This window comes from Canis lupus, chromosome 7 (genome assembly GCF_011100685.1).
Source record: "Canis lupus familiaris isolate Mischka breed German Shepherd chromosome 7, alternate assembly UU_Cfam_GSD_1.0, whole genome shotgun sequence".
NCBI classification, from domain to species: Eukaryota; Metazoa; Chordata; class Mammalia; order Carnivora; family Canidae; genus Canis; species Canis lupus.
The window spans coordinates 72,134,111-73,078,322 of NC_049228.1; the positions used below are offsets into that span (position 1 = coordinate 72,134,111).

Here is a 944,212-nt window from a genome sequence, read left to right on the forward strand (position 1 = left end):
GAGCATGCAAGCAGGGAGAGTGGCAGGCAGAGGGAGAGGGAGAAGCAGGCTCCCCACTGAGCAAGGAGTCCCATGCAAGGGGCTCTCTCCCAAGACCCCAGGATCATGACCTGAGCCAAAGGCAGATGCTTAACCAACTGACCCACCCCAGGCATCCCGTTTTCTTTCTTTCTTTCTTTCTTTCTTTCTTTCTTTCTTTCTTTCTTTCTTTCTTTCTTTCTTTCTTTCTTTCTTCCTTCCTTCCTTCCTTCCTTCCTTCCTTCCTTCCTTCCTTCCTTCCTTCCTTCCTTCTTTCTTTCTTTCTTTCTTCTTTCTTCTCTCTCTTTTCCTTTTGCCAGTCTGCCATCTCACTCCCCCCTTTTCTATCTATTCTATCTATCATCTGTCTATCTAACATTGGATAGGAAAAAGCTTTGATAATCAAAATCCCCAATTTCCTAAAGCATTCTGGAATTGCACTATGATGTCTTAAGGAGCATCTGATAGCATGCAAATTCCTATGGGTTTTATCTGCTTATAAAAACGGAATCTGTCCAAAAGCGCGGTACCTATGCTTTTATTTATATTCATCAAAAAGATCGCCTTGGTTCTTACTTTGTCCTGATAATGTACTAATTGTACTTTCTCTTTTTATGTATTTGGCAAACAAATTAAACAATGATACTTTATTTCTTAGACTAAATTGTACTTACATATACAAAAGTTAAAGGTACTACAAAATCCTGGGATTGATTTTTCTTAGTAGGGGCCTAAATAGCTAAGGAATTTTTTTAAAATTTAAAAAACAAATTAGATTTCTCTAAGATAATATGAAAATTGATTTAAAATCTAAGAGCTTATTTTGTAATCATTATAGATCTAGGTGCTTCTATCCCAAAGTGTTCATTACATGTCAATAAAATAAAAATAAAATAATTGTAAATAGCAAGAATATCAGTATCCATTGACAGCTAGGACTCCAAATTATCGATGATATTGCAAAGCAGTCACAAAGCCAAGGTTCTCTAAGTGTTGGCTAACCCAACATGAACTCAATTCTCTGTGATTTCCCCTATGCACAAATTTGAGAAGCATCTCTGGATCCCAAGGTGGGATTTCTGTAACTCCAAGGTGGGAGGCCTGGAACCACCACAATGTGTATCTTTCAAGGCAATCAAAGGAGAGAGGAGGAGAAGCCAAATGATTCAACATAAATATCAGTATGTTTATGCTCCTTCTGTAGCTCTCTGACCCTTCAGAGTGCACACAACTCAATCCCTGCCTATCTGCGTGGCTGTCACAGAACACCGGGGGCACATTCTCAGGGCACAAGCTGTTGCTGATCTGCCTCCAACGTGTCTAATCACTTTCATTGGGGACTAGCTTTCATTTTTCACCAAGAACTTAATGTTGAATTTCTGTTTTTCAGTAAGGCCTTCTCAATTTTTATTTTCAGTGTTCTGCTGACTTTATTTTTTTATGTTTTCTTTTTTTAATAATAAATTTATTTTTTATTGGTGTTCAATTTGCCAACATACAGAATAACACCCAGTGCTCATCCCGTCAAGTGCCCCCCTCAGTGCCCGTCACCCATTCACCCCCACCCCCCGCCCTCCTCCCCTTCCACCACCCCTAGTTCGTTTCCCAGAGTTAGGAGTCTTCATGTTCTGTCTCCCTTTCTGATATTTCCCACACACTTCTTCTCCCTTCCCTTCTATTCCCTTTCAGTATTATTTATATTCCCCAAATGAATGAGACCATATAATGTTTGTCCTTCTCCGATTGACTCATTTCACTCAGCATAATACCCTCCAGTTCCATCCACGTTGAAGCAAATGGCGGGTATTTGTCATTTCTAATGGCTGAGTAATATTCCATTGTATACCGCCTCACACCAGTGAGAATGGGGAAAATTAACAAGGCAGGAAACCACAAATGTTGGAGAGGAAGCGGAGAAAAGGGAACCCTCTTGCACTGTTGGTGGGAATGTGAAATGGTGCAGCCACTCTGGAAAACTGTGTGGAGGTTACTCTGCTGACTTTATAAGACATATTTTTAACCTTACGTGATACTGGTAAGTGGCAACAATATTATCCCATCCATGTTGTCCAGGCAATTGTCACTACCCGAAAATAAATAAGAGGGAAGTTTGCACAGCAGTAACAACGTATCAACAAAAGTAATTGCAATTTATCCTGGCCACAAATCAATCCGTTATTAGCATAGGAGGAAGAATTGGGCATCATCACCCTTGATATCGAGAGGCAAATAAAGAGCTGGCGTGTTAAAAAGTATAATATTTACAATAGAAATTCTCTTAATAGTCCTGAACATGAACAATTTCAGAGTACATTTGGGAAAACATCTCAAGGATATCAGTGTTTCTTTTATAATTGTTTTGCAACTAAATAGAGTTTTATTAATTAAAGAAGGATTAACCTGAGCAAATGTCTATAGCTGTGAAAAACTCTAACTTTTCAAAATCCTTTTTAATCGTTAAAGACATTAGAAATAGAGGGCACATTTTTCCGTTAATGGCAAATTTTTAAAGGTTCAGGTCCCAGCGATGCAAGAATTCAGGGTGGAGATGTGGCCATATCGAATGTTCGTTAGATTGCCAGGGTCTTATCTGGCTGCGTGAGTCCTCAGACATAGGGGCTGGAAGCAGAAGGACTTGTTCAGGAGCAATGCCATCTTGCTATAGGGGACAATAACATCTCGCTTTTGTGGGGCAGAGGAAATGTGAGAACACTTCATATCAGCACTTAACCATAAAAAATGCTCTAAGCTGCTTTACACTGTTCTAGAGTCTCCTTGGAGACTCTGTGCCCACTCCTTCCCCCTTTCCCTTTAGACACCTTGAGGTTTGGATGTTTATAAGCCTTGGTATGACCTCTAATACACACACAAATTGTAAAACAGAATTAACCTTCCTGCTAGTTCTTAAGGGCATAGGAGTTTCAGAGTCTATTTGGGTAAATGACTTTTTTTCACCAAGGTCAACTTCATGCATATCTTCTGAGTACATAGTGCTTTCCTGCCTCCTTGATACTCAAATGTAGTCTGTAGACCAGCAGCATTAGCATCACGCTCATTAGAAATGCAGAACCTTGGGCCTTCTCTCAGTCACAATGGACCAGAATCTTCTTTTAAATGAGATCCCTATCACATGCATCTGAAAGTTTGAGAAGCACTAGTCTTCTTGCCCTCCTAAGATGGTGTACAATTGTCTGTCTTGGTATTCTTTGGTAACCTCACAGAAATGCAAATTAATTTCCAATCATAGACCAAGCCTTCCCTGGTTTCATTCCACTACTAGGAAAGCGCATAGAACTCTTTCCCTAGCTACATATACCTAAATCCTAATTATTTCTAATCCTACTGAAGGCATATCATGAGATCAAGGGAACACAGTTTTAGCGACTAGTAATTTCAACATAAATTAAATTTGTAATTGTATTTCTCAAATGTCATGACACATACGCTTTTTTAAAATCCCCTTTATCTCTTACATCTACTTTCTTTATATACCATAGACCTCTCCCTCCCACTTCCTGGAAACTGCTTCTTCTCCCACCGTCCTAGACTGTCTATTTCTTCCTTTTCTAGCCCCACACCCCCTCCCTTTCCTCAGTTTTGCATCTAGAAAGACAAAGAAACTAGTTGTCCATGATGGAAATCTCCAAAGGGAGGAGAAAGAAGTGAAGGAACCAAGGCGGTGTGCAGAGAAAGTCTGGGAACACCTGTCTGTTCATAACCTTCTCTGTGTCCCACATGCCCCTTTGTGTCTGTATTTCTCTTTATTAGACAGTTAGGAGTGGAGACAGCTAGTACTCATCAGTTTTCAGTTCTTCCTTTCTTCTTCGACACTCAGCTAGAAGACAGTTCCCAGCCTCTTTGATTCTAGAGGGGAACACGTGATTAGTTGTCACCAGTGAAATGTGAACCCAAGTGGGGGATGCACCTTCTCTGTTTTCTTTTATTAGCTGGCTGAATGTAGAGGATGAAGTGGAAGGCCGCCAAGTTCTAGAGCAATGGGTCTTAACTAAGGGTGAGGTGGGAGGAGGGAAGAAGGGGAGGAGGGGAGGAGGCAGTTTTGGCTTTCAGGTGAACTTTGACAATATCTGGAGACATTTCGGGTTGTCATAACTAAGAGAAGCTATTGGCATCTAGTGGGTCAAAGCCAAGGATTCTGCTAAATATGCTGTAATGCCTGGGATAGCCCCCTGTGACAAACAGAGATCCAGTCCAAAATGTCACTAGTGCTAAGTTTGAGAAACTCTATCATAACGGATGGTGGAGCCACTAGATGGAAGGAGCCTGGATCTTCCCACAGAGCACTCCCAAACCCAACTGCTGATATATATGAAACTGTGAAAAGAGCAACAAATACTGTGTGTGTGTGTGTGTGTGTGTGTGTGTGTGTGTGTCTGTGTGAAGAAAGACACTGAGACTTGAGAGCTGTTTGTTTCAACGGGTAGCTTATCCTGCCTGGCAATACAGAGTTCTACTCAGAACTGAGGTCTCTCAGTGATTTGGTGGTCTGCTGTGTAGACCCACCTATGCAAGCTTTATTGGAACGATCCATTTTATTCAGAGACTTTGAAATAAGCTTAGCATTGTTATGAGAATAGTGTCTTCAATTAGAGGCAGTAAACATTTGTCATAGCCTCGTGCATTTCTGTTGCTGTGCATCAGAGCCGACTCTGGGGCAGAAAGCAGGTACCTACGGCCATTAAGGAATCACAGTTACTACAGTGGGTCTCCCTGTAGTCTGCACGCCCATCCTTAGAAAAGCATGAGGCAAATTGGTCTCAACTGCCTGTGAGGAAAGGCTTTATTCGGGATTAACGTCATGGTGCCACCTCTATTTCAATACTTTCTTAAGTGAGAAAAGGCAAATTTTTCCATGGATTCAGACTCAAAATGTTCATTTTGATTTTATAAACATTATAGACAACAGAAAGAGAAGCCTCGTTATTAGCCTGGAAAGGAACGTCTTGCTGCAATACGACCATAATTGATGGTTGCGAACCACCAAATTGATGGGAAGAAGTCAGCACCGAATGACTTGCCTGAGCTGGAGAACAGAGGTAAAAACCCACATGGCTCAACAGCCCACGTTGCCTTCTGCATCCTGATTGCCTTTAGAGCCAACATTCCCAGTATCAGTTTGTGAACCACCTTTTCATTTACAAAGCGTTATGCTGCTCCGCCAGGCAATTAGAGAATGAGGCTTGGCAGTGTCATATTGATCTTTCCTGTTCAGATGTATAATTAGCTGTTAACATTTCATTATAATCAGGGTTTTCCCGGGTTCTCCATGACCCTTGACTCATGAAGTTTCTAGACCTCTGAATGTTGTGAGTTAATTAATTTTGCTGTCTGATGTGAACATACAAAACATGGAGCCTGGAGTCTTGATTGGAACATAGTGTTTGGCAATCACATTATTTTTCATACTAAGTAAGCTTTATTAAGAATACCAACAGTGAAGCAACTTAACAAAGCAGTTCTCTCTAGTTCCAGTAGAGAGGCACTGGGCTAGCAGATAAATGCTGAAAGTTGTACTGTATTTAGTTATATATGGATATAACTCTTGAGGGTCATTCTTATTCAAGGAGAAAGACACTGATGACTCAAAGGAGAGAAATACCTGCTGTGTTACTTTGTGGAGTACAGTCAGGTGCCAGGTATCTGTGTTCAGGTACTAGCAGAAGCTTCGCTTAGTGTCCCTGCAAGCCACGCCCTAGGGTCAGCTCCTGAAAAGGGTAGAGCATGTGCCAATGAGTGACTTACCTAGGATATATTCCAATGATGGACTATTGAGAGCAAACTTAATGTGTCATTTGAATTCAAAGATGAAACTAGGAAGCAAGAGGGAGAGGCACTTATCTTGTCCATACCCTGTGTAGGTATTGACTTCCAGCATGTTCTTTGGCCACTGCTGTGTTTTCAGCATCCTTTGACATTTGTTGCTCTGCTCCCCCCTCAGAAGGCCTAAAGTCTCTGATGCAAAGGAGTTTTGCTTTTTTTCTTTTCTTTTCTTTTCTTTTTTTCTTTTTTTTTTTTTTGCAGGAAAACTATTCTGTTTAATAACTTGGTTCAATTAGCTTTGCACCTAGTCCACCCATTTCGAGTGGTCTTTTTTTCGCATTTAAGCTTTTTATTGCAAATTCACTTAAATTCAAAATATTTCCCCTAATGAGTGAAGGAACATACTCATCCAGAATGATCCTAGGTGCAACCCACTGGAACTGTGTAGACGCACAGAGAGATTTAAGGCAAGTCATTGGGATGTGTCTCTGGGTGTCACTGTTGATGATTATTGTCTTCTAGGAAAATTTAGCATGGCTTTCTGAAGATTCTGTTAGGACTAGGCAAAAAACTATCATGTTTGGACATGACTGAGTCTTAGAGCCTTGTAGAAAATTGTAGAAAATGGGCCAGCTGCTGATAGGGTGAGAGACGGTCTCTGAGTGAAGGATACACTCATTTGATTAGCAAGCCAGTGCATTTTATAGGGTGGCAAAGGGTTGGCTAAGAAAAGACACATCTTGGAGCTTAGGTAGCTGTCATTGACTAAAGCTTTTATGTTATTTCCCACACCTCTATCCCATCTTCCATTCCTGCTTCTCTGCTGGAATGCCTTCTATGCAAATCTCTCTGACCTCATCTCCCACTTACGCATCAACTGCATAAGCTTCCCACCCTGTGGACTTCTGATCTGATGCGTAGAACTTACAGGAGTCTAGAACTTCACCTTGGGAATCAGACCCTTTATTTTATATTCCAGTTTCACCACTTAGTTTCTTGGACAAGCTCTTTAACTTTCTTGAGTTGTTCTCTCATTTGCAGAGTGGGGGTAATAATAATTTCTACTTTATAGACTTTTTGTGTGAATTAAAATAAAGAATGTGTGCAAAATGCTTAGCAAAAATGCTTAGCAATAGGCCTGGCACATAGCAAGTATTCTACAGACAATAACTGTTAGTGGGTTTTGCTTATGATTAATGTGATTGTCATTATTACTACCACGAGGCTGGGCAGCTCTGCTTTCAAAATGTATGTGAATCTAGCCATGCCTCCTTGCCTCTCTGCTGCCAGTCTAGTCCAAGCCATGATCAACCCCCTCTTGAACACATCAACATCCTTCTGAACTGGTTTTCTGCTTCCACCCTTTCTTTCTTTCTTTTTTTTTTTTTTTTAAGATTTTTATTTATTTATTCATAGAGACAGAGACAGAGAGGCAGAGACACAGGCAGAGGGAGAAGCAGGCTCCATGCAGGGAGCCCGACGTGGACTTGATTCAGGGTCTCCAGGATCACGCCCCGGGCTGCAGGCGGCGCTAAACCGCTGTGCCACCGGGGCTGCCCTGCTTCCACCCTTTGTTACCCTTTTCCCATGCAACAGCCAGAGCAATCTTTTAACGTTTCCTTTGATTACATCATATGACTCCCCTGCTGCAAACCCCCATCACAACTAGAAGAAAGTCCATACTCCTTACCAGAGACCTTGGCCTTCTAACCTCCGTGGCCTCCTGTCTGCCTCTCAGCCACGCCTCCCACCCAGCTCCGTTTGGCTCTCCTTGACTCAGCCACTTGGTCAGCCTCTCCCTCAGTTCTGTATTTCCTTTTTTTTTTTTTTAATTTCCTTTTTTTTTTTTAATTTATTTATTATTGGTGTTCAATTTACTAACATACAGAATAACACCCAGTGCCCGTCACCCATTCACTCCCACCCCCCGCCCTCCTCCCCTTCTACCACCCCTAGTTCGTTTCCCAGAGTTAGCAGTCTTTACGTTCTGTCTCCCTTTCTGATATTTCCCACACATTTCTTCTCCCTTCCCTTATATTCCCTTTCACTATTATTTATATTCCCCAAATGAATGAGAACATATAATGTTTGTCCTTCTCCGACTGACTTACTTCACTCAGCATAATACCCTCCAGTTCCATCCACGTTGAAGCAAATGGTGGGTATTTGTCATTTCTAATAGCTGAGTAATATTCCATTGTATACATAAACCACATCTTCTTTATCCATTCATCTTTCGTTGGACACCGAGGCTCCTTCCACAGTTTGGCTATCGTGGCCATTGCTGCTAGAAACATCGGGGTGCAGGTGTCCCGGCGTTTCATTGCATTTGTATCTTTGGGGTAAATCCCCAACAGTGCAATTGCTGGGTCGTAGGGCAGGTCTATTTTTAACTGTTTGAGGAACCTCCACACAGTTTTCCAGAGTGTCTGCACCAGTTCACATTCCCACCAACAGTGCAAGAGGGTTCCCCTTTCTTCACATCCTCTCCAACATTTGTGGTTTCCTGCCTTGTTAATTTTCCCCATTCTCACTGGTGTGAGGTGGTATCTCATTGTAGTTTTGATTTGTATTTCCCTGATGGCAAGTGATGCAGAACATTTTCTCATATGCATGTTGGCCATGTCTATGTCTTCCTCTGTGAGATTTCTGTTCATGTCTTTTGCCCATTTCATGATTGGATTGTTTGTTTCTTTGGTGTTGAGTTTAATAAGTTCTTTATAGATCTTGGAAACTAGCCCTTTATCTGATATGTCATTTGCAAATATCTTCTCCCATTCTGTAGGTTGTCTTTGAGTTTTGTTGACTGTATCCTTTGCTGTGCAAAAGCTTCTTATCTTGATGAAGTCCCAATAGTTCATTTTTGCTTTTGTTTCTTTTACCTTCGTGGATGTATCTTGCAAGAAGTTACTATGGCCGAGTTCAAAAAGGGTGTTGCCTGTGTTCTTCTCTAGGATTTTGATGAAATCTTGTCTCACATTTAGATCTTTCATCCATTTTGAGTTTATCTTTGTGTATGGTGAAAGAGAGTGGTCTAGTTTCATTCTTCTGCATGTGGATGTCCAATTTTCCCAGCACCATTTATTGAAGAGACTGTCTTTCTTCCAATGGCTAAATCACAACAAGAAGTTTGGAAGGACCTCAAACACGTGGAGGTTAAGGACCATCCTGCTAAAAGATAAAAGGGTCAACCAGGAAATTAAGGAAGAATTAAAAAGATTCATGGAAACTAATGAGAATGAAGATACAACCGTTCAAAATCTTTGGGATGCAGCAAAAGCAGTCCTAAGGGGGAAATACATCGCAATACAAGCATCCATTCAAAAACTGGAAAGAACTCAAATACAAAAGCTAACCTTACACATAAAGGAGCTAGAGAAAAAACAGCAAATAGATCCTACACCCAAGAGAAGAAGGGAGTTAATAAAGATTCGAGCAGAACTCAACGAAATCGAGACCAGAAGAACTGTGGAACAGATCAACAGAACCAGGAGTTGGTTCTTTGAAAGAATTAATAAGATAGATAAACCATTAGCCAGCCTTATTAAAAAGAAGAGAGAGAAGACTCAAATTAATAAAATCATGAATGAGAAAGGAGAGATCACTACCAACACCAAGGAAATACAAACGATTTTAAAAACATATTATGAACAGCTATACGCCAATAAATTAGGCAATCTAGAAGAAATGGACGCATTCCTGGAAAGCCACAAACTACCAAAACTGGAACAGGAAGAAATAGAAAACCTGAACAGGCCAATAACCAGGGAGGAAATTGAAGCAGTCATCAAAAACCTCCCAAGACACAAGAGTCCAGGGCCAGATGGCTTCCCAGGGGAATTTTATCAAACATTTAAAGAAGAAATCATACCTATTCTCCTAAAGCTGTTTGGAAAGATAGAAAGAGATGGAGTACTTCCAAATTCGTTCTATGAAGCCAGCATCACCTTAATTCCAAAGCCAGACAAAGACCCCACCAAAAAGGAGAATTACAGACCAATATCCCTGATGAACATGGATGCAAAAATTCTCAACAAGATACTGGCCAATAGGATCCAACAGTACATTAAGAAAATTATTCACCATGACCAAGTAGGATTTATCCCTGGGACACAAGGCTGGTTCAACACCCGTAAAACAATCAATGTGATTCATCATATCAGCAAGAGAAAAACCAAGAACCATATGATCCTCTCATTGGATGCAGAGAAAGCATTTGACAAAATACAGCATCCATTCCTGATCAAAACTCTTCAGAGTGTAGGGATAGAGGGAACATTCCTCGACATCTTAAAAGCCATCTATGAAAAGCCCACAGCAAATATCATTCTCAATGGGGAAGCACTAGGAGCCTTTCCCCTAAGATCAGGAACAAGACAGGGATGTCCACTCTCACCACTGCTGTTCAACATAGTACTGGAAGTCCTAGCCTCAGCAATCAGACAACAAAAAGACATTAAAGGCATTCAAATTGGCAAAGAAGAAGTCAAACTCTCCCTCTTCGCCGATGACATGATACTCTACATAGAAAACCCAAAAGTCTCCACCCCAAGATTGCTAGAACTCATACAGCAATTCGGTAGCGTGGCAGGATACAAAATCAATGCCCAGAAGTCAGTGGCATTTCTATACACTAACAATGAGACTGAAGAAAGAGAAATTAAGGAGTCAATCCCATTTACAATTGCACCCAAAAGCATAAGATACCTAGGAATAAACCTAACCAAAGAGGTAAAGGATCTATACCCTCAAAACTATAGAACACTTCTGAAAGAAATTGAGGAAGACACAAAGAGATGGAAAAATATTCCATGCTCATGGATTGGCAGAATTAATATTGTGAAAATGTCAATGTTACCCAGGGCAATATACATGTTTAATGCAATCCCTATCAAAATACCATGGACTTTCTTCAGAGAGTTAGAACAAATTATTTTAAGATTTGTGTGGAATCAGAAAAGACCCCGAATAGCCAGGGGAATTTTAAAAAAGAAAACCATATCTGGGGGCATCACAATGCCAGATTTCAGGTTGTACTACAAAGCTGTGGTCATCAAGACAGTGTGGTACTGGCACAAAAACAGACACACAGATCAGTGGAACAGAATAGAGAATCCAGAAGTGGACCCTGAACTTTATGGGCAACTAATATTCGATAAAGCAGTTCTGTATTTCCTGCTTCGGTGCCTTCCCGCCTGCTCTTCTCTTGCCAGGAGAGCTCTATTCCAGGTATTTGCATGCTCATATCTTCCTCTTGTTGGATAATCAGCTCACGTGCCATCCCCTTGAAGGCGATTGCCTGACCATCTTGTTAAACTATAGATTCAACTTCAGTATGAAGTTGTTGATATTTGGCTCTTCTTGACCTACAAAAATGGCAGCTTCATGTTATTAACCTAATAACTCTCCCCACCACTCTCTCATCCCATCACCACACTGTTGATATGATTTTTACTTTTAAATACTAGATGTAATGTAATTTCATTTGCAATTAGATATGTAGGTAGAGAGTAACAAGGAATTCTATTAGAAGGTAAGCTTTAAGGGGGGCAGGTAGTGAGCATTTCTTCATTTCTGTGTCTCCAGCACTTGGTGAGTCCTCTGCAGAAATATATCAAGTCTATGAACAACAACAACAAAAAATGAGTAACACAAGCTTGGTATGCTGTCTTCCACAGGGTGGAGTTCTCTTATTCCAGGTTTTACTGTGCCAATATATTATCTGCACGTCATGCAGGCATGAGTCTAGGTCAGGAATACAAATAGATTCCCTCTCATATAACAAACAGCTTGTATAAATGGGTACTGCCTGTTAACACACTGGGTTAAGAAGGACTCTGAGGTTGCATTCAGGCTAAGCAGAAAGAGTCCCATGATTCATTTGCTAATGAATCATTTGCTAATTCATTTGCAGGATCTTCCGTGGGTGAGGCACTTGCCATTCCTCCTCTGATGAATTTTGTTGTATGTTGTTGGTTTTGTCAGATAGGTTGGGAAAGGGTCTCAGCCTCCTTTGCCCAGTTATGAGCTCATGGTGCTGCTTGTTTCTGTGAAGCAGCCATATCATCTTGTGTATACTTTGGAGGCCACTTACGGGTACTGGTCTCCTCCAGTGGCTTCTATGGAAAACTTTCACTAGAACTTCTGCACATGTTGATTTTTTCTGTTTATCTAAAGACCATCAATTATTCCAAGTCTGCAGATAATTTTTATGTGACCCCCCCTAAGATTCATTTAAAAATTAAACATTTTATACAACACTGATTTACATTATTCAGATGGGGCAGGGGCCAGATAGGACACCAGAGAGATTTTTAAAGATTAGTGAACTCCTTGAGGGAGTCATGGCTACTTAATAGCTTCCATTAGGCTCCCTAGAAAAAGATTTAAGGTTCAGACATGGAGAAAGCATATTGTCTCATACTGCCTGTTAGCTGACTATTGTGTTCAACTTGCATCAACTATGGAAAAACGACGCAAATCATATGATTAGATTAAAACATGGACTCAACGTTTGGATCTATTTAAACCTTGAGTTCAATACACATCCAGTGAAATAAACTGGCCTCATACAACATGCTCCAGACACAGATCCCTTTAAAATTTATTTTCCCCTTAATTTTGTTGGCCGATTGAGTTGGGTCCAGGAAAGGTGCTCCTCAACCAACATCCTGGAAACACTGCCTGGCAGGTATGCTCTGAGGCCATATTTTAAATGAGTTCTTTCAGTGCACTTCTCTGGGCTCCTGTCCAAATTCTGTCTGAATTCACATTCACTGGGACAGAGGAGGCAGATGGAAAGCCTGCCTTTCTCCTGCATTTCCCTGCAGGAACTTCTGTCCTGGTCAGAATGCCATGGTCCTTTCCCCAGCCACTCAGCATGCTTTCCGGAGCCTGCACCTTCCCTGCTCACCTCCACCTTGAAGGAAACCTTCCTTTGTACTCCACTTTGGATCTAACCTTGCCTAGGCATTCAACGTGATCCATTTCGAAGAAACACAATTTGTCCCTTTCTAGGTGTTCCGTAATGCTCATTTGCCTAACTGAGAGAAAAAAGCCTTCCCAGCAAAGTCATCTCCTTTTCCTCTGGGCTGGCTACAGACCATCTATTTCATTTGCATCTGTTTTATGCTGTTATCTTGTAACATCTTTTCTATTTTGTAATTTAAGGCATCAAGTTTTTATATTGGGTTTTGACTTTGTGAGTGCACATGCTTTGCACTTTGGCTAATTCCATGTTCCTGGAAGCGAGGGGGAGGATCATTCTTTATATCTCAAAACAGGTAGCAAATTGCTCTTCACACAGAGGTTTCTTAGTTAAATAATTGCGGAAGTTAAGAAATAAAAGAAGATGGAAATGGGGTAAGGAAGGGAGAGGAGGAGGGAAGGAAAATATAAAGAAAGGGAGGCCATGTTCCTGAAATCCAGAGCCTAGTACAGTGCTTGTCTTCAAATAGATGCAAAATACATGCTTGATTAATATACAGAAATACTCAATCTTGCAAAAACTGTTCTAAAGTTGCAAATGCAACTTCTACTGCTTCTGGTTCTCTTCATCTTATCACACATACAAAGTACCTGTTCAGGCCTCAGTTCCAAAATGCAGATTTCTAAGGAATGCCAATGCAAACTAAAAAACAAAGCCTCTAATAAAAAATTTCTCATCAGTGCATGGGCTGATTATCTTCATTCCTACAGCCTCCAGAGCTAACGAGCCTCTGCTTTAGCACAGTGCACATTAAATGCCCGTGTTAATCACATCATCACCAATTTAGAAGTTGCTTGTCAGAGCTCACAACTGATAACAAGGACTTTTGAAACACGATCTTAGAGTTGAAAATCAAAGGTTGACAATGTTTTCATCAGAAATATGTGAATATATTTATTAAGGAGGGAGACCGTGTAAAACTAGTCCAAGTAGAGGAACGTTCTCAACCCAGTGAGAACCATGCTCTCTTTGCCCCCAGCTAGGAGCAAACTGGCGGAATGAGATGCCAGTGACAATAGAAACGGAAGCCCCCTTCAACCTTGAGATCAACTGGACAGATTTACAGGCTCACAGACTTTCCCAAACCCAGAGGGAGAGAGAGAGAGAGAGAGAGAGAGAGAGAAAGAGAGAGAGTGTGTGTGTGTGTGTGTACATGCTCCTACCTGTGTATTTGCTTGACTTTAAAAGTAAAAGCATTCACTTTCGGATAGGTTTATCTTTTGTAACCCCAGTGGATGTGATTTCAGGGTCAATGAGATGAAACATTTCAGTACTTGAGTGTTTAGCATGATTTTGAATGTGGAGCATGCAAAAAAAAAAGTTGAAACTCGGTGTTTCTCTTTGTGTGAGCACCCTCGGGCAACACCTTTTTTCCCCTAGAGCAAGGTGCTCACACACCTACTCAAAGCAATGCTCCCAATCTCCTGACCTCTGTGGGGAAAATGAGTTTTACCCCCTAATCACAAAGGTCTGCTCAATGCAGTCATGTTGTCAAATCTATAAAGGCGCAGAGGTAAGACTAACGACTTAAGATCTTGCCACTAAAATGAACCTGTTATTTCTGTTGTTTACATTGGGATGTTTGCTCTTTGGTGGTTTTTAAATATAATGTTACAATTTTCATACAATATTATTATTCTGTGTTTTTTGCAGAAGGCATGGCACGTTTTAGCTGATGATGAATTGGGATGCTGTCCGAGTGATGATTGAAACGATGGGCATCTGGCCCTCAGGCGTCTGTTTTCAGGAACTGATGTGACTGGGGAGGAGTCAGTCACTGCACTGGGGCCAACCAGGAAATTGGGAGAAATTGAGAGTCTTGGATGTGCCTGTTTGAAGCTCTGAAGTTGGGTAAGAAGTCCTCTGTCCTTAGGTTACAAAATAGTTTATTGGATAGTCATTTGGTAGCACAATAGTTTTTATGTTTTGCAAGTGATCCATCTGGTGTTCATTTTTTTATATATATTTTTTTATTGAAGTTCAATTTGCCAACATATAACGTAACACCCAGTGCTCATCCCGTCAAGTGCCCCCCTCAGTGTCCGTCACCCAGTCACCCCACCCCCCGCCCACCTCCTCTTCCACTACCCTTTGTTCGTTTCCCAGAGTTAGGAGTCTCTTATGGTTTGTCACCCTCACTGACTTTTCCCACTCATTTTTCCCCTCCTTTCCTATATAATCATTTTCACTATTTCTTATATTCCCCATATGAGTGAAACACTACTGGGGATTTACCCCAAAGATACAGATGCAGTGAAACACCAGACACCTGCACCCCAATGTTTATAGCAGCAATGTTCACAACAGCCAAACTGTGGAAGGAGCCTCAGTGTTCACCAGCAGATGAATGGATAAAGATGATGTTGTCTATGTACTCAATGGAATATTCCTCAGCCATCAGAAAGGACGAATACCCACCATTTGCTTCAACGTGGATGGAACTGGAGGGTATTATGCTGAGTGAAGAAAGTCAATCGGAGAAGGACAATCATTTTACGGTTTCACTCATCTGGTGTTCATTTAATATGTGGTTACAGAAGGGATTCCATCTTCTATTTCCCATTTAGGGAGCCAGTCTCCAAGCACTACCCACTGAATAGCTCATCCTTGCCCAGCTGGCCTGTGAGGCTATTCCTGCCATCTATGATGCTCCTGTGCACACATGTGGCTCTTGCTCTGAGCTCCCTCTTTGGCCAACTTGTCTGCTGTTGTATGTTGTACCACTACTGCATGTTACTATTATTATGGCTTGATAATATCTTGAGAAATCTGCTAGACAAGTTCTTACTCTTTTCTTTTACAAAGTTGAGTTCGCTGTTCTTGGATATGTATTCTTTCATATAAAGTTTAATCTAAGTTGGTTAGGTAAAAACATACAACTGGGAATTTCTAAAGATTACATTTAATTTGTACATGGATTTGGGGAGAATTTCCATCTTTGCAATATTGTAGCATCCCATGACAAAGCATGGGACATCTCTCTGTTTAGTAATAAAATCCTCTATGGCTTTTAGTAAAGTTTGAAAATCTGCTTCCTAAGGGTCTCATGTATTTTTTGTCCAGTTTTTTCAAGCGTACAGAAAAGTTTTCAAGCATACAGAAAAGTTTTTGCAATTTTATAGTGAACACCTGTATAAACACCACTTAGATCTTACCACTAACATCTTATTTTGCCTTTTTCTCATGTATCCCCTCATCTATCTATCCATCTATCCCTCTTATCCATACTTTAATCGATCTCACTTTGGGTGCATTTTAAGGTAAATCATAGACATCAGTACACTTCTCTATAAATATTTCAGTGTGAATATCCTCCAAAAGAAATCAGCTTATTTACAGTTTTTCTTTTAAGGACACCATTTATACAAGAACTTCCAAATGGGCAAGACTTGTCATGGTGAAAAAAAATAATAATAGAATAATAGAATCAACAGTTATACCATATTGTGTAAAGCTTCTTTCACACAGCATAATGTCTTCTGAGACTCAACCATGTGTTGCAAGTACTACTAAAAATTAATTACTTTTTATTATAGAGTTTTATTCCATTGTATGAATTTACGAGGTTTTTGTGTGTTTGTTTTTCCATTCTCTTGTTAATGGACACTTTGGGCTGTTTTCAGTTTGGGACTTTTATGAATAAAGATGCTATGAACATTCTTGTCTAAGTTGAAGCTGCTATGAACACATGTTTTCATTTCTGTAGATATGGAATGGCTGAGATGTGATTATATGTTTAGTTTTATGTTTTTTAAAAACTGCCAGAACTTTTCCCAAAGCAGTTGTATCATTTTATTTTCCCACCAAAAATTAATGAGTTTCAACTGTTCTACAACCTCAACACATTTGACATTTAAAAAAAATATAATTAGCCATTCTGTCAGTGTGTAGTTGTATCTAACTATGGTTTTAATTCTCATTTTCCTGATGACCAATGACATAGAACATTTTCTTTTTTTAATTGAACATAACGTGTTGCATTAGTTTCAGGTATGCAAGATAATGATTCAACAATTCCATACGTTTGTCAGTGCTCATCTCATTAAGTGTACTCTTAATCCCTTTAGTCTATTTCCCCCGTCCCCTCACCCACCTGTCCTCTGGCAACCGCCAGATTGTCTTCTGTATTTAAGATTCTATTTTTCTGTTTGTATCTTTTTTTCTTTGTTTGCTCATTTGTTTTGTTTCTTAAATTCCACATATGAATGAAATCATATAGTATTTGTCTTTCCCTGTCTGACTTGTTTCACTTAGCATTATACCCTTTAGGTTCATCCATGCTGCTGCGAATGGCACGATTTCATTCCTTTTTATGGCAGCATAATACTCCATTGTATTTAGATACATCACATCTTCTTTATCCATTCATCTATCGATGGACACTTGGGTTGCTTTCACGTCTTAGCTATTGCAAATAATGCTACGATAAACATATGATTGAATATATCTTTTCAAATTAGTGTTTTGGTTTTCTTAGGGTAAATACCCAAGAGTGGAATTACTGGATCAAGACTTAATTCTATTTTTAACTTTTTGAGGAACCTCCATACTGTTTTCCATAGTGGCTGTACCAGTTAGCACGAGGGTTCCTTTTGCATCACATCCTCCCCAACAGTTGCTATTTCTTGTGTTTTTGATTTTAACCATTTTGACAGGTGTGAAGTGATATATCATTGTGGTTTTGATTTGCATTTCCCTAATAAGTGATGTTGAACACTTTTTATTGTGTGTGTTGGCCATTTATATGTCCTTGGAAAAATGTCAGTTTGGGTCCAACAAATGAAGTCAGTATAGTTTAAGGATACAGAATTCAATTTATAGAAATCTGTTCCATTTCTATATATGAGTAATGAAGTAACAGAAAGAGATAAATAATCCCATTTACAACTGAACATTTTTTTTCATGTGCTTATCGACCATTATGTCTCTTCTTTGGTAAAAGGTCTATTTAGATCTTTTGCCTATTTTTCTTTTACTCTGGATAGGACATGTTCACCAAGTGGGGTATTCTAGATGAAGGCTATGACCTTTCAGCACTTCATGAAAACATTGCATTTTCATCTGGCTTCCTGCATTCCCAACTGAATATGGAGTTGATCATACTGCTGTTGTTTTGTCATTTTTCTCTAGATGGTTTAGAGATTGTGCTCTTGCTCTTTGCTTTTCAGGGTTCAGCTGAATTAGGTCTTTGTGTTTATTTTGAGGGTTCTTAGAAATTCTTGAATTTGTGGCTTGATGTTTTAACAGTTTAGAAAATTTTGGCCAATGTCTTTTGAAAAAAAACCTTTCTGTCCCCCCTGAAAATGAAAATTGTGGATTTCTCTGTTTCTTGCTGATGTTCTGTCAATATTACTTAATACAGTAGGAGGGTACAGTTAGTCATGTGTGTGTATATGACTGTCATCTTCCTATTCCATTGTTCCACTTATCAGACATCCATTTGTCCCTTTTGGTGTTTTTGATTTATATTCTTTATTGTCAAGAGAGCAAGATTTCTTCTACTTCAGATTTACCTGTTTCAACTTTTCCCATCATTTTTCTGTGTCTTTTTAAAGCATTCTCTTGCAGATAATTTATGGTAAACTTTTGAGTCTGTTGAATCCAACCTAAAACTTCTGCCCTTTACTATGTGTGCTTGCCCCATGTATATTTGTTGATGACTATATTAGAAATTGTTCCTGCCGTTGTACTTCATGTACTCAAATTTTTGTTTTCTCTATTTGTTCTTGTTTTCTCCTTTCCTGTTTTCCCTTGGATTGGGTTTCCTTCTGATGTTTTAAAAGCTAAACATTCTATTTTTGTCCCTAGGTGTCCTGAAACCTAAAATTGTTCGTGATTACTTGCTCCTATTGGTTTAAAAAACTCAACAATATTCTATTTTCCCACTAACTGGTAAGTATTTGGGCACATTCTCATATCTCTCTGGTTCCCTCATTCCTCCCATCAAGTTACTATTGTCTGAAATTCTAGCTGTGGGTTGTAATGGGTATTGTCTTTCTCCCATTTTCTCTTTTTTATCAGCTGTTACTCCTGATAGAATCCTGTTGATACCAGTGTCCTGGACTGTTGCTGCTGACTTGGAGAAGGAGCAGGCGAGGATTGTCTCAGGATATCTCAAGGAGAAAGTGAGAGCAGAACCTAATTCTTCCTTTTCCATGGTGACACCTCCAGTGACCTGCCCCACCCCACCACCACCCCCATTTACATCAGTTCAAAACTACCTTCAGTTGCCACAGAGCTTTTCTTGGTTTTAAAAATTCTTGGAGTTTATACTTCCCCCTCTAGCTTCTATAACTTTTCTCAGGGCGATCCTGGGAAGAAAGCTAGCATCAGACACTTTATGAGCACAGAAATCTGATGGTCTGTATTTCTTTATAGAACAGAGCACAACTCCTCTGAGAAAGGAAGGCCTGAACGGAGCAGAACCTTCCTTGGAACTGGTTTTATGGCTTTGAAGGTGTCAGAAAGAATGCCACGGGCAGTGCAGAATGCTTGTCTTAGAGGCCACTGTAGCCATGGCAATGGTGAAGTAGCTGCTCAACTAGTTTAGGAGAAGAGGAGGACAACGAGAAGATAGGAATGGAAAGATATTGACAACTTTTTTTTCCCGGAATATGTGAGAAATCTCCTGGGAATTCCCTTCCAAAAACTGATGTGTGGGGGAGGTGACTATAGGTAGGACATCTCCCCTGGAGTTCTGCAGCTATGCAGAACTATTCAATTTGTGAAGTTTGAATATTCTTATATCATTATCCTAGCATATATTAGGTATCTTCTAATTACTCTCTGTATATACTTTTTCTCCTTCCCTTCAACCTTCTGCAACTAGATTGAAGCCTCTGAGAAGTGCAGGATGCTTCGTGACCTTACTGACTTATGTCCCGTGCCTGGCACATAATCATGTGTCCTTAATAAATATTTGTTGAAGTTGTACTAAAACTGAAGTTCTTCTTTACTAAATGTATGCTCCTTTCAGTCATGCATGAGAATGCCTGTTTTCCTAAACCTCTGTCAATACAAGTTATCACTGTTCTTTGTAAAGATTGCAAATTAAATAGATATGAAGAGACATCTCATTTTTATTTTTAATTTGCATTTTCCTGATTCTTGTTGCAATAAAATATTTATCATAGATTTCATTTTCATTTGAGCCACTTGTATTGTGAATTTCTTGTTCATATCTTTTGTCCATTTCCTAGTAGAGTTTTCATTGCTTTCTTACTGATTTGAAGTGCTCTTTCTGTAAGAATAGCAAGCATTTGTTATACTTCCAATTTGAAAAGGTCATTTTTTTCCTAATGATCTTTAAATTTTGTTTTTTGATAAAGTTAAGTTTTTACATCATCAAATCTATCAAATGCTTCCTTTCTAGCTATGTTGCTAATATATTTTCTTGAGTTAATCTTCTTCCTTATTCTGTCTTTCTTAATATTTAACGCATTAAAATACCTTATTTAAATAGTTAGTTATTCTGGCACCACTTTTCTTTGGCATAATTTCCCCTCACTACTTTGGAATTCCAATTCTGTTGTGTTTTAATACAACAAATTGAAACTTATCATTTCTAATGAAATGATGCTATCACGGGAAGAGCAAGTATGTCCAAGTGATGAGGGCATTTGAACTTGGCCAGATAGACTCAATGGCCTGTACTCTTTATTGAAATTAGAGAATGGTGTTAGAATGAACAAATGTACAGTGTGTCGTGAGAAATTTCTGGAACAGGATAAATGAACTAATACAATGACTCAACAGTACATAATGTTCTGTTCAACAAATGGAACCCCCTGCCTTGCTGGTCTTTTAAGACAGATTGGATTACATGTTCCTCCTTTGTGTGTGCTGCTACTTCCATTTCTCGTGACCCCAACAGCTGTATGTCATTTGTTCTCTAAGTGTCTTGTCTGAAAGACACATTCACAGCTACAGACACTGTGCAAAACAAAGCATTTGAGAAAAGTACGTCAGAATTTAGAACAGTTTCAAAGAAAAAGGTAATAAGAGTTGGTGACAGTTGGAGTGACAAAGGTTGTAATTTGAAATAGAAATGCAGACTTCCATAGTGCTCCTGTGGATCAGCTCTGAAGGGAAGGGATTACAAATGGCTCAAGTGTCTCAGGCAGCCCTTGACACTCCAAAGTAGACAAGCACTCAGGTTAACACAGAACAGTCCAAAGCTGCTTCCTCCCAAAGATCACAGGGTTTGGATGACATGCTTTCTGGTAAGAAAGGTCAGGGGAAAACACATAGAGGTAACCTCTGAGGATTTTGGTGGCCCTCCCCGGCATCTTTACAAAAACCAAGTGAACAATGTGCTTCCATTTATAACAGCCTGGGACTGCCTTCCTGCAACTGCACCAGCCTCTCCTAGAAGCCACATATATATAGTACCTGGCAGCGCTGGCTTTGTTCAGAAAGAGTAAGGTATGAGGCTATCCACTGCATGTATTTTGTAGGCCTTACGCAATGTATAGCTTTCCGTTAGCATACTGATGGGCCAGCTCATGAATGTGAGACTCTGTGGTCAGAAAGCCAAAGGCAAAATGCTCTCTCCCATCAGCCCATTAGCTCAGGGCAAGGTTCTGCTCATCATTGATCTCCTGGTCCCAGAAGGAGTGAGGTTTGGGTGAGTGGTTCTCTCCCAGGCAGATGTGTTGCTAATAATCCCTGATGGCTACAGGACACATGAGACCCAGGATCAGGAGGTCATCCCAGTATGACAGCACTCAGGCCTTGGTCCAAAGCCAGCAGAGACCAAAGAGCAGAGCAGTGTGATAGAGAGGGATGGAGGCACAGCTCAAGACAGATTCTCAAACTTGCCCTGGACCACACAGGGAGTTCTGCTGCCTTGTGTTACCTTATAATGAAGGGTATGCGATAGAGAATCTGGAAGTAAAGAATCATTGATCTGCAAGAATATGGTGAGGACTGCTGGCTCAACTCTGAGGTCCAAAGAGGAAGGTGACTTGCCCAACATCACACAAATGCGGGGGGCTAGTTCCATTAAGCAAGACAGTCAAACTTCGTGGCACCATGGGATGATGAGCACAACTGAGAAAACTCTCTGTGTGGATCACATTAATTTTTTCCCCCCTTTTAGGATAACATTCTGAAAGAGGAGCCCGCTGCTGGTATGAGAGTGAAGCATGTGATTGAATCCTGCTGCTCATGGCTTTGTTACCTACTGGCATGGGCCTCATCTGCTCCATCTCTTCCCCAAATTTCTCGGTTATTTCTGGGCTCTTCGTTTAGCTCTCCCCATCCTCTTCAAATCCCGCCCTGACCATCTGCTCTGACCTCCTCTTTCTAGTGTGATGGATGATAGATAGGGAAGATAGGGGAATGTAAACTGGCCAGAGGGAACCACAGGACCACCCACCATGCATCTTAGACTCAACATCTAGGCTCCCATGGCCACAGGGTGCCCCTGCCGCCTGTCATGGGGAGCTGTATCTGTGATCACCTCTAACATCAATCAACAGTCACACCTGATGTCTGACAGGGTCATCATTTTCTAGATCTGAAGGAAGATCTCAATGCCTAGAAAACTATAAATATACTGTAAAACTTCAAAAGATAATCAATAATGAATGCAGGCTTTGACTGTTGGCTACTTACTCCTGAGTGAAGATGGGAACTTGTTCAATCAAGTGGAGTGTTTGGAGGGGCTAACCACTCCAGTGTGGCCATGGATAACTCTGGTTGCACTACTGGCCTAGCGTCAGGCAAGTCAAGAGAAAGGTCTGACTTGAGGCAGAGTCCTTCTTTATCTTGTCCAGCTTGAAAGGCTCTCCAGGCTACCGCAGTGAGGTTTGGAGGTGTGTTATTCTCACACTGACTGGTCATGACTGAAATGCTGTCTCTTCCCTCCTTCACTCTCGCATTCATTCAATAAACCAATGTTTATTTTACATGGAGGTCAATGGTTCTCAAACTTCACTGTGCAACAGAATCATCTGGATGGATAATTCCACTCCTGGGAATATATTCAAAGGAAACAAAACCACAATCCTGAAGAGATATCTGCACCCTCATGCCACTGCAGCATTATTCACAGTAGCTAAGACATAGAGACATTATTAGTTCCCATCGAGAGATAAATGCATAAAGAAGTTGTGGCTTATAAACATAATGGAATATTATTCAGCCATAAGAAAAGAAGGAAAGTCTGTCATTTGTGACAACATGGATGAACCTGGAAGGCATTATACTAAGTGAAATGTCAGAGAGAGAAAGACAAACACTGTGTGATATTGCTTATGCGGAGAATCTAAAAAAAAAGCTAAACTCCTAGAAAAAGAGAACATATTGGTGGTGGCCCAGAGGTGGGGAGGTGGGGGAAAGGTGGTCAGAAGGCACAAACTTCCAGTTATAAGATGAATAAGCCATGGGGACGTAATGTGCAGCCCGGTGATAAAATTAATAAGTTCTGTATATTTGAAAGTTGCTGAGAGAGTAGATCTTAAAAGTTCTTATCTCTCTCTCTCTCTCTCTCTCTCACACACACACATACACAATTTTGCTGTGTGAAGCGATGGATATGTTAACTAGCCTTATTGTGGTGATCATTTTGCAATATACACGTATCTTAAATCGTGGTGCTATACACCTTAAGCTTCTACAATGTTCTATGTTAATTATATTTCAAGAAAGCTGGAAACAGACAAAGAAACAAAAGTACCATCTGAAAGATGTGTTAAATCACAAAATTCTAGGGATCCCTGGGTGGCGCAGTGGTTTAGCGCCTGCCTTTGGCCCAGGGAGCGATCCTGGAGACCCGGGATCGAGTCCCACGTCGGGCTCCCGGTGCATGGAGCCTGCTTCTCCCTCTGCCTGTGTCTCTGCCTCTCTCTCTCTCTCTCTCTCTCTCTCTCTCTGTGTGTGTGACTATCATAAATAAAAAAATAAAAAAATAAAAAAATAAATTCAAGCTTCTTTAAAAAAAAAAATCACAAAATTCTAGGCCATCACTCAAAGGTTTCTGATTCAGCAGGACTAGAGTAGGGCCTGAGAATTTGCATTTGCAACAAATTCCTAGGGGAAGGCGAAGCTGCTAGCCTGGCATCCACACTTGGGGAATCACTGATCTGGATGCTGAGGCCAGAAGATTTAAATCCATCCCAAGAGCTGAAAATAGAGGCGAAGTTTCTGGAGCAGGGAGTTTATGTGGGATATGATCTCAGGAAGCCCTGGGAGAGGAATGAGGGGCAAGAAACTGAAGGAAGGAAGAAGATGGACGTTGTACCACTGACCACCTGGGGCTGCTTGCCCCAGAACTCCACCGGGGGGTCGTGCAGACAGCGCATCACATGCCTCCAAGCTGTCCCGGTTGGGGGCTGGGGAGGGGGCACCTGGGCCTTACTCTAGTCAACCAGTGGGTGAGGGTTTTTCCTGCCCACATTTGTGGCCGAGGCAGGGCAGGCTCGGGGTCAGAGGACAGCCACAAGTAGGCCAAGAATTGGGACCTTACGTGTTGGTCAGGGATGTTTGGAAAGGGAGGCCAAGGGGGCAGGGCACTAACAGGCATCAGCACACACACCTAATAACTTCTGTTCCATTTGCGGATATAAGTTATACACACAGAAAGTTTTAATAACTGCAGACAGAGAACATTAAACATTTAAATTACATTGCCATGTTAAAAACTTTCCCGCGTGATCTTGAGACATTGGGTCAGGTTTTGTTTTTGTGCTCAAACACTTCAATTTTCTGGGAAAGAAAGGCACCTGCCTTTGGCTCTAGACTTCCATTAGAGACTGACTGGCCACCATGGAAACAGGATACCTGTTTCCAAAATTAGGACAGAAACTGTGGAGCCCTCCCCACATGCCTCTTCACCTCCAGGCACATCACCAGCTTCACAGTCACTGCCACCATCACAAATGCACGCACACATGGACACACTCAGACACACACGTGCACACACATGGCTACTAGGGGTTGAGCTACTTCCTTTTCTTTTTCCCCTCCAGGGCCAGTCTCTGTGGGTCATCAGATTCATCCAGCCCTTGCCTTCTCCACACCCAGTGAACTGGCCTTTGCACACTACAGTTTTTTCCTTTTCCCTGTTGCCCACTCTGGTGCAAACCTGGTCTGAGGTTGGGAGGGGGGCTGTTGGAGCTCAGACCCTGGTGTTGGACAAAACTAAGTTTTCATCCAGCTTCTACAGTTTATGGGCTGCATGACCTTCAGGTGTGTTGTGTAGCCTCTTAAACTTCAAATTTGCCCTCAATAAAGTGGAGAGAATGATTGTTCTCTCTTCGTGGAATTGTCGTGAGGATTAAATTAATGCCTTGGACTTTTTTTCTTTTTTTGGATTTTATTTATTCATGAGAGATACAGAGAGAGAGGCAGAAACACAGGCAGAGGAAGAAGCAGGCTCCCTGTGGGGAGCCCGAGGTGGGACTAGGGATCACACCCTGGCCCAAAGGCAGATGCTCAACCACTGAGCCACCCAGCTGCCCCAGTGCCTTGGACTTTTGATGTGTTCATTAAATAGTAGCTCCTAAAGGAGTGGGCTTAGTTTCACAGAGGTGTTGTGAGGATTCAAGAAGATCAGGCTTATGAAGTGACCAGCAATTCCCAGCTCACAGGAGGGTGCAGATGTAACTCATGCTCATTACTCTCCAGGAGCAGTTGTAAAGTATTCTTCGCCTGAGGTTGGGCAAAATTCAATGCTGGATGATTCCGATCCTTCAGGACACACGTCCTCTTAGAGCTTACCTGGCTCCCCTCAGCCAGGACCAGCTTCTGCCTGGGGTCCAGAGCATGTGGGCAGTGTTAGGTCACCTCATGATGGGTGGCCAGGGGCCCCAGCACCCTCTTTGCAGCCACCATCCCTCCTGGGGATAGTAATTCCTCATTCATAACAGATATGCTTTTGCCTTGTGAACACAAATAGCATGCCTCACTGAATTAAACAAACATTTCACTGTCTTTGCAGACCATGAAATTACTCACATTTTAATCTACTTGTTATTAAGAAATGAGGCTTCTAATTTAATAGGTTCCACAAAAGTAAGTAATTCATAAACACATTTTCAAACTCTGAAGGCAGATGAAAGAGTGAAATGATGTGTTAGGAAAAATCTGCCTGAGTCACAGTTTGGGGTTTCAGGGTGTGAGGACTTTCGTGCTCTCCCCAGCAGATTGGGGCTGTACTTGGACTGCTTTGTAAAGCAGAGCCTCCTCTGGGGGTGCCAGGCTCCTGTCCTCTGAGTCATACAAGATGAATTCTTCATGCTTTTAGAGAAAATGCCAGCTGGACCAAAATATGAACCTACAAATATATATGTTCCGATCCTTGTCTCAATACCAAATGAGAGACTTCCGGTAAGGACATTATAAGATTCAGAAGGAAGACATGCTATTGTATTCTTCCCATTATCTCATTATGTGGCAGAAATATCATCAATATCTGCTGAGCGGCTGAAGATACCTGCTATCAGAGAGGCATGAAATGCCCATGCATGAGTCCATGGGGGGTGATGGGGGGCCACGGGGCGTGTTTAGGCTTCTCTGACCCCTGTAGATTGCTGCGTTGAGGGCTTGTGGGTTTGTTCACGGAATTAATTGCCAAGGGGAATTTCAGTCTATTTTTAAGATTTAATTTACAAATATGAAATACACATATCTTAATGGTGCAGCTTGATGATTCTGTGCCTATCTGTGCAGCCATCACTGAATACTTAGGTGATGCCTGTCACCTCAGAAAGTTGTCAGGTTCCTTTGCTGTCAATACCACCACTCCACCCTCCCAGGTAGCTACTACTTTGCCGTCTATCACTAGCATTCTTGAACTTTGGGATTATATAGTATATATTCCCTTGTGTTTGATTTCCTTTGTTTGATTCAATGATTTTCAGATCAACCCATCTTGTCGCATGGATCACTAGTGTCTTCCTTTTTCTGGCTCCGTACTATTCCAGGGTGTGGACACCCCCTAGTTTGTTTATCCAATCACCAGCTGGTGAACTTTTGGTCTCTTTTAGAATTTTTGTCTATTGTGAATAAAGCTGATGTAAACATTCTTGTACAAGAATGTTGTTCTTGTACAGAATGTGTTCTGGGGACATACACATTCATTTCTAGGAGTGGTAGTGCTGGGTCATACGGTAAGTACGTGATTCGCTTTATAGAAACTTCCAAAGAGTTTCCCCAAATGGTCACACCATTTGACATGTCATCAGTTCCAGTTGTGCCACACCCTTGACAAGCCAAGTCCTGCCATTTGAAAGATCAATGGAGAGTCTGTTTCCTATGTTTACTTCACGTGCCTGAAGAACACACTTGTCATTCATGGGAAGCCTCCTGTATGCCTAGTAAATATTTTTACTTTAAATGTTACAACAACCCTACCAAGGGAGTAGTTTAATTTTCCATTTACAGAGGAAGAAAGTTGAAATTCGTACATCCTCACAGCTAGTAATGCTTCTCACCAGGACTCGGCCAGCATTCTTACCTCTGCGGTGGAGTGGCCAAGGACCTCAAAGAGCACTTTTCCCTTCCTCTTCAATTTGCTGATCCAGAGTAGGGAGTGAGACATGAGGACTTGTGTGAGGCCACAGATTTAAAACCTATTTATAAAGCAGTTCAGCCTCATTTCTCTCTGTAGTCAGACATCGAATGAGGTAACCTGTCTCTAAAACCTGCAGAAAAAAAGGCATAATTTACATGGCTTATTTCTTTCCAACCTGTGTAAACATAGACTCCAGTTTCCACTATCACATTGAAATTTTGTTTTGCCACTGTGGGAGGTAACTAAACAAAAAGATAAAGAGAGAAAAAGAGAAAGGAAAAAATGAGATGACTTTGTGTAAAAATACCTTGAAAATTCCCACATGGGCACTTCTGGAGAGGGTGGCTTCCACATTGGTTTAAAGAACCAGGAGGAGAGTCGTGAACAAGTGGGCTGGGAAGGCTCAAATTTTCCCAAATCAGCAGTTGTAATTCAGGTCAGTAGGTAGAGTCTGCTTCCTGAAAACGGTGCATTTGTCAGGCTTCTCCAGAGAAACAGAAGAAACAGGAAATATATAAAAAGATTTATCATAAGGAACTGGTTCATGAGATGATGGAAGCTAACAATCTGCTGTCCACAGGGTGGAGCCCAGGAAAGCCAGTGGTGTAGTTCAGTCGGAGTCTGAAGGCCTGGGAAACAGGAGAGCTATTGGTGTAAGTATCCATCCTGAGGGCAACCAATGCCAGAGGTCCACCAGACAGACAGAGATGGGATAAATTCTCTCTTCTTCCACCTTTCGTTGTACTCAGGGATTGGACAGTTCCCACCCACACTGGGGAGGGCAATCTGCTCTACTGAGTCCACAGACTCAAATGCTAATCTCATCCAGAAACATCCTCACAGACACACCCAGAAATAATGTTTAACCAGATACCTTGGTATCCCTTGGCCCAGTCAATGTGACACATGAAATTAACCATCATTAATAAATTCTGCAGCTGGTATGACTCGATGAGGCAATGTTACCCTTCTAAGATATATTTGGTTTTCTAGATTATTTGGTTTTGGTCAAGGCAATATATGATACAATTTGTTTTCTTTTGTTTTGTTTTTGTCATCTGTTTGTTTAGGGAGAGAGTGTGTGTGACAGAGCGAGCATTCTGGTAGGGGGAGGGGGAGGGGCAGAGGGAGAGGGAAAATCCTAAGCAGGTTCCATGTGCAACTCGGACTCCAACATGAGGCTCCATCTCATGATCCTGAGATCATGGCCTGAGCCAAAGTCAAGAGTCAAATGCTTAACCAACTGAGCCATCCAGGGGCCCCAATTTGTTTTCTTAAATCATCGGGGGAAATCTGACTTTCTTCAACAACCACTAGGAATCAGGCACTTTCACATATCCTCTCATATAATCTCCAGCCTGACCCTCTCTGTAAGAGAACGATTTTTATCTTTATTTCTTGGAGGAGGAAGTCCAGGCTCAGAGAGGTTAAATAATTTTTTTCATAGTCACACGGCAGGGGCTAAAATTTCACTCAGGTCATGTCTGATTTCAAAGCTAGAACTCAGCTCACTATACTACACTATCTTTCCAAAACAGAAGTTTCTATAACACATTTAGATAAATTAAGGTTATTTACTTTAAAAATACGATTGTTTCAAAAGCCACAATTATCCTTCATGTATGATATGAATCAATGTTGGACAAAAATTATACTTAATTCTCTCTGGATAACATTTATGATTTTTATGAGATACTCTCTTCCACAGAAGAACATGAGCCTATGGACTCAAGAACTTGAAAAACAGTATTAGTTTAATTAGAAAATGAATCAAATTACTGTTCACTACAATTCTAAACAAAACTCCAAAACTTCAATTGCCTGTGTTCCAACTAATCAGGGTCCTCCATTAACCAGACCTGTTTTATGCCCTCAATGGCAAATTACAAAAAGGAAACGAAAAGACTTGTTTATAAATCTCAGCTCCTAGAAGGTATCAGGATTTGTCCATGTCCAGCTTCTATACCTTCTAAATCTACCTGAATAATCTTATAATTGGCATTTAAGAATGATGGCCGGGAATTCCTGCTGAACCCCCTGTCCTCTAAGAAAGATTCCACTGTGTTCATTCCTCTGTTCTTACAAGGACAGGAGAATGGACTAGTTCATTTCAGAAATGTTTTCAGTCACAGGGATCAAAAAGGATTTCTTACTTAACTCTCAGTTACTCAGAACCTAAAATTCATCAAACTACCCCATTGCCCAAACATCTCTCTTAATCAAGCTTTTGCTGTGCTCCTAGACTTGCTGGTTGTTGTTGTTGTTGTTGTTTTTAATCAAATGCATCATTCTGGTAACACTGACAAATATGGAGGAGAAGTCTGGGGCGAATTGTGAGCTGAGCAGATCTGGGCACATAAACCAGTGCCTCTGCAGGTCCTCGTGGAAGAGAGGTTGGGAAGAAGCCAAATGCAGCACCTATTAGCTTTCCAGGATTATTTACCTGGCATTTGCACTAGTTATTTTCAAGATGGGGAAGCATGCATCCTCACACCACAAGTTTGTGGTGAGCTGCCTCCAAATCTCCCCTTTGCCACCGAAGGGGACAGAGCCGGGCTGCCCGCCCATGCTGGTGATGGCTCATCCTCAGGGAGCCCAAAGTCAGATATTCTGTTCCTAGGAGACTGGCTTTGTGTTGTTTGCTACTGCTGTTTGTTTTATCATTTGAAACACTAAATTTGTTCATTTCTAATTTGTAAAGCAAAGGAGGTATTTTGGTTCAGATCCCCTGAGGAACGAAGGCAGAAAGGAGGAAATGGGAAACAGGTGAATCTCATACACTAAAAACAAACATAATCATGTGAATCCAGGCTCAGGGCATGTGCACGATGCAGAGAGCTACTGACCAGGCAGTGCCCTTGGAATAATTAAAATCTATGGCTTATTATATTTCTCAGTGAAGAAGATTCACCCAGGGACTCGGGCATCTTGGGAAGTTTTATCCTGGCTTTCAGGCCAACTGAATAATTTAGTGGAGTCCTAAAACAGTAAGTTACTGATGCTTTTGCAGCAAATTCAGCAAAGCTGCAAATATTCGTTGAGTACCTGCTGTGTGCCAGGCTGGGCTCTGGGACGACAAGACGGAAGGCACAGGTTCAGTCCCTAGCCCCAGGTGACCAGTATAGGAGTGCAGCGACACTTGTTGGGCAGGGCTCACCAGTCCCAGAGAACTGACCTTGCAAATGCCTTATCCCCATGTGGTGACTTCAGGGCACCTCACAGAGCTAGCTCACAGGCTCCGAGGAGGTGCCAGGCAAAGGATGGGGCCAGACCATTTTACAGATGTGGATAAGAAACAACACTGAAACCACATGGGAAATCAGGACCCTTGGCACCACTGGTAGCAGTATAAATTTATACTGGCCTTTCCAAATGTGTGACATTTTGGTAGTATTTAATGGAATTAAGTGTGCCCAGACTTAGGACCAAGTCATCTGACTCCTGCCCACAGATCGCAGAGCAATTCTTGCTGATTTTATAAGGGATTCTGTGTTGGATTTCGTGTTGGCATTGGGTGGGAAAAGTGAGTGGATGATTACCTTGTGTCCGCCGTTAGGGCTGTGGACAGGTGACAGGTGATGGGCACCTACTATGGAATACTTTGAAATTTGGAGGAGGAACAAACAAAATGTGCCTAGAGCTATATGCAGAGAATGACACAGAAAAAAAAAATAACCCTAAGACAATTTAAGGGCAGAATGAGAATTATAGCACCATACCAATTGTGTAAATTCAAAACACGCACTCACAAAAACGTGCACATTTAAAGATAACTATATTTGGGAATCAGGATGAAGGGGAAAAATAAAATAAGTACCTGTATGAACCAATGTTGATAATACTGAAGATTGTTATAACACCGAAGGTGGAAGATTAACTCAACTTTCTTTACCAAAGGGTGCTGTGGAAAGGAGACAAAATTTGAAGATGTAGCCCCATCTTCAGCATGATTCAATTAGTATGCAAACTATTTCTGTAGAGGTGTCCTTCCAGGGCAATTGCTGATATTCTGTTCCTGTCCTGCTGAACTCTATGGTGATCCTCCTTGTATAAAGAATTCAGAGTAGACTGGATTATACAGACCTCTGTGGCCCAAAACAACCTGTGCCATGGGTTGGTCACAGCTTGGCTGGGGCTGTGCTCCACCTGGGATACTCCAGGACCCAGCCTCCAACAGTCACAGCACTGGTCTCTGTGGCAGAAGAAAGGAGACCTCAGGTAAATTGCACACTGGTTCTCAAGACCTCCAACCAAAAGTGACACTTAGCACTTTCACTTATATTCCATTGGCATTAGCAAGTCCCGTGGCCAAGTCCACCCGGAGAATGACTGGAACAATGACAGCCAAGAATATTTGCTGGGAGCACTAACATTTACCCTCCTCGTCTTCAGATAACACTCCCCTCAGATTTCTCCCAGTTGGCTCTCTTGAGCTGTGTGACCTTGGACAAGTTACTTAGCTTTTTCACGCCTCCGTTTCTTTTCTGTAGTTGGGAGTTCTGAGACCTATCCCATGAACTTTCTGTCAGCACACGTAAGGGGGGGCAGTGAATGTGTATAGCAAAGGGTCCGGCAGCCAGGAAGCCCTCAGCACAGTGTAGTCATTGTTGTCGTTCTGAACACCCCTACTCTCACTTCCTCTTCCTAGCCCTCCTTCAGATCCGTCCTCCACACTAGCCCTGCCTTGATCCTTAAACATGGCTTTGCTCATATCCCGACTGAGGCCAAAAGCATACTTTTGCTCCCTGTTGGTGTAGTAGTTGCCTCGACTGCTGCCTGTGGTAGCTAGCATTCCTGTTTTGGGTGCCACCCTCCATCTGAGCTTGCAAGCTCACTGCCCTGCATCCTAATCTGTAAGCAAGGTGAGTTACTCAATCCTCATTCATTGCATGCATTTTCCAAGGAATTTCAAGGAATGGGAACATCTTTCTTCACCCATCCATTCATTCATTTAATGAATGCTTGGTCTACAGCAGACATCATTCCAGGGGTTGAAGATATAGAAATGAAGACAGAGAACATATAGTCCTCATGGAGCCTATAGGAGATGTGCTAAGATACCTAAGATGGCTCAAATTAGTGATGTGTGCCATCGAGACCACTTCATACGGTGAGAGGATAGAGTGTCTGAGTGGGTCAGCTAGGCTAGTCAGGGAAGGCTGAATGATCAAGTGAAGAGGAGAAACCTCATAAATATCCGGGAGAAGAGCATTCCAGAGACACAGTGACAAATCTCATGTCAAGTAACGGAGGAGAAGGCTGGAGTGAGTTCAGCTCAGTGGACAAGGAGAAAGTGGGAGAGTAGAGCAGGGGGGAAGAACTCAGGGACAGGTCATTTACAAGAATGTAGGAAAATGAAAAGCCTTTTGAAGGTTTACTGCTTTTGCCCTTCTATGCAAGGCATGTGTCTTCAATATACACATAATCAGATTTAATCACTGTCTGGGTCCAATTGAAAAACACTTCACAAGACCTTGCCTGATCTTTATCTCTCCTCTTCCCCATCTCCCATTAAAAGTAGTTTTTTTCCACCTTTAAACTTACAAGATAACTTACCCACCCCAAGGATTTGCATCCTTTCACCTGGAGGAACACCTGCCCTGTGGCTCGGGGATTTCAGTTCCACAAAATGAAATGGGTAGTATTAACAGATACCCAGCATTAGTAGTATTGATATCTCCTTATAACTTTACTCCAGAGTCATATAGGACGAGCTTCAGAAAAGCAGACAAAAATACGCCTAGAAAATGGAACAAGTCATCCAATGTCTTTGGTACAAAGAGATGGAACAAGAAAATTACTTTGATCTGGATAATTCTTTTACAGAATATTTCAGCCAGACCCCTTGTCATATTCTCCGTAAGCCTTTACCCTGTCCTGTATTTCTGAGTATTAAGCTGGGTAATAAAGTCCGGCTAAGACAATAGCAGCTATATGGTTTTCAGTTGCTCTGATGTCTTTCCTTTGTGGCTGTGTGAGTGAGACAGGGTCCTTTTCCAAACACAAGGAAAACAAAACAAAGAGAACCCAGTAAAATGAAATCATCCTGGGCATTGTCAGGCCTGCCTCTAAAAATCACTTCATTTTTTTCTCATGTATTTTGCTACCTTTCTAATCTTAATTAATGACCATAGAAAGCTTTGGAATTTGTTGTTCTGTTTCTCTGGTCACATTGTGCCTGGGGTCCAGCTCCCGTACCCAAGCATATAGTTGTTATTGCTTATTAATATTCACCGAACATCTGCCCTGCACTTAGATGCCACTGGGACACCAGAATTAGCTACAGTCACTCTCCAGTGTATTCCTCTGAGCATGACAGGACTCAAAGCGAAGGAGGAGTTTATTTCTGGAAAACAAGGGTGACATCGTGACACAGGCTTGTGGGGCACTGTGTGCCAAGCTGGCTTTGATATTTGTGGATCTTATGATATTTCCAGGTAAGCAATTTGGTTTTGTTTGGTTTCAGAGGGAGGTATGAAGTGGTGGGCAGAAAGGAGGGGAGGGTGGATGGCATGTGAATCACGGAGGGCACATTCTCTTAGGCTGCAGAGGGAATGTTCTCCAACCTTGCTGAGAAATAAGCCTTGATGAATGAATCTATGAATTTAGTTGAATTGTGTCTTGACAGTGAGGATGCTGGGAGCGAATGAATGAATGAATGAGAGAATGCAAAGGAGAAGGATGGAGGAATAAACACAGGCTCTTTGGCAGCACACAGAACCAGGGGTAGGAACAAGATGCAGGGGCCTCAGAGTGGAGGTTATAGTTTGAAGAGATACAAGATAATAACAAAAAGGCCAAGAAGGAGGAAAATTTTGTTTTTTATAAAGTTTGCTTTTAGGGAATTAGGATTTTCAGAGAAATCGCAGATATTAAGTGCACAAGTTCAATGAGTTTTGACAAAGGTATACATGCATGGAAATCACATTCCTATCAAGATATAGAATATTCCCCCTGCCCAGGAAATCTCCCCCATGTCCCTGACTGGTCAATCCCTACTCTCCATCTCGTTCCCCACCTCAGAGGACACTGCTGTCCTGGGTTCTATCTCTGTAACTCATTTTTTCCTGTTCCTGAACTTTACATAAATGCAATCACATAGAATATTTGACATCTTTTATGTTTGCCTTCTTTCCCACAGGTCTATTTTTTTAAAGATTTTATTTAGTTATTCATGAGAGACACAGAGAGAGGCAGAGAGAGAGAGACAGAGACAGGAGAAGCAGGCTCTATGCAAGAAGTTCAATGTGGGACTCGATCCAGGGTCTCTGGGATCACGCCCTGAGCCAAAGGCATATGCTCAACCACTGAGTCACCCAGGCGTCCCAGCACAGAAGGTCTTTGAGCTCAAATATGTTGCTATTTGGATTGTTTCTTTTTTTGTCTGGATGGCATTTCATTGTACAGCTCTACTGCACTTTTTAAAAAATATTTTATTTATTTATTCATGAGAGACACAGAGAGAGAGAGAGAGAGAGAGAGAGAGGCAGAGACACAGGCAGAGGGAGAAGCAGGCTCCATGCAGGGAGCCCGATGTGGGACTCGATCCCAGGACTCCAAGATCACGCCCTGGGCTGAAGACAGGCGCTAAACCGCTGAGCCACCCAGGGATCCCCTCTACTGCACTTTTAAAATTTATTCTTCTTTCCATGGCCACTTCACGGCCCAGTTTTGGCTACTATTAAGAAAGCCACTGTGAGCATTCTTATATAAGTCTCCTTAAATTTTTATTTTTTTGGTATGTGATTTTATTTATTTCTCTTGGGCAATACCTAGAAGCAACATTGCTGGGTATAAAATAGTTATATTCTTAGTGTTATAAGAAACTGGCCGTATCATTTTACACCTCAACCAGCAATGTGTGAGGGTTCTGGCTGCTTTGTGTCTACCAACTCTGATATTGTCAATCTCCTCCCAAGGGCTTTTTTTTTTTTTTTTTTTTTTTGGCATTTTATTGATGTTTTTCCATCTTACTATTAAGGTGTTATGAGTTCTTTATGTATTATGCATATAACTCCTTTGTCAACTATTTCTAAGAGGAATATTTTCTTGATGGTTTAGGGCCTGCCAATTCATTTTCTTCATGATTATTTCTTGTTGAGTAGAAGTTTTAAATTTAAGTCCAATTTATCGTTTTTTTCTTCTATAATTTATACTTTTTAGGTCCAGTCTAAGAAATCTTTGCTTGCTTCAAGCCCAAAAGACTCCTATGTTTTCTTCTACAGTCTTGTAGATTTGGCTTTTATGTCTAGGTCTTAATTAACTTAGGGTATAAAAGGTATAATCATGTGGTGCCTACCTGGCTCAGTTGGGTAAGCAGCTGACTCTGATTTCAGCTCAAGTAATGATCTTGGGGTCCTGGGATGGAGTCCTATGAGGACTCTGCAATCAGTGGGGAGTCTGCTTGAGGATTCTCACTCTCTCCTTCTTCCCCCTGCAACTCATACACATGTTCTCTCTCAAATCAATCAATCAATCAATCAATCAATCAATCAATCAATCTTTTAAAAAGCTACAATCATGAAGTAGGAGTTAAGGTTTCTTTTTTTTCCCAAATTGATTTCCAATTGTTCTGACACCACTGTGGGAAGACTTCTTCCATTGCATCACTTCTTTGGAGCCTGTAAGGCCAGCATTTGATGAGGAAAAAGTCATTGGTGATCCCAAAGGAAAAAAAATGGGGAGTCTGGAGAGATGCCAATAAAAGAGGAAGGAAGGGCCTTTACAAGACAGGAGAGGATCTTAAAACAGATAGAAGCCAGATTATAGAGGCTAAGTACAGGGAGCAGATACAATGGCGAGAGTAGGAATGGATCATATATCTAAGGGGTTCGGCTACGAAGACAAGGGTAAGAAAGGGACAGTAATTCTCAACAATCATTTCTAGGTCAAGAGATCGGAAAAATATTTATTAGCAGGCAATGGGCTAGGGAAATAATAATGTTAAGTTGGAAATGTAGAGGCTTTGGGTGGAGAAAGGCTCAAATGATATCCATTTGTGGAGACTTTGCCACTCCCAGAGTGGCACTACAGTGAACTCAGAGAGACATACTGGGAAATATACATTTATGTGCCAATATCTATTCACTATATAAGAACTGACTGCTGAAAGTGCAGTATGTAGAAGTAAAGCACTGAGTTTAAACGGCTAGTCTGCCAGATGGGCTGAGAGCCGATCACCCAGGAGCCGCCATGTCCATGCCTTTGTGAAGAGGCTCTTCATGCTCCCCTTGGGCCAGAGGAATGGTTGAATGACTCTTCCCTCAACCATTTCACTTTATGGGAGGAGGAAGACAGACCAGAAGTTAGCTATCAGCACCTGCTTTTCTACATGAAAGTTTTTCTTAAACATCTAAATGGATGAGGAGGATGAGGTAGCTATTTTACTTTATATGCTATAGACTCTAGCTGCTCTCCTAATCCCACAAGAAAGAGTTTAAGGGCCTATTACAATTTGTTTTCCAAAGGAAAGAACAACAATGTTTACTAATTATTAACTGTATGCCAGGCAGGAGTGTTAGATACCGTTGTACAGGTTGTGCACTATACAACTGCATTACACCAGGAGACACTATTCCTATCCTAGCTTGGTGTTGTGAAGTATGGTGGCCTTGATGAAAAATGTTACTCTATGGTTTTTACACAAGCAAGCTTACTTAGCCTTTGCAACCACCCTATTGGATTGGCATTATTATGTTCATTCTGTAGATGAGAAAATCGAGGCTCAGAGAGGTAAAGCCCCTTGCCCAAGGACATTCAGCTAGTAAGTAGCAGGGATATAATTTGTAGACCTATTGATTCCAAAACATCACTTCTCAGTGAACTTAAAATATTGGCAAAGTTCACCTTTAGAAGGCAAGTAAGTAGACTATTTGAAGTCTACTTGCCTTCTACTATTTGAAGAAACCAGCAACCTTCTGGGAAGATGTGAAATGAAAAAGGCCACTGGAGTGAAAGTCAAAGGCAACAGAGGACTAGGAACTGCCAGGGTGGCTAGAGAGAGATGGAGGGAAATTCTAGATTGGCAGAAGCTGGAAGAGCAGATGGCCCAGCAACCCAAGCACACCCACCCATGTGGCAGAGAAAAGAGCCAACTACAAAACACCAAAACTGGTCCAGCCATGAGTGGCTTGGGAAAACCCCAGATGGGCTGATCCACTGGCTTAGGGGTAAGGAGGGCTAAATAGGGCTGTCCCAGTGCTCAGAAACTGAAGCAGAAATGCTCAGTGCTTGCTGGGAACCTACTGTGTTCTCACAGGAAGGCAGTTCGGCTCAGAGGCAATAATGAATGCTTACAATTAGGGTCAAATTCTGATTCCCACATTTACCAGGTGTGAGACAAAAGGCAAGTAACCTATCTATTTCTAATCTGTTAAATGAGATTATAGTACCAACTGGAAAAATTGTTCTGATGATTAAATTAGGTAATGTAACTTGCGTGCATAGTCAGCATTTAATAAATGTCAGTTACTCTGCGACTCAGGGCATATAAGATGAGACATGATCACAGCGATAACAGTCCACTTATCAAACCTTTGAAGCTCCCAGTTCAGAGGCCACTGTATTGGCTTGTGTCATCCTTCAGCCCCAGCACCGGGGAAGATGTGGGAGCTCAGCTGTTGCCTTACTCCACCGCAGGCTACTTATGCTCCTTTTCATTTTTTTTCCTTATCTGTTCCCACTCTCTCTCTCTTTCCCCAGAACACCATGCCCATCAGAACAGCACCCTGCAGTGGCCGCAGTGACAAGCAGAGCTACGTCGTCTGTACTACTGGTCTGAGCGATTCCAACTGCAAGCTCCTGGAAGGGAGGGGTTGGGGCTTGTTCAGTTTTGCATCTTCAGAATTGGAACCTAAATCCCGTCCCTACATGTTGACTCGATGCATGGCCAGTAAGTGCAAAAAAAAAATAATAATAACTTGTCTGGCCCCCGCACTTCAGACAGGATATGGACGTGGGGCTGGCAAGTTTCCATGGATGTGGATGAAGAGGGTCTGCTGGCCAGAGTGCTGTGGTAGGGTGAGAACCCTGGATTTAGCTGTGGGCTTCAGAACCAGACTTTCATTGCAAGCTGTCCCTGGTGGGTGCTTTATGCGTGCTTCAAAACCATAAACTGGATGAGCAGATGCCTGGTGGTAGCGGGCTGCTTGTTTTCAGGGGGGTAGACGTGCCCAGTGGGCACCTGAAGCATGCATTGCCCATCGCACACGAGTTTTTCTGTCAGGCACAGAAATAAACCTTTCCTTTTCCTGGGCAGTAAAAGAACAGAGCTTTGAAAAGCCATGGAAAAACAAATTAAACAGTGCCACACTACGGAGTATCCTCTCTCTCCTCTCTTCTCGTAAAACCAAGTGAGACTGTTACTCCATTTGAATGAGTCCTGGTCAGTAGCAATGGGAACTAGGAAACCCTTGAGGGAAGAGGTCAGACTCACAAGGTTAAACTATAAAACTTAGAGGATATCTTCCAATTAGGAAAGAGGTAGGAAATGAAGAATGCTTTTGGATTTCCAGTAAATGTAATGCTAAAATATTTGGCCATTTGTCTATTGCCATGTATCAATCCAATTAACCTTGCGCCATGCGCCCAACTGCATTCAGTGATCCTGATGTGTTACAAATCAATATAAAATATCCCACTGCTGATGGGGATCCTCAGGAACAGAGAAAGTCCAGCTTTTGAGTTTCAGAGTTTTGAAAATGAGTGAAATTCACCTCTCGAGTTATGAAGGTAGTGATAGTCTATGATTTGGTTGCAAACAAACAGGACTTTCATTTTACCGGCAACATAAATTTGTCAAAATCATCAGCATGTAGGACTTTGGATTCTGATTAGCAGTGATAATGGGAAATGATTTCTAATATTCTGCAGTTGAAATGACCCATTAGTAATGAAATAAAATTGGTACACTGAAATGTTTTCTTAAGGAAAGGTTATTTTTTGCATAATGTCCGCTGGATTTTATTATTTTTTCAATTGCTTTATAAATAGAGAAACAGATGTTTCTCTTACAGCAACTCCGCTTTCTTCAAATTACCTTTGCTGTAAAGGTAAGAAGTGTAAAGGGCAAGTTGAATCTATCATTAATCTTGCGTTTGCTGTGTTCGAACAATTGCCAAAGTTGATTTTGTAAGTATTTTATTATCAAAATAAGACATGGGGGCGGGGGGTGGGTGGATTGCCAAAATATCCCAGTGAGTATTAGGTTTTTGTTTTATTTCAACTTGATTTATCTATCAACTCATTTTTTGTCTTACTATGTATGTAACAGGGACATTTCTCATTATTCACTGAATTGGTAACTCTTCCCCAAGAAAAATATGACCATGGCTGAAATTATTATTATATCCACTTTCAAGGTTTTACATATAAAACTCATTAAAATTTTGGCAAGATAGGACAGCATCCAGAAGAAATTCAATTTGGTATTTCTGTTTCAATTAAATATGATTCTAGCAGGTTATCAGCAATCCTCAACCAAAACCAAACTGAAGACTTTGAAAAATAGTTCCTAATTTACATCTGTGAAGAGAATAGGAAGTGGTTCCCACTTATGTTTTCCAAAGTCACTGGAAAATAAAAAAAATAAACCTATTATATTCATGTTACTTATTACAGGCTTAGGCAGGAAACGGCAGAGGTCAACTTTTTCTTTATAAAATAGTATCCTGTAACTTTAAAACCTGACTGTTACCACTTATGGAAAATAAGATATTTTCCTGACATGGTTTATAATTTAAGTATATGTTAGAGTTGAAATGATTTGAGGTTCTGAGATAAATCATTGCAGCTCTGGCTTAGTAATAAAAGGCATTTATTGAATTAGGTGGATAACTAGTGCTAGTGAGTCCGCCTTTGAACAACAGAAATGCCAGAGCACATTTACGGAGGGGGGGGGGGGGGAGAATGTGCCAGAGGAAGGAAGCACTTATCTCCATGAGCAATCAGTGATGAAGATCCAGAGAAGGCCCAGGGCAGGAAGTGAGAAGGGGTCAGACCAAGGTTGTGCACTGCTGTGCTGATGTTCCCTGGCTCAGTGACTCATAACATGCAAGGCTCTCCATGCCAGGGCCTTGTGCGGCACGGCGTCTGCTGGCGGGAGACCCTAGAGACCAAGAACCTTACCTGGGAAAGCACATTACACATTACAGTGTTCTAGAACAAATACGTACTGAGGACTTATGTTGTTTGACTATATAAGAGGTAAAAGAAGAATTTCTGACCTATAGGAGCTTACAACTGAGTCAGGCAAAGAACACAACATGAGAGGATCAGTAACACAAGATCTGATGTGGCAAATGCCTGAGTGATAAAGACCTGAATTACAACCAGAATTCAGAGGAACAGGGAGAGGGAGGAAGGGAAGGAGCAAGCAGACATTAACCAGCGTGACATAAAAACATTCCTTACCTGCAATACGGTGATGGCATCCAGGTGCGGGAATTAGCTGCTTAAAACAGTAGATGGGCTTTCCTAGGGTTGAGACTAAGTCTTTTTTTTCCTCCCCTTATGTCTATGTTCAGCCTGTGATTCAATACCTGACACAAAGCAGTGCTGTGAACATCTGCAACTGGAGAATGAACGCATGGGTGCATGTGGATAGACGGTTGATGACCAGTGGTGCGCAAGGGATTAGACTGGAAGGGGAGAGATGGGGCGGGCACACCTGAAAGAGGATTTATTTTTTTCCTTTTTTTTTTTTGTTGTTTTAAGATTTTATTTATTTATTCATGAGAGACACAGAGAGAGGCAGAGACACAGGAAGAGGGAGAAGCAGGCTCCCTGTGGGGAGCCCGATGAGGGACTCGATCCTAGGACCCCAGGGTCATAACCTGAGCCCAAAGGCAGACACTTAACCACTGAGCCACGTATGTGCCCCTGAAGGAGGATTTCTAAGCAGAGAAAATCCAAGAGGAGAGGTGAGGCCTTAATAGGAGCTACATGCTGCAGGGGAGGGCCAAGGTTGGATGGGGTAGAGGCGGTTGGAAGCCTGGCCAAGGACAGATTGTGAAAGGCTGTGACCCCCTGTGTCACCATGATCAATTACATCCCTCCTTAGGACTTGCTGTGATCTGTCATCCCTCCTCAGTGCTCCTCTGAGCCCTAGGCTGGGCTTTGCTCCCCGCAGCCCTGGCCTGCTTGCTGCCTACACTCATCCTACACCCCTACCCCCCGGGCCTGCCATGGCTTACCTGCCAGTTCTTCCCACTGCCCCAGAAACTGTGCCTGGGTGGAGACGGGCCCGACACGGCGCCCCTGCAGTCTTAGCACCAACCAACAGCAGTTGAGTGAACTAATGGAGAAAGTGAGGGCATTCTACTGGCATTTTTGAATGAGGGAAGGGTGTGACTGGAGCATGCTTCTCGGAGGTGTACTGAAGGAGGGGACAGGTGGTGTGTCAAGGAGGAGAACCATGAAGGTGGGTGTCCATGGCACTAGTCGTAGAGAGACCGAGGCCAAGATGGCATGGGCATAGGGCTAGGCAGCGGGGCTGGGGATGATGCACAGAGTGCGGGCTTGACACAGTGGGATAATCAACAGGACTCCAAGCCTGAGCACGATGACATTGGCCCACATACGAGGCCCAGGTAGTCAGCCCGATGGCAGTGGTGAGCAAGAGGGGAGGAGAGCAAATGGGAGCCATAGGAGCCTGGGGAATCTGGGCAGGAGAAGGAGAGGGTCAAAGCTGGAAAGAACAGAAGGGACTTGAACAGTCTGATAGAATGCACCATGTATCAGCAGGTGCACAGGGAGGGACAGGCCTTCCAGGTGGAGGGGCAGGATGGGGACCACATGTCCTAGAGGTCATATAGCCAGAGCCCCAACCGGGTGAGAAAGAGAGCTCACCAGCCCTTCCACACAGAAGCAGCCCAAAGTGTCCCCCAACCCAAAAGGAAAGCTGTCTTCCCAGTCAAGAAAGAATGGAAGGCTTATCCTGGTCTCCACATCTTAAGAGGAAACAATAAATAGCTATAATTTCCAAAAGCTTGTTTCTCTTAAGGGAATATACACAAGCATTTCTAAGCCAATGTATCATTGGTTCGCTGAGTTTCTGCTAGAAAACGGAGCAGAGAAAACCCAGTGGGTTTATTTTTAGTTCTTACAGGGATGAATGACCATCCCCTGTAGTTTAATGATTATTTGAGTATCCCTTTTGGCAGCAACCTGCAAAATCAATCTATGGTTAGCGCAGCTTAGCCTGTTCAAAAGTGATCGTTTTAACTTATATTGCAGGAGGTGGGAAGCAATGGACTGGCACTAGGGAAGGGGAGCTGGTCTCAGAGCCCAAGGAGTAAAGGTTTCAGCCATGCTTGGATGTCATCTCGTTTTGGACTCCGAGAAGGGCAGGCATTCTCTCTGTAACTCCATTTATCCATCTGTGAAATGGAACACCCACTGGCTGGCTCATGTTTCCCTCCCAGAGAAAGCCCAATGATGCATATATCCTAAAGGAGGGTTCTTTGTGTCCAGAGCTTAAAAAGAAGGTCATAGAACTGCATGGACTCACATAAAAAGATGTCCAGGATACCTGAGAGGAAAAACAAGTTGTAAAACAGTACACACACACACACACACACTATGATTCATTTTTTTAAAATAATGGTAATAATTATGTAGATATTGATGTGTGCATAAAAACCCAGGAAAGTTGGAAAGTCTACATAAAATAGCAACTGGTTATTTCTGGGATATGTGATTACAGGGAACATTTGCTTTTATTTCTCATATTCTTACCATTTGCATTTTTATAAACTTGCGTTTCTTTCAAAGTCGGAAAAGGAATGTGACGCACATGGAAGCATATAAATGAAGAAGGTTCTCCACCTGTGGAAGCCCATTTTCTCCATCAGTTAATGGATCCTCTTAGCCACATGCTGTACCGTCTCTGGAAAAACTCTGACGCTGCTAGGGCTGCAAGACCTCATGTGGCCTCTGCCCCTGACGATTTACTGTGAATGGTCCTCACACCAACTGGCTATCAGAGACCTGCTGACATCAGCTCATGCAAGATGGTCATGCTCAGCTTTAGTTGGTTCATGTTTTAAAGCCCAACGAAATTTTCTCTGACAGAAAAGTGTCTCCTCACTAGGAATGAGCAAATATTTTGAAAAACACATTTCTGTGCCTACAAATGGCTGAAGAGCAAACTATCAAGGGGCTTTAAAAAAAAAAAAAAACAAACCTCCAAATGTTTAAAAATTAGGATCTGTCAAAATTTGTGTTTCTTCAAAAAGGAGGTAAGGGGCATGGCAGCGGCAGGCATGGGTTAGGACACCTGGGGCCCTGGTTGGGAAGGGCACTTGGAGGGCCTGGGCCTGCCCAAACTCAGCTTGATGCATAGTGTGGCTCTGTTGGGAGTTGGGGTACAGTATAAAATTAGGGCACCTTTGCTTGCCAATTACTGCTGACCAAAGTGAATTCTGATGTGTGGTAACTAGGCTGTAACTTTTAGGATACTTAGGAGGATGATAAAAACACACTCATATACACCTTGGGCTGTGGATGTGCTGGAAGGAGTGGCAGGAAACTCCCTCCCAAAATCCAAGCCCAGTTTGCTATATTAAAATATTTGAATCCAGCTGTTAACCTGGATTCACAGTATTTAAAATTCTGGGTATTTCTCTTATGTTTCATTTAGTTTGACTCACCAAGGAGCACTGTATCTTCCGATGTCCATGTTCTTCCTAGGCTCCAAAAAGTTTGATGCTCACAATATCTTTCTTTCTTTCTTTTTTTTTTAAATTTATTTATTTATGATAGTCACAGAGAGAGAGAGGCAGAGACACAGGCAGAGGGAGAAGCAGGCTCCATGCACCGGGAGCCCGATGTGGGATTCGATCCCGGGTCTCCAGGATCGCGCCCTGGGCCAAAGGCAGGCGCTAAACCGCTGCGCCACCCAGGGATCCCTCACAATATCTTTCTTTGGAAATCTCGTGAACCTCCATAAAGCATTAATAAGAGCTGGTGATCTTCACAGGAGCCCCTACGAAGGTCTGTTTCCTGGTAGATTTAGTGTAAATTGTTTACCAAAAATGAGCTTTGTCGAAGTAGATGGACATCTCTCTCGGCCGCCAGTGTCCTCGTTCCAGAGAGACAATACTGTCAAAGTGTGGGATCTTCTAGCACAGAGCCACTGACCATCTGCTGTCCGAGTCCAGGCTCAGAGGACTACCTGATGCAGAGGTGATTTGCAGCATATCCAAGGGAGAGGAGAGAGAATGTCATGGTGTCCACAAAGAGATGGAGGCTGGAAACTGTGGAGGGGCTCACCACATGTCACACAGTTTGTCATTCACAGGCCGGGAATGGAGCCGACCCATGCCCTCTTGGTCAGCATTCTTTCCCCTTCTCCCAACTGCCTGCTTACCAGGGGCACAGCTTGCCACCTCTCTCAAGGTACACTCGCATCTTGACAAGTCCCTTCTGACACACAAAAATTTAACTCTAAAGACTGATGCGATTTAAAAAAAAAAAAAAAACTGATGCAACCGTGGGAATTTCATATCAAGGTGAAATTTCGCAGGGAGATATTTGGGCCTCAGACCTTTTGGCACTCTTCCAAGTCACTGCCCTGCCGTGATTACTCCATTTGCCTTGCTTTTCCTTGGGAAATCCTTTCTTGATTTTTAGCTCTATTAGCCTTGAATGAGACACCTTTTATGTGGGCTTTCCAAGTCCTAGACTATATATTCCTTTTTTTTTTTATTAATTGATAAGAAGGTCCAATACTGTTTATGTTGCCTTTATCTTGTTCCAAGTATGGATTTTTTTCCCCATCACCAAAACCATATGTTCAAGACAGTGATGTGTTGGAGCTAACCCCTGCCCGCTTAGCAGAGCCAAGTCCGCATCCTCCCCCAACTCCTCTTCAGTGACTTCTCACTGGTATCTCAATATTGGACACGGAGAGAATATTTACATCGTAGAATGAGGCAAACACTAAAATTGAGGATTATTTTTTTCTCCAGAGAGCCTGTTTACCAGCATACAATTGGTGCTAAGTATGCGTTTTTCTACTCTAGCAAGACACTTTATTCATTTGGTAAACTATTACCCACTTGTGCTTGATACATGATAAATACATAATAGATGTTTGTAAAGGAACAAATGAATGAATGGATGGATGATGGATGGGTCTCTTCCAGATAGATTCAGTGTTCCATGCTAGTTTTTGAGACTCAGCTGGTCACTGAAACTTAGTAATTTTGGATTCTCTATCTCTTTTTGATTTTTACCTCATATTCATCTTAGTCCCTCAAATGCCAGTCCATGATGTGGGAACTTTTCTACAGATTTGTTCTTTTCTACAGAACTGTTCTTCAGACAAGAGAAAAATCAAACATGTCCTCCACTAAAATGAGGAAGTATGATTTAATTATGATAAAAAGTAATTTTAATTTTTATGGTGCAATATTAAGGAAAATTTATTTATATATATTATTAAAAGTAATTTTTATTTTTAAAAGCAGGAGCAAGTCCCAACTATAAGCTGTCTGACGTACAGTCTCATTAGTACTTTGCCTCTCTGATTACTAGCTCCAAAAAATCATAACGAGTTGCTTTTAAAATTGATGCTCAAATTCAATATGATTGTTGCTTTGCATCTTGTTCCAGTAAAGTATCTTGTTGGTTTGCTTTTTGGGAGCCAAGTAAAGCAGCTCCTGACAAGCTTTGCTTGGAATTTTTGCTTTGGAAAATCGTGTGAATATTTATATAGAGGCTTTAAGCTGCAGGGAATTTAAGCAGCTTAGAAGAATTTTTGCAAAGTTTTTAAAGCAGGGAGTCACTCTAAACTCATAAATACGAATACATTCACGTCAAACTTGAAATTTGTGAGTGCTTCCTATTATTATTGTGTTGGGCCTGGGCCCACACAGCCTTTTGAGCATTTCTGAAGTAACTTGACATAGCAGTTTCCACTTACACAAAGTATTCTATTCCGTATTATCTGCACTAATAAGTTTGGTATGTCTGCTAAAATTCATTAATAAATGTTCAACATTTTGGTTTTGGCTTTTCATAAACACTTGTCAAACTCAGGCAAAAAATTATAGACCTGATATCATCTCATATGTAACTTAACCCCAAACTTCTGTTGCCCTTGGTTGAATCTTACAAAGAGTATATTGAGTAAAGGAAGTTAGAAACGAAAGTTTATGGGGAAGCCTGGGTGGCTCAGTGGTTGAGTGTCTCCCTTCCGCTCAGGGCGCGATCCTGGGTCCAGGGATCCAGTCCCACATCAGGCTCCCTGCGAGGAGCCTGCTTCTCCCTCTATGTCTCTGCCTCTCTCTGTGTGTTTCTCATGAATAAATAAAATCTTAAAAAAAAAAAGAAAAGTTTATGGACCATATTATTTATATAAAGTTCAGAAACAGGCAAAATAAACCCATGGTGTTAGAAGCCCACATAGTGGTGACCCTTCTGGGGGTCAGTAACAGGAAGTGACAGAGGAGGCTTCCCTGGCTGCTGGAAATGTTCTGTTTCTTGAAATGAACAGGTATGTTCACTGTATAAAAAATATATCAAACTGTGCTTATGGTTTGGGCACTTTTCTGTATGTAACTTCTATTTCAGTACCGAGTTTATTTTTTTAAAATGAACTTTTCCTGATTCTCTTTGGAATTCTAAAGCATTTCAAAGAGTGAATCTAAGTAGACAAGAGTGGCTTCCCAGAGGGTGTTACCTAACCAAGGTCAATGACCGGAAGGAAGCAGATCCCTGTGCAAAGAAAGACTTGGCCTTACATACAAGCTGCATAATTTGCCTTTCTGAAAGAACTTTCCCTTCCTGCGGTTCCACAATTTCTTTCAAGAGACAATTTCGTGTTCTTCCAAGCAAGAGGTTGTATTGTGAGTAAGAACCAAACATTGTCTTTCAGCTCCTTTAACACGTGATTGGAAACTCAGAAAGACTTTTAGGGGTCATGGAGATAGCTCTGTGACAGCCTCAGAGAATCCCATTCTGGCATCTTTTCTCCCATCCTAAAATCTGCTCAGGAAAGCTGAGCTAATTAGAAGTGGCCAGCTAGCGTTTTGTCAATAAATTGCTTGGCTCAGCAGACAGTTAATGCAATGCCAGATCAATAGGGACTCTGAAAATTATTTCTTCATTTCCCTCTATGGCAAGTAGAAGCCCATGAAGGACTGAATGTCAACCTTCCGTCAAAGAAGCACAGAGCTTTTACACCTGACATGAGAAGTTACGAGGGAGCAAATGTAAATAGTTTCAAGCTTCTTCTTGACGTAATGTCAGATTTTTGTTTTGAAACGGAGTAGGCACTAAGAAGATTTTGTAAGGAAGAGCCATTCTTTCTCAACCAGAAGCTCTTTGCTTTCCTGGAGAGGCCACTGGAAATGGCAACCACACTGTCACTCAGGGTGACTCGCTGAAATCACAGCTTTTAGGAGATGATGAGTAGTTATCGTTTATGATCTTACATAATAAAGGAAAAATTAAAAGAATATTGAATGATAAGAGGAAACTTTTTTGGAGGAAAGATATTTTTATGTGACCTTCTAATAATTCATATTGCATGCTGTTCATTTTCTAATTTTATGGCTATATAGAGTCAACATGAAGCTCTTTTCTGGATTCTGGGATCTCACAGAGGCCTATGGCACCAGTGTTCACTGGGACCTGGTGGCAAAGGCTTTGAGCTCTGGGAAGCAGTGTTGCAGATACTAAATGGGGAACAACATACTTCCTAAAATAATAACCCTCCAGCCAGTTAAGAAGCCCAGCAGGAAGTATGATGGCTGTTTTGATTTTTGAGAAGGGAGGGAATCATAGAGTAACATTAGAGTCTCAGAGTTCTTTCCCTTCTGTGATTAACTTCAAACTGATAACTGCAATGGATTTTCGTTCCCACGTACAGTTTGCGAACTCCTGTTCTGAATGTCAGATGTAGAAAGACATCTATACCTCAGGAGCAATTCATGCTCTATTTATTTCCTTGGAACCTCCTACCTCCTGGCAGCACAGCAACATTTCCCTAGGGGTAAGCAATCTGGAACCAGAAAGTGTTTTTTTCTTTCTTTTTTCCTTTTTTCTTTTTTTTTGGGGGGGGGGAGATAAAATGACTACAAAATTCCTCTATCTCTGAAGATAAAAGTAAATTTAATCACAATGCCATCAGTTCAGCAACAACAAAATGGCAAAACTATCATGTCATCCAAACTTCCCATGCAGGCTCGTTTTTTCCCATTGGCTTTTATTCTCTAAAAAGAATAAAATGGAATCCTAATGGAATATTGGCTCACTGGGAATGAATTCTCCGCATTCCCCATTTGTTTGTTTTTCCCAAATTACTAAAGACAGTGTAATGCTACATTCCACCAGAGGGAATGGTCTTTTGTGTTGGTTGGTAGGTTTTCAAGGATGTGCATCATGTGAGCAACTGACTCTACACCCTTGTAGAGAGTCAGAGATCTCCATGGCAGAGGGCCCCAAGATGAGGACAATGATCAGACTTAACTATTGCTTTTCACCCTCCATGGTTTTGATGACATTCTTCCCCTGACATTCCGCACTGCCTCCGCGCCTCTATTCCAGCACAGACTGTGTTCTTGTGCATGCTCTCTTCTCTGCCCCAAACATTCCCTGTCACACTTCCCCCAGCTGGTCGTTTCCAAGTCCAGTTCTCAACTTAAATACCACCTTCTTTTGGAAGCCCGTCTTGACCCACCTCGGGGAAATCCATGGCAACACATCCTGTAATCTGGTCCACCTCTCCCTCGGGTTGTACTTGCCTCTTTATGGAATTGAAGCAGTCTTCTGTTGTAATTGGAATGTAAGGGCCATGAAGTCTCAGGCTATCCCTCTTTGTTCCCTGTCCTATCCCAGGACCTGGCGCGGTGCCCGCTCCGAGGCAGACACTTGGCAGAGATTTGCCCACACGTACGTTTCCTCCATCCCTGCGTGAGGCTGGCCTTCCCGTACAAGCCAATACCATCAGAACACTGTACCGGCACCAGTTGCAGGCTGGCCAAGGATTACTTGACAGACGTCTGCTGCCCTTTTCTTTCTTTCTTTCTATTTTTTTTTAAAGATTTTATTTATTTATTTGAGATAGAGAGCAGGTGAGAGAGATAGAGAGAGAGCACAGGAGCAGGGGAGAGAGGAGAAGGAGAAGGCGAAGCAGACTTTCTGCTGAGCAGGGAGCCCGATGCGGGGCTCGATCTCAGGACCCGGGGATTGTGACCTGAGCCAAAGGCAGACACCCAACCAACTGAGCCACCCAGGTACCCCCAAAGACTAATTTTTATATTAGCGGAGGAGGAACACCAAATGGTTCTGGGCACCTAGGGGAAGAGGCAAGGGGAGCTCTGAGGAAGGAGAGGTAGAGATGTGGTGCACAAAAGATAAATGATTGTCTAATTGTTGTCTGGCCAGCCAATTAACATGAAGGACACAAGTTATATAAATTCACTAATTTTACTTTATCAGAAATTATTATTTCATGAATTTAAAACCCAAATTTAATCAACAGTAGAACAAATAGAGTCGTTAGGGCAGAACTGACCTTGTGTGAAAGATAAAATTTGAAGAAGATTCTGGTACCTTTGGTTTAGGTTCATATTCAGTCACCTCAAAAAATTATTAAATTATTTTGAAAAGGGCAGCAGGGTGGGGCACTTGGGTGGCTCAGTGGGTTAAGCATCTGCCTTTAGTTCATATCATGATCCCAGAGCCCTGGGGTGGAGCCCCACATCAGGCTCTCTGCTCAGCGGGGAGTCTGCTTCTCCCTCTGTCCCTCCCCCTGCTTGTGTTTTCTTTCTCTCTCTCTCTCTCTCTCTCACTCTCAAATAAATAAATAAATAAAACCTTTTAAAAAAGTAGTCTTTGAATCCTTTACTCATTCCAAAAAATGCATCACTTGTTTAAAAATCATGATCTCTTCTAAGGATGCTCATCGTATTAGAATTGGAGTGACATAATGGATTATGCAGCCTCCTTTTCTGGATACAAATATGATGATATCACTCCCTCATGCAGCATCTTTCCCTTCTAGAACCCTTCACCTGGAGGAGCAGGATCTTTGACTAGGCTCTCTCTCCACTGTGCTGCTTGCTCTGGACTCTTTGTCACCTCGGGCCACATTCATACTTGTCCCTGGGTCTGATGCAGACATCTCCTTCCCTGGGCCACATCCACCTGCCTTGCTGCTTCCTCTGGCTCACTCCTATATTTTAAATACCTTTGTACTTTGTACTGTCTCTTCCTGGGATAATGGGCAGCTTCTCATCTCACTGTATCTCCAGCCCAGCCCAGGCCCAGCCCAGGGGAAGATCAAAATCGACAATGCAAATGAAGGGAGCTAATGTGACAAAGCTCCAAGGGTGGAGTTTCAGGCATCAACCAATGGAAAAACACAATTATTTTGGGGGCTGAGGTGCTGATTCTTCTAAAACTTCCAAAACTCTTCCCAAGCAGCTGTGCACTTTGTCTTTACTTTTGGTACACCCACCTTGATGGGACAGTTCTTTTTGGTGATAAATGTCACATATATTTGGAGGGCATAGGCTAGGTTAGTCCATTAGTCAATCAATAACCATATATTTTTATTACCTGCTGTATATTCCACTAAATAATATTGTAGAGACTCAAGCCAACTCTCCCTCTCTCCTGGCCCCCAGAGATCACCACTTCATCTATACTGTGCATTCTTGGCCAAACAAATTGGTCCAGGCTGGCCTGAGATGCCTCTCTGCCTCCCTAGCCTGTCTGAAAGTCTGTGAGCAAAGCTGGTTAAGAGTATACCTCTGCTGTATTGGATGTCTCCCCCTCCCCAGTTGTTGCACCTACAGGTTGTACAATCATTGTACCTCTTGGGTTGGTGTTGAGCAAGTAGGATGAACTGCAAGGATAAGGAGATGAGGAGTGTTTGAAATTTGGTTACATTCATAGTCCAATGATGAGGAAGCAGTAGTAGCACGGTGACCCGGAAAGGCCTTGGAGGACCTGATCAAATTGCCAATTGCTGCCTTCTTTGGTCTTGGACACAGTAACTAATCTGTTTATGGACCTGACTAAGCTCTCAGAGATCTTATGAACCATAGAAGAGACAGTGCAGGGGCACTTGGATGGCCCAATCAGTTTAGCATCCGAGTCTGGATCTCAGCGTAGAGGAGACGGTGCAGTGTTGCGAATGCACCCAGCCCCTGCTAGGTGCTCTGTCCTCACTCACTTCCAGCCCCCAAAGGAGACAGAAGCCTGGGTGTCAGATGCCACGAATTCTGGGATTGAATAAAAATGTCTAGATTCCAGGGTGCATTTAGCCCCAGATGACCCTTATTTCCTCTAAGGTTTTTTGTTTCTTAACAGGCATCCACAGCCGTACGCAGCTTAAGCCAGACTCACAAAACCTCAAAAACCTCCTGGAAACCTCTAGCATAAACGTGCCTCCCCTGCTCCAAGTCTTCAGTTTCTCCACGGTCTATTTCTAGAAGCTAGCAGAGGTCTCAGTCCTCACCTTTTGTGTGTCAGGTTTCGAACTGTATGCTCCTCGGGGCAAGAATATAGTCTTTTTATCTTGTTATTGTTGTCATTCAGCAGAGCTTCATCCATTGTAAGGCAGTGTAGACATTTATGACACTTTATGAATAATGAACAATGACTGTGACCTTGCCAGAGCCAGCAACTTAATGAGTCCAGCTTAGATAGAGCTCCAACTGAGACAGAGTGTGTGTGCGTGTGTGTGTGACACAAAGATTACTAGCAAGCAAGTGTGCATGTGACAGTGTGAGTGTGCATGTATGTAAGAGAGAGAACATGTGTGAGCGTGTGAGTGAGTGCAGGTGTGCAGGGAGCCCTTGACAGCAGTGCCAGGGACAGAGCTATCTGTATATAGCCGTGAAAAATTCATCTTGTCTCCTCCGGGTTTTCATAGAACAAGTCACCAGGTTTTTAAAAAATCTCTTTTACCTTGTGGAACTTCCTATCATCACTGTTGTTCTTTAATCCGGTCTCTCCGCGAGGGTGCTGGTCCTCCCCCACGTCCCCAGCTCCTCAGAGGATTCAGCAGACTTGGTGGCGGGCCTGCGGGCTTCTCTTCTGGAGAAGAGCTGCTCCTCTGGGCCGGGCGCTGCCGCCAACCGCGGACCCCCTCACGGCCTCCGGGCCTCGCAGCATCAACGGTGGCCAAGGCCCATCAGTGTCATGTGCCTGTAAATAAAGAAATCTAAGGCTCAGAGAGCCCCAGAGCTGGCCTGGGGTTAGGCGACCAGACTGTCATCTGCGCCTTCACAGCCTTCTCCTGGACATTGTCCCTCTGGAAAGAGAGAAGTAGAGGACATGGAGGCAGCGGGTGAGGAAAGGGGGACAGGATCCACCCTCGCCCCCCTGATGAAGACCCAGAGACACCGACTTTTCTTTCCAAGGGCAGAGATAGGATGACAGCGGAGGCCTGTGGGGTGGGGGTGGGGGCTTGCCTGGGTGCGTTGGCCTGAGAACACTCTGGACCGTCTTGTAGTCCATTTAACACAATTTTGGTTTCTTGTCTCGCACCTGTAGACATTGTTTTCTTTCCAGAGAAAACTCTAGGCTTGTATGGGACTTAACAGAGTATGGAACAGATGTCATCCGTGGAAAAAACAATGGTGATGAGAGCAGTACCACTGAGATGACTGTCTTTTAGCTTATGGAGGATAGAGAATGACAAGGGGGCTCACAGTCTCTGATCAGCTCCTCTGAGAAGCATGACAGATGATGGAGACAACCTCGTTCTTCCCAAATGTTCAACTTCAGGCTCTTGTATCTTTAGGACAGAAGCAAATATGTACGAATCTGCATCCAGTTGGCCAAGACTCCCTCATCACAGTGGTTTCCGGTTGGGCCTTCCCCGCCAACTACAACAAAGGCCTCTAAGCTGAGGGAAGCCAGCAGCACTCCAGAAATGTGCCCCCTTTGTCCTGCCAGCACCCCCCCACCCCCCCCACAGACATTTTTTTAAAATTTATTTTTTATAGACTTTATTCATGAGGGACACAAAGAGAGAGGAAGAGACACAGGCAGAGGGAAAAGTGGGCTCCCTGAGGGAAGGCTGATGTGGGATTTGATCCCAGGGCTCTGGGACCATGACCTGAGCCCACGGCAGCTGCTCAGCCAGTGAGCCACCCAGGCATCCCGCCCCCTACCCTACACTTAGAGCTGATAAACTCACTGGGCACCAGATAGAAGGGGATGTATTTATTCTTTACGTCTTATATTATAAATACATATGTAGCTACACTGTAATATTTTAAGCACCAAAGAAAAATCTATAAATGATGGTGCTTCTTTTTCCAACCAGATGTCCGCCTTCCTTCCCTCCCAGCCTCTCCGAGTACTTCCAGAGAGGATGTGGACAGCTGCTGGCACAGTCCACACGGACTTCACCCTGGGGTTTCTGTGAGCAAGGCTCACACAGAACAGTTGGGGCTGCTTGGAGCAATAACATCAGCAGTCAGAACCACTTGTCTTTTTCTATTTTCTTTTCTTTTTTTTTTTTTGGATTTTTTTATTTGAATATGGTTGACACATAATGTTACATTAGTTTCAGGTGTACAACACAGTGATTCAGCTTCTCCGTACTTTATGCTATGCTCCCCACAGGTGTGGTACCATCTGTTAACATGCATCACTATCATAGTACACTTGACTATACATTCTCTAAGCTGTGCCTTTCATTTCCATGATTTAGTCATTCCATGACTGGAATTCTCTATCTCCCACTTCCCATCATCCATTTTGCCCAGCCCCTCACCCCCTACCCCTCTGGTAACCATCAGTTTTTTCTCTGTATTTATAGGTTTCGTTCTGTTCTTTGTTAGTTGGTTTAGTTTGCTTTTTAGAGTCCTCATGTAAATAAAATCATACGGATTTGTCTTTCTCTGTCTTATTTCACTTAGCATTGTACCCTCTAGACCCATCCATACTGTCACAAATAATAAGATCTCATCTTTTTTATGGCTTAGTAATATTCTGTTATAGAGAAAATATGCCACATATTCTTTATCAGTTCATCTATTTTTGAACACTTGGGTTCCTTCCATATCTTGATTATTGAAAATAATGCTGCAAAGAAACATAGGGGTGTAAATATCTTTTCAAAATGGTGCTTTTATTTTCTTTGGATAAATACTCAATAGTGGAATTACTGGACCATATGGTATTTCTATTTGCAGTTTTTTGAGGAACTTCCATACTGCCTTCCACAGTGGCTGCACCAATCTACATTCCCATAATTAGTAGCCAAGGATTCCTTTTTTCTCCACATCCTTGCCAATACTTGCTATTTCTTGTCTTTCAGATTTTAGCTATTCTGACAAGTATAAGGTGATATCTCCTTGTGGTTTTGATTTGCATTTCTCTGGTGGTTGTGAAGCGAGCATCTTTTCATGTATCTGTATGTCTTCTTTGGAGAAATATCTATTCAGGTCCTCCGCTCATTTAATCGGATTCTTTGTAAAATCACTTTTGAGTCCCTGTTGTGTATGGTACAATTGCTAGGAACTTTGCACATTACATATTTTATATTTACTTAATACATATAAAGACTTGTTCCTTCTTTTCTGCAACTTCTGTTCAAGTGAATCAATCTTTATCAAGCATTTTAGCTGTTTCTTCTGGCATTTTTCTCCATCTTGCTAAATATTTTGCTAATATTACAGTTTATTGACTTTTCAGTTTTATCTCTAATTATATTTCTAATATATATGTATATTTTAAACTATGAATGGTATGAGTTTAGCTCTCTCTGCCTCCCTCTGCCATCCCATGCACACTTTACTTCACCCCTTTTCTCCTGGTGGTTGTGTTACAGTTTTTAGTTAAGTAAATGTGCAATGTTTATATCACTTGTATGCATATGTTATTATACATAGCTGAGCTACATAGCATAATTTTACTTCTTTTACAATTTTTTTTCACTTCTAGGGTCAGTAATATCATGATTTTTAAATTTTTCTATGGACCTCATATTAATTCTTCTCCAACACAATAGTAAATGTCTTCTCAATATATTACAATGCACTGGACAATATAGGTTTACTTTTTGTTTAATTTGAAGATATTCCTGGTACAGCCATCTATTCTGCTATAATTGGGATTGGACATCCCTACCAGACAGGATGCACACCTGCCATCCTAGGACTTCTCTTACCACCCTCCTTGACCTTTTCTCCTCTGTTAAAAGTCATGATTTTCATCTTCATTTCCCTTTGCTTCCCTACCCTCTGCCTCATGTCGCTATTGTGGAAAGACAGCCAGGGGCCAACTAGGAAAAAATTTTGGGAGGTAAATTTGGAGGCTTTAAATGTCTGAAAATATTTTCATCCTACTCCTATATTTGATTGATCTAACATTCTCGATGGGATATAACCCTAGCTTAGAATTTTGAAGGCATTGATCCTTCCTTCTACCAGCCCTGGGCATAGGAATAATAATTTCATTGAATTTGTTCTTTTGATTGCTATATTATCTATTTCTTCTAAGTTTCTTTTTTTCCCCATTTTTGTTTTTCTCCTTCACAGTAGATGTCTTTGAGTGTCTTGGGATTCTTGAATGCCTGTATTTATTTAGAAGTGAGGCACTGAAATGCTGGTTGGAGGCTCTTTTGTGCAAATGGGAATTATCATCCAGAAGAATTTGCTGTAGGGATTCTTGTCATTTTGTTAGAGGACTCCTGAATCTGTGTCCATGGGTGTTTTTTGCTCCCTGAGTGGAGTCCTGCAATCCCTTTCCTTATGGGCACAGGCTTGGCCCCCAGGACTCTGGTAGTAGTTAGGGGGAGAAAAAGGTGTAGGAGAATGTCACCGCCCAATATGTAGACTTTCACTTATTTTTCCTAGTTTTGACATGATGCTATATCCCACTTAACTCTGCCTGGTATTCCAATTTCAGAACACCTCTGGTTCAAGCTCTTCAGAGAGGAAACATTCATTTTTCAGTCAAGGACGTGGAAGGGATAGTAACCTGGCTGGACAGACCAAGGAGGAAATCTGGAGATTTGACTCTGTCTCCATGTTTCTATGTCTCTGTTTCTCTGTTTCTCTCTCTCCTTTTAAGGCTTACCCATACCTTTGCCTTCAGAGATACCTATGATTTCTGAGTATTTCTGCAAGTCAGTATAATGAGTCAGCTGCTCATTATTGATTTCCCCTCTGCAGGTCGAGTTTTCAGCCAATTATCTTTGTTCCATGAGATTTCCAACTTTCAAAAACTTTTAACCATTACTCTGTGCTGTCACCTTTCTTCTTTTCAGTTTATCACCTCTTCATTTAAAAAATGTTCACTGTAATTATAACAGAATATAGGAAGAAGTGGACTTAATGCATATTTCAATCTGCCATGTTTAACTGGATTTATCTTCACTTGATTCAAAGAGACTAAAAACTTACATAAGGGCATACAGCTCAGTAAGTAACACAGCTAGAATGTCAACCTTCTAGGAAGGAGGGAAAGGGGAAGGTAAAGGAAATCAGGATTGAGATTGTGCATGATCTCAGGTTAGAGAATGACACGTAATGGGATGATGAGTTGGTCATGGAAGGTGTTGCTGTGAAACACAAATGGGGGGACAGCAGTGTCATCCTTGAAAAATGATTTTGCCTGACATCTCCCTTTTTCCTTTAATCTGCTTCTTTCCAGCTTTTCTTTATCTTCCATGCCCTTCCCTCCATGAACATGTTGGAGAAATCACCACATACTAGTTGGAGAAACTAGCACATGCTAGGATCAAGGCTAAGTCCTGGAGACACAGGGGTTCATGAGAAGAGGTGTTCCTTTCCTCAGGAAACTCACAATTTCATGGACTCAACACTTACTGCGTAGCACTTTCAGAGCACAGAGGAGAGACGTGGATGCCTAGCTTACGTCTGAGTGGCAAAGCAGTCGGCTTTTCCAAACATCACCAGAGTTCCTTGTCCTTTGACCCAATGTCATCTTTGTCCCCACAGTCATATTATTAACATCTAACTATTCACAGAAAACTCTACTATTTGCCGGGTACCATGATAGATCCTATTTAGCTTATTCAAGTCTCACAAAAATCCAGCAAGGTAAGGATTATCAGCTTGAGCAAACTGATGCTTACAGAGATTAAGTAACTCACCCAAAGTCATCAGGAAGCTAGGCATCTCAGTCTGTCTCCTTCCTCTGATTTTAGATGTCCCTTCTCTGCTCCTCTGTAGTACCCAGTGAAGGACATTGTCTTTGTGCTTAGCCTTCATCAATTTAAATGTTTTAAAATTTGTATATATTCTAGATTGTGTGCTCCCAGGAATGATTGCTTACTTATCTCTGTATGCCTAATGCCTAACTCAGTATCTGGCACAGGATTCGAAGTCATTTAACAAATCTTTATATAAGGCAAAGTCAGGATTTGAACACGGATTTTTCTAATTACAAAGGTCATGTCTTTCCATTGTGTGACTTTTTACTCTAGTTGAGGCTTTCCCTCCTCAGTGTTCCTTCTTATTAGCAAAGATTTATCTTTCACCCACTCTTATCTATTGCCCTATAAATGTTGAGTCCCTACTGAAAATTCATCTTTTCTTTGGGAAGACTTGTGGGCAGCCCGGGTGGCTCAGCAGTTTAGCGCTGCCTTCAGCCCAGGGCATGATCCTGGAGACCCAGGATAGAGTCCCACGTCGGGCTCCCTGCATGGAGCCTGCTTCTCCCTCTGCCTGTATCTCTGCCTCTCTCTTGCTGTGTCTCTCATGGATAAATAAATGAAAAAAAATTTTTTTAAAGGAAGACTTGTGATTAAACCAAAAGTCATAGGCATGTCTTTTTCAATCGTAAATAAATGCCTTTAGAAAAAAATCCCTCATTGCCTACGAGTGCCATCACAGCCCAAATGTGAGCCACAGAACAAAGTTTTTGTCATAAATATTTACTACATTATGGACAGAGACTTAGGATTCCATCTGTTCTATGGGATTTTCATTTTAGTAGAATCTTTTGAAACCAGATCTGCAAATCATTGTTACTATTGGCCATGCATGGAAATATCTTGCTTAAACAGAACCTTGTGTTCAAATGGCATCTGTTCTGAATCTTTGGTTTGTCCATACAGAACTGCAGAAGGTAACAAAGATAAGCAATGGTGGGAATCTGACTCACCAACAGTCAATCAAGAGGTTGCCTTTCCTGGAAAACTCTCCACCAGGAGCTTGAAACCCAAGTGAAAACAGATGGAACTGGTGTGGTAGGAAGCCACTGCTGCTTTTCCCCAATTCTTTGCCAGGGTCGTTCCCTCTGCCAGGCTTATCAACTCTTGCTTATAGAGCAGATGAGCAGATGAACAGATCTGGAATCTGGGGCCACAGAGGGCTGGGTTACATTCTGGCTGGGTGTTTGGAAACTGTGACCTTGGCAAATTGAAGCATCTGAATCCTAAATCTTTATTTCTTATCTGTAAAAATAAGAATAATAACAGTGTTCTAAAGACTAAATGAAAGAACACATATAAAACAATAACACTCTTCTGGGAAGATAGTGATTGGGCAATGGCTCTTCAGTCCCCTTGAAAGGAAATAAAGAATCACACATAGAGATGACGTGAGCCCCCTGCCCCCTGGACACCCTGATTGAGTGTGAGGCCTGGGCACCTGTATATTTTCAAAGTGTCCCAGGGAAATCTAAGTGGAGAGCCACTGCTGTAAGTGAGATTTGGGCCGGCTCTCTCAGCTGAGGCAAAACTTTTGGTTTCCAATCTGAAATTAAAGTAGAGTATCAAGTTCAGGATGTAGCAAGCAACATCACTCTCCATTTGTAAAACATTTTACAATAATTATGTTTATTCTTTCTATATCCTTGATGACAAGTTTGGCTTTATGAGCTATACTTTCTCTTTGAGGACACAAATACAGGAAGATTAGCTTGGAATCCCAAAGGCAACAGCAGGACTGGAATCCAGAACATTATCATCCACCGTAGTTGAACACTACGGTTCTTACTTAAGCAGAATGACTACGGACAATCTAAATAATTTACTGCACTAAAAATTTTGTCAAAAAAAAAAAAAGAACTTTGTCAAGTCAGTCTCATGATATACGGTTTCATGGAATATTATCACTTGGTTACACTGAAAAGCAAATTAGTGATTTGTATTTAAGAATAAGTTGCAAATTTCAACCATTTGTGGAAACTATTAAGAATGGACATTCTTAATGGACTGACATTTTTTAATAGGGACAGAGCCAAACTCAGAGTTACACATGAGAGAAAGAAAATTGTACCAAATACAAGTTTCTAGGTATAAAATAGGGAAATACTAATAAGAGATCCTAGGAAATTCCAGAAATTTTTATTTAAGTAAGAAAGTTAAAGTGTCTTTAGTAACTGACCAGGAAGCTCTTCACCCAAGCCACCAATTTTATGCTGAACTCAATGAGAGTTTAGAATTTCATGTCTTGTTTTCACAACTGCTTTATGTAAAACACCCAAATTAGAAAAACAACAACAGACCAGTTATCTAGACACTGTCATCTGCTGGAAATTTTGTTTAAATGTAATTTGTTCTCCATTCTTCTATCAAACAGATGAAAAGCATGGAGACAAAGTACAACATTGTACAAAAATCATTTGCAAAAGGTTATAAAGAGGCTAAAAGAATCCGAATAATAAACCTCTTCCTGTAACACAATTATCTTTCAATGTCACTTTGTTGCCATTCCTCCTCAGTGCCATAAGGGGGTAAAGAATATAGGGCTCACCACTCTAGGTATTCCAGCTTTAATTTTTTGCAATGAAATATCATGAACTGTGTCATAATATAGAGGCATTTAATTAGAGTCATTTAACACATTGTAACTCACCAATGATTTTTGCATTCAGCCTGTTTCAAACAGCTGAGCTTTAAAAATGTGGAGATTTGTTCGCCACTAAATATCCATGGGCCTCTGCAGCTGCACAGCCCCTAAATATGGTTTGCACATGTTGCTTAATGACTCTTCAGAAGCAAGATAGAACCAAGGAAATGGAAGCAAAGAAAAATACCCAACTGGAAAGAGAGTTAACCCAACCGTGAAAGTGGGACCCTGCAAGGTACCCTGGGCTGGAAGACCTCAGAAGAAGCCTGAAGGAAAGCAGGCAGCGAGCCAAATGGAAAGTGGGCCCCGGACCTTGGATGAATGTAATGTGCACCCCTAGCTAGCTCTTTTATTTTGGGTTCCCGTGGACTTCCTCCTACAGAGGGTATTTTCTACAGAGGCATCCTCTACTAGTCCTGAGCACAGATACGAATGGCATAGTGAGGCCACAAAACTTCTGGCTCCCTTGCCATCTGCTCCCACGGCAATCCCTTCACCTCCTATTTGACATCAAATTCCCAATGTTGAGGTTACTCCCCTGGCATCGGTGGCATAGAGAAGGCTATTGTCACCAAAAGGAAAATGTTACCCGAGAGGGACATAAACTCTCCTTGAATTTCTTGTTTTTTTATTTTTTCCTGAAGTGTATTTCTTCCCTCCCACAAGCACGAAATTTTTAAAAGATATGAAAATCCTATTAATTCTGCAATACAGATATGAGTATTGTTAGTCCCATGAAGCTGGTCTTCTTAAGCTCTTACTCTTTTTAAAAACATCCTTCTATGTATACTTTATGCATATCTGTTATCATTTCCTTAGGATACAGCCCCATAGGGGATCTCATGGGCTCAGATGCTATGCACGTTTTAAATCTTTTTGATAAATATTACAAAACTGTCCTCTAGAAAACTAATTATTTTATATTTGCATCAGAAGAACATGAGAGTGACCATTTCCTAACACATTTGCTTACAGGGAATATTATATTTAACTTGAAAGGTAGAAGTCATTTCATAGTTGTTTAAATTCCTATTACTTTAACATTCCCCATGAATTTTCACTTCCTATTCCCACCTCCTGAGGGGGGTGGGATTGGTCCTCCGGGAGACTCACTGAATGTCAGCCTTTCCCTCTGGCTGACATTTCCAGAAAGGATGCTTGGCAGAATGAAGGAGAAACAAGAGGAAATAATTATTGAAAATTAAAACAGCGTAAAAATACTCATATGTCTGAAGACTCAGCTGGGAACTTTGGAATACTTATGAGTCTTCCAAAAATCCACACCCCATCTTGCGTGGATTCTTTCCTTCCCAGTTCCCAGGCACCATGTGTTTCCTGCCCTATAGAAACAGACCACCAGAACATTCTTTGCAAAAATAACAAATTGCTCAAAGCTAATCCACATTGCTGTCCCACATTTCCAAAAACTCCTAGAAGCCTGCCCTCTCAATTATGGTGTTTCTGTATTTTCTGGGTCAAAACTTCAAACACTTGCTTTGATTGAAGATTTTTAAATGTGGGTCTTTATAGTTACAAACATTAGTTAAACTTTGAAATCACACTCAGTTCCATACTTAACCAAGTGCCTCTGTTTGAGGAGAATAAAGTTACATAAAATTTTAAAGAAATTCCAAACACAGGTATTGAAGGAAATCTGTATCTTGAAGGAAAAAGTTATGAATCAGCATCCGAATATATTGATTGCTACCTAAGAGAGAGCTGTACTTAGAAGGAACAGTCTGTGGTCAAAGTGAATTTCTGATCTTTTGGGGAAAGTGGGAGTGCCTAGGGATTGGTTGCTTCTATGTGGAAGCAAGGCTACCAGAGTGAGACTCTTGCTGATTGGTTGACTTTCTGTTACTGCGGTTGTCCCTGATAGGCTGACATTCCTAAGAATGTTTAATGGAGTTGTCACGGATAAAATGGGTTCTGGTGAGCATTCATGCTTTCCAACTACCACCGAAGAACAGTCTTTTCCTTTCTTCAGTTTGGAGGACAGACACATTTTATTCTCATTTGATTGCCTTGTCTTTGAGAAATAGGCTTTTTTTTTTTTCACTAATAATATGCAGTTCCCTAAAAATGAGCAAATTTGAAACCCAAACTGAATGACCAGAGTCATTATGTTCTGGTACTTGACCTTCATCTATCTCTGGAGTATTTTGTGATAACCTTCAGAGTAATGTCTTGGAATAACCTCAGAGAGTCATAAGATAAGATATTTCTTGAACCTTTGAAGCCTATTTTCTTTCAGGTGAAAAAAACTGAAGCCCTGAAAGCTGTCTTCACATTCTAGAGGATATATCTTTCCCTGATTCCCCATTCATCTCTAGACAATATATATTGGGTAGGCTTCAAACTTTTCTGGCATCACGTGATGAGAAGCTGGCAATAAATAGGGGGAAATTATGTCAATAATTTATTCAGGGAGATTCTTGGGTGGCTCATCAGTTTAGCACCTGCCTTCAGCCCAGGGCATGATCCTGGAGTCCCCGGATTGAGTCCCACATCAGGCTCCCTGCAGAGAGCCTGCTTCTCCTTCTGCCTGTGTCTCTGCCTCTCTTTCTGTGTGTCTCATGAATAAATAAATAAAATATTAAAAAATAATTTATTCATATGAAGTAGCTCTGTATATTATTTAATGAAGTATAAACTAAGTTAAATTAAAAATGCACTATTGACAGGGCCCCTGGGTGGCTCAGTGGTTGAGCATCTACCTTTGGCTCAGATCATAATCCCAGGGTCCTGGGATCAAGTCCCACATCAGACTGCCTGCAGGGACCCTGCTCTCCCTCTGCCTATGACTCTTCCTCTCTCTTTGTCTCTCATAAATAAATAAATAAATAAATAAATAAATAAATAAATAAATATTTTTTAAAAATGCACTATTGACATAATAGGTACATATCTCTTGACCTTCTGTAGGCAAAATGTTTCCTGTTTTGTCCTTATTTTCTAAGAGGAGAAAAGGGAAGTATAGAAGAGAGGAAGAAAGGAATTTGGAAAGGAATTTGATGTGGAGGAAGAAGCTGAGGCCAAGGAAAGAAGTGGAGTGAGAGAAAAAGGAGAACATGGAGATGCAAGCAGTCAAAATGGTCTATAGAAAATAAAATATTGATGTAATACATAAAACCTTGTGTTTCTTTTTCATAAGGATGCAGATAAATCAAAAGTGAAGGCAGTAGGATTTGGCATATGGACAACCTAAAACAAAAGTCGGTTTTATCTCTTCATCTGAGGAGGACCACCTCATGCTCTTGTGGTCAGCAACAAAGAAAATGATAGGATCTAGTGGTGGTTGGCCATTGAAATACAGCTCATGTATTTTCACTATTCTCCATCTCCACCACTACCTCTCCTGATCCATGTCTGCAGCCTCCACACTGGTCTCCATTGCTTCACTCTTGTCATCTTCTATACAGCCACCAGTTATCTTTTTAGAAAGCACATCCAATTTACTCACTCTCCTTCAAAGGCTTTCTCTTGCCCTTGGCATAAAATCCAAATATTTATTATGTCCAATATATAAAGTGGATATATAATTTATCATCCAAGTGGAGGCACCATGACACAGAAAGGAGGAGGAGGGTCTTACTGATGATGGCACCAGCATTCTCTAGGACTGTCTGGAGCAAGCTGGAGTGGGTGGCTCCCCAACCACTAGGTCGTTTTGTCATCTTGCCTATCCTTCCACTTTTGCCTTTTCTTCTCCCCCATCACTTGCCATGTTCCAACAATATTATCCTTCTTTCCATTCTTTTTTTTCCCTCTCTCTTTCCATTCTTTAAATGTCAAATCACTTCCAACTGCACAGCATCAGCATATTCCATTCTTTCTGTCTAGTGCATTAGTGCCTATACTGACTTCCCCTCAACCTTCAGGTCTCAGCCTTTGATCCACAGAACAAACTTCCTTGACTGCTCCATCTAACCCAGTGCCTCTTACACTCTCTTGCTTTATTTTATTTTTCCTTCATATGTGTTGCACAATTAGTGATTTTGTATTTATGTGTGTGGCTGTTTAATTTTGAGATTCATTTATTTGAGAGAGAGAGAGAGAAAGCGAGCATGAGTGTGGAAGGGGCAGAGGAAGAGGGAAAGGATCTCAAGCAGACTCCCCACTGATCAGGGAGCCCAACACAGGGCTTGATCTCAGGATCCTGAGATTATGACCTGAGCCTAAACCAAGAGTCGGACACTTAACCGACGGAGCCACCTAGGCACCCATGTATGGTTGTTTAATGCCCATCTACCCTCTCTCAAGTTACACACTGTATCCTTGAGTTCAAATTTTTTAGCAGTGTATGAGATATATGGCAAGCACTCCAGATATAAGATACATTTGTTGAATGACTGATTAAATAAATATATGGATGAGTGGTTAAGAGGAGATAATACTTAACTAAGTATGTAGGATGAGGCCATTGCAAATACCTTAAATTAGACTGCTGCTGGACTTAGTAAAAGACTTTACTTTTCCAAATAATATATATCAGTCAGCTCAGGATCAGTTATACTGCAGTAACAAATATCTCCCGACTTTCAGCAGCTGACAGCAATAAAGGTTTATCTCTTGCTCATATTACATTCTTGTTGTAAGTCAGCTGTATATCTTCTTCATCTGGGTCCCAGATACTTGTAACAGTCCCTTTTACAGCATTGCTTGTCTCTTGGCAGAGGGAAATGAGCGTGAGGTAGAGCCCTTGAAGCCTCTGCTGAGAAGCACAAATCATTTCTGCTTCAAAGCAAATAACATGATTATCAATGTGGCAGAGATGTTTAATCCTCTCACAGGGAGATGTCTACCTCCATAGAAAGGAGCATACGCAGAGAAAAATCACTATTTTAAAATATAATATTTTCTACACATAGACTATAGCTGTCTAAAACTTTGGTAGATGAATAAGAACAAAGAAGGAAGTTTTCTTGCTTACATATTCTGATAAGGTTGGGCAGATTAAGAGAAGTTGTGATGACTCTAACTTTATTCTTGGGGAAGCCAGGACCCTATAGTATGAGGCAGCATGCACACTGGGAGGCTGAGAACCCTGACTAGACTGCCATGATGTTGCCCCTCTGCAAGGCTTTATTTCCTTTTCACCTATGTCTGATCCTTTGATTCATGTGCTGACGCTTTGTGGTATTCCTGATAGTTTTTTCACTTATAGGAGTTTTCTTAATATTAAAGTTAGGCCTTTCCATGGAAGAGAGAAATAGATGCCAATGAAGAGAAAACCCAGCCTTCTGTTTCCAGCGAAAAGGTATGTATTTAACACCTTCTACAGACAATTAATATCTCATTTCTTAGAAGAAAATTGAAGTATTCAACTGAGTGGGTCAGTGAGTCACTCTTCTGACTCCTGCATTCATCCAGTTCTGGGGTAACAAGACTCTAATAAGGAATTAAATGCAGGTCGCTTGGATAAACCCCATGCTTTCCTCATTTTAGAGCAAAATAGACAGGAGACCTGAAAGATTTAGAAGCGGTTGAGACTGAAGAACTTATATAATTCAATTAACATCTGCCTTGTCAGAAAGTGTACCTAAAGTTTTTAGGCATAATTTGAACTTGTCTCTGGAAATGGGATGATATTTAAGGAACAAAAAGTGTGTGACTAGAAATGGAATGAAATGCAGCTAAGACGAAGCATGGGGCACGCCGAGGAGCTTCTTTAAAAATGCCTATGGGCAGAAAATGTGCAAAATAAGATTTTTTTTTTTTTATTCTGGCAAGTGAGGCTCTGATTCTGTAACCTTCATACATATTTAACAGCAGTTGACTTCAATTGACTCTGAGTACCTTCAACCCCATTTAACTTACTTCTGTTTTGCCCAAAACACAAAATCAGAATTAAAACTAGAAGAACATAAGTGATCGCAAAATAGGCTGAAAAGGCAGGAATCGTGTAATAACAATTTGGTGAGCAGTGAAACTCTACCACTACGACCACCAAGGGAAATCTCGGAGTAGTGGAATGCCCATCAATCTCTTGGATGTGCCCATGCCATGCCACATCCTGCTTATGAAACACTGAACTATTTCTGAAGCTCTAGAGAAAGATGGTCAAACATGTCCTGATTTTATTAAATTTTTTTGTTTTCAGCTTTATCTCTGTGTGATGTTTACTGTCGGAGAAATAAGTTACATTTTCAAGGAAAACCCACCGGAGGGTGGTTATTTCTGTTCGAGGCCAGTAACACCCACCAGTGGACTGTGATGTCAGGCATAACAGAATGTCAACTTTACCACCCAATTATTACCTTTAGCAAGTCACTAAGATGAACGAGAGATCAAAGCAAATATTTACCCAGCTTTTTTTTTTTCAAAGAGTATTTATTTATTTATTTATTCATGAGAGACACAGAGAGAGAGGCAGAGACACAGGCAGAGGGAGAAGCAGGCTCCATGCAGGGAGCCCGATGTGGGACTCGATCCCGGGTCTCCAGGATCATGCCCTGGGCTGAAGGCGGCGCTAAACCGCTGAGCCACCGGGGCTGCTCATTTACCCAGTTTTGAATGTCTTGAATAAGACTATTCCCTTGCTGCATCTCTGGGTAAGAATGAGCTAAATGATGAAAAATAAGACAAGATCCAGTCAGGAGCAAGAGTTAAATCAAACAAAGCAGGTACAGAGGAATGCCCTGATGACGAATATGCTGGCTTCAAATTGTTAGCTGTATTCTAAAGTCTTTAGACACTTTTTTGGACTCAAGTGATACTTTCACATTTGTAAAGCAAACTGAACTCTCAGACTTCATGTGACCTCTCCCTATTGCTCGATTCTATTGGCTTTACATATAAGTGCTGAAGTTTAGAGGTGAAAGTGGCTTTTTAAAGAAAAGACCTTTAATTCTATTTTATTACTTTATTTGCATAAATGCAGTAACATAGCTACTTATAAACACTGTAGGACATAAACCTTTCCAATTTCTCTTTTTTTCTTTTTTCCTAAAACCACTGAATCGAGCTATACCATATCTTTAGTCTTTCCCTATGCTGTTCTTATTTCCAGTTTTTAGGAAATTACACCAGTTTTATGGCCTCAGAACCTTGAACCACATCCCCATTCTCCTACCTCCCACCTCCCCTTACCACCATTGTATTCAGGAAAGTCATAGTAATATTATTCCACTTTCCCTGTATCTCTATGTAGTTCATCTTCCATCTTGTATCCTAGAATTCTGAGTACATGATATGTCTGTCTCTTTACCAAAGAGGTATTATGCTATATTGGTTTATAGCAAGGATTGGCAATTTTTTTTTCTTTTTTTTCTGCAAAGGGCCAGATAGTAAATATTTTAGGCATTGAAGGTGATAGGGGCAACTTCTCAACTCTGCCATTATAATGTGAGAGCAGTCATGGACAAGTAATCAAATGAGCATATCTCTGTGTTCTAATAAAACTGTATTTACAAAACGAAACCACGTAGCTTTTCAAATTTGGCCTATGGTGACTCCAAGTGCAGATGATGGACTTTGGAGTGATACTACCTCATTTACTGGTGCTGTGCCCTTAGGCAAGTCGCTAACCCCTTTGTGTCTTAGTTTTCCTTTCTTCATGGGAACAGTAACACTTTTATGGGTTTTGTGATCTTTATAGTGTTGTTTTAAGGCTTAAATTAGATAATCCATGTAAAGTTATTAGATTTGAGCCTGGCCTAGGATAAAATCAATATAAATATTTGGTATTGCTATAAGCAACTTGAGAAAAAAGACCTTTATTATTCATTTTCATCTGTTTTGTACTTCTACAATTTCCTTACTCTCTATAGCACATATACAAAGTACAAGGTATATAGACGCTCAATAAATGTGTGTTGAATTTAGTTACTCTGAATTGCTTTGTTCTTACTTGTTTACAAAGACTAACTTATTTTTTTAAGATTTTATTTATTGATTAGTTTGAGATAGAGAGAGCACAAGCAGAGGGAAGGGCAGAAGGAGAGGGAGAAGCAGGCTTCCCACTGAGCAGGAAGCCCAACTCAAGGCATGATCCCAGGACCCCAGGATCATGACCTGAGCTGAAGGTAGATGCTTAACCATTGACTGAGCCACCCAGGTGCCCACACAAAGATTAATTTATTAATCTCTCTTCTTATTATTTCCTTCTGATTAATAAATCACCTATATTTTTACTGATTTCTTACTCCTGCAGCAAAATTTCATTTTGAGCTGCTGCCACCAGTATGTCTTTCCCCTGCCCCCTCCTTTTATGGTTTAAACCTAAACTTTTAAAGAGGTTTTCCTAAAGAGATCAAGTGTTTTGTTCTTTCTCAATATTTTCCTGGTGGACAGACTCTAAGACAGCTTCACAATTATCCTGCCCTGCTGTCATTCTTGTTCACGTGTAATTCCCTCTCCATAAGCATAAGTAGGACCCATGACTTACTTCTCAATGATAAATTACAGTAACGATGGTGGGGTGTCACTTTCATGATGATGTCACATAAGTTTGTAACTTCCATCTTAAAGTAAGCTCCTTCCATTATCTCCACTTTTGATGGCTGATGAAATAGGCTTCCATGTGAATAGATCCACAAGGCAAGGAACTGAACGTGATCTCCAGTCAATAGCCAAAAAGGAACTCAAGGCCTTGGTCCAATAGCCCATAATAAACTAGATCCTGCCTATAGTCACAGGAGTTCGCAAGTAGATTCTTCCGTAGTCCAGCTTCCAATGAAACCCTAACCTTGGCTGACACATTGGTTATAGCCTTGTGAGAAACCCTGGACAAAGGACCTAGCTAAGCATGTCCAGATTCCTGACCCACTGAAACTGAGAGGTAATACATGTATGTCGTTTTAAGCTGCTAAATTTGTAGTAATATTGTTATACAGGAATAGATAACATAGTATTAAACTGTTGGATTATAACACCAATTATTGAACATAATTGTAATAATAGTTTCTTATCAATGATTTGGTTTGTCAATCATCGAAAGTATTTAAGAATTGATTTTAATAGCTTTGTGTTAGTCAACTTGGTTCACTGCCAACACTATTATAATTAATAGTCCACTGTAACACTTGTATCATCCAGCCTTCTTGAAAATTCAGTCCTCAAGAAGAATTCTAAATCTAGGAGACAGTGTAAGAGAATGAACAAATTCCAACCTTTGTGAAATAAAACGACACAACTAAGAAAAACTAAAGACTGAAATATTACTGCTCTGTGATAGGTTGGCCCCATGACACAGAAGCAAGAGGTTAGTCTTGGTTCTGAAAGTGTACCTATGGTAGCTGGACTTGATGGAAATCCATATCATCACTCTTACTCTATCTAAACACAGCCTCCTACATAACTGTGATCAGTGTTTGGTTTGAGCAGGAGACATCTGGCATAATAATCCCTGAAATTAGTATCCTCAACCTAATAGCTTTAATATATACTCACTTCCTCAGGAGCTAACTTCCTACTATTCAGTGCTTAAGCAGAGACAGAAATAGATCCTAAGTAAATAAGTAACGAGTCATATTTTCTCTTCCCTATAATCAAGAATGGACATGTGTAATCAGAGTTGAATGGGCCAAATCACTTTCTCCTATGCTAGGGTAGTGTGAACACACCTTCTAGTCCAGAGACAGATCTATCAAAGTCAGATTTCCCATATCTTCCACAGGTATCCCTCACTTTCATAACCCAAGGGATAACAGGATCATGTTTAAATGGAACAGAGACACTGGTATAGATTCAGGACATAGGGGGTTTCATTAGAATATATATGTTTACCTACCTGCATGTGGGGAGTGGGCCATCAGAAGAGCTGGTGATGTAACAGGAGAGTGATGGGGATGCTTGAAAGCCTGACCTCATTACATATCAATGGACATAAAAGCAGCTGAACCCATCTCCCAGACAATTGGCTAATTTTATGAGGCATCTTGGCATTTTCAAATCCGGGATGATAAAACCCTACTGGACAGGACTGGCGAGTTCAAGAAGGTGAAGAGTGAGCTTTTATCCTCTCCCTTTTGGGATATTGGAGGATACACTTCCAAGGAAGGGGGAAAAAAGTTATGATAAGAGAATTACTTACAAAGCTACTCAAGGCTTTGTGGAAGTTTTAATAATGGAACATCCCCTTGCTGACAGGCAGAAGCCAGAGAGCAGAGCAGCTAAGAAAGTAATTTCACTTATAATGAAAGCTCACAGAAAAAGTTTTCAACCAAGCTTTCTATGGAGTCTTTTTTATGGGTTTGGGATTCTGTGTAAGTGATTAATAATTTCAAATCTTCACTTAGCTTCATCTTTGCAGGAAGAAAATACCCAATTGTGTCTCAGCCTTACATTAATTTGGTCCATATCTAATTGAAGACTTTTTGTCCTTCCACAAGAATCAGTTACAGTAATAATCCATGGAGTCCTCACATCTAGACTGCTAAAACTCTCTACCCACTCTTGACACCATGAAGATTGTAGTAGATGAATACTGTGGTGCCATTCTGAGTAAACTTCAAAGCTGTCTGGCTCAAATTCATTGATTGCTGCACTGGTTTCCTGGTTAATTCTAGATTCAGAAGAGTCCCAGCGCTTGTAACACTGAACTGATGTTGAGTGGAGTCCTGTGTCTTCTGGAACTATCTTACCTCTGCTGTCTCTGTGTAACTAGACTATAAAGGACCACTCATCTAAGAGCTTTGCTGTACCCAGAATTCCACTCTCAGATTCAGCGAGGATCCCAGCCTCCTTATTGCAAAAAGAAATCACAACTGGACCAATCACAACAGGTTCAAGGCTCCTCTACTGATGATAATCCAATTATTTTCCTGACAGCCATCTTGATTCAGAAAGAATGTGCTTTCCATGCATTGTGGATGTTAGCCTAACTACACTTTCCGATTATTAGAGGGGAATCTGTAGGAAATTTACGGTAGACAGTTAATGTGAGACTTTGATTATATGTGTATATGTGAAAGCACAAGTTGTAAATTCTGGTTTTTCATGGCTGCCATTGGCTGTAACATTATTTTACAGAGTAATTACATTAAACAGTTCCTGGAACCATAGGACTATGAAGTGCTTTAATCAAACACATCTGCTTTACTGCTCTCATGACCAACCCCAAAGGTCAGGACTGTGGTGTATTATTGCCTCAGCAAGCTACTCCCAGTTCAAGCCAGTTACTTCTCTGACGCTTGGGTACAGGACAGTTTTTCAATGCCTACGTACTTGTGATCAACAGAAAACTACCTCATTCTACCTGAAGGGCTGCCTGTGTCCTCAAGTCACCTTCCTGTCCTCCCAGCAAACACTTTCCTCCTCATCTTTCACCTGGAAGCCTGAATGAAGCGTCCATGCCACCAATAGCCCGATAAAACAAGTGCAATTAAAATGAGAACTTTCTTTTTTTTTTTTTTTTACAATTTTATTTATTTATTCATGAGAGACAGAGAGAGGGAGAGAGAGAGAGGCAGAGACACAGGCAGAGAGAGAAGCAGGCTCCCTGCCGGGAACCTGATGCAGGACTCAGTCCCAGGACCCTGGGATCATGACCCAGGCCAAAGGCAGATTCTCAACCACTGAGCCACCCAGCTGCCCCCAAAATAAGAATTTTCAATTGAATCCCACACCCCAGTTAACAGCTCAAAAGTAAGGATGAGCAAAGTCTGTGAGCAGGTTAGGGAACATACCCAACATTTTGGGCAGCCCAGTGACACTTATCTCATAGCCACTAGGGATTCCAAGAAGCCGTCTGCACAACGTGCTGTAACTGGACCTGCTATAATTAGAAGAGGGATCTACTCACAGTTTGATATTTTCTGTTGCACCCCTGAAGTATGTACAAACAAAACATTTCCTTTCTTTTCCAGAGGGATATGGTGGCCTTCTTTAACTCTTTCCTTTCTGCAGAGTTCTGAGATGAAAGAAAGTTAAGTCCATCTGTCGTTGGTGCTGAGACACCTTTCTACTCCACGGGCTGCTTCCTAATCTGTTCTCAAATGGATTGCATGGGGGTCCAAAGACCTAAGTTCCAGTTCCAGGGTGATTAGTGATTGCTCATTCTGTGTCATGGTAAGTAACGTGTGCTGAATACTCCCTGACCACTACACTTTCATCCTTCACTGTCCAAGGATGAAAGAATAGAGACCCTTTTTCTTTGTTCCCTCCAATCTCTTCCTCCTTCAAGAAGAATGTCTTAGATGACATTGGAGCACTGAGGTCTCCTGTTAGTATCAGCTGTGGAAGGAAGCTGGCACAGGTGAACTGGTAAGTGCAAAGAGCCAGTAAACTTGGCTATCCCCAACTTGACAAAAATGGAAGAATGGGTGGCCTGTCCCACTAGCTACTTTGAGGATAAGTTCCTCATTGCTAGAACCCAGAGCCTACTGCTAACTCAAAGTTTGAGGGGGGTACACTCTTCCCCTCTCATTCTCTGGTAGGCAGGGCTTGGGTAAGTGACCCAGACTTAGCCAGATCCAGTGGGAATATGCACTCAGCAGCTCTAAGTTGGGGTTCTGTGGTGTGGGGGTAGGGCAGCATTCTAGCCACAGGCTCCCACTTCCTGGCTTCTGAGGCCCCTTAATTCTCACCCTTTTCCCAAGTCTGTCCTCTCCCAGGGGCTTTGAGCCCTCTGAATCTTTCCAGTCAACGCCCCCATTTTCATCTGGGTAAATGTGCACCATTTAAAGATTAGATAATTCTAAAATACTTATAAAAATATCAACCCTCAAAAAAAAAAAAAACAGCCCTCCTTTCTGCCCATACATAGACATCTCTTTCCCCATCCTCACAGTGTGATTCATTTAATTTTTCGTTAGATTTTCAGTTTATATTATTAGGAGCGAAGAGTTGTTTACAACTGTGCTATACTGTAATTACAATTCCTTGCTTTAACAACTTCCCCAATCCAGAATTAATAATTGCTTCATTTATTCTATGATGGTCCATGTATCTATCACTTTTGCCGAACCTATGTAAAATTGGATATTTCTTCTCAATACATTAGAACACCTTAGGGAACATATCCTATCTAGCTATCTATCTATCTATCTATCTATCTATCTATCTATCTATCTATCATTTATTCCTTTTTGTTTTTACTATATCTTTACATTAGCTGCTTTCTAGGCCTAAGGTACAGGGTTTCTCCCACTCTCAATCTCTCTCTTCCCTCCTCTCCTCTGATATTAGATCCCCTATTTCCTGGATACCATTTCCTCCCCTCTTCCTTGGTTTACTTTCACTTTCGATGGAACAAATTTGCTACTAGCCTCTTGAGAAAGCACTTTTGAGGTAAAATTTCTGAAATATTTTATTTCACACTTGATAAATGGTTTGGGAATAGGATGTGAGATTAGGAAACCCTTGCACGGAATTTTGAAAACATTGATTCATTCATTATCTTCTGTCTTCCAGATTGCTCCAAGAAACCTGGTACAATTCTAATTCTTGAAATGTTGTATACAATTTATTCTTTAACTTTAGCGTCTTTAGAAATAGTCACTGTCATTTATGTTCTGTTTTCATGATGATATCATTTTGTGTGGGTCTTGTATCATCCATCAAGTTGGGCAATTGCTGGGCTCTTTCAGTTTAGAAACACAAGAGTGTCAGTTTGGGGAAACATCTCTGAATTGTAGTATCATTGTATATTTTTCTCCATTTTCTCTGTTCTCTCTTTCTAGAACTCTTATTATTTGTATGTCAGACTCTGGATTTCTCCCATAATTATTTTTTTAAGTTGTCTGTCTCTCTCTTTTTTAAATCACTTTTTTTTTAAATCTGTCTTGGGTAAATCAACCAGACTTTTTCCTTTTCATATTTTTATCAAGCTTTTAAAAATATTTAAATTTTGTTGTTAACTCCCAATAGCTAATTTTAGTTCTCCAAGTGTTATTTTTAAGAGCTCATTGTTTTGGTTTTATGGATGGAATATCTTTTATTATCTTTCTTAGGATATTAGTTATAATTGGTTTTTTCTAATCTTTTCTCTTAGTTTATAATTGTTTTGGTTCCCCCCCCCAAAAAACTTTCTTTATCCTAATTATCTGTCTCAATCTCTGTATTAGTTCACTAGGGCTGTTGTAACAAAGCACCCCAAACTAACTGGCTTCAAACAACAGAAATCTCTGGTCTCACAGTTCTGGTGGCTGGAAGTCAAACACAGAGTTGGCTCTGAAGGCTGTGAGGGAACATTCTATTCCAGGTCTCTCTCCTTGGCTTGTAAATAGCCATTTTCTCCCTATGTTCATGTTCTCTTCCCTCTGTGCATGTCTCTTACTCTTCACATGGATTCTTTTAATAAGGTCATCAGGCATATCGGATTAGGGTCTATCTTAATTAATTATATCTGCAATCACTCTATTTCCAAATAAGCTCATACTCTGAGATACTGGGGTTAGGATAAGATCTCAACATATGAATTTGGGGGGGGGGGGCATGTGATTCAACTCACAACTGTCTCTGAGCTTCATGTTGGAGCTTTCTTCAAATGTTTGGTCTATGGTGTAAGAGGTGGTCCTCCTATACATTAAGGTAGGGCACTGAAGAGCTGAGTTGGAAGTTGGAAACTGCATGGGGTGGGGCTGAGTGGTGGTGGGTTTCACTGTAAGGTTCCAACTGGGCCATTATGTTACTATGGTAGCATGTGCAGGTCTTTTCTTGTCAACTGATCAACAACAATGGCTACTACAACTTTCCATCCTCTGCCTGGAGAGGATGCTCCTGGACACCAGCATCCAGGCATCTAATTATAGGAAGAGGGCTATAGGGACCAGCATTTAATATATAGATCCTTATTCAATTATTTGTTTTCAGCATACTTTTTCACCCTCATCTGTTGGAGACCTGTTGTGCCTCCAGTCCAGAGATTCCTGTTTTGCCCTCTCCAGAGAACAAATAAATACCTAGTCTTCTGAGGGGTGGCAGTGAGGACCAACCATCTGACCCTTTGGAACAGAGCCAGGATTTGGAGATCAACTACTACTGAGCAGATTTCAAGCCAGTCTTTCTGTTTGCAGCCATGCCACTACCCCATTTCCAGAGTTACCTTGTGCCACACGTTTCTGAGCCTTTCGTTCTTCTGGGGTACAAACCAAATTGTATAACAGCGTATATTGTCTTCTGAATCAGTTACCAGTAAACCATTTTCTTTTCAGCTTCCAAAAAATGTTTGATTTTATCTCTTTCCCCATTTTCATTGCCTTTTTGTATTTACTCTATTAAAAAAAGGAAATTCCTTATGGTCTCACTGTGCTTCCAGTGAAATTTCAGTAGGGAGTACAGGTAAATACATGCATTCAATTTACCTTGTTTGACCGGAAACTCCTTAAACCCCCTTTGTGGTTGGGACAGCTACAGCTGGTTTCTGGTGTATGTAACTGAGAATACCAGCTTGTGAAGAAGGACAAGTGGAGACAAATGGAGGGTTTGGGACAAAAGCTAAAGCCACAGCTCCATCCTGTATGTGTACACCCTACACTTTAGGCAAATTTTAGCCTAACTGGTTGCAGATGCTCCTAGAAGTTAAGCTATTTCTTTCCTCTGTATCTTTGCTTATGCCTCTCTCTGTGTCTGGACTAATCCCCCTATATTCCCTTCTCAGCCCCAACTGCCAGGTAACATGCAACTTTTCAGAGTCTCTTCAAGCCTTATAGACTCCATAAAAGCCTATTCTAATCCTTTCAGGACAAAACTGACTCCTTCATTTCCTGCTCCCCCCCCCCCACTATGTACATAATACATTTTATTGTACCTGTCTGTTCACAAGCATGTCAACTCTCTGTCGCTTTCTGCCAACTTCTCCCTGGCTATGCAGACACACAAGAACTGCTCTAATTCAACTGGAAAACAGTCTCACACTCTTGGAGATTATGTGGAAGTATAAACGGCATCATTTTCAGAACAGAAATAGTGGTCATTTTCTTAAGACGGTTCTTTGGATACTGATTAATTTTATTTATAAATTTTATCTCTCTCTGAGTCCCAGATCTTTTAGTAGCAGGGCTGCAGTAGCACTTGGTACCCATCTGGATGGGTGAAATATACATGTGTCTGTCAAGGTGCCGGGGATATGGGTAGATAAGGTGCCTATAAACTCAGATGGCTTCTATATATCAGCAACTTCTGATGATAATGGTAAGTTCATTAGCTAGTTCCAACAGTGAGCCATTCAGAGCATCATCATTCACCCCAAATCATGCATTCACCCAAAAGGTGCTGATCCCTGATAACCACTATGCAAATTGTTAAACATCAAGAAAAAGAAATCATTAGAATTCCCCATAATTAGTATTTACTATGTGCCAAGTATTGTACTCAATGTTTTATGAGAGGATCTCATTTCATACTAACCAACCAGGGGCAGGAAAAGAGAGAAGAAAATGAGACTTAAATAAGATAAGTACCTCAACCGGGTTACATGGACAGGGAGGTCTGATTCTAGAGGTTGAGTGCTTACAACCACCCTCTGCTGCCACCCCTCTGTGTGGGAGATTGTCCTGTCTGTTTGGAAGCTCTTCTAGCTCTTCCTGACTCAGTTATACCCATACTTTCTCCCCCACTTAAGAAGGCTCAATTGAGAGTAGAAGATGATTCTCTTGGGATCAGAGAATTTCAAAACAGAGAGAGAGAGAGAGAGCCCAAGAGAAGCTCAGTCATTAAAGTATTAAATTTCACACTGATCCAATCCCTGGGCTAATAGTGCTGTTCAGGACTCTTGCTGAACTCCTCAACATCACCCCCCTCTGTTTGAAGGCCTCACCACACCCAGTGGTGTGGATTTGCCCTCCAGTGGATTTGCCCTCCAATGGTGATCAGTTTCCATTTGAAAAATAATGCGTTATAGATTTTAAGAATCTCTGACATTTAGAGGTTTATTGACATGTTAACTTTTAAGACTAGCAACTGGTGTTTCTCAGGATATTTGGTTTTCACTGCCAGGAGTGAAAATGCATGCCTTGAGAATTGATTTGTCACTGTCTGGTTTTAACTTTTTGACTGGAAAATAAGGATAATCATGTCCCTTTCTTGATTTCAGCCAAGTCAGAAAGCAGTAAGTGGCAGGGCCGTCTTGTGGAAAAACCACCGGTCTCCTGGACCTTTGGTCTTAGATGTGCTGATTTGAGTCATTTGCTGAGGTCGCCTTGTCTTTATAACTGCCTCCACTGTTGCTTTTAAAAAGCCAGACTTATAGGAGGTTGAGAATGGGGACGATGGCTTTGCATTTTAGCTTAGGGCAGGTTAAGAATGAACAATGTAATGGCTTTGGGATAAAGTGTAATGCTGGTACTTTGTTTAAAAAATGGGTTTCAGGTTTGTTCTGTCATAAAATGGTGCAGAGGTGCAAAATCTTACTTCTCATAGAAAAGGAAGGACTGTATTACTCTGCAGCTTAATTTACCGGAGGGAGGAAAGAAAGAAAGAAAGAAAAAAAGGGAGAGAAAAAAAAAAGATGTGCAATAGTACCTAAGTCATTCTCCCCATAGCTCTTAAACAATGAACCACTGCCAGGAGCACCTAAATGAAATAGGAATGACAGATGCTAAAATGGTGTTTCCTACAAATGTCAAATGATATCAGTTTTGCTGGAAGCCATTTAAAACAGAGAAGTCTTCGTCTTGGAAATCTGCAAGCTCCTCTCTCGTTGAGCTTGGGTATAAGAAAAGATTAGATTGCTGCTACATTATCTAACCTAGATCCAGAGATTCATGAAATCCAATGCAGAAAACAGATTTTGCTTATACTCACACCTAGAGGGAAAACCATGGAATTAATATCAGGAGAGAAAATTTGGTGTCATGTGATCCAATATTAGTATTTGGATATGTTTTTTTAAGTTTCTGTTCACTCTCAGAAAATGGATTTAAAATAGTTAATATTTTTACTGTGCTTTATATTTTGAAAAATTTAATCAATGGGTAAAATGTGGGGTACACTGCTCCAAAGCTATACAGCTAGTTAGTAGCTCAGCCAGGATTAGTCTTCTACTTCCCAACCTACTGTTGTTTTTGCTTGCACCCCAAACTAAGCTAACTTTTCTTTTTTTGAGTATTTTTTCTTTGGTGATTGTCTGCCATTTTTCCAATATATTTTGAACAGCATCAGCACCTAACCTTTTCTGGGAATCTTAAAACTGCAGCATGTTTAAGCACTCAAACATTTTCTTACTTGACTTAAACAAAATCACTAGTAAACTCTGTTCTCTTTCTGTTTTGCCCAATCCTATGTGCAGAGAAGCAGCTCCCACCTTCTCTCTGACTTTTTCTAGCACAATCTAGACAACATACCCAGAAAGGCTGGAGTGCTCTCTGCAAGTGGGGAGACAAAGCTTCACACTGATTCCGCAGTCACTGGGAGCATCTGGCCAGCTTCTCACCTACCTGCAATTCTTACAGCAATCCCACAGATAGATAATATATATATATTTTTTAAAGATTTTATTTATTTATTCATGATAGTCACAGAGAGAGAGAGAGAGGCAGAGACACAGGCAGAGGGAGAAGCGGGCTCCATGCACCGGGAGCCCGACGTGGGATTCGATCCCGAGTCTCCAGGATCGCGCCCTGGGCCAAAGGCAGGCGCCAAACCGCTGCGCCACCCAGGGATCCCGATAGATAATATTTTTAATGGGTGGAGAAAATGAGGTTCAGAGAGATAATTAAGTAACTTGCTCAACCATATAGCCAGGAAATGTCAGATCTCAAATTTGAACACAGGTCTCCAGTTACCATAGCAAGTGTGCTTTGCACTCTGCCCTGCTCTTTTGAGGGGCAGGATATTGCACTGAAAGCGTAGGGTTGTATGTTAAAACTAGGCATGGATCTTTCTGGAGATCACAATCTAAATGGGATAAATGGTAATAGTAAGAAGCATGTCTGTCTGTCATCTATCTATCTATCTATCTATCTATCATCTATCTATCATCACTTCTGTGCAAGAGAATGAGAACAGTATAGTATCCTTTTTTTTGGTACCTTTTCACATAATTCCCCTGATTGGAATACATGGGCTATGTATCCAGATATATATTTCTTTTATTTCCTTATGTGACAGGTGTCTAATTTGGGTATGAATTCTTGATTACAGTCCTTTTCTCTCAGTGATCCATGAATATTAGCTTCCTCTATCTTTTAGGGTTTCCAATGAGTTAAAATGCTAGTCGGATTCTTTTTTATTTATTCATTATAGTTGATATGCAATGTTGTACTTGTTTCAAGTATACAGTAGTGATTCTACAATTCTACACCATGCTTACCAGTTTAAATGTAGTTACCATCTGTCACCATACAAACTTATTACAATATTATTAACTATTTTCCCTCTGCTGTACTTTTCATCCCTGTGACTTATTTATTTTATAACTGGAAGTTTATTTTATAACTTATTTATGACTCTTAATCCCTTTCACCTACTTCACCCCTCCCCTCTAGCAACCACTAGTTTGTTCTCTGTATTTATGAGTCTGTTTTTGTGTTTGTTGTTTGTTCATTTGCTTTGTTTTTTAGATTCCACATACAGGTGAAACCATATGATAGTTTTCTTTGTCTGACTTATTTAATGTAGCGTAATACCTCTGAGTCCATCAGCATAGTGTCTTTAATATCTGGCATACTGTAGGCACTCCATAAACATTCAGTAAATAGAATAAGGAAGGAAGAAATGCAACCCAAAGGTGATTAGGACACAGTGTGTACCCTGTCAAGTCTCACAGTCTTGCTGGAGAGACAAATGTGCCCCTAACTAATTCTATTCAAGTTAGAGCAGTGCTTCTCCACTTTTGCTCCCTATCAGGTTTATGGGAGGGGGCGCAGAGGGAGGAGGTAGGCAATGGGTAAAACTTATTAAACACACACACACACACACACACACACACACACACACCAATGCCCAGTATTCATCTCAGGTCAATGAAAGAATCTTTGGATGGGGGATCCCTGGGTGGTGCAGCAGTTTCGCGCCTGCCTTTGGCCCAGGGTGCGATCCTGGAGACCCGGCATCGAATCCCACGTCGGGCTCCCCGTGCATGGAGCCTGCTTCTCCCTCTGCCTGTGTCTCTGCCTCTCTCTCTCACTGTCTGCCTATCATAAATAAATAAAAATTAAAAAAAAAAAGGCTCCCGTTTCTGTGGGATGCCTTAAAAAAAAATCTTTGGATGGGATCTGATGGGTATTTTTAAAAGACTCCTTGGGTGGTGCTAATGTTTAACCAACACTGGAGACCACCAATGAGTACATCATTGCATCTGTTATGAGGACAAAGAATGGAGGTATCAGCCCAGCAGTGAATGTTAGGGGTCTTTCTACAGGGATGTGGTATTGGAGAGGGTCTGTGATTAATCCCAGTGACAATGCCAAGAGGAGAACATTGACCAGGAAGCCCAGGGGGAGTAGGGAGTCACCTAGAGTCATGAGTCAGAAGCACTATCTCAGGTCCGAAGGCCAGGCTTGAGACCTCCAGGAGGCCATCATTCATCCCAGGATGGCAGGTGTGGCAGAAACAGAGAGCAAATTCCACATGAAACTGGAGTTTGAAATGCTGATGGATTGTAACTCTCTGTAGGCATCTGGAACTGGTCCCCGGGAGCCTAGCATGAACTCAGCACCTTTCTATACCCTCTGTTTAAAGGTCTGGCTCTGTCCCTCTGGGACTCAACAGCCTCCTCTGTGTGGGGTGCCTGGTGGCTAAGTGTGGGACTCTTTATTTTAGCTCTGGTCATGGTCTCATGGGTTATGAAATTGAGACCCACATCTGGCTCCATGCTCAGCAGGGAGTCTGCTTGAAATTCTCTCTCCCTCTCCCTCTACTACCCCTATTCTCTCTCTCTCTCTCTCACACACACACCCTCTCTCTCTGCCTTCTCTCTCATAAATAAATAAATAAATAAATAAATAAATAAATAAACAAACAAATAAATAAAATCTTGTTTAAAAAAAAAGGAGTTATCTCAGAATAGCAGTTTTAGGTGCGCCTGGGTGGCTTAGTCAGTTAAGTGACTGCCTTCAGCTTGGGTCATTGATCAAGCCCTGTATTGGGCTCCCTGCTCAGTGAGGAGTCTCCTTATCCCTCTCTTTTTGCTCCTCCCCAACCTGTGCACGTGCATGTGCACCTGTGCTCACTCTCTCTCTGCTTTGTCTCTCTCTCTCTCAAATAAAAATCTAAAATCTTTAAAAAAAATAGCAGCTTTAAACTATGGCTTTGGAGTGCTAGGCAGTGGTTCTCAAGTTTTATGACTAGTAGACTCAGCTGAGGAGTTTTGTATAATGAGGATTCCCAGGCCCTCTCTTAAGACTCTGATTAGGTGGGTCAGGGTGGTGGTACTTTGGAAGACAGAAGTCTGAGTCTCCTGCGAGTACTGTGGGATCCTATTTTGAGATACATTGCCTAGGACACACTGAGTGCATTAGGGACTACTGCTTGGTTGTGCAAATAGCCAGTTGGCAGGATCTGGGCCACCGACCCCCTAAAAGAACTGGAAGCCTCCTAATGTCTGGTTCATATATTGGACTCTGCAAGACTTGCTTTGAAGAAGGGGTTTTGTTGAGAATAGCGATAGAAGTAGAGAACCATGCAGTGGTTGATCCTTGAGGTCCCACCAAAATCCAGCATGCTATGAGCCTCTGTGGAGGAGACTCCGAAGAGCTAGGGAGGGAGAGAGCAGAAGAGCAAACACCAAATTGGGCACAACGTTTTTGTTTAAGAAATGGACAGAGGGGATGACAGTCAAGGGGGAAAAGATAAGACATTTTTCAAGGTTTATTTTTCAAATGCCTTTGAAACCCCTACACTATAAAGATAAATCAGTAAAATGGCAAACAGCTGGCAAGGTAGCATTTTGTGTATATATAAAGGGATGGCTCTTAACCCCAGGTATAGAATCTGGGCAGGTAGTCCACGATGAGAAATGAGAAATCCTCACCCAGACTGGGGAAATAGCTTCAGGGCGGCCATCATTAGAGAAGATGTACTTCTCCAACTTGCACGCAGCAAAGACTCTAAAATCCCTCCTACCTGGTTACAAAAGCATTTCCAGAATACATTTTGAAGGAGGCACTCATGGCAAACATCAATGGAGTATTTTGCAATTGGTAGAGAATTGCATGGCTAAACACTTTCAGCAGCTCTGGATTCTGTTCTGGCATGGATTTGTGAAATAGCAAAAGGAAGGAAATCAAGAGAACAATAGGAATAGTATTAAAACGTGGACTTTCAGAGAAGTGAACTGATAACTCCCTTCATAGTGTATTACTGGGATACAGAGAAACAGCCAGCTTGGCGTCCACCCCCACATCCCCCACATCCTATACACTTTACAAGGGCAGATGCTTGCTCGGCTCTCCCTGATGTAATTGCCTGTGTCCCCAGACAGACTGTACGTTCCTTTCAAGGGCAACTACATTGTAGCCAGTGCTATATCCCAACACTTAGCAGAGCCTGTCAGATGATGGGCATATAATAATTATTGTCTGTGTTAATTGGCGTGGACCAGAATGAAATGCAAGGAGGAATTCTCCATAGGTGACTTAATAGAAAAAAGGTTTGAATGGAGCTGGTACCGAGATACTCCTTAGTTATGCATGGCTCAGTTTCTTGTTCCTCCAGGAACCACACTGGTGCATAAAACACTATGCTTGCATATTATTTCTATTTTTATTTACATCTCTGCTTAAGTAATGAATGAATCTGTCAATTCCGTTTTCCCTCTTCCACAGTGAAAGTGAAGTCTTCTTAACCCCGGTCCTTTATTATCTACTCTAAGTCCCAAGTTCAGGGATCCCCTCAGATACTGTTGTTTTGTTTTTTTGTTTGTTTGTTTGTTTTTTTTATTTATGATAGTCACAGAGAGAGAGAGAGAGAGGCAGAGACACAGGCAGAGGGAGAAGCAGGCTCCATGCACCGGGAGCCCCATGCATCGGGGATCGAATCCCCGATGTGGGATTCGATCCTGGGTCTCCAGGATCGCGCCCTGGGCCAAAGGCAGGCGCCAAACCGCTGCGCCACCCAGGGATCCCTCAGATACTGTTGTATAAGAATTCCTGAATCGGGGGCACGTGGGCGGCTCAGTCAGGTGAGCATCTGACTCTTGGTTTCAGCTCAGGTCATGATCTCGGGGTTATGAGATAGGGCCCCGTGTTGGTCTCCGAGCTCAGTGTGGAGTTTGCTTGAGATTCTCTCCCTCTGGCTCTCCCTCCGCCTGTCCCCCACTTGTGTGCACATGTGCACACACTCTCTCTAAAATAAATAAATAAATCTTTGGGGGAAAATGAGAATTCCCAAATTAGGTTGACCCAACAAGAATTTGGCATCCAGCTCCTGGTGCTCAGATGTGCGTAGCACCTTAAGAAGCATCACCACCATGGTCATAGATAATCCTCTCTGGATGTAAGGTCAGATCTGACATGGGATCAGCCAACCTAGAAACCCCAGGTACCCACCACCCACCATTCAGACCTGCTCAGCACCTGAACATGAGCCCTACCCTACTCACAGGCCTCTGGAAGGTGGGAGCATGAACCTGTCCCCTCTGAGGACCACAGGGAAAGTGATATTGTCCGGGAAATACAGAGCAGTATCAGGATGAGAGTCCGGAAATGATGTAAGAGGACACGGGAGGCAGAGGCAGCATTTGCCGCCTCCCAAACCCATTTCCTAACCCCTCCCGTCCCACTCTTGTGGGAAAACCCTTCCTCCCTTTCCATTCGGCTATATCTCAGCATCAGTCAGGATTTCCTGGGTCACAAGCCACAGGAACTGGCCTGTTCATGTGGGCTGAAAACGAGCGTATTCATGGGATGCTGGGCAGCCACAGAGCTGCAGTGGGGATGCTGAAGTGTGCTAGGGTGAGGGTCCTGGTTGGAGAACCAGCTTTATAGGCTCTGCAAACAGGAGCAAAGCCTTAAACCATTCTGCAGCACTGGTCTGTTGAAAAGCCACTGTTGGCCCACTCAGCCCCAGACACACGTGGAGGCTGCCGTCCACACTGGCAGCTGTGCAGCTAGCAGCTGGGCTGGGGGATTTGGTGGCCATCCCCTTCTAGAATGGCTCCTGTGTAACAGGTACAAGCTTGAGCTTCCTGCCACAAGTTTGTGGCAGGCGTGTCAGATTGGTAGGGCCCGGTCGCTTGCCTTTATGCCATCTGCCAGGGAGTCTGAAAAAGTGATCCAGATTTCATAATGAAAGGCCGTCTTCATGCCTCTCTTAAGGTACAGGATTCCCTAAACAGAGCCTCACCTGCCACAGTCAGGTGCTACTATCCTCACCGTTCGCTTCCTCTCATTGCTACTTCTGTCTCCCCGTCTCCACATCTCTCACTGTCCTCTTACTGGCCCATCTAATAAATACAGACTTTTTCTGCACTCTGTCCTGCTATCATCAGCTGTGACTTTGGTATCCATGTACGTGTTCCATCAAACAGCCTAACTTCACAATACCTTAAATCCAGAGACCTCTACCTGCACACCACTCTTTTAAAATGTATATATTTATTTGAGAAAAAGCGCACAAGCTTGAGCAGGGGAGAGGGGCAGAGGGTGAGGGATCCATGGAGGTGGTCCATCAAACAGCCTACCTTCATGGTACCTTAAATCCAGAGACTTCCTCATCCACGTCACTCTTGTCACTTACACCCAGAGTCAAACCTAGGAGCTTGTCACTGCTAAGCGCTGCTCCTCTTTAGAACTCTTCGCCTCCTATTTCCCAGCACCGCACCTGCTCTTCTGCTGGAGACAGGCTGCCAGTGCCCACATCCTCCTAATAGTTCCCCTGAAGCCTCTCTTTCTCTCCAACACAGCATAAACCAAGCACGGTCCAGGAGCCTGCTTCATGACTTCATATCCCTCTTCCTCTCTTGCTCTTCCCAAGAATCTCCCAACAATGGATCCATTCCATAAAATGTCTACTAATGCCCCCAAATATTCACTATTGCCAGTCCTCCTGGAAAAGATTCCTCAACCTGTTGGCTAGCATCACCCCAAGTCCTTGGTCCCCTGCCTTGGCTGGGTCTTGAACACCAAGAAATTATTTCTTTGTTTGTCAACTACCATGTTCATCTTCTTCCACTTTCCTCAAGCTCTCCACTCATCACTCCCCTTTTCAACTCTTTGGCCCTCAGCAAACTGTAAGCCTCCTACTTTCTAAGTGAATGAAGACAACAGGGCGTAAACACTTTCTATTCCTATTGAAACCCACACTTCAACCTTCCGTCATTTTGAGATAAAAGTCATTCCCTCTTCCCAAATTTTGCTCTCCAGCTCTCCCTCACCCCACAAAGATTGCCTCATTTCCCTTGTATTTTCAACTTCTCCCTCTCCTGTTAGCTCTTGCCTCATGAGTATTTTCATTCTTCCTCAGTTGGTAAGAGCCTCAGAAGCAGGGGTCTTGACTGCTTCATCAGTGTTTGCCCTCAGTACTGAATACATGGTAAGCAATACATATTTGTTGGGCTGAATCCTTCACCTCTCCACATATATCATCAGTAGACCTAAAATTTATATCCTAAATTCAAACTCATCTTTGACTAAAGACCATTAACAGAATGGCCTTTAGCAAATTCATTAATTAGAGCCATTCTACTATCAACTTTATTTGCTCATCTGAACTGAGGTTACTTTAGTTTTATATCATCATTACTACTTGTCAGTGAATGATAAAGAGCTTGAACTTCATAGGTATGTGTAAATTGCATTTAAAATAATAATTTTTGGGGCACCCCCAGTGGTGCAGCGGTTTAGCGCCGCCTGCAGCCCGGGGTCTGATCCTGGAGACCCAGGATGGAGTCCCGCGTCGGGCTCCCTGCATGGAGCCCGCTTCTCCCTCTGCCTGTGTCTCTGCCTCTCAGTCTCTCTCTCTCTCTCTGAATAAATAAATTTAAAAAAATACTTAAAAATAATAATTGTCATGATTAATATTTACATAGTCATTTATTCCTAGGAGAGGCCTGTGCTTATTATTGTTTTTTTATACTAATAGTCATTATGGAAGTACAAGTTCTCAGGGAATCCCCAGGTGAGAATAATCTTCTACATGTACTATGAACACTCATCTGACCTTAGGAGCACTAGGGTGGGAAGAGGAACACAAGTGAGAACTTAGATCCACGTGGATGGTACAGGAGTTTGCCAAGGGGAAAAAAAAAACACCTGGAAGAGGTGAGTTTTGAATCTCAGTTTAAAGTGAGGATGACTCGGGGTTCCTGGGTGGCTCTGTTGGTTAAGCATCTGCCTTCAGCTCAGGTCATGATCTCAGAGTTCTGGGATCGAGCCCTGCATCAGGCTCCCTGCTCAGTGGGGAGCCTGCTTCTGCCTCTCCCTCTGTCCTCCCCTTGCTTGTGCTCTCTCTCTTTCTCAAATGAATAAATAAAAAAATATTTCAAAAATGAAGTGCGGAGGACTCTCAGATACCCAGGGACTAGACCATGCTAGGGGGTCCAGAGCCCCACTAGAGAGGGTTGCACCACTGCTCATGTGGATTGCTAGAGTCCAATGAGCTCATTCATTCCCAAACCTGATTGTTGAGCACTTGACATATCTGATTCTCTGCTCAATACACAGTTGCTTGACCAGCCTATTCCTGCATTTTGTAAGAAATACCGAAAAGAAGCAGGAGCTTCCCCCATCCCTGCTTCTTGCCTTATGCTCTCTCTGATGTATAGGTGACTTCCGGTGACAACCTGCTGCCCAGGTGCGCATCCACAGTGCCAGCTGCTTCCTCTCTGCCTCCACCTGGAACTCAGATCTGGACTCACAGGGGGTGCTGGTGGGCTCAGACATGGGGAATTTGCTTCAGTTCCCTCTTGACTGCCTTCAGACTTCTTCTTTCTAGTGACAACACCTCACTGTTTTTCCTCAGTTCAGGTCAGCAGGTTCTTTTTTATTTTCTGGGCCTTCTAAGCAGAATCTAAATTTGTTCTGACACTGAGGCTCTGCCTCATTTTTGTCAGCCTTCCCTTGGTCCTCTGTGTCTACTTGACTTTCCCTCTGGCTGGGTCAGGCCCACTGCCGCACAACTCCGGGAGGCAGCTGCCAAATGCACACTGTTGAATGCCCTCACACCTGCCAACATGCCACCTGCAGCCCCTCCGGTCTCCCTGATTCCGGCTGCCCATCTGCCTACCTCAGCTCTTCCCTGCTCCTGGTCCGCCATCCACCTCTGTCGCCCCTCTCACCCATGACAGGGACCTTCTTCAGGGATGCTCTGGCTTCTGGGTCCCCAAGGGCTCTGTGTGAGTCTGTCATGTTTCCAACTAGGCATTTGGTGAGTCTGAGAAATGAGGTGGTCATTGGATACAAAGCATTCAGTGTATGCAGTGCTTTCTAGCAACTCATGTTAGAGTGTTGCCCCAGCTGGGCCCCAGGGCTCCCTGAGAGGGTGCACAGGGGAGGAGGACAGAGGAAGTCACTCTGCTGTAACTGAGCACTCTATCTGCTCCGAACCTCCTTTCTCACAACTTTGGCACCTGTGAACGTCCAGGGAAAGAAAATCTGTTTTCCTTGCTATGGGAAGTCGAGCTGTGTGGCTCCCCTTCACCTAACATAGTCATTTCTCTTCCAGCTGATGAGGTCGAAGTGGTAGGTTTCCAAAAAGAAATGGTACTTGCAAACAAGAAATCAGAGAGAGTGTTTTTTAATCAAAAGACTTTTATCCTCTGGTCTGAAAATGGGGAGAACCTATTTTTTTAAAATATGTGGTGTCGTGAGCAGTTCATCACACAAAGGCTGGGAAGGTGGGGGTAGTCTGAGTTTGCGTGAGAGAGGAAAGCAGATTTCATTTCATCGGCACTCAAGAGTCAACGACCCTTTTAGAGTAGGAAAAAAACAGACTTCTCTGCTAAGAATGTGGCATTGGCAAAAGCCGTTTCTAGAATTAGGAGTCACAAAGGTGGAATGCAAATCTACAGTAGACTTTGGTGGAATTCTGAAATCTCATGTCCATGATCTCGAGGTCATGGACTGTCTTCCAGTACTAACACACGTTTGGTAACCATAGATGGTACCTCAGTGTGCTTTTCTTATGCTCTTGAAATTTCTACTCGTGTGTTTTTATACCAATATTCAGATCCTGCCCCTACATTCCCGCCCTCAGAAAATTGAATTCCTGGTTTCTCAGTTGGTTCTTCTCCATCTACGATTTCAGAAGGGATCTCAGGAGGTTCATTTATAGCAATGCTCTGATTCCTGCTGTGATGCTAATAAGCAGGCCCCATCTTCTTACCTTTTAATAAAGTCATCAGCAGAAACAAGTGGGCCTCACAGGGGAGTGCAGAGAGGCATTTATCCTCGGCGGGACGAAGGTTCTCTTCTGCATAATTGACAGTAAATAAAACTAATGTCTAATTAAGAGGTTGATATAGCTTAAAATACACCTCCTTGCTTGGAAATTGAATGCCTTGTATCCTAGTTTATCAAGGCACTGATTGGACATATTTCCATGTCCTGATCCAACTGGTCAATGGCAGGATGTGCTGGACTGGAAGGGCTAGGACCTCGAAGTTCAGAATGAAAGCACGTTGAGATGGTTGAGTGGAGAGCCCAAAGAGTGTCTGGTGAAGAGCTCTGGGCAGCCATGTAAGCTGACCAGCATCCTGTTGGGGGCCCTGGGCAGACAGGTAGCCGAGACTGGACTTCAGTTCCCACCAGGACAAGTAGGAGCAAGACTTAGAGAAAAAAGAACTTTCCTCCTATTTCAGAGAATATGATGAAGATCATTACTGGATAAGTAAGAGCTTGGCCGTGATGAAGAGGGAAGGAAAAAGCAAAGGCCTGGTTTCAGGAACTATAGACCTATCACAGTCTATCATCTGCTAGCAGTGTCTTCCGCCACCAGATGCTAGGGTCTGGTCCATGGATCCCCAGCATTGACACCACCCATTAGAAAAGCAGAAGCTCAGACCACAGCCCAAATCTATTGAATTAGAATTTGCCCTTGGTCAGGGGCCCAGGGCAACCACAAATGCATGAAAGTCAGGAGCAGAGCCCTCGACAAGCTCCCCAGAGCAGGTGCTTCTTTCCTGTTCACTGTGGTCTTCACAGTGGCTACGAGATGACATGTATCTCCTGAAGAGATTAATTAACTGAGGGAGCTGGTTCTGAAATCACCATGCAGTGTCTGGGAGCAAAATCAGCCCCTGAACATAGAGCTAACAGAGTCTAAGCTGAGGCCGAAGCCCACATGGGATGTGGAGGCTGAAGACGCTGAGCCCAGCCCACCGGGGCCCCCCACCCCTCATGGGCAGCAGCGCTGTGGCATAATGGGGCCTGGGGCCTGGGCTCTGCGCCTTGTGAGCTGAGTGACACTGAACAAATACCTTACCCTTTCTTTGGGCCTCGTTTATTCCTCTATAAACCAGGCAGATAAAAATATCTGCTTTGTGTTTCTCACTGATGTCTTAGGAGGATTAATTGAAACAATATACACAGAGACACTTTGTAAACAGGAATCAATTATACGCAGACAAGGAATTCTTGTTTGATCTGCCCTTTGATCTTCTACTCCAGCCCTGTGCCCGCCCTGTGCCCACCCTGTGCCCACCCTGTGCCTGCCCTACACCACAGTCCCCCTGCAGGGCGTGTGGCTGGGGCCAGGCCCAGGGGCAGGGAAAGGTGCTGGCCTGGAGAGGTCCACCTTCCAGCCCTCCAGGTCACTGCCAAGGCCACCTGCTTCTCAGGATCTCCGTGCCAGGTGCAGGGGCACGGTGGCCTCTCCCGGCATTGAATTTATTCCAACCATTCAACAGGATAATAAGCAGCAAGGAATCCATCAATCCCACATCAGCCTGACCCCATTTAACAAACCTGATGATACTTAGCATACCAGCATGTTTGCTTTCTTTCCAGCAAACAGTCAAACATGATTAAACTCTCTCCTCATTTCCATATTAATAGCACACCCGTGTGAAGAATTTAGGAAAACACATTTCTGGAAATCTCATTTTTGATTTAAAATTTTCCAGTGTTGCAATGAACAGCAACACGCTGCCATGCAGAGATGTCCCCTCCTGTCAGGGAGCTCAGAGGACACGCTGCTCCCTTTCTGGCAGCTTCTTCCCATGGTCAACAACTCAGTCCTGAAATGCTTTATTCCCCGGCAGTTCCCTAAGGCTGGAGCTTAAATGTGTGTCTTGCTATTTTCTCTCCTTATTGGGACCAGAGCAGAGGGCCTCCTAGAGATCTGGGTAAGGTCCCTCCTGGAGCTTAAAACTGACAATGAAACTCCTCCAGCCCCTCCCAGAATCTGGAAACAGAGACCCCTCCTCTTCTGATTGGATAGCACCATTCCCTCTCACTTTTCTTCAGATTTGGGGCAGAGGAATGGGGAGAAATATGAGCAGTTGACTCCCAGGCCTCCCCTGAACACATCCTGCTGGCTGACACCTCAAAAAGATAGGGCTTCTCTAGTCACCCATCCTCCCTCCCTCCCCCCACCCTCACCCTCCATCACCCCGCCCCTCAGAATGCACTGGGGGCGGGGAACAGCACAACCCCAGGCTCTGGAAGCAGGCAGGCTGCAGTCCTGGTCTTGGCTCCTTCGTGAACAAGCTGTCTGACTTTGAGCAAGCTGCTTACCTAACACTGTCTCCTGGACTATCAAAAGAATAATAATAATAATGTTATTATCATTTGCACTGATCTACCTCATGAGGGTGTTACGAGAAATTTTAAATAAATGATGCACATGGAGCACTTAGCTCAGTGCCTGGCATACAGTAAGTGCCCAATAAAAGTTGGCTGTTGTTATTTTGTTTTTTGGTTGTAAATAATATATCACCATTCACTGCTTCTCTCAGCATCCCCTCAACACTGCGGGGGTGGGGGTTGGTGGCAGGGAAGAAGACTTCCCAGCCAAGACTCATCCTTCCTGGCTCCTTCGGCCACTAGGGAGCAAGGAAGGGGGAATCTATGTGGAAGGGAGGTGGGCTCCTTCCACCTCTGCTCCTGTTAATGTGCTCCCATTCCTTGTGGCTTTAGAAAGAGCCCTGTTCCGGGGATGAGGACAGGCCCATGTTAGCCCCAACTCTATCTCTTACCCCTTGGTAAGTTTATTTTTTATTTTTTATTTTTATTTTTATTTATTCATTTAATTACCCCTTGGTAAGTTTCTTAAAGCCTCTAGAACTCAGAGATTGCTCTGAACACACTTCAGTTTTCTTGAATCTCTGAATTGGGTGCAATGAAGGATGATTCATTTGTTGGTGGGGGGGGAGCAGGTTTCACAGGGGAGGGAGTTGAGATCCAGACTGAAGCTAAGCGGCTTGCTTAGGACCAGAACACTGTCCTCCGGGTCCAGAGAAATTGTTTTTGTTTTTCACAGGACCCCACCGTCTCTCAAAAGGCCGGTGAAGTCTGCTGGCTGCGATAAGCCGCGCTCCTACCCCGGCAGATCGTGGTTGACTCCTGTTCAGCGTCCCCAGGGAAGCTTTCCTGCCAGGTTGCAGTGTCTGGCCCCTGGTTAGGTGAGTGACCGCTGCATTCCCAATGCCAGGTGTCTGGCCCTGTGCTTGGAGCGAGGCAACTTCGTTCTATTTCTGAAGTCTGCCCACCGCACTCCAGGGGTTTGTGCCCCAGATGATATGTGACTCTTTCTCTGTGACTCATTCCAAATGATTGGGGGGTTTTCTTACAAGACAGAGCAGTGAAATGGCCCTTTGGGGACTGGGAGTGAAGCAGGATGAAGGAGGGAGGAGAGAGAGGACCCCTTCCCTCCTTCTCTCTGCTTTGGCACTGATTCTGTCCACACCGATTTCGATCCCATGGGCACCTGCCTGGAGCCCTCCGGGTGAGGCGGTGGGGGCCTCCCAGCAGGTGCCTCCCCGCTGCCCCCATATGGCCTTCCTGTCTCTTCCCCACCACAGGCTCACAGATCCCTGTGCCTTTGAATGTTTGCCTGGGAAACACCATATGTGTGAACTAAGTTTATAAAGCACTATGTTTAAGAATAAATTTCAAGATGCTATTTTTCAGCAGCCTATGAATCATTTAAACTCATTTGCAAAATAAACAGTTTGCCAGGGGAAATTCATTTTTGATGACCGAAGACAGAATGAAAGTCATAATACGTGAGGCTTTTCTGTCCTGATAGTCATGAGCTATTTGTCAGGAGGGATAGGAATGAATGGGCAGCCTATAACTTTTTAAATGCAAACTCCTGAGTAATAAATATGTGTGTGTGTGACTGTGTGTGTGTATCTCTATATATCTAACATGTAATATAGTAGACGCAGACTCCCATTTTCAGAGCTGCATGGCATTTTGTCAAACAACTTGGACTTTATTTTGGTCTTGCAGCAGGAGTATGAAGACGAATATTACAATTTTTAAAAAAGATTTGATAGGGTCACTCTGTGTTTCTGGATTTACCATAGGACCATTCATCTCCCCACCTGGTAATAAAATAGGACGTTGGGAGGCTACCTCCCCCAGATGCATGTGAAAGGAAAGACTTGCTGCTGATGGGGCAGGAGGTGGCGGTGACCTGGACGGGCAGGGAGGGATGGGCAGGGGTGTTTGCTGCCTGGGAGGCTGGGTCTCAGGTGCATGGTTTTTGGCTCATTGTACCTTGCGGTCTCTTCGCATCCTCGTGATCATTGGCTGAATCGTGCTCTTCAGCTCTCTCTGCTCAGTCTGTTGTGTTTTCTCTCCGTCTCTGAGCAGGGAAGCTGGGCCTGGCTGATGATGATGAACGCTACATGTACAAAGCAATCAGCACTACTTCATCAGGGGCAAAGCCACTATTTAGGTCAGTTCCGGGGACCGGAGCCCGCCGCAGTGATTTCCTCACTTCTTCAAGGGGACGTCCCAGGCCGTGCGGGGAATTGTCTAGAGACATGCAGCACATCACAGAAATGTGCACCCGCAAACTGGGGATCGCTTCAAGACGGCCTGCAGCGGGATTAAGAAACTGCTGGAATGCTCTGGTTTATTCGCCGCCGTCATTGTACAAATGGTGCTGGCTTCCCTTCTCTCAAACATTTCCTTTTAGCAATTCCAGACAGGGCTGCATTTTTCTACAATCAATCCTGATTGGGCCACCAGGGATCAAACCTATCATACTGCCCTAACTGAGCCATCAGTATATAAAACCTGCGTGAGACTTGCATGTTGAAAGAACACTAGGAAACTGGGTTTATCTGCAGGTGCAGAAGAGAAGTGGGGTATCGGGTGTGGACTCAGAAGCAGGTCTCAGGTCTGTGCTGAATAGAGTTGGGGTGCTCCTGGCTTTCCAGCTGACCACAGAGGAAGGAACATCTTGGCTCCTAATCCGATTCCCTACAGCCTAGAGAGCTGAAGCAACTTGGGTTTCTGGTTTGACTTAATGCCAGCATGCATGCCCAGCTGGTGTGCGGTATGAACCAGTTTGTTTGTTTGTCTTTTTGACTGTAAACATTGAGAAGGCTGGAGCCAAATCCCATGTTTGGTGCTCAAGGAACAGTCACAGAGTAGGTTACTGATTTTGTATTTTTGTTTACTTCTTGGGCCTTCAGCCTTTCTGAATGGCAGGAGAGCAGAGGTGCTGGGGAGTTCCCTAGCCAGCAGCTTCCTGGGATCTTGGAGTTTGGAGCATGGTTGAGGCCCTGGTCAGGTGCTCAGCACTGTTGAAGACACGCTCCTTCTTGACACGGTGGTGTATGTCCATGCGTGTACCACTGGCACACTGTGTTTGTGTCCACCTATGATCCAACACTTGACATGCATGAAATGCAAGAGGCCCCCAGTGCTACTCCTGAAGACAGGGGCTACTCTTTATTCACTTTTTGGTAGCCCGTTGGCTAACACAACACTTATTCACAATGACATCACCCAGCTAATACCAGTTTAGAAAGAAGCCTAGCCTACAGCCCTGAATTAACTTTATGACAAAGTAAATTAAACTAAACTCTATGCACAAACAGAATCAATTGACAATGGAAGGGCTATTCTAAAATGGAAAGTTTTATGGGCTGAATGCAGACTATGTGAGCTAATAGCATATTTGCGTACTATGAAGTACATAATCTCTCCTATGGAGTATTCTTTCTAAACAGCTGGAATATCATGAGCCTTTAGATCTAACTTGTACCTCAGAGGAAATTCAGAGAAACTATTTCAGTAAGACAAAAAAGAAAGAATTATACAGATCCAGACTGTGGGACATTCTTCTGGACAACTGGCCCCGTCTATTAAATACGAGACTTGATCTAAGAGCTCAAATGGAGGGTGTGGGGTGGGGGGTGTTCTAGATTTGGGGAAGATTTAAAAGATGTAACAACCAAATGTAGTGTGTGTTCCTTCATGTAGGGATCTGTTTAGAAAGAAAGAAAAGCCATGAAAGGTAGTGGGGCTGATTAGTCAAAGCGAGGCCTGAACTGTGCATTATATGACATCAAGGAATTTGATGTCATTTGATAGGAAAGAATTTGATAGGAAAGAGCAATCATTGGATATAGATGGTGGGTGTTCATTGTACCAGTCTTCCTATTTTTTTGTTTTTGTCTGTTTGAGATTTTTATCCTTTTTTTTTTTTTTTTTTTTTAAGAAAGTAAAATAGCTATTTGACAAGAAAGGGAAAAAAAAAATACAATCTAATGCTCTAAGGCAAGGAGGTGAGAATCAGTAAAATGGGTTCTGGGACCTACAGGGAGTTCAACTTGGTTGGAAAGTCAACTCCACGTGGGTGCTGCAGACTGTATGAATGGAAAAAGGGGATGGGACGGACCACGCCTACTATGGAGCTTAGACTGTTTACTGGAGCCAAGGGGGCTCCCTGGGGGGCTTTATTTTTAAATAATAACTTGATTTTTATTTTCGTTTTTATTAGAGAGGGAGAAAGAAAGGGGGGGGAGGAGAGGCAGAGAGAGTGGGAGAGTGGGAGAGAGAGAATCTTAAGTAGGCTCCATGCCCAGCAGAGAGCCTGACCTCATGGCTCTGAGGTCATGACCTGAGCTGAAATTGAGGCTCACTTTACCAACTGAGCCACTCAGGTGTCCCTTAAATAACTTTATTGAGATACAATTCATATACCACAAAGTTCAGTCTTTTAAAATGTTTAAAATATTCAGTGCTCCAAGGTCTATAGAGTTGTACATCCCAACACTACTAATTCCAGAACATTTTATTGCCTCAATTTGAAATCCTGTACGCATGAGCAATCTCTGCCCTCATCTCCCATTCTCCCAGTCCATGGTAACCACTAATTTGCTTTCTGCCTCTATGAATTTGCCTTTTCTGGACATTTATATATGTGGAAGCATAGAATATATGGCCTTTTGTGTCTGGTTTCTTTCACTGAACATGTTCTAACGTTCAATAATGTTGGAGCACGTCTCAAAATCATATTCTTTTTATGGCCAAACATTTTATAATATGGATACACACATTTTGTCTATCCATTTTTCATTTGAGGGACATTTGGGTTATTTTCACTTTGGGGTTATTATGGATAATGCTACTCTGAAGGTGGTCAAAGGGTACAAACGTCCAGTTATAAGATGAATAAGTCCTGGGATGTAATGTACAACACGGTGACTATAACTTTAATTTAAAAGTGATGAAAGATAATGTGGCTGTGAATAGTCATGGGCAAGTTTTTGTATGGACATCTGATTTTAAATCTCTTGGGTATATACCTATAGTGTGTAGTATATAATATATAGCATATACTACATCTTAAGCAATTTAAGGAATTGCCAAACTTTCCATGGCAACAGAACCATTTGCTGTCCTACCAGCAACATGTAAGGATTCTAATCTCACCTCATCTTCAGTGATACCTGTTTACCTTTTTTATTAAACATCCTCATGGGAAGCAGTATCCCATTGTGATTTTGATTTACATTTTCCTAATGACTAATGAGACTGAGTATATTTTCATGAGTTTATTCACCATTTATATACCTTCTTTGGAGAAATGATTCTTTGACCCCGTTGCCCATTTTAAACTGGGTTGTCATTTTATTTTTATTTTTATTTTTTTATGATAGTCACACAGAGAGAGAGAGAGGCAGAGACATAGGCAGAGGGAGAAACAGGCTCCATGCACGGGGAGCCTGACGTGGGATTTGATCCCGGGTCTCCAGGATCGCGCCCTGGGCCAAAGGCAGGCGCCAAACCGCTGCGCCACTCAGGGATCCCTTATTTGTATTGTAAAGAATAATTATGTTATTTTAAATCAGGTGTTTTTGTTTTTGTTTTTTTCATGATCATTCTGACATGGACATAAAATAAGAGAGGCATGTGTAGGTGAAAGAGATGTGTTATACTCAAAAACCCCAGAAGAGGGAGGCATGGCATGCCACGCATTGGTGCAACTAAGCTGCTGGGGAGCCATGGATGGTGAGGACAAAGGAACAAGTGTCTTTATTGGGGGTCAGGGTGGCACATATGCAAAAGGTATGAGGGGATTTCATTGGTGTGTTTGAATCTCAATAGGTCAGAGTCAGGGGAGGGCAAGAAATGGACAAGGACCAGCCTTATCACACAGGTGTACCTGCCCACCTGGCAGAGTGCTCAAAGCTTGTTTGTGGGGATGTTGGGGCATCAGGAAAACATGAAGTTTTTTTTAAAAGTCTACAGTACACTATGATTAAGTCATACACATTCTTAATGTATTCTAGATACAAGTTCTTTATCAGGTATATGATTTGCAACTATTATGTTCTTCCATTCTGTAGATTGTCTTTTGACATTTTTGGTGGTGTCCTGTGAAGCACAAATATCTAAAATTTTTATGAAGTCCAATTTATTTCTTTGTCACTCATGCTTCTGGTGTCATATATGAGAAGACATTGCCTAATCCAAGGTCACAAAGATTTACTCCTAAGTTCTTTTTCTAAGAGTTTTATACTTTCAGTTCCTACATTTAGATCTCTGATCCATTTTGAGTTAATTTTTGTATATGGTGTGAGATAGGGGCCCAACTTTCTTCTTTAGCATGTGAATATACAGTTGCCCCAGCACCATGTTTTTTGATTGTTAATTCAATCTTTTTACTTTATAAATCTATTTCTATTTATTCTTGAGTCAATTTCAGTAGTTTGTGCCTATGAAGTTGTCTATTTCATTTAGGTTATTAATTTGTTGGCATACAACTGTTCATATATTTCCTTAGACTCTAGTAGTGATGTTTCCTCTTTCATTCTGGCTTTTACTAAGGCAGTCTTTCCTTTTTATCTTTCTTTTTATCTCCTTGACCAGTCTAGCTAAGCTTTGTCGGTATTCTTGATTTTTTCTAAGACTCAACATTTGGTTTTTCTCTACTGTTTTCTATTGTTTATTTCACTTACTTCTGTTTTATTCTATCCTGTCCTTCCTTCTGCTTCTCTTAGGCTTAATTTGCTCTTCTTTTTCTTAAAGCGTAAAGTTAGGTTACTGATTTGAGATCTATATTTTATAGGCTCATTCAAATTCTGAGCTTTCGCTAAGCAGGAGGAAGGGCTGTCAGCAGGATGTCTAAGAGCTGCACACCTGCCCTACATCCAGTCTGGTAGTTGTTCAGGCATAGAGACTCCTGGTGGTAATTCATGTCTACTGTGTTGACCATCACAATCACCTCCTTACAAGGAAACCTCTTGGAGTCAGCCGTTGGAGAACAAATGTCTCAAAGTAGTGCCACAAGAATCTTCTGCCATATTCTGAAAGGGACAGGCCGGGAGTTCTACTTGAAGTCTAAAATGGACTTTTTTTTCCTGTTAAAGATCTTGGGGACGCCTGGGTGGCTCAGCGGTTGAGCATCTGCCTTTGGCTCTTGGCGTGATCCCAGGATAGGTGATCGAGTCCCGCGTCGGGCTCCTTGCAGGGAACCTGCTTTTTCCTCTGCCTGTGTCTCTGCCTCTCTCTGTGTGTTTCTCATGAATAAATAAATAAAATCTTAAAAAAAAATCTTCAATCAGAGTCTTATAGAATATGACAATAGATATAGGCCATGACATGAAAGATTTAGAGAGAGGATGATGAGGAAAGCCTATGTCTAGAGAGATCTGCATTGAAATGGCTACTTATATATCCTCTGACTGGAGTCAGAATGTGCCCTGGAGTCTCAGATCGGGGCTGAGCCCTGCGGTGGATAGGAAGTCAATGCGGCTCTCTAGGTTAAGGGCTCTGGAGAAAGGAGTTATGCAGGTTATGCCATGATGAGAACTGAGGCAGCTAATGAAGCTCTTTTTCTCTGAGAGAATGTATGGCAGCAGAATGGGGAGACCAAGCAAGAGGGGAACCTAGAAGCCAGACCTAGGAGAAGTGAGATTGAGGACAGAAAACAGAGTGGGGTGAGGGAAGGGAGTGAGAGGCACTGAGGGCAGGGGCAAAACTAAATGGACCCAAGGTGCTTTGGAAAATGATCTTACTCTCCAAGAACCAAAAGGAGACTTAAGAAAATAATTTGGCTTTGGTAGGAGTGCAGTGGACCAGCCAGAAGCTGGTCCAGAATCAGAATTAGGACTGTAAGCATTCATCCCTGGATGCTCAGTATCTGCCCCAGCATGGGGGCTGAGCATTCCTCCTCTAGGTGCACTCCCCAACATCAGGTGTCCTGCTGGTTTAACAACCTTCTACTCTAGAGAACCACAATCACAATGTCCCTAACTTCTGTGCCCACTACTCAGAATTAGCAAAGCTTTCCTGACATGTCAATACACACCCTGGGAAAAAAAAATAGGTCTGAATATTTGCTTCCCTTTTTCTTAGCCCAGAGGAAGGACTATGGGATTCAAGAAGAAGTGGCAAAAGAAGGCCCCCCAAAGGAACTGTAGACTCCAATTCTAGGGATCTGGGTCAAACTGAGCTATGACCTACTGGATGAAGCTCACCTCCAGAAACACCCTCCTCTGTCTATATGCTGCTTTGTTGGTGGTCACGGCTTATATGTCAATGTCTTGGGTCCTGCTATGTGGTGGTGAGGATGCGGAAGTGCTATGCAAGAGGACACATGGATGATTCTGAGAAAGAGGTCTGAGGCCCTGGATCACAGTAGAGGGGTCCTGATGGTAGAGACCCTGAAATCTTCTCCATCATACATTTGTTTGGGTTCAGCCTCTCCCTCAATGGTTTGCTCCTGTTACATTGACAGAAACCAGCAGTCTCTTATGAGAAGAGAGAACACATTTCAGTATTTCAATTGAGGCTGAGTTTGTTCTTACACCATATAGAGAGAAGACTGCTCTAATAGCATCTGCTCCAATGAACTCATTGATTGACAGTAGGACTGTTTTTAAGGAAATATTCCTGCTTTGATTCTTACTCTACCTATCTTGAAACAGCAGTTACGAACACTTTGGAGTAACTGCCAAGATATTAGCAGAGAATCATTTATCATGTTATCTGTAAGTATCTACCATGAATACTTTGGGGCACTAAGGGAATAGTACCTTCAATTTCGATTAAGACAAATTTGGAGGTGGGGATGGCGTAGGCAAGAAGATAACTATTTGTGGCCTGGAAAAAGGCAGAGCATCCCTAACATAACACTGCAGAGAGATTTGAAAAGTTGTCATTTTACTGAGTGTTTCTTATTCCTTCAAAAGAGAATATTTACATCCATGATATTTCTGCCTCAAGATGCACTTAATTTCTGGCTAATTGAGTCAGATTACAAATCACATCTGTTTAATGTAAACAGAAACCCAGTTAGGCTTCAACCTTTCCACCTGAGTCACTCTGTTAATTAAATTCCTGATTTATCAGCTCCCTTTCTGTCTCTCTCAATATCTGCCTCAAGTCAGATTGCCTGTGGTTTTCATGACTTCCCAAGATGGAAACCAGTCAGATGGACAACATCAGGCAACCTTAGATGCTCCAGTTTAGGGGATCAACACTTCAAAGGTCGCACATTTTATTCTTCTAACTTGATCTGCATTATAGTCAATACAACACACCATGAGAAATATTTTCTCAACAATGATAGCCTTTGTATCATTTTTTTGGAATGTGAATTAATTTTTGTAATAGCCTTTTGAATGTACAAAGCATCTTTGCATATTATCTCATTAAAAGAGGCCTATGAGTTAGTAAAACTGCTGCTACTATTATTGTTAAAATTCAGAGAGAATTTGAAGAGGCCCATTTGAAGTCACAACACTAATAAGTGATACTATTACAAATTTAAATATGACGGTCTTCACATTTGAGTTGCCACAGTTTTGTGGGTTTTTTTCCTTTTTATCTACATCATGAAAAAGCTTGAATACTACTAGCACTAATCATAAATCTTAAGAGAATCTGATTTTGTAGGTAATAATCTGAAGCTAAATAATTGATGAACAGAGAGTCTGAGAAGCTGGTAAAGTCCTCTTGGGTTTTACACTATTCTGTTGTTTTCATCGCAGGGTGCACAACATACATGTGAGAAGCAAAGTATCTAGGAAAGCAGTGTGTTAGCATTGTCCCTGAACCTCTGATCCATTGGCACACACCCTACCTTGGTGTGTTTTGCAGCAAGGACAGCATGTCAGACTCATGTCTGCATGTGCAGACCATGGAGCAAAAATAAGTAGGCACACATTGCTGTCACCAGTATAATCTCTCCATGCCTCTACATATAATGCTTCCCTGGCTTTCCTGCTGTCTACCAATATAATAAAAAGCCCCTCACCTAGGATCCAAGAACTCTCTTTTGAAACATTTCCCACCACTTCTTTCAACGTAAAATCTTAGGCATGGTTTGTCCACTTGCCCTCTAACAATGATTTGTTTGCCCTCTTCCTGGCTTTTCTGGTCTTTACTTCTGCATTTTTTCCCTTTAAGGCTCAAACAATACTCTGAGTGGAAGCTTCCCATTTACTTTCATTCAAATTCCCCCCGCCCTTCTGAACATCCAAGGATTTCTTCCTACATTGTCCCCTTGCATCCTCACCTTCTATCTGTTAATCATACATGTATCTCACCTTCCTTACTAAACCATATGATTTGGGGGATTGGTTTATTTTATTTTATTTTATTTTATTTTATTTTAAATATTTTATTTATTTATTTATTTAGAGAGAGAAAGAGCACAAGTGGGGCACAGAGGCAGAGTGAGAGAGAGAGAAGAAACAGACTCCCTGCTGAACAGGGAGCCAGACTGGGGGCTCCATCTCAGGACCCTGAGATCATGACCTGAGCCAAAGGCAGACACTTAACTGACTGAGCCACCCGGGCACCACTGTTGGCTATAGTTTTGAACCTAAAACCCTAAATTGGTTCTACATTGCTCAAGGCAAGCACCAAGCACCGTGCCTTACACACAGTGCTTGTGGTCACTGAGTAATGGCTCCCACATAGGTCCATGTCCCAATCTCCAGAACCTGTGAATGCTAGCTAGTATGGAGGAACTTTATGATTAGGAGTCTTGAGATGAGATTATCCTGAATTATTTGGGTGAACCTGAGTGTAATCATAGCAGTCCTTATCAGAGGAAGCCAAGAGTCAAAGCCAAAGGAGAAAGTGATGTGATGAAGAGGACAGGGATAGAGGAAGGGGCTGAGAACCAAGGTATGCAGGTAGCCATTGAATGCTGAGAATGGCAAGGAAACAGATTCTCCCTCAGAGCATCCAGAAAGAACCAGCCCTGCCAACACCTTGACCATTGCCTGGTGAAACTAGCTTTGAAATTCTGTCCTCCAAAACTGTAATAATAAATTTGTATTGTTCTAAGCCACTGAGTTTAGGGTTATTTGCCACAGAAACAATAGGAAACTAATACAGTATCTGGAGAAAAGTTTATTGAATGAAAAATAAATGAATGACTATAAGTAGATGAGTGAATAAATGAATTCAAAGAAAGAGTTCTGAAACGGACCCCTGCTTTATACTATTTTCTTGCTTCCTACTTTTAATCACATGGAAAATATTACCACAGTCAAGATGTTCTTTAATATTTTTCAATATTTTTCTGGAGATCTGATTAAAATGCAAAGGTTTTAGCGGGGATCCTGGAAAGTAGTTGACTAATCGTCCCACACCAATTGACTGCCGCTCTAGGGAGGGCAAGACGGGAGAGAACATATAGGAGGACAGGACTCAGTGGGGTGGAGGACATGAGGGACCTGGCAAACAGAGTTTCTCCAAGGCTGGTGGGGGCAGGTCTTGGTTAGATAGAGGGCTGCCCAATGCTGTAACCCAAGGAGCAGGACACAGAAGATCATAGTCACCAAAATCATACCTTACCTGTCCAAACTTTTTTCCTTGAACTGCAGAATCTTTGCAGAGTCTCTTTTTCCCCCTAAGGACAAATTCACATCATTTTCAGGGACAAAAGTTGAGGACAGAAGTATTTTTGTTCAATGTGTATCTTACTTCCCAGTGACTGACATGCCCTCTTTTAACTTTAATTAGAAACCAAACTGAATAAAACACTTGACTTTGACATACAGTAGTGATTTAAAAGGACTTTTCAACTCCACTACCAAAAAGAGGAAATAGTAATTCAAAAGGCTATTAGCATGGCCCTCGGACCACCTCTTGACACAGGGAAAGGCTAAGTTAATCAAAATGATAATTGTGCCACAAATCAATTACTATTTAAGGTTATTCCTACTCAACTTTACCGTAAAACTCTTCATAGCCCCTACAACACAATCCTAACTATGGTCTTTTGCAAAAAAATAAGCCATCCTTCATAGCCCCTACAACACAATCCTAACTATGGTCTTTTGCAAAAAATAAGCCATCCCTCATAAGGCGTGTGCGTGCCTGTGCACACACACACACACACCCCTCCTCATGGGCTATTAGCCGAGAGGCGATCATCTCCCTCATTTTCTCAAATAACATATATCATTCACACAGAGCCAGAACGTAATTTGAATGAAATCGAATGAGATTTTCCTCAGCTTCAAATGAATTGGAGTGGGAGATAATAATGCTTTCTATTTTTTTCCTATCCAACAAGATCAGCTCTTAGCTCCAAAAAAATTTTTAAAAGTCTCCCTAGTGTTTCAAATTTAAATACATTATATTTAATGCAGTTTCTAAATTTTAACTACTTCAGAATTCTGTTAAACTGCTCAGAAAGGCGTAGTGAGATTTTCAGATCTTCCAATCTAGCTGAAATCAAGCCCATGAGCATCAGCATAAAGCAGAACATTGCCTGGGCCTTTCTAAAGAGTCTCTGAGTCTCCTGGTCTCCATGTTAGAACTACATCTCTCTGTCCAACTAAAAAATTTAAAAATAAAAATATCAATCAGATAAAATTACTTTAATAAAACATCATCTGAGAGAGGGGAGAAAAGGGAATTCTTGAACACAATTTTCATATAAACCATCTTTACACATAGATGTCATTTTACAGTGGACTGGAATAGCGTTTGACTTGTTACTATGATCTATTTTTACTAAGACTGAGAAATCAAAGGCTTGAGGGAAGAATAGAACATTCTAAATTAAGCTGCATAAATAATTTTCACACTTTCTACTTGAACATCTATGTGGGTATTTCATTGTTTTTTATATTATCTATGAAGATGTGGTTTATGTCTTGTGCCTTATTCAGATGCTGCTGAGCTATTAAAAATTGCAGCTCCTGTTTTAACTCGGTAACATTGGATTCTATACTTCTTGGATTTCTCATCTTATAGATTTCCCTCAGTTCCCTGATTCCTGTTTCTTCTCACCTATAAGTCCAAAACTATTGGCTTATTCTCAGTAGGAAAGTTACCCATACTTTAATAAATGATAGAATGTCTGCTCATAGACTGACATTTCTTTAGGACTGTCCGTTTGTCTAACAACAAAAGAACAACATCAAGGATACTTCTTTAGCAAGTGGAAACAGGCTTCTCTGAAGATCACAGATTCAATGGGGTAGCCATGAGAGCAAAGGAATGACAATATACTTAGAACAATCTATTTTACTCAAAGTTCTAGAATTCTTTATTTTAGATAAAAATAATATGATATTAGGCAGAAGGTTTTAGCTCTTAGGCCACAGGAAAAAATTCATTATCTCCTCTCTTCCCTTGAATGCTTCTGCAAGGGACCTCTGAACCTCGTGTTGTAGTCAAAGCATATGTTGGCGGCCAACTGCCAACACTAAATATAAACTTGAAGAGGAAGAAAGCCACATTTGGAAGATAACTCATCTATAGACTAAATATTTCAAAGCAGACTGTGTCTCTATATATTCTAAGTTGTAAAACTCAGAAGCCCTGTCAATAACTAGTTTTGAGACCTTTGCCGAGCTTCCGTTCTTGTCATTTTACCTTCCTGGATCTTCTGATTTATCTGTAAAATGGACTTAATTATCTTCTCAGCCTGCCAAATGTTGGTATTATGGGGATACAGATGAGATATAGATGCAATCACTCTGAATTCCTTAAAACATAACATTCATTCACTCAACGAATATTTATTGAGCACATACTTCATTCCTGATACTGTATCAGGTACTGGGAATATTGCTGTGGCCATAACAGACTTTGCTCTGCTCTTGTAGATGTAACACGAGGGATTGCTACGAATATTATTAGAACTATGACTTTAATATCTATTACCACTATTACTACAATATTGGTAGGTATTTAAAAGAAATTACTATTATTTGTGTAACCAAAGGTAAACATCTCTTATGTTGGGATAACATTTGGGATATCTTCATCAGTATGAAATGATTATTAATTATAATTATAAAGAATTTTATATTAATATCTTACTTTTATTAAAATTAATAATGACTAAATTCATTGAAGAAAATCACCCTCAAGACCATTATTTAGAGTTTTTACTTTTAATTGGATTCACAAGGCATATCTTAGCCTGATATCTTATAAAAGTTAGGACCAACAAGAGCCAGGCACAAGAAAAAAATAGAATAATCTTGGAGGAAATCAGATATCAGATCTGCACAAATGTATTCAGCTTCTATTTTTAATTTTCTTTTTTTAAATGATTTTATTTGACAGAGAGAGTAAGAGAGAGAGAGAGAGAGATCACACAAGCAGGGGGAGCTGCAGAGGGAAAGGGAGAAGCAGGCTCCCCATCAAGAAGGGACCCCAATGCGGGGGACCCTGGGACCATGACCTGAGCCAGGGGCAGACAGTTAATTGACTGAGCCACCTAGACTCCCCAGATTTTCTTTTTATAAAAATTGCTTTATAAGGGAAACAATGAAGGGTGAGGAATTAGAATTTACTTCAGCATCTACCATATGCTAGACATATTACACATACTGCCTCATTTACATACAAGGCTTCTCCCTGATACTCCTTTGATGATGGAAGAAGAGAGGTCCCAGGAGATAGTGACTTTTCAGATTCACTTCAGTTGGACCCTAAAGCCTATGTTCTTCTCACTGTACCCAATACTTCTATCAAGTCTGTCTAGCAAAACATAAGATTCGTTAACGTGACTCGGTTCATATGCAACTGATCAATAGGGACTTGATGTCAGTTTAACACAGATGTCTTGTTGGTACAAAGGTGATTTTTCCAGTGTGATCCTGTTCTGACAACATTAGGAGCCACCTTTCTCACAATTAAATTAGAGTCTTAGCAACATTGAAGACTTTAAGGAAAAAACTGTAGTCATGCAAAATGCCTTCTCCAAGAAGTGGTTGCTGTAGAGGCTTCAGGAACAGTCACGTTTTCAAGTATGTTTGTTGTCCTGAGACTTTACCTGCATCAGAATGACCTTGAATATTTGTTAAAACATAGATTTCTGGCCTCCTCCTCTTTCCCAATCTCCTTCCTCAGGGGTTTTTGGTTCAGTGGGTCTGGAGGACAGCCTAAAAATTTGTGGTCAACAAATCTCTGCACAACACTGAAGCCACCAGTCTGAGGACCACACTCTGAGAACCAGTGCACTATGTTACGCTATCTGGGGAAGCTGTAAATGTAGATGAAGAATTTACAAAGATAGTTTTTCCTATGTCAACAAAAACTGACTGATGAAGCAGTCTAGCCCCAGATTATGTTTTATGTTAATGAAACTAGTCTATCATAGGCAAATGTTTTCAAGGATCTAAATCTTGATGGAGGAAACATGAACCCCTGTGTATAAGGCTGCTACAACATTTGGTCTGTAAACATAGATACAAATGTCAGTGAAGATTTAACTGTGCTGGTATTTTATTTTATTTATTTTATTTTTTTGTGCTGGTATTTTAATAAGGGTTGCAATTGTTGTTTATTTTTTTACTTCTCTGATTACACAGTTACATAGGTTTTCAGTGGTATACTTTTTATTTTTTTAGGTAGGCCTCACACTCAGCATGGAGCCCAATGTGGGACTTGAACTCATGATCCTGAGATCAAGACCTGAGTCAAGATCAACAGTCAGACACTCAACTGACTGAACCACCCAAGTGCCCCTTCAGTGGCCTATTTTAACCCAACTTTTTCCAAGTCCCATTGGTTTTACATGTAGTTTTGCAGAATATAAGGTTTTTCAGGAACACAAATATGGCATGAGAGAAGACTATAGCTTCATTAGACAATTAATAAAAATTAAATTAATAAAGTAATAATCTACAATACTAAAATAGTATCACAATATAGCTTTATTAGAACTATGTGGAGAAACTCTTATCAAATCTATGATCATGACCCAAAGAGTAGAAGATCTAGAGTAACTGGCAAATGTAGAGAGGTAGAGAGGAATGGCTGGCTTCCAGTTATCCAATGAATAAGTCACAGGGACAAAAGGCATAGCATAGGGAATACAGTCCAAGGTATTATGGTCGCATTGTGTGGTAACAGATGGTAGCTACACCTGTGGTAAACATAGCATAATGTATAGAGTTGTCATAGCATCACGTTGTGCCTGAAACTAATGTAACATTGTGTGCCAACTATACTTGGATAAAATAAAAAATATTTTAAAAAATATAAAATAAAGCTCTCTGTCTTTCCTTAAACAAGGCTGCCCTCTTGACTGTATTTGACCACAGGCCATCATTTCAATTGCTTCTCTCTGGGGCTCTCTATTTAAATCTAGTTTTGCTTGGGACACCTGGGTGGCTCAGAGGTTTAGCACCTGCCTTTGGCCTAGGGCGTGATCCTCGAGTCCTGGGATCGAGGCCCACATCAGACTCCCTGCATGGAGCCTGCTTCTACCTCTGCCTATGTCTCTGCCTCTCTCTGCCTCTCTCTCTCTCTCTCTCTCTCTCTTGTGTCCTTCATGAATAAATAAATAAAATCTTAAAAAAATAAATCTAGTTTTGCCAACCAGGCCATAGTCTGTTCACTGGGGACACCAGTTCATTCCCCATAAAAACAGATCAGCTGCAGGTATTCCTGAGAAGTGCTGAAGAGGAAGGAGGGGGTATGAAATGTTGGCAGAAATTGAATTAAGGGCTCGCAGGAGAGATTCCCTGAAAGTGCCCGAGATTCGGGGTCTTGTCCCATGCATCATCACAAAGCCTTGCCATGCATCTCCCTCCCTGTATGAATGAAGCCAACACACAAACCCGTACAGCTAAAGTTAGAAGAGATAAAAAGATGCTGTCGTTTCCAACCAGTATAGCTTGATAGGATGTTTTCTGTGTTCCCTATCCCATGATGTTGGTGGGGGGGGGGGGCAAGTTTACATACAGGAAGTCAGTCTCTGAGTGGTACTAGCATTTCAGGAGTGTGGGCTTCACTACGGAGAATTTATCTTTGGACCAAGACGTAAGAGAATGCTAATGTTTTAATCCTGTGTAAGCTTCTAGTGGCTGATTTGGCTAAATCAGACAATGTGGCAATTGAGTGAAAACTTGCTGAAAATGTGCTTTTCAAATGAGCTAAGGTGGAGGAATTAAAGGCAGAAATCTGGTGGGCTGGTGTCTGCAAAGTCGTCAGAACAGAACTTACAGGTTAAATAACAAAATCAGCATCTTAGATGATGAAGGCAGGCTTTTATTTTTCTCTCCACAGTGATTTTTATTGAAAAGTCCACAGTCATGTACTGGTGGAAAGGTTATCACAGGTTTGGAGAAAAGGAGTAGAAGGAGTTCTGACTTAATTAAATGTTCCTGTTAAGTAAGTATTCCAGTTCCTGGGGTGATGACAGCCAACAGTTCATTAGCTGGAAGTAAACTGTGTGACAACTATCTGATTAACAGTTTACCTTGAGAAACCCAAGGTTATGAGATAGTCACAAATGCAGTTAAGTTCTCCACCTGCTGAAGCCTTAATCAAATCTCCTTGAGTACAGGCATTTTTTTAAGCAATTAGAATGCAAGACAACTTACTTGCATACTAAACCTGTATGGTTTGTAATTAGAATCTTTGTTTCAGAATGTATTTTGTATCTTGACATACACTGGAGCCTTTATTAGGAATGCTGGTAACCATGGAATAGAGTAATAGTTGGCAAACATCAGTGTGTTAGGATCACCCAGAAGGGTGCCTGCCTAACTCCTACGAGCCTTCTGATGGAGCAGGCCTGGGAGGACACCCTAACCTGTGCATTTCTGACACTTTGTCAGGTGATGCTGAAGCTGCTGGTTCCAAGACCAGCCTTTGAGAAGCACATTTACACAGAAAAAAGACTGGTAATGAGGTGGGGAATGCCTCCAACAGACTTTGGGGAACCTGGAATCCCTTCTAACTAACTATCAGCATGACCCGGGTCGAGCCACTTGGCTTTTCATGAGGTTGACTTGATGGCATCTTACAACTCCATATTTTGAATTCTTGTGTGAAATTACCGGTCAGTAGATAATTCTAACAGTGCTGGTTAATAGTACTTCCGATTTTTCTTTAAACTTCAGCCTGACAGTGAATGTTTTCCCGCAGACTGCTTGGAGAAAAAAGAAATCTAAGTTGTCATCATTAGCCAATTATTTCATAATCAACAAATATTCAACCTCAAGATCAATAGACTGCATGTGATGGTCCAGTCAGAACAGAACCCTGGGCCGTGCTCCATCGGGTAAACCCTCTCAGATCCTCAGATGCCTACACAGTTTGTCTCTGACCTTTTCAACTGATTTAGCCTGAGCTGCTTTGATTCAAGACTATTTGGCCTAGGGACCTTAAGGGACTGGGAAAGCTCACTGATTATTTTCTTTTAGATTATGCCACATATGTTAAAAGTCAGTAAGCAGTAAGTTCTGGGAAATCTCATTTGCCACAGGAAAGGAAAGCAGCCACACCTGGATCCTGTGTTTCAGGCAGGAACAGAAAAGCAGCAGGTAATGGGATAGAGTCTAGAAACCATTGTTGACTGTGTTATATTACTTAACTGTTCTCTATCTGAAATACTCCACTTCTGAAATGGAAGTCCTCTTGTCCCTTTAGGACCAGTGTGGGGGGGTGGGTCAGTGCCACACTTGAGATATTTGAGCTTTTTTAATGCTGTTGTTCTATATTTTTATATATATGTCTGTGTGAAGTTTAAAGAAATCAAAATTTTACACAAATTTGCCAGCATGTACATTTTAATATAAATAACAAATTATATTGTGAAATAAAATTTACCATCTTAACCATTTTAAGCATAGGGTTCAGTAGTGTAAAGCATAACCATGGAGGGTGTGCAGCAGTCACCGCCATCCACCTCCAGAAATTTTTTATCTTCCCAGACTGAAACTCTAGCCATTAAACAAGAGTTCCACATTCCCTCCTCCTCACAACCCCAGGCCACCACCATTTTACTTTCTATCTTTATGAACTTGACTACTCTAAGGACCTTATGTTAGTAGAACCATACAATATTCGTCTTTCGTGCCTGGCACATTTCGCTTAGCATGATGTCCTTAAGGTTCATCTATGTTGTAGCATGGGTCAGAATTTTTAAGGATGAATAATATCCTACAGTATGTATAGACCACATTTTGTTTATCCATTCATCCATCAGTGGACATGGGGCTTGTTTCTGCCACTTGGCTATTGTGAGTATTGCTGCTATGAACATTGGGATACAAAAAGTGTCTTCTGAATGTTTTATTCAGGGATTTTTAAGCATTGGTTCATGATGCAGGAACATAAAAGCAGTATAATTTTGAAGTAATTCTTGGGCTCTTTATTCATAGGCAGTATATAACATTACCTGTTAACATATCTTCACTGAGTATTCTCTCCTTGTATCATACTGTAATCCTGTCTAATGAATGGTCTCACCTGGGGAACATAGATACAAGTTTCCCTATGTGAAGCCATCTGAGTATCCTTCTAGAAAACCAGTTTGGGTATCTTTTTATCTTTTTCACTTTCAGCTAACCGTCAACAACGTGGAGAATGGTAACCAGCTTCCTTTTATGGATGCTAATAGAGAAATATTTGAAAGTTAGTACCCAGCCATTTCAGTGCTAACTCTTGCTCATTTCTTCTTTGGGCAACATTTTCTGGGACAGAAAAGCCCTTATTTTATTTTGGCTTCAGATCTACTACAAAGCCCAAATCTTTTGATTAAAGAGGAGAAGCCATTAAGTTTGCCTACAATAAGGAAGCTGGGTTTTTTTCCCTATAGTTGTGACTTCAATTCTACCCTATGTAAAAGTTTCCTTGTTTCTGCAAAAAGATTTCATCTCACATTTGGAAAAGAATACTCTAAATATGGCATAATGTAGTACATTTAGAAGATGACATGAGTCAAGTATAACAAACTGAAACACATTTATAAGAACTACCAAACCACAAGCTGAACATACTTTTCCCTTAAATTACCTCTGTCCTAAGAAAAGAAATCATTAAGGCTAATATGAAGAATATAGATTTTCAATAAAGTAGAACCAATTATCTCTTTATTTTATTTTATTTTATCTCTCAATTTTAAATAACATATGCTTTGTATGATGATTGCTTAAAACAATAATACAAGACCATTCTTGTCACATAAAGGACTCAATAGATAATTTTGATGAGATCTTTAAGCATTAAAAAAGTTGATTTCTGAGTGTTATGATAATGCATAAATAGCCTTTGAAAGTCATATAACCAGGAATAAGGAAATAATCTTAACTTGCATTTGAATAACACTACATAATTTATAAACAGCTTTATTGAGATATAATACACAAACCATATAATTCAGTTAAAGTGTCCAATTCAAAACATTTGTAGTATATTCACAGACGTGCAATCATCACCACAGTCGATTTTAGAATGTTCTGATTACCTCAGTAAGGAACTTTGCACCCATTAACTATTACCCCAACCCTCTTAGTCCTAACCACCCACTAATCTACATTCTGTTTGTATAAATTTCCCTATTCTAGACTTTCATGTGAACGGAATTAAATAATACGTGGTCTTCTCTACTTGGCTTCTTCCACTTAATATAATGTTTTCAAGATTCATTTATGAGGTAGTATGTATCAGAATGATTCCTTTTGTGGTCAAATATTCCATTGTATGGAATTTTGCTTATCCATTTATCAACAACATCTGGGTTGTTACCAGTTTTAAGACATTATAACTAATGCTGTTATAAGCATCCACGTACAGGTTTTTGTGTAGACATATTTTTAAAATTTCTCTTGCTATATACCCAGAATGGAATTGGTGGGTCATATGGTATGTGGTATGTTTAATTATTTGAGAAACAGCTAGACTGTTTTACAAAATGGCTGTACCATTTTACATTCCAATGAGAAGTGTATGAGTTTCTGATTTGTTCACATTCTTACTACATTTGCTACTATCAGACTCTTTGATTCTAGTCATCCAATTGGGTATGAAGTAGTACTCATTGTGGTTTTGATTTGCATTTATTTTCCTTGGTTACTAATGATGTCAAGCATCTCTTCATGTATTTTTGGGCCATTTATATATCGTTCTTAGAGAAATGTATATTATAATCTTTTGCTCATTTTTAAGTTGGGTTATTTGTCTTTTTATTATTGAGTTATAAGATTTCTTTAAATAGTCTAAGTACAAGTACCTTATTAGGTATATGGTAAGTGTTTTCTCCTATTCTGCAAATGTTTTATTTTTTGGTAGTGTCCTTTGAAGCACAAAAGTTTTTAATTTTAATGAAATCCAATATTTTAATTTTTGCTAATGTTTTTGGTGTCATGTCTAAGAATCCTTTACCACGTACACATGTATGTATAAATATACCCACATACATATGTGTGCACACACATACACACAGTGTATAAATTGTATGCATAAATATAAATATATAACTGGATTTAGTTTGCTAGCACTGGTGAATTTTTTGTAACCATATTCACAGGAGATATCAATCTATAATTTTTTAGTGAAAAAAAAAGGAAAAAAAAATTTTTGTGAAGTCTTTGTCTGGCTTTGGTATCAGGGCAATACTAGCCTCATAAAATGAGTTGGGAAGTTTCATCCTCAGTTTTTTGCAAGAGTTCATGAGAAGCTGGTTTTAATTGTTCATTAAATGTTTATTATGAATAAATGGTGGAATTCATTTGTAAAACTATCTATATAGATAGTTCTTTTATTGTTATTATCATTATTATTAGTTCAATCTCTTCACTTATTAAAGGTCTATACAGATTTTCTATTTCTACTTGAATCAATTTCAATAGCTTGTGTCTTTCTAGGAATTTATTTCATTTATTGAATTTGTTGGCATACAATTATTCATAACATTCTTTTGTCATCCTTTGTATTTTTGTAAGGTTGGGAGAAGTGTCCTTTCATTTTTTATTCTAGCAATTTGAGTCTTCTCTCTCTATCTCTCTTTTTTCTTTGTCAACCTAGCTAAAGCTTTGAAATTTTGTTGATATTTTCAAAGAACCAGCTTATGGTGGAAGTTAAGATTGTTGACTTGATATCTTTTATAGCTATAAATTTCCCTTTAAGCATTACTTTAGCTGTGTCTCAAAGTTTTTGGTATGTTGTGTTTCATTTTCATTCATCTCAATTATTTTCTGGTTTTCCTTTATTTTCTTCTGCGAATGTTGTTTAAGAGTGTATTCTTTAATATCCACATTTTGTCAATGTCGCTTTTTTTGTCATTATTTCCTAATGTCATTCCATTGTTGCAGAGACTATGCTTTCTATCATTTCCGTTCTTTTACATTTATTGATTTTTAAAAAAAATTTACCACATGATTTATCCTGGAGAACATTCCATGTATACTTTAGAAGAACATATACATTCTATTGTTTGGGGGGAGAGTATCCTATGGGTGTCTATTAGGTTGAATTGACCTCCAGTATTTTTCAAGATTTCTTGTTGCTCTTTGACTAATTTATTATATTCATTACTGAAAATAGGGAATTGAAATCTCCAACTACTGTTCAGCTGTTTATTTTTCCCTGAATTTCTGCCAGTTTTTGCTTCATGTATTTTTTTCGAGCTCTGTCAGTAGATGCATATGTTTATAATTGTTATATCTTCCAATGGATTGAAACTTTTATCATATTTTATATATTAATATCTCTAGTAACATTTGTTGTCTTAAAGTCTGTTTTGTCTTATATTAGTATAGCCATTCCAGCTCCTTTGATGGTTCTTCTTTGCATGATATTGTTTGCTATCTTTTTACTCCAGTCTATTCATCTTTGAACCTAAAATGTGTCTACTGTGGACAACATAAAATTAAATATTTAAGTTAAATATTTTTTAAAATCCAGTCTATCTCTGGCTTTTGATTGGCTTATTTAATTCATTCACACTTAAGATAGAATATAATTGAACTTATTCTACTGTTTGTACTCCAATTGTCTCATGTTTGTTTCTTTATTCCTCCTTTACTAATTTCTTTTGCAGTAAATGATTATTTTCTATTGTAACATTTTTATTTCTTTAATGACTTTTTTACTATTCTGAGATTTTTTTAAGTGGTTGCTGTTGGATTTATCATATACTACTTACCAGAATCAGCTTCAGTTATACTAGCTTAATTCCAATGCTATATAGAAATGTTACTCCTCTGTTCCTTTTTTTTCCTTTTGTAGTATTATTATTAAATGTATTTCATCTGTTATGTTACAAACTCAATAAAAAATTATTATGCTTTGTTGTCTATAGTGATTTCCTTAATCCAGTACAGCTTTGCTCCCATTTACCTTCTTTGTGTTACTGGTAACTCTGTTACATATATCTTACATTCTATATATTATAGTCCCAAAAATTCATGATATCATATTATCTCATACAGTTGCTTTTTAAATCAGTTAAGAGAAGACAGGAGAAAAATATGCACTTATAAGGTATCTTTTATATATTTTTATTATATAACTATACATAATATATACCTTATAATTATATACTATATAATTAATTATATAATTATTAATAATATATTATAAGATATAATTGTTATATTTATTAATTATATGATTATTTATGTGATTATTATCTAATTCTATAATCATTATTATTATTGGGTCACTTAGTTTCAGTCTGAAAAAGTTCCTTCAGTATTTCTTGTTAGGTAGGTCTGCTAGCTACAAATCCTCTCAATTTCTGTTTGGGAAAATATTTATTTTTGCCTTCAGATTTGAAAGATGGCTTTGCTGGATATAGGATTCTTGGTTGACATTTTTGTTTTCTTTAGCACTTTGAATATGTTACACTGCTTTGTGGTGTCTCTTTATTTCTGCTGGGGAGTCAGATTTTAATCTTATTGGAGTTTCCTTGTAACTGATAATTTCTTTTCCTTTTATTCCTTTCAAGATTTTCTCCTTGTTTTGACTTTTAACATTTTCACTGTGATGTCTGTCTATAGATCTTTTTATGTCTAACCCATTTAGTTTGATGAACTTCCTACATGTGTACTTTACCATTTTTCAATAAATTTGGGAAAATTTCAGTCATTATTTCTTTTAATATATTTTTCTGAGCTGAGCCTCTCTCACATTCTTCTCTCCTACTACTACCATTACACATATGTAACGTGTGCTTAATGATTTCCCACATTTCTTTGAGGTTCTGTTCTCTTTTTATTGTCTATTCTTTTTTCTCTTTTCTTTGGCTTGCATCATCTCCATCAACCTGTTTTCAAGTGCTTAATTTGTCTGCCAGTTCAAGTCTACTGTTGGGTCTCTTTAAGAGTGAATTTCATTTCAGTTATTGTAATTTTCAACTCCAGAATATTTATTTTTTAAATACTTTCTCTCCATTGATATCCATTATTTGATGTGACGTTGTCACTAAATTTCTCTTCCTTTAGTTACTTTACTTCTCAACCATGATTTCCTTTAGTCTTATAAAATAAACTTTAAAAGCTGGCTTGACAAACTAACTCAACTCCTTTGAAACAATAGTGTCTGAGGGCGGTATTTGACATTTATCCTAATATGATAAAGGCTTCTCCCAGCTGTTCTCATCCCTCATCTTCTCTTGCACATTTGTGTCCTACAGTCTAGGCCATATCTTTATTAAATCCATGAATCTCTCCCCAGTTGCCTCCTATCATGACATGCACTATTCTCTAGAGCATCTTTAGACTTGAGCTTCTCCACATTCTGTTGAACATGAAATTAACTTCTTTGGGAAAAGATTAGGAACTGTCTATTTCATAGCATGTTTCTCCCCACAGGCAAAATCTCTGAGCCAGGGCTCTGGTGCTGGATGTGGAGAAAATAGCAAGCTTCTCTCTGAGTGATACCCTTCTCTAGGAGGTAAGCAACAGCCTGAGGCCCTCTCAGTTAATATCTCACTTGTGATCCACCATCTCATGAGACAAGGCAATGACCACAAGGACCACAGTCTTCTCAGCATGCCACACTCAGCATAGAGCCTCCAGTCCACAATCAGGTGCTAGGTGGAAAAAGGAAGCTCTACCTCTCACTGATTCATCTGGAATATAGCTTCAACAACAAGTAACTGTGGACAGATGAGAAGTGCTAAGGTCTTGCTCCTACCAGGAAAAAAGTCCTCTTATTGGGAACCATGAGGAGCCCGCTGGGTGGTCGGGGGCAGGGGGCGGGCCGTATTTCTGAGTTGCAGTCATCTGGAATGGGATCTCCACCTTGCTGAACTGGGGGGTCAAGAGAGGAAAGGGTCTTGGTTCAAATACCATAGTTTTGAGTTTATTATTGAATTTTCATGATTTTCTCTCTCTCTCTCTTTTTTAAGATTTAATTTATTTATTCATGAGAGACACACAGAGAGAGAGGCAGAGACATAGGCAGAGGGAGAACCAGACTCCCTGCAAGGAGCCTGATGCAAAACTCGATCCTGGACCCCAGGGATCATGCCCTGAGTCAAAAGCAGACGCTCAACCTCTGAGCCACTCAGGCATCCCTCATGATTTTCTCAAATAGGATTTTCTTCATTTGCTGTTTGCCCTTAGGACCATTTCCAGAGAATTTAAGTGTTTGTTTTATAATTTTCACCAGTTTGTATGAGGAGCCAGTCGGCAGAACAACTCACACTATCATGGCAGAGGTTCTGTCTCTGGTAGGTTATAGTTTATAAATTAGTTTCACATATATTCTGCATGTTATTGTTAGCTACTTACATAGACTTGAATAACCATGTCACTTAGGTATAGTTTATTTCACATTTCAGTGTGTAGTCACAGAGTAGGAACTGTATGTCAAACACTGGAAATAAAAGATAGGTATAACACAGTTCTTCCCTTTGAAGAATTTACATCTGCTAGGAGATATGAAAGATCTAAGTTATCTCAGACGTAAGAGTAGAATTTGAACATAGTCATTTGAATCTTAATCCCATGAGTCCATGATGTCTTCTATTGGATCTTGGGGAAATATATAAGTATGAGGGAAAGGGAAAGAGAACTCCCTGTTTGAATGCTCCCCCTCCTTTTTTTTTTTTTTTTTTTTTACCTTACCACATACTGAAGATTTGGAAATTACAGGAGACTCATTTGTTGGATGGAGATATTTGGGTGAGAAATGTGCTATGAAAAGCAAACTCCTTATTTTCACTTCCATAGGCTGACGCAAGGGCTGGTGTGTGTGTCAGGAGGGAAGCAGGCTGGGAGGGAGGCTGTGGAGGGCATGTGTTTACCATTAGGCACATGTAGAGAGAAGCAGTAAGGCATAGCATTAACTAAAATCTAAGCATTCCTGTCAGATGAGTACCATGTTTAGAGGAGATGGAGAATAAGGAATAGGAGAAGGAATAGGGACAGTTGGACACTCAATATCTGTTTTTTTTTTCTTTTTTTTTTCTTTTTTTTCTTTCTTTCTTTTTTTTTTTTTTTGCTAAAAAGAAGCCTATTTATTTGCAATACTGATTATACTGTCTCAAAACAAACAAATGAGAGAACGAATGCTCTCACTCACCTGACATACTCTAACTTTTATGATATCAATCATAATTTCAGCTTATAATAATGTTGGGCAACTATAATTTTTGGTGGGGTCATAGAGGTCCAGGTTTTTGTTAGCAACAATGCCTTATCATTACCTTGCTACTTAAAATGCCTAGAAGAGAAAACCATCAGTTTGGAGAAAACAGTATCACCATAAATCAAAGCAGGGGTGTCAAAAGCAGGTGAAGCTGATGCATTAAGAGCCTTGTTTAAGTGGGAGAGAATCTATACCAGATGAGGGTATTTTGAAGAGCCAAGACCTCCAATACTGAGAAGACTGGTTTGACGGCATTGGAGTAACAATGTCATTTCCAGAAAGAAGGGCGTCTTCAGGAGATCAAAGCAACAGAACTGTGTTAGAGGCAAAAAATAGGATGAGTCCTCAACCTTGGGGCCAAGACCAGGAGGTTCTGTATATTGTGGATCTAAAGCAACAGCAAGATCACCATGAGACAGATGGGACAGAGATAGAAGTTTTCTTCAATATTCAAGAGGAAGAAATAATTTAAAAGACAGTGATGGGATAAAGAAATAACTCAAGGAAAGATGATCCACTGCAGAAATTACTGAGTTGCAAAGACATGATAAGCCCCAGCCCCAGGCTTGCTTGAACAAATGCTATGGGCACAAGGATGGTAGGGCTACCTATGAAGCATCAATATAAACTAAAGCAAATTCTATGGCCAAACCAGGAGAGCCCCAGTGCTGCTCACCAGGAGTTTAATACAGAAGAGAAAGAATTAGAAGATGAAAAACTCTTTGGCCCTGAAGAAGAATATCCAGTGTTAGTAAAACCATACCAAGGAGCTGGCCTAAGAGAAGATAAATAAGAAAGAAATGGAAGACCTAAGTGGAACACAGCAAATCTGTTATAAAAGAGGGCTTAGAGTTCCAAGGCAAGAATAGGTCCAGGGGAATTTAAGCATGGAATTAATGCTCTTGGGAAATGAAATGATGACATGACAGTAGGGAAATTTGGAAGAACCCAGGGTATTGCCAAAAGGCCATAAGTCTCAGTTAGAAAAGGTAAAACAGGGGACACAGCAAGCACAAGTGGAAGAGAATTTTGATAGAGCAGGAACACACCTTGGTGTTTCAGTAGAAGCAGCTACATCCTAACTTACATGAGGAGAAGGCCAGACCACAGATCTTTAAAGGAATTGCCTAGGGATTGCTAACCAAGTACAATGATGCTATGAAGCAGCAGCAGCAAAGCTCAACAGTCAAGCCAAGAAAAGGAAACTTTATAAAGGCCCCAGCAAGAGGGTCTAGGGAATCCAAGACTATGAATGTTCCAAGAACCTCAAAACAAGTGAGGTGCAGCATGGGATGGAGAAGTCCTCCAAGGGTTAGAGCAGCAACACAAAGGCCAAGAGTTCTGAGAGGGCAGCAGGCATGCTACAAAAGCATCACAAGGGAGTTTTGAGTTCCTAGAGCCTGGAAGGACCACTCCTGAGAGTCCTGTGTAAAGAGGGGCCAGGCCATTTTAAGGGTCTTGAGGCCACAGTGGTAGCTTCAGGAAAGACTCTTCTGGAATAGTAAAGCTTTTATAGAATCAAGAAAAATAAGAATCTGGTTCAAGAGTTGATTAGGCAGAGACAAAATCCCTCAAACACAATTATGAAGATCCCAAGAGATCAAGGGCAGGTGAGTCTCCAGTATTTGGTTCATAGGAATGTGATCTAAGGGAAGTGTAGCAAAACCAAAGGTGGGGTAACAAGATGGAAGCTGACAAGGAAGGAACAGGTGATAAGGAAAGCCCAGTAGAGATAGCTCAGCAGACTAAAGCTCTTGCACATCCAGAGGCATGCAGTACTAGGAAGTACTGTAAGTGCAGACAGTAACATGGCAAAAGAAAACCGAAATGACAAAAAGAAACAGAAAGGAGAGGCCTCAGTTTAACTTGGAGCTATTCCAATAACCAAAGGTCAGATAAGAGCATGCATTTTGAAGTTTCAGTGCCTTTTCTTTGGGAAAAGATGTGAATAGGTGTGAATTTTTCAATTTTGCTGAGTCAAATATGCTCATTTAAAAAAGCTTCTGGGACGCCTGGATGACTCAGCGGTTTAGCGTCTGCCTTTGGCTCAGGTCCTGATCCCAGGATTCAGGATGGAGTCCCACATCGGGCTCCCTGCATGGAGCCTGCTTCTCCCTCTGCCTGTGTCTCTGCCTGTCTCTCCATCTGTGTATCTCATGAATAAATAAATAAAATCTTAAAAATAAAAAAACTTCTTAACCCAGGTTTCCAGTTTTATATTAAATAGCTTTTAAATTTGTTATCATTACCTATTTATTTCTCTCTTCTCCCTCTGCCCTCTTCTCCCTCCTTCTTTTCTCCCCTTTCTCTAGACATGATCTGCAGTTTGTGATTTAAAAAGAATTGCTTTTAGCCCCAACCAAACAGGGAAGAGGAAGGAAAAGCCACTTCAATTTTAAATTTGATAATCTTATTTGTTTAATTTACAAGATTTTGTTCCTTCATCTTGTTGACCAGCCTGAATATGTAATAAATCCACATAGATCATGAGAAACTAGAGTTGAAAGAAAAGTTGCCTCTGCCTGAAATATTGGTGTCCCCACCCTATAGTTTGTGTCCAGAACTGTGAAATATCAGAGAATTTACCCTATTTGCAAGCTAAAAGTTAGCTTGCCATGGTTTTATAGATGTTGGTGGAAGACAGGAGACCAGGTCATGTCATAAAGGACTGTTACAACTGGAAACAGTAATAGTACCCAAGGATCAGCATCTTTGCATTGGTTCTCAAGCCCCAATTTCTATAGGATGCTGAGAAGTGGGTCACATGGCACCACCACATGCAGTGGATTGTGACACAGTATGAGATACTTGAGCTTGAGGAAGCTAAATCTTTGATAATGAGTAGTTAGCATGTTTTTTCCCTTGCTCCAAAGGGAACACCATCTTTATCTTCCAAGGTATTAAGCAAACTTTCCCTATGCTCCAGAAGGAGATGCTATCCCTTTGTTCCAGGTCGGTTCACTATGCAGACATCCTTGAAAAGATAGTCTGGAACAGAGGGCAGTCCATGCCTTCCTTGTAAGACATGCGGAATCCCAAGAGACCCATGGAGAATTAGTTCCTAACCATTTGTTTCCAAAAACAAAATGTAAAAATGTTTTAAACTTATATTGCCTCTTCTCACAGAAATGATAGTGGCTAGAAAAGCCCCTAGGGGTTAGAATAATAGTCCCAGCAATATTGAAGCATAGTCCCATTGAACCCAGCCATTAACTGTAGGAAGGTTTCCATGGGAAAATACCTAGAAGTAAACAAAACAAAACAAAAACAACTGGGATTGGGAGGTGGTGATGGTGGAGTTAGAGAGGGAGTCCCAACTACTGGTTTTGTATTCATGATGGCCAACACGTAGTAAATACTAAATAAGTGACTTACTGTATGCATAGGGTGTTTTCACCACAGCAAACAAAATGAGGTATCAGTAAGGAAAACAATTTCCTAAATGCTATAGGTTTAAATTGGTCATCAGGTCTCATTTCTTATCCCAGTAATTGTAAATTGCTACTACCATTGCCACTAATGGGACGCTTGCTACATACCAAGCAGTATACTGAGTTATCCATAGTATGAACATATTTAAGTATTCCTGCATACATACTCATGCTACAAAAATGTGTGTATTTGTATAAATTTAATTCTAACCTGAGGCCCACGAAGGAAGTATCATTGTCTCCAATATATAGATGAAATGACTGAGCCTGGGAGAAGTTAGTTGCTGGTTCCATATAACTCCAACGTATGTCTAGAGTTTGAATTCAAGTTTGTCAGACTCTATAACCTATATTCTTAAGTCCTGCATCATTCTATCTTCCTACCAAGAAGCATGAACTTAGATACCATCCCCTTCTCCAGCCTTACTTTATAATCATCATCATAATTTATTTATACTTCCCTGGTATAGTCCCTATAGAGGCAATCCTTTCCACTAACAAAAAGTGCTGAACATTGCTAGATTTCTTCTCCTTCCTTTATTTTCTCCTTTATTGTACATTTACTCAATCAGGATTTTATAGCAAGACCCATAGGTCCTTTAGAAGGACCAGAGTTCCCCTAAAGAGCCCTTGTCAAGGGGACAAACTATATTATTTCACACTGATCCCATTTCCCAATCTCTCTCTCTCTCTCTCTTTTAAGATTTTATTTATTTAAGAGAGACAGAGAGAAAGGAGCATGAGCAGGGAGAGGGGTAAAGGGAAAGGGAGAAGAAGACTTCCTGCTGAGCAGGGAGCCTAATGGGAGGCTCAATTCCAGGATCCCAATATCGTGGCCTGAGTTGAAGGTAGATGTTTAACCGACTGCGTCACCCAGGCACTCCTTCCCAACTTCTTGATCCATCACACCTATGATATTTCATAACAGGTATTGTGGGCAGACAGGATCGTTGTTATAAGACACCTGAGAAAACTCTCTGTGCAGATAGAGCTGAAACAGAGTTAAAAGAAACTTTCTCCCCATTACACTGGGAAGCCGAGCATGTCAGAGCCTGAGGTCTATCAGGAGCTGGTGCCCCTCACAGAGTGGTTGGATTCTCACAGAGGGCATCATGAGCAGGACGATGTGGAGGCTTCAAGTGGTTCCACAGACCAGAGTGAGAGCAAAGGTGAGTTCGGTCCTACTAGAAACTTTTGTAATCTCCTTACACTGAGATGGTGCCTCCGTTGATAGTGATCACAGATTCTAAGCCAAAAATCAGAACATAATGTCTGAGGGACTTTGAGTTGAATATTTATTTAAAAGGAAAGATTTAAAAAAAAAAAAAAGGAAAGATTTATTATAAAAAGTGATGGCTAAGGAATCCCTTTTTACTGGGACAAAAAAGCTTGCATGAGATAGGGATTATTAATTCTGAAAGGATTACCTTTGAATTTCCTGCTTCAAGATTCACCGGGCTGCCCGTTAAAATGCAGATTCTTAGGTTCTGAATCAGAAGATGCCAGAATATCTAGGATTCTGCATTTTCACTGCTACTTGAAGAGATTCTTTTGCATATGAAAGTTTGAGAAGTGCTGATTTAAGATAGTTTATTTTCAGATTTCTCACTGTAATTTAATGTGATATTTCAAGCTCTGTATTTGCATGTGCCAGTTTTGTGTAATAAGAAGAGATCCCCCCTCTCTAAGTGACTGTGAGTATCCAAGGGAGGGTGGATTAAAACTTACTCTATATAAGACTAATTATAAGCTAAATTATATTCTTCTTAAACTCTTGTTTTCCTTCACCAGCTCACACATACTCCCTGCCCATTCCAGCTGCAACCTGGCCTGCCCCGTGGAAGTACAATAGATACCCTCAGCTCCAAAATCATTTTAGCTATTTTTTATAATCTCCCTATGAAAGCCAACTGTGCTGCCTTCCATGTATTCACATGCCTCCTTGGGAGGGATGGTTCAATGAGGCACTCTTCTGAAGATTGGCCCCAATTTTCTGACCTGATCGTGGGCTTTATTCCAAGGCCTTCAGGAGCCAGAGGCAAGACGCTGGCATGGGGTCTTGCAGGATGGAAACTCCATAACAGCAATGTACTTTTGAGAGACTTCTACAACCAGGCATTTCTCACTACCTGTGATGCAAAAGTTCTCATCAGAGCCACTTGGCTATGTTATACTGAGTTGAGCCTCTGATAACACGAAAGCATTGCTGGATTCATAATGAGTAGCCAAGACTTGAACCTGCTGATTCCCCATTGCATCACATTATTTTTCTCTTTCCCCCAGCTTTGAGGTATAACTGACAAACAAAAATTGTATATATTTATGGTAATACAATGGGATGTTTGATATAGGCATAAACTGTAAAATGATTATCACAAACAAGCTAATTAACACATCCATCACTTCACATAGTTATCTTTAAATTTCAGTGCAACACACAGAGAACTCTTCTGCCTTATATTTTTATTTATGAGTTTTTTGATGTAAGTGGCTGATATGTTCTGTCTCTGATTTCAACTTTAATTTCTACAAGTAATGTTGGACTTGACACTTCTTTGGAGGGCAAGGTGGCTGGTACAAAATCTAATCTAATGGACAGGCACATTAAATCTCAACAGATCCAGTTCAATATTCTTTCAGAGAAGCTGGCCTGGAGCCTAAGAGAAAGAGCAATCTTTGAGAAGAAAAAGGTTTGTACTGGAAATGTTGTAAGGCCCTGTGATTATTCCAGGATGTCTTATTTATTACCACGCACTCATCTGCCATCATAGTTGTAATGTTTTAAACAAATTTTGCATCTTAGGTAATGGAAGAGAGTCTGGATGTGGGGGAACTTTAATTTTCATGATTGAATAGAAAAGTTAATGGTTTAATCCTCTGTACTGCTTACTAAAATTGAATGGCAAGAGGCCATCCAAATTTAGGGAAAAGATCTCTTGAGTTGGCAAGAACATTGAGTTTGACCTGAAGGAGAAAGTGGAAGGCCTGAGTTTTAAGAGAAGTTGAAAGAGAACCATTGGTTAAAACTCAGCAGGAAAGTGACATGAATAGGAGCAAGGTGTAGAGGGAGGAATTCATTTGCTGGAGCTGACCTTAAGTATGCCATAAACCTGGTGACTTAAACAGCAGGATTTGTCTCATAGTTCTGGAGGTTGAAAGTCCAAGATCAAGGTATTGGCAGGGCCATGTAGTGCTCTGGCTAGCAGCAGCATAATTCAGATCTTTACATGACATTCTCCTGTGTACCTCTTTCTTTATATCCAAGTTTTTCCTTTGTATGAGGATGCCAGTCATATGGTCTCAGGGGCCCACCCTCTTTCAGCATGACCTCATCTTAAGTAATGACACCTGCCATGGCCTTTTCTCCAACTAAAGTCACATTCTGAGGTCCCAGGGGTTGGGACTTCAACATATGGATTTGGGTGGGGGTACACAATTCAACCCATCACAAGATACCTGAGAATCTGTCAGCTAGCCTCAGAAGAAAGGATGTGAATAGTACACTGATTGGAAATTTCTTTTCATTTCTCCAGTGCTATCCCAAGGCCCATTTCCCTATCTCTTTGGGAAAAGAAGTATTTAATATTAGAATAGAAAGGTCTTGACAGATTGTTTACATTTCCTACCTTACAGTGTAGAGGGGAAAACTGAAGTCTCCAGAGGTAAAGGAATGTGCTCAGAATCAAGCAGGATAGCACCAAATGCTAAATTTGAATCCGAATCTCCTTAGCTCCTAGACTGTCTCTTCAGCTTACCAGGGGCTGGGATACTGTGAACAGCTTTGCCCTTGAAACCAAATATTGGCTATGACTCTCTGTGTGTTGAAAGCAAGGGCCGATCCTCTCTGAAAGTGAAACTGGGTATCTTTCAGGTTGTCACCTTCTGTTGTTCACTGTGTTGACTGTACAACTCTGAGGATGCAGACTGAGGTCTCCTGGACAGTGAGTGTCCTGTGCTTCATGCACTGTCCTACTGCTTCTCCATCTCTCTTTCACACATTCCCTGTCCCACTGTCTCACAGCCCAGCCCAGCACCAAGAGGGTGACTAAAAATGTGTTAACCTAACTTAACTGTTTCTTAGTAGGTGATAGGTAATATTTTAATGGTAATAAACCAGTTCTTCCCTACTCCTTCCCTTTCCTAGGAGTCTTTTGGGTTATCTGGGTTAACATTTCTGTGGTTCATTTTGGCCGAATTAAAGGGCTCAAAGTCATTAGGTAAAAAACAGATATTTGTCATGATTGCATCAAATTGTGAAGAGTTGGTCACCACATTTTTAAATCTTAAAACTTAAAACTTAAAGTTCTTAAAACTTTGGCATCTTGGGAGGTCTCTGGTGAACTTAACACATTGAGGAGTAAAGAATTTCTATTGTAATTGGCATGCTGTTCAGCTTCAGGACTTGTCTTGAGCTGTCTGGACAAACTCTATAGTATTTCTAATCACACTGAGGTATTTTTTCCCTCCCAAATTTTATCTTTTTAAGACTATTCAAAGATGAGCTTGAAACAATGCTTTCATGCTGCTTTCACTTTACTCCCTCTGTGGATAGGATTTCAAAAAGCTAAATATCGATCAGGCAAGTACCCTGGATTGTCTCAGAAAATATCCATTTGCCCAAAACAAGCTATTCCATTACTTGCTTTTGAAAATGGATCCGTTTCATGCTATCAAATTTATAATTGGAAAATGGCATGAGATTAATTATGGAAATGCTTTTCAACTTCAATAGTCAATTAAGGCAACTGGATGAAGACCACAATAATTACATTGTTCTTCAAGCATTGCACTAAAAGTCCTATTTTGGTATATTTAGACTTTCAAAAAAAGAATATGATTAGCATTATTTTTTAAGTGAATTTGACATTCAAGGAATGCATGAAATTACTGTGGATGTTGAATTATAAAGTAATGCTTATCAGTTTAATATTGATTTTTTCTTTATAATCTAGGATCATCATCATAGATGTTTTTCTGCATGAATTCCTGCCATGGTTATCAGGTTCAGGTGTAAGAAAGGAAAATATCAACTGCCATAAGCCCTATTAAAAAATTCTTTCCTGTTATCCATGGGAGTTTTGTGCAAATCTTAAAGATCTATCCCATCCCTTTATTTTTAAAAAAGGTTTCTTATTTATTTGAGAGAAAGATAGAGAGAGTGAATGAGAAGGGAAGAGAATCTGAAGCAGACTCTGCACTGAGCACAGAGCCTGTCACAGGGCTAGATCCCAGGACCGAGAGATCATGACCTGAACTGAAATCAAGAGTCAAACACTCAACCAACTGAGCCATTCAAGCGCCCCTATCCTATTCCTTTAAATGAGAAAATTGTTTGTCTTTGGTCTGACCAAACAGGAAAGTAAGGGCTAGCACAGGCTCTTGAAGTTGGTACTGGAAGTGTGTAATTTCAGTAAAGCTTATCATTTATTTTCATATTATAATTATATGTTGTCAAAGTCACAGATCCTAAGTGTACAGTTAGATGAGTTTTGACAAAAGTATAACCAACATTCAAATCAACATCTACAGTTGCATTACCCTAGAAAATCCTATGACATTTTACAATAGTATCTTGATAAGAGGTCTCTCTCTCTTTCTAGGCAGACCACTTTGTCTCCTCTTTGGTGTTTGGAAGAACAGAAAAGGCAGAGGTAATTATTGATTTATGTATGCACTGTAGCCTCTGATCCTGCAGACATTTGCTGGGGGTAATGGCTTTAGAGTCTAAGAAACCAGGTCCTAACTCTTGACTCTGCCCCTAGGTAGAGTTATTTAATGTCTGAGATTTAGCTCCCTTATCTGTAGGCTGAGGATGCTAAAACCAACCTCAGAAATCAGAAAGTTGTTACAAAGATTAACTAAAATACGTAAAGCACTTGACATTCTGATCATGCTCAGCTGATGTCCCATTCATCCTCTCTGGTTAAAATCTTGGGTGCTGGGTCTTTTCTCTTCCTCTCCTCCACTCCAAGCAACCAATCAAAAAGGCACATTCTGGTCTTTTAGGACACAGCATTTGAAGGAGATACTTTTCTAATCAGAAAAACTAATCCTTACTAATGCATTAGTAAACTTGAATAATTTAAAGCATTTCCCTTTCCAGGTAACATATTTACATTTTAATCTAAGCCTTTAGAAGATATTGTTTTAGCCCAAAAGGAGGGTTAGGAGCTGAAAAAGTCAGGAGGTTGGGGAATGGTATAATATTTGGGGCCAAGCAGCTCCATTTCTCCAAATTTCAGACAGCCATCCATCTGGCTGTGTGTGCAGCTGCCTATGTTAAATGTAGGTGATTTTTCTCAGGAAAAGATTGTGTGCACAGGTTGCAGGCAAATTTGGAACAAGATGCTTTAAATGGACTCATGCAGGCATTAAAATCATGCCTGGAATCTGTGCTATGTCAAGGAAGCCACCTTCCCATGGTTGAAATGACAGTTGTTGCTTAGCAGAAAAGAGATGGGGAGATCCATACTGTGGGAGATGCAACAAGCAGTGGCCTCTCCCCTTGTGTTCCTCTCCGTGAAAACCCCCTGTGGTTTCTACTAAAAGTAGAGTGTATCAGAGGAGGCAGTTGATCAACAACCCATTTAAAATTTAAATTCAGAGCCACCCATGAGTATCATCAAAACATCCGGGGTAAGCATTCTGGAGGGCTGCCACTCTTTGTTTCTCCACCTTTCCAAGCCTTGAGTGTGGATGGAGTGCTGGCTTATACCTTTGTTCCTCTTCTTTCTTATGAAAAGTAGTTGTAGCTTTAAGAACCTCTCCGAGTATTAGACTATTGGGACTTCTACCTTCCTCTCACGGATTTCAAAACCTTCTTTGCTATTGGCTAGCCATTCATTTGTACCATTTGTTTTTCCCAAACTGACAGCTGAATTTCATTCACTTTTGTTTTCATCTCTTCTGGAAAATAGCCATAATTGTTCTTGATCAACGGAGATACTCTGTGACTGAAGCAAAGCAGATTTTTTTTCTCTTTGTGTGACTTCATAGATTCTAGGTAAAAATCAAAACTTCAGGGACTCCTATACAATCAGAATTCCAAAGCAGATGGTACTCGGCACCACTATCAGCCCTTAGCTCAAGACCAATGGTGTTGATGTTCAAAAGTGAGGACCCATGGCTGTCTACAGATTTTGTCATACTGTGTTTTTCCAGTTTCAATTGTTTCAACAAGCTGTTTGAGGAGATACATTCAGACATAACTCTCTGCTCTTTCTCCTTCTTCTTCTTCTTCTTCAGTATGAGGATTAGGGGGGAGTATTCATACGACATACGACGATAAGTGCTTCTGTCGCCTGTTATTTTCTTCTTCTTCGTTCTCATGTTCTTTGTTCTTTTCTTCTTCTTCTTCTTCTTCTTCTTTCTCTTCCTCTTCCTCTTCCTCTTCTTCTTTTTTGTATGGAATTTGGGATTCATACTTAGGAATTCTTACACTCAGAGTATCTATCAGTGAGCTGTATGTGTATGGTCATAGACATGAAAGAAGTACAGCAGGAAAAGTAAGAAAAATTAGATACTTTGTATTATTAAATCTTTGGGTCCAAATTACATCAGCAAGTTGTCAATGGACTGTATGGGTAGAACCTCCAGCGTGGAGATATGGTTAATCAGATAAATGAAGGAGAGACTTAGGAGACAATGCTCAGCAAAACATTGTGTTCCTTTGGTCATTAGTCTAGTTTACAAACTGTTTCTTATTAAACATATACCCTTTCTTTTCCTTGTTGGCAGATGCTGTCTATTCTCAATCTTTAACACCATTTGAAAAAAAATGCGATTACCACATATCTGTTCTCAGCTGTCCCAGTGAGGATTTCTTCATATTTTTTATACTATTCCTGTCATTTGGGATCAGTTGTCAATGTCAGTTGTCATTAGCTTATTAGGTTGGGAGTACCCGGTTACCATAAAGAAATATATATCAAAGTAGAAAAAACAAACAAACAAAAAACAAAGTAGTTTTTTTTTCTTGCCTAATGTGAATGAAGCCTCCATTTTAGTGGCATTGAGAAGAGGAAGGATGGTGGCCAGTGACTCTGATGAATAAAAAAAAATGTCAATGACCAATGAGTAATCAATTTTGCAGTTTTTCTTTAATCATCTTGGAGAGCTTATGGGAATGCAGTCTGTGTTGTGTATACAAGCTTAAAGATCTTAGCAATCCTCACTTTGAGACAAAGTGCCATGAAAAAATAGTGATCATGAAATTCTTGAAGCTTCTATTTGAAACAGACCATCCATTGTTTCAGGGATAACCGGCTCTGCAGAACTATTCCTTTATAAGTTCAACACTCTTGGAATATTTTATTAAGCCCCCTTCAGGTCTTTGGACTTTCTATATAGGCTGTGGAGTAATTGGTTGTCCAAAGAGTCCAACTCTTCAGCAAAGGCAAGTCTAAGGCCCCTTGTTGACTCAGCACCAGTACCCCAAACCTCTCCAGGCTATTATGAAAGATAAATGGGAAGTGTTTTCCGGCTGTCTGTCCTTGCTTTCCACAGAGTGGCCTTTAAATCAAACTTTTAGCTTTATGTCACTTGAGAGACTAGTGAGAAGGGCTTTCAGGTGGAAGAAGAGCTATGATTAAAGCTTGTGAAGGGTTGAAAACAGATACGTGGCAAATGCATTTTTTTTTTCAAATGATTCAAAGATTGAGAATAGACAGCATTAGCTGACAAGAAAAAGAAGGAGTATATATTTGATAAGGAACAGTTTCTCTAGCTTTGTAAGTGAAGCTGGTGGACAGCTCTTTGTCAGTACAAAGCATCAGGGAAGAGGACCAAAGTGAACCCAATACATTTAAACAATAATAGATCAAATGCATTGCTACCTGCAGGGTTTACCCTACCAGGACAAGAAATAAAGATCATCAAGCTTAGAAAATAAAACAGGGCCTCTTTATTGGAGTCAAAGGCCAAGGCTTCTCTCCGAGAGACCAATAGGCCTCTGTGGACATTATAAGTTAAGGTCTTGGGAACTGAAGTTTCCATTCAGTATGCATTGAGGTTCCCAGAGACTCTTGGGGGTGCTCCAGGGTCAAATGGAATGGGATGATTAAGCTTTTAGTACCAAACTTTTTCATGCCCTGGGGGACCTAGGATGGAATGCTTTCTGATCTCTCAGTCTCTCCTTTGGTGGCAATGAAGTAGGCAGACGTTTCTGGACTAAAGATTTCCTCATCAACCTCCTGGTGTTTAGACCAGAGACTGAACTTTGCTGGGACTACTTATGCTCATGATCCAAGTATTTTCATTAAAACTCACATAGATTAACATTCTTGATGATCCTCCAAGCCTTTGGTGCAAGCTTGCGCTGATGAGTACTTGTCCATAGGAGTGAGTTCTTCAAGTTGGAAGGGTCACCATGTTCTTTTACTCAGATACTTTTACTTCCGTGGATTCACGTGTACACTATCTTACTTATTTCAGTCTTTAAATACACATCTTAAAGGATATAGGTAAAACTCTTCAGAGGTTCATATGAAGTGGAATCAGGGCAGATTCATGTTAGTGGTTTCTTCACGAGCCAAGGCAGTAGGTGAGCTGAGAAGCAGACTGTGTGTGCCATACGCAGCGTGTGTGGCCAAAAAGTGCCCAGCTGGGGAAGTGTGTGGGCTGACAAGCCATCTAGCTCTCAACTGGTAGTGTCCTATGTCAGGATGGCCTCCCCTGGAGGAAGGGGCTTCTGTTTGCTATTTGCCCACCACCAAGAGGCACAATTCGGTAAATGCATGGGACATGCAAGTAGAAGCCTGGCTGAGAAGCCCCTCTTGTCAAAGAAAAAGAAGGCACCCTCATTCAAAATAAAATGGAAGGAATTGCAAACCTACCTCAATCCTCTACAGATTTATGAAATTAACTGGATAATTATGCATTCGTTGATAAGGCATAAAGCCTTCGAGGTCCTACTGAGGGCTAGCTGTTGAACTAGGTGCGTCAGAAAGCACATAGTCCTTACTATTGCAGACAGCAGAGGGTAGGAGGAGCAGTCACAGAAACAAAGGAGGTGATGCCATATAATTAGTGTTGCAACAAAGTTTATGGAAAATACTATTTTTATAATAAATTTATTTTTTATTGGTGTTCAATTTGCCAACATACAGAATAACACCCAGTGCTCATCCCGTCAAGTGCCCCACTCAGTGCCCGTCACCCATTCACCCCCACCCCCCGCCCTCCTCCCCTTCTACCACCCCTAGTTCATTTCCCAGAGTTAGGAGTCTTTATGTTCTGTCTCCCTTTCTGATATTTCCCACACATTTCTTCTCCCTTCCCTTCTATTCCCTTTCACTATTATTTATATTCCCCAAATGAATGAGACCATATAATGTTTGTCCTTCTCTGATTGACTTATTTCATGCAGCATAATACCCTCCAGTTCCATCCATGAAGCAAATGGTGGGTATTTGTCGTTTCTAATGGCTGAGTAATATTCCATTGTATACATAAACCACATCTTCTTTATCCATTCATCTTTCGATGGACACTGAGGCTCCTTCCACAGTTTGGCTATTGTGGACATTGCTGCTATAAACATCGGGGTGCAGGTGTCCCGGCGTTTCATTGCATCAGTATCTTTGGGGTAAATCCCAGCAGTGCAATTGCTGGGTCATAGGGCAGGTCTATTTTTAACTCTTTGAGGAACCTCCACACAGTTTTCCAGAGTGGCTGCACCATTTCACCTTCCCACCAACAGCGTAAGAGGGTTCCCTGGAAAATACTATTGGAGCCCCGAGGGGTTAGAGACTCAGCAGCATAGTTAGGAATGGGTGGAGAAAGGGTAGATCTCCTTCAAAGGCCTGTTCTGAGTCTTCAAATCAAGAATTCTATAAATGATAGTTCAAGATCCGCCTACTTCTGGTGATCTTATCCCCTCTTACAGGCTTTTATTTCCTTCTCTCTGGATCTTTTCCCCTTACCCCAGGGACCAATGCCCCAAGTAATGATCCCCTATAGCCCCATGAAGCCCCATTGAGGGATATCCATTGTGAGTCCCAACCTTTCAATGCCAGGTAAGATAGAAATAAGCTAATTGGACTAATGAGTCCATCCTAAGATATTAATGGGTAATTGTGTTTATCCATTAGGTCTCTTGGGCAACATGTATTTTAATAAGGCCCTCAAATCCTTAACCTAAGAGGTTCACTAATGGGGCACTGGCAAGCTGGCAGGGAATGTGTTTGGGAGCACCTAGCTCTCTTGGATCATCTTAAATCATGGCACATATACAGATGCTTCCTCAATCAAATGAAGTTATAAAAAGTTTATCCCAAGCGAGGAAAAAAAAAAGTTCTGATTTAAAACTACAGAGCTCATACATTCATTAGCATAGTTTTTTGATTCCTCAAAAGAATTACTGAGAAGGCCTTTGATGTATCAAATATTAAGCCTTTGATGTATCAAATGCTATATGCCTGAAGGGATTAGTTCTGATTAGAAAATTCTAGTCTCTGGTCTATCTTAAGGCCTTTAACGACTTGTGCAACCTGTCATTAATAGGCAAATGGCAGCCGGCATGGCTTTGGGAAGGCACCAATGTTTTGTAGTGGCACAATGTATATCCATCCACTCATCGAGGACAGTTTGGTTCCCATTGTGTCAAAGGGTCTTGGGAGGAGGAAGGAAGACCTGTTGATCTCGGGGACGTTGTCCACAATGCCATGACTGGATATTTTCATGCATTCCTAGGGATGAGCACTCCTTTCTGAATCCCAGTATGTTTGTGAGCTTTTGTTTTCATTGTCCCCCATGGAGAAAGACAATCTGATTGTCTTCCAGTGTCCAATGATTCTCCTTTGTATGTAAATTTCCCCAGAGCCATTTTGGTGTTGAAACAGAGCAAAACAAAGTAGAAAGACTTTTGCAAGGTACACTTCCTAATATGACAATATGAGGCGGGCTGTTTTCCCAACTGCATAGTATGTGTGAAGGTGTCTACAGAACAGGACCTGCTGGGCAGGATTGCAGGATAAGTGCCTGACACTGAGTCATCTATATACCATCAGTCTTGGTTCATACATGAGGTTAAACAACTCCACTTAAATATTTTTTGGTGTTCATGCCTTTAGGTAATACTCACCCTGAAGAAAAAAAGAAAGGTAACTTCATAGGGTACAGAAGGAAGTTGTGAATTTCCTGAGTGTTCTGGAAGTATTACACAAGGTGCTGCTAATTACGTATCAGTGGCTCCCCTCTCCTCTCGTGGAAACCACTCTAGGTCGGGGCTATCCCTCTGAGCCTCCATCCACCGAAAAAGCAAAAGCCAAAAGAATTCTCTAGCTTTTTGCCACTGCCCCAGAAGGCTGCTGCACCCAAGCCTCTGCACAGCTCAGCTTGAAGTCGAAGGCCTTTTGCTTGTTTGCAATGCCTCTGACCCTCCAGGTGCTGCTTACTATTTTGAGAGCAAGCAATTACACACTGCTCGGGTTTATGGCTCGCCAGATGAACCTGGAATGGTTCATTTGTTCTCCCTAAATAATCACCTGCCCCAAAGAATAGGAAGTGATTTTCTTTTTCCTATAGGTGAATTTCATGGTAGGTTTGTGCTGAGGTCTCAGGAAATAGCTTCATTGGATGGGATTAAAAGAGTCCTCAGAAATAAGTTAGACTTCTGCTTGGTGCTTGGAACTCCTCATCTGGACAGTGGAAATCTACCACAGCCTTTAGAAGACCCCAGTCAATGGCTCTCCGGGTAGTCATGGACAAGATGGCTTATCATCAGCTGTCCGTCCACTTAGTATGTTTCCATTAGCTGTACACCCCACCTCTCATGTTTCCAGAAGGCTTATTCCCAATAAAAGTAGATGAGCAGAGAACTTTGCTTCTGGGGGTCCCCGATTTACACTGACTACAGCGCCTTCCTAGGCTGGGCTCTGGGTTCGAAGATGGATCCTCGCAGAACTCAAGGAAGAGAGAAGGTGATCTGCCACCTTCATAGGATTCTTGAGGCTATTTCTTCTTGCCCCCCCAAAATTGAAGATGAAACTGTCTTGTGTTAACCAGCAGGGCTAACAACTGGGTTTGGGAGAAGAGGACAGAGGAGATCCTGGCTCAAGTTCAGCTCTGCCAGCTTCTCCCTGCCCCTCCTGGAAGATGAGCCTAAGCTCCAGAGCTGGGCCTTGATTTCCCCAGAGGCCCTCCCTGCCTTTGTCTTATTTGAAGGACACACTCAAGGCAAGAGATGCCACAAGGTTTTGCCTTCATGTTTTGTCTTCAAAATAATTAAAGATCATTTCTCTTAGCCCCTCTTCACGTCATCTCTCATTAGTTAATGCTCACAGTTGCCTCTTCTATTAGGTCTGTACTAAGTTTCTGCTTAGGCAAAAAAAAAAAAAAATCTTCTTTTTCTTCTAATTTTTGGTTTTCTAACTCATGATATTAAAATTGCATCATGGGGTGACTCTTGAAGAAAGCTGTAGTATTTCCAGCTTTCCACAATGGACCTCAAATGGGCCTCCCATTCTGGGAGGTGGTCATGCAGAGGTCCCTGGAAGCTCATGAGGCAAGTCTGCTTTCCCCAGAGGTACTGGTTTCTCCCTGGGGTGGGACAGTTTACCATTTTGGAGGCTTATCCCAAATGCTTTAGGAGAGTCTGTTGAGTCAAACTTCCAATGTCTTTACCATATGTGATCAGGAGTATCCAAGGCTTGGATACTTTTTAACTTGAACTTTCTTTTCAAGTGTTTGTGTTGGTGTCTCCAAAGTCTACTCATTTATGAGAAACATCACCATGTCATTCTCCACTTATACCTTCCCCAACCCCATGAAGGAATCCTACACTGTCACAAGTAGAAAGAAGCAATCCTGTGAATGCCCTAAAGTAAGAAGAACTGGGAAGAGTCAGCCAATGAGTCAGTCCTCTGCCCTCAGTGCCTGACTGGTGCCCTTTTCCACTCCAAAATGGAATGGATAATAGTCCCATGTACCGTGGGATTGCTTTTACAGTATGCACTGCACAATTGCTCAAGTTTTTGAATTGCCAAGGCTGGTATTCAGTAGGATATGGCTGTGTTCAGTAGGATATGAGTGTGAATTTGCTCCACCACTCCCTAGCATCCTTGAGCAAATCACTTAAACTCTCTGAGCCCTATTCTCTTCCTCTGCCATGATATATCCCATGATGGTTGTTGTGAAGATTACATCTGGATATTTCTAAAAGGCTCAACAGCCCCTGGCTCATGATATTGAGGAGGATAATTAACTTGAAGGGCCTTCACACTGTTCAGCTAGTAGAGGAGGGCCACACATCCCTCCTCAGGAAAGTGCTGGTGATGGGAATGTGCCCAGGCTTCAGGGTAGAGGTGGCCGAAGGATGGGTGCTAGGGGTGCTGGTGGTTCCAGACCTTAAGCAGAGAGCTCTATTTTCCCCCTTAGCCCTAAGGTGTTCCAATTATGAAAAGGCCAAGATGCAAATCCCATTATCAAAAGGTTTCCTCAAAGTAGTAGAATAATGTGAAAAGCTTTTTTGAAATTGCTAGGGAGTAAAAGAAAAGTTCCTTGTTTTTAAAAAATATTCTTATGCAACTAAACAATGACCCAATTATCTTACAAATTCCCTAGACCTTGTCAAAGATGGTAAGACGCCAGACGGAGAAACCAGGCTGAGCAGTAGGCCCTATGGCTGTGTTTCTCAGTGCTCAGGAGGATGCCCGGGCCCTTGGGAACTGAACTTCTGGGCCTCTCCAGGAGCTGTTGTCATGTTGGGCCACTAAGGTGCTCCTGTGCTCATAGCTGCAGCTGTCTCTACATATGCCCATGCTCTGGGGCTCAGAGAATGAAACTCCCAAAGGTGCTTTTTTTTTTTTTTTTTTTCCCAAACAGAACAGAGCTTAGTGTAGACAGCCTCTGGCTTATTCAGATGTAGCCTGCCCTAGTGAGAGCAGGGAAACAAGAGGAGTTCCTCTAACTTACCTTATTGCAAATCCCTGGTTCTCAACCAGACTGCTCAATCCTGCCATGATAAAAGAATTACAGAACCCTGGGCCCTTCTGGGTCAAATGCTCAAATTTAAGAGATTACTACTGTATGGACTATAGGTTAGAAAAAGAATGAGCAAGTAATTCCTGTCTTCAAATGTATGGAATCATACATGCGGGCCTTACCATCACTCTGGTTCACTCTAATTTTACCTCCAAGGGAGTAAAAAGTCCAAGAGTTTGTCAGTGATTAAAATGCAAACGCACATGTGTGCCTGCACACATCCTGTTTTCTTACCCCTGTAATGGAATGTTTTTTCCTGGGACACCACGATGCTTCCAATCTGATGTCTAAATCGAACAAAGTGAAAATATTTGTCATTTATTGTGTAGGAGTCAGGATAGAGTAGGCTAGTCTACAGGGTAGCAAACCCCTCATTCTTCAGTGGCTTAAACCACAAAGGTATATTTTTCAATCATCTCCTGAGTGAGTGACAGAGAGCTCAGTCACCACAGTTACAAGAGCCAAGGCTGCTGGATGTGCCCCCATCTTAATGCAGAGCACTTGTCATGGCGCCGGAATCTCACACCTTCTAGGTGTCAACCTGAAGCAACACTCACCACTTCTGCTCTCATCCCATTAAAAAGAGCTGCACATGGGCCCTGTGACAAGTGGTCTAGAAATCTTGGTTGTCTGGTACTGGGGAGGAGAGGAGAGCCTAATGTGGGTGCGTGCTAATAAGGTTGGCCATGTTAACAAGCATTTGGGGGGCACCAGGTTCATGCTGTGTACAGACTAGTTGCCGAGACCATCCACAGAAGTTCTATGCTGGAGGATGCAGAAACTGGGGGAATCAGAGAGCATGGTAGGGGGGGGAAGAGTGAGATGCGTGGGCAGCTGAGTTCCAACATGATAAGTACCAGAGGGAAAGCAGTGCTGAAGCACTGACTTCAGATACAGAAACAAACATGACTGAGGAGATTGAGAAAGGTTAACAGAATGGTGACATTCACACTGGGTCTTGAATAAGGAATGTATGCAGTCCTCATGGACACATTACAATATGTCCTTTGATATAATTCCTTTGCCGTTGTGAATGTTCTCCTGAGGCTACTTTTAGTTCTATAAGCTTCTTGACAAAGGTCCAACATTCTCCGCTTTTTCAGTACAAGAAATAGACTTCAACCTCCAAAGAATCAAGTAAGTAATACATGAACACAATTGTCTCATTAGTAGGAACTGGAGCCACGTGACCCAGAGGGAGCTGGCCCAGAGACCAGGCAGGCACACGTGAAAAGTGCACTAAAGTGGCCATATTTTTAACATAATATCAGAATGGAAGGACTTACAAGAATTTTTTGTCTCCTTTGCGTGAAAAGGCCATCTGGGACATGTTGTTTAGATGCCCATAATTTTGGAATTTCTGAGATATTCCAGAAGCTTGTAGCAACATTGGGAAACATTATTAACTAGAATGAGACCAGAAAAATCTAAGATTTGTTGCTGAAGCAAAAAATACAGCCAGAGTCTTGTACCACATCCATTCGCTGAAGACTGTTTCTTACTCAGGACAGATAATACAGTTAGTGCAGCTTCATTCTCTCTCTCCTTCCTGCAAGAAGAAGGAAAATTCTTTCCCCTGATGTCTTAGTGAGATCCTCCACCCAAATTCAGAAAGGGTGATTTCAATGACGAAAATTATACCAACAAGAATTTGCTATGCGCCAGGTGTAATTTTAGGAATGTACTGACTCATATTCGAGCTTCCTTAGGTGGTAGGAATCACCGATATCTTCAACTTAAAAGCTAAATTATAAATAACTGTGAGTCACACTCTGCCAAGTGGTAAAATTAGGATTTGAACCTTGATTGTCTGGCTTCAAAGACTAAATTCCTAATCATTTCACTATAGTTCTTTCATGAGATTATTTTACCTCTAGAAAAGGTGACTGGCAATGCCTCCTCCCTCATTAAAAAAATAAATAAAAGGCAGGTAAGGTTGGTTTTAAAATTACTAGGCTGCAAATATTTGCTTTGCCAGTTGCTAAGTCTATATAAGTCCTCTACTCATTAAAAAATGATTTGTTGTAATATCTAGCGCATTTTCAAACACTTCGCTTGTTCTTCAAGGGCTAGCACTCAGATAGATTCAGATATATGATGGGGACAATTCATTCGAAGACCCTAGGGCACCACGGCAAAGAAGCCCCTACCAGATGTAAGCCCCTTCTAACTCATATAGGGAAGGAAGGCAAAAGAAGGGGTGGCCTTTGATAAGATTGTCAGTGAGATTATGTATATCTTTGTCACCAATCTTCTGCAAGTCAGTTACCTGAGATACTTTAAAATACCACCTCATGAGACACCTGGTGGCTCAGTGGTTGAGTGTCTGCCTTTGGCTCAGGTCGTGATCCCGGGATCCCGGGATCGAGTCCCGCATCGGGTTCCTTCTAGGGAGCCTGCTTCTCTCTCTGCCTCTCCATCTGTGTCTCTCATGAATGAATAAATAAAATCTTTTAAAAAATAAGTAAAATAAAATACCTCTTCATATGGACCTGAAGTCAAAATGTATCCATCTGTTCTACCTTCCTCTTGAACACTGGAATAACTACATGTAGTAAGTTACTACTCATCACCTTTCCAAGACAATTTGTTTTCTTAAGTTATGGATGGCTCTTTACCTGCTGCACATTGAAACTTCACAATGAGGTATTTTTCATGAGAATAACTTTTTGGGAACTTTGTCCTGTCTGTTTTTTTTTAAATGCTGACCTTCTAGGTGGAACTGTCTTTGAACCCAGAGGCCATTCTGCGGCCCCATCACTGTATTCACCTACCGCAGAATTTATTTCTGGGTGCAGTGAAACCACTGCCCGCACAGCCCACCCGTCGCCTCCCCTGGTGGGGCCCCTGTGCAGAAGCTGCACACCGCACCCGCCCTTCCCACAGGTCCCGTCTCCCGAGAAAGACACGGAGATGCTCAAAGCTGCCTCCAGAAGCAGCAGCCCAGGGCCGGATTGGTGCTGAGCTTGGGGAGGGAGTGGTGGGCGAAAGCTGAGAGGGTATAGAAGGCAAGAATGCAGACGTGGGGTACCTAGCCTGCGCCCCAAGCCACGGGAGGAATCACTGCTTTCTCCACCTGGTGTGTAGTCACTCTCGGGGGCACTCCTTGTGCGGTTTTAAGTTGCCAGTATACAATAACAGAGGGGCCTTTAATACCTCTGGCTATTCTAGTACTGGACCATGTTGCTATTGCCCAGGTGGTTGCCCCTCACCCCATTTCGGGAACTGTAAATCACTTGTTTACCAGAAGTCCTCGAGAAAGCTCTTCGTGAAATGAGCAGAGACGTCAGAGGCAACAAAGCCTTCAAATCCCACCTGACGGTCCTCAAGCTACCCAGAGCAGCTTCATGGAGTGGAGTGATAATTACGCTGATTGAATCCTCATGACTGAGCTCCTTTTCGGCTGCTTTGATTTATTCTTCTGAGTATAAATGAGTCTTCGATGAGCATTACAGAATGGGTAATATGAGGAAAGCGTGCCAGGAGGGGCCGTGATCGGAGATGCCGCTCCAAACAGCTATGGCCTTCCCTGAATTATTAGCCTCTGAAAGCCCTGCCACACTCTCTCCAAACCTGTGAGCCTGGATGGTTGAGATTAAGGAAGAAAACCGGATGATAGAAAAGCTCCCTGCTCTGTGGGAAAGAAACCCCAGGCCTCGTCTAAGTAGGACAGCCTCATGCCGGGTCTTGCCTGTGATTGACTTCTCATGTGATGAGGGTGTGATCAATATTTTTTGAATGGACCCTTCATATCCTCAAGCCATAGCCTCTTAAAAATGGGATCACCAACTTGTCTAGGTTTGGAAGTTGAACATCTAGGAAACCCCTCTGCCTAGGGCAAATTGGGATGGTTAGTCCCCTTAAAAGGCACTTAAAATGCACTTCCCTGGGACCCAGGATGATTCTATATTTGTTTTATGGTTTAGATTTCTTGTTACATTAATATTCCCCAGTTAGTCATCTCCATTATCAGCATGGCACCGGGGAACACATTTAGCTGAGGGAAGGGGCAGGTGTGCAGTGGGGGTGGAATGAGGGACAGAGCAGAAGATTAATGTCATATTGGAGTCAGACTGCAGGGCTTCTTTTACACTATAAATATTGTATGAAGTGCTGATGTAACCTTTACTGCAGCATGACATGGGATTTGGCTGTTTTTAAGGCTCGTGATTAAAGTAGAAAACAAGTCTCTGATTAGATTATTCCCCTACCACCCCCCACAGACCTCTGTCCTTCACTTTTCCAAGAATGCTCTTTTATTTATGAAATCCATCTAACTCACACATCAAAACATGTGCACCACAACCTAGAGAATGTATAGGAAGACACATTCTATTTCTTCTACACCCCAAATTATTTACAATCGAAGGTATTGGCACTGATAAACACTGCAGGGAAAAAGAGTTGAAACTTGCAAATTCTACCTCCTTTTACAGAGCACTATCTGTGATAAAATTCACTGAGGTTCTGTTGAGGTTGCATAAGAAAATGGATGGGTTTTTAATGACTTCAGTTTGTTGCAATTGCAGATAGCTAAATACAGTCAGCTGAAAAGCAAATTGAGCTCTAAGGAACAGAATTCAATCTATTAGTTTTCTCCTTCTGATCTATCCTAGTCAGTAATTCAATTATTTGTGAGACTTTTAAACTCACTTGACTCCCATGGAATTTATCCAAGTTGGAGGATGTTTGGTATTATATCTTTTTGGTCCTGGTCCAGCAATTAGCAAGTCAGCTTTATCCAATCATAAAGAACTAACTGTATTTCAAATGCCTGTGTTCAGTGTTTAATGTCTTTAAATTATATCCATTTTAAAAATTCAGAACATTTAGTCTGCTTATTATGTGGAAGTGCAGTAGAACTATCAGGTTCAAATTGAGGGAAATTTTTTTGGTCTTTTTTAATCCTTAATATGAATTTATTGGATGGGAATTTTTAAAAATCAATTATGACGAGTAGGGCTCAAAATTAAAATGATCTATTATAAATAACGTCAGAGGGTGAGCCCTCATAAATCAGCAAGTCTGATGTTAAAAATAGGTCTAAAGTATTGCTCTAGCCATTAGATGCCATCTACTGGTTGTAACTACTGTTTGATACAACTGGCCATCCTTTTAATGCAGAGGGAGAATCACCAAGGCACGTATCATTAAAATTCAAACAGCATTATATGGCTTTCATAGAGTTATTTTGTGCAAATCAATCACCGAATAAGCATAGCTACATTTTGAAATTCAGATTACAGTTAGAAAAAAGCTACTGTGAACCTAAAGGCTTATGTAGATTTTCCTTGTATTTGTAAATTTTGGTCTCCCAGGGATATCTGTGCGGTGGGACCATCTGACTGCTCTTGATTCTACAGCCTTGCCTTTTTCCAGATGCATTATCGTGTCCAGGCATCTGGATATAGTTCTTTTGTCATTGTACCTCAATGCATTTCTCAAAAGCAGCCAGATCCCAGCTGTTCTCCATGCAGAATATGGCAGTGTGCCAACTAAAATGGCTCATGGGCTATTGATTAACACACACAGGCTCTATCTGCATTGCTATATTTAAGAATGATTAGTACTAGCATTTGTCATCAACAAAGTTAAATATATAAACGAATCTCGTGCATGTCACATCTGGAAATTCCAGCATTTGAGTATGGAAACTGCTCCAGCTATAGGTAGGAATAATTAATTACATTGTGAATAAAGGGGTTAATGTTTCCTGGGTACCCAAGAGGGAAAAGCACATGTAGGAAATTCTGCTAATGCTCTAGAACAGGCGTTGCTAAACTGCAGCCTGCAAACCAGGTCCAATCTGCCCCCTGTCTTTGGAAATAAAGTTTTATTGGAACATGGCCTTGCCCATCGGTTTACACACTGTTGGAGACTCCTTGGGCAGGCAGAGCTGAGTCACTGAAGAAAAGACCTGAAAATATTTCAGATCCTAAAGCCTAAAATATTTATTATCAGGACACATGAAAAACAGTTGTCAAAACCCCCAAAATTTAAAAAATTAAAAAATTACCAACCTCTGTCCAGAAATTTAGACTCTCCATTTCATTAAGGCTATCTTCTATTTGAAATTTAAAATCAGTGTCTTTGCTTCAATTGCCATAAACTTTGCAACACCCTCGTCCTGCCCATGAGAGGACTCCACCAAGAGAGGGCGACAAGAGCCACTCCTCTTTGACGTTTGCACAGGGCAGCCTTCCAGCTGGATCACTGACCTGGCTGGTCTTGGGGGGCTCTCTGCGAAAGACCATGGGTTCTCTCCAGGGCACAGTGCCAGGGAGGGTTTATTCCTGAACAGAGCAAAGGGGACTCTTCTGTCACCTTTTGGTTTCCAGCTGCTGAAATATACCTACAGGTGTTGGTCATAAAATTGAACTTAAAACCGAACTTAACATTTATTGAACTAAGACTACCTGGGACGCTATGGAGGCATCTTCTGTAACAGGTTGGTGACTTATCAGCAGCTTTGAGTTGTGCGCAGTGTAACCACTTAAAACTTCACATGGTCTGGGGCACCTGGGTAGCTCTGATGGTTAAGGTCAGGATCACAGAGTCCTGAATGGAGCCCCAAGTCTGGCTCCCTGCTCAACAGGGAGTCTGCTTCTCGCTCTGCCTCTGCCCCTCACCCCAACTTTTGTGCTCCAGCTCTCCCTCTCTCTAAAATAAGTAAATAAAATCTCAAAAAAACAAATTCACATGGTCCAAGGATAGGGGGAGCCAAAAAAAGAAGTGAGAAATATTTGAAAAGCAAAAGCCTACTTATCTTAAAAAAAAAAAAAAAAAAGACAAATAAACCAATTGGCAATAATTTGGGAAAGTGATATTTTCAAATACATCATAATGTAGAAAAGAAATTTGGGAAACCCCTGAAGGTGACTTTTCAAATGCCACATGTATTGACCTACTTGAGACTCTTGCTTTAGTTAAAACTACCTACAATGGTAATAACAATGGAAAAAGTAGAATTTATATTATTTATTTCCAGGTACTTTTGGAGACCTCATCATTTATCCACAAATATGATCTATGATAAAGAAAGAGGGAGCTATTATTTATCTCCAGTTTCAAGAGGGGAAAAAAGATTAGAACAGGAGGTGTCAGAACTGAACTGTTGGGGACGCCTGTGTGTCTCGGTGGTTGAGCATCTGCCTTCAGCTCAGAGTGTGATTCCAGGGTCCTGGGACCGAGTCCCACGTTGGGTTCCCTGCATGGAGCCTGCTTATCCTTCTGCCTGTGTCTCTCATGAATAAATAAATAAAATCTTAAAAGAAAAAAAAACTGAACTGTGAGTTTAGGTGATCACTATTTACCAGCTGTGTGTGGCCAGAGTAAATTATTTCTTGGAGTTAAAGATCTCTATGACTCAAATTAGCTATAAAATGAACATAATACCCAGCTCGTGGAGCTCTCATAAGGACTATATGAGCTAATGTACGTAGAAACAGCACAGTAATTGTCCTCTCATTTGCACTCACTAAAATGTGAGTGATGGTGTGAGTTATGGTATGTACAGAAGAGTTACCATAACAGGTTTAAGACTGTTGTCCATAGACAAACATACTCATAAAGTTGGCCATGGCCGGCACCTGGGATCTTGCTTGGTAAACAGATCCTACAGTGATTACAAAAAACAAAAACAAAAAACCCTTTTTCTAACTAATACGGTGGCTTTCTGGGCCTCTGCTGTTGGTACAAACAATGTGGTTTTGTGCAGAACACCTCCATTCCTTCTGAGAGTCTGGAAATTTGGAGGATATTTGGCCTGGGGGTGCCTGTGTGATAAGCTCCCACTAAAAGCCTTGGTTCTAATGAGAACCATGCATTCTCCAATTTCCCTTGGCAAGAAACATCACACACTTGTTGCTGGAGAAAGAAGCATGATCAAGTGTGCCCCTCATGGGAGGGAGGGAAAACATGGAAGCCCACATGCGGATTACTCCCAACCACTGTTTTTTCTCCTACCATCTGGGTGTTAAGTCATCTTAGCCATGGTAAAACTATATACAGATTCTCTTGAGCCCGTCTAGTAAGTCTCAAACATGGGAGTGGTCTTACAGACCTCCCAACACATAGGGTAGACAGTCCTTGACTTATAATGGCTCCACTTACCATATCTTTGACTCTATGATGGTGCGAAATTGATATACATTCAATAGAAACTGTACTTAGAATTTAGAATTTTCATCTTTTTCCAGACTCAAGATGTGCAGTAAGATCCTCTCTCTGGATGCTGGGCAGTTGGAGTGAACCACAGCGCCCAGTCAGCCACGCCATCACAAAGGTGGACAACCGATACACCGATGACCATTTTGTACCATACAAGCCATTCTGTTTTCCACTTTGAGGGCAGTAGTCAACCAATTACATGAGATGCACAACACTTTATTATAAAGCAGGCTTTGAGCTACATGATTTTGCTGAACTGTAGGTTAATATCAGTATTTTGAGCACATTTAAGGTAAGCTAGGCTAAGCTATGATGTTCTATAGGTTAGGTATATTAAATGCATTTTCTACTTACAATATTAGGACATAAGTAAGTCAAGGAAAATCTGTATATAGCTTCTTTATGTTTTAATGTTAATTCGATTAGACTAGGCCAGTAGTTCCCAACCGTAGCTATGATTAGAATTGCCGAGGAAATTACACACAATTCCCACTGTCCACTCCCTGCCACAGAGCAATTAAATCAGGATTTCTGCTGTGTTGACCCAGGTATCAGTATCTTTAGTTCTGACATTTCCATTTGTCATTGTTTAATACTGTCTATGTTTCTGTGGAAATTCTCCTTCTCTTTAGGCACATTGTCAACCTCTTCCACTAGGTCCTTTGGCATCTTTTTTCTTTACTTTGAAATCATTTTAGATTTACAGAGAGGTTGCACAACCAGTACAGGGAGAGCCTGTACACCCTCCACCTTGCTTTCCCTGATGCTCACATCTTCCATAACCAACGATAACTATCAAAACTAAGACATTAACATTGGCATATTGCAGTTACCTAAACTACAGATTTTGTTTAGATATCACCAGATTTTTCTGAGAATGTTGTTTTTCTGTTGTAGGATCCAATCCAGGATCCTACCTCATATTAATTGTCATCCTGCTGTCGATTTCTCGATCTGCAACAATTCCTATCTTTCCTTATCTTTCATGAGGTTGGCACTTTTGAAGAGTAGTGTGTTTTGCAGATTGTCCCTCAATTTGGATTCGTCAGATACTTCCTCATGATCAGATTGAGGTTATGCATTTTTAGCAAACATTACAGAAGTACAATACCTTTCTCAGTGTATTCACAGGGGTACATAATGTTGATGTGTCTTCTATTACTGGTGACATCAACCTTGATAGCCTCATGATGGTAGTAGTCTCTTCTGGATTTCTCCATGGTGAAATCCTGTTTTTTTTTTTTCTTCTTTGTAATTAGTAAATTTCCTGGAGAAGACATTTAGACTATATAAATATCCTCATTTTCCTCAAACTTTTGTTCACTAATTTTAGCAAAGATTGGTGGATCTTGCCTGCAACAATTCTAACTATAATGTTCAAAGATAATTTTCTATTTATTTTATCTCTTCTGCATTTATTAATTCAAATTCTATAATAAAGCATTTTCTCCCCCATTTTTAAGGATTTTATTTATTTATTCATGAGAAACACAGAGAGAGAGGCAGAGACACAGGCAGAGGGAGATGCTGGCTCCCCACTGGGAGCCTGATGCGGGACTCGATCTCAGGACTCCAGGATCACGCCCTGAGTCAAAGACAGCTGCTCAACCACTGAGCCACCCAGGCATCCCTCTTTTCCCCCATTTATTCATTTACTTTTTATTATCCCAATGTAGACTCATGAGAATTTATTTTATTCTGTGGATTATAATCTAATTCTATTGTTATCTTATTGCATAAATTGTTCTGGTTTTGTCCATCAGAAGCTTTGTCATGCTGGTGCCTATGCCTTTTTGCTGTATCTCCGTCTTCTTTTGAGTACTTCTTTCCATAAGATGCTCCAATTTGTTCTTGTATTTTCCCCACCCCACCCCTAGAATCAATGTTTTTCAAGGAACCCTGATTCCTTTTATTGGAGAATGGAATTTAAAAACCAAGATTTGGGCTCTGAGTGTGCTCATTGCTTCTGTATTGCCATTGCTTCCAGTCAGTAGAGAAAGTTTGGAAATATGTGCATGTGTACCAGTCCATGCATGCACACTTCTCTATTAATTTCCGTATCTGTCAAATACACATTCAAACTCTGTCTCTCAGGGCACCTTGGGTGATTCAGTGGATTAAAGGTCTGCCTTTGGCTCAGATCATGATCCCAGGGTCCTGGGATTAAGTCCCATGTCAGACTCCCTGCTCAGTGGGGAGTCTGCTTCTCCCTCTGGCTCTGCCATTTCCTGGCTTGTGCTCTCTGGATCTAACTCTCTGTCAAATAAATAAATAAATAAAATCTAGAAAAAAAAACCCCAAACACCAAAAACCTCTGTCTCTCTGTCTCTCTTCCCCTCCTTCTCCTTCTTACACATACACTCACACACACTCACACATATATTCATATTCATGTCTCCAATTCCAGTCCAATACTTCAGGGTTTATTTTCACCTCCCTCCTTTCCTAATTTGGAATTTTTTTCTGTGACAATGAGAAATCTCTTATTATCTATAAGATATTTGCTTAGGTTCAGCCCTAGTATACATATGAAGCAGTTTCAGAATTGTTAACCCTGTGAGAGATTAATTTACTAAATGGAATTCAGTGCTTGTGTGCAGTTCTTTGTGTCTTTATCCTCTGGCATCTCCATCAGAGTTATTTTTAAGGTCCTATCTTGTCATTCCAATGTATGGACCATCTGGGTCTGCTTCTATTGGCCCTTGGCTATTTTTAACCATAGGTCATATTTTCTTTTCCCTCTGTGCATCTTACAATGTTGGCTTTTATTTGAATACTTTTTAAATAAATAACAGTAGAGATAGAAGTGATAACATTTACTTAATAAAAAGGCATGTTCCTACTTGGGTCAGGCTACTAGGGAGAGGGGACAGGGCTGATCTGATCTGATCTGTACTTAGGCTGGGTCTGAACTTTGCAGTGGCTTTATTTGGACTCAGTTTACCACCAGTTTGAAATGCTTTAAAGCAGTATCAGGACTTGTTCTTCTGGAGGGCCTGGGATATAAGCACTGAAAAGATCCTGGATAGTTCTTTTGCTTGACTGCTGAGCCACCAGCTTTCTAAACTGTGGGAAACTTTCCTCTGTTTTCCACCCCAGCTGCTAGCTGCTCTGAATCCATTGGAAGGTTTTGTTCCTCAGCCCTTCCTATTCACGCTTTCTGAGGAGCTGGAGAATACTCCTGCCCTGCTGCTTAGCACTGCATTATAGTCTGTGGGGGCCTCATATGCCTTGGAGGAATTTCTCTCTGCATCACTGCCCTCCCATCTCCTTTGCTGGGCAGCTTTTACTTGCATCCAGGAGAGGCACTTTATGCCTTCATGGAGATGGCTCTCAGATCTCTGGTGCTGCCCCAGCCTATAACACACTACTGATGATGGTAGGCAGAGTAATGATGCTCCAAGAAGTCCACATCCTAATGCTCAGAAGCTACAACTATGTTAGAGTACATGGATGGGGGGAGGAAAAGTTAAAGATGGAATTAAATTTGCCAGGCAGATGACCTTAAGAAAGTAAGATTATTCTGAATTATCTCAGTAAATGCCTTATAATCACAAGGGTTGTTAAAAATGGAAAAAGAAGGAGGAAGAGCAGCATCTGAGCAAATGCGATGACAGAAACAGAGTCAGAGAGATACAATGCTGCTGGCTTTGAAGATGGAGGAAGAAGCAACCAGCCAAAGGATGCAGGCAGCCTCTCAAAGCTGGAAAAGGCAAGGGAATGGACTTTCTAGAACCTCTAAGGGAACAAACCCCTGCCAACACCTTGGTTTTAGCTCAGTGAGACTCTGTCAGACATACAGAAGTGTAGGATAATGAATTTGTGTTGTTCTAAGCCAATAACTCTGTGATAATGTGTTGCTGCAGCAACAGGATAATGCTGTACTACCACCCAAGCATTCAGTGAAGACCTATGGGAACACATTACCCAAGGGTACAGTCTTGCTCTGTGGCCAGGGCCTGAATTGGATCGTGTCAACTGGCCCACTTGTGGCCATTATAAGTTCATTAGGAGTTGGGCTGGTGTCATGAGCTGAATTGTGTCCTCAGGAAATTCACATGTTGAAGTCCTAACCCCCAGTACCTCAAAAACTTTGGAGATAAGTCTTTAGAGAGATAATTAAGGTAAAATTAGTTCTTTAAGGTGGACCATAATCCAATGACTGGTGTCCTGATAAAAGGACAAAATTTGGATGTGTGTCTATGCACAGAGGAGAGACCATGTGAAGAAAAAGGGAGGAGACAGCCATCTGTTAGTCAAGGAGAGAAGCCTCAGCAACAAATTAACCCTGCCAACATTTGTTCTCAGACGCCTTGCCTCCAGGCATGAGGAAATGTCTGTGGGTCAAGCCCCCCATGCTATGGAGCCTTGCTATGGCAGCACCAGTAGACTAATGCTCCTGGTCTGTCCTTATTCTTGCTCACAGGGGGCTTCTCTCCTGCCACTCCACAGGTAGAAGAGCAGTGATGAATTGCACCCCCAACTAGGGCTCATCACTTCTGAAATTTGGTGTTATTCCTTCAGCTCTCTGTTGTTTGTTTGTTTTAATGCTGAACTTGAATTTTGTAATTTATCCAACTTCTTTGGTTGCTGGAATGACTTTCTGCATTAGATGTGGTAGTCTACAAACATTGGTGTTTTTGAAAAGTGCAAATGCGCAGCCAGGATGGAAATCCTTGGCTAGACCTTATTCTTCAGGTTCTGCACTTTTCCAAAACTGAAGGCACTAAGCAACCTTAAGAAAGACATAAGGTCGCAGCCCAGAAGTGACTTTAACCTTAGCAGAAGTCGAGACAAATGTTCTTTGACCCACAGAGTAGGTCATTTTGGTTACATTTTAGGCCACCAGAGAACACACAAGGTTTGTTTCCGTTTTTGTTTTTTCCCAATTAAGACCCAACAGACTTTTACTAGAATGCCAGACTGCAATAAGCCATAAACTCTGGAAAGTAATTGCAGTTATGGGACAAGAAAGGATGCCAACCCAAATCTCAAATCTCTATGGAAGTTTCTAATAATATATTCTGGTGGACTACTTGAATCTTCCTTCTGTATTAGCAGGTAGGAATTGTTACATTTCCATTTTGTATTACATTTCTAATTATCAAGATATTCAAAATATTTTTGATGTTCTCTACTACCTTTTTGTGGTAAGCCTTTTTAAATTAATCAAGATTTAACATTTGCATTTCATTTCATAGGTATCCACCGCAGTAAACTTCTGCTTTAAAGACATCTTTCAGATAACCTTTTAGATACTTCTGGGGCCTTTCACCCTCTGAAGATTAAAAAAAAAAAAAAAAAAAAAAGAAAGGAATTTTCTCACAATTCTCTTGGAATGCATTGAATTTGTATGTAGATGTATACGTTTTTAATAATTAGTTACTGGATGTCTTACTGTTTAAGAGATAGGGCCAGCCATGACCAGAAGCCTAATATCCTCACAGAGTTAGTGAATGGTTATAGTTATCACTAAGTTAGACCAACACAGGCGCTTCCCAAACCAAGTGGCAAAGACCAAAGTACTTAAGCACTGAAGAGGTATCAAGGTCATTGACATGAGATTGTTTAAATTCCGTTGTCCTATACGAAGCTGTGTCCTTTGAGGCTGAACCAGTCTTCAAAGGCACATTCCCTAGCTTTGCATGCCCTGTGGCTTCTCACTGGTAAGGCGTTTCTCAAACTGTCACATGCTTACCAAACCCCGGGAGTATGCAAAGGAGGCATTTTTCAGGGACCATATCTATATCCATTGTGCCAGTGTGCATTCCCCCACTGGGAAGTTGGCATGGGAAGTCAGATTATTCTCAGAAGGTAGTTTGGCAAGCAGGAGTCAGAGCAGCAGTAGATCTTCCCAACTCCGTAATTGAGCTGTGATTGTCCTATGCAACTACTCCTAGTCTACTTGCCAGAGGGATGTGAAATGGCCCTTCTGCTTGTTAGAGCACTTTGACCCCTCATCACTGTCAAAAAGGAACTGAAATCCTTGCTACATGGTGTCCCTTTCCATATATATATATATATATATATATATATATATATATAAATCAGATTTATAATCAGATTCCCTGCTGAGCTTGAAGCCCAAGACACAGGGCTTGATCTCATGCCCCTGAAATCATGACCCAAGCTGAAATCAAAAGTCAGACATTTAACTGACTAAGCCAGCCAGGCATCCCTTTTGATTCTTTTTCTTTGAAATAATATTTCTTTACCAAATTTCAGTGACTTTTATTCTAAATAGAGTTCCCCAATTTTTTTATCGAGCATTTAAAGTTTCTTAGGTTACTGCTAACAAGACTAGCTTGTATGCTTAGTATAGATTTCCCTAGTTTTCCTTTTAGAGAAACCCTAAATTTTGGAAAATATTTGGTGTGCAAGAGGCTATCACTCTCACTTGGTTGCCCCTGTAACAACAATATGTATTATATAATTATAAAGTATTGGCAGTTAAGAGTTAGTGAATTCTTGCCATGTGCCAGACACAGAACCATATGTTTCATGCCTAGTATCTCATTTAACCCTCAAAAGATGCCTAGGAGGCATAAGAACTATTATTCCCCAATATATAGATGTAGTAACTGAGATTTAGCAAAGTCTTTGTCACCCAGATTTTTAACTGTTCTAAGATATTTTCTCTACTTACTATGACGAGCATGAATGATTCCATTAGCCCAAAATTTCAGAGCCAGACATTATTTTAGGTGGCAGATATGATACAGTCCAAATAGTTGTATAAAATGTAATTCCTTTGTAACAGAAGGGTTTGGATTGGGTTTACAGTTTAGTTTCAGAACTAACTATATTATACTTTTTTTTTCTTTTCTTTTGGTATGGGTTTTCATATTGCAGGGGCATGATTTGGGCTGTGGCGTTTCCAATTTCTTGAAGTAAGGAAACCTTGTTATAATACTGTACCTTTGTGTATATCATATGCCCATTGGAGAAGCTTCCTTGGAACTAAAAAGGATTTATAACCCTCTCTGCTGAATCAGAATGAGGCTGAAGACTAACAGAGCTACTATGTGCTGTAGATCGATGGAGTCTTTGAATAAAGGGTCTCTGCTCCCAGGAAATGTCTAATGTTCAAGGATAGATAGGCCCTTAATGAGGATATTTTCAGAAGGCTCACTGCCAAGAATGATGACAACATAGCCCACTGGGGACTCTGTTCCTCCTCTTACCACTCAGAATCTACCTATCATACTGGTGGTTCTGAAAGTGGTTAGTTACCAGCAGACTTATGCCAGGCATCCACAGGTTCCTGGGTGCCTAGAAAATAAGAAATATGAACCTGGCAACATCTCTGTTAGAACATTTGACATATGAGTCCTGTGTTGAGGCCTCAGATTTTGCTGTGAGAATGTCTAGGGTCCATGATCATGAGCTATATTCTAGTTCTCCATTTCTGGAAGAAATATTTTCATATTTCTCTCTAGTTTTAGGTTCTATGTTTTTGTGTCATGTTTGAATTCCTCTGACATTTCTCATATGTGAGGTCATTAGCAAGCTAACTAAAACCACCTGAACTGCTGGATAGTGCCTCATATTTTAGTGTTTTTCTTTTATTAATATTCATATATAAAAGTTGAGGGGGGTAGTCTTGCCCCCTAAGGGATGTATGGCAATCTCTGGAGATACTCACAACTTTGTCACAACAAAAAGGATAGGAGTACTATTAGCATCCAGTGGATAGAAGGCAGGGATGCTGCTAAACATCCCAAAATGCACAGGATGCCCCCTCACAAAAAGAATTATTTGGCCCCAAATGTCAATTGTACCAAGACTGAGAAATCTTGGCTTAGGGAAAGCACATCTAAAACCATTAAGTTAGTTAATTATGCCTAATTTTAGTCTGCTTATACAGAGATTTTCATCACACTTTAATATTCTTATTAATTAAATTATGCTTGTCTACTTTCTAATTACATTAAGCAACTTTTCCTATATTCCATGGTTACAGAAAGATTCGTTCAGATCTATAAAGAGAATATAAAGACAGTCTCTTTGGGATAGAAATTTTTAGTAAAATTGATCTGTGTTTCAGGCACAAGAGGGAGGAAAACAGGAATCTGGATCCAATCGCTGTGAACATTCCATATATCCAGTTCCTGAAAGCATAAAACTAGACCAGAGAATACCAACAAAGACAGATTATTTGGGAGACAGAGATGCCAAAGTGCCTCTCAATTTGGCTCCAGAAGCTAGAGATGTCAGTAGGTGTTGTTGCTCTGTTTTTTGTAGAGCAGAGGATGATGAAAAGCTAAATGAAAATATTGCCACAGTTGAGGTTGAAAAGAAAGCAATTCATGAGTGAGATGTTAGTTTCAAATGAGATCTTTACTACTGATGGAGAGACTTTGCTCCAAGCCAACACCCGAGCTTGTGCCAGTTCAACCAAATGCAACGAAGGAGGGAGATGAGGGATTAGAGAAAGCAAAGCTGACAGATGGCAATTTGCGAAGAGTTGAATCAACATAAATTATATCTCATCAGTGAGCGGAGGAAAGGGAGGATATGTTCCAATATTCAGCTAACCACTGAGATGGTGAGCATGCCAAAGCACAGCAAGCAAACCACTGGGCATCTTTTGGAGCTGGATGCAAATACAAAGGTGGAGAAATGCCCTTTTGTTGGAAAACCATCTGGATTACAAACCGTGGGTAGAAATCTCTTTGAAATATTACAATCAATGAAATTAATGAACATTTGGGATATTGGAATGCCTTAATCACAGACTATAGAAAGCCAGAAGAAAAATATTGCTGATAACTGGATTTGATTAATATAGATGTAAGTTTCTATATAATCTGTATAATTAGATACTCAGAAGAAAATACCCTAGACTCACCAGTTCAAAACCCACCTGTTTAATAGTGTTTGATATAAGCATAAATATTCTTTTCTGAGGTTGGGAAGAGTTCATTTAAACCACATATAAAATATTCAACTAATCAGTTTTTTATCCTGGAGCCTTAAAATGTGCTTCTTAGAGATTATATAATTAAACATTAATATTAGCTTTCCAAAATTTCATAACTACCAAGGGAAACAGAAAAGCCAACCTATCAGCCTTAATATATTATAATAATATACAATATAAAATAATATAACATACATCTAAATATTCATATGAATGATTTGAAGTCATGGTAATTGTAACTTTGGGGTGAGGTAAAAAGGATCTCTGAATGCAAATATGACTTATCAAGTACGGTTGAAAAAAATCTTTTCACAAAATTTAAGCAAAGACTTCATTACTTTAAAAATCTATCTTAAATTTTCTTTTGTGCATTCAAACTTAACAAACCGGAACCTGGCCAGAATATCCAGACCAGCAGATGGCACTAATGGGAAAATCAACTGCTCCTGAAAACCAGGAAAATTTTCAAGGGCTTTAAATTATAGATAGAGAAAACTCCAAAGTAAATGTAAAATAGGCTTTTAAAAAAATCTACATTTCCATTAGACAGGCAAAAAAAAAAAAAGGGAATAGATTTTGGGAAAAAAAGCTATAGAAGGATTATAACAGCTATTTTTTCTCTCATTCTGAATTATTGTTGACTATTATACAAATAGGGACTGCAAATCTTGAAGACTGTTTCTAACCCACAAACATATTATCTGACATTTCCATTAAAACAATTATTTAGAAATGCTATCGTGACAATTGTTCAAATCGGAAACACCAGCAGGTGGCTAACCGCTGGTAGGAAACCAACAGCGTCTCAACCGGCTGCTTTTTTGCAAGGAGCAGTTTGCGGTTCATGAGGATTTGGGGTGCCCTCCTGCACACTTTCACCACGTGAGGATTTGGTATAGGACAAACACTCGCGGAGGCAGAAAACAGGATTCAACATTTAATGAAGTCATCCTCTCCTGATATTTCATGGCAGATCTGCTCCACTTAGTAGAATGTCGGAGAGAAAATGTAGAGAGGCAAACGCATTAAAAATAATCAGACGTTCTCATAGCCTCTCCCTGTAGGTGTCTCTGAAGGGTAATTACCTTGAGCACTAGATGGAAATAAAATGGGGAAAAAACGTTTTGGTATAAAAGTACAATAAATGATTTTGCTGTTGGCAGAAATCACAAGCTCCAGATGCATTTTTTTTTCTACTTTCGGTTTTCGTCTTTCCTTTTTGCAAAGATGAGTTCTACATTATATACAAGACTTACAGAGGAACAATAAGAGTCTTTAACAATTCATATCAGAGAGGAGTGAAAATAGAAGGGCACATATTATGAGGACATCAAATGGATTACTTATGCTAGCACCTCAAAAACACCACAAACCATCCTCATTCTCTGTAAAAAGGCACATTCTTTTCTGTCTTGGAAATTTCTGATATTGGAGGATCTAAGGTTCCTGGACAAGAGCCCGTCCAATTCCTGATGGCTCTTCCTCCTTTGGAGTTTGAGCTCAAGTTGGAGATATAATTTCATTAGCTAGCAAGAGGAAAAAAGGGAGGGGAGATGGGAGGAAGGAAATAAATTTGGAGAACCAAAGGGTCCTTTCCCCTTGATGCTAGCTGTATTTTGATAAGAACTAGCAGAATATTCTGCTGCCCCAGGAAGCAGTGGTATCAGCGGCACGGGGAGGGCACTGCTGAACACCTTGCAAGTGTACCTGCTTCCCGGGTACCAAATTCTGTCATTTGAATCTGCATTGGCAGCTGTGTCAAAACTTGTTTGCATTATGTAGACCTAATTCCAGTTTTAAAAGATGCTGATTCAAAACCCTCTGTAACAACAGCAATCAATTATATTTGTCGGTTTCTTTGTTTATGAATTTCTCCATACTCCAGGACTGGATTCCACGTTGCCCTGTGGTATAGAAGCTGTGGTTTCCAAATCAATACTAATAATAACTACCATTTACTAGACTTCCAACATCCAACAATATGGCAGACTAGACATTAGGAAGGGTCAGTGAGCTGATACTACTAGAATCGGAATAGATCCGAACAACCACACTTTTCCAAATGCTGCTGAGCTCATAAACAAAAAAACGGGAGTTCCCAACAGCCAAACAAGCAAACAAAAGCCAATTCCCCAGACAAGAACAACCTAACAGTGGGCTGAAAATGGATTTGAGTGAAAATGGAAAAACTCAAAATGCTGGGTTTTTCCTGGAGGCAAATGCCCACACCAGCAGCAGATTGGGAGTTTAAGCATAGGACCCATGATGGATGGAATTGGTACACTTGGAGATGTTAAGAACTCCCTATAGAAACTTCCTTTGTGGAGGAAGGCAACTCAAGAACTCAGAACTCTTGTGGATTATGGGTTGAAGATAATTAAATTAAATGCAAGTTAAATGTAAACTTCATACACTCAAGGAAACAAATCACCCCAAGAAAATTAGCAAATACAATCAATCAGTGTAGAACACTCCACCTCCGGCACAAACATTTCAGATTATTGGAATGACCAGTGTTGGAATAGGAAGCACCATTAGAAACGAACAAGGGGTAGTGGAAGGGGAGGTGGGCTGGAGGATGGGGTGACTGGGAGACGAGCACTGAGGGGGGCACTTGATGAGATGCGCACTGGGTGTTCTACTGTATGTTGGCAAATTGAACTCTAATAAAAATATACGAAAAAAATGAAAGCACCATTATAATGAAATATAGACATTGAAAACAAAAACAAAAACAAAAATCAGGGACAAGGGATTATCAAGGAGAGCATGCAGATAAAATAAAAAGCATAATTCTTGAAATAATCTAAACAGCATATTTTATACAAAGAACTAGTATATTTGAATTTTTCTAAAAAAGGAAAAATAGGGGCAAGTGGGTGGCTCAGTCAGTTAAGCATCTGCCCTCTGCTCAGGTCATGGGGATCGAGTCCTGGGATCAAGTCCTGGGATCGAGTCCTGCATCGAGCTTCCCTCTGAACAGAGGGAGCCTGTTTCTCCCTCTCCTCCCCACTCTTGCTCTCTCTCTTTCTCTTAAATAAATAATATCTATTTAAAAAGGAAAAATAATAAACATCAAGATATCAAAGTTACCCAGCGTATAGCCATAAGAAAAGGATTTGGGAGAGGAAAGGATATTAATATACATAGAAGACAGAATAAAAAGACCTAACATGAACTTAGTGAGAGTTTGAGAAGAAAATGAATAGAACAGAGGAGACAGAGGGAAAAAACAATTTGCAGGAATCTTAACAGAAATAATAGAAGAATAATCAAAATGTGGAGAACAGATGACTGCTGATGCAGAACTGTGCGCTCTGCAAATCTTTTTCTTTTAAAAACTAGGGTGAGATAAAGATTTTCATACATATGAAATGAGAGTTTACAAACAGCAGAACTTTGTCAAAATGCTTCCTAAAAAGATATATTTCAGGAAGGAAAATGATTTTAGAAAGAAGGTCTGAGATTAAGTAAGACATGGTTCATAAAAAATGGGTAAGCATGCAGGTCAATCTAAATGAATATTTTCTATGGGAAAGTAAAATACCTAAGTCGTGGGGTTAAATAATGAGCTGAAATACTGATTTTTAAAGTGCCGCATAAGTTGGAGGAGAATCATTGGATTTGGTCTCTGAAGCCCTGTTGCTACGCAGTGGGGAGGTTAAGATGGTGGTACATGGTCAAATTTTGAGGGTAAACTTAGAATGGAAATCATGAATCACAAATCAGGATAGAAAAAAAGAAAAAAAGTAAAAATAAGACAATTCAAAGGAAGAAAAAGGCAAAATAAGTGAAAAAAAAAAAAGGTAATAGAAAAAGCAGGACAAATAGAAGGCACTAGAGCCAGAACCTGGTGGGAGTGGAGAATTGCTATTTCTGGCTGTGTGAGAAAGACTTAGCACCTGGGAGGACAGAGCTAGTTAATATCTGATAAAACAGTTCAAGCAAAAAGTACCACTGGTTAGAGCTTCCCTTCAAAATGACAAAAAGTGTGTTTCAGCAGGAAGATAGGAAACTCCACAATTGCAATAGTGTAGTTAAATTTTTTTAAAAAATAGAACCACGGAGAAAACATATCTTTAGGAGATTTTAATGCATCCCTCTCAGAAATGAATAGTTCAAGAAGACAAAACCGAGTAACAATATAGAAGGTTTAAACAGTGCTGCAAACGAGTTTCCATATGCGCAGCATTGCATACCAGGATTAAGGAATCCACGCTCTTCCAAAAGCACTAGAACGTTCTTAGAAATTGATCAGCTTTGGTCTTAGAAATTGATCAGCTTTGGGACGCCTGCGTGGCTCAGCGGTTGAGCTTCTGCCTTAGGCTCAGAGCGTGTTCTCAGGGTCTTGGATCGAGTCCCACATAGGGCTCCCTGGGAGGAGCCTGCTTCTCCCTCTGCCTCTCTCTGTGTGTCTTTCATTAATAAATAAATAAAATCTTAAGGAAAAAAAAAACCGATCAGCTTTGAGGCTGTGAAGGTAGTCTCCACTGAGACAGTAATGCTGTCACAGAAACCACGGCCTCGGACCAAAATGCAACTAAGAATAAAAACAAAACCAAAAGAATGCCATATGTTTACAAGTCTTTCACACTTCTAAAAAACTCATGGATCAAAGGACAAGCAAAAATATCGTGTCAAAAATCGTGAAATGCAGGGAAACTTGCAACCTTTAATGTTTTCATGTAAAAGAAAAAGAGTCAAAAGGAAGGCACTAAGCATCCAATGTAAGAAATAATAAACAAACAACGGCCAGCAAATAAATCCCAAAGGAAGTTGAATAAAGGAAGGTAATCTAGAGATAAAAAGCACCACTAGTGACCTGGAAGACAGACAAAAGAGAGAAAATTAATGTCACGAGTAGGTTCTTTGAAAAAGGTAAATTAAACAGACACACCTTGGAAAAGGTTAATCAAGGACAGAGAGCAAAGACATGAGATACCAGTAGGAAAAAAACTTGACTGTAGGTGCTTCAGGAGTTAACAGGTAAGAAGGTACTTCCAGCTTGAAGCCCATTCATTTGAAATTTTAGACGCAATGGATTTTTTTCTTTTCTTTTTAAGTTTTTATTTAAATTCCAGTGTAGTTAACAAACAATGTGATATTAGTTTCAGGTGTACGATATAGTGATTCAGCACTTCAGTACATCACCAGGTGCTCATCACAAGTGCCCTTCTTAATCCCCATCACCTGTTTAACCCATCCCCCACCCACTTCCTTCTAGTAACCATCATTTTGCTCTCTATAGTTAAGAGTCCAGTTCTTGGTTTGCCTCTCTCTCTCTTTTTTTCCCCATGATCATTTGTTTGGTTTCTTAAGCTCCACATCTTATGAGTGAAATCATATTGGTATTTGTCTTTCTCTGGCTAACTTATTTCACTTAGCATAATACTCTGTAGCTCCATCCACGTCATTGCAAATGGTAAGATATCATTCTTTTTTTATGGTCAAGTAATATCACAATGGATTAATTTTTTAAATACAATTTAACCACACTGACTCTAGAAGAAATAGAAAATCTGAATATTCTTATAATCACTAATGAAATTGAATCAGTAGATAGAAATCTTCCAACAAAGAAACCTTTGGGCCCATCTGACATTACAGGTAAGTCCATGGAACAATTCACTGCAAACTTACACAACTCTTCCAGAAAATAAAGGCTAGTCTAATTTTGTTACTGAAACTTAATAACAAGAAAGGAGGGGGAAGAAAGGCTTATAAATCTTAAACAAAAGCTTAGCAAACTGAATCAAGCAGGGCATAAAATAAATAATTATAATGTCTCATGGCCTACATGGTTTTATCTCAGGAATACAAGGTTACTTTAACATTCGGAAAACAATTTATTGAAAACATGGTATTAACAGTTTAAGGGGAGAGAATCCTATCACCACTTCAATCAGTAGAGAAAAAGCAGTCAATAAAAGCCCCCTTCTATGAGGAAAAGTTCTGCAAATGTTCCATCACCTGATAAAGGACATTTTAAAAAACCTACAGGAAGCATCATTCTCAATAATGACATAATGAAAACATTCTCTTTATAATTAATAAAAAACAAAGATGCCTTCAATCATTTATTACACTTTATACAGAACAGTGCAGTGAATACAATGAGACATGTACAAAAAGAAAATGTGTATTTTAGAGAAGAAAAATATGACATTATTGACAGATGATAGCATTGTTGGAGAAAATCCAAAAGAACCTACAGAAGAGGTTGAAATTAGTAAGTTTAGGAAGGTAGCTGGATAAAAAATCAATACATGAACTTAATCACATTTTACATACAGGCAACATTTGAAATGAAATTTAATTTAGAAAACGAAATTTTAAAATATGTTGTTTATAAGACTAACACTAAAATATTTTGCATTACATCTGTGAGATGTGTAAGCAGTGTATGGGAAAAATTATAAAACTTTGTTGAAAAATGTTAAAGCCCACCTATATAAATATAAAGCTTTTTAAGATGAGTAGAGAAATAAGTGGTGTCAGGACAACTTGCTATGCCCACTGACAAGAGATGAACTGGGATCCCTATTTCTACATGCACATTAAAGAGGAAATGTACAAGTTAAAACTATGTACTATTGAGAAGATGTTGTGGGAAAACATCTTCTTGTGGCTTTGGATAGGAAATGATTTCTTATATCAGATGCACACTCTAAAGAAAAGATTGACAAATTTGACTCTATTAAAATTAGGAATTTATGTTTTTGTACACTGTAGAAATAAATTTGCCACACACATAGTAGACAAAGAATGATTGTACAGAATGCTTAACTCTTGCCTAAAAAGGTGGGCTAAAGACAATGAGCAAGCATTTCACAGAAAAGAAGAACACAAAAGATCATTGACAAGTGACAAGGAACTCAACTTTATTATCAATCATGCAAACTGGAATTAATACCTCAATATTGTATCTCTCATCCTTAGACTACCAAAAAAATTAGAATCCAAATACCAGGTACTTTGAGGAAACAGTTTGGCATTGCCTGGAAAAATAATATATGCATACTTATGGGGCAGCAATTCTAAAAAAATCCTGCACCTGTGCACTTGTAGGAGCACTGATCATACCAGCATAAATTAATGAATGGATATATAAATTATGCACAGATAAATACTAGAGATAATACAAGTGTCCACCAACACAACAGGATAAATTTTGGTGTGCTGTAGTCACAAGATGGACCATGCATATACAAATGGCCAACAGACACATGAAAAAATGCTTAACATGACTCGGCATCAGGAAAATACAAATCAAAACCACAATGCGATACCACCTCACACTAGTCAGTATGGCCATAATTTAAGACTCAGGAAACAACAGGTATTGGCAAGGATGTGGAGAAAGGGGAACCCTCTTATGCTGTTGGTGGAAATGCACACTGGTGCAGCCACGCTGGAAAACAGTATGGAGGTTCCTCAAGAAGTTAAAAATAGAGCTACCCTATGACTCAGCAATTGCACTACTAGGTATTGATGCAAAGGATACAAACATAGTGATTCAAAGAGGCACCTGCATCCCAATGTTTATAGCAGCAATAACCACAATAGCCAAAAATATGGAAAGAACCCAGATGTTCATCAACAGATGGATGGATAAAGAAGGTATATATATATATGTATATGAATATGACTCACCTATTCAAAGGAATGGAATCTTACCTCTTGCAATGACATGGGTGGAACTAGAGGGTATTATGCTAAGCGAAATAAGTCGGAAAAAGACAAATACCATATGATTTCACTTATATATGGAATTTAAGGGAAAAAAACAGTTGAACACAGGGGAAGGGGAAGGAAAAATAAAATAAGACAAAATAGAGAGGGAGGCAAATCATAAGAGACTCTTAATTATAGGAAACAAACTGAGGGTTGTTGGAGGGGCAGGGGTAGGGGAATGGGGTAACTGGGGGATGAATATTAAGGAGGGCACAAGAAGTCACGAGCACTGGGTGTTATATGTAACTGATGAATCACTCAACTCTACCTCTGAAACTAATAATACACTATAAGTTAATTAAATTGAATTTGAATTAAAAAAAATTTTAAAAGATGGACTATGCATAGCAGAAATGGAATTAACTGTGGCCTCCCACAACAGCATGGCTCACCTTAAAAATATAAAGTGCTTATAAAAAGCAAATTTGCAGAGGACTCAATTCCGCGTGATTGCATTTTAATAAGTTCAAAAAATAATACTAAATAATATACGAACATACACGCACTGGTGATTAGATGAAAAAGAATAGCAAGTTAATGTCTATTTTTTTATTTTTTTATTTTTTGCAAGTTAATGTTTAAAACAAAAAGTGGAATTTTGATTACCTCAGGGAGGTGGGAAGAATAGTTGTAATTGGGGATTGAAATATCTAGAGTAATGATAAATTCGATTTCTTAACCCGAGGAGTCAGTGCACAGGTACTCCAGTTAGTCCTTAAACCGTAGGATTTGTTCTACTTCTTTTTGTGAGTGACATAGTTCACACTGCAAATTTAAGGAAACAAGTCCAACTATGTTAGAATCACACATTTAAATGGAATTCAATTCTCCAGTTAGACCGAGGCTGTCATTTTGGATTTAAAAAAAAAAAAATCCAGGTATGTGCTATTTGTAAGATCTATTTATAAAACAAAGATAGGAGACATGGAAAATTAAGAGGATCCGTAGACGTGCCAGGGAAATTCTAGCCACTGTTGAATTCCCATTCTCTGCCACTCTTGGTACTTAGACACTTAATTTATTTCATTTAATTTTCAGAACCCTAAAAATGTTCTCATGTTTTATGGATGGGGAAGCTAAGCTCAGAGAGATTGAAGAAGCTATGCATAGTTACCAAACTACCGTGATACCAAAGGAAGGTGGTTTTCAAACCCAATTCTCTTCCCACAAAACTATGTCGCCTCTCCTGAGACGTAGGCTGGCCCATCACAGCATTGTCAGCAGAGCGGTGAGAGGGAGTAATAAAAGGGAATACTTGGAACAGGGTTTGGGGGTTTTATTTTTTCTGGATTGTTGGGCTGCAAGCCTGCCATGCCTATGGTGGCACACATGGAATTTAGACCAACTGCTGACAGTCAGTAATGAGAAGGAGGGAGGGACGGACATAAAAATATTGAAAGGGAAAAGATGGGTCCTGCAACTAAGGGAGAGTCCTGGACCAAGAGGAGCAGAGTAGAGGAGATGGGGGTAAGGGCAGTGCCCCCCAAATAAATTTCCCCAGGTTGCTTTTCCTAACCCAGAGGACCTCTAACTTTTTGGTCTCAGGAATCTTTTCCTAAAATTACTGAAGCCCTAAAAAGCTTTTGTGTAAGTGTGTGTGTAATCACACTGTATTACAAATTAAAGCTGAGAAAGTTTTTATTTTTTTTTTAATTTTTATTTTTTTTTTATTTATGATAGTCACAGAGAGAGAGAGAGGCAGAGACACAGGCAGAGGGAGAAGCAGGCTCCATGCACCAGGAGCCCGACGTGGGAATCGATCCCGGGTCTCCAGGATCGCGCCCTGGGCCAAAGGCAGGCGCCAAACCGCTGCGCCACCCAGGGATCCCTGAGAAAGTTTTTAAACACAAGAATACACAAGTGCACGTCTCCCAGAGCCTCCTACTGAGAGTGTAGTACTACATTTTTGGAGAAAAGTTTGATAAGAGTTGTAAAACTCTAAAATACTTACCTTTTGATCCATAGATTCATCCAGGGGTTTAGCATAAGGGGCAAGGAAATAATCTATCACCAGGAGTGTGTGTGTGTGTGTGTGTCACACAATATAATTTGTGACCCCCCCAAGGGAAACCGCAAATATGACAACAGGAAGGGATAGAGAAGGTTTATGTCTGATTCTGGGTTCCACCACTCACAGAAATTGTCGAACCCCTGTAACATCAATAGCATCATCTATAAAATGGGAATTAGTTAGACTACCCACTTCATAGGGTTGTTGTGAATATGGAAGGAGATTATCCATTTCAGGTACTTAGTTCCTGGCGTATAGTAAGTGCTCCATAAATGTTAAATATCTTCCCTACTCCTGCATGCACACTTAGAATCAAATAAATTTAATTTTATACTAATATAGAATTCAAATTTATTTGCATCAAAATGTATTCAGTATATTAAGTAAAAGGTTAACAAGACAGCACACGCTGCCTAGTTCTATTTTTGTGAAGAACAAAATTTTCAGAGAAATTCTGTGACTATACACACAAGTTGTTAACATGGGTTAGTGCGGGTTATTTGTGCATTTTCTCTTTCCTCTGGGTATGTGTCTTCTAATTTTTCCAAAGTTGTCTGACCAGGCGACAGGAGGTTTTCCTTGGAGCTGTACGGTGTCCTGGCCGCCACCAGAGGGCGCTGGCGCTTGCGCGTTTCTTTGGACTCTTAACGCGGAGGCTGGACCCACATGGGCTGGACCGAGGCAAGAGCCTGGACCCCAGAAGACCCTGAAATAGTGGTTTCCTTCCAAAATGCAAACAGATACTTGCACATTCGGAGCTACTGATCCAGGATCGCATCCCAGACTATTTTTAATCAGACTCTCTGGGGGTGAGAATAGATATCAGCTATTTAAATATATAAATAATATAAATATAAATATATATTTATATGCATGCAGAATTTATATATATATATATATATATTCCCAGATGATTCTTCTGTGCTGCAAAATCCCTGATCCATAAGGAAACCAAAGGCGACCTGATGCCAGGTGCCCTGCAGGATCGGGAGGAGATAAGCTTGTCGTTCTCAATCCCTCAAAGACGGGATCCACCTGCCACCATGAGCCCTCGTCTGCCCCCTCCTCCACGCCGGTGGACCCCCATCCCCCTTCCCCACCAGTCAATGCTGCTTCCCTCAGATGCTCCACACAATGAGATCTTCCCAAGGCAGGGGCTTCCTTCTTCCTCACCTGTCCCAAGCCCCAGAAGGTGCTGTGTTCCAGTCGGAGAACCTCACCTCCAGGGCAGTCAACCAGCCCTGCTTCTGTGTCTCCAAGAACAGGGCCCAGAGTTTGGCTGGGGGGTGGCTACGATCTGGCTTCTTGTGCAGCCCCCTTTGGTGCAAGGGGCCTGGCTTAGAGGACTTGGCTGCTCAGGCAGCAGGAAAAGGGGGAGAGGGAAGGTGGAGAACAGAGGAGAGCTTCATCAGCGCGGTGGGCTGTAATCCTCTGCCTAACAAAGTTTCCCGGTTACCCGGATGTGAGTGACTGCAGAGGATAACCGTCCCAAGGAAAGCCAGCCCCTCGTTCTCCCAGTGCTTGGGAGTAGAACTACAATCCCTTCTGGGGTTTTCCACAGGACCCCATGTGGAATGCAAGAAGCATGCGACTGCCAGATGGTTTAACTGGGATTCTCATTTCTGCATTGTTTGTTTGTTTGCCCATCCTCTTTCCTTCTCCTCAACATACTTCAGCTGCTGCTGACTCCAGATGGAGAGTAAGAAGGGAGAGCAGGGGCCAGTGGTAGCCAGAATGTTTTCACCAGTGAAGGGTGACGTCCCCAGAAATCCCCACAGAGTTTCATTGGTTCGGTGATGTCTCTGGAAGCAAAGGAGCAATCGCTGTGGATATGCGCTCTCTGGAACCACTTCCAACCGACCTGTTAGAAGGATCTGATGGGCCATGGCTTTGGAGAAGGCTGGGGAAAGTCAGCTCTCTCCACACCAGAATTCTCTCTCATTCCGGTCACTGTAGGGACCTGTTGCTGCTAGCCTAACAGCCCAAACCTTAGTGACTTTACATAGCTGCTCCTGACTTCTCGCCAGGCTGTGGAGTAGCTGGGGCGTTTGCATGCTGGCCTTGTGCGTGTAGCTGAACAGCTGGCTCTTTCTGTCCACTTGCTTTTTTGTCTTGGGCTTCTTTCAAGCTTGATGGGCTCAGGGGGCACAGGCTAAAAGGCCTCTCGACACTACGACTCCAGACTCAGAACATCATCCCCCTGCATTCATTAGTGCAGACAAGCCACAAGTGGGGAAATGCCCTCCGTCTCTTGATGGAAGAAGTAGCAAAACATCTGTGGCTGTATTGAACATAGTACAGCATTTCTTATCATGGACATTAATTGATATTTTGAGCCAATTGACCCTTTGTTGAGTGGAGTGGGGTTGTGGAGAGACGGTCTGTACATTATAGGATGTTTGGCAACATCCCTGGCCTCTACCTACTAGAGGCTCATAGAACATACACACCGCAGTTGTCACAACCAAAAATATCCCCAGACATGGCCAAATGTCCCCTGAGGGGCCAACATCACCCCTCATGGAGAACCACTGATCTACTGCAAGTGTTGATTAGAAAAAAAAAATGTGTCTCTGGTACTTGGTATCAGCATCTATGATTTCAGAGCAACGCTGACTCACATCCGCTTGTAGAACTGAATATCAGCCTCTGGACTAACTCTTTTGGCCAGTGTAACAGTTCCATGTGCCAGTTTGTGGATAGATGCGATGACCCCTCTCCTGAGCAATATCAGGTGCATCATCCATGCAGATGCTCAGAGCATTGGGAAGCAATTCGCTTTTCTTTCTCTTATTTCCCACAGTTATGTTCCCTCACCTGCATCGGGCTTTATGAAGCCAGGACACGCTAGCAGTGGCCACGTCACAAGAGAAAGGGTTCGGCATATGGATGGCAATGGAAGAGGCACGTTACAGTTTGTTGGGATTTGAGTTACTTCAATTCTGTTCTCACATAAAACAGAGACCTACCACCTGGGACGTTCCTAAATTGCTCAGTTTGGAGTCATACTTGCGGAGAGTAGCATTCTTTATGGCTGCCCTTCATTATTTCAACAGCCACTTCTTCTCAAACCATTTTCTAAAAAGATTTATTTGCTTATTTGAGAGAGAGGATGAGTGGTGAGAAAGGGCAGAGGGAGAGAGAGAGAATTTCCAGCAGACTCCTTGCTGAACCCAGAGCCCAACACAGGGCTCAATCCCACGACCCCTGGACCATGACCCGAGCTATAATCAAGAGTCAGACGATTAACCAATGGAGCCACTCAGGCATCCCCAAAACCAATTTTAATTTCCAGGTTTTTCTTATTCTTCATTGTTCCCTTCCCCCCTAAATACCTGAGATGCAGTAATCCTTACAAAATAATAGGAAATCTTAATATCCCCAAAGGCTAGTTGCTTTTCTGGCTTGAAAATGGCATATATGCCCATGCTATAACAATCCAGTGTTTTTCCAGCTCCTCGGGACTGTTTATTATGATGATAATCTTGGCTGAGAGGTGTTGCTGACACCATTATTTCGTGAGAGAGACTGAAGGACCCAGCATCTTTATGTTCAGAAAGCATCCTGTTTTGTTGTCTCAGTTCTTTGATGTCGCCAGGAATCATTGAACTGTGAAAGGACTGAGAGGAAATTCATATTCCACAGGGGGAAAAAAAATGTTTGCTCCATCAAGGAGAAACAAAAAAAAAAAAAATGGAGGTAGAACTTGGTGCTTATGGAATTGAACACATGGAGAGGCCAGTAGTGAAAATCGCCTTGTCCCATAGCCAAGCCGTTCCCTGCTTATCTTTCAAATAAAGGGCTCCAACATTTATTTTGCACTGAGAAACCGATCTGGGGGAGCAGGAGCCAGGCTGCGTGAGTTATCTGAGACACGAGCACAGACACAGCACTACCTTCACAGGTCTGATGAACTGCTGCCAGCTTTTAATTGGAACCTACACATGAAAAAGAGAGACTCTTTTGACGGTCTATAAATAATCACAACAGAGGAAATGTAGCAGCTATAGAAATAGTTACAGCAAATAAGAGCTTCCTTTTGAAAGCTGCAAAGTCTTTTCTCTTTTCTCTTCACCCCTCCTCAGATCCTTCTGTTGGCTCATGTCCCTGCTTCCTTAGACCTAGAGTCATCTCCATCTAAGTCATCTCCTAATCTAGATTTGCGACTCTGTCCGTGCAATATTTGATAACTTCTGTTTTTCTTCGGTACCGGGCTACAATTAATTGCCCTTGGCTTGCAAAGGTTCCAGCATGTATAATTTACTCTTATTTTATTTATTTATTTATTTTATTTATTTATTTATTTATTTATTTATTTATTCATTCATTTTACTTAAATTCAATTTGCCAACATACAGTATAACGCCCTGCATACAGTGCTCATCCCATCATGTGCCCTCCTCAGTGCCCATCACCCAGTCACCCCATCCCCCCCACCCACCTCCCCTTCTGCAACCCTTTGTTTGTTTCCCAGAGTTAGGAGTCTCTCGTGGTTTGTCTTCCTCGCTGGTTTTCCCCCCTCAGTTTCCTTTTCAATAATGTGTTGCTTTAGATCCTTAAGCTCCGTGGGACAGGAGCATCCTCAAGTACTAAAATCCCCAAACAGGTGTTCTTTACCTTCTCACAGGTGGTGTACTGTCCCTACAGGTCGTTAACCCCAACAGTAAGCTCTGGAAATCAGGGTCACACTCTCTGATATATATGTGTGATGGGAAAGGGGTGAAGGCTGGCTTTTCAAAAGTCATGTGCCTTTTAGAGTACTTGGAAAATCTGAGGATTTAGGGTCAAGGAGGATATGTTGGTGGAAAATAATTTAACATTTGAAAATGTCCTGGGAGACCTGGAGCCCTAATCTTTAAGCAAAGCATGGGCTTCAGTTTTGAACTTCTTGCTTTTCGAAAGGAGAAGGAGTCTAACCTCTAGCCACTTGGGGCCATTTCACCAGAAGGTAATTGTCTCAGAAGGCTGTGAAGAATCTGTATGCAAATCCTTGTCTCAGGCTCCATTTTCAAGGGGTTATGAAGGCCAGGAGAGTCACCCTGCCAACAAAAAGCCTCCGTAGAGCATAAAATAGAGTGAACATTTAGACTGACACCCAGATGGCTTCCTGGAAGATAAATGACTGGCAATAGGGCTCTTGCATTCCACCCACTGGAAGAAGCAGTTTCCTGGTGAAGCAAAACTTCCTCGCAGTAAGCAAGTGTGGGGACCCACATTCCATACTTGGAGCAATGAGAGGCCTAAGGCAAGGTGCTTTTGCAAGGTGCAATGGTGGCTCAAATGAAAGGCACAGAAAACAGAGAAGAGCTGGATGCTCTATCTGAAAGATGAAAAGAATCCAGAGAGAAAAAAAATGTACTTAGTCCAATAGTTTAAAGAGTCACCTGGTTTTATTAGGTTGTGTTTTGTACTGGAGCTTTATACTGCACAACACTTTCAAATGTATATGCATAAGTATAACTCTGCTTATGTAAACTGGAAAGTCTATTTCTCACTGAATCACCAGAGATCAGTCATTTTCAATCTTTTAATTGTCTTTATAAAGCCCCGAGTTCAAGAGCTGCTTCAGGTGTTGTTATAAACACGTGATGGGATAGAGAAGATTTCAGTGTCTGGAGTGACAGAGTTAAGAGCAGACATCACTGAAGGCACTTACTCCTGAATGTTATGGGCTGAATGGTGTTCTCCTGGATTCAGAGTTGAAGCCCTAACCCCTTGTACCTCAAAATGTGACTGTATTTGGAAAATGGGCTTCGAAAGAGGTGGTTAGGTTAAAACCAGACCATTGGGGTGGGCCCTGATGCAATCTGACTTGTGTCCTTAGAAAAAGAGGAAATTTGGATGCAGACACAGAGGGAAGACCATATAGAGGGTCAGGAAGAAAGTGACGTCTAAAGACAGAGAGGCCTCAGAAGAAACCAAGTCCATGGACTTCCAGCCTCCAGAACTGGGGAAAAGCAAGTTTCTGCTGTTGAAGTCATCTGTCCTCCAGTCTTTGGTTTTCGTGATGGCATCCCTAGCAAACGGACACACTGGGAACGGTCTACTTTATATTTTCACACTCAGAGTAATGGAAGACAGTCACCACAGGGGCTGTGAGGAGGCTGTGGTTCCTAACCTTGAAGTGAGAAGGCAAGCATGAATTACAGGATCCTGAAATCCCTTTAGCATCCTGCTGAGTCTGGGTTTTCCTTGAGTCCTTTTGATGAGAGTAACAAGGAACCTTGGAATTCAGGTGATTCTGATAATCACAGTCTTCCCCCCACCACACACACAAACTTTTCCTTCCCTCATCCTTCATAACTGCCCTCCTGCCCTCTGGGAAGGTAGACATGTTCAGTTTGGTCTTTCGTCTTGTGGCCTCCTTGGTGAACTGTTTTCCTGTCCATACACATTCTCTTGCCTGAGCCTCCTTAGAACCAAAGGGTAACGTATTTGAAAGGTACTTGAGCAGGCTTGTTGGTAGAGTCCGGGGCAGTGGTCCTAAACCTTGAGCATCCTGAATCAGCTCGGTGGGGGGCGGGGGTTGCAGGGGAGAGGACTTGGTAAACTTGTTAACGCACAGATTGCTGGGCAGCCCCCCTGAGTTTCTGCTGAGTCAGTACTTCTAGGATGGGGACTGAGAATTCACATCTCTAGCAAATTCCCAGGTCATCTGTGCTGCTGCACCAGGGCCCCTATCTGGGTACTGGAACAGAAACAGATCATGAGTCCTTACTTCTCTGGCTCCAGCCCTGGCCATTTTAGCTCAGCACAGTAGATAGGATAGATACCACGTTCTCCCTTTTTTAAAAAAAAAATATTGTACCTATATTTTAATTCAGGCCTCCATTGAGGTAGATGCTGTCATTGAGGGTACAGGAAAGGGTATGTGCTATGACTACATTTTCCTCAAATGAAGTTGCTGAGAAGAAGCCATAACCAAGATGAAGACATTCTACAGTTCCACTTAGCCTGAACTTTTCTTTGAGGTCAGTGAGCAACAAATGGGCAACTTAAGTCTTATTTATTTATTTATGTCTCTTTATGGGTAAGTGTAAGTAAGCGTTAAGGGAAGGGAAGGGTGTACCTACTACAGTGATGGATAAGCTAATGACGATAATTAAATTTATCTAGGGTACCTATTCAAAATTAGAAGCATTTAACTTGTATGAAACCACTGAGATGAGGAAAGTGTAGTCATTATGACAGGAGGGTTGAAAGAGATTGTACACTTGTTAACCAGATGCCCATTGATTGCGATTTGGAAGTTTTGTGTGTACGTGCGTGTGAAAATACTTAATATATTAGTAAAAACCTATGTTGTAAGAATCAGTGATATCAATTTGTCAGAAATTCTTGTTAATTGGGAGTTGAGTCTACTCATTGACTACACTACTTACTTGCCCTCCTGACATTGAAGGGTGAGGGCATCATAGGGCAGAGAGAGAAGGCCCACTGACTCCTGTGATCAGAAACTCTGTGCCCTCTTGTGTTAGTGTAAGGTCTTCTGGTTGAGAGCACAGTAGCTGACTCCAGCTAACAAGTAAAAACAGAACAAAACAACAATGGGAAATGAAGGGAAGGGGAACTGGAATGACCCCGTTATAGCTCACTTAAGCCCAAACCAAATGGGCTTCCCACTGCAGAAGCTGGGGAAGCCCCAGGAACTTCAGTGACTGGACCATCTTGGAGACATTCTGTTTGTTGCGTTGCTGATCACGTAATGTGACCCAACCTCCAGAGCAGCTAGTCTCTCATTCTCCCTCTTCCACATTATTTTAAGATTTTATTTATTTATTAATGAGAGACACAGAGAGAGAGAGATGCAGAGACAAAGACAGAGGGAGAAGCAGGCTCCCTGCAGGGAGCCCAATGTGGGACTCGATCCCTGGACCCCAGGATCATGACCTGAGACAAAGGCAGACGCTCAACCATTGAGCCACCCAGGCGTCCCTCCCTCTTCCAAATTTTAAATTCATGGCCAAGAAAATCTGACTGGCAAGCTCAGGGCAGGGGATTACCCCTGGATCAGTTAGCTCTGGCGAGGAAATTCAAGTCATGTCACATGACTGTGGATACTGGGGACTTCTGGTATTAGTGGTGTCCCTATGGAGGAAGGAATTGTAAATCAGGCAACTATCTCCCATTGTACTTACTACACACCATTTTCATGTTCCATCCCATGACTTCCCAGGTCATCTTTGATGAATTACACATCCTTTCTGCTTCATCACCTTTCTTTAGGTGCTGTCCTAGGGTCAATGTCCTACGCTCCAGGTTTACAACTCCTTTCTCCTCTTCACTCATAACCGCCATTCTTAATGCTCACTGCTTACATTATTGTATCTGGATTAATTTATACTGAAGAGTGAATAACATTGCCTCATTCTTTTTTAATTATTTTTTTAAAATTGCGGTTAAACAAACATAATGTAAATTTTACTGTATTAATCCCTTCAAGTGTACAATTCTGTGACATTAAATACATTCACATTGTCGTGCTCCCATCACCACCAACCATCATCAGAGTTTTTCATCTTCCTCAATTAAAACTCTGTCATCTATTGAACAATAACTTCCCGTTGTCCCCTCTCCCTAGCCCCTGGTAATGTCTAATCTGCTTTCTGCATCTATAATTTTGATTGCTCTAGGTACTTCATTTAAGTGGAATTATACTGTATTTATCTTTTTGTGACTGGCTTATTTACTTAGCACAATGTCCTTGAAGTTCATCCATGGTTAGCAAGGATTAGGATTTCCTTCCTTTTTAAGGCCGAATAATATTCTATCCTATGTCTGTACCACATTGTTTATCTGTTTAACTGTTGATGGAAACTTGGGTTGCTCCCACCTTTTGGCTATTGTGAATAGTGCTGCTATGAACATAGGTAAAAGTTTAATATATTTTTAGGTGTGTCATATTAATAAGTCAAAGAGAATCTCTACTTATGAAATTTCAGGACAAATGAAATAATTAAACATTCCTTTGCTGCCAAATAATACAACTAGTATCTACTCCATCTCTTTGGAAGGGGGATTCCACATATCACTTGTTTCTATACTTTTCACTTGACAAAATACAAGGTAACAGGGCTTTTATTATAGTTGAGTTTGTTTTGTATCACTACAACAACAGCACAAAGGGGAAAACATTTCAATAGATCACAATTCCTAGTAATAATTTCATCTACTATTGTAATTGCCATCTGAAAATACATCACACTTTCCTTACTACTTGAATCTTATTCATCCAACTCCTCCTTCCTTGCATGTTAACCAAATGCTTTGCAAATTTGAAACATATTACAAGGGATTTTCTTTTAAAGAAATATTTTCAAACTGTTCACTGACTCATTTTATGTGTTATGATTGATAACAACAAAAAAAAGATATCTTGCCAGTGCCTTCAAAATTACTCTTAAAAATGTGGATTATTTCTTCGACTGGATAAGGCAACAAAACTACATGTGTCCTAAGACAGGAAGAGGTAAATGCCAAGTTGGTAGAAACTCTAAAATTCAGTTTTTAGTGGTTTAAAGTAAGGACTATCTTTATGGTCACAAATCAATACTACGTCACTTCTGTAAAACTTGAATTATATTTTAGAATCCTTTCCCATGTATGACTCCAGGTTACAGTAGCCTAAAGACCAATGTGCAGAAGGTAGAAAGAAAGCATCCATCATTACTCTTGGAAGGTCATTGAAAATATGGAAACAGACCGATGGGGGGGTGCCATCAGCTTCTGGGGTTTCTCTTTTATTTCCTCCACTTCCTGTTCAGCTCTTCTTCCCAGTTGCTGACTCTGTTTTCCAACAGTGGCCCCAGGTGGTTGGTGGCAGGCCTACACAAGCAGTAACTATAAAGGGGTCACAGTTTTCCATAGACTGTCCCAAAAGCCACCCCTTCTCAGTACCATTTTGGCTTGGCGTCTCAGAGTATCTGGGGTTTGCAAGTCAGAGGAGATGTAACATGACTTCCTGCCTCTTTGTCTGCCTCTCTCTGTTCAGAAGCAGCCATTAGCAACCAGAACATAGATCTCTGATAATCAGAGGAGTTCACCATGGCTCCTGCAAACTCTATGCAAGCTTCTCCAGGAATATGTGCACTGATGCATGGGGGTGGGAAGTGGGTAGAGGCAATTGATTACAGGTAATTACAAGTAATAATTTAAGTAATTGTTTTGGCATTGAATGCTGTAGACTACCAATACCCCTTATACTTCTGGAAACATGTCATTTATGCCTTTACATGTAATCGAGTCAGATAACTTATTCTAGATTCTCATCCTTTAGATTCTGTTCCCCTGAAACCACTTCCAGTGCCAATAATCATCAATCAGGATACAATGGAAGCAAAACTTCTATGAGTTATAAAACAAGATATTTATGTAGAAAGTAGATTATACACTATTGTAGGAGGAACTGGGGGGAGTGAAGTCTTGTGAGGTAAGTTAGCAGATCAGAGAAGTAAACCAGTAAATTTGAGAAGCCAAGCATGAACTTACCCCACTTAAAATAATGGATAGAACAACCAGATAGAAGATAACTAAGGTAAGAGAGGACTTGAATAGCATAATAGACCAATTAGATCTGATGGACACATATGGAACACTCCACCCAATAGAAACAGAATATGTATTCTTCTCAGAAGATATTGAACATTTTCAAGGATAGAGCATAGGTTAGGCCACAAGTTAAGTCTCAGTATATTTTATTTTTTAAGCATATTTTAAAAGATATACATACATACATACAAATATGACATGTAGATATCATACAAGGAATCTTTCCAGATCACGCAAATACCCACCATTTGCTTCAACGTGGATGGAACTGGAGGGTATTATGCTGAGTGAAGTAAGTCAGTCGGAGGACAAACATTATATGTTCTCATTCATTTGGGAAATATAAATAATAGTGAAAGGGAATATAAGGGAAGGGAGAAGAAATGTGTGGGAAATATCAGAAAGGGAGACAGAACGTAAAGACTGCTAACTCTGGGAAACGAACTAGGGGTGGTAGAAGGGGAGGAGGGCGGGGGGTGGGAGTGAATGGGTGACGGGCACTGGGGGTTATTCTGTATGTTAGTAAATTGAACACCAATAAAAAAAAATAAAGTTACATTGAGAAAGAAAAAAAAAGATCACTATGGGATAAGTCAGAAATCAATAACAAGAAGAAAACTAGAAAATTCAACAAAATTGTAGAAATTAAACAACACACTTCAAACAAACAATGGATCAAAGAAGAAATTACAAGAGAAATTAGAAAATACAAAAAAAAAAAGAAAATACTTAGAGACAAATGAAAACAAAAATACAACAGTTCAAAAGGTAAGTGATGCTAAAGGGGAAATTCATAGCTACAACTGACATTAAAAAAGAAAAAAAGATCTTAAATCAATAACCTAACTTTACAACTTAAGGAACTAGAAAAAGAAAAGAAAAAAAAAAAAAAAAACTAAACCCAAAGCTACAGAAGGAAGGAAATTATAAGGATTAGAGCAGAGAAAAAGGAAGTAGAAAATTAAAAAAGAAAATTAATGAAAACAAAAGTTTGTTCCTTGAAAAGATCAGCAAAATAGACAAATATTTAGCTAGATGGACTAAGATAATAAGAGGGAAGACTCAAATTACTAAAATAAAAAATGAAAGCGGGAACATTAGTACTGATTCTACAGAAATAAAAAGGATTATAAGGAATACTAAAAAGGAGTGCTATGAACAATAGTATATCAATAAGTTGGATAACCTAGACAAAATGAACAATTTCTAGTAACACAAAGCCTACCAAGACTAAATCATGAAGAAATAGAAAATTTAAATACACCTAAATCAGTAATGAAAAATCCCCCAGGGGGGAAAAAAAAAAAAAGCCCTGAACCTGATGGCTATACAAGTGAATTCTACCAAGCATTTAAAGAACAAATACCAATCTTTTTCAAGCTTTACTAAGATGACTCAAGAGTAGAAAACTTCCTAACCTTCCTAACTCATTCTATGAGGCCATTATTACTGTGATACCAAAACCAGACAAGGACAGTACAAGAAAAGTACAAACCAATATTCTTCATGAACATTGATGCAAAAATTTTCAACAAAATACTAGCAAACCAAATTCAGTGGCATATGAAAACAATTGTATAGCTTCACCAACAGGGATTTTATTTTTCTGGAATATAACAACGATCCATCATATGAAAATCAAAGTAATACACCACATCAAAAGAATGCAGGGGAAAAAATGGGCCATCTCAAATGATGCAGAAAAAGCATTTGACAAAATTCAACACCTTTTTATGATTAAAAAAAATCAACAAATTCTGAATAGAAGGAAACTACTTCAGCATAATAAAAGCCATATGTGAAAAACCTACGGTGAATACCACGCTCAGTGGTGAAAGACTAAAAGCTTTTCCTCTATGATCAGAAGCAAGGCAAAGATGCCTGTTTTCACCAGTTCTATTTAACACAGTACTGGAAGTTCTAACCAGAGCAATTAGGAAAGAAAAATAAAAGTTGTTCAAACTGGAAAGGAAGAAGTAAAATGATCTGTTTGTAGATGACTTTATCTTGTCTGTAGAAATATTAGAATAATCTTAAAATAAAAATACATTAGAATAAATGAATAAATATTAGAATAATATTTTCAAAAAATATTAGAATAAATGAATGCAGCAAATCAGCAAGATACAAATTGAACACACAAATATTGGTTGCATTTCTGTACACAATGAACAATCTGAGAAGGAATTATAAAAACAATTTCATTTACAATAGTATCACAAACAATAAAATACTTAGGAATTTACCAAGGAGATGAAAACGTGTACAATTAAAATTACAAGACATTATTGAGACAAATTAAAGACAGAAATAAATGGAAACACTTCCCATGTTCATGGATTGGAAGATTTAATATTGTTAAAATGTCAATACTATCTGAAGTGATCTACAGCTTCAATTCAATCCTTATCAAAATCCCAATCATATTTTTTTACAGAAATAGGAAAACACATCCTTAAATTAATGTGGAATCTTAATGGACCCTAAATAGCCAAAACAATATTGAAAGACAAAATTGGAAGACTCATCCTCCTGATTTTAAAACTCAGTACAAGGATATAATAATCAAAACACTATAATATTGGCATATGTAGACCGATGAAATAGAAAGAGAGCCCAGAAATAAGCCCTGACATATATAGTCAAATGATATTTGACAAGGTGATAAGACCATTCAGTGGAGAAAGGACAATCTTTTCAACAAATGGTATTGGAAAAACTGGATACCCAAATGCAAAAGAATTAAGTTGGACCCTTACCTAATACCATACAAAATATGTATTCATTCAAAATGGATCAAAGACTTAAAAGTAAGACCCAAAACAACAAAACTCTTAGGGGAAAACATAGGAAAAAAATCTTCATAACACTGGATTTAACAGTGGATTTTTGGATATGAGAGCAAAGATGTGGGTAACAAAAGAAAAAATAGAGGTATTGGACTTTATAAAAATTTTCAAATTTTGTGCATCAAAAGACACTATCAACAGAGTAAAAAAGGCAACCCATAGAATAGGAGAAAATATTTGCAAATCACATATCTGATAAAGGATTAATATCTAGAATATAGAGAACTCCCAAAGTTCAACATCAAAAGACAACCTGATTCAAAAATGGATAAAGAATTTGAATAGAATTTCTTAAAGGAAGTTATAGGAATGGCCAATAAGCACATAGGAAAGGATACTCAATATCACTAATAATTAGGGAAATGCAAATCAAAACTACAATCAGATTCTCGTTACACCCATTGGGATGGATACTATATTTTATTTTGTTTTTAATTTTTTGGGATGACCTCTATTTTTTTTTAAAGATTTTATTTATTTATTCATGACAGACACACACAGAGAGAGAGAGAGAGAGAGAGAGAGAGAGAGAGGCAGAGACGCAGGCAGAGGGAGAAGCAGGCTCCATGCAGGGAACCTGACGTGGGACTCGATCGCCGGTCTCCAGGATCATACCCCAGGCTAAAGACGGCATCAAACCGCTGGGCCATCGGGGCTGCCCTGGGATGGCTACTATTAAAAAAAAAAACAAAACAAAACAAAACAAAAAAACAAACAAAAAAATAAAACAAAAAAACAGAAAACAACAAGCATTAGTAAATACATGAAGAAAGTAGAACCCACGTACACTGTTGGTGGGGAATGTAAAAATCATTCAGTTGCTATGGAAACAGAATGGTGATTCCTCAGAAAAAAATAAAAAATAGAATTAATGTATGACTCAACAATTTCACTTCTGGCTATATACCCAAAATAATTGAAAGCAGTCTCAAAGAGATATTTATACATCTATAGTATACAGCATTATTCACAATAGCTAAAACATGGAAGCAAATCTAGTGTCCATTGATAGATGAATGGATAAGCAATATATGGAATAGGTAAGCAATGGAATATTATTTAGCCTTAAAAAGGAAAGAAATTCTGACCCATGCTAAACATGGATGATCCTTGAGAACATTAGATTAAATGAAATAATCCAGTTACAAATACTAAAGAGTAGTCAAAATCTTACAGATAAAAAGTAGAATGGTGATTGCCAGAGTTTGTGGGAAGAGGAAATAGGGAGTTGTTGCCTAATGGGTATACAGTTTCAGTTGTATGAAATGAACAGTTCTGGAGATGAATGATGGTGATGGTTGTACAACAAGGTGAATGTACTTAATACCACTGAACTGTACACTTAAAATAGTTAAGATGGTAAATTTTATGTTATGTGTAATTTACGACACACACACAAAAAATTGAACAAGAGCAGCAATACAGCTCTGTTCCAGGGTGGTCTAGAAGCATATCGATAAAGGTAAGTCCTCTTGTGGGCAGAGTTTCAAGCAGTGTGCCTGGGTGTTCATTTTGGCTGGGAGGAAGACAGCCCAGAAGTATGGCTCTGCATTTATTCAGGATATAAGTGTAAGGCATTTAAGAAGGGCCACAACTGGAAAATTGTTGACAAGAAGGTCTCGGTAAAGAGATACGTGGATAGTCCTATTTGAATGAACACGGAGTATGAAGGTACTTGTGTCCCATATAAATGCTCACCAAAGAATAGTCTCAGGAGAAGAGGATTTTAATAATCAGGTAGACAAGATGACCCATTTTGTAAATGTCAATCATTTTCCTTCCTTCTATTATTGTCTGATGGGTTCATGGATGATCATGACGGCAGAGACCATAGTGAGCCCTCCAAATGGAGGCAGGTTTGATTATATTGGGTTACTTCTTCCAGGGAGGGACAGTGCTTTATTCTCCCTAGAACATACACATGTCTAGCTAAGAATGTGTCTTCCCTGCTAGAATGTTCCCGCTAAAACTCTATCTGTAGGCTTTGAGAAGGCCTTTTGCACGATCATGATATTCCATAGTTTTGATTCTGACAATATCCTGCAATAGGCTAATGCTAACAAAATTCACCAGTTTCAGTCATCTCAACAGCCAGCCTGAATAGTAGAATGGCTTTTTGAAGACCAAGTCACAGCACTAGCTACGTGGCAATACTTTGTAGGGCTGGAGAATATTCTCTAGAATGTGTGTGGTGTTCTCTGAGTCAGCAGCCAGGATGTGTTGATCTTTCTCCCATAGCCATGATTCATGTGTCCAATAATCAAGGGATGGAAATGGGAGTGATTGCTCTCACTATTACCCTTAACAACTTACTAGTGAAATCTTTGCTTCTGACAGGCTGCAGGTTGGAGTTCTGCTGGATCTAAAGATTTTAGTTCCCAAGGAAGGAATACTTTCAACAAAGGACACAGTTTGGGTTCCAGTAAATTGGAATTTAAGACTGCCATGTGGCTTCTTGGGGGCTCCATGCCAGCAAACCTACAGGCAAAGGAGGAAGTTACTGTATTAGGTAATGCTGTTGATTCTGACCATCAAGGAGACATTTGCTATTACACAATGCTAGCAATGAGGTTATCTGGAATGCAGGAGATTCTGATGGTGCCTGTTTTAATTCTCATATCTTATAAAGAAAAATTACAACAAACTGACGTAGACAGGAATGCTCCTGGCACAGAACTTTCAAGAATGAAGGTTTGGATCATCCACCAGGAAGGGAACCACAACCAGCCAATGTGCTTGCTAAAAGTGAAGGGAATATGAAATATAAACACTCTTTTTTCTTTTTTCCTCACTCCAGCTTTTCATTTGTCTAACTCATGATAGGTTAACAGTGGTTAACTTTTTCAGATCTCAATATTTAGGGTACAGGATGGCAGAGGATTGGATGTGACTCAGCAATAAGAAAAATGAACATCACTCAAAGAACCACTGAACTTATGTTGTTTTTTTAAGAGAGAGAATAAGTGTGTATTCAGTTGTGTGAGGGATCATTTTATCATGTTAGGTAGACACATGATCGTCTTATGTCTTTATTTGGAAGTTAAATATGGCTAAAGGGGTGTATATGGATGCCAAGTTGATGACAGATGGATTCTGATTTTTTTTAACACACACACACACCTATGCAATTTCTCTCCACTTATCACACGTAAATATTATTCCTTTGCACACCAGTAGCCTCCACTAGAATATGATATTTCAAGGTCAAAAAGTACACATCCTTTTGCTATCTTCATTGTTAAACAAAAAGTCTGAAAATTAGAAGGTTTATGATAAATGTTTGCTAAATAAATGGACAAATAAAAGGAACAAGGGTGGAATATGAGGCCAGCAATTAGTACTCTGGTCAAGAAAAAGGGAGCCTTGCAGTGGACATTTGTTCACATTTCTAGGATATGAACCCAGGTACATAAAAGAATTCAGAAAGAACACAGAGTGAGATTATGTTATCTGTGGGAATAATGGGGATAAAAATACTTACTACCTGGACTACAGGTAATAAGAATACATCTTAGGGGGAGAGGGTAACAAGGAAGGGCATTATTTTTATAGAAAAAAGCATGTATCTTGAAGAGGGTATTTATTTTTACTTTAAGGAATACCTACATCTACTCAACAGTAGGGGGAGCAAGATGCAGGGAAATCTAAAATTTTAGAACATTAACCATAAAAAGTGTGAAGAAGATACGGAGTCATGTATGGATAAAAGCATGATAAAGTGATTTTTACACAAAACACTGAAAATGGGGTCTTGATATAGTTTAAATGCTGACTTGGTTTAAAATGGTTTGAAATTGCCCACCAGAGCTCTAGCGTGGCAGTGCACAGTTCAAGGGAGATTTGGCCATGATCAATGCAGGTGTTCAAATGAGGATAAAACAGAATAGATTGTTCTTAACCTAAATTAACTGATTCGTTCTTTAGCAGTGGTAAAGTCCCCAATATGTTTTTGCTAATTAGGCCCAATCTTGAACCCTTTATTGTGGTCTATGAAAAACCAAAATTGGAGTGAAAAATACTATTTAAATGAGCTTCCGCAGGCATAATATGACATGAGATAAAATTTGCATCGTTATTGCTGTATTTTGCTTGTTTTGTGAACAAGGATTATATTCTACCTTGAAATTCAAGAAGAAATTCATAGTCTATTTCTATGAAGTCTAAACTAGAGAGAATCCAGTTCACTTCAAGTGCATGACATCACCACAAATGAATGTTTATGGTGTTACCCTTTGAGAAGAGTTCTTTGAACACTCTCCACAGCCAATCTTCCCTTACAAACACCCCCAGCTGGCATCAGAACAAGTGTAAACTATCAAAATTATTTTGACCATATCTGAATTTTCTAATTATAGAGTCTAGAAAAAAAATCCTGTATATTCAAACTGAGCAACGTGGTTGCACAATGAATTATTCCTATTTTAATTTAGGTATGCAAATTGAGTCTGAAATCAATTCCAGTGCATGTACAATTGACATTTGTTTGGTTCACTTCACGTTTATGGTTTTTTTTCTAGTCTTACGAAGCCCGCTTGGCAAGGCCTGGAGCTCTCAAGCATGCGAGTCTTCGCTTACGCTCCTCCTATTGACAATAGTGGGCATGATGAGAATGTAAACTATTCTATATGAAAATCAAAATAGAATATAACAGGTGACCACAGGATTGTTCACTGAGGCTTATGTATCTACTTTGCTAGTATAAATATGAGCCTGGTCTATAACGGAATGCTGTTGCAAAGAAATAAAGTTAGAGTATTTGTTGATAATTTAAAGTTGCCATCTGTGTCAGAGAACTGAAGCAAGGATTTTCTTACCGTGTGATTTTTCACAGACCTCACCGTAAGGCAGTGAGTTGCAAAGATGACTTTGCTTTATGTTGCTGTAAGTTTACTGATGCATATCATATGTACACACATCTGAGACCTTTTTGGTCTGTAACTTTTGCAACTCAAGATCCCATTTAATGCTTCCTTCCACTTAATGGTATCCTTCCACTTAATGCTTCCATCATCAATCCCAGTTTTCATTTCAACAGCCTGATTCCCAAATTCCAGGCCAAGATCCAGAAATCAATCTCAGGCACTCGTATGAGTTTTAGGACATTACAGTAAAAATGTTCTAGATTTAAGATGTGTTCTCTGGCTCATCTTCTCAACAGTCTCTCCTTCCTGTCTTTAAGATTTTTATGGAGTACCTATGAGTCAAAAAATCCAGTGGCTGGATTATTCATTCTGACACCCAGGTGGTATCTTATTGCTGTCCTTCCATGAATGAAGTAAGCTAAACAACACTGGGATTTCCAGTGAAGTTGTTTTTCCTAACATGCGTAAAGGAAATCAGAGAAGAATGAGGCAGGCCTGTGACACTTTGAGGACCTCTTCACTTTCAGGGGCTAGAAAAGGCTATACATTCAACCACCAGCTCCAGGGGTTACAATCCACAACAGCCTTTTAGAATTGGAGCTTACAGTTTCCTTGCAAATGACTGTGGGAGCATGGCTAAATAATTATACATCTCAACCATTGTGTAAACCAGTTTAATTAACATTTTCCAGGCATGTCACAGTTATACAATCACTAAATAATTTTCTAAAATTATGTTGCATTAGAAATTGCTACACATCAACTTGGATTATTTTTACTCATGGTTCTAATCATGCCTGAAATACGTTTTTTTTTTCTTTTTGTATCATTTTATTTATATTTATTTTGCTAGTATTTGGTACTTCCATTGGAGATGATTCATACTTACAGGCTAGCCAGATGCTCTGTTCAATTTATTTGTAAGTGTAATGTTTAATTGCCATTGACTTTATCAAAGCTGGCATTTTTTAAAGCAGTTATAGCATTATTAAATTTCCTTCTCATCCACTTTGTAATAAAAGAAATCTTGGAACACATTCACTCCCATATCCCAGCTTAGAATACACCGTAAAAATAAAAAAGTTTTTGAGAGTCCAACATTTGTGGGATCTAAGAAATGAGGAGATTGCAAACATGCACTTTCATCGTGGTTTGGCTTTTTGGCAGCACGTTTCTCTCTATTTGAGAAGATATAAAAAATTGAGTGCAATTACTATATTATTAGTAAGGTACTCAAATTACTTTTTGGTCTCCTTTAAGCCCATTGTTATTATTATTACTTCTGCTAATAGTATTATAAATGCATTCTTTTTTTTTTTTTTTTCTAAAGTAGTAATCCCAAGCAAGCAAGACTGATAATTCAAGAAATGTTCTCAGGCATGAAACTGAAAGGAAATTAAGGATACAAATGGAAGAAATTGTACAATCAAATGTGCAAGCACTGAGGTAATATTTTGTGCTCCAAACACATTGAGATGTGTGGTTATATAAGCAGAAGGATTAGCAGTTAGGTCACCAAATTAGTCTTTTGAATTTTCTTGCTCTATCAAGAATTCAATTTGCTTCCTGGCATCATTTACTATGCTGTATTAGCCATAGTACTTTATCTATCAGTATTTCCAAATTATAAGCCTCTTACCCATAAATATATCTCTATGAAAGATTTATTTAGTGGCTCTGACAATAAAACCGCAATTGATAATATCTGTTGAACTTTATGTGCAAGGGAAAGCGCTTTTGCAAAATTCTCACTTTTGTGGATTAGAAAAAAGAATAAACACATTATATATTTTTGCCTTCACTGTTTTAAGCACTAAAAAAGAGCCTGGAGGAAACAAATGTGGGGAATTCCAAAAAACAGAAGGATACTATATTTTTGTTTACTTTAATAGAATATTTATATTGAAAAGTAGATTTTCTTGGGGGGGAGCTATCTTTTAGTCAGCAGCTTGGTGAGTAAATGAATTATTAGGCTGCACTCATACAGTGTCGAACCATTATTCTGGCTGAATCTGGTTTCAGTAACCATCCCCAAATTATTGCCTGTTTAGAAATTAGAAAGCATGGTCTTTTTGGTGTATATCTCATACACATTTGCAAAAGGATAACTAGGCCTGAAATAATTTTTATTTTTGCTAAGAACATGGATGTGAGAAAAAATCCAAATGGGATGCTTAATTAACAAGGATAAATTATTTTTGATCTGATATAAATGATTTTGCAAATTGACATAGAAATACATTCAGTTACCATGTCTAAGTTCTGTAAAAATGCCCTGCACTAAGATATCCTCAAGTTTATGCTGTTTCCAACGCTCACAGCACAGGGATCAAGGCAACATTATCCAGCATGCCGGAAACACACAAACATTGCCAAATGGCAGGTTCCCCACTCAGCTTTAGCCCTTTATAACACATCTAGAGAAATGATTTCCAGGACTTGAACATTAAAATTAAATTGTTATTTTAAAGCAGTATATAACTCAGCACAAATCATTCTTGCTCATAAATATAGTTTAGTTCCAATGAGAATATGGAATAAACATCCATGTACTGATACCTCTCAGGAAAGAATTCTTGCTAGTTGAAGTCAGTTACAAATGGGGAATAATTAAATGTCTAATGGTAAAGAATAGACATTTGGAGTATTTTAATGCCCAAATCACTTCCACCTTAATTCCGAATGTTTCTACTACTGATAAAAGGAGATAGATAGACAAATAGATTGGGCTTTTGTTGTTTTTTGTTTTTTCAAAATAAACATGTCCCTCTGAAGTTGTGGGGATTCTAGGGAAAGTCAAGTATAGTTGTCTTATGAAACATATCTAGCTTGCTGAATTGTGTTGTGTCCATGTAGTTGCTCATGCTGATTCCACTGTTTGACACATCATTCCTACCTTCTTGCACCTCGCTGACATTTTCTTCATTTCTCAAGATTCATCTGCCAGGGTCCACATCATGATACTCGTGACACTTACATTATATTCAAATCATCGGTTATGCGCCTGTGTCAAGAAGATCTGCAAGATCCGGTGATCTGGAATTGTGTCTTAAAGTTTAATCCTTTCCACCCAACAAAGTGCTGCCTGACTTATGATAGGCAGTTAAAAATGTATCTTGAAAGAGAGATAGAACAATTTAACCCAAAATGAAGTATGTATTTTACTGAAAGGGCAACTCACTGCCTCAGACAAAGCTGTTTACTCCTACAAGTGAAAAGAAATTATTTCTTTTCAGTTATGTCTGAAAAACAGAGTAATAAGGCAGTTACCACATAAAACAAAGCAATGGCCAAAGACCTACACTAACGCAAAGAATTTTTTTTTTTTGCCTGCCTTGCTTCAGTTGACCTAATACACCAATTATAACTGATATTTTCATCCTTTGAAAGTATAGACATAAAGATACTCAAATTTCTCAATGTAAGACCAATTTTTTTATATCTTCCCATTTCTTTTCCATTAGCAAACAAAATTAGATGTTTAGCAATTCTTAGAATAAGTGGATTTGTGTCAGTGACACAATGTGGCACTGAATTTCTGAAATATTGAAAACTATACAAATTAATGTCCAACCATGCATTTGCTGAAAAAATATTTTCTAAGGAATAAAAGTGACTGTAATGTTTCATTTTAAGACACTTGTCTACAAACCCATGATCTCCAAACCAAATGACCACATACTCATATGTGAAACAAAAAGCTTTCATTGTGACTTCAATCTTATTTCATGTTTTTTTGTTCTTTTTTCACAGGACTCCTTTTCTTCCACCTCTGGGTCTGCTTCCTATTTTCCTCCCTTGTGATTGACAGTCAACCTTCTTGCCCTTAATGGGGCTCAGTCACAGCGTGGAGTCTGAAGCAAAGGTAAAGCCATGAAGGTTATTGAGACAGGTGCATGCTGCTTCATGATATTGCAGGTGAATTTGCATAAGCTTTTTTAGTCTTTTGACTGGCAACATCACGAGCAGGAAACACTCTGTTCTCTTAGCAATGAATCAGCCGCCCATCCTGTTTGTCATACAGGGCCATAACATAGGCTGGCATTATTGATGGGGTGGGTTGAGAGTCAGTTTAAAGTTGAATAAATATATTTTCAGGTGGTAGAAATCCTAACGTGCCCCCCAGCTCAGGGGTGAAGGCTAAATTCCCAGGAGGGCAGTCATTTATAACTCCGACTGTGTCTCATGACCATATATAGATCCACAGCCCAGTGCTTTTCTGACATCATAAAGAAATAGATGACACACATAATAAGAAACTCACTTGGTTTGGCGAGTGGCAGGCAGTGTTTGACTAAAGTTGTGAATGCAAATGGACCCCTCAATTTGTGATGACTTAATATATAAAAAACAAACAATTTGCACATCCATTTAAAGAGACTTTCTTTTTTGAAGGAAGAAAAAAAAAAAGAAACCTCAAAGATGATTTCCCTAAGAAGAGAAACAAGTCTCCAAATGCTTTTCAGAGCTAGTCATTCAAAAACTTAGTCTAAATATTCACCCAGTGATTTTTACCCGAAAAATAAAAAATAAATAGTCTGGATTTATAGAAAACAAACTCCACAAATATCAATCCTACTCTTTATTTGAACGTAAAATGTGTTTTTGTATCTTGACAAAAATGCTATTCTGACCAAATGCACATTCATCAACTTTGTTTGTTCTAATTTTATGTTGTTGGAGGGCTTTTTTTTTTTTTTAAGCTCTGTAACTCAAAAAGAAAAATTCAAAACCCCATCTTCAAAAAGAAATCAAAATGACTAAAGAGAAAACCAGTATGGAAAAAAACCTTTTGTCTAGAAATGTAAATAGACCAACAGGCCCCTGCCCCATGTAGGTCTTCACTGGAGCAATCCTCCCAGGTCGCTCCTCTAACAGAAAGGGGCCTGGACTGCAGGGCTAGCCCGGCCTTCCTGATTCAGCCAGCCTCCTGGTCGGAAAGGAATACTCATGAAATAGAGCCATGTAAGCAGTTTGTGGCCACTTTCATAACTATATAATGTTATGACAATGGGACCGTGAGGGCCCGTACCTAGCTCTCAGTAGTTCTGTGTTCTACTGGGGACATTGCAGGGGCCGAGCTTCTCATTTCTTGAGGTCCAATTTTTCTTCCTAATATATTTAAACTATATAAAGACTTCTCAATGCAGGGTAAGTTTGTCCCTAACAAGTGAGTAGTATATTTAGCCTACTAATTAATTTTCTGTATTTTGCCTTAAAAATAGCAGCTAACATTGACTGAAGGTTTATTTGTGCCAGGAGTGATTCTAAGTTCTTTGAGGATATTAGTTTATTTAGGCCTCATTTAAATAATTCATTTCATGAGTCAGATGCTCTTTATTCTCTCCACCTAATAGATGTGGAAACTCAGGTAAAGGTTATGTGACACCCCCCCCCCCCATCCAAGTCATGCTTTGTTGCCTCATACTTTAGATTTTTAAACCTGAAATTATTCCATTAATAAAAAGGAAGGTAATACAAAATGATTTTAACAGATTAATTCTATTTTAAGTAAAACTTTTTATGACACTCTCCATGGGCCAAGTCCCAAATGCTCTACACAGATAGTAATTCTTTGAATCTTTGGTCAGGTCCTGAGAGGTAGGGAATATTATTATTCCCATTGGATGGAAAAGGAAATTGAGACACAGAGAGGCTAAGTAGCTTGCCCACTGTCACCCAACTAGTTAGTACAGGGTAGAAATATGGGGCGGTGGGGGAGGATGGATGCATGTGTCAACGGCTGGAATTATTTTAGCTTTCTAGTCCTGCCACTGTTTACCTTTGAACAAATTGTCCCATCTTTCTAATTCTTAGCAACCTCATTTATAAAGGGGGGATAAATTCCACGATCTCTAAAGTCCCTCCTAATAATCCTGATTGATTTGAGCCCAATAATTCCTGCCAAGTCACATGGAGAAAAACCTTGTTCATGCCACCCTGAACACTTAAACACAGATTCCAGCTTTTAAACTGGCTGTGCCTCCTAACACTTCTCTGCAAGTCTCTTAAGTACAGTTTCTGGGAAAGGATTTAGCAGGAAGCTAAGAAGGTAGAAAATATTCTGATGGTCTCCAGAAATGCCAATTTCAGTTCTGCATCTGCCAACAGATCCAGATAATCCTCAGAACTCTGTATAAATCCTGGCTCCTGGGATCCCTGGGTGGCGCAGCAGTTTGGCGCCTGCCTTTGGTCCAGGGCGCGATCCTGGAGACCCGGGATCGAGTCCCACATCGGGCTCCCGGTGCATGGAGCCTGCTTCTCCCTCTGCCTGTGTCTCTGCCTCTCTGCCTCTCTCTCTCTCTCTGTGACTATCATAAATAAATAAAAATTTAAAAAAATAAAAAATAAAAAATAAATCCTGGCTCCTCCATTTAGCAGGTGTGTAACCTGGGCGAGCCCTCCACCATCCTGACCTCAGTATCTTTCTCTGTAAAATGGGGACTATAAGGTTACTTCACTAGAGCTGCCATGAGGGGTAATTGAGGTGATATATACATAAAGCATGTAGGACAGAACTTGGCCCACAGTAAGTAGTGAGTAGAAATCTAGCATTATTGCAGATCTCTGATCCTCTGAAAGGGAAGATTATAAATTACCACCTTCATAATCGCAGAGGATTCTTTCTGAGGTCTGATGAAAGCCTGAGCTCCTCCCAAGGCTTGAAAAACTGAGCTTAGACTTCTTTATCTTCAGGGGAAAACACAAAAAAAGATCTAGTCAAATTGCTAAATGGATAAGATAGATTTGATTTGATACTAAGCTAGTTTACCAAAGTTATTTAATTTCTGAGGATCTGAGTCCACAAGATCAATACAAACTACAAGTGTTTAATCTGTTTTATATAAGTAGGCGATCAGTATTGTTAACTCTAGTCATTTGGTTGGACTGAACTTTCTAAGACAAGGGATAAATATTATTTATAAGGGATAAATATTATTCTCTCCACCTCTCTAGTTAAATTAAGAGGTAGTGGCTTTATAATTTGCTAAATGCCTTACAGTGCATTTTCTGAGGACTGGAAACAGGATTTTAGAGCACTGGCGCCTGTTTTCCCTTTAAAACAACCCGCCAAACTCTCTCAGTGTATTACCCATTATACAAGATAATGGAGAAGAGAAACTAGGGAAATTACAAATTGAGGGGGGGGGGGAAGTATGATAAAACAATAGAGGCCAATGAAATTTAACACTATCTGGAGGTATCATTACACTTGCTTGTTGCTCTTACTAGTGGAAACTCACTTGTCCTATAGAAGAGCCAAATAAGTGAATCCACAGCTTTAGAGTGAGTTGATAAGATTAATTACAGATCCAATCTGGAAATAAATTAGGTCCTTTTAAATGGATTACAGAATGTCACACTAAAATGGTAGTTTGCAAAGTATATTCACTTTGCAAGGTTGTATGTACAAATATGATTATACCCAGGACAAAACAAATACCCTGAAATGAAGTAAAGCTTCTAGAGCTGAAGGCAATCGGAGGGACTCTATCATCCACCAGAGACCCAGAGGGATTAAGTTTTTTGCCTAAGGTTATGCAGATAGTAAGTGGATATTCCAGATTTTAGCCAGGCTTTCTTGAGCTCAACTTGAAGGGTTATTCTTCTACAGCGTGCATGCAGACAACTTATTATAACGATAATAATAATAATTACAATAACCATTTACTGAATACGCAGTCTGAGCCAGGTACTCTGCTCCCCTCTGTAGCATAACTCCTTGCCCACCCCCTCATACCTCCATGAGGTATGTCTAGTTATCCCCATTTGATAGAATGAATGACTGAGACTCAGCATTTGTGACTGTTCAAAGCTACACAGCTAGCAAATGCTGAGAGCTAGGGGCCTAGTCTCACTCCTGAATCTGCTCTCTTTCCACTGCTTCATCCATGGGGACTAACACGACCACATCGTTGACTGGTTTTCCTTTAAAATCAGTATTTGAGCCTCCTACAGTGATAGCCTCATGCCCGAATGGCCAAAAGAAAAGTAATACCACTCTTGAGATTCTCAGCCTTCACATCCAAAGGGAGAGGGCATCAGAAAGGTACATTGTTTACTGTTCTTGAAAAGTAACTAATTGACTTTTAGTAAAACCAAGTGTAAACTACCTACCAAATTATTAAAACATTACCTTTTTAGCCTACGTAGGCCATGGAGTCAAGATCATGAACTTAAAACCAAAACCAAGTAAGTAAAAAAATCCAAGAGGATGAAAAGGGGCCATTAATAAGCCTGGTGCTCTGTAGATTAATACTTTGAGGTAAACTTGGAAGTATTACGGAAAATCACTATTTATTGAATGTTTCATTCTATTTGAAAGAGAAACTCCCAAATGTTCAATACTACCTTATATTTAAAAGTTAAAAATATACTGGAAACGGGTGGAGTCATGATAACGTGGAGCATTGGAGGGAGGATAGCTACAATCATATATAGTGACATAGCAAAATATTTTAGATTTACCAGCTGACCTGTTCGATGCTGCATGTGTGTTAGAAGTATTAGTTCCAAGGCAAAATGAAGCGATATTATGTTTAACTCTTTGTTTGGAAACTTCTTTTATTAAAAAAAGATTTTTAATAACGCTATTTGCAATACAGGAGTGATAATACTCAATAAAGTATTGTGTACTTGGTAGAGTGTACTTAGGGATGTAACAATCCATCTGGATGCTGCCCCTCCCCTTCTCCATTAGATACCCTAGTAGCAAAATGTAAATACCCTTTTAAAAAATAAAGAGGCCTTTGGGCTGTTGGGAGCAGAGTAGGGGCGGGGCAAGGAAAGTGCTCTTCCCTGACACACACACTCTTGCTTCTGGCTTTGACTTCCTTCAGGAAGGTCAGTTCTCAACGAACTCAGACAAACCCTTCTATGCTCCGCAAAAGCACAGGAGAAGGAAAGCTTGTCATTCACAAGCAGCGACGGACAAAACCAGTGGCAGAGGACAGGGTTGGGTTAAAGGGGGTGGGGGCGGGGGGCAGTTGGAGTAAAGTGCAGTCACTCTCAAAAAAATATATATTATTTTGATCCTAAGAAAATTAAGAGAGTTTTATCTAATGAACTAGATTGCTGACCTTTTAATACATTTGGTTTTCATGGAACGTACAATCACCATCGGACATAAAAGACTAGTTTGCTTTTTTAAAAAATAATAATAATTGCTTGGAGTTATCTACAGGAATCTCGTGAACGCAATTCAAGGATAACATTCCGCAGCTCTTTGGGTGTTGGATGATTTCCTCGGGTACGTCCACGAGGAACCAGGGAAAGGTTAAACTCGCCGATTCAAGTGGGCGGTTCCCCAATTCTGGCTCCTTCCCGCGCTCTCGCTGCTCCTCTCCCTAAATGCCAGTGCTTTCCGGGTCTCCGTCCTCTACCGCTACGGCGCGGGAGCGGGAGATCATGAAAAGTTTCTCCTTGTTTGTAAAGTGCCTCTGCGCGGGCGGAGGGGGCTGGGCCGCGGGGCGCCCCCGGCCGGGGCCCCCCCCGGGGCTCCCCCCGGGGCTCTGCGGCGCACCCGGGGCCGCGGCGGCCTCGCAGTCTGCGCTCGGACGGGCCGCCGCTCGCGGGGCCGACTCTGCAGAGGGGCCGGCCTCCCGCGGGCCGGCGGGGCCCTTCTGGCAGCGGGGCGCGCCGGCCGACCCCGACCCCGACCCCGACCCGGACCCCGAGCTCGGCGAGGCCGGCCCGGCGGGGGGCGGGGAGCGGGAGGCAGCTCGCGCCAGAGGGCTCGGGTCCAGCTCCGCGCCGTGCGGGGCGGGGGGCGGCTCGGGGGACGGCGGCGCCCGGTAGTCCGGGAGCCCGCTGGTGCTGCGGCGCCGCACGGCCGCGTACCTGCCGGTCCTGGGCAGGCGGCCGCCCTGCCCCCTGGCGGCGCGCGCTGCCGCCGCCACCGCCACCGCCGCCGCCGCCGCCGCCGCCGCCGCCGCGCCCTCGGGCTCCCCCAGCTCTCCCGGCGCCCAGCGCGTGCCGCCCGGGCCGCCGCGGAGGTCGGTGAGGCTCAGGTCGGGCTCGCCCCGCGGGATCTCCCGAGAGCCACGTTCCCCGGGCGGCCTGTGCCAGCTGCAGCTCGCGCCCTCCCCGCCCGCGTCGGCGTCCCCGTCCGCGTCCCCGTCCGCGTCCCCGTCGCGGTCCCCGTGCAAGGGCAGGAGCGCGAAGGCGCTCAGCGAGGAGTCCACGAGGGAGCTGGCGGTGCTCTGGCGCCCCCAGCTCTCGGGTGGGCTGCAGGGCGCCGGGCTGCCGCCCCTGCTGGCGGGCGCGGCGGCGGTGGCGGCGGCGGCGGCGGCGGCGGCGGCGGCGGCGGCGGCGGCGGCGGCCCGGCGACGGCCGGCCGCGCCCGAGCGCTCGCGGTAGATGCTGTACACCGCCTCCGCCAGGCTCGGGGGCTCCCGCGGGCAGCGCGGGGACGAGGCCAGGTCGGGCGGGGACGCGGCGCCCTTGGCCCCGCCGCCGCCGCCGCCGCCCACCGGGCCCGGGGGGGGCCACGAGCCCCGGGCCAGCACCGCCGCCGCCCCGAAGGCGTCCCCCGCGCAGCCGCCGCCGCCGCCGCCGCCGCCGCCGCCGCCGCCGCCGCCGCCCCCGGGCTTCAGCTCCAGGCCCCGCGACTGCACGTAGCTGAGGAAGCCGTTGAGCGGCGGGGCTCCGGGGGGCGCCGCGGCGGGGGCGGGGGCGGGGGCGGGGGCCGAGGCGGCGGCGGCGGCGGCGGCGGCGGCCAGGTCCTTGGCGCGGAGGCTGTGCACGTCGATGACGGTGGAGTAGAGGTCCCGCAGGTTGATGATCTTGGTCTTCCTGTCCCGGTTCTCGTGGAGCACCGCGTTGGCGCAGATGAAGAGGAAGATGCCGATGCCCATGATGAGGGGCCCGAAGACCTTGAGCTTGTCGGAGTGCAGGTACCCCGAGAAGAGGCGGAAGAAGAGACCCGCAGACGGGGACGAGGCCGCAGGGGCGGCGGACCGCGCGGGCGGCGTGCTTCGGGGCGCGCCCGCCGCACTGGAGTTGGCGCCCCCCCGAGCCCCCAGGGGGCTCCTGGACCGGTTTCGGCTGCCACCGCTGCTGCTGCTGCTGTTGGCCACGGTGGGGACGCGGTGGCCGCTGGCGGCGGGCGGCAGCTGCTTAGCCCCGTCCCTGCCGGTCCCGTTGGCCTTGGGCCAGTAGCCCACCACGGCCATGGCTATGCCCACCAGCAGCACCAGGATCCCGCAGAGGGCGATGAGCCCCGAGATGGAGCACAGCTTTAGCTTGCCTTTCACCACCACCACGTCGTTCTTGCGCCTTCTCTTGGCTTTCCGCTTGCGCTTGGGGACCTGGCCTGGGGGGCGGAGGGGATCCTGCTTTCTGGCGGAAATCCTCAGGAGGCCGCCGGTGGCGATCATGGTGAGCCGGGGCCGCGCGGGGCTAGTCTCCGGGGCGGAGGCTTGCGTAGTGGGGGCGCCAGCTGCCCACTAGCTGCTCCGCCACCTCCTCCTGCTGCAAAGCAGAGGAAGACAGTCAGAGGGTAGAGGCTCGGCTGCAGCAACATCCCACGCTCTGCAACCGTCCCGCTCCCAGGTCCCACCACAGGGGTACCCCCCACTCCAGGGCCACCCACTCAGTGGGGTGCCGGATGTAGAGACCAGGGGGTGGGGTGGCTGGATTAGGGCCGAGAAACGCTGTTGCAGTCATTGATAGGAGGTGATAAAACAATCTCAGAGAACGCCTTCTTTTCTTCCCCACCCCCCTCATCCCACACACCCTGTAGGTGATATTCCAGCGTCTCTGGTCTCAACCCCCCCCTCCCCCCCCAACGCTGGCAGCTGAGGAAGTGCTGAAGAAGTGCTGACCATTAGTAGAAACCAAATGTGGGGACTCAGAGCGGTGGTTGAGGACTTCCCTGGCAAAAGCCTCTCCCTTTGTCCTGTGGGAATCAGAAGCTTGCCACGGGAGCTGTACAGGAGGCTCAAGGCTCTCAGCAGAGGAATTTGTTAATGTTTAGCCCAAAGTCACTAAAACAGTCACAAAAGTTATTATTTTATAAAGACAAAGGCAATTTTCATCACTGGATGAAAATTAAAGGTCACATACTGGCAGGCAGACGACTTATTTACTGCAGATAATAAAGAGTTCATTTTGGGGACAACACTAGAACGACGTCACTCTTCTGACAATAAATCCCTCCACAAAGTTGTTTCCCACCGCTTGCTGTTTCTACAGCTACAGGCAAGCAGCCTTTTCCTCATCTCTTTTTTTTTTTTTTTTTTGAAACATCTGGACAGCTTCTTGGGGTGGAATATTTAGTTTTAGGTAACTGGTTATGTAACTGAGCTCTTCCTTCTGGCCTCCTCTCCTCCCCCAGAGGAACTCCCTTAAAGGTATCATGTGCTAAATCTCATCAGAGACTTTGAGAAGTCCCTTAGAATCTCTAAGATCTTTTTTTTTTTTCTCCTGTGGGAAAATTACAATCTTAAAAAGAAAAAAAAAAAAAAACCAACAGCCACTCTCCCATAATAGCTTTCTGACCCCTTTTTAATGTGCCAACAGCACTCTTCAGAATCCTAATATTCAAATAAGTAGGTAATTAACTAGGTATAGCAGTCTACATAATAATGATGATTTGTTGAATGACATCCCCACAAGTGAGAGCTTGTTTTTTCTTCATCTTTCTCTCATGAGGTCATTTTTAGGAAGGTAGGGTGGCAACAATCAATGGACTATCCTATAGGAAGTTTAGTCGTTTATAATACAGCCCGGGTAGGTAAATGCACAGATGTATCTTTGTGGATATCTGTGAGCTTCTAAAAATCTCAATCCTGCTGGATCCCCAGAGTAAAACATTTTCTGTTCCATTGGTTGTGTTCCCTCCTATAACAGAGATGCTAAAATTGAGGCATTGTATGAATTTGAAAGGCTCTGATATCACTCACAAGCCTTTTGGTATTTTATCCTTTATGAAATAATTCATGTTTTAGAATAAATTACCCTTTGAAAATGTGGGATTACTTAGGAAGAATTTTGCTTTTAATTGGTGCCTGGGTAAAGAGCTTTGGCCCTTGATCCCTCCATTATGTCAATCTAGGCAGAATCTTTTCTCCACTGGTGGAAAAGCAAACGGTAATCAGCTCTTTACAATGTTTGCAAACCAATGTCTCCTTGGAACTTGGTTGCAGAGAAGAGAAATACTAGGTAGTTTTGGGAGGGGTTGGTAGAGAGAATACATCTATACGCCTTTAAAATTTTGTTTTAAGTAGAGGCTGCACCAGTAAGTACAGATTGTAAAAAAAAAAAAAAAAAAAAAGAGTAGCTACTGTTCATCTGTCACCCCCCAAAATAAGCACATTTATTGTGTAGTTGTAACATAGAGACTGCTGTTTTAAGTGATCCCTAGACTACAGCATCTTTAATGCAATAATCTGGAGATCTGCGGTTATTTTGAGGATTTAAGAGCCAGACATTTTAGAAACAAAGCTAGGCTCAGTTGGCAGGGTGGCTCTCCCAGAGGTTAGGGAAGGGCTAGCATTTGGCTGGGCATTGATCAGGTGCAGCAGGAGGCTGAGCATATTTGAGGAGGAGGATACCCACTTGTATTTCTCTTCGATAAGGCAGCTTTGGCTCCGGGTAGCAAGACTGTAAGGAGAATTGGAATGGGTTTCAACAATCGTTTATAGATCTTTAAAATTAGTTTAATAGCTAGTAATTAACTCCCTACTTTATCATTCCTTCAGCTCCGCTGGAGGCTGAACTCCTTCATAATGTATTGCCATCTGACCTGAAATACTGACAGCTGTCAGATGGCCGGGAAGACCCACCTTTGGAGGCTTTTCTTCGTACATAATGAAGGGAGGCAAACTTAGCAGTCGAGGTTGGCTGCCCTCGCAATTTACTGCCTGGTGCTGGTCTTTCCGTGGTTAAGGGATGGAGGATGGGGCGGGGGGGGGGGGAGCAAAGGAGGGATGTCTAAAAATACAACCGCTTCCAAGAGAGACATTCAAGTTCTCGGCTCATGATGGATTCAGCCCCACTCTGCGTCTGAGGCTCCCCCCGCCTGTGGGCTGGGAGCGCCCCGGCCAGCCCGGGACTCGGTCCAGGTCCTGGCCCCCCGCGAGCCCCCGGCCCTGCTATCTGGTCTGCTTATTTATGTTGGAGTCACATGAGTGCAGCAGCCGGAGTCCGCCTCTGGAGAGAGAGCACAGGCAGGAGCGGAGTGCGGGCGATCCCGAGCTCGCTTCCTGCGGGCAGCGCGGCCGGTGCAGCCCGCCCGGGATGGGGACGGGGACGGGGACGGGGACGGGGACGCCCCGCGCAGCGCGGCCGCGCAGACCCGAGCCCCGGGCGCAGGGTGGGCAGGGCGGGCTCGGGGGCCGAGGGCTCACCGAATCGCTCAAAATGGCAGCACCGCGAGCCAGCGGTATCGCTCACTTACCCGGGAAGGCTGGGGCAGCTCGCGGCCGGCGCTCGGGCGCTCGGGCGACACAAAGGAACCATGGAGAAACTTTTCTCAGCCCGGGCCGACGGCGGGGCGCAGGGAGCGCGCCTCGGGGCCTCCGGCCGAACGCGGCTCAGCAGCCCGGCGGGGGCAGGCGGCCGCCCCGGGTGCGCGGGCCCCTCCGCTGCCGAGGCGGGAGCCATTTCCAAGAGTTTCCAAGAAGTGTCAGGTCCTCCGCAGCCCGCATCCTGCCCGGGAGCCGTCCCCGCCGCCGCCGCTCCCCCTGCGCCTCCCCGCGAGCCCAGCCGCGGCGCTCCCGGGCCGCCCCAGCGCCTCTTCTGTGCGGCTGCGGCGCGCCGGGCTCCGCCGGGTGGAGTTGAGCCCGCGGCGGCGGCGGGGAGCGGCGGGGACGGCGGCGGGGACGGCGGCGGGGACGGCGGGGACGGCGGCGGCGGCGGCGGCTCGGGGCGGCCGGACTCGCGGCGGTTGCTAAGAGACCGGAGCCATGACACAGGGAAATTGCGGCAGGATGGCAGTCGGTACCCGGCCCGACTGGGCGGCTCGGGGCGCCCCCTCCCCCGCCCCGCCCCGCCCCGCCCCCGCCGCCGTCCCCCCGCCCCCGCCCCCGCCGCCCCCGCCGCCCGGCCTTCGGGGGAGCCGCCGCGCGAGCACCCGGAGGCGCGGGAGAGGCGGGAGGGGCGGGGCGGGGGGCGCGGGGCGCGCGGCCCCTCGGCCTCCCCCGCCCCCGGGCGCCCCGGGACCGCCGCCCGCCGCCCGCCGCCCCGCCCGCCTCGGCCGGGAGCTGTGTTCCTCTCCCTCCAACTACCTGTCTGCGCCCCGGGCGGGGCCGTGCCTCCCGGAGGGTCTCCCGCCGGCGTCCGAGGGGCGCTCGGGGCCCCGGGCCTCGCGCCCTCCTCTGCTCGCCCTGCCCTCCGCTCTCGGGCACGACCCGGCCGGGGCTGCTTCCCCCTCCCGCTCGGGAGTTGGCGGCGGGGACGCACAGCCAGCGCAGTAAGTTGTCCCCCAGCGAACTCGGGCGGGCGGAGCGGAGCCGCCCCCCCCCCCCCCCCCGGGCTGGGTGCCCCGCGGGCCCGGGCAGATGCCCCCGCGCCCCAGCCGAGCCCGGCGCTGGGACCGGCCCCCTCGGGAGGGACCGCGGGGCTTAGATCGGCGCGGCTCGGCTCGGCTCGGCTCGGCTCGGGGTGCTTCCCGGGCCGCCCCTCCTGCCCCCACCCCGTGCGGTGACCAGCGAGCATTAAAAAGGAAAAACTCCACTTCTCGGGGAATGGGGTTAGGACGGAGGTGGGGGGTAGGGAGGATACCCAAACTCCCTACGTCATCTTAAAAATGAGAGAGGGAGAGAGGGAGAGATCCTGTTTCCTAGCTCGGCTCTGTCCTCTCGACTGCAAAGTGAAAACGACAGGAGTATTGAAAAAGTAAGGAAGATTGTGATTATCTGTCCAAGTGGGGCAACCAGGATTCGGAGAGAAAGCAAGAGAAGAGCAGGCAACAAAGAGTGCTGTCCGAACTTTGGGGTCCAGACAGAAAGCTGGGGGTGGTGGTGGGTGTGGGTGTGGGTGTGGGTGTGCCGTGGGTGTGCATGTTATACATGCTGAGTTTTGCTGTTCAGGGATCCACAGAACCCACACAGGAGGGCTTTGCCGGCCACAGTTCCACTTACAAATTTGTTCCTCCTTAATGTACACAGCCTTCGCTTGTGTTTAAAGCACAGGCACCTGCTTTTCAAAAAGAACAATAAGGACACAAACATTTACAGGTTCAGTGATATGTGGACCTTCTAATAGGAAGGGTGGGGTGGAGATGTTTGGGGAGGTGGAAGGGGATGGAGGAGAGACGTTTCCTGAAAGGAAACGCTGCACCTGCCTGTTGGAAAGGATGACCTCTGTCACCCTTTCCAAGCAAATAATGAATCTGGGTGATGATCAGGGTGTTCAGAACCCACCTCTTTCCACCTCTCTGTTCCTGCTCAGATTTCACTAGAAAACAAGCCATGTAAAGGGAAAGTTTCAAATTACACATTGGAGTCTTTTCTTTTAGAGAAATCATTGCAAAGGAGAAATAACTAGGTCTGGCTGTCATCTGTAAAAGGCTTTTTGTTTGTTTGTTTGTTTGTTTGTTGTTTGTTTTTTGCCCCCAAGCTTCCAGATTCCTTGAATCTCAAAAATAATCTGGTATTTTGTGCAAAGACAGGATCTGAGATCTCATTTCATTACACAGCTGGCTGCCAGGGGCCGTGGATGGCAGCTCCTCTCCTCTGTGGGCCTCTGTTTGCCAAGCTGTATTAAGAGAATAATATCGCAGAACTTCATTAGGATTTTAGAGGGATTAAGTCATTAGCAGTTTCTAATTTCCGTATAAATTATAGTCATCATTTGCACATTTAAAACTCACTTAAGGGATCTGAAGAAGAAAGGAATCCTTTTCTAGACAAATAGGCCTTGGACATAGCCAGTTTTTCTTATGGTGATGACCGCAATAAGATTTATGGTTTATTACTTAGAGGCTTCCTTCCAAACTGAGCTCTTTGGAACTCCGAACTGTTCTACTTAACCTGAGTGTTACTACCCTCAGTAATTTTGTTTTTAGGTCAGGGTATCAGAGGAAATCAGACAGATCCCATCTGTTTCCAGCGGAGTCCTTTATTGTCTCTGTAATAGTATAGTATCAACATACATTCCTAGGGATTTCTGAGTTGTGTGGAGTTATCTTATTTGGCCCCCCTGGAATTATTTTCCTTCTGAGTTTACCAGCCATTTCAGTTGAGATGATTTCTGGGATTGTGGGATACTTCCTGTCACCCTGCTAAGGACTAAAGGGCTAAGACCAGCTAATCGTGATGATTCATTAGTGTCTCAAGAACTCGGAGCGCAGGACAACATACTGTAGCAGGAGAGCAATGAAGGCCTTGGGGGGAAAAGATGAGCTTCCTTTAGTTGGACTAAACTGACCTGAAACCTTTCATTTGCTCTTTCTTAAAAACAATCCTTATGTAATTTTTTTCAGTTTCATAATTTATTCACAACCCATTTGCTTCCTCTGATCTTTTCATCAACCTGGCCTGGCTCCCCAGCCTGGGCTCCCAGCACTGCTCCAGAGGAGCCGGTGGCAGGCCATGGGTCCACCCAGGCCCCTTTTGGTCTCCAGGAGCGGGCAGGAGGAAGAGCTTGGCTTATTTCAACAGCTCAGTGATGCCAACCTCTCCACACACCCTGCCATCACCGATTGCTCAGGCCGCAGACACAGAGGCAGTTTCGTTCAGTGGGATCTGGAACCAGTCTGTATCCTCCATGAACGAGCTGCTTTATTTAAGTAAGTAAATGACTTAATCTTGCCGGCCTCAGTTTCCTCATCTGCAATGGGGACAGCGACACTAATTCCTAGCATTATGGTGAGGATTAAACCAATGAAGTTTTTATAAATTAATGCCCTCCACGTGGTAAACATGAAATTTAGCTTTCAACCTTGCCAGTCCCCCCTCCCAGCTTGTTTTCCTCACTCTCCCATTCTATTCCTATTCATCAGGAGCCACATGGGACCGCATCTGCACTTAATCTCTCTGGAATGGGTTATGGAATCAGCTGCTGTGATTGAACTCTGCTGCCTGTCCACATGGCGGAGGCCCAGGGCCACTCACCAAAGGCAAAACACTCTTTCCATTGCTGCTTCTCTCTCTGTGCCCTTAGCCGGGACCCTTTTACTTCACTCTGCTGGGGAACCCCATTTTCCAACTCATGTCACTCTACAGCCAAATTCCTCGTCTGTGAAGACACAACCAAGAAAACATTCTTTAGCCTGAAGCTTTGAGGATATCACAGAAGGGACCCTCAGGCCTTCTTTCTGGCATCTTGAACACGGTGGAAGGAACCTGTTACCGCAGAGTCGAGCACAAGATGTAAAACTTCTGTTTCCTCATGGCTTTGTCCCCTGCCAGGAAGAAGCAACATGATGAGCAAAAGCAGGACAAAAGAAAGCAAGAAACTAAGCAATAGGTTTAGCAAATAAAAATATTGCATGGGACATAAACCTAAAAACGCTTTGTTGTTTATCTGAAATTTTGATGTAACTGGGCCTCCTGTCTTTTTTTTTTTTTTTTTTTGATTTTGATTTATTTATTCATGAGAGAGAGAGAGAGGCAGAGGGAGAAGCAGGCTCCATGCAGGGAGCCCAACGTGGGACTTGATCCGGGGTCTCCAGGATCAGGCCCTGGGCTGAAGGTGGCGCTAAACCACTGAGCCACCCGGGCTGTCCTCCTGTCTTTTATCCACAACTCCACCACAGCATATCCTTGGTAGCCTCACAGATGTTTTCGTGGCACATGTAAAGGATGAAAGAGCCTGTGAGAAAATGTGAACTGTAACAGTACATTAAAGCCTCATTTGATTTCTTTGGGAAACAAGATAGGCAGAAAAACACTGAGCAGAGCCTGGATAGAGCAGGAACATTTGGAAGCACAAGGACAGCATGTCCACAGACAGGCAGCACTTGGCCTTGGGTTTCCTCACGGTGAGAGGTTCCACGGTTTGTGTTTCTAGTCCTTGCCCATGGAGCCCTGCCCTGCCCAAGGGACGGGTGCTGGCCTCTGCCTCCACTCCCCCCAAGTCCCACAGACGAACCTCTGAGATGCAGAACTCAGCATCCCTTTCCAGAACTTCAGTTTGGAAACAGGGTAAACTCATGCTAGTGTCAAGGTCACGATCAGGCCCATTTCTTGTGTTTCTCAAAGGTGTCAAAGAGTTCAAGCCCAAAAGCTTTCACTACAGAGGAAAGGAGATGATGAAAAGTCTGCAGAGCATTCTGTAGAACACATCAGGTGGGGCCTTCCCTCCATCCTAGATAAATGGCATGTGGTAATATCAAGCAGCCTGCACTCTGCCTTCAGCCTCATTTCTTCTGAACATTACAAATCACCAGGCTCTCGATTAGAGAAAACTGGGGTTGTTTTCTCTTATAAATGGGTTCATTTTTGTACATTCAGTTTTCCCCTGCAACCAGCATCTTCTGCCATTTTCCATGTATACTATCAAAGCTAGATTGTGTGTCTTATAAAATAATTGAGGTCTGAGATGAGAAACCGGGGTGTGTTGGCAGGCCTGCGAGCAGATCAAAGCTGAGTGTGGAAAGGGCTTTGCAGAGGGGGCTCCATCAGTGGAAGAGCCGAGGACCGTCGACAGCTAAATTTGCCCCACACTCCCCGAACATATTCTAAATGTCCACACTCAGATCGTTCCTGTTATTTCTTATCATCTACAGGCACTATGGAGAGACAGACTTGTCCTACTGAGAACTAATAGGAGCTCACATGTCTGATCTCCTTTCAGAATTAATTTTGATGTGAGCTGCTGCGAGTCCCCAGCAGGAAAGAAGAAACACAGACAAGGAAGTGGTTTTAAAAAATAAAGAAACGTCAGAGTCCAAGATTGGTGCTCGGGTAACAGGTCTCTGAGTCATCCACAAAGCATTTTCTGAAACACCTCTTACGTGTCCAGCTCTTAGATTCTTGGTTTATTCACTTAGCGAGTATTTCTTGAGCACCTACTATGCTTATTATTACATTGAGGGCTGAAGGCTGAAGAAAAAGCTGACTATTTGGAAGTATTCTTGTGGAAAGAAAAAAATGAACGGACTGGGCCTTCTTACTAGCCTATAATTCATTTAGATTTCATCCAAAAGTCATCAGTGACCGATGCCAGGCAAGAGAGTAAATCTCAATGCTAGAGAAGACTTTAGAGAAAAATGATCACTGGAGACCGGAGATCACTGGAGACTGGAGATCACTGGAGAGAGAGGGGGAAAAAAGCGAGTTAAAGAATATCTCATGCGGGCAGCCCCAGTGGCGCAGCGGTTTGGCGCCGCCTGCAGCCTGAGGTGTGATCCTGGAGACCCGGGATCGAGTCCCACATCGGGCTCCCTGCATGGAGCCTGCTTCTCCCTCTGTGTCTCTGCCCCTCTCTCTCTGTGTCTATGAATAAATAAATAAAATCTTAAGAAAAAAAAAAAAATAAAGAATATCTCATGGATGTAGATCCCACCTTGGACCTGGAAAAGTTTTAGATAAGTGGCTAAGTGGAGTGAAGGTACGGGGTTGGGCAGGTGAACAGTAATGGACCTGACCTCTCTGACAGGTGTAGCGCGCCTGGGGAGCAGGGGCCAAGAATGCCATCGGTGGACCTGCAAGATGCTTAGAACAGGAAGGGGCCTTCGGGTACTCTGGACCGTTGCTCCTCAATGTGTGGTCCGTGGACCAGCAGCATCAGCATCACCTGGAAGCTTGCTAGAAATGTGCAAAATGTGAGGCTCCATTCCAAACTTGCTGAATCTGCATCTTAACAAGATGCCCAGATAGGTGTGCATGTCAAACTTTGTGAAGCCCTGATGTAGTCCAGACCTCCCACTTTAGGAATGAGAGACTAGAATTTACCCAGTTTCCATCTTTGCGTGCATGTGTACATCCATGTGTGACGCAGAATTTGCTTTTAACTGTTAGTTTCAATAACGAACCTGGAGGTGTGTAACATCTGTAGCCAAATATGCAATTCTTGCAGAGGGCAGCCAGCATGGTTTTTAGCTCAAATAGAAGGAAGTTAAAACTTGGTGACTTTGCAGATTTATGCATCTATTGAAAAAACTAGTTTGGTGGATTTGAGTACTGATTTCAGCTTTCTAAAAGATTAAATTAGGGCAGCCCGGGTGGCTCAGCGGTTTAGCACCGCCTTCAGCCCAGGGCTTGATCCTGGAGACCCGGGATTGAGTCCCACGTCAGGCTCCCTGCATGGAGCCTGCTTCTCCCTCTGCCTGTGTCTCTGCCTCTCTCTCTCTCTCTCTCTCTCTGTATCTCTCATGAATAAATAAAATAAAATCTTAAAAAAAGTAAAAGATTAAATTACTCTGTTCTTGGATTACCCTTTGGATTAAGATCACTTATATCCAAGTAACTTGCCCTCTTCTACCCATGTGATATTGAGCAGGTTACTTAAGTGTCTGGGTGTAGTTGTATTATCAGTAAAGGATGATTTATGACTTCTCTCTTATAAGGTTGTGAGGAAGAAATGAGGTCATCAGTGGCATCTTGGAGGAGTAGTTGTGGGTAAGAAGTGCTCTGGTCCCCCATTACCTCTGCCACCCCCAAAAGTACCCCTGAATGAAAATATAGGGGCAAAAACTGAGTACTTGCTATGTTGGTGTTCCCTATCACACCATATCACTGTCCCTAAGCATGTTCTGTACAGAAAATTTGGAGCTGCCAACATAGGTGTTTCTTGGGGTGCAGGCAGCTAGGCCTGTACAGCAGGATTCAGATGTTAGTGGTTGTGGTGATGATGGTGTGGTATATCCATCACGTTTTGGATACTGGAGATACAATGGAGGGTATAAGCTACCTCTGAAGTTTGGGTCAGATCCAAAAGACAGGGAGATGTTCCTCAAATAGCTTTGTAGTTCCAAGTGAGTCCCAGACAGGTGGCAGTGGCTCTCTGGCCTCTGCTCTGTCACTGCCTTACCTTCAGAGCTTTAGCATCCCTTGGGTCAGCTGCTATGAGTGCCCAGCAGGAAGTAAAATTGGGTTTCCTCAGTCTCCAAACAAGGCTTCTGTGACCATCATGTGAGTCCTACAATTTGCTCCACTATTAGAATTCAGGTGTTGGCCTCTCTGAGCTCCACAATGCTTTGGCATCCCCATGGCTGAGTTAGTGAACATGGAATCTTTATGTTTGGGCTCAAGATCATGAGGACCCAAAGTGCCACATGGAGAATTAAATTTCACATTTGAAGAGGGCGCCACCTTTTTCTTTTCTTTTCTTTTTTTACTACACACACCTTTCACATGACCCCCTAGTAACATCTACAATGCATTTTTGTTTTTTGAGAGTATAAAGAGTCATAGCAAAAATAGAAAATTGAATTGCCCAAATTACTATCACAAAGCATATATATATGTGTATATATATATATATAAAATACGTTAAATCAGGACTGATAGCATATTTGTACACAATGAAACTCTTTTAATCAGCTGAGAACCACAAAAGATATGTTAAGTGATTAAAATGGGCTCAAAGTAATATTAATATAAGGGTTTTTCTTTTCTGAAGGATGAAAGTTATAGCAGTTTTTACACTAAATTTAGTTTCATATTTCTGTAAAATCTTACTGATAACAATCTAAGATGGCTTCTTTATCCTGAAGAAGATTGAAGTATCATTGCCTCAGAAAAACATCACAAATATTTTTCTATTAAGAAAGATGCCAACATCACTTCTTGACAGGTGAAGTAAAGTGATTACACAGCTTTTTCTAGAGGTGAGATATTGGTATGGTATGTTGGAAAATGATATGTAGAAAAAGAAGAGATAATATTTCAGAATATACTTGGTTTTTATTATTCTCCAAAGCCACATCCTCCAAAGATCAGGGTTTGGCTACAGAAAGGTCTGTGGAGTTCTGAGTATTTACAGCAAATTGTAAGAGCTTAATGTATTCCTCTCACAAAAGTGAAGAAGCTGTGTGCACATTGCCTTCAGATTCCTCCCAATCACTTATAACTTCTGGCTTTGATGACATTAATATTAATGAAATGATAGATAATTTTGATACCAATCAGTGTTACAGCTCCAATTTCTCCCCCCACCCCCACTGCCCCCCAGGAAATGATGTTTTCTTCATTTACAGAGATAAATATATTATGATCAAGACCGAGAATCTGTGACCCAAGGGAGGGGAATTAGAAGAGATGGTGATTTGCATCCGTCACTGTAAGAACTGGCACATTAGAACATATATTTAATGGCTAATTTTTGAAGTCTTAGAACTCAGAGACTCTCTGCCAGTCCCCCCTGTAAGCAGTGAAGGAACTCCTGCGGGAGTGTCCGCTAAAGCTGAGGGCACCTGGGAGGGGCAGTGGTCAGGATGGGGTCAGGAATCCTGCTCCTCAGCTGGGAGGAGGATGAAAGGCTCCAAGGACTTCGTCCACGGAACCAGCTTTTTGATCATCCGGGCCTGTCTCCACTGCCATGTAGAGATATCAAAAGTCACTGTAGTCTTCCAACTCTGAGCAAGATGATTTCTAAACTGCCTCAAAATGTCAATTTTTTGAAAAAAGATTGCATTAATTTAATTGACAGAGAGAGTGCACAAGCTGGAGTGTGAGGCAGAGGGAGAAGGAGAAAGAGAAGCAGGCTCCCCACTGAGCAGGGAGCCCTATGTGGGCCTCGATCCCAGGATCCCGTGACCACGACCTGAGCCAAAGACAGACACAACCAACTGAGCCACCCAGGTGCCCCAAAATGGCAATTTTCATACCTTTTTCCTGGGTGATGCTTTGCCTCACAAGGTGAAGTGAAGACTAAAAATGTCCTATTTATACAAAGGATGTAGAAAGTCAACTAGATAATTTGATTCCCTCTTTGCTTTCGCAGCCATAAAAATCTCAAGGGCATATTGCATAACCTCTTGGACACAATACATATTAATGCACTATTTAAATGATGCATAATGTTTAATAGTTGGAATTGAATGATGTGATTTGAAGAAAGGACTAGATGGCTTTTAGAGATCCCTCCTGTCCTCCAATCCTTCACATTCTTGTGTAAAGCTGTGGCAACTGGAGACAGGTCCTTTATGTAATGTCAGGAGACTCCTGCACTTTTTACTTCTCTCTGTAACTAGAAACATTGGTTTGTACAAAACAGTAAAAATTACAATGTCCCAAAACATAGAGAAGCTATTGAGTTTGCCTTATACTGCTTTGGTTGGCCCTCACTTGGATTAGTGATTCTCAAACTTCCTCAGGAGGTGGGATATTTGAAAATCTCAGAGCACTTCTTGAAGGGAACATTATGAGATACTGAATTTAGGTAAATGTATGATTTTGGATTGAATCACAAATCATCTAACATAGATTCTCACGTAGAAATATAGTAAGTAGCAAATATTTTAAGGAATACTTAGGGAAGAAAAGCTTAAAACCAGGAACGCTTGTGTGATAGCATCCTAAAAATTGGAAAAGAGTACAGTCGTTTAGTTGAGCCAGAGGACAACTTGACCTAGTTATGGAACACCAGTATTCTTCAAGAATATAATTTTGAAGAGATGGTGTTAGCTATGATGATGGTGAGATAACCAAGGATCTTTGTGTTTGGCCGTTTGTGTGTGTGTGTGGGGGGGGGGACGTCTTGTTTTGTTTTGTTTTTGCTTTTGCCACTTAACATATTGACCTTCAGGATCACACAGCAAATCCTACCTGCTTTCTCATTCTCTGTTCTGGCCTCTTTTAGCAAAGCTGCTTTTCAGGTTTCTCTAGCTCATTAACTACCTTGTTACTCTGGACAGTACCCCAGAGGTATTAGTTAGCGCTTTTCCCCAGTTGAACCTCATATTTTTCACCCTAGCACATTTTCTTTATCCACGCAAATCTTTTGCTATCGTTTTCTGTCCTTATGGATGTCTAGAATACTTCCTCCGTTTGTCTCACCACTAGTTAGGGTACTGTTTACTCCCTTCTACTGATCATTAGTGAACTCACAGAAGGTTCCGGATCACCAGGGGAATTTCTCTTCTGGTTATTTGTATTCAGAACCTCACTATTCTCAGAGGGACCAGTACCTAGAGACCTATATTGTTTTAAGACAGAGCAAGAGTTCAATCCACTTTGAGTCCGTTTTTGAAGAAACATTTCATGAAATACTTCTCTATGTAAATCAGGTAAGAAACTCACGTCACATTCAAACAGTCCTCTGCATTTCCATCTCGGGCATTTTATCAGAAGTGTTCACTCTGCAGATTATCCAACACGTTCTCATCACAGCATCTTTGTACAAGGTTCATGTTGATGGACTAGCTGTTTGCAAAATCCTGTTGGTGGTGTTGCAAAATCCTGTCGGGGTCCAGGTGGGTCCTTCTTCCACCCCCATTCTCCTAGGATCTTCAGGCAGAAGGATCATGAGCCCTGTGCCCCTGAAGGGAAGCTCTTCTTCCTTTGCCGGAAGCCCTTCCTCGTCTGCACAGCCTTTCTGGGCTTTCCTTGCGTTCAGCTCGGCAGATGCCATCTGCCTTTTTCTATAAGTAGTCACCACCATCCCTCTTCTCTCCTCCCCAAACTCATGCTCAGAGGGGGATGTTCTCAGTCCCTCCAAACAGACACACCAGCATTTGTTAGCCTTTTGCTGTCACATGGCCCAATAGCCAGTGTAATATAAACAATACACCTGAGGAATTTATAGGGATTACAGGACCCTACAACGTGATGAGATTGTAAATGGAAATCCCATTAGCTCTGTCAGGCTATTTCATTTCCAAGAATATGGTCCACCCTTCCTCCCCTCCTGCCCTACAACCAGCAAGACCACACTGATCCATTCTTCGTCATGGCCCTCTTCCCAGAACCATAGTCCTGACAGTTTAGCACAAAACCGCAAGCTTCGGCCAGTCTAAAATCTGTGGGTCATTTGCTTCTCAGAGGCATTCTGGATGGGAAAGATGGTCTGGCCTCTGCCTGGAACACTAACTCTCTCCCTTCCCTGTCTTGCTCACCAACTATAGTAACTCGCACTGCCATTCTAACAGCTATTTCAAGATTTCAGGCAAGTTTTCCCTTCATTTGACTAGAAAGTAAGCTCATGGAGAATAGCTACTTGATCTTGTTCACTGTTGCATCCTGAACACCGAAGAAAGTGACTGGCAAGTACCTATCATGCCCCTTCTCTGTATAAGACGGTGAATGGATTGGTGGGCAAAAGGGAGGTATACAAAAATTAATTAGAAATATTAGACAGCATCCCATTAATCAAGGAGTCTATATAAGTGGAAGAATTGGAAGAAGGTTCTAACATTTGAATAAATGCAGTAACACACCATTTTTCTGGATGTAAAGACTCAGTATTGCAAAGATGCCAATTATTTCCTTATCTTACTACAATTCCAATAAAAATATGACTGGCATTTTCTTTTTACCATATCAACATTATTCTAGAGATTTACCCAAGAGACATGAAAATATATTTCCACATAAAATGTGTACATGAATATTTATAGCAGCATTACTCATCATGGCTAAAAAGTGGAAACAACTCAATGCCCATCAGCTTGTGAATGGATAACCAAAATGTGCATCCATACAAGGAAATACTATTGAGTGGTAAAAAGGAATGAAGAGGAATTCCTGGGTGGCTCAGCCGGTTAAGCACCCAACTCTTGGTTTCAGCTCAGGTCATGATCTCAGGGTCATGAGATAGAGCCCTGCCTCAGGCCCCGTACTCAGCAGGAGTCTGCTTGAGATTCTCTCTCCCTCTGCCTTTACCCCTCTCCTCTCTCTCCCTCAAATAAATAAATAAATCTTAAAAAAAAAAAAAAAAAGGAATGAGGAGCTGACATGCTACAATGTGGACAATCTTAAAAACCTTATACACAGTGAAAGAAACCAGTGCAAGAAATCACATACTTGAATCCCTCACTCCATTTGATTGAAAAATGTAGAGAAGATAAATCTGCAGGACCAGAAAGTAGAGTTATGGTTGTTCGGAGCTGGGGTGGGATTGAGGAGTGATTGTAAAAGGGTTCAAGGTTTCTCTTTTTAGGGGATTAAAAATGTTCTAAAATGAGACTGTGGTGATGGTTGTACAACTCTCTAAATATACTATAAAAAACACTGAATAAATAGTATATCAAAAAGAGATTAATTATATATTATGCAAATTATATTTCCATAAAGCAAAACAGAACATAAAGAAAAAGTATGAGGAGCCAAATCACTTCTTACCAAAAAGTGGTGACAAGATAAAAAATCATTTCTCTTGGGAAAAGGCTTAGAAGGAGAATTTCTGGATTAAAGGGTATACACAACATGAATAATAACAATAATGAATAAACTAAGAATGCAATGAGAATACACAAAGAAATCTGGATCAGGGATCCCTGGGTGGATCAGCAGTTTAGCCCCGCCTCCAGCCCAGGGTGTGGTCCTGGAGTCCCGGGATCGAGTCCCACATCAGGCTCCTGGCATTGAGCCTGCTTCTCCCTCTGCCTGTGTCTCTGCTTCTCTCTCTCTCTCTCTCTCTCTCTCTCTCTGTGTGTGTGTGTGTGTCTTTCATGAATAAATAAATAAAATCTTAAAAAAAAAAAGAAATCTGGATCAGAACTTTACACCTTAAGATGTAACTTAAAATACATTAGATTTTAAGGTAAAATGTAAAATTATAAAATGTTTAGGGGAAAACTGTGGGACAGATTTGGGCATGGTTAAGAGTTTTTGAACATGCACAATCCATACTGAAAAGTCAATAAACTTGACCTTGTCAAAATTAATTTTTTTTTTTTTTTGCTCTGTGGAAAATTGACTCATTAAGAGGATAAAAAGATCGAATCCCATGTTGGGTTCCCGGTGCATGGAGCCTGCTTCTCCCTCTGCCTGTGTCTCTGCCTCTCTCTCTCTCTCTGTGACTATCATAAATAAATAAAAATTAAAAAAAAAAAAAAAAAAAAAAAAAAAAAAAAAAGCTACAGGCTGGAAGAAGATATCGGTAAGTCACATGTCTTACCAGAAGATTCATATCTATGATATAAAGAACTCTTCATTCTCAACAGTTTAAAAAATCCAAACAACCCAATCAAAAAATTGACAATAGACATGAACAGACATTTCACTAAAGAGTATATGTATGGATGACAAATATGCCCATGAAAAGATGTTCAACGTCACTAGCCATTAGGAAAATGCAAATTAAGATTGTGATGAGTTTTCACTACATTTCTCCTAAAACAGCTGAAATTTTTAAAAAATAGTCACAATACTAAATACCTATCATGTTGAGGAGAAACAGGGTCTCTCAAGCATTGCTTCTGGGTATGTAAATGGTATAATCACTCAATCGCTCCTTTTACAAAAAATTAACATACCCTTGTTATATGACCTAGCATTCAAATATCTGGGCATTTATCCTAGAGAAATGAAAACGTATATTGACACAAATCCTGTGCACAATTATTTATAGTAGGTTTACTTGTAATGGCCAAAATTTGGAAATAACCAAAATGTCCCTCAATAAGTGAATAGTCAAGCTGTGCTACTTCCTTACCATGGAATCCGACTCAACGATAAAAAAGAACAAACTATTGATAGATGCAACAACTTGAATGAATCTCACTCTGCATTGGGCTGAGTGAAAAAAGCCAGTCTCAAAAAGTTCATACAGTATAATTCCTTTTTCATAACATTCTCTAAATGCCAAAATTATAGAGATAGAGAATAGATTACTAGTTTTCAGAAGCTAGAGATGTTGGTCAGGGGTCAGGCTGGTGGAGAGGGAAGGAGATGGGTACATAACTATAAAGTAGTAGAACGAGGGAAATCTTTTTTGTGGTGATAGAACAGTTTTTCACTTTGATTGCAACGATTGATTACAGGAATCTGCACATCCGAGGTGGTTATAGATATCTATGCATGTAATAAAAGGGCACAGAATTACATACACATATCGTACCAATGTCAATTTCCTGGTTTTGATTTTGTACTATAGTCACATAAGATGTAACTGCTGGGAAACACTGGGTGAAAGGTACATGGAACTTCTCTGTACTACCTTTGCACCTTGTGAATCTAGAACTATTTAAAAATAAAAAGTTAAAAAATTGGTAAAGAAAAAATAGCTACGCAGATGCAAATGTATTATAAAGTTATAACAATTAAATTATTAAAGTTCTAATAATTAAAAGACAATAGATAAATTAAATATATATCTATATACACAAAGATGGGTAAATCAATGAAAGAGATTTAACATATCGAAGGTGATATTGTCAGCAGGTCAAGATTTTTAACAAATCCTGAAGTTTGTTATTCAGTTAAAAAAGAAAAACAGTTAGGTTCCTGCTTTTCACTACATTCCAGAATGAATTCTAGGTAGATTAAACATTTAAAAGTAAAAAAATTAGACTATTAAAAAATTAAAGAAAACGTCAGTGAATATATATTGGATCCTAAGATATTAAGAATCTTTCCAATCTGGAATCAAAGACCAAAATCATGAAGAAAAAAATTGATAGTTTGCACTCCATAAAATTTAATATTTTAGTTAATGAATATCAAAAGGAAAATTAAAAAGACAAAACAAGGAATAATTTTTCAAAATAGGCACTGAAGAGTTAATATCCTTAATATATAAAGGTTTCTAATACCTAAGAAAAGGTTTTAATTAGAAATAATGAATAAAAGAGGGAAAAAAAAACAAGGCAATTCATAAAGTGAGAAATCCAAATGCCAAATCGACAAAAATTGATTAATTTCACCGGTGATGAAAAAATAACAAAATTAAGAACCACAATTGCATTTTGATACAATTATTCACCTCTCGATATGGCAAAAAATATATATATATACACACACACACAAAACCAAAAAACCTTCTTTCCTAAAACGTTATATTCAGTGTTGCTCAGAAATAGGAAAACATATTTGCAATGTAATACAAGTTTTAAAATCTGCCTACGCTGAGCAATTCCACCATTAGGGATTTAGCCGACTACTAATGATAATAATGATAAAAAATTAATATCAACAATAGCTAATAAACTATTAGCACTTAATATATGGCAGGCATTTTTCTAAGCACCATGCCAGTATTAACTCATATAATCCTCACAACAGTTCCAAGGTATGAGGTAGCTTTTGTGGGTAAGAAAACTGAGGTTCATAAAGGTTAAGTCATTTATTCAAAGTCACACAGCTAATGATTGCTAAAGCCAGGATTTGGACACAGCAGTCACCCCCCAGAGACCACTCTGTTAACCACTACACTGTACTTTCTCTTTTCTTTTCTTTTTTTTTTTTTTTTTACTTTCTCTTTTCCTATGAAAATAGAGATATTTGCAAACTTTTGTGCATGGATATTCATCGCTGTTTTCTTTATAATGGTAGAAACTAGAACAATGTCAGTATTGAAAAGTAGAAAATTGGGGCACCCGGGTGGCTCAGTGGTTGAGCGTCTGCCTTTGGCTCGGAGGATGGAGTCCTGCATTGGGCCCCCCGCCGCAGGGAACCTGCTTCTCCCTCTGCCTGTGTCTCTCATGAATAAATAAATAAAATCTTTAAAAGAAAAGTAGAGAATTGGTTCGATAATTCAGGGGCTCTTCATCCACTGTATTGACAATCAGCCCCCACTAAAGATGCTGTAGAGTTAGGGTTAGCAAACTTTTTCTGTCCAGCGCCAGATAGTAACTACTTTAGACCTTGCCAGCCATGTGGTCTCTGTAAGAGTACTGAGGCTTGCCCTTCTCATCCAAAAGCAGCCATCAACAGTACAGAAACAAAGGAGGGTGGCTGTACTTCCGGGAGACTTGATTTGCAAAACCAGGCAGTGAGGGAGATGGCTTTACCCTGCAATGGCATAGTCTGTACTGTACTGCTGTACAGTAACTGCGTGAGATTTTGATATGAAATATTCATGATATAGTAAGTGAAAACAGCAGACCAGAATTTTCTTAAGTACATAAGCCATGTTTTTAAAGTTCAAATATAGATGATTTTGGAATTCGATAATATGTGACAGATACTGCTCTTTGGCTACCTAAAAGTTGTTGCTGACTTCCCTCTCCTTGCTGTTTTCTCTAGAGGCTGGGAAAACAGATATGCATCCTATCCTGCCATGCAGCGTGGAGCGGCTGTGTGACTCAGTTCTGGCCTACATGATTTAAGCAGAAGTCTACAAAGGATTGTTCGTGAGAAAACTTGTAATGTTATTGATGAAAGGGTACCTACAAGCCTAGGGATGATATCCAACTTGCTCAGTAGAGTACAGCACAAAGAAAGCCTGAGTCCCTGGTGTGTCTCTGAGCCACCCACATTCCCATTCCCCTCATATGATTAAGCCATTATAGGTTGGGTTTTTGTAACATGCATCCAAATGCATTCCTTAACTCATACAAAATGGAAAGGACATTCACAATGTCGCCTCAGATAAACCCTGACTTCGGAGAACTTTAGTTTTCTATTTTATGGATCCCAGAATCAAGGAGAGTGTAGAAAAACATGTCAAAATTGCACAGCACTTACCTCTTGGGTGATAGGATTCCAGAGGTAATATGTTTTTTTCCATTTCTTTTCTTTGCATGTATTTTTATTTTTTTTATCAGTACCCCCAAAATGACCGTGGATACTTTCTGTAATTACACTAAAAAGGAAGATATTAGTAAGAACAGACCGGGTGAAGGAATTCTTGAATGAATGCTAAGATATGAGATGCCAAGACCATTTATGAGTGAAGAGATGGACATAATTATAGAAGTGGAGAAGAAATTAGCAGTGTCTAGGGGTGGGAGATGATGTGGAGAGGGAGTGGGTGTGGCCACAAGCAGTTGCACAAAAGAACTTCCTGGTAATGATGGAGTGAAGCATGTTGATTGTGGTGATAGTTCCATGAAATTACACATGTGATAACATTGCATACAGATACACACAGTCACACACAAATAAGTGCGTATAGAACTGGGAAACTTCAGGTAAGCTTTGTGCGTTGTACCGAAGTTAGTTTCCTGGTTTTGATATCATGAGATAATGATGCACTTATTAACACTGGGGGAGCTGGGGGAAGTGTTTATGGGATCTGCTGTCTGCTGTCTATACATTGCTTTGCAACTTCCTGTGAATTTGCAATTAATTCAAAATAAAAAGGGTTTTACTTATTTTTGTCTAATAATAAATTTATTTTTTATTGGTGTTCAATTTGCCAACATACAGAATAACACCCAGTGCTCATCCCGTCAAGTGCTCCCGTCAGTGCCAGTCACCATTCACTCCCACCCCCCGCCCTCCTCCCCTTCCACCACCCCCAGTCTCCCAGAGTTAGGAATCTTCATGTTCTGTCTCCCTTTCTGATATTTCCTACCCATTTCTTCTCCCTTCCCTTCTATTCCTTTTCACTATTATAAAATAAAAAGGGTTTTAACCACCCTGTTGCCCTTCCCCACCCAAAAAAGAAAGTAAAATAAAAGAAGAAGAAATGGAGGCACAGGGACTTTTGTAGTTCAGCCAAAGTCATATTAGGATTCTGGAGCTGAAAAAGAAGCTGTGCCTAGAACTGCTAGAAAAGAAGTTAAGTTCTGCAAAAGCATTTTTCTAGAAGTAAGTTCTAACAAGTGCCTCTATTCTTACTTAAAGCATATTAGGAAGCAAAATAAGACAAGATCCTCACTCCTGGGTCACCAGTCACTGCTTTGTTTACCAGAGGTTCAGGTCTAGGACATTCTCACGATCACTTAGCACCTAGAACTGGCCTCAGCAGATTAACATCTAAAAGCCACTTGGATTATTTATGGAAATAGACTGAGGTACTTTGCGTTTTAAAATCCTTGGCTTCATAAAGAAAGAATGAAAGAATAGAAGGGAAAAAATATACATCACAGTACAAATAACCTAAGTACCAAATACGGCATAAAGTGGGAATTAGAAATAACAATCGACAATATCGTTTATCAAGGTGAAAGCTTTTGAAACAGTTGTGGATTTACCTCTGTATACATTCTATCTTTATTTTAAAAAATATAACATCTTTTGATTATACAGAGTTCTTTTCAAGATTTGCTTTCTTTTAATCAGTAATGTTTTTTCCTGTTATTTCCTTCTTTGTTGGAGTGCTAGTTAAAACAAATTGTCCCCTTAGGTCTTAGATTTTTAAAGTAGATGCAGAGCTGCATATTTGCCTAGGGATACATTTTCTAAACTCCCCCTCACCTCTTTCATTTCTATCTTCTTTTAAGCGTGTCTTCATCCACCACCATAGCTGGTGCATCGTTGGGTGTGTGTGTCTTTCCTTTATACCTTCTGAACTGAAGCTCAGCCTGACGAGGAACGGGATACTGAGCCCCCTCAGAGTTGAGTTCCTTGCTTGTCTCAGGCAAACATTTAAAAGTAGGAGAATACAGAGTTCCCCTGAAACATCTATAGCCTTCCTGGCTTTACCCCCATCATTCTAAAACCCCACCTCTTGTCCACTTGGGTCTGGCTCTTTTTGACTTCCTAGCCATCTACCTAATTTGATCAATTAACTGGTATTTTTTTTTCTTTTTTTTTTTTTTAATTTTATTTATTTATGATAGTCACAGAGAGAGAGAGAGAGAGAGAGGCAGAGACACAGGCAGAGGGAGAAGCAGGCTCCATGCACCGGGAGCCTGATGTGGGATTCGATCCCAGGTCTCCAGGATCGTGCCCTGGGCCAAAGGCAGGCGCCAAACCACTGCGCCACCCAGGGATCCCCGATCAATTAACTGGTATTAATGGGAAATATCTGGAAGCTGCTTCTGGAAGACTTACCAAAGCTCTTGTGGAGAAAATTTCCCTTCGCCTTCTCCTTTTGATGTCTAACCTCCAACTGACTCCACTGATCTGAATTTCAGATAGTGGATGGAGGTGAGATCAGGCCAGTGGGGAACCTACTTAAAATGTCTCTGCAGAGGTATCCTGTCCAATGGGTCTAAAGAACTATTTGAATTTCTAGCAGAAAGTTCCCAATGCTTCAGAGGTGCCAGATGGACAATGAAGCAGTCTGTTTTGCCTCAGGAGAGATACTGCATGAATAGTGGCTCTCTGTACTCTTTGTCGGCATAAACCTCATCTCGTCAGTTTGTCAGGACAATAATATCTAATGATAATTCTCAGCATTTGTCAACTTCAAAGACCTTCATAAACCCATTTATTTTCAAGACAATCCTGTCAGTGCAGTTTAAGTCCATTGTACATATGGAGATACTGAGGCAGCTTAATAGAGAAAACGAGTCAGAGTGAGAATTAACCCAGGGAACAGTCTATAATTCTTCCCTCCCAGTTTGATACAAAGATATTATTTAGGATTGTGCGAAATGATTATAACACCGAAACTACCAGTTCAATCAAGAAAGAGCACCTACACTGTAACTCCATTTAGTTTTCAGTTGGCCAAAGGTAGCTCTGCAGTAGCAATTGAAAAGATTAAGTCATTGGAAGTCATGGAAAAACTTCTATTACAGATCTTTATGGAAAACAAAGTGTCTGAGGGTTTATCCTTCTGCCACTTTGGTTAAAAGTGGTTTCTACTCACTGGCTTTGCGCCTCTTCCCGGAGGAAGCCTGCTTCTCTGCTCAGAAATCTCGGAGCAGGCATGGGCATGCCATGTTTCTTAAATGAGTTGCCTGAGACCCAGAAGATTTTTTTTGAAATAAAAATATACACCTAAACTCATTAAAATAATATCTGTAGGAAGGTAGGGCCGAAGTCTAGGACTGGGAAATGGCTGTTACCACGGTAACGGTGGAGTTAACTGACCCTTCCATGGCGAGTTTAAACCGGTAGTTCTCACATGTTTGAGAGCATCAGAATTACTTGGAGGGCTTGTTAAGACACAGGTAATAGGCCCCACCCCCAGATTTTCTAACTCAGTAGGTATGGAGTAGAGCCTTATGATTTGCATTTTTAACAAGTTCTCAGGACTAGTCCAAGAGCCAAATTTGTGCTGCAACCTGTGTTTGTAAGATCAGCAAGCTGATAATGGTTCTTGCAGGTAAGCCTTTGATTCTATGATAGGAAACACTAGCTTTGAACCCCAGTGAAGTGAAATGTGCCCCACAAAGAGAATTACATTCTTCTTATTAGCATATCTGTATTACAAAAAAATTATACTCATCGTACTTTGAATTTCATCAATAAAACTGTGGAATTTTGATTTCCTCTCTTGTTATGTAGTAGCTGCATCATATCCTCAATTTTCCCTCTTGGCCACAAAGCTTAAAATATTTACTCTCTGGCCCTTTACAGAAAAAAAGAAATTGCAGACCCCTGGTCTAGCAGATGCCGCTGATCTGGAATGACTCTGAGAGAACCACTGCTCTGAACTGCTTTTATTAAATATCCCTCCTATACCCACTCTCCGCAGTGTTCATGTTTCGCTAAAGGCCAGGAAGATGTGGAGTCGAACAGAATGTGGCAGATGCCTGGGAAGTTTGGGGGGAGTAGAGAGAGAAGTGATTTGAAAGTGTATGATAGTTAGCTTTCAGCACATTTCAAGGAGGATGACATTTATTTTGGATGTCACTCCACCTCTCAGAGTTTTTGTCTCTCTGCCATCCTGAGAGCTCTGGGCTTTGGGGGTTCTCTGACTGTCCCCAACTTCTACTGTCCAGGCAGAACTTCCTTCCATAGCACACCCGCAGCTCTACAATCAGCTCCCAGTTTCAGTGGCAGGTGAGTAATCTGAAGAGGAAACCTTCAGAATTTACAAGTCTGTGACTGATTTCAGATATTCATGGTACATATCCTTGCTTCCTTTCTCATTTAACATAGGATTGTACGTTGCGATATTATCTGGAAATTAGAACACTGAAAAAAAGTCACTTTTTAAAAAATCCTGACCTTTTATTGCCCTTACCCTCCAATGGTGCTGTCAATAGCAGAGTCTCTATTCAAAACTGCTGAAGGTGAGAGTTTTTGTTGTAGCTTGTCTTAAAGAAGGAGTACCACCTGACTTCAGTCTGCTAATGAAAATTGGAATTCTCTTCGAGGCAAGCTCTGTCATCTTGACTCGTCCAGCCAATGGATGAGTCAGCCTGGGTCTCCTCTCTGCTTCTTCCTTGAGCTCAAACTGTAAGAAAACCCCAAGGAAAGCAGAGCAATCTCACAACAGGCTAGAGATTGCTTTTGCTAGCATTCCCCTGGCAGAAAATTACTCACACTTTTCCTTTTTTCCTTCTTAAATTTGGACTCACAATTTGGAAGCTCTTTGGGTGTTTAGAGTCGGGAGAGAGAGCAGTTGTGAGAGTGTAACAGTCAAGAGTTCTGGAGTCAGCAGACCTGAACCTGAGTTCTCTCTTTATCACTAACAATGTGAGTTGGGGCACAACACATGGCTACTCTTCACACCAGCTCCATGCGTGTGCAGTGAGTGATGACACAGCTACCAGAGGTGATTGTAAGGATTAAAATAGGTCCTGTGCAGAATTGATAGGATGGTACGTGGCACGTGGCTTAGTGGAGGCTCCATAAATTGTAGCTTTGGTATAATTTTATATAAAGTACTCTATTAACCAGAAGGTAATCGTTTATGTATCTTGGCTCCCCACTGAACCCATCCATTCATCTGTCCACTCACTTGGAAATATTTTTCGAAGACCTATTATAAACCAATCACACCCTTGGATTTGGGGAATACAGCGTGAGCAAGGCAGATAAATCTCCAGCCCTCTCAGACCCACATTTTAGTCAATTACAAGCTCCTAAAGAGCGAGAATCTGTCCTTGCATCTCATCCAGAGCCGAGCACTGCGCTTAACCTAGAATAGATGCTTTGAAAGTGTTTATTAAAGAATGACTGACTGGGAAATTGACACTTCTGAAAAATGAAAAGAAAAGTCAGCTGTGGTTAGACTCCTGCTCAGCTGTGCCTGGGAGCGGGCCACCCCTTAGAGCAGCATCTCTGAGTGACACCGCTGGGCAGAGATCAGAGCTGGCCATCCTCATCGTTCCAGAGTGGTCTTGCTCTGGCTGCTGTGCCAGGCACCCTGTTGCCAGGGAGGACAAAGGGTAAGTGACGGCCCCCAGAGAGATGGCTGTCATTCAGACAATGGTCTTCGGATTAATTGCTGTATGTAATTCATACTAGATTCCAAGTGGCAGCCACACAGAGATTGTTTCCCCACATAGCTAAATGTTCTTTTCATTGCCATGGTATATCGAACAAACTGTTCAGCTGCTAGTGAGTTCTGGGGAAAGAAGTACAAGATGCTGCTGCTATGCATACTGAGAGGCAGAGAAGCCTTCAGATTAGGAAGCAATTAATTAAAGAATAATCATGAAAATGTTCCTGATAATTCACTTCAAGCAGCTACTCACTGTTACTTTATTATTTTGGATAATATTCGTGATTATTGTTTAATTTGTTTTTAATATGGAAGTACAGTTTTATGTAATCCTTTTGTAATTGAGATGCAGTTAGAGGGTCCAGGTGCTCTGAAATACTTCTTTATTCAATTATCCAACTTTTGGAAGAATCTTGTTATGCAATTAACCCAGATTGTTACCACACACATACACATTCTGTCTCTTTATTACATGTAAGCCTAAGTATAAATCTATCTGATATTAATTTTAAGCTTCATAGAAAAAGCCATATTGCTATTTCTATATGAATCTAGCTAATGCTAATGAGTCCATCCCTACTGGGTAAATCCATTTATCAGCCAACAAATATTACCTGGGCCATTACCTTGTATAGGTGTGGAAATGGAGTTTTGGGGCTAGTAATAAAAAAAAAAAAATTACAGAACTTTATCCTTGCTCTCTAATGCACTTTTAGTTTGTTTGGACAGTAAGACAGCATGGAATGATAACTAACAAAGTATGGCAACAAATGTTGGGTGTCAGATGATAAAATCAAAAAGAATTGCTAGAGAGTCCATAGGAGACAATGGCGCCCATGGTCACACTTGGCTGTGGAACCCTTGCCCACCTAATTGTGTCCATCTCAGGAATAGAAGGATGGAGGCTGGGAGTATTCCCTTGCTTGTCAGAGTGTGATTGGAAAGCCCGCAGCTCCACAACACCTGGGAGCTTATAAGAAATGCAGAATCTCAAGCATTCCCCCAAATTCTGATTGAATCAGAATTTGCCATTATTGACAAGACTCCCAGTGATTCATAGAGTCATTCCAATTCATTAAGGTCTGAGAAGCAGAGGTCTAGCTTACAGACCCATAAATAACTTTTTGTTTTTGCTTTTGTTTTAGGGAAAATTAGAGACTCACATCTGCTAATCCCAATAAAAAATAAAAACATTACAGAAAATCATTCATTCACCAAGACTTTATGTATTTTCTGTGTGCTAGATAGACACTTGGTGGTTGGTTTTGTTGCACCTTGTGTGTAAGTACCCAGGTACAGCTTTGGCTGTTCATTAACTGATGACTACTGCAGACTCTAAGAGCCAAACAGATTCTTAACCACTCGGGGATATTTCATCATCAAGTAGCAAACCCAGGTCACCCCAAAAAGGAGGATAATTTCTAAGGGTCAAGAGTGGTGCCTGGGGAAGGAGGAATCCTGTCATAGGAGACAGTGCAATAATAGCAAATACAGTTTTGTGCTTGGTTTCCTCCTGTGCTAAAGATTCTCCATCCCGCAGCCTACTTGACATTTCAACTTGTGTGTCTAGCAGGCTTGTGAATAATAAATATCCAAAAGGGAATTCTTAATTTTCCCTCACAAGACTGTTTTCCCTCTGACTTTCCTCTTCTTGATAAATGTCACTACCATCCATCCAGTTAATAAGCCAAAAAGGAGGAGAAATTGTTTTGAACTCCTTGTTTTTCCTATCCACCACATCTAATCCATGAGTACTTCCTGTCAATCCCACCTTCAGAAATTGACCTTGCCATTATATTATCCCCTTTGGTTCATCTCCCTGGGCACCGCCCACCACCTTGCCTTGGGGGCTATGCTAGTTACTCAACTGGTCTTCCTGCTTCCATTCTTGTTCTTATCGATCTAATCTCCATAAACAGTCTTAGAAAATGTCATTCTTCATATCTTTCATCTGCCTGAAACATTAATGGCTTCCTGTTCATCTTCAAGTAAGGCTGAAACCAACAGGTTCTGTTTGATCTGGGTCCTTGCTGCCCCTCACCCTTACCTCATCACACACTATGCTCCAGCCAAACTGACTTTTTAATCTTCTTTCCACTTGCTTGGCTCTTTTCTACCTTGGAGGCCTTTGCATTGTTCCCTCTGCCTATAGCAGTCTCCCATGGTTGCCTCTTGATCTTTCAAAGCTCAGAGTAACTGTCCTGCCCTAGAGAGGCTTATCCTGAAGTTCAACAAGTTGACAACCGCAGCCCTGTTCCTTTGATGGTCCTAATGACAATCTCCAATAACATTAAACATTTTTTTGTTTTGATTATTTGAATCCGCCTCTTCAAATGAGAATATAAATCCACTAAGGGCAGAGACTTCATCTCTCTTGTTTATCTTGATTTCTCAATTCACAAATTTGCGAATGAATGAAAAGTATATTTCCAGATTTGTGTGGCTGAACTTTTGTCCTCTTTCAGAGTAAATAGAAACATTTCTTTATTTAATTACCCAACTTTGATAGGAATCCCATTATTCACTTATTACAGATGAATTAACACAGGTATACACATTCTATCTCTGTACAATATGTAGGCATAACAAGGAGCCACATAGATTTTGAATACAGGAGATAGGTGCCTCTAGTCACCTGATATCTGAAGAAAGGAGCACGTGCTGAGCACCTAATTCTATAAAGCAGTCAAGGGTTTGCTTCTGGGAACCACTCTAAACAGCAGTCACCTGTGTATAGATAAGCCTCCCTGATTGGACATCTAAGGAAAGAGTGTCCTCGGAGTCCCCACAGCAGACTAGAAGTGTAGGTAAATTCCTATCCCTGTCGGGAGGGGGAGGTGAATCTCTATCCCCAATGCAGGTATAGTTGAATCCTTACATCTTGACTTAAACAGAAAGGAAATAAGCCCTCTAGTTTCCTTAAGTGGATTGTTAGGTTCTTTGAAATTTTAAGAAAATTGGTAATTTAAAAAATGACAAACAGCTACCAGTATTCCACACAATACTAAAGAGGCTCACATTTGTCATGTGTGGTGGACAGAACAATGGCTTACCAAAAAGGTCCACATCTTCATCCCTCCAGAACTTGTGATTATGTTACCTTACAAGACAGGTGTAGTGAGGGACGTTGAGATGGGGACGTTGAGATGGATAATCTCTTGGATTATCTGAAAGCACCCAGTGCCATCATAAGAGTGCTTAAAAAGCATCAGAGGAAAAGTAATGACGAAAGCAGAGCGTGGAAGTTAGAGATTTGAAGATATTTTGCACTTTTTTGCAAAGGGTTTCCCGCCTGAACACAGGTGTCGTGAAAACCACTGCTAAACCTAAACTAAAATGGGAAAGGAAAAGACTCACATCAATATTGTCGTCATTGGACACATAGATTCGGGCAAGTCTACCACCACTGGCCATCTGATCTACAAATGTAGTGGGATCGACAAAAGAACTATCGAAAAATTTGAGAAGGAGGCTGTTGAGGTGGGAAAAGGCTCCTTCAAGTATGCCTGCATCTTGGATAAACTGAAAGCTGAATGTGAACCTGGTGTCACCACTGATATCTCCCTGTGGAAATTCGAGACCAGCGAGTACTATGTGACCATCATTGATGCCCCAGGACACAGAGGCTTTATCAAAAACATGATTACAGGCACATCTCAGGCGGACTGTGCTTTCCTGATTGTTGCTGCTGGTGTTGGTGAATTTGAAGCAGGTATCTCCAAGAACAGGAGACCCGTGAGCATGCCCTTCTGGCTTACACACTGGGTGTAAAACAACTAATTGTTGGTGTTAACAAAATGGATTCCACTGAACCACCCTACAGCCAGAAGAGATATAAGGAAATCGTTAAGGAAGTCAGCACCTACATTATGAAAACTGGCTACCACCCTGACACAGTAGCATTTGTGCCAATTTCTGGTTGGAATGGTGACAACATGCTGGAGCCAAGTGCTAACTTGCCTTGGTTCAAGGGAGGGAAAGTCACCCGTAAAGATGGGAATGCCAGTGGAACCACACTGCTTGAAGCTCTATATTTCATTCTGCCACCAACTCGTCTAACTGATAAGCCCTTGCATCTGCCTTTCCAGGATGTCTACAAAATTGGTGATATTGGTACTGTCCCAGTGGGCCGAGTGGAGGCTGGTGTTCTTAAGCCTGGCATGGTGGTCACCTTTGCTCCAGTCAATGTTACAACTGAAGTAAAGTCTGTTGAAATGCACTGTGAAGCTTTGAGTGAGGCTCTTCCTGGGGACAATGTGGGCTTCAATGTCAAGAACGTATCTGTCAAAGATGTTCGTCGTGGCAACGTGGCTGGCAACAGCAAAAATGACGCACCAGTGGAAGCAGCTGGCTTCACAGCTCAGGTGATTATCCTGAACCATCCAGGCCAAATCAGTGCTGGATATGCCCCTGTGCTGGATTGTCACACAGCTCACATTGCTTGCAAGTTTGCCGAGCTGAAGGAAAAGATAGATCGTCGTTCTGGAAAAAAGCTGGAAGATGGTCCCAAGTTCTTGAAATCTGGGGATGCTGCCATTGTTGATATGGTTCCTGGCAAACCTATGTGTGTTGAGAGCTTCTCTGACTATCCTCCTCTGGGCCGTTTTGCTATTTGTGACATGAGACAGACGGTTGCTGTGGGTGTCATCAAAGCAGTGGACAAGAAGGCAGCTGGAGCTGGCAAAGTCACCTGAGTCTGCCCAGAAAGCTCATGAAGGCTAAATGAATATTATCCCCAATACCTGCCACCCCAGTCTTAATCAGTGGTGGAAGAACGGTCTCAGAACTGTTTGTGTCAATTGCCATTTAAGTTTAATAGTAAAAGACTGGTTAATGATAACAATGCATCGTAAAACCTTCAGAAGGAAAGGAGAATGTTTTGTCGACCATTTGGGTTTTTTTTGTGCGTGTGTGGCAGTTTTAAGTTATTAGTTTTTAAAATCAGTACTTTTTATTGGAAACAACTTGACCAAAAATCTTTCACAGAATTTTGAGACCCATTAAAACAAAAGTTTAATGAGAAAAAAAGAAGATATTTTGCTGCATTTACTTATTTATTTATTTATTTATTTATTTATTTATTTATGAGAGTGGGGGCGAGGAGAGGCAGAGAGAGAGGGAGAGAATCTCAAGCAGACTCCCCATTGAATGCAGAGCCTGATGCAGGGCTCCATCTCATGACCTTGAGATCATGACCAGAGCCAAAATCAAGAGTCCAACACTCAAGCAGCTGAGCCACCCAGGAGCCCCAAAGATTTATTTATTTGAGAGAGTGAGAGAGCATGCAGTTTGGGGAGGAGGGGCAGAGGGAGAGGGTTAGAGAGTCTTAAGCAAACTGCTGGTTGAAAGCAGAGCCCAATGAAAGCAGAGCCCAATCTTATGACCCTGAGATCACAACCTGAGCCAAAACCAAGAGTCAGACGCTTAACCAACTAAGCCCCCCTCTTTGCTGCTAACTTTAAAGATGGAAGGAAACTGTAAGCCAAGGAAAGCAGCATCTTCTAGAAGCTGGAAAAGGCAAGGCAGCACACTATCCTCTAGAGCCTCCAGAGGAAAGAGCCCTGCTAACACCTTGACCCAAACCCGGGAAGCCCCACTTGGACTTGTCATCTCCAGAACTATAGGATAATACATTTGTGTTGTTCTCAGCCAGTAAGTCTATAGTAATTTTTTTCCAGTAGCAACAGGAACCTGAACAATGAGAGTGAGTGATAATGACAAATCCCTTCTTGGTTTGCTTTTCCATTTATAAAGTAATGCCAGTGTCCTACAGTCTTTCACATGGTCCCAACAGAGATGATAAAACTCAAAAACACTTTCACTCAAAACAGAGCAGCCTCATCTCCTCACTTTACACCCCTTCCCTCATTATTTTACACCCAATTCAGCTTGCAGCAGATTAAAAACAACAAATGAGGAATCATTGGAGTGAACCTGACAGTAATAGTGACAGTGGATGGATGACTTGACTGTAAAAGATGGAAAATCCACCCAAAAAAGCCACAAGGGGCAGATCATTCAGTGGTAGCAGCAACTCATGAATGTGACAGCTCCTGTAGGTATCACTTGCTCACAGCACAACATGGTACTCATTGTTGAAATCATGGACCTGAAATGTGGAAAAAAGATTTAGTCATATGGAATATACCTCCCTACATTACATGTCAGGAAAGTGTGCCCGACATTTAATAGAGATAGTTAAAATAGATAGAATTAGTTAAAATAAAAAGGATTTGGTGCTTCAAGGTAGACAGTTTCTGGAAATATTTATTCTCTAATAACACTGAATTGTGTGGTATTTCTATGAGCTTTGTCTTCTCATAAAAATGACCCTCTGACATGGTTTTCTAGAAGATAATGAAGAACCTCTCCACGGGACTTGATTCCTACATCCTTCCTGGAAGAGAATGTGAAGTGATAGATGCACTTTTGATTGCAGTTAGAAAAGGCTGCTCCTGCCTTCTTGCTATCCCTTGAGAATAGCTGTCGGTTCAAAGAGGAATTCTCAGCAAGCTTCCGAGCTAAGTGCTTACAATACAATTAAGCAGAGTCATAGTTGACATTTAAACATTTTTCATTTTTCATTTTTAACCACCCTGTAAGCATTAACTAATTAAGCCTCATCAGGCACTGATGTGAAAGAATTACCTCCAATATCTGTAGATTAAAATAGTTCATGTGATACTTCTGAAGGTTCACCTGCTGATAGAAAGGAGCCCATGTGTCTCCCACCATGCCTACCGCAATATTTTAAAGCGGTGGTTCTCAAGAGGAGAACTGGTGCTACTGAAAGGAGCCTATGTTTCCATACAAATAACCAACACCACATGGATACTTGTTGCTGCTATGAGTGTAGCATCAGTATGGCGCACATTTGATCCGGTACAGGTGTTGTGTGGTACATATCTGTGTGGCGTATGGCCCCACTCTGCCCTCCTCCCTCTTCATCTGGTATTATGGGCCAAGCCCCATCTTTTCACATCTAGACTAGAGCAGGAGCCTACCTATAGATCTCCTGCTTTCTCCCTGGCCCCCTCCAGTCTTTCTCCTCACAGCAGCCAGAGCAGTCTAGTAAAAACTGAAATGACATCAGTACCATTCCCCTGCTTCCATCTCCCCATGACTTCCCATTGCACTTAGAATCAAGGCCAGGCTTCCTACCCAGACTTCAAAGCCCTGTGGTGTCTGGTCCCTGGCAGCCTCTTGAATACTGACCTTTGCTCAATACATCAGCCAATTGGGCCACTTCTCTCCTTTCAACATCCCAGGTGTGTTCTCACCTCAAGACCTTTACACTTGCTATTTCTCTGATCTTCCCATGATAGTCTCTTCATGTCTCAGCTCAGATGTCACCTCCACAGAGAGGCTTCTCCTGATGATCCAATCCACAGAGACTGGGTAGCTAATATAAGTACCATTGTGATTAACAGAATGCACATTAATTTGAAAATGTTCCTGAAGGCATAATTTTGGTCACTTGGATATTTTTCCTCAATTAGCAATAGGCCATGAAGGCGGGTGATGTTAAAATTTAGTCTTGGTACTTAAAAAGTTACCAAAAAATGATGAATTCTAGTATGAAACAAAAAATAGCTATTAAATGGGGTCACTTAATTTTAAAAAAATGATACTAAAAATGATACTGCTGGTGTACCCTGAGATAGTTATTAAACATATATATTTAGAACATTTCTCAAAACCAGTAACATGCTGAATTTAATAACGTAATGATGTAAACACCTAGTACAGAGTCTGACATCAATTAATGGTAGCTTCTTGCCCCACAACTGTGGGAGAGTCTGTTTTTCTAAGCTTCCCAAAGCCACGTGAGACTCTGCATTTATTCATCAAGACCTAGGAAAGATTCATGGCAACGCGATCAGGACATTAAAAAAATAGAAAATTATTGTCAATCTTACTGCAGGCAATTTAACTGTCAGTCAACTTGGGAAAGAGTCAATGTACCCTCTATAAAATTTCCATTTGGGGAGCAAATAAGTTTATTTGTTATGTCAATAAACCATGGGACTGAAGCCTTATGAGCTATAAATGTCATTTGATCTCTGACAAAAAGTGAAAAGGATGTAAAACATATTTTTAAAGTTTTTAAAAAGACACAAAACTCAGGGAAAATGTACACTGCATGTTAGGAAAATGATGTGTGCAACCACTTTGTCTTTCTAAGGGAGTGGGTCCCTGTAACTCTGTGGCAGGTGCAATTGTCTGCCCAGCATGAAGAGCCTTTGGGAGGGACCTGGAGGGAGCAGAACTCCTCTGTATCCCCACAGGAGGAGCTGTGGGAAGAATTCGGAGAGCTGACCGGGAAGTACGGGGAGTGAGGAGAGGAGGCTTAGACAAAGGGTCAGTGAGAAACTTCCTTGATGGGGATTGTGGACAAAGGAAGGCTGAAAGGTGCCTAAGGACAGCAACATGCACTGTGGGATGTTATGTCATTTGAAATATGTTGAATGTGTCCTTTTCTCATGATCCTTTAACCTTCAAGAAAACTGGTTTTTGTATAATGAGGTGTGTGTGTGTGTGTGTGTGTGTGTGTGTGTGTGTGTGTGTGTTGAGGAAGAGTTGAATTTCACATCCGTCTAGCAAGATAACAAGTGAAAAAGTGGCCCTGAGGATTTAAGAGTTTCAGGGATTCACAGGTTTCTGGGCTTTATGCTTCCACAGAGAGTTTAACCTATTCTAATATAGTTCCTGAGAGTCTGGGAAAGCCACAGTGACATCTGGGTTATGACTCCTTAGAAGCTTCCAGGGGGTTGTGGGTGGGAAGAAGTAGGGAAGGACTTATTTTTGTGCATTCTAATAATGAAAGTTGTTGGTGCTTAGCTGAGGGTAATATTTAACTGGGAAGCCATAGCTTTTCTCTTATTGTCACACACGTCTTCATTTGGAGGACAGAATTTCAGTGCTGCTCCTCCATCCTGGAACACTTTGCATTATCGTTTTACAAAATTTTGCACATGTTCAGGGATAATAGAAACATAAATTTAGTTTCACTGAAGAAAATTCCCTGAGATGAGATCAGATGGTGGTTTCACAAACATTTGAGAAATAACAGTAAGTGCCAAGCAGAAGGATGTTAGTCTTTCGGGAAGTTATTGGAATTTTCAGCACCGTGCCAAGCTCATACTAGTATAAAAGGTGTAGCCGGCTACCATAGATATAAAGTCATCATGTTTTAATGTGATGCTATTTATTCCACATAGCACATTTTTACTTAAGTGGGAAAATATTAGTTTTGAAGTAATCTGGTTAAAGATGCTTCCCTGGGCTGCACCCGAGAATACTGGAAGTCAAGCATATAAAAAGTGAGAGAGGGGTTTCATTCTGGACTTTAGTCTGAATTTCAATTCTGCTATTGTGGTTCTTTATTAAGACAGCCTGTTCACTTGAGGCTTGTTCAATGACTTTATTTCATATACATCTCATATATTTTAAATGTGACCTTTTGAACACTTTATTATAAAATGTTATATGAGAATGTCAGTCTCCTGATAAAAAGAAAAGAAGATTTCAGTTTTGTGTCTGGGAAGATATGACTCAGTGACTTGGAAAGAAATCTGCTGTGCAAATAAATATAGTTATGAAAGGAACAGGCTGCAAATATATTATTTCCTTTCCTCTAGGAAGAAATTATGCTATTTCCTAAAGTATACAATGACAATAATATGAATCTGTGCAATTTTCTGGAAATATGCAGAAATATTCACTTAGAAAGTTAGCTGTAAAAGGTCCCACTGCTTATGTGGAGAAGGAGGTTTACATATTTGTTGAAGTTTGCAATGAGTCATCATTAGCTATCAACATTGAAAATCAGAGAATTTTGCTGCTTTATTGAACCTGACAGTACAACTTTCTGGAAATATGCAGTTAGCAAGGTAGCATATTTTGGTAACGAGGATACTTGTTTAAGAGGAAGGTAAATGGAGACAATGATGAGACTCCCTGCTGTTCCCTTCACCCCTCCCCTTCATCTCTCCTGTCTTTCTCTTCTTCTCTTCTCCCCAGTTAGTTCCAGTTTTCCTGAGTCCCTACACATTTACACGTGCATACACACACACACACACACACACACACACACACATTTTAGCATACTCAGCCTAAGAAGCCCCGGACCAGAAGGGTCCTAAAAGTTCTATTCAGGTTGCACCTCCTTCTGTCTACCACCTATGGAACCATAGGTTATGAAACATGGTTGTCAAGTTCAATGATTTCTCAGGGATAGATTTGCATTTGGCTGGACCTCACATGGCAGCCACCAATGGGTCGCACAACAGCTTGTCCATAGTTTATGAAAGATGTCACTGATGGTCCCAAGGCTTGGGACTGACACTTTTCTGCAGGCTTCATCACAATCACCATCCTTACTCAGAATTCTGTACTTTTCTTCTCTCAAAGACTTCAGAGTCCTTTTACAAGAGATTACCACTTAGGTGGAAAATGAAGCCTACATGCTTGCTGGAGTTTGAAATGAGTCATCATTATCTATCAACATTGAACATCAAGGTGTGTTACTGCTTTATTGAACTTGACAGTGCAATAAAAATGAAAAAATAAGCAAGTTATTTGCATCACTGGAGTATCGTTAATGTAGTCAACATATGTTTTTCTAGGAGTTTGCTGCAAATAAACACTTTAAGGCTTCAGATATGATAAGGATAATTTGTATTTATTGAAAATCTATTGTGCATCAGATACCCTACTTGGCCTTTGGTATACTTGGCCTTACAAAGCCATCATATCCTTCACTTTACAGATGAGAAGACTGCCAGTCAAGGATGCTAAGTAACCTGGCCCTATTCAGGCTACTAGTAGATGCCCAAAGTGGGTTTGCTTCATACTCTGGGTTTCTATTATATAATGTTTCCCACTTAATAAGAAAACAAATGCTGATAAAAAGCTGTGGAATAGTCAAGACATTGGTCACCAATCAGGAGTGTGTGTGTGTGGGGGGGGGGTGGGGGGGAGGGTAGGTTCTGTTGTGCTGTAGATAAAGAATCAGCTTAATAGGAAATAAAAGATAGAAGAAAATAGTTGCTTTTCCAGATAGAAAAAATCTTATGAGTTTATTTGATTGTTTTATAAGTGATTTGGATCAGAGAGTACACAGTCAGTTCTCCAAATTTAAAGATGGAAGTGAAATGTCAAACAGGGATAAACCATTGTAAGATCTCATGAGGTTTCATGAGTGGGTAGCAAAGTAGCAAATGAGCTCTAGTGTGGGCAAGCATAAGGCAATATATTCAAGGTAAATAATATAAACTTTGCTTATGACACCTCTTGGTTTCAATACAGAAAAGAAAGTGTGAAACCAATGTAAAATATAAAATCAGTGATGTTTTGTGTTTTAAAAATGTTCCAGATATAATCTATCTATCTATCTATCTATCTATCTATCTATCTATCTATCTATCATCTATCATCTACCTATTTTTTTGCCTTTATAAGGAAACAGGGAAAAATCAATTGTGATTAACTCATTTTTCTAGAGAAATACTTAGTAAGTAATGTGTTCTGTGACACATATTCTGGTAAAGACAAAATGGGATTAAAATCCAAGTATGAAAAAAAAAAATCCAAGTATGCCTGACTTGAAAACCAGAGGTACTGACTTTAATATGGTAAGGATAAGAAAATGTCTCCTGATAATAATCTGACATTACTGGCTTTGTGACCCTGGAAAAGAAGCCACAAGAAGAGGGAGAATGTGAGCTGTGAATCTGTGGTGCTGGTTTCTAGTTAGAGTTCTTTTACTAAGTACCAGAGAGACCTGGGGAGTCGCTGAAGCAGACTAAGTATTTTGTCCTTACCAGAATATGTGTCACAGAACACATTATTTAAATTCTAGAGAATGTTGATTTCTTCTGGCATAGAGATGCAGAAGAGCACCCTCTTCATAGAAATATTTTAAGAATTAAATGAGGTAAGATATGAAAATTCTTAGCACAATGCCTGGCATAGAAGTTAAGCTAGCACATAAGTATTTAATGAATGTTCATTTTATTGTTATAAATGGGTAGGAAGGTGCAGTAAATTCAGTTGAAATATTGCCATTCTTTAAGCATATAGCAAAAATTGATTTAAAAATAGAAAAATAAAAAATAAATAAAAATAGAAAAATAGATGAATAACCATAGCTAGCTTAACATTTAGTATAAAGCTCCTCCTAAACTAGAAATGGCATAATAATGCAAAACAGTGACCCAGCAGAGCTATGGGCCTGCTGATCTCTGGGAGCAAGGGCAGATCAGTTTGGTTCCTGCAGAAGAAGGGAGACTACAGCCTTCCACCTACGTGGGGGCTGGCACCAGGCTCAGAAGCGGAAGCTGTGAAAGACTGCTGCTACCAAACAAAGTGGTAGACCAAGGGAGAGCACAGATAGTGGGGTGATGAGCCTTGTGTAACCTCCTATTGATCTAGAGTGTGGCAGAGATCACCTCCTGAGAGGGGGTCTGAATAATAACACACGACCTAACCCTGGGCAGGTGGATGAGGACATCCCCCATACTTATGGGCAGGGAGTCAGGAACACAGAAGAAGGGAGACATAAAAACAGGACAAACAACCAAGTAAATATCTCAAAATGATCCTACAAATCTATAGGCTTCAAAAAGTCTTTTTGGTTTTAGAATACACAAAGACATTGGATGCTAAGATAACAAAATTGGCAATGAATGTGAAGAAAGTCTAGGAGTCAAAACAGGCTATCTGAGAAAAACATTAACATAGGTATGTTTATTTATTTATTTATTTTTAAAGATTTTATTTATTCATGAGAGACACAGAGAGGGAGAGGCAGAGACACAGGCAGATGGAGAATTAGGCTCCCTGCAGGGAGCCCAATGCGAGACTCGAACCTGGGACTCAGATCACACCCTGAGTGAAGGCAGACGCTCAAGTGCTGAACAACCCAGGCATCCTAACATAGGTAAGTTTAGATGCTCAAAGAGATAAATATAGGAATAATATTCATAACAAGAACCAAAAATTGTGAAACAAAACCAAGCAGTAGTAAAACAAGGCCATGTAGACATGACTAAGGATCTATTTAAAACGTTGGAAATAAAATACGTTCTCATTGGCATTAAAAACTTAATAAATGATTTAAAGACTAAACTGGATATGAAGAGAGAATCAATGGACTGAAGGACTGAAGAATTACCTAGAATGCAATATCAAGAGACATAATAAAAATATGAAAGAAAAGTTCAGTAGGTGGTGGATAAACTGATAGATCTGATGGCTCAAAGCTTTCTAGGATTAAAGAAAGACATGTGTCCTCAGATTGAAAGCAACTAACAAATGTTAAAACAGTTAAATAAAATAAATCTCCGACTTGACACCAGAGTGAAAATCTAGAATATCAGAAACAAAAAGAAAATCATGGAGACTACCAGGGAGAAAAGACAGATTATTGGCAAAAGCATGACAATGAGAGAGACTTTCCATCAGCAGCAGATGCAAGAAAACAGTGGACTTCAAATGCTGTTGGAAACAATTTTCACCCTTAAATTTTATACCCATCCAGACTATCATTCAAGATTGGATGTAAAATAGAGACATTTTCAGACATATAAAGACACAGACCTTCACCAACCAGAGACCTTCACAGGTTGTATTTCATCAGGAAGAAAAGAGACCTGACCAGAGATAGAAAAAAAAAAAAAAAAAAAAAGAGCCACACAGCAATAAATACAGGATTTATAAAATATGTCAGTAAATATAAGTAACAATAGGTTACAAAACACAAATAACTGACTAGGGGCTATGATTTTAGTAAAGCAAAAAAAAAAAAAGCCTCCTGAATAGTTAAATATGTTAAAGTTATAGTTTGATGTATACGTTTTGTGTGTAACGATAATTACAAAAATAATATAAATATGATCTCCATTTTCCAAACTTTCCCTGGAAGAGATAAAAGTTGGGATATAGAAAATCCTATCAACAGGTTAGGATTTAGAAGGCAGGAAGAGGGAAATGAAGAAGTGGATAAAAAGCATGATGAAGAAAAGACAATGTGAGATGTATTACTTCAAGTGTAAGCATGATTATGATTACATTTACCCGTTGGCTTAAGACAGAAGCTATTAGAATGAATAAAAAGTAAAATTCAACTCAGGCGCCTGGTGCCAAGAGCAGGATTCTTGACCTCGGGGTTGTGAGTTCAAACCCAATGATGGGTATAGAGATTACTTAAAATCTTAAAAAAAAAAAAAAACAAAAAAAGTCAACTATATTCTACCTTAAAAAAATATGTAAAAGAAAATGCAGATCTGTAGAGAATAAGGATAAGAAAAAAGGTTTCTCAGGTAATCTTCATTAACCAAATGTTAAAAGGTCATTTTAAAAAAAGATTTTATTTATTTATTCATGATAGGCATAGAGAGAGAGAGATAGAGACACAGGCAGAGGGAGAAGCAGGCTCCATGCTGGGAGCCCTATGCAGGACTCGATCCCAGGGCTCGATCCCAGGGCTCCAGGATCACGCCCTGGGCCAAAGGCAGGCGCTAAACTGCTGAGCCACCCAGGGATCCCCAAAAGGTCATTAGTACAAAATCGAATTTAAGGGAAAAAGCATTAGCAGGAATAAAACAGCAGGAAATTTTATCATCAGACCAGATACTATAACAATTGTGAACTTTTTGAAATAGTGATTAGACCTGAAAGAAAGACATCATTAGCATTTATAAAACTATATTCATGGTCTTTATTTTTATTCAACTCAACACATTTTGTTACATTTTAGTTGAGCACTCAATGTTTTCAGGGCTGGACTGGTAAGGAAATTCTGGTTTGTTTGTTTTTTACAGGGAGTGTTAAAATTTGGCTGATATGGTCCATCGTGACTGAACAAAATAAATATGGTCAAAAAGTTTAGTTAGATAAGTGAAATGCAAAGACAATTTTGTTATTTAGGAAAAAATTTTGGTACCTCCCTAACTCATGATGTTAGTATTAAAGAGGGCAAGCAAAGTCTTCCACAAAATATCTGTTTGTCCCAGTGTCAGAGGCAGGAAGTTGTTCTGGATCATTTTTCCTGGCACAAGATTGACATTTCTCATGTCAATGGGATGGACAATGGAAATATGTGAACTGTAGAAGCTCAGTCAGTGTGACCCCTTTGTATTGTTATTAATGCTTATTAATAATTCAAACAGAGCTCCCTGATCCTGGCTCCCTTTTCTGAGAGACTGAATTCTGAAAATCCAACAAGCTTGAGTCAAAGACAGACATTCTGGGGTAAGGGTAACAGAGATCATTGGAAATATGAACCAGAATGAACATGTGAAGTACAATACCCTCCCCTCATCAGGCTCAGTCCATGACCTCTTTTGCCTAAAAGGGAGAGTTTATTGTTATACACCTCTTGGGGTCTATACACTCAATCCTGGAAGCTTTTTTGGTAGCTTTTATAAGAATTACTATGCAGGAGTCCCAACAGTGTGGCGTTCATAACCTTTTAGAGTAGATCTTTTCATTAATTATTTAGAAAAGGGCCAGTTGATCAGAATAGATAAGAACCTTTCGCTAGCTAGCCCTTATCCATCGCTCTTCTCCCTGTGGTAGGTACAGGAATTAGGCTGGGGGTTGGGCGGTGGGTAGCTGGGCACTGATGATGGAGCGTGGTGTGCAGGGGCATGCCGGCTCACACACTTAATACCACTTGCAACACACATACCAGGATGAGATTACTTTAAACAGACAAAATTGCCTTGCAACAAGCTCTCAGTTGTTTTAAGCTTGTTCCCAGTTTTGTGGGTCACCAGACCTGTGCATGCTAGCACATCTTAGGCTCTGGGGGAAACAAGACACAGAAGAACGTTCTAATGGAGTGTTGGATGCAAAAGGATTTGGGCCAAACAGAGGCGAAATCTTCAGGTGATTGACCTAAGTTCAGATGCTGGCGTATTGCTTGTTCTGTGCATATCAGAATAAAATCACATGCCTCAAAGGAGCTAGATGGATGACCTCAAGGTTTTAGCAGTGTATAATGCTGACGTTCTGGCTCTCCTGGTATTCTCATATTAGCCCAGGGCAGCAATGAAATTTGAGAGGTCTTTGCAAATATAGTGCTCACTGTTAAGGGGGGATACTTTATTAGCTGGTTGGCCGAACTTATATTTATATTCTCTTTGTATTTGCTTCTTTCTGTAATGTTCTAAAAATAATTCTTGGTGACTTGTATAACTTTACTGAGTCTCGGCTTCATGTTTCTGAAAGAAAAGACCCTCACAAAACCCCCATGGTCCCCTGAAGTTTGCAGACTTGTTCTTTGGGGTCCAGGAGGGGAAAGCCTTAGGGTCTGACTTGTGCTCAGAGGAGTTGGTTTTGCACATCTCTTTCTAATTATGTATTCCATGATGTCATGTTGGGAGCTTGAAATCTGCCATGATGAGAGTACTTACACCATGAGAATTGGCATGGACGGTAAGCCAGTTATTTAAGTTATTAAAGGCTTACCAGCATTCCACTGCTCAGAATCCTCTTAGTCCACTGTTCATTTCCCCTAAGACAACCTTTCTAAGCCTGAGGCAGGGTCCTCTCAGAGACTGCTCTCTTGGAAATTTGACTGGCACATATTGACAATTACTGGAAATAGTTTGACTGAGAAGTAACGACACCAATAGCACATAGTGGTTTATAGGCATTTGTATTTCTCTGAGCCTAGGATGGAGCACTAACCTTTTTCTTCCAAGGTTAATGTGAACACAGTTATGCTTAGCCTGTACTGGCCTCTGCCTAGTATCTTTAAAAAAAATCCCAACAAAAATGTATCCTTTTGCTGAAGCTCTTGATTCTCAAACATTGTAAAATATTGGCTCCTCACCGTACCAAATTATAATAATTCTTGCCAACATGCTTTCCCTGTCAATCAAGAAATAAAATATCTAATGAGTATTTTTTACATGTAAGACACAGTTGGTAGGCAATAGGCTAGAGATCCAGAGCATAATTGTATAGCCTCAAATTATTATTTTCAGGAAGGATATAATTTAGAGAGAGAGGCAAGGCATGCACACATGAAATGTTACATAAGAGAATTTCTGGAGCACTCTATAATTTGAATGTATCCAGTAAGTTTCCACCTTCGGGTCAATCTTGATGCACTGCTGCATCCAAATAAGCATATGCTGGGGTTGCTGTTCAAGATTCTTACTAAAATTTCTGAAGGTGGGCTCCAGAAGACAAAGGTGGGAATTGTGTCCTGTATCATAAAGTGAAGCTTTCCAGAATTCCTCTTTGAATATTGTCTCTCCTTCCCCACATTACCCCCATAACATCCATCCCTGTCTCTCCTTTCTCTTTTCTTCTCTGACTTTCTTTGCCCTCCCCTCTCTGGCCACGTGCTGCTGGTCTGCCCCCAGATCTCTAGATATTCGTGAGAGCTTGACACAACCAGGATCTTAGGGGGGGACCCACCCTCCTTAGAAGAGAAATGAAGAAGAGGTTGTACATGCATAGGATTTTGTGTGCATCTGCCACAAGTAAAAGAGAATAGTTCAACAAGTCTCATAAGGAGCATTTGAAATCAGAGGTGAAGCATTGGTACTTTTAATTTTGGGAGGAGATAGAGATATGAAAGGATCATTTTGGAAAGGAGAAAGCTTTAAGGAGAGAGGAGTCAGTGAGTGGAAGGTCCCAAAACAGAGCAGGGAAGGGGAGTGATCCGTGGAGTGCTCCTTTCCTCTGTGTGGTCAACAGGCAAGTCACTGAGGTAGGTTCACAGTCACCCAGTGGGAGGGCAGAGGCCAGCTGCATGCAGGTACCTGTCTCTTGCTTTTCATCTCATCGTGTACATCTGCCTTCTCAAAATGACCCTGAATCCATGACCCTTTTCTCCCCAAAGAGGATGCGTTGTCTGTGTTTCATGTGGATGGAGTCAAAGACAGATTGCTTTTAAGGACATCTCCTAGTGAGTGTAGGAGGAGGGTCGCACCTCTGGTACTTGGGTCCTAACCAGGGCTCTAAACTGCTGATGTGTTTGGTGGGAGAGTTTTTGCAGACATTTTTAAGATGACAGCGTATTTGAGCGAGAGATAAGCATGAGGGACGCCTGGGTGACTCAGCGGTTGAGCGTCTGCCTTTGGCCCAGGGCATGATCCTGGAGTCCCGGGATCGAGTCCCAGGACCGGCTCCCGGCTTCTCCCTCTGCCTGTTCTCTGCCTCTGTGTGTGTGTGTGTCTCTCATGAATAAATAAATAAAATCTTTTTTAAAAAGAGAGAGATAGGCATGAGCTTCTCTTGCTGCAGTGTTGGCACATGAATCGCAGTGACCAATGGAAGAGTGGCATCACCATGCCGCTCCAGGCACCAGGCATGGGCCACCACACTCACCAGCATGTTTTTGGTGTATTCTGGTACCAATTAAACTAGAGAAATTTTTAGAACAGTTTTTCCTGTCCTTGTCAATGCGTATTCAAATGACTTTAGTGTAGAGGTAAAGTCTATTGTCAGCAACTTTGCAAAGATCCTGGCTTGAGAATTTTCAGCCTCCTCCTCTAGCCTGGTTGATAAGTTCAGAAATCTCACCACACCATTATGACTCATTATCAAGACCCCACATTACCCGAGTGATTCTGTGGCTTTCCCATGTCTTTGTGAGGGCGGAGCTGTCAGAATGGGACCTAGTGCATCCTGAGTGCACGGAATCGCCATATGAAGTCGTGAAATTAACAGCAACCTGATTTCTTTCATTTTCAGGCTATCATAATCTAAATAGCTTCTTTCCTGCTAACAATCAACTAATAAGTACTTCCACTCTCTGACAGTTTCAAAGACACTTGAATCATTCAACTGAATCTCATCAGGGTTTCAGGGCTATTTGGCTCATCTGGAGTCTGGACAATTTTTTCCATCAGCAGCAGTCGCTCCTTTTGGCCACATGACCTTGAGTGAGCTCCTTAACACTTTCATGGACTTCAATTTTATCATCTTCTCATTGAGCTAAAGTTACATTCTGTGTCCTTCCAGGTGGTTCAGAACATCCAGATTTGGTAATACATAAGAAAGCACTTGGAAACTGGAAAGCCCTATACAATACTTTAATGGTTTACATCTTCCTGGTTGGTGGGAATTCAAGACACAGTGGGCCACGTGCTGGCCCAGAAAGCTGGCCTTGGACTTTAGTTCTTAGCTATATTCAGTAGCATCTTTAGGATGGTTAACATGCAAAAGGGTTAAGGGTTTTGTAAGAAGGTTATTTATTTTATCCTTGTTTCTAATAGGCTGCCCCCAAATCCAAGTATTATTGTAGACATGGCATATTACTATGCATTCTTTGACACAGATAAATTTTTGGGGGGGAGGAGGGACAAGGGATAAACCATTTGCCAGATTCACTGGTATTTTTCACAAAAACAGTATGCAGCTTTATTGATCCACATGATTTACACATGATCTAGTACGAGAGAAATTACCCGAAAAAAGAAATGCATCATGAGACTAGCACATTTTTATATAACTCTAATTGCCTTCAAAAACTCTTCTTAAGATTCTTTTTCTCAGCCATCAGTAAGTTCTTCCCAGTTCTAACCTGGGCACGTCTTCTCCCTCCACCCCCTTTGTCCTTATTCTGCATCACACAAGGTTATGGAGCTGGTAAAAACAGAACTGCCTAGAGGGCAGGTGGAGGAGGTGAGCCTGGAGAAGAGGGATGCCGAGGACACTCATACACTCACAACTTTTGACTCATCATGGGTATAATGACAGCAAGGAGTTTTGCTTGAATCGCTTTAGGATTTAGACACGTCTGGAACTGGAATCCTGGAGCAGGCTTCAACTACAGAGAGTCTCTGATGAGGAATCTAGGAGAACCCTAAAAAAGAAGGCAGGCAGAGAGAAGGAATAGTTGAACGGGACACATGGATGGAGGTCACCAGGCAGACTTTGGAGGGGCTGATGATTCTGAACAGGGCAGGTCCAACGGACTCACGTTGCTCTCATGAGGAGGGCAGACTAGAGACTGCAATCAAAGAGCAGATGCCAATGAAAGAGCTGGAGCCTTGAAAGAGCAACGAAGGATTGGAGGTGGGGCCAGCAGCTTCTGCCAAGATAGAGACTCGCCTTCAGCCTGGGAGTTACCTTTCCACGTCAGACATCAGCACGCTCTGGGCGGGCCTGGCAGGGTGCCAGCTGTGGGCGGCAGCCTACACTTTGGCAGGTGCTGGAAGCATGACTGTTGGTTTTAGGGTCAGCGATGGTGGAGGCAGAGTTGGAGAAGAAGAAAAAGGCTGGTGCCCCAGACGGGAACCACTGGGAACATCCAAGGCACCTCTCCAGGGGTTTAAGATCCCCAAGGAACTCAGCGTGTCTGGTTCTCAGCCTTCCCATGCATTTCTGTTTCGTGAGTCTCTCTGTGGAGTGGAACATCACTGCCTGTGGCCATACTCCACTTGTCTCTCAAGCCCATCTTGGGTTAATGACACACAGTTCATCAGTATATTAAAGTTTCAGTTCTCAAAAGAATTAGATAATGTTTCAAAAAATATATAACTTAGAGACCACATAAAACCATTATATAGGGCAGCCCTGCTGGCTCAGCGGTTTAGCGCTGCCTTCAGCCCAGGGCCTGATCCTGGAGACCCAGGATAGAGTCCCATGTCGGGCTCCCTGCATGGAGCCTGCTTCTCCCTCTGCCTGTGTCTCTGCGTCTTTCTCTCTAATTTACCTAATAAATAGATAAAATATATATATTTTAGAAAAACCATTATATAGTAGGTCAGTAGATGTAACCCAGGCACATGATCTGGTTTAAGCTCCGCTCTTTCTTATTGTGTGTGGCCTTCGTGTCCACATTTGCAAAACAGGTTGTTGATAGAGGTGATCAGAAGGTGCCTTTCGGCTCTCAGGAGTCTACCTGTCCCAAGTCACCATCGAGCGGGCTGCTCATCAGGTGCAGGGCAGAAGGCTGTCTGCATACAGAGTAATTCAAAGGTAAAGATCTGATAGGAAGGCACGTTTGGTTGAGGACCAATCCAAGAATTTGGGGGAACTTCAGCTTGCACACTGGAGAGGCTGCTAGAAAGAGGGAGAAAGTTTCTGCGATGAGGAGCAGGGGCCTTAGGTGTTCAGGTACAGAGGGCAGAAGATCTTGGTAGAGGCCTTGGGAATTAATAAGGAAGCCAGAGGAGGTACTTGGTGGAATTTTGGGGTGACAGGCACATCCTGTAGGAGCATCATAGCTTGTCCCCAGTAGAGTCGTTCCCAAGTGGGACCCAGGGTCCTGCCTGCCAACTCACCTAGATATTTAGGTGCACGCTTGATTGTGTCCATGAGCACACACCCACTTACATTTCCCATTAGAAGACTATTGCTAATTAACATTCAATTAAGAAAATTTGGAAAATATAGAAAAATATGTCAAAAAAAGTAAATGACCCACAATCCCATTATTCAGAGGTATAACTTATTAACATGTTGCCTAATTCCTTTCCTGTCTTTTCTTGCACTTAATATACTTTTTACCAAATTGCAATATACAGTGCTGCATTCTACATTTTCTTCCCTTAATATTATATGACAGGAAATATAATATGGCCACTTAGCATTTTTTCACATATATTCAGCATCATTAACTTGACCATTCTTCCTCTGCTGTACATTTTTTATTACTAGTGTTTTTTTCTATTACAAATAATTTTTAAACAAACATATTTGTGCAGAAATCAGAAACCATATTTGGGATTTTCAGGATAGGTTCTCAGAAGGATTTGCACATTTCAGAAGTTGGTAACATATTCCTTTTATTCTTTCAGTGAATACTGGTGGATGGCAGTGCCCGGCTCTGTCCCAGCCTCTGGGACTATCAGCGGAGGAGGAAGGACTGACCAGAATGCTCAGAGAGCTCATATGCTCACAGCAGACAGGGAGGGTAGGAAGTGCTTATAATATGGTGCCCGTGTGTCAAGATGTGGAGAGTCTCTGTGCTGCTGGACAATGCAGCCAGAGCTCTAACCGTGCCCTCGGGGGCCAGGAGGCATGCTGAAGGAGTGGCGTCTTAAGCTGAGGTCTGGGAGCAGCAAGGATTAAGCCTATTTTGGCAGCAGAAATAGTACAAACAAATATTTTTTTGGAGACAGTATAGGCTCCTGCAAGTTACTGAAAGTTACTGAAAGAAGCACAATGATGCTGAATTATAAGGTGTCAGAGACAGAAGTCTATAGAGACCAACAACAATTTTAAGAATCTTCTGAGGCATTTGAGGGGTTTGGTCATTATCTTGGGGATAATAAAGAGCCATTGAAATGTCTTCAGTAGGAGAAGGAAGTGATCAAATCTGCATTGTATAAAGGTCACTTGGGCTGCCAAGTGGAGAGCTTATGGAAGGTGGGAAGAGCCCGGAGGCAGGGAGGTCAGCTGGAAGCTACAGAAGTAATCTAGGTAAGAAAATTTGTCCTTAAATAGGGGAATGGCAGTGAGAGTAGAGGAGACCATTCCCAGGTTATTTAGGCAGTAAGGTCAAAAAATTTAGTCACTGATTAGATACCGGGAAAGCAAAAGAGTGCAGAGTAGATGGAAGCTCTTGAGTTTGTTGGATGTCTACAGTTGAGTGGGTGGTGGTACCAGCTGGGCAGAAAGGGCACATGGCAGAGGGTCTGGCTGGAGGGATACAGAGGGCAGGGCCTGGGTGCCCTGAGTTTAGGTGTGAATATCTCCTACTTGAAGAGGAAGTACAAGTGGAAGCAAAGTGAGCGCTCCTGTCTAAGTTCTGGAAGAACTCTAGGTTGAAGACAATGGATTCAAGAGTCATTGATGCACAGAGATGGAGTGAGGAGGCCAGGACTCCAGCCCTAAAAGAGGGCTAAATATAAAACAATATAGAAACAATTATATTTGCAAGAATCCCTTATGAAGGAGGAATATTCTGATAAGTCAGTTGGGGTGACATAGTAAATCCGAACCGACTAACAGGTAACCGTCTGCTTTCTGATAAGGGTGTCTGGCCAGCTGCTGGGCTGTTGGCTTTTCTGTGTGGGCCGTGTGAACTTTGCCTCCAAATAAGCGTTGAGCAATTGTTTAGAGAATATTTTGTTTGAAGGGGTGACCAATGATCAGCCATCCTGCGCATGAGCCTGCCACTCAGGCCAACAGGAGAGTCCAGGGAGAGTCTGTAGGGTCAGAGTGGTAAGGAGGCCAGCAGGCACAGGCGTGCACAAGAAGCCCACAGGGGAGACGGGCGCCAGGGAATGGCTGGAAGAGCCAGAAGGCATGATGGCCTAAGACTGAGGGGTTGGTTATCAGCGCCCAGTGCAGCTGGTAAGTGAGGCCGAGTGATGACCAGAGTTCGCATTGGGTTCAACCACAGGGAGCTCACTGACCGCCTCTAGTAGCACAGCGTCTAAGAGGTGTGGAGAGGGTGCCGAATCGCTGGGTGTCAGCACGTGTTGCGGGCCAGGAAGGAAAGACAAGCGGTTTACCGGATCATTCAAGAGGTTCAACCTTCCCACACTGGGGGTTATTCTGTATGTTAGTAAATTGAACACCAATAAAAAATAAATTAAAAAAAAAAAAAAAAAGAGGTTCAACCTTCTATGGGAGAGAGAACAAAATGTGAACCGACCTGACTCTTTTACTGTCTACTGATCCCACGGCTTCTGTGTCATTTTACAAATGTTTCTGTGTCAAAATACAGTGTGGCCCGATTTGAACCTCTGACGTTAATCTGATTACTGGTAATCCTGAATGTTTTCTCTTGTGATAACGTGTAACCTTACTTCTGTTATTTCCGTGCTTTGCCCAATACTCTGTGTCACATGAGTCATCCTCTTATTCACGTATTTACATGTCATAACCCCTATGCGGTTGTATCTGAAAGCAAATGTGTTTTCCCGCGGTTAATTTTATTATTGCTTTTCACATATTAAAATTGTTTCCTAGTTTCATGTTACAAAATGTCCCAGTGGATTGTTGAGTTGTAACAGAAAAGTCACGGGCAGCCGTTTGAGCCACGTGGCGAGGTGGGATCACGGGGCCGGGATCAACGCCCGCGGGGGCAGGGTCACAAGGCGGCCAGCGGCAGGCTCCTGGCGGGCTCGGAGAAGCGGCCCGGGATCCTGGCCGAGGGGCATCCTGGCCCTGACTCTGGGCTGCCCAGGGCCAGACGCCCAGGCCCGCAGCGGGGACCCACGTGCGCTGCCGAAGAGGCAGCGGGGCCCACCGGCTGGAGCCAGGCTCGGGCACGCGGTCTCTAAGGGGGCGGGGCGTCCGCCGCCCCAGGTGCACCTGGGAGCCCTCAGCGTGGTTCTCTAGCGCGGCGCCGGGCGGGCCTCAAAGCCACGATCCAGGGGCTCGGCCACGGCTACCGGCGGGGGGGACGGGGGGTCGCTGCCCCCAAACTGGGGCCTCCTGGCTTGCGATGGAAGCGACGGGATATGGCTGTGGCCGTAGCCATTCAGCCGTCGGGAGACGCTTAACTGAGCACCAGGCCTGCAGCGCGCACGCTGGGCCGAGCCTCACGTGGCTCCAGCCGGGAAGGGGAGGACTGTGTCCGGAGCAGCACCGGAGGGGCCCCCGGCTAAGTCCCCGCGGGGCGCCGGGGCTGGTCCCCCGAAACTGGGTGTCGCTACCGTAGAGCCCAGCGCCCCCCAGCGCCTCCTGGGCCCTCAAGCGGCGGGGGTGGGGGTGGGGGGGGGAGGGGGCACCGCGCTGTCCTGCACGCGCTGGCAGCTGAGGGGCGCGCGCTTGGGGGGGGCGGGGGTCCCTCAAGGCACGAGCGTCGGGACGGTGCGTCCCAGCTCCGGGGAGCGGGACGGAGGCTGGGCGCGGCCGGCAGGCTTCCAGAAGTCTCTGAGCGCCAGGCCGGCAGGTCCCGCGGGGTCTGTCCCGAGACAAGCTGCGCAGCGTGCACCGAGCGGGGGAGGGGCGGCCGGGCTGTCGGCTTCGGGTCCCCTCGCCCCGGCCCCGGAAGGCAGGGCTGCGCGGCTCCGGCTGCCCGAGGGGAGCCGGGCGCCCTCTTTCACCGCTCCCCGCGCCTCCTGGCAGCCGGGCGGCGCCCTTCACCGCGGCTGCGCCTCCGAGACCCCAGACCCTCGTCGTCCGCTGGAAAACGCCGAGGCGCCTCCGAAGGCGCAGTGCGGGCGGCGGCCCGTGGCTTCTTCCCCTCCACGCGACGGCTTTTGGATAAAACGCCTGTTTTCTGGGTTGACAGCTTCGGGTCTGTCGCCTCCGGTGGCGGTGGCGGGAGCCGCAGGGGCTCCTGGAAGCCAGAAGCAGCCCGGGCCGGGGCGCGTCCCCGCGGTGCCCTAGGGCCGCCCTGCGGGGCGCCAGCCCTGAGCCCTGGGGCGGGGCCCACCGAGCCTGGGAGACCGGGTGGCGCAGCGGTTTAGCGCCGCCTGCAGCCCAGGGTGGGATCCTGGAGGCCGGGGATCGAGTCCCGCGTCGGGCTCCCTGCGTGGAGCCTGCTTCTCCCTCTGCCTGTGTCTCTGCCTCTATTTCTCATGAATAAGTAAACAAAATCTAAAAAAAAAAAAAATTAGCGTAACTTAAATTTAGACTGATTTTTAAGTTTTAGCAGTTCCATTTAAATGCCCGCTCTACTGGGCGGTACCGCGGACACAGAGGCAAGCAGCCCCCGCAAGCGTCGGCCGAAGGCATCATCCACTTAACGGTGGAAACGGAGGAGGCGAAAAGTCTAAAAGTCCCAGGGAGCAAGTTTACGTGGCAAATATACGGTTTGGATGTTTGGGTTTCCCCCCAGTTTTCTCGAGAAGTGATCGACAGGCATCACCGTGTCAATTCATGGCACGCAGCATGGTGGGGGGCCTACGGAGGGTGTGAAACGATTTCCCCAAGAGGTTCAGCTGACATCCATCCTCTCAAAGAGACACAATATGAAGAAAAGAGAAAAGGAGAACAATGTTCTCTCTGTGATGAGAACTCCTAGGATTTATTCTGTTAACAACTTTGCTATGTGTCACCCGGCGCTGGTAGCCGCGGTCAGCGTGCTGAGCATCCCTGGGACTCACTTACCTTCTGCTGTGCGCCCAGGCTCCTGGTAGAGACCTTTGGAGGCTCAGTGGTTGTCATGAGCCCAAAGACCAAAGGACAGACGCCTGGGTGCTCAGTGGTTGAGTCAGGGCATGATCCTAGGATCGAGTCCTGCATAGGGTTCACCACAGGGAACCTGCTTCTCCCTCTGCCTGTGTCTCTCATGAATAAATAAATAAAATCTTAAAAAAAAAAAAAACTAAAAGGGAAGCCTTGAGTCAAGAAAGGAGAACAGTAGATGAAAATGAGCTATAGAGAGAGCACGTTCTGGAGACAAATGTGCAGATGGCCAAGAGCAGGGGTGCTGACTGCAGCCCTGACTCCTCAGATTCATGGGAAGAGGGTCCTTAGGACCTGATGACTGAACATCAGGTGCTAAGCACAAAGGGCTCCTGAAAACCACAAACAGGAACAGAGTCTGGCTCAAAGAGGGTGAGGACAAATCATGGAGACTCCAAGCTGGACGTGGGCACCAGAAGATGCAGCCCCACTGTGGAGGGACTTGTCCATAACCATCCCTGAACACCTACTTTGTGTTGGACATGTTGCACATATGGTGACGATAAGGCAGATACTATTATTACCATTTTATGAGTGAGTAAGCTAAAGCTTAGAGTGGTTGAGATCTAGCATTCTCTGGGCTCTTGTCTGATCCAACTGGCTGCTCCTTCCCGGGCTTCTTTTTGAATTCATTCTTCTCTACTAGGTGTGTAAATGTTGGCATCCCAGGGTCCCATCTCTTCTCATCCCCCACCTGCTAAGAATAGTATTAGCTATTGTCTGGGAATTCCAGAATTTCCTCTCCTGCCTGACTGTCTCCTAGTCTAGGAATGACAAAATTAACCAAAGAATGGAAGAGGAAGGAATCTGTAGATATTACCATATAAATATTTCTAATTTGTTAATTAGAAAAGCAGAACAAGTAATAATTCCAAGAGCTGCTTTTAATTTAACCAACAAAATAAACTACTAATTGCTCCAATAAAAAAATAGGGGAAAGTATAAAGTTAGAAATGAAATATTTCAAGAGATCGCTTGGCTCAAAGTTATATTGATCCTTCCGAAAACGTAAGTGAAAAATAAAATTTTCTAGGAAAATATTACCAAAGTTCACGCAAGAGGATTTATAACTAGGGGCATCAGATTCAAAAGAAACATAGGAACCCCCCACCCTTGTTAAATTTGCATTTCAGATAAGGAAGATTTTTTTCAATATGTCTCATGCAATATATTTTTTAAAGATTTTATTTATTCATGAGAGACACAGAGAGAGAGAGAGAGGAAGAGACACAGGCAGAGGGAGAAGCAGGGTCCCTACAGGAGCCTGACGTGGGACCTGATCCCTGGACTCCAGAATCATGCCCTGGGCCAAAGGCAGATGCTAAACTGCTGAGCCACCCAGGGATCCCCTCTCATGCAATATTATACTAAAAAATTATTGGTTGTTTTTCTGAAATTCAGATTTAATTAGATGTCCTACATTTTATCTGGAAGCTTTGCTAAAGCAGATAAATCACCATGGAAAAATATGAGGAACTTGTCAAAAGCTAAAAGAATTTTAAGACAAGATGTTTTCAGGTGAATTATATAGATCAAATTCAAGGGATACTTTATTTTTTTCAAAGGATGCTTTAAACTCTTAAAATTATTCCAGGGAACCCTGGGTGGCACAGCGATTTAGCACCTGCCTTTGGCCCAGGGCGTGATCCTGGAGACCTGGGATCGAATCCCACGTCAGGCTCCAGGTGCATGGAGCCTGCTTATCCCTCTGCCTGTGTCTCTGCCTCTCTCTCTCTCTCTGTGACTATCATAAATAAATAAAAATAAAAAAAATAAAATTATTCCAAAACATACAAAAGAGTAACAGCTTCTAAATTATTTTTAAAAAGTTGCAACACAATGAAACCTAACCTGACAATGATAACAAAAAAAGACAAGGGCAATTCTGTTTTGAATATCCATGATGAAATTTTAACTTTGATATTAACAAATATGAAAGAATAATATTTTTCTTTAAAATATTTTTATTTTTCAATTATTTTTTTCTTTTCAAATTTTTATTTAATTTCTAGTTAGTTTACATATAATGCAATATTAGTTTCAGGAGTAGAATTCAGTGATTCATTACTTACATAGTTTGTCTAAAGTATCCTCCTTAATATCCATTACCCAACTAGCCCATCCCCTACTCACCTCTCTCCCTCACTCCTCAGTTTGTTCTCTATATTTAAGAGTCCTTTATGGTTTGTTTTCTTCTCTCTCTTTTTCCTTCCCCCTCGTTCCATATGTTCATCTGTTGTTTCTTAAGTTCCACATATGAATGAAATCATATGGTATTCATCTTTCTCTAACTTATTTCACTTAGTTCCATCCATGTCATTGAAAATGGCAGGATTTCATTCTCTTTGGTGGCTGAGTAATATTTCATTATACATATATATACACCACATCTTCCTTATCCATTCGTCAGTTGATGGACTCTTGGGCTCTTTCCATAGTTTGGCTATCGTTGATAATGCTGCTATGAACATCAGGGGACATGTACCCCTTCAAATTTGTATATTTATGTCCTTTGGGTAAATATCTAGTAGAGCAATTCCTGGGTCATAGGGCAGCTCTATTTTAACTTTTTGAGGACCCTCCACACAGTTTTCCAGAGTGGCTGCACCAGTTTGTATTCTCACCAACAGTGCAAGAGGGTTCTCCTTTCTCTGCATCCTCATCAATATCTGTTGTTTCCTGTGTTGTTAATTTTAGCCATTCTGACAGGTGTGAGGTGGTATCTCGTCATGGTTTTGATTTTTATTTCCCTGATATTGAATGATGTTGAGCATCTTTTTATGTGTCTGTTAGCCATCTGGATGTCTTCTTTGAAAAAGTGTCTATTCATGTCTCCTGCCCCAAATTAACAGACTATTATTATTATTTTTAGAGTGGGGGAGGGAGGGACAGAGGGAGGCAGAGAATCCCAAGCAGGCTCCATGCCCAGTGTGGAGACTGCATGGGGTTGATCTCACAACCCTGAGATCACGACCTGAGCCGAAATCAAGAGTAGGACACTTAACTGACTGAATCACCCAGGGACCCCTGACAGACTTTTGAAGAGAAAAGGAACTGAAGAAGATTTTTGAAAAGGATTTTACTAAGTTCTCTGTATTTTTCCCTCAGTCTTAACATGCCTATATATTACCTACATAATTTTTAGCTGTAAGTCATTGATATAATAGATGTAACTTTCTGGAATCATCCCAAATTAAAATTCATTGTTTTGGAAGTACTAGTCAATATGCAATTAGATAAGAGAAAAATATGCGGCGTCAATACTGAGGAGGCAAATTATTACTATTTTCAGACGATATAATTGTATGGAAAATTGCAAAATAATCAATCGAGGGAAATTCTATTAGCGATAGATGATAATTTAGTGAGATGGACTGATTTCAAAATTAATATTCACATTCAGTAACATTTCAATAAACAAGTATTTAGCTATACAACAGAATGAGGCAAGTTACCTTATTTATAATAGCATAAAATAGGTATAAACTTAATAATAAATATATAAGACATCAACATTAAAAAACTGTAACACTTTCTTAAGATATTAAAAACACTGAACAAATGAAAAGATTACTGTATTCTGGAATAAGAAGATTCAAGAAGGTAGACACACAAGTTTACTGTAAATCAATCCATAAATCCAATGCAATGCTCATCAAAATACCAACAGTAATTTTTATAGCCTGGTGACATATTATTAAAGTTCTCTGGAAACATCAAACTTGTGAATGTTCAAATGTGATTCCTGTATATGCAAACAATTGTGGGAGGATACGCAAGAAGCTATTCATAATGTTTACCTTTAGAAGAAGTAAGGGGTAAGGATTAAGGCAAAGAGTTGGTTTTTATAAATATAAATTTCAATATTTTCAGTAGATGCACATATTACTTATATGGTGAAAACAGTCGTTGTTTATTTTAAAAGAACATTTCCTAACAAGTAGAATAGCAATTGCTCACCCTCAGTGCTCATTGGAATCACAAGGGGGAACTTTAATAAAACATCAGTGCTCAGATCTCATGTCCAGTTTTGAATTCGGTTGGTCTAGGGTAGGGCCCGGGCATTGGTATTTTTAAAAAAGCTTCCAGTGATTATGATGTTCAGCCAGGGCTGAAAGCCACTGATGGAGAGTATCCTATGGCAGTGCTTTTCAAACTTGTGGTTACAACCCATTGGGCATGAAATCAATTTTAATGGGTTAGGACCAGGATTTTAAAAAATGCAATTGAACAAAAGTGTGTGTGTGTGTGTGTGTGTGTGTGTGTGTGTGTGTATGGACTAGATTGTGATCTAAGGCATAGCTCTGTGGGATGCCATCAAAAAAAATCAGAAAGCCCCTACTTTATGGGACTCCAACCTCTCAGACCCTCTGAAACACCTTATCAGAATTTGTGTCAACTATGAAAGGCTTTTCATAGTTTAAAAATTATACTGTAATTCTGACTTCTGTTTGTTTATGTGGCCATTCGATCATTCCATTCATTACAATTCAAAGATTGAAATGACATATGTAACTGCTTGTGCTTATATGCTGTGCACAGTGTCTGACCTTACTAAGTCCTCAGTAAATATATGACAAATGAAAGAATGAATGGATGATTAAATTATCAGGTAATTCTTTCCCTCATTTTCCCTAGAATTATTTTTGTAAACTAGTTTTTCTTCTTCCTTCCCACCACCAGCCTCATGAAGTAATTACTCTAGGTGGAATAAAGCAAGAATTATTTATTCTTGGATGGATATCCCACAGTCAATATAACAATCAAGGCAGGATTTCCTTCTTTGCTAGCATACTCATCCAATTGAGGACTATGCTTAGTTTGGATTAGGCCATGCTGATTCTGGTCACATTCATGTTATCACAAATCACACTGACCTGGGTCTCTTCCCATGACCTAAGACATTCATGAAAGATAGAACCAGAAAGGATGTGGCTGATATGGGCTGATTTCATTTTTTTAAAAGGTTTTATTTATTATTTATTCATGAGAGACACAGAGAGAAAGAGAGAGGCAGAAACACAGGCAGAGGGAGAAGCAGGCTCCATGCAGGGAGCCCGATGCGGGACTTGATCCCAGGTCTCCAGGATCACGCCCTGGGCTGAAGGCGGTGCCAAACCGCTGAGCCACCCAGGCTGCCCAGGCTGATTTCATCTGAAGCAAGTTATGTCACTGACATTTCCCAGATTAAAAGTAAAGTCTTCAGTAAAAATTTCAATTCACTATATAATCTACTTTATGTAGCTGAGTAATGTTTTGAGTTACCAGAAGCTTAGCCCTGGGGCAAGGTGCTACAGGAAATATACGGAGGTCTTGGAGTTGCTTAAATGATGTGATGTTAATTGTAAGTGAGGGAGAAATTCAGATTGGGAAGAAAGAAAATGAAATGGGCCAAACAGAAAAGTCTTCAAATAACTAGACACGTGGGGCATCAAACATAGGAAAGGCAATAGAAGTGCCCAGGTAACACCCTAAAGCCTGAAACCTGGATTCTAACTTGCTTAACACCTCTTCATGAGAAGCTTGTTTTGTGTGACATTTTACAAACCATTAACGAAGTAACAGTCCCTAGGAAATCTCTTTGGGACGGTGGGCCTGCCGTGTTCCTTCCAGTGGGGCATCGTGTGGCCGCATGACTCAGTGGTTTTCTGGGCTGTATCCACCTCACGTCTCACAAATCACACTTTTTCGAGACATGACAGGGACGGCGAGTGTATCTCTGACTTTTGACTTTTGCAGAAACAAGCCATAGGTCAGAGTGACAACAATGGACTTCTAAAGGACCATTTCGGGGATGATGGGGAGATGTTTAATGAAGCAAACAGCCATGAATATACATGAAGATGGAGACTGGCGGGGGTGGAGGAGGCAAAATTAATAGAGGCAAAACTTGAAAATTTCAGAGTTAACTACTATGGAAATAGGTGAAAACAAAGGGATTTAGTCTGAAGACAGAGGGCTACGGAGTGACTTCTTTAGGGTCTTCAAATATATACGAAAGATGATTTTGTAGAAATAGGAGACACCAGCATGTTTACATCTTAGGCTGAAGTTTGAATATCTGAAGCTAGATCTGAAAAAGTACATCTTTTTTTTTTCTCCTCTATTTCTTCAACAAATACCTATTGAGCATTTTTTATACGCCACCCAGTTGTTAAATATTAAATTCCATTTGCCCAGAACGTGTAAGGCTCTGTGCTCACACTGAGTGCGGTAGAAAGTGCCACAAGGCATAATCTTTCTCTTCAAGGGGCTACTAGGAACCAGTCCCTGTAGGAGATCGTACAAGTGTTTTCACTAGGGGTTTTTGGAAACTGGATAATGAAGGTGATTATAATCACATGGCCCAACCATTCGAGTCACATTCTATTTCTGTTATTTTCAGAACCTCATCAAGGTTGAGAAAGCTTTGACGCTGCTTCTAAGGATGGCTGTGTGTAATTATCCACTGTCCACAGACAGAAGGGATAGGAGGGCATAATGGATTCCTGGGAACAAATCCTTTTCACCAGCTTAGTGCCCGTACAAAAAATGAAGTACACCACCTCCAGTTTAAGGTTTTTAAATCAGCGAATTATTTCTTTATTGTTTACTTCTGAAGGCAGGAAGAATATTCCAATTGTCTGCACAGAGTATGGATTGAATTGTGAAATCAGTTTCTGGCGGCCCAGGTCTGCCAAAGTGGTCATGAGCTACAAATGACTCCTCAAGTGGCAAGCAGCCACCCAGACACACACAATTCATCCTTTCCCCAGCAGTTCACAAATAGTAGCCTGCCTCAAATTCGTAGCTTGACAAACTGCCATGGACTTTTCAGAGAACTCGCCTTGAGATGGTTGATAGACAGATAGCCGATGTTAGCTAGAAGCTAATCACTTTTCCTAAAATTGAACCTCCTCTAGGGCTAATCATTTTTCAAATTAACATGCACAAAACAGATTGATTTGAAGAATTTGCCCTGTGGGGGCATCTAAGACAGTTGTAAAGCAGGACCTAGTCTAGGTACTTAGTGTTGACTCACAGAAAGTGTCAAGTCTTTCCACCTTTTTATCAGACACCTTTCATCAATTTGTTGTCCCTTTTCGTTCAATATTGTACTTGTGAACCACACTATTAACCTCAGCTACCCTACTGGAGGGCTTGAGAATTCTTAGTTGGGTAATTTTTTCAGGTGACAGGATTACCAAGCATAGCCATGTGAAAACATATTCATATTTAAAATTCTTATGTGTGCATAATAAATATTAGAACACCACTGAGCTAAAATTAATGAGTCTGTATTTAAAGCACGGCAGTATTTAAAATTACCTGCCTGATGACAATTTTCACTTAATCACATTACAAGTATCTCTGATTACTTCTTGTTAATTGCTTCATAGAATCTGGGGGGAAAAGGGGCCCCAGAAGTGTCCAGGTAACAGAGTACTTAATTGCTAACATCAAACTGGTACTCAAAATAATGTTCATACTCTGGAGCCAGCCAGTTAGCAATATATACTGAAAGACACCTCTGTATGGAGGATTGTTCTAGGTCCCGTGGGGAAATACAAGAATATCTCTGCAGTGTACGGTGACAGAGCAAGAACAAAGGTTTAGAAAGAACTGAACAACACCTGGGTCTGTGCAGGTAGATGTCATGTGAATCACATACATAGATGCCAGGGGATTTCACTCACCACCTGACCATATTTTCTGTAAGATCTGTGCACCAGCAAGATCATATTTCCACTACACCAGGCCCTGGACTTTTTCCCCTTTATCGCCTCCTATTCATCTGCATATTGTTATGCTTATGGTTTATTGTGTATCTCCACACCCCCTTGGATTTAAGCCCCACAGAAGCAGAGATTTTATTCATTTGTCCAAGGATGCATTCCAAATGGGACAGAGTGGGCTCTCAATATTTGTTGAATGGATGAATGTAATACTTCCCACAATGGACAAAGATGAGGACACCTGTTCAGGTGAATCTGATTCATTTGAAGAAAAGTTTTGAATCAATATGTAGGTGGATCTGTGAAATTGTTTCTTCTACTCTTAGGCTTAACTTTTCAGCCCAAAAGGCATGTGAAAAGCAAATCTATTCTGAAAAAAAAAAAAAATAACAGAAAGGGGGCGGGGGAGAATAGTAAGCTGGCTGTTCTGGAGGATAACTTTGCAAATTGATTGAAAAATAAAAGAAAAAAATTTCAATCACCAACAGCAAGCAACCTGTCGGAGTGAGTTTTCCTTTAATAAACTAATTTTTGGCTGGTTTGACTCTTTTTGTGGGAGAGGCTAGGCCAAATGAAATTCGAATTGCTTCTTCTTGAAAAAAAAAAAAAAAACAAGAAACAATACAAAACAAATACTCCACTGCCTTCTGAAGCAAACTGTCAGAGCAGATCCTAACCCCAAAGCACGGAACAGTTTACAGAGAAACAACCGCCTCCATGGAAGCATATGCCACCCATACTCTACCCATTCACAACTAGCTGATGAAGCAACTCATGCTCTTTGGGAATAAATCCTGTAAATACACCCTTTATTTTTTAAAAATGCAAATTAGTTAATATTGGACCAGTCATTCTTGATATTTTTTTTTCCTTCTAAAAGACCTCTGATGCCCCAGTATGTCAGAGCAAAACAGAGGCCCCCGTATTCCAAACAGTCCCCATGAGTACTTAATACAATTGCTATGAGTTGCAGTTCAACAATTGTGAAAGATCCGTTGTGGGGACAGCTGGATTTAACCTGGGACTCCTTAGCATTTTGCATTCTTCCTGCATAAATTTGCCTTGATTCCTCAATCAAAGGGAACACAATTTAATTTCAGATTGAAGCAAATGGGCAATTGATAGGTGTTGCCTTGTAGGTAAAACCCGATACAACTAGTCTGATCCCATGAAATAGAACCATCTTCTGGAGAAAAACTCGATATTTTAAACTGAAGTCTTATTTCTCACCTTTTATTTATCATTTCCTTTTTAATCGTGGTTCTTACCTTTTTTTTTTTTTTTTTCCAAATCTTGCAACCCTTTAACCCTTTTCCCTGACTTTTTTCCATCTCCGAATCATTGCCATGGCCACCTTGACAAAACAGTGCTTAGGAGGCTGCAGCTTTGCCTCTCAACGCTCTGAAGTCTCCAAGGGACACACCCTTATCCAATGGGCCCCTAGTCTTCTGCTGACATCATTCAAGCACTGAGTCTTAACAGTGGCCCTGCAGGCCCTCTGGACTTGCCTGTGTGTGCATCCCAACCGGGGCCCTGGGGTGCTAGGCACTTGGACACTAGGCACTCAGCAGTGGCAGCTGGGATGTTTTATTTGGTCACTGGATTCAAAATCCATCCTTTGCCTGAAAGGGATCTCTGGTGCAGAGACTTGCAAGCAGGTAATCTCCCTGAGAAATCAAATTGTGATCAGCAATTCACCAGAGTGCTCAGTCAGAAAATTCACTTGTGTAACTCTTAGTGTTGGAGACAAGCACAAGTATTCGTGCTGTCTTCACAGCTGCATTGTAGGACTTCGGCTGTCCCAGGCTTCTAACGCAGTGACAAACTGACGGTGGGGAGAGATGGAGACCAGGCGAGTAGAACCAGAATAAGGTATTTTTGAAGGAAGAGTTTTTATGAATACATTATTCATTAATATATTTATTCATAAGAAGAATATATTTATAAGGATTCTGAATATTCAAGAGTCTATTAACAAATATATTTTTCATGAATATATTTATAAGGAGAATAAGCTTTTAAGAACAACTTGTAAGGAAAAATATTCATGAAGAATGATTCTTGAATATTAAGAATATATTCATAGGAACGCTTCATATTCAAGAACGTTTTTCAGCTCTGAGAGTTGCAGAGACAAATGGAATATTTCTTAAAATGATAGGAAACAAAATGGAATGCAGTGAAAACTCAGTATTTCAAATGGAATGAGTGACTGTGGCAAAGCCCTCACTCAACAGAAGGAGATTCCACAAAGAAAATTTGATCAAGAAATGTCAGGGATGTTCCAAGTCAGCCCGCAGCAAGGGTAAGAGGTCACGATTCAGAGCCAGGGGTTAACAGGAGTCAATCTTCTGTGCTAACACTTGGAATCTATTGAGGACTTGAGTTAGCCATGGTCAGGATCTCATCACAGGCCAGGAGAAACAAGGTGTTCAGAGTTGATGAAGGAGAGATTTTTCTTGGGAGGACTGTGGGTTGTTGGAAGAGAGAAATTTATCTTTGTGAAAAAGTATCAGAAATTAAAGACATTCAAAGACTATGGTCTCAGAAGTCCTAAGCTCCCAGAGCGTCCTTGCTTAATGATCTGATTTCCAGTCCCATATGTGTATTTCAACGTGTTGTGTAAATAATGGTCCTTTAGGGGAACTCTTTCTAACAATCTAGAAGTTTGTTATTTCTTGAAGTCCTACTGGCAATATTTTGCTTTGTCCTGCATACTTTTCACTTCTGAGACCGAGTCTTTGCATGGTCTTTAAGATACTTGTTACGCAATTTTTGCTTTGTCACGCATATTCCAGATGGGAATCAGGAAAGAGGAGAGTAAGAGGCTAGGGGTGGTACCTGGGGGCAGCCGAGGCCTTCAAACCATCTGGGGCATTTCCAGATGCTGCCTCACTCCTTGGGGGGGGGTCCCCTGGGAGAAAGATTTCAACTTCCAAGCTTTCCAGCCTGTCTGGAGAGGATGAGGTAAGGGGAGGGAATTTGTTGGAGTCAAAGCTGGATGTGGTAGGGCTGGGTCCAGGGCAATCAAGGCCCCTCCAGACCATCCTGAGGCCTGCCCCACATGCTTCTGGGCCCCCTAACAAAAAGCCACCTTATGTGTATTATGTCAGCTACATTCGTTTACACACATCCACAAAATCAAATTAAAAAACCCCTCGGGGTAGATATCACTTTCTTTTTACAGGTAAGTTATTCCCATCTAGGAGGTTACGGAGCTGGGACTTGACGTCGAATTTGATGCGCTTACCTCATTCACTGATGCAATAAGTAACTTACTTTGTGCTGATGAAGTGCCACATACCACGTCAAGTGCTGGGAGTAAGTGATGAGCAAGCCTGCCACGGTCTCCGTTCTCACACACCATCTAGACTAGTGGGGGGGGAGACAAGCCCCCCCCTTTTTTTTTAATGTTTTACCACTCGTAACGTGGTAACGACAGCAAGTGAGGAACCACATGATGGGAATAGGGCTGCAGTGGGTCTTCCCCAACAGGGGTGAAGGGGAGGGAACAGCTCAGGCGGGGGCATCCACTTACACCCAGGAAGGTACGCTTGGAGGGAGGAAGGAGCTCAGGGTAGGTCCAGCACGGGATGGGGGCACGAGGGAAACGCTGTGACAGGGGAGGAAGGTGGGGTGAGGTGTGAAGCTGGCAGCCTGCCGGGCCAGCAGGGACCAGCTCAGAAGCTGACCTGCGCCTCGTGGGTCTCCACCTCCAGCGAACTCATGCTGGTGGGAGAAGCTCTAACACAGAAATGGCCAGAGTCAGATGTTTTGGTTTCCTCAGTTGGGCCGCTACTCTGTTCAGCCAGGAGAGGCTACTAGGACGGGACCACCGGAGTTGCCTCTCCAGAGTGGCAAGGTGAAGGCACTGGGTGGCAAGTCAGGATGTCTGGCAGGTGGCTAGACACCTGGATCGAGCTGTACCTGATTGCACTGTCTTCTAGGAACACGACAGTTCAACTCTAATTTGGCTTAGTGTTGTGTGTTCTAATCTAGATCCTTTGTTGAAACAACAAGTATTAAATATATGAAACATGCATCTCAGATCTTCCACGGAGCCTCTATGATGAACAATTGTGAGGTTCTTTTTAATTTGAAAATCTCCACTTTAACTTCTCAAGTTATTAACTAGGCTCCCTACCCAGCGTGGAGCCCAACACAGGGCTTGAACTCACCACCCTGAGATCAAGACCTGGGCTGAGATCAAGCACCAGACACTTTAACTCACTGAGCCACCCAGATGCCCCTAATTTCTCAAGTTATTAACGGCTGAATTTGCTTCCCTAGGGAAACATATCCCCAATACTCGAAGGCTGACTTCTTTGTGGGCTATGCCAAGCAGCGCTTTGTTCCTCTGTGGCTGAGATAAAAGCCCTCAGGTTGTGTTGTGGGAATAGGTTATTACAACATACTCATTAAGGCATGGAGGTGGGGGTTTTATTTTATGTTTATTATCATTTAAAATATATTATAATTTTAACACAGCAGAAGCAGGAATTTAATTGTACATGGCAGTCTAAAAAAAAACAGAAAATAAACAGCAAAGAAAACTCCACAGAAAATAAAAATTTACATGAACCAATAATATATTAAAATTCCATTTAGGTGGGAATCTTTAAAAGATGCAATATGTGCACACCTCTTAGAGAAGAATATTTTTTTTTCAGTGACCTACAGTTTGAGAATCTCTCCAGGCCGAATCAACTTCCTTCAATCGTAAGATTCTTAATGAATCAGAGAACAATGGTCTCTACTTCCAGGGGGCCGGTGCAGCTCCGACAGTAGGTATGAACAGGTCTTTCAGAATCATGGGGCTGACTCCACTGAAGTGTCAGGTACAGTCACTTACACAAAACAAGTAAGGTCTGACAAGAGATCAGAATTGTTCAAATCACAGCTACCAAGCTCCCTACTTCAGAGATCTTCCCTGTTAGTGCGCCTCTATCAAGATGTAACACAGTCCCTTATTACATGTGCTGGCGGGGGGGGGGGGGAGGCGCAGGGCCAGTTCTCCGAGGCCTCCTCTGAGTGGAGGTGGGAGGGGTTCAGTGCAGGTGGGTGGCTGGCTCTCCAGCCCCTGTGGGGTGGCAGGAGGGGGGCCCCCTGCCCCACGCTCCCGCAGGCAGCCTCAGGGCCCTGGTGAAGGGGCCTCAGAAGGGTCTGGCCAGCTTCTGCTGGCTGTCCCCCTGGTGCTCCTGGGCACATTCCAGGAGGCTCTGGGACACCAACAAGAAATGATTAATGGAACAAAAAGGAGAATTAATGAATCATGAAAACATGTGCTTATTATTATTTTAAAGATTCACACTTTCCTGAGTAAAGTACCCAAAAATCCCACATAAAGTCTTTTTAAAACACCAGGCCTCTCTTAGACTCACTGCACCCAGATGGCAAGTCTGAGCCTGGCTCAGACGTTCTGGTGAAACACTAACAACGCATTTGTGAGTATTGTTTTTTTTTTTAATGTTTTACCACTCGAGAGTTTTATGCTTGAAAAATGGTTAATGGTGAAGGAGAACCACTGAAGGTGTGTGTGAGGGCTTCTTTGGTCTGTTTGTTGCAACGCATCAGAGCTGGAAGGGCCCCACCGAAGACAATGATGTTCCCGAGTCACACCCCGGCCTCTGCATCGTGGGCACTAGGACAGTCCATGGTACCCTCGAAACATCTACACCACAGCCATTTTCAAAGGTCCAAATTAAACACGGATATAACCATGGGGACATTAAACTTAAATTAGTGTGGGCCAGTTTTATTGCTGAAAGAGGAAGGTCCTGGAGCTGCAGTAGGTCGGGGTGTGTGTTTATCCTCTGGCTTCCTGGCCTGACAGAGAATCTTCTCCACTGAGGTCCTGGGAATTCCTGAACATGAGGATAGAATTATAAATCTTCAGTGCCGGACCCAGTTTGATCTTCATCACCTTGACGATGTCCGTCTGTGTCAGAAGTAGGAAGGCTTTGCCGTCAATCTGCTGTGAGGAAATAAACAAACACGGTTTACCCCCGGGGACGTTCCCTCGGGTGCTGAGCTGTGTGACTGCGACAGTGGCAGCCTCCCTGCAGCTCCCCAGCAACACGGGAGGACGGTCCCCTCCCCACCCGGGCCCGACTGCTGCCCGGCTCCGGACTGTTACCCGAGACTCTGTTAAATATGAACTCAATACACACGCGTAATTTCTAAAATTGTTATGTTTAAAAAATCTTGGCCTGAATTTGTATCATGAACCTTAAGGGAAAAAACCTACTTTCATCCACCAAGGAAATCTCCAGGAATTTCTCCTGACAGAACAAAGTGAACTACTGAAAACAGTTCAGCATTTCTAAAATAGCAGAATTAAATAAATTATGGTATTGTCTAGGTTGGGGTGCCAGGCAGTCACCGAAATTCACCTCTCAAAGAAACACTTAATGATTTGGCAAATTTTTCGTGAATTGTTAAGCAACAAAATACAACATGATGACATAGAAAGATCTTGGTTCTAACCCATAAAATTAAATGTGCATGACCACATGTACACATGCATATAATGAAAATATTTGAAGTCTTTATATGTTAAGTGAAGTCAGATTTGGCTGGTGGAGTAGTGGTTTATTTTTATATTCTCCTTTTAACTGACCTGCATTTAAAAGTTTTTTTTTAATAAGAAATGCCATTATAAGCAAAAATACATATAAAATAGATGTTTTATTTAATAATTTTTAAAGATGATTTATTTTAGAGAGGGCTGCGAGCAGGGAGGGAGGGTCAAAGGAAGAGGGGGAGGGACAAAGACACTCCACACTGGGCACAGAGCCTGACATGGAGCTCAATCTTGTGACTCTGAGATTATGACCTGAGCAGAAATCAAGAATCGGTTGCTTAACCCACCAAGCCACCCAGGCACCCCTTATTTATTAACCTTTAAAGCATAGTGACCTGACATGTAATAGCTTTCCTAAGATTCTCAGGATGGTGAGTGACCACCATACAGCCCAGTCTGCTCTCAGAGTTTGAGTCTCAGGGACTGTAGGCAGGTCCTACACTCACATCACCCATTTCAACACACACAGGCTCAGAAAGCTTGCTGGTTCTAGAACCAAGATGACAGAATGAACGGGTCTTCTATGGCAACACCTTTCCCTGCACCTAGCACTGTGTTAGTTCTAACCTTTGTGAAACAGTGATGCAAACCCTTGGTGTCAATGACTCGATGAGGAGTAAGGATCCCCCACAGACCCAAGTTTTGCAATTAAAGTTTTAAATTAAAGTGGGAAATTAAAGATCTAAGAAAGCTATAAAATGCTTCATTTGGGCAGCCCAGGTGGCTCAGCAGTTTAGTGCCGCCTGCAGCCCGCGGTGTGATTCTGGAGGCCTGGGATCGAGTCCCACATCGGGCTCCTTGCATGGAGCCTGCTTCTCCCTCTGCCTGTGTCTCTGCCTCTCTCTCTCTCTCTCTCTCTCTGTGTCTCTATGAATGAATAAATAAAATCTCTAAAAAAAAAAAAGGCTTCCTGTGCATTTATGATAGTGTTTGTTGCTGAATCGTCCATTCAGAGAACGGGATACTTGCAGACTTTCCCAGGCACTGAAAAACACTACCCCTGATCTTCAAAGCCCCCCTGGAGAAGTCTGTGTTTTACAGAGGAGGGGAGGATAAGGCAGGCTAAATGATCTGCCCACTGGGGGGCCGCAGGTCTAAGAGCCAAGCTGGAGCATCGTGATGTGCAGAGACCTGTGGACCAGGTGGGTCTCGGGCATCACAGGATGCAGAGAGCGGCCCGTATGTGTGAGGCGGGGCCAACCACACCGGAGCCGTGCTGGGCTGGGGAAGAGCAGATGAACATCATATTTCCAGTGGCAGCTATCCAGACTGCCACCATACTGACCCTAATGCTGAGTTCCCTGGAGATGCAAGACTTGCTGGGCTTTGAGGAGCCCAGGACCCCAAATGCAAGAGTCCTTTCCCTGAACCATGCATGCCCTGAGAGGGAGAGTGTGTGCTACACACCAGAGGCTCTAGAGGGTAGTTTTCTTGGAGACTTCTGGAGCAATAACGATGGCTCTGGAAACAACCTGGACGGGGGCTACAATCTGACTGCCCCTTTCCTGCTAGGCTTCTTCATTGGTTGTTTGAGAACCCAAGGATAATAATTGTAAAGTGCTCAGCACAGGGCCCAGCACTTGACAAGGCCACGATAAACAATAACCACCATGGGCAGCCCGGGTGGCTCAGCGGTTTAGTGCCACCTTCAGCCCAGGGTGTGATCCTGGAAACCCGGATCCAGTCCCACATGGGGCTCCCTGCATGGAGCCTGCTTCTCCCTCTGCCTGTGTCTGTGCCTCTCTCTCTCTCTCTCTCATCTCTCATGAATAAATAAATAAAATATAAAAAAAACAACAAACAAAACAATAACCACTGTATCTTCACGATGATTCCATAGCTGGTCCAGTCTCTTCTGGGGTCCCTAGAGCTATAGCTACTAATTCCAGGACAAATATTAAGTAGTTTGGAACATTTCCAACCAACTGAGGGTAGGAAGCAGAAACCCCATAGAAGGATTTTGTGGCTTCTCTGCATTCCTCTTGAAGCAGGTGCCAAGCAGGGACATACAGGATGGTCCCACTGTCCCCTTGAAGTAAATAACTCCCTCTCCTCCCTGGGAGCAGGCTCCTAGCAGGACTCCATTCTGCCCCCAGTGAAGCCTCAAGTCATCATGGCAGAGCCTCCACAGCACCCATAAGAATTAATTGACATGTTCCTTTATTCACTCACCTGACAGGCTATTTCTTGGGCAGGCCACACAGGCCGAGCACCACAGCATTCAGTGACAAAGCCCAGAGTCTGACGCTGCTGTGCCCCGCTGCTCTGCTGGGCTCTTTCCTACCCTGAGCCTTTTCTCCTGCTCTTATTTACATGGAAGTAAATGAAAACAAAGCACTTCTGAGCCCAGAAGTAGGGAAATACATATAATTTTTGCATTTCTTACCTCTTTCTTGAAGCACTTGGCATGCTCTTCGCAGCCCAGAAGAGACTGTACAAATTCGGCCACCTACAGAGTGAGATGAAAAGCCTGATTTAAAACATGCACCTGAAATAATTTCTTGGGTTGTAGTAATTCAACATTTGAGTAAAATATACTTCAAATCCCTCAAACACTTGGAATTTAAATATCAACTATCAAGTCACATAAGCATTTGCCAGCTCAGAAATTAGATCAACCCCAGTCTCTCTGTTGGCCTCTCATTTCCAGGCTGACCTACATAGGGTTACTGTTATGAGGACATTGACAGCCTCCTTGTGTGTGGTGCTGGCATTCTGGAATCTTCTCTCATCTGATCCTCCTGTCCACTCACCCTGGGAGGGTCAGGGAAGGCAGGAGGAAGTGGCCGTGTGCAGCAGTCTTCACAGTGACTGTCTGAGAGCAGGACCTGTCCACCTGGCACCTCAGTGGCCCCAAGGCCCGGCTAGTGACAGGGACTCTAGGGACCTAAGCCAACCAAATTCCCCCATCAGTGACAATGAAGCTGAAGCCCAAGGAGGTTTATTTTTTTTTTAATTTTTATTTATTTATGATAGTCAGAGAGAGAGAGAGAGGCAGAGACATAGGCAGAAGGAGAAGCAGGCTCCATGCACCGGGAGCCCGACGTGGGATTCGATCCTGGGTCTCCAGGATCGCGCCCTGGGCCAAAGGCAGGCGCCAAACCGCTGCGCCACCCAGGGATCCCCAAGGAGGTTTAATGACTTGCCGAAGGTCATGCATGGCTCAGAAATGCCAGGGATGGCTTTGGAACCCAGGTTTTCAGACTCCAAAACCGGAGTTCTGGAGAATCGTGCTCTTCAACTTCATTTTCTACTCTTTCCCCTACTCCCTATCCAGCCACACATACCCTAAGTTCCTTTTAATTAGACCAAACAATGACCTGGCTATATGTGCAGGAAGCTGCTGAGAGTTTCCAACTGATGCTTTTAGAAAGCTGAATGAACAAACATAATAAATCGTAGACTGTCAACGACCAAAATGACAAGTGGATGCTGGTCACTTCTGGCAATATCTGGCCCTCTTGCATGCCAGATGTTGGCTACAGTGACAAACCCGGGAGATGATGTTTGTCAGAGTAATTGTCTTGGGCTTTTCATTTTTGTCTCTGTGTCTTGTGCCAACTGAACTGTGTGCACTTGAACCTTCTTTCTCCTCTAATGGAAAAGGCCCACAAGAAGGTGGTGAGTTCAGGGTCTTGTATCAACATGTTCTACAACCCAGGCCCTGAGAGTTTCTGACTCTCTGAAGGGAGATGGCAGTGGACACTGACCCTCCCCACACTCTGCAGAAGAGAACATCGGGTGTTGATTTCCAGCTTACAGAGCGGTCAGGGCCCAACACCCACAGAGCGAACATGGGTCCTGATGCCTGTATGCACAATCTTGACTCACAGCTCTATCTGTCCATCCATCTATTTTTAAAGATTTAATTTATTTGAGAGAGAGTGCACAAGAGAGAGCACAATGGCAGGGCGGGAGAGGGTAGGTAGAGGGAGAAGCAGACTCCCCGCTGAGCCCATGCAGGGCTTGATCCTGGCATTCCAGGATCATGACTTGAGCCGAAGGCAGACCCTTAACCGACCCACCCAGTCTCCTTCAGCTCTAATTAATACAAACATTTCAGCACCTCTTTTTAGGGGCAATCAGCACGTTGGTGTCTGCTTTACTCACCTCTGATGCCACAAAGTGTATTTTACCATGAGTCATTTACAGTCATCCTTCCAAAATGCAGGAAGATGAGAATTAAAAAAAATTTTTTTTCCCGAACCAGTCAGCACGCTGCCACTCAATGGTGTCCTCAAGCCCTAGGAGCACCCTGGTGCTCCACTCTGCCGGGAGCCAAGGCTGTTCGTTGACTTAACACGATTTGCTCTTCTAGGGGCTAAAAAGCAGGGAGCTGAGGAGAGCCTTGGAATGCCGCTGCTCAAGTTGCAGAGACACGGTAAGTGAGGCAAGTGACAGCAGGGACTCACGGAGTTTCTAGGGCCTGGGACACTGTGAAGTGGGTGTGGTCCCCTGTTCCAGGCTGCTCTCTGGCCAGGTACGTCTGACCCGGGTGACATGTGAGACCCCTGCTGGGTGCTGGGAGGGCAGGACCGGTGAGCAGGGCACGCGTGAACTTCCAACGAGTTTACGGTTTGATCAGAGGGGGAGGATTAACAGAAAATGGTGAGGATGGCTTACTGATCACTGCTCCCATGCGCGAAGTTCTAGAAGAGAGGTGGAAAGGCTTCTAGCAGGGACAAATGGCATCTCAGATGGGAACCGAGTTAAGGCAGCACCAGGGAGGTGGGAGCTGAGACAGACACCGCTGGGTGGCAGTGTTTCCACTGGGGGGCGATTTGGGCTGGACAAGTGGAGAAGACCTCAGCACAGAGCGTCAGGGGCCAGGCCACACGCCGGCTGCATAGTGCTCAAGTCATCAGCAGTGAGAAGTCCAGTTTGGCTAGAACTTCGGAGCAGAAGGGGAGACGTGGGTAAAGGCGAGGGGTGAGGTGGTGGCGGTGTGGTTTCCGGGTGTGGGCAGCAAGGAGCCCTGGAGGGGCGGTTCTCTCTCTTGGCCCCACCTTGAAATTACCTGGACAGCTTTAAACAGGAATGATGGCGTGGCTCAGGCCATAGAGACTCCGAAGTAATCAGGCTGGATCAGGCCAAGTGTTAGGCATACATTTCTAGATTCCCCAGGTGATTCTCATGTGAAGGTAGGGCCTAGGACCCTGGTGCAAGAGAAATCTTGAGAGACGATCTAGCAGTGTGAGCAGGCCCGGGCAGGACGTCACTGGGAGACACCTGCAGCTCTCCAGCGGAGAAAAGGCCCTGGACAGTCCGCATGGGACAGAGCCCAGAGCAGAAGCAGGAGGCCCTGTGAGGTAAAATCCTGAGAGCTGCCCACACTGGGTGTGGGAACAAAGGAATCAAAAGCAGAGTCCAGAAAAGATGTTGGAGGGCAGCTTTGTTCATGCCAGCACTATTGACTGGTGGGGAATGATCATTCTTCGCTGTGGGGCCACCCTGGGTATTGCAGGGTGTTTAGCGGGGACCCTGGCCTCTACCTACCAGGTGCTACTTGCATCCCCTCCAACATTGTACATCTAATGCATGCACAGATGCAGTACATCTTGTGCATGCAAAAAATGAATTCACCCTTCCCACCTCTTCAGCTAACGGAAAACTGTTAAGGAAAGCTGATTATAAAGAGACCACTTGCTCCTTTCCATCAACTTTATAAGAGACTTTTAAACATGAGGTTTCAGTAGCGTCTTGTTTTGCTTCTTTAAATTATAACATGCACAAACCTTCTTTTTCAGTGCAATGCATCTAAAGTTTTGATACCTGTAACTTTTTTTTTTTTTTTTTTGGTTGTGATTGTTTAAGAATCATGGATTTAGTTTTTGTAACTCTTTGGCTATTGTCCTTGTGTATCCTGACCGCCATGTGTGTCAGCCCACGTCAATCAAGATGGGTGATTATGAAATGCCAGACTTCTAAATTAAACGTTTTGGAATTCAGTGGGTAAATAAATGCTGCTTTGGGGGGGAAAAAAAAAACACAGCCAAAAATGTGTCCAGATGTTGCCTATATCTTCCTTGGTTCAAAGCCACTGCTCTAAAGGAAGGTTTTCCTGAGATGGCTCTTTCACAGGGAACACTAAAAAAGTAGGACTAAGAATTAGCAGAAGACATACATTTTGTCACATCTCAATCACTAGCTCCTGTGGGAAAGCCATGCCAACAATAAGGAGCCTGGGCGACCACAGACAAAGAGAAGTGTTTTGAGAGATGGTCTTTTTAAAATACACATTCCAGGTACTTCCATTCACAGCATAGGCGTCGTGTGTTGCTTTGATGGTCTGCAGAAGTTATAATGTCCTTTTCTGAACAAACAGAAAGAATCACATTCTTCCTCCTCAGTATTGTTAGCCAAGAAGTCACTGTCCATGTCAGAGGTAGATAGGAGTCTTTAACAGGAATAATTTTCGTGCCAGGCCAGAGAGGAAGTGGAGCAGCCCAGGCAGCTGGGCAGCCCTTGGCTGGGCCCTGCACAGCCCTCCCTGCCTCACCTCCCTGACGGCGGGGCCGCCTTGTCTCCGTTGCCTCACCATCGTGTCTGAAATCCTCTGCGTCTTTGGAAAGAGAGTCTGATTCTATTCAATCTGTCCTTTTCCAAAGTCAAAACCAAGTTCCATGAAATCCACTGAGGCCGACTTTTCTGGCCAGAATTAAAAAATATCCAAAGGCCTTGCTTGATCATTATTCAGTGCCATAATTCAGTGCTGTTAGTATTTATTCCCTCCAAGAATACAATATATTTTGAGGCTTAACAGAAAGCCCATTTTGCTGCAAATTTTAAACATAAAGTGGGGAGCTCTAACACACTGTGGAGTACTATCAGAAAGCCTCCTTCCCATTCTCCCCTTAAGAATCCTCTGATTATCTATTCAAGTCTGTGGTACATATGAACTAGTCAGACTGGTGTGAACTCTATGAAACAGAAAACTGGCATCTGTTTGCCTGAGCCAAGGTGGCCGTGTGGACGTGTCTGCTCGGTAAGGCGATGGCGCTGCTGTGGGAGCCCGGGGACCACCAATCCCCACCTTGGTTCCAAGAAGTACACCTGCTGTGGAGGCCGACATGTGCTGGATTCCCCAAGTTCTCAGGAGTAGGGTAGCCCATGGTGAAAGGTCAGCTTTATTTTGGAAGGACACTGAGTAGGTTAATTCTGGGAATGACACAGCAGTTTGGAGAGACCAAGAAAGATGACCCTGTGGCCAGCTCTCGGATGAGCCCATTGCTTCCCTAACTTACTTCCCCCAGCGACCTACTTTTCCCGGCATTCTCCTGGAACTCAGAAGGCCCGTCTCCTTCAGTGGGGCTACGGCTCCCTTCAATCCTCAGTGGGGCGCTGCTCTCCATTCTGCTGAGCCTGGAGCAGTGGGCCTGATTACCGGCTCCGAGTCCACTGGGGACCATGTTTCCAGCCTGGGTCTAATTTTTTAACAGTGGAATTTGTTATTTGTCTTTTTTTTTTTTTTTTTTTTAAGGGCCCGCTTGTACAAGGCTGCTATGCTTAATTACCAGTATCCTGAGTTTTTCAAAACACTCCCTTCTGTGGAAAGGTTGCTTTTAAAGTGACCACCATCTTTCAAAATTAATGGACACTTAGGGCACTCTTGGTGGAGGCTATGGCGATGTACACGTGCTGCTTTAAAAAGCATTTTTGGTTGTAAGGAAGCAAAGTACCCATAGGTGCACCGAGCATACATGAGCCATACCTGTGGCTCTAATGTGCCCACAACATGTCACCTCCTGCCCTCACGTGTCCACGCACACCTGGCAGGAGGGTACTGCATAAAACCCACCTCCCCACTTATTCACTCACACATTTGTCAGGCACCTACTCTGGGCAAGATACTTTACTAGAATGATGTAAGGAGATATAAAAATATTTTAGTTTCTACTCTTAAGCACTAATATTCCTTTATGGAACATTTCCATGGCCCAGAGTAAGAAATACACTTCGCACTGACCGTAACTTGAGTGTGTGCACATACCCACACGTTTCTAACAAAGGTTTCACAAGATAATAACCCTTACTACAGTATTGGTCTTTCCTCTCATCTCTAGAACCATGAAATTGACTTCACAAGCCTAGCCGTGCTTTGAAAAACTCTGCTCTCCCAGAAACAGCCACAGCGACAAAGGAGTTAAGAGCCAGCTCCCAGGCTCTGGGCAATCTTACAAAGGCCCGGTGCTGGCTTTTCTTCACAGGTAACATAATGCAGAATGGAGGACTTCCTCCCAGGCCAGGACAGCAGACAAAAGGAAGCATTCTTGCTCTTCCTCTTGCGCCACGGACAGACTCCTGCCTTCAGTCTCCCCGAGTGGCACTTGACACAAGGACACACACACGTCCATTTTCAGGGTATCCTGTCTTGGGCTCCTATGATTCCTTCCAATACTTTGCCTAATGAGAACCAAACACAAAGGAACAGCACCCTCCTTTGTCTCCTCTTGCCCTGCGCTGCCCTTTCAAATCCTTACTGCCCCATTCCCATTTTTAATGCAGTGTCTGAAATAGTCACAACTCTATTGTTGGTACTCACTGGAATGCCCCCTCAGCCAAACCCATCTGAGGGATGCCTTATTTTCAAAGATACAAATAGAACCGTCACAGAGCCCACACTCTCACCCCAACCAGGATTCTTCTTGAGGGCCTATTTTGGTTCCAGAAAACGTGCTACAGGAGTGTGAGAATATAGAAGGGAATTTAGGATGTGCTCCTTGTCCTCAAGGGCATCTAGTTAGGGGGATTTCAAGATTATGATATAGTAAGCATTAGGAGATAAGCCAAACTTTCTCTGAAATGCATCCTTGAGGGAAGTCATGGTTATGGAAGCATCACGACAGGAACGCTTTATGAAGACAGCATCACAGATGGTCGTTTTACTTTAGGTCTAGAAAATTCTAAGGCCTCTTTCAGCATGAAAGAGCTGGTGTTCCATGTGTATCCACTACAGAGAACTCAGGGACTATGACCTTAGCCTCCTCTTAGTCTTCGATGGCATCCTCAGTCATCCTCAGTCTCCCCTGTGGTGAGTCCCTCCTTGTCCCAGTGAGACCTGCAGTGTGACAAACACTGCCTTTCTTCATCCACCAAGCCCTTGCTTTCCTGCAGTGCCATTCTTGGGACTCGCCAGACCAGAGGCCCCCTAAACTTCCCAGTCATTACTTAATGTTCCTAAAACAGAGGTTCTATTCTTTTTGGATGATGGTCCTCTTGAGACGTTCAAGGAATACACATATTGTACACATTTTTCCACTCTCACCCCCACCCCAAAGCCTAGTCCTGCAGTTCCAACTAGGAGTCCTGAGCTACATCTGACATGGGCCCTACCCAATGGAACCCTCGCCACCTGTCTTCCCTTGACTTTTCTCTTTTGTGGACACTCTCTCCCCGACTGTGGTCCCCACTGACCTCCATCCTCAGCAGCAATCCTTGGATGACCATGTCTTCAATGAGGGCTCACTCAGGGCCCCCCATCCAATAATGACACCCCATTTGGTATTTCTACCCCCCAGAATAGGTGTTGCACATCCATTGCTCTAATGTAATTTACAGGGACCTCTCACTCAAGATGTCCCATATTTAATTCACCATCTTATCCCCTTGCCCCCAAACTGGGTCCTTCCCCCAGAAGTTTCATTTCATTTGATGGCACCATGACTTTCCTGTTCTTTCAGATGAACTCTCCAACTCACATATTGTCATCCTAGGTCGTAAACAAATGGAGTCACATTTGGCTCATTTCACTTCTTCATCTTCAGTATCTAATCTGGTTCACTGTGTTGTGTTAGTGGCGTCAACTTAAAAACGTCAGCCGACTTTGACTTCCAGTGGTTCTTCCCACGTGGCGCTCAGTGCAGGCAGAGATGATCTACGCCAGGAGTGTGGTAATGCTCCCTGATAGCTCCCTCCCCTCCGAGGCCTCTTCTCACACTTCTGCAGATGAGTGCCATTCACATGCCCACGAAGCACCGTCTCCACAGGTGACTTTCTGCGTGAGAACCGCTCAGGTGGTTCATACTGAGAAGTGACAGGCCTGCCAGTGCCTGGCCTCACACAGGCCACTCTGTGCCCCCAGGTGCACAGGGCGCTTGGTGGGGAAGATGTCAGCTCCGGGCCTGGCTCTGCCTGTGAGGCTCCGAGAAGTGACTTAAGTTTCTAGGTGCCTCAAAATGGGCAACAGAAAAGAGTACTTGCCTTACTCTCAGTATATTAATAATGTTCACTGTCATTATGGATGCTAGTAAAGGATGTGCTGTACCTTGGCCATCCCTGTATATGTCATACTCACTCCCATGTGACCTTCTATTTTACCTTTTGACTGCAATGGCCTCCTTCTCTTTTCTGCTTGGGTATGTTCCCCTTTTGTTTCAAAGTCCAGCTCATGATGCCCCTGACATTTGACACTCATTCAACAAACATTACTGGCTTATCTAATAAGTGCCAGGTGTAGTGAGAAATTCTCAAGAGACATGCCAAGTGAGTGAAAGAAGGTCTCTACTCATCTGGTGAGGGGGCAGAAAAGTGAGTGTAGGTCAGTGGCAGAAGACTGAGGAGATGGGAGCATGGAGGTGAGCACTGTGCTGATGGCTGGAGTGGCCTCAGGCAGAAGGAAAGGTGACCTGAGGCAGGGTTAGCAGCTGTGCCAGTGTGAGAACGCCATGAGGGCATGGTGGCCCAGAGTGGGAGGACCATGGGGGGCATGGTGGGAGGTAGGGCTGGAAAGGCAGGGAGGACTGCCTACACAGGTCCTAAGGCATGCCAAGGACTTTGGGGAGCCAGGGATCATGTTAAGGTAGGCAGAGACACCCCCAGAGCTCTGTGTCTCTACCATGTTCACCCACTCTCAGGACTCAGCTGCTCTGCGCATGTAAGGCTGGGCTGGACACAGGTGGCTGCCCTCCCCAAGACATCTTTCTAATAAGCACGATGTTGACGATGCAGGGGAGGAGAAGCCATTGTCAGCCTAATTTAAAAGTTGGTAGAACCTTGAGTGAATGGCTTGCAAGTCAGGAATGAATGACTTGCCACTAAGCTCCCCATTCTGCACCGTGCTGTTACAAGGCCAGAGCTGTACATGATTGGATTACAGAGCACAATAGGTCTTAATTCAGTTGGCTTCATCATGAAGCTGCTGCATGCTTTGTAAACTGGTAAAAATTCTTCGAGGAGGGGTAGGGGGCAGGCTCCATATACTCTTTCAGGAGCAGGAACACATTTAGTCACCACTGGCTGGAAAACTCCGCCAACACTCCATCATCAGGACTCTGGGGGCACTTGGAAATAGTGGAAGGGGAGGTGGGGCAGCAGGGTGTGCCGAAGAAGAGCTGTAAGCCTCTGCTGCTGGGCAGGGCAGTCCACCAGGGAGATTCTGGGAGGTGCCTGCGAGGAGGTAGATATAGCAGGCCTGCCCGAGACCTCCAGCCTCTGCATGGCCTTTGTCACCTGCTCCTTGTCCAGGGCTGGAAAGGAAGGCTTAAATTGAAGTTAAGTCAAGCTGATTGCAGAAGTGCTCAATGAACATTTTGCAATGAATTTAACTTCAGCTCCACCATTATCTCATCCTCGGAGTGACCCTGGGGTTCTCCTTCATTTAAAAAAATTAATTAAGGCCTGACTAGTGGAAGTGATGCCTTTATTAAAAGAAATGTCAAAGAGTGTATTCCTTAAAAGAACACTGCTTTACATATGAAGCATTTCTACGGCATTACAGCAAGCACCGGGACTTACCTGGTCCTTATGAAAACCAACATGGTAATGCACAGTGATACTAAAGTTGGATCAGTTTTCTCATGCGTACAGCATCTTCTGCAGTGCTGTGATCTAACTCACATTAAACACAAACCTAAGGTTAACAGACCACCTGTGACTTTGAGTGGACAAATGGCTACACAGAGCTGCTCAGTATCGAGGACCAGGGGATCCTCTGTGGCCCCGCAGGAGCCAAAGGGAGCCCCTCAGCACAGGACAGACCACCCTGCGGTGGCTCCCCAGACAAGATGCTGCTTAGGAAGGGGCTGCCAGGGTGCAAGTGGAAGATGCTTATACGTATGTGCTTCCCCCAAATCAGTCTATGATGCAGGTCTGGAGACTTGGGCCCCTTTACCAAAACTGACCCTAGGCCCACGGTGATGGAGAACAGAGGCGGGTCTGGGATACCACTGGGGCCCAAAACCAACTGGTCTTTCCTGACTTCCTCAAAATCAGGCCTGCGTTCTCCCTTAAGTACGGCTCTTAAATTTAAATTTGATGCAGTGGATTTCATGCCCCGAGAGAAATTCTCAGCAACAGGGTCTGGTCCACCCAGGGCCCCAGAGCAGCCCCGCTCACCTCCTCCACTGTCCATCGGGCCACCTCGCCTGCCTGGATGTTGGCCACACCTGGAAGCAGCTTGCAGTGCTGCTCCCTGCCGAGGGGAAGGTCCCGGAAAGGGTGGGCTGACACAGAGGACATGAAGACCGACTGGTGGAGAGCCTGCTGGGTCTGCTCAGCCGAGTATTCTGAAAGAGAGGCAGGTTGAGTGAAGTACACATGCGGGGCCAATTAGCGGACATCACCTAGGTCAGCCCCTCCTCCCAGGCGGCCAGGGCCAGGATAGGAAAAGTGCAGACTCAGCGGGAACCCTGGTGCTCCCGTGGCTTGGCATCATCACCAGGAGGAGTCCCCTGGCACAGGCCATGCCACTGCTCTGTTTCAAAGTAACGGTCATGATGAGAAACAGATGTTATATATGGCCTGGATGACTCTGGCTATCTGCTGAGCAAGGTCAAATAATCTCTATGAGACAGTTTGATGCCAACCAAGAGCTAGCTTGTCACTGTCGCTGGCTCCTCTCTCCTTAAATCAGGAGTCAGAGGAAGTGCAGAACTATTAAGTGGATCAGCACACCGACGCATCTGGGTTGTGTGTGCGCACTGAGAACGACTTCTTCCTGGAAGCTGCTTCATTTGTCTCCAAAGGCACCATGAACCCAGGGCCACATCTGGCTTGACAAGTCCCCCAGGGGACAATGAATGTGGAATGCAGTACTGGGTCCCCATGAGGATGTTGGTGGCAGCTGCTGTGCTAGTTCCCAGAAAGCCACGACGACACCTTGGGACTTAGGGAGCAGCCGCAGTGGAGATGTGATGGCCCTGACACAGGTACTCTTAAATGGGCGCTCTCTTTTCAGAGCAAAAGCTCTGAATGAGCTCTGGTTCTAAGACACGAAGGGCAATGGCTGCTTCCCTGCTCAAGATTGGTTGTTATCACCAAGGGAGGTAAGACCTCTCTCCTGCCTCTTACTTCTCCCCAGGCTTCCAGAACTCATTGGCCACCTTCAACAGTGACTTGATTCTTATGTTATATTCCCAACATTTATATGGGCACCATAGACCTCAATTCCCTAATTATTTTGCTTTGAATGTATAAATGGATAAGGAAAAAGAACATAGAGATTTCAGAGAAAATTCATGCCTTTTTAATGCCATTTTTAAAGATACTTTCATCACATTAGCAAAATAAAGCTGTTGATATTTTAAAATACGTTGAAAAGAAAGACCACAAAAAATTGTTTTAAGCCATCTAAAAGTCTACTTTCCTGATGCAAATGATAGTTAAGTAAGCAGTAGCCACATAATTTAAAGTCTGTTATGATGGTATTTTACTAACAGTCTGAAAAGCTATTATGCAAATATTTCTACCTCAAATTAATTACAGTTTTTAGTAGGTGAGGCTGACCTGCATTTTGCATGGACACATAGTCACATACCCACTAGTAATCAGAGGTTCCAAACTAGGAAGAGACCCATCCATCACCACCCTAGCTGCTTGGCACAGACAGCTTACGTATTTACCAATGCTTGCTGTCTGCACAGATAAAGAGACAGCAAAATTGCGGCCTTCTCCCAAATTCTTATGCTCCAGTTGCAAGCAGCAGCAAATTCATCTCTAAATGCTGATTGTCCAACACTGACCTTTTTAGTATGTAAATAGGTTATCTCCCTCCGTGTAGTTCAGCCAACAGTATGTTCAGCTGCCGGTTCTGAAGCAAAACTTCACACCTTCCTTGAAAAGCCGGTATGTTTACAAATGTAGATGTTCTTTAAGGAAGGTGTCAGGTTGGACAAGGAGCATGTACCAAACAAACCCTGAAAACTCACTGCAGAAGTGTCCCCAAGCAAGTCTGTGGTCAAAGCCACAGTGTCGCCAAGGGCTTTCCTGGGCAACAGGGAGTTAACGCGATGTGCTCATAGGGATTAAGACCTGAGCCAAAGCCCGGCTTTATTTTGAAAAAGAATCACTGCATCAATCAATTGGTTGTGTTTGCTGAAATAGCATGGACTTAGGAAAAAAAAAAAATCAGATCCGTGTCTCAAACCCTGGGTAAATCAATCACATATACTTTCCAAAATGTATAGGACTCTAAAAGGACACATTAATACATGTTGTTTTGGAGGTACAAAGATGTGGAGTGACGGTGATTAGATTTTTGTGATTCACAAATAAAGGCCGAAGGCATTACAAACGTAAAAGAACCATTGTGCTCTCCAGCAAGAACATTTTCCACACTGTATTCTGGAAGCAAATTGCCTTGGGTGCTGAGGGGTCCATCTGGAAATATATCGAAGGTTTGGTGGCCAGCCTGGAACAGCACGGAGGTTCCTCTGAACACCGTTTCTCATGGTTCCCAGTCCTGGAAGATGGACCCTTCGCTCAGTTCAAGTAAGAAGATGGCCTTCAGGTTACAACTACCAGTAGGGAGCTCGAGCTGTATGAGTTCCCCAGTAGGGAACTCAGGCAAAAGCTGCCTATGGTTTTTTGAGTTCAGTTAACTGTGCTTCTGTTAAATTGAATTATTTGTTTGAAGGGAGGTAAAAGCCAGATTTTTCAAAGGATGAACAGGACTTAATGGGGAATATGTTCTATATGACAGAGTGAGTCCTCTCATGGCAGGGGAAAGGTCTGCAACCAACTTGCTGGGTTGCCAGTTCCTTACCTGGCTTTGAGTTCTCATGGGTATACGGGCTCTTGTCTGTTTACTTACAACCTCATGTTTTGGGGAATGCTTGCCAGAACGAGTTACATGCTGAGCTTGGATAATATTTTCACTATTATCAGCTTTACTTTATTTTTTAAAAGATTTTATTCATTTATGAGAGAGAGAGAGAGAGAGAGAGAGAGGCAGAGACACAGGCAGAGGGAGAAGCAGGATCTACACAGGGAGCCCAACGTGGGACTCAATCCTGGGTCTCCAGGATCAGGCCCTGGGCCAAAGATGGCGCTAAACCGCTGAGCCACCTGGGCTGCCCTATTATCAACTTTATAAAATGAGATGGAAAGCCTGAAAGTTGAGTTTTCAGGCTCAAATAGATATGAGGGAGGTTAAGGAGGGAGTCTGTGAGCAGGGAGTTTGGAATAACCAGTCTGCCAACTCAAAGGTACGACTGGAGTTGAGAACATATATCGCCCAGAGCTGTTGGGTGGTGGGGAAGGAGAACGCACATAAGGGCGTGGTGTGGTCCCCAGTGTATCATAACCATTCATTGAATGGTAAGTTCTACTCTAAATTTGATTCTAAGTTCCTTGAGGTCAGGATTGATGCTCTATAAAGGGATGATGCATATTTGAAATTAACATCTTGCAAGGCGAATTTTCTAGCAGTAACAAAAGATAGGGAATGCATTCTAGAGAGTGGTTGTCTTGCCTTCTTTGTACCATTTACCAGGTCCAATTTCTTCCAAAGCTGATGATTTGGGGGTGAGATTTTCATGTCTAGCTGAGAGAATGCTAGGAAGGGCTTGCCTCAGAGGCCTATGGCATGGGGAGGAGGATAGGGTCCACATCAGCTTGCCTATTTGTGAATCCTAGTGCCCACATTGTTGCTGAGTGACTTAACTTCTCTGTATCAAGTTTTTTTTTTTTAATGGGGTAATAAGATTTATATCTTACTGAGTTGTTGAGATTAGAACAGTTCCTGGTACATAATGAGTGCTCAATATACGTTTGGTATTACATTACTTTTTACAAACTTGTTAAAAAATAGACAAGCTCAAAATGGAGTCATTTGTGTTCAGCCCTACATCAACAAACCAAGACTTAATACATAACCTAATCCCAGTTTCAACCTCTCCCAGGAATGTAATCTTAGCCAGTCAGTCTAGAATTTCCTAGTGAGCGTTTGTGAGGTAATCTGCCTGACAGATCCCTGCCATCACCCGAAGGGCGACCTTACCCAAAACAATCTGCTCTTTTCTTATCCCTGCTCCTTTCTGCCTATAAAAATCTCCTGCTTTGTATATAGCTCCTCAGAGCTTTTTTCTGTCTGCTAGACGGGATGCTGTTCAATTCACAAATGGTTAAATAAAGCCAGTGAGATCTTTAAAATTTAAAGTTGAATTTTGTTTTTTAATGTAAGATATACAGATATTTTAAGTTCTAGTAATAACGAAAAATTGGACATAAAAAATTTCCAAAGCTAGTGTGGCTGGATATGCCTCAAGCCTATGAAAACTAAAATTCAGACTGAAACTCAGGATCTTTAGGCCTTGTTCAGATTTCACACCCAAGTGGTCCTGGAAAGACAGTGTAGTGGTCACCAAAATCATGTGCTGAATCCTAGTAGAAGGAAATGAACGTGGGATCCCTGGCCACTGCTGACGTCGGCTAGGGCATCCGTTGGCAGGCACAACTGGTGCCAATGTGCAGCAACCGAGTAACACTGTTAAAATGCATTCAGCCTGCCAGCTTTGAAATTATGTGGCTCTTGACAGACTTTTAAAATGTGGGGGTGATTTGCATTATTTTAAATTCTGTGCATAAAATTAGACTTTTGAAAATATCCACTTAAAAGTCTGCATACATTTTTATGAAATGTGAACACACAGATTTTAACTTTTTACCAAGCCCAGCACAGCTCATGTCACATTCGATATTCCCTGAATGTTTGCTAATAAATCAAAAAGCATAAGCCTATGATGAAGGTATTTATTGTCTTCAGAAACTATTATCAAATAAAAAGGATCAGATCATTTGGTCTTGCAGCTTTTTGAGTAAACAGAGGCTTCTAGATTAGAAAAGGATGTCCACCATGAACACAAGATAGAAAGGGTCTTCCAAACTGGGTAACCTGTGTACTTCAGCCACTAGGCCCAGTGTCCATCTGACACTGCTGAGGGATATGGGATGCTTCCCAGTTAGACTGCCTCGCTGCAGCAAAGATTCCTACCCAACCCCCCTAAAAGTCAGCCAAGAAAATTTAGCCTGCAAAAGGGGCCCTCCTACTAGAGGTTTTAATATTTTAATTAATCAAATTGCCTTTTACGTTGGAAGATGAAACACATGTGTAATCCTGGCTTTGCCTCTAACACCAATGTGTGAGTGACAATAAAGAAAGCTATCCCGGGATCCCTGGGTGGCGCAGCGGTTTAGCGCCTGCCTTTGGCCCAGGGCGCGATCCTGGAGACCCGGGATCGAATCCCACATCGGGCTCCCGGTGCATGGAGCCTGCTTCTCCCTCTGCCTGTGTCTCTGCCTCTCTCTCTCTCTCTGTGACTATCATAAATAAATAAAAATTAAAAAAAAAAGAAAGCTATCCCTACACTTAAGACGTCTTTCCCTTTCCAGAAAACAGAGCTTGTAATACTTGTCACCTCAGTAGTTTGCCATTTGTAGAACAGTTTGGTTGTAAGAAGATCTTTGCTACTATTTTTCTCTCTCTGGGTGTTTGAGTTTTATGAATTTAAAAAATATATTCGATGTGTTTAATGATTTCAACCGAGGCAGTCTGAGATTTGGAGCACTTGCAAGTTCCCGTGGCCTGCATGTTCAGCTGCATGTCCAGCTCTCAGGTAAGAGAGGCCCTAACTAGAGTACCAGGGGACTTGGCCATGGATCTGAATCCATTTAGCAGCACTCAGAGAGGCGGAAAGAAACGGTTCCATCTCCAAAAACATTACATCATTAACTTTCTTGCAGAGGCAATAAGTTGCTAGAACCCAGCAGACTCTCTGATGAGACATGAGTCTCAACGGCAAGTGCCATCTGCTCTTGAAGAGGAAAACCCTAGCTGGGCCCTCTTCTCCAAGTCCTTGGGGACAGCCAGACTGGTCTGGTTGTGGATGCAGTGTGACTCAAGGCTGCCTCTCAGGTGTAATGACTAAACAGATGAATAACATGGTACAAGCATCTTCTGCTTCCCCATTCCACTGACTTCAAAGAGTCTAAAGGATTTCCAGACAAAAGGATTTTAATTCATCTGAAAATAACATGAACGTAGGTCCCTGATTTCTTCTCTGCCCCTCCTGTTCTTCCAATTTCTGCTCAACTCCCACAAAGGGAAAAAATCCTTTATGGAAATGTTCTTTAAAAATATGGCTGTTTCTTCACAAAAGCGCATGCCACAAAACTGCACCAAGTCATAAATGGTAACCAGAGGCCGCATGGCTGGGCCTCCAGTTATTTTTAATCCCACTAACTACAGAGACCCATTCCACAAGCAACCTTCTCCTCAATGAAAGGAGTAGCAACTCTACTGTGTTCTTTGCTCTAAAAAGGAGGAAGTAAAAAATAAAATTGCAATGGGTCCCAATATCCAATTATGTTTTTCTCACTTACTGTACCATGACAGTCACCGACTGACTTTCCTCAATTTACCCAGCGCTTACTGGGAAGTTACTCTGCTTGCAGCACTGTGCTCCAGTCCTGGCCTCTGGGGCGGGGGGGGGGGGGGTGGGGGGGTGGGGGGGTTGGGCGCAGCACATGGGAATGTTCAGAATGGGCTTCACATTTGGCAACACTGTTTCTTCCCATGATCCCCTAGTTTCAGGTTTTGTTCTTAACAGGCTTAGGGTGGTCATGCTGTCTTGTCTTCTCTTGATTCGACCAGGTTGGATTCAGTCCCCCCTCATTTCTGTTTGTTTACCTCCAGGTTCCTCAAACACAAAAGCGAAACACACAAGAGGAGACCGGACACCATCAGCGAGACAGCCACGCGATGCCTGCGTGGGGACACACGAGCAGGCTTTCAGTTTCCTGCGGGCACTCGGCCCACGGCCGGTTCCTACCTGTAACTTCTCAGCTAGTAAATAAAACACGTGGGGTGGTTTTTTTGCTGTACATGTTTGGTCTCTTCATAACCCTATTATTTAGAACCCATACACTTGGATCGGCAGAGTGCTTTAAGGTCCGGGTTATTTGTTCTTCTTCATCACAAACATGTTTCTTCTCTACTGATTTTATACGAATGTGGGAGACAAAGCACAGAAGTGTTGGAGACTACCAGAGACTTCCCAGGGAGCCTATCGATGGAATCAGAAGTGGAATGAAGAACGCTGCCTGTTCCAGATCTGTGTACCGTCCACAAAGCAGCCATGGCCACATGTGCAATGCGGAGTGTGCAAACTGAGATGTGCCACAAGTGTACAATGTGTCCTGAATTTTGATGACTTAGTACAAAAAAATTAGAGGGTAAGATATGCCCTTAATTTTTTTAAATCTTGATTTACAAGTTGAAATAGTATTTCAGATATACCGGGTTAAAGAACATGCCATTCAAATGAACTTTTCTTGTTTCTTTTGTTATTTTAAACGTGGTTGCTAGAAAAGTTCCAGCTCGCATGCAGCCGGAGTTGTATTTCTGTTGGACAGTGCAATCTGGAAGAATGCTGAGTTGTGGCTTCTCTCAAGATCTGTGCTAGGTGCAGGAAGGGTTGGGGGGCTGACGAGTTAACGTGACTCATGTTGATGTGATGATGATGAAGCTCCAGGCAGCCTGCACCCCACCCAGCCACTGCCACCCTGATTGCGGAGGGAGGCAAGAGGTTTGAGATTAAGGACAACCCACTTGGGTTGGCGAGTGCAGCTGGGGCTGGCTGCCTGAGCTCCCATCATGGCTCCACGGGTAACTGGCCGGGACGCTGGACTTGCCCACTGGTCTGGCACATGCTCAGCGTCTGCGGAGTTGGGTGAATAAATGACTGAATGAAGAAATGCAGGTATCAGGAAAGTAGGAATTGTCTTCATATACCACCAATGCAAAAAATGGCTCTCAAAACTAGATTAGGAACCACTCAGATTTAGAGCCACTTTCTCTGCACGTGTTGCCGCACACCTCCCAAACCACCAAATTCTCGAGGAGCCTGTGGTTACTCAGCTGCTCTTTTTCCTCACCAGCAACTGGGTGCCGGGGGAGGATGGACACACACTCCCTACTGCCATTTTCTGAGGGTCCTCAATTCTCATGGAAAGTCCAGCCTCCTCCGAGGCCCCACTTTGGGGCTTTATAATTCATCACCTCTGCTCGGAGCCAGTGGGCTCCTCCTCAGCCTTGGGGCCTCTGCCAGCGAAAAGCCAGTGGCCCGGCTCCAGGTCCCTGCGCACCCCACGGGCCCTCCCCGTCGCGTCTCTGATGATGGAGAAGCAGCACTTCGCGGCGGGCATCCGGCCCCACGGCCCACTGCTGGCCTCCTTCCCTGCTGACTGAGCGTCTCCTCACAGCTCCTACTCAGTGGGCACCCGAACTACATCCACCCCCTGCCAGACGCTGCCGGCTCCCATTTCTCCCCCGCATGTCTCTCTCCTCCCCGGGCCCTCCGCAGGAACTGGAAGCCCGCTCCTTCCCCTTCAGCGGCGTCCTCTGGGCGCTCCTCCTGCCCCTCGCCTGCGGCCCGGCCCGGGGATGCGGTCTTCCTGGTTCCTCCGGCCTTGCTGCCGTCACACAGGTACCTTCTGACGAGTCTGCAGTCAAACACAACTGGATCCTGATGGGAGCGGTCACTTCACAAGTGGCAAATACTATGAGCTTCCTACAATGAGACTCAGTCCTTTCCTCTGGGAAGGGATTTTATTCCCGAGGGCAGGATTTTAGCTCCTCCTTTTGACCCAGTAGCAGCAAACTCTCTCTTACGGGGTCTCCAGTGCCAGGGGTCTATCCATCAGTTCCCAGATGCTAGGGTTCCTAGATGCTCACGGTCCTCAGCCCTCAGCAGGGGGTGTCATGCCTTCTCAGGGCAGCTCCCACAAGACCCTCCCTACTGGCTACTGGCTACCCTGTATGGAAACTGTTTTCTTTGCAGTCTTGATTAGTGAAGCACACGCTCAAGGGCAGTCCTTTCCGATTCATCCTTGCATCTCCGTGGGTAGCGCAGGTCTGACACATGGTACAGCAGAGTACAGGAGCTTAACACCTGATGTGACTGTTGAGCCATCTGAGGAATTTTACTGCAGAGACAAAGAATGCAGTGGCAAACGCTAACTTGGTCTGCGCCAGTGAAAACAATGAGTTTCCATCCTGCGGGCTCTCTTTTGCCAAATATGCTCATTACTGAAAAGGCTGAGTGTTGTTTGTGATATAGGATCTAACTAACATCTCAATTTGATTCTTGAGAAGCAGAGATCCCCTGCTTTCATTTTAACAGAAAATACAGAAAAAATCCATATTAACTTTTGATATGTTAGTCACCCAATAAAAGAGTTCAGTGCAGCATACTTTTTGGTGGCTAAAGCGTGACCTTTTCATTTAATGTCTGCTTCACACAGCTTGAGACATTATTAATTAACTCCTTTTGATTGATTACTATAACCCAATCACTCAGCATGTATTTTTTTTTATCCTCTGTAAGACCATTTTCCTTCACTTGCAAAAGGGAGACCATAATTGAACGAACACTGGCACCAAAGTGAACAAGAACTGGAGTCGCTCTTCTTAAAGTGGGCACCCCCTACCTGTTCACTTCCTACCCCTGCTCTCCACATGCAGTTATAAAAGAGCGAACCCTATTTGAGTTGGCATTCACAAAGGTGAAATGCCCTGCCCTGTTTACACCCCTGGCACAAAAGGAAACAGTACCGAGCATGAAGTAACAGTTTAATTTTATCTTAATTCCAGCAGTGGATGGTGGTGTTGGATTGAAAGGAGGCAAATGGATTTGGAGGCAGACCCTGCAAGTTGAGGGCAGGGCATGGGCACCAGCCCCTAGGGTGGTAGCATATGCGACCAGTGTCAGAGCCCAGGCATGTGTGTGTGCCAGGTTCTTAACTCCCTTGGCTATTTCTCAGCTCCAGCAATGAAGGGGTGGGGAGAGACGTCAACTAAAAAGCTATTTACCTTAAAATCTTATACAACTTGCCTCTGGGGCAGGGGGCAGACACCTATGTCATTTCTCTTTGCGTCCCCACCCCCCCACATAGCACACTAGCTTAACACCTGGCATGGGGTAGGGGCTCAAGAGCGGTGTGCTGACAACTGGCAGGGCAGGTAGAAATCCTGAGGAGGGAGAACTATCCTGTTGACTGATGTAAAGTCACCATGTGCATGCCATGAGGAAACACCTCATTGGGTTTTGCTGCCTTTTTCTCTGCACTGCCCTTTTCCTAACTGCTGGACACACAGTCTGAGCAAAGAGTCCATGGCCACCTAACCTCAGAAAAGTCACAGGTCAAAAAGTTCCTGAGGACTCCACAGATGCTCAGGCCCAGGGTGGAGCACAGCCAGCCCAGGGCACAGCACTGTGCTTGCCGGTTGGGAGCACCAATGACAAAGACAAAATGGCACCCGAGGGAATGAGCCCAAGGGTGACTGGTGCCACTGGGGGCTTCAGAGCCCTCTGCTGGCACCAGCCCAGACTTGGGGCTAGCTGGGAACCAAGGGAACAAACATTTGCCTGTTGCCTTGGCTGTTGGTTTTATTTTCCCCACATGACTTCATGGGGACAGTGCTATTAGCTCTCTTCTGCAGACAATACCAGGGTCTCAGGCACCCTAAGGAACTTGGCAAAGGATACTCAGCAGGCAATGGCAGAGTGGGGACGCTGAGCCCACCACACAGGGGCATTCCTTTCCTCTGATCCTTCGAGAGTGGGTTCTTTCTGTCGCTGCCTCTGCATTTCTGTATACAGGATTAGGGCAGATGTGACGCTGAGAAGGCCTGCTCATTCTCTGGAAGACAGAGTTGCCTCTTCTGCAATAAGGGAAGCCTCTGTGCTCCAACACTAAGACAACAGATCTCCAGACAGATCTTTGGAAGTACTGTCGGATTTATCTCAAAATAAACATGCTTCCGGGGAATCTACCTGGAAACTGTGTAGACATGATCAAAGCAGCACTCTGAGCCTTGAGAAGGACAGGGATGGGAAGCTCAGCCTGGCAGGAGGGAAGAGGCAGCACCCCAGTGAGTGAGCCCAGGTGCCCACCCACCTCGGCCTGGGAATCCAGCGCTGCTGCTCATCCCTTCCCAGCTCTGGCGAGGAAAGCTGCCTCCTTCCTTGGCAAGGAGCTCAGCACAGACGCTCCCTCCAGAGCAGTGCCAAGGGCTCCCCTCATGGAGGTGCTGACGTGTTCAGAGACAGCCTGACAAATCAGCCTGTGCACTCAGAGGTCCAAGTGACTGGTCTATGTGTCTGGGGAGCCAGCCTGTTTTCACAGGCTTCTCTGCGCCTGCCCACCCCGTGGACGAGCTGTTTTCTTTTGGAAGTGGTCCTGGGGGAGCTCTTCCAGGCAGGACAGCCCTGAAGGCCAGGCAGTTTCCATCCTGAGGCAGCTTCCACCACCCCTCTCCCACTCTGGGAGACAGAGGAACTTGGCAGGAGCTAGCCTGCCCTAGTGAATCAAAACTGAGCGCGCCCCCCCTCTTAGCTGTTTATCGTATCTTTTATGTGTGAACCTTTCTTTTGTTGAAAACACACTGACACATTAGTTTGTGGATTTCTTTTCACATTTCCCTTTTGGGCAAATCCAATGAGGAAGCAGCTTAGGGGATGTTTTCTTTTTTTAGGAGTTGTACATATTTCCAATATATTCCCTGCTTTCAGAGAAGCCAGACACAGCAGTGTGCCCAGGAGAGGCTGCTGGTCATGCGGTCCTCATTCTGGTTCCCTCGGAAATACTAAAGTGAGGGCCAGAGAGGCAGGAATCGCTGGCAGCCACTGTCTGTGATGTCTGTCTCCTGTTGGCACCCATATCGGATTTCCCCACTACATGGCTTTCTGGTGGGGCTCCCCACCCATGTTCCTGGTTTTTCCCATTCCCACAAAACATGTGTATGTCCTTACACTCTGTGGCATGAGCTGCCCTCACCCCTTTCGGGTCCTCGCCCTCCTTGGCCTGGGTCTCAACTGCCCATCCCAGGGGGCAGAGTGGACCATGAAGAATGGAAGACATACAGGCAAAACAGAAAATGATTTTAAGGCTGGCTCTCCTAGGTATAAGAAGAAATTAGCTATCTTGGTATTTTATAGACTTCAGTCATTTCCTTAACAATTATTAGAAGTATAAGAAGAAACACTAAATTATACCAACATTGAAGAAAATCAACTTGTTCCGGAGAAGATAAAACATGAAATAACCCCTGTATTCTTCATTAAGTGATTCAAATTTTGTTATAAACTGGGTATTAAGCCACATAAAAGCTGCTCTGTTCAGTCATCTATTTTTTGTCCCCAACCAACATCACTTGGTGCCAATATGAACAGATCACATATCTAACTTTTTCTAATTTGCTAGCTTCAAGAAAACAGAAAGCTTTTACTGTTCTCGGGTTGTATATATGTGTGTGTGTTTTGGAAAGAAGTGAAAGGAAAAAAAACTCCAAATATTTAGCTGGCAGGAACAAGCACCTGGCACAATTTAAAAACAAATTAGGAAGCAAAGAGATTATGAAGGAACCAGATCAGCCACTACAGTCTGCATTTCAACCTTCCTTTGAACACCGGGAATCTAGCCCATGGAGACGTCAACTTCCACCTGAGTGACACCTGTGCCTTCCTTTTCCTATGAAGTTGCCCACCCCGCCTGCACCTTGGTCCTGTTGCCTGCCCGTTTCACATTCTCCCAATGGCATGCTCCTTTAGTGCCTGCCTTGAGGAAGCTGCTCTGTCTCGTTTGGTGGGCTCCTTCGCACTGTGTGGAAGTGGTTTCCCAGGTCCATGGAGCTGTGGACACAGTCGGGGGTAATTTCTTGATAATATGTTAGCACAGGAGCTGAGAACAGGCAGGATAATCTGAAGCAGAGTCTCTGTCCCCTGAACGTCACATTTTCCCATTAGAATTCCATGCAGAAGCACAGAACTAGAGGAACCACCAACAGAACCATTCAGGAGCCTGGGATGCACTGGGTCTCCCCTATGCTATGGAAAATGCCCAGCACAGCCCAGCATGCTCTAATGGGCATGCCTCTAGAAAATACAGATTGAAAAATATATTCTTTGCCAATTTAAAAAGTAACCAGGATAAATTAAAGCTTAGAAGAATCAAGTTATGATCCTATTGTATTGACGGTATACATTTGCGGCAGATGCTACCATTACACATTCATACTACCTCACAAAATGACACTCTCATTTCCATTTTCAAAAAACAAACGAGATTGGATCAAAGCTAACATGTTTATCACATGCATGCTCAGAGGGCCAGGAAGGTGGTGGGATAAGAGACAGTACGATCGCTGACACGTGTTTCGGCGACAGACAGACAGGCAGACAGAAAAGAGACAGTATGATTTATCCTGGAATTGATTGACTATTAGTTCCCATTTATGTGAACATATAAAATGATGCAGAATTTAAGAATTATATATATATATTTTTTACCAGCATTAGGAAATGCAACTAATAAGCAACTATTTCAGGCTAACTTCTATGTAACTACTTCAAACCTATCATATTAGAAATTCAGTTAACAACCAAGGGGCAATTGAAGAACTGGCTGAGGTCCCCAATACCTCAGCTGCAAGGTGATGATTTTCTCAGGTCTTTCACTCTGTAGGGAGACAGTAATATGAGAAGCTGACGGGACTTTGGTATGGGAGCCTCATAACAAACATTGCCCATCTTACAAGGAAACAGGCTGTCCTTAATTAAGGCCTTCAAGTCCAACATGGAGGCAATGCCTTCCTTATACTTCCTCGTACGGGGAAACCTGTTTCTCAAGTAAATGATACTTGCCCACAATACCATGCTTTGCACCTCCATTGAGAATGCAAATGCATTTGGAATCAGTAATTTTCTCTAAAAGGCTACTTTCCCCTTGAAGATCTTGTGAAAGTGCAGTCACTCAAACAAGGTGACATCTGAAGGGCCGAAGGCTTCAGGATTACTCTGTCACAAGAGACCTGCAAATCTGTTAATGAGTTAAGAGAAAAAGGTGGTAACACCAACACCCGACACAATCACAAAATCTTGTTCTTAATTATCAACCACACAAGGCAAGCTGCTAATACCTGTGTGTTTGTGTGGGTGGGGTTTAAAAACAGCACAGGGGAAGAAGAGCCTTTTAATACAGCCTGTAATACACCCTGACTCAGGAAAGCTGTCACCACGCTCTCACAACTCTGTTGTAAGGGGTGATATTTAGGAACATTTTGCAGAGCTTCTCATAAACCATTCAAAAGAGAAAACATTTGAGAACAAGATTGAATGGCAGCTGAATACAGCGGTAGTGACGGAAAATGTGCCTGCAATAAATGAGAAACAGCAAGTTTCTGAGGCCAGACAATCCTTCCTGCCTCCCCAGTAACCTTGAATTTTTCAGGGAATGAGATTGACCCTCCATTCTCCAGTCTTCTTTTAGGGCTGATATCCTCATACTAAATATTCCTCAATTACACAGCGAGGCTGCATTGTGTCCAATTTCACTCTCACTTGGGAATAGCAAAGTCATCTTGAACTCTCTTCTGAGGCCGCGAAATTTGAGTGTCATCTGTGGGGGGGGGGGGGTAATGGCAGGATAAATCATCATGGCTGTATTTCTGAAGTATGACAGGGCTACTGAGGCCTGTCACTGAGCTACCTGATTCTAGAATACTCCCCGTTCAAATCTCGTGACAACTTATCTGTGTCCCCTAAAAATGGTTTCTCTTCAGTCATTTTTATGGCTTCCTCTTTTAAGTGATTTCCAATATGTTATTCAAAACTGAAGATGTTGAGGAATGACTACAACTCCAAGGAAAATGTTACACATACTTAATTATGTAACTGTAACAATGCAAGAAATCCTGGCTACAACTGAGTATTTGGGGGAAAATGCCTTTCCAAATATTTCAGTGGTTACTCCATTTCAGATTTTGAAAAGAAAAAGGGAGACTTCTGGGTAGCCCCTCACCCCTCATTTTCACTTATTATTTTACCAAAGGCAGCTCCTGCTGCTTGCATTCCCATTTCTTGGTAAGAAAATTAATGGATATGCTAAAATAATTTGCATGCAGAGTGAATCTGAACCTTGTTTCTGAATTATTTTTGGCCTCATGGATAACAATCTAGGTGACTTTGGGAGAACTTTAGGAGAATGATCTAGGTGACTTTAGGAGAACCTCAGAGGTGGTAAACACAGATAGGTGGAGAAAACTGGCTGAAGTCATATTGGTCAGTTCTACATAGGGAAAAGGGAACTAGTTCCGTGGGCCTCAAACTGGGCTTCCTTGATGACTAGGAAAAGATCATTCTTAACCTTTCCTTTCCAAGAGCTCCAGATAATAGCACTATGGGAAAAGGAGGAACAATGTAATGAAAGCTTTTACCTGCTGGCTGGACCTAAGCAACCTATTTATAAACGCCTCTGAAATTGAAGTAGAAAGCTCTTACCTACTCAAAGTTCAAATGAGAGCACAAGGCAAACAGGTGAAGACACAAAGGCAAATCGCAGACTGGGATGCCAAAGACATAAGGGGTTGAGCCAAAGGCCATTGTGTGTCTGGTGATCCTGGGAGAATCAATGGGCAACTAGAAGATGGGCCTTAGCTAAGGCTGACCTGAAACAGCCCTTGAGGGAAGCTACTGTTGGGGGTGGAGAATATATTATTAAACACGGAGCAAACTATTCTGCTTGTTCTGTTCCTAGGACTAAAAGCCAACACTCTTTCCTTCTGTCTCCCCAAGCTGGTCCCACCTCACAAGGCCCCATGCAGTAGTCTGTGTGTGTCAGGTACTGTTTTAAGCTTTTAAAGTGAGGAAAATGAGGCACAGAGAGGGAACAGAATTTGCCTAAGAAAATTCCTAAAAGTGGCAGAGTTGGGATCCATAATTAAGCTGTCCGGTTTCCTGGTCTGTGCTCTCAATCACTCTAGGACACTGACTTTATTGAGCAATTTCTGCATGCTGACGTTACTAGGGATATTGCCAGCACATAGGCAACACTTGGTCTGGAGATGGAGTGCTGGAAGACAGTGTGCTGACGGAGCTCTTCACCTGCCTGGGAGGCGGTGGTTAGACCCAGAGGTGTGAGGTCCACTGAGCAGAATTTAGAGAACCCAGGGCCAGGTACTGAGTAGGGTTGACGGAGATGGGTGCACACTGCAGATGGACACTGACACTGGGGGACTGGCTAACATGGTGGGCAGACTGTGTGGCTGGGGCCCAGGTAGCGCATGCTACTGGGGGTAAGAGAGGGACACAAGTTAGGAGTGACTCTGGGCATGCCTATCTGGGACCAGCCAGCAACCGAAGGGAGCAATGACGTGGTCTTGATTTAGGTATGCGATTAAGAGTGCCTGGTCAAAGAGAGTGAGCACTCCGTGCACTGCTGGGGGCAGCGGATTGATCTGAGAAGAAGAAGGGGCTGGAGACACTGAAGGAGGTACATACCTTTGATCTGTCCCGTCAGACCACAGGCCAGGAATACACATGAATGAGAACACCCCTCCCCGGTGAAGTCTTATGGAGGCTCAGCAGTGCAGTTCACATGCTCTGGTATTTGAGCTGTACCTCAGCTTTGTGGGACACTGTGGTCCCCGATATGCAGGGTGCCCAGGAACTTGTCAACAGTCACAGAGCTAGTAAATGGCAGAGGCAGGGCTCAAACCAGCATCTGCTTCCCATCTTGCTGCTTCTTCCATGAACTTAATGCTGTCTTCTCATCTCTACCAGCTTTAAGTCTCAGTGTTTGCATGCAATGTCATAAGACAAGGTAGCCTTTAATAAACTTTCCCTGGAAGCCTCTAGAGGAAGGTTTCATCTCCCTTCCTTGCCTCTGGTGGCTAGGTTTCTCTCTCTCTCTCTCTTTTTCTTTCTTTCCTAAACATTAGAATGTGCCCTTAAGCAAAGATTTAAAATAGGTACTATTAAAATCTGCTAAAAACAAAACGAGAGTTCTGTTCCAGAGTGTCCTATATGGGGAACTGCCTGAGTGTGTGCCTCTGGCTGCGGTAACTGGCATGGCTCAGTGTAGGGGATCACAGATGTGGGTGACAGGGTCCCAAATCGGACTCCACTCTGCATTCCCTTTTACACTTCATCTAGACGTCCGACTTCCCAGAGCCTCAGTCTTTCTAACTGGAAAATGGAGTTAATAACACAGGATTGTTTAGGGAATTAGATCACTTGTATGGGACAGCACTATGTAAATGTCAGGAATTACCCCTTCCTTGTCTCCTACTTTTCCTCCCAGGCCAGGGAGTGAGCAACTCCCAAATGAAAAAGTAAGTAGGGGGCATCTGGGGGGCTCAGTCAGTTAAGCGTCTGCCTTCAGCTCAGGTAGTGATCTCAAGGTCCTGGGATCGAGTCCTGCGTCAGGCTCCTTGCTCACTAAGAAGTCTGCTTCTTCCTCTCACCCTGGCCCTCACCCTTGTTTGTGCCCTCTCTCTTTCACTCTGTTCTTTCTCTCTCAAATAAATAAAGTCTTTAAAAAGAAAAACAGGAAAGAAAGAAAGAAAGAAAGAAAGAAAGAAAGAAAGAAAGAAAGAAAAGAAAAGAAAAGAAAGAAAGAGAAAGTAAGTAAGTAGGTATCTCCTCCTGTCAGTGAGAAGGTTGGAACCATCTGTTTTCGATGCCTTTGAGATCCTGCTGCTTGGCTGGAGCCTATGGTCTAGCTCTGGCCTTAGGTAACCCGACTTCAAGGGGCCCTTGCACAGTAAATGCCACTGAACTCCTAAAAAGGCTCATGGTTGGGAAGGGTCATACCAAAAGATATGCTCCTTTTGTTCAGTGGGTTCTGACTCCCACGGGGGAATGAGGAAGTGAGAAGAGGGACAACAGAATGGGCGGGGGGGGGCACTCTAAAATGGGTTTATTTCTCAAAAGTAGAATGAGATTTAAGCCTTAACAAATTCACATGCATCCTAATACTGGTCCACTGCCCTCCCTTGCTCAAGCCCCAACTGTCCACAAACCCAAGGAGAATGTAAATGTAACTGAAAACACCATGTCACTGCTTAGCTTCCCAGGGACAGGAGAAACATGAGCAAGCTATATTTTAGTTCCTGCTCTTTATTCTGTCTTTACATCCACCCATCATGGGCAGCATGGATAAATGAGACCCCCAACCTGCTCCAGGCATGACTGTCACCTCTATCTCCCTCTCCACCTTTGCCTGTGATCATAATAAATAACATTAGTCCATATGTGCCTCCTTACATCTCCCTCACTCAGACTGCCTGTTGGTAAAAATTCATAAAACCAAACAAAAATTACTAAAAGTAGGTTAGTGGAAAGGTGAGCGATAGAACTTCTGAAATAATTCTAAAAAGGGTGTATGATTTGGGGATTTAGCCAAGTGAACTGACAAACTAGGCCATTCAAATGTATTATACCAATATTTTCTCTGGCAAGAGACTGCTTGTTGAATTTGCATTCAGTTTCACGTTAGGATTTAATTCCTTGTTTAAAAAAATAGGAGAAAATTTTTCCATTAGCTGTATTTTACCAAGACCCAATTCCAAAGCCTGGCCAATGCATATTACAATCTATAATTAACCCTAATTACATTAAAATATCAAATCACTATAAGCTATTAGAAATAATGAAATTTCTTGCATAAAGTCATCTCATGAACTACTCTGGTGATTGTCAGACCCCTAATCAAGTGATTCTGTCCCAAATGGCAGAGATTCCACTTACCAGGCATCACAGCTTATCAGCAAATCTGGGGACTGAGAAGGGGGAATGGTTTCATTAAAACAGCAGCATGAGCAGAACTTTCCCTCTAATGACATCATTGGATGAACACTTCCGTGCCATGAATGGTCAAATTCTGATAGTAATAAACATGATTTTAAAGTAATTAACGGGAATCTCTGGGTGGCTCAGCGGTTTAGCACCTGCCTTCAGCTCACGGCGTGATCTTGGGAGTCCCAGGAATGAGTCCCACATCAGGTTCCCTGCATGGAGCCTGCTTCTCCCTCTGTCTGTGTCTCTGCCTCTCTCTCTCTCTCATGAATAAATAAATAAAATCTTTAAAATAATAAAGTAATTAAGGCACAAATAGTATTTTAGACTTAATAGACAATGCAATAAAGTGATTGTATGATTGCTGAAGGGGCTCCGTATAATATATTCATAGTGCTTGCTGGTATCTTCCAAATTTCTGTTTTGTAATAGGGAACACAAATTATATTTAGCTCAAGTCAGTGTTTGAATTCAAATCCTTAAAAGAAAAAATGTAGTTTCTATAAGGCATTTTAAAGCAATCTCGCTTATAGTACTCACTTGTTTAGCAAGCTCTTTTCCATAGATAAGGTAAATGATAGGCCACTAGACAAAACTCTCATAACATGTTGACTCACCAATGTCCAGAGTAATGAGGCTTTATCAAATCCTTTCAATTTATGCACGTAAGCATATGTGTGTGTATATATATATATTTTTTTCTGACTTTGGCATGTGTTTTGGTTTTATTTCGAAAGTAATATAAATGGACTACATCAGTGGGGCTCAAGTCAGATTAGGATCAGCTGTGGGAATTTTAAAATCTGGTAATGCCCAGACCAATTAAGTCAGGATTTCTGGGCAGTGCTGATGGGAAATGGGCACTGGTATTTTTATAAGTTCCTGTCACCAGGGTTGAGAATCATTATAATGTGGCAAACTCCATGAGGCTGGCTCACTCTGAGTACTTCTAGGTCTTGGCATAGGTTCTCAGATTCCACTGTCTCCAGGGGCCAGAGACATGGTGGGGGCCATGGTGAACTGGAGAGCACGTCTCCCACTTATAGGGGAAGAACCCCAGTGCCAGCTTACTATGGCATCAGGAAAGTGGGCCTTGAGCTGCCCAATTTTCAAGAGAAGCCAGGTCTGGCTTTTTATGTGAAAAACTGTTCATTTCTAATGAATAAAAAATTTATGAAAACTGTTGGCCACACGAACATGTGTATGACCAAAAATGGCCTACAGATGCCAATTTATAATCTTTGCATTAGCACCATTCCCTGAATGTAAGCATAGCTCAGATATTTGCAAAATGCAACATGAATAATATCTGGGAAATGTTCATCTTTTCAACAATATAGATAAGTCTCTAATTGCTTGCTTGTAATTTGGTTGTGCTCTGCAGAACCAAATAGGGTACCTTATATTAATAGGTCCTCAAAAAGTTTGCTAAATGAAGAATGATTTAAACCTTAGGTATATAATCATTATTAAAGCAAACACACAAACTAAAGCACCCACCCAACTTGACTCTATGAGCCTTTTTTTTTTTTTTTAAGAGAGGGAGAGAGAGAGGTGAAGAGGGGCAGAGGAAGACAGAGTCTTAAGCAGGTTCCATGCATGCCCAGTACAGAGTCTGACACAGGGCTTGATCTCATGACCTTGAGATCATGACCTGAGCCAAAATCACACATCAGATGCTTAAATGACTGAGCCACCTGGCCGCCCCAACTCTGAGTCTTAATGCAGGGCCTCTCACACTGCTGGGCAGTCGTTTCACGTGGGAATGTTGTTAATGCAGGATGGAAGGTGGAGGACCTCTGATTGGATAGGTATTACAAGCTCTTAGGTGAGGCTAATATAGTTGGCCTAAGGACCATCTTTGTAAAGCAAAGCCTTAAGTCACAGAGGCTGGGCATGATAGCACAGCCTTTCAAACTATAAGACGGGTTGCTCCCTAAGGGGACACACTGCTTTTCCCTATGCCTGGCACATACTAGGAGCACAATAAGTACTTGTTGAGGGACTGTGTGAAGAATCAGTTTGGAGAGTTCCCCCTCTAGGCCAAACCAAGTGCTTGGGTAGATGCTAGTGGAAGTGTGAGTGGCTGGACCAGGAACCAAGGCAAGTAGGGGGTCTTACATTTCAGGTGGAGGGAAAAGATACAGTCATCTGCACAGGTGGCAGTGAGGTCAGCCTGTGGTTTCTAACTGGGGAGCCAACACAGAATGTACACAAACAATAAATGGAGACGCAGTTGGAGGGATATGGGTTCTGTTCCTTTGGCCATAGGTGCAAAAAAAGGCATTTAAGTAGGGAAGTAAGATGATCAAAGTACATTTTCAAGATTATTTTGATAGTGATGTGATGGGAGGGCTGCTAGGACGAGGTCCTTGGAGGGCTCTGGTTCAGAAACTAAGGTTCATAAGGTAGGAAGGTTACTTGTCCTGCTGGCTGCTGTGCCATCAATTTCCCATTTATGCTACACAAAGTAAATCATCTAAAATGGCAACTGCTTTACAACTCTGCTCTTGCTTAAGTGCCTGGTTATAGATACCTGAGAATCTTTTACCCAAAGAAACCTATGTCTCCTTAGAAGGATTAAACCTGAAGAAAACACGAGAACAAAGAGAAGTCAATGTTTGGTTGCTATTAATTCACACAGGGATTCATGGAAACAGGATACACTGAAATGATCTTGTGGAAAAGAATGCATCTCTGCTCTAGTGAAACTGAACCACCTCACCTCCAAATAAATGGAATTTAGTCACAAACCCAGAATTACCTGTTTCCCTGTGGAAAAAAAAGGGCTACTATTAAAAAATGAACATACTTGATTCTCTATATCCTGTCTTCTCAGTCTTGTTTATGCGCATGGGTGGTAATTTAACACATTTACTAAGTACATGTGAGCTAAGGTAGAGAGCGAGGAACAGTAGAAGCCAGAGCCCTTTCCTTTAACAGGACAGACAGGTTTTACCCCAGCACATAAGTTTGGAGGTAGAAAGAAGTAGGTGACACATCGTTGATTCTGCCCCACTCATTTCACTGTAATGCAGACCCTGAAATGCTATCCTTGTTCTTTCTTTGCTGGAATAGAGTACCCTTCCCAATTCCCCACAACCATGCATACTTCTACCACTGGAATTACTTTATTACGCCTGAAGCACGCTGCTGTAGAAGGAGGAGGCATGGGTTTTCAGGTCAGAGAGATGTGGGTTCCAATTCCAACTACTGCACAATGAAGCTGTGTGAGCTGTGTGGGGAAGGTTACTTAACCTCTCTGGATCTCACAATTCGTTTTCCATAAAATGCCATCTCATCTGAGGTAGCAAAGGAAGCCATCAGCTCAACCTAGAGCATTATTACACATTCTGAGTCCCAAAAGTCCAGATACCTTGACAATTCCTTTCAGTCTGTAGTATGTTTCACATTTTTTATTTGTCTTGGAATGAATGAAGATGGGCTTCACTTGTGTTCTAGTGCTCACCAAGGGTACCTTTCATGTGACAGCAGCAGTCAGGGGTGGTTATGAAGATGAAACGGGATATGCGTGTACAAATCTTGGTACCCGGGACTGAATAAACAGCATCTCCATCCTCCCTAATGTACTCACCTCCCTCCCTCCTTCTCTGACCTCCTCTCCCGCCTTCGTCCTCCCCGTTCCCATGGGCCAGCCACAGCAGGTCCCCTGAATGTGTCTCCCTGTTCTTCCCTTCCAGGACGCCCTCTGTCTTGTCTTTGCTTGGCTTGGCTGCCTCAGGACGTCAGCAACAACGGCACTTCCACACAGGCCTTTGCTAGATCCGAAATACAACTGAGGTTCCTCTCACCTCTGTCCATTCCTTTCATTCTCTCTGGTGCCATATTATCCCTTTTCATTTCCCTTATTGTTCAGTGTGTGTGTGTGTGTCTATATTTTCTGTTACTGTACAAGCGGGGCTTCATACAGTGCCTTGCACACGTAGGGCCTAACTAAGTGCATGTTAACCAAAAGACTGGATGAATATTAAGCTTTTTTTTTTTTTTTTTTTTTTTTTTAGGGTAGAGTTTATCTCTCATTGGTCCTTGTGGTGGGCTTGACAGTTATTTAATAGATATTTCAAAGTTCTGCTGATTGATTTTAAATGACTCTCTCTACAAGTCACACTGCAAGCTTTTATTTTTTAAAGATTTTATTTATTTATTCATGAGAGACATGGATGGACGGGGGCGGGGGGGGGGGAGACAGAGAGGCGGAGACACAGGCAGAGGGAGAAGCAGGCTTCCTGCAAGGAGCCTGATGTGGGACTCGATCCCAGATTCCGGGATCACGCCCTGAGCCAAAGGCAGATGCTCAACTGCTGAGCCACCCAGGCATCCCTCCACTGCAAGCTTGATACTTAAAAATACCTTCTGTCTATCCCAGAGCTGCCTTTTCTATTTACCAGCTTATTTTCACACTTAACACTATTCTATAACTGGGGTGGGGAAAGAGGAAGACGACAGAGATAAAACAAGAAAAAAACCACAGCCAGGAGTGTCAGCACATTTTCGAATGAGTTTAAAATAGCAAAGAGTTATCAAAAAAAAAAATGCCCTTTACTTAGCTAGTCTACCTTTAAAATTTCTGTAATAAAATTTTAATATATAAACTTTAGTCCCATTGGAATTTTGGGGAACTGTTTCTGTTTAGCTGGAAAACAGGTCATTTGAAAAATTCGAATGTCTGTCCCAGTCTAGGGTGAAATGGGCCACCCCTGGAGACTGGGAGGCAGGCATCCCTGGCTTGGTTCCTACATGCATTGGTGGTGCCCTCTCTCATATCGCCACTTCTCTTCCCCCTTCTTATCCAGAGTCCTCTATGGCACAGCCCTGCGCTCTAGACTCTGCAAACAATATGAGCGTTCATCCAAAGCGATACCAGGTGCTTAGAAGACAAAAACCAACAAGATGTATTTTTTTGTCCTCACAGAATTCATGATCTGGGAGGAAAGGTGGAGGACTAGTTGTGGCAATGCAGTAACACCATGGCAGAGTCACGTACACAGTTCAAAAGTGGGCACAGAAAAGATGATGGTAGTTCATGGAAGGAGATGCTAGGGCTGGGTCTCCCGCTGCCAGGTGGGAGGAATGTGGGGTTTTCCAGGCAGGGGAATGTTGCTCTGTTGAGGTGACAGGGAACCACCCTTGTTTTTTCCTAGTGGAATGCATGTTCTAGGTAGGTCTGGGGACAACACTCTACATTCATATGTTATCAAGCCAGGGGCAGATCTCCACAAACTGAACCAACAACGTTTTAGTCATTTCACTGAATCTGAAAGAGAATATGCTCCATTATGGGCAGTGAAGCAGCTTTGCTATTTTACCCTTTAGTTCCAAACCCAAACCTGATGGGCGGGCTGACCCTGACACCTCTTTGAGAGCATGCTGATGATTTTGTGTGTTTGCTGTTTTTCTATTTTCTTAGGATTAGGCATAATCAGAACTGTTCATTTATACCAGATGAGCTTCACTGTTCATGGCTAACAAAACAAAAAATTCCACAGATAGATCTTTCAAACAAAAATTTTATAAAATTATGCATTATCATAACAATTGTACAAATCCTTTGGCTATTTCAACTTATGTAGTAAAAATAATAGAAGTGAAAATGTGATTATAGCCATTATTTTCTACATAGACACAACATGAATAAATAGTTTTTTTTTTTGGATGGCATGAGAATGGAATTGGAAAAAATTGAAAAAGTTTATATAAGCTTCTAACAGATTAAAGTTCTTATTTGAGAGAAAGAGAGAGAGAGAGAGAGCGAGCACAAGACTGAGCATGAGCAGGGGGAGGGGCAGAGGGAGAAGCCGACTTCCCACTGAGCAGTAGCCCTACACGGGGCTTGATCCCAGGACCCCCGCTGCCCTGAGGTGAAGGCATTTGCTTAACCAACTGAACCACCCAGGCACCCTTAACTGATTAAAGTTCTTATTGGGTAACTAAAAATTATGTTTATGCACTAGGAAGTTCTAGACACTCACCTGTCAGTAAAGCTAAGTAAATGAATGAACGAATGAGTCAGTGGCTGGAAAGAATCATGGCTCTAAACGAAATCAGCAGAGCCTCAAAACGCCAGCAGCAGTTAAGAATACTGGGAGGAGAATCAGCCCCCAGCTAGGAACAGAAGCCTACCATCTCCCCCACCTCCCTGGTCCTGGTCCCACAGCCCTTCCCCCGGGTTCCAGGAACCTCTGCGAGCCCCTGCTTCAGCGTCCTGTCAGGGGAGCCCTCTGCAGATTGGGCACTGGGGGTCTGTCTGACTTTCTCCAGCATGAGATGTGAGCTGTGTGGATTCTGGGCCTGCCTGTGTCTATCTTGTTTACTGCTTAGCACAAAGGAGGCGTTCAAAAAAGATCTTCTTTGGTGTTTCTCAGACAGCTTAGAAAATATTTTCCTTAGTTACATTTAACAAATAGTCACATGGCACCTACTATGTACTTGTTACTCATTGTCTTAAGTTAACAGTTTTTTTTCCCCCCAAATATCAACTCCTCCAAACGACCAACCCCATGATGGGGAGGAAACTGAGGCAGAGAGGGGTTAAGTAAGTTGCCAGAGGTTACAAAGTTAATGAGCAGGAGAGCAGGACTTGGAGCCTGTGCTGGCACCCAAGTTGCTGAGCTGGCCCCTTGGAGTGCAAGGGATCTGGGTTTCCCTTGATGCAAGAGCCCATCTCCCACGTGGTAAATTGTTCTGCCTCAGCAGGCACATGAATGCACACTGGGCTTTCCTTAGGTTGAAGTTACAGTGCCTCCTTGAACTTCTATCCATTAGCCCCAGTTCTGCTATCTTGAATAACCCTGAAATAGTCAATTTTCTTTTCCACATATAAAACCATGATCTTTGTACACTTAGATGTCATGCCTTTAAAGGCCTTTACAAACAGTCCACAGTTTAGCTGTTTTCACCTCTACTAAGATAAGCCCCCCTTTCATCATTCTGATTTAGTGAGACTTTGTCATTATTAGAAGAGGATGCATCCAGAAATGTGGTTTTTGAAAGGAGATTTAAGGCTGGTTTTCAAAATGGTTGGAAAATAGCTACATTCCCAACACCAGCTAGAGAAACCGAATGCATTCAGGAAGGCTGTGGGTTTGATGCATGGCCTGACAGCCACCTTCTGTGCTTTCTACAGGGGTGACCATGCCATGCAGGGGTACTGCAAGGTAGAGATGCAATCAAGGACATATAAAATAAAACAGCAGTAGGTTCACTGGATTTGATTAAATCCCAACTTCTCAGTATCCACCAGGTTCCAGCTTTATTGTCCTGGGGAGGGAATGCTGGAGGCCAAACCTGAGACTCGGTTTTTAAGAAAATCCAACACATTACAGATAGGTTATATTTGAAAAGTTATTTAGAAGATGGTCTTTCTTATTTGTGAAAATAAGAACAGGAACTCAGAATTCAGCTCAGGTGAAGGCAAAACAAATACATCTCTTGGGCAATCCAGCGAGTGCCTGGCTTTGCGCTTTTGCTGAGGTCTGAATAATGGTCTCACCCATGTCACTAAGTAAGGCCTCACACTTCTACAGACACAGACCTAAGCAGAGAGCTGAGGGGACTTAAAAGATACTTCCCACATTGTGAGAACAAGCGCAGTGAGAGGTGAAAGAGAGGCTGAGAAACAGGAAAACATAAACCTAAGGGCCATGAGTGGCAGGGAGCATGGCCAGGCAGGGGGCCCTGCAGTACTTCCTTTTACTCCAAGCCATGCTGATTCAGTTATTTTGCATCTTCACCCTCCATTTGAGGAGAGCTGGAGATTTTCATCTATCATACAGGTCCCAGCTAAAACAGCACGTGGAACACTGAGAAAGCCCAGGAAAGGCATCTGTGGGGCGCATGCGCCCTGGCAGCTTTCCCAGGCGCTGGGGTCTGGGCCCCAGGCACTGCTCTATCTCACCATTTCGGAAACGGAGGCCAGGGGAGGCTTTTCCATGGGCAAGAGCTGGGCACCTGACTGTTCCTAGCTGTGGATTAACATAAGTGGAGATTATGAAGCACACTGAAGATGCCGGAGCTATGCATTTTAAGGCCAGGAATCTGGAAAGCAGCAGAAAGCACACTGGGGGCACTCAAGTTGTCGAGGAGATGGGGACGCTGGGTGGCCCATATCATCTTATAAGGAGGAGGACTTAGGCATCATTGGATACTAAATTCATGGATCTTATACATGGATAAAAGGAAGTAAAGCCAAATCATCAATAATCAAAAACAGCGTTTAATATTTTTCCCTCCTGATTTCAACTCATTTGGATGCTTGGTACTGGGGGATTGAAAAGATGGGGAGAAAACTTAGGTGAGATGCATTTTAGAAATATGTGGACCATGAAGAAGATTTTTTCCCCCAGGTTGTGTTTTACTTTTGCAAGGTAAAATAGAGGAATTTGCCCCTCCCTATATGAGAAAAACCAAACTAAAACCACAGATACCAAACAGCAGCCAAAACCCACGGTGTGCTTCTCCCTTGGGTGGCCACTGTGGCCCCAAATCTCTACCCCCCTCCCCTTGATTTTTCTACCCCCTTCCAGTTCTAAACTCTTGCTCAATGAGTGGCCAGGTTTGGTTGACCCTGCATCCTAAATGATTTGGTGCCGTCAAATAAAAAACAAGTGAAGAGAGACTTCACTCAAAAGGGTTATTTGTAAGAGGGAAAGGGGTTGTTGCAACAGGTGGCAGCTCTGACCAAAATAATCAGCAAGCTCCCAACAGCTAGGCAACAATGAAAACAAGGATAAAAAGAACAGGGTATGGGGCACGGGGATGTAAGGGCAACAAGATCTGCCTGCAGCTCATAGAGGCCAGTCTTTTCCTGGATGGCTCTTAAGGAAGGGGGTGGTGCTGTCTGCTGGCTTAGGCAGAGGGTGGGCCAAAGTTTAGGGATCTGGGAGAAGAGGAGAAACTTAAGCACTGGTTTAGAGGCATCTAGTTCCCAGTTCATCTAATCATTTATAAGGCAAAGAATGGGAATTTGGAGGATCTGTGTCTGGCTTTGTTACAGGTAAGCAAGGGTCTACATTGCTGGTCCCTGTCCTCCCATTCTGTCCTCACTGCCAGCCTCCTACCCAGATACCACCCTCTATCTTCAGGCTCATCTATTTCTAAATCTTCTCCAACTTGCTGTCAGATTTTTTTCATTCTCTCCAAAATCAAATCAAAACAACAAATAACAAACAAAGAATGACTGAATTAAAACCATCCCAGGGGCAGCCCCGGTGGCGCAGCAGTTTAGCGCCGCCTGCAGCCCGGGGTGTGATCCTGGAGACCCAGGATTGAGTCCCGCATCGGGCTCCCTGCATGGAGCCTGCTTCTCCCTCTGCCTGTGTCTCTGCCTCTCTCTTTGCTCTCTCTGAATGAATGAATAAATAAATAAATCTTAAAAAAAAAAATCCCAGAACATCAAGTCCAGGATGACACTCCCTAGCATGATGCTCCACACTGTGGGCTCTCACAGTCCATCCACCCCCTCTCCCTGACTCTCTCTCTGATGTGTCCTGCACATCTGATGTGTCCTGTAGCCAGTTTCCTGCTGGGTCTGGAAAATCCTACACTGTTCTAGTATTGTGTTTTTGGTTACTGATTTTGCCCATCAGGAATCTCTTTTCTCCTATTTATATTTATTGAAATATTACCCACTATTCAGGGCCCAGTTCAACTGCTACCTGCTTTGGAAAATTTCTCTGATTTTTACAGGAAATGAATCTTTTGCTCTCTTCCAGACTTTTTGGGTTGAACCCAGAAAGTAGCACTTGTCCCACGCTACTTATATATATAATGGTTGTCTTCATTTCTAAACCCTCACTAAAGAAGAACAACTTCTCCTGTGTCCACCCTATGGTCCTAATAGAAAGGTGCTACGCTTACTAAAGATGTGTTGAAATAAAAGAAAAGAGAATGTGGTTTTATTATAGTCATCTCAAACATGATAATCAGTAAGAAATATGGCTGTGAGCATTTTCTCTTATCCACCTGGAACCATTCAGAAAAACAAAGAAAATAAAACACAGATTTCGTTTTCAGTGAAACTAGGAGGTAAACATATCCCCTGGATTCCAACATATCTGTAAGAGGGGCCAGAAGGAACTGTGATTGCCAGAAGTTGTGCAAAGACAGGGAAGAAAAGAAGGGCTCTGAGATGGTAGATCTCTGTAGGCTTCCAACCACAGAATGTTCCTTGTCTCCAAAAAAATAGATGCAAGGATTTGGGGTCAGCAGGGCTGGTGGAAGAAGCCCTTCTGGACTCGGTTTGGTTCAGAGTTAGAGAAATCAGAACTACACAAAGAATAATTCAGATGACCCATGTCTGCAGTAAGCAATGTGTCTCACTATCAGTCAAGAAAAAGAAAACCTTTAGTTGTGAAGCCTGAATCCCAATACCCATCACTCTGGAGGGATGTGCAAAGAGCTAGTCTAGAAAAATCCAACCCATTCAATAATGAGTGATCTAAACAGAAGGAAAAGAAAAGGAATTAGTACACTGTTGTGCAAAGATGCCATGGAACTCCTTTGTGCAGGACCCTGACAGAAGCTATTATAGGTTAGAAATGCAAGCAGGAAAAATGTTGCCATTGAGGAGACGCAAAAATAATCAGACATGTTGACATGTATTTAGAAATACAAAACCAAAGTTAGTGAAACAATCACTTCTGTGAATGAAGAACACAAAGTAAGAATGCATTAATTCAAGGAAGAGATGGCAATGGATAGGAGGAAAGGCAGAACTCAAGAAAGAAGTAAAGGGAAAAATAAAACCATCATTGAAATGAAGATGAAACAGGAAGGAGCAGAAAGGGAGAGTACATCTCTTATAATACAGAGCAGGGGACATAAAAGGTAAACAAAAGAAATGCAAGAAAAATGAAATTGAAGTAAGAAAATATTTTTTAAATAAAGATTAGAGGGGATGTAGCAAATGCACAACTAGCATGTCTGAAGAAAAACTAAAACAACGAAACAAAATGAATATTTAAACAGTAATAAGAACGACTCTTTTCTGAGCACCTAGAATAGCTCGGCTTAAACGTATCTGAAATACTGAAAGAGTACACTATGCACGATATTAGGTGAATTAGAATTCAATAACAAGATAGATCTTAGTAAAATCATTGGAGTTTAAAAATAAACACTCATTTGGGCATCTCATTTGAGGTATCTCCTCAAAACCTCCAGAAACAGAGCACAAGGAGGACGGTAGGTAGGTAGTGCCAGGAGTCCAGTCCACTGCCTCATCCAGACAGGACTTGCACTGGCAGACTCTGAGTCTGTAAGAATTTTGGAACTCTGGAATATATTTGAAGACTTCCATCTCCAGGGGAAGGTTTATACAGAAAATCACTGTGCGTTTTGGTCAATTTCAGCTATTAGTGTGGTGGTGCTTACCCATTCCCCACCTGCTGGCCCCATGGTAGGCAGCTGAGTCCACATCCTTGGAGATACTTGCATGTGACTTGAAGGAGCCAGGCTAGGCAGTAAGGATCTGGTCCTCTAGGTATCAAGCAGCTGTATTGTGACCATTGATTGCCGCTTCATATTGTAGAAGTGCAGGCAACAGAAGCAGCCTCTGTTGTTGAAATCACACAGGCTGAAGTAGCTTCCAGAATATTTAAAGAAACAGTGCTTTAAGATTTTCTTCCCTTTCCCTCTTTGGAAGCTAGACAGTTAAAGATTAGGACATCCAGAAGCAATTGCATATAAAAGAGAATTTAAAGTCACTGCACATACCCAGGATAAAATGCAGGTTCAGAAAGATCAGAGAAGAACTTAAATTGATACCTCAGGCTGATCCCCAATACGAAAACAACCTACATGAATTAAAAGCAAAAACAGAACAGCAAAACCTAGGTAAGGGGGAAAACTCTAATTAATAGAGATACCGTATCAAGAGATTCTAATGTCTAGTTTTCAACAACAAAATAGTTAGAAGGAAGATATGCAAAGAAATAAGAAACTATGGTCCATTCAGAGGAAAAAAAACAGAAAACGTCCCTAAGACCAGATTACAGACTTACTAGACAAAGATATTAAAATAATGTTCTTAAAGATGCTCAAAGAACTAAAAGGAGACAGGAACAAGGAAAACAGTGTGAAACAGGGACAAAGAAAAAAGTGTGTAAACAGATTAAAAATAGCAATGAAGAGGCAGAAATAAAAAAGGAACTAAAAAGAATTTCTGAACTTGAAAAATACAATAACTAAACTGAGAAATTTACTAGAAGGATTCAAAATCAGATTTGAGCAGCCAGAAAAAAATACACTTGAAGACAGACCAATGGAAACTATCAAGTGTGAGAAATAGAAAGAAAAATGATTGAAGAAAAGCATATAGAATCTTTTTTAAAAAAAGATTTTATTTATTTGAGAGAGAGTGCACACACACACCAGTGGGGGGAAGGGGCAGAGGAAGAGGGAGAAGGAGGCTCCCCACTACGCAAGGAGCCTGATGCAGGGCTCAATCCCAGGACCCCAGGATCTTGACCCAAGCTGAAGGCATATGCTTAACCAACTGAGTCACCCAGGTGTCCTAAGTGAACAGAATCTAAGGGACCTGTGGTACAGCATCAATTGGACCAACATACATATTATGCAAGTCCCAAAGAAAGAGAGAAGAGAGAGAGATGAGAAGTAATAGATGTAAGCCTCCCAAATTTGAGGCAAGATGTAAATTTACAAATCTAACAAGCTGAATGAATCCCAAATAGGATGAATTCTAAGACTCTCAAAATGGAGACACATAATCAAACTGTTGAAAGACAAAGACAAAGAAAGAACCTAGGAAACACCAGAAGCTCATCATGTACAAGGGATCTTCAAGAAGATTATCAGAGGGTTTCTCAGCTGAAGCCTTACAGACCAGAAGACAATGGGATAATATATAAAAATTGCTGTAAGGAAAAAAAACCCCTCCAGCTAATAATTCTACATTTGACAAGACTATCTTTCAAAAATTAGGAAAAATTAAAACATTTCCAGACAAACCAAAGCTATGGGGATTAATTACCGCTAGTCTTGCCCTACAAAAAATGCTAACAGGAGTCCTTCAGGTTGAAATGGAAGGATGTTAGTAACTAAAAAGCATACAAAAAAATAAAGTTATCTTGTAAAGACACACATATAGATAAATATGTAGTAACAAGTATTATTGTAATTTTCATTTGTAACTCTACTTCTTATATATGATTTAAACAACTGATGTATAAAAACAATTATAGTCCATATTTTGGAAAACACAATATAGAAAGATGTAATTTGTGATACCAATAACTGAAAGGTGGGGAGGATGGAGTTATAAAGGAGCAAAATGTTTGTTCTTATAAATTAAAATTAGAGTGTTATAACATTGAGATGTTAAATGTAATCTTCATTGTAAATGAAAAGAAATTAACTGTAAGAGGAAATGAAAAGTGAATTAAAATGTCTCACAACAAAAAATCAACTAAACACAAAAGAAGACAGTAATGTAGGAAATGAGGGACAAGCATACTGTAAGGTATACAGAAAACAAACAGCAAATGGCAGAAGTAAGCCCCTCATTATCAATAATTAAGTATAAGTGGATTAAACTCTCCAATCAAAAGACAGATTTGCAGAATGGATTAAAAATATGATACAACTATATGGTGTCTACAAGAGACTCATTTTATTTATTTATTTATTTATTTATTTATTTATTTATTTATTTATTTATTTAGAGATTTTATTTATTTATTCATGAGAGACACAAAGAGAGAGATAGAGGCAGAGACACAGGCAGAGGGAGAAGCAGGCTTCATGCAGGGAACCCGACGTGGGACTCGATTCCGGGACTCCAGGATCACACCCTAGGCCAAAGGCAGGTGCTAAGCCACTGAGCCACCCAGGGATCCCCAAGAGACTCATTTGAGATCCAAAGACACAAATATGTTGAAAATGAAAAAAAGGGTAAAGATATTCCATGCAAACAGTACCCTTTGAGCCAGGGTGGCAATACTAACATTAGACAAAATAGACTTTACATCAAAAAAAGTTTACAAGAGACAAAGAATGGCTATATATTAATAAAAGTTTCAATAGTGTACAGAGATATAATAATTATAAACTGTTATGCAACTAATGACAGATTATCAAAATATATGAGGCAGAAACTGACAGAATTGAAAGAAATAGTTATATAGTAATAACTGAAGACTTCAATACTCCCCTCATATAATGGATAGAACAACAAACAGAAGTAAGGAAACAGAAGACTTGAACAATAAAATAAACAAACTATATCTAAAATACATATACACAACATTCTATCCAATAACAGAAAACACATTCTTCTTGAGTGTACCTGGAACATTCTCCAAGACAGATCACAGACAACAAATCAAATCTGAACAAATTTTAAAAGACATATTATACAAAGTATCTTTATTGACCACAATAGGATGAAATTGGAAACCATTAATAGTATGAAAACTGAAAAATTCATAAATGTGTGGAAATTAACACACTCTCAATGAGTCAGAGAGGAAATCATAAAAATTTAGAGACAAATTTAAATGAAAATACCACATCCCAAAAGTTATGGGATGCAGCAAATACAGTGCTAAGAGGAAAATTTATAGCAGCAAATAATTACATATATTAAAAAAGATGTCAACTCCGCAATCTGACTACAGTTTAAGGAACTAGAAAAAGAATAGCAAACTAAACTCAGAACTAACAGAAGGAAGGAAATAATAAAGATTTGAGTAGAGATAAATAAAACAGAAGAGAAAATCAATGAAACCAAGAGTTGATTTTCAAAAAGATTTACAAAACTGACAAACTTTTAAGATTCAAATTCTTAAATTAGAAACGAAAGTGGGGACATTACTACCAGCTCTAGAGAAATATAAGGGATTATGAGAGAGTACTATGAATAATTGTATGTCCACAGATTAGATAACATGGATGAAGTGGAAAAATCCTTAGCAACACAAAACCTACCAACGCTAAATCATGAATAAATAAAATATCTGAATAGACCCATAACTAGTAAAGGAGGCTGAATCAGTAATCAAAAAGTCATGAATTCTACCAAACACTCAGAGAACTTATATCAGTTCTTCTCAAACTTTACCAACATAATTAAAGAGGAGGGAACACTTCCTAACTCATAGAAAGGCATCCAAATTAAAAAGGAAGAAGCAAACTTGTCTTTGTGCAGAAGACATGATCGTATACATAGGAAACCTTAAAAAAATCCTAAGTGTAACATCAATGGCTGAATGGATAAACAAAATATGGTATATATGTACATTGGAATATTATTCAACTCTAAAAAGATGGAAAATTATGATGCATACTACAAAATGGATGAACGCTGAAGGCATTATGCTAAGTGAAATAAGCCAGACACAAAAGTATACATACTGCATGACTCCATTTACAGGAGATATCTAGAATAGTCAAATACATGTAGACAGAAAGTAGGACAGTGGTTATGGGGCTTTGGAAAGTGGAAATGGGGGTTACTATTTCATGAGTACAGAGTTTCAGTTTGGAATGATGAAAAAATTCTGGAGATGCACAGTGGTGATGATCACTGTGAATATGCTTAATGCCACTGAACCACATACTTATTAAAAAGGGCTAAAATAGTAAGTTTTGTATTATGTATATTTAGCTGTGATTTTTAAAAAAGATTTAATTTATTTATTCATGAGAGACACAGAGATAGAGAGAGGCAGAGGGAGAAGCAGGCTCCCTGTGGGGAGCCTGATGAAGGACTTGATCTCAGGACTGGGACCAAGACCTGAGCCAACGGCAGATGCTCAACCACTGAGCCACCCAGGTGCCCTGAAGTGTAGTAATTTTTTAAAGAGAAAACTAGAAGACAATAGAGCTACATGTATAACATACCTAGAGAAAGAAAGTGTAAAAAAGGATTTTGTGTCTGGATGAATTGTCCTTCAAATGTTATCGGCATGTTTGTAACATACAAGAACTCAAGGGCTATGTCTCCCGTTAGTTCTTCTTACAGATGTCCCAGAAGAAGAAAAGAAGGACTGGTGCTGAGTGTGACTATGTTTAACTCTTGATCTAAAACAAAAAGAAGATAAGGGGGATGGGAATGGTTTAACAATACCAGCTGACAATGGAGAACACAAGAAAAGGAAAGGGGAGTAAGGTGAAAAGCAGAGAAAGTTCCTTTTCTGAAAGATAACAAATCAAGTAAGAGAAGTACACAAATATTAACAGGACAAAGATAAATATCAGTTAGGATAATATTTTTTATTAAAGTCTGATGTGAAAGGGAGGAGAAGAAAAACATACTAATTTTTTTGTTGCTTACAGTAGGAAATAAGTAGCTAATGTCCTTTGAAGAGAAAGAAAGCTAGAAGTTTTCTATAAATTTCTGAAAGATAACAAATAGAAAAAGAAATTTTCTATAAATTTCTATATTTATAAATCTATAAATTTCTGAAAGATAAATAGAAAAAGAAATTTTCTGAAATTTCTGAAAGATAACAAATAGAAAAAGAAATTTTCTATAAATTTCTGAAAGATAACAAATCAAGTAAGAGAAGTACACAAATATTAACAGGACAAAGAGAAATATCAGTTAGGATAATATTTTTTATTAAAGTCTGATATGAAAGGGAGGAGAAGAAAAACATACTAATTTTTTTGTTGCTTACAGTAGGAAATAAGTAGCTAATGTCCTTTGAAGAGAAAGAAAGCTAGAAGTTTTCTATAAATTTATAATGCTGACCATCTGAACAGAAATAAAGCTTGTTAATTTCAGAAGAATCACACAAAAATGTTAAAGCAATCAAATCATATATAAAAGACATAAAAATAGTAGAAAATAAGGTATTCTAGGGGGAAAATATAGAAACAACATTTTAAGCTTAGCTGTAGGTAATACATTTGAAAAGCAGAAGAAATGGATGATTTTCCGGGAAAATGTAATTTACTAACACTGCTCCTAGAGGAAATAGAAAATCTAAACAGATTTTTTTTTTCCATAGAAGAAACAGACAATAGTCCAAAAAAATCTACCCTCCTTTACTCTTGGCAAAGGTCTAGTTCATTAAACTGTACTTAAAAAGGTCTGGGTGGCTTTGTAGGGGATTCCTACCAAATTGCTTGAGAACAAAAGATTCTAGTGCTATTCTTTCAGAGTTCAGGAAAAAGGGAAACCTCCAAATTCATTTTATGAAGCAAGTATAATATTGATATCCAAATTTGATGGCATGCATGCATATACATATCAAGAAAAACTATAGACCATCCTTGTTTATTAGTATCAAAGCCAAAATCTAAATAGCATGCAAAATTATGTGTCATGACAATACAAGGTTTATTCCAAAAATGCATGCAAAATTATGTATCATGACATTACAAGGTTTATTCCAAAAATTTAGTAACAGGAAATTTATTCATATCAAAAAGTCTAAGAGGAAAAAGTTGTGATCATCTATCTCCATGGATTTTTTTAAGATTATTTATTTATTTATTCATGAGAGACGAGACAGAGAGAGAGGGAGAGAGAGAGAGAGAGAAAGAAAGAGAGAGAAAGAGAGAGAGACAGAGACACAGGCAGAGGGAGAAGCAGGCCCCATGTAGGGAGCTCCTGTGGGACTCTATCCCAGGTCTCCAGGACGGAGCCCTGGGCTGAAGGCGGCGCTAAACCGCTGAGCAACCTGGGCTGCTGTATCTCCATAGATTTTTAAAAGGCATTTATTGAAACTCAATAATCATTATTGATAAAAACACTCAATAGAGGAACTAACTGGCATAGTTCCTTAACACAATAAAATATCTATATTTTATTTTATTTATTATTATTTTTAAATATCTATATTTTAGTCTAAAAGTTAGCTTCATACTTTTATTGGGGAAGCACTAGAATAATTTTAAACAATACTGTGGACAGGAAGGATGCCTGCTATCACCATTACTACTTATTATGGGCATCCTTCTCCTACGGGGGTCAAGGCCAATTCAAATTAGATCAGAGAAAGATATGAGAGGTGTCACATTTACAAAGCAGAAATTAAAACTATTATTATTGCAGATGGTATCATTTTAAGTCCAGAAAATCATAAGGATCAATTGACAAACTCCAATGAAAAATAAGAAACGTTGAGAAATTAGCAGTGTACCAAATTAAAATACTGACAGCAAAAGCCCTCATTCTCCACAGATAATACTAGTGAGAAGATATGCTGGAAGGGCCAGTTTACAATAGTCAAATACCTAGGAGCACATTTAATAAGAAATGTGTAATATTTGTTAAAGAAAAATTAAAAACACTTCTGAGGGACACAAAAAAGATTCCAGTAAACGAAAAGACAGCACATTCCCATAGAAGAAGAATCAACATCATAAAGATCTCACATCTAAGTTACTCTCATACATTTACCATGATTATCAATAAAAATATTGACAAGCTAATTGTGAGGTTCACACGGAACACAAAACAACAAAACAAAACTAAATAAACAAACAGGAACCTCGATGAAGTGTGACTGACCAGATATTAGAACATTTTATGAGACCTCAATAATTAAAATGATGCTGCAGGGGACATAAGCAGGCTGACAAATACAACAGAGTAAGAAATTCATAAATAGAACAAGTACTTATGGAAATTCAGTGCACACTACAGTACAGCCCAGATTAGTGAGGAGATGGTGCAGAGCTGGCTAAATCAAGTGGGTAGCCTTGTGAATCAAAACCAAATAAAGGTGTGTTTATAGCTGACATGACTGGGATAAATTCCAAATAAATGCAGGATATGATGTAAAAAAATAAAAACCCATAAAAGTACTAGCATAAAAATATTAACAGGACCTTGTTGTGGTTTGGGAAAGACTCTTTAACTGTGTTATTACATCCAAAAGAAAGTAAAACAATTGATGAGTAAGGGCAAGGTGAACCTAACCCATCAGCCAGCCAAATAAACATAATACCCATAAGCAAAATCAAAAACTGAAAAAACAAAGTGGGAGCAAATGTATGCAACCCATACCATAGAGACAGGGCTAATTTCTTAAAATCCATGAAGATAAAGAGCTCTTTGAAATTGCAATGAAAAAGGCTAAAATGCCAACAGAAAAACTGGCAAAGTTCACAGAAAGGGAAACACAACTGATGCTTAAACACAGGTAAAGAAGCTCAATCTAACTCACAATAAAAATGCAAATTAAAACTATATAGGTAGCATTTTTCAATTACCACATTGGCAAAAAAATCTAAATGTTTGATAACAGACTTTGTTGGTATTAAGAAATGGGCATTTTCAAAAAGTTGCTGCAAAGAGCGTAAATTAGTATACTTGTTCATGGGACAAGTGACAGATGTGTAATCCCTCTCATTTATCCATTCCCTCACTTTTGGGAATTTATGTCATAGACCTAGTAGCACCTGCACAAAGTTACATACAAGACTGGAAAGAGTCTGAGTGTGTACAGTAGCGGATTAGTGACACAGCGGTGCCTTGTTTGGTGGAGTGCCACCATGCAGTTGTAAAACTACTCTCCAGGCACTGAGAAGATGTTCTGTGTACAAATGGGGAAAATCCCAGCGTATACTGTTGGGTGAAAAAAACTGAAGTGAGAACAGTACATACGGCATACCGCTTGTTGCGTTAAAAATAAGGAGGTGGGATAAGAAAATATATTTATATTCACTTCTGTGTGTATAAAGAAACTCTAGAAGGATGCACAAAAGACTAACTAACAGTGGGTATCTGTCAAGAGGGGGAGTACTGTGTAGATGGGAGTGGGTGGGAGACTTCTCACTGTGTACCTTTTTATATATTTTAAAATTTTCATACCATGTGAATATGCTCCCTATTCAAAAATTACATTAAGAAGGCAAAAAAATGCTAAGATAGTTATGTATTGTGTCTTGCTTTACCGTAAGATTTGTAAAATAAGGTCCATACCTTATTTCGAGATTTAGAAAAATCCGTAAGGAAACATGATCCTTTTTCATCTCTGAGGACCAGTGGTCATGAGGATCTATCCTTGCAGTCCTGGGGGCACTGCTCCTACCCCCTCTCCTTGATCATGTGCCCCCTTCTCCACAGCAAGCCTGTGACCCTGCCCTAATCTTGATTTCTGCTATTATAGGGGCATGGGGCCATCTGTATCTAACTCAGAGATGTACGTGGACTCCTTGACAATGAAAGGATGGAAGATGGTGCAGATTTCCATCCAAGCACTTGGATTCTGTATAAATTCCCAAACTAGCCACTGTTTGTTACAACTTGGTCTTTCTCTTTTGCCAGTGCATTTCCAAGACCTTAGGTCTACTGACTCTACTGATGAGGCATGAGTCAGTCTATCAGATCTCTGACTGACAGAAACCATATCAGACAAAGGAGAGCCTCTCCTCTGTCCACAGACCTCCCTTAGGAACCTCCTTCGAGGTTTAACAGCTCCTGGTGGGCAGAGAATTCCCTCTTGTAAGCCCACAGACATCAGCGACTGTCCTTCAGCACAAGTCCAGGGCAGGGCGGCATGCTTGGAGGCAGGGATTTTTGGCTAGGACAGGCCCAGGATGGCTGGATGGAGAACCCCTGGATGCACAAAGGCTGTTGGGTGGGCAGGCCCTGGACGTCTGTGGTGACTTAAAAGTAAGGGTGGTAGAATGTTCAGGAGTGGGGTGCCAGGCAGTCTGCAGCAGGGTGTGCCTTGGAGGAGCAACAACCAGCCCAGAATGAGGCCAAGCCCCAATCCCCAAGTAGAACGCCACGGCCTGGGTGAGGACAAAGCTAAGGAGGGTCCCTAGGAGACGCTGAATTCCCAGTGCCCACCAGGCCTCTCTGACCTGATTCAGTATAACCTTCACATTTCCAAAGCACATGGACAAGCCAGGTTCTAGAAGCCAAATGAAGTACAAGCACTCAAGGATGCTTAGTGTAGCCTTCATTGTTGATGGTTAAATTTATTTAATTTACTGCTATTCTTAATTGAAACGAAGAACAAAGTTGCCCACCATCCCTAAGGCAGGTCAACCATGGGCCCAAGAATCATATTTCAGTTAGTTCCTTAGTCACTTCTCAAACAGAATTTTAAAAACACACTGCAGTCCTCCATTACAGTCCATATTTTTGGCTCTTAGGAATTAGCTTGTCTTCTCTACCCTGGTCAGGTTTTCTTTGTGTCTTTTAAATTCTGGTTAGGACTAGCTATTCAACGAGGTTTGTTTGCTTGTTTTTTGTTTTGTTTTGAAGACGGTAAATTGAGAGTAATACATTTCTGACTAAGAAGACTACTCTCTCTCTCTTTCTTTTTAAGACAGACTTTAAAATATTTAAAAGCCAGAACATGGAATAAGAAGTGCTAATGAAAATGTCACCAAGTGAGAGTTTAGATTTTAAAATGTTGCTAAATCTAATAAGAAATACAAGATGAATGTGAGGGGTGAAACAGCTCTGATATGATCTGTTTTATGCCTTTGAAATGTCCTCCAAATTTCACATAAAAAATAATCTGTGATTCATTTTGATCAGTGATGACTCACATCATTAAAAAAAAATCAAATCTGAACAAGTCCGTTGGAAAGCAACCTCTCTGAAACTGGTACAAATGGTTTCTCTAGTCAAAGTATTTGGAGTCTTAACACTGCACCATTTCTCTTGTAAGACAGATCTGGTTTCAATCTGCGTTTCTTCAATTTTTATCAGTGTTGGCCTAGATTTCCAAAGCTGAGCTAAAATGGAAATATTCTTTTCCCCCTTTAACCCATCTGTCTCCTTTTATTTACATAATATATTTTCCCTGAATAATTCTAAGTTTTTTAAAAAGACAAAATGGAAGTAAAATAAATAGAAAAATCTTCATCACAAAGGGAAAATTGGGATCTTCTTTTTGGCTTTTTACCCAACTGGATCTCACGACCAGTCTGAATTTAATAAAAATTAGTATGAGGTAAGGCTCTAAAGCAATGAGACCTTTCTCTAAGGTGCCATCACTTTAGAATCTCACTTGTCAAGTGACTAGTGACTCCTCCCAAAACACGGAATGAAGGAATATTTCTGAAAACTTACTAATGTTGGCCTTCATATTCTAAAGGGAGGAAACTAGGCTGCATAATTACTCTGCTAAGTACCAGCATGGGAAGGGTTTACAATTATGCAGGCTCTGTTGTTACCGCTGCCAACAGAATAATTTATCAAGTTATGGTGTCTCATTGAGGGAACTGAAAAGCACATTACCAGTAAGAAATGATTTCTAAAGAAGACTTAATTACTACTATATGTGTTTTTAATGTTGGCTGAAAATACACAGAAAGACAAGCTGAAGTGGCATGTGACAAGTCCTCATTTAGTCTGTCAGCCATAATAGCATATTTAGAATGACATAAAAAATAAAAAATATCAAGAGGTAGAAATAGATTCTCTTGTCATCTCAAAATAATTGCAGTATTTGCTGGTGAGGTCAAAGTTTCTGCAAATTGATAACCTGGCAAAGACAGTCCTACAAACTTCAAATGAAAATGAGGAGAGGGGCAAGTGACAAGTCAGTGTGTGAAGATGTTGATCCAGTTGTATTTTGACGGATCCCCATCTGAATTGCTAATCTATTTCCATATTTACTGATCCCCGAGACTCTAATTCCCTACTTAATCTATTCAGAATGAACCACTCCGCTCCTTCTTGCTCTTCTGGCCAGGATTTATTTGCCCTCATGAAGGCAGCAACATAGCAGTACCCTTAGGGCACCCTGCCACATCTTCATCTTCAACGAGCAGGTGCTCATCAGCTATCGATAGACTGCCTCAACATAAACACAACGGGGTTGAGGACGGCTACTGACCTTTTAGAGAGCACAGAGGCCAAACTACTTCCCTATCTTCATAATATCTTATGATAACACAACTACACAGAACAAAATAACAGAACTTTTGGCTGAAGAACTCTTACGGGATTTTTTTAAATCAAGAAAGAACCATCACTCTTTAAACAATGGCCTGGGCTGCTTTACTAGCCAAGTTTCTCTTTAAAGCAGAATTTTTGGTCACTGCCCCAAAGTGCAGGCTGGGCATTTCAAATGCTCGGTCAGGAACTTGTGCTGCAGTGCCGCATAACTAACTCGTAGATAAACAGATTAGACGGAAGGCAGATGGGCTGAGGAATAGCTATGCTGAAGAGCTGTCAGGAAGGGACACAGCAAGTGTGCTGGGAAATTTAAACTTATATTTAGTTGCCTGTCAATGAAATAAAGATCAGGGAGGAGGAAAAACCTCATGGAACAAGGCAAATTGTCACAAAGGTAATAAAGAATTGCAGGTTTCAAGCCCCTGGCATAGAAAATAAGTTCTCAAAACATACACAGGTGTCTGATTGTGATGTCAGTTTTGCCAGAAATCAATTGGATTAGCCATTTTTCTCTCTTGATTAGTGCAGACAGGCAAACATTAACATCCCTGGCATTTTTCACCTTAAACTGTGTAAAAACCCATGAAAAGACATGTAGTTTCTTGTGGATCTACGCACTTTGGCAGTTCACTTTCCGTGTGAGCTTGTCTCTCCTGTCCCATCTCTAATCTGCTCTCCTTGCACCTGATTCCTTTCCTCCTCTCTTTTTCCCGTCTTCCTGACCCATGGGGTGGCCAGAGATCCTTAATGCTGTCCCCCAGGCCTGAGGGATCAGAGGGGCCGAGTGCATCACTCATATACACACTCACTTTTGTAAGGGGCACCAAACCAGCACAAATCTGCAGTCCCTACCTGTAGGGCCCCTGACAAGGTTCAATTCTGCTGCCAGGGAAGGGCCCTGGCTCAGAAGAACTTTCAATGAGTAGTTAGAGGCTGGCATTGGCAAGCAAACATCTGCCCACTGGTAACAGGAGAGAGCTTTTTAAAGGTGACCATAGCAGTGAAAGGAAAACTCATTTGCTCCTTGTCTGTGCCAGTTTTCTCTCCTTCCAGCTTCTTGCACTGTCTTTTCTTCCCCCAACTTCTCAGCTGTAATTGGCTGAAGCACCCATGTGCTAACTTAGAATGGAATTCCGGGAAACCTTTAAGTTAAATACTTTGTCTCCTTTACTGTTCTGTGACCTGCTCTTCCCTGACTTACCCTTTCAAGAAACTAGTGGATTTCTGCTAAAGCGTCTGGAAACCTTCTACCCTGCTCCTGCCTCTCCCAGCCCAGCCTCACTCCTCCCTAGTAAACAGCCTTAAAACCTCCCTGGTCTGGTCAGATGTGCCTGCCGTCTCTGTTCTTGAGGTACCACATACACCTGCTTTCCTAACTCTTTCCACGACTGTAATTTCACACTATTTTCCATGTTTTTGATTTGTCTGCTTCTTCACTGTAAATGCATGAGGCAGACACAATGTCCATTTTAGCGCACCACTACATCCCCAGTGTGTGGCACAGATACATACCCAAAAATATATGCTGAATGACTGAATAAAAGGGATTTACTTGATATTTGTTCTTTTTTCACCATATGCTTTCTCTACCATTTTCTCTTTTCCAAGACCTTCCTGTTAGAGAAGACAGTTACTCTGTTTTCTAGTGACCGGCAGACAGGAGATGTTTGGGCCTATGGAGGCTGATTGGGCCTACAACAAGGAGACCTCCTTCTAGTTCTGTATGCAAATCCAGTGTGACCTTATGCCATAGACTTCATTATTCTGGGCCTCAATTCTGTCTTTGATGAACAAAGCTTAATATTTTCTGCTCCTTCTTCATCATGTGGAACTATCAACTCACCTGGGCTTCTGGTGTGACAAAACTGATTTTTAATGGTGCTGTATAGAGAGGTATGATTACACAAATATAATGCATTTTTTAAATAAAATACTTGGTGGCACTTCTCCTATCATCTCTGATAATTTCACATACCATAAATGAATCCCTTGAGTGTGGGCCTTCTTCAAGATTTATTTCCATAGAAGCTACCTTTATAGTAAACAGATCATCCACCCATCCACCTGTCCTCCAAGGAGAATGTTACTAAGCAATAAATGGTCCAGCAGTGACAAGACAGCATGATTAGACTTATGAGAGGAGAAGCAAAGCTGTTTTAGGGGCAGGAAAAGGTGCCCTGGCCGGATCTTGAAGTCAGAGAAGGCTGCCAGGCAAGTGAAGTTATCTATTATCTAGACCAGTAGAAGTTGGCCAGGGAATGGTGAGCATGCATGTGATGCAGAGATGGGTGCTGGTGGGCACCAGCAAAGGCAGAGGCCTAGGGCCAGAGGACCAGAGAGGAATCTAACAACAGAGCGGCCACTGTGGCTGCTGTGCGACATGGGGAAGGACAGTAGGAGATGGCCAGAGAGAAGAGGGAGAGGAAGGAGAGGCTAGAAGGGAATGGATGAAAAAGGGTAGCCTAAGAGCAATGGGGAAGCTTTCAAGAGCTTTGAGAAGAAACCTTTATTTGCTCACATTTGAGCATTTGATTACATTTGATGTTCAGAAATATGACTTTGGCTTGTTGTGTGAAGAACGGATTAGAGAGGGCAAGAGTGGACACAGGACAAACAACAGGTGGCCCTTGTCACAATCAGGTCAGAAATCTTGGTGGTTTGGATTCAGGTAGTCACAGGAGGAATGGAGGGATGTGGGTGGTATAAGAATCGACAGGCAGAATCAACAGGACTCAAAAACAGGGATGGTGTTGAGAAAAAAGAGAGAGAAGTCACTGCTATTACTCTGGTTTCTGGCTTCACTTGGTGGAAAGGGATGCCATCACTGACACACAGATGTGGAGGAGCTTGGGAACATATAAATGGAGTGTCTGGCAAACAGCTGAATTTCTGGGTCTTGCGGTCAGGACAGAGATACTGTTGGAGATACAGGTAGATTTCAAAGTGTTCAGCTCAGCCGACAGATTGCTAACTAAAGCCATGGAGTAAGTGATACCCCCCCACCCCGGAATGTGTAAGGAAAAAAGAGGTGAATCCTCAGAATGGAGAGGGCCCTGCAAAACTTGAATTCAATGGTGGGCAGAGGAAGAAGAATCTGTAAGGAAACCCAATTAGGAGAGACTGTGATGCGGGAGGGGAATCAGGGAGATATAGTGCTGGTGAAGTTCCCACGGAGGAAGGGCAGTCCATCATGTTTAGTGCTGTTGAACATTAAGTTCTGAAGCAAGATGCTTTTCTCAACACTGTGCCCCAAAACATGGAACTCAGATTTCTGTATCCTGGGGGTGATGGAGGCAGGCCTGTCCTCAATGCCTTTCCTTACTCTGTGCCCCCTGGAGTTCTTCTTGACCTCTCCAGCCAGAGGTGATCATCCTCTCCCAATTTTTATTGAGACACTACTTTCTCCACTGGGCATTTAAAAACACATAAAGTATGGTCCTTGAGAAGGGAGAGTATTTATATAAAAATAAATCACAACTATACTGAATGTAATCTACACTGAGTGTCCTTTGAATGTTACAGAGGGTAAGTGTTCCTCTAAGGTTGGGGTGGGGGGAAGACCCTGGTTGGCAGAAGGTTTGACACTGGGTCTTGAAGGGTGTGGCTTAGAAAAACTGAGTTAAATGAATATTCTAGGTGGGGTTATCACTGGATGTGGGATTAAGTGGAAGAACAAGGAACAGACCACCACACTGTCAGAGAAGAGGACTCTTTTAGGGGAACAGAAGGGGACATGGCAGGAGCATTTGGAAGGGGCCAGATGGGGGTGGGTCTTGAAAGACAGCTGGGATTGTGAATTTCATTGGGCAGATAATGGGAGGCTGCCTATAAGTTACTCCCTAGACATCATTCAGCTCTTATCTGCATAATCTCATTTGAGGGGTCATGGCTCTAATTTCTTTGAAAGCAATTTGCAGGTAGGGGAACATGTCTTTTTAATCTTTATTCAGAGGGACGAGTTCAATGCCTCTAACTCAAGTATTATTCACCTGGATGAAACTGCAAAGATGATTTTGTGGTCTCTGAAGGCCAGGAATGGAGGTGTATAGCTCGGCTAGAACCACCAACAGCCACAGCCTTTGGTTTTAACTGCAGCAGTGGGGTGTAGTTGTGAGAGCTCTGCCTATCTTCAGAGCAGCTACCCTGTTCATGTCATCACTTCTGAACTGGGCTTCTTGTACTCAACCAGCACTTAACGAATATTAATGGAATATTTCCTATAGCCAGGAGCAGTGTGAAGTAACAGAAAAAATGGTGGCTTTGACACAGTTCCTGCAGCAAGTAAAGAGGCAATCTTCTTGTGATGTGTTAAGTCGATAATACCAGTGAGGAGGGTAATAAAAGGCCTGGGGGCCCCTAAGTCAGGGTGAGGCACATCAGGGCAGTTTTCTTCCTGCACAGAGCTGAAGGGGCAGGGCAGGGTGGTGGCTGCGGGGAGCCCCACGTGAAGAGCTGCGGTGGGTGCACACTGCGGCCCAGAGGGTGAGGGGTGCAGGGACCGAGAGGCAGGCTGCCAGCTTGTCCCACGTCCACGGTCTCTACTTTCTCACTAAGGCAGAGTCAAGGCACAGTATGGAGGAAGCCACAATTGCCCATCTCAGCTGCTATCTGGGAGGTGAAGCCCACAGACACCCAGGGTGAACACGCTCACCCTCAGCAGGATCCTGGTCCGGCCCATTCTAGAAATTTGGCAAAAATAAAAAAGAGAACAACTATAAGCACCAGATGTCCTCAACAGAAGACTGCATTTTCCCCCCTCAGAAAGACATTTCAAAAGCTGATGTTGAAAGAAGCTTATAAAGTGGACTGAAACACTCTTAATTCTCACGGACAGCTCTGGGCCTGCTGGTGATGAGACCCTTCTCAGGAAGTGACAGAGTGGGAGACACTGGCACCACGGCAGCCCCAGTGAGAGGAAAACAATCTACTCTTGATTCTGACACTGAGTCACGAAGCAGCAGCTGTGGAATTTTATTTACTTTTCTAGATTTTACACTGTAATTTAAAATGATAAATATATGTTGTGTCACAAAACACTATGGTCTATTCAACACACATTTTCTGAATTGTGCCAGGCACTGAATTAAGGGTTGGGACACAAAAGTGAAGATAGCCCTGCCCCTCCTGACCCAGATCCCTGGACAACAGTGCCTAATATTGCACGGAGTGGGGACAAGAGTGGAGTGAGCATAGCCTGTGGAACAGAGGAACGGATGCTGAGTGTTGGAACCAGGAAGAGTGTGCAGAGAAAAACTTAAAGCACTGGCCTTCAAAGTGCCACCATGTTTGTCTGGGAGTTGACTGGAGAGCTTATCAACGACACCCCACCTAGACCCTATCCCAGCCCTACTGCATCTGAATCTCTGGGATGGGTGTGTGGGGCATTGGAGTTTTTCAGATGTTCCAGGGCCTTCCTTATGCATATTAAAGTTTACAAGCCACTGTTTTAGAAGATGAGAAGGTCATTAGTAGATGAGCAAAGGGACCTGAAGTGGAAGTGACACCCCGAAGAAGATGTGGAAGGGACAGATATGGCTGGAGTACTGGATGCACAGAGGCAGAGCAACTGGGAAGTTGTACTGTAGGGTGGCTGTGAACACCCTGACTTCCATGCATAGGGTAGTGACTCCCAAACTTAGTTGCATTTCCAAATAGCCTGTGAAAATAATATCCAGATTTTCCAAATTATAATCTCTTTAATGGGGCTTGAGCACGTGCAATAAAAAAAGTTACACCAGTGATTCCAAATTACAGCAGGGGTTAGTACACTGTGTGGACTATATAGAATCATGGGAGGTTCTGAAGTTCAGATTCATACCCAGTTCCTTCTTTTATTCATGGACATCTTGATGCAGAATAATGGTAGATTCTCAAATGGCAATTACCACTGACTATTCACTAAAGACTTTGGCAGCATCTAATGATCACAACAAGTGAGAGATATCTCATGTGTTGTGAACATGCAATGTGATTCTTAAAAAAAGGCAGGAAAAAGCTCTGCACTCTGAATTCCTCAGGCAAATTAGAATTTGTTCTTCCTGTAAACAAACCACTTCTACAAGTCTAACCAGGAACATTAATTCAGGTAACTGGATAATTCTTTAGGGAACTTCAAACCAGCACCCTGCCTGTGCTCACAGAGTACAGGTTTGGAGAATATCTGAAAGCAAAGATTCTCATTAGCAAGGTTAGAGAGAACTACCAGGATCCCAACAAAGCCACCCACAGCTCTGCATTTAATTAATAATTTAACCTTGGGACTCCAAACTAACTGAAACCAACTTGTTGACATTCTGAAATGTCAAATGTAGAAGTAGGTGTAGAATTAGGTGATAGAAATTTCAGGATATTATCTCTTTAGCATTGGAAGTACTCAGTTCAGATCACCAGCAACATAAAGAATATGCTTATAGGACACGGCTCTCTTCCCAAGGAAATAAAATATAATAAAGGGATATTACCTACACCTTTTGATTAGAATCACATTTCATAGCATGTGTCTCCAAATGCATTTCTGCTGTTGCACAGCCAGCCATATATTTTATATTTTAAATTACACCTCCCTAAGTATACCAGGCTGATAAAGCTGAAGTCCAGAGAAGAGGAACCTATTACATAATATTATGCAGAATCAAAACTGTGGATGAATAAAGATGATCTAGCACTAGTAAATCACTCTGTGCACGAAGGTAACAGTGCAAATCATTCCTTCAGGTTGTATTAAAAGGAGTTTTCTAGTACAATGGCTGCCCCTTTGGTTCTTAATAGCACACTGCAGGTGTAAGGGAGGCAAATGATAAATTATATACTAGGCCATGGTTCAGAACCTTCTTTTATGAAGACCTAGGCTGAAGTTGTAAATTTGGCCACATTCAAGAAATAGATTCTTTTTTCCTCATTTGTCTTCAGGTGCATTCATTCAAGCAGCATTGAATAAATACACTTAAGTCCATTCAAATTATAAAACAACTACTGTCTTGGGTAGCTCAGGTGGCTTAGCGATTTAGCACCTGCCTTCAGCCCAGGGCCTGATCCTGGGGACCCGAGATCGAGTCCCACGTCAGGCTCCCTGCATGGAGCCTGCTTTTCCCTCTGCCTCTCTCTTTCTCTCTGTGTCTCATGAATAAATAAATAAAATCTTAAAAAAAAAAAACAACAGCTACTGTCTCTTGAGCATCTACTAGATGCCAAGCTTTTGTATATGTCATTTAACTCCCTCCATGTAATCCTCCAGACAGTTCTCTGTGAAGCAAAGCATTCTTATCTTCACTTTTCTAGAGAAAGAAATTAGGGTTCCCAGATGACAGGTAATTTCCCCAAGATAAAAAGGCTAATTAGTGGCAGAGCTAAGTCCAAGGCTGGAGCACCTTATGTCAGCTCCTTCCACTTTTTAAAGATCAACTCAAGTCTTCCAGATGAAGTGAGCCATTTTCTTTTCTGTGCTAATTTGGATGGTGTATGTGTTTCTATTTCTGTGCCTATTATGTGATACTTATTTATAGGCTTTGCTTATTTACAAGATTATGAATTCCTTGAAGGCAGGATGCAGATCCTCTCATCTATCTCTGCATTCCCAGGCAGTAGCATTTGTTCACCAAGAGTTTCCTGAACGCCTACTGTGTGCTATACACTAAGTCAGGGTGGCAGGTAGGGGATGGACAAGATGGATATGGTCCTTGCCCCAGGGAGCTCACATTCTAGGGGGAATGGACAATTAAACAAGCAATTAAAATAGAGAATAGGGGTACCTGGGTGGTTCAGCCGGTTAAGTATCCAACTCTTGATTTCGTCTCAGCTCACAATCTCAAGGTTGCGTGGAGTTAGGGTTTGCACTGAGTGTGGAGCCTGCTTGGGATTCTCTCTCTCCTTGTGCCCCTCCACCCCTCTGCTCATGCCCTCACTCTCTGAAAATAAATAAAATAAAATAAAATAAAATAAAATAAAATAAAATAAAGCACAATAAATGCTATGCTGGGAGAGGTATGAGGATAGTAGAGTTTACGAGATTAAAGAGCAGGGCTCCCGATCCTACTGGAAGGAGGTGGGGGGAAGCTGGTGGTGGCAAGGACTAGAGAGGGAAGATATGTAGGATGAGGTGAGAGGGTTGATTCTGATTTAGCCAGGAACTGGGTGGAGGTGAGAAGGAGGAGAAGATCCTGGGACGAGGAAGCAAAACATGCAAAGGCAAGAGGTAAGAGGAAAAATGAGAGGGAGGCCAGAGACGTGAGCAAGGACCAGATCATTAAGGTCCTTGAATGCTTATTATTCTGAGGTCACTAGAAAGGCTGCTAATGAGACTGAAGCACTGAGTGACATGACTGGGCTTGAGAGTCACTTTAACAACAAAGGAGAGAATGGAATGTGGAGGAGCAAGTGGAGAGGTAGGAAGGCCAGGTAAGAAGATCCAGTCTTGGAGCTGAGAAGCCAATGGCTGGCCCAGGCTAATGCCAGCATGCATGGAGAGGAGACTCTGGGTGCAGAATCAATAGGTCTGGTTTCTAACTGGAAATAGGTGATTAGTGAAGGAGGGAAGTCAAGGAAGAACCTAGGTTTACGGACTGGGCCATTGGATAGAAAGTGGAGCCATCTTCTGGGTTAGGTGTAGAGAAGATACTGAGTTTAGTTGTAGACTAGCTTCCTTTGTCTGGAGCAGATGAGCTCATAAGCAGATGGAGGTCAAGAGTGGGACAGGAGCTGGAGATGGAACTTGGGAAGTTACCAACCAAAAACTGAATGAGATTACCCAGAGACCGGTAAAGAAGATAGCTCCAGGAATCATATTTAAAGTCAGACAGGGAAAAAGGAGGCAGTAAAGGACCTGGAGAAAGAAGAGGGGCCAGAGAGAAGAAAGTCTAGGACAGTGTGATGGCTAGGAAGCCAGAGTAGAATTTTTCAAGAAGGTGGGAGTGGTCTCATAGGACCAAACACTTTTCCAAAGTCAAGTCAGTGAAGCGCTGCGTTTTGGATAAACTTTGCAATGAGGAGAAGCCAGGGTTCACCCTGAGGAGGGGCAGTGCCAGGGCCCTGAGGACAGCAGAGGCCAGCCTGCTGTGGGCTGGAGAGCTGCTTAGTGACAAAGGTGCATCTTGAACCCAAGTCTCACTGAAATCCTGAGCAGGATGGAACTTTAGTTAGTTTCTCCTATTCAGTGTATTTCCATGTAGCTGTGGGAGATGCTGCCAACAAGTCTACCCACAGGTTAGAATGACACTTGAACAAATCAGAAAGGGACAATGGAAGAATGGACTGAGGGAGACAAAGAGCTAGGACCATGAGTCACTATTTTCAAAGACACAATCTGTCCTTACAAGGCCCATTTCCTTTTGTTGCCAGTAGCAGGAGCCGCTCTCCAGTGGAGGAGATCCTGCCTTTCATGGTACTCCCTGCACCGAAGTGACTAAATAGCAGTATTCAGACTACTTCTGAGGCATGAACAAAGGGCAAAACACTGATCGTCAGGGTACCTGTAAAATCTTATTCAATACGGACAAAATGGTTACGATGAAGATCGTGTGCCTGGTCCTCCTGTAGATTCTGTTTCTCAGCCTCCTCTGCAGGCTCTCCCTCCCTCTCTCCCTCCCCCACTTGCCTCTACTCTTCTTGGCTCTTTCTCTGAGCCACACCTTCTCTCTGAAGCCATTCCCTTCCTACCCCCTACCTTTCTGTCACAAAGATATATTGAGCACTTCCTAAGAGCCCCATCGTGATGGGGATTTTGCTAATGACGAATCAATACCAACTGATAGTCACTCACTCCCAGGCTTACATCTGCCATCCCCTTTATAAATCACAAATGTTGATCCATATCAGACGTAGCTTCTGAATGCCTAAGCCAACTTCTGATGGACATTTTTTCTCAGGATTTTTTTTTTTTTTTGTAGGAAACCTAAAATTCAGCATGTCCCAAACTAGCCTTACTATTTTCACCATAAAATCTATTCTGCATTTCATATTCCCTATTTTTGATGAATACTATCACAGCCACATACTATCTGGTTGCTAGAGCCCTCAGGGTCATGTGTAAGTACTCTATTTCCTTACCCCTATATTAACCGGGTAACTCAACCTCTTCAAGTCAACCTGTACATTATCTAGGGGTCTGCTCTCCCATTTCTACTGCCCTGTCCTACATCAAACTTTCACCCTCTCGTGCATGGACCACAGGGAAGCCTCTGACTATGTGTCCTTGTTGTTGGCCCTGCTCTTACCCATTAATCCTCCACAATCCTTTCAAACTCTTTGCTCCAAAACACAGGTCTGATCATTTGCCTCCTGGACAAGTTTATACACTTTCAATGATGCCTACTATCAACAGATGACAGCTGCAACTCTTTAGCATTGCTCCAAAGCTCTTTAAAAATCTATCTTTACAACCTTATCATCCACCCCTGTGCCATGCACCGTGCAACTTTCATTATATGCAGTATTACATGGAATCCCCACAACATCTCTGGAAGGTAGGTACTATCATCTTTTGTTGCTTTGCAGAAAGGAAGGACTATGAGATAAAGCGATTTGGCTGAAGGCCACCGTGCTACACTAAGCTAGGAGTCACACCCAGAGTTAGTGTATTTCATAATGTTTTACTGTTCTTCACTTCACCTAAGTCCACATGTATCACTAAACACACGCGTGTTCTGTCGGGAGAGCACAGCTCTCACTCCCCGCAGACAGCCCTGCCCTCCTGAGTCATGCTGTTCTGTGTGACTCTTGCCACCCTTGTTTCCAACCTGGTGGTGGTGCCTCAATTTCTTAAACCCCTCTGGTCTCTAGTTACTCCCCAACAAAACCAGGGCACCTGGGATGCTGTGAGGATTCAGCAAAATTGCAGATGCTAAACCCTTCCATGGTGAACCTGGGGGGTGGCCAGGGCTCCAGGCAGGTAAGATCACACCCAGGGCACTGTCCTATTCCTTCTCAGGTTCCTGGGAAAGGTGTGGATCTACTGAGAGCTTAAAAGAAATCGCTTTTGTGGCTAGGCATACTGACTTCTATGGGAGAGGATACACCGGACCAGTTGCTTTGATTAGCTTCGGGAATGACAGTAAAAACTGGAAAAAAATGAGGAAAGTGGAAAGTGGTCTTTGCATTTGAGTGCACTGATTTAAGATTTGCAGAAAGATAAAAGAAAACTTTTTTTATAGTCTTTAAACCTCAAATGGAAAATAAAGTAAAAATCTACAGAAAGTGTCAGCTTCATTTTCCTTTTGATAGAGTGTAGAAGATTCTAGTGGAAAATGTAGGCTGATGTCATGGGAAATGGCTGATTTCCTACAGAAGAATTTAACTTATACTTCACATATACTTTAAAAGAGGAGAAAGTAAATTAATTAGGATTAAACAACTCAGCTCCCTACAAACATTTATTAAGTACTAGTTTTTACCAAGCGTCATCCAAGATATTGTGGGAAATACTTAAAAATGAGGCGAGGTGGGGTGGGGGGAGGAGGCTGCAATCTATTAAAAGTGCTTGGAAGAAGTCTTTTAAGTAATTTTAACTAAAAACTATTTTCATATAAAGGGATAATAATAATAAATTATTTGCCTTGAGCCAAGCTGCACCTCTCCCATAGCATCTCATCTGGTCTTGAGTCACACGGGGAAGTATGATTATCTGTTACATCCCAGGTAAAAACTGAGGCCTAGAGAAGTTAAGAAACTTCCCCAAGTTACATGGTTTGAAGGGGCAGACTTTTTTTTTTTATAAGATTTTATTTATTTATTCATGAGAGACACAAAGAGAGAGAGACAGACATAGGCAGAGGGAGAAGCAGGCTCCCTGCAGGGAGCCTGATGCGGGGGACTCGATCCTAGGACCCCAGGATCAACCACTGAGCTACCCAGGTGCCCCTAAAAGGGGCAGACTTTTGATGTGGCCCCAATGTGCTTTCTGCACAATGCCATGTAAATTCCTGCACAATGCCAATGCAAATTCATAGTGACCACACTTATTACAAGTCTGCTAGCTTTGTTTTAAAAATCTACCAGTGTGGCTTAGTTACAGCACATTTCTTATACTGGAAGAGGTTATATTGAGATTAAAAATAAATGTACTCCACTTTATGCAATGGATATATCCCTGAAAAGTTATCCATAAATCAACATTTTCTTAATAGTGTTGTATTTCTTGTTGTCTTGGTATTTTTGCATATCACAGATGTACAGTGACAAACTCGTGATTTCTCATTTATACAAAATTGATCACTGTTACAATTCTCTTGCAATTCCTCCTTATTTCTTAACTGTACCCATTTGCAATGTTCACTGCTGTAATTATTCATCCTAAAGACTAGATGGTCATCTATTGGAATTCCATGGGATGAGGGTATTACCATGCATTTTAAAAAAATAGTTAACAATCTCAATGCAGTTGGGGGGTTCCTAATTTCCCCTCCCAGGCCATCTCTCTCAAACATTCAAGAGATGGCAATTTCTAGATATTTTTGTATTACAAATACAGCATTTACATTTACATAAATGGCTTTTCAGGGCACCAAATACAAAATGAATCTGTCATTGCTATTTGCTAATATATTCTAGAATACTGCTTTGCTAAAGCCCCAGAGACAAAACAACACAAATCACCTGCCTTTTCCCCTTTAAGGTGTGCTAGCTGAAAGATGCCATCACATAAACAGTGCCTCTGCTAATTAATTACCGTTGGCCATATTCATTTTTCTAAGCTAACAAATGTAACTGAATAATATAATTTAGTTTTTTTCTCCCTATTCTAGTTAAAATTTAAAAGGCCAGGATAAACTCAGCTGAAGAATGTTGCTTACAATGATTCCTTTTTTCTAATTACTCAAATCAATGGGTATTAAAAAAAAACCTCTCATATTCATTTTGGTTGTTGGCTTTACACAATAGGGTGGCTAATTAAAACTACTGCACATTCTGGCACATTCCAGTATGCAGTTTATGATTGTGAAAAGGTCACATACTTGAAAATAAAGTTCAGTACGCCTCCCACATTTAGCTAAATAATCACAGAGGGTGTTTAAAAATAATTTCTATCCCTCTCTTCCAAGTAGCTTCTTTTCTTTTCCCTGCTTACTCAGGAATGCCCATCAATACCACATCTCTTCCTCAGGGTGATTATTCTTACATGAGATCCCTCCAAATGCCTCAGCAACATGGAGGGCATTAGAAAACGAGGATTTTGGTTTGGCTCTGGTGAACATAACAAGAGACAAAATCCTGAAAATAAATGACATTCCAGGGCATTCCAGAATACTTAGCTAAGCGTCCCCTAATATCTGTAGCATTCCGGGTAAATGTGACAAGCATATACTTTAAAGCCACTGCTTCTTGGTTGAGAAGAGTTGACCTTTGCTTCCCTTTGCAGGGGCCTCTAAATTCAGATAGGGCATCTACTTTCCCATCCCTCACCCCACAGTCCTCGCCCACCCAATGAAACCCAAGCTTCATCTGCTTTTTTTCAGAATGAATCATAACTTCAAGACAAACCTGGATCTTTCCAGGCTGTCAGTGCGGGTTAGCCCATTTGTGGGTGAGCTCCAGGTTTGCTGTTTCTAAAATTCACTCCTTTTAACTCTCCCTAATCTTTACTATGTGTCATTTCATACAGCTCTTTAGTTCCTGGACTCCTACTCTGTGTTTTAAAGTGTTGGTGGATATTTTGCCTGTCATCTATCTGATGTCTGGTAGGAAAACAACTGTTGGTTATGCAGCATCACTTAAATTACATCAACTGCAGATAAACAAGACTTTAGAAAGTACATAGATTCATCATGCTATTTTTTTTTTCATCATGCTATTAATGACTTCTTTCAGTGGCTTCTCCTTTTATTGGTCCTTTCTGGCAATGGACTTTTTCCCCCTAGTCTTATAAACTTTCTTTCTATTCTTTAATCTAGCCAAATGCTAGATTAGATGAAAGATAAAGATGCGACGTGTAGAATTTAAAGGAAATTGTGGTCATTGCCCCCATTGACTCTTATTTCAAATAGAGTCACTTTGCTAAATCAAAATATTTATAAGCCTTCAGATAACTTTTTGAAGGCAGCATCTTATCCCTAGGTCTACTTGACTTATACAATGGGTTTACAATGACTTTTGCAAGAGGTTAAGTGTTAATCCTTCGCTTTCTGAGGTGGTGGTAGACAAACTGCAGGGAGGTAGTATGATGTAGTTATGGTATGCTAAAGGCAGCACCTTATGAAAAACCTAAGGTTGCAGGCTCTATCCCAGCTGCTCCTTCAACCTGCTGAAGGAGCATGGGAGAAATCATGAAACTTACCCCGTTTCCACAGCTAAAATGTCATGTGGGATCAGAATAACCACAGTGAATAATATCAATACAAAGGGTTGTTTAGTGAGGACTCATAATAATGACTATAGAGTATGATTACAGATATAAGGAGTTGACTATCCAATATTAATAGTTATGTTAATATTAGGGGTGCCCAGGTGGTTCAGTTGGTTAAGCGTCAACCTTTGGTTTAGCTCATGATCCTGGGGTCCTGGGATCAGCCCCACATAGAGCCCCTTGCTCAGCGGGCAGTCTGCTGCTCCCACTCTCTCTGCCCTCCTCCCTGCTTGTGATCTCTGTTTCTCGCTCTTGAATAAATCAATAGAGTCTTTAAAAATTAGTTATGTTAATATAAAATGCTAATTGACTATTTAATAATATTACATTCAAAAATTGAAAATTTCAAAGTAGAAAGGTTAAATGATTTGCCAAGGGCTGCACAGAAACTGAGCTAAGATTCTATCCACAACTTCTTACATTACTTTTCCTCCCCCTTTGTTAAATTTAACTACAATAAAACTAAGATGATCAATCCTCTCTCAGGCAGGAATCTTAAGTGCCTTAGATGCTCACTAGTGAACAGCTAATGTCCATGCAGATGAGACCCAGGAGCATTCTGACACTGCAGACTGCTCTGACTGAAGTTAGAAAGAAAAGATCTTAGTTCCTCACAAGATCGCCAATTTTCAGATGAGGCCACAGTAGAACACACTCAGTATTAAAATAACACTCCATATATTTTTAACTGGGTAATTTTAAACTTTGGCAACTTAAGCATTTTTTTTTTCTCTTTGAATGTTAAACAGAATTTGTAAGGACACCCATAAAATCAAGGTTTAAATTACTGAAGCTGTGACCACGTCCTATTCCATGTTCTTTACTACTAAACAAATATGAGAAGTGAATCACTGTAATTTCTTTCAGTAAGTAAGGGACTAGCCAAACATGATCACAATAAAAGGACAGGTAGAGTTAACCAAGTGCACACGGTAGCGGGGTTCTGGTTGGTCATCTGGGAGATAAGGTTCTGACATCTCAGAAAACCCCCTCCCACTCGCCAGAGAGAAAGCTTACTGTCTAAAAGTCATGAGGCTACTTCAGCAAAGGGAAAATAAAAATAAAACAGCTTTCAATAAGTAAAGTAATTATTATCTGTAGATGGCAGGTTCATTTACTTGGAAAACACACAACGATTCCATGGAAAAATTGCACGTAAGAAGAGAATTTGACCTAGTGGTAGGGTCGAAATTAATGTATAGAAACTGACCAGCTTGACATATAAACAATGCTAGCTAGAGGACACTAAGGAAAAAATTATTTCATCTGTTGCAGCAACAAAAATAATAAAATACTTAGGAATAAACTTCATTAAGAAGGCTGTGATTTCCACACAAGGAAACTAAAAATACTATCAAGAAATAGGAAATATTTGAGCACAGAAAGGCTTATTATGTTTCATAATATGTTATGCTTCATAAAGGGGAAAATCCAAAGTTAAGCCATGAATTTAATCCGATCTCAGTAAGATTACCAACAGGATTTTTTGTACCAGAAAAACTGATACTAAAGTTCATTTGGAAAAAAAGAGTAAAGGAGAGTAGCTGGGGAAATTCTAAAAAGGAAGAGCGTTGAGAGAGACACAGTTGCTATACAGATTTCAAGATCTTGTATAAAGCTACAGTAATTAAAAAAAAAAAAAACAACTTGGTACTAACCCATGAACAGACAGGCAGATCAATGCAAATAAACCAACATACGTAAAAGAATGTAATATATATGAAAAAGGTGGATTTGGACCCAGTGGGCAAGAGACAACCCATTCAACCAATAGGGTAGGGACATCTGGACAGGCAGCTAGGAAAAAAGGAAAGGTAAATCTCTACCTCACACCTGACACAGATGTAAATTCCAAATGGAGCAATACTTATAACTGAAAAAAAAAAAAGCAATAAAAAGACAACAAACCATGGTAGATTTCTTTTTAGGGAAATAAAAGCCCCTCAATGGGATACAAATCTAGAAGCCACAAAAGAAACAACTGATATATTTGAAAAAATAGATTTAAAAGCCATAAAAATGCTATTAGCAAGTCCAAAGACAAATAATAAACTGAAAAGCAGTAGTTATAATTTGCAATACAGAAGAATGGCTACTTTCCCTATATACATACATACAGACACACAACTAAGTAGAAAAATGGAAATAGGATTTAAAAGAGTATTGACAGAAAAATGAATACAAACAACTCTTGAAATATGAAAAGATGCTCATCATGCTCCCTCCTAATATTCTTTTTAAGCCTACTTGATTAGTGGAGACAAACAAATTTCCTAGTACAGTATGTGCCAAGGGAGGCCCTCTCATCAGGTGGAGTATAAAGATACCATTTTTATGGAGAAAAGTGAGGCATTATCTAAAAGGCACATCCCATTGACTGGCAATGCCATCTCCAGAATCTATCTTCTAGACTCTCAGAAGTGTAAAATGATTAAACTGAAATTCTGTTAAGCATTCTTTCCATAGCAAACATTGAAAACGACCTTAACGACTGTCGACAGGGAACTGGTCAAATAAATTATAATATAGCCACATGGTAAAAAAAAAAAAAAAAAAAGGTGAGGCAGCTCCATAGGTACTAATATGAACCAGCTGTCACATTTTATTGTTAAATGAAAAGAGGGAAGTGTTTAGGAGTCTATACAGTCTATATCACATGTATAAATACAAAACATACATATAAGGAAGTAGAGTTATCTCTGGAGAGGTGACAGGAAGACGGTGAGTGGACTGCCCTGGGGAGAGAGACTGGCTTTGCAGGACAGGGGAGCAGGAAGGGGGCCCGTTTTCCAATGTATATCCCTTGATACCTTTCGAATTTTATACTTGCACATGTCATGCCTATTAAAAATCAATAATACCCTTTTTAGCTTTCTAAAAATCTGGGTGAGAGACCTAGGAGCTAACAAAAAGCCAAGTCTGGGAAAATTACATTCTTTAGTGAAAGTAGGCGGGACATATGTGTATGTACATTTTCTGACTTCATCAAGTATTAATTTTCATTGTTTTACAATAACAACAACGAACAAATGAAGTATTAGGTCTGTTTTCAGAAAGAAGAGGCTTTTATGGGGGAAAAGCCAACCCTTCTCAGATTTGCTTGTGCTTATGACATCAGTTGGAGCATTGCAAGTTTATTGCAGAGAAGAGAGAAAAGGAAAAAAAAGAAAAAAGAAAAAAATGTATCTTTTTTATTCCAGAGTCTCAAGGGTGATAAAACTTAGTCAACAGTCTTATCCAGGCAGGCCTAATACATTTGTTTTTGCCCTCCACTTCAAATTTCGCCAAATAAACTGTTCCAAAATTGTCTTATTTACTGCTATCTCAATTTTTCTTTATTTCATTAGTTTTCTAGGAGTTTTCTTGCTTGAAATTTCACTGCATTTAAAAACCCCTTATAATAACAATGTAAAACATTTAAAAACAGGTATATGAACACAGAACACACTGCAACTGACCTATATCAATCATCAACAGCCAGGCAGCTAAATCAAACTCAATGGTTTAATAGCGAATAGCATACTGTTGTGAATTACTTACTGTACTACCAAATCCATTATTTCTACCATCATGTGTTTCTCTTTACCTAACTGGTTCCATTGTTTCAATTTTACAGCTCTTTCACTAGACTGACCCAACTAAAATACTTAATCCAATGGTTACTTGCTAGGAAACTGAAGTTTGTGAATATTGAGAAAAGCCTCAGTGGACCCAAGTTTCAAGCCCAGCTTTTTTTGTGATTTATGTGCCCCCATCCCCAGGACCAGGGTGGTCATGAAGCATTACTTTATTGTCAACTTAAAGGGACTTTTGCAGCTGATCCACCTGTTTCCAAGAAGCATAACATAACCATGAACACAGTGTCTTTCTGTTCTTGAGAAGATAAATCCGTTCTTACACCTCATTTCAGATTGACAGAGAATATACAAGAAATGTTACTTCTCAGTGCTCAACTTCTGAGCCATATGCAAGTTGCTGGGAGGCACCATCCTTTGCCTCTTGAGAAATTCACAGACCAGAGCATCTTATTGTTGAGGTGGAGCAATTAACTGGGATATAGTTACTATGATGTGCAGGAGGCTTCCCTTGGGGGTAAAAGCTAAGACTTTTCTATAAATTCCAGTCTATTTTGGCTTGATATATAGTAACAGGTTAAGTTATTTTTCTTGCAAAATGCAAATGATAACTGGTGGAACACACATCTGAAACTACAACCACTTGCAACTGCATAGCCAACTGTAGCCTCTGTAACATAGGCTTGAAGGATTATGGTTTGGAAATCTCTATTCCGTACTTCCAGGTAATGACATTTGTGATCAGATACAGGAGGTTTAATGATAAATGTTAAGGAATATCTGGCTCTCCAAAAATCCAAGTACACAATTCACTCCTGCTCCAGGCCCCGTCTCTCTCATCTCTCTCTCAATCTTTTGGATGAGGACAGCACAAAACTTCAGCTAATGTAAAAAAGTGTTGGTTTTGGGTGCCTGGGTGGCTCAGTTGGTTAAGTGTCTGTCTTTGACTCAGGTCATGATCTCAGGAATCAAGCCCTGCCGTGGGCTCCCTGCTCAGCAGGGGAGCCTGCTCCTCCTTCCCGCTTGTGCTCTCTTTCAAATAAATAAAATCTTTAAAAGAAAAAGTTCTGGTTTTATACAGAACAGGGAAATAATAGTTGGCTCTAGAGTAGTAGTTGGGACTGAGAGGAAAGGAGTTGATAGAAGACCTTGAAAAAACATAAGGAGTAAAATAACTCACATCCACAGGCGGGAGAAATAATACTTGGAACAAGTTAGGATAAGTAGAGCATCTGTGTACTATTCTGGTTCAGTGACGAGAGAGAAGGACAAGGACACTGAATCTATTGACTGCATCTGTCTTTTGGGCCAGGCTAGTAGGCTTCACTCTTCCTAGGTTGGAGACTGATGTAAACTATACCAAAACAAATATAACACCCCTCAAAGATAACATGTGATCTAGTTCCTGGGGTACTGCCCTCTTGACAGGCATCTATAGCATGGGTGATCCTACAAATAACACAACTCTCTCTACATGGCGTGGAGGGAAGCGCTGCCAGAGAAAACATACTACCACTGAAGAAGATGTGTACATGAACGCTTACTAGACAGATGAGCAAATATGTATGTACATACCATCATACTCCTATGTCAGTTTCAGCAGAATGGGCATCATCTGAAAAAAAAAGTGCTACTACAGCTGATTCAATCTTAGCTATTACTGGAAGGATATTACTGTGCTAAGAGAAAGTGTTTATAACTGCACCCAGTTCAGGAGAAAGGACAGGAACTGCCTGTGCAACTGGGAAAGCCAACTCTGACCTCTGTTTCAAACAGACTCCAAATATCCCCTTGGGATTAGGGGAAAGATGGATTCCACGATGGAGCAGAAAACTCTACTTCTCAGCTATCTGTGAAAAACAAAATTCTGTATAAAGAAAATACAACAAGTGGGTCATATCCACAAGTGGCTTCTCCAGGGAAAGAGACTCATCTGCATACTAAGGAAAGATAGGATATTCTAGAGTAGAACATGTGTTTTTAAAATGATTCTAAATATCTCATTTTTGTTTTATCATTTTCCCTTTTTCCCCATTTCTCAATATTTAATATAGATTTATTTCACCTACATGCTCTTATCAATGTAAATTCTAAAGCATTAACATACCATTTTTCTAATCTCATTATAATGGTACCAAAGGGCTAGCAAATAACTTTCATTGTAATGAAATTTTGCTGTATTAAGTATTTATGTCACAATGAGATTTAGCCAATACCAATGCAGATCAAAACAAGTTACTTAAACAGTGTCTTAATTAAAACACTAGAAAACAATTCTAGAGGATACTGGAATCATTTTTGACTTTTCTCCTGACTTGATGATCTGCTAAGAGACAGTAACACTGAAGGGAGGAGTGGGTGCATTGGTAAATAAAAGATGGGTGCTACCATTGTGTCAATACTGAAGGAGCAGCTGACAGAAAGAAATTAACAACACAAATGCCTACATTCCACTGAGTAGGCAAATATTATTCAAGAGAGAGCTTTTGGTCAAACAATCACTGCCTCATCAGTAATGAACAATTCTATCACTCATTTCTTTCTTTTTTTTTTTTTTTCTATCACCCATTTCTGCATGTTATCATCGAATAGGTGCTATGGACTGAATGTGACCCTCCCCCCCCCCTTAAATTCGTAATGTTGAGGCTCTAACTCCCAGTGTGATGATATCTGAGACAGGAACTTTGGTAGGTAATTAGGGTTGGATTAGGTTATGAAGGTGGGGCCCTCATGATGGGATTAGTACCCATATATTAAGACCTGCCAGAGAGCTTATGCTCTTGCTGCCTCCCTCCCACCCCTCACTCTTCTGTGTACACACACACACACACACACACACACACACACAAGAGGTCATGTCAGCTCACAGCCAGATGGCAGTTGCCTACAAGCCAAGAAAAGGTCTCAGAATGAAACCCATCTTGTTGGCTCCTTGAACCGGGACTTTGAGCCTCCATTGTGTACTATTTTGTTTTATCAGCCAAGCCAATTCAGATAGTAGGCTTCTAAGATCACTTGTGATGAAAATATCGAATGAAAAAGAAAAACTTACTCTTGCTTTTACTTTTTTAATTTTTAAAAGATTTTTATTTGAGAGAAAGTGAGTGAGAAAGAGAGACAGAGGGAGAAAGTATGAACCCAGGGTGGAGGAGAGACAGAAGGAGAGGGAGAAGCAGATTCCTCCCTGAGCAGAGAGCCCCAAAGATGTGGGGCTCAATCCCAGGACCCTGGTATCATGACCTGAGCCAATGACAGATGCTTAATTGACAGAGGTGTCCCCTTCCCTTGCTTTTAAAAATACTCTGCTATATGCCAGAGTTGGCTCTTAATCTAATGACTTTTTTTCTCCTTTTTGAATGTTTATGCTAAAAGAAAGCCATTTTTTAGATTTTCTCTCTTTCAAACCTATGCAATTTAAGGGGTGAGGTAAAGGTGCCCTATATCCTTTTTTTAAAAATCTTTCTTTGATTTGTTCTGCAGAATCTATTAGTTGATTGATTTTTCAAAATTAAGTTTGACTGGGAGTTTATTATTACTTACACAGACATACATACACATACCCCCGCCCCCCGGCCCCGGCTCTTCTCTCTGTTCTGGGTCCTCAGACTCTTAACAACAGTGACACTTCCAAGTGTGGTTATCCCAAAGCCTAGAACTTGAATTGATAGTAGATTATGACACTGCTGATCGAAATACTAAAAGTCATGATAATTACTGAACAAATTAAATAAATAAAATTCACAATTATAATAGATGTTCATTGGCTCACACCAAAACGATTGTTAGGATAATGTTTGGATATCAGGAAGAAACATATACCTTTAAAAGAATCATTTTCATATATTAAACTTTTTTTCTTTTCTCCCTTTTAAATTGTAAGAGCAATGTATGTAGAGTGGAGAATCACGAGACATTTCAGAAAAGCCGAAGAATACAGAAAGAAACTACAACACTTAGAATCTCACTGCTCAGGAATAAACCATGCAAGATATTTTGGGTTACAGTTCAGACTTTTTCTCAGCAAATAATCCAATAAACTTAAAAAAATTCAAGAGATCACATTAAAGATTTCCTCTAAACCAGTGATTTTCAATCTGAAACAATTTTGTCCTCTCCACTGAAAGATAATGTGGAAATGCCCAGAGTTATTTTTTGGTTGTGACAATTGGGAGTGTGTGTGCACTAATGGTGAGTAGAAGCCAGGGATTCTGTTAAACATCCCACTATGCACGGGCAGCTCCAATGACAAAAAATTATCTGGCCCAAATGTCAATAGGGCTGAGATGAGCAGAAACCCCACCCCAATCCATTACAGAGCTAAAAACCTTACTAATAAGAGTCTACTCCATATAACAAGCAATTAATGAGCACCTGCCATAAGTGTGTATATTCAAAGATAAATTAGGACCCAGGCTCATCTTTCTTGAGTGTGGGTGACAAATAAGCAAGTAAACTTAAAGGAGTGAACTTTTTTCTCACATCTCTTTTGAGGCAAGGAGCCCTTTGAGTGGCCTAACTCCTCTGTACCTGACATTGCAATTTATGGTTTATGAAAGCAACCTAAATTAGTCCTAGTCTGAAAAAGGGAGGCACTCAAGGATAGCAAGCACCTGAGACACCCTGTTTTAGGTTCAGCTCGCCCCTCACTCTGGCACCCCCACAGCTGACCTGCGACTCTCAACTCCCAGCTATAGAGTCAGAGGAGAAAACATTAAGTCAACATCATGATATTGCCATGTTACAAATCACACTGTTTCTATAAAATCCAAAATGTCTTTTGCTTTTTGACTCTTGAGAGTTAAAATAAAACAATAATGACAATGAAACATGTGGTCTGCCTAGAAGATGCCCACGTCACAAGAAAAAAACATCAGCTTCTCATATTTTTTATGAATTCCCAATCAAAAGTCAGGTATTGTGCTGTTGCGTGCAGCCATAACCTTATTCAATCCTCACAACCACAGAAAGCTAACGCTGGTTTCCAGGTGAGCAAGCCAAGGTGTGGGGGGTAAGGAGCCTGCTCTCTACATGTGTTCTTGAGGCCTTGGCCATCAAGCCCATCCATCCTGCTGGTGTGGCCTGTGGAGCCTGCATCTCTGGGTCCAGGGTCACACCCGAGGGGAGAAGCAGAGTCCTCCAGCCACAAGCCTCAGGGACTTCCAAGACTATACCCACTATGCCTGTCCTGCCTCTTGTCAACCCATCAGCTTCCAACTATTTGATTAGCTGCTGGACCTCATGGGGATCTTCAAATGACTCATTCTCTTAGTTGCTCCCAACCTCTTGGCCTTCTTTCTTCCTTACCCTCCACGATCTGCTCAGATTCAGTGGAAATTTTTTCATGTCCTGCAAATATTTCACATTTCCCTATTTCTCTGTCTTTTCATTGCAACCATCTGGCCAAGATTACACAGTCTAAGAAGAGTCTCCCTAACTGCTTTTTCTGTGCCTGCGGAGGCATCATACAGGGCAGACTGGTCCCACTAAACATTCACAAGTATCAGGAGTAAGGAGGAGGTAGCCCTCAATGCTGCCCACCCAGGGGCCCCACTAGTTTTCCGATCAATATGCCCAGTTCCCTATAATCCACTCTCCCTGCTTTAAACCCAGCAATGCCTTGCCACTGTGTTCAGTACAAAGACCAGACTCTACATCTCCAGGCTCATCTTGAACCATGCTATCTTCACAACCATTCCTTTTCTTCACTCAAGCTATACTGACTTTCTTTTAGTCCCTGATGCTACTGTCCCGCCCTCCACAGGGCTTTTGTACAACTACCCTCTGCTGCTATATTCCTTCTTCCCTCCCCCTGCCTCAGCCTCCCCTTCTGCCCATCTTTTAAGTTGTACATAGCGCAAATGGCCCCCTTCTCAGAAACCTCATATTATTTCCCCAATTACATCAACTCCTGTTATAATAAATAGGCACTGAAAAGTCTCTTTTCTTTATAACACTTGCCACAGGTATAGGTTTATATTTTAAAAATATGATCATTTTATTGAATAGTCTTCCCAGCTAGAATGTAATATTTCGTGAAAGTAGGGGGCTATTTCTAGTCTTGGCAAGCAGTATATCCGAAGTCTAACACTGTGCTTGTCAAGCAGTAGACTACCTATACATGAATGAATGAATGAATTCCAATTCTTATACTGGATGAATGTGTACTGGATGGATGAATGAAGGAATTCTAATTCCTGTAGTTTTTGAGTTAAAGTACAGAACGATGAATTTTTAAATTTCACTTCCAATGACCAAGATTCTCCAGGGCTTGCTAACTAAAAAAACAATTTGTTTCTGTATTTCTTTACTTGGATCAGCTACTGTCAGGTTGACTAAAAACTCACAGCACTGGACACACAGTAATTGGCCCATAAAATGTTTGTTGAACAGCTGATCTTACAGTAAAAGGATCCTCTAGTAGCTTTATTATTTTGTAATTTACTTTCATTGAATCAAAGTAAATATGGCTGTTTTCTCAAGAACACCAGTAACTGATAAGTACTTTTGCTTTTCAGGGAAGCTTGGACTAGGCAAGGTTTTGAACTGTGTTTGGAATGCAAGTACCCAGATGACTGCTTTAAGAAAAGTCTCCATAAGAATGCAGTAAAAGGAGACTAGTATTGGCTATGGCACTAGTTCTCTGTATCTTGGTGAAAATACATTTATTTTTCATTTGAGTTTATGTTCATGTTATGACCGCAAGTGAATGTGGTGGGCAGGGCTGCTGGCCAATCCATCTCTCATTTTGTCTCAGTTAAAGTGTTCCTCATGCAGATTTCACACAGGTTGTAGACCTCAGCCTCTGCTGCCAGGTTACTCATCAGGACATTATTATCTCACCATGCTGCCTTCATGGTGAATGACCAAAATCTGGGTGCTGGTGCCAGTCAGCCATTTATTAGTTGTGTGGCCCTGGAGAGGTTATATCTCGCTGTTTCTCCATATGAAAGAGAAGAAGGTAACAAGAGAAGCACTTGCTGATGCCTGGCACACAGTGAACACCCTTCACCTCCATCCAGTCTTCTTCTAATTCTTAAGTAGTTCATCAGAAGATAATTTTGCTCCTAATGATCACAGAAATAGCTTTGCTTCTGATTAATTTTTTTTTAAGTTTAAGTCTTGACAAAAGATTTGCCTGTGAGTTAAACTTATACCTCCCTAGGAGATTTACTGAGGGTCTTAAGAAGCCTGCAGAGTACCGCCTGGCTCATAATAATAGGTGGAGATGGAGCCACAACTGCAGCTCAGCAAGATCTGCATCCTTCCTTTCTCCATGATTCTGATTATTTCTTGGAAAAGGAGGGAGTAAAAATAACAATGGGAACTTTTCAATTTGTGTTATTAAAGTGGTTTCAGAAAAGTAATTTTGCACAATAAGCCCAATTTATAATTGCACAGAGCAGCAAGGCAATTCTACATGCTGCACTTGTTAAAATCTTTAACCAGTCAAGATGTGAGCTAGCAAAATGCCACAAAACATAGATGTGAATTCAGTAAGACAGTAAATGCAGTATTTCAAGTACTAAACGCAATTAACCACAGCACTAATACTACTCAATTTGCTATAATTACCAAGAGGCCAAACTTTAAAAAAATCATTACAAAGTACCTGACCAGGACTTTATTCTATAAATGCTATAAAAAGTGACACAATATTTGGAGGTCAAAAGAAGGGTTCAATGTTAATTCTCTGTATTCTTTTCCTCTAGATAAAGAACTTTGTATAATCTAACTTCTCACTGAATCCTATTTTAAATGCCCACATACTTCCCTATAGTGTGTCAAGGAAATTCTTTACGACCATATAAAATCCTGGCTAATCTAGTCTTAGCCTTTTCCTTTAGGTAGAAACTCTGTAAAAACTAGTTAGTCTCACCACTTTGAAAAGTAATTAACCTCGTAGTCTTAAAATGGTGAAAATATTAATAATGTCCCTGCAGTTTTTCTAATTTAAGAGCAGTTTCTTACTCTTTATAAATGTTAATGCTATTATTAATCCCTCTGCACATTAATTTCTAAAGTATTTAATTTTAAGTAACTCAACATAATCAATGCTTAATATTTTCCAAAATGTAAATGTAGTCTGACTCCAGCAAGCAGAGCAGCTCTCAGATTTGCTATTTGAAGATCTGCTTTGTCCCCCAGTAGCTCCATAGGCTATTGCTGTGATGTGTACAACTTCTGCTTTTATAATGGAGAGGTTCCCACTCAGCCCTTAGGGCAGTAACATGGATTGGAAATGAGTTCTGGAGAGACAGAAGGAAACTAAAATGAAGAATTTTTTTTCCTAGTAGGTGACCTACTCATAATGGGAAAAAAATTTAGGTTAAGTAAATTTTGTTGCAAAACATATATTGATTTGCTCCTAAATTCTTGGGAGTTTTCTCAAGATGGTACATATTAAAGAAGGTTGGAGAAGTGACAACAAGTTTGTAGCCTACTGAGTCTCCTACGCTGTGAAATTTGTTTTCCTCTTGCCCCACGTCCCTGGGGGAGGCACATATGAAAGGTTATGGTGGCAGCCGCTTTGAGGGTCACATTAGGCTGTGAGAACCCTCCATGTTAACCTGAAGACTTTCTCAGCCTCCCAAACAGCAGAGGGGTCCTCTGTGACCTCCTCATGCTCTTATTCCCGCTGCATCATGGGCACACACCAGTCAAGAACATGCAGCACCAATCTAATTTGGCTGCCCACGTGGAAAAGCATTCTTATTATAAAAATCCTGCAGGGTCAGAAAGGGCTGGTAGGATATATTCAGGGTCCTAAATGAGAAGAACATGCAACAAAGAATACTTTATCCAGCAAGGCTCTCATTCAGAATAGAGGACAGATAAAGAGCTTCCAAGATAGGCAGAAAATTAAAGAATATGTGACCACGAAGCCAGCTCTGCAAGAAATACTAAGGGGGATTCTGTAATAGAGGAAGTCCAAGGAAACAATACATAAAAACAGGGACTGAATAGGTATCATGATGACACTAAATTCATACCTTTCAATAGTAACTCTGAACGTGAACGGGGTTAATGACCCCATCAAAAGGCGCAGGGTATCAGACTGGACAAAACAGCAAGACCCATCTGTTTGCTGTCTACGAGAGACTCATTTTAGACCTAAGGACACATACAGCCTGAAAATAAAAGGTTGGAGAACCATGTACCATTCAAATGGTCCTCAAAAGAAAGCAGGGGTAGCCATCCTTATATCAGATAAACTAAAGTTTATACCGAAGACTGTAGTGAGAGATGAAGAGGGACACTATATCATACTTAAAGGATCTATCCAACAAAAGGACTTAACAATCATCAATATTTATGCCCCGAATGTGGGAGCTGCCAAGTATATCAATCAATTCATAACCAAAGTTAAGATATAGATAATAATACACTTATACTTGGTGTCTTGAATGTAGCGCTTTCTACAATTGACAGGTCCTCTAAGCACAACATCTCCAAAGAAACAAGAGCTTTAAATGATACTCTGGACCAGATGGATTTCACAGATATTTACAGAACTTTACATCCAAATGAAACTGAATACACATTCTTCTCAAGTGCACATGGAACTTTCTCCAGAATAGACCGCAAACTGGGTCACAAATCGGGTCTTAACCGATACCAATAGATTGGGATCATCTCCTGCATATTTTCAGACCATAATGCTTTGAACATAGAACTAAATCACAAGAAGAAGTTTGGAAGGATTTCAAACACGTGGAGATTAAGTACCATCCTGCTAAAAGATGAAAGGCTCAACCAGGAAATTGAGAAGAATTAAAAAGATTCATGGATTCATGGAAACTAATGAGAATGAAGATACAACTGTTCAAAATCTTTGGGATACAGCAAAAGCAGTCCTGAGGGGGAAATACATCGCAATACAAGCATCCATCCAAAAACTGGAAATAACTCAAATACAAAAGCTAACCTTACACCTAAAGGAGCTAGAGAAAAAACAGCAAATAGATCCTACACCCAGCAGAAGAGAGTTAATAAAGATTCAAGCAGAAATCAATGAAATAGAGACCAGAAGAACCCTGGAAGAGATCAACAAAACCAGGAGTTGGTTCTTTGAAAGAATTAATAAGATAAACCATTAGCCCGCCTTATTAAAAAGAAGAGAGAGAAGACTCAAATTAATAAAATCATGAATGAGAAAGGAGAGATCACAACCAACACCGAGGAAATACAAACGATTTAAAAAACATATTATGAGCAGCTATACGCCAATAAATTAGGCAATCTAGAAGAAATGGATGCATTTCTGGAAAGCCACAAACTACCAAAACTGGAACAGGAAGAAATAGAAAACCTGAACAGGCCAATAACCTGGAGGAAATTGAAGCAGTCATCAAAAACCTCCCAAGACACAAAAGTCCAGGGCCAGATGGCTTCCCTGGGGAATTCTATCAAACGTTTAAAGAAGAAACTGTACCTATTCTACTAAAGCGGTTCGGAAAGATAGAAAGAGATGGAGTACTTCCAAACTCATTCTATGAGGCCAGCATCACCTTAATTCCAAAACCAGACAAAGACCCTACCAAAAAAGGAGAATTATAGACCAATATCCCTGATGAACATGGATGCAAAAATTCTCAGCAAGATATTGTTGGATACCAATAGGATCCAACAATACATTAAGAAGATTATTCACCATGACCAAATGGGATTTATCCCCGGGATGCAAGGCTGATTCAACACTCATAAAGCAATCAATGTGATTGATCATATCAGCAAGAGAAAAAACAAGAACCATATGATCCTCTCAATAGATGCAGAGAAAGCAATGGATACAGCATCCATTCCTGATCAAAACTCTTCAGAGTGTGGGGATAGAGGGAACATTCCTCAGCATCTTAAAACCCATCTATGAAAAGCCCACAGCAAATATCATTCTCAATGGGGAAACACTGGGAGCCTTTCCCCTAAGATCAGGAACAAGACAGGGATGTCCACTCTCACCACTGCTATTCAACATAATACTAGAAGTCCTAGCCTCAGCAATCAGGCAACAAAAAGAAATCAAAGGCATTCAAATTGGCAAAGAAGAAGTCAAACTCTCCCTCTTCGCCGATGACATGATACTCTACATAGAAAACCCAAAAGCCTCCACCCCAAGATTGCTAGAACTCATACAGCAATTTGGCAGCGTGGCAGGATACAAAATCAATGCCCAGAAATCAGTGGCATTTCTATGCACTAAGAATGAGACTGAAGAAAGAGAAATTAAGGAGTCAATCCCATTTCCAATTGCACCCAAAAGCATAAGATACCTAGGAATAAACCTAATCAAAGAGGTAAAGGATTTATACCCTAAAAACTACAGAACACTTCTGAAAGAAATTGAGGAAGACACAAAGAGATGGAAAAAATATTCCATGCTCATGGACTGAAAGAATTAATATTGTGAAAATGTCAATGTTACCCAGGGCAATTTACACATTTAATGCAATCCCTATCAAAATACCATGGACTTTCTTCAGAGAGTTGGAACAAATTATCTTAAGATTTGTGTGGACTCAGAAAAGACCCCGAATAGCCAGGGGAATATTCAAAAAGAAAACCACAGCTGTGGTCATCAAGACAGTGTGGTACTGGCACAAAAATAGGGGAATATTCAAAAAGAAAACCAAAGCTGTGGTCATCAAGACAGTGTGGTACTGGCACAAAAACAGACACATAGTTCAATGGAATAGAATAGAGAATCCAGAAGTGGACCCTGAACTTTATGGTCACGTAATATTCGACAAAGGAGGAAAGACTATCCACTGGAAAAAAGACAGTCTCTTCAATAAATGGTGCTGGGAAAATTGGACATCCACATGCAGAAGAATGAAACTAGACCATTCTCTTACACCACACACAAAGATAAACTCAAAATGGACGAAAGATCTAAATGTGAGACAAGATTCCATCAAAATCCTAGAGGAGAACACAGGCAACACCCTTTTTGAACTTGGTCACAGCAACTTCTTGCAAGATACACCCACAAAGACAAGAGAAACAAAAGCAAAAATGAACTATTGGGATTTCACCAAGATAAGAAGCTTCTGCACAGCAAAGGATACAGTCAACAAAACTCAAAGACAGCCTACGGAATGGCAGAAGATATTTGCAAATGACGTATCAGTAAAGGACTAGTATCCAAGATCAATAAAGAACTTATTAAACTCAACAGCAAAGAAACAAACAATCCAATCATGAAATGGGCAAAAGGCATGGACAGAAATCTCACAGAGGAAGACATAGACATGGCCAACACGCACATAAGAAAATGCTCTGCATCACTTGCCATCAGGGAAATACAAATCAAAACCACAATGAGATACCACCTCACACCAGTGAGAATGGGGAAAATTAACAAGGCAGGAAACAAATGTTGGAGAGGATGTGGAGAAAGGGGAACCCTCTTGCACTGTTGGTGGGAATGTGAACTGGTGCAGCCACTCTGGAAAACTGTTGAGGTTCCTCAAAGAGTTAAAAATAGACCTGCCCTACGACCCAGCAATTGCACTGTTGGGGATTTACCCCAAAGATACAGATGCAATGAAACGCCGGGACACCTGCACCCCGATGTTTCTAGCAGGAATGTCCATAATAGCCAAACTGTGGAAGGAGCCTCGGTGTCCATCGAAAGATGAATGGATAAAGATGTGGTCTATGTATACAATGGAATATTCCTCAGCCATTAGAAACGACAAATACCCACCATTTGCTTCGACGTGGATGGAACTGGAGGGCATTATGCTGAGTGAAATAAGTCAATCAGAGAAGGACAAACATTATATGGTCTCATTCATTCGGGGAATATAAAAAATAATGAAAGGGAATGAAGGGGAAAGGAGAAAAAATGAGTGGGAAATATCAGAAAGGGAGACAGAACATGAGAGACTCCTAACTCTGGGAAACGAACAAGGGGTGGTAGAAAGGGAGGTGGGGTGACTGGGTGACGGGCACGGAGGGGAGCACTTGATGGGATGAGCACTGGGTGTTATGCTATATGTGGCAAATTGAACTCCAATAAAAAATAAACAAAAACAAACAAACAAACAAACAAACAAAAAACCCCTGCAGGCCCTGGAGCCATGAGATGTCACTGAAGCCACTGCTGCCTGATCTGTATTTTCATTCATTCAAGAATTGGGTAGAAATCCTGGTGCATTCCCTTGGTAGGGCAGATTCAGTGGGTGAATTCAGTTGTTTCTTGAAAATTTCAGCAGTAGATGGAATTTACTCTAACCCTGGTGGAGACACTGGCCCTTGCCCTGAGACACCACCCACTCTCCTGCCTTCAGTGGGAGTTTAAAGGACGCAGTAGCCGTGCTGATGAAAGGGTCTGGAGGGGTGCCATGCTATATTTACGGACCCTGGCATGACAGGTGCCGTGTTTACCAGCAATGGCTTTCAGTATATTGCATTATAAATTCCTGGCTTTGCAGTATGAGTGTTAATAGTAGGGCCGATTGATAGTGGCAGTTGTGGCTGTGGGAGTGGATATCCCAGGTCCCAGCAGGGTCTTGCAATATCTCTAATCAGTTAGCTACTCTGTCTCATTAAATGCTGATGGTACTTACTTGGCCACTGAGCTCTGGGCTTGATTACTGATGGGCTTCCCTCATGGTTTCTCTAATATTACATTGTCCAATTATAAAATGTCTCTTTTGGAGTTATTTGCAAAGCAATTGGAGGTAGTTCCAAGACTTACTAAGAACTTAGAGAAACCTTAGTAATGACTAAAATACTGCCTTTAACTCAATTTCCTAAGCATTTTTTCTTTAACGTGTTGGTTAAAAAAATTACAATTATGGACAGGTACTGAAAGCCTGTTACCAATTGGAAATTTTTATTAACTGGCACTGTTGCATCAATCAGTACAATTTAAAGTGATGTTAAAACAAAGGCTCAGAAGTTTAGGAAGTCTGTGGAGTGCATTTTGAATGATCAGTAACAAAATATGCTCAGTGTATTTTCCATTTCAAATTAATTATAATTTTCAGAATAGGGCAGTTGATGTATTACAATAAATATGAATCAGTGTCTGCTCCCTGCCAGATACTAGTCGCAATGAACAACAGGGCTTACTGTACTTTATCTGTCTCTTGTGGAATGATAAACACCAGTTTCCAGACATTTAAGCAAATGGCAAAAAAAGGTCAAATATCCTTGTTTGACCTTTGCAGCTGAAAGGGCAGTGAGTTACAAAATTCATACGCATTTTTTCTCCATCTAACCTTCTGAGGAAAAAGAATTTCAATATAAGTTTTGCAAATAGCTAGCTCTTACTTTGCCAATAGTGAAGAATTTTCTGTTTGAAGATTCAGTGAGTAAGTAGGCTAACGGGCATAAAGAATTCTGACATTGTTAGCTTTTAGAGAAAGAACAAGTCAACAAACTGGAAAATGTGCCGCAATGGCCCAAAATTGGGCTATGCAAATTGAATGCCACACGTCTCTAAACCACAGTGCACACGAGATGGCCAGGCAGGAACCACTTATAACTCACAGAATTCCGATAGAATGTTCCATCAGCTCATACTCTCCACAACGGATTTAAGATCTGCAAGAGCAAGTCCACTGTTTGAACACGTGATTATCATCCTGCCCTTGATCCTTATGTCTTCCTATTGTTAAAGGTATAAGGAAGTGTCTTCCGTATTTCCAGGTTGTTGGCTCTTTAACATACACGATGCTGACATAGTTAAGATGTCTGTTATCTATTCGTGTGTAAGACAACTGCTTGCATAGCTGAAATATAAATTTGATAGAGCAGTAAATACTCTACAGAGAATGGGGCAAAAGGGACTCAGTTCCAGAAACGCTACAAAATGCATTCAGTGCTGAGTGTCCACTGCAGGGCTGGCAGGAGGCCAGGCTCAGAGGACATGGAAATAAGTAGATTCCTGGCTGATGAGAAGTTCCCAGTCCAGTGGGCGTATCTCAGCAATGTCTACACCTGTGCTCTCGACAGTCAGGGCAGATGAACTCACTGTTGTCTGACGGGTGACTGAAGGCCGAATCAGGGCACACAAGCCCAGGAAAGCTCTGAACTTCTCACACTGCCCTGCCTGTGAGACTGGGCTGCGGGCAAGGCTGCTTAAAGTCCCTGCTTCCTCCCCTCCCTGCAGACAGGCTGTCAGGGCTCTCGTGAACCTGCCTGTGTAGTGACATGTCTCTCCCACCAAAGCCTCTCACACACCATCTTTAGAGAGTCACACATCCAAGTGTGAGAAGTAATGGGCCGAGACACCAGACCCATCTTTTTGGCAAACAGACCACTGGCGTGCCACCCTGCCCTCACTCTACCCCCTGGAAGTGTCTGCTCACATTGGGGGGTGGGGGACGCAGGGTGGTGGCCCAGGGTGTGGGCTCTGGAGTAGGGGCCGGTTCCAGCCCTGGCTCCATCATCCTTAGCAGCAGAACCCTGGGCACATGCTGCAATTCCCATACCTTGGTTTCCTCTCAGTAAAATGGGGTGAGAAACAGTATCTTTAACAGAGGACATAGACTATCCTATCAGATCATCTCATCAATAACACACATGGTACTCACACTGTCAGCTCATGGAAACACTCCACAGACAGCCTTCTCTCCTCTCCTTGCCCTCTCCCCCTGCATCTCTCTTGATGTCCAAATCACGTCTCTTCACCCTTCAGAAGTGGACCTCAAGTCACTTCATCAGAGCAGCCTCACTGACCTTCTGCACACCCCCCCGCCCAAATGCTGCTCTTTTCTGGCACTAACCTCAGCTGCAACCTGCCGCGGCTTAGTGTTAGCTACCCTCACTAGACTGTGTGCTCCAGTATGCTGAGACCAGCTCTGCTCCTGTTCACTGGGGTATCCTCCATGCCTAGAATGATGCTGGGTGTGTAGAAAGTAGGTGTTGAATGGCCATATGAACAGATGAAGGATTCTGGCATCACAAAAATGGTTCTCTGGGAATGCCTCAAGGCCCTTACACTGCGATAGAACAGTACCAAGTGGGTGGGCTCAGCTTTTACCTGTTTACTTCTAGATTGCCCAACTCCGCCAGAAGACACAAAATACAGTTTGAAAACTACTTGTTTTCCTAACTCCAAAAACTATCTGAGGAATCTGTAAGATGTTATGACTAGATACTTCCATGCTGTCTGTTGTTGAAGAAGCAACTCAAATTGCACACCTCTCTTATTTTTGATGAACAGTTCTATCACCCCAAAACACATAGAAAAGAGAAACCATTTTACCTACTGAAACTTCCCTAAGGAATTTTCTTCAAGTATTTGAAGAAGTTTTAACCTTAAGTAGAATGGAGCCCCAAGGACAACTTCTAATATTCTGGCATTTATTCCAAGATTAATTTGTATTGATTAATGACATCCAGGTTTAGCATGGTCATTTTGCTCATACCCAAGCCCCTCTCAAATCACAAGGCATAAAAGTTATTCAGCACTGGATAAAGGTATTGGCTTCTCAACAACTCAATCCTGGCTACCATGACCACCAAGACTTGAGCAAGTATATTTGAAAGTAAGGTTTCTCTGATAGTAGGGTCAAGATATAGAATTCCATTCAGGACAATGATTTGGAAAGATTTTTCTGGGAATGGTCTGAATTTTAAGGTTAGACAGTAAAACAACTCCAACAAAGATTATTTGAAAACTTATCCTCTGACCCCTAAGTTCAAAGAAGCAAAAAAATTTAATCTTTTGATGTAAATAAAATGAAGAACAAACAACCCCCACCCCTGCAATTTAGTCAAGTGCAACCCTCATCTGACGGATGTGCCAGGAGGGCTGTCCAATGCCATGGCGAAAGTTAGTGCCTGAACCCAGAGTTGTAGACCCCCAGGGAAGGATCGCTCCACTACACTTCAGGATATAGGTGTGAAACACAGATGACTAAACTTTTATTCTTAGCCTCTTCCCTGTATATAAAAATTTGTGTTTCTTTTTAAAACGTACCAATATGAACTATGAAAGCAATTGCTTCTGCAAGTGGCCAGAGGAGGATTATGTAAACGTGAGTTTTTACCAGCAAGGCTGAACACACCTGGGTTTTTTCCTCTATTTTGTGTTAAAGTATGGCTTTGGGTAGATATGTCCATATTTCTTTAAAGTAAAAAAGAATTTGGGCTACAAAATTCATTAATGGTAAGAGAGCAATTCTGTCATCTTCGGAGGAGAAATTTCTGACCAAGCAGAAAGGCATTCTTCTTAAGAAAAGGACTGTCAACAAACAGTAAGAACGTCAGAGACACTGAAATGGCTTTTGACACAGACTTCAGTGCCAATCTATTCAACACAACACAAAATTCCCCATGTCTCTGCAGAAGAATTTGCTTTTATGTTTAAGTGAGGACTTAGCAAGGGTCAGAGAGGAAGCAAAATTACACGGTATCTACAGTACATCCAACCCTGGGAGCCCAAGGCGCCCTTCAGGAGGTTCAACAGAAGGTCTTATTAAGGGGGCCTGGGAGGCTCAGTGTTAAGCATCTGCTTTGGGCTCAGGTCATGATCCCGGGGTCCTGGGATTGAGCCCTGTGTTGGGCTCCCTGCTCGGCGGGGAGTCTGCTTCTCCCTCTACTCCTCCCCCTTGCTCGTGGCTCTCTCTTTCTCTCTCATGGCCTCAATCAATCAATAAAACCTTTAAAAATCTTATTAATCCACTGCTGGGGAACATACAGAGAAATGTCTGACTATTGGTCATACCCTCATAGATACAGCACTTTGTTTCTGATGCCCTTTCATATTAATTCTCCTTGACCCAGTTAGCTACTACTTTGAGAGGTAAAAAATGCCTGCCACCTGACAGGTGAGGAAACCAAGGCTCACAGTCTGGATGCTTCAGCCACATCAGGCAGCAGGTTTGTGGCTGGGCTTAAAGCCAGTTCTCGCAGCTCTCCTTCTAGCAACACCCTCCACAGAGCCATACAGCCAGTCAGCTCCGTGGGTGGTGTGGAGTCTCGAAGAAAACCTGGGCTGTAACTCTCATTTACCAGCTGTGTGACCTTGGACAAGTGACTTGTCCTGTGTCTCAGCCGTCTGAACAGTAAGTAAAATAGTTAACCACAATTCTTTAGATGGAAAAGAGGGTCAATAAACATGGATGTGCTCTAATATGGAAAGTGAGTGCCCGATGAATCTGTTACTATCCTTTCCACTACCATGGGGTGCATATTAAGGAAACAGCTATTAGTAGATACCACTGCTAAGAATTTTTTTTTTTTAGAGAGTGTCTTTTTCAAGGATGTAGAATAAAAATGAGGCAAAGTATATGAATGAAAACTGGGTGAAAAAAAATTTTTAAAGCCTCATCTTCATAAAGACAAATATAAGAAAATAAAAGGCTATCAGGTTAGCTACCTTTAAAATAACTCAGGAATCTTGCCTTCTATTTTTTTAGTTTAGTTTCCAGTTTCTTTAAATACTTGCTATTTTATTATTTATTTTCTTATGATTATTTTATAATCTGATTTTCTGCACATCAGATCCACTGAAGTCTTAGCACTCAGTCTGAAGGAAATAGCATCAGCTAAAATTATTCAAGGAAAAGAAAACACATCAATAAAGAAAAACACAAGAAAACAGTGAATGAGGGAGAACCATGTAAATAACAGAAGGAACTGTTGTCTCTGCTAATAAATAAAGTCTACGACATAAATGGTACAGGATGTACCCCCACAAAGCAACAGTAACTATAGCAACAAGAAGAGATGCAATGTACTTGGAGTGACTCAACCAAATACCTAACTGATATACAGGTATATTTCAGGTACATTTTCTTTCTTTTTTTTTTTTCAGGTATATTTTCACATGGTACTGAAGTAATATATGCCCCTTATTTATGTAAAATTATTCATTTTAACAGCTATTCCTTTAATTTATAAACAAAAATTCCTCATGTCTCTCAACTTATATAATAGGTCAGCATGACTTTTGAGAAAACCACCCAAGTGTACAGGGATCAGGAACAAAACTCTCATTTTCTACTTCTCAGAAGTAATTTTTAGGCCCAAAAAATTTTAGTTTAGAAATATACCATGATGACTGTCCAATGATATAATTAAGAATCATTCACATATATTCAAGATCCCAAATCCCGATTCTCTATTTAGACACAAGGTGTTTGGCTTCACTGTTTACATCTTCTCTCTCCACAATCATGGAATGTCAAAACATCAGCATTGTCCAGGTAGAAAAACCCTGGACAACATTTGGGTAAAGGGCTTTTAAGAAAAGGAATTCCACTGCCTCATTCCCCCAACTCCTCCAGCATCTTTAACATTCTCTCCTCTCTAACCTTTCTCCTGTATCCTTTAGAACAGGCCCTCAACTCTTATTGAGTATATCCTTATGGGGTTTAAATCCCAAGTTTAGAAAACTTTTTCTTATAAAACAAACTTGTTCTCTTCAAAGAGACTGTGTATCTCAGTGCAGGTTTGTTTCAAATCCTTAGTACCTGTCACCAAAGCAAAAAAGTGCCTCACAACATCAGCTTGTTGGAGAGATTTAGGGTCTTTCTTTCTTTGATCCCCAATATATTTGAAAGGCAAAGCTTCTTTGCTAAAGCCTGAGAATATTTCCCTTTGGCACTAAAATTAGAGATGAAAGAGACAAGACCGTAAATGCCCTGAGAGACTAGCATAGAAAAGCTTTGCTTTGGGGGCATCCATTCTACCACAAGTCATGCGATTCTTACACATTCACAGAATCTAAGAAGGGAGTATCCACATCCTTCAAATCTGACACTAGGAAGAAGGCAAAGTTATTAGAATTCCCCCATCACCTTGCCTGGAATGACGAGCCTAGAATCTAAGAACCTAGGAATCCCATTTAGGCCCTGGAGAAAAGAATATGGTGGTGTTGGAAAACAAGCTGTGATTTTATTCCAGAAAAAAAGTCCTATTTTTTCTGGACTCAGAGATAACCGTCTCTGGTTTGTCCACTTTTCAAACTCTGGACTGTAAACAGGTGGAGGCTCCTCAGCTTGATAATTGGTGTCTGCTCACTCTCCCCCAACAATGTTCAAGGGATCAGCTAAGCATGCAGGCTGGAGAGACTGGGATAGGTACGTAAGCTGTATTCTCCTATCACCAGAGACGGTGTCAGTGTGGAGAGGATGTGTCAGAGGCAGATTCCAGTTTGAGAGGGCTATTTCTGGAATTCAAGGAAGCGTATGGCATGGCTGCCCACACTGCACCACACTTGGTGCTACGGAACTGAGTTTTCAGAGTTGTCAGCCCTTCAAGCCTTATAACTAAAAATAAGTATCTACTTATTAAAGCAGATTTATTTTTATTCAAACTTTTTTATTCTTGCACTATAACTTTTTTCCACATTTGAATTTTCAAAATATTTTGTCAATAATGCTCATGTGTTCAAAATCCATAAGCTATAAACCATATCCAGATTCCATCAAAACTATACTGGTTTTCTCATTTTCATGTGCCTCTGGAACTTGACAGGGAGAGTTTTCTCAAAAAGAAGGGTGAAGGGAATTTTTGGAAAGACAATACAGAACATATTAAAAAACAAGCTTAAAAAAAAAAAAAAAAGCTTGAAATATCCTAGAAAGAAGGCTAAGAGGCATCCAGACCCTTCCATTTACTTCCAAGAATTTTCTTCCTGCTTCGAGTCTCATTGGCGGCTATGCTGAAGCTACCAGCAGGCTCAAGAGTGTAGGTGTTTCAGAGCATCTTGCAGAGAAACAAACTCATCATTCAAATCTCAGCACCTCCAAAATCTCTATCTCAACATCTCTAATCTCAGCTGGTCTCCAAATTGGGACTCAGTGCTCTGCTATTTTTTTTTTTTTAAGCAAAGTTAAGGCTAACAGCTCTCCTGTTTAATGAGAAACTTTTGTTACATTCAATTCTACCTTGAAAGCCCTTATTATTATTTCGTGACATCTAAAGAAAGTAGCAGACTGCCTGCAGGAGAGTATTATCAAGAACAGAGGCTGTATCAATGCTCCAAAAGAACCAGTGCATCCTGTATTTTGTCTTATAGCACTACAGATGTTTGTGATGGCTGTCAACAACTTTCTAGACTGAAATTGTGAATATTCATCACGTATGCCTATTATGCCATCAGTTTCCTTTCACTTGTCAGAATGTTCCCCTTGACTTCATTGTGGGTACCAAGCTCCTGTCCTTAGAATCACCTTGCAGCCACCTGCAGACAGTTTCCCGCCTCTCCCCACTGACTCCAGCTTGGTCCATTCCTTTATCTGGCCCACATCACACTAAGTATTGCAGAGTCATTACAGAAATACTAAGTACTACAATCACATTTTTAAAAATATTAATGTTTTATGTTTTAGAGCAGTTTGGGGTTTACAGTAAAGTTAAACAGAAAGTACAGAGGGTTCCACCGGTCCCCCTCTCCCCCCAACCCCTCAGAGTTCCCTATTAATATGGGAACTATTAGCATCTTGCAGTAGTATGGTATGCATCCTACCAGTGATAAACCGATATTGATACATTATCATTAGGGACTAAAGTCTATAGTTTACAGTAGGATCCAGTCTGTGTTACACGGTGCCATGGGTTCTAACAAATGTATAATGCCCTGCATTGATCATTATGGTGGATAGTTTCATGCAGAATAGATACACCTTCCTGAAAGCCTGTGTGTTCTATGTATTCATCTCTCCTTGCTCTCCTCCACCCTAAACTCCTAAAAACTACTGATTATTTTTGTTTCTATAGTTCTGCCTTTTATAGAATATTCTAGAGCTGAAATCATGGAGTATACAGTTTTTTTTTCAGACTGGCTTCTTTCACTGAGCAATACACCTTTTTTTAAAACTCATTTCTTTTTAATGTTGAATAATATTCACTGTATGGACGTATAAAGTTTGTTTATCCATTCACTTACTGAAGGATACCTTGGTCGTTTTCAGCTTCTAGTTATTAGGAATAAAGCCTCTATAAGCATTTGTGTGTAGGTTTCTGTGTGAACATGAGTTTCAAACTCATTCGGATAAATACCTAGGAGCAGGAATGCTGGACAGTATGGTAATTCTGTGTTTAGTTTTCAGAAAGAAACTGCCAGACTCTTCCAAAGTGGCCATACTGTTTTGTGTTCTCACCAGCACTGAATGACAGGCCCTGTTGCTCCACACCCTCACTGGTTTGGGGAATTTTAGACATTCGAACAGGTGTACAGGGTATTGAACTGTTGTCATCTGCGGTTCCCTGATGACATACATGTTGAACATCTTTTCATGTGCTCATTTGCCATCTGTGTCTGCCGAAGTGTCTGTTCATATCTTTGCCCTCTTAAGAAGTGGACTGTCTTCTTATGGTTAATTTTTAACAGTTCTTTTATATTTTGGATACAAGTCTTTTATCAGATATATGTTTTCCAAATATTTTCTTCCAGTCTGTGGCTTGTCTTTTCATTTGCTTGACAGTGTCTTTCACAGAACAGAAGTTTTTAGTTTTAATGGAATCCAACTTCTCATGTTTCTCTTTTATGGATTGTGCCTTTGGTGTTGTATTTGAGAACTCACTGCCAAACACAAGGTCATCTAGATTTTCTCCTACATTGTCTTCTACAAGTTTTACTGTGTTATGTCTTACATTTATATCTTGATCCATTTAGCATTTTTTGCACTTGTGTCTTTTTTTGTTTTCTCTCTCTCTCTCTCTCTCCCTTCTCTGATTTTATTTATTTTTAAAGATTTTATTTATTTATTCATGAGAGACACAGAGAGAGGCAGAGAGGGAGAGGCAGGCTTCCTGCAGGGAGCCCAATGTGGGACTCCATTCCAGGACCCTGGGATCATGCCCTGAGCCAAAGGCAGACACTCAACAACTGAGCCACCCAGTCGTCCCTCCATTCTCTGATTTTAATTGAATATTTTACATAATTTGATTTCTCTCCTTTCTTAGCTTATTAATTATACTTTCTTTAAAATTTCATTCATTTCACTTATCCATAAGTTAGAATCACCCCATAAATTGGTGTTATGATCATTTTGAAAAGCACTTGAACAAACTGTGATCAGTTAAGAATATGAAAAATAGGATATTTTAATCCTACCTACCTCTATTTGCTCCTTTTTTTAATGCCCTTTCTTTATATAGGTCTGACTTTCTGACCCATATCATTTTCTTTTTCTCTGAAGAACTTCTTTTGACATTTCTTTCAAGGCAGGTCTACTGGTGATAAATCCCCTCAGTTTGTGTTTGTCTGAGAAAGCCTTTATTCCTCTTTCACTTTTGAATGATAAACTCCCTGTGTTCAGAACTGTTGGTTGTGTTTTTTTTTTTTTCCCCTTTTAACACTTTAAATATTTCACTCTACTCTCCTTTAGCTTAGATGGTTTCTGAAGCAAATCCAAGGTAATTTTTTTTTAAGATTTATTTATTTATTTATTTGAGAGAGAGAGAGAAAGAGAGAGAGAGTGTGAGTGAGCATGAGTAGAGTAGGATGAGGGGCAGAGGGAGAAACAGACTCCCTGCTGAGCCGGGAGCCAGATGTAGGGCTTGCTCCTGGGACTCTGGGTTCATGACCTGAGCCCAAGGCAGATATTGTGGGACCCAGGAAATTTAAAAAATCCCCTACCCCTGGACAAGCAGAGCAGGACTAACTCCGTCTTGTGCTGCACCCGCCACCTCCTGTATAACCCCCACATGACCTGCTTATTGCTTAAGGCGCTGCCCTACCCTAGTCGAGCCGCTGGGCACACCCTAATCGGAAATCGGCTCATAGCAATGTAACCCTGCTTTGTGCCCCCCAAAACTGCGCCGATTCTGACCAAAGTAATAGGCCAGCTCAAATGGATACTATAGGGTAAATTGTAATTCAATCGGCCACCTGCGTGTGGACCGACATGACTGTGCAACTTTCTGTGTATCCCATTGGCCACTGGCCCCTATAAAGCTGCTATGCCTCTTAGTCTCGGGGTCCAAGTCCCTGCTCCGCTGTCGGGTATACTTGGACCCAGGCTGGAGCTTGTAAATAAACCCTCGTGTGTTTGCATCGGTGTCTGCTCCTTGGTGGTTTCTCGGATTCGCAATCTTGGGCACAACAATATTTAACCGACTGAACCACCCAGGTGCCCATCCAATGTAATTCCTATCACTTGTCTACAGGTAAGGTGTTTTTCTCTATGCCTTCCTTGAAGATTTTGTCTTTAATTTTTTTTGTACTTTGAATATGATATACCTACGTGTAGAACTTTTCATATTCATCCTCTTTAGTGTTTTTGTGCTTCCTGGATCCAGGGTTTGGTGTCTGTCATTAATTTTGGAAAATTTTGAGCAATTACTAATTCAAATATTTCTTTTGCTCCTGTTGATCTTTCGTCAAGTCTTCCCATTACATGTATTTTACTCTTTGTAATGGTTCCTCAGTTTGGATATTTTGTAGCATCTTTTTCATTTTCTTATTTGCTTTTCAATTTGGGAAGTTCTACTGACATCACTTCAAGCCCACTGATCCTTTCATTGGCCACAAACCATGATGAGCCTGTCCCAAGCATTTTTCATTTCTCTTACCGTGTTTTTTATTTCTAGCATCTCCTGTTGATTCTCTTTTAGAGTTTTCACCTCTCTGCCTATATTACCTCTCTATTCTTGCATGTTGTCTTTTTTTCCAATAGAGTTATCATAGTTCTATAATTACATAGCTATATCATGATTAAATCCCCATCTCGATAATCCAAAATGTCCACCATATCTGAGCCTGGTTCTGATGCTTGTTTCATCTCTTTAGTCTGTGGTGGGTTTGTTTTGCCTTTTAGCATGCTTTGTAATTGCTGTTGAAAGCCTGACATGATGTATCAGATAATAGGAACTTGGGTAAAAGGTCTTTTGTGTGAGATTTTATGTTAAAATGGCTAGCAGTTGGGCTGCTCAGTGTTTGGTTTATCTGTAGAATGTCAGGCTTCAACTTCTTCCAGTGTCCTGTTTCCTTCTCTATTGTCTTTGGGTTTCCCTAGAAACTCCTTAAACAGTCTGTGTCTCAGGTTCTCTGTTATAAACCTACTGTTACTATATTGGAGTCCTACTGATGTGGTGGTCAAAGTACAGATGGGAGAAGTGGTCTAGAGTCTTATGGTTAAAACTAGGGATTTTTTTTTTTTTTTTTGACTTTTGTTTTGTTTTGTTAATGGGCTTAAGTCTCTGTGGCTTTAGGAAGTTTCCTAGCCTTTTCATTTTCCCTTTCATTCTGTGAGACACATAGCTGGAGGGGATTGGAGCTGTTTAACTGCCTTTCCTCCAGGGCATAACAAGTAAAACTGGTAAAAGAGTTTCCCTTGAGTGCAGGACCTCCACTCTCTGATGTATCTGAAAGACTTGTTGATTTTCAGTTTGTTCAGCTTCTTTCTTGTGAGGATGAGAGGGATGACTTACACATCAGAATTAAACCAACAGTTTGCTTTTTATCTGAGATGACTCCCATGGACAATGTCAGAAGTCTGTGGCAGAGTCACCTCTTCCCTCAGTTCCCTGTGAGAGCAAAGCCACAGGGCATGAAGCCCAAGAAGGCCCTTAAAATTCAGTGTATATACAGCTCATAGCATAAGTCAGTTTTCTAAATAATATATTACTCAAAGTGTAACCACTGATAACTTTCTATGTTTCTATCCTTTACCTAAACTAAAAATGGAGGAATGTATTTTCACCAATTTTAAAGGCCATGTTAGTGGTAGTCTCTAACCTAATGAAGAAATTATGCAGTAAACATGAAATTCACTCTGAGGGATCACTGAGCATTTCCAAACTCTGAGCAATCCGTGTCTATGGAGCTGCAACACTGCTGGTCTGAAGTGAGACAGATGCTTGGACAGACAGAACACTAATTTGAAACATGAGCCTCAAAAAACCACCTCTTCAGAACCAAAAACCCAGTGCTGCTCCAAATATCAATTTGCTATTAAGCTCCCTCTCTCAGACACTCTGCTGCATGCTCCAGCGTAAGTAGTAACAACTTATTCCTTCAGTGGTGGTTAAAGATCTCTAGGCACACAGAGGAACAACTACTTTTGTGATGTGCTACAAAACCAAAAGCACTAACTCTAGGCCTTCACAGCAACTTGCACTATAATTCCATGAATTAAAAATTCCTGGTAAATAAACACACAGAGGCTGTGCTGAAGGCTTTTTAATGTGTGTGTAAAACCAGTGAGTTTCGTAACTCTGAGCCTCCTTCTAGAGAGAACTAAGTGAAATAAAAGATGTCTGAGAAGATTTATGTCTTTTAAACCTATGAGTAGGCCCACAAGTTATGGCTTTCTGGTATACTGCTTAATCCTTCATTTTCAGTTTTGGCTCCCTCGTTGTGGTTTCCCAACTTCCTGTTACTCTGATGCTATGTATCTCCTTACTCTGATTTTCTTCAGTCTCTCCAGACTTTGACTTTCTAATGATACCTCAGCAGTGGCTTTCCTCCACTGTATTCAGATCTCTTTGGTACAAGGCAGCACCCGCAAATCTAGGTATGAAGGGAGTCTTGGACACACACATAATATCATCGATGGTAGAGCTTGTAAGTTTCAAGCATATGACAGAACTTCCTATATGAAGACTATTCAAATTAGTATGAAAATAAGATAGGTTATTTTTTAAATGTTATTGAAACAATTCAGGAATACAATAAGCTAGACTATTACATTAAACCTTACATAAAAATCTGGGGTAACTGGGTGACAGGCACTAAGGAGGGCACCTCATGGGATGAGTACTCGGTGTTATACTATATGTTGGAAAATTGAATTTAAATAAAAAAATAATTTAAAAAAGCCTTACATAAGAATCAATTCCATATAGAGTACAGACTTAAATGTTAAAAAGATGAGACCACAGATTTTCTAACACAATATGTACTCCTTATGACCTTAATGTTGGAATAAGGATGAAATTAAAACTAGAAACCATGAAAGAAAAAAGTGATAAACCTGAAAATTCATATTTAATTTAGTTAAAAAAATGAAAAAAGCATTCAAGGTAGGAGCACAAGATGGGAGTATATACAAAAATTATTAAGATCTATAACAATGAATAATTGGTATCCATAATACATTAAGTCAGCTTCAAATCTGCAATAATGACATAAGGAAGAATAAAATGGACAAAGGGCAGGAATAAGCAATAGTCATTATGTGCAAGGGTAAAGTAATTATAATTACTTTCTTTTGTTGTTAGGAGAGTATATAGGTATGTACACTTTAAAGGTAGGTTGACAGTAACACTCATAATTTATAATGTGCAACTTTTGATTAAACAATTTCACTTTCAGATATTAATCCTTAAAAATATTCCCACAAATGCCCACATATAATTGTATGAGTATTTACTGTGTGTGGGTTTTAAATGTAAAGGCTGAAAAAAAAATGTTAATAAATGAGAATTAAATTAAATAAATTATTGTAGAATCACCCAGTGAAATTTTGTGGCTGTTAAGCAAGAATATGGCAGGAATTCTACCCCCAGTTATGATGGAGTAGCTTTAGGAGACCAACCTACTTACAAAGGATGACAAGAAAAGCGGGCCCACAGATGATTCAGATTAGAATTATAAGACACAGAATTAATAACTATGACTAATGTGCTTAAGAAATTAGATGGCAAAATAAAGAACTTTACTCAAAAATTATAATCTATTTTAAAAATCATAATGTGTTGGGATGCCTGGTGGTTCAGTTAGCTAAGTGACTCTTGATTTTGGTTAATGGTCTCAGTCAGGATCTTGGGATTGAGCTCTACATCAGGTCTATGCTCAGCAGGGAATTTGCTTGAGATTCTCTCTCTTCCTCTCCCCTTCCCCCCCTGTGCTCTCTCTTTCTCTTGCTCAAATAAGTAAATAAATAATCATAATATGAAAAAAAAATAATCATAATATGAAAATTCCAGAACTGAAATATGCAGTTAACTAAAAATTCTTTGGGGAGAGCAGTTTGGAAGCTGTTGAAGAGAGTATTGATCTTAAGGAAAGGTTAGTGGGAAAAAAATCCAAACTAAAGCATATAGTTCAAAGAGGAAAGAAAACACAGAAAATAGCACGTAGGACATGTAATCAAGAAATAGTGTAATATATTTATAGGTAGACTCTTAAAAGAAGAGAAAGAAGAGAATGGAGCATAAGCAATATTAAAGAGATAGCAGTCAAGAAAATTTTCAAAATAATAAAAGTCATAGGTATACCCACAGGCTTAAGAAGCACTATGAAAAAAAAAAGAAAAAAAAAAAAAAGAAAAAAGAAAAAGAAAAAAAGAAGCACTCTGAATCCCCCAAAGACAGAGGCCTACATCTGGGCACTACATAATAAAACTTCTGAAACCCAAAGACAACAAAAATATCTAAGTAGCCAGAGACAATAAGATACACTCCCAACACACATTCCTTTCGAAGGAGACACAATAAAACCTCAAATGACTTCTCGAGGAAAACCATGTTAGTTAGAAGACAATGAGACATCATCTTTAAAACCTGAATAAGGGGATCCCTGGGTGGCTCAGTGGTTTAGCGCCTGCCTTTGGGCCAGGGCATGATCCTGGAGTCCCCCGCTCCTGGCATGGAGCCTGCTTCTCCCTCTGCCGGTATCTCTGACCCCCCCCTCCCCCCGTGTATGTCTGTCATGAATATATAAATAAAAAAATTAAAAAATAACCTGAATAAAAATTAACTGCCAATCTAGAATTGTATAACCAGTATAAATATTCTTCAAAACTTAAGGCAAAAGAAGGACATTGATGGACAAAAAAAATCATAGCCACTCATAGCCATCAGAAATACAAGAAGGAGCCTTTCACAGAGGAAAAATGATCCTATAAAAAGATGGATACTAAATCAACATTAAAATTAATGTTGTTTTCTACTAAAACAACATTAAAAATGCACAACAACAAGGTAACATATGGGGAAAATGGTATGATGAAATAAATTCTTGGTTAATAAAGCAAGAAATATAAAAATAAACATGACACTATTAAGAAAAATAGAGAATTATTAAAGTGATTGATATAAACCCAACGTAATAGTAAAAATATTACATATAAATGTATTAAATACTCCAATTAAAAGACTACTACAGTCAGTTTGATATCAAAGTAAATATCACATATCACTTGCAAGAGACATACTGAAATATAAACACACAGATGAGGATATAAAAGGATGGCAAGACTAACACTAACCATCACTAACCATCCAAATGCTAACTAGAAAAAACTGACGTGCTACATTAATACCAGACAGAGTAGACTTTAGGGAAAGAAGTACTAGAAGAAATAAAGATACATTTCAAAATGATAAAAGGAATGAGACCATATAATGTTTGTCCTTCTCCGACTGACTTATTTCACTCAGCATAATACCCTCCAGTTCCATCCACGTCGAAGCAAGTGGTGGTTATTTGTCGTTTCTAATGGCTGAGTAATATTCCATTCATTCATTTGGGGAATATAAAAAATAGTGAAAGGGAATAAAGGGGAAAGGAGAAAAAAATAAGTGGGAAATATCAGAAAGGGAGACAGAACATGAAAGACTCCCAATTCTGGGAAACGAACTAGGGGTGGTGGAAGGGGAGGAGGGCAGGGGGTGGGGGTGACTGGGTGACGGGCACTGAGGTGGGCACTTGACGGGGTGAACACTGGGTGCTATTCTATATGTTGGCAAATTGAACACCAATAAAAAATAAATTTATTTAAGAAAATGATAAAAGGGGAATTGATCAGGAATATATAATAATTCTTAGTTTATATAAGCCTAATAATATAGTATGAAAAAATATATATAGTAAAAGGAAAAATCATAAATTTCACAATCATAGAAGAGTGATTTAACACATTTCTTTCAGGAACAAACAGAAGGAAAAAAAAGCAGAAAAACCAAGCAGACAAAAAAAAAATAGTATCAGTAAAAATAAAGAAGATCTAATAACATGATTAACAAACTCATTGTTCAAAATATGTTTTTTGACCACAGTAGAATAAAGCTAGAAGTCAATAAATAAAAGATAATAAAATCCACAACTATTTGTAAGTGAAGTATTACATATCAACCTATAGATAAAATGATTCACAGTGTAAATGAGAAAATATTTTGAGTTAATTGATTATGAAATTTGACAAATCAAAAAAAATTTAATGTAGAAAAGTGATGCTTAGATTAATACTAATAGCTTTAAGTGCATATATTAAAAAATAAAATGATCTAGGTAGTCATTTAAAGAAGTTAAAAAACAATAGTAATAATAAATCACAAAAAATTAAAGCAAGAAAATTGAAATATAATCATAGAATAAAGGAGAAAACAAATGCACAGTAGAAAAAAATCAACATAGTCCAAGTAAAACATTTAAAAAATCTAAATACTAAGTATCTAAATACTTAAGGAAATTGAATCTCTAATTAAAATTCTTCCCATTAAAGGAGAGAAAATGAGTGGGAAAAATCAGAGAGGGTGACTAAGCATGAGAGACTCCTAACTCTGGGAAACAAACAGGAGGTAGTGGAAAGGGAGTTGGGCGAGGGGGATGGAGTGACTGGGTGACAGGCACTGAGGGGGGGCCTTGATGGGATGAGCACTGGGTGTTATACTATATGTTGACAAATTGAACTCCAATAAAGAAAATACACACAAAAAAATTCTTCCCATTAAAAAAGTCCAGGCTCAGAAAGTCTTCCTGGTGAATTTTGTCTAAATAGTTACGAAAGAAATGGCACTATTCTTACTTACATAAACTCTTTGTGAGAATGGAAAAAGAGTACATAACTTCCCAGTTCATTTTATGAGGTCGTCATACTCTTCGTACCTAACCATAATGAGGTCTTTACAAGAAAGAAAATTCATAGACCAACTTCTTTTATGAACATATTTGAAAAAGTCCTTTATAAAATATAAGAAGTTCTCTCAGCATGGCAGTTAGACTGTAAAAATGATCGTGCAAGCTGAAAGTGAGCTAAATACAAGATGGGCTTAATAAGCAGTGAGGAAAACTGATTTCCCCATGACCTTTATAAATTTGATTTCTCTATGACCTTTACAAATATTCAAAATAGTAAAAATCTTTACTGTCAATTATAATTATATAGAGAAATTTAAAAAAATAGTAGCAATATTTTTAGTACACTGTGATTGAAAACATTAAAGACACTGAGAGTGTTTATTTCTTTCTAAAAAACTTATCAAGAGTTGAGTAGTGTTGACTTTCCTCTTGTCCTATAGTTATGATGTAGAGCAAGCATCTTTTCTATGCTTTGGTAAATTATCAAACTCCTTTCCAAGTTTGGATCTCCTTCCAACATTTTATCTTTTCCATCTACAATGCTGTAAAATCTCTCTGAGTTCCCTTAATGTGAAGGGATTTTTTTTCCTTCCAATATCACTTCCTACAGGACATACTCACCTAGTTTGTCTCAACCATCTTCTCATTTATATCAGAGAGTGTTTTCACTGAGTTCCTCTGGCAGCACAGTTAGAATCTCTCAAATGGGGGGGGCAGTGCCAGCATCTCCATGGCTGGCTTTTTATATAAATCTGTTGACATTTGATTAGAATTTCACTTCTAATATTATCACTTTGTTTTTTTTACTGTACTTTCATATATGTTGGCCAATACTCTTTGGAGTACCCACTTTTGTAAAACAACACATGTGTTTCTCACTGGGAGCAAGTAGGCAACATAACCACATTCACTGCTGTCAGTATGTGAACTGAATAACAGATGTGCTGGGACCAATTACTGACAGACTGTGAAAGAAGAGACATCACTGGTCACTGATCATTACGCAGATCTGTTAGGTAGTGATTTGTGGACAAGGGCTGGTACTTGGTGTAATGGCCCACAGTTAATACACTGTGTAACTAAAATCTGAATTGTGTTGTTAGGGGACTGGAATTATTTAATGAAACCATGGTAACTGAAATTCACTGCATATTCAGTAAGGTGGACTCTACCTGCATTGGTAAAGAAATATTGGTTCTATGTTTTGATCTGGGTGCTGATACATGAATATTCATTTATTGAAATTTATTGAGTATTACATATATAATTTACACAAATTTTTCCAAAAATATGATAAACTTTAAGAAGAAATTTCCTTAAGAATCTTTATAACTCATCACATTAACAGAATAAAGAGAAAAAACATGTGATCATCCAAATAGATGCTGAAAAAGCATTAGATAAAATTTAACACCTATTCATAAAAATAAAAACACAAACTAAAAGAGGAGGCAGTTTTCTCAATCTATTAAAAACATTACAAAAAACTGTAGCAAACCTCATACTTAATAGTAAACTTCTGAAAGCTTTCCTCCTGAAAGATCTGAAAGATGCCTTCCTATCATTTATCTATTCAACATTATACTGTAGGTCCTAGCTGAGAGAAACTGCCTAACATTATTGAAAACTACTAAAGAATGCCTAATTAAATGGAAGGATGTACCATGCTCATGAATTAGAGAATGCCAATTCACCTGAAATTGATCTATACATTCACTGCAATTCCAGTCAAAATCAGGGTATGCTGTTTGGTGTGTGTGTGTGTGTGTGTGTGGTGTGTGTGTGAATAGATAAGCTCTTTAGATATGCAAAGGAACAAGAATAGCCAGGCAATCTCAGAGAAAAAGAAAAGAAAATGGGAAGAGTGGCATTTTGGCTATCAGGATTTATTATATAAAGTTAAAAAATTATAGTAATTAAATCAGTAAGGTACTGGCATGAGAATAGACAAGCCAAAGGAATAGAACACAATCCAGAAATAGACGCATACAAACACAGTCACTTGATTTATGATAAGCAATAGGGGAAAAGGTCTTTTTTTACTAAATGGTACTGGGTCAACTGAATATTCATATAAAAAGTTAATCTTGGCTCCTATGTTATGCCATTTATAAAAAATCAGCTGCAGGTGTATTGTAGATCTAAATATAGATTTTAATCTGAAAGATCAAACAATAAAGGTTCTAGAATAAAAAACAGAATATCTTCATGAACATGTAATAGGCAAAAGTTTTTAAATAGGACACTAGAAGTGCTAACCAAAATGGAAAGGATTAATGTACTCTATTAAATCTTGGACTTTCTATTTATCACAAGGCACCATTAAGAGAGTGAAATGGCAAATCATAGACTGGAGAAGATACCTGCAATATATCTAACCAACAATGGATTTGTTTACAGACATCAAGAACTCTTATATATCAATAAGAAAATGACAATCTAAAAGACAAATGGGAAAGATATTTCACAAAAGAGGATATTCAAATGGCCAGTAAACACGAAAATGTGTTCAAGCCCATTAGGCCTCAGGGAAATGCAAAATTAAAAGCATAATTAAACAGTACTGCAGACCCAAATAAATGGCTAAAATTAGGGACTGACAAGCATTAACCTGCTAGCAAGGATGTGGAGTACCTGCAGTTTCCAAGCTGTGCTGGCAAGAATGTACTGGTGCAAAGACTTTGTAAAAATATTTGATACCAGCTCCTAAATATAAACCCATTCAATTACCCAGAAATTTCCCTCTTCAGTATGTACCCTACAGAAATGCATACACATATCCACGAAATCACATACAAGAATGTCCCTAGTAGCACCACTGCTGAGAGGGCAAAACTGAAAGCAACCAATATTAAAATGGACAAATTGTGGCACCTTCATAAAATTGAATAAGATGCAATTCTGAGAATAAGCAAACAAGCAAACCACGATTCGAGTGAAATTCACGAATGCAATGTTAGCAAAGAGTCAAACATAAAATAATATATATTGTGTGATTTCAGTTATAAAATGATCAAAACAGGGCCACAGCAGCTAACAGTGACAGAAATCAGAAGAGGGATTGTCCTGCCAGGAGGTGATAATTGAACAGCATGAGGGGGGCTTCCACTCAGATTCTATTTCTTGACCCACCCAGTGGTTAAATTTGTGTAATCTCTTGACCTTGTCTAAAATTATTACTTAAAAAATAAGAAAAAGAAACTAGCCAGTGAATATGCACTGACTTATTAGAAAGAGAGCCATGATCTACCAGCAACTAGAGAAAAAAAGTCAATGGTAGTTCATCAAATATGATTTTATAATGGTAACAAAACCAAAAGATGAATTATTATATCGAAAATTAGTCTGTAAGGGATTATTAACAATGTTTATCTTTGTCATGCTTATCTCTTGTATTTTTTGCTTTATGAAATTTTTGCATTTTTTAAAGATTTTTTTTAAGATTTATTTATTTATTGATGATAGACAGAGAGAGAGAGCCAGAGACACAGGAGGAGGGAGAAGCAGGCTCCATGACGTGGGACTTGATCCCAGGTCTCCAGGATCACGCCCTGGGCTGCAGGCAGCGCTAAACTGCTGTACCACTGGGGCTGCCCAAATTTTTGCATTTTTAAAAAGGTGAGCCTTAGTTACACATTTGAAAACAAAAATAGTAAAGAGTTAAAATAAAAGCTTTCTAGCTGAACATTCCACAATACCAAAGATGTCTCCTGGGGTAGAGCTATGCGGTGACCTTGATAGTGACATGCATCTATGGTACCAAATAGTTGAGTTTTAGCTGCTCTGGGTCTGGGCTCTCTAAGTGGGCAAAAGGGCAGATCACTAAAATGAGCAGGTCTCTGACACTTAATGGAAAATGTACTTTAATTAGCTTCACTCAACCTGTATTCAAAGGAGATTTTGTGCAGTTCTCTGTGGGACACTCACTGAGCAACAGTAAAAACCTGAAGGGCCACCACACAGATGCTCAACTCAATTCCAGAGAAGGGATGTGGTGCAGCACATATGGCAATGATATCTTCATGCATTGTTTTACATAACAAAAGGCAGAAAAGAGAACTACCATTTGCCGTGTCTCATGTGCAAAACTCAGTATGCTTTACCTGTAAACCTATAGATTAGTAAGACAAATTAACTTCTGTCAATTTTACTACCGGACATTTTTTTAGTTAATCATGTTTCCCTCAACAAATTTATAGAGGTACTTAAATATTTCTACCATCCAATATTACTTTTATACATTATTATGGTAAAAGGAAGAACGTTGTATCCCTAAGAAGTATCCTTGAAAATTATAGGTAGTTTTTTTATTATATATCTGCCAAGAATATCTATTGTGAGTAAAATTTAGAAAACAAAGATGTTTACGAGTAAAAATTAAAAATACGCCCAGGATATGAAAAACACAAGCTGCCATGTGCGTGTGTACATATGTACACACAATCCTTAAATATCAAAAATGTAACATCTGCCCTCATAGAAGCCTAGAACAAATTTTAGCCCATTTTCCTTTAAAAAAAAAATGCTCCTGATGAATTAAGAAGGTATTTATTCAATCTATACTCAACGGCAAGAGTAAGAATTTGGAATTTATGCTCTGATTTACAGGCAAAAAAATAAAAGAAAATATTAAATAATCATTCAATGTCATGATCACACCCTCAACTCTTCCTCTCCTGCAAAAGCTTTCATTCAAAGCAACTTCCTCTTTTTTCTCTATAAAGTAACATTCCTCTCCTTTGTTTTTGGGATTTGCCATTTGCTGGTGGTTTTATTTTATTTTATTTTATTTTATTGCTTGTCCCTAACTGAAATTCTTTGCTCTTCCCAAATAAACTCATTTTGCTGGTAAAATAACTGGCTGTTTTATTTTTAAGGTTGACATAACAGACCTTTCAAAAGCGATGCAGAAAAGAATAAGTATACACTGAACAAGCTAGAAGAGATTTCATCTTTCACATTATGCAAATACATTTTGCTAGTGATATCTTCTATTTTTATAAGGATGATCCTCATTACTACTTTTACTATGTGAATTACAAAATTGACTGTGTATCTGTTTTAACAGGAACATATACATAATTACTCTGCGAAGATAGTTTCAAAAGTGTCAAAATATGAATTAAAACACTGACACTTTTTAAGGGCTCCTTATATGGTTCCAAAACACATGTTGTTTACAGTAAGGAGGCTTGGTAAAATGGATTAGAACATTTGTATGGAGCAGTTTCTAAAATATCAGTAATTTATTTTATTTAAAGCAATGTTCAGATCTGATGATGTTACACAGAATTCTTCTGGTTAGGGAGAAATGTGTGGATGCACCATGAAACCAAAGAAACTTAACTGCCTTCCATTTTCTGTGGAAAAGATTCCTCCTCCCTTCGTGACTGAGATGAAATCAAGAGTTGTTCCAATCACAAGCTGAGTTTGGTCCCTGCCTGAAGTGAACAGGTTAGCTTTGCTCAGAGATGTCATGGTTCTTTTTGTTCGGTGGCTGCCAACCATATTCTTTTTTCCTTAAGAAAAGTGTAATGGGTAATAATCCTATCGGAGATGAGTGCAGTGCTACAAAGTTGTGCTTATTTGTTGCACTTTTTGGTCAAGTCAGCAGAAAACCCACTGGATTTTCTTTTCCTCTGGAAGAGGAACAGGGCTCCTGCTGTCTGTTCTGGGAGATGTTAACACGCAAAACTATGATGGCAGAAGACACAGGACACTAATATAAGTTACCAATGTTTTCATCTGATAAAATAAAAATTATTGCACTTAGTAAACACAACTAAGGGGAAGCTTATTCCTTAGCTTGCTGCAATATAACCTCAAAATTATAGATGAGATTCTGTCTATATCGAACCTTAACTGGAAAGAAACAGAATTAAATGAAACCATGCAATTCTTTTTCCTACACTCCAATAATCCTTCAGCTTTCAGTTTTAAGTTTAAACAAAACTTTTCCTCCAACAACCTTCTTGCCCATCTTAATAATGAGGTACATTTCCCAGTCCCCCGCACCCCCAGCCTATAAAAAGGCCATGAGACACTTCCAGTTTCCCTCCTTCATGCTCAGCAGATGGCAGAGATTCCACCACAGAGACCTCTACCTCAATAGGTTTTGGTTTATCCTATCATGAGTGAGGACCACAGAAATTACAGTCTAGTCCTGTCACTTTAAAAATGAGAAAATCAAGGTTGGATGGAGAAGTAGTGGAACCTATCTGTCTGTAGGGTTGAGATTAGAACACAAATCTTTTCCTCTCATCAAGCTCTATTCCACTCTCACCTACAGGAATGATAAAGTCAACCCAGCAAACAAATAAGACATTCTTGACAACAAAAAGCATAGTCTGTGTTTTTCCTTTGTTTTTACCTCTGAAGAGATTATCCAAGTCAATATCTTCTTTTCCTTTGATTTTCAAACACTTTGCCTGCTGTACAAGCCTGGGCAAAGAACAGAAATAAAATCTAGATTCATTATCCTGTGAGGTAGGAATAAATCATGACAGCAGCACAAATTTAAATAGAAACCACGGAGTAAACAATAGTGAATTAGCAGGTATTTTGCTGCAGAGACTTGTTACAATTTTTCTTCAGTTGAAGATTTTAAAAACATATTTTCTTCAGAAACGCTAACTTTGAAACCTGCAACTTGAAAGTTCTCCCTCATTCTGTTACAGCAAAAAGTTTCTAAAATTCTCTGGAGAATAATCTCTTCAGATTCTGAGGAGGAGCTATCAGGGATGATAGGGGTAGTATGGTAGTAAGTGGGTAAATAGTAATTGCTACTGATGATTTTAGCTCTTATTTTAATCAGAAAATTATATACATTGTGCTTAAACAACTGTATAAAGTAATTTAGTTACACAGTTGAATGTCAGAGAATTAATTAACTTTTAAAATGCTCCCATATGCGGTAAGGACTAATTTTGTAACTCTTCCATCATACAACTTGATTAAAACTTGAGGCTCATGGAATATGTAAGTTTGTAATGAATATGGAAGTTTCTAAAATGAAACTTTTCGGTGTTGCTAATTACCTAGTAATTAATTTTAAGTAGAGACCTTAAGATACTTGATTAATTTATCCATATATGTATTTACGATTTTAATGAAAATTATAATAGCTTGTTTTGCAAATGCATTTTCCTATTGCACTTGTACAGCAGCACTCTCATTTTATCCTCTCTGACAAGTTTCTGAGTACTGTTTCAATTTCTGTTTTAGATGAGGATACCGATTCAATCACCAAAGCCTTACACAGAAACCTAAGTGACTTGTACATAATTGGAGGTAATTTTATCTGTATATTCTATAAACATATATATCATGATAAAAACAAATTCTATTTATCAGCTTTTTTCCCCTTACATTAGACATTTTTTTAACCAAAAATGCAAGAAACGGAGAAAGAATTTCTTTTGAAATCCCATGTTGGACCTTAAAAGGAAGCCCTACATGGCTACTGTGGCATAGTCTAGCTCTGGGCAGTGAAGCTATGATCTAGTGTGGATACCAGCACGCTCAGTGGAGAAAACTGCATCGAGGCTCTAGGCTGCTACCCCAGAGTTCATTTTTAAATTCTATAGATCTCAGCTTCCCAACCTGCAAAATGGAGACTGGATTTGCCTTACAGGGTTCATTCTGAACCATCAGAGAAACATTATATTATAAAATAATCTACAAGCTTTTATTCAGCATGGACATGCATAAAAATGTGAGGAATAATTTCATTAATTTGATATGCTTAATTTTCATTATACTCTGGATATATACAGATCATCATGATTTATTTACATCCTTGTAGGAAAGAATATTAACAATAGAGGGTTTAAATTGAAGCAGTGAGCATCTGGTGGAGAGAGCTGGTCAACATGGAATGCTAGAGGCACAACATGTGCACTAAATAGCATGATGCAGTCATTTCTCAAAGTAGAAGATGAAAAAAAGAACAATTTAGTCTGCTTATGTACTTTGGAAAATATTTGTTTGGGTATATTCCCCCAAAATTTACAGATTTGATGAAACTGAGTTGATTTTTAAATCATCTTAAAGCATCCCTCTACAACAGATTCTGATGAAGATCTTGATTCTATCTTAAAAATTTGAAAAATAGAAGCTGGTGTGCTTTATATAACTTCGATGGGGATTTTAAAAAGCAATTTAAAAATAAATAAATTTACTGAGTAGCTTTAAAAATATTCCAGGCACTGCCACTAACCACAGATACATTTCAGTGCAGTTTGCTTTCAAAATTATTACATCACTAGGGAGATACACCAAGTCAAACACTAATCAGTTCAGGTTCGTTAACATTTCCTGAGTGAGACAGGTACCTTCTAAGGATTCCTAGACTCTTCACTTTGTTTACCCTCTTTTCATTTTCACAAAACCACTCTAAGGCAGAGAGGTATAGTGCCCTTGATATAAGTAAAGAAACTGAGACTCAGAGATACTAAACCACTCGCCCATCTTGGGCACACAGTGAGTCAATGGGGAAGCCAGAACACAAACTCAAGTCTGCAGATTCCAAATCCAGGTTTCCCCTTACTCTGCGCGTCACTGTCCATGCTTGCTGAGCATTTCCAGAAGGCATCAAGAATGAGATGTCATAGGCACAGCAAAAGAAAGGGATGCTCCTGGCCGCTGGAGGGAGAGATGGTCTGGATCTGGGCTAGTGAGGAACTCTATGGAGAATGCAGTCGGGTCTGGTTCGGAAAGAAGGGAGATGTGCAGGACTGATGGGCTTATAAAGCTCTAGAAAATCAGGGTGGGATAAAAGCAGAAACTGCCGTAGACTGGGCATCAGCAAAATGAGAGGGACAGTGTTTGCGGACATGAAGAAGCTAATCAACCTATTAGGCCTGCTCTGTGCAAGGAAAGGAGGGATCGAAGGTGAGGATAAAAGAATCTGCTAGAGCCAAGCTGTGGAGAGCCTTACTCACTGTTCTCAAGTGTCTGGACATCATCTTGCTGGCAGAGAAAAAAAGCGATTGAAGTGTTGCATCTTAAAAGAATCTACTGCATACAGGCAACAGAAATGTTTGGTGATGATTAGGTCAGCAATGTGCCAAAAATTAATTATTTGTTTGTATTTTAGTTAAAAAGGCAATACCATTGAAATCTCCGGGTATTATTTTTCACCAGTAACTCTGCCTGAACCTTGGCCTATACCTTTCATCATAGTTCCAGCCACTCCAAACAATCTTCAAAATCTTTTATTAATGCTATTGCTGTTGTAGCAGCAAGTGTCAGGCTAAATGTGTGTCTGTGTACCCTCAATTCACCACACAGGAAAGCATATGAATTAGGGGATTACTGCTTCTGTTGGTGAGACCTGCCCCTGTCATTTCATAGTCTCTGCTATCCCATTGGTTTTCCACTTACCTTATCCTTAGGATTTTGCTACTTCCTGTTGGAAAAGGGGGCTGCATGCTCTCTGACCCCCCTTTCTATGCTTCTGCTACATTTAATAAGGCAAGTTAGTGGCTACTGTTTTTCTGGGCTCAGGAAATGCTGGGCCCTGAGCTAGATGCCTAACATGAAGGAGGTAACATTAATGTAATATCTCAGTCACGCAGTAAGTAGAAGAGCCAACATGGAAAAATCAGAATTTGGAGTTAAGTCAGGTTAGTCTAAATGTAGCTAGACACCCTCTAGAACAGGAGCTGCAAACAGCAGCCCAAGAGTCAAATCCTGCCCCTTGCCTATTCCTGTGAATGAAATTTTAGTAGAATACAGCCATGCTCATTCATTACTTACTGTCCACAGTTGCTTTCACACAGGAATGGTCAAGCTGAGTAGCTATAGCAGAGATCTTAAGGCTGGCAGAGCTTAAAAGTATTTACTATGTGGCCCTTTCGAGAAACAGTTTGCTGACTCTTGTTCTAGCAGTAAAGGAAAAGGTTCCTAAACCCAAAAATATACATATGATATGTGATAGTTTTATATTACTACCTTTTCTCAAAACTGCCTTAATAACTGTAGTTAGTTATTACTTAGAATAGGTCTTCACAGGCAAATATCGAACTCTACTTTTTATTTTTTAGACAAATTGCCCAGGTCCAATCAATATTTCTTTGAGCTTTTCCCACATACGGGTATTACATTCAGCCAAAATGGTATCTGCCACCAAGAGGCTCATAATCTACCAGAGGATACAGATGTGTGCAGTGCCAACTTTCACACAAAGTAGATTGAGAAAACGGCTACACAAATGATGAGAAACTGCTTTGTGGGAGGGGATTTTCTGCTTAAAAGATCAGAAAGAAAGCTTTCAGGGAGAAAGGAGTCTGTGTAGGCCTCAAAGCAGAGGGAGAAGGCAGAGGGAGAAGCAGGCTTCCTGCAGGAAGCCTGATGTGGGACTCAATCCCAAGACCCTGGGATCAGGCCTGAGTCAAAGGCAGAGACACTCAACCACTGAGCCACCCAGGCATCCCCTATGTATGCAATCTTTCTTCTGTGTGTGTATGTGTGTGTACACTTGTTTATATGTGTGTTTGTATATGTGAATTTATAGTAAAGCAAAATAAATAAAAAACCTGTAAGACTCTAGAAATCAAGGGCAAATTCATATAGTATGTTTAGTTTATAAATAAAATATAATTCAGCTTTTAAAAATACTGCATTATAAACCATCAACAAATGACACACATATGAAAATGTTAATTGTACCATTATTTAAAGAGGAAAAATACTGTAGACGATGTCAATAGGGGAGTTAACTGAATAAATTAAGGTATGTCCACAATATGAAATATGATACAGTTATTTAGAGTTATTTAAAACAATGCATTGGGGGCACCTGGGTGGCTCAGTCAGTTAAGCATCTGCCTCCAGCTCAGATCATGATCTCAGGGTCCTGGGTTTGAGATCTGTGTCAGGATCCCTGCTCAGTGGGAAGCCTGCTTCCTCCTCTCCCTCTGCTACTCCTCCTGCTGTGCTCTTTCTCTTTCTCTCTCTTGCTCTCTCTCCCTCTCTGTCAAATAAATGAATAAAATCTTTTAAAAGATTAAATAAAAAAAACAATGCACTGGATCCATTTGTATTAATATGAAAAATTACCCATGATATAATGCTAAATAAATAAAAGATATTTTTAAGCTAGTATCTTTTATTGTCAGACTTTCTTTAAGCCAACAAACAATGGTTTTATATGACAGTCCATAAGAGATTAGGCAAATTTGTTTTTTCTTTGTGGATAGACTTAGTTACTTAAGTCTTTACAACTTTTCCATGTAAAAATAAAAGTCCAAGACCAGATTATTTTTCTTTGGGCCATAAATGCTGACTTATTTACAGGTGTCTTGCTCAGAGTACATTTTATTAAAACTTCAGTGTTTAATGTTAGGGTCCTTGAAAACTTCACTCACATGTTAATCTGTCAGGAATGTGGCCTCTTTCCCCTACATTCAACATGATTATATCCTAACCTATCCAGAGTAATACAAGCTAACCTTGAAAGAAACATTAACACAAAATTACTGTAATATTTTTTAAAAGACTGAATGTATATCTGAATATCCATATGTGTACATAAATACAGAAAAAGTATAAAAGAGAACATGATCACACAAGTAACCTCAAGACACACCTCAGAGCTGAAGAGTAGGCAGTGATAAATTACATTTTAAAAATTTCTTTATTACCTGAATTACTGCAGTGGGAATTTTATCATATTTTTACAAGTCTGTAAGTTATGTTATTTGACCAGAGAAAGTCTGAGTATCACTATTTTTTTATTTTTAGGTTTTTTTTCTTTTTACTGATCTATATTTTCTAATTTTCCTATAATACACAAGAAGGCACACATACAAATGCTTTAGTTATGAGAAAAAAAATCATGTTAACTGTCCCAATTTTACTATTTGCAATGAATGGGAAATGACTGTTTTACAGTCGGATCAATTGTGTAGATGAGAAAAAATGCCCACTGGTGCTTGGGCAACAAAATTATGTTTTTCTGGTGTGCAGGAACACCAATATTCCTTTACGCAAGGAACCATGGAGATTTTAGTACAGGCTGTTCTGTAGCATTTAATTAATAAGAGCCTGGGCCAAGGCAGGATTCAAGAAATCCAGAGATCCACAATAAATTATAAAATGCCTGTGAGAACCAGCTTAGAGAAAAATGTTTAAATATCTTTTAAAGGCATACATTGAGTATTTTATAACATTTTGAGAGAAGTGCAAATTTGTTTACAAACCATCAGACTATAATGAAGGTGCCAAAGGAACCAAGGCAAGAGGGATCCAATGAGGGCCAAGTCCTTTTACCCCAGCACTGTTACTGTCTACACTCCTGAGCTGATCCTGGCACGACTCACTTCATTTTCAATTTGCAAAATATTCAACAGAACCACCTCCCTCTTTTTTCCCTAATAGCATGGATCTGTGTATGGTCTCTAGGAGGTTAAGATAGGTAATTGCTGGAAACATTTTAAGTGTTGCCCATTCACTGCCTTGTTACTTCTTTCATGGCACTTAACCACAGTCTATGATTTTCTCCTCATTTATGGTTTACTTTTGTTTGCTCTCCTCTATTGCCTCTACCTGACAATATGCTCCCGGCAGCGATGGGGCAGTTTTGTTCACTGCCATATCCTAGTGCCTACCACACTACTCAGCCACAGCAGAAGTTCCACATGTATTTGCTGATGTAGTGAGTGAATCAACATGCCTCCTGCCAAGTCATCCTTCCTGAGTTCAAGTCTTCATCCTGCCACTTCACTAGCTAGGGCCATTTTCTTACCACCCAGTAAAAGCTTACTGAGGTCAAGGATTTTAGTCTGTTTTGTTTTCTTCTAGCTATCACTAGAGTTTGAAATATTACTTTTCTAAGTATTAGTTCAAAGAATAAATGTTGAAATAATGAAGGATTAAATATGTCCAATTTCAGGCTATGGCTACAGTCAGGATCCTGATTCTGCAAGATTAAATGCCATTCAGGTATTTATATGCCATAAGCCAGTTCCAGTTCTATTCTAACCTAATCTTAATTCTAGAGGAGGAGGAGGTATGGAATAGGAGCCGAGCAATGACCCAGGAGTCAGAGTGCTTAAAGTGGCCATTCATGACAGTGTCAAGGAAACTTAATTCTTTGGCTCTGATAACCTTATTTCTCTGTTGAAGAAGTAGGACTAGACAATCATTGAGTCCCTTCCCATTGCAAAGTCCCAGGACTGTCATACTCTGTCAGAGGTCCCTCAGAGTGTGCCTGGAAAGTGTAGAGAGTGAGGGAGTTTGTCTGGATGGTGATAGGTTTTCTGTCCAGCCATAACTTCTACAAAAGGCTTCCTGAGTGCACAGGAAAAATCCTGATGTTTGACCACTGCTCACTTGATTAAGGGGTATAATTAAGTTCCAGATGCAGAGGAATAGCTCATAATAAATAAAGGTCTAAATTTTAATTTTGGTGCAAAGATGTATTGTATATACACAAGCAGAATTGGCCCAGTTGCAAGACTTTACTATCAACAATTTTTATAAAAATGGAAAAAGATATTGATACTCTCTATTACATGCCAGGCCCAGTTATATTTTCTATATACCTATATTCAAGATCTAAGCCTTGTATATTATATTCATTTCACAGGTGAAAAAATTGAACACACTAATTATTGCATACTAATGAACACACCCAAACCAGTCAACTTAGATTTACTAAGAACCTAGAATGTGACCAGAAATGAGGAAAGAACAAAAGCATAAATGAAAACTGGTTCATACCCTTTTGCCTCCTGTTCTTTTGAGAAAATAAGGCACACATACAAAGTAAGCACTAAAGAGGCGCATGCAGACACACACACAAACAAGTTATTGGTGTGTAGTATAGACCAAAGCCCACAGGAGTGCTAAGAACAAGGAATGGGACTATCTCTTATTAGATCCAAATCCTCAGGCCTACCAAGTCCCTGGCACAGAGTGGCTGCTCAAAATCTATTTAATTTGTTAAATGCCTACTGAGTATCAGGCATTTTAGCAGGTGTCAGCAAGAGAGAAATGTATATGGTGTGATCTCTAACCTCAAGATGCTCATGTGGGCTGGAACTGCTGCAGAAAACTTTAAGATACAGCTGAGCCTTTGAGAAAGGAGAAGATGCAGGTGGGAGGAGATAAGTTAGGAAGAATGAGAACAAAGGCACTGGCCCATAATAAAAACAATATTATGGGTGATTACAGGGAGTGAGTAGGACACTGAGTAGATTTTATCTCCCAAAGCAGAGCATTTATGTGGGAAGTTGTGAGAAGAAACACTGATAGATTAAGGAAAACCTATGTAATGATTTGAAAGGCTAATATGGGAAACAACCAACTAATACTGTTTTAATTCTGAGAATGGACCCCATAGAAGGTATTTATGGTGCAGCTAATTTGAGTGGTGGAAATAAACTAGCTGGCTCATGGCAGCGCAATTTATTATGAGGGTCATTAAAGGAACTATTTTACTACATGCCATTCTCTCTGATTACCACAGCTTCTTCAGCCACTTTTATTATCAGTATAGGCCTTAGGGAAGCGCATAAAATTTATAATATGGAAGGCATGAGGAAAAGCAAAATGATATTTATTAGGCATCTTCTTAGATTTCTTTCCTTTTAGAGAGAGAGAGAGAGAGAGAGTAGGGGAGGGGCATAGGAAGAGAGAATCATAAGCAGGCTTCATGCTCAGCAGCACTGAACGGAGCCCAAGGTGGGACTTGTTCTCATGACCCTGAGACCATGACCTCAATCAAAATCAAGTGTCAGATGCTTAACTGACTGAGTCACCCAGGCGCCCCTTTAGATTTTAATAGTAATGAGTGTGAATATGACTGAATATTAACAATGGTGGTTCTACCAATTGTGTGAATTAGAATATATTAATCACTGCTTTGGGGAGGAGAAAGAAGTTATTTAAGACTACTTAAGCGAGGGGATCCCTGGGTGGCTCAGCGGTTTGGCGCCTGCCTTTGGCCCAGGGCGCGATCTGGGAGTCCCGGGATCGAGCCCCGCGTCGGGCTCCCGGCATGGAGCCTGCTTCTCCCTCTCCCTCTCTCTCTCTCTATGTCTATCATAAAAAAATAAAAAAAATAATTTTAAAAAAAGAATACTTAAGTGAGTGGGAAATGCCTGAAAAAATGTTCCACGTAGGCCTGACGAGGCCAGCTAACCATACGGGGGAGAGGGGGCAGTTGCATTTCAAAGTAATTTATGATAAAACTGCTCTAATGAGTATAACTTTATTCCCTTGTTGCAGAGAGAGGCTTTTAGTTTATTATTACTGAAATGTGTCTAACTGAACGCCTCTAAGTCAGAATCCCGCCCAGGCGGAAGGATAGAGCAGCGCCACGGGCCCTCGGTGGCCTCGGATGGCCTCGGATGGCCTCGGATGGCCTCGGATGGCCGAACCCCGCCGCCCCACCTGCAGGCCACCTGGCGCACCGCGCATAGGCCCAGGCCCCTGCGGAGAGCCCCTCCTCCCGGGCCGGGGCGCAGCCGTAATGGGGGCCGCCTCCCTTGCCCGTCACGCAACCCGTGTTCGTGGGGAACCTGGTGCTAAACCATTCCTAGACGGCTTGCTTCTGGGTCAGGTTTCGTATGTAGCAGAGCAGCTCCCTCGCTGCGATCTATTGAAAGTCAGCCCTCGACACAAGGGTTTGTTAAAAAAAAAAAGAAAAAAAATGAAATGTGGTTCAAGATGAAAGATTTTATATTACATGTAGTATAAATAAGAATAAAGGTTTTGGGAAATCATGGTAAGATTCTTCCCCTCCCATAGTTCTATTTTCACAAAATAAGAAACAAATGCATCATAAGATGACCCTGAGAATGCTAGATAGAGTAGAAAGTCATCTAGAGGGCAGCCCCGTGGCCCGGCGGTTTGGCGCCGCCTTCAGCCCAGGGCGTGATCCTGGAGAACCAGGATCGAGTCCCACGTTGGGCTCCCTGCGTGGAGCCTGCTTCTCCCTCTGCCTGTGTCTCTGCCTCTCTCTCTCTCTCAGTGCCTCTCATGAATGAATGAAAAATAAATAAATAAATAAATAAATAAATAAATAAATAAATAAATATTTAAAAAATATTTTAAAGAATAAATAAATAAAATCTTAAAAAAAAAAAAAAAGGCATCTAGACATAATCAGCCAGGACCTTATAAGTGTTAAACTGACATTCCTTTGCTAGTCTAATGTAGTTGAGTGTATAAAATTTATAGAGTTAGGCAGCTCTAGACCTTTCCTACTAATTGTGTGATCCTGAAAATTGTGACCAACCTCTCTGACCCTGCATGTGTCTACACTATAAAATCTAAATAAGAATACTTACCATACATAGGATGTGTGAGGATAAAATGAAATTAACACAATGATATATACAAACTGTTTAGCACAGTGCTTTGTGGACCAAAGTAAGCGTGTGATATTAATATTAGATAGTTATTATTCCTGATACTTCTGGTATTACTATTAGTTTACTGAAACAGGAATATGCTGGATTGAATCAGAACACCTCTATTTAGGTCCCGATCAGTTACTACCAAGGATCTCAACTTCCCCACCTATAAATGGCAATATTATGCTGACAATAATAACTGCTTTTCCTAAATCAAAAGATTATGGGTAGCTCCAAAGGCAAACTATAAACTGTCAAATTAAAAATATCCCCTTCTCACTTTGACTATATACCTAAATGAAAGATACTCAAGTATAAGGTCATTTGCCTGTACTTTTTTTTTTTTTTTGCCTGTACTTAATACACATGAATGTAATACTACTCACTCTATTAGTGCAAGGGAGAAAAGATTAGTTTTTCAGTAATGATGACCTATTGTGAGATTGGCTCTTTAAAGCTGTATTAACATATAATACTACTGCTATCTATGAATGTGAATCTTGTAAACTTTTAGTGGTACATAATCTACTCAACTTGACCTTGACCTTCTATTCAGAAAATGCGAACCTAAGTACATGATTTACTACTAATAATTCCCTCTACCAAGATTAATATGAAAACAAACATACTTGTAATCACAGGGACGCCTGGGTGGCTCAGTGGTTGAGCATTTGCCTTTGGCTCAGGGTGTGATCCTGGAGTGCCAGGATTGGGGGAGCCTGCTTATCCCTCTGCCTATGTCTCTGCCTTTCTCTATCATGAATAAATAAATAAATAAAATCTTGGAAAAAAAAAGTAATCACAAAATTGGGATGCAGTTAGGAAAAAGACAAAATTCCCTAAATTTTGGGGCAGCATCTAATTGATTTTGGAAGAATGTCAAGAGTTCATTTTACATTTTGTACTTGAATTCTCAGAAGGCTGGAGATTCTAAGGTGACAAGTGTTGCTGGTGTAAGCAATTACAGAAGGCCTGTCCAGAGCTCAGCGATGGACTAGCAGATGAATGGATAGATGTATGGACGAATGGGAGGAGAGATGGAAACTATAACTCTAAGTTTCACTAATTTATCCCCCATGCCTATCCTTGGATATGAGCCAGGTAAAAATCATTCTCCTCAACACCTAGAAGAAAGAGATGGAATTTAAATATTTTCCTTCACCTGTACCTGATACCTTGTGATTTTAAAAGCCAAGATTTGGGTTAGAGAAAAGTTAGTCTCAGGAAACCACTACAAATAAACTGTGAGGAGAGTTAAATATAATTTTTCTGCTTGTAATTATCCCACATATGCTTCCTTTATGACTTCTTTATTCTGGTTTTTTCCCTACTCTGAAATTCTAGACCATGAACAGGATGTCACAGAGATGGGGACAGAATCAAAGTGGGCACTGCAGCCAATACTATACAAACATTGTCATGATGGTTGGTTAAATGAAAAAATAGTAGACTGGGACTGGAGTAAAAGGAAGGCTTTGGTCTTGAGACTGGAAAACAAAAGAAAGTTTAAGAATTCAATTATGCACAGTATGACTCCCCTCCCCTCACTCAGCTACTTACACAGCACTGGGCATACGTGAATAGAATCCTACAGGATAGGATCATGTATGATTTTTCTGCTTGGTTGTCAACTAACACTCTCTACTTCTTTCTACCTATAGCAATTATGCTTATCTGATCTAGTTCAGTGCAAATCCCCTTCAAAATGGTGAAGCACATAATAATATACTGAAAATTGTAAGTTCCTAAGAGGAGTTCAAGAGAGGGGAGGCCATGAATCCATGTTTGCTAAAAGGAAAGGCTTAGCTAGCCTCAGAGAATATGGCAGTTTAACTGTTTTTTTTTTTTTTTAAAGCAGTTCAAATGTCTGTTTTGTCTCTCCAATTTTTGACATTGAGGTTGAATGCCTAAAATGTTTACAAGAGAAACTGACTAAGTTTTTATTTGGAGAATAAAAAGATAACAGAACAAAAAAATATGGCCAACAGGATGTACTAGTCTCCATAATTCTGGGATAAATAAACACCCTTCCTCGGAAAACAGTTTTAAAAAAAGCAAAGGAAAATATTCTCCCTCCACTGGCACATGGAAAGGATGCGGGAGCTCTCAACTACTTAGAGTTGTAAACAGTGTGGGCGGGGGGGAAAAAGCAGTAAAGAACAACCAGACCCTGTGAAGTTTCAACAAGAGAAGTGGGTGTCTAACGAATAATAAAAATGCGAGATACAGCTACGAAAATAGGCATGTGGATCCATAGGAAATAAATTGTGCAGGAAAGGAGAGATAATCTGCACAGTGGTATGCAGAGAGATTAAAACCAAAATTAGCTGTTCAACAAGAATGAAATGGTATCTAAATACACTATACCAACATTTGCTTGAAAAAGGACAAAACATACACTTTGCACCAAACTCTCCCAATGGACAGGTCTTCCCCTGGGAGGGAAGTAGCAGCCCTGCTGAGATTGAAGGCATAAATGAGCATGGAATCATTCCCCTGGAATTCGGGCTCCTGCATGATGAGAGGAGCTCACCTCTTCCTTTCACATGGGCTGAATGGAAAAAGCAAGGCTCTGGAGATGGGGGAGAAGCAGCAGCCCATCAAGTAGCCTGCTCCGCTCCCTCAAAGCTCACACAAGGAGGGTCTACTGGTTTTCAAGGGCTTGAGCAGGAGTGCCTTCTGCTTGCAGCTGGATCTGAAAAACACTCGCTCCCCACTTCTCTGCCCAGCCCTTCTTGGCTCCTTCTCTGTCTGGTCTCCAATTACTGAGTGTCAGATTTTTCTGTGTTTGTAATTCCTGGCATAGGTTAAAACATCTGAATTTATAAGGTTGCATTTGCAGCTCCCTAGAAAACGGTAACATGTAAATGAAAAATTGGAAATCGATGCTTTAAGCTTAAATTCCCATTTAAGAACAAAAGGATAATGTGTTACCAATGAATCAACATGGAAACTGTTTCAAGAAAGAAGAAATCCTATCTGAAGTGGACGTATCTGGATTAACAAGGACAAGACAGACAACAGGCAGGAAAGGAAATCCTGGTAGGACTGCATGGATGCAAATACTCGGCCACGTCCTAAAGACAGCCCATCTCTGAAACTATCCCAAAGAATAAAGAGGTTTTCAAGGCAAAAGAGAACTTACGGAATTATATAGATGAGATGTGCTTTCTTACTGCTTCCATGTAATATGTAGATTTAGAAAGAGGTGAATTCCAATTTTTGAGAACGAAGACATAGAAAATGTCTTTTTACATGAACATTAAGCTTTCGATGAATTCTATGAGCCAGTGAACATAATAATATCCAAAGCCAAACATAATTATTTCAAATAAATATAAGGAACTATTTTTTTTATTATTAAAAATTTTGTTCTTTTACCATTCTACATGGTTTACTTTCTGGTTTACATTTTCAAAAAATTCCTTACCTGGGCTGACTATTCACCTTTTCATGTTTTCCATTGAAGCTCAAACTGCAGAGGTTCTTTGATTTTGAATGTGAAGAGTCAGATTCCAAATGTGCCTGTGTTTGTTCTCTCAGACGGTCATGAAGAGTTGCCTCCTTTTTCAAGTTCATGTCTGAATACGGGCAGCCAAAAGCACTGGTTTGTATAAAAATGGGTGCACAGTTGTCAGTTTAGAGTGATAAATCAGGAATCCACTGTCACTGGAACAGACTTACATCCAAATTTTAAGAACTGGATGGAGACCTTATTCTTTCACTGAACACACCCTAATAAGTTTCTTTTCCTATTGCCCCTTGAAGAAATCTCATGTTCCAGTCTATAGCACTGATCAGCAGAGTATGACAGGTAGAGTTATCAGCACATACAGTTTATACAATTTTGGAAACTTAAAAATCTAAGAATAACATAATGTGCTTCTGGTAGACCAATGGAAATGTTATATAAACACTTGATTCAAAGTTTGTATCTTCTGATATTTATGCCCTGACTTGACTACCAACATCACAAAATACTACAGGTCACTAAAAATATTCACCAGTATCAGAGAATATTATGCTTTTATTTAACATTCATGTATACAGAAAAACTGTGTCTGTATTTCTGCTTAATCCTCCTGAAACTTGCTAGGAAGTATTGTGTTTGAATGTGAAGGAACACCTAAGATGAAAAAGGAGAGACCACAGTAAAGCCTGAATCCCTAATCCTGGATGTTGTCTAGAGCCTAATTGGCAAGGATTTGCCAGGACATGTGATCTGATCCTTTCTACGGACTGCTTGGTAGTCTCTGCTAGGCTTCTGTGCCAACATTCCTGTCTCCAAAAAAGCTCCAAGCTTCTGCTGCTGCTTAGGAGTGAGGGAGCCTCTATGAGGGAAGGCACAGGTGTGACAGGTCACCTGCACGCAACCTCATGGAAGGTGTTTCACGCTCAAGCTTTGGTTTCTCTCCAGTAAAATGGGAAAATCAGATCCAACCCTAAGGTTTGTTGGAACCATGATAAATCTCCCCCCCTCTCTCTCACACACACACTCCAATATAGTAGTGCTATCATCCTCTCCATCAAGGGAAGCACACAAATACATCAATATCTTGGTAATTGGGTCTTTTTAAGAAATTTACTTCCAATTTATTGTACACTTGCTGACATATGATGCAAAATAAATTCTTTTTGGATGCATGAATGTTTTTTTTTTTGTTGTTCTTTTAATGTCATGATAAAATCAGGGACCAATGTGGTTTTTCCTCTATTTTAAAGTTGTTGGAGTTTTCCAAGGAGAGCCTATAAGAGTCAAACTTCAGAAGGCCTTTAGTACCAACCTACATCTAGGGTTGATCTTCTGGATGACACCAGCCTGACCCAACAAGCCAGAGTGAATATGAACTGCAAGAGGGATGATCAGCAGCATTTGCTACAGAAAAGAGGGTCCTCTTTACATGCATGTTCTATAATTCGTAATATTTGGCATTGATTTATTAACTTATTCAGTTGTTGATTCAATAATCCATTAACTGAGTATCTGCTACATCATAGGAATTTTAGAGAATATAAACCTAGTGAAGAAGCTAACTTATTTATAAATAAATATAATTTATAATAAGAACAAAAAAGCTGTCTCTACTGAGTGTGTACTATAGGTCCATTAAAACTCAAAGTTTTCTATGTATATTATTTCTGGTATTTATTACTAAATACCCAAAGATGGTATTTATATATTTTTGTGCAGTAAGAAAACAGTCACAAACAGTCACACAACTTTGGAAAAGTTGCTTGCCACATTTTTGAAAAGCCTCAAAATAGATCGCTTAATTAATAGCACCAATCAATCAGGTGGGCAGAAAGGGGACAAGGATTTTAGCATCATCAAAAGAAGAAACATGAGAGAAGTGTGGCATAATTCCTGGTGCAAAGAGAAGCCTAGGCAGGTGTTTACAGGGTAGAGCAATACTTTGTTTACTGTGACTAATGGCTAGGGGAAATACGTCAGCATATGCTAGAGTTCTGTGTGAGAAGCAAAGATGTGATAAAGTACTGTTTCCAGTAACAACACAGCAGGAGTGATCTGTTTAAGCTGCTGCATACTAGATCTAAAGGAAATTTTAGGAAGAACTTTCTGCAGATAAAAGTTGAAAGGCATGAGGCTATCCTAAGGGAAACTGGGAAATGTTTATTTCAAGCACAACTGAGTTTTCATTAAGATATTATTACACAGAAGTTTTGCTCTCCATCTAACACATACTCTCAATTTGAGACTTTGAAATGACGCGTTATAGTCACGAATTTTCTTAATTCCAACATGATTTGTGTTGTGTGGCACTTATGCTCTCTTCCTAAGGCTTATTTGTCCAGCACCACAGACAGCCACCACAGACCCTCTCATTCTGTACTTGCTTCAGTTGAGAGAAATTTGGTTTCCCTCAACCATTCAACCATCAGTCCCTCTAGTCATTTAATGGCCTGCTTGTTCCTTCCTAATTCCATTTCTAGCCCCTCTGTCTCCAGTAGTGAGGAATGGAACACCCCGAGCTCACTAGAATAGGGCACCTCCAGATTCCACCAGGCAAGCTCTGTGAGGACACATCTCCAGGTTATACAGATTAGAATGAAGTGTGAAGTGCAGAAGAACATATTATTATTTTTTAAAGATTTATTTATTTATTATCTATTCATGATAGACACACACACAGAGAAAGAGAGAGAGAGAGAGAGAGAGAGAGAGAGAGAGAGAGAGAGGCAGAGACACAGGCAGAGGGAGGAAGCAGGCTCCATGCCAGGAGCCCTATATGGGACCCGATCCCGGGACTCCAGGATCGCGCCCTCGGCCAAAGGCAGGCGCTAAACCACTGAGCCACTGGGGCGGCTGGGGGGTGGAGCAGGGATCACCCGCAGAAGAATATATTAAATGACAGAAACATATGTTGCGTATTTTGGTGAATAACTCAAAAGAAGATAATGATGGGAGACACGAGTACAAAAGAAGTGGGGATGTTAGCATCTCAGATATAAGAGTCTGTACCCTTTCCAATCTGCTGTTGTGCTGTGAACAAATTTCTGTATTACAAACCTGTGCTTACTTGTGTTCTTGGCACATAGAACATAGTCATGTTAAAGAGATGGCATTCCAAACTTTGGCCTGCCTTTCTGCAAATGCAGACCCTCACTCATGTGCATATGTGTGTGTGTGTGTGTGTGTGTAACAGCATGCATATTCATAAGTACATATAAATCTAAATACATAGGAAAAAAACCCCACTGAATTGGTTGCCCTAGGTGTGCTAAAACTTCTAAAACTTACTTTTGGTTTAGCTAAATATTGGAGAAAGGAGGTCCTGAAGATACAGTCTCTTTAGAAAACTGTTGACATAAGCTGAAATTTCTATGGCTTAAAGCTCTGTAGGTCAAGGTAAAATTTCAGTTTCTGACTGATAGGAAAGTAGTACATTCAAATTTTAGCTCATTATGGCCAAGATAGGAGTGTAGACACTGTGGGCTGAGGGAGAAGCACTAAGCACCAGTGTTGAGTGGAAGACACAGTTCCTGTGACTGAGCAGATGATTTCCCCAGCCCTCCTTAATTAAGAGTGTGTTTGCTGTTGGCAGGAAAAGAAGGTAGAGACAGCAGGAACTAATCAGCTGACCCATATGAAAGTGCAGTTCCTAAAAGACAATGATAGTCAAATATCTGAATTTCATATGGTTTGATCGAATAATTGGTAACAAATGTCAGCCCTAAGTTCACCAATAGCAAGGCACATGAACAGAGTGTAAACACTAAACAAAGCAAAAAGGTACCAGGCAGTTGCAGACAAGTTTTCCGACAGATCTAAAACTGAGGTCCCAGCAATCCTCTTCATAAACAAAAAGAAACATAAAGATGATGGCAATTAAACATACTAGCTTTGCTTTTTAGGATATGTAAGCATAATGTTAACATCTGAGGATAAGCGGCAAAGTAAAAGTAAATTTTATCAGTGTATGTATTTTTTCTTTAGAAAAACGTCCTGCACTTCTTCTAAGAGCAGTATTCCTGACTGTTGCTCTGCCTTCGAGCTGTGGCAGGGTAGGGATGGACATAGCACTGCCCGGCAGCTGACACTGAATCCCTGCTTTTTGTGTCTGGCCTCGTGCCCTCGGCCTTTGGATTCTCCTCCTTCCTTCTGTGCACAGGTTGGTGAGCTTCCCCTACATTCCCAGGATTAATCCTGATCTGAGGCCAAAGGTATTTGCTAAACCCAGTCATTCATTCTAGGGTTCAAAGGTCCAGACCTGAAGCAGTGCCCACTGCTGATACCTGTGCTCATGCCTTGTTCAGGAGTCTAGGCCGGCTAGTGGGCTCCGGGTTTCCTATAAAAGCATATGCCTTGGAGATCCCTGGGTGGCTCAGCGGTTTAGCGCTTGCCTTTGGCCCAGGGCGCGATCCTAGAGTCCCGGGATCGAGTCCCACATCAGGCTCCCTGCATGGAGCCTGCTTCATTCACCCTCTGCCTGTGTCTCTGCCTCTCTCTCTCTCTCTATCATGAATAAATAAAAAATTAAAAAAAAAAAAAAAAAAAAAAAAAGCATATGCCTTAGTCCTTGTTCCCAAGTGCCTCCTCTACCGCCACAGTGAGAATTTGGGGGACAGAAGCCCTATGTTCCCATTTTCTTCCTGGCCCCCTCCCAGGATTTCTGCCTAGGAGTGAGGGGCCACTTTGCAGATACCACCTGGCCAGTCCTTCATGTGCTTCTCACCCTGAATTACTTTCTATTACTGTGCTTTGCTCTCTAATTGGGATCCCTACCTACATCATGGATTCTCCTATCTGGCCCCACTTCTAAGTCTAGATGAGGACTACTGATTACCAGACCCCCTGGACTCTGGTTCTTCTCATTCTACTATATTATCATCTGTATCAACACTGTGTTCATTTTCTCATACCCAAGTTGCAAATTTGGTTCCTGCTTCTCTTTGACTACCCTGTTTGGTGAAAATAATGGGCCATGCTCTCTCAAGTCCTGGCCAGTGGGCAGTTTGGCCCATAGATTATAACTGAGTTGTCACAAGTAACATAAGGGTAGCTTCCCAACCGGTATACAGCTACACTCTCAGGGCAGCTGGGAGGGGCCTGTGGAGCCAGAGTCCCAGCTCAGTCCTCCCAGCCACGAGCAGTCTCCTCCAGGCTCTAAATCTCCTCTTGTTCCCAAGTACTGATTATCATTTTCTCTCTGTGACATGACATGAAAATGTTGGGAAGTGTGACAAATTTCAGCAAAACAGCAAAGATGAAATAGCACCCCCCTCCCCCCCGGCCCCAGTGCTATATTCCAAAACAAATGAAAACAACACAGAGGTCAGCAGTATTTCAGGAAGAGTGTCAAGTCGTTGACAACCTTTCTCCTGATCCTGAAAAGTGAAATTGCCAGAAACAGACAGTAGCTCCCAGGAGAAGCCCTGCTCTAGGAATATGGCCTCATGTAGCCCACAAATTAGAGACAGAGTGAGACTTTAAGGAGTTCTTCTCTAATGTAACTAACTCAGCCCCGATGAGGCCTACCGTGTTTTAGATTTTAGTCTCATTTATTTTACTAGCCAACAATATATACTCTTGTCCTGCTATAACCTACAAAAGACAACACAGAAGAATCATCTCAGCTAGGAGATTAAATTCTAAGTCTCTTCATCTATCTTCAAAATATGAAGAATTACTTGTTGGAGTGGGTAGAAGCATCCTATTTGGAAGCATTCATGAGAAGGTCTGAGAGGTTTGCCTCCCCAAAACAACAGGCAAGAGGGAAGCACTAAATAGTTGCCTCCATCAGATCATGTGAGAGGCCACTGAGACTGGGCAAAGAAAGGGGGTCAGAGAGGAAATGGGAAGGAATTAGAAAAATAAATGCTGCCAATTTGGCCTTGGGCTCTGAAGCGATAAGAACTCATCCTGTGGCAGGTGCCTGGCATCATACCGGTCATGGTCACATAAGAGGAGCAGCACCCCCACTCCACCACACCCCACCCCACACTTTTCCAGTAGACTCAAAACTGTTTGTTCTCACTGTCATTTAACTATATGAAAATAAGCTACTCCCTTTCAGTCTGTACGTGGGTAGTCTAACCTCGCAGAGTAGAAGAATGTGAAATTAACATCTTTTATTCTTAAGAAAATACTTATTTTGGCCAAAAGACACTGAAAGACATGATAAATACTAAAGTTCAGTTTTTTGAAATTATGGAATACCTATAATAGTTTTTACAGAAACTTTTAAAAGCTAACGTGACTTAAATTATTGATGATTTTGTTTCTATGAGGAGAGCAAGCACAAATACTCATATTCATCACTCCTGTTGACCAAATAAAACTAAGTAATGTTCTCATTGCCAAAAAAAAAAAGGAGCAAGTACAAATAATAATACATGTTGGAATACAGAGCAGGAAGAAAGAAACATCATAGTTTAATATCTGAAGATGTAACACAATTTCTATCATATTGTTCTCAAACACATAAATGGGCAAAAACCAACTGGTATAGATATAAGATGCTTAGGTCTTAGGGCTAGTTTTCTTCAAATTCAGCTCGTTTTCAAATAAAGTCATTCCTCTCCATAAAATAAAATAATAAATAAAATAAAATAAAATAAAAATAAAATAAAATAAAATAACATTAAATTTGCCCAAAACAAATTATGGATAAATCTTCTCCGAGTCTGACTAGTTTTTGCTCATAAAATAGCTGACACCATCACTTAACTGTCATTAAATGTATTAGATAATTGAATGCACATAGTAAGCAAAAAAGAATAAATATTAAAAACAGAAGTGTCATAAGTAGAGTTTAAAGAAATCTACAGCTATTGAACTCAGAATTCAAAAGGCTGGATAAAATGAATTTGGTTCTAAAGACACATTTCTGTGGGGGTAATGCAGCCTGTGAAGTCATGCTAGATATTATGAACTTGCTACAATGGGCAGTTAGGAAGTTGAAAGAGAATTACTACATCAATGGAACATTGTAATTGGTTGAATAAAGTGCCAAAATGCACGGGTTTAAGAATCGGAGGAAACTGGATTAAAGCTCTTAGCTCCAGAACCTTGGGCAAGCTATTCAACCTCTGTTTTTCACTTCTTCACCTATAAAGGACTTAGTTCTTATAAGGATTTTTGTGGAAATCAAATGGACAAATCAAGCAAGATCATGATATAATGACTAGCACAAATTAAATGTTCATGAATTTTTTATTTAAAAAATTTTATTCTGATTTATTATTCTTTTGACACATAAAAAGTTGTACATATCTAATATATACAATATGAGGAGTTTGGGATAAGTATACACCCATGAAATCATCACCATCAACAAGGCCATAAATACCCCCAAAACTCTCCTCCTACCACATTTAGTGGTAGGAACATTTAATATAAGGTCTACTCTCTTAAAAATTTTAAGTGTATGTAACAGTTATTAGCTATAGGCACTGTGCTTTATGGTAGAAATGTATTGATCTTGCATAACTGAAAGGTTGTGCCTTTTAACCCTCCAACCTCTCCATTTCCCGCCCCCCCCCAACCTCTAGCATCTGCCACTCTACTCTCTGCTTCTAGGAGTCTATTTTAGATTCCACATTAAAGTGATTAATAATACAGTATTTCTGATGCTTATTTTACTTTGTATAATGAACTCCAGGTCCATTCATGGTGTCAATGGCAGGTTTTCCTTCTTTTTCAAGACTAATTTTCTGTTGTATGTATATGTCACATTTTTTCAATCTATTCATCCACTGATGGACACTCAGGTTGTTTTTATAACCTGGCTCTTGTGAATAATACTATAATGAACATGGGAGTGCAGGTATCTCCTCAAGATTCTGATTTAAATTCCTTTAGATATAAACCCAAAGTGAGACTGCTGGGTAATATAGTAGTTCTGTTTTTAATTGTTTGAGGAAACTCCATACTGTTTTCCACAGTGGCTGCACCATTTTACACTTCCACAACCATGTACAAGGATTCCCACTTCTCACCCTCACCAAAACTTATCTTTTTATTTTTATTATAGTCCTCCTTCCTGGTGTGAGGTCATATCTCCTTTTGATTTTAATTTGCATTTCTCTGATGATGAGTGTGGTTGAGCATGTCTTCATGTGCCCATTAGCCTTCTGTGTGTCTTCTTTGGAGAAATGTTTATTCAGGTCCTTTGTTCATTTTTAAATTACGTTATTTGTGGTTTCTGTGATTAAGTTGAATGAATTCTTTATATATTTCGGATATATTTCAGATTTATCGTATATGTACGGTTTGCAAATACTTTCTCCTATTCTGTAAGTTGTCTTTTTATTTTTTGTGTGTGGTTTCCTTTGCTGTACAGAAGCTATTTGGATTGATGTAATCCAATTTGCTTATTTTTGCTTTTGTTGCTTGTGTCATTAGTATCACATCCAAAAGATCATTGCCGAGACAAATGCCAAGAAACTCTTTACCTATGTATTCTTCTAGAAGTTTTAAAGTTTCAGGTCTTACATTTAAGTTTTTAATTCATTTTGAGTTGGTTTTTGTGTATAAGAGTCCAGTTTCATTCTGCATGTGGATATCCGATTTTCCCAATGCCATTTATTAAAGAGACTATCATTTCTCCATTATGTGCTCTTGGCACCCCTGTCAAAGATCAGTTGACCATGTAGATTTACTTCTGGGATCTATTCTGTTCCATTAATCTGTGTGCCTGCTTTTATGCTAGTGGTATACTGTTTTGATTATTATGTTTTGATTATATTATAGTATAATTTGAAGTTAGGAAGAGTGAACTGCCTACAGCTCTGTTATTCTTGCTCAAGACTGCTTTGGCTACTCAGGGTCTTTTTTGGTTCCATATGAGTTTTAGGACTGTTTTTTCTAATTCTTTGAAAAATGACATTAGAATTTTTATAGGGATTGCACCAAATTTGTAGATATTTTTGGGCAGTATGGATATTCTAATATTAATTCTTCCAATCCATGAACATGGGATATTTTACCATTTATTTATAACTTCTCTAATCAGTGTTTCATCATTTTCATTGTACATATCTTTCACCTCTGTGATTAAATTTATCCTTAAATACCTTATTCCTTTTGCTGCTGTTATAAATGAGATTTTCTTAATTTCTTTTTCAGATAATTCATTGTTAGTATACAGAAACAGTTTTCAATGTAATCTTTAGGATTTTCAATATATAAGATCATGTCAACTGCAAATAGAGATAAGTTTACTTCTTCATTTCTGATTTAGATGACCTTTTAATTGTTTTTTTGTCTAATTACCTAGGCAGGCCTTACAGGACTCTGTTGAGCACAAGTGGCAAGAGTGTGTTTCCTTGTCCTGTTCTCATCTTAGAGGAAAAGCTTTCAGCTTTGTCATTGAGTATAACATTAGCTGCGGACTTGTCATGTCCTTTATTATGTTGAGCCATATTCTTTCTATACTTAATTTATAAGAGTTTTTATCATGAAAGGATGCTGAATTATCTCAAATGCTTTTTCTGCATATATTACAATCATACATTTTTATTCTTCATTCTGTTAATGTGGTGCATCACATTTATTGATTTGCATTTGTTGAACCATCCTTGCATCCCAGGGATAGATCCCACTCAATCAGAGTGTATGATCATTTTGATGTGCTGTTGAATTTGGTCTGCTAGTATTTTTAAAAAAGATTTTATTTATTTGACACAGAGAGAGATAGAAAAAGAGAGAGCACAAGCAGGAGGAGTGGGAGAGGGAGAAGTATGCTTCCCACTAAGCAGGGTATCCAATATGGGACTTGATCCCAGGACTCTGGGATCATGACCCAAACTAAAGGCAGATGCTTAATTGACTGAGCCACCCAGGCATCCTGTTCTGCTAGTATTTTGTTGAGGATTTTTGCATCTATGTTCATTAGGGATATTGCCCTATAAATTTATTTTCTTAGAGTGTCCCTTGGTATTAGGGAATTGCTGGCCTCATAAAATGAGTTTGGAATTGTTCCCTCTCTTCACTTTTTTGGAAGAGTTTGAAAAGGACTGGAATTAATTTTTCTCTAAATGTTTAGTAGTATTCACCAGTAAAATCATCTGATCCAGGGCTTTCCTTGGTTGGGAGGTTTTTGATTACTCATTCAATCTCCTTACTCATTAATGGTCTATTCAGATGTTCTACTTCCTCGTGATTTGTACTCAGAAGGTTGTTTGTTTCTAGTAATTTATCTTCTAGGTTATCCAGTTTGTTGGTATGTACTTGTTCATATTGGTCTCTCTTGATTCTTTATATTTCCATGGTTGCAGTTGTAATGTCTTCTCTCTCTTTTCTAATTTTATTTACTTAGTCTTCTTTTTTTTCTTAGACTAGCTAAAGGTATGTTAATTTTTTAAATCTTTTCAAGATAACTTTGTTCCATTGGTTTTTTTATTGTGTTTCTAATGTCTATTTCATTTATTTCTACTCTAAGCTTTATTACTTCCTTCCTCATGCTAATTTTGGTCTTATTGTGTTCTCCCCCCCCTCCCTAGTTTCTTGAGTTGTAATGTTAGGATGTTTGAGATTGTTCTTTTTCTTTCATTAGGCATTTATCAATACCAACCTTCCTCTTAGAATTGGATTTGCTACATCTCATAAGTTTGATGTATTTTATTTTCATTTGTTTCAAGGTTTTTTTTTTATTTCAAAAATATTCCCTGTTGATTTCTTTAAATTGCTAGCTATTGAGGGATGTGTAAACATTCACATAATTCTGAATTTTCAAATTTTCCTCCTGTTACTGATTTCTAGTTTCAACCATTGTGGTTGGACACTTTACAGGACTTCAACCTTAACAAATTTGTTAAGATTTGTTTTGTTATCTAACCTTTGATCTATCGTGAAGAATGTTCAAACTGTGCTTGAAAAGAATGTGTATTCTATCCTCTTTGGACAGAATGTTCTGTATGTGTGTTAGGTCTATTTGGTCTACAGTACTGTTCAAATTCACTGTGCCCTTATTGAATTTTGTCTGGATGTTCTATCCATTGCTGAAAGTGGGATACTGAAGTCTACTATTTTATTGCTACCTATTCTCCCTTCACTTCTGTTAATGTTTACTGTATATATTTTGGTTCTCCAATGTTGGCCACATATTTATAATTGTTATATTCTCTTGATAAATTGACTCCTTTTTCATTATATAATGAATGCCTTTCTCTTATGATAATTTTTTAAAATATTTTATTTTTTTAAGTTATTGCTACACCCAACATGGGGCTCAAGCTCACAACCCTGAGATCAAGAGTTCCATACTCTACTGGCTGAGCCAGCCAAGCACCCCTCTTATGACAATTTTTGACCCACAATAATTTTATCTGACATAAATCTAGGCATCCCTGCTATCTTTTGGTAACCATTTTCATGGAACATCTTCTAATTCTTTCATTTTCAGCCTATGTGTGTTCTTAAAGCTAAAGCGAGTCTTTTGTAGGTAGTACAACATTGTTGGATCTTTTTTTTAATCTATTCAATCAGTCTTTTTCTTTTGACTGGAGAATTTATTCCATTTATTTTTTAAATGATTATTGATAGGCAAAAGCTTATTGATGCCATCTTGATTAAGTGCTTTCTGAATGTTTTGTTTCTTTGTTCTTTTCTTCCTTTTTTTCTGTCTTCCTTTGTGATTTGATGATTCTTTTGTAGCGGTATACTTTGATTCCTTTCTCTTTATAGTTTATGTCTACTGCAGATTTTTTTTTCTTTGGGATTACCATAAGGCTTACATAAAACATAGTTATATATTTGAAGCAATTAATAACTTAAATTCCATTGTATATAAAAACTCTATTCTTTTACTTCTCCCTTCTACTTTTTATGTTGATGTCACAATTTACATCTTTTTATATTGTGTATCCATAATGGATTACTCTAGCTATAGTTATTTTTTAACTGTTTCCTTTTTACCTTTTTTACTAGAGTTAAAGTGACTGATATACCAACATTTTATAGTGTAAAAGTATTCTGAATTTCCATTTACACCTACTTTTACTAATAAGTTCATAATTTCATGTTTTCACACTAATGCCAACATCAAAATGACACAGATGACAGAATTAGCTCACAAGAATTGTAAACCAGCCATAATAAAAAAAAAACTTCAACAAGTAATAATGAACATACTTGAAAGAAATGAAAAAATGGAAACAACCACTAATTCAGGATTTATGAGGAGAAAGAAAACAGGGAATTTATCACTGTGCTGTTACTCAGGTCTAGAGATGTCTAGATGGTCTGCCTCCTCCTCTGTACTTCATAGCCTTCATGTTTCTTTTATATATAATGTTCAGGTTTTAGTAGGAGTAATAGAGAAAAGTATGTCTGCTTCATCTTTCTGGATCCTAAGGATCCTTTTAATGTGAGGACACTTTATTACAGGCTCCTCCTTTCTTTACTTCTCTTTTTAAGGGAATAATTTATCCCACTCATCTAAAGCACTTGAGGAATCCTACAGGGGCAAAAATGGCTTTAGAGACAAAACCAGACTGAGTTTCAATCCTCCTTCTACCACAGATTCTCACCCTCTATTGATCATGGTCTCATCACATGTAACATGAAGAATCACATTCCACTCACTGTGTCAACGTAAAGGTTACACTGGATGCAGAGTGCTTTATAATAACTGGCTCATGTGAATTCAATGAAGGCTACTCCAACCTTAATTAATCCCTCTGTAATTCATATTACTGTTAGTTATATAGGAATCCAATTTTCACATTGTAGATGAAGTTCAGAAAAAGAGAGGTATCATTTTTTTCCTTCCTTCTACCTATTATAAATGTATGCTCTTAGACCCAAATTGAAATTCTTTTGCATACATTCAAGGACCCCCTTGATCTGGCTACCTTTCAAAACCATCTGTACTTTATCCATAAAACCTAAATTCTGGTCATATAATAATAATTAATGCTTTCTAGATTAAACACAAATTTTCCAACTTTTATGAATATGTATTTTATTATACGGTTAATTGTGCATGTATCTATCTATCTATCTATCTATCTATCTATCTATCTATCAATCATCTATCTATCTTTCTCTACTGTAAGCTTCTTAAAATAAGAGGCCATAATTGCTCATATAAGTGTAAACTGAGTAAGACTGGGCTACCTTGTGCCACACCACCTTAGCAGCATATCAGGTACTAAAGAAATAATAGATACGCAGATATAAAATTTACATACATATAACTTATCTGAATGTATATATGGATGTCACTCCAATTGATGCCATGCAGGATTTCAAACATAAAACCCAGAGAAGAGACTCAACCATCTCAATCAGCACAGAATTTCAGTCCTTTATTCAGTGTCATCTAACTCAGCCCATCTTGGCTCTTCTTTTTCCAGGATCCCTATTTGGCTAACCCATACTGAATCTTCCCTCCTACAAGCTGCCTCTGTTCTTAGGGAAACATTAAGCTAGCTTTTCTGGCATCTCTTCCCACTGCCCAGATGAAACAACAAAGGCCCAACTGTAGAAGTGGAGAACCAGCCCCTGCTTGGAGAAGAATTTAGCCCTTATCACAACTAGCCTCCTGGTTTCCTAGTGTGGTTTTCAAAAAATTCACAAATTTGAAACTGGTAAAGGCAAGAGTACATGCCAAGAATAGGAACCCCACTGGTGGGCACAGAAATAGATAAAAATTAGATGCAATGTCCACTTATTTTTGTTTTATTAGAGATATGAACTTGGTCACTTCATTAACGTCTGTTCTAATACTAAAAAGTCAAATCTAACATATGACATTTACTTGGCATTCATTAGGAGATACCCTTTAGTTGAGTATACAAAAGTGTTGTTTGAACTATTCTGGTATAGGTAATATTTTCACTAAACTATACAGGGAAGGAAAGATGCATCAAGAAGGAAGGTTAAAGTGGTGTGTGTGTATGTGTGTGTGTACTCCCTTTTCTCTAAATATTTTAGTGGAGGGTTACTAGAAACTTTCAAGGTATAAATTATTCTCAAGGAATGTGACAGTATGTATACTAAACAGCACACTAATGGCATTTACAATTTTATGCGAAAACCAGCTTAATATACTAAGAAAGTAATTTGTATAATCTATGCATGGAGAAGATGTGAATAGAATCTACAGCTTAAAAATATCAAACAGAAAAAAAATTTCAAACAGAATGCTATTTACATGGTTAACATTAAGCAATAAATTAAGTATAAGTCATTAAGACGCTACATTAATTCAATCAAAACAATTACAGTAATAGGTCTGTGTTTCTATTATTACAAAGAACATTTTTATTACTATATTTTAGTTGTTTTCATCTTTTTAAGTTTAATATTTTGGCCAAGTGGTATGAACATCTCAAGGTTACTTTTTATAGCTTCTTAAGTTGTCAAAGTGCATTTTCAATTAGCATTTTCTAATTCGAAATAATTTAATTTCTGTAAAGGTCTTTAAAATACTTTAAAGACTTATACTTTCTATAACTATGCATTGTTTTAAGACAAAATTTCACTGAGAAGGGAGAACATTTTTCAGGACAGTTGTCCAAAGGGCATCGGTAGAATATCTCAAGGACAATTTTTTAAAATTCTCCATAAATTAAAGGTATACATTTTGGCTATGAATCATAATGAAATAATCCCATCTTTTGGATGGCTTTAAATTTAATATATTTAATTTAAGGAAAATTATAAAAAGTAATTTGGATATACATGGAGATGTGTTTGTATCTCTCTGTGTGTGTGTATATATATATATTTATTCATTTATTTATTAAAGATTTTATTTATTTATTCATGAGAGACACACAGAGAGAGGTAGAGACACAGGCAGAGGGAAAAGCAGCCTCCATGCAGGGAACCCGATGTGGGACTCAATCCCAGGTCTTCAGGATCATGCCCTGAGCCGAAGGCAGACACTCAACCGATGAGCCACCCAGGTGTCTATGTGTGTGTGTGTGTGTGTGTATATATATATATATATATATATACACACACACACACACTCACAATATATACATACACACAAGCATCTAACCCTTGTGTTAAATACTAATATTGACCCAATGTCAAACAGGGCATTGAAATGTTTTGAGATATTCTTTCTCAAGATGATAAATTCACCATCAACTTGACAAACCTATAAGCTAAGATTAGGAGTGCAGTCTGTGTGATGGAAAAAGCAAAACCAAACCAGCCCACGTCAGAGAACAAGGCATCCTTTAGCCACCTGAGTGAAGGAGTTCCAAACACTAACAGATAAAAGAGAATTTACAGAAGTCCTGCTGCTTCTCTCTCCCCTGTAAGCAATGCATTAAAGAGTCTTTTGGAGTACTACAAAGGCATACATTTTGGATCTCTATTTAAGAAGTGACCTTTTATCATTCTACAGTCTACAAATAAAAACTCATCTGTAAGTTCAAATATGCACAGGCAGGCTCCACATTAAAGAACTTGATGGACAATTTTCTTCCCTCTAAATTAGTTAATACACCAAAGGCAAATGTGTACTATAATTTAGTGTGTGTAAAGCAATATCGTCCTAATTAGAAATAAGACCTAACATTAGAATTAGAAATATTTCATTAAATCTTGAAGGCAACTGCTTACAAAAGTTTTTTTTAAATATAAAATAATCCTGAGATATTAAAAATTGGGGTGTCATTGTAATCCTTGTTAAAAATAAATGTCTACTTCCAAGAAAATATGATTAATACTACTTTTGCTACCATAAACTGTTCTAAAATATTGTTCAAGTAATTTTATTATTTGTTATTGAGAACCAACACATAAAATTTTTTCTAAAAGATGATCAGGTTAATCTAAAATATATAAATGGATGTTTTTATTTCTACTAAATTTAGGTAGTAAAGAGTCTTCAAAAATTTAAGGAAAGAAACCACCAAAACACAACTTGATTAGTCTAATATTCATAATAGGTTATACTTCTATCTATAGTTTTCACTCTGCACTATACTTCGATTTAAGCTCTTTTTATATGTTAATTCATTCAATCCTCATAGTATCCCTCTTACATATGCTTTTTATAGACAAACTGAGGCACAGAGAGCCTCAGTCATTCAAGGCCACATAGCTTAGAAGTTGCAGATAAGGGACTGAAACCCAGGAAACCTGATGCCAAGATTTAGACTTTTAACTATGCCAAACTGCCTCTGGCATTAGATCTTCCTCTGAATGTATTAGAGAAAATAGAAATTTTGGAACATCTGGAAAAATGCCTTGCACATACTAGGTGCTTTGCCAAAAAGATATTGATATATTAATATATTTATGTAACATCTTTGGCATTGTTGATTATGTAGGAAGAGCAAGTGGGGAAATTAGACTACTTTAAGAATTTAGGCTGTTTAGTGTTTTTTTAAATTTCATTCTGAAATTTACTGAGTTGCCACAAGAATAGAACATGTGCTAAAGAAGGGATTCTTTAGAAACAAAGGCACATTCCCTGCATGGAATTAAATGTAATGTGAAGAGCCGGCCATCTGGATAATTTTTTATTGGGACAAGCTGTAATTTATAAAACTGTGAGAAAGGAGAAGAAAATAGAGAAGAGATAGCCTTGATTTTCTGCCAGAAAAAGACTTTAAAGCTCTGTCCCTAGCATGTTTTTAAATGAGAATTTCAATACTTCACATCCACATACATCTTCACTCAGGTTGCATGGCCAATTACAACATCCTACCTAATACAGCTACACGAGCACCCCAACAGTATCCTGTTTCAGTGGAGGTAGGAGGAGAAGACAAAGCAGCTGTTATTTCATTTCATCCACAAATATTTACTGAATACCACTGTATGTGCAGCACTATACTAGGCATTTTGGTAACCCAAGTATGGCAAAGATCCTACACCTCAAGGGTCAGAAAACAAACAAAAACCTAAAGGGCAAAAGAAGCATTTGTTGTGGTTTATTGTTTCTATGGATAAGATATGTTTAATAATGAATGATATAATGATAACAATAGGAATATGTACTTAATATTTCATTTACAACAAGACATTATGATAAGTGCATACCACATCATATGCAGTATTTCATTAATAAATAAAGTCTAGGACGGGATTGTTTTCATGAAATTGTTTTTCCTGTCACTGCTGTTGGGTTAAATCAGGACCGGGGAAGGCACAGGGGCAGGTTCTTGAAAAAGGACTCATTTAGTTAGTCCCAAGGCTGGAGACAGAGATGCAAAATTGGGTGAAGAGTCCCAGTGGGCCAGGGAAGAGGGCTGTGGATGACACTGGTTCACCATATGGGGACCTTGAATGCCTGGCAGAGAGTTTCTAGTGATCAGAGATGCAGTAGATTATGAATTGGGAAAGCTGGTGCTCAAAGCTCAGGACAGTCATTCTAGGGGCTCTGGCCCATAGGACCAGCCTGAGGCAAGCGGGGACAGAATCTGAACAGCAGCTGTGAGGGTCTGCAAAGAGCTGCAGGACCAGAAGGGGAAGGTGGTTCTGACACATATTGCAGAAAAACAATCGGTGAGGCTTAGCAAATCTGGGAGTTGCTAAAGAAAACGCTGACATATATAACCTTGTGAGTGTGATAACAGAGATGGGTGAGGCAGTGTCGCTGATTTAGGGGGTGAGACAATGTTCTTTGTTTCTAACATTTTAAACCGGAGGACTGACAAGAGAATTCTGGACTTCTCTTGTAAGTGGTTAGGACAGACAACCATGCAAAATGAGAAATTGGACAGGAAGACAACGTTTGGGGCACTGCCAGCAGACACCTGTGGCTGCAGAGAGGACGACGCGTTCTCCAAGTTCCAGCCTGAGCACGGGCTGGCTGTTTCTCTCATTTCATAATTTGTACTACTTAATGTTGCTGAAAATCTCCAAAGGTTTTGTCTATTCTGCACACGTCACCTTGTATACTTGCCTGGCTGTCAAATTCTTTCGAATCACTGAATTAACCGCTGAGTCACCTACATCATCTTGTGAAACGACGATGGGCAGGACATGGTGTGAACAGGTTTCTCCCACCCCCTGCAATCCTGGCCCTTGATTCTCTTCTGCTTTGAGCAAGTAGACTCTCTGCCTTTTTCACTGCCTCTTGCTATGCCGAGACACAACCAGGCACCACGTGTGGTCTCTGGGAACATAATTCAGAACAGATTAAAATGGAACAAGGAGATGTGCTTTAGTGCTAAAGAGCATTCTTCAGATGGGAAAGCCATCACTGCTATGGCTGGTGGAAGATCCCAGCAAGGAGGTGGGACTAGGGTGTGGCACAGAGGGTAAATGATATTTGAAAAGAAAAAGTTTTCTTTTGTTTTTAATCTTGTCTATTGCCGTCTCTTCAAAACTTGCCTGCACAAGAACAGCCTTACTAGAAGTGTTCCAGTTGTACACTTTTGTTAGCACATCTGTCTAGATAAGCAGGCATTTCAAGCTCTCTAGATATGTTAGTTTCGCAATCTGAGAAATCTGAAATGAGCTCCAATTTGCAGGAGCGCAGACTATTCAGGTCCATAGACTGCTCTCGGTGTGATTTTACAGAACTGGATTTCACACCTAGTCACTGGGAATCCACCGAGAATTAACAGAAGCAGAGTCCTTCTCAGGGTAAATGGGCTTGTCCAGAATGTGGGAGCACAGCAGTAGTGGTCTCATCTCCTTCTTCCCAGCCTTCTGAGGAACAACCCCTGCCCATTTGGGTACCTGCAGGCTTTCAGGGTGCTGGGAGTCTGTACAGATGGGAGATGGGTGTTTGTGGAGACTTCAACATGGTCGTGTTCTGGGGGAGGGAAGGTAGCAGAGGTAGAACAACATTTCTTTTTCACCTAGAACGCGAACTCTTCTCAATAGTAGTCTACTTTGGCTTCTCTCTGATAAATGGTCGATTTCTTTGTAGATCAGTGGTGGGCCACTTTTTTAAAGCAATGCTTGACACAAATGTGAAATTAACCCATGACTCCATCCTGGCAGTGGCTGTTCCTTGTTTGTAAGTTTCTTTGGGACTTCAAGTACTCTACATGTTCACTTTGTTAGATTTACAAAATTGCTTAAGTCTCTATTGACTCATTAAATTTTATAAGTTTGACGGAGAATTACTGATAAGTGTTCTGATTCTTTATAGACTTTAATTTCAGTCCCATGCTTCCTATCTATGCTTCAGATAAGGTTTCCTTATCTTCTTAAGACCATGAAAATTACTTGGGAATTTTATTACCTTAGGACCTGAGCAGAGTTTTATTTGTTCTCATTTTAGCTTTCACTCTATAGTGAAGTTTGCATTTTTAAAAAATCATAAAAAATTATAATATATAATTTAGAAGTATAGTATAACATCCTATCCTAGCATAGGATGTTAGTAGAAGAAAAAGTGTTCCTCTATCCTACTGCAAACCATCAACATTTTACTCTATTTCCTTCTGTTTTTCCATTCTGTACCATGTGTGCAGGCATTATCTAAGTGTGCCCACATATAGAGATGGGTTTATTCATTGTCAGAATCACTGTCCCGAGGGTTGCATTTCCCGCTTCTAGGTTAATAAACTCCAAATTTTCCAGAGGCACCTCTGTGGGTGATAGGCTCTGTCTGTGGATGGCCCTGCCTTCTTGCTGGCTCGAGTGCCCCTCCTCCAGGCTTCACTCCCTCAGGTGAGCTCTTCACTCTGTAGGGCCTTTCTGAATGTTTCATCAATATTATCCCAGAGCTTATTTGGGGTCAAAATCCTTTTGAAAATCTGCTGAACATCATGGATTTCCTGGCTGACAAGTGCACATGTGCAAATACACACAAATGTGGCATATACTTTTACTGACTTCACAGCCATCCTGGAAGCCCTCTGTGCACCCCAGAAAATGCCCAGGCCAGTGAGGGTCTGAACACACAGAAGGTGTCCAACAACTACAGTTCTCCTGACCTTTTCATTTTCTTTAAACCTGAGAGAGATTTTCATTACTCTTTCATACTTTCCTGTGGTCTCTTTCTAATACTTTCTAATACTTTTCTTTTCCCTTTAAAGAAAAAGAAAAAGAGAAGAAAAGCAGAAGGCCAGGGCGCTTTCCTGGCACTGAGTCTCCTGTCACCCCACAGGCACCACTGCCAACAGACTCTGTATCTGGAACAAGGGCGGGCCTCAGGAGATTTGCACACTCAGAGTGAAGGGAGGCGTGACCCTGATAGGCATCAAGCTGCAGAGCTAGGGACATATCTTATAGTGAGTATTTACTATGTCGGAAGAGATCATTTGAAATTAATACGGTTAAGTACAATTGCTCAATATTCAACCAAGGGATTTGCAGACTGCAGTGGCTCCGTTTCCTGTGGGAAAGACCTCTGTCAAGTTTCAAAATTTAATCTTCAAGTAATAGAACAAATAAATGTTACAGTTAAACATAACATTCGAAATGTCATCTCAGTACATTTAGATGAGTCAGTTTTTGCACACACATTGTGTTCTGCTTTTGTGTCTCTTTCTCTCCCCTGTGTCTTCAGGGTGTGTGTGTGTGAGAGAGAGATAGAGAGAGAAAGAGAGAGAGAGCAAGTGAGTGCACAGTAAATGACAGCAGCCCAACTGCATCAGCAGCTTGTCTGTGGCTATTATTTTGGAGAATGACAGAAGGACGGGATGGAGGTGAGTGCAGTGCAGTGTTGTCACAGCACGTGAGCTTGTAAGGGAGGAACTTCACAGGAATGACATGCCAAGAGAAGGAGAAGAAGAAAGTGCTGGAAGCTGAGTTCTTATTTTCTGCGTTTGCTCATGTTGCTCTCCAGTAGCTCTTAGACCTTTAGGCTCATGGCTCTCTCTTTTACTCCAGCCCTTTGCCCTTCACCCTCACCTCTCCCCTCACTCTCCCTCCCTCCTTCCTTGGCAATGAGCAGTAACCAGACTCAGAGGAGTGTTTCCTATTTGCAAGGAAAAGAAAGAGAACCTAAGAAGAGAAGTAATCAGGGAGAAGAGAACCAGGAGAAGTGCGACAAGATGGAGATGGGAAGTATAAGAGAAAGAAGAGCTAAATAGCACTGCACAGAGGAGTGAACACTAGGACAGTGCAAATGGATAAAGGTTTCTTAAGGGGCCAAAAATTGTTCCAAGATTGATAGTGGAGATGGTTGCGTGACTGTGAATTCACTAAAAACCAATGAATTAGGAAGCCCTTGATAGCTCAGTCAGTGAAATGTTTGCTTTTGGCTCAGGTCAGGATCCTAGGGTCCTGGGATGGAGCCTCATGTTGGGCTCACTGCTCAGGGGGGAGATTGCTTCTCCCTTTGCTTCTGCCTGACAATCCCCCTGTTCGTGCTCTGTCAAATAAATAAATTAAAATCTAAAAACAAAACAAAAACAAAAACAAAAAACAATGAATTTTACCCTTAATGGGTGAATTGCATGGTATGTGAATTATGTCTTAACAAAGCTGTTATAGTTGCAAAAAGTGATGTAGGATTTGAAAAATTACATATTAATGTTTCAGAGCACACCAGCCCCTCAGCCAACTTCACCCACAGCAGAGCTGCTCTGCTAAGAGCCCTACTTCAGGCCATAAGGTCACTGACATATCGAGACTCCCTGGCAGGTGGCCTTTCCTTGCCACTAGAAATCTGTCAGATGAAGTTGAAATGCAGGAGAAAGAGATGCAGAAGACAAGAAGCAGCCTGCTGCAGGGCCACCTGACTGTTTCTCTGGAGTTTGAAGTGATGAGCATCAGTCCTTTTTTTTTTTTTTTTTTTTTTTTTTTGAGTTCCTGAACACATTTTTAATTAGGGAAAACCGACAGTTAGCTAGTGGAGATGCCCACTTGTTTATCAATGTTAGAACCCAAATTCTTAACCTCATGTCACTGTAAAAACAAACCTGTCTTATCTCTAAAATAATAATATAAACTTCTAAATCCTTTTTAAAAAAGGGACTGATCCTAATCCTAAATTCTTCGATAAACAAGGATCCTCTCTTTTCTCTGTAGTTAGTGTACTTCCAATAAAATCCTTCTCCTTTTTTTGCTTTGGCACTTCTCATTTACTAGACCAGAAAAATGCACAACCATGTCTTTTGAAGTATTTACACTGAATGTAGCACACTCTATAGCCTGTTAGTAAAGTATGTAGACAGTATACACATTATTGGTCTGCTTAAATCCTGTCTCAGTCTTAGGCCACAGAGACAGAGGTGCTGAGTAATAACTCACCTTCCCGCACACAAGGGGTGGCCATATTTTGGAATCTCTACTCCTTAGAGATTTCTGAATCAAATTGATAAAACAATTTTGTTCTGAATCTTGAGCCGTACTTAAAATATAGTAAGAATGTAAGTTACATTTAAAATACGGCCAGTATAAAAAAAAATACGGCCAGTATATATTCTCATTATTTAGAAACTTAAGAATAGAGTGTCTGGGAAGTCAGAGATGTATTTACAGAAAAAAGTTGATTTCTGGAGAGGAAATCTCTTCTCAATGGAAGTCAAATTTAAATTAATGAGAAGTAATCTTTAAGATGCATGATTGATAAAAATAGATTCTTTCTGGATCTTAGTACATTTGTGAATAATCAAGTTATGTAGCAAATTAGTGGGAGAAATGGCCTCTACAATGTCTGGGAATGCACATAGTAAATGATGAGTTTTTCCATTAGTGTTAATGAACTGTGCCTGGTTAACTCCCCAGCACATCAGAAGAACAGAGCCCAAATCATCTATCTTTCATATTTAATTCAATTTGTTTGTATATTTGCATCTTTCATTCAATGTTTCCCAAAAAGCAATTTCAGGAAAGATAAGATGATAAGAAAATACCTTATAGAGTTGTATATATTGATATCAAAACAAAGAAAATGGAAAAGAGTCTTTGGAGAACTAAAAATTGCTCTCTTGTGTTTTGCGCATGTCTGAGTGTTATCTGATTAGTATTGGTGGCTAACATATTCATACAGTAAAGTGGGAATTCCTTCCTCTGCTTTCAGAAACTGTGAGAGAGAAGAACAAAGCCTCAAAAAAGAAAGCATATTAAAAATAGTTCAAAAAGCTATACCGTATAACCACAAAACTGATCAAGCTTTGTTGCATTTAAAGCAAAACTATGACACATATATAATTGGAGGAATGTGTGAAAAAAAAAGAAAAACAAGAAATAGCAACTTGTATTTATATAACACTTCACTTCCGATATGCTGAAAGAATTACAAATAAGTATTTGATAGTGACTCTCATAGGCTCCTTGGAGTCCTGTAATTGCTATTTTTTCTTTTCTTTATTTGGTAAATATACATAATAGGACCAGATAAGGATTTTTCAAAGATATTCACTGACTGACCTGTTTCAAGAGAACTAGACCACTACCTTCCTCTGCTTCACTCCTGGGACATGCCCTATGAATAATGGACAGCTCAAAGACAATTTGATTTCACAGTCATAATTATTTTTTCAAAAGCTGTATATTTAAATCCCAGATAATAATAAACCTGAAACAAAGTGCTTTAAGTTGCTCCAGTGTACTTATACCAAGTATGGAGGAACCGGCCACATGGAACTCATTGTCATCATCTCTGCAATATCCATAGAGTATCTACTCAGAGATTAAAACCAAACTCAAATGTGAGTTCCTTCCTCCCTTTGTTCTCTTTTCCTTCTATCTAAAAATACTGAGCACCTACCATGTGCCATAAAGTGTCCTAGGTGGACATACCACACACACACACACACACACACACACACACACACACAAACAAATATAGATTTCCAATGAAGGCAAATAAAGGACAGAGGTAACTGGAAGGAGCTGAAGAAATGAGCCAGCACCACCCCCACCCTGTTAAGAAACTTCCTTTCCCTCCCCACCTTCTCCACACACTACACTGGCTGACCACTCATATCACGGTGTGAGCATCACTTCTTCTGGGAAGCTTTGTGACTGATCTGCTGCAAATTAATCTACCCTCCACTGAAACCCTAAATACTTATCTGTTCTTATTATGCAATACTTGTCATTTTCTATTTTGTATTAAATCACCTGTATTCATGTTTTTCATATATTTTCATCCTTGGCAGACAACAAGCTTCTTTTGAGTTTGTGTATATCCTTTATGACTTCTTGTAGCTTCTATCATAGTGCCAGGGACACAGCAATATTTCAGCCAATGTTTCTGGAATAATTAGTCGGTGTAATGGCCTGTTTGTGCCCCTCAACCCAATTCACATGTTGGAACTCTAATGTCCAATGTTTAGGTATTGGGGAGGGCTTTGGGAGGTGTTTAGGTCATAAGAATGGAGCCCTCATGAATGCAATTAGAGCTCTACAGAGCTCCCTCACCCCCCTTCCACCATGTGTGGGCATAACGAGAAAATACTGGCTATGAACCAGAAGGAGGCTCACACCAGAACATGACCATGCTGACACCTGGATCTCGACTTCCAGCCTTCAGAACTGTGAGAAATAAATTTCTGTTATATATAAGCCATCCAGGCTGTGGTATTTTGTTATAGCAGCCTGAACAGATGAAGACAGTCAAAAATATCACTGAAACAAAATCACATTTGAAAATTGCATCTCTCACTGCTCAATAACTACGTGCCATTTGATTTCCTCAGAGAAAAATGTCTTCCATTACTTAATTCTTTATCCTGCAATTACTGAATTTTTTTTTAACTTAGGAAGGCTATCTTATTACTTTCCATCACATGTGTGCCAGGCACTGGGTGAAGACGCTGGGCCCAGTGATGATCAGACCCCAGTGCCACCTTCGGGAACGCTTCCAATGCTGAAGACAAGTTAATGGACCTGCAAGAGTGCTACAGGTATGCTGGGGAGGGAGCAGGGCATGCTTTGGGGGCACACATGAAGGCACACAACACAGACAGGGGGAGCCATGGAAATCTATGAATGATGTCTAAGTTTTGTTACAACGAGTAGGGGCTCACCCAAGAGAAGTGTATGCATGAAGAGAGACTGCAAGAGGATTTCCGGAAGTAGGAAAAGCACATTCAGACACGGTGAGCCTGGAAATCTGTACACAGCTGGAGTTAGATGTGCCTTATAAGCCATGTTAATACTTTTTCGAGGAACAGAAAGCCACAGGTGGTGTTAGAAGCAGAGTGGTAAGACCGTCTGCTTAACGTTTGGGAGACCAGTCTGATTGCAGCAAGGGAATCAGACAGGAGAGAGCTGACCAAGTCACTGAGAAAGAATGGCATGAAGTAAAGTGACACAATTGAGACCATTTAGGAAGCAGAATCTACTGACAAGACCAGGTGACTGACTACATGCCAGGTCTAAGGAGGCAGGACAGGGTAAGGATGCTTTCTTACAACGCAAGTCAGGTAACTGGATAAATGACCATATCATGCACTGAAATTCTGGTGGGGGCAATGAATACAGCTTTGAACAAAACAAGACTGAGGCACCAGGCAAGCATCCAAAAGCTGGTGCTCATTGGGCAGCTGGCTATATAGGTTTCTGCTCAGGAGTGTCTTAGACTAGAGGTATATGGGAAGTCATGAGCATTTAGATGTCACTGAAAACATGGTAGTGATCAGGCCATGAGTTTATAGAATAAGCAGGAGAGAAGTGGTTTTCAGCCCCTGTGCACACTGGAACCACTTTGAGACCTTTAAGGCAACCCCACAACCTGGGTCTCACTCCACGTCAGTAAAGTCAGTGCTCAGCATCAGGGCTTGTACAAAGCTTCCCAGGTGATTCCATCCACAGACAGTGTGAAGAGTCCCTGAAGTGGAGTGATGAGAGGGAGGGACTCTGGGAAAGAGCATGATAGGAGTAGGTCATGTAGGAAGCCAACAAGGAAGACTAAGAAGAAAGAGAAGGACATAGAAGGTAATGTTTCGGAAACCAGGCAAAGAGAGGTCAGGAACAATCTCTGCAGAAAAGCAGGACCTGGAGAGGGACAGAAATGACCACAGGGTCCAGCAACAAGGGGGTAGCAGGTGACCGAGGGAAGTAGCCTCAGAGGGCCAGGTGGACAGAAGCTCCATGACACACCTGAAGGGGTGCTGGAGGGGCAAAAAGGGAGGGACACAGCACCCCTTGGCATATCTGAAGGTGAAGGCTAGAGGGGGGACATGGAAAAAGTTAAAGAGGGACTTGAAGAAAGTTTTTTTTATTTTAATGTAAGAGATTTAGGTATGTTTAAATTTTTATTTTTCTGTTGGATGTTTCCTATATACAAAAAGACCAAAATACATATGTATTTTGTCTAAAACATAACTATAAACAAATACCTGCATACCTGGCATCATGGCCAAGAAACAGAACACTGCCAGCACTGCAGAGTCCCCAGTGGGTCCTGTGTCAATCCCTTCTTCCCTCTATCATTTCTTTGCTTTTACTTATAGTTTTACCAGCTTTGTGTAGATCCCTATACAATAGAATTTGGTTTCGTCTGTTGCAAAACTTTATACAACTTGCATCATGTAGAACACACATTGTTTTGATGTTGCTTTCTTCACTTAACATGATATTTGGAGAGTCCCACACGTCCCTGTGTCTGGTTGTAGTTATTCACGTTCTCTGCTGTGTAGTGTTCCTTTCTGCAGATATACTAAAAGTATGTTTAGATTTTGTGGGGAAGATGTCCTTAGAAGGGAAGTGATTGATTTATAGGCAGACGGGTGATGAGGGCTGGGGGCAGGTTCACACACCGGTGCCGAGCAGGAGGACTCCTCTGTTCTGCCCAAAGGAAGGAGGCATGACTGGACAGCGATTTTTTTTCTGTAGGAGCTGAGGTCTGAGGCAGGGAGCAGAAGAGCTGGTGAGGCAAGGGACAGGAAGGACACAGAAATTCTATGCAATAGCTACAGTAAGGGAAGTGCGCAGAACCCCCCCCCCCCGCCCCCCAGAACGTGTGAGCCCAAGCAAGGGTGGCAGGGCCTCAGCTGGCCTGACCAGTGGCCCTAGCTGTAGCATTTCCACAGCAGTCATTGACCGCTTCCTGGATTTAACAGCAGGGGAGGGAGGTGGTACTGAGTGTAATGATCAGCACAAATCCCTATATTCAAATCTGGCTCTGCCATTTCTTGAAAAACCAATGGCCAATCCTCTGAAACCAACCATGGCTTCCTCATCTATAAAATGGAGATAATATGTATCATGAGATTCTTTTTGTGACAGTTAAATATAGCATCATATATCAAATTCTTGGCACACAACAGAAACCTAATCTTTAAGTGTCAAGAATAAAAAAAAAAATTCTCAGTGGATTATTAACAATGAGACCACAATGTCATTGTTAGAAATTAAGTACTCTCGATATCCATATCCTGAACTAGCTGGAGAGCACTGATAACCTCACAGAAAGAATGCCTAAGACTCTGTATTAGTAACATGAGAAGGAAAATCTAGCCTTTACTTTTACTATAGAAGTTATCTTAGTGGTAGACAGTCACCAGCATAGGCACCCAAGAAAAACAACCACCAGGATGAACACAGACCCGAAGGCAACATGAAATGTCTACTCTCAATCTCTTTTCTGAGAGGCTATGAAGGCAGAGCCAGGAAAGGTTGGAATCCTTTAGGAGCATGGCGGTGGCTCCAGTCACAATATTAGTCTAATCTGTCAGCCTTCATCCTCCACTATCACTGCCCAAGTCCCAGCTCCAGATATTTGAAATTTCATGCAACCACACACACATTTGTTCTGCATCTTTGCTACTCTTTCTTCCTGGAACACACCTTCTTTGTCCCTTTGCTTCATTAAATCTTACTCATCCTTCAGTACTTAAGGAAGATACCATTTTTTCTGGGACACTTCTCTTGAAACTCTTCGATTAGCTCCAGGTACCCTCACAGGACCACCCACACAGAGCTACCCAAACATACTATTCTCATATCATTTAACTAGCATTATAGATATTATTCATCTCCTCTCCTAGACTGTGAGCTTCTAGAACAGGAACAGATCTATACACTGCAAAACGTTGGGCATATAAAGAGCATTCAATAAATTCTTGTTCAGAAAGGATGAAAACTGTATGATCAAGAGATATACATAAGCCATCCCACATGATATATTTTTATTAAAGGCATAAATAATTCTTTTTATTGAACATCTAAACACAAAATTTTAACTGTTTTTTAAGGCATACATTTCTACAGTGTTTTTTCTCTTTAGTACCTAGCTATTCTTTTCAAGAGAAACCCTTAAAACACATAAAAATTTCATCAGCCACTTACATGGCCTTATTTTTAAATAATGTTAAGTAACACCAGAAGTCACTGATTACATGAACACCAAGAACACTTTGTTCTTCTTGAACCCTGCCATCTGTTTTCATGTGTTATAGAAGAGCAGGACTTCAATCGCACACAAATGTTCACGTCAAGGTCCAGCTATATATTTAAATTTATCTAGTACTTCCTAAGGATCCTAGTGCAGACTGTTTTGTTACCAGAACAGCATCCTTCCCCGCAGAGAGCCTCCTTTCCAAGCCCGACCCACACCTCTACCAGAGTGGCCCGCAGCCAGCCCATTGCCGAGTTCCCACCACTTACTGACAACCCTAATTATACAGTCACAGATAACGAGGGAGAGCACTGGTTTCTCTTGCCACCAGTGTCTAGGCTTGATGTTTTAGAAGGACGGTAGCCAGAGAACACTGTGCTGAAATCCTTAGCACTTATCCCCGTGAACAAAGATTAGAACCTGTTGGAAGCGACTGTCAAAAGGAGCCATCCATGATCTGCTACAAGCGCAGGGGCGCCAGAGTGGCTGCCCACACGCAGCTGGCCCGGAAATGCCAGGCGCCGGCTCAGAGGTTTTCCTTGTGCATGGGCTCTAACACCAGTTTGCTGTTTACTGGAACATGGCTCTCAGTTCCTTTTTAAAAGACGGTGTTAGTGTTTCTGAATTACCAGCAAGGAATTCTTAGATAAACGTGTGGGATGCGAGAAAGAGGCAGGGTGTCAGGCTTGTGTGCATGTGGATTCCTGTTCAGGAAATACTCAGAGTAGTGGTATATCCTATTCTGTTCTGAGATTTTGTCATCTATTTTACAAGCTAGTTTAAATAGCACAGAAACCTGGCCAAATACCATTTGATGGAAGACTCATGCCCACTGTGTGCATGAAAGACTTAATTCCAGGATAAAACCATGGTTTTCCATGAAATAGAAATCTTATTAGAAGCATTTAAGTCTGCTTTCATTATCCTGATATCCTTCCCTGCAAGATCTCTTGTCTCATAGAAGGAAAAGTCATTTCTCTACCTCACTCAATGTTTGGCATAAAGGAAGCAAAAAGAGAACAGCAGTGGGTAATATACTCCAGAACATAGGGCTCTTAATTGCTTGTTTGGTAAAATTTCAACATTTTATTCTGTTCTATTTGTTTATTATTAACCCATGATAGAGACATGCAAAGCAGATTACAACCTAAGATGAGCACTATGGACTGTGAGGTTCCAGTGAAGGCATAGGTGGACACAGGTGCGTTTACAAGTCACTAGACAGACAGAGCAACACCAGGCCTTAGTACTGGCTACCTGCCTCCTGAGCTGGTTGACCGCCCCGGGGCCTGAATGAGGCCATGAACAGCCTGCACCCTGGATGTGTCTGCTCTCTCTGCCCTGCCATTAGAGGTCTCTGGAGAGGTAGGAAAGGCCGGGCGGCTTCCTTCCAGCTCAATGTCACTGACTGACACGTCAGACTGTCGAGGGTCCACATACAGAAACATGTGGGGATGTCTGCAGGGAGGGCCACTGCAACACTGCTGAGGTAACCTTTCCTTGCAAGCTTTTTTTTATTGACATAGACCTTACATTCAGAATGCATAGATTGTAAACTGTTTTTACCAACTGAACACACTTGTCATGTGCACCAGATCAAGAAACAGAATCTGGCCCCAGAAACTCCTTCCTCCTTTTTCCAGTCACACCCCCAAGGGTAACCAGAGCCCTGAATTTTTATATAGTCTGTTTTTGTATCTTATATAAATGGAATCATTTGGTATTTACTGTTTGTGTTTGGCTCAGAGATTTCAGTCAACGTTACATTTGTGAGCTGCATCCACACTACTGTGTATAGTTAGAGTCGGTGTGTGCTCACTGCTGTACAGCAGCCATTATGTGAATGTGCCATGATTTATCCCTCTGCTGTTGGTAGGCATCTGGTGAATTCAGGCTTGGGCTATTATAAATGGTGCTGTTACAGACATTCCTGTACAGGTCTTTTAGTGAACTTATGCACACATTTCTAGTGGGCATATAACCAAGCAGAGAATAGACATATTTTTTAAAACAAATTTTAGTATTCACTACATAATTGATGTTTACCACATTGTATAAATGGCCTCCAAGATCAAAGCGTAGTTTATTATATCTGAATTATCTGTCCTCCATTCATACTTAAACCTTCTGCAGCGCATTATTATAATTGAGGTCAATGGCACTGTGTCTATTTTAGTAATCAGCATGATCTTTTGGTATACATAGCACCACATTATTTACTTTGTATTATTGCTCTGACATTTCTAATGCAGTCCTAAACCATCCTCAATTGCACCCACTGTTATCACTGAAGGAATGAGAAAATTCACTAATCGCAGCTAGTTCTTATAAATAGGCAATGTACCTCTGCCATCTGGCTCCACATAAAGATGAGCAAATGAATATTAAATCTGACATATGTAGGCACTGAATTATAATAACAGAAATTAGAGTATGTATATCATCAAGATGAGAATAATTGAGACAAAGGGGTAATGAAAATCATACCTAGCTTAGTATTTTCACAACCAGAGCCTTTATTTCAGATTTCTGATTCATAAGGTTTTTATTGATAGTTCAGGTTTTACAAGAAATATTTGAATTGCTCCACATATCAAAGAGGAGGCAGACATTCAGGAAGCTCACATTCTTCTTTATTGTCTAGAGCAAATTATGAGCAACAACCAAAATTGTCTTTAAGAGTCCCCTTCCGGGGATCCCTGGGTGGTTCAGCAGTTTAGCACCGCCTTCGGCCCAGGGCGTGATCCTGGGGTCCCGGGATCGAGTCCCACATCGGGCTCTCTGCATGGAGCCGGCTTCTCTCTCTGCCTGTGTCTCTGTCTCTCTCTCTGTGTCTCTCATGAATAAATAAATAAAATCTTAAAAAAAAAAAAGAGTTCCCTTCCTTCTGTGTGTGTGCATATATGTGTGTTTGTGTGTGTATATTCTGGAGCTGGGAATCAAAAATGTACAGTTTGGAAGGGATCCTGAAGATCATTTTGTATTGCTTTTCCCTCATGAGGAAACTTTTCTTAACAGTCTTCTTAACAGCTGATTATCCAGATGGAATAAGTTTGTGGGTAGTTTTGTCTTGTCAATTCCCTTTCTGACCTAAATCTTCCTTATCTATAAGTCAAAGACATAATTTCAACTAGCACTTCAGTTCTACACATGCATCCAGAAGTAGTTATAAGTGAACATCACCCACTTGCCAGCTGTGTGTGCCACAAGAAGACACAATTTTTCCAGGACTCACTTTCTTCATTCATAAAATAGAGACAATAAAATTTATATCATAGGGCTGCTCTGTGTATTAAGATGATGCATGTGAAAACATTCTGCGAGTGGTTACATGATATGCAAATACAACATGTTATTAATTGGTATTTTTATCTTGTATAAGAGGCTCTTTCCAAAGGAGAAACATCAACATTCAAATTTTGTATCAAACTTAGTCCACCCTATTGTTTGCACTGCAAGTAACTTCCAAAAATCAGATATACTATCAGCATTATCCTCATAGACAAAAGGCAGACAGGCCTTGGCTATATAACCTTTTAATAGTGGTACTTATCTAAAAATTAAGAAAAGAGTCTCCAAAAGAATGACATATTTTGGCTTTATCTATAAGAAAGAAATCACACAGAATGACAAACTAGTCTTAGGATGTTATTTCTTAGGGGAAGAAAAAAATCCATTTTAAATTAAATTATAGAGTTTCCTATGCATTTAGATTAGCAAGAACAAGCTGACAATTTGAGCAAATCAAGGAAGTCACAGCAAACTAAGTGTGTGGCATCATATTCTTTTCTGCTGTGCCTAGTAGATAATGGAAGGATCATTAATCTTGATTCTTGAAGTGTCTTTAGGAAAGGGACTATTTCAATCCAGTTATTTCTACTAGCAACAGTTTTGTAGTTATGGGTTTACATTTGGAATACAGATCCTGAATGCAAGATATTCACATTTTAACACATAGTGAAATTTACATATGAGTAAGTTCCATGCAATCGTAGTAAGTTCTGTTCAGGCAGTATGCTTTAGTTCTTAAGAAGATTATGTTGATAAATATCACTTAGAGTAAACAGTATGGTAGGTGATCTAACTAAGAAGGAAATGACAAATCATGTCCAATCACCTTTTTTTTTCTGATTGGAAAACTGAGGCCCAGGGATGATGTGAGCTTACCCTTTGTCTAACCACTTGAAATTAAAAAAGTATTCTTAAATTACTTTTAATTAAGGGCTACATGCACTTGAAACTTTTTATTTTGAAAAAAACAGATGGAGAAATGAAACATTCCAGGTAGGTGATAAAGGAATGAGTTAGGGGCAGATGGGGCTAGGCAGGGAAAGATAAGGGAAAGTCAGGCTCCCAGGAATCTGTGGGCTCCCATAAACCTCAAGGACACCAAAAGGCCAAGAGTCAGGCTTCTACCCCCCCAAGAAACAGAGATAAGACAGTCAAAACAGACAAAAACAAACCTGGCTCCCTAGCTCCAAAATGTGAGGGTTGATGGTTACTAAGTAATCACAGAAACTCACCAGACCAAATAAATAAATCATTACGGTGTTATCAATAGTCCCTGCTCAAACTATGACTGCACAAGAATCTCAAGGCCGTGGGCTCCCTGGCTAGGTTCTCAATAAAAGACTGCCACCAAAAGCCTTCAGTGGCAACCCTGTCAGGACATCTCTCACTTCTGAGAGATTTCTCTGTATTTCTGCTTAATAAACTTCCATCGCTTTGCTCACTCTCCGTTGTCTGAGAGATTCATTCTTCGACTACGGGAGACAAAAACCTAGCTCTCCCATATCATAGAGATGATTACGTGTCAAGATCAGCTAAGAATTTTGCATCTGAAATGTATGTCCTAATACTTGCTTAAAAGGAGCCACTGGAAGTAGTACATGGTGATGGAGATGAATGAGAAGGGCCAGGAAAGTTTGCAAGGAGGTGTAATAGAACACCCATATGCACCTAATATCAAACTAGCTTTATCTCAGGATGCAGTGGGAAAGAATGACAAACTGCAAGCAATGAGAAAAAAAAAGAGAGAGATGAAAGACAGATGCAGAGGATCCAATGTCATTTAAAAGAAATTTTAGAAGAATATAGAGAGCATATAAACAAAACCTTACAAAATATTTGGAGAAAGATGATTGGATATGAAAGAGGATTTTGACATAAAAACTGTGAAAGAACATATAGTAGTACAGGTAAACTAAAAAAAAAAAAAAACCCAAAAAACAAAAAAATCATATCTAGACATATGCAGGGAAATTTTAAATTTCATATATATGTAAACACATAAAGATATTCTATAGGAAACCTTGACAAAAGGAGCGCAGACTACCTCTGCCACCATCAGTGGGACTGGCATTAGACTTTGCCAACATGACAGGAACCAGAAGGTGATAGGAAGCAACGCTGATGAGACTTTGAAGGAAAAGGTCTGGGCTTAAGACATCTATCTCCTCTCAGACAGATTTCATGATAAAGGTGCACAAAGATTTTAAATATAACATGCAGGTGCCACAGACAAATTAAAACAAACCTTGAAAAGAACTGTGCCAGAACAAGGAATAAAAGACATTAAATCAGTAAGTAAGTGAAGGGGATTAAGGAGTACACTTGCCGTGATGAGCACCAGGTGATGTATCGAAGTGTTGAATTACTATATTGTACACCTGCAACTAACATAGCACTGTATGTTAACTAACTAGAATCAAAATAGAATCTAAAAAATGCAAAAACTGCATCGTAAAGGGCTGAAGATACCACTGGGACCAGTAAAATATATAGAAATAAGGGTACAGGGTTGTTTTAAGTATGACTGTAAAATTGTTTGCTCATTTTTGTTCTTTCCAAGAATTGATTCTATAGCTTAAAAATTGAAAAGAAAGAAAAGAGTATGGTATTATAATCTCAAGTTCAATTAATACAAGTAGGTATGGTGGATTAGGGAAAAAAGAATAGCATTTAGTGTTTCAAGTTTTACAAAGGAAAGCCAGACTAACGTTTTTTTCAAGTTTTACAAAGGAAAGCCAGACTAACGTTCTATTACTTTGACAGTTGCATAAACATAGTTTAGGAATGCATTGGAAAATGTCAGACTAACCATTAGAAAAACTAAAGACCTTCCTTTTATTTATTAATTTAAAAAATTTTTAAGACCTTCCTTTTAGAACTTACTAACCAACAACAAAATGCTCTAGGAAAAGGAAGGGAAAAATGAAGGAAGGTGCCTTCCCTTGCCCGACAACCATCATTTAAGAAAAAAAAAAAAAAGGGAAAAACTATGTCATAAAAGAATATGCACAATTTATATAACAATTATAACAATAACTGCAAATAGGTCAAATTCTGTTATCAACAGAGGGACTCTTATATGGGATTTTACTTTTAAGACAGTTATATGCTTTTCACAAAAAGCACACCCAAATAAAATGACGTGAAAGGCTAAAAATAATAGAATAGACAAATATTTTCTGAAAATTAAAAAAAAATCCTGCTTGGCACTATTAATATGACATAATGCAGAGAACAGGGAAAAAATAAGGATGAAGAGTCATTTCTAATTAATACAGAATCCATAATACACACAATGATCATAAAACTTTTGTACCAAATAATATCTAATTAATATACCTGAGAAATTTTTAACAAAAGGAGAAGTTGTATATGCTGTCTTGATTTTACTCATGGAAAACACACATATATGACAAAGTCTGAAAAATGAAACAGATTTAAGGCATATAAGTTTGTGGTTGGAATATGAGTGATTTTTATTTATTCTTGAATACTTCTGTACATTACCCAAAGTTTTACTATTGACCATGGATTAATTCTTCAATAAAATGGTATCAATTCAAAGTAACATGGTAAAATTTCTAATTTTTAAGAGAATGGACTTTGTCTATATTTTACTTTGATTTTTTAAATTTTATTTTATTTTGGTTTTTAAGGTGATTTAAACTAACCTAGATATCATCATTTTAGCATACCATTAATTTCCATAAACTGGTCTCACACAGAAATAAAGTAAAAGTCACATCTACTTTCATCATAAGGATACAATTTCTACAGCCTTGGCAATCCATGTAATTTGAAATTTTGTACTTAATAAAATCCTTAGAGTATGCCAAAGGATATAGTCTCTTTGGAAATCAGTGCCTCAACTGCTATAAAATTAAGCATTCAATTTATGCAACCTTCTTTAAAGAAAGGGAAAAAAAAAACAGAATTCTTACACAATTATTTCCCAATGAGTAAAATCAGACGTGTACATTAACCTTCAAGAATTCTAAGTAATGGAGAGAAGTGATTTAAAGACCTGAGGCTGATCTTTCACTACTTTATCAATTCTTTTACTAAATTGAGTAATTAATCATGTTATTTTGAGAATTAAAAGTGTTACCCAAAGTCAGATCCTCTTTTTCTTTTTACTTATTAAAGTAAAAATACATCTTCAAGTTTATTGTTAAATTTCTACCCAGTTCAATTTCACTATGTGGTTACATAAAGTCAAAGAAAATGACAAGCCCAAGCGACAAAGGAATTAGATAAACATGAACACATGTCATAAAGGTACTCTCTTGGGATCCCTGGGTGGTGCAGCGGTTTGGCGCCTGCCTTTGGCCCAGGGCAAGATCCTGGAGACCCGGGATCGAGTCCCACGTAGGGCTCCCGGTGCATGGAGCCTGCTTCTCCCTTCTCCCTGTGTCTCTGTCTCTCTGTCTCTCTCTCTCTCTCTGTGTGTGTGACTATCATAAATTAAAAAAAAAAAAAAGGTACTCTCTTGGCATGATAAAGTTTTAACTGAAGGTGACAATAAATTAAGAAGTACTGTGCATATAAAATTAAAATCATGCCTTTGAAAATCCTTTTGAACACAGTATTCCAATCAGCCACTACAAATTCATAAATTTACAGAGCCAATAAAAAGACATTCTACACAATCTTTTATTTTCTATGGATATGGAGGAGAAAGTGCTATTATGATAAGGTAAAACAACAACAGAGAAATAAAATTATATAATATTAGCTTAACTATTATTTGGAGGGGGGTAAATCAAGTTTTAAAACTAAGAAAATATGACAGATTGGAAAATTAAATTTATCCTTTCTCTTTCATAATAAATCCCTCCTTTCATTTCTTTTTTTTTTTAAGATTTTTATTTATTTATTCACGAGAGACAGACAGAGAGAGAAAGAGAGAGAGAGAGGCAGAGACACAGGCAGAGGGTTCCATGCAGGGAGCCTGACATGGGACTCGATCCTGGGACTCCAGGATCATGCCCTGGGCCGAAGGCGGCGCTAAACCGCTGAGCCACCAGGGCTGTCCTCTTCTCTCATTTCTTAAAAAAAAAAATCAAATAAATGAATGAGAGGGTATAAATGCATAAACACAAAACAAAAGAGAAAAAAATGACAACAGATAAGTCGATATATTTTTTAAGCTGGAAAATGGATAAGGCGACAGCCAAGAGTCTGCAGAGAGAGGATGGCATAAAAGCACCCAGGAAATGTTTGGGAGCATTATGTCTGCTGGAAGGAACTTACTCAGAAGAGGAAGTTCACTGCTGGTGGCGGGCTCCTTGGCCATGGCTGGGTCCCTGCCTGACCAGTTCATGAAACTCACCAAGCAGGCAGGCCCCAAACATGCATGCAGAGGTGTGTACCAGATTTCTGATGCCTCGTTCTCAAGAGTGAACATGGAGAAGGGACTGCTGAGATTACAGAAATGTCCTTCATATAACAGAAAGAAGCCAACCAACCTCACCAAAGCCAAGTCAAAACACAAGTATCTGGGTGGAGGGAAAAAAAAAAAAAAAACAAAAACAAAAAACAAAACAAAACAAAAAAAACGGTGCAGGGAGCAGGAAAACAACAGCCTCAAATACTGTCAGAGAGTTTAAAAAAAAAAAAAAGACACACGATCCATCAAATAAGAACAGGATGCAATAAAAGTAAAAATAAAAAAAAATCAGAGAATAAGGATGTGTTTTGAGAAACCGAAAAGATAAATCAGAGTATAATTAAAACTTCAATCAAAGGAGTGTAAGTCAAGGTTGAGGAAGTAGTCCATAGAAAGGAACAAAAGACAGGGAAATTCAAGCTGGAGGAGGACATGGAAGGGCTGGTGCGGGCACGCAAGCAGAGCACACAGAAAGGAGGTATCACTCAAGAAATACCACAGGAACATTTCCCAGAAACAAAAGGCCTGAGTTTGCAGACTGAATCTATGAATGCAAACTCATTTCAGAACACCACTGATAAAGAGAAGGTCCTGAAATCCAGGGCCTGAAATTCTTGCAGAGGATGGGGTGGAGGAAGAGGAAGACCAAGCTTTTCCTGAAGTGAAATTTGAAAGGCAGCTGACTTCTGGTACACAGAGGGAAAATGGAGTGATATCTTCAATATTCTGAAGCTGGAATTCTATCCATAAGTCAATGACTATGGTTAAAGAGAAAGAAAAGATATTTTTGATATTAAAAACAAACAACCCAAAAAAAAAAAAAAAAAAAAAAAAAAAAAAAAAAAAAAAAAAAAAAATAAAAACAAACAACCCAACTACTACCTCCCACAAATCCTACCCCAAAAACTAGCTAGGAGAAAATAAACCAGGGAAAGACTTGAAACCCAGGAAATAAAGCATGTGACAGAAAGGAAGGCAAGGGAATCCCAGGAAGGAGGCTCCCTACGGAGAAACCGGTTCACAGTGGAGGGAAGGCAAGGACAGGGAGCTGGGGAAGGTCACCAGGAGTGGGGAAATGATGACTAGGCAGGCCACTAAGGGGCCCAACTGTGGCTGAGAGAGACTTAGGAGGAGAGTTGGAGCCTGGGTGGCAGGGCTGGGAGGGATCAGAGGCTGGATGCAGGAGTTTGTGCGCAGAGGCCGTACTGCCACCCACCTGCGGAGTGTTTGCTCAAAATGCACCCAATGGGCAGGAGAGCAGCACAGCAAATTCTTGAAGAGGAAAATCTACTTCTAAGAATGCCACGAGATCAAGAGCCAGAGAAGTTCAATAGGCCCCAATCGCATACCACATATACATACATCACACACATACACCTACACCACATATACACACACACACCCCCACACCCCCACAAAATCCCCCCAACACATACTACGCTACACCGACACCCACACCCTATCTGCACTCACACACACACACACATCACACATGTGTACACACCACATTCACACACACCCCACACATACATACATTCTATGAAACCCACATACCGCACTGGCAAAATAGTTCATAAATCATGAACAGAGGCTGAGTTGTGCCGTAAATTTCCATGAACAGCACTCAAAATGTATAGTGATGTCCTCACTTGTGAGCAGTAGATGTCCTTTTTTTCATTTGTGTGGGGTTTTTTTTGTTTGTTTTAATTTGTATTCTTTATGGTGCAACGCCAGCAATGTGTGTCCTGTATGCCACACAGGAACACTGGGGCAAGAGGTCTTTGCCTTGTGACAATACCTGGCTCTCTGTGTAAAGAATGTAATTATTAGCTCCTAAATAAATTACCTTTGTATGTTTTCTTTAAGATTTATATTTATTGAGACAGAGAGCAAGAGAGAGTGAGAGCAAGAGAGCAAGCGAGCGAGCACAAGTGGGGTGAAGGCTAGAGGGAGAGGGAGAAGCAGGCTCCCCTCTGAGCAGGGAGCCTGATGCAGTGCAGGGCTGTATCCCAGGACCCCAGGATCATGACCTGAGCCAAAGGCAGACGTTTAACCAACTCAGCCATCCAGGTGCCCCATCTTTGTATGTTTTATGACGCAGAAGTGGATCAAGTCTTTCTGAGTCTATGTTCTACTCATTTATTATTTTTAAAGATTTTATTTATTCACAAGAGACATAGAGTGAGAGAGAGAGGCCAAGATACAGGCAGAGGGAGAAGCAGGCTCCATGCAGGGAGCCTGACGTGGGATTTGATCCCAGGTGTCCAGGATCACAACCTGGGCGGAAAGTGGCGCTAAACCGCTGAGCCACCCGGGCTGCCCCATGTTCTACTCATTTAGAAAGAACAAATTCTTGTCTAATCCCAGACCCTGGCTTAAAGTAAGTTTACAACTTAGAGTCCCAATATTGTCATCTTTAAGTATTTCTATATTTCTGTGTTAACAAACACACCTACTCCATTTTATTCACTATGTAAATTCATTCAAATAACATGCAAATTGTGTGATAATTGTGTGCCAAAAGTCCTATTTTCATACAGATAAGAACTGATGCAATTTTTCTCAAATAATGGCTTATACAGATTTCACATGAACTCTAAGCAGCTTTGAATATTACTGTTAACTCCTTGACTATTTCAATGAAAACTAAAGTAAACCTGTCTGAAATCCATCTAAAAAGGACACCAAGAGTCCACCTGATTGCTTAAAGTGATGTATTATTTTCAACTGTCATCAGCTGTATCCTGATGCCACAGCACTCCTTGTCAGCTCTATAAGACACCGACAACTTATTTAAAGAGAATTGTTTACTTCCTTTCAAAACATCAAACCTTCAATATCAAAATCAGAAATTCTGACATCAAATGGTAAAAACAAGGCTCCCTCCTCGCAAGCACTTTGTTGCCTAGGAGGATTTTGTAGAAGAACAGCTAAAATCACTGTCCTCCTTAACGTGCGGCACTCTACTTCCAAGTGTTCCCTAAGGCTTGGGAAGCAGAGGTCAACTGAGCTGTTTTATGCAGACCTCAGTGAAGCTGGAGGGGTTTCTGGTTTTATTATTTTCTTCCTTTTTTTAGATGTAAAAATACTTGTCTAAAACTCTTCTAGAGACTGTAAAAAGCATTTTGTAGAAGGATGACTACTTGGTAAAGGTACCTATTTATGATAAGAGAAAAAATAATTTTAGAATATGCAAGTCTAACCTAACATGCTTCAGGAAACTCAAGCTAGGGATGATTATAACAATGATTATAACAATATATCCAGGGCTCTGGGAGAATGCAGCATTTTAAAATTTTCATCTCCTGCTTAACATCTCACTGACAAACAAGAAGGAAAATGTACAAAGACAACTTTGGGTATGTTAGAGCAAATTCCCAGCAGGTGTAGTTAGGGTGTGTGTGTGTGTGTGTGTGTGTGTGTGTGTGTCTGTAATATTCTCAACAGATATCACCAAAGACACATACTGAAGAACGATATTTTTCATCCTAGAACTATGAAAAATTAAGACAATAACTGAAATGCATGAACACAAAGACCAGAGAATATGAATGATTTATCAAACCAGTTCTTGCCCAATTAGTTCCAAGAGAATTTAAGCAAATTCTTATTAAGTTATACTCATAGTTACATTAGTACATGCATTAACTTAGCAAATGATATTCAGAATGTGATTACCTGAAGAGAATTGAAAACAAGAGTTGGTGGTTTAAAAAGAAATCAATGTATGAACTAAAAATGGATAGTCAGTCAATGAGTAACTAACATCTGGAGGCTAACCTTGATAAAGACAAGACCTGTGATTGGAAATGGTTAAAGCAAGAGAGGAATATCTGTGGGTACTGGAGCTAACCTGATATTGTCCATGACCTCCACCCTCCATGACTGCTTTACAATCAACTGTAATCTGGCCATAAGCTTGTCCTCATTCTTTGAATACAAAATAGTATTAAATATAATAAAAGCTCTTTCCATAGGTAAGTCAGAATTTGTCTGACAGTTTTAATGCCTTTTAAGTTCTAAATGCAAGTTCAAAACCTATCCAGTTGTCTCATTTTTATCTTTTCCATTCTAGAGAGAAGCTCATCACAGGTAGTCATTGCTTATTATTTTTCTTTTCTGAGATAATGGAATCATTAAGCTTTTGAAGACTTTTACTTACAGAAGCCCTGCTCTAGCATAACAATGTCTAGTGTAGGAGAATAGCCAAGACCTAATCACGAAGATGATGTCCCGAGCACCCCTATGAATCATGAGGTCTGGAGAATGAATGCCTTGTGCTTTCTATCTAGCTCCCTAAAAATGTCTATCACATATGATACATTTTTTCTTAAGCTTCACAGAATGTCTTTCCTTAAACTCTACTTCCATATTCTTCTAGTTTCTTCACAAGTTCTGAGGCCAACCTTTAAAGGATACTTGGTGGATGGAGAAAATCATGTCAGATACTCTCAATTTAATTCACAATTAGATCCTACAAATAAGACAACGATTGGGTCTCTCTGTGCCATCCTGAATGAGAAAAGCTTCTGGGAAGCTGCTGGGACAAAGTGGAGCACATCCATTGTGACTCTGTTCACAATGTTTTCAGAATCCAGGCAGGGAGAGGCAAGTGAGCCACACAGAAACAGTGTGGGAGGCAAGTCAGCTGTGATGAAATGGAAGAAGATACCTTGACTGAGCTACCTGGCAATCTTACAGAGCTGTCTAGGGTGATACTTGTTATCTCAGCCCCAGTGCCTGAGGAGGGTAAACTCAACAAAACACTAAGGGATAGACCAGCCACAATATTATGGTCTTGCTAACTTGCAGGATAATGACCCGAGTTTTGAAAGAAGCACTAACTTTTCATCTGGAAATACTTGCTACTCAAAAATCTACTGTGAGAAGGAAGAACATGGTAAACACTCTCAGGGCTATTTATAGAATTTTCTGTGCCATCCAGTATGGTAGCCACTGGGTACACCTGACTAAGTGTCACTGAGCAACTGAGGCCTTAATTTTGTTTAAATTTTAATTAATTTTAATGTAAACAGACACATATTACTAGTGACTAATTATATTGGGGTTCGCAGCTCTAGATTAAAAAAAAAAAAAACATCATGTAAAGAACACACAAGAAAAGCCTGAGGAAGATTCTTCATAGCCATATATACCCCTGGGGATGTCTGAAAAGTGGTTCTATCTGCTCCAACAGGGTCCTCACCTAATACAGAGCTCCCTCCCAAATGGTGTGATTACCCCCTTAGCCTCCTTCTTTATGTCCTTTACTCTCTTTTCCTCCTTTCCCCCACACAATACCACAACATCTCCAGCGAGTTCAGCCCCACTCTCCTGGTCCGTGACTCCTACACATTTCCCCAAGTACCCAAGATGTTGGCACATCTTAATTCTCTTTAATGGATTCTATATCTATATCTATCTATATCTATATCTTTTTCTCTTAAGTTTTAATGTTATATTTACACATATAACATATTCATTTATGCTATTTGGGAGTGTTTACCATTATTTCTTATAGTAACATTTGCTTTAATTTAGAAATGTTTTCAGCACTGGTCTCCAGGATTGCAACCACCTGATAAAGCAAGGACTTCCATTTGGATCTCTTTTATTCAAACAAATACTTTCTTCCTTCACATATCACATAACTTATTCTTTTCTCTTTATACTTATTGTTTTATGTATTTAAACAATTTTTTTAGTTTACATATTCTATAACTAGATCACCAATATGAATAATTCATCTATACATTATTTTACCAATTGATGGGAACAGAAAAAGCAGTAGGGACTTAACAGACTTATTTATACATACTTTTTCTTACAAGCACTATCTTCTCTATACTATTACAAAATATTGAAAACATGGGTATATGCTGCAGTATAACTTCACACTTATTACTTTCTGTTCTATCACAGAATTATCTCATCTCCAAATGAATAAGACACAGAGAAAAAGAAATAAGGACAAGGGAAAACAAGAGGTGGGGAAAGGCAAGAGGTACTAGAATTTCTCTAGAAGAAAGCAGGACTCAACATTCACGTGGAGAAAATTCAGGCCTGGGGTGTGACACAGAGTGGTGAGCATGTCCAATGGAATGGGCACTTGTTAAGAAAAGCGTCAGACAGCAGAGGCTCTGGGGATTGATGTGGGTCTGGGCGAGGCCTCAGGGGTCCAAGAAGGCCCCAGGAAGGGCAGAGGTGGGCAGGCAGCAGGAAATGTCAAGGAGGGGCTTTAGGAACACTGAGAAGGGGGTATGATGCAAAGGCATTTGGCTCCAAGAGTCATTTATGATGCTGTCTATAGCTGCTACTCTGCAGACTTTTCCAATTCGTCCCTGAAATAATTTAAACAAGAAAAATTTTTACCTGTGATGTCCTGAATACCGTGGACCACGGATATGGCCTATTCCTCGGCACCCTGGAGTAGGACAAACAGCTTGACCTGGAAGGATTTTCACATCATTTGCTCCTTCAGGAAGTAAAAGAACATACCTTGAAAACACCCTCAGTAAAGAAGAACTAGAAATACTAAAATATGTAAATGATATTCATTGAGACTTTGCAAATTAAAAACCAACCATCACTGAAACACTTAGTGGATACTTGTGATGTTTTATAACACGACTTACTAGAAAATATCAGTGCTGTCATAGATAACACTAACGCAACTAATATCTGAGGCAGAGCAAAACATATAGGCATTGAAATTTTTAAAAAATATAGGAACATCCACTCATTCCTTTCAGAGAATAATACTGGCAAAGGCAAATATAACCATGAGCAAAGAATGTGAAAGGGTGAGGTGTGGTTTGTGGTTCTCCTTGAAACTCCCACTCAACCACAGCAAGCTCCCCCAAATGCTGGACAGAAATTCAGCTAGTAAATGAGGCCTGCCAAAGCCTACCCATGCTTACTCAAGTAGCTGTCAAAGCTATCTGAAAAAAAGAATGGCCCAATCCATACTACAATACACTATACTCAAACTACGTAAAGTACACTTATCCTCTATTAATAGTACTATTAATGCTGTATATATTTAATACTAATGCTAATGCTATACTACATATAACCATTCCAAGCCAGAGATGAATTCTGTCAAGCCCAAGAGGCAATCTATCTCTAAAGATTATCAGGAGTTAAACCCTCTTTCTCTGTTCTGTGATTCTCCTCAGTCTGCTCTCCCTCCAGAGTAAACTCTCTGGGTCTTGTCATCACCCGAAATGACACTGCTTCCAAAAGCACTAAGCATACAGGCCCTCTGACTACAAAATTGCATCCTTCCAGATTGCTCACTCAGGTAGCCCAGCAGCTGATGACGTTTCAACATCGTGGGAGTTCCCAGGCCATGAGTTCCCTTCTTTCCCATCCTCAGTCCCCTCTCATCGTAACTGCCTTCCCTTGTCTTCAAGTCTGCCAACCAGCAGTTACCCTCCGTTGCAAATATCTGAAGCTCCCTTGCCTTGCTGAACTTCTACGATGGGTGGCTGTGAAAAGAAAATAAAGAGCCAGCTGTGGGTCAGTGGCACTACTCTGCTGGTCTGTGTTTCTCAAGACTAAGTTCTCCAGGAAACTACACAAATGGTGTAGATTCATTGTTACCAAAACTACTGACTTCAGGGTCACCTGAATTTCCCACCCCCCCTCCAGCCTCTGCCCTCTGGCTCTCACAGCTTCTACTGCTTGCACTTCACTGGGAAAACAGGAGCTTGTCCTGGGGGTACAGCATCCTCTCCTTCCTTTCCATCAGTGTGGGGAGTGCTCTCTTCCCTCCAGAGCAGGTCTCTCACCCTTTCTATTTGGGTCTTATCTACAGAGTCTTTAGGCTCTCATATATTCTAACCACTCTTGGATTACTGAATCTTTCATACCAGTATTTAAACAAACTCCAGTTTCCCCATTATAAAAAGAAATAAACAAAGACAAAATGAAACAGAAAACAAAAGCTTAGAACTCTCCTTGAGATCCACATTCCCCTTTAGCAGCCATTTATTCTTTTCCCCTTCCCAGGCAAACTTCTCAAAGAAGTTATTGCTGTTTCTTCACATCTCACTTTGCAAATCATGTCAATCTTCTAAGGTCACTAATGACTTCTATGCACTAAGCCCAACTTGTACTGCTAGGTATGCATCACACTCGCTGTCTTGGTGCCACTAATCACCATCCCTTCTTGAGTTGTTATTGTCCACGAGCTTTGGTGACGTCACTCCCTGACAGTTTCCTTGCTATAAATGGGCATTCTCTTGTAATATCCTTTGCCATATTTCCCTCCTCTAGTTAATCTGAAAATGCCAGAGAACCTCAAGATATGTTCCTGGGCCATCCATTTCTACAGCTTCATTTACCACCAGTATGCTATAGATGCTCACGGGCTATATACAAGCTCACAGGTTACATATGACAAATTCTACGAGACATTACAACAAATATTTATACCTCAAATACATTTTCATCAAGTTTACTGAGCAACAAGAAAGTCTGTCTTAGATACTTATGCTCTCATAATTTTGCAAGACACCTTGAGGGATAAACAGAGAAATGAGCTGCCCCATCCAAAGGTAGCTTTTGGAAGCAGCCTTTAAAAAGAAACAACTTTTAAATAAATCCAAGGAATCTAGGTTAAAAAAAAACTGTAAACAAATCTCTAATTAAGAAGTATGTTTGTGTTGGTCGGCAAATAAAAAGATCTATAAGAAAAAGCACACAAACATAAATATAAATAGACTTTTCTCCAAGCTGTACCTCATAATAAACTACCAAGGCCACCTCACAAAGGCTTGAAATATTAAATCTATAAACAAACCAACAAGTAAATGCTCTCCATCGGTCAACCCTGGTGTCATTCTGTGTGAACAACATTCCAGGAAATTGTCAGTGAAGGCACCTTAATATATTTTTTTAGGACTATTTCAATGCACTTGATTAAATTAAGGATTAAAGTGATCTTTTAAATATTTATCAATGCATATTTATTTCCAGAGCCCTGACAGGGGTCATATTTCTCTCCTTGTCAGATACATGAGGAGGGGTATGATCTCACTATTGTGAGAATTATTATATTAAGAACCACAGCAAGGGTCATAACAAAGAAGTAGAGAAGAACATACAATAAAAAAAGCATAGAATCTAACAATTTTCCTGGTACATTTTGTATGATGAAGTTTAATGGGCTGACCCAATGGTGAATTAGTCTGTTGGGGAAAAGAAACCTGTAAATTCTACACTCCATATTATTGCCTCTAGGATAAGGGAAACTATGATAAAATTAGTTTTTTTCCCCCAGAAAACAACTGCATTTTCACCAAGAATATCTGCCCTTTAACTTGGATGTTTAGAGAATGAGGTCTCAAGAAAAAACATGTTCTCAATTTGAAATCCTTCTTTTTAGAGAGACCATCCTGAACATTTTACCTTTTCTGCCTTCTTTTTGCCCCTTTAATTGAAATTAATTTCCTAGTTGATCTGCTAATCTCCTGTCTCTCTTTCCTAGAGTGAGGACACTGACCTTATCTAATGTGTCTACCATTGGAGCCCCAGAACCCACTACAGCAGCAACTGGCATATAATAAATACTGAATTAGTATGTTCTGTAAACAAATCAAGAATCATAAAAACAACAATTAACACTTAAAAGCATTATTTGGTATATTCTGACCACAATGCTGTGAACTAATCCCCATTTCATTTTTTTAAGTTTTTTAAAAAAGATTTTATTTATTTATTCATGAGAGATACACACAGAAAGAGGCAGAGACATAGGCAGAGAGAGAAGCAGGCTTCCTGCAGGAGCCTGATGTGGGACCATATCTCAGGATCCCGGGATCATGACCTGAGCAAAAGGCAGGTGCTCAACCACTGAGCCACCCAGGCATCCCCCTCATCTTTTTCTTATTTCAGAGCTGAGCGTGTCTAAAATCAATCTCTGGTTTTCTATTTCTTAATACTATGAGCTACCATTAAGCAGCATGAATAGCTCCTAATTTATTTCAAGTCTTTTATGAAAATTTTACTTAGGTAGGAGTAAATCTAATGGCAAGAGTTCTTCCTGCAAAGACAAAATGAAATGGAAAATATCCTTGTAGACTGGAAATTATCTGAGTAAGGAACAAAGCTTCACACTCAAATGATACAATAAGTAAAATGTCCTCGTGGGTCCCCATTCACATGGAATTACCTGGTTGCCATAAGTAGCCAGGGAAGACATTGCAATTGCCCACCCAACATCCATTCCTCCCTTGTTGCTGACTGAACCCTGATTTGGTTCAGGGCAGCAATGGGCCTAGTTGGCTTTGCCAGCCTCTCATATCCAGATGTGGTCATCTGACACCATATGGGATAGTTAGACCTAAGGCAAATGCAAAATAAGGATGTCTACAAATGCTTTTCTTTCCTAGTAGAAGGGTAAAGGCGATGCTGGTGCTCCTTTGCCCATGTCCTCTTACTTTGACCTTCATGGAACGCAGGGTGTAAGGGCTTATGAGGTGACAAGCACGAAGACAAAAGCAAAAGTGTTCAAGAAGGCAGAGAATGAAGGAAGATAAGCTCGGACTCAGGACATACCACGGCAGACCTACCACATCAGTGTTTATCATACAGGAAAAATACTACCCCCTCTTCGATTAAGCCATTATAGAAGATTTTTGTGTTATTTGCAGCTGAAAAGTCCATCCAAGAAAATAGCAATTTTATTTTGTTTTTCCTTTTGTGAAATCAAGTAATTATTCTAAAACAAAAACTATTTGCCATGTAAAGAAGATGTAAGATATCAAAGGAAAAATCAATATAGTAAAGAGCTTATATCCATCTCTAGAAAATGAGAAAGGGAACTGGCCTTAATTTCAAAATAGCCCAAACTGGCAACCACCAAAGTGATGGGAGTGAAAAGGCTTATTATTGCCCTACTTGATGTGGGTGAGATGCTGAGTTCGAGAGCACTGCCCTACTGTGTAGGAAGCAGCTCACTTTCCAAACTTATTTTATTGGGTCTAGAGGTGACTGAAAGCAGAATGACAGTACTGACACTGGTTGAAGCAAATGAAAATGCTCTGTTCTGTGACGTACGTATGTGAGCTCCATATTGATGTGGGCCCATGTCGCAGCATGAGGATCAAGCAGCAGTCTTCCTAGCCCCATTTCAACACTAATCTCCTGCTGCTGAAAATGTCTTCAGTTCAACCTGATTCATTTAACAAGTGTTTAAAAGAGAAATGACTCTAGCATCAGGTGGTAATATCCACCAGAGGATATACAGAAAAGTGGAAGAGATTTAAATGTCATTGATAACAGACAAGTGAAGATATTTTAACTCTTATTTCCTTAATACTATGTTCTAAATAATATTTCTTTTGAATAGCCACTGAGAGTTGTTTACTCATTTAAAGAGATACTGAGTATCTGCTGTGTGCCAGACAGGATTTCAGGTACCATGGATATGGCAGCAGATCAAACAGAAAGCCCTGTCCCCCCAGAGCTTATCCTGGCACCAAAGACACAATAAACACTCGAATGAAAATCACAATGGAATGTCAGATAGTAATGGTGCTAGGAAGACATATGAAGTCATGGAGCAGAAGGGGGAAGCTCTTTTTTTTTAAATAATAAATTTATTTTTTATTCGTGTTCAATTTGCCAACATACAGAATAACACCCAGTGCTCATCCCATCAAGTGCCCCCCTCAGTGCCCGTCACCTATTCACCCCCACCCTCCACCCTCCTCCCCTTCCACCACCCCTAGTTCGTTTCCCAGAGTTAGGAGTCTTTTTGTTCTGTCTCCCTTTCTGATATTTCCTACCCATTTCTTCTCCCTTCCCTTCTATTCCCTTTCACTATTATTTATATTCCCCAAATGAATGAGACCATATAATGTTTGTCCTTCTCCGATTGACTTATTTCACTCAGCATAATACCCTCCAGTTCCATCCATGTTGAAGCAAATGGTGGGTATTTGTCGTTTCTAATGGCTGAGTAATATTCCATTGTATACATAGACCACATCTTCTTTATCCATTCATCTTTCAATGGACACTGAGGCTCCTTCCACAGTTTGGCTATTGTGGACATTGCTGCTAGAAACATCGGGGTGCAGGTGTCCCGGCGTTTCATGGGAATGTTCTTAAGGCCAATAGTCAGGGAAGAAATCCTGACGTGAGCAGGATCCTACGGGGAGTGAAAGCACACTTCCTATGACAACAGCAGGAAGGCCAGTGTGGTTAGAGCTAAGGAGACAAAGGAAAGGGGGAAGAGATGAAGTCCCATGGGCCCAAGCAATATTCTGAGTTAGGTGGAGGCACCAGAGAATAGAGAGGGCTGACAAATGAGTACGAGCACACTCACTGAGCCTTATGGAGTGTCCCATGGAAAGGGCCTGGGGCGGGCTGTGCCTTGTGGCTGGGACTAGAGGTGTCCTGCAGCCATGGCTTCTACACCTGGTGCTCAAAGCCCTGGACTAGGTGAGATCCCACCGTGAGTTAGTGTCAGGCCTGAGGACTGAGCTCTGGGAAACATGATTTGTAGAAACTAAAAGAGTGTCAAAAAGGGGCCGAGAAGGTACAGCCAGGCAGAGGCAGGCGTCCTCGATGGAGAAGGACATGCAGACAGTGAGCCAGGAAGCAAGACAGTGGCTATGAGCACAGTGCTGAGGAAGGTTGAGGGTGTGCAGCCCTGAGCTCCTGGGACTGGAATGAGACCATTTTTGGTGACCAGATGCCAACAAGCCTGACCCAAGGTAAGGGAGAGTGGAAGAAGAAAAAAGAGGCAGACCTGGGTGCTAAGATGGCCAAGTTCTCCACCCACAGCACTAGTTTTCTCAGAAAAACGAACCCCAAGATCATCAGCTGAGATTAAGGAATGGAGCAAAGGAAGCAGCAGAATTAAATCCGGAACTAAAGAGAAATAAATAAAGGAAACTGTTCAAATATGCATACATTCTCATTTCAAACAATTAAGATTTCACTACCTTTATTTTGGATAATGGAAAACTTTCAGGTTAGTATCCTGGTTTTGTTTTGTTGCTTTTTTTCTCCCACCCCGCCTCAGGAAATTTACATTATAGTTGTTAAGAAGCTTTAATGAAATAATTACCTTTGAATGCTAGAGAATGCAAATAATAAGCATACCTTTCAAACTGAAATTATAGATTAATCATACTTATTCTTTATCTCCTAATGAAATTAGGGATAATAAATACCCGTTGTGCTGTAATAATGAGTTTCTCAAACAGAAGAAAATAATGTAACTAAACACCACGGTTGCTTGTCCCAGGCTTCAGGCTGTTAGATTTCATGATATATAAGTAAAACAGAATAACAATTTTGTGAAAGGAAAATAGAACAAAAGAATAAGAAAAGGTTCCTACAAATGTGACTGTTTTGTCTAACCTGATGATTTAGAAAAACCTTTAAAATATAGCAACAGCAATATCTGTACAGGAAGGCAAACTAATCAACCACCTGATGCAGGACAATGTCTAGAAATGTACCAGAGTCCTGGGGACCAGCGGCTACAATAATGATACTTATTCCACCAGGGAAATAGCCACTGCGACCACCCCACCACCACCCACCACATGGTGAGAAAAGAGCACAGCAGCAATGGACAGCAGCCTTCTGAAAACCCTTTCCAAGATCTGACAGAGATTCCCAATGAGTAGTTATGGTAAAAAGTGAATCGTATTCTATTGGGCTCTGGTCAGTATTTAAAAGGAGACAGCAGGGATCCCTGGGTGGCGCAGCGGTTTGGCGCCTGCCTTTGGCCTGGGGCGCGATCCTGGAGACCCGGGATCGAATCCCACATTGAGCTCCCTGCATGGAGCCTGCTTCTCCCTCTGCCTGTGTCTCTGCCTCTCTCTCTCTCTCTCTCTCTCTCTCTCTCTCTCTGTGTGTGACTATCATAAATAAATAAATAAAATATTTTAAAAAATAAAAGATTTTATTTATTTATTTATGATAGTGGTTTATGTATACAATGGAATATTACTCAGCTATTAGAAATGACAAATACCCACCATTTGCTTCAACGTGGATGGAACTGGAGGGTATTATGCTGAGTGAAGTAAGTCAGTCGGAGAAGGACAAACATTATATGTTCTCATTCATTTGGGGAATATAAATAATAGTGAAAGGGAAAATAAGGGAAGGTAGAAGAAATGTGTGGGAAATATCAGAAAGGGAGACAGAACGTAAAGACTGCTAACTCTGGGAAACGAACTAGGGGTGGTAGAAGGGGAGGAGGGCGGGGGGTGGGAGTGAATGGGTGACGGGCACTGGGTGTTATTCTGTATGTTAGTAAATTGAACACCAATAAAAAAAAATAAATAAAAAAAAATAAAATAAAATAAAAAATAAATAAAATAAATAAAAGGAGACAGCAGACCAGTGGGCAAAGATTTTCTTAGCAAATATAAAGTGGATTTATCATATATGGAGCTTTAAATAAGAGACACAATAATATGGTGGGCTAATAACAAGAGGATCGATCCCAGAAAATTTGGATCTCATGCTTAACTATGGGCACAGGATCAGGGCACCAATTTGTGTCCAATTGTTTACACAAAACTAGGCTCTTCTCATATTATGGAATATAGCATAGGCCTTCATAAAATGCCAGTGTTTTCTAACCTAGTTTTTATTTTAACCTTTCAAAAAATCAGGAAAACAATACTCTTGATTTATGGAAGGGAAAAACTGGGAGAGGTCCGCATAGATAACACAGCAGCACAAAATTTTATAAGTAGAAAAAAACTGAATGCATTATTGGCACACACAAAAATCCTGGTTTATATGTAACTGAACTAAATTGAATTAAATTTGCCTCTGATAAGCTTACTGGGGAGCCAAGAAGGAGGGTAGAGGGCAACATGGTGCCTAACAGTACAAAACTACTTTACTAGACTGTATTGTTTCATTGTTTTCAGTACTTTTAAGAAAGAAGTAATAGATGTATTTGTCTTCTAAATCTTAACTTTTAGGCAAATTCTCCCACAGCCATTATAAAAACTAAAACTACTTTGTTTTGTCCTGAATCTCTAGTTTGTCTTTTATATGAAATCAGCTTTTAAAAAAATGACTAATTTGGTACTTGATTTATGTAAATTAATTACTCTTACCTAATCGAAGTGAAAATGCTGCCAACTTCCCCTTCTCTCCTCACTCTCTATACTTCTATTTCTACTTCTCTCCCCTCCCCTACCTGGCTGTTTCTGTCTCCTCTCCTACCTCCTCCCTCCCCCTACTTTGCCTCATGGAACATGACACTAAATAGAATCCAAGAGGGTGGTAACTCTGCCTTCCTTACTCACAGGACTTTCCTTATTCATGTGACTGACGATACAAAACTGGCCTAAAACTGAGTATCATGGTTTGTTTTTGAGCTTCTCCAATCCTTTAACTGTTTCTTTCCCTTTTGTCAAAAGAAGAAATTATTTAGATTAAGCACTCTGTAACACAAGATTCCAAAGTAGAGTGATGACAACATCTTTCAAATAACCTTCAAATTACGTCTAAAGCAGAACCATGGTGTTTATAAGCCCTCCTCAAATCAGCCTCTTGGCTCCTCTTAATAAAAAATGTTGAGAGTTGTTTGTGAAGTTTGTTTACATGTGTATAATATTAACAGTTACATCTCTCCCTGTGGTTTCTATCCTAAACTTAACTCTACAATTAATGACTTTCCTATTTTGAGTCACTTGTGAATTGCCATGTTTCTAATGTGAAGGAAACCCTCCACCCTGATGTCTATAATATATACCTGGATGAAATGGAAGGAGCTGCTCGCCTTCCCTCCAAGGCTTGTGTACTAGTTTACTCACTGGTGGCTTTGAATTAGTTTGGATCATAGGCTTGAGGGAGAAGGTGAGTGCTTACTGCCTACAGGTGTTAGTGCCACCCAAAGGGAGCTCTGTGCAAGAGGTGCAACAGATTACACCCCTATGTGCTGCTTGATCAAAACAGCAAATAACAGTGTCCACTCTTATCACAGATACAAAGATGCTCTGTTCAGAGCAGCAGAGAAAGCTCCCATCATGCAGTCTGCCCATGAAATGATAACTTGATTATGGCTGTAAGTAACCAGGGCATCTGCCCTTTGAGTCCAGTCTAAAGCAGCAGGACAATAACACACCAGGCTCTGTAAGGCCAGAGACCATGGACACAGCAGGATCAGGAGCTGGAAAGGACTCAGAGATGTTTGGACACATAAAGTTTCAGGTTCTAAAAAGTGTGAACTCCAGGGATAAGTTTGTAACTCTTATTTAAGTGTTCTATATCAGGTTGGGAATCACTGACCTAGACCGTTCTTATTTTTGCAAATAAGGAAATAATGGTTTGGGAGGTCAAATTATTTGTGTCAGATCATAAACCATATTATGGAACTTAGGACAAGATTTCCAACTTCTTAATGTGCAGATCCGTGCTCTTATCACTCTGCTATGCTGCCCAATATACAACTGCTGTACTCAAAACTTTTATAGGTTTATATACACAGACTTTCTTAATCAACTCCTCCTAGCTTTAAGAGATAGCAAGGGTAACCATGCACATGTTAGTCAAATATCTGAAATGAACTGAATGAAGTCTGGGTGATCCCACTGTGCTGTTCAGCAACAGACATGGCAGGAGCATGCCCAGAGAGTCAGAGACCACCACTTCTCCTGGTCCTCACGTGCTCCTCACAATGGGGGCAGTTTCCTGAGCTGGCAATGGGTGAGGTATTTAAAATGCCATATGGTCTTCATACAGCATGACCCTGAACTCAGGCCAATCACGTTGCCTTCAGCTCAGTTCACACCACTTGTCTAGTTCAGAGATGGAGGATTAATTGACTATGCTGGGCTGAGTGAGACACACTTTTCAGTAATTGTGACGAAATACGCTTTTTGCCTTTACTTATGGACTGGAAGCTAACTCTAGAATCAGATGGGAGACTCCACTGTGTTGTTGAGTTTTCTCTGACTGCCTGGCACTATATGAAATTTGTGTGTGGGTATTACATAAAAAGATTCAGCTCCCAATGACTTTCATTTCAAAATAGGTCCACTGATAAGAAGAGAATGATGACTTCAAAGAAAATGATGGAGGATGTTGTCAATGTAAAAAACACAGACTATACATTAAAGAATATAAACTCCCACAGCCTCTTCTTTCACTCTGATCTGCAATACCTTAGGATGTAAAGGCTTTTAATGTTCAGAAAAATAGGCAAAGCAGCAATAAAAGTGTAGGATCATTCAAGGGGAACATCTTGATGGAGATCAGTAACACAGAAGCCCAGTGGTATGCTATCAGCAGCCGTGTCCTCACGCTTATTGGCCTTCAACTATTTGGTGATTAAAGAAACAATATTACATATAGAAAGTTTCTGTGAAGGAATAATGCTAGTGAAAGTAAGAGCATTCTAAAGAAGCTCTGGCTAGCAGTCACGGTAAACATAATAGGGAGAGGCTCCTGGCTGATCGGAGGAACTCAGACTCTGTCTGCAGTGCCTAGGATGAGGAGCTCCTAAGTATGTCAATCCTTCCAAGACCAGGTTGTGCAAAGAGAGATCTGGTCACCACTGCTGGATGTGCCAGTGCAGAGCTGTGAGCCCAATACTTGTGGAGGGTATTTGGACAACTCTTTTTCTTTTTTTTTTAAACATAGGTGAATCCTTTTTTTTTTTTTTAAGATTTTATTCATTTATTCATGAGACACACACACACACACACACAGAGAGAGAGAGAGAGAGAGAGAGAGAGAGAGGGGCAGAGACACAGGCAGAGGAAGAAGCAGGCCCCATGCAGGGAGCCTGACATGGGACTCCATCCAGGTCTCCAGGATCACGCCCTGGGCTGAAGGCGGTGCTAAACCTCTGAGCCCCCTGGGCGGCCCTACTCTGACATCTCTTAAAATATTCCTATGCGTTGAAGTAAAATTGATTGCTTTGTTAAGTAAAAATTTTCTAATTTTTACTTTCTCGTTTGAAATGAATTTCAAACATATAAGAAAAGTAAAATATAAGCCAAAGGCTCTCACATTACTCACTGAATTTTAGGTTTGTGTACCTTTTTAACTTCATGATTCTCAGTTGCTTAGCATGCAGAGTGAAATGAAAAAAAAAAAACAAACCACAATTTTTATACAGCTTCTTTCATAATGCAAATATATAATACTTATTTTATATTAAACATATATGATTCTATTTTCATTCCAATGGGTCATTTAAGGATAGATCTACTTATAAAGTAAAATGGACAGGCATTTGCCCATCTTTTTAAGACCATGAAAGAAATAGAAGAAGACATCTCCAAGATGCTACTACCACTACGTTTATCTGTAAACCAACCCAGAGTTGCCATCACATGCTCCCATCCCCACTCTGACCCCCAAATTTGAAAGATGACCTAGCATCTTGAGAGGTGAAATTCTAGTCTTTTTATACTGAATCTGGTGCCTGGGGCAGTGCAGTGATCCTGCAATGCCTCCTGTGTGACCTGCCTCATCCCCACCCGCAGCCAGGTGCATGTTCACAGGCCATCTCTCCTTCCCAGCTTGCCACCCACCCCGACCACCAGTGCAAAACCATGTCCCATAGGACTTTCCAACCTTGGCACAGTGCTCGGTACAGTTGAGATGCAATAAAACAAAACAAAACTTTATTCAGTGACAACTCTGACATTACCCTCTAAGATGGTAAACCTGTTCTCAAGCAATATTCTCAGGCAGTTGGCTGATAACTCAAGGTTTCTATTATCCAGACATGTAGGGCAACATAGAGGCATCTTACCCCTTTCCCTTTCCTTGGAAGACATTACAGTCTTCTGGATAGGATTAAAACTCTTTCTGAGAAATCCTGAAAGGTCTGCTGTCCAACACAGGGCCTCCAGTGGACATCTGAGTGCTGACATCCACCTGTATGGCCAGATAGGAACCATACACTGGCACAGGGTGAGATCTGTCTTGCTTTATTGTCAAACCACTGAGCTATTCCATGACTTTTGAGAAGTTAGTGTATATCTGTAGTAAGTGTCAATAACTTTAAACAGAGTGGTGCTTCGACAAGACACAATCTACCAGTGTCTGTAATGGGACCACTCAGATCACTCTGTCCCATTTCATTTCAATACCCGTGAACAGTCATCTGGCTATGATGAGAAAATAATCTGCAGAATTGTTCTGGGCTACCAGTAGGCACCCAAATATCAAGTTTTAGAGCGAAGTAAATTAATTCTGCCCTCACACCTCCAGAAGGTAGAGCACACAGGATAAGCACTTCGAGAAGGAACATTTAAAACAGATAATATCATTAAGACTGTAAGTACATTTTGAAATGTATTATTTTTCCTTGATAAGTCTATCATGTAAATCTGTAATTAGGGACTTCTAAAATAGCTAACTTTTTTTAAACACAATATGCTGTAATTGTCTATTAAGTCAATGAGTACTTAGGGACTCTTAAAACTGCTGATTACTTGCTTGCTGGATTTTGGAAGAACAAGTACTAAAGACTCCTTACAAAATTCTCTTTAAAATAGACTGAAATTGAAAATATGCTGTTACCTGGCTAAGTTAATCTTCCTTTTTCTCTCAGAATGACATCTATCTATCATCACAGTTACCATTACAGATCTGGATTATAATGGCTTTACATCTCATTTTATAATCTAAGTACATTTTCATCTCCAACAGAATAAAACTTTTCAGTTCCATGGGTCCCAAATGTTCATCAAAGGGGGCTTTATTAATCATTCAGTTCTTATTGCAGATTTCAGTATTTTATCTCACTAATAGGATAAACAACATACTAGGCCATTTGGTATATTTACAAGTCATTCTGTTATATTCATACATCTGCTGTGTAATGAACCAAATAGGAAAATGAGCTATAACCTTTATCAAGTTATGTTCTATAATGCTTGTTTATACTTAACAGTTAAATAAATTAACAATGTTTACAAGGTCTTTAATATAAATTATAATAAAGGCTAAAGCTATTATTATTATAGTTTGTAATACTATTCTATTAATATACAATTTAACTTCATAATAATGCTATGTTTAATTTGCTTTGTAATCAAGCATCATAATTACTTCCAAATATAAATCAAACAGAAGCTAAAGAAAGAACAACAACAAAACTATTTATCTGGCTGGAAGCAAGCTAGGAAATCTTCTTTTTCTGCCTGTCAACTTTCTGTTCGTGAAAGTTCACTTTATTAGTAGTGGGTATTTTTTTGGCTTATGACTCTGCTCCAGGCCTGACTAAACTAATTCCACAGCTACTACTCATGAATTTATTCCATGAAGGTTGCAGGTGAGAGCCCAAGGTGTCCTCCAGAGATCCATGTTTTGGCATAAGTAATTAACCAACTCTTAAAGAAATAAACAGATAAGTATTTATTGGAATCCAGACACTGGAGAAATGCTGACAGACACAACACTCTTCATCTCCCCATTCATGAAGCTGATAGTACTGAAAGTATTTTGAAACTGAAATGAAAAAAAACAAACCACATTTTGAAAAGCAAGGAAACAGACCATTAAAATAACTACATACTAACAATAAGATTGAAGAAAGAGAAATTAAGGAGTCAATCCCATTTACAATTGCACCCAAAAGCATAAAATACCTAGAATAAACCTAACCAAAGAGGTAAAGGATCTATACCCTAAAAACTATAGAACACTTCTGAAAGAAATTGAGGAACACACAAAGAGATGGAAAAATATTCCATGCTCATGGATTGGCAGAATTAATATTGTGAAAATGTCAATGTTACCCAGGGCAATTTACATGTTTAATGCAATCCCTATCAAAATACCATGGACTTTCTTCAGAGAGTTAGAACAAAGTATTTTAAGATCTGTGTGGAATCAGAAAAGACCCCTAATAGCCAGGGGAATTTTAAAAAAGAAAACCATAGCTGGGGGCATCACAATGCCAGATTCCAGGTTGTACTACAAAGCTGTGATCATCAAGACAGTGTGGTACTGGCACAAAAACAGACACATAGATCAATGGAATAGAATAGAGAGCCCAGAAGTGGACCCTCATCTTTATGGTCAACTAATATTCAATAAAGGAGGAAAGAATATCCATTGGAAGAAAGACAGTCTCTTCAATAAATGGTGCTGGGAAAATTGGACAACCACATGCAGAAGAATGAAACTAGACCACTCTCTTTCACCAGACACAAAGATAAACTCAAAATGGATGAAAGATCTAAATGTGAGACAAGATTCCATCAAAATCCTAGAGAAGAACACAGGCAACACCCTTTTTGAACTTGGCCACAGTAACTTCTTGCAAGATTCATCCACGAAGGCAAAAGAAACAAAAGCAAAAACGAACTATTGGGACTTCATCAAGATAAGAAGCTTTTGCACAGCAAAGGATACAGTCAACAAAACTCAAAGACAACCTACAGAATGGGAGAAGATATTTGCAAATGACGTATCAGATAAAGGGCTAGTTTCCAAGATCTATAAAGAACTTATTAAACTCAGCACCAAAGAAACAAAGAATCCAATCATGAAATGGGCAAAAGACATGAACAGAAATCTCACAGAGGAAGACATAGACATGGCCAACATGCACATGAGAAAATGCTCTGCATCACTTGCCATCAGGGAAATACAAATCAAAACCACAATGAGATACCACCTCACACCAGTGAGAATGGGGAACATTAACAAGGCAGGAAACCACAAATGTTGGAGAGGATGCGGAGGAAAGGGAACCCTCTTACACTGTTGGTGGGAATGTGAACTGGTGCAGCCACTCTGGAAAACTGTGTGGAGGTTCCTCAAAGAGTAAAAAATAGACCTGCCCTACGACCCAGCAATTGCACTGCTGGGGATTTACCCCAAAGATGCAGATGCAATGAAACGCCGGGACACCTGCACCCCGATGTTTCTAGCAGCAATGTCCACAATAGCCAAACTGTGGAAGGAGCCTCGGTGTCCATCGAAAGATGAATGGATAAAGAAGATGTAGTTTATGTATACAATGGAATATTACTCAGCCATTAGAAATGACAAATACCCACCATTTGCTTCGATGTGAATGGAACTGGAGGGTATTATGCTGAGTGAAATGAGTCAATCGGAGAAGGACAAACATTATATGGTCTTATTTATTTGGGAAATATAAATAGTAGTGAAAGGGAATAGAAGGGAAGGGAGAAGAAATGTGTGGGAAATATCAGAAAGGGAGACAGAACATAAAGACTCCTAACTCTGGGAAATGAACTAGGGGTGGTAGAAGGGGAGGAGGGTGGGGGGTGGGGGTGAATGGGTGATGGGTACTGAGGGGGGCACTTGACAGGGTGAGTGCTGGGTGTTATCCTGTATGTTGGCAAATTGAACACTAATAAAAAATAAATTTATTATAAAAAAATAACTACATATTATGATAATGCGCTATAGAGAAGAGGAAGTAATGAAATGGAAAATAGTGGTAGTCGTTCTTTAGATAATGTGGTGAGGGAAGGACTTTCTCTGAAGGGATCATTTGAGATGAATTTGAAAGGGTACGAAATGTCATCTATTAGAAGAGCAGTTAGACCATTGTAGACCGAAACAATAGTATATGCAAGGGCCCTGTGGTGGAAAGAGCTTGTGTTCAAGAAGTTGAAAGAAAGGAGTGAGTGGCATGGATGAGAGATGAAAGGAGGACTGGAAGTCAGAGTGTGTGTACTCACAGAAGCAGGAAGCAGTAAGTACAGACTAAGAAGAGAGGGAGAAAGAGAGGTAAAGAAAGTACCAGTGCTACATCACGGATACAGGAATGGAAAACAGAATAATAGAGAAGGCTCAGGTGAGAACCAGTTTATAACCATTTGGTTTGACAACCATAAAGCTAGTGAACAACTCAGTAAGAATACTTTTAATTCACTGGTGGTATATTTACGATTGTGATACTGTGGTTTATAATAAGAAACATATACTTAGTCTTCCTCTCTGTCTTGGTTGGCCCAGAGCTCTTAAAACCCTTGGAATTGCTTATGATAAGAGCAAGAAGGGTGCCTTTTATTATGCTAATGAGTTTTGGAAAGCACCTAAGGCTAGAGTGTGGTTACCAGTGTGGAGCCAACCAGTGATTAGGGGGTTGGAATTTTAGGGTCCTACTCCTAGACCCACTTCTGAAGAGGGGAGAGCAGTCGAGGATTGAGTTCAATCACCAATGGCTGGTGATTTAATCAGTCATGCCCATGTAATGAAGCCTCCATAAAAGCCCAAAAGAATGAGGTTCAGAGAGCCATCAGGCTGGTAAACACATGGAGATATGGGAAGGGCATCTAGCAAGGAGAGAACATGGAAGCTCTGTGCCCTTTGCCCTTTGCATCTCTTCCATCTGGCTTACTGAGTTACGTCCTTTTACACTAAACACACAATCTAGTAAATAAAATGTTCTTCTGGGATCCCTGGGTGGCGCAGCGGTTTAGCGCCTGCCTTTGGCCCAGGGCGCGATCCTGGAGTCCCGGGATCGAGTCCCACGTCAGGCTCCCGGTGCATGGAGCCTGTTTCTCCCTCCTCCTGTGCCTCTGCCTCTTTCTCTCTCTCTCTCTATGTCTATCATAAATAAATAAATAAATCTTTTTTTTTTTTTAAATAAAATGTTCTTCTGAGTTCTGTGAGAGGATCTAGTAAATTAACTGAGCCCAAGGAGTGGGTCACTGGAACCTCTGACCAATACATAGAAGCACAGGTAACAACCTAGGCTTATGATTGGCATCTGAAGTTGGGGGGTGCAGTCTTGTAGAACTGAGTCCTTAGCCTATGGAACCTTATGCTATCTCTAAGTAAACACTTAGAAGAGTTGAATTGTGGGACACCCAGCCAGAGTTGGAAAATTGTTTGGCATGGGGAAAAAACCCAGACATCAGAATTAGATACAGAATTGCAATGTATTCAGATCTATATTTTAAAGCACTGCGAAGTTTTTTAGTTTAGTTTAATGGGGCTTATAGGGTCTGCTGATCTTAAACCTAAATCAATAATTCTAAATGTTTTGAACTGTCCTAAATGTTAATCAATATTTGCTCAGAGATCAGCAACCCCCTTATGGATAGTATAATTATAACAAGTACCTAGAAAAAAAAAAAAACCCACACCAGTTGTATGAGTTTTAGGAAATAAAGTCAACTCTCTATTTTCTGGATCAATGAAGAGAACTGCTGACATGGGAAGCAAAAGTTTCTGCACCTTTTACCCCAGCCCTGCTATTTATTGAAGGGCCAATGTGTGCCAGACAACTGAAAGCAGCCACCAAAGTATTTAATGACATGAGTCTGCAAGTCCAAGAGGTAAAGTACCCTGCCCAAAGACACAGAGTCAGAGCAGAATGAAAATTTAAATCAAATTTTTTCTAACTCTGAAGTCTATCATCTTGCTTCTCAAATTTGGTGTGTTTCCAAAGCAAGAACTATTGGACACCCCATTGCCAATGGAGTAGGTAGTCTGTAGATGGGTGATTCACAATATGATAAAAGAAATGAGGTCTGTCTAAAGAAATTTTGCATCAAATGGGACTGGGATCACAGTTTCCAAATGATACAACTAAAAAGATTACCAAAGAGCAATTGTGTAGATGACCGAGGTAGACGTGGTTTTTGGTTCTGATTATATATATATATATATATATATATATATATATATATTTTTTTTTTTTTTTGTATCTTTTTAAGGATATTCAGGCAATGCAAAGCCCAATAGAAGATCTTGACAACTTAGTGCTATATCTCAGGTATTTCATTTTGATTCTAAGTGTAGAAAAAGTCCACCATGAAGGACTATACATCAGATAAAACACAATTTATGCCCTCATGGCATGAGAAAAGGAGAGTTTAATCCGACAGTGGAATACAGGGTAAACTGCAGGTGAGCTTCTGTGCCTCGGAGTGGCAACTAGGAGGAAATTCTCCCCTTCCCATATAAACTGTCGCTCCTGCCATGTGAAAGGCAACACTCAGGTTTTCATTCTTAAGTGGTTTTCCAAAGTTCAGTGAGTTTAAAGTTTCAATAACTTCTATTTGGCCTTAGAGACTGAATGTTATGAATTATTGAATATTATGGTCATGGCAAAAATATACTGTACAAACATTTTTGCAGAAGCTTGAGCTATATAACAAGTATTATACCTTGGTTCAATTTCTGCAATGAATATAAATATACTGATTGAGTGGTATTAGAAAAACAGAAACAGGGGTGCCTGGGTGGCTCAGTCAGTTAAGCATCTGATTTTTTGTTTTGGTTCAGGTCATGATCTTAGGGTTGTAAGATCAAGACCCGAGTCAGGGTCTGTGTTCAGCAGGGAGTCTGCTTGGGATTCTCTCTCTTCTCTCCCTCTTCTCCTCCCCTACACCCTCTCTGACGGAAAAAAAAAAAAAAGGAAAAAGGAAAAAAAAACAGAAACAAATTAAAGTGACTGACTCACTTAGAAAAACATAAAATTGTAATATATTCCAATCCAATAAAATTTGTAGGAGAGCCAACAAATTCTAATGTTACTTATGCTTGTGTCATTTCTATCTCTAAAGAGGCAACCAATCTCCCTGAACTGGCTCAGGTCCTCTCTGTTCTCTTCTGAGCCTAGGTCAACACCATTCTAAAAGGCCCAGCTGGACTAGCTCTATGTCATTCTATTCTGTCTTTAAAACCACATTTAGAAAAAAAAATAAAAATAAAACCACATTTAGAAACATAGCAATGTACCTTTAATTTTTACTTATTCATAGGCAGCTATATGATTTTATTCTGTTTCATACATTTGTAAACTACAGCTTCCTCAAACATAAACTGGAAGCTCATGGAAGAAAAATTTATATTATATGCATTTTTTCTTCCTTTGTTTCCAAAGCATTTATTACAATACTGAGCTACAAATATGTTGGAAAAGAGTCAAAAGAAAAAATCTTCATAATGAAAAACAAATGAGAATAACAGATTTAAAAACTGTCTTCCTCATATTTTATTTTATTTTACTGAAAATTTATTTGACAGAGATAGAGAGCACAAGCAGGTGGAACAGCGGGTAGAGGAAGAGGGAGAAGCAGGCTCCTAGTTGAGCAAGGATTCCCCATGTAGGGCTGGATCCCAGGACTCTGGGATCATGACCTGAGCTGAAGGCAGATGCTAAACTAACTGAACCACCCAGGCACCTACCTCATATTTTCTTTTAATTGCTCTTATTTTCACAGAATGCCACTAGTACACAACCTGCTGTGGTACTTCTTATAAAATTTCACGAGTAAATCGATAAAATAAAGTTCAAGTCAGGTTCTGCCTCCATAAAATGGCAGAGTAGATTAGATGATCTCTAAGATTTTTTCCCAAACCCTAAACTTTTAGTATTATTTGCAACGTTTTATCTATAAATCGATTGTATCATATATAATAAGGTACTGAAGGCAATTATTGAGTCACATAAATACAATAAAAGTAAGACAGAAGAGTGTAAAAAAATATAGGAAAGTTAAAATATCTGAAAATTCCTTAATACTTGCAGATTAATGTTGGTAAGAGACTATCTGGTCTGAGAAAATGTTGTGTGTGATTTTATAGATCTACTTACAAGATATAATTACTTTGATCTGACTTTCAAAGTTCCTGGACATTTTAAATTTAGTTTGAATTACATGAAAAATAAGATCAACCTTTTGACTTAATGCAGCACTCAGCAATAAAAGTTGATTTGATGGTTGATTGTACAAATACAATCCATAAAAGACAGGATAAGAGCCAAGATACTACAAGTAATTCATACCATAGAGCAAGCGCTCCTGCCAGCTTCTCACCAAATGAGCATTTGACACCAACTGAGGAGATGATTTTTCTGTAAAGAAAGCTAAGATACGGAGGGATGTATAGAAAGGTGATGTGACTTTGACTTCAAGATCTTATGAGGCCAATGTTAAGACACTATGGGTAATTCTGTTCAGTATAAATGAAGTAATTCTGCTTTTGGAAGAGTACAGTATAGCAGTAAGCAGAGCGCAGATTGTGAAGTGCCTTGTGTACATGCAAGGGAGTCTGTAAGACACTGGATGCCAATGAAGAGCTTTAAAAAAATGAGCACTGGTGTTATATACAACTGATAAATCACTAAATTCTACCTCTGAAACTAATAATCCACTATATGTCAATTAAATCGAGTTTAAAAGAAAAGAATGGAGATCCATAATGTCAACTTTACTTCAACAACAACAACAACAACAAAAAAAGAATTGAGATAATAAGGTTAGATTTGGGGTTTACACAATTACAGGAAAGAAATCAGAAAAGACAGTCATGAATCTGTTGCAATAGACAATGCTAGAGCCTCACACTGTGTTCTGTTGGATAGCTAGACCAACTATTTGTTTCTAGTTTCCAGTGGGGAGAAAATAATCAATAATAAGTAGAAAAATAACAAAATAAATTTTGGAGTAAGGCTTTGTGTGTGTGAGGAGGTGTATGTGTGTGTGTGTGAGAGAGAGTATTTTTCTTTAATAGCAGAAGCATGGATGATATACATTGAACCATATTATAACCATGTCTTAAAATCCAGGTATTTAAAAATTAATAACACTAACAATGAAGATACAAATAATTACAAATCATTGTGTCAACTAAGAAACATATAGTAAACCATATTAATAATGATTTATTCAAAAATTTATAACAGAAAAGTAAGCACAGCAGTAAAAAGAGTATCAAGACCAAATTATAGGGAAAATTGACTTTTCCAATTACCTAAGTGTGAATACACAAAACAGGAATTTTGTAATATTGCCAAGAACATATATGGAAGACAAACTTAAGAAAAATTAACAACTAAAGATATATATTTTTAATGATTTTATTTATTTATTTGAGAGAGAGAGAGAGAGAGAGAGAGAGAGAGAGAGAGAATAAGCATGGGGAGTGGGAGGTAGAGGGAAAGGAAGAAGCAAACTCCCCACTGAGTGGGGAACCCAATGTGGGGCTCATTCCCAGGACCCTGGGATCATAACCTAAGCCAAAGGCAGACATTTAACTTACTGAACCACACAGATGCCCCAGACAACTAAAGATACTTTTTAAAAGAGCCACATCATGACAGGTGGGAGGGCAAAGAAGTGGTCCAGTTAGGATCCACACCAACAACCCACCAACAACAGGATCCAGGACAACCCACAAGCAAGGATATCACAAACATAGGAGGTCCTCTCTGAGGAGCAAGAGCTTCAAAGCCCTGTATCAGGCATCCCTGCCCTGAGGGTCTTACACCAGGAAGAAGAGCCCCTATAAAGTCTGGCCTTGCAAATCAGCAAGGCTTAACTCTAGGAGAGCAAGAGAACCATAGGAAACCAAGACTCTACTCTTAAAGTGTCTGTAAACAAACACTCACTCTGAGACACACCACAGAGGCAACCGTTTAAGAAGCCTCTGAACCGTACATGGAGATTGACTAATTTTAGGACATATGTAAGAGGGGCAGGGATTTGTAGGACCCTTCTCAAGGAACAGAACCAGAGAGGGGCATCTTCTTTCTTCTCTCCTTCTATCATGGTGACTGACAGCTGGCAGGTGCCAATTCTGACATTGTCTATCGACCTTGCTAGCACTACTCATCCTGCTCTGCTGTTCCCCCGCAGGTCTGCCCTGTCCAACACATACCCACCCGAGTAGGTGCCACTCCAAACCATCACAACACTGGCAGGCAGCCTCAACTGGGATCGGCACTCCCCCAATGTGGCTCTTGCCCCCACTGCACCCAGCAAGTGGCCTTAACTGAGATTGGCACCCACTGAAAGCAAGTCCCAGAAGCAGGTACTCCAGAATCAGAACCCAAACCAGGAAATCCAGAGATATCCTCCTAAAGCAGCTCCAGCCATGTCACATGTCATGAGCAGTCTTAGCCTGGACTGATGCACCCCAAAAACACTTGGGGGGTGCCAGGCCTGCCCACCAGTGTGCCTGCATGAATTGCAGTCCAAATTCAAGAGGAGGCACATGCAGTCTGCGGGGGACACCCATGGACTACCTGATTCTGGGGAGCAGGGAGGAATGTGTTTCTGGGCCCCACAGGATACTTTCTACATATGGCCACTCCTTTAGGAATGAAAGATCTAATCTAGCTGACCTACGTAATACATATAAATAAGCACAGCTAGGCAGGCAAAATGAGGACACGGAAAAATACATTCCAAGTGAGAGAACAAGACAAAACCTCAAAAAAAAAAAAAAAAAAGAACTAAATGAAATAGAGATAAGCAATCTGCCTGATAAAGAGTTCAAAGTCATGGTCATAAAAATATCACACTTGAAAAAAGTATATGAATACAATTAGAATTTCAAAAAAGAAACAGAAAATATAAAAAGAACTAATTAGAACTGAAGAATACATTAACTGAAATGAGAATTACACTAGACAGAATCAACATCAGATTAGATGATGAAGAATGGATCAGCAATGGAGAAGAGAAGGTAGGTAGTTAAGAACAATATAAGGGACCTCTACAGAGGTAAACTAAAGCTCACATTATAGGGGTCCCAGAAGAAGAGAGAGAAAGGGCAGGAGAAAACTTACTTGAAGAAATAATAGCTGAAATCTTCCCTTACATGGGTAAGGAAACAGAAACTAAGGTACAAGAAGCACAAAGAGCCCCAAACAAGACGAACCCAAGGAGGTCCACACAAAGACACATAATAATTAAAGTGAAAAAAAAATTAAGATTAAAGAGATGATCTTAATGGCAGCAAGAGAAATCAACTAATAACATACAATGAACACCCATTAGACTATCAGCTGATTTTCCAGCAGAACTTAGAAGACCAGAAGAGAGTGGCAGGATATAGTTAAACTGAAAGAGAAAAACCTACAACCAAGAATACTCTACCTAGCAAGGTTATCATTCAGAATTGAAAGAGAGAGAAAGAGTTTCCCAAACAAACAAAAGTTAAAGGAGTTCGTCATCACTAAACCTCCTTACAAAAAATGTTTTAAAGGATTTCTTCAAGCAGAAAATACTGTAAGTAGATGAAAATTTTGAAAGAAAAATTTGTATTGGTAAAAGCAAACATAGTAAAGGTAATGGACCAAACACTAATAAAGCTATTATGGAGGTTAAAAGACAAAAGTAGTAAAATAAACTATATCTACAATAATTAGTTAAGGGATAAACAAAATAAAAAGGCATAAAATATGTCAAAAACACAAAACGTGAGGGGGGAGGGAGAAAAATGTAAAATGTGTTCAAATTTAAGTGACTATCAGCCTAAAATAGACTGCTGTATAAATAGAATGTTATATATAAACCTCATGGTAACCACAAAACAAAAGCTTGTAATACATATACAAAAAAATAAAGAGGAAATAATCTAGGGATGCCCAGGTGGCTCAGTGATTGGGCGTCTCCCTTTGGGTCAAATCGTGATCCTGGAGTTCCGGGATCAAGTCCCACATCGGGCTTCCTGAATGGAGCCTGCTTCTCCATCTGCCTATGTCTCTGCCTCTCTCTCTATGTCTCTCATGAATAAATAAAAAAATATTTTAAAAAAGGAAAGAATCTTTTTTTTAAATTTTATTTATTTGTGATAGTCACAGAGAGAGAGAGAGAGAGAGAGAGAGAGAGAGGCAGAGACATAGGCAGAGGGAGAAGCAGGCTCCATGCACCAGGAGCCCGACGTGGGATTCGATCCTGTGTCTCCAGGATCGCGCCCTGGGCCAAAGGCAGGCGCTAAACCTCTGCGCCACCCAGGGATCCCTAAAAAAAGGAAAGAATCTAAATGTAACACTAATGAAAGTCATCAAATCACAAAGGAAAAAAGCAAAATATGAAAGGAACAGAGAATAACTATGGAAAAAAAGGAAAACAATAAATGAAATAGCAATAAGTACATACCTATCAATAATTACCGTAGAGGCACCTGGGTGGCTTAGTCAGTTAAGTGTCTGCCTTCAGCTTAGGCCATGATCTCAGGGTCCTGGGATCCAGCCTCGTGTCAGGCTCCCTGCTCAGCAGGAGTCTGCTTCTTCCTCTCCCTCTGTGCACACAGTTGCTCTATTTCTCTCTCTCAAATAAATAAATAAAATCTTTAAAAAATAATAACTGCTTTAAATGTAAATGGACTAAATGGCCAATTAAAAGGCAAAGGGTAGCTGAACGGATCAAAAAAAACCCCAACAACCAAAAAACAAAACAAAACAAAACAAAAAAACAAGATCCATCTATATTCTGCCTATAAGAGACTTACTTCAAACACAGACTGAAAGTGAAGGGATGGAAAAATACATTACATATAAGTGGAAATGAAAAGAAAGCAGGAGTAGCAATATCCCTGTCATATATCAGAGAAAATGAACTTTAAAATAAAGATTATGACAAAAGACAAATCATGTTACACAATAATAAAGGATCAGTCAAACAAAAGGATGTAACAATTTTAAATATATATGCACCTAAAAGAATCACCTAAATAGGTATAAAGCAAATATTAACAGACATAAAGGAAGAAATTGACAGTAATACAATAATAGTAGGAAACTTTAACACCCTACTTACAGCAATGGATAAGATCATCCAGACAGAAAATCAATATAGAAACAGTGGCTTTGAACAACACATCAGACCAGATAGACCTAATAGATATATTCAGAACATTCCATCCAAAAGCAGCAGAGTATACAATATTTTCAAGTGCAGATAGAACGTTTTCTAGAACAGATCACATGTTAAGGCACAAAACAAGTCTCAATAAATGTAAGAAGCCTGAAATAATATGAAACATTTCTTCCAAACACTAGAAATCAATTATAAGGGGGGGGAGGGAAACCTATAGTTTTATACCTAAATGTAAGACCTGAAGTCATAAAAATCCAAGAAAGCATAGGCTGTAAACTCTTAAACATGGGTCTTAGCAAGGGGAGGGATTTGTATCCTCAAAGTTAAACAAAGGGATTACACCTAACTATAAAGCTTTTGCATGGGGAAGAAAATCATCATCAAATGAAAAGACAACCTACTGAGTGGGTGAAGATGTATGCAATAGTATACTCAATAAGTAGTTACTATCCAAAAAATTATAAAGAACTCATACAACCAACACCAAAAAAACCAAACAACTCAATTAGAAAATGGAAATTGTCAATAGACATTTTCCCAAAGAAAACATACAGCTGTCCAAGAGATACATGAAAAGATGTTTAGCATCACTAGTCATCAGGGAAATGCAAGTCAAAACCGCAGTGAGATGTCACCTCACTAGCTAGTCAGTGAGAATTATAGTCACTAGTCAGACTGGCTATTATCAAAAATACAAGAAATAGCAAGTGTTGATGAGGGTGTGGAGAAAAGAGAATCCTCTTGTACTGTTGGTAGGATTGTAAATTAGTGCAGCCACTACAGAGGTTCTATGGAGGTTCCTCAAAAAAATTAAAATAGAACTATCATACCAACCAGCATATCCACTTCTGAGTATTTATCTGTAGGAAACAAAAACACCAATTCAAAAAATGATATGCACCCCTACGTTTGTTGCAGTATTATTTACAGTAGCCAAGATACAGAAGCAACCCAAGTGTCCGTGAATAGATGAGTAGATATAGAAGATGTGGCATAAAAATATATAAAATGGAATATTGCTCAGCCATAAAAAGAATGAAAACTTTCCATTTGTAACAACATGGATGGACCTGGAACATATTATGCTGAGATAAATAAGACAGAGAAAGACAAATACCATATAACATCACTTACAACTTACATGTGGAATCTAAATCAATAAACAAAACAAATAGACTCAAATATAGAGAACAAACTAATAGTTGCTGAGGAGAGGGAATTGGGGGAATGGGTGAAATAAGGAGATTAAGAGGCACAAATTCCAGTTATAAAATAGGTCACAGGGATGAAAAGTACAGAATATGGGATATGGTCAATAATATTATAATAACTGTGTACAGTGACAGATGGTAACTAGACTTATGATCATTCTTTAGTGTATATAAACATCAAATCACTATGTTGTATACTTGAAACTAATATAATACTGTATGTCAACTATAATTCAATAATAAATAAACATAAATGCATAGAAAGGAAGGAAAGAAGGAAGAGGGGAAGAACTTAAAATATTTGGAAAACTAGTCACATTAATTTTAGCACAATTTCAAGTTTTGTAATCCTTAGTAATTTACTTCATTCCATGTAAAAATGAAAATTTAGAGAATATTATATCATTTCCTAATAGCCAACACTAATTCAGTGCATACAATGGGCTGCACAGTTTTTGAAGTATTATGTGTACATTTATCTCATTAAATCATTACAAGTCTTTGAGACAGGCATACTAATATTATCTCCATTTTCTAGATGAGGAAATGGGCACAGTCACACTGCTAAGTAAACAGTAAAACTGAGATTCAAATCCAAGATTTAGACTCCAGATTCCACACTTTTAATAAGTAGGTTACACTGCCTGTAGAACCTGAATTTTGAGATCTATCTTAGGCTTATCAGGAGAATTTGTGCAATCCACTAACTAGCAGGCTGCATAGCTATGATGAGAGATCAAATGCAATGGCACTGGGAGGGAGCAAGCAGGGGTCAGAGATAGACTTGGGAGAAATTAAGTAAGAGAATCAGCAAAACTCCATCACTGTACATGTGGGGAGGGGAAGGGATAAAGAGGGAGCAAAGCCCAGAATGATTCTGCTTAAGAGGTAGGAACTTTGGTGGGTTTTTTGTTTGTTTTTTAAGATTTTACTTATTTATTTGAGAGAGAGGCACAGAGCACAATTTGGATGGGGAAGAGCAGAAGGAGAGGGAGAAGCAGATACCTCTCTGAGCAATGACTCCAGTGTGGAGTTTGATCCAGGACTCTGGGATCAGGACCTGAGCCGAAGACAGATGCTTAACCAACTAAGCCACCCAGGCGCTCCAAGAAGTTGGAACATTGAACACAAGTAGGAACTACAGTAGAAAGGTAAGTTTTTTTGTTTTTGTTTTTGTTTTTGTTTTTGTTTTCTTTGGCTTGGGATGAAGTTCAGCTTGGTCCACAGACTTTGGGATATTTGTGAGACAGGCAGTCTGAGAAGCTGGTTAGGCAGTTTCACAGAGGAGCAGGCAGTGGGTGAGACAGAGTCGAGGAAAGAGAGCTATCCCTGTCCCTGAAATGTTGACCCATCCTCACCTCCACTGAGACTGTTCTTACCTGAGAATGTTACTGTGATGAGGGATGAATGTGTTCATGTCAATATAGGGAGGGGTGTAGTAAACATAAAATAAGAAACATCTACCTGGCATATTGGGCTGTGAAATTAGGCAGAGTAAGAAGTGGAATCAGGAAAAAAAAACCCACACAGCACAAATACTAACACTATTCCCCCAACATAGGACTGACCATGGTCTCTAGTTTTCCATTCTGTATATAAAGGCGTCATGCTTGCTAATGGATTCTCCTTTACAGAAAGACCTGATTCTTATTGATTTTGTACTTCCTGAAACTCCTAGCACAATGTAAAAATGTCTGTAGAGTTATTAAGTCAGGAACCCTTCTCACTTCTATAAGAAGCTAATTACTTAAAAAATGCAGTTAGTCCTTCTAGAGCTTAGGTTCAAGCATCATTGGGCTGACTCAATGTAAGACAGCCTTAACAGAATAATGTGCTAGCTTCATCCCAAGAATCCAATGGGAGAGCAACAGAGGCAGTGAGGGAAGAAAACAAACAAAAGAATGCAGTGCCTGCACATGTGTCTGAAACCAGCTATTAGTCATGTCAACCTAATCTGATCGAAGAAATCCTTCAGACAAAAGAATAAGATATTTTGGTTCAAGGCTCATTAAAATTTAGAGTGGTTAATTTCCTCCTTAACTTTAAGTAGCTAGAAAGGAAGAGAAAATGAAGATACCAACATAACAGAGGACTCTTTTTTTTCAACTAAGATTTTTTTTAGTTGCTGAAAATTAAAACATTTCTTCTAAAACTTTCTGAAATTTAATCTATAAAACAAAATTAATTAATTTAAAAAATATTTTATTTATTTATTCATGAGAGGCAGAGAGAGAGGCAGAGACACAGGCAGAGGGAGAAGCATGCTCCATGCAGGGAGTCTGATGTGGGACTCGATCCCGGGACTCCAGGATCACGCCTGGGCCAAAGGCAGGCACTAAACTGCTGCGCCACCCAGGAATCCAAAACAAAATTAATTTAGATGGAATGTTTAAAAGAAAACAAAATGCACTTCAGCGAAAATCAACGGCCCAAATTAGATGGATTTAGACCAGGTTAAGTTTGCCAAACTAAAATGTAGAAAATAATGATTCTTCTAGATAACACTATCAAAACAATTCCTTAGTGATTATTATAACTTTTCTTTTATAAAAGTATGCCCTTTGAGGCTTAACTGTGAATAATTAGATTTCACCATAGCCGTAGCACTGGTTAATCAATTCACCTAATACTTAGTTCTAAAATACTTAAAATGACATGAAAAAACAGCATTAAGGTATAAATTCAGGTTAAGTATTTAAATATCAACAACGAAGAGTAAAATACTCACGATATGGTACTTCCAGTGGATGCCCTGTTACATCACACCATCCAATTGGGTGAATGTCAGGGCTATCCGCATCCATCCAATAGTCATATTTGTGGTCCCAGCCATCAAAATGAACCTGTTGAGTAATTAGTATTTAATAATTAGTATTTCACTATGCCTATACCAAAGTATTAGAAAACAAACCTTTGAAATTGAGATTGAAATTGTAATAATCATACATTACAGCTGAAACAATATTTAAAACGTGCCAACAAAGAGCCTTCTAATCTAAGCAACAAAGGCTGTTGTACCAATTTTTCCGAGAAATAAAAGAAGTTGGTAAATAAAAAAAATCTGTCAGAGACTGATTAGAATTTGAAGGGGTAACACCAATTCATTTTCCCAACTAAGTAATAGTTGGTGGGAAGGACACTTCCTCTCCTGATTAAGGACATCAGTGGAAGGACACCTCCTCTCTTGGTTGCCACTACAAAAATTATGTCAGTATTATCAACAAGAGTCACCAGTTTGACATCAATACAAGCCTTATGCTATTGGGAAATGCATGGATTTTAGAGAGTGTGAAAGGAAGCAATACATTTCAAAATCCTAACAACAAGGAGAGATGAAGCCACTAGAACAATGGAGGCAAAGGAGCAGACAAAATATGCTACTGAGGTAGACAGAATAAAAGCTATCTTCATAGCTGTGAAGGACAGTGTAAGCTTTCAGGAAATCTGAGTTAGAGATATGGCTCAGGTCCAACAATCCAGTGAATGGTTATCACTGTTTTGCCTGCTACCTACAAAACACACAGGCACATAACTCACATATATACATACAGGTCTAAGAATAATTAAAATAAAACCCTACTTCTGGAACAAAAGTCTCATACTTATTTCTGAAGCTTATCAAACTCTATGTTCTAGAAGTTTCATATGAGGATGAAAGAGTCAAATTATTTATGCAGGCAAAAAAATAAGGATAATAATATTTTATAACCCTCTTTCATATCATATATTTTCTATTAATTAAATGGGGAATTCCCTCTTTGAATGCAAAAAGACCTACAATTTTTTGAAAATCATAATTTGAATAAAAAGAGCAAGATTGCAAGCATCATAATAAACCAACTGAAGCAAAAGCCTGTCACGTAGGACATAGGACCAAAAAAATAGAAAAAGGTAAAATTGTGTGTAGTAAGTCCCATATAAAGTCCTACACTTCAAAAAAAAAAAAAGTCCTACACTTCTTCTCAAGATCCATCTTTCTAAACAAGTGGTTCTCCCAGACCCTCAGTATAAGCATCACCTGGACACATGTTAGAGATGCAGATTGTTGGGTCCTAACTCAACCCACTGAACCAGACACTCTAAAAGACAGGGCCTAACAATCTGTGTAAACAAGTCCTCTAGATGCATCTAATATATGCCAAAGTTTGAGAACGAATAATCTAAAGATAACTTTCAAAAGCATGTTTCTACCAGATGTAGGCTTCAGGCTAAGACAGAGTAGTAACCATAAAGCTGGATAAAACTTATGAAGTGACTGTTTTTAGACATTGGACAACAGGTACATACCACAGATATGTAATCGCTAAGAACACCCAGATGAGTCCTCAATGTCAGCTTGTGGACAATTTCCTGATAGCACCACAGGGAGGAAAACCTGAATGCAGCAGTCTCACTGTACTGAGGAGACACACATTGCAGCTTAGCACTGATGAAGCCAATGGAAATTGAAGGACAAACACTAGAGAAAACAGGGCTACAGGGAAGAGGACTCCACAAATCTAGTTTTTTTTTTCTTTTCTTTTCTTTTTTTTTTTGGCAAGGCGTTGGTCAAGGGATGGACTATAAACATGCAAGATGAGACAGAGGGAAGTGAAGCAGAGAGCACCTGATACTGAGCTGGAAGTAAAATGAAAACAGCAGAAGAAGTCACACATACTGGGAGAAGGGAGAGACCAGAGTGCAGACCATGAGAATTTGATTGAGACACCAAAAAGGCCATACTTCTGGAATAAGTATACTCTAGTATGTCCTAGAGTATTTCAGACCAACCCTAAAAAAAGGCTAAAATCAAACCTCCAAAATTTAAGAACAGCCATCAGTATTAACTGTCTGACAGAACAAACTCTTCCCTTTTGAAAGGAAGACAAGTACACCCAAATCTGAACACTGCACCATTCATAATGTCCAACATAAAATAAAAATGTATTTGACAAGCAAATAAGCAGGTGATGGTGTGCCTTACTCACTTTCTTTAAAAAGAGACCCTGAGAAGCTCCAGATGTTGTAATTAGTAGGTAAGAACTTAAAGTGGGTATTAAAATATATTTAAGGACATAAAGGAAAAAATAGTCTTGATGAGGGAACAGATAGGGAATCTTAGCAGGGAAAAGGAAACTGTAAGAGATAAACATGGATATTCTAGAACTGAAAAGCAAAATATCTGAGGTAAAAAGTTTCTGAATAGGCTTAAAAGCAGATTAGACATGGCAGAAAGATAGGTAAGTGAACATGAAAGCAGGTTCATAGAAATTACTAATCTAAAGCCCACACAATAAAAAAATTTCAAAAATATATTTTTTAAAGATTTTATTTATTTATTCATAGAGATGCAGAGAGAGAGAGAGAGAGAGAGAGAGAGAGAGGCAGAGACACAGGCAGAGGGAGAAGCAGGCTCCATGCAGAGAGCCTGACGTGGGACTCGATCCAGGGTCTCCAGGATCACGCCCTGGGCTGCAGGCAGCGCTAAACCGCTGCGCCACCGGGGCTGCCCAAAAATTTCAAAAATTAACAGAGCCTCAGGTACTTGTAAAATAGATCAATTGGTCTAATGTACATGTATTTGGAATCCAGAAGGAGAAGAAACACAATGGAGTGGGAATAATGGTCAAAGCAGAAAAAAGCTGAAGAAATAACATCAACAAAATCTCCTTATTTTGGTCCCAAAAAGCCAATTTACAAGCTTATGAAAAACAGCAAAACCAAGCAAAATAAATACAAAGGAAATCAAGGTGTCTGAGTGATTTAGTTGATTAAGTGGCCGACTTATGGTTTGCACTCAGGTCATGATCTTAGGATCCTGGAATCAAGCTCTGCATTGGGCTCTGCACTCAGTGGGGAGTCTGCTTGTGGATTCTCTCTCTCCTTCTCTCTCTCTCTCTCTCTCATAAACAAAGAAACAAACACAAGCCACTGAAAATGAAAGACAAAAGAAAAAATCTTGAAAGCAGCCTAAGAAGTACAACATATTACATACAGGGAACCATGACAGGGATGTTAGCCAACTTCTCATCAGAAACAGAAAAGGCCTTGGGCTCCCCACTCAATGGGGAGCCTGCTTCTCCTTCTTTCTTTGCCCCTCTCTCTTCTCTCTCTCTCTCTCTCTCATAAATAAAATCTTTAAAAGAAAAAAAAAAGAAACAGAAAAGGCAAGAAGACAATGAAATGACATCTTTAAAGTAGTGAGGGAAAACATATGTCAACCTGATATTTTATGTCTTATTAAAGACATTCTTCAAAAAGGAATATAATTTTCAGATAAACAAAAACTGAGAAAGTATTCACCTATAGATTTGCACTTGCAAGAAATATTATAGAAAGTATTTCAAGTGAAAGGTAAGTATTATCAGATGGAATGATAGCAATTTTGAAAAAAATGAGCAAAATTGAAAGTCTCACTCTATCTGATTTCTACAATTACTATAAAGCTACAGTTATGAAGCCAGTGTTGTTTTGGCTTAAGAAGAGGCAAATACATTATTGTAACAGAAAAGATTATATCAATTGACCAACATATATATATAGTCAACAGCTTTTCAGCAAATATGATAAAGCCATTCAATGGGAGGGGAAGAGCAGTATTTTCAGCAAATTATACTAGGTCAGCTGCATATCCACATGTAAAAAAAATCCAAACCAACTGATTTCTACCTCACCTCCCTCCCACACAAAAATTTATTTGAAATGAACCACAGACCTAAACGAAAGCTAAAAGAATCAAACTCAATGAAACCTTAAAGATACTGGGATATTGAAGGATTTCTTTTCCATAAAAGAATAAGTTGATAAATTCAATTTTTATAATAAAAAAAATCTGTTCTTCAAAATCATCATTAATAAAAAATATAACCAAGCCAAGGACATTTGTAATACATTTATTTGACAAAAGACTTGACAACCCAATAAATAATGGACAAAAGACTTGATAATGCTCTGTGGAAAAAAAGTTTCATGAATGGTCAATAGGTAAATAAAAGAAATTCTCAACTTCACTATTCATCAAAGAGATCAGAATGAAACATACTACACACCCACTTGTATGACTTAAATTTCTTAAGCATCAATTACTGGTGAGGCTGTGGAGCTCCCAGAACAATCATACAATGTCAACGGGGATGGAAAATTGTACAATTACTTTAGAAAATGTTTTCCTATTTTATTATAGATTTAAGATGTTCCTACTCCATGACTTCTGGCAATTCCACCCAAAAGATGAATATACAAAGAAGCGTAAATGAACATTCCTGGTAATTTCATTCAAAATGCCAAAATCTGGGGAAGATGGCAGAAGAGTAGGGTCCCCAAGGCACCTGTTCCCACGAAATTACCTAGATAACCTTCAAATCACCCTGAAAATTTACGAATTCGGCCTGAGATTTAAAGAGAGAGCAGCTGGAATGCTACAGTGAGAAGAGTTCGCGCTTCTATCAAGGTAGGAAGACGGGGAAAAAAGAAATAAAGAAAAAAAAGGCCTCCAAGGGGGAGGGGCCCCACGAGGAGCCGGGCTGAGGCCGGGGCGAGTGTCCCCAGGACAGGAGAGCCCCGTCCCGGAGGAGCAGGAGCTGCACCGACCTTCCCGGGCGGAAAGGGGCTCCCAGGGGGTTGGAGCAGGACCCAGGAGGGCGAGGATGCCCGCGGGCTCCCGGGGACACTAACAGCACCTGCGTCCGGGGAGAGCCCATGCCCCGCGGCCAGGGGGCTGCATGGCCGGGAGCGCGAATCCAGCAGCACAGGACCCGGGGCACAGGGCGCCGGGACACAGCCCAGGATCCGGCCTCCCCCGGGACAGGCAGAGGCCGGGAGGGCCCAGGACAGCAAGGACGCTCCTGCCCCAGCTGAGCAGATCAGCGGCCCCGCCCCGGAGCCTCCAGGCCCTGCAGACGGAGAGCTCCGTGGTGACTGCAGGGGCTGAATCCAGGGCTCCAGAGCTGCAGCAACCACTGTGGTTGTTCCTCCTGGGGCCTCACGGGGTAAACAGCCCCCATTGAGCCCTGCACCAGGCAGGGGGCAGAGCAGCTCCCCCAAGTGCTAACACCTGAAAATCAGCACAACAGGCCCCTCCCCCAGAAGACCAACTAGACGGACAAGTTCCAGGGGAACTCAAGGGACTGAAAGTATACAGAATCAGAAGATACTCCCCCGTGGTTGTTTTTTTTTTTTTCTGTTTGCTTCCCCCACCCTTTTTTCCCTTTGATTCTTTTTCTTTCTCTTTCTCTTCTCTTTTCTTCCTTTTTTCTTTTTTCTTTTTCTCTTTTCTTTCCTTCTTTCTCTCCTCTCTTTTTCTCCTTTTCCCAATACAACTTGTTTTTGGCCACTCTGCACTGAGCAAAATGACTAGAAGGAAAACCTCTCCTCAAAAGAAGGAATCAGAAACAGTCCTCTCTCCCACAGAGCTACAAAATTTGGATTACAATTCCATGTCAGAAAGCCAATTCAGAAGCACTATTATAAAGCTACTGGTGGCTCTAGAAAAAAGCATAAAGGACTCAAGAGATTTCATGACTGCAGAATTTAGATCTAATCAGGCAGAAATTAAAAATCAATTGAATGAGATGCAATCCAAACTAGAAGTCCTAACGACGAGGGTTAACGAGGTGGAAGAATGAGTGAGTGACATAGAAGACAAGTTGATGGCAAAGAGGGAAACTGAGGAAAAAAGAGACAAACAATTAAAAGACCATGAGGATAGATTAAGGGAAATAAACGACAGCCTGAGGAAGAAAAACCTACGTTTAATTGGGGTTCCTGAGGGCACCGAAAGGCCAGAATATGTATTTGAACAAATCACAGCTGAAAACTTTCCTAATCTGGGAAGGGAAACAAGCATTCAGATCCAGGAAATAGAGAGATCCCCCCCTAAAATAAATAAAAACCGTTCAGCACCTCAACATTTAATAGTTAAGCTTGCAAATTCCAAAGATAAAGAGAAGATCCTTAAAGCAGCAAGAGACAAGAAATCCCTGACTTTTATGGGGAGGAGTATTAGGGTGACAGCAGACCTCTCCACAGAGACCTGGCAGGCCAGAAAGGGCTGGCAGGATATATTCAGGGTCCTAAATGAGAACAACATGCAACCAAGAATACTTTATCCAGCAAGGCTCTCATTCAAAATGGAAGGAGAGATAAAGAGCTTCCAAGACAGGCAGGAACTGAAAGAATATGTGACCTCCAAACCAGCTCTGCAAGAAATTTTAAGGAGGACTCTTAAAACTCCCCTTTAAGAAGAAGTCCAGTGGAACATTCCACAAAAACAAGGACTGAATAGATATCATGATGACACTAAACTCATATCTGTCAATAGTAACTCTGAACGTGAACGGGCTTAATGACCCCATCAAAAGGCGCAGGGTTTCAGACTGGATAAAAAAGCAGGACCCATCTATTTGCTGTCTACAAGAGACTCATTTTAGACAGAAGGACACCTACAGCCTGAAAATAAAAGGTTGGAGACCCATTTACCATTCAAATGGTCCTCAAAAGAAAGCAGGGGTAGCCATCCTCATATCAGATAAACTAAAATTTACCCTGAAGACTCTAGTGAGAGATGGAGAGGGACACTATATCATGCTTAAAGGATCTATCCAACAAGAGGACTTAACAATCCTCAATGTATATGCCCCGAATGTGGGAGCTGCCAAATATATCAATCAATTAATAACCAAAGTTAAGACATAATTAGATAATAATACACTTATACTTGGTGACTTCAATCTAGCACTTTCTACACTCGATAGGTCTTCTAAAAACATCTCCAAAAAAACGAGAGCTTTAAATGATACACTGGACCAGATGGACTTCACAGATATCTACAGAACTTTGCATCCAAACTCAACTGAATACACATTCTTCTCAAGTGCACATGGAACTTTCTCCAGAATAGACCACATACTGGGTCACAAATTGGGTCTGATCTGATAGCAAAAGATTGGGATCGTCCCCTGCATATTCTCAGACAATAATGCCTTGAAATTAGAACTAAATCACAACAAGAAGTTTGGAAGGACCTCAAACACGTGGAGGTTAAGGACCATCCTGCTAAAAGATGAAAGTCTCAACCAGGAAATTAAGGAAGAATTAAAAAGTTTCATGGAAACAAATGAGAATGAAGATACAACTGTTCAAAATCTTTGGGATGCAGCAAAAGCAGTCCTGATGGGGAAATACATCGCAATACAAGCATCCATTCAAAAACCGGAAAGAACTCAAATACAAACGCTAACCTTACACCTAATGGAGCTAGAGAAAAAACAGCAAATAGATCCTACACCCAGCAGAAGAAGAGAGTTAATAAAGATTCGAGGAGAACTCAACGAAATCGAGACCAGAAGAACTGTGGAACAGATCAACAAAACCAGGAGTTGGTTCTTTGAAAGAATTAATAAGATAGATAAACCATTAGCCAGCCTTATTAAAAAGAAGAGAGAGAAGACTCAAATTAATAAAATCATGAATGGGAAAGGAGAGATCACTACCAACACCGAGGAAATACAAACTATTTTAAAAACATATTATGAACAGCTATATGCCAATATATTAGGCAATCTAGAAGAAATGGACGCATTTCTGGAAAACCACAAACTACCAAAACTGGAACAGGAAGAAATAGAAAACCTGAACAGGCCAATAACCAGGGAGGAAATTGAAGCAGTCATCAAAAACCTCCCAAGACACAAAAGTCCAGGGCCGATGGCTTCCCAGGGGAATTCTATCAAACGTTTAAGAAGAAATCATACCAATTCTACTAAAGCTGTTTGGAAAGATAGAAAGAGATGGAGTACTTCCAAATTCGTTCTATGAGGCCAGCATCACCTTAATTCCAAAAGCAGACAAAGACCCCACCAAAAAGGAGAATTACAGACCAATATCCCTGATGAACATGGATGTAAAAATTCTCAACAAGATACTAGCCAATAGGATCCAAGAGTACATTAAGAAAATTATTCACCATGACCAAGTAGGATTTATTCCTGGGACACAAGGCTGGTTCAACACTCATAACACAATCAATGTGATTCATCAGGTCAGCAAGAGAAAAACCAAGAACCATATGATCCTCTCATTAGATGCAGAGAAAGCATTTGACAAAATACAGCATCCATTTCTGATCAAAACTCTTCAGAGTGTAGGGATAGAGGGAACATTCCTCAACATCTTAAAAGCCATCTATGAAAAGCCCACAGCAAATATGATTCTCAATGGGGAAGCACTGGGAGCCTTTCCCCTAAGATCAGGACAAGACAGGGATGTCCACTCTCACCACTGCTATTCAACATAGTACTAGAAGTCCTAGCCTCAGCTATCAGACAACAAAAAGACATTAAAGGCATTCAAATTGGCAAAGAAGAAGTCAAACTCTCCCTCTTCACTGATGACATGATACTCTACATAGAAAACCCAAAAGCCTCCACCCCAAGATTGCTAGAACTCATATAGCAATTTGTCAGCGTGGCAGGATACAAAATCAATGCCCAGAAGTTAGTGGCATTTCTATACACCTACATTGAGACTGAAGAAAGAGAAATTAAGGAGTCAATCCCATTTACAATTGCACCCAAAAGCATAAGATACTTAGGAATAAACCTAACCAAAGAGGTAAAGGATCTATACCCTCAAAACTATAGAACACTTCTGAAAGAAATTGAGGAACACACAAAGAGATGGAAAAATATTCCATGCTCATGGATTGGCAGAATTAATATTGTGAAAATGTCAATGTTACCCAGGGCAATTTACACGTTTAATGCAATCCCTATCAAAATACCATGGACTTTCTTCAGAGAGTTAGAACAAAGTATTTTAAGATCTGTGTGGAATCAGAAAAGACCCCTAATAGCCAGGGTAATTTTAAAAAAGAAAACCATAGCTGGTGGCATCACAATGCCAGATTCCAGGTTGTACTACAAGCTGTGGTCATCAAGACAGTGTGGTACTGGCACAAAAACAGACACATAGATCAATGGAACAGAATAGAGAATCCAGAAGTGGACCCTCAACTTTATGGTCACGTAATATTCGATAAAGGAGGAAAGACGTACCCATTGGAAGAAAGACAGTCTCTTCAATAAATGGTGCTGGCAAAATTGGACATCCACATGCAGAAGAATGAAACTAGACCACTCTCTTTCACCATACACAAAGATAAACTCGAAATGGATGAAAGATCTAAATGTGAGACAAGATTCCATCAAAATCCTAGAGGAGAACACAGGCAACACCCTTTTTGAATTTGGCCCAGCAACTTCTTGCAAGATAGACCCACGAAGACAAGAGAAACAAAAAAGCAAAAATGAACTAAGGGACTTCACCAAGATAAGAAGCTTCTGCACAGGAAAAGAAACAGTCAACAAAACTAAAAGACAACCTATGGAATGGCAGAAGATATTTGCAAATGACGTATCATTAAGGGACTAGTATCCAAGATCAATAAAGAACTTATTAAACTCAACACCAAAGAAACAAACAATCCAATCATGAAATGGGCAAAAGACATGAAGAGAAATCTCACAGAGGAAGACATAGACATGGCCAACATGCACATGAGAAAATGCTCTGCATCATTTGCCATCAGGGAAATACAAATCAAAACCACAATGAGATACCACCTCACACCAGTGAGAATGGGGAACATTAACAAGGCAGGAAACCACAAATGTTGGAGAGGATGCGGAGAAAAGGGAACCCTCTTACACTGTTGGTGGGAATGTGAACTGGTGCAGCCACTCTGGAAAACTGTGTGGAGGTTCCTCAAAGAGTAAAAAATAGACCTGCCCTACAACCCAGCAATTGCACCGTTGGGGGTTTACCCCAAAGATGCAGATGCAATGAAACGCCGGGACACCTGCACCCCGATGTTTCTAGCAGCAATGTCCACAATAGCCAAACTGTGGAAGGAGCCTCGGTGTCCATCGAAAGATGAATGGATAAAGAACATGTGGTTTATGTAAACAATGGAATACTACTCAGCCATTAGAAACGACAAATACCCACCATGTGCTTCGACGTGGATGGAACTGGAGGGTATTATGCTGAGTGAAATGAGTCAATCGGAGAAGGACAAACTTTATATTTTCTCATTCATTTGGGGAATATAAATAATAGTGAAAGGGAATAGAAGGGAAGGGAGAAGAAGTGGGTAGGAAATATCAGAAAGGGAGACAGAACATAACGACTTCTGTATCTGGAAACGAACTAGGGGTGGTACAAGGGGAGGAGGGCGGGGGGTGGGGGTGAATGGGTGATGGGCACTGAGGGGGGCACTTGACAGGGTGGGCACTGGGTGTTATTCTGTATGTTGGCAAATAGAACAGCAATGAAAAATAAATTTAGTATTAAAAAATAAAATAAAATAAAACATTTTGAAGTATTAAAAAAAAAAAGCAAAAATCTGGATACAACCCAAATGCCCAACAACAGATCAGTATCTATTCACAAGCAAGCGTACTATGGGCATAAGATGAATAGTAGTCACCAACAAAAAGGAACAGACTGTTTATACATGCACAAACATGCATCAATTAAATAGACATCATATAATATACACTGCTCAAAACTCATCAAAATCCATATAAAATCTGTACTTTTTGTCATTTGTAAATTATAGCTCAATAAAGTTAATTTATTTAAAATATTTCTACATGCAGCTGCTATCAAAGGAAGCTATTTTGATCCTTTACTATATACATTATGATGTTTCAGCATTCTGGACATAGCCAAACTGCATAATACTGTCAGTACCAGATAACTAAATATTCAGCTGTGAAAGGCAAAATTGGCACTCCTTTCAAGAATGAAGCCTGGTGATCTGGATTTACCTACAGAAAGAAGTTTACACTAATGTGTATAATGGAGTGAAGGAGAAATAGAAAATTTTTTCAAACTTTAATATCTCATCCTTATTTCAATATCCTTTTCTTCTCAGTTTGCGGTGCAATTGTTTATGTTTCAAAAGCAAGGAAACCACCTCTAAGCACAAACAAGGCAGGCCAAATCTTGCTCCAAGGAGTCAGGTCTATTTCTGCTATTGTACCTTGACTTGAGAATACTACTGTGGAATTCAGGCCTAAAACTGAAAAGCTAAAATGAAATACCTTTAAGAATTTTTTGAAAGCAGATACAATGTTTTTATGTACTTTGCTCAATTTTTTCCCTTATGTTCGTTAAGAAATATTAAATTATCCTTTCCAATGCTGTATGTAATTACTTACAATGAAGCCATGGGAGTTAAAAAGAGCCCTTCCTAATCCAGTGATGCAATACTCCCCCACAAGGGCCATCTAAACTTGGAATATATAACCAAAAATCTGACCCATATACATCTTTATGAAAGATATTTTCATATCTGTGGATCTTCATATCTCTAGAGTTGAAAAATCCAACTTTGAAAATTCTAACCAGATGGTCAAGTTAATAAAGGAGATTGGCATTTTAAGAATATTCACAGAGTCCTTTCATAAAGGAAAGAATTATTTTGAAAATCAAATCATCTCCATTTCATGCATTTATGATTTTTATATATTTGTGTTTGTATAAAGCTGAGTAATATGTGAACACTTCTTGCTTAGGTTTTGATAAACTAGAAAACAAAGGTCAAATAATTTATTTATTCATGAAAGACAGAGAGAGAGGCAGAGACACAGGCAGAGGGAGAAGCAGGCTCCATGCAGGGAGTCCGATGTGGGACTACATCCCCGGACTCCAGGATCAAGCCCTGGGCAGAAGGCAGGGGCTAAACTGCTGAGCCACCCAGGGATCCCAAAGGTCAGATAATTAAATCAAACTATCTCAAGTTGGTAAAGGTCAAATAATTGAATCAGTCTCAAAGATTGGTAAGATAACTTGGACATTTAAAAATTAGACCAGCATATTAAAAAACAAGGATGCATGCCTTAATGTAAATCCAAAGCTGTCAATCATCTGGACTGGCACAGTCTTTCTTGCTTTTGCCTTATCACTACTCTCCCTTGGCCCTTGAGCCTTGCCACTATGCCTCAGTTGTCTTTGATGCTGCTATGACTATTAGCACCATGGCTTACACACTGTCAGACCTCAAAAAGCCATCAGTGGAATGAGATGCATGGCAGTAATCATCACTCCTCACTGTTCCTCAGGGTAGCTGGAAAATAAACAGTTTTTTTTTTTTTAATCTAGGAACACTGAAGCTAAATTTAATGCTCAATCACAACAACTTTATTAGCCTAAGTGATATTATTATGCTTGTTTGCTTCTGCTATATGGTTTTTAAATTTGTAATTTCCACTTTAATGGGCTTATTGGATATGTGTATTTTATTGTCAGAGGCCTGAAATCTATTTTAAAGGCTTATAGTGAACAAATTATAAGCATGTAGATGATGTTAATTTATTCAGAAAGAGGCTCCACTGTACCTGAACTCTTCTAGCTTTAGCTGAATACATTTGCAATTAACTAGATTTAAACTTACATTTCACTCTGAAAGAAAAACTTATTTTTCATATATTATACCTGATATCTATTACTCATAACCATTAGTGCTAATAAGACTACAGTAAATCTCACTTCTTGTGATGCAGACCTCTGTTGTTGGACGGTATGGAGATTGCAGAAATAGTACTGAGGGCAGACATATATTTCAGTGACACGCATGCTCACATCACACCTTCACAAAATACCATCATCTTCTAAGGCAAGAGTGCTGGGTATGGCAGGGAACTCACTTTGATTGTATATTTCCATACTACAGACACAGCTATAAAATATATACATTATCACTTAATGTCTACAATATGATGTTTTCATAGATCCTGGAAAGGAACCTTTGAAGAGGTTTGTTGAGATTGTACCAATGGCAAATGGCAATACCAGACTATAGCTGAGAACAGTTTATTGAGAGAACCATACAAGAATATATAAATTGTGAGGCTACCTGGGACTACGATGCCTAAGAATCTATCATAGCAGAGTTAAAGTACATTTTTAAAAGATAAAAAGGAATTTTCATAATGAAAATGAAATAATCTGGAATAATCCAGGGCTGCAGGCCAGGACCACATTAAACATTAATTCCACAATGAGCCAATCTGCTCATGGGTCTATCCAGGCAAGAACAGAGCAGGAGGGAACATGAAGAAAAGTAGTTTTAGACAAGTGTATAGATTTTTAAAATTAATCTCACACACTACTATCTCCATTTTACATATGAAGCTAATGAGATATGTAGGGATTAGGAAATGTGCGCAGCATTTCCAAGTCATGGACTTCCTGCAGCCTTGAGCTCGAATTGCTCTTCAGCCGGGTTGAACTAGCAGCCGCAACCCACATTCCTTTCCAGGACTTCACACCCACTCCTGGTAAATTACCTCACTTTCCTTTCCCTGCTAACCTCGCTCTAAACCCATTTGCCCTTTCACAAATACAATTGCTTTCATCTTCCTTTTAGTTCATTCCTAGAACTATTAGAAAGACGTGTAATCATTAAATTGAAAAATTAATAGCTTCACTATAGCTATTCTAAAATACATTTCATTTTTTAAGGCCACTACCCAAATTCAGCATATATCTTGGACAGTGGCTTTCAAAATATAGTAAGCAAAATACCAATTGTCTCCTACCCTATCAGAACTCTAATTTAGGGGGTGGGGGATGTCAGGAACGATGCCTAGAAATTAGAATTTTTTAAACACACATCCTAGATTATCTGCTAAAGATAGTTTTTAGATAAAACTTTTAAAATGCTTCCTTAGGGTATCCCCATGGCAACAACATTGTTAATCAACTGAACTTGCCATTAAACTCACAGTTACATCTAAATCAATGGAGAATAACTTATTTTTTAAAACAGTCACAAATCTTTTTTAATTCTGTAAAGCGACTAGTCCAAGAGAGATCTGGTTGAGGGCCTAATGTGGAGGACATTCAATTTCAAATGTTTCCATCTGTGATAAATATGTCTACCTAAGTTTCCATTATCTATTTCTATGGATACTGTTAAGACAGATACAATTAGTTTCTCCTATAAAATATATTTCCCCATAAGATCCCCACAAGAAATATAAATGCCAAATTTCTAATAGAATCCCTAGGGGCTTTAATGCTTGTTAAGAAATCTAAATATTTCAATATTTTTTTAAAATCAATAGGCATAATAATAGCCATGTCCAGGGCTCCACAGCCAGGTCTTTGAGTAATATCTTAGGAAGAAAAACCTCCTTCATAAGCAGTGTGAGGACACAAAATTTCATAATCAGTTTATGGTTATAATGAACGTAAATGCCTTTGTAAGCTCTGTCATACGATTTAAAATGTGTTGGGCGCTTAAGTGACAAATGCTACACATCCATTGTGAATATAAAGGCGATTTCCTTTCTGGCTATTCACCAGGCTGTGCTCCCTTCCTGCTCTGTTAAGGACACCAGTCCTGACAGTGGACACTATTTCAATATGCACTCTCCATTTGTCCTGACATACTGAATTTCACCTTTGGATCCAGAATCAAATCACCAAGGTTTTTCTACTAAACCACAAATTACTCATACTCATTATTTATAAACCCCTAACACAAATAGGACTTTAGCTGCTTACATTAAAAGTAGGTAGGATTTCTAAACATGAAAAGCAGGACACAGGGCATGTAAAGAGAAGAAAAGCTGGTTATATCTTGAGGGATCACATAATTTATTGTCCAAATGGAATATTTTAGAGTATAAGAAGGAGCACTAATGAATACATAATTACAGCAGGCATAATCCACGACTATCCCAGGTAAGCCGAAACACATAATTACCCCTGGTAGTCTAAGGATGACAGCTATAAATAAATAACACCCCCCAAAAAATGGCAAAGGGGAAATATTACAAAATTCTGACTATAATATGAAAAATCATACCAGTTAGTCTAAAGTCCCAAAATGTTCACTGATAGGAATTTACTGTACAGATATTTATATAGGTAACATTTTATATATAACAAAATGGACAATATAAAGTATAAATGATGATTTATGTAACTACATAATACCAACAAGAGTAGGATCAGCAAAACACATACTTGTAGTTATACTTTTGATCTGAATGTATCATGAACACTATTTCTAAGTTTTTTAAGCCATGGGTGGGATACAGATTTTTCTGTCCATTCTTATAATTTATTAGGACAAGATCAATTTTACTAGTGGCAACTTCTAAGTTACTTGCATAAATGAGAGTTTTTATTATGAATGGATGTTGGATTTTGTCAAATGCTTTCTCTGCATCTATTGACATCCTTGTGTGATTTTTTTAGCCTGTTGATATGATGAATTACATTAATTAATTTTTGAATATTGAACCAGCTTTGCATATCATGCATAAATCTTACTTGGTCATGGTGTGTAATTCATTTTATATGTTTCTGGATTCAATGTGCTAATATTTCGTCAAGGATTATCTGCATCCATGTTCATGGCAGACAGTGGTCTGTAGTTTCCTTTTCTAGTAATGTTTTCGTGCAGCTTTGAATTTAGGGTTAATGCTGACCTCACAGAGTTAGAAAGCATTTCCTCTCCTATCCTCTAAAAAAGATGATAGGCAATTAGTATAATTTATTCCCTAAATGTTTGATAGAGTTCACTAGTTAAACCATCTGGGTCTGGTGCTTTCTCTTTTGGGAGATTATTAATTTTTGACTCAATTTGCTTAATAGATAGAGGCCTATTCAGATTGTCTATTTTGCCAGATTGTGTCTTTTAAAGAATCAGTCCACTTCATCTAGGTTATCAAATTTGTGGGCAGAGTTGATTACAGTCTTCATTTATTACCATTTCAACATCCATGGAATCTGTAGTGATGTCCTCTCTTTTGTTTCTGATGTTAGAAATTGATATCCTTTCTACTTTTCTCTTAATCAATCTTGTCAGAGGGTTATAAATTTTACTGATCTCAACAAACTAGGCTTTGGCTTCCTGGATCTTTACTGATTTCATTTTCAATTTCATTGACTTTTGCTCTAATTCTTCTTATTTATTGTCTTTTGCTTACTTCGGATTTAATTTACTCTTCTCTCTCGAGTTTCCTAAGGTAGAAATTTAGATTTTGGTTAATTTAGATCTTCCTTATTTTCTGATATATGCATTTAATACTACAAATTTCCCCCTAAACACTGCTTTTGCTGTATCCCACAAATTTTGATAACTATGTTTTCATTTTTATTTAGTTCAAAATTTTTAAATTTCTCTTGAGATTTCTTCTTTGAACCATGTGTTACTCAGAAGTTTGTTATTTAATCTCCATGTATTTTGGGGTCTTCCAGTTATTATTCTGTTTGTGATTTTTACTTTAATTCCATTGTGGTCTTAGGGCAGACACTGTATGTTTTATTTATTTTTAAAATTCTATTAAGGTGTGTTTTATGGTTCAGAATGTGATCAGTCTTGGTGAATGTATCATGTGAGTTTGAGAAGAATGTATATTCTGCTGTTGTTGGATGAAAGAGTCTATACAATTGATTGATGGTTTTGTTGAGTTCAACTCGATCCTTATGGTTTTCTGCCTGCTGGATCTGTCCACTTTTTAGAGAGGGGTGGTGAGGTTTCCAACTGTGACAGTGATTCATCTATTTATCTTTGTAGGTCTACCAGTTTTTGCCTCGTGTAGTTTGATGATCTGTTCTTAGGTGCATACACATTAAGAATTAGGTCATCAAGACAGTGTGGTACTGGCACAAAAACAGACACATAGATCAGTGGAACAGAATAGAGAATCCAGAAGTGGACCCTGAACTTTATGGGCAACTAATATTCGATAAAGGAGGAAAGACTATCCATTGGAAGAAAGACAGTCTCTTCAATAAATGGTGCTGGGAAAATTGGACATCCACATGCAGAAGAATGAAACTAGACCACTCTCTTTCACCATACACAAAGATACACTCAAAATGGATGAAAGAATTAGTATGTTTTCTTGGAGAACTGATCACTTTATCATTATCTAATGTCCTTCTCTATCTCTAATAACTTCCCTTACTTTGAAGTCAGCTCTGCTTGTAATTAATATAGATACTCCTGCTTATTTTTTCACCAGTATTAGCATGGTATATTTTCCTCTGTTTTATTTTTAATCTATATGTATCTTTATATTTAAAGTGGGTTTCTTAGAGATAATATATAGTTGGGTCATGTATTTTTATACACTATAACAATCTTTGCCTTAACTGATGCATTCAGACCACTGACATTCCAAATAATTACCAATATAGTTGGATTAGTATTTCCCGTATTAAGTACTGTTTTATTTATTGTCTAGTACTGTCATTTTTCTTTGTTTCCATTTTTGTATTCCACTTTTTTCCTGCTTTCATGGTTCTGAATATTTTATAATTCTATTTTCTCCTTTATTAGCACATCAATTACATGATTTAAAAAAATTTTTAGTGGTTGACCTATAGTTTACAAGATACACTTACAACTAACCAAAGTCCACTTTCAAATAATACCATACCATTTCACTGGTAATGTGAGTACCTTATAATAACAAAATAATATTAATTCTTTTCTCCTGCCTCTGATATCATTGCTGTCATTCAGTGAACATATATAAGCATACATACACACACACATATATATAAAACATATATATATATATATATATAAATAAATATAATGGAAAACATTGTTGCTCTTATTATTTTGAACAAACTCTAATTTGCTAGATCAATTAAGAATAAAAATAAAAGTTTTTACTTTCTCTTCACATACTCCTTCAATGTTCGTTCTTTCTGTATGTGGAGCCAAGTTTCTTCCTATTTTATTTTCCTTGTCTCTAAAGAATTTCTTCTAAAATTCTTGCAAAGTAGATTTACTGGCAACAAACTCCATCAATTTTTTTTTGTCTTGGAAGGTCTTTATTTTTCCTTTACTTTTTCTTTAAAAGATTTCATTTATTTATTCATGAGAGACACAGAGAGAGAGAGGGAGAAAGGCAGAGACACAGGCAGAGGGAGAAGCAGGCTCCATGTAGGGAGCCTAATGTGGGACTTGATCCCGGGACTCCAGGATCATGCCCTGAGCCGAACGCAGGCGCTAAACCGCTGAGCCACCTAGGTGTCCCTTTCCTTTACTTTTTTAAGGATAACTATGTAGACTATAGAATTCTATTTATGTTGGTAGGGTTTTTTTCTCTCTCAACGTTTTAAATATTTCACTCGTCTGTTCTTGCTTGCATGGCTTCTAAGAAGTCAAATGTAATTCTCACTTTGGTTCTTCTATTGGTAAGGCATTCTCCTCCCCTGGCTTCTTTTAGGACTTTATCTTCAATATTCTATTATTTTCAAGATGATACACCTAAGTGTAGTTTTCTGGAATTTATCCAGCTTGGTGCTCTATTTCCTGAATATGTAGTTTGGTGTTCAACATTAATTTGGGGGAAATCCTCTATCCTTATTTTCAAATATTTCTACCGTTCTTCATTTTTTTCTTCTTCTGGCATTCTCATTACATACATGTTACTCCTTTTGTAGTTGTCCCACAGTCCTTGGATATTGTTTTTTCCTTTGTTCTCTTCATTTTCTAATTTTAGAAATTTCTATTGAGAAATCTTCTAGTTCAGAGATACTTTCCTCAACAATGACCAGTCTAAGAAACCCATCAAAGGCATTTACATTTTTGCTAGTTTTTTTTATCTTTAGCATTTCTTTTTAGTTCTTTCTTAGGATTTCCATCTCTCCTTATATTGCCCTGCTGTTCTTGCATGTTGTCTACTTTATCCATTGGAACCCGTGGCATATTAATCATAGTTGTTTTCAATTTCCAGTCTGATAATTCTAACATCCCCACTGTGTCTGGTTTTGATGCTTACTCTGCCTCTTCAAAAAAAAATTTATACCTTTTTGTATGCTCTATAGTTTTTTCTTGAGAGCCAGACATTATGTATCAGGTAAAAGGAACAACTGTAAACAGGCCCTTACTAATGTGGTGGTGAGATGTGTGGAGGAGGGTATGCGTCCTAGAGAATTGTGATTAGGTCTGTTTTTTAGTGAGCCTCTGACTGTGAACTTCATAGGTGTTTCTCAGCTTTGTTCTCCCTCCTGTGGGACAGGATGGTTAGAAATGGCTAGAGTTAGGTACCTCCCTTCCCTCAAGTCAACAGGCTCTAATAATACCCCAGTAGGTTAGGCAATGGTTAACTAGTTTCTCCTGAGGACAGGCCTTACTAAAAACAGAGTGCTCTGGCATATTTCAAAATGGTTCCTTTCCCCTCTCGCTGTTAAATGTATGAGAGGATTTTTATCCAATATTTCCTGTAATTGAGCTCCTATCAGAACCTGGTCAAGCTCTTTGAGGTAACTTTCACAATATTGTGGGAGCCCTCATAACTGGGTCCCCTGGAGTTTTTTTTTTTTTAATTTATTCAGAGGTAGAGAGAGAGAGAGAGAGAGAGAGAGAGAGAGAGGCAGGCAGAGAGGCAGAGACCCAGGCAGAGGGAGAAGCAGGCTCCATGCAGGGAGCCCGATGTGGGACTCGATCTCGGGTCTCCAGGATCACACCCCAGGCTGCAGGCGGCGCTAAACCGCTGCGCCACCGGGGCTGCCCCCCTGGAGTTTTTAACTCTGAGTTGTCCACATAGAGCCTCCAGCAATTTGTTGATTCCAGTTCAGATTTTCCTCCTGTTCCAGGAGGTCATGACTCCCTGAACTCGCTTGTCCTCTCTCCAATCTCTGGGCAACAGTTTGCCCTGCACAATCTCACTTTTGGATCCAAGAAGAGTTGCTCTCACTTTTGGATCCAAGAAGAGTTGTTGATTTTCTAGTCTTTTCAGCTTTTTACTTGTTGTTAGGACAGAGTGGCAACTTCTGAGCTCCTTATCTGCAGAACTGGAAACTGGGGGTATCCTCTAATTTTTTGTCACCAGGACCAGATAACATCTAGAGCATATTTGTTGAAGCATTTTAACATTCTGTTTGTTGGACAAATGAGTAAGAGGTGAATGTGCAGAATCAAATAGGCTCATTCAAATTGTGTAAACATTACTGAACAAATACATCTAAAGAATCCATTTCAGTTTATTCAGAACCTACTTATCTATTTATTTTACAGATCTATCTTCTGAACTATCAACATTTTTTCCTTTTCAAGTAAAATGACATTGAAACGTGAAAGTGACTGACATGTTTTTAAGCTGTTTATTCTTTAGAAACAAAAGTGGACAAATGTTTCTCAGGGTTATAAAGACCGATGTGCTGTAGGTAAACAAACTGTGGTCTAGCTAAAATTATGGTCTGCCTTTATGGAGAGGATAAATGGAGTGGAAAGTGTGCAGGTAAGAAAGCAGGGAAAGAAAGAGAGCTCCATCCACAGAGTGAGAACCCCATAGAAAAGTCAAGAAGTTGCAAACTAAGCCTATATTTAAAGTCACAGGGATAAATACCCTAACAACTAGCTAAAATTAACAAAAGCAGTTGTCTCTGCATTGGGGAAAATGTGGAAGAAGGTGGTTTTGGGACAGCTATTTTATAATAAAACTTGTTAAAACTGCTTTTGGCACGTTGTAGTAGAAGTATAACTTTGATAAAAACAGTTTTTAATATTGGCAATTAGAGGCTGTGCCTGAATAAGGAGCATAGAGAAAAAGGGCTTTGATTTTTATATTGTTTGATTTAGTTTTGTTGATGGGGGAATGTAATGAATTCCATTTCGATTATATTAGATTTGAGTGCCTAGCATATTCAAGTGCAAACATCTGTCAGACAAATGAAATTAGTACGTGGATCCTGGTTGAGAAACATAAGACAGACTCAGGAGCCATAAACATTGAGGTGACCGGTGGAGCTATGGGCATTATATGTGCTAAAAGAAGAAAACAAAGTGAGAAATGGATACAGAAAGAAGTAGTGTTGGATGGAATATTCTCTCTTCTTCCCTCTAGATTCACACCGTATAGAGGAAACTAACCTTTATGGATGGCATCAATATGCTTTGCCCTCAGGTTTCTGGTTGGGTTTTGGCCAATGAGAAGTGTCAAACAGAGTTTAGGAAGACAGGCAGAGAGGTGGGGTGCTTATTCCCAGGCCTCCATCCCTGCTAGAAGGCAGCTTGGCAGCAGCTGCTCACTCCCCACAGCCTTGCCCCTTCTCTGGGGTCCTCTCCTGCAGTTCCAGGTGCCCAGTCCAATTCCTCACTGCTTTCTCTCAGCTCTGTCCAAAAAGTTATAAATGGTCCTCTATTAAAGGGTACAAAAAGCAAATAAAGTATACGATGTGCCTACTATTTCTGGCAGGACCTTGACTGTTACCTGTCTACGAAGAAATCTTGAGGAATTCTATATAAATGTTGGGAGAGCTCTAAGAAGCAAGAAAGAACCCTTAGAACAAGGAGGTAGAGAATCAAGGCAGAATGGTGAAGAAGAAGCTGAGGGAAGGCTGTTTCAAAAAGGCAGGTACAGTCAGCTGGTGTCAAGGTCACAGAAAAGCACAAGGAGAATTTAAAACCCTTATGGTTAGCAAAATAGTAAGCACTACAAGATGACAGAGTCTTGCCTGGCTCCATCTGAAGAGTGAAGAGGTGGGAAGAAGGGAAACAAATGTAACACAAACTCTGAATATTTCTAATAGCAATGGTAAGGACAGCAGCCCAGCTTCCTCAGGAGGATGTGGTCAGGACCTCAGAAATGTGATCTGTTAACAGAAGACCCTGCTGAGAGTGACTAAGGATGGGAATGGAGAGAGAGGGTGAAGAGGGACAAACAGCTGGAACAGCGTTAGAAAAGAGACTGTGAGGCATGTGAGAGATATTAAGTACCGAAAAGCGAGAGGAACAAGAAGTTGAGGAACAAACACCAGGTGGCTTTTAGTTGCTCAGACAAACCTGAGGCAAGGTCAAGAGTTGAGGTGGGAGTGGAATGAGACTGGAAAGATGAGTTGGGAGAGCAAATTATAATTGACAAAGGCACTATTCATTTCAGTTGATGTTTGTTTCCTATGGTCAATAAAGGTGCGAAGAAGAGCAGGGTACACACAGAGAGGAAGTCAGAAGTCCTCACAGACGTGTCCCCACATGATGCACCTGCAGTCTGCCCCAGATAGGGGAGCCCAGGGGAGGCTGGCAGACCTGGACAGTGGGTGAGGGGAGTGTGGGGGAGCTGGGGGCTGGCTGAGGCTGCAGAGCAAGAAACAATGGGGACAGTTAAACAGTGAAAAAACTTCACTCAGAAACTATGATTCCGGAGTTTAAAATCTTTTTTTTAAAGATTTTATTTATTTATTCATGACAGACAGACAGAGAGAGAGAGAGAAAGAGAAAGAGAAAGGGAGAGAGAGAGAAAGGCAGAGACAGAGGCAGAGGCAGAGGGAGAAGAGGGAGAAGCAGGCTCCATGCAGGGAGCCCAACTGGGTCTCCAGGATGACACCTTGGGCTGAAGGCAGCGCTAAACTTCTGGGCCACCAGGGCTGCCCCGGAGTTTAAAATCTTAAAGAGGAAGCTGTTCTGTGTGCTGCCATAGCCCAAACATGTGGGAATGGGGGCAAGAGGCAGAAAAGAAACGATGCTAGAGATCTTGGCATCAGTAACTGTTTCCTCTGCTCCAACATGGGTTATCAATGGTGTGGGTGAAAACAGCCTAACTGCCTATTCACACTTAGAGTAAATGCTTGTAAGACCTAGATGCTTATTTTTGGCAAAAATACTTGAGGTGTCATTTTCAATGATTTGTTTAGTCTCTTGTTACAAAAAAAATCTTGTAATTTACTCCAACATTACTCAATTCAAAGGATTTAATCTAAAAAGTCAAATCCAAATAAATGAAGATATTGGCTCTATTTCAACAACAATATCTATGTTCAGTAGGTTTCATTTACATACTGTTTATATTCATGTCTTATGCACTATGCCAGATCACTAAAATAAATATATGTAACATATATATTTATATATTATAAATAATGTATATTGCTTCTAGAGAATAAGGAGATGGAGCTCAAAACTGTTATGAATGTAAAATTCTCTATAAATCGCTCATATTTACATGTGCTGTACTCTCTGAAACAGGTAATTCATCGGGTTAACTGCAGGAGCCTTCGCTTTTCATGTATAACTGAGTAATTATCTCAACCAGAACAATGCATTCTCAAAATGGATTAGATTTCTGTAGAAAAAATAATGTTCAAGCCAGTGAATAACTTTCAAGCAACTTGAAAATGGAGGAAAAGGAATGTTTGTAATTAGCATGTTTGCTCATGTTTTCTTATATTTTTGTTCATAAATCAGTATCAGAAGTCTAAATTATTTCTGTTGAAAATATATTTGCCCAGAGGACTCTTGGTACAGAAAACAAACAAACAAACAAACAAACAAACAAAAAGACTATTTACAATCTGGCTTCTGCCTTCTAAAACTTTGCATGCCACCGCAGCTAAACATAATGTAAATTACAAGTATCATACAAAGATATATAATCATAGGGGAAGGGAGGGAAATATAAAATATGATGAAATCAGAGAGAGACAAACCATAAGAGACTCTTAACTATAGGAAACAAACTGAAGGTTGCTGGAGGAGAGGTGGGTGGGGATGGGGTAACCAGGTGATGGGCTTTAAGGAGGGCACATGATGGAATGAGCACTGGGTGTTACATGCAACTGATGAATCGTTGAACTCTATCTACATCTGAAGCTAATGATACACTACATGTTAATTAATTGAATTTAAATAAGAGTTTAAAATATATATAATTATCTAGGGCTGCTAATTTTCGACTTTATTTTAAATAAAAGCCAAGGGGCACCTGGGTGGCTCAGTCGCTTATGGGACCAACTCTTGATTTTGGCTCTGGTAGTGATCTCAGGCTCATGGGATAGAACCCTGCATCCAGGTCACTACTCAGTGGGGAGTCAGCTTGAGGATTCTCATTCCCTCCGTCTGCCCCTCCCTCCACCTGCACACTCTCACTCTATCTCTAAGATAAATAAATCTCAAAAAAAGATTTAAAAATATATAAATAAACAAATAAATAAAACCCCAAAACAACCATTATTGTCCAGCCAGAAACTACTTGCAGTATTTCAGTACATATGTACCTGAACATTTATGCTTATCCAATTATTCACTGTCTTTCTCCCACTTTTCTACCTTGATAGCCTAGGGCCTAGAATCCAGGAAACTGTTGGTGCAGATCATACACCAGTCCTGCTAACCTTCACACAGATCATACACAAAGGTACTAATAATTAGCTAATTAGATTATAAATGACAAGTATAATTACATACAAATGCATCTTAAAATAATTACATATGTCTTTATATAATATATAATATCATTAATACTGAATGCCCAATTATTTATTAATTCATAATTTTAAATTGCAATAGACATATCTGGGAATTCTGCTTCCAGTTAGGATGCTGAACATTAGACATCAGGACAGGACAATTAGAAGTACCACAACTACAAAATATGTAGAAACTAACTATACAATTTAAAACCACATTTTTGTAATCAACTGTGGATGCAAAGAAATCTAAGTGCTCTGAATAGCAGGTAGGGCGGAGACCCTCCCTAAGTGCGCTAAGATCTTTGGCTGCTTCCTGGGGAAGCAGAGACCACACAGGACAGAGATGGCAGGATTCTGCCAGGGGAAGAAGCAGACGCTGGAGCTCTCAGAAGCCCCCAGGCTGGCCGAGGCTGGCTAGATGCACCGGAGCTGGGAGGAGCCCCAGACTTGGAGGTGGTTCTGTGCCCCCTGAGTGTGGCTGGGAGTCCAGGGCAGAGGAGGCTGTGAGAAGGAGCTGGAGAGCACACGGATCTCCTACAGTCTCCTGGGGCCTCCATCACTAGGGGGAGGGTCTGTAGTGATCACAGGAAAGTCCTTGTTCTCAATACATTTGAAACCAGAAATGAACTGAAATTAAACTGCCAGCCTGTTGCAGGCCCAGTTCAATTCCTCACGAAAGTAACCAGCCCCTGAATTTGTTCCCTAGAGCTGCTATAAGAACTTATGTCAAACTTGGTAGCTTAAAAATAAAAAGGGAATGTATTCCCTCACAGTTCTAGAAGCCAGAAGTCTGAAATTCAAAGCCCTGGTGAGGCTGCACTCCCTCTGAAAGCTCTAAGAGAAAATCATCCCTTGTCTCGTACAGTGTCCTGTGGCTATAAGTGTTTCTTGGCTCGGGGCTGAAAAACTCCCTTCTCTTCTGTGTTCTTTCCTCTATCTCTTATAAGGACACTCATCGGGCAGCCCGGGTGGCTCAGCGGTTCAGCGCTGCCTTCAGCCCAGGGTGGGTCCTGGAGACCTGGGATCAAGTCCTGCGTCAGGCTCCCTGCATGAAATGGAGCCTGCTTCTCCCTCTGCCTGTGTCTGTGCCTGTGTGTGTGTGTGTGTGTGTGTGTGTGTGTGTGTGTGTGTGTTGATGAATAAATAAATTCAATATTTTTTTTTTTTTTAAAAAAAGGACACTCATCACAGGATTTAGGGCCCACCTGGAAAACCAGGATAATCTCATCTTAATATCTTTCAGTTAATTATATCAGCAAACAGCCTTTTCCCAAATAAGGTCAACACCACAGGTTCTGGAGACAGAGGTGGCTGACTCTTTTGCAGGGCCACCATTCAACCTACTAGCTGCCCTAAGAGCAGAAAGGGCACAACCTCTCTGGGGGCACATTGACATCTACTTTAGTATCTATGGTTGATATACAACATCCAGCACATGTGAAAAATCATGAGCCATGTAAAGAAACAGGATAAGGAGACTTGTAATCAACAGAAAATACAAACAATACATGCAAACCAACGATGATCTGTATGTTCAAATTAGCAGCCAAGGATATTAAAACAGTCGGTTTAAATATGTTAAAGGAAGGAGAAAAAAGGGTAAGCCAAAAGGACAAAAAGAGAAATTCAACAAAAAACAACATACTATTTTTAAAAAGAACCAAACAGATATCCTAGAGTTTAAAAGTCCATATCTGAAATTAAGAATTCATTGATAAAGCTTAATAGCACACTCAAAGCAGCAGAAGAAAGGACAAGAGATATGAAAGATCAATAGAAATTGCCTGAATTCAAGCACAAGAAGATAAAAGGATGGATAAAAATAAAACAGATCATGAGCAATGCAGGATATTGCCAAGCAATGTAACACATGTGTAACTATCATACCAGAAGGGCAGGAGACAGAAAATAGACACAATCAATGTTTGAGTATTTTCCAAGATGTACAATGAATATAAATCCACATACACAAGAAACTGAGTGAATTTCAAACAGGAGAAATAAAAAAAAAACAAACAAAACCCTGACCTAGGCACATCAAGTAAAACTGCTAAAAACAAAAGATCTAGAGATTATCAAATGAAATGAAAAGCAAGACTCAACCATATCTGTTTTTATATTTATTTTAAGTCTGACTAAATCACAAAGATAGACAGGTTGAAAATAAAAATGTTAAAGATGTGGACACAAAAGATATGATTCCATTTCTAAGAAATGTAAGAATAGGTAAAATTAATCTATGGTAAAATGCAAGTCAGGATAATAGTACCTCTGGAGAGGTATGGAAGAGGATTATGGTATTGATTGAAGAGGGCTCAAGAGGAAATTTCTGAGTGATGGAAATGCTCTCTATTTGGACCTGGATGGTAGTTATAGGGATAAATACATACATTATAATTTATTGAACTGTGTACACTTAAGATGTATACCTTTAACTCTCTATAAATTATCCTTTAGTTAACAAGATAAAACAGGAAGGGGTCCATAAATAATTCCTCCATTGTGACATGCTTACTAGACTGAAAATGAGACAGATTCAGAATCGATAGAGCTCTAAACAATCATTCATTTATTCATTCAATACACCAACTGAATGCTTACCACACACCTGAGACTATTTTAGACACTAGGAATATATCAATGAGCAAAAGGGGAGGGGAACCTCTTTGACTTTTAAAGCTTACATGCTAGTAGGGATAATCATATACTATCACATAAATTATTTTTTTTGCAAGTTAAAAAGTAGAAAAATATAGAAAAAATAGAGCAGAGTTAGGGGGATTAGGAGTGCACCAGTTGAGAGTTATTACAATTTTTTAAAAAGTGGCAAAGGGAGGCTTAAAAGAGTTGAGGGAGTTAGAGATTTTGATATATAAGGAAAAATATTATACTCAAAAGGAACAGCCAGTACAAAGACCCTGAGGCCTGCTCAGAACAGAAAGAAGTCCAGTTTAGCTGAAGCAGGGTGAGCAAGTGCAAAAGTAGTTTCAGGGTTTAAGCCAGAGAGGTAATATCTGTGCCATGTTAGTTAAATAGGGCTTTACAGACTTAGGCTTTTACTCTTGGGAGAAGCAGAAAGGCACTAGAGGGCTTTGCAGAAGAGTAACCTATCTGCCCTGTGTTTTATAAGAATCAGCCTGGCTGCTGTGCTGGGACCACGGAGAGCAGCAGAGAGGCTGCTAAGCTGGAAGCGAGAAGGACAGGTTGGTGAGAGATGATGGTGGCCTGGACTAGAGTGCTAACAGCAGAAGGGGTGAAAAGAAGGCTGATGCTATGAGCTTCAAAGCTAGAGCCCAACAGTTCATTGTCAGGTTTGAATATTAGCTGTGATGGAAAGAGAGGAGTCAAAGATAACATCATGCTTTTGAATTGAGCAATGGGAAGGATGGAATGGCCATTACCAGAGATGGAGAAGACAGTGGGTAGAAAAGTTTAGGAAAGAAGACTGGGTATTCAAATTTGGGACATGTCAAGCTGGATAATCTATTAGATACAAAATGGACACGGTGAGTAGGTAGTCTGATGCAGGAGTTTGGAGTTCACTAATATATAGAGGATATTTAAAACCACAACATTTGATGAAATTACAAAAGACTTAAATATAGTCAAAGAAGAGAAGTGGTCCAATAATAAGCCATGGTGTACACTGATATTAGGAGTTTGGGGACATGAGGATGAGTTAAATCAAAGGAGTCAGAAAAGTAACCGCCAATGAGTAAGGAGAAAAAATCAGAGAATGTGGTGCCTGGAAACCAGGTGAAGAAAGTGGTAACAGAAGTACAGGCAACCTTTCAAAGAGGTTACCTTTCAATGGAAGCAGAAACATGAATGGAAAAGTGGAGCCAGGAAATGATATTTTTAATATTATATTTCCACAAGAAATTATCTCATGGAAAGAAAAACAAATGAAAAAGCAAGGAGGAGTAAGTTGCTGACATGAGGTTGAGGAGGCAGGTGGTGTGGGATTGTACATGGGGGGGTGTTGCCTTCAACAGAATATGGAAGGGTCATCTATAACAACAAGGTAGATGGGATATATGGGGAAAGAAGCAGGCAGGTGGGTACATATGATGTTGGGAATGTGTGGAATTTCTGTTCTGATTATGTGAATTTTCTGGGTGTGATGGAAACTAATAAGCATCACCTGAGAACAAGGATAAGGCAAGAGGAGTGGCAAATTTAGGAGAGTAAACAGATATTAAACAGTTATCTAGGACAATGGGAAAGAGTCCATGGATTAGGGAAACACAACGATTCCCAGTCAGCATTAAGGTCCAAACATGTGCATTTTGTGTCTGTGCAGGAAGCCCAGTGAGCAGAGTAAGTTTCTATAGCTTCATGAGGAAGGTACAGAGTTGGCACAGTTAGATTTTGCCAAGGCTGTGGTTCTGACAAGTAAGTAAGAACAAGGAAGCTCAAAGTATATGTAATGATCTGATTACGCCCATCATCCACTCAATTTGTGCTGTGGAAAGAGGATAAAAAGAACGTGAGAAGGAGAGAAATAGTGAAAAAGTGAAAGAATCAACGGATCAGAAGCCCTTAAGGGGTTGAAGGACTGATGGAATTAGGATATTTGAGGGACTAACCAAGAAAAAATGTGGTGGTTAGAGAGTAGGATGCAAGAAACTGCAATTAGAAAAGAGTTGCATTATTGCCACTAACAATAAAAGTATAATCTAAAATAGGACAATAGGGGCCAGGGTTGGAGGACAAGATAATTCAAAGACAGAGGCTCAAGGAACTGAGAAGACAGAGTGTTGGAAGCACCACATACGAGTATATTAAAACCAAAAGAAGAATCCCCGGGTTATGTTGGCAACAGTAGTCATAAGCCAGCAGCTAAAATAACCAAGGAATGAGGGGGCACTGGTAGGCGGCTGTAACTATGAGGAATGGTGGCAAGTCAAGTCTGAGGAGATGAGTTTCCGAGCTGGAGGGCTCTAGGGAGGAAAAAGGAGAACATCTGGAAATAATAATGAGGAGTGAGGAGCACAATTCTCTCACCTCCAGACCCCGGAGCCCCCGCTGGACAGGGATGCAGAAGACGAAGTGTCCTCCAGGGACCCAGGTTTTGTCTGGAGTCCAGAGGAGTGAAGAGAATGTTGCAAAAAAGACTCCAGAGGGCACAGGGCAAAGACAGGACTAGCATAGGAGGAGAGTTCAAGGTGTCTGGGGGTCTGAGCTTCTTAATCAAAGTGTCATAACAGGGCAACGGACACCATTCTTGGTAGAATCAAAGGGTGGGCAATGGCATGGCTGTGAGTCTGGGGGCTGATGAGCAATGCTACTGGGTCTTCTTTCTGGCATCTGTGGAGGAAGTTGAGGTGGAGCAGGGAGATTGGCTCAGATGCCCAACGTACAGGCCACTCTTGAATGTGCTTAAATAATCTTTTACCGAAACAAATTCAGTGTACATCCCCTAACTCCTGCTGTTTGGCCAAAAGCACATCAAGGAATAACAAAGACAAATGAGTCCTCCAATGTCGGTGAATATATCATAAACCTTGGCTGGAGCCTGCAGTGCTCACTGCAGTACGCTGTAGGATTGAGGAGAGAAGTGCGGCCCGTGAAATGTCCTCCAGTCAAGCTCTCCAAAATTAAGGAGAGAAAAAAAAGATTTGAGCCTATTTAAATCCTTCCCACTAGAAAAAAAATTAAAAGATATCCTGCAGTTCTAACTTTTAAGAATTTTAGGCATCAGTGATGCCAATATATAGTGATCCGTTTCATTCCTTACTGCAATTCAGTAGAATCCCTGTCCACACTGCCCCTGAAAATAAGTAAACATGCTCTGATCCAGGTAAGAAAAGTGACTCAGCAAGGGAATATGCATAAGCCTGCTCTCCTGAATGGGGGTCGGGGCGCTGGTCACAGCAGCCCACCCACCTCTGAAAACTGGCCCAAATACCATATTTGGAAGAAATGCCACATGTAGGCTGCTAAATGCCACTGTCATAGTCATCCTCACCATTTCTTTTAAATATATTTTTTCCATGAAGTGACAAGTATGGCATCATAGCTATTACCAGTTTAAAAGCAAGCACAGTGGGAAGTGGCCCATTTAATTAATTATAGCCCATATGCTGCATAGCCTAAACAGTAGCATACTTTGCAATTATTCCAGCAAAACCCAAATATCTAACAGTGAGGTCTCTACTTCCTCATGCTCTGGGTGGTGGTTCCTAACGGAACTGCCCAGTCATAGTCAGTAAGGGACACAGAGGCCCCACCTGCACCTCCTCCTTCCTGGGGTACAGATAAGAAATCTTCAATATAGATGCATTGGGCACAGAGACTAGGAGAGCTCCAGAGTCACCCCCAGTCTCTGAACCTCACTAGAGCCCCTTCAGGTCTGCGGATCCAAGAACAGCACTCACTGCCAATGCAGAGAAGCTGCCCTCACGGTAGAAACACATTGAACCTTCCAAAACATACAGACCACACAGAATCCAGGTTCCACCTCTCGCTAGCTCAATGACCTTAAGCAAGACACTTAAACAGCCTGAACTTCGATGTCCTCACCTGCAAGATAGAGGTAATGATGCCTAATTTGTCTAAGTGCAAGGTTTCCAATCCACTTAAACAAATTGTTGGGAACAATGCAATTCATCAAGAGACCAGGATCTGAGTTTCTAGTAGGTTAACAACCAATGTCTGTTCTAGCACTGAGCACAAACCTACCTGAGTTGCACTTAGGAGAACCATGCCCTTACTGGTAGGTCCAAGGAAGGGAGCCAGGTTCTCATCTGGCTTCACAATTGCCTGCGCCCCGGATCTTTGGCAGCCCTCTGGTCCCCGTGCACCCGGAGATGCGACATCTACTATCTTACCTCCTACTGGTTACTAGATTGGTTGTATGATTACCAGGTAAAGCTAGAGCTATTTGTCAGGATTTTCTGTGTGGTGTTAAGTTACATGTGGCTGCAAGCAGCAGCAGTATACCTTGTGACACAATTCCACTTGGGGCAGATACACTGGGATGAAGCAACCTTCTACAAGCCTCAGACTATGAGGAATGTACATACAAATGTATGCGAACAGCAAACTCAGAAAAGACTCACAAAAATTTCTGTCATGGAAAAATGGCAGAAATTTATTTTTATTTGGAAAACATTATTTTAGGGATATAATATTTGGTTGCTCAGAAGAAAACATTTTTAAAATTCCACGCAATCCCTGCTTCTGCTCAGTTTAATTTCTGCAGATGCCTTTTGCTTATCTGATTGGCCTTATTAGCTATCCATAAAGCCTGGTTTTCCTGAGCCAGAAAAACAAAATGGAATTATAAAGAACTCTTTGCCAACCAACCCAGAGCAGACAAGGTAATAATATCATTTGGTGGCTACTGACAGCAGAGAAGGGGGAGGCATGCTTCCACCCAAGGAGCACTTCGGGGCAGTGACCCACTCTGTCCCTGGCTCCCTCTCTCCGCTCACATTTCTATATCCCACAATCATGCTGTAACTACTACCTACAGTGCCCAAGGCATGCACAAGGACTCAAACTCACTAAGAACTTGGCATGGGTCGACTTTTCCCACAAGTGCAAGAAATATCCTAATTAGTTCCTAACCTAGAATTCCTCTTAAATAGAACTTTGGAATCTAACTTTGAAGGCATATAATTCTTACTCTTAAAATTGAGGTCTTAGGTTCAAGTTCTGAATAATCACCAGAAAAGTTGTATTCTTTAAGAAAACTATTTGGTCCTACGAGCCTATCAATGCAGAAGAAAATATCCAATGTCTTTAAGTATAAAACTCTGATCCCCTTCTCTGGGTGAAAAATGCTCAAGGAGGGGCCAAAGACTTAAACACAAAGCCTGACTTTTGCAAGCATCTGAGAGTCTCAGTATTAAGCCCAAACGTGCCCCAACAGAGACGGAGAAATGGCTGTGACTTCAGACCTGTGTCTTGAAGATGTGGAGACTGACAGGACTGCTGATGCTGATGGGGTGAGTGGTGCCGTAGAGATGGGCAGCAGCCAATCTGACCAGGGAGCTACTCCCTTAGGGTTCTGCCTCGGCAACTGCAGGCATCAGCCTCAGCTCCTTTCCAGCCCCCAACAGGGGCAACAACAGGCCAATTAGAGGACCCTATGTCCTGGCCACAGTGCCATGTCTGGGGGCGGGCCCCTGACCTCATCAGAATCCTCCGGGGACGTTTCTCCTAGAACAGTAGGGAAGACCATTGCCATGGGAGTCATTCTGCTGGGATGGCGTGATAGGGGCACTGCTGGCGACCTCACATCTAAATGGAGACAGCACATTTTCTGGAGGAAGGATTAGCACACACAGCAGGAAGGAGAGCTGTAAGATAGAGACAAGAAGTTCTAGAGAAAGAGATCTAGAGGGAGAGACTGACAGTGTTGTTTGAAACCCCAGATTCAGAGATGTTTGGTACCAGTTCTACACACGTCTTTCCATTTCAGTGAGATGGTAAATCCTAAGCCCACTCCACCATGTTTTTTTAAGATTGATTGATTGATCAGAGAGAGGGAGAGAACTAGTGGGAGAGGTTAGGAGGGGGAGAGAGAATCTTTAGAAGACTCTGCACTGAACATGAGCCCCACTTGGAGTGTACCCTCATGACCCCAAGATCTGAGCTGAAATCAAGGGTGATCCGGATGCTTAACTGACTGAGCCACCCAGGCGCCCCACTCCATTTTTTAAAAGATTTATTTATTTAAGTTAGAGAGAGCACAAGCAGGATGGGTGAGGAGTGGGGAGGGAGAGAGAAACTTAAGTAGACTCTGCACTGAGCATGGAGCCCGACTCAGGGCTTGATCTTTGTGAGCTGAAATCAAGCGTCAGCCGTTTAACCAGTTGAGCCACCCAGGTGCTCCACTCCCCCATTTTCTTAACCTATGCTAGGTTAGCCTTGGATTTCTCTCATTTGCCTCAGAAGAGCCTTCACAAATACTCCTTAAGGAATCCTTTCAAAATCACAAGTTCCACCAAAGGCCAAGGCCAAGCAGGGCCCTGAGTAACTTACAGATAACCCTAGAGAACTGGGCCTGAAATAGCTGTGGACAGTTGCTGCTGGTGCAGAAAGCCCAGGTACTCGAACAAGTCCTGATGGCATTAGGCAGGCCTCTTTCTGGGTCTGCAGCAGCTGACACCGGCTTCTGCAGGTGGCCTTTCCCTGCATAACTTCATACTGCAAAGGCTGGCGTCGTTCTCCTATTCTGGTGAGCTGGATGGACTTAAGGTTACTGCCAGACCCAAATTTATACAGGTGTCAATTCATTCCAGGTCACTCCACCCTCTGAAGCAGTTGAGGGCAGCAGTGCAAAGCTCTGATGCTGGGGGACGTGCATGATGGGGGAGCTGCTTCAGAGCACAGTTTGGCCTAGTGGAGCGCGGGTCTGGGCCAACCTCACCCTCCGCACTTCTCTACCACCTCCTTCCAGTGCCTCTCCCGTCCTCCTGCTTCTTTGCTCTCCTGCCTCTCCCCATGCCACTGTGGCCTCTCAAGCTAATCTAAATAGTGCTTCCATTTTTCTCCAGCCTCTTTGCGGGCATTATATTACTGATGGAAGGTTATGTTGTTCCTAGAGACACAGCCTCAAACTGGAAATGTGAGGAACACAACATGAACATAACCTGAGTTCCTGGCACCAAAGCAGGGCTGTGGCCACTCACACTGGACATTTAATAAAACAGTTATTTTAGCTCCATTTGTATTTCATTTCTCCACCTGCTAATCTGATTTATTTCCTGTTTATAATAAGATTTCTGGTATTTATCAGGGAAAGATAAAACACTATTTCAAAACCCAGGAATTTTGCACTATTCTCAATATGCTTCACTTATTCTAATCTTTATTGAGATTGCAAGTCTCAAACAGTCCTTTGCTTTATTTATGCTTCTTGTGTCATGCTCTGATCCCCAGTTGTACAATAAATGTTTTTAAATAAATTAATAACCTTGGGTCTAAAAATCATTGTGTTATTTTCTTCTTCTGTGTTCCTTGGTCTGTTTCTCTCTTGCAGCCAACTGCTTGGAACTTCAGTGGCTTCAGTGCCATTCCCAAAAAAGCCTGGATTCTCAAATTCTACAAATCAGTAAAAGTTGAAAAGAAATGACCATGTGTTGGAAGGAGGATTAAGTGAAGGTCTCTCTGCCTTTTCAAAGGCGACAGGGTACCCACTGTCTGACAAAGAATTTAAAGGTTGACAGTGATAGGCAGGTCACATCTAGTCCTGGAGCCTAATTATTAAATTGCTAAACTGCAGACATATTCTGTTAGTCTAGGAAGGAAGCATCTATTTGTTGTGATATTCACAACCCTGAAAACACATTTTAGGGTCCAGTAGAAAGGTCAATTTAAATATTTAGACAATTTTCAGTCTTCAGAATTAATCACTGAGTAATTATTAATTTTGCCCACTGTGTAACCAGTAGGTTTCCTCTCGTTGGAATTATATTTTTGGTTTCCAAACAGAGTAAAAAAATCTGTTCAATCTTCTAAGCCTGTGATATTCCCTAGTGGTGTTAAAGAGACAGCAGAAACCCGACCTTCAGACATAAGGTGAAAAGATGCAGATAGTATAGGCAAGATCCCAAATCCAATACAGGATCTGCTTCCTGGGGACTGCTAATTGGCCCCTCATGCCCTACCAACGGCTTCTTCAGGTGGATATGCACTGGCCACCACTGCTCCTTGCCACCGAATGCCCTATGCCTGCACCACCCCATATGAGAAGCATTGCTTAATATGGCCATTTCCATTTACATTAATTAAACTTAACTGAAACCGAACATTCAGTTCCTCAGCTACAGTTGCCAGCCCCATGTGGTGAGTGGCTGCCAACTGCAGAGAGCAGAGGGCGAATGTTCCCATGATCACCATACAGAGGCTACTGGCAGTCACCACAACACTATCTATACCACCTGGACAAGTGGTAATACGGTCTTGACAAAGTAACTTGAAGCCTTGTTGCCATGAGATGGTAGGAATGGGAGAAGTAGGGGGAGGTTTTGGCCATGTTACCCACAGCCCTAAGTAGAAGGGAGAATCTGAAGGACAAGGAGTGGACACTTGGGGTCAGAAGGGAACCTCTATGATATTATTCTTGAATAGACAGTTTTGGGGGCCCACTGAAATGGAAACAAAACGAACTTCAACAGAAGGGAATCATTGTTCTAGCACTGAATTGGCTCATGGAGAGTGACAAATTATAATTAACAATCAGAGCAAAACGCTAGGGTCTCACTGCAATGCCTGGGGCTCAAGACAGCTGAAGATCTCCAGAGCAAGCACCTAGGAGGCAGGAGGCAGGCAGTAATGCCAGCAGAGTAAAAAACAACCAACTGTGACAAAAGTCATGATGGAAACCCAAAGACAGCAAGGAGTGGGGAACAGGGCTTCAGGGAGCACATCACAGTGGTCAAGGCTGCAAGTTCCCTGAAGGCAGCACAAAGCACTGTGGTGTAAAATTATTTCTGCAGGAATCCTGGATGCAAATGTGAAATAGTCAGCAAATGAGAAGATGTATATTTTGTTTATTCCAGGACATATTAATTAGTAGGCTGGGGTTTCCTATTTATTAGACATGCCATGCTACCTCACTGACAGAGATATACTGTGGACAATGTGGGCACTGGCTATCTCAGGAATATGCCTCGTCATCTGGCAAGCAGAGAGAGGCTTAAGCCAAGTGAAATGAGTCGCCCTCAAAAAGCAATGTGCACCCCTCATGAGGCTGGAAGTTTTGACATTAAAGTCACATTTATTTTAAGAGAAGGAGGTTATTATTACTAGAAAATCACTGGCAACCATTACTATTCAGAATCCCAACCATTTATTATCCATTATGCATCCATTACTACTCCACAGTCCCATGATTTGTCATGTATTATTAGTATAATCGCCCCATAATGGGATATGATTCTTTGATACTGTTAAAACTGCCATGATTCACAATGTCAATATTACAAGGAAGAAAGCATCATATACAATGAAAATAATGCATGACTTCAATTATTCAAATATTATATCATTTATATCCATGCTTACAGTTACCATGTTGCTTATTAAAGGGGTATTAGTAATACCAAACCACCAATTAGTCCAATTTTCCATGTGATGTTATAAATAGCTACTCTTTTGTGAGGGAGTATGTAGAGGGCATCTAGTTAATGCCAAGAGTTAATGCACATTTGTTTTGATAAGGAAGAAGCAGGAACTCACTATAGTAAACAATCTATCAGTACATTTTTATTTGCAACTCACATTCATTTATTCCTTCATTCATCAAGTTATTTACTTGCCACCCCTGAAATGCTGGATATTGTTCTATGGACACTGAGGGTATCAAGAGTAGCTGAGTAATCAAGAGAGAAAAGGGCTTCTTCTATTAGCTTACAATCTAGGGGCAAAACAGATGATAAAAGAAAAAAGCAAATACATAATCTAATGTCAGATAACCACAAGTCCTATGATGAAAATTAAATTCATGTAAGAGGACAGTAAACTGCTTTACAGAAGCAGGGATAATTAGACAGGAGCACAGATAATTCTCCCACTGCAACAAGTAGGAATTCTGAGTATGTGTGTTTAGACATGGATAGAACGATAGATTTGGCATGGGGATAGGAGCAATTTTATTCTGCATTTCTTCTATTTTCCCAGAGAATGAGAAGCAAGGTTACAAAAGGGAGATTGGGAGAAGGGTGTGAGAACAGAGGAAACAGTCTTCCTGGAGATGGGGACACGAATTGATTCAGGAAATGGAGAAGAATTAAAAGAATGGACGTAGGATTCCCATGGACATGTGTGGAGATAAATTTAAAGTTAGACCTCTTGGAATGGCTCTTTGTTATTCTCAAGCAACAGGGTTCAATTTGGCCTCACTCAGAAATCTGGGAACAGGCAACCATTTGGGTGAGTATCATATTCTTGGTGAAGTGAGCAACTACAAATACCCAGAGCAGAAGATAGTCCACTTAGAAAAGAAACACAAATGCCAGAGACAAGGCATGTGGTAACACCTGCTTCACTAAAGGTTCTTTATGTAAAGCCTCTAAAGTCATCCCAGAACCTACTGATTTTGAACAGCCCTAAAAACATCTACATATAAACTCATATGTACAAATTTTAAACATATTTTCTTTGGGTTTCACTGTGCATCTATAACTTTGGTACATTCACACAAAATTGAGTCCATTTTCATATATTAGAAAAAACACATGTGCAAACCTTGCAAAGAAAATCATTATTGGAAAAAAATATGGAAAAATATTTCTCCTATTTCCCTGATTCTACCATGCACATCCCTTACTCCACCCCTGTACTACAGTTCAGTGATTTTGAAATCAAGATGCACCTTAAAATCAACTGTGATGAATTTTGCCAGTTGCCAGTGATAGAAGTTGGTCACAAATAGCTGTTATTGCCCATGTGGGTTTTGAATATAGCCAATTCTTCAAGTAATGATTGTGGTATTTTTCAAAAGCAAAAGAGAAGGTTATATGTCACCCGTTCATGTAAAGTTAAGAGTCACTTTCAACTTAAAAGAGAATTGTTCAAACTTAAGTCAAAATTCACCAGCGAAATCCTGGCATTTTTCTATGTTTCCCCCTAAATTTTATAATTGTATCTAAAGGTAATAAGGTATAGGATAAGACTGGAGATGTCAAGAGTACTCAGGATTAGTGGGGCACATTAAAAGAGTTGAATCTTTTTTACGTGAATCTAATAGGAGGAAAACACTGAAAGGTGTACGCAGGAAGTGACGTGATCCAACCTACATTTTTAAGTTCACGCTGGCATCTTTGTCTAGTACAGATTGACAGTGTCTTGAGTGGATGCACACACCAGCTGAGAGATAACTGTAGTGGTCCAAATGAGAGATGACATCAACCCATCAGTAGGGTGGTAGTCACAAGACAGAAAGCAGTAAGGAGACTAGGGATACAGTATCTGGAGCTAGAATCAATAGAATATGATCGTTGGCTGCATGTGGTTGTTCCAAGACAGGCAAATTTTAGGGATGACTCTCTAGTGTCTGGCTTGAGTAATATGGTGGGAAGCTGCAATTATTAATTCAAGGATGCCTAAGAAAGAAACAAGTTTGGGCCTATATATTGAGGAGTCCATGAAACATATAAAAGATGTCAAGTAACAGTTAATATAGGACCCTGGAGCTCTGGGGGAAGAGGTCATGGCAATATATACAAATTTGAAAGTTGCTAGTAAGAAGTACTGACAATCAGTGGAATGGATGAGTTCACTCAGGGAGAGGGAACCCAGGAGAGGTGCTTAGCCAGGTAGTGCATTAGAATCACCTGAGAAGCTTACAAACTGCCGGGCATTTTTTTTTAAAAGATTTTATTTATTTATTCATGAGAGACAGAGAGAGAGAGAGAGAGCCAGAGACACAGGCAGAGGGAGAAGCAGGCTCCATGCAGGGAGCCCGACGGGGACTTGATCTCCAGACTCTAGGATCATGCCCGGGGCCGAAGGCAGGGGCTAAACCGCTGAGCCACCCAGGGATCCGATCCCCCTGCTAAACATTTTAAATATGCACTCTGGTTTCAGAACCACCAATAAAGAGAAGAAAAGACAAAGGGACCAAAACCTTGGGCAAGAAGTTAAAGAGAGAAGCCAATGAGAAGACTAAAAGGAGCAAAGAGGTAGAGAAGAACCAGGTAAATGTAATTATACAGCCCTACAATAATAATTACTGCTCTCCCCAAAGGAAAGGATAGGGAAATATTGATCAATATATTAGGAAGCCAAACACTGAGTGCCAGCCTCATGGCCCTCTGACATAAAGCCTCCAAATTAAGGAACAGACATTGGCAGGAGTTTATTAGAAGCCTTAATTTTCCTACAACAGCATCACAGGTGAGAGGGTTTCCCAGAGAACCACCCAGATCTCCATGTCTGCTGAATTCAGAGTCCAAAAGCAGCTACTCATGCTTGGCTTACTGTGAGGGCAGTGGACATATACCATCCAACTCAACCCATGTGGAGAAGAGAATTAAAAACTAGGGCAGAAGACACGCAGACTGCCTTTCTCTGACTGTGAATAAGTAAGTATTTCTGTTCATGTTTGAGAACAGAGCAGGTGGAGCTTCTGTTAAAATGTGGATTCTGACTCAAGCAGGTCTGGAAACGCCCAGATTCTCTACTTCTAACACTCTTCCAGGGGATGGTGGATCCAGACTCTGCTGCTGTGGAAAACCCTCCCGGCACTACACCCTTGAAATGCGACACCCAGTTCTGCCCTGAAGCCCAAATACTTTCAACTTGTGCCTGTTTCCAGTTTGTACACAGCCTGGCTACCAGATCATCAACTTGCTCACTGGGGCAGTCATCCTGCCTAGCCTGTACCTCTGAATCCCATCTCTGGTTCAGCTTTGACTCATCTCCTGTTGGTTCAACAACCCTGGAATACAAATTCATTCTCTGAGTTTACAGGATCTACACATCCCTTCTTTTTCGATCAACAGAACTTCTTGGGGCAGCCTGGTGGGGGGGCTCAGTGGTTTAGCGCCACCTTCAGCCCAGGGTGTGATCCTGGAGACATAGGATCAAGTCCCGCGTCAGGCTCCCTGTGTAGAGCCTGTTTCTCCCTCTGCCTGTGTCTGTGCCTCTCTCTCTCTCTGTGTGTCTCTTATGAATAAATAAATACAAATCTTAAAAAAAAAAAAAAACCAGGACTCTTTGGAGTTGGGAAAGATAGTTCCTGTGGATGTGGCCCAGTCCTGTTGTTGCCATGGCTCAACCATGCCATGGCTCATCACTGTTTTTTGCCAAGGACACAAGGACATATACATCTGGGTGAAGTCCTCGATAGAAGGACTTGTGCTGGGAACAAGCCCCTAAGAAATCTTAGTAGAAAAAAAAGATTCACAGCAACTGCTTGAACTGGAGACCCCTGTCACCTGTTTCCCAAACAGTTCTGACGGCTCCTACAGCTATGCAACCTTCCATGATTCCCCCGCTCACAGGCCCAAACACAGATCACATATAGACCACCTACCCAAGGGGCTTTCAATTTTAAAAATGAAGAAATGTGTATATACATGCATGCATGCAAACACACACACACATTCATACACATTAAGACAGATTAAATTTGAAATCTCCTTTGTCTCAACATGATAGTAAATAAAGGCATTTGGTGTTTGGAAATGCAAATAAAACAAGGCATGTTAATATACTTTTTTTAAGAGAAGAAAAACTGTTCTCCTGGAGAAGCCATCTGCCTCTCAGCATCTTCGTTCACAATGCTTGCTGCATTGACAATGGACTTTTCCAGCACTTGATGGCTTATGCCACACCTCCCAACTAGCTGGTGAGGGCAAGTTCCAAGTCTCAATACCATCTCAGGCCCTGTAGCTCCTGGAATGGTTTCTCCAGTAAGTAAAAGCTCTTAATTTCATAGTAGGCCTCACATCTTCTCCCTCTTTTTAATGAACATCTTAATTTTGTCCAGTGCTACTGCAGTAGGCAGAACAACAGTTCCTAGTCCTACACCTGCAAACCTGTGAAAGCATTACCTTACATGTTGAAATTTGTAGTTGTGATCTTGAGATGGGGGAAATTATCCTGAGTTGTCTGGTGGGCCCAAGGTTATCACAACTGCCCCAATTAGTGGGGGGCAGGAGTATCAGGAAGAGGTTTAAAGATGTTATGCTGCTAGCTTCAAATATGGAGCAAGGAAACGCGAGCCAAGGAGCAGAGGTGGCCCTAGAAAAATGGAAAAGGCAAGGAATCCCTGCTGAAATCTTGGTTTGAACCTAAGAACACTTCTGACCTAAAGACATATGATGCATTTGTGTCCTTTTAGGCCAGTAAGTTTGTGGCAATTTGTTACAGCAGCAGCGGGAAAATAATACAACTCCATTTTGGAAAAAAATTAATCTAATTTAAGAATTACTTGTTCTCACAGAAGCAGCTCCTTTCCCTGAGTCTATTGTCTTTTCTTGTATCACAAGAAATGACACAGGTTTTGGAACAAGGAGGGGAGATGCATTCACCATCTTGCCTAGCCACTTTATTCTGGGGTGTTTTTGCTCACTTATTTATTTTTGATAGATATTCTTCCAGTGGTAAAAATAGAGTGCCTATAAAGGAAAATGTGAGAAGAAGAGATGATATTCAGCATAATTAGCTAAGTATCAGTATTAGTAAGGGCATGTGGAATGTCAAAGCTGCCGCTGGTCAGAAATAGTACACTTCTGTTCAGAAAAATAGCAGAAAGTGTGCATGTCTCCTCCAAAGCCAAGACAAATCCAACAGGGTCTTATTTGCTCTGAAGGAAGACAGTGAGATCACACTGCACGTTCTGACTGAATGTCTGCGAAACAAGAGGCTTCCTTACCACAGCAGGCAAGGGGTCTAAGACTTTTTGAGTAAATATAAAACACTGAATAAAGTGACTGAGTGCAGAGAACAGGGTACCTTTTTTAACTTAAGAATTGTTAGCCTTTTTTTTTTTTTTTGAATTGTTAGTCTTAAATAAGATCCTTACTAAAAAGTCTAGTAACCCTTGAAACAAAATACATACATATTTGTATCCACAGGTATGTGCATTTTGCAGCTGAGCAATCTGTAGCATCCCTCAGACACTCAAAAGAAATGCATAATCCTAAAATAAGGGTTAAGAACAACCAGTGCTACAACATCATCATCTTTTATTTAAGAAGTTTCTACACAGACAGCATTCTGCGCAGAAAACTGTGAAATGTTCTATTTCTATTCTATGCAGCTCATGACTAAGCTGATGCCTCCAGCCAAATAATCACATGTCAGGATCTCATTAGATCTTGCAGGTCAGGCTGGTAAGATGGGGGTTGGGTGAGGATTTTCTAAGGAGGGCCAGCAATGGCTTCAGAGTGGGACATCCGATTCACCACCATGGCGGTTCTTCCCTGCTATGCTATCGGGCATACAACTCTGTTCTGCACATACTGACTTTAATAAAAACGTTAAAGAAAGTCTCTACTTTCAATTCTTGGAGAATGCAATTTTAGTGGCAGGGAAGCCTGCTCTGTGAAAGATTTTACATCAGCTTGACTACATTCATGCTGAAAATCATCAAATGAATGGATGGTAACCAACTGATACCAGGAGAAATATATTTAAATATATTTAAAGTCTAGAAGCTAGTTGATTATATGGTAGGCCTCATCTCTTCTACCTCTTTCTATTGAATATCGAAAACTATACTGGAAAATAAACATACATGTGGTTTGGTTCAAAAATATTTTTTTTAAATAAGATAAGAATATATACCTGCCTATACTGAAAGTCCCAACTTAGTAAGCCTCATAGCTGAATCAGTGTGGTCTATCTATTAAGATGGGAGTTGGCAAATTAGAGTCCCCAGGCCAAACAGGGCCCATCAGCTTTTTTGTGCATCCCACAAGCTAAAAAATGGTTTTCATATTTTTTTAATGACTGAATGAAATCAAAAGAATATTTCATGACATGTGAAAATTATATAGAATTCAAATGTCAGAGCCCACCAGATTTTACAGGAACACAGCTCACTCCTCCGCTTTTGTGCTAAACCACAGAACCAAGCAGTTGTGGCAGAGACCACAAGGCCCATGAATGCTGATATAGTTACTTGCTCCCCTTTACAGGAAGAGATGCTGCCCTGTGGGTTCGGAGCTCTGGCTGTAGCTGGATGGTCTTGGTAAGTGGCTTAAGTTTTGTACACTGGTCTCTTTGCATCTACCTTTAAGGGCTGCTGTGTGGATTAAGAGAGCAAGACAATGTGAGGCACATCAACAGCAGCACGTGGGCACCACATCCGAGTTAGCCAGCACTCGTGTCATTATTGCCCTGTTTGTTGTTAGTGTAATTACACTAATACACCTTTACCAGGGAGGGCATTCTACCTGCCTAAACCTTTCTGGAAATCAGGGTTGACACTAATTTACAGTCTCCCCTACTCTTAAAAATATCTTTTCATTAATTGGTCATAATATTTTTAAAATTTGTCCCAGTCTCCTTCCCAAATGAAGACAGTCATCAATCACTGTGACACTGTAATGGGCATTAATTAGAAGTTTAGCTCAAAGGACAGTCATTTTTAATGTTAGTATCTTGTTCTGTCCTCATAATTCAAAACCATTTTCAAAAATGCATCCCAGCTAGAGACAGTGGCAAGAGAGATGATATATTCCAATTTTGCTCCTTTTTTGACAGATAATTAAACCAGGACTCATAGGGGTCAAGCAACTTTCTAAAAGCACAGGAAACCCTTAATTAAAATGAACATCCACTGACTTGTATTTGGACTTTTGCTTTGCACTAATCCACCTGCAGGTTTTTTCAAACAAAAGCTTTGAACTTACTGGCCTGACCGAAAATTCAAAATAGTTTCTGGTCACGCGAGTAGACAACTTACCATGACAATTTCTCTTGGTCATGATGTTCTTTTTTCATTTGGAAATGTCACAAATACATCCAGTTAATGCATTAAATATGAAAAGACTTGCTGAAGACACTCAATTTATTAATGATTCAGGAGAACTTCCTAAAGCATCTATTTGGAATTCATTTATAATTCATTTCACAACTTAGCTGCAGTTCCCACAGGGCAAATATTTATCAAATATTTCTGTTTTAAGTTCTCCCTTTACATTTATTTGTAGAATACATTTTTCCCCCAAATAATGGCTAAACTTCCTAAAAGCATCCATCCATCTACTGTAATTTAATGCACATTTCCTGATAAGGTGACAGTAATGGGCTTTCAGATATAACAGAGTACACTGTGCAACCAAACAAAATAATAATTATTAAACATAATAGCTGGCTATAAATTGAACATGATACACACTGAGTACATCATACATATTTATTAGAGTAACCATGGTAATTAATAAACACAGTAATCAACACAAGTAAAAACAAGCATCTTAAAACCCTGCCATGGCAAGAAAAACTTTGTAACTCAACAGTACACTACCAACTTAATAGTTTCAGTACAAAAATCAGACTATTTGACTTGACCAATGCCAGTGGACTTAAGAGACCAAGAGTAGAGAATCCTGAATCAGGCTGCTACTGCCCTCTACCCCACCAACACTGACAATTTATAGTCTCAAGTTCTCATGGCTTATCACAGCTACAGGGTAATATCTGAAATGAGAGCATTGGCTTTGGAGTTAGAAACATCTAAGTTTATAGCCAGTTCTGCCACCTGACTAGGAAATATGGGTCAAATTACTTAGTCTCCATGCCAACTATAAAGAAGAAAGAATGTATGTGTAAGAGTTTTGTGTAACTAGACCTACTGTGGTGACTCTTTCTCAGTGTAAACAAATAGTTCATCACTATGCTGTACACCTGAAGAATTGGGGCATGATGGCGGAAGGGTAGGGTCCCCAAGTCACCTGTCCCCACCAACTTACCTAGATAACTTTCAAATCATCCTGAAAACCTATGAATTCGGTCTAAGATTTAAAGAGAGAACAGATGGAATGCTACAGTGAGAAGAATGAGCGCTTCTATCAAGTACAACTTGTTTTTGGCCACTCTGCACTGAGCAAAATGACTAGAAGGAAAACCTCACCTCAAAAGAAAGAATCAAAAACAGTCCTCTCTCCCACAGAGTTACAAACTTTGGATTACAATTCAATGTCAGAAAGCCAATTCAGAAGCACAATTATAAAGCTACTGGTGGCTCTAGAAAAAAGCATAAAGGATTCAAGGGACTTCATGACTGCAGAATTTAGATCTAATCAGGCCGAAATTAAAAATCAATTGAATGAGATGCAATCCAAACTGGAAGTCCTAATGATGAGGGTTAACGAGGTGGAAGAACGAGTGAGTGACATAGAAGACAAGTTGATGGCAAGGAGGGAAACTGAGGAAAAAAGAGAAAAACAAAAGATCATGAGGATAGGTTAAGGGAAATAAATGACAGCCTCAGAAGGAAAAATCTACATTTAATTGGGGTTCCCGAGGGGCCGAAAGGGACAGAGGTCCAGAAACTGTATTTGCACAAATCACAGCTGAGAACTTCCCTAACTTGGGAAGGGAAACCGGCATTCAGATCCAGGAGATAGAGAGATCCCCCCTAAAATCAATAAAAACCGTTATGCTGTACACCTGAAACTAATAACAGTGTCACACATCAGTTATACCTCAATAAAAATACAAGTTTAAAAAAGAGTTGTTGTGGAGATAAAGGTAAAATATACAACATATTTAGCTAAATATCTGGAAGAAAGTCCATATTCAATAAGTTGGTCTTCTTACTCCACTGATTATACTTCTGTGACTTCTGAGCCTGATACCATCTACTGTTATCATTTCCTCTACTACAACCACCAGGAAGTAACTGGATCCTGCTCCTTCAGGCCAATGTATTATTAGCAGTCACATGTCAACTGTAATAATTTAGATTCTTTGTATCTACACATATAAGGCCTATCTGGCTAGCTAAAATTAAAAAATAAATAAAAACAGATGATAACAAATTTTGGTAAGGATGTAGGGAAACTAAAACCTTCATATACTGCTAGTAAGAATGTAAAATGGGGCAGTCACTATGTAAAACAAAGAGTTACCATATGATCCAGAAATTCTACTCCTAGAGATATACCCAAGAGAAATGAAAACATATGTCCACACAAAAACACACAAATGTTCATAGTAGCATTATTCAAAATAACCAAAAAATGGAAACGACCCACATGTCTATCAATGATGAATGGATAGACAAGATGTGGGAGATCCATACAATGGGATACTATTCAGAAATAAAAATTAATAAGTATTGATACATGCTACAAGACGGATAAATCTTTAAGACATTATGCTAAATGAAATAAGCCAAGTACAAAAGATCGCATATGACATGATTCCATTTGTATGACATGTTCAGAATAGGCAACCCCATAGAGACAGCAAGTAGATTAGTGATTGCCAGGGGCTGAGAGCGGGTGTAGACTGAGGAATCATTGCTGGGAGTATGAACTTTCTTTTGCAGAGGATGACAGTGTTCTAAATTTAGATAGTGGAAATGGTTGCACAGCTCTGGGAATATACTCAAAACCAGTGAATTTTATGGTGTGTGAATTATATCTCAAAAAAGCTGCCTCAAAAATAGAATTAATGAAGCACATAAGGGCAACTTCATATCTGGGGACTGGCATAAAGGAAAAAAAAGTTAGTCTTCCCTATCTACTGCACTCTGCCAGGAAGTGCTGGCACTACCACACAAACCTCTAGGGAGGACAGGCAATTGGGGCTCAGCACAAAGGACAAAGTAGGGTGGGTTGGGAGTGGATTCAGTCCCCACCCTAGACTTCTGCTGTCCCATTAGGAAGTGGGATATTTATGACAATAAGAGGAGAAGGAGTGGGAAGATTATAAGCTCTAGGTTAAAAACCTCTGTTTAAAATTGGGAGTGTAGTTTCATTCTTCTGTCCAGCTCTGAGTAACAAACAAGGGGTAGCAGAAGGGGAGGTGGGCAGTGGGATGCAGTGACTGGGTGATGGGCACTGAGGGCACTTGATGGGGTGAGCACTGGGTATTATACTATATGTTGGCAAATCGAACTTCAATTTAAAAAAATGAGTCTAATAATCACACCTTGTGTCCTATGGTGACTGTTAGAATACACTAATGCATAGAAAGCCCTTATAAGAGGGTCATCTGATAAAAACTAAGTGCTATCATCATCATTATCGTCATCTTTGATATTGGTCTTTTGGTCCCACAGGCTGACTCTCCTCTCAACAGTCAGCCAATGGCATGTGATGCAAGGAGGGATGCAAGAGTGATGCAAGCACTCCCAGAGGAATTCCAGTCAAACTCACCAGGGAGCATGAGCTTGTTCCTTTCCCACCTACCAATGACAAGTATTTTCATGAGGCCTCTTCATCAACACAGATAATAAAGGCACCCAGGGAGAGTAGGACAGGGCATTTGTACTGGCTGATAACAGCAGCTACGACTTAAGTGCTAAAGAAAGTCAGGCACATTTTTGGGTATTATATATATGCTACTTCACTGAATGTTCAGTGATCACAATAACCCAACAAAGTAGGCATTATTGACTACATCACTTTACAGATAAGGAGAAGTTCAAGTATACTGAGTAACCACCAAGTTAATAACACAGTTAAATAAGTCAGAGCTGAAATTCAAACCTAGATCAGTGTATCCTATGTCACTTTCTAATACATTATGCTGAACTGGATTTCCAATGGAAGAGTAATTAGGAGAGGGATTAAGAATGAGGGAAGACTATTTTTTGACTAACACAATTATTTCACACACTCAAATACCAGGATGCCAGAGTATATGCAATGCCATTCGCTCGTTCACTCACTCATTGATTCCCACATATATTAAGCACCTATTATGTGCCAATGTCAATGATAGAAACTGTCTTGGAAGGATATAGACTTTAAAAGAGGAAATTACAAGGAAAGAAAAGAAAGAAAAGATAAGAAAAAGAAAAAAAGAAAGAAAGAAAGAGATAAAAAGAAAGAAAGAAAGAAAAGAAAGAAAGAAAGAAAGAAAGAAAGAAAGAAAGAAAGAAAGAAAAGAAGGAAGGAAAAGAAGGAAGGAAAAGAACAAGTAAAGAAAAAAGAAAGAATGAACGAACTATAGAAGAATATGGTCGGCACATTAATAAGTGAATAGAGAAATGTGCTGGACAACAAGGAGGTCAGGGAAGCATCAATTGCATTTTCAATCACAGAGACAGTTCACCCACTCCCTTCAACTTCCTTAAACAGGAATTCAGAGGGAAACACCTGACGCTCATTTTCAATGCCCTTTTCTCCTCGGGAACACTGTTGAATGCAATTTTAAGGCATACTTCTGAATCTTCTTTGTGATTTGTTTCTATTTGTAAACTTCTGGCCCACATTCTTTCCCCTTGTACTTCATGGGACAGGACAAGCATGTACCCAACTGCAGCAATGACTAGGAGAGGGTGCAGAACGTGGCAGAAGGGTTCATCCCAGGAATGGGCTGCAAGGGGGTAGAGACTGTTTGTGAGACCCAAAGTGTGCCACAAGCCCCAAGACATTTATGTCCATTTCAGGATTGATACATTTCAACATACTGAATGGTATGTGGAAGCAATTCATTTCACATCTTATAAAGCACCATATCACAGGGTAGAGAGCATCAGCTGTGTAAACACATCTTAATTTCTTCCTAAAATCCTAAAGGTACTTCCAATTTGCACACAGAAATAACACTCAAGGTTCTAATCCTGTCAGAGAGACCAACCACTTTCCAACTCTTTCCTTATAGTAAAGGATAAGGCAATTACCATGAAAGAGAAAGGAGAAGGAGAAGATACATGAAATATATCATTGGAAGGATCAACTAAATTCTCAGAGATTTAAATGGATCAATGTTGAGATAGTAAGTAAGAAATACACCAAATTCACTTTAGGAACTAGTTTTTCAAATATTTTAAGGTAATGTGTTAACCCAATATGATCACATAAATAAGCCGGTGAATACATTCAATGGGTAACACAGTATGTATATTATGAATCACAAGAAAATCTGTCAATTAAAATTCTAAGTAAGATTTGATGTACTATTAAGATTGAATTATTCCTACAAATGCAGTAATTTTATAATGAAAGTTAAATGAGAATTCAGAGAAAAAGACCTGAAACTGATTTTCAGTGACAAAATATTTCTGAAGTTTGGGGGTCCTGGGTGGCTCAGCTGGTTAAGCTTTCAACTGTTGGTCTCAGCTCAGGTCATGATCTCAGGGTTGTGGGATTGAGCCTCACGTGGAGCAGCTTGTCCCTTCCTTCTCTTGCACTCTCTCAAATAAGTAAGTAAAATCTTTTTAAAAATACTCCTGAATTTATAAAATAATTATGATATCCAAAAGTTATTCCCAGAGTAAGTGCTATAAGAGTAAGCAGTCAAGAGCCACAGATAAGTAAGAATTTGAGCAATATGCTTAAAATTCAATTTAAAATAAAACATTAAGAACAAGATAATGGGAGAAAATACCTACAATGTATTAGTACTGAATAGCGTTTGGCATAATTATTTTCATTTGTCAGAATAAAAGAAACAGCTAATTCTTGATAATCTACAGTGAAATACACATCTCTAAATTTTACTTAAATATATGTACTGATTATTCTTTAAGAGATGAAATAGAAATGGTTTTCAAGTAAAACACATAGCAAAAAAGATTTGTTTTAAATCAGAGCAAACTATATCAAACTTAAACGCATCTTGATAGTGCCTATTAAAAGTAGTTGACTTGAATTTTTTATGAGTATGAAATAAACTGTGAGTGGAAAATAATTTTCTTTTTCTTTTTCTTTTTTTTTGGAAAATAATTTTAAACTGTCATATGGTGTAGATTTACTGAATACCACAACTTTTAGCTTCCTCTAAAAAAATGAAAAGCTCCCATTTTAAGAAAATTTCAGTTTGAAGATGTGTGCATTTAAAAAATAGGTTTCACAATAAGGACAGTATAGAAATCTGTTCATAAAATATTAACTTCAAAATCTGCATTTTTGTTTCAGCTACATGACTGAAGTCCTTTTATTCCTTTTTCTTTGATCGAACAAAGAACAGTAGAAAACAAAGACTTACTTGTTCTTGTTAAGGTGTTTAATGACTATTTCCAAAAAAGCTGATAATAGCAATAAAAGGAAGCTTTGGGAAAAAAAAGAAAAAGGAAAAAACGTATAATGTCTAAACAGCAAATCCATAAAAGAGCATGTTAGAATCCCTCTCAGAATTAGTTGTATCTAATCGAGGATTGCCTATGCCAAGTAGGTGTCAGCTGGCAATCTCTACACACCGTTAGTGCAAGTTTTCTCCTCCCCCTGTGCCAAGAAACCAGAGCCTCGCTGGAGGGGCAGGCCTGCACCTGGACAGCAGCACCCTCCTCGAAGTACGGAGGTACCTTTACTCGCTGGTCATCCACATCTATGACCGTAGCCACGCGAATTAGCCTGGGGTTCCGTCTGTCCACCGCTTCGAGTCTCATGCTCGGCAGAAAACCATGGGGTGGCCGCTGAAACATCACAAGAACAAAAGTCTGCAAAACCCAGTGGCTCAGAAATGACACGCATGTTTTCTAAAGTGCAATTGTTCTGACTTTGCATTCAGACCTTGTATTAATATACGTGGAATTTAGGTTTAAGGGCACATAAGGTTTATTAAACATATTATTTTATCCAGTTTCATAAAACCTGTGAGAGGAGAAAGAATGTTCTGGTCATTTTCAAGATAGCTAAAAAAAGATTAAATCATGAATTCATTAATAATCACCAGACTCAGGAAAAGTTCTAATTTATTAACAGTTTATATATTTGTTTGGATTTTTTTCTGAAATTAACTTTATAGATTAAGAAACTGTTGACTATTCTTGCTGCCCAGTTTTGGAGTATAGGACCTAGAACACAAAATTATTTACTAAAAAATTAGAAAGGATAAGAATAATCCTTTATAAATCTAAATTTTAAAATAGATAAAAGCTGTATGACTATCACAGCTAAACTGTTTTAAAATCATACCATAATGTAATTTAAAGCCATAACCTGTGCTTTTGTTACTTATCTGTAATGTAAGCATGTTAAAAATTGTATTAATTTAAGCTTTCTTCCAAGTTTTTAAATGCTAGGAGCCAAGAGTCTATAATAATGGACACCCAGAAACACACACACACACACACACACACACACACACACACACCAAATGGGAAAAAATATACCAGAACTTACAAAATAATTGACACCAAGGAAATTTAAATACCAAAAATCAAAGTCAAAAGACAAGTCCAACAGTGTTCGTAGATTAGCAAAAAGTTTAACTTTGAAAGCTATTACACATAAAAGTATTCAACTGACTTTATTGAAAACAAAAGTGTACTGAATTCTCAAGTCTAGAAATGGTAATTGGAAAATAAAATCCTCATGATATGTGAGTAATACACAGTTAAATCTTTCTCCAATACCGGGCTTGTTTCTCTCCAGCTTTTGTGGAAGCATATTTTCTTCCAAAATGCATTATTACATTTAATAAATGGAGTACACTGACTATAATTAGGTCTCTGATGCTTGAAAATCTTTCTGCTCTCCCCAAGGTCACTGTTCAATAACAAAGGTACAGTTTCATATTGCAGATGCCAAAGATATATAGCTTGAGGTGAATCCATAATAATCCATCTAAGAGCCTGGAAGTTGCCTTTTTAACTAAATCATAATTTTATTTTCCTGTAATTTTCTTCTTGGAAAATTACAATGAGTTTTGACAGAAACAAAAAGAAAAAGATAATACAAGCAGCTGGTATTTTGCTTACTGAGTTTTTGCAATTCTTAAAGCCCTTTCAAGCACTCCAGGACTTCTAGCCTTCTTAATTCGATTACACTTATTTACCAAATCCTTATATAATCAATTTAAAAAAAATGAAATAGCATTTTGTTTCAAATCTCTTTTGATCCCTAGAAAACTTTCTATAAATGGAATCATATGTGGAAGCTCACTATATAAAATTCTGATTAAACATGAGTCAGGAAGCCCGGAACACACAAGTTGAAAGGAAACAATTTGAAAACCATTTTATTTATTTATTTATTTTTATAAATTTTTATTTATTTATGATAGTCTCACAGAGAGAGAGAGAGAGGCAGAGACACAGGCAGAGGGAGAAGCAGGCTCCATGCACCGGGAGCCCGACGTGGGATTCGATCCCGGGTCTCCAGGATCACGCCCTGGGCCAAAGGCAGGCGCCAAACCGCTGCGCCACCCAGGGATCCCTGAAAACCATTTTAGAACATAAATATCTCTAACTATACTATCAATGCACCATCTTTTACTAAATCATTTATGCTCAGTTCAACCTGGAATAAATGTGTAAGTACAAATTTGAACATAAAAATTGGTGTTCTAACAAATGCTAAAGGCAGTGTTTGCCTCAAGATGGATAAAACTGGAACACACACAGGCTACATGAGATTCACCTATTCTATTAGGGCGTCAAAGACATTCAAACAGACCCCAAGACTGCGAAAGCTCAAGAGTTCCCACGTGATGGACAAATACAAGCAGAAGTGAAGGATTCTACTATTATCTGAAGTTGATGCAGTGCCTTCAGCTGTGCTAGCATGGGCTACTGTGCTTTTCTTGCTTTCTTTCTTTCTTTAGATTTTATTTATTTATTCATGAGTGACACAGATTGAGAGAGAGGGAGAGACAAAGGCAGAGGGAGAAGCAGGCTCCATGCAAGAAGCCCGATGTGGGACTTGATCCCAGGACTCCAGGATCACCCCTAGGCCAAAGGCAGACGCTCAACCACTGAGCCACCCAGGTGTCCCTACTGTGCTTTCCAAGTAGGGAGACCATCATTACCTTTGTGTGGGGAGAGTCACCTCCTTTGTAGTTTTAAATGAAAACAAGGCAAATTGGTTAGGGAATAACACTTGACTTTGAAAAGAAAAAATCCGAATAATTTAAAACTGCCAATGAAGTCAACATGTGCATTGTTTAAAGTTGAGAGGGTATTCAGACACAAACGTACCATTTTAAAAACTTTGGCAGGAACAGCATTAGTTTGAGTAGCTTCCAGATATTCTGTCCAGGAAAAATTTTCTGGATCAGGATAACCTGAAAAATATACATACATATCAAAAGATTACTCATTGACCTTTTGATTCCCATGTACTGTAAGACACCCGACCCATTGTGAACTGAATGCTCACTATTTAATAGCCCCTATGGTAAGAATCTCACATACATTACCGAACTTTTTACTAACCTCTGAGAGGGCTATGTGATCCCCACTAAAGCAAAAGAGCACTCATTCACTGGTTCATTCATTCAAAAAACAAGGTTAAGTATGCTGGCCAAGGTAAAATAGTGCTCTGCACACTGGGCAGAGACAGGTTATACCCAGAAGTTTGAAAAAAAACAAAAAAAACCAATCACTGTCTGACCTCAGACCATGAACTGGTTAATCTTTATAACTCCTCCCATACATCTGCATCTATTAGGGTTTTATTCTCTTAATTACATCTCTGTAATTGCAATTTCCCAGGTTTGCCATTTACAATTGCAATTAAAATATACATATGGGTATAATATGGCATAAAGCACTCTATGTTTAAAAAATTTCTAATAGAGTTCCTTATTTCTCTTTATTTTTAAATTTTATTCCTAATTATATTACATTACCTATTATTGTGCTGTTTTCTTTTTCCTTCAAAGGAATAAGTACCTAGATTTATCCATCAGCTCTACTGTTTTCTTTTATCTCTTCTAATTATTTCATTTGCCACTTTTATTCTTATTACTTCTTTACTCCTATTTCCACTAGGTTTGTTTTTACTTTTCAAATTGAATTATAAAGAAAACTGATTTATTTTCATTTTTTAAATAATAGAAGCATTCAAGACTATGAACTGAATACAGCTTTAAACACCTGGAAAAACTTTCATGACATACTTATTTTTCTCATTTTTATTTTCTCAAAAATAATTATTCATTATTATTACAATCTGTAACTGTCACCTTCATTTAATCACTGGCCAAATATTTATTTCAGAGATATCTCAAATAGTTAATTTTTGTAGTTGTTTATAATATGAATAATAGTATCTAGTTTATCACATGACAGTTTCAGAATGTCACATGGTTTATACAATTCCTGTTTGGGGACTTTAGGAATTCTTATTGGCCTGATATACGAACAACAGTTAAATATTTTTTAAGTATATACATAACACATACATATATGTTTTAAGGTATAATCAGTTATGCATTAATTCAATGTAAAGAGCTGTATTATTTAAAAATCTGTTTATTTATTTAAGTAAAATTTTATTGAAGCAATATGCTAAAATCTCTAAAATGTTTTTTTTAAAAGATTTTATTTATTTATTCATGAGAGACACAGAGAGAGAGGCAGAGACATAGGCAGAGGAAGAAGCAGGCTCCATGAGGAAGCCCGATGCAGAACTCAATCCCGGGACCCCAGGATCACGCCCTTAGCCAAAGGCAGATGCTTAACTGCTGAGCCACCCAGGCATCCCTAAAACAGTTTTTCTGTACAGTTTTCTAGTCTCTCTGATAATTTTTTCTTGATTTTTAAGATAAATATGAAGAAAATACTAAAATTTTTTACTAAAATAAAAAAATACAGTTTTACTAAAATAGATTTACTAAGTATATTTTTTACCTTTTTTTTTACTAAAACGAAATATATTTAAAGAAAAATATACAAGTCAAGTAAGCAGCCTGAATATTATTCACAAAATTAGCATAGCCATGTAACCAGAACACAGAACACCCCCTCCCCATTGTGCTCCCTTCTAGCAACTGGCCCCTCTCTGCAAAGAGAAACTATCATCCTCTCAGATTAGCTCTGTTTTTTTAATTATTATTATTATTTTCTCTTTATTTTTTAATAATAAATTAATTTTTTATTGGTGTTCAATTTGCCAACATACAAAATAACACCCAGTGCTCATCCCGTCAAGTGCCCCCCTCAGTGCCCGTCACCTATTCACCCCCACCCCCCTCCCGCCTCCCCTTCCACCACCCCTAGTTCGTTTCCCAGAGTTAGGAGTCTTTATCTGTTTGTTCCATTTTTTCCTTTGTATAAATGGAATCATACAGCATGTGCTCATTTGCGGCGGACAGATTTTGCTCAGGACTTCGACTATGAGGTTCATGTAGATTGCTGTATGCATAACATTCATTTTCACTACTGTATAGATGTCCATTGGGTGAGGGTTTCTCCATTCTCTACCCATTCTATTGGTGATGGTCATTTGGGTAGTTTTGATTTGGGAGCTACTATGGAAAGTGCTGCTACAAACATTCTAGTACATTCTCTTTAGTGACCAGAAATAAACACTTCTTTTGGAATGCATCCAGGCGTAAAACTGCTGAATCAAGGGGCATTTTGCTTCATATTTTGATGTTACTCAGCACAGAGCAGCACATGTAATGTTCACTAGTAACTGCACTTTTTATTTAACATAGAAAAAAATGTCCCTTTGGACACCTTGACTGCACTTTGCATCAAATTCTTCTTTTTGGGCAGCCCCGGTGGCTCAGTGGTTTAGCACGGCCTTCAGCCCAAGGTGTGACCCTGGAGACCTAGGATCGAGTCCCACATCAGGTTCCCTGCATGGAGCCTGCTTCTCCCTCTGCCTGTGTCTCTGCCTCTCTCTGTGTGTCTCTCATGAATAAATAAATAAAATCTTTTTTAAAAATTCTTTTTACTAAAAATTAAATTATGTGTCATCCTGTTATTTTCTGTTTATGTTTTCTTGATAAAATTTTCCCATCTTTTTTATTTTTAAATTATTTTGTTTCAGGTGTATCTATTTTTTTTCAGGTGTATCTATTTCAAACATCTTCTAAATGGATTTTGAAAACCATTCACGTTTACTTTCCTAACCGGTTTGCTTTATCTAACTTCTGTAAGCATGTTTTTAGCTGGATTTTTTTTTTAAAAGCTCTCTCAGAGTTTCCTTTGCTTTTGTCCTTGTCTACATGAGTTATGTTACATACCTTCTGTTTCAATAATTATTTCTGCATTTCATTTATTTTTGTAGGTCATGTTTTTAATAACTGTCCAAGTTCGTTCCTTGTATTTTGGATTTCCACATTTCTGCATAGGTTCTGAATATGCTCTCATCTTGCCCCTTCAGCACCAGGATCCCCTCTTGTCTGCTCTAGGTTCCTTACTAGGGACCCAAGCAGCAGATTCCCTGGAATGATAACTAAGGAAAGCAGCGTGTGGTGGGTTGAGGAATGAACATGCCGTGACCAAGACAGGAAGCAATTAGTGCTGCTCCAGGCCCTAAAGAAATTTGGCAAGCTGCTACAAAAGAAATAATCTTTTTTTGCTTTTCTAGGGATCAATAAGTGAAAAAAAAAGCCTGTGACTATTTTTTAGATGTTTCTGAAGCAATAACTGCATCTACAGCACTCTCTAGAAATGCATTATGTATGTACAAAAAAAGGAAAACATGTATTATGTACATGTTCCCTGTTCAATGAGCCCAAGAAGAGAAGAATGTCTCATTGCCTAGGGAGGCTTGCAAAAGCCACTTGGACCCCCTGTCCTCCTCCTGAAGTCTTGCTCTCCTTGGAGTTTGGGGAAGGTAGAGGTGAGGCAACAGCAGAAGGGGCAAGAGCCAGATGCGATCACACAACTGTCTGACAATGAGACAGAAGCTTTTCTTTTCTTTCTTTTTTTTTTTTTTGTATTTTTTTATTGGAGTTAAATATGCCAACATATAGCATAACACACAGTGTTCATCCCGTCAAGTGCCCCCCTCAGTGCCCGTCACCCAGTCACCCCAACCTCCCACCCGCCTCCCTTTCCTCTACCCCTTGTTCGTTTCCCAGAGTTAGGTATCTCTCATGTTTTGTTACCCACACTGATATTTCCCACACATTTTCTCTCCTTTGCCCTTTATTCCCTTTCACTATTTTTTATATTCCCCAACTGAATGAGAACATATAATGTTTGTCCTTCTCTGACTGACTCATTTCACTCAGCATAATACCCTCCAGTTCCATCCACGTTGAAGCAAATGGTGGGTATTTGTCGTTTCTAATGGCTGAAGAATATTCCATTGTGTACATAAACCACATCTTCTTTATCCATTCATCTTTCGATGGACACCGAGGCTCCTTCCACAGTTTGGCTATCGTGGCCATTGCTGCTAGAAACATCGGGGTGCAGGTGTCCCGGCGTTTCATTGAATCTGCATCTTTGGGGTAAATCCCCAGCAGTGCAATTGCTGGGTCGTAGGGCAGGTCTATTTTTAACTCTTTGAGGAACCTCCACACAGTTTTCCAGAGTGGCTGCACCAGTTCACATTCCCACCAACAGTGCAAGAGGGTTCCCCTTTCTCCGCATCCTCTCCAACATTTGTGGTTTCCTGCCTTGTTAATTTGCCCCATTCTCACTGGTGTGAGGTGGGATCTCATAGTGGTTTTGATTTGTATTTCCCTGATGGCAAGTGATGCAGAGCATTTTCTCATGTGCTTGTTGTCCATGTCTATGTCTTCCTCTGTGAGATTTCTGTTCATGTCTTTTGCCCATTTCATGATTGGATTCTTTGTTTCTTTGGTGCTGAGTTTAATAAGTTCTTTATAGATCTTGGAAACTAGCCCTTTATCTGATACGTCATTTGCAAATATCTTCTCCCATTCTGTAGGTTGTCTTTGAGTTTTGTTGACTGTATCCTTTGCTGTGCAAAAGCTTCTTATCTTGATGAAGTCCCAATAGTTCATTTTTGCTTTTGTTTCTTTTGCCTTCCTGGATGTATCTTGCAAGAAGTTACTGTGGCCGAGTTCAAAAAGGGTGTTGCCTGTGTTCTCCTCTAGGATTTTGATGGAATCTTGTCTCACATTTAGATCTTTCATCCATTTCGAGTTTATCTTTGTGTATGGTGAAAGAGAGTGGTCTAGTTTCATTCTTCTGTATGTGGATGTCCAATTTTGCCAGCACCATTTATTGAAGAGACTGTCTTTCTTCCAATGGATAGTCTTTCCTCCTTTATCGAATATTACGTGACCATAAAGTTGAGGGTCCACTTCTGGATTCTCTATTCCATTGATCTATGTGTCTGTTTTTGTGCCAGTACCATACTGTCTGGATGACCACAGCTTTGTAGTACAACCTGGAATCTGGCATTGTAATGTCCCCAGCTATGGTTTTCTTTTTTAAAATTGCCCTGGCTATTCGGGGTCTTTTCTGATTCCACACAAATCTTAAAATACTATGTTCTAACTCTCCGAAGAAAGTCCATGGTATTTTGATAGGGATTGCATTAAACGTGTATATTGCTCTGGGTAACATTGACATTTTCACAATATTAATTCTGCCAATCCATGAGCATGGAATATTTTTCCATCCCTTTGTGTCTTCCTCAATTTTCTTCAGAAGTGTTCTATAGTTTTTAGGGTATAGATCGTTTACCTCTTTGGTTAGGTTTATTCCTAGGTATCTTATGCTTTTGGGTACAATTGTTAATGGGATTGACTCCTTAATTTCTCTTTCTTCAGTCTCATTGTTAGTGTATAGAAATGCCACTGACTTCTGGGCATTGATTTTGTATCCTGCCACGCTGCCAAATTGCTGTATGAGTTCTAGCAATCTTGGGGTGGAGGCTTTTGGGTTTTCTATGTAGAGTATCACATCATCGGCGAAGAGGGAGAGTTTGACTTCTTCTTTGCCAATTTGAATGCCTTTAATGTCTTTTTGTTGTCTGATTGCTGAGGCTAGGACTTCTAGTACTATGTTGAATAGCAGTGGTGAGAGTGGACATCCCTGTCTGGTTCCTGATCTTAGGGGAAAGGCTCCCAGTGCTTCCCCATTGAGAATGATATTTGCTGTGGGCTTTTCGTAGATGGCTTTTAAGATGTTGAGGAATGTTCCCTCTATCCCTACACTCTGAAGAGTTTTGATCAGGAATGGATGCTGTATTTTGTCAAATGCTTTCTCTGCATCTAAGAGAGGATCCTATGGTTCTTGGTTTTTCTCTTGCTGATATGATGAATCACATTGATTGTTTTACGACTGTTGAACCAGCCTTGTGTCCCGGGAATAAATCCTAGTTGGTCATGGTGAATAATTGTCTTAATGTACTGTTGGATCCAATTGGCTAGTATCTTGTTGAGAATTTTTGCATCCATGTTCATCAGGGATATTGGTCTATAATTCTCCTTTTTGGTAGGGTCTTTGTCTGGTTTTGGAATTAAGGTGATGCTGGCCTCATAGAACGAATTTGGAAGTACTCCATCTCTTTCTATCTTTCCAAACAGCTTTAGGAGAATAGGTATGGTTTCTTCTTTAAACGTTTGATAGAATTCCCCTGGGAAGCCATCTGGCCCTGGACTCTTGTGTCTTGGGACGTTTTTGATGACTGCTTCAATTTCCTCCCTGGTTATTGGCCTGTTCAGGTTTTCTATTTCTTCCTGTTCCAGTTTTGGTAGTTTGTGGTTTTCCAGAAATGCGTCCATTTCTTCTAGATTGCCTAATATATTGGCGTATAGCTGTTCATAATATGTTTTTAAAATCGTTTGTATTTCCTTGGTGTTGGTAGTGAGCTCTCCTTTCTCATTCATGATTTTATTAATTTGAGTCTTCTCTCTCTTCTTTTTAATAAGGCGGGCTAATGGTTTATCTCTCTTATTAATTCTTTCAAAGAACCAACTCCTGGTTTTGTTGATCTGTTCCACAGTTCTTCTGGTCTCGATTTCGTTGAGTTCTCCTCGAATCTTTATTAACTCTCTTCTTCTGCTGGGTGTAGGATCTATTTGCTGTTTTTTCTCTAGCTCCTTTAGGTGTAATGTTAGCGTTTGTATTTGAGTTCTTTCCAGTTTTTGAATGGATGCTTGTATTGCGATGTATTTCCCCCTCAGGACTGCTTTTGCTGCATCCCAAAGATTTTGAACAGTTGTATCTTCATTCTCATTTGTTTCCATGAAACTTTTTAATTCTTCCTTAATTTCCTGGTTGAGACTTTCATCTTTTAGCAGGATGGTCCTTAACCTCCACGTGTTTGAAGTCCTTCCAAACTTTTTGTTGTGATTTAGTTCTAATTTCAAGGCATTATTCACTGAGTATATGAAGGGGACGATCCTAATCTTTTGGTATTGGTTCAGACCCGATTTGTGACCCAGTATGTGGTCTCTTCTGGAGAAAGTTCCATGTGCACTTGAGAAGAATGTGTATTCAGTTGAGTTTGGGTGTAAAGTTCTGTAGATATCTGTGAAGTCCATCTGGTCCAGTGTATCATTTAAAGCTCTCATTTCTTTGGAGATGTTGTGTTTAGAAGACCTATCGAGGGTAAAGAGCTACATTGAAGTCACCAAGTATAAGTGTATTATTATCTAATTATGTCTTAACTTTGGTTATTAATTGATTGATATATATGGCAGCTCCCACATTCGGGACATATATATTGAGGATTGTTAAGTCCTCTTGTTGGATAGATCCTTTAAGTATGATATAGTGTCCCTCTTCAACTCTCACTACAGTCTTCGGAGTAAATTTTAGTTTATCTGATATAAGGATGGCTACCCATGCTTTCTTTTGAGGACCATTTGAATGGTAAATGGTTCTCCAACCTTTTATTTTCAGGCTGTAGGTGTCCTTCTGTCTAAAATGAGTCTCTTGTAGACAGCAAATAGATGGGTCCTGCTTTTTTATCCAATCTGAAACCCTGCGCCTTTTGATGGGGTCATTAAGCCTGTTCACGTTCAGAGTTACTATTGAGAGGAGTTTAGTGTCATCATGATATCTATTCAGTCCTTGTTTTTGTGGAATGTTCCACTGGACTTCTTCTTAAAAGGGAGTTTTAAGAGTCCTCCTTAAAATTTCTTGCAGAGCTGGTTTGGAGGTCACATATTCTTTCTGTTCCTGCCTGTCTTGGAAGGTCTTTATCTCTCTTTCCATTCTGAATGAGAGCCTTCCTGGATAAAGTATTCTTGGTTGCATGTTCTTCTCATTTAGGACCCTGAATATATCCTGCCAGCCCTTTCTGGCCTGCCAGGTCTCTGTGGAGAGGTCTGCTGTTACCCTAATACTCCTCCCCATAAAAGTCAGGGATTTCTTGTCTCTTGCTGCTTTAAGGATCTTCTCTTTATCTTTGGAATTTGCAAGCTTAACTATTAAATGTCGAGGTGCTGAACGGTCTTTACTGATTTTAAGGGGGCATCTCTCTATCTCCTGGATCTGAATGCCTGTTTCCCTTCCCAGATTAGGAAAGTTTTCAGCTATGATTTGTTCAAATACATATTCTGGCCCTCTGTCCCTTTCGGCGCCCTCGGGAACCCCAATTAAACGTAGGTTTTTCTTCCTCAGTCTGTCATTTATTTCCCTTAATCTATCCTCATGGTCTTTTAATTGTCTGTCTCTTTTTTCCTCATTTTCCATTTCCCTCTTTGCCATCAACTTGTCTTCTATGTCACTCACTCGTTCTTCCACCTCGTTAACCCTCGTTGTCAGGACTTCTAGCTTGGATTGCAACTCATTCAATTGATTTTTGTTTTAATTTTTTTTAATTCATTTATGATAGTCAGAGAGAGAGAGATAGAGAGAGAGAGAGAGAGAGAGAGGCAGAGACATAGGCAGAGGGAGAAGCAGGCTCCATGCACCGGGAGCCCGATGTGGGATTCTATCCCGGGTCTCCAGGTTCGCGCCCTGGGCCAAAGGCAGGTGCCAAACCGCTGTACCACCCAGGGATCCCCTCAATTGATTTTAAATTTCTGCCTGATTAGATCTAAATTCTGCAGTCATGAAGTCTCTTGAGTCCTTTATGCTTTTTTCTAGAGCCACCAGTAGCTTTATAATTGTGCTTCTGAATTGGCTTTCTGACATTGAATTGTAATCCAGATTTTGTAGCTCTGTGGGAGAGAGTACTGTTTCTGATTCTTTCTTTTGAGGTGAGGTTTTCCTTCTAGTCATTTTGCTCAGTGCAGAGTGGCCAAAAACAAGTTGGATTGGGAAAAGGAGAAAAAGAGAGGAGAGAAAGAAGGAAAGAAAAGAGAAAAAGAAAAAAGGAAGAAAAAAGAAATAGTGAAACAAAAAGAAAGGGGGAAAAGGGGTGGGGGAAGCAAAGAGAAAAAAAAAAACACAGGGGAGGATCTTCTGATTCTGTATACTTTAAGTCCCTTGACTTCCCTTGGAACTTGTCCGTCTAGCTGGTCTTTTGTGGGAGGCGCCTGTTGTGCTGATTTTCCGGTGTTAGCACTTGGGGGAGCTGCTGTGCCCCCTGCCTGGTGCAGGGATCAGTGGGGGTTTTTACCCCGTGAGGCCCCAGGAGGAACAGCCGCAGTGGCGGGGCCAGCTCTGCAGCCCTGGTGTCAGCTCCCGCAGTACCTCCGGAGCTCTCCTCTGCAGGGCCTGGAGGCTCCGGAGCGGTGCCGCTGATCTGCTCAGCTCGGGGCAGGAGCGTCCTTGCTGTCCTGGGCCCTCCCGGCCTCTGCCTGTCCCGGGGGGAGGCCGGATCCTGGGCTGTGTCCCGGCGCCCTGTGCTCCCGGGCCTGCGCTGTTGGATTCGCGCTCCCGCCCCGCAGCCCCCTCCGCGGAGCCGCCCCCGAGCCTCCCCCACCGAGCTGCTCCGGGTCCCGCCGTGCGCGCTGCAGCCCTTAGGGAGCTCGGCGCACTCTCCCGGGGCGCAGGTGTCTGTTAGTGTCCCAGGGAGCCCAAGGGCATCCCCGCCCTCCTGGGGTCCTGCTCCAACCCCCTGCGAGCCCCTTTCCCCCCGGGAAGGTTGGTGCAGCTCCTGCTGCTCCGGGACGGGGCTCTCCTGTCCTGGGGACACTCCCTCGGCCTCAGCCCGGCTCCTCGCGGGGCCCCTCCCCCTTGGAGGCCTTTGTTTCTTTATTTCTTTTTTCCCGTCTTCCTACCTTGATAGAAGCTCGAACTTTTCTCACTGTAGCATTCCAGGTGTTCTCTCTTTAATTCTCAGACCGAATTCATAGATTTTCAGGATAATTTGAAGGTTTTCTAGGTAATTTGGTGGAGACAGGTGATTTGGGGACCCTACTCTTCCTCCATCCTGCCCTCCTCCCTATTTGTCTGGTTTTGTGCCAGTACCACACTGTCTTGATGATCACAGCTTTGTAGTACAACCTGAAATCTGGCATTGTAATGCCCCCAGCTCTGGTTTTCTTTTTCAATATTCCCCTGGCTCTTTGGGGTCTTTTCTGATTCCACACAAGAGACAGAAGCTTTTCAAAAGTTTAAATTCCTTCTTGTTTCAAGAAATATATGAGACCACCCCATGGAACAATAGCCTTTAACCTCTTCCCTTGTCTCAAAGAAAGCAGCATCTAACTAGTTTCCCTTTATCAGTAGCCTTTCTACCGAGTACTCCATTTGCAGTAAGTCATTTATTCCTCACATATGCTATGGGGTGTGCCTTTCATCTTCACTTTGTAAGGTAGGCTCAGAGAACATGAGCAGCTTGCTCAGTCTTATGCAGTTAGTAAGTGGAAGAAATGGGATTTGAACAATTATGTCTGACTTCATTACCCACATAACCACTGCTTCCCCCTGGTACTATAAGCCAGAGCTCCAGAATCCAAGGGACCATCCATCCTCCAAGGCCTCAGGCCTGGGAGTGTGAGCTCCTCCTGGAGGCCATGGTGTGGTATGGCAAGTGTGAGAGCAGGAGCATGGCTGAAGGCAGGCCTGAAATGTATATGCATTTATTCACAACCCACCTCATCGCACATTATTGAAAGATTAACACTTCAGAGGTGGGAAAATGCTGGGGAAAGATGAGGTCCACACTGTGGCTGTGGGCCCATTTGGGTGACCAAACAAGGGAAATGTGTCGGATATTGGGATCAAGGAACTTACAAAGCAGGGCACCTGCCAGGCAGCCCCTGGAGTTCCCCCAAGGTGTTCTCTAGAGAAGACGACGACCCAGATGACAAATATCTTCAGTTAACATTAGCAAATAACTAGAAGACAACCAGATGACAGCCAGAGGAGGGAAGAGGTGTGGTTGGAGCAGAAGAGCTTGTGCCCTCAGTGAGGAGGGGCCTCTCTAAACTGCTGAGAACTGCTCTAGGAGAAGCAGTGAGACTATTCAGGTAAGATAAAATTTGCTATCAACAGAATATCAATGAGGGTGACAAAACATGAGAAACACCTAACTCTGGGAAATGAACAAGGGGTAGTGGAAGGGGAAGTGGGCAGGGGGTTGGGGTGACTGAGTGATGGGCAATGAGGGGGGTACTAGGCAGGGTGAGCACTGGGTGTTATGCTATATGTTGGCAAATTGAACTCCAATAAAAAATTTAAAAAAAAATTAAAAATTAAAAAATAAAGAAAAAATAAAAAACCAGAAGGCAACAGAGGAAGCCCTGTGTGGAAAAGCTGCTAAGCAGAGGTCAATCCCAGTGCTTTGAGTTTAAAACAATTGAGGGTCAAGAAGAAGTCCAGAAAGAGGATACACATATGGGGTAGGGCACAAAAACAGAGAAACTTAAGGTCAAGCCAAGTTTAGACATAAGTGGAAACATACCTCAATCATGTCATCCCAAGGGCTACTTACATCGCTTGAGGACATGCTCTGACCTCATCTCCCTTTCGTTCTGCTCCTGCTCCAACTAGGACATAGCCAACGTCTCCCTCCTCAGACCTTGCACTTGCTGTTCCTTTCCAGGGAAGTTTTTTCCCCAAGTACCCTCCCAACTGCCCACCTCACCTCCTTTAAGTTGTTACTCAAATGTCATATTTTCAGGAAGTCCTTCTCTGAATATTTTACATATTCGTTCTCTTGCTCTTTAAAAACGTAACTGCCTTGTGACAGAGATTTGTTCATTTCACTGCTATTCTCTCTGAGTCTAGAACAGTGCCTAGTATGTAGTCATCACTCAAAAAATACTTGGTAAATATTTGCCGAATAACTAAAATGTAATTCTTAAGAGATTAAGAATCTTAATTCTTAAGAGATTTTCATTTGATATCATGGTGGCGAAGAATGACAGATATGTGAGCCATAATTATATTGGTGTAGCCTCAAAATAATGCATGAAACACTGACATAAAATCTGCCTGCTGATGTTGGTGGTATTCAGAGGTGCCATTAGAACAAGCTGGTGCTCCTATACCAATACTGGCTAAGATTCTAAATAGGACTATAGATTAGACAGGACCAAGGGAAGGCCACCTGATTTCTGGCACCTGCACAAGGCAAATGCAATACTCCTCAATTGTTTGTTCCATATAAGAAGGACCCATTTAAATGTCCCGTTGACTACAGACAGACTCTTCTTATAACAATATCCTCCATTATTTTACCTCCAGGAACAATAGCCTTATTAGAAACATAATTTTGCCACTGGAACAGTCTAAAGAATTAGGGTCATGAATAAATAGCACAAGTCCACTTGATGGGATGAGCACTGGGTGTTATACTGTATTTTGGCAAATTGAATTTAAATTTAAAAAATAAAATAAAATAAATAGCACAAGCCCTTAAGTTCCTGGCATTCTGGTCTATGTAACCTGTCCCATGGAACCTAGAGAAGCATGACAACCATAATTATATCAGTGGCCAATCCAGAAACCAAAAATTATAGACATCCCAGGGCAAGCAGTTTTTAGGTAATAGACAACAGTCCTGTTTAATAACCAGCAATAAAAAAGGAGTCCTACTGAGAAGGTTCAGTCAGAAAAGAGAAACACACATGCTAGACAGATTTAAGAGAGCACTTCATTTAACTCTTCACTGTACTGATGAGAAAAGTGAGACCCAGCATCTTAAGTGACATGTCTAAGGCAAGACAGCTAATAACGAAGCCAAAGCTAGAGCCCTGGTCTCCTGACCTGCAATCTACAGAAACCAAGACTTGCAAAGAGTCACTCTTAGGTTTGGTGAGTGCTCTGTGGGCTGCATTTAGAGTCAAGAGGAAGCATTAATAGAGGAATGAGAGCCATACATCTAGCACTGGGGAAGCCCTCACAGGCTTTGGCCATCATTTTAAGAGAATGGATTGTCTAAGAATGCCCCTCAGACGCTACCTATTTATTTCTCTGTTTCAGATAGCCCTGACAAGGCAGTGAGATAACACAGCCAAAAGTCCAAGCCTCCCAATGGTAGAGACTACAGACAGTTCCCTGTGTGCTGCTACCCCACTTAGTAGGTGCTGCACACATGGAGCGGCTCTGTGTGAAAATGATCTTAACATCACGGAATCAGTAGTATCCAATGTTAGACAGTGGTCACTATTTAATCCAAGACAAAAGTAATATAAGACATGAGGACAGTTATCTCAATCACTGCTAAGCCTAATTCAGGTGAACTCAATTTTGTTTTCAAAATATATATTAAAACTGACTTCACAGTTATAACTGGTACCTTAGATGCCAAAAGTCTTGCACCCATATTCAGCTCATTACAATCAAAGTTAAAATAGCCTCTGTTAAAAGAACAGCCTCTGTTAATAGCCTCTGTTAGAAAAAATAAAAATAAAAAAAATAGCCTCTGTTAGACCCCCTAATATTTATAACAGTATGTCAGGTTTGTTTCTTGATCATCAGATCCTAAAGCACAGAGAACTTTCAGTCTATAGAATAAATGATCAGTACTTCAGGTACGTATCAAGGAGCTTATTTTGTAATTGATTGTTTTGCTCAAAGTATGGCTGAGCTGAAGTATATTAGGAATAGACTAAAGAAATGGAGTCTCTTCTCCATCTAGTAAAATCACTTTCAGGAAAAAAAATCAATCTGTACTACAGTGGATGAGCTCCCAGCAGAACTGCCTCCAAAGGACCATGGCTCCCATGGTGCCAAATTCAACCTAGTGTTTGGTAAATGACAGGCACTCAAGATAGAGTAATTGCCTCTATTTCTCTCTGTCCCTTTGTCTCTTTCTCTTTCTGTCTCTGCTCTCAATAGCTAACATTACAGAAAATATACTGGTTATTTTGCTTCTATTTTTCTCTCAGTTTCACAAACTACACAATATTCCACTAAGTGATATCCCATGACTAACAATCCTCACATGTTATATCCATATTGTTCTTTGTTAGATCCTTAGCTCTTAGCTGGATCTCATGCTTAGTAGGTACTTAATACCTGTTCAATTAATAAATAGTGTACATTTTCCTCTGAGCTCCTACATTCCTTATGCCAATAGAATCTATCCATAGGAAAAAGCAAAAATCCCATTTAAAATAGAGTAATCATGTGTGTGCCTTAAAAAGTTAATAGTTAATGTTGCAATTAATTACAAGACTTATTTATATTATGAATTTTGCTAATGTAATTTTAGCTTTGCAAAGAAATTATGAAGTAAAGGTAAGTAGTTATTCAATATCAAAACATAGTTTGTTAAAATATTTCTATGTGTTCCTCAGACATCTAGAATATTTGATAATATGTCCAGCAAATTGATGATTCTAGAGAATCTATAGAAATCAACTGCTGTTACCCCTATTAACTACATTTCATTACCTCTCAAAATATAAAATATTACAGTTTTATTTCTGGAAATAATCTTGCATTTAGCATACATTCACAACCAGTCTGAGTGCTAGACTTCCAGTTTGAAAATGTAGAAATGAGCATATAGACTTAACCCCATTTCCCCTTAAATGCCACCAAAATATCAATAAAGGCATTTTTAAATGAATACTTATCAACAGAGAAAATGCTGAATTAATTTTTATGCAACACATAATGGAATATTATGTACCCTTTATAAAGAGTCAGAACTATGCCAAATGAGTTGCAAAGATTTGCCATGAAACACAGCTGAGCAAGATAAAAAGACAATGGAAAAATATGTATATAATATAATCCCATTTTTGCACAAGCAATTTTTTAAAAGGATATGGGTTCACAAATATATGGCTGTATGAGTATGTATGTGTACATTATATGCAATCATATGGCAATAAAGAAAGTATTTATAGCAAAGGACTGCTAATAGTTCAACCATTTTCCTCTTCCTCTTGGGAAAATACATTTCCTGGGCTCCTATGCTGTTAAATGTAGCTATGCAAGTGAGTTCTAGCCCAAGGATGTGGGTAGAGTTGATATAATAAGCCACTTCCAAATTGGGCCCCTAAAGCCATCTCATGTGCAAGCATTAGTTCTTTTCCCATTTTCAGGTTTTGCCAAAAGTTTCCCAAGTATCTGGAGGAGCTCCAGTCCCAGAATAATTACATGGAGCAGAACTAACTATAATTGTACTATGAGAGGAACAAGAAACCAATTCTTAATGTGTTAAGGTACTGAAATTTTGGAGTCATTTGATATGCTAGTTAAGCTCATGGTAATTAATACACAGGGATTAGCACCAATTGCTATTTCCTTGAGAGGAGTAACTACCTTGTGTGGAAAGAGAAACACAACATTTTTAAAAACAGGATAAAAAAATATAGCTAATGTGAAAAAATACATAAAACTATACTAGTACAAGGATATAAAGCCACATTGAAAATAGGTGAAAAGCCAAAAGCAGATGAGAAATGTCAACAGAAATCCTTGGAAGTGTGAAAAGGAAATAAATGAATGAAAATTGATTTCACAGCACTGAGAAAGCTACAACAAATCTGTTAAAGGAGCAAGTTAATTTATGTTATAGAATTCTGGAAAGCTTCAGGAACTGGCGGCATCAGATACTTCTGAAAGCAGTCGTGTGGGGCTAACAGCAGATGATTGTTTTAAAGTCTGAATAGAAACTGTTAGACACACTAGGTCACCTACCTTGCCCATACAACTAGGCCACTATCCCTCTCATATTCAGGCTAGAGGCTTTTTTTTAGGATTTAGTATCTAGACAGGTCGAAACAGACAAGGTATTCTAGACTTTGGGATCTTATACAGTGATAAAGCCTATTCATAGAACAACAGCCACTTGCAGTACCTGATTCTCAAATTTTGGGTAGCCCCTTTCCTCAGCCCTCAACAACTCCCACAACCCCCCATCCCCCCACACATACACCCCAGTCAGAAGCAGGAAGAGGAGCCTTTCCTTTGGGGCCTGGCACAAAAGTCCTAGTTATGACATTTTGGAGTATCCAACTAAAACACTCTGGTAAACATCTCAAAATCCCATAGGGATGCTCCATTAGGGCACCCAGAGATTTTACTCTGCTTTTCAGGACCTTATTCTTAAAAATGAAAGGACAACTAAGATTCACCAGAGATTTGAAGAACCCAATAAATATATATTAAAACAAACAAAAAGAACAAAAAAAGGAAATTTGAGAAAATTTAATAATAATACGGGGAACCGAAGACTTAAAACCAAAAAGTTTAAAAAGTAGATGAACCTCTAATTCATATCCTTAAAGAGATAAGAGAAGATTCATAAAATAAGAATGCTACTGGAAACTAAGGGAGAACTCCATTTCTGTGTAGGATGTAGAAAGCCACAGAAGACTGTTACTTTCTGACATTGAGAAAAAGTCAGATACTCTGAAAAATTAAAAATCTTCTGGAGCCCATCAAAGACCTGAATTTCCAAGGAAACAAAGTAATGGAAATCTAAGGAGGCACAAGTTCCTCTAGGGACAGCTGAGAAACTCAAATATTTAACCTGTGGCAGAGCACTATAGGAAAAGGTGACCCCACCAAAGTAAGTAAGAAGAAATCAGCTAACATTTAAATAAATTCTTAAAGGTCAAGTGGGAGCTAGTATATCAGTCTGGAATGGCTGGCCCCAGACATAAAAGGAGGGTTGTGTGGATGGAACTGGAGGGTATTATGCTGAGTGAAGTAAGTCAGTCGGAGAAGGACAAACATTATATGTTCTCATTCATTTGGGGAATATAAATAATAGTGAAAGGGAATATAAGAGAAGGGAGAAGAAATGTGTGGGAAATATCAGAAAGGGAGACAGAACGTAAAGACTGCTAACTCTGGGAGACGAACTAGGGGTGGTAGAAGGGGAGGAGGGCAGGGGGTGGGAGTGAATGGGTGACGGGCACTGGGGGTTATTCTGTATGTTAGTAAATTGAACTCCAATAAAAAATAAATTAAAAAAAAAAAGGAGGGTTGTCATACTCACTCACAAGCTCCTTCCAACGGGCCTTACCAAATGCTTACAGAAAAGATTAAGAGTGAAACAGAAGTCTAGCAAGTGCTCCCTTTCAGAGCTCTGAAGACAAAGAGTTTAAGATGTAGCCAAACTAGCCAAACTGTTTGTAGACTTCCAAACAAAAATTATACCTGCCAAAAGACAATAATACAGCTTTGGTGAAATGAAGGAGGAAAAGATCTGTCGACTCATAATTCTATATCAGCAAAAATATCTTTAAAACATTAAAGCAAAATAAAGACTTTTTTCAGGCAAACAATTGCTTAGATAATGCATTTCCAACAAACCTGTCTAGAAGAAATTCTAAAGGAAGTTCCTTAGGGAGAAGGAACATGAAAGAGGAGATGCTACAACCTGATACCACCAAAACACATAGGATCATAAGAAATTACTACAAACAGTTATGTACCAACAAGTTGGACAAATTAGAAGACATGAGTAAATTCCTAAAAAATACAACTTATCAAGACTGAACCGTGAAAAAATAGAAAATCTGAACAGCCCAGTTACTAATAAGGAAAGTGAATCAGGAATCAAAACCCTGTGATGGTTTCACAGGTGAAATCTATCAAACATTTAAAGAATTAATACCAATCCATCTCAAACTTTTCCCAAAAAGTAGAAAGAGGAACACTTCCCAAATGCTCTTATGAGGCCAACATTACCCTGATACCAAAACCAAACCAGGATGCCTCAAGAAAAACACGACACATCAATATCTGTGACAAACACAGATGCAAAAATCCTCAATAAAAAAATCCTCAATAAAATATCAGCAAACTGAATTCCACAATATAGTAATAGAATCATACATGGTGACCAAGTAGGATTTATTCCAGGGATGCAAAGATAGTTCAATGTCCACAATTAACCATTATGATATACCACATTAACAAAACAAAGGATAAAAATCATGTGATCATCTCCATAGATGCAGAAAAAGCATTTGATAAAATTCAACATTCATTTATGATAAAAACTCTCAACAGGGTGGGTATAGAGGAACATACTTCAACACAATAAAGTCCATATACACCATGACCCAGCAAACATCACACTCAAAAGGTGAAAAACTAAAATCCTTTCCTCTAAGACCGGGAGTAAGACAAGGATGTCCACTCTTGTCACTTTTATTCAACATAATATTAGAAGTCCTAGTCAAAGCAATTAGGCAAGATAAAGAAATAAAAGGCATGCAAATCAGGAAGAAAGAAGTAAAAAAAAAAAAAAAGAAAGAAGTAAAACTGTCACTATTTGCAGAAAACATGATATTTTATATATAGAAAATCTTAAGACTACAAAAAAACCTGTTAGAACAAATCAACAAATTTGGTAAAGTTGCAGGATACAAAATTAATACATGGAAATCTATTGTAACTCCACACACTAATAATGAACTACTAGAAAAAGAAATTCAGAAAGCAATTCCATTTACAATTGTATCAAAAAGAATAAAATACCTAAGAATAAGTCTAAAAGGTGAAAGACCTGTACTCTGAAAACTACAAGACATTCATAAAAGAAATTAAAGAAGATACAAATAAATGGAAAGATATTCTGTGCTTATGGACAGGATGAATTAATATTGTTAAAATGTCCACACTATGAAAAAACAATCTACAAATTTAATGCAATCCCTAAAAATTCCAAAGGCATTTTTCACAGAAATAAAACAGTCCTAAAACTTGTTGGGAACCATAAAAGATCCTAAATAAAGCAATCTTGGGAGAGAACAACAGAGTAGGTCATCACAATTCCTGATTTCAAACTACATTATAAAACTACTGGAATCAAAACAGTACGGTATTGGCATTAAAACACAGGGATCAATGGAGAATAGAGCCCAGAAATAAACCCATGCATATATGGTCAATTAATTTACAACAAAGGAAGCAAGAATATACAACAGGGAAAGGACAGTCTCTGCAATAAATGGTGTTGGGAAAGCTGGGCAGCCACAAGTGAAAGAATGAAACTAGACCACTATTTTACAGCATACACAAAAACTAACTCAAAATGAATTAAAGACTTGAACAGAAGACTTGAAACATAAAATTCCTAGAGGAAGATGTAGGCAGTAATCTCCTTGACCTTGGTCCTCACAATGAATTTTTGGATTTGACACCAAAAGCAAAAGTACGTGGAATTGCATCAAGCTAAAAAAATAAAAAGCTTCTGCATAGCAAAGGCAGCCATCAACAAGATGAGAAGGCAACCTACTGAATGAGAGAAATATTTGTAAATCATATATCTGATAAGGGGTTAATAACTAAAATTACTTAGAGAACTCATACAACTCAATAAGAAAAAAAAATCTGATTTAAAAATGAATAGAGGATGTGAATAGACATTTTTCCAAAGAAGACATATAGATGGCCTACAAACACATGAAAAAGTGTTTAACATCACTCATCATCAGGAAAATGCAAATCACAGCCACAAGAAGATGCACCTCACACCTTTCAGAATGGCTATTATAGAAAGAACAAGACATAACTGTTAAAGAGGATGTTGAGAAAAGGAAACACTTGTGCCCTGTTGTAGGGATGTAAACTGGTGAAGCTGCTATGGAAAACATATGGAGTTTCCTCAAAAAATGAAAACTAGAATTACCATATGATCCAGCAATTCCACTTCTAGGTATCTATCTGAAAGAAACAAAAACACTAAATTGAAAGGATGTATGTGACCCCACATTCATTGCAGGGTTATCTATAGAAGTCAAGATACAGAAGATATCTTATCGTCCATAAATATATAAATGGACGGAGAAAATGGGATATTATTCAGTCACAAAAAGGGAAATGCTGCCATTTGCAACAACATGGGTGAACCTTGAAGAAATTATATGCTAAGTGAAATAAGTCAGTAAGATTATCTCACATGTGGAATCTAAAAACAAATACAAAAAAACATGTTCTTGAGGAACAGTGAGGTAAACGTCAAAAGTAACAGGTTTGCACCTGGATTAAAAAAATCTGGGGTACAGAGAAGAATGCTGTTTTTCATTTACAGAACTTATAATACAACTACATACGTGAATTGTTTTCTTATTTTTTTACTGTGGTAAAATACACATAACAAAATATACCAACTTAATGATTTTTTTTAAGTACAGTTCAGTGATACTAAATATATACATAATGTTACATAATGATCACCATCATCCATGTCCACAACTCCTTTCATCTGATGAAACTGAAACTCTATCTCCACTAAACAACTCCTCATCCCTTCTCCCCAAAACTCTGGGCAACCATCACTCTTTTTCTCTCTGATTCTATTTTAAATATCCTAAATAAGTGGAATCATCCAGTATTTGTCTTTTGTGATTACTTTATTTCACTAAGCATAATGTCCTCAAGGTTCATGCATGTTGTACCAGATGTCAGAATTTCCTTCCTTTAAGGCTTACTAATATTCTATTGTATGCATATGCCACATTTTCCTTACCCATTCATCTGTTCATGGACACTTGGGTTGCTTCCACATTTTGACTATTGTCAATAATGCTGCTATATTGGTGTACCCTGCTTTCAAATCTCTGGGGTATATACCAAGAAGTGCAAACACTAGATCATATGGTAATTATGTTTTTAATTTTTTGAGGAACTGTCATACTATTTTCCACAGCAGGTATACTATTTTACATTCCCACCAACAGTGATCAAGGGTTCCAAGTTCTACACATTCTTGCCAGCTCTTCTGATTTTCTAATTTTTTTAATAGTAGCCACCCCAGTGGATATGAAGTGGTATCTCAATGTGGTTTTAATTTGCATTTCCCCAATAATTAATGATGGTGTGCATCTTTTCATGTGCATAATGACCATTCGCTATCTTTTTTTTTAATCTTGTTTTTTAAAAGATTTTATTTATTCATGAGAGACACAGAGAGAGAGAGAGAGAGAGAGAGAAACAGAGAGACAGAGAGACAGAGAGACAGAGACACAGGCAGAGGGAGAAGCAGGCTCCATGCAGGGAGCCCAATGTGGGACTCAATCTCGGAGCTCCAGGATCACGCCCTGGGCCTAACGCAGGTGCTAATCCGCTGAACCACCGAGGCATCCCTCATTATCTTTTTTAGAGAAATGTTTAACCAAAAGTCCTTTACTCATATTTATTTGGGTTGCTTTTATTATTGTTGAATTTTAGGAGTTCTCTATATATTCTGGATAATTCCTTAACAGATGTATGATTTGCAAGTATTTCTCCCATCCTGAGGTTGCTTTTTCAATCTTTTGATAGTGTTCTTTGATACACAGGAGTTTTTAATCTTCATGAGATCCAATTTATCTATATTTTCTTTTGTTTTCTGTCTCTTTGGTGTCGTATCCAAGAAATGACTGCTGAATTCAATGTTGTGAAACTTTTGCCCTATTTTTAAGATTACTATGGTTTTAGCCCTTATGTTTAGCTCATCAATTCATTTTTATTTAATTTTTGTATATAAGTCAGAGTTCAACTTCATTCCTTTGCATGGGTTAAACAACTTTCCCAGCAGAATTTGCTGAAGACAATATTCTTTCTCCTTTGAATGGTCTTGGCACTTTTGTTGAAAAATCATTTGACCCTCTATGTTAGTGTTTATTTCTGGGCTCTCCAGTTCATTGGTCTGTATGTGTACATTTAAGCCATTATCACACTGTTTTAATTACTATAGCTTTGTAAATATGTTTATGTATATGTAATATGTTTGAAATAAGAAACTGTGAGTCTTCTAACTCTGTTCCTTTACACAACTCTTTTAGCTATTCAGCGTCCTTTAATATTTCACATAAATCATAGGGCTGATTTTTCTATTTCTGCAAAAAAGCATCTTTGGGACTTTGAGAGGGACTGCATTAAACTGTAGGTCACCTTGGGTAATACAGACATCTTAATAATATTAAGTATTCCAATCCATAAACATGGGATGTCTTTCCATTTATTTATGTCTTCTTAAATTTTCTTCAGCAGTGTTTTGTACTTTTCATTGAACAATTCTTTCACCACCTTAGTTCAATTCCTAACATTTTATTCTTTTCAATGCTATTGTAAATGGAATTGTTTTTAATATCCTTTTCAGATAGTTCATTGTTAGTGTACCGAAATGCAATTGATTTTTGAGTCTTGATTTTGTATCCTGTTACTTTGCTTAATTAATTCATGTACTAATTTTAAGGGGTGTGTGTGTGTATGTGTGTAATTTTTCGGGTTTTCTACAAATAAGATCATCATATCATCTGTGAACAGAGATAATTCTACTCATTTGCTTCCAATTCAGATATCTTTTATTACTTTTTCTTGCCTAATTATTGTGGGTAGGACTTTCAGTTCTATGTTGGAAAAAAGTGGCAAAATCAGGCATCTTTGCTGTTCTCTTGATCTTAGAAGAGAAGCTTTCAGTCTTTCACTACTAAGTGTAATGATTCCTGTGGTTATTTCATATATGGCTTTTATTATATTGAGTTTGTTTCCTTTTGTTCCTAAGCTATTGAAATTTTTTTCATGAAAGGATATTTAATCTTATCACATGCTTTTTCATCAACTGATATGATTATGTCAGTTTTTGTCCTTCATTCTGTTAATTCAGTGTATTGCATTGATCAGTTTTAATATGTTCAATCATCCTTGCATTCCAGAAGTCAATCCCACTTGGTCGTGGCATATAATCCTTTTAATATGATGCTGAATTCAGTTTCCTAGTATTTTGTTGAGGATTTTTGTATCCGTGTTCATAAGAGATCCTGGTGTACAGTTTTCTTTTCTGGTACTGTCTTTTTCTGGTTGTTGTAACAGGGTAATACTAGGCAAATAAAATGAGTTAGGAAGGGTTCCCTCCTTGTCAATTTTATTGGGAAAGTTTGAGAAGGACTGGCATTAGTTATTCTCTAAATGTCTGGTAGAATTCACTGGTGAAGCCATCAAGTCCAAGGCTTTTCTTTGTTGGGATATTTCTGAATGCTAATTTAACCTTCTATGAGTTATTTTATTTAAAATGTTTTTTAAAGTGATTTACTGCCTATTTTTATGTACCTGAACCTGTGGATAAATTGTGAGCAAAAAAAAAAAAAAAGTCCTTCGTAATACAACATTTAGAGAAAATTTGTACCTGTATTTTGAGAGATCTAGAGTCTTGTTCCATTTTTTTTTCATGTCTGAATTTTCTAATATTGTTGTTGGAAGGAAAACACTTTGTGGAGGGTAATCTGGAAATATTTATCAAATGCTTAAAAATTGTTTCCATCCTCTATAATCCACTAATTCCACTTACAACAAGAAAGTAGTAACAAACATATATAACTATTTCTTTAAAAGAATGTTTTCCATTGTTATTTAAGAACTAGAAAAAGTTGGGCAGCCTGGGTGGCTCAGCGGTTTAGCGTCCCACCTTCAGCCCAGGGTGTGATCCTGGAGTCCCGGGATCCAGTCCCACACTGGGCTCCCTGCACGGAGCCTGCTTCTCCCTCTGCCTGGGTCTCTGCTTCTCTCTGTGTCTCTCATGAATAAATAAATAAAATCTTAAAAAAAAAAAAAGAACTAGAAAAAAGTTAAAAAAAAAAGAACTAGAAAAAGTTAATGTCCGATACAAGAGAAAAACCAAAATAAACCATGGTATCTATTATAATAGATAATTATACACATTAATAGCCAGGTTCAAAGACTATTTAAAAAAGAGTAAATTTGTTCAAATTATATTTGCAAGAGAGAAAATGGCTATGAAAGCAGCATGAAAAATAAGATTACAATTCTACTTTTTAAGTTACATATATAGTCAAATAAAAAGACAAAATGATTGAAAAAATAATAGAATTATAATGGTAAGCTCTAGTGAGAGGTGAGATTAATTTTTTTGATTTATTCATTATTACATTTCAAATTTTACACATTTCCTTCACTTTTATAAAACGAAAAATGTAAGTAACATTTGTTTTATTTATTTATTTTTGTAACATTTGTTTTAAATAAGTTTGACTTGTAAGTCCACAGCTTCACTTCACTGGTGATTATTGGTAAAATAAACTTGGATTTATAAAGAGTATTGAGCACTCTTTACAGACGATACAATACTATCCCTTTATAGTGTACCTGTAGAATAGTGTATAGGGAATTTGTTTTCCATGAAAGACTTGGGGGAAATGATGATATGATTTGTAATCAAGTTAGAGAATGAGAGAGAGGATCATGATATCATATGCTACAGTGGCAGGATTACCCATTGATGGAACCATGGCGATGTCTAATGGGACGTCTGGTAGGAGAATTGTCTACCAGACATAGACACAATAGACATAGACACAATAGACGCATAGACACAATAACTTAAAATGACACATTTTATCAGATGGCCACAAAAATTGTCCCATAGTTGGTAAAATATGCAAGTGTAGTTTTTTCTGCTCTCAGTGGCTTTTTGGTGCCACATTAAAATGTATTTACCATAGAACATGATATTTACAAGAAAAAAAGAGCTTTGCAAAGTCAGGAACCAGCCCATCAATTCAGAGACTTCCAGACCATAAAAAACTCTGAATAAAGAGCTCATTTGTATCTTCTCATTCAGTCACTTGCTGAATCAGGAATGCAGAAATCCCAGAGTCTCTTACATCTTCCCAGCCCCTACTCTTTATTTGCACATACAATGAATCTCCTTAATGGTCTTCCTTTAATCTGGCCTACTATTGCCAAATAAATGCTTAAATATAGTTATACCACAGATATGACTAGAAATTCCTCATTCTGCTTTTTTAAAGATCCTTCATAAAATGGCCTCAATATACCCATCCTACTAATTCTTCATTAATATTTCAAAACCGAAGAGAAATCTATTTCAGAGGCTTGTCCTCCAGAACTGTAAGATAATATTTTGTGTTGTTTTAAGCCACTAAGTTGTGGTCATTTGTTATGGAACAGTACACCATCATATCATTTTCACCATGAGGCACTTCTTTCTCTTTCTGGCCTCATGTTATTTTTTTGACTAATCTCCTTGTTATCATTTATAACAGTTATTTATAAATTCATATTATTTATAAAATGACAGTAGGCTGTCAGCCCCCTAGGATCAAGGAAGGCTGCTTACTGACCCTTCTACCTCACCCTCCCCAGCCAAGGGCCTGTATAATGTAGTAGCAGATGAAAGCACAGTGAATAAAAGAGGAATCCACAATTCCAATTACAATAAATAAATAAATAAATAAATAAATAAATAAATAAATAAATAAATAAATAAGTCAGTCAGTCACAGGGCAGCATAAGTCAACTAATAAATGTAGAGGAAATAATGAAATCAGAAAATCATCATTTGGCAAATATCATATTACTAATTCATCTAATGAACATCAAAAGATGCTAAAAATCAGTGAGTGAAAGATGAGAAATAGAATAATCACATAATCTCAAAGTTACTCCTCATAAGTATATATTAATTACAAAAGGAAAAAGTAATTTTGCAGTAGAGAAATGGCACACACCATTTCAATCAAGTGATCAAAGTTAACACTAACAGGAAAGGGACAGCACCACCAGAGGGGATGCACTGCTTCTGAAATATTCCTCCCCTGGTGCATAATTCATCTACTCCTGAGGAAACATCAGACAAACCCAAAGTGAGTAGCACATGACAAAAGAAATAACTGGCCTGTACTCTTCAAAAGTGTCAAGCTGATTAAAGTCAAAGCAAGATGAAGAACTGCTGCAGATTAAAGAACACTAGAGAGGCAGGACAAGTAAACACATGTGATCCTGGATTAAATCTGTGCATGTGTGCTTCACAGAGAATATTACTGGGTGACTGACAAAATCTTCATTCTGACAACTTAATCTCAAATGGTCTGGCAAGGAGTCTATTTTTGCTGTTGTGACTTCTGAATCTTAAAATTATTTCCGATTTTAAATAAAATAGGAACATTTACAAGACCGATCACACATCATTCTGAGCCTAATGTTCTTAATCATGTCTCACCTCCACATCCCTCTCCCCCTTCCCTACCCTGCAGCCCAGCATGTGACTCATATGCCCATAATTTGAAGTTGCCAGGAACTTCCTTTTTTAAAGAGATGCATATTGTTAGCATGGATACAGAGAAATTGAAGCCCTCACACACCCATGGGAATGTAAAATCCTGGTAAAGATCCTGTAAATTAAATGTAGAATTGCTATATGACCCAGCAACTCCACTCCTACGTATATGCCCACGAGAACTGGAAACCTTCATGTGAAAACTCTCACACAAATGTTCACAGCAATATTATCCAAAATAGCCAAAATGTGGTAACAACCCAAATCCCCATTAACTGATAAATGGATACACAAATTGTGGTTTATAATATATATAATATATATATAATATTTCACCTATATAATGAAATAATATTTGTAATTAAAAAGAAGTGATGTGCTGATCCATGCTACAACACAGATGAACTCTAACATTATGCTAAGTGAAGAAGCTAGACCTGAAAGGCCATGTTATATAATTTAACTTACATGAACTATTCAGAATAGGCAAATCTCTAAGACAGAAGGTAGATTAATGGTTATCAAGGGCTGAATGGAATGGAGGGTTGGGGCATAACTGCTAAATGGTTCAGGATTTCTTTTTTAAGTGATAGAAACATTCTAAAATTGAATGCAGTGATGGTCACACAATTCTTGTAAATATTTTTTAAAACCATCAATTGTACACTATAAATGGATGAGTTGTATAGTGTGTGAATTATACCTTAATAGTGTTTTAGAGAAACAGATCCCTTCCTTCATCATGTTTTATACTTATTTAAATCTTCCCATTCAATAAGGACAGAAGTCACCATGGAAAATGTTCATTGAATTAAATCTGAGTTTGGTTTCAGAGTGGGCTTCAAATGTGAACAGCAGTGTGCATTTGGAGAGGCACTATATCCAGGACTGTCATCCTTCCTGGAGGAAATGGTCCGGCTAGGAATCAGAGGAGCTCTGACAGCCACCATCTTTCTGCAGGGTTTCCTGTCTACCGGCCCAAATTAAGCAGGAGGCCAGCTGGTGTGGAGGCTCCTGTCCTGGTTTGCAAAACAGATTTTCACACAGGTCATCATACTGTTGAGAAAACAGTCTTCACGATACCGTTTTGACTGGTGACCAAACCACACCAAGCAATGTAAGTATTAGGAATTTCATATACATTACAAAGCAATCAGAGTTACTTTTAAAACAGCAATACCATTCAAAAGAACTGGAAAAGCAAAAAAAATATAACATTCCACTGCTATTCTATTTAATATTCTTTAATGGACAGATCTTATTTTTAACTGTACAGACCCAGCCATACCATGAACTACCCAAAGCTATGCTACTAAGGGATTTTACTTCAAAAAAAGGATGAGACTTGCCCCTATTTATCAGGAGGTGATTCTTAACAGGACATTGCCTGCTCATCACCAAGTGAAGCTTAAGAGCTCACTGTAAGACCCAACAATCTTCCTGGAAAGAAGCTTCTCTCCTTCAATTGCTAAAGGGTCTGCCTAAAAACTTTTTGTCACTTTCTAACTTCAACTAAAACTCCAGCAGATTGCAACTTTTGAAGGAATAGAAGCACATATTTTTTGGTCTTCTCTAGGACCAAAAGACACCAAATAGAATATGTAACACCTTATATTAAATTTACATCACTGAAAAGTACCTTCACATTTTATACTTCACACATTTCAAAAACTGGCCTTTCCCCCCCTCTTTTTCTCTCTGAAAAGGCTCTTTTATCTGGAATCTATGAGAATCTGAGTATACACCAGGGGCAACCATACAGATCAGCACACACTGTTCTGCTTTCAAGCACACTAATCATTCTCAGATGTACAATTACACACACACATGAAAGCTATAACAAATATAGAAAATACATTTTCTTCTGACAACAATGTAATTACAGCCATAAAATAAAATTCTATAGGATTAAATGATGCTTAAAATGTAAATTCACTTAAAGGACAATGACTACAGCTAACAACACAGCTCGTTAGCTAAATTACTAACAGAAACAAATCATTCATACAAACAATGTTAATTTCTTTTTGTCTTTTACTATGTTAAAACCCTAAAAGTACTTGTGTGAATATAAAATACATATGACATATATTACCTGTATTTCTAGCATCCTAGCCCCCGTCTTGTCACAGCAGAAGGAATATCTGAAGATTATGTGTTGGTTGGTTTTTCTTTTAAAATCTCATGTCCAAATTCCCATTTGTGGACCACCTGAGTACACAGCATTCTATTATCCTGCCTCAGGGATGCTTTTATTAACCATAGTTTCAAACTTTTCCTCTTTTATGCAGTTAATAGAGACCTAACATCTTTGGTCACATGCTTTCACAGAAACCTACAAGCCAGCATAATCCTATAACTCATCACAAGCTTTAAGCCATTTCTTTACTTCTAAGCTTTAAACTACTTTCATCCAATTTTTGCTCACTTTTCCTCTGCATATATTTTCATTATACGCCACTCTCTTATTAATACTTTGATCAAATGGCTGGTCTACTTGAATTTTTATTCTACATATCATCACATCAAATGGGAAGCTTCCTGTGGTCCAATGTGGCCCTGTGATCATGAAGGGTCAACCCCCTCCAACACCATAAGAAGAAACCCTTTATGTCTCTCCTAAAGACAAGCAATCATACTGTGGATGAACACTTTAAATAACTAAACACCTGACTTATCATTTATCCTGTTTTGCCTTTGCACTGTTAGAAGCCTTAGATAGACTACTAGGAATAAAAATATTTTAAAAGAGTACATGAGATTTATCCTAGAAATACAAAACTGGTTATATAAATATAACAACACTGTATTAATAGAATAAGGAACTGGTTATATAAATATACTAACACCATATTAAGATCATAAAGAACTCCTCTTCCATGATAAAACAAACCAGAAACGTAAAGGAACTTCCTCAGTCTGATAAAGGGCATCTACAAAAACCAGCAGCAAACACCACAGTTCATGTGAAAAGACTGAGCATTCTCCTAACATTAGGAACAAGAAAAAGATGTCTGAGCTTGCCACTACTATTCAACAAAGCCCTAGAAGGTCTAGCCAGAGGATTTAAGAAAGCAATAAAAGACAATCAAAATGGAAAGGAAGAAGTAAAATTTTCTCTACTTGGAGATGATGTAATTTTGCATATAGAAAAACCTAAGGAATACACACACACACACACACACACACACACACACACACACACACAATATTAGAGCTAATAAATCCAGCAAGGTTCAGAATATAAAGTCATTGTACAAAAATCAATCCTATTTCCATACAACAGCAATGAATAATCTAAAGATGAAATTAAGAAAAAAAATCCCATTTACAATAGCATAAAAATGAAAAGACCAGGAAAAGACATGGCAAGAAAAAAAATACCAATACCCCTTCTGAATATCAATACAAAAATCCTCAGCAAAACAGTAACAAACTGAACTCAACAGCACATTGAAAGGATTATTCACCAAGAAAGTATGAGGGAAAAACCCTCCCACCTAAGCATTTCAATAGATACAAAAAAAGCATTAGACAAAATTCAATATTCTTTCATGATAAAAATTCAAAACTAAGAGTAAAGGAAGTTTCTTAACATGATACAGGGCATTTATTAAAAATCTACAGGTAAAAAAATCAACGGATAACATCATGCATAATGGTGAGAGACTGAGATTTTTCTGACCTAAGATTAAGAAAAAGACAAGAATGCCCACTTTCACTACTATATTCAATGATGTACTGGAAATCCTAGCCAGAATGACTAGGCAAGGAACAAAATTCAAGGCATTCAAATTGGAAATTTTAATCTTTTGGGACTTTCCTCTTTTGACAGACTAAACAATTAAACGTAAGAAAATCCCACAGAATACACACACACACAAAAACTAGTAGAGTTGGGTCCCCGGGTGGTTCAGCGGTTTAGTGCCTGCTTTCTTTGGCCCAGGGTGTGATCCTGGAGTCCGGGGATCAAGTCCCACATTGGGCTCCCTGCATGAAGCCTGCTTCTCCCTCTGCCTGTGTCTCCCTCTCTCTCTCTCTCTCTCTCCCTGTCTCTCATGAATAAATAAAAACGTTAAAACAAAACAAAAAAAACCTAGTAGAGCTAATAATCTAATTAAGTTAAAGCTACAGGACATAAAATTAGTTCTGTTTCTCTATGCCAGAAATAATTCCAAAGGGAAATAAATAAAACAATTCCATTTACAATACATTCCAAAATAATAAAATACCTAGGAATAAATTTAACCAATAACATAAAAGATTTATACACTGAAAATGAAAACATACTATTGGTAGAAATTAAAGACCTTAAAAAAAGACAACCGATATATTCATGGATTGAAAAACTTACTACCATTGAGATCACAATACTCTCTAAAGCAATCTATATTCAATGCAACCCTTATTAAAATCCCAACAGTCATTTCTCTAGAAATGGGAAACCCAGTCCTCAAATTCATATAGAATTGTAAGGTGCCATAGATAGCCAAAACAATCTTGAAAAATAAAAACAAAGTTGGAGGATTCATATTCCAGATTTCAAAACTGACTACAAAGCCATAGTGATCAAAACAGTGTGATACATCCTAGATAATGCAATATTACAAGAAAAGGAAATTAAAGGTATAATAATTGGAAGGAAAAATATAAAACTTTGTTCACAGATGACATGAATATCTGCATAGAATACAAAAACACTGACAAAAAACATCCTGGAACCAATAAGTGATTGTAGCAAGGTTGCAGGATACAAGGTAAATATGTAAAAAGTCAACTGCTTTTCTGTGTAACAGCAATGATCAAGTGAAATTTGAAATAAAAAATATACCATTTACATTAGCATCCAAAATAATGAAATATGTAGAAAATCTAACAAAATATGTATAAGGCCTAATTAGGAATGCTATTAAAATCTGTGGAATAAATCAAAGAACTAAATAAATGGGGAGATATTCCATGTTCGTGGATAGGAAGACTCAATTTTTATTAAGATGGCAGTTCTCAACTTTTCTATAGATTCAATGCAAGCATAGTGAAAATCCCAGCAAGTTACTTTGTGAATATTGACAGGTAGTCCAAGGTTTATATGGAGAGGCAAGAGAACCAGAATAGGACACAATACTGAAGAACAAAGCTGAAGAATTGAGATTATACAACTTTAAGACTTGCTATATAACTAGTATGCTTTATGTAATCAAGCTTGTATATAATCAAGACAGTATAGTATTGACAAAAGAATAGACAAATAACTCAACGTAACAGAACAGAGAGCCCAGAATAGACCCACATAAGTACAGCCAACCGATTTTTGGCAAGGAGCAAAGGCAATGCAAAGACAGTCAATGGAATGGAGCAAAGACTGTCTTTTCAACAAATGGTGCTGAAACAACCAGACATCCGCATGCAAAAAAATTAATCTAGACACAGATCTTACACCCTTCATGAAAGTTAACTCAAAATTGATCACAGATGTAAATGTGAAATGCAAAATAATGAAACTCCTAGAAGATAACACAAGAGAAAAGCTAGATGACCTTGGGTTTAGTGACGACTCTTTAACATGACACCAAAGGCATAATCCATGAAATAAATAATTGATAAACTGGACTTCATTAAAGTTAAAATCTCTGCTCTGCTAAAGACACTGTCAAGGGGATGAAAAGGCAAGTCACAGACTGGGAGAAAATATTTCAAAAAAAATATGATAAAAACTTGTTCAAAATATACAAAGAACTCTTTAAACTCAACAATAAGAAAAGAAACAACTTGACTAAAATACAGACTAAAGGCTTTAATAGACACCTTACCAAAGGAGATTTATAAATGGCAAATATGCACATGAAAAGATGCTCCACATCATAGGGAGCAATGCAAATTAAAAACAAGATACTAATACACACCTATTCAAATGGCTGAAACCCAAAACACTGAAACACCAAATGCTGGTGAGGATCTAGAGCAACAGGAATTCTCATAGAATGCTGGTGGAAATGTAAAGTATCACACTCACTTTGGAAGATAGTTTAGCAGTTTCTTACAAAACTAAACATTTTCTTATACAATTCAGCAGTACCATTGTTTGCTATTTATCCAAGGAGTTGAAAACATGTCCATACAAAAATCTGTGCCTGGATGTTTACAGCAGCTTTATTCATAATTGCACAAATTTTATTTAAAAAGATTGTATTTATTTATTCATGAGAGACACAGAGAGAGAGGCAGAGGAAGAAGCAGGCTCCCTGTGAGGAGTCCGATGCAGGACTCAATCCTGAGAACCTGGGATCATGAGCCAAAGGCAGACACTCAACCACTGAGCCACCCAGGTGCCCCAGCTGTCCAGACTTTGGAACAACCAAGATGGGCTTCAGTAGATGAACAGATAAGTAATCTAAGATACTAACCAGACAATGGAATATTATTCAGGACAAAAAAGAAGTGAGCTATCAAGCCACGATAAGACATGGAGGAACCTCAAATGCATATTCCTAAATTAAAAAAAAAAACAGCCTGAAAAGGCTACCTATCATATGGTTCCAACTATATGATGGTCTGGAAAAGGCCAAACTATGAAGGCAGTAAAAAGATCAGTGGTTACCAAAGGTTTGGGCAGTGAGAGAGATGACTAAGCAGAATATAGAAGATTTTTAGGGCAGTGAAAATATTCTGTGTGATACCAAAATGATAGCTACACACCATTATGCATTGGTCCAAACCCAGAGAATGCACAACACCAAAAGTGAACCCTGAGTAAACTATCTACTTTAGGGAGATAATGATGTGTCAATATAAGTTCATCAAACCTAACAAATGTACCACTGTGATGAGCAATGTTGATACTGGAGGTTGGCTGTGCATGTGTGAAGGCAGAGGGTACAAAGGATATCTCTGTACCTTCTTCTCAACTTTTCTGTGAACTTATTTTTTTTTAAATAAAGTAAAAAAAATCCAGGATGATGCTGACATAGGATAGATATACAAACCAATGGAATAGAATGAAGAGTCCAGAAATAAATCCAAACATCTATGGCCAACTGCTTTTCAACAATGGTGCCAAGACCATATGATGGGAAAATAGCTTCTTTAACAAATGGTACTGGTTAAACTAGATAACCAAATGCAAAAGAGTAAAAGTTGAACCACCATCTCACTTCATATACAAAAATTCAATCAATATGGATCAACAACTCAAATATAAAATGATATAGCTAAAACTGTAAAATCCATAGGAAAAACATAAGGGTAAACCCTCATGACCTCAAATTTGGCAATGGACTCTTAAATTTAATACCAAACCACTAGCAACAAATGAAAAAATAGATAAGTTGGACTATCAAAATTAAAAACTATTTCACAGCAAGAAACATTAACAAGAATGTGAAAATACAATCTATAGGAGAAAACATTTGCAAATCGCTTATATGTTAGGTTTTCATAGTCAGAAGAATACATTAAAAAACCCTCACATGGATGCCTAGGTGGCACAGTTAGTTAGATATCTGACTCTGGGTTTCAGCTCTGGTCATGATCTCAGGGTCTTGGGATGGAGCCCCGTGTCCAGCTCCATACTCAATAAGGAATCTGCTTGAAACTCTCTCTCCTCTCCCTCTGCCCCTCCATCTTGTGCATGTGCTCTCACCCCCTCCAAATAAATGAATAAATCTCAAAAAAACTCACAATAATAATAATAATAATAATAATAATAATAATATAGTAAATGGACACAATATTTAAATAGTTTATAAATAAAGACAACACAATTTCTTTAAATAGACAAATAATTTCATATCTTCTTAAAAGATATGAAAATGGCCAAAGCCACGTGAACAAATGATCAACATCATTGGTCATTAGAGAAATATAAATCAAAACTACAATAAGTTATTACTTCACACCCAGTAGGGTGGTTTTAATCAAGAAAACAGAAAATAATGAGGTGGCAAGGTTGTTGAGAAATAATGATTGTCATATATTGCTATGGGAATACAAAATGACACAGGTACTACAGAAAACAGTTGTCAATTCCTCAAAATGCTAAACATAGAATTATAATATGACCCAGCAATTCTACTCCTGGGTGTAAGAGAAGTGAAGACACAGGTCCATACAGAAAACTGAATACGAATGTTCACAAAAGTATTAGTTATAATAGCCAGAAGTACAAAGGTCCATACAAATGTCCATCAACAGATGAATGACCAAAAAAATCATAGCATATGTAAATACAATGGAAAAGTATTCAATCATAAAAAGGGATGAACTACTGATACATGCTACAACTTGAATGAACCTTGAAAACATTACACTAAATGAAAGAAGTCAGATACTAAAGGTCAAATATTACAGGATTTTTATATATAACATGTATAATATATCAAGATTAGGAAAATACACAGAAAGCAGAGTAGAAGTTACCAGGGGATGGGAGGCAGGGAGTGGAGAGTGTCTACTTAATAAGTACAAAATATTTTTACTGAGTGATGTAAAAGTTTGGCAATTATAGAGAGCTGGTGATTGCATAACATTCTGAATACACTACCACTAATTCATACACTTTAAAATGGTTAATTGTAGGTCATGTAAGTTTCACTTCAATTAAAAAAGAACAGAATACTTCTGAACAAATTTAATAAAGTGCAAGACTTGTAGATGAAAAAAAATTGAAAGAAAATTAAAGACTTATGTAAGTAGAAAGATGTCCCATGTTCACGAGCTAAAAATTTTAATATTTTTGAGGTGGCTACTCCTCAAATTGATCTACAGATCAATCCCTATCAAAATCCCCACTGACTTTTTTTGGACTGAAATTGGCAAGCTGAATCTAGAATTCATAGGGACATATTTGCAAGTGCCTCAGAATAACCAAAACAATCTTGAAAAAGAACATAAAATAGAGTTAAAGAACTCACAATTTCACAATATTTACTATGAAGCTACAGTAATCAAGATAGTGTGGTACTGGCATAAGGGCAGACATATAAAGGAATGGAATAGAATGGAGAATCCAGAAATAAATTCATCTATGTATAATCAACTGTTTTTTTTATATAATTCTGCTGATATCAATCAACGGGTAAAGAAGAATCTTTTATTACAAGTCTTTGTGGCCATAGACTAGGCAGTGCTTTCCTTACATATCAAAGCACAACAACAAAAGAGAAACACATAATTCAGACTTCATCAAAATTTAAAAATTTAAAAAGAATTTTAAATTTGCTTTAAAAGAAGCCAACAAGAAAGTGAAAAAGACAACAGTATCTAATATCCAAAGACAACTCAATAGAAGGACAAATAACCCAACTCAAAAATGGGCAAAAGATATGAACATATATTTCTTGAAAGAAGAAAATGATCAATAACCACAGAAAAAGATGTTCAACATCATTAGTCATTAGAGAAATGCAAATCAAAAACACAATGTGGTCTAACTTCACACCCACCAGGATGGTTGTAATCAAGACAATAATCACATGCTGGTGAGACCATGGAGAAACTGGAATTCTCATTCATTGCCAGCGGGAATGTACCTTGTTCGGCTCCTTTGGAAAAGTTTTTGAATTCCTCAAATACAGTCTAACCTAACAATTCCACTTCTATAATTATATCCAAAAGAAATGAAAACATATCACTCAAAAGCTTGTACAAGAAAGCAGCTTTATTCATAATAGTCAAAAGTGAAAAAAAGGCCCATCAGCTAATGAATGCATAAGCAAAATGTGGCATATACATACACTGAATAATATTTGTAAACAAAAGGAGTGATGTACTGAGACATGCCACAACATGAACCCTGAAAACATTATACTAATAATGAAAGAAGCCAAGACACAACAGCCACATATGGTATGATTCTATGTATGTCCAAAACAGTCAAATCCATAGAGATATAAAATAGAGTGGTTGCCTAGAGAATGAAAAGTGACTGAGTAGAGGAGGCTAGTCTTTTGAGGGTGATCAAAATCTCTGGCAATAGATAGAGGTGATGGTTGTACCACCTTGTAAATATACTAAAAACCACTGAAATATACGTAAAAAGGGTGAAATTTATAATAAGTGAATTATATCTTGATAGAAAAAAAAGTCAGTAAAGAATTTCCTGCAGAGAAACAAGTGTTGTATGAATTTGGGCTTCCAGGAGGGCAGGATTTTAATGTACAAAAACACTCTGTAATGTATAAAAGGAATACTAACAAGTAGATGAGCTTTAAGAGGTAGCTGAACTGGAAGATTCTAATTCAGACATTATAATCAGGACAAAATCTCCTCAGAATTTTAAACCTACATCTTAGGGAAGAAAACGTGACCCTGAAGTGAAGACTTTGTATCACTAAATTAGTCTTTGACTACAACTCTTAATCAAATCTCAGCATGGTGACAAATTGTCAGCATTTCCCCATGTATGCAATGGGGAAAATGATAAACCTGGATTGAGTTCCCTTGGTCCTTTATTGACTTGATGAGCTACAACAGTCCCCTACTCCCATCAAGCAGGGTATTAAAGCCTTGGCCTTATCTGGGGCATGGGAGCTTTGCTTCCTCCCTCCTCAGTTCATGGTAATGATGGAAAGATTCTGGACACACATTTCTTAAAGCACTGCAGAATCTGTTTCCAGGTGGACACAACCCCAAGAGACAAGGTGATGAACGTAACCACTGATTCTATCATGAAGTCTAGTGAGAATGAGCTGCAGAGAAGTTGCCCTACTACAGAAAAATGGGAAACAGAGTGTGCTGTACTTTCAGGCACACCAACTCAAACCACATATTATGAGATGTGACGAACATTTAACTTCATCTTGCAGAACATAATTCTAAAAGTTAGCTTTAGCTAGTTTTATAGAAAAACAGGACAAATAACTCTGAATCTGTCTACATGTCAAAATCAAATTTGAGAAGATGCTATATATTTTATAAAACTTTCCTAGACTAATTGGATAGTTTAAATAGGTTGTGGGTTTTTTTTAAGTTTGGTTTGTTGATTGTTCTGAATTTTTTAATTCTTTTCACTGAACTCACAAATTTGATGACAAGTCCTAATCACTTTTCTGTATTAGGAAAAAACATATAATACAGCAAAATTCCAGAATCATTCAAATCAAAACATGAAGCATATACTCCATTCTAGAATAGCATGTCACATACTCTATTTTTTAAAAATATTTATTTATTTATTTTATATAGAGAGTATGACGGGGAGGGGCAGATAGAGACGGAGAGAGAATCTCAAGTAGACTCCGCACTGGGTGAGAAGCCCCATGCAGGGCTTGATCCCAGCACCCTGAGAACGTGACCCACACCCAAACCAGGGGTCAGACCCCTAACCAACTGTGCCACGCAGGTGCCCCCATATTCTACATTTTTTCCTGTACATTTTTTTATTGAAAGAAATTGGTTTCTCCTAGAATATTTATTTTAAAAATGCTAAGCTTACACAGCTCGTATATCTAATTAATTTGGAAATTAGAAAACATAAATTTGACACAGAAAATCTCTAAATACTTAATATTTCTTTAATGAGAAAAAATATATATAACTAGAAAGAGTCCTTACTCTGGTGTTTATCAAGTTGGTTTGGTGAAGAGGTCTGGCAAGTCTGAAGACTTACGGTTAATTCTTACTCCTTAGATTTCTACATTTCTTCATTTAACTTCAAAGTTAAGAATATTTATTAATCTTATGATTCAATTAATAAATTAACTTAAGTGATATTTATGTACAAGGAAATAGCTAGTTTTAAATACCAATCTGCAGCAATGGTACGCAATTCACTGGATAAAAATTTTCATCAACCTTTTTGTTTTTAAATGGTTGCCTAATACGTCTTTATAAACCTAGTCCATTTTCATTGTGGGAAAGATGAGCAGATTTCAGGTTTGTGGGTTACTGGGTGATCAAAAGAATCATCCACAGTACTTTTATCATACACTTTGTATTAAAATGTGGTTTGCATAAACGAAAGTAAGAATAGCCAATGCCATTCACACATATCTTTGAGATGCCTTCAAAGATAACCCACTCACCTTGGGGTGCAATCAGAGTTCTTCCATTCTCCTGACACCAACCAACTGGCTGGACATAAGGGCTATTTACATCACACCTGCAAAACACAATTCTGTTTCAGATCCTACACAACCTAATGCCAGAGAAAGAATCCAAGACTAATGACCATTCTTGATACTAAGACATAACTATATAGCTAAAATATTTTATGGCTATATAGAATTAGAAGTAGTTTTTAGTACTGTATTTTGTAAGCTAAGTGACCAAACTTCTCTTTTACATAACTTTCTTAAAATTTAAAAGAATTTTTAAAAATGTTGACTTAAAAAAAAAATAAAAAATAAATGAATAAAAAGTGTTGACTAGGACCTGAACTGCCAGTGACAGCCCCAAAGAGTGCACATTTTAATAAGCATCTCCCCCCCAACACACACTTGTTGCTAGCAGCAAGGGAGAAATTAATAGGCCAGTCCAAAGTGTAATATGAGAGACCAGATTCCAAATGCCTCCAATTTCTTCCTTCTCCTTTTCAAGGAACCCAGACCATTCTACCAAAGACACACAGAACAATTAAGCAATGCTCTGCTTCTTAGTTCAAAGAAGAAAACAGGGCCCCCCTCATGCATGTGAAGAACCACAGCCTTAGGCAAGACTTGGTGGTTATTCAGGATATACGGTGAAGAAATGCTACAAAAATTATTTTTGCCATTCCCTCTTCCGTATTTCAGTTTTTTTACCCAGAAAACATTTGGAACTCATGCAATGTTAGTTTAATGACATCGTGGCATACATTTTCTCTGCTCCCCACTGGCTTTCAAATAATTCACTCCATTCTCCCTGTGAATCTTCCCTTTCAAAAATATGACAGGCTGAGTTCAACATTTTTCAGGAAAAAAAAAACACTGCAAGTTCTTAACTTCCTTTTCATAGAAATGCTTCCCTTACAAACTAGACACAACATAGTGAAATGCCCTGAACTGGTGATATTATGAGGCCTCATTAGGTAACCTCTCATAGAGTGGAGAAGTTTCTCGGGCACTCTAATTCAGCAATTCATGTGGAAGAGAAGGTAATGAAAAGTTGGCCACTAAATTCCTGATGTTCATTACTCTAAGAACAGCAAGGACAGTGACAATACTGGAAGGAAAATAAATTCTTAACACCAAACATGAATACACGAAAATAAAACGCACATCAGTGTCTCACCAGTAATCGTAACTATCATCCCAATTGTCAAAATGCACTAGTAAGCGATCTTCAACAATATCTGCTATGGTTGCCACACACACCAAGGAAGGGTTCTTCCTGTCGATGGCCTCCAGCTTCATTCCAACCTGAAATTCTTTAGGCATTGGCCCATTCTAACACAGCACCAGAGGGAAGAGGCACAAAAAGAAACAGACACCAAATAGGACTGAGCCACTGTCAAAACTTCTATGTTTAGCATCAGAACAATGTACAGGGTATCAACATATACCCTCCAGAATGCAAATACTAGTAAAAATATTCCAACAGACTGTTAAGAAGTTAACATTCATAACAAAAACCCAGGAAACAGCTTTTACATTGTACTTTTCTCTTTTGTTGCATCAGTTTTGTTTCCCTCTTCCTCATCATCATTTTCCCTTTTCAGTTTTTAGAAGAAATTGTATTAATTTTAAAATATGACGTTTTACTGAATATGAGACTATTAAATAATATTCTCTACTCCCCATAGACGTGAACAGTTTCCAAATATCAGTATTTGGAAAAGTAGTAAAGATATGCTCTTTAACGCTGAAATTATCATTTACTTTGATGAGATCTGGAAACAGTGGCCTTCTCAACACATGCACTAATCCGTAAATAAACTTACACTTGAAAAAAATTCAAATGCCTTTTTTAGTATCACTACATATTTTTTCACAGTAAACAACAGTATGGACTATGATTTAAAGGAACATTAAAATAACAAAGCTCCATTTTGGTATGGTGTAGTTAGCCAGTCCTGGGAGTTAGAAAGTATACATACAGTATCTGGGGATTAGAAGACAATTTTTTTCTACCTCTTTACTATCTATACTGAACACTGCTTTTTGTTTTCTTTTAGCACATTTCATTTTTTAAAAGCAACTTCCCATTTCTATTACTCTCCTCCCTTGATACAATTCTATGAAACACACAGAGCAGTTGTATAACATTGATTTCAAGATCAGAGTCAGTCCTACAAAGGGACACACAGCCAGCAGGTGGCAGGGAGACAGTAGGCTTCCCTGCCCCCTTCCCTGGGGCCCAGAGCCAGAGGGAGCCAGAGGAGGCAGGGCTGCACTTTATTCTCATTCATTCCTGAATTGCTGGCAGATTGCTGGGGACAGAGACGGCATAACGAGGGTGGTCTACCCACATGCTCATAAGCCCTTTGAATCTGTATGAAATGTCATCCCCATTCAGATTACACGAAATTCCAACCAGGCTGGGTTTATTCAAAGTCTACGTGTGGTATCTACTGGTATCAAAACACCACAGCTAAGTTCAAACAAGTAACTCACTGGAAACAAAAAGAAAAAAACATTTCCAAAAGACATTTTAAATTTTAGCAGGATTTAAATATAAAGACTTCAACTCTCTGCATCTAATTAAAGTATTTAATTGTACATTTAAAGGGGGGGGGAGATACAGCTATAGGATAGTGGTAAAATGAGTGAGAAAAGGTCATAAGAAACTAACAATTCTGAAAAAATACAACAGAATATATAGTGAATTTTAAGAAATTTAAGCTTAAGCAGAAATCTGATTTATACTGAGGAAGAAAATACTTACAGAACTTCTGTTTCTGAATAATTTCTTGGGAGCATTCTGTAACTTGCAGGCCTTCAAGTAATCCATCCAAACAAATTTATCTTTTCTGTAACCTAAAAAAATGTATAGATTACTCAAAATACCCACATGATGTAACCATGTGCATATTAAATGTATTAGCCTTCTTCAGTCTTCTATCATAAATTCAATGTCCTTTAGCAGACCACAAATGATTTAAATAAAAATCCCTAAATAGTTTCAATGTTTTTTAACCTATGAAATTCAAAACTGTTGACATGATTTCCCATCATGTATATCATCATCTACAAATATTTCAAATTCACTGAGATATGGAATTGGCTCCCTGGTGGCCTGACGGGCATCTCATCTCTTAGTAAGGCTTTCTAAAATGGTCAAAGGGAAGAGACAAAAGTTCATGAGTTCATCATCACTCCTGAAGAAGCCATGTCACAGAACATCAGAGGTCCTGATGATGCAACAATCCAGGGTGCCAAGGCACTTGGGAAAATTACAGAAATACCTTCACAATCCTAAGACCTCCAGCTATCTACTGCTTATCTTTGTGAGTTTCCCATATTTTACTGGTCCTCCGCTCCATGTGCCCTGAAGTGGCTCACATGGTGCTGGCCCAAACAAGAGGGGCTCAATAAATATTTTCTGGTTGGGTATTCCACAGAATAAAAGTCAGAGTCCTTGCACAGCCTCCAAGGCCAAGGCTACATCTCTAACTTCATCTCTGATCTTTTCCCCTTGCTCCTCTGCCCTAGCCTCGTTCATCTCCTTGAGATTCCTCAGCATGGCCAGAGGCTCCAGCCCCAGGACATTTACTCTTGCTTTTCTCTCTGACAGTCCTGTGAGCCAGGGCTCTTGCTGACTTCCCTCACTCCATCTACCTATCTGCAGGACATCACGTTCTCGTGCCCTTCCTCAGCATGCTCTCTGTCCCCTAGCCCTGTCACTGCTTGACACCATGGCTTACCTTTGTCTATTATTCCTCTCCCCTCTGGAATGAAAACCCCATGAAGACAGAGATGGTATATCTATTCACAGCTCTATCCCTGGTGCCTGTACACAGCAAGGGTGCCATAAATACCTACTACATGAATGAGCTGTGAGCAGCTTTCATGAAATCCGGCAATCTTAAGGAATCTGCCACTGATCTCAGAAACAGACCCCTGAACGACACTCTGACTTGGTGAATAAAATGATTATGGACTGACTCCAGAAGCACCACAGTCATGAGATACTCAAACATCCATGCAGGAGGCAGTACAGAAGTCTGCTGTACAAGCGAATGGACCCACGGGCATCTCAACTGATCAAATTCTCACCTCACCAGCACATAGCAAATAAAAAAGGCTTCAGGGACATCTACCAGTCCCAGGTTCCACTAGCACACAACAAGAGACAAAGATGGGATTTTTGATTCCCATCAAAAGTAAGCAGAGAGTGAAATCCTCCTCTGTTTCAGTTTCCTATTTTCCATGATTTGTTTGAAACAAACGAATCAAGTTTCCTCACTGTACAGCATCAGTGACTAAGTGAAATAGCTCATTTCAACCATGATGTAAATAAAATAGCTTTCTTCATTCCTTATAAGACTTAATAAACTTTATGTTGTCTTAAGATTTTATTTCTGCCATACATACCTTATCGGTATATTTGACCTAAGCAGTCATAGATGCTTTTCTTTTAAAGACAATCACTTATCTTTAAAAATAGTATCCCTATAGTCTTACTGCTTTTTGTGGATTACACTTTTATTTTGAAAATTAATTCATTCCAAGATCTCTTGTTAGTATTTCATCAAGTGTTTTTAAAATAAAACCAACTCTCTTTCCATCCTGGCTTACCCTTAGGGATATGCAATTCATGTTTGGTCTTCTCACACCACCCTATTGGATGAATGTCAGGGGAACCAGCATTGGTCCAAAAATCATAGCAGCTTAAATAACCATCAAAGTGAAGTCTGAGGCGGTAACCACACACCTGTAAAATGGAATGTTTGCAATCCTTCATTAAATGTCATGCATTTGAAGCATACACAAAATTAAGAGAATATTCATATAGTCTGTCAGTGCCATAAACATATATGAACCAACCCTTCCATCCAAATGTGCTTGTATCAAAAAAAAAACAGATTTAGAGAATAAAACAAAATGCTGACAGACACTATGTTTTAAGTATTGAGAATGTTTTCTGTAAAGAAAACTATTCTTTTACTCAGTCTAGAAATCTGAGGTCAATATATGTCTCCATCTGTTGAAGGGTTTATTTGTTCAATCATTCCTGTCAAATACTGCTGTTGGAAACTCCTGCTGTCCCATGACAGTATAAGTTGTAGTACAGAGCAAAACCAAAATGGGCATGGCTTCACTTCAATTCTAATATATGGATCCAGCATACTCAATAAAGGAAACAATAAAACAGTGTGGAATACATCCCTTAAGACATGCTATACAAGTTTAATAGCTATAATCAATCAGTAAGTTAAGTGAATAGTATTTATTATGAGATCTGATTAAAATATAGAGGTGTTTCATCATTTTAATAATATAAGATGTTTAGTAAATATTACATTTTATAAGCCATTTATTTTCATCAATGGCTCCTCATTCTATATAATTTTCATAAAGTTCTTATATTTATATAAATAAATAACACATGTGCATGAATATTTTTCATATACATTTCTCATTAGTTCAGCTAAAACTTGAATCATGTCTCTTAACAGACAAAAGCAACACTGTGGATTCACTGATTATTATCAACTTCAGATGAAAACTATTTACCAGTTGAATCAAGGGTAACTGCTAATGATGAGGGACTTATTAAAAGATTAATCTTCAGAGAAGGAAAAAATTCATTAAGAAACATATTTCACCCATCACTGACTAAAATAAATCCATAATGTACTGGAACTTGTTTATAACAGAAAGCACTCAAATTCATTATTCGCTAGAAAATTTTCTTCTGTCATTGTGCACTTAGCCCAAGACAATAACACTATCTCTTACCTCAGCTACAGAAAGCACACAGAATACAGATGGATGTCGGGGGTCAATGCCTTCTAATCTCATTCCGACCTGGAAACCATTTTCGTGCTCCGGAAAGGATTGGTCCTATGAAATTTCATGATATAACATTAGTTACTGAAATACCTTCACAATGTAATATTAAAACACTTGGTGTGGCTACGCATACAATCAAGAATTTACTGTACAAGCTTGGAAGCTCAGTGATATAACTGAAGATAGATGGCTGCTTTTCTATATTTGGCCCTCAAAGACGATTTGATCATTTTTATCATTTTATCATTATTTATGAAACAGTTCATATGAGAAACTACATATCCTACGAAGTTCTCATTTATTCCTCTTGCCCATTTTTCCTTAGTTATTTTAACAAGCTTTTCCTGTATTCTGGAACCAATCCTTTGTTGATTATGATGATTACCTATTCCCAGGATGTGAGTAGGCTCTTTGCTTTGTTCATGATGACTTTGTTGCAGAGAATTTTTAAAATTTTACTGTAGTAAAATATATCAGTTATTTCCTGTACAGTGTGCACATCTAACCTATGAACTCACTCACAACCCTGAAGTTACATGGACATTATCTTAGTGTTCTTTTAAAACTTCTGTTCTTCATTTTAAATCTACAATGCAACTGCAATTAATTTTGTTCTATGGTATGAGGTAGGATCTATTTTTTCATTTGGAAAACAGAGTATGCAACAAAATTTTTTCTATCATCCATACTTTCATAATCAGCAAAGTTACCTCTATTATATCACATTTCTACATATTTGTGGGTCTATTTCTGGACTTCCTATTCTGTTCATTGGTGTATTTGCCTATATTACATTGTCATAGTTGCTTATGACTATCTGGAGAGCAATCTTTATCATACTGAGTTTTCTAATTCAGGAACTTGTTTCCTTTCCATTTAATCAAATCATTTTTGGTTTTCCAAGATATTTTCTAAAGTTTCAAATAGACATCATATGTTACTAAAATTTTCATACAGGATTCAAAAATGCTTTCTTATATTTATTTCTGTATACCTTTGAATGTTCATTGCTACTGTAAACAGAATCTACTTTGTTTCCCATTTTTTTATTTTTATTTATTTTTATTTTTTTTTATTGGTGTTCAATTTACTAACATACAGAATAACCGCCAGTAATCTACTTTGTAATAGACTAAGTGTTCCCGTTCATATTATTATTTTTTTAAAAGATTTTTTATTCATTTGTTCATGACAGACTCACAGAGAGAGAGAGAGAGAGAGGCAGAGACACAGGCAGAGGGAGAAGCAGGCTGCATGCAGGGAGCCTGACGTGGGACTCGATCCTGGGTCTCCAGGATCACACCCCGGTCCGAAGGCGGCGCTAAACCGCTGGGTCACTGGGGCTGCACAGCCCATTCATATTATTATCTTTAAGAACTAGCCTTATTTTCCACATCCTTGCTAAATTATTATTACTTTTCAGCAGTTTTGAGCAAATTCAGTATTATGAGTCAACTTATTCTTAATTGTAAGTAAATTGTAAGTATGATAATAGAAAGTGATGATTAAAATCTAGTTCTATTAGATGAAGATCCCCTTTTTAATCACTAACTTTATTACTCTTTTCTACTGTCTAATATATTAATAATGTTTATTTTTATTCTTTTGAAAACAATCTTTTCATTTGGATATGTCAAACTTAAAAGAGAAGTTGCAAGAACAAAAAATACAAAGAACATGCATAGACTTTGCCTAGACTCATTTATTGTTAACAATAGTAGAAACATCATTTGTTTTATTTCTATTTGTTCCCTCTCTCCTACTTACCTGTGCATGTATACAGATATAGACTTAGAGATACACATATATGTACAAATGTACATACGATTATTTCTGAATCATTTGAGGGCCCTTTACCCTTAAATGACTTTCCCTTAAGAGCAGGGATTGTACTTTCCCTGAGAACTGGAACATTCTCTTATGTAACAATAGTTCAGTTATCAGGTTCTGTAAATTTAACATTTATATACTTGAACTAATCTTCCATTCATGTTCCAATGTTTCCAATTTATCCAACAAAATACTTTATAACATTCTCTTCCTCCAGAATGGGATTCGGGTCAGATATTAAATTTAGTTGATATGTCTCCTTAGTCTACCTTAATCTGGAAACTTTTCCATACTATTTTGTTATCCTTTAGAACACTGACATTTTTAAAAAACATAGTCATTCCCTTCCTCCATTTTTTTAAACAGAAAGTTCATCATTCAGGATGTGTCTGATGTTTCCCCACGATTAAATTCAAGTTATGTATTTTCTGCCAGTATACTACATGGGTGATCATGTGTCCTTCTCAGGATATCACATCTAGAGTGACACAATGTCCATGCATTCCCTCACTAGTGATGTCAATTTTGATCGCAGAATTATACTGTTGTCCAATTCCTTCACTATATAGTTACATACTAAACATACATATACATACACACACATTTATACATATATATGTACATTTGTGCATACTTACATATATGTTAGAAATCATAAGTTTATATAGATATGTCTAATTCCAACCCACCCCCAAAGGTCTTGTTCTGTCTTTTTCCATCCATTTATGTCTTTTTCCTCTAAACAGGTCAACCCATTTAACCATATACTAAATGCTATAGCATATCTATTATAGTTTCAGGACTATTTTATCCACACTACTGCAACAGAAAAATCTACAGAAAGATTTCAGGATTTGTTTGCAATTTTCCCTCCCCACTCTGCCATTCACGAATGGAGTATGCAGTTAAAACTTGTGTTCATTTCCTAGTTGGATTCATGTTTTTCTCTCTCTTTAGTAGTTATGGTATTCATTATGCTTTAGTTCATTGATTTAAATGTGCTTTCGGGAGGGGCAAGATGGCTGAAGAGTAGGGTCCCCCATCACCTGTCCCCACCAAATTACCTAGATAACCTTCAAATCATCCTGAAAATCTACCAATTCGGCCTGAGATTTAAAGAGAGACCAGCTAGAACGCTACAGTGAGAAGAGTTCGCGCTTCTATCCAGGTAGGAAGACGGGGAAAAAGAAATAAAGAAACAAAGGCCTCCAAGGGGGAGGGGCCCCGCGAGGAGCCGGGCTGAGGCCTGGGGAGTGTCCCCAGGACAGGAGAGCCCCGTCCCGGAGGAGCAGGAGCTGCACCGACCTTCCCGGGCGGAAAGGGGCTCGCAGGGAGGTGAGCAGGACCCAGGAGGGCGGGGATGCCCTCGGGCTCCCGGGGACACTAACAGACACCTGCGCCCCAGGAGAGCCCCACACCCCGCGGCCGAGCTCCCTAAGGGCTGCAGCGCACGGCAGGACCCGGAGCAGCTCAGGGGGCTCGGGGGCGGCTCCGCGGAGGGGGCTGCGGGGCGGGAGGAGCTCGGGGGGGCTCGGGGGCGGCTCCGCAGAGGGGGCTGCGGGGTGGGAGCCCGAATCCAACAGCGCAGACCCCAGAGCACAGGGCGCCGGGTCACAGCCCAGGATCTGGCCTCCCCCGGGACAGGCAAGGGCCGGGAGGGCCCAGGACAGCGAGGACGCCCCTGCCCCACCTGAGCAGATCAGCGGCCCCGCCCCGGAGCCTCCAGGCCCTGCGGACAGAGAGCTCCGGAGGTACTGCGGGAGCTGACTCCAGGGCTCCCGAGCTGGCCCCGCCACTGCGGTTGTTCCTCCTGGGGCCTCACGGGGTAAACAACCCCACTGAGCCCTGCACCAGGCAGGGGCACAGCAGCTCCCCCAAGTGCTAACACCTGAAAATCAGCACAACAGGCCCCTCCCCCAGAAGACCAACTAGATGGACAAGTTCCAGGGGAAGTCAACGGACTTAAAGTATACAGAATCAGAAGATACTCCCCCGTGTTTTTGTTTTTTTCTTTTTGATTTGCTTGCTTCGCCCACCCCTTTTTGACTTTCTTTTTCTTTCTCTTTTTCTTCTCTTTTTTTCTTTTTCTCCTTTCTTCCCTTCTTTCTCTCCTCTCATTTTCTCCTTTTCCCAATACAACTTGTTTTTGGCCACTCTGCACTGAGCAAAATGACTAGAAGGAAAACCTCACCTCAAAAGAAAGAATCAGAAACAGTCCTCTCTCCCACAGAGTTACAAAATCTGGATTACAATTCAATGTCAGAAAGCCAATTCAGAAGCACTATTATACAGCTACTGGTGGCTCTAGAAAAAAGCATAAAGGACTCAAGAGACTTCATGACCGCAGAATTTAGATCCAATCAGGCAGAAATTAAAAATCAATTGAATGAGATGCAATCCAAACTAGAAGTCCTAATGACAAGGTTTAACGAGGTGAAAGAACGAGTGAGTGACATAGAAGACAAGTTGATGGCAAAGAGGGAAACTGCGGAAAAAAGAGACAGACAATTAAAAGACCATGAAGATAGATTAAGGGAAATAAATGACAGCCTGAGGAAGATAAACGTACGTTTAATTGGGGTTCCCAGGGCACCGAAAGGGACGGAGGGCAAGAATATGTATTTGAACAAATCATAGCTGAAAACTTTCCTAATCTGGGAAGGGAAACAGGCATTCAGATAGAGGAAATAGAGAGATCCCCCCCTAAAATCAATAAAAACCGTTCAACACCTCGACATTTAATAGTTAAGCTTGCAAATTCCAAGATAAAGAGAAGATCCTTAAAGCAGCAAGAGACAAGAAATCCCTGACTTTTATGGGGAGGAGTATTAGGGTAACAGCAGACCTCTCCACAGAGACCTGGCAGGCCAGAAAGGGCTGGCAGGATATATTCAGGGTCCTAAATGAGAAGAACATGCAACCAAGAATACTTTACCCAGCAAGGCTCTCATTCAGAATGGAAGGAGAGATAAAGAGCTTCCAAGACAGGCAGGAACTGAAACAATATGTGACCTTCAAACCAGCCCTGCAAGAAATTTTAAGGGGGACTCTTAAAAATTCCCCTTTAAGAAGAAGTCCAGTAGAACAATCCACAAAAACAAGGACTGAATAGATATCATGGTGACACTAAGCTCTTATCTCTCAATAGTAACTCTGAACGTGAACGGGCTTAATGACCCCATCAAAAGGCGCAGGGTTTCAGACTGGATAAAAAAGCAGGACCCATCTATTTGCTGTCTACAAGAGACTCATTTTAGACAGAAGGACACCTACAGCCTGAAAATAAAAGGTTGGAGAACCATTTACCATTCACATGGTCCTCAAAAGAAAGCAGGGGTAGCCATCCTCATAGCAGATAAACTAAAATTTACCCCGAAGACTGTAGTGAGAGATGAAGAGGGACACTATATCATACTTAAAGGATCCATCCAACAAGAGGACTTAACAATCCTCAATATATATGCCCCGAATGTGGGAGCTGCCAAATATATAAATCAATTAATAACCAAAGTGAAGAAATACTTAGATAATTATACACTTATACTTGGTGACTTCAATCTAGCTCTTTCTATACTCGATAGGTCTTCTAAGCACAACATCTCCAAAGAAACAAGAGCTTTAAATGATACACTGGACCAGATGGATTTCACAGATATCTACAGAACTTTACATCCAAACTCAACTGAACACATTCTTCTCAAGTGCACATGGAACTTTCTCCAGAAGAGACCACGTACTGGGTCACAAATCGGGTCTGAACCGATACCTAAAGATTGGGATCATCCCCTGCATATTCTCAGTCAATAATGCCTTGAAATTAGAACTAAATCACAACAAGAAGTTTGGAAGGACCTCAGACACGTGGAGGTTAAGGACCATCCTGCTAAAAGATGAAAGACTCAACCAGGAAATTAAGGAAGAATTAAAAAGATTCATGGAAACTAATGAGAATGAAGATACAACCATTCAAAATCCTTGGGATGCAGCAAAAGCAGTCCTGAGGGGGAAACACATCGCAATGCAAGCATCCATTCAAATACTGGAAAGAACTCAAATACAAACGCTAACATTACACCTAAAGGAGCTAGAGAAAAAACAGCAAATAGATCCTACACCCAGCAGAAGAAGAGAGTTAATTAAAATTCGAGCAGAACTCAATGAAATCGAGACCAGAAGAACTGTGGAACAGATCAACAGAACCAGGAGTTGGTTCTTTGAAAGAATTAATAAGATAGATAAACCATTAGCCAGCCTTATTAAAAAGAAGAGAGAGAAGACTCAAATTAATAAAATCATGAATGAGAAAGGAGAGATCACTACCAACACCAAGGAAATACAAACGATTTAAAAAACATATTATGAACAGCTATACGCCAATAAATGAGGCAATCTAGAAGAAACGGACACATTCCTGGAAAGCCACAAACTACCAAAACTGGAACAGGAAGAAATAGAAAACCTGAACAGGCCAATAACCAGGGAGGAAATTGAAGCAGTCATCAAAAACCTCCCAAGATACAAGAGTCCAGGGCCAGATGGCTTCCCAGGGGAATTCTATCAAACGTTTAAAGAAGAAATCATACCTATTCTACTAAAGCTGTTTGGAAAGATAGAAAGAGATGGAGTACTTCCAAATTCATTCTATGAGGCCAGCATCACCTTAATTCCAAAACCAGACAAAGACCCCACCAAAAAGGAGAATTACACACCAATATCCCTGATGAACATGGATGCAAAAATTCTCAACAAGATACTAGCCAATCAGATCCAACAATACATTAAGAAAATTACTCACTATGACCAAGTAGGATTTATCCCCGGGACACAAGGCTGGTTCAACACTCGTAAAACAATCAATGTGATTCATCATATCAGCAAGAGAAAAACCAAGAATCATAGGATCCTCTCATTAGATGCAGAGAAAGCATTTGACAAAATATAGCATACATTCCTGATCAAAACTCTTCAGAGTGTAGGGATAGAGGGAACATTCCTCGACATCTTAAAAGCCATCTACGAAAATCCCACAGCAAATATGATTCTCAATGGGGAAGCACTGGGAGCCTTTCCCCTAAGATCAGGAACAAGACAGGGATGTCCACTCTCCCACTCTCACCACTGCTATTCAACATAGTACTGGAAGTCCTAGCCTCAGCAATCAGACAACAAAAAGACATTAAAGGCATTCAAATTGGCAAAGAAGAAGTCAAACTCTCCCTCTTTGCCGATGACGTGATACTCTACGTAGAAAACCCAAAAGCCTCCACCCCAAGATTGCTAGAACTCATACAGAAATTTGGCAGCGTGGCAGGATACAAAATCAATGCCCAGAAATCAGTTGCATTTCTATACACTAACAATGAGACTGAAGAAAGAGAAATTAAGGAGTCAATCCCATTTACAATTGCACCCCAAAGCATAAGATACCTAGGAATAAACCTAACCAAAGAGGTAAAGGACCTATACCTTAAAAACTATAGAACACTTCTGAAAGAAATTGAGGAACACACAAAGAGATGGAAAAATATTCCATGCTCATGGATTGGCAGAATTAATATTGTGAAAATGTCGATGTTACCCAGGGCAATTTACACGTTTAATGCAATCCCTATGAAAATATCATGGACTTTCTTCAGAGAGTTAGAACAAATTATTTTAAGATTTGATATTTGTGTGGAATCAGAAAAGACCCCGAATAGCCAGGGGAATTTTAAAAAAGAAAACCATAGCTGGGGGCATCACAATGCCAGATTCCAGGTTGTACTACAAATTTGTGATCATCAAGACAGTGTGGTACTAGCACAAAAACAGACACATAGATCAATGGAACAGAATAGAGAATCCAGATGTGGACCCTCAACTTTATGGTCAAGTAATATTCGATAAAGGAGGAAAGACTACCCATTAGAAGAAGACGGTCTCTTCAATAAATGGTGCTGGGAAAATTGGACATCCACATGCAGAAGAATGGAACTAGACCACTTTATTCACCATACACAAAGATAAACTCGAAATGGATGAAAGATCTAAACGTGAGGCAAGAATCCATCAAAATCCTAGAGGAGAATGCAGGCAACACCCTTTTTGAACTCAGCCACAGTAACTTCTTGCAAGATACATCCAGGAAGGCAAAAGAAACAAAAGCAAAAATGAACTATTGGGACTTAATCAAGATAAGAAGCTTTTGCACAGCAAAGGATACAGTCAACAAAACTCAAAGACAACCTACAGAATGGGAGAAGATATTTGCAAATGACGTATCAGATAAAGACATTAAAGGGATTAAAAAAATTAAAAGACATTAAAAAAATTTAAGGGATGACAAAACCCAAAAATGAAATGGCTAGTTTCCAAGATCTATAAAGAACTTATTAAACTCAGCACCAAAGAAACAAAGAATCCAATCATGAAATGGGCAAAAGACATGAACAGAAATCTCACAGAGGAAGACATAGACATGGCCAACAAGCACATGAGAAAATGCTCTGCATCACTTGCCATCAGGGAAATACAAATCAAAACCACAATGAGATACCACCTCACACCAGTGAGAATGGGGCAAATTAACAAGGCAGGAAACCACAAATGTTGGAGAGGATGAGGAGAAAAGGGAACCCTCTTACACTGTTGGTGGGAATGTGAACTGGTGCAGCCACGCTGGAAAACTGTGTGGAGGTTCCTCAAAGAGTTAAAAATAGACCTGCCCTACCACCCAGCAATTGCACTGTTGGTGATTTACCCCAAAGATACAGATGCAATGAAACGCCAGGACACCTGCACCCCGATGTTTCTAGCAGCAATGTCCACAATAGCCAAACTGTGGAAGGAGCCTCGGTGTCCATCGAAAGATGAATGGACAAAGAAGATGTGGTCTGTGTATACAATGGAATATTCCTCAGCCATTAGAAACGACAAATACCCACCATTTGCTTCAACGTGGATGGAACTGGAGGGTATTATGCTGAGTGAAGTAAGTCAGTCGGAGAAGGACAAACACTATATGTTCTCATTCATTTGGGGAATATAAATAATAGTGAAAGGGAATAGAAGGGAAGGGAGAAGAAATGAGTGGGAAATATCAGAAAGGGAGACACAACATAAAGACTCCTAACTCTGGGAAAGGAACTAGGGGTGGTGGAAGGGGAGGAGGGCGGGGGTTGGGGGTGAATGGGTGACAGGCACTGGGGGGGGGGCACTTGACAGGATGAGCACTGGGTGTTATTCTGTATGTTGGCAAATTGAACACCAATAAAAACTAAATTTATTAAAAAATAAAAATAAATGTGCTTTCAGTTCTTAATGATTTATTTCTATTTCTTAATATGTAGAATGTTAACATGCTTTCAAAAGTGCAAGCTATATAAAAAGGTTCTCGAAGAAGTATCTCTCCCTCCCACTTCCTATCCATCCCATTCCACCTCTTACAGGTAACCAACCTCGCTGTTTTTTGGTCTATCCTTCCTGGGTTTCTTTTTGTAAAAATAAAGTTACATTTATGTTTTGTCTTACTTTTCCCTTCCTTCTCACACAAAAGTTAGCATACTGTATATGCTATTTTGCATGTCATTTTTCATTTTCTAACATCCCCTGGAAACCACTCCATGTCAGGTTACAGCAGTTGTCCACAATCTTTTTCACAGCTGTATTGTACTCCTACAGTGCATAAGTACCATAGTTTACTCAACCTTCTACTGTTCAGTGTATGCCTTTCTTTATATGAACATGAGATTGTTTTTAAATCTTTATGAATTGGCTTGTAAAATGTCGTAAGCACATTCACAGATCATTTTAGAAGCTTCCAAGGAAAAATTTAAGGGATGACAAAACCCAAAAATGAAATGGCAAGAATGAATGATTTCTCAGGAATATTTTATTTCTGCAAAAATAAATGTCATGTGTGTTTTTAATTCCTCCAGCCTTTTTCTCACATCTACTATGTTTCCCAGCAGATCGTATATAACAGGTTTTATGTGACTGCCTCCTGTTCACTGCTTTGAAATTTCTTGGTTAACTTCAAGAGTACTGCACACAGATACATGTGTGTATACACAACACTGATTAGAAAGTGAAGGGGGAGGAGAGACCATAGGGAGTATATTAATAATCCTGAAAGGAAACTGAAGAAGCCATAATAACGTAGAGAACATTTTTCATGTTTTAACAAAAGTGAAAGATACAAAATTGGGAATGGGGAAAAAACCAGCATTGTATGGAACAGACTATACCCTCTTCTCACATATGAATGATAAATTCAAGAACTGACAATAATTCACAGCCAGGAGTTAGGATGATGAACGTTATTCTTGTCAGCATTTTCAGAGGGTTTCTTGAGTGAAATTTGGGTGCTTTGGATAACACTGCAAGGAACACTACATGACCTAAACAGCCACAGCATTCTCCAGAGGGTTTCAAATAAAAAAAACAAGACATTCATTTTAACAACCTAAAAGGTAACTTTTCCTGAGAATTAGCATTGTCTTTCATCAATCTCTTTTCTGTTAAGTGGTTTATTAATAGCCTATTTAATTTTTTCCTTTCTAAAAATCATCTATTTTATGAACATAATTGATAGCCATACTATAAAATTATATTTCATGGTGACAAACGGGAACTGGAATCACACACTAAAGCAAACAACAGTCTATTAAATTCAGTCATAAATAAGCATAAGGTCTGCAGATCCAAAAACAAACAAACAAAAAAACAAAAAAAAACCCACACAAAACAACAACAACAACAACAACAACAACAACAAAACTTCTACAGATAAACTCAAACCAGAGAGGTTAAGAGACTTCTCAAGGGTCACATAACTTGTTTAGTGGAAGACTGTAAATGAGGACCCAAATCTTCTGAAAGCTTGCCAACTGTTTGTTCCACATTAGGGGACAGATGTGGAAACATAACAAGCAAAACAAAACCTGACTCAAGGCCACAGAGGGCCTTAAGGGCATTTCCAAAGATGTACCATGTGCTCTTGGGTACATAAGTTAAGCTGTATTTAGACAGTTGCAAAATAATGAGTTTTATCACTAAACTAATGAGTTTTATTACTAAACTTTTCTATCGAAAAGAAAAAATATTACAAGTTCTATACCTTGAAAAAGCAAGTAAAAATAACATACCATTATTTAAAAATAAAAGGAATCAGAGCATTAGGAAAAAACAAAAACCAAACCAGTCAAAACAATACAAAAGGCCATGCTTAGAGAAAACTATACAGGCTTGTGGCAAAATTCCTTTATGAGTACAATGCATATGGCACTCATCACATGTGTGTGCCCTAAAACTACAAATATACAATGTAAACAGCTCCTGGACACTTAGTAGATATATGTGAGAAATTATGGACATTTTACTCTGTTATCACTGAGAACTTCACACAAAATCAGAGACATTATTCCTGTACTTGTTATTTTTGAGCCATTCTGCAGACTGTAGAGGGCTGGTGGCCATTAGCCCCAGCAGAGCAGCAGCTACATATGTGTAATAGAGCAGTGTCAATTATCTAAGTGGAAGATTCTATCTGCATGCCCACAGGCATTCTATTTTATTCACAGGCAAAAGTTGGCAGGCAACAATATTTTCCTGATCTTAATTCAGTATCAAAAGAAATTGGAGAAATTAGGTATGCAAAGGAATCACAGCCACTAAAGCATGCACTTTTAATGTGCCATGCAAAGGACTGGTCCAGGACCAGAGGCCTCTGGATTCCAAACCTTACATGATGGTTGTCAAAGGGAAAGATGTTTGTACACATTTTATATGCAAGATTTCTTATAACACCAAAGACCACTGCCATGAACCCAGTTGTTGTCTTCTTTCATGGTTTACCTCAGTAACATCTTCAAAATCTCAAACTGTTTCAATGTGTATCTCCTAGGCTGAAATGTCACAATTTTAAATTGACAGGTGAGACCACAAGAAGTCTTATGTAGGCAAACTGGGATATAACAGCTTGACCACATAGAATTTAACTCTTAGTTAACAATGGATGATTTTCTTTAGTCACTGGGGAAAAAAATCAATCATGTTATTGGTAGCATAAAAAAATCATTCAAATACTGCAGAAGGGAACATAAAGAAACATTTTCCTAAGACAAATACAATCAAAGAGAAGTTACCAGAAGTGGAAAGAATCAATCTGCCAGATTATAAGTGTGATATTCTTGTTGGCTCACCATTTTATAAGACAAAAGGAAAAACAATAACAGCAACAACAACAAAAAGGAGTCTGAGTTTATGTTTAATTAATATATCCAGGACAATACAGATTTATCTGAAGAACCACCAAACACTCACTATCATATCCAACAATCTATAATAGCTAGGTACAATTATCTTACTAAACGAAAATGAAGAATGAGGAATAAGAAGGAATGAATATAGAGCCTGAGCTATCTTTTATCAGGCCATATACAGATGGCTTTTATACAACAAGCACTTACAGAGCACTTATCTCTGGGCCAAATCCTCTTCTAAGCACTTTACCAATGCCAATTCATTAAATCATCATAAAAGTCCTATGAAATAGGCATTATGTACATTTTGCAGATAATGAAACTAGGGCACAAGAGGTTATGTAATATGCCTAAGACCAAAGTGTGTATCTCGCTTTAGTATATGAGCAAGTAGTATGATAAATCAACACCATCCCACTTACTGACTAGAGACTTCAAAATTTTTAAACTTTTTATTTTATAATTAAAACTTAGAATGAGTTTTAAAAAAACTAAAATTAGTGGTCTGAATATGTGCTATTTGACCATAAATTATCCCCAAATGTCATATGAGAATTTAATACAGGGTAAAGGTAGCATTTTAAGTCAGGAGAGCAAAGATAAATGTCATTAGGACACATGACTATCCATTTGGGGAAAGTAATTGAACTATATGCATACCACAACAGCATATGTAAAAATAACTTTAGATGGAGAGAAAAGGGACACAATATAATGCAGCTATTAAAAAAGCAAGACAGGGATACCTGGCTGGCTCAGTTAGTGCAGCATGCAACTCTTGATCTTAGGGTTCTATGTTCGAGCCCCATGTTGAGTGTAGAGATGACTTTAAAAAAAAAGTAAGACACTGACCTCAATCTGCTGAGGTGTCATAAGAGCCATGACACACTGATAAATGTAAATCAAGCATTAAATGAGTAAAATACAACTATTTATATAAGCACTAAATACATACCTATGTAACTAAATATATACAGACTTGGAAGTATATGTGTCAAATTATTTTGAGTGGTTCACCTAGAGAGGTGAACCAACAGAAAGTCTTTTATTTTTATGCTCTTCTGTCTTATTAGAATTTTTAAATGCCATTGTAATTAGTTAAAAAATCAGCACACGTACACACACACAATTAAGTGATGACGATGCTAGGCAAGAAGACAGGACACAGGTCACAAAAAGCCTTATAGGTCTTGTTAAGGACCTTTCAGTTTATTCTTAGTGGATGAAGCACTAGCAAAAGCTTTTAAGCAGAGGGGAGGAAAAAAAAAAAACGTTTTTGCATTCTAAAAAGATCTCACTAGTGGCAGTGTAGAGAATTAACTTAAAAACAGCAAGATTAGATATAGGGAAGATGGTTATGGAGTTTTTTTTAATATCTACTGATAACTGAGAATTTGCCGTGTGCCACGTATACTATCTAACTCAGCTCACTAAAGCCTTACAATCCCCTGTATTAGAACTATACAATCCCCACGTAGGCTCGGAGACATTCACAAATACCCCACTTGCACAGCTAGTCAGTAAAACCTGGAATGTGAATTCAAGCCCTGCTCTGAGCTTCATTGAAAAGTTACATTCCATCCCAGAACACGGCAGGAACCTGGATAAGTGATGAAAGGAACACAGCCAATGCAGAGCCAGAGCCGGGAACAAGCAGGAGAGGCAGATGCAGTGCCCATGGAGGAGGCAAGACAGACAATACCTGAGGACTGACTGGATGCTGAGGATGAAGAAGGTAGGGAATTTTATGCTGATACCCAGCTTTCAGGCTTGGAAGAAATACACAGATTTTCCATAGTGTGTTAATTTTTACTTTTATGCTATCAATATTGACTGATACCTTCAAAGATTCTATAGACAGCTCATGAACAACATTTTTATAGCTACTTTTCAATTCCAGCTTTCTAGTGCATTACTATAGTTTCAACATCCCCCCAGGTACAGTATCTTGCAATGAATCTTTCATCTTAAAACTCTATTCACTGCAAACACTGGCAGGCTATGAGAGGTTATGAAACTCCTTCCTTGCTTTCTCCTCAGGGAACTTTATGATTTTCACCTGAGCTAACAATGGAAACTATCTGGAATATTAGAATCCCTCTTGGATTTCTCTTGTTTCAATCACAGATAAAATGGAGACCTTGGATATACCTGTATCTATAGGTATATAAAGATATAGATACACACACACACACACACACAGCATACAATCCCGTATGTAAAAACATTTTTTTTATTCTTGTTTAAACTACACCTAAATGTGGCTGTTTTTAATGATGGGGTAGGGATAGGGTCCATGGTTTTGAGGATTCTAGAAACCTCCTGAATTTTAAAATTTTGTGTGCAAATGGAAAAAAGCACTCCTCTAAGGAGATTATCAATAGCTTTCATTAGATGTCCAAAAGGGTCTAATACCTAAAAAAAAAGAGCCACATGGCTGTCCTTTAAGGGAATCTGTCATTAATTAATCCCATGACTAAACAACATATTTAGGAGTCTTCAATAAGCAGACACAAGCAGTTCACTGCAGCTGTTCATCATAGGTATACAGGCCAGGCAACAAGGCATGTTTCAAACCCTGCTTTTTCAAACTGAGGCCTATTTTTGCCATCTATTTGTTAGGCTAATGGGAAAAAACATCACCTACATAATGAAACATAACTTGCTGCAAGGCTTCAGTTAAGATGGCAATGAAGGATGGCTGATTGTGTATTTTTACATAGTAGTCTCATTTTAGAGACTACTTCTCTGTTATTTTGAACATTTTTCATAGGTTAATTCTGTATCCCAAACTGTTGCCAAGATTATACCAAGAAGCACTCTACAAAAAGAGAACACAGAACTCATGGCACAACAAAAGTATTCTTTAATAACCTAGTGGCTCTCATTCCTCCTGCTTTGTTGTGAATCTACTCTACTATAATCTCAGATGCAAAAATTCTCATTTCTCCAGAACTACTGACCTTACTGACGGTAGGAAATTTGGCTGAGATGTGTGTGTGCGTGTGTGTGTGTGTGTATCCACATACCCTTACCTACCCACTGACTGAATTACAGTCTCAGAAACAAAAAGAAAGCACATAGCAGAGTGAGTAGAATACTGTTAGATTTAGGCAGCTTTATACCAATAAAGATCTTTACGGACAAAGAAAGAACCCACACAGTATGATATAAAGGACTACATAGAGAGAACTTTTAAAAATAACTTCTGAAGTTGTCTGATAATTCACTGGCCAACACTGAGTAGACTCCACAAATCACTGAGTATAGTGTCTAAAGCAATAAGCCCACATAGTTTTTCCCCAAATGACTAAACTCTCCTAGGGTAAAAAGACAGAGGTACTTCTAATATAAATTTGCTTCAACTGAAGGAGAAGAGCTGTCAAAAAACTGTCTATTTTTTATTCAGAATGCCATTTTCTTTTAAAATTTCTCTTCCTCTGAACATCTCTGAACATGACATTGGGCTTCCAGCTGGAACTGCAGATAAGCAGCCTTTATGGGGCTCCAGGCCCTTCCAAGAAGGAAAAAACAATCATGATCGAACTGTCCAACCTCACTACTTCAAATCTGCTAGACTATTTCTCAGGCCTCTGGTACTTTGAATTCCACCATTACGGAGAAGTGGGTTCTAAGAATAGGAAAAATATCTAAGCTACAAGATCAGGATGTATCTCCAGTTTTGCCCCAGAACTTACAGTTCTAGAGAAGATGAGAAATGAACATGAATGAGAATTCTCTGTTCTTCAGAGTCTCAGACATTAATCAGCTTAAATGACTTCACATTGCAAGGCTACAGTCTAGTTATAAGACACACTTCTTTCTCTGCCCAATATGCCTTGGGATTTAAGCCCCAATCAAACATGTGAATATAATACACACAGTATTTTTTTTTAAAGAATATGTTTTTTTTCCTTAGACAACTCTTATATATCAATGAAGTTATCTTAAAACAAGGGTCAGAAAAATACATATAGGAGACAAAAACAAATAGGAAAACAAACAAGCACACACTTTAAGTTAATAAAAAAGGATATAGACCAAGGCTATAATCTGATTCTAAGTCTATCAGAATTCACAGTATAATGAGGTATTTTATTTTCACTAAAACTTCATGGTCATCATGTGCCTAATGATTCGTAGTTGAAGTCTCATCTAAGAAGGATCCATATTAAACCATGATAGTGTTATCAGTGATTATCAAGTATTTTGGAAGCATGATCAAAGCACAAAAAAACCCTTGACATCTGAGTGAATTGTTTTGGTTAGAAAGGTCCCACTCATCTGAAGTAGTTCTACAGGGGGTTATAACAAATATGAATTTTCATGGTAGTATCTTTCTGCACCTGCAAAGTTAAACACATATCCAGACTCTTTTATCAAAAAGAAAACACAGACATGGGTTTTTCAGATTCTATTTAATGTACTGGCATATTTTAAAAATATATTTCAGGTCTAGGTACAGAAGTTAAATTTAGAGAGAGTGTAAGCTATTCCTTTCACTTGAACTTGACCAAGGAAGGCTGAGAGAAAATGGGAGTCTGTTCAAATACAGCTATCATTTCCAGGGCAATTAGGAGGTTAAATTAGGAAGGTGCCGTTGTTTCCCAACTACTCCCAGCCGTTTCCAAAAGAAGCCTCCCCACCACCACATCATCCTACAGATGGCTGGAATTTTCTTATGAGGACTCAAAAGTATTTCCTTCCCAAATCATAACAGGTTATCACAGATTTCAAGGGAAGTGGAGGGACAGAGTGCAATACAAGAACGTGTTAAGAAGCGTCCAAGATAAAGACATGGCAGAAGAAAGCAAGGGAGGAAAGGTGGCAAAGCCAAAGTCTACATAATGATTTTGCTTTGCTTTTGATGACCAAGGAGAGGGAATGTTTCTGTTTTCCTCATGAAGGCCAGAGGACGAGCACCATGACGAGAGTGAAGGATGTGGAATGGCGGCATCCGGCAACACTGAGATTTCAGATGGAGCTCCAATCATGAGTGATTTTCAGGCTGGACACTCAGCCTGAAGCACAGAAGATCAGGACATGGAGATCAAACACCACAGCTGGTGCCATGCTTGATGAGGAGCAGCCAAGAGCATCACTGTGGCCCAGCAGGGCAAGCCCAACAAGGACGAAGCCTCGGGAGACCTGGTCCCAGCTAGTGCTCTGAATGAATGCTGTCGGGCAGGGTGGGCTCTGGGAAGGGCAAAGGTCTAGAATCTGAGAAGTGTAACTTTAAGAATTCTGGCATTTAATAAAGTGAGCCACATGTCAGACACTGTATTGGGCTAAACACTGTATATACATTTTATGTAATTCCTCAACAGTCTCGAAGGAGCAGAGCGAGTGGTATTATCTGCCACTTTCAGTGAAAAACTACGAGTCAGCGAAATCCATCACAGAGTCCTTCTTCTATAAACAAGAGGAAAGAAACTGAAAGGACTCAATAAGGCAGCACATGTACAAGCACCAAGGCACAATAAAAAGATGCTCAAAAATGCACCTCTCTCAAGGAATCACAAAGCAGAAAGAATTTTTTTTAAAAAACAGAAAGAAACCCAGTCAGTCTTCACAGAGATTACAGTTCTACCTAGAGACATAACACATTTACGTGTAATCACACAGAATGACATAAAAAGCAGACATGCTATGTACACAAATGACAAACAGAGCCATGGTTTACAAACACCATTCCAGCAATGGTGTGCAGGAAGCTTAATGGTGGGGCTGGACAGAGAGAGATCATTTTAGGAAGTTTCATTACAATTGCTATGAAAATAAAATGCAGGTCCACTCCTACAATAAGGCAGCAATGGTAGGGCCAGGAGAAGGAACTGAAGGGCAAACCTGAGCAGACCAGATTGACAAACATAGGCCAGAAGAGAGAAGAGGAAGGGAAATGAATGCAGAGGCCCTTCCCTGGACCAGTAACCCACAAAGCAGACGCAGGAAGGCAGACTGGGAAAAGGAGTCCCGTTTGCACATGCTGAGTGTTAAGACTGCTGGGGGCCACCCAGGGGAGGAGTGGGAGGACCAAGAGAAAGGTCAAGGAGGTTACACACTCCATGGGGTCAAGGCAAAACTCAAGATGCCCCAGGGGCCATGCAGAATGGAGCCCTAAGACTGAAGCCCAGAAGAAGAGGACTTTCGGGAGTGGCTAGGACCAAGCAAAAGCAGCAGCTGATAGTGGACAGCATTCCAGGGCAGAGGGAGTAGAAGCCAAGGCCTGACACGCACCTGGCTTTGAATTCAGGAAAGGGAGTCTTGGTCTCTTCTGCAGGCAGTTTCAGGTAGCAGTGGGAATAAAGGCCAGAATGCAGAGTTGGAGGAGGAAAAGGTTAGAAAATGAAAAAAAGAGAAAATGCAGGCCAACATTACAAGAAGCTAGAGCAGACTAAGGAGATGAGATATTAAGGGGAATACATGACCAAGGGACAGTATGCTTTCTTAAATTTGAGACAGTTAGGTAAATTTATATTCCAGATACAAACACTTAGAAGGAAGCAAAGGTAACTTATAAGCAGGACATGAGATGACTGATGGGTAGTGGACCAATGGCCTCTAGAAAAGCAAAAAACAGGAAAGCTCCAGAGTATAGGTAAAGGGGATGAGGGGTAGGAGGAGGGTACTTCTCCCAGTTCAACATGAGAAAGAGGTATGAGTAGGTGTGAGTGAAGGTTTGTGACAGAACATGGAGGGAGGTCGCACCACATCCACCAAGGGAGTGACAGCTTCTTGCTGGAAATGAGGCAGATGCCTGAGAGGACTGCCTTCCTAGGAATCAGGGAGTGCTCAGACTGACAAAGGGTGGCCAGGCACTGCCCTCTTAGCAGAGACTGTAGATCTACAGTGCCACCAATCTGCAAGGCTTTGTGGTCCTTCTCCAACAGGGCTTGTCAGCTTAGTTAGGTACAGAAGTTAGAAGGCACATATGATTCATCCAGAGCCCGGATTCTGGCAGACATATATGGGGAGAGGATGACGGAGGATGAGGTAGTCAAAGATCCTGACAAGAGAATGGTTGATTTGATGGAACCAGGGGACCTAGCCTGGCCAGGCGGAAGATGTAAAGCCAGAAGGAAGAAAAGGGACAAATTCAACAGCTATGAGTCTTAATTAAAGGAAAAACTGGTACTGTGGGAATAAGGGAAAGAAAGGGCTGCAAGGGCAGTGGATGGGACCAGACAGTGAGATTTAAAGTTCCACAGTGCAGAAGAGGTTCAATTCTGATCTATGCAAGTGTGGCACGAAGCAGGTGGACTGCATGGGAAATGAGGGTCAGGCTCAGGTGGAGGCACTCGTGGTACTAGGCGGCTCATGTAGGCAAAGGATGTCCAAGGATGAGAGGGACACTGGGGCAGGAGCAGAGGGGAGCTCAGGGTGGGTAGCACGTGAGCATGCATATGCACACAGGTGCACACTCACACAATCCAATGAAGTAACAAGAGTGGAAACAGTAGGGAGGAGATGGCATAAACCTCAAGGTAGGGAGGGCTGCAAAGTGACAAAATACTAAGGAGCAGGAAGTAGGAGGCTAGGCCCACTGACCTCGGGGAGAGGGGAAAGTGCACTCTCGGAAAGCAGAGGTTATAGTGAAGCAGCTGTGCAGGCTAGCTGGAGAAAGGAGGGACTGACATGTTGAACTATTAAGGATAATGCATCACTTGTTTATTTTTTTAAGATTTGTTTATTATTTAAAGATTTTATTTATTTCTTTGAGAGAGAGAGAGAATGAGCAGCAGTAGGGGCAGAGAGGGAGAGAGAAACTCTCCTTCAAGCAGATTCTGTGCTGAGCCTGGAGTCTGACATGGGGCTGGATCTCACAACCCTGAGATTGTGACCTGAACTGAAATCAAGAGTTGATCATTTAACCTACTGAGTCACCCAGGCACCCTGATACATCACTTGTTTTACCACTGGGGTTGCTGCAGCAGTCACAGAATGACGGGAGGGAGCCGGCTATGAGAAGCCACTCAGGCCAGAGACAGGGACAAATCAGCACAGTAATGGAAAGGCGATGGCACCTGTGGTCAGTGGCTTCCAAAGACAGCCATGTCCTGATCCCTGAACCTGTGAATATGGTACGTTACATGACAAAAGGTATCTTGCAGATGTGATTAAGTCTGGAGAATCTTGAGATTGAGAGGCTATCCTGGATTATCCAGGTTGTCCCAATGTCATCACAAGTGTCCTTGCAGGAGGGAGGCCAAAGGACCAAAGCAGATGTGACCATGGAAACAGAGGTTGGAGTGATGTGAGCCCACGAGCTAAGAAATGTAGGCAGCCTCTAGAAGCTACAGAAGGCAAGGAAACAGATTCTCCCCTAGAGCCTGCAGAAGGAACATAGCCCTGCTGGCTCATTTTAGACTTCTGGAACTTTAAGATAACAAATTTGTGTTATTCAGGGACACCTGGGTGGCTCAGCAGTTGAGTGTCTGCCTTTGGCTTGGCGTGATCCTGGAGTCCAGGATCGAGTCCCACATTGGGTTTCCTGTATGAAGCCTGCTTGTTCCTCTACCTATTCTCCCTCTACCTATGTCTCTGCCTCTCTCTGTGTGTCTCTCATTAATAAAAAAATAAATAAAATCTTTTTAAAAAAATAAATAAATTTGCGTTATTCTAAGCCACTAAGTTTATAATGATTTGTTACAAGAGCAAAAAAAGAAAAAGAAAAAGAAAAAGAAAAAAGAAAAAACAACTCCCTTGCTATATAAACTCAAACTAAAACTATATACTACACTATAAAAGACACATGAAGTCCAAGAGTTTCAGCTTTTCCATGATGACTTTCACCTTGTTCTGAAATACCTATTTTTAAAATATGCAAGTGTCCTTGACCTGCAGGGGCTCAAGCACTCATTTAGCCTATCTGCTCAGCCATCCAACACTGGTTGGGGAGACAGGAACATCTGTTGGGCATAAAAGCAGAGTTTTCTGGGCCAGTGACTGACAACAACCGGGATGTGTGGTTTGTGGGACAAGAACAGTTTAGGGCGAGGGAGAGCTAGGCTCCCTGTCAGACTTGCCCCCAGAGTGCAGGTGGAGGTCCCCTCAGCTCCTGGCCAGCTAACAGGAGGGGCAGTACCTGCCTTCATGCTAGTCCTTCGCCATCGCCCAACCCTCACTCCCACCAGCATGAGCCCAGCAGAACAGAAGCTGGCAAGTCCACAGGTCAGAGTGCACAGGTGGAGACAGCTTCAGGAAAGGGGAGGGTCTTGAAGTTCAGAGAACAGGAAGAGAGGTAGAGGCCTCACACTTGGATAAAGACTCTGAAGAGTTAAGCAGAGCAGCAACAAGCAGGAGCCAGTGTGTGGCACGGAGCCTGACTGGCACGGAAGAAGCTCTGTGTTGATATGCGTCTGCAGATGGGGCTAGACTCTAGGGACTTTGATTCCAGGATGGCATATTTGAACTTGTGATGGGCAAGAGGGTGGGAAGGATGCTTTAGGGAGATACACAGGATGGTTAGACGATTGGCAGGGAGAGATAAAAGAGAAAAGTATTAGAACCAACTTCAAAACAAAACAAAAAATATTTTAAAGTTTGAATCAAATCAAATCAAGATAGGTGCATTTCACCAGTAATGAAGAGAAAATGTTTTTATACTTTCTGTCAACAGAAGGTGTTTATATCCTTGTGTACTCACTACCCAGATGGTAAAATAAGCCATAAATTACACTTTAGTTTGTCTTATACAAAAAGAAATTCAAAATAGACCTAAAGATATGCAAAAATCTCATGCAAATAAAATAAGCATACTTTTAAAACTATAAACATAAAAATATATATACACATACATATATGTTTTCTTAGTAGAATACACATTTGATTTGTATAACGAAACTGATCACCTGTGTGTCTGTGTGTCACTGGTACACTTTCTAAAACCTAAGCATTAGGATGAAAATTATATATTAAATATCTTTTTAATAGTTTTCCAATCAGGATATGCAAACTATTTCACCCCATTTTCAACATGTCAGTGTCCAAAGCTGAAAAGTTCCATCTCAGCTGCCTGACCTGAACACTATTATCACAATATTTACACAATTAAAATGGACAGTAACAGTCAAGAGCACAATATCACTCCAAAGCTGAGCTCAATCTGACCATCTTTCTCAGAAGACTGGCCTGAACTACCTGCCTCTTTTATTTTACTGAAACCCATTTTCTTTTTTTTTTTTTTTAATTTTTATTTATTTATGATAGTTACAGAGAGAGAGAGAGAGAGAGAGAGGCAGAGACACAGGCAGAGGGAGAAGCAGGCTCCATGCACCGGGAGCCCGATGTGGGATTCGATCCCGGGTCTCCAGGATCACGCCCTGGGCCAAAGGCAGGCGCCAAACCGCTGCGCCACCAGGGATCCCTGAAACCCATTTTCAATTTTAAACCACGTTACTTCATCTTAGAGTACAAATGTCCAAGCAGAGTAACACTGTATCTTGAACACAAGCATCTTCAATCATCAGGACAAATCAGACATAGTAACTGGTAAGCTTCTTTATCCTCGTTCAGGGTTGGATGAGATGCTACCTCTGCATGGAACACCTAGGAAACTCATTTCTTGTACATTCCACTGACAGTGAACATTCTACCTCCCACTGTTGCCATATTTTGGGACACATCTTATATCCTAGGTAGATGGCAAGATTTTCAAGCAACCATGTCATAAAATCCTTAGTGAAAATGTGAGTAGCCTGACTTAAATTATGAGTGAAGAGAAAGGCATGCCAACAGGTCAGACATGACCACTTTCTCTCATGCTAATATTTTATGGTCACTTTCAGAGTCGACAAAATTAGAGTCCACAAGCTTGAGAAAGTCATATTTTAAAGTCACATTATTAGCCAAGGAGCCCTCAAAGGCTGTGTCCTCTGCTCACCGCTCATCTCTACTCTGTGGAAAGAGTTGTGGAGTCTACTTACACTCTCTAAAGGGAACCTATCGCTGCCTTTGCATGCCACATGTCCCCTCACTTAAGCGCTTATTGGCACCTCTTTTGTCAGATCTCTGCAAAGTCGAGGGAGAAAATTAGAGAGGGAGAAAATTAGACGACCCATAACCTACGATTACACAGTTCCCTATATTGCCAGAGGGATTTAATTCAGGAACAGAAATCTCACATTGGCCCCTTGGAGATTTTTTAGTGAATACTACGTCACAAGGGAAAACCTGGGGGAGAAATTCTCTGATCTGCAGGTGTTCTTGTACTGGCTGAAGGACCCTGAAGCGTTCTAAAGGAGAAACGGAGAAACCGTGCTAATAAACTCACTGGCTGAGCTGAGGGAAGAATGCAGACACTGGTCAGAACCTAAGGGCTCTGCCATCAGCCAAAATCCACCTTGATCTAGGAATGAAGGCACATTTCAGCCTAACATGCTAACATGTGATCCAATCCTCAGTGGAGGTAAGAGAGGATCCTTGTCTGGGAATACACAGGGGTCTGATTTCTAAGACCCTGCATCGCTCACGGCCTATTTTGCTACATATAAGTACAGACTTCAATCACTGACTGTTCTTACATTTTCGTGGTCTCTGGCTACCTTGAGACGTTACAGAGGTCCCATTCATGCCCAAGCAGGGTCACAAGCCAGGCCTATGTCCTGTGGTTGAACCTGGCACCCTGGACCTAGCTAGATGACATCTGCCCTTGTGGCTCACAGCACCTGACAGGCCTGAGCTGGCCCTGAGGCTGGCTCACTCCAATCTCCTGACCTGCAGTGACCACAAAGCAAGGACACAGATGGGCCCAGGGACAGAGAGAAAGGGAAACTACAGGTTGCACTGGCTTGCCCTAGTCAGAGCCAACTCTCTTTAAGGATCCTCCATGCTCAGAAGTGGAAGGAGGTTACCCAGAAGTCATTCAACACTGACCGGTCATGAATACACTATGAACAGACACTGTGAGGAAACATGAAAAAGAAGGAAGAAGAGACCACTTACCCAGGGAACTTAACCTGCTTTGGGGGGAGCAAATACCCTAAGTCTCATCACATGACAGTCTCACCAGGAGTCAGCAGGGCCTGCATGGTTCTTATAAGCTACAACCACACTGGACTCTATCCTGCACGGGAAGCCTATGGAGGTTCTCAAGCTCCAGGATGCCTGGCCCCACCCCATGAGGTTCTAATTTACTAGGTCTCCAGAACACTCATACATCTAGGTTTTCCAAAGCTCCACAAAGGCATCCAATGTGAAGACTGGGTTAAGTAGAAATCCAATAAAGCCGGATAACTGAGGTTCTCTGAGATCTGAATTTAAAGTTTCATTATTTTTCTTGCATGCTGTTGCTATTGGGCAATAACTAATCCAATTAATTGCAAGCTTGTTTCTATGAGGCTGTCCAGACAAGAACAAACTATGAATTGATTAACCATATGGTATTTCTTCTCCCTTTTCTAGGAGCAAGAAAGAACTAGCACAGAAAAAAAAATGTGTTTCAATTCAAGTATGAAGTACTGAAATGGTTCCCAGCTTTTACAAAGAAATGTGAACATTTATAAATGTATGGGTTATAATTTTTTTATCATGAAAAATTTTAACATGTATAGGAGAGTTAATAATGTAATGGAATCCCATGTATCCACTAGCTGATTCAAGTTACCAATTTATCAATCTTGCTTCATTATCATCTCCACCTAATATATACATCTCCATTGTCACTCAAAAAAAAAAAAAAGACTGGGTTAAATATGAAATATTTAGTATTTCTTAAATGTGAGCTGCCAGCACTGGTTTCCCTTTCTTTCCTTATTTGTTTCACTTCTCTCCCATTCTACTGCCATGGCCAAGCTTAAAACTGTTAGCCCTTTTGGGGCACCCTGATGGCTCAGTCAGTTGAGCGTTCAACTCTTGGTTTCGGTTCAGGTCCTTCCTGATCTCGGGGTCATGATCTCAAGGTTGTGAGACTGAGTCCTGTGTCAGGCTATGCGCTCAGATGGGAGTCTGTTTCTGATTCTCTCTCCCTCTCCTTCTGTCCCTCTCTGCTACATTCTCTCTAAAATAAATAAATAAATCTTTAAGGGACACCTGGGTGATTCAGCGTTGAGTGTCTGCATTTGGTTCGAGTCCCGCATCAGGCTCCCTGCGTGGAGCCTCTTCTCCCTCTACTATGTCTCTGCCTCTCTCTCTCTCTCTCCCTCTGCTATGTCTCTGCCTCTCTCTCTCTCTCTCTCTCTCTGTCTCTCATGAATAAATAAAATCGCTAGCCCTTTTGCATGATAAAAAGTACTAGATGTAACTCAACAAATACCATAAAAAGGAAAGCAAATAAAAAGTGTTAGCTTCTCAGTGCTGGTTAAAATGCAATACAATGATGTAAATCTTATACAATTTTTTAATATAAATTCCCCTGAAATACTGAAAAATACAGACCAAGAAGAATAGAAAGAGTAGCAGAAGATTTCAGAAGATTTAATACCTCAGGTAAAGATGATCCCCCTGAAGGCACAAGCCCCCCCCCCCCCCGCCCCCCTCCCCGCCATGTCAATAGTCATTTGGTCAAGCAAGCCCACACAGGCTGCTCTGGGCATCATTAGAGTCAGGTAGAACATCATTTAGGGGTTTCGCTGTCTCCCCCACATGTTGCCTGACCCACCACTTTCATGCAACACATCGAAACAGATCCCTCGAACCTGATCCTTGGGTGGTCATGTGCAGGTAATACCTGCTAATACAAAGAAAGCCTAGCACTTAATGTTCACTATGTGCATGTTGCATCCAGTGTCCCTTATGTGTACAACTGATTTAATCCTCCAGCACCCCAAAGAGGTAGGCATGGTAGCTTCCTTACATTACAGGTGAGGGAACTGGAGCACAGAGAGACTGGATGACTTGTTCAAGGTCACAGAGCTAGAAGGTGGGAGCGCTAGGTTTCAAACCCAGAAGTCCAGCTCCAGCTCCAGCTCCTGAGCACATATTCTCATCACAAAGGCTTCCATTAGCTTTGTTATGTTATTTTCCAGTGAAATCTACAAATCAAAAAGGTTGGGTGTTCTGTGTAGGCAAATGACTTCCTTCTAATTAATGCTCTTAAGTGTTCATTCCTTGCCAAAATATAAGACTGTTAGTAGTTCACCTTGGAAAACAGTTCAACAGGTGCTGCTATAGCCTTCTGTTCTGTCAAGTACTGCTCCCAAGACCATGCTTCCTGTGCAGCCACTGACGGGTCTGGAAAAGAAAACACAGTGACTGTTCTTGAAACAATTAGTGACAGAAAAATAATACTTAATTGAAGATAAACTCAACAAGCAGGCTGATTAATCAAATAGGTATTCAGGAAACCCAGTAACTAATAAAAATTTTATTTCTCACTTTCTGTGAGCATTTAGTAAAATCATCTAACCAGTCCACAGTCAGCTTCTCCTGTATTACAATAGGCCTATGAATATAGTCCCCTCTCTAAGAAGACCGTTGATAAATGTTAAACATGGGTAGTTTCTTACTCCTCTCAAAGAACAATGAAGACGTTTCTAGGTGAAATGACTTGAAAATATCTGTATAATTTCCTTTCGCTTTCATACCTCTTTTGGGAAAGAATATCAGTTAGTACAACCTGTTGGAAGGCAATGTGGAAATATACGTCAAAAGCTTTAAAATGTTTTCATATATTTTGAACCAGCAATTCTGCTTCCAGCAATTTGTCTTAATGTGCTTACAGCAAATGTACCCAAGGGGCAAACATGAGGGTTTGTATCCTATTACTCCTCATAATAATGAAACATTGGAAATAAACTACAGGTCCACCAGGTGAGGGTTAATTATATGCATTGCAGACATGTCATTTTAATAATAGGCTGTAAAATTACATTATAAAAGATTAATGGCAGAGAAAGAAAGACTATGTTAATGATACACTACTAGTGGAAAAAACCCAGCAGTTTAGGACAAAATGATACTTTTTGGTAAAATGCATAATAGAAATATGTATTAAAATTATGACTAAAGACTAAAATTACGTAAATCAAAATCTTAAATGAAGTTATCTTTAGTTGCCAGGATTATGGTTCATCTCAATATTCTCTGCACTTTATTTTTCTGCTTTCCAAATTTTCTACATCAATAACCCCCTTCGTAATTCAATAAAAATATCATTTTTATTTTTATTTTTATTTTTATTTTTTTTGTAAAAATATCATTTTTAAATAATAAAAATCTGCTGGAAAGGATTGATAATTGTTTTAAATTTATATTTCTATGTCCCAGTAATTGCCCCTCTAGGATTAACATGCTAAGCAGTCACGATAAAAGTTGATAGTAAAAATATACATCACAACATTATCACAGCAAAAACACAGTAGAGTATTAATATGGGAGAAAGGTCAAATAGACTATAATACATGTACATTTACACATAGGCACATATGTACATATGATTATAAAGTTATTAAAAAGTACAGATAGATATAGATTTTTTTTTAGATTCAGATTTTATTTATGTATTTGACACAGAGATAGAGCAGAAGCAGAGGTAGCAGCAGGCAGAGGGAGAGGGAAAAGCTGACTCCTCACAGAGCAGAGCCAGGTGTGGGGCTCAATCCTAGGATCCTGGATCATGACCTGAGCTTAAGGCAGATGCTTAACTGACTGAGCTATCCAGGTGCCCTGAAAACTATATTTTTTAGAGAATTTTCTAGGTTAAGTAAAAATCAAAGTAAGGACAAAAAAACATAAAACACATTATCTTATCCTAAATTTTAAAATATAAATTATTATACACACTGAGATACTCATTTATTCAACATATTTATAAAGCACTTTCTTTGTGCAAGGCCTTACGCATAGATATTTGTCCACACATACAAACACACAGGCACAGAAAAGCAACTGAAAAGGAATAGCAAAATACTAATAGTATCTGTATGTGGATAATGGGACTAATGTAAATATTCTTTCCTTTTTGTTACTTTCTACTGTTTTAAAATTCTCTACAAGTATGATTATCATACACACATACACACAAACACTCACAAACACACACCCATATACACACATCCTGGAGAAGGTTGGCCAAAAAGCGCTATGTGAGTTTTAACAGTTATCTTGCTATAAAATGTTCCTGAAGAATGTACAGATGGTAAAAGGTCAGAACTGCATGAGCATTGGTAGTGACAGGTGGTAAGATGCACCTCTAAGTCAAACATTTGAAACCTCTCAAGACAATAAAGCAACCTGATGGGATAACAAACGCAAAAATCCATCAAGTTGTACAGGAAGAATTCATGTAGACTTTTAACCATTTAAAAAATATTGATGAGCTTAATGTGACAAGAAGTGTGCTGTCCACTGAAATAGAAATATAACCCAGTCCCTGATCCAGTAGATGAAAAATAAACAAATAATGCATACTGTTTTTTTAAAAAAGATTTATTTATTTATTCATGATAGACACAAAGAGAGAGAGAGAAGGGGGGGGGGGCAGAGACACAGGAGGAGGGAGAAGCAGGCTCCATGCCGGGAGCCCGACGCAGGACTTGATCCCGGGACTCCAGGATTGCTCCCTGGGCCAAAGGCAGGCGTTAAACCGCTGAGCCACCCAGGGATCCCCTGCATACTGTTTATCCTTTGATATACACATATATATAATTGACCAAAAGAGAGTAATTTAAGCTCAGAGTATAATGAAAAAATCATATCAATTTAGAGTTTAAAAACAGACGCAGTATATACATTAATCTTTACTATGTATCAATCACAACATATATGTTCTGGCTAAGAAATACACTTACTAAAGTATGAAAATTTTGAAAAGTATTTTAATCATCAAATAAGGCTGACAGAACTTTCATCAGTGGATTTCCTTGCTTTGTTTGAAAATAATGAGACATCATAGTGTGATTTCCATCAAGGAGCTTACAATCTGTTCAACCATTATAGCCCTTACAGATTTCCTGCCACTTATACCACTATATGAGATATTTTATTTTTCTAAATAGAGAAAGCAATTTGACAAACCCTGAAGATTCCCTAGTAAGATTAGTCAACATCCCTATTTTCACATAAGCATTTTACTACACTACAATTATATGCTTTACAAAAAAAACGTTATGGCAGTGTTGTCTCTAAAGCAAATATAGATACCTCATTTTCTACAACAGCTGTGTTCTTAAAAAGACTGTGTAATTTCTCAATTTAATCATATTTACCATTGTTATATATTATTATTTTACCAGAATTAAATCATATCCACGATCCTCTCTTATGATCACATAAGACTGTAATAATCCTTTAAGGTTTTACCAGGAAAAGAAAACATGATATCAAAAATAACAACTTTCCATAGGTTCAATATCTATGTAGAGCAAGAGAACTAGGCAGCAACATGTCGCCAGCCAATGAGATGAGGAAATACCGTTCCTCTGCTCCTGGGGCCACACACAAGATTTGTGTCATTACTGACTCTCGGGGGACTCATACCAGCTGAAAGGAATCAGTTTGCTTATTTAGAATTAGGATGTCAATTTCTAAAAATAAAGGATCTTGTTGATATTGTCCATCACCTTATCCCTGGAGCAATAACCATGCCTGCCCATAAATATTTGTTTAATGAATTAAAGGGAAGGAAGGCAGCTGAGATAATACTTTTGGCTTTAAAGTGAATTCAAATATATCTATTTTGACCAACTGGTTTCTCAATTTCCTGGAGAGAAGGAACCAATTATGAATAGTACTGCTTCAGGCACTGAATTTTCTTTATTTTTGATGCAGTTTTCTTGAACATACTACAGATACAACAGTCATTTTATAGAGTATTAGATATGCACACAGGTTTGTAAATCCTAAATTCCATTTCTTTTCACTATACACAGTGGCTAAGCAAAACATCCCAATTATTACTGTTCTGTCATACATTACTAATATAAAACGTGTTTGATTGTACATTACCTGTCACTTAATATACATCTATTATATCCCAGGTACCAAATTATGAGTGTGTGTGTGTGGGGGGCATGCATGCATGTACATGATGTAAGCATATATGTGTGAATGTGTATGTTTCCATTTATCCTTTACAACACTGAATATCAGATTTGTAACCTCATAATTACAGGAAACAGGCTTACAGAGGTCACACATCTGGAAAAATCTGTATTTAAACAAAATTTCTAGCACATGCATTCCCACTGTTTGATACTGCCTCACTTTAGCATATGCAGTGAAGATGTAGCAGAAATGCCTATTCATTATTCACCATCTTATATGGGTAAGGCTCATGGCACCCCAAAACAACTACAATAGTACTTTCAAGATAACTGATCAGAGATCACCATAACAAATATAATAATAATGGAAAAATTTAAAATATTGTGAGAATTACCAAACTGTGACCCAGAGACACGGAGTCAGCAAATGCTGTGAGAAAAATAGCACTGACAGACTCGCTTGACGTGGGGTTGCCACAAACCTCCACTGTAATATCTGCAAAGCACAATAAAGTAAGGTATGCCTATATTTATAGCCAAAAGACAAGGTGTCAATACTTGCTGAACAAGTCCTCCCAACTTTAACATTATATTCTGAAAAAAAAAAACAGAAAATGAATAAATACAGCCTCTACAACAGTACAAAGTTTTTTTTTTTTAAAAAAAGCTAAATATCCAATGACAGAAGTCAAGTTAATTATGGTTATGAGGCCACATCATATAGCTTTTGCAAATATTAAATTAAGCACAGATAGAGCACAGTTTATATGCACTTCAGCACTAGAACGATTTTTTTATATATGAATAAAAACCATAAGAAAACAAATGAAAATGCCTGGGTTACAATGGTGAGATGTGTCAAGCAAATCAAGATAAAGGCTGACAAATGTGGCCAGTAAAGAAACAGGTACTCTTCAATATTCAGACACTTTAAGACTTACATGGAAAAGGAGCTAAAGAAGCAGCTCCCACGTCCCTTGCATAGGGTGTCACTGAGACAAGGGGTCCAGATACTGCAACATGAGGGCTCAGACACCCTGTTCCTGAGGAGCCCATTTCATGCTGCCATTATGTACTGTACAGCCTGCAGGTGTACCCTTAGGGGAGGTGACACAAAAAGACTCAAGCCTCATCAGAACCCGGGAGGCATAAGAAACTGTCATGACAGCCTCCTGGGGGTGGCCTTCCCAGAGCAGCTCCTCGAGAGCCTCCCATGTTCTCATGTGCCAGGAAGATCACAGGGCACTCTGTCAGATTGAGATCATCTGCGGGTAAGCTCATCTACCTGGCCAACTGCATATGTGCACTGTTGCCAAGACACCATAGCAGAGCCACTCCCCTACAAAAGGGGATAGGTTGGACTTAAAAAACAAACAAACAAAAAAAAAAAACAACAACCCAGAAACATGACACCTTTCCCTGTGTGGAAACAAGTAGGGCCATCTCTCTCTGAGCAGCACTAGGTGGTGGTGGTGGATGTGTGTTTCCTTTCTTATAAAGCAAAGAAGATCCCTCAATGTATCTGCAAACCCATGCCATTTGGTTTACATGGCCTCAGCCAAATATGCATTATCAGCAAAAACTGCCACACTTCCTTCACAAAAAGCAGCAATTTGTGCCTGCCAAGATGACATACTTACACTTTACCACCTCAGTGAATTTTGCTTTGTTGTTCTACACACACCTTGAGGTTTGTTGGCTTATTCATCAGATTAGCAAGAGCAAAGGCTGGGAACTAAAAGCAAAGAACACAGAAAAAAATACTTGAAGAAACTTCTCAGGAGTTGAAGTCACTGTACATGTCACACATCCACAGCATGCTCGCCACCTCTGCACTTTTTTTAAACCATGGTCATGAACCAGTGTCCTCCTCCAGTGACCACAATCACTTTTCTTGCCTGCAACTGTAGGTATAAGCCTATCGAAATGATCAAAAAGAATGTGTGGATGAGAACCATACTGAGTGCAGCCAAAGCTGCCACCAGACCATTCACAGTGAAGTCAGATCCAGAAATAATAGTCCAGGGAAGACAGTGCTGGAAGAGAGGATTCAACTTTGGACAGTGGACTTGGAGGGTCAATTGCTGAGAAAAACAAATCCAACAGGGTGACGAAACAAAGGAGCAAAGTAGAACACAAGTCACAAGTCAAAGAAAGGCAGGGTCAGTGCATGGACAAGTTGAAGGCTGGTGCTGTGACTCATTTTCTTAATGGTGTGCCCATATGGTATTAATGAATGCATGGGTACACTTCACTGAACCAGGCCATGTCCTTACAGGGAGCAGAACACTGAAACACTGGAGTTCTAGCTCTTGAAAGTATTCCTTTTACAAAATGCTCACAACATCAAATAGGGTTAGGCAGCAATATTACCCTATAAAAGGGGCTCATACAATGAATGTAGTATATCCCAGATCAGATACTCTTAATACTGAGAGTATTTTTCAATTCTGTAAACCACAGATACCTCCTATTTTATCATTTCAGATTTGGAGTTCTGAATAATTGAGTTTACTTAACTTTAAAAAACCTTTACTTCGTATCTAAATTTTTCAGATGAGTACTCTTCCACCTGTGTTAGAGGTTTTGTTCTCAACTCTTATTAAAATCCGTAACACATAAAGCCTAGCACGCTATTTAAATATGGAAAGATTAAAAAAAATAAAAATAAAAATAAATAAATAAATATAGAAAGAAGCCTTAGTTGTCATCTAACATTGTGATTTTTTTCAAACTTTTCATTTCTCTCAAGCATGGCCCCATTTTTCCTCATAAAAATATCCTACGAGGAGCCCTGATATTAGAAAGCCCCCCAGGGCAACTGCTCTGGCTGCTTCATGCTCTGCCCACTCAGTCTCCCATCTACCCCTCTAAGGGAATCACAGATTGAAAAACTGCTCAAAGACAAACCCTTCACTTCAGCAATAGGAAGAGTCATTTCTAGAAAATTGCACAATATTTATTAGTAATTCCCTGAACTAAAATTAAAAATGGCAGGGGGTAAAAAGTGAAGAAATTATCATTTTTAAGGACAGGACCATGTAAATCCTAAGGCTCATGTTGCAGAGCAATACCTTTCTAATTTCCTTAGCCGTAAACACAGCTCTTCACACCAGTATTCCAACTTCATTTCAGAAGGTGTGCCGCATATAGCTCTATTAGGTGACAACTTGGGATGTGTGAGAAAAACAACTGTCAGTTGCAACCAGCGCATCTTATTACACACTGATGTAAATAATGCCTTCTTTTGGGGCACCAACCAGAATGATGCAGGTTGCCTAATGTTAGCAGCTTATCACTGCAGGGTAACCATCTTTGAAGCAGGAGCTCCCTAACCCACTCTTTCCAAACACCCACACTTTAATAACTCTGCCATGCCACTTGTCCATGGTCTGCTAACACATTTTTCACTTGCACATTCAACCTGCTTCTCATTTCAGTACAACTGAACTCAGCTCATCTCCCTAGACAAAGCAGGTACCATGTGCTGGAGACATACAAGGAGCTTGACACCTGTCCCCACATGGCATACATGCAGACAAATGTCACACCCAACCTGACATATGGCAGGACTCAGTGTTTTTGGTGAATAAACAAGAAGACATGAGTGCTAATCAGCACTAGTTAGGAAACCCAAACAATGTGTCTGGGAACAAAATGAAGGAGGATTAATTATGAACAGGGACCCACCATTTGCTTCAACGTGGATGGAACTGGAGGGTATTATGCTGAGTGAAGTAAGTCAGTCGGAGAAGGACAAACATTATATGTTCTCATTCATTTGGGGAATATAAATAATAGTGAAAGGGAAAATAAGGGAAGGGAGAAGAAATGTGTGGGGAATATCAGAAAGGGAGACAGAACGTAAAGACTGCTAACTCTGGGAAACGAACTAGGGGTGGTGGAAGGGGAGGAGGGCGGGGGGTGGGAGTGAATGGGTGACGGGCACTGGGTGTTATTCTGTATGTTAGTAAATTGAACACCAATAAAAAATAAATTAAAAAAAAATTATGAACAGGGAAAGCTTCCTGGAGACCATTGCTTTCTGAGACAAATTTAACAGGCAATTCAAGGAGGAGCAGCAGGAGCAAAGGAAGAGAAGCTGGCAAGCAGAGAGCTGCTTCTGCAAATGCCAGAGTCTGATGAGCACTAACATAAAGCTTGTAGGGGTACAAAGAACAGAAGGCTGGGCTGCTAGATTGCAAGGAGGCAAAAATACAATCAGGAAAGTTCCTGAAAGTCTGCCTAAGGAGCCTGATATTTATTCTTGTGATTTAGAGAAGCATCAGAGCCTTCTGAGTGGTAAGCAGTACCATCAGAACGCACTAAGCAGTGCAAGATAAGGATGAAGCAGATGTAAGGGACGAAGACCACAGGCTGACAATGACAACAAAACAGATTTGGCAAGAGAGAGTGTAGATGTTCCCTAAAGAAAAAGTGGGGACAAAACCAAGGGACAATGTAGGAATTAAACTAACAGACTACTGCAAACAACTGCTTGAGGTGGGGTGGTATAGGGAGAAGGTTGAGATGATCTTGAGGTTCAGTCCTGGATACTCAGGAAGAGACTGGCAAGTTCAGGGAGCATCACAGATGTAGAAAACATTATTTTCATAGATGTTGAATTTTAGGTCTCTGGAATAATCTGGGTGTATATATCCAACAAAAGGCAGTTGCAAATTTTTCAGAAACAATGGGAGAAATCTCAAGAAAGAAACAAAGATAGAAATTTAATGTTCACATCAGAGGTAAGTGAGAAGCTGGAGAAGCACAAAGAGAACTCAGGGTTAGAAAGAGTGCAAGGAGATATACAAAACTTGGGAGCTAGAGGGGCAAAGGGCTCCCCAAAGGCTGGAGGATCTAAACCATCAAGTGTTAAGGAAGGTCAAGTGAGACTAAGTAGGGAGAAGAAGACACTGGGTTTGGCAGCCAGGGTGTTGCTGTGATCTCACAGGGGGAAAGATGTCAGTGGAAGGATGAGATCATAGGTGAGACTCAAGTGGTCAAAGAGTGAGAAAGAGGCCTGGTGAAAGCTGCAAGTATGGGCTACACCTGGAGAGGTCTGTTAAGTGAAAAGGTAGGAAACAAGGAATGAGCACTGGTGTAAGAAGTCTGCAGGTGACACAGGAGTTAAGACTGTAAGCATGGTCTGTGATAAAGACAAGGTTCATAGGTATGCATATGGAAATGCATTCTGGAAAGCTCAAAGAACCATGAGATTCCAATCATGAGGAGCCTTGTAGGGCAACACAGAGAAAACTAAGGTGAGCCATGTATGCTCACTGATTCAAGAAACAGAATCTTCTATGACAGAGTCCCTGTGTGTTATTAGGGGCTAATGATTCAAAGATGAATAAAATATAATATTTGCTTCTTGGTGAGCTCAGGTCCTGAGTACAAAGCTTGCCTGGCTCTGGGGACCAGTGTGTCACAGAAATCCTTGAATCTTTCTGCACTTTAGAAGCTAAGAGAAATCATTAAACACCACTGAGACATTTTTTTCTGAATAGGAAATCTTTATTAAGTAATTTTCAAAGGAGACAGGCAAAATGGCAGAAGACCCTCCTCGTTTCATCTGGTCTCCTAAATGTAGCTGGATAACTATCAAACCATTCTGAACATCTATGAATTCAACCTGAGATGTAAAGAAAGAACAACTGAAACTCTACAAATAGAAAAGCGACAACTTTTTGCAAGTGTGTATCTTGGTTGGGTCATAGTTGATATTCCTGACTCTGCTCACACGTACAGCCTTTCTGCACTTGACAAAATGATGAGAAGGAGGAATTCACCACAAAAGAAAGAACAAGTGGTAATACCCTCTGTCACAGATCTAATGAATATGGGTTTAAGTAAAATGTCGGAGATGGAGTTCAGGATTACAATTATAAAGTTATTAGCTGGGCTTTGAAAAAAAGCATAGACTCTAGAGAAATTAAGTACAAAACTGAGATCTAATCAGGCCAAAATTAAAAATACTCTGAGATGCAGTCCAAATTGGATGCTCCAATAGCTACAGTAAATGAGCCAGAGGAAAGGATAAGTGACATAGAAGAAAAGCTGATGCAAAGGAAGGAATGCAAGAAAAAGAGAGAAAAACAACTAAGAGCCCACAAGGAGAGGATCCAAGAAATAAATGACAGCTTGAAAAAAATAACATCCAAATTACTGGAATTCCAGAGGGCCAGAGAGAGAGACAGATAGGACCAGATGGTATATTTGAGCAAATCATAGCTGAGAACTTCCCTAATCTGGGGAAGGAAACAGGCATTGATATCCAAGAGACAGAGAGGACCCCTCCCCCAAATCAACAAAAGTAGATCAACAGCCCAACATATAACAGTGAAGCTTGCAAATTTCAGAGATAAAGAGAAAATCCTGAAAGCAGGTCAAGACAAGAAATTCCTAACATAAAGTGAGAGAAATATTAGATTAACAACAGATCTATCCACAGAGACCTGGCAGGCCAGAAAGGGCTGGTATGACATATTCAACGTACTAAATGAGAAAAACATGCAGCCAAGAATATTTTATCCAATACGACTTTCATTCAGAATGGAAGGAGAGATAATATAAGAGCTTCCAGGATAGACAGAAACTGAAAGAATATGTGACTACCAAGACAGCCTTGCAAGAAATATTAAGGGGGATCCTGTAAGCAAAGAGGGAGCCCAAAGAAACAGAGATAATCTGCAGAAACAGTAACTGTACAGGTAATACAATGGCACTAAATTCATATCTTTCAATAGTTACTCTAAATGTGAATGAGCTAAATGGTCCAGTCAAAAGACACAGGGTATAAAGAAAAGCAAGACTCATCCATATGCTGGTCTACAAGAGACTCAGTTTAGACCTAAAGCCATCTTCAGATTGAAAAGGGGTGGAGAACCATTTGCCATTCAAATGGACATCAAAAGAAAGATGGGGTAGCAACATTCATATAAGATAAATTAGATTTTAAACCTAAGACTGTAGTAAGAGATGAATAGGGACACTATATTGTGCTTAAAGAGTCTATGCAACAAGATCTAACAATTATAAATATTTATAACTCTATTTTGAGAGCAGCCAATTATATCAACCAATTAATAACCAAAGTAAAGAAACGCATAGATAATAATACATTAATAGTAGGAGACTTCAACACTGCAATTTCAGGGACAGATAATTTAAGAAGACCAACAAAAAAACAAGGGTTTTGAATGACACAATGGGCCAGGTGGACTTCATAGAGTATACAGAATGTTGCATCCTAATGCAACAGAATACACATTCTTCTTGACTGCACATGGAACTTTTTGCAGAATAGACCACATATTGGGTCACAAATCAGGTCTCAAGCAATACCAAAAGACTGAGATTCTTCCCTGCATATTTTCAGAAAAAAAAAGAAAGAAAGAAAAGAAACTAGAACTCAATCACAAGAGGAAATTTGGAAAGAACTCAAATACATGGAGATCAAATAGCATCATACCAAAAAATGAATGGGTCAACCAGGAAATTAGAGAAGAATTAAAAAGATTTATGCAAACTAATGAAAATGAAAGCACAACTGTTCTAAACCTTTGGGATACAGCAAAGATAGTCCTAAGAGGGAAGTACATTTCAATACAAGCCTCTTACAAACAATCAGAAAAATCTCAAATACACAAACTTTACACCTAAAGAAGCTGGAGAAAGAACAGCAAATAAAGCCTAAACCAAGCAGAAGAGAAATAATAAAGATTAGAGAAAAACTCAATGAAATAGAGACCATAACTACAGAACAGGAAACCAGGAATGGTTCTTTGAAAGAATTAATCAGATAGATAAACCCCCTAGCCAGACTTATTAAAAAGAAAAGAGGAAGGACTCAAATTAATAAAATCATGAAGAGGAGAGATTACAACTAACACCAAGGAAATACAAACAATTTTAAGAATGTATTATGAGCAACTATATACAAAAATATTAGGCAATATGAATAAATGTATGCATTCCTAGAAACATATAAACTCCAAAACTGCAACAGGAAGAAACAGAAATCCTGAACAGACCCATAACCAGCAAGGAAACTGAGATAGCAACCAAAAACTTCCCAAAAAACAAGAGTCCAGGGCCAGATGGCTTCCTAGGGGAATTCTACCAAACATTTAAGGAAGAAATAATACCTATTTTACTAAAGCTGTTTCAAAAGGTAGAAATGGAAAGAAAACTTCCAAACTTGTTCTATGAGACCAACATTACCTTAATCCCAAAACCAGACAATGACCCTACCAAAAAGGAGAATTACAGACCAATGTCCCTGATGAACATGGATGTCAAAATTCTCACCAAAATACTAGCCAATAGGATCCAACAGTATATTAAAAAACTGATTCACCACCTGGGATTTATTCCTGGGCTGCAAGGGTGGTTAACATCTGCAAATCAATCAATATGATGCATTACATTAATAAAAGAAAAGAACAATTATGATCCTCTCAGTAGACACAGAAAAAGCATTTGAAAAAGAACAGCATCCTTTCTTGATTAAAACTCTTCATGATGTAGGGATAGAGGGCATATACCTCAACATCATAAAAAGCCATCTATGAAAAGCCCACAGCGAATATCATCTTCAATGGGGAAAAACTGAGAGCTTTTCCCTTAGGGTCAGGAACATGGCAGGGATGTCCACTACCACCCTGCTGTTCAAAATAGTATTAGATGCCTTAGCTTCAGCAATTAGACATAAAAAAAGAAATAAAAGGTATCCAAATTGGCAAAGAAGAGGTCAAACTCTCCCTCTTTGCAGATGACTTGATATTCTGTATGGAAAACCCAAAAGACTCTACCCTCAAATTGCTAGAACTCATACAGGAATTCATCAAAGTATGTGAAACAGATGATAAGATAAATAAGTAAAATACATGGTGTATCAGGTGGCACTAAGGGCTAAAGAGAAAATAAAACAGAAATCAGGTAGGCAGTATTAGCAGCAGGTAGGGCTCTATAATTTTAATATGATGACTTCTCATGAGAAACAATGCAGGTAAAAAGATGATGGAATGGCATCTTTAATGTAACAAAATCCATACTATAAAGTAATATTATGTATCCAATAAAAATATCCTCCAAAAAGAGTGAAATAGCATTTTCAGATTAAATAAAAACTCATTTTGACATGGCTATCATTTCTTTCACAGAATATAGTATCCACTCCAACCAAGTTTTAGATCACTCCTAGAGAATTCACTTTACTCTCCTAGAAATATTCTTTTAAAACCCTTTTTCTTGAAAAAATATAAATCTTTATCTATTTTTAATTCATTTTTATGTAGATAGATGGCCAGTTTGAAAAGAATCTTTTTTTAATACTAAATTTATTTTTTATTGGTGTTCAATTTGCCAACATACAGAATAACACCCAGTGCTCATCCTGTCAAGTGCCCACCTCAGTGCCCGTCACCCATTCACTCCCACCCCCCGCCCTCCTCCCCTTCCATCACCCCTAGTTCGTTTCCCAGAGTTAGGAGTCTTTATGTTCTGTCTCTCTTTCTGATATTTCCCACACATTTCTTCTCCTTTCCTTATATTCCCTTTCACTATTATCTTTATTCCCCAAATGAATGACAACATACAATGTTTGTCCTTCTCCGATTGACTTACTAACTCAGCATAATACCCTCCAGTTCCATCCACGTTGAAGCAAATGGTGGGTATTTGTCATTTCTAATGGCTGAGTAATATTCCATTGTATACATAAACCACATCTTCTTTATCCATTCATCTTTTGATGGACACCGAGGCTCCTTCCACAGTTTGGCTATTGTGGACATTGCTGCTAGAAACATCGGGATGCAGCTGTCCTGGCGTTTCACTGCATCTGTATCTTTGGGGTAAATCCCCAGCAGTGCAATTGCTGGGTCGTAGGGCAGGTCTATTTTTAGCTATTTGAGGAACCTCCACACAGTTTTCCAGAGTGGCTGCACCAGTTCACATTCCCACCAACAGTGTAAGAGGGTTCCCTTTTCTCTGCATCCTCTCCAACATTTGTGGTTTCCTGCCTTGTTAATGTTCCCCATTCTCACTGGTGTGAGGTGGTATCTCATTGTGGTTTTGATTTGTATTTCCCTGATGGCAAGTGATGCAGAGCATTTTCTCATGTGCGTGTTGGCCATGTCTATGTCTTCCTCTGTGAGATTTCTGTTCATGTCTTTTGCCCATTTCATGATTGGATTGTTTGTTTCTTTGCTGTTGAGTTTAATAAGTTCTTTATAGATCTTGGAAACTAGCCCTTTATCTGATACGTCATTTGCAAATATCTTCTCCCATTCTGTAGGTTGTCTTTGAGTTTTGTTGACTGTATCCTTTGCTGTGCAAAAGCTTCTTATCTTGATTAAGTCCCAATAGTTCATTTTTGCTTTTGTTTCTTTTGCCTTCGTGGATGTATCTTGCAAGAAGTTACTGTGGCCGAGTTCAAAAAGGGTGTTGCCTTCATTCTCCTCTAGGATTTTGATGGAATCTTGTCTCACATTTAGATCTTTCATCCATTTCGAGTTTATCTTTGTGTATGGTGTAAGAGAATGGTCTAGTTTCATTCTTCTGCATGTGGATGTCCAGTTTTCACAGCACCATTTATTGAAGAGACTGTCTTTCTTCCAATGGGTAGTCTTTCCTCCTTTATCCAATATTACTTGACCATAAAGTTGAGGGTCCACTTCTGGATTCTCTATTCTGTTCCATTGATCTATGTGTCTGTTTTTGTGCCAGTACCACACTGCTTGATGACCACAGCTTTGTAGTACAACCTGGAATCTGGCATTGTGATGCCCCCAGCTATGGTTTTCTTTTTTAAAATTCTCCTGGCTATTCGGGTCTTTTCTGATTCCACACAAATCTTAAAATAATTTGTTCTAACTCTCTGAAGAAAGTCCATGGTATTTTGATAGGGATTGCATTAAACGTGTAAATTGCCCTGGGTAACATCGACATTTTCACAATATTAATTCTGCCAATCCATGAGCATGGAATATTTTTCCATCCCTTTGTGTCTTCCTCAATTTCTTTCAGAAGTGTTCTATACTTTTTAGGGTATAGGTCCTTTACCTCTTTGGTTAGGTTTATTCCTAGGTATCTTATGCTTTTGGGTGCAATTGTAAATGGGATTGACTCCTTAATTTCTCTTTCTTCAGTCTCATTGTTAGTGTATAGAAATGCCACTGACTTCTGGGCATTGATTTTGTATCCTGCCACGCTGCCAAATTTCTGTATGAGTTCTAGCAATCTTGGGGTGGAGGCTTTTGGGTTTTCTACGTAGAGTATCACGTCATCCGCAAAGAGGAAGACTTTGACTTCTTCTTTGGCAATTTGAATGCCTTTAATGTCTTTTTGTTGTCTCATTGCTGAGGCTGGGACTTCCAGTACTATGTTGAATAGCAGTGGTGAGAGTGGACATCTCTGTCTTGTCCTGATCTTAAGGGAAAGGCTCCCAGTGCTTCCCCATTGAGAATGATATTTCCTGTGGGCTTTTCATAGATGGCTTTTAAGATGTCGAGGAATGTTCCCTCTATCCCTACACTCTGAAGAGTTTTGATCAGGAATGGATGCTATATTTTGTCAAATGCTTTCTCTGCACCTAATGAGAGGATCATATGATTCTTGGTTTTTCTCTTGCTGATATGATGAATCACATTGATTATTTTACGAGTGTTGAACCAGCCTTGCATCCCGGGGATAAATCCCATTTGGTCATGGTGAATAATCTTCTTAATGTATTGTTGGATCCTATTGGCTAGTATCTTGTTGAGAATTTTTGCATCCATGTTCATCAGGGATATTGCTCTGTAATTCTCCTTTTTGGTGGGGTCTTTGTCTGCTTTTGGAATTAAGGTGATGCTGGCCTCATAGAACGAATTTGGAAGTACTCCATCTCTTTCTATCTTTCCAAACAGCTTTAGTAGAACAGGTATGATTTCTTCTTTAAACGTTTGATAGAATTCCCCTGGGAAGCCATCTGGCCCTGGACTTTTGTGTCTTGGGAGGTTATTGATGACTGCTTCAATTCTTCAATTTCCTCCCTGGTTATTGGCCTGTTCAGGTTTTCTTTCTTTTCTTTTTTTTTTTTTTTAACCATCATTATCTCCTGTTTTTTTTTATTTATTTTTTATTGGTGTTCAATTTACTAACATACAGAATAACCCCCAGTGCCCGTCACCCATTCACTCCCACCCCCCGCTCTCCTCCTCTTCTGCCACTCCTAGTTCGTTTCCCAGAGTTAGCAGTCTTTACGTTCTGTCTCCCTTTCTGATATTTCCCACACATTTCTTCTCCCTTCCCTTATATTCCCTCTCACTATTATTTATATTCCCCAAATGAATGAGAACACATAATGTTTGTCCTTCTCCGACTGACTTACTTCACTCAGCATAATATCCTCCAGTTTCATCCACGTTGAAGCAAATGGTGGGTATTTGTCATTTCTAATAGCTGAGTAATATTCCATTGTATACATAAACCACATCTTCTTTATCCATTCATCTTTCGTTGGACACCGAGGCTCCTTCCACAGTTTGGCTATCGTGGCCATTGCTGCTAGAAACATCGGGGTGCAGGTGTCCCGGCGTTTCACTGCATCTGTATCTTTGGGGTAAATCCCCAACAGTGCAATTGCTGGGTCGTAGGGCAGGTCTATTTTTAGCTCTTTGAGGAACCTCCACACAGTTTTCCAGAGAGGCTGCACCAGTTCACATTCCCACCAACAGTGTAAGAGGGTTCCCTTTTCTCCGCATCCTCTCCAACATTTGTTGTTTCCTGCCTTGTTAATTTCCCCCATTCTCACCGGTGTAAGGTGGTATCTCATTGTGGTTTTGATTTGTATTTCCCTGATGGCAAGTGATGCAGAGCATTTTCTCATATGCATGTTGGCCATGTCTATGTCTTCCTCTGTGAGATTTCTCATCATGTCTTTTGCCCCTGTTCAGGTTTTCAATTTCTTCCTGTTCCAGTTTTGGTAGTTTGTGGCTTTCCAGGAATGCATCCATTTCTTCTAGATTGCCTAATTTATTGGCGTATAGCTGCTCATAATATGTTTTTAAAATCGTTTGTATTTCCTTGGTGTTGGTAGTGATCTCTCCTTTCTAATTCATGATTTTATTAATTTGAGTCTTCTCTCTCTTCTTTTTAATAAGGCTGGCTAATGGTTTATCTATCTTATTAATTCTTTCAAAGAACCAACTCCTGGTTCTGTTGATCTGTTCCAAAGTTCTTCTGGTCTCGATTTCGTTGATTTCTGCTCGAATTTTAATTAACTCTCTTCTTCTGCTGGGTGTAGGATCTATCTGCTGTTTTTTCTCTAGCTCCTTTAGGTGTAAGGTTAGCTTTTGTATTTGAGTTCTTTCCAGTATTTGAATGGATGCTTGCATTGCGATGTATTTCCCCCTCAGGACTGCTTTTGTTGCATCCCAAAGATTTTGAACGGTTGTATCTTCATTCTCATTAGTTTCCATGAATCTTTTTAATTCTTCCTTAATTTCCTGGTTGAGTCTTTCATCTTTTAGCAGGATGGTCCTTAACCTCCACATGTTTGAGGTCCTTCCAAACTTCTTGTTGTGATTTAATTCTAATTTCAAGGCATTATTGTCTGAGAATATGCAGGGGATGATCCCAATCTTTAGGTATCAGTTCAGACCCGATTTGTGACCCAGTACGTGGTCTCTTCTGGAGAAAGTTCCATGTGCACTTGAGAAGAATGTGTTCAGTTGAGTTTGGATGTAAAGTTCTGTAGATATCTGTGAAATCCATCTGGTCCAGTGTATCATTTAAAGCTCTTGTTTCTTTGGAGATGTTGTGCTTAGAAGACCTATCGAGTATAGAAAGAGCTAGATTGAAGTCACCAAGTATAAGTGTATAATTATCTAAGTATTTCTTCACTTTGGTTATTAATTGATTTATATATTTGGCAGCTCCCACATTCGGGGCATATATATTGAGGATTGTTAAGTCCTCTTGTTGGATGGATCCTTTAAGTATGATATAGTGTCCCTCTTCATCTCTCACTACAGTCTTCGGGGTAAATTTTAGTTTATCTGATATGAGGATGGCTACCCCTGCTTTCTTTTGAGGACCATGTGAATGGTAAATGGTTCTCCAACCTTTTATTTTCAGGCTGTAGGTGTCCTTCTGTCTAAAATGAGTCTCTTGTAGACAGCAAATAGATGGGTCCTGCTTTTTTATCCAGTCTGAAACCCTGCGCCTTTTGATGGGGTCATTTAGCCCATTCTCGTTCAGAGTTACTATTGAAAGATAAGAGCTTAGTGTCACCATGATATCTATTCAGTCCTTGTTTTTGTGGATTTTTCACTGAACTTCTTCTTAAAGGGGAATTTTTAAGAGTCCCACTTAATATTTCTTGCAGAGCTCGTTTGGAGGTCACATATTCTTTCAGTTCCTGCCTGTCTTGGAAGCTCTTTATCTCTTCTTCCATTTTGAATGAGAGCCTTGCTGGATAAAGTATTCTTGGTTGCATGGTCTTCTCATTTAGAACACTGAATATATCCTGCCAGCCCTTTCTGGCCTGCCAGGTCTCTGTGGACAGGTCTGCCGTTACCCTAATACTCCTCCCCATAAAAGTCAGGCATTTCTTGTCTCTTGCTACTTTAAGGATCTTCTCTTTATCTTTGGAATTTTCAATGACAAGAATAATCTATTAAAGAGTCTACGCTTGTTCTCCTGAGCAGATTTACCAGTATGTACTACATATATTAACCTATATATAATATATCACATACTCGCATCTCTTTCTGGTTTGTCTATTCTGTACCATAGATCCTTGTCTGTTACTAAACAACTGGAATGTTGGGGAGTTTAGTGTAACTTTAACTAAGTTAATATAAAACCAATTGGGATTCTACTTTGGAACTGAATTAAATGTTAATTTGGGAGCTTCTGTGGAAGAAGGTGGAGGAGGTGGATCCTAAGCTCATCTCATCCCATGGATACAGCTATTCATACATCCCATGGATACAGCTAGGTAACTCTCAGATCAGTGTAAATAACCCAGAAAATGACCCAAAGACTGGCAGAACAGACTCTCCACAGCTACATGTAGAGAAGAGGTCACATGAAGAGGGTATAAAGGGCAGAGACATGGTAGGGAGCTAAACAAATGCATGACTGTCCACAGGAGGGAGAATACTGTGGGTACAGAGATGGGAAAGAACAGACTCTCACCCCAGGGGAGCTCCTTGGAAGATGAGTCCCCATAACATTCGGCTTTGAAAACTAGAGAGGCCGAATTTCATTGAGTTCCTATAGCCAGCAGGACTTAAAATGAACATTAAAAATCAGCAGGTTCAGCTCTGGAGATGCTGAGAGGGCAAGAGGAAACTGAGTTCCCATCTTTAAAGAGACAGCACAACAAACATCCTTGAGAAGATACAGCATATAAGCAGCAGTTTGAAAAACAACTGGGATATACAGAAGAGTAATCTGTTTACTAATCTCAGAGCCTATGCTGGAAGAGCAGAGATTGTTGAGAGACCTCTGGAACAAAGTAGCTGGTGGATGCCATTTCCATTCTCCGTCTGCCAATATAAACACACAGCCACCCACAGGAACCAATGCAGTGCTGACACTTGCTATCTACTTGCTAACATCACACCTACCCTCCCTCACACTTTTGCAAAACCACCGTCTTCAACTCAGCCTGCCTCAGTCCTGCAGACGAGCACAAATCTCGCTAAAACCACACCTCCAGCTCCACACACTTCTGTAGTCCTGTACCTTTCAATATACTCAGCCAGAGCCCATCCAAACTAGGCAGCAACCTGGCAGGGTGCAAGCAGCCCCAACGGGAGCCAGCATCACTCCAGAGTGACTCTTGCCCTAGGGAGAGGGGAGAGATAACCATACACACCAGTCAGATTGCAGATGCCACAGCAGACAGCTGCTCTGACTGCAGGCTCTGCCCATCAACAAAAGCTTGTCAGTGGACAACACAGGGAAAGTACCCTGCAGCCTGGTGCTACTGCATCACTGGCAACTGCCTGGTCTAATTCAATTTAAGCCCAAGGCACTTCCAGACTGGCCCAGTAACAACAGAGGGACCAACACTACCCACAATAGGCAAAGAGAGCCACTGCAGACACCTGGACCAAAGGAAAAGGTAGCTCAGCCACAACAGTAAAGCACACACAACATACATAGTTTACACTCTGGAAGCACCAGGTTTTCTTGATCAGGAGACACTGCAGGGCATCAGGGCATAGCAGGATCTCTTCCACATAAAGTCACTACTTTCGGGATCCCTGGGTGGCGCAGCGGTTTGGCGCCTGCCTTTGGCCCAGGGCGCGATCCTGGAGACCCGGGATCAAATCCCATATCGGGCTCCCGGTGCATGGAGCCTGCTTCTCCCTCTGCCTGTGTCTCTGCCTCTCTCTCTCTCTCTCTGTGACTATCATAAGAAAATAAAATAAAATAAAATAAAATAAAATAAAATAAAATAGTCACTACTTTCAAGAACAGGTGATGTAGCTGATTTTCCTAACATAGAGACACAGAGAGTCAGTCAAACTGAGGGGACAGAAAAATATATGTCACAAATGAAAGAGAAACATGCACAAATAATACACTTGATAGAGAATTTATTTTTTTAAAATTTTTATTTATTTATGTGAACGTTATAATAACAGGCATAATAACGTTCACATTACAGGAATCTCAGATGAACAAGAGAGATAGATAAAGGGGGGCAGAAAATTTATTTAAGGAATAGCAGGAAACCTCCTGACTCTGGGGAAGGCAAGAGAAATGCAAGTACAGGAGGTGCAGAGATTCCCCAACTAAATCAACCCACAGACATGCACAGAAAGGCACATAGCAATTAAAGTGGCAAAAAGTAGTGATAAAGACAGAATTCTGAGAGCAGCAAGAGAAAATAGTTACATATGTGGGAAACCATATAAAGCTATCAGTAGATTTTTCAGAAGAAACTTTGTAGCCCAGAAGAAAGGGCCATAGTATATTCAAAGCCCTGAAAGGGAAAAATATGCATCCAAGAATACTTTATCTAGGAAGGCTCTCTTTCAGAATAGGAGATAGAGTCTTTCATGACCACTACAGACCTACAAGAAATGTTAAAGGGGCCGCTCTGAGTGAGAAGGAAAGATCAAAGCAAGAGTAGGAAACAGCAGCAAAATAAGTATGTATCTAAAAATCAGTCAAGAAATTCAAAATAAAAAGATGTTAAAGTCTGACACCATATACCTAAAATGTGGAGAGAAAAGGGGTAATAACGGGCTCAAACTTAAGTGACCATCAATATAATGTACACTGCTATATGCAGAAGATGTTACATATAAATCAAATGGTAACCACAATTCAAAAACAAGTAATAGCGATGCAGAAAACAAACAAAATAATCCAATTATATCACTAAAGAAAGCCAACTAGCCACGAGAGAAGAGAACAAGAGAAGAAAGGAACAGGGAAAAACTATAAGAACAATCATAAAATAAGTAACAAAATGGCAATAAATATATATATAACATTATTACCTTGACTGTCAATGAACTAAATGCCCTAATCATAATACACAGGGTGATAGAAGGGATTAAAAAAAAGACACATCTATATTCTTCCTATAAGAGACTCATTTCAGACCTAAATTAGATACGTGCAAATTTAAAGTGAAGAGATGGAGAAGAATTTATCATGCAAATAGATGTGAAAAGAAAGCCAGGGTAGCAATACTTATATTGAACAAAATAGACTTTAAAAACAAAGACTGTAAAAAGAGACAAAGAAGGACACTAGATAATCATTAAAGGGACAACTCAACAAGAAGACGTAACAATTGTATTTTTGCACACAGCACGGGAGCACACAAATACTTAAAACAGTTAATAACAAACACAAAGAAAGTAAGCAATTATAATACAATAAGAGTAGAGCACTCTAATACCCCACTTATATCAGTGGATAGATATCATCCATACAGAAAATCAACAAGAAAACAGTAGCATTGAATGTTACATTGAACCAGACAGATTTAAGATATATATTCAGGACCTTCCATCCTAAAACATACATACATTCTTTTCAAGTGCACATGGAACATTCTCCAGAACAGATCATATATTAGGCCACAAAACAAAACTCAAATATTCAAAAAGATCAAAGTCATACCATACATCTGCTCTGACTAAATGACATGAAACTAGAAATCAACCACAAGACAAAATCTGGAAAGAGCACAAATTGTACACATAGATTAAATAACATGCTACTAAACAATGAATGGGTTAACCAAGATATCAAAGAGGAAATCAAAAAACATATGGAGACAAATGAACATGAAAACACAATCATCCAAAATCTTTGGGAATCCAACAAAAGCTGTTCTAAGAGGAAAGTTTATAGCAATATAGGCCTACCTCAAGAAGCAAGAAAAATCTCAAATAAATATAACCTTACATCTAAAAGAGCTGGAAGACTAAGAACAAGTGAAACCCAAAACTAGTAGAAGGAAAGAAATAGTAAAGATAAATAAATGAAATGGAAACTAAAAACAAACAAACAAAACCAACAGAACAGATCAATGATCAACAAAAACAGGAGCTGGTTCTTTGAAAAGATCAACAAAATTGACAAATGTTTAGCCAGACTCTAAAAAAAAAGAAGGGAGAACTTAAGACAAAATCACAAATGAAAGAGGAGAAATAACAACTGACACCACAGAAATACAAACAAGTGTCAGAGAAAATTCAGAAAAAATATACACCAACAAATTTAATGACCTAGAAGACATGGATAAATTTCTAGAAACATAAAACCTCTCAAAACCAAATCAGGAAGAAACATAAATTTTGAACAGACTGATTACCAGCAATTAAATTGCATCAGTATTAAAAAATAATTCCCCCAAAAATAAAAGTCCAAGACCAGATGGCTTCACAGATAAATTCTACCAAACACTTTAAGAGGATTTAATACTGTTCTTCTCAAACTATTCCAAATAATGGAAGAGGAAGGAAAACTTCCAGATTCACTCTTTAAGACCAGAATTACCCTGAAGCCAAAACTAGATAAAAACACTGTAAGAAAAGGCCATTTTCTCTGATGAACATAGATGAAAAAATCCTCAGAAAATACTGGCAAACCAAATCCAACAATACATTAAAAATAACACTCACCAAAATCAAGTGGAATTTATTCTGGGGATTCAATGATAGCTCAACATTTGTAAATCAATAAATGTGACACATGATATCAATAGGACAAAGGATAAAAATAATATGATTATTTCAGTAGATGAAGAAAAAGCATTTGACAAAGTTAGCATTCATCCATGATAAAAAAGAAAAAACTTTCAAAAAAATTAGGTTCAGAGGGAACATACTTCAACATAATAAGGCCATATGTGAAAAACTCACAGCTGTCATAGTGGTGAAAACTGAGAGCTTTCCTTCTAAGATCAGAAACAAGACAAGGATGTCACTCTTACCATTTTTATTCAACATTGTACTGGAAGTCCTAACTACAGCAATTATATTAAAAAAAAAGAAAAAGAAAAGGAAAAAGAAAAACTTTTAGTGACTGCAGATGACATGATACTAAATAAAACCCTGCAGATTGCACCAAAAAAAAAAAAAAAACTACTAGAACTAATAAATGAACTCAGTAAAGTCACAGGATACAACATTAATATAGAGAAATCAGTTGTATTTCTATACTCTAATAATGAAGCAGCAGAAAGAGAAATCAGAAAAAAAAAAAACCATTTGCAATTGCACCAAAAGTAATAGAATACCTAGAAGTAAACTTAACCAAGGAGGTGAAAGACCTATACTGTGAAAATTGTGAAACACTGATGAAAAAAAACTGAAGATGACACAAACAAATGGAAAGATATTTCAGGGCCGTGGATTGGAGGAACAAATATTGTTCAACTGTCCATGCTACCCAAAGCAATCTACACATTTAATGCAATCCCTATCAAAATACCAACAGCATTTTTCACAGAACTAGAATAAATAATCTTAAAATTTTATGGAACCACAGAAGATATATACCTACGTATCTATATGAATGGATTTGGGATATACATGTATATATGTATATATAATATTTGCAATAGAATATTACTCAACCACAAAAAAGAATAAAATATTGCCACTTGTAACATGGATGATCTAAAGATCTAAAGAATATAATGTTAAGCAAAGTAAGTCAGAGAAAGGCAAATACCATATGATTTCACTCATATGTGGAATTTAAGAAACAAAACAAATGAACAAAGGGTAAAAAAAGAGACAAACCAAAAAGTAGTCTCTTAACTATAGAGAACAAACAGATGGTTACCAGAGGGAAAGGGGTGGTGGGGATTGAGTGATATAAGTGAAGAGGATCAAGAGTAGTACACTTATCTTGATGAGCACTGAAAAATGTATTGCTTAGTCACCTACATGTATTATATGCCTTAACCTAAAATAACACTGTATGTTAACTATACTGGAATTAATGTTTTTAAGCTATATGTATTCATTATTTAAAAGAGAGAGAGAGAGAGTAGGGGTAGGGAGGGGCAGAGGGAGAGAATCTCCAGCAGACTCTCTGCTGAGCACAGAGCCCTATATGGACTCAATCCCAGGACCCTGAGACCATGACCTGAAATCAAGGGTCAGATGCTCAACCAACTGAACCACACAGGCAATTAAATTAAAAAGGAATAATGTAAAAAAGGAAACAAACATACGTAAATATTAATTTGGGGGGATTTACATTTTTGATGCATCTTTCCATTTGTTCAGATATTAATTTAATTTATATGCATGAATAAAATTTTCTAGTTTTCTTTATATAAGAATTTCATGTTCAGTTTATTCTAAATATTTTTACTTTATTGTACTTATGGGTACAATATTTTCCCTTTTCAATTACTAGAAGCTAGTGGCTAACATACAGAAAAGTTAATAAGCTCTTATATTTATTCTCTATCCAACTATCTCAACATTCTTGTATTAATTCTAATAGCTTACAATTAGATTCTTCTGGGTTTTCTAGGCATAAAGACCATAAATGTGCAACTATATATCTATTTATGTAGTTTTATTTCTTCTTTCCAAAGTTTTTACCACTCATTACATTTTGCTTTTTATTTCATTCACTAAAATCTCCAAGACAATACTGAATATCAATGATGATAGAGGGCATCTCTCTTTCCTGATTTTAATTGAAATGGTTTGGATGTTTTGCTATTTAGTATATTTATTTACTATTACACTTTGGTAAGTAATTTTTATTATGTTTAACCCTATTTTATAAATGAATTTTTGCTAGAAATGACAATTAAATTCTATCAAAAGCCTTTTTTTCACTGTTAAAGATCATTATATGGTTTTTCCCTTCTAGTTTGTTGATGTATGAATTAGGTAGACAGATTTTACAATATCAAACTTTCATTCATTACCGAATTTTGTATTATTGAATAATTATATCATCTTTGTTAATAAGATGTCAATTTTCTAATATATTGCTAGATTATATTTGCCAATAGTTATTTGGAATTTCATATTTCTATTTATATGTTATACATTTATATTTCAAAGTTTTGGGTTTCATACCACATCTCTCAGGTTTCATATGCTAGCTTAAAAATTTTTCATCTTTTCATATGTCCTGGAGGGGTCTGAACATCATTGGTATCATCTGTTTCTTTACAGGTGAATAACAGTTCAGCTGTGATTCTGGCTGGACCTCATCTTCCAGTTTCTTCTACTGTATGACCTATTCAAATGTTCAATGTCTTGGATGCATTCTGAAAATCATTAGTTTGCTAGGAAATCATCTAGTTCTTCCAGGGTTTCCAATATGTTGCTACAAATGTATTATTCTCTTTCATTCCTACTTTTTAAAAACTTCTCAAAAATATTTTTTTATTTCTTTATTTGAAAGAGGGCATGCACAAGAGAGGGGGAGAAGCAGAGAGGGACAAGCAGACTCCACACTCCTCAGATCACGACCCGAGCAAATCAGGAGTCAGATGCTCAGTCAACTGAATCATCCAGGTGCCCCTCCCGCATCTCTAGTTTTCCTTACTCATTTAGTAATTAAGGTTAAGATACATACGGCATATGCTGGTTTCACTCAGGAGAACAGGTAAATGGTGACAGCATTAAAAGAGAACAAAAACAGGGGTGCCTGGGTGGCTCAGTGGTTTAAGTGAGCAACTCTTGATTTCAGCTCAGGTCACAATCTCAGGTGCATGAGATTGAGCCCCACCTGCACTGGGCTCTGCACTGAGGGTGGAGTCTTCTCTCTCTTTCTTCTTCTGCCCCTTCCCACCCTGCACACATGCACATGCTCTCTCAAGAGAGAGATCAAGAACAAAGAGAAAAGAAGACTGAGGAGGGTGTGTATTGATATTGTGAAGGATAAATAGTGGAGTTCACTTCCAGTGTGGAACTGAGATACGAATCTGCAGATAGGCAGAAATAGCTAGAGTAGCATCCAGGTAACTGAAGTCACCAAAATAAAAAGTGTAATATGAGAAGAGGATCATGATTGAAACACAGAAAAATCTCAACACTTAGTGAAGGGTAGAGAGTAAAGAACTAATAAAGAGAAAGCATCAAGACATAAAAACCAGAAGACTGGTATACCAGAATGCAAGGAAAGAGCAAGTAAAGAAAAAGTAGAAGAAAGGGAAGGAAGACCAGATGGAGAAGAAGGAGAGGAATGTGTAGAAGAGGAAGGAATAGTCAACACTTTGAGAGATCAGTCAGACAGGTGGGTTTGTGTGGAACACAAGATGAAAACAAGAAGAAACTGTCAAAGAAATCAAGGGCCACTTTAACAACAGGTTTGAATGAGGGTCAGAAATCCTAAGTGGGCCCAGTTCTGTCACTAGAGGAGAATAAAGAACTAAGGAATCTCAAAAGTTCTTACTGGAATATTCAGGTAATAGCAAAGTGTACAATAAAGTGTAAAAATCTTGTGTGCAGATTTCCTAGTGATAACTGATTTCCCCCTTGACATGTAGTAAATGTGGGGCAGGTAGGTCTAGAAAATAATTTTCATCACCAAGAATCCTTAAAGAAGACCCATATAATTAATTGACATTAAAATTCTCCCCTATGAATACCCTACTGTAAAACTTCAAATTAATATCTGTCTACATGAGATGACAATATTCTCTTCATAAAGTGATTAACTGCATATTGCCCTTGACCTTTTCCTTCTATATACCCTAGAAACATCTAATGTAATCTGTTAAATATAATATAGTTCCAGTTGTTATTGCTATTTTCATTAATTTAATTCTGTTGATCAGAATGTAGACCTTCCTCTATTCAACATATCCCCTGCTGAGCTTCAATTAATGAACATACCTTAAATATGATTCAAAATGTTTTTTCTCTTGATACCCTAAGTGTTTAAAATAAATTCTTTCCCAAATCATATCTTAACCTCACAGCTTCCTAACCTTTTAAAGCACTAATCGTTCTCGGTGAATTTAAGTTTAAAATTCATGAACGAACACTGAATTTTGGTTCACCAGCAGACCATGTGGGCCAAAGAAGAGTACCATTATTAGTTGAAGGATAATTAGCACTGTTTAAAGAATGTTCACGTAAAAACATCTAAACCAGTTTCATAAAATTAAATTCCTAGAAAGTGCTTGCAAAGCAGCAACGAAGGTTCCGTTAGTCCCCACTGGCCTCATTCTGCACACAGCTCTTTAGAACACTTTTGGAATTAGAGCCCCTTAGTCCTGACTTGAATTATGTCATATAAATGAAACAAGAAAGTGCAGTATTGTAGATCTAATGAGTAAAAGACCCTAAACTATGTGCTAAAAAAGCTCAATAACAGCACTGTTCCCTTAGGAACAGGTACGAAATAATTCCCATTTTCCACAAGGAAGCTCAAAGTGATTCTGCAAATGAGATGTTATATTGGCAGAATAATGGCTTCCCAAAGATATCCATGTCCTAATCCCTAGAAATTCTAAAGGGATTTTGCATGTATGATTAAGTTAAAGTTCCTTGAGGTGGGGAAAGTATCTTGGGTTATCCAGGTGGATCCAATGTAATCATAGAAGTCCTTCAAAGTGGAGAAGCTTTGGGGCGCCTGGGTAGCTCCATCGCTTAAGCATCTGCCCTCAGCTCAGGTCACGATTCCAAGGTCCTGGCTTCAAGCCCCTCGTTGGGCTCCCTGCTCAGCAGGAAGTCTACTTCTCCTTCTTCCTCTGCCCCTCTCCCCATACACTCTCTCTCTCATAAATAATTTTTTTAAAAAAGTGGAGGTTTTCCCAGCTGTGATCAGAGGAAGATGTCACTAGGACAGAAGGATAAGAAAGATGCTACCTTGCTAGTTTTAAATATGGAGGAAGGGACCACAAGCCAAGGGAGTACAGGTGGCTTCTCGAAGTTGGAAAAGGCAAGGAATCAGATCCTTCCCTGGACCTTCAAAGGAATGCTGCCCTGACCATACCTTGACTTTAGCCCAGTGGGACCCATGGCAGACTTCTACCCTGCAGAACTATAATATAAATTTCTGCTGCTGGAACCAAGTCATGGTTATAGGAAACTCATGTAGAACTGTTATGTCAGAAATAATAAGTACTGGTATTCAGTAAACTGTTCAAATTCACCATCAAAAGTTTTTTAATGCTCACTAACTGTGAAAGTGGACCAAATAATCATATTTAATTTGACTGAAAATAAGAAGGATTCCACAAATGGTAAGTTAACTTAGGACAATAGTTTTCACATAGTAGATACTACATTCTCTGATTTGAATTGAGGTTCACTATATAAAATACAGAAACTATGAAAAAACTAAGAGAATGCACTCAAAGCTAATATTTTCCTGTCTCTTTAAGCTGATGTTCAGGAAACTAATTTATAATAGGACATGTAAACAGCACCAAAAATCCTTCACTATCCAAGAAATTTTTTGTACAGAAAGCTTATGATGTTAATTCTTTAAAATTATTTTAAATATAGTCATAAAGTTTTAGGGATGGGAGGTATCTAACAAATCAGCTAGCCATTTTAAAGATGAAAAAAGTTATTTCTCCAAGGTTTAGTTTTGGCATAAATGTCTTATTCCATAGACCTATTATCCAGATAAGCCTTCAATGTGCATTGATTTAAATAACTGGTTTCAATTCCAAAGCATCCTGCTTATATTTTTTATATCATCAATAAAATATGGCTCCTTGTCAAATTAAATTCTGAACTACTGAATTTAGATTTGCTATTATAAAAGATTACTCATAACAACCACCATAGAAAATTATTTCTCATAAGATCCTAAGCACTGTGAAGACAACTACAGGTAATTAAAAGTACAAAGAAAATGGCAATCAATAGGCTTATCTTGGTAGAATACTTTTCGACATACAGCAAAACTAAAATAGCAGTGTCATAAACTTCTAAAATCTGGCATTATAGAAATTCATGCTTAATTGGGGAAAAAAATGTTTCTATTTCAAAATCTTTATCACAGAGACAGATTCGTTCTAGGTACCAGCTTCTCATACGGAGTGCTCTATGGTCGGTCCTGGGGCACACAGAGAACAGCACACTGTGCCCATCCCATCCCAGCACAAGGTGCCAGCCCATCTAGGGCTCCTTCCCTGGTTCTGAGGGCTCCATCTTGGTTCCACACTGGCTTCTCCTCCTCTCCACACCTGAGAGTGATCCTCTGCTCAGCATGCCCCTCCCTGTACTCACAGGTTCCCCTATTACCTACACACTTGATGTAGCTGTCCCTTAACCCCTCTCACCAGCTTCTGATGTATACCATTTGAGTGTTCCACCAGCCCCAATCTCCACAAGAAAATCCAGCCTTGTCCCCACTAGAGATTGCCATGTTCCCTAAGTCAGTAAATGGTCTCTACACACTAGTTCCAGTGATGCCTCCGGCAGTCCTTGCAGCCAACCGTTTACCATTCCCACGGTTCCACCTCCTAATACCTCTGGAGTCATCTCCTCCTCTCAGCCACCCCTGGTTCTGCAGTAGATGAGAAGCCCCCTCTCACCAGCTCTTGCCAGTACACTGATCTCTCCATTCCTCTCTTGCCCACAACCTCTCCCTAGTCCTCTCCAGAGTCCCTTGCAGGTCCCTCTCCACAAAAGACACTGTCACTCTCCTGCCCAAAGCTTTAAAGTCTCTTTATTAACTAGAAGACAAAGTTCCAAGCAGTTTCCCACAGCAAACAGGAGCACCTCCAATGGCTCACACCAAATTTCAGCCTCATCAACTGCTTTCTCTGGTCATTTATTCAACAAATATTTATGGAGGACCTACTATGTTCTAGGCTCTGTGGACACAACACTGGACATGAGGCCTCACTCACAAGCTTTAAATCTAGTAGGTAAGGGGGACATTGGGTGTCTCAGTCAGTTAAGCAATCGACTGCTGTTTTCAGCTCAGGTCATGACCTTAGGGCTGTGAGATTGAGCCCTCCTGCCTCCCATGGGACTCTGCACTGAGCATGGAGCCTGCTTGGGATTCTCTCTCTGTCCCTCTGCCTGTCCTCCCCACTCGTGCATTTGTGCACATGTGTGCACACTATCTCTAAAAAATATCTAGTAGGTAAGAATCAAATATTTAAAAATATAATTGTAAACTATACTAAGTGCTTTCACAGAGCATAGGGCTTGGGGAGCACAGAACAGACAGGTCAGCCTCATCTAGGGGATCAGGGAAAGCTTTCCCAAAGTGAAAACATGAGACTCTGTAGGCATTAGTATTAGCAACATGTGTGTACTATAATGAGGCAAAAGACAGACCTGGAGAGAAGGCAGGAAGTAGAAGAGGTACAAGGGTCCTGTGACAACCTGAAATAAGGACAGCCATCAGAGCAGGGCAGATAGGCACAAGCCCGACTAGAGAGAAGGCTGAGGAGGCAAGAAAGGGCCAGATTCTCCAGGATTAAGTTCTACTAAATCCTTGGCAAGATTTGCCTGTATCCTATCCTACGGGCAATAGAAGGCATTTGAAAAGTTTTAAGAACAGCTAAGAAGCAGGCTTGTGTTTTAAAAAGAACAGTGTGGCTGCAAAGTGAAGACTGGAGTAGTTCGTCTCAAGCACAGGTCTGGGAGATGAGCTGGGACATGCAGAAGGGGGTAACAGCTTGGATTCAAGTAGATTTGCCCTATGCTTCACAACTCAGGGCTTTATGCAGAAATGCAATGGAGGAAAGTCAGCACTAGGATGAGAGAAGAACAAGGATTCACAGTTAAGGAAAGATGAAAAGAGCAGACAGACTAGAGAAATATTCCAGAAGCAAAACCAACAGCGCTTATGACAGACTGCCCATGAAAGTGAAAAAAAAGTCAAGTTTGCCGTCCAGGTCTCAGGCCAGTTGCCAAACTGGGGAGCGTCTTCCTTTCTCCAGGGCTGCTGGGCATGGGCTCTGCTAAGAATGTATTTAATCAAATATAAGATCTCTTTTATCCCCAAATAATGGACCCATTCAATTGAGTATTCCAAAAGTTTGTGTATTTTTATATACATTTTATATCTGTTCAATTTACTGAAGACCAGACCCATGCCGCTATCATTTTCCTCTGGTCCTCATTTTCATTACAACAGTCACAAAATATTGGCAAGTCTTTAATTTTCACTTAAAGTGCTTTTCCAGAAAATTTATTTTCTACACGTAGCTACCCGCCAGAGGCTTTTCAGGAAAGACTCCTGACAAAACACCATGCTGCTTCCAGTTACATCAGAGAAGAAAACCAAATGAATTTTTTTTTTAATTAAAGATTTAGTGGTGCCTGGCTGGCTCGGTCAGTGGAGTATGTGAATCTTGATCTCAGGTTGGTGAGTTTGAGCCCCACGTTGGGTGTAGAGATTATTAAAAATAAATGAATAAACATTAAAGGTTTAAACTTAGTATTGGTCTATTCCTCAAAGAAAAATAATTCCTTTCTTAAGTAGTATAACAAACATTTCTTTAAAAAAATGTTTCACTCAGTGTTAATTCTCTAGAGTAAATAATTTCTAAACTGTCCTTAAGAAATCTTCTAAGCAAAATATAAGAACTGATACCAAAAGAACCTAAAAACTATTGAGAATGAATACATAAATTCCCCATTTAAGCTGTTCAAGAAAAATACCATTTGTTGAATATATACCAAGAGCCAAATACGTTCTAAATACTTTCTCATGCAAAGCTGGTAGCATTACAGGCTAAGATAACCTATTACTCTCATTTCACAAGCAAGAAAACTGGGGCTTAGAGAAGTAAAATAATTGTTGAAGTCACACAGCCAGTTAAGTGGCAAAACCAAGATTCAAAGAGGTTTCTTTGATTCTAGCAACACGCTCTTTATTTCCTTTCATATATCACATGAGAAATTAAAGTTTGGACTTCTAAAAGACAACATTTACCCTGGGCTTAAGACAAAAAACAGGGCTAGACACCCAGGGCCCAGCCACCTATCTGTGCCCACCTGCCTGCATGCCCTGGCCTGGACTTTAGGGAAGTTTCTGTGTATTACACTGTAGTATCTTCATTGGGAATTAGATGCCATCTTAAAGTAAAGCTTTTTTTTTAAATGTAGGGTTCAATTATACATATGGAAATCAGTAGAAAAATAAGATTCAAGTCATGAATTTTCCCAGTGAATTACTAAGGGATTCATCTATTCTGTGAAGTGAGCTACTGTACAAATGTATCTTTGCACTTAAACACTGAAACAAGAACACACCACCAATTCCTATTTCCTTCTGACTTTTGAGGGAAATCCATGCACAGATTCTGTGAAAGCCCCAGTGCCACATCCACAAGGGACCCAGGCACTGAGACCCGACTGCCATACTTGACTCTCCCTGGGCTACATTGGGAATTATGTCCCACGAGGGCTGGGAGAATGAGGGTGCATAGCTGAATGCCTACCTGAAGCCTATAGTGAAATCAGAAAGTACCATGCACACAGAAAGGTGGAACCCTTCAGATGACTGTTAACAACTGGATTACCCTGATACACAGGACCCTCAAGTACTACTCGCTTGCACATGCACACACCGGGAAGAGAGAGGCAGACAGCCAGGAGATATGAGCAGGACCCCTACCCCTACCCCAAAACTCGCTGCCCTGTTTGCTTCACCACTTCAGGAGCTCCTCATTTTCTTCTGATCTCCTCTTCAAGACTTGATACCATTCTTCTCACCCTCCTGGACTTTTCCTTCTCTTTCCTTCCTGACTGTCCATCCCTTCCCCTATTCTAAAGCCGTATGTGAGGAGAACAGGGAGCATCCACATGGGAGGATGGCAGGGTTGAGGGGCTGCAAGGAAAATATCCACATGTGGGGGAGTCCAGCACAGAGTATGACAACCTGGCAGGGTGGGGGGGTGTCCCCACAGAAGGATGCCTTGGCATGGAGCAGGGAGTAGAAGAATCTTTTTTTTTTTTTTTTTTTTTTTTTAAATATGGAACGCTTCACGAATTTGCGTGTCATCCTTGCGCAGGGGCCATGCTAATCTTCTCTGTATAGAAGAATCTTTTTTAAAAGAATATTTTTATTTATTTATTCATGAGAGAGGCCAAGACACAGGCAGAGGGAGAGCGGGCTCCCCGTGGGGAGCCCAAAGTGGGACTTGATCCCAGAACTCCAGGATCATGACCTAAGTGGAAGACAGATGCTCAACCAGTGAGCCATCCCTTGAGGAATCTTAACTAAGGTGTTGAGGGCATCTACTTGGGAAGCTGGCCTAGAGTGTAGAGTCAGAGTCCAAATGGAGCAAGAAGGGCTTCCCCTGGACGGGCAGCCTGGTGCAGGGTGAGGATGGTGTGCTACAGAGCAGCAGCCTGAGCAAAGGAGCTTGAAGATGGCATCTTAGGGGGAGCAGCCCACCATGGTGGAGCCCGAGTGAGACAAGGTGGTCACATATGCCAGGGATGGGTCAGTGGCAAAAACAGTTACACAGAGGAGGCTTTAGCAAATAAGCAAATATACTAAAGATAACGGGAGCTACAATTCTGTCAAAAATTGAAATTCAAATCTATGAATGGCAAAACTAAAATTAATCTTGAAGGATCAGCCTGGAAATGGAGATATTACTGTGAATTCATATACAGAGAGAGAATGATATAAATAAAAATACTGACATGAAGCGTGTGTGTGTGTGTGTGTGTAGTGTGTATAAATCTGTATGTATGCAGATATGTGCATATAAACATACAAAGAGATACTCCTTAGCTCTGAGGTCCACTGAGAGGGCCTGAGAGCAACAATAACCTAATAGCAGTGAACACACTTAAAAAGTGTGTTCTTTTTCATGTGTGAAAAAGAACCAGGCCTCTCTGGAGAGAATACTGATTCAAGGAAGGGAGAATATAAGATAAACCTAAAACATCTTGAGTCACAGAATATGGAAGCACTCAAAGAATAATACAGATATATCAAAAAAGACACCAACCCCAACTTGAAGGGGCTCCTACTGGCCAAACATCGGTCAATTTGAGTACCAAAAAACTGACAGAAATTGATTAAAATCCAATGAAGGAGCCACAAGTCCATATTGAAATAAATAAATTAGATAAATAAATAGAAGGAAGGAAGAAGAAAGGAAGGAAGAAGGAAGGAAGGAGAGAGAAAGAGAAAGAAAATAATTAAGTAAAGTGGAAAAATAAAGTATTTAGAGCTTCTAATTTCCTCTCTATAAAACTCACTAATTCCAAAGAAAAAACCGTAGCTTTACAGTGGAGAAACCTGGTAGACACCAGCTTAATCAAGAGACCAAAGTAAGTTATCCTCAGAAATGGGACAAATAATAATTGTGTGCCATCTAACAGGAGGCCAAGAGCGAGGGGAAAAAAGCATCACTTCTGTGATACTGCCCCAAAGATGTCCAACTTGAGTCTAATCCTGAGGAAATATCAGACAAACCTAAAATGAGGAACATACAAAATAACTGGCCTGTGCGCTTCAAGCGTATCAAGGTCAAGTCCAGGGGAAGCTGTGGAGCTAGTCTAGATGGAGGAGCCTGAAGAGGCAGGTAAGGAACTGCAAGCCATGTTCTGAACTGGCTCCCTTCCCCATCGAGGGCATCGTCAGATCACTGGTGAAACCCAACTGGGTTCTGCAGCCCGCATGGCAGTAAGATATGGACTTTAACTTCTTGTCTTGAACAGTGGACTGCAGCAGTGCAGGGCATGATCTTGTATAGAGGACATACATGCTCAAGTGTTTGGGGGTGATGAGGTATTAGGTAGTCAATATACTCTGGAATTCAGAAAAAAAAAATGTCTCTGAGCTGTACTTGCAACTTTTTCTTAAGTTTGAAATAGTTCCAAAGTGTTAAGAAATGTATTTAAGGAAAGAATATAGTGCTAAAAAAGCACAGGGAGATGAAGTAGTCATTAAACATAGGCATGTCAGCAAATACGCCCATAGTCCAAATTAAATATTTCACAGAAAACCGTTTAGGTTCAAACGAATATTGAAATGCCCCCAAAGCAGCAGCTTTAATCTCAGTAGCAAAAGGTAATTATGCTGAACAAAAATCAAATATGCTTTAAAAAAGCAAAGCACATTAGTGGAAAGAATCCTTTGGTTAAACAAAAGTCTCCAATCTTAGGAACAGAAAAAGGAAGACCTTCAGGAGGAGAAGATGGGGTGTTTTGCTTAGGCAAGAGATGGTAGCCGGCCGCAGCCAGGCCCTCCTTACAACTATGAGGCCTGCACACCTTGAAACCTTCCCAAACAACTCCACTGGAACCAAGTAGTGCTCTGTGACATTTTCGTTGGCTAAATCAATCTAAAAGTCAGGGCACTCAGTCCCCTTTTCAGAGTTCAATACTCTTATCATCCACCAGGGACCTCTAATAAAGTAGTAGAGGCTCCTCTGCAGGACTGCGTGAGAACATACATAATCTGGAAGCTTTCTCAAGAATTTCTTTAATGAAAAAAAAAAAAAGGATTTCTTTAATGGTGTAAAATTTTCATATGATGTCTGCTTTCATATATTAAGGAATTCAACATGGCCTTTCTCTCTCTGTGCTTTACAGTTTTATTCATTGATTTCATCTATTGACTGAGTCCCAGCAGAAAATAAACATGCTCCTTTCCTTTGTGAGAATGTATATCCACACTACAACTAATTCACCAGGAGAGACAGAATATTATTCGGGAGGTTTGGCAACTTGATTATTTAATTTCAAAAATTAGCTCACTATCAAGAGTAAATAAATTATTTGAAAGTCTACACTAAAAACTATTTTTTACACAGTAGTATTTTTGTTACAGTGGCATCCGGATGCATTTTACAAAAGTTTCTGCCAAGAAAAGTACATTAGTTACAAAGAAGTTCCCTGCTTATTACGTAGTGACAGTTTCAGAACTCAATGAAAATATAATTCCTTGAGTTCAAAGCAGCCAAACACATAAACATTTAACTATCCATTTAATGACAGTAAATGCCATTTGTAAAAATAAGAACTGACTAAAGCAAAATCGATTTGGTTTTCCCTTTTCTGATGTTGCTGTCCATTTTTGGGTAAGGACTCCCTTGGTGGGAATGAACAGACCTCTCACCACGTTTTGAAAATGTAGGTATTATTTCCACTGACATATAATTATTTTGCAAGGAAGTATTTCTGTCATTACACCAAGGAAGTAAACTAGTTACTCTAACAAAAGACTTCAGGGATAACGCTCAAAGGACTATCTTTGAATCTTTTAGAATCACTTAATGAACCATATCCCCCAACACCAAAACTACTCCTTGAAAGTACGTTAAGCACTTTTGGAAGCTGTGTTAATTATTCTTCTTCCTCAGGCCACTTAGCTAATTAATCCTTCAGAGCTCTACTAAATTATTACTTTAGGATGCTAAGAGATAAATTCTACTGGCCGGATTGGACCTGATTACATGCCTTTAAAAGATACCCAATTTAAGTGGGAGACATAGCATATTACATAACTTAATTTTTATTTTTTATTTTTTTTTATGTTACCCTTGTATTCACCATCCTGAGTCTTATTCCCATGCTGACAACTGTTGTTTTTAAAGTTTTAATTTTTAGTGTATGATTGTTAGGGAAATTTAAAAATTATATAAAGTTATGGACACATTTTTTCACGTTTGCTAGGTGCATAGTTACATTGCTGTTTTCTTTCTTTTTTTTTTTTAAGATTTTATTTAAGAAAGATAGAGTGGGGAGGAGCAGAGGGAGAAGGACAAGCAGGCCACAGACTAAGCACAGAGCCTGACGTGGGGCTTGATCCCATGGCTCTGAGATCATTACCTGAGCCAAATCAAGAGCTGGACACTTAACTGAGACACCTAGGCTCCCCTACATTACTGTTTTCTATTAAACTTAAGCAAAAGCATAATTTGAGTCTTCTCTCTCTTCTTTTTAATAAGGCTGGCTAATGGTTTATCTATCTTATTAATTCTTTCAAAGAACCAACTCCTGGTTTTGTTGATCTGTTCCACAGTTCTTCTGGTCTCGATTTCGTTGAGTTCTGCTCAAATCTTTATTAACTCCCTTCTTCTCTTGGGTGTAGGATCTATTTGCTGTTTTTTCTCTAGCTCCTTTATGTGTAAGGTTAGCTTCTGTATTTGAGTTCTTTCCAGTGTTTGAATGGATGCTTGTATTGCAATGTATTTCCCCCTTAGGACTGCTTTTGCAGCATCCCAAAGATTTTGAACGGTTGTATCTTCATTCTCATTAGTTTCCATGAATCTTTTTAATTCTTCCTTAATTTCCTGGTTGACCCTTTTATCTTTTAGCAGGATGGTCCTTAACCTCCACGTGTTTGAGGTCCTTCCAAACTTCTTGTTGTGATTTAGTTCTAATTTCAAGGCATTATTGTCTGAGAATATGCAGGGGACAATCCCAATCTTTTGGTATCGGTTCAGACCCGATTTGTGACCCAATATGTGGTCTATTCTGGAGAAAGTTCCATGTGCGCTTGAGAAGAACGTGTATTCAGTTGAGTTTGGATGTAAAGTTCTGTAGATATCTGTGAAATCCATCTGGTCCAGTGTATCATTTAAAGCTCTCGTTTCTTTGGAGATGTTGTGCTTAGAAGACCTATCGAGTATAGAAAGAGCTAGATTGAAGTCACCAAGTATAAGTGTATTATTATCTAAGTATTTCTTCACTTTGGTTAATAATTGATTGATATATTTGGCAGCTCCCACATTCGGGGCATATATATTGAGGATTGTTAAGTCCTCTTGTTGAATAGATCCTTTAAGTATGATATAGTGTCCCTCTTCATCTCTCACTACAGTCTTTGGGGTAAATTTTAGTTTATCTGATATAAGGATGGCTACCCCTGCTTTCTTTTGAGGACCATTTGAATGGTAAATGGTTCTCCAACCTTTTATTTTCAGGCTGTAGGTGTCCTTCTGTCTAAAATGAGTCTCTTGTAGACAGCAAATAGATGGGTCCTGCTTTTTTATCCAGTCTGAAACCCTGCGCCTTTTGATGGGGTCATTAAGCCCGTTCACATTCAGAGTTACTATTGAGAGATATGAGTTTAGTGTCATCATGATATCTATTCAGTCCTTGTTTTTGTGGACTGTTCCACTGAACTTCTTCTTAAAGGGGAATTTTAAGAGTCCCCCTTAAAATTTCTTGCAGAGCTGGTTTGGAGGTCACATATTCTTTTAGTTGCTGCCTGTCTTGGAAGCTCTTTATCTCTCCTTCCGTTTTGAATGAGAGCCTTGCTGGATAAAGTATTCTTGGTTGCATGTTCTTCTCCTTTAGGACCCTGAATATATCCTGCCAGCCCTTTCTGGCCTGCCAGGTCTCTGTGGACAGGTCTGCTGTTACCCTAATACTCCTCCCCCTAAAAGTCAGGGATTTCTTGTCTCTTGCTGCTTTAAGGATCTTCTCTTTATCTTTGGAATTTGCAAGCTTCACTATTAAATGTCGAGGTGTTGAACGGTTTTTATTGATTTTAGGGGGGGATCTCTCTATTTCCTGGATCTGAATGCCTGTTTCCCTTCCCAGATTCGGAAAGTTTTCAGCTAGAATTTGTTCAAATACATATTCTGGCCCTCTGGCCCTTTCGGCGCCCTCGGGAACCCCAATTAAACGTAGGTTTTTCTTTCTCAGGCTGTCGTTTATTTCCCTTAATCTATCTTCATGGTCTTTTAATTGTCTCTTTTTTCCTCAGTTTCCCTCTTTGCTATCAACTTGTCTTCTATGTCACTCACTCGTTCTTCCACCTCGTTAACCCTCGTCGTTAGGACTTCTAGTTTGGATTGCATCTCATTCAATTGATTTTTAATTTCTGCCTGATTAGCTCTAAATTCTGCAGTCATGAAGTCTCTTGAGTCCTTTATACTTTTTTCTAGAGCCACCAGTAGCTGTATAATAGTGCTTCTGAATTGGCTTTCTGACATTGAATTGTAATCCAGATTTTGTAACTCTGTGGGAGAGAGGACTGTTTCTGATTCTTTCTTTTGAGGTGAGGTTTTCCTTCTAGTCATTTTGCTCAGTGCAGAGTGGCCAAAAGCAAGTTGTATTGGGAAAAAGAGAAAAAGAGAGGAGAGAAAGAAGGAAAGAAAAGAGAAAGAGAAAAAAAAGGGAAGAAAAAAAAACACGAAAAAAAAAAAGAAGAAAAAGAGAAAAAGAAAGGAGAAAAAAGGGGGTGGGGGAAGGAAACAAATCAAAAAGCAAAACAAAACAAAACAAAACAAAAACAAAACAAAACAAAACAAAAAAAAAAAACAAAACAAAACAAAAAAAGAACCACGGGGGAGTATCTTCTGATTCTGTGTACTTTAAGTCCCTTGGCTTCTCCTGGAAGTTGTCAGTCTAGCTGGTCTTCTGGGGGAGGGGCCTGTTGTGCTGATTTTCAGGCGTTAGCAGTTGGGGGAGCTGCTCTGCCCCTGCCTGGTGCAGGGCTCAGTGGGGGTTGTTTACCCCGTGAGGCCGCAGGAGGAACAGCCCCAGTGGCGGGGCAGCTCTGGAAACCTGGATTCAGCTCCGGCAGGAACTCTGTGTGCAGGGCCTGGAGGCTCCGGGGCGGGGCCGCTGATCTGCTCAGCTGGGGCAGGAGCGTCCTCGCTGTCCTGGGCCCTCCCGGCCTCTGCCTGTCCCGGGGGAGGCGGGATCCTGGGCTGTGTCCCGGCGCCCTGTGCTCCGGGGCCTGCGCTGTTGGATTCGCGCTCCCGGGCCGCGCAGCCCCCTCCGCGGAGCCGCCGCCCGAGCCCCTCCGAGCTGCTCCGGGTCCCGCCGGGTCCCGCCGTGCGCTGCAGCCCTTAGGGAGCTCGGCGCACTCTCCCGGGGCGCAGGTGCTGTTAGTGTCCCCGGGAGCCCGAGGGCATCCCCGCCCTCCTGGGTCCTGCTCCAACCCCCTGGGAGCCCCTTTCCGCCCGGGAAGGTCGGTGCAGCTCCTGCTCCTCCGGGACGGGGCTGTCCTGTCCTGGGGACACTCGCCCCTGGCCTCAGCCCGGCTCCTCGCGGGGCCCCTCCCCCTTGGAGGCCTTTGTTCCTTTATTTCTTTTTCCCCGTCTTCCTACCTTGATAGAAGCGCGAACTCTTCTCACTGTTGCATTCCAGGTGTTCTCTCTTTAATTCTCAGGCCGAATTCATAGATTTTCAGGATGATTGGAAGGTTTTCTAGGTAATTTGGTGGGGACAGGTGATTTGGGGACCCTGCTCTTCCGCCATCTTGCTCCTCCCAGCCCATAACTTAATTTTTAAAAGCCAAATGCCCTAGGATATGCTGAGAGAAAACATAATAGGGAGAAAAACACAAAATAAGCAAAGTAGTGAAGATAATGAGGTTATGAAGGAAACAGCTACTTGGATGAGGCCAGAAGAAGAGGACTCTAGGCTGAAGACACCATTCTTCAGATAGCAAGATCTAGACTGCATATTCTGTTGGACTGAAGCAAAACAGGGGAAGGCAAGGTTTGGTGGCAGGTATCAGTCAGATGCCAGATGCTTAGCGGCCTCTAATGATAATCTAGAGGGGCACCTGGGTTCAGTTGGTTAAACATCTGCCTTCAGCTCAGGTCATGATCTCAGGATCCTAGGATTGAACCCACATCGGGCTCTCTGCTCAGTGGAGCTTCTCCCTCTTCCTCTGCTTCCCTCTTCTGCATATTTTCTGTCTCTCTCTCAAATAAATAAATAAAATCTTTAGAAAGGAAGGAAAGGAGGGAGGAAGGAAGGCAGACAGGCAAGCAGGTCGGCCAGCCTTTTACTAACAGAATTTCAGATCTTAGCTAGGGAAGAGAGGGTTTAAAAAAAAAAAAAAAAACACTAAACAATTGAAAATGATTAAGTTGGAAGATATTATTTGAGAGATCCAATAGAGATGAGTGGAGAAAAGTTGGGAATTGTTTGGCGAGACGTAAGGGTACATAAGAAGGAGGGGTCGAGAATGTCTCCAGAACTCTAGACTGACTCCAAGTGGAAAATGGTGCTACAGGAGAAGCAGATTCAAGATCTGGGAACAAAGAGTTCACCTGTAAAGGCTATGCGAAATCTAAAAAGTAAGAAAAATAAGAAGAGGGAAGCTTCCACTGATTTGGGAGGTCCCTCATTCCATTCAATGGACAAAATGTTGGTGACCATCCATGTGGCGCTGGTGTGAGAGGTAAGAAGAGTTGTAGGGGGATGACTGAGTATAGATGCCAGATGGTGAGGACAGGATAAGTTGTTGGCAAGTAAGGAAACAATATGGCTCTCGAGAAACTCCCAGGCTGATAGCAACTTCCAGCCACAAATAACAAGACAAGAGACTCTGGAGTAAAGGAAATCTGCACCCAGTGATAACGCAAAGTGATATTCAGGACTGGATTTGGAAACAGAAAACGCATTAGTAGAAGAATTGGTGGATTTGAATAAAGTATACAGTTTATTGATCGTGATGTACAATGTTAATTTCTTAGTTCTGACAAATATATAAGATATTGAGGTTAGCAGAAATTCGGTGAGGGGCATACAGGACTGTCTGTACTACCTTCACAACTTTTCTCAAATCTAAAATTATTCCAAAATGAAAAGTTTACTTAAAAAAAGGGAAGAAATCCCAAAACAGACATTCTAACAGCACTCTCCACTGCACAAACTGAAGCTTTTAATGTTCAGAAGTTTCCAAATTTATTTTTCAATCTTGACCTGATAACCTGACTGTACCATGATTACCTGATTACCTACCTACTGAATTGTAAAACAAACAAACAAACAAAAAAACTTAGAAAATATAGAAAGAATTCTTCTACTTCACAACTTGGAGATAATAATTGTTAACATCTTTCTTTCTATCCTATAGATGTGATTTTTTTTTCAACCATCACTGAGATTACTATCCTGAGCTTTCTGTCTTCTCCCTTAATATGTTATCATAAGCTTTCCCTGCCATGTAATTCTTTTTTTAAAAAAGCACTTAAGATGCCTGGGTGGCTCAGCAGTTGAATGTCTGCCTTTGGCTCAGGTCATGATCCCGGGATCCTGGGATTGAGTCCCACATCAGGCTCCTTGCGTGGAGCCTGCTTCTTCCTCTGCCTGTGTCTCTACCTCTCTCTGTCTCTCATAAATCAATAATAAATAATCTTTTTTTTTAAAAAAAGCACTCAAATGACACACAATTGCCCACATACAGTAGACTTGAAAAATCTATTCCAAATTCAATGGACATTTACATTATTTCCAACTTTTCCCCATTTATAATTAGTACCACAATGAATATCCTATGCATAAATTCCATGCAGATGACTTATTTCATTGGGAGAAATTCCAGAACTTCCTGAGTTGAAGGAAATGTTCATTTAAATTTCTGATAAATGCCATTAATATGTCCCCCAAAACAATGGAACAACTGGTACTCCCAACAGCTGTGTACAGACAGCCAGCTCCCCCAACCCCAGTGGTATCAGTCTGTTTTTAATTACTGTTAATTGGGAGGCTTAAAAAATGTTCATCATTACATTTAAATATGTATTTCTTTGCTTCCTAGTAAGACTAAATGTATTCAACACATTTATGTTTTAGCTACCTTCATTCACTCTTCCATGAATTGCCTGTTCACACTTTGTCTGCTTCTGCACTGAGATTTTAGTGTATCTTACTTAGTATTTTCTAAATCCATTGTGTTTACGGACCTTCTGTCAGTAGTTGTGGTAAATATTTGCTAGTTTATTATTTCCATTTTAATTTTATTATGATGTTCTTTGATGTATAAAGCTTAATTTGGAGGTGTATACATCTTATTTTCCTTTATAATTTCTTCTACTCTTTTTGTGTTTATAAAGACCTCACTGCCCCAACACTGAACCAAATATTAGCATTAGTTAAAAACATTTAAAATTTAGAAGGAGAAAAGCCAGATCACTTGTCTAACTGAAGAAATGGGCTGTTTTTATCTTGGAGACTTCAAATGTAGAGGTCTGGGATTACGCAGTGATTGATAATACTAATTGGATACCTTCCGTCATAAATCATTATTAACAAATAATACTTACTAAAACAAACCTTTTCTTAGGAGTATCCAAGACAATTGCTAAATTTTTTGAATCACCAGGAATAATATAGCTCAGAGAGTGTCCAAAAGAACCAAACAAAATTAACTTTGGGTCATGATTATGTCAGGAAAAATCTAGTTCAGCTATATTACACAGCTATATTACACAGCTATAATAGCACCTTACTTAGTAGCTCTTACTCTTCACATCACATTTCTAAGCAAGATTCATTTTCTCTACTTTTGTCTTAATAGCTATGAAGAAGGGAGAATGTTAAATAACAGGTAAAGTAGAAAGGGCACAGGCTTTAGAACTTGCTAGATGTAGGTTCAAATCCCGGATCCACCATTCACGAATTGTTTTCCCTAAAACAGTCAAAGGGCCTCTCAAAGCTTCATCATCTGTAACACAGGAGGCACTACTAGTGGCACAGATTGCACATTCAATAAATTATTTTGTAATGATTTTCAAAGAAATGCCTTCCTTGTTGTAAAATCAGGACTAAGAATCAAGTGTTTACTTTTCAATACAATTTTCTGTTCACATATAAAGACATATGTGTAACATTATTTATTTATTTATTTTTAATTTTTTAATTTATTTTTTATTGGTGTTCAATTTACCAACATACAGAATAACCCCCAGTGCCCGTCACCCATTCACTCCCACCCCCCGCCCTCCTCCCCTTCTACCACCCTAGTTCGTTTCCCAGAGTTAGCAGTCTTTACGTTCTGTCTCCCTTTCTGATATTTCTCACACATTTCTTCTCCCTTCCCTTATATTCCCTTTCACTATTATTTATATTCCCCAAATGAATGTGTACCTTTAAAGCAAAGTAATCTTTGTTATTATTTTTAAGACATCAGTAAGTGACTAATTCTTTTTTGTTTCACAAGCAGTCTCCAGAAAAATATTAAACAATTTCCAGAAATTATAAGAAGAAAATCCCCACTGTAATATTACACCAATAGACAATTTAGGGAATAGTTTCCTTCATCCCACTAAAAGCAGTACCTGAAAATTCTCTCAAAATTCTCTCTCATTCAATTTCCATTTCAACTATAAGTTTGTTGCATCTGTAGACACAAACCAAATCCCAACCTTCTTCTAAGCCCGTAGCTATGTTCAACAGAACCAACCACCTCAGATTTGGGAAGAATAAACCACAGGTGAAACTTTCGAGAATGGACTGCTGCCATAAAAATGAGTCTGACAGTGGAAGAACAATGGCAAAAAGTCACTTTCTATTAAAACTGAAAAAAACTATTTACAATAAACATATATTTGGCTATAATGGAATTATGAATACAAAATTACTAAAACATCTTAGTTTTGAGGCTGAACATTCTTTAAATTGTTGGCCTAACTGCATCTTCTTTTCTACAATGAATATTTCAAACATAGAATAAGAGAACCTAAAACAATTTGCATTAGTATGAAAATGTAGCTACAGAGGAGAACAACAACTTAATAAATCACAATCTCTCTCTCATAAGAAAAAAATAATGTTTAGAAAAACTCTGCTATTAAGGCCAGGTACAGTCCAAATTTATTTCTAGAATTCCAGTGTTGCATAACTAAAGCATATTTCAATGGAGCTGAACATCAAGTTACATAATTACCAAATTACTGCATTCTATTTTGCTTTTTCAGCAAAGAACATGATGGGACTGGCTGACAGCAAGAGAAGAAAAGAATTTAAAGCAGCATATTTTGCTTATAGCAGAAAACAACTTTTATTTTAAAAGAATTTAGATGGAAGATCACAAATTTTCAATATTCTGTTCCCAAATTAAGCAATATAAAATGATCATTAAAAACCTCAATTTTTGCTTGCCATTTTGTCAAGGTATTTTTAGTTGTTTCCATTGTTTATTTTTTAAAAAAGCTCACTCAACAAATATTTAACATAGTTTTCAATATCATTAGAAAAGATTTATCAAATTTATATGCTTCCTTCCATGGAGAGGAGCACAAATGTGGGCCATTCAACTACATTTTACAGAAAATTTAATAACAGTCATCTGCTTGTATAGCAACAATCACAAAATAATGTAATATATATTCTAGGGAAGTACCATCTCTATTTGTTGATTTAAATTTAAAACATCAGAGGGGCGCCTGGGTGGCTCAGTTAAGCATCTGACTAGATTTCAGTTCAACTCATGATCTCAGGGTCATGAGATCGAGCCCCTCACTGGGCTCTTGCACTGGGCATGGAGCCTGCCTAAGATTCTCTCTCTCCCTCTGCCCTTCCCCCGCTTGCTCTCTCTCTTAAAAAAAATAAATAATTACAAATAAGTAAACAAATAAATTTAAAATGTCGGAGTATTCACTGAATATTAAAAAGCTGTTATCTAAAACCTGCTGATTTATTAATAGCCAAAATGAGGGATATTCATTTAGAGCAAATGTACAATCTCCACTAAAACATAACTTCAATGGAAGAGGACAAATGCAATCATTAAAAGATTAAACTACTCTGGGAACAGCTCAAGCAGAGAATTATAATAAACTAAGTAGCCTCTCTTATTGTTTATTCTCAGGAAAGGTTTATAAATCAGAAGCTGTTTTACTTAAAGCATTTTTAAAAGGCAAACAAGATCAGAGCTTCAGATTTTTTTCTTGATGTATATATTTGAAAATCTTAAATGACTAATAAAGTCTACAGAAGAGTCAATAAATAAATTTATTGGCAGTGTCAATAAATGATACTATGATTATAGACTTAAATTAATAAACCTAGTGGCGCCTGGTTGGCTCAGACGGTTAAGCATCTGCCATAGGCTCAAGTCATGATCCTGGGGTTTTGGGATCCAGCCCTGTGTCAGCCTCCCTGCTCAGTGGGGAGTCTGCTTGTCTCTCTCCCTCTCCCCCTCCCCCTGCTCATGCTCTCTCTTACTCCCTCTCTCTCTCATGAATAAATAAAAATCTTTTTAAAAAATTAATAAACCTAAAACAACAAAACAATAAACCTAAAACAACAAAAGCTATCTAATAGAAACTTCATTTAAAAGTTATTCATTGAGGACCAAAACTATAAAGGATGGTGATGATTACCGTGACTCAATGGGGTTGCATCATCCATGGGCTTCTTTTCTTCTTCAGCTTGCTCCTAGAACACATAAAATGTGGTTTAGACTGTATTTTTGGATAACTGTTTGACACACTGGAAACTAACTTTTCTGTGTGCAGGAAGCCAAGCCATGAAAAGCACCATAAAGACAGGGACAATACATCAGTAGCCAGCACCATCAAGTGGGTGTGCAAACCCCAGGAGGCATGCCATGATCCATAGGAGTAATCCTTTATTACTGTCTTAATTCTTTGTTGGCTAAAATCCAAAAAGAATAACAGCAATAACAGTTAATGCTGAAGTTGATAAGGGTGTCTCCCTACTGCCTGGGTGTGACAGTCACACCAGAGGCAGGCACGGAAGAGGCAAGTCCACACCAAAGCCAAGGTCTCCACCATACCTTTTCCTTCAGCCTACTGGCATCTAGAATAGTTTATTAGGGCTCAGTTAAGATTATGTTGTCTAATTTTAGAGGTGCCTGAGTGGCTCAGACAGTTAAGTGTCTGCCATTGGCTCAGGTCATGATCCTGGGGTCCTGGGATGGAGCCCCACATTGGGCTCCTTGCTCAGCAGGGAGTCTGCTTCTCCCTCTTCCTCTGCCCCTCAACCCTGCTTGTACTCTCCACTTTTGTACTCTCTCTCTCTTTCTACTCTGCTCTCTCTCCCTAAGTAAATAAAATCATAAAAAAAACTACATTCCCTAATTTTACCCAAACTGACCTGCAGAGAAGAGACAAATGACTTCAAAGATTCCTTCGAAAAAACCAAAGACTGAATACAACCAACAACACAAGTGCCCAATAGGAACAGGGCAGAGGTTCCCTCCACAGAGCAGGTAATTCAGCAGACACACTCTCGTGGCAACTCTGGAGGGAAGGTTGACCACCTAACAAAGACTAAGGTGACAACTGCTTTTTGTAAAAGATAAAGAAGAAAAAAGCATTTGTTAATGGGTATCCAGAAATGTGTTTCATTTACATAATTTTGTGGCCATAGACAATGTATGCCCCCTACACAAATTCACAATTATACACTTAAAAATTGGGGAACAGAGTTTCCCAATTCTAACATCCTCCAAATGAAGGGTTTCAGCAGGCTTTGAAGTCACTTTTGGAAATATAAATATGCAACACTTTTGATTGGTTCCCAAGAAAAACAGGGAAGATGAAAATTCAGTAGCTGAAATACACAAAAACCTTCACATAATTGATGGGGGATGCTGAGAAATGAGTGTTATGACTTAGTAGGTTTGGCAAATAATCACTTCTTCAAGTTAGCTCTATATCTCTTTGGGATATATCTTTTTAAGCTATGCCAAGGGGGACTGCCCCTGTTTTCTCAGGACTAACACAATCACAGCACTGAAGTCTCATACTTGGGGAACTCCTAGGCTCTAGACAAACCAGGATAGTCAGTCATCCTGGCTGTGACAACCATTACAATCAAACCTAAAAAGCAGACTGCAGATAATGGCAACACAAAGCTTTGAATCAAGCTTTCAAAAAAGAATCATGCATATTAATATTTTAATTATAGCAAACTTGTTTGTAACTGTTAAAATAAATACTGTTAATTTTGTTTTTATATTACACATTTTTAGTTTCTTTTTTGGTCTATAGTTTTGAGGTACAAAATACAATTTATATAATAGTAAATCATACAATTTTCAAATAAACAAATAATCCACATATATTGAGATACGTACGTGACCAATGTTTCTTTAATGATGGGGAAGCAAATCAAGCTACCACTTGACAATATGGCCATATACAACTGATTGTGCTGGAATGCCTAACCTTGATATCTTTCTATATACATAATTTGTTTTTTTGAATTCATATCGTTCAAGGCAAAAAAATAAACATAGAATGAAGTAGTACAGTGAAAACTTTCCCACCCATCTTCCTCCATCTAGCCAATTCACAGTACCTCCACCCAGTAATCACTGTTATTAGACTCTAATACATCCTTGCCAAGTTTTCTTTATGAAAATACAAAGAAACATGAATATATATTCTTATTTTCCTGCTCTTACACACAAAGGTAGCACATTATAATACTGTTTTCTACCGCTTTTTTCATTTAACAAAATACCTCAGAGATCTTTGTCAGGTTATGAAGACCATTCTCCATCTTTCTTCACAGCTGCACAGTATTATACTTAATGGATATTTCAGGATTTACCTAACTGGTTCCATATTTATGGATGTTTAGGTTGTTTCTAATCTTTTTTCCCTGTCATATAATGCTAGAGTGAAAAATTATCACTTATGTCATTTTGCATATGTGCAAGGGTATCTATGGAATGACTTCTCTTCTCAGAAGCAAAACTGACAGGGAATACCTGGGTGGCTCAATTAGTTCAGCATCAGATTCTTGGTTTCAACTCAGGTCATGAACCTGATCAGGGTCATGAAATCAAGCCCCAAGTTGGGCTCCACACTCAGCATGGAGTCTGTTTGAGATTCTCCCTCTGCCCCTCTCCCTGCTCATGCTTGCCTATTCTCTCTTTCAAACAAATAAGTAAATCTTGTGGCGAGGGGGGGAGAAGTGAAACTGCTGGTTAACAGAGACTCATGTTTTCCTGCTGCTAATCCTCACATGAGGTGCCCCATTCAACAGCCCCATAAGCCTTGGATCAGGGCCTGTTTTCCTACAGTCTTGTCAACAAGCTATGTTATCAAATTTTGGGGTGTTTGCCAAGATGAATAGTGAAAAATATCTCACTATAGTTTTAATTTGCATGTTCCATTATGAAGAAATTGAAGATTACTTTGTATATTTAAAAGCCACTTGTATTTCCTTTATCCTGTGAAATACTTTTTTTAAGATTTTTAAAAATTTATTCATGAGAGACACAGAGAGAGATAAAGACACAGGCAGAGGCAGAAGGAGGCTCCTTGCGGGGAGCCTGATGTGGGACTCAATCACAGGACCCCAAGATCACACCCTGAGCTGAAAGCAGACGCTTAACCACTAAGCCACCCAGCCATCCCCTGTGAAATATCTTTTTTACATCCTTGGTCCATTTTCTGTTGGAATGATTACTCATCTTTGGGTCTTGATAAATTAGGAAGATTAGTCCTATTGAGATGAATTTCTTTTTTTCCCAGTTTGTCATTTGTCTTTTTCACTTATCTTAGGATATTTTTTAAATGGCAGAGAAATTTTTGTTGTTTAAGAGAGGATATTATCAAACTTTTCATTCATTGTTTCTCGATTTGAGTAATAGAAAATCCTTTTCTACTCCCAATTATAAAAACCTCCTATTTTATGTATTACATTTGTGGCTTATTTCCTACATTTGAATCTTTGATAAACACTGAATTTGAGCCAGGCTATATTTTTAAGTAGACATCCCTTCTCTTCCCATGCTAAACTGGGTAGTTTACTGAAGCCTGGAAATATCATATACAAATCTATATCATTAGGCTATCACATTGCACTACCATCATCTTTTTATCAGTTTCACCTGCTTTGATGAGCTTACTGAAGGCAGACAGTATCTTAACCATTTTTCATCCCCAAAACATTACATAACACCTAATCTAGCTCAGAAAATATTTGCTGAATGAAGGCATAAATGCAAGTATTTCTACTTGGCAGGCTTCACATCCAAGGAAATCACAGATATCCTTATGCAATTAATAAAATGGCATCCTGATAAAAACTATAATCCAGCTCTTCTCAAAATTTAACATGCAACTGGATCACTTGGTTATTGTGTTAAAATGCAGATCTTGATCCTGTAGGTCTGGGATTGGGCCTGAGGTTACCATTTTCCAACAAGCCCCAGCTGAAGGTCTGTGGACTACATCATGAGCCTCACAGGGCCATTTACTAGGCAGGAGATGGAAGTAGAGAAGCCATAACCCAATCTCCATCTACCTGTGTTCTACTGCATGTGAAATGATGAACTGAATCAGTCTAATTTTCTATGGCAGCTCTTTACCCCAATTTCATCCCTTTTTACCCACTCAATACACAGGAAATTTACATAATTCAAAACAACACTAGTATCTTCTCATAAAGGTTCTACTGCAAAAACTGAAACGGTAACAAGAAATAGTATTCAAGAGTTGATTATGTGAGCACAACAGTTACTGATGCATTTTTATAATCACTGTATCATTCAAACATAAAAAGAAATACATAATAATGCTGTCTATCACTCTGTTAGATTAGGATGTTTGGTTCACACTTCTTTATTTGCTACTGAAATTCTGCCTAGATAGAAGAAACATATTCCTCCCAAAAATAACATTACCTCTCACTTCAGAGTTAAATTACCCACACTCCTTATGTCCATGTTTTTAGACGAATCAAGGTTATATGTAGACATACACCTGGAAGATCACAATTTTGTATTTAAGAATAAATTTATGTTTCTCTTAAGACACACTGATCTCATTTTTTGGACAATTTCGCAAATAAAGAGCATTTAATACCATACAATAGAACAAGGAAAAATGCTGAATTCGGGATCAGGTGACCTAAGGCCAAATCCCAACCTCATCCACAAAAGTATGTAACTGTAAACACATGACATATATTATCTGTACCTAATTTCTCTTGTCTATAAAATAAAGCAATTGGACTAAATGTTCCAAGACTCCTGCTAGCTTTAAAACTCTTTGCTTCTGTCTGAGCTAATTAATTATTTCATGAAGGTAATAAATCCACATTGCTATTAATGAATAGACAGCTAATTAAAAAAAAAAAAAGGAAAAGAAAAACTAGCACTTTTCGTTATCTTCCCAGACAGAACACTTAAGGAAATAAGTATGAACTGAGAAAAATAAAACCATTACTGTGATTTCTCAGGTTTCAAACTTTAGTTTTGAAAATTGAAAATAAAGCTTTAGGGAAAAAAAAACCCAGCATTCTGAAAAAGGGGAGATAGTGTGGTTCAAGGAACATTAAAAAAGGCTTTGCTATGGTACATTTCCATTTGCCAATTTCAAATGCATTATTTTGGAAGAAAGGATTATAAGATGGGAAAATAACCAATAAGGCTGCATGTTCTGTTACCTCCTGAAGGACCTGGATGCATCATATACTTTTACTACAAGTTATAATGATTTTTCTAATTAATCAATGTCTATATTTCCTTATCTATGAATTCCAATCAAAGAAGTAAAACAAAGGATTTTCACCCACTGATCTGTGATTAACAATTTCAAGCCCTCACCCTGAAACTGCCAGAGACTGCCCCTTCCTCTCTCACCCTCAGACCAGTCTCTGGAGCACAGGAAGATGACCCAGCACTTATTGTTCCTCATCCATGAGAATAGCGGGTGATACCTACTGGTGTCACAGACTATGGAACACTGAAACATTTGGTAACTCCAGTGTTAAACCAGCATTTGAATTTCACTTGCTGTCTCAAGTTTACTTTTCAAATTCTCTTTTTCTCTGATTCACTGTGGGTGACAAATTGAAGACAAATGAAATTAGCCTTTCAGATGAAAAAAAACGAAAAAACAGGAAAGGATTACTTTCCATTGCTCTACTGGAATTCAGATTCAGACAGAGAAGGAAATGATCTCATTCAATTCAAATATCCAATAATATAGCTAATCTCTGAATGAAAATCTCTCTCTAGTATTTCTACTAATCATGTTTTTTATTTTCCATATTTTATAATACTTTGACATTCTGGAGGCTTGTGAATAGGGGAACTAATTCCTAGAGAGAGCAAACAATTTGCCCGTGATCATGCCAATCACTGAGTCCTTATCTCCCTCACCCCTATTTATCAGGTTCCTACATTTCCTACAGCCCTAAATCATCCCAGGGCCAGGTACCAGACAATAGAGACAGCCCCTGAGCCAGAAACTACAGAAATTATTCAGACCAGCCAATCCTAAACCCCCATAGTTTCCTGATTCTCCTCCGCATCCATTCCTTTCTGTAAAAAATACAACTAAGGCTCTTGCTCACGTTTTTCCCCTCACCCTTTCTGTCCCTGAAGAGACTGGTGCTTCCTGATATGATGCTGCATAGTGTGGTGTGCTCCCCCCTTGGGAAATGTGAGTGATAAACCTTTTTTTTTTTCCAATGGAAGTCATCTATAGATCTGTTAGCCTCACTTCACCTGAATAAAAACAAAATCCCAGGTATATTTTAAAACAATATTGGCTAAGACTTTCACAAAAATAAAAGGGAAAAAATCTAAAATAGCTTTACAAACATCTCCATTTTATGGTTCTCCCATATATAAATGAATTCAATGGGCTGATGCAAACTGGTATACCAGTCATGTACAGGGCAAAAAACTGATAAAAAAAAATAAGTACTACTGAAGATTAAGAAACATATAATCCTACCCTAAATATTTTCTCAGTATCTATTTAAGGATATTACAAAATATTTCATTATACTATGCCTAAGTCAAAGCCAACCATGGCTCCCTCCTACCAGTATATCAAGTTCAGTAGACACAAGACCAAGTACAACTTCTTCTGCTCTGCAGTCAAGATCCTCTTGGCTCAGCGGCTCACATCTATGCTTGCCATCTTACTATGTTATCATGTACCAAGCTTAGATTCACTGAAATGGAAAGGACCCTTACCATCTTTTAATCTAAGACTCTTGTTCTATAAATAAAGAAACTGAGGCCAGTCTGGTGAAGGACTTGTCCTTGGTCATTGAGCTAATCACCACCCCAGCCAAAGACTAAAATCCAAATATTGTGATATCCAGCCTAACACACATTCTACAAAACTGCCATTACCAACATCTGCTCAGTCAGACAAGTCATTATGATCCCATCATTTATCATATATATCATATTTGTTTCCAACCCCATATCTTTGCTTATGCTGATTCCTTCCTCTGACCCTTCAACTTCCTTATTTCTCAAGGTTAGTTACCTAGATAGCACCCAGATCTTAAAACACAAAGAAGTTGTATTCTCTCATATTGCATTTTACTAGGTTGGATTTATTTTACCAGGTTGGACTTAAGAACCATTTGTTACAACAGCATTAAATATGCATTAGATAAACTGTATTTGTTAAATACACTAAATAAAGCATTAAATACAGCCATCTTAGATATTCCTCTTCCTTCAAAGCCAAGACTTGAGCCCCTAGTGATTGTACTTTTCTCTGAAGGCTGAATGTATCAATGAGCATGAATGTGCATAAGCATTTAATTGTCTCACATTACTCTATATAAGTTAGTTCTTTTCTATTTGACAAGAATATTTTTTTCAGATATATTCAGATCCTTTAGAGAATAAATAATGTCTCCTATTTCTATTTCTCAAAGTTTGGACTTCACTAATCAGATACAGATTTCACAGATTTTAAGAGCTTCAGAGGAAAAGGAAGAATGGGAACCAATATTTATCAGTATCAGGTATTTCACATACATAAATTACTTTATTCTTATATAGTTAAATAAAATTTCCTTTTTTTATTTGTCAATCTTGCATTTTTATGTAGGAGATCTGAAATTTTACAGCCTACATGTGATTTGGGGTTTCATGCCCATAACACCCACATGCACACCAAACACCTATGAAATTGCATTGGAAAAAAAAAAAAGCTCAATTATAAAGTACCTGCACTTTGCCAGTCAATTCTAACAGTAGTGAGTGGAAAATAACAAATGACAATAAAAAGGAAACTTGTCTTTGTATTGGCTGCATGAAAAACTTCCCATGTTAAAGAATCTAACAGAGACAGGTAAACTCCTCTCTTCAACCTGCAGCAGCCCATGAACTGACATGGTAAATGAAGCTCGTCCACATAACAATTCTCCATAACCAAAGGCATAAGATGTGTAATAAAACCTAAGTATAGGAAGTCCTCTTACAGATGGTGTGAGAGAGACTATATACTGGGGTGACCCCTCTGGAAGATGATACAAAAACCTTACCAAGATTTTAAATGTATGTAAGTCTTTAGTATGAAAAGTCTCTTGATAAGATTTTATCTGTGAATCAACGACAAAAGCATACCAAAATATATGAATAAGAACGTTTGTTCTCATTCATTTGGGGAATATAAATAATAGTGAAAGGGAATATAAGGGAAGGGAGAAGAAATGTGTGGGAAATATCAGAAAGGGAGACAGAACGTAAAGACTGCTAACTCTGGGAAACGAACTAGGGGTGGTAGAAGGGGAGGAGGGCGGGGGGTGGGAGTGAATGGGTGACGGCACTGGGGGTTATTCTGTATGTTAGTAAATTGAACACCAATAAAAAATAAATTAAAATAAATAAATAAATAAATACAGAAAAAAAAAGAACGTTTGGTTTTAACACAGCAGATAACAACAAAAACTAAAAATTATCTAAATGTTTAGAGAAAGGTACTGTGTAAAGGAATTATGGTACCTTCACAGAGTAGAATACTAAGCACCACTGAACACAGTGACAATATCTGCATGCATCTCCAAGACAGGCTTAGGTGCCAAAAAAAAAAAAAAAAAAAAAAAGCAAGATACCATATTGGAAAGAGTATGAGCCCATTTGGGATACATGTATGCATGTAGTATGTATTATGTATGTATGTGTGCAGAAAGGGTTTGCGTTTTTTAGCTTCCTTTTTTTTTTTTTTTTTTTTTTTTTTGCTTCTGATTCCAATCTAGATAGATACGCAAGAAAAAATAAACAGTGGTCACATCTTTAAAAAAAACTGGGGTGGGGCACCTGGGTGGCTTAGTCAGTTAAGCATTCAATTCTTGATTTCAGCTCAAATCATGACTCAAGGTCCTGAAACTGAGTCCCATGTCAGGCTCTGCACTGGGTATGGACCCACTTAAGATCCTCTCTCCCCTTCTCCTTCTGCCCCTCCCCTGCTCTCTCTTTCTCTCCTTCTTAAAAAAAAAAAGATTTGGGGGTTTAGCATGTGTTTGAGTGGGTACAGTAGAGAATTTACTTCTTATTTTTGTACTATTTGTAGTATTTTTTAAAACTATGTGCCTGTATATTGAAAAATATCACGAAATGCTTTTGAAGTTCTATGAAGAAATACATAGAAAATTTCAATATAAGAAGACATTCACTGACAGATATTATTATCAGCATCTGGAAATTACCAGATATTGAAGATACGAAATTACTACCTCAAAAGCAGAGGTTTAGAAAGTATCCAACAGTTCATCAGTTATATGTTTAATGTACTTAATCTAGCGATGCTATTTTGCTTAGTTGACTGGAAATGTCACTTGTAATATCATTTGGGTAACACAGAAAATAAATATTGTTAGTGATATTTCAAGCAAATTTCAAACATGATTTTAGTAATCAAACTCAAGCATGACTGAACCCCTTTCTCTCCACAGTGAATGTAGACACAGATATAAATCAGCTTACTGTATTAAACTATTAAATATATCTAATTAAAGTGAACACTGTAACTGATAATGAGCCCCTAAGGCACATCTTTCCTATTATCCTATATGAATATTCTTTAAAACAATTACGTGTCCCAAACACCTCAAAACTCATGTCGCTAATACAGCCCTTTGAAATGTCATTATCTTACTATGATCAAAGAAGTCCACTTGGCCTGGAGATGCCATTAAACACTAGGAACATCATTCAACAGATGTTTGTGGAAACCCAGCCATGCAAGATGCCATACTTAAACAGCACCTATATAAGTGCTGAGCACTTCTGGGATCCAAAAATGGGAAAATCCTAATATGGAAAGGAGATAATTATAAAAATCACTGAAATCAAGTTGGAAACCAAAGTAGGCTTCAAGATAAAACTTGATTTGTGCCAATATAGAAAAGACCAAAGACTGAATATTCATGTTGTAGGGCAAGATAATGGAAGTGCTGAAAAGGGACAGTAATAACTTCAGCAGCTTGACAGGAATGATACTGAGAAAAGGTTGCAAATATGTTTGGACAGGAGAGGTGGTCTCAAATATTAAACTAAAAATGTCAGAAATATGCAGCAGCCAATACTGATTAAGTATAGGACAATTAGTAGATAAGATGTGTCTCGCTGTTTCCTCGGACAATGGTTCTCAAACATGACCGTGTACCATAATCACCTCAAGGCATGATAAAATACAGACTGCTGAGCCTCACCCCAGTATATCTGATCCAGTAGGTCTGGAGTAAAGAAAGCCCAAGAAATTCTAGCAAACCCCCAGGTGATGCTGATGCTGCTGTTCTAGAGACCATGGCTAAAGAACACCTATCTCAAAACAATTGTGAACACATCAAATACCTTGTCTCCTCAGAGGGCATGACACAACAAACCAAAAATGCTGAGAAAAATAGCATCCTCACATTAAGTTGAGACAGGTGCAGGTCTTCTTAAGTCTGGTGTAAGGAACTCCTTAGAGGAACAATTAGAGCAATCAAGTCTCATAGAACTGAGATGAAGCCAATCTGGCTCAGGGGGAACTGGACCTTGGGCCCACATTAACCACCTCACCTCCCAAGGAGGCTGATCCTAAGGATACAGTTCTGTAATTGGACAGAGACCTACACTTAACATCTTAAAACTAACTGTGTAGATCATCATTTCACATGTCTTATTTAATGCTAGGAGTAAATCAAACCATACCAAATCTGACATCAAATCAAGGACTGTATGACATTGTGTCACTTCACCAACTGCAATATGTAAATATATAACCACAACCCACACAAAGACCCCAAAACCCATACCCTAATACATGTTGATGGCCTATGAGAAGGTCACTAATGAGAATGCTCTAATGGCCCACTATCACCAAAACAGTCACTGTGAAGGTCTCCTGGTCACTTCTGCGACCTTAAAATTTGTAGGAATACAAAAAATTGCCACAGGAAAGAGCACATGTAAACTAGAAGCAAGATGCATATTATACACTCTAGGTGTCAAGGTGTCACTGAGTATTTCTTAGATGTGATTAACAGTCAAATAGTAGACTGAGTAAAGCACGTTACCCTCCAGAGTGGGGCAGGCTCATCCAGCCAGCTGAAGGCCTTCAGAGGAAAAATATGACCTCTCTGAGGAAGAGCAAATTTTGCCTCCAGAATGCCTCTGAACTCGAGGCTGCAACATCAACTCTCTTCTGAGTCTCCAGCCTGCCAACCTGCCCTACAGATTTCAGACCTGTCAGCCCCCAGAATTGTTTGAATCAATTCCTTAAAATAAACTTATCCATATACATAAACATTTAATTCATCATCATCAAGTAGGGACCAAGACTGTGAACAGGGATTATGATAGTACTGTCAACTACTCCCATTGGTTCTGTTTCTCTGGAGAACCCTGATAGACACAATGTCCTCCAGTTTACAGTCTCTGTCCCTCACTTGATAATGATCAATTATCTCTATCATTACAGTAGAAAAGTCTTTTGGGGGCACCTGGGTGGTTCAGTCAGTTAAGTGGCCAACTCCTGATTTCAGCTCAAGTCATGATCTCAGGGGCCTGAGATTGAGCCCCCTGTCAGGCTCCACAATGAGCAGAGTCTGCCTGAGGATTCTCTCTCTCCATGCCCCTTCATCTTACCCCTGCTCACATGTGCATGTGCACCTTCTCTCTCAAATAAGTAAATCTTTAAAAAGAAAGGAAGGTAGGAGGTAGGTTAGTCTCTAAAACTACCACTAAGATGTACCAGGACTAATACTTGATGGATTTACTTTCTGGCATTTTCCTATATACATATACATAGCTTTATCTCTAGTTCAAAAAGTAACACATGTTAATGGTAAAATATTTGAATAGAAAAGACAATATAAAAAAAGCACCTGGGGACACCTGAGTGGCTCAGTGGTTGCACATCTGCCCTCAGCTCAGGGCCTGATCCCAGAGTCCTGGGATCAAGTCCCGCACCGGGCTCTCTGCAGGGAGCCTGCTTCTCCTCTATGTCTCCACCTCTCTCTGTGTCTCTCATGAATAAATAAATAAAATCTTCTAAAAATATATTGTCTAAATAAAAAAAGCACCTATAAACAATCATTTAGTAATAACTACTCTTAACCTTTTAGTCTGTCTCCACATCAGATTAAGTCTCTAAACAACTGTTAGATAACTGATTTTGGGAGGGCAGGTTAAATTTTTTTTCTCTTTTAGGGTTTTTTTCTCAGATTATTCACTAAATAATTACCTTCAGTTCGAGAAATACCTCTTTTTAATAGGACATAAATTGTGTGTGGTATATTTGGGGGGAATTAAAAGAAAAGGAGATTATTTAAGAAATTTTATTTGATAAAACCTTAAGTACTAAGTTATTTATCATGAAAGATAAATCTCTTGAGTATTTTTCACAAAAGTTATTATCTTATCATAGCTATGCACTGTGTTTGTAAATACAAGCATAAAATCTTGGAAAACACTGGCCAGTCACAGAATATCGTAAGATATAATTGTATTAATTACCATGTCATGTGAGGTATACATAGCACAATAAATTGATTTACATGTATGCAATATGCTATACTTAAAATACATCCACATGTAAACGTGTTCAAAGATACACATTAAAATTTTTAAATTAAAAAGAAAAAGTCGGGATCCCTGGGTGGCGCAGCGGTTTGGCGCCTGCCTTTGGCCCAGGGCGCGATCCTGGAGATCCGGGATCGAATCCCACATCGGGCTCCCGGTGCATGGAGCCTGCTTCTCCCTCTGCCTCTCTCTCTCTCTTTCTCTCTCTGTGTGACTATCATAAATAAATAAAGAAAAAAATATTAAAAAAAAAAAAAAAAAAAAAAAAAAAAAGAAAAAGTCTCCTTTCACTTTATTTTTTAAAGTTTTTCTCCTTTTATTTTAAAATGGAGATTACCCTTTAAAAATGTTATCAGGTTTTAATAACATTTATATTCTATACCTTTGTATACAAAACTCAACCAGAGTTTCAGCTCCTAGTCACTGAGGAAACACCTCTGTTGTGGTTACAAAACCTATATAATTACATTATGAATTCCCACAGTGAGCACAAACTAGAAGGAAGAACCCAGGAATTGACACCTTACCAAGCATCCATCCTGATTCAAATGCTCTTTGGAATCCATATTAAGCTTCCTCTTTCTGTTAGGCTGTTTCATTGCCACTTTAGCACTCCTTAGCAGTGTTTTTCTGTAAAATAGTGCCACATTATGCTGAGTGAAGTAAGTCAATCGGAGAAGGACAAACAGTGTATGTTCTCATTCATTTGGGGAATATAAATAATAGTGAAAGGGAATATAAGGGAAGGGAGAAGAAATGTGTGGGAAATATCAGAAAGGGAGACAGAACATAAAGACTCCTAACTCTGGGAAACGAACTAGGAGTGATGGAAGGGGAGGAGGGTGGGGGGTGGGGGTGAGTGGGTGATGGGCACTGAGGGGGACACTTGAAGGGATGAGCACTGGGTGTTATTCTGTATGTTGGTAAATTGAACACCAATAAAAAAGTAATTTATTAAAAAAAAAAGTAATTTATTTAAAAAAATAGTGCCACATAAAAAAGTTCAGGAGTTTTGCACCACTAGAATAACAAAAACAAACCCTAAAAATGTTTTCATTAAACTTCTTCTAACTGGTTGCTATAAATACCCTGAAAAATGAACTCAGGTAAAAATTTCACTGTTGCTTTTATAGTTCCCCACTATAATAATACATTAATGGGGAAAGAGAGGAGTTTTCCGCCTCATCTAGAATTTATTATCACAAAGAAAAGAGATACTATTTTTTTGGTCTATCACAATACTTTTGGCATTTTGTGTCTGGGGAGTTGGGTTTTTTTTTGCTTAGCTTAACTAATTCAGATTCACTGCTATCTACCTATTCAGATACTCACATGGTCTGACTGTCCACAAGTGTCAAGGCAAAGGTATGCTTGGTGAAAGGACTTTTATCATACACAGCATAGCACAGCAATCTGAAAGAGAGAAAATAAAAAATTTTACCAATCCAATTTATCATGGACCATTCTTCAGTATGCTAATACATAGTAATGGACTAGTAACAAAATTAAATCAATAATCAAAAACTCCCAACCAGATGGACCAGTTGGATTCACATATAAGTTCTACTAAACATGTAAAGAAGAGTTAAACTATCCCAAAATAATAGAAGAGGAAGAAACTCTTTCACATTCATGCTGTGAGGCCAGTATTACCCTCATACCAAAAGCAGACAAAGATAACACAAAAAAAGAAAATTACAGGCCATTATCCCTGATAAAATAGATGCAAAAAATCTTCAAAAAATATTAGCAAACTGAATTCAACATATAAAAAGGATCACAAATCATGATTAAGTGGGTTTTATTCGAGGGATAAAAGAATGGTTCAACATCTGCAGATCAATCACCATGACACACCACATTAACAATATGAAGAATAAAAACACAGGTTTGAACTACATAGGTTCACTTATATAAATACAGTACAGTACTGTAAATGTATTTTCTCCTCTTTATGATTTTCTTAATAACATTTCCTTTTCTCTAGCTTACTTTACTATAAAATATGTAAAAATACAGTATATAACACAAATAACATATGCAACATAGGTTAATTGGCTGTTTATATTATCAGTAAGTCTTCTGTTCAATAACATACTCTTAGTAGTTAAGTTTTTTGGTGGGTTGAAGGCTATATGCAAATTTTCAACTACACTGGGATTGGTGCCCCTAATCCCCACATTCTTTAAGGAACAACTTTATAAAAATCCTAAAGATTCCACTAGAAAACTGTCAGAATTAATAAATGAATTCAGTAAAGTCACAGGATACAAACTTCACACCTAGAAATATGCTGTATTTCTATGCACTATGAAAAAAAAGTAGCAGAAAAAAATTATAAAAATAATCTCATTTAAAACTGCATCAAAATAATAAAATACCTAGGAAAATATCTAATCCAAGGAGTTGAAAGACCTGTACTCTAAAAAATATAAGACAACTGATGAAAACACTGAAGATGAAACAAATAAATATAAAGATATTCTATGCTCATGGATTAGAAACATTAATACTGTTAATATGTCCATACTATCAAAAGTAATCTATATATTCAATGCAATTCCCATCAAAATGCCAAATTTTTCACTGAAATTAGGACAAATAATCCTAAAATTTATTTAAAACCACAAAAGACTCTGAATAACTAAAGCAATCTTGAAAAAGAAGAACAAAGCTGGAAATATCACAATCTCAGTTTTGAAGCTATATTACAAAGCTATGTAAACAATACAATACTGACACAAAAACAGATGCACAGAGCAACAGAAGAGAATAGAGAGCCCAGAAATAAGTCCAAACTTACCTAGTGAATTAATATATGACAAAGAAGGCAAAAATATAGTACAATGGCGAAAAGATAGTCTCTTCAATATATTGTATTGAGAAAAGTGGAGCAGCTACATTCAAAAGAATAAAGAATGAAAATGGACCACTTTCATGTGCTATACACACACACCACACACACACACACACACACACACACACACACAAAATCAACTCAAAATAAATCAAAGACCTAAATGTAAAACATAAAACAATAGAACTCCTAAAAGGAAATGGAGGCAGTAATCTCTTGGACATCAACCTTAGTATTGTTTTTGTGAATCTGTCTCCTCATGCAAGAGAAACAAAAGCAAAAATAAACAAATAGGACTACACAAAGCTAAAAAGATTTTGCACAGCAAAGGAAACCATCAACAAAACAAAAAGGTAACCCACTGAATGGGAGAAGATATTTTTCAAATGATTTATCTGATGACAGGTTAATATCTAAAATATAAAAAGAATCTGGGTCACAAGAGGGACTCAGTCAGTTGAGCATCCAACTGTTTCAATTCAGGTCATGACCTTTGGGGGTCATGAGATTAAATCTCACATCAGGCCCGTGCTCAGCAGGGAGTCTGCTGGAGATTCTCTCTCTTTCCTTTTCCCTCTGACCCTAACCCCCTCTATAATAAATAAATCTTCAAAAAAATAATTCATGCAAACTCAACAACATGAAAACAAAGAATCCAATTAAAAATGGGGAGAAGTCTTGAACAGACATTTTCCCAAAGGAGATATACAGATGGCTAACAGACACAGGAAAAGATTCTCAACATTACTAGTCATCAGAGAAATGCAAAATAAAGCCACAATGAGATTATCACCTCACATCTGTCAAAGTAATATCAAAAAGTCAATAAAAGGAGCGGCTGGGTGGTTCAGTCAGTGAAACATCAAGTCTAGATCTCAGCTCAGGTCTTGATCTTGAGGTCATGAGTTCAAGCCCCAGTTGGGCTCCACGCTGGGTGTAGAGCCTATTTTTTTAAAAAGTCAATAAATAACAAGTGTTGTCAAGGATACAGAGAAAAGAGAACCAACACTCTTGCACTGTTGGTGGGAATGCAAACTGGTGCAGCCACTATGAAAAACAGTCTGGCAACTCCTCAAAAAATTAAAAATAGAGATACCTTACAAATCAGTAACTCCACTTTTGGGCATATATACTACCCTCCAAAAAAACATTAATTCAAAAGGATACATGCACCCCTGTGTTTATTGCAGCATTAGTCACAAAAGCCAAAATATGGAAGCAACCTAAGTGTCCATCAACAGACGAATAAAGAAGATGTGATATATATGTATGTGTGTGTGTGTGTAAATATACACAATGTAATAATACTCAACCAAAAAACGAATGAATTCCTGGCATTCAAGACAACATGGATGAACCTAGAGGATATTATATAAACTAAATAAGTTGGATAGAAGACAAATAGTATAGGATTCACTTATATCTGGAATCTAAAAAACAAAACAAATGAAGAAACAAATAAATTCACAGATACAGAGAAAAAGCTGGTGGTTGCCAGAAGGGACGGAGGTAGGAGGAAAAGTAAAACAAGTGAAGGGGATTAAGAGGCTTAAACTTCCAGTTCTGAAACAAATATGTCCTAGGGATGAAACTGCAGCATAGGAAATAAGATCAATAATATTATAATAATGTATGGTGACAGATGGTAACTTCACTTACTGTGGTGATCATTTCATAATGCATATCATTGTCAAATCTCTGTTATATTCCTGAAACTAATATATGTCAAATATACTTCAATTAAAATTTAAAAAAAATAAATGAATACATTAATAGTAGATATTCTTTGAAAAGTTATTTGGAATAAACTTTTGATAGGCAAGTTAACCATTTTAGAGAACTTGCCCCTAGCATTACATGAGTACCACTGGAGCTATAATTCACTTGGAATAATTTTAACTAAGACTGATATGTAACTTAAAAAAAAAAAGTTTAGCAGACCTCAATCATCATAGTTCCCAGTGTTTTAGAATCATATACCCAAACTTCTTCCCTGATACATCCACCTACACAATGACCCTAGATATGACAAACTGAACACATTCACAACTGAGCTCATCATTGCCCCTCTCAGTGCCTCCCAGTTACACTCTCTCTCCCTATTTGCATTAATGATAGGACCAGTCACTTGTCTGTCTCCATCTGCCCCTTGACAATTCTTCACACTAGACACTGCACAAGATCACCAAGCCAATGGGCAAGTGGAAGCCAAAATCCATTCTGGGCTCTGCACACATGCCACTCTCCCTGCCTCCATTTAAGAGGTGCCAGTCAGAAAAATGCATCTTTTTCTGATTCAAAAAAAGACACCTTTTGGGCTAATGGTGCCCTGACTTTGCTGTATGTAGCCAGAGACCTGGGAGTTAGCATCATTTCATCCTTTACATCACTCCATACACTCTATCACCAGGTTTTGCTCATTTTTAATCTACTCAACATTTCTTTTTTTAAGATTTTATTTATTTATTTATTTATTTGTTTTTTGTTTTTTTTTTGAGAGAGAGAGAGAGAGAAGCAGGGGGGAGGACAGAGAGAGAGAGAGAGGAAGAGAGAAAATCTTCAGCAGGCTTCACAGTCAGCGCAGAGCCCAATGCAGGGCTCAATCTCACAACCCTGAGATCATGCATGACCTGAGCCAAAAATCAAGAGTCAAATGCTTAATTGAGCCACTCAGGTGTCCCTCAACATTTCTTGAATTCATTTTCTCCTCCTACTCCTATTAAATCTGACCACCTCCAATTTTAGGCTCCAGAACACTGACCTGCCCTACTATTCATCCCTCCTTTTTCAATCCCTCTATTTTTTATTCATCCTTTAGGACTCAACTCAAGGGAGACTTCATAGCCTTGAGACAAGCCTTCCTTGCTTACCTCCTGCTCCCAATGGACCAGGTATGTCTTATATAAAACACTGTACTTCTGCGTATCTTTGTCACATTATTCAACACCTTATACTACATCTTTTTTATTTACAGATATGTCTCCCTTCATGTGGCTGATAACAAAGATCATGAATTATTGATCCTTATTTTCCCATTGTCTAGAGAGCCTCTGGCTCAGCATATCTGTGGCCCTGAACTGCCCAAGTACAGCTCTGAATTACAGAGAAGCATCCACCACCTTAAGTTGGTGCCAGAGTCCTTAGTCCACACATTACTCCTTTTACAGTACTGTTTGAGTAGAGTGAGTGGAATTCTCTAACTTGGCAACTACTTTCTCTTTCTCTTACATATATTAAAAAAAATAGACAAACAAAACACATTTCCTCATATACACTTCCTTCCATTCGATATTTATGTCCTTAAGATAAGCACTTACCTAGTAAATTCAATAACATTGCATTTATTTTGTAGGATGTAAATACAATTTATCATGCCTAGCTCCCAGTCATACTCTGAACAGCTATGCAAATGAACAGCTTAGACTTGATGCCTTTAGCAAAGTATTATTGCACAAGACATAAGCACTGCCAAGGCTAGTCTGCATTTTACAACTAATAACACCCCATGGCTTGTCAAACCAATATCAGTTGGCTACTAAGGCTTTTGTTTTGCCATCAAAGTGATCTGTCTTGCTAATCCCTAGTAATTATCTCAATAACTCTGGTTTGTTTAAAAAAGCAAGAAAGCCTAAATTTGTATTATTATGTATTGGAGAAAAAAGATGAAAATGTTTCCACCGAGAAGTTCCAAAATAACTGGATTCCCGTTAGGTAATAAAACAAAAATATAAATGACACCTAAGCCCATATTAGATTCTATTGCCAGACATAAAAGGAATCAAATACAATACTCCATCAAATGCAAAATAAAGGAGATGGATGATATATAGTTAGATAGACAAGATGATATGTAAATAGACAGGATTACACACAGAAAGACAGACAGGGAGGTTTTATATACCCCTTTCAATGTCAATCTACAAGATATAGTCTGACCAACAAAATAGAACACTTCTTTTGATATAAATTTAATCTGATATCCTTGGCACAGTATCAAAATATATGGATTACTCTGATTGTCCTAATACATGGCCTGGTCCCAAAAAGCCCCAAATGTCACATCAGTCACATATGCCTCCTTTCTAAGTTTGGAAGAAATTAAAAAAAAAATAGAGCCAAGGAAGAATAACCTCAGATTCTAAAACACATTAGAGAAAAATCATCAAGGAAAAATGAAGGAGAATAGTGAGTAGGTGGTACTACTACCCAGTGTACTTTGGCTTTGTAGTTATACTCAAGTACTAACTATAACAGAAAACATTATTTAAGTGATTTTATTTTTTTCAGATTTTATTTATTTATTAGAGAGAGAGAGAGAGTACAAGCAGAGGGAGCAGTAGGCAGAGGGAGTGGGGAAAGCAGACTCCCCGCTGAGCAGGGAACCCAAAGCAGGACTTGATTCCAGGACCCAGGGATTATGACCTGAACTAAAGGCAGATAATTAACCAACTGAGCCATGCAGACGCCTCTATTTTAAGTGATTTTAATTAAAGACTCCTAAAAGCATTTTATATTAAAACAAGACAGATAATACAGGTAAATGATTTGTATTTCTATAGAAAATTTGGAAATAGTGCACTGCTTTTTCAAACGAATCCTCTGAATCAGTTTGATTTCCCTTCATGGTTAGTGGAATTTTCACAATTGCATACTGCTTATATACTTGTGAACTTCTGATTAAGCAGACAGATTAATTATTTAAAAAACATATAAACAACTTCAATACTTCAGATTTTAAAAGTCTATAAATAACAAAAATAATGCACTGCCTGCCTATGTCCACTTGCTGTTTGGCAATTCTTTCACAAAATATTTACTGATCACCTGTTATCATCAAGACTGTCATGGGTACTTTGCAGAATATAAGTATGATTCATAAGATACTCCAGAAAGGAAGAAAATGCAAGTAGCCATTAATGCTCTGGATAACCCAGGATAGTTCTGCCTCATGCCACCCATCCCAGCAGTTATAACCAGCACCACCTTCCACTCCTCCAAATGTTCCAGTTTAGACAGTAAATCCTATGGTCACTGTATGGACAAGAAACATACATAAATTAACAAGAAATATAATGCATGCCATTAAAGAAGTGTAAGTAAGTAATTAACATGATGTTCACAGGAGAGAAAGTATGTCTAACATTGATAAGAAAACGCACTGTGGAGGAACATTTCAGCTGCTTCTAGGATGCTGCATAGATTTTAAAGTGAATTTAGCACCACAATATCGAATACAAATACCTGATTATTGCATTGACTTGCCACTTCAAAGATGTTACCAGGCTAAAATGTATCCATTGATACTTAATGTCAATAATAATGCACAACAGTTGGTCTGTAAATAAATAAATAATTACAACTGAGTGTATTTTGACAATTTCTGCATGAATTCCTGCTCTCTTTTAATTGCATTAGTAGCTAACATTACCTGGCAAAGCCATAATCCCTCTAACATATACACTTTCAATTAATATTTATTACAATCCAAGGACATATGTACCATTATCACTCTTTTTGCACAGATGAGGAAACATTCCTTTGTTCTAAACAAAAAACAAATCCATTTAAATATACACCAAATAATCCTCTCTGTACACATGCAGCAAATCAGAAACAAAGATGGCAAGCCTTCAGTCTGTTAAGCTCCAGACAAAGAGAAAGGCAGAGGAAGTTAGGAGTCAGGGGTTAACACAAGATGAGTGCTGGAGCCAGGTTTACCCCATGAAGCCAAGAGGTGGCAAGAGGCTCCACCAAAGGTGAATAGAAGTCAAATGGAACTTCCACCACAAATGACTGGATACATTAGAACTATGAGTCTAAGAAGAACAAATACTAACTCCTGACAAGGAAGTCGGCTTCAGGGAGCCAGGCATAGGCAACCACAAACACTAAAAAAACAGGAGAAAGAAGGCATGTATAGAATGAGGAAACAAAATTGTCCCCCTCAAAGTACATCTGAATATCAAAATTCAAAAATACATAAAGAAATCATGTGCTGGGATCCCTGGGTGGCTCAGCAGTTTAGCGCCTGCCTTTGGCCCAGAGTGCGATCCTGGAGCACGGGATCGAATCCTGAGTCGGGCTCCCAGCATAGAGCCCGCTTCTCACTCTGCCTGTGTCTCTGACTCTCTCTCTCTCTCTCTCTCTATGTCTATCATGACTAAATAAATAAAATCTTAAAAAAAAAAAAAGAAATCATGTGCTAAGAAAGACAAGAAAATCAGCAACTGGGGAGAGGAATTCATCCTGGTAACATTTAAATTATAGAAAATATTGACAAGTATTTTTAAATAATTAAGTTTAGGATGCTCAAAAAGATAAATGAAGAAAAGACAGCCCTAAAAAAATGATCAAAAAATTGTGAACAGTAATACAAGTATGTAAAGCAAAATGAGTTAGATATGAAAAAAGCTTAAAACCGTTGCAATTTTAAGCACAGTCAACAAGATAACCAAGCCTGACATACTTTTTTAGCTAGACCAAGAAAAAAAGAGTATTCAAATTACTAAAACCAGAAGGAGAGAAGTTACATCAATACTAATCTTACAAAAATCAAAAGGATTATAAGGGCATACAGTTGACCCTTGGACAACACAGGGCCTAGGAGCACCGACCCCCCATGCAATCAAAAATCCACGTACAACTTTGGACTCCTCAAAAACTTAACTACTAATAGCCCACTGTTGACCAAAGCCTTACTAAAAATGTAGACGGTCGATTAACACATATTTTGTATGTTATGGTGTTATATACTGTGTTCTTACAATAAAGTAAGCTAGAGAAAAGAAAATGCTACTAAGAAAATCATTAGGAAGAGAAAATATATTTATAGTACTGTACTCTATCGAGAAAAATCTATAGATAAGTAGACATGTAGTTCAAACCTATGTTGTTCAAAGGTCAAATGTATTATGAAAACCGAAATCAGACAAATTAGATAACTTACATGAAATTTCTAAAAAGACATAAGTTACTGAAAATGATTCAAGAAGAAATAGAAAATCTGAATATATCTATAACAAGAGATGAATGTAGCAATTTTAAGACTTCCCCATAAGAAAAGCCTAGACCTAGATGATTTATACTCAATATTCAAAGAAATTAATACCTACCCTTTACAAACTCTCTCCAAAAAGGAGAATATGAAACAATACTTCCAACTCATCCTATGAGACAAAACACTACTGCCCTGATTGTAAAAAAAAATGACAAAGATAACACAAGAAAGTAAAACTATAGACCAATATTCTTATACAGATTCAAAAATCTTCAAAATACTAACAAACCGAATCCAACAACATATAAAAGAATTGCACAGCATGACCAGGAGTGGTAGGTTAAACATTATAAAATCAATTAATGTATAGTTAAACATTATAAAATCAATTAATGTATAATACTACAATAAGAGAATGAAGGGAAAAAAAAAAAAAACAATCCTATCAGTAAACACAGAAAAAGCTTTTGACAAACCTTAGCTCCTTCAATGATTAAAAAAAAAAAAAATAAGGGGGGAGGAGCAAGATGGCGGAAGAGTAGGGTCTCCAAATCACCTGTCTCCACCAAACTACCTAGAAAACCTTCAAATTATCCTGAAAATCTATGAATTCGGCCTGAGATTTAAAGAGAGAGCAGCTGGAATGCTACAGTGAGAAGAGTTCGCGCATCTATCAAGGTAGGAAGACGGGGAAAAAGAAGTAAAGGAACAAAGGCCTCCAAGGGGGAGGGGCCCCGCGAGGAGCCGGGCTGAGGCCGGGGCGAGTGTCCCCAGGACAGGAGAGCCCCGTCCCGGAGGAGCAGGAGCTGCACCGACCTTCCCGGGGGAAAGGGGCTCGCGGGGAGGTGGAGCAGGACCCAGGAGGGCGGGGATGCCCTCGGGCTCCCGGGGACACTAACAGACACCTGCGCCCCGGGAGAGTGCGCCGAGCTCCCTAAGGGCTGCAGCGCGCACGGCGGGACCCGGAGCAGCTCGGGGGCCTCGGGCGGCGGCTCCGCGGAGGCGGCTCCGCGGAGGGGGCTGCGCGGCCCCGGGAGCAGCTCGGCCGGGCTCGGGCAGAGGAAGAGGCTCCGTGCAGAGGGGCCTGCGCGGTTCCAGGAGCAGCTCGGAGGGGCTCGGGCGGCGGCTCCGCGGAGGGGGCTGCGCGGCCCGGGAGCGCGAATCCAACAGCGCAGGCTCCGGAGCACAGGGCGCCGGGACACAGCCCAGGATCCCGCCTCCCCCGGGACAGGCAGAGGCCGGGAGGGCCCAGGACAGCGAGGACGCTCCTGCCCCAGCTGAGCAGAGCAGCGGCCCCAACCCCGGAGCCTCCAGGCCCTGCACACAGAGTTCCTGCCGGAGCTGAATCCAGGTTTCCAGAGCTGCCCCGCCACTGGGGCTGTTCCTCCTGCGGCCTCACGGGGTAAACAACCCCCACCGAGCCCTGCACCAGGCAGGGGCACAGCAGCTGCCCCAACTGCTAACACCTGAAAATCAGCACAGCAGGCCCCTCCCCCAGAACACCAGCTAGACGGACAACTTCCAGGAGAAGCCAAGGGACTTAACACAGAATCAGAAGATACTCCCCGGTGGTTCTTTTTTTGTTTGTTTGTTTTTGTTTTTGTTTTGTTTTGCTTTTTGATTTGTTTTGCTTTTTGATTTGTTTCCTTCCCCCACCCTCTTTTTTTCTCCTTTTTCTTTCTCTTTTTCTTCTTTTTTTTTTTTTTTTTCGTTTTTTTTCTTTTTCTTCCCTTTTTTTTTCTCTTTCTCTTTTCTTTCCTTCTTTCTCTCCTCTCTTTTTCTCTTTTTCCCAATACAACTTGCTTTTGGCCACTCTGCACTGAGCAAAATGACTAGAAGGAAAACCTCACCTCAAAAGAAAGAATCAGAAACAGTCCTCTCTCCCACAGAGTTACAAAATCTGGATTACAATTCAATGTCAGAAAGCCAATTCAGAAGCACTATTATACAGCTACTGGTGGCTCTAGAAAAAAGTATAAAGGACTCAAGAGACTTCATGACTGCAGAATTTAGAGCTAATCAGGCAGAAATTAAAAATCAATTGAATGAGATGCAATCCAAACTAGAAGTCCTAACGACGAGGGTTAACGAGGTGGAAGAACGAGTGAGTGACCTAGAAGACAAGTTGATAGCAAAGAGGGAAACTGAGGAAAAAAGAGACAAACAATTAAAAGACCATGAAGATAGATTAAGGGAAATAAACGACAGCCTGAGGAAGAAAAACCTACGTTTAATTGGGGTTCCCGAGGGCGCCGAAAGGGACAGAGGGCCAGAATATGTATTTGAACAAATTCTAGCTGAAAACTTTCCTAATCTGGGAAGGGAAACAGGCATTCAGATCCAGGAAATAGAGAGATCCCCCCCTAAAATCAATAAAAACCGTTCAACACCTCGACATTTAATTGTGAAGCTTGCAAATTCCAAAGATAAGGAGAAGATCCTTAAAGCAGCAAGAGACAAGAAATCCCTGACTTTTATGGGGAGGAGTATTAGGGTAACAGCAGACCTCTCCACAGAGACCTGGCAGGCCAGAAAGGGCTGGCAGGATATATTCAGGGTCCTAAATGAGAAGAACATGCAACCAAGAATACTTTATCCAGCAAGGCTCTCATTCAAAATGGAAGGAGAGATAAAGAGCTTCCAAGACAGGCAGCAACTAAAAGAATATGTGACCTCAAAACCAGCTCTGCAAGAAATTTTAAGGGGGCCTCTTAAAATTCCCCTTTAAGAAGAAGTTCAGTGGAACAGTCCACAAAAACAAAGACTGAATAGATATCATGATGACACTAAACTCATATCTCTCAATAGTAACTCTGAATGTGAACGGGCTTAATGACCCCATCAAAAGGCGCAGGGTTTCAGACTGGATAAAAAAGCAGGACCCATCTATTTGCTGTCTACAAGAGACTCATTTTAGACAGAAGGACACCTACAGCCTGAAAATAAAAGGTTGGAGAACCATTTACCATTCGAATGGTCCTCAAAAGAAAGCAGGGGTAGCCATCCTTATATCAGATAAACTAAAATTTACCCCAAAGACTGTAGTGAGAGATGAAGAGGGACACTATATCATACTTAAAGGATCTATTCAACAAGAGGACTTAACAATCCTCAATATATATGCTCCGAATGTGGGAGCTGCCAAATATATAAATCAATTATTAACCAAAGTGAAGAAATACTTAGATAATAATACACTTATACTTGGTGACTTCAATCTAGCTCTTTCTATACTCGATAGGTCTTCTCAGCAAAACATCTCCAAAGAAACGAGAGCTTTAAATGATACACTGGACCAGATGGATTTCACAGATATCTACAGAACTTTACATCCAAACTCAACTGAATACACATTCTTCTCAAGCGCACATGGAACTTTCTCCAGAATAGACCACATATTGGGTCACAAATCGGGTCTGAACCGATACCAAAAGATTGGGATTGTCCCCTGCATATTCTCGGACCATAATGCCTTGAAATTAGAACTGAATCACAACAAGAAGTTTGGAAGGACCTCAAACACATGGAGGTTAAGGACCATCCTGCTAAAAGATAAAAGGGTCAACCAGGAAATTAAGGAAGAATTAAAAAGATTCATGGAAACTAATGAGAATGAAGATACAACCGTTCAAAATCTTTGGGATGCAGCAAAAGCAGTCCTAAGGGGGAAATACATCGCAATACAAGCATCCATTCAAAAACTGGAAAGAACTCAAATACAAAAGCTAACCTTACACATAAAGGAGCTAGAGAAAAAACAGCAAATAGATCCTACACCCAAGAGAAGAAGGGAGCTAATAAAGATTCGAGCAGAACTCAACGAAATCGAGACCAGAAGAACTGTGGAACAGATCAACAGAACCAGGAGTTCGTTCTTTGAAAGAATTAATAAGATAGATAAACCATTAGCCAGCCTTATTAAAAAGAAGAGAGAGAAGACTCAAATTAATAAAATCATGAATGAGAAAGGAGAGATCACTACCAACACCAAGGAAATACAAACGATTTTAAAAACATATTATGAACAGCTATACGCCAATAAATTAGGCAATCTAGAAGAAATGGACGCATTCCTGGAAAGCCACAAACTACCAAAACTGGAACAGGAAGAAATAGAAAACCTGAACAGGCCAATAACCAGGGAGGAAATTGAAGCAGTCATCAAAAACCTCCCAAGACACAAGAGTCCAGGGCCAGATGGCTTCCCAGGAGAATTTTATCAAACGTTTAAAGAAGAAATCATACCTATTCTCCTAAAGCTGTTTGGAAAGATAGAAAGAGATGGAGTACTTCCAAATTCGTTCTATGAAGCCAGCATCACCTTAATTCCAAAGCCAGACAAAGACCCCGCCAAAAAGGAGAATTACAGACCAATATCCCTGATGAACATGGATGCAAAAATTCTCAACAAGATACTGGCCAATAGGATCCAACGGTACATTAAGAAAATTATTCACCATGACCAAGTAGGATTTATCCCTGGGACACAAGGCTGGTTCAACACCCGTAAAACAATCAATGTGATTCATCATATCAGCAAGAGAAAAACCAAGAACCATATGATCCTCTCATTGGATGCAGAGAAAGCATTTGACAAAATACAGCATCCATTCCTGATCAAAACTCTTCAGAGTGTAGGGATAGAGGGAACATTCCTCGACATCTTAAAAGCCATCTATGAAAAGCCCACAGCAAATATCATTCTCAATGGGGAAGCACTGGGAGCCTTTCCCCTAAGATCAGGAACAAGACAGGGATGTCCACTCTCACCACTGCTATTCAACATAGTACTGGAAGTCCTAGCCTCAGCAATCAGACAACAAAAAGACATTAAAGGCATTCAAATTGGCAAAGAAGAAGTCAAACTCTCCCTCTTCGCCGATGACATGATACTCTACATAGAAAACCCAAAAGTCTCCACCCCAAGATTGCTAGAACTCATACAGCAATTCGGTAGCGTGGCAGGATACAAAATCAATGCCCAGAAGTCAGTGGCATTTCTATACACTAACAATGAGACTGAAGAAAGAGAAATTAAGGAGTCAATCCCATTTACAATTGCACCCAAAAGCATAAGATACCTAGGAATAAACCTCACCAAAGATGTAAAGGATCTATACCCTCAAAACTATAGAACACTTCTGAAAGAAATTGAGGAAGACACAAAGAGATGGAAAAATATTCCATGCTCATGGATTGGCAGAATTAATATTGTGAAAATGTCAATGTTACCCAGGGCAATATACACGTTTAATGCAATCCCTATCAAAATACCATGGACTTTCTTCAGAGAGTTAGAACAAATTATTTTAAGATTTGTGTGGAATCAGAAAAGACCCCGAATAGCCAGGGGAATTTTAAAAAAGAAAACCATATCTGGGGGCATCACAATGCCAGATTTCAGGTTGTACTACAAAGCTGTGGTCATCAAGACAGTGTGGTACTGGCACAAAAACAGACACATAGATCAGTGGAACAGAATAGAGAATCCAGAAGTGGACCCTGAACTTTATGGGCAACTAATATTCGATAAAGGAGGAAAGACTATCCATTGGAAGAAAGACAGTCTCTTCAATAAATGGTGCTGGGAAAATTGGACATCCACATGCAGAAGAATGAAACTAGACCACTCTCTTTCACCATACACAAAGATAAACTCAAAATGGATGAAAGATCTAAATGTGAGACAAGATTCCATCAAAATCCTAGAGAAGAACACAGGCAACAACCTTTTTTGAACTCGGCCATAGTAACTTCTTGCAAGATACATCCACGAAGGCAAAAGAAACAAAAGCAAAAATGAACTATTGGGACTTCATCAAGATAAGAAGCTTTTGCACAGCAAAGGATACAGTCAACAAAACTCAAAGACAACCTACAGAATGGGAGAAGATATTTGCAAATGACATATCAGATAAAGGGCTAGTTTCCAAGATCTATAAAGAACTTATTAAACTCAACACCAAAGAAACAAACAATCCAATCATGAAATGGGCAAAAGACATGAACAGAAATCTCACAGAGGAAGACATAGACATGGCCAACATGCATATGAGAAAATGCTCTGCATCACTTGCCATCAGGGAAATACAAATCAAAACTACAATGAGATACCACCTCACACCAGTGAGAATGGGGAAAATTAACAAGGCAGGAAACAACAAATGTTGGAGAGGATGCGGAGAAAAGGGAACCCTCTTACACTGTTGGTGGGAATGTGAACTGGTGCAGCCACTCTGGAAAACTGTGTGGAGGTTCCTCAAACAGTTAAAAATAGACCTGCCCTACGACCCAGCAATTGCACTGTTGGGGATTTACCCCAAAGATACAAATGCAATGAAACGCCGGGACACCTGCACCCCGATGTTTCTAGCAGCAATGGCCACGATAGCCAAACTGTGGAAGGAGCCTCGGTGTCCAACGAAAGATGAATGGATAAAGAAGATGTGGTTTATGTATACAATGGAATATTACTCAGCTATTAGAAATGACAAATACCCACCATTTGCTTCAACGTGGATGGAACTGGAGGGTATTATGCTGAGTGAAGTAAGTCAGTCGGAGAAGGACAAACATTATATGTTCTCATTCATTTGGGGAATATAAATAATAGTGAAAGGGAATATAAGGGAAGGGAGAAGAAATGTGTGGGAAATATCAGAAAGGGAGACAGAACGTAAAGACTGCTAACTCTGGGAAACGAACTAGGGGCGGTAGAAGGGGAGGAGGGCGGGGGGTGGGAGTGAATGGGTGACGGGCACTGGGTGTTATTCTGTATGTTAGTAAATTGAACACCAATAAAAAAAAAAATGAAAGTAAAAAAAAAAAAAATACACTTACCAAAAGAGGAATAGAAGGATTTCCTAAAGCTGAAAAAGAGTGTTTATTAAACACCTACACCTGACATCAATACCCAGTGGTAAAAGACTGAAAGCTTTCCTCCCAAGATCACAAACAAGACAAGGATGTCTACTCTTCACCATCTCTATTTAGCAATATTTTAGAGGTTCCAGTCAGGGCATCTAGACAAGAAAAAGAAATAAAAGGCACAGAGATGGGAAAGGAAGAATTAAAAATGTCTCTGTTTACAATGACATGATCTAGTATGTAAAAAAATCCTAAGCTTTAGAACTAATAGATAAGTTAAACAAGATCGATATATACAAATCAGTTACATTCTTATACAAATGCAATTAACACATCAAGAATAAATTAAAATGTTGCATTCATAATAGGATCAAAAAATAAGCTTAATAAAGAAGTGCAAGACTTAAAAACTGACAACTATAATAAAACACTGTAAAAAGAAATAACTGCAAAGATATTCCTTAATCATGGATTGAATATTTACTAAGTTTAATATAGCAATGTTCTCAAATTGATAGAGATTTAATAAAATCTCTAATAAAAAAATAAAATATCTAATCAAAATCCCAAGTGTTTTTTTTTTGTTTTGTTTTGTTTTTTTTTTGCAGAAATTGATAAACTGATCCTAAACTTCATATGGAAATGCAGAAACACCACAGAATAGCCAAAACAATCATGAAAAAGAAGGACAGGACTTACACTTACTGGTTTCAAAACTTAATACATACAAAAATAGGTTCAAAATGGATTAAAGACCCAACTGTGAGACTGGAATCCATTGAAATCCCAGAGGAGAAATCTCTGTGACCTCAGTCGCAGCAACTTCCCTCGCAGAGGCAAGGGAAACAAAAGCAAAAATGAACAATTAGGACTTCATCAGGATAAAAAGCTTTTGCACACAAGGGAAACAATCAACTAAACTAAAAGGCAACCTATGGAATGGGAGATAATATTTACAAATGACCTATCAGGTACAGGGCTAGTATAAAAATCTATAAAGAACTTATTAAACTCAACACCCAAAAAAACAAAAAGTCCAGTAAAGAAATGGGCAGAAACATGAACAGGAAATGCTCCAAAGAAAACATACAAATGGCTAACAGAAGTGTGAAAAAATGTTCAACATCACTTGGCATCAGGGAAATACAAATCAAAACCACTATGAGATACCACCTCACACTGGTCAGAATGGCTAAAATTAACAACTAGGAAACAGCAGATGTTGGTGAGTATGTGAAGAAAGGGGTACACTCTTAACTGTTGGTGGGAATGCAAACTGGTGCAGCCACTCTGGAAAACAATATGGAGGTTCCCCAAAAAGTTAAAAATAGAACTAACCTACAACCCAGCAACTGCACTACTAGGTATTTATGCAAAGGATACAAACAAGGCGATTAGAAGGAGCACATGCACCCCAATGTTTACAGCAGCAACGTCCACAATATCCAAAATATCCAAAGAGCCCAGTTATCATCAACAGATGAATGGATAAAAAAGAGGTGGTATATATATATATGCAATGGAATATTACTCAAGCATCATAAAGAATGAAATCTTGTCACTTGGAATGACGTGGATGGAACTAGAGGGTATTATGCTAAAGTGAAATAGGTCAGTCAAAGAAAGACAAATATCAAATGATTTCACTCATGTAGAATTTAAGAAACAAAACAGATGAACATAGGGAAAGGGAAGAAAAAATAATAAATAAAATAAAATAAAATAAAATAAAATAAAATAAAATAAAATAAAATAAAATAAAATAAAATAAAATAATACAGAGAGGGAGGCAAACCATAAGAGACTCTTAGCTATAGGAAACAAACTGAGGGTTGCTGAAGGGGAGGTGGGTAGGGGGATGGGGTAATTAGGTGATGGGGATTAAGGATTACACTTGCTGAGATGAGCACTGAGTGTTGTATATAAGTGCTGAATTACTATATTGTATACCTGAAACTAATATTATAGTGTATATAAACTAACTATAATTTAAATAAAACTACGGGCACCCAGGTCATTCAGTCAGTTAAGTGTCTGCCTTCAGCTCAGGTCATGATCCCAGGGTCCTGGGATCAAGCCTCATGTCTGGCTCCCTGCCTCAGCAGGGAGTCTGCTTCTTCCTCTTCCTCCACTTGCACCACCCTCCCCTCCCCCCTGCTCATTCTCTCTCTCTGTCTCAAATGTATAAATATAATCATAAATAAATAAATAAATAAATAAATAAATAAATACTTTTAAAAAGCCACAGTAATCAAGACAGTATGGCACTGGCATAAAGACAGACATACAGACCAACTGAATAGATTGATGTTCTAGAAATAAACCATATATCTATGTCTAATTAATCTTCAACAAAGGTGCCAACATAATTTGCCAAGGAAAAAAATATTCTTTTCAACAAATGGTACTGGGACAACTGGATATTCACATGCAAAAGAGTGAGGTTGGAGCCTTCCCTCATACCATATACAAATATTAATTCAAAGTGGATCACAGACTTAAATGTAAGACCTAAAACTATAAAATCGTTGAAAGAAAATATAGGACTGAATATTCAAGCCCTTGGTTAGGTAATGGCTTCTTAGATGTGACACCAAAAGTATAAGCTACAAAAGAAAAAGTGGACTACGTCAAAAGTAAAACCTTTTGTGCTGCAAATGATACCATCAAGAAAGTGAAAAGGCAGCATACAGAATGAGTGGGAAGAAATATGTGCAAATACTATATCTACAAGATCTGTATTGAGAATATAAAAAGAACTTTAACAACTTAATAATAAAAAGAAAACCGCCAAAATAGGCAAAGGATTTAAACCAACATTTCTCTAAAAGAAGATGCACAAATAGCTAATAAGGACATGGAAAGAGGATAGTCAACATCATTAATCACTGGGGAAACAGAAATTAAAAAAAAAAAAAACACAAGCTTTCACTTCACATCCACTAAGATAGCTGTAATAAAAAGGGGGAAAAAGTCAGTAACAAGGATGTGGGGGAATTAAAGACCTCTCCTATTGCTGATAGAATGTAAAATGATACAGTCACTTTGGAAAAGTTTGGCAGTTCCTTGAAATGTTAAACAAAATGAACCAGCAACTCCACTCCCATGCATATACCCAAGAGAAATGAAAACACACATCCACACAAAAACTTGTCCATGAATGCTCACAGTAGCATGATTCATAACAGCCAAAAAGTGGATACAACCCAGAGTTGATCGTCAATTGATAAGGCAGTGTGATACTTGTTCTGAAATAGGTAAACATACTGAGAAAGATGAGAGAGCCCCTCAAAAGAAAGGTATATGTGAAAACTTGATTATCAAAGGAAGTATAATATCAGCTGTGGCTTTTCACATATGCCCTTTACTATGCTGAGGTACTTTCTTTCTATTCCTAGTTTGTTGAGTTTTAATCATGAGTGTTTTAATTCTATCAAATGCTTTTTCTGCATCTAATAAAATGATCATGTTATTTATCTTTTATTCTGTTAATATAGTAATCACATTACTTGATTTTGTATATTGAGGCCATTCTTTTATACCAAGCATAAATTCCATTTGGTCATAGTGCATGCTCCTTTTAATGTGCTGTTTGCTCCACATTGCTTGTAGTTTGTATTTTTTTTCCATCCACATTCACCCAGGATATTGGCCTACAGTTTTCCTTTTTTATGGTGTCTTTGTCTAGCTTTGGTATTAGGGTAATGCCAGCTTCATAAAATGAATTTGAAAGTATTCTTTTTTCAATTTTTTTGGAAAAGTTAAGAGAAGGAATGGCTTTAATTCATATTTAAATGTTTGCTGAGAGTTCACCAATGAAGTCATCTGGTCCTCAGCTTTTCTTTGTTGGAAGTTTTTTTTTATTACTGATTCAAGCTCCATAGTAGTTACAGATCTGTTCAGGTTTTCTATTTATTCATGACCCAGTCTTGGTAGGTTGTATGTATCTGGGAATTCTCCCATTTCTTCTGGTTTATCCAGTGTGTTGGTAAAGAATTGTTGATGGTAGTCTCTTATGATCCTTTTTATTAATGTAGCATCAGTTGTAATGTTCCCTCTCATATTTGAGTCTTTTTCCTAACTAGTTTAGCTGAAGATTTTTCAATTTTATGTATTCAAAAAATCAATTCTTAGCTTCAATGATTTTTTCCATTGTTTTTCTACTTTCCATTGCATTTATTTCTGCCCTAAACTTTGCTATCTTTTTGTCCTGCTAAATGCAGGTTTAGTTTATTCTTTCTCGGTTCCTGAGATATAAAGTTAGCTTATTTATTTGAGATCTTTCTTTTTAATGTATTCTGTTACCACAATAAATTTACATCTTAATATTCTTTTTGCTGTATGCCATAATTCTGTTCTGTTGTATCTTCATTTTCATTTTTCTCCAAATATTTTCTAATCTCTCTTTTGATTTCTTCTTTGACCCACTGGTTGTTCAAGAGTGTTTATTTAATTTCACATATTTATGAATTCTCCAGTTCTCCTTCTGCTACTGATTTTTACCTTCACTCCACTGTGACCAGTAAAAAAAAAAAAAAAAAAAAAAAAACTTAGTGTGATTTCAGTCTTTCTAAATTTATTAAGACTTATTTTGTGGCCTAACATTTGACATATCCTGGAGAAAGTTCTGTGTGTGCTTGAGAAGAACCTGTATTCTGCTGCTTTTGAGTGGAATGCTCTGTATTTGCCTGTTCGGTCCGTTGCTCTGTAGCACTGTTCAAGTCCTCTGTGTGGATCTTCTTTAAAAAAAAAAAAAAAAAAAAGATTGTATTTATTTATTTGAGAGAGAGCAAGCCAGAGAGAGCACAAGCAGGGGAAGCAGCAGAGGTAGAGGGAGAAGCAGGCTCCCCGCTGAGCAGGGAGCCCGAAATGGGGCTCAATCCCAGGACCCCAGGATCATCATCACCTAAGCTACAGGCACAGGCTTTAACCGACTGAGCCACCAAGGTGCCCTCTCTGTGGATTTTCTATCCATTACTAAAAATGGGGTACAGAAGTCTCCTACCCCCACAATTACTGTTGTCTATTTCTCCCTTCAGTTCCATCAATGTTTGCTTTACATACTTAGGTGTTCTGATGTTAAGTACATATATGTTTACAATGGTTATATCTTCCTAGTGGATTGACCTTTGATCACTATATAATATTCTCTTGTGACAGTGTTTGACTTAAAGTCTATTTTGTCTGATATAAGTATAGCCACCTCTCTTAGCTACAGAAGCTAAGCGGATCTCTTCTGATTTCCACCTAACAAAATATATTTCTCTATCCCTTCACTTCTCTCAGTTTAAATTCTTGACCGTCCTGTAAGAGGAGACATCCTCACTCTTGCCATGGGTCCATCTGAACCAAATACACTCAACTTGGGCTTGCCTAGGACTCACTTTGGCCAATGGGAGATACACTGTGAGCTGAGGCTCAAAATGTGCTTGTGCAATTTATTTATGTTGGCTTTACTACACTAAAACTACCTGTGTTAGGAGAACATGCATCAGTTGGCCTTTGACCCTTCTGAGTAGACCCCAGAGAGCAGGTAGGAAACCCCTGAACCTCACTCAGCCTGCAGCCAAGCCCAGAATATGAATGGCCTACAGCCTTTCATAAATCACCAAGGCAAGCCCAGTGATAAATCAAAGATCAATTAACATCTTGTGATGCAGTAGTTTTGGTAGCAAGAGCAGATGGACAGCACGATCCATAGTGGGGGCTGGGGGCAAAACTATGAGTAAGCATTTCACACAGAAATTTAGGAAAAGTTGTTCAGCCTTGTTAGTAATCAGAGAAATTAAGAATCAAACCACAAGACACCAATTCATGATCATCAGAGTGTCAAAAATATAAAACTCTGACAGTACCAGATGTTAGCAAGGGTGAGAAGCAATGGGAATTCTCCTACTCTGCTGGCAGAAGATTAACCACTGGAAAACAACCAAAGTTTTGTTGAAGTTTAAGATGTTCCAGCAAATCCCATGACTCCAGGACTCTAGTAATTGTAGTACTCCATTAGGAGGCAAGTTTATATTAATGGGGGGGGGGGGGGAAGACTGGAATTAATCCAAATATCTATCAACAGGAATCTGAAAAAACAACTTATGCTATAGTCATACAATATAACATTGCACAGTGAAAATGAATCAGCTGCAAATACATATGCAAGAACATAATTAGCAATAACACTGGATTCACAAAGAAAATCAGAAGACTGCATTCTACATTTTTAAAACACAAAAGCAAGCAAAAGCACTCAATATGTGCCTTAGAGATACATTCTTATGTGGTAAATTATTCGAAGAAGGAAATGATAAATATAAAATGCAGCAAAGTAGTTGAAGAGGAGAATTAACAAGACTGTAATGTTTTCATTCTTAATTAAGCTGGATATTGGCTTCACAGGTATATATATTTTTTCTATTGTGCTTCATACTGACCTATAATATATGTTGTTTTTATGGGACACTAGAAGGTGTAGTTGGCTAATTGCGGGACTCTTGGTTTCGGCGCAGGTCATGATCTCTGTGCTCAGAGCACAGTCTTCTCAAAAGATTCTCTCTCTCTCTGCCCCTCACCCACACCCACACTCCCCCCCCCAACACACACACACTCTCTCTCAAATAAATAAATGTTAAAATATGTTGTTTTTGGGGGTGCCTGGGTGGCTCAGTCAGTTAAGCATCTACCTTCAGCTCAGGTCATGAACTCAGGGTCCTGGAATAGAGCCCCGCTTTGGGTTCCATGTTCAGTAGGTAGGCTTCTTCTTCCTCTCCTGCTGCTGCTCCCCACTGCTTGTGCTCTCTTGCTCCATCAAATAAATAAAGCTTTTTTTTTTTTAATGTTGTTTTTGTATATAAAATGGCAAACAATTTTTTTAGTAATTTAAATGGTGTATCCTAGGCATTCAAGATAAGAAAAGTTAACAGAGGTAAAAGAGTGCACATAGCACTTTCTTCTAACTGAACAGTCCATTTTTCCTGTTGCTAAATCCCTTTTTTCACCAAGACTTGCTGCCTTTTTCTCTTATGTTTGGGAAAAAATATCTCATTAGGCCCTTTCTGAGCATGTACTAAGTGCAGTTTGCAAGGAGGAGATGTGTGAGGAGCACATGTTGCTCCTACCTGCCTTTGTGAGACCACACTATTGTCAAAGAAGCATAAGAACCAGGGGCATTAACTAAACTGGGGGATAGCCACATCCATGCTGCCTGTCAGAAACTAAGCTGAATCCTCAGCATTTCTAGTTCTACTGAGTGAAATCTCAGCAGGGACAAAAGATGGGGATGAATTCACCAGTCAGAAACACAATCTGGTTCTCCTAAGCAAAAAAGTCATTTATTGGAAGAATAGTGCTCAGACATTTAATGTTCTATGGCAGGATCAGATAGAAACAAAGAAATGCATATTAAAAATAAATAGCTTCCTACACCCACGAATATGACTGGCAAGGACTTATCAAGTGTTAAAGAGAATGTGAAGCAGCAGGAATTCTCACATACTGCTGAACTGTAAACTGTAAACTTCCATCTGGATCCAAATGTTTCTAGATACAAAGAAAAACTAGCACAGGTGCAAAAAGAACATGTTTATATGAAAAATTTAATAGTACTTCCAAATATCCATGGATAGGAAATAAAATGAATAACTAGTAATATATTTTAAAGGGAATACTATACAGCATTGATATATCCCACCCTATTTGTTTTATATCCCGTCACAGATAAATCTCTAAAATACACTTGAACAGAAAGGTCAGGTTGCAGGATTATATACATACCACAGACCTGTCTGTATCATGTCTACTTACAGAAACATAGATGCTTATTCAAAATACAAGAACATGACTGAGGATGATACAAAACTGCAGCTTAGTAGTCACATCTCAGTAGGAGTGGAAAGAAATAGGTCTAGGGAAAGGAGGCTGCAACTGTAATTACAGTGTTCTCATTGCTTTTAAAACACAGAAATCGGGATCCCTGGGTGGCGCAGCGGTTTGGTGCCTACCTTTGGCCCAGGGCGCGATCCTGGAGACCCGGGATCGAATCCCACATCGGGCTCCCGGTGCATGGAGCCTGCTTCTCCCTCTGCCTGTGTCTATGCCTCTCTCTCTCTCTCTCTCTCTCTCTCTCATGACTATCATAAATAAATAAAAATTTTAAAAAACACACAGAAATCAATATGCTAAAATACTATTGAGATTATTCAATCCAGATGGCCAGCAGAGAGTTTGTTCATCCCTTCCTTACTTTCAACACTTCATCATGTATTTGGAATACTTCTGATGAAAATATAGCATTCAGGGGTAGTCTTATAAGAGGAGTGTTATGTCTTCATATTTACTTCTAAAAATGTTTCATTTCTCCATGAATATTACCATCAAGTTATGAAGTTATATACTCACTCAATGGCAACCACTCACTTAGAACCTTAAAACCACAACTGGGACATGTAACAAAGCACAGATATCATCATCCCTGCAACTACTATTTATTAAGTTAGCTGCCTCTATGTGCCAGGCATATGGTGGCAGCTTCTCCACAGCCCTTCCAGGGCTAACAAGTTCCAGGTGACATGGCCAGTCAGGGCAAAATTGAACTGGTCTAACTGCAAAATTTTATACCTTAACTAATGACTCCATTTCTAAAAACATACTGATGCTGCCTTTAGCTACAACATGGAGACAAAGCATGTGTTCAGTGCATAGCAGTAGGACTGACATACATTTTTGATGGTGAGATAATGGGAAAATGTGTAAATAAATTACTTGCCTCAGTTCATGTGGCTAGCTGTTGACAGAGCTAGAGCAAGAATCTAAGGTTTAGACAACAGACCACTTCATATCTTATTGAGAACAGACTATATTCATTAAAATAGATTTTCCAACAAATGCCACTGTGAAGCCTTGCCCAAATTAAATTTTCTTAGTATCACATCATTAAGTACATTCAAATAAATCTCCTTCCACGAGTATCTTTAATACAATGGCACTTGAATCATAACTGGTACTCCTGCCTAAAATGGCATGCCCATTAAATGACATGGAAATACATAATTTGCAGAAATAAAAATCAAACTGTTTTGTTACTAGACCATGTGTCTATCACAAGCTTTTCAAGATTGCATTAGATAAGGATGCCTAGGTGGCTCAGCGGTTGAGCATCTGCCTTCGGCTCAGGCTGTGATCCCGGGGTCCTAGGACTGAGTCCCACATAGGGCTCCCTGCATAGAGCCTGCTTCTCTCTTTGCCTATGTCTTTGCCTTCTCTGTCTCTCATGAATAAATAATTTTTAAAAGATTGCATTAGATACATGTGAATTCTATTAATCAAAATTTTCATCAGTCAAATAAAAAACTAACACTATGGAAACATTCTCTATTTCTAACTATTTCTCTGATATGATGACCAGGAAGAAATCAGACCAGGGCAGCAGAAAATTCATCCAATCATAAGTTCTCGATCTGACTTAGCTCACTGGCAATGGGACAAGCCTCACCTACACTGACTAGGTTGCTGCTCTTATGGAAAATGACGCAATAACTGGGACATGTTGGGTTTTTTTTCTTAATTGAAGTATATGTACACAGAGAAAAAATGTGTAAAAGAGGAACCAAGCTGGCTCAGTCAGTGGAGCATGAGATGCCTAATCTCAGGGTTGGGATTCTGAGCCTTACATTGGGTGTAGATATTATTTAAAAATTAAATCTTTAAAAACAATAAAATAAAAGGACAACACATAAAAGATAAGTATATATATATCTCAGTAAATTTTTACATAGTAAACATAACTAGTACCCAAATCATGAAACAGAATTTATAATCCTGTTCCTTTTCAGTCACTGTATCCATCAAAGATAATCTTGATGGTTATCCCAACTTCTAATACAATAGGTAAGTTCTGTATATTTTATACACTATATTAATGGACTTACATAGTATGCACTGTTCTTGGGTCTGTCTCCTTTGCTAACATCATGTTTGTGATAATCTTCCATAAAATTCCATGTACATGTAGATAGATCATTCTTACTGTTATACAGTCTGGCAGAGTGTCTTATAACATATTTATTTGCTTTATTTCTCATGAGCATTTGGGTAATTTCCAGGTATGAGATATTACTAATAGTGCTACTTGGATATTCTACTACATTTTTCCTGTTGAAATGTACATTCCGCATGTTTCTTCTAGGAGTAAAATTGCTGAGTCATACAGTATGTGCATTACTTTCCTATTAACAATGTAGCAAATTACCACTAACTTTACTGCTTAAAACAATACAAACTTATTGTACACATATACATTATATATGGAGATCAAAAGTCTTAAATGGGTCTTATGAGGCTAAAGTCAAGGTGCCAATAAGGCTCTAGGGAAGGCTTCAGGTGAGAATCCATTTTCTTGCCTTTTCCAGCTTCTAGAGGCACCTGCATTCTTTGGCTTAAAAGCCCTTCCCCTTGGGCAGCCTTGGTGGTGCAGGGGTTTAGCACCCCCTGCAGCCCGGGGTGTGATCCTGGAGACCCGAGATGGAGTCCCATGTCAGGCTCCCTGCATGGAGCCTGCTTCTCCCTCTGCCTGTGTCTCTGCCTCTCTCTGTGTGTCTCTATGAATGGATAAATAAAATCATAAAAAAAAGCCCTTCCCCCATCTTCAAAGCCAAATGGTCGGTCAAGTCTTTCTTACAACACACCACCCTGACACTAATTCTTCTGCTTCTCTCTTCCACATTTAAAGGATCCATGTGATTACATGGGTCCATTTTAATAGTTCAGGATAATTTCCCTATTTTAAGGTCGAATGATTAGCAATCTCAATTTCATCTACAACCTTAACACCCCCTTGCCTTGTGCCATACACAGTAGTAGACTCTAGGGATTAGTATATGGACATCTTTGCAAGTCATTATTCTGCCTCCCACGGTATGCATATATTTTGAATATGTTTCTAAAACTTGTAAGTATTACGAACATTTTATTTTAACATTATGGGAAACTTAAGTTTCTTTCTATGCAGCAAATCCAGTTTCTTCTGCCAGCCTTGTAATTCTTCTAACTAGAAAAACCTTGTTCAGTTACTAAGCATGTAAGTATATTTTTAAAATTATATTTATGCCTGTGTTTGTGTGCAGGTATGTGTGTGTGATTTCCACTATGTGAATGATAATATACTAGGGGCTACATAAATGCAAAATAAGTAACTTCTGGTCAAGATGGGAAATAGAACAAATGCCAGGAAAAGAATATACTGGAAAAATATAAGAAAAATGTTTGTATTACACAGCTGAGCTCTAGATCATTAAAAGAGGGAAATCTTCAGATGCCAGAAACAAAGGTAAAACTGAAGAAATGAAACCAGATATACAAATTAGGAACTTTGATTTTTTATTCCCATCTGCGTATAAGAACTGAAACTACAGGCTGCAAGCATGGTTTTAAGAAGAGGGTCACCTTCACTAAAATGCTGGTGGAAAAAAAAAATCACTAAGAAATCAGAAACACAAATCTGTACTACACATAGGTATGGGGCTCCACTATCCCCTATCCAGAAAGCTCAGATCAGTGACAGTAAAATAGCCCCTAGCTACATCTCAACCACCCAGGACATTCTCAGAACTCATATGAAACACCTCCTGAAGATGAACTCATAGACTAAAACCACAGTGTACTCAGGGAAACTCACAAGAGTCAGCAAAATCAACAAAGAATTAACACCTCCTAAGTTTTCATAATAGAAAAAGACTAGAAAGACTTAAATACAAGAAAATGATGAGAGTGATAAGTCCCTGGATCCAGCCATACCTGATCCAATGCCACATCAGGACTTCTTAGATTTATGAACTAATAATTTCCCTTTTCTGCTTAAGCCAATTTGAATGGATTTCTGTCATTTGTAACTAAAAGAGTTTAAGCCAATAAAATTTTTAGTAGCAAAGAAGCAGCAGTGACAGCAGCAACATCATCAGGACAGCTGCTCTCTTAATAGTTCCCCACTTTAGAACACTGAGAAGATTTGGATTGTAATCCCAACATTACTCTAACTCAGTGACCAAATCTAACTATATGAATCCAATTTCAAAGCAAAGTGATTGTTAATTATTTGAAATTTTTTAAAATATGATATTCAGAATTTTAGGGAAATTAAGAGATGGTACAAAATAAAAGTACCACTTAAAGCTTTAAAAGAGTAGGAATAGTAGTAATAATTGGGTTGTGTAAAAATGTAGAAGTAATACTAAGATTCTGATGCACCAAAACAACAGAGCACCTAATTGTCTATGAATAAGAGATGAGCATGTAGAGGAAGGACAAGGGTGCGGTGGGAAGTGACCCTCACATATGTGTTTATATAACTTGGAGAATAACTCCAAGCTATATGAGAGGAGACTACAAAACTCTCCTAGACAAATTAATGAAAAGAACACGTCTTTTTTCTGCCATCCACTTTCTGAGTCTCTTGTGCCTCTTTATGTTCCTAGTCACTCAGTAATGTTAAAATGATCTTCCCATAACCCCCAAATATCAAATATTAATGTCAAGCAATGTGCTAAGCTCATCCTTTCTCTCCATACTGTCTGCTCATAGAGAGGTTTATTTGTGGCCAGATACAGAACAGGTCATGTACAGAGTAACCAGATATTAAGTGGCCATATTCATATACCAAGGTAGGCCATGTTTGACAAAATGACAAAACACAGCTTGCCCAATTTAACAAATCTGAAATCAGGATGGTCCTACAGTGCTGCCAGCCAGGTAGCAGTTCTTATGTAATTATTACTGCCTGCCCAGGCACAGACCTAGCTATGCCTCCTGGGAGCCAGAGAGAATGACAACCCTTTGATGCTCTGGTCAACAAACCACTTGCAGATCATTTCAAGAAAGAATATGAGTCTTTGTTATTGTCAGATAAACCATCTGATGATACCATCAAAATGCACAGAATGTATGCCAACAGCCTGGAAGAAATCCCAGAGACAATATTGAAACACTCTTTTAAGAAATGATTCAACATGAGCACTCCTGAGGGTACAGAGGCTGATACTGTGTGAGAAAACACAGATGATGATGACTGAGTTGCAGTGATTCAGTAGAGTTCTACTCTGAAGGTGATTAAGTTTAGAAAAGCCCAATTGAAAATACTAAACTAATATTTTCCTTTTTCAATATGTACAAGAGTGATAAATAATAAAAGTATGTTTAAGTAAGTACAAAAGAGTTCCTTCAATAAAATATAAATTGTTAGTGATAATGAAAATACCACATAACTGTATAATTAGAATTGTTTTTTCATATTACTGGCCGTTAAAATAATGGGATGACTTATAATCAATAGTGTCTTACACCAAATGAAATTAAGTGGTTTCTATACAACAGTCATACATAGCAAATCTACCTTATAGTTTGTGGAAGTTCTGGTTTGTTCTGGGATAAGGAGATGTGTATTACCAAGAAGATACAGGCTGATTTCCTTATAATACTACTCACGTAATTTAACTCTCTATTGACATATGTCTTTGCATCCTTGCTCTGCTAAATCTGTGCTTGGAGTTAAATAAGATCATTTCATTTACTTCTGAAATGTCCCTTTTGTATATGGTCAAAATCACGGAAAGGAAAATACAACCCAAAAACACTAAAAAAGCATGCAATGATACCTTTCCCAAACCATTAAGGTTTTACTTTTTTCTTTCCAAAATCTTTCTAAGGTATCAAGGCTCTCAGAAATCAATTTCCCTCTGAGAGATAAAAATAATGTGCTCTCATATCACACTAATTATATGGGAATTAGAATGTAATGACTGTTCTAAAATCAATAGGAATTTACAAATTAAAAATAATTCATTTTCTTTACTGTAATGAAAAGCCTTATAGATCTCCTATCAAGTTTGAATTATTCTTCCAAAGGCCACATATAATCATTCTTTAATTCCTAGTACTAGCATTCACTTATCAACTCAAATTTAGTAGTTAAAGACTTAAATTATAATTGTAGGTCAGACCTGTGATGTCATGTGCTTTTTGCAGATAAACAAAATTGTTGAGTACATCCAAGTAGAATTCAATGCTTAATAGCAAACCAATACTTCCTTGAATAACATAAAGAAAAGCTCAATAAAGTACTAATCTGATAAGTGCATCAGAGAGGTATGAAAGTAATAAGAACTAGAAAGGGAAAGGGAAAGGGAAAGGGAAAGGGAAAGGGAAAGGGAAAGGGAAAGGGAAAGGGAAGGGAAGGGAAGGGAAGGGAAGGGAAGGGAAGGGAAGGGAAGGAAGGAAGGAAGGAAGGAAGGAAGGAAGGAAGGAAGGAAGGAAGGAAGGGAAAGAAAGAGAGAAGGAGAAATATTGATTCAGAAAGGTGAATTGTTGATCTTCATCAATACTTTTCTGGTTATGCCTGCACATGTGAAGGACCAGGATGGAGCTTATGTGATGTTGTGAGGGCTACAGAGTTAAAATTAATTGAAGGTCCTCAAACATGTGATCCATTTTACTCTGACATATAGCAAAGTGAAAAGTGAAAAAGCTAAGCCATAAGTATCTATAAGCAATGTAATTTTCTAAAGTCTCACAGTACTGTGCCAACAAAGATCAGAACTGAAGACTCAACAAGGAGAAGAGGTAAACACAACAGAGTCTCAGTTAAAGTCCTTGAGAAGTATCCCCAAGAAACAGACCATTTAGAGGTAGACTGAGGCTTATGAAACTATGACCCAATTTCAACTCAGCTGGATTAAGGTAATCAATCTCTGATTTTTCTGTCTTGCAGAGAAATGAGTAAATGTTCTCTAGGATAAGATAATAGCAATTTGTAACATGTAGAGCCTCTACAACCTTTTACACACAATGCCTGGCATTCAATCAAAAATTACTATGCATGATAAAAGAGAACAGGATCAAAAACCACAATCTACACATTGATAATACAGATATTGAAGATAATAACCAAGAATTTCAAAGTAACCAAGATTAATTATTTTCAAAAATATTAAGGAAAAGATGTGAAAATAGATGTAAGACAGAGAATGTCACCACATATTTTGAATATATACAAAGAACCAAATGAAAATTCTAGAACTGAACAATACAGTATATGAATTAACAGCACACTGACACTGCAGCAATCTGGATGACAAATCAGTAGAAAACATCCAAGCTGAAGCAAAAGAAAAGGAAGAATGTGAAACGCAGAAAAAAGAGCATAAAAGATGTGTTGGACATAGTTTAAAGATGTAAAATATAACTGGGTCCCAAAGGAAAAGAGAAAACTAAGCAGAAAGCAATATTTGAAGAGAAAATTGCCAAAAATATTCCAAAACTGATGAAAGACATCAAGGTACAGATTCTACCATACTCCCTCCAAAGAAATCAAATCATTAAATCTAAAGAAAATCTGAATAATACAATTAACAAATATTACCATGCAGAGAAACTGCACCAACAAAAATAAAATAGAAATTAATTTCAAATGCACATAGAACATTTACCAAAACTAACTATATGCTCACACATAAAGCAAATTTCAAGTAATCATGATACTCAGAATATATTCTCTGAACACAGTGGAATTAAGTAATAAATGCTTAACGAGAAAATCCTCAACTGCCTGGAAATTGAACAGTATACTTCAATAATCCATTGAATAAAGAATATATCACAGCAGAAATTTGAAAATATTTTTAAATGAAGGAGAATTAAGATGTGACATATCATAATTTGTGAGATACACCTAAAATGGATGCTTAGAATGAGATTATAGCATTAAATGAATTATCAAGAAGCTAGAAAAAGAAAAGAAAATCAAATCCAAAGAAAGCAAAAGAAATATTTTTAAAAAGAGAAAATATCAGCAAAATAGAAAACAAATGTACAACAGAAAAGCTCAACAAACCCAAACGTTTATTCTTTGAAAAGATTAATAAAAGCAGTAACTTCATAGCAAGACTGATAAAGAAAAATAAAATAAAACCAGAAAATACAAACTAATAATATCATGTGGGGATAAGAAAAAAATGGCTACAAAGTTTACAGATGTTAATAATAAAACACTTCACAACTTTTCACTAGTAAATTTGACAATTTAAATGAAAAGAACAAACTGCTTAAAAACAAAACAGTTAAACCAAGGAAAAATTTAATATCTGAATACTACTTTCCCTATAAAATAAAATGAATCCCTATTAAAACCTGCCTATAAAGGAAGCTCTAAGTCTGGATCCCTTCGCTGGTGAATTCTTCCAATTATTCAAGGAAGAAATAATACAAAGCTCACATGAACTCTTCCAGAGAACAGAAAAGAATTAACCCTCTCAATCTATTTCCTGAGGCAAAAACAACAAAATAAAACAAAACAGAAAAACAAGCAAACAAATTAAAACCCCAATAGTATCAAAATCTGACAAAGACACTAAAATAAAATAAAATCACAAAACAATCTTTTATTTCCCCTTTTAAAAAGGATGCAAAAATCCTTTTTAAAGGGGGAAAAATCATATGATTATCTCCACAGATACAAAAAGAAACAATTGATATATTCAACACCAATTCATGTGAAAAAAATTTAGCAAACTAGGAATTTAAGGGATTTAATTCTAACAAATATTATCTACAATAAATCTTAAACATCATACATATAGTGTCAACTATATTTCAAGTTAAAAAAAGACACAAAATTTTTAAGAAATCATACTTAATAGTGAATTACTGAAAGCTTTTCTCCTAAGAGAAGAAGACAAATTCCCACTAGCATTACTATCAATATTACACTAGATAGCCTAACAAGAGTGATGACGCAAGAAAAAGAAACAAAAAGTGTAAGAGGACTAGAAAGGCAGAAAATAAAACTTTCATTATTTGTAGACAACATAATTCCAAAGATTAAAAATTTCAAGAGAATCAATTAACTACTATAAATAAGTGAATTTACCAAGACTTCTGTATACAAGTCAACATAAAAAATCAAATTTGTTTCTATAAATTGCAAAAAAGTTTTAAAATAAAATTTTAATGGACACTTAGAGTAATATTAATTAATATTAAAAATATAATACTAAATCTAACAATGAATAAGACCTCTATATTGATAACAATAAAACATTATTGAAAATAAATTTTTAGCCAGCATAACAAAACCAAAGACCCTACCAAAAAGGAGAATTACAGACTAATATCCCTGATGAACATGGATGCAAAACTTCTCACCAAGATACTAGCTAATAGGATCCAACAGTACACTAAAAGGATTATTCATCACAACCAAATGAGATTTATTCCTGGGATGCAAGGGTGGTTCAATATCCACAAATCAATCAATGCGATAAACTATCTTAATAAAAGAAAAGAACCATATGATTCTCTCAATAGATGCAGAAAAAGCATTTGACAAAGTACAGCATCCTTTCTTGATTAAAACTCCTCACAATGTAGTGATAAAGGGAACATACCTCAATATCATAAAAGCCATCTATAAAAAGCCCACAGCAAATATCATTCCCAATAGGGAAAAATTGAGAACTTTACCCCTAAAGTCAGGAACATGACAGGGATGTCCACTATCACTACTGTTGTTCGACATACTACTAGAAGTCCTAGCCTCAGCAATCAGACAACAAAAAGAAATAAAAAGCATCCAAATCATCAAAGTAGTCAAACCTTCGCAGATGACTTGATACACTATGTGGAAAACCCAAAACTCCACTCCAAAATTGCTACAACTCAATAAATGGGTGTTGGGAAAATTGGACAGCCATATGCAGAAGAATGAAAGTGGACCATTCTCTTATACCATATACAAAGATAAGCTCAAATTGGATGAAAGATCTAAATGTGAGACAAGAATCCATCAAAACACTAAGAGAACACAGGCAACAACCTTTTTGAACTTGGCCACAGCAATTTCCTGCGAGACACATCCGTGAAGGCAAGGGAAACAAAGGCAAAAAGGAACTATTGGGACTTAATCAAGATAAAAACTTCTGCACAGCAAAAGAAGGAGTCAACAAAACTAAAAGACAACCTATAGTATGGGAGAAGATACTTGCAAAGGACATATCAGATAAAGGGCTAGTATCCAAGATATATAAAGAACTTATCAAACTCAACACCCACAAAACAAACAATCCCGTCAAGAAATGGGCATTAGATATGAATAGATATTTCACCAAAGAAGACCTACACGTGGCCAACAAGCACATGAAAAAAAAATGCTCCACATCACTTGCCATCAGGGAAATACAAATCAAAATGATAATGAGATACCACCTCATACCAGTGAGACTGGCTAAAATTAACAAGACAGGAAACAACAAATGTGGGAGAGGAGGTGGAGAAAGGGGAGCCCTCTTGCACTACTGGTGGGAATGCAAACTAGTACAGCCACTCTGGAAAACAGTGTGGAGTTTCCCCAATAAGTTAAAAATAGAGCTACCCTATGACCCAGCAACTGCACTACTGGGTATTTACCCCAAAGATACATATGCAGTGAAAGGAGGAGACATCTGCACCGCAATGTCCACAGCAGCCAAACTGTGGAAGGAGCCATGATATTCTTCGACAGATGAATGGATAAAGAAGATGTGGTCTACATATACAATGGAATATTACTCATCCATCAGAAAGGACAAATACCTACCATTTACTTTAACGTGGATGGAACTGGAGGGTATCATGCTGAGTGAAATAACTGGAGAAGGACAATCATTATATGGTTTAACTCATATGTAAAATATAAGAAATAGTGAAAGGGAAAAAGGGAAACTGAGTGGGAAAAATTAGCGAGGGAGACAAACTCTGGGAAACAAAGGGTTGCAGAAGGGGCGGTGGGTTGGGGGATGCAATAACTGGGTGACCAGCACTAAGGAGGGCACTTGACGGGATGAGCACTGGGTGTTATACTATATGTTGGCAAACTGAATTTAAATAAAATATTTTTTTAAATAAGACTATTGATATCTACCTCATTCATACATGAGAAGAAATTCCAGATGTACTATAGATCTGGGTAAGTAATTAAAGTAAAATAATTAAGGTTTTAGAAAAAAGTAAAGGGAAATATCTTTTTGACTTTCGGTAAAAATTCTTTAAACAGTACACAGAAAGGAACCAACCATAAAGGAAAAGGGTACATACACTAGACTATATTAAAATTTAAAATACCTGTTCTTTGAAAGGCCCTGTTAAGAAAGTGAAAAGGCAATCCAAAGAGCAGGAGAAATTATCTGCAATATAAATGAAGGCTCATCCAGAAAATATCAAGAATTCCTACAAATCAGTATAACAGCAGATAATCAGTAGAAAAATGGCCAAAAGCTTTGAATGGGCCCTTCACAAAAGAAAATATACAAATGACCAGTAAACGTGTGAAAAGATGCTTAACTTCAGTAGTTATCAGGGAAATTGAAATCAAAATCACAAAGTACTACCACTATCCAGCCACCAAAATGCTTAGAATAAAAGAACACCAAGTGGTAGATAAGATGTGAAGCAATCAGAACTCTCATTTACTACTAGTAGGTAGGCATGTAAGCGTAACTAATTAGAAAACCATCTGGAAGTAACTAAGACTGAATATATACATCTCCTGCGACCTAGCAATTCTACCCCTAGGTATATATCCAACAGAAATGAATATATTCATCCAGGGGTATGTACAAAAATGTCATCTAAAGCAGCACTATTCCTAATATCCCAAACCAGAAATAATCAAAATGTCCACGGATAGGAGGAATAAATAAATTGTGGTATATTCATACAACAGAGTAATATATAAATTCATTTTGAAAACTACTGATGGGACACCTGGGTGGCTCAGCGGTTTAGTGCCTGTCTTTGGCTCTAGGGCATGATCCCGGGTGAGATGGAGCACCGTAGGGAGTGAGTGGCAGGGCAAGAGGGGGACGCTTCTGCAGTTCTGGTGATGTAGCAGCCCCGCAGATGTGCAAGAGCACTTGGCTCCAGGGCTCCAAACAGACCAACTTCTGCCACTCACTGCTGAGGAAATCCAAAAGCAGAGAAATGAGTGGTGCTAGAACAAGAATGGAATTTATTTCCATGAGCCCAATGCCAAGAAGACAGCAGACTAGTGTCTCAAAGGCTGACTCCAAAGTGCTGAAGTATTTCCAAGTTTTTATAAGGAAAATGTGGGACAAAGGTGGTTAGGCATGTAGGCAGTGAAGGTCCCATCAATCACAGTCTTGGGCAGGATCTGCTGGCTCAAAGCAGTCCTTGTTGCTTGCAGGGGTAGTTTTGGTTCCCATCAGGGAATGCTTTGCTCTCAGGGTCTTCTGTCTGAGCCAAGTGTCAAGCTATAAAGAAGAACCCAACTAGAAAGTCTGAGGTCAAAATGGAGGCACTGAGAGTACCCGGGAGCTCAGTGGCTGAGCACCAGCCTTCGGCCCAGGGCATGATCCCGGGGTCCTGGGATCAAGTCTCACATCGGGCTCCCCACAGGGAGCCTGCTTCTCCCTCTGCCTGTGTCTCTGCCTCACTCTCTGTCTCATGAATAAATAAATAAAATCTTAAAAAAAAATGGGGGCACTGAAGTCCTTTTTCTTGCCCCCCTCCCAAATCCTCTTTCAGTAATGTTCTGTTTCTTGATCTGGATACTAGTGTTCCTAATTCACTTTATAAAAATCTATTGAGCTGTATTCTTATGTATACTTTTTTGTATTTTGTAGTTCAATAAAGAATTTACTTGAGAGTGTACTGATTCAACAAGTGGTCTTGGGAAAACTAGATATCCACATGCAAAAGAATAAAGTTGTTGCCTTACCTTACACCATATATAAAAATTAGCTCAAAATGGAAGACCTAAATTTAACAACTTAAACTATATAACTCCACAAGAGAAAAGCTTCATGAAGTTGGATCTGACAACAACTAATAGAAAAAATAAACTGGCCTTTGTCAAATTAAAAACTTTTGTGCATCTGAGGACACTGCCAAGAAAGTGAAAAGACAACTTGTGGAAAGGGGAAAATATCTACAAATCACATATCTAATAAGGGATAATATCCAGAATACATAAAGAACTCATAAAACTCAACAATGACAAAAAAATTTTAATGGGCAAAGGATATGAATAGACACATCTCCAAATACTATAAATAATGGCCAACAGGCATATGAAAACATGTCCAATATGACTTATCATTAGGTAAATACATATTAAAACCACAATAGGATGTTATTCCATACCCAGTAGGATTGCTATTATAAAAAATACAGAACATAATAAATGTTGGCAAGGACACAAGGAAATTGGAACCCTTGTACATTACTGGTATGAATATAAAATGATGCAGCCACTATGGAAAACAGTATGGAGGTTCCTCAAAAAATTGAACATAGAAGGTTACCTTATGATCCAGCAATCCACTTCTAGGTATATACTCAAAAGAAATGAAAGCAGAGACCCAAACAGAAATTTGTGCACCAATGTTCACAGCAACATTATTCACAGTAGCTATAAGATAGAAACAACCCAAATGTCCACTGGACAGATGCATGAATAAACAAAATGTGGTAGATACATACACTGGAATTTTATTCAGTCTTGGAAAGAAGTGAAATTGTGGCACATGCTACAACACTACTGAACCTTGAAAACTATGCCAAATGAAAAAAAAAAAAGAAAGAAAGAAAACTATGCCAAATGAAATAAACCAGATATAAAAATATTCTATGATCCCACTTCTATGATATATTTATAATTGTTAAGTTTATAGAGATAGAAAATACAATTATGGTTGCTGGGACCTGAAGAAGGATGCAATGAGAAGTTACTGCTTAATGAGTATAATGTTTCAATTTAGGATAATGAAAAAGTTCCAAAGATGGATGGTGGTAATGGTTGCACAACAGTGTGAATTTACTTAATGCCACTGAGTTATATACTTAAAATGGTTCAAATGATTAATTTCATGTTATGCCTATCTTACCAAAAATTTTTAAGTTGATCTTTTAAGTTTATTGAGCCTGTATTGTTTTTCAGTCATTGTACTAACTGATGAAATTACAAGCGACTTTTTATTCTTTCATTCCATTCCTTGTAATTACTCAAAAAGGGTCATTCTAAGCATTCTCTTCCAAATCTCTTAAAATCTGGAGCACCTACCTACTTACAGATCCCAACATACCATGATCATTCCCCTTCTAAGTAATTCTATCGTTTTATCCAAATCAGATATGTTCAACCTTATGGGTCAAATCTCTGGCTCAGTTTATATCTATTACTTAATGCATTCACATAGCCCAGTCCATTCCATAAGCAGGCACTCAATAAATTTTAAATATTACTATTCATTCAAAATGTGTTAAGATATCTTCATGATAAAGAAGAAGGTAAATTATTCTCACACTAAGAAAAATTCCATATCACGTGTCCTATCTTCTAGTCTGGAAAAATAAAAGTGGTTGGTAAGATTAATATGAACTCTACTGCAACTAGTTGTCATTTGTCACCCCATAATATCTAGATAATTTCCAACATTATGAGTCTTGCCTTCCCCAAACCAGAGGCTGGAAAACCTCAAGTCACAGGCTGCCTTGAAAGTAAGATACCGGCAGTGATCTCACTTCTTGCAGTGAAATGCACAGGGAAGCTATATTATGGATGATAAAATTTCTCCATCTGTTCCCTACGTTTACTATGTGCTGAAGACTTAAAGAAAAGAAGATACAGTTGCTAGCCTCAAAGCTGGAAGAAACTGAAAGCAGACTTCTTTCAGGTACTTCAAACTGTCAAAGATATTTTCCTTCTTAGGTCTCATTTTCTCCTAACTTATTCTTTGTACCTTCCTAAAGAATAGTTAAATATCATATAGGGTTTATATATATTATTTTAAGATCCAAATAAGTTGACTCTTGAACAAGGCAGAGGTGAGAGGTTCAACGGCCCTTGCAGTTGAAAATCCACAAAGGTTTCTGACTTCTCAAAAACTTAACCGCTAACACCCTACTGTTGCCTGGAAGTCTTATTGATAAAATAAATAGTTGTTTAATATAATTCATATGTTATTTGTATTCTATAGTGTATTATTACAATAAAGGAAACTAGAGAAAAGAGAATGTTAAGAAAACCATAAGGAAGAGAAAATACATTTACAGTACTGTACTGTATTTATCAAAATAATCCAGGTAGGCCTGCGCAGTTCAAAGGCATGCTGTTTAAGAATCAATTGTGCCTCCTGCAAACTTCTGGCATAAATTAAATGAATAAAACCATAGTTTATCAATACACTGAACTGAAACAGATGTAAATTATAAGCTACTACAAAATACAACTTTATGCAGTCTCTTTTTAAATGGACACATTCTGTTTCATAGGCTTTCCACATATTTCACCTCTGATAAACACATACTTGAAAAATTAGTTTGGAAAATACACTGGCTCGCTGCCATTCCCATAACTCATAGTAAGATACAAATCAACAAAACTGTTTATGAGGTAGCTCTAAAAGCTCAGCTTTCAAAAGACTATGATTAAAAGCAAAAAAAAAAAAGCTATGCATATTTGTTTGCTGCTAATCACATATGTATTCCACTCATTATTTTCAATAAGCATTCTTACTACAGAATTTTTATATTATGCAAGATGAGGCAAGAATTCTATGGACTTCAGTTAAGCAGATGTGATGAAATAAAGGGTACAAAAATGAGTAGCATAGGCTTTTTAAAATGAATTCTGTCAAGAACACACTAAGCATGTTTCTCAACATATTTTTAATAAATTAACTCTTTATCCACTCAAATGTCAATAGCCCTAGGATAACACAAGGATATTTGTGTGTGGGCAGGGGGAGTCTTTTAAGCCCAAAAGCCAAAGTGCTAGGCAAGAGTAACCTCCTTCCATTTTGTCTACAGAGCCTCAGACTGAGTAAAACAGAGGTCTACTATAAAGAAGCTTCCCAACAGGCACAATCAACCAACTAGAAACTATCTGAACATAAAATATCTGGAAATGGAACAGGTCTAAGGAATTATCATCTGATTAAATTTAATAACAGGGCTAGCTTTAATAAATTAATCTCAATGACTTAAACATCTTTCAGTGGTATTCAAGGCAACCTGCAACATTAAAGCTCCATTAACTTACATCATGCATGACTAAACACAGAGCTAGGTAAAGGTGAACTTCATTATCCCCATCTTGTCTTAATTTGAATTACTTTTCTTAATCCAAATTTATGACAACCAAAGCAGTAAGATCTTATGCTAGGACTATGTGCATGCACAGTGATTCATCAGTATTTGCCTGATTCATTCCCAATGGGGTCAGACACCCCCATTTCTATAGGACCACAATCTAAGTCCACATTAGTTAGTATCAGGCTTGGGATCTCTAGGGCTCCTCCACTATTTTGTCGCTGGGTCACAGCCCTCCCAAAGCCCTGAACTTCCATTCTTTTTCACCTCACCCTCATGACATCTGCTTGAGGCTCTCCTTCTAGTTACTAATAAAAGCCACACGAGTCATTTGGACATTCTGTGTCTATACATTTTAAATCCAAAATAGCTCTGTGTTTGCATAGGACCTGGTGCAAGATGGCATTTACACTCCAAAGAAGGCCGTGGGGAAGCAAAGGATACTACTCCTACTCATAAGGAAGCCAAAGAAAAAAAAAATAATAATAATAATAATAAATTAAAAAAAATAAGGAAGCCAAAGGCCAACTTCAGAGAAAGGATGGGAATCAACATAACATATACCAGCATACTGCCAGACCCTATACATACTACAACTTAAAAATCTGTGTGCACATCCTCGAATATGGATATTTTTTCTGGTTTTCTAGATCAATCTAAATGTATTTCACTTTTGCTGTGCTGCATTCAAAGCACTATCTTATCAAATTAGATCCCACCTGAAACTTCATTTTGGCTTGCTTAATTAAGTCTATCCCTCAAACACTTAAGAAACCTCATTCTTCTTAATCAGAAATAATGAGGACAGGCTTTGACACTACTTTATATTTTGTTATTTTCTCATTGAACCTTTGAACATTACATGAAAGGCCTAAGTTTGTAACAATTGGAACTGCATGAGAGAAAGTTTAGTAATATGTAAAAGCACTAAACAAGAAATCCTAAACAGGGAGATAACTAGAACCTTTTTTCCATTCTGCAGCTCATTTAACTTTGCTATCTTTTCTATTAAACCATCCACCCTTCCCCTTCAGCCAATGAACTATTCTAATTCCAGAGAGTGAAGATTTGAGAGAAGAAAAAAGAGAGATTGCTCTTCTTAATATGAATGCAGGAGTACTCCCAATACTGATTGCCTGATTTTAAATTGTCCTTATCAAAACGCTATAAAGCAATTGTGAAGCTTCCTTTCAACTAGTGGGCCCCAATTATCACAATCTAGGTCTTTTGAAGAAATCATTAAAGAAAAGTCAAATCACATGCATAAAGAAAAGAGCTTGGCAGGATTTTCTGGTCATCTGATGGATAAATCAGCTGCCTAAATATTACGGATTATGTAAGATGCATAAACTGTGATACAAGCATCAAAATGTAATTATTCATGCCTCCCCCCATTAAAAACTTTATTTTCAGGCTGATTTCATTTACTCTTTCAAAGTTCAGAACATAATCTCACTATCTCACTGTTCTCCTGCAGTTCATGTGAAGTCACAAAACTGTAACCACTAAAAATTTCATGTAAGCCATGGACAGATACAGATAAAGCAGGGAAAACATCACAAAAGATTCTGTCCTCTTCCACAGTCTCATCTATGAAAGCGTTCCCCTCCATCAGGGGGAGAAACTGATTTTACCAGAGATTATGTAGCTTTAGGCCAGGACGCTGCTGCTCTGGGAGTTTATGACCTCATCTGTAGAATAACTGGGTTAGACCCTCCCCCCCCCCCCAAGAAGATGATCTCTAAGACTCCTTCTAATTTACACTTTTGTAACTCTATTTTGGACAATGTCTTTAACTTGGACTCCAGCCAACTGGGTAAAAGTATGTCTCCACACTGACAATACTGCAAACAGAGAATCCTAAACTAAGAAATGTTTGACTTACTTCCATATGTGTTACAGGAAGCAGTCCTGTGAGGAGCGTTCTGGATGGATGATAATCAGAAGCCCCATTCAAGTGTTGGCTCTACCACTTATGAATATTATCACTTGCAGTGAAGCACTCAAATGCTCTAGATTTTAATCTTGTTCACTCTAAGACGGAAATGATTCTTTATCTACCACCATCATATAAAAATATACAAATTAAGTGAGATATGTCAGTCATAGAATCATAATCTGTTACTTCTAAGACTTGCCAACATTTACTGAACACTTATTAACTGTTTTCCAGACATTATATAATCCTCAGGGTTCTATTCTAAAGATGGAGAAACTGAGTGTAATTTGCCCAAGGTTTTATGGCTAGCAAAGGGCACAGCCTAGATTCGAAACGAGCTATCTCCCAAACCCCACACTCCTAACCCTTATTTATAGTCTATGGCCAAATGAGGCTGAGAAACCCTGAACACTAACTCATTCCTCTTAATGAGCTTTAACAAAGTAAAAGTAGTGGGAGCTGCAACTGAAAGAAAAATTTTAACTTTAATCCAAACCTTATTTCTAAACTTAAAAACAGATCCTTTTCCCCCCACCAGAACACCTATTAAATGAATTTGTGTTTGATGGAAACAATGTTCATACAATACCCATCCAAATTAATCCAACCTTCTTGTTTTACAGAAAGAGAAACTAAAGCCCACAAATTAGAGACCAGGTCATAAGGCCAGCTGACCACAGACTCAGGTCTAGAACACTGGACCAAGGCCATTCCAGGGCTGCCTCCAGGCTCCACTGCCTAGTTAGGATACCCTATGGAAAGGTAAGACATTAATGTTACCACGTTTCCAAAGAAGATTCCTCCAAAACCAACAACGTTTTAGAACATAGTATCAAAAAGTTTCCCCAAAAGGGTAAAGAAAGCTGTGGCAAAAGTCAAGGCTCTTTGCAAAAGAAAGTAACCATGAACTCCATCAGCCAGCCACCCTTGTTTCCCCACTCCATTTGCCTGTTTATTCCCTCCAGCACAAATCCAAGAACTTTTGGAGGAGCCAGCCTCCTACCTGGCTCCAGCTTCAAAGCACCTGCGTGTAGTATAAATTCACCATTTCTATACTCATCAAACTTGACTTTTCAAATACTCAGACTGACTTTTCTCACAGAGAACAAATGAGAGGACAGTCCCCAGGGAAGTCAGATGGGCAGTGGGAGAGAGATACCCAACACTGCATCCTGTGGATTTCCACTGGGAGGGTCTTTGTGCAAAAATACAAGAGGTGGAATGAAATTAAACTGAATGGGTTAAATTACAATTTTCATCTCTGTGTTGTTAAATATCCAACATGACAATCCTGGTTGGATTTCAAGTCACAAAAATGCCTTGCAAAAGTCAAAAATTTTGGTCTTTTTGTATTTACTGATGAAAATCCAACATTTCTATCTTGTGCCAGTTAGCTTTGCAACCTGGTCCCGCAACAGAAGAAGCTTCTTTCATCAGTCATGTAAAACGTTCTGAAATTGCTCTAACATATAAACCTGTGTAATTTTTTTTAATTCTCAGGTCAACATGTAACAATACAGCATGACCTCAAATAATCCCTTACTATGCTCCTGAGCAAATGGCTGAATTTTCATTAAACTTTTTTATTCATTTATACATATATCACCCTTCAAAAGGAGAGGGCTAGGTCAGTACATACTTTTAAGAGAAATTGTTTTACAAAGCATCCTAAGAAAATTGCTTGTTCTAAGGAATTTTGAGAGGAATTTTACAATGAATCAATCTTAATCTCAGAAAATATGCCCAGAGTATAGGAGAGAATGAGACTGCAATGCTGTGTTGAAGTGCTACATGACCAGAAAACAGATCCTTAGTTTAAAAAAAGAGAGAGAGAGAGCTTGAGAATATCTTACAGATTTATTTCTCAACCAGAGACTGGACCTTCTCTGCATCCCACTTGCCAGCTCCGTCCACGTGTGCAGCAAGCAGAAGGTGGCAAACACAATGGCTTAGGGGAGTATGCATTGGGAAACCATGGTCTTCCCTTTTTTCCTCTCTTTGTGTTCCATAATTACTTAAGTATGAGTTGATAATTCTGAACTACCATATGACATGCTAATAACAAGTTGGCAAGTAAAAGGTACTTCTCTGTCTCACAGATACAATACTTAATGTAGAAATAGAACTCGCTAAGGGGAATATTAAGAAAGCCAGATGAGACAGGAGACTAAATCAGTCACTCCTCTAAAGGTTTTAGCTTTTCTAGGGTCTTTTTTTTTTTAAGATCTTATTTATTTATTCATGAGTACACACAGAGAGTGAGAGGCAAAGACACAGGCAGAGAGGAAGCAGGGAGCCCAATGTGGGACTTGATCCAGGACTCCAGGATCATGCCCTGGGCCAAAGGTAGGCACTAAACCACTGAGCCACCCAGGGATCCCCACTTTTCTAGGGTCTTATATACCAACCATTCAAAAACTTTACAGAAGCTAAGAAATTCTGAAAGGGGATTTATCATTTTAACATTATAAGGTAAACTGAGACATCCGAGGTGGTGTCAAAAGCATGAGAGATAGTGATTAAATAGTAATACCTTCATGTGTGCATGCACGTGCATGTGGCTAATCTGCTTTCACATACATTAGCTGATTTGATTGCATCTCAAGAGTGACACTGGGTCGGCAGACTGGATAATGATGATAATTAAAACAATATCAGTAGCAATAAACATAGCAGCAATGATCATAGTAAAAGTCCTTATTCATTTCTCAACAAAATCCTGCAATATGTTATGCATATGACATCAATGAGGACACTGGGAGTCACACCCCCATTAAGAAAAAATGCTCAAGGCCATTGTGGCTCAAAACAGCAGTCAAGACTCAAACCCAAATCTTCTCACACTAAATTCAGTTCTCCTTCTGGTATAAATTGTAATGGCACAGTCTGCCAGCCTCTCCTGTGAACATTCGTTTTTAGGGAGCTGCCCCATCTCTATCACCTATCATCTATATTTTTATCCCAAGAGTTGCCCTGTGGTCACCACATGATCTTAGCCCCTGACAACAGCTGATCAGTCCAGAGTGGCTTCTGGACCCAAGCCAGACAAATCAGATTCCTTCCCAAGAAAATTTGTAACGGGAACCAAGGCAGATCAGATTAATCCTTATCTGGGTAGCTAGAATGTAACATGTAGACTGGGAATTGTTGCCAGACCCAATTTTCATCATGTGGAATTGGACTAAAACAGACCATGTCGACAAAGAATGAAGGACATATGTAAGGAAACTTAGAAAAGGAGGCCTCAACAGAGTACCAATTCCAGGGTCTGTTCCTCAGTCCAGCTGTGATCCTGATTCCATGAACACCTCAGGAACCCTTCAGTGGATGTCCTCTCCTACCTTAGGCTTCCTCTTGTTAGGTCTCTGTTACAAGCAACCAAAGGGCCTAAGTAATAGAAAATAAATCGTATGAACAGATGCCAAGCCCCACACTGGGAGACCTCACATACACCATTTCTATATCTTGTCTACTCAGTACCCTTCTCTTCTTCTGGAACAGTATCCCCCTCTATTGGAAGGGGACACTGTTTGCCAGCCATATGGCTCTAGTAGAGGATGCTACCCTAACCTTCGCTATATTTCGTTAATATAGTCTACAGACTCAACAACATCCCTATGAAGTATCATTGTAACTGTTTTTAAATGAGGCTAAAAGAAACTCATCATCTTGCCCCAAATTGAAACATCAATAATAATATTGCCAGCTTCAAACCAAGGTATCTCTGACTTCAAAATGGGAACTTTTTCCATATACAACTTTCCCTCCCTTGTGTCTTATAACACCTTAGTATCAACTCATGAACAATATTTACTGGGCCACTTTTTTATACATAGTATTGGAAAGCAATGGGAAAGAAAGCAATATAAAATATAGGGAAACAGGGATCCCTGGGTGGCGTAGCAGTTTGGCGCCTGCCTTTGGCTCAGGGCGCGATCCTGGAGACCTGGGATCGAATCCTACATCGGGCTCCCGGTGCATGGAGCCTGCTTCTCCCTCTGCCTGTGTCTCTGCCTCTCTCTCTCTCTCTCTCTGTGACTATCATAAATAAATAAAAATTTTTTAAAAAATTAAAAAAAAATATAGGGAAACAAATGCAATTGTTTACAAATGTTAAACAAAAAATAAATAAATAAATAAATAAATAAATAAATAAATAAATAAATAAACAAACCAATGTTAAATCACAATTCCCAAGCTATTCTGGCTTTTGGGGGTAGGGGCCAGTGGATGGTAGGTATGTATGTTTTACACACTGAAGTCCAATGAAAGCACTCATCAACTTTATTCTAGTAAATCACCTCTGTCCTAAAGCACTTTTGATTCTTGTGAAAATGAAGAGGTTGTTTTCTATGAAATCATGCAGAGACAGTGGTCTAGAACAAATATTATGGACACAGTTAAATGCTACACACAGATATTTTATCTCTAGTGGAAAAAATAAATAAGAGAAAAATCACCAAATACGTTCAAGTCTCCTTTTTTTCAGCTGGTAAACTGTCAGTTAACAATAATGGATTTTATACTTTGCTTAACCTTGCAAGCCTTTTTTCAAACAAACTCTCTATGGAAAACCAGGCATTAAAAGTAGACCCTGACCACTCAGTACCTATACCTCCCCATCTATACCTAGGCCTTACAGTAGCCTGTGTGCTTCCAGGAAGCCCTGAATATTCCAAACTGCAGTATTATGAAAGTTAACAATCAGGAAAAGTATATTCAAGTACATTATTCCAAAGCAAACTGAAGCATGATGTGAAAAGTTACAAAGAAAATGGTGTTTACTTCCTAGCATAACCATTAAGCTACTTTCAAAAACCCAAATACAACAATAGAAATAATAGCTAACTTGCTGAGTGCTTACTATATGCCAGACTTTCAAATACTTTGTACAAGTTATCACACCAAGGCTTCCATAATTCTAGGAAGCGGACACACTCACTATTCCCAGACTATAAATGAACACATTGAGAGTTACAGAGACTAAGAAACTACCCAAGCTTATAAAGCCAGCAAGTGGAGAAGCATAGCTTTGGATGCAGGTATCTCAGTCTAGAGTTCCCACTCTGCTGAATTGCAAGGCTATACTGAATCATATTGCAGAATACAAATACTAGGTTTAAAAAGCAGAATACGGGGATCCCTGGGTGGCTCAGTGGTTTAGCACCTGCCTTCATGCCCAGAGTGTGATCCTGGAGTCCCAGGATCGAGTCCCACATCAGGCTCCCTGCATAGAGCCTGCTTCTCCCTCTGCCTGTGTCTCTGTTTCTCTCTGTGTGTCTCTCATAAATAAATAAAATCTTTAAAAAATATAAAATAAAAGCAGTATACGTTTAATCCCCATATTTCAAAATCAGTATATGTTTAATCCCCAACACCAGTAAACCTTACTCCAGGAAGTTTCCATGACTTCTCATTATCACCATACTCTCTCAACCACTTATATTGGAAGAAGAAGGAAGAGAGGAAAGGAAGACAGGCAGTTGGGAGGGAGGAAGGAGTCTTTCAAATTTACAGTAACATCTTCACACAGTGGTTCTCAAAGTGGTCTGAGTGTCCCTGGGGGGGTCTCTGTGACACTTCCAGGGGGTCCTCCCTTCTCCCCCCACTTGTCATCCATGTGATGCTGGATTTTTCTCATATGCTTCAGCCAGTACAACACATCACAACAAACTGAACACAGAAGCAGATATGAGAATCCAGCTGTCATCTATGAAGCCAGACAGTTAAAGACATGTGCAAAAACACAAAACAATGCCACTAAATATTTTTTGAGAAAATAGTTACTTTTTATTAAAATATAATTTAATGACTTTGTTATTTTTAAATAAACAAATATTTTAAACTTTTCTATTTTATTTTTTTTAAGATGTATTTATTTATTCATGAGAGACACAGAGAGAGAGTCAGAGACACAGGCAGAGGGAGAAGCAGGCTCCCTGCAAGGAGTCCTATGGAGGACTCTATCCCGGATTCCGGGATCATGCCCTAAGCAGAAGGCAGAGGCTCAACTGCTGAGCCACCCAGGCATCCCTAAAATTTTTCTATTTTAATTTCTAATGCCATAAATACTGATACATAAAACACATAATAATAATAAAAGCACTCTGGGGATCTTTAGTAATTTTTTAGAATATCATAGGGTCAGTTCTGAGACCAAAAAGTTTAAGAACTACGATCTTATACTATATTAATTAAATATTTACTTTTATAGAGGACAGAGAGTCCATAACTCAAACCTGAAAGCTTCAGTGATACTTCCTAAGTGGAAAATAAGACTCACTGGGAACTTATATTTTTCCAAAATTCTTCATGATTATATGAGTTGGTAAACTTCAAAACTGATAAAATTAGATTACCCCACAAATTTACACTTAACATAAATTTACACATAAATATAACCAAAAGAATGTATTTCTCAAATGTAATCAAAAGAATATATTTCTGTAGTTGTCTAAACATATTTAAAATGAATTAGTATTAATTATAACACCAAAAAATTTTACCTAACATATATACTTTCTGTACTACACCATATATACTTTCTGTAATAATTTCATAATTATAATCTGACTTCAGTAGCAATGTCTCTAACATCTAAGCAATTCAAATTGATGTGTTATATTCATAAACAAAATTTAAGCAAAAGCAGCTACACAAAAGATACTGTTAACTGCCATATCAATAAAAAAGACTAGTAACCAAGTGGGAGGACAGTCATTTGGTTTTTAATATATATTATGGCAAGAAAAATCATAAGTATAATGTAAGTTCCCAAATTAAATAAAATGTTAATTCATGCTGCTGTTACTAAGATATGTTTATATATCTTTAAAATTTAAGCTTGAATATTTATACTTACAATCAATGCAATTACAATCATCATTGCCAAAAACATCTATTAAAGGCAGAGATGATCATATCAAGATGTAAAGTATGTAGGAATATGTTTTATGCAACAGACATGCTTCCTTCCAGACAAAAAGTTTGTAGAAATTACAAAATGTATAAGCCTAAATGTATAATAAACATGATGTTTTATACAGGCAAAAAAAAAAAAAGAGAGAGAGAGAGAAAGAGCCAAAGAAATCAAAGAAATACACTCTCCAACAAGATGTCAAAGGAGAGATTTCCTGTTAACTTTGTGAAATAAAGATACACAGTATAAACTCAAAAAGAAATATAAGTAGGTTAATCATAAATGCACATAATAAAAACTATTTAGGCTAATTTAGACTGGCTCTAAATTATTCTATCTGCTTTTTCCTAAGAGAAAGAAAGAAATGGAGGATTTCTCATGCTGTCCACCTTCCTATTTGAAAATAGACATTTTAGTGATCTAAATGAAAAAAATTGTTCAGACTTCTCTTAAAAAGATAAGGCAGCAACAATGGTTTGAATCATCAGATCCCACACTTCAGATAAAGAAAACAAGGCCCACAGAGCAAGACAAGCTTGTAAAGTCAAGGAAAGAACAAAATCCTGACTGCGATCTCCTCATATAAATTGGCTCCTCAGACCCTTCCAACCTTCTACAAAAATACCAGCTTTAAAAATGTTACTTGAAATGTTGCATTGTTTGCAAATAAAATGATCTTCAAATTACCATATCACTAGCTCTTCAAGGGACAGATTTTTCCCTCAGTTGCTTATTTTTTATAATTAGTAGACTAAATTGACTTCATCAAGATTACTCTCCTGCACTAAATAAAGAGAAGAGGAGACTGTCAATGCATAAGCTTGGAAAAAGTCACACAGCCTTGGCCAAATGCATCTCACAGAAGGCAGAGTCAATGGGGACCATTCTGTTAGAAGGGCAGGTGTAAAGGGCAGAGGGGTAGCATGTTTTTGTGAATTCAATCATATATGTTCATGGGCTAGACTGAGGAAAGTGACTTTCAACCACTGAATTCTAGTCTTTTCCTTCTTTAACTACATAAACTCTATAATTATATGCCATAGAAACTCCATACAGTATTAACATAATACTTCTTGTCCACAGATGATCAGCACATTCTTCATTAAACTCTGAAATATGCAAAAGCCCCCAAAAATGTAGCCATACCTAGGATACAGAGAAGCACTCTCATATCAGAGAGTGATTTGTAGCTACTTCGCCTAAACAAAAGAATCATAGCATGGTAAACCTAAGTTAAAGTCATCTTCCAACACTTGAAAGTGTTCACAGTATCACTGAATTCTTTTTTTAAAATATTTATTTATTTATTCATGAGGGGAGAGAGAGAGAGGCAGAAACACAGGCAGAGGGCGAAGCAGGCTCTATGCAGGGAGCCTGACGTGGGACTAGATCCCAGGTCTCCAGGATCAGGCCCTGGGCTGAAGGTGGCACTAAACTGCTGAGCCACCTGGGCTGCCCGTATCACTGAATTCTTAAGACAGAAAAGCTTAATGTTTTTAAAGAATGACATTAGAAATAGCAGAATTTAAATCTTTTTAAAAAAAAAAAGATTATTTATTTATTTATTTATTCAGAGAGAGAGAGAGAGAGAAAGGCAGAAACACAGGCAGAGAGAGAAGCAGGCTCCATGCAGGGAGCCTGATGTGGGACCCGAACCCAGGTCTCCAGGATCACACCCCGGGCTGCAGGCGGCGCTAAACTGCTGCGCCACCGGGGCTGCCTAGAAATAGCAGAATTTTAAAAAATGTTTTTAAAAGTATACAAAACAGAGACTGGGTAAGATTTATGAGTCTTTCCATGTGAAACACATAGCTATTAAGTTCACGATGCAAAAGAATTAATATTCAAAAGTTTTAAATATCTCTATTATTCTGCAAAGCAGTGAATACAACTTTAAATGGGTATCTAATTTCATATGTCCCCAAAAAGAATATTCACTGAAAGAAAATCCAGTTGAATAGATTATGTTGTAGCATTAATATTCTGCTGAATACAGATGTTTGTTCTATGCCCCAAGCCATCAAAATGCAAAATTTTCTATCATAGTTTGTCTGCCTTTTTCCAACAGATTCAAGAATGTAAATCATTGCCTTTAAAGGAAATTCATGAATTAATTGTACCCCTACAACCACAAGAACATTTTATTTTACTCTAGTCAAAGAAAACCACTATCTGTGGAACAGATCTCTGCATTACAAAGAGAAGACACAGCAGTAATTGGCTGTGATGTGCCTAACCAAAACCCCAAACAGGGCAGAGACACAATTTCCTAACAGCCCTGGGCTGCATGCACTGGAAGGCAAAGCCAGGAGGAAGGCTCACCGAGTAAAGAACTAAGATCCAGGACCTGAGGGCTTCACCCGGGAGTTAAGCCGCTAAATTAATCCATAATAGTCCTACTGATCACCTGAAATACCATCTTTTCTGAAGAGTAAGAAAACTCATTCTCCATATATGTGCACAGAACACTCCTCAATCTCCAGTAAAATATAGAACAGAATGTCCTTATTTCAAACTTACCTAGAAATAATTACTGGGAAGGCCAAGAAAACAAGCACACAGATACCACACTGCCATTGCCAGTTTAGCTCAGTTCATTTTCTTTCTTTTTTTTTTTTTTTAATTTTTATTTATTTATGATAGTCACAGAGAGAGAGAGAGAGAGAGGGAGGCAGAGGGAGAAGCAGGCTCCATGCACCGGGAGCCCGATGTGGGATTCGATCCCGGGTCTCCAGGATCGCGCCCTGGGCCAAAGGCAGGCGCCAAACCGCTGCGCCACCCAGGGATCCCTAGCTCAGTTCAGATTAAACCCTCTTATGGAAGGCTTGAACTCCTTGGTAATACGTCCTTCCTGGAAAATGAGTGGCCTCTTATTGAGAACAGGCTTCCCACGAAGTCTAGGAGGTTTTAAGTACTAACTGTCATGGTATGGCCTCCTTCGGGTTGTCTTGGTCCTGGATCCACAGAGGATGGATCTTCTCTTGGCCTCTCCCATCTGAATACAATAGGAATGCTGAGCATCCTCCTGAAAACTAGAGTCAAGACAGGCAGCTGGCCGTCTCTTCATTGCCACACCCCTTCACCAAGTAGCCATAGCAGCTTGTGCATGTCTATCAGAAATCTCTAGGAGCTACGTGGCCTAAGTGCAGAATGTTTTTAGATGGAGCACTTTGAGAGCCAGGCTGTTGCCAGAATGCCACCCCATTTCCAGATTTTCCACCGTCAGTGGAAAGGCCCATCATAAATAATATCAATGGTCACAAAGGACTATGGTTTGTCTTTTAAGAGATGCCACAGACTTAATTCACAAAATAAGGATGCAACTCATTTAGTCCCCAGTACAACTCTATGGAGTAGATGTCAGTATCACATTCCCATTTATAAAGAAATGGAAGCTCCACAGGCTTAAAAACACCTGGCTCAGTTTCTCAGGAAGCTTATCATTATTACTAATAAGAAGCCCTTTAAGTCCCATGACCCCCTCCCCTTCTATTTTACTTTCTACTTCAATACAATGAGCATAGGCCTAAAACCATAAAGGCAATACATTTTATAACAGATTGTTGGGTAAGACAGTGTTCCTGGGCCTTCTACAGATCTTGCCAGAAGTGCCACAGCTGAAGGCCCTGCCCTTTCACCTTTCACCCATGCCACTTAAGACTGTTGATGCAGCAGGTAACCTTGACAGATAACTCAACTTCTCTCCTCCTTTCTTCATCTCCTCTCTCCCATCCTCAGCAGAGACTAGGCTTACTTACTGCTTGCTTTAAAAGTGGTGGAGGGATCCCTGGGTGGCACAGCGGTTTGGCGCCTGCCTTTGGCCCAGGGTGCGATCCTGGAGACCCAGGATCGAATCCCACGTCAGGCTCCCGGTGCATGGAGCCTGCTTCTCCCTCTGCCTATGTCTCTGCCTCTCTCTCCCTCTCTCTCTGTATGACTATCATAAATAAATTAAAAAAAAATTTTTTTAAATAAAATAAAATAAAAAAATAAATAAAAGTGGTGGAGTCCTCAGTGCATAACCCAGCTATGATGCAAACACCTTATGTGCACAGCCTCCATCCGGGCCATATCAAGTCACCACTGTGGGTCTTTAAGAGCAAGGGGGAACCAACATAACTATAAGGATGATCATGCTGCTTGCTGTGCCATAAAGTATAAACCCTTTTGTCTCTGACCCAGGAGTTTCCTGTCTTCTGCCTGCATCAATGAAATAGTAATAAGCTAACTTATTAATTTGTAAGCAGGGTAACATCAAATCTCAGGACCAATAATAATGCTCTTCAATATTAAACTAAAATTTGCAAGACTTGACTTTATTTTCCTTTTTTAATGTTCATTTTTTAGCAAGCATTCATATATGAAGGGTAATCAAAGTGAAGTTCCTGGTTTGCACAAGATGATCCAGTTCACACCTGCTGACCTACTAATTTCTGTCCAGTAAGTCTCTCCCCCCTTCTCTCCCCAAAATGTCTAGACTTGTATATTAAAATACATGATCACCCTAGTTATATCTCAATAGATGAATTTATACTTTTTGCAAATACATAAATTGCTTAAATTTTTTGTGATTTTTTTAAAAAAACAAAATGGAAAAACATGGTCTCACTTCAATGCTTTCACTGTAAACATCTCCTCCCCCCGCCCAAGAATTTGATCCACTATAATTACATTTTGCAAATAGTGGAAAGAAGGTTTTACATTCAGTATCCTCCTGATATAAGAAGACAATGAATACTCGTTAAGAGCTTTGCTGTTTGCAAAGCACATTTAGACAGGCTTTATTTTTTCCTTTTAGGAAATCATCATCTAAAATTGAGAACGATACAAAACTCGTATACATTCAATTAAATTTTATATTAATGTTTAAACATTGGTCCCACCACCCACAAAAATTGGAGTCGGGGGTGGAAATATCCTCCAAGAAAAATAATGAGGCCACAGCATGAAGATGTGACTTTGCAGGTTCTGGGAAGCCATCCAGTTTCCACATCCTTGTCTCTGCAGTCCCATCCACGTGGGGAGTTGGACAGCTTGTCTCATGCACAGCAAAGAAACAATGGCTCTCAAACCTTCCCGAAGGGCAGCCAAAGTATTTCATGCCTCTGAATAACTTTCTATATGCCCTCCACCAGGTTTAATGCAGCAAGGTCCCCTCTAAATAGAGTGTTTCTACTCACATAGAAACACAGGCAGCCACTTAACTCAATGTCCCTAATATTGATTCCTCTTCATCCGTATGCTTTGGAGTCAGCAGTCAAGCACCGCTGTCGGGCAAACCTCACTCCTTCCTCTGGCAAACCTCACTCCTTCCTCACTCCTTCCTGCCCTGCACATCTCCTACACATACAACAAGATCTTGAAGATGTGATGAAAGGAAAAAAGGAAGTCACTCTACCTCAAATTATGGCGATCCCTTACCATAAACAAGGAAGCTGACCCAGTGTCAGCAAAGTAAGCATGTGGTTAAGCAGATTAGAGACTGTACAAAATATGCCTTCAACTAAACTGTAGGATAATCCTAAAGAAAGTAAAAGGAAATTAGTGTAGGCCCTGGTTTACAAACTGCTTCAGATATGCCCAAAAGTCAAGTGAATTAACAAAAAGAAATACACCTCACTCCATCATTTCTAGAGACTAGAATATTTCAAAAATAAACTTGAAAGTGATAGACTAATCAAAATAAAAATGGTATTTGCTTTTTTCCTAGGTAATTAATAAACAAAGCTGAACTACTCTGTTCTTTATGGATGGGTCTGAGAAAATCATAGCATAGAAACAAAATATGTGTTTAAAAGAGGATTTTTAAAAATTGTTCCAATCTTTTGTCTTCCACACCTGGAAGTGGTCTCCTCAAGAGTGGAAGCAGAATAAAAGTCCTACGTGGTCACCCACATTTAACCCATAAACACACTTCTGACCCTTGGCAGAAGAAACACACTCTTCTGCTTCCTCTCCCCACAGTGACTGACTCTGGAGCCACTGTCACTGGGTGCAAGTCCAGCTGTGCCCCCCAAGAGCTGTGTGACAGGCAGGCCCTCTGTGCCCAAGATCCCTTGCATGTAAATGTTCCTAACAACAGCACCTACCACATGGAGCTGCCATGAGGATGAAGGGGTTAATATCAGTAAAGTGCTTAGAAAAAAGCCTGGCACACAGTTATTTGTTTAAAAGTATTATGAAGAGAACCACAAAATAAAATCCTTCAAAATGGCTCCCCTTTTAGACAAAAGGCAGGTTTGACACCCACCTCATTTGAAAAATTCATTTTTTGTTGGCTAGTGCCTAACATACACTTAATATCAACAAATAAGTGTGGGAGAGATGGACACAAAAAGTTGTACGAATGAAAAAAACCCTCTTTGATGATTATGTTTAAAATTCCAAATACTTGATGAAATTCAAATGACCAGGATGGTAAATTGGGGACAGAGTGCTGTCTTCGCCAGTGAGTGGTACTTCCTCCCCCTGCACAGACAGTCCTGCCCCCAATGGAAATCATAAAACCGCTCATCTGCTGGCCTCCATCATGCTGCTCTCTTCCTATAATAAAGTGGACAGTTTCCACGTAGACCATCAGTCACACTTCCCACTGTCATTGCTCTCAACACCGCCTCCTCTATTACTAGTATTTATCACCAATATTAAAACATGAGCCAAAATGAAGTTTCTAAAGGAGCATGAAATCTATGGAAAAATATTCAGAAGCGAGGCTTTCAATTAATTCAATATTTAAATGAAATTCATTTCAGACCCAATTCAATAAGGCTTTTATATTCTGAAGACATTCCCAATAATATGAAAAAATGTTGATTTCCAAAAAGATTCTGTGTTAGTATAATTGGGAAATCTTGGCTGCTACTGTATCATAACTCAAATTTGATCTGATGAATTAATTTATAGGTCCACACAGGAAATTCAAATACTGACTCACTGGTGCTTTTCACCGGCAGCCAGATAGATTACTGCCTCAGCCCTGATCATCACTATCACTCTGGCCTTTCTTCCTCAAAATTCACTGTCCACACGTGGCCTGAAAATGCCCTTATGACCTCGGCTCTGCCCCGCTGATCACTGTCCTAGGGCAAAGTCCAGCCCCTCACCTGGCTCCTAAGGCATTTCCTGACCTAACTCCCCACCAAGCTCACTGACCTCTAATCCTAGCTAGCCTGTGGAGCAAACTTATCCTGCTCCCTTCTCACCTCTTACTCCCCAGAAAGCCCTTCTCACCTCCTATTTGCCCTCAGTCTCAGCTTAAATGGCATTTCCTAGAATGCCTCCTAGGTGAGGGCCATTTACTACAGGCTTCCATCAGCACTCTCCTACCATGGAACTTTTCACATTTCACTACTACTTGTTTACTTCTTAATAGACTATAAACTCCAAGGGAACTTCCCTATTACAGAATCTCCAACACCAGGAATAATGCCTGGAGCATGGTTGTAATGCATGAGATGATGACAGCTTAACCCCAACAGTGAAGACAGAGAAGTGAGACAAAAGCAAGTAGAACGTGGTGGAACAAGTAGGACTTGGTGACAGAACAGACATGGTCAGTAATAAAGAAAGAAGTGTCTGGAAAGTCAAATTTCCACCTCGAGCAATAACACAAACAGGGCCTTTCACGACAAAGTAGGCAGAGGTGCAAATTCAGGGGACAAGGCAATGAGTTTAATTTTAGACACGCTGAGTTTGACCAAGAGGTCTTGGCGAAGAACACATAATTAAGACACACACAGCTTCCCAGTGCACTTAAGTCAACTCCAAGTTCATTACCTATTAGGCCCTGCATGGTCTAGCCCTCTCTAACCCTCCAATATCAGTTCCACTATCTGTTTTCCCCACACCCACCTCATTCTGGCCACAGTGGGTGCTCACGGTCTCTCAGTGGTGCCAAGCAAGGCACTCCTCAGCATCCCTTCACCCACTGTGCCCTCTGCCTAGAATACTAAGCCCAGACCTTCATGTGGCTTCCTGTGTCTCATCACTCAGGTCCCATTCCAAGTATCACCTCCTCCCGAAGGCCCTCACTGCCAATCAAAACATCATCAGAACAGCCCCTCCCTGACTCAGTGCTGCTTTGGACTGCTCACTGTTTTGCATATTTACTGTCTGCCTATCCCACCTACACTGTAAGCTCCAAAATGTCCAGCCCCTCATCCTGTCCTTGACAAGCACAGCTCTCAGGACTTAGAACACAGTTTGGCCCTTGCTAATATTTTAACAGGTTCATTGCATGAATAGGTGACTGGATGAATAAAGTATCAGGACAGGCTTTGCCCTCCTGCCTCATCCTTGAAATGATTGTAAAAATACAAAAGGCATACAAAGTGTCAACTCCACAAGGAACCTAAAAGTGCTGACTAGTCATGTCAGGAATTCCAGGAAGAAGTGCTAACAAAAGTCAAATAAAGCCCTTGAAGGAGCTAGAACAGGGAAAGGGGAAAGAGAGGTGAAGGATTTCTTCTACCTAGTCACAACTCCTGTCACAACCCTGGCCAACCACTGGGGCACTGCACTGTCTTTTGTTGTAGGTATTCTTTTATAGATTATATAAATTAGCGATATACTCGTCTGGTTCGAAGAGCAGAACAACATATGCAGGCCCGTGTGGGGGAATCTCCCTTCCACTCCTGCCCTGTTCACCCATTCTCTACCCCACGCATATCTCTTACTACGAAGTTTTCTGAGGCTTTTGCCTTAATGAATCTCTTGTGAAACCTTTATGTGTATCATTTCATACACTAGCTGCTGTGACTGTAGGGTAAAAACCTGCAAGGAAGACTTTAGGATCAGGTATAATGTTTGAAGATATTACCAAACTGCCTCCAGAGGATTTGCCATTGTATCTGTGGAACTATTTAAAATGAAAATTCCAGGCAGCCTGGCTGGCTCAGCGGTTTAGCGCCGCCTTCAGCCCGGGGCCTGATCCTGGAGACCTGGGATCAGTCCCATGTCAGGCTCCCTGCATGGGGCCTGCTTCTCCCTCTGCCTGTGTCTCTGCCTCTCTCTCTCTCTCTCTCTCTGTCTCTCATGAATAAATAAATAAAATGTTTAAAAAATGTTAAAATGAAAATTCCCAGACCCCACTTCATACTTACCAAATCAGACTCTCTAAGGGTGGAGGCCAAAAAAACATTTTCAGGACAGCCTCCCTTGTAATTGTGGTGACCAGCTGTCTTTGGGAACTACGGCCTTCACCAATCAGAGGGAGGAAGCCACTACTGCCGTACGTGCAGGGCTGTTTCCTAAGGTAGCCAGAACCCTTCTGCCATGACCTCCTTATCATGATTTCTCTTCCTGAATACATAATCATATCTAAGGTGCTTTTTTATACATGGGCATATGTTTACATATACATACACATGCATATACACCTTCCTATAGTCACACAGAATTGGAATTTCTCTGGGAAGACATATAAAAGTGGTTACAATAGCTGTCTTCAGGGAGTGCAAGTGGGTAGACAGAGTATGGCGTGGAGGGAGCTTTATTTTCCCCCTTGGAATTGTGTGCTGCTTACACAAATCTATTAAAAAAATCAATGAAGTTATAAAATCCTCTCTTACACTAATCATGGGACACCATTCCCAACAATGCTGTGGTGATTTTAAAATATGCCACAAACATTTCCATAACTACTCACATCAAGAGGTAGTATCTAATCTTGCACCCCTCCAATGCAGACCACTTAGTGACTCACTTCTCCTGAAGAAAATGTGAAGGGCTGCCACATGTCTTCCAAACCTGGAACAGAAAGGACAGTTCCTGCCTGGCTTGTTCCCTCTCTGTGATGGCACCCCTGGGGGAAGCCAGCCACCACGTGGTGAGGACCCTCAAGCGGTCTGTGCAGAACATAAAGAGACCAATGGGATGAGAGGAAAAGGAGTACGATGTCTGAAAGACAAGGAAGAACCAGTAAAGACATCTACCGGGAGCAGGAGAGGTTATGAGTTCCAGCAGGGCCCCAGCCTTGGGAAGGAGGAGAGACAGGCTTCTTCTGAGGTCAAATGAAGGAGGAAAACAGAAGAGACACAGACACAGACCTGGATGCAGAAGGACAGGTTGGTGATAAGTTCAAAGCAAAAGAGCTCAGTATTTCCGTGCAGCTAGAGTGAGATAAAAAGCTACAAGTTCCAAGTAGAGATTTCCAAGCGTCACTAAAATACAGGAAAGAGAAATGACAAGTTTATCATTGAGAAGCATCATCCAGGTATGCTCAATAAGGTTAGAAAGTTCACCCCTTTCAGCCTATTACCACCTTCACTCAAAGCAACTGTGGGTTACCCACTCCCCAAGATCTCCAAGAAAATAGGTCACAGTTTTATAACTCTTAGTTCAACATTGTTCCACATGTTAAGTCTTAATTATGAGCTATTATGTAAATTGACTCTTTATCCTTTTGAAAGCAAGAATGATTGCCCAAGACAGTCCTTTCAAGAAAACCCTCCCTACTTCTAAATCTCCCTCCCAAAGGCCAGATGGACTTAATTCCCTTATGGTCCATCTGCCAGCCCTTTAATTTCTTTTTTTTAAAGATCTTATTTATTTATTCATGAGATAGAGAGAAAGAGAGAGAGAGAGAGAGAGAGAGAGACTCGATCCCGAATCCCGGGATCATGCCCTGAGCCGAAGGCAGAAGCTCAACCTCTGAGCCACCCAGGAGTCTCTGGCCCTTTAATTTCTAATATCATCTTTCCGAAATCACCAGAATCTCCAGTCTTCCTTACATCAATTACAATTTGAAACTGTCTCTAAATTTGAGCCAATGCCACGGGTTAGGCACCATGTATAATTCATTTCAATGATCATTTCACAAGTACCTCGCATGCCAAAACACCAGAACAAGCACTCAGGGAATACAAGGATCTCCTAACGGCTCCTTCCACCCAAGAGGAGAGATAAGTCATGTATATAAATAACTGTAATACAAGACAGACGGTAATAAATAGAACTACAAATAGCACACTGGGCATACAGAAGAGAAAGCGCTTCACTGCAACTTGGGGATTAAAGGTTTCATTGAAGAAATTGTATCTGAATTGAGCTTAAAGAACGGGGAAGATTTGAACTAGTAGAAAAAAAGAAAAAAACATTTGAGAAAATGTGAGCAGTATCAGCAAAGGCAGGTCAAAGAAGAGAGCATAAGGCTTGACACAGATGGCATATAATAAATATTTTGGACTTAATAAATGACTGGATGCACCTTTGTTTGACCAAAGTCAGATATTAAGGGCCAGGAGCAATAATAACAAGATTCATTCACTTGTTCAACAAATATTTTACTGAGCACTTACTATGTGCTAGGCATTGTTCAGGGCACTGCACATATGCCAGTGAACAACAACAATAAGACAGTCCTTGTCTTCATGGAGCCTACACTCTCATCAGGAAGTAGACCATAAATAGGCATATAATATATATGTCAGGTAGATAAGTGTTATGGTCAGAGATGTCTCTCTCCTCAGGTAGATTTTGAACATAAATCTGAAGGAATAAGGGCACAAAAAAACTGACGTATCTGTGTGAGGAGAGTTCCCAACAAAGGGAAAGTCAAAAGTTCTGCAGTACTTCCTTACTGACATGTTCAAAAAATGACAACATAGCCAATATGATAAAGCAGAGTAAATAAGGGGAGAAAGCAGGAGATGGAACAGAAAAGCAGAGAAGAGTCAGATCATGCAGTGCATAGAAAGGACTTTAATTTTACTGTTAATAAAATGTGACTGATATTCAAGAATTCTAAGCAGAGAAAAGACCATAAGGAAGACCCTACAGAAAGCAGGAGTATAAACCAGAAGGCCAATCAAGAACTGGTAGCAGGGTCCAGGTGAGACAATGATGGCTTAGGTAGAGATGGTGGCAGAAGAGGTCACAAGAAGGGCCCAGATTCTGGATATACCTAAAAAATGGAGATGCCAAGATCTGATGTCAGACTGGATTAAGGAGAAAGAAATGACTTCAGTGTTTGATGCCTAAGCATACTCAAGAGAAAGTAAGGCTGGAAACACAGGTTGGCCCTAACCATTGATCATTCACCAGATTAAAGATTTGGGAGCCACAAGGAGACAATGAAACATGAGATCCTCACCTAAAAGAACTTGGATGAATCATGCCATCTCCCTTGCTACCAATCCTTCATCCATACAATCAAGCAAAGGGTTAGGTCTGTGCTTATCAAACTAGAATACCCATATGAGTACCCAAGCCACAATAAAATCTTATAAATCTCCCCAGAAAGCTAACTGTATAAAAAGATATAGGGAATGGATTGTACTTACTAATTGTACTTCTTAAAACAGAAAACTGGTGATACTATGGAGCAGAAGAGAAAACACTGCTCGAACATGTACATAACAATTTAAGTTTATGGGAACTATATTTCTCCTCAATTGGCATGTGGCATACTTTGATAGAGAGTTTGAAAAGTTCTGGTTTAAATGGTATCTCTGGCCTTCTGCTTTAATATTCTGTGTTTTAAACACATTTTACTGGCTTTCAACCTATAGAGTCTTCTAATGGGCAAAACACAGAGGATGGGATTGTGATTACAGAATAAAATATAACTCTTAATATCTTTCACAATGTTCAGAAGTTAAATCAGAGAAATGGGGGAAGGTGGAAGGAAAAGTCAGAGTGCAAATATCCTAGGAGCCAAGATATACTGCCAAAAGTTGATGGAATAAGAAACAAACTGAAATAAAGAAGTAGTAGTAGTATAAACAAGGTTAATTATCATCCTTCCCATCTGAATGTCAACAGATAGTATATGAAAATTGGTAAGACAAGATGTAGAGGTATACACATTTCATCTAGACTTATGGAAAAAACAGCAAGCCCAATAGCCAACAAACAGATGAAAAGACACTCAAATTCACTATATATAATTTAATAAAAATAATAATTAGACATCCCTTTATACCAATCAGAAATTAAAAAGAGCTCTGACTGGAGATGTGAGGAAAAGATACCTTCTTACTTGTTGCTGGACATAAAATGTAGTATTTTGTTTTTAAAGATTTTATTTATTTATTTTAGAGAGAGAGAAGTGCACAAGTAGGGAGAAGGACAAAGGGAGAGGGAGAGGATCTCAGACTCCACACTGAGCATAGAGCCTAATGTGGGGCTCAATCTCACGACCCTGAGACCATGACCATGAAATCAAGAGTCAGACACTTGATGAATTGAGCCATCCAGGTGTCCTAAGATGTGACTTTTGAAAGCAATCGGAGATTTTTGACATCATCAGCAGAGTAGCAGCCCAGCCTCCAGCCTCCCATAATAGCAACTGGACAGCTATCTACGAATGAAAACATCACTACAAATGTTCTGGAATCCATGTAAGCTTCAGGAATGCAATACAGCAAAAAACCTTAGAATGACTGCACCAAAAGATTAATAAAAAGGTTCATGTTGTCCACACCATCCCACCTCTCAGGCTGGCACTGCTCACCAAGAAAGAATTCTTCAGCCTGACAGAGTTCTCCTCACCAGGAAAAGCAGAGCAGAGTGAGTGACCCACTTGCCACACATTTCAGGGCACTGCATGAAGGATCTATTTCCATCTCACCCTGTCCAGAGACTGGCATAGTTTAGACATCTAGAAATGGCTAGAAACAAGGAAGAAGCGCAGGGGCTACCATTATCAGCCATGCAGTAGGTGCAACTGCAGTCCCCAGTGTCTCATTCTACAGAGACCATCAACCTTCACTGATGAGGACCTCACCAGATCTTTCAGATGACGTGGACACCCACAGTTTTCATTCCTGAGGACTTCATCTTGGACCCTAGCACACTACTCTGCAGAATAGTGAGCATCACTGTCATGAACCCACTGCAGCTGCTCCTGAGAGTCTTCCAGGTTTCATATTCTGACAGCAGCTGCTGAGTCCCTCCTTGCTCCTCCCTCTCCCATCCACGCCACCAGGACAACCCAGGCCTCTACAGCTGCTCTTACACCTAGATCCAGCCCAACTACCGTGACCAGATATGGGCCACACTCTTATCACTGGCCTGGCCAGCTGTGTGTGCTCAGGACCAGCCCTTGTTATCAGTGCACCTGTACTTTCTGGCCCCAACTTCTGTCACCAGCACCCACTACCTATACATGCCTCTGACTAGCTCCTAGCTATGAGTGCATGCCACCACCCCAAGTTTCTGCTGCTGCTCAGGTGCCCATGGCCAGATGTGACTCCTGTCACTGGCCTGCACTGTCATATGTTCCCACAGCTAGCCCATGCAGCATGCCACCAGCCTCAAATCCCTTCACTGGCCTCCACTGCCATGCACATGCCTGCAGTGAAGAAAAGAAAGAAAGACGCTGAAAGTTTATTTAAAGAAATTATGGCTGAATACTTCCCCAGTCTGAGAAAATATATGGACATCTGGATACATGAAGTATAAAGATTACCAATTAGGTTCAACCCAAAGAAGACTTCGCTGAAATACAACATAACTAACAAAGTCAAAGACAAAGAGATAGGGATCCCTGGGTGGCGCAGCGGTTTAGCACCTGCCTTTGGCCCCAGATCGAATCCCACGTCAGGCTCCCAGGATCGAATCCCACGTCAGGTTCCCTGCATGGAGCCTGCTTCTCCCTCTGCCTATGTCTCTGCCTCTCTCTCTCTCTCTCTCTGTGATGACTATCATAAATAAATAAAATTTAAAAAAATAGACAAAGAGATAGATCCCTGGGTGGCTCAGTGGTTTGGTGCCTGCCTTCGGCCCAGGGCGTGATCCTGGGGTTCCAGGATCGAGTTCCACATCCAGCTCCCTGCATGGATCCTGCTTCTCCCTCTGCCTATGTCTCTGCCTCTCTCTCTCTCTCTTCTCTCTCTCTCTCTTCCCGTGTGTGTGTCTCATGAATGAATAAATAAAATCTTTTAAAAAAAAAAAAGACAAAGAGGTTCTTGAAAGCAGCAAGGGAAAAGAAGCTCATCATGTGCAAGGATATCAGCAGATTTCTTAGTAGAAATCTAACAAGCCAGGATAGAGAGGCATGATAAACTCGAAGTGCTGAAAGAAAATAAAAACCTGCCAATCAAGAATACTTTATCCAACAAAGTTACCATTCAGAACTGAAGGAGAGAGAGAATTTTCCAGACAAACAAAAGCTGAAAGGAATTCATCACCATTAGATCAACCTTACAAAAAATGCTAAAGGAAGTTCTTCAAATAAAAAAAAAGACACTAAATAGTACACTGAAATCATATGAAAATATAAACTCACTGGTAAAGGTAAATACACAAATTCAAATTATAATAATATTGTAAAAGCAGTATGTAAATTATTTAAAACTCTGGGATAAGATTACAAGACAAAATAATTTAAAATGACTATACCTACAATAATTTTTAATACACAATATAAAAAGATGTAAATTATATGCCAGAAACAAAATATGGGGGGAGGGGAATAAAAGCATTGAGTTTTTGTATATGAACAATGGTAAGTTGTTACCAGCTTAAAACAGACTGTTTGAAACTATAGGATGTTTTCTGCAAGCTGCATGGTAATTCCACTGCAAAACCTATAGTAGATACACAAAAGATGAAGAGAAAGGAATCAAAGCATATAACTACAGGAAACCACTGAGTCACAAAGGAAGACACCAAGAAAGGAAAAAACAAAGGATTTATAAAATCGCCAGGAAAAAAACTCTACCAGAAAATAATTTTTAAAACGGCAGTAGTAAGTACTTACCTGTCTATAATTATTCTAAATGTAAATGGATAAAATTCTCCAATCAAAAACAGAGTGGCTGAATATATTGAAAAGCAATAACTAACTATATGCTGCCTATATGAGATTCATTACAGCTTTAAGAACACACAGGTTGAAAGTGAAATGAAATTTTCATTCCATGCAAATGAAAGCTGAAAGACAATGGGAAAGATAGATTCATATAAGACAAAGTAGACTTTAAATCAAAAACTAAAATAAGGGGGGGAAAAGTAAAAAAAAAAAAAAACTAAATAAGAGACAAAATGTCATTATATAATGATGAATGGGTCAATTCATCATGAGGAAATAATAATTGTGTATATACATATACATATATTTACATATCTATCTAAATATATATCCAACATCAGAGCACCTAAGCATGTAAAGTAACTTTTAACAGATCTGAAGGAAGAAATAGACAGCAATACAATAATAGTAGAGATTTCTTACCACACTTTCATCAATAGATAGATCATCCAGAAAGAATGTCCTGAACTACATTTTACGCAAAGGGACCTAAGAGACATAAGCAGAACATTCCATCCAACAGCAGCCTTTATAGATTCTCCTTAAAGGCTCAACAGATCATGCTCCAGAATAAATTACATGTTAGGCCATAAAACAAGTTTCAACAATTTAAGAAGACTGAAATCATATCAAGTATCTTTTACAAACACAATGATATGAATCTAGAAATCAGTAAAAAGAGGAAACCTGGAAAATTCATAAGGCAGGTAGAAACTGAACAACACACTCCTGAACAACCAATAGATCAAGGAAGAAATCAAAAGGCAGATCAAAATATACCTAGATAAAGAAGATGTGGTATATATTTACAATAGAATTATTATTCAGTCATAAAAAATAAGAACTTGCCTTTTGCAACATGGATGGAGCTAGAGTATAATGATAAGCAAAATAAGTCAGAGAAAGACAAATACCATATGATTTTATTCATATGTGGAATTTAAGAAACAAATGAGCAAAGAAAAAAAAAAGGAGAGAGAGAAAGAGAGACAAAACCAAGAAACAGACTCTTAACTCTAGTGAACAAACTAATGGTTAGCCAGGAGGTGGGAGGGGGAGTGGATGGGTGAAATAGGTGATGGGGATTAAGAATACACCTATCATGAGGAGCACTAAGTAATGTTTAGAACTGTTGAATCAGGGGTGCCTCGGTGGCACAGTTGGTTAAACACCCAGCTCTTGGTTTCAGTTCAGGTCATGATCTTGAGGTCTTGGGATCAAGCCCCATGTTGGGCTCTGCACTCAGTGGAGAGTCTGATTCAGCTTCTCTCTCCCTCTCCTCTCTCTTTCTCTCTCCCTTAAATAAATAAATAAAATCTTTTAAAAAAAGAATTTTTAAATCACTGTATTGCACACTTCAAACTAATAGAACATTATATGTTAATACTGAAATTAAAATAAAAAACTTAATAAAAATATCTATATATACATAGATATATAGATATACATACACACAGACACATATATAGATATAAATACCTAGATATATAAATATATGTATATCTTCAGAAAAGAAAGTGGAGACCTCCCACTTCCGAATTTCAAGCTATATATAAAGCTATAGTAATCAAAACGGTATGGTGCAGGCATAAAAACACATAGACCAATGGAACAGAACTGAGAGCTCAGAAATAAAACCATGCATATATGGTCAACTAATTTTGGTAAGGAAGCCAAGAATACTTAATGAAGAAAAGAAATTCTCTTCAATAAATGATACTGGGAAAATTAGATATCCACATGCAAACAAATGAAACTAGACCCCTTACTCTACTCACAGAAATTAACTCAAAATGGATTAAGTAAGATTCAAATGTAAGATCTAAAACTGTAAAACTCCTAGAAGAAAAGACAAGGAAAACATTCTTTGATTTGGGACTTGGCAATGATATTTCGGATATAACACCTAAAGCACAAGCAACAAAATAAATGATAATGGGACTACATCTTACAAATAATTTTCTGCACAGACAAAAAAAAATGATCAACAAAATGGAAAGACAACCTGTGGAACGAGAAAAAAATATCCGCAAACCACATAGCTGATGAGGGATTAATACCTAAAATATATAAGTAACTCTTAAAACCCAACCGCAAAAATAAGTAAATACAAATAAAAATGGGAAAAGGACCTGAATGGACATGTTTCCAATGAAGATACATGAATGGCCAACACATACCTGAAAATATGCTCAATATCACTATTAGAGAAATGCAGTAACAACCACAATGAGTTCTCACCTGTTCGGGTGGTTGATTTCAAAAGACCAAAAGACAGTAAGTGTTGGCAATGACGTGGCATAAAGGGAATCTGTGCATTATGGTGAGAATGTAAATTGATACAACCGTTATGGAAAACAGTACAGAGGTTCCTCAAAAACTTGAAAACTGAAACATCATATGATTCAGTAATCCCACTTCTGGGTATATATCCTAAGGAAATAAAATCACTACCTTGAAGAGAGATCTGCACTCTCACGTTCATTGCAGCACTGTCTGCAGTAACTAACATATGAAAACAACCTAAGTACCCACTGATGGATAAAGAAAATGTGATACACACACTCACACAGACACACACGTATCTATACTTATAGACTGACACACAATGGAATATTATTCAGCCTTTAAAAAGAAGGAAGTTTTGCCATTTGAGAGAACATGGATGAACCTGAAGGACATTATGCTAAGTGAAATAAGCTGGATATGGAAAGGCAAACATCACATGCTCTCACTTACTGTGAAATCTAAAAGATAAGGGGAAAATCAAATTTATAGTAACAGAAAATAGAATGGCGGTTACCAGAAGCTGGGATATAGGGGGAAAGAGCTATTGATCAAAGGGCACAAACTTTCATTTATAAGATAAGTAATTTCTGGAAACCCAATGTATAGTATAATTAATAATAATGTCACTAATGTCATGTAGTTAATAATAACATACTATGAACTCAAAATCTGCTAAGAGAGTAAATTTCAAGGATTCTTACCACATACACAAAAGAAAGGTAACTATGGGACATAATGGGTATGTTAATTAATTTGACTGTATCACTTATTTCATTATATATATGTCTATATAGAGGCATCACACTGTACACCTTAAATATATATAATTTTTATCTTACAAAAATAAACAAAAGCAATCTGAAAATACCTATTAATATATAAATATCCATCATAGCAAGAATCCACTCCTCAAAATCTATGTCATAAAAATGAAAGCACCAGTATGTAGAACAAAGATATTTAAGATAGTTATTCCAGCACTAAGAAAAAAATGAGGGATGCCTGGGTGGCTCAGCAGTTTAGCGCCTGCCTTTGGCCTAGGGCGTGAACCTGGAGACCCGGGATCGAGTCCCACATCAGGCTCCCTGAATGGAGCCTGCTTCTCCCTCTGCCTGTGTCTCCGCCTCTCTCTCTCTCTCTCTCTCTCTCTCTCTCTCTCTGTGTGTGTGTGTGTGTGTGTTTCTCATGAATAAATAAATAAAATCTTTAAAAAAAAAGAAAAAAATGAAAAACATTAATGCTTGACAATATGAAAATGGTTGAATAAAATATGTTCGTGGATGTTAGCTGCTGCATTATTTGAAGACAGATTTGGGGAGAAAAAAGTTGATACCTAACAATACAGAAAATTCAGAATAAAGTAGGGTGCATCAAGACTATGGAATATTAAGCAGCCTTTACAAAGAATGAACTAGACTTGTCCCACCTGACTTGGGAGAGCTGCTGTGTGAGAAAAGCAGGACATGGAAAGCAAGATCCAGTGGAGACAGGGGACACTGGGGTGGGTCAAAGGGAAGCGGAAGAGGGAAGAGACGAGCTAGAATGAAGAAAATAAAAATGCAAGGAAAGGCACACATATGATTATACTGGCCAAGCATAACTGTGTATATGGGTTTATCTGTATAACTAACAAGAAGTTTGGGGATTTTTGTTGTTTTGTTTTGTTTTGCTGTTTCTGTTTTGTTTTGTTTTGTTTTTGGAACTAGATAAAGAAATCGAAGTGGAATTGAGGGTTTGGGCCCAGAACAGGCTGGACAAGCCCCTGTGTTCAAAGATAGCCTGGGTCTTCCTAAATAGGCCACTGAGGCCAGAGATGTAACAGAGCAGTGAGACTCAGGTGTCAGCTGTCCCTAACAGGGGAGAAGTGAGGAGGGGACAAGGGAACAAGGAGGGAGGCAACCAGAAAAAGCATTTAAAACAAAAGAAGTTTCCTTTAGGGAACAGAAGAGTTAGGGACAGGGAAAGTAGGGCATGAAGCTATTGTTTATTATAACCTTTTTAAAAAATTTCCATGTGTCAGTGTATCACCTTCACTTAAAAATAAAAATGTTAAAAATAAAATAAAACCCCTATAGAGCCTACCATATATCATATTTATTTTTCCTGAATGGAAAGGCCAAATATAATCATGCATCATATACATCATATACGTTAACTTTTTAGATATGCAACCTATTTTTCTGTCTACTCTCTCATGTGATCTTTCCAGGATTCTGGTGGGCTACAGGAGTAAATGACTTACCCTAACTGGAAATGAGCAAAGACAAAGATGAGGCCAGCTCATCTGACTGCGGTCTGTTGAGTCCAGACCCACTGACTGTATTCTAAACCACCTACTTCTCATAGGGAGCATTAAGATATGCTGGGAAGAGATTAAAAAAAAAAAAAAAAAAAAAACTTGAAAGAGCAAAGTAAAAGCACTCAATTACAACTTACTATTTTGTTAATGACAGATGCTAACATTGAGGACATACCCTGAGCAGACCTTGGTCTAAAACTTCATGCACGCTAGACTGTTATTCTCACAATACTCACCTGCCCACTCAAGACTTCTCCATCTCAGATAGTAACCTTCTCATGACAGTTGCTTAAGCCAAAAAACCTGGAGCCATGATGGATTCCTCTCACAACCACACCCACTCAGTCAGGAAATCCCCTTGGCTCTACCCTCAGGATCCACTTCTTACCATTTACCCTGGTCAGAGCTACATTGTCTCTCACTGAGTTTAGAAAAGCCGCCCTGGCAGGTATCCCTCAGCGCTGCTCTCCTAAAACACAAGTCCATCCACGCCAACCCTCCGCCCAAGCCCTGCCACAGCTCCCCATGTCAGCATAAACACAAAGTCCTCACATGGGCTCACCTCTTCTCCCTCACTCCCAACCTTTCTTCTTTGACCTCATCACCTACTACTCTCTCATTCACAAAGGTCTCCAGTTTGTACTTTGGGCCTTTAGGCCATTCCTGTAGCTGCTCCCTGTCTCTGGAACTCTTGCCCATATATTGTCTTCTTTGCTGGAATCTCTCCTCATAGATGCCTGCATCTGACTTGCCAACACTCCCAGTACGTTTACCATACATTACTTGTTCTTTTCCATAATATTTGCCATCTTCTAAAGCTCTAAATAATTTACCTACTTAGTGTGCTCATCAGTTACTGACTGTCTACCCCCTACATGGATGTAAGCTCTACCAAGGATCTTGGCCTCTTTTGTTTACTGATGCACCCAAATGCTTGTAACAGTGCATCATACATGCCAAGTCCCCAATAATTACTTGTGGAATAAAGAAACTAGGTATTATACCTCACATGTTGAATGAGTCTATTTGAAATAATGCCACTGGATTTACCTAATCCATCAACTTTGTAAATCTAGTGAAAGGAAAACAAAAACACAGAATCTGAGAGATCCCACCTTACCACTAAGAATAAACTAGCTTCAATTCTCCTATAATTTATGCCATTCTCAGGACCATTTAATGCACATTGATGGGACTACATGAGATGTAGGGAAAGATAATAGCAATGTAATCTAATGAAAATAAATTTTATACTCTCTTCAATATACAGAAGGATGTAGCTCATTCTTTACAAAACGGATTGTTCTCAAGACTTTGACATACATGTAGATTCTTTTCCTTCCTATCTGTTCCATTACTTTAAATAAAATATATATGAACTGCCACTTCCAAGACTACCTTTGACAATAAAAAATGATCATTTTTGTACCAACAGCCTTGCTTCTTCCATCATATGACAGTGGGTTAGCTGACCATCTGTCTTATTCCCTATTCATCATATTCTGCTTTCCACATATTTCACCAAGTATTTTTCTGGTTTCTTTCTGCAAAGATGACCAATATGGGTGTCCCACCTTTACTGACACAAAAGAAGGAAAAAGGATATGTGTGTACATGAAGACATACATAACACAAAAAGGTCAGCTCATCCCAGAGTCAGGGAAATTTCTCTTTATTTTAAAAAGTATAGTATTAATAAAGTGGTATGTCTGACACAAAGCATGTGACATGCTTGCCTACATACTCAATTTACTGTTCTCAATGCTAAAAATATGCACTGCAAAATGTTTGGTGCATTAATTTCAATCATGGATCTCAAAAAATATGATGAGTAGTAGCAACACTTGAACAGCTGAGGTAACTTTCACTTAGGGAGAAGTAAATCATAATTAAACACAATAAAAATCGAGACGTGACTGTCATTTTTGCTCCACAATAGCTAAATAAATTACCAAACCACATGAGTATTCTATATTCAGTTTTCCTTTTGATTACTTTTGTAATTTAACCCCCAGGGATATTATCTTCAATAAAAAAGCAGGAAAGCAAATAGCATTACAAAATTATTTTTTTCCCAAAGTCTTATAATAAGTATCGAGCAAGACCAAGACTTGAATCCAAGTTCTTCTAGAACTAAAACTGGCATATTCACAATATATATTAATCAACGTTTTCCCCCCTCTAGGTTATAAAACAACCCAATCTGTATGAATTAAAAAACAAGAATGCAATTTTGATATTATAGTAAATGAAGACAGCTCGCCTTCAGAAACAGAATTTTTGGTATTTAAAGTGTTTAGTAATGAGAAAGTAACTTCCAAATGAGAAAGTAACTCCCAAATGAAGATTCAAACAGAGCCCCCCTTTTTAAAATTACACAAGTCTTTTCACATCATTCACACACTTTGTAAACAACTGCTATGCAGCCACACAGTATTACAAAGCCTCAGGGAGTCCATACCACAAACCAGTGTGGCCTGCCACAAGCCTCCAGAGGAACCCTTAACTGCATGAGGTTGGACCTGGATGTCAGTACCTGGAGTCCCACAGCAAGGTCTAGGGTGCAAGGTCACCCAGTTGGGGGATGGACCAGCTGGCTATGCAGCCTGGACACTGGGCATCTCATCTGCTACCACCTACTCACCTTACTGGCACGTCTCATCCCGCCCAGAAGAGTCCATGCTGCTCTCTACAGACAAGATGCAGAAAGGTATAGATTCCATACCCATTCTGAAGCCAACTAACAAGGAAGCATCTGGTTTTCCAGCCAAAAAACTACTCCTGTGACTGACAAAGGCCAACAGTGACCTTTCCTAAGAAAATGCATTTCTCAGCATGCATTTACTTATTTTGGGAAATAGCATATAATTCTGCAGTGTGTAACTAAATATTTCACTCATTTGAGGCAATATTAAAGTTTATAACAGTTTATAACAACTGATAATCAGTCTCTGATGGTTGCTGAATAATAGCTATCTGCCAGTACCTTCTCAATGGTTTATGCTTAGTGAGTCATTTCATCTTCCTACAACACTATCATCATTCCCATTTTACAGCTGAGAAAGCTGAGGTACAGTAAATAAGTTCACATGGCTATGAAAGGCTGCGCAAGGGGATCCCTGGGTGGCTCAGCGTTTTAGCGCCTGCCTTCAGCCCAGGGCATGGTCCTGGGGTCCCGGGATTGAGTCCCGGGATTGAGTCCCGCATCAGGCTCCCTCGGAGCCTGCTTCTCTCTCTGCCTGAGTCTCTCATGAATAAATAAATCAAATCTTGAAAGAAAAAGAAAAGAAAAAGAAGAGGAAGGAAGGAAGGAAGGAAGGAAGGAAGGAAGGAAGGAAGGAAGGAAGGAAGAAGAAAGAAGAAGGAAGGAAGAAGAAATAAGAAAGAAAAAAACGAAACATCCTCCTCACAGAACCCACTACCCTACCCAGCAGACACCCTCCCTCACACTAACCTCCACCCTCCCGCCCTCCCTAAAGATCAACTCCCGCCATACCGACCGATCTACGAAAGAATCAAAATAAGAAAGAAAGAAAGAAAGACAGGCTATGCAAGGAGTCAGAGCTGGGGGGCATTTTTGAACATTTGTTTACTTGATCAAAGGCAGAAACATTTTAAGCATAAAAAAGGATGTTTTGGAATTCTGTGAAACTAAACCAAAAGTGCTGAATGAGCAGCTGAACCAACCAGACAGAGATGAAACTCAGATGAGTGGAGACAACAAAGAAGGGGAGAAAGGAGTGCATCAGGAGGCAGGAGTGCTGAGAGCCAGGCAGAGACCCGTCATCCCTGGCCTCATCAACAGGAAGTCCAGAACAATGCATTCCACATCACTGAGCACAGCACTGCAAGATGCTCAGGGATGAGCATGAAAAACAGCGGGTAAATACGGTATTTTATTTCAAAAACTCCTAAAACCTACAACATCCTACCTTATGCCAATTACAACAAGCTGAGCAAACCAGTGTTGACTCTTGCTCCTTTTTGTCCATAACTTTGTGTAATTGTTTTTCAGTTGTTATTTTTAAAAATCACACTGCCAGAATACGTGGACATCCTGTCTTCATTTCAAATATTATCCAAAGAGCCCAAACTAAAAAATTCATATAAAAAAACTGACATGAAACAGTATCATCATAGAAATCATTTATAAAATACTGTAACTTTTCACATCTGAGAAGTTTCATAACTCCCTTTCTTCTGCTATGTCAGTTTTGTAAAAACTGCCACCTGTCCTTGCTTGGAATGACAAATCCATTGTTCTGAGGGGACTCTTCTCCTACATTTCTGTTGTTACAGTGACCATACATGGTAATGATTTGGTTTTTGTCTGTTCGTGAAAATAAAAAATCAGCAAGTCTCTTAACATATAGTTTCACTGGTATATAAACAGCCCCAACGCTGGGAACCTCTGCTTTAGACCCCAAGTGTCAGAGTTTGGAGGCCAGAAAAGGGAGAGTTCTACAATAGAATGGAAATTCCGTTCACATCTCACGTCATTGGATTTCTGACTTTGAAACAAGCAAAGAACTCAAACTCCCAAAGGGCACCAGTGCCCTGTGAGCCACTTCACCTACTTTGAGTGACTCTCCTGGCCTCAGAAGACACAGAGGTGCCCAGCCCTTGAAGCCTGCCCTATGCAGTCCTAGACAGCACCCCAACATTTGCTCAGCAGCTACCAGTTGCTTTCTGACTCTGGGCTGGAAGATACATTTCAGTAACAGATGGGGGCTGGATCTTCACCTCAAACTGCTTTCTAATATACTTTTCCTATTTGTTTTTAATCTAGCTAGATCCAAATAAGGCCACATGAAACCTCTTTATATTTTAATTACACTTAGTTAAGCCTTTGAAAAGAAAAAGGAAACAGTGCCACCTAACTGTATAAGCAGCTTTGTTCTGAAGGGGTTTTTCACGGCATGTTAATCTTCAGCCATAACCATTTATTTCCAATTCATTTTTATCTCAACTGACTGGATATAATTCAGCAAAGAAAGCTCAGCAGTTGCCATCGTCACAAAAGCTAGCAAAATGTCAGGTTTTGCAATACTTACACCTTAGAAAGTAACAAATTCTAGTAACTCTTAGGTAAAAGAGCTAATGGGAAATTAACAATAAATTTTATTCATCTAATCTTAGGAAGACTTTTCATATTAATTTTCTTCATATGACACTTTAAGATACTCAGAATACTAAGCATTTTAGTTTCCTCACAAAACCATCACTTCTATTACGGAACCTCTGAGTAGCTGATGTCCTGTAAAACAATGTTTTTATTCAACTAAAAAAATTTAAATAAAGACAAAGACAGATATCTTACATACTCTGACTAGGAGTTTACTGCCACTAGTAACTTGACCTTGAGAAATTACCATGTAGCAGTATCAGCACATGTTTAAAAACAGTAATAACTGGGGATCCCTGGGTGGCGCAGCGGTTTGGCGCCTGCCTTTGACCCAGGGCGCGATCCTGGAGACCCGGGATCGAATCTCATGTCAGGCTCCCGGTGCATGGAGCCTGCTTCTCCCTCTGCCTATGTCTTTGCCTCTCTCTCTCTCTCTCTCTCTCCTCTATGTGACTATCATAAAAAAAAAAAAAAACAGTAATAACTGAAATCAATATAGATACGTTCTAAAAGTATAAAAAAAAATATGGGATCCTGGGTGGCGCAGCAGTTTAGCACCTGCCTTTGGCCCAGGGCGCGATCCTGGGGACCCGGGATCAAATCCCACGTCGGGCTCCCGGTGCATGGAGCCTGCTTCTCCCTCTGCCTGTGTCTCTGCCTCTCTCTCTCTCTCTCTCTCTCTCTCATAGGTAAATAAAAATTAAAAAATAAAAGTATAAAATACTAAAGAAATGCCAAATAAACTTTTAAAAGACACCATTTAGTTTAGTGCTAAAAATAAATGTAGGGAGAAACTAACCCAAGTTAAGATGTTCTGCATCATGGCCTTTCTCATTCTTTCACATTAAGTCTATCAAAAGTTAAACTATCATAAAACTTCCAAAACTCAAAAGTGAATCTTAAACAATTTAATATGCCAACTTTCTCTCCCTCTTTTATCTCTGGTCTAGCTGTAAATCCATATTAACTGACAAACCACAGGATACATGCTGCCCAGGTGTCTCTACACTTGGCCTCTAGAATAAAACAAGAGACCAAAAAAAAAAAAAAAAGGTGAAAGAAAAGCCACAGATGATATCAAAGAAGAGTTACTATAATACCTCTAGATCTGGAGGCACTTGGGTGGCTCAGTCAGTTAAGCATCTGCCTTCAGCTCAGGTCATGATCCCAGGGTCCTGGGACTGATCCCTATGTCGCACTCCCTGCTCAGCAAGGGGTCTGCTTCTCCCTCTGCCCCTGCTGGTGCTCTCTCTCTCCTTTGCTGTCAACTAAGTAGGTGAAATCTTTAAATTAAAAATTAAAAATAAAAAAATAAAAAACTGTGGGTCTGAGTTTTGTAAACTACTTGGGAAGCTTACCAAAAAGCTCTGCATATACAGGTAATAATCAAGAAAATGACATAATGCAATTTTTTTTTTTTAAATGACATAATGCTCACCTCCAAAATCAATACACATCTCCTAAGTGCTGATAGGGGCAGCCACGGTGGCGCAGCGGTTTAGCGCCGCCTACAGCCCAGGGTGTGGTCCTGCGGACCCGGGATCCAGTCCCAGGTCGGGCTCCCTGCATGGAGCCTGCTTCTCCCTCTGCCTGTGTCTCTGCCTCTCTCTCTCTCTCTCTCTCTCTCTCTCTCTCTCTCTCTCTCTCTCAACAACAAAAAAAATCCTAAGTGCAGATAGATTCAGAGAGGCACCAAGCTTTTAACAGTATCAATGCAGACAGTCAAAGAGGCTAACCCCACAATGCCACCCCCCTCAGATTTCTACAGTCCCCATCCTCACTGTTGAATGTCAGAAGCTAATACTCTATAATGTGCCCCTGTTGGCATTGTCAGACCAGGACATAATTTTAATTTGTAGGTTACCAGATGTGTTAACCTACTCTCACCTCTAGTTTGTATCATTAGAAAAAGATTTCATAAGATCACACACACCACCTTTCAATGCAATCTTACACTATATCTGATTCTATACAGTCGCAAGCAAACTGAATGTAGGTGGAATATGCCTTTGTACAGTAAGGATTACCAAATCAACAATAAACCCCCCAAAAAAGGAAAAAAAAGCAATAAACCCAAAATTGTCCAATGCATGCATGTGTGTGGAAGTGTTTGAGTGTATATGAGTACATGGCATATACTAATTTTTCATCCTTACAAGTACTACTTATATATATCATTGCATAATCATTTTACATATATATTTCATTCTCAGAATTTTGACTAGGTGTCAAACACTATTAAAATATTACTTTGTAGAAATTTAAGTCCCTCTTGTGGTTTCTTACACCACATTCAAGCTGTGAGAATGTGCGCTGGAATCTAATCCCACCCCCACTTCCCCCAAACCTCAAAACATACTCCAAGCAACAGCTGCATGGGCAAGAAGGCAGCTTATAAGAGGTAGGTAAGGTACAAATGAGTAGAACAAACCGTTTGCATCCAGGACTCTTAAAGCCAAACCATACAGGGGTAAACCCCATATACCAAAACTAATTTTCTTTCTCAATTCCTTAAAAAAAAAAAAAAAAGAAAGAAATAGTGTACTACAAAGGCTCTCACTTTTAAAAGGTGAGACTCTCTCCCTTGACATTCATGTATATGCAAAATCTACTTAGGTTTCTCTAAACATGGAGCTTAATTTCATTTTACATATAATCCAAAAGTACTTTTTTGCAATGGCTTTAATTATGTCCTTGCCTTTCCCAGGAATTCAACTCTGCAAACTGAAGAAAGGTTTTACTTTGTTTCAAGCAGAACTTTGGCAAATATTTTCACCATTTCAGAAGATAATGTTATTTAAGCACAAAACTCTTCAAAGACTCCCATTCCCTGATACAATCCCCCGTCAGCATTTTTTTTTTAAGATTTATTTATTTGATAGAGAGACAGTACAGCAGAGAGGGTCAGGGGAGGGGGAGAGAGAATCTCAAGCAAACTACTCTCTGAGTGTAGAGCCCAGCACAGGACTCACCTTTAGGACCCTGAGATCAGGACCTGAGCGGAAACCAAGAGTCTGAGGCTTGACTGTGGCCAGGTGCTCCCTCACCTCACCATCAGCACGTTTATTGGTGAAGTTACATATAATACAAGCCATCCAACTACTTCATTTTATTTCCTAGACTAATCCTGTCCAAACATTTGGCACATCATTTAATTATAAATTATCTTCCAGTTATTTCTCCCATTTTATTACATATGAACATCACATCAACTTTTTTTTTGAAAGTATGTGAACGTAAATTATTTACCTAATAATTTCATTTCAAGATACTACACGAGGGATGTTACAAATATACATTATCAAAGGGTTGGTAAGTTGGAACCCTTGACCCCAAAACATTTGTAAGTATTCTTTGACCATGGTTCTTCCTATCAAGTTCAACAAACAAGGGAAAAAGGAATACTGGTGACAGGTACACCCTAAGCCATTTACTTAAACATTTACTTTATGCCTGGCCAGGGGTGGGAGTTAAGTGCAAACTCTGTGAACAAAGCAGAAACTTTAAAAACTCAATTTGCCTTTCCATCTTTAAAGGTGCCTGGGTGGCTCAGTTGGCTGAGTGTCTTAACTCCTGACTTCAGCTCAGGTCATGATCTCAGGGTCCTGAGGCAGAGTCCCCCCTCCTCCCCCTACTCCATGCCCAGGGAGGAAGTCCGCTTGGGGATTTCTCTCCCTCTACCACTCTCCACTGCCTGCCCTCTCTCTAACAAATAAATCTTTAAATAAATAAATAAATAAATAAATAAATAAATAAATAAATAAATAAATAAATATCTCTTCACTTTTAGTCTTAAAAGAAAGGCCTTCATTGCCTATAGGAAAATGCGATCCTATGGAGGGATACAAAAGGGACCTGTGCCTTTGTTCAGCCATAAGAATATCCATTACAGAAACTCTGAAGTAGATTGGATAACATTTAAAGAAGGGAGTGAATTAAATAATCTCTCAAAATAATTTATAAACTACTTCTTTTTTATGTTTGGCTTTGACTGATATTTTTAGTGACTTCACCTGGAGAAGTTTTTAATGCTCATGCAGAAGTGTATATATATTGGTGAATTTATCATCTTCACTTGTGATATAACATTCAGTGAGAACATTCAAAGAGGAGGACAGAGAGTTTCCAATTTCCAAAAAAATGAACTCTTTCTTCTTTTGTGCCATATGCCAACAGTAGCCACATAAACAATTTAGAAATAACACAACCCTAAAGACATTAGTCATCCCTACAAGGGGTTGATTAAAACCTTGGACTTCTTCTTCCTTCTCTAACACCTGGTCTCTGGAGGGAGTGCTATATGATCTAGCTGACAATGACTAGAACTGGCAATGAAGGTAACTCAGCCCTGCCACTGTGTGACCTTCCACAATTCGCTTCTATGCACCATCTGTGGAGCAGAACAATAATGCCTGTCAGCTATGGACTGGACAAAGATATTCTCCCTCTCGCTAACTTTTAGAAGCACAGTCACTCCCTTGTCAGCAAAGGCACTGATATTTTTCACGCCTCTCTTGTAGTAGAATCTGAGGGCCCACTCATCAGCAGACACCATCCCCTCTTAGCTTTATTCTGGATATTTCCTGGACTCAAAGGACATGGTACCCAGTGCCAGGCATGGGCATGGCATGCAGCAGGTACTCAAAAGTGCAGCTAAATGAATAAATACATGAATAAATCAGTGCATCTTCTCTAATGTGATACACAAAAGCCTCAAATTTGAATGTGTCTCTGGTTGTGAGTTTCCTGGGCACAGGACCAGCATCTTAACATCTGACTCTTCATATCCCTCACATTCCACAGCCTAGCACATCCTTGGCCAAAGCAGACACTAAATAAACGTTTATGGAATGAATGAGGGTACTCTTACTTAGCAGATATTTATATTACTGGCTCATAATTCCCAACTGTGCAAGCACACAAAGGATTAATTATTACTGTAGAATAAGATTTGCCAAGCTATTGAACACAATGTTACTGCAAAACCTGGCTACAAAAACAGAAGTTGACATGCTAGAATAGAAAACAGCCTGAGCTGGAGCTCAGGAAGGCCAAGATTCTGACTCTGCCGTTACTCAGGTGGATGAACCTGAGTAAATCAGGTCTTTCACTGGGCTTTCATTTTGGCCTCCCTGCAATAAGGGGTTCGGAATAGAAATATACATGACAAAATTTTTTATCTTTGTTACTAGTGAAAATTCATGAAATGGGTAAATAACATAGAGCCATAAGAAGACAGAGCTCAAAACCAAGTAATTTTATACATTTACTTATCAATGTGGTAATATTTCAATTACTTTACAACTGGTTTTAGCTTCTGAAGTGCTATTTATAATTTATTTCTTTGCCACAGTTTGATTAGCAGCAGTGGCAGCTGTATTTGGCTAGTCGTGGCAAGACCGAATCAATAGGGACTGTCATAATAACCAGTTTTTTACAAGAGAAAAATGAGTTTTGAATTGATAAGAAGTTTCTTCAAGTTAGATAATTTGTTTTTAAATTCATATTCCTACATAGTGACTTCTGACCTGGGGCATACTGCTTAGTACAACTGGACCTCTGAAGTGTCATCTACAAAACAGGCTGAACTGGGTAAGCAGTTCTCAGCCAGGGGTGATTCCTGCCCTCTTTGTCCTCTCCTCAGGGGACATTTGGAAATGTCACAAATCACAACTAAGTGGGAGGCAGTGCTACAGACATCTAGTGGGTAGAGGCCAGGGATGCTGCTGATAAACATCCTACAGAGCACAGGCTAGCCACCTGTTTATAATAGGGACTGGGAAAAATCTGAATTAAACGACTTCCAGACTCTCTAAAATTCAAAAAAATGTTGAGTCTACATTATTAAATAAGGAAGAGCAAAAGATTTATACATAAGCTATATATATATATATATATATATATACACACACACATATATAGGCATATATATGCATATATATATATGCTATATAGTCAGTCTATGACAGAAGTTACAGCTACTCTGAACTGAAACTTCTTAAAACTTGAAAGACAACTTATTTGGACATAAGCACAATTTAAAACCATGATACTCGCCTTACACTTTGTGCATTGCATTGGTAATTACTGCCTAACTGTATCCTCCACAGCTTCCTTTCTTCTTCCTCACCATCTCCTCTGCAGCAATGGCATTGTTTGTTTTGAACACAGAGGCCAGCCGGTTCTGAAAAGACTGACAATGATATTCTCCTTGTCCTCACAGTAGAAGAATAAAGTGGCCCTAACAATTACTAATGACTGACTGCAGGAAAATGGCTGAGGATCCTCATTCACACAAAACACAGAGATGGCAACAGCCGCAAGTGAAGACACAGCTGTGCTACATACAGGGTCTACACCCAAGACAGCCAACCAGCACCTGCTAATTTACATGGGGTGCAGAACCCAGCAAGGTAGTAACTTACCCTACTATCTTTCTTAAAAGTCCCAAATATCTGCAACAATTAACAAAACAAATGAAATATACTTGTGGTCCTATACAGAAGTCTATCAACTTGAAAATCACTCATAAGCCTTGGATTCTTCCAAGTGAACTTAGCAAAAAGGTGTTCTCCTGTGCTGGTCAAGACTTCTCAAATTCTTGGCCTGTGTGCCCTAACAATTCCTGTTCTAAGCTCAACTGTATATGTTTAGCTGCTGGAGAAACATCCACATTATCTTCTTGAAATAAAATCACAGCAGGCTCACAGTTTTAGAAGAAAAAGAAGAAAAAAATCTTTGTTCTAACCATCCTCAGAAATTGAGTGCATGAAACATAGATTTGGAAGTACTATTCTGGCATCTGTAATAATTTACCTTGATGATGTCCAGGACCAGGACTAAAGGGTATAATGATAGGGAATTAAAGAATATTCTTGGGGATCCCTGGGTGGCTCAGCAGTTTAGCGCTTGCCTTTGGCCCAGGGCGCGATCCTGGAGTCCCGGGATGGAGTCCCACGTTGGGCTCCCGGCATGGAGCCTGCTCCTCCCTTCTCCTGTGTCTCTGCCTCTCTCTCTCTCTCTCTCTGTCTCTCTATGTCTATCATAAATAAATAAATAAATCTTTTTAAAAAAAGAATATTCTTGGGATCCCTGGGTGGCGCAGCGGTTTGGCGCCTGCCTTTGGCCCAGGGTGCGATCCTGGAGACCTGGGATCGAATCCCACATCAGGCTCCCGGTGCATGGAGCCTGCTTCTCCCTCTGCCTGTGTCTCTGCCTCTCTCTTTCTCTCTGTGACTATCATAAATAAAAAAAAAAAAATTAAAAAGAATATTCTTTGCCATAAAGCAAAAGAAGAAGAACCTCTACATTCCCTTTGATATGTGATAATAATAATAATAATAATAATAATAATATGAGTGGCTGAAAGGTCAGTGCTTACATTTTCAATCAAACTCAAAGTCTTAGCTAGTCACTCAACAGAATCTCAAAATGCTAAGGATTTTATGGAACTTCTTTCCTATAAGATCCTGTCATTAATTGACTTAAAATCATTCAACTTTCATTTATTGGTCTCTGATGTGTGTCAGGAAATTGCTAGGCTTTAGAAAAACATGGTGAACTGAATCCAAAAAGTTCCCTGGAAAACACAGAAAAGTAAAGCTCCATCCTTCAGAGTACATAAAATAGCATGTTGTATATAGGAAAGCACAGGGGAATGGGGGCGATCCAGTTTTAGGGAGAATTGGAGGCTTCTTGGAGCAGGAAAATTCACAGCCACAAGAAAGACAGGTACAAATGGGCAAAAGTCCACGAGCGAGAGCAGACATTGTCCCCCTCCAATCATAGAAAGTAGTGTCCTTAGGTTACACAAACTCTTAGACAATTGGTGGGGAAGACAGGTTTTAACGATGGAGACATATGAAAAAAACTCCACAGAAACATGACTGAAAGCTTTAAAAAGTCTAGGTTCGACCCAAATTTTGATAACTCTAGCCCCCCTACAAAAGTATGTGCCATACAGAGTAACAGGGCTGGGCCCAGCTGCCCACTCCTCACTCCCAGATTTAATCAAGGCAGGCTTCGATGGGAGGAATCAGTGGAACTGATATTCTCCATCATGATAAATAAGAAAAGCAAAATGATTAAGTGGAGACACAGAGGTGACCCCACAAGTCAGAGACTGCAAAATGGCAGCCCATGACTGCATCTGCTCTGCAAATATACGGTCTACCTCAGCAGTGTCCTAAAAGGTGTGAGCCAGTATTTTTAAATAGGGAGGTTTCACATTTTTAAAAGTGAAGATTTCCAATCTGAGGATTTTTGGTGGTTGTTGTTTTGTTTTTAATAATGGTTACTACCCCTTTAGACCACAGAAGGCTACTCCCTACTGTTTCCACAACACAGAGGGGATTTTTCTCTCTTCCCACTGCCCTTGGACTTAAAGAACTTCCTACAGTAGACAAGTACCTATGCCCAGTTTTCAAAGGTGAGAAAATAGAAGTGAAATCAAGAGCACGTTACGAGTTTTCTTCTATCTGTCTGCTTCACTCAGTTCCCTTATCTACTAGCCCCTTTCCAGGTCCAAACTGGTGCCCCTGGATTTAGGTCTTAATTCCATTCACCAGAGAGCACCAAGTCAGTATACGCATGATACATAACACAACCCACATCAAGTTGTCTCCCTAAAAACAGTCTATAGGCTAGTGGGCCCTTCACTGGAAAAATTATCAAAGCAAAGCTACCAGGTCTGCTTCCTACCAGTCTTCCCCACCTCCTGAAGTTCACCCAGTTTCTCATGCATGGCCAGATCTGGACAACCAAAGCCAAGGGCAGAATATACACTCATCTATGCACTGGGCCTCAGTGTTAACTCGAATCCCTTTATAGGGGCCTGGAATCATATCTATCCTCTGCTCCATGGTTTTTATTTAGAAAGAAATTACAAAAATAATAAGAATAATAACCAGAAGCAATTGTTTAAATGCTATCACTCAAGAAAGTATCATCTTTAAGTCAGATGTACTCACAAAAGAAGGAACCATGAAGGTTAGCAACGGCTTGTAGTTGCAAGACCAGAGAGCTTTCAGGGCCTTGGCGAGTCTCCCAGTTACAGAATCAGTCTTGGCACACCAAGGTATAAGGAAATTGAGTAATAAATGGTCCGTGTGGTGCATCAAGTAATTTTAGACTTCCTTGGTCAGGACTGAAAATGCTATGACCAAAGCTGCTTGATGGCAGCCTCCTAAGACTACACGTATTTGGATGCATGTGCCCATTTGCAGACAGATTGGCTATTCAAATTCAGGAGGTCCATTAGGTCTGGTGTGAGCTAAGCAGAATACAAAAAGCCCACAGCCACAGAAGAGGGAAAAGAAAGCCCACATTTGCTAAACTCCAAAACCATGTGCCCAGCCAGCACAGTGCTGGATAAATGACATATCTCACAAGGACATTGAGTTATCTCCCTAAAAATACTTCATATCCAGTAGGTCTTTCACTGGAAAAAATGGTCAAAGCAAAGTTACCAAGTCTGCTTCTCACCAGTCTTCCACATCTATTAAAATTCACCCAGTTTCTCATGTTAAAGATCAGAAGAATAATCTTGGATTACTTTCCCTTAACTCTTTAATCTACCAAAAATTTTATAAATTCTACCATCAAAATACTCCTGAAGTCCTCCCATTTCTACCCATCTCCATCTGTACCTGCCTGGTCCAAGCCCCAAGACTCCCACCTGGACACTGCAGTGGTGTCCTAATTGGTTTTGCCACCTGCACAATATCCTGTAGATGGCCACCTGGCTGGGTGTCACCAGGTAGAATGCAGATCATGTCACATCCTGCTCAGACTCTGCAAACTCTTCCCATGGCAAGAAAAATAGAATGCATGATCCTCAGCATGGCCTCCATGGGCAGGAGGAGGCCTGGACATGCTCTGGCCTTAACAACCCATCACCTGCTCTCCCACCCAGTCAGCAGCTCTCCCTTGTTCTTCCTTCAGTGCATGAGCTCTTCCCGCCGTGGGGAGCTTCACACATGTCCTTACCTCTGCCTGAACTTCTTTTTGCCCCACTCCCTACCCAGTAGTGGCTACTTATCCTTACAGAGGACTTTTGTGACTCACAAACCCTATTAGGCACTCCTGTTGGTCCTTCTCATAGTACTCTTGGAAGTTTGCCAAAGGTTGCTTAATATCTATCTCCCCACTTGACTATACGTTCCAAAAAAGCAGGAGTTATGTCTGAATCAGCCATCCCATACACATAGCAGGCAACTGACACAAAGTGGATACCCAGCAAAAATGCCTTGCCCCCATCTGAGTTCCTTAATTCATCCCTCCCTCAAAAGGACAGGGAGTAGGGCAACAATGATTTAATCTAAAAAGCTATCATAATCCTAAAAGCTATCATAATAGTTTACACACCAAAACACAGTGTATGAAAGTACTGTATTATCCATCCGTCCTTCTAGTTAAATAAGTTCTCTCTAGCCAGTCACGATGACAAAGAAAGATGCATGCACTTCTGCTTCACTGCCCACATCCCACACCTGATACTTTCCAAACAATTTATTAATCAATTATTAATTGTGGCAGTGACCACACTTTCATCATTTAAGGCCATCTTCATGAGAGATGCATAAGCATTCTCTACAATGTCTAGCTTCGTTAAGAGAACACTTCACACGTGAGCTGAAATCAATACAAAATGAAGAAAGGTTCAGCAGGTGACACTGAGCTGGGGCCCTAATGCAGTGACATCTTCCCCAAAAGACACACACAGACTAGGGGAGCAGAGCCTGGACCGCTGACAGGATCAGAGTAAACGTCTCATTTTTCCATTGCTACTGTGGAGAACTTTTTTCGTATTTGCAAAATAAAAACAGAGATAAATTCTTCTAAGGCACTACTTTATAAAAGAAAAAAAAAAGTAGTGCAAATGTTTAAACAAAAGATAATGTCACATGCGTGAATGAACCGAAGAGTTTCATTTTGCCCGAGTATGTTCTAATTCATTGTTTTTGCTTTATTTTGCTAAAATACAAGATCTTATCTATATTTATACTACTTGTGTCAGAGTATGTGAACAGCCCCCTTGGTTTTTTTTTTTAATCATTTAATTAATTAATTAATTTATTTATTTATGATAGTTACAGAGAAAGAGAGAGAGAGAGGCAGAGACATAGGCAGAGGGAGAAGCAGGCTCCATGCACCGGGAGCCTGACGTGGGATTCGATCCCGGGTCTCCAGGATCGCGCCCTGGGCCAAAGGCAGGCGCCAAACCACTGCGCCACCCAGGGATCCCCCCCCTTGGTTTTTTAATAAATCTAAACGGTTTTTCACTTGGAGGTATGTCGCTTTAATTAATAAACTATGCTCAAAATGTTTACCAATACTACAAGGCAGAAATGCTTTGGAAACTACAAAACACTGTTCAAATTAAGGAGACATCTACATACCTAAAACCCAGAGCAAACATTACTGACAGCTCATACTTAAGCCTTACCACTGAGATCACCTCTTGCCAGCCAACTTCAACCACACCTTCCGTTTGGTTTTTCATCAGCAATAGACGAGACTTAACACGGAGTTTCCTGTGGAACCTTTTCCATTGGCTTCCCTATTACTACAATGCCTGGTTTTCCTCCTCCTTCTGACCATTTCTTGGTTTCTCTCAATGACACCATCTCTAGATGTAGCCCCTAGTCACGGACCTGCTCTCCCCTCCACTGTCTCATGATTTTTACTGCCACCCCCATTCCAGCTGAATATTTCCCGGCTGGCTTTCTCTTGGCCTAACATCAGAGTTCCTGTCTCCAGACCCACCACTTTAGTGTCTCTTTCATCAGTATTTTAAAAACTGAACTTATCCGTCCCACCCTACTCTCAAACCCCCTACCTGGCTCTCCTGCTAATTTCTCCATTTCCACAGCAGCACTCTTTCCAAATTAAAATACTTGATTGAAACAAGGAATGCTTATCTAATTGTGATTTTCAAACTCTCCTTCAGCTCTATAGAAGGGGCACTAAAGACACAGATGAAGGAATGGAGTGGCAGTAGAGAAGCTGGGGCTCCTTCTGCTTCCTTGGTCAGACTGGGTGGCCTAGTACTTCCCATACAGCCCTCTCCCTCAGGGGCTTCAGGTCTCCCTCTTCTTCACAAGTAAGAACTCCAGAGCTTTCCATTTGCAAATCTTCCTTCATAATCAGAATGATGTTCCTGACTGCTGCTTTTATCACCCCATGCCTCTGCTCAGCAGCTGTCCGCTCACACAGGGATTTAGTCCTACAAATATCTGTTGACTATGCACTTAACCACTTGTTAGGTATCATACCGGGCCTGAAAGGTTATTATCATTTAAGTTAAAAAGCTATAACTACAGTGCAAAAATATTCCGAATAAAAAGAGAACTAAGGACTTGTTCATATCCTTACACAACATATTACTTAAAAACAGAAGCTAATTGTGAAAAATATATAAAACTTTTTTGATGACTTATCATTAGTAGGGACTAGTTAACAATATTGTATATTTGAAAGTTGCTAAGACAATAGATTGTAAAAGTTCTCTTGACAAGAAAAAAAGGTTATAACTGTGTGGTGATGGATGTTAACTAGAATTATTGTAATAATCATAGATCAAATCATCATGCTGTACACCTGAAACTAATATGTCAATTATATCTCAATTTTTTAAAAAGATTTTACCTATTTAAGAGAGTGTGAGTGGTGGGGAAAGGCAAAAAGGGAGAAGCAGACTCCCCGCTAAGGAGGGAACCTGACGTGGGGCTTGATCTCAGGATCCAAAGATCACAACCTGAGCCAAAGGCAGATGCTCAACCAACTGAGCCACTCAGGCATTCCTATATCTCAATTTTTAAAAAAAATAATAAAATAGGAAGTGGCAAAATCTAAAGCCTGGGCCATCAGAAAGAAAAAAAAAATAGCTGTTTTTACATATGCACTTATAGGTGAACCAGGAAAAGTAAAAGTCCAAGAAAGCAAGTCTGGCGCAAAAATCAGGGATGCCTTCGTAGAGGAAGAATTACACCGGATGGTGAAAAATAAAAGGTTTCTAGTTTGGGAAGGTAAGCGCGGGTGGGAAAAACATTTACAACATTTCCCAGTGTGGACACTACAATAACTTTTCTTAGTCCTAAACAAATTATTTCTTTTGAGGCATGAAACTCCCTTCTCCCTCTTAGGCCCCCAATTACTGCCATCACCCTGTCAATCTGTGGAAGATCCACTCCTCAAGACTCAGTCCGAGACTCAACTCTCTTTGTGTTCTTTTCTGATTACTCCAGACCCCAAAGAGCATTTCCTTGCCAGAACCCCTCTGACCACTCTGTTTCAGACTAACGGTATTTTATTTTAGACTGTTTTATTAGTCTCGAATCCTATTTATTAGTTTCTGTCATATCATTTCCTTCGCAAACGTTGAGTTTGCATGTTTTCTCTCTCAATGCACTAAAAAAAAAAAAAAGATCCTTTTAGTGGTGTGTCATACAAATGCATGAACATATATGGTAAATGGTTTATTGTGCAAATGACAATTGAAATTTAAGGAAAGTAAAGATGAATTACGTGTAATTTAAGATACAAATCACCTAAAAAATAAATAAATAAAATTTTTTAAAAAGATACAAATCACCTAGCATTGCGATGAAACACGTAGGCAGATGGTGGAGCTCACCTAGAATTCTTATAATGAACTTAAAAACACACTTCTCCTTAAGGTAAAAGTTAAGACAGTTCCTTAGTTTTCCTTAATTCTATCTTCACCAGATCACCCTCCCACCAATATCCTTTCTCAGAAAGCAGATGGAGAGGTCATCATAGAGGTAGACCAACACTGTCCCACAAAGTGTTGAATGAAGAATTCCAAAGTCAGGGGCGGCCTGAGATACAAACTCATCGATGCACCTCCCAACCTGACTGCATAAACCAATAGCAGTTTTAAGCTCATCTTTCCTACCTAACAATTACACTCCCTGTGGGGTATAGCAGAATGCAATCCACCTGGATGCTCCTGAAATCTCTTTCTTCAAAACCTTTTTCTCCCATGGGATCCCTGGGTGGCTCTGCGGTTTAGCGCCTGCCTTTGGCCCAGGGCGTGATCCCGGAGACTCAGGATCGAGTCCCTGCATGGAGCCTGCTTCTCCCTCTGCCTCTTTCTCTCTCTGCTCATGAATGAATAAATAAATAAAATTTAAAAAAAAAAAAAAACTTTCTCCCGATTCTAGGGTACCATGGGCAGAAATTGAAGCTGGCGTGGTCTATTATCAAGAACAGACTCCACCTGTTTCAAGGGGACGAGAGCACCCGGAGACACTTATTTAGGCAAAGGACTCAAACTGGAGGCTGCCCCGTGCAACTTCCAGGGCAGCTCCAACAGCGGGCTCCGGGAGACCCAAGAGCCCCGAGGTGTGAGTCCTGGGCGTGCAAACGCCCCGGCAGAGGAAAGTGGCCAGACTGACGGACTTCACGGGGGTTATCACACGCTGGGGCCTCAGCAGTACCAATGACCAGACGTCCCTTTTACGTAGTTTCCACCTCCAGGCGTGGACAGTTTCAGAACAGCCCTCTAAGGGGGTAAAGGCATACACAAAATAAAGTACATCCCGTGGGCTTTAATCTAGGACGGCGGGATATAAAAGGCAGGGGGCACCCCCCCCCCATCCTCCCACCTGGGAGCGCAGGCTTGCGCCCAGCCCGCAGGTGCCCCCAGGGCGGCGGCCTCCCCGCGGCCCCGCGCAGTTCCGGGCTCGGGGGCCGAGCTAGTTAAGCCGCCCGCGACCCGCGACCCGCGAGGCGTCCCCGGCGCGCACTTCCTCCGCTCGGGCCGGGCCGGGGCGGGGGCCGGGGCGGGGGCCGGGGCCCCGCAGAACTTGGAGGGCAGCACCCGCGACGCCCGGCGGGAGGCCGGAGGGGGCGCCCGCGGGGGTGTCGGCCGGGTCGGGTCCCAGCGCGCGCGACACTTGTCAGCGGGGAGCGGGGAGCGGGGAGCGGGGAGGCCGGGGACGCCCGCCCCGCGAGGAAACAAAAGCCAAACGCCCGCCGCCGGGCGCCCGGGGGCCGGAGGCCGCCTCGGAGCTCCGAGTCCCGGCCCGGCCGCTCGGCCCGCGGCGCCTCCCCGCCCGGGCGACCGCGCCGACCGCCCCGGCCCAGCGGCCCCGGAGCCCGGAGCCCGGAGCGGCACCGCGCGGGGCCCGCCTCGCCCGTCCGAAGTGGGCGACAAGTGGGGCAGCGCCTCGCGCGGGGAGCCCAGCGCGCGCCCGGCGGCGAAAGAGAAAGAGAAAGAGCGAGAGCGGGCGCCGGGCGGGGGCGACTCCCAACCGCCGCCGCCCCCCGCCGGCCCGGCCCGGCCCGGCCCGGCCTCCCCGCGGGCGACGCGCACGCCCCTCGGTGGGGCGCGGGGCCCCGGGCCGGCCCTGGCGGCGGCGGCGGCGGCGGCGGCGGCGGCGGCGGGCGCCCCCCGCGGCCCCCGGCCACACGGCTCGGGCGGCGGCGTCCTCCTTACCCCGAGCGGAGCCGGGCCGCCCGCAACGCCGACTCGGCGACAGGCCGGCGGGGCGCGACCGGAGCGGCGAGCTCGGCCGGCCCAGGCTGCGGCGCCGCTGCCCCCGGAGCCCGGCGGGAGGGGCGGGAGGGGCGCGAGGCTGCGCGCGCGGGGTGGGGGCGCGGGAGCCTCCCCTGCCGGCCCGCGCGCATGCTCCCGCCGCACCTGCCTCGCTCCGGGCTCCGGGCTCGGCTCCCCGGGGGGGCGGGGGGCGGGGGGCGCGGGGCGGCCGCCGGGCTCCCACGTGGGAGGGAGGTGGCTGCGGCTTGCTCTCCTTCGCTCCCTGGGGAGGGCTCCCCGCGCGGACGGCTCACCTTGCCGGGGCTCCCTCGCCCGCGGAGCCCTCGCCGTCCCGCGGCTCCTTGCGGTTTGGCGACCTCCCCTCCGCGGCCCCTTGCCCGCTCTCCACTTTGCTACACGCCCGGCCGCCGGCACCACTTCAAAATAAAAGAATATTCTTTGCGAGTGTCCAGAACAAACTGTTCCCTGACCGTGTTCTAGCTGCTGGGGATTGGGTGGGAAGCCGGAGCCGAGGAGTTCCTGCCCTCACGGAACTTACAGTCCCACCGCGGGGCTCCAGGCTTTCCCGGAGCCTTGCCGCCGCCGGGGCGCAGAGAAACTTACGAATTGGTTCCTTTTGGCAGGCACGCATCCATCCATCCGTCCGTCCGTCCGTCCGTCCATCCATCCATCCATCCATTTTTGGCTTATATTTAAAAGCTGGCAATCGAAGACCATTTTTTTTTTTTTTTGTGACTTTTAATGTAACTTTCCTTCGTGGAGGTGCCTAGTATGCAAATAAGAGCCGTCAGGTGCAAAATAAATATTAGTGTGTTGATTACAGCAAGAAATGCAGTACTTTAACATGATTAACCACAATAATTTCCCGAATGATCTTTTGTTGTTGACTATCATAAAGGCACAGCTAAAACTTTTGTTTTTCAGGTGAAGACTGGTCCTTTGGTCACAAACATAATTTAATGTTAACTGAAGAAAGAAATGTAAAACCCTCTGCTAATGCAGTTTTTGAATTAGGAACCATGATCCTAGAAATGTATAAATACACACACACACACACACACACACACACACACACAAACTGGGTTCTATGCTCTAATCAATTAAGAAAAAGATTTGGGGCCGGTTGCCTGGGTGGCTTGGCAGTTGAGCATCTGCCTTTGGCTCAGGTCCTGATTCCTGGGTCCTAGGATTGAGTCCTGCATGGGGCTCTCTGCAGGGAGCCTGCTTCTATCTCTGCCTCTGTCTCTGTATCTCTCATGAATAAATAAGTAAAATCTTTTTAAAAAAAAGATTTGGGGCAAAGAGACAAAAGGAGGCAGAAGGCATCAGCAAAGAGAACATTTAAAACAGATCTATTGAAGTGGTGTGCTTTTTTCATCCCATTTAACAGGTTTATGCTGAAGACTTCCTGGAGTTGTGATATATTTTTGTGACAACAGGCACACATCAGGATACTACTATCTTGACATACTTGCTCACCTGACTGCGTGAAATTAGAGTGGAACCCAGTGGTTGGATGAGAATTCCCCCTCCCTGCTACTTATGCGAGCACAGATAACATTTTGGGGAAAGGACAGTGCTTGGATTACTGCAGTATAACCCTAGTCTTGCCTGCCTGGTAGTGTTTATCATTAAAAATGCTAAGTATTAGTGATATAAACATCAAAATGTTCCCAGAACAGGAAGAGTTAAAAGCACTTCTGGTTCTACCCACCCCTTAGAAAAATCAATGTTAATATTATACAAAATTTTAAAAAGCTGGATTGAAATCCAAATAGAGTGAATTTACATCACCTTGTCTTCAGGTTTTTGGGGAAACATTATTATAATGTGTTTATTGAATATATTTGGCTTGCTTGGATGAAAAGAGAAACACTGTTTTCATGGGCAAGGTTTAAATAAGGTAAAAAAAAAATGCACCAATGAAACAGGTGACACAGGCAGAAAACCCCATCCTGGGTTACTTAAATGTAAATCTAAGGGTGCGTACTGCTGACAACAACATATGATTACATTCAAAGAAGCTGACATCTGTTTTAAACGATACTGTTATTCAAATTATATGGAAATATAAGCAGTGTAAGCATTGGTACACTTATTACAGAATTTTTGAAAAGCTGTTGTAGTAAATCTCTTTTATTTGAACAGCTGCAGATTAAAATGAAATAGCCACATTGTTGAGTATTGCAGTGTTACCAAGGGTCCATTGTGAACAATGGATTTTGGAACACTGATGATTACTAGGCATCTTTTTACTTATCATTCAGTTGAATCTAGCAAACTAAATGGCAAAGTTAATGTTGACCAGAGAGGTAAGGATGGCTTATTGTTAGAAAGGAGTCACTAGGGATCCCTGGGTGGTGCAGCGGTTTAGCGCCTGCCTTTGGCCCAGGGTACAATCATGGAGACCTGGGATCGAATCCCACATCGGGCTCCCGGTGCATGGAGCCTGCTTCTCTCTCTGCCTGTGTCTCTGCCCCTCTCCCCTCTCTCTCTCTGTGTGACTATCATAAATAAAATTTAAAAAAACTAAATAAAAAAAGAAAGAAAGAAAGGAGTCACTAGTGGCCTGTTAAACACAGAAAAGAGCCTCTTTAAACATGTCATCAAAACATAACAGAGTCATGGCAGTTCTATAATGTCTAACTCATGGGTGGAAATGAAACCTCCTCATTTGCTGAGATAATGATTGACTTTATTTAAGGAACACTCCATTTTAAAATTTGGTAAATTTATCCACTTTTTTCTAATGGGGGCATTTATTTTATTTTTCTATGTTGTATATATGTTATTTTTATATGTATATAGGTTACTTTTTAAGTAGACTTAAATTACATTGCTGTATTATTTGGTCAATAGCAGGATTGCCCATTGACACAGAAGTGTTTTTAAAATTCATGATTGTTTCCTAGCATATACTTAGGACCATTTGGGAGTTAAACAGAGTAAATGCCTTTATACACTTCAGTGTAATTGAAGAGATGTTATCTTAACAGCATTCTATGCTTACACCACAAATTGTCTATTGCAGCTAAAATCATTTTGTTGGTCACCATTTGTCATCAATAATTATTATCCTCAAGTTTATTTTCATATTAATGCTATTGTTAATAATTTTACTCATGCCACACTATATTTTCTCTGTGACAGTGATATTATCCTAAATCGATTGTCCAATTTTAAACTTTCTTAAGGAGTTGAGACATAAATAATTGCATAGAGTTCTGTTTGAGTATAAATACTAGTTCAGACAAAAGTGTAAATAATATTGAAAAATTAAAGCTAACTTTAAATGCTACCAAAAAGCTTCATAAATAAGATAATACGCACATTATACAATTTTGAATTAATGACTTAAAATTTATATAGAAATCTATTTTCACACTTGTATTTTTGGGGAGGAGAACCAAGCTATCATAAAATAGCATAAAAACACCATTTCTGGATATACTCCCTTGAACTTTTAAAAATCCAACTTATACACAATATTTCTGGTATTTAAAGTCTGTAGAAACTGAACGAGATAAGGACCCTTACATCAATAGGCAAACTTCAATTTCCACTACAACCAAACTGAATGGACTAATGGGATTCAGAGAAAGGCATGAAAACTGCAGAAGGTAAGCAAGCAATCCCTTTAATCTCATTTTCAAAGATATTGATGACACAACCATACCATCTCCAAGGTGAGAGCTCTAGAAAAAGAAAAATGGAAAATTCAGAGTAGGCAATTCGTACTTTCTTGAAAAGATATATGCCCCAAATAACTGTAGCTAGACATGCATTCTCTAAGAAATAACCGGTGGTATAATATATAGAACGTATGCCAGGTGTCAGGAAAGACGGTTGTTATTCCTACCTCTGACATTGATCCATCACGGAAGAAACCAGCTAGCTACAGAGGCTATGTCTCATGGCATGTAGCGCTTACTTTCAAAATCACCAAGTTTAGGGTCTAGGTCTAGTTCTTAGTTTTGTAGGTCTGGAAACCTGAGTCCGTTAATGCTCTCAGAAGTAGTCAGGCTAAGGCAACCAGCTAAAAGCAAGAATACCAACTAAAGTGAGGTATAAACGCCAAAGAGATTTATGTTTTGGGGTTAGCACATTCCTATCACTATAGTCTACAAAAGTAGGCAAATTATTTTAAAATATTTCCTAGTGGCCATGAAATCAGAACAAGTATAGCTATCTCCTCTTGGTGCGTAGTGTCAACACATGACAACTGTCTGATAAAACCATTCTCATAAAAGGAGGTCTTCGGCCAAGATGCCCAAAGGCTATGTCCTGGATACAGTGCTACTCACTGAGGTCTAGTTTCCTTTTGCATTTCTTGGGATATCCTTGGGACATTCCCTGGTCACTTTGACTGGATTTGGATGCTTTAAAAAACCCCATCAGCAATATATTTACAAACCATCTTCTGTGAGGGCTGCTGCTACAGAATAATATGTTCATTTATTCTTTTCTTTTCAGCCTTCTCAAAGGATGACTTTTTCTTAACTTTCTCTTGACCCAATCTCAAAAGTACCTATATGATCCCTTCCATACTAACAGTCTAAATAAAAATGTTTTTGAATTATTTCCATTTTAGATTTAATTTCCCTATTTTATGAAACATTTAACCAAAATTTAAAAGTCAGGCTTTTTGTTTAATACATTATCTTAATATCTAATATTCCATTAAAAATATACAGCCTACTTTTTCTGGACTGATTATGCATGTGTTCTTTTTCATTATAATATCTCCAATACAAATTCTTACAAAATTCATTTCCAATCCTGCAAACATGAATCAACCTAAAACTACTAAAGTGACATTTGCTTGAAAAAGTAAAAAGGCTTTATTCATCCTCAAAGGAAAAGAAGTTGCATGTTTCTTTAGGCTTTTAGTTACCAAGTAAATACCTTGAACCTAAATATCATTTATTTGTTTCTGGATTGAAGACAGTTGATTACTGTATATTACTGAGCTATTAATATTACCCAGAAAATAGGATTATCTATCTATATCCCTGAATGGAACAAAGTTCACCAACTTCATCTAGTTGAGACAACAACATAAAATATAAGAATAAGAAAGTTGGGGATCCCTGGGTGGCGCAGCGGTTTGGCGCCTGCCTTTGGCCCAGGGCGCGATCCTGGAGACCCGGGATCGAATCCCACATCAGGCTCCCGGTGCATGGAGCCTGCTTCTCCCTCTGCCTGTGTCTCTGCCTCTCTCTCTCTCTCTCTGTGACTATCATAAATAAATAAAAATTAAAAAAAAATTAAAAAAAAAGAATAAGAAAGTTGTTCCTAAGTAATTTTAAGTGTTTTATTTTAATGCTAAACCTCTCAGCTATTTATGACAGCCTTGAAAAAAAACCCTCATTGACCTTCAGATACTTCCCTACTCCATCTAAACAAGAAAAAAACATCTTTTTGTGAGTGTGGTGGATTAATTAAATTAATGCCTTCAATCACAGATAGCCCATGACTTTGGTTTGACGCAGGATTTTTCAACTTTACAATGGTGCAAATGCGATACTCATCTGGTAGAAACCATACTTAAAATTTGGAATTTTGATCTTTCCCCAGGCTGGTGATTTACTGAAAGATCCTCTCTTGTGATTCTGGGCAGCAGCTGCAGCCCCCAGGTGGCCATGCCATCATAATGGTAAACAACCAATATGCTGACAACCACTCTGTATCCATACAACCATTGTTTTTCATTTTTAGTACAGTATTCAATAAATATGAGATAGTCGATATTTGATTATAAAGTAGGCATTGTGTTTGATGATTCTACTCAACTGTAGACTCATGTAAATGTTCTAAACACGAGTAAGGTAGTCTAGGCTGAGCTATGATGTTTGGTAGGTTAGGTATATTCAGTGCACTTTCTACTTATAATATTTTCAACTTACAATGGGTTTATCAGAATGTAACTCCATCACAAGTCCAGGAAGATCTGTAGTGGCCTGCCTTTATCCATACCCCTTACAAAGTAACTTTGTATTTGTTTCCATTGTGAGGTGGAAGCAATTTCCCATTGCTTCAATCAGGAAAGCCTTGTGACTTACTTTGGCCAATAGGAGATGATGAAGTGACAGTGTCCCAGTTCCAAGCTCAGACCTCAAGAGCTCTGGGTGCTCTTATTTCTGTCTTGCTGTGTCTGTGATCACCCTGAGAATTAAGTGCTTCTGCTGGGGAATGACACAGAGCCCCATTGTTCCATTTGAGGCCATAGATGTGTGAAAGGGCACATAAAGCTCAGCCAACCCACCAGCTGACCACAACAGCATAAATGAGTGATCCCAACAAGACCAGCTGAACCAAGATCAGCAGAACCATCCAGCCAACCTACACATTCATGAGAAATGATAAATAAATCTCCAAATGTTGGGCTGCTTCTTTATGCAACAATAGCTATGTGATACAAAGGATTTATTTACTATAGTACTAATGTAATTTTTTTCTTGTGGGGCAAATTCAGCAACTACCTAAGTGTTCTGCTCCCCTAAAAGCTTGAGTGTTGTGTTAAGTTCAACATTGCTGATTTCAGGGACAAAGTCATAGTCACAAATGCAGCTATTTATGTTTTGCACAAATGTGGGTCAGTGTATAGAATCATCACTCTCCAACAAAGTTCTTCCTTATTCAGCCATTCTGCCCTCCTTATTAATTCTCCCCCCTCAGTTTACACAGAGGCTCAAGTGTTTCCTCTTGAGGGATAGCAAAAGAAGCCTTCCTTTGACTTTGTTTCCCTCATAGGCAGTGCTATCTCCCTCTCCCCTTAGTTACCAAAGTCCTATAAAAATCTATGTATAGCTTATACTTTACTCCTTAAAGCCTGATGTCTGCTCCAGAAATCTAGTGAAACAGTTCTCTTATAGGTCATAAATGGCCCTATAATTGTTCCAATTCATTTCATCATCTGGTTATTTACCTGCTGGACTCCTCTGTACTTCTGAGGACACTGAGTCTACTCACCTCCTTTGGCCTTGGTCAGGGACAAAACCTCTTGGAAGTCACTTAGAAAAAAGGCAACTAGGGCAGCCCGGGTGGATCAGCGGTTTGGCGCCGCCTTCAGCCCAGGGCGTGATCCTGGAGACCGGGGATCGAGTCCCGCGTCAGGCACCCTGCATGGAGCCTGCTTCTCCCTCTGCCTGTGTCTCTGCCTCTCTCTCTCTCTCTTTCTCTCTCTCTCTCTCTCTCTGTGTGTGCATGTGTCTCTCATGAATACATAAAATCTAGAAAAAAAAGAAAAGAAAAGAAAGGAAAGGAAAGGAAAGGAAAGGAAAGGAAAGGAAAGGAAAGGAAAGGAAAGGAAAGGAAAGGAAAGGAAAGGAAAAGGAAAAGGAAAAAGGCAACTTTACCAGGTAGAATCAGAGGTATTTCCAGAATCAAAGTTTGGAAGCACAGCCTGATCTCTCCAGGCACTGGGACTTACCACTCTAGGTCTTCTCGTCTCTCAAGTCTTTTCTGCTCTTTGAGTGTGAAGTGCCTTTTCTCTGTCTCAGCAGGTACCCATGGCCAAACCCAGCCACCCCAAGTCCAACTTCACATCACTTCCAGTTCAGCACCTCACAGACTGATCCATGTTGCTGGATTCTAGTTCCTCATTCCTGAGAGAGAAAGACAAATTGCCCCAGCTTGACTCATATGTCTACTTTTTACCTCTAAGTGGGCAGATTACATATTCAAAATGTTATAGATGCACATACCTGACATAAGCGTTGTACAGGTTGGGCAGATGCCCCAAATGCTGTCCCTCTCAGAAACTTCAAAAAGCCTTCATGGCTATCCTTGGCCTACAGTTCCAAGTCCAGACGTTACCCTAACTGCTTCAAGTCCACCATGTTTAATCCACACAGCACGCCCATCTCCATCTCCCACTCCATTGCTGACAACAAGATACCCTCTGTTCTCAGAATGGCTGCAAGTTTTGTCAATTTGCCCACAAAGCCTTATGCGGGAGTACTCTTCTATCAAGGCTTTTCTGAATATTAAAATACAATGTACCTTTGAGGATTCAACACTTCATGAAATCTCGCCCATGAAGCATTTATCAATTGTATTGCTTCACTTTTTTCTTACTCCTACATACCCATAGCATTTTGTTTACACATCTTATTGCATTTATATCACTTTAGTTTTAATCATAATTACTTATTAGTTTATACATAACCCTAATAACTATGGTTTCCTGAAGAAGAGGAGCCATCTCTTTTAAATTAGTGTTTACATTTAATTATCTGTGGGATTTTACTTTTAATTTTCTTTTTGATAAATGTTTTTTTCAGAAATTGCAGGAGGTAATGCAATTAACACCCAGGCATCCACCAGTCAGAAGGAATATCAGTTCACACTTTATACCTGATGTGTTTAAAGAAGTGAGATATAGTATATAAAGTTGAATTCCTCTATCATCCCTTCCTTCACCTCTTGCTGCCGGCTTTTGCAGAAGCAACAACTATTATGATGAATTTGGTGCATATCCCTTTACGATAAGCTATTATCCTTATGATTTTTGAGTTTTGTGTCTTTTAAAGAAATCCTTCCTTACTCTGAGTTATAAAAGATGATTTTTTTCTTAAATATTTTTAAATCATACTGTATTAGTTAGGGCCTCAAGTACTTATTGAACCTGTAGGGGACAGGGCAGCCTTATTTTGCTCCTGACTCTAATGGGGATGCTTCTAAAGTTACTGTGCTTACTGGAGGCTCTTGTAGAGATCCTTTTTCAGTTTAAAGAAGTTCCACTATCTCTTGTTACTAAGTGTTTTTTGTTTGTTTGTTTGTGTTTGTTTACATGAACAAGTTTGGATATTATCAGATGTCCATTCAATTTCTTTTTTCCTTTTTTTTTTACATTTTTTAATTTAAATTCAATTTGCCAACATATAGTATAACACCCAGTGCTCATCCCATCAAGTGCCTTCCTTAGTGCCTGTCACCCAGTTATCCCATCCACCCACCCACCTCCCCTTCCGCAACCCTTTGTTTGTTTCCCAAAGTTAGGAGTCTCTCATGGTTTGTCTCCCTCTCTAATTTTTCCCACTTAGTTCCCCTCCTTTCCCTTATAATCCCTTTCACTATTTCTTATATTCCACGTATGAGTGAAATCATATGATGATTGTCCTTCTCCAATTTACTAATTTTACTCAGCATAATACCCTCCAGTTCCATCAACATCGAAGCAAATTATGGGTATTCAGCTCTTCTGATGGCTGAGTAGTATTCCATTGTGTGTATATATATATATATATATATATATATATATATATATATATTACATCTTCTTTACCCATTCATCTGCCAAAGAACATCATGGATGGTCACTGTTTTTCCTTTTCATAATGACTTCTTTCATATATTTTATTCCTTTATTTCTGGAGGGGATCTTAGCCATACTTACTTTAAAATTATTTTGATGTGGGGATCCCTGGGTGGCTCAGCGGTTTAGCGCCTGCCTTTGGCCCAGGGCGCGATCCTGGAGACCCAGGATCAAGTCCCGAGTCAGGTTCCCGGCATGGAGCCTGCTTCTTCCTCTCTCTTTCTCTCTCTCTCTCTCTCTCTCTATGTCTATCATGACTAAATAAATAAATCATTTTTAAAAATTATTTTGATGTTGTTTTCCCATCTGTACTTTATTGCTGGTAAATTCATCTTCCAATGTTAGTTTGTTGACTGTTTTCCTCAGTGTCAATTATCCTCGGAGTCTTTGAAATGTCTTCTGATCTGTTCTCTCCTCTTCCTCTCTCCACTGCCCTCTGTTTTTTGCCTCCACCTGGTCCTCACCTTCTTGTCCAAATTCGGGTCTTGTCCGGCAGTGCTGGACTTCCATTCTACAGTGATATCAAAGGTCTAGACAGTAAGAAACTTGGCCTAGGTCCTAAACCTTCCCCTTTCTGGCTGCACTGCAAGAAGGCTGCAGAAGTATCTACTTTCTGGCTCCTTTGGGGCCAAGCGAGAGCATGCCACCCCAAATTTTAGCTACTGAGTCTGGCTCCAGTCCTCCATCATGCATGAAATGCTTTTGTGGCAGGAATGGACCTGCATTCATCTCTGATGGGCTAGCCTCTGCAGTCCACTGTGTTTCTGTGTTTGTATATTTCTAGACGATGGCAATTACTGCCTTGTCTTTTTTTTTTTAAGATTTTATTTATTTATTCATGAGAGACAGAGAGAGAGGCAGAGACATTGGCAGAGGGAGGGACTGCAGGGAGCCCAATGTGGGACTTGATCCCTGACCCCGGGAACATGACCTGAGCCAAAAGCAGACACGCAACCACTGAGCCACCCAGGCACCCAATGCCTTGTCATTTTAATTTGTTTTAGTGGCCTTGTTTGGGTCAGGATGAGAAAGTATCTCAAAGAGGAACCCAGTAACTTCTTCTAGTTTCCTTTTTTTTTTTTTTCAAGTCTCCATTTCTAATTTGACTTCATAACCCTTTCAGGACTTTGCACAGTTCTTTGCACATGTTATACGCTCAAAAAGTAGTTTCTGGAACTGAAGCCACTGTATCCCATTCCAGGGCAAGCCTAGTGAATGCTCATCAGGAATGTACTGTGGAGGAAATTCATTCATCAATACGGGCTTGACCTGGATGAACTTTATTAAGCCTATCTGTGTTGGAGATTCCAGGATTTCATGCCTGTTTTACATGAATAGAGTGGCTTTCAAGGTGGGCACATTCAAGCAATTGCCAGAAGAGATGATTACCAACTGCTCATTACATACCTGAGGATGACAAGGATGATATGAGAGGTGCTGCATCTACAATTTCATCCCAAGAGACCTATGCAATATTTCGTATGTGTTTTCAATATTATCTTCAGATTTATCTTTTTCTGCCTACCCTCACTAATCAACTCGACCTTGAGAACATCCTGTCTTAAATAACCAGATACCTGATAGCAAAATATTCAGTTGCGTTTATTTGTAGATCAACAAAGAAAGATTTGATGAAGCAAAAGTTAATACCATCTATTATTTTTCTCCAACTATAAGTCTAATGCTTAGAAAATGATTTATTAAACTGTATACAAACCCTTTTCTAATAATAGGTATGGACATCATTTACCTTGGAAAAGATTTACTGATCTCATTTTCTTTTTGAAATAAAAAATGTTTAAATGTGTGTGTCAACTACATTTCAATTAACAAAAAGTTTAAAAATAAATACATACATAAATACATAAATAAAGTTTAAATGCAAAAACAATCTATAAGCAAAGCAAATATGAGCTCTTTTCCCACCTTTGATAACTTTAATGCTATTACTCAAATTCTCCTGCTCAGGGTGTACTCTTGAGTCCCACTTCACCAATGGGGCTTTGCTTCCTCCCCAAGAGTGGGCAACGATGTGCTGAAGATACACAAACCCATGGGCATCTTCCTGGAACATCGATCTTTCTCTAAGTTTGGCAAGAGGTAGAATCCTATTATTTAGCTGATGAATTAAAACATTAAAATAACATGAATATATGATGGAGTAGAGGTTAAAGTGCCTGGATTTTTAAGATAAAAGACTTAAAAAATAGTTTTATTCTTCTAGAAAAAAATTCATATCTTCTCTAACCCAGAGAGCCAATTTTATTTTTCGAATTTATCTTTCTGTTAGAATTTTCCCTCCTCCATAAGGTCATTCATGCATTCATTCGTAATAAAAAGATTTTTGACAGGGGGACTAAGCTACAGTGTTTGGAGGTTATTTGTTCCTTTGACCCATACAGATCCAGGTAGAAGATTAACCTTAGGTATGGCACAGAATGAAGTATAGAATTGTGCATGAAATAAAGGGTTGTAGCTCATGGTGACATGATTTTTATAAACTAGTCAATATTACATGAATAGATTTAACATCTTGTGCAACAGCTATGTCCTTTACAAAATAAGAAACTAATCAACAACCATTACCAAGGTAAAAATTTAGCATGATTCAAACTGAAGCATATCTATTGAGAAGAATGTTCTTCCCTAGTATATCATGTGGTTCCCTGCCTAGAGGATGAACACTATCAAAAGAGAGAAGGAAGAGTACTTTCTAATTATAACACAGCATCACAGGTATGAGTGAAATCATATGTTTATATATAAAATCATTAATGCTTATGATAGACTACCTGAGGTCTTGTTTCATTAATGAATACAAGTCACCTAGGCAACTTTAAAGGAAAGAATAATAATCCAATAAACACAACTTAATGTACTTATTCCCTTTAAAACTCTCTTCCTTTTTTTTTTTTAAGATTTTATTTATTTATTCATAGAGACAGAGAGAGAGAGAGGCAGAGACACAGGCAGAGGGAGAAGCAGGCCCCATGCAGGGAACCCAATGTGGGACTCGATCCCAGGTCCCTAGGATCACACCCCGGGCTGCAGGCGGTGCTAAACCGCTGCGCCACCAGGGCTGCCCTAAAACTGTCTTCTTATTTTTGCCAGTTATTGTTGCTTTTTCTTCATAGTGGGAATCATGAAATCAGGAAATGGTGTATTCTGCTCTTTCAAATTAACTTTAATTCATATTTCCATGTGTCAGCATGGTTTTCACAGTTGACATGTTTATAGCTCTGCTTTATAAAATTAATTTTATTTCATGTTTTCATGCATCAGCATGAGCCATACAGTTGACATTTTTATAGCTCTGTAGTGATCTTCTGTTATAATATGACCTATTTTGCTTAGCCATCTCCTATTCTTAGACATTTGGGTTTTTCCTGTTATATTTTTGTTTTTGCAATCATAAATAGCATTACTAGAAATATTCCTAATGAAATAGATTTTAATCTGTTTATTTTCCTAGAGAATGTTCCAAAGAGTAAGATTATTATGTCAAATCACATCCAATAGCTTCATAGTTTTTTTTTTCCAGAAAAATCTAAAGCCATTGAAAATGTGACCAGTAATGTTTAAAATCTATGTCATTCTCAGATTCAACAGATCCAAAAATTGGCATTTCACAGTTTTTATTTATTTGATAATATGTATACAAAGTTTTCTTAATGTTGCCAAAACTTATATTTACTAACAAATGATAGGGATATGGATTAATCAGTGTGATGATTCATTTGTAGTTGTCTATTACTGAATGCTCATTTCCTTTAACCAAATATTAAATGAGATTTCAGCATTAGTCATTATAAATTTGTCTCAGTTATTTCCATCTCTTAGAAAGCAAGCTTTTTCCGAAAAAAAAGCTTCACATATATCAAGCACACAGAAACACATAGAAGAAATAGATAAAATATTCCCTGAAAACACCACAAGGCAGAGAAATGAAATACAATTGATGCAGCTAAAGGCCCTGTGTAACCCTCCTCAACTCGGAACCCTTCCTACCTTCGCTAGAACTAACCATCACTGCAAAGGTAGTATTTATTAAAATCGTGTACCTTTTTATAATGTTCCTACATATATTTCTAGACATAAAACATATATATGTTTTGCATGTTTTACAATTTTATTTAAGTGGTATTTTCTGTGTATGTCATACTTTAATTTTGCCTTTTTTAATGTTAAAAATGTTGTTTAAACTTCATTCACTTTGAAACATATATACCTAGTGTATTTATTTTAGTGGTTATGTATTATTCCAAATTATCTTTTTCTGATTGAAGATAATATCAGTTTCTAACTTTTTGAGATTACAAGCTGATCTATAACTCAATGAAGATTCTTTTGTATCTCTTTTTCTGCTCACTAAATATATATGTACATTTATACACAAATACATTCTATGTATATACGCAGAGGTGAAGTATACACATACACTCACACACACACTCAGAAGTGACGTGGTTGGATTCTTACTACCCAGTTGCTCTGCAAAATAGTTACATTTTTTCACCTATCTATAAATTTTACATTTCCCTGATTACAGGTGAAGTTGAACATCTTTCTGTTTCCTTCCTCTGTCATTTGCCTGTTCACATACTTTGATTATTTTTCTGTTGAATTGTTTTGTCATTTTTCTTATCTTGAAGATCTTTATGTTTTGAGTACGAATCTTTGTGCTTTATGTGCATTTCACATATTCTACACTAATCTATGGCTTACACTTTCAGTGTATAGTGTGTTTTGATGCTTGAAAGTTTTTAATTTTAGAATACTTTTTTTCATCTTTTCTTAAATATGTTTTGTGGTTTTGGTATTCCCTAAAAACCTTGAAGTCATAAAAATACTGTCCCATTTTTTAGTTTTCAGACTTAGACTTTGAATCCACTTGAGGATTGATTTTTGTTCATGGTGTATATAACACCTAATCAGTTGTCCTTGAATTACTCATTGAATACTTCCTTTCCTCACTAATTTGTTCTTTCTGTCATTTATCTGACTTCCATATATATAATTGCTTTGAGACTCTTTCTTCTCATTCATTGGTGTAGTACTCTCTCTCCAAACTTTAGTTTTATTAAAGTCTGATGTTTGATAGAAATATCCCCCACTTCTTTGTTCTTCAAAATTTAATGTCAATTCTCAGCCCTTTGCTCTTGCAAATATATGTTTATTTATTCCATATATAAAAGATAGTCTTTGAATTAGTCTATAATTTCCAGGAAAAAATAGTATTTTTTTATGCATCAGTTTGAGAAAAATGGCCACCTCCAAAACGGAGTTGTTACACAACTTAGGAATATTGGGGATAGCTCATATCCATTCCTGAAGCCGGTGATTGGTATGGTTCGGTTCCTGGCTGCCAGGCTGTGTCCGTCCTTGAACCTGCTTAGAACTACAGCTCGTCTAAATTCACAGATTAAGGTGGTGGGCTCCAACCCTTTTCTTTAGCTCCTTTCAGAGTATGGGAGCCCCTCTCAAGTCTGTTAGCCCCATAGGCATCTCGTCTATGAAAGCTCTTGGTCCCTCTCCCCCTCTGAGAAACTGGACTCCTTGGCAACCACCTCATTCCAGATCTGGAACAAATATAGTGGTTATCTCCATCCTTATTCACTGCTCTGAGTTGCTCCTAAAATTTTGTTTTACTTGTTTAAGAACCTGAATTTTCTTTCAGTTTTATATTTTTCTTTTTTATTCATTTTGTTGCTAAGCATTTGAAGCTAAGGGAGTATTTCAAAGAGTGAAGTTAATGTACCATGATGGTTAAGGATAAAATTCTTGTTTTAATTGTGATGTAAAGGCATCAATGTACTTATTTTGTTACATTTTACTTTATAATTGAACTTCTGGAACAAGTCTATTCATCTCTGATGTTGAGTTCTATTTTCTAATAATCAATCTCAGAACCAGAACGAACAAATAACTGAATATTTGTCTGTTTCACTGGAGATATCTTTGTATTTTTGAGTATGTATGTGAGCATCCATTTTATTTATTTATTTATTTATTTATTTATTTATTTATTTATTTATTTATTTTTTGTGAAGATTTTTTTTTCCCACAATCTGTGGCTTTTCTTTCTTTCTTTTTTAATTTATTTTTTATTGGTGTTCAATTTACCAACATACAGAATAACCCCCAGTGCCCGTCACCCATTCACTCCCACCCCCCGCCCTCCTCCCCTTCCACCACCCCTAGTTCGTTTCCCAGAGTTAGCAGTCTTTACGTTCTGTCTCCCTTTCTGATATTTCCCACACATTTCTTCTCCCTTCCCTTATATTCCCTTTCACTATTATTTATATTCCCCAAATATTCAGCATCCATTTTAATAAGGAGAATGTTCTTGTTTGGGTGTGACCTTGGGTAAGTTCTCTGTACTTCAGAGAACTTCAGTTCTCTGTACTTCAAGTAACTTCTCTGTACTTCAGTTTCCTTTTTGGTATATGTATTATAAAAATGTCTACCAGGGTAGGTGGCTCTGTGTGTTCAGCATCTGCCTTCGGCTCAGATCATGATCCCGGACCTGGGATTGAGACCCTTGTTGGGATCTCTGCTCATCGGGGTTTCTGCTTCTCCCTCTTCCTCTGCCCTTCCCATTGCTTGTATGTGCATTGCGCTCTCTCTCTCTCTCTCTCTCTCTCTCTCTCTATCTCAAAAAAAAGTCTACTTTGCAGTGTTATTGAGTTAATGTATGTAATGAGCTACTTGTATCAAGTAGTGAGAACAGTGCTAGACACCTTGTAAATCCCCTATGTGCTTATTAACCCTACTAGTTCTCTCAGTTGTCTTTTTAGTCAGGAGTATTGTATTTGTCTCTTTTGTTCTCATGTTTTTTTCTTCCCTCACAGGATTTAAATGTTTTGATAAAGTATTATTCTCAAGTTGCAAAAATTTCCAAGAATCAAATTTTTTGCCTTTGCTATAAATGGAATCTTTTTTTATTTTTCAGCTTTGTGCTACTTGTATAGAGAAATGCAATCGATTTTTTGTGTATTTATATCCCTGTGACCTTGTTTAACATGTTTATTCTAAAGATTTTTTTTTACTGATTTTTTGGAGTTTATAAATCTATATTCCTATCATGACAATGATGGTTACAATTTATGAAACTGTGTACAAACACTGTGCTAAGATAATACAGTAAACTCTTTATGATTCAGAAAAGACTCCTATGTTAAGAATTCCCTATACAATTTCCCTTTGTGAAAATCTTTCACAAAGATTTTCCTTCACCTGCTGGGCAGAGGGAAAAGTGTTTTGCCAGCTTAGAAAAGATGCATCTTGCATTCAAACTTGTTTCCCTGGCAGGACACATCCTTAACAGCATTTGAAATCCTTTCTCTCCTATCACATATGTTACTGTTACTCAAAACTAACAACCTTTTGGACACTGTCCATCCTCATCCCTGGTTCTTACAACATCCCCACTTTTCATACATTTAAGTAGAGTTCCCACCCCCCTCTTTCTGCAAGTCGATTTATGTTCCCTGGATCACATTATCTGATGTGCTAACAAGTCTTCCAGAAATAATGATACTGTAATACATGGTCCACTCCTCTTTCTCCAGAGCTGCATCGCAGATTATTTTTGGAAGTGGATGAAAACATCAAATAGCTCAATCTAGTTTACTTTTATGTATGGGAAAAATGACTCAATTTTGTTTTACTATATTCTGTGTTTTAAAAAATACCATTAAATGCTGATCATATCTTTTATAACTTATAGAGACCTGGAATATGTTTCAGAATGGCTATGAGCTACATTTCCGAGGAATTTTATGTTAGTGGAACAATATGTGGCTGGCAAAGCATATTAATAAATTGGATTCTCTGTCCCTATTTTAAGCCCCCCACTACATTACTATTTTTGCAGGATTATTCAGGCATACCTTAAATACCATTTCCTCATAAATAACATTCTAAATCTGGTGTAAGAAGTACATAGGATAGTAAAAAGAGGCTTAGCCTGGGGAGGCAGAAGATCTTGATTTCTGAGTGACCTTGGGCAAATCATATGAATTCTCTGGCCCTCAATTTATCCTATAAAACTAAAAAATTATAAATAAAAAATTTCAAAAGACTCAATTCTAAAGTTGATTAAGTATGAATAAAACTAAATTTTTAAAAGAAACACTAATAAGTTATATGCATTTTATAAAGATTTTATTTATTTTTTGAGAGAGAGATAGAAAGAGGGGGAGAGAAAGAGAAAGAGCATGAGTGAGGGGAGAGGCAGAGGGAGAGGGAGAAGCAGACACCCCGCTGAGCAGGGCACCTGACTCAGTGTTTTTTTGTTATGTTTTCATATTTTATTTATTTATTCATGAGAGACACAGAGAGAGAGAGAGAGAGAGAGAGAGAGAGAGAGAGAGAAAGAGAAAGAGACACAGGCAGAGGGAGAAGCAGGCTCCATGCAGGGAGCCCGACGCGGGACTCGATCCCGGGTCTCCAGGATCACGCCCGGGCCAAAGGCAGGCGCAAAACCACTGCGCCACCCAGGGATCCCCAAATTATACGCATTTTTGAAGAGTGAATTAAATATCAGTACAGGAAAAAAGTAAAGATTACTTAACAGTCCTTCTTACTGTTTGCTTTACTGTAATTTAAAATTTATTAATCTAAGTAATCTCTACACTCAACATGGGGCTTGAACTCACCACCTGGAAGTAAAGAGTTGCCTGCTCCACTGCCTAAGTCAGCCAGGCAGTCTTCTACCACATTTTAAATCACACACTATAAGAGAGTTGAAATAGTACATTTTGTTTGTGGAAATATTCAACTTAATATGCACATTTAATAACCAATCATTAACTGTATGCTTTATTTCCTGAATGTATCCTTCAATAATATAAAAGCAGGAACATCATCATAATGACTAATTTTCCTAATATGCAAAATAACGTGCTTTCTCAAGCACCCAACTAACTAATAGAGTATGATGTAGACACTAGGGAAAACAACAGCTCTCATCAACAACAAAAATATTGCAAGAGAAGCAAACCCCCTTCTGCTAGAAAAAGAAACCCACTGGAAATACACCATATCAAAATGGAAAACATGTGGCAGAGTAATATTTGACATACTAACTCCCTTTGGGGCATCACTGCATTTCTGTTCTTGTGTTCCCAGGAATTCACCTTTAAGACTGCCAGATGTAGGTCTTTTCCGCTCCAGAGACTGGAGATCTCATAATTCTTCATTTTCAGGAGGTGGAAGACAAGCAAAATGCTTGGTCCAGGTGTAAGCTGACAACTCACTTGAAGAGCAAGTTTCTGTGCAAGCAGAGGGAAGAGCTCCCAGGGCTGGTCCTGGTGATATTCTGAAGAGGGAGCCCTGTGCCTCACTGCCCTCCACGGAGGCCTGCTGAGCTCCAGAAGGTGTGTGGAGTGGATGGTTCCAATGAGAAGGCCCCTATAAAATTTAGAGATCACAAGATAGAGGTGACTGGTAATGATTAGAAAAGCCCATAAAGCAAACCAGATGTGAGATTCTCCTCTATCGTGCAGGAGCCGTAGAGCAGTGATGACAGGTCTAAGCTCAGACAGGCCTAGCACAATCTTGGCAGCTGTGCTCAACCTCTAAATGGCATGGGAGAGATCCTAAAGCTTCCTGCCACCCCCAAGAAGGGACATGAATGACCTGAGGGAAGGCTGAAACACTTGAAGGATGCTGGAGGTCAGCAGGGAGAAACACTGGCTTCCAGAGTGGGACCACACATTGATAAGGTGTCAATAGTCTCATGTACCAATGGGGCAAAAAGGTCCACTGAGCCCCAGGAAGAATGGTCGTGGCTTAGCAGATGCCAGGAGGTTAAAGAACAGGTGAGCACAGCAGAAGCCTTGTGATGATCTGCTCCTCATCGTCCCCCTACCCACACCCCAAAAACACCCACCCAGGGCCATGACTCCTTGGGTGACCTCACAAAGGAATGCCCCTCAGGAAGAAGGCAAGATCATGAATTAACTGAAGTTTCAATTTGAAACACCAGACACATGACCACAGTTTCTGTTATTAGGCAGAATAATGCCTGAAACTGTAGATTAAGTCCCATTATTAGACAAATAATGGAAGTTATACATTTGTAGGCACCTGCAAAAATGGAATGTAACTATTGCACACAATGTACAAAGGTCATGTCTGCTCTCTACACAGCGTTGAGGACGTAATTTTAGAATCTGGGTGGCTGTTTCTCTTAAGAACAGCTTTTTATCTAATGATGACAGCATCCATGACATAAGGAACATTTTGGATATTTTTTTTGGAGGGGGGAGTTTTTAGTCACTAGATACTCATTTCTCTGTAATTATGAACTTGTAGAGTTTTAAAACTATGATTGTATTGGTTTGCTAAAGCTGTTGCAACAAAGTATCACAAACCAGGTAGCTTAAACATAGAAACACTTCATCCCATGGTTTTGGAGGCCAGAAATCAGAGATCAAGGCCTCAGTCCGCAGAGCCAGTTCCTTCTGAGTGCTTCATGGGAAGGATCTGGTCCAGACCTCACTCCTCAGCTCTGACATGGCCACCTCTTCGCTGTGTCTCTTTACATTGTCTTTCTTCTGTGTGTATCTGTCTCTGTGTCCAAATTTCTCCCTTTTTTTTTAATAAAAGTGCCAGTCCTACGGATTAGGACCCATCTAATGATCTCATCCTTACTTAACTACATCTGCAATGACTCTTTTGCCAACGAAGGTCACATTCTAAGATACTGAAGGCTAGGACTTCAACATACTGATCTTCAAGAGGACACATAATGATGATTTAGTCTGTGATGATTAAGCTATCAGAAAAAAAGTTTATTGGGTTTCCATGATTTCTGTTACTCTATATTTTCTGCAAAGATTCCTCAAAAATAATACCACAGAGGACAATAGGGAATGGTATTGGCTTCTGGCTTAATTCACTGTAAGTGAGCAGCACTATCACTAATGTAATTTGCCTTGAAAATATAAACGATTATCAGTATAAAGGTCTTTGTGTGTATTTCAGCAGCTCTAAGACACTATTGATTTTAGTTACACCATTATCTGTGTACTAATAGGAAAGAACTGTGACATGCTAAGTAGCTTTACCTTCCTGGAAGTCATTCCACAGTCTTTCAGACCTAGTCTTGCACAAATCACCCTCCTGTAGAAAACACCCCCCTGCCACCACTGCATCATGTGACATATGACATGTTTGTTTACTTATTTGTTCCCTCTGTCTTTCTTTCTCCCACTAGAATGCAGGTTCTATAGAAGAAAAGCTTTGGTCAATTTTGTTCGCCCACTCTCACCGACCCTGAAAGGGCCTGACACGTAGTAGGCACTCAGTGCTTATTTTCTGAATTTTTAAATAAATTCCATAAATTATATATCTCAAAGAGAATGTATGTATTGCCTGTATGTATGTAAATTTATTATGAGCACATCATTTTACTATGTACATTCTATATTCTGTATTATATACATGAATCAATATTTTTACATGGTTCGTCCATGTAGATATAATTACTGGTCACTTGTCTGGGACATTGAGCAAAATCATCAAAATGATCATATTTCTAAGCTTACTTGATATTAGCACCATCTAGAGAGGGGAATAAATGTCAGTGATTAATCTTGATACAAATTTTTCTTTCTTTCCCCACTCCTTTGTTATTGAGATGCACCACTGTCCTGAGGGAAGACAAGAGACTAGATGTTCACAAGCATATCAAGACACAGCCCTCCCCCATCTAATCACCCGGGTCACAGGCCTGCAGTTGGCCCTCAGACTGTGCTTTTGAGAGCCAGCTGCTTTTTCAAGGTTTGAACTGGCCTGAACCAGCCTCCATCTCTGCAGAAATGGATGGAAGGCGATGACAAGTTATGTGGTTTGCCCATCTTACTCTCTCTTGGGATCCTCCAGTTGGCATCATTGCTACTCTTGAGAAAAATTTAAAGGAAGAACTCCATTAGTAATTTCAGGTCATTAGTGTCTTCAAGAGATTGACACCGCTGTTACTGAATATATACTACTAATAACAACTCACACATTCATGATGTGCTTATCCTAGCCTCAGCAGAGTGGTAGGTGTTAACATAGGAACAGTCCTGCTCTACTCAGAACAATAAGGGTCACCCAAACAAATCAGGCCCTGACACCTAGATCCTGTGAATGTTACCTTATTTGGAAAAAAAAAAAGTCTTGTCTGTGTAATTCAATTAAGGAGCCTGAGAAAAGGAGATTATACTAGATGGACAAGGTGAGCTCCAAATGTCATCATGAGTGTCCTGAGAGGAAGGCAGAGGAAGATGTGAGACAGGCAGAAGAGGGGGAGGTCAAGTGACCATGGAAGCAGAGAGAAAAGATGCCAGCAGACACCCATACTGGAAAAGACAAGAAACGGATTCTCCCCTAAAGCCTCTGGAGGCATGGCTCTGCCAATACCTTGATTTTGAACACAAGATCAATTTCAGACTCTGGTCTCCAGAACTGTGAGAAAATAAATTTATGTTATTTAAGCCACCAAGTTTGTGGTAATGTGCTACAACAGCCATGGAGACTAATTCACCTATGAAGTGAAAACTGACAGAATGTCCATTTTGAAACGTGTAACTGGTCCACATAATGGGAGAAAATGTTTCCATGTCATATATGTAATAAAAGATTATATTCGCAATATATAAACAACTACAACTCAACAACAACTACAAAAACCTAATTAATAAATGGGCAAAAGACTCAGACCTTTCTATAGAGGAGATATATAGATGGCCAAAATGCACGTGAAAAGATGCTCAATATCACTAATCATTATGGGAATGCAGGCCAACACCACAATGAGCTATCACTTCATACTCATTAGGATGGCTACCATAAAAAAAGAAATACTACATGTTGATGAGGATGTGGAGACATCGGAACCCCGTGCATTGCTGGTTGGAATGTAAGATGGTATGGCCACTGTGGAAAACATGATGGCACTTCCACAAAAAAGTAAAAGCAGAATTATTATATAATCCAACAGTTTCGCTTCTGTGTATGTACACAGAATAATTGAAAGCAGAATCTTGAACATATTCATAGCAGCATGTTCACAAAGCCAAAAAATGAAAGTAGCCCAAGTGTGCATTGATGGGTGAATGGATGAGCAAAATGTGGTGTGTGTATACAATGGAATACTATCTAGCTTTCAAAAGGAAAACAATCCTGACACATGCTACAACATGGATGAATCATAAAGACATTATGCTGAGTAAAATAAGCCAGTCACAAATGTACAAATACTATACGATTCCACTTAAATAAGGTACCTAGAATAGTCAAATTCATACAGACATAAAGTAGAATGGTGGTTGCCAGGGGCTGGGAATAGGGAATGGGGAGTTGTTTCACGGGTATAGAGTTTTCATTTTGGGATGATGAGAAAGTTCTGGACATGGATGGTGGAGATGGTCACACAACATTGTGAATAAACTAATGCCACTGAACTGTACACTTAAAAATAGTCACATAAATTTTATATTATGCATATTTATCACAATAAAAAAGGATATCTGGGCATAGAGAGGATCACAAATCTCTCCACAGTTAATAAATTCTAGAGCCAAAATTAGAAGCCAAGTTTTCTGGCTTTAGTATCTGTGCTCTTAATTTCTGGGTTGTAGTTTTGAGGTAGATAATGAGGGAAATTTTTATTTTTAAAATTCCACTTTGAACAATACAAAGTGAAATTTCAGAATTGATGGTACAATTATCCTCCTCCAAATATTGGTAAGAACCAAAAATGTCATTTCCCAGCTACCTAACCAAGTAGGAAACAAAGCAATGAGACTTAGGCCACATGGCTTAATAAACTCATTCAGAAGACATTATTTTCATCCTTGTTGTACCTATATGTATACGTATATTCATACACGTATTTTCAAACCTGTTGTACTTAATCCTTAATTATGAAGCACATCACAAAATAAGAGTGGAGATTTACTTGGGAATATATAATTCAGTGATCTTCTGTTTTTCTAAGCAGGAGGTCCATAGATTTAAGAATGTTTTGAAAACCAGTAGATACCTCCTCAAATGCTACCCTCCATATGCACAGAACAATTTGCATCTGACATTAAGAGGACCATAGAGCCCTAATGCTCTCCCTTGCATGAACCCTCTGCGGTCTCATGAATCTCATGGTAAGAACCTTTGGTCCTACAATTATGCAGGTAAAGGGATATTTTTAACAAAATATGACTCCACAAAATATTTTTTTTGAAAACTATGGCCCAATTAAGGAGAGCTCACGAGATGAGCACTGGGTGTTACACTATATGTTGGCAAATTGAATTTAAATAAAAGAAAAAAAGAAAAAAGAAAAGAAAGCCATGGCCCAACACAGGGGATAGCCGCATTATATTAGAAAAAGCACTGGATTTGGAAGAATGAAAAAGGTTTAAAATGAGAGTCAGCCCTAGAGCCCTTATGCTGACCACTTAGCCTTGCTTTTAATGCATAAATGAAGGGACACCTGGGTGGCTCAGCAGTTGAGTGCCTGCCTTCCACCTAGGGCACGATCCTGGAGTCCCAGCACCGACTTCCACATGAGGGTCCCTCCACTGAGCCTGCTTCTCTCTGTGCCTGTGTTTCTGCCTCTCTCTCTCTCTGTGTGTCTCCCATGAATAAATAAAATCTTTTTTAAAAAATGAACTTGTGTACATTAAAAGGGCCTGTGAATTGTAAAACAATACAATCCTGGTGCCTTTTTAAAAAAAATTTTTTTTATTTATGATAGTCACACAGAGAGGCAGAGACGCAGGCAGAGGGAGAAGCAGGCTCCATGCACTGGGAGACCGATGTGGGATTCGATCCCAGGTCTCCAGGATCGCGCCCTGGGCCAAAGGCAGGCGCCAAACCGCTGCGCCACCCAGGGCTCTCCCTGGTGCCTTTTTTAACTGTGTTCTAGCTTCATTACCAAGAAGAGACAAAAACATGTACTGCTTCTGGGAGGCAACTGAATGAGCTGACTCTCTGTGGGGACATGAAAAATTCAATCTATGTATTGTGTATATCAAATATGTGTTCCTAATTAGGCACATATTTTATATGAAACACTTGGATTCGAATTAAGTAGGCAGTTGAACCAGTTATCCATTTTACTTTCTATCTGTTCTTTCAGAGGCAATCCCCATGTTAGAAATGTATTGAAACTTATGGGTGACTCTGATGTACCTAATTCTTCCTCTGATGCACCTAGAGTTTTATTTTCCTCTGTAAACACTCATACACATATACATCAACTCATACATGTTTATAATTACTAAGACTGAGATTCACAAAATGACAAAAATTGGCCCCAATCTCAATGATTCCTAAAGGAAGGCCAAAAGGAAGAAAGAATTCGCAGATAAAGCCAATAGCTTGACGAATATAATCAGATTTCTTTAATCTGTTTATTAGTGGTTTTAAATTATTAAACTAAATCATAAGCATATAGAATATGAGGCTAAAGAAAAAACAGAAAATATGTGTTTTGTGGAATTTTAGGCTATTTTGTAGTTATTGTTTTTTTTTATTTTTTTATTTTTTTATTTTTTAAATTTTTTTTTAATTTTTATTTATTTATGATAGTCACAGAGAGAGAGAGAGGCAGAGACACAGGCAGAGGGAGAAGCAGGCTCCATGCGGGGAGCCCCACGTGGGACTCGATCCTGGGTCTCCAGGATCACGCCCTAGGCTGCAGGCGGCGCTAAATGGCTGCGCCACCGGGGCTACCTTTGTTTTATATATGATAAAAAGTTACAAATCTGGACAAATTCAATTCTCCAAGGCCATTTCTCAATCTCAGGAAAGATGTGTCATGAGCATCTATTATCTTATTTGTATATTTTAGAAACTGCAAGAATTTACTGAAGAAATCTTATCTTTCTGAAAGATAACAATTACATGGTGCTATGAGCATATCCAGAACAGTGCTTTACTAGTGTAAGGAAGTCAACAAATACAATCAATTAGAATAGGCTCTATTTGCTTGGAGATAAGAGAGGAAAGTGGTGAAGAACTTGGATTCTGGAGTCAAATGGCTTGGATTAAAATTCCACCTCCACCACTTTTATTGTGTGAACTTGAGCAAATTACCTAACCTCTCCATGCCTTAATTTTGCTCTCTATAGAGAGGGGCTAATAACAATGCCTGCCCCATATTGTTTATTGTGGGGATTAAGTGAGGTTTCCTTTCGGCATGTTTAACCTGACACCTGGTGATTAACAAGCATCCAGTGGCATGTATATCTATGTAGACATTGGCTACCATGACTATAGTGATTGTCCTGGAAAAATCACCATTCTTAAGATATAAGTTATTCTGTGACACTATGTAAGCTACTATTTTGTTGGTATCTTTCTCACTGGAATGATCCATCAGTGCAATGGAGGCAAAGAGGTGTAACCGAAACAGAGAGGGGAACGTGTGGAAAGACAGGGGAAAAGATGAAGGACTGTAAGTAGAAGAATCTGGGAATGGCAGAGTGAGCATGGGGTCCCCATTACCAGGGGAGCATCCGTGAGCAACAGCCTCAGGGAAGGGAGAGCAGAGAGCATAAGTGCAGGTAGGGCTGATGGAGTTGCTGGTGCCTGTGTGGGGAAAATAAAATTCCTACAGTTAACTTAGCCTGGATTCAAAGTAGAAAATGCTCAGAATAAAGCCATCAAGAAATGCTTCTGTGCAGCAGTTTTCCAATTTTAGCCACGGAATCCTTTTCCCACGGGAAATCCAGACTATAAACCAGATAAAAAGCAGTGCTGCTCTGCCTGAAGAGATTTCTCTCCTGTGATGTCACCACCCCAACTGTGAAGTTGGGTGGGGATCATAGAGCCCCTCTGCTCCTGGGGTCCCACACACTTTGGGGGGTCTTGCTACCTGTCATGGTATTCTCCCCAGGAACCACTTCTTCGTCATCATCATCATCGTTGTTGTTGTTGTTGTCCCTTCTCTTTCTTCCTCAAGCTAGAAAAAAACCCTTTCTAGTTTTAGGACTATCTGCTCTAACTAACTACTTCTGCTACCCTAGGGAATCTTCATTACTTGAAGGTTTGTTTTTTTTATTTGACAGAGGCTGTTAGCTATGGAAACTTCTAGTGCTTTCCTACCCTGCCCTGCCCTGCATCCCCAGAGCCTTTGAGGGGGGCTGGGCTCCCAGCTTAGCTGAATGGATGGAAGCAGGACATAGAGGTGGGGAGGGGGGAGGGTGTCCTCAGGATATCTAGTCAGGCAGGCTTCTATTTATTAGAGGTGATTTGATTGTTTGTCTGTCTGCTCCATTAGACTGTAAATTCCACAAAGGCTGAATCCACATCAGTTTCCCTTCCCACTGTAACCAGGCAGCTCGCATAGTAACTGGCAAAGGGTAGATACTCAATAAAGACTGGGGGAATAAATTAACTGCTAGAACTGCACAGCGGACTCTCGAAGAAGCACTCATTTGTCCAAAGCTTTGACAGAATGACACTTTAACCATCTGGAATTCATGCCGTCTTCTCTAAATCTCATGAATCCCCCTTTGCAGATTTTCCAATGGTTCTTGCTAAGCTGTCGGCAAGCATTACCTCATATCTTACTTAGCTCTTCTATTTAAAGGTCTTTATTTCTTCTGATGTATCTTCTGTAGAGGTGGCTAATCACTAGTCCTAACCCTTTCGTTCAGCTCTTTATATACTTGAAAAGACTCAGGTCATCCCTCTGCTGACATTCTTATGCACCATATGATTCAAAGCTCCTAATATTTTTTCACATATCTAATTTTTCATTACTTTTGGATGTTATCCTTTTTCTCTGATTTCTGCCAAATTTTTTCATGTCACTTTCTAAAAATGGTGGCCAGAGTGAAAATAGCATTTATTGTCCAGCTGAGTTAATGTTTGCTCTGCATTCCTTCTGTAAACATACTAGCAGGTGCTCAAGGCACATGGATTGCTGAAGCCTGGGTCATGGACTATTCACTAGAAAAACTGAGATCAAGTTCAAAGCCTCACTCTGATACTTCTATCCATGTGAACTTAAGCAAGTGATTTATTTTTAAAGATTTTGTTTATTTATTCATGAGAGACATAGTCAGAGACATAGGCAGAGGGAGATAAGCAGAGACATAGGCTTCCACAGGAAACCTGATGTGGAACTCGATCCCAGGACCCAAGGATTATGACCTGAGCCAAAGCCAGACGCTCAACCACTAGAGCCACCCAGGTGCCCCTAAGCAAGTGGTTAATGTTGTACAGTATTCACAGTATTCACAGTATTCACTGAGCTGACCTCAGTGTGCCGTTGGGGGTAAATGAGCTAATGCAGTTAGAATCGTGGCTGGTACAAAGTACGGGTTCAATATTAGTGATTATTTGTTGTTGTCATTATTGCTGTTGTCATTATTGCTACTATTACCTTTCAGTCACAGTGCACTCAAAAGAATTTTAAAATATAGTGAGTCATAGGAAGCCTGTGGTAGAGGAGAAAGGAAAGTGGTGGTAAGAAAAGGGCACAAAGGTGAGTGGAGACCATAGATTCTTGCCTACGTTATTAACTAAGTCTCAACTTTTATCACCAAGTCCAGCATGATGCCTGGTTCATGTTAGATGTCAATAAATATTTATTGGATTGGCTTAATAAAATTTACCCTCTCACATATATAACCTCTTTCTCAGAAGTGACACTGTTTTTTAAGATTTATTTATTTATTTGAGAGAGGGGAATTGGAGAGACAGAGGGAGAGAGAATCCCAAGCAGACTGCTTGCTGAGCATGGTGCTGGAAGTGGGGCTCAATCTCATGACCTTGAGATCATGACCGGAGACAAATGTTTAACCAACTGCACCAGCCAGGCACCTCAGCAAGCAACATTTTTTTTTTTAAGCAAGCAACATTTTTTATGCAAGTTTTCCCACTTACTGGCCATATGACTAAGGGAAATGTAATTGACACATCTGAGTCTGAATCATCATTTATCCATTAGTTATGATTCTAGAATCCTGTGTTGAAATGAAAATTAAACCAGATAATATTCTTGGTATTTCATATGTGTTTAGTAATGTTCTCTGATATTATTGTTATTGTACAAAACATGGCAGAGACATCATGATGTCCCCAGGAAGTGAATTTAGGCTGAGATGGTAGCTTTCCAAAGATTTTAGTAAGAAATATTTTATATATTCCTTAGCTCCCCCTGACCTTAGTATTTAACAGATAATTGCCAGAGCTGTTGTGGAATTCCAATCTTGGGGAAATGTTGTCCCTTTGTTTTTGCAAGCAATTTTTTAAACCTGTAAAATGACCACGAACAAACTAAATGTCTCCCTAGAGGGACTTCCTCAGAGAAAATTTCCCATCCTGTCTCCAGGCAGCATTTTATAGCACTTTTAAGAAAACTCTAGAATTGTTTCTACAAGAATTGTGACTCACAGTCCACTGAAGGGCTGCAGGTGAGGAGGCTCTGTACAGACATGGTACATCTCCAGGTATGCTCAGAAGTCAGCTTTCAAAAGGTGCATCATGCCAGGCTGGTAACAACCTGAGACAGCATAAAGACCCAAACCCAATCTTTGAGTGGCTCCACAGCAGAAGAGCAAGATCTTGTTGTTGGCCTGACGATGCTCACAAGCTGTGCTTTGCAGAGTGTGGCTGAGCGGTATGCCTGGGATCTGCCCTGCGGTGCCCACCCAGCCTCCAGGAGAGTGCACATTGCCCTTTTCACCAAGGGCTCCTGGGGCTGCGCTCAATCATATGTCTTCTGCTGCAACATGATAGTCTTTCATTCATGCTGTTCCTGTCTTACTTTGACTAGCTAGGGGTCCTATAAAAATCCTAATTGTTTAATATGCTGCTCAGATTCCTGCTCCCCAAAGAAAACAACAGCCACACAGATGTGAACACCTTCTATGTAACACCAGTGATTATAATCCAACACCATATCTCAAGCCCCCTCCTGACCAAAGTCATCTCAAGAGTATAAAGAAAATTTGATGCTGTCTTTGGGCTGATCCCTGGCGGGCATTTTGAGAGCAGCTGCCCTGCAGCCTGTGCGCCCCCTGCATGGCCCCTTGTGGAAGCCTGAGTCTTTCTCCCTTTGTCTCATAGCCATGTCCACCAACGAGAATGCTAATTTACCAGCTGCTCCTCATAACAGATTCAAGAAGAAGGGGAAAGACAGTACAGAAATGAGGCAGTGCTGAACAGAAGTTAATGTGGAGCTGAGGAAAGCTAAGAAGGATGACCAGATGCTGATAAGGAGAAATGTTAAGCTCACATCTTGATGACACTACTTCACTGCAGGAAAACAACCAGGGCACTGTGAATTGGTCTGTTGATGACATTGTCAAAGGCATAAATAGCAACAATTTGAAAACCAGCTCCAGGCATCTCAAGCTGCTAGGAAACCACTTTCTAGGGAAAAATAAGCCCCCATACACAGTATATAATCAGGGCTGGTTTGCTTCCAAAATTTGTGTTCTTCTTGGGCAGAACTGATCATAGTCCCATTCAGTTTGAATCCGCTTGGTCCCTCACTAAAATTGCTTCTGGAACATCAGAATAGACCAATGCTGTGATAGATGGAGGTGTTACCCCCACCTTCCTTTCTCTGTAGGCATCTCCCCATGCCCGCCTCAGTGAACAAACTGTATGGGTTCTAGGAAACCTTGCAGGTGATGGTTCAGTTTCCTGAGACTTGGTTATCAGGTATGGGCAGTTGACCCCTGTTGGCTCTCCTTGCAATTCCCAATATGTCATCTTTAGCATGTGGTTATTTACGTCATCATACCTGGATACTTTCAAACCTTTGTTGCAACAAGAATCTTATACCTACATCTGATGAATGCTGTTGAGCAGATTCTTCCTACCTTAGTTTGTCTTCTGCATCATGGCGATCCAGAAGTATTAGCAGATACCTGCTGGGTCATTTGCTACCTTACTAACGGCCCAAATGAATGTATTGAAATGGTTGTGAAAACAGGAGTTGTGCTCTAACTTATGAAGTTTCTAGGAGCTGCTGAATTGCCCATTGTGACTCCTACACTAAAAGCCATAGAAAATACTGTCACTGGGACAGATGATCAGATCTGTGTTGTCATAGATGCAGGAGCACTTGCTGTCTTCCCCAGCCTGCTAATGAACCTCAAATTAATATTCAAAAGGAAGCTATATGGACAATGCCAAACATCACAGCTGCTCACCAGGACCAGGTACAGCAAGTTATAAATCACGAATTAGTCCCATTCCTCGCTGGTGGTCTCTCTAAGGCAGACTTTAAGATACAAAAGAAAGCTGTATGGGCTGTGACCAACCACACAACTGGGAGAACATTTGAACAGATTGTTTACCTTGTTCATTGTGACATAATAGAACCATTGATGAACGTCTCGACTGTGAAAGATCCCAAACATATTCTGGTTATTCTGGATGCCATTTTAAGTATCTTTCAGGCTCCTGAGAAAGTAGGTGAAAATGAGAAACTTAGTATAATGATTGAAGAGTGTGGAGGTTTGAACAAAATTGAAACTCTATAAAACCATGAAAACGAATCTGTGTACAAAGCTTCATTAAACTTGACTGAGGGGTACCTGGGTGGCTCAGTCAGTTAAGCATCCAACTCTTGACTTCAGGTCATATCTCAGGGTCATGAGATTGAGCCCCAAGTCGGGCTCCTTGCTTGGTGGGGAGCCTGCTTCTCCTTCTTCCTGCCTGCCACTCTCCCTGCTCATGCTCTTTCTCTGTCAAATAAGTAAATAAAATCTTTAAAAAATAAAAAATAAACTTGATTATAACCATTTCTCTGTAGAGGAAGAGGAAGATCAAAATGTTGTGTTAGAAACTACCTCTGAGAGCTCCCAAGTTCAAGATGGCACTTCCGGGAACTATAACTTTTATATTGTACAGCTGAAGCAAAAAATTGTTTGTTGTGTACTACATTAGCATAAATTTGTCTTACCATTTCTCTATTAAGATGTCTTTTTTTTAATGTGTTTTATTGGGATACATGGGTGGCTCAGTGGTTGAGCATCTGCCTTTGGCTCAGGTCATGAGCCAGGGGTCCTGGAGTCGAGTCCCCTTAGGGAGCCTGCTTCTCCCTTTGCCTGTGTCTCTGCCTCCTCTCTCTGTGTCTCTCAGAAATGAATAAATAAAATATTTTTAAAAAAATAAAAAAATAAATGTGTTTTGTTATTGTCACAATTTTTACAAGGAACTATCCTTGAATAGTTCCAAACTCTACATGCTGTATGAAGGTCTTCCTCTCAGTGGGTTTCTTATTTCTGTGTAGAATCTCATATATCACAGTATCCTTTAAGTAAAGATTAAATTTCACCCTTTAAAAAAGAATATAAGGGAAATTCAGTTTTATAAGATGCTTAGATATTGGTACATCCCATGAGTGGATTGAACTGTTTTGTTTTTTTTTTTCACTTTCAAGATGATGTTTAAATTCTAGTTAGTCAACATATATTGTATTATTAGTTTCAGGGGTAGAATTTAGTGATTCATCACTTGTGTATAACACCCAGTGTTCATCACAATAAGTGACCTCCTAATGCCTGTCACCCAGTTACCCCAACCTCCCACCTGCCTCCCGTCCAGCAACCCTTACTTTGTTCTCTGTTCAAAATAATCATCTAAATAGATATTTTAAAAGGAATTTGACCTCTCTCTAATAAAATCATGAATATACATGGAAATGTGGGGACGCTTTCTCACAGTGATGAAGAATATGTGGTTTAAATCAGAAGTGAGCATTGTACTTAAATGCAACTACTAGAAATATTCTCATGAAAAATCCAGAATAAAATAAAGGAGCCCAAGATAATGATTAATATTTAATAGGTAGTTTTTGACAATTACAAAAGAGCAAAAACAAAAATTAGATGCATAGGTATAGAAAAGAAAAATATAAAATTATTACACCTTGTGAATGACATACTTGTAAACCTGAAATGGTAAAAGAATCAGTTGAAAAATCATGAAAAAATTTAAATACAATGATGTGATTACAAAATAGATTTCTTAAAATTTGGGCAGCCCAGGTGGCTCAGCGGTTTAGTGCCAGCTTTGGCCCAGGGTCTGATCCCAGGTCCTGCATCAGGCTCCCTGCATGGAGCCTGCTTCTCCCTTTGCCTGTGTCTCTGCCTCTGTGTGTGTGTGTGTGTGTGTGTCTCATGAATAAATAAATAAAATCTTTTTAAAAAAATATTAAAATTTATAATATATATATATATATATATATCAGCAATGGCCACTTTTTTAAAAATTACAATTTAAAATGTTTCATTCTTAATAGTAACTAACTAGACAGTATGCCTGGATACACTGTCATAAAAAAAAACCCTGTTGTGGTCTAAATGGGGGGAAAAAAAGGAAAAACATGAAGCATTAGAGAGATTAAAGTAAATGAAGTGATACACATGAAAACAGGGTCTCTGGGTCTCCGTGGCAGCCTGGCAGCAGATGCTCAAGAAGACCTGAGCTAGCCCAGATGGTGCTGGAGCTCCTCAGATTTTCCAGGCAAGCTCTTGGTAGCTTTGGTACCAATGGGGCTTTGGTAGCTCCCCCGTTCCTCTGCCTAGATCCTTCACCCCCAGATATCTTCGTGTCTCCCCTCCCCACCTGCTCCCTGCTTTGGCTCAAAAGTTACCTGGCTGAAACTCACTCTGACCATTCTATTAAAAATTACAAGATATCCTTTGGGCCCATCCACCTTACTCTGCTTTATTTTTTCCATTGTACTTTTGTTTGCTGCTTCTCCCTACTAATAATGTAATCTCCAGGAGGCCAAGGTCTTTTTAGTTCAACTGTTGCATGACTGAATGAATGAATGAATGAATGAAAATGTACGTAAAGTTTAAAGATAGGAAGAAAAGCACAAGAAATAAAACATTAAATATGCTATGGTAATGGTATTCTGAGTGATTTTTTTCTTTTATTTCCCAAACATTTTGTAACTTAGCTTATGACTTTTATTTATTAAAACGAATTTATATTTTAATAGGATTATTGCTCTGCTTAGCTAGCTCCTTTCCCAAGTTGTTTGCCAGGAAAAAGGTGTACAGGGAACAGACAGTCGCATTATATACCTTAACCACAAAAACAAGCATACAATCTATTTTCATTAAGCCTGTTTTTTATTTCATTGTTTTATTTTTTAAATAAATTTATTTTTTATTGGTGTTCAATTTACCAACATACAACATAACTCCCAGTGCTCAACCCATCAAGTGCCCCTCTCAGTGCTCATCGCCCATTCACCCCCACCCCCCGCCCTCCTCCCCTTCCACCACCCCTAGTTCATTTCCCAGAGTTAGCAGTCATTACGTTCTGTCTCCCTTTCTGATATTTCCCACACATTTCTTCTCCCTTCCCTTATATTCCCTTTCACTATTATTTATATTCCCCAAATGAATGAGAATGTATAATGTTTGTCCTTCTCTGATTGACTTACTTCACTTAGCATAATAACCTCTAGTTCCATCCACGTCGAAGCAAATGGTGGGTATTTGTCATTTCTAATGGCTGAGTAATATTCCATTGTATACATAAACCACATCTTCTTTATCCATTCATCTTTCGATGGACACCGAGGCTCCTTCCACAGTTTGGCTATTGTGGACATTGCTGCTAGAAACATCGGGGTGCAGGTGTCCCGGCGTTTCACTGCATCTGTATCTTTGGGGTAAATCCCCAGCAGGGCAATTGCTGGGTTGTAGAGCAGATCTATTATTAACTCTTTGAGGAACCTCCACACTGTTTTCCAGAGTGGCTGCACCAGTTCACATTCCCACCAACAGTGTAAGAGGGTTCCCCACATCCTCTCCAACATTTGTGGTTTCCTACCTTGTTAATTTTCCCCATTCTCACTGGTATGAGGTGGTATCTCATTGTGGTTTTGATTTGTATTTCCCTGATGGCAAGTGATGCGGAGCATGTTCTCATGTGCTTGTTGGCCATGTCTATGTCTTCCTCTGTGAGATTTCTGTTCATATCTTTTGCCCATTTCATGATTGGATTGTTTTTTCTTTGCTGTTGAGTTTAATAAGTTATTTATAGATCTTGGAAACTAGCCCTTTATCTGATACGTCATTTGCAAATATCTTCTCCCATTCTGTAGGTTGTCTTTTAGTTTTGTTGACTGTATCCTTTGCTGTGCAAAAGCTTCTTATCTTGATGAAGTCCCAATAGTTTATTTTTGCTTTTGTTTCTTTTACCTTCATGGATGTATCTTGCAAGAACTTACTGTGGCTGAGTTCAAAAAGGGTGTTGCCTGTGTTCTCCTCTAGGATTTTAATGGAATCTTGTCTCACATTTAGATCTTTCATCCATTTTGAGTTTATCTTTGTGTATGGTGAAAGAGAGTGGTCTAGTTTCATTCTTCTGCATGTGGATGTCCAATTTTCCCAGCACCATTTATTGAAGAGACTGTCTTTCTTCCAATGGATAGTCTTTCCTCCTTTATCGAATATTACTTGACCATAAAGTTCAGGGTCCACTTCTGGGTTCTCTATTCTGTTCCATTGATCTATGTGTCTGTTTTTGTGCCAGTACCACACTGTCTTGATGACCACAGCTTTGTAGTACAACCTGAGATCTGGCATTGTGATGTCCCAGCTATGGTTTTCATTTTTAAAACTCCCCTGGCTATTTGGGTTCTTTTCTGATTCCACACAAATCTTAAAATAATTTGTTCCAACTCTCTGAAGAAAGTCCATGGTGTTTTGATAGGGATTGCATTAAACATTTAAATTGTCCTGGGTAACATCGACATTTTCACAATATTAATTCTGCCAATCCATGAGCATGGAATATTTTTCCATCCCTTTGTGTCTTCCTCAATTTCTTTCAGAAGTGTTCTATAGTTTTTAGGGTATAGGTCCTTTACCTCTTTGGTTTATTCCTAGGTATCTTATGCTTTTGGGTGCATATTAAATGCGATTGACTCCTTAATTTCTCTTTCTTTAGTCTCATTGTTAGTGTATAGAAATGCCACTGATTTCTGGGCATTGATTTTGTATCCTGCCACACTACCAAATTGCTGTATGAGTTCTAGCAATCTTGGGGTGGAGGCTTTTGGGTTTTCTATGTAGAGTATCATGTCATCGGCGAAGAGGGAGAGTTTGACTTCTTCTTTGCCAATTTGAATGCATTTAATGTCTTTTTGTTGTCTGATAGCTGAGGCTAGGACTTCTAGTACTATGTTGAATAGCAGTGGTGAGAGTGGACATCCCTGTCTTGTTCCTGATCTTAGGGGAAAGGCTCCCAGTGCTTCCCCATTGAGAATCATATTTGCTGTGGGCTTTTAGATGGCTTTTAAGATGCTGAGGAATGTTCCCTCTATCCCTACACTCTGAAGAGTTTTGATCAGGAATGGATGCTGTATCCATTGCTTTCTCTGCATCTATTGAGAGGATCATATGGTTCTTGTTTTTTCTCTTGCTGATATGATCAATCACATTGATTGCTTTATGAGTGTTGAATTAGCCTTGCATCCCGGGGATAAATCCCATTTGGTCATGGTGAATAATCTTCTTAATGTATTGTTGGATCCTATTGGCTAGTATCTTGTTGAGAATTTTTGCATCCATGTTCATCAGGGATATTGGTCTGTAATTCTCCTTTTTGGTGAGGTCTTTGTCTGGTTTTGGAATTAAGGTGATGCTGGCCTCATAGAACGAGTTTGGAAGTACTCCATCTCTTGCTATCTTTCCAAACAGCTTTAGTAGAATAGGTACGGTTTCTTCTTTAAACGTTTGATAGAATTCCCCTGGGAAGCCATCTGGCCCTGGACTCTTGTGTCTTGGGAGGTTTTTGATGACTGCTTCAATTTCCTCCCTGGTTATTGGCCTGTTCAGGTTTTCTATTTCTTCCTTTTCCAGTTTTGGTAGTTTGTGGCTTTCCAGGAATACATCCATTTCTTCTGGATTGCCTAATTTATTGGCGTATAGCTGCTCAAAATATGTTTTTTAAATCGTTTGTATTTCCTTGGTGTTGGTAGTGATCTCTCCTTTCTCATTCATGATTTTTGAGTCTTCTTTCTCTTCTTTTTAATAAGGCTGGCTAATGGTTTATCTATCTTATTAATTCTTTCAAAGAACCAACTCCTGGTTTTGTTGATCTGTTCCACAGTTCTTCTGGCCTCGATTTTGTTGAGTTCTGCCCGAATCTTTATTAACTCTCTTCTTCTGGTGGGTGTAGGGTCCATCTGCTGTTTCTTCTCTAGCTCCTTTAGGTGCAAGGTTAGCTTTTGTATTTGAGTTCTTTCCAGTTTTTGAATGGATGCTTGTATTGCGATGTATTTCCCCCTTAGGACTGCTTTTGCTGCATGCCAAAGATTTTGAACGGTTGTATCCTCATTCTCATTAGTTTCCATGAATCTTTTTAATTCTTCCTTAATTTCCTGGTTGACCCTTTCATCTTTTATTAATTGAATGATATATTTGGCAGCTCCCACATTCGGGGCATATATATTGAGGACTGTTAAGTCCTCTTGTTGCATAGATCCTTTAAGTATGAGATAGTGTCCCTCTTCATCTCTCACTACAGTCTTCGAGGTAAATTTTAGTTTATCTGATATAAGGATGGCTACCCCTGCTTTCTTTTGAGGACCATTTGAATGGTAAATGGTTCTCCAAGCTTTTATTTTCAGGCTGTAGGTGTCCTTCTGTCTAAAATGAGTCTCTTGTAGACAGCAAATAGATGGGTCCTGCTTTTTAACCAGTCTGAAACCCTGCGCCTTTTGATGAGGTCATTAAGCCCATTCACGTTCAGAGTTACTATTGAAAGGTATGAGTTTAGTGTCATCATGATATCTACTCAGTCCTTGCTTTTGTGGCTTGTTCCACTAAACTTCTTCTTAAAGGGGAATTTTAAGAGTCCCCCTTAAAATTTCTTGCAGAGCTGGTTTGGAGGTCACATATTCTTTCAGTTCCTGCCTGTCTTGGAAGGTCTTTATCTCTCCTTCCATTTTGAATGAGAGCCTTGCTGGATAAAGTATTCTTGGTTGCATGTTGTTCTCATTTAGGACCCTGAATATATCCTGCCAGCCCTTGCTGGCCTGCCAGGTCTCTGTGGAGAGGTCTGCTGTTACCCTAATACTCCTCCCCACAAAAGTCAGGGATTTCTTGTCTCTTGCTGCTTTAAGGATCTTCTCTTTATCTTTGGAATTTGCAAGCTTAACTAATAAATGTCGAGGTGTTGAACGGTTTTTATTGATTTTAGGGGGGGATCTCTCTATTTTCTGGATCTGAATGCCTGTTTCCCTTCCCAGATTAGGAAAGTTTTCAGCTAGGATTTGTTCAAATACATATTCTGGCCCTCTGGCCCTTTCGGCGCCCTCGGGAACCCCAATAAAACGTAGGTTTTTCTCCCTCAGGCTGTCGTTTATTTCCCTTAATCTATCTTCATGGTCTTTTAATTGTCTGTCTCTTTTTTCCTCAGTTTCCCTCTTTGCCATCAACTTGTCTTCTATGTCACTCACTCGTTCTTCCACCTCGTTAACTCTCGTCGTTAGGACTTCTGGTTTGGATTGCATCTCATTCAATCGATTTTTAATTTCTGCCTGATTGGATCTAAATTCTGCAGTCATGAAGTCCCTTGAGTCCTTTATGCTTTTTTCTAGAGCCACCAGTAGCTGTATAATAGTGCTTCTGACATTGAATTTTAATCTAGATTTTGTAACTCTGCGGGAGAGAGGACTGTTTCTGATTCTTTCTTTTGAGGTGAGGTTTTCCTTCTAGTCATTTTGCTCAGTGCAGAGTGGCCAAAACCAAGTTGTATTGGGAAAAGGAGAAAAAGAGAGGAGAGAGAGAAGGAAAGAAAAGAGAAAAAGAAAAAAAGGAAGAAAAAAAGAAAAAAGGAGAAAAAAAGGAGAAGAAAAAGAGAAAGAAAAAGAAAGGATAAAAGGGGGTGGGGGAAGCAAACAAATCAAAACACAAAAAGAAAAAAAAAAAAGAAAAAAGAAAAACCACGGGGGAGTATCTTCTGATTCTGTGTACTTTAAGTCCCTTGACTCCCCTGGAACTTGTCCGTCTAGTTGGTCTTCTGGGGGAGGGGCCTGTTGTGCTGATTTTCAGGTGTTAGCACTTGGGGGAGCTGCTCTGCCCCTTGCCTGGTGCAGGGCTCAGTGGGGGTTGTTTACCCGGTGAGGCCCCAGGAGGAACAACTGCAGTGGCGGGGCCAGCTCTGGAGCCCTGGAGTCAGCTCCTGCAGTACCTCCAGAGCTCTCCGTCTGCAGGGCCTAGATGCTCCGGGGCGGGGCCACTGATCTGCTCAGCTGGGGCAGGAGCGTCCTCGCTGTCCTGAGCCCTCCCGGCCTCTGCCTGTCCCAGGGGGAGGCCGGATCCTGGGCTGTGTCCCGGCGCCCTGTGCTCCGGGGCCTGCGCTGTTGGATTCTCGCTCCCGCCCCGCAGCCCCCTCCGCGGCCGCCGCCGGAGCCCCTCCGAGCTGCTCTGGGCCCCGCCGTGCGCTGCAGCCCTTAGGGAGCTCGGCGCACTCTCCCGGGGCGCAGGTGTCTGTTAGTGTCCCCGGGAGCCCAGGGCATCCCCGCCCTCCTGGGTCCTGCTCCACCTCCCCGCGAGCCCCTTTCCGCCCGGGAAGGTCGGTGCAGCTCCTGCTTCCTCCGGGACGGGGCTCTCCTGTCCTGGGGACACTCGCCCCGGCCTCAGCCCGGCTCCTCGCGGGGCCCCTCCCCCTTGGAGGCCTTTTGTTTCTTTATTTCTTTTTCCCCGTCTTCCGACCATGATAGAAGCGTGAACTCTTCTCACTGTAGCATTCCAGCTGCTCTCTCTTTAAATCTCAGGCCGAATTCATAGAGTTTCAGGATGATTTGAAGGTTTTCTAGGTAATTTGGTGGGGACAGGTGACTTGGGGACCCTACTCTTCTGCCATCTTGCCCCTCCTCCTGATTTCATTGTTTTAAATCTTTAGATGTTCTTAACTGTAGCTGTTATCTGTGTCTTGAGACCACATTTTTATCTGAACCTTTTAATTACTATTTTTTTCAAGTGGATCAACTTTTCTTATCCCAAATTGAATACCTCTAGCTAATCTCAAACTGAAATTAGTAAGATTAATTGCATTTCATTGAAATGTTCTGAAATGTGTACTCTCTTCTTTCAAGTTACATCTTCCTTCTAATATTAATACTCGGTGAATTTTCTGTCTCAGTTTCATCCCAGCTGCTGGATCTATTGTTTTCAGAGTAGACTCACAGCACTTACATACATGTTTGGACTACTATGTTTTAAGCTGACTCATTACAAATTAAAAATATTTTTTAGGTGTTTGCTTTAAGAAGACTTTAGGGTTTATATTGAGGCAGTTGATAATGATTGCTAATAACTGCTGAAGAAAAAGAACCTATCTTTTGTTTTTTTTTAATTTTTTATTTATTTTTTTAATTTTTAAAGATTTTATTTATTTGTTCATGAGACACAGAGAGAAAGAGAGAGAGGCAGAAAGGCAGAGAGAGAAGCAGGCTCCATGCAGGGAACCCAACGTGGAACTCGATCCCAGGTCTCCAGGATCACAGCCTGGGCGGAAGGTGGCGCTAAACCACTGAGCCACCAGGGCTGCCCAGAATCTGTCTTTTTGTGTATAAGTGTTGGTTTGGAACCTATTCATCTAGTTGCTTGGAGGAATTCTTAGTATGTATGGGATATTCTGGAGCTCTTTTGTATGTGAGGGCTTCTGGCCTTATAGATAGTTCCATGGAAAAATCTTCAGGGCCTATTTCCAGCCATCCTTCATCCTTGATATATGTCAAGTCATCCCTAAGAAGAGGAATATTGGCCACCCTGTCGTTGCCAAGAAAGACCCTAGAGAGTCTAATTGAGTTTTGATTACAACCTAGTGATTATGGCCTGGGAAAAAATTTTATAGGATAACTGGATTTGTGGGCTTTTCATTTCTACATTTTCTGGAACTGTTCAAGATTTGCTATCAGGCAAAGCCCAAGCACTTTTGGAATTAGGTGGTCTCATAGCCTTCAAGAAAGGGCTTCTTAACCTTTCAGAAACACCAAAAATTCCCAGTCAACCACAAATGAAATTGGCAGCTGTCCTCTTGCTGTGCACAGTCCAAGTGGCAGAAAGCCTCTGAAGCAGCCAGGTTCCAAACAGGTGTTTATACATTTACTTTTAGTGACCCTAACAAGCCCCCCTGAATCCACTTGGTGAGGTCCTGACTCCTTTCTCTTTTCTCTTAGCCCCAAAGAGCTCATGATGTAATTCTCTGGCACAGCAAGCTTTCCAAAAGATGTTTGCTTGGCTGCATTCCCATCAGCAAAATTGTCACACATTTATCCTGAAGCAATATTGAAGTGTCCAAGATAGAAATGTCAGAGCATATGTTAGAATACTCTGCATGATTAGACCATGCCCTCACATCAGTGATCCACCACTAAATTCTTTGTCCAGACTCCTCCTAGGCCTGGTGATACCTGTTAGAGGCTAGAGTTTTAAGCAGTACACAAGTAGAAGAAATTCCCAGAGCTGGTCCCAAAAGGGGTCTTAAATTAGAAATACTCATGATAAAGCCACTTCTAAGAGTTGTTAGTGAAAACAGGCAATGGAATCTGTGATTGAGAATGCTGGTATCTTCCGTTGTCCATTCTCTATTTCTGCCTTTAGCCTCACCTTAAGCTTCTGGACCCATGGCTACCCCCCATAAAGACTACATTTCCTAGCTCCCTTGCAGCTACATGTGGCCATGAAGCTAAATTCTGGCCAATGAACTATGAGTCCAAGTGATACATGCAACTTCTGAGTTGTTTGCCTAAAAGGAAAAAGCAATGTTTTCCACTTTGTCTTTTTCCTTTCCCCCTGGCTAGAAAGTAAACAGAAGATGAAACAAGGGGCACCATTAGAGACCATAAGCTGGAAGCTGTGCAATAAGGACAGTGGAACAGCAAGCAAGGAATCTAGCTCCCCAACATCACAGAGCTGCATATCAGCTCTGTGCCATTTGCACTCATACCATTACATGGGGTGGATGTACAGTCTTCCTATCTTGTTAAAGCTATTGTTATTTTGGCCTTTGTTATAGCAATAAAGTTCTTACTCCAACTAAAACAAAGCAAAGGTCAAGACCTGGAAAGGTAGAAAATTAGTCTTTCAAACTATTTTAGTTATGTACACATGAGAACAGAAGACAAGTTAAGGTGAAAAAATGAGAATAAAAGGAAAAGTGAAGGAAGATCTCAGATCAGGCTGCTATAACAAAAAACCATAGATCTGGAAGCTGGGAAGTCCAAGATCAAAGTGGGGGCTGATTCAGTGCCTGGGTGAGAGCCCTCTTCCTGGTTTACAGATGTTTGCCTTCTTGCTGTGTCCTCATATGGCTCAGCTTAGCTCTCTGGCCTCTTACCATGAGGGCACTAATCCTATTCATGAGATTCACCCTCATGACCTAATCACTTCCCAACAGCCCGATCTTCTAACACTGTCACACTGGGGTTAGAGGTCAACATATGAACATTCAGTCCATATCAGATGATCAAGTTAAAAGGAAATATTGCAGGGCCACTTTTGTGAACACTGAAGATCCTTCAGAGTGTTCCTTACACTGAAGATCCTTCAGAGTGTTCCTTATATGCCCATCCAGGGACAACTACTTAATGAGATTGAAATAATCTCAATGTCATGGCTGGTATAGCTTAGCTCTTGGCTCATGGAGTAGGACTTTGGATTTGTTATTTTGAAATAACCTTGGATTCTTTCATGCACCATAGGAGAACAAAGATGAATGAAGTAGTTATTCAGCCTATGGCTAAATAAAACATACAATCCTTTAATCTTTCTATTTAATACCGAATGCAGATGATCCTAGATCACTAGACTGTTGACTTATAGTTATATATGTCCTATAAACAATAGCTTCTTAGAATATTTTTCTAACACTCAATATTGCATTTATTTTAGGTTTACACAATCAGATTGGAAAAAAAACAATCAATGGATAGAGAACTCCAAAGAGGCTTTCATCACAATACAATGTGAGAGTATTTTTAGTTGTCTTTTGTGAGAGTCTAATAATGATTTTTTTAGTGTCATTCCAACTAGTTTTATGACAAATCTTGTATAATCGGGGCATAATCAGAACTTACCTCTGTACTCTGGCTGAATCAATCCTATAGTTTTCTTGTGAGCCATGTTGATACTAGGAAGAAATAATGGTTTTTATAGCCCAAGTAAAATGTTAATGACAAAATTAGTTAGAATTAAATGATATCCAGATTATTTTTTTGTAAAGATTTTATTTATTCATGAGAGAGAGAGAGAGAGAGGCAGAGACACAGGCAGAGGGAGAAGGAGGCTCCATGCAGGGAGTCCGATGTGGGACTCGATTCTGGGTCTCCAGGATCGTGCCCTGGGCCAAAGTCGGCACTAAACCGCTGAGCCACCGAGGCTGCCTGATATCCAGATTCTTATTAGAACTGAGCCACTATAGTCACCTTCATTAAAATTAGAAACATAAGGCATTTTCTTTAAATAGATTTTGTACAATAAAAAAGACTGGGGCAGCCCAGGTGGCTCAGCAGTTTAGCGCCGCCTTCGACCCAGGGTGTGATCCTGGGGTTCCAGGATCGAGTCCCACGTCAGGCTCCCTGCCTGGAGCCTGCTTCTCCGTCTGCCTGTGTCTCTACCTCTCTCTCTCTCTCTCTCTCTCTCTCTCTCTAATAAGTAAATAAAATCTTTAAAAAAAAAAGACTGAATTCTGAGCATATACTATGTTATTAAAGTATGTACTCTGGTTTAGCTTTTTTTTCTGTATGAACATGTTTCTCTTTCCCCAATTAAAAAATACTTGGTATGCCAGTTCTATTGCTATGTAGTCCCCTATACGATAGAGAAGAAAACTAGCAGCACTTTTGGTTTCAAATGCATCATGACAATATGTAGTTTGAAATCACATCTCTGACTGAATGTCAATATCTCTAATGTATAGATAGGCAGCCACTAGGCACCCTTTTGGGTCCTGAGGAGATAGCGTGGCCAGAACCATCCTTAGAAAATGACAATGTGTTGTTTCTGCCCAGGGCAAGCTCTTCAGGAGCCTCTGGGTAAAACTTACCAGGTAAAGGCATAAACCCAGAAAATCCTCATAAAATTGTAAACAGAGAATTTAAAAAATTAATTTCTAGAATCAAGATGTGTGTTAGACAGATATAGGAGATGGACATAGTGCAAGTACCTCTGATAAACTGAAGTCAGGGAAGATCTTTAAGATGGCATTGCAATTGGAGGGTGATACCCTCTTAACTCCAGAGAAAGCTATAACCCCACACTCCCCAGTCTGGCTGAGGAAGACATTTGTAGAAATAATTCAGAGGTAGCAGGCATTTTGCAAAATGCATCTGCAGAGGGCATTCATATTTAGATCAAGTTCTATCTCTTAAGCTGTATGTATTGCATCATGTGTAAAATGCCACAGGAACTCAAAAACTTTAGTAATAGAAATTCTGTGATAAAACCTGTATAGCTGGGATTGAAAGTATCTGAACCTTGAAGACTTTGAATTGAAATAATTCAAGTTAGATACTAAACACAGTTTGTACTAAGAGGTGGTAGCCAATCCATACAGATTAGGTTGAGATGGATGTCAAACAGTATGAGATAGGAAACGAGACCAATAAATTCTGTGGTCTCAGGAAAAAAGGAAAAGAGGTCAAAGACAAGTATTTCCCTGCCCATGTGACCCATGGTAGCCTGTGGGTTTACCAGTGCCTGAATCAGGAGGAATGGGTAACTCCAGAACAGCATTGCCATGCTTGTGTATTTTATATACTTCATGGTATTTATCTCCTCGTGTTTATTACACAATGTAGGTTAAGTCCAATTAGTCTTTTTGTTTGTCTATGGCTGCCTCGCTTTAGGGGATGCCCTTGCAGATATGATCAAGGGTAAATCTCTGTAGGAGGTAAAACCGAACCCTTTCATTTGCCCAAGGATATCTTTTTGTCATTCTTATCTCCCATTCCTAAGTCACCAGCTCTCTGACAGGTCATTCTCATCAGCAAAGAAATACACTTTTAAGATTTTTTAAAAATAAATAAATAAAACACTGTTTTCTCCCATCTTAAAACAAAACCAATCCTATTGACTCCACTTCTGTCAGCCACAGTTCCTTCCATTTCTGTAGTCCCATCTATAGCAAAACTTAAACGTTATCGAGATTCACTGCCTGCAATTTCCGTCCTTCTCTTCTCTCATCTTTACTTCTATGGAAGTGAAATTCACATAGCATAAAATTAACCACTTTGGGGTGGTTACCTGTTACAGATTCAGTGGCATTTAGTACATTCACAGTGCTGTGCAACCAACACTCTATCTAGTGTTTATCTAGACATGTTTATCCCCAAAACAGAAATCCCTGCACCCTTCAAGGACTCTCTCCCTGTTCTCTTATCCCCCAGCCCTGGCAAACACTAATTGGCTTCTTCTCTTCATGGATTTACCTATTCTTGGCATTCATATAAATGGAATCATACAATACATGACCCATTGCGTCTGGCTTCTTTCATTTAGCATGTTCTTTTTTAAGACTATTTATTTATTTATTTAAGAGAGAGAGAGAGTGAGACAGTGAGCGAGCGAGTGAAAGAACATGAGTTGTGGGGAGGGACAGAAGGAAAGGAAAAAGCAGATTCCTCATTGAGCAGAGGAACAGGATATGAGGCCCAATTCTGGGACTGTAGGATCATGACCTGAGCTGAAGGCAGATGCGTAACTGACTGAGCCACCCAGGTGCCCCTCATTTAGCCTGTTTTTAAGGTTCAGCCACATAATGCAGAGAAAGGGGTACCCTCAGACACTGTTGGTGGGAATGTAAGCTGGCGCACCCACTCTGGAAAACAGTATGGAAACTCTCCAAAAAATCGAAAATAGAGCTACCCTATGACCCACCAATTGCACTAGTAGGTATTTACCCAAAGATAAAAATGTAGTGATCCGAAGGGGCACCTGCACCCTGATGCTTTGAGCAGCAATGACCACAATAGCCAAACTATGAAAAGAGCCCAGATGCCATCAACAGATGAATAAATAGAGAAGATGTGGTATATATATATATATACAATGGAACACAGCCATCAAAAAAATGAAATCTTGCCATTTGCAAAGACATGGATGGAACTAGAGGATATTGTGTTAAGTGAAATAAGTCAATCAGAGAAAGATAATTATCTTATGATCTTACTCTTTTGTGGAATTTAAGAAACAAAACAGAGGATCATAAGGGAAGAGAGGAAAAAATAAAACAAGACATAATCAGAGAACCATAAAAGACTCATCATAGGAAACAAACTAAGGGTTGCTGGAGGGGAAGGGTGTGGGTGGATGGGGTAACTGGGTGATGGACCTTAAAGAGGGCACATGATGTAATGAGCACTGGGTATCATGTAAGACTGTTGAATCACTGACCTCTATCTCTGAAAACAATTATTAATTAATTGAATTTAAATACAATTTTTTTAAACTTAAAAAAGAGATTCAGCCACATAATAGCATGTATTCATATTTTATTCTTTTTTGTGGCCAAATAATATTCCATTGCATGGATATACCACTTGTTTGTGCATTCACACATGGACAGATACTTAAGTTGTTTCTATCTTTTGGCTATTATGAATAGTGCTGCTATGAAGGTCTGTGAACAATTTATTGTTTAAATGCCTGTCTTCAGTTTGGGTATATATCTAGGAGTGTAAGTATTGAGTGTATGGTGATTCCAGATTTAACTTTTGAGGAACTGAACCAGAGCAGCTGAGCCATTCTACATTTCCACTAACAATGTATGAGGTTGCAATTTCTCTGCATCCTGGCCAACACTTGTTTTTTTCAACTTTTTTGTTGTTGTTATACCCATCCCGGTGGGTGTGAAGTGGTATCTCATTGCGGTTTGGTTTTGCATTTCCCTAATGACTAATCATGTGGAGAATCTTTTCATGTATATATCTTTTCATTTACATATCTTCGTCAGAGAGACCTCTAGCAAAGTCCTTTACCCATTTTTTAATTGGTATGTTTCTGTTGTTGTTGAGTTGTAAGAGTTCTTTTTTTTTAATTTTTATTTATTTATGATAGTCACAGAGAGAGAGAGAGAGAGAGAGAGGCAGAGACACAGGCAGAGGGAGAAGCAGGCTCCATGCACCGGGAGTCCGACGTGGGATTTGATCCCGGGTCTCCAGGATCGCACCCTGGGCCAAAGGCAGGCCCCAAACCGCTGCGCCACCCAGGGATCCCGTAAGAGTTCTTTATATATTCTAATCATACACCTAAAACCAATATAACACTACGTTAGCTCTACTGGAATTAAAGTTTAAATACTTCCTTAAAAAAGAGTTCTTTCTATATTCTAGATATTAAGGCCAAGTTGTATGGATTACAAATATTTTCCCCCATTCTGTAGGTTGCCTTTTTCTCTTTCTTGATAACATTCTTAGATGTATGAAGGTTTTTCAATCATGATGAATGCAACTTTATTTTTTCTTCTGGTGTTCATGATTTTGTTTTTCCTATTCAGAGATCATTCCCATACCTAATGTAATAAGAATTTTCCCCTATATTTTCTTCTGAGTTCTATTATTTTAGCCCTTACGTTTAGGTCTTTGGCCCATTTTTTAGTTAGTATTTGTATAGTATGTGATATAGGAGTCCATTTTCATTCTTTTGCATGTGAATGTCCCAATCATCCGGACACCATCTGCTGAAGAAACTGTTCTTTCTCCATTGAATGGTCTGGGCACCCTTGTTGAAAATCAGTTGACCATATATGCGAGGGTTTATTTCTGGTCTCTCAATTTTATTTCACTGGTCTATATGTCTGTAATTAAGCCAGTAACACATCGTTTTGGTTACTGTAGATTTGGACTAAGTTTTGAAATTAGGAACTGTGAATCCTTCAAATTTGTTTTTTATTCTTCAAGATTGTTTTGGTTATTCAAGTCCATAAAAATTTGAAAATTGGCTTTTGCTTTTCTGAAAAGAAAAAAAAGATAATCAGAATTTTGATAGGGATTGCATTGAATCTATAGATTTCTTTGGGTAGTGTTAACATCTTACCACTATTGTCTTAGTACTCATTATCAGAGATGTCTTTCCATTTAAATATTTAGATATTTAATTTCTTTCAGTAATTTTTATAGTTTCCAGTATACAGGTATTTTGCCTCTTTGATTAAATCTATTCCTAAGCATTTTATTCTTTTAGATGTTATTGTAAATTGAATTGTTTCTTTAATTTGCTTTTTAATTGTTCATTGCTGCTGAATAGAAACACAATTAACTGTTTTCCAGTTTTATTGAGAAATAATTGACATACATCACCGTAAAAGTTTAAGGTAAATAAAAAAAAAAAAGTTTAAGGTATACAGCATGATGGTTTGATTTACATATATTGTGAAATGATTACCACAATAGGTTCAGCTAATATGCATCTTCTCATATAGATACAATAAAAAAAAGAAAAAAGGAAAAATATTTTTTTCTTGTGGTAAGAACTCCTAGGAATTATTCTTTTAACTTCCCTATAAATCATATAGCAGTTTTACCTATAGTCCTCATATTGTCCGTATAGCCCTAGTACTTGTTTATTTTATAACTGAAAAATTGTACCTTTTGACCACCTTCCTCTAATTCCCCTGCCTCCCACCTCTATCTTTGATAACTACAAGTAATCTCTTTTTCTACACATTTTTATTTCATTTTGTTTAGATTCCACATGTGAGATTACACAGTATTTGTCTTTGTCTGACCCATTTTATTTAGCATAATGCCCTCAGGTTTCACCTATGTTGTGATAGTATTCTTTTCTTCTTTATGGCTGAATAGTATTCTATTGTCTTATACATACCGCAACTTCCTTATCCTGCCATCCATCAATAAACAATTAGGTTGTTTACATATCTTGGCTATTGTAAATAATGATGCTATAAATGTAGAGGTGGAGATATCTTTTTAAGTTAGTCTTTATGTTTCATTTGGATATATTCCCAGAAGTGGAATTGCTGAATCATATGGTAGTTCTATTTCTTCTTCTTCTTCTTCTTCTTCTTCTTCTTCTTCTTCTTCTTCTTCTTCTTCTTCTTCTTCTTCTTCTCTTTCTTCTTCTTCTTCTTCTTCTTCTTCTTCTTCTTCTTCTTCTTCTTCTTTTTTTTTTTGGTAGTTCTACTTCTAATTTTGTGAGGATCCTCCATACTGTATTCCATAGTGGCTGCACCATCTAACAATCACACCAATGCAAAAGGGCTCCCTTTCCTCCATGTCTACTACAATATCAGTTATCTCTTATCTTCCTGATGATGACTGTCCTAACGGGTGCAAGGTGATATCTCACCGTAGTTTGGTTTTCCATTTCCCTAATGACCAGTGATGTTGAGCATCTTTTCAAGTACCTGTTTGTTTTTCATGTGTCTTCTTTGGAGAAATGTCTAGTCAGGGCCTTTGCCCACCTTTTTAATTGGGTTATTTGGTTTTTTACTATTGAGTTATAGTTCTTTATATATTTTGGTTATTAACCCCTTTTTCAAATATATGATTTACAAGTATTTTTCCCATTCTGTATGTTTTCTTTTTACTTTGTTGATGGTTGATGCTGGAAACATTGATTTTTTTGTGTGTTGCTGTTGTTCCCTCCAACTTTGCTGAATAAACTTAATAGTTATAGTAGGGTTCATGTATGTCTTTGGATTCTTTAGAATTTTCTATACATAAAATCATGTCATCTGCTAATAGGGACAGTTTTAATTTTACCTTTCTAATTTAGATGAATTTTATTTCTTTATGTTGCCTAATTGCCCCACCTTTTCACCTTTGAATATGTTTTCCCCTACACACCCAACTATTCTCCAACATCCTCTGGGTATGCTACATTCTGACACTATCTAGCCAGAGATAGCATCATATCCACAGGTTAAGGGCCTGATCTTCTAAGATTGCCCTTTACTTCAGATGCCAGTTGCAAACTCAGATTGTTACCTGTGTTTCTGACCCACTGGTTATAGGTTATAGGTTCCCACAATTACTTCCTTAGGTTCAATTGATTTGCTAGAACGGGCTTCAGATGCCAATCATGAGTCCAGATCGATACCTGTACTTCTCACAGATGGCTGTAAATCAAAGTTCCCATGACCACTTCCTTGGGCTCAATTAATTTGCTAAAATGGCCACTGAACTTAGGAAACCTGTTTACTCACTATTTTACTGCTTTATTACAAAGGATATTAAAGGATACAAATCAACAGCCAGATAGATGAAGAGATACATAGGGTAAGGTCCCAAATAACAGAGTTTCTATGCTCCTGGAGTTTGGGCCTGACATGGTGGTGAATGGAAGTGTTCTGGTTTTCTAAACTGGAGACTTTCCAAATCCCCTCTTTTTTTTTTTTTCTTTTTTGGTTTTGATAAAGGCTTCATTACATAGGCATTCTTTATTAAATCGTTGGCCACTGGTGACTGATTCAACCTCCAGAACCTCTCCCTTCCCTGATAATCAGAGTTGGGACTCAAAGTCCCACCCCTCTATTCATCATTGGATCCCCTGGCAACTAGCTCCCATTCTCACTTTGTGGCTCTGAAGAAATTTCAGGAACTAAGAACAAGAGATCAAATATTACAACAGATGCGGAGCATTTTCTCATGTGCTTGTTGGCCATGTCTATGTCTTCCTCTGTGAGATTTCTGTTCATGTCTTTTGCCCATTTCATGATTGGATTGTTTGTTTCTTTGCTGTTGAGTTTAATAAGTTATTTATAGATCTTGGAAACTAGCCCTTTATCTGATACATCATTTGCAAATATCTTCTCCCATTCTGTAGGTTGTCTTTTAGTTTTGTTGACTGTATCCTTTGCTGTGCAAAAGCTTCTTATCTTGATGAAGTCCCAATAGTTCATTTTTGCTTTTGTTTCTCTTGCCTTTATGGATGTATCTTGCAAGAAGTTACTGTGGCCACGTTCAAAAGGGGTGTTGCCTGTGTTCTCCTCTAGGATTTTGATGGAATCTTGTCTCACATTTAGATCTTTCATCCATTTGAGTTTATCTTTGTGTATGGTGAAAGAGAGTGGTCTAGTTTCATTCTTCTGCATGTGGATGTCCAATTTTCCCAGCACCATTTATTGAAGAGACTATCTTTCTTCCAATGGATAGTCTTTCCTCCTTTGTTGAATATTAGTTGACATAAAGTTGAGGGCCAACTTCTGGATTCTCTATTCTGTTCCATTGATCTATGTGTCTGTTTTTGTGCCAGTACCACACTGTCTTGATGACCACAGCTTTGTAGTACAACCTGAAATCTGGCATCGTGATGCCCCCAGATATGGTTTTCTTTTTTAATATTCCCCTGGCTATTTGGGGTCTTTTCTGATTCCACACAAATCTTAAGATAATTTGTTCCAACTCTCTGAAGAAAGTCCATGGTATTTTGATAGGGATTGCATTAAATGTGTAAATTGAGCTGGGTAACATTGACATTTCACAATATTAATTCTTCCAATCCATGAGCATGGAATATTTTTCCATCTCTTTGTGTTTTCCTCAATTTCTTTCAGAAGTGTTCTGTAGTTTTTTTTTGGTATAGATCCTTTACCTCTTCGGTTAGGTTTATTCCTAGGTATCTTATGCTTTTGGGTGCAATTGCCAATGGGATTGACTCCTTAATTTCTCTTTCTTCAGTCTCATTGGTCTTAACCAATACCAAAAGATTAGGATCGTCCCCTGCATATTTTCAGACCATAATGCTTTGAAACTAGAACTAAATCACAACAAGAAGTTTGGAAGGATTTCAAACACGTGGAGGTTAAGGACCATCCTGCTAAAAGATGACAGGGTCAGCCAGGAAATTAGAGAAAAATTAAAAAGATTCATGGAAACTAATGAGAATGAAGATACAATCATTGAAAATCTTTGGGATACAGCAAAAGCAGTCCTGAGGGGGAAATACATCACAATACAAGCATCCATCCAAAAACTGGAAAGAACTCAAATACAAAAGCTAACCTTGCACCTAATGGAGCTGGAGAAAAAAAAAAAACAGCAAATAGATCCTACACCCAGCAGAAGAAGAGAGTTTATAAAGATTTGAGCAGAACTCAATGAAATAGAGACCAGAAGAACTGTGGAACAGATCAACAAAACCAGGAGTTGGTTCTTTGAAAGAATTAATAAGATAGATAAACCATTAGCCAGCCTTATTAAAAAGAAGAGAGAGTAGACTCAAATTAATAAAATCATGAATGAGAGAGGAGAGATCACTACCAACACCAAAGAAACACAAATGATTTTAAAACATGTTATGAGCAGCTATACGCCAATAAATTAGGAAATCTAGAAGAAATGGATGCATTTCTGGAAAACCACAAACTACCAAAACTGGAACAGGAAGAAATAGAAAACCTGAACAGGCCAATAACCAGGGAGGAAATTGAAGCAGTCATCAAAAACCTCCCAAGACACAAAATTCCAGGGCCAAATGGCTTCCCAGGGGAATTCTATCAAACATTTAAAGAAGAAACCTCTTCTACTAAAGCTGTTTGGAAAGATAGCAAGAGATGGAGTACTTCCAAACTCGTTCTATGAGGCCAGCATCACCTTTTTTTTTTTTTTTTTTTTAATGCCTGCCCTGTAACGTTTTCTTTTCCCAAAGATTTTATTTATTTATTCGTGAGAGAGGCAGGGACACAGGCAGAGGGAGAGAAGCAGGCTCCATGCAGGGAGCCTGATGTGGGGACTCGATCCCGGGTCTCCAGGATCACGCCCTGGGCCGAAGGTGGCGCTAAACCGCTGAGCCACCCGGGCTGGCCCCAGCATCACCTTAATTCCAAAAGCAGACAAAAACCCCACCAAAAAGGAGAATTACAGACCAATATCCCTGATGAACACAGATGCAAAAATTATCAACAAGATATTAGCCAATAGGATCCAACAATACATTAAGAAGATTATTCACCATGACCAAGTGGGATTTATCCCGGGGATGCAAGGCTGGTTCAACACTTGTAAAGCAATCAATGTGATTGGCCATATCAGCAAGAGAAAAAACAAGAACCATATGATCCTCTCATTAGATGCAGAGAAAGCATTTGACAAAATACAGCATCCATTCCTGATCAAAACTCTTCAGAGTGTAGGGATAGAGGGAACTTTCCTCGACATCTTAAAAGCCATCTACGAAAAGCCCACAGCAAATATCATTCTCAATGGGGAAGCACTGGGAGCCTTTCCCCTAAGATCAGGAACAAGACAGGGATGTCCACTCTCACCACTGCTATTCAACATAGTACTGGAAGTCCTAGCCTCAGCAATCAGGCAACAAAAAGAAATCAAAGGCATTCAAATTGGCAAAGAAGAAGTCAAACTCTCCCTCTTTGCAGATGACATGATACTCTACATAGAAAACCCAAAAGCCTCCACCCCAAGATTGCTAGAACTCATACAGCAATTTGGTAGCGTGGCAGGATACAAAATCAATGCCCAGAAGTCAGTGGCATTTCTATACACTAACAATGAGACTGAAGAAAGAGAAATTAAGGGGTCAATCCCATTTACAATTGCACCCAAAAGCATAAGATACCTAGGAATAAACCTAACCAAAGAGGTAAAGGTTCTATACCCCAAAAAAACTTCTGCCTGGTTAGATCTAAACTCTGCAGTCATGAAGTTTCTTGAATCCTTTATGATTTTTTCTAGAGCCACCGTTAGCTGTATAATAGTGCTTCTGAATTGGCTTTCTGACATTGAATAGTAATCCAAATTTTGTAATTCTGTGGGAGAGAGGACTGTTTCTGATTTTTTCTTTTGAGGTGGGGTTTTCCTTCCTCAGGAAAAAAGGGCGGGGTGGAAGCAAACAGAAAACAAAAAACAAGGGGTAGTATCATCTGATTCTATATACTGTAAATCCCTGGACTTCCCCTGGAGCTTCCAGTGCTGCTTCGTCAATAACTTGCTTTTCCCCTGTCCGTCTAGCTGGTCTTCTGGGGGGAGGGGCCTGCTGTGCTGATTCTCAGGTGTGAGCACCTGGGGGAGCTGCTCAGCTCCCTGCCTAGTGCACGGCTCAGTGAGAGTTGTTTATCCTGTTTATCCGGTGAGGCCACTGTGAGGCTCAGTGGGGGTTGTTTATCCTGTGAGGTCCCAGGAGGAACAACAACAGGGATGGCAGCGGCCAGCCCTCCAGCCCTGGAGTCAGCTCCTGCAGTAACTACCGCAGCTCCCAGTCTGCAGGGCCCTGGATGCTCCCGGGGCAGGGGGCGCCGATCTACACAGCTTGGGGCTGCCCAGCGGCAGGAGCGTCCCCACTGTCCTGTGCCCTCCTTGCTTCTGCCTGTCCCAGGGGTAGCGCCGGATCCTGGGCTGTGTCCCCCAGCGCCCTGGGCTCCGGGGCCTGTGCCGCTGGAATCAGGCTCCGGACCGCGCAGGCCCCTCCGAGCTGCTCCCGGGCCCCACAGGGCGTGCGCTGCAGCCCTTTAGGGAGCTCGGCCGCAGGCTGTGGCACGCTCTCCCGCGGTGCAGGTGTCTGTTAGTGCCCCTGGGAGCCTGAGGGCATCCCTGCCCTCCTGGGGTCCTGCTCCAATTCCCTGCAAGCGCCTTTCCGCCAGGGAAGGTTGGTGAAGCTCCTGCTTCTCAGGACGGGGCTTTCCTGTCCTGGGGGCACTCGCCCCGGCCTCAGCCCGGCTCCTCACGGGGCCCCTCCCCCTTGGATGCCTTTTATTTCTTTCTTTTTTTTTTTTTTTCGTCTTCCTACCTTGATAGAAGCGTGAACTCTTCTCACTGTAGCATTCCAGCTGTTCTCTCTTTAAATCTCAGGCCGAATTCATAGGTTTTCAGGAATATTTGAAAGTTATCTAGGTAATTTGATGGGGACAGGTGACTTGGGGACCCTACTCTTCCGCCATCTTGCCCCCTCCTGTTTTATTATTATTATTATTTATTTGAGGGGATCCCTGGGTGGCGCAGCGGGTTAGCGCCTGCCTTTGGCCCAGGGCGCGATCCTGGAGACCCGGGATCGAGTCCCGCATCGGGCTCCCTGCATGGAGCCTGCTTCTCACTCTGCCTCTCTCTCTCTCTCTCTCTCTCTCTCTCTGTGACTATCATAAAAAAAAAAATTAAAAAAAAAGAGTTTATTATTATTATTATTTATTTGAGAAGGAGAGTAGAGGAGACAGAACAGGAGAACAGAGAGAATCATGAGCAGATTCTGGGCTGAGCACTGAGGTCATGATATGAGCTGAAATCAAGAGTCATATGCTTAACTGACTAAACCACCCAGGCACTCCAGGACTTATCCGGTTTTAAAACTGGAAATCTCGGGATCCCTGGGTGGCGCAGTGGTTTAGCGCCTGCCTTTGGCCCAGGGCGTGATCCTGGAGACCCAGGATCGAATCCCATGTCGGGCTCCTGGTGCATGGAGCCTGCTTCTCCCTCTGCCTATGTCTCTGCCTCTCTCTCTGTGTGACTATCATAAATAAATAAAAATTAAAAAAAAAACTGGAAATCTCATGTTCAGGAAATCTGTCCATCCCAAGCAAACTGGGAAGGTTGGCCACCCTATCCAAAGCCCGTTTCTTGATGCCCTTCTCTTTTCCATCTACACTCATCCTTTGGGAATCTCATTTACTTATATGGTAAGTGCCAACCATATGCTCTTAATTCCCAAATATGTACCAAATCTCTTGAGCTTAGAACTCCCTTGAATCATTCCTGAAACTTGAAAGGTCTACTTGACTTCTCAAACTTATCTTGTCCTACACTGAACTCTTGATCTTTCTCCAAATCTACTCCTTCAGGAAACATCCCCATCTCTGTTGATGATTCCATCTTTGAATGCAATTGTGCCTTTCGTTGCTCAGGAAAAATATCTCAAGGTCACAATCTGTTATGAAATCTAATTGCCTGTATGTACAAAATATCTCCAGAATCCTAAGAGTTATCACCAACTGCACTGCTACTACCCTGGTAGCCTATCACTTTTTCCCCCCGGTAATAAAGTCCTAATGACTGCTTCTTTGCCTCTTTTGTCTATTCTCAACACAGCAGCTAGAAGGATCCTTTAAAAAAAAAAAACTTATAGGAGTAACTGGGTGGCTCAGTCAGTTAAGTATCTGTCTTCAGCTCAGGTCATGATCCCAGGGTCCTGGGATTGAGCCCTGCCTCAGGTTCCCTGCTCAGTGGGGCATCTGTGTCTCCTTCTGCCCCTCCCTTGCTCATGCTCTCTCTCTTTCAAGTAAATAAATAAAATCCTTTTAAAAATCTCTTAAAAATTTCATTGTAGTAAGAGCACTAACATGAGATCTAACCTCTTCAAAATGTTTAAGTTTACCTTTGAGTATTGTTAACTATGGGGAGAATGTGGTATAGCAGATCTCTATGAATATGTGGAGACCCTGGAATTCCCATGGTTGGTGAGAATGCAAAATGGTGCAGCTGCTGTGGAAAACCATATGGAGCTTCCTCAAAATATTAAAAATGGAACTACCATATGAGCCAACAATTCCACTTCTGGGTGTTTACTCAAAAGAACTAAAGTCAGGATCTCAAAGAGATATTAGCACTCCCATATTCATCAAAGCACTATCCATAATAGCCAAGATGTGGGAACAACCCAAATATTCAGCAGATGAATGGAAAAAGAAAATTTGGCATATACACACAATAGAATATTATTCAGCCTTAAAAAGAAGGAAGTTCTACAGAATGTAACAACATAAGGACATGCTAAGGGAAATAAGCCAGTCATAGGACAAATACTGCATAATTCCATGTATATGAGGAATCTTAAGTAGTGAATCTCATAGAATCAGAGAGCAGAATGGTGGCTGGCAGGAGCCGAAGTGAGGGAGAAATGGGGAATTACCAACCAACGGAAATAGAATGACCTTTTAAAAATATATCATTTAACCTAACTCACGGAGTAAGAGCCAACGCCTTTGCAAAGGCCTAAAATGGTATTTTAGTATTATCTGTACTTCGCTGACCTTTTGTGGTCATCTGTACGTCACCAAGCTCTGCCTGTTTCCCAGGTCCTTGCCCACTGTGCTGTGCCTGCTAGAGCATGCTAACTACCTCCTACCTTACTGTTATCCACCCACCCTCCCACTCCTAGGGCAAAGCAAGCATGAGGTAAGAGGAAGGCTGATCCCATAAATAGGTGGACTGGTTACATAGTGGAGACTAATGGATTTGCATAGGTCACATCCCACACCCACGTCCACCATATTCCCCCATGCACCAATTGAAAGAATTGGTTTCATGCTTGTTTGCTCTTTGCTATCAAGAGCAGCCACATACTTGCTCTCGGCAACAGAACCTTCTTTCCTACTCTTGGGTTTCACTTTTAGGCTTTCCTACAAGTACCTATCAGAATTAAACACCCCCTCCTCAAACGATTTCAGTTATTTCCCAAAACACAGTCCTTATATATCATCTAGTTTCCTTAGGATTCTCATTCCTATTCTATCCTGCATATTCTTTCTGCTGAGTGACTGCTTCACTGCGCCCCATCTCCTCCCAGTATGGCCCTTGTGCTTTCTGGAACTCCCACTCAAGGATCAGCAAATTCCTCCAGTCCTTCTCTAAACATTCCCTCTACCACTTTGCCTTAATTGAAGCCTGTCTGTCCTCTGGAGACAGTAACCTCCCTCAGTTGTTCCAAGAAGAGGCTGAGAAGACTCAGGTTAAAGGTTGAGAATCAAAATAGGGGCCCTTCCATACTCCTCCAGTACCAATTCCTGACTGCAGCTCTCCATCCTTCTTTTTCTTTCTTTTTTTTTTTTTAGAAGTATAAAATTTAACTTTTAAGTAGAAAAAGAATAGAAGTTGTAGGCCAAAAATTCAAAGTGTGTATATCCCAGAACCCAGCCCCCCAGCCATCCTCTTGCACATATATATATGCACATGTACATGCATAGGCACATGTATACACATGCACAAACGGACTCATATCTGCATCTTTACACAGACATGTATACATATAGACAAACAAGAATATACATCTCATGTGCACATGTAATAATAATAATAATATACACACATGCATACACATGCTCAGAGATGTTAGTTTTTATAAAATGAGATCATGCTATTTACACTTTCAGCTTATTAGTATATTTTTCCAAAGTATAAAATACATACAGAAAACTGCACCCATTGGTTAGATGAATTGCCTCAAAGTGAATATACACATTGACACTCACTACTTTCTGTTTTCACTTAACACTGCATTGTAGAGATCTTTCCTTCAACACATAGACCTCAAGCTAATTCTATTTAATGAGTCCATTCTAGGACTGAATGTATAATTTATGTAACTGGCCCTAGGTATTTAGGGTTTTTGCATTGTTCTACTGTTAGAAGAATGCTATAAGTAAGGATTATTCTTGTGTGTGTCTGTTACCTTGATGAGTGTATCTAAGAGGGCAAATTCTGGGTTTCCTCACCATCTTACGCCAATATCTCCACAAGTCCCCTTGGCCATCTCTCCTTGGTTGTCAGAGGAATTGCCCAGCATCTGTCAGACTGCAGCTTGGCTTTTGTCATTTTGGGGTCCCATTGTCCCCATGGAGGCTCATGAGCTCAGCTCCAGGCTCACCTCTCCTGCTGTCACTTCAGCCAGCAGAGAAGCACCTCTAAATTTCCTAGTCGTGAGGGCATTGCCTGTCGTGAGGGCATTGTCCTGTCGTGAGGGCATTGCCAAGGACCTCAATGGATGGAGTGTCTTTGGGGGCCACCCATGGAACATAATACCCTAGAGTATCTTTTGACCTCATAACATGCTTTCCAGCATGCCCACTTCCCTCAGCCTCTTTATTTTTTCCACCTCCAGCCAGGACAAGTCAGACATTACTACTTCACTTAGGGTTGGCCATCACTTTCTCCAGGCTCCAAAGAACTCCGTAGCAGCAAGTTTTCCTGTCTCTTGGGGTTAGGGTTGCTAGTTAAATTTGACTTTCAGATAAACAACAAATACTTTATAGCATAAATATGTCTCAAATATTGCATGAGACCTGCTTTTATTTTATCTGGCGGCCCTCCCTGGAGTTCTTGCCAGGGTTTGAAATTCTGTGTCCCCAAATCAAATAGATTCTTGCTTATCCAGTCTTATATTCTGTTCCCCATTACCAAGCATTGTCAATATCCAGTGTCAGGAGTATCCCCTGGCTCCTGTCAGGGCATTCTAGGTAATTCTTGCAACGATTTCCATGTATATTCTTCTTCTACCTTTATCTGGTCCAATATATTCCCAGACAGATTTTGCTGGGATTGAATCTGAATTACAGGCCTGGAGTCTGGAAGAGGAAGTGGAAGCAATACCTATTGCTTTGTAGAGGCAAGACCTCTATAGCATCTTTGATCATGAGGAAGTGCTGGCTCTTCCTGGTGAAGGGTGGGCCTTCTCTGTAGGTTCTAATGGTTCAGGTGGTCTGCAGAGCCAGTGCTTTCTAGAATTTTAATCCAGGTATTCCCATCCCACGTTTCAGAATCTCAGGCTTTGCCAGCCTAGGCTCTGACTAGGGGAGTTCTGGTAAGTGTTTAACAACCAGATCTCAGAAAAGGAGGGGGAAATCCCCCTGAATCTTAGTATTTGCTGATTTCCTTGGTATAAATATTGTACAGCAGCTGATTTCAGATTTAGATACTCAGATATGAATATGATGTCATGAAATGTGAAGCTCTGAAGAGACACTAATAATTGGCCCTCGTGATCTAGGAAGAGCTGGGTCCAGCATACCACTGGTCCTGCCCTTAGCATACCAGACTTTGGCTGAGCATTTAAACATCTCCGGAGCTCTGTGACTCTATGAGGCCTGTGTCTGTTACACAGCTGTGTCCACTTTTCTGCTGCAGGAGACAAGGGCCGCTTTGTAAGGTACTGAAGAGGCCATCTGCCTCTTACACTTAGCCTGTTAATGGTCCTCAGTCTCCCATTATCCCTCTGCAAGGCAGCAGTACAATTCAGCGGTAATCAGCTAACTCTGCCATCCTTATAGGCATTGTTCCCCACATATTTTTAAATACCTGAATAATTCAACACACGACGATATTCTCCTTCCCTGGCACTTTTCCTCAGGTTATCACCAATAAAATCTTTAGTAGGCCCTTCTTCTGGCTGGGCACTACCTTCATCTCATATAACACTCAGAATGACATCCTCTTTGTCCACTGTGAGATAAATGAGCCAATCTCCAAGCCCAATCCTACTGTCCATTTTTTTGAAAACTCCTAGAATCATTAGTGTTAATTCTGGTCATCTGAGAAACAGATGTTAAAATGAGATTAGATGTGTAAAACATTTATGGAGGGATATGCCTTCAAATTATAAATGGGAGAGAGGAGGGGATTTGGTGAGCTATCTGACCATGATGCAAGTCTGAGTCTTGTGAAGTAAGGGAAGGAAGGAATTGGGAAGTAGAGTCACAGACTCTGTGCATTTCTGAGAAAGTTCCAACTGGGCTTGTGGAGAGCCCTTAGCTAAAAGTTGCAGGCCAGACAACTCCTGCACCCCACAGGAATGGCCTACTAGGACCCCGGAAGCTCTCAGCTATTGGCAGGTGTGAGATTAGCAAAGGTGTGGATCCTCAGTCAACCACTCTCCTAACAGCAGGAGATCTGAGCCTTGCATGACATAGTGGCCACATCTGTGTTTCCTGCAAATTGTATCTAAACGAAAACTATGTCTAAAGACTTAATGGATAGAATTTAAGAATGTTTGGCTAGAATGGACCATTGGCAATGTTGTGGACCTCACACCACATCAATTTAGAAGGCTCACGACATCTGGTATGCCTACAATTAGTGATGCTTACACTGACCCCTGGGTTGGGACCATAACAGTCTCATGATTGTAGTTATCCTGGATCACAATCTTCCTCACCAGTGACCTCCCAACTCTGCCATCTCAGCCACCCACCACTACTGCCATAATGTAGAACTTACCTCTGAAACTGTGCCATCTCCAAAACACTCGCTGGGAAACAAACATTCCCAGCCTCATGTAGCCATTAGTCAAATATATTTCATAAGTACCCTGCCTGATTTGCTCGTGTCAATAATGTTACTGTTTTCAATCTCATCAAGATACAGACTGGGTGGGAAATGGCACATATTTCCAAAGAAACATTCACTATCTTTCAAGTTCTGTTCTTGATGTTGCAAATCTTATTTAATTTTCACAAAATCCTCAAAGGCAGGTATGATTATCTCTATTTTGCAGATCACAAGTTACAGAAATGGATATGAAACTGTACCTGCTGACCCTGGATCCCATACCCAGCCTGGCCAGACAGGCAGGGGAATTTATACTGAACGTTGTAAGCTTAAAAAAGGAACCAATAGGGATTATTAAGTGGGGAAGTAATATAATTAGAAAAGTGTATTTAAAATAATGAGTTTGATGATGATATGCAGCTGGGATTAAAGAAGAGGAAAATTGAAGTCAGATAGATCATTTAGAAGGGAAGCACAATTATCCAGAGGCTTATGTGGGGCAGATGAAGGGGCAGGTGTAGCAAAAAATACAGGATTTGGAAACATTTTAAAGGAGAAATAGATATAAAGTTGTTTGCCTAACATCTCAAGACTATTGAAAGATTAACATAGTCAAAGACTATTCTAGATTCTGAGATTGGGTGACTGGAAAAATTGAGTTGACCTTGAAAGGATGGTGAGAGCATGGCTGGTATGGGATGTACATTTGGGAGCTTTGTGCATGGGTTGTTAGTGGAGTCGTGAATAGGGAGGAGTACTTCCAGAGAGGCCATGGACAGGGAAGGCAGAGGGCCAGAGGTTATGCTTTGGGAAGACTCCTCATTCAGAGAGTAGAGGGAGGAGGAGCCAAGATGCCAACGCATGACAAAGAGTCGAAGAAGAGTTTGGATGAAGACCAGTCAGTGAAGGACCAAAGAAGCTAAGTGTATGTATGGTATTGAAATCAAGTTATTCCAAAGATCTTTATATTCCCTGGAGTATTTAAAATTAAGGGCAATATAGACAATATTCAATTTAGCATGTTTGGTTGAATAATATCATTAATAATAGGGCTGTTTTTAAACTGAAATTTTTGCAATTAAGCCAAGGATGTGACATGTCCCACAATAAAGAAGACTAGACACGGTTCCACAATTAAGATAAAAAGGCCAGTAATTATAGAACAACCAAATAGGTCTTCAGACAAAGAAATGTCCTGCTCAGAAAGAAGGTGTTTGGAGCCAGGCCACACATTTACTCATCATTCCTGAAAGTATGGATACTTTTAGAACATCCTGTCCTCAGCCAGCAACCTTGACTTCCAGCTCCTTCTCTAAAATTGAGGCTCTGGGGATAGCTACCCTGAAAATACTGGCTTTTCTCCCAGACTGTGGCAAGTAAATATTGCTGGGTTTCTTTTCTTTGAAAATTGTCAGATTTTATTTCTTTTAAGGTCTTAAAACTCATGTGGCTGTTGCTGGCATTTAAGCTCCCTCTACATTGGTGTGTTGCATTTTACAAATGTTTAGGCAAGAGCTCACCAAAGTTAAAAATGAGCTAAGCGGATATGCCAAGCACATGAAACATCATAAACAAGAAAAGTGAAAACCTCACAAAACGAAGCTGTTCGGCAAGGAATCTCACGACGTAGAGCATGGTCAGCCCCAAAGCCTCCACACTCCAAAGCAAGTACTCTGTGATATGGTGACTATAATAAGAAATATATGTCTGGTCTTCTTCCCCATTACTGACAGGGCTCTTAAAACTCCTGGAATCTCCTAAGTTTTAAGAGTCGTAAGGATTTCTTAATATTTATAACAAACTCCTTTTAACCACACTTGAGTTTATGTTAATGAGGTGACTTTTGGAAATGAGGACTGAGAAGAAAGGGCCTTGGAGATTGAGTTCCATCACCAAAGGCCAATGATTTCACCAATCATGCCTCTGTACTGAAGCCTTCATAAAACCCTTCAGAGGCTTGAAGGGCTTCTGGGTTGGTAGAGAGTAGGGAGAGTGACTGCTTGAGAAGGGGCATGGGAGTGCTCTGCCCTTACCTTGGCCTACTTAGCTCTTCCATCTAGATGTTCCTGAGTTCTATCCTTTGATGATCAATTGGAAATCTAATAAATACAATGTTTCTCCGAATTCTGTGAACCGTTGTAGCAAATTAACCAAACCTAAGGAAGTGGTCACTTGAGCCTTTCATCTATTACCAGTGAGTCAGCTAATGTCTGAAGTGTGTGTGTGTGTGTGTGTGTGTGTGTGTGTGTGTGTGTGTGTATGGAGGGTGCCAGTCTTGTAGGACTGAGCTCTTAACCTGGGGGGTTTGATGTTGTGTCCAGATAGATGATGTCACTATTGAACTGAATTGTGGGACATCCATCTGGTATCCGAGCATCACTTGGCAGTATGGGACTCACCACCATTGGAACTGGGGCAGAACTCAGACACAAAGGCCATGTATGTCAATGATCCTATCAAAATTTCTTGTACTGTATTCTAACACAAGGCAACAGTTTCAGGGTTTTTCTTTCATTTTAGTTTTACAGACAATTATTTCCCAACCCACAATAAATTGGAAGAAGTTGTGTGTGTGTGGCTTTGGGTGACCGTGGGCAGTGTGGAGAAAGCCATTAGAGACAGAGGCAGGAAGAAGACAGATACAGCAGGGAGAAGCAGAACGGACAGCATGATAATGAAGAGAAAACAAGAAACCCAAACATGCAGATGCAAGAACTAAAATGGGTAAGATTGTGCAGAGTCCTTTATTGTCAGAGTAAACAGGGCTGGTTGTCAAATATGACCTCTGTCACCCCGGATGGTATCACGGCACAGGGCAAAACAAGTTCAGTGGGGACTCTCAGCCATAACAAATCATTTAGATTATATGCCGTATTTTTCCTGGCAAGAAATATATGCCATATTTAAGAAAGCTACCCATCTAAAATAGCATTTTCCAAAAATGTTTTGAGGACTATAAAAGTAGAATTTGGTGACTTCATATTTTTAATTAGCTTACTGTAACCCCACTAATGCTGGATAAATGAAGTTTTACTGTCATATAATTTTCCTGCTGTGTATAATGATGCCACACTGAATAATTTGAAATAGATGCAAATTGAAGTTTTCGAACCTCAACATGAAGATTTTTTAAAATTAAATATCCTATATATGTATTAATAAACATTTGCCTGTGAGGTGAATTTCTCTGTACATGGACCCAGAATTTCTCATTGATTGATTTATATATTAAATGTAAATGCTTAAAAACTTTCAAAAATGTTTCATAAACACTAATAAAATAAAGAGAATAATCCAGTGCTTCTTAGAATAAGCAACCGAGTGGTGTGGAGCAACAGAAATTCTGGAGCCCTGGGTCAAGTCTGCAGCTAGTCAAGAGCTGTTAGTGTGATCTTGAACAAGCCACTTTGCCTTCCAGAATCTCGGCTTATTCATCTATAAATGATTCACCCATGTAGATCATGTAGATGCTTTGTTTATTTCAAAAGGATTTCTAGAGCTTCTACTAAGTAGCTAGTCTTGATCACACAAAGGTGAGTAAGACAAGGCCTCTGGCTTAACAGGTTTTCAAAGAACCTTGTAACGGTTTTGAATTTTGGGGATGACTAAAGTCAGAAATGAGTTCAAGACAAACGCACTGGAGACTTTAGTTGCAAAATGCAACACTCCCTGCTTAAAGTCTCAGGAAGAATCATATTTCATTTCTCCTACCTAGGAAGTGCTAAGCTCCTGTTGAGCCCAGGGTCCCATGCTGCCCCAGCACCACCTACTGGCTCTGGGGAGAATGGCCTGGCCAACCCAGCCACCTGCTTCCCCTCTCTTCAGAAGCCTGGAGGAAATGCTGCTGGAAGGCCGGGCCATTGCAGTGTGGAAAGCTGGCAGGAACCCCAGGCTTGAAAAGTTAACACAACTTCCCAGCCAGGCCAGACCTTGCGCAGGCAAAGCAGTATGATCGCTTTAAGTATTACAAGATGGGAGTCATTATTTTGTTTGTGCATAATATCTAAGATAGGTAACAATAATAAGATCGCATAACTTAGTGCTGAAAGTTGAACCTAGGCTTCTGTCTCCCTGTCCTCTAAGTGTTTCCTCCAAGGGTCACAATCCCCTGTGCGCCCACCGTGGCAGAGAGCCCACTGTTGGCAGAGGCCCAGCGTGTAGATTCACAGACAAATGAGGGCTCAGACCTCTCTTTTCTGATACTTAGAGCTGTTTTAGCATTTTACCAGGCTATGTATTAAGTTGGGGATTTTCTCTCAGGATGGTACCTGTTTTGAAGAGAAAATGAAATATTTGTTGCTACAGAAAGACATAGCCATATAGTGTTGAGCTGCCTGGACTCCTCCTCAAACCGAGCCTGAGACAAAGGCTTGCACATAGATAGTTTATTTCATGGGACCGGGCTGTGGTATAAGGGGCAGGAAGCAAGAAAGGAGAGAAGGCTAATACGAGAACATCTTCTCTAAGGGCTTCCACTACTGAAGCTCTGTCCAGCCTGAATCTCCTTTTTTTTTTTTTTTTTTCTTAGAGAGAGAGACAGAGTGGGCAGGAGGGGCAGAGGGAGAGGGACACAGAGAATCTTAAGCAGGCTCCACACCCAGTAAGGAGCCCAAAGTGGGACTTGACCTCCGGACCTTGAGATCATAACCTCAGCCAAAATCAAGAGTCGGACACTTAACCAGTTGAGCCACCAGGTGTTCTTCAAGCTTGAGTCTTCTGAAGAATCTTAGGAAATGTATCTCAGAACTGTCTTCCACAGGGAATGGAGACTGGATCCTCGCCTACATCTCCCACACAGTCTCTAGATTGTGCACTCCAGCCTCCAGCAGGCCCCAGGGCAGGGAGGAAACACTGTGCATGGATGTGCACATGTGTGGTTGTACCAGCGAGACACAGTTAGAGCCCCGAGAGTGATGGTCTTAGAGGATCATGAAATATGTACAAGAGGTGCCCGGTTCAAGCATGATCCTACTTTGGCTCTACAATAAAATATTTTGGACATGTCATAGATTATTTATAACAACCACCTATGTTATGAAAACATTATTAATTGACTGGGTAGGTGGGAAAATCTGGAAGCTTTGCTGGGTTGGGAATAGTGTGGGCTACCTTTTAGCCTGTATAGTCTATAAAAGAGTATCTCTGGTCACACTTGATGAGTGTACTCTCAGACTGTGACATTGGCAGTCTGGCTGTGAATAATAATATTACTTTTAGAAATCCATTCTTGAAACCAAGGTTATGCATGAATGGTTCCTAAAAAACAGAGTGTTATTATTTATTTGGCTAATTATGTCTAACTAGGTAGCGAAACGCATAATAAGAATCAAAAAAACATTTTACCACAGAGAGGGATTAATTGAATAATTAATAGCCTTCTCCATTTAGCCTGAATAATTAAAAAGTCCAAAGGAAGTACAAGCTGAGTTCCATTACAACGAAAGACTTCAAGACCACTACTAATGGCGCATTAAAAGCAATATTCAATACAACCAAATTGTAGGACACGCAAGCTATATGAGCAATCTCCTAGAGCTTATTATAACAATTTTTACTCTGAACAATAAACACTGGATTTTTTTCAATACTGCCACTTTAAGGATACATTCTGTAGTCTGTTTGCTTCTTTTTTTTTTTTTTTTTTTTTTTGTTTGTTTGTTTGCTTCTTGTCCAGGCAGAAAAGGCATGTTACTCCTGGAGCATATGGATTACTTCATTGTTAGGGTGGCATTGGGTAGGAAGGGAGAGTCAGTTATAGGCTTACTTATCACTCGCATTTCTGGGAATGATCACACTGGTTTTATCTTTTTATTTTTTTTAAGATTTTATTTTTATTTATTTATTCATAGAGATGCAGAGAGAGAGAGGCAGAGACACAGGCAGAGAGAGAAGCAGGCTCCCTGCAGAGAGCCCGATGTGGGACCCGATCCAGGGTCTCCAGGATCACGCCCTGGGCTGAAGATGGCACTAAGCCGCTGCGCCACCGGGGCTGCCCTGGTTTTAAATGCAAGAAGGACAGATTAAATGCAAACACACTGGGCTTTTTCTGTAATAAGCATTGCTTCCTGTTCAAGTTCCTCTTTATGACTTAGTATCTAAAACTCCTGTCCACAGGAAAACTTGGTGTTAGGTGGTGGTAGCTGGGCTCCTGTATAGTGTTGTTAGGCTGGATGGTAGCACCTTAGGATCTCAACATCTGCTCTTAGCACTCTGTGAGTTGTCAGGAAGAGCACCAGGCTGTCCCTTCCTCCTCCAGCACTTCTTTCTGTAGTGACTGTTCACTGCCTGCAGGAAACAAGTTCCTGGTGCATTGAATCACAAGGCAAGTGCTTTGGCTAAAATCCAAATTAAAATCATGGTTTTTCCACTCATCTCCTGTAAATATATAATTAGAATAGCTCCTTGATTAAAAGATCAATATTTTCTCATTTTAATGTGGTGTAAATCAAGATGCATTTTCGATTTGACGTCAATATTTTATACCACGCTGTCGGGTGAGTTTTGCCATCAATTCCATCATAGAGCTAAGAGAATACTGAACTATATAGCACAGGAGCAGTATTTCAGGAAGGTGCAGAGAAGGAGTTTAAAAACAATGAAGTTTAAGGCAGCGCTTCTCAACTTGTCCCCCTCCAGCAAATCTGTAGGATGTGACCATGATTATAGTTGTGGTGGAAATCTGGAAAGACTCCTGGGTCCAGTGTTTGCTATTTCTCCTAGCTCCCTCTTTCCCTTCCTCCCTCCATCCCACACTGGAACAACTATGCTGCACTGTGCACTGGACCTGAAGCCTGACAAAGTCTGCTCAGATTGTGGCCACACAATACGTCCCCTCTGCTAGGCCTTCCCTGCTTTACAGTTTGCAAATATCACCATGTGCCTTACTAGGTGCTTCACTTATTTATTGTGCCCTCCGCCCCCCTGTAAGGCTCCCAAGGGTAGGAATCTTTGTCTTGTTTTGTTCACTGATAAATCCTAAAAGCACATGTTATTCTAGGCACTCAATAGGCTCAGGAAATATTGCTTGAATGCATAAGCATTTGAACCTGATAACCATTCTAATGGGGAGAGACTCACAAACAAATGAATGAATAAACCAAATATTGCAGGTTGTGACACACACTGAGTGATGAGAAAGTGAGTAATCAGGAAGGAGGTGGGGACAAGCACAGGCCCAAGGATGAGGGTGACACAGCACTGTCCAGGCAGAAGCAGCAAGAGAGAGTCCAGGAGGAAGATGAACAGCTGAACAACAAGGCTCATTCCAGGCGTCACTGAGAGGAGAGGGAAGGAGCTGAGGCTGGGGGAAGGTTAGAACCAGCTGGAGCTCAGCCCTAGAGGCCATGATAGAGAGTGGATTGTATTTCTAAAGCAATAGGATATCATTGAAGGATTTTTAAGTCACTTCATGAGCTACATGATCTGAAACTTTTGATTCTCCCTCCAGGGAAAGTATGCACATTACCACTCGAGAATCTCTGGCTAAGCCAGAAGTTGGTACCTATCTCACTAATCCTTAAGTATTAGGATTCCTTTTTTCCTCCTTTATGGCTTCAAAACAACAAATCCTTAGCAACATCTCTCAGGCCTTAGCAACAACCCCTATACATCTGTATAGCTCTAGGCTCTGTAATTTCACATTGTATCAAACCCTTGTCTGTCTACTGCCAGGGAAGGGGGTTGCCTTCCTTACTGAAACACCAGGGCTCTTTTCTCTCTTTCTCTCCTTCTGCACCCCCCCTCCAACCCTCTCCTCATTTCTCTTTTAAATGACTACCCCTGAGCTAATCTGGAAAGACAGATCTGATTTGCATTGCTAACTTTTTAGCTCTCTACTCTTTGAGATTCCTATTCTCCTGGAGAAGCAGGTTACAACCACTCAAGCATTCTCTTTGCTAAATACAATTTCATTCCTAACCCCCACCCCCAAAGAATTTGCATTTCTGCCATACAAGAGCCCTCATGTTTTGGGAGAATTCACTGGCAGCCATCTATGGAAGACTAGACTGTCAGGACTTCCCTGGGCCTCTTCATAGCAATGACTATGATGCACCTGTGACTTCTCAGATTGCCATGGCATAAAGTTCCCCCAAAGAGTTTTCTGTGAAGGCCTGGATGTAATCCCATGACAACAAGCAAATAATTTTTCAGCGAGGCTTTCTCAAGTGTAGATTTGGTTTCATGTTGTTCTAATAATAGAATTAGGGTCCAGGCTGCACTGAGCAATTTTAGCCTATTCTAGTAACTAAGCTTGAAGCCAATAGCAGCAAATGATGACATAGTTGTTATTCTGTCTGAAAGCACAGGCTCTTCTCCTGAGTTGTATCCTGGTGATGAAACGAAAAAGGTTTTCTTTTTCCCCTTCTCCTGTGAGGGAAACTCCTCCAATATAAATAAAGGGGAAATGAATCAATCTTATACATGAATTTTACTGCCATTCATGTCCTAGCAAATCTTAAGAGATTGAGAAGCCAATACAATGCAAAAAGTCACATTTCTGATGGCAAAAAATGTTTCTGCGTGATGCTCGGTCACATTGAAATACTCTCACTTTACTTTTCAAAGGTATGAATCTCATCCTTTGAGCTCCTGGCTGCTTCTGTCGCTGTGTATATTAACATAGACCTGAGTATCAGTGGTCTCATATCCTTCGGCACACACTGTGGTTCTTTTTGGAAATACTGTTATGAGAAGAAGAAATGAAATACTGTTATGAGAAGAAGAAATGAAGGCTGAGCAGACACAAAATTAGTCAAATGAGAAAGATATATGGCACACAGTACAACATCCAAAGACCATTTGAATAAATGCTCCTATGTTTACTGAGGGCCTACTACATGGCAGGCATTATCTAGGTACAAAACAAACGTGTATACATTTAATTTTACTTTATGCTTTTTCTATTTGGTCCTCTCTGGATATGTAATTCAGTGACATAAATATCTTACTATTCTCCAAATATTCTAGATTGCTACCTATTTGATCTAAAAACTTCATTAACTCCAAAAAGATCAAAACATTCTATGAAAAAAAAATTCTATGATTAGGAGAAGGAAAAACAGATCCTTCAATTTAGAATCCTGCCTATCTCAAGCAATCTAATGACTAACCAGATCTTTAAAAACTCCTGAGAGAGTTACACTCTTAGTAAGAAAGTTCTTCCAAATGAATTCTCTCAATACTGGGAATTATAGTACTGTATATATGCAACGGTCTGAATATTTGTGAAATGTCTGAATTTCAAAACTCATGCTGAAAACCTAATGCCCAAGCTGATAGAATTAAGAAGTAGGAGCTTGGGGAGGCAATTGGGTCATGAGGAGGCAGCCCTCATGAATGGGATTAGTGCCCTTATAAAAGAGATCCCAGAGAGATCCTTCGCTACAGCAAAAAGGTAAATGTGTAGGAAGTGGGCCCTCACCAAACACAGAATCTGCTAACACCAGGATCTTACACTTCCATCCTCTAGAATGGTGAGAAACTGTATGTGTTGTTTATAAGTCACCCCAGTCTGTGGTATTTTGTCATAGTAGCCCAAGTTGTCTAAGACAATTGGTTCATCCTCCTTCAGAAGAAACACCGAAGTTTATCAACAACCATGTACTTTCCTTCACCTGCTTAGAGGACTTGCACAAAGCCTTCATATTCTGAAGCCAATCTGCCTCAGTTGGCTCACAACCTTTGCCATTAATCACCAGGTCACCTTAGGATATTTTACCTCATAGTTTCAGTTCCCTCATCTCTAAAAGGAGCACAACTAATAGTATCTATTCCATGAAACTGTGAAGCTCCACTGAGTGAAACTAGCTCTAAATTACTTAGAATAATGGCCTAGCACATAGCAAATGATAAAAAAAATAATATGATTTGCACAATGAAAATTCTACTAAGCTAATTTCTATAGGCTCAAGAGAATTTGTGATCGAGTGGAAAGCAAGATTAAGACAAGAATTCAAAAAAAAAAAAAAAAAAAAAAAGACATGAACTCCAGACTTGCTTCTGCCCTAAAGAGCCTTCTGACTTTGGACAAGATACCCATCTCTCCTGAGCCTCCATTTCCTCATCTATAAACTGGAGATTATAATATCTCCACTACTTATACCATAGGTTTACCTTCAATCTATAAAGAAGTAAAAAATGTGAAACCACATTATATTGTTTATAGTGCTAAGGAGCTGTATGTGTTAGAATCTGGTTTTGCTACAAATAGAAGAAACCCCCACAACAGCACTTTCGGTAAGAAGGAAGTGGATTTCTTTCCTACGTACAAGAAGTCCCAGAGTTGGTGTAGCAGGTCTGTGGAACCAGGATCCCGGAGAGATTGTAGCATCAGAGATCCTCCTGGGCCAAGATGTATGGAAGCTCCACACAATACATCACTCACATCTTCCTGTTGTAAAGGACACATAGTCTTGTAGTAAGATGGCAGTGTGCCCAGTTAAAACTCAAGACCTAAATAAAATCTTTAAAAAAAAAAAGGGGGGGACGCCTGGGTGGCTCAGTGGTTGAACATCTGTCTTTGACTCAGAGACTGATCCCGGAGTGCCAGGATCGAGTCCCATGTCGGACTCCCTGCATGGAGCCTGCTTCTCCCTTGCCTGTGTCTCTGCCTCTCTCACTGTGTCTTTCATAAATAAATAAAATCTTAAAAAAAAAAACTCAAGATCTGCTAATAAGAGAGGAAGAGATGATGGATGGACTGTAGGCAACTGGCATTCTCTGCCACAGCAGCCGCATGGTGTCCATATCTTTCACAGGTATAATGATGAATCACTAAAGAATATTACTGAAGCTGAATTACACTATATGTTAACTAAAATTTAAACAAAAACTTGAAATTAAAAATAAATAAAAATAAACAAATAAATAAATAAAATTATTTTTGAAAGTTTAGGGAAAAATTAATCTTTATATATTTATATATAATGATTTTCCATTGTATTCAGCTCTTTTCTTTCTCCTCTCCCATATCTCCCTCATCTTCCCTCTCCAGCTCCTCCTCTTCTTCCTTCTTCTTCCCTTTTATATTTTGATATCATATGGTTATAAATTTGATGGTCAGTTTTAGGATTATAATTTAGGGTATAACCTGTATTTTAAAAATCTTTTCATGGTTGGAAACAAAGAATCTCAGCATCAAAATCATTACTAGAACTTTATCAGAATTTTATCTCTTAAAAAAGAATCAAACCATATGGGGGTAATGGAAAGCCCCAAATTCCAGCTGATCATTTAAAGAACTTGTACTGTTGATCCCAACAGACACTAGGGGAACAAGGTTACCCAGAGCAAAATCCTCACTGTTGGCTGGCAAACAACTTACATTTGCCCTATAGACATTTCAGGTTCATTGGCTTTATGGATCCAAAACAGCACATGTTGCAACCCAGACCTTGCACACTATCGCTTCATTTTCTTGAAGATACTATTATTTTGTTTCCTTCCTTTAAAAAGACCAAAGTCCATACAAGTTTAAAGAAGAATTAGATAAAAAAACAGACAAGAAACTAACAAAACCAAAACATTTCTTATCAAACAAAGATGGTTGCACAACAGTGTGAATATCCTTAATGCCACTGAACTGAACTTAAAGATGGCTAAGATGGGGAACCTGGGGGGCTCAGTCGGTTAAGCATCTGCCTTCAGCTCAGATCATGATTCCAGAGTCCTGAAAATGAGCCCCACATCAGGCTCCCTGCTCAGCAGAGTCTGCTTTTTTCTCTCCCTCTGCCCTTCTCCTCATCCCACTCATGCTTTCTCTCTCTCTCTCTCTCTTTCTCTCATTCTCTCTACAAATGAATAAATAAAATCTTTTAAAAAATGGCTGAGGCTGGTAAATTTTATGCTATGTGTTATTTTACTACAATTATTAAATTTTTTTTTTACAAATCTCTTAGCAAAATACAAAAATTCTAACTGAAAAAAGTTACTTTGGCTGTACATCATCAAACCTTCTACCTCTCTGAATTCAGATGCAAGCTTGTCATCTAGGTATTAGTGACTGTGTGTGCATGTGGACACACACAATGATTTGATGTGTAATCAAATCCCGAAAGAGTTTCAAGTGGTTCCATCATACCACGTGACAGATAACCTAAATTGTGCCACATGCAGAAGATGAGTGACAGTTCCAAAAGATATCAGATAAAGCTTCATTTGACTTGCTAATGCCATAGACATTTAGACAAAACTTTTAATGGCTTACTACCTTCAAAGCGCTGGTGTTCCACATCTTTCTAAAGAGAACTAACTCTTCAGCTAGTCATCAGATCTTTGGGTCAACCAATCTTCATTCAGATGAAAGCGGTGTGGGAAAGCACATAACTATAGATGTAGACATCTAGTGTTGTTGGTTACTTTCCCATTTCATACGTGAGTGGGTATGGTCATATGTGTACTTCTCATCTCCCCTGACAAATTCCATGGATGACTTATTTTTTCTCATAGGAAAGTCTGTCACCTTGACTACAACTGACACATGAGATAGAGGAGAAATAAAAGTTAAAATGTTGTTTTCTCCTGGAGCTAAAACATATTCATCCTACTATGAGATGGATACATATTATAAAGCTTAAGCACATAAAAATTGTAAACCACCCTGCCAAACTATGTGTACAAAATAAAGCTTCTACTAAATATAAACAATTACTGCCAAAAAAGCAAGGCAATGTTGCACCCTTGCAACATAATGCTGGTAATTTAAGACAGCTTTAGCCCAATGAAGATTTTGAGAATGTTTAAACCCTCAAAGTTTTACAAAAAAATAAATCACATTGTGAAGTCTAAAAATTTGTCAAATCATAGCTGGACTCAAAGTGCCATAAGGAATAGTAAACAGAGTGAATATGTCATATTTTGCTTGAAAATTTTGTTCTTAGAGTAAGGTTCTACAGAAAACAACCCTAAACAAATATAACAATGCCTGTTACACTGTTCAATTTGTTGTGTCTGCTGAAAGGATTATTTATTCCTGATGTTTTATGGAACTGTCAGGGATATATTTGTTTGTTTGTTGCATTGTTTTTCAGGGCTATTTTTGAGTGACAAAATAATTTTAAATGAATTTTTAATAATTTTTAATTTTTTAAAATATTTATTTATTTATTTATTATTCATTCATTCATTCATTCATTCATTCATGAGAGACAGAGAGAGAGAGAGAGAGAGAGAGGCCGAGACACAGGCAGAGGGAGAAGCAGGATCCCTGTAGGGAGCCCAATGTGAGACTCGATCCCAGGACCCAGGATCACGACCTGAGCCAAAGGCAGATGCTCAACCACTGAGCCACCTAGGTGCCCCAATAATTTTTATTTTAATCTAATGCCCTAAGTATGGTAAAGCAAAAATATCTACGGCAGGCTTTCTGTCAAACCTTAACTGGGAAAAATAACAGACACAATTACAGAGCAAAATCTTTCACTTTGCTGGGCACATACCTTCTTAGCCATTTTCCCCATGTAAACAATAATCCTCTAAAGCTCTTGCATAATGAAGGCCTTGGCTGCCTCCCTCTGAAACTAGATGTGTTTATCTTGTTCCATATTCAGGGGACAATTTCTTTTTCCAACTAGTCAAATAATTCTTACAAGCTAATACACAATATAAATGAATTCACTCAGAGGTAATACTCAACTAGGATTGCAACTCACCTTTAACTGCTTTTCCTGTGCTGATTGGGAAGACAATTCTGAGCAGAGAATTATGTCCAAGAATTACATTATATAAACTTATTTTATAGTTGAACCACATTAGGATGGGTCCCTAAAATATGAGCACTTATAAACCTGTTATAAAATAGCAAAAACAATCGTCCCTAACTCCTGGGGTTAGTGTGAGGATTACATGACATAATTTGCAGAGCAGAATCCTGGAATAAGATAAATCCTCAACATATACTGTATTTTGTTAGTATTGCCAGGGGCAGCAAGACACCAATCCTTCTGCAGAGAACAGTGGCACATTCTGCAAAAAATACAGGGATATATGTTTTAAATTTGTACTCACGTGCTAACAAGAGTGAAGGAATCCTGAGTAAAGAGCAAATGAGTGGGAATCTGGAGTTTAAGCAGAGTAGGGAAGTAGTGGGAATCTGGAGTGTAAGCAGAGTGGGGAAGTAGGTTTTCGTGTACTTTCTTTCCTCTTCATTTGCTGTGTGTGAGTAAGCTTATAGGTATGGAAGTCAAAGCACAGGATCTATCCTGGGAGATAAATCGAGAAATATAATAAACTCCCTAACCACAGCTCCCACGTGGTGTGACAGAGACAGGGAAAAGCTCCCTGAAGGTCAGCTGAAGAGAAGACTATCGTCCTTACAGGATACCTCTCAAATGAAGCAGCAAGGATCAGTAGGGGCTCAGGGAGTCGAAGATCAGCCTGTGCAGGAGGCAAGTGGGGATGATGGGAATAATTGGCACCATCTACAGATAAAGCAAATAAATCTACTGCAAATGGTTACATAAGACCAGCTTCAAAGGAGAGAGCAGACTCCCCTACTTCCTACTACCACCCAACCCAGAGAGTTCAGAGCCAGGGCTTGGAATAACTTCAATTTGAAATGAAAGAAACTGTATCCTTTGTTTACACAGCCTTATTACTATAGAGTTTATATCCATTGAACTAGTAACTACTGAGCTCTTCCCATATGCCAAGAAACTGGGCTAGCTCATTATAATTCATTTAATTAGAACTCTATAAAGTATACACTTGTATTGTCCCCATTTTGTAGATAAGGACATTGAAGACTAAAGTTTTAATAATCTGTCCACGGTTACACAGCTGGGCAATAGCCAACTGGGAATTCAAACCTAGGTGGACTGCTCATATTTTTAACCATGGTAATTTTGGTTTTTCTTGCATGCTTTTCAGGGAATCTATATTGAAAGGAAGGAAGGAATGAGGGAGGGAAGGAAGGAAGAATTTCTTGTCTAAATCTGGCAACCTAAATGGCTAAATCTTCAATGTAAAGGTGAACTGGAAATACATCTTCTACCTCCTCCCTCAGCACTCAAGTAAAGGAAGTTGCCTATCGCAAGTCTTGGTACTTAATGGGAAGAAGAAACCTCCCTCCCCACCTCATATTTTATAACCACTAACTGGACTTCACACGTTTTCATTCTGAATTCATACTATTGGGTTGGCTCAACAAACCTCAAACCCAGAACTTAAAATCAAGTGACCAGAATTGAGAAGAAACCCAAACAACCCACAGATACAAATATAAACGCTCTAGAGGAGTCCATGTTCAACCAAGTCTTTAAAGACTTTAAGAATTCCCATATATAAGCATCTGAAAAATATGAGCTCACATTTCTCTCTCTCTCTTTTCTTTTTCTGTCTTTCTCCCTATCTATCTATTTTCTATCTATCTAATCACCTGTTTATCTGCCTATCTGAAAATAAAAACATCGAGGAGGAGTCACACAAATCAACACAATCAGATCTAAAAGATTTTGGATATTACCATGAATAGATACAGAGTACTAAATATGTGTTTAATATGACAAAATATAAAAGGGTCTAGGGGCACCTGGTGCTCAGTGGTTGAGTGTCTGCCTTTGGCTCAGGTCATGATCCCAGGGTTCTGGGATTGAGTCCCACATCAGGCTCCCCATGGGGAGTTTGCTTCTCCCTCTGCCTATGTCTTTGCCTCTCTCTCTCTCTGTGTCTCTCATGAATAAATAATTTTCTTAAAGGGGTCTAAAATGTGTAAGGCGTAATCAATCTTTCTATATCTATCTGTACATAATTTAAAAACACATGAGTCCATGCTGATACTTTGGATTCCAATCCAACACTCCAGTTTCATTCTACCCCATTCCTTACTAGTAACTCCTTTCTCTGACAATGACAAACCTGGCTCTCATAATTTGCATTATGTTATTTCCTCAATCCTAGAATACACCTAAAATAGCCCAAGAATCCTCACCCACACCTTTGAGGAAAACAAATTTACTATCTCGAATCCAATATTTGGGTACAGTCTTTGGTAAAGCTAAACTCACACAATACAGCAAAGATACTATTTTTCCAAAATGATTAGATTATTTATTGTTTTCTCCGCATCATCCAGTATAGTTATGTCATTCATTTGTATTGCTGTGAGGCTCAATTGTTTGTACTCCATTTGATTTCCTCCCACAGCCTGGTGGGTTTTAATCCTTTCTTTATCTTGGAAGTAATATATTTTGTTAAAAACCACAAAACAAGATAGCCTATTATTACCACCTTTTTATTCAACATTGTACCAGAGGTCTTAAATGATACAATAAATCTAGAAAAAGAAGTAAAATTACAAGTATAATGAAAACAAAAAGGAAAAAAAACTCACTGTTTTCAAATGGTATTATTGTCTATAGAGAATTCAAAAGAATTCATAGACAAATTTTTATAATTAATAAAAGTTAACAAGATTATTTGCAAAAATCAATATAAAAACCAATGGCATGGGGTGCCTGGGTGGTTCTGTTGGTTAAACGTCCAACTCTTGATTTCGGTTCTGGTCATGATCTTAGAGTCCTGGGATCAAGCCCAGGTCTGGCTCTCCACTCAGCAAGGAATCTGCTTATCTTCCTCTCTCTCTGCCCCTTTCTCCCATCCCCCATTAACTTTCTCTTTCTAAAATGAATAAATAAATCTTCAAAACAAAACAAAATCAATGGTATGCCTATACCATAGTGACAAATATATAACAAAATACCATTTTAAAACCATTAAAATATAAACTATATACCAAAAAATCTAACAAAAGATGTAAAAGAACTTTATAAAGACAGTATGAAACATTATTGAGTGAGATTAAAGCAGACTCACTAAAGGGAATTGTATTACACACCCAAAATTGGAATACTTAATAACATTGGCATATCAATTCTCCCCCAATATCATCTACAGATTTCATGCATTCCAGTCAAAATCCTAACAAGTTTTTTGGAGAAGAGAAGTTCCTTTTAATGGAACTTAATGAGGTGAATCTAAAATAAAGAAAAAAACACAATTACCAAACACTCCTAAGAGAGAAGAAGATGGGAGACTTGTCCTAGTAAACATCAGCACTTAATGTAAATCTGTAATGATGAAAACTGAGTGGTATTTGCACAGGAAACATCAAATGGAAGAAAATATCCACCCAAGAACATACCCATCCATATGTATGTTCAAACCTGAGTTACTGCAGAACAGGCTTTGCAAATCAATAGAGAAAGTGGACTTTTCAATAAATGGAGCAGTGTCAAGTGATTATCCAAATGGAAACAATGAAAATTGAATCTTATTTTTCATCAGATGGAAACAACTCTGGGTAGTTAAAAACTTAAATGTGAGAGGCAAAACCATAAATTGACAGAAGACAGAAAGGAAACTCCTTTTATAATCTCAGGGAAAGCAGAATTCTTAAAAATAGACAAAATATCATAAATTTAAAAGGGAAATATTAACACATTTCACTACATTAAAATTAAGAAATCTGTTTATCATAGGACATCAATTAAGTGAAAAGACAAGCCAAAACAGAAAATATTTGTAATATACATAACTGACAATATGAAGAATTCCTACAAACTCCCCCTCCAAAATTCAAATAATCATTTAGAAAAATGAGCCCAAAACATGAATAGACGGTTCATAGAAGAGGAAAAGATGATCAACCACATAAGCCATCAGGGAAGTGAAAATGAAAGCAGCAAAGTGCTATTTCATAGCCACCTGATTCCTCAAAATTTAAAAACCCAATAATGCCCAAGTGTGGGGCAGGATGTGGAATAACCAGAACTTCTATACTACTTGCAGGAGTGTAAATTGTTATGACTAATCCAGAAAACAATTTAACATCATCTGTTACATTGAAAATGTGCATACCCATTGACCAGGCAGTCCCGGGTACATGCCCTAGATACTTTTGCACAAGGGATCTAGTCAAGGAAATATAGAGCAAAACTTTGGCAGTAATCTAAATTATAGACAATAATAGAATGTATACATTGAGGGTGGTCTAATCATACAACAAGGCTATTGTAGAACATGGAAAATGAATGAGCTACAGCTACACACATGGATTTGATCCCATTTACATAAAGACAAAGAAATGTGAGAAACTATAGAGCAGATTGTTCAGGGTGGAGACATACATAGGAAAACTATAAAGAAAGGTAGAGGAATCATAAACACAAAATTCATGGGAGTAGTTATCCCTCACGAAGAAAGGTAAGGGACAGGATTAAAGGAGCTTCCAAATCAAAGCTAAGATTTTTTTTCTTAAACTGAGTGTTAGGTGCATAGGTGCATAGGTGCTTGTCGTTATTCTGTATACCTTAGGCACACTACAGATTAGTTTATATCTGAGATTTAATAATATATTAAAATATTTTTTACAGCTAAATTGCAGAATATGGTCTAGCACCCTTTTAGTTAACTCATTCACACAGACAGAACTACATACACCTGTGAATATGCAGCTGACTAGCAGAAGGTCCACTCTGAAAACAGTGTCCACCTTTAAAAAGAGGGACTGCTCCTGCAGTTAGGGATCAAGGCAAATTTGGATATAGTTTTGCTTTTGCATTTTCCACCAGGAGAATATACCTTTATATTAATTGTAGAGTTAAAATAGATTTTATAAATTTGAAGAGAATTTGAAAGAAAGAAAGAAAGAAAGAAAGAAAGAAAGAAAGAAAGAAAGAAAGAAAGAAAGAAAGAAAGAAAGAAAGAAAGAAAGAAAGAAAGAAGAAAGAAGGAAGGAAGAAGGAAAGTGGTAGGAAGGAAGGATGAGGAGGAGACATTTAGTGAAGCAGGAAGAAACAGCATGAGGCTGCTTCCCCACTGTGGAGCAAGCTCCTGGTTGGGGGGGGGGTGTCTCTTCCCCTTTGAGTGGTTGACCTTCACTGCTTTTGGGGCCAGGAGGGGCCAGGGGTGAGGGGACAGAATTTGAGTGATGCAGATGCTGGATGAGTCACTTGGTCCCAGGAAAGGAAGAAACCCGCATCTGGGTTCTCAATACGCACCCTTTTTGCTTTCAAGGTGTTTCTGCAAAAAGTATGCTAATGGGTATGGTGTTTAAAAAAGTGTGTGGGCAGGGGACTTCAAATTCTATTTTTCATTATTCATAATGTAATTTTTTTTCCAGAGCACTGAGTCCTTTAAAAAAAAAAACGAGTTATATTTTTTTTAAGAGGTGAGGTTCAAATTTTATCTAACATTTTCCTATGACAAAATGTCACTTCTCGGTGAACATTACGTTCTGTCTCTTCTTGAGCCCTCTCCTTGGCTGGTAAATGTTTTCCCTCAAGATAGTAATCAAATTCACAAATGAAATGATTTTTAAAGGTACTTGCAAGTGCAATAAAGTAAGCCAATCATTCACTGTTTCTCCAAGCACAGTTTTGGTTTAAAGGCAGGAGAGACATTAATAAAGGCAGAAAGCTAATCTGTAACCCAAACACTTTAATAAATAAAGAGAACAGCTTTAAAAGAGCAGAGAAAATGCACTGACCTTTTTCAAGTCTCTCTGTAAATGCAATATTATTTATGACACGCAGATTTGTTAGCGTGTTTCTAACCTTGAAGATCATCTATCCTAGGAGCTGTGTTCCATTTGGCTGACTTTAAGACAGTGATTGGAAGGCCAGCAGAGTCATCTTTGTCTCATTGTTTGGAACAGTCGGTCACATCTGTTATGAAATCATGACAACAAATACATTACTGCATAGGTTGTGTTTTTAATTTTTCATAAGTCACAAATTATATGTACTTTATAAATGAAGTAATATAGAGTAGGCATTTTAAGAATGAAAAGGAAATAGAGGAGGAAAAAGGGAACAGTAAGAGAGGGAAAAGAAGGATGGATGGTCTTTTCCTAGGGGCTCAACAACATCCCCCATGGCCACAGTAGGCAGAGAACACAGTGATTAGGTCGGTCCCCTGCTCATCCTGCAATTGGAACAGACATGCAGCCAGCGGATCTCAACATGTGCTCAGGGCATTGAAACAGCTGCTGCATTCATTGTGCAGCCATTTCTGGGTTAAAAAGCAAGAGCTAAAACTATCTGTGGTTAACCCCGAGTGCCCTGAAGCAAGATGCAGACGTCCTGGTGTCTGGGCATCACAGAAGAGAGCACAAGCGGACAATTTACACTCTGGAGAACAGCTCCCGCCGGTGGTAGGGATAGTGGCCTAGAGATGGACACCAGCATATCCTTTATGACCCATTGTGTGTGAGGATGTGTGCTTCTTATTCCAGGATATAGGTTTATTCATTCTAAGCAACTCCTTTTTCCATTCACACAAAGTCTCAAGTTTAAAGAATATTTCTGGGTACTAGACACCTGAACTGGGTGGACCCTCTGACTGAAAGAGTCAAAGTTCTGATACCCAGAAGGAGCAGTATCAGATGCAAGCTCTCTTGCATAATTTTTTCTGAATGATTCAGGGTTCTATATCTGAGTGTACTGGGGTAGGCTTCAAGGAAACTTTCCACATGTCATTTGGGTTATATATAATTACTCATGTAGTTAGTATACCTCCCCACAAATATGCCAAACCCCATTGGGCAGGACTACCTCAACTTTCTATCTCCCGAAGTGCTCAGAACTGAATAATGGTGATAGTGATGATAGCGATCGTGATGATGGTGATGATAGTGATGATGGTGATGATGATGATAGTGATAATGGTGATGATGGTGATGGTGGTAATGATGAGTTGATGATGATAGTGATGATGGGGATGATGATGATGTGTGATGATGATGGTGGTGATGAAATCTAACACATTCATGCTCACTATTTACAAAGCATTCTAAGACTCTTACATTTATCAACCCATTTAATCCTCATGACAACCTTTTGAGGTGAGTACTATGATTATCTCCATTTTATAGATAAGGAGACTAAAGCAATGGAGAGGTTAAATATAGTATCCAGTTCCTGGTAAGTTTTTGGTAAATATTTGCTCAATTGAATTGAATTTTACCTGTTTGAAATAGGCTGATGATATCAGTTTGAATCTAATTTTGATAAACATGAAAATATATTTCTATTTATTTTTTTTACTTGTCTCAGAAATTATTTTCCACAATATTTATCTGATGGCTGGCGCATGATAGTTCCAAAATAATACAAAATAGAACACTTGTACTACATATTTGACTATTTCTAATGTTTAATTATCTTTCTAATGGTTTTGGCTTGTAATTAATAACAAAATTTCACTTTTGCCTTTTTACATTCTAAGTATATTCCATGGTGTGTTAAAATATAGAAAAAAAGAAATCATCAGCCTTTTATGTAGTTTGGTTATTATTCAACCATTCAAAATATTCCTATTGCAAACTGCCCTGAGGGAAGTCTGGCTAAAATCAAGACTTTGAGGAGACAACTGACATGACACTAAACAAAATCTGAAGCTCACTGTTTATCTTTTTTTTTTTTTTTTTCCATTTTGGATCCCATATGTGTAGTCCTTTCTAGACCGTCTAGAATCAAGTTGATTTCTTTTCTTTTCTTTTCTTTTCTTTTCTTTTCTTTTCTTTTCTTTTCTTTTCTTTTCTTTTTTTTTTTTTTTTTTTGCCTTCAAGGATATTCTGTAAGCCTGGTGCTTGCTGACAATGGCCACCCCAGAGAGCAAGGGGCACACTGACAGGAGCAAGGACAACTCAGGGCCAGAATCATGGGACTCGTTAACCTAATTCTCTTCAACATGGCTGGAAGTGAGATTTGAACTTTACACCAGAAAACTTCCTATGGTCCCAGGTGTCGAGAAAAATAAAGCAGACTCCATTTTTAGAAAACAAAATAAAAGACATTTCTTGATAAAAAGAAAATAGAAACCATCTTCTCTCTTTAGTCTATGTCCATTTCAAGCATCCATAGATAGAGGCGGAATGGTAGGGGTAGGGGAGATTTATTGGCTCTAAACAAAGATCGCCCTTGGGAAGCTATTCTTATGGGGTTCATGCATATGGCAACATTTTCCAAATCAGAAGATGTGACATATATTGGTGGGGTGGAATTTTTTAAACCGAAACTACCTGGAGAAGTATCAGTAATGTGGTGATTTGGTTGCGGTTCTCTCGGAGGCCGAGCCTGAGACAAGGATTCGAATACACAGGGTTAATTCGCCGGGTGAGGCGGGAAGCACTGGGCGGGGGGGGAGGGGGGGCGAGGGCGATTTCCTTTCCCCTCATTCACCTGGAAGCATTTTATATGTAACACAGAAGCAGCAGCTTCACCATGCCTGGCACCCCGGGATGCACACCACGTTGCTGAGTAAATGAACGCAGGCAGAACCGGCTTCTGTACAAGGTGGGAATACCTGCCTCTTTCCTCTGTTCTTCCTTTTTTTCCACCCACAGCTCAGGGATTGTACTGTGACTTTTCGGACTTGCCCAACTCTACCACGACGAGTATTTCGAAGCTCTCCGGGGCCTCTGGATGAGCGGCACCTGCGCATCCCCTGACAGCTGTGACGTCACCCAGTGACGCCCAGGCAGGTGGCAGGGCCTTCCTTCTCCAGGATCTCAGGAAACCTGGGCTCTAACGACGGTATGCTTGGGCCAAGACAGGTTCGTGTTTTTCACACCAGAGTCCAGGGCCTGTTACGCACGGCGGCCGCGCTCGTCCTGCCCCACGCAGAGCTGCTCTTTGGCGATGACATGCAGATCGCATGCAAACCTACAGTGGGGACCTCCGATATGCTGAGCCGTATTCTGGGGGCCTGCACACTGATTACAGCATTTGACCGGTGGGAGGGCACTGAGACTTCTGGAAAAGGCATGAGGCACCGTTGCCAGGGCCCCCCAGTGCTGGCTGGCTGTTTGGAGGGAGGCATGGAAGCCCCGGACCCAGTCAGTAGGGTCTGAGGAGGGCCGATTGGACATTACTTTGTTTAGCACCAACTTTTTATTTTAATTGATGACATTGGGCAGGGCAGGGTTGGTCCAGTGGGCCACAGTTCTCCACCCCACAATGGGTGGAGCCCAGAACTTCACTGACAGAGTCTCTGGCCTGGCTTTGGGACAGAGTCTCTGGCCTGGCTTTGGGACAACAATAGTACCCTTTGAACTATAGCTTCATGCAGTCCTTGGGGGGTGGGAGGTGGGTATTGTTTTGACCAGCTTTCTCTGTCACCGTGAACATCCTCTTTCTCTGCTGAGAGTGAAGTTGGGGGAAACCTGGAAGGATGGGTGGTAAAAGGGCAAGGTGGTTGGGTGAAGGACCCTCAATCTCATCAAACCAGCTTGAGGACACCCCCCACCCCCCCCACCCCCGTGCACATTGTGGTCCCAGCTTTCACATTTTCCTACTTATCATAACTTCCTTCTCCCACCACCCTCTCTGACCTCACCCTTGGATGTGCCTCTCAACCTCTCCTGAAACTCTCCCATTTTCTCTGGCTGAAATTTAAAATCTGGTCTGCTTCCCATTAGCACCTGCCCCCCCCCCCCCTCCTCACCAGAGCAGTGTGTTTGCTATCCCAGGGGAGTGCAGGAGCAGGGCCTTTCTTTCCTTAAGTCAGTTCCTGCCCTCTCTCTGAGATGGGGATGCCCAAGGGGCTGCTCGCCTGGGCCTCAGGGGCGGGGATCAGAGCACAGGAGCAAGACTTACAGCTCATGCCTTCACGTTAGGAATCCACCCTCCCAGCTGACATATAACTGGGTGACACTGAGAAGTTATAGCCGATGGGGTAGTGGCAGTGAGGAGATCAACTGTACATTTTGGGTTTTAATGGAGAAGGATGTGAAGAAGGGTAAATGATTAATTTAGGGGATAAAGAGTTATTCGATGAAAGTGTTTTGTAAGCATCATCTGAAAGTAGCACAAAGCCACACAAGTCTGTGGTGATTAGGTTCCAAATAGGAGGTGTTATCTATGTCTTCATAATAAGGAACTGTTTACTCAACACTTGGAACTTTCTAACCAGCATGAGCTCATCCAAAAATCTGCTAAAGCAGCATTCCTTTGGAGGGACACTTCAACCCCGGGATGGTGTCATTAGAAGAGGCCAGGGTATGGAAACCCAACCCCCTAAGGACCAGTAAAACTACCCGGCATAAGTGGGGAAGTAATCCAAGTGGCACACACCGGTGCCTGAACAAATTACCCAGAAATTGACTGCCTTTAGTGCAAACTAATTTAATCTCCTCAGAGTTTAGCATTCTTGGCAAAGCTGCCCTTCCCCAGAGGAGAAAAAGTGAATTAAACAGCAGTGTCCCCCAGGTACGCCAGCCTACCCACTCCAGGAAAAAGTCTGCGGGCTGATCATCAGAAATAAGGGGATTCATTTTTACTTATGTGGCGAAGAGCTCAGGGTTTCCTTGGCTCCCCCTAAGCGGCCTTTGTAGCCGACGGATTTATACAGTGATGGTTACTGCAGAGAAAAATGACAACCGGCTGCAGGCAGCCACCCACCTTTGCTGAGCTGGGGGACTCTTCCCGAGGTGCTCATTATACGCCGTATAGGCCTCCAGAGCTCTGGGCCCCCCACGATTCTGTGTACACACGTCACCTGAAGCGAGGTGGACCCCAGTGAGACTTGCAGCCCCTGCAAGGCAACATCTGTTTTTGTTTTCTCTATGCACAGAAGATGTCAGGATTAACATTATGCTTTTTCATATTCTCTCCGAAAATTGGCACAAAATCATGAAGTGGCTGAAGGCTGTGAGCTGGATCGTAGGAGTTGAGGACAGATACCTCAGTGACCCCCAACAGGTATAGAAACTCAGTAAGAGTAGTTGAAAACCTGATAGAGTTAAGCACATACTTGTTTCAGAGAACATCTGCCTCTCCTATTGGCTTTCAAAAGAAAGACTATAAACTGGTATTGGCTCCTTGAAGACACATAGTTGCTTTTGGATTTTTTTTTTTTTTTTTGACGCTAGTGAAAAAACACATAGCAAAATTTGCCATCTTAGCCCTTTTTAAGTGCACAGTTCGGCAGTGCTAAGCACTGCTTATTCACTAAGCACTAGCGTATTCACAACGCCATGGAACAGATTTCCAGAACTTTTTCATCTTGCAGAACTAAAACTCTGTACCCATTAAACAAGAACTCCCACCTACCCGCTACCCTCTGGCACCCACCCTACTACCTTCTATCTCCAGGGTTCGGTGCTCTAGGAACCTCATGTAAGTAGAATCGTGAAGTATTAGTCTGATTGAGTCAAGGTTATTTCACTTAGCATGATGTCTTCAAGGTTCACCATGTAGTAGCATAGATCAGACCTTCCTTTCAAGGCTGAATAATACTCTATCGTATATATATGCTACATTTTGCTTAGCCATTTGTCTGTTGATGGACTTTTAGGACTCTTCTTAGCTATTGTGAATAGCGCTGCTAAAAATATGGGTGTACCAATATCTCTTTGAGACTTCACTTTCAAGTATTGGATATATACCCAGATGTGGAATTGCTGGATCATTTGGTGCTTCTAATTTTAATCCAAATGGTTTCCATAGCAGTTGCACCATTTTATAATCTTACCAACAGTGTTTGCGCAAGGGTTCCAATTTCTCCACCTCCTCACCAACGCTTATTATTGTGTGTGTGTGTGTATGTGTGTTTTGATGGTAGCCATCCTAATGGGTATGAGGTACTATTTCACTGGTTTTGATTTGCTGTTCTCTGATGACTAGTGATGTTGCTTATCTTTTCATGTGCTTATAACCATTTGTGTATCATCTTTGGAGAAATATCTACTCAAGTCCTTTGCCCATATATTAACTGGGTGAATTTTTTGTTGTGGAGTTGTAGGAGTTCTTTAGTCTGGATATTAACCCCTTATTAGGTATATGGTTTGCAAATATTTTCTCCTGTTCTGTAGGTTGCCTTTTCACTCTGCTGATTATGTCCTTTGATGAATAAAAGTTATATGTAGTTCAATTTGTCTATTTTTGGTTTTGTTTCCTGTGATTTTAGTGTCATATCCAAGAAATCATTGCTAAATCCAATGTCATGGAGCTTTCCCCTTATGTTTTATTTTAAAAGCTTACAGTTCGGAGACTTACATTTAGGTCTTTCATTTATTTTGAGTCAATTTCTATATACGGTATAAGATAAAGGTCCAAATTCATACTTTTGCATGTGGATGTCTAGTTTCCCAACACCAGCTGTTGAAGAGACCATCCTTTCCTCAGAGTAGTCTGGGCATCCTTATCAAAGCTCACTTGATCATGTATGGGAAGGCTCACTCATTGCTGGGCTTTCTGATGGTCTCTATGTCTGTCTTCTTTTTTAAGATTTTATTTATTCATGAGAGACAGAGAGAGAGAGAGGCAGAGACACAGGCAGAGGAAGAAGCAGGCTCCATGCAGGGAGCCTGATGTGGAACTCGATGCTGGGACTCTGGGATCACGCCCTGAGCTGAAGGCAGGTGCTTAACTACTGAGCCACCCAGACATCCCTCTATGCCTGTCTTTATGTTAGTACAACATTGTGTGGATGACTGCAGATTTGAGTAAGTTTTGAAATAAGGAAGTGTGAGTTCTTCGACTTTTCCTTCATTTGCAAAATTATTTTGGCTATTCAGAGTCCCTTGAGATTTCATATGGAAGTTAGTCTGAAATTTTCTATTTTTTTTTAAATGTTGTTGGAACTTTGAATGGGGTTGTACTGAATCACTATCACTTTAGGTATTATAGGCATCTCAATAATACTAAATCTTCCAATCCATGATCATGGAATTTCTTTTCATTTATGTGTGTCTTCTTTGACTTCTTTCAGAGATGTTTTATAGTTTTCAGTGTACAAGTCTTTCACCACCTTAGTTAACTCTATTCCTAAATACTTTATTCTCTCTAATGTTATTATACACGGAATTGTTTCCTTAATTTACTTTTTGGATTGTTCATTGTTGGTGCATAGAAACTCAACTGATTTTTGTGTGTTGATTTTGTATGCCACAGCTTTGCTGAATTCATTTGTTATTTCTCAGTTTTTTGTGCAATCTTTAGGTTTTCTACATGTAATTTCATGTCATCTGCAAACAGATCGTTGTAATTCTTTTCCAATTTGGATGCCTTTTATTTACTTTTCCTGCCTAATTGCTCTGACTAGGACTTCTACTACTATGTGGAACAAAAGTGGTGAGCTTGGCATTCATGCCTTGTTCCTGACACTAGAGAAACAACTTTCAGCCTTTCACCATTGAGTATGATTCGGCTGTGGCCTTTATTATGTTGAGGTAATTCTCTTCTAACTCTAGTTTGTCACCGTTTTTGAAACACATGCAAGGATGTTGAATCTTGTCAAATGCTTTTTCTTCATCAGTTGAGATAATCATGTAGGAATTTTTTGTTGTTGTTCATCCTGTTAATGTGGTAAATTATGTTATTTGATTTTCATATATTGAGTTTCACGTTTCCTTGCCTTCCAGGAATAAATCCCACTCAGTTGTGGTGTATAATCCTTTTAATGTGCTATTGAATTGGGCTTTCTCATATTTTGTTGAGGATCTTTGCAACAGTGTCATCAGGGATATTATAGTTCTCCATACTTTTCTTTTCTGGTAGCTTCTTTTGGCCTTGGTATCAAGATAATGCCTGCCCCAAACCATGAACTTGGAAATGTTCCCTTCTCTTCAATTTTTGAAGAGAGTTACAGGAGAGTTGGTGTTAATCCTTTAAATGTTTGGCAGAATTCTCCAGGGAAGCCAACTAATCCTGGGATTTTTCTTTGTTGGAAGGTTTTTGATGACTGATTAATCTTCTTACTACTTATTGGTCTGCTCAGACTTTCTATTTCTTCATGTTCACTGTTGGTTGAGTGTTTATTTCTAGGAATTTATTCATTTCCTCCAGGTTATCAAATTTATTGATATATAATTGTTCATAGTATATGTAATCTTTTTTATTTCTGGGACAATGTCCTTTCATTTCTGACTTTAGTTATTTGGGTCTTCTTTCTTCTCTTATATAGTTAATCTAGCTAAGGGTTTGTCAATTTTGTTGATCTTTTCAAAAAACCATTAGTATTGTTGATTTCGTTTGTTTCTCTATTTATCTCTGCTCTAATCTTTATTATTTCCTTTCTTCTGCTAGCTTTGAGTTTAGTTTGTTCTCTTACTAGTTCCTTGAGGAATAAAGTCAGGTTGTTGATTTGGGATCTTTTTTTTTTTCTTTTTTGATGTATATATTTACAACTACAAACTTCCCTCTTTTCTCTTTCACTGCATTCCACAAGTTTTGGTATTTTGTGTTTTTATTTTCACTTGCCGCAAAGGGTCTTCTAATTTCCCTTGTAACTCTTTCTCTGATCCACTGGTTGTTGAAGTGTGGTGTTGCTTAATTTCCACATATTTGTGGATTTTCCAGTTCCCTGTATATTACAGATTTCAGTTTCATTCCATTGTGATCAGAAAAGATAGTTTATATGATTTTAATCTTCTTGAATTTGCTAAACGTGTTTTGTAGCCTCACATGTGACCTATCCTGAAGAATGTTCCCTGTACATTTGAGGAGAATGTATATTCTAATGCTGTTGATTGGTGTTTTGTATATGTCTGGTTTGTCAAATTGATCAAGAGTTGTTCAAGTGCTATATTACTCTTCTATCCATTATTGAAAGGGGAGGTATCGTAGTCTTTTACTATTACTATGTTTCTGTCTTTCTCCTTTCAATTCCACCAAAGCTTGCTTCATATATTTAGGGGCTTTAAGATTTGGTGCATAAATATTTAAATTATTATGTTTTCTTGGAGAATTGACTCTTTATCACTATATAGCAATTTTGACTTAAGTTCTATTTTGTCTGATAGCTGTACATCCACTTCTCTCTTTTGGTTACCATTTCTATGGAATATCTTTTTCCATCCTTTCATTGTCAATCTGTGTGTGTGTCTTTAAATCTATAAAGTGAATGACTTATAGACTATAGATAGTTGGATTCAGTTATTTTTTAATCTATTCCTCCAATCCATGTCTTTTTTTTTTTTAAGATTTTATTTATTTATTCATGGCAGATACAGAGAGAGAGAGGCAGAGACACAGGCAGAGGGAGAATCAGGCTCCATGCAGGAGCCCGACGTGGGACTTGATCCCGGGTCTCTAGGATCACACCCCAGGCCAAAAGCCTGCTCTAAACCACTGGGCCACCAGGGCTGCTCCAATCCATGTCTTTTGATTAAGGAGTTTAATCCATTTAAATTTAAGGTAATTGCTGATAGAGAAGGACTCACTATTTCCATTTTGTTATTTTCTGTGTGATCAGCAGCTTTTTAATTCCCTCTTTTAATGCCTTCTATTGTGCTTCATAGATTTTTTTTTTTGTATAACATACTCTGATTCTTTTTTTCATTTCTCTTGCATATATTTTCTTTGTGGCTACCATTGCAATTACATAAAATATGTTAAAATTACAGCATTCTATCTTAAACTGATAACAACTTAATTTCAATCACATTTAAAAAACACCATTCTGCGCTTCCATCTTCCTACAATGTATATTATTTATATCACAAATTACAGCTTTATATATTGTATAGCCATTAACACATATTATAGGTTTTTATTGTCTTTTAAATTCTCTACACCTCTTATTTAAACTTCAGGGACTCCTTTTAGAGTTTCTTGTAGATTAGGTCTATTAGTAATGAATTCCCTCAGCTTTTGTTTATCTAGGGAAGTCTTCATTTCTTTTTCATTTTCAAAGGACAGTATTGTTGGATACAGTATTATTGGTTAACAAGTTTTTTCTTTCAGAGCTTTGAATATATCACCCCAAGATGTTTTGTTTTGTTTTGTTTTGTTTGACCTGCAAGCTTTCTACTGAGAAATCCTCTGATAGTCTTATGGAGTTCCTCTTGTGTGTAACAGATTTCTTTTCTCTTTCTTCTTTCAGGATTCTCTGTCTTTGACTTTAGACAATTTGATTGTAATGTGTCCCTGGGTGGTTCTCTTTGATTTTATTAGATTTTTTTTTATTTTGATTAGATATTTTTTAGCTTCTTGAATTTATATGTCCATTTAAAAAATATTTATTTATTTATTCATGAGAGACACAGAGAGGCAGAGATATAGGCAGAGAGAGAATCGTGCTCCTTGCAAGGAGCCAGATGCGGGATTCTGCATCCGGAGATCAGGACCTGAGCCAAAAGCAGATGTTCAACCGCTGAGCCATCCAAGTGGCCCTATGTGTCCATTTTTTTCTCTCAGAGTTGAGTAATTTTGCCATTCTATCTTGAAGTAAGCTCTCACTTCCATTCTTTCTTCTTCTTTTGGGGACTCCCATTATGTGCATACCTGATCTGTTTTGCAAAATAGGGAGAAGGCCAGTGTGGTCAGAAATGATAGAGCAGAATGAGAGTAGTGAGCAGTGAAGTTGGGATAGGGGGCTGATTGTGTAGGGCCTCATAGGGTCTTATAAGGATATTGACTTTAACCTTTAATAACATGAGAAGTTGATGGAGGATTTTAAGCAGAGGAATGAGATGATTTGGCTGTTTCATTGAGAACAGCTTGTAGCAGAGGGAGAATGGGGATAGTGGGTAAGGACGCAAGCAAGGAGACCAATCAGGAGACTAGTACAATACAAAGATATAGGGAAGAGGGAAGAAGACTTGGACCAGAATGATAGCAGTGGAGGGGTAAGAGAAGATCTCTTTCTTTCTTTCTTTCTTTCTTTCTTTCTTTCTTTCTTTCTTTCTTCTTTCTTTCTTTCTTCTTTCTTTCTTTCTTTCTTTCTTTCTTTCTTTCTTTCTTTCTTTCTTTCTTTCTAGATTTATCTATGACACAGAGAGAGAGTAAGAGAGTGGGGGGAGGGGAAGAGGGAGAGAATCCCAAGCAAACTCCCCACTAAACATGGAGCCCAATACAGACCTCGATCTCATGACCCTGAAATCATGATCTGACCTAAAATTAAGAGTCAAGGATTCCTGGGTAGCTCAGTGGTTGAGCATGTCTGTCTTTGGCTTAGATTGTGATCCTGGGGTCCTGGGATCAAGTCCCACATCAGGCTCCCCGCAGGGAGCCTATGTCTCTGTCTCTCTCTGTGTCTCTCATGAATAAATAAATAAAATCTTTAAAAATAAGTAAATAAAATAAAATCAAGAGTCGGACATGCAACCAACTGAGCCATCCAGGCTCCTCAAGAGGAAATGTTTCTAACAGTGAAATAGCACATCCAGTGCTACTGGTTGGCCAAGCCAATGAGGGTTTAGATATTGCCATTGATTTTGGAAATATGGTCATCACTGGTGACCTTGACTATAATTGTTTTGCTGCAGTGGTGGGCTCAAAAAGCTGAGAGAAGAGTAATCAAGATAGACTAGAAGCAGAAAATGAGAAAGGCTGAACACAACTTTAAGGAGATTTGCTTTAAAGGAAAGGAAAGGGTTGGGGGCAGTAGCCATGATGATTAGTGGGTTCAGAAGTGGCTTTGTTCTAAAGTGAAATAATTCCATGTTTGTACTAATGGGATGATTTGGTAGAGAGAAAGAAACTGATGACACAAGAAATTATATATTAAGGAACAGGTTCTCCCCAAGCAATCCCCACGTTTATGGCATTGCCTTGAGATCCATTCTGATGTTTTCCTTTCCTTTCCAATCTGTTCTGTTGTAGTCCATTCCATGCTGGTCATGCCATTTGAAATTGATTTCACAACTCGACGTTTCAAAAAGTACTGCATCCCATCATGCTACCTAATTTAAATTTCTTCTTCTGGCTAAGAATTGTCTTTCCATGACAATACTTATGGGAAAGGCTTTGCTCAGAAAACTCAGGATAAGACAATTTACAGATACTTGAGAAAGTCCAGAATATTTGGGTAGAATATAAAGAAAGTCAATATTCTAATTATTACTCAAGTAAGACTTTTCATTTAATTAAAATGTTAACATCACCTCCATTAAGTCCATTGGTCTTATGTCAGCCACATACACTGCTCCTGGCCAATCTAAAAGAAGAAGAAAACAAGAATTGATGAAATATTCATCTGTCTTATAATAGCGTTTGTTTTGTGCAGCTTTGATATTTGCTTTCATTCTCCTAATATGAATATTTGGCATTTTAACACACTGAATTAACATTCAAATTGAGTGAAGCTTCTTTTCTAAGGACATGAGATTATCTTAATTTTGTATGTGTGGGAATATTAAATTAATTATTCCTAAAAGTATAATAATAATGAATAATACACACGATAGTATAACAGATACATTAACAATTAAAATAATTTTTAGGAGATCCCTGGGTGACTCAGTGGTTTAGCGCCTGCTTTTGGCCCAGGGCATGATCCTGGAGTTCCGGGATCAAGTCCCGCATCTGGCTCCCTGCATGGAGCCTCCCTCTGCCTATATTTCTGCCTCTCTCTTTCTCTCTCTCTGTGTCTCTCATGAATAAATAAAAATAAATTTTTTAAAAAATAAAATAAAATCATTTTTAGAGTATGTGTACACACACATACACACACTCCCCTACCAAATTATTTTATAACTGTAGCCTCAATGAATATTCACTAAATGAATGAATGAAGAAATGAATGGATGAAGAATCAAATGGATGGGTAAGTGAATGAAGCCTACCTAACTTACCAAATTCTGAGGTTTGACCTACTTTTTTAGCTTAGGTTTTCTTCCTCCCCCCACCGCACCAAATCAATTTGGAAAAAATTATTTTTGCCAATCTCAAAAGAGGGAGTGATATGAATATATATTATAAAACTTACCATGAACTTTGAAAAAGGATAAGGTGTTTTTAGAATGATAATGCTACTTTGCTACCTTCCCACTTGACCCCAAACCAACCAATAAGGTCTGGTTGTGATAAGAGCATTGTACAAGAATTCTTATCTTAGAGAAGAAATAAGCATTCTGATTCCAATGAAGTTGAATGTGGAAATGCAAAGATGTTAAACTTGAGTAACTAGGTTATTCAAATTTGCATCAACACATTAATCTTTGTTCTCATCCCTCCTTATGTTGAGACATCAAGATGATACTGCTTCAGAACAGAAAAGTACACAAGTACAAAAAAACAGGTTTCACTTCCTGTGAGAATGCAAAAATGCTAACTGAGGGCTGATAGGACGTGCACAGTGGACTTCCTTCCAGTGTTTAAGGAGGGTTTGGGTTGATGCCACTGGCCCATCATTGGTTGAACACCTTGAGTTAATTTTCCAAGGAGTGGCGATGCATTTGTGATGGCCTGATTTGCCTAGTTTCCCTTGGGACAAAAACCATGCATTTCTGATATAGGTGGCTGGAGAAAGGAGTCCAGCCTATGGATGTGAGGTGAAGTAAAACAAAAGAACCAAAAGTAGCATCAGATGCACTAAATACACTCTGTGAATGCCAACCTGTCATCAGCTGAACTAATCTAATTACTTCTAAACATAAAAATACAGTAGCTGGGGTGTAGGCCAAACCTTGCAAATTGAAATGCAAGGTGGGGCAGCAGGGAATAAGAGGGATTCTGGTTGGAGACGACCATTATCTGACTTTAATGACCCAAGTAACAACTTTCCAGTCAGCAAAGAGTTAGATAGTGAGCAATGACACATGAAGTCATAAAGCCACTGTGATGTTGATGCCAGCACTAATGGAATGGGAGATTGCCAGTCTGTGCTTGTCACTATCCAGTAGGCAAAGCTTGATTGCTCCATTTGGAAGAGCTCTTTTCCAAGGCAGAGATGCAGTAGGCTCTAAAGTGAATCGATGAGACATGAATTTTATAAACTTAGGAATTCTTGAGCTTTGTTTTATCTCACGTCAGATGATCTAAGAAACTTTTACAAGTATCTATACTTACAGTGTTGTCTAAACTGGTCCTCAAATGTCAGCCTGCATAGGAATCACATGGAGAGCTTATAAGAACACAGAACGCAGACCCCAGATCCGCAGTTTCTCTTTGGTAGGCTTAGAATGGGGCTGGAGAAATCGGTGCCAATAACACATTCTCTGTTGATATGTGTGCTACTGGTAGGGTGGGGTTGGGGGTCAGGGCATGCTTTGAAGACCACTGATCTCAAACAGAGCAGAAGTAGGAGGATCTTTCTGGCTGACAAGTTGTCTTAGAGCAATTTGTGGTTTGCTAAATGAACCTCTATAAGCAGTTCTTCAGAAGCAGAAATACATAGAGATACATAGTTGTTGTTGTTGCTGTTTTAACTGAACTTTTAGGGATTCAAAGAGAAGAGCAGAGGCAGTAGGAGATTTTAAAATATAATGCAGGGCAGCCCCGGTGGTGCAGCAGTTTAGCACCACCTGCAGCCTGGGGTGTGATCCTGGAGACCCGGGATCGAGTTCCACATTGGACTCCCTGCATGGAGCCTGCTTCTCCCTCTGCCTGTGTCTCTGCCCCTCTCTCTGTCTCTATGAATAAATAAAGTCTTAAAAAAATATATATATATATACATATATATGATTTTAAAAGGGGATGTTTCATTTTTCCATAAACGTCTTTATTTTTGTATATGCCATAAAAGATTATATGTACAGAGAGTCATGGGTGTAGAGAGAGGGAGAATTTGTTGGAAAACATGTAATTTTTTTTTAAGCTTTTAAAGAAGGAGACAAAAGGAAAAATGGTAAGGACAGCTGTATCAGGATTGTGGTTGGAAGCAAATAGTAGAAGGTATGACAAAAAGTGATTTAAGCAAGTAGATTAATTTGTCAGGACTCCCATAACAAATTACCATAACCTGGAGGGCTTAAAACAACAGAAGAATGTCGTCTCACAGTTCTGGAAGCTAGAAGTCCAAATCAATAGTTTGGCAGGGCCATGATTCTCTGAAGGCTCTTGGAGATAATCCTTCTTTGCCTCTTCCAACTTCTGGTGGCTCCGGCGGTTCCCATGGCTGCACTGATCTGGGATCTGCCTTTGTGGCCTTCTCCTTTTATCCTTGTGTCTTCTGTCTCTTATGAGGATATTTGTCATCAAGTTTAGAGTCCACCTAGGTAGCCCAGGATGACCTTACCTTGAGATTCTTAACTTTATTACATTGCAAAGACCCTTTTCTCCAAATAAGGTCACATCATAGGTTTCAGGTATCAGGATGTTGACACCACTGAACTCACTATAAATAAAAGGCATATATGTCTTAGATAAGAAGTCCTGGGTAGGCTACCTCTTTCCTTCTTTCCTCCTCACCAGAGTGCAAAGATTTTCATCTTTAGGCTTTGAAGCCTCATCACTGCATGATGTTTCATGCATCTCTAGGCAACACAACTATGTTCCGGACAGAAAGACTGAGGAAGGAGTAAGAAGTCCTAAGGAAGCAAGCAAACAGGGCCTGTTCCCTTCAGGAAACCTTTCCTGGAAGTATCACCTGACTCCAACTTGCATTTCATCCACTCAGACTGGATCCCATGGCCACCCCTTGGTATAGGTGGTCTGGGAAAGTAAACATTTTATGTTCCCAGCTCCTGTAATAGAGGAAGGCAAGGATAGAAGAACTGAGAATTGCTTGTGGGTAGTCAATCCCTAGTGTCTTCTATAACTATTAAAAGGAAGAACATAATATTGGCTGAAGATCTGGATGCTTCAGAACTACCCAGTGACATGATAGAGTTGGAGTAGAACATATGGAGTTCCCCCCATATGTCAACAGTATTTGGGCTTGAGTCCCCTGTATGGATGCTGGACAGTTTAGGTAATATTTTCTGAATGTTGGTGACACATATTTTGAGTCTTTAGATTAAGGGGTATCAATAGAGTTGCCAGATTTCCAGGTAAAAATATAAAACACCCAATTAGATATGAATTTGTATAAACACTGAATGAGCTTTTAGTATAACTATGTCCCAAATATTGCATAAAATAATTCATTGTTAACCTGGAATTCAAATTTATCCGAGCATCTTGTGTTTTTACATGGCAACACTATGTGGGAACCTCGACTATAAGCCAGAGCATTCACCCTTGGGCTAACTTCTCAGGAGTAAGATTATTGCCTATTCCTATCATTGTAAAAGAAAGGTTTTAAAGTTAAGATTGATGACACCATATATGGGAACCATGATTTGAGAGGAAGAGGGAACTGGTAAATATTTAGAATTCAGAGATAACGCTTTTAAACATTAGCCTTGTCCTTTGAGGGACAATCCACAACCTAGCTAAGTGAGTTTATTCCATAAGGAAGATTATCTGTTCACCCAGGACTATTTAAGTATTCTCAGGCTATGATCAAGGTTTATAGGTTTCTAGACCATGAGGATAGGGTATGGATGCCAAAGGCTCTAAGAATACAATGTTATAATTAATCTGTTCTAATTTTGCAACATTTAAAACATCTTCTATTGGGAATTAATGTCCAACTTTCAGGATAAATAATTGTACAGAATCCCAGGCAAGCCCATCATAATTATTGTCATTCTTCATTTGGGGATATATTTTATCTAAAATACATTATTGGCATTTGTGGGGCTTTGCTATTAACGAATGACTTTAGCCCTGGCAGAGAAAGCCTCTGGAAAGAAGTGGGAACTAATTTCATCTGCTGTGGGGTCATTTAACAAATGAGCTTATCCTCACCCTCCACCCTCATGGGCTTTCACAGAGAGAAGTGAGAAAAATGGGGCAATCAATATTACTGCAAAGAAAAAAATATATATTACATTAGACAAGAGTATTGTCTCACTAATTTGTGTGCTACATTAGGATAAAGGAGCAATAATTCCTTCTCATTGATTTTAGGAAGTATATAATTGAGGCCAAAGTTTATCATGAAATTGGCTAGAAACCAAAAAAAAAAAAAAAAAAATAGCACACCTGGAAAAAAACACTTGCCTTGAGAATGAACATAGGCAATTGTGAATGTCAAGTCACTGCACAGTTACAGGTCAGCAAGTGGGTACAAAAGTGGATAAGGAAATTAGAAACTTAATATGTGGATGTCAGATGTTCTAATGGAAAAAAATCACTTTGATTTAAAATTCTTGGGCTGCAAAACTGGCACTGATTGGAATAGATTTCTATATCTGCTTTATAATCCATATAAATTCCAGAGACGATTCCAAGAGTGCACACTTCTACTTTTCAAATAATTTCTTTGTATTCCTATTAAATTTTCATATCGGTCTTACCCATTTGGACTCCCAAATCCCTTTCTTTATGGATTTGTGTACATTAACTCCCTGTGACAATAATAAGAGCTTTATATGTGCTTGGAAAAGCTTGAATTTGATAATGGCAGAGTGAAACAAGCCATCTGTCATTGCTGTTGGCCACTCTTCCCCACATTTGCCCACTAAGGGGCCATTTGCTTTTTTTCTCATTGCAGTGGCCATAAACTTGGAATTTTTCCACCACACACAAAAAGAAAATGAATAAAGAACTTCAAATATAATTAGTTTAAAATAGACTTGTAGCTTTCAAATGTAATTCACAAAGGATATTATTGACTTTAAGAGGGGGCATAGTTTTTGTGTTCATTGCTGTAATATTTTGTCTGTGATTATAGTCATGTGAGTCTTCAATATCATTTCCTTTCAATAAACTAGGAGGAACTGGTCAGCTAGAGGACCACTGAGCATGTCACATCTAGTGAAAACTCATTAATCCTGTGGTTTTAACTCTCTTACATAGTGGGCAGAAAAAAAAAATTTGGTCTAGATAATATTTTCTTCCTCCTCATACCAGTCTAACTTCTTGGAAAGGGCAAAAATGGACTAAGCTGAGGCAGCCAGCTGGGAGGTTGGCTTCAGAAAAAGCTCTTAGCTCTATGGCAGAAACAGAATATGAAGGCAGACACAGTGAGGGCTGTGACTTTCATCACTGATTTTTTTGCTTTGCGAGGGGCCCGACCTCCTGTCAGGGCTCAGGAGTGTCAAGCATAAGGAACAGCCAGAAATGGGCTGTTAGCTTGTGGGTTTAAAGTGTGGGTTTAAAGAAAGCGAATGACATTCCATGTGTTGCCATGTAAAAATACAAGATGCTTGGTTAAATTTGAATTCCAGGTTAACAATGAATTATTCTATGCAATATTTGGGACACAGTTATACTAAAAACTCATTCAGAATCTGGAAAGGTAACCAGAAGAAGTTGAAGTGAATAATCCATGTATCAGAGCAGTCTTGTCATTATAACACCACTACCACCAACAAAACAATAATGGTTGCTACCATTTACTGACTACTCTTTGTGGGCCAGATGTTTCTGGAAGGTGAGACTGAGGCTTCGTGAGGTAACTTGTTCAATGTCATAGCAGCACTTACCGCCTGGCCTCTGGCTCCAGACCAATGCCAAGAGCATGAATAGAATGTTCTCCAGTTTTACAATACTTTCCCCACCATTTCTTCAGTGTTTGTCTTGCTGTCCTCTGCACCCCCATATAATCCGCACAGCATTCTCCTTAAGGAGAGGCACAGGGCTCAGTGGGTGTGGAGCTTGAGTTTCCCATCATGTAAGATTGTACCACATTCCGCAGTGTTCTAGAAATATTATTGGCGTTTGGATTTTGGGGATCTGAGTTTGAGCCTCAGATCCTGCTCATCCCTTCCTTACTTTATTCAACAAATATTTATTGAGCGCCCAAAGCTAATTAATTTTGAGCCTCCTGAAAACTGAACTTTAAAGGCTCCTAGCTTACCCAGGCCCTTTTCAAAGTCCCAGGAGAGGCTCCATTAATGCATTCACTTGGTTCTACATTTTTGTGAAATTTGCAATAATAAGATATTTTCACCATAATCAGGACCCCTGTCACTTTCCACTCAGATTTCCCTGTACATTTTCTGGGAATTGAGGGCTGCAGGCATCTTTGAGGTGGCTGGCCAAGGGAGAGCCTACAGAGGGTGCAGGTTGCTGCTAACCATCCTGGGGTAGGAGAGGTTTCCAGAAATATGCATCAGCTTTCTGCATCAGTCCTCTAAAGATTTGCACACGAGTGCAGGGCCAGTGGTCCTATTGGGCTGTGACTGTGTCCTACAGCAAAGCATGCAGGCTGTAGGAGAAACTAGCAGGAGCCAGTCTTCAGAAAATTCTTCTAATCACGAGGTATGCAAAACTCAAGAGTCCATTCCATTCCATCCTCTTGGTTAAAGCAAAAGTTATCTCTGGTCAGGAATATACTAAAAATGTGGCAGACACAATTATAGAGGCACCAGGCAATGTTTTCTTTCTGATGAGAATTGCATGTACAAGTATTACTGAATTTCCTATTTTCGTAGGGTACAAACCTGTATCCTAAAAACAGTGAATTTGTAAAACAAAACAAAACAAAAGACAAAAACAACGAATCTGTGTGTGAAGTTGCAAATATCCCCCACTGACACTGACAAAGATAATATGCAACTCCTTGGTAGTATAGGCCATTATAGTGAGGACATCACTGACAAACTGTTGAGTGTCATCGTTTCAAAGAGGATTTAAGATCGGTCAGTGCGCAAGGACCTGAAATCCCGTAACTCTACGTGAAAGAAACCTGATAGGTGTTTTTCCAAATTAGACACCAATCCTAATAACTTATGTGACGTTACCAACAGCAAGCTGTAAAGCTTAACTATCAATACAAATCAAACAATAGGGCGCCTGGGTGGTTGGTTCAGTCAGTTGAGCGTTAGACCCCTGATGGCTCAGGTCACAATCTCAGGGTCACGAGATCAAGCCCTGCATTGGCCTCCCTGCTCAGCACAGAATCTGTTTGAGATTCTTTCCTTCCCTCTCTGTCTTCCCCTCCCACTCGTACTCTATCTCTCTCTAAAATAAAAAAAAGAATAAATATTTAAAAAAAACAATAAATCAATCAAGCAATCAATTTTTAAAAAGCAAAATGAAACAAAACAAAAACTAATTATCTTTTAATTTTCTTTACAGAAGCTATTATAAAAATATTGTTATGAAAAGAGGTATTAAAGAGGATATAGCCAAAAATGTAGAGAAAAGGTATAGTAGATATGAATAAGCAGTAAATAAATGTGTCATTTTTTTGGACTTGGGGATTGTCATGCTAGTTCTTGACTATAACAAAAATTGTTTAACAAATAATTATTGTTAGAATTACTAATCCTAAGTAAATATTCACTTTTATGCTAATTTTGTATTGGTAATTTTGTATTTTTTTCTTTAAGACGGTCCTTCAGATCATGTATGAAGTTTCAGGCCCATAAACCTGAATGGAACCCTGTTCATCCCTCACTACGTACCAGTGACAGAAACTGTGAATACAAAAATTCCCTTCCCTTCTGGAACTGTATCCTGACAGCATCAGCTGTTAGGTAACTAGGTAAAATGAAACACACAGTAGGTCGGTTGATGATAAATACTCAGGAGAAAAGTAGGGAAAAGGAATGAAAGAAAGGATATGGAGAGGGCTTTGCAATTTGAAGTTTCACAAGGGAAGACTAGAAAAGAGGTTCATACCACCAAGAAAGCAGGGGTGAGCTAAGGGGCTTTTGGGCAAAGTGGGCATCAGTCAGAAGAAGATGTGTTCCAGTTCAGAGTACCTGAGTGGGGAAGGGAGGGAGAGAAAGAGAAGGAAAGAGAGAGACAGGAATGAAATAGGAGAGATGAGGTCAGAGAGCCCAAAGGAGCAGGGACCCACAGAAAGGCAGTGCCTTTGGCCATCACGGCGATGTTGGCTTTTCGTGAATGGGAAGGGAGATTATTGGAAGGTTTTGGGCAACAGATTGACATAATCTGTCTTAACATTATAACAGAATCACTCCAACTGCTGTTTTGAAAATAGACCAAAGGCTACCAGTGAGGAAGCAGAGAGCCAGCTGGAAGTGATGGCCACGAGCAGGGGAGAGATGATGGGACAGGGACCAGGGTGGTGAGCAGCCAGTAAGAAGTCACTGCATGCGGCACAGAGTGTGAGGGCAGAGCTGAGGGGGTTTGCTAACATAATAGAGGTGGCTTTGACAGGAAAAATGGAACCACGGATGACCTCAAAACTTTTGTCAGCAGGAATTGGAAGTGGAAGCATGATGTTGCTCTTTACTGCAATGGGGAGGCTGTGACAAAAGTAGGTGGCTTGGCTTTTTTATGTTCAATTGGAAGTGATGTCAAGCAGGTGGTGGAGTACAGGAGTACAGGAGAGTGAAGCGGGCTGGATGTGTGAGGTGGGGCCTTCTATGTGTGTGTGAGCACTTTTCTACAAGGATGGAGGTGGGCTAAAATAACAACAACCACAACAAATGGTCAGAACACTAGGGCTTCATTTCCATCATTTTTCTAGCGTTCACCCAAGTTCTAAACATCTTATAAACATGAATGCTATCCTCACATTCTCCGTGTGACCATTACACCACTGTTTGCGTCCTGTCCCGAGATTCCAATAAACCAGTGAACCAGGGATCGCTCACACATTGCTGGTTTCATCATTTTAAAAGATTTCCAAATCCGTGTAGTGTATGAAACTCCACAGAAGCCAAAACCTGAAATTGTTTTTTTTATTGAATTTTTGTCTCTCCATTTCCTGTACACACTGCGGGGTGGGGGGGAAGCTTTGTTTTTATGACTTTCTTCTTTGCACAGTTGGTGAGTGCTGGCATTTAAAAAAATATTTTTATTTTTTTAAAAGATTTATTTATTTATTTATTTATTTATTTACTTACTTATTTACTTATGAGAGAGAGAGAGAGAGGCAGAGACACAGGAGGAGGGAGGAGCAGGCTCCATGCAGGGAGCTGGACGCAGGACTCGATCCCGGGACTCCAGGATCTTGCCCTGGGCCAAAGGCAGGCGCTAAACTGCTGAGCCACCCAGGGATCCCCCCCAAAAATATTTTTAATAAAAAAAAATGTGAAAAGTTACCCTGAATCCTGAATAGTGTTATCTCCTAGTTCTTCAGTACTTTGGCCGTCTTCTCAGAGCTCAACGCCAAATTGTTTACTGACTAGCTCCTGAAGAGAAAAACCCCAGTCGAGAAATTGACAAATGAGGAGATATTTTCCAGAAATTTATATATGAGGGAAAATTGTCCAAAGGACCTGCTTAGTGTTTTGTTCCTTTAAGTTTCCTCAAACTTCTTGAGATCGGCTAGAGCACGTGAAAGCTATGCGAGGTCTATGTGGCTTATATACGCTGCCTCCAGAAGCATCTTCAGAAAGGTGGAATTCAACAAGGGAAATTGACCTCAAAAAATCAGTTGCTCAGAAAAACATCTTTTTGCCTTTTCATATCCTGCATTTGAGAATATTGCCATGGTACTTGACTTAATGATTGTTAATATCTCTTTCCATATAGATAATATTGATCTTTTCTTTTTATGTGAACATTCATCTTACTATTTAATGCATGTAATAGCCGCTTGATAAATGCTTTCATATTGAATTATTTAAAGCCAAGTCAACGCTTCTGTGTAATAATAACAGCTAATGTTTATTGAGGGATTTCTGTGTGACAGGCACTGCGCTGAATGCCTTACATGCATACATACACTCTTCAATCTTTGAAACAACTCCATGAGACAAATCCTATCACTTTCCTGCTTTACAGATAAAGAGATCTAGATACAGAAGAGCCAAGGAACTTGTCTAGGATCAGGAGAGCTAGCAGAGTTTGAACCTAAGCGGCCTCAATTCAGAGCTGGTTGGTGCCCTTACACATGATGCTATAACTGCCTTCCAGCTGAGTGTGTTGCCAATAAACACATTGTGCAGTTTTACACCTCCTCCAAAGGCTTATATATAGATTGGGAACTCTGGAAATTGTTTCAGTAGTTTCATTACTTTGGTTTCCCAGATGGGCGAAGGGATGCATTCCATGCTGGCCTTCCCTAAAGGAGAACCTCTTGTTTCCCTAATGAGGATTTGGATCAATTTCAGAATAAACAAGGATGTAGTGAGTCTTCACTACCCTCTGGACAGCTAAGTGCTATGCAGGGCCCCTTGTCCCTTCCCCTCTGTGCTGTCTCTGGGCTGTAGTTCAGAAGCCCTCCAGAGTGACATGGACCTTCCATCTTCCCTGTTGCAAATCACTGGGTTCTTTTTCTTGGTACTGAGTCTTGCCCTTTATTGCCTTTGCTCTTATTGAGCATCACACACCCAGAGGCAAAAATAAAGCAAGCTCATTAACTGCTGCATTCTTGGACGGAATGAAATTTGCAAAGAGGACCCCATGAATAAACATGTGTACCAAAGCAAGATGCTGTCACAATTCAGAATTAAGAGACCAAGGAACACGAGAGAAACATGCCAAAGGGCAAAAAGCAGAGACAAATGGCAGGGGGCTATTACTAAGGTCTGATAAGGATTGTTAGCTTTCAAAAAAGAAAATACCTAGGCTCCCTCATTATGTCCTTACCCCTTTCCCCCCTTTGCAGGCTACATAATGTACAATAAAGTGAATTTTGAGGGATCTGCTTCATTATATCATGTTCCTTCCTCACAAGAGTCACCGTTTAACCCCCAGGCAACATGTAAGGGAAGACTCATGTGATTCCGACATCCACATGACTTTCCTTCCGGCAGGATTAGGCTGGAAGAATAAGTGGAAGACTGTGTGTTGTGTTACCAAAAGTATATTTTTTTAACCCCAAAGCCACTTTAATATTGGTCCATTAATTCGATACTTGAGGTTGATCTCGATTCACCTGAGGACACTTGAGTGGAGGACGTTCCCAGGTTGTGGCCTCTGAAACTGGCAAGCGAGTGAGTGTCTTCAGGATTTTTGTACTCGTCCTATTTACAAATATAATGGACAGACTCTCCCCCATTCCGTTCTGTATTTTCCCTAAACTATGTACTTCAGGTTTATACATCATATCATTATTACCAAAGAGGACTAAGAGTTTGTCTGTTTTGGAAAGGAACATATGTAAATGAGGATGTGAATGACTATTTTTAATTTCATGGAAAGGATGTACATTGCAACCACCAATTTGCATTGTAAATATTATAATTAGAACAGAGACCGTCCCTGGCAATGTCTGAGGAAAGCTGATGAAACGGTTTGAGAGAAAGCTTTTATTTTCATAAGCAGCTTGTGTAGAGATTTAATCTGATTATTTAGGTCAGAGATGAGATTTTAGAAAGCCTGAGCAAACCCCATCCATCTTGCCAGTCCTTTACCTGAAGGATATGAAAATGAACATTTATTTCACCTTATAAATAGTTACTTGGGTTAGTTTCTTTTTTACTACAGTTCTTGTTATTTTTTTCAACAGCATCCAAAGACCAAACCCCTGGCCTTTTAGAGACGATCCTACGTCACCGGAACATATTATGCAAAACTGATCTTAAAAATAACCACTAGATGGCAATGAATCGGCATAAAAATGCAGATCTTGCAAAAAGACACCATTAGTAGTTCAAAGGGTCAAGAAGAGGAACTAGCTCCTCATAGATGCTTAACACCTTCATCTCCCTCAGCATCTGGGGTCCCCGAAGCCAGGGCTCACCATCGAGGGGGTGGCTTGATGGGGCTGGTAAATGGGGATGATGAGGAAAAGCTGGCCTCAGAGAAACCCCAGGCAGAGTGAAATGAGCATGAGTTCTGGAATCAGACAGACCTGAGTTTGAGTCTTTACTCAATCACCCCCTTGAGGTGGGCTGTTGGGATGAATTGCTTAACTTTGCTGGGCCTCAGTTTCTCCATCATTTAAATGGTAATATCAATGCCTCATTCATAGGGTACAGTGAGGATCAAATGAGATGATATTGATATAGCACCTGCATGTGAGGTGCTTAATAAGTGGCTGCAATTACACAGCTATGGTTTGTTATCTGAAACCCTTGGTACCAGACAGATTTGTTCTATAATTCAGAATTTTCAAATCTTTAAATGATAAAGCCTAACTTATATTTGTGTTCAGTGGGGGAGGGACAGCATTCTATGATCAAACATGTTTCTATTTCTGTAGGAAGATATGTTAATACCAAGTGGAATAAGTACTATACCCAATTATCAGTGCAAGCCAGGACTGAGAAAAATGCTTGGTTTTCAGAGCTTTGGGGGGTTTGGAATTGTCGTGAGGGATTGTGGGTCTGAACTAGCCATTTAGAAACCTTGTCTGCTTGGTCCTAAATGCATGCTACAGAGCCTATTAGCCACACGCCCTGAGGGAGAGGTGGGGAGAAGGTTGATCTGGCCCCCTTTATTATTGATCTGGTCCCTTTTATATAATCCCCATCCTTCTGGGTAAACTAATAGGCTGACTACTCTCTCTACAAAGTTCCATTTTCAAAATTTGCACCCAACAAAACGACTGCCTAAAAAGCAAGAGAAAAGACCTAATTTTCTTTACTTGAGCATGTGAACTCCAGAAGAGAAAGGCTTGCTAATAGATTAGGCATTAAGAGCTCAAAATCAGAATAATGACATTTACCAAGTAAAGCTATATTTAAAATTTTTCTTCCTGGCAAGTCTTACTTTAAAAGCATTGATAGAGGGGCAGCCCGGGTGGCTCAGCAGTTGAGCACCACCTTCAGCCCAGGGTCTAAGCCTGGAGACCCGGGATCGAGTCCCATGTCAGGCTCCCTGCATGGAGCCTGCTCTTCCCTCTGCCTGTGTCTCTGCCTCTCTCTCTGTGTGTCTCTCGTGAATAAATAGATAAAATCTTTAAAAATAAACAAATAAAAGGGTTGATAGAGACATATAGTGGCACATTCTAGGAAAGAGATTACGTAGAAGCTATTGACATCTTATGTTGGGGAGCTTGTCTGGTCGTAGTATGTCACATTCAAATTTTTCCTTAATTGCTTTTAACAAAGTGTTTTCTATCATTGCGTTTGTGCTCATACAGCCTTTTCTCTCAGACTGTCAACACTCAAGGACAGAAACCAGCCTTTCTCCTTTTTTTTCTTTCTTCATAACCCCTAGGAAGCTTATAAATTGTACAATACTGTGTTTGAAGATGTTAGATCAATACTGGCTTTCGTAGCTCTAAACGTGACAGATTCATCGCAGTTCAGATATTCTCAGGAAATAAGTTAGACACATTTGGGAGTTGCATTAACTCTTTCAGAAAGCAAATACATCATATATAGCCCAGGGCTAGACATTCATCTTAATGACTTGAGAGAGCTGGAGGCAGAGCTTTTTTTTTTTTTTTTTTTTAAGATTTTATTTATTCATGAGAGACACAGGGAGAGGCAGAGACACAGGCAGAGAGAGAAGCAGGCTCCCTACGGGAAGCCCCAGGTGGGACTTGATCCCGGGACCCCAGGATCATGACCTGAGCCAAAAGCAGACGCTCAACTACTGAGCCACCCAGGCATCCCTGGAGGCAGAGCTTATACAGTGAACACATCTGCCTAACTCTAATCTGGAGTCAGATTTCTCCTGCATTTTGTGTACATGGGATCTAAAATGAAAACTGATCCTCAATAGCAACAGCATAAAGGAAGAGCAATTTCAACTACGTTTTATCAAAATTAGTGGCATGGGGGAAGCATGCCCACAGTGCTATGCATAAAGCTGCTGTGATGTTTCTGAAAAAAAAAAAAAAAAAAAAAAAAAAAAGAAACAATCAGGTCATGTTGGCACTGTTCTGAGAAGCTCAGAACTCCGTCGGTGGAGGTTGACAACAGTGAATGGAACAAGAAAGTGATTGTGGGCTTCCTGGGGTGAAAAATCTCTGATGGTCCTCAAAAGCCCAGAGGATACAGCCCAAACTCCTTAGCAGGGCAGTCATGGCCCCCCACAATGTGCTCTCAACCTACCCATTCTTGGTGTCACCTATTTGTAAGCCACTTTGGGACATCTGTTCCATGTCCCTGGGTTGTCCTAAACTCTGTCTCTGAGCCTTTCCTTTGCCCTGAATGTGCTTTTCCCCACCTCATGCCTCTCTCCACTCCTTTGCTAGTGATAAACGGTCCCCTCATTCTTTGAGACTCAATGCACATAAATACTATCCTGAGGAGACTTTCTGGGCCATAGCACATTCCGTTTAAAAGCATTTTAATTGTCCTGTGTTATGTTATCTGCTAATTTGTGAGCCCTAAACGGGTTTGATGGGAGGAGTACTTTTTACTTATCCTTCCACCCTAGTACTGAACATGGTACTTGAGGACTCATGGACATTTAATAAGTATTTGCTATTATTGATGGAAAGCTGAGCCAAGCACGGTCTGACTCACCAGCATAGAACCTGTGATGAATGTTTAAAGGGCAGTACAAGACTTTCCCTTTGTTACCTTGTTGTTCTACCTTTGGGATCCTAATTTACAGATGGGGAAACTGGGACCAGCTCAAGGTCATGTGGCTCATAAGTAATAGAATCTTGGCCTTATGTCAAGTATCCAATTGCCAAGCCAGTGTGCTTTCCAACGGGTCTGCCTCCAACAAACAAAAAGGCCCACAGAGCACTGCACTCTCGCATGTCAGCATCCCCATGTGGTACCACTTAATGGTTTTCCAAGCGACTCCATGGGTAAGTGTAAAATATAGTATGTTCTCTCTTCTTTCTCTTAACTGGGTAAGTTAATATCCCAGAGGGAATTATTTAGACATATGGAAGAATTATTAAGGGGAGATTAGTTTGTTAAATCTCAGTAGGGATGGACCATTTCAGAGATTTTGCTTTCTAAGACTCATGCAATCCTAGTGGCCATTTTTCAAGCTATTGGCTGGTGGAGGACGGGTGAATCAATGACTTCCTTGTATCTGCAGAAATGTAAGTGTCCCTTGACTCTGAGAATACATCTCTGTCAGGAGTTCATATTTAAGTTCTGTGTTTTTCCCATTAATTTCAAAGGAAACAGCACAAATAAATATATCTGTTAAAAAATTTTTGGATTGTGCAAATATAACACAAAATGTCACATTTGTCATTCATTTGAATGACGAGGTTAACTTTCCAGCATAATCTTGGCAACAGGGAAAATTATTTATCTTATATCTAACTTCGTAAAAGTCAAACTCTGTAGTTTGCCACAATTTTTGCCATATTCAATTCTCTAGTTACTTTGTCAGGAGTTTTCTAAACGACTTTCCCAAAAAGTCAGCCAACAAGCACACAGTTAAGATAAACAGAGTATTCATTGTCTTTCATAGGTAGATAAGTTTTGTTCACCACAGGGTTTGTCATTCTCAAAACTGTTATCCTGAAAATCCCTATTATTTTCCTATGGCTATTCGAAAGTCTTTTATCTTTTAGTTAACTACTATAGATAGTTTCTTTTTTGAATCCTTTACAATATTTTTGTTTTCATACACTTAACTTTATTTATTATGGAAAATCCCAAATATGTTCAAAAGTAAAGATAATAAGCCATCATGTACTCATCACCTAGCTTCAATAATTATCAATTCCTGGCCATTCTTTTTCCCCTGTGCTCCCACTGGCCACCTGCCCCCTCTGACTTATTTTGAAGCAAATTTCAGATGTCAAATCATATCATCTGTGAATATTTTCTATGTATCTTTTAAAAAAACAAGAATTTCCCTTTTTAAACACACTCAAAATATCAATAGCCACCACCTCAGCTAACCCCCTAGAATTACGAAGAGTAATTCCACAATCTTTTTTTTTTTTTTAAGATTTTATTTATTTGAGAGAAAGAAAGAGTAAGCATCCAAGCTGGGGAGTGCTGAGCATGGAGCCTGACTTGGGGCTCAGTCTTAGGAGCGTGAGTTCATGACCTGAGCTGAAACTAAGAGTCAGACGCTTAACCCACTGAGCCACCCAGGCACCCCTCTACAATCTTATTGACTGTCTAATCAGTATTCATATTTCCCTGATTGTATTAAATATGGTTTTTAGATTTTTTTAAAGATTTATTTATTCATTTGAGAGAGAGAGAGCACGAGGAGGGGCAGAGGGAGAGAGGGAGAGAAATCCTTAAGCAGACTCCTCACTGAGTGTGGAACTCAGCACAGGGCTTGATCCCAGGATCCTGAGATCACGACCTGAAACAAAATCAAGATTCAGAAGCTTAACCAACTAAGCTGCCCAGGTACTCCTAGATTTTGTTTCTCTGAATCAGGATCCAGACAAGGTTTACACTTAACAGTTGATTTCTCAGTCATTGAAGTATCTCTTTCCTTATCAGCTCTACTACTTTTCCCAACCCTAACCTTTTCCTCATCAACAGGGTTGTTTGTTCTACAGCTTCTCACAGTATTGATTTGCTGGGTACAGCCCTGTGGTGTCCTGTTCCCCTGTCATCTGTACCTCTTGTCAATGGTAGTTATCATCAGGATGCTTGGTTAGATTCTAGTTCTTTTATCCCTCCTTCTCCCCTCCTCAAGACTTCATGGATAGTACTATTCACTTCCATGAGGAGATAGATACTGTCTGTGTACTCTGTATGATGTTAATTACATTGATAACCATTGCTTGGATCCTTGGAAAGAGAGGATAAATGCTTGATTCAAATCAAATGCCTTTTAATTACTGGTAAATAAGTTGGTTCACTAGTGCCTTCAAACATAAGCACACACTAAACATAGGTAATGTACTGTAATCTTCTACATTATTATTCTTACTGATGATATAATTGTCCTATGTTTAGTCAATGGGAGCCTATTTCATTAGGATCCTGAGTCCTTTTGATATGATCGTAGCTATATTTGATAAATTTTTTGATATCTGCTTTGAAAAGATGTTCTAAGCCTGCCTGCGTTTAGTGAGATACAGTATGTAGAGACCACAGTCTGGGTACTCATTGCTCCTATATTGATCATTGTTTCTAAGCCCTTTCAGTGAGAAATATGTATTGTTTTTAAAAGATAAAATATATCACAGGTTTTTAGTGATATTTCTACTTTAAATTCGGTAATTAATCAATCCTCTATCTCCTTTCTCTCATACCAAAAATCTCAATATTTGATGACAAAAATATAATTATCTTCTCACATTACATACAGTTGTCTCAGAATAGTGATACTAACACTCCCACAAACATTATGATTACTAGAAAAACTTTTAAAAGTATATTATTATTATTATTACTATTATTATTAGCTATTCTTCTTTTCCTTAAGATGCAACCTGCTAGAGTTGCTCAAAGTACTAGGAATAGTTCTTTGTGCGAGTATGCCAGCAACTAGATACTTAAGTTCATTGTTTAATATTATATATGATTTTAGGATTTACATTTTTTGCTTTGAGCTAAATTTTATTTAATTGCACATAAAATATATACACGATCCTAAGGCATATTTAAAGAAATTTAGTGTTAATTTGTTCCCTCCACCCTATCCTCTCCCTCCTCCTCCTGTAGTTAACCATTCCAACTATTTATTTGTTTATTCTCTCATTGTTTTTTAAATGCAAGTAAACACTATTTATATATTTATATTTTCATGTTGAATGTAAATATATGTCCTTCATGTTTTATTCACTTCTCTCTTTGGTGTATCTTTTGATATTTAGAAAGGTGAGCATTTTTTTAATAGTTCTCTCTTAGTCATTATTTTTGCTGTAAGTAAATTCTTTTTTTTTTTTTCTGTAAGTAAATTCTTAAAAGAATTTCCTTTGATTCTCTTGCCAGATGTATTGCAGTTACAAATTATTATAGGATTGATGCATGTTTGCTTTTCTGAAGTAATGTATCCAACCTGTTAAGACTGCCCCTTTAGCCACCTGCAAGTAGTGTGCCTTTTCTTTTTGGTGGGAGAAGTGTTTGTTCATAGCAAAAGTGAAACCAGTAGAAACATCTAGTACTTATATTTCCATATTATCAAGGAGTAAGTAAGTCACTAAACTTACAGAAAAAGCTACTGGATTTAATGAAGAGCTCCAATTATTTTCTCTATCATGCTATATATCATGATATATTTTTGCAGTTCTGCATTTGGGAGTAATTTTATGTATAGGTAAAATGTCCATCCACTTCACTACATCCTCTGGAGCAGTATATTGACTTTTTTGACCTTATGTGTGTAGGTTGGTTATGTTAACTGTAAATCTTATTTCAGACTCATAGGGAAATTACAAAATACTTATTAAAAGGAGCATTAGATTGCATAGGGTTGTGACTCAATGTTCTAAACTACTTGTCTCCAAATACTATATTTCATCAAATCAAAGATACTGTCAATTCTAAGATGTTCCACTAAGAAAGGTAAAAAATGAGGCTTGAAAGTAGGGCTTGAAAATGATGAAACATTAGAATATTATCAATTACTGTAAGAGCAGCTACTCTTAAGCAACTAGATTCTACAAGCATTACATGTATCAACCTATTTAATCTTCACAATAAATAAATGCTAAGTTAGCACATGAAGAAACAGAAAGATACAATATTTGCCCAAAATCATGAATTAAGCATGTAGGAGAATCGGGGTTTGAATCTAGATCTAACTTTAAATCCCATACTCATTTCTCAAGGTTGAGTTGCTGTCTCTCCTTCTATGTTGCCCTCAAGGTGGAAGGAGTCCATGATTCTCACTTCTTGAGAAAATCTGCAGTAGGTAGCAGCTTCTTTCTTGAAGTTCAATTCCCCTTCCTTGAGCAGAAATAAGCAGAATAGGTATGGAAGCTGAGGAAGGAAGGTGCCCCCCTTTTCCCGTAGGGTTAAAACAGAAGGAGAGGTCATTGTGATGAAATATATCATTTCTCCATTTCAGTGGCTTACAAATTCTTTGAGTAGGACCCAAAAGTAGAAATTTTATTTTTCATTAAAAATTTGAGGGACACCTGCGTGGCTCAGTTGGCTAAGCATCTGCCTTCAGTCAGGTTATGATCCCAGGGTTCTTTGATGGAGCCTCGCATCAGGCTCCTATTCAATGGGGAGTCTGCTTCTCCCTCTCCCTCTGCCCCTTCCCTTCTCATGCAAGTGTGTGTGCATGAGTGTACACATGCACTCTCTCTCTCAAATAAATAAATAAAATCTTTTAAAAATTGAGGCAAAATTCATGTAACATAAAATTAGCCATTTTATTTTTTTATTTTTATTTTTTATTTTTTAGAGATTTTATTTATTCATGAGAGACACAGAAAGAGAGAGAGAGAGAGGCAGAGACACAGGCAGAGAGAGAAGCAGGCTCCATGCAGGGAGTCTGATGTGGGACTCGATCCCAGGACTCGATCCCGGGACTCCAGGATCATGCCCTGGGCTGAAGGCAGATGCTCAATGGCTGAGCCACCCAGGCATCCCCAAAATTAGCCATTTTAAAGTGTATAATCTGGTGGTATTTAGTACACTCACAGTGTTGTACAACTACCTCCTCTCTCTAGTTCCAGAATACCGCCATCACCCCTAAGGAGTCATTCACTCCCCATTTCCCAAGCCCTTGACAACCACTAATCTGCTTCCTATCTCAGTGGATTTACATTTGGGTATTTCATATAGATGGAATCTTATTAGACCTGTGGGCTTTTTAATGTCTGACTTCTTTTACCTTAGCACCAGGTTTATGAGGTTCATCTATGTTGTAGCATGTATCAATATGCCATTCTTTTTTCTGGCTGAATAACAATTGATTGTATGGATATACCACATCTGGTTTATCCATTCAGCCATTGATTTTTTATTTGTTTCTACCTTCTGGCTATTGTTGAGTAGTGATGCTGTGAACATTTGTGTACAAATATTTGTTTGAAAACCTAGTTTCAATTTTTTTGACTATATGTCTGGGAGTGAAATTGCTGGGTCATATGGTAATTCTATGTTTAACTTTTTGAGGGAACTGCCAAACTGCTCCGGGAGCAGCAGCTGCACCGTTTTACATTCCCACCAGCTATGTAAAAGGATTCCAATTTCTTCCTATCCTTGCCAATACTTGTAATTTTCCATTGTTTTCAAATATAACCATCCCAGTAGGTGTGAAAAAATACATTTTAAAAATTATTTACCTTTTACATTACAACCTAGTATATACATACAAACAAAACATAAGCAAAATAAGAGCTTCACAAAATAATAAATATTATACTCTGATATTTTCTATTCTATCCTAGTGCAATCTATTCTGTTTCATTTGTCTTCAAAAAAAATACTGTGAAAACTCACTAAATTGCTTTCATTATCTACTAAAGGTCTGTGGCCCACTGTTTGAAAATCACTGCTCTATTTGGACGCTCAAATTTTTCTAGGAGCTTTTTTGTATTTACACAAAAATAGGAATGATTTCCTTTTGTAAATACTAAAAGACATCTTACTACATAGCAAATAAAAATCATAATTATAATTTACATCACCAGCAAAATATGTTGAATAACTCATTGTTATTGATGAGTGCTGGCCCAGAGGCTAGAAAGCTAGGGGATTTCATTCTAACTCTGAAACTTTCTCTGCATCCTTGAACAAATAATTTCTCTGGGATTCATTTTTGCAGCCAGTAACTGAAGGTAACAATGGACAGCACACCCACCTGGAGGCTTGTTGATGAAGATTGGGTAATAGCATAACAGATGTGGTTTTAGTTTGAAAACAGTGAAATGCTATAAACAGTGAATTGTTGCTTAAGTGTTTCCACAGGCACTTGCTTGGAGGGCATTGGTCGATAATAGTCAATAAACAGCCACAGCCAGGACAACCACCTTTCCTGGCTGCTTGCTATATGCCAGGCAGGGTGCTAAGCCCTTTGCCTGCATTAATTCATTTTGTTTTCATAATAGCCCTGTGAGGTAAGGACTGTTAACATTAGCCCTTTTTTATAAATGAGAAAATCAAGGCACAAGGTAACTTGGTAACAAGTAACCTTACCAAATTCTATCTCTAGTAAGCAGCAGAATTAGGTTTGACACTAGCAAGTCAGGTTCTTGTGCCTAAATGTTTAACCACCATATTATCCTCTCTCTTCAATGAAGACAGAAATCAGAATTTTGTACTAGTGTGTCTGAGCATTTGTAGAGTTTGCTATTGCATTAAGTATCTCTGCAAATTAAATGCTTCTTTAAGGGACGCCTGGGTGGCTTAGCGGTTAAGTGTCTGCCTTTGGCTCAGGGCGTGATCCCGGAGACCCAGGATTGAGTCCCATGTCAGGCTCCCTGCATGGAGCCTGCTTCTCCCTCTGCCTGTGTCTCGGCCTCTCTCTCTCTGTGTGCCTCTCATGAATAAGTAAATAAAATCTTTTTAAAAATAAATAAATGCTTCTTTGAGAATAATCAGTGAAGAAAACCATGTACATTTTTTTTTGCACACTTTCGTGGAAACAAGAATGTAATCAGTAAGTCACTGCAAGGAAGGATCAAATGTCAGCTTTAAAGCTTATAGACTTATGGTAGGTTTTCTGAATGTGCATGTGTATATGTAGGGGTGTGTGTGTGGGGGGGGGGGTGTGTGTACACTTCAAAGAGAGATGGCTGCTTCCTACCAGGGGTAAAGCTTGTTCAGGAACATAAAGGAAACCCAAGGAGAGCCCAGACCGGTAGCTTAGCTGTCAGGGTGCCCTGGCCTCCGAGGGCTGCCCTGTTGACCACACGCTGACATAAAACATGCCCCATCCTGGGAATACCGCTCCCGGCCCAGCATCATGAGCGCCTGTCCGGCCTGCAGGCTGGAGATAAGCCTAAATCTAGCCTTTGATGCCGACACTAGCCAAGGCTTCCATGAGCTGAGGAGACTGATAGATAATTTTCAACTGCAGTGACCAGGGAACTGGGGGCCTCTGGCTTTGATTTATTGGGCAGATCAGTTGGTTCAAGGGTCCAGGAAGGGAATGTCAATGGCTGATGGGGCTTTCTGAGAGCTGAGCCACTAATCCTTGTGGGTCAGGCCAGGGACTAAGTCCTCAGCAGGAGGTGCTGTGTGTGCAGAAAGGGGTGCTTTCTCCTGTCTGCCCTTCCCAGAGGAAGACTCCACTATCAGACACCTTCCTCCTGAGCGCGCCTCTGGGATGTTGTCCAACATCTATGTTTCTAATGAATCGTGTTGCCAGATTGAGCGAGAGCCAGGCTCCTTTTTGGAACTGTGTGCACTGGACTAATCAGAAACAGGCCCCCCTCCTTCCCTCGCCAGCTCTACCGAGGCCAGCAGGGCTCCCACACGCCGCCTGGCGTCAGAGGATGCTGTTTGGCCATCGCTGGGAAGGGCCTCCGTGCCTGCAGCACCGAAACAAAGATTTTGTTTGGCCTACAAACTGCCGTCCCTGAAATGTGTTTGGGAATTAAAAGGAACGGATTTTTTTTTTTTTTTAAAGGTTCACCCCTTTCATTATTAATGCAAAATGTCTTTCTGCTGACGAATTCAGATTTTTATGAGATTGCTTTTGCCCCTCTGCAGTCCGTGCTCAAATAGCTCAAATGCACTTCGTTTTGCACAGGGCTACGTCCTGCTCCCGTGGTTAGCAGGGGCTCACCTCTGAGTGTGGAGGGAGAATCCCCCGACCTCACTTGCTTCTATCCTGTGAACCTCTCTGTAGATTTCTCAGTGCCTGGGTCTGAGTAGAAAAAAGTGTACAATACCTCCTCTGGCTAGAACATTCTGGCACGGTGGGGAGAGGGAAGTCCCCAGTCCCACTTCACAGACACCCAGAATTCGTATAGTCCTAGGGCTTCTCTCATTCTACTTTCAGCTAAGAAAGTTCAAGTACAGAACAACAAGGGCTCATGGAGAGAAAGATCCTGACCTGACACTCTGAGAAGAAATGTGTCCTGAATCCCTCATGGAATTCCAGCCTATTGCAAGTCTTTTATGGCCCATGTGGTCTGTTTTCTGTGGATAACACGCAATAGGCGACGCTGCACAAATTCACAGGTTGTTCAAAGATGAATGAAAAAAGTTCAAATGGGCTGGCTTAGGGTTTCTGTGAGTGGTTCGTTCTAGATCACTTCCTTATCTCCGTATTCCGCCCCCCTCACCCCCCAAGTGTATCTACTCCAGGAAGCATGGAGAGAAAAGAGCCTGGTGGGAAAATTGTATCAAGTGATAATGACATCGTCCTTATGGAACAAATTCTGAGGCAAACAGATTTTGGGTTTTACTGTTAAGCTAACATTAGATTACCTATCCTAACAAGATTTAGGCATCTTGTTTTTCTAAATGCTCTTTCATTTGTGTTAAAACGGGAAAATATGACATCTAACCCTTTTTTCCTGAGAAAATAATCACCATCCTCCATGCTTTGCCAACAACAATCCTTCCCCCCCCCCTCCCCATTTATTATAGGAGCTACAGTATCTGCAATTTAGGAAAGCCGCTACCCTAGCTGGGCTATTTGTTTGATTTTGCCATTTGGCACTTGAACGTTTTGAGCGTGTGAAATGTATGCGTGTGTGGACATGTTTGTGTGTGGACATGCTATATACATGTGCGTGTTAATTTAAGGCAAACACAGTCAGGAATGTAAGAACTCATCACAACTGTTCATATATGGAGAATGAATTCTTCATTTTTATTCTCTAGACCTTCCATAGTTGCATGTTTTTCATTTTGTATTTAAGTATCAACACTGAACTTACCTAAATGTTGATACAACATCTACTACTTAAAAAAAATTTCAGACTTATTCATTAGAAGGATTAGATCTATTTAATACTTGCCCTTAAACATTTTTTTCTTAGGTTAATCATTTGCTTCTAACTCTTTGAAAAGTGGGTTTACTTACTTAAGTTGTGATTTTCCAAGAGTTGTTTTGTTTTTAGTTCATATGTTAAAAACAAGTAGGAAGAAAGTAGGGAGGGGGATTGATGGGGTGGCAGGGGTGGGTGGGGAGAGATGAGAGAAAAACCCACCCTTTTAACTTATAGAATTTTTATATAAAAGGCCAAGACAGAAAACCACCAAGCCTGTCATTTGTTTTCTGTGGTTGCTGATTGCTCTGTGTAGAGAGGTATGGAACATTTTCGTGCTATCACGGGGAAACAGGACACTCCAGGGTAGATTCTGATTTCTGTGGCTAAAATCTCTATCTCTTGAAACAGAAACGCAAATGAGGTCTGATGTCCTTCTGGTTGAAAACTTACTGGAAGGAAAAAATGTTTGCGCACAGAAATAAACACATACAGGCAAACAAAAGGATGCAAATAAAACAGGAAATGTGAATAAGATGTGAATTGTATCAATGTCAATTTCCTGGTTGTGAAATTGTACCATAGTTTTATAAGAAGTTGCCATTGGAGAAGCTAGGAAATAAGTACATAGGATCTTGCTGTATTATTTCCCATAATTGTGTGTGAATCTATAATTATCTCAAAGTAAAAAGTTTGTATTTTTTAAAGTAATAAGACAAAAAAACTATGTATTTCTTTAAAAATAAAAAGTCACATTTGTATTTTGAAAATAACTTCTTTAAAAGCATTTGAAAGACAAAGTGGCTTTTTTAAAGTTAATTCTTTTATAAAGTATGTGTTTGTTATCATAGCACCTAAAAAAATGGAAGAAAACAGAGTAAAATTTCGATACGTAAATTCAGAGCTTAAAATAGTTTCAGTGGATTAAACCAACAACCCTAATTATAGTGAGGAGTACGAGGGTAAGTTTTAACCTATTTTTGTGTAATTTATGTTGAAGACGCATTTTACCCCAAAGAGCAGCATCTTAGGTAGAAATAAAGAGTTTGTACCTTTGGATGGAAAAAATGGTAGAATTACATAAATCCATTAGCCTTAATGGCTAGAAAAAAAAAAAGATCTTTGCCAGTACAAAGAACAGAGTATGTCTACTTTTCAGGGGCGAGAGAGAGTTCTAAGAAAAGCTGTTAGTGCTTCAGAATGAAACTGGCTCTGAGATGAAAAGACAGTAGTTACACATTTAACTAAGTTGGCTGTTGCTGCAGCTAGAGAGGTTGGAATAAAGCAAAGTTTCTATATCAATTCATCTACCCGTGTATCAAACCCTGTATAGCATTATTCAGATGATACGTTTTAAGCTTATTGTGAGATGAATGAATTATAAATGTGTGTACATACATATATATACACACACCTCTACTTATATATATGCATATACTTATATATATGTATGTACATACTTATTGCCTGCATAAGACACCGTTGAAAGAAATACAGATCCCATGTACTCTTTCCTCAGTTTCCCCAATGGTAACATCTTGCATAACTATAATATAGTATCACAACCAGGAAATTGATATTGATATAATCTACTCATCTAACTGGCAAATGATAGCGGCCTTTTTCACCATTAAGTGTGGTCACCATCTGTCACCATACAATGTTACTACAATATTATCGACTGTATTCCATATGCTATATTTTTCATCTTTGTGACTTACCTCTTTTATAACTGGAATTTTGTACCTCTTAACTTCTTTATCTCCCCCATCCCCCTCTCCACCTTCCCTCTGGCAACCACCAGTTGTTCTCTGTATTTAAGAATCTGTTTTTTGGTTTGTTTTTTGTTTGTCCATTTGTTCTGTTTTTTAGATTCCTCATATAAACAAAATCATATGGTATTTGTTTTTCTGTCTGACTTATTTCACTTAGCATAATACCCTCTAGGTTCATCCATGCTGCTGCAAGTAACAAGATTTTATTTTTTTTTAATGGCTGGGTAATATTCCATTTATATATACCACATCTTCTTTATCCATTCATCTATTCACGGACACTTAGACTGCTTCCGTATCTTGGCTACTGTAAATAGTGCCACTATAAACATAGGGTTGCATATATCTTTTTGAATTAGCATTTTCATTTTCTTTAAGTAAATACCCAATAGTGGGATTACTGGACTATATGATATTTCTATTTTTAATTTTTTTTAAACTTTTTTTTTTTAATTTATGATAGTCATACAGAGAGAGAGAGAGGCAGAGACACAGGCAGAGGGAGAAGCAGGCTCCATGCACCGGGAGCCTGATGTGGGATTCGATCCCGGGTCTCCAGGATCGCGCCCTGGGCCAAAGGCAGGCGCCAAACCGCTGCGCCACCCAGGGATCCCTATTTTTAATTTTTTTGAGGAACCTCCATACTGTTTCCACGGTGGCTGCACCAGTTCGCATTCCCACCAGCAACGCACGAGGGTTCCTTTTTCTCCACATCCTCACCTGTACTTGTTATTTCTTCTCATTTTGATTCTAGCCATTCTGACAGATGTACGGTGACATCTTATTGTGATTTTGATTTGCATTTCCCTGATGTTTAGTAAGGTTGAGTACCTTCTCGTGTTTCTGTTGGCCATCTGGATGCCTTCTTTAGAAAAAGGTCTTTTCAAGTCCTCTGCCCATTTTAATCAGATTATTTGGATTTTTGGTGCTGGATTGTATAAACTCTTTGTATTTTGGATGTTAACCCTTTATCGGATATATCATTTGCAAATATCTTCTCTCATTCATTAGGTTAACCTTTTCATTTTGTTGGTGGTTTCCTTTACTGTGCAAAAGCTTATAATTTTGATGTTGTCCCAATAGTTTAATTTTGCTTTTGTTTCTCTTGCCTCGGGAGACATATCTAGAAAAATGTGGCTAAGGCCAACGTCAAAGAGATTACTACCTATGTTTTCTTTTACTTTTTCAAGCTAATAAAACTGCAGTTGTAATGTTATTGATCCAAGAGTTGATAAACACATAGCATACATTCCAAAAATCATACCCTACACCCTACATTAACTAGTTTTTTTAAATTTTTATTTATTTATGATAGTCACACAGAGAGAGAGAGAGAGGCAGAGACATAGGCAGAGGGAGAAGCAGGCTCCATGCACCGGGAGCCCGACATGGGATTCGATCCCGGGTCTCCAGGATCGCGCCCTGGGCCAAAGGCAGGCGCCAAACCGCTGCACCACCCAGGGATCCCTACATTAACTATTTGTAAAGTTTGCTTCTGATTTTATAGATTCAGAGGACTTTTCTTCCTTTATTCCTTTTATTCCTTCTCTTTCTACCCTTTTCTTATTCTCCTCTTTTTTTTCTTTTCTTTTCTTTTCGTTTTTTTTTTTTTTTTTTTTTTTTTTTATGATTACAGGCCATTATGGTAGTAAGAAACAAATTGCTTTAGATATTTTCTGGCATACATTGATATTGTTATGAAGTTGAGAGACAGATTATCCATAGCATCATTTTTGGAGACCAGATTTCATAGGAAAGAAATAATTAAATCCCCTGTGAAAGATATTTTACTACTTACCCTCCTGTCAAAGCTACAACACAAAAAGCTAAACAGACAACCTGAACTTGAGATTTAGTTTTGATGTTGTTTTGTAAGGTTTGGAGAAAGCAACAATGTTAAAAGAAAAGGCCATTCTCTTTAAAATATTTTCTTTAAGAAAATAGCTTGGAGAAGGAGATTGGGTCTCATTTCCATCCAATTCAGATTGGACTCAAAGGAGCCATTTCAGGCCAGGGAAACTGTCTACACATGGAATGGTTCCTTAGTAAGAAGGAACCTGGCACTTGACAATGTTGAGTGGAAAGAATACTTTCAGCAGGGAACATGACAGAACTGGAGGGGTAAGAAAGGGCTCATTTTATCTGAATGCAAAGGTAAACTTTGAAGGGTTTTAAGCAGTGGGTGATGAAATGATCCGGATTGTGAATACGATGGATTGAAGGGGACAAGAGAGTAAGCAAGGAGGTCATTTTGAAAACCATTGCAGTAGTTCAGGCTATAGATAGTGGCTGGATTGAACTGATAGTAATACATATGGGGGAGGGAGGGACAGATTTGGGGTAAATTTTAGTGGTTAAATCTATTAGGTTTCATGATAGGGATTGATAGATGAGAAGGGTCTGTGGATTTCTGGTTGCTAACGACCAATTAGGTTGAAGAGCCATTTAATGAGATAGAAAAAGGAGGTAGCATTTATTGAGAAGAAGCCAAAAAGAGGGACTAATTCTGGTGGGAAAAATAAGAGTCCTGCTCTGAACATGCTGAGTTTGAGAAGGCCACAGATGTCCTAGTGGAGATGTCAAGTAGACCATTGGAAGAGAAGATAAGAGAAGAAACAAGAGAGAACAAGTCTACTGTGTAGGTGGCAGAACAAGAATACTGATAAGGATTTGAACTCAAAGTTCACCTTTAGCCAAACCAGAGCTTGCTGGTGGGTTAGCATGGGCCATTTGGGTGGCCTGTAAAAAAGAAGTCAGACTGGAGTTGGTCATAGAGATAGAATCCCAAAGGAAGTTATCTATTGCCTATGAAGCAAAAGAAGCAGAAAAAGAGCAAATAGAAAAATAAATAACAGGAGGACAAGTAGTTTCAAGCAGAGCCCTTTTTTAAACATAAGAAAGACTAGAGAAATGGTTCTTAAACATGAGAAACTCCCGGCAAGAATTTTAAAATTCTGATGCCCAGGACTTCTTCAATCATAATTAAGTCAGAACCTTTGCAAGGGGAAGCCCAGGCAACTGTATTTTTTTAGAACTACACAGATAAGTCCAGTGTGCAGGCAAGTTTGAGAACCAGCATCCCAAATGTGCTTTTATATTACCCAGGAACTTGCAGATTCCGATTCAGAGGTCTGAGGTGGGGCCCAAAGTTCAAAATCTCTAGTAAGTTTCCTCAGTGGTGCCACTGCTGTTGACTTGTGGCCCTACTGTACATCTGAATGGGGATGATCCAGAAGAGAAAGAAGTGAATGATGCAGCAGGAGGAGGCCTGATCTGATGGAAAGCCAGACCCTCTGGGGGATTGGCCTTGGGTAAGACTAGACAGGAGAAGTCATACCCTTAACGACTCTGGTATACTGCTCTTTCTGTATGTCAACTAATAAGATGGGTATAGCCACGTGGCAATTCTTAGATTTCTAATGTTTATGCATGTCTTTCTAGCAAAGGTACTGTCTTTGTTCTCAACTTCATTTTTAAGAAAGTTTGTATAACCCACAGTCTTGTAAGAGAGAGATAGTATCTCCCAAGGAGCTAAGGATAGGCGTGTTCAGTGCTTGGTAGAAAAGCTCTGTGTCCCCTGTGCTGTAGGTACCCTCCCTGTGTGGCAGCCTTGGGCCCCTGGCCCTCTCTGCAGTGCCCTGGGGGAACCAAGGCTTGGAGAACCACAGCACTGACACGCCAGCAAATGTATTACTGTGAAACATAAACTGTCCCTTCTGATGTCTTTTTGGAGTATTGGTGGGATTCAGAGATGACAGCCAAGAAAGAATTCTTGAGACATCTTCCATGCAAAAAGGTGGTTTCATTAAAGCACTGGGACAGGACCTGTGGGCAGAAAGAGCTGCCCTGGGGTCATGAGGAGAGGCCCATTATATACTCTCAAGTTGGGAGGGTGCGGTTAGGGATATTGTCAGTCCCTAAAGAATTTTGGAAGCAAGGTTTCCAGGATCCTGACGGAGCTAGCTATTGCTGGGAAAAGGTCATTTATTACTGTCTAATAAACCCTTGGTCATAAGACCCTTCAGATGTATATGGGTGATACGCTTGGGGGATGATTGCCAACATGCATCTTGAGTGGTTTAGAGATAAAGGGAGTTTCCAAAGGAATTTTTTTAAATGAACTTTAGATTTTTAAAAATATTTTATTTATTTCTGAGAGACACACAGAGAGAGGCAGAGACACAGGCAGAGGGAGGAGTAGGCTCCCTGAGGGGAGTCCAATGTGGGACTCGATTCTGGGACCCTGGGATCACAACCTGAGCTAAAGGCAGAGGCTCAACTACTGAGCCATTCAGGTGACCCGAACTTTAGATTTTTTAAAATTTACTTATTTGGCAGAGAGAGTCAGAGAGAGAGAGAGAGAGAGCACAAGTAGGCAGAGCAGCAGGGAGAAGCAGGCTTAGCAGGGAGCCTGATGCGGTGCTCCATCCCAGGACCCCGGGATCATGACCTGAGCAGAAGGCAGACGCTTAACCAACTGAGCCACCCAGGTGCCCCTCCAAAGGAATTTTTATATATTAAAGTAGACTTACAGGATCCTGGGGGTCAGGCTAAGATTGCCTGTTACCCTTAGTAGAGCAAGTGACCAAGTGACCTTCCTCTAGGAACTCAGCTGGCTCTAAGAACTCCAAGTTTCAAGAACTTGTCCATGGGCCATAATTAGTAAACTCATTTGTTGGTCTTTGCCTTTGTTTACCACATCACTTTCCTTCAGACCCAGAAGGACAAAGTCCTTGAAACTGTGTCTTCAGCCAGAATCCATGACATTGTAGCAAGTTAACTTAGCATTGGAGGACAAATTATTGGCGTCTTCGCAGCTCTTGACAGGCACTACTACTTCCATAGATGGTCGGTAAACCAGTTCAGAGAGCCACATGCAGCTGGCAAAAGGCTCAGTAAAGTCATGTCTGCCTCCATCCAAAGCATGGACTCTTACCCACTGTTTCATGATAGCAGAAAGGGGCCAGATTAGAAAAGAGGAAGGAACATAGCTGACAGACAATCTTATGGCTCCCAGGAGGAAGCACAGAAAGGTTTAATGCAGGTCAGTGAACCCTCCAAGCTTCTGCCTAAATCGCTTATCTAGCTGTTTTCTTTGGGATTTTGTAAATGGATGCTGGGGTGCCTCACCCAGATCTTACCTTCAGAACGGATCTACTCATTTCCCTGCTGCGAGAAGATTAGCAGCTACAGGCCCCTTCTGAGTCTTCCTAAACTGTCAGGCTGAAGATTGCTGCCCTACCCAAAGACATGCCCTATGAGGCAGAGCCCCTTGGACATGTGGGCAAGGAGGGAGCAGGTAATGTTCCAGCGCTTCTGTGGCAAGGTGGGGTGACTCTTGTCTCAGCTCCAGGGCTGCCTGCAGGAGAGACTCAGGTTTTCTGCCTTTTTTTTTACACTAACATCACAGTTCAAGCCCTCCCTCTCCCCAAACCTTCCTTTACTCCTACAGCACTGATCTTGAGAACTTCTCGAGTAATTGCCAGCACACAATCTCAGCACACAAACCTTAGTAAATACTTCCTTAGGGAACAGACCTAAAGTAGAACTCCTGTAAATCAAGATAGAAAATGAAATCATACAGAAAATGTGCACCCAAAGATTTTATGTGCTTTAAATTACAATTTTCATTATCTACTGTACCTTTAGGTTAAGTCATTTAGAATACCACTTATAAGCTCATCAAAATCATATAGTTAATCCAAACTTTAATAATATTACTAAAGGATAAGAAATTATATTTATTAAAGCATTACAGTTGTGACAATTTTGTAGTATGGTCACTGAATTGCTTTTTCTGACACTTTAGTCTACAAATAAGTAAAAAGCCATAGGAAAATCATTAGCTTATCATAGAATACCCTGATGGAAATTTTGTATAATTGAATTTCTGTTTTCCCTTGAGATATGAATACTGTGAATGTTTCACAGATTATGTAAATGAAACAGTGGGAATCATTCGCAAGTCATACCATTTAATGGGCCTAGGAAAATTATATTACCCTCCTTTCCTATAGAGAGAGGCAAGAAGATAGTATGCTTTGTTGGGATGGAAAAGTTGGGATTTTGTGCAAACTCTCAAGAATAGATTTAGAAGGGGAAGGTGTTGATGAATGCACTCAAACAGCCTCTTTCTGGCTTTTGACTTGAGAGTAAACCCATGAGAGCAAGGCCAGTGAGAATGAAGGCCAGGCAGCAGTACCAGGCCCATGTTATGGGTTAATATTATGGAGTCCGACCCTTTCTCAAATGATACCATCAGCCTTATTCCATCTACACGAGGTTGTACAAACACATCTACATCATAACCTTCCTGAGGGTTAAAGCACTAGCATGATCATTGAATGTTTCTGATTCCAAAACCAAGTGATGAACTAAGAACCATTCCTGGCCCCACCCCCACCCTCAATAAGTTTTGTCCCGTCTGATAAGCTAATCAGGCTTTTATCCTGTTGAGAGAGGTTTTATTTGTTTATTTGTTTTTTAATTAATTATTTATTTATTTGAGAGAGGAAGAGCAGGAGCGGAGGGGGATGGTGTCATGACCCTGGGATCATGACTCCAGCTGAAAGCAGATGCTTAACCAACTGAGCCACCCAGGCACCCCAGAGAGAGGTTTCAAACTGTGCTGAAGGAAAACTATTTCTTGATTGCATAAAAGGAAAATCAACACCAAAATAAGATATTCTAAAGCTTTATTTTTAAAAAGTTTTACATGAAAAATAGACATTTCATGAATAAATGCATTGTGTTTCATCCACATAATGCAACCAGTTGAACCAGTTAGTTTTTATCAAGAGACTGTTATGCAAAGCCCAATACTCAACTCAGTGTAAACAAACAGGGCAAGAAAATGCTTCGGAGTGTGCTGAAATTAAGCTTAGTTAGAACAAATCTTCTATGTAAGGCAACAACCTTACAATTGAGAAAGAAATCCCACAGTTAATAAATACTGTTAATACAAACATAAAGGGATGTTTGGTTTAAATCCTTGCATAACTTAGGAAAAGTTGCATACAATCAACAGAGTTGCATTGTGCTCTAAACAACTAATATATTGCTTCATATTCCTGGTATCGTACCTTCCAGTCATTAGACCAAAAATGAGATAACAGATTGAGCAAGTTTCTAAGGAGGAGCCACAGAAATTCTGTCCACAGAGATACTTAAGTTGACATTAAACAGAAATTTTAGAAGTATATTGTCAGGGCATTATTTTCCCTAATGTAATAAAAAAGCTTCAGTATGTAAGAAATTAGCAATATACAAGGCACTTTGCTCTTTATTGTTACCTAAAATCATCATTGTTGCTCAACAATTTGCTAGCAGGGGGAACAGAGGCAAGTTTAGCTAACTGAAAATCAGGTAGTAAAAATGAGAGAGGGGGTTATCTCCAGGTTAGCATCTCACTCAGAGGCAGTCTAGTATGTGTGTGGTAAGAATCAAGGACTCTTTAATGAGACCTAAGATCCCACAGTTCTCCTAAGGAAGGAAAAGTACTTGAAATGCCTAATACAGCGGCCAGAACATGAGAAGGTCAATACATGTCAGTCTATGACTATATAACTGGAGGTGTTGTCTGGCTGTCTGTCCATTGCTTAGGATGAATTTATTTCGGTCAGGCTGGGATTACAGCTATAGATATTTCCAGTTCGAGTTCTTTGGCACTTGATTGGAGTCAGCACCCCTTACAGATCCTTCAGGAGCTTGCTGGAGAAATGTGCTTTCTGGCTCTTCTGGGCCATGCTCAGGGATCATTTGGGAATCTTGGAAGCTGGGTAGAATTTTCCGATAGCAAAAGATGAAAAACAATTCAGGGCAACATGGAGCAGAAAAGATGTGGGTTTCTTCTCTGTGGGTGAAAAAATGATAGCTATTACAGTCATGAATCAGATTTGAACAAATGTTCAGATCCACCAGATTTGGACGTGTTTATGATACATTCTAGTAACTTCAGAAAATAATATCCTGGATTTACAGAAATGAATCTGATTCTTCCACTTCATCTGGGCCTTTCTTTCAGTGTTTATCATTCAGAAGCAAAGGAGATTCCAAAGAAGGTAAGATAGACTAAATCATAGGAGCAGATCTGAGAAGGTGCCTCTTCCTGAAGCAGGTTTGTGCAAGTTCTATTGTTCTAATTGTGTAGGTAGTAGAAACTGTTGAGACAGGACCACATTGATACCCTACGCTATCAAGACTGTGCACTTCTTGTGGATTAAGGGCTAAGTGACTTTCATTTCCTTATTGTCTGTTGCAAAACCTCAATTGCTTTCTTTCTACCTGAGATACCACGTGTGGGTAAATCAGAGTCTGTAAAGGCTGGCATTGCCTTTGGCATCATCATGGGAACCTGATAGATGGTGTTAATGGGAGCACTTAGATTTAACTGATCAAGGAAGAGTACTTTTACTTTTTGATGGCTTTCCTGTGTCTAAAAAACATCAATTGTTGACACCGAAATTCAACAAACTGTACTAGTCTAAGTGACAGCTATTTCACATAACATAATTGCCTTGACAAAATGAAGAAATGTAGTGAGTTTTCCTGAATGGTAGGATGGTGATAAAGGAAAAAGAATTGAATGGAGATCGTGTGAGCCAGGATTTAATTTCATCAATGTCATTTAATAATTTTAGATGTTTCTCCTACTCATACCAGCTCCATCTCTGTGGTTTACAGATAACTCATTTGCAAAATTAAGAGTAAATCAACCTAGAATTGAATGAATTTTTGGACTCTAAACAACCTTTCTGATTGACTTTTAGATTTAAAATGCCTTTTGCATTTATTGAAATTCATAATCCAAGCAAGGAAAGTAATAAGGAAAAGGACTTAACCAGGGGAGAAGTAATCTGTTTTCATTTCCTTTTTTATATTTGCACATGATTGGGGCAGAAAGTTCTGTATACTCTTGTGTAAGTATACATCTAGTCATGAATTTGAGATGAGAAATCAATCTCGAGGAGACTCACCTTCTACATTTTGCATCCTCCTATACCCTCTCTCACTCTATACCCAACTTTGAATAAATACTGTACTTCCAGCCAAGGATGAGTAGATCCAACATTATTCATAACTATCTTATGTTACCCACACAGGAGAAGCACACACTCATTCTGCTCCATGTTGCCCTCTATTGTTTTTCATCTTTTGCTATGGGGACATTCTGTCCAGCTTCCAAGATTCCCCAGGGGTCCCTGAGCACAGCTCAGAAGAGCCAGAAAGCACATTCTCCAGCAAGCTTCTGAAGTATCTGTCTGTAAGGGGTATCGATTCCAAGAGCAATCAGCTATCAAAGAACTCTGCTTGGAATTTTCTGTAGCTGCAATCCCAACCTGACAGTCATAAATCCATCCCAGATACCTGGACAGACAGGCAATACCTCCATCTACACATAGTCACAGACTGACATGTATTGACGCCTCTTCATATTCTGGCCGTTGGACTAGGCATTCATTTCATGTACATTTCCTGGCTTAGTCCCCAGGATAACATGGTGAATGAGACAATTATCTACATTTTCTAGGGTGGGAGCCTGGTACAAACAAACCCATTAGGTGATTCCTGCAGCATGTGCTTTTAGCTTGTCTCTTGACTGTGGATCACATACACCTGTGTGAGCTCATGTCTCTCTCCTTTGTTTATGTGTATAAATCTCTAGGATGTTACAACCTTTAATATTGTGAAAAATCCGAATTCAACTGGTCAAATATGAAGATCTTAATGACTTTATTAGGCAATTGATGAATCAGACAGCATTTCATCTAGTAATTAGAGAAGAGTTCTGTGGAGTTGTACAAAATGGAAGTTTTCATAGGAAGGAGGGTGTGGGGCAAGGAAGTCATTAGCAGAAGAAAAGAAAGGATTGTTCCAGGCAAGGTCACCATTCCTTTAGGGGAAGGGCAGGGGGTCTTAATAGGTGGAGCACCTAATCTTCCTTTGGGGATGGAGGGAACCCATGTGACAGATAACCTCCTGGCTCAGATCCGCAAATTCCTGACTAGTCCATTAGGACTAGATTTCTAGGGGAGGTTGGAAGTGCAGTTAGCTTATGTATTAGCTCTGGTTTGGTGACTTGGCCTAAGTGATGCCATTTGGGGCTCATTGTTTTCTTTTTCATAATATCGAGCATAACTATTTGAGCAATAGTATTCAAACCACTAGTCTTAATAAATAAAATCTTTAAAAAAACAACAACACTAGTCTTTAAAAAAAAAATCTGCCCAACTGCTGACTTGTAACCGATCAATCAATCAGTCAGTCATTCAATCAATGTTTGGGGCACACTGAGCACTGGAGCCTTTGCATTTGATTGCAGAGGCCTTAAGTACTCCGCACACTGTCATTTGTACTGCAGGTCACGGTCTGTGGACAGGTGACTGGTTAAGAGTATTTTTAACTCTTTCACCTTAAAAGAAGGCTTTGAGTCTTCTGATGACATGCTTGCTTCCTGAAAAGTCACAAAAACAGCCGAGGTGAAACTCAAGCTGAGCAAAAGCAAGAGGTGAGCCAGTGCCTGAGCAGAATTCATCATTTCACCTGCTCTCACCTTCTGGTTTAAAAAATAATCCTTTCAGAGCACTTTGATATTTACAAGCTATATAGTTGGGTTGTGATGAAAATTTTTTTAAGTCTTTGCAATGGTAAAGCTTTAAAAGAAATGTAGTGGAGACTAAGAAAGACAATCCTCTCATATCCTGTTTAGTCTCCAGCATGTGTGTTTGCAAAACACAAGGCTCAGTTTGCGCATTCCTAATTGGGGCAGCCAGTTGATTGTCTCAGAAAACATCTCAAAATTAAGCTATCCCAGCTGCTTGTTTATAATTCTGCAATAATCCTCCCTTTGTGGATCTCAACTTGCCAGAAGAACCTGAGGGAAGGCACGATACAAAGAGCGAGAAACCTTGAAAATCAAGAAACTTCAATTTTCTTTCTCTTGCCATGTCTCTAAGAGATGAGAAGTGGGAGAGGAAATGAACGTTTACTATTATCTCATTTATTTCCTTCAACACTCTTAGGGGTGTTATTTCGGTTCCCTAAACAAAGGCGGCTCAGAGATGATGACTCACGAACCCTCATCACTCATAATTTGGGGGCACAGGCTGGTACTTGGTGCTGACTCATACCCAGCGCTGACTCTCCTATACTCCAGAGATGCAAGAAAAGAAAATGTTCTTTAAAACTCATATGTATCAGAAACCTTAAAATATCCTTGTGAATTATTACTAAAATTATTTTGGCAGAATAATTCCAGTGATTCCACTGAAAACAAAAATATATATGTATGGATCACTAGCTCCTTTTCTCCTTATTTTCCCTGAAAAAAGTAAAACTCTAAGTCTTGGCTATGTGGGAGAGTGTTGATGCCTTATACACTTGCTTTAAGCTTAAGGTCTTTTATTTTTCCTTTTAAATAGACTTTTGTTTTTAATTTTTTAAAAATTTTATATATTTATTCATGAGAGACACACAGAGAGAGGCAGAGACACAGGCAGAGGGAGAAGCCCTGCAGGGAGCCTGATGCTAGACTCCATCCCAGGACCCAGGGATCAAGCCCTGAGCTGAAGGCAGACCCTCAACCACTGAACCACCCAGGCATCCCTAGACTTTAGTGTTTAGAGCAGCCTTAGGTTCACAGAAAAACTGAGCAGAAGGAATGGGGGTTTTCTCATACATTCCCACCCTCCACATGTATATAGTCTGACTCAGTATCAACATCCTGCACCAAAGTGGTACATGTGTTACAATCAACGAACCTATATTGACAATCATTAACAATGACCATCCAGGGGCATGGGTTATGATTCTGGGGTCCTGGGATCAAGTCCTGTATCAGGCTCCTGTGGGGAGCCTGCTTCTCCCTCTGTCTCTGCGCCTCTCTCTGTGTGTCTCTCATAATTAAATTTTTAAAAATCTTTAAAAAAAAACCCAACAATGACAATCCATAGTTTACCCTGAGGTTCACTTTGGTGATATACATTCTGTGGGTTTGAACAAATGTGTAATGAATGGCACGTATCCACCATTATAGTGTCATCAGAGTATTTTCACTGCCCTAGAAATCCTCTGTGGTCCATCTATCTATTCATCTCTACCCTCCTTGACCCCTGGCAACCACTGATCTTTTTACCGTCCCCAGAGTTCTGCCTTTTCCAGAATGTCACATAGCGAGAATCATTTAGTTTGCAGCTTCATCAGATTGATTTCTTTCACTTGTAATATGCATTGAGAGTTTCTCCATAGCTTTTCATGGCTTGATAACTCATTTATTTTCAGTGCTGAATAATATTCCATTGTCTGGATGGAGCACAGGTTACTTATCCGTTCAACTCCCAAAGGACATCTTGGCTGCTTCCTGATTTTGGCAATGATGAGTGAAATTGCTGTAAATATCTATCTGCAAGCTTTTGTGTAGACATAGTTTTTGCCTCATGTAGGCAAATACCAAGGAGCAAGATTATTAGGTCATAGGTTAGCAGTATGCTTAGTTTTATAGGAAATTACCAAATTGTCTTCCAAAGTGGCTATGTCATTTTAGAATGATAGCATTCCCACCTGCAGTGAATGAGAGTTCGTGATGCCCCTCGTCCTCACCAGGAATTGATGTTGTCAGCGTTCCAGATTTTGGCCATTCTGATAGGCATATAGTGATATCTTGCTGTTGCTTAAATTTGCACATCCCTCATGACCTATGATGGGGAGCGTCCTTTCATATCCTTACTTGCTATATCTTCTTTGGTGAGGTATCTGTTCAGATCTTCTGTCCATTTTCTAATTGGATTGTTCATTGTCTTATTGCTGAGTTTTATGAGTTCTCTGTTTTGGATAACAACCCTTTACCAGATTTGTCTTTTGCAAAGTCTTACCTTATGCAAATGTTTGTGGCTTATTTTCTCATTTTTCTGACAGTGTCCTTCACAGAGCAGAAGTTTTAAATTTTAAGGATATTTGGCTTATCAATGATTTCTTTCATGGATCATGCCTTTGGTGGTATAGCTAAAAAGTTTAGGATCTTTTTTAAATAGCAAAATATGTATTTGTGATAGTCCAAGTGTATTCATGCAGCAGACCATAAGAGGATTTAGATTTAGAAAGCATAATTGGAGAGTTTTCAGGCCCTTATAATAAATAGGCTTTAATTTGGATAAGATATTAAATATGAATTGATGGAAAGTGAATATTCATAACTCTTCTTTTGTGAGATTCAGAAAATTGGCAGCAATGCCTCCTATTTCATTAACTTTTCTGAGTCAGAAGGCAGAGGTGCCTCAAATTACCTAGCAAACCATTGTTCAAAGATGTGAAGTCAAACGTCATATTCCACTAAGCTAAATGAGTGGCAGTGGGAAGGCCAGACCACAACCTTGTCTAAACATCTGACAGGTTTGGAATTTTTCTTGCCGTGGATACCTAGACATGTAATAGGTTTGTCCTAGTACCTGTCACGCAGGAAGGCCCTTTCTCCAGTTCTACTGGATATGCTGCGAAGGCTGCAGGAATGAGTCATGCTCGAGGACACGATGCCACCACAAGGTGTTAGCAGCACAGTCCTCTGAAGCAGGGGAAGCTGTGCCCATCCCCAGGGACGTGCCTATAAAGTTTTACTTTGTCTTCCTCCTGCTAACCATTATCACTCTTCCACAGAAGAGCTCGGAAGTGAAGGACAGAGTCTTTCAGAAACCGCACAAAAATAAGCCCAACAAACTGAATCCTCAGGGGTATGAAATATTAATGTGACAGGAATTTCTTTAATAAGAAACAATTCGATAGTCCTTGTATTACATAAGTGAGGCTTTCCCCTGCTCCCTTCAAAAATGCCCTGAATTCTTTCCCATCGACTCATTCTGATTATCCAGGTCATGGGTGAAATACATTTGTAAGGCACACTGCAGCTTCGTTGGTCAAATGGGAACTCTGGATAGGATGACACTAAGCAGTTCTTTCTTGCTCGTCAAACCAGTGTAACTGCAAACAAGTCAGTACAGGTACCCTGAAAGAGAAGTGGACCCTCTTCCTAAGAGAGGGGCAACTTTTCCTCCTCCGGAATTAAATTTTTCCTGTGGGATTACATCATTGATTGAAAGAAGGTGAGACTCAGGAGGCCAGAGTGTCAGCTAAGATTCTTTTGACTGCAAATCTGACCTAAAAAGGCTTAAATGATAAGGGAAGGTATTACTCAGCTGGAAGTCCGATATGGGGTGGCTCCAACATTGGCTTGGTCCAGTGGCTGTGCGTTTTCAGCTGCTCTCTCCTCTGGCCTTGCACTAGGCTGGCTTCACTCAGGGGCAGGAATGAATGGACCAGTCCTAGGCCTCATAGCCATGTATACTACCCCCTGGCCCTGGGAAGAGGCTGCTGGAGCCTCGAGGACAAATTACAGTGAGAATATCATGTTCTGACTGACTTCAGCCTGAGTTCCTTGAACCAGTCTCTGTGGAAAAGAGCCTGAGATGACCTTGAATGAGCTAAAATCATCAACCCATTTCCCACACAGAGGCTGAGGGATGGAAGGGATGCTGAAGATGTCATCTCTATGGCCATTGGTATTCATGAAATCTTAGTATCTCATGTATCCCAACAGGTACCTAAGCATATTATGTATATTTTTTGGGTGTGAGGGGTTTTTGGAGACACTCACTACAATAAAAGGGAAGGTGGCATTATCCGTAATTGTAAGTTTTACACCATACCAAGAAGTGTGCACTCTGCCTCTCGTGCTACACACTTTTATTCTCCTACTGTAACTGCAGACTCTCCTGCCCCTTGGGCCACCCCCTGAGTGCCCTGCACCCCTCCCGCCCCGTCTCCCGCTGCAGTCACTGCTGAAGTGATCTGCTTGGATGCCGACGGCCTGGAAGAGATAGAACTGCCAACTCCTTGTCTACGCCCCTTGCTTCCTCCTTGGGTTTTCTCTACAGATGCCTACGGGAGCCTGCTGGGCAGGGTGTGGGAGTTAACATCCACAGGGCCATGTTTGACCAATGTGGGACGGGGAACTAGCTCCCCAGTATGTCCTTTGGGAAGACTGTTCCATAAGCACATCCTCAGAAAGTCGATGGGTTAAACTCTACAAGCGTCTTGGCTTCCCATCCTCCCCACCTTCGCCCCCCCTGCCCCTCGCTTCTGCTCCCTGGGATCACTTCCTGAATAAATGCTGCATCAGGGTTGGAGTCAGGTTGTACTTTCAGGGGTGTCCTGGTGAAATGACATCAGGTCATAGGTGACATTTCTGTAGAATATGAGTAAGGCAAACCTAATTTACCTTGTAAACGCATACCTGAGCCCCCAAACTTCGGCAGACTATAACAAATTCAGGTCTTGGCTTCCATGGAAACACCAGACTTCCTATTCATTGCAGCGTCCTATGTAATACCCCTCTCTCCCCATGTCCCACCATCTTTCTCTCCACATCCTGCCATCTTTCTTCCCACATCCCACCATCTTGTCACTTGTCATTTCTTGCCCATGTGTTGCCCTGTTTTTGTGAATTCCTGGAAAGTTAAAGTAGCTCATGAGAAGGCTGAAGTGGGTGTAGAGATGAAGCTCCATTGAAGGGGAAGCAAAAGTGGAGGAACCAGAAAGACAAGCTCATGTCAGGAATGAGCCACATGAGAAAAGATACCAGTGGAAAGGTTTGCAATAATTCCACATTCTAGACTCACTCCTGATAAAGACCTAACTTTGCTTCTTGCCTTGCTCACGCAAGAAAGGTGGTAATACCAGCTGAAGGGAGGCCATGAACACTTCATCAAATAATCCATTAAAGTACTTATAGACTGGGCACTTCCTGTGGTTGTTTGGCTATGGTTTTTCCTTAGGTCCTTCTTGTCTGCCAAAGAGTTTAAAGCATCTTCTCCTCTATAATCTCTCAACAACCTTTGCTACCAGTTGATGTTATTTCATGTGAAGCTGGACAAATGTCTACAATGACCAGAACATCAGTTGGAGTTGTAGGAGCAGCAAACTAATTTTTCTCACTTCCTTCATCCAAGAAAATTTGGTGGAAAGTCCAAGCCACTGAGCAAATGCTTAGTTGTTCTGAGCACACAGCACTGCCTCAATGGCAGAAGGGAAAGACACAAAGAAAAGCAGAACAAAGAGCAGAGCAACACTACCTGCACCCAGGACAGTTGCTTACATGCAGTGTTATGGGTGACAACGTTCAACATCATTGTCAGTCTCTAAAACTTCCTGTGATTTTCCCAAAGGTTTCAATTCATTCCTTAAGGGATACCGAATACACAGTGGAGTATAAGAATGCTACATGCTAACCGATATTTTCTCCCCAAGAGGCCAGTATAGAAAAAAGACTCACATGAGCACCTTGGGTATGTTGTTTTCAGCAAACATCTTTATTTCTATTCAGGGTTATTTGAGCTGGAGGCAGGCCAAAAGGACTTTAGAGGATATTACTTGTATTTTTCACATTTTTTATGATTTAGTTATTTATTTGAGACAGAGCAGGAGAGAGGGGTAAAAGCAGAGGGAGAGAGAATCCCAAGCAGACCTTCCTTGCTGAATGTCAAGCCTGATGTGGGGCTTGATCTCACCACCCTGAGATCATGGCCCAAGTTGAGAGTCAGACATTTAACTGATTGAGCGACCCAGGTGCCCCATGTATTTTTTTACATCTTAAGACCATATAAATGTATTCTCTGCCTGCTGACCCCCAGCTTTACTAAGGTATAATTGACAAAATTATATTTATTTAAGGTGTACAATGTGATGATTCAATATGCATATACATGTGACATGATTACCACAAGCAAGTTAATTGATATATCCATCCCTCATATAATTTCCATGTTCTCTGTGTGTGTGGTGAGAATGCTTGAGATGTACTCTCTTAGCAAATTTTAAGTATATGATGCAATATTATTAACTGTATTAACTGCACTCTGTACATTAGATCCTCAGAACTTATTCATCTTATAACTAGAAGTTTGTACTGTTTGACCGATATTTCCTCCATGCCCCAGTCCTGGAAACCACCATTCTACTCAATATTTCTATAAGTTTGATTTCTGTTTCTTTGTAAGTCTACATATAAGTGATACAATATTTGTCTTTCTCTGTCTGGTTTATTTCACTTAGCCCTTAGTGGTGATCTCCAGGTTCATCTGCGTAGTTGCAAATGTCAGGATTTCCTTCTTTTTTATGCCTGAATAATATTCCATTGCATACAGATCTTCTTTATCCATTCATCCATTGACGGCCACTTAGATTGTTGCCATATCTTGGTTACTGTGAATAATGCTGCAATGAATATGGGATTGCAGATCTCCTTGAGACACTAATTTCATTTCCCTTAGTTATATACCCAGAAGTAGGATTGCTGGATCATATGGTAATTCTAGTTTCCATTTTTCTTGGGTGATTTTAGTTTATTTATTTTTATTTTTTTTTTATTTTTATTTTTTATTTTTATTTTATTTATTTATGATAGGCACACAGTGAGAGAGAGAGGCAGAGACATAGGCAGAGGGAGAAGCAGGCTCCATGCACTGGGAGCCCGACGTGGGATTCGATCCCGGGTCTCCAGGATCACGCCCTGAGCCAAAGGCAGGCGCTAAACCGCTGCGCCACCCAGGGATCCCTAGTTTATTTATTTTTAAAGACTTATGTATTTATTTAAGAGAGAGAGAAAAGTGAGGAGAGGGGCAAAAGGAGAGTGAGAATCTCAAGCAGACTCCCTGCTGAGTACAGAGACCAACACAGGGCTCATCCCAGGACCCCGAGATCATGACCTAAGCCTAAGTCAAGAGCTGGTTGCTCAACTGAGCCACCCAGGTGCCCCTAGTTTTCATTTTTTGAGGAACCTCCATACTGTTTTCGATAGTGGTTGCACCAATTTACATTTCCATCATTAGTGCACAAGTGTTCCCTTTTCTCCACATCCTCTCTACCATTTGTTGTGTCCTCACCATCCCCATCCCACCCCACTCTCTCTTTTTCTTTCTCTCTCTCTCTCTCTAGTGTAGTGATAATAGCTATACTAAAGGGTGAGATAGTATTTCAATGTGGTTTTGATTTGCAATTTCTTTGATGAGTAGTAATGTTGAGTACTTTTTCATGTATCCATTGGCCATTCTGTATATTTTCTCTGGAAAACTGTCTATTCAGTTTCTTTGCCCATTTTAAAATTTAAATACATTTTACTTTAAAAAAAATTTTAATAACGATGTTGGGAAAAATGGATATCCATATGCAAAAGAATGAAATTGGACCCTTACACCATTTACAAAAATTAAATTGGAATGGATTACAAACTTAAATGTGAGAGCTGAAACTATACTGCTCCTAGAAGAAAATATAAGGAAAAGATTCCTTGACAATGGTCTTGGCAGTGAATTTTTTTTTTATATGATACCTGAAGCACAGGCAATAAAATAAAAAAAAAATAAACAAATGGGATTATCTCAAATTAAAAGCTTCTGCACAACAATGGCAACAGTCAACAAAATGAAAAGGCAACCTATGGAATGGAAGAGTATATTTGCAAACCATATATCTGGTAAGGGGTTAATATCTGAAATATGTAAAGGAACCCATAAAGCTCAACAGCAAAAATCCAAATAATCCATATGAACATACTCTTAATAAAAACCGAAAAGTTATTCATTAGCTTATCTTAGGTTGCATGCACTCTATGTTCAAGTGATTGTTAGGTTTAGTGATTTTATTCACAATATTTGTAGAAATAAACTACATATGTTTCTTGTGATGTTACAAACTTTTTCCTGGATGACTTTGAAATCTGGCAGAAAGTATTAGCAAAATTTGAACTGTTGGAATTATAGGTTCAAGAAAGACCCATTCTATATCATCAGTATGGCAAAAATTATAAGTGGAATTTCCTTTGTTTATAATTGATTTGTGGCTATGCCTTGGGACCTTAGAAGCTACTCATATGTTTTAAAAGCCTCTCTTCTTCAGAGTAAGGAAAGAAAGCATCCCAGGCATATGGAAAAGCTTGTTATCTTGAGTGGTCATTAAAGGAATCAAAACAGTGCCTAAAGTCTGCTTTATTAGACAAAAACAGCCATAAGCCACACAATAACATCAAATTTCAACATTGTTAGTCAAACCTCCATTTCTCAAACCTGAGTCTTAGTAGGACATGTGAGTTAGTAAATACTTGAAGGGAAGTAATAATTCACTGTTCCTGTTTCTATCATTCAAAACAGAAAATTACTAACACTTCGTATTTATTTCATTAAGATACTCCCTCCCCCAGCCCTGTTTGAGAATTAACTAATAGGAATGAAACAGTTAGCAGGAGTGTCTCCAAACCACAGGATCTTCTGATAGTGACAGAGATGGGATTGTAACAGAGAAGATGGTACTTATTTCAGAAGCAATCGTAAAGATGTGGGTGGATAGTTTTGTTCCTGAGAATGGCCTGTAGTAAAAGGGTTATTAGTTGCTTGGTCCCCGTGGATTATGTCCTTTTCTTGGTCTCCATCATCAGCGTTGGAATTGGAACTATAATTTAGGACATAGCATATAAGTATAGAACATTAAGCCTTAAGACTGGGAGGGAAGAAATTCTAAGGGTCAGTGTTCCATAAATTGAAAAGAAAAAAAAGTTTAAGATTTTATTTATTTATTCAAAGAGAGAGAGAGAGAGAGAGAGAGAGAGAATGAGTGGGGGAGGGGAAGGAACAGAGTGGAAGGGAGGAGCAGGCTCCCTGCTGAGCAAGGAGCCAACTCGGGGCTTCATCCCAGGACACTGGGATCAGGATCTGAGCCAAAGTCAGCCACTTAACTGACTGAGCCACCCAGGCGCCCTGAAAATGTTTTGACATGACAAAGTAAAGTAGTATGTAATATACTCTTTATAATAACATGCCAAATAGCAACCAAATATGGAACCAATGGGAAAAACAAAATGAAATGTTAATCTATGCTGCATATTAACTTTTTTATCCTGACATCTTCATCTTTACTTTGGTCTCTTCCAGCTGTGCAGCTGATATATATACACACCTCTTCAGTCTCTTCCTTTCTAGTTGGTTTATGGAAAAAAGCCAAAATCCATTTAAAATTCTGAAATTTCAGGATAAGGCTTCTTATCTACTCATGTAGGTCATCTATGCCTATAATCTATTAATAACCACATAATGAAAAATATCTCTAATCTACTTATTTTTGATACTCCACAATGTTAGTATATATATATTTTTTCTGAAATAGTAGTGTCTTTCTGAAATTATCTTGATAGTCATTCCTTTGGAAGGGTCCTCTCCTCCCTTCTTCCCTGGATCACCATGTTTTTACATTTTCTGCTCTCTGTCCTAGGTCAGTGGCTTTGTGGGCTGTCACCAGGCAGCTGGGCCCCACACTATGGAGTGACACTGCCAGTGACTAGAGCTCTCCAAGCCTTATTTTTGTGATCTGTACAATGGAGAAAACAATAGCAATAACCATACTAGCCAATGCTCGGGTCATTAGGATTCACATAGTAGCCAATATTTATTGAACATCTACCGTATTAGGCATAGTCCTGAGTGCTACCTAGATTACCTAGTTAATTCCTCCTAACTATAGCACTGACCTCTGAGATAAAGGCTATTATTACCTCATTTGACACATGGGAAAATTGACATTTAGTGAAGTGAGCTAAACTCGCCCCAATGTTGCCAGCCAGTCAGTGTTGCAGCTGGGATAGCAGTTCAAGAAGTAGGACTCTCAGGCCTTCCCTCATATATTCCCTTACTATCTTCTTGTCATGAAACTATATTCATTAAATGTGTAGCAGACTATGTGATACACAACACTTGCTCGGTAAATGTTTATTATTTATTCTCATCTTTCTTTATAACTTTATTGTATTTTTTAGAATGCATGCAGTCCAGGCAGTAAGAGTGGAGGACCACCCAAACTTTGGGCTCTCCCAGGCCACTCTCCGAGCCATTAGGGTGCTGAGGCATCTCCTCAAGAAGTCTTCCCTCAGGGAACTGACTGCTGGTTTACCTGCCTGTGGAATAGCAGGACACCTCTCCGCTCTGCACTCTGACAGCCTAACATAATAGGAAGCTGATACAGGAGGGAACATATGAATGTCTGGGTAAATGAAACAGCTCTCTCCCTTTGATCTTTCTGGAAGCAGTAAGTAGCTTCCTCCATGTTTCTTTTTGACATAAGCCTCTGTCTGAGCATTTCTCTGCCATTGTCTTGGAGAAATTAGAGGTGATATTAGAGGCAGTAAAGACAATTGAGATCTGTGATAATACTTATTTTCTTTTTTTAAAGAATTTATTCGAGAGAGAGAAAGCACACAAGTGGGGGAGGGGCAGAGGGAGAGAGAGAAGTGGGTTCTCCACTGAGCAGAGAGCCCACGAGATGGCTCCATTCCAGGACCCTGACATCACCACCCAGCCAAAGTCAGATGCCCAATTGACTGAGCCACCCAGGTTCCCCAGTTAATATTTATTTTCTAATCAATGAAAACTCAACATTTAACTAATAAAGCTCTGTATATTTTTGTTTGTTTAAAAATAAACTGAATTTTTAATGAATTTTTTCATAATGTTAAGGAAAACAAAATAGACCTCTTCAAATGTTTTATCTACAATAAAGATAAATTCCTGCATCACCTTCTTTATCTATGTAGGGTTAGATGACCTTTTCAATGAGATCAGGATCATTTATTTTATACGATTTGTGATTTTCAGTAAAGACTCTTCCATGTTCAAATAGTCTAATTTTTGCATCGTATCTGAAAGAGCTGGGCTAAGTGTGTATTTCTAGCAGACAGAGTTGAGTACTGTCAAATTCTCTCAACTTCTTTCAGTTTTGTGGAAACAATTCTGAGGTATGCATAACTTGATAGATTTATTATTAGCTCAGCTGTGAGTCATTCTGATGCATGACTCTGTCGAGTTTGGTGGGAGTTGGGATTATCAAAAATGACTCAGAATGAATCTGGATACAGCAAGTCATAAAACCTGGGCTCAATTAGAGCACTTTTGCTTCCTTTCAGTCCACAGGCATGAGCCAGATCCCCTCTTCCATCTCTACCATCTCCATTATCCCCAGGCTCTGGGATCACCTTCCACCACCCGCCATCCAGTGGTCTACAAAGTCAGCTGTCCCAACCCCAGTGGTGGGAGTGCAAGAAAGAAAATCTTAGCATTTCTATTTATGGTTATTTTCATACTTTTTAACTTCAATTTTCATGTGTACTTAAAAATATACATAATAGAGCGTGTGGGTGGTTCAGTCAGTTGAGTATCTGACTCTTGATTTCAGCTCTGGGGGTCATGAGATTGAGCCCCACATCAGGTTCTGTGCTCAGCTTGGCATCTGCTCAGGATTCTCCCTCTCCCTCTGCCCTCTCTCCACTCCTGCTCTCTCTAAATAAATATAAATAAATAAAATCTTTGAAAAATATATGCATAATATATTCAGAGAGTAATATATATTTGTAGCTTATAAGTGAGTATACATGTATTGACGATGTTCAAAACATTCTTACCAGTGGGATTCATCTCAATAATCATAATAAAAGAACAGGTTTCAAGCAATAAGGATGTATGAGAAGAGAGTAACCAGCCAGAGAAACCCGGATGTTTTTGATTGGCTAGATGTGATATGTATGCTTTGTTCCCCCCAGGCTTGGGCAGAGCACAGACCCTTGACGATGGAATCAATGTCAAATACCATGAGGGCGCCACATGACTGGAAGAAGCAGGGTCCTGGGGACTTTGGGAACTGAAGAAACTTGGGAAGGGAAATGACAACCCACCCAGCGGTTATCCTTACAAAAGGTAGTTCTGCTACATTTTGATTTCCTTGGAAAGGAGAAGGAAGGTGTCCTTAGGAAATTTCAGCAGATGATTTGTGGAAAGGGCAAACCTCTATTTTGAGTATTATTCTCTTTATGAGAATTCTGAAACAGTACAAATTCCAGTACAAAGCTTTATCTTTCCAAGAAATCTCCTGTATCGTCATTACACAGCAGAACATGCCTGTGATGGGGGATAAATGAACTTGAAAAACCAAATCCTTTTATAATAAGAATTTTGAAGCTCTTTATCTCTATGCGATATGAGGAGAGGGGTGGTGATCCCTTCCGAGAAAGCCTGAGAGAGATGAAAAGTCATGTTGTTTTCAGATTCATTTCTGCAGACATCCCTTTTTTTTCCCTGCAGACATCCTTGAAGACTTCTTTCTCTCATCCCACCTTGCATGTGGGCAGGGAGGAGGGGACCACTTCCTGTGGCAGTACAGAACAGGATGGAGCCAACTAGAATAGCTTGTAGCTGAGCATATTGGTTTCCCATCAACTTTAGAAAGAGTTGGTTGGAAACCTAGTTCATTGGTATATCATTTATTTTCCCCTAAGACATAGACTTTGAGATACTTATGCATTCCCTTGATGTAGTTGCTTAATTTGCTTGAAATTTTGTTACCAAAGGCAAAAATTATTGAATAAAAATTCTTCCTTGATCTTTATTTTTCAATTTAAATAAGAAAACCTAAAGCCATTTTTTTTTTTTTTTAGTAAGAGATTTCAGCCCAAAGTGGAAGTGCCCAAGGTATACAAAACTGGCATTTTATTTAGAACAGTTTTTATTTTTTAAAGGATAGTCCAGTGTCCCAAGGCCAGATATTTTGAACCTTGTTTCCGGTATCAAGGAGGAAGGAAATCTGCAGTTTAACCCTGAATGAGAATGAGGCTCTTCTGTCTTAGAATTTTTGAATTGGGATCAGGGCTAAAATAATACAAATGATAAGCCATAGAAACACTTACCTCAATTGTCAGGAAAAATTCCCAAGGAAAGAAAAGAGAGGGGAGAGAATGTACTGAAGAGCGATTTCCTTGCCATCTGTTGAACTATCAATGTCTTTAACATGAAATGTGTAGGCATCTGATCATAATTAGGGTGATTCACTGCTAGAAAGCTTGTGTTATAGTTTAGGATATGAATAAATGAGCCTTGGATCATATCATGCAAAGAAAAACTTAGAAAGCCTACAAGCATTTACAGACCATTAAATTTACGTTTTATGAATGGTTGAAGAGGAAAATGTTAATACAGAAAAGTCCAGGGCTACAGGTTTACTGAATGGGTTCACTCAGCTTTCGGCCCATGAAGACATTTTTTGTTTTGGAAGGATGTTGGTCAGTTGATATCACTTCATGTAATATAAGATTTACTGCTGAGGTTCTGATAAACGCCTTTGAAATGCACTGGGAAAAACCGCTCTTTCGTTTATTTTCTAATACAATATTAGTCAAAAACAAAATCTCAGTGCATGTGGATTTGTATGCAGGATGAGAAGGAGACACAGTCTGTTTAAACTTTCAGGCCAGTCTGCCTTTAAAGAGTGTAGGGAGTGTTTTATGGTGATGCAATGTGGAGGCTACTTGGAGAATTGGCTAGAAACGGTTAGAAATGTCAGGAGACAGCACACACAGCCTTCACCTGTATTACAGATTTTATTTCATGTTCCTCCTCCCTTTCCTAAGGCTCAAAATGTCCTCTATACCTCCTGAAAATCATTTATATGTTTTGGGGAACCAGCCGTCTCCTTTGGATGCACAACTTTAAAAAGACTAGCTGAAGGCAGAGGGATGATAGCAGCTCCTAGCAGAAATGGCTCTGCTTTCTGAGCTTCGCATGTGATACCTGAACAAGAAGGGGACTGCCCATCAAAGGATGCATCTAGAGGCAGTAGATGTTTTTACTCTCCCTGTTTCACAATGTATGGCAAGGCTAAAGCCACAAACTATGTTTAAAACTTCTAAGCTCCTTTCCACGTTAATGGTTCAAAACCTGATTTTTGGCCACTTCTAGAAACAGATGTTTTGTTGTCCCTCACAACTATAAACAGCCAGCATTTACCGGTGCAAACACTGCAATGAGATGGCCACCTGTGAATTAATATGGTGTAGACTATAGTAGCTAAATGGAAGAAAGCCTCAGTCAGACCCACATCCCAGGATCCATGTCAATAGTCCCTCCACATCCAACTTTTACAGAAACGCAATTTGCCTGCCGAGAAGCTGAGGAACTTTGACTTGACCTCTCTGTTCAAAACCTCTGAGCCATCCTTGACAACTCTTTCTTCCTGGCGGAACAAGTACTCACCAAGAGCGTATTATGCAGTAAGCAACACGCCAGCTACAGAATCACATGAGCTCACACCAGGTGAGTGGGAGCAAAGAACAGCTCACACGTATTGCCCTCTGATGCTCCAGACCACCAGGTGAAGTCAGCATTGCCTTCTTCCATAGGGCATAGTCACAGCTATATGCCTGGAGTCACTGAGTGGTTACCCTTCCTACCCACAGTTCCTGTGTTCTCCTCACCTCCAATCAGGTCAACCATGGAAGTGTTAGATAGAAGTTAGACTTGAGCCATGGAAGGAACATCCCAAGGCAGAGTCCTAAGCCCCTGAAGGGGAATGCTAGAGATAGGAGCGGGAGGCAAGGATGATGAGAAATAAAAGCCTGGGAGCTCAACAACCTGGCTTCCAAGACCTTGAGGCTGACAGATCAAGAGCCATAGATGCAGAGCACATGCTCCTCTCTTCCACCTCTGCCCTGGGGTAATCTCTAGACTCATTATAGTGCATTTTTAGGCACAGCCCCCCTTGGCACATACACCACCTCCTTCCACCACAGAGTAAGGCTACTATGATGGTTCTGGTTCAAACCTAGTGGAAGGAGTCCCCCAAATGATTGGAAGCAGCCTTTGTTAGAGATGACCACTGTATGTCACAGCTCCTCTCAGCCCAAAGAGACCCAATAATATCCAATCTCAAAATAACCTAGTGGCCAGCCACCTCTTGGAACCTGCATGTTCTCCCACCTTCACTTTAATAAACTGCTTTGTGCTTGCTACTTCCTCCTGGCTATCTTTATTCGAGCATGGATCCCCACTAAATCTTCTTTTGAGGAATTCGATGAACCTGAGACTTCCATTCATACAGTGTGGACTCTTGCCCTAACAAAAAAGGGTTTGTTCACATTGCACAAGGCCTGCCCCCCTGCCAGGCTCTAGTCTAGCACTGGTTCTGTGGAATATTTCAATATCTGCAGTCTGGTCTCCTCTCTCCTTCCGTTTGCTCTGCACACACTCCAACTAAAGCAATCTCCCTGTCACGCAGATTGAGAAGGCATTCCTTTTCTGGTTCTCCAGTTCCTCCTTACTATATGGCCCAATTTATCATTCCAGCAGTAGCTATGACTACTGTTTGAGGTTCCCCATGCTGCCTGGCCAACCTTGAATACATTCTACTTCTTCACTTTTCCACACCTGTCTTCATTCTGTTCTCTAGTCCGGAAATTCCAACCCCTCACCTTGTGTAAAAAGCCTTCTGGTGACTTGCCTATCCTGAGGTAGTATGTGGTCTCTGGTGTCCCCGAGTCCTCCGTTATAGACGTCTAAATGTTGTTCTTGTTTCTCTCTCCTTGCTACTACATGGTGAGGTCCTTAAGGAGAAGAACTTTCTATTACCAGCCTATGACAGAGTCCCTGGGATAGAGCAGTATTCAGCGTATATATGTTGCCTTAATGAAGAAATCACCCAATGTGCTGAAGGAGTTAAAACTCAGTCAAAACACTTTGCTGTTTTTGTAACAGTGAATGCTTTAAAAGAGACTGTTCCTTTTAATAGGCCTATTCTTTTGCAGATAACTGATTGGAAGTGTGATGTATAGTATAGAAAATCAATCAATCCTGAAAAGGCAGTTATCCATCCTAGCACCTACACTATCAATAGCACTTGGATTTTGTTTCAAATATTAAGTTTATTTTTAAAATAATAAAAATCCAATAAGTAAAAAAGACAAATGACAGTATGGGAATACAATTGCTTGAGATGCTTGCTTTCCCCAGGGTAGAACTGAAATGATGAATGGAAGAGAAGTGAATTGGGATCCCTGAGTGGCGCAGCGGTTTAGCTCCTGCCTTTGGCTCAGGGCGGGATCCTGGAGACCCCGGGATCGAATCCCACGTCGGGCTCCCGGTGCATGGAGCCTGCTTCTCCCTCTGCCTATGTCTCTGCCTCTCTCTCTCTCTCTCTCTCTCTCTGTGTGACTATCATAAATAAATAAATTAATTAATTAATTTTAAAAAAAGGAAGAGAAGTGAATTCACTGGCCAGACGCTCAAGCTGTTTGTAGATTAAAAAAAAAAAAAAAAGCCTAAATTTCCAGTATATGCCAATTTCCATCATGTAGACACTCCCGCCATGATCAGTTTCAGGTCACCGATGTGAAGTCCCCGAGCACAGTTGGGATCTGCTATGAGCCAACTCCAGCACCAGGCCAGCACTGTGTGGATGGGAGGTTTTAGAGGAAACAAATAAAAATGCCCCAGAATCCTGTTCTCTGTGGGTTGTGCCATTGTTGTTTGTTTTGAGAAGATGGAGTTTAGTGTCAGACCACCCTAGCGAAAGTACTGGTTCTGCCCTAGAGGTTTGGTGCTCGCCAAGTTGCTTAAACTCGCTAGACCTCCGTCTTCTCATCTGCAGATGGGACTAGTCATACCAGTAATGACCTTACGGGGTTGTTGGAGAAAGCATCCTGCATGCATCCTGCAGTAGCACCTGGCACTTAGGGAGCACCCATCACATGTTATCAGCTGATGCTGATGATGACGCTAGTAACAATAGCCCGAGGAGGGATGTGTCCTTGGGATACAGGTGCTTAGTTTTGGTGTTAGCTTCCTGGTTTGCGCCTTCTGGCTTCTGTAGTCCCTAGTTCCTGTTTCTGAGACTGAGGCCTTGATTTCTTTGCCTTATGCTTTATCTTCGCCTTGTGTGGGTCTCTGGGTGCCAGTTTGCATGGACTTTGTATGATTTAACCTTTTGTGGTTTTCTTAGCTTTCATTTCTACTTGGTCTGCTGCATCGATGTCCGACTCCCTTGGTTTCCGAGAGTACTCTAAGAACTTCATCAAAAATATGTGGGTGATTTAAAAAAATTCCTCGTGGTTATTATCATTTCCCATTTTTAACAACATCTAATCTGTGCTGTAATAAAGAAATAAAGTACAAGATTGTCCCCAGGGCTGGATTTGAGACCAAATATCTCAAATGTAATAAAGTACAGATCCAATTATGATTTTTTTGAACTTATAATAATAACAATGTTAAGAATAAACCACTCTTTTCTTAGTGAACAGCAGTTTATATATGTTAGTGTATTTAATTTTTAAAGTTAGGTAAAATAACTCCCAATTTACAGACGAAATAAAGTAATTTGCTCTAGGTCACACAGCTTGCGGGATGTTTAAAAGTTTAAAATTAGATCAGAACCCAGAAGAATCTGCCCTTGTAGCTTGAATTTATTTCTCTGTTCTGCTTAACTTCTAGAACTGTGTTTAAATATTTTTTTCTGAAATATGCTCACCATTATGTTGATTCAGTTAATTACAATCCGACATAACACTAAAATCTTCTATTGTGATATTGTCCACTTAGTTTTAGTTCATTTCCTAGCATTTTATGACAGTTAGAATCATCAGGTAGCTTATTGATGATAGGAGTGCCTAAGTGGCAAACAAACAGTGAGTAGAAACTATAAAGGTATTTAAACCATGCTTTTATTAGTAGATACCAAAGGTCTATACCTTATTCGTGTCTTAGGTTGAAGATAGAATAAGAGCATGAGCCATAGTAGGAATGTCGTTCCTGCATATACGTTTAATTAATTTGGATCTGAAAGAGACCATCAATACACAGAAATTGGAAGACCTGGGTGGCTACTGGTTGAGTATCTTCCTTTGGCTCAGGGTGTGATCCTGGGGTCCTGGGATCGAGTCCTGAATCGGGCTCCCCAGGGGGAGCCTGTTTCTCTTCTGCCTGTGTCTCCGCCTCTCTGTGTGTCTCTCATGAATAAATAAATAAAATCTTAAAAAAAATACTCAGAAATTGCCTACTGAAAAACATAAGAAATAAGACGTGAAAAAGCCATTCGTACCATTGGAGAGGAACAAAGCACAGGCATTAGCAATATTCTTGCACCTTTGTAGCAGATGCAGGGAAAAGATAAGGCAGGAGGCAACCAGAGGCCCACCTGATTGTCCAAAAGGGTAGCAGCTCTGTGTTCTTATGAAAATAGATCAAGAATAACCATGGCTAAAGATCAGTAGAGAGCAGAGTCATTTTCTAAATAACCAAGTTTTTTCCTTTATGCAAATTAAACTAAAGTCAGCCAGAGTACTGGCATTTTCATCTGTCTGATGATGGGTCTGTCCTAGGATTCTACTTAGACTCAACCCCACCTGCCCTGTCTTCCCTTGGCCTCTGAAGCCAATTCCTTTTGTTCCCCTTGCCTTGCTCCAGAAGGCACTGCATTCTGCATTTTGCTGGGTTTTCTTTCTTTCTTTCTTTCTTCTTTCTTTCTTTCTTTCTTTCTTCTTTCTTTCTTTCTTTCTTTCTTTCTTTCTTTCTTTCTTTCTTTCTTCTTCTTTCTTTCTTTTTTAAGATTTTATGTATGTATTCATGAAAGACACAGAGAGAGGCAGGGACACAGGCAGAGGGAGAAGCAGGCTCCCTATGGGGAGCCTGATGTAGGACTTGATCCCAGGACCCCGGGGTTATGACCTGAGCCAAAGACAGATGCTCAACCACTGAGCCAGCCACCCAGGTGTCCCACTGTGTTTTCTCCTGGAATCTTCTCAATGACTCCGTGAGATAGGTATCATACTCCTCTTCTATGGTGGAGCTGAGGTGTCAAGAGTTTAAGGAGCTCCCTTAAGGCTAGAGACCTAGCACCTGGTAGACCCCAGACTTAGATCTCTGGAACTGACCACCTGTGGACTTCCCTTTGCAGAGATGCTTACCCCCTGCCAGTTTTCATTCCTAACTACATGCCAAAGGATGCATTTGTCTTTTTTTATACCCTGCAGAGAGCCCACACTCAATTTCTTAATTAAAAACAGTAACAGTTTCGGGCAGCCCCGGTGGCGCAGCGGTTTGGCGCCGCCTGCAGCCTGGGGTGTGATCCTGGAGACCCGGGATCAAGTCCCAGGTCCGGCTCCCTGCATGGAGCCTGCTTCTCCCTCTGCCTGTGTCTCGGCCTCTCTCTCTGTGTGTCTATGAATGAATAAATACAATCTTAAAAAAGATAACAGTTTAGAGTGGCATCATAAATTTTATTTCCTTTTATTATCTCTATTATTGAACTTTCTTTCTTTCTTTCTTTCTTTCTTTCTTTCTTTCTTTTTTTCTTTCTTTCTCTTTCTTTCCGTCTTCTTCTTCATTGCAGTTTAATCAGTCTTTGATGATTGGAGGGTTTGTGTCTGTGTAGGACTTGCAGTGCCTCAGCCCCAACTGCTCACTACCTAGGAGCATTTAGTAAGAAATCAGGGAGAATAAATCCTAAACAGAGAAAATCTTAATGGTCCTTTAGTCACTCTCAGAGTAAATAGTTACTCCTGCAAATGCCATCATTTTGGAATCTACTTCTCCACGGATGTGAAGTGTGTAAGTGAATCCATAAAAGCAGTTGGCCCTGAACACACAGAGGAGGGGTAATGGTGCAGTAACGCAGAAATGTTCTTGGAGCTATCAAAATTCCTTACTGTGGAGTAGATATTGTTTCATACAAAGGAATATTCGTGAACTAGAAGAGAAAGAAAAATGGCTCTTATTATACAACATGAAAGAGAGATTATGAAAGAGATTCAAAGTAGAAAGAGATTCTACTGTGTATTCTACATGTTATCTTGGCCACTGCTGTAACTTCACGGCTGGGTTGTGAGAAGCTATACTTGGTCTTATTCTTCAATATTTAATAGACCTCTGATTTTTAAAGCTGAACAGTTCAGATGGACATGGGTCCATCTGAAATAGGATACTACAGACTAGTGCCCTTCCTGCAAAGGATTATTTGCACTGTAGATACACATCTTCATAGATGGACAGTGCTATCAAAGCATAACCGGATGCTTACTGCACTGCTTTTTTGTTTAATCTTACACTCCCAAGGATCTCTCTTTCTGCCCTCAGGTTAAAGGAGATACCGTGAGAGGGGTTGAGACCTACCGATGAGTTGCTGGAGGAGTGCTCCAGCTCTCTTTACTCACATTTCCTAAACGGTAACAGTGTGCTCAATTCCTGCTTCCGTGTGTTGCTCACAACTGTGCTTTAGAAGCACGTGGTATGAGGGAATAACAAGTCGGCCTCTGGAACCCTCCAGGAAGTCTAGATGCTTGAGGCCAGTGAGAGTGGAGGCCATGGGAGTCAAGGGTGGAGGCAAGGGATGGAGGACAAGTCACCGCATGCAGGAAATATACATGGGTGGGTGACCTACCTTACTTCTCTGTCTGGTAAGTGTCTACAACAGAGACTAAGTAAATCCAGTCCCTGCCATCTACAAGGTCACCACCTTCTTGTAATTCCAGTTGCCCACACTTGTGTTTTATTTGCTTCCTTTCTTGTGCTCCCGTGGCAAACGGTTTACATAATGGGATCACACATTCATTCATTTAACCAACAGGAGCTAGGAACCCAGTACTGCGTATCTTTTACAATCTCCCACTGTGAGGCCAAGCTAGTCTGTGTTTCTCCAGGCATCTGTGTGTGCGTGAGAGTGTGTGCAGAGGTGTGAGTGTGGTGGATATATAAAACTGGGCTGTGCTAATGCAGCTTTGGAGGAACCAAGGAGAATTCTCAAGGCCATCTAAACTCCTATCTTCAGGGAAGTTGATTTCCTCTACAAATAGGTAACCAAAACAAATCTGAATTTCCAGAGCTCCGTATGCCCGGAGTGGGAGGCAGCAACTTAGTTAAAAATTCAACCAATTACTGCATGCTTCTGTTTCCTAAGGGATGTGTGTTCCGGAAGAGAAAACATTAGCATCCTATCCATCAAAGTAGAGAACACATTGTTTTATCTCTTTCCCTAGGAGTTTCAGGAATTTCCATTATATCCTGTGGGAATTGAAACATCCTTCAAAGGTAATCTACTGCATCTTTCACCCTCTATCTTATCTACCATACATTCTTTATGCATATACTGATATCAAGGAAGGGATCTTTATTTAGAATGATATTGTTTGGAAATCAACAGTTTGGCATCAGTTGACAGACCCTTTCACTTAAAATATTTATAGCCAGAAAAACTTCAATGTTTCATAACATCTACTTGGACTTCTGAGAAAGTTTTAAGGATGTGATTACTACATGGCTGGTTGAAGAACCTAGCAGCCAGTGTGTCTGATCTAGTCTGTTTTAGGACGATGATTGGAACTCCTTCAGTCATGTGTCCATCTGAGCTATGCTCATTTGCATTGACAAAACAGACCTTTGGTATGTGTTAGAAGTATGGGTTTGGGGAGTGCTGGTAAGGTGGTTACAAATGCATGCTGGTGAACCGAGAGTGGGTTAACAATGGACAGAAAAGGGATAGACCCAATATCAAGGGATGGATCCCCATGATAGCTGGGGAGTCAGGAGAAGAAACTGGGGTAGGGTGTAAGTAAGGAGGAGTGGGAATCTGGAGTGAATCAGGGCAGAAACTGTGTCATTTGCAGAAATGCACCCAGGTTAGGATGAGGTTCTGGTGGGGTACACAGGGATTCAGACAGTCCAGAGATTCTGGGAATGGATTATTTTCCTCTGTCTTATGTTGCTAGTATCACCCTTAGCTAAATAATATCATTCACTAGAGGTAACTAGTTTCCAAATCAGCAACTCCATTAAGAGAGAGAGAGATAATCCATGCTCAAAATTCAAATATCTGTATTATGTATTACTGAAGATTTTAAATATTGTAGATCCATCTTCCTCTCAAACCGTGGAAAAATTTCTCAGCCTGCTATGGCATGTCCTGCCTCTTCTGTTGCCCAGGATGATAAATTCAGGGGCTGTACCTTAGCAGGTTATTATTTTGTTATAATAGGCAAAGAAACAGTAACAGGAAACCAATCTTTCAGAAGCATAATCATGTTCACTTATATGGCCTGTGGGTAAAATACAGCCCTCAACATTCTGTAAACTTTGTTTCTTGGCACCTCAATGTTTTCTTTTAAGCTATTGAGTACAAATGCTATTAAGTTGGTCAAGTTTTCTCTATTCTTACAAGGGTTCTTCCACTCCTGGCTTAATCTTTGCAGATTCATGCACGTATCTTAATTCTGTGGCCCCAACACTTATAAACGCTCAGTAAGTGCAGAGGACCAGCTAACATTTGTTGAAGGCTGACTATGTGGCAGGCACAGCCCTTTGGGCTAAGTACTACTTTACCTTCCATTCTCATATACAGACAGACTCTGAGGAAGTTGCCCAAGGCCACCCAGATGGTAAAGGGCAGAGTCTAGGTCACAAATTCAGAGAGCTAGCTCTGCTTTTACACAATCTAGTAAGTAGCCAGTGGCCACTCTCTTTCACTTACGTATTTGTATTCAAACTTGGGATCCTAGCATAGCCGGAGTTTCAGGAATCCCAGCATTGACTGGTTCCTAGTTCAGATTCAGAGATGCCTGAAACCCTCATGTGTGCTTGCAGGGTCACAGGAGTTGAACTGTCTGAGATCTGAGGGTCTGACCAGAAAAGACCCCCCTCTAGTAATAAGCTGAGCCCTGCAGTCAGTGCTAAGTATAGGGTTTGTGGGGTGGTTTTATTTGTTTTTTAATGTGCTCTTTCATGGGTGGAAGGATAGTCCCAGAGGGAATGCAAGCTCCCAAGCTCTGGGTAGCTCTGCCTTTTGAGGCTTCTATGTCCCAAGCTCTGGCTGCTGGGTTCCCTTTCCACCAACCTCTGAACCAGAGCAGTGGCCTTCCAAGATGGGGCAGTCCATCTGCCATGAGCCCATTACACACAGTCCACAGCAAATGGATGATTCAAGAAGCAAATGCGTGGATAAAGTGTATCGTGAGTCACTTCCTAAGCCCCAGGAACAGTAAGAGAACCAGGAACCTTGTGTGTGGAACACACTAGCCCATACTGCGACTCAGATGCTCCCTTTAGTCTGGGGTTCTCCAGATTCATAAGGTCTTTAATGACCACCAGGCACTTGGATGTCTTGATGGTTCCGGTGGCAGGTGGGAAAGTACCCAGAATCTATAAGCAAGGGGAACAGTCCCACAGCGTGGAAGCATAATGGAGGAGATTGGGCCAGAAGGTAGACAAGTGAGGTGTGTTCACCTGAGCTGCAGGTCTGAATGAAGGAGGGAGAGAAGAGATCCCAGGCAGTTCATGTGTGTATTTACACACAGCTGTGTTACTTCAATTCTCGCTGTCTCAGTTCATCATCTATAACATTGCAGATTGGAACAGGACAACTTTGTCCAGTTACTGTGAGGATTAAACAATTAAACATGTGTAAGAATGCTTACAATGTTTCTGCGACACAGAAAATGATATGCAAGCCTTAGGCGTTTTTTAAGTTTATTATTTATTTTTATTGTCAAAACTAACACTTGGACGCCTAGTCAATATTTTGCAATCAGGAGCTAATTGAAGTATTCCAAGATGTTTGAGGCTTGTAAGGCAAGAAATGGTGACAAGACATCTATCCTGTGCAAGACAGGGTGACAGGTGCTGTAGGACAGTCAAGGCAATATGATATGGTCCTTGCTCCGAAGGGATGTGTAGGCTACTTGGAGAGGTGACATGGAAGCAAAGAATACAAGGAAGAAGACAGGGTCAATATATTGTATGGACAACCTGTGCCACAGGAGCTCAGATGGAAGAAGCCAAGGGGGATCTCATTGGAAGGTCCATGGGAGCCATACTTTATAGGATGGGAGGTCTCCGACATCAAATAAATTTTAAAAAGGTAAAATCATGACTTAAAAATGTTTCATGAACACATGTCTAAGATTTTTTTCACTTACTAATTAGTGAGAGAATCATTCAGATGTGTAAAAAAAAAAATAAAGTCAAGAAAGAATCTAAAGAACATATATGTGCAATTAGGAATGCAGAAATAATTAAAAAAAAAAAAGATGCAAACTGACCTCTTCCCCAGGTGGGAAATTGATTATATCACCAAGACAAAATTTACCCGCATCTTTCTATGGACGAAAATCACTGGGGTTATGGTCAGTTTTCTACAATCTGCAGAGTTATCAATGAACTCAAGGACAATGCAAGGTACAGACCCTGTAGAATCAGATAATCCTGAGGGGTGAGCCTAGTATCCCACTGAAAGGTTACTCAGCGTGATGGTTAATTTAATATGTCAGCAAGACTGGCCAGGTGCCCTGGCACTTGGTCAAACTATTCTGGATGTGACTGTGAGCTGATTCCTGATGAGACCAGCATCCAAATCAGCAGACTGAGTAGAGTAGACTGCCCTCTGGGATGTGGTGGGCCTCATTCAATCAGCTGAAGACCTGAAGAGAACAAAAAGGCAGGGTGAGAGGGAGCTCCTCGTCCTGACTCCTCCCTGCCGTCAGACTTCAACGGAGACATCTCTTCCTGGGTCTCCAGCTTGCTAGCTTGTGAATGGAACTGCCCATTGCCTGTCCTGGCTCTCCAGGATGCGCTCCAGCTGCAGATCCTGGGACTTCTCAGCATCCATAATTGCATGAGCCAATTCCTTATTCTATTTGTATGATCGCTGTGTAATTAGTATGATTATATATAATACATACAGCATTACTATTGGTTCTCTTTCTCTGTGGAACCCTAATACGCCCAATAATCTTTTCTACTGTCCCCATTTGAGAGCGTGACAATTTTTTCCTGACCCCTGTGCAGTAATGAATGGCCAAAGAGGTGTGGAGGGGAAGCACCTACAGCCTGTTTGTCACCATGGGCATCGAGAAGAGAGGAAGATGCACAGGGGGAGTTGGCTGGAAAGGTCTGGACTTCTCTTTCAGACAGTGGGCTGTTACTAGCAGCCAGAGGCAGCTCAGGACCTCCAGCTTTAGGCCTGTAGGATGAGGCTGCTGGTTCTTTCTGTGAAAGGGTCCAAAGAGCCTCTGGCTACTTGAATGCATTAAGCGTTATCATTTATTTGCACTTGCTCAAGGTCAAACAGGGCCTGTGTGGCCTTTCATTAGAGTCATTTCCTACTTAATAAAAGCTGAAGGCAAGACAATGAGGTGGGTGCCCATGGGGAAGGAGAGTAACTACTTAGTGTTTATACACAAGGCTATCGGAAATTCACTCCATTTCTTATGGACAGTTTCCCAGCAGTCCTACCAGGTAAGTCGCATTGGCCCTCATCTTTCAGGGGAGGAGCTGAGATAGGAAGTTATTTTCCCAGAGCGAAACTTAGAGGGACAGGGATTGAACTCCAGGCCTTGTACCTGGACGGGGAGCCAGGAAAGGAGGGCACGTGTCTGGTGTGGGGCCAAGGTGGTGGGCAGGGTGTTGGGCTGGAGGTGAGGGGTAATGAGGGAAGGTGCAGGTGCTGAAGGTTTTACTCTGGCCTTGGCTTTGATGCAAGGCCACTGGGTGGATTGTCGAAGTGTGGCTTCACCACTGGGGTGGCAGATGGGCCAGTGAATCCACCGGAAGGCCCGAGAGCATTCCCAATATTGCTGCTTACAGCTGCAGGGCAAGTTGCTTCATTCCACTGAACTTCTGTTACCTTATCCATGGAACTACAGCGGGTTTGGCCAGGAACACATCTCAGATCTTTTCTAGCAATAGTGCTGTGTGGCTTTTAAGAAACTCAGAAGGTAATTGAAAACAGGACTGTGCAACTGAAACCAGCTTGTTACAAGCACCAGGGAAAATGTTTTTCAAAGAAGCAAGTTCCATCCAAAGAGCAACTCCACTCCTATGTAGGTAAGCCTGCCAAATATCTCGGCCTGGTTAGATACAATCCTCCGAGGCATTTACTTCCCTCCAGGTTAATAAACATCAAAGACCATGATGCTTTTAGGATACAGTTCCCTGTTAAACTCTTTAAGGGCATCTTTGACATTGGTCCTTTGTGTGCCTGGGAGGCAAGGAAGTTGCAAACCCGGGAGCTATTTACTGCCCAGCTGTCTCCTCCTGTGACTGCCGACCTTCCAGCAGCCCCAGTGCCATTAGCCTGCCTTCTGCTGTCACCGCAGGTTTGCTCAGACTTTTCACCTTCACTGTTGATCACAAAAACTCAGCTGGAGGTTGCTGAACGCATCAAATGAGGGGAAAGCCAGCCAGGAGATGAGGTAAGCGCTTGAGAAAGCTGACACTGGATCTGGGCCGGGTTTTTACCACATTCCAGGAGGAAATCCTCCAGCCAGACTGGGCCAAAGTCACACACACTGCACATATGTTTCAGCCGGCCCACCTCCCAGTCGGCACTGGTCTCCATCCCCTGGCTCTGGTGCTCAGGCCCCTGAGGAAGTAAATGCATCAGTTGCTGAAGCTCCAAAGAAATTCCTACTTTCTAAAGCCTTTTCCTAAACTGGCGTACTCGGGGCACTTTACCTAAGAACCACCAGGCATTTGCCAAATATTATTCTTATACGGTGAACACCACATCCAATAGAAACCTGGAGATCCGTTTCTTCATTCAGTCATTATCTCAAGAGCAATCAGTCTATGCCATGCACCATTCCTGTAGCAGGTAATATAATAGTGGAAGTCCCCAGCCTCCTGCAACTTACATTCTACTGGGAAGAGACAGACAATAAGCAAATGAGTGTTTAATATGAGGAAATACTCGAAAAATAAAGCAGGGAGAAAGGTTAAAAGGTGATGGAGGGATGTTATTTTATTTAGGATGTCATGAAAGTCCACACCAATAATAAGGTGACATTTAAGCAGAGATCTGAATGAAGGAACAAGTTCTCCATATTTGAGGGAAGAGCTTCCAGGCAGCAAGTGCAAAGGTCCTGTGGCTCATATGTGCTTGCAAGTGGGTAGAACAGTATGGAGGTCCCTGGGGCTGGAGTGAGTGATCAAAGGGAGAGTAGAAGATGAGGCCAGAAGGGGTTGGAAGGGCAGATCAAAGGGAAGCTTCTGACCCATAGTGAGGATATTAGGTATGGGAAAGCCATCACTGAGTTTGGGGCAATTGAGTGACATCTTGACTTATATTTAAAAAAATTCATTTTGAGTGCTGAGTGAAAAATAGAATTAAGAGTCACAGGGATAGAAGAGAGATAATTAGTGGGCTGCTGCACTAGTCTAAATCAGAACATCTCTAACTTTAATGTACAAATGGACTACCTAGGAACCAGATAAGACGCAGTTCTGACTTTTTTTTGCCTGAGGTGGGACAGAGATCTTACATTTCTTTCTTTTCTTTTTTTAAAAAAGATTTTATTTATTTATTCATGAGAAACAGAGAGAGAGAGAGAAAGAGAGAGACAGAGAGAGGCAGAGACACAGGCAGAGGGAAAAGCAGGCTCCATGCAGGGAGCCTGACGTGGGACTCGATCCCAGGACTCCAGGATCATGCCCTGGGCTGAAGGTGGCACTAAACTGCTGAGCCACCCAGGGATCCCCCAAGATCTTACATTTCTAACAAACACCCAAGCAGCTCCATGTGCTGCAGCTCCATGTACCATGTCCTGAGAAGAAAGGGTCTAAGTGATATGGATTAGTGACTTGTGATAGGAAGTGGTGAAATTATTGAGAAGTCTTCAGATTCTGGATGCACTTTGAAGGAAGAATTAACAGGATTGTTGGTGGACTAGAGGTCCATCAATTAGGTGATAAAAGAGTCAATGAGGTTTTGGACCAAACACTGGAAACACAGAGGTACCAGTTATGAAGATGGGGAGAATGCGAGAAGAATTGGTTTGGGGTCAAAAAAATCAAGAGTTTAATTTTGGTCATATTAAGTTAGAGATGCCTGTTAGAAATGCCAGCGAAGTTACTGAGTAAGCATTTGGGAATATAATCCCAAAATTCAGAGACCACGTGTGGCCTTTAGATAAAACTTTGAGAATCACCCCCTTGTACAATTGACCCTTAAATAACACTAGGGTTATAGGTGCTAACCACACAGTTGGAAGTCTGTGTGTAACTTTTGTCTCCCCAACCTAACCAATTAGTAGACTTAACCGCTAAGAGCCTACTATTGACTGGAAGCCCTACCAATGACATAGATAGTTGGTGAACCCACATTTTATATGTTGTATGTATTATGTGCTGTATTATAATAAAGTACGCTGATAAAAATTGTAAAGAAGAGAAGATACAGTTAGAGTATTGTATTTATCAACAACAGCAAAAAACTCTATAAATGGACCCATGTAGTTCAAAACCAAGTTGTTCAAGTTGTTCAAAGGTTGTTCAAGGTGTTCAAGGGTTGACTATAGTTTTTATTTAAAGCCCTGGGGCTGGATCAAGTCAGAGAGGGTGTGAGTCTGGATACAGGAAAACATCGAGGACTCAGCCTTGGGGTGCTCCAGTATTTGGAAGCTGGGAAGATGGGGTTGCTCTAGCAAGTGTCTGAAAAGTAGCTTGTTACAAGCAGTGAGGGAAGATAAGAGATAAGGATCTGGAAATCAAATGAACAAAGTGTTTCCAGAAGGAGGTCATCACCTCCAACCAATGATGCTGTAGATCAGTAATGAGGACAGAGAATGGACTGTTGGATTTGGCAACATGGGGACCTGGAATACCTGGATGAGAGCAGAGTTGGTGAAGTGGCAGGTTGGGGGAAAGCCTGGTTAGAGTTGGCACAAGAGAGAATGGAAAAGGTAGAAATATAGGCAGCATCTGGACTATTCCTTAAAGTAATTTTGCTATAAAATGGAACAGAGAAATTGAGCAGTGGTTGGAGAGAGATTTTTTTTAGTGAGAAGTAATGTTACGGCATAGCATCGTTGAGATGGGGATAATGCAGTTTAGAGAGAAAAACCAGTGATTCATAAGGCAGGGGTGACTTGGAGATGATTATTCTGGAGTAGTCGACAGGGCTTGGCCACCCATACGCACATGGGCCATTGTGTCATGGTATCAGGGTAGGAGGCAGAGTGCCTCGTACAGATGCGGGTGGGTGGTGGATTTGGTCATGGAGGCATGGAGAAGTTCTGTTCTAATTTTCCCAATTTTTTTCAGATAGATGCAAGCTCATCAGCTGAGTGTGATGAGCCAGGCCAGGAAGTGGGGCCAAAGTTAAGTAAAATAAGTTCCTTGTTTTTACACTTTCACATTATAAACATGAAGCGAGCAGACTAACTGTTGTGATAGGATGTGCTGGGGGCTGCGGCAGAGGTAAGGCCAGGATGCCACGGGATTGTGTGGGAGACCACTAATACCAGACGGCATGTTGGGGAACCCCCACCCCGCAAGGTGACCTGGGAGTTGAGACCAAATGAGAACTGGCCGGGCAGGGGTTGACTGTGGGCATGACATTCCTGGGAGGGCACCCTGCTGAGGCTGAGAAAGCTCAGCTCCTCTGGAACCCCTGCTGTCCATCAAAGTCATGTTCCTGCAAAACTGAGAGAAACCAGGGCTGCCCCCCCACACACACAGAGGTGCAGTTCCTGAGCTACAAAAGGTACCAGCACAAGGCAAAGCGGGGGCTGAAGCCCAGCACATGGGATGCCAGCCTGGCTCTGCTTGTGAGGCTGCATTTGCCCCCAGTGGAGCACATGCTTCTAATTTGTCCACTCATTTGCTTTTGCTAACGGGTATAAAGTTGCCCCGCAGGCTGGGAGACCCCAGTTAACATCATCAGGTTTTCAGTGTACTTCAGCATTGCAAGCAGTTGTACTGAGAAGTGCACCAAAGAAACAACCCACTAAGCTACTTGAGCTGAGGTAGCAAATGCCTTGGGTGAGCCTCCCCACTCCTGGGCTGGTGCTCTGCCTCCATGGAGGCTGAGAGTTTTGAAGAGGGCAGCTGGGCCCCAAGCTAACCCCTCTCCTGGGGTCCTGTCTGGTCCATAGGCTGGGAAGTTGTGAGCAGGGAGCGGACATGAGCCTGCAGGGTGAGGTGCTTCAGGCTCAGAGTAGCAGTGCCAGATCATCTGCTCTCCATGTGCCCAGGAAGACCTTGAAGCATCCTCCAGACCTGGTTATGGATGCAGGAAGGGGGGAGGCAAGCAGCAATCAAGGCGAGTGACTCGAGAACCAGCCCTGCACCATAAACCCCATGCAGTCAGGAACCAGGGAGTGGGCACACAGTAGGTGCTCATGAATGTCTGGAGAGTACAAGGTGGCTGGAGCAGACAGTGAACGGTTCCTAAATAGTTGGCGTGAACCTATGCAGGACACAGGAGAGGGAAGGAGTGTGAGGGGTGGGGGGCAAGAGGACAGGGAATTATTACTTAGGGCAGGAAGTTCAAGGCTACAGAAATTCTGACGGGTTGTGCTCATTGTCGTTGTCATTACCTGCACAGCCTCCCTTGGGGTGGTACTGCTTGGAAAGCCGTTATGACACTGATGGCCAGCAAATAATTAAGCTGTTTAGAGCTTGGGAAGTTTGTTCTCTGACTAATTAAACTTTATGGATCTAGCTGTTCCCTAAACATTATTCTAAGATTGCACGACGAACATTACACCTTGTGCACCATTGGGCACCATTAGATTGGCATTAGTGCTCACTAGGGGATATTTTACGATGTGTGCTTCTAAACTCCCAAGACAGATGAGGCTGAGACATATGTGAGTACCCCATAAAACAAATCCTATCGGACTTTCATTTCCAATGCTTTGGCATTCCCAGTTAAAATGATAATGTAGTGGCCTTTTGCTCCACACGTTAAACTCAATGAGCACCATGAGAACTCCATCATTTTATCAGCATCTGATATGCTAGAAAAATGTAACTATAATAAATATATGCTGTGTACCAGTTGAAAGTAAATAAGTTTTACAGCTCCAGCTGTGAAATTCCCTTCATTTGAGTCCTGAAAACTTCAAATGCCAGTTTGTCAATGTCATTTAAGAAGAGTTTTTGAGGATTTACATTGATTTAGAGACATGATAGTTATCAGATATTAAGTAATGACAGTTCTTTAAAGCAAAAGCAGTCAAATGGAAAGCACTGCATACTTTTCAATGTTGAGCATATAAAGTAGTATAATACCTATGTAAATAAATACCTATGGAAAGCTATGTACAAATGCCATGTACCCTCAGAAGACATTGAGAAGACAAGCTGTTGTCCTGTCTCTGCTGTTAGAGATGGTTGCCATGCGTGACATTTTCTTGGAGAAGGCCCTAGAAAGCAAGCCTGGAAGGCTGTACAAATGCCCTCACCTATACTCTGGTTTCTCCTCAGATCGTATACATCTTTGGCCCTTTACAAATGCCCTCACCTGTCTGCAGCCCCAACCCAACCTTCTCTTAAGACAAAAACAACAATGACAACAACAAAAACATTCATTCGTGTGTGTTTTTTTTTAATTTTGTTATTTATTTGACAGAGAGAGAGAGAGAGGGCACAAACAGGAGGAGTATCAGAGGGGGAAGGAGAAACAAGATCCCCACTGGGCAGGGAGCCTGACGGGGCTTGATCTTGCGATTCTGGGATCGTGACCTGACCCAAAAGCAGACACTTAACTGACTGAGCCACCCAGGTGCCCCTCATTAGTTCTTTTTCAGCCCACCACATTTTCTATTCTAGCTTATAAAAAAAGTAGATATTTGTTGAAGTTTCTAAAGAATTTTGAATAACTGAATAATATGAAGAACAGCATACTTTGTTAAATGGAATGAGAAATTACTAGAAGCTGCTGGTAATATCCTCCAGCTAAAGTTGGACATTTAAGAAACTTCCTTGGATTGGGCTAACGCCCTTGAGAAGGGCAGCATGACAGTCGCCTGGTGGTCACAGCACAGGACTTCCCTCTAGCATCGTGGAGAGGCCAGGTAAATCAGCTGGGTCTGCAATCCTTGCCCACATATCACTTGCATCATCCTGTTCTCTGAAATCTCCAAGGTGGCTATAAATTTCCTGAGAGCAAGATTTATTCTGGAAATATCAGAACTGTAGTTAGAAAAAATGGCTCTGGATGTATAAGTCGTAACATAGTAGTTTGATTTGGCCAGGACCTCGTCTCCCTATTAACAAATCATTTCTGAAAAACAAGCCAGCATGAAAATGTGCAATGCTTTGTAAACGTGGTGTATTAAATAAAATCTGGGTAAACTGGATCTCTTGGTTGCCTGCAAAGCCCAGAAACTTCCCTCTGAGCCATCCCATGCCTCATCAATCTGTGTGTTATGGAGACACCAGAGTCCTTCGGGACAGGTGGCATTTTAAAGCTCTAACAGGAAGAGGAATAGTCACCCAAACCCAATCTCCCATGAAGAGGCAAGTGAGAGGGGGAAATGGAAAGAAATCAATAGAATAAAAAGGAAGAGAACAAACATTTATTGACCATCTACTGTGTGCCGGGAGTTTTATATACTTTGTCTTATTTATCTCTCAGAAGACCCTATAGGCTGGGTTTTGTTATTCTCAATGTACAGATTGGGGCACTTCAAGTAGAAAAAGTTGAATGAGTTGCCCAAAGTGGCTCACATAGCTAGGTGAGCATCTACGATTTACCCCTTATTAACTACTCACTAGGGTAGCCCATTTGGACATCCCTCGTCTACAGGGAAGAGAAATCTCTGTATATTTGGGGTTAGTGAAGACCTGCTCAATGCCAGGCATTGTATTAGTCATCCGAATTTAAACAACAGATAGGACTCTGTCTCTGGAAAGGCCAGGAGATTGGAACGACCCTTCTTCACAGCTAGAAATCTCTGAGTGAGCCTCAGTCTTCTTCCTATAACTATAACCATGTCCAAAGGCATCCCGAATCATAAAGACAGCTGCTGTACAATGAGGACTTCGTTTGTGCCTATTGTTAGTTCTTTAGAGAACCCAAAAGAAACAAGACTTTGAAAGAACAGATATATGGAAGGATTAAACCACAGGACCAGTTGGAATTTGCTACAGTATGGCAAAAATAGTTTGGTAACCTGCCCCATGGCTGAATCGGCAGCATATGAACGTTCTCAAATTGGTCTACACCGCCAGGACCTAACTTCTTGCCCAGAGTGCAAGCTTGGGAAAGCCAGAGCCCTAAAAGTGCCACCATAAAAAGCTTTCTATGTAAAAACTACAGAGAAAAGTAAACAGCCTCTGAAGTTACTGTAGATACGGTCCAATCTCCGTTTTGGACAGCAGATTTGGTTGATAAACCAAACACTCAGCACATTTCTCTGATTTCTGAAGTTTTCTGCTGGCTCACTTTCAGGATCAGAATTCAAAAGGAAAAATAATTTTACCTTTTAAGCTTTGTTTATTCAACCAGGCTGGGCAAAGGGATTAGTAGGCAACTTGACATTTACATTTTAACTGCTCATTATGCTAACAATTCCCCCATTGTCTTCTAGAAATTAGGACAACTTCTTAGTTTCTAATCAATGTTTCCCCTCTAGGACTCTTTGCCAGTCTGCTGAGAGGTGATACTGGTTCCTCTCAAGAAGATTCTGTTACCTCAGAATCACCACAGGCAAATGAAATTGTTCTTTTACGAGGTCTTTAAAAATATTTTGAGGATGTTGCAATGGTTTCCTCTGATCAGAAGACTGGAGAGGTGGTGGTTGGGAAAATGAAGTGAATAAGAGATGGAAGCGTGAACCAGAACGGGTGTGCCTGTGAGGAGGGGCAGCTTTGCTGACAAGGGGCCACTGCACAGGTGGCCGCATATACCTCCCTTAGCTGAGGAATGTTGTCCCCAGAAGACCTCACTCTCTAGCCTGGGTTGGGTCACTGAGATGGCACTGACCCCCCCACAAGTGGCCACCAAGAGAATCAGCAACAAGCAGTGTCCTACTTTTCTGTAGACAATGAGAAGATGCCAACAAGAAAGCCATCTAAGTACACAGCATTCCTGTGGGACCCACATCCCCTCTTCCCCGCCGGGCACAGGCGCTTCCTGGCAGGCCTCGTGTGCGGCAGCTGCTTGGCCCCCTGACAGCTGAGGGCTTAGCCAGCTGCCACTTGTTTCCGCTACATCCAGAGGTGACAAGGACAGCAATTCCCGAGGGCTGGGTGCCGGTGTAGAAACACCAAAGAGAGAATGAGAGTTGCAATTTGTAGGAAGCTAAGGCCTCCCTGGAACTCTGGAACTCTGTCGACACCTCCTAAGTGGCACTGGGTTATGTTATATGAGTCACCTGTTGGGTTCAGGGATTCTTGTCTTACCCTCACCCCACCTGTCAGATTTTAAGCAACTTGTGGGTATGGTGCCATTCATTTAACACTTTTCCTCATGCCTGTCCTGGGCTAGTGACACAGAGGAATGAGAAATAGTCCTCGTCCCAAAGAATGTTCTAAGGGATGAAGTCAACACTGTGAGTGAGTAAATAATACAACACCATTGCAATTGGGGTGCATCTGAAGTGGTTGGAATCAGAAGGGAGAACGGAAATACTTGTGTCTTGAACTTCACAGGGGTTTGAACAGTGATGGGTGTGGAACCCCAGCTGTCCAGAGGTGAGAGGTAGGTTGGCTGTGCCTTAACATGAATGCTGGGAGAGCCCGAGTTTGCATCCTAGCCCTGTGTGACCTTGCATGGCCCCAACATCTCACCTGTGCTCTCTTCCAAAATGGAAGCATTGGACACCCTGATCTTCTAATCCCTTCCAGCTAAAAATGTTATGTTTTCATAAAATATTTCATCTGTCCAGTATGTATGAATAATGTTGCCATTTGTGTGGATATGGTCTGAAAGTGTCACAGTGTCACACAGAGGCCCTTTCCTTATGTTTTGCTTAATGACAGTAATGGTTGCTAAGATCTTGGGGTAAGAGAGGAACTACACCAAGCATTTCACTCACATGGAACACCTTCAATGTGCCGCTGATCTATGGCAAAGGTGCAATGACTAGAATCTTCGATTTGCAGCTGAAGACACAGGGACCCCGAGAGGTTAGATCACTTGACCAAGGTCACACAGCCTGTGTGGCAGAGCTGCGATGCAGATGGATACAGTCAGACCCTAGAGCTTCTGTTTTTGACCATCACTTCCTATAGCTTCCGAGTTCCCCCTAAACAGCCAGGAGTGATATGGGCTCCCTCCACTAGAAGAAGCTTCACCCTGAAGGAGAGCACAGGAGAAAGCAGGAAGGGCTTAGAGAAGAGGGTGCCTAAAAACACTCCATTGGAGTTGAAATAAGAAACTAAGGTAGAATCAGAGAGAAGCGTGCTGAAGGGCACAGGATATGGTTCCTGCGAGTGTGCTTCAGAGAAATATCCCTAGAGTTGGAACGTGGCTTCGTGGTGTCAGCTCTCAATTTGGAACAGCCCACTTGGTGGTGAGGGGATGTGAGATTCAGTAGTGTAAAATCTTCGCCCAGTTCTTGCTGATGTTGTTTAGTAGCCTAACAAAAGCATTCATTGTTACCAACAAGGCTAATCTAGTTTGATGAATGCACGTCACTGGGCATTCTGAAGGGACTTGAACCACCTGGATAAAATGTTTTCCTGCAATTCGATTTAAATCTAATAAGTGTCTGTTGAGAATCAAATGTATATGTGATTCCATACATGTCATCTTATCCCCAAGTTCAATGTAAAATGAGGTGTTGCTATGACTAGAATGTAGCATGACTCATTCTCTACCACAATGTTTATCCAGCATCTCTTTTGCAGAAACTTTAGATGTATTATGTCATTTATCCCCCCAAGATAACCCTATGAGGCCTGAATAATCATTCTCATTCCATAGATGAAGAAACAAATATCAAATAAACTCAGTTCTTCCTCAAGGCCTTAAACCCAGTGAAGTGGAAAGGAGAGGGACTTTAAAGCAAGCAATGAAACAAGAATGGAATTAAATATCTACTGAGATGAGACTGTTTTATAAAACAAAAATGGGTGAAAAGATATAGAATCTTGCCAAATTGTCATTCCTCTACATGGCAGGGAAAGGGGGCTCAGCATCAAACCACACCATGGTGGTCAACTGATGTTTGATAAAAAGCAAAGGCAATTTAATGGAGAAAAAAAATACTCTTTTCAACAAATGGTGCTAGAACAACTGGACATCCACATGCAAAAACATGAATCTTGGACACAGAGTTTATACCTTTTACAAAAATTAATTCAAACTGGATCATGGGCCTACATGTGAAACACACAACTATAAAAATTGTAGAGGATAACATAAGAGAAAATTTAGGTGATCTTGGGGTGTGATAATTTTTTAAGATAGGATGCCATAAGCACAATTTGTGAAAAAAAGGAGCAGTTAAGCTGGACTTCATTAAACTTAAAAACTGCTCTGATAAAGAGTCACCCAGGCACCCTAAAAACTAAATTCTGTTACAATTTTTTTTAATCTGGTGATTTGAGAAGAACTGCCCATGCCCACCCTAGAGAAATGTATGCATTCAACCAAGTTCTGTTAGGTGTTCCCAGATAAAGCATAAAAAGACATCTCTCAACTATTGGGATTGCTATCTTACTATTAGATTAGTCTACACCTCCTCCAAATACTATGTCTCCTATTTGGGATATATAATTGGCTGATTATAATAGATTCTTTGGTCACAGAGATTAACCCACCTATATAGTTCACATAAATGGAAAGACAATGGGACCTGGATCATTTCTTTTGCTATAAGATGTGTGTCCTTTAGACACATCACTGTCTCCAGACGGAGCATCAGAGGCACTACTCTAGAATAAGTGGGGGGGGGGGAGGAAGAAGTGTGGAGGCTGTCAGGATAGGTACAGGGCATGGGAGCCACCCTGTGAATGGGAGTGGGTTTTCTCCTGGGGTAGCACATACCCTCCTGGATGGAGAGCTCTAGGAAGGCTGTCCCTTTGACCATGTCTGCTAGATGGTAAGGTCAGGAGTTGGAGACCTCTTCCTTCTGACAGGTCTTTGAGTGCCTTCCTGAGAGATTCAGGTGAAGTACAAATTGACAAGAAGTTTCATCTTTCCTTTATCATATTGTGATTCTCTTCTGAAATGACCTCATTACTTTGATAAAGAAAAAGTCTTATCTGCACAATCTGATCAAGAATTTTGAGAAGAAAAAAAAAAAAAGAATTTTGAGAAGAGCAAAGAAACCAGATCTTTGCACTTAAGCTCTGCAGCCCATCAGGATGAGGCCTGGAATCAGGATTTATTGCAAGTCCCCGCATGGTTCCAATATGCAGTCAAGTTTGAGAACCACAGGGTTGCTCTACTCCCTCTTTCCTGCGGCTCCCACAGAGACAGGTGTCTGTCCATACAGTGTGCCATGACTCAGCAGAGTCTAACACGTGGTCAGTGACCAGAGGAAAATGGTCTACCCCTGGCTATGGCAGATGAATGGGATCCCTGGTGCTAAGATAAGCATTCCAGAAAGGGCAAACCCAAGGGAATCAGTAAGACCACACTTTCTACAGACTTTAAAAGGGCTGAAGGAAGCTTTCCTTTGGCATGTGGTAAATGGCAAGACCCAGCCTGACCTCCAGGTCTGTGTGATTTGAAAGCCCATGCGCCCTTTCAAAACCCAAGGGAAGCAGAGATTGGTCGGTTTTAGCCTTATCTGTGACCATTTTGCAGCAGCCACATGAGAGGATATGGCAGGGAACCCAGAAGCTTTCAGAATTTATTTTCAGATGTCTGACAACGTTTTCCATTCTGTAGACTGTGCTCATTTTAGAAGTCACAGGGATGATCACGCAGTTACTTGCCATGAATGTGCAGTAAGACTTACAATCAGGAATGCTTAGGAGAGAAGGACAGTCCTATGAGCTGACAGGGAGCCCCAAGGAGCCTAAAACCTCATACCAGCTTAAGATTTTTTTAAAAAATCAGAGACAAAGAACTAAATTCAGCCAATTTAATGGCACTCTGTGCAGTAATGCTCACCAAAAAGTAGGGAATAAAAAGCAAGGAGGAAAATCTGACTCAGTGTTTCATTTTGTTAGAATTGAAATGGCAGGTCCCGCCTGGAGCTCTGTGACACTCGGTGTCCTCAACCGCCCGACAAAGCAGGGGCACAGGAAGACATCCTGCACCATCCTTCTCAATGAAGTCCTGGGGCTGTCTGTCCACCAGCACTGCCTTAGGGCTCATTGCCCTTGCCTTGGGAGGAGAAAGCAGATGTCATATCTGATGGGGACTGGGGCAAAATATTCACCATCAGGACATGTGGAACATTCAGAACATTGCAATTCCCATCTGAAATGACCCCGGTCCTTCAATAAAGAAAAACAGTCTCACTTCACGTCCAATAGACAGTACTAGGCAGACCAATGGGACTAGATGGACGTAGAGGCGTCTAGCCTTGGCCAGCCCATCAGAATGATCTGAGAAGATTTTTAAAATTTGAATCCCTGAATGTCACCCCTAGGGCCTCAGTTACCTGCCTTGTGTAACTGTGAAGTGTCAGATTGAAGTCAATGCAACTGAGCAGTTGGGAAGTCATGGTGACTGTCAAACATTTCAGGGCAAAATTTCATGGCAATCTGCCAATCTGAAAGATAGGTGAAAGAAGCAGTCCCCGAGTGAAGTGTTCTGCCCAGATCCTTCTATCAATGCCTATTGATATCACGATCACTGTTAACTGTGTTGTTTAAGAAAATGACAGGACAAGGGGATCCCTGGGTAGCTCAGAGGTTTAGCACTGCCTTCTGCCCAGAGCGTGATCCTGGGGACCCGGGATCGAGTCCCACATTGGGCTCCCTGCATGGAGCCTGCTTCTCCCTCTGCCTGTGTCTCTGCCTCTCTCTCTCTCTCTCTCTCAATCTCTCTCTTTCTCTCTCTCTCTCTCTCTCTCTCTCTCTGTGTGTGTGTGTGTGTGTCTCATGAATGAATAAATAAAAATCTTTTTAAAAAATGACAGGACAGGAGCAGCATTTGGGAGAACAACTTTCTCCTACTGAGCAGAGAATAAGTGGAAACTGCATAAAGGAAGATGTAATACAGTTAGATGTAGTTCTAAGAGTTGAGTTGTTGAGTGCTTTCTATGCAGTAAAGTGCTGGGAAGAAACACTGGAAGGACACTGAGTCAGGCTAATGGGGCTCACAACTTATAAGAGGTGACAGACATTGAAAGACATGATGCCCAATTAATGTTTATTGGTACTCCAGGCTGATACGGAAGACATGGGAGCACAGAGCCCAGGCCTGGGGTTGGTGGAGGCTTCTAGAAGAAGGACATGCCTGAGCTAGGTTGTGGAGGAGGAGCCAGCCAGGTAGAGAGCATGGGAAGAATAGTCTGGGCAATGGGACAGTATGAACCAAGAAAGATGTGAAGTTAGGAAAGAGTAGACAGTGAATGCAGGGGTCCTGAGGGGTTGGCCAGATCTGTTGTGCTCACGTTACTTCTGGATCATCCTTTGTGTGGAAAAGAATGTCCAGAGAGCGTTAGAACCAAGGCAAGTAGCCAAGCACCGCTTCTCCTCATGACACCCCACTGTCTCCCTCTGTTTTCCATAGACTGCCCCCTTGGGGTGCACCTTCCCCTTTCCCTCTCCCCCATATTGTCCCCATGCTGTGATTGCTGCCCAACCCATGGTCAGCTCTGGGAACATGGAGCACACCTCATCAGTGCTGTGGGATTAAGCACATTGTCACTGAGTCTATCCTGAGTGGGATTTTTACAGCTTTCTCTCTGTCTTTTCTATTGGGCATAGAAAGGGAAAAATTTGGCTCAGATAGCCCTGGATACAAGTTTCTCCTGCACCACATGTCAGCTGGGGCACATTGTCACTGGGCACATTGTCGCTGGGCACTCTGACTGTTCCCAGACTGTGTGAGTATGATCCTGAGCAGAGGGCTTGCTCAAGGCAGGGTGGAGGAGTAGGGGCAGACTCAGTAACCCTGAGCACCAAATTCTTGCCTTTTATTGCCTCCTCTTTGCTTCTCTTCAAGACAGAGTCTATTCTAACATGGGTTCTGCTCCTCTTTCCAGCAGAAAAGACAAGGAAAATCAAGCTAGACAACTTAAATCTCATAGCAATAGATTCTTGTTGAACTTACTCTCCCCTTTATCTTACTAAAATCACCTATTCTCTCTTTTTTAAAGACTTTTTATTTATTTGAGAGAGAGTGTGTGCAAGATAGAGAATCTGAAGCAGTCTCCCCACTCAGTGGGGAACCCTATGTGGGGCTCGATATCAGGAACCTGAGATGACCTGAGCCAAAATCAAGAGTCAGACACTTAATCGACTAAGCCACCCAGGCATCCCTATATCACCTATTCTTAAAAGATTTTTATCACTTTTATGCCAAAAGATCTAGTGACTTTTGGGCAATTATGTGGGTCTAGGTGATTTCTTTTACAGGAAAGATGATAGCACATTCAATATAGTGAATGAAAATAACCTTAATGATGTTCCACATGCTAAGTCATAAGGCCATCATCATGATCTATGTGATTTCCATGTAGGGAAGTAATCACAAGAAAACAGGAGCATAGCTGGTAGCGGAGTATCCTTTAAGTACTTATCCTCAAGCCATTTTTCATAAGGAATATTCAATTAGATTTCCAAAGGAAATGAGAAAATAGTGTTCTTACTATTCAAAACTAACGGCTTTATACAATGGCTTACTTCTTACACTATTTTTCAAGGCACTTTATATCTATCTTTTTAATCGGGGAATATGCAAATTCCCCAAAAGAAAGGAGCATAGCACAAAAAGAGCCGTCTGGATGTCTGTTTCAATCAGATTTCATGATTTCTCAGGAGACAGTGATTTAGTGGCAGGCTTCCCATCCTTCTACACATTTCTCCTCTGCACACCTGACACTGCTGCTCCATGTTCCTGAGCATCCAGCAGAGCTAACTTCTTTTTTTTTTTTTTAAGATTTATTTATTTATTCATGAGAGACACAGAGAGACACGGGCAGAGGGAGAAGCAGGCTCCCTGCAGGGAGCCTAATGTGGGACTTGATCCTGGATCCTGGGATCACACTCTGAGCCGAAGGCAAATGCTCAACTACTGAGCCACCCAGGCATCCCAGAAGGAACTTCTTGAATGAACTTCTTCTTTCCTTGTCCCATACCTCAGCGCCCCCTCTCTTTTCACCTCCTCATTCTTGAGTTCCCATCACCAGCAATTAATCTCTCTATAAACACTGCATGCATCTCAGGGAGCTCTGGTGTTCCATTCCCCAGACTTTTGATATAAACATTGTCTAGTTTTGGTCTCCCCAAGAGCTGACCCTAAGACCACCCTGACAGTGCAAGCAGTGCATCTGGGAGGTGGTTTCAGGAATCATCAGAGAAGTAAGACAGAAAAGCAGAAGAAGCAAATAAAGGTTCATTATCAAGAACATTACCAATAAGCCCACAGTCAGACATGACAACTGTTTAATGAGGCTACCGAGTTTCTCAAAAGAAGGAATTACATCCGAGGGGTGAGGAAGCTGGGGTATTTATACACTAATTTCCACCAGCCACATGGCCATTTATTGTTAATCCCCTGCATTTCCAGCCTTTTGTGTGCAGGCGGCAAAGCGAGTTCCTATAGCAGGTGCTTGCAGCTGGAAGTCCAGCAGGTGCACAGTGGAACTGTAATGACAGGGACACATGGGCAAGGCGGGGCAGGGGCTGCTACAGCCATTGCAGTGCTCGCTTGTGTGAGTGGGTTCCTCCAAATGCTTTGTTTATGCCCAGCTCATGATGGCAAATATGATTTGTTTAGCATGGCCACTCCAATCAATCATTAGTGGTTTTGTTGAGAAAGATTCTAGGGTTATGCCAAGGGACGCTGAGAGGGAGAACCTGTGGTTGTCCACAGATCTTTGGCAGGAAAAAGTTGGAAGAACCCTGAGAATATCTTGCCTGATGATGGCTATCTCGAACCCTGGAATTATTCCTGGAAGTAATAGGCAGAACTGAGTCCCCTGAGCGCCCTCAGGAAAGCAAAAATGCAAAGGGGGAAGGAGATGTGTGATCAGGACCCTGTTGAAAGAACCCCCATCATACCGAAGACCCTGCTGTCCTTCAGAAAGGTCGGGGCCACCGCACCCCAGAGCTTTGTTAGTGTCTGCATTACTGTATTGGGCTTTAGACACCTTGTCTGAGCAGAAGTGTGAAAATGTACTGGGGGGAAGACAGCAAATGAATTAACCTAAGTAGTGGCAAATTTTAGATGAAGACTGAACATTTAGTGTGACTTTTTAAAAGCTTAAACACAGGTTTTTTCCTATATTGAAAATTAATGAATGCATTCATTAAGAGGCACTCTGTGAGTACCTATTATAGGCCAGCCATTGTTGTATGCTTTGGGGAAATAAAAGGATGAGTAAGGAATAGTGCAGGCCATCAAGAAATCCCATCATCTGGGAGTGGGGGAGAACCATATACACTTTATCAGGATACCTAGGCTCTGGTTGCTGATCCTGAGCCTGACACTTACTAGCAGGGTGAGGTGGAGACATTTGTGTAACCTCTTTGTGTCTTATCTTCACTGCTTACCTACTTCTTGGGATTGTTGGGAAATTATATCTGATAATACCTGAAAAATTGAAATAATCAACATTCAGTACATGTTTGCTCTTTGCTTTTCCTCCGAGAACACAGATTAGGAGCACTTCATTTCCGATCTGGAGAATCCGGGAGACTCGAGAGAGGAGCTGAGACTTGAACTGTGCTGTGGAAGCTGAGTAGGACTTCCCCAGTGGAGTGGGAGGAGGGATCATCCAGGCAAAAAGAAAGCGACATGCAAAGGGACTGGATGGAGGAGGGAGGGGAAGCAGCAGCCACCTGGGGAGGAGTGATTGTCACACTTCCTTTTCCTGCCAGGCAATGAACATGGTCAAAGCCACAATTTACTAATATGACTCTGGCAAAGCATCAACGAGTATATATAAATTGCTATAAGGTTCCCTCACCCTTTTCTGTCTGGGTTTACCAAATAGGTGCTGAGTCTAAAATACCAACTTGAATTTACTAAGCAATTTAGCCCAGTTGGAATCCCTAAAGCAGCAATGATGGCTTCAATTCTGTTACATATCAGGCCTGCTGGGTGCTGCTCTGGCCCCAGCTTTTAGGCAAGGCCAGTTGCAGCATGGATCTCTCACAGAGCCAGATGGGGCAAAACGCCATGTGCAAGGACCTCAGGCGCTTTGTCTGCAAACATGTGCAGAAAAATCAGTGGCTTCTGCTAAAGCAGCTCTGGAAATCCAGCTAAACCAACTTCTTTGATTCTGATTAGCAAATTATTATTTGCACCAACTTTGGTTACATCCAGTGCAGGAAAACAAGCTTTTGTTAGAATTTATCTTTGACTTTGTTTATATAGTACAGCTTGCAAAGTGCATCTGAAGGACAAGGGGAGGTAAAGGGGGGCAGGGGTTTATAAAATATATCAGTCCCACAGGAATATTTCTCTGCTGTACTAATCCAAACTGGGCAATTAATAATGGAATTATATGCTATTCTGTTCAAGCTGAAAGGACCCTTTGACACTGTCTAATTCCATTCTCGCCTGGTCACAGGAAGGACCTGGGCGCCCTGCAGGAAGATGTCTCAGCCCCGTTCTCCCAGCAAGTTATTGGCAGACCCAGGACTAGAGTCCAGGTTCGTAAATATGGGGAAGACGTTTCTCTTTGAATTGATTAAACAACATTTAGCGATAACATACTGACTTTGTGATTATTCTTACAAAGGTACAGACCAGCAATGGCCAATAATAATATCACAGAAAGTCTTATGATTTTATGTTTTCGAGTAGCCACACTGAAGGAAGTGAAAAGAACAGGTGAAATTAATTTTAATACTCTATCCTATATTTTACTTAACGCAATTTATCTAAGATGTGATTTAAATATGCAGCCAAACTAGAAATTATTAATCAGATATTTTACACACTTTTTTGGTACCTGGTCTTTGAAGTCCAGGGCATATTTTACACTTATGGGACATTTCAGTTTGGATGAGCCACATCTCAAGTGTCTGCCAGCTACCCGTGGCTGGTGGCTGTCCCTTTGGACAGCACAGGTATGGACCATAGAGCATTAGCTATTCCCCTGAGAAGGATTTATGGATATTCATTCATTGATTCATTGATTCATTCATTCATATTCATTCATTGAATATACAGAGGGCTCCCATTTTGTGTTTATTTCACATAGTTCTTGCTTTCAGGGTCCTGAGAATCTGGTGCAGGAGACCAACAACATGTTGGTAGATATACACACCAAGGTATATACATGCACATGTATACACATGTATGCATATACACAATGTTAGTTTTTTAGTTTGGGATTGAGGGAGGTCCTAGAAAGGGAAGCAGTAGGGTGCCATTGGATATCATGGTGCTCCGTTAGGTCATGAGGTCAGGGATGACTCCTCTGAAGCTGGAATAGCTAAACCCAAACCTGAAAGAGAAGAACCCAGTAATTCGAAGAATCAGCCAGGGGCAAGCATTCCAGTCTGAGCAAAGGGCCTTAGGGGAAGAACCAGAAGAAGGCCAATGTGGCTGGCGTGAAGTGAGAGGGAAGCCCTGGTGTTTTTTCCTAGGCTTGTTTACATGTTAGAGAGAATGATCATATTTCACGCATTGTTCATTCCTCTGCTGAAAATAGCAAACAGTCATGACTTGATGGAAGCGTAAGGCCTGATTAGGAGGAGCAGAACAATGGCACAAGGCCATGGGAAATTCCAAAGGGTAGCGGAGAGCCCGGCCCATCCCAAGGCCAAAGCTATCCCTAAAAGCATGAAGGGTCTGAGCATAAACAAGATGGGCATCAATCATGTGTACTGTGTTGGGGCGTGGTTCGCCCTCCCTCCGAGAATCCCCCACCCCCACCTGCACTGGATTCAAGCACCAGGGGAATAGTGCCCTGAAGTTGCCTGGGAAAGCACTCTTCCAGATATTTGTTCTTTACCAGTCTGGAATGGTCTGATCTCAGGACCAGAAAAGGCTGTAGGCAAACTTTTAGGGCAGTCACTTACCATAGGGAACAATCACGGTGAAATCATTGCAGAGAAATGCATTGCCTTAACCTCTAGAGAAAAGGATCTCACATTTTCCTTGATGAATGGCTACTAGTAGTGTAAACCTTTTCCAGAGAACCTCCCTTAATGTCAGATCACACCCTCCCATTTGAGTCTAGCAGCACTGTTGTATGCTCTGAAGGCAGAGTAGGTACTTTAAAGGAATTCGGAAATGGCCAGACAAACAAGACTACAGTGTAAGCCTCCTCTGCTGGCACCTAGGGGAGTGCAGAGCAAATGCCTATTAAAGCAACTCTCACTTTCTCTGGATAAATGTTGTTCATGTTCTGTCTCTCTCTCTCTCTCTCTCTCTCTCTTTTTTTCTTTTTTTTTTTTTTTTTTGCTTTCTTATGACACTCTGTGGAACTGTCTAATTGCCTTTATGTTCTCCATAACTTCTTCAGCTTCAGCTGCAGAGAGCATAACAAGTTGCTGGAAATTCCCATCAACAGAGACCTGTCATTGGAAGATGAGTAATTTAATTTCCCATTAAATGGCACAAAAGGGTCATGCCGCCAAAATCTTGTCACTATAAACTCCAGACTCTGAAATGCCACTGAAGAGGACTTAGGTTTGATTCAGGCAATCAGATTCCCCAGCAGGGCCCTAGAAGATGGAGGTGATGAGTTAAAAGACAGGTAAGTTTTGATAAAGGAAGATGGGGAAGAGGGGTAAAGGAAGACAGGGCAACGCAAAGGTTCAAGGTCTCCAGCAGAGCAGGGGACAAGCCTGTGAAGACATTTGAGCAGGGCATTTGAAAACCGAAGGCCAGTGGCCAAGAAGGGAGACAGAATTCTAGCACTTTTCAGAGAGCTAAAACAAACTCATCCATCTCACATTTCTTCCTAAGACCAGCCTGCAAGAAGTGTAGACCTCTTGTGATGTCTGAGATGCAGCCCTTTTGCATCAATGCATTGCTCATCCATCACTCATTGTGGATTTATGAGCCCCCACTGTGTGCAAGGCACAGTCCAGTGCTGGGGATATCACCATATCTTGAGGCCCCACACTTTGCTTTATGTCTGGTTAATTTAGACCATTTTTCAGGTCTTATCCTTTTACTATTTTGTCTTATCCTTTACTTTTTTGATTTTCCATTTGTTCAACTAGCTTCTGTGTTATATGATCCTATCCTGATATCTCACTTTTTTTTTTTGAGGATTGAAGTGAAAAACTAATATGATATTAAAAGTTTGATTTCATCCACCATCTATTATCAGCTTTTTCTTCCAGTCTAACTGAAGGAGAAGTGACTCCTTGTTCCTTCTCTTGCTGCTTATCAGACTAATGATCAGAAGAGAGGCAGGAACTAACCTTCATTGAGCATCTACTACTGTGCCAAGCACTTTACTTCCATGATTTCATTTATGCCTTCTAACAACTCTACAAATTTTATTTTACAGGTAAAGAAACAAGTTTCAGAGAGCTTGAGTAACTTGCCTAAGCATGGGCAGCTGATAAGGGACAGAGTCAAAACTGGACCCAGCTCCATCTAACCCATCAAGTCAAACTCCTTTCCAATGTGAAAGAGTTTTCTGCTGATTTTATTTTTTAGTTTTTATTATCATAAAAACGTGGGGCTTTGAACTCATGGCCCTGAGATCGACACCTGAACTGAGGTCAAGAGTTGGACGCTTAACTGACTAGCCACCTAGGTGCCCCTCTGTTAATTTTAAAACATGGTACTAAGTATATAAACTGGGGTCCAGAAAACATGGGTTTGAGTCCCCACCTTGCCACTTACTAGCTGTATGAACTTGTGCAAGTCACTTTGTCCTTCTGTGTCCCAGTGGCATCACTTATAAAATAGGGCTCCAAACAGTGCCCTCCTCACATCAGGGGTGGGGGTGGGGAAGTGAATGAACTAATAATGGAAAGCCCTTAGACTGCTGCCTGCCATATAGGAGGTAGTCAGTGAATACTAGCTCTTAGAACTTCTAGCAGCACGTTAATGAAAAACAGTGATTACAATAGAAATATTCCATGGTTTTATTTTCAAAAGCATTTCTAAGCAGCTATCTACTAGAGCTAATAGAGAGATTTTTTTTTTTTTGCCTCGTGCCTTAAAGTCATCATGTCTTTTTTTGTGCCAAAATTCATATTAATCGGGATTTGCTTCACCACTTAATTTCTAGTAAAAAAGCTGAGAAAAATATGTTGTAGGTACTTACTGGTATATTAAGCAATTTTGAATGATGACAAAGAGCTAGTGCCCAAATGGAAACATGCCTTCAGAATGATGGGTGAAAAAGGAGGGGTGTAAAATTATGCAAATACTTTGAATGCCTGGACATGAAAAAATAGACTGGAACAGAAAGGCCCAAATTATCACAGTTTTTATGTGAGCAACCTGAAATTGTGGGTGAGTTTTTCCTTTACTTTATAACATTTTTGTTATATGATTAGATTATTTTTATACATTATAATAAAATAATGCACCATCACAATGCACTCCATAACACATATAAAGATAAATCTATATCCTGCTATAATAATTTTAATTTCACATGCATGTGAGAGGGTAAACTAAAAGCATTTAGAATTATCATATCAAGTGAATAAAAAAACTTTTAGAAAGAATAAGAACCAAAGTCCTTCCATAAAAAAATAAATTTTCCTTAATAGCTGAAATTGGCTGTCTCTGCTAAGAAAGTGCTAGAGGGGCCAGAAGGAAATCTGAGGCTGTTTACATTTCCATTGTAGAAGTATTTCTGATGGATGGAAGCTGCTTCTCCTCTCTCAAGCCTGCAAGAACTCTGCCCAAACTGGGGGCCAACGTGCTACCGATGTGACCCCTCCCCTACTCCCTTTCCCCGCAGGGGTCTCTTTGGCATGATTTGCCCCTTGTACTTTACAGGGACCCAGGTGGTCCCAGGATCTCTGCAGGCTCTCCCTTCTGCAATTTGTGCCTTATCCCTCTTCTCTCCTCTCCATTTTCCCTCCTCCCCTTTTTCCCCCCTTCCTTGATACCACATGTCAGTTCATGGACATCACTGGAAACACAAAAATGTCTATCTGCCATTGCTAGGCACAGTCGTCCCAGAGGGAAGTAAGGCAGTTCATGGTGGCCTGTCATTGTCCAGCATGGTGGTTATGTAGGAGCTCTGACATATGAATGTCTGATTTGAATTCACTACTTCACCACTTAGCAGTAGCCTGATTTGAGGCATGTCAATTCAATGAGATAAACCTCAGTTTCCCCAACTCTAGAGCTGAGGTAATAATGACAATATCTACTATAGAATGTGTTGGCATGGTCCGTGATCAATGAACGTCAGCTACTATCATCACCTTTCTGTGGAAATTTCAGCCCCTGGTTTGTCCTGAGACATCTGCTTCTTCAACTCTTTTCCGAATCCCCTTCCTTTCTTAAGATTTATTTATTTATTTCAGAGAGAATGAGAGAGAGCACAAGTGGGAGGGGCAGGGAGAGAGAGGGAGAGAATCTCAAGCAGAGTCTGCCCTGGTCTGGAGCCCTATGCAGTGCTCCATCTCACAACCCTGAGATCACAACCTGAGCTGAAACCAAGAATCAGATGTCCAACCCATTGTGCCACCCAGGCATCCCTTTTCTGAATCCTTTTTCCGCCAGTTGCAGCTCTACCTTTCCTCTCACCTACCTCTTTCCCTCCACCTCCACCACACACTATGCTATACTACGATGGCAGAAGGAAAAGTGAGCCTGTATATTCTGTACTTTCATAGCTAGAGTAGGGCCTAGCCACTTACCCAGAGCCTAGCAAGAGCCACCACCGGGTCCCTTCTAAACCCTAGTCTTTGCTTTCCTCCTGTGAGGCCCACAGAGACTGGGCAACCTACCCAAAGTTTCTGCTATGAAGTAGTGGATCTGAAACACTCACCATGTTTGTCTGATAACACCAAAGTCCGCATGTATCCCAAGTATACATATTTAACTATTTTTTCCTTTCCTTTTCAAAAGGATTGACTAAAGTACCAAAGAGTGAATTGGTATCAGCAAAGTAGGAAAACCCAGCCATCTTTTGCTTTACACAAAGGAAATTTCTTAAGAAATTGAGTATATGTCTTTGTAAATTGGGTCATATTTTCAATTGACATTTAATTTCAACAACATGTTCCACAAAGAGAAAAGAAAACTGGTCCCACGACCACAGAAGAATACAGTAAACCATTGACAATCATGCATTTAGACAAGTATTATGAAATGTTTTAACACATCCAATTAAGTCAAATAATGTGGTAAAAATAGAGCAGAGGCCACCAGAAACTCTGAAGAGAAAACAGATTCATTTCTTTGGAATGGCTCTTGGGATTCACAAGGGCACATACTTTCTTTCATACAAAAATTGAAGGGTCTTGCCTCCCAACAGCTCTTCTCCCCTTGCACACAGGGTGAGTTCTCAGTGTTCCCTTTCACTTACTGGCCTCCTCAGACACAGCATTCTCCTCCCGCTGGAACTCCTGTTCCAGCCTCCTGAGGTCTCTGTATGACTCAACCCTAGTGAACATGAGCAAAAGGAAAAAGTGTTAGCAGGGTTAGTGTACAATGAAAATTACCTGCTATTGCTACATTTTTATGGAAGTTTCAGGTCGAGTTTTGCCCCTTGGAAGTTAGTTATCTTAGTAAAATAGGTGGATAGGAAGGAACTTAATGGCCTAGCACAGACTCTGGGTACTAGACATTGTGACGTCAACTGGAGGCCAGCCACAAATGAGCTTGTGGTCTTCTGTTCCCCCAAAACCTGCCCTCTCACCTGGAAGTTTACCTCCCATAACAGCCGGTGTTCATAACCTTTGAACTGATTGTTCTGGAAAGGGTACTGCTTTCTGAGGAATGGGGAGAGAGTTAAGGAAACCAGAAAGAGGCACAGACTGAGGAGATTGCATTCCAACTATCAGTGTGATTTCCATGCATTATGCCATAAATGGTAGCTAGAGCCTGGCTAACCTATTTAACTCTGATTTTCTAGCAACAAGGTCTTGTCTCTCAGGTTTTTGGGTCTGTGAATACAGGATAGAAGGGAGGGCTTTCAGCATATGGCAGGCATATCACAGAATATCCAAACCCCTCCGCTCATGCATAATTTTCTGAATCAGGGCTAACTCTGTTCAAAATGTGAAAATACCTGAAGTTCATCATTGGGATCGTTTGCCTCCCTCTCTGAGATGATTTCCACCTGCCTTTACTCTTGCCCATGGTCTCGGAGCCCTTATGGTATCCTGAGTCCCACAGAACATCCTTCTCCCAGACCTGCTTTTCTCCAGGGTGAGCCATGCTACCCTCTCACAGTTGAATGATTCACAGCTCAGAATCCATTAATCTGTTCCAGGTGTCAGGAGAAAAACAGCTGATTCACTCAATCCACCCTAATATACAAATGATTAACTGCCACTTAAATCTTCAAGGCCTGTATGCATTTTTGGACACGTTGATTACTGACCCATGAAAAGTGACTGGTATGGAGCGAGAGGAAATGGGTGCCCAGGACACACTGGCTGGCAGGCCCGCTCTGACCGCCAAGACCTCAGACCCCTTCTGTCCTCTTCCTTCCTTCCGCCTGGGCTGTCTGCAGTGTCTTGACACTCTGTAGGTGGTCTCCCAACTGGGACCGCTAAGTGGCAGTGGGCAGGACTGCTATCGAGGTCATGATTTTGTAGCACCTTCTAGCATCTGCCTCGCCTCAGCTTCTTCATCTGTAAGTGGAGTTTAATAATATCTACCAAAGATTGTTGTGAAGACTGAAGTGGTAGGAGGTAGATAAATGTCAGCTTTATTGTCCAATAAATCCAGCACTGTCAAGCTGAGGAATTACTTTTACCACGTGGGAGGTACTCAGATCTTGGGAGAAACATGGTTTTGAAAAATAATCTTAGTGGATTTACAAGGTTATGACCTGACAATATCTATTCCCACTTTTTTTCTGAGCCCCTCATAACACTCCCTATATGTCCTCACATGTACCAGCCTATTGTGGTTTGCATAGAACTGGTCCCTCTTCTTTCTGAAGAGGGCCTTATGATCCCTTCATGGCCAAACAGCTCTTTCTATGCCACTGGGCAAGAAATGGGTCCAGGGATGCTTTTGTGGGTCTGCTGGGAACAGAAATTCCTTGCTATAAGGATAAAAAGGAAGTGCCTAGTTGCCGGGGGCCACCAACAGGAAATTCCTCCTCAGAGTGAAGTTAACACACCAGAAAGCAAAGTCTAGTAAAGGATGTCATCAGGTATTGGCTGATTATCTGGATTCAAGTATGCCTGAAACTGGACCTGACCTTGACTTTTTAATTATACGAATTTAGTAATTCCTTTCTTGTCTCTTTCTCTTTAACTTAAGGGAGTTTGAATCTTCACTAAGAATTATCTTCTTTTTGTGATTACAACCAACTTTTTCTTTAAAAAGTCTATTTAACCTGCAATCCAGTAATACGTTAGTATAATTCGGCACGTGCACTTAGCAATGCTGAGTTCAATCAGTGTCCCTGAAGTATTGTTACTGAGGCCACCTATCAAACAGAAGGGAGTTGATGTTTCTGAGGTTGGCCCTGAAACATTGAAACCCCCTAAATAATAAAATCGTGGTAGCCTGGTGTTCCGTTATGTGAAGTAGGAATTTTGCATTCCACTTGAAAATATAACCACTGTGTTTTTTATTATAAAAGCATTCTAGGGACGCCTGGGTGGCTCAGCGGTTGAACATCTGCCTTCAGCTCAGGGTGTGATCCCCAGGGCCGGGGATCGAATCCCACATCAGGCTCCTTGCGGGAGCCTGCTTCTCCCTCTGCCTGTGTCTTTGCCTCTCTCTCTCTTTCTCTCTCTCTGTGTCTCTCATGAATAAATAAATAAAATCTTTTTAAAAAAAAAAACATTCTAAGTTATGAGTTGCAGGGCTTTAATCTCTTCCCTATCCTCCTACATTTTTGAGGAAAATTGATGGCATTTATCCTGCAGATTGTTTCACATGCCAGAGAAACTCGTAACTAAATTTGAGAAGCACTCACCGCAAGAAGCCAAAACAGGACAACAGGCAGTGAACTCAGCCCTGAGAAGTCTGTCGTGCTCCTACCTAGCAATCCATTCAAATGGACATATTTACTTGAAGAGAATAGACTTAAAGGGACATCTTTTGGCTATGGCACTCACAATCAATGTAAACGTGCAGGGCCCATGGCATTCCTGCTGTGTGAGTGACAGCAAAAGGAACAAGCAGAGCCCATGTTCCTTGAGGAAACGCCACAAAATATCATCTGAAGCCCAGAACTGCTTATGGAAGTATTTCATTTGATCTCTCTGTTTTAACCTCTCCCAGGCTGAAAACAGAGAATGAGCAATATAGAAATGAGGACAAAGGATGATTAATTCTAAAGGAGCTCTGCCTTTTTCCAGTAGTTATCTCATTCCTTGGATACGTGCCCACTTGGCCTCCAACCCTTTCCTTTTGTTTTTCCACCTTCCCTCAGTAATCTGCCCCTTTGCGTGGAGTTCATGCCATGGCTAGCCAAACACAGAAAATTAGTTGGAGGTAGAGAAGGTTATGCCCTTCTAGAAGGATCCATGCGTTTAGCCTCCTGTTGCATTTTTCAAAAAACTGCAGCTGGATTTGCAAACCTTTCCAAGGTTGTGAAGTTTGCTGTAGGCGATAGTCGTATTTGATCACCATGTGGCAAACACACTGGTTAGTAAATGGTTGCAAGCAAATGGGATCCTAGGGACTGTGATATTTCCCCTCTGACAAGTTTACAAGGTGGGGGAAGGTAGGGGTAGGAGGAGTTCTTCAGTGTCAATAATGACATGATAAGCAGGCAGAAAGGATCTAAGAATCATTCAAGAGAGAGTTATAGTTCTGGCCAAAAGATATAAGGATTTGAAAAAATGTATTAAGTTGAAATCCTTCACTTAAAATGAAGTAAACTGTACTTGACATTTGGAAACTGCTGCTCAGGCAAAGATAAAGATACTAAGGTTTCTAAATGGAAGGTTGTGATAACATGTGGAGGCTTCTTGAGATTTTGAAGTATAACCTTGAAACTTGGAGCAAAAACTCATCCTTAGAAGATGCTCAGTGAAGAAAATATTTTTCTTGGCACGAGGGGCCCCATTTTTTCTGAGGAAAAATTAGGAAGAAAGAAAAGGCCACGAGGAAGGCCAGTCTGCCCGCATGGGGCAGAGACTGAAATAAAAATAATAAGCCATTCAAACTCCTTCCTTTTTAGCCCAACAAAGTGAGAGGAAGCAAGCAAAGAAAAATGAAGGGAAAGAATTTGATCAGAAATTATTTATTTTAAAGGAAAGGCCCCATGAATTCTAATCAAAGGGATTGTGGGAGGGCTTAATATCACAGACTAACCATCATTAGCAATACCTAGAATTACCTAGTGCTGTAATGGTAGCAAAATCCTAATCTGCCGAAATCCTGAGCTGGAGAATAGAAGCTGTTTCACTTGTGAGGGACCGTACCAATGTCTAAATCAGTGCAAGGGTTCCGGGAGGCACATTAGTCTAAATTCCTGCATCTCTGGTTTACAAAATAATCTTCCCCAAAGTTTCTCTGGATGGAGGTGGGAGGTGGGGAATCCTCTATCAGTTACGTGTCTGTCTGCCCATGTCCAAATACAAAATATCCCAGGAGTCCCAGATAGAAAGGAAGAAACTGCAAAATGTGTACAAAACTACAGCTGGCTGTTTTCCCTTCAGGTTTTTCATTTACACAGAAGCAGGAACCTGTTTGTCAGGTTTGGGCCACAGCAGGTCTCCAGAATAAAACTGTAAACCTAACAATAGAAGTTAATAACAGAAACAGAACCTCAACCCCAGCGTTTGGAACTAGGAGTCCTGGTAAAGCTCACAGAGAGTTTCAGGACATAATATGGTCTTGTTCTTAAAATCTTTTTATTTGACTGGAGACTGAATGTTCATCTATTCCTTATGAAGTTGAAAAACAAAATAATGCCAAATAGCAGAATTATAGATATCCTAGGTGTTAAATTTTCTCAGGTAAATCTCTCCCTTGAGTTTGAACTTGAATTCCAGCATGCTTATTACTTTAATTTGGGGAGTCTCCAAATTCCAGTGATTTTCTGAGCTCCGCTTGGAACGACCACACCCTGGTGAAGAGCTAGGAACAGCTCTGTCTGACCACAACCCATCAAGTCTAGCATGCTCCCCAAACTCGCTTTTGATGTTCCTAAACACATAGCTATCAAATAAAACATCATGCAGCAGTGAACCTAATGTCTGTCTTTCCAGACGGATATATAAAACTTTAATTATCCAGAGTCTAAGTAACAAGAAACTGCAAATAACTGAACATCTTTTTCTGTGTATAGAGTGAAAAGTCAAGGGCAATAAAACACAAGAATTTAAGATTTTAGTCAAAAGATGAGTCCTGGTTAATGTTTCAGGGTTGGCAAACATTCAGGCCATTTCCAAGGCGTGCATTTATTTATTTATTTATTTATTTATTTATTTATTTAGATTTTATTTATTTATTCATGAGAGACACTGAGAGAGAGGCACACAGGCAGAGGGAGAGGCAGTCTCCCCACTGGGAGCCTGATGTGGGACTGGATCCCAGGACCCAGGATCACGACCTGAGCCAAAGGCAGATGCTTAACTACTGAGCCACCCAGGTGCCCCCAAGGCATCTATTTATCAGGTATGGGTTTTAATCCTTGCTCACCTCCATATGCAGATAGACACCAGGCCAGATGGCTGGTCCGGCTCTGGGCCTCCTCACTAATGCTCCTCAGTCACCACCCTCAAACAGGGCTCTGAACTAGATGTCATCATCCTGGGCTGCAGACTTCCGTTTGATTCCCAGGCCAGTGCTGGGACCTCGGAGCCTCCAGTAAAATAAGGTTATGGACTACATCAAGGTTTCTCATTTTTTAACAGCTTTTTATGGACAAATGTAAAGTTATCACTGTTTTCACTAAATATTTTAAAGACAGTAGTAAACATAGTAAAAGAAGGAATGCTATTCACTATCTTCAACAATCTCTCACGTATCAAATTTCTTGAGCTGGATTTTCTGAACTTTATATGAAAATAATATAAAACTATAACATCGAATTTGTATCCAGTGTTAAAAAGAAAAAAATTGAAGCCTGGGTGGCTCAGCGGTTAAGGGTCTGCCTTTGGCTCAGGGCGTGATCCTAGAGTCCCAGGATCGAGTCTCACATCGGGCTCCCTGTGAGGAGCCTCCCAGCTTTTTTCTCTGTCTCTCTCTCTCTCTCTCTCTGTGTGTGTGTCTCTCATGAATAAATAAACAAAATCTTAAAAAAAGAAAACTAAAAAAAGAAAAAAATACATTCAATGTAAGGTGAATTCAAAGCATAATTTTATATTTGAAAAAATAAAAAGCCAACTGATTATGACCGTGCCCTGAAACTGTACGGACTTAGAGATTCCCCTCTTGCCAAAACTATTCAAGTATTCATTTCCTTAGGAACATGCCAGCTTTTAATCCTTCCAATTTCTGTAGACCTCCTGATGTAGTATTTGGGCAGGTGAAATATTGACATGAGAATTTAGAAGCATGCTGTCCTAAAACTTACTGCCCTGGTTCATTGATTGGAGGTTTGAGAATCTAGTAACAAGAGACAGAGTCAGTATTGGCAGATATTCCAATTGACCTATGCATATCCCTTCCAGAAGCTTCCAACTACCAAGAGCTATGCAACGCAAAGATTGCTAAGGATCGGTTGCTTCTCGTGGCTTCGTTACCATGAACATAGCTGCCCCAAAAGAGATGGAAAGGTGGCAGAGTATGTCATTTGAAATCTCCTTAGAGCTGCTCGGTGACTAGAGGTTTTTCATGCATGTGTTCTGAATTTCACCTGCCACAGTTCCACGGTTTGAAAGGAAACATCCCCCAGCTTCCAACATTCTATCAAACTGTCATGGAGTGGGTCCTTTTGGAGGTTCTAGGCTGCATCCTCTGGCTTTCTCAGGATACCCTGGTTTTATCATTTCAGTGCCATTTTATTAAAGATTATGTAAAGAAAATCCTTTCTTTAAAACAATCTTTTATATATATTTAATTAGCAGTGAGCTCTGACCTTGACAGCAGTGGTTCACCCCTGCTGTGTTGGGAAGAATGCACAAAGTATTTGTTGTCATTCTGATGGCTTTGGCTGTTCTGTGCTAGCCAGCATGTTGTGGGGGACTGTGGTGAGCCATGGGAAGTGCTATTTATTTGACCTGTTGTGGAATGTAAAATGGGGATTGTAGGGGGTCTCAGTGTGAGAGCGAGCTTTTAACTATGGTAATTCAAGTAAGCCAACTTTCAAAAAACTACTTCTTTGGTCTTAAGGTCAAATTCAGTTTGCCGTATTGTTGTTCTTTCCAATACAATGCCTGAAAAATTGGTCCTGAAGCTGACTGTGAGCTGAGCAGTAAGTTGTCTTTAGTCTTGGGAGATAATTCCTGATGAATATGATACCAAGAACAGTGCTCACATATCAAAATCCTTCACTGGATTTACCTAACTAATCTTTGCTCCAGAGGGGGGAAAAAAGAAAGATTTGACAAGTGGTATTATTAATATTGCTTTACCCAGATGACTCCTGTAACCAAAATCACTCTCATTACATGAAACTATGATGAAAATTTGACTCCTTTTGTTTTTTGTGCCACCAAATGCCTACTTAACCTACTTCCATTTTCTCTGTTATTGAGCAGTTTTGATAGTGCTTATGGTTGAATGAAGTCTCATAATAGAGCCAACAACGTGCTGTGAAGAGTTTCCTTTCCAGAAGCAACTTTGAGTAATGTCGGTCAGGATGTTCATGTCGTGTGATGAAAATCCCGACTTTGTTTTGTACGACCTCTGCTTTTCCCCAATAGAGATGCTGTCACCTTCATCAAAAAGTTAGGAAAACATTTGGCCTTCTACATCCCAAATGTTTTATTGTTGTCATCTCTGTGATCTTCCCACAAAGACTATGAGTTAACATTACTGTTAATCTACGTATTCTGAACATGAGAAAAAGTTATGATGCCAGTGTTTTGTAATCCTGGTTTCTGACATATTGTCCTTTTTAAGTAGTAAAATATGGTTTTTGGGGGAGATCATTATTTTTTACAATTCAATCTGAATTTAGAATCATTTCTATTTTAAGATCGAAATTGATTACTTCATTTTTAAAAAGGGTATGTGGTCTGCAAGTTCAGATAGGATGGAATCTGCATGAGTCCCATTGAGTCTGGCATTGTGTGGCAAATCTTCTATCACAAGCATAAACTTCACTCTAGTTCAAAGATTTCCAAAGGATGGGGTCACTAATGTGACAATGTTGAAAATGCTACAGATATGGGCACCTGGGTGGCTCAGTGGTTGATCCTCTGTCTTTGGCCCAGGGCATGATCCTGGGGTCCTGGGATCAAGTCCCACATCGGGATCCCCACGGGGAGCCTGCTTCTCCCTCTGCCTATGTCTCTGCCTCTATCTCTGTGTCTCTCACGAATAAATAAATAAGATCTTTAAAAAAAGGAAAAAAGAAAATGCTACAGATAATCCATGGGAAATTATTTTTTAATTGAGGTATAACTGACATATAACATTTTATTACTTTCAGGTGTACAACATGATGGTTCAATATTTGTATACACTGTGAAATGATACCACAGTAAGTCTATTTAACATCCATTGCCTTATGTAGTTATAAAATTTTTTCTTGTGATGAGAACTTATAAGATTTTATCTCTTAGGAACTTTCAAATGTGTAATATTGTTAACTGTAAGTCACCATGTTGTACATTGTATCTCCATGACTTATTTAAAAATAAAGAACTACAAGTTCTTGTATAAATACAAGTTTATACTTTTTGACCTCCTTCATCCATTTCTCCCACCCCTAACCTTTGCCTTTGGCAATCACTAATCTGGTTTTAGTATCTATGAGCTTATTTTTTTGTTGTTGTTTGGTGGTTTTTTGGTTGGTTGTTTTGTTTTGTTTAGATTCCACATATAAGTAAGACCATCCCTGTCTTTTCTCTGTCTGACCTACTGCACTTAGAATAATGTCCTCTAGGTTCACCCATGCTGTTGCAAATGGCAAGATTTCATTCTTTCTTATGCCCAAGTAATATTCCATGATGTGTGTGTGTGTGTGTGTGTGTGTATCACAATTTTTTTTATCCATTTATCCACTGACAGACACTTAGGCTGTTTCCACAGTTTGGCTATTATAAATATGTGGCAATAAATATGAGGGGGGTTTCTCTTTTTGAGTTTGTGCTTTAATTTGAATAAATACCCAGAAGTGAAGTTGCTGGATCATATGGTATTTCTATTTTTAATTTTTTGAGGAACTACCAAACTGTTTTCCATAGTGGCTGCACCAATTTATATCCCTACCATCCATGCACAAGGATTCTCTTTTTCTCTACATCTTTACCCACACTTGTTATTTCTTATCTTTTTGATAACAGTCATTCGAACTGTTGTAACAGGTGTGAGGTGGTTTTAATTAGCATTGCCCTGATGATTAATGATTTTGACCATCTTTTCATGTACCTGTTGGCCATCTGTATGACTTCTTTGGAAACATGTTTAATCCAATCTTCTCATTTTTTAAATCAGGTTGCTTTTGTTTAGGGCTTTTTGGGGTGTTGAGTTGTGAGTTCTTTATGTATTTTGGATATTAACCCCTTATCAAGTAATGGTTGCAATTATTTTCTCCCAGTCAGTAGATCGCCTTTTCATTTTATTGACAGTTTCCCTTGCTGCACAGAAGGTTTTTTTTTCTTTCTTTAGTTTGATGTAGTTTAATTTGTTTATATTTGTTCTTGTTGCTTTTGCTTTTGGTGTCATATTAAAAAAAAATCATCATTAAGACCTATGTCAAGGAGCTCCCCACCTGTTTTCCTCTAGGAGTTTTATGGTTTTCAGGTCTTATGTTCAAGTCTCTAATCCATTTTGGGTTAGTTTTTATGTATGGCTGGAGATAATGGAATAGTCTCATTCTTCTGCATTGGCTGTCAGGTTTTCCCAACACCATTTATTGAAGAGATTGTCCTTGTCTCATTGTATATTCCTACCTGCTTTGTTGTAAATTAATAGACCATATATGATGGATTTATTTCTGGGTTCTCTAGTCTGTTCCATTGATTCATGTGTCTGTTGTACTGCCAATACCAGACTAGTTTGATTACTATGGATTTGTAATATAGTTTGAAATCAGGACATTTAAAAGCCGCCAGCTTTTGTTCTTCTTTAGCTGTTTGTGGTCTTGTCTGGTTTCAAACAAGTTTTAGTACTGTTTGTTCTATTTTGAAAACATACAGTTGGAGTTTTCATAGGGATTGCATTGAATCTTTAGATTGGTAAATTGTATGGACATTTTAACAGTATTAACTCCTCCAATCCATGAGCATATAATTAATTTTTCCACTTGTGTCTTCTTCAATTTCTTTTACACTTCCTTAGTTAAATTTATTCTAGGTGGTTTTTGGTGTGGGTTTTTATTTTTTTTTTGATGCACTTGTACATGTAATTGCTCTCTTAATTTCTCTTTCTGATATTTCTTTAGTGTATAGAAACAACTGATTTTTTATATGCTGATCTTGTACCTTACAATTTTACTGAATTCATTTATTAATTCTAATGGCTTTTTGGTGGTGCTTTAGGGCATTATAACTACTATATCATGTCATCTGCAAATAGTAACAGTTTTACTTCTTCATTTCCAATTTGGATGACTTCTATTTCTTTTCCTTGCCCAATTGCTCAGGCCAGGACTTCCAATATTATGTTGAGTAAACATGGCAATAGTAGAATTCCTTATCTTATTCCTACTCTTAGAAAAAAAGCTGTCAGCTTTTCACCATTGAGTATGATGTTAGCTATGGGTTTGTCGTATATAACTTTTATTATGCTGAGGTACATTCCCTCTATACCCACTTTGTTGAGAATCTTTATCATGAATAGATGTTGAATTTTGTCAAATGCTTTTTGTGGCTTTCTTGACATGATCTATGATCTTTATCCTTCATTTTGTGAATGTACTGTATCACATTGATTGATTTGCAAATGTTGAAACATCCTTGCATCCCCAGAATAAAACCCACTTGATTATGATGTATGATCCTTTTAGCATATTTTTGAACTCAGTTTTCTAATATTTTGTTTAGGACTTTTGCATCCTTGTTCATCAGGAATATTGACCTATAATTTTCTTTTCTTGTGGTATCTTCATCTGAGTTTGGTATCACGGTATTGTTGGCCTCATACAATGAGTTTGGAAGCATTTCGTTCTTTTTCTATTTTTTTGAAAGAGTTTGAGAAGAACTGGTATTAATTCTTCTTTGAATGTTTGATAGAATTTCAGTGTGGCCATCTGGCCCTAAACTTTTATTTGATGGGGTTTTTGATAACTAATACAACCTCCTTGCTAGTAATCAGTTTATTCAGATTTTCTAATTTCTGTTTTTTAATGATTTAGTACTGCTGGGTTATATGTCTAGGAATTTATCCATTTCTTCCAGGTTGTCAAATTTGTTGATAGGAAATTCTATATTTGATGAAATTAAGTTCAAAGTGAATTAGAGATGGACTACAGTTTGTGATTTTTTTAAATTTTATTTATTTATTCATGAGAGACACACAGAGGAGAGAAGCAGAGATATAGGCAGAGGGAGAAGCAGGCTCACCGCAGGGAGCCTGAAGTGGGACTCAGGACTCGATTCCAGGCCCCGGGGGATCAGGACCTAAGCCGAAGGCAGATGCTCAACCACTGAGCCACCTAGGTGCCCCTACAGTTTGTGACTGATAAAAATATTGCAGTTTCTGCTACAAGAAAGGAAGAAGAAAGAAAGAAAGAAAGAAAGAAAGAAAGAAAGAAAGAAAGAAAGAAAGAAAGAAAAAGAAGCTGAAAATCTCTCATTTAAGTTAAAAAAGAAAGAATTGTTTGAAGATGATGGTCTTCCAGAAGTTATTTAGAATACTATCTGCTTACCATTCTCATGACTGGAACAAAATCAGAAAGGGCTTTCTCAGCAGCTGAAAATATTTGTTCAATAATTGAGCAATGCAACAATGGTGCCATGATTCATTTTGTCAAGATCAGACTTCAAAAGATTCAATAATGTTATTGGGTTTATATTTTTCAGGATTAATTACGCGCTTTTGATTTTGTTTTGTCTAGATTTTTTCTTATTTATTTATTCATGAGAGACACAGAGAAAGAGGCAGAGACATAGGCAGAGGGAGAAGCAGGCTCCCTGCAAGGAGCCCGATGTGGGACTCAATCCTAGACCCCAGGATCATGCCCTGAGCTGAAGGCAGTTGCTCAACCACTGAGCCACCCAGGCGTCCCTGTCTAGATTTTTTCTGAATAATACTTTATTTTTTATTTTTTTGAATAATAATTTTATTAATTTTATCTGTTAATATTTTATATTGGAATATTATATGCAGTTTTATAAGGACATTTTTATTTGTTATTTTTGAGGTTTATTAACTGTTTTAAATATATTAAAGTTATAGATTTGCTTTTAAAAAATGAACTTGACTGCCTTAAAAAATATAAACCACTGTATAGTTTTAATTTAATTAATTTATTTATTTATTTAAAAGATTTTATTTATTTATTCATGAGAGACACATAGGGAGAGGCAGAGAGGTAGGCAGAGAGAGAAGCAGGCTCCCTGCAGGGAGCCTGATGTGGGACTCGATCCCAGGACTGCAGGATCACGCCCTGAGCCAAAGGCAGATGCTCAACTGCTAAGCCACCCAGGCGTCCCTAGTTTAAATTTTAACATGCATCTCTCTAATGATGAGCGAGTTTGAGAATTTTTTGATGTGTTTAAATACTATTTGCATTTTTTTCATGAAAACTCTTTGTTTATAATTTCTGCCTGTTTTTCTATTGAGCTGTCAGTTTTCTTCTTAGTGATTTTTCAGTTCTTTGAGATGTATATTGCAACTATGGTCTCCTATTTTTCCCATTTTTATCTCCTCTTTATGAAATTCTTTAGCCAAGAAGAATGAAAATTGAAAAATACCATGTGGTATTTGTCAGGGTAAGTGACACTAGTTGCTGTAACATAGAATCTGATTATTTCCAAAGGATACAGTCAATAAAACTAAAAGACAACCTACAGATGAGAGAAGATATTTACAAATGACGTATCAGATAAAGGGCTAGTTTCCAAGATCTATAAAGAACTTATTAAACTCAACACCAAAGAAACAAACAATCCAATCATGAAATGGGCAAAAGACATGAACAGAAATCTCACAGAGGAAGACCTAGACATGGCCAACACGCACATGAGAAAATGCTCTGCATCACTGGCCATCAGGGAAATACAAATCAAAACCACAATGAGATCCCACCTCACACCAGTGAGAATGGGGAAAATTAACAAGGCAGGAAACAACAAATGTTGGAGAGGATGCGGAGAAAAGGGAACCCTCCTGCACTGTTGGTGGGAATGTGAACTGGTGCAGCCACTCTGGAAACTGTGTGGAGGTTCCTCAAAGAGTTAAAAATAGACCTGCCCTACCACCCAGCAATTGCACTGCTGGGGATTTACCCCAGAGATACAGATGCAATGAAACGCCGGGACACCTGCACCCCAATGTTTCTAGCAGCAATGTCCACAATAGCCAAACTGTGGAAGAAGCCTCGGTGTCCATCGAAAGATGAATGGATAAAGAAGATGTGGTCTATGTATACAATGGAATATTACTCAGCCATTAGAAACGACAAATACCCACCATTTGCTTCGACGTGGATGGAACTGGAGGGTATTATGCTGAGTGAAATAAGTCAATCGGAGAAGGACAAACATTATATGGTCTCATTCATTTGGGGAATATAAATAATAGTGAAAGGGAATAGAAGGGAAGGGAGAAGAAGTGGGTAGGAAATATCAGAAAGGGAGACAGAACATGAAGACTCCTAACTCTGGGAAATGAACTAGGGGTGGTGGAAGGGGAGGAGGGCGGGAGGTGGGGGTGAATGGGCGACGGGCACTGAGGGGGCCACTTGATGGGATGAGCACTGGGTGTTATTCTGTATGTTGGCAAATTGAACACCAATAAAAAATGAATTTATTATAAAAAAAAGAATCTGAATATTTCATTGGCTTAAAACATGAGTTTATTGCTTACAATTATTATAATCAATATTATTTACTCTGAGGGCAGGGGCCACTGGTAGAGACTCTGAACCTTGTAGTCCTTCAAAGGAATGACTTGTGTGTGGGTCACTGAGGTTTCATGTTGAAGATGGCTATGTTGCAAGATGGAAGAAGTCTGGTTTCTCAGGGTTCAACCCTTCAACCTCCAGCTGCTTCAGCCACTTCGAACTCTGATTTCCATTTTCTCATCTCAGTGGGGCACTGGGTCCTATCTGGAGTTCCTCTACTCACACCTGTGTTTGGGAAACTGCTTCCAAGCAGAAATATGGACAAATGTAGGGCTTACTTTGTTTATCTACTCTCAGGGATCAGAGTCCTGAGCTGGCTGTTGTCCAATGTCTGAAAACAGTTGTTGCACATACTTCATGCAGTTTCTTAGCTACTCATGGAGGGAAGTTAAGTTTGGTCTTTCTTATTTTGTCTTGCCTGGCTGTGGAAGCTTAAGATATTTTTATAATATTAAGGTTTCATTTGTAATTATAATTAGATTTCCCACAAGTTGTCTGAAGATTGGATCTAAAAAATAAATAAACCAAAAATAAGTGTTACTTATCATATTAAAAAGTTATATAAACTTTACTCACTATAGAATTGGAATGTGGTTATATCCACAAGCCATATAGAATGAAATGTAAATGTAATGCTATGCCACTTAAACTTTGCGGGTCAAAGGAGAATTTTCCAAACACCTCATTGTAATTGGATTTGAATTTCTTTCAAGCATTATATATTTCCTCTGGTCAGAGTCAGCTGTAAAAATTCTTACATGAGTATATCCCATATTTTTTTACTTGGATTTCTTTTTCTGTATCTTGCTTGAATGATGTTGGGGGACAACTCCATGACATTCCTATATGGATTGTGACAGCCTTCATCCAACACTACCTTTTCAAGGACGTTTGTACAGCAAGATTAGTGTCTGCCTCTGGGATAGAGGGCAGATTTGTTGCCTGACAAGGATAATAATAACGATGCACTCCTCTAAGGGAAAGTTGGTCAGGTTGACTAGCAGCCTCTTGTACAACCAGAGATTTCCTAAGAGCAGGGTCCCCTGACACTGAGGCAAACCCACTGGAGACACAGCACCCACCTGGGCTACGGGGCAGAAAGTACTGATGCAAACATGAGGCTCAGGCTGCCTGCTATACCATGAATAATAAAGTCACTTTTCTCTCACCTGGGAGTCTTGTGTCTTCTGTCAGCATCTATGAAACTGGAAGACTAGCTTGTAAGCAGAGTAAAATTCCAGACCTTTCCCAGCTCTTGACAAGTAACTGAACAATTTTCTTTTCATGGAAGTTACAAAAATAGTAAGATTCATGTCTGAACATATTTTGCTTTGTCTTCACATTTGATTGTTATTTTGGTTGAGTGAAGAATTCTAGGATCAAAATATTTTTTCCTCATAACTTTGAATGAATTGTTTCATTTATGTCTAACATACAGTGTTTCTAATTAGAGGATTGACTTTAAGTCTGATGTTAAGGCTGCTTTCCTTTTTTAGAGATGTGTCATTCTCTCTAGAGTCTTCTCTCCATGAAGCTTTTAGTTGTTTTCACCAGCATCAGTTGCTATTTGGTGATTCCAGTCTGAAGATTCTCATTGTTTCGTTTGTTTTTAAATCTCCCAAGAATTTTCTTTCTGTATTTCTTTATTTCTTCTCCTCTTCCATTTTTTCTATTCTCCCTAGCTGGAACTCTTATTGGATATATTTTGGATCTCCTGCATCTGTCTTTCATGATTTTTTACTTTAATTTTTAATCTGCTTGTTTTCTTGTCAATATTATATGATATTTCTGTTACTTTGCCTTCTAGATCAATAATCTACTCTCCAGCTTTTGTTCAATTTTTAAATTCACTGTGGATGTATGTATGTGTTTTAAGCAATCATATGGTTTTTATTTTCAAACACACTTTATTCAAATCTCTTCTAATCAGAATCCAATTACTTCTCAAGTTTACCTTTAATGTACAGATTAAAGCCACCATCACCCCTCAACTGGAGTTAAAACAACCTTCTAACTTGCATTCCCTGCCCTTCCTGTCTCCAGAGTCTGTTCTCCATACTGGAACCTGAGTGATTTCTTTATAATGTAATCACATCTTCCCCTCCTCCTCCTCCTCCTCCTCCTCCTCCTCCTCCTCCTCCTCCTCCTCCTCCTTCTTCTTCTTCTTCTTCTTCTTCTTCTTCTTCTCCTTCTTCTTCTTCTTCTTCTTCTCCTTCTTCTTCGTCTTTTCTAAGATTTTATTTATTTTTTGAGAGCGAGAGAGCCATTGAGAGAGAGCACCAGTAGTGGGAAGGGAGAGGGAGAGGCAGGCTCCCACTACTGGGCTGGATCCCAGGACCCTGGGATCATGACCCAAGCCAAAGGCTTAACCAACTGAGCCAGTCAGGTGCTTCAACATCATTTTATTCCACTGCTTAAAATACTCTAATAGCTTTTCATATCATTCAGAATAAAATTCAAAGTCTTTACCATGGTCTACAAAGTCCCATTTGATCAGGGCTTCTACTACTAGCAGAAGTATTTCTACTACTTCTTTGTCACCTCTGTGTGTTACCCATCCCTCACTCAATTCCAACTACACTGTCTCCCCAGGGTGATGTCACGTGTCTTCCTTATGCCCGGCACATGCTTCCTGCAGATATCTGTGGGACTTGCTTCCTCAATTCATTCAGATCTCAGCAAAGTCTTTCCTGGGTGCTCTGCTACATGTGTGTATGTGCTGCTCCCTCCCCATTCATGTGTTGAGACCTAACCCCAACATGATGGTATCAGGAGAGAGGCCTTTGGGGGGACGTCGTTAGATCATGGAATGGAGCTCTCATGAATGGTATTACTGTCCTTATAAAAGAGGCTCTGGAGAACTCCTCCCCACTTCCACCATGTGAGTTTATAGAAAGAAGACAGCCATCTGAACCAGGAAGCACATCTCACCAGACACCTAATCTTTTGGCATTTGATCTTGGACTTCTCAGCCTCCAGAACTATAAGAAATTAGTATTTTTGTGCCTAAGTCACTGAATTCATGTCACTTGGTTAAAGCAGCCCAAATGGGCTATGACAACTTCCATTTAAGGCCCCAGCCCTATTGCTCACTCCCTTACTCTATTATCTGCTTTATTTTTTCCATGTTATTTCATTTACCTATGACATATGATATCTGATTGACTGATTTCCTACATGCCCTGTGTAAGTTTGTTCCAAGAGGGCAGGGTTTTTTTTGTCTATGGTGGGGTCTGCGAATCCCCAGAACCTAAAATAATGCCTGGCATGTCGTGGGCACTAATACATATTTGCCAAATTGGTAAATGAATAAATAAGCAAACACCTCTTCCTAACCCTAATATCCTCCAGGTTAGAACTACTCTGAGGCAATTTTTAAAGTTCTATTCTGTTTATTAAGCCAATTCTGGGCCACTGATAGTACACTTATGGTTGTACAGTTTCAAAAACATTTTTAAAGTAATTTCGGAGGGATCTTGGGCAGGCAGGAATATAGATATAAGTGCTCTGTTTGCCATCTTTAATGAGAAGGCTCTGCTTGCCATTCTCAAATCTGATCAGTTCATTCTAAATGACTCCATCTGTCTACTTGACTCTTTACTCAAGGATGTTTTTTTTAAGACTTTATTTATTTATTTATTTATTTATTTATTTATTTATTTATTCATTCATGAGAGACATAGAGAAAGAGGCAGAGACACAGGCAGAGGGAGAAGCAGGCTCCATGCAGGGAGCTCGATGCGGGACTCGATCCTGGTACTCCAGGATCACGCCCTGAGCCGAAGGCGGACACCCAACCGCTGAGCCACCCAGGCGTCCCTACACAAGGATATCTTAATTCAATAAAAGTTGTTGAGTAGAATCTCAGTAATGCTGTTGGGTAGAACCTGTTTCCCTTCATAAATATTCTTTGTCTCTTTTCCTGAGCTTTCAGGATTAAACAGAACAAAAAACCAACAACAAAGTAAAACTTTTGTTCATTGCACATCTGTCTTTCGGTCTTGAGACACGTGTTTGTGAACTTTGCCACATCAGCATTGTCTGAATACAATCTTCCACCTTTAAACACCACCAACACCTTTAAATTTTACTATTTGGCGTATTTTCTGCTTTTGTCTTATATTTTCACTCTAAGTGGCATTTGAAAAGAACTATGACTAGTTTGTAGGAGGAAAGTATGGCTTTATTTTGTGTTCATATATTTTCTGTTTGCTTGTGTTTATCTTATTTTTATAGTCTTTGAAGTTTGGATTATCTATGTCCTCTGAATGCTGGGATTTCTACCAGATGATCTATTTAATTAACCCGTGATCCTTCATAGACCATTTTGAATGAATAAATCATCCCAGAAATTAAACTGGCAAATTAAAAGAGACTTTTCATATTAAGAGTTTTGGGCTCAAAATTATTTTCAGTTGACAAACAACATTCCAAAATAGTTAAACCTGCTCTTGGTTATTGAGGTTTTACAGTCTTCCAAAGCAGTGCAGGCAAATAGGATCTGAAAAGGAAGACAGAACCTGGAGAAAGGCCTCAAGCTTGATAAACAGTATTTAGAATCACCCTGTAGTCTTTTTAAGTGACTCAAATACAAAGTCAAGTGAACTTAGTCTACAAATATATTTGGATGGTTATTTAGCACAAATAAAGACTACATTTGGTTTCCGATACGTTTTTTTGGATCAGTACAGAACTAAATGAGACGGTACATTCTGAATTAGAATGAACCACTTTGGATTACCATCAAATACATGGAGACGCCAAAACTTCTTCATAGCTTTAAGTGATGGTATAGTACAAAATTCCAGTAAAGAGCTATCATACTTAAGGAATGACTTCCACTTCTTTCTTTCAACTTTGTGAATCCTTTTCCTGCATGAGCATATTATTCCCTAATGAGGACATACATTACCATTTTTGTCTGTTCTTACCTGAAGGCTGTTAAAATCAACTGAGCTACTTAATTATTTAGTTAAGAGAAAACAGCCTAATTGAAAAGCATCCTCCTTCTGCCACCAATTTCAGAATATAGAGCTTAGTAACTGCAGCTTAGAAGAAATTTACCGAAAAACCTCAAGGTGCTAATTTTAAGGCTATATAATTTACATAGATTTAGATGTACATTTCAATTCTTTTCGAAAATGATCTAGTGCAAACTGATGAGGGTAATTACAGGGGTATTTTAGGATTTTCCCCCGTGATCGACCTGAGCACATCATTTATTTTTTAAATGTGTATTAGTTTGTTCTAATGAAAAGTATCTCAAATAGATATAAACATTTCATTTAGCATTCATGAGACTACATGGAATAATTCTTCAACAGTGAGAATTATAACCTATGGTTCTGAGCCCAGAATCACGTGGGGGAATCTTTAGAAAACACGGAGTCTGGGCTCATGTCTGATATTAGGGTTTAGTTATTCTAGAGCAGGATCTAGGCCTCTGTGTTCTTTCAAAGCCTCCTGGGTCATTCTACTGAGCACTAGGTAGAGTCAACAATAGAGCCCTGGTGTGAAGCATACCTCATATCATTTAAAAAACCACTGAAACCAGATAGCAGTAATCGAGCTATTATAAACAGATTTCAGCAGGGGCAATGTTGTAAGCATTTTTAAAATTAATGAGTCCCTTAGAAAACCCTTAATTATAACTAGCATGAAATCCAAATTGCCAATTCCTTCCTTCCTTCCTCCCTCCCCTCCTTCCATGATCCTTTGGTAGCATTCAAATGATACAGTCTTCCTAGCTATCCTAAATGATTAGGAAGTAATGTCTATCATTTTTAATATTGCTTTTATATCTGATATGTCTTCATGCAAAATTGAAGCAAATTCCTCATGCACAAAATAGGTGCAATGTTATTTCTATATACAAAGGATAAGGTGTATACTTCTTAGTATCAAACTAATGAAATTAGTTTAGAATATTAAGGGCTTCCAAACCTTGTCTTTTCACTCTTTTCTCATTAAACAGACTCTTTCAGATTAGAATGGTCCATAATCTCTAATACTGCCTGGTATTAGTCATAATCGCAGTCACATTTTTCAATATTAATGTTTCTTATCGCTAGTCAATAAACTATCAAATACAATGATATACCTGGCTCAGTTCCAGGATAGGTGGAGTTCTGAGTGTCATCAAAGAACAAGTTCAATTGTCTATGACTCTGGAAAGCAAATATTAGTCATTTTTATTGTGGTTATAGATATAGCATCTAGGTTTAAGCAAGAAAAAAATTCACTATGAAGTTTATTACAACTTGCGCTTCTAGGAAATATGCATATTCAGGTGACCACAGCATAGTCATTCTATTGACTTGATATACATGTATTTTCCAAAGCCACTGGCAGAAGTCAACTGATGATAAGGAACTGACCTTAAATTAAAAGACACACCTATAAGAAATCATAAAATCACATGCAAGTACCTCTTGACAAGATTAAATATCTAACCACCTCAGGCAAATAAAAGTGTATTTTTCTGATAGAGAAAACCAAAATGATGGTATAAGCAAACAGTGCATATGTCATTGCACTTGTGAAAGCTTTAAAAACAAGTTAAGTCAAACTATTAGTCATTAAAAAATTATTCTGGAATAGTAATCTTTTGAGAGAGTTAAGATATTCTTCTAATATTCCTATTTTTGCTCTTAAAATTATGCCTAAAATTTCCTTCACAAATGAAGAAACATAGTAAAGTAATTCTAGCCTCCACTTGTAAGCAAGCCAGTTAGTGAACCACATCTATTCAATGCCAGGTGGCTAATTACACCCAGAGTAGTTTATTTTGCCAGCATTGGGCTGCTTTTCTGCATGATCATTTGGGCACCAAATTTTACATCTGTAATAGGACAAATCAGAATATAAAATAATTTATATTCTGTAAGTGAATATAAATTAGAAATTTATGTTATGTAAAGTTAACCCTAAATGTAGAAACTAAAATTTTTGTCTGGATGTGCATTCATATCTCATTGCCACAGACATAAAGTTATTTAAGTAAGACAAAATGGGGGCATAAAAGCTGTCTGAATGTCATCGTTACATACATGTGACACCATTATGCCAGTGACCTTTAAGGAGTGCCTCTGCAGCAGTTAAATCAACTTTTCATTCTATGTAGCATTTCCTGAGGTGTGGGCCATGGAACTCTAAAATGTTCTATGTGGGAAACAAAAGGTAAGGGAGAAAAGGAAGATCAGTCATGTAAGTTTGGGAAATGCTGAGAGTTCTAAAACATAGTGCTTTTAAACTCCTTTAATGAGCAAATGTTCTTTGTGGATCTCCCAAGAGGGCATCAGAATATGCAGCATGCAAATGTTTGTGATCTTGTAAGACCTACAGAAGTGCTGGTATAATTAATCAAAACCACATATTTTTAAGGATAATTCCCATTCCCATATCTGTGTTATCATAGTAATTGCTTTTACCTTACACCAAAAGCTTGCTTGCTTTCCAGTAGTAATACAGATTTTACTTATCTCCTAAGTATATGTGCAAAGACAGTAGTTGCAGTAGTTTAAAGCAAACAATTTCTCCAGGGATTTTTCTGGAAGCTGGTACTACCCCCATTTGGACACACTGCACAGAATCTAGGAGTGAGCAGATTATGTGAGGTAGGTCTCATAATGTCTGGGGAACCATCCTGGAGACAGGTGAGCCTGTTTATATACCTTGCTTCAAGTATCCACTTCTCTGCCTAATATGATCTTGCTGTTAATAAATCTCACTAGGTACAGTTTTAAGAAGCATCTATAATTGTGCACATAGTGCTTTAGATAGGACCTACTGAAATTAATTCTCAGGCAGACACTGGTTAATTTCCTATTTTATTAGCCAAAGGATTTTTCTGTCCCATTAACCACTCTCAAATATATACCAAACTCAGATATTACCTGCACTGCTTCCAGCTCTTGCTGAAGATGAGGTTCTCCTTGCTCTCAGCGATCCAAGACCCCTGAGTGGATAGGGCTAGGGTAGTCCCAAGGCTGGACACAGAGGGACTTGCTCACATAAGGCTCACTGGAGGTAAATGGGAAATGGCCTCTTGGCATATCCTGATGTCTTTTAAAAAATCGACTTTACTGGGGCACTTAGGTGGCTCAGTCAGGTAAGTGTCTGCTTTCAGCTCAAGTCATGATTCTAGGACCCTAGGATGGAGCCCCTGTCAGGCTTCCTGCTCAGCAGGGAGTCTGCCTCTCCTTCCCCCCTCCCCCTACTGGTGCACTTGCTCTTCTCTCTCTCTCTTTTTCTCTCTCAAATAAATAAATAAAACCTTTTAGGGGCACCTGGGTGACTCAGCCAGTTAAGCAGCTGCTTTCACTTGGGTCATGATTCCAAGGTCCTGGGATGAGCCCTGCATCGGGCTCCCTGCTCAGTGGGGAGTCTACTTCTCCCTCTCCCTCTGCCCTTCGTCCCTGCTTATATTAAATAAATAAAATCTTTTTAAAAAGTAGAATTGCAGGGGTAGATGGTTAAAGTTGCAGGGTTATATGGTTAAACATCTCCAATTTTTAAAAACCACCAATTTTCCAAAATGGCTATACCACTTCATATTACCAACTGTGACTCAAGGTGAAGGTGACGGGAAAGATGGTGATAAAGTCGTAGGAAGAGGGCAAAATAAGTTAAAAGTATTATTTTATATAATATCTTATGCTTATTAGATATAATATTATGTCATATTACATGCTAAGGTGACTTTAGGCTGGAGTAAAAAGACACAAGCTATTTTAGAATTGATTCTTTTCCAGTGGAACAGTGATAAGGAAGTAGCCATAATGCCAAGACATCTGTCTTCTTTTTCACCTTCAGTGTTTTTGTGTCTTATACAGGTATAGCATAGTGTCTGTGTTAGATCATGAAAATGGGCACAATTCTTCACTCTTCCTTGAGTGTATGCTCAGGCTATCCTGCTCTTGCCCCTGTCAGCCCAGCTGCTAGCCCTAGAAGCTATCTTACAGCTGGCCACAGACACACAAGTGAGCCCAGTCAAGACCAGAAAGAGCCACTCAAATGAGTCCAAATTGCTGACACTCAGAATCATGAGCTAAATAAATGATGGTTGTTTGAAGCCACTAATCTCTGGGGTTGTTGTTATTTCTCAAAAGCCAACTGATACTTATTCCTGAGAATGTTTGAAACCAAATTTCCTTATGTGTCTCTTTTCCCTTCCTCAAATATGAAAAAAATAAGAAGAGGTTTTCAGTATATTTCCTCCCAGTAAACTATCATATCTGGGCCAACAAAACAAAAGCAAGGATGAAGGCCTCTTCTGTGCTCACCTTAAGGCCATCAGGCTGACTGCATTTTTATTTTATTGTGCTGAAGCAAATGCCTGAACATCACTGTATTTCTCTTTTCTTTATAAGGGAGGTTTTATTATTTTTTAATGCACTGGTAGGCTTTGCCATGAGCACGCTAATCCAAAGTGAACCTTCGTGCTTTGGGCACTTGGGCTGCGAGGTTTCAGAGTAAGTCATTTACCCACCACAACCATCACCACCCTGGGAATACAGATTATCCTCCGCCATCCCCTTCCACAGCAAGTGGCTTCTAATGTGGGCTCACTCCCCATGCAGGAAAATAGCTTACTGCCTTTATGTTTAAGCTTCAAAGTTTCTTTTTGAAATATGTTTGTCTTTCCATGAAGTTCTTGAGATTTTTGTGGGTGAGTGCAGGTATAGGCCAATTAAATAATCGGCTTTTTAGTGTCCCACCTCATCAAGTAGAGAACTGACAGTGGCTGTGGTGATTTAGTAGTACAAGTAGTCAGATTAGGAGTCCTGTACAAGATGGAAACTTAATGATGCTCCCAAGTTATCTGTCCCATGCCGGTCACCATGCCTGGATTCACTCCATTAACTCATTATTTCTTCTGATCTTAAAGGTTTTTTGATGTTTAAGAGCTCCTCATTAAGTTAAATCTCCCTGCTAGCATCACTTAGCACATCAGCGAGAATCAGCTGAGGGCCAGTTAGGAGAAAGACCCTTTGGACATAAGCTGCAGGACAGGTCCTGACAGACATGGTTAGTGCTATTGCAATAGTCCACCTTGTATCTGGGGTACTCCCATTTTAAACCTTCAAACTTTTCTATAGAAGGCTCTGCTAATCACTAGCTACTGCCTCCAAGCCTCTTTCACATTTAGCAGATGACAGTTGAATTTTGTTCTTTGAGATGTCAGCATTCCCTCGTTATTACTTTAGAAGCAGCTTTACTTCACTGTTGAGTTTATGTAAGAATCATAGAACTTCCTGAGAATTCTTAGAGGTCATCTTGTCTGATCCTCCCTTCATCCTGAATTTATAAACCAGGGAGAGGGGACCAAAGAGCAAGAGTGATTTTCCTGGGCTCTGAGACTCCCCACCAGCTGCCTTGATTCTCCTCCTCCTCCTCCTTCTTCTCCTTTTTCCTCTTTTTTTTTTTTAAGATTTTATTTATTTATTTATTCATGAGAGACAAAGAGAGAGAGGCAGAGACACAGGCAGAGGGAGAATCAGGCTCCCTGTGGGAACCCTGATGTGGGCCTTGATCCCAGGACCCTGGGATCACAACCTGAACCAAAGGCAGACGTTCAACCACCGAGCCATACAGGCATCCCTGCATTTGCTCTTTTTACAGGCATATTTGCACACACACACACACACATGCCTTAAGAATACTGGGATTTGGAGGAGTCTATATCCTCCTGGGATTGGGTTGGGATTTATAGGGATTTATAGGGAAAGAAAAAGAAAAGAAGGGAGAGGGAGGGAAAGAAAGAAGGAATTGAAGGAAAGAAGGAAGGAAGGAAGGAAGGAAAGAGGGAGGGCAGGAGAGAAGAAGGAGGAAAGGAAGGGAAAACATACAATTCAACAGGGAAAAGGATTTTAGGAGTAAAGATGTTTGCCAAATCTTCAGATCCTCAAATCTGGTGGAAGCCCCTGCTCTGGGCAACAGCCCACCAAGAGGTCAGGAGAGGGTAGGATCTGTACTTGTTACAAACTCCTGGGGTTATAACAAATGGAGCAATATTCTCCATTTCCTTTCCTTTATTTTAGGAATAGGAATTTCAAGGGTCAGGTTGGAAAATTATGGAAGTGATTCTCCACACTGATCTTTATAAGCCACCAGCAGTTTTTATTTCCTGTTTAAAGGGGATGTCATTTTCTTTCAAGTCATTAACACCTGAGGACTCCCTTCGTTGGCTGCTATGGACAGCCTAAGAACCCCTGTGATGGAATGATGGAAATACCAGAAGGAGGGAACTCAACAGGATGTAAAGGAGTCATCTTAGTTTGGGCCTCCTGAAAATAGAGCCTGAGATGAGGATTTGGTGCAGGTGGTCTATCTGGAGGTGGTTCCCGGCAAAGAGGATTAAGGGAGCTTGAGAATGGGTCAGAGGAAGAAGAGTCAATGAATAAAGGGCTCCTGCCATGACAGAGAGGAGTGGGGAGGCTCCACCCTGCCAGGTCCCCAGGAGCACGTGGAAAGCACATCAGAATTTCCCCACCTGAAGAGTCCGAAGCGGGGTATTGATACACCTACCTACCCCTAGGTTCCCCCAACACACACTGCTGGGCTGCACCTCAGTCTGAGCGAGCCCCAGACCTTGGGAGAAAGTCTAGAGGCCAAAGATCCTCAGGCAGAGCAGCTGTGAGGCTGTGAGCTTTGCAGGGAGTGGCTGAGGTGGAAACATCCACGTGTCGCAGAGCAGGTGAGGCCGGGCAAGCAGGGGGATCCCAAGTGCGAAAGGAGGCTGGAGAGCTTCTGCTACCCTGGTGAGCACAGGTCACACACAACATCCCTGATACCTCTCCCAATGGGGAAGGTCCATGCAAGCTCTGGTTGGCATGGTATTAAGAGAACAATTAGGACTTTGAAAACTTATAATAAAGTTAGAAATGCTTTTTGGGTTTGACTATGTTGACAGATGCTGATTGGAGCCTGGAGTCTAGACCAGCCTGAATCCACTCTCTGGGGCCACCCTGCCCCCCCACCTCCTCCCCACCCCCTTCCACTCTGCCCTGGCCCTAGAGGCTGAGCAGCGCTCGCCGCCCTCCCCAGGCCCCATGCAGCCTGCGCCTGCGACCTCCTCCAGCCCCCCAACTCGCACGTCCCTGCTTTCTCGCCCTACAAATCTCGTATCAAACGAAGTTTTTCTTTCAGACACAAAACAGTGAAGTTGTTAAATGTACAGGCTTGATGCCAGATGCCAGCCTCAAACCCCACCTCGGCTGCCTACTGGCCCTATGACCTGGCTGCGCAGACTGTTTCGGATTCAGCATCCATAAAGCAGGGATAATAATACAAGAGCCCCTACCTTGTGTGGTTGTTGCAAGAGTCCATGAATATGTGACTATAGAACATATAGTTCCCGGCACCTTGGAGAAGCTGCCTAAGTAGTGGCAACGCTCGTTAGGATTTCCTGATGTTTTCTGGACTTGGTCTTGTCTCCCCAAGTCGCCAGCGCTTCCACTTCTGTGTTAGCATTTAACTTGCTGTGTTGGGATTGTTTGCCTGCCTTTCTCCTTGTTCGATGATGCGCCCTTGAGAGAAGTCTGTCCCTTCTCTTTCTTTCGCTCTTCAGAAGCTGGCATAGCACAGATTTCCCCTGCTAGCTCAAAGTTGCCTCGTGCCATTTTGTTTTTACAAGACACCTGCGTTAGCACCTGCTTTTGCTGATGAAAGACATCCGAAGAGGATTTTCGCTTTTAGGAAGTGGCAATTGCAGGGTGCCTGGGTGGCTCTGTGGGTTAAGTGCCCGCCTTCAGCTCCCGCAGTGATGGTGGTCATCCTGGGGTCCTGGGATCGAGCCCTGCATCGGGCTCCCTGCTCAGTGAGGAGCCTGCCGCCCGCCCCCCGACTTGTGCTCTCTCTCTGTCACATAAATAATAACATCTTTAAAAAAAAAAAGGAAGTGGCTGTTGCTTCTGTGCTTGATGCCATCCGGATGCCACAGGAACGCTGTACTTTCTGATGGGAGGAAAACCTCTACTTACCACATAGTAGCTCCTCTAAAATATTGTTTGAATGAATGAGTGATCCAATGATTTCACAATAGTTCTAGGAATAATGCCCAAATTTTTTAACATGGCATCCAGGCTGCTTCAGAATATGATTGCAGCGTCCTTTTGTAATTCCCTCTGCTGCCTTGCTGTGCCCACATCCCCATCCTCCAGCCACAAGGCTCCATGTGCATTAGCTGACCTCCTTTGTGCGTGCTGTTCCCACTCTTGTATAAAACGTCCTTCCCACCTTCCTGTGCTTGCTGAGTTTCTTTACTTTCTAGGGCCTTCCTTGAATGTCACCATCTCCATGAGTTCTTCCAGACTACTCTAACTCCCCCGTCAGAAGATATGGCTTTTTTTTTTTTTTAAGTGTTCTCATAGTTCTTTGTTCTTTAGCACACTGCTTGTGAAAATAAATTGTGGTTGCTCACATGTGTGTCTCTCTTTCTCCCTCCTTTAGTTTGTCAGATCCTCCTGGAGCGAGAGCGTCTAAGCTGCCAGATATTCAATAAATATTTGTGGAAGGTTAATGCCTATGACTTTTCTGCGTTGGGTGATGTTTAGATTTCTGTCTGCCACATCTACTCGGGGTTCAGTAGGTTATTTCTCCTGGGCAAGCTAATCAAAGGCATTCAATGGTGCTAACTAGGTGGTCTGTGCCTAGTGGAGTCACAGGCAATTAAACTTCGTCCTCGCTATTAGAGAGCTCTTGAATTAGCCAGGCCTTTTTGGGAAGCTCCTTTGGTTATCCTTCTTGTCTTCTCTGCACTATCCCCACACACTTGAGCCAATGAATTTGAAATAAGCGCACAGGCTTGCTATGTGCTGGAGACCAATACATTTAACGTCCTTTTTGAAGTTTTCCTTAACTTAGTTCAATTTATTTATTGACCTATTTATGGAAAAAATATAACTTTATTTTTCCTAACTTCCAACTGGATTTTTAAAAAAGATTTTATTTATTTATTTGTGAGAGACACAGAGAGAGAGAGGCAGAGACACAAGCAGAGGGAGAAGCAGGCTTCCTGCCATGAGCCCAATGCGGGACCTGATCCCAGGACCCAGGGACCACGACCCGAGCCAAAGGCAGACGCTCAACCACTGAGCCATCCAGGTGCCCCCTCCAACTGGATTTTTATGATTTTATTCCCATTTGCATTTTATTCCTATTTGCATACCACTGCGATATTAACAATGATGTTACCTAAATAAATCGTAGGCATTTTCATATCACCTTATGCATGTGACAGGTATCACTTAACACTGATCACTACCATAAAATTATATAGGGAGTGGTAGTTAGTTGGTCCAACTCTTTTTTTGGCGTTGGAGGTTTTTCTCATTTTTTTAATAGAAGACAGGATTTTGACATTTAAGAAACTGTAGGTGCCTGCTGGTAGTTCTTTTTTGTTTTATGGATGGATCCTAATGCTACCTTATAAAAATAAATAGTTCAGTAGTCTCAGATCGATATTAACCTGAGAGTTTTTGTCTTTGTGTGGATACAGGCACTGGTATTTAAAGCCAGTTTGGGGGCTAGGGAATGAAGAGGAACAGTGAATAAATACTCCCTAATGAAGGAATACCAAATGTGACCATTGAACTCCATTAGCTGCCTATTATACTCAGTCATCACGGGTCAGAGACCAGAATACCCATCAGGTCCTAAAACTGTTCCCAAGCTCTGTTTCTCTTGACTTTATGTATCCCCCTCCTCACTCAAAGCCAAAATTCTGCATCAAAGTGTTTTCAGGAGGGATACAATCTTCTTGATTGGGCTTAGTCACATGAAACCAGATGAGAAACAGGTAATCCTCTTTCATGTTCTCTGAGGCCTAATTATTTTCAGACATGTCTCAGATCTAATCACCAAAACTATGTACTATCACACATGCCCAGACAGACACATGTAGAAGAAATTGCTTCAGTAAGATACTGAAGTATAAAAAGGAAGATATTTAATACAAAAATTAAAAATAAGATACTAAAATATAAGCATATGGTTTTGTGCCTGGTATTCAGAAATTATTATTTTTTTAAGTGTTAGAGCTTACTAAGAAATATAATGTGGGTTTCAATGTTTACTTTGCATTTATATGTATGTTAAATTGAGTTAACAAGTCTTAACCCCAGTATAAAAATGAAGAACATACTATAATTTAATACTAATGTTCACAATATGAAGCAGATGGATGCAATATTTGCTTTTACAATAACTTCAACTGTGCATAATAGGACCAGAACACCATCGTGCTGCGTGTCGGTCCACAGAGGTCTATACTTCCAGCTAACCTTCCAGGTAACCTTCCAGTGACATCATTATCATGTAAAATGACAGAGAAGTGAACTTTTAAATAGTCCCATGGTAACAATAGGTTACATTTCTAGAATGTTGGCTGTCTAGAAAGACAGGTACCTTGTGGATGCATTTAAGTCCTACGTGAATACCACTATGAAATGTTATTTTCATATTATAGGTGAGGAAACAGAGGTTTAGAGAAGTTATCAGTAATTTGCCCAAGTTTACAAACTGGTAAACAAATTTAAACTCAGATGTGTCCGGTTCCAAAACTCATGCAGGAACAGGTATGTTACCATATTATCTCCTCCTATAATTCTTCTCTCTTATTTAGCACCTACTTTCCAATTTCCAGAGCCCTTGAACAGAGTTCAACCAGTGTATGAAGGGAGATGGCTCAAAGGATATTCAGTTGGGCGTGAACTTAATGAATTTAATGTACTTTGTCTTCGATATTATTTTTTTTTAAATCTGAAGGGATGACTTTAAATGGGTATATCCAAAATATTTTTTTGCCATGACTTATATTATTTTCTTAAAATATTTTGTTTATTTATTTGACATAGAGAGAGAGACAGACACAGAGAGAGAGCACAAGCAGGGTAAGCTGCAGGCAGAGGGAGAGGGAGATGCAGACTCACCACTGAGCAGGAAGCCCAATGTGGGTCTTGATCCCAGGACTCGGGGATCATGACCTGAGCCAAAGGCAGAGATGCTTAACCACCTGAGCCACCCAGGAGCCCCGACTTATATTATTAAACCCTTCTGTTCTCATATATGGCTTGTTGCCATAATCCTCTAAATGATTTCTCTCAGTCATTTCATCTTTGGTCTGTTACGTATTTTGCCTACAGGTAAATCTTCACAAAGTGTGATGCTCTTTTTTTCAAAAACATATGGTTTAAAATTCAAAGTTCAGATCTCTGATTCCTCTAGATAAGTAGAATATGTCGTTTATAGTACTCATGTGATACTTATACCATCTTGTGATTTAGCAATATGTACACAATTTGTATTTCTTAATGAAACACAAGCTTTAAGAGTTGAGCCCTTAGTTATGTAGCCAAAGTAACCACTTTGCAAATAATGATCAAACTTGGAATTTTTCCACCAAGCAGCAGAAAATGCATTATTTTTGTTCTGTAGCTGGCTCTTTAAGGGCTCAGCTCAGCTGTACTGTACGTTCCTGAACACCTCAAAAACTCATCACCATCCCATCTTGTTTTTTACCCAGATTTCTCTCCCTCCCTTATTTCAATCCCTTATTCCTTGGGCTCTTCTTTCACAATCCCTCAGCCCTTGAATTCTATCTCTGGCCTTGCTAGACCTGATGGCACATTTGATCTCCAACTGTGATTCTTCAACTCTGATTCTTGGCATTCTGTCTTGGTACCAGTCATTACCAATGTGTTGCAACTTGTATCAATAATTATAGGTATTCCCTCTGTCGCAATCTGGCCTGTAAAATTAACACTCCCTGGACCAGCCCACCCAATTCCTGCCAGGGAACATAAATACATTGTCCAAAGTACTTAAAGTGGTCAGTATATGTCATCCACTGAGTACTGGGAGGGTTAATAGAAAGGAAATCACTGGGCTTCTTAGACAACAAAGTATGGGTTGATTAGAATGTCTTAGAAAGGCATGCCTTCTTGAGCTGAAAGTGAAGGCATGAAAAATAGGACTTAAAGTGTAATAGAAAGATCCTTAGCTTTGGAGTCCAGATGCAAAGATTGCATTTCTAGCCCTGCAGGATGCAGATGATAGCTGATGTGTAGCCCTTGAGGGCTGTGGGAAGGGTCACATGAGATGGTAGATATGAAAGCTCTCTGCCAACTGTAAGTGTCATATAACTAAAAGACCTAGACGCTTCTCTGTGACTATTTCTCATGTGGGAAATGAGGATGTCAGACCAGCGTATTGTAGATCCTTCTAGTGCTACAAGAGTCTATCTCTTTGGGCCTGAGATCCATCAAGCCTGTTTCTTCACCCACAGACAGTGTTCAGGTTACTCCTCTTCTGAGGAGTTACAGATGCAATGACTGGACACAAAGAGATGAGCTGATCTATTGGATGTCACAGAGCCAAAAGCGAGGGGTTGGTAGTACCTATGTGTCCTGTGTCAGACCCTGTTTACACCCCTGCCCAGAACTACTTGGTTCCAGGGCGCCCCCACTGGGGGGCTTGCATGGCTTCCACAGCAGTTCATGTTGTTCCCATGGTCCTACAGTACTGGGGCTGCCTCATCATTGCCCATCACTACCTCTGACACCAGCAATCCTTCCAGGTGCTCCTAGGACACCAGGGCCAGGTGGAGGTTTGGTCCCCACTGCACCTGCCATTGTAGGAGCCACCATAGCTCCAGCACATGGGCCTTGCCTGGATCCATGGAAGAGTTGGTGTCCAGCAGGCGCTGGCGAGGCTGGGCCCCATAACTCAGAAGTGCAAGGGAATGAGCCCGCATTGGGGCAGTCGTGAGTTCAGGGAAAGCCAGCCTATGCATAAAATGTTTGCCTTTCTTATTCCCAGTGGACACAGAGGCTTCAAATGGCATTTGTCTGTGTCCCATGCAAAAAATGAGCAGCTGTGTTTCTTTGAGAAGCTCTGGCCAGTTCATATACTACTTTATATTTGCATCCACTCCTTCCCTTTCTTGCTTTCTTGCTTCTCTGAGATGGCACCGCCAAATAGAACATTAGCACGAGAGCTTTGCCTTCGGTTCTGATTTTTAGAGCTCTGGGCTAAAACACATTCCTAGCATGGAAACTCTCACCACACTAGGTTGTATTTCTGGCAGTAGCATTGCTATGCCAATGTTTCTGAGCATTTTACTGTAAAAAAACTACCCAACTTTATTACCAAAGTACATTTTCTCATTATCATACATGTATTTGCCTTAGAAAAAATACTTGGTAATAAAATATGAAGTCACTTAAGAATTTAACCAATAATCATTAAAAATGAAAGCTATGATGTTTTGCATTAAAATGATAGCACTCAAACTGTCAAAGAGGCATGTTTTTGGCATGCAATTTGAAGACACAGTTTAATTAAGTAAAGGACACAGAAGCAATGTGTTAAGTGGTGTCTAAAAGGTTCCTGCTTGGGGCACCTGGGTGGCTCAGTCAGTTAGGTGGCAACTTTTGGTTTCGGCTCAGGGGATAACCTCAGTGTTGTACGATTGAGCCCCATGCCAGGCTCCGTGCTCAGTCTAAAGTCTGCTACTCAGGTTTCCCTCTCTTAAATAAATAAATAAATCTTTTTCTTTTTTTTTTAAGTTTCCTGCTCCCAGTATTCTTCATTTTAGACCATGCAACCTTCTAGTTATTCACATTTTATTTCTTACCATATTTGAAGAAGTCACTATGCTTTTGAAAATAAAAAAGAGAGAAGAGAAGATGAGGCAATGTCAGTAGCACCCAGGGTTTCAGGAGTGTGGGAACCACGTGCACTTCTGTGGGGGCCATGGGCAAATCTCAGCATGCACCAAGGAACAGATTTCCTGGTTCACACAGTGAATAGAATTCCAGGGAAGCATGAAAAGCCTGGGTGGGAAATGATTCAGTGGCAAAGTCTCAGGTTGCCAGGCCCAGGGACTATTTCTGGTGGTGGAACTCAGAAAGTATTAGGACCAAGAAGTTATGGGGAGGGGGGAGGTTTGGGGTTGTTTCTTTATTTTCTTTAGGATTAATGAGTGTATTTTTATTCACTTTTTTACAATAAGTATTTATTACACTTAAAATATTTTATTGTTCTTCATTAATCATTTGTTCTTACAAAGCCTCTCTCTTTTTAAAATTAATTTTTTAAATTGAATATAATTGACATAGAACATTGCTATTTGTTTTGGTTTTGGTTTTTATTTATTTATTCATGAGACACACACACACACACACACACACACAAACACACAGAGGCAAAGACATAGGCAGAGAGAGAAGCAGGCTCCATGCAGGAAGCCCAATGTGGGAGTTGATCCTAGGACTCCAGGATTACCCTGAGCCAAAGGCAGATGTTCAACCTCTGAGCCACCCAGGTGTCCTTGATTTTGTTTTGTTTTGTTTTGTTTTTTAACATCAATATATATTGATGTGCAAAATGATCACCACAGTACTTTTAGTTAACATTCATCACCACACATAGCTACAATTTTTTTTCCCTTGGCTGAAAACTTTTAAGATCTACTCTCTTAGCAATTTTCAAATACACAAGATAGTATTGTTAGCCATACTCACCGTACTATACATTATATCCCCAGGAGTTATTTATCTCTTAACTGGAAGTTTTTACTTTTGACCACTTTCACCCATTTACATTACTCCAAAAGTGTCAGGACCATGGGGTTTTAAAGCAGAGTCCTGCCCTAAAGTAGAGAATTTATTCATAATGCACAGCTCCTATGAACATTCTGCTGAGGGTAATTTGGTGGAAACAAATGCAATTAAGGTTGAGATTTGTAGGGTTTGCCTAATTGCATGCAGAGTCTCAGATAGCTAGAACTACGTGAATGGTAGATGAAGTGCCTGTACTTCCAGTCTGAACACTGAGAAATCACAATGTGGGAGAGACAAAGGGCCCCCAGAGTTGGTATGCAGGCTCATGGCACGTGCTTATCAGCAGGGAGTGGGAACCAGGTGGGGCACAGTCATGAACACAGAGGAAAGTTTGGCTAAAACTCAGAAGCCCAGTTTCCTTTGCTACACTTGATGGACTATTTCAGCAGGAGACAGACAATACCAGACCTGTATCATACAACACTTAGAGTGTTTGGATGGAAAGCTAAGTGTACATTTAAGTAGAATATTGTATATTTGAACAGTATATGCTTAATTGTTTAGGGTTATCTTAATCATTTTTACTTCTCAATTAACCCTTTCGATCTCTTTTATACTGTTCCTAGAAAAAGATCTCTTTTGTAGGCTCCAAATGGTGGTCATTTAAAACAGGAGGACACAGCTGGCAATTACGCTCGTTCTGGGCTGAGCTGAGGTCCAGGGCAGACCTGAGTGGAGACCCAGTATAGAGCCCATGGCCTACACGGGCTTTGGGCAAGAGAGGCAAGAGTACTGGAATAGGGGTGCTATCCAGTAACATCAAACAGGAAACCAGTCAGAACAAGATCATTTGTAGAAAGACTGCAGTAGCTGATGAGGAAGATGGAAGAAGTGTTCAGCACACACAGCTGGGCAGATGACCAAAGGTATACAGACATGGTAAGCGGATTACCCAAATGAGAAACTCATCACAAGGAGCCAGCCAGGATTAAGCCATTGAGTACCTTCTTTGTGAACATCTAGTCAAAAGAAGCCATGGAGCAGAAAGCTGAGATTTGTTTGGTCAGGATGGTGGCATCGAGAAGAGTAAAGGTGTCCTATTGTACATTATCTGGCAAGGTGATTTCACAACAGCCTACATTTTTGCATCTTTGTTGATCTTTCTTCATTATTTTTTCTTAAGATTTTTTTAAATCTTAAAAAAAAAAATCTCATGCACATGTGCATGGTGGGAGTCCCAGAGGGAGAGAATCTTCAGATTCCCTGCTGAGCATGGAGACTGACACAGGGCTTAATCCCATGACTCATGAGATCATGACCTGAAACCAAGAACTGGATACTTACCAACTGAGCCACCCACACATCCCATCTTCTTTCATTCTTTAAAGAGCAGATGTGGAATCTGACACCCAGTTTTCAGTAAGCAACATCCTTATAGAATGGGGTTCTAGTCTGGCTGTTTAAAGTGCCCCTAATTACATGTACCCAATCAGTTGCCTGATTTATCTGTTGCAAAACCACAAGTCTGGCTTTCGGAATTGATGTGTCTTTCAAACCTTAAATCCTTTGGGATGGTAAAGCAAAGCTCTATTCTTTCACTTAGGTAGTGCTGATGATGGGGAAGGTAGCTTTCCAGAATAGGGCCTCGCTGGAGAGAGTCCAAGCTCACCTCCAGAGCAGGGGGTAGAGGGCACTTATTCAACCACAGCTCCTAAGCACATTGCCTATGGGAGCCAGCTGACAGGGTTTCATGCATGGTGGCAAAGGGGAAGGAGCTAAAATTCAGGAATAAAGATTCAGGGACAGGAATCTAGTTGGGGAATCTAGTTGGGGAAGGAAGCAGAGGCTGGTCACCACCCTGGAACTCAGGCTGTGCTGGGGCGCAAGTGAGTGTAACAAGCTCCTCTGATGCCCTTCTAGTAGGAGACCAAGTCTGGGCAAGCATACGTGAGAGCAGGGACGGTCGCCGAGTCTGAGGCCAGAGGTTACACTATATATAACAGCACCCTGGCCACACTCTATCTGGCAAGATAAGTCCCAAAGCCATCAGTAGGCCATCTCTACAAATTGCTCGTTTACAGAAGTAGTAGCAAATCTCACAGAAGAAAAACACAAGTAGAGAAAAAGAGAGAGAGAGAGAGAGAGAGAAACAAGCAAGCAGGAGGCAGTGTAAAATCGCAAACAGAAATGCTTTATCCCCCATGTCACTGGCTTAGAGGTTAGTCATTTTTAAACCAAAAGTCAAGAACATCTTGATATATAAATGAATCATGAACATTTCCCATGCATTGCTTCTTAGCAGTTGTTAATGAGATTCCCACACTGCTCTCCCATAATGTAAAATGCAGTGCTTCTCTTTCGCAATGTTTGTTTCCATCTGAAGATTGCAGGGGTCTGGTAGGGCACAAATGCCTGAACTGCCTTCCTAATAGGTGAACTCGGGGCAGCATTTCTGTCTGCCTTCCTAAGCTGAGCTTGACAAGAATTTACATGGCTTTTCCCACATTTCCCTCCCCAAAATGAGGTTCCATAGATCTGACCATTCAAATTAATAAGTATCTTGGCTTTCCCCAAACCAGGAATGTCTATGATAGGAAGGAATAAAAACAGAAGAGTGAAGAGTCCGATTTCATTTTTTAAAGATATTATTTATTTGAGAGAGAGAGAGAGAAAAAAAGACAAAGCGCTAGGATGAGCAGCGGGCAGGTGGGGAGGGAAGGGCAGAGGGAGAGGGAGAAGCAGGCTCCTCACTGAGCAGGGAGCCTGAAGTGGGGCTCGATCCCAGGATGCCGACCCCATGACCTGAGCCAAAGGCAATGCTTTACTGACTGAGCCACTCGATGACCCACTTTATCTAATTTTTATAGGCTTATTTTTAGAAGGGGACATTTCTTCTGTAACAATGTATGTAATTCTTTGAAAGCAGATGTGAAATTCAAGATTATGAAGGAAATGGTTTAACCAATTCTTCTTCTATAACTTGAAGATCCAAAAGGGAAACTGAAACCCAGCATCACAGAATCATAATCCTGGAATGGAATTTAAACTTAGTGACCTGTCTAAACTAGAGAGTCACTGGTATATGCACAAATCACCCGCCATCAAGATGGACTCTGTGCTAGGAGGTATAGAGCGTTTCGTAGGAGGTGACCTGCCTGTAGGTCAGTGATTTCTGCATCTACCTCTCCTAACATCAGATACACGTATTTAACTGCCCACTGAAAACCACACCTGAATGCACTGCAGGCTTCTCAAGCTATGCAGGCAGAACCCACCACGACCCCACATTTGCTCTCTTGACTCTTTCTCCTCCACTCCATGCATTGCATTTGGTCACCAAGCTCTATTTATGTGGAGCAGTTTATTTCTTTGCAAGTACATTTCCAGCCTCAAAAACACCAGAACCATTTTGTAAGGAAGATATTACAGGGAATGGGTTGTATTCTCTGAATCTGGTCTTGGCCTGTCTTTCAGTTTATTGGTACCTAATCTCATCTCTCATTTTGCTACCTCCAGCCATCTTCAAGCAAATGCCCCAATGGCCCTGTCTTTGGCTCTCCATTTGCTTATTTCCTTATATTTGGACTGGGTCCTTCCCCACAGAAAATCTCCATGGTCGGCACACCGATAATCAGACTCACTCTGGTTGTCTCTGTAGCATCAGCCCCACCTCATGTTCTCATGAGCACACTTTCCCCCCATCCATATTTGGGGTCATGCCAAGGTATCTGGCCCTAGAGATCTGTTTCCCAAATTGTCACTTTTCCCTTTCTTTCTTTCTTTCTCAGAACATCACTCCAAGTTCACTGGGGCACACTGGGTGTTCTCAGTAAGTGCTTGATGAATAAACAAATGAATGACCAAATATGCTAATGAAAGATAAGCCAAGGAAGAAAATTTCAATTTTAGATAACAACCCATCCTTGAATTCATCCTTGCTAACTTTCAGGCAATTGCTTTCACTTGAAATAACCAGAAAGCCTCTTTTTATAGACAATAAAAACAAAATTTGAAACTATGTTTGTGGAGGACACGGGAAGGCTGTAGGCTCTCAAACACTCAGTCACTTATCTACAGACTAACTGGGAAGGCTTCTAAATCGTTCTACATATAGAGTCCACATGTGCTTGAAGGCTTATTGGTAACTCGCCATATTCAGCTCATCTCAGTCTCTTGGTAAGGCCAAAGAGAAGTGTGATTCTTAGGATAGCAGAGTCTTGACCTCAAACCAGCCCCCCAACCCCAAGCCAACCCACCTGTTGGTAGGAAGCTAGAAAATAAAGGAGGGAAACAATTCTTTGGTGTTTTCGTACCTTGCTTTGCTTCTGATCCATCCTGGTACTGCTTTCCTCCCCCTTAGGCTTTTCATATTCAGAAATATGAATGCTACTCCGAGCCACTGTGCTTGTAGGCATCTATATTAAACTACATTTATTTTCTTATAGCTTAGGACTATTTTGGCAGGGAAACAATATAAAATAGGTCTTAAGAGTATGGGCTCAGAGGTTACTGGGTTGAAATTGCAAGGTTACTCCTCTTCATCTGACTGAATTTAGGCTGGTTATTTAACATCTAAATACCTCAGTTTCTTCATCTGCTCCTTAGCTATTGTAACCTTGGGCAAGACACTAACTCTCAGAATTGTCATTGATATAAAGGTGCTAGTAATATTGAAACCTCAGTGTTGTTAAGTGCATTCTATGAAATGCTGTGTGCAAAGTGCTTGGTACCTGGCTCATTGTAAGATGTCAATGAATCGTAGCCATTTTTATTATTTTTTCATGCCTAGGAATATGGGAAACAGCTGCTCAGCTTCTAGGAAATCTAAGTAAGCTTGAAAACAGGTCTTTGACCCTTTGAACTCAAAGTTATAATGCATCTTCCTTCACTATGTCCAGGGGACTGTGTGCTCCAGGGGACATGTGTCTTTACACACACATAAGTCATGGACTATAATGACACCTGCCACAGAGTTGTCCAAATCCAGTGGGATTTTGCCAAAGTAAATGGTAAATGCCTTGAAGTATAGAATGTCAGTGAGTCTGTGTTAATTTCTCTATAGACAGAGTCTGAACAGCCAAACCTCGTGTAAACTTCACAAACACTTGGGGTCACATTAATGAGCATCGTTGGGTCATTTAAAATTGTATTTGTCATATTATATCCTAATAACCAGTCCTTTAAATACCTAACTCTGTTTTGGATACCATAAAAGAAAACAGTGAATATAATTACAACATGTATTTTAGTGAATTTCTTTTTTTTTTAAGATTTTATTTATTTATTCATGAGAGACACACAGACATAGGCAGAGGGAGAACCCTGTGGGGAGCCTGGTGCAGGACTCCATCCCAGAACCCAGGGATCATGACCTGAGCCAAAGGCAGATGCTCAACCACTGAGCTATTCAGGTGCCCTTTAGAGAATTTCTTTTAGGAACAGTCTTAGATGGTGGAATTACCAACATTTCTCTTCTCCAAATTACCTTCACCGAGTTGCAATTATGTTATATTGCTTGACAATGTTTTTTGTTTGTTTGTTTGTTTGTTTTTTGTATTTAAGGAGATAGTCATGTTCCCCAATGATGCCCGCAGAAAGTTCCAGATCCAAAGTCCTCTTTTAGAATTTGAGGCCAGTGAAGACTCAGCTTCTGTTGACTAGGAACATGATTTTATAATTGCCATGTCCTCTTGTTTATACTGCGGAAAGCCCAGAGCCAGATTTGATTCAATTAGGGCAACCATTACAAAACCATTATACTAACTTTCTGGAAAATCTCTTTCTTTCTCCTTGATTATCTATGCCTCTTTTATTAATTTTCATATATATGCCTTTGTTTTGATCTTCCTCAATGTATTCAAAAAGGCTAAGCATACACATTAAAATAACTTAACCAAGGGACTTCTTTGGAACAGACTGGGGTCTACTCTACTACATGGTATTGTGCCCTGGGATGGAATTGGACACTGGGGCTGTCACCCTGAAATGCATTCAGCCTTCCTTAGGATCAAAACTTCTCCTGCTTCCAGGGCATAATTCCCTACCATGTCAAGTCTCATTTTGTGAGCTGGAACCACTAAGAGACCAACTTCGCACTTTGGAAAATTCCCAGGAAATAAGATCATTAACATTAAAATGTTCTATATTAAATTGTTCTATTACAAACAACCCGCAACAAGTAGAGGAAAAAAAAAAAAGTCCAAAGTAATGAGTTAGTTATTATGCCAACTCTTCCTTGATTCCTAATTATCTCAACAAATTGTTAAATCCTTAGAAACCCTCACTATCGTTGCCTCCACACTACAGAGAAGGGAAAACTTGTGATTGGAAAGCATATATATATATATATCCCTAGTTGAAGGATAATGTAAATCAGAATTTTAAAACTCCTATCATTTCAACAGTACTAAACTAATAAAGAGCTCTAACTTGGAATTATGTATCCCTCCAGGGGGCCACGGGTTTCAGACACTATTCTAATGCAAAATTAAGTCTCAGCCTGCTATTCTCTCGGTTCCCCTCTTCAGGTATGTGTTACCTGGGAGCCTGGAGGCACATTAACAGTCCCCAAACAGATGGGCTCTGCCTTTATGTGTTCCTCTCCACTTGGGCAGGAAAAGCACAGCTGCATGGAGCAATTTTGTGTAAAAGATTTCCTAACTACATCCACAGCCTTTCATCTACTCTTCAGCAGGGAGCTGGAACCTGGAAGCAGCAGGCTTCTAACCCATTAAGGACTAAAGCGCCTGCCTCTATTCTGATCCCTATCTAGCCAATGGCACAGATATGCTTATTAGCAGTCATTATCATCTGAAACACTTAACACCATCTATTTCCTAGTTGGCTTTTGGGATCCTTCTGTACTAATCAGGGGCAGGCTAACTATTACAACAAACATCTCCCAAACTCAGTGTCTCAGTGGAATAAGAATGCTTATTTCTCACTCAAGTCACAGGTAACTGTGGAGTGGGCCTGGGGTGGGAGATTCTTCTCAGACTCTTCCTAGACTCTTTCCAATCTCCTACTTGCTTCTAAGTCTTTGGTGTCCTCTTCATTTGGTTGGAGATTGGGAACCAAAAGAAAGCAGGGAAGACTGTGTGGGAAGCTTTTTGGGGTCAAGCTGGTAGGTGGTACCCTTTCTTCTGCCCAAGTTCTTGCTCATAGGACACATTCACATGTAGGTGAGGCTGAGATAGGCAGTGCCCAGAAGAGAAAGGAACTGGGCTTGGGAAGCACACAGCAGTGTCCCACTCATATTTGGTTGCCACTGATTGTCCATCTTTATTATATTAGCTTTTTAAAATTTTTTAATTTATTTATTTTATTTATTTATTTATTTATTTATTTTTTGTGAATAGGCTATTTGCATGAGATTTACCCTGGTAAGTATCAGCCTGGAGCTTTGATTTGATTTTATCCATGTTTCCAAAGTCTCTATCTTTACTATCAGTACCTACTACTGCTTGTGATTCACCAAAGGATTTGTTTCTCTAAATCAGAGATTT

General features: G+C 40.2%; 2 protein-coding genes, 7 long non-coding RNA genes, 1 other non-coding gene and 1 pseudogene across 27 annotated transcripts; 6 read left to right on the forward strand and 5 right to left on the reverse strand.

Moving 5' to 3' along the window:
• The first annotated feature begins 14,445 nt into the window (after positions 1–14,445).
• LOC111096917 lies at positions 14,446–19,811 on the forward strand. The gene is made up of 4 exons (XR_005361725.1): positions 14,446–14,635; positions 18,593–18,676; positions 18,806–18,909; positions 19,163–19,811. It is a non-coding gene; the product is annotated as an uncharacterized LOC111096917 (long non-coding RNA).
• A 7,011-nt stretch (positions 19,812–26,822) lies between these two features.
• LOC111096813 lies at positions 26,823–39,197 on the forward strand. Of its 2 annotated transcripts, XR_005361726.1 has the most exons (4): positions 26,823–26,898; positions 27,883–27,955; positions 33,559–33,739; positions 38,004–39,197. It is a non-coding gene; the product is annotated as an uncharacterized LOC111096813 (long non-coding RNA). The 2 variants fall into 2 exon arrangements; XR_005361727.1 differs by lacking the exon at positions 27,883–27,955 and having other exon boundaries at positions 26,826–26,898.
• A 53,045-nt stretch (positions 39,198–92,242) lies between these two features.
• LOC111096814 lies at positions 92,243–103,788 on the reverse strand. The gene is made up of 3 exons (XR_005361728.1): positions 103,674–103,788; positions 102,142–102,196; positions 92,243–93,695 (listed from the first exon to the last, which is right to left on the reverse strand). It is a non-coding gene; the product is annotated as an uncharacterized LOC111096814 (long non-coding RNA).
• Positions 103,789–181,947: 78,159 nt separating this feature from the next.
• On the reverse strand, positions 181,948–195,346 carry TMEM200C (transmembrane protein 200C). Its single transcript, XM_038541817.1, has 3 exons — positions 195,055–195,346; positions 192,479–194,258; positions 181,948–192,125 (listed from the first exon to the last, which is right to left on the reverse strand). The coding sequence occupies exon 3, from the start codon at positions 192,029–192,031 to the stop codon at positions 190,001–190,003; it is 2,031 nt and encodes a 676-aa protein (XP_038397745.1). The 5' UTR covers positions 192,032–192,125; positions 192,479–194,258; positions 195,055–195,346; the 3' UTR covers positions 181,948–190,000.
• A 60,759-nt stretch (positions 195,347–256,105) lies between these two features.
• On the reverse strand, positions 256,106–755,620 carry L3MBTL4 (L3MBTL histone methyl-lysine binding protein 4). 12 transcript variants are annotated; one of them, XM_038543799.1, is made up of 23 exons: positions 755,492–755,620; positions 743,462–743,735; positions 742,982–743,057; positions 736,248–736,405; positions 732,435–732,609; positions 635,643–635,723; positions 634,838–634,940; positions 621,883–621,937; positions 575,558–575,649; positions 549,356–549,460; positions 548,192–548,327; positions 546,339–546,430; positions 544,746–544,900; positions 543,560–543,636; positions 505,517–505,602; positions 502,796–503,011; positions 452,528–452,642; positions 423,399–423,501; positions 380,143–380,316; positions 366,719–366,789; positions 270,354–270,523; positions 260,407–260,469; positions 256,106–257,411 (listed from the first exon to the last, which is right to left on the reverse strand). In XM_038543799.1, the coding sequence occupies exons 7-23, from the start codon at positions 634,907–634,909 to the stop codon at positions 257,244–257,246; spliced, it is 1,950 nt and encodes a 649-aa protein (XP_038399727.1). In that variant the 5' UTR covers positions 634,910–634,940; positions 635,643–635,723; positions 732,435–732,609; positions 736,248–736,405; positions 742,982–743,057; positions 743,462–743,735; positions 755,492–755,620; the 3' UTR covers positions 256,106–257,243. The 12 variants fall into 12 exon arrangements, with proteins under 12 accessions (XP_038399727.1, XP_038399728.1, XP_038399733.1 ...); XM_038543800.1 differs by having other exon boundaries at positions 755,159–755,548; XM_038543805.1 differs by lacking the exon at positions 755,492–755,620 and adding an exon at positions 743,964–744,184 and having other exon boundaries at positions 256,106–257,408.
• Positions 608,809–608,918, reverse strand: LOC119872780. The gene has a single exon (XR_005362796.1). It is a non-coding gene; the product is annotated as a U6 spliceosomal RNA (small nuclear RNA).
• Positions 727,227–746,498, forward strand: LOC119872611. 6 transcript variants are annotated; one of them, XR_005362624.1, is made up of 4 exons: positions 727,227–727,314; positions 728,507–728,622; positions 730,580–730,658; positions 735,445–736,122. It is a non-coding gene; the product is annotated as an uncharacterized LOC119872611 (long non-coding RNA). The 6 variants fall into 6 exon arrangements; XR_005362622.1 differs by having other exon boundaries at positions 735,523–736,122; XR_005362623.1 differs by having other exon boundaries at positions 730,580–730,638; positions 735,523–736,122.
• LOC100684581 lies at positions 753,672–756,355 on the forward strand (annotated as a pseudogene).
• A 15,124-nt stretch (positions 756,356–771,479) lies between these two features.
• On the forward strand, positions 771,480–788,406 carry LOC111096918. Its single transcript, XR_005361729.1, has 3 exons — positions 771,480–771,538; positions 785,492–787,704; positions 787,786–788,406. It is a non-coding gene; the product is annotated as an uncharacterized LOC111096918 (long non-coding RNA).
• A 5,391-nt stretch (positions 788,407–793,797) lies between these two features.
• On the reverse strand, positions 793,798–804,905 carry LOC111096919. The gene is made up of 3 exons (XR_005361730.1): positions 804,749–804,905; positions 795,534–795,655; positions 793,798–793,946 (listed from the first exon to the last, which is right to left on the reverse strand). It is a non-coding gene; the product is annotated as an uncharacterized LOC111096919 (long non-coding RNA).
• A 59,196-nt stretch (positions 804,906–864,101) lies between these two features.
• On the forward strand, positions 864,102–869,065 carry LOC111096920. The gene is made up of 3 exons (XR_005361731.1): positions 864,102–864,318; positions 865,867–866,020; positions 868,240–869,065. It is a non-coding gene; the product is annotated as an uncharacterized LOC111096920 (long non-coding RNA).
• Positions 869,066–944,212: the final 75,147 nt, after the last annotated feature.

Excerpts from the sequence above, each read along its gene's own strand:
- TMEM200C (XM_038541817.1), bottom strand. The coding sequence starts at position 192,031 with ATGATCGCCACCGGCGGCCTCCTGAGGATTTCCGCCAGAAAGCAGGAT.
- L3MBTL4 (XM_038543799.1), bottom strand. The coding sequence starts at position 634,909 with ATGAAACAGCCTAACAGAAAGAGGAAGCTTAATATGGATTCCAAAGAG. Across the intron at positions 452,643-502,795 it reads GGAGAAAACTTGCACTAACG|GTTCATTTTGATGGCTGGGA; the intron begins GTGTGTAGAGAT and ends ATTACTCAACAG. Across the intron at positions 366,790-380,142 it reads AAGGTGAATAGTCAGCCCAG|GCTTGTACAGCAGGCAAAGT; the intron begins GTAAGGAATTTT and ends TTCTTTGCCCAG.